The sequence below is a fragment of the Macaca nemestrina genome, chromosome 15, assembly GCF_043159975.1.
Source record: "Macaca nemestrina isolate mMacNem1 chromosome 15, mMacNem.hap1, whole genome shotgun sequence".
NCBI classification, from domain to species: domain Eukaryota; kingdom Metazoa; phylum Chordata; class Mammalia; order Primates; family Cercopithecidae; genus Macaca; species Macaca nemestrina.
Window position 1 is genome coordinate 2577322 of NC_092139.1, and position 1153433 is coordinate 3730754.

Consider the following 1153433-nt stretch of genomic DNA (forward strand, 5'->3'; position numbering starts at 1 on the left):
CCCCTCACTGGCTGGACTGGAGGCTGGGTGGCCGGCCCTGCCCCCAACACTCTGGCTCCACTGGGAGGGACAGTCTGGAGGTCTCAGACATGCTGCCCACCCCCCGCCGGTGTCCACCCTTCGCAGTTACTGGTGTTCTTCCCGAAGCAAGTGCCTGGGTGTGCTCCAGGCCTCCTGCCCTAGCAGTTCGCTCTGCACGTGCACACACCTGCACACCGTCCCTCTCCCCAGACAAGCCCAGGACACCGCCTTTGCTGCCTTCTGTCTCCTGCATAAGCCTCGGCCCTGGCCCTTTCACCTGTCTTCCCACCGACTCTCTCTGCCCCCAAAGTGTCAAGGGGCCCTAGGAACCTTGAAGCTGTTCTCTGCTTTTCCATTCTGGGTGTTTTCAGAAAGATGAAGAAGAAAACATGTCTGTGAACTTGATGTTCCTGGGATGTTTAATCAAGAGAGACAAAATTGCTGAGGAGCTCAGGGCTGGATTGGCAGGTGTGGGCTCCCACGCCCTCCTCCCGCTGCTAAGGCTTCCGGCTGAGCTGTGCCAGCTGCTTCTGCCCACCCCGCCTTTGGGCTCATGCTGGCCCTGGCGGCCAAGCCTGCCCTGGCCACTCTGTTTGTTCGGCCAGGACCTCTGGGGGTTGTTGGGAGGAGGGGGCCCGGCCAGGCCTGAGGGTCCCAAGGCGGGCAGGGGTGGTCCAGAGGAGGTGCCCAGGCAGGGGCCGCTTTGCCATGTCCTGTGCACCCGTGCCACGCGCTCTGCATGCTCCTCTGCCTGTGCCCGCTGCGCTGCTCTGCAAACTGTGAGGTCACAATAAAGTGTATTTTTTTATTGGTGCTGATTCCTGAGGACTTTGTGGGGTGATCAGAGCCTTCGTGCTTTGAGGAGAGACTCCAGGGAGATAAGAAACCACTGAGAGACATGCGTGAGGCTGAGGTCTCTGTGTTTTCTTCTAAGTGTGTGGGGGCTGCAGTGGGGATGAAAGACCAGCCTGCCACACCAGGGTATAATCCCAAGAAGGGTTTCATGTGCCCTACTGCCAGACCCCTGCACTTCTCAAGACCTGGCTGGCGGGTGAGGAGATGCAGCCCATGCCCTGCTCTGGAGGGGCCCGCTCTGGTGCTGAGAACACAGACATGCAGCCCCTGCCCTGTGCAGCCTTCCTGCCCCCAGGACAGGTGCCTCATCGTTCTTGGTCAGGAGCAGGGTTGCACCCCAGCAAGACTCGGAGCCCGGGGAGGCTCATGGCCATGCCCAGTGTGTGCAGGGGCTGGGTGGCAGAGGGACTGCAGTGACCAGAGCGGAGGGTCTGGGCTTGCCTGCTGGAGCTAGGCTGGAGGGGTTGCTAGAAGGGATAAGCCCCAGAGTGGATGCATCTTTGGGAGAGGAGCTGTCCTGGGCAAAGGCCTGGAGGTGGTACTGAGGGTGCAGGATGGGGACACTTGGAGGAAGATGGAGGGAGGGAAGGTGGTGCCCTCTGCTGCGGCTTGTGAGCCTCAATCCTGAAGGCGGCTGCATCTGCTCCGTGGGCCCCAGGAGAAGGAGGCAGACGCCGGACCACACCAGGTACTCAGAGGCCACTTGGAAACTAGACAAGCCCAAGCTAGGTGAGATGTAAACTGGGTGGGCCAGGTACCACCTTCCCCAACATCCCCTCCCTCAGCTCCAGCCTCGAGGGCCCTGACATCTCTGAGCCCACTGTATTTCCAATAGTGCAGCCTTGCTGGACATGCGCTTACATCGTTCCTTCCTACCGCAGGGAGAGAATCTTGCCATTTTCTGGCTACTCTCACAGCCAGTGCTGGGGGTGGGGTGGGGGTTCACCTGGGCAGGGAGGCCTGCGTCTCCCCCTCAAAGCACTGCTTCCCAGCCACTCGAGTTCACAGCACTGCAGAGGGGAAGCTAACAGCAAAATGCCTCACCTCCAGACCTTTTCTCAGGCCCCGAAGCTGGAAGCAGACCTGCACTTTTGTTTTCAAACTCCCTGGAAACTTCCCCCAGAATCTGAACCTCCACAACCCCTCCTCCCCCGCCCCGCTCTCCTTCCCCCATCCCCGCTCTCCTTCCCCCCATCCCCGCTCTCCTTCCCCCCATCCCCGCTCTCCTTCCCCCCATCCCCGCTCTCCTTCCCCCCATCCCCGCTCTCCTTCCCCCCATCCCCGCTCTCCTTCCCCCCATCCCCGCTCTCCTTCCCCCCATCCCCGCTCTCCTTCTTCCCCATCCCCGCTCTCCTTCCCCCATCCCCGCTCTCCTTCCCCCCATCCCCGCTCTCCTTCCCCCCATCCCCGCTCTCCTTCCCCCCATCCCCGCTCTCCTTCTCCCACCATCCCCGCTCTCCTTCTCCCACCATCCCCGCTCTCCTTCCCCCCCATCCCCGCTCTACTTCCCCCCATCCCCGCTCTCCTTCCCCCCATCCCCGCTCTCCTTCCCCCCATCCCCGCTCTCCTTCCCCCCATCCCCGCTCTCCTTCCCCCCCATCCCCGCTCTCCTTCCCCCCATCCCCGCTCTCCTTCCCCCCATCCCCGCTCTCCTTCCCCCCATCCCCGCTCTCCTTCCCCCCATCCCCGCTCTCCTTCCCCCCCATCCCCGCTCTCCTTCCCCCCATCCCCGCTCTCCTTCCCCCCATCCCCGCTCTCCTTCTCCCACCATCCCCGCTCTCCTTCCCACCATCCCCGCTCTCCTTCCCCACCATCCCCGCTCTCCTTCCCCCCATCCCCGCTCTCCTTCCCCCCATCCCCGCTCTCCTTCCCCCCATCCCCGCTCTCCTTCCCCCCCATCCCCGCTCTCCTTCCCCCATCCCCGCTCTCCTTCCCCCCATCCCCGCTCTCCTTCCCCCCATCCCCGCTCTCCTTCCCCCCATCCCCGCTCTCCTTCCCCCCCATCCCCGCTCTCCTTCCCCCCATCCCCGCTCTCCTTCCCCCCATCCCCGCTCTCCTTCCCCCCATCCCCGCTCTCCTTCCCCCCCATCCCCGCTCTCCTTCCCCCCATCCCCGCTCTCCTTCCCCCATCCCCGCTCTCCTTCCCCCCATCCCCGCTCTCCTTCTCCCCCCATCCCCGCTCTCCTTCCCCCCATCCCCGCTCTCCTTCTCCCCCCATCCCCGCTCTCCTTCCCCCCATCCCGCTCTCCTTCCCCCCATCCCCGCTCTCCTTCTCCCCCCATCCCCGCTCTCCTTCCCCCCATCCCCGCTCTCCTTCTCCCACCATCCCCGCTCTCCTTCCCCCCCATCCCGCTCTCCTTCCCCCCATCCCCGCTCTCCTTCCCCCCATCCCCGCTCTCCTTCCCCCCCATCCCCGCTCTCCTTCCCCCATCCCCGCTCTCCTTCCCCCCATCCCCGCTCTCCTTCCCGCTCACGGACCTCTGACTGCCTCCCAGACACCCAAGTGATCCCTCTGAGCAGGCTCCTCTTCCTGGGCAGAAGCCACAGAAGACCCCTCTTAGTGACAGAGGGAGAGACAAGACTGGGGACACCTGGGCCTTCCTTCATAATTCTTGTCGCAGCCCGTGTGCACCTCTGCCTCTGGGACTGGGCACAGTCCCAAGTGGAGCTGGAACCATGATGGCAGATGTCACTTTCAGAGTGGGGTGCCCCTCCTGCCTCTGGGAAGCCCTGAGGCTCCTCCAGCAGACTGGCCGTTGGCCTCCCCTGAGGGTCCCCCACCACCCAGCCTGGCCCCGCAGCGGGTGTTGGTCCCGTAGCTGAGAGCTGTCTGGGAAAGGACAAAGAACCGTTCTCTGCAGTGATGGGCGCTTCTGTGCCGACAGCCCAGCAGAGCCCCGGCTGCCCCTCCACCCGGCCCTGCTAAATGGCTACAAATTGGAGGATAAAAGCACAGGCTTTCAAGCAATTTTGCCTTCAATCTCTGGAAACTGCCGCTCCCTGGAGCTCCTGTGCGGGATGGAGGAGGAGAGAAGACAGACACTGAGTCTATTGGGCCCGAGTTCTGCAACAAACAAACACACAAGCGGGCCTCTCTCCAGCAGTGAGCCTCTGGGAGGGGAGACAGAGCCTGCAGGCCCCGAGCTGGAGCCGCCGCCTGGGTGTCTCTCCACCCAGGCCACTGCTGTTTACTGAGCACCTACTGTATGACAGGCACAGTGGTGGGGAGTGGGCTGCACAGGGCAAGCACACACGTGGTCCCTGAGCTTCTGTGAATTGGACCAACAGCCAGCCAGCCTTGAGTCCCCGAGGTACAGGGCGTGCCGGGGACACAGGGGGATGCCCTGGTGCATGTGGGCAGCCTAGCCACCTAGCATGGAAACCCTCGGTCCGCAAAGACAGGGCTGCAGCCAGGCCCCGGGCGGTCCTCAGGAAATAGGGGCTCAGGCCAGCAGGGTCTCCCCAGCCCAGGCCCTCAGAGGCTGCCACTGGCTGTGTGTCTGGCCACCTCACCTGCCTCGTGCTGGCTCTGGGGTGTCCCTGGGACAGGTTCTGGGCACACGCTGGGTGAGGATCCTTCCCAGCTTGGGATGAAGCCCCTGAGCTCTCAGGGTGCCCAGCAGGCAACCCCACTTCCGTCCTATAGGAAAGTCCCAGTTACTGGTGAGCCAGCGGCACGGCAAGGGACAACTGGGGCCCCAGGCAAGGCTTCTGGAGCCCTGACCTGGGGGACACATGGCTGCCTGGCACTGTTTCTCTGGGCCCCTAGCCCAACCAGTGCTTATAGCCAGGCCTGGAGGTGTGAAGAAGCTTTTGTCCGGCCGGGCGCGGTGGCTCAAGCCTGTAATCCCAGCACTTTGGGAGGCCGAGGTGGGTGGATCACGAGGTCAGGAGATCGAGACCATCCTGGCTAACATGGTGAAACCCCATCTCTACTAAAAATATAAAAAACTAGCCGGGCGTGGTGGCGGCGCCTGTAGTCCCAGCTCCTCGGAGGCTGAGGTGGGAGAATGGCATGAACCCAGGAGGCGGAGCTTGCAGTGAGCCGAGATCGCACCACTGCACTCCAGCCTGGGTGACACAGCGAGACTCCATCTCAAAAAAAAAAAAGAAGCTTTCGTCCAACATTTACTGGCATTCTCCTGGGTGCCAGGTCCAGGTGGGGAACCCTATGCCCTTGAAGTCACCTTGGGAGGCACAGATGCTCTTCGTTCTACAGATGTGAGAACCAGGGTTTTGGAGGCTGGTGACACCTCGGTCCCACGCCACACTTGGCAGTCAGGGGTGCAGCCAGGACTGGATGCCAGGTGTGACTCTGAAGCCCATGCTCTTTTGGCTCCATCACGCTGTCCCTGAGTGCCTACTGTGTTCTGGGCACCACGGTGTGGCAGGTGTAAGCAGCTCCCCCTGCTCCCATGGACTGTGCCCTCTTGGGGGACACCACTGTTTGTGGTTGCTGGTGGGGGTATCCCCCGGGATGGAGAGCAGAGTGGGACATCCAGGAAGCCTCTGTGGGCCTCAGAACCAGACCTCAGCTCCGCCGACCTTCACAGGAAGCATCCATGGAGTGCCACTGGGGTCCCTCCATTGTGCCGGGCACAAGACCCCACTCAGCCGAGCTGGGGCAGGTATTGGGGGAAAGAAAAGGGAGAAGCAAGGGGTAGGCTGTGGAGCCCGAGGTGCCAGTTGCCCAGGTCAGGCAGAAAGCGTATCTGGAAGGGAAACTGAGGCCTGGAGGACGGGGACCGCCCCAGGCCACCCAGCAGGTCTGCATTAAGGCTGGGACTAGAATCCAGACTTCCTGGGAGGATGCCAGCCCTGTCCCTTCCCATCCCTGTCCATCTAAGAGGCCAGGCCGGGGCTCCCTGGGCCTCAGCTTTTTCCCCTGCAGAATGGGCTTGGCCATGCTCGGGGGTGGATGGGGCAGCGGTTGCTGAGTGGCCTCTGCCTGGCCCTCCGAATCCAGTTGGCACCACTCTCCCTGTCTGGCTGCAGCCCAGCAGGCCCCTCGCCCCCGCGGGCAGGAAGCGGCTCTGGCGCCCGCTGCAGGCCTCCCCATCATTACCGAAAATTGCTCCATTGTTGGTGATGCACACACCTGCTCGCAGCGGATAGTGCCGTGCTAACGTCATTAAGCTCTGGGCCTCTCGGCAGGCAGGGCTGGAGGTGGCCGGCTGGAGGAGGCTGGGGGAGGTCGCCAAGGTCCCTGGAGGGTCACCTTCTCCCCACCCCCTCTCTCTTTCCCTTCTCATGGGTTGGAAATGAGCACGGGGTCTGGAGTCGGCTGAACTGGAAGGTCGGTCTGACTGGGGCCACTTCCCAGTGGTGTGACCTCGGACAGGTCCCGCAGCCCCTGTGGACCAAACAGCCCCCCACCCCCACCCCACCCCATTGAAGTCTGGTAAGGATGGAGGGATGTCTTGCTCCCAATGCCCTCAGGGGCCAAAGCCCTCCCTGGACCTGATGGCACACACAGGGACTGGCGCTGGGGGGAACATCCAGGGTCTTCGGATCCTAGAACAGGAGGCAGGGTCAAGGATCAAGCTCCAGAGGGGCCTCAGTTTCCCTTTGAGGACACACAGGGGTCCGTTGAGGGGTAGAAGCCCAGCAGGGCTGGAGCAGGGAGGGGCAGGGCCAAGGTTCAGGGGTCCCTTTCTGGCGCCTGCCTGGGAGGAATCATCTCGCTGCCAGGCACATGTGACGCGCTCAGACCATAGTAACAAGAACGGCTCCCGGCCCACAGCACTACTGCTCTGAGCCCTTTCCTCAGCTAAACCCATCTCATTGAAGGAGGTTAATTGACCTGGTCAACATCATGCAGATAACTTGGGACCATTTTCCGAACCCCTCAGCTCTCGGGGATGCCTCAGGCACCTGCTCAGGAGATGCAGTTTTCCCTGGGGAACCACTCCCCCCTCACTCTGGTGGGCTCAGTAGGGCCAACTCCACCCCTGGGCTCCAGGGTTCATGTGAGTCTCAGGCATGGCTCAGCACCATTACCAGAATGGGTCTGGGGTGACACACATCACATCCCCAAGCCCCGCCAGTGGGTGGCAGTCCTGGCTGGGAACCCGGGAAGGAGGTGCCCTCTCCAGCTGGAAAAGCCATCCTGGCTGCCTTCAAGGCTACCCTCACCGAGGCCGCCTAGGGAGTCTGCCTGGAGCAGACAACACGGAGGAAAACCAAGCCGAGAGCTGGGGCAGGCGGATTCCCCATGCTGTCGTCTGAGCACCTGGATCCAGCCCTGACTGAAGCTAGCCCTGGGGCTTAATGTTTTACAAGTTACCAAGTCCACCTTCTCTCCTAAAGCCCATACAAGATGCGTTTTTATAGTTGGAGTGGGAAAAATCCTGCCGGGTGAGACTCTGTCCAGGTTGGCATCCCGCTGAGACTCTGTCCAGGCTGGCATCCTCTATCTCATGGGGGAACAGGTCACTCCCACCCACGAGAGGTCTGTGGCTCTGATTAATGAAAAGTGGAAGTTAGATTATTTTTTGGTAGATACTAATGTGTTGTTTTAGTCGCCAGCAGGAAAGGCATCTTCCAACACAGCAGGCTCTGGAGAGAGGAGGGTGCCATCCTTTCTGTCCACAGGAGGCATCCATGAGAGGTCTCACCTAGGTGGCCTGCCTTGAGTGGCCCCAGCAGGGACAGGCTTCAGCCCCTGCCCACAGCCCCTCCAGACCACTCCCTCAGGGGCTGGAAGAAGGCAGGGGAGGCTTCGGGGAAGGGTGTACCTTGTTCCCCCAAACCCCTGGCCGTCCTCTCCCCTAGGTGGCCCCATCTCCCGGCACCCCCTCCCGGCAGGCACCACTAAGGAAAATCAGTGTCAAAACCACTCTCCCTGTCACCACCTCCTTTCCTTAGGGTCACCAGATAAGATGCAGGACGCTCCTTAGGGTCACCAGACAAGATGTGGGACCCTGAACTTCAAAATCTGAACTTCATTGTCAGGACGAATAATGTTTCAGTATGCACCTCCCATGCAGGGCACTCTTCATTGTAAATCCAAAATTCCACTCTAGCGGCGTGGGCTGCGCCTGCCTGAGCAAACCTGCCCACTCCCTTTTCCCTCCCTCCAAGGCCCTCCCTCCACTGATAGGGACACTGCGGGTGGGGTGGGTGCTCAGTTTTTTTTTTTTTTTGAGAAGGAGTCTTGCTCTGTCTCCCAGGCTGGAGTGCAGTGGCGCGATTTCAGCTCACTGCAAGCTCCGCCTCCCAACTAGCTGGGACTACAGGCGCCTGCCACCACGCCTGGCTAATTTTTTGTATTTTTAGTAGAGACGGGGTTTCACCATGTTAGCCAGGATGGTCTCGATCTCCTGACCTCGTGATCCGCCCGCCTCGGCCTCCAAAGTGCTGGGATTACAGGCGTGAGCCACCGCGCCCAGCCGGGGCGCTCAGTTTTAAGGAGCCACGAAGTTCTTTGGCGAGGAAGAGAAAGCGCTAGCGCTGGGGTTGGGTGGGGGACTGAGGGAGTGGCTTCCTGGGACCTGGACCCTGGGGCCTGGTAGGGGGTGGCAGGCTGGGCATTGGGGGCGTGGCTTGCCCAGCACACGGGGGTTGGGGGGCCTAGCCACCAGACCCATGAGGCTCTGTTCCACCGTTGGCTGGGGATCCCAGGTAACACCCAGGGCCCCTGTGAGCCCAGAGGATCCTGAACAGGGAAGGTGCCCATCTGTGCCCAGGCAGGGTGAAGGGAGCCTGCTCCAAGCCCAGGAGGGGAAGGCATGGCCTTGGCTCATTCACTGGGTCTTGTTATCTCCACTGGACTGAGGAGGGAACACGGTAGAGGGAGTGAGACACTCGGTCCCCACCCTCAACACCCAGCTGGGCCACGGCCAGGCCTGTCCCCCTGGAGGTCATGGCAGAAAGCAGAATGATTTCCTGGCTCTGGAGAACATCATGGATCCATTGGGACCCATTGATTTTTTGCAAAGAAGCAATTTTTTTTTTCTAAGGAACCAGACAATTACAAGAAAGAAAAAACGATCAGGTAGCCCTGTCTCTCACGAACCCTGTCTCCAGCACCCACTCCTGGGGAGGGGTGGTGGTTCCCATGCAGGTCTGCCTTGCACCTCATAGGTTCATCAGGTCATTAGGCCACATCCAGGGACCCTGCCTCTGTCTTGCCTGTGTGGCTACCCCCATGTCACATGGAGGAGCCTAGGGTCCTCTCTGACTGGCTCCTTTCAGAAGTGGAGACCCTGGCCTGGGGGTGGGGCTGTTTGTGGAGCCAGTCCTGGCGGTAAGAATATGAACTATTTGAACAGCAGGCAGGGTTGGGCCTGCTGTGTGCCCTCCACACGGCCTCTGCCTGGTGGTGCTGCCGGAGATGTCCCCAGATCCAGGACCCTCGGCAGCGGCAAAGCCCAGGAGGGATGTTTCCTGCAGAAGCCTAATGCCAGCGGGTGTGCAGCCTGGAGAAAAGTTTGCTTTTGTGGTCAGCTGACCTCATGCTGCCTTCTTCCAGCAGAGACCGAGCAAGAGCACCAGGAGGGGACAGTCCCAGGAGGATGCAGCCCGAACATTCCACGGAGCCTCCAGGGGCTCGCCAGAGGGCAGTGGGCTCCCGACGTCTTGACTTTCCTCTTTCGGGTTGTTGTAGATTCCAGGCCGTTGGATGCAACACTACAGAGACCCCATGTGCCCTTTATCGGCTTCCCCCACAGGGGAGCTTGGGTGAGCCACCCTCCGAGACCACAGCACACACGCCGTAGCCGCATGCAGGTTCCCACTCCCCTGCACTCGTGCGTGCTGTGTATGTTTCGTTTTATGTCATATTTCTTACGTGGTGATAAACATGAAGTTGACCACTTGAGCTACCTGAAGCGTGCGGTTCAGTGGCTCTCCCTCTGCCGCGTGCCCATCGCCACCCTCCACCTCCAGAGATGGTCATCTTCCCAGCCTGAAACACCAAGCCAATAGGATCCTTTCACATGTGCAGACTCGTGGCCCCACCACCCACACACAGAATGACGGTCCGAGGACCCCGGCACGGCCCTTTTCTGTCCATGGCTACCTCCACCCTGCCACCCTCCTCAGCCCCTGAGGACCACCAATCCATTCTCCTCGTTGTTGTTTCTGGAACACTCTGTAGAGGGAACCATCATGTGTGACCTCTCAGCACTGGCTCTCCCTGGCCTGACACCTGCGGTCCCCAGGCAGACGCCATGCGTGCAGAGCTGCCCCCGCCCCCGCCAAGCGCTGCTGCACCCCACAGCTCTGCTGCCTTTTTAGTGGCACCAGGACAGGTTCCTGGCCCGTGTGTTCACTGACGAGAAAATCCAGTTGCCTCAGCATGTCTGCCCTTCAGGACTCCCTCCTGGGGCCAGCGCCAACCTGGGCTCTGGGCACAAACGAGTTCTCTGTTCTCCAGGAGCTCAGGACAGGCGAGAGGGTGGAGGATGGTGGCTAACGTGAATAGCGTGGGAAGTGCACACACAGAGGGTGGTGGGCCCAGCTGTGCAGAGCGGCTGTGGCTGCCTTTGGCTTTTTGATTAGAGGGCATTTCACGGGGTGTCTGGGCAGGGAACGGGGTCACAGGGATCAGCAACACTGGGGAGCAGCCTCAGTGTGGCCGAGACACAGGAAGGGGGGGTGGGGCCAGTGCTGTGGGCATCAGGGACTCCCAGTGAGGGGCCTGGCTCCCTGGCGCAGCCACATGGGAAGATTGAGGGGCCCAGTCACCAAGGAGGGGAGCCGTTAGCAGGCCACTGCCATTGTCCAGGGCAGGGGTGGAGGTGACAGGCATGGCGGGACCTGGGGTGGACCCGAGGGCAGAGCCACCGCACTGGCGAGGTGAGGAGGCTAAGGCCCTGCATGAGACTGAACTCAGCATAGCACGTGCGCCGGGAAGCACACACAACAGCAAGATGGAAAGGGGGGCCGGTCATGGAGGCTCACACCTGCAATCCCAGCACTGCAGGAGGCCGAGGCAGGCGAATCACCTGAGCTCAGGAGCTTGAGACCAGCCTGGCCAACATGATGAAACCCTGTCTCTACTAAAAATACAAAAACTAGCCGGGTATGGTGCTATGCGCCTGTAATCCCAGCTACTCAGGAGGCTGAGGCAGGAGAATTGCTTGAACCTGGGAGGTGGAGGTTGCAGTGAGTCAAAATTGCGTCACTGCACTCCAGCCTGTGTGACAGAGCAAGACTCTGCACCCCACCCACTGCTGTCAAAAAAAAAAAAAAGAGATGGAAAGGGACGTGGCTTGGGATCGAACAACGTGCCCCCCCATCCACATCCACAGAACCTCAGAATATCACTATTGGAAATGGGGTCTGTGCAGATGTAACTGAAGATCTCAAGATGGGGCCATCCTGGGTTTAGAGAGGCCCAGATCCCACAACTGGGTCCAGAAGGTAAGAGGACACACACGGGGTGAAGTTACGTGAAGACGGGGCAGGGGCAGGAGCCTTGCCAACGCCAGCCGAGGATGAAGCAGGAACGACCTCCCTGGCCTTGAGAGGCCACACGCCCCACGGCAGAATCCGCTTAGGGTTTTTTGTTTGTTTTTTGTTTTTGAGACAGGGTCTCACTCTGTCGCCCAGGCTGGAGTGCAGTGGCGCGATCTCCACTCACTGCAACCTGCGACTCCTGGGTTTGAGCAGTTCTCCTGTGGCAGTCCGGGTGGGGTCTGGGTGCCCTGGGGCCCTGCCACCCTCCACTTGGACACGGGCAAGGAGGAGTTTGCCCTGAGCATCCCCTGTAGAAGCCCAGTTCCATGGCAGCACACACACACACACACACACACACACACACACACACACACACACAATTTCAGGCCGGGCGCAGTGGCTCACGCCTGTAATCCCAGCACTTTGGGAGGTCAGGAGATCGAGACCATCCTGGCTAACCCGGTGAAACCCTGTCTCTACTAAAAAATACAAAAAACTAGCCGGGCGAGGTAGTGGGCGCCTGTAGTCCCAGCTACTCGGGAGGCTGAGGCAGGAGAATGGCATAAACCCGGGAGATGGAGCTTGCAGTGAGCTGAGATCCGGCCACTGCACTCCAGCCAGGGTGAGAGAGCAAGAGCAAAAAAAAAAAAAAAAAGTAGTTTAAAACTAGGAGCAGCCTAAAGGCTCCTCGTGCTCGCACCATCCTCTGTGCACCTGCCCTGCCAGTGCTTACTGACGCTCTCTGGGTCAGGTGTTCTGAGGCTACTGGGGATACACAAAGACCCTGTGTCCGAGGCAGCCCACACATGCTGACAGTGGGGGGTTGACCTTCACCCGCGGTCCCTTCTGTAACTAAGGACCACAGTGTCGGCCGCCTCAGGCATGGCTACTAAAGACCCGCACAGACGGCCACATAGCGTACATTCCAATTACAGGATCTGTCTGGAAGGCAGATCCCTGTGGACAGAAGGTAGATGGGTGGGTACCCGGGGGAGGGGGAAGAGGGGGTTGATGCTTACGGGGACTGGGTCGGTTTTTGGGGTGATGAAAATGTTCTGGAAATAGCAGTGACAGTTGCACAACCTTCTGAACATATGAAAAACCACTGAATTATATAAAGTGGTGAATTTTGTGGTATATGAATCATATATCCCATTTGAAAAGCAGAGTGGCAAAAATTTGTTTCTAGGCAGGAAGCTCCTGGGGAAGCCAAGTGTAGCTTTACCATACTCAGGGAGGACAGTGTTGGAGAGAAAGCTGTCAGCTTCTAGAACGCGACGGCAAGAGCTGTGTGTGTGGCAGGGAGAAGTCTGGGGGCTTTTTGCAGCAAGGAAAGTTCTGGGCAACCTTCGTGGCGGTGACTCCCCCTCTGGAGCCTCAGCTTCAGCAAAGGACGAGGGCTTGTCCCCAGAGCAGCCAGACTCAGGCCTAGATCAAGGTTCCAGCCCACGGGGAGGCTGGGCTAGGGGCTCCGTGCAGAGGTCGGGCCACCAGGCATTTTGAGCAACCCCCTGCAAGAGCATAAAGATGAAAGCCAGGGATAATTAACGCTCTCAGGCCTGGGTTAACTCCACCAAATCCTTTGTGGTGGCCTGAAAGAAAAAGCAAATAGATGCAAAACCCATCTCTGGTTTCTAGGATAGAAGGACCTTTGAAATTATAAGACATTAAAATAAAGGTTCGGGTAAAAGGACTGTCATGTTCTAGCTGCAGATTTGATGTGAGATCAAAACGGAATTGCTCTTCTTGAAAGCCCAGGCGCTGGCCTACTGTGCAAGGTGCGCCCCACCCCAGCGTGCAGAGAAGCGGCCCAGGACCCTTGCAGCTAATCTCACCTGAGGCTGCTGTCTCTCCTCGAAGGGCTGAGGGTCCCCCTCTGATCATCCTTCTCTGCTTTTTTGTCCTCTCCACTTTGTTGTTTTTTTTTTTTTTTTTGAGCCGGAGTCTCGCTCTGTCGCCCAGGCTGGAGTGCAGTGGCGCAATCTTGGCTCACTGCAAGCTCCGCCTCCCGGGTTCACGCCATTCTCCTGCTTCTGCCTCCCGAGTAGCTGGGACTACAGGCGCCCGCCACCACGGTCGGCTAATTTTTTGTATTTTTAGTAGAGACGGGGTTTCACCGTGTTAGCCAGGACGTTCTTGATCTCCTGACCTCGTGACCCACCCGCCTCAGCCTCCCAAAGTGCTGGGATTACAGGCATGAGTCACTGAGCCCAGGATGCTCTGTTTTTCTTTTTTTTTGAGACAGGGTCTCGCTCTGTCACCCAGGCTGGGGTGCAGTGGTGCAATCACAGCTCACTGCAGCCTCGACCTCCCAGGCTCACGCGATCCTCCCACGTCAGCCTCTGGAGTGTCCCCTCCACTTTCTTTCTTAGGGGTCCCTCAGGGACATGTCAGAGGTCGGAGACTACTTGGGGGGCGTCTATGGGACAGGCAGGCTGCCAGCAGCTGAGCTGTCCTTGCCCTGTGGCCCCTCTGCAGTCAGGGAGACACCAGGCATGGGCCTGGCTCGGATGCATCAATCCCTGACGGCAAAGACTTAAACTATGGACAGAAAAGGTGATGCGGCAGCCTCAAGGGGCAAACGCAAGGCCCCCTTAGCTGCCGTCCCACCAAGGGATGCCCATCGTCTCCCTTTGGCTTGGCAACTGCCTGGCGCAGCACAAGGATTCTCTTTAAATCCCCAGCAGGCCGGGCGCGGTGGCTCAAGCCTGTAATCCCAGCACTTTGGGAGGCCGAGACGGACGGATCACGAGGTCAGGAGATCGAGACCATCCTGGCTAACACCATGAAACCCCGTCTCTACTAAAAAAATACAAAAAACTAGCCGAGCGAGGTGGCGGGCGCCTGTAGTCCCAGCTACTCGGGAGGCTGAGGCGGGAGAATGGCGTAAACCCGGGAGGCGGAGCTTGCAGTGAGCTGAGATCTGGCCACTGCACTCCAGCCTGGGCAACAGAGCGAGACTCCATCTCAAAAAAAAAAAAAAAAAAAAAATCCCCAGCAAACGGAGCCGAGTGGAAATTCCGTCCCACATTTCTAGGCACATGTCTCCTTCCACTCCTCACTACACCCTGCCTAGGCCACGGCTGCCTTCCGGGAATAACGCTGACAGTTCCATGGCCCACACCCCCTTTAGTTAACTTGCTGTGCACACGGCAGCCCAGCCAGAAACACGTAGCTGGGTCGGATATTGGGTGCATTCAGTCGTGAAGCCTGAGGCTTCCTGGCTCCTACCGAGCACAGCGCAGCGTTCTGAAGGACAGGAAGAAGCTGGCCTCACTGCTCTTCTCAGACGGCTGATGGAGAAAAGCACACAGCTGCCTGCGCTGCTCTGCCTGCACTTGCATCCCCGGCCCCACCCCTTGTGCAGCAGTGAGCCTCCCTGAGACACTGGTGCCTGGGCTTGCTGTACTGTAGGGCTGCTGGACAATGGGCCAGACCCAACCCCAATGTGGATCCAGAGGTCTCTCTCCGTAGCAAGCCATGGAAGCGTGACGGGCACTGTGCTGAGAACCCGGGTCTGCACCTCTGACCTGGGGCTCTGGCCGTGCGGTTCTGCTGAGCTCACCCAAGAGTCCATGCGTGCACGGCGCAGACCCGAGTCAGCGGCAGGGCTACCCTGTCATGGGCACCCCAACCCCTCATTAGGGGTGTTAATCAGCACAAAGGAGCCAACTGGCTAATCAGTCAGCACACGCTGACAGACACAGGAAATACAGAAGGCAGGCGGGCTGGGGGCGCACGCTGACAGATGCAGGAAATACGGAGGGCAGGCGGGCTGGGGGCACAGAATGCTCCCCCACCTGAGGACATCCCAGGCCAGCAGGCGGGGCCCCAGAGACCCAGAAGCACCACAACTCCCATGTGTCCACAAGGCACTTTCTTTATGCATTCAAAGCCACCTCGTTCACACCCAGGTTTGCTCAGACAGGGAGGCCCAGAGGCGACCCCGCTCTGGCATGGCTACCACCTGAGCGGCTGGCGGCCCTTGCCCAGCTCAGCCTCCACGTAGGCGTCATGCAGCACCTTCAGGTGCAGCAGCAGCTGCTCCAGGTTTTCACCAGTCAGCGCTGACAGCGCAATGACCTCCCGTCCCAAGTGATCCCGGAGCTGGGACAGATTGGCTCGGGCTTCAGGGAGGTCAATCTTATTTGCGATGATTGCGTGGGGCCTCTCAGACAGGCCCTCTTCATACATCTCCAGTTCATATTTTAAATCGTCAACTTGAGTCCATGGCTCAGGCTGAGAAAGATCCACCACGAACAAGAGAAAGCGGCAGCGCTCGATGTGCCTGAGGAAGGCGGACCCCAGACCCCTGTTCTGGTGGGCGCCTCGTATGATGCCAGGGATGTCGGCCACTGCAGGGAAGACAGGGGCACACGAGGTGACCACTCGGCCCAGCCAGCACCAAGAGCGCCTTCCATCTCGAGTCTGGGAGGGAAGGCCTGGAGCCCACTGCGGAGGCTGGATTTCCTGAGTTCTAACACTTTCCTTTCAAGGACCACCTTGAACTGAAGCCATTTGATTTAGCACCTGGGTGATTCATTGGGCCAACTGACACCCGAGGAATTCAGTGCTGGGAGATGTCTGGGAGACCGGCATGGTGATGGGTCCATCTAGTAGGGAACATTTAATACCTTCTCTTTCTGCTTCAAATAGGATTCAAAAAAGAGGAAAATGGCTGCCTGTACTCTACTAATAATCTGATTACTGACAGAAATTATTGTAGAGTACTCTGCAAATAAAAAGTGCCGTCCAAACAACCTTACCAGCAGGCTTACTATTTTTAATGGGTACATTGTCTTCTGGGAAAAAGTTTTATTCTCTCAAACGGCACAAGGAAAGCTTTTAAGTCACATGTTGTGATGCTGCTGAGCTTCCACAGATGAAAGAGGGGCACAGACAGAGTGGGAAGAAATACTGTCCTCAGGGCTGGAATTTCTTTTTTTTTTTTTTTGAGATGGAGTCTCGCTCTGTCACCCAGGCTGGAGTGCAGTGGCACGATCTTGGCTCACTGCAAGCTCCGCCTCCCGGGTTCACGCCATTCTCCTGCCTCAGCCTCCCGAGTAGCTGGGACTACAGGTGCCCGCCACCACGCCCGGCTAGGTTTTTGTATTTTTAGTGGAATATTTTTAGTAGAGACAGGGTTTCACCGTGTTAGCCAGGATGGTCTCAATCTCCTGACCTCGTGATCCACCTGCCTCAGCCTCCCAAAGTGCTGGGATTACAGGGGTGAGCCACCACATCCGGTCAACAATGCTACATTTTAAACAGAAAGCTAAATTTAAGAGTTACATCATTATTTTTCTGAATTATGTCATTTAAACGTAACCTTTGGGAGAATTCTGGAAGTTCTACCTGCTATTTGTTGGTGGCCTTCATAGTGGACGATCCCGACGTGGGGCTTCAGGGTGGTGAACGGGTAGGAAGCCACGGCGGGTCTGGCGTTTGAAATGGCCCGGAGCAGTGAGGACTTCCCGGCATTGGGGAATCCCACCTGGGGAAAGAGGGAAGTCAGCAGTGTACAGGTGGGAAAAAGGTGAGCCGCACAGCTGTTCTCTTCTAGGCCACTGGCAAATCCCCATCGAGAACAGTGGATTTTCTAGAGTTCAGCGTGTGCGGATGCTGTCGGCAGTGGGGACACCTACCATCCCGGCGTGGGCCACCGTCTTGAGCTCTAGGTGGAGAACTCGCCGCTGTCCTGGCCGTCCAGGGGTACAGGTCACAGGGGCACGGTTGTCGTTGGCCAGGAAGAAGCGGTTGCCTTTCCCTCCTGCCCCGCCCAGTGCGGCGATGTACTCGTCTCCCATGCGAGACAAGTCGGCCACGACTCTGCCTCCCTCCTTCACCAGCGTGCCCACGGGGACCTGGGAAACAGCAGGCACTCATCAGCTGAGCTCTATGAGCAGTGAGGACAGGTGGCCTTAACCCATTCCTGAAGCAAGTGCTAAGGAAAGAAGAGCAGACTGTGCCGGGTGGCTGCCCGCCCCACTCACCTCTGCTGACGGCTCTGGAGTACAAGGAGAAGGTCCCAGAGCTCCAGAGGTTTCATGGGGCTGGGTACACACCCTTCTGACGACACAAAGGGCTTTTTCAAACAGTGTTTCTAAAACATTAGGGTGAACTGAAGCAACCGGAAAACAGCTAATCTAAGAGAACAGTGAAACAGTTCACAAAGGAGATGCAGGCCCGCTGGGTGCCAGTGGCCTCCCTCAGTCAGAGGGCGATTCATGGGGCCAGAGGCAGAGGAAGTGTGCGTGCCGTGGGCTCCCTCTTTTTAGAAGAGAATCATTTCATGAGTCTTTTTTTTTTTTTTTTTTTTGAGACGGAGTCTTGCTCTGTCGCCCAGGCTGGAGTGCAGTGGCACAATCTTGGCTCACTGCAAGCTCCGCCTCCCGGGTTCACGCCATTCTCCTGCCTCAGCCTCCCGAGCAGCTGGGACTACAGGCGCCCGCCACTGCACCCGGCTAATTTTTTCTATTTTTAGTAGAGACGGGGTTTCACCATGGTCTCGATCTCCTGACCTTGTGATCCGCCCGCCTCGGCCTCCCAAAGTGCTGGGATTACAGGCGTGAGCCACCGCGCCCAGCCTCATGAGTCTTTCACTAGACATGCACGTAGTGCGACCCTGGTACAAATGCCTGTCTGGGGTTGCTTCGAGGGGTGGGGCTGCTTTCCCGCTGTCTGCCAGCCTCTGCTTCCACTGTGCTGCTTCCTGGCTGTGGGTGTCAAGTCACAGGGGCCCCGTGGGTCACACAGTGGCCCCCAGGAGCCGGATGATCCAGAACAACAGGGACAGGGCCAGCTCTGGCAGTCTCGGCTCACCTGGACGTAGAGGACGGCGCCACTGCGCCCGAAGCAGTTTTTACTGCCGCCGTCTTCTCCACTGAAACCCTGGTACTGCGACAGGACCGACGACAGGGACTTGACTTGCTGGTCAACTAAAGCGAGAACAAGAATCTCAGTCCCTTTGTGTTACGGCAACCACGGCCTATTGCTGACGTCTCTGGGTCCAGTTTAAGAACCTTAAAAATACGTATGGAAGCGAGGAGTGAGGCTGCAGCAGAAGTTACAGAACCAGCAGTGTCATTTTTTTAAAGTGAAATTCTTATTTTCCTTCAAAATGTGCTATCATTTCTGAAAATGTTTAAATTTCTCATTTTTTAAAGTAGTTATATTCTACGACTTTGTTGTGAATGCTTCATTCCCAGCTCGCTCTGCGTCTATGCTGAGTGAGTGTGAATAAAACCAGCAGCTGGCAGCACCCACTGAGACCACCGCACAGGCCTCGTGCTTTCACGCGACCGGCACGTCAGGTTCCCTGACAGGAAACTCTGGGCTCCTGAAATTAAAAAACAAAACAAAACATGTTCAAAGTTGCTTTTTCTTTTTTTTTTTTTTTTAGACAGAATCTTGCTCTGTCGGCCAGGCTGGAGTGCAGTGGCATGATCTTGGCTCACTGCAACATCCGTCTCCCAGGCTCAAGCAATTCTCCTGCCTCAGCCTCCCGAGTAGCTGGGATTACAGGTGCCCGCCACCACACCCAGCTAATTTGTTTTTTGTATTTTAGTAGAGACGGGGTTTCACCATGTTGGCCAGGTTGGTCTCGAACTCCTGACCTTAGGCGATACCCTCACCTTGGCCTCCCAAAGTGCTGGGATTACAGCTGTGAGCCACTGTGTCTGGCTGAATATCCACATAATTTATAAAAATGATATCCATACATCAGGGTTTTTTTTTGTTTATTTTTTTAAGACAGGGTCTTCCTCTGTTGGCCAGGCTGGAGTGCAGTGGCATAATCGGAGCTCACTGCAGCCTTGACCTCCTAGGCTCAAGCCATCCTCCTGCTTCAGCCCCGAGTAGCTGGGACTATCAGTGTGTGCCACCACATCTGGTTATTATTTTTATTTTTTAAGAGACAGGGTCTCACTATGTTGCCCAGCCTGGTCTCAAACGCCTAGGCTCAAGTGATCCCCCACCTTGGCCTCTCAAAGTGCTAGGATAACAGGGTTGAGCCACTGCGCCTAGCTGGGTTTAAAAATTTTTCCTTTTTTTTTCCGACAGGGTACTGCTCCGTCACCCATGCTGGAGTGCAGTGGTGTGATCACGACTCACTGCAGCCTTGAACTTCTGAGTTCCAGCAATCCTCCTGAGTAGCTGGGACCACAGGTGGACGCTATCACCTCTGGCTAATTTTTTCAAAAATTTTTTGTAGATCCACAAACCTTGAGACCAAAAAAAAAAAAAAAGACACGGTCTTGCTATATTGTCCAGGCTGGCCTTGAACTTACAGGCTCAAGTGATCCTCCCGCCTCAGCCTCTCCCCAGCCCTGCCCGCACTGCCCCAGGGCACCTGCCTCTCAGAATGACGTGTCCGCCATTGCCTCCGTCCCCTCCATCGGGGCCTCCAAACTCCTTGCGGGGCTCACTGTGGAAGCAGCTTGCCCCGGCGCCTCCGTTTCCTCCACAGACAAGCACTCTCCGACAGTCCACAAAATACCTTTTCTACAGAGAGCACAAGTATCCCACGTCATCTCAACACTCCGAGGTCCTTTCACGAGACCATACATCCATTTGAGATGTGCCTCTTCCATTTACGACAGCCTATTACAATTACAGGTTAATGACACTAATACTGCTAATCGCTTCTAAAATCCAAAGAAAAAAAACAGTTCCCACAAGTCAGTAGCATTTGTAGACCAAGGTAAACCCACAATGCAGATGTAAGTATTCTGTGTGAACCTACACTTCAAAAATTCAGCATTTCTTATTCTGGGTGAGACTGATTTAAAACCACCAACAACAAAAATCAGCATTTTTAACCTAAAAAACCCACATCTTGTTTAGGAAATAGTCCTTAAATAATGTGTTTTTCCATTAAAAAAAAAAAAAACCCATTCCTGAAATCATAGATCTTTACTCTTAGAAAGTTCCAGTTTCCCAGGATGCGACAGGGAAACAAGGAGTTAGAGTCGTTCCTGGACAATTACCAGGCTTTCGACTCTGAAGAAAGAGTATTTTCTGGGGCCTGACGAAAACAGCGCTCATTTAAAAAATGTCGTGATGCAAACTGAGCCCCTCGCTGGAGGGAAAGTTTTTTTTTTTTGGCAGAGTCTCGCTCTGTCGCCCAGGCTGGAGTGCAGTGGTGCGATCTCTCACTGCAAGCTCCGCCTCCTGGGTTCACGCCATTCTCCCACCTCAGCCTCCCGAGTCGCTGGGACTACAGGTGCCCGCCACCACACCCGGCTAATTTTTTGTATTTTCAGTAGAGACGGAGTTTCACTGTGTTAGCCAGGATGGTCTCGATCTCCTGACCTTGTGATCCGCCCGCCTCGGCCTCCCAAAGTGCTGGGATTACAGGCGTGAGCCACCACGCCCGGCCAGGAAAGTTGTTCTTTTTTTTTTTTTTTTTTTTTGAGAGGGAGTCTCGCTCTGTCGCCCAGGCTGGGATGTAGTGGCCAGATCTCAGCTCACTGCAAGCTCCGCCTCCCGGGTTTACGCCATTCTCCTGCCTCAGCCTCCCGAGTAGCTGGGACTACAGGCACCCGCCACCTCGCCCGGCTAGTTATTTTTTGTATTTTTTAGTTGAGATGGGGTTTCACCTTGTTAGCCAGGATGGTCTCGATCTCCTGACCTCGTGATCCGCCCGTCTCGGCCTCCCAAAGTGCTGGGATTACAGGCTTGAGCCACCGCGCCCGGCCGGAAAGTTGTTCTTTTTTTTTTTTTTTTTTTTGAGACGGAGTCTCGCTCTGCCGCCCAGGCTGGAGTGCAGTGGCCGGATCTCAGCTCACTGCAAGCTCCGCCTCCCGGGTTCACGCCATTCTCCTGCCTCAGCCTCCCGAGTAGTTGGGACTACAGGCGCCCGCCACCGCGCCCGGCTAGTTTTTTGTATTTTTTAGTAGAGACGGGGTTTCACCGTGTTAGCCAGGATGGTCTCGATCTCCTGACCTCGTGATCCGCCCGTCTCGGCCTCCCAAAGTGCTGGGATTACAGGCTTGAGCCACCGCGCCCGGCCCGGAAAGTTGTTCTTTAGGTCACTAAGGTAGGTACAATCTGGATAAAGAGAGAACCAACCAGGATACTGTTCAACACACAACAGCTCCTACCACAGGAGGGTCAGCTCCCGCGGCCCAGGGTGCTGCAACCTCACCACACCCTGGGGAGGATGCCTGGCTTCTGCCCATGCATGTGCACGGACAGATGCGCCCTAGCCCTGTCCCAGGGCTGCTGCCTCTGCACTCCCATCTAATACTCCTCAAATGCAGCTTTTTTTTTTTTTTTTTTTTTTAAAGAAAATATACAAACATTTTAAGATTCTTTGGCACCACCATGTGGAAAAACCATGAACTGCTATTTCCAAATCTCAGTATGTAATGCCGTCATGTGCCAACGCAAGCAAAATCCACCAGACAGGGAAGAAAGCCCCACTGGTGAGCACTACACAGAGGACAAAACCTCGGCTCACTTTCTCCGCTGGGGATGAGACAAGCCTGTGCAGACACTTCAGCTATTTGAGCACACATCCCACCAAAGCAGCTTTTCCACTGGAAGTGCGGTTTGTCCCAGTAATGCTTATCTAAAGCCCCTCCATTCAGGAGGAAATGAAGGGAGTCATAAATGTGCATTTTCTTGAATTTATTAGAGACAATTCATGTTTTAAATAGGAGGTTTTGGTAAACAGAACAAGAAAAACTTGTAAGGCTTAAAGAACCATAAAATGGAGGGTCTATTGCCCTGACTTGTTTTATTTTTATTTATTTATTTAAAAATTTTTGGCCGGGCGCGGTGGCTCAAGCCTGTAATCCCAGCACTTTGGGAGGCCGAGACGGGCGGATCACGAGGTCAGGAGATCGAGACCATCCTGGCTAACACGGTGAAACCCTGTCTCTACTAAAAATACAAGAAAATTAGCCGGGCGAGGTGGCGGGCGCCTGTAGTCCCAGCTACTCGGGAGGCTGAGGCAGGAGAATGGCAGGAACCCGGGGAGGTGGAGCTTGCAGTGAGCCGAGATCGCGCCACTGCACTCCAGCCTGGGGCACAGAGCAAGACTCCGTCTCAAAAAAAAAAAAAAAAAAAAAAAAAAAAAAAAAAAAAAAAAAAAAATTTTTTTTTTTTTTTTTTTTTTTGTAGAGACAGGGTTTCACCATGTTGGCCAGGCTGGTCTCGAACTCCTGACCTCAAGTGATCCGCCTGCCTCAGCCTCCCAAAGTGTTGGGATAACAGGCATGAGCCACCACGCCCAGCCCCCACATTTGTTTTAAGAAATAGCCACACATATTAAAGGATATATGTAACATACATGTAAGATACACAGGCTCATGGTAAAATGAGCAGCCTGTATCACAGCTTTCCAAGCATCCAGCGCCTCTCCCAGCCTGCTGGGATCTGCTGAGTGTGGGATTTCGCACACAGGCCTGCGTTTCACCCCACCATTTTCAGGAAGCTCCACATGCCCCATCACCAAGATCACAGAGATGAGATCAAGAGGAGGACCCAAAACCACACCCTGTGCCTTCTGAGGAGGAGACAGGCAAGCTGCTCTGACTCCAGAAGTCTCACCAGCTTTTTCTCAGAGAGCGGCTTCTTCCCCGGGAGTTCCTGACGCTTGGCGTGGTCCGCACAGCCGACCGAGAGCAGCCTGGGAGAAGCCTGCTGTGGCAGTCGCCGGCTGGGCTCGAGGCCAGCCCGTGTGGACAAAGCCCAATGCCCTACGTCCTCAAACACGGTCCTCAATCTTGCTGAGAAAAGCCTTGCAGGTGACATGGCCCCTACAGAAGTCAGATTGGCAAAATGAGATGCTTGGTTTAACCCTGGGCATGAAACAGAAACGGAAGAGGAGGGTCTCATGCAGCAGGTCTCCATGCACGTTTCTCAAACAAACAAGTGAACTGATGAGTCTGACTCTCCTGGTCACTCACCGTCTCGGCCCTGGGTCACGTCTTGTCCTCTGACCCGTCAGCCTATCTGTGACTTGGGAGCAGGATTTCTGTACAAAGGATTTAAAACATTAAATCTTCCACAACACTGGACATATCCTCTTATGGAATAGCAAGTATCCGCTCAACGAAAATATTAAAAAGGAAATCTGAAGTGCAAGTCAAAATTTCTTGAAAAACACCCATTTATTCAAATGTTATCAACAGTGTTATCTTGTGTAATTTTCAAGTTGTTATATTGGAACACAAGAATATTAACCATGGAGCATAGCGGCTAAGCACCAGGCTCTGGAAAGCAACTCTAAGGGAAGGCCACGCACCTGTGTGGCCTCAGCCTCCTCACTTGTAAGGACAGGGCTGGGTGAGGATGGGCTGAGCTGATCCACATGGCTGCATAACAGCAGCCCTGGCTGTGGCACTGACAGAATGAGAAGTGTCCACTTGGCCTCTGCTCCTGGCTCCTGACACACAGCTCTCAGAACACTGGTAATTTCCTGAGTGACAGGGGTGATGGGGTGCCTGGTGCAGAGCTCCTAAATCCCTTGGACTTCCCGGGTGACAGCAGTCTTCTGTTCTAATGAGGCACCTCTTGGTGGGCTCCTGGATGGCCTTGGGAGGGGGCTGGTCATCATAAAGACCAAGCCATGATGAGAAGCCTGGGCCTTTCAGCCCCACCCCCACCCTCCAAACAGGGGAGAGGGGCTGGAGGCTGAGTTCATAACTGATCATGTCTCCATGACGAGGCCTCCATGGAAATCCTTGAACTAGGGGCTTGGGAAAGCTTTCAGTTTGGTGAACTCATCCCTGTGCTGTGAGGGCAGCCACAGAACTCCCTGGGTACAAAGGCTCCTGTGCTCAGGACCCTCTGGGCCTCGCCCGTGCCCCTCCTCACCCAGCTGCCCACCTGTGCCCGCTGTGGCATCCTTTATAGTAAACTGGCAATGCAAACTAAGTGCCTTCCTGAGTTCTGTGAGCCACTCCCGTAAATCATCAAACCTGAAGGGGTCATAGGAACCCCCAATGTGTAGCAAGATGGACAGAAGTGTGGGTACCCCAGGGACCCACTACTTGCGGTCAACATCTGAAGTGGGGGGCGGGTTGGTGTGACTGAGCCCCTAACCCCGGGGTCCGTGATCACCACGGCAGGGTCAGAGTGAACTGAATTACAGGATGCCTGGCTGGTGTCTGCAGAGGACGGGCGAATTGTTGGTGTAGAAAACCCACACACTTGGTGCCTGATGTGCGGTGTGGGTGGAAACACCCCTGGGGCGGCAGGGTCGGCACAGCTGCAGACTCTAAGTGCCAGCTACTGTCACTCCCAAAGCCTCATTTAAGCCGTCACTCACTCATTCCACCGCTCATGACAGCCAGCTACCTTGCCAGTGCCAAGGGCACAGTGAGGAAGTCGCTGACCCTGCCCTCCAGGAGAGGACAGCCCCTCCCTTCACCATGAGCACAAATGCCCTCCTGCTTCCAGAGCTCCCCATTCTTCAGCAGGTCCCACAGGAGGGACCTTACAAGGCGCTCCCCGTCCTGACTACGAGAGGTGTGTACAGAAGGGGCCCCAGTGGATGGCTGAAAACTCAACACGAGGCCAGCGCGGGAGCACAACGAGGGGACACCGCCCGCCTCCTCCCTCACAGTGCCTCGGACGCCTCCCTCTCCCCGGCCTCACTCCTCCAAAAGGTGCCACCTCCTTTGGGGGGTCACTACCTCTGCGGGGTCCTTGGCCATTCTGCTTTAATTCTGAGGCAATCACAGAAAAGCTGGAAGAAGAGTACAAAGAACTTCCTCCGGAATCACTTGAGTCAGTCGCCGACTGGACTTCCCTATACCCAGAACCTTCCATGTGTGTTTCCTACAGACCATGGTGTCCCCTCCAGAACCAGGGTGCCATCGAGACTGGCCATGACCAACAGCCCCTCCCCATACCCTCCCACGTGGGCCCCAGTCCCAGCAGCACCTCTCCCCTCAGGAGAGTCTGCGTCCCAACCCCGGCTTCCTCAGCCTCTCCTGACTCCGGGCCGGCCCTGACACGGGAGGCGGCAGGCCAGCTGTCAATCCCACAGGAGGCGGCAGGCCAGCTGTCAATCCCGGCTTCCTCAGCCTCTCCTGACTCCGGGCCGGCCCTGACACAGGAAGCAGCAGGCCAGCTGTGAGCAGGACGTCCTCATTCCCAACTCAGCACTCTGGGCTCATTCTAATTTTCTCTTGTGGTCCTGCTAACTCCATTCTCTGACTATAAGAAACTGTGCCTCCGTGCCCTTTAAGATATTTATGGAGCTGCTCAACCCCTACTGGGACATGCCCACAGCTCCACCTCCCCGCCTGCTCCCAGAGCTCCCCATTCTTCGGCAGGTCTCTGTTCCCCGACTGGTTGGGTTCCCATGCCGGCCCACCTGTCCATGGGACACCCTCCCCTTGATATCCTTCCTGTAAATATATTTTAAAGGACTGCCGATTTTGAGATGGTTTTAGATTTGTGGACAAGGTGCAAAGGCATTCCCGTGGACTTCCTCCCCAGTGTCCCCCACAGCCGCACCTGTGTGGCCTCCACTGGTGCACTGCTACTAACTGAGCTCCAGGTGGGGCTCGGGGCTCAGCAGTTTCCCAAGAGCATCCTTCTCTTCCAGGACCCAGGCCAGGATCCACCCTGCTTTTTACCATTATGTAGGATATTTTTAAGTGCTTGAAGAAAAGAGGCACTGAGGCATTCTATACGCGGGGAAAATCTCTTTCAGAAAGGAAGGTGCAATAAAGATTCTCAGATGGCAGAAAACGAACACAGTTTGTCACTAATATACCTGCTGTATGAGGAACGCTCAAGAAAGTTCCTTGGGTTGAAGGAAAATGATACCAGAGGGAAGCCTGGATCTTGAGAGGGAAGGGAGAGCAACAGAAATGGTAAATATAAAATACTATTGTTTTCCTCTTAGGAGTTCTTAAATATGTAAGACTTTAGACAAAAAAAATATTGTGTAGTGGGCTTCCAACGCGCATAGAGGTAATACACATGAAAGGCAACAGAAAGGTCAGGAGGGGATTCAAGGGACCCAGATGACTGCAAGGTCCCCACGTTTCTGTGAGGGGCACAGTATGAACTCTGAGCAGACAGTGAAGGCTAAGAGGTGTGCAGACTGGAACCTCCAGGGCAATGACTAAGACACAACACAAAGACACAGATCCGAGAAGCCAACAGATAAATGAAATGCTCAGAACAAGCCCAACAATTCAGAAGAAAAAGAACAAACAACAAAAAACAGAGGGGACAAACAGGAAAGCAATAATAAAAGTGCATCTAAATCTAACCATATACATCATTTCATTAAATGTTCACGTGTACAAATTGTAATTAAAAGGCAGAGGCTGACAAAGTAGATTAAAAAGAGCCAGCTGGGCACAGCGGTTCCTGGCTGTAATCCCAGAACTGTGGGAGGCCAAGGCGGGAAGAACTCTTGAACCCATGAGTTCGAGACCAGCCTCGGCAAAATAGCAAGACCTCCGTCTCTACTGAAGGAATTAGCTGGGCATGGCGGCGCACCCCTGTAGACCTAGCTCCTTGGGAGGCTGAGGCGGGAGGATCACTTGAGCCCAAGAATTCAAAGCTGCTGTGAGCTGTGAATACGCCACTGCACTCCAGCCTGAGCAATAACAAGAGAACGAGACCCTTTTTTTTTTTTTTTTTTTGAGACAGGGTCTCACTCTGTCACCCAAGCTGGAGTGCAGTGACATAATCACAGCTCCTTACAGCCTTGACTTCCTGTGCTAAAGAGATCCTCCTGCCTCAGCCTCCCAAGTAGCTGGGGATCCAGGTAAGTGCCACTGTGCCTAACTTCTAAAATTTTTTTGCAGGGACGGGGTCTCCCAGTTACCCAGCCTGGTCTCAAGCGATCCTCCTGTCTTGGCCTCCCAAAGTGCTGAGATTACAAGCATGAGATTACAAGCACCACACCCGGCCTGAGACCCTATGTCTAAAAATAGAAAAACAGTAAAGATACAAAATCTGAACAATACTATCAAAATATTTATCTAGTTGACATTTATATAACAGTACATCCAACAACTGTAAAATATACTCTATTTTCAGGTGCAGGCGGAATATTCACCAAAACAGACCATAAGATGTGTCATAAAAGAAGTCTCAATACATTTAAAAGAAATCATATACAGTCAGCCCTCCGTATTTGTGGAGTCAACAAACCTCAGCTCAAAAATATCCGGAAAACAAACAAAACAGTAATAATACAACAATTTTTTTAAATTTAAAAAATAAAGTATAACAGCTATTTACAAAGCATTTACATTGTATTATACTATAAATAATCTAGAGATTATTTAAAGTATACAGAAAGGCTGGGTGCAGTGGCTCACACCTGTAATCCCAGCAGTTTGGGAGGCCCAAGGCGGGAGGATAACTTGAGGCCAGGAATTCGAGAACAGCCTGGGCAAAATAGTGAGACCTTGTGTCCACCAAAAAAAAAAAAAAAAAAGAAAATTAGCTGATTAGCTGGACATGGTGGTGCATGCCTATAATACCAGCTACTTAGGAGGCTAAGGTAGGAGGGTCACTTAAGCCCAAGAGTTGGAGGCTGCAGTGAACTGCGATCACGCCACTCACTGCAGTCCAGCGTGGGTGACAGAGCTCCTGTGGCTTTGGAGGGGTGGGAAGTATATGAATGCCAACCACAGGGAATATTCTCAGAATTAAATTGGAAGTCAATAGCTAGAAAATATCTAGGAAACCTGCAAATTAAACAAGCTTCTTCTTAATAATCCACAGGTCAGAGAAGAAATCAAAAGAGAAACTGGAAAACGTTTTGAACTGAATGATAATGAAAATGCAAAATACCAGAATTTTTTTTTTTTTTGAGACAGAGTCTCGCTCTGTCGCCCAGGCTGGAGTGCAGTGGCGCGATCTCAGCTCACTGCAAGTTCCGCCTCCCAGGTTCACGCCATTCTCCTGCCTCAGCCTCCTGAGTAGCTGGGACTGCAGGCGCCCGCCACCACGAAATACCAGAATTTAAGAGATGCAGCTAAAGCAGTGTTTAGAAGGAAACTTACAGTTCTAATGGTTACCTTGGTAAAGGAGAAAGATCTAAAATCAGTAACCTAAGGCTCCAAATCAAGAAACCAGAAAGAGCAAAGTAAGCATGGAGTAGAAGGAGGAGAATCATACAGAGCAGAAGAAAACAAAGAGACAACAGTAAGACCTAACGGGAAAAAACAGGCTCACTGAAGAGACAAGCTAACACACCTCTAGCTAGCCTGATCCGGAAAACAAGAGAGCACGAATCTCCACTGTCAGAATGTTCGATGGGTTATCAGCACACACCTTACAGACAGCAGAAGGGCAAGAGAATGCTAGGAACTACTTTACGCCAGCAAATTCAGTAACAAATTCAACTTACATGAAATGGACACATTTCTTGAACAAGGCAACTTATTAAAGAAACACAAGAATAAACAATCTAAAATAGCCCTGTATCTACTCAAGAAGTTAAATTTGTTATTAAAAAACACTCCCCAAAGGAAAACTCTAGCTCGGCTTGTTTTCCTGGTAAATTCCATGTAACATTCCAGGAAGAAACAATGCCAATCTTACACACTTTTTCAGAAAATAGAGGAAGTGAGATCACTATCCAACTCATCCTATGAGGCTAGCACCAAAACCTGACACTATGAAAAAATAAAATTATAGACCATACCCCTCATGAACATAGATGCAAATAACTCTTAACAAAATATCACCCAATTGAATCCAGCAGTTCAGAAAGGATCACACATCAAGACCTAGTAGGGGTAATCTCAACACAAGGTCACATCAAGCAGTCGAAACTCAGCCCAGGCACTTCTGTGTATCAACAGATGGTACCACCGTCTCAACACCCACTCACGAGGAGGAAAACAAAACATCTCAGCAAACTGGGAAGAGACGGGAACATCTTCGCCCTGATAAGGGCACTACATGGGGCCTATAGCTAATCGCACTTAATGAAGAAAGACTGAACGGTTCCCTCCCACGATGGAGAAAAAGGGCCTCCACATGCACCATTCCAATGCAACAATGTCCTTTCACACACTGAAATAAAAGGGAAAAAAAAAAGAAAGGAAAAAAGGAAGAAATAAAACTGTCCCTGTTTACAGAAGAGAGGACAGAGTTCCATAGAGAATCCCAGGGAAGGCCGGGCACGGTGGCTCACGCCTGTAATCCCAGCACTTTGGGAGGCCGAGGTGGGCAGATCATTTGAGATCAGGAGTTCGAGACCAGCCTGGCCAACATGGTGAAACCCCATCTCTACCAAAAATATAAAAATTAGTGGGGCGTGGTGGCGGGCGCCTGTAGTCCCGGCTACTCAGTAGGCTGAGGCATGAGAATCGCTTGAACCTGGGAGGCGGAGGTTGCACTGAGCCGAGATCACGTCACTGCACTCCAGCCTGGGCAACAGAGCGAGACTCCATCTCAAAAAAAAAAAAAAAAAAAAAGCCCCAGGAAGTCTACAAGAAGACAATAAGGTGACTGAGCAAGATGGCAGGTTATCAGGCTAATATAAAAAAATCAATTGTATTCTTAAATACCAGCTGCAAACAACTGTAAATTAAAATTAAGAAAAAAACCCCATTTATGGCAGTGCCAAATACAAAAAGTACCTGAAAATCATTTAACAATAAACCTTCAAGACCTCTACCTCACTACTTGCAAAATACTGTTCTAAGTATTTTTCAGGGATTAACTCATTCAGTCCTCATAAAACTGTGAAGTCCTTCATCATCCTCATTTTAAAGTTGCGGAAACTGAGGCAGACAGGTGGAGAGACTTAACCCAGAGCTGTCAGATGGGTCAGGGGTGGGGCATAAAAACAGGCCAGGGAAAAACGACTCAGGCTCATCAACACAAGCACAGTCACGGCTCAGCCTGCTGGGACGTTACACCATCCAGCCCGGATATTCTGGAAACCAGACTTCCTGCCGCGGGTGACACGGAACCTGAAGATCAACCGCAGAGAAGGCCGCAAAGCCAACCAGAGACCTGAACTCGGAATCTTGCCTAATTTGCTTCCTCCTGTTTGCCCTTTCAGTTTCTCTTTGGAGGTCTGCTGAGTGCTGTGGCTCTCCCTTGCCGGATGAACAAATCCCACTGTTTCACACCGCTCTTTGGTGTCTTTATCTTCCTTCCAACAAGGCTGCCCTTGACCTGTCCAGTACAGTCCCCACTGGCCAAATGTGGCCATTTGGCTAACATTAATGAAAATGTAAAAACTCAGTCCCTCAGGCAACATCTAAGTGCTCATGGTCACATCGCGAGTGGGTACCATATGGGACAGCACAGATTAGAACACTGCCCTCATCACAGAAAGTTTTTTTGAGACAGGAGTCTCACTCTGTCGCCCAGGTTGGAATGCAATGGCATCATCTCACCTCACTGCAACCTTCGCCTCCTGGGTTCAAGCAATTCTCATGCCTCAGCCTCCCAAGAAGCTGGGATTACAGGCACCCATCACCACGCCCAGCTAATTTGTGCAGTGGTGTGATCTCAGATCACTGCAACCTCCCCCTCCCAGGTTCAAGGGATTCTCCTGTATCAACCTCCCGAGTAGCTGGGATTACAGCCACGTGCCACTACGCCCGGCTAATTTTTGTATTTTTAGTAGAGACGGGGTTTCACCATGTTGGCCACGCTGGTCTTGAACTCCTGACCTCAGGTGATCAACTGCCTCGGCCTCCCAAAGTGCTGGGATTACAGGCGTGAGCCACCGCGCCTGGCAATTTTTTTTTTTTTTTTTGAGGCAGAGTTTCGCTCTTGTAGCCCAGGTTGGTTGGAGAGCAATGGTGGGATCTCGGTTCACTGTAACCTCCATCTCGTGGGTTCAAGTGATCCACCCGCCTCAGCCTCCCGAGTATCCTCCACCATGCACCCACCACCACACCCAGCTCATTTTGTATTTTTAATAGAGGCAGGGTTTCACCACGTTGGCCAGGCTGGTCTCGAACTCCCGACCTCAGGTGATCCACCTGCCTTGGCCTCCCAAAGTGCTGGGATTACAGGTGTGAGCCACCACGCCCGACCAATATATCCACTTTTAAATGTATTCCTAACAATAATATCCTGCGAGGGGTAATACTGCATGCTGAGCTATCTTCCACTTGCTTTTCCAGACCAGCTTTCTACCCTGCCCTGTGCTGTGTGTCAGGAGCCTGAGCCTGCCCCTTAGGAAAACCTACTGGGACCTGGCCCTCTACCAGAGACCGGAGGCAGGAACAGGAGGCTGGGACACGGACCTCCTTGCCCACTCAGATTGAGGCTTACACCTCCAGTCCAAGAAGCCCTCCCCAGTGACTCTTCCCTCTCCTGGTACTGCTGTCTTCCCTGATCCTTTGGCGTCCAGGAGTAGAAACTCCACTGACACAGTTCCAGGAGAAAGGACCAACCGTCATTTACCTATACTCTCTTTGCAAACGGTCCCTTTATAAACCCTCCTCAAATCCTCCTGTGAGCATGAAAAATGTTTTGTTTTTTTTAAATGTATTTGAGAAAGAGTCTCGTGCTGTTGCCTGGGCTGGAGCACGGTGGTGCAGTCTCGGCTCACTGCAACCTCCACCACCCTGGTTCAAGGGATTCTCCTGCCTCGGTTTCCCAAGTTGCTGGGATTACAGGCGCCTGCCACCACACCCGGCTACTTTTTTGTATTTTTAGTAGAGATGGGGTTTCACCATGTTGGCCAGGCTGGTCTTGAACTCCTGACCTCATGATCGGCTCGACTCGGCCTCCCAAAGTGCTGGGATTACAGGTGTGAGCCACCGCGCTCAGCAGAAACCTCATTCTTGACTTTACATTTTTTATGCCCATCTAAAGCAGTGGAGGCTGAGACTCAGAGAGGTTAAGTCACTTGCCCAAAGTCACACAGTATCCTCTGGCCTCCCTGGCATGTTGCTGACACCTGCATTTTACCGCAGGAATCTTCCCACTGAGGTTCACGTACACATAGACTTCCCAAGGGACTAAGGCCAGGATAATTTCAAAGGAATCCATTTTCTCAAGTTTTGCTACGTTCTCTCTGCTAAAACAGAACTGCCTGAGGACGAACTTGCGTTTAAAACAATATGAGTTATCCTTTCCTATTTTTTTTAAATGGGTCCACCCCTTTACAAAAGAAAGGTATTTCTCCAGCGACATTGCCCAACAATTCCCTGATTCCCATCCACAGGTCTGCGTGAACGCCATTCCTCCGCTTCTGCAGCTACGAGAACGTAAACGGGAACAGAACGGATAACCGGCTCTCACAGGGCAAAAGCCACCCACGGACAGTGAACTATCTGGCAATGCGTCTCCTTGAGGAGCGTTTACAATACAAAACTTTATTTTTATCATCCAAATGTGCATATATTTATGTTGTTTTGTGCAACTGTACACTACCAATAATCACTTTAAAATTCCAGAAGAAAATGTTTAATACTTACAGCCGTAAGTATTAGGCAAATACTTAGGCAAATTCCTAAACAACTTGACTCGGAACTCACACGCGGCACCCATCCCTGTGACAGAGAAGCACGCGGGTGGCTGACAGGACTTCCGACCCCCAAACGCGGCTCTGCGGAGAAAGTGGGGCAGGACTGGGGAGCAAGGCGCCGCTCCCCACCGCGGTTCGCAGCCCGGCAGCCCTCCAGGCTTCTCAGCTCCTAGGCCGGGGCCTCTCCCGCTCCCAGCGGCCCCGTACCCCGCGGCAAAGCCGAGGCCCCTCCTCGCACCCGGGCTGCGACCACCCCCGGGGACCAAGTTCCCCGCTCCCGCACTCACCGGCTCGGGAGAGCACGTCACTTCCGGGGCGTCGCAAGCGGCCGACCACTTCCGGGGCCTCTCGGCTTGGGCAGCACCAAGCCCTGCCTAGTGCGCAGGTGCAGAAGATACGCCGGCGGAACCGAGGAGGGACCTTGTCCCTAGGAGCGGGAGCAGGAGGAACAGCGGGAAGGCTGCGGAGCGCTCAGCTGCACCCGCGCTTTTCGCCGGCGCCCTCGCTGCCCGAACACAAGGACAGCCGCCCCGCCCGTTCCACCCGGTGTCCAGGGACCCCCAGCTCCTCCGACCCCTCCGGCGTTTGCGGAGCCTCCCAGGTCTGATGAGGACACCGCCCTTGCCCGAGGAGGCTACTGGGCAACGCAGAGCAGGCAGTGGGGACCGCAGGGCAGCCCCGGGACGCCGTCCCCACCGCCCTGTCCCTGGCTCCGCCTTCCCGCCGCGGGGAATGCGGCGCGGACGCACGGGGACTGCCCAGGAGCCGAGGTGACAATCTACCGGGTCTTGGTAGTAAGTATTTGCAAAACAAATCACACCAAAATCCCATTAACTTCATGAAAACCCACTTTATAGGATGATTTTTGAAGAACCAGTTTATTAAGAGATTACACCAAAAGCATGAACAATTTATACGTCAATCTCCGGCTGAAAAAAAAAAATTAACCGATAAGGATGTTTTTTAAATGTACTGTACTCACAAATAACAAGACAAATTTGACCTGTTCAATAAATAGAAATGAAGTGGCTAAAAATTTTTAAATGGAAAACAGTCTTCTTTGTACAGTTTTGAAGGGATGCCCCCCTATTCAAGCCTATACGTAGAAAAACTCTGACAAAATCAGAGGTTTACTTAAGACTCCAACCATATGAGTGTATTAAGGTTTCTTTTCAGATCTTAGATCTTGTCCACCTTAATCCCATTCATAAAGACTCTTGGCATGAGTTCTGATGTACTGTTTTAATATGCTAAGTACTGTCGATTCAACAACAAACCCTAATGGGTGATGAGCTTTTGCATACCAATATGAATTTGTCAGCCCTTCTGAAAATTGTGGTCATCATTTTTCAAATTCACAATTTGCTGGATGTCAGGGAACAAGAAGAAGAATGAGCGTCAATTTTCACATCTTCCTTTGCTTCTCCACTGGCCTTCCATAGAAGTAGTCAGAAAAAAACAAAGCACCATCAACCACACTTCACAAACAATTCATGTTAGCCTAAGCTTTTCTCAACATTCATAGGACAGAAGATAGAGTAAGTTAATGAGAAGGAATTGCTGGCATCACTTTCCATCACAATATTACATAAAAATGGACAACACATTAAATAAACATTCTGTTATTAATCATTAAATATATTAACACCAAAAATCATGTATAAATTAGGAAATAAATGTACAAACTATTTTGCAAAGTGCTTTTTAAAATATATACACAACATTCAAGATATTCTTAATGTAAGACATTTCAGATTGAAGTTTTGGGATAAGTGTCCTTTTCTTTCAGAAAGTATTATTAATACAGCACTTAAAAAAACACACAAACACACATAAAAGGCATATTCCCAGATTGGCAAGGAATAAAAATAAACTATTTTCACAGTTATCTAAAATGTTTAACATTTTCAGTGGGAAATTTTAGTCCCCGATTGAGTTTGCAAATTAGTTCTATGAAAATCGACAGGAAAAGAACAAAATCAAGGGAGATGACTCCCTAACTGAAATTGCTAATACATTTGTCAATTACCAATTAACTCTCATTTCAGTAATTTAATATGAACATATACATTTATTTTTAAGCCCTCACCAGTGTTAAGGGTTTTAAAAACCCTTACGCCTACAAAATAAACACTTCTGTCCCCATTTGTGTGTGACATCTGTCCCGTAGAGGAGGGGAGAATGTCCTGGAACAGGACTGGTATTCGGCACAGGCAAGTCCTTTAATCTGTGCCTCAGTTCTTCATCTCTAACATGGGAACTGTTACTCCAGATTTCCTCATAGGGGCTGTCAGGATTAATTCAGGCAAAACACAAAATGACTTGTAAATTCTAAAGCAACTCTGGATAATTACTTTTAACTGTGTGTGTGTGTGTGTGTGTGTGTGTGTGTGTTTTGAGACAGTTTCACTCTTGTCGCCCAGGCTGGAGTGCCATGGCGCAATCTTGGCTCACTGCAACCTCCGCCTCCCAGGTTCAAGCCATTTCTGCTGCCTCAGGTTCCCGAGTAACTGGGATTACAGGCATGCGCCACCACGCCTGGCTAATTTTGTATTTTTAGTAGGGACGGGGTTTCTCCATGTTGGTCAGGCTGGTCTTGAACTCCCAACCTCAGGTGATCTGCCTGCTTCAGCCTCTCAAAGTGCTGGGATTACAGGTGTGAGCCACTGTGCCCGGCCAAGAATTTTAACTTTTAAAACAAAACATCAATTGAAGAGAAATATCATTATTAGTAGGCCTCATATATCAAGCATTGGATATCTTTTGTATTTTCTTGGTAGTTCTTGGAAATTCATCAGCATTTATCCAAAGATTTTTTTTAAAGGATTAATGGCAAATATGAATATTATTATTCCACGTAAAGGTTGATCAAAAGTCCATGCTACTTATTAATGGAAATGTGGGATTTTTTTTTTTCCTTTGACCATACTTTTGCAAGTGTGCTGTCTTTAATGTTCACACAGAATTTAAATGGGATTTAATGTCCTAGAAATGTAAAAATTACTCAAGTTTCTCTATAAAAAACCTTTACTTTTCATTAGAAAGAACACAGTAATGTTAGTGGATGTGACTTTCAGACATCCCTAAAAGAAAAGAAATGCTTGCTTGGAGATCTGAGCAAGTAGGTCCTGGAAGAAATAATATAAAATAAACAACTTGCCAACTGTTTGGAAAATTTGATTTGAATATTTTAAATTACCTATCAACTTAGAATCAGGCGTATTAACTATTCCAATCCCAGAAATGACCATCAGCTAAACAAGGGTCAGAGCCAGAGTAACCCAGAGAGCTGCCTCTTTCCCTCAGCAATGCCGCCGGCCCTGGGTTAGGCGATTCGTCCGCGGCCCTTAGGGATTCATATTTATCTGGAATACAGTCATTGATCCCTGTTTACTTTTTAATCCAAAACTATGTACCTTTTTGGATAAACGGAGTTGGCGAGAGACAGGCAATGAGCAAGCTCTGGAAGTGGCCATCTGTGGCCTCTCCCGTGGGAGGTGCTTATCCTTTTCGTTATGTAACAGAAACTGGCCCAACACACAGAAGCTGCCCTCCCACCCACCCCATCGAGGCACAGGAAGAGGCTGCCCTCCAGGGGCTGTGTGTGTGTCCAGCTGTGGTGTAGCCAGTTAAAGAGAAGTTGACAACCCACACAACACTGCACGGGGAGGGAAATGAGACCTAAGGTCTGCTGACGGGAACAGGTGGACTGTGGTGTCCTCCAGATCTGTCCCGCCCCTGGGTACAGAATGCTCTGATGACAAAATGACCCCCAAAGCTAGCTAGAAACATTGAGAAGGGGGCAGGGGGACAAAAAAAGGATACCTCTCCATGTACCGACATACAATACTATACACAGCACCAAAAGTATCACACCACCAAGCGCTGTCTTGCGCCAGGGGTGCGCGCTCGGCGTCATACCCAGCATGAAATGAGCACGCTTCACATGCAGACGTGGCACTGGGCGAAAGGGTAACCAACATGTCACAGTTCACCAGAGCTGCCGCCAGCCCATCCGGCCCCTGGATGAACACGCTACCACAAGGGCTCCAGCCAGAACGTGTGTCCCTCACTGCTGGTAATTTCCATACTGGCCCTAAAAGAGATCAAGACACAGATTACACCCCTATAGTCACGAGTAAAAGGAAGACAGACGTCCACCCCAGCCAGGACAGGGGGTAGGAGGGACAATGGCAAGCAAACCACCTCTGCCCACATCTCAGGCGGGCAGCGAACGGCTTTCCAGAAGCCACCGGCCAAGCCTGGGGCTAACAACGTAGAGAGGGCCAAAGGTTCATTCGTTCAGTCGCACGCTGGCATCGCTGCGGCTGGGCCTGTGCCAGGCCTGGCATCAGAGCCTTACACTGGGCCTGCTATGCAGGAAGGCTCTCCTCCAAGTTGGCCCCCTGGGAGCTGATGCAAACACCATCTGTCCCCCAGCCTGCTAAAGTAAGAAAACGGGAGCGGGGACGACCAGGGTAATGCGTTTCAATCTATAAAAAAATCTGAAGACCCAGCCTGGGCAACATGGCCAGAATCCATCTCTACAAAAATCCAAAACTTAGCCGGGTGTGGTGGTGTGTGCCAATAGTCCCAGCTACTTGAAAGGTGAGGTGGGAGGATGGCTTGAGCCCAGGAGGTCAAGGCTGCAGTGAGCCATGATTATGCCACCGCACTCTAGTCTGGGTGAGACACTATTTCCAAAAAAAAAAAAAAATCTGAATTTGGAGGCTGAGGTAGGAGGACTGCTTGAGCCCAGGAGTTTGAGACCAGCCTGGGCAGCACAGCAAGACACCATCTGTACCAAAAAATGGAAAAAAGTAGCTTCAGCCAGGCGCAGTGGCTCATGCCTGCAATCCCTGCACTTTGGGAGGCCAAGGTGGGCGGATTACTTGAGGTCAGGAGTTCAAGACAAGCCTGGCCAACACAGTGAAACCCCGTCTCTACTAAAAATAAAAAAAAAAATTAGCCAGGTGGTAGTGGCACATGCCTGTAATCCCAGCTACTTGGGAGGCTGAGGCAGGAGAATCACTCGAGCCTGAGAGGTGGAGGATGCAGTGAACTGAGATCATGCCACTGTGTTCCAGCCTGGCGACAGAGTGAGACCCTGTCTTAAAAAAAAAAAAAAGAGGCCAGGCATGGTGGCTCATACCTGTAATCCCAGCACTTTGGGAGGCTGAGGTGGGAGGATCACCTGAGGTCAGGAACTCGAGACCAGCCTGGCCAACATGGCAAAACCCCGTCTCTACTAAAAATACAAAAATTAGCTGGGTGTGGTGGCACGTGCTTGTAATCCCAGCTACTCAGGATGCTGAGGCAGGAGAATCGCTAGAACCCGGGAGGCGGAGGCTGCAGTGAGCGAGATCGCAACACTGCACTCCAGCCCGGACAACAGAGCGAGACTCCGTCTCAAAGAACAACAACAACAACAGACGAAAACAACAGCATGAAGAGAGAACTAGAGAGCCCATGCCCCACAAGGCCACAAGACAGAGAATTCCTTGAGCAGCGAAACGGAGCATCGGATCTGTGGTAAAAGCCGCTCGGGTGACTGCCACAGAGGAAGACAACGATCATTGCATGCCTGAGTCTCCCTGTGCCCCCAGCTAGTTAATGATCAGATTTCCTGAGTGCCTGCAGCAAGGAAGTCGGGGAGGGAGGAAAGCTGTTCCCGCCTGACCAAGAATCCAGTCCACATAACGTTCCTGGTGAACACAGCCTGTCACATTTTCATTCCCAGAGCCGCCTGTGATGGTCCTAGTTAGCAGGAGTCCGTTCTGATGTCTTTCTGCCCCTGCACCATTGGGTAAGATGGAAAGCCTCAAAGCCAGAGCTGCTCAGCTGAAGGCATGGCAGCCCTTGAGCCCTGTAAAACCACGGGCAGCCCCAACGCCTCAGCACTTCAGTGTTTTTTTTTTTTTTTTGGGACGGGAGTTTCGCTCTTGTTGCCCAGGCTGGAGTGCAATGGCGCGATTTCGTCTGTCTCCGTCCGCTCCCGCCCACCTCGGCTTCCCAAAATGCTGGGATTATAGGCGTGAGCCACTGTGCCTGGCCACCTCAGCACATTTTTAAGTGTAGCCCAGTGGTTCTCATATGGAGACAATTTTGCCCTGGGGGGCATCTGGCAATGTCTGGAGCCATTTTAAATTGTCAGACTGGGCAACGGGGGTGCTACTGGCATCGTGGGTGGAGGCCAGGGATGCTGCAAACATAACACCGTGTGCACGACGGCCCCTAGGAGACGCCCAACGCCGGCAGTGCTGTGCCAAAACGCCATGGCCAGTTACACTTGATTCTGACTAAAGACTATGTTATGTTAATATTCTGCAGTTAGATGGACACATTTCCCCCTAAATGTGGAATTCTCTGTCTTCTCCATTGCTTTGTGTCTTTTCTTTGTTTTGAGATGGAGTCTCGCTCTGTCACTCAGGCGGGAGTGCAGTGGCGCGATCTCAGCTCACCTCTGCCTTCCCAGTTCAAGCGATTCTCCCACCTCAGCTTCCCGAGTAGCTGGGCTTACAGGCACCCTGCTAATTTTTGTATTTTTAGCAGAGATGGGGTTTTACCATGCTGGCCAGGCTGGTCTCGAACTCCTGACTGCAGGTGATCTACCAGCCTCAGCTTCCCAAAGTGCTGGGATTACAGGTGTAAGCCACCATACCTGGCCTTTCTTTTTCGTTTTTTTAAGACAAAGTCTTGCTCTCTATAGTCCAGGCTGGAGTGTAATGGTGCAGTCACGGCTCACTACAGCCTCGACCTCCTGGGCTCAAGGGATCCTCCTGCCTCAGCTTTCCAAGTAGCTGGGATTACAGGTATGCACCACCATGCCCGACTACTTTTTTTATTTTTTGTAGAGACAGGTCTCGCTATGTTGCCCAGGCTGGTCTCAAACTCCTGGGCTCTAGCAATCCTCCTGCCTTGGCCTCCCAAAGTGCTGGAATTACAGGTATGGGCCACCACAACCAGTCACGGTCCTTTCATAGGTAGGCATAAAGTTATATGTCCTCTGGTTCAGTCTTATAATTAAGTTAGGACATTCACTTATTTCACAAAATCCAAGTAAGTTATTTTCAGGACTGTATGAAGGAGGTATAGTGTCTCGTCAGAATCATTAATTCTAATTTGGATGCAGACTGCTGTCCTTCCAGACCCCAGCATGACGCTCCTGTGCAAGCCTAGAGGGCCAAGCTGGGCCTGCTCCCCGCTGACCGGCGCCCAGCACACACTGGGGAGAGGCGGCCCCTGGCGTCGGCTGCAGTGGCCTCACGGTGTCCTGAGAGCACACCAGGAGCACTCCTAACGTCTGTGTAAATGCCTCATCGGCGTGCCCTTCCCAGGCATGACCTTCTGAGTACTGTGCCCTGGCAGGGGGCCTGTGTTACATGATCTTTAGGCTTCTCTACATCTACCTGGTGACCCTTTGCCCTCTTGAGGGAGGAGGACGAGAAGCATTTAAAAAATAGTATTCGGCCTCTTACCTACCCAGTTCCCTGAGAAAAACCACCTTGATCGACGTAGTGCTTTGAAATTTCACTGGCGGTGTAAAGTGTCCCTAACACCTCTGGCCAGCTCAGAGTCACCAACACAGAGCCATTTCCTGCTAAGGACTCTCTCAAAGGAGGCTCCAAAAAATGTCCAAGACCATTCTCCTTCGTATGCCCCATGCTCCAGCCACCGAGCCTCCTTCGGGCTGCCTTCACTGCGACAAACCTCCCGGTGCCTCAGGACCTTGGCACGCCCTCTTCCTGTGCCTGGCTCATTCTCCTCTAGGAGGCCCTCGCTCCTGCAGTGCTCCCGCCACACAGACCCCGTCCTCCTCCAGAGGGAAGGCGATGCCTGCTTTATGGAGGCCCCCACGCCCACCTGTCCCTGTCACCTCCCGCCAAGCCGGCCTCCTCACTGTCCCAAGAGCTCCCGCTCTTCCATCTTCCAAGCTGCTCTTTCCTCAGCTCCTTCAAAGCCCTGCTCACTGTTCCTGGGCAGAAAGGGCTCCCCCTCCCTGGGCTGAGCCTGGGGCTGCCACTCCCCGCTGTGTCTTCGTCCTGGAATTGTCCACAGGGGCCAAATGCAGCCGCCTGTGCCCCCACCTGGAAGGCGGGCTCCACTCGGGGCCCGCCACTCTGATCTCAGCACGGTCTGGCCTATGGGACAACCTTATGTCTCCGTAGCGAGATAATAAGCTCTGAAAGCGCAGGGTTCGTGGCACGGCCACACACCAAGCACCCAGCAGAGACCGGACACGTGCCCAGTACGCGACAAACACTGGCAGAGTGAACGAATGTGAGAACCAGGCATGCAGATCTAACGGTGAGCTCAGGGTATGAAAAGCCAGCTGGATGACTGAGGTGAGCATATACACAGAGGTAATTCTGAAAAACCTTACAGGCTCAGAGACTTAACATTCTGGAAGGAACCCTGGAAGCCAGTTAGTTCCAGCTCATTATTCCTCACGGCCATAAGAGAAATCTTCATTATGTCTCGACAGGCGCGGTAGATGGGCACATCTGGAAACATCCAGAAAGCTTGCCTGTTCATAGCCGTAGGGCCGCTGCTGCTGGGCAGACGGCGCTGTCTGCGGTGCTCGGTAGCTTCCGTACTGCTGGCCTTGGCCTTGCTGGTAGCTGGGGTACTGTGACGGGGCTCCCTGGGCAGGCCCTGAGAAAACACCAGGAACTGTGAGGCCAAAACGGGCGCATCTTTATTTTTTTTCTTAACTTAAAAATTTTCTAAAAGCTTCTTCCTCTTTTCCTTAAAAAATTCCTGTCTCAATGCATCAGCCTTTTGTCAATCTCCAGAACGCCTGGCACCTGCACGTGCTCCTCGTTAACTCTGAACAGCGAGAGCACCACACAACCGACTCCCCAGCCCCTCCAGTCCTGTGAGGTCCCAGGACGGTGCCCCAGGCCCCCACCAGCATGGGGAGGGCTGATGGGCTCTCTCCATCTCCCCCGAGCTGCTGCTACCTGAGGGCAGGAGAGCCCTCCAGAACCCACTGGCACCAGTCACACTGGCTGCTGCAACTTGTAACTTAACGATCACAGGAGCTGCTGGAAACCTGCAGGCAGGTGAGACAGAGGCACCGTCTCCAGGAAGCCTAAGTCAAAGGCTCCGGAAAGAACTGATATGATAGAGGCCTTTTTTTTTTTTTGAGACGGAGTCTCGCTCTGCCGCCCAGGCTGGAGTGCAATGGCCGGATCTCAGCTCACTGCAAGCTCCGCCTCCCGGGTTCACGCCATTCTCCTGCCTCAGCCTCCCGAGTAGTTGGGACTACAGGCGCCCGCCACCACGCCCGGCTAGTTTTTTGTATTTTTAGTAGAGACGGGGTTTCACCGTGTTAGCCAGGATGGTCTCGATCTCCTGACCTCGTGATCCGCCCACCTCGGCCTCCCAAAGTGCTGGGATTACAGGCTTGAGCCACCGTGCCCGGCCTTTTTTTTTTTTTTTTTTTTTAACGACAGGGTCACACTCTGTCACCCAGCCCAGGCTGGAGTGCAGTGGTGTGATCTTGACTCACCGCAACCTCCACCTCCCAGGCTCAAGCGATTCTCCTGCCTCAGCCTCCCAAGTAGCTGAGACCACAGGAGTGTGCCACCATGCCCTGCTAATTTTTGTATTTTTTGTAGAGATGATCTCACTATGTCACCCAAGCTGGTCTCGAACTCCTGGGCTCAAGCAATCCTCCTGCCTCAGCCTCCCAAAGTGCTGGGATTACAGACATGACCCACCACACTGAGCCTCAAGTAATATTTTATTTTTATTTTTTGAGGAGTCGTCTCGCTCTGTCACCTAGGCCGAAGTGCAGTGGTGTGATCTCGGCTCACTGTGACCTCTACCTCCTGGTTCAAGCAATTCTCCTGTCTCATTTCCTGAGTAGCTGGGACTACAGGCCCCCACCACCACACCCAGCTAATTTTTGTATTTTTAGTACAGACGAGGTTTCACCATATTGGTCAGGCTGGTCTTGAACTCCTGACCTCAGGTCATCCAATCACCTCGGCCTCCCAAAGCGCTGGGATTACAGGCGTGAGCCACCGTGCCCAGCCTCCTCAAGTGATTTTTATACTATTTATTGTAATGGCTGTAAAGGGCTGAACAAGCACAGCAGAATCAGGCACGAGCCTCATAAGAAACCATGTGTGTGTAGCTCATCCTGAGAACTGAGATTTTGCTCCAACAAAAGACCTGGGGCAGCCCAGAACTTATTTGTCAGAAGATTCCTGGGTGATTCTAAGCTGCAGTGAAGGCTGAGACCCACAGGCTTTGACCTGCTCTGTCAAAGAGGTCGAAGCTGGGCATGAGGCGTGCAGGTGACAGACGGGACACTGGCAACCGTCACAGGCCACGTGGGCAATGAATTTATGTTCAAGTTAAAATAAGATGTTTCAGGTCTACATGCATGTATGTTTCCAATTTTTCTGGAAACCTAGAAGTATCCAAAATAAGTTTATCACACTTCTGCCTGCACACCAGGGTCACTGTGCACGTATCCATGTGCAGCAGGGGTGGGCGTTGGGGGGCCCCGAGGAACGTGCTCCCCTCTTACCGTAGCCCTGCTGCTGCCCGGGGTAGCTCTGCTGGCTGGGGTACTGCTGCTGGGAGTAGGTCTGCTGCTGCGCGGCGCCCTGCTGGTACCCAGCCTGCTGCTGGCTGTACTGGGAGTTTCCTGGAGGGAGGAGGAGACACGGAAATGACTTTCCACCTGGGCTAAGGGGGCTCATTCTGAGGCCCACTCACGACACGGTAACTTTGGAATCCCAAAACCAAATCCATTGCTTCGGCATGTTTATTTTTTCACAACGTTTCAAATACTATATTACACCTTTTCTGTTTTTTTTTTTTTTTTCTTGAGATGGAGTCTTGTTCTGTCGCCCAGGCTGGAGTGCAGTGGCGCGATCCCGGCTCACTGCAAGCTCCGCCTCCCGGGTTCACACCATTCTCCTGCCTCAGACTCCCGAGTCGCTGGGACTACAGGCGCCCGCTGCCATGCCCGGCTAATTTTTTTGTATTTTTAGTAGAGACAGGGTTTCACCGTGTTAGCCAGGATGGTCTCGATCTCCTGACCTCATGATCTGCTCGCCTCGGCCTCCCAAAGTGCTGGGATTACAGGCGTGAGCCACCGCGCCCGGCCCATTTTTCTTGTCTTTTTTTTTTTTTTTTTTTTTTTTTGAGACGGAGTCTAGCTCTGTTGCCCAGGCTGGAGTGCAGTGGCCGGATCTCAGCTCACTGCAAGCCCCGCCTCCCGGGTTCACGCCATTCTCCTGCCTCAGCCTCCTGAGTAGCTGGGAGTACAGGCGCCCGCCACCTCGCCCGGCTAATTTTTTTTGTATTTTAGTAGAGACGGGGTTTCACCGTGTTAGCCAGGATGGTCTCGATCTCCTGAACTCGTGATCCGCCCGTCTCGGCCTCCCAAAGTGCTGGGATTACAGGCTTGAGCCACCGCGCCCAGCCTTTCTTGTCTTATAGAAATACAAATGGAAAGCTAAGAAACAAAACGGTTAATACGACGACTAAGACAGAGATGAACGCCAGTGCCGCAGGTCAAACTGCTCCCCAGAGAGATGCTTAAGTCCTAACTCAAGCACCTGTGAACGGGACCTTATTTGGACCTAGGGTCTCTGCACATACAATTTTTTTTTTCTTTTTTTTTTTTCAGAGACAGGGCCTCCCTCTGGCACCCAGGCTGGAGTGCAGTGGTGTAATCAGAGCTCACTGCAGCCTCCATCTCCCTGGCTCAAGTGCTCCCCTCACTTCAGTCTCCCAAATAGCTAGAACTACAGTGTGTGCCAGTGTGCCCAGATAACCTTTCTTTTTTTGAGACGGAGTCTCGCTCGGTCGCCCAGGCTGGAGTGCAGTGGCGCGATCTCGGCTCAGTGCAAGCTCCGCCTCCCAGGTTCGCGCCATTCTCCTGCCTCAGGCTCCCAAGTAGCTGAGACTACAGGCCCCCACCACCAACCACAATGCCTCGCCACAACGCCAGGCTAATTTTTTGTATTTTTAGTAGAGATAGGGTTTCACCGTGTTAGCCAGGATGGTCTCGATCTCCTGACCTTGTGATCTGCTTGCCTCGGCCTCCCAAAGTGCTGGGATTACAGGCATAAATCACCATGCTCCATGCAAAGAATTCATTTTTCTACTTCACTTTTCTGGTTGGAAATAACTTTCCTTTTTTAGAAGCTGTAAAATGTAAGTATTTTAAAACTGCAATCTAGTATTTTTTTAAATAACAGCTTTATTGAGATAATGCACATTGGAATGGCTTAAAAACCTATCAGGGTAATTCAATCTGTAGTTAGATGGGATGACAAAACACACACATGCTCTTATTCCAGGCTGAACTCCTCCTAATGCGAGAGCTTTGGAAAAACTTACTTGAGCCTTTCCAGTTATTCTCTTTTTTTTTTTTTTTTTGAGACAGAGTCTCGCTCTGTCGCCCAGGCTGGAGTGCAGTGGCCGGATCTCAGCTCACTGCAAGCTCCGCCTCCCAGGTTCACACCATTCTCCTGCCTCAGCCTCCCAAGTAGCTGGGACTACAGGCGCCCACCACCTCGCCCGGCTAGTTTTTTGTATTTTTTAGTAGAGACGGGGTTTCACCGTGTTAGCCAGGATGGTCTCGATCTCCTGACCTCGTGATCCACCTGTCTCGGCCTCCCAAAGTGCTGGGATTACAGGCTTGAGCCACCGCGCCCGGCTCCAGTTATTCTCTATCCAGGAAATATCTTGAGTCCTGAACTTCCACGCCTTCCTCAAAATCCAGGGGCAGTTCCAGCAACAGCTGGCAAATGAGCTGTCACCATCACGGGAGAAGGCTTAAGGCCACTGTCCTTTATCCTGCCCCCATGAAAGCCATCTGAGACATGGTGGGTGGGCTTTCAAGGGTGTCAGGGTCAGCCTGCATATTCTCATGTTTGATAACCCACTTTATTCTTTACATAATAAAGGAGCCAGTTTTCGGCCGGGCGTGGCGGCTCACGCCTGTAATCCCAGCACTTTGGGAGGCTGAGGTGGGAGGTTCACAAGGTCAGGAGATCGAGACCATCCTGGCTAACATGGTGAAACCCCGTTTCTACTAAAAATACAAAAAATTAGCCAGGCGTGGTGGTGGGCGCCTGTAGTCCCAGCTACTCTGGAGGCTGAGGCAGGAGAATGGTGTGAACCCAGGAGGAGGACGTTGCAGTGAGCGGAGATCGTGCCACTGCACTCCTGGGCGATAGAGACTCCGTCTCATAAATAAATAAATAAATAAATAAATAAATAAATAAAGGAGTCAGTTTGTAGGACACGGGCCAGCTTTGCCCTGGCACACAGCAGGTATGCAGCAGCAGTATGAGTGCCAGCTCAGAACACCCAGCCCCAGCACACAGGGACCAGGCCTGGCTCTCACACCCCAGAGGGTGCTCAAGTGATCTAGTGTGAACTGGCAGCAGCCGCCCTATCCCCAAAGAAAGGGGGCTGCTGAGATAACTCTACAGGGAAAGGGGGCACAACTTCTGTAGAAAAGGCCTTCGCTGTTTTCAGACGTGTTTCATGAAATCTGCAGGGCCGGTGGGGAGCCCAGGCAACGGGGCGAGCAGATGTGGGGCCTTCCTCCACAACCAGCAAGTACTCCAGGGTTCTTTTTCTTTTCGAGACAGAGTCTCACTCTGTCACCCAGGCTGGAGTGCAGTGGAGCGATCTCGGCTCAATGCAAGCTCCGCCTCCGGGGTTCACGCCATTCTTCTGCCTCAGTCTCCGAGTAGCTGGGACTGCAGGCGCCCACTACCACGCCCGGCTAATTTTTTTGTATTTTTAGTAGAGACAGGGTTTCACCATGTTAGCCAGGATGGTCTTGATCTCCTGACCTTGTCATCTGCCCACCTCGGCCTCCCAAAGTGCTGGGATTACAGGCGTGAGCCACCGCGCCTGGCTCTTTTCTTTCTCTATTCTAAGAACCCTCTGGCATTCTGCAGGGTGCCTGTGAGAAGGTGCTGGGCAGCGTGGCGCATCTGTGAAACAAGAGGCCAGAGCACACCCTCTGCTTGCTCAGAAGGAGCAATCAGCCACGAGGAACAAGTGAACGACGCTCAAAGCCGTGTCACATAAAAACACAGTGATCCACACGAGGATGCAGCCGAGGAGGCCCGAGCGCTGCCTGGGGAAGATGTGTCCCGCAGACCCCGGCCACACCACCCTGTTGTCCACTCCTGGGACACGCTGGTCACCACCTGGCAAGAGCTGAGAAATGCACATGACACGCCAGCCATGCTCGCGACTCCAGGAGGCGTGGATGGTGTGGACAGCCCTAAAGTGAGGTCCTTTCAGTTTCTGTGACAGCCAATGAGGTTCCTTTTTTGAGATGGAGTCTCGCTCTGCTGCCCCAGGCTAGAGTGCAGTTGCGTCATCTTGGCTCACTGCAACCTCTGCCTCCTGGGTTCAAGTGATTCTCATGCCTCAGCCTCGCAAGTAGCTGGAATTACAGACATGTGCCACCATGCCCCGCTAATTTTTGTATTTTTGGTAGAGACGGGGTTTTACAATGTTGGCCAGGCTGGTCTTGAACTCCTGACCTCAAGTGATCCACCCACCTCAGCCACCCAAAGCACTGAGATGATAGGCCTGAGCCACTGTGCCCAGCCCCACTGATGTTTAATTTAACTTCTGAAGCTGCCAATACATCTACATGATTCAAAGGTAAACAGAGACAGACCTACACCTTCAAGAGGTTCTGGGAAGGTGGCCGCTTCCACCCCTGCTCTGGACTGCCTGAGCCCGAACCCCATCTCCTACCCATAAGCATTTCTGTTGGTTGTGTTGGTGTTTGCCCATTGGCTGATGGTGTGAGTGTGCGTGTGTGCAAAGGTACTGTCCCATCTTGCCTGCATTTTCACAGAGGCACATCCCACACACTCAGCTCCATACCTGGCTTTTGCAGCTCATGGGCGGTCTCTCCTAGCGGCAATGACGCCCAGATGCCAGGTCGCGAGGGGCTGGGCTCTGTCCAGTCTGATCCACTGCAAACCTCACTGTGATACAAGTGTGGCACTTGCACCCCTCCCCTGGCTCCTCCCCCACCGAGCACCACATCCCAATGCTCCTGCCCAGCACGAGTGACCCCGTGGCCTCTGCTGTCCCCTCCCGGTTTGGTCGGCCCCACTCTGGTCCCCTCCTATTACTGGTGCCCAGGGCATGAGCACCCTCTCGTTTTATCAGATTCTGCAGGCTCCTAACTGATGCCATCACTAGGAACAATTCCAGCACCAGCCTGTCCCACTCATCCTGCTGTGGGATGACTCAAAGTTGGAAAATTCTTTTTATTCTGTTGCCAAGGCTGGAGCGCAGTGGTGTGATCATAGTTAACTGCAGCCTTGACCTCCCGGGCTCAAGCTATGCTCCTGCCTCAGACTCCCAAGTAGCTGGGACAACAGGCACATGCCACCACACCTGGCTAATGTTTTTGATTTTTAGTAGAGAGGGGGTCTTACTATGTTGCCTAGGCTGGTCTCAACTTCTCAGGCTCACGTGATCCTCTGCCCTGGCCCCCACAATGCTGGGATCACACATGGGAGCCACCACACCCAGCCTGATGCTGGGATCACAGGTGGGAGCCACTGTACCCAGCCTGGAAAATTCTTTATGGTGCCTTTGACCCATTCCTCCTAACGTCCCCCCCAGCCTCTCCACTGCACCATGGGCCACAATTGTGTTTGAAGGTGGCTATGACATGTCCACCAGTTTCTTCAAAGCAAAGTACCCCCAGGCCTCTCAGCCCTGGAAGACTTCATAGTACCACCTGCTGTATGGTAAAGTGTCACCTACAGACGTGTACTCCTCGTGTCAGAGTCGAATTAACAAGCAGATGGAATAAAATGCTTCTAAATCAAGGAGGAAACCACGCCGTCTGTCTTACTGGTCTTAAGAGGTTACTAAGCTTTTTAGCAAATTTCTCATCAATGATGGAAGGCAAGAGTATGTAACCCACGACAAGCTACAGAAGTACGTATCAGCCGGGCACGATGGTGCACACCTGGAGCCCCCCACTGCAGGAGGATGAGATGGCACTTGAGCCCAGGAGTTCAAAACCAGCCTGGGCAACATGGCGAGACCTTATCTCTACAAAAAAAAAAAAAAAAAAAAGCCAGGCCTGGTGGTGCATGCCTGTACTCCCAGCAATTCGAGAGGCTGAAGCAGGAGGATCACCTGAGCCTGGGATTTCAAGGCTGCAGTGTGCCACGATCACGCCACTGCACTTCAGCCTAGGTGACAGGGCAAGACCCTGTCTCTTTAAAAAAAAAAAAAAAAAAAAAGCTACATCAGACATTAAAAGGCTGAGCAGCACATCCTGCGTTTGTTTTTGGGATAAAGTATGTCAGCCTTGGGCAGATGCATGTGGACGCCTCGCCATGGACAAGGCTGAACCCTGTGCCCTAGCTGGAAGGGACAGGGGCAGGCCCATGATGGCAGAGATCCTGCCGGCTCCCAGGGCTTATGGAGGCACCACTGCAGCCAATATGCCAGAAGATAGCCTCTTGGCATTTTTTTTTTGAGACAGGGTCTGGCTCAGTCACCTAGGCTGCAGTGCTATGGCACAATCTCAACTCACTGCAACCTCTGCCTCTTTCAAGCGATTCTCCCACCTCAGCCTCCTGAGTAGCTGGGATTACAGGTATCCACCACCACGCCTGGCTTTTTTTTTTTTTTTTTTTTTTTGGGAGAGACAGAGTTTTGCCATGTTGCCCATGCTGGCCTCAAACTCCTGAGCTCAAGCAATCTTCCTGCACTGGCCTCCCAAAGGGCTGGGATTACAGGCATAAGCCACCATGCCTGGCCATTTCTTTATTTTTATTTTTATTGTTTTTGAGACAGAGTTTCACTCTTGTTGCCCAGGCTGGAGTGCAGTGGCGTGATCTCGACTCACTGCAACCTACACCTCCTGGGTTTAAGTGATTCTTCTGCCTCAGCCTCCCGAGCAGCTGGGATTACAGGCACATGCTACCATGTCCAACTAATTTTTGTATTTTTAGTAGAGACGGGGTTTCACCGTGTTGGCCAAGCTGGTCTCAAACTCCTGACCTCAGGTGATCCGCCCACCTCGGCTTCCCAAAGTGCTGGGATTACAGGTGTAAGCCAATGCACCCAGCCAATTTTTTTTTTCAGTGACGGAGTCTTATTCTGTTGCGAGGCTGGAATGCAGTGGCGCGATCTCGGCTCACTGCAACCTCTGCCTCCCAGGTTTAAGCGATTCTCCCACCTCCACCTGAGTAACTGGGACCACAGTCGTGCACCGCCACACGGCCAGCTAATATTTGTATTTTTTAGTAGAGATGGGGTTTCGCCATGTTGGTCAGGCTGGTCTCAAATTCCTGGCCTCAAGTGATCCACCTGCCTTGGCCTCCCAAAGTGCTGGGATTACAGGCATGAGTCACTGCATCCAGGCTTTCTTCTTTTAAACTTTCATTACGTATTCATGTACTTCTTGTTTCCCCCAGGTTTATGAAGGTATAACTGACATTTAAATGTAGGCAATCGTAGCGCACACCGTGATGTTTCTATATGTGCCTACACTTGTGTGCTTTATTTCTTCACAGCAGGCTGAGACGTGTAAGCTCAGAAGCAAAACTTTTACACATCTAAATCTTTAAGAAGTAACCCAAACAAGGAAATCTGTAGTGTTTAGAGCCCGCCTGCTTTGTGTACCTGGTGAAGCCTCACTGACACTGTTACCTCTTGCTAAATTGCAGCCCTGCAGTGGGAAGGCCTCAGCCACTGCTGCCTGCCGGTCAGTGTCAGCAGACACGAGGCACCTCTCCCCAGTCGCTGCAGGCCCACCTTCCCTCCCAGACGAGGTCGTGCAATCCCACAGGCGATCATCGACTCTTCTCTGGGGGCCACCTTGATCCCGGGGATGGGGTTGGAACTGGCTGTGTGTACCTCTTCCCAACTCCACATTCTGGGATGTTCTATTGGGGTTTCAGGGCAGCCAGGGTGGAGGCACAGACACCTCAGAACGAGGCAAGTCCACCTGAGACACGGCCCCCAGCGCAGCACTGCCCAGGACTGCCACGAAGGGCAGCAAGCCCCAAGCCACAGATGTTGTTTCCTGGCCTGCAGGTGTCTGAAGAAACGCAAGGCCACACCCAACGCAGCCACTGCTGGCCTCTGGCTGAGGAAGCCCTGAGAGTGGCTCGCAGGCCCCACGCTCCCTGGCCGGACCCAATAAGAGTCTGTGCCCCCAACCCCAGCATGGCCAGCTGAATCCTTTCCTGTCTCACGAACACACACATAAGGCAAGCGGGGCTCCCGACACAGTCTGAATCTCCAGTTCCCAGAACACTGTCTCCCGTCCCATGCACTGTGCTGGGATTTAAGAGACTCACTGAAGACAGGCACTGCGTGCTCCTAAGGGTGCAGCCTCTTAACTCTGCTGCATGTGGCGCTTACGCTCGAGCCCAGCATGCGGCTGTGCTCCTTACCCCCCTCGTAGTAGTGCTGTGTGGACTCCTCGAATGACCGGTCGTAGCTCTGCTCCGTGTAGGATGACTGCTGGTAGGCATAATCGCCGTGGCCTGTGTGAAACGGAGACGGCGACAGTCAGCAGAAGCTGCGCACTGCACAGGTCCCGGAAGAGGCAACTGAGACCCAGGCTGGGGAGATGCTGTTGGGCCAGGGAGGTACCCAGGGCCAGCAGGACCCGTGTTCCCCCAGACCATGCCCCAACCTCCTGAGCCTCGGCCTCCTCACTGAAACGCAGACATCAATGCCTCCTTCTTGGGGCGACTGTGAAGCTACCTGGGGATTTATGCAGAGGATCAGCGCTCTCAGTGCCCACCACACGGCCACGCTAGTGACCCGACCGCCCTCTCCTCCCCGCTGCTAGCTCCTGGGAGGACGCAGACAGGGGTGTCCAACCCTCACCGAGGCCTTCATTGCAAGGTGGCTTGCCCTGCTGCCACCTGCCCACCTGCCTGCGCACCTGCCCCTTGCTGGCTGAGGCCAGCTCCCTGCCTGGATGCCTCCCAGGGATCAACCCAGCCTTTAAGACCACTTTATTTTATTGTTATTTTCACTTTAGAGACAGGGTCTTGCTCTGTCACCAAGGCCGGCGTGCAGTGGCGCAATCATGGCTCAATGCAGCTTCTGCCTCCTGGGCCGAAGCGATCCTCCTGCCTCAGCCTCCCAAAGTGCCAGAATGACAGGTGTGAACCACTGTGCTCAGCCAAGCCACTTTCAGCATCCCCTCCACAAGCCCTGGGCTATGGAAAGACTGAAAGATGACGAAGGTAAAATGCAGAGATGAGAAGGGGCAGGAGGGGGTGCTGCAGGTGGAGCCGTCACCTTCAGGGCATTCTCTGGGAAGCCAGGAGGCTTCTTCTTGAACATTTCCACCTATCTACGGCTGGGGGCTGCAACTCTCCGCCTCCAACTCCCACATCCTTTCAGGAAGAGGAGGCGAGGCCGCGTGGAGGCGAGTGCAGTGGTGTGTGCCTCAGCTTCTCTCTGCAGAGGCCAGGCACCCCGCCAGTCCAGCTCACCCCGTCCCCTGCCTCGCTCCTGCAGGGCATCTGGCCGCTCTGCCTGTAGCCCAAGCCTGAGCTGGAACGACTGGGGACGCACTGCAGTGGCCACACCCTCCTTGCCCTCCTCGCCCCTGCAGCTGCTCTGCTGTCCTGGGCAGGGTCAGGCTGCCGCCAGTGCTCACCGTCGGGGTAGTACTGCTGGCCCATGGGCTCTGCGGCGCCCTGGCTGTGGCTGTACTGCTCGCCATAGTACTCCTCCTGGCCCAGGTACTGCTGGGAAGAGCCTGCAGGGGAACCACATTCAGCACCAGTGCGGGCCGCACCCTCCTCCCTTGGAGGACCTCCTCGCTCGCTGGGGAAGCCAAGGCCTCGCTCAGCGGCCTCACCCACCCCAGGAGAACACCCCCACGCTGTCACCGTATCCAACTTATTTTTTGTATTTTTAGTAGAGACAAGGTTTCACCATGTGGCCAGGTTGGTCTCGAACACCTGGCCTCAGGTGATCTGCCCACCTCGGCCTCTCAAAGTGCTGGGACTACAGGCATGAGCCCGGCCTGTGACACTCTTAATGACAACTGCCGCCCCTGCCCCCAACCCTGACTCCTCGGGGACAGCAGACCCTCCGCGGGCCACACCCCAGCCCGCACCCCCAGTGTCCACACCAAGGCCCCAAGCCTCACTCCCCCAGGCTCCCCACAGACAAGCACACAGCCTGGCACTTCACCACCCGGGGCGGTCAGCCGTGCCCGAGACCTGGCCTGGCCGGGCGTTACCTTGCTGGGAGGGCCGGTAGGGCGCCATAGGCCGCTGCCCCATCATGCTGCTCCCCTGGCTGCCCTGCCCCATCATGGCGATGGACGACTGGCCCTGGTAGTGCTGGCTGCCGCCCTGAGCCGAGCTGTAGTGCGACGTGGCCGCCTGCTGCTGCATCATGGAGACTGCACGACAGGACAGAGGCCCCACATCACCCCGGGAAGCCTCCCTCCCTCCCTCCCACACCCAACTACCTCCTGCGCCCAGGCAGGTTCCTCGTTATTTTCCTGTGCTCCGCACGAGAACGCCACCCTCCCCTGAAAGGCCTGCACTGACGCCCTGCATGCTCAGACCCGCTGCTTACACCGACTATTTGAAAATGTGCCGACGTGCAGAAAACAGGGAGAGCCCCTGGGCAGGAAGATCCAGTGGCTTCCACAGCCAACCACCACCTTTCCACCTCTCCTCGGACACACAGCTCCCGTGACAACCCCACTTGCGCCGTGGCTCGAGTCCTGTTCTCCCCAGTCCCTTGAGCTGGCCTCAGGGGTCACACTGTCCCCTCCTTAGTCCTGTTCTCCCTGGTCCCTTGAGCTGGCCTCAGGGGTCACACTGTCCCCTCCCTAGTCCTGTTCTCCCTGGTCCCTTGAGCTGGCCTCAGGGGTCACACTGTCCCCTCCCTAGTCCTGTTCTCCCTGGTCCCTTGAGCTGGCCTCAGGGATCACACTGTCCCCTCGTTAGCACCTGTGCAACCTCGCGGCCCTTCACGCTGGCCTGTCGTACACGTCCCCTGCTCAGAAGCCCCTAGCGGAGCGCCATCCAACAGAAATGACACGAGCCACACTTTTTAAAGTTTCTAGTAACCACATCAAAAAAGTAAAAACAAACAGGTGAAATCCATTTTAATCGTGCATTTTATTTGAGTCAGTATGTCCAAAACAAACGCTTAATACTCAGTTATTGTGAGAAAATCCTAAGGAGGTCCTCGGCACCCTTTTTTGGCAGTAAGCCTCTGAAGTCCATGTGTCTCCAACACTCAAGAAACTCAACCAGGACTGACGCCCACGAAACGCGACTGGGGCCGATGCTCATGGAACGTGATGGGGACCTGCTGCTTCTCAACTGCCCAACACCACACGTGGCCACCATGGCGGATGGCCCCACTCTCGGGCTCCTGCTGCCCTGCAGAAAGGCTGGGGCCTCTGGCCCAGCGCTTCTGGCCCCTTGTCTTCTCCACTGAGGTGCCTCTAGCCAGGCTGTTCCCTTCCTGGGGAACAACTCTACCCCCACCTCTGAGAGCCCAGTGCTCTGTCCAGACCCAAGGCCAGTGGCCCCCGCTCCCTGAAGCATTCCCTGAGACTCCATGGGAAACACCCCAACCCTTCGCAAAGCTGGGGGACAGGAGGGGTTGGCTGTGCACCCACTGGTGCCCATCCCTCCGGAAGCTCTCAGAGGCGGCGGCCAGCCCTGATTCATGGGCCCCTCTCCCGCAGCACCCAGCAAGAGGGCAGCTCCCCAGGGACACATATCCAACATGCATGTGTCAAGGGTCTTGGAGGCAGGCCCAGGCCCCCCGGGGTTGCAGAGGCAGAGGAGGTACCTGGGTTGGACTGCATGTTGATGTTGGTCCGAGACACGTAGTTGCCGATGGTGCCTTGCCCCTGCATGGGGACGCCCTGTGAGGCGGGCCCCGCGTGGCTGTAGCCGGGCCCCGAGATGCTCATGGAGGTGGTGGGCAGCGTGTTAGGCGCCGTCTGCTGCATGGACACATGGCTCGGCCCTGGCAGGGGGAGCAGGGAGTGGTGTCAGGCGCTGGGGAGCCAGGTCACCACTTCTGAAGGTGAAGACGCCCCAATTTCCCTTCAAATGATTTTGGGAAGAGATTCTATCAACATCACTATTAATGATTAAGTGACTAAAAAAGAAGTAAGTGGCCTGGTGCAGTGGCTCATGCCTGAAATCCCAGCAGTCTGGGAGGCTGAGGTGGGTGGATCACCTGAGGTCAAGAGTTCGAAACCAGCCTGGACAACATGGTGAAACCCCGTCTCTACTGAAAATACAAAAAAATTAGCCAGGTGTGGTGGCAGGTGCCTATAATCCCAGCTACTCGGGAGGCTGAGGCAGGAGAATTGCTTTAACCCAGAAGGCGAAGGTTGCAGAGAGCCAAGATCATGCCCATTGCACTCTAGCCTGGCCGACTAGAGCGAGACTCTGTCTCAAAACAAAAAAAAAAAAAAAAGAAAGAAAAAAAAGCAGCATACATGCTAGCAATGTACAGCATGCACTGTTTATTTGTTGTTATTTTCTGAGACAGGGTCCGGCTCTGTCACCCAGGCTGCAGGGCAGTGGCATGAACACGGCTCACTTCAGCCTCACCCTCCCAAGCTCAAGTGACTCTCCCTCCTCAGCCTCCCAAGTATTAAGCAGTTTGGACCACGCGTGGGCACCATCACACCCAGCTAATATTTTTATTTTTTATAGAGACGAGGTTTTGCCATATTGCCCAGGCTGGTCTCAAATTCCTGGCCTCAAGCAATCTGCTGGTTTAGGACTTACAGAGGGTTGGGATTAAAGGTCTGAGCCACCATGCCCAGCCTGTTATATTACTATTAATAGTCTCCAAACGTTACTCATGCTTCTTAATTCAAAGACAGGAGCATTCCATTGTTATTACACAATCCACCTGGAACCTGGCAACTTGCATTTGAAATGAATGGAGCATGACAGTGTCAGAAAGAGCAGGCGATCTGGAGCAAGGGCTCATCCCAGCCACATGGCAAGCTCGCTGCGGCCCTGAGCCTGGGCGATGGCAGCTGACCTGTGGCTACCCCAGGAAGAGTGGGTCCCCATGCCCAGCCCTGTGACGGGTGGGGTGCCCCACCATGGCAGCTGCCTGCCCAAAGGCTGCCTTGGTGGCCTTGTGACCAGGAATGCCCTCCTCCCCCGCCGCACTCACCGTTGCCAATCTGGCCCTGCAGGAGGGAGGAGGGTGGCAGGCCCGTGCTGATGGCGTCACTCAGGCTGCCCTGGGAGTGCAGGCCCTGGCTGGAGCCACTCTGAGTCAGGGCTCCAGGGCCCAGGTTCATGTTCTGCGTGGGCGGCTGCAGGCAACAGGAAGTTTCCAGGGAAAACGGTTAATTCACGGAGAGTGACCTCCACAAGCCAGGCCAGGGATGAGAGGGCGCCTGAGATGTGCTGCCACATGTCATGGCCACCTGGTTCATGTTCGTAATCAGCAGCCATTGTCACAGCCAGGTGACCGCAGAGCACCAGGCCCAACAGCCAGGTGACCTCCGAGCACCAGGCCCAGACGGAGACGGCATAGTGAGTGTCTGGGTGAGCGTTCGGAACTCTGCTAGTATCGAGTTCATCCACACATGCCTGGGTTTGAAAAGCTGGACCTCCTTCTCCTGGGACAGCAGGGAACCCCTTCCCCTGTCCAACCCAATGCACCCTGTCCTTCTCAGGTGCAGCTGGCCGGCGCCTCTGTGCTCCCTGTCCACGACCCCTCCAAGCCAAGGGCCTTGGCACAGGCGGGATCCCTCTCCTGTTTCCCGTGCTCCTGCTGCATGTGCCCCGTCCCCTCACTCCCCCCACCCCATGCCCACCTTGGATCACACCACACGGAAGGGAGTGTGCAGTGACCCTCAGCACTCTCCCAGATCAAGGTCAAACAGCAGCTCTGGAGGTATGCACACACACGCTGTCTACAGCTGGCCAAAAAAAGAAAATTTCCACCAGGACCTGCGGGTGTCTGCAGGGTGAAGAACTGCAATGTGACAGGTCAATGGAGGTGGATTTAACATTTTTACTCACGAAACGCATCCTGGCATTTACATCATCGCTTGCCAAGGACTAAGGGTCGCTAGGAGATACAGCACTCCCGGTGACAATTTAATTTTGGAAAAATGCATTTTTAAAAAATCAAACAAAATAAAATATTTGAACTATCATTGGGAGAATTCACTGTGCTGGGCACGTTTTCTTTTAAGTTCTGTTTTCACCCACAGCAGCGCATGTGCATGGTTCACAACTGCTCAAAGCACCCGGAGAGGTTCCAGGGAGACGCAGGGGCCCCCCATCCCATCTCTCCCCACCCCCGACCCGAGAGCTGCGGCCGTTCCTACAGTGGTTCTTCCGGGACTTCCCTCCCTTCAATACATACAGAGGCTGAACCACAGTTCCGACCCGGCCACCTCAGACGCCGTCGTTACCCCCAGTCTGTCAGGAAGGGTTGGTCACCACCGCCCACACTCCCATTTCTGGTGACTCTAGTGGTATTTTTGGTTTCTCTGAGTCATCTCTGTTACCTGAGGTGACATGCCCACAACTCCCGATTTTAGGCAGTGTCGGAGTCCTTGCTGGGTAAAGGGGGCCACCCCCAGCGGGTACTCACGGCAGGAAGCAGGGACTGCATGTTCTGGTTGGAGTCTGCGATCGTGGCCAGGTATACCAGGTTCCGGTGCAGGATTTGCTGGTACCTGCAGGAGAGGGGGCATGCATGAGGCAGGAGGACGGGACCACGGAGTCCCCAGGTGGATCCAAGGCAGAAGTAAAGTGTGAACACCACAGTCTGACAACCAACCAAACCTCACGAGGACACGGACTCCAGACGACACCCAGGGACAGGCCAGCTGGTTGCCCAGCTGGACACAGGCAGGTGGCAGGGTGCTGGGGTCTAGGTGGGGAGGCAGGGCAGCCTCTACCCCAAACCCTGAGCAGGCTCCCATCCCACACCAAAACCTCTGGAAAGACTCTAAGGCAGCAGCTAACGGGGAGCTGGCACTGGTCTGCTCAGAGAATGGAAATGGGGGAGGCCACGAGGAGGCAGGGGCCTGAAGGTGACAGAGGGACAGAGCCCTTGTCCAGCTGAACCAGGCAGTGGGCAGACTCCATAGAGTCAGTGACCCTGAGAAAGCCCTGGAAAGAAATGGGGAAGCACAGTTCTGTCAGGGAAGGCCCCTCGTACACCTCACACCAGTGGGGCCCCAGTCCCCTCACCCCACTCACACCCAGGGGTGTCTGAGGCCATTCACCTACTTCCCACCTCCAGGTCAGCCTGATGGCCACTCGGACAGCCACTTGGAGGGTGGCAGACTGGCCATACACCCCTCCTCTGTGTCAGGCCCTAGGGTCACAGGAGGTCCCACCTGGAGGAGGTGCTGTCTCCCGGCCGTAGAGCTGCCCACAGAGGCTGGCCCGGGCCTCCCCACACTGCTCTTTCCTCCCGCCTCCCTCGGAACTACCCCAGTTCTGGCAGCAACGCTTCGCAGCTGTGCTGGGGCCTCTCGGGACGTATCTGACCTCCGCACCGGGGGGCTCTGGGGACGTATCTGACCTCCGCACCGGGGGGCTCTGGGGACGTATCTGACCTCCATGCTGGGGACTCTCGGGACGTATCTGACCTCCATGCTGGGGACTCTCGGGACGTATCTGACCTCCGCACTGGGGGGCTCTCGGGACGTATCTGACCTCCGCACTGGGGGGCTCTCGGGACGTATCTGACCTCCGCACTGGGGGGCTCTGGGGACGTATCTGACCTCCATGCTGGGGACTCTCGGGACGTATCTGACCTCCGCACCGGGGGGCTCTGGGGACGTATCTGACCTCCATGCTGGGGACTCTCGGGACGTATCTGACCTCCGCACTGGGGGGCTCTCGGGACGTATCTGACCTCCGTGCTGGGGGACTCTCGGGACTTATCTGACCTCCGCACTGGGGGGCTCTCGGGACTTATCTGGCCTCCGCACTGGGGGGCTCTGGGGACTTATCTGGCCTCCATTGCTGGGGGGCTCTGGGGACTTATCTGGCCTCCATGCTGGGGGGCTCTGGGGACTTATCTGGCCTCCATGCTGGGGGACTCTCGGGACGTATCTGGCCTCCATGCTGGGGACTCTCGGGACTTATCTGGCCTCCATGCTGGGGGACTCTCGGGACTTATCTGGCCTCCGCACTGGGGGACTCTCGGGACGTATCTGGCCTCCATGCTGGGGGACTCTCGGGACGTATCTGACCTCCGCACTGGGGGGCTCTCGGGACATATCTGGCCTCCATGCTGGGGGACTCTCGGGACGTATCTGGCCTCCATGCTGGGGACTCTCGGGACGTATCTGGCCTCCATGCTGGGGGGCTCTCGGGACTTATCTGGCCTCCACGCTGGGGACTCTCGGGACGTATCTGGCCTCCATGCTGGGGGGCTCTCGGGACGTATCTGGCCTCCGTGCTGGGGACTCTCGGGACTTATCTGCCCTCCATGCTGGGGACTCTCGGGACGTATCTGACCTCCGCACTGGGGGGCTCTCGGGACATATCTGGCCTCCGCACTGGGGGGCTCTCGGGACATATCTGACCTGCGCACTGGGGGGCTCTCGGGACATATCTGGCCTCCATGCTTAGAGTCTGCATGACCCCCAGAGTGTTCCGCGGACGGCGGGCGGCACTCACTGCGTGCACTCGGCTGTCTTGCCCTTGCTCTGGTACTCCAGGATGCACTGGATCAGGTGGTGGTTCTCGTCCAGCATCTGCGGAGAGAGCGTGAGCGGGCGCTGCCGACGCGGGGCTGCCGCTGGCCCTCGGGATGAACCGCCACCGCTACGCATCTAGTTTTCATATAGGTTGAGTGGCCCTTACGTGAAACGTGTCACATTTCAGATTTTTCCAGATTTGGAGGTATCTGTTTTAGACCCACCGGTTTGGCATCCCAAATCCGAAAACCTGAAATGCTCCGATGAGCGTTTCCTTTGAGCCTCATGTTGGCGCTCAAAAAGTTCTAGATTTTGGAGCACTTCAAATTTCCAGATCTGGGATGCTACGCCCGTTCTGTACATGAAGCTGTCGTTCCATGCATGGCCTCAGCCACCACAGACCAAACACTCACACATCCCTGTGCTAAGGACTTCGCCAGTAAGTGGCAGGGCCATCTCAGCCCACAGATGAAAACATGGAGGCCCCGTGCCTCCAGCAGCCCCCACCCTGAAGGACCCTCCAGCTTCCAGGGCCCTTGACTGCAGAGCATCTGTGCAGCAAGGGTCAGACAAGTCGACAGCAAGGATGTCAGGACCCCGTGGGCACCCCACAAGAGGCCCTGGAGCCCCCAGCTGGAGGGGACAGCCTCAAATCACAACCACACAGGGTGGGACACAGGTAGCTGCCCCCTCAGGATCAGCAGGGGTCCAGGGCACTCCTAGGTGGGGGGCATCAAGACTTCCTGCAGGGGCTGCCACCAACCGCGGTGGGGGAGGGAAGGAAAGGGTCTGGAAGGGGCAGGGACAGCACTACGGGTAGAAGAAACCACACACAACACAGGCCAGTGTGGGGGCAGGAAAGGTGGGTGAGACTGCGGAACCGGGCATGACCTGGACCTGGGGCTGGCGACCCGCAGCCCTCACCCCTGGAGTGCTGAAACGCAGCAGAACAGCAGGACAGGCCCACAGGCCACACAGGGAAGGCCAGTCCCGTCTTGAACCTTCTGTATCTTACACATAAAGTGTGTGTGCACAGACAGGGTCATGACTCCAAACCCAGATTAAACCAGTCTCAAGTGACTCAGGTGAAGGGCCAGATGTGGGCCTCCCAGAGCTGGGCCAGGGTCTCTGTGCAGGCACCACGTGCTCCTAGAACCGGCAAAACGGAGGCTTCTGGTTCAGGGACAGCCAGGCACACACTCTGCCAAGCACGTTCCACGTTCAAGATGGGCACTGCCAGGAACCTGTCAGATGCAGGGGCTCAGCCTGTCTGTGACCTGGTGACCCGTGTGCCTGGCCGCACCTGAGCAGCAAGGGGCTGGGCCCACAGATTCCCCAGGTTTCCTTCCCAAAGGGCCTCCCGAACGTGCTCGTGTGGCCCCAGGGGGTTCTGGAGCACTCCCAAATCAAGCGGCCCAAGGCCTTGTGTCCACACACCTGCACGTGCTCAGGATGTGCTGAGTCTGGTGGTTGGGAGGAGTGGGGAGGGGTGGGTGGCAGCAGAGGAACAGGGACTGGGGCCAGGCGGCATCCTGCACACACCACACAGGATGCCCACGGGCCATGGGGAGCAGGCACAAAAGAGCCGGCTCTTCCAAGGTGTCCACCTGGGGGCAGCACTGGGTGGCCCATGGAGACCCAACAGGAGGTGAAAGAGGAGAGAGGGGGCGTGGGAGGAGACTGAAAAGAGGGGACACCCGCCCTGTGACCAGCCGCCTCCACCTGCAGGGAAGCACAGGACTGAGCCCACCACACCTGCTGCTTTCCATAAAAAGGCCTTTGCTCAGAGGCTAGCACGCAAGGAAGAAGCCGTGCCTTTTCGCTCCACCACAGCGTGCTGGGTCATCTCAGCCCTGTGAGGCTGCTCCCAGCAGGAGCTCAACAGGCCCTGGAGCAGGGGACCCCTAGGGCAAGGGGAGGAGGAGCTCACCTGCCTGCCTGGGGGACCTGGGGCCACCCAGCTGTGCCTCCACCCTGCCACGTGGCCCCTTTAACTGCAGTCTGACCTTGGGGCCCAAACCCATCCACAGGCAGAGGGAGTCCAGGGCGGAGAGAGCCCAGCCAGGCCACCTAGCAGAGCAGAGCCCGGGCCCACAGCCCCAGCTAAGTGACTGCCCTCGACTCAGCTTCCTCCTCCGCCCGTCTCCACAACTTCAAAGTTGGTTTATCCTGCTCTATTTTTTCTTTAAGTTATACCTTCCCCCTTTCCACTCTTTATCACTTTTCTCCCTGCTGGGGACAAGGTGGCCTGCACTCAGCTGAGCCCAATGGGGCCGAGGAGCCGTCCTGAGACAGGGGCGCCGCCAGGGGGCGCTGCGGGCCAGGCTTACCTGTGGGCAGGTGAGGGTGAGTTCACCTGCCAGGCACTGGCATTCCAGATGGCTCTGCCTCCAGATGAACTGAAGGAAGGGGACAACTATGGGCTTTCTTGCTTTCCCTTTAAGTGCTTCCCCTTCTCGACTCCTAACCCCCAGGCAGAGATTGTCTCCAGAGACACGAACTAGACACGGCCGGTGTTTCAGCATCACTCCCAGCACGGGGCCGGGATGGGCCGGGGGGGCACAAGCCGCCGACTTCATTAAGCAGAGCCCCGTGGTTGTGCACTGGCCAGGGCAGTGCCGCGGAGTTTATACACGCACAACAAAACACAGTACTGGTGTGCGTTTTTAAAAAACTGGATACAGAGAACTTTCTCACATATGTTACACACATACCTATTTCTAAAAGGGCAGGACAGGTGGAACAAAAGGTGGCAGACTGGACGCCCCAAGCCCCACGCCCCGGCCGGCAACTGAGGATGGAACAGGTATGGCCTTCTACAGACAGAAAGGGGAGGGCACAAGACGGCAGCCACAGGAGTTTGAAGCTGAAGAGCACATGGACGAGTGATAACCAGATCAGTGCCCCCAGGGCGCCTGGCCTGAGCCACACTGTGCTGCGAAGCCCCACAAGGCTCAGGAATGTTAAGATTCCGGCACCTTTCAGGGTCGTCCAGGATCTGCTGGTAGGAGATGGGACTGGATGATGGGGGCGTCTCCAGGAAAGTGACCAGCCTGGAGGAAAGACACTGGGCACTGAAGGGAATGTGCACCTCAGAGCGAACCACAGACCGACCACACGCCTGCCTGAGCACAGCAGGCGGCGCTCCGGCCTCCAATCCCCAGAAGCCACAACAGTGCCATTTGAAAGACAAAGGCTAAAACCAGCCACAGAGGCCAAAATCCAGAGACGAAGGTTATGCAAGACGGAAACTTTTTTCTATTGCTTTTCTTCTGACACAGGGTCTCGCTCTGTCACCCAGGCTGGAATACAGTGGCGTGATCTTGGCTCCCTGCAACCTCCACCTCCCAGGCTCAAGTGATCCTCCTACCTCAGCCTCCCGAGTAGCTGGGAATACAGGTGTGTGCCACCATGCTTGGCTAAATGCTTTTTTTTTTTTTGGGGGGGGGTAGAGACAGGGTCTCCCTGTGTTGCCTCAGGCTGGTCTCGAACTCCTAGGTTCAAGTGATCCACCCGCCTTGGCCTCCCCAAGTGCATGAACCATTGTGCCCGGCCTGAAATTTTTTTTAAAAAATCCAACAAAACCTATTATTAATATCCTCACGAAGACAGCTGGTGCAGTGATGCAGGTTACTGGAGCCTCACAAAAGATGATGCTGGTTAGAAACAACAGAGGGCAGAGCTCTGGAGGTGAAAACCTGTTAGCCATAACACAGCTCAACAGAGGAGCAGAATACGAAGTTGAAGAAGAGTCCCGGAAAGCAGGACAGATCGACCGAGGAGAAAACAGAAAGATTGTGAAGAGAGGAGTGGACCAGCGCGGCCCTCCAGGAGCCCCAGAGATAGGAGCAGCGAGGAAATCACCCACCAATCCTTCAATCAGAGCTGAAGGACGCATTTCCCCATCGGAAGGGCTCTCAGGTGACCAGTCTGCCAAAAAAGACCAGGGACAAAGAAAGATCCTAAACATGACAGGAGAGAAAAACCAGGTTCCACGTGAAGGACAGTGAATTCTGAGGGCATGGAGCCTCCTATGTGGGCCCGCAGGGGGTGACAATCCCAAGGAGACTTCCGGAGGAGCTGTGCTCCATACACCCCGAGGGGTCATGACCTCGGGGGGGCTGATGGCCTGGCCTGAGGGAGGCTCTGAAGGAGAGATGAACTCACCACGGAGGCTTCCAGAAGGGCTATGGTCTGATCCTGAGGGAGGCTTCTGCACAGAAATCGTCAGCCGAGACCCCAACCAGGAATGAAGGGAGAACAGACGCACTTTCAGACCCGCAGGTTAGGAAAATGTACCCTGTACCCAAACCAAGGGCACTCGATGACTGGCTGGCATTCTTCGAAAACTGCCAGTCATCAAAGATAAGGAAGATGGACGAGTGGTTCTCAACCAGGAGATACTCAACAGACATGGTCCCGGGGTCCTTCCAATAATCCTTAATGATGTTCTACAAAGGCCATTACCGGGACAACAGGGAAGTCAAGAGTGAGTCGGAGCAGACGGCCGCGCTGCTGCCACATCAGCTCCCCCATTTCAATCTTTGTACAGTATCATGTCCATGTTGGCAGCAAAGTCACGCTCAAGTATTTGGGAGTAAAGGGGCACCAAGTCTACAACTCATTCTCAAATTGTCAGGGCAAAAGTAACGTGTCCACAGGACAGAAGAGGGAGGGGACAGCAAATGAGGTGGCGTTAACATGCGGGCAGTCAGATGAGGGGAGTATGGGAATTCTGTTTAAAGGGGCACATCCCAAACACCTGTTCTCAGGAGGCCATAAAATGATGCGCCTCCCTCCCAAAACCAAGGGAGCAAATCCCAGGAGAAGATCCAAGACCCAACCCAAGAGAAGCTAAAGGAATTTGGCCAACGGTGGGAGGCCCACGGAGAGCAGCCCCGAGACTGAAACCCAGAAGAATACCTGAGCGAAGGAGGAGATACACTAGTGACAAGTGATCAAAAAGGAAAACAATCAACAACTCCAGGGAAAACAAAAGCCAGGTAGGAAAAGCAGTCACACAATCCTGCGTGGTTCAGCAGTGAGCAAGGTGTCTGTCATCACCCGTCAACAGCAGAGGCAGATCCAACCCCAGAGAAAGCCACTCTGACGGGTATGAGTGGGAAGCGCAGGTGTGCAGCAGGGAGGGCAGACCTTACCTGGTGACCTGTTCTCCCTGGTCACCAGCCCTAAACCCGTTCCAAAGTGGCCACTTGGTTTGGCCTTGAGAAGGGCAAGAGGGTGCTTCTGAGAGGCAGGAGGCATTACTCCTCAGGTTACTCACACCCTGGTCCGGTCTGGCTGTGTCCCCACCCAAATCTCATCTTGAACTGTAGTTCCCATGAGCCCCACGTGTCGTGGGAGGAACCCGGTGGGAAGCAATTGGATGGATGGGAGCCGCTTCCCCCATGCAGTTCTCGTGATGGTGAGTGAGTTCGCACGAGATCTGTTGGTTTTACAAGCGCCTGGCATTTCCCCTGCTTGCATTTCTCCTTCCTGCCGCCTTGTGAAGAAGGTGCCTTGCTTCCCCTTCTGCCATGATTGTAAGTTTCCTGAGGCCTCCCCAGCCCGGCGGAACTGTGAGTTAATTAAGCCTCTTTCCTTCATAAATTAGCCAGTCTCAGGTTTTCTTCATAGCCGTGTGAGAGAACAGCGAACATACATGCCCACGGCACGTCTTGACTCCTCATGTGCCCGCGTGGCTTTGGTGAGCACAAAATCCAAAGCAGAAGACCCCGACAGGAGAAAAATGCACTGACAGGCAGCTGCGGCCCCCGCTCTGGAGCTTGTTGATCTCTAGTTTCTTACATGTCTGTGTTTATGAAAATCTCTAAAACAAGCATTTACTCACGGTATCATCTGCAAAATGACCTTAAAGAGGCCTGAAGTGAGTCTGGGGTTGCCAGGGCTGGTGATGGGCCCACCTGAGTCTCCTCTACCTGGTGGTGCCTCTAACACTAGGCTGAGCGAAGAAGCCATTCACGCGGCCCGGAGCGCTAAACATTTTCTGCATTTACTGCTGTCTTCTGCAGACACTGCTTCGCAGCTTCCTGATGTGCACTTGTGTGTTTTTCTGCATCGTGAGACACAGTTCTCCCCACCCTTTCCAGAGAAGCTGCGTTTCTACAGGTTCAGGGGTAAACCTGTGTCAGAGACGTTGCTGGCAAAGCACTGCAGCTGGTAGCCTGAGGCCTCCTGAGGTGAGGGTGCTGGGGACAGAGATGAGGTGGCAACTCCATCCGGAAGAGCTAGAGGCTGGCATCGGGGGCCGCAGTAAGGAGGGGTGGGGAGACCCCATCTCTGAGCATGCTTCATCAATGTGCCCATCCTAGGCCTGGGTGAGTGGAGGTGACAGTGAGGAGGTGCGGCTCGCTCTGCTTATGGTGGAGTAGGCGTGGGTGGCCGGTCAGGTAGAGACCAACGTGCGTGAGCATCTGCTCAAGGCCATGAGGCAGCGGAGCCCCAGGCTTCTGGGGTTGACCTCCAGCTGGGCTGGAGGCTGGGCAGGAGCACATGGGTGAGGTGGGGGAAGGGCGGCCCGACAGAGGAAACAGGCATGTGCAAAGGCCATGGGGCGTGTCCAGGAACGGAGGCCAGCTCTGGGGAGCTGGAGAAGAGGGGAACGGGGGCTGCTGGGGGACGGGAGTCCTGTGCCCATTGCAGGGGTTACTTTCTCAACTGAAGCCTGTGCTCACTGCAAAGGCTGGCTGGACCAAGATCCCAGCGGCTGCATACATCCACCACCCAATGCACAACAAACCTCCCCGAGCCGTGTGGTCGAAACATGATTTCTTAATTCCCATGATTCTGGGCCAGCTGGGAGGATCTTCTGCTGGGCTTGGCTGGGCTCGCCGCTGGGGCAGCTGGGAGACCCGGGCCTCCCACTCCCTCTCTGCATTGTCACCCCTGTGGTCTCAGGCTCTGAGGGGCGGCCCCAACGTGTCTCTGTTGGTCAGGCTGGCTGATGCCCAGGGCCAAGCCCAGCACCCACAGGGAGACGAACCCAAGGGGCACAGAAGCTGCGGCCATGGCGATGGACCATGCGGCTGAGCAGAGAAGCCGGATTTGGCAGGCGGGGACTGACGGGGGATACAGGGCGTGTCTTGGAGGGCCCAGGGCACAGCCAGGCACCAAGGATGGGGCCTGGGACTGCTGAAGCCCCACCGTGGGGTCCTGACTGGGTAGGCGAGGGAGTGAGGATGAGAACTGGGGACGGAGAGCAACTGGGGTCCCAGAGCCCACAGAGAGTAGGTGAAGGGCTGGGGCTGTCAGGCAAAAACCTGGGTGAGGGGCTCTCAGCAGAACCGTCTTGGCCGGGCGCGGTGGCTCAAGCCTGTAATCCCAGCACTTTGGGAGGCCGAGACGGGCGGATCACGAGGTCAGGAGATCGAGACCATCCTGGCTAACACGGTGAAACCCCGTCTCTACTAAAAATACAAAAAAAAAAAAAAAACTAGCTGGGCGAGGTGGCGGGCGCCTGTAGTCCCAGCTACTCCGGAGGCTGAGGCAGGAGAATGGCGTAAACCCGGGAGGCGGAGCTTGCAGTGAGCTGAGATCCGGCCACTGCACTCCAGCCCGGGCGACAGAGCAAGACTCCGTCTCAAAAAAAAAAAAAAAAAAGAACCGTCTCTCCCCAGTGACAAACCTGTGTGGGGCCCTGGAAGCCGGACACAGAGGAGGCCTGGGGCTCTGAGGCTCACTGCCCACGCTGGGCAGAAACACCTCCGGTGTCCTCGTGGTTGTCCTTTCTAACTGCAAAGACTTTCGGAACCTTTTTAATTTTGTAGGAGGAACCCCTGGCTCCTCCCACCCAGAGGCCAGCTCTGCTTCTTCTGGAAGCATCTCGCATGGAGTCCATGCGCTCCCCTCCCGACTCTGCACACACCTGATAACGTTCCACTCCCGCTGCTCCACTGAGTTCCCTTTCCTCTCAAAAAATCTCGGAAACTGTCCTCTGTCAGCACAGAGACCCCACCTGTCCCTTGAGCCCAGGAGGACGAGGCTGCATGAACTGTGATCACGTCAGTGCGCCTCAGCCTAGGCGAAGGAGCAAGACTCTGTCTTAAAAAAAAAAAAAAAATCCACCTCAATGTTTCCTATGCTCCAGAGAATTCCACAACATGGACACAACGTAGTACTCAGTCTCCTCGGACAGACGTTGAAATTGTTCCCTGTCTTCTGCCACTACACTCAGGGCTGCCACGCACTCCCCACGCATGGCGTGGACACAGACACAGGATCAACTCCTAGGAGTCATCAAGGTGTGAGAGGGACCAGCCTGGCAGACCGGAGAGCTGGTTGAGCATCAGCAGGTGGCTGAGCCGGCGATGGCACCTGTGCTAGCACCTGCCACTCCTGTTCTTGGGGCAGACATTGCTGACCCATCAGCTCTCCTTCCCTGAGCCCAGCCTGAGCTGCTCCGTCCTTGCCCCCAAGGTCAGCAAGCCGACACTACAGACTCCACTGATGGAAGCCAATGGGACCCTCTGAACATTCCCCCAACTGTGGAATATGTGTCAGTGTGTGGGCTTCAGAAGAGCCCCCAAATTTACACGTGCAGTCTCCTTGGGGGGAGCTGGCTGCTGCCTCATGGCCCCGCCACTGTGTGTTTGACAAGCGTGTGCAATTTCCAAGACTCTAAGAACATGTGAAGACATGCTTAACACACACAACAGCAGCCGCATCTGCACACGCCTTGGCAGTCCCTTTCAGTCTCATGGTGCTCTGGGGCGTCTCACAGCACAGCACAACCAAATCACTTTGCTCCTGACAGTTCCCAAGCTGAAGATGTGCTTACTGTACTAGCGACATGTGACGTTTGTGTGCATCCCGTCCATGTGCTGACACTGACTTTTCTTTTCGACACGATCCTGGACTTGCGATGGTTTCCTGCAGTATGGAACGGAGTCCTTACCTCCCTTTCCGAATGCCACGGATAAATTTCGGCCGTTCCTTGCTGGTTGCGTGCCTGATCAAAGGCTAAAGCTGACCAATGACAAGGCTGCCAGGCATTGTCTTACCCATACACACAGGCTAGGAGGGAGGCCACAGCCCTGTCCTCTTGCTAAAGACAAGGAAACTGGGCCACAGAAAGGTGAAGCACACATCACCATCGGCGGGATAAGAATGTGAGCCCAGGAAGTCCGGCCTGCCCCACCCTGCCCTCCTGCAGTTCCATGGCCCCCATCCTCATCCTGGTAACACCAAGGACCTGCCTGCTTCCCACATCCATTTCCAATTTGAGGAGAATATAAATAGGCCACTTCCGTCCCCATTGTGCACAGCAACTGTGGTGGCCGATTAGAATCGGACCAGCATCACAGGAGCCTCCTTCCCGCAATCGTCCATGGCACCTTCTCCCAACCTTTCGGATTCCTCTTGTGATCACAGGCAAGGAGGCAGTGGAGGTGCCTGCCTGGACCAGAGGAGAAGACCTGCACTTCCTCTTCCCAGGCCCCACAGGCCTTACGGGCCATCAGTGCCGGCCCGCTAACTGCCTCAGCACCCAGGGCCTGTTCATTCCTCCATCCACTGTACCACGCCACAGGGCGTGACCCCTGCATCCACTGGGGGTGGGCGTGAGTCCTGCATCCACTGGGGGCGGGCGTGACTCTTCCGCCATCTGCAGCCCGGGGATTCCAGGAAATCTGTCCTCGGACTCCAAGCACACAGAGGCAGGTGCCCAGGCTCCAACCCACTGGCCTGGGGCACAGACCGTGCAAAGGCCAGGAGCCTCAAGGAGAACATCCGGGACCGCTGGCTAGTGAGCGCCACCTGGGCAAGACCTGGGCTGCCTTCAGCTGCTGCCTCCAGACTCCACACTCAGCGACTGGATGGCAGACAGGGACTCTGGAGACCCATCAGCCTTGGAAAGGTCAGGGGTAAAGGGCAGTGGGCAGGCACTGTGTCTTTATCCAAATGCTTCCTCACCCTCCAGGCTGAGCAGGACTGGGAAGAGCACCTTCAGGAGCGCCCAGCAAGAGGGTGTATGGCCAGGCTTTACAGACAGAGGGGACAGAGGCCAGGCTGCGGCTGCTCCCTCTGGGACAATGCCTTTCTCCTGCCTGCCTCGCCCACAGCGCTCAGGCTCAAGGGCCTTGCAGAGTGCCTCCCTCACCTGACCTAAGACAGCAAGGAGGCCAAGCAAGGCCTGTGGCTGCGGGGTCCCTCCCCGGGGCTGAGCCCAGGCTCCAGAATGAGGGGACCCCACCCCTCATCCCTGGCGATATAAAGACAGGCCCCCGTGCTCCCCTTCTCAGGTGGGGGGAGCCTCTGATAGCGGGAAGAATGCTGTCAATCAGCCACGTGCAAGGGAGGCTTGGCATCCCCAAGCCATTCAGTCACAGGACAGCTCTCACCTTACAAACACTCCTAGCCAAGTTAGCTTGCGTTCCTTCAGACAGCAAGTTCCAGGTCTGAGGGAGCACACAGGGTGCCCACTGTCTGCTGGGTGTGCACCCCATCGTCCACACCTCATCCCCACCCAGAAGTGTGCCCCTTGCCCATGCCCCACCCCCGCACCTGGGTACCAAGGGCATGTGATAGGGCTGGTCCAGGTTCAACCACTCCCTGGCTCTCAGACCCTGGGCACGGCACCAACCCACCCCACAAAGGTCTTGTCTTCCCACACCAAACCCACACAGCAGGCAGACCCAGGGCCCCACCTCCTCTCAGCTCTGTCCCATTCCCTCAGAGCTCTTCCCCAACCCTGCCCTGCAACAGGCACTGGGGATCCAGACACCCAGCAGACGGGCAGACACCACTGCTATTATCCGGCCAAGGAAACCAATGAGAAAACCAATACTAACAGAAACAGTAACACATTTATTGACCAATTACTGTATGCCAAGCAGCAAGGAGGCAACCCAGGGGTCAAGTCTGGCCACATGGTCCGTGGTGACCACTGCAGCCCCAGCCCCAACAGCAGCGTAAGGAGCACACACTGGACAGTAGGACACTACAGTTCCCAGCTGGTGGCCAGAGAACAGCCAGCCAGGCCCAAGGGCCACTGTGGTGACATGGCCCAGCCCCACCACAGGGTTCCCTAGCACAGTCATGTCCCTTGTGGTGCTTGCTGCAGAGTGGTTCTGACCATCTCACCCATGCACTGCTGCCTGGTCACCACCAGCTACCCTCCCCACATCAGCCCAGCACTCCCTGCCCTTCCACTTTGGGTCCCCCAATACCTGCTCCATGCAGGCCAGGTTCGGGACCCTCTGTGACTCTCTGCCTCCACCTCATGGCTCTCTTTCTCTGAGCTAGCCCTCACCACAAATGCACTCTTGTGGGCTGAACTGTGCCCGGACCCCAGTCCCTGCGCATGGGAGGTACTAGAAACAAGCTATTTGAAAATGAAACAAAGATGGGGTCTTGCTGGATTAACGCAGGCCCTAAAACCAATGACTAGAGTCCTTATAAAAACTGGGAAATTGAGGCCAGGCATGATGGCTCATGCCTGTAATCACAGCACTTTGGGAGGCCCAGGGGGGTGGGGGGGGGGGCGGATCACCTGAGGTCGGGAGTTCAAGACCAGCCTGGCCAACATGGAGAAACGCCGTCTGTACTAAAAACACAAAATTAGCTGGATATGGTGGCACGCGCCTGTAATTCCAGCTACTCAGGAGGCTGAGGCAGGAGAATTGTTTGAACGTGGGCGGGTGGGAGGGCAGAGGCTGTGAGCCCAAGATGGTGCCATTGCACTCTAGCCTGGGCAACAAGAGCGAAACTCCATCTCAAAAAAAAAAAAAAAAAAAAGAAAAAAAAAAAGATGATGATGAAATCAGAGACTGGCTGGATACACCTACAAGCTAGAGAACACCAAGGGCTGCCCACAGCCATCAGAAGCCAAGAGAAGAGCAGGGAACTGACCCCTGGACTTGGGACTTCTGGCCTCCAAAACTGTAAGGGAATAGATTTCTGTCGTTTGAAGCCACCTGGGTTGTGGTAATGTGTCAAGGAAGTCACAGGACACTGACGCATCTACTTATTTCAAAACACTTCCACTGATGGAACCAGAGTCACAGATGCACCGGCACGTGCTCAGCACTAACTGTGCTCAGACACGACGAGAGGCTGGGGATCAGCAAAGAATTCATCAGTCACATGCTGAACTCAGGAGCCCAAGCAAGTGCTTCCTGGGCCACATGACGGCTGAGGGAGCATGAGACAGGGAACATTTGAGGGAGGCTTTGAAGGTTGAGTAGAAGTTGGCTTGGAAGATCCCCACCCACACACTATGTTGTTAAGGACAAGTTGTATTCTTCCTTCCCCTTCACTACCAAGCGGGTTTCAGAGGGGTCCCTGGCTTCTCTTAATGCTCTCGGCATGAGACTACTAGCACACACTGTGGACACAGCACACGTTTTAGGCATAGAACACGCTCCTCTCACACCCTTCTCAGCCTTCTCACACCTCCCAGTAAAAGATCCCTGGGTAAATATATTCACTGTCAAAACACCAAGCCCAATATGCAGCCTGCTGGCCCCACCAGGCCAAGTCAGCAGCCTAAACTAAAGACCCATTTCCAATGGTCAGCAGGCTGAGTTTCTGCCCTGGGACACACAGTCCACAGGTGCATTTCTTCCTTTCTAATCTGATGTTTGGGGCAGCACCTCAATACACACTTTTACCTGGAGAATTTGGGGAGCTTCAATGGAAGTGTGTGCGCAGTACAAATAACAGGACGAACGTTGAAGACAAAGGTAGCTTCAGGAACAATGACTGCTAAGGTCCAAAAAACCAGAGTGCCAGGAAATGCTCCGGGTTCCAACATTTGCCTCTGAGCCTAGAGCTTGACCTCCGCCTGGCCAAATGTTCCCAGATCAAGGGGTACCAACAGAGCAGACCCTGGAGTCACAGTCTGGCTGTGCCACTTACCAGCAAGGCACTCAGCACCCCAGGCTCCAGCGTCCACTTACCTGCAAGGCACAGCCTCCCTAGACCTCAGCGTCCTTAGCTGTTAAACGGGATGCCAGTAGCTTCTATGAAGAATTGGATGAATTAAAATTTATAAAACCCTTAGAACAGTGTCTGGGATACAGTAGGCACACATAAGTGTTTACTACGTAAATTAAAATGCCACACTTGTAAATCTGTGTTTCTGCTATTCTCAATCTCTCCTGTGCAGAGTTGGCCAAGGTTCTCATTTGTTAAGACCATCAAATTTCTAAAACTAGCAACAGCAAGGGTAGTCTCAAAATAGGCGATAGATTTAGGACAACTTCCACAGGAGACTGGCATGTCATCAAGGAATAAGAGCAACAGTCAAGGTCAAGGTGAACCCCCTTAGGGAGACACGCCGCTCCTGGGAACCTAGGAATACCACTGTTTATCCCTGCAATCCCACCAGGGTGAAGACGGAGTCGGAGTTGAGGAAAAAACGAATGTCACTCCAAAAGATGTTGCAACAACTGAAACGGGAATGGCTAATGCTGATTTTCTTCCGAATTTGTCTTCTACCGAAAAACAGCAGAAAATGCAAAGTCTCAATTTCAAAACTTAGGGCTTTGGATAACGGTGTCCCAAACCCCTGTAAACGCTGTCTCTTGAAATCCACAAGGCCGAACTTACGGAGCTAGAGGAAAGGTTGTGGAGCAAATCCATCAAGTTTGTTAGGCGAGGCGGCGGGGGAGGGTGTCACGCTGAAATGCGGCGTGGCCGCGAGAATACGGGTGGGCGGTGCGCTTCTTACGGGGCCGAGCTGCCTAACGATGCCCTCCAAATGGGCATTGGGAGGCGTCCCTCTGTGCCTCCATCGTCCGCGCCTCGCTCCAGCGGCAGAAGGGGCAGCCCTGGCCGCGGGCCCCGCCATCTCCGTGCGCCCGGAGGCCGGCCCGCGCCCTTCTCCACTCGCCAAGCTGAGCGCAGAAAGCGAGTGTCGCCCGCCGCCCGCCTTCGCCACCGAGACCGGCTGCGGAGCGCGACGAGCCCTCGCCCCGGCCCCGAGGGGTCCCCGTGCGCCCGGCACGGCCCAGGACTGTTCCCAGCGCGCGCCGCAGACTCGGAGGACAGCGCGCTCGGGGGCCGGCACCCTCCAGCGTCCGCCCGGCCCCCAGTGCCCCGTGCCCCGGCCCGAGGGACCCGCCGCCCCAACAAAGTTGGCGCAGGCTCTCCGGGGAGCGCCCCCAACACGGCCCGGTGCCCGCTGGCGCGCAGGCGTGGAACGCGGGGACGGGCACCGGGCCGCCGTCGGGGTTCGCGGCCGCCCGGCTGCGCCCCGGCTTTGTTCGCGCCCTGCGCCCGCCAGCTGCCCGCGCCCCGGCCCCGCGAGCGCCCGCCCTCAGCCCCGCCGCCCGGCGCCGCCGCCCCGGCCCGGCCCACCTTCTGGATGGTTTGCTGCGTGACCTCCCCTTTGCCTCTTGGCCGGGCGGACGCGAAGGCCACGGACATGGTGGCTGCGCGGGACTCAGCCCGTGGTCATCGGGGTGGATACTCCGGCTGCGCTCGGCGGCCCGAGGCGCTCATTATCCGCAGTAGCGGCGGGGGGGCAGGGGGCGGGGGCGCGGGGGGCGCCGCGTCATGGGCTCGTCCGCCTCGTCGCCGTCGCCGAGCCTCCGGGCCCGCGGCGCCGCCGCTCCGCCCTGCAGAAGGGTCTGCGGCCCAGTGCCGAACGGTGGCCCCCGGCGGCCCCCTCGCACCCAGCGCCCGGCCCTCCGCCGGAGCACCGCCTCCCACCCCCGGCCACCGGTGGTTCGGCCTGGCCCCGCCCCGGCGCGCGCCCGCACGTCCGCCCGACGCCGCCTGACGCCGCCCGACGCCGCCTGACGCCGCCCGTCGCCGGCAGCGCAGGTCACGGCGCCGAGGGCGGGGCGCGGGCGCAGTGGCGCCGGGAGTCGCGGGTGCGCGCGGGCCGTGAGTGTGCGCTTTTGAGAGTCGCGGCGGAAGGAACTCGGCCGCCGCCCCGCCGGCATGAGCTACGACCGCGCCATCACCGTCTTTTCGCCCGACGGCCATCTCTTCCAAGTGGAGTACGCGCAGGAGGCCGTCAAGAAGGGCTCGACCGCGGTGAGCCGCCGGGGCCTGCGCGGGGCCGGGGACGCGGGCGGAAGTGGGGCTGGGGAGCCGAGAGAGGGTCGGGGTCGGGCGCGGAGCTGTGGGCGCACGCGGGCGTGCGCGGGGCAGCGGCGTGGGCAGTCGGGGCTGTAGCTGAGCGCGGGCCCCGCTGCCGGTCTCCACGAGTGCCTGCAGAGGCGGCGTTTGGCGTGAGCCGCGATGGCCCGTTCTCCCCACCCAGCGCCTCGCTTGGGGCCCGGCCTCGCGTGGGGCACCGGGCACGCGGGACCGTGGCGACGCCATCTTGGGCACCCCTAGCCCCGGCCGGGCGCGTGGGTCGCATCGCCGACCCGGTTTGCAGAGGCCGGGCGAGGGCCGCTGCAGGCCGCGGGGGATCGACTGTGCGCTCGCTGGGGGCCGTTCACGCAGCCGGGTGGCTGGGTAGCGAACTGCTCAGTCCCCCGTTACGGGGACCCCCACCCGCCCCAGGGCAACACTTGTTCTCTAGGCCCAGGTGGGCTTCGGGAACAAAGCAGCTCGCTGGTCTGGCCGGTGGCGGGCGCTTCCCGGGTCCCTGCACTCTGCCGGAAGGAGCCTTCCCGGGGCCGGGCTGCAGCCGCCCGGGTCAGGACTGGTCTGAACACGGCCGTTTCAATTTTGACGAGGGCTCGTGTACATTGACCTTAGTGACATTGTTTGAAACTTAAATTCGTAGCATCAAGACGTGTCAGTTTTGTTGGTCAGCCTGTGAGATCGTTATTGTTTTATCACCTGGTATTCAGAGGTTTGAGCAGGCAAAGAAAGCACACACGGTTCTCTAAATTTTGAATTGTTTTCATTTTCTGAATCTTTGTTTTGAAATGAAGGCCCAGTTATTCATCAGGTGATCTAAGTCAGCTTAAAGAGCACTAGGAGTCGGCTGACCCCTGCCTTCCACCCCAATACTCCCACCTCCGCCAGTTGGCTGCACCTGGCTTTAACAAATCCATGTAGCTTCTCTGGGCCTCGAGTCAGTTGAAGGTCAAGTGAGTCAGTACCTGAGAAAGCTCCCGGAAAACCCGAACACTTGAGACCAGAACTTCTCAGCCAGGGATGGTTTTGTGCCCACAGGGGCCACTGGCAGTGTGTGGCGACTTTTCTAGTGGTCTAAGACCTTGCAGAGGTGCTCCTGGCATTTAGAGGGTAGAGGCCAGGGACGCTGCTCAATATCCCACCCGTGCTCAGGGCGGCAGGAACAGTGAGCTCAGCCTGCCCAGGTGCTCACAGTGCTAAGCGGGAGAAGCCCCTGCTCTAAACCAGGAGCCGCTGTTTATCCCAATGATGGTTCCCTTTGTTTCTGGCTTGACTCGGGGTTGACTGTCAGTGATTGTCGGTGCTTTTAGTAACAGCTACATCCTTCTCTAGTATCAGCCATAAACAATTTGGGATAACAGTTGACACCTTGTCCACTGGTGGCAAATCAGGCCCCTTCCCACGGCTGTCACGTGAGTATGTCACAGTGCAGGAAACAGTGCATTGTGGCTCAATACAATTTCACAACTACAGAAACACTGCCTTCAGAACACCAGACTCGAGTGTGAAAGTCTGAGGCTTCCAGGCTTTGCATGGGACTGTTTGATTCATTGGGTTGAAAGGAAACACATGCCGATTATATAATGGTTACTTACTAGCTATGCTGTAACTAAAACTACATCTCAGCATTTGAAAGGCGCAGGTTGGGCACCTAGGTGAGCACGCCTGGGCTAGCTCTACCAGCAGTAGATGAATGCCCCTGGGTTTGCAGGATGTGGTGCCAACCACAGTGACAGACAAGTGGAGGAGGAAGGGGTGTGGGTGCACACACCTTCCAGTGGGAGCTGCTACCCAGAGTACGTATCCCCCAGGACCGAGGTTCAAATCTGCTCCTAGTGCTTGCTGCCTGGCAGTAGAACCATGTGTCACTTTTTTTCGGAGGGTGGGGTGGGGTGAGGGGACAGGGTCTTGCTGTCTCTGTCTCCCAGCCATCATGGCTCACTGCAGCCTCCACCTACCAGGCTCTAGCGATCCTCCCACCAGCCCCCAGAGTAGCTGGGACTGCAGGCTTGAGCCACCACGCCTGGCTAATTTTTGTACTTTTTTTAGAGACAGGGTTTTGCCATGCTGCCCATGCTGGTCTCGAACTCTTGAACTCAAGTCATCCACCCACCTCAGCCTCCAAAAGTGCTGGAATTACAGGCATGAGCCACTGCACCCAGCACTCATGTCACTTTCTTATGTGGTTTGTGGATCTTAATTAAAGGTTGGTGTTCGAGGAAGAGACATTGTTGTTCTTGGTGTGGAGAAGAAGTCAGTGGCCAAACTGCAGGATGAAAGAACAGTGCGGAAGATCTGTGCTTTGGATGACAATGTCTGCATGGCCTTTGCAGGTACGCGTCGGTGGGGAGCGCTGTCTTACTCTCCAGAGTCTCAGCGAAGAATAGGGCTTTAGAGATTAACTCGGTGTGTGGGCTGTTGTGAGCCATATAAACTGAGTAAATGAAAATCATTTAAAAGAAATGAATTTGGACTTTTAAGTTGGCCAGTTTCTTTGGTGGCCTCTCTGCCATAGCGGGTGAAAGAGAAATGGCTAAATGGATGAAAACACTTCTGGCTGCTGTGCAATTTGACCTCCACTGTTATTTTTCTGTATCAGTCAGTTACAATCTAGAGAAAAGCTGGACTTTGTAGAGCTGACTGCATCTGTGGCATGGAGAGGACAGAACCACGTCCTGCCATCCCCAGCAGTAAAAAGGACCGCACTGGTGGATGCAGGCCATGCCTCGGCATCTTCTCAGCGCTGTTTTGGTCTTGCTCATTTCTCCTCTCAGCAGATCCAATCTGGGAAGATCTCAATTTATGTAATGAAATTAGGGATTAACTCAATTTCTAAGATTCCCAAGAGGACTCAGGTACCGTGTTTAAGTATGGTCCGAGGCACACAATTCTTCATATACAGACAGTCCCTGACTTAGTATGGTTCAATCTACAATGTTTTTAAAAATCCAGATTCTGCACAACAGCCAACAATTTTTTATTTACAATGGGTTTATGGGGTAGTCAATGCATTTTCAGCTGGGTATTTTCGACTTACGATGAGTTTAGCGGGATACCACCCCACTGCACATCGAGAAGCATCTGTACCCAATTTCTTAGAAGTTCCCAGGGGCTGACAGGTTCCACTGCCAGTCACTTAGAAGAGCTTTGCTGCCGGTTTGGGGGTCTGTGGAAGGTTAAATGCTGGGTCATCGTGTCCGTCCCCCAGCCTGTAGGTTGTGCTCTCTCTACTCCAGCAGAAGCCTCTCTGCTCTCCCTGCAGGCCTCACCGCCGACGCAAGGATAGTCATCAACAGGGCCCGGGTGGAGTGCCAGAGCCACCGGCTAACTGTGGAGGACCCGGTCACTGTGGAGTACATCACCCGCTACATCGCCAGCCTGAAGCAGGTGGGTGCCTGCCTGATCGCACGCTCACTTCTGGCAGCAGGGCAGTCACTGCTCCGCCATGGCGGGTCGTTCTGCCATGTCACTTCATGTGGATTTGCATGTCACTTCAGGTGAATCAGAAAACTGATTTATTCCATGATCCTGATCTTGACTTGCACAAGCGTAACTTGACCTAGCTCACCAATTTGAGTAACACTGTTCTGTTCTCAGGTCCTGGAATGGGATATTCCAAATTCCTGTGTCTAGAGGGAAATGATAGCTTTTGTCTTGCCATCCTGAGTTACTAGTCACCAAGCAGTTGAAGGGGGCTAGAAGCCACCCTATGAGGAAATGCCATTAACGTGTAAGCAGAATACATGTCTACCAGTCAAAGTAACTTCCAGTAACCTGAGTTGTCCTCCATGGTACAATTCTGGTGCTAGGTGAGTCTTTCTAGGAGTGAAAATGCAGAAAAGGATGTTGAAAGCTGTTGGCTAATACATCATTTCAACTGCTAATAATCTGAGAGGGGGCTTAGGCATGACTTAAAATGTTCATACTTTGACTAAGTACGGTTCTTTCCTCACATGCAATTTCTTAGTTGGATGGTACTGACCTGCTTCTTTTCTTGCTAGCGTTATACGCAGAGCAATGGGCGCAGGCCGTTTGGCATCTCTGCCCTCATTGTGGGTTTCGACTTTGATGGCACTCCTAGGCTCTATCAGACTGACCCATCGGGCACATACCATGCCTGGAAGGTGAGTTCATGACAAAACAAAGGGGCTTTGGACAATCTTGCCAGAAAAAGGCTTTGAGGGGTGGGAGGTCCTGGGCTTCCTGCTGTAGGCCCTGTATCAGTGAATGAGTCGGTTTAAGTTAACCTAGTCCTATGAGAGCAAGAAAAGTATTAAACATTGCTGTTTGGAAGAAAATCAAAGGGCAGCAAGCTGTAAGGATAGACCACATAAATTAAAATCCTCAGGCGGGTGTGGTGGTTCACGCCTGTAATCTCAGCACTTTGGGAGGCTGAGGCAGGTGGATCACCCGAGGTCAGGTGTTCGAGACCAGCGTGGCCAACATGGCAGAACCCTGTCTCCACTAAAAATACAAAAGAAATTAGCTGGGCATAGTGGCACATGCCTGTAATCCTGGCTACTCAGGAGGCTGAGGCAGGAAAATCGCTTGAACCCAGGAGGAAGAGGTTGCAGTGAGCCGAGATCACACCACTACACTCCAGCCTGGGCAACAAGAGCAAAACTCCATCTCAAAAAAAAAAAAAAAAAAAAAAAAAAAAAAGAAAAATCTCCCATTGTCTCTTGATAATGGAATAAAAGGTATAATCCCATTCTTGGTAAGAATTAGCACCAATTCTAAAGAGCTCTTTGCAAAAGGAAGCCACAAGGCAGGGCCTGTGTCCAGGGCTGCTGTCCAGCACTCCAGCTTGCCTCCTGCCACCGTCACTGGCTGGGCGGCCCATGTGGGGCAGCCGTGTTCCAGGGCTGGCCCTGGGTTGTCATGCCCTATGCCACGTGACAACATACATATCTGTTTTAGGCCAATGCCATAGGCCGGGGTGCCAAGTCAGTACGCGAGTTCCTGGAGAAGAACTATACTGATGAAGCCATTGAAACAGATGATTTGACCATTAAGCTGGTGATCAAGGCGCTCCTGGAAGTAAGTTTGCATTTGGAATCCAGGCAAGGTGGTGAAGATACCACGTTTTGGTGGTGACTGGTAGGTAGATGGGCAGCAAGGAAAGTGGCAAGGATCCAACAGTAATGCCTAATGACTGCTATGTGCCCGGCACTGCTCTGGTCTATGGTGTATCCTAACTGCTGTGTTCCTTGAAATAGCCACGCAAGGTGTGATCATTAGTGCCTTTATCCAGCTGGGGCAGCCGAGGGTTGTGCAGGGGCACACAGCATGAGAACCAGAGGCAGGATGTGAACCCAGCTGTCCAGCTGTGGAATCTGTTCTCCTCATGCCATCACTAGGCCTTCCAGAGGCTTGAACTGTTGCTAAAGTCGGGATTAGAGAACTGGAGATATGGTTGGGCTTTGTTGAGACCTTGAAGTGCTAGCAGGTGAAACCAGAGAGGGACTAGCTGGAAGGCCAGGCTGGAGTGTAGGCATCAGGATTCCTGGTGGTGACCACTATGTCAAGGGGAGGGCCTTGAGCACAGCTGCTGTGCAATAGAGAGGAGTCCCAGTGCTGGGAGGCAGGAGGGTGTGCAGGCATCCCAAGTAGACTTCATAAATGCATTTAGGACAAAGACACAGGTTTTGGGGGACTGGGACCTCCATTCCTGGGACTTGGGTTTGGGTACACACCTATTTAAGGTACTCCTGAGAGCTGCTTTTGTCTTGAATGCTCCTGTCTTCTATCCCTTCAAGGTGGTTCAGTCAGGTGGCAAAAACATTGAACTTGCTGTCATGAGGCGAGATCAACCCCTCAAGGTAATCACCAAGTTTGTCTGCTTTCTTTACCTGTGAGTTTTCTCCATGATCAGGGCAGTACCAGTTCAGAAGGAAACATCATGGGGTCATTCTGTGGTTTTAACATTAGGAAAATGGGCCGGGCGCGGTGGCTCAAGCCTGTAATCCCAGCACTTTGGGAGGCCGAGACGGGCGGATCACGAGGTCAGGAGATCGAGACCATCCTGGCTAACATGGTGAAACCCCATCTCTACTAAAAAATATAAAAAACTAGCCGGGCGAGGTGGCGGCGCCTGTAGTCCCAGCTACTCGGGAGGCTGAGGCAGGAGAATGGCGTAAACTTGGGCGGCAGAGCTTGCAGTGAGCTGAGATCCGGCCACTGCACTCCAGCTTGGGCGACAGAGCGAGACTCCGTCTCAAAAAAAAAAAAAAAAAAAAAAAAAAAAGGAAAATGTTTTTCTGAGGCTCCCCATACGTCAAAGAGAAGATTCCCATCTTCCTCTGATTAGATGGTCCACGCGTGTTCTCTGGGCATGCTGAGCAGCTGCCAGTCAGATCTGCTGCTGCTGCTTAATACTTGTCTAGGTCAGGCCAGCATCCTCTTGTTTTCCTTGAGGTCCCTCTCCAAAGAGGCTGTATGAGCAGCAGTGCCAAAGCCTGGCTACCCTCCCCAGAAGAGGGCGCTGGTTCCTTGGCACCTTGTTTGGCTTAGGTAACCATGAAGTTTTTTTTGATAGATTTTAAATCCTGAAGAAATTGAGAAGTATGTTGCTGAAATTGAAAAAGAAAAAGAAGAAAACGAAAAGAAGAAACAAAAGAAAGCATCATGATGAATAAAATGTCTTTGCTTGTAATTTTTAAATTCAAATCAATCATGGATGAGTCTCAATGATGTGTAGGCCTTTCCATTCCATTTATTCACACTGAGTGTCCTACAATAAACTTCCGTATTTTTTAACCTTTTTTTTTCTTTTAATGTGTATCTTTAGGTGCAATCATAGTATTCCTCTCATCTCTCACCCTTCTTTTTCAACCCTGAGCTGCCTTAAGTTTGAGCTTTCCTTTCTGTTCCTTGTGGCTAAGACAGCAAGCCAGTGTGGGACAGAGATTCCTCCCTTGGGAAATCAGCTGCTGCCCTGGGTGCTGCAGAGAAACCTGGCCTTCAGCAGACCCGTTTCTCTGTTGTAGACACAGAATGACTTCCATTTGCTTTTAGACCTTCATTCTAGTCCCCTAATGAATGTATAATGTCAAGGACACACACACAGGTAGCCCTGGGTTAATTCTGTAGAGCAGCAGCTTTGTTCAAAGCAGCTTTCCATGTCTGACTTTCATAGACCACATCTTGATGTCTGCTCCCTACTTTCTCTTGAAGACTGTTCTGGCTATTCTCTGCCCTTTCTTGCATTTTGGCTTCTAGTCCAGCAGCAGTTGAAGGCTTTTGTGTCCTCGGGTCACCCCTTTTCTCCCATGCTACCACTTGCTCTGGTCCTTGGTTTTGGGCACATACCTTCTAAAAAGGAGTAAAGGAGCCCAGATACATTTTGAGCTCAGCATAAAATGTACAATTGTCAAAACAATTAACATTTTAACAGCAAGGTCAGGTGGTATGCGATAACCTGACTACCTTGAGATTCTCTGGGAGGCAATACCTGTTTCACCAAGTCATCTAGCCGGGTGAGGACTGTGGCCACCAGTATCTGGCACACATAACAGAAGATTTATTTTTCTGTTGGTCAAGGATATCCATTATCCCCACCCAATGGCCACAGGCAGGTACTGAAAGGAGAACTCATGCAGCTGATGTGTCTCCTCATCCTCTCTGAGGACCACTTTTAAGGTCACCTGGAAACCCATTAGACTGAAATGGGATGCTCTGAGCCTAGAACCAGCCGTATCTTTGTTTTTCTGCATGGGTCCAGGGCGCAGCTCGCTCATGGCTGTGTAACCTGCTCTACGGTGCCTGAGAACATGAACGTTCCTGAGCTGGGGAGCTTGGAGGCAGCAGGAAGGTGGCAAAGGGGCCACTGCTTGATACAGGCGTTATCTGTGAACTGGGTTTTTAAAAGGACTTTGTATCCAGTTTCTGAGAGCAGAGCCATTCATCCCAGAAGGGTGGCCCACAGGGAGAAGCCGGGTCTGCTGGCTGCACTTCACCCGACCAATTGGGTCAGCTGCCTTGTTCCATCACCTGACGGGGCCCAAGTCTCCCCAAACTCCACCAGCCTAAGTATGCTCCAGACCTGGACATGATGCAGAGGTGACCTGGGCAGCAGAGTCAACAGGATTCTTAGAGCATCAGAAAAGAAAATTTTAAAGGTTTGCATTTTTATTTATAATTACAATTTACATTACTCCAACAGAGGAGCCCCCTTGCTATGTTCTAATTCTTAGCCATTAAGTCCTACAAAAATAAACCCAAGCTTTTACAGTAACTTAATCAATACAGAACTAAAGCCTTTATAGCTATCAGAGGGGTTTAGTTACCAAGGTGCTTATTTTTGACAAAATGCCCTGTCACTCAGAGGACGCATGCGTATACTAAAGTTCTGACCCATCGACTCATGCAACAAATGTAGACCCCGCCCTCCCTCCACCCACTATTAAAACAAAAACACAAAACAAGGATGTACAACCAAGGGGAAATATGCTCTTGGTCAACTGACCTTGCAGAAGACTGGCTCGTTTCCAAGTGGATGAGAACACCAGTGTGTGGCCAGAGTCCAGCAATGACTGACCGGCCTAGGTCAGAGGCTGGCAGGGACCACAGAAGGGCCAAGGCGCTGCCGGGGCTCATCCCAGGCTCCAACCCCGACCTGGAAGCTTGTGGACACCAGGCTCTGTGCAGCAGCTCCAAGGCTAGTGTCCAGGGCCCCTGGCCACTACTCCGAAATGTTTGTAGTCCACCCACCCCTGGCCAGCCCCAACCTTGACATCACTGTGGATACCATCAGGGTGGTCTGGTTCACTTATACAACATGATCCATGGGACAACCCCTTCCGTGCCCTCCACCCACCCACCCCCGACACACACACCACCCTATGCTGGCCCTGACTCCTGAGACCCCACCCTTGGCAGTGGGGGTGCCAGGCCAGCAGCACCAGGGGTCAGCTGAGTTACAGAGATGCAGTTGGCTGCCACATTTGCCAAATGAGATTTGGTTCCACTTTTAAAAGTCAAAGCTGTCATTTAAAAAAAAAAAAAAAAAGGTCACAAAGTAAGGATTCAGCTTTCACTATAGAAACCTCTTTGCAAAATACCAAAACCTTAGAATTCGGCTATGCGCAACTAAAAAGGAAACGTAGGTAAAGAGACCTCAAAGAGGTCACCCGTGAATACTTCCCCAAAACAAGTGGTTCTAACTCAGACCATGTCCAAGTTCAGTTAAGTCCAAAACATAAGTAGCAGTATGGGACTCTTCCAAACTCCAGAAACAAAGCGACCACTTCTCCCTGTAAGTGCAGCGTTTTCCTCGCGTCCTGACACACAGCGTCATTTCTGCGCCACTTGAGTAGGAGCCTGCAAGAGATGACAGGAAGTCAAGCAGCTGCTGGGATAAGCTGGCACTGTTGCCCCTGCTGGCAAGCAGGAGCCACTCAGCCTCCCTCCTGCCCTGAGTCAGGCTGGCTTCCCCCGTTTCCTCTCACAGCCCACTCTGAGAATCCTACTTGTACAATAGATTGGGGACAGGGAGGCAGCTAGTGGCAGGAGGCCTAGTCCCTAGCTCCAGGGCCCACCTGGGGTCGGCACCAGGCACCCCATGTGGGACGCTCTACCCAGACCCTAAAGTGCCCACAAATCCACTGGAACATTGTTAAAAATGAAGCCTCTGGCCGGGCGCGGTGGCTCAAGCCTGTAATCCCAGCACTTTGGGAGGCCGAGACCATCCTGGTGAACACGGTGAAACCCCGTCTCTACTAAAAAATACAAAAAACTAGCCGGGCGAGGTGGCAGGCGCCTGTGGTCTCAGCTACTCGGGAGGCTGAGGCAGGAGAATGGCGTGAACCCGGGAGGCGGAGCTTGCAGTGAGCTGAAATCGCGCCACTGTACTCCAGCCTGGGCGACAGAGCAAGACTCCGTCTCAAAAAAAAAAAAAAAATGAAGCCTCTGATTCATTTAGGGCCGGGTTGGGCCAAGACACTGGCTTTGGAGCAAGGTCTCGCTCGCTGGCTTTACTTGGGTGGTGAGCTCCCGGCCCACGCGACTCCCTCATCACCTCACCTCCCACACCTGCAGTCTCGGAGGATGCTGGGGCCTGGGTCCTGCCCCCACAGATGCAGGTTTAAGTTGGTCAGGAGCCCCCTGGGTGACTCATAGGTTCGAGGCCCTCGGTTTGGCTTTTCCTCGGAAATGGAGCCTACTCCCCACCTTCATAAGCTCTCTAGGTGTGCCTGACCCTACACCCTCCCACCAAAGCATTCAGAAGGCTCATCCACTCACCTTTGGCTGCACCCTCACACCCTGCCAGTCCCGGCCCTGTGGGAAGTGGGGTTGCGACGGGTGGTCCCATTGCCCCTGCCTCCTCGGAATCCACCCCGAGAACTGCGGCCACGAAGAAACCTCCCTGACACCCCAAAGGTCTCCGTGTTGAGCTTCCTCTCTTCAGCCCACGTCGTCCGCCTGGAGCTAAACCATAGAAGAAATGCTGATTGTAGCAGGCACTGACTCCCAGGCTTCTGGCCAGGCCTCGTCCTCAGAGCGGCCCAGGGAAGGAGGGGACAGACTCACCGGGGCCACTGTATACAGGGAAGGGGCAGCCCCGTCAGCACTGGACCCCAGCTCTGGCACTGCAGGTGCTCCCTGCCACACTTTCAACCAGGACTATCCCCACAGTGGGCAGGGGCTCAGGATCCATCTCTACCATCTCTGTCACCACAGACAAGCAGTGATACTACTTGGCTACCAAGGCAACCCCTATTGCTTGCTAGAGGAGCCCCGGGGAGGCCCAGGGGCCCAGGAGACCCGAGACCAGAGCATGAAGTGGACCCTCCTAGACAAGGAGGGGGCTAGGCTAGATGGAACAAGGTCCCTGGAATGTGATACTTCTGCTTTGGGGGTTGGGAAGATAGGGATACAACATGGACACTCATGCCACCCAAACAAGCCGCCAGCGGGAGACTATTTCCCACATCCAACTGTGCGCCCAACACTCCCACCCAGCACTCCCACCGACGTAGACAGCAGCTCCAGGGCAGCACACCCACCCTGAGCTCCTCTTCAGCCGGAAACCTGCTGTGCCCACAGACTTCCGTGTTCAAAGCAGCAGCAACTCCACCCATCAGCTGTCCAGGCCAAAAGACTTAGGAGTCATTCTGGACTCTTCTCTTGTTGGCCAATTCTGTTAGCACCACCTTCAAGATACATTTAGACTCTACCCCTTCCCTCTGTCACCACCGCCTGGTTCCAAGCCACCTGTGCTGCAGCACCGGTCCCCTAACTGGCCAGTCAGCAGCCACACCTGCCCACTGTCCAACCACTATCACCAAAGAAGCCGTAAAACATCAGACCGCACCATGCGCTTCAGCACAAAACCCTCTGATAGCTTCCCGCAGCACTTGGAACAAAAGCCAGTCACTTCCATGCCCTACAAAACCCTACAGGAACCCATCCCCCAGACTCGGCCTGTCTGGAAGCACTTCCCGCACTCATCTGTGCAGCCTGCTCCACCTGTGAGAACTGATCATCCATTTCCCATCGAGTCCACAGCTCCATCCCATTGCCCTCACTGCCTGGCCTTCCACCACACGCTGTTCTATCTTTCCCCTGCAGAACATGAGCCTGAGGAGGTGGGGCTTTCCAGCCTGCCTTCTGAGGCCACCTCAACGCCCCCCGCGGCATGTCTGGCGCTCAATCTGCAGGGCAAATGGGCCCAAATCTCCAAGCCCGGCCCACACTGTAGGTTGCTTCGTGGGACTTCTGACCAGCTGTTAGGTGTGAAAAATAAAACACACCACATGGTCCCTCGCCTCAAACCATGAAGTGAAGGAAGGCCAGTGTGAGCACGCTCTAGCCATACCTCAGGCTGCAAAGCAAGGTCCTCAAGCTGCCAGGCCAGCGGGACCAGCAAGCAGAGCACAGTGAGGTATGCTGAATGTGGACACGGGTCTGCTGGGGAGGGCAGTGCAGCCCAGCCTTTGTGGGGACAGCGCAGCAAAGTCAAGAGAAAACAGGGACTTGACCTCAGCCGACTCCTCAGGTCAGGATCCCCAAGAGGCTTCCCACACGTAACCTGCTGGGACTCCTGCACTCATCACGCAGAAATGCAAGCAGGACCCTAGAACAGCTACCCTGAGGCTCAGAGTCCAGCTCTGTCTTCAGATTGAGAGCCCTCAGTCCTGTCCTTTCTAGATTGGAGGACTGTCCTCCCCTCATTCATTCAGCCTCTCACCTGGTCTTGAGTTCAGAAGAGATGTTGTCAAAGAACGACTTGGATTTGTCATAGTAGCAGTTGGGCCCCAGAAGGTCTTCCTCGGCAGGCGCTTCGGCGCTCTGGGTCACCACAGCCAGGTCCTTCTCTTCCCCCTTCTCAGCCTTGTCATCTACAAAGAGAAGCAGAACACGTGGAGGTGCAGGAGGGGCAGAGCGCACGGCCTTCTAGCAGGGTGGTCCCTCCAGGCTCACTCGGGAGCCACCCTCAGGCTGAGACACCAACTACGCCTTGTGCAAAGCAGAGATCTCTTCTTCTTCCTTCTGAGCACACGTCTCGTTCTGCCATCTGGGCCGTGCAGTCTGTACCTTATCCCACCCATTTTCACACCTCCCGGCATCTCATATCACTAATTCCTCACTGCCGGTCACCACCCGCCTGGCTTCCCCAGTTCCTCCAGGCATCTCTTCCTTTTTCTTGAGACAGAGTCTTGCTCTGTCGCCCAGGCTGGAGTGCAGTGGCACAATCTCGGCTCACTCCCACTGCAACCTCCACCTCCTGGGTTCAAATGATTTCCTGCCTCAGTCTCCTGAGTAGCTGGGATTACAGGCACCCACCACCATGCCTAGCTAATTTTTGGATTTTTAGTAGAGACGGGGTTTCGTCGTGTTGGCCAGGCTGGTGTTGAACTCCTGACCTCAGGTGATCCACCCACCTCAGCCTCCCAAAGTGCTGAGATTACAAGCATGAACCACCACACCCCGCCAGGCCTCTACTCCTAAGACTCTCTAGGGGTACGCCTGTGCAGAGGATAATTTTCATATAATGAGCCAAACCTTTAAAATTCAGTTTCTTCTTAAATTCTTTGTCAAGCTCCTCCCGGTTGAACTGGGCATTTGCACTCTCGAAATCAAAGTCACCCTCAAATTTGATTGTATTTTCTTTGACGTTAGTTGGACGGTTTTGCCCTCTTGAGCGATTCCTTGTTCGCCTGTTTCCTGTGAGGACAAAGGACAGCCCTGGCTGAAGTAGGTCACCAACCTGGTGATCTCAAACACCTCACAAGGAGTTTCCAGGCACACCCCCAAGGCCACAGAGGGGACAGAGCACACAAGCAGCGACACCACACCAGCACCCCGGAAACCAGCACCCAGAGAAGCAGGCAGGAGGGCAAGCAGAGCAGCTCAGCCTTATCACTCATGGTCCCCAGAAATCAAGTGGCAACAAGGGTTACCTGATCGCCTCCTCTGAGGTCTTCTGTTCTCGTCATTCACCTGCCCTTGAGTTTGCACAGCTGCTGGCTGGACTACATCTAAGGCGCAAAAGGGAAGAGTAAGGCAAAGCTCCTACAGAAGCTGGAAGCCAGAACCCAGAAGCAGCCCCACCACCACGGGGCACACACAGCAGCACCGCAGGAGGCTGCTGCACAGGCCTGCCCTGCAAAAGCACATGGGGCTTAGGATGGGGAAGTAGTATTCTTTTTAATAAAAATAAAATAAAATAGCCCAGGAAGTAGTGTGCCACTTCTAGAACATCAAGCAAACTCCAGGAAAAAATGTGTTCAAGTACCGCTGGCTGTCTTGCTGCTCGGCTGGGCCTGACGACCGTTGAGCTGCGTCCCTGTGGTGCCCTTGCCAGGTAACAGCTTTTTAGCATTCAAGTTGTCAGCAGAACCAGTCTGGACAGCCTGCTCCACCATCGGGCTCTTGCCGACTGGGATGGATGGAAAACCAGCTCCTGAATTGAGGAGGGGAGGAGGGTTTAAAAACAGAGAGAAAAGAAGCAAGCCTTACACCTCCAGGCATTTCTCTTCTGCTGGCATGTCAGGAAGGAAAGGAGGGCAACTGCCTAGAGGTTCTACCAAATCCAGGCAAAGCACCCCCAGACTGGGCCGTTCCCTCTGAGGCTAGCCCAGACAGCAAAAGAAGGCCAAGTCACTGGGCAGCACCAAGGCCAGTTCATCTTTGGACTCCCTACCCCAAAAGCCCTGAGCTCCCCAAGTTAGGGAACCTCAAGGAGAGGAAAAACACCGTGCCTACAAACAGGCACCTCCCCAGCAGTGCTGAAACAGCTTTCTTAAAACCACACAAGCTCCCATCCCAAAGGGGCTCATAGCCCCAAGAGCCTGGTGAATTCAGGATCTGAGAATTTGTTTCATTCTGGTCCATACTGGAGAAGAACCAGCCCAGCCTGGGATTTTCTAGAAAATGCAGTGATCAAATTCTGAAGTTAAATTCTAGAACACTGTCATTTCCACTTAAGACACAATAAAACTAAAAATTATGGAGGAGGAGCTGACTTGCGAGACAGTAGCAGCCTACACTTCTCTCAAGGGCAAAGGCTCATCATGAAGACGCGAAGGGCTCCTAGGTAGCCTTTGGCAAAGAGCTGTGCCTACGAAACCGCAGTCTGAGGCCCATGCACAGGGGATGAACCCTCAGAAACTAGGTCCTCTGAACCAAGAAGAAAAAGGGAAGCACCACCCACCTCTCTCCATCTCCTCCCTTTCCAAAGTTCCAGGACCTGTGGGGACTCTAAACAGGACAATGTGGGACTGGGTGTAAGTGAATAGAGATCTGAAACAGAAAAGGCGCCCTAACCATGGGGTAATTATTATTAGAGCAACAGCCCAATACACATGAAGACTGGGCATCTCATCTTACTGTTTTTATGGAATAGAAACAACAAAAATTCCCTGTAAAAAATTCCTTGTAACCAGATCAAGAGAAGCTCTCAAAGGGCAGGTGGGAGCGGCTCCGCATAGAGGTCTGGTAAGCGTTCTCTGGCAGGAATGCACCCGGGCCACTTTCTCACCGATTGTCTCACTCAGCATGTCCGGGAGACGAGCATAGCATTGCCTGCTTCCTGATCATACTGTGACTGCAGGGACATGGGGCTTGTCTGCTTTTTACACAACCAACTAGTTCAAACAAAGTCTTGCCCTATGAGCAGGTTTAGGTAACTGATCCTAAGAGCAATAGAAGTATCTGTGTCATTTTTAAGTGGGGAAAAAAAATGACTACTCGACTACTCTCTAACTCAGATACACTGAGTACATGCAGGATTTGGAAAGCAGCACCTGCAGAATGACAGACTGACAGCAGCTGTGTGCCATAAGGAAAGCCCAGGCATCATCCTGGACCAGGGCCGGGTAATGGCGATGGTTCAGCTTGTCAGGGTGCTACGTGTAACACAAACATATGAAAGATTGTCAATGTGAATTTTAGAACTTCAGGGGAAATGAGTAGAATGTGAGGAAAGGTCTAGAAACCCCAGGTGCCGCCGCCACCACAGCACAGACACAGGTGGTGTATACCAGCACTGGCCAGCTGGCCATCAGGCTGATACTGTCCACCTGGCCAAACAGTTGGCAACTGTCACCCAAGCCCCTAATTTTGAATCCCCTAAACAAGTGACCTATGCACCACAAAGATCAAAGAGCAGCATGGGAATGTGAGGTGCTTTGGGGAGTCCCCCCTGCAGCACTCTAGAACACGTTTAGGACCCAGCAAAAACCCCAGGAAATGACTTTCTGTGAACAGTGAAGTTTCCCGTATGTGGTAGCCATGGTACAGGTCAATAGAGAACCTGGACCCAGGGGAAGAAAACAAACTACTCCGCTGATTCTTTGTAATCCCTTCTTTAACACTGAGAGTTCACAATCAGGACTATGTGCTGAAGCAAACAAGCAGCTCAGCGGCTGCATGGGCTTGGCAAATGATCTGCTACAGCTACTGTCATTCTGTCTGCTGCTTTACCCCTCGCTCTCAGAACGGTTTGCAAGACAGCATGCAGTTCTCCCAAACTGCTGTTACCCTTGGCAGTGAGCTGCTGTGGCTCTGAGGACAAGTCAAGCTCTGAAACGGGCTGTGGAGATGGAGAAGAGCTAGGGCTGGAAGCAGCGGCTGAGGCTGGAGGGCTTACCAACTTCTCTAAAGGAAGATAAAGGAGAAAGAGCAAAAAGAAAGCACACAAATAAGTCAGGATACACTTGTCTTGTGTCTAGCAAGCTTGGAAAGAGCCAAGCAACCTCTTGTAGGACTCTGTCATACAAACATATTTTAGAAACATAGAGAGCTGGGCTGGGAAGGCCACCTGTCACACTAGGAACAGCAACCAAGACAAGCATGATTTGTAGCAGCAAGTGGCCTACAGACCTCATTTAGGGTTCCCTGTCTCACTACTTCATGCTGGATTCTGAGCAAGGGCGGTGGATCACCTGCCAATTCTATACTCTGAGCCCATCTGCAAAGCTAGGTCCAGGTAAAGGACAAAGCGGGATCTCTCTCTACATACAGAGAGTAGAATCATATTCTGGGGTTGTTCAATCTCAGTTGAAACCATTTTTGAGCGAGGCACTTGCAGTAGAACAAGGAACATGATGGGTGGGCTTGCATTTCACTTCTATATTTACAGGCTTATAAATGTGCAAATAGCTAGACCTCATCTGTAACACTACATATATATCAGCTATTTCTTCTTTGAAGCAGATATACCAGGACTTCCACCTATTTATTTTTAGAGACAGAGTCTCGCTGTGTCACTCAGGCTAGAGTGCAGTGGTGCAATCTCGGCTCACTGCAACATCCGCCTCCCAGGTTTAAGCTATTCTTATGCCTCAACCTTCCAAGTAGCTGGGATTACAGGTGTGTCCCACCACACCCAGCTAATTTTTGCATTTCTAGTAGAGACAGGATTTCCCCATGTTGGCCAGGCTGGTCTCGAACTCCTGACCTCATGATCCACCTGCCTTGGCCTCCCAAAGTGCTGGAATTCCATGCATGAGCCACCATGCCTGGCCCAGGACTTCCACCTAGATCCACCCTGACTCTTCGAATGAATTTTGATTTGATTATTCTGTTCCAACACTCAGGCCGCTGCCTCTTTTACTCTCAGTTGAGTAGTTACTAAATGCTCTCACAAGCTGAAGTTGCACTGGGTAATTTACTAAGTGTGCAATGAAACAGTCTATAAGCTGAGCGTGACAAGAATGCACGCCCCTACTCTCAGGCTCCATCGCTCCACTCAGTGACAGTTACACGCACGGGTAGTTTACCAGACAGAAACAGGTCACTCACCTAGACCCAGGGAGGCGGCATACTGCTGGCTGAGCAGGGAGCTGGCCGCCAGCGGGCCGTAGGGCGCCATCCCTCGGAAAGGGCTGTAAGGCACGTGCGGCTGGAAGGGCGAGGCGGAGGCAGAACCCAGGGAAGACTGAACAATGAGACATCGGGTGAGAACAGCGAAGGCCATCCCATCACCCCACACGCCTGCATCAGAGTGCTTGTTCAGCTGGGAAACAAGCACTGTCCCATCAGCCTGCATCCTTGAGATGCTGGAGGAGCCCTTGGGGTACCAGTTTCCAGTATGGTGAGAGCTGCCTTTTCCACAGCATTTCAGTTCCAGTTCCACCTGTCCATGTAATCATGCAATTCTTTTTTCTTTCTTTCTTTTTTTTTTTTTTTTTTTTTTTTTGAGACATTGCATTGCTCTGTTGCCTGGGCTGGAGTGCAACAGCGTGATCTCAGCTCACTGCCTCCCAGATTCAAGCGATTTTCCCTGCCTCAGCCTCCCGAGTACCTGAGATTACAGATGCCCACCACCACATCCAGCTAATTTTTATACTTTTAGTAGAGATGGCGTTTTGCCACGTTGGCCAGGCTGGTCTTGAACACTTGACCTCAGATGATCTGCCCTCCTCGGCCTCCCAAAGTGCTGAGATTACAGGCGTCTTGTCCATGTAATTCTAACCCAAATTTCTCCTAACTCAAAGCCATCGGATGGCTCCCCACTGCTGCCAAAGCCTGCCCCGTGTGATCCCACCTTCCAGGACGGGTGCTCGGCACGGAACCTGGTGCAGTCTGAACCCCAGAGGAGCCAGTGAATATTTAAGTTTAGAAGTGAAGAAAATATTAATCTGGGCTCCCTGGTGTGAGCATGGGCAAAATAAGCCATAACCCAATAAGCAGGAACGTGGCATCAGACTTACAAATCTGGTGTCGTACAACAGCAGCATGTAACATCTGGGCATAACCCAAGGGCAAGCCCGCAGTCCCTGCAGGTATGTCACCCCACTCACAGCAGCTGCTGAGGGCTCAGACTTCTCCAACCAGAAACTAAGGGCAAACGCTATGCCCCAAACATCACAGGTCCAGGAGCATCCACTCACACTACACTACACTACACACACGCGCGCACACGCCCAGCTCCCCAGGTCTCCTTCCTTAAGAGCCATGAGACACAGCACACACCACCTACTGTGTGTGCTACAAGAATCAACACCTTCCGCGAGAACAGCAATGGCCTAGACAAAAAATAAGCCACTTTTCATTAAAAGGATATTCCTCAGGCCGAGTACTTTGGCTCATGCCTGTAATCCTAGCACTCTGGGAGGCCAAGGCGGGCAGATCATGAAGTCAAGAGATTGAGACCATCCTGACCAACATGGTGAAACTCTGTCTCTACTAAAAATACAAAACTTAGCTGGGCGTGGTGGTGCGTGCCTGTTAGTCCCAGCTACTCGGGAGGCTGAGGCAGGAGAATCACTTGAACCCAGGAAGCAGAGGTTGCAATGAGCTGAGATCACGCCACTGCACTGAAGCCTGGCAACACAGTGAGACTCCGTCTCAAAGGAAAAAAAAAAAAAAAAGGTTATTCCTCACACTGAGCATTCTGACAAAACATGCCACCAAGCTCCAAATTGAAACCAGCATCTCTTAGTGTGCACAGAGAGACAGTGGCACACTTACCTGAACAATGGCAGGATCCTGTGGGAGTGTGTGCTGAGCTTTTGGAGGTTCACACACAGTGATATCTTTGATGTCACTTCCCCGGAAAATGATGTACTCATAAATCTCCTCTCTGGGGGGCGCAGGCCTATCTGTGGGACGGTCTTCAGTGCCAAAGGACCTCACTTATGAGTGGAGAAAGAGAAACGTTATTGTTGTCCTCAGCCAGTTCAATCAACCCTGACACCACTGCTCCCAAGTCTTCCAGAAGACGGCGGCACTTGCTCAGAGCCACAACATAGGACTCTAGGTCCACATTTCAACAACTACTTAACACCCCAATTTTCAGTGGACAGTGCTGATAACGCACCAATTGGTGAAGCTCCAGACAACAGACAGTTCTAGATCACAAAGATAACAAGGAACAATTTCACAGACTGTCTCATGTGCGAACACACCAACGTACAGAGCTCTCAGCAAAACAAGGCTTGCTTCGCAAGGCCTCCCTGTTCACATATGACTCTGTAGATCAAACAGCCAGCTGGCTGCTTTATGACCAAAGCCTCACCACACATTGCACCTGAGGAGGCAGTTTTCTCACAAAGGAACCTACATGAGTGTTCCCCTTACCCTTTTATCCACAGCAAACCTTGGAACAGCTGTAACAGAAAACAAAGGGAGACAGGGTCCCAAGATTGTGGACCTCTGACCCCGGCTTCCGCACCTATAAGGAATTCTGAGCCCACTAACCCCTAACCAGCAGGCTTCCAGAGCCCTACCAAATCTCCTTTTAGCAAGCCTCTAGGGGCAGAGCTGGGTGGGACAGCAGCCTCTAACTCATAAGAGCACAACTCCTACTAACTCCTGGGCCTACTCTGGGCTGTCTCTCTAACTGGGCTCTCCTGTAATAAGTGTAGTGAGGTCCCACGGCTGCAAGTGAGTGCACAGCCCTGGCATGCTCAGCGAGCTCCTGGAGCCACGCAGAAGACACTCCCTGTTTGGAACGAGTTCTTCTTCTACACTTGCGGCTCCCTGTGACTTAAGAAGCGTTTCAGACGCGTCTAGACACTTCAAGAACCCCTGGGAGCCGAGCACCAGATCCACCACACGTGGGCTTAGGCAGACATGGCTCCACCGGCACTTTTCTCTGAGAGGCAGGGGAAGCGCACTCCCCATCTTCTCTGGGTGATGAAGACAAAGAAACTCTGGACCACCCGCTGTCTCAACAACCTCAGAAATTCTGATTCTAGAGAACAGCCCCTTTCCTGTAAGTCTCCCAGCGGCTACAGCGGGTTATCAGCGCCCACAGGCGGCTGTCACCAAAAGGTAAGCCCCACAGTGTGAACGTCAGGATACAGCAGGAGAACGGTTTAAACCGGGGCATCTGGCTGCCAAACGGATGCTTCTGCCTTGGCAGGAGGCTGCATTAGGACGCGGTATTTGTTCAGGATCAAGGCCCCAGCTGTCTAATAGGTTCCAGAAAGGCTTGCAAGATTCGCGTGTTGTGACCCCGCCCCCAGCCTTCGGGAGAGGCCGGGACACTGGCCCCGCCGCCCGACCTCGAGGCTCCCCCGCAGGAATCTCCCCAGGCTGGCGGGGAGGAGGCCCGCAGACGGGAGCCGCCCTGCCCCTCAGAGCTGGCACCTGCAGAGGTGGGCTGGGCGGCCGAGGGGGCGGCGCCGCCGGGGCCGGGCCCGCCCCTCACCAAACACCGCCCGGCGCCCGCGCACAATAACGCTGCCCTGGGAGCCTAGGGAGACCATTGTGCGGCCGGCTGCTCTGCGGGAGGGCGGCGCGCGGGAGGGGGCGCCCGGGGGGCGTCCGGGGTGAAGGCGCGGGCAGGAGATCTCGGCCTAGGGGTGCCCTGGGTGGGTTCCGGGCGGGGTCTGGGCGCCAGGCTCCGGGACGGTACGGGAGTCTCAACGCCGGGCTTGGGGTCGCCCCGGGGCGGGGAGGGTGGCGCGGGCCGGGGCTGTTGGCGGACGGGGGTCGGCGGGCTCCGCGGGCTCGGGCGGTTGGGGCCGGCGGGCGCGAGGGCGGGCGGCGGCCGCTACCTTTGGCAAGCGCCACGGTGGAGTTGTCGGTGTCGATGGTGTAGAGAATGCCCTCGTAGCGGATCTGCGCCTTGGAGATGAGGCTGATCTTGCTGCCCAGATACGGGGTGCCTGAGGAGCCGCTCATGGCGCCGGCCGGGGTGCGTCGGGCCGCGGGGGGGGACGAGCGCCGGGCCGCGGCCCGCTCCGCAGCCGCGCGGTGGCCTGGCCGCCCGTTCCTGCGCTCCTCCGCCCGCCGCCGCTTCCGCCTAGGCGCCTCGTCGCCGCCGCCCGAGGGGCCTGCGCGGGCACCGAGCGAACCAAGGAGGGGCGCGCGGCCGGAGCTCTGAGAGGAGCGCGGGGGAGGAGGAGCCGCCGCAGCAGCCACATCCGGGGCCTTGCGCCGCCACGCACCGCCCCCTCACGCTCGCCGCCCATTGGTTCGCCGCGCCCGCCGTCCTTTAAATATGGCCGTGCCGCCAGCTGGGGGGCGGGCCCGCGCGCCGCGCCTGCGCAGCAAGGTGTCGCTGGCCGAGGGCGGGTCTCCCCGGCGCTCCGCCCCTCCTCGGCCGGCTCCCGGCGGGCCCCTGGCGGAGCTGGGAGCACGAGACTCGGCGGGCGGGGTGAGGGCTGGGAAGCGGCCCGGGCGGAGCGCGCGTGCGCGTGGGTGGGCGGCTGCGGTTTGCACGCTCAGTGGACGGGGCAGGGGAGGAGCGCCAGGCCCCGCCCCCTCGCGTGCCGGCCCCGGCCCCGACTCTGGGCGCCGCAAACACTGGGGTTTTACCCCCTTGGCCTCAGTTTCTCTTCCTACAGAAGTGGGGTCCGGACGACTCCCCTATTTTGCGCCAGGTGGGCCTCTAGCTCTCACCCTCGTGGGGGACCGGGGAGCGGCGGAGGCCCTGGGCGCCGGGTGTTCCTGGGGAGCCCCAGGACTCCCGCCCCGGTGCCCAGGTGCCAGCGGGGGGCGGCCGCGGCGGCAGCTCCCGGGAAGGCGGCGCTTCCGGCGTGGCAGCCTCCAAATATAACATGCTGAGCACACTTTCTCTTTTAATCCTGCTCCTCCTCCCAAAGCCGGCCGCAGCTTTCCATTTCCCTTAAAATAAATTCTGACTGGCTACCGGGGGCCTCGGAGGCCTCCGCTCGTCCCCGGGGCTGCGGCCCGGAGGCCTTGCCCACCTCCCCGGTCGTGCAGGAAGCTCGGCCGCCCTCAGTCGCTTAGCCGCGGGCCCTCCCCGCGTGTACTCTGCGTGATTAGTGACCGAGGGCGCGCGGTGTGTGCTTTTTTTTTTGCCACCGTCTTGACTGTGAATATCATCAGATCAGGGACCAATATTGGGACCTGGAAAAAAAAAATAGCGGGTGGTGACTATAAAAATGAAATAGGCTGGGCGCGGTGGCTCATGCCGGTAGTCCCGGCACTTTGGGAGGCGGAGGCGGGCGGATCACTTGAGGTGAGGAGTTCAAGTCCAGCCTGGGCAACATGGTAAAACCCTGTCTTTACTCTAAAAATACAAAAAAATTAGCCGGGCGTGGTGACAGGCATGTGCAATCCCCGGCTACTCGGGAGTCTGAGGCAGGAGAATCGCTTGAGTCTGAGAGGTGGAGATTGCAGTGAGCAGAGATCTCACCACTGCATTTCAGCCTGGGCGACAGAGTGAGACCCCGTCTCAAGAAAAATAATAATAAATAAAAATGAAATCGAGTAAGATAGAAAATATCAGAAGGCGTGGTGGGTGGCTCATGCCTGTAATCTCAGCACTTTGGGAGGCTGAGGCGGGAGGATCAGTGGAGGCGAGGAGTTAGAGATCAGCCTGGGCAACATATGGAGACCACATCTCTACAAAAAACCTTTTAAAAAATAAGGCGAGTGTGGGGGCACATATTTGTAGTTCCAGCTCCTGGAGAGGTGGAGGCAGAGGCGGGAGGATCACTTGAGCCCAGGAGTTGGAGGCTACAATGGGCTGTGGTCAGACTACTGCACTCAGGGGTGGCAGCAAGACCGTATTTCTAAAGGAAAAAAAGAAAATAACAGTATCTTACATGGTGAAAGTAAGTATTATTTTGTGAAATATTTATTTCACCTGTTTGTATAAGTGTGGACTTGGTAAGGACCTAAAATGTATTTCTGACTATGCTGAGAAGATCTTACCTGCCCTGCAGGTTAGGTGCTGTGACTCCCCATTTGACAGAAGGGGAAACAGGCCCAGCACGGGGAGTCACACACAGGGAAGTTGCAGTCTGGCCTGGTGGCATCCTCCACAGGCTTGGGGCTGCAGCACACTGTCTCTTTTTCTCTTCACAAAGGTGAAGCCAACCTGCTCCCACCAGAGCCCAGCAATGGCCAGTAAGAGAACAGTGATGGGTTTAAGGAAGAGGACACAGGAAGCAGAAGAGAAGAGGGAAAATTCAGTTTCATCTGCCAAGATTGACCTGTACATTCCAGAATTGCTTCTTGGCTCCTGGAATGTCGTGTGCAGGAAGAGAACAGAGACAGCAAAGCCATGGAGTCAGCCCAGCTGAGGGAAGATAGGTTTCCAGCGACTGGGTCATCTGGCCCTGGGAAGCTCGACCCGGGGAATAGAGGTCTCCAGTGACCGGGGCATCTCGCCCTGGGAAGCGTGACCCGGGGAAGACAGGTCTCCAGTGACTGGGACATTTGGGAAGAGAGGTCTCCAGCGACCGGGGCATCTGGCCCTGGGAAGCACGACCCAGACTCTGCTTCTCAACATAGCACAGCCTTCCTCACTTGGACATACAGGGTGCACCTGTCAGGAGGAGGTGCCAACCAGGTCTCCTGAGTGACCTGGCCTGGTGATCTCGTGTGGAGTCAAAGTCCTTCTATCCCCCACCCCACCCCACTTTCCAAGTAAGGAAATCCAAGGTCATAGATCCTGTACTTCATGCCTGCTAGTTTCTGAGCCACAAGCTTCTGGCTGTGTTGGGGCTGGGGTGCATGCTTCACTAGCAGGAGCTGGTTCTACCTTGAAAGAGGAGCTGGCTTCTGAGCCCCAGGACTGAAAGCAGGGAGGGTGCAGTTCCCAGAGGCCTCCGAGTGCCCGCCCAGCCCATGGGTGTGCAGCTGGTGGCTCCCTGAGAACATTAGCCACCCTGCAAATGCCCAGGAAGGCAGAGGCTAAAAATATATGTAGTGCCCAGGTCCAGGAATGCAGGCCCTGCCGTTCATTGCTTGGTGTCCTGCCCAAAGTGGAGGGCACTTGGGAGAGGTCTGAGAAGGCAAGCAGTTGTGCCAGGCCTAAGTCGACCTGGATATTCACTGGCATGGCTTGTTTTCCAGGCTGGGGCACGTGTATCCAATTCCTCCACTATAAGCAGCTCTTTACTGTGCACAGGTCTGAACAGCCCACCCACCTGGTTATCACCAGGCTTTAGACCAGCGAGCCCAAGGATCTAGAGGAACGAGCTGGGGCTTCTGGGAAACCCTGGGCCAGTTGGACTACCTGCCTCAGTTTCTCCTTTTGCCTGCCCATCTCAATGGTGTACTTGAGGACCCCAGAAGATCATGCCTGTGAGGGTAACCAGGGGCTACTCTGGAGGAACATGTAGGAACAGAGGGCATGTGCAGAGGGCACTGGGAGGGCCATAGGGGCAGCTGGAGAGGTTTGTGCTGCAGCCACAAGCCACTCATTACATGCTCGCTCTGCGTATGTAGGAGCCTGCTGCGGTCCCCAGTGACAGGTGGGAAGACAGGGAGGCAGGACCCTGCTCTACGTTGCGTCATCCGTCTAGCTGGGGTGGCACAGGCCAGCATCCTGCAGCAGGTAAGGGTGCCCCCCCCCACAGAAAACCATCATGTGACTCTAATGTCTCCCTGAGCAAGAATGACTGGCACAGCCATTGATCTCACAGGTGTCATTGCTCAGCAGGAGCCACACGAAACAGCTGAGTTAATTCCCAGGTGGTTAACGATGGGTGGTCCACAGATAAAATAAGTCAGTGGTCTGAAGTGTGGTCGAGTGCTGGTGAGACACAACTCAACCGTCCCCCTCCCCTCATTCAGGATCTGGCACAGGAGAGGGGACTGGGGAAGCCCTGCAGGCCTCAGGCCTTCCTCAGGCCCCCTCCCCTGAGGAAGACCCTCCAACCGCACAGGTGCAACAGCGGCAGCCGGGAGGGAGCTCAGGAGGGCACAGGTGCACCGGGTGGGGAGGCTCAGCACCAGCTTTGCTCTGAGGCCTTCCAGGCAGGGAATGGGACAGTGAGGCCCAGGGAGGGTGTTCGGGGCACAGGGAACCACAGGGGTGGTTGGACAGTAAGGTGAAGAGGGAGGGCTGAGTCGATCTTGCGCAATCAGGAATTCTCATGGAGGTCTGACCTGCTCTCTTTGAATCCAGTTAAAATCCATTTCCTCCTGCCTGGGGCTCTGCAGGGCTGTTTTCCCAGGAGGCTGGATGAGCACCAGTGGGTTGAAGTTCAGGCATCCTCAGACCCTCTTCCCTCTTCCAATCTGTCTCTCCCTCCTGCCTCCTGTCCCCTTTCCACCTCCCTTTCTCCCCTTCCCACCCCAACAGCCGAGTTTCCCCGCGTGATGAACCCTGTATGATGGGAAGTTCCTTGGAAAATAAAAGAGGAGCGTGTTAAACTCCAGCACCCAGCAGGCAGGCTCGGCCACACTTCCAGGTGCAGCTGGAGGGACAGCAGGGCGAAGCTGATGAGAACCTGGGCAGACCCAGACACCAGCTTTCGAAATGTCAGATTCTGATAGGGCCAGCCCTGGCACTGCCACCTCCGAATGCAGGATAAAATGCTGAGAGATCCTGGTGGAACAGAAGACGGCCGTCAGCAGGAGGCCAGTAGCTTTTCTCTCCCGGTGACTGTGAGGGGCCCCTGGGCTTTAGGGGCTCAGGAATGGCTGGAGTGGGACAGCATTCGCCAGCCCTGTGTTCTACTTGGACAGAAAGTAAACGATGAAAGGCCTCTTCTAAGTCAATCCACCACTGTCTTACTAAGTGTCCACCAGTCCGGTCCCACTGCTCTGCGCCAGACCTGGTACCCAAGCCGGCCATGCATTTCCTCCCCGAACCCCTCCGCAGCCCTCCGGATATGGTGCTGCACCTTCGAAGTGGAGGAAACCAGGCGCTTAGCCTGGGCTAGGTGACAGCCAGCATCATACGGCCAGCACATGACAGGGCTGGGATTCTTGGCTGAGTCTGCCAGCTGCTAACCCTGGGTGCTCAATGTCCGGGCCTCCTCCCTGGTGGTCCTCTGTGCTCAGCCTTCAGGTTGGGGCAGGGGGAGGAGGTAGTGAACGGCAGGAGGGGACAAAGCCCAGACACGATTTCTGCACTTGGAGCTCATGCTCTGCAGATGTCCAGATGGAGACCGACCTGAGGTTGGCGCTGGGCATGAGGGAAGGAAGCAGCTTCTTCTTCAAGAGTCTCTCCTCTTACATTGTGTCCTCTCTTGACTCCATGCAAAGGATGTCGGGTGCGTCCTAGAGAGTTGCCATGGTTACTCAAGAGGCCTACGGGCGCGTCCCAGCCAGGCTGGGCACTTGTCTTTACGCCTGCCTGATGCTGCACGAGCGGCTGCTGGGCAGAGCCACAGCCCGGGAATGAGGTCATGTAAATAAAGGAGCAGTGCAGATGTCGGGAGAGGTGTGCCAGGCCTTCCAAAGCCTGTCCTCACCCAGCAGCGCCGCCGGGGACCCTCGTCCGTGCACCAAGACATCCTCGCCGTCAGATGGAAAGCGTTCTGCCAGGGCACGTGGTTATTTTTACTCGCGTTCAGTTCCGACTTGTTAACATCGTAATCCTTTCCTTATGTCGCTGCCTTCACCACCCTGAGCGCATAGGCTGGATTGAGGCTCTGTGTGGCAAGAAATGATGTGCATCGGAAGCCGGCAGGCACCCACACAGGCCCGCCGAGGCAGACCCTGGCGGTGAAGCCCATACCTGGGTATGTGGCAGTGTGTGCAGCAGAAGGGACAGAGCATGGGCCAGGTGAGAAGAAGGCGTGCCAGTGCAGGGTTGCCCCAGGCTTTTCCAACAGGTACCAGGAGCTGGATGGGGAGGATGGCGCCTGAGACATTTCTGGTGGCTCATCTCGTTGATACAGGCAGTCGCGAACGGACACGAATATGTGTTCGTCTTTCCCAAGCACCAGAACATGGAAACCCCATTTGCCCTGGGAGCCTTGTTGCATTTGGGGCAGAGCGTGTTTGCAAATGGCCTTCCCCACACACTGTGGAACCTCGGAATCTGGCCCTTCTGTGCTGGGTTGAACCGGAACTCGTGCCTTATTTATTTATGTGTCTAACAGCTTTATTAAGCTTTATTAAGGTTCTTTATTTATTACATTCTGTAATATTCACCTATTTGAAGTGTACAGTTCCGGCTGGGCATGGTGACTCATGCCTGTAATGCCAGCACTTTGGGAGGCCGAGGCAGGCAGATCATTTGAGGTCAGGAGTTTGAGACCAGTCTGACCAACGTGGTGAAACCCCCTCTCTACTAAAAAAAAAAAAAAAAATTAGCTGGGCATGGTGGTGTGCACCTGTAATCCCAGGTACTTGGGAGACTGAGGCAGGAGAATCGCTTGAACCTGGGAGGCGGAGGTTGTAAAAAAGAAAAAAGAAAAAAAGAAACCTTATGCCCATTAGCAGCCTTTCTCCATCCTCCTTCCTCTAGTCCCAGGCACCCACTGGTCTCCTTTTTGTCCTGGTGGATTTGCCTTTTCTGGGCATTTCCCGTACTTGGAGTTATACAGTAGATGGCCTTCTATGCCCAGCCCCTTCATGTAGCGCGTCTCTTGGTTTCATGGTGCACCCGTTAGGGCTAAATGCAGTGCCACCGTGTGATGCTGCATATCTGTCACCAGCTGATGAACATGTGGCTTGTTTCCACTTTTGAGCTGTTACATATCATGCTGCTATGAACATTTGTGCGTGTTTTCGTATGGACATATGTTTTCATTTCTCCTGGGTATGTACAGTTGTAGGGTTATGTAGTGATTCTTATTTATTTATCTATCTACCTATTTATTTTTCAGATGGAGTTTCACTCTTGTTGCCCAGGCTGGAGTGCAGTGGTGCGATCTTGGCTCACCACAACCTCCGCCTCCCGGGTTCAAGTGATTCTCCTGCCTCAGTCTCCCGAGTAGCTGGGATTACAGGCGCGTGCCACCACGCCCGGCTAATGTTGTATTTTTGGTAGAGATGGGGTTTCTCCATGTTGGTCAGGCTGGTCTTGAACTCCCGACCTCAGATGATCCACACGCCTCGGCCTCCCAAAGTGCTGGGATTAGGTGTGAGCCACCGAGCACGCCTGCATGTGGTGATTCTTTGTTTGACAGTGTGAAAAGCTGCCAAATTGGTTGCCAAAGTGGTTGCACCACTTCCTGTTCCCAGGAGCCGTGTGTGAGGCAGAAACCTCACTTTTAAGATATTGGTTGTGGCTGGGGAAAGGGTGTTGGTGTCTCCATGGGGCTGTTCCTCCGCCCGGGGATGAAGGCATCTCCCTGCTCAGATGAGTGCCTCAGAACCAAGGGTCCACTCTGCCTGACGGCAGCTGCCTCAGGCACAAATGAGCAGAGCAGATAGAGGCTGCTTTTATATGGGCCGGGGTCGGCAGCCCCCTCCTGGGAAGAGCGACGCAGAGATTGCGACACATGCAGCCTCCGCTTTGCCAGCCAGCCAGCCATATAAGTTCATGAGAATAGCAGCCATGCACCCTGAAACCCCCAGATCTCACCACTCCAAATCCTCAGTCTTCTTGGTACCATCCCTCCCCGATGCTTGTCAGACCAGGCATTCTAATTTCTGAATAGTACGCCCCACATCCCCAAAACCTTGAAGTGAACGCACCAAGAAATTGAAAATAACAGCAGACAAAATTCCTAATAGTTGAGTGTGTGCTGGGCATTGTGCTGAGCCGTTTGTGTGTGTGATGTTCAAAGCAACACTCTGGACCAGGTTTAGTGAGTGTCCCTGCTTTATAGCCAGGGAACTGAGGACCAGGGCAGTTAGAGAACATGCCCACTGTCCCAGCAGAGCCCTCATACAAACCCAGGTTGGAGAACCCATGGTCTTAGGCAAGGTGTTACACATCCTACTCAGGTATTTGCTGAGTGAATAAATGAACCCTCTCTGCCTTTCCTGCCTGTCATCAATAAAGGCCAAGTGAAGTCAGGTGCGGTGGCTTACGCCTATAATCTCAGTGCTTTGGGAGGCCAAGGCAGAAGGATCACTTCAGGCCAGGAGTTTGAGACCAACCTGGACAACATAGTAAGACCCTGTCTCTACTAAAAATAAAATTAGCTGGGCATGGTGGCATGTGCCTGTAGTCCCAGCTATTCAACACGCTGAGGTGGAAGGATCACTTGAACCCAGGAATTCAAGGTTACAGTGAGCTGTGATCTTGCCACTGTACTCTAGCCTGGGTGACAGAGCAAGATCCTCTCTCTAAAATAAATACATTAATACATAAATAAATAAAAATAAAGGCTGGGTCAGGCATGGTGGCTCATGTCTGTAATCCCAGCACTTTGGGAAGCTGAGGTGGGCAGATCACTTGAGCCCAGGAGTTCAATATCAGCCTGGGCAACATGGTGAAACCTCATCTCTACAACACATACAAAAATTAGCCAGGTGTGGTGGCACTTACCTGTAGTCACAGCTCAGGACTGAGGTGGGCAGATGGCTTGAGACTGGGAGGTGGGGGTTGCAGTGAGCCGAGATTGCGCCACTGTACACCAGCCTGGGTGACAGAATGAGACCCTGTCTCAAAAAAGTTAAAAACTTTAAAAAGAAAGGCCAGGTGAGAGGGCTGTGGGCTGGTTTCTCCAGGAAGGAGACGCCGAGGAGCTGGAACTGAGGGTACAAAAGTTAATGGGAGGGTAACACCCGTGAGAGGAAACCTGGGGGAAGCGGATTAGGCTGGAGCTGTTGGTCGAGATGTGGACCTGACACAGCACCTGCTGAGCCGAGGGGGAGCTTGGCGAGTTGGGAGGAAAGAGTGGCCAGTACAGGAGCCCTGACGGGGCAGAGGTGGCTGGTCCTGGTACTACTGCCTGACTCAGTCACTGGCTGCGGACACCCCAGCAGGTTCCACCTCAGCAAAATCAGAAGCAAACCCTCAAGGCTCTAACAGCTGCAGGCAGGAAACTGGGGAACAGGCAGGTAACACCTGGAGAAGGAGCTGGGCAGCAAGTCTCTTTCTTTTTTAAAAAAAAATTTATTGGCCGGGCGCGGTGGCTCAAGCCTGTAATCCCAGCACTTTGGGAGGCCGAGACGGGCGAATCACGAGGTCAGGAGATCGAGACCATCCTGGCTGACACGGTGAAACCCCGTCTCTACTAAAAAATACAAAAAACTAGCCGGGCGAGGTGGCGGCGCCTGTAGTCCCAGCTACTCGGGAGGCTGAGGCAGGAGAATGGCGAGAACCCGGGAGGCGGAGCTTGCAGTGAGCTGAGATCCGGCCACTGCACTTCAGCCTGGGCGGCAGAGCGAGACTCCGTCTCAAAAAAAAAAACAAAAAAACAAAAAACAAACAAAAAATTTATTTATTTCTGTATTTATTTTTGATACAGAGTCTCCACTCTGTTGCCCAGGGTAGAGTGCAGTGGCGTGATTTCGGCTCCTGGGTTCAAGTGATTCTTATGCCTCAGCCTCCCAAGTAACTGGGACTACAGGTATGCATCACCATACCAGGTTAATTTTTGTGTTTTTAGTAGATACAGGTTTCATCATGTTGGCCAGGCTGGTCTCGAACTCCTGGCCTCAAGTGGTCCACCTGCCTTGGCTTCCGAAAGTGCCAGGATTAGAGGCGTGGGCCATCGCACCTGGCCTCTTTCCTTTTCTCTTTTTTTTGTTTTTGTTTTTGAGATGGAGTCTCACTCTATTGCCCAGGCTGTAGTGCAGTGGCTCAATCTCGGCTCACTGCAACCTTCGCCTCCTGAGTTCAAGCGATTCTGCTGCCTCAGCCTCCTGAGTAGCTGGGATTACAGCCGTGTGCCACCACGCCTGGCTAATTTTTGTATTTTTAGTAGAGATGGGGTTTCACCATGTTGGTCAGGCTGGTCTCAAACTCCTGACCTCATGATCCACCTGCCTCAGTCTCCCAAAGTACTAGGATTACAGGTGTGAGCCACTTTTCTTTTTTTTTTTCTTTTTTTTTGATTTCGACAGAGGCTTGCTGTGTCACCCGGGCTTGAGTGCAGTGGTGTGATCATGGCTCACTGCAGCCTTGACTTCTCAGGCTCAAGCAATTCGCCTGCCTCAGCCTCCTGAGTGGCTGGGACTACTGGCATGTGCTACCATGCCCGGTTAATTGTTTTCCTTTTTCTTTTTCTTCCCCCAAGTTTTTGTAGAGAGGGGTCTCCCTCTGTTGCCTCAGTTGGTCTTGAATCCTCGGGCTCAAGCTATCCTCGTTCCTCAGCCTCCCAAATCACTGGGATTACAGACATGAGCCCCACGTGCCTAGTCCTTTTCTGAAGGGAGATCTGAGTGGTACATTCTGTGCTGTCCACCCCTTGTGCCCCAGGGCCTTTGTCCCATGCCTGGGCAGGAGCTGCTCCTCCGGGGTCTAGCCCCTTCAGGGGGAAGATAGAGCAGGAAGGTGGGCAGATGAACCCCCATTGCCGTGACCGAGCTGGGGCCCCACCTGGCATGCGTTCCCTCCCTCCTGCACCCTCCCGCCTCAGCTGTGGCCACTGCAGGTCCTGGAGGTTCATGCTCCTTCCCTGAGTCCCGGCCACCGGACCTCCTCGGGCTGAGGTGGCCGCGCTTGTCCATGCACAGAAACGATCGGGCCAGGGGGTGCCGTGATGCCCAAAAGGGCCCTGAGCACCCTTGGAATCCAGTGCCACGAGTGTCCCCCAGCCATGGCAGCATGCGCTGACAGACTTGCAGCCCCCCGGGGCTGTGGCCTCTTTCCTCCATTGTCAGCCCAGTGTGTCACCGGCTGGGCTATGGTCTGGTTTGGGGTCTGGTGGCCCGGAGAGGATTCAGGACAGCTCTCAGAGAGGAGGAGCCTGTTGTCTTGTTGGGGAGAGAATTCTACACTACAGGATTCTGGGGAACAGCGGGCTCTGGATGGGGAAGGGGGCATCCTGTAGCAGAGGTCAAATGCTACAAACTCCTCAGCGTTGAATGTGCAGACTCAACGGTCTGCACATTCAGTCTCTACCCCCAGCAGGGTGTCCCAGGGCTCCCGACCAGGGCTCCTGACAGCCTAAGCTGTGACTCCACTGGCTGCTGAGCCATCTCTGCGTTCAGCCACTGTGCTGTGAAATCTGGACTTGAACTGGAGCTCGTGCTGCACCCCTGCTGCCTGCCTGCCCTGAGGGCTTCTTGGAAGCCAACACGTGCCGGCTCTCACACTTAGTCTTCAGTTGTTTGTTAATTGCCCTCAGCTTGTCATTATCCATCTCTAAGTCAATGTGACTTAGTTAACAACCCTCCAATTCCATTATCCTCCCCCTTGCCACACATTTTTTTTTTTTTTTTTTGAGAGGGAGTCTCACTCTGTCGCCCAGGCTGGAGCGCAGTGGCTGGATCTTGGCTCACTGCAAGCTCCGCCTCCCGGGTTTACACCATTCTCCTGCCTCAGCCTCCCGAGTAGCTGGGACTACAGACGCTCGCCACCTCACCCGGCTATTTTTTTGTATTTTTTTACTAGAGACGGGGTTTCACCGGGTTAGCCAGGATGGTCTCGATCTCCTGACCTCGTGATCCGCCCGTCTCGGCCTCCCAAAGTGCTGGGATTACAGGCTTGAGCCACCGCGCCCGGCCGCCACACATTTTAAGAACCCATATCAGCTTGGGTTGTGGCGGCACAGGACTGGCCACGGTCTCTGCACCCTCTCATTCTCCCAGGTTATTGCAGGGAGAGCATGAACAGCTGGGCCGGCCAGGCTGGCTGTGCCTCTCGAACCAGGGAGAGTCCTGGTCACTGACCAGGTGGAGTGCGGTCCTGTCCACAAACCCATCTTGCTGCCTGCAGAAATAGCTGTCTCTGCCCCACCACCTTGCTCAACAGTGACTCGGATCACTGGAGAAGAACATGACCTGGCTTGAAATGGTCATCTGGAGGCTGCCAGCTTACTCCACCCCCGGCAGGAGGGTGTAGTCCTTCTTTGGATGGGGATCCAGGCGGCACCTTTCTGCCTCTGCCATGGGGAGGATGCTGGTATTCATCGTAATCCATGCCCTCGGCAATGTCCTCGTGTGCCATTTCGTGAGGAGTCATGCATACGCTTTGGGAAGCTGCCGTAGTCCTTGCGTTTGAAATCAGCGTCCACCCCATGCGCCGGCTGGACTGGACATGGGGCTCCCGCGGCATGGGTGTGCTGCCTGGCCATATCCTTTGTCACCACTGATTGGAAGAGATGGTCTCCTGGCCAGGGGAACCAGTCCCTAGGCTGGGCCAGCTAGTTCTGTCCTGGGAATCTGCATTTGGGGCACAAAGGAGGGTGCTGAGACTGATGATGGCAGGTCTTCATGGGGCTGGGAAAGGCACACGGGGCTGGGCTGGAGTCAGCGCCCCGAGCGGCGCCTCTTATGGGGCTGCAGAGGAGCCGGGAGCAGTGAAGAGAGGCAGGCGGTGGGGCCAACACGCCCAGGTGCAGCTCCAGGGGAGGTGGAGGGGGTCCTCCCCCCTCCCCTTTTTTGAGCCTGAGTCTCAGTCTGTTGCCCAGGCTGGAGTGCAGAGTGCAGTGGCGTGATCACAGCTCACTGCAACCTCAATTTCCCAGACTCAAGCAATGGTTCCACCTCAGCCTTCTGAGTAGCTGGGACTATACCAGCACACACCACCACACCCAGCTTTTTTTTTTTTTTTTTTTTTTTTTTTTTTTTGAGCGAGAGAGGTGGGGTCTCACTGTTTTCCTGGGCTCCAGTGATCCTCCCACCCTCACCTCCCCAAGTGCTGGGGTTACAGGCATGAGCTGCCTGGTCTCATTTCATTGAAAAAAAATTTTTTATGCATGCATAGTAGTTGCATATATTCATGGAGTACATAAGGTACTTTGATACAGGCATGTGGCATCTAAATAATCACATCAGGGTAAATGAGGTTTCCATCATCTCAGGCATTTATCATTTTTCTGTGTTACAAACATTCCAATTATACTATTTTAGTTATTTTTTATTTTTTTTGAGACGGAGTCTCACCCTGTCGCCGAGGCTGGAGTGCAGCGACACAATCTCGGCTCACTGCAACCTCCCCCTCCCGGGTTCAAGTGATTCTTCTGCCTCAGCCTCCCGAGTAGCCGGAACCACAGGCATGTGCTACCACGCCTGGCTAATTTTTGTAGTTTTTAGTAGAGACGGGATTTCACCATGTTGACCAGGCTTATCTTGAACTCCTGACCTTGTGATCCATCTGCCTCAGCCTCCCAAAGTGCCAGGATTATAGACGTGAGCCACCGCGCCTGGCTGGTTATTTTTTAATATATGATAAATTATTGTTGACTGTAGTCACTCTGTTGTGCTATCAAATATCAGATCTGGCCAGGCACGGTGGCTTACTCCTGTAATCCCAGCACTTTAGGAGGCCGAGGCATGCAGATCACTCGAGGCCAGGAGTTCAACACCAGCCTGGCCAACATGGTGAAAGCTGTCTCTACTAAAAATACAAAAATTAGCTGGGCGTGGTGGCCAGCGCCTGTAATCCCAACTAAAGAGGCTGAGGCAGGAGAAACATTTGAACCCAAGAGGTGTGGAGGTTGCAGCGAGCCAAGACTATACCATCACACTCCAGACTGGGCAACAGAGCAAGACTCCATCTCAAAAAAAAAAAAAAAAAAACTAGATCTTACTCATTCTATTTATATTTTTGTATCCATGAATCATCCCCACTCCCCAACAGCTCCCCCTCCCCCACCCCCACCCCAGTATTTCATTTCCGATGTCAGTTTCTGGAGCCCAATGTGTGTGCAGCTCTTGGCCTTTGGCAGCCTTCATGGCAAGTGAGGCACTCATGACAGATCTCCCCAATGGAGCTGGCATGAGGGGCTGTCTGTTCTGGGGCCAAATACCCTCCCGACACCTAAGCACCCACAGCAAGAAGGGCCAGCTTTCACTTCCGGTTTGCCATTCTTCCTTGTCCCAGCCCTAGGAATTCTACAGCAGCCCTGCCGCTGTTGTAAACTTCAGTCACCAAGAGATACGAAAACTGTCTGAAAGGCTGGGGGAAGGGCAGAATTCACTCCTCCCCCATGCCCAGGATGGACAAAATCACGGTGATTGGCTCAGATGTGGTCATGTGATCCCAGCCTGGCCAATGGGAAGATGGCCTGGGACTTTTGCTGCCCTGCAGGGATGGAGCTTCCCCCCTCCCCACCTCCACCTCCTTTGGGCTGCCTGGATGGCAGCTGCAAGCCTGGAGCTGCTGGGGGTAGGTTGGGGGGGATGTTGCTCCAAAGTGGACAGAGACAGACCTCCAGAGGCAATTTGGAGGCTAAATCCACCTGTGCCCTTGTTGCATTCTTCAGACATGAGCCAATAAGGGCCTCTTTTTCTTTGAGATAAGTCTTGCTCTGTCATCCAGGCTGGAGTGTAGTGGTACAATCACAGCTGACTGCAGCCTCGAGCTCCTGGGCTCAAGGGATCCTCGTACCTCAGTCTCATGAGTAGCTAGGACCACAGACATGTGCACCATGCCAGCCATCATGCCTGGCTAGATGGGATCTCACTATGTTGCCAACCCCTGGCCTCAAGTGATCCTCCTGTCTCAGTCTTCTGAAGTGCTGGGATTATAGATATGAACAACCACACCCAACTATCTTGTTGTTGTTGTTGTTGAGACAGAGTATTGCTCTGTCACCAGGCTGTAATTCAGTGGCACGATCATAGTTCACTGCAACCTTGATCTCCTGGCCTCAAGCAATCCTCCTGCCTCAGCCTCCTGAGTAGCTGGGACTACAGGTGCATGCCATGGCACCTGGATTTTTTTTTTTTTTTTTTCGTAGAGATAGGGTCTTGCTGTATTTCCCAGATTAGTCTTGAACTCCTGGGCTCAAGTGATCCTCCATCCTCAGTATTACATGCACAAACCACTGCACTGGACCTAATGTCATCTGTTGAAGAACAAACGTTTTTTAATTTGATGATCTCCAACTTACCTATTTTTTCTTTTGTTGCTTGTGTTTGATGTCATATCTAAAAACCCATTGCCTAATCCAAGGTCTATGCCTATTTTCTTCTAAGAGTTTTACAGTTTTTGCCCTTACATTTAGGTCTTTGATTAATATATTAGACCATTCCTACGTTGCTTTACAGGAATACCTGAGACCGTAATTTATAAGAAAATAAGTTTAATGGGCTCACAGTTCTGTAGGTTTTACAGAAAGCATAGTAGCATCTGCTTCTGGGGACACCTTAGGAAGCTTCCAATCATGGCGGAAGGAGAAAGGGGAGTAAACACATCACATGGAGAGAATAGGAGCAGAGGGAAGGAGGGAGGGGGGAGGACGTGTCACACACTTTTAAATGACCAGCTCTCACAAGAACTCACTGTCACACGGGTGGATCACAAGGTCAGGAGATCGAGACCATCCTGGCTAACCCGGTGAAACCCCGTCTCTACTAAAAAATACAAAAAACTAGCCGGGCGAGGTGGCGGGCGCCTGTAGTCCCAGCTACTCGGGAGGCTGAGGCAGGAGAATGGCGTGAACCTGGGAGGCGGAGCTTGCAGTGAGCTGAGATCCGGCCACTGCACTCCAGCCTGGGTGACAGAGCGAGACCCCGTCTCAAAAAAAAAAAAAAAAAAAAAAAAAAGAAAAGAACTCACTGTCACAAACACAGTACCAAGCCATGAGGGACCAATTAGGAGGTGTTTGGGACCCATGACCCAAACACTTGCCACCAGGCCTCCCTCCAACACTGGACATTACAATTCAACATGAGATTTGAGCAGGGACAAATATCCAGACTGTATCATTTGGCCCCGACCGCTCCCAAATCTCATGTCCTTCTCACATTGCGAAACACAAACATGCTTTCCCTTATACTTCCTCAAAGTGTTAATTCACTACAGCTTTTTTTTTTTTTTTTTTTTTTTTTTTTTTTTTTTTTTACTGAGATGGAGTCTCATATCTTCACCCAGGCTGGAGTGCAGTGGCGTGATCTCAGCTCACTGTAGGCTCCGCCTCCTGGGTTCACGCCATTCTCCTGCCTCAGCCTCCCAAGCGGCTGGGACTACAGGCGCCTGGCTAATTTTTTGTGTTTTTAGTAGAAACGGGATTTCACCATGTTAGCCAGGATGGTCTAGATCTCCTGACCTCGTGATCCACCTGCCTCGGCTTCCCAAAGTGCTGGGATTACAGGCATGAGCCACCGTGCCCGGCCTCAGCCAGTCACTTCTTGAATGCTTTGCTGCTTAGAAACTTCTTCCAGCAGATACTCTAAATCATCACTATGGAGTTCAAACTACCATGGATCCCTGGGGCATGAACAGAATACAGCCAAGTTTTTTGCTAAGGCGTAACAATGGTGACCTTTGCTCCAGTTCTCAATAAGTTCCTCATTTCCTTCTCTGACCTTGGCAGCCTGGACTTCATTGTTCTTATCATTATCAACATTTTGGTCACAACCATTTAACCTGTTTCTAAGAGGTTTCAAAGCTTCCTTCATCTTCCTGTCTTCTTCTGAGCCCTCCAAACTCTACCAACCTCTGTCTGTTACCCAGTTCCAAAGTTACTTCCACATTTTCGGGTATCTTTATAACAATGTCCCACTCCTTGGCAACAATTTTCTGTATTAGGCTGTTCTTGCATTACTATAAAGAAATACCTGAGACTGGCTGGGCACTGTGGCTCACGCCTGTAATCCCAGCACTTTGGGAGGCCAAGGCAGGTGGATCACGAGGTCAGGAGATTGAGACCATCCTGGCTAACATGGTGAAACCCTGTCTCTACTAAAAATACAAAAAATTAGCCAGGCGTGGTGGCAGGTGCCTGTAGTCCCAGCTACTTGGGAGGCTGAGGCAGGAGAATGGCGTGAACCCAGGAGGTGGAGCTTGCAGTGAGCTGAGATTGCACCACTACACTCCCCGCTGGGCGATAGAGCGAGACTCCGTATCAAAAAAAAAAAAAAAAAGAAAATACCTGAGACTGTGTAATTTTTTTTTTTTTTTTTTGAGACAGAGTCTTGCCCTGTCACCCAGGCTGGAGTGCAGTGGCATACCAGACTGGAGCACCAAGCCATAAGAGATCCACCTCCATGACCCAAACACCTCCCATGAGGCCCCACCTCCAACGCTGGGGTTTACAATACAACATGAGATTTGGACAGGGACAAATATACAAGCTATATCAATCAGTTTTGTGTTAATTTTTGGATATAGCGTGAGGTAGTATCCAACTTCATTCTTATGCATGTTGATACTCAGTTTTCTGGGCACCATTTGTTGAAAAGACTGTTTCAACAAATTTCCCATTGAATGTGCCTGGTACCCCTGTCAAAAACCAATTGCCCATAAATGTGAGAGTTTCTTTCTGGTCTCTCTGTTCTATTCCATTGATGTATATGTCTATCCTTATTCTAGCACCACACTGTCCTGATTACTGTAGCTTTGTAGTGAGTTCTGATATTGGAAAGTATGAGTTCTCTAATTTTGTTCTTTTTCAAGATTGCTTTGTTTATTCTGGATTACTTGCCTTTCCGTATGAATTTAAGGACAGTTTATCAATTTCTGCAAAGAAGGTAATTGGGAATTTGATAGGGATTGTGTTGAATCTACCATACCAGTGGCGTCAGGGAAATGCAAATAAAAACCAGTTTGGGCAGTAATGTCATCTTAAAAATACTCAGGCTTCTAATCCATGAACATAGGATGTTTTTCCATTTCTTTAGGTCTTTAAAAAATTTTTTCAACAGTGCATTGTAGTCTTCAGAATATGTGTTTTGCACTTATTTTGTTAAGTTGACTCCTAAGTATTATGGAATTTTTCTCTTCATCTCACTTTTAGTTTGCTGATTGCTGCTGTATAGAAACACAATTGATTTTCATATATTGATCTTATAACCTGCAGCCCTGTTGTGCTCATTTGTTAGCTCTAATAGTTACTATTTATTTATTTTGGGACAGGGTCTGGCTCTGTTACCCAGGATGGAGTGCAGTAGTGTGATCACAGTTCACTGCAACCTTGAGCTCCTAGGTTCAGGTGATTCTCCTGTCTCAGCCTCCCAAGTAGCTGGGACTACAGGCATGTGCTACCATGCCTGGCTAATTTTTTATTTTTTTTTGTAGAGCTGGTGTCTTGCTATGTTGCCCAGGATAGTTTTGAACTCCTAGGCTCAAGCAATCCTCACACCTCAGCCTCCCAAAGTGCTAGTTCTAATATTTTTTCAGTGGCTTCCTTAGGATTTTCTATGTACAAGGTTATGTCATCTGCAAATAGAGATGACTTTACTTCTTCCTTTTCTTTTCTTTCTTTTTGAAATGGAGTTTCACTCTTTTTTTTTTTTTTTTTTTGAGACAGAGTCTCGCTTAGTCGCCCAGGCTGGAGTGCAATGGCGCGATCTCGGCTCACTGCAAGCTCCGCCTCCCGGGTTCACGCCATTCTCCTGCCTCAGCCTCCCGAGTAGCTGGGACTACAGGCGCCCGCCGCCTCGTAGTAGAAGTGGGGTTTCACCGGGTTAGCCAGGATGGTCTCGATCTCCTGACCTCGTGATCCGCCCGCCTCAGCCTCCCAAAGTGCTGGGATTACAGGCGTGAGCCACCGCGCCCGGCCGAGTTTCACTCTTGGTGTCTTGTTGCCCAGGCTGGAGTGCAATGGCGTGATCTTGGCTCACTGCAACCTCCGCCTCCCGGGTTCAAGTGATTCTCCTGCCTCAGCCTCCTGAGTAGCTGGGATTACAGGCATGCACCACCATGCCCGGCTAATTTTGTATTTTTAGTAGAGATGAAGTTTCTCCATGTTGGTCAGGCTTATCTCGAACTCCTGACCTCAGGTGATCTGCCCGCCTCGGTCTCCCAAAGTGCTGGGATCACAGGCATGAGCACTGTGCCCAGCCTACTTCTTCCTTTTCAATATAGATGCCTTTATTGTGTCTTCTTGCTTAATTGCCAAGTCCCTCTCTTTTTATAGATGGGGCTCAGAGAAGAAAAGTGACTTGCTGGGTTGCTCAGTTGGGGACTGGCAGTTGGGACTGATGTGCCATTGAGTAGAGGCAACTGCTGCCTCCCTGGCCATTCCTTCCCCACCTAGGTTATTGCCTCTTGCTCCTGGGCCTCTCACTGGGGTTCTGGAACTCAGCACACCAGCACATGTAAGGCCTTGTGTGGCTATGGGGATGGGGAGGGCCCAGCATGCTCCAGCGTTTCCAGAAAAGCCTGTAAGGATCCTGTCTCCCCATAGCAGGACTCCCTGGAGTCTTCCTGACCTTGATGGCCTCCTGTGGCGAGAGGCTGGCTCTTATGAGCACATGCCAACCTAGGTCTTCATCAGCTTTACAGGCACGAGCCACCGCACCTCACCAAGACTGCATCATTTATAAGGAAAGAAGTTTAATTGACTCATGGTTCTGCAGGCTTTACAGGAAGCATAGTGGCATCTGCTTCTTGGGAGGCCTCAGGAAGTTTCCAGTCACAGTGACAAAAGAAGTGGGAGGAGACACATCACATGGTGAGAACGGGAGCAAGGCTGGTATGCCACATACTTTTAAATGACCAGATTTCAGGCCGGGCGCGGTGGCTCAAGCCTGTAATCCCAGCACTTTGGGAGGCCGAGACGGTCGGATCACGAGGTCAGGAGATCGAGACCATCCTGGCTGACACGGTGAAACCCCGTCTCTACTAAAAAATACGAAAACTTAGCCGGGCGAGGTGGCGGGCGCCTGTAGTCCCAGCTACTCGGGAGGCTGAGGCAGGAGAATGGCGTAAACCCGGGAGGCGGAGCTTGCAGTGAGCTGAGATCCGGCCACTGCACTCCAGCCTGGGCGACAGAGCGAGACTCCGTCTCAAAAAAAAAAAAGAAAAATGACCAGATTTCATCAGGTGGCAAAACCAGATGCCTCCCCAGATGCCATTCCACAAGATGGAGCTCCCTGGAGTGCTGGTTACTTCTGTGCCCGAGTCCGTGGGCTGTCTCTCCTGGAAGCCAAATCAGGGTAAGAAGTTGACTTGACCCTGATCCCAGGCAGGTAGGGACCGGCAGGTGCATGGGGCAGCCTGATGCACTCTCCCCTCAAGGCATCAAATGGCAGTAGAGTCCAGCCAGGCACCCCCCTGCCTTCCCAGGAGTCCCTTTTCTGGGGCTCTGTAGATACCCCTCACTCTGGGAGGTACATGATGAGGGAAACCAGGCTGGGGTTGCCCTCATGGAGCATCCAGTTGACAGAGGGAAGGAGAAGTAAACGAGATACTCACCTGGCTGACTAATGATGGGCAGCCAAGCAAGCACATAGAAGACAAGGAGAGGGTGCATGAGGCCTGATCTTACACGGACCCCAAGGAAGTGACAGCTGAGCCCCAAATTGAAGAATGCATGGAGGTTAATGAGGCAAAGACAGGAAACTGCATGGCAAAGGTCCTGTGGCACAAGGAAAGATGGCACCTCTGGGGAGCTAGAAGGAGACCAGAGTGGCTGGAGGGGCAGGGGTGCAGGTGGCGTAGGGTGAGATAAGGCTGGGAGGGTTAAAGTGGGGGCACGGGTATGCGTGGGCCAAGGAGAGACTGGGCAAGAGGCAATGGGGAGCTTCAAAGGGTTTGAGTGAGGCCCCTTATGTCTGAAGACCAGGCAGGGACATCTCTGCAGAATGCGTCCCAGAGCAGGCCCCGTCCCCAAGAAGAGCTCAAGCAGAACACTTGGTCTTTTTTCCTTTTTTCTTTTTTTTTTCCTGAGACAGGATCTCATTCTGTAGCCCAGGCTGGAGTGTAGGGGTGTGGTCACGGCTCATTGCAGCATCGACCTCCTGGGCTCAAGCAATCCTCCTGCCTCAGTCGTCTGAGTAGCTGAGACTGCAGACATGTGCAACCATGCCCAACTGATTTATTTATTTATTTGAGATGGAGGTTCACGTTTGTCGCCCAGGCTGGAGTGCAATGGCGCGACCTCCACCTCCCGGGTTCAAGTCATTCTCCTGCCTCAACCTGTCACGTAGCTGGAATTACAGGTGCCCACCACCATGCCCGGCTGACATTTTTATTTTTGTAGAGACGGGGTCTCACTATGTTGCCCAGGCTGGTCTTGAACTCCTCGGCCTCCCAAAGTGCTGAGATTACAGGCGTGAGCCACCACGCCTGGCCTCGTTATCTTAATTAGAACATTGCCAAGTCCACAGAGGCTCAAACATGGTTGATTTATCACTCTGGTAGTGAGTCTGTGGTTCAAAGGCAGCATTAGCCTATTGAATTATTTATAAGCTAAATGTGTAAACATGAAGAATTTAAATAACAATGTAAGGTTATTTGTAATTATGTCCAGAAATAAAGGTTACAGGCAAGAACTTCTAGAGAACAAAGAGAAAGAGAAAAGTAATGTGAGAAAGATATTTGGATAAAGGTTTTTTGGGGTGTAAAAGACAACAACCCAGTCCTAAGAAAATAGGGTTGAACTCATGTTCAGCTACACACGCATCTATCCATGCATCCAGTCACGCATCTACTCATTTGTCCATGAATTCGCTTATCCTTCTATTCATGCACGTATCCATCTATCCACCTACCCACCTATCTGTTCATTCACCCATCCATCTGCCCATCTATCCATCCATCCATCCATGCATCCATCCATCCATCCATTTCTATTATTCATTCATATATTTATGCTTTGTGTTGGGTCTGGAAACACAATGAAGAGCTGAACACAGCAGGACTCTCCCTCGCGGAGCCGGCAGAGATCAACTGCGGCCGGTGGCAGAGACCAACGTACACCCAAGCGTGCGCTTAAGACGGGGTAAGGCTTCTTGATGGGCAGGTGCAGGCTGCAGGGAGGTGGGAGGAGCAGGATGGGGGTGCTGCTCCCTCTAGGAAGACGAGAAGACCTTCCAAGGAAGGAGCGGATGTGATGGGGCTTCTCTCTGCTCCCAGCAGACGCAGACCCTCCCCACACTGGCCTGTCCACTCCTCCTCCTCCTCCATCTGGGGCCTTTGCTCAGCCCACCTCCCCTCTACCTGGCTGATTTCTGCCCATACTCCTACCTCTTCCAGGAGGCACTCCCTGATTGGTATCCGCAGTGACCCGAGTTTCTCAGAAATGCTAAGAACATTCACTGTTTGGATGAAGAAAGCAATATTTTTTTTTCCTTCATATGCACTGGATGACTTCACTGTGTTTACTGTCTTTGGTTTTGTTCTGAAGTGGTTGTAAAAGTCGGGCCTGAGATCATTCCTTGGTTACTGTTTGTGCGCCTGGCTGAGTCCAAGTCCTTACAGGCAGCCCCTCCCGCCTCCCATGAATCCCCTACTCCCGCCTCCCCCAACACCTAACTCTTCCTCCTTTCCCAAGGGTCCCCTCCCACCTCCCCCTCCTTTCCCCTACCCCCCTGCCTCCCTCCTCCCCTTCCCATTCCCCCCATCTCTTGTCTCCTTCCTTCCAGACGGCTCCTCCCCTGGCCCCCCGGGCTCCCTTCCCTTCTGCTGAGTCCTCTCCTGGGAACTTCAGCTTTCCTCTCTCTTCAGAGCCATCCCTAGTAGCCTCCAGGTATCCTGCAATTTTGCTCACTCTAAATGCCCCTCCTGTAACCCCCTATCCCCGGCAAGCTCAGCTCCCCTTTTCTGCGAACTCCACAGAGGAACCGCCCCCGTGATCACTGCCGTTCTGCCACAAGCTGATGCTGTTGTGGTCAAGGTCACCCATGACCTCCTAGAGATTAAGTCCCTTAAGCTGTCCTCTGGGGTGGGGAGGGGCAGCTCGGCCGCAGTCCCCCCTCCTACTGCTGCCGGGCTCCCCAACATCCCCTGGTTTCCTCTCTCTGCTGGCCCCACTTCTGGTCTCCCTCGGGTTCCTCCTGGAGCTCAGCACCCAGTCCTGGCCTGGCCATGTGCATCCTCACTGTGTGGGGGCTTCTCCCTGAGCTGCAGCCCCCACGGCTCCCGGACCGCCAGTTCCCATCCACCTGGGGCTGTGCGCAAAGGACTGCTGTTCTGATGCCAGGAATGCAGATCTGTCTCCACCCGCCCCAGTGGCATTGGTCCCCACCACCAGTGCTCAGGCAAAGGCCCTGGAGCTCTCCACGACCCCCTGTCTTTCTCTCACAGCCGAGGCCAGGAAATCTCAATGCCCTGACTTTCTACACCTATGCAGAATCCAATGACACCTAACCTGCAGCCACCCGGCCCCTGCCGCGGTCACCTTGCTTGTGTTACAGGAGGAGCCTCCGCCTGGCCCTCCTCTGCCCTGGCCCCTCACCTGGTGCACACAAGGCCGGGGGGGATCCCTTCTGGAGCATGGAGAGGCCTGGGGATCTGCCCAACCACCCACCTCCCTGCTCCTCACCCTTGAGGTGCCACTCGGGTCCCCCTGCTGTCCCCTGAGGCCACTCCTGCCTTGGTGCCCTCTCATCTACTGCCCCTGCCTGGAGACTTCCTCCAGATCCCATGTGGCGGGGCCTCAGCCTTCTCTGCTCTGACTTCATCTTGGAGAGGCCACCCAGCACAAATGGCCAGCAGCTCCTCCCTGCCACCCTGAGTCCACCCTGCACTCAACCCATCTTTATCTCATGTTCTTTCTGGCTCCCCGGCTGGCGTGCCCACCCCATGAGGGTGGCATGTGTCCCCAGCCCCCACAGCAGTCACGGAGGGACACCAGCCCAGGCCTGAGGAGTGAAGGGCTCCGAGGCTGCCCCTGTACAGTGGAGGGGAGAAGGGGCCTAGAGCTGCCCACAGTCACCCTAGCTCCCTAGGCCCAGGGGTCATAGACATACTAGTAGGGATGGCGGTTATGCTGGGGAGCAGGCAGATTTGAGGGGCACAGGCCCTGTCCTAGGGGGTGGGGCAGTTGTCACCCCAGGCCATTTTTTAAAACTTAAAAGTAAATTTTAATTTTACGGATAAATACATTGACACTCAGGAAAATGAAGTGGCTTGTCAAGAAGCCCTGGCTCTGAACAGACAGACAGTGCTGCTTTGTGGGGACTCGGCTCCAGAGCTGTTTTTTCTTTTCTTGAGACAGAGTCTCCTCTGTCGCCCAGGCTGAGTGTAGTGGTGCGATCTCAGCTCACTGCAACCACCGCCTCCTGGGTTCAAGTGATTCTCCTGACTCAGCCTCCCGAGTAGTTGGGATTACAGGCATGCACCACCATGCCCAGCTAATTTTTCGTATTGTTAATGGAAACAGGGTTTTACTGTGTTGGCCAGGCTGATCTCGAACTCCTGACCTCAGGTGATCCACCTGCCTTGGCTTCCCAAAGTGCTGGGATTATAGGTGTGAGCCACCGCCACCGCTTCTGGCGTTCCTGTGTTTTTTTTTTTTTTTTTTTGAGACGGAGTCTTGCTCTGTCGCCCAGGCTGGAGTGCAGTGGCCGGATCTCAGCTCACAGCAAGCTCCGCCTCCCGGGTTTACGCCATTCTCCTGCCTCAGCCTCCCGAGTAGCTGGGACTACAGGTGCCCACCACCTCGCCCGGCTAGTTTTTTGTATTTTTCAGTAGAGACGGGGTTTCACCATGTTAGCCAGGATGGTCTCGATCTCCTGACCTCGTGATCCACCCGTCTCGGCCTCCCAAAGTGCTGGGATTACAGGCTTGAGCCACCGCGCCCGGCCGACTTTCCTGTTTTTTAAGCTGAAAAAAAAATGTGCCTGGTTTATTGAGGCAGGACATTCATTTTGCAAACTGTTTCGGAACCCCACACCGCATTTTATAAAATACGAACATTACAATGCAGATTCATATGAATTTGGGAAAGGTTTTAATGTATGAGATTACATTCATCAGCCTCTTCATGACTTCTAGCCTCGTACAGCACATTACTCACTTTGGCTTCTCATGCAAAGAGCAAATGATGTGTTTCAATTATCCTTCATTTTGGGAAACCCAAGGGAAAAGATTTGGGAGCACAAGCACCTTTTGTTGTAGAGCAGGAGGTCTCAATTTCGGGGGCTGTGAGAATCATCTGAACAATCTTTGCAGAATATGCAGGCAGCTGGGTCCCACTGACACCTGCTGGCAGAGCTCCTGAGAGAGGCTGGGCACACCTGTGTGTACACCTGTGCAGGTGCAGGCACATATGCAAGTCTGTGCATGTGAGCATCTGCTTTACTGTTTAATATTAAATGTTTTCAGGCCGGGCGCGGTGGCTCACACCTGTAATCCCAGCACTTTGGGAGGCTGAGGCGGGCAGATCACGAGGTCAGGAGATTGAGACCATCCTGGCTAACATGGTGAGACCCCGTCTCTACTAAAAATACAAAAAATTAGCCAAGCACGGTAGCAGGCGCCTGTAGTCCCAGCTATTCGGGAGGCTGAGGCAGGAAAATGGCGTGAACCCAGGAGGAAGAGGTCGCAGTGAGCCTAGATCATGCCACTGCATTCCAGCCTGGGCGACAGAGCAAGACTCCATCTCAAAATAAATAAATAAATAATAAATAAATGTTTTTAATATTACAAGAGTGCAGGCTGGGCGCGGTGGCTCACACCTGTAATTCCAGAACTTTGGGAGGCTGAGGTGGGTGGATCACTTGAGGTCAGGAGTTCAAGACCAGCCTGGGCAACATGGTGAAACCCCGTCTCTACTAAAAATACAAAAATTAACCCGGCATAGTGGCAGCCACCTGTAATCCCAGTTACTCAGGAGGTTGAAACAGGAGGATCACTTGAACCCGGGAGGTGGAGGTTGCAGTGAGCAGAGATCGTGCCATTGTACTCCAGCCCAGGTGACAAGAGCGAAACTCCGTCTCAAAAAAAAAAAAAAAAAATTAAAACAGTACATATATCAGGGTGTGTATAAAAGAATGTATATATCACACATGCAACTAAAAAAAAATAAGAAGAAAGTGCACACCCCTGGACCCAACACACCACCCAAGAGGTAGAATAGAAGCAACACTCTGAGCCTCAGGAAGCTTTCTCGATGGCTTCCCCTAGTGAGAGACGTCATTTAACTCACCTGCCGTGGTCTCTCATATGGCAGCTCTATGGGCTGCCATAACAGAGTGCCATAGACTGCGTGGCTTGTAAACAACAGGAATTTACTTCTTACAGTTTTGGAGGCTGGAAGTTTGAGATCTCGGTGCCAGCATGCTTGGGTTCTTGTGGGCGCCCTCTTCCAGCTTGTGCCCTTCTCAGTGTCTCAGTGCACTCTCACATGGTGGAGAGCCGAGAGGCTTGCTCCCTGGAGACTCTCAAAGGGCGCTAGTCCCTGTTGGCGTCAGCTGATAATGATCACCTCTCAAAGGCCCCACCTCCAGATACCATCACACTGGAGATCAGACTTCAACATAGGAATTGTGGGGACACACAAACATTCCATCCCAACCTCCCCAAATTTATCTGTTCTTCCCATGCAAAATACATTCATTCCATCCCAACAGCTTTGCATGCCTTAGGCTTGCTGCAGGTTCTACTCTAAGGTGTGAGGTCCAAGTCTCATCTAAATATCGTCTAAATCAGATACAGGTGAGACTCAGGGAACAATTCATACAAGGCAAAACTCCCCTCCAGCCGCAAGGCCTTTTAACCAAACAAGTTATGTGCTTCCAAAATACAATGATGGGGGCTGGGCCTGGTGGCTCACGCCTGTAATCCCAGCACTTTGGGAAGCCAAGGTGGGCAGATCACTTGAGGTCAGGAGTTTGAGACCAGCCTGGGCAACATGGTGGAACCCCGTCTCTACTAAAAATACAAAAATTAGCTGGGCATACTGGTGGGTGCCTATAATCCCAGCTACTAGGGAGGCTGAGGCGGGATAGTTGCTTGAACCCGGGAGGTAGAAGTTGCAGTGAGCCAAGATCATGCCACTGCACTTCAGCCTGGGCGACAGAGCAGGACTCTATCTCAAAAGCAAACAAACAAACAAACAAAAATGGTGGGACAGGCAGAAGATAGACATTCCCATCCCAAAAGGGAGAAATAGGGAAGAAGGAAGCGATGGATCCAAGCAAGTTGAAACCCAGACTTGGAAAACTCCAAAGAAAACTCCAAGGAAAACTCCAAGCCAAAATAGTCCTCGTTGGCTCTGTGCTCCTTCTGCCAGGTGCACTGAGGTGGCAACGCCACCCATGCAGCTCTGCCAGGCAGAGGTTCCATCCCCAGGGCTCTGCTGGTCAGGGGCAGGCCCCCATGGCTTTGGGCAAAGGTCCTCTGGTTTGCTGAAAGTGAGGTGATGGTCCCCTTTTGAAATCAGGGAGGCAACACTGATGAGCTCAGATTCACCTTTGGGATCTTTCTTCCACTGTCTTGAAGAATGGAGCACGTTTGCATAGAGCAGCTCTATGGTCCCGACCCGTAAAATCCAAGAAGTCCAATTCCTTCATTCCTTCATTCCTTCCCATCTCCTTTCCCTGCAGTTTAAGCTGCAGTGTTCCCACTGGGTGGCTGATAGAGTCCGAGGTTCACACGCACACAAATCTCCTTTTCCACTGGTTGATGACCACACCCTTAGTCTTTTTGTCAAATATTCTTTCTCATTCGTTGCAATACTGATGGATAGGCTGACCATTTTCCACATCTGTCTTTTTTTTTTTTTGAGACAGAGTCTCGCTCTGCCGCCCAGGCTGAAGTGCAGTGGCGCGATCTCAGCTCGCTGCAAGCTCCGCCTCCCGGGTTCACACCCTTCTCTGGCCTCAGCCTCCTGAGTAGCTAGGACTACAGGCGCCCGCCACCACGCCCGGCTAATTTTTGGTATTTTTAGTAGAGACGGGGTTTCACCGTGTTAGCCAGGATGGTCTCGATCTCCTGACCTCGTGATCCACCCGCCTCAGCCTCCCAAAGTGCTGGGATTACAGGTGTGAGCCACCACGCCCGGCCCATTTTCCACATCTTTAAGTTCTAGTTCCTTTTTGCTTAGTAATTCCCTCATCAGTCATTTCTCTCTTCATACATTTTGCTGTAACAGTCAGGAGGAACCCAGCCAGTCCTTTCACACTGCTTAGCAATCCTCTCAACTCAAACCGAATTTCATCACTGACAAGTTCTCTACCTTTCCCATACCACTAGAACATGAGCACGATTCAGCCACATTCTCTGCCTCTTTATAATCAGGATCATCTTTTCTCCATCATCCAATAACATGTTCCTCATTTCCGTCTGAGACCTCATGAGAATGACCCGACTGTCCACATTTCTCCCAACAATCTGGTCATTGATTGCATATTCGCTAAGTAGACAGAGGCTTTCTCTCTGGCCTCCTCTTTCTTTTCTGAGCCCTCACCAGAATCACCATTAAAATCCCTTCATGACAATCTCGGTTTCTTCAAGCATGCACTTCACAACTCTTCCAGCCTCTACCCCGTTACCCAGTTCCAATGCTGCTTCTGCGTTTTTAGGTATTTGTTACAGTGGCACCCCACTTCTTGGTACCACCTTCTGTGTTAATCAGGGTTTTCCAGCGAAATGGGGCCAATAGGAGGTATATACATATACAATCATGTGTCACTTAATGATGGGGCTATGTCCTGAGAAATGTGTCGTTAGGCAACTTTGTCCTTGTGCAAACATCATGGAGTGTGCTTACACAAACCTACACGGTAGAACCTACTACCTGCATAGGCCGTACGGTAGAGCCTATTGCTCCTAGCCTATCAACCTGCACAGCCAGCCTGCTGCTGCACTGAGCACTCTAAGCACGTGCTGCGGCTCAAATGCTTGTCCCCTCCAAACCCACGTAGAAGCTCGATCCCCCGGTGGTGATATTGAGTGATGTGGCCTTTAAAAGGGGATTGAGTCATGGGGGCTGTGCCCTCAGAATGAATTAATTCATTCATGAATTAGTTAATGAGTCAGTGGATTACTGAGTGATCACAGGAATGGGACTGGTGGCTTAGCAATAAGAAAAGACCTGAGCCGGGTGCAGTGGCTCACACCTGTAATCCCAGCACTTTGGTAGGCCGAGGTGGGCGGATCACGAGGTCAGGAGATCGAGACCATCCTGGCTGACACGGTGAAACCCTGTCTCTACTAAAAATACAAAAAATTAGCCGGGCGAGGTGGCGGGCGCCTGTAGTCCCAGCTACTTGACAGGCAGAAGCAGGAGAATGGCGTGAACCTGGGAGGCAGAGCTGCAGTGAGCCGAGATCGCGCCGCTGCACTCCAGCCTGGGCAACAGAGCAAGACTCTGTCTCAAAAAAAAAGAAAAGAAAAGACAAGACAAGACCTGAGCTAGCAGGCTCAGCGCCTTCACCATGTAATGCTGGTACCACCTCAGGACTTTGCAGGTTCCCCACCAGCAAGAGGGCCCTCACCAGATGCATCCCCTCCACATAGAACTTCCAACCTCCAGAACTGTAAGAAATAAATTTCTTTTCTTTATAAACCAGTTTCAGCTGGGCACAGTGGCTCACGCTTGTAATCCCAGCACTTTGGGAGGCCAAGGTGGGCGGATCACAAGGTCAGGAGTTCGAGACCAGCCTGGCCAACACAGTGAAACCCCCATCTGTACTAAAAATACAAAAATTAGATGGGCATGGTGGCGGGTGCCTGTAATCCCAGCTATTCGGGAGGCTGAAGCAGGAGAATTGCTTGAACCTGGGAGGCAGAGGTTGCAGTGAGCTGAGATTGTGCCACAGCACTCTAGCCTGGGCGATGGAGCTAAACTCTGTCTCAAAAAAGAAAAAAAAAATTACCAAGTTTCAGGTATTCTGTTATAAGCAACAGAAAATGGACTAAGACAGCAATACATATTTCTGTATTTAGACATATCTAACCAGAAAGGTTAAAGCTGGCTGGACATGATGGCTCACGCCTGTAATCTCAGCATTTGGGAGGCCAAGGGGGTGGATCACCTGAGGTCAGGAGTTCAAGACAAGCCTGGCCAACATGGTGAAACCCTGTCTCTACTAAAAATGCAAAAATTAGCCAGGCGTGGTGGTGCACACCTGTAATCCCAAGCTATTCAGGAGGCTAAGGAGGGAGAATCGCTTGAAACAAGGAGGTGGAGGTTGCAGTGAGCCATGATCATGCTATTGCACTCCAGTCTGCGCAACAGAGCGAGGCTCCGTCTAAAAAAAAAAAAAAAAAAAAAAAAAAAAAAAAAGAAACGAAAAGTTAAAGTAAATCTGTGGTACAAAGATTAAAAGGACACCTCTGTAGGGCACTGACCATGGATGGAGCTTGGAGGACTGGATATTGCTGTGTGTGAGTCAGGGAGTGAATGTGAAGACCTAGGACATTGCTGTAACTACTGTTGGTTTTATAAACACCAAACACTTAGGCTACACTAAATTTATAAAAATAATTTTTTTTTTTGGCCAGGTGCAGTGGTTCACGTCTGTAATCCCAGCACTTTGGGAGGCCAAGGAAGGAGGACCACCTGAGCTCAGGATTTGAGACCAGCCTGGGCAACATAGCGAAACCTCGTCTCTACTAAAAATTAAAAAACAAAAATATCAGCTGGGCATGGTGGTACATGCCTGTATTCCCAGCTGCTTGGGAGGCTGAGGTGGGATAATTACTTGAGCCCAGGAGTTTGAGGCTGCAAAGAGCTATGACAGTGCCGGGGGACTCCAGCCTGGGTGACAGAGTGAGATGCCATCTCCAAAGATATATATAATATGTACACATAGATATGTGTATATATATTCTTTCCTCAATAATAAACCTTAGCTTACTATGACTTTTTTTACTTTATGAGCTTTTAAAAACTTTTTGATTTTTTTTTTGTATTAACAGCTAAAGACATGAACACATTGTGCAGGAAAATGTAAATAAAATATTTTTATTTTAATTTTAATTTTATAAGCTCTTTCCAATTTTTTTTTTTTTTTTTTTTTTTTTTTTTGAGACGGAGTCTCGCTCTGCCGTCCAGGCTGGAGTGCAGTGGCCGGATCTCAGCTCACTGCAAGCTCCGCCTCCCGGGTTCACGCCATTCTCCTGCCTCAGCCTCCCGAGTAGCTGGGACTACAGGCGCCCGCCACCTCGCCCGGCTAGTTTTTTGTATTTTTTAGTAGAGACGGGGTTTCACCGTGTCAGCCAGGATGGTCTCGATCTCCTGACCTCGTGATCCGCCCGCCTCGGCCTCCCAAAGTGCTGGGATTACAGGCTTGAGCCACCGCGCCCGGCCACTCTTTCCAATTTTTAAAATCTTTTATTTTGTTTTATTTTCTAATTTTAAAACGTGCTTGTTAAAAACTGAGACACAAGCACACACGTTAGCCTAGATCTACACAGGCCCAGGATCATCCCTGGCACTGTCCTCCACCTCCGCACCCTGTGTGTGTGTGCAGGTGAGTGTACAGGAGCACGTGTGTGTGCCCCACTTGAAGGTCTTCAGGGGGAGCCTTCCTCTCCTGTGATAACGGGGCCTTCTTCTGGATACCTCCTGAAGGACCTGCCTCACTGCTTTACAGTTAACTTTTTTTTTTTAATAAGTGAAAGGAGTACACTCTAAAATAACAATAAAGGCTGGGCGCAGTGGCTCAAACCTATAATCCCAGCACTTAAGGAGGACGAGGTGGGAGGATTGCTTGAGCCCAGGAGTTTGAGATCAGCCTGGGCAACATAGTGAAACCCTGTCTCTACAAGACAGAAAAAAAAATTAACCAGGCATGGTGGTGGCACATACCTGTAGTCCCAGCTACCTGGGAGGCTGACGTGGAAGGATCTCCTGAGCCCAGGAGTATGAGGCTGCAGTGAGCTGTGATCACACCACTGCACTCCAGCCTAGGTGACAGAGTAAGACCCTGTCTCAAAAATACAATAAAATAGGCTGGCGCAGTAGCTCATGCCTGTAATCCAGCACTCCGGAAGGCCGAGGCAGGTGGATCACTTGAGGTCAGGAGGTTGAGACTAGCCTGGTCAACGTGGTGAAACCCCGTCTCTACTAAAAATACAAAAATTAGTCAGGCGTGGTGGTGCGGACATGTAATCCCAGCTACTGGGAAGGCTGAGGCAGGAGAATGACTTGAACTCAGGGGACAGAGGTTTCAGTGAGCCAAGATCGTGCCACTCCTCTCCAGCCTGGGCAACAGAGTGAGACTCTGTTTCAAAAAAATAAATAAAATAAAATACAACAAAAAAATAAAAATTATAGCATAGCAAACATATAAACCAGTAACATAGTCATTTATTATCATTACCAAGAATTATGTACTGTGCATAATTATATGTGCTAGACTTCTACGTGAGTGGCAACGCAGATTTGTTTACAGCCACCTCACCGCAAACATGAGTCATTAGGTTTGTTTACAGCCACGTCACTACAAATATGAGTCATGCATTGCCCTGGGACGGCTATGATGTCACTTGGAGAAAGGAATTTCTCAGCTCCACTGTAATCTTATGGGACAACCATTATATACGCAGTCTGTTGTTGCCCCAAACGTCATTATGTGGTGCATCACTGTATGTGTGTGTGTGCACGTGTGTACACACATACATATAGCTCATATATACAGTCACAGTCATACACACAGGAGCATGTGTGTGTGTGTGTGCAACTGAGTATACAGGAGCACAGGTGAGTGTACAGGAGTGCATGTGTGTGCATCCAGGTGAGTGTACAGGAGCGTGTGTGTGTGCAGGTGAGTGTATAGGAGCGTGTGTGAGTGTGTGTGCAGGTGAGTGTACAGGAGCGTGAGTGTGTGTGCAGGTGAGTGTACAGGAGCGTGAGTGTGTGTGCAGGTGAGTGTACAGGAGCGCGTGTGTGTGCATGTAGGTGAGTGTACAGGAGCGCGTGTGTGTGCATGTAGGTGAGTGTACAGGAGTGTGTGTGTGTGCATGTGAGTGTACAGGTGTGTGTGTGTGTGCAGGTGAGTGTACAGGAGCACGTGTGTGTGCATGCAGGTGAGTGTACAGGAGCGTGTGTGTGTGCAGGTGAGTGTACAGCAGTGCGTGTGAGTGAGTGTACAGGAGTGTGTTCCAGTGAGTGTACAGGAGCATGTGTGTGTGTGCAGGTGAGTGTACAGGAGCCTGTGTGATTGTGTGTGCCGGTGAGTGTACAAGAATGTGTGTGCATGTGTGCAGGTGAGTGTACAGGAGTGTGTGTGAGGGCATGCAGGTGAATGTACAAGTGTGCAGGTGAGTGTACAGGAGTGCATGTGAGTGCATGTACAGGTGAGTGTACAGGAGTGTGTGTGTACAGGTGAGTGTACAGGACTGCATGTGAGTGCATGTGCAGGTGAGTGTACAAGACCACATGTGATTGTGTGTGCCGGTGAGTGTACAGGACCGTGTGTGGGTGAGTGTGCAGGTGAGTGTACAAGAGCACATGTGATTGTGTGTGCCAGTGAGTGTACAGGAGCGTGTGTGGGTGAGTCTGCAGTTGAGTCTACAGGAGCGCATGTGATCGTGTGTGGCAGTGAGTATACAGGAGCGTGTGTGGGTGAGTGTGCAGGTGAGTGTACAGAAGTGTGTGTAGGTGCGTGGGTAGATGAGTGTGAGAGCGAGTGCTTGGGAGCAGACATGTGTGTGAATGTGTTTTGCGACTCCCCTCTTCCCCTCGTGGGGCTGGTGCAAACCAGCAGGGCAAGCTGGGCAAGAGCAGCTTGTCCTGGTGCAGTGAGCCAGGCTCCGCCCCTGGCCTCAGCAGGCCTGGATGGTCCTCAGGTGTCTGCTGCAGCCTGAGTTGCAATGGACACAGCTGTTGCGTTGTTCGTTCAGGTCTGTTTCCTTTGCAGCCTGTGGGCTCCCCACCCAATGTAGCATCCTCAATTGTTCTTTAAAGACCCCCAAATTCTTGGAAGGGATGTGGCTGCTGCCCTTAGCCCAACCTCGGCTGGGCTGAGGTCCCAAGGACTGTGTCTCTCCTTCCTCCTTGAGGCAAGAACTGGCTGCTGTGCCTACCCAGGTTTTACTGCCTTCAGGAGCTCTGAGCCTCCGCTCCCTAATAGATGAGCCGATGGTCTCAGAGACTCCTAAAGCACTTTTATGCGGGAACCTGAGGGGTTCCCTTCCCAAGGCTCTCCATGCCTAGCAGGCAGTGATTAATACTGAGCTTCCTTTGTAAATCCCAAGGGCTAGAAGTGGATACAGAGGTGTTGTTGTTAGAGAGTGAGGGGTGCCTGTTATCTACTGACACAAGCCACTCACCCCAAACTTAGCAGGTGAGACAGCAACCATTTTATCCTCTCCCCGTTTCTGTGGATCAGGGATCCGGGTAGGGCACCGTGAGGATGGTTGATTTCTGCTCCCTGGAAGCCTGTCCAGCCTCTGAGAAACCCCAGGCCCTTGCCTCTGTGTGACCCCAGTCTTTCTGTGTGCCCAGCTTCCATGTCACCCTCAAGGGATCCCATGGGTGGACAGAAGGTCACCTCCTCCGTCCTAACAGGCAGAAAGAAGGCAAGGACAGACTAGATCCACTCATCTGGTGGGAGCAGAGGGCCAGGGTGTTTAACAACCTCTCCCTTCTCAGATGAGTGGGCACCAAGGTGGAGGGTCAGGAGAGAGTGTTTCGCGGTGGTGCAGGAAGTTGGAGGAGTGTGAAGTTTGAAACTCAGCAGTCGCTTGATCTTAAGGCGCAGAGCCTTTCTGCCATCAATGTTCAAACTTCATTAATAGCACTTCTTTTTTATTTTCCGGTTTTTTTTTTTTTTTTTTTTTTTGAGACGGAGTCTTGCTCTGTCACCCAGGCTGGACTGCAGCGGCCGGATCTCAGCTCACTGCAAGCTCCGCCTCCCGGGTTCACGCCATTCTCCTGCCTCAGCCTCCCGAGTAGCTGGGACTACAGGCGCTCGCCACCTCGCCCAGCTAGTTTTTTGTATTTTTTAGTAGAGACAGGGTTTCACCATGTTAGCCAGGATGGTCTCGATCTCCTGACCTTGTGATCTGCCCGTCTCGGCCTCCCAAAGTGCTGGGATTACAGGCCTGAGCCACCGCACCCGGACTTTTTTTTTTTTTTTTTTTTTTTTTGTGAGACAGAGCAAGGCTCTGTCGCCCAGGCTGTAGTGCAATGGTGCAATCCTGGCTCACTGCAACCTCTGCCCACTGCAACCTCTGCCTCTTGGATTCAAGCGATTCTCCTGCCTCAGCCTCCCGAGTAGCTGGGACTACAAGCATGTGCCACCATGCCCAGCTAATTTTTCGTATTTTTAGTGGAGATGGGGTTTCACCATGTTGGCCAGGCTGGTCTCAAGCTCCTGACCTCAGGTGACCCACCCTCCTTGGCCTCTCAAAGTGCTGGAATTACAGGCGTGAGCCACCGCACCTGGCCTGGGGTTTCACTGTGTTAGCCAGGATGGTCTCGATCTCCTGACCTCGTGATCCGCCTGTCTTGGCCTCCCAAAGTGCTGGGATTACAGGCTTGAGCCACCGTGACTGGCCTGGCCTGGCCTGTCTTTTTATGTTACGTCATTTCGATAAATCACACAAGACCATCTTCTCCTGGTAAAACATCAAAACATCATCCAAAATGGTGACTTCCTGGTAGCCTCCCCTCCTTGTCCAAAGACTCCTGCACAGAGAACCAAGCTGTTTAAACGAGGTTTTAAAAACATCATTGAAAAAGTAACACAGGCCGGGCGCGGTGGCTCAAGCCTGTAATCCCAGCACTTTGGGAGGCCCAGATGGGCAGACCACGAGGTCAGGAGATCGAGACCATCCTGGCTAACACAGTGAAACCCCGTCTCTACTAAAAAATACAAAAAACTAGCCGGGCGAGGTGGCGGGCACCTGTAGTCCCAGCTACTTGGGAGGCTGAGGCAGGAGAATGGCGTAAACCTGGGAGGCGGAGCTTGCGGTGAGCTGAGATCTGTCCACTGCACTCCAGCCTGGGTGACAGAGCGAGACTCCATCTCAAAAAAAAAAAAAAAAAGAAAAAAAGTAACATAGCCGGGTGCGGTGGCTCACCCCTATAATCCCAGCACTTTGGAAGGCCGAGGTGGGTGGATCACGATGTCAGGAAATCGAGACCATCCTGGCTAACACAGTGAAACCCCGTCTCGGCTGGGCGCGGTGGCTCAAGCCTGTAATCCTAGCACTTTGGGAGGCCGAGACGGGCGGATCACGAGGTCAGGAGATCGAGACCATCCTGGCTAACACGGTGAAACCCCGTCTCTACTAAAAATACAAGAAAATTAGCCGGGCGAGGTGGCAGGTGCCTGTAGTCCCAGCTACTCGGGAGGCTGAGGCAGGAGAATGGCGTGAACCCGGGGGGGCGGAGCTTGCAGTGAGCCGAGATCGCGCCACTGCACTCCAGCCTGGGGCACAGAGCAAGACTCCGTCTCAAAAAAAAAAAAAAAGAAAAAGAAAAAAGAAACCCCGTCTCTACTAAAAACACAAAAATTAGCCAGGCATGGTGGTGGGTGTCTCTACTAAAAACACAAAAAATTAGCTAACTTGGGAGGCTGAGACCGGAGAATGGTGTGAACCTGGGAGGCAGAGCTTGCAGTGAGCCGAGATCGCACCACTGCACTCCAGCCTGGGCGACAGAGCAAGACTCCATCTCAAAAAAAAAAAAAAAAAAAGAAGTAACACGTGCATAGGGTAGAAGAAAAACGTCCCACCGTCCAGCGTCCGGCAGGGAATGGGCAGGGAGTGTGTCTCCTCTTCAGCCCAGCTCTACCCCTGAGTGTCCCCTGTGCAGTTCCTCAGTCACCCTCAGTCCAGGCTTCCTTCTCCCCTGTGAACCTGCATACATCTCTAGAGACCCTGAGAATTCTGCAGGCTGACTAAAGTCCAACACAGGGGTGCTGGCAGGCCTCCCGGACTCAGCCCCTCAAAGTCACCAGGCTTCATACGGGAAGGGTCTCTGTCTGCTGCCCCCGCCTTGAAATCCTCCGTGACATTTGAACGAGGAGCCTTTGGCGTGACCTAGGGCTGCTGTGACAAATCACCACAAGCTGGTGACTTAAAACAGCAGCCATTCATCTCTCACAGTTCTGGAGGCTGGAAGTCCAATATCAGGGTGTCAGCTCCTTCTGGAGGCTCTGAGGAGAATCTAGCCCAGGCTCTCCCAGCTTCCGGTGCCCTCGGCATTCCTGGGTGCTCCTTGGCTGGGGGGCAGCAGCACCTGCCCCTGCCTCCGTCCGCATGATGCTCTCGCTGTGTATTTTTGTGTCAAATCTCCTCCAGCCTCCTCTTAGAAGAACTCCAGCCACTGGATTTAGGGCCCACTCTAGTCCGGGATGATCTTATCTCAACATCCTTATTACATCTGGAGACCCTATTTCCAAATAAGGCCACATTCGCAGGAACAATGCTGTCAGGACTTGGAGATACCTATATCTAGATCAATACCTATATCTATATCAATATCTGTATCTAGATCAATATCTTTATCTAGATCAATACTTGTATTTATATCAATATCTTTATCGATATCTTTGTCAATATCTTTATCTACAGATAGACAATCTTCAAAAACTGTAACTTTATGTTCATTAAAAAACAGCTCCCCACTTTTCCCTCTCCCCAGTCCCTGATAACCGCATTCTACTTTCTGTTTCTGTAAATTTGACCACTTTAATTTTTAAATTTTTATTATTTCTTTTTTTTTTTTTTTTGAGACGGAGTCTCGCGCTGTCGCCCAGGCAGTGGCGTGATCTCGGCTCACTGCAAGCTCCGCCTCCCGGGTTCACGCCATTCTCCTGCCTCAGCCTCCTGAGTAGCTGGGACTACAGGCGCCTGCAATCGCGCCCGGCTAATTTTTTGTATTTTTAGTAGAGATGGGGTTTCACCGTGGTCTCGATCTCCTGACCTTGTGATCCGCCCACCTCGGCCTTCCAAAGTGCTGGGATTACAGGCGTGAGCCACCGCGCCCGGCCTTATTATTTTCTTTGAGACAGAGTCTCACGCTGTCACCCAGGCTGGAGTGCAGTGGTGCGTTCTCAACTCACTGCAACTCATTGCAACCGCGACCTCCCTGGGCTCAAGTGATTCTCCTGCCTCATCCTCCCAAGTAGCTGGGACCACAAGCAGGTGTTACCATGCCTGGCTAATTTTCTATTTTTTGCAGAGATGGGGTTTCACCATGTTGCCCATGGCAGGTCTCCAACTCCCGGGCTTAAGGGATCCACCCACTTAGCAATACCCACCTAGATAATCAATGTCTGACTCTAGAGCCTCACAGTTTGCTTGAGGTAGTAAAACCTACAAGTCTAAAATAACAATGTTGGCCAGGCGCGGTGGCTCACGCCTGTAATTCCAGCACTTAGGGAGGCTGAGGCAGGTGGATCACAAGGTCAGGAGATCGAGACCATCCTGGATAACGTGGTGAAACCCCGTCTCTACTAAAAATACAAAAAAAAAAAAAAAAAAAAAAATTAGCCGGACGTGGTGGCAGGCGCCTGTAGTCCCAGCTATTCGGGAGGCTGAGGTGGGGGAATGGTGTGAACCCGGGAGGTGGAGCTCACAGTGAGCCGAGATCATGCCACTGCACTCCAATCTGGGGGCGAGAGCGAGACTCCATCTTAAAAAAAAAAAAGGAATGTTGATGAGGCCACTTTTGGATTATATCCAAAAGAAGTGAAAGCAGGATCTCGAAGAGATATTTTCACACTCATGTTCATAGCAGCTTTATTTTTTTTTTGAGACGGAGTTTCACTCTGTCACCCAGGCTGGAGTGCAGCAGCATGATCTCGGCTCACTGCAACCTCTGCCCCCCAGGTTTAAGTGATTCTCCTGCCTCAGCCTCCTGAGTAGCTGGGATTACAGGCGTGTGCCACCATGCCTGGCTAATTTTTGTATTTTTAGTAGAGATGGGGTTTCACCATGTTGGTCAGGCTGGTCTCGAACTCCTGACCTCATGATCCACTCGCCTTGGTCTCCCAAAGTGCTGGGAATACGGGCATAAGCCACCCCGCCCAGCCTCATAGCAGCATTATTTATGATAGCCAAGAGATGGAAGCAACCCAAGGGTCCAACTGCAGATGAATGGAGAAGGAAAATATACGGTTGAATATTATTCAGCCTTGAAAAGGAAGGAAATTTGGACACACCCTACAGCAAGGATCAACCATGAGGCTGCTATGCTGTGAAATAAGCCAGGCACAAAAAGGCCAATGCTGTATGAGTCCACTTACATGAGTTATCTAAAGCACTCAAATGGACAGAAACAGACAGTAGAATGATGGTTACCAGGCACTGCAGGGAGGGTGAAATGGAGAGCTTCGAATGGGTGTGCAGCTTCAGTGTTTCAGGATGAACTAGTCCTGGAGATCTGTGACACAACAATGTGAATATGCTTAGTGGTATCCAACTTACACTTAAAACTGGCTATGATGGTAAATTTTGTTTTTATTCTTAACTACAATTTTTTAAAATGCTGATGAAAAACTGCTGGCTGGGAATTCAGGAAACGTGGGTTTTGGTCCACATTCTACCATTTCCTGATGGACTTAGGCAGGTCACTTGCCAGCTCTGGACTTTGGTTTCCTTCTCAAACAAAATAAGGATTTTGTTTTAGGTTTTCCAGCTCAGAAAGCTGAGTCTGCCCAGAAGAGGTGGACATTCCTCACTGTCTTTCATTCAAGTGTAACACATTCCAACAAATGACACACATCAACACCTTCTCTCAAAACCAAACATACCTGATATGGTTTGACTGTGTCCCCACCCACAATCTCGTCTTGAATTGTAATCCCCATAATTCCCATAATCCCCACGTATCAAGAGTGGGACCAGGTGGAGGTAACTGGATCGTGGGCAGCGGGGGCGGGGGGTTCCCCCATGCTGTTCTTGTGACAATGAGTGAATCTCAGAAGATCTGATGGCTTCATAAGCATCTGGTATTTCCCCTGCTTGCACTCACTCGGTCGTCCTGCTGCCCTGTGAAGAAGGTGCCTGCTTCTCCTTTGCCTTCATCTGGTATTTCCCCTGCTTGCACTCACTCGGTCGTCCGGCTGCCCTGTGAAGAAGGTGCCTGCTTCTCCTTTGCCTTCTACCATGACTGTAAGTTTCCTGAGGCCTCTCCAGCCATGCTCAACTGTGAGTCAATTCAACCTCTTTCCTTTATAAATTACCCAGTTGGCCTGGTGAGGTGGCTGACGCCTGCAATCCCAGCACTTTGGGAGGCTGAGGCAGGCGGATCACCTGAGGTCAGGAGTTTGAGACCAGCCTGGCTAACATGGTGAAACCCTGTCTCTACTAAAATAGAAAAATTAGCCGGGCGTGGTGGTGCGTGCCTGTAATCCCAGATACTCAGGAGGCTGAGGCAGGAGAATTGCTTGAACCTGGGAGGCAAAGGTTGCAGTGAGCCAAAATCATGCCACTGCATTCCAGCCTGGGCAACAAGAGTGAGATTCCATCTCAAAAAAGAATAAAATAAAATAAAATAAAATAAAGTACCCAGTCTTGGGTATTTCCTTACAGAAATGTGAGCATGAACTAATTCAACACTCATCTAATGCTGTTATATGAAAAGGTTGCCATGTATTTCTCCATTTTACTGTTGATGGAAATTTTGGTTGCTCCTATTTTGAGTATTAACATGCTGCTGGGACGTCCAGGTACTTCTTTTGGGGCACAGAAGGACTCATTTCTTCTGGGTGCATATGGAGTAGAGTTGCTGAGCCAGATGCTGAGCAGTTATACAACTTTAGTGGAAATGGCCAAGCAATTTCAGGAGTGGCTGGACTGACTCCTGTCTTCTCAGTAAATGTTCCTTACCAACACTAGGTGTTGTCAGTTCTTTTAATTTTGGCTGTGCTGGTGGGTCTGCAGTGGTTTTAATTTGAATTCTCCTGATGACTAATGAGGTTGAGCATCTTTTTACACCCCTGCTGGCCATCTGGCCATCCTCTTTGTGAAGTGCCTGTTCCAGTCTTTTGCTTATTTTTGTATAGTGTATATGTCTTCTCCCATTCTGTCAGCTGCCTTTCCATTCTTGTAATGGTTTTGATGACAGGTTCTTCTTTCTTTTCTTTCTTTCTTTCTTTTTTTTTTTTTTTTTTTTGAGACGGAGTCTAGCTCTGTTGCCCAGGCTGGAGTGCAATGGCTGGATCTCAGCTCACTGCAAGCCCCGCCTCCTGGGTTCACGCCATTCTCCTGCCTCAGCCTCCCAAGTAGCTGGGAGTACAGGCACCCGCCACCTCGCCCGGCTAATTTTTTTTTGTATTTTAGTAGAGACGGGGTTTCACCGTGTTAGCCAGGATGGTCTCGATCTCCTGAACTCGTGATCCGCCCATCTCGGCCTCCCAAAGTGCTGGGATTACAGGCTTGAGCCACCGCGCCCGGCCTCTTTCTTTCTTTTTTGAGACAAGGTCTCACTTTGTCACCCAGGCTGGAGTGCAGTGGCATGACCACGGCTCACTGCAGCCTTGACCTCCTGGGCTCAAGCAATCTTCCTACGTCAGCCTCCTGAGTAGCAGGGACTACAGGCACATGCACGATGCCCAACTAATTTTGTACTTTTTGTAGAGATGGGATTTCGCCATGTTGCTCAGGCCGGTCTCAAACTCCTGAGCTCAAGTGATCTACCTGCCTTGGCCTTCCAAAGTGCTGGGATTGCAAGTGTGAACCATTGCATTCAGCCCATGAAAAGTTCTTAACGTCACACAATTTATCACTTTTTTTTCCTTTATGGGGTTTAGCACTTTTTTGAGGGGATGGGACAGGGTCTCACTCTGTTGCCTAGGCTGGAGTGCAGTGGTGCAATCATACATCACTGCAGCCTTGAACTCCTGGGCTCAAGTGATCCTCCCACCTCAGTCTTCTGTGTAGCTGGGACTACAAGTGTCTGCCCCATGCTTGGCTTTTTTTTTTTTTTTTTTTTTGAGATGGAGTCTCACTCTGTCACCCAGGCTGGAGTGCAGTGGCACGATCTCAGCTCAGTGCAAACTCTGCCTCCTGGGTTCATGCCATTCTTCTGCCTCAGTCACTCAGTAGCTGGGACTACAAGCGCCCACCACCACGCCTGGCAATTTTTTTTTTTTAATTTTTAAATTTTTTTTATTTTTAGTAGAGATGGGGTTTCACTGTGTTAGCCAGGATGATCTCGATCCGACCTTGTGATCCCCCCACCTTGGCCTCCCAAAGTGCTGGGATTATAGGCATGAGCCACTGTGCACAATTTTTAAAATTTTTAGTAGAGATGAAGTCTCACGATGCTGCTCAGGATGGTCTCAAACTCCTGGCCTCAAGTGATCCTCCCATCTCAGCCTCCCAAAGAGCTAGGATTACCGGCATGAGCCACAGTGCCTGGCCAGGTTTAGTACTTTTTGTGCTTTTGAGAAAAATTTTGCCGTAAGATTATATACATGTTTTATTCTAAAAGTTTTGCCTGTTTTTTGACAGTCTACAAATGGGTTGGAAAGCTTTATTTCAATATTTTAAAGATGTTGTTCCACCCTCTTCTGGTTTCCATAGTTTCTGATGAAAAGTCATGAGTTTTAATTCTTTGTTCCCCTGCCTGAACAATTATAGTTCACTCTAATCCCACACTCCTGGGCTTAAATGATCCTCCCACCTCAGTCTCCCAAGTAGCTAGGACTACAAGTGTGTGCCACCATGCCCAGCTAATTTTTAAACTTTTCGTAGAGATTGGGGTCTCACTATGTTGCCCAGGATGGTCTCAAACTCCTGGCCTCAAGTGGCTCTCCCACCTTAGCCTCCCAAAGCACTGAGATTACAGGCTTAAGCCACCATGCCTGGCCTCGAAACTGTTTTGAGGCACATATCAATTTATGATTTCTTTCTTCTTATGAGTTAACCATTTTATCATTAAGCAGTGCCTCTTTTTATCTCTGAGAAGGTTCTTTGTGAAGTTTACTTTATTTGATGTTAACATAGCCACCTCGCCTTGCTAGGCTTACTGTTTGCATACCATATCTTTTCTAAAGCATCTCTCTTGAAAGCTGTAGTCTTGTCTTTCTATACTTTTAACTGATATGCTTAATGCATTTAAATCTAATATGATGATTAAGGCCTGGCATGGTGTCTCATGCCTGTAATCCCAGCACTTTGGGAAGCCAAGGTGGGCAGACCACCTGGGTGGATCACCTGAGATCGTAAGTTCAAGACCAGCCCAGACAACATGGTGAAACCCCGTCTCTACTAAAAGTATAAAAATCAGCTGAGCATGGTGGTGGGCGCCTGTAGTCCCAGCTACTCAGGAGGCTGAGGTAGAAGAATCACTTGAACCTGGGAGGCGGAGGTTGCAGTGAGCCGAGATCACACCACTGCACTCCAGCCTGGGTGACAGGGTGAGATTCCATCTCAAAAGAAAAAAATCTAATATGATTAATTGGTGGGATTTAGGTCTATCATTTTACTATTTGTCTTATGTTCATTCCTTCTAAAATTTCCTCCTTTTCTGCTTTTGGGATTATTTGAAAACTTTTAGCATTCTATTTTAGTTTATCTGTTGGATTTTTATCTATACCTCTTTGGTTATTTTTCTAGTGGTTGCTTTAGGGATTATAATACACATTCTTGGCCAGGCACGGTGGCTCACGCTTGTAATCCCAGCACGTTGGGAGGCCGAGGCAGGCGGATCACAAGGTTAGGAGATCGAGACCAGCCTGGCTAACACGGTGAAACCCCGTCTCTACTAAAAATACAAAAAATTAGCCGGGCATGGTGGCAGGCGCCTGTAGTCCCAGCTACTTGGGAGGTTGAGGCAGGTGAATGGCGTGAACCCGGGAGGCGGAGCTTGCAGTGAGCTGAGATCGTGCCTCTGCACTCCAGCTTGGGCAACAGAGCGAGACTCCATTAAAAAAAAAAATACACATTCTTAATTTGTAATAGTCTTCTTTAATATTGTACCAATTCATATAAAATGTAGAAAGCTTCCAGTATCATAGGTTCATTTTTTGGTACAGTTGAGTGTGTTCCATCTACAGAGTCAAAACCTCACAGTTCAATGTTATAATTTTTCCTTTATACTGACATATATATTTTAAATTAAGAGGAAAATTGTTTTTTAAAATTTAATCTACTATTTACCATTTCTGATGCTTTTATTCTTTCCTGATGATCAAATTTCCATCTGGGATCATTTTCCTTCAGCCTGAACATTTTCTTCAGCAATTCTTTTTTTTTTTTTTTTCTGTTTTTGAGACACAGTATTGCTCTGTTGCCCAAGCTGGAGTGCAGTCACACGATCTCGGGTCACTGCAAACTCTGGGTTCACGCCATTCTCCTGCCTCAGGCTCCTGAGTAGCTGGGACTACAGGCGCCTGCCACCACGCCTGGCTACTTTTTTGTGTCTTTAGTAGACACGGGGTTTCACCATGTTAGCCAGGATGATCTCAATCTCCTGACCTTGTGATCCGCCCGCCTCGGTCTCCCAAAGTGCTGGGATTACAGGCGTGAGCCACCACACCCAGCCAGCAATTCTTATAATACAGGTCCAGTGGTGATGAATTATGTTAATTTTTTAAATACGAAAATGTCTTTATTTACCCTCATTCTTTTTTTTTTTTTTTGAGATGGAGTCTTACTCTGTCACCCAGGCTGGAGTACAGTGGTGCGATCTCAGCTTACGGCAACCTCTGCTTCCCAGGTTCACACCATTCTCCTGCCTCAGCCTCCTGAGTAGCTGGGACTACAGGTGCCCACCACCATGCCCGGCTAATTTTTTGTATTTTAAGTACAGACGGGGTTTCACCGTGTTAGCCAGGATGGTCTCAATCTCCTGACCTCGTGATCCACCCGCCTTGGCCTCCCAAAGTGCTGGGATTACAGGTATGAGCCACTGCGCCCGGCCTATTTACCCTCATTCTTGAAAGATAGTTTGACAATCTACAAATGGGTTGAAAAGTTTTACTTCAATACTTTAAAGATGTTCTTCCACTCTCTTCTGGTTTCCATAGCTTTGGATGAGAAGTCATCAGTTTTAATTTCTTTGTTCCCCTGCCTGAAAAATTTTTTTTTTTCTCTTCTCCAGATAGAGTTTCACTCTGTTGCTTAAGCTGGAGTAGTGGCATCATCTTAACTCACTTAAACCTCTGCCTCGGGTTCAAGTGATTCTCCTGCCTCTCAGTCTCCTGACAGCTGGACTACAGGCATGCACCACCACGCTCGGCTAATTTTTGTATTTTTGTAGAGATGGAGTTTTGCCGTGTTGGCCAGGCTGGTGTTGAACTCCTGGTCTCAAGTGATTGGCCCACCTCGGCCTCCCAAAATGCTGGGATTACAGGCATGAGTGCCCACACCTGGCCTTGAAATGTGTTTTTGTACAGTTACTTTTAGGAATTTTCTTTTGAGATTTGCTTTCCAGCAACTTGACTATGATGTACCTACACGTGGTTTTGTTTGAGTTTATCCCACTTGGGGATAATGAAACTTCTTAAATATGTAAATTTGTGTCTTATTAATACAGAAATTCCAGGCAGTATTTCTTCAAATACTTGTTCCTGCCCCATTTCTTCTCTCCTCCTTTTTTGTAATTTCGACTACACATTGTATAGGCCTTTTGATATTGTTTCACAGGTCCCGAGGCTCTTCTTGTTTTCCCTCCACCCTTTCTTTTTTAGATTGGATAAATTCTATCTTCAAGTTAACTGAGTTAATTGTCATCTCCACTCTTCTGTTAGACTCATTCAGTTAACTTTATATTTAAGATATTCTAATTTTCAGTTCTAAAATTTCCATTTAAAAAATACAGTTTCTGGACAGGTATTGTGGCTCATACCTGTAACCCCAGTATTTTGGAAGGCTGAGGCAGGAGGATTGCTTGAGGCCAGGTGTTCAAGACTAGCCTGGGCAACATGGAGAATCCTCAACTCTACAAAAAATACAAAAGAGTTAGCTGGGCATGCTGATGTGAGCCTGTAGTCCCAGTTACTAGGGAGGCTGAGGTGGGAGAACCACCGTAGCTGGGAGGTCAAGGCTGTAGTCAGCCATGATTGTGCCACTATACTCTAGCCTGGGCAGCAGAGTGAGACCCTGTCTCAAAAAAAAAAGTTTCTAATTATCTGTTGTGATTTTAAAATCTTGTTAAAAGTGTATTTTCAGCTGGGTGCAGTGGCTCACACCTATAATCCCAGCACTTTGGGAGGCAGAGGTGGGTTGGATCACTTGAGTCCAGGAGTTCGAGACCAGTCTGGGCAACATAGTGAAACACTGTCTGTACCAAAAAGAAAAAAAAAATACAAAAATTAGCCAGGTGCGGTGGTGTGCACCTATAGTCCCAGCTACTTGGGAGGCTGAGGTGGGAGGATCTCTTGAGTCTGGGAGGCAAAGCCTGCAGTGAGTTGAGATGGTCTCACTGTATTCCAGCCTGGGCAACAGAGCGAGACTGTCTCAAAAAAAGAAAAGTGTATTTTCCTTTACAGTAGCAATTATAATAGTTGTTTTAAAATCCTTGTTTGCTACTTCATCAATCTGGGTCCTATCAGGGGTCAACTTCCAGTAGGATGGAGAATGTATAACCATTTTTTTTTCTTTTTATATTCAGTAATTTTGAATTGTATCCTGAACATTGTGACAGTTTGGAGTAGAGCACTGATGTGTGTGTGTGTCTGTGTATGTGTGTGTGTGTGGTGTGTGTGTGTGATGTGTATGTGTGTGTGTGAGTCTGTGGTAGCAGACAATTGACTTGATGGAACTGAGACTGCAAACCCAGTCCCTTGGATAGCAGCTCAAATTTCATTTCCATGGTTTTATTCTAGGTCGAGCTGCTTGGAGTCTGTCCCATACATGTGGTTCAGTGCTCAACTAGAGATTCAGATAAAGAGTATCAACAGAATTTGGATCTGCAGCTCTCTCCTTTCTGGGATGCTCCCATACTTTCAAGAGGTTGTGGTTAGTCCAACTAGCAAAAAGTTTGCTAGTGGGTCACTAGGAGTGATGGTGAGTGGTGCCACTTCCACTTCCACCCCTTGATTTCTGGTCCTGTGAATCCTGGCTATGGGAGAAACAGTACGGTATACTGGATGCTGATTCAGAGCATCCATGGCCTTCCAGAGAACTCTGCCCAGTCTTGCAAAGTATTCTCACCTAGTTGCTGTTGTGATTGTGACTTCAAAAGGCCATTCCACCTATCCAGCTGCTTCGGGATGATGGGGAACATGGTAAGATCAGTGAATTCCATGAGCCTGAGTCCACTGCTGCCCTTCTTTAGCTGTAAAGTGAGTGCCTTGGTAAGAGGCAATGCTGTATGGAATACCATGACGCTGGATAAGGCATTCTCTCAGTCTACGGATGGTAGTCTTGGTAGAAGCATTGCATGCAGGATAGGCAAACCCATATCCGGAGTAAGTGTCTATACCAGTGAGGACAAATCATAGCCCTTTCCATGGTGGAAGAGTTCCAATATAATTAACCTGCCACCAAGTAGCTGGCTGATCACCCCGCTTCTGGTACCAATTTACTGTATGATCAGCGTTCTCTAGAGGGACAGAATAGGATAGATGTATATAGGAAAGGGAGTTTATTAAGGAGAATTGACTCACATCATCACGAGGTAAAGTTCCATGATAGGCTGTCTGCAAGTTGAGGAGCAAGGAAGCCAGCACTGGATCAGTCTGAGTCCCAAAACCCTCAAAAGTAGGGAAGCCGACGGTGCAGCTTTCAGTCTGTGCGTGAAGGCCTGAGAGCCCCTGGCAAATCACAAAGGCCAAGAGTCCAAAAGCCAAAGAACTTGGAGTCTGATGTTTGAGGGCAGGAAGCATCCAGCATAGGAGAAAGATGGAGGCCAGAAGACTCAGCAAACCTGCTCATTCCTCCTTCTTCTGCCTGCTTTATTCTAGTCGCATTGGCAGCTGATTAGATGGTGCCCACTCACATTGAGGGTGGCTTTGCCTCTCCCAGTCCACTGACTCAAACGTTAATCCCCTTTGGCAATATCCTCACAGACACACCCATGAATAATACTTTCCATCCTTCAATCCAATCAAGTTGACACTCCGTATTAACCATCACACTTGTCTTCTAGCTTTTCCAGCCAGAAAAACATACAGCTTTTTATTGGAGTTTTATTTGCCCTGGATGGCACGGCCTGTTACCTGACTTTAGTCTAGAAGCTGTGCAAACAGGGAACTCACCTGGTACCATTTTCCAAGTGTTCACACCTTCAGAATGTGCCTGCTGTGTTCACACTCTGGTGGCTTCAGGTAAGTGTTGTTTCCTATTTTACCCAGAGTTTACAGCACTGCCTTTGGGAGGGTTAGTTCAATAGGTGTTCACTCCACCATACCGGAAACAGAAGCCCAGCTTGTCCATTTCTGTAAAGAAAACAAAACAAAACAAAAAACAAAACAAAACAACTGGGATTTAAATATTCATTTTGTGTACAATCTGTAGATAATTTTGGGAGAAATGACATTTTTACAATATCGAGCCTCTGACTCTTGAACCCAGTGTATCCCTCCGTGTATTTTTTTTCCCCTAATTTCTCTCAATCATGGTTTACAATCTTCTGACTATAGGTCTTACATTTCTTTTTGTTAGTTTGATATTGAGGTATTTGGTTTTTGATGCTCTTGTAAAGGGTATTACTTTAAAAGTTTCATTTTTTACACTCAAATTGACACTTGATAGTCAGCATCTAATATCTTAGCTTTATATGTCCCATCCTAACTATGCTTACTGAGTAAACCTTACCAATGACAAAACTGTGGTTTGTTAAATCTTCCAAGCACCTGCAATGGAACTAAATGTTTTCAGGAAGGTGGGTTTTGTTTTTGTTTTTGTTTTTGGCAGGGGGGTAGTGTCTTCCTCTATCACCCAGGCTGGATTGCAATGGCACCATCTCAGTGCACCGCAACCTCCACCTCCTGGGCTCAGTAGCTGGAACTACAGGCACTTGCCATCATGCCCGGCTACAGTTTGCATTTTTGTAGAGACAGGCTTTTGCCACGTTGGCCAGGCTGGTCTTGAACCTCAGATGATCGGGCCACCTTGGCCTCCCAAAGTGCTAGGATTACAGGTGTGAGCCACCGCGCCCAGTCAGGAGGTGCTTGGATTTTATAAACTGAGTATGTGAACAGACTATGGGGAAAGTTATTTTAGGAATTAACCAAAGCAGCAAGAGCACTCCTAAGAAACTCCTGGGTAGACCTCGTGCTTAGAAAGTGGGAGCCCAGTAGCGTTGCACCTTTCCAGGTTAGGGAGGGGTCTAGAGACCACAGGCTTCTCTCACTGGAAAGGTCATTCCTTGCTTGCACCTTGGGAAGGAGAGGTCCCAGGAAGGCTGACTTGTTGGAGTGCCATCAGGACAAAGACGTTCACTCCTGAGCTTTGAAATAAATACGCTGCTGTCTGAGTTAAGCTAGTAAAATCCATCCATGATGGCTATGGTTAGCCATTTATGGGAGTCAGCCAAGAGGCTGTTGTAAATGAGTCACTCAAGAGTTTGCAGACAGCCCCACTTGGGAGATCTGGGTCAATTTCAGGGAGGAAGCAGGCCTGACTCTTGACTATAATTTAGTGAGCAGGAGTCTAATCCGTGGCATCCAAGTGCGTCTGGTGTGTGGATGCACCAGTCGGTCAGCTGGGCAGTGCCAGCTCTGCCAGCTTTTGGGTCCGAGTCCAAGGTTTCTGCCCCTTCCAAGAATGAAACCTGGGCTGCTGACTTAACCTCAAGCTCCAGTCCCTCCTCATCTGTACAACAGGCTCCGCCTGGCCCTTGATCACGTGTCAGGCCTGATTAACGCTGGCGTCTGGCCGAGGCCTGACCCTGGCGAGAGTCCTGGCCGAGCAGATCTGAGCATCCTCATTTCCTTGCGAAAGCAGGGCAGGGGGTGGAGGTGTCCTGGCCAGTGGACTTCTCTACTCCAGAACTCTCAGGTCGCAGGCTACTGTCTCAGACTTCAGCCTCCCCAGGCTTGTGTTCTGGGGTGAACGGGACAGGCTAAGTGCCTCCTAATTTCTCAAAGGTCTCCCCATAAGTGAACAGTAAGTAGCCATCCCATGTAATACTGACTTGAATAGTGTCCCCTCAAACCATATCCACTAGAACGTGAGAATGTGACCTTATTTGGAAGCAGGGGCTTTGCAGACATAATTGGTTAAGGATCTTGTGATGAAATCGTTTTGGATTTAGGGAGGTCTTGAATCCAACGACTGGTATCCTTGTGAGAGGACACAGACACACAGGGAGAAGGTCAGGTGAATACAGAGACTGGAGTGATGTGGCCACAAGCCCAGGAATGCTTGGAGCCACCGGAAGCTGGAGGAGGCAGGAAGGATCCTCCCCTGGAGCGTCCGGAGGGAGTGCAGCCCTGCCCACACCCTGGTTCTGGTGTCTAGAGCTGTGAGACTCCACCTCTGTTGCTGAAGTTGTACACAATTTGTTAAGGCAGCCTTGAGAAATGCGTCCATCTGCATTTACAGAGCAATTAGGTGGCCACAAGTTTCTCCCTGGGATGTGGACTCATTTTTGACCACGGACATCACCCGAGTCTGCAAGACTGAGGAACGCTGCCAGTGGGGCTGAAGACACCCCAAAAACACTCAGCTGCTATCTAGCTGCACGCCTTTTTCTTTGCGGAGTAGGGGGAAGAGGTCTCATTCTGTCGCCCTGCCTGGAGCACAGTGGCACACTTGTAGCCTTGAACTCCAGGGCCCAAGTGATCCTCCTGCTCCAATCTCCCAAAGAGCTGAGACCACAGGTGCACACCACCACGCTTGGCTAATTAAAAAAAGATGTTTTTAGTAGAGACAGTGTCTTGCTTTGTTGCTCAGGCTGGTCTTGAACTCCTGGGCTCAGGCCATCCTCCTGCCTCAGCCTCCTAAAGTGCTGCAATTACAGGCGTGAGCCATGGCGGTGGCTTGTTAAAAAAAATTTGTTTTATGATGAAGGCTGTCAGGCAGACAATAAAAGCACAGGTCACAAAACAAACACCACAGACCTTTCACACAACCTACAGCTTGGAAACCACTGATTCCTTTTATTCTTAGATTTGTTTTATTCTTAATGTGTTTTAAACTTAATCCAAAAGTTGTTTTTATTTTTTTTATATTTAAGTGAGCATGTCTGATGCTCTATTTTATTGAAAAAGACCCTGCTTAGTAAACTTGGAAGGCCCACTGAGCTGCCAGCTGCTGAGGCCACCTCTCTACCCATAGCCTCCCAGCAAACATTTTTCTGGATTTAAACAGTGCTTATGATTGACATTTGTTACAATTCCCTCTTTCCTCTTTTTATGCTGGGTGGGATTTTTCTTTCAAACTACACAAGTCCTACCTGCTTGTGCCAACAACTAAAATCATACAGTAACTAAAATTTGGCCCGAGGTCCCCAGGGTGACCCCCCACCACATGAACACTGGGAGGGGCGTCCTCACACCCCCGCCACACCCCAGCTCCTCCTCACACCCCCGCCACACCCCAGCTCCTCACACTAGGAGGGGTGTCCTCACACCCCCGCCACACCCCAGCTCCTCACACTAGGAGGGGTGTCCTCACACCCCCGCCACACCCCAGCTCCTCCTCCTCGGGGAGGCAGTGCTCCTGCAAACCCCAGACATAGAGCTGCCTGGCTGTCTGCAGCTCCCACCCTCCCCAGGGTCTTCTGGTGCACAAGACCCTCCTTGCAAGGGAAGCTGGGATAGGTGGGCACAGACCCTAAACTCCTCACAGTTTCTGCAGTTGCCAGGCTGGACGGTTCCTCAGAAGATCCTGCGGATAATGTCAACCAAGGCGTGTGTGCAGGAGGCTGAGCCCAGCCTACAGAGAGCCCCGAATATGTTGGAATGAAGGGCTCCTGGCGGGGCCTTGGAGAAGAGAAGCCACCACTGTGTGTAGATGGCAGGAGACTCATTACAGATCTCAGTGGAGTAGCAGCGGACTTGAAGAGTGGAGGCCTGAGCGTGGGAACCTTCAGTTACCCCAGCCTTTGGGACCCAGGGGCCTTGGAACTTGGTCTGTTTCATGCGAGTCCGGCGTTCTGCTTCTGCTCCCACTCCAGTGTGAGGGGTCTGAGGGTATGGGCTGTGCTGTGAGCCTGGTGCGCCCCACCTTGCAAGTTGTGCATGAGGCCGGTCAGCCTGCCTGTGGTTTGACCTACTTTAAAAATGTTCTAATTAGTTGTCAACACTTAAAAATTAAAAATCTCGAGATTTAATCATCACTTTATATCTCTGCTCTTTCTGGAAAACTCAGACTGTCCCCCTACTGAGCTCAAGGTGCCCCATATGTGCACCCATAGGGGCCCTCCCTGCCATACCCAGCTGGCTTCATTCATTTCCTTTCCTGCCTTCTGGGAGCCAAAGTTCAGGTACAAAATTCCAGCTGTACGTTTGCAGTGATTTCCCCCGAACACTGTTTCCCTAGAGGGGAGGCACCTCTCCTAGGCTCCGTCCTCAATGCTCATTGGCTGCTGCTGCTGTCCAGAAACAAGCCTGGGGTGAAGTCCCGTATTCCAGCTGTCTCAGTCAGTCCATTCCCTTGCGAGGCTGCAATTCGAACAGGCACAAGGGTCCAGTTCGGGTCTGCTGTTGAGACTAGCAGTCTCCTTTGCTACAACAATTTAAAAAATCATTTTCTATGTCAGCAACGTCATTCATCGTCCCGAGGTCTCTGCTTATTGCGGCGCTGTCTTCAGCTGCGAAGACTGATCCTGCGGCCTCTTGTCCCCAGTGAGGTCCGAGGCAAGGAAGCGTCTCTCTGAAACCTATTCTGGGCTCTTAGAAAGAAATGGGAGAAAGGAAAACCACTAGAAATGTCCAATAACACCATCTTTTGGTTGGAAAATAAAACACGCAGAAAGAGGGAACTGGAACTTTTACTGAAGTATTTCTAGAGAGAAGGTGCTTGGGAACATTTTAGGTAACTTACTCCCCTCCCCCAGCAGAAGGTAAAAAGAAAGCTACTTCCAGACTTGCCAGCTCGGGAACTTCGTTTGGCGCCTGGCAGGCACCGTGCTCTTACCTACGGGCTTATAATGACACTCCCGTCTCCAAGGCAGCTGGGTGCGGGTACAGTCACCCCGGGGCGGCTTAGTTTATTGATTAAAAATGGAGGGAAGGGCCAGGGGTGGTCACGATTGGAGGGCGAGAAGAGCCGTGCGCGCAGGACCCCTCCCCACCGCCCGGGACCGGCTACCCAGGGGCGGACCCAGCTTCTTTCCCCGCGGCGGCTTGGAGGGGCCGGGCGCCGGTCCCCGTCCTCAGGGTGCGCTGCGAGAGCCCCGTCCCCGTCCCCGCCTGCTTCTCGGGCCCATCCACTCCGGGGCCTGCGCGCTGCCCGGCCGGCGCCCCGGCATCCCCGCGCGCTGCTCCCCGGGCCTCGGACGGGCCCTGCACCTCCGCTGCCACCGCACAGGGCGGCCCGCCCGGCGTTCCCGTCAGCGCCGCCGCAGCCATTTTGGAGCGAGCGGAGACAAAGAGCGAAGCCCCGTCGCCGCCCCGCGCTCGCCTCGGCCCGGCCCGGCGCACCGTCCCCGCATCCCGCGCCCCGCCCGGCGGCCACCGCCCCGCCCTGCCCGCCACCGCCCCGGCTCCCGCGTCCCCGAGCTCCAGCCCCCGCGCTTCCCGCCGCTGCTACCGCGCCCAGGCCGACCGCCCGCGCCCCGGCCTCTAGCGCTCGCAGCCATTGGCCGCGCCTTTTAAGCGCGCACCGCAGCCAATCGCCGGGCGCCCGCGGTCTCCGCGCCTGCGCAGGAGCGCCACCCCCGCGCCCCCGCCCCCCGGCCGCGCGCCCCCGCCCCCCGCCGGCCGCGCGCCGCCCCCCGCCCGCCCAGCGCCCGCCCCACTCGGAACCTCCTCCTCGCCCAGGCGCGCTCGGCCCGAGCGGCGGCGGCGGCGGCGGCCGAGGAAAAAAGATGGCGGCGGGCTCGGATCTGCTGGACGAGGTCTTCTTCAACAGCGAGGTGGACGAGAAAGTGGTGAGCGACCTGGTGGGCTCGCTCGAGTCGCAGCTGGCGGCCAGCGCGGCCCACCACCACCACCTCGCGCCGCGCACGCCCGAGGTGCGGGCCGCGGCCGCCGGCGCGCTCGGGAACCATGTTGTGAGCGGCAGCCCGGCCGGAGCCGCGGGCGCAGGGCCGGCCGCCCCCGCCGAGGGCGCGCCCGGAGCGGCGCCGGAGCCGCCCCCCGCAGGTAGAGCGCGGCCGGGGGGCGGGGGGCCGCGGCGCCCGGGCCCCCCCTCACCGCGCCGCCCCCTTGTCCCCGCAGGGCCCGCGCCGCCCGCCGCGAAGCTGAGGCCGCCGCCCGAGGGCAGCGCGGGGGCCTGCGCCCCGGTGCCCGCCGCCGCCGCCGTCGCCGCGGGGCCCGAGCCCGCCCCCGCCGGCCCCGCCAAGCCCGCCGGCCCCACCGCGCTGGCCGCCCGCGCCGGCCCCGGCCCCGGCCCCGGGCCCGGCCCCGGCCCTGGCCCTGGCAAGCCCGCCGGCCCCGGCGCCGCGCAAACTTTGAATGGGAGCGCCGCGCTGCTGAACTCGCACCACGCCGCCGCACCTGCTGTCAGCCTGGTCAACAACGGGCCCGCCGCGCTGCTGCCGCTGCCCAAGCCCGCCGCCCCCGGCACTGTCATCCAGACGCCCCCCTTCGTGGGCGCCGCCGCGCCCCCCGCGCCCGCCGCGCCCTCGCCCCCCGCCGCCCCCGCGCCCGCCGCCCCCGCCGCCGCCCCGCCCCCGCCACCCCCCGCGCCCGCCACCCTGGCGCGGCCGCCCGGCCACCCTGCCGGACCCCCGACCGCCGCGCCCGCTGCGCCGCCCCCTGCCGCAGCCCAGAACGGGGGCAGCGCCGGGGCAGCCCCCGCCCCCGCCCCGGCCGCCGGGGGCCCCGCGGGGGTCAGCGGCCAGCCCGGGCCTGGCGCGGCGGCTGCAGCGCCAGCGCCGGGGGTCAAGGCCGAGTCGCCCAAGACGGTGGTGCAGGCGGCGCCCCCGGCGGCGCAGACCCTGGCGGCCAGCGGCCCGGCCAGCACGGCTGCCAGCATGGTCATCGGGCCAACTATGCAAGGGGCGCTGCCCAGCCCCGCCGCCGTCCCACCGCCCGCCCCCGGGACCCCCACCGGGCTGCCCAAAGGCGCGGCCGGCGCAGTGACCCAGAGCCTGCCCCGGACGCCCACGGCCACCACCAGCGGGATCCGGGCCACCCTGACGCCCACCGTGCTGGCCCCCCGCCTGCCGCAGCCGCCTCAGAACCCGACCAACATCCAGAACTTCCAGCTGCCCCCAGGTGAGTGGCCGCACGGGGCGGGAGGGAAGGGCGGGTCCCAGCAGCGCCAGCTGCCAGTTCCAGGAAGTTCTCCGCTGGTGGAATGCTAAGGTCATCTGTCCCGTAGGCCCGTGGCTGGAGCAGGCCGAGGGGCAGCCTCTACCCAGGTGCGGGGCCAGCCCGGGTCGCTGCCTGCGAGTGAGCCAGAGGGAGTCGGCATAGTCTGCGTCCCTGTCGCTGTTCCAGACGTCCGCGGTGGCTGCCTGTGGCTGGGGCTGGTCTGTTTCCGAGTGGCTCAGCTAGGACTCCTACTGGAGCGGTCCTTACCTGCTCCCGCCCTGTGTGCCCCTGCCCCGGTTGGAAGGCTCAGCGCAGGGGCTCCCTGGGCCAGGCGATGGGGTCTGCAGAGCTGAGGGCAGAACCTGGAGGTGCGAGTGGCAGCAACTGTCCCCTGCTCAGTTCTGCAGTTAGGCGTGTGGCCTGTGTCCCCACTTAGCCTTTCTGCCCCTTTGTGACCCTGGGCTTGAGCCTCCTCAGTCTCCAGGCGAGGACGGGGGCACGACACCCCCTCCTCGAGGCTCGGGAAGTCGGGATGGAAGGCTTGGGCTTCCCTGTTGGCCACCAGGAAGGCAGAGATGTCGGGCGCACCCTGCGAGAGTCCTCCCGGCGCGCAGCCTTGCTGAGAGCCATGCTCTGGAGTAGGGTTTCAGCACCGTGTGTGTCACCGTCTCTTCCAGCGCTGCGTTGGTGCCTAAAGGAAAGAGCGCCCAGCTAGTCTGGTTGCTGCCCCCTCGGGAGGGCAGTGGGAGGGCGGTGGCAGCAGATGCTCTCGCTCCGTGCAGGGGTCTCGGGGTAATACTGGCTGTGCTGCGGATGCCTTGGGCTCAGACGCCCCTTCTGCCTGGCAGTACTCACGCTCTTGGTCTAGTCTGCTGTCTCTGCGACTCCTCAGGGCCCCTCAAGTTTGACGGGAAAGATTGCCTGACCAGCATTGCACGCTAGGCTGCTTTTGTCTGGGGCTCCCCATCCCTCCCCAGCCGCCTTGGTGGGTGCTGGGCAGGGGAGCTCCTCCCCGGCCTGTGGTGACGCGCGCCATGCAGTTGTAGCAGCTCGGTGGCAGCAGTAGTAGGAACTTCGAGGAGAGCGTGGGTCTTTTCTGTGTCCCCTCTCTGAAGGGAGCTATTGGTCACTTTGAGAGGTTTGCAGCATCTTCAGAAGTGAAAGGTTTTCCTGTCCGAGTATGTGAAGTTCAGGGCTGGTGGTCAGACTGGACAGGGCGGGGGAAGGGAGAGTCTGTCTGGGAGACCGCTAGGCTGCAGTGCTCCAGGGAGGAAGAGGGCTGAGAAGCCACTTCTCCGGGGTTGCTGAGACGCCCGTTATGACAAGCTGTTGGAGTACTGAAGCATTTGTAGGGATGTTTCGCCAAAGTCTTGGTTTTGCTCCTATGTGTATATTGACCTTTTAGTAGAAAATGTGGCTGATCTTTAGTAATGTTGTAAAAAGGTGTTTGATGGCCGTGATCTGTTATGTAAACTATCGCAATGCTTTATTTATAAAAATGTTTTTCCAGCGGTCCCGCATGTCTCAGCGCAGGCCAGGTGCCTGTTGCACCACTTTGGATAGGTATTGGACTCTGCCTTGAGGGGCTGGCCAGGTTGTCTTGCTCTGAGCCTCTGCATAGGTAAAGCCTCATCTCTTTCTTCTGGGAGGAGGTGGAGGAACACATAGTTGGAAAAGGGCATTTCTGCTGTATTTATCATGAGTGATTCTGGGACTCACTTCCATCTTCTGTTTTAAGGTCAGTTTTAGGGTCAGGTGTGTTTGATGAGGTGACAACTTGAAAAACAACTCTGAGTGTTGACTGTGCGTGATTCCCGTGTGTGAGGACAGAGGAACAGCTCACACAGACGTTTGGGTGGCAGTGCTGAGAATGGTACTTTCAAGGAGCTGAATGCTACTGTCTAAAAAATGAAAGATTTATCACATCTCTTCATGATCCCCTGCAGTTGATCTACTGATGAGGAATTTTGATTGTTGTTTATTTCACTAGTAGCCAAAGCAAAAAAAAATACATATATATCAATAAAACTAGCAGTGCCCCAAACCAGAGTACCTTCTTTTATTAAACAGTACAACTTAATTTTGTAAATCAAAATGGCAAATTGCAAATACTCTGGTTACTTCCTGTAATTGATTGATCAGAGAATATTAAATTATTCTGGTTGGCTCCCTCTTCATTGAAATATTTCATAATAAAAATGTTTAGAACAAAGATGGAAGTAACAAAAATAACTCTTGCTTGGCTAATAACTCATTCTAGTAACAACTCAGTCTTGCAAACTGAGGAGGAGCCGGGAGTATTAGGGGTGGGCAGGGTTCTCGAAGCTGCATGTGGGTGTCAAGTGGAGTAGCAGATGAATGGCAATTGGATGGGGTGTGAAAGGGCCTGCCCCTCCCAGGCCTTCCCTCTGTGGAGGTCTTGGATGGGAGAAGGGAGGGGACAGAGAGGTTTCACCCTGAAGTCTTTCTGGCTAAGCCTTAGGCCCTGAGTGTTTCAGCCCCACAGTGCGCCACGTATGTTGAATTTGGCTTTAGCTCGCTGTCTTGATATTCTTTGTCAGGACAGTGTTGTAAAGATAGTTATGTTAATATAATTGTAATTTGCTGGTTTGAGGTGCCAGAGTTTAAATTTTATTCACTGAGGAAAAATGAGAAAATTAAGTCTTTAGTGAGATTGTTGCAGATGACACACTTGTCCCAAGAACACTGAAAAGCACTAGTTCTGTACAGCTTAGGATAGTCATAACGTCATCGTCAGGTTGTGATTACAGCTGAAGGAAGAAAAAAGTAATCTGACACCCAAATTAGCATGTTTGTAAATTGAGAGATCTTTTCAGGTAGGTGTAAGGTAAAGAAGTTCATTTCTAAAGGTTATCTTTTGGCCTGGCAAATTCGCATTTTCTTCAGTGCATCTTGGTCTATTGTGCTTTCATGCCAGATTTACTCTCCTGTTGCTCTAAGATTTGTCCCAAGTGTAGATTCCCATTCCAGGACAGAAAAGCACTTTCTCACCGTGGTCCTCTATCCCTTGGCCTAGGGAGCGTGTGCTTGCTGCGTGTTTTAGGATGAGTACTCCCAGGTGAATGTGTGTCTACGAGTGGTGTCTGCAGCATTGGTTCCCATCTGTGGGGAAAGGGGGAAAAAGTCCACTAGCCCTTAATCGCGCTGTTGGGACAGGGGTTGGGTTTGGCGAGTCCAGCCCCATGCTGGGTGGCGGCATGCTCTGAGTTCCGGTGGCCAGTGGTGGCAGCCAGTGCTCTGGCACAAGGGACATTCCTAGAAGTTTCGATTTTGTGACTTGAGGGCCCTGTTGCCCTTTGACCTGGGAGGAATATGTTGTCCCTTAGAGCCTTGGCTTCCCCAGCTGTAAAGTGGGGTTGCCCGTTAGGTGAAGAATGTGAATTCTGTCACGTTGGGCCTGACAGAACACAGCTGTCAGGTGGCATCACTATTCCACAGTCTCCCAGTTCCCCTCATTTTCATTGTTTTTCACACATTATCCAGACTGGATGTCTTCTCGGTGACCGAGGCGTTTGGCGTGGCAGCTGACTCTGGTTCTGTCAGTGGGGAAGTTACCGAGATCTCAGGTGGGTCACCCTGGGGCAGCAGTTGCCTGCCTGCCAACATAGGGGAGGGTTGCAGTGCCCTTTGGAGGCCTGGACCTGGGTGGAGGGCTCACTTTAGGCTAGAGGTCTTAATCAGGTGTTTCTTTTGACATACCTAGGAAGGAGTGACATTTGAAAAGAACAAAGAAAAGTAACTTTTGGGGAGCTGTGTAAAGACAGCCCTGGGCAGCTCTGCCTAGCATAGGGCAGAGGTGCCGCTCTGGGCCTTCCTTTCCTCCCTGCTCCCTGCCCTGCTGCTGGGGTCTTCACTGTTGCCTTCGGGATAAACAGAGTCATCTTGGTGACAGGTTGGGATGGACCTCACCTGCCTTTGGTGTCTCGGAGCTGGTGACCCTCATGGGTTAGTGGCAGCCAGGACTCGGGGACCTGTCACACTCTTCGGAGCCTCTCTCCTCACTGCTTGCTGTGCCTGAGTGCTGTGTTCACAGCAGAGGTCTGTGAGTTTGAACAGAGGGTGACGTTTGAAGTTCATTACAGTCGCCCTGTTTCTTAGGGCCGGCGAGAAGCTTTGTAGGAGAGGGTGTCCCGCTTGCTTCGGTGGCAGATGGACCTGAGGCAGGCCCCGAGCACCTGGGAAGTTGGCCTTCTCCCAGGGCAGAGAGCAGAGCCACCCTGGCTCCCAGGACTGCCCCCGGGCTCCCCGGTGTGCTGTGGAAGTTGCCCCTTAGACATTGGCACAGGGTCGCTGGGAGGTGGCGTTTGGTCAGAGCAGCACAGACCCAGCTCGGCAGAACAGAGTGGTGGGCGTGTCTGCATCCTGAAATCAGAGTGGAATCAAGGTGGTTCCTGTTCTGCCTCCAAAGCCTTTTCTATCGTATAATGTGAGTTTTCTTCCACTTAAGTGATGAATTTGAAGAAAGCTTTTATAAATTGTTGGTTATATGTGAGTTGATCAAAGCATAATTAGCAGCTGTTTTTGAGGATCTTGAAGCAGAGGTGTAACAGGGCTCTGGAGAAGCTTGCCTGAGGTTTGGGGTAATTTGCAGGGTTCCCAGAGTGCTTTGCTTTTCTTCTTCGTGGTGTTCAGTAGGAACCTCCAGGCCTTCGATCGTCCAGGAAACAGTTGCTGTTCAGGGCGTTCTGCTGTGGTGCCCGGCTCAGGCAGCGGGATGGTGGCCTTTGCTTAATCAGGCCTTTGATAGCAATAAAGCAGTTAAATAAAGGGGGCTTTTTGCTGCAGGCCCTTCTGTGCTGAGTGCTGTGCACCTGGGCTTCCTGGATGCTTCTGCTTCCAGGTGGGCCTGCGGTTGCTATGGCATTGTGGTGGTGTCAGCTGCAAACATGTACACAGCTGTTCTTTCCAGATTCTTGCTTGGAATAGTGAAGCAGAACAAGTGCTGTAAAGTTATGTTTGAAAATGGGGTACTTAATTTTTCCATAGTGGGACCATGAAAGTTTTGAGTGAAAACTTTTGATTTTTACATATCTCAAATGAACGTTTGCACCAAAGAAGTACAGCTTCCAAAAAACCAGGAGATACGTGTTGTCCACCATGAGGCCCCTCTCCCATTTGAGAAAGTATATGGTGTCCCCTGTCGGTCTTTCTGCGGTGGTCTCAGGCTCTTCTCCAGGCCTGCCTTCTGCCTGGAGTGGGCTGTGCTGCTGTGTGCAGGATGAGGTAGTGAAGCACCCCCAGCTTCTCCCTCCATCGGTGTCACGTTGTGGAGCAGAAGTTGTCTGTTGGGAACCATGCGTGAGGACGGGAGAAGTTGTCTGTTGTGGACTGCGTTTGGGGACTGGAGAGGTTGGCCCCACGAGCCCGGTTGTATGTGGCTTTGTGTGTAGACCTGTGTCCGTCCTTCCTGAGGTCTTGATGGGCCCTTTCTGTCCCTCACTTGGCATCACTGGAAAGCGCCAGTGTGAGGAAGGCACACGTAGCATCTTGATCTCAAAGTTGAGAGAGGAGTGTGGCCAGCTAGGGTGGTGTTGGGGCGCATGGATCTTGGAGGGACCATTTCCGAATAGTCAGGAAACCCCAGAAACAGTTTTTTCTGTCTATCAAATTTGACATTAGGTTTTAGAATGAGGACCCTGCAGTAAGAAGGTCTGTGGCTCCCAAGGGAATTGTTTCAGGGTTGGGGTCAGAGGTCCGAGTGGACGGTGCATGGACAAGGCAGGACACTAGGAGCCAGGGAGCTGCACCCTTCTCCGGGCATTGGGTGTGGCCAGAGCACACTCAGGGCAGAGGCTTTGTGGGTTAGCTGGTCCACTGTGGGTGGAGGTGCTACAGGTGGCAAGGTGGGCACCTTGTTCCAAGGGGTCGGGGGACATGGCCTTTTATTTTTTGACTTTGCATTAAAGTGTGTGGGACAATGACCTGTGAGAGTTTTTAAAGGAAGTTCTATGTCTTCTGCAGAGGAGCGTGGTCTCCGTGGTGTTCACAGGAGCCATGCACGCACTCAGAGCAGGGCGCAGGCCTGCCGTGCTTTGGAGCTTTGCAGAAGGTTACAAATGTCAGTGTCACAAGCATCATGACAGGAACGAGGGGTTATATGGGAAGCAGGCTCTATTAGCTTTTTTATGAAACTATAAGTGTAAATAAATTATTAGTTACTTCACCAACATGATTTTTCTGATTATAAAATGAGTTTTTATTGGTTATAGGAAGTTTGGAAAGTAAACTGTGGAGATGAAAATAGAGTCACTTGTAATGTCACCTGGCCCAGACTGCTCACATTTTGGGGTGTCTCACTTCAGCCTGTGTCCGGTGCAGATCTGTTTCTGTGTTTTTCTGTAATTACAGTTCTCCTGTGACCCAAGTCTGTGCCTTGCCTTGTCCTGTGTCTGGTGCATTTTCCCTTGGCCCTCGGTGGTCTCAGGCTCTAGCATTTGGTAACAGGCCCCTGCGCCAGGGTGCTGTGCTGACGGTGACAAGTGGCCCCCGTAGGTGAATGCCTTTATGTCTAACTGCGTGTCTGGTAGTTTGAGCATTTTCAAAGCTTTGATACATATCACCTTCCACCAGATAACACGTTTAAAACCATTTCCAGAATACGACTTTTGGAAACGGACACTATTCTAAAGGAAGAAAATCATGTCTAGTTTTAAGTTGCATTTCTTTAAGTGAAGTTAGACTTTGTTCATGTGGATGTTGGCTATTTATTCTCACCAACTGTGACTATTTGTATAAGTGCGTTCTTTTTTTTTCAAGACAGTCTCTCACTCCATCACCCAGGCTGGAATGCAGTGGTGCAATCTCAGTTCACTGCAACCTCTGCCTCCCGGGATCAAGTGATTCTCGTGCCTCAGCCTCCTGAGCAGCTGGAATACAGGCGTGTACCACCACACACGGCTAATTGTTGTATTTTTATTAGAGATGGGGTTTCACCATGTTGGCCAGGTTGGTCTCGAACTTCTGACCTCAAGTGCTCCGCCTGCCTCAGCCTCCCAAAGTGCTCACATTACAGGTGTGAGCCACTGCACCTGGCCTGCATGAGCACGTTCGGAGGGTGTGTACTGGACCATGGGGGAAGGCTGATGTGGGTACCAGGGTTCAGCTGTGGGGGTCCCAGGCTGACAGCCCCTGCTTTTGTGGTGTGTCCGTTGTGGTCAGGCAGTTAACAGGGAAACAGATCAGCAGGTATGTCTGATTGTGATTAGCACCCTTGGGTGAGAGGGGACTGCTGGGCAGGGTAGTCAGGGAAGGCTTTCCCAGGAGGCTGAGGGATGAGAAAGGGGTCAGCCACACGCAGCTGGGACATGTGTCCAGGCCGAGGAAAGAGCAGATGCAGCGCCCCCCCGCCGGTGCAGATTGTAGGGCTGCCCTCAGATAGTGTGAATTGATATTGTGGGGCTGCCTGTACACAGTGTGAATTGATTGTATCACAGGGCTGCCCCCAGGTAGTGTGAATTGGTTATATTGCAGGACTGCCTCCAGGCAATGTGAATTGATTGTATTGCAGGGCTGCCTGCATGCAGTGTGAATTGATTATATCACAGGAATGCACTGTGTGAATTGATTGTATTGCAGGGCTGCCCGCACGCAGTGTGAATTGATTATATCACAGGAATGCACTGTGTGAATTGATTTCATTGCAGGGCTGTCCGCACGCAGTGTGAATTGATTCCAAGAGCCTCAGTGACTGGAAGCCATTGAGGGTTTGAAGTTGGATAGGGCATAGTTTAAAGTCGTATATTGAGGTCACTTTTGCATTTGAGCTGTGGAATGTGGGGGTGGTTGTGGCAGGGGCCCAAGGCAGTTGGCGGGGCTTAGGGAGGTGTGGATGGGCTGGAGGGAGGGGTGAGGACAAGAGCTCTTATGGAATGAAATTGAGGTGGGCAGGTGGGGTGAGAGGGAGCGTCAGTGGTGGTTGGAGGGAGGCAGGAGTTCAGGGGAGCAACTAGCATAGGCCAGGGTCCAGGAGTCATGGTGTTGGGGCTCTGATGGCCATGGGTTGTTATGAGCCTGTAGAGTAGGCTAGAAGAGCTGTAGAAGGTGCCCTACAGGTGCCGGCACCTGCGAGGCTGGGCCAGCTTGGGAGCCAGGGAGGAGTGCTGGGAGAGGCTGGCGTTCATAGGGCGCATCTGGCCAGCGGAGCTGGGAGTGGGATGGGTGAGGGTGGACACCTGGGTGCAGGAGCCTGGTGGGAGGAGGTTCAGGAGGGGTGGCCCAGAGCACAGAGCTGTCAGCTCTGGGGGCGGAAGGACATGGTGGGGCCGTTGCTGAGAGCCCTTTGTGGTGGGGTAGTGTTTGTTGCAAAGTTGCCGTCTGCCCTGCCCTCCAGCGCAGCGATGGCGGAGGTAGTGTGGCTGTGATGGAGGCTGCTTTGCTTTTGCCCTTGCAGTCCTCGCCTTCCTGCCGTGTGTTGGCGTGCACGGATTCGCGGGTCTGTAGCTCTCTAGAGCCAGAAAGTCCTGGAAGAGAGTCCTCCTCCACAAAGACGCTGAGGCACACAGAGGTGACCAGCTTCTCCAAAACCCCGTGGCCACTTAACGGAGGCTACATGCCACAGGCCACCTGTCACTCCCTCAGGCCTCCTCCTTCATGCTTGTGCTGCCAAGAGAGACTGGAAATGGTTCAGCTTGGAGCGAACTTACGAACTTAAAACCCCTAAAACACAGGGACCTGGCTTTCAAAGAGAAAATCCACAGAAGGGAATGTCTTGAGTGCGTGATGAGGGGCTGTTGCCCTGGGCTGGGTCTGTGTGGCTCGTGGCCTCACCCGACGATCCTGCTGTGTCCTGTGGGCCCTCCGGTGCTTGGGCTCCCCCAGCTGGTGACTGTCGGCTAAGTCTGGGCTACCTCATCTGCCTGGGGAGGCCCATCGCTGTCAGTCTCCGCGGTCCTGCGGCTGCAAGGGTGTCAAGCGGCCAAGAGGCACTCCTGGTCTTAAGGCCCTTGCTCAGAAGTGACGCAGGCCTCTCCCTAGTTCCAGCTGAGAAGACTCGGTCATTGGCCGTGTCCATCTGCACAGAGTGCTGGGTGGTTCAGCTTGTCCTGGGGGCGGGGTGGGATACGGGTGGACAGCCAGCACGCCTCAGACCGTGCGTGGCCTTAGTGGGCCAGAGGGATGAGTTTGGTTGGTCGGTCAACAAACGTTCACTTGGCAGCGAGCTCAGGTCAGACCTTGTGGATCCGGCAGCTTGCTGACGGAGTTGCTTGGGGAGTGACACAGGTCGGCGTGGATGGGGCAGAGGCGAGGGGCACGGATGCAGCTTCTCAGCGTAAATGTCGCTCCTTTCTCCAGAGTTCCTTCTCAAGGTGGGCGTCTTCTCTGTTCAGTTGTGGGTGCCCCAGCGTTTTCCTGCTGCTCCTGTGTGACCAGCCACTTATGGAGCCACTTAGTGATGGATCCAGAGCAGCAGAGAGCCGGGCCGGGAGCTTGTCACTGGGCAGTGCAAGGGCGGTTCTTGTCCTCCGGCTTGGTGGCCTCATGGGCTCCCGGCTTCAGGATGGTGCTTGCACTCAGGGCCACTGCGGCTCTCCCTGTGCCCCACCATCAATTGGATGCAGAGCTCTGAGAGTTTGGAAAGCACGGAGTGGGTGTCTTGGAGGCCGTGATTCTGGATGGGTGACAGGGCCGCCCTCTTCCACTTTTGTGGGCCAGACACAGCTCTGCTTGGGCCGCTGAGGCTGGGCTTGGGGATGGTGTCACCTCATTGCCTTGGAGCTTGTGGGCGTGCCACCAAAGTTCCTGTGTGGGAAGGGCTGCCACCTGCCTTGGGCCACACGGTGCCAGCCCTGGAAACCTAGTGTTGTGGGGGGTGGCGCAAGGGACCTGATGTCATGGGGTGTAGTGTGACCTGGGATGTGGAGGATGGCCTGAGGGACCTGGTGGTGTGGGGGGTGGCTCGAGGGACCTGGTGGTGTGGGGGTGGCTTGAGGGACCCGGGGTGTGGGGTCTGGGGGGGTGGCGCGAGGCTCCTGGAGCGTGAGCCTGCAGTTCACAGGGGGGCAGTGTGGGGACGGTGGTGTTCAAGCCATGGGACACTTGCTCATCGGGTGTGGGGGAAGTGACAAGATACCGGCCCAGACACCTGGGTGGGGCATTCTAGTGGTGCAGGGGAAACAGTGACCCAGGGCACACACGGGCTGGGGCACACACGGGCTGGTGCTGGGGTGTGGAGCCGGTGTGGGGCAGGGCACCCTGGGGTTTGTCGATCTCAGCCGACTGGAGGCGACTGGTCCCAGATGGCAGTGCTGGGGTCAGGTTCAGGAGGAGATGGAGAGGTAGGTCACTGACTGTGGTGAGGGGGTCGAAGGACAGTTTCTTTGTTTTTTCCTGTTTGTTTTTTAAGAAGTGATCTTGGAGCCACGCTCAATAGCGGAAACAAAGTGTGCCCCGTGTGGATTCGTGCTTCGGGTCGGTGCGAGTTAGGCTGGATGAGGACGGGTGGGGCGGGGAGGGGGAGGTTGAGCCTTTGACGTGCTTTATGTCAGCCACTTCATCCAGGCCACTGTCATTTGGCCTGCACGCCGCTACTGCACCCTACTTGGAGCTGGTTGGCCCGGGCGCGGCTGTGGTGCTCCGTGGCCACGCTGTGCTGTGGGGACGCAGGGAGTCCAGGGTGCAGGATGCAGAAGGGGAAGGTGGCTTTCCTGTCATCTCTCTTCCTTGTGGTTGTGAGGTGATGCGACCCTCCAGGGGCTTGGTCGTGTGTCCGCAGGCCCTAGAGCCTGGTGGGAGGCGGCAACCTTGGTTTGTCCAGGACGGGGTGGCAGATGTCCAGAATGGAGCGTGTCCTGTGGGTGCAGGTTCCTCACGGGTGGATCTGTCTGTCCTCACTGCATCCCCACTGCCCGGGACACTCCTGAGGTGCTGGTGGCCTGGCCAGTGACAGCTGCAGGAGGTTTGGCAGGGGCAGCGTTGAGGACCACAGGCCACCCGCCATGAGGTTCTGAAGTGGTGCCATGGCAGGGGCCAGGCCCCTCAGAGGAGAGACTGTAGGCGCCAAGGGACTGTGCTGATGGCTGTGGGGGTCACCAAGTGAGTAGGGAGGGAAGGTGGCCTCTGTGGATCAGGGCTCTGGTAGTGGGAAGACAGGTCTAGGACAGGCCCAACCCTGCGTTCTGTGGAGGTGAGAGGGGTGGGAGCGAGCGGTGGGTGGGACTCATGCTGCAGGGCCAAGATGACCAAGTTCCCTCTGCAGGTGCACCCTGGGGAGGGCAGTCACAGGGCACTGTGGGGAGGGAGCCTGGCAGGTGGCTCTGGTGATGCCTAGACGGCCTGTCCTATCAGCAGCAGGGGTGTGCCCTCCCAGGCAGGCCTCTGCTGTTCCCAAGCCCCGTGGCTCTCATGGAGCCTGCACTGGGTTTGTTGAACTCTCTTGTCCTTCTCTCTTTTTTTGGAGACTTTGACCATTTAAATTCCTTTACTCTTGTTTTAGTGAGTCTTGCTTGGGAGGGGTGGGGGAGAGAGGAGACTGTGCTGCCACCACCCAGGGCTGCTCTCAGGGGATGGGGGCACCTGTCTGGAATCTCCACGTACAAGCACAAGCAGGTGTTGTGACGCTTTGGGAAGAGTTGTCAGAAGCTGCCTCCTATGGGGCAGAGGTGCCAGGAGGAGACTCCTGCCGTGCCCAGGTCCAGGCTGGCAGGAGAAGGGAGTGGTGAGGGATGGGACATGGAGTGATCCACGGGAGCAGGGCCAGGCTGGGACCCCAGAGGGGAGGATGAGAGGCCAAGGACAGGTCACGCGGGGGACAAGCCCTTCCTTCTGCTATTGTGCCCTGGTCGCTGCTGTGCAGAACCCTCCGGTCTGCAGTGTCCTCTGGGGGCTCTGGGTGTTACCTCTTTTGACTGTTGCAGCCTCATCTTTATGGAAGGTTGTAGAAAAACAGTTTGTCAGGTGTCCTCTGTGAGTACTTAAGACTCCAGCGTCTGACAGTAGGTGTTGGGTGAAGATGGGGTGAGCGGGTGACGCTGACTCCCTGCCTCCGGGACGGGCTGCTCCGTGGGGCTGCTGTGTGCTCCCTGACGGGTTGGGTTTCTGCAGCAGGTCTGAAGTGGTCTCTTTGCTTCAAGCACCTTGAGTGTCGTCTCTGGCACTGTGTTTAGTCTTCGTGGTGATGGTGTCGTGAAACCTGCCTAGGGACAAGGACACTGAGGCTCGCATTTCCATGACCTGCTCAAGGCCACAGGGCTGGTGGGGTCTGGGGCTAGAGACTTGGGCTCTGGAACCTCTGCCCTGGCCCTGCCTCCCTTGGGAGTGACCCTGGTGGCAACTGTGAACTGCTGGGGAGTTGGGAGTTGGGCTGGGGTGCACGGGGGGCAGGGGCAGGGTGCGGAGCCTGGGCAGGTGGGGATCTGGGCCGTGGTGCTTCTCTGCCGTTGTGAGTATGGGTATGACTCAGGCAGATGAGACCCAGGAGGGTGTGGAGAGCAGAGCCTTCCTCTGCAGGCAGTAGAGACCCCTGAAGGCTGTGGAGTGGAAGAGCCAGAAAGTCTGGCCTGGGTTCTAGATGTTGGTCCTGATGACACACTGGAGACAGAATCAGAAACAGGGCGGTGGTCACTGAGCACGGGATGCAGAAGTGGGCCTGTGTGCTGTGACTGCCGCGTGCTGGCTGGTGCCAGGCACTGTGTGCACCTCCCATGCTCACGACCGCCCTACAGGGCAGACGTTTGGGGTCCACTTCCTGGACAGGTCGCAGACACTCACACAGAAGCTCAGCCCAGGACTCCCGCTCGCAGGATCTCTGCACGTCCTGATGGTGGGGATAGTCGGGGCGGATGTGGAAGGCAAGCATGGGCACTGCTACACCTGGAAAACCAGCAGCCAGATTGGGGCTGGTGAGTGGTGCCTGGTGCCAGTGGGGGCACAGTGCAGATACTGCAGCTCGGAGTTGGAGGACAGAGCCCGGTGACCAAGGTGGGCATGCGGGGAGAGGGCCGCGGGGGGACAGAGCCCGGTGACCAAGGTGGGCATGTGGGGAGAGGGCTGCGGGAGGATGGAGCCCGGTGACCGAGGTGGGCATGCGGGAAGAGGGCCGCGGGGGGATGGAGCCCGGTGACCGAGGTGGGCATGCGGGGAGAGGGCTGTGGGGGGACCGAGCCGAGTGACCGAGGTGGGCATGCAGGGAGAAGATGGCAGGAGGATGGAGCCTGGTGACCAAGGCGGGCATGCGGGGAGAGGGCTGCGGGGGGACGGAGCCTGGTGACCGAGGTGGGCGTGCAGGGAGAGGACTGCAGGAGGATGGAGCCTGGTGACCAAGGTGGGCATGCGGGGAGAGGGCTGGGCGGGGATGGAGCCTGGTGACTGAGGTGGGCATGTGGGGAGAGGACTGCAGGAGGATGGAGGGAGCCTGGTGACCAAGGTGGGCATGCGGGGAGAGGGCTGGGGGTACGGTGCCTGGTGATCAAGGTAGGCATGCAGGGAAAGGGCCCAGGGATCGAGGTGGGCATGCCAGGAGAGGGCCCTGGGGGGATGGTGCCAGGTCACAAGGTGGGCATATAGGGAGAGGACCTGTGGGGACGGAGCCTGGTGATGGAGGTGAGCACGTGGGGAGATGATCCTGCTTAACGGAGGTGTGGCCCCACATGGGGACGCTGGAAGTGCGATGGGTTTGTGTTGCATGAGAGTGGGGGCACCTCTGTTAGGGGAAGAGCAGGGCCCACCCCAGGGACAGGAGGGAGGGGCTAGCTAGGACCTGCTGGCCAGCTGGAGTCAGGGAGATTCCAGCCAGGCCCTGCAGGTGGCCCCGTCAGTTGTTCTCACTGCGCTGCACTCTGGATGCCCAGCTTAGCAAATCACTTGACAACCCGCATCCTTTTCTAGGTGTGTCCAGGAGGAGCTAGTACGGGGCTGGGCTGCCTCTTGGTTTTTAGAAAAGCATTTGTGGTACAACAGAACCCCCAGAGGCAGCCCCCTTTCTCATCTGGGACTTGGGCAGGCACGTGCCAGCCTGCCCTGTGTGGGAGGGTGCTAGGTATGTCGCAGCCACAGGGAATTGACTCAGCATTGAGCCCCAGGGCTGCAGGGGATTTTCAGAGGTGACTTTGACTTGATTTCTTCCACACACCCCTCCCCGTATTGTGACTCTGGGTGTGGGACCAGGCCTCTTGATGAGGGGGTGGTCCAGTGAGGGTGCGAGTGCTGGGGAGCTAGGTCTGGGATGGCCCTGATGTGGGGCGGTCCTGGGGCAGGGTCGCCGGTGAGTCAGGCAGTGCCCGTGTTTGAATATCTCGGCGAGGAATCCCGGGTGCTGGTGTTTATAAAAATAGACCTGCGACTTCCGTGGCTGTGTCCTTTTTGGTATGATTGACATTTGATAGCATACGTTTGTATTCTGCTGTGTTCCCGTGGTGGAAGCCAGGTGCGACTCTTCTGGCCTGGTTGGTGCTGAAGCGCCTTGCATCGCCTGGGCCTGACGGCGCGGCAGAGGCAGAGGCTGCCGTATCTGCCGCCACCGTTTCCATCTCTTTCTATGCCAGATATTTCCTGTGCGGGGGGGGGGGGTGTCAGACTTACTCTTCCCAGCGCCCCTTTCCTGTGCAGGTTGGGGGGTCTCGCTGTAGAGGAAAGAGGGCAGACCAGGTGCCCTGAGACTCTGCTGTGGGATCTCTTCCTTCTAAAGGAGCTCACGAATATTCATGAGCTTTAGGAGAAGTCCACGCCCTGAGTGCCTGCTTAACCAGACCTTGGTGTGACTCTCTCAGAAGAAAAGGGTGTTTCTAGAAGGTCGGTGTTTCAGGGGTGTCAGCGCAGGCTGGTGGTGTGGCCTCTCGGGGTAAGCAGGGAGCCTGGTCAGCTTTGGGATTGCAGTGGTGGCTCCTACTACCAGAGCCCCATGCTGGTAAGAGTATGTACCGCTCATAGTGACGCTGAAGTTGTCCTTCTGAAAAGAGAGTAATTGTGGAAGAATAGATGAGTGAAACACCGTGATGGTCTTTATGATTGTGGCTGGGGAAAGGTTTCCCAGGATGCAAATAGCATGAACTAATGGGGAGAAAGTCGATACATAGGACTTCAAAATTAAAGGAGAACTTTTGCTAGTTGACAGACGTTGTTAAGACAATGAAAAGGCAAGCCGCCGACTGGGAGAAAATATTTATATCTAACAAAGAACTCGTATCCAGAATACGTGAAGAACTCTTACAACTGACTAACAAGACAACAAACAATGGTTAAAAATGGGCAGAGCGTTTGAATAGACCCAAAAGAAGGTACACAAATGGCTAGCAGGTGTGTGAAAAGGTGCTCACATCGTTAGACTCCAGGACATAAAACCCCAGTGGGGTGCTGCGGCTGATAACACACCCACCTAAAAACAGCTGGAGTTAAACTGAAAGCCGTCCCATGTGTCGGTGCCAGTGCGGAGGTCCTGGGACCCTCAACACTGACAGGAGAAGCGTAGAAAGTTAAGTATTGATTGACCGTGTGCGGCAGCCCCACCCATGATGTTTGGAAAGAACCTAAGTGTCCATCCTGCGGTGAGTGGTGACAGGTGATGTGATGGATCTGTATGGTGAGATGCTGCTCAGCTCCACACAGGAGCAGATCACGACACGTGCAGCAATACAGTGAATCTACAAAATTCCCCACCAGGGTCAAGAAGCCAGGTAGGAAGACCGCCTGTTGCCCAATTTCACTTGTGTGAAATTCTAGAAAAAGCTAAGCTGGAATAGTCGTGGTTGCCTGGACTGAGGGTAGTGTGGCGTCAGGGCATGTTTTAAGTGGATAGAAACGTTTTAAATCTTGATTGTGGTAGGGTTACACAACTGTATACATTTGCCCAAACTTTTCAAATTGCACATTTAAAATAGATGAATTTTGTTTTATGTGAACTGTATTTCAGTAAAGCTGTACCAAGTCCCTGGGGCCAGTGTTTCTTCCTGTTGCATGTAGCATGGTGTTTTGGGGAAGGAAAGGCAGTTGTGGCTGCTGTTGTCATTTGTGTCTCATTGTTGGTACAGAATCCCAGTGTCTGCTCTCCGCTACACCGGGGCGCCGCGGGGTGAGGGCTTTCAGCAGCCTGGCGGGAAACAGCCTCGTTAACTGCCTCTTAGGTCTGATGCTGGCTGTGGAACTTTGCATTTCTTTAGGAGAGAATCAGTATTTGGAAGTGTTTGCGTGAGAGAAGGAAAATTTGTTAGTTATAGTTGTGAAAAAGAGGTTACTGCTATTCCTGCAGAGGACACAAATGAGGAGCTGTGTGTTTGGGACTTGTTTGTACCCTGGGCGTCAGTTCTGTCTTCCCTTTGTCCAAGCAGGAGCGTCTGCTCTGGATTAGATGAGGAAGAGTTTTCATGTCCCCCGGCTCTTTCGCCACAGATCTGTTGTGCTCTCCTCAGGGTTCACCTTTTCCAGGAGCAGGTGTGTGGCGATAGCTTATGTAGCCTTATACTCACAAACAAGGCAGTTTTCTGGCTTTTAAATAGTTATTTTCTTTCTGAGTAACATGTACTCATCCTAGAAAATTTATAAAGGCAAAAAAGTATGGAAAAGAAACGCATGCTAATCTGTATTCCTGCCACCAAGGGAGAATTGTAGAACCGAGACCACGGGTGTGTGGCTCAGGCTGGTTCATCCCACAGCACTCACGGAGTGTTCGCACGTGCAGGGATTCCGCGCCTGTTCTCTGAAGCTTAAACCCAAACAGGCGCGCTGTTGAAAGTTTAACCGCCATCAGCTCTACCAAGCACCTGAAGCAAGTCAAGGGTAGAGAGGAGCAGGGCAGGCACGGCAGGCAGGGCTCTCCCAGGAAGGACAGGGAAGAACATTCCAGACCTTGTGTGTCCGGTGGGGAGAATGCATGGGCCAGGAGGTGTGGGACAGTTGTCCCTGTGACAGTCTTGAGCAGGGAGCGTCCCGATGGGATTCCGTTTGAGTGGCATGGCTTTGCAAGTTCTCTTCCTGCAGTGTGGCTAGACTGCCTCTCCGTACCTGAGGTTATTTACCTACTCACCTGTGTTTTCACATTGGCGTTGTGAGTTTTCTTTTCCTTGTAGTCACTAATCTGTCTGGGATTAATTTTCATGTGTCACATAAGGTGGCCTCTTTTCTCGCCCTGGGCTGAGTTTCTTGTCCATTCCTATCTGGGACTGCTCCCTGTGCCCACAGGTCTCCTGGCCTCCTGGCCTTCGCTCCGTCCTGTTTGGTGCATCTGGCGCAAGACGTCAGCCTCATCCTATATTTCCTGTCCCAGGCCTGTCTCTTTCCTGAGGAGCCTTGGAATGGCATTTAGAGGAAAATGACTCTTGAGCAGTTTCGGCAGGGCTGGGGTGCTGGTCACGTTGGTACACATTTTTAACACAGCACATTCTCCCCCTCCCGTAAATTCTGTGAAATTATATTTTTTATCTCTTCTCTTGCACAGAAAAGCTTAGGTCCTAGTAACATAAACATATTTACTTACTTGGTTTCTCCTGCCATATACTTCAGCATAGATTCGGAATTACAACAATAACATGAGAGTAAAGTTTAAGGTTTCTTCACACTCTTTGTTTTTAGAATTTATCCTTTAAGGATGTTAGGTCAGTACTGTGTTCAAAACTCCACTGAAATGATTCTTTTTTGTGTTGGTTATGTTATCAGTTTGTCATACAATTTAGTTATGTTTTGGTATGTTTTCAATTTTACTTTTTTGTTTCATTTTATATTTTGAGGGTGTAAAACATTTATGTGGTTCAAAATACACATACGTGCATACACACATATATTCTTTTTCTTCTATTGTAACTAATATAGCACATACACTATTATCTTGATATTTTTTCTTCACAGTATATAACCTGGAGATCATCTCTGGTAGCATTTTATTTTAATTGAAAAACTTGAAGTTTTATGTGTAGTACACTCAGGAAATTACTTTGAATAGTGACGCTTTTCTGCGTAATTCAAGCACTAAAAAATCATTTTGGAAGGAAATAGTTTAAAAAATGCATTATATTTTTCTCTGCCAAGGCAAAAAGCATATAATAAGCGCAAGTTAGCTATGCCTGGGAATATTGGACTGGAGATAGGGGAGGGTCAGTCTGAAGGGAAGGCCAGGCGGGTGGTCTTTACATTGGTGGGAAGCTGAAGCCTAGGGTAGATAACGGCTCTGCCTCTGTGTCTTCCCGTCCAGCCTGCAGTGGGCTTGGAAATACTTCCTGGAATTAATGTGCAAACCAGGTACAGTCCTGCGCTACTTAGTGGTGGGGATACGTTCTAGAAACGCCGGAATTAACGTGTAAACCAGGTACAGTCCTGCGCTACTTAGTGATGGGGATACATTCTAGAAACACCTTGTTAGGCACCGTCACCGTTGTGCGAGCATCGTGGAATATACTAACACGAACCTGGATGGCACAGCCTGCTACATTCTTAGGCTGTGTGGTGCAGCCCCTGGCTCCTGGGCTGTAAACCTGCATGGCTTGTGAGGTATACAGTTGTAACATAATAGTGAGTTTGTGTATCTAGACATAGAAGAGGTACAGTAAACATAGGGGATAAAAGATGAAAAATGGTGCACCTGTGTCGGGCACTCACCGTGAATGGAGCTTGCAGGACTGAGTGTTGCTCTGCGGGTGTCTGGGAGCGAGAGGCCCGGGACGCGACTGTGCTGCTGTAGACTCTGGAGCACTGCATGCTTAGGGGGTGCTTAGGGACTATGGAATTTATACATAGTTTTCTTTCTTCAATAATAACCTTACTATAACTTTATAAACTTTTTAGCTTTTTAAAACTCTTTGACTCTTTTGTAGTAACACTTAGCTTCAAACACAAACACATTATACAGCTGTGCAAAAAAAAAAAAAAAATACTTTCTTTACATCCTTATTCTGTAAGCCCTGTCGCCCAGGCTGGAGTGCAGTGACACAATCATGGCTTACTGCAGCCTTGACCTCCCTGGGCTCAGGAGATCCTCCCACCTAAGGCTCCCAGATAGCTGGAACTATAGGCAGGCATGGCCACCATGCCGGGCTAATTTTTGTATTTTTTTTGTAGGTTTCACCATGTTGTCCAGGCTGGTCTTGAACTCCTGGGCTCAAGCGATCTGCCTGCCTTAGCCTCTGAAAGTGCTGGGATTACAGACGTGTGCTACCACGCCCAGCCAGCTTTTTTCCATTTTTAAAATTATTTATTACTTTTTAAACTTACTTGTTAGAAACAAGACACAAGCACACACGTTAGCCTAGGCCTACAGAGTCTGGATCATCCACATCTCTGTCCTCCACCTCCACGTCCTGTCTCCCTGAAAAGTCTTCAGGGGCGGTAACACATATGGAGCCGTCATCCCTATGATAACAGTGCCGCCTTCTGGATTCTTCCTGAAGGACCTGCCTGAGGTTGCTTTACAGTTAACTGTAAATTTTAATAAGTAGATGCAGTATACTCTAAAACAGTGATAGGAATTAGAATATAATAAATACGGAAATCAGTAGCATATTTGCTAATTATCATTGAAACAGAAGAGTTCCCTGACCCCCTCTCGGGACTGCAGCAGGGGGCGTGGCTTGTCTGTGGGAGGGGGAGCACGCTGATGGGCAGGTGCCGGAGCCCGGGCAAGCGCTTTTGGGCTCCAACCCCACAGTGGCGTCTGGGGTATGTTACAATGAATGCTCTTTTAGCAGTTGCCATTTGCAGATGGCTAAGTGTTAACCAGCTCACAGAGTCATGCGACAGCCTTTTACCAAACCCTGCCCTCTTGGTACCCAAGTCCTTGTGCGGCGTCCAGGAAGAATCAGGTCACATGGACTTGAAGGATGGCGTTTGTGGGGATTTTACTGAGTGATGGAGGTGGCCCTCAGGAAGATGGATGCGCTGGCAAGGGGATGGAGTAAGATGATGATCTTCCTCTGGAGTTCAGCCGTCCCACAGCTGATCTCCTCTTGGACGGTGCCCAGCCGAACCCCTCTCGACATTCAGACATTCCTTCTCTTTTCTCCTTCTCTGCTGCGCCACTTTGCTCTTGCCAGTGGAGCTTGGGGTTTATATCGGCACAGGATAGGGGTGTGGCAGGCCAGAGTAATCTTGGAAAAGGCAACATTTGGTGTGCAAACAGGAATGCCTGTTCCCATTTAGAACTGCAGGTGTCCAGGCTTGAGGGTGGGGCCTTTGCTGGGGAATTGCCCTCTTCTACCCAGGATTTCCTTGCATCCTGTCCATATCATTAGCCAGTATTCTGTATGCTACAGATTGTATGTGGGAGGTTTTTTTTTTAGGAGATAGGGTCTCACTCTGTCACTCAGGCTGGAGTGCAGTGGTGCCTTGAACTCCTGAGCTCACATGATCCTCCCCCTCGGCCTCCCTAAGTAGCTGGGACTACGGTCACTGTGCCTGGCTGATGTTTTAATTTTTTGTAGAGAGAGAGAGGGGGTCTTGCCTTGTTGCCCAGACTGGTCTTGAACTCCTGGCCTTAGACAGCCTTCACACCTCACCCTCTCAAAGTGGTGAGCTACTGCACCTGGCCAGTGTGCCATGCTTTTTTTTTTTTTGAGATGGATTCTTGCTCTGTTGCCCAGGCTGGAGCGCGGTGGCGTGATTTCGGCTCACTGCAACCTCTGCCTCCCAGGTTCAAGTGATTCTCCTGCCTCAGACTCCCAAGTAGCTGGGACTGCAGGCGTGTGCTACCACGCCTGGTTGATTTTTTGTGTTTTTACTAGAGATGGGGTTTCACCCTGTTAGCCAGGATGGTCTTGATGGGACCAGCGTCATATGTGCCGTCTGTTATTGCCAGGAGCATCATTATGTGAGGCGTGGCTGTACCTGGAGGTTGACGGTTTGGGAGTGGGAGCTCTCCTTTAAATAGAGGTTAACGTGCATAAAAATTCTTGGAGGGGACGTAATTTATATACAATAAAATGTCCCCATTGTAAGTGCACAGATTGAGGATGTCTACCCCCATTTCGTTCAGCGCCCCCGGAGGATCTGCTTGTACCCTCTGCTGTTGGCCCACAGTCCCAGACGGGAAGGCGTTCTCTGGGCTGCCTCTTACCGTCGATGTGGATCTGTCCTTCCGAGAGCTCAGGTCGCTGAAACCCCAGTTGTGTGCTCCCTGGTGTCTGGCTTCCTACTCAAAGTACTTGGAGGGTCATCGTGTGCTACGCGTGTCCACAGTTTTTTATTTTTATGTGGAATGGTTTCTGTTTGGATGTACGCTATTTATCCATTTGCCAGCTGAGGGGATCTGGCATGTTTCCAGTTTTTGGCTATTATGAATAAAGCTTCTTTTTGAACATTCGTGTTCAAGTCTTTGTGTGAACATACGTGTAGACGTCCTTTTCTTTTGGGTAAATGTTAGGAGTGTAATCGCTGAGTTGTGTGGAAGGTGTAAGTTTGATCTCATCAGAAACTGCCAGGCCATGTTCCTGAGTGGCTGAGCGAATTTAGCTTCGTCCGCGGGCCCAGTGCTGCTGCCATGCTATCCTGTTGGCGCTTGGTGTGGCCAGGCTTCCTTGTTTCACCCATTCTGGTGGGCATGCAGTGGTAGCACATGTTACTTTTTACATCTCCGTTGATGGAGGCATAGTTGGCACACAGCAGAGTGCACCTTTCTCAGCGTGCAGGTCTGTGAGTTTTAACGATAGTCATGTCACCACCACTGTCGAGTACAGAATCGGAATCATTCTGTAGCCTTGTGCCCCTGGGAGTGAGCCCCTGCTCCAGCCTTCTCCCTGGCAGCCACTGAGCTGCTTCTGTCACTGTGATTTTGCCTCTTCTAGAATTTTGTATAAATGAGATTGTGTAGTGGGCGCCACACATCTGGCCCTTTCCCTTGGCGGGATACTTCTGCGTGGTGCCCAGGTGGTGTGTTTCGTGTGTGTCAGTAGCTGGTTCCTTTGCATTGCTGAGCAGCCTCCCGGCACGCGGCTGGATCGCAGTTGGTCTGGTTACCAGTTGATGGGTATTTGGGTTGTTTCTAGCTTTTGGTTATTATGAACAATGCTTCTACGAATGTTTCCTATACATCTTTATATGAACATACGTTTCCTTTCTCCCGGGTGGGTTACTAGGAGTGGGATTGCTGAATATGGCAAATGAGTATAAATTTCTGGAGTGACCGCCGAGTTGTTTTCCACAGCGGCCGTGTCCTGTTTTGCATCTCACCAGCAGCGCACAGTGGTTGACATGCTTGGGAAAGCTGCTGTGGTCAGTGTTGAATTTCAGCCTTTTCGATGGGTGCAGTGCCGTTATGTTGTGGGTTTGATTGACATTTCCCTAGTGACTAGTAGTGCTGAGCGTCTTTTCACCAGCTCATTTGCTCATTTGCCTATCTTCTTTTGGGAGGTGTCTTTTCAAATCTTTTGTCTGTGTTTTTTAAATTGGGTTGATAGTTTTGTCGTTACTGATTTAGTAAGAGTTTAAAATATATTTTCTAGATGTAAGTAATTTATCAGATAGACTTGTTCTGTAACTGTTTTCTTGGTCTGTGTTTGCCCTTTTTTTTTTTTTTTTTAACCTGCATGCATTTTAAAGAGCAAGTTTTTAATTTTAAGGAAGCCCAATGTATCATTTTAAGAATTCATCTTGTGCCTTCCTAAATAAATTTTTGCCTAACCCAAGGCACAGGAGTTTTCTAGAATGTTTATGGCTTTAGCTCCTACCCAATCCAACTCAGGTTAATTTTGGGAGAGTTGTCAGGTGGGGGGCTGAGACTCGTTTTTTCTGTGGGTACCAACCATGCCAGCCGTATGTGTCGAGGAGACCGACCTTCCTCTATTGAACGATGCTGCTCCTTTATTGAAACTCAGTTGGCCACGTGTGAGGACGCCACTTCTGGGATGTGTTCTGTCCGCTCACGTCCTTGTCTGCCCTTCTGCAGCTCAGCACTTTCCAGCCCATTCAGAGGGAGTGTTGATGGGTGGCAGGAGTCCTCCAGTGTTGCTTTTTCGAAAACGTTGAGGGCTGTTCTGGTCGTTTGCATTCATGTGTTTCAGAATCAGTTCATCAGTTTCTACAAAGAAGTTTCTTGATACCTTGATATCTTTTTCTGTTTGTTTGTTTTGAGACTGAGTTTCACTCTTTCACATCTTTCGCTGGAGTGCATTGGCACTATCTCGGCTCACTGCAAGCTCCGACTCCCGGGTTCAAGTGATTCTCCTGCCTCAGCCTCCCGAGTAGCTGGGATTACAGGCGTGCGCCACCACACTTGGCTAATTTTTGTATTTTTACTAGAGACAAAGTTTCGCCTCTTGACCAGGCTGGTCTCAAATTCTTGACCTCAGGTGATGCACCCGCCTCAGCCTCTCAAAATGCTGGGATTACAGATGTGAGCCACTGGGCCCGGCGAATACCTTGATATCTTGCCTTGGGATTGTATTGCGTCTGTAGATAAGTCTTATGATCGTTGGTATCTTAGCAATATCACGTGTTCTGATTCAAGAACGTGGTGTACCTCTTCATTGATGTAGGTCGTTCAGGATTTTTCTCAGGGTTGTTTCATAGTTCTCAGTGTTTGTGTCCTGAACATGTTTTGTTAAATTTATTCTTAAGTGTTCATATTTTATGGCCATGTACGTGGTCCTTTAAAAAATTTTCTTTTCAGTTGTTGCCAGTATTTAGAAAAACAATTGCTTTTAAAAATACTGACTTTATAGCTTTTCCCCAAGCAGCCTGAGGTGATCTGTGAAAATGGTTCATTAGTTACTTGACCCAGAAATCCTCACAAAATCATGCAAATCAAGAGGTTCAGGTCTTCCTGATCACTTTAAGAACACTCGTGAAACTGCCCAGGCCATCAAGGGTGTGCATACATGAGAAGTCGCCAAGTGTCTGAAAGACGTCCCTTTATAGAAACAGTGTATGCCATTGTGATCTTGCAGGGGTAGAGTTGGCAGGTGTACCTAGGCTAAACGGTGGGGCTGGACACAGGGTTGGTGGCCCAAAAAGAGAACTGAATTTTTGCTGCACACACTTAAAAATGCGGAGAGTCACACTGAACGTGAGGGTGCGGATGTAGGCTCTCTGGTGTTTGAGCACCCAGGATGCGCTGTGGGACTTCCAGGGCGGGTGTTCGGGTTCATCCAAACAGGGTGCCCCGTCACATTGAGACGATGCTCAGGGTAAAGAAACTTGTTCCCAAGCCAGGAGAGGAAGTTGCAGGGAAGAAAACTGTCCCAGAAGAAACTGAAGAAACAAAAACTGACGGCATGGGAATAAACTCAGCATAAAATAAATGCAATTAAAATTTACAACAATTGACTATATCCTGTGGCTGTGCTTAACTCGTATATTAGTTTTTATAGCTTTCTTCTGTAGATTTCTTAGGATTTTCTTCAAAGTCGTGATTGCAGTAAAGAGAGGTTCATATCTTTTTTTCTGGTCTGTGCACCTTTTATTTCTTGTTCTTACCTCATCGCACTGGCCACAACCTCCAGTGTAATATTACAAACAGAAGCGATGAGAAGGGACATTTTGCCTTGTTTCTGATCTTGGGGGAGGCATTTGTCTTCTCTCATGACGTGCATGATGTCAGCTGCAGGTTTTTCGTCGAGGCCCTTTATTAGGTTGAGGAATCCCCTTCTGTCGTAGGCCGTTCTGGCTGCTGTAACAAAATACCATAGACTGGGGGGCTTCTAGTCACTGGAAATTCATTTCTCACAGTCCTGGGACGTGCACGGTTGCCATGCTGGTGAGGGCCTGCTGCTTGCTTCCATGCGGCGGCGGCTCGTGCGTCTTCCGAGTGTGGAGGGAAGGGGCAAGGCAGCTGTGGGACGGGCTCTTTCACAAGGCGCTAATCCAGTTAATGACGGCTTGGCCCCCAGAGGCCCCCGCTTCGGTCACCATCACCTTGGGGATTGGGTTTCAGCATATGAATTGTGATGGCGTTCAGTCATGCACCTTCTTTTCCTAGTTTGGTGAGAATTTTTGTCGTGAGTGGATGTTTATTTTTGTAAAATGTCTTTCTTCCTGTATTGGGATGCTTGTATGGTTTTTCTTTTTTATTCTGTTAACATGGTGAATTACATTGATTTAATTTTGAATGTTAAACCCCAGTGAGTTCCTGTTGGTCACAATGTATTATCCTTTTTATACACAGTTGCATGCAGTTTGCTACAGTTCCGGTGTGTAGGTTCAGAAGGGATACTGGCCTGCCATTTCCTTGCAGTTTGTCTCGCAGTACTGCATGAGTAATGTTAATTGCAACAGTTCACTTGCCTCCCAGCCATTTCTGTTATTTTATATCCTTGATAGCACTGGGTGTTGTCAGACTTTTCAATTCCTCAAATCTGGGGGTATAAAATGCTATGGTAGTGTTGTCTTAATTTTCATTTAAAAATTAATTAATGAGCCAGGCGCAGTGGCTCATGCCTGTAATCCCAGCACTTCCGGAGGCCAAGACGGGTGGATCACCTGAGGTCAGGAGTTCGAGACCAGCCTGGCCAACATGGTGAAACTCCATCTCTATTAAAAATACAAAAAATTAGCTGGTCTTAGTGGCCGGTACCTATAATCCCAGCTACTCAGGAGGCTGAGGCAGGAGAATCGCTTGAACCTGTGAGGCGGAGGTTGCAGTGAGCTGAGATTGCGCCACTGTACTCCAGCCTGGGTGACAAGAGCCAAACTCTGTTTAAAAAGAAAAATTAATGAAATTTAATTAATTTCCTTTAATTCATTAATGGAAATTAATTTCATTTAACTTCCTTTCCTTTAATATGGAGGAAATTAATTTTCTGTTTATTGTTGTTTGTGGGTAACCTGGGAAATGTCTGGTTGTGTCTTTTTGCCCAGTTTTCTTTAAATTATTTCTTATTTATTATAGGAGTTCTGTGCATATTCTAGTTACTGTTCCTTTATAGGTCATATGTATGGCCAGTATCTTCTTCCAGTTTATATTTGATCTTTTCACTTTCTTTATGGTATCTTCTGACGAATAGAACTCCTTGATTTTAATGTAGTTGAATTTATCTATCATTGTCTCCTTTTTGGTAAGCCTTTTCAAGTCATCTTTAAGAAGTTCTTTCTAGGCCGGGCGCGGTGGCTCAAGCCTGTAATCCCAGCACTTTGGGAGGCCGAGACGGGCGGATCACGAGGTCAGGAGATCGAGACCATCCTGGCTAACACGGTGAAACCCCGTCTCTACTAAAAAATACAAAAAACTAGCCGGGCGAGGTGGCGGGCGCCTGTAGTCCCAGCTACTCGGGAGGCTGAGGCAGGAGAATGGCGTAAACCCGGGAGGCGGAGCTTGCAGTGAGCTGAGATCCGGCCACTGCACTTCAGCCCGGGCGACAGAGCGAGACTCCGTCTCAAAAAAAAAAAAAAAAAAAGTCCTTTCTAACCCGAAGGTCATAGGAATATTCTTCTGTATTTTCTTCTAAAATGATAGCTTTCGCTTCTGCTTTTAAGTATGTAATCCTCCTGGCATGGGTTTCGTGGATGGTGTGAGTTAGAGCTCCATTTTCATTTTCCTCCTGTTTGGATAAACAGTTGTCCTGGTGTTATTTATTTGGATGGTCCTTCCTTCCTCACCTCTGTGGTCTCCATGGCCCATCTGTAACATTTCAGGTTTTATATTATGTGGGATCCTTTTCTAGCCTGTCAGTTGTTTTCTCTTGGTTTGTTTGTCTATCCTTTCATCAGTAGCACCCTGTCCTTAAATAATTTAGCTTCATACTAACTCTTGGTATCTACTAGAGGTAATAACCCATTCTGTTGCTCTTGAGAATTGTCCGTGCAACTCTTAGCACTTTGATTTTCCTTATAAATTTTGGAATCAACCCTTCAGGGCCCATAAAAGTCCTTGTAGGTTATTTTAATTGAAGTTGTATCAATCTGTGGGTCAATTTTGGGAGAATTGAAATCTATGATATAGTGACTATATCCATAAATATGGTATATTACTTTATTTACATATTTTGTAATATATTTCAATCAAGTTTTATGTGTCTTTTTCATATAGGTCTTACACATATTTTGTTAGATATGTGTAGGACACTCCAGGACATTCTGAGTTCATTGCTGCTATTTTAAGTATTATTTTTCTTAAACACATTTTCTGGCTGGGAATGATGGCTCATGCCTGTCATCCCAGCACCTTGGGAGGATGAAGTGGGAGGATTGCTCGAGGTCAGGAGCTTGAGACCAGCCTGAGCAACATAGTGAGACCCCTGTCTCTACAAAAAATAATAAAAAAAAAGTTAGCCAGGCGTGGTGGTACATGCCTCTAGTCCCAGCTACTCAGGAGGTTGGGGTGGGAGGATCACTTGAGCCCAGGAGTTTGAGGCTACAGTGAGCTATGACTGTGCCACTGCACACTAGCCTAGGTGACAGAATGAGACCCTTTTCTAAAAATAAAAAATTGCGTTTTCTCATTCTTTGTTGATAGTGTGTTGAATTGCAGTTGAATTTTGGATATTAATCTTACTCTAGCACTCTTAAACTCTTTCGTTAAAAATTTGCAATTTTTTGAGTGTCATACCTAGAGAATTTATTATATATGCAGTTAATGACAGTTTTATTTCACTGACGTCCTGTGCTTCACTCCCTTGTTGTCTTCTGGTATTGGGCTTGTTGGGGTCTCAGGTGCAGTGTTGAAGGGAAGTGGTGATGACCGGCAGTCTTGAATTGTTTCTGATTATAAAGAAAATGCTTCTAGTGATTTACCGTTGAAGATGATAGTTGCTACAGATGTTTTTTATAGATTTCCTTCATGAAGTTAAGGAAATTCATTCCCACTCCTTTCCTCTTTTTTCTTTCTTTTTTTTTTTGTTTTTTGAGATGGAGTTCTGCTCTTGTCACCCAGACTGCAGTGCAGTGGCGTGAACTCAGCTCACTGTAACGTCCGCCTCCCGGGTTCAAGCTATTCTCCTGCCTCAGCCTCCCAAGGAGTTGGGATTACAGGCGCCCACCACCACATGGCTGATTTTTGTATTTTTAGTAGAGACGGGGTTACACTATGTTGGCCAGGCTGGTCTCAAACTCCTGACCTCAGGTGATCCACCCGCCTTGGCCTCCCAAAGTGCTAGGATTACAGGCGTGAGCCACCATGCCTGGCCCTTTCATTTTTTTTTTTTTTTGAAACGGAGTCTCACTCAGTCGCCCAGGCTGGAGTGCAGTGGCGCAATCTCGGCTCACTGCAAGCTCCACCTCCCAGGTTCACGGCATTCTCCTGCCTCAGCCTCCCGAGTAGCTGGGACTACAGGCGCCCGTTACCATGCCCAGCTAATTTTTTGTGTTTTTAGTAGAGACGGGGGTTTCACCGTGTTAGCCAGGATGGTCTCGATCTCCTGACCTTGTGATCCACCCACTTTGGCCTCCCAAAGTGCTGGGATTACAGCCGTGAGCCACCGCGCCCGGCCCTTTTTTTTTGGAGGCAGAGTCTCACTCTTGTTGCCCAGGCTGGAGTGCAATGGAGCCATCTCCGCTCACTGCAACCTCTGCCTCCTGGGTTCAAGCAATTCTTGTGCTTCAGCCTCCCGAGTAACTGGGATTATAGGCACATGCCACTATGCCTGACTAATTTTTGTATTTTTAGTAGAGACGGAGTTTCGCCATGTTAGCCAGGCTGATCTCGAACCCCTTACCTCAAGTGACCTGCCTGACTTGGCCTCCCAAAGTGCTGGGATTACCGGCGTGAGCCACCTCGCCCAGTTCTCACTCCTTATTTTCTTTTTTTTTTTTTTTTTTTTTTTTTTGAGACGGAGTCTCGCTCTGTTGCCCGGGCTGGAGTGCAGTGGCCGGATCTCAGCTCACTGCAAGCTCCGCCTCCCGGGTTTACGCCATTCTCCTGCCTCAGCCTCCCGAGTAGCTGGGACTACAGGCGCCCGCCACCTCGCCTGGCTAGTTTTTTGTATTTTTTAGTAGAGACGGGGTTTCATGTTAGCCAGGATGGTCTCGATCTCCTGACCTCGTGATTCGCCCGTCTCGGCCTCCCAAAGTGCTGGGATTACAGGCTTGAGCCACCGCGCCCGGCTTTTTTTTTTTTTTTTTTGAGACGGAGTCTCGCTCTGTCGGCCAGGCTGGAGTGCAGTGGCCAGATCTCAGCTCACTGCACGCTCCGCCTCCCGGGTTTACGCCATTCTCCTGCCTCAGCCTCCCGAGTAGCTGGGACTACAGGCGCCGCCACCTCGCCTGGCTAGTTTTTTGTATTTTTAGTAGAGACGGGGTTTCACCGTGTCAGCCAGGATGGTCTCGATCTCCTGACCTCGTGATCCGCCCGTCTCAGCCTCCCAAAGTGCTGGGATTACTTTCTAAAGTTGCTTTCTGTTTGCTTTTCTTGGGGCAGGGGATATTTGTTTATTTGTCTCAATGGATGTTAGATAGTATCAAATGCCTTCCTCTTATTTAAAACCCACCAAGGCCCTTGTTAGCTTCTTTGACCTGCCACCTCCCTCTTCTGCCTTGGTCTCTGATTCCTGCCATGCATGCATCTTGGCAGGTGGCTCCCCTTGTTGCTTCATGAAGAGCACCGGAGCCATCCCCTGGGGGCTGAGGCCACCCTGCCTGACCCCACCCCGCTGATGGCTGAGGGATCTCATCTGTGGCCTCAGTCTTCCCCTGTGGGTGGCCCTCTGCCCTGCTCTTCTTAGGTCACTCCCCCACGGTGTCCTTGCTGCTTTCTTTGCCCTTCTGCCTCTCGCCATGTCCAGACAGCCGCCTACCCTCTTTTTTCACCCCTGCATCCATCATTTCCCAGCTGCTTCCTTCGAGAAGCCAGTCTCGGTGCTCAGATGAGGCCAAGAAGATCTGCTGGTGGCGTGTTCTTAGAGGGCTGGGCAGCTCTCCTTCCTAGCATAGACGGATGAATCCATTGATTGGAAGCCCCGGGAGGGTGTGCAGCATCCACATGTGTTTCTGATTTGGGGCCGGTGCCTGGTGTGTGCTGGTCGGCTGTGGGCTGCTCAGAGCCCCTGGTTTGCTGTCTCCCTGCTGCTGTGTTCTGGTAAGTGAGGTTGTCTGAAAGCTGGGTTCTGGAGAACTGACATTTTGCTGTCAGTCATTTAAGGTTCATGTCATCTGCCAGCTGACCTCAGTTTTCTTGAAATTCTGCATGGGATTGGCACTGTTTAAAACATTTTGAAAGTAAGCAGAACGTTTGGAGTTGAGTGCTAGATATGTGGTTTCAGGTGCTGAGAGCCGAGGTCCTGGTGGGCCACCGGGCCCTCTGGAAGCCCATCCTCTGCAGATAGCAGGCACTGCCTGTGGCCCCGAGCTCCTCCTCTTGCCACTGGCACTCTCAGATTGGTCCCCATTCCCCAGCCTCTCTGGATAAAGCTGTCTTAAAACACAGTGATCATGTGGAAGAGAAGCGATGTTTGTTGCCATCTGGACAAACCCACAGACCTTAGGTTAGAGAAGTCCTGTGGCCTGGCCCATCAGAGGACACAGAAACTGCTGAGATGGTAGCTCAGGGAGCAGCAGTTCGGGGGTGGAGGGAATCTCAGCATGGTCCTTGTCCTCTCAGAAAAGCAGAGCCGACTGCTTGCAGAGTTGACTGCCCCCACCACTGACTTGGAAGCACCATCCAAATGGTGACTTCTCTAACTGTTTTTGTTTAAGTTGGCAGATAAAATATATCCAAACATGTGAAGTCTTAACCTGGAGACTCCAGAGGTGCTGAGACACGGCTGGCTTCAGGAAGAGCGCAAGGTGGGAGGTGCAGGCTTGCAGAAGGACAGTGCTGTGGGGGAGCTCTGAGGAAAGGAGGGTTGTTTTCTTCTTGCTTGCTGATTGTGAGAAGAATCCAGAACTTTTGTCTGGAAGTGTCCTGTGCGTTCCATGTCTCAGTGTTGCTGCGCCAGCTGCCTTCTTCCCGGGCTGTTTCACGGGGACTTCCCTGTGAGCCCCTCCTCTGGGTGCCAGAGGCTGCATGCCCTGCACCCCGGCCTCTCCCTGGGGTTTTGATGGGAACCTTTGCTTGTTTTATTTGATTGTTTTATTTGTTGACACATGTACTTACTCTAGTAAGAAGTTATGGTGACTAAGAAAAATACTCATAATCCAAGAAGATATGATTAATGAGAAAGTCAAGAGAGAGGGAGAATAGAGGGAAAAACACCCACCTTGGACTCTGTTCAGCTGCTAGTGGAGTAGGGTAGGGGGAAGCCGGGAGGTGGGCACAGAGTTGGAACTAAGCTCTCAGTCAAGGCAAAGGGAATGCCCAGAGTGTCATTTGAATGAATTCAGAATCTGCAGATGAAAGAGCACGTGTTAAAATTGTGCAGAGGTGAAGGCTCTCTGTTAGTGCAGGATTTTTAGAGTCTTGGGAGTTAAGTATGTGCAGATGAGTATGCTTTACCCTGAAGTTTAGCAAAGTGTCGAGGAGGCACCCTGGGCCCAGCCAGCATGCTCCCTGCTGTTGGCGGAAGCGAGCACAGCCTGATTCTGCACACGCTGGGCCTCAAGGTGTGGTGCCTGGAGGACGAGGGCTTGGACACCCAGCCTGGAGCAGCCTGGCCACGTTCCGACCTTGGACCCAGGCTCACTGAAAGAGGGAGTTGGTGAAGTCACATGAGGCCTGTGGGTTTCGGAGATTTTAGAGACCTGAGAAAATTAGAAACCAGGAATGGCTGAGAATATAAGGGAAGGCTTCACGAAGGCAGAAGTGATATCAGGTACTCGATGTTTTCAACAGAAGCCTTTCACCTAAAGACGTGAAGAAAAACCTGCCCGAGACCAACTGCAAATCATTTCCTGTTTGTTGCATGTTGTGTCTGTCAACATGCAACATGTTGGGCATTTCAGGAAGCTCAGGTGGGCAGTTGAATTGAGTACTGAGAAGAGGTGAAGGAGGCCATCATATCATGGAGGTGGTGGGGTACGGAGAGCCTCCTGTATCAGGCCCTGCCACGTGTTTATCCATTAGGTTCTACATCTCTGCTGCGTGGCCCTTGGTGTTGCTTTCATGGTCACCTGATACATTTTGTGGGACCAGTTTAAAAAGTAGATAAGACAATTAAGCATTATTGGCAACTTAGTGAAGTTTTTGGACGAGATTTGTTTTCAAAAAATTTTTGCTCTAAACATGTTAATTGGAAAATCGCAGGCTCTATTTAGGTGTGTGGAGTAGGGCAAGCAAGACCCCTCCCAGCGCTCTCCAGCCCGTCCTGCGAGTACATGCTCTGGTTTCAGGGCTAATCGAAAATGTGCCTCGAGGCGTGACAGGCCGCAGTCGGGGGTGGCAGTTAAGAAAAAGCAGAAATGGGCACTGCCGGGCAGGGCAAACTTTACTAACTGCTGAATGACTGGAAAATGATTTTAATGTTTTAGAGCTGTTTTAAATTATGTGTCTGTCTACACATGAAAGCGAATCTAAATTAGTATTAGGCTTTTGCGTGAGAAGGCTGTGGTGTCTGACTCTGGGTGGTGATGTCTCTGACGCTTGTGATGCTGCTGCGTCGTCCTGTCCAGGACACCAGAAACTCAGATTCGTTACCTGCACTGACCGGGCACTGTGGAGGTGCAGGTGTCCAGTGTCCTGGTGGGCTCGTCGGCGTCCCTGCCTGTGACTCCGCTCCCTGGCGTGCTGCAGAGGCCGCCGCTGCCTCCTCTCCTTGTGCACGTGGCCCCACATCCCTCTCAGGGCTCTGGCTGGCTGCACCGCTCACCTGGCATTGCTGGCTGCACCGCAGCGCTGGCATTGTGCGTCTTTCCTCCACCTGGCCAGCTCCTGACACCCACATGGGCAGCTTCACTGTGACCATGCCCCTGCGGTACACTGTTCTTCCCTCTAGCCCAGCCCTGAGGCTTCCCCTGACCACCATGGGTTACCTGTGCCTGCTGTTCTTTTTTTTCCTTTGTTTTTGAGACGGAGTCTTGCTGTGTCTCCAGGCTGGAGTGCAGTGGTGTGATCTTGGCTTATTGCAAGCTCCAACTCCTGGGTTCAAGCAATTCTCCTGCCTCAGCCTCCTGAGTAGCTGGGATTATAGGCACGTGCCACCATGCCCAGCTAATTTTTGTATTTTTAGTAGAGGCGGGGTTTTACCATGTTGACCAGGCTGGTCTCGATCTCCTCACCTCATGATCCACCCGCCTCGGCCCCCCAGAGTGTTGGGATTACAGGCATGAGTCACCACACCCAGCCTGCATTTCCATTCTTTACCAGGCTGTCAGCTCCTAGAGACCAAGAGCCAGGCTTTCCTCATCCCACCCCCCACAGCAGCCCCAAGTATAGGGGATTGGATGGAGTGTGCATGTATGAGAGTGTGTGTGTGTGTGTGTGTGTGCGTGCGCGTGCGTGCGCACATGCACTGGGCCCTGGGGCTGCAGAGCTAGCAGGGCTCCCTGTGAAGGGCTTCTGTGTCAGAGTTTACCAGGAGTCCGCCTGTTTACCTTGTCACTCCCCTTGCCCACCACCCCCAAGTGGAGGTCATCACCCAGAGTTGCATGTCTAGATAGCAAAGCAGTCCTTGCTGCCAAGTTTTAACTTGCAAAATTTCAAACTTAAAAGAATGAGTACAACAAACACCTATTTACACCTTCCCTAGATCCATGAATTCCTAATTTTTTTTTTTTTTTTGAGATGGAGTCTCACTCTGTCGCCCAGGCTAGAGTACAGTGGCGCAATCTCGGCTCAGTGCAACCTCTGCCTCCTGGGTTCACACCATTCTCTTGCCTGAGCCTCTCGAGTAGCTGGGACTACAGGCGCCCGCCACCACGCCCGGCCAATTTTTTGTATTTTTAGTGCAGACAGGGTTTCACTGTGTTAGCCAGGATGGTCTTGATCTCTTGACCTTGTGATCTCCCTGCCTCGGCCTCCCAAAGTGCTGGGATTACAGGCGTGAGCCACCACGCCCAGCCCATGAATTCCTAAGTTTTGAGCAAAGCAGTTTTAACCTGTAGCTGATACAGGGGTTGGTGTATATGGGATGCAAGCCTGTGCCTTTGTCGAGTGTTGTTGGAGGCTTAGGCAGAGTGCTTTATGGCACTCTTGAATGTGAGCTCACTGTCGTGAAGGAGATCTGTGTTGGATGTTAGGTGGATGCCAGCCTCTCTGAAGGCTGTTCACGAGCTTTCCAGAAGCTGCTTTGGGTTGAAGTTTGCAGCAGGACTCTGCTCGCAGGGTGTGGCTTGACAGACACTCATGTGCACTGTACCTGTTCACAGAGATGTGTCCATGTGTTAAGAATTTCCTAAAGTGATCGTGCCAGATACAGTCACCCCGCAGTGTTCTCGGGATGGTTCCAGGGCCCCGTGTGCACATGCAAGTTCCCTGTGGAACCCAAGCGAGCAAAATGTCAGCCCTCTGTGTCCGTGGGTTTCATATCCTGTCAATGCTGTATCTTCAGTCCTTGCTTGGTTGAAAAAAATCTGCGTGTAAGTGGACCCTGGAAGTTGGACCCATGTGTTTCAGAGGTCAACTGTAATTTTCTGAAGTATTCTTACCAAAGTATCTTAGCCATTTAAAGTTAACTTAAAGATAATTTAAGGAGCTAGCATTTTTTGGGGGGTATGTTTGGGTTTGCATAAGCCCTGGCAGGAAAAAAGGCCAGAACCCCTGTGTGGGGTGGGTCTGTCCCTGTTGGTCACTCTGACTGGCACCCCTTAGCACCTCCAGCATCCCAGAGCAGGTGCGACTCCCGGGTGTCCAGGCCTCTGCTCGGTGCTTTAGGGAGGCTCAGCTGCAGGAGCAGAGCACGTGTGGGACCCTGCACCATGGAGAGGTGGCTGTGAGCAATCAGATGGCTTAGAAGCCCACTCGACTGCTTTTACAACCTGAAAAATGCAATTCAGAATGATACAACTCCTGCCCTGGCTGACCGGTTGCACGCCCAGGCAGGGGCTCTGTCTAGGAGTGGCTATATCATGACGTTTGCCGTCTGTACAGATGTACCATCATTACAGATGTGCTTTGCAGTGCCTCTGCATTTTGAGGTGAAAGACGGTCTTTAAACTTCAGGGTGAACTTTTACACTCGGAGTTTGGTGTATTGTTGCCGTTTCTTTTGTGTTGATTTGCACATAGCTCTGTTGTACACAGGCACGATCTGCATTCCTGCTGAGTCTCAGAGAAATTAACAAGTGAAGCAAATCATGAGTAGAAGTCTCCACAGGTTGGTGTTTTAACTTTGCTCTAAGGTGAGCAACTGCGTATTTGTGAAATTTGGCCAAATGATGGGGGGATGCTGAGTTGGCTGACTGCTGTGCAGACCACCTGAGGAATAAGGATAAACCCTGGAATCAGAGCCCAGGGGAGAGTGTTGGGCCCAGCTCTCCACTCACAGGGCGGCAACAAGCTGTGGGTGGGTTGGTGGAGGCCCCATTCGGGCCCTTCCGCCTGCAGAGCAGAGCTGCTGATCCTTCAGGAGAGGCTGCTTTTTCCTGTGCCCAGAGGGGCCTGCTGGGTTCGTGTTTCTGCAGAGCCTGGCTTTCCAGAGGGCGTGGAGGGTGCATGCAACCTGTCCACCTGTGGTTTTGTGGAGATGGGGGCTGGAGCCAGCTCCCACAGAGCTGATGCTTTGTGGCCTGCTCCTCAGGCCTGACCACAGTTCCTTCTGCGGCATTTTGGGGGATCCGTTTTCCATCAAAGGAGCTAGCTTGGTGTTATTTCTCGGAGACTTGAACGTGCACTTTCATTCGGAGGCTGGGAGCTGAGGACCCCTGCAGCTGTTTCATGCTCCGAGCTACTCAGTGAGATACTCTGGTAAAAAGGCAGCGTGGTAGAGGATGTGATCGCTTGGTGAAGTCATCGACAGCACGCTCACGTCCCTGTGTTGCTCACGGGGTCAGGTGGAGTAAAACTCATTGAACATGGCCTGGTTTTTGTGTGTGGTGGTGAATGGAGTTGTTAATATGACTCTTGGGCAGCTCCTAGTGTTCGTAAGAGGCAGGGCTGGCGGGGGAAGGTCGTGTGCTAACTGTGAATCTGGCAGTTATTTTTGCTCAGGAAGGATGGTGGGAAGAAGAGAATTAAAACTATGCTTTCCATTATTTTTTTGGGGGAGAGTTGTACCTTTTCTTGCTCTCTGAGGGCTACATGCGTGTGTTTTAAGAACTGTATTGGGTGTGATCGACAGCAATAGGCCAAGCACATTTAAAGTGACTGGTGGGTTTTGACAGACGTGCATGCATGTGAAGCCATCACCCCAGGGTCAGAATGGTGAACCCTACCCCCGGCACGGCCTCTGCCTCTCTCTGGCCTCCTTTCTGTCGCTCCCATACCCCTCGTCCCATCTGCTTTCTGTTACTGCAGGGGAGTCTGCGTGTTTTAGAATTTTATATAAATGCAGTCAGACAGTGTATTAGTCTGTTCTCACATTGCTATAAAGAAATACCCGAGGGTGGGTAACTTATAAAGGAAAGAGGTTGAATTGACTCACAGTTCCACATGGCTGGGGACAATCATGGCAGAAGGTGAAGGGGAAGCAAGCACCTTCTTCACATGATGGCAGGAGGGCAGAGGAAACTGCCATTTATGAAGCCACCAGATGTCGTGAGAACTCACTCGCTATCATGAGAACTGCCTGGGGGAAGCCGCCCCCATGATCTAGTCACTTCCCTCCCTCCACACATGGGGATTACAGTCGGAAATGAGGTTTGGTGGGGACACAGCCAAGCCATATCACATGGTGTGTGCTCTCTCTTTTCTGGCTTCAACTCGGTGTGATTATTCGAGAGTCATTCGTGTTGTGTGTATCAGTAGTTCATCCCTTTTTATTTGAGTGCTTTTCCATGATAGATACACCAGAAATTGTTTATGCTTTCATCCTTTGGTGTACTTTGGAGTTGCTTCCAATTTATGGCTATCAAAAATAAAATTGCTTGGAGTGACCCATGTGTGAGCCTTTTTAAGGCCACACAGTTGCTTTTTGTTTGCTTAAACACCTCAGGTGGAATGGCGGGTCCTACATGAGGAGTGTGTTTAACTTTCTAAAAAACTGTAGGCTGTTCTCAGAGAGGCGCCCACCAGCGGTGTACAGGAGCTCCGGTTGCTCCACGTCCTGGAGAGCACCTGCTCTTTTTAATTTTAGCTATTTTAGTGAGTGTGTAGTGGTGTCGCTTTAGAGATTTAATTTGTGTCTCCCTGATGACTAATGATGTTGAGCTCTCTCCGTGTGCTCATTTGCATCCGTCTGCCACCTTTGGTGAAGGGTCTATTCAGTTGCCCACTCTCCTTTTTTTGAGACGGAGTCTCGTGGTGTTGCCTGGGCTGGAGTGCAGTGGTGCCATCTTGGCTCACTGCGATCTCCGCCTCCCGGGGTCACGTGATTCTTGTGCCTCAGCCTCCCAAGTAGCTGGGACTACAGGTGTGCACCACCATGCTTTGCTAATTTTTTGTATTTTTAGTAGAGATGGGGGTTTCGCCATGTTGACCAGGCGGGTCTTGCACTCCTGACCTCAAGTGATCTGCCCACCTCAGCCTCCCAAAGTGCTGGGATTACAGGCATGAGCCACTGCGCCCAGTCTGGGTTATTTTCTCACTGAGTTTTGAGGATTCTGCATATATTCTGGATCCAAGCCCTTTATTAGATAGATGCTTTCTAAAGCTTCTGTCCGTTCTGTGGCTTGTCTTCTCATTCTCTAGCAGTGTCTGCTGAAAAGCCGAAGTTTAACATTTTGATGAAGTCTAGTTTATCCCTTTTTTCTTTTATGCGTTGTGTTTCTGATGTTATATCTAAAATTTCTTTGCCTAACTCCGGGTTACAGAAATGTTCTCCTGTTTTCTTCTGGAAGTTTTAGGTTTTACGTTTAGGTCTGGATCCATTTTGAGTTGATGTTGGTACACACTATGGGGCGTGGGTCCAGGGTGTTGCCTGTGCCTGTCCAGTTGTTCCAGCATGTGAGAAGCCCGTCCTCACCACCGAATTGCCCTTGTCCGTCTGCATGTGGGCCTGTTTGTGGACTCTGCATGGCTGTGTTGATCAGTTTAACTTTGCACCAACACTGTGCTGTCCTGGTTACTGGAGCTTTTTTTAGACAGGGATCTCACTGTGTCACCCAGGTTGGAGTGCAGTGGGGTGATCTCGGCTCACTACAGTCTATGCGTCCCGGGCTCAAGCAGTCCTCCCACCTCAGCCTCCTGAGTAGCTGGGACCACAGGCATGCCCACACTGTCTAATTTTTGTATTTTTAGTAGAGATGGCACTTCACCATGTTTCCCAGGCTGGTCTCGAACTCCTGTCCTCAGGCAATCCGCCTACCTTGGCCTCCCAGAGTGCTGGGATTACAGGTGTGAGCCCGGCCCTGAGATTACAGGAGCTTTCTTTTCTTTTCTTTTTTTGAGATGGAGTCTTGCTCTGTCGCCCAGGCTGGAGTGCAGTGGTGTGGTCTCGGCTCACTGCAACCTACGCCTCCTGGCTTCAAGTGATTCTCCTGCCTCAGCCTCGCAAGTAGCTGGGATTACAGGTATGAGCCACCACGCCCAGCTAATTTTTGTATTTTTAGTAGAGACAGGGTTTCAGCACGTTGGCCAGGCTGGTCTCGAACTCCTGAGCCCAAGCAGTCTCCCTGCCTCGGCCTCCTGAAGTGCTGAGCTTTCTAATGCATCTTGAGATCAGCTCGTGTCAGCCTTCTGACTTTTTCTTGTTTGTTTGGTTTGAGAGGGAGTCTCATTCTGTCACCCAGGCTGGAGTGCAGTGGTGTGCTCTCGGCTCACTGCAACCTTTGCCTCCCTGGTTCAAGCGATTCTCGTGCCTCAGCCTCCATTACAGGGGTGCACCACCACGCCCAACTAATTTTTTGTATTTTTAGTAGAGACAAGGTTTCACCATGTTGGCCAGGCTGGTCTCGAACTCCTGGATTCAAATGATCCGCCCACCTCGGCCTCCTAAAGTGCTGGGATTACAGGCATGAGCCCCTGCAGCCAACCTGACTGTTCTTTTTTTTACAGTTGTGTTGGTTACTCTAAGACCTTTGCATTTCTGTATGAATTTTGGAATCACCCTGTCAGTTTCTACACAGGAGGCTGCTGGGACTTTGGGATTCATTGCTTCTGCAGATCAGTTTGGGAAGAGTTGACATCTTAACCATCTTGAGTTTCCTGACCCATGAACACAGTGCACGTCCCTTCACTTGCTCACATTTTTGTTTTAATCAGCGTTTTGTAGTTTTAGGGGAGGATGAATCAAAGTTCATGATTTTACAGTGGTATCTACGATGTGCGGGGGGTAGGGGGGTGCTGCAAGTGCTGGACCAGGAGCTGTGTCAGAGGCTTCATCTTTAGCACAATATTCGGGGTGCGGTGGTGTTAGCGCCTGCACTGGGCTGCATATGTTCCCCTTTGCTGCTTTGCTCCGGCCCTTACGCCTGCCAAGCCCCGTGAGGTGGGAGAGAACACTTGGCTTTAGCCAGAACAGGTTAGAAGGAAGCTGCGGCTGTGCACCTGTCCCAGCACAGCACCCGCTTAGAGAGAAAACAGCCTCTGTAGGAAGAGCATGCTGGATTCTGGAGGGGCCCTTTCCACATCTGGGCCGTCACCACGTGTGTCCTGTCCACCGCTGGTCCCGGCTGGCAGCATGGAGAGGGTTCGAATGTCCTAGTTACGAAGGGAAGTGGGGCTGCAAACCCTCAGGTGTCAGACTACCCCTTTCCACTGTGGGGAAACACCACTTTTGCTCATCTCTTTGGCCCTTTTGGTAGCTTATTCCTTGAGGACCATGCTCTTCTCTGCTGGGGACGAGACTGCCTGCTGGTGGCTCTGTTTGTGTTTTCTGGGCCTTCCAGAGGGGCTGCCTTTATTCTGCAGCCAGCCGCAACCCTTCCCACTTCTCCATGCTTGGGTGTGGAGTGAGGGCCAGGGCAGCCAACTGACAGCACAGCTGTCCTGCGTTTTCTCGGACAGAAGTCATCGCAGGCCCGCCCACCTCCTGACTGCACAAGTCTCCACTGCGCAGACACTTTCGTGATACCGTTCCAAATACAGCTGGGAAGGGGAGGGAGGGATTTTCTTAGATTTGTGTCCCCTGGGGTCCATCCTGGGGTGTTCTTGCCCCTCCAAGACCTTGGCGTGCTGGGAGGGCCCGCTCCGCCTCTGACGCTGGCAGCCGCTGGCCGCTGTGTACCTGAGTTCCGAGCGTCCTCCCGGGGTATGGACCTGCCCTGCCCCCCAAGAATTCACTCACTCACAGAGCAGCCACTGCATACAGTGCCTCCCTGTCGCCGTCTGAGGTGCTGGCTGGCTTTTTTTTTTTTTTTTTTAATTTAAAAATGTAAAACTTTAAGCGAGACTCCGTTTCAAAAAAAAAAAAGCATAAAACTTTAATCATATGCTTGTTTTGAAGAGCAGAGCTTTCAGTGACAGACTCTGTTGGCCTACCCACCCCCTTTTAACTGCCTCTCAGAGGGGACTGCTTTGAATACGTGTATCCACATGGCTCTGCCTGTACAGCCACCTCCTGAGGTTGCTGAGTGTCAGCTAGCGACCATCCGGCCACCCAGCCGCGGTCCGCAGAGCCCCGGCCCAGCCCACGCAGCCCTGGCCAGCTCTGCGTTCGGCGCGCACAGCCCTTGGCTGTGAACACGCTGTTTGAGTCGAGCCAAGTGCTGTGCTGCTTCTGCTTCCTGTGCAGGCAGCTGTGTCTCAGCAGCTAGAAGTGCTGCGGGCTCCCAGGTGCTTTTACTGCCCTACAGCCAGCCCCAGTGCCTTGGCCCTCCGGACCCTGCGCCTGGCCATGCCTGGTCCTCCCTTCCGCTTCATCCTTGAGAGTCCCCTTGTTTCCTTTGGGTTCAGTCCCATGTTTCCTGGATCCTGTCTTTTGCTTTCTTCACTTACTCCCTTGTTTAAGTGGCTTCTCCCTTCTTACAGAGTATACCTTTTTTGAGACTTAGTTTGTCTGAAATGCCTTTTTTTGCTTCTGAGCCTTGATGGGTGGTTTGGCCTGGCATTGAGTTCCAGGTGGAAGGTAATTTCCCGTGGGGTTTCTAAGGTGCTGGCCATCTCTTCCCGTGTCTGTGGAGCTCTCAGGGCTGCCAAGCTCTGCTTTCCTGTACTGTGGCTGGGATCTGTGTTTTTCCCCTGGAAACACGGGGAAAGTCTTTCCTTCCCAGTGGTCTGGCTTCTGCGGTGAGGCTGGTGTGCGCCTCCTTCCTCATGTTCACGCTGGCTCCAGCAACTGCTCTCCTTTCTATCCTCCTCCTGGAATTCCTGTTGATTACCTGTTGGATTTTCTGGAATGCTTCTTCACATTTCTCATCTGTTCTTCCAAGTTTCCACTCTCTTTTTCTGTGCTGTATTCAGGGGGAATGCCTCGGTGCTGTCGTCTGGTCATCCCAGGAATGTTTAATTTGACTGTTGTATTGGATAATCTTTGTGATTTTGTAGAGGGTTTCTTGCCTATTTTGATCAGTTCACTGTTTTGGTGTCTGGGTTGATTCTGGGCCTTCCTCAGGCAGCTGGTGGTCTCTGGCTGTTTGCCCATCTGGTGGAGGGGCTGGTATTGAGCTGTGACAGTGACGGTGAGATGGGACAGACATCCTAACAAACCAGATACCCAGAAAGGCTGGGGAAGTTGGATAAGTGTTCTTTTAAATGAAGAATTTAGCGTTCTAGAAAATAAGGAAAACCAGCAGGGCTCAGACGTGGAGCTGGACGGCACCTCAGGGTGGGACCTTGTGTCCCCGTGGGCTGGCAGGGGCACCTGCCTCGGTGCCCCGATACTTGTGCCAGAGAACCCCATAGCCTCAGGAGGAGAGCTGGCGCTGAGAGCCCCTCAGGCCCAGGAAGAGCCCCCCACTGGCAGAGGGGACAGCGGTCCCTGCAGCCTGTCCTGTGCGTCAGGAGGGAGGAAATGCCTCTCTCAGAATCCACGGGGGCCTGTCCTCCCGGGCTGGGGTTGGGGCCATGCTCCCAAGTGACTTGGGTACCAGGACGGTCACAGCCCTGGGTTTGGCAGAGGTGAACGTGGACCCCTGTGGAGTGATGTGTCCTGACCTGGGCTACACAGGAGAGCCACAGACAGAGCCATGCCAGTGTGGGCAGTGCAGGGCCAAGAGGTAGCCCGGGCTGGGCCTCAGGAGGCCAGGGCAGAGTCCTCCACAGCCCTAGGCCCAGGGCCGGGGTTTGTGCCTGCAGCACCCGGCGAGGGCATTTTCCCCACAGGTGAGGGTTCCCAGGATGCAGGTGCCTGTGTGGTTTTCACACAGCTTCACGTGCTCTACATTTTGGCTTCAAATACAGTAAAAGTGTTACCTACGAAAGGAATCAGGACAACTGTCGTGTGGGGTAAGAACCCTGGTGTTTCTCCTTAGGGAGGGTGGGATTCACTCACACTGGGAATAGGTGGGTGGGAATCGGTGATGGCATGCTGAGCTGGGGACGTGGGTCCCTGGAAGACTCCGGGGGAGGCACTGGTCACCGCAGGCCGCTGGCCGGGCTCTGGAGGGGCGCACACTGCTCCTTCCCCAGGGAGGCGTCCGGCGGCCGCTGCTGGCTCTGCATTGCCCTGAAGCAGTGTGGCCTTGAACTGCTGGGAGAGTGGAGAGAGTTTCACACTGTTTCAGTTTCAGAACCTACATTTTCACCATAATGAAAAATAGAAAATAGCTTAAATCTTCACCAAAAGGAAATTGTAAACACATTTTGGATGAAATTGTATGTAGCCACGGACAGTTATGTTTCTGAAGAATGTTTACTGCCATGGGAAGTGCACCCGGGGAGCGGACAGGGAACAGGGAAACGGGCAGAGAACTGGGGCGGGTGGCCCCCGTGGTCCTTACGGCTTCCAAGTGCACAGGCTCACAGGTGTGCATGCTGGGTGGCACCTGAGCTGTGCCAGGCAGGGGAGGGGCTTCAGAGGGTTTCCATTGTTCTTGTACTTATCTGCACTTCTTAAATTTTCTGTGAAGAACACCTCTTTCTGTGGTAAGGAAGATACTAGGACAGTTAGAAAAGGAAGTCCCAGTGTGGTTCTGTTAGCTGGACCCGGACACATTATGGTGGTTGTATGTGCACATTGGCTGGTGTGGGGTTTTGGTTATGCCATGAAGGAGTCTCCAGGAAGGTGGGATGGGGCAGAGAGAGGGGCTGCAAGCTGAAGAGGTTGCCGGGGAGGTGGCAGTGGCCACGGTGGCCCAGTCAGGAGGCAGGGTCCCAGGCCCCGGCTTCCTGACCTTAACTGTTAATGACCTTCAGGGCTGTGCCCCATCCCGTCACCACCTGGAGTTGCCCGTCTTGGTTGAACGAGGACGCTGAGGGTCTTTGGGACAGATATCGTGTTTCTTGTTACAGGTTTGACCTCTTCCTCCCTGACTCGAGGGCTGGGTATGTGGAGCCGGTTGTGCCTCTGTATCCGAGAGCCCTGCTGCCTGTCATCCTTGGCTCCTCGCTGCACTCCTCACAAAGACCTGGGTGGGGACGCGGCCAGTGTCCCACGCGGCTCTCTCTGGGGCGCTGTCAGACAGAACCGTCTGCCCTGGCCTCGGGGTCCCATCTGTGGGGTGGGGCGGGGGCCACACCTGCCACATTTACCCTGCTGCAGGTGCAGAGAAAGGAGCAGAGGCACAGGGGCGGCTGCCTTTCGTAGGCCAGGTGCCGCCCATAACCACGGTGGATGACTCTTAAATTAGTTATGTCTTGAGACGGAGTTGCACTTCTTTGCTTTGGTGTGAATAGATGCTGCTGGATTATTTGTCCGTACACAGAAGCTCATAGGACCCAGAACTGTGAGAACATCTCGGAAACATGGCTTGGATGCAGCTGTTGGTGTTCTGACTGTCCTCAGACCATCACACAGTGTCTGACTTTGCTTTTTGGCACAGTCAGGCTGTGATACAATAACCAGGGAGGCGGACAAGAAAGTCCCCAGTGACAGCGCCTCCTATGTGCTATTTGTTGGAAGCAAACCTCAGTTCGGCTTAGGAGATGTGGCCACTCATGCTTGGTTCACAGATATTTTCAGTGCTTCGAGAGGCTACATTATACCTGCCTGAAGTCACATGGTCACTTCTTGTGGGATGTTTGATTCCTTCTCCAACTTTTTTCCTAACCTCAAGGGACACTGGCCCTGACCATAGGGCACATTTCACAGTGACCCCGTGTCTGTTTCCGTACACTTTTGTGATGTCCAGAATGCCACTTTTATTTTGTTAGAATTTTAACAACATTGCTAATTTCGTTAATGCTTTTTTTTTTAAATGTATTCCTGTAAATATCTCTGGATCCTTTTTTTTTTTTTTTTGAGGTGGACTCTGGCTCTGTCGTCCAGACTGGAGTGCAGTGGCGCGATCTCGGCTCACTGCAAGCTCCGCCTCCCGGGTTCACACCATTCTCCTGCCTCAGCCTCCCAAGTCGAGTAGCTGGGACTACAGGTGCCTGCCACCATGCCCGACTAATTTTTTGTGTTTTTAGTAGAGACGGGGTTTCACCGTGTTAGCCAAGATGGTCTTGATCTCCTGACCTCGTGATCCACCTGCCTTGGCCTTCCAAAGTGCTGGAATTACAGGTGTGAGCCATCGCACCTGGCCTTGGATGCAATTTTTTAAAGCACAAAGCTCCTGATAATTAAAAGTCTCTTCACTCACTATGAGGTTGGCAGGTTTGACGCTGGGTGTGGAGGCGCTGGGACACTGAAGCCTCCTTTATCCTGTTACCATCCCTGTGTGTGCACTTCAGTCTGCATCCATTATCGGCTTCTCAGAATTCCTTAAAAACATTTTTTTGTTTTTAGGAAATGGGGTCTCACTCTGTGGTCCAGGCTGGAGTGCAATGGTGCGATCATAGCCCACTGCAGCCTCCAACTCTGGAACTCAGATGATCCTCCCACCCTAGCGTCCCAAGTAGCTGGAACTAAGGTGTGCCACCACGCCTGGCTAATTTAAAAAAGATGTATTTTTTTTAGAGATGGGGTCCCACTATATTGCCCAGTCTGGTCTCAAACTGGCCTCAAGCGATCCCTCCACCTTGGCCTCCTAAAGTGCTGGATTTCAGGCGTGAGCCACTACACTCATCCTGGCTTCTCAGAACTCTTGAGGAGGAGGAGCAAGTGTCTCCAAATGCAGTGAATGAAGTGTGGGGTTTGAGGATATTGTATTAGGGTTCTCTAACGGGACGGAACTAATAGGAGAGGTGAATATATGAAGGGGAGTTTATTAGGAGAATTGACTCTCAGGATCACAAGGTGAAGTCCCACAATAGGCTGTGAGCACGCTGAGGAGTCAGGAAGCCAGTCCGAGTCCCCAAATGTCAAAAGTAGGGAAGCCGACAGCGCAGCCTTCAGTCTGTGGCCAAAGGCTGGAGAACCCCTGGCAAACCACTGGTGTAAGGCCAAGAGTCTAAAAGCCGAAGAACTTGGAGTCTGATGTTCCAGGGCAGGAGGCATCCGCTCGGGAGAAAGATGGAGACTGGAAGACTCAGCCAGTCCAGTCCTTCCACGTTCCTCTGCCTGCTTTTGTCCCAGCCACGCTGGGAGCTGATTCAATGGTACCCAGCCACATTGACGGTGGGTCTGTCTCTCCCAGTCCACTGACTCAAATGTTAACCTTCTTTGGCGGCACCCTCACAGACACACCCAGGAGCAGTACTTTGCATCCTTCAATCAAGTTGACACTCCATAATAACCATCACAGACATGGGGTGTTTACCAGGTGTCTTGTTTTGGGGTCCCCAGGCCCCATGTGTGCTTGGGTGAGAGTGGAACTCTCCCTCGTGACTTGCAGCAGCTCTGGCGGCCACATGGCTGATGAGTGTCCGCCTGGCTTGAAGGCTGTTCTGGGCACTGTGGGCACAGACTCAAGAGATGGAGCCTTGGAGGCCTTTCCTGTTACTTTATTCGTGAGCTCCAGGCTTGGAGATTCCAGCAGGTTATTTGCTGCAGCTGGGTGTTTCGTTTTTGTTTGATTTCTCCATGGTTTATTTTGAAAGGGATGTTTTGGGGGGAAGTTTTCTGAATGGGTATAAATGTGGCTTTTTGGATCAAGAATTTTAGATGTTAGCCCAGGAGAGGCATTACCGTTATTCTTGATACCACGCTGAGTTTCGAAAGAGCTGGAGCCCAGCAGCTTCCCAGACTCTCCCGAAACCTCTGAGAGTGCCCCAGCGTCATAGCACAGGAGGAGGAAGCCCCACGCTTATTTGTCAGGACCAACAGGAGGTTTTCAGGCCTTACTTTATCTTTTTTGAGGTTATTGTTTTCCATTCTCCATAAAGGGGAGGAAGGAGAGGCTGGGAAACACAGTGGCCGCCCCCTGTGCCCTGCGGCTTGGCCAGCGTGTGATGGGTGGTGGGGACGGCCGGTGGCGGTGCCTCATTGCACGTGTGTTTAGTTTCTCAGCTCTGTGGTGCTGGGCCGTCTGCCGAGTCTTCACGCGGGAACGAGTGCAATGTTTATAGCCCTGTTCCCGCGGCTGCATCCCCACCTCTGTCATGGGAAGTTAACATTTAAAAGTTGGACCGTTGTGTTACTGTTTCTAATGGAATTTGTGATCTAACTGGTTGCTGTTTTTTGAAGCTAAAATTAATGCCAAACCTAAATGGTAGGATTTGCTTTCCCACAATTTAGCTCAAGAACCACGAAGGGCAAATAGTTCTCCTTTCCTAAGGGTTGTGTCGCATCTCTGCGCCTGTGTTGTGGGTGTCAGGGCAGCGTGGGGGCACCACTGTCCCGCCCCCCGAGAGGAGGGTTCTGGTGAGGAGCCTCGTGGCCCACCCTCCTTCTGTTGGGTCTGGGCGTCACAGGACAGCAGGTTGGGAGAACCTGGAGTGTGGGCCGTAGACATGGTTGTGACCTCTAGGCCCAGCCCAGCCGACATGGCCATGGCACAAGCAGGAGGTGGGAGCAAGGAGACTGGCATGTCTGTGGGGTGTGTGGGCCGGTTGGGGGCATGGGGGCACGTGATGTGGCCAGTGGAAGCCATTGCTACATTGCCTTGCTGTCCGGCTCATTTATAAAAGGAAGGCTCAGGTGCCATTTTTTTTTTTTCACGGCCTTTTAGCAACCTTTACAGTTTTCTCGTCTTGTATACCATCGTGATTCACAAGTGTGTTTCGAGTTCGGGGGATTCGTGTGTTTAAGACTTGATTTCCTTTGTTTCCTTCTCACAGCTGTCAGCTTTCCCTGGGTCGGGCCAGGGTCTCCTCAGGGCTCTGGGTGGATGCATTCCTGACGCCAGGTCTCCTTTGTCTGCAGGAATGGTCCTCGTCCGAAGTGAGAATGGGCAGTTGTTAATGATTCCTCAGCAGGCCTTGGCCCAGATGCAGGCGCAGGCCCATGCCCAGCCTCAGACCACCATGGCGCCCCGCCCTGCCACCCCCACAAGTGCCCCTCCCGTCCAGATCTCCACCGTACAGGTGAGTGCACATGTGCCCTGGAGTGTGAACCCCTTCCCTGCCCAGCCCCTCTACCCACGCATGCTGGGGAAGCCTGCAAGGGCGAGGCATAGCCGTGGGAGTGAGGACTGGGAAGTGTGTGCGGTGTCCGGTCCCATCCAGGATGGGCCAGGACGGCACTGCTCTCCTGTCCTCCTCTTGGTGGCAGGGCCTTGCCCAGCTCAGTGGCACCAGCTCCTGCAGCCCACCGAAGGGCTGGCCGAGTGGGGTCAAAGTGAGCAGTCCAGGATTGGCCGTCCTGGCCCCTTCCCTTCTCTCCCTATGGCTTCACCTTCCTGTGCCTGTCCCCTCATCTGCAAAGTAGAGATCGTGCTAGGACTCCACTGGCAGGACGCCACCAGCGCTGCATGGAGACTCTTAAGGCACCAAGAGTCCTGGAGCCTCTGTGTGCGAGTGGGGTTGGCTGCTGTTGTTAGGGGGCGCATGAGGGCCACACACACACAAAACCTCGTCAGCCTTCAGGGCCGAAGCTCCCGACTCCCGAGTTGTGGTAGGGAGCATGGATTCTGACTTGGAGGGCAGAGTGCCCGGGACTCGCCTTTCCCGGCGTGTGTCTGTGTCTGGCCCCATGACTGTCACCTGCACGTGCCCGCACGCTGCGTGTTCCTGCTCCGTCTCCTGCCGTGTTTCCCTGGCACTGTGACCCTGCTGCTCTGAACGACCTGGCAGGTTTGTGAAGATTGGAATGACTTGATCAGCGTTCTCTGCCTGCCACGTGACCTGCGTACCCTCTGGAGTCGTACCTCTGTCCCATAGACGGGGACGTGGACGGACGTGCCGGAGGCTGCCAGAGACCACCTAGATCTGAAGTAGCACAGAACGGTGTCCTCAAGTCTGCAGCATCTGTCTGCTGAGTGGGATGCTGTGGAAGACACTCGTGGCTTCACTTGCACTGTGGGCATCGCGTTGCAGTCCGCCATCTGCTCTTTCCATGTCAGTCTCTCTCTGACAAACTTCATGGGCTCAGGACTTGTGGTGTCCCCACCTCTGTCCCAAGCAGCCACCTTCCTTCCCCTCTCTGGCACTGACTGGCCATCTAGCCTAGGGGCGGCCACATCCCTTCCCCTCTGCGGCACCGACTGGCCGTCTGCCTTTGCACCCTTGTTGGTGATTGTTAATGAGGTCACGAGCCAGCAGCACGAGGACTCATTTCCAGACACTGCGTTCTTCAGAGACGAGTTTTTGTAGAGATGCTAAGAAGCCTAGTGATATGTTTATTGTGATATAGGAAAATGTTTGTCATACACTTGTTCTTTGGTAAGAAAACTTTAGAATTACTGTGGCTTCATTGCAGATCATGGAGAAGCCTGGGGCCCACTCGGATATACTAGTTACATTTGGAAGGGATAATTTCTTTGTACCTGGGGGTGGGAATTCCTTTTACTTGCGCTTGTTTTACGTGACTCTGCTTATTTTTCAGGCACCTGGAACACCTATCATTGCACGGCAGGTGACCCCAACTACCATAATTAAGCAAGTGTCTCAGGCCCAGACAACGGTGCAGCCCAGTGCAACCCTGCAGCGCTCGCCCGGCGTCCAGGTGAGAGGGCGGGCGGCGGATCTGCTGAGGCTGCAGGGGCCATGAAGCCTGATTTCTTTGATGCAAAGATGAGGCCTTAGGAGTTTTGTTTTTTTTTTTTTTTTTTTTTTTTTTTTTTTTTGAGACGGAGTCTCACGCTGTTGCCCAGGCTGAAGTGCAGTGGCGCGATCTCAGCTCACTGCAAGCTCCGCCTCCCGGGTTGTTTTTTTAAACTGGATACTAAGTCAAATTTGGGGAGGAAGGTTCTCCTTGAAGAAAGTGCTTTTTCTTTGACCACCAGCATGGGATAAGTCAGAATCTGTTTTTTTTTTTTTTTTTTAGTCCCACAGAATTTAACACCAGCAACACTGTTCAAGCTTTCCACCATGTTGGAAGCTTTAAAACTATGTGCTTACTAATACTTGATCATAAGGCATGTCTGAAGCAGAAGCAGCCTGCGGTGAGGACAGTGTGTGTGTGCACATGTGGCCTTGTGTGTAACCATGGGGATGGCAGCTGTCGCTGAGATGAATGTGGCCGAGGCGTCGTTCTCACTGTTGCAGGCACATGGACTGTAATTTTCACCGCACCCTGGGAAGCAGATGAGCTCGCTTCTTTCATCTCGTGATGCGGCGCTTATGCTGAGGCGAGGGAGGTTCTGGGACTCACTCCTGGCCATGCCGCCTGCAGGGTGCCTGCCACGCCATGCTGCCACCTGCCACTCACGTCCCGTTCCGTAGTGAGAGCATAGTTCCAGAAGGGTTCTGCACCCACCCAGGTGGCCGCTGGTTTCTAGAACAGCGTTTTCATCTGCGGAGGGGGGCGTGTCCCAGAGCAGGTGCTAGCCCCTCTCCTAGTGGTGCTGATGCTCCTGACAGCTCGGCCTTTGGTCTGCAGAGCCCAGAAGGGTTTGTGTGCAGCCGGGCTGTTCTGGAGGGCGGCGGAGGTGCGTGGAGGGGAAGGGGCTGGCTGGTCAGACGCACCTGGTGAGGGAAGCAGCCTTCTCTGGGCAGTCAGCAGGAAGCAGCTGGGAGAAAAGTGGTTCGGGGGTTTTTCTTGGTCTGGTATCTGTGAGCGTCCGTGGATGCGCAGGTCTCTGTGGTGTTGGTCACTGCCGGTGAAGCACCTGCCGTGAACCAGGCCTGGACGCGCTGCTGACGGATCCAGAGTCCTTGCCTCAGTGCTACAGACCCTGCTCCCATTGCTCAGTGGTGAAACGGAGGCTGAGCCCCGGGGCTGTGGACTTCAGGGGCAGCTTCCCCCACCCGGCTCTTCCACCCTCACGGGATCTTGTCCCGGCTGGCTGCAGCTGCAGTGGGTGAAAGCGGGTGGAAGGGCGGTTCGGTACCAGGGAGACGTCTGCTGGCCTTTGGTGCGGGCCCTGCCCTCGGTGTTTTCCCTGAAGGAGCTTGCTCTGTCCTGTGCTCTGATTGGTGCGTCTGGATTTTTGGGTACAGTGACTTTTCTGAGAAGGTAGTGAAGCTTATGGTTAAGTTTTTGCATTATACTTAGTGGCAGACACGATCTGGATATCATCTGAGGGAAATATGTGTTCACAGGAGCAGAAGTAAGTGCGAGGAGTCAGTTCTGATGGGAAAGAAAACTCCCAAAAGATGAGATGGGTCCTGGGCACTCCTGGGGTCCGGAAACAGCAGCTTGGTGTGTCGTTTTACGTTTTCTTCCCTGGAGGTTTTTATTTGATGTTTTTCAGTTAAAAAAAAATCCATGCTTATTGTTACAAGTGAAAAGATACACAGACTTAGCAACAGCCCGTCTGCCCTGCTGTCTCCTCACAGCCCTTCCGCACCCCTCTGGAAGCGGGGTTGTGGGGTTGTTCAGAGCTGCTTCCTGCGTGCTGGCGGGGCTGCACCCACCTTGCCGCCGGGAGGGAGCTGCGCTCACTGCTCTGGAGCCATTCTCAGGCTTACACTGCCCCCTGCTTTCAGAAGCTGCAAAGGAGTGTTTAAAAAGTTGGAGAGAAGAGAATGTTGACGACTAGATTTATACATTGGAAAAGTACTGGTTTAAAATATCAGTAAACATTTGCATTCTGATTATTCGTGTAGAATGGAAATGTGAGGAATTGAGTGCGGGCCACCGAGTTGTCTGAGCTACCTTTTGGTGTCTGGCTGTTCATTTGCTTAGCAAAGCAGCCGCTCCTTTCTGACAGTTTGACACTGATGACCCATCCTTCATTGCTCGAATCTGCTCTGAAAACTCCCCTTTGTGGGAGGCTTCTTGTTGACACTCACTTTTGGGGAGTAAAGAAAGGTGGGTTTGGGTGATTGCAGGGAGCTGGGGACCCTCCCCTGCGAGAGGCTGTGGCTGTGGAGGCCTGACTGCCCTGTAGCCAGCCTCTGCATCTGGGAGGATGGAGCTTTCAGGAGCCGTTCTTCAGTTGTTTTGATTTCTGAGAGATGGGGATCTGGGTTGTCCGTTAGTATTATTTACTCTGGTCACTATGTGCCTTTTTCCATGGACTTCTGAGGACTGGAGTCTCTGCAGTGCCTGGCTTTGTGAACGTCTGTTTTTGATGCAGGTGCAAATCATGCCTTCCTCAGGTGCTCAGGACTGCGGTCGTCAGGGCACAGGGCAGGCGTCCCAGCAGCACTCCCATGTCCAGCCGACTGGCAGGTGTCCAGGGCCCTTGGCTTCCTGGGCGTCCTGGCCACCACAGGGAGGCTTGTTTTCTTTTTCTGGGTGTGAGGCTGGTCTTCCCCTCATTAGCTGGTAGCATGAGATGCGCTTACCTTGTGTTTTGGATTCTTGTAGCCTCAGCTCGTTCTGGGCGGCGCTGCCCAGACGGCTTCACTTGGGACGGCAACGGCTGTTCAGACGGGGACTCCTCAGCGCACGGTTCCAGGGGCCACCGCCACTTCCTCAGCTGCCACGGTAAGAGCCGCTCCTTTCTGTGCCTTCAAAGACGGTCAGGCCCATGGCGCAGGTCAGAAAAGGCAGCCTTGAGACCTCGGGCCGGCTTCTGTCCCAGACCGCTTGCTGCCTGCTTCACAAAGCCATGAACAGTCTGGGCCCACGTGAGCGTGTGGGGCTCTGCTGCTTGAGGTGGGCCCTGAGGGCCTCAGACTGCAGAAGTCTGCAAACAGCACAAGCCCAAACACCTGCCTTTGAAAAAGTCACTGGTGGACGGTCGCGTTCAGTCTGTAAAATGGCGGCACCACCCGTTTGTACACGCGCAGTGTTGGCCTGTGGTGATGGACGTCTGTGAACAGTGAGCCCCACTTGGCAACTTCTTGGGTTTCTTTGCTGCGCACTTTTCGTTGCTTTCACGTCTGCCTCCTATTTGTTTCCTTCTGTGTCCATTTGGATTGGCATAGGTTGTCCTTATGGTCAGCGACATTGCAGCAGGCGTCTTCGCAGAGTCTCTTTTCACTTTTTTCATTATTTGCATAGCTACATTCCTAGACGTGGCCTTGCGGGACCGTGGGAGATGCTGACTTCGGTGGCCATGTGACTGATGTGGCTGGGCCGCCCCTCAGAGCATGGCCCGGGGTTCCACTCCCATCCACAGGCCAAGAGGTGGTGCGTTTTCTTGAAGTTTAGAGGAGAAATATATGTATCTCTTATACATGCGCATATTTTATTAACCAAAGGCTGTGACAAAAATCTGCCTTTTAAGATTTTTCACTTATGTCTTTTTACTTTAATCCAGGAAACTATGGAAAACGTGAAGAAATGTAAAAATTTCCTATCTACGTTAATAAAACTGGCTTCATCTGGCAAGCAGTCTACAGAGACAGCAGCTAATGTGAAAGAGCTCGTGCAGAATTTACTGGTGAGAAACCTTGACTTGACATTCCCTTTTCCCTAAGGCCTGTTGCATAGGAGAGACACCTATTGCTGCTGTGACTTGTGCCTGGGAGGCCTGTGCCAGCAAAGGGAGAGCTGCTCTGGAAGGCTGCAGGCAGGGGGGGGGGTGCACACCTGTCAGAGGTGTGTGTGGCCTAGCTGAGGAGACTCCTTCCTGGGGCTGGGTGTTCTGGGGCTGGTGCCTGGTGGTCTCCTGGGCTTTGCCATTTTCTGGTGCCTGTGTCCCTTGTCTGTGGCTCTCTTCTCCTCTGGCTGCCCCCACCATGCTGCACTCTGGCCAGCGTCCCTGGCAGCTCCCTTGTGGTCCTCTCCCCACTCCTGTGTGACCTCTTGTAAAATTCCCAGGTGTCCGCAGTCCCTGCTGGAACAGGCATTCCGCACCCTGAGCCAGCAGAAGTCCCCTCCCCGTGGAGCAGACCAGCTGAGGCACATTCGTGCTCCAGTGGCAGAGCCGTCCCCCCACCCCTGCCCCCACCCCGTCCGAAACCTCTGTCGCAGTGAACAGCACTCTGTCTCCTGGCCAGAACGTGGGAGGATTCCTGGCAGCCTCCCCTCTCCTTAACCCACAGTCCCAAGCTCTACATCTCTACTCATGGCCAAACTCTTGGCTCTCTACCTTGGCTCTCCCCACGGCTGTCTCATGGCTCAGGGGTATGCTGGCCTCAGTGGGATGGCCTGGGGATCTGGAGTGGCCAGTCTTTCCGTGCCTTCTCCTTGCCCGCCTGACCATGTCTTCCTGAGTCTCTCAGGGTTCAGTCCAGGCACCGCCTTCCCACCCTTGTCGCCTGTCTTCCCGACCTTTATGCCACGCTGGCCTCTGTTTCTGAAACAGGATCTGGCCCTCTTGCTCTGGGCTCCCTTTTATCTGACTGGACTCTGGGCACCGTGACTGCTTGCAGGGGTGAGCACAGCTGTTGTCTGCTCCTGAAGGTGCTGATGCCCTGACTGTCTGGATCCTGTCTGTGTGGCCCCTGGCACGCTGTGACCTCCTGTAGCACTGTGCTTGCAGGGCTGGCTTTGATAATGGAGTTACTTTTAGGCTGATCTGCCTCCTAGCAAAATGCCTGACACCGAATAGGTGCCTGGTAAACACTGAGTAAAGACTGGCATTGAGTAAGAGGCTTAGAAAAAGACGAGAAGTAGACAGGTGACCCTCCCAGGAGGAGACGTGGTCCGCAGCTGGCTGCACTGCGGTGTCCAGGGTGAGCGCCTGTCACACGTGTATCTGTGGAAGGTGTAGCACGCAGACTTTCCCATCTCCTCTGTCCAGTGAAACTCGGGGCGGAATCAGCCGTAAAATACAAGACCAGAGTGATGCGGGATTCAGAAGTGTGTGTGGAATCTCATTCACCAGAATTTCAACATGGATTTTATTTTTAAGGATGGAAAAATCGAAGCAGAAGATTTCACAAGCAGGTTATACCGAGAACTTAATTCTTCACCTCAACCTTACCTTGTGCCTTTCCTGAAGGTAATTTCGAAGGCCCGGGTGCTTGACGAGCAGCAGGGCCAGGGAGGGGTGGGGCGCAGATGCTCCAAGTGCACAGGGGTGAGGATGCTCCAGGCACGGAGGGTGCACAGCGCCTGTGCTCCCTGCGGGGGTGGGGCCGGGGACTCAGTGCCTGGGGACAGAATGTTAGGTGTTTTTCTGTAAAGCAGGAGCTCCCCTGACACTGTGGCCTTGTGGTTCTGTTGTGCGCAAGGTGGTGAGAAGGGCGCGTGCTTCCTGAAACCGAGGGGAACAGGGAATTGGGGTAGTGTTTGCAAAACTGGATAGGACCAAGGGTTTTAACAGTGTCAGGCTGTCTGTTGGATAATCATTGGTATGAGCACATTTTAAAATTTAATACATATATTTGTACATATTTATGAGGTGCATGTAATGTTTTGTTACATTCATAGAATCAGGGTATGTGGGGTCTATCACTTTGAATACTTATTTCCATGTGTTGGGAACATTCAGAATCTTCTCTTCCCGTGATGTTAAAATATTTTAAAAACTATTTTAAAAATATGGCTCTTTTTGTTTGTTTTCTTAAACACATTTTGGACATTTGTTATCAGGAATAATCCCGCCTAGTGGGAGGGTGGGATGGGGTCCTGGCCCCTGACATCCAGACGTGCTGCTGTGAGGGCCAACATCCGTCTTATTTAACTCAAAAATTTTCTGTAAAAGTTGATATTTCTGAATTTTTAAGCAAGGAAAACTGACGCATGAGCAACCCCCTGACCCCTCGTGTCTGTCTTTCCACCCAGAGGAGCTTACCCGCCTTGAGACAGCTGACTCCCGACTCCGCGGCCTTCATCCAGCAGAGCCAGCAGCAGCCGCCACCGCCCGCCTCGCAGGCCACCACTGCGCTCACGGCTGTGGTGCTGAGTAGCTCAGTCCAGCGCACGGCCGGGAAGACGGCGGCCACCGTGACCAGTGCCCTCCAGCCCCCTGTGCTCAGCCTCACGCAGCCCACACAGGTCGGCGTCGGCAAGCAGGGGCAACCCACACCGCTGGTATGGAAGGGGCACCTTACTGGTCCACACAGCCCACCGTGCCTCTGCTCCCTCCAGCTTCTTAGATAAATTGGCCATGGTTCAGAAACCTTTTCCAAGCATGCAGGAAGGCTCCTGTTAGAGGAAGCTTAGGCATTACCTTAGTTAAAATAGAAATCAGGGTTGAGGCCCTGGGATTTTGTGTTTTGTCTCAGTAAAATGAAATAGTTGAATTGGCTTTGAACCACTGGCACGTCCCCGCCTTGTCATGTCTAGGGATGTTACTGGTGTAAACGAATGCAGTGTGTTTTTAGAGGATCTTGTAGATAGATGTTCTCTTGGGTTAGGAGCAGCGGTCCAAGCGTAAGACACGGGCACCCGCGTGGGACAGGTGGGCAGGAGACTGGAGACGGTAGCAGCTCACAGCGCAGGGTGGATTTAGGTGGGTCCCGGGAGGCAAAGCTGCGGCTGCTCGTAGCGGTTCACGTATGTGCAATGTGGATCTGGCTTTCTTGGTTTTGTAGTCACGACGTTTGCTCTGGAGCTAGAGAAAGGACGTCTTCGCCAGAAGAGTTACATTTCGAGCACATTCCCTTTCACGGGCAGAGGGATTCACCAAACATAGAAGGGCAGTTTAAAAAAAAATGTCAGCGGGGTTTTCTTCCTCTAAAGACAGTTTAAAAAACACAATGGTGCGGGCTCCCTCATCTTGAGCCGGTATGTGTTCTGATGGTGCACACGTCAGAACCAGCTGGGTGAGGAGTATCCACTGGGGAGCTGGCTCTTGTGCTCTGTTCAAGTTGCACTTGTTTTGTCTTGATTAGTAGCGAGAACAGGGCAAAATGGCATGGAGGGAAGGTGTCCCTTACAAAGGCCAGGGAAGCGTGGCCACTGGGAAGGGCTGAGCTCCTGTGTAAGGAGAGGGCTTCCTTGCCTTCCTTTTGACTCCAGAGGGGAAGAGATGTGCTGTGCCCCTTGCTTCAGTGTAGTGTAAGGATAGAACTTCCCTATTCCCCAGTCAGTGGAGCTAGTTCACCCAAAAGGTGGGTTCTATTTAAGCAGGGACAGTCTGTGGGCAGTCATTTTCTTGCCAGGTGTTGACCTCTGGTGCTTAGTCACAGATGAGCAGCGTGGGTGTTTTAGAATTAGATGCTGTGTTCGGCAGCAGGATCACCTCTGCATATTGCTTCCATGGGCTCCTCCTGACCGTGTGTGGAGTCTGCAGAGCGCAGTCGGTGGGATCCAGGGCATCCGATCCATTGCCTGCACCCTGAAGCCTGTGGAGGCAGAACCCAGGCTTCTCCCTGATTTGATGGCAGGCTCCCCGCACCGCGGGGCCTGGCCCGGGCATTTGATGGCAGGTTCCCTACACTGCAGGCCCTGGCCTGAGCATTTGACAGCAGGTGGCCTGAGCTGCCTGAGGCTCTTCCTGTCCAGTGTGGGTGTTCCTGTTTTATTGAAGAAGTGTTTGCATTATAGGTTGCTTCCCCAGGACCCCACACATGTTCTGCAGCATGGAGTTTACCTGCCAGGGCACCTTTGCAAATGGTAGCAACTAAATTCTGAAACACCTGGACCCAGAGGTTTGGGGCCAGGCCTTATGGACTTGAGCATTGGCTTTTGACAGGGATGCCAGTGTCTCTGGGCCCCAGTGTCCTGGGGACAGGGCCAGAGCACAGGCCGTGGTCAGTGCTGCCAGGTTTTGGATCTCTGCCTTGTGCTGGAGGTGAGAATGAGAGGCAGGATGACAGCAGAGCTGGGCAGACCCTACCATGAGGGGCCCAGCAGGGTCTGGGTGGACAGAGCTGGCCCTGCTGGGGGCAGTGGGTGGAGGCCCTTGAGGGCCAAGTTCAGGCAAGGCTTAGGAGCTCTAACCCCACTCTAGTAGAAAAGCCCTCAGCCTTCTTATAGAAAATTCAGAAAGGGAGCTGGGTTTGGTGGCTCATGCCTGTAATTCATCACTTTGGGAGGTCAAGGTGGGAGGATCGCTTGAGCCTAGCTAGGAGTTCAAGACCAGCCTGGCCAACATGGTGAAACCCCATCTCTACGAAAAAATACAAAAATTAGCCGGACATGGTGGTGGGTGCCTATGGTCACAGCTGCTCAGGAAGCTGAGGTGGAGGATCGCTTGAGCCTGGAAGGCAGAGGTTGCAGTGAACCGAGATCACGTCACTGCACTCCAGCCTGGGAGACAGAGCGAGACTTGTCTAAAAAAAAAAAAAAAAAAAAAAGAAAATTCAGACGAGGTAAAACCACTTGACCTGTAGCCACCGGGCAACAGTGTCACCTCTGCTAATATTTGGGGGGTAGTGGTCCGCCCCATCCTGGGTTGCTGAGGTCAGCAGGCATCACTTTGCCACCCGCCCCCTCCAGGCCCTGACCGGTGCCCAGGGGCAGCTTCTAGGCAGCAGATCTGCTCCCGCTTGCCCCTTCTGTGCCCACATGGGCACCCCTTGCCCACGTCCTGCCCTGTCTGGCCGAGTCAATGCCCAGAGCATGGTCCTGTAGCCTGCTGGGGTTGAGCCGCACACGGGGTCTTCCCAGGACTTCTCACTGAGGGCGTGGGGTACAACGGAAGGAAAGGGAGGAACCTCCTGCTAGGGACAGAGTGGCCCCTGGCCCTCAGGGAGCATGCTCACCGTTCTCTGTTGGCTCTGCCTCAGGTGATCCAGCAGCCTCCGAAGCCAGGAGCCCTGATCCGGCCTCCGCAGGTGACGTTGACGCAGACACCCATGGTCGCCCTGCGGCAGCCTCACAACCGGATCATGCTCACCACGCCTCAGCAGATCCAGCTGAACCCGCTGCAGCCAGGTGAGGGCCTCGTGGGTCCCTGGCCACTCAAGACCAAGGGCTGCTCCCAGAGCCAGCTGCCACTGGGCTTTTGTTTAATTGTGGTAAAATGTATATTACATAAAATTGGCCATTATAAATATCTGGTTCAGTGGCATTAATTTCATTTACTGTGTTGTGTAACCATCACCACTGTCAGTATGATTTTAAATGTTACTTACATATTTACCGTGGTTAGCTTCTTTATCTGTAATTATTCTTGCACTTTAAAAACTTTGATGAAATACAGGAAAATAAATGCTTGAGAAGTACAGCTTACACGTTGTACTGTAATTTAGAGTTATTAATCTGAAGTTTTTGGAAACTTTCTTGTAGCTAATTAGGAGAGTGGTAGCTGTGCCCCTGGGCCTGTAAAGCACCAGAGCACATAGTTGATCTAATAAAAGCCTTGTGTGGTTTCCACTGTGTGTTTGTTTTGTAGTCCCTGTGGTGAAACCTGCTGTGTTACCTGGAACCAAAGCCCTTTCCGCTGTCTCGGCACAAGCAGCTGCTGCACAGAAAAATAAACTCAAGGAGCCTGGGGGAGGTTCGTTTCGGTAAGGAATGGGCCTGTGTACATTGCAGGAGTGTGGCCAGAGCGGAGAAGAGTCCAGAGTCCGTGCTGCTGCATTCCCGCCCATGGGTCTTTCCCACATGGCCCTGGTGGCCAGGGGCTCTGAGGCTGCTGCTTCACACTCACTTTGACCTCACGTCGCTCACTTTGACCTCATGTCGCTCACTTTGACCTCATGTTCACACAAGTGTGTTTTCCCATAGAGTTGACTCAAAGAGGTTTTGCTTCATACACATAGCCAGAAAGCGAATCAACTGTGTTTTTATATGAACTAATAGGAAATTCATTTTTTAATATAGCATAGTATTTTGAGTTCATTGCATTCATAGTATAAAATGCTTCACTTTCCATGTATTCAATTTCAGAACCCTCAGAAAAGCTGTACTGGGCCAGGCGCAGTGGCTCATGCTTATAGTCTCAGCACTATAGGAGGCTGAAGTGGGAGGATCGCTTGAGCTGGGGAGTTTGAGACCAGCCTGCGCAACATAGTGAAACCTTACTCAACAACAGCAAAAAAATAAAAAATTAGCCAGGCTTGGTGGTGTGCGCCTGTGGGCCTAGCTACTTGGGAGGCTGAGGCAGGAGGATCACTTCTGGCCAAGAGTTAAGTGTTAACAGTGAGCTATGGTTTTACCACTATATGCCAGCCTCAGTGACAGAGTGAGACCGTGTTTCTAGAAAAATAAATGCTGCTTTGCCTGGGCCTCCTGGAAAGCAGCTGGTCTTAGCATTGCCATCAGGGAGGTGCTTATGGGACCTGAGCAATGGGAGAGGCTTGGAGTCTTCTAAAAACCATTTTCCTCTGTTGTGATCAAGGGGTGGTGGAGTTGTGTGTATTTCAGGAAGTCTTACTATGCGTTTTCCCTTTCCCAGACACTTCATCGAACCTAAAGGCATCAGGCAGGGCATAGCAGGCCTGGGGAGTAGCTGTGGCCTGAGCCAAAGTCCAAGCCTGAGCAGGGAGAGATGGCCAGCCTGCCTGGGCCCAGCGGGAGGCTGATACCTCCGTGAGGAGGGAGGACACTTAGGGACATACACGGGTGAAAGAATCAAGGCTGCGGGAAGCCTTGGTGTTTTGCTGTCAAGGAGTCAGCGACCTGGCAGAAGGGATAAAGGAGAACGACCCCTGTGGGCTGGCTCAGGATTGGAATGCTGACGCAAGCTACTGGGTTTCAGCGTGTGTCGGCAGGCATGGATAACCATAGGTCTTGCCATAAGTTTCTAGCTTTGTCCACTGCTGGGTCCTGGGAACAGTAACGCCCCAGTAGCACTGAGCACACCTAGTGCTCAGATGACGTCTTCTAAAAACCATTTTCCACTAAAATGACAAGGGCTCCTGAGAGAAAAGACTGATTGCAGGGCTGGGATAAGGAAATACAAGATGAGCAGAGACCGTCCTGTGTCAGAGAGCAGTGGACATGGGCATGACCTGGACGTGGATGTCAGCAGAGTGGCCTCCGTCCCACGGCTGGGTCCCACAGCCGGAGCCCTAAGCTGTGCAGCCCAGTCACAGTCCGTGACCGCCCGGGATGCCAGGCCGTGGCCAGACCCTTGAGTGAGCACGTGGAGCCTGTAGGAGGACTGGGCATGAGAACTGCTGTGGAGCAGCTCCCCGGGACACAGCGACCCCGGGAGATGGCAAGCAGGTCCCCGGCCTCGTGTTCAGAGCCCACTGCTGGAGGCGGCAAGTGGAGGCTGCGTGCATGTGGAATTCCCAGCAGGACTCTTAGCCCATGTCTCCTCATGAGGGGCTTGAAGTCAGCCTGGAAGAGGACGTTCTGCACACAGCTGGCCTGTGCCTTCCAGGTGTCAGGGGCAACCCAGGAGTCAGAGAGGCTGAGGAACCTTCCAGCTCGAGGAGCCGGACAAGACGTGGCAGCTGCAGGGCGCTGGGATTGGGATGTGGACTGTCCTGCAGGGAGAGGCGCTGCTGGGACCAGGGCCCATGGGGGCGGGCCTGGGGAGGGGTCATTCATCATGGCCTGGTCTCAATGGCACCCTGCTTCTGGAGGGGACGCCCTTGTCTGTAGGAAACGTACGCAGAATGTTCTGGGTGGAGGAGAGTCAGGTTAGCAACTTCCAGGTGATTCAAGAAGAAATTGTGCGTACTCTTCTTCCAACTTTTCTGAGCCTTTAAGAAGAATTTAATGCTGCCTCTGGCTTTGAAAAGCTTTGCATGGATCAGACCCCCGGAAGTCCCTGTGCTGCTCCCGGCTCTGCTTTCTCTGGACTTGAGTCCCCTGCGCATCTGTGTGTAGATTAACCCGGCGCCAGTTCACAGCTCTCCTTCCGCAGAATGGTCAGGCTTTCCAGGAAAGCAGCGAGGCACCCTCTTTGCTGTGGCAGATGCAGCAGGTGCAGGCACTTGGGAGGACAGAGGCCTGGCCTCGGCGCGGCCCTGCCTTCCACGTGGGGTTTCCTGCCCTTACCACCCCAGCCCTCCTCCCGATGAATTCCTTGTACAGTTAAAACGATCTTTCCTTCTTTCCTCAAGGGACGATGATGACATTAATGATGTTGCATCAATGGCTGGAGTAAACCTGTCAGAAGAAAGTGCAAGAATATTAGCCACCAACTCTGAATTGGTGGGTACGCTAACGCGGTCCTGTAAAGATGAAACCTTCCTCCTCCAAGCGCCTTTGCAGAGAAGAATATTAGAAATAGGTATGTTGGTGTTTAATCCCTGACTCCTGATTAAACAGCAGCGCTGTTGGAGCATGGAGCTTCAGGTGGGCACACCTGATACCTGGTCATGTGTTTTGTCTGAGTTTGTGATTTCCACATGGTTGCTGGTGGTGGTTCTTGGGTAAAGTGTGGGTACCACTGCCTTCCACCCCACCAGCCTGTCTGGGCTGCCCTTGGGTTGTATAAAAGCAGTAACTGCCGGATGAGAGATTAGCCGTAAAGAAAGAACTGTGCTTAATGATTTTAAAATCTGTTTTTATTGCCTGACCTTTAGGTAAAAAACATGGTATAACGGAATTACATCCAGATGTAGTAAGTTATGTATCACATGCCACGCAACAAAGGCTACAGAATCTTGTAGAGAAAATATCAGAAACGGCTCAGCAGAAGAACTTTTCTTACAAGGTAACAGGCTGTTTGCCTAGGAGAGTGTCTTTCTGTTGTTGGCCCCCACTCTGCTGGCTGGAAGCCTCCTCTCCACACCCAGGCAGAGGGCGGTGGGTCCCAAGTGCCCCCATGTTCCTTTTGAATGTGTTTTGGATTTCTTACAGGACTAGATTTTGGGACGACTTCTTTTTGAGACAGGGTCTCACTCTGTCGCTCAGACTGGAGTGCGGTGGCACAATCTCGGCTCACTGCAGCCTCCACCTCCTGGGTTCAAGTGATTCTTGTGCCTTAGCCTCTCAAGTAGCTGGGATTACAGGCACACACTGCCACACGCAACTAATTTTTGTGTTTTTAATAAAAGAGACAGGGACTCGCGATGTAGCCCAGGCTGGTCCTGAACTTGCCTCAAGTGATCCTCCTGACTTAACTTCCTTAAGTGCTGGGATTACAGGCATGAGCCACTACGCCTGGTGGGTTTTACCTTTTGGAAGGTGATCCTATTCACTCTGTGGGCACCTACCTCTCTCCCTGGGCTGTGGGCTGAACTGGCAGACCCTGAGGTGCCACAGCCCTATTCTCATGAAGCAGCTCTTGTAAGTAAAATGTGCCCTCCTCACCAGCAGTCACATGAACACTCTTCCAAGGGCACACGGGGTGAGGTGGTGCCTGTTCCCGTAGCCAGGAGGCAGCGCCTTCGGGGCAGCACTGAAAATATACACACTCAGCCCTTGCTGTAAAAGTAGTTCTGTGTTGCTGCAAAAACGGTAAATGTTACTTAAAAAATCAGACAGTATCGGCCGGGCGCGGTGGCTCACGTCTGTAATCCCAGCAGTTTGGGAGGCCGAGGCGAGTGGATCACGAGGTCAGGAGATCGAGACCATCCTGGCTAACATGGTGAAACCCCGTCTCTACTAAAAAATACAAAAAAAATTAACTGGGTGTCGTGGCGGGCGCCTGTAGTCTGAGCTACTCAGGAGGCTGAGGCAGGAGAATGGCGTGAACCCAGGAGGCGGAATTTGCAGTGAGCCGAGATCGCACCACTGCACTCCAGCCTGGGCGACAAAGCGAGACTCCATCTCCAAAAAAAAGAAAAAGAAAAAAAATCAGACAATATCAAAGTGCATAAAAGGGACACTCTCCCACAAGTGTGCCCCTGAGACAGCCAACAGGAGACTTCGTTCTGTGGACGGGGGCATTGATAGAGCTCTCGGGTGCAGCATCAGTGAGGTGGGAGGGTTGGGTCCTCGCCAGATTGGGACTGGACGGAGGGGGAGGGCGTGGTGCACGGATGGTCCAGTGGTGCTAGACAACCCCTTTGCTTGCTGGGCTCTCAGATTTATGACAAGCAGGATTTTAACTTTCTTCATAGGATGACGACAGATACGAGCAGGCGAGTGATGTCCGGGCACAGCTCAAGTTTTTTGAACAGCTCGATCAAATCGAAAAACAGAGGAAGGACGAACAGGAGCGGGAGATCCTGATGAGGGCAGCAAAGGCAAGTGCTGGGTATCTGCTGCTGTTGTCTGGGCCCCTCCGTCTTGGGCACAACCTAATGAGCTCACTGAGTCGCTGGGGTTTCAGGTCGTCAGAGCATGTTTTGGGCTGTCCTTGAAACAGAGGCGATGGGTGCTGTCCCTGGAGCTGCAAAGAGAAGCCTCATTCATCCAGCACGAGCGTAGATGCTTGAAAAGCAGGGCTGCTTAAGATTCCCAGCACCTCACGCTGCATACAGTCACACCCAGGTGTGAAGCACATATTTCTAGAGCCCCCTGTGTGCACTGGACTGGACTCTTCACACTCATATTGCCCTTGTTCTAGAACATTCACAGCCAGGCGAGGCGCCTCCTCATTCATAGAGTCAGACAGGAGACCGCAGTTCCCCGGGGATGGGGGTGGGTACTGTGGAGTGGGAGGGGCACTTGCTTCGATCACAGCCACAGGCTGTCCCATCCCTGGTGTGTGGGGCAGGATGGCAAGGAGCCTACGAGACCCATTCTGCTCACCGTCATCTGGTCACATCAGGTCAAGTCAGAGCCTGCGATTGGTAGATGTGTTTCAAAGACTGTATCTTCTTAAATCCAAATGTTACTGACTTCTCAAGAGTACTAGCTTTTTTCATGGTGTGTGATGTAAATTCTCATCTTTGGCTATAAGCATTTAACAAATTTGCTATGCATTCTTTCACATTACCTAGGTGTTATTGTATAGTGAATAAGATAACACATTTGTTAAATGATAAACATTTAGTTCATAACTTACTTTTCTTTTCTACCTCTTTCAAAAATAGTCTCGGTCAAGACAAGAAGATCCAGAACAGTTAAGGCTGAAACAGAAGGCAAAGGAGGTGAGCCCTGTTAGTCGTGGGCGCTTTGCTGTGCACTCTGATGCCCCACAGGAGGGGGCTAAGGAAACTGGCACGTCTGTTCGATAGGCATTTGTGTGTCTATTTGAAATGTTTGCCAAGTTTAAATAAATATCATGTCAAAGGTATTTTCCTATGCAAACGGTGTCCTACTTTTAAATTCAATGGTGACTTCCCTTTGGGGGGACGTTAGTCTCTGTGCTTTTGACTTGCATATATTTTCTGAGAGTTTTAAGATGAACATCTGTTGCATTAAAAAAAAATCTTATTTTTCGGATTATAGAATATGCTTACTATTGAAAAAGTCAAAACATTAAAGAAGTTACGATTTAGGAAACTACAGAAAACCCTTTAGTATTTCTGTATTACTTTTGTAGTAGGTAAAAAACATGCAAGAAATGATGCTCCTTGTTTCCTTTTCAAAATAAAAGATGCAGCAACAGGAACTGGCACAAATGAGACAGCGGGACGCCAACCTCACAGCACTAGCAGCTATCGGGCCCAGGAAAAAGAGGAAAGTGGACTGTCCGGGACCGGGCTCGGGAGCAGAGGTACAGCAGCGTTGTGGGATCGAGGTCCTGGGGAGCCATGGGGAACATCTTCGAGCCACCTCTTCTAGGGAACGGACGCACACAGGGGAATTTGCTTTCTCACCATTTACGTGTTGTCTCACCTGTTCTGGAATATTTGTTTTACACTTGACATTTTAAATCCAAATCAGCTTATCTGTGGATATCACATGAGCTGAGTCTTTTTCATGAGGAAGTTTGATTACCGTGATGAGGTTTAGGCTGGATTTGAAAAGGATGTGGGGAAATTATAACTTTCAGAAGAATCATCTGAATAGGGGTCTTGCTGACTGTTCTTGCTGCAGTGTCTGTGTTTCAGATAAACCCCTGTAGGAGAATGAAGGGGAAGAAGTGCCGCCTGCTGCTCTTTGTCCAAATTCCATTAGTTTCTCGTCTTGTTTGTGGTTGTATCTTTTACTCTAATAATTATAAACCCAGCCTTAACATGTTATTTTTGCTTTCAGCTGTCAGTTGTTTTTTCAAGTAAAGTACAGGAAGAAAGAAAACGGTCTTTTATGTTTCCCTCCTTATTTGCCATCTGTGGTACTGTCCATTCCTTCCCATGGGTCCATTTCCAGCTGCCACCATTTCCTTTTGGCTTGAAGGAGAGCTGTTGGGATTTCCTGTGGTGCAGGTCTACTGGTGATGGATTCTCTGGTTTTGTTTACTTGAAAATTGTATTTCACCCTCATTCTCTTTTTTTTTTTTCTTTTTCCTTGAGACCGAGTCTCACTCTTTTGCCAGGCGGGAGTGCAGTGGTGTGATCTTGACTCACTGCAACCTCTGCCTTCCAGGTTCAAGCAATTCTCCTGCCTCAACCTCCCGAGTAGCTGGGACTATAGATGTGCGCCACCACGCCCAGCTAATTTTTGTGTTTGTAGTAGAGATGGAGTTTCACCATGTTGGCCAGGATGGTCTTGATCTCTTGATCTCATAATCTGCCCGCCTCAGCCTCCCAAAGTGCTGGGATTATAGGCGTGAGCCACCGCACCTGGCCTTCACCCTCATTTTCAAAGGATATTTTTAGTGGTTACAAAGTTCTGGGCTGATTGTTTTTTCTCTTGCAAAACTTTTAAGACCTTGTTCCACTGTCTTCTGACGTCCTGCTGTAATTTTTAATTTTTTTAGATGCAGGGTCTCACTGTGTCACCTAGGCTGGAGTGCAGTGGTACGATCATGGCTTGCCGTAGCCTCGACATCCTAGGGCTCAGGTGATCCTCCTCCTCCCGAGTAGCCGGGACTACAGTGTTAGGTGCATGCCACCATGCCTGGCTAATTTTTGTATTTTTGTGTGTTTTTTTTTTTTTTTTTTTTTTTTTTGTAGAGACAGGGTCTCACCATGTGGCATGGGCTGGTCCTGCTATAATTTTTAACCTTGTTCCCTGTACGTAGTATGCTTTGTGTCTCTGGCATGACTTTCAATCTTTGTTTTGAGACGTTTGTTCTTTATTTTTTAGAGGTTTGTCTGTGTTGTGTTTAGAGGTTTGTCTGTGTTGTGTTTCACTGTGATTCTCTGGATATTCAGCCTGCTTCAGGTTCTCTGAGCTTCATAGATCTGTAGGTCAGTGTCTTTCATCAAATTTGGAACATTCTGGCTAATATTTCTTCGAATGTTTTTTTCCAATTCAATCTTACTTTCTTTTGCTGGGGCTCCAGTTACACGTATGTTAGACCTGTCAATGCTGCCCTACAGGTCTTTGAACCTGTGTTCCTGGACCTCAGTCTGTGTTCTCTCTGTTTTCCAGACTGGAAGATTTCTACTGATGTGTCTGCGAGGTCCTTGGCAGATGGACTTCTGCCATCTTCAGTTGAAGGTTCCATTTGTTAACGTACTAAGATTTCCATCTAGTTCTTTTTTAAAGTTTATGAGTATTTGCTGAAATTCCCTATCTTCTCACTTATTGTGACCATATTTCCCCTAATTCTTTGAGCATATCATTAAAGCTGTTTTATAAGGTTTTTGTCAAGTTCAACACCTGGGCCATCTCACATTCAGTTTCTCTCGACTGCTGTTTTCCTTGGCCTTGCACACTTTCTTGTCTCCTTGCATGTCTCATGGTTACCTGCGGAGAGACTGGACTCTGTGATCTCCCTTGAAGAGCTGATTCTTGCAGGTGGTTGAGTTACTGGCTAACCAGCTTAAGTTTGTGTGGCTTTGTTTTTCATTTTGTCAGTAAGGCTCTGGGGGAAAGCTCAAGGTGTTTCTCAAGCCCCTTTAACTTAGTGGGATTTAAGTTGCAAACTCTCTTTCCTTTCTGGGTTTGGCTTTAGGCTTTGCTAAGGTAGGTCTTACTCTAGGGTGTGATCCTTACTTACAAGGAAAGGTCTTGCTGCTCAGGCGGGCTAGACTCCCATGCTTCCCATATTTCTGGTCTCCCATGCTTCTGGACTCCCATGCTTCTGGACTCCCATGCTTTTGGACTGCTCCCATGCTTCTGGTCTCCCCCCATGCTTCTGGACTCCCATGCTTCCCATGTTTCTGGTCTCCCATGCTTCTGGTCTCCCATGCTTCTGGACTCCACTCTACTCTGCCCCACCCCTGGCTTCTCTGTTTCACTCTCAACACCGTGGCAGCTGCTGTCTGATGCACATTGGACAGTCTTGCACCGCTTCTTGGTGTGCAGGTGCACTCTGAGACAGGATCAGGGTAATGACCTGATGAGGGCAAGCTCCCCCTCCCCACCAGGGCTGTTGGAATCATGTAGGTGGGATGTCCCAGACCTCAGTGCTGGGGCTTGCCTGCCCAGATGCTAGCAGTGACCTCTGAGAAATGGCTGCCTGGCGTGGAGAGGGGGGACTCCAGGTTTAACAGACACTAGAGCTTTGGCAGTATGGCATCCTAGAGGTTCAGAGAAATCCCTCCTGGTACAGTGCAGGTTAAAATGTCGGGTACAGTGTAGGAAGAAAATAAAGATCTTGTCTTTATAAATTCATGCATGAAATGTAGATAAAATAGGGGGATTCTTCTCTGGGTCAGAAATAATAAAGTACAGATTCCCAAGGCTAACACGGGCTCTGGCCACTGTGCGGCTGGGAGTCTTGGCCTGGGACGGGCCCCAGCAGGAACCTGTACTCAACTGGGCCTAGGCCTGAGAGCCCACTGGCTGTGAGGCCTGCAGCCCACACTGCAAATGTAGTTGTAAACCAAGAAAGAATTGAAATTCTGAATAACAACAACATATATTGAGAAGAGTACTTACAGTTAAGGACTCCTAGTATTTTGTGGGGAGGTGAAAGATATTGATTAGCCATTTTTTTTTCCTGGATTTCTTTTATGGTTAACTGAATTATCAGAGGCGCAGATCTTGTAGCCCATCATCAGTTCAAGAAGTAGAATGTTGTAATCCCAGCACTTACGGAGGCCAAGGTGGGTGGATCATGAGGTCAGGAGTTCGAGACCAGTCTGCCAAGATGGTGAAACCATCTTGTGTCTCTACTAAAAACACAAAATTTAGCTGGGCGCGGTGGTAAGCGCCTGTAGTCCCAGCTACTCAGGAGACTGAGGCAGGAGAATTGCTTGAACCCGGGAGGCGGAGGTTGCAGTGAGCTGAGATTGTGCCGTTGCACTCTAGTCTGGGCAACAGAGTGAGACTCCATCTCAAAAAAAAAAAAAAAAAAAAAAAAAAAGCTAGAACGTGCCAGTCACCTGGGAGACCCCCTACCTTTATGTGCCCCACCACATCACAGCTACTTTTACTTCCCCCGCAAAATAACTGCTGCTCTGACTTTATGGCAAAGCCAGAAAGAAACACCAGGACATGACAGTCCCCAGTTGTGCAGCCAAGACACTGGTTAGCCTTGCCATCCTTTCCCATTAAACTTGACTTAAAAGGAAACCAGAATTTAAAATTTTAAAAAATTTGTAGGTCCTTCCCACCCCTCCATCACTTTCTTTTCCTTACAACTTGTCAGTTGAAGGACCGGGTTGTTTGGCCTGGAGTGTGTCCTGTGTCAGGCTTACTGGCGGTGCCCTTGTATTGCAGTTCTGCCTGTTCCTCTGTCCTCTGAACTTCCTGCGTGTTGGTGGCTGGACCCAGAGACTCCTTCAACTCTGGCTGAATCCCTGCGGCAGGACCGTGGGTGCTGTTGTGCCCCCTCATCGGGAGGACACAGGTCTGGGCTGTGCACTCTGGGGGTGGTGGCTGGTCATGCTTCATGCCTAGGGTCACCAGTCCCTTGAGGTTGGAGATGGCGACACTCTTAGTCTGTGAGTTCTTTCTCACTTCCTCGTCGGGATATTCTTTTGGAGACTCTTCCTCCACTACTGTTTGGCCGCATGGTGGGTCCAGCTCATAGAGGAGACGCAGGGTAAATGCTCGCATGTTTCCTTCCATATACCCAGGTGAAGATAATGAATCAACTGGTTGTCATCCTCAGAGGATGACCAGTAGTTTTATGTTTTAGTGTATTGTTTTTATTTTTTATCATTGTAATCTCAAGGACTTGCACATAATCCATCTATTGCAGTACTCATTTTGGTTGCAGTTCAGACTACGCCATCCTTGGCCAGTGGAAGCATCTACAGATTGGTTCCTGAGTCACGCTGGGACGTGGGGCTGATGTCTTTGCCATCTGGACGTTAACATGTGTTAGGCTCACCTTACACCTTTCCTGTTTCAGACTGAAAATAAGTCATTTCTCTAAGAACTGGTTTCTTCTAGTGGGAAACGGTGTTTGAAGACCACTCACTGGGACTAGGGATGTCATTGCCGCTGGGGTGGGTGGCCTTTTCAGTGAACAGAGCTCGGAAACGTGGTAAAAACAGGGTCTCGGCCAGGCATGGTGGCTCACACCTGTAATCCCAGCACTTTGGGAGACCAAGTCGGGCAGATCACAAAGGAGATCAAGACCATCCTGGCTAATGCGGTGAAACCCCGTCTCTACTAAAAATACAAAAAGAAATTAGCTGGGCATAGTGGCGGGCGCCTGTAGTCCCAGCTACTCGGGAGGCTGAGGCAGGAGAATGGCGGGAACCCGGGAGGCAAAGCTTGCAGTGAGCCTAGATCGCGCCACTGCACTCCAACCTGGGCGACAGAGCGAGACTCCATCTCAAAAAAAAAAACAAACAAACAATAGGGTCTCATGGGTTTATATGGATATTTCCAATTCCAGGTAGTTCAAATTCAGAGAGGTATAGGAGTTACGCTGTTCAAAATGACGTCTTTATCTTCTACAGTAAGAATTCTGCCGGGCGCGGTGGCTCACGCCTGTAATCCCAGCACTTTGGGAGGCCGAGGCGGGCGGATCACAAGGTCAGGAGATCGAGACCATGGTGAAACCCCGTCTCTACTAAAAATACAAAAAATTAGCCGGGCGCGGTTGTGGGCGCCTGTAGTCCCAGCTACTCGGGAGGCTGAGGCAGGAGAATGGCGTGAACCCGGGAGGCGGAGCTTGCAGTGAGCCAAGATCACGCCACTGCACTCCAGCCTGGGCGACAGAGCGAGACTCCGTCTCAAAAAAAAAAAAAGAATTCTGGCTTTTGGCTGCCCCAAGGCTTGGGGACTGGGGAGTTGGAGGGGAGGGCAGGAGAAGGGGAGAGAAAAAAAAGATCCTGGTTATCATGGACATAGGAGACAATAGGATTAAAATATCTCCTAACTTTGGATATAGCCTGACAATAAGAATATGGACACTCCTGCCGATGGTAGAAACAGCCGGAAGTCATTCATGTGCTTTCTCCCTTGGCCCTGTTTTTTATTTTGTGCTGTATTTATGTTGTCAAAACATTTAGCTGTTCCACACCATAAGCTCTCCCTTTAGCCCTCTGAGTTTTAGTGCCATAAATAATGACATGTTTAATGCTGTGATTTGTCTCTGTGTCTCTGTAGTCATTTTGTTTTTTCCAAATCTCATTCTCTGCTAGATTCTTTTGGAATGCTTCATGGGAGCAGCCACTCCCAAGTTCCCACCTGCTGATGAGTTTGTGCCCTTTGTTCCTGCAGGTCTGTTTTTTGGCTCACGTTGTGTTTCCTGAAGTGTTTAAAGACGTTACTCTGGATTATTTCCTCCCTAAAGTGTTGCTGTCCAAATCTAATGAGAGTCTCATTTTACTTCCCTCGTAGGCCACGTGTTTTTCTTCCCTGGGCGTCCTTTTCCTCGGAAACCGGGTCATCCCAGTGGAGTGTGTCCTGGGGTTGATTCTGCTGGGGTGGTGTTCTCAGTACTGGCTGTGTTCTTTCAGTGCGGTCTCAAGTCTCCTTAGGAACATCTGCAATAACGATCCTTTGTGTTTGTTCTGTTCTCTTGTTTCCTTCTTCAGAGATTCCCGTTTTCCACATGTTGTATCTTCTTTGCCTGCTGGAGCACTTTTTACAGTCTCTTAATTTTTAAAATCTCTCTCTTTTTCTTTTTCTTTTTTTAGAGACAGGGTCTTTTTCACCCATGCTGGAGTGCAGTGGTGTGATCACAGCTCACTGCAGCCTCGACCTCCAGGGTTCAAGCAGTCCTCCCACCTCGGCCTCCCTAAATGCTGCTGAGCCACTGTGTCCAGCCTAATTTCTCTCTTCTTTTTTTTTAAATTTTTATTTTTTGAGACACAGTCTCCCGCTGTTGCCCAGGTTGGAGTGCAGTGGCTCTGTCTCGGTGTGCTCTCAGCTCATGGCAACCTCTGCCTCCTGGGTTCAAGTAATTCTTCTGCCTCAGCCTCCTGAGTAGCTGGGATTACAGGTGCGCACCACCACACTGGGCTAATTTTTTTTGTACTTTTAGTAGAGATGGGGTTTCACCATGTTGGTCAGGCTGGTCTCAAACTCCAGACCTCAAGTAATTTGCCTGTCTCAGCCTCCCAAGGTGCTGGGGTTATAGGCGTGAGCCACCGTGCCTGGCCTAGTTTTTCTCTTTTTAAAAAAATTATATTTTTTGTGCTTTTTGCCTTCCATTTCTCTTAAGGCGTGATTTGCTGTTTACCTGCTGATTCCAGTATGTGTTTCTGAGGTTTTCTGTGGTCCGTAGGGACGTGCTTCTGCTGCTTATCCTCTTTTTCTTCCATAGTGACCTGTCTGGGATTTGACCTTTATGTTTTTCTGTTGCTAATTTTGATGTGAGTTGAGGTTTCTCAAACTTGTAACAGGACACGTGGTTTGTGGCGTTTGCTGACTGTGGTGCTCCTCTGCAGTGACTTTTGTGCGGCGTTAGCGTTGGCTGACTGTGGCGCTCCTCTGCAGTGACTTTTGTGCAGCGTTAGCGTTGGCTGACTGTGGCGCTCCTCTGCAGTGACTTTTGTGCGGCGTTAGCGTTGGCTGACTGTGGCGCTCCTCTGCAGTGACTTTTGCGCGGCGTTAGCGTTGGCTGACTGGCGCTCCTCTGCAGTGACTTTTGCGCGGCGTTAGCGTTGGCTGACAGGCGCTCCTCTGCAGTGACTTTTGCGTGGTGTTAAGAACGGGAGTCCTCAGCTTCGGGGGCCTTGGGGCTCTGTGCACCTCCCGAGCATCTGGACCTTTCTTTGCCTTCCTTGTCCCTGTCCTACTAAGTACTGATTCACTGCCAGCAGGTTCTCTCCTGCGTGAGGCCCTGTGCTGCAGGAGCTCTGGCAGGTCAGTGTGGGCATTTGCAGTGGCCAGGCTGCCATCCCTGGTGGTCCCCTGCCCCAGGTTTGGCTGTGGCTCTCGGAGGGACCTGCCACTCTTCCCAGGAAGTCTGCTGGCTCCTGGGTCCAGGCCCATCAGGGTCTGGTTCTGCAGCATCCTGCAGGTGATGGCTGCTTGTAGTTCCTCTTCATCGGTTTTGTTCTAAATATTGTCTGCTGGTTTTTGGTTTTGCTGTGTAGTTGCTCTTTTATGTGGAACTTTGGGAAGATCCAGAAACTATGCTACCCCTGTCATCGTCTTCCAGAATAGATTAACTTTGAAAATGTTGTTATTTTAGTTTGAAGTAGTTTTCAAATCTACAGCAAAGTTGCAAGAGCAGAGCAGTGAGCTCTGTGCAGACTCCGGTGTGTGAGCATCACGTGGCCTGCTTCGTCCCCGCTATGCCACGTGTGTTTGTGTGCACTCCTGTAGTTTTTAAATATGTACACTTTAATCCTTGTTCTGACACGATACCCAGCACCCTAAGTGCTCGTGTGGCCGATACCTTGGGTGGCTACCAAGCGGCCCTCCCGGTCGGATGCTTAGCACTGATGCTACCACCCCCAGCATAGCACTTGCTGTGGGCTGTGTTTCTCCACGGCATTGTGGCTGATTCCCATGGCTGTGTTAGCATTTCACATATTCCCACCTCACACAGATGCCCCACCCTTATCGCACCTCCACCCACAGCCTCAGTGTCATTAACTGCCTGCCTGTGTCGCCACCCCTGGGGTGCCCAGTTGTGGGGATGCTTCAGGCACTCCTTCTGTTACCTGCTGGTTGCCTTCTGCTGGGAAGCAGAGCTTCGCCCCTCCTCGTTGGTTTATTCGTTCGCTCATGGATTCACTCACTCACTGTAGTGGTGGGTGCCAGGATCCTCACTCACTCACTGCACTGCCCTGTTGTGTTTGGTGGGCTCTGATCAGCACTCATTATTTCTAGGCTTGCTTGGTGGGAGCTTCTTGTGGCTGGAGTCTGTATCCTCTGACGCGTCCCTTGTCTGTAGCATTCCTTATTGCCACGTGCACTCTCCCTGCCCACTCTGCAGCTCCCCTGGAGCTCTGGTTCCTCTAGTGGAGTGTGGTGGTGAGAGGCCAGGATCTGGGCACTTGGTGTGCTGACTGCTGGGGCCCCCGCTTCCAGGCCGTGCCAGCAGCCGGAGCTCAGGACCCAAATGCATGTAGGGGAGGGTGTGGCCATGTCCAAGGGGTCCCGTGTGTGTGTGGATACTGCGGTCCTAGCCTAGCACGCCAGGGCTTCTGTTTAGCGGTCTCCCCCATCCTTGTCTGTTAGTTCTTTCTCAGACAGTGAGGAACCTAGTTCCCATCATGCAGTATATTTGTTTTTTTCTTCAGTGTAACCAACTTACCTACCATTTTGCCTGCTGGGGTCCCTGTGCCAGGAGGGAGGACTGGATGGGAAAGGCACGTTGATGAATTTTGGATGTGAGTGTTAACATGTGCGGAGTAGCCTCTAAGAAGAATAAGGGAGCTCGTGAGTCCTCACTCATGAGAAGGGCCAGGGTGTGGGGCTGGGAGGTACATGGAGTATCGAGAAAGCGGGACCTGGATGACCCAGGCGAGGCACTGCCGAGTGGATGAAGACTGGCGCCGGTGTCTGTCTGGGGAGCAGTTGTTTCGCAATGGTTCAGATTTTGCGTTTTGTGAACTTTGGGGATCTTTGTGTGTTATCTGTGTAACAGTTAACACGACACCTTTCTTCATCAAAGATAATGCTCAATAGTTCTTTTCTTTTTCCTTTTGGATATCTCTTAAGGGTAGGTCTTCTGTTTTTAACTTTTAATTTGGAATTAATTCTACACATAGAGGAAAGTTACAGCAATAGTACAGAGAGTTTCTATCTGCCCCTCACCCACTTTCACCTCATGTTAAGCATGGGTATGATACTGTTCACTAAAGACCTTACTTGATTTTTTTCCCTGAATTTAACTTTAAATAAATTAATAAACTATTTTTTGGAGCAGTTTTAGGTTCACGGAAAAAGGAAGGGAAAAGAGTACAGAGACTCCCCATACACTCTTCCCTGCAGGTGCACAGCCTCCCCCACTGGCCGGGTGGTGCCTTTGTTAGAATCCACGAACCCACGTCAGCATGTCCTTCTCACTAGCTTCCAGAGTTCCCATCAGGGTGCGCTCTTGGTGTGTACGTTCTGTGGGTTTTGACAATTGTAGAATGACGTGTTTCCACCAGCACCATATCATGTGGAGTCGTTCCGCAGCCCCGAATTCCTCTGTGCTCTGCCGGTTCATCCCTCCCCTCCTCTCAGTCCCTGGTCCACGGATCTTATTGTCTCCATAGTTTCGCCTTTTCCAGAATGTCATGTGGTTGAAATGATGCAGCCTTCTCAAGCTGGCTTCTCTCATTTAGGAATATGCACCTGAGGCTCTTCTGTGTTTTTTCATGGCTTGATGGCTCATTTCTTTTCAGCACTGAGCACTATTCCAGTGTGTGGATGTACCACAGTTTATTTTATCCACTCACCTGCTAAAGCACATTGTGGCTGCTTCCAGGTTTTGGCAATTATGAAGAAAGCTGGTATAAACATCTGTGTGCAGGATTTTGTGTGGCCATGAATTTTCAGCTCCTTTGGGTAGATACCAAGGAGCACGGTTGCTGGATCGTGTGGTAAGAGCACGTTTAGTTTTGTAAGAAACCGCCGGACCGTCTTCCAGCGGCTGCGCCATGTCGCATTCGCAGCAGCCGTGGCTGAGGGTCCTGTTTCTCCACGTCCTCGCCAGCGTTCGGTGCTGCCCGTGTTCTGGGTTTTGGCCGTTCTAGTAGGTGTGTGGTGGCATCTTGTTTTAATTTGCATTTCTCTGGTGATGGAGGATGTGGAGCATGTTATTGTTGAGTTTCAAGAGTTCTTGGTATATTTTGGGTAACAGTCCATTATCAGATGTGTCTTTTGCAAATATTTTCTCCTTAGTGAATTTTTACCAGTGTCCCCGACGTCCTTTCCTGCCCCGGGACCCTTGCGGCTCCTCGGCTCCTCGGCTCCTCTGCTTGGTGGCAGCTGCTTAGTCTTTCCTGGTCTTTGCTGGCCTTGACATGCTGGAGAGCGCTGGTCCTTGTCTGGTGGACGTTTCCTTAGTTTGCGTTTGTCTGGTGTCTCCTCGTGATGCTGTCCAGGCTGTAGAATCTCAGCTAGAACGCCGCGGGCGGGCCGGCGTGTCCTCAGCACACTGTATTGGGAGGCAGGTGGTGTCGCCTGGCTGCTGGTGCTACTGACTCTGAAGCTTGGTTAAGGTGGGGTTGGCCGGTTTCTCCACCGTCAAGTTGCTCTTTTTCTCTTTGTAGTTAGTAATTATCTCAAGGAGACACTTGGAGGCTGCTGATACCATTTCTTATCAGGCCTTCGGCCCCCGCACGGGCGTTTGCAAGGGCACTGCCAGTGGAGACTGCTGTGGCGTCTGCCTGATGCTAACTTTCTATTTCTGTCTTTCTGTTTACATTTATTAATTGGAATTCTGTAGAGAGAGCTGCCCCTTTTCTCTTATTTCCCCCACTTGTTAATTCAGTTACTTGCTTATATTAGCATGGATATTTATTTTCTTCTGTAGGTAACAAGCCACTGCTACCGTTTATTTATTTTGTTGCTTGAGCAGCCCTGCTCTGGCCATCATGAGCTGCTTCAGGTTGGTTCCATGTCCTTGTGACATGACAAGAGGATTTGGTGACTTTATGACACCACAAAATGTTCCAGCACATCTTCCGTTTTCTGCGATTGCTTGGAGGGGCATTGGTTCTTTTGGTTGGGTATGGTGCTTCCTTTGGTTGGGGATGGTGTTTAGAAACCAGCCTCTGGGCACCAGGTGTGCTCATTGCTCCTGCGGTATCCCTGCATCCAGGCCTCTGGGTGGACCGGGGCATGTGCACGCACACAAACCCTCGTCTGCACCTGCACCTGTGCTGCACACCGTGGCCTTCTCACTTTTCCTCAGGCCTCAGGATCTAGTCTGACGTCACAGGCTTATTCTAGCTTCCCTCATGCCTTACATGAGAACCTGGTTCTCATCCCCACAGTAGATGTGCTTAGGTATTCAGAGGTGTTCAGTTCCAACGTACAGTTACAGGGTCTTTGGGATTGCCAAGCTATGTGAGAAACAAACGTGCTGATGACCTGGAGCGTAGCATTTCTGTGCAGCCCGTCTACTTAACCTCACAGGTCAAAATCGTGCATTTCAAAGTTACATAGACGAGTTTTGTTACAACTCATCCTTTCATTTTTACTTTTTATGTTTAAATGTTTATTATTTGTTTTTAGAGATGGGGTCTTGCTCTGAGTCCTGGGCTGGCCCGAGGCTCCCAGACTCAAGCAATCCTCCTGCCTCAGCCCCCACCAGTAGTTGGGACTGCAGGGCAGACACCACCAGGCCCCGCTTCGGCCCACCCTTCGGTGTGGCCGTCACTCAGCTGCAGCACAGCTCGGGTTCAGTCCCCTCAGTGTGGCCGTCACTCAGCTGCAGCACAGCTCGGGTTCAGTCCCCTCAGTGTGGCCGTCACTCAGCTGCAGCACAGCTCGGGTTCAGTCCCCTCAGTGTGGCCGTCACTCACCAGCACAGCTCGGGTTCAGTCCTCTCAGTGTGGCCGTCACTCACCAGCACAGCTCGGGTTCAGTCCCCTCAGTGTGGCCGTCACTCAGCTGCAGCACAGCTCGGGTTCAGTCCCCTCAGTGTGGCCGTCACTCACCTGCAGCACAGCTCGGGTTCAGTCCCCTCAGTGTGGCCGTCACTCACCTGCAGCACAGCTCGGGTTCAGTCCCCTCAGTGTGGCCGTCACTCAACTGCAGCACAGCTCGGGTTCAGTCCCCTCAGTGTGGCCGTCACTCAGCTGCAGCACAGCTCGGGTTCAGTCCTCAGTGTGGCCGTCACTCAGCTGCAGCACAGCTCGGGTTCAGTCCTCAGTGTGGCCGTCACTCAGCTGCAGCACAGCTCGGGTTCAGTCCCCTCAGTGTGGCCGTCACTCACCTGCAGCACAGCTCGGGTTCAGTCCCCTCAGTGTGGCCGTCCTTCACCAGCACAGCTCGGGTTCAGTCCTCTCAGTGTGGCCGTCACTCAGCTGCAGGACAGCTCGGGTTCAGTCCCCTCAGTGTGGCCGTCACTCAGCTGCAGGACAGCTCGGGTTCAGTCCCCTCAGTGTGGCCGTCACTCACCTGCAGCACAGCTCGGGTTCAGTCCTCTCAGTGTGGCCGTCACTCACCTGCAGCACAGCTCGGGTTCAGTCCCCTCAGTGTGGCCGTCACTCACCTGCAGCACAGCTCGGGTTCAGTGGTTACTGTTTGTGTTCCTGTTGGTTTCCTCCAAATCTTGTTTGATTTTTTTGTTCATGAGGGGTGGAGTATTGCCATGGTCCCGAGAGTCAGAACTATACAAAAAAGTATAGAAAGAAGTGCCCCCTGCAGTGGCGTCCTGCCACGCCCTCCCTCCCCCCTGCTGCCCCTTCCCTCCCCACCGTGCCCTCCCCCTCCGCACCCTCCCTCCCCCGCCACATCCATCCTCCCCCTGCCGCCCTCTCCCTCCCCCACCATGCCTGTCCTCCCCCTGCCACCCCATCCTTCCCCCACCATTCCTGTCCTCCTCCCGCCGCCCCTACCCTCCTCCCACCTTGCTCGCCCTCCCCCAGCTGCCCTTCCCTCCTCCCGCCACGCTCATCCTCCCCCCGCCGCCTCCCTCCTCCCACCTTGCTCACTGTCCTCCCGCTGCACACTCCCTCCTCCCTCTGCTGCCCCCGCGTCCTCCCACCTTGCCCTCCTCCCGCTGCACCCTCGCTCCTCCTGCTGCACCCTCCCTCCTCCTGCCCTGCCCCAATTCCTCCATTTTTGCACCCTGTTTCCACTTACCGTGCAAACAGATGAGCTCCTGCATCTTTTTCCTTCCCTGGCAGTGCAGCACAGGTCAGTGACACTCTCGCTCTCTGCAGCTAATGGAAGTTCCCGGGCACTGCCCTCGTTACTGCATCAAGAGCTTTCTCTTTCCCAGCTGGGTGGCACTTCATTGTGCTGATGTCCTGTAGCTTCTCACCCTCTAGGTTACTGACGTGGTGACAGGTGATGCTGTCAAGAGTAACCTTGTACGTGTGTCTTCGTACTGTTGGAGGCCTGCCGTTGGGGCTGAGTTCTGAGAGATGGGATTGCTGAGTTGAAGGGTTGATGTGTGTGCACTTTCGTTAGGTTTTGTCAAGTCCCCCCGTCGCGTTTGAGAGAGGCAACTTTTTCCCAGCCTCACATGTGGAACGCGTGTGTTGTCATAGTTCTTGTGTTTGCTGGTCTGGGTGGTGCAGTCAGCATCTGTGGATGTGCTGTGGGTGCGTAGGGCCGAGGCACGTGATGAGCAGGTGGGCATCCCGAGCCGCCCCTCGATGATGAGGTCGCTCAGTCTCCCAGCTGCTGGCTTAGTTTTGTCCACTTGATCTGTCCTGCGGCGGGCGTGCTGTTCCATGACTGCCACCAGCATGTTTCTGTCTTCTCACATCTCCTGCGTTTTTATTGGTAGGGGCTGCTGTGTTGTGTGGTGCATTAATATCCACGTGTCATATCTTCGTTGGCAGCCGTAACTTTTTGCATTAGAAAAGTATCTGTCTTTGTGACACCCGTTACCCTGGGTGTCTTTCTTGTCCCCCAGCCTATAATCCCTGGGATCCTCCCTTTATTTTCACGTTCTGAATCACTTTGTTTTCTGTGTGTCTCTGTAGCATATGGTTTGGTCTCAGTTTATGAGCTGAATTGAAAATCTTTTTCTTTTAATAGATGAGTTAAGCCTATTTGCCTTTATTGATATAATTGACATGTTTTGTCTTGACTCTATCATTATATTTTATAATTATGTAAATTTTTATTTATCTTTTGAGACATGGTTTCACTGTCACCCAGGCTGGAGTGTGGTGGTGTGATCATAGGTCACTGCAACTTTGACTTCCTGGACTTAAGAGGGATCCTCCTGCCTCAGCCACCCCAGTAGCCTGGGACCACAGGTACACAGCACTGTACCTGACTAATTTTTAGAATATTTTGTAGGAATGGGGTCTTGTTATGTTCCCCAGGCTGGTCTTAAACTACCAGCCTCAGGGAATCCTCCTGCCTCGGCCTCCCTTTTCCAAGCGCTGAGATTTACAGGTGTGAGTCGCCTTGCCTGGCCTGAATTTTAAATATTTGCTGTGTTTCTTTTTCTCTGAGATATTTATTCTTTGCTCTTTTAATTGAATTTTTTTTTTTTTTTTTGTATTTAGGAAGATTCGTATCTGTGTCTTCCTGGTTACTTTTGTACTTAAACTATTGACGACGCCCTGGTCTCCTGTGTCTCACAGGACTGTTCACGCTGCAGTTGAGCGGTTTGCACGGGCCCGGCAGCTCCACTGTTGGCCATCGGCGTCTGTGAGCTCTCGTGGCTTCTTCCTCCGCCTTTTAGTGACAGGACCTCCACGAGAGGCACACTCTGGTCCTCAGCCTCCCTCTCCTGCCTCTGCCTCACTCCGAGCCTGAGAATGTCTCTTCCCTGCAGTTTCCTGCCCAGTAGATGAGGCTCTTCCTCCCATTCCTGAGGCTGTTTCTGGGCCCTGAGCGCAGGCGGCTTGGCTGGCTCAGAAGTCTTTTCTGTTCTTGCCTTGGGAAGGGGCTGGGAGGAACTCTGGAGGCTGATTCCTTCCCCTTCATGGGTTCTCTTCTCTTCCTCCTTGGCAGCCCTGCTGTCGGCTCTGAGAGCCCCTAGTGTATGTGGTTGCATCTCAGAGTCCTTCCACCCACTGGGCCCTCTCAATGTGTCGGTTTTGGTGTCTCTTCTCGGGTGGGTGTGGGTTTTGGTGTCTCCTTTTGGGGTGTGGGTTTGGTGTCTCCTCTCGGGTGGGTGTGGGTTTGGTGTCTCCTTGGGTGGGTGTGGGTTTGGTGTCTCCTCGGGTGGGTGTGAGTTTTGGTGTCTCCTCTCGGGTGGGTGTGGGGTTGGTGTCTCTTCTCGGGTGGGTGTGGGTTTTGGTGTCTCCTTTTGGGGTGTGGGTTTGGTGTCTCCTCTCGGGTGGGTGTGGGTTTGGTGTCTCCTCGGGTGGGTGTGAGTTTTGGTGTCTCCTCTCGGGTGGGTGTGGGGTTGGTGTCTCCTCTCGGGTGGGTGTGGGTTTTGGTGTCTCCTTTTGGGGTGTGGGTTTGGTGTCTCCTCTCGGGTGGGTGTGGGTTTGGTGTCTCCTCGGGTGGGTGTGGGTTTGGTGTCTCCTCTCGGGTGGGTGTGGGTTTGGTGTCTCCTTTTGGGGTGTGGGTTTGGTGTCTCCTCTCGGGTGGGTGTGGGTTTGGTGTCTCCTTGGGTGGGTGTGGGTTTGGTGTCTCCTCTCGGGTGGGTGTGGGTTTTGGTGTCTCCTCTCGGGTGGGTGTGGGTTTTGGTGTCTCCTCTCGGGTGGGTGTGGGTTTTGGTGTCTCCTCTCAGGTGGGTGTGGGTTTGGTGTCTCCTCTCGGGTGGGTGTGGGTTTGGTGTCTCCTCGGGTGGGTGTGGGTTTTGGTGTCTCCTCTCGGGTGGGTGTGGGTTTAGTGTCTCCTCAGGGTGTGGGTTTGCTGTCTTTTGCAAATGTCATGGTGTGAATGTCCCACTCCGTCTGAGAGGGAGATTTTCCAGCTCTCGTTTGTCCTGTTTTCTCCTGACCTTTGTCCTCCTTTCTGCGTCTTGGCTCCATCCTCTTGGCTTCCTGCCTCTGGTGGGTTCCTTACTGCATTTTCACTGCCTCCTCTCCTCGAACAGTTGGCAGTTTATTCATTTCAGAGATAATTTTGTCTCTTCCTTCCATTTCTTTCTTAAGTCCCGTCAACTGTTACTTCCTTTTGGTGTTGTATTTGTAATTGTATTGTTTTTATAAAAATGTGCCTCCTAGTTTTTGAGATTCTGATTTGAGGTGATTTTTATATCCTTAAGTGCACACTTCAGATTTTCCTGTATTGAGAGTGTTGTTAGTTTCCTTGTTGTTCCAGGGTGGGTTTCTGATGTGTGTGGAGCCCCCATTTTCTGACTCTCTGACTTTCCCGTGGCTCTGGGTGGCTTTGCTGCCTCTGTCCCTTCCTCCTGGTGGCCTTGGGGTGTTTGCCAGGTCTGTGGTTTCCTGGCGCCCTCTGCTGGCCGCATGGGGAAGTCCGGGTCCCGAACGTCCTCCGGTCCTCCCAGCCCTTTCCTGCAGGACCCGAACTTCCCCTTTTCCTTCTTTTCTGCCTCAACACCCAGCGGCCAGAGGGCTCCTCTCACGACACGCCATGTTGCCTTGACAACCCCTTCCCGTCTTGTGCTCCGTGGTCCCTGCCCTATGGTCCGTGCTGACCTTCCTGGACACCTCTCAGGCGCTCGGACTTGGGGTGCCTTAGCCTTTCAGCAGTGACTTCCCATGGACCCCGTCCCGCCCCGCCCCGCCCCACCGCGGCCTTGCAGGGGAGGCACTAGCGGGATCAGGCTCGGGCGTGTATTGACCGTGCGCCGACGTGCAGTGACTGTGAAGTCTAGGCGCCCTCGTCCTGTGCAGACGGTGATGCTGGTGTAGACCTGTGTTCCTTGCTTGTGCTGAACTGTGTGGAAGAGAGGCTGGGAGACGTCAGCTCGGCAGCCATGCTGTCTTCAGCCTCCCGGAAGTGATGCTAACGTTCTAAGTTGTGTGTCCGAGTGTTTTTGTTACTACTGCTGTTCTTCGAAATGTGCTGCCAGTGACCTTGCCTCCTGTGTGTGACACCGCGTAAATGGTTAGGCACGGAGAGGGCTTGCACGCGTTCGGGGCGGAGCTGGCTGGAGCGTGTGCGGCACGGGCCATTGTTACCCGCTGCCTGGGCGGCTGTGGGCACAGCGTTCTCCACCCATTGCTCTGCTGGGGCTCCGTGGCGGAGTAAAGGACGGGCCAAGGGGCTCCCACCTCAGGAGCAGACGCTCTGCTCCCGGTGCTGATGGCACGGGGCCTGACGTTCGGGCGGCACAGACCCTGCACCAGGCAGTTCCACGGATGGCGACTCTCTGCATTTGGCTTCGACATTGAGTCCCTGTGGCGCGTGTGCAGTGGAGAGATCGCCTACTTTCATTTGATGCCTTTAAGAGCCCTGTGACGGGGCAGGGGGTGTCTGCCATGTTTCAGAGGCGGAGACCTGCAAAGGGGGGAGGGTTCGTGTGGTATGTCCAGGGTCGTGGGGATTTTAGTTTGCTTGCTCGTTTTCTAATCCCAGTGCCTGCACCTAAAAAACCCCAAGCCCCTGTGTTTGGAGTTGTTTACGCCGAGGCCCCCAGGGCTCCACATCGGCGCTGGCCTTGGTGGACCTTGTCGTCCCAGGCCCTGCTTTGCGCCATCACACCTGCATGGGTCACAGGCCCTCTAGAGTGGCCGTCGCACCTGCATGTGCCACAGTTCCTCTAGAGTGGCCATGGGTGCCTTGGCCCTGGTCCCCGCAGGCACTTCATCCTCAGGTGTCCCATGGGAGCTGGGAGCCCCCACTAAGCACTTTCCTCCCAGCAGGCTCCGTGACCAGTCCCTGACTGCCACCCCCCACCGGGCTGCTGCGCCCACCACGGGCACAGCCCATGAGGGGTTTGGATGAACCTAGGAAGGAAAGCCGCTGCCACTGCCGTGTGGGCTGGGCACAGAAGACCTTGGTCCAGTGGCAGCCCCAGTCCTGAGAAGAGAGGGGGAGGTTCCCACGAGATCGCCACTCCATCTTCAGAGCAGTTTAGCAGCAGACCCTCTGCGGTAGCCAGAATCCACATAGAATTCTGCTAGCAAAGACCCTATGGGAAAGACAGAGAGTGTGGACCCCCCCCTCCCTGGGGTGAGGTGGACTGGGGAGAAGGCGGCAGTGTGCAGTGTAGAGAGAGGCAACTGGAGTATCAGGTTAATTTGCATTTTTCTTTTCTTTTCTTTTTTTAGATTTAAGAAAAATTTAGTTGTATTTATAAAACTCAGAATCTGGAGAAGTTATGTTTTTCATTCATAGTGCACCTTCAGAGCTTGGCGCAGAAGCAGGGCCTGCCATCAGTTTCTCAGTGTGCTGGGACCTGGGAGTGGCCTCAGCCCCAAGGAGGCACCGTCTCGCCCCCACCCTTGGTTGGTCTCGCCCCTTCCCTTGATTGGTGCTGACACTTGGCATTAGAATATCTTGATTTCCAACCCTCAGCAGCCCTTAAATTGCGTACCTGGGATGAGCGTCTCCCCTTCACCCCAGTCCTCTTTTTTGGCAGCTGAACTATTTTGAAGGTAGAAGCATCAAACACAGTCTGGAATTTATAGAAGGTGTCACTGGGTCGCACAGCCTGTTAGGGTGGTGCGTGTGAGAGCCCCGCCCTCACCCTGCAGACTGTCACTCGCCCCGCCTGAGTTCTCTTTTGGGAGGCCCGGCCTCAGGTGAGGATCAGTTTGTAATGAGCTAGTGTGGAGCGTGCGGAGGCTTCAGTAGCAGAGGCACCCGGGGCAGGTCTGAAGAAGGGCCCTCACAGTGCAGGGCGTCTGAGGGAGACAGGTGCCCTCTTCTGTTTGAATCTCACAGGAAGAAAGAAAATGTAGTGGGTCGGAGTCACACTTGCACGCCATCACACAGGCAGCCATGCTCCCAGCCTGAACTGAAAGTGGCAGAGCGGGGACGGGAGGAAGGACGGGATGAGGGGTGCCACATCAGGGCAGCCCGGGCGTTGCCTGTGGCTGTTCACGGCAGGGCTCCCAGTGGCGTGCAGAGCAGAATCAGCTACTTCCAGCGTCTTAACTTTGGTTGAGAATGTGCCATAAAGATGCCATTGTAATCTTTGTACTTAAATATACGTGAGCAGCTTTCCCCATCAGAGCAGACCTTAGTTTTCATGCCAGATGGGGAAACCACAGCCGTTGGGAGTTGTGTGGCTTGTGCCCCCCGGGCGGTGCCACGTGTGTGTGTGTGTGTGTGTGTGGTGTGTGCCCCGCTGGGCGGTGCCGTGTGTGTGTGTGTGTGTGGCTCGTACCCCCCTGGGCGGTGCCGTGTTTGTGTGTGTGTGTGTGTGTGTGTGTGTGTGTGGCTCGTGCCCCCCTGGGCGGTGCCGTGTGTGTGTGTGGCGCGTGCCCCGCTGGGCGGTACCGTGTGTGTGTGTGGCACATGCCCCGCTGGGCGGTGTCGTGTGTGTGTGGCTCGTGCCCCCCTGGGCGGTGCCGTATGTGTGTGTGTGTGTGTGTGTGTGTGTGGCTTGTGCCCCCCTGGGCGGTGCCGTGTGTGTGTGTGGCTTGTGCCCCGCTGGGCGGTGTCGTGTGTGTGTGTGGCTCGTGCCCCCCTGGGCGGTGCCGTGTGTGTGTGTGGTGTGTGCCCCGCTGGGCGGTGTCGTGTGTGTGTGGCGTGGCCCCGCTAGGCGGTGTTATGCAGATGTCATCAGCTGAAACCACCAGAGCTCTCCACAAGAGCTGGCACCCAGCAGCTATGCTTCTCCAAGCAGGAACACATCTGAGGCAGCTCGGGAGGCACCTGGTCACCTAGAGGGGCTGATGGAGGCAGGGTCTGTGCAGCAGGGCCCAGCCAGAGGCCCAGGGATCACTGTGGGAGCCACTGAGCAACCCAGCCTTCGCAGCTGACCTAGCATGCCCAGTCCCAGCCGACCCCAGCCCTCCCAGTGCGGGAATTCAGCAGCCAAGCAGGATGACACATAGGGACCCAGTGTGGCTTTTGTACCCCAGCTGAGTCCACATGCAGTCCAGCTGTGGTTGCATGGAGGGTGGCCCTGGGGCCGCTCAGACATTTGCCTTGGGTGGGTGCCACCCCCTGGTCCATCCTCAGCCCCAGGAGCAGGTCTGAGCACTGTGGGGCATTGGGCAGTGTCTGAGTGTGCCCTGTCCTGAAGGTGCAGCATGAGGCCTCCTGCCCTTGCCCCTGCCTTGGCAGGGCCCTGGGACAGCACCTCAGCTCCAGCTGTGGGCCTACCGGAGGGAGCCCATGCCAGGCCTGGCCTCCTCTGGAATCGGGGTACTTGGTTCAGACACACAGGCCCCCATTTCAAGCCCCACTCTGGGCCCCACTAACACCCTGTCTTCTCCGTTTTTGTCACCAGGGGTCGGGCCCCGGCTCGGTGGTCCCAGGCAGCTCGGGGGTCGGAGCCCCCAGACAGTTCACGCGACAAAGAATCACGCGGGTCAACCTCAGGGACCTCATATTTTGTTTAGAAAATGAACGTGAGACAAGCCATTCACTGCTGCTCTACAAAGCATTCCTTAAGTGACACAGGAGGACGCCTGGGGACTTTTTATATATTTGCAGATTACGCCTTTTTGTAACAAGCAAATGGGATATTGTTTAAAAAACAGCCACCTCTTTACGATGGAACAGTTTTATATTTTCCTGTTTCTAAATCAACTCTTCAGTGTGAAAGAAAATACGTGTCTGTAACAGAGAGAACACAAAGGCCTGTGGATACTCTTAAAGGACAATTAAATCTTAACTCATCTTGATTGAGTGGCCTTCTTGCCAAACAAGCCATATATAAAGACTGATGGAATCGTTAGCAAATAATTAGCTGCCCTCTGTCAACTCATAGCAGTTTCTGCATTATTTGTGCATTTTGGTTTAGTTCTACCTAACTTACTGTGTAGGTGTATGTCTACAGCCGATGACCTCATTTTATTTTATTTTTGTAATAGTCAGTTAGCAAAGCAAACTGATTTTTTAGACTATTTATCTTCCTTCCCCTCCCCTCTCCCCCTACCCTCCTCTCTCCCTCACCCTCCTCTCTCCCTCATCCTCCTCTCTCCCCACCCTCCTCTCTCCCCACCCTCCTCTCTTCCCCGCTCCCCTCCCCTCTCCCCCCTCCCCTCTTCTCCCCCTTCCCTCTTCTCCCCCTTCCCTCTTCTCCCCCTTCCCTCTTCTCCCCCTTCCCTCTTCTCCCCTCCCCTCTTCTCCCCTCCCCTCTTCTCCCCTCCCCTCTTCTCCCCTCCCCTCTCCCCCTCCCCTCTTCTCTCCTTCCCTCTTCTCCCCCTTCCCTCTTCTCCCCTCCCCTCTCCCCGTCTCCCCTCTCCCCCAGCCCTCCCCTCTCCCCCCAGCCCTCCCCTCGTCTCCCTTCCCCTCCGCTCCGCTGAGAATCCTGGAGGAATATACAATTCATCGTAGCACCCCCACCTCAGAGTGTAATCGAATTTCTGCTTGGTAGAGGCGGGGCCCAGCAAAGGTGGGCTCCTTCTGAATGTGTGGTCAGCATCTGTACAAATGCATTTTATTTGCTATAGTTTGTAAAGCTGTAAAGTTAAAAGAGATGAAAATCTTTTCAGCATAAATATATTTTACTTGCACTGTGTTTTTTAGCTAAAAGTGAAAACCTAGATTAAATAAAATCAAAGTTGAGAAGAATCATCAAAAGACTGTTTCTCGGTGTGAATCAAGTGTTGAAAAATGGTTGGTGTATTTTGTCAGTAATTGTACATAACTTTTGGCACATGACATAGAAATGGCTATGTAAACTATAATTATTTTGCTAAGAGACTGTATGCAAGCCTTGGGCCGACTTTACAGACGTCCAGAGCAAAGCCCCTTCTTTGTACCTATTTTTTTATTACAAATATACTAATTGGTTCTTTCTATTTTCAGAGGTTATTGTATGAAATTGTCTATTGATAGTACTTTTATGACTGTAAATACTCCGGCTTTCTCCGTGTGAATTCTCACATTAGACTTTAATTCAAGCGCGTGTGAACTGAACGCTGATCAGTATTTTTTATCAACACCTGAGAACTGTTACACCTTTTATTTTGTCTTTTAGGAAATCCCTGTCTTTCCATTTTTTCATGTAAATTTTGCACAGTTACTTGTTCATATGTAAATATTTTACTTTCAAAAATGAAGTTTTTAATTGCTATTGTTTTATATAGGATTGAAAGAAAATTAACTCCTTTATTAAAAACAAATTTATCTGTATTTGTTTTGCCTATTTTTCCCCAGTTTTCCAGTTTTAGATTCTGCTGCCAGATTGCACTCTGGCTCTGCTGAGGCACTGGTTTCTGAGCCACCTGTTGGAATCTGTAGCTGAGCCCCAGCAGAGCTGGGAGAAAGAACTTTCTCTGTGAGGACAGGGGCTGAGCCGCCCTGTGCGTGGAGTCCGGGGGCTGGAGACTGCGCTTACATCTTCTGCTCTCACAGGTGGAGATGAGCTGGGCACAGCTAGGAGGGGCGGGGGGAGGCCCAGCGCAGGGGGAGATGCACACAGAAACGCGGCTGAGGTGCCCAGAGGGCCCCAGCCCTGACGCAGACCTCCTGTGGCGAGAGAAGGCGTCTCCAGGGCAGTTTGTGGTACAGGTTGGCCCTGACAGGTTGCAGCTCCTGCTGGGCCCTCAGAGACTCAGCGCCAATGTGTACCGCACCACTCCCTGCCTTTGAGCACCTTGGAGAGCCTTTGGGAGCGGTCTCTGATGCGACTGGAGTCAGTCCCCCGTCATGACATTCACTCCACCTGGTGTGACGGAGCCACAGCGATAATACAGGTTTACTTACAAGTGCTGCTGGAGACACTGCCGCTGTTCCCACACCTGTTGCACTGCCCCACTGGGGCTGCCGTGACAAAGGACCACGGATCGTCCCACAGCTCTGGGGGCCACAGGTGCCAGCAGGGTGGGTTTCTCCCCAGGCTCTGGGGAAGGGTCTGCTCTCCCAGCTTCTGGCAGCTGCTGGCACCTTTGGGTTCCTTGGCTTAGACACAGCTCCCAATCTCTGCCTTCGCCTTTCCGCAGCTTCTCCCTTGTGTGTGTCAGTCTCTGGGTCCAGCTTCCCCTCTCTGTAAGGACCCCCAGCCCTGTTGGATCAGGGCCCACCCAAACAACCTCATTCTGACTGGATTACCTGTGTAAAGACCCTAACTCCAGATAGAGTCCCATTCTGAGGACCGGGGGTAAGGAGTCCTCCATATCTTTTTTAAGGAGGAAACAGTTCACCCTGGACACTTGCGGCCACACCGAGTCTCAGCAGGAAGCACTGGTGGGCGCTCTCCAGCTTCCTACTGCAGGCTGTGCCAGGGTCGTTCCCTGATGGGGTCATGCCTGTGCTTTCCATCCATGACCCATACCTGCCTTTCACGAAGTTCTTGGCCTGAAATAAATGAGTTTAATCAGGTACAAAGGGCAGTTGCACTTGAATTTCTGCGAGGATGATTGATTTCATTCCAGCTCTTCTGCTCTTCATGTTGGTTCGGTCAGTCTGCATGGGGCAGTCACGGGGACTCCCCTCAGCCAGGCACTGCCACAAGACCGGGTCCACAGACGCGTTTGTTGTACTCTGTTCTTGAGACTCGTAGCTGCTGTTTCGCATCTCATCACAGGCTTGCTGGCTGCCGTCAGTCTGATCTGGGTGTTTGCACAGACCTGGGGCACGAGCAGCCTGATGTGAACATGACCGGGACGGCCGCTCTTGCTGCCTCCGCTCCCCACATATAGGCAGCTCCAGTTGGGCAAAAAGGCAAGAAAAACAGGCACCAAGTATGGAGAGGAAGAAGGTGAACAAAAAATTTAGAGGTGACACGTGTCTCGGAAGTCCAGACGAACCTACAAACACAACACTGAGCATGGTGCGTGAACTCCGAAAGAGGGCCGGAGGCAAGGCCGGTAGCTGGAGGCGTCTGTAGTTCCGTGTACTCGCAACCAACAACCAGGTTAAAAACGTGCCGTCAACAATAGCACAGAGAACACATGCCTAGGTATACACTGAATGAAAGATGTACGAGATCCTTACACTGGAACTGAGAAATCGAAGCCCTCAGCGGAGGCCAACACCATAGTGCTGGTGGGGAAGACTCACTGTTGCTGAAGACAGCAAGTCTGTCCAAACTGAGAAGCAGAAGCAATGCCGGCTCAACCAAATCCCAGCAGGATTTTCCTAGAAACTGACAATCTGATTCCACAAATGTATATAGAAATGCAGAGGACTTAAATAGCCAAGACAGCCTAGGACAGAATGGAGCACTTGACCCTCCCACATTTCAAGACTTCCTCTGAAGTGACAGCAATCAGGACGGCGTGGTGCAAAGACAGGCGTGGCTGAAGGCCCTGGTGCAGTTCTGTGCCCTGTGGGGGAACGTGAGCCTGGAGTCCATCTTCACACTGTACGTAAACATGAACTTGAGGTGGACAGAGACCTGGAAAGCATCAGAGGTCTTCATGACTGGGAGTGGGAAAGGATTTCTAAGGACGTAGAAGGCACAAATCCTGAAGAAGAATGGATAAATTGGGCCTCAAAGCTACAGCCTTTTGCTCATCAAGATGCCCTTGGAGGTTGGTCAGCGTTTAGTTCAAGGTCAGAGTGGAACCTTTGCTTTTTGGCAATCGCCTGTTATGGTCCGTGGTACAGGATGTGGTACGGGATGTGGACGGGACATGATATGGGACATGATATGGGACGTCGTACGGGAGGCACAGGAGATTTTCTTTAGACTGGCTTATTCGCCACACTTATGAATTCCACAATCTATCATTTAGATTTCATGAACACAGTGGGAAAAAAGTGTATTCAATTTTTACTCTATGAAATACATTGTTTCTGAAAAAGTTTAGATACTCATCTATATTTTTTTCTTTATTGTTTTGCTCTATTACTGAGAAAAAATAAAATGGAAAGTAAATTTCTCTTTAGGATGTTAAAAAAGGTATATAAAGTAAAAAGGCAAGCCACAGACTTGGAGAAATATTTGCAATATTTATACATGACAAAGGAATAAAGAATTCCACAACTCAGTGATAAAAAGACAATACAATAACAAATGTGCAAGACACTTGAACAGGTGCTTTAGAAAAGATATACAAGTGGTGAATAAGCAACTGAAAAGGTGCTCACCATTACTGGTCATCAGAGAAATGCAAATAGAGACCACAGTGAGGCCCCACTGTGTGCCCACCCTCAGGGCTTGAATCTGAACGACTGCCATCCAGTGGTGGCGTGGTGCGTGACACAGGAAGCCAAATGCGTGTGTATCCAGTGCGTGACACAGGAAGCTGAATGCACGTCTACCCGGTGTGTGACACAGTGACGAAACTGAGTGTGCATCTGTCCTGTGACCAGCAGTTCCACTCCTAAGCATCTACTTGAGCATGAGTTCCTTTGTCCACCAAAAAGTCGTATAAGAATGTTCACAGTGGCTGTATTCATTGATGCTTAAGATGGAAGCAGCCCAAATGCCCATCAGCAGGTGAATGGAGAGTCAAATGGAGGCATATTTAGTCAGTGAAACGTCTCCCAGGAATAAAAAGGAACGAACTCCTGATGTGCTCAATGATGGAGCTGAATCTCAGAAGAACTATGCTGACTGGAGGAGGCCAGACACAGAAGCCTGTGCATTCTGATTCCACCTGATGGAAGCTCACGTGTGGGTAGAAGCAGGGCGTGGGCCTCCGGTGAGGAGACTGTCAGGAAGAGGCGCCAGGGCCCTCTGGGGTGATGAAAATGTTCTGATTCGATCATCATAGGGGTCGCACAGGTGCATGCCAATGTGAAATGCTAAGCTGACAGGTAAGATCTGTGTATTTCAGCCAATGTAAGGGCACTTCAGTTAAGCACCGGGAAAGGCTTGGGCCCCACCCAGGTGGGTCACCTGGCCCCGCACTAGGGAGCTGGCACTAAAGGACTCAGGCGTGTAAATGGCCCCGATGGTGGGCTAAGTGCCCAAGAAGTTGTCATCGTTTTTCGAATGCTGCTCTGACTACAAATGTGGTGGTTCTCCACAGTCAGTTGCTGGCATTTTCCCTTCTATCAGACGGTGGCTTCCAAATGTAATTTTAAAAAATCTTTTTAATACTAGGTCTACAAATCAATTTCAAGTGTAATTTTATCTAAAAAAGAAAAAGTCCAGGTGGATGTGGTGGCTCACACCTGTAATCCCAGCACTTTGGGAGGCCGAGGTGGGCAGATCACCTGAGGTCAAGAGACCATCCTGGCCAACATGGTGAAACCCCGTCTCTCCTAAAATATAAAGAATTAGCTGAGTGTGGTGGTGCGCTCCTGTAGTCCCAGCTCCTCGGGAGGCGGAGGCAGGAGAATCACTTGAGCCCAGGAGGCGGAGGTTGCAGTGAGCTGAGATCGTGCCACTGCACTCCAGCCTGGGCGACAGAGCGAGACTCTGTCTCAAAAAAAAAAAAAAAAAGGTCCACTGAGCCTTCATCTGGGCCTGCCCGGGACCACAGAGGCAGTGGCGTCTGTGCTGCTCTCGGCTTTCATTGGTCGGAGTAGCTTTGGGGACCCATCAGGGCCTCCTGTGTCCTCAGTGCCATGCATACAGCAAGTGCTCAACCAGTGCCTGATCTCAGAATGGTGGTTATGCAATTCGAAAGACCCCAGTCCCTACGCAGCCTTCTGAAGCCCCCTGCCTGGCGGGGCTGGCTATGTGAAGCAGAGCGTTGACACAAAGCCGGACTGGGCACAGTCCCTGTGACGCTGAGCTCACCAGGAAGGTCGAACGGGAGCTTCCCAGGGCACGTTCGAGACTTGCTTGGGAGATAGATCACACTCCTTGTTAGAAACGCAGCTAGCTGCTTGTCAGGCTGTTAAGTCCCAATTTCTGCTAGAATTTCTGTTTTTGAGAAGGATGGGCACGTGTGTATCTGTCTTTTCTCAATGTTCTTACCCACCAAGTGCTGTGAGCGCCTCTCAGGCACGGGAGCCTTTCCAGGGGCTGCAGGGGCCGGACCCTGGGGAGCCTCCTGACTGGCGAAGGGGCTGGGTAGAGGCTTGAGATGGAAAAGGCTGCTGGGGAAGGGCACAGGTGGACAGGAGAGCCCTCCGCTGTGAGCAGAAGAGAAGCAGCTTCTCTCTGGGTGCCTCTGAGGAGGATGTTGAGAATCATGTTTCCTGAGCTTATTTAGAAATTAAAAACAACAAAATACCAGGAACACACTCGTGAGGATGGGACCAGGACAAGCGTCGGGAGGGTGCGGAACTCCTGGAGGTGCTGGGGTGTGGACGGTGGTTCATACCCTTCTGGCAGTTTCTTAAGGGGTTAAACGTGTCTCTGACCGCTGCTCGTGGAGAAACGAACACAGGTGTCCAGCAAAGCCTGTACAAGATTCACAGCAGCTTTATTTTACCCCGCAGCCGAACGCTCCGCGACAACAGGAACCAGCTGCTTCCACCCGTGCGAGATGCTGGGCAGCGCAGTGATGGGAGTGAGAAAAGGCTCCTGGGCGCCTTCGCAGATGGGGTGGGAGAGGCCTGCCAAGGGCATGGGGAAACTTGGGTGATGGAGAGTTAATCTTGACTGTGATGGTTTCACAGGTGTGTAAAGTGTCGAAACTTTTCACACTGCACACTACAAATATATGCAGGTTACCATACATCAGCTCTCTCTCAATAACGCTGCAAAAATAAATGAATGAAAAACAAAAAGACTGCATTCCCGTGTGGAGACAGGAACATGGGAAGTGCCAAATGGGAGAAGCAGAGGTGAGGGTGGAGCAGTGGGGAGGGGGAAGGAAGGTGCAGGAAAGGGGAAGGAGGGTGCAGGGAGGAGGGGGGGGTTACAGGGAGGAGGGATGGGTGAAAGCGGGGGGAGGGGAGCAGGGGGTGCAGGAAGAAGAGGGTGCAGGGAGGAGGGCAAAAGGCATAGCAAGGGGAGGCGGGAAGGGAGGGGATGGAGGAAGGGAGGAGGGAGAAAGGGAGGGGAGGTGGGAAGAGAGGGGAGGTGGGGAAAGGGAGGAGAGGGGGTAAAGAAAGGGGAGGAAGGAAGGGAGGGGAGGGGGGAAGGGGTGCAGGGAGGTGACAGGTTTGATGGTGCTGGGGGAGCCACTGCTCCTGACCATAGTCCAGGTCCAGCACTCTCTGCCAATGCTGGAAGTGGGGTGGGAGGAGGGAGGAGGTCTGGTCCTGGTGGAGGGACCTTTCCCTCTCTAGGCTGCAGGAGTGTGGTAGGGAGGGGGTGGGAAGGGGATGGGGAGCAGGGGGAGGGAGGGAGAGATGTACAATATTGTTTCCCCAACAAGCATCCTAGGATCCTAGGAACTGGAGCTTGCTGGGCTGCCAGAGTCCCCTGAATTCTCCTGCAGGGCCTTCCACTCTGTGCTGCTCTTCCCCTGTGTCCTCTCAAATGCCACCAGCTCCAGGAAGCCCTCCACCTCCGTCTTGAGTACTCCCCTCACCAGCAGCCCTCTGGGTAACTCCGGACTTCACTTCTTGGCCACACTGGAGCCCTGGTGGTCCCTGGGCCACCTCAGAAGCTTATGAGAAACGCCATGTGATGACTGAGGGGGCCCTGTGTCTCCTGGCACAGCGCCGTGCACGGGCACATGGGGCCAGCAGAATCCATTCTGCCCGCTTGGGGTGGACCCAGGGGGGTGGGTCATGTGGCCTGGCCTGTCATGGGCACTGACACAGGCTGAGGGATGGCCGTGACCCCAGCCTGGCCAGTCCCGTCTCACCCAGACATGTTGCAGGGATTCCACAGAAGGACACTTCATGTTTGGGGGCTGGCAGGACGTCAGCTCAGTTGCCCAAGGACCGCCACCTTGGCCACTGCAGGGCAGTGTGGCTGAGACCAACACAGAGGCCAAGTGAAGAGCCAGCCTTGATGGCATTTCCGGAGGGCCTAGATCCAGCTGTCCCTGAAGACTGGCACTGAGATCCAGCTGTCCCTGAAGACTGGCACTGAGATCCAGCTGTCCCTGAAGACTGGCACTGGGATCCAGCTGTGCCTGAAGACTGGCACTGGGTCTGTTTTCATGGTTGGGGGCAGGTGGCCATAAGAATGCCACACACTCATTCCAGGCTGAGGTGGACCCAGCCAGCCTTGAGAATGAGCTCCCAGGAGCTGAGGATGGAGGGGGAGCCCGACATTGCAAGCCAGGCGCTGGAAAGCCGACCCACCCAGTCCTTGCTGCCGCCCTCTTCCTTGGTGCCCGGGACCCTCGCCAGAGAGACTGAGGAGCGCTCCCGCTAGAGGGGATGTCGGAGCCTTTTGGACACTCGGGTGCGTGGGGAGGCGCTGAGACTCCTGGGAGGCTTGAGGGTGGCTGGATTGGGGCCACATCCCAGGACTGAGGCCCGCCCCTCCTGAGGGCCCCAGAGGGAAGGGGTCCCCGCACCCCCTTCTCAGAGCATCACTTGCTGCGTTCGGGAAGGGGCTGGTCCAGGCCTCCCTGTTCCTCCACGAAGAGCTGGGCTCCGGCCCTCCTGCGGACGCAGACGGCCCTTTGCCCTGTGAGCCTCAGTTTCCTCATCTCTGAAATGGGGACAGTGGCAGCACCGCTCAGCTCCCAGGTGGCCGAGGGTTGACCTCAGAGCACTCGCCCCCACCTGGCAGAGACGGGAACAGAAAACACGCGGCCGCCTCGCGGGCCAGGGAGGGGCGGGGCCAGAGGCGGGGCCAGAGGGGAGGGGAGGGGCCAGATGGCTGGGGGCGGGGCCGGGGGCAGGGCCGAGGGGGCAGGTTGCAGCGCGAGTTCGCGGCGGGCTGGGGGGACACAGGCTGTGCCTCGTGGGAGCCAAGGAGGAGCCAGGCGCAGGGGTCCGGGGAGGCGAGCAGGCTCCACTCCATGGGTAAGGCCCGGGGCGGGGCACCTGGGCCTGGGATGCCGGGTGCACGGTGGGGGGCAGTTGGGAAGCACGGTGGGGGGCAGTAGGAAAGGACGCGGGGGCGGCTGGAGGCCCAGGAGGCTGGGGAGGCGGGGCACGACACGTGTGGGGACGTGGGCTCGGGGTGGAGGGTGCCGGGGACTGGAGGCCCCGCGCGCCCCGCGTCCTTCGTAGAGGACACATCCGCCTCCTCCCACCCTGCCTGCGTCTGTCCACACCTCCCCAGGCAGACGCCTGGCCCGTACCCCCGGGTTTAGAGCCCAGGGCAGTCGCAGTCACCCAAGCTGACTCGCGGGAGGGCTGCCGATGTGCCAGGCCATGCGGGGAGGGCAGGGGTCACAAACCTGTTACAGTCACCGCACGTCGGGTGGCTGCCGGTGGAACTCCTGAGACGGCACCAGACGTTGGAACCCAAGAGGCATTCGGCACCACAACCCCCAGGTAGAAGTAAAAAGGAAAAAGGGACCTGAGAGCCCCACGAAGGCTCATCTCCGGGGAGTAAAAGACTCGGGGACCTCCCGCCTTCTCGGACCTCAGGGCATCCAGGGTCCTGCAGTCGCCTGGGGTGCTGACACCCGGAACGGTGTGCAGGCAGGCAGGGCAGGGCAGGCGGAGCCAGCATCGACCACATCTCTAGGGGGTCTTGCTTCTCAGAGAGGAGACTCTTCCCAGAAAGCAAAACAGGTGGGGACACCCTAGATTGGTCAGCAGCTCCCAGGAGGAGGGACTGCAGGGACAGACTCGAGGCTTCCTGGTAGCCAGGTGGGCGGGAGACTGGCTCAGCCTCCACCACAGTAGCTTAAAGCACAGCCACCAGTGCCTGAGAAAGGACCCCTGCCCTTCCTAAAGCCAAGGAGGCTCTGTGGGGGTGAGGTGGGGCCAGACCCATCTTGACTCTTCTCCAGCCGCGACTTGAAGTTTCTCAGCTCAGTTTAAAACAAAACAAAAAACAACAACAAAAACTTGGCCTATTGCGGTAGCTCATGCCTGTAATCCCAGCACTTGGGGAGGCTGAGGTGGGAGGATCGCTCGAGCCTGGCCGTTTGAGACCAGTCTGGGCAACAAGGCAAGATCCTGTCTATATAAAAAATACAAAAATTTTTGTGTGTGCCTGTAGTCCCAGCTACTCAGGAGGCTGAGGTGGGATCACCCGAGCCCAGGAATTCAAGGTTGCAGTGAGCTGTGATCATGCCACTGTACTCCAGCCTAGGTGGACCCTGTCCAGGACGTAGGGTCTTGAGAGCAAGAACCTGTCTCCAAACAAACAAACAAAACCACCCCAAACAAACTCAACTTGGAATTTTACTGGGATTGCATTGAATCTAAAAATTGATTTGGGGAGAACTGACATTTTACATTATTGAATTTTCTAATCCAGGAATATGGCATAACCATTTACTTACGTGTTTAATTTCACTGTGTAGTTTGCAGGTGGAGGTCTTTCACATCTCCAGTTAGATTTATTTCTAAATATCTGGATGCTGATATGGTTTGGTTGTGTCCCCACCCAAATCTCATCTTGAATTGTAGCTCCCATAATCAACTTGTGGTGTGGGAGGGTCCTGGTGGGAGGTACCTTAATCATGGGGGTGGGTTTTTCCCGTGCTGTTCTTGTGATAGAGAATAAGTCTCATGAGATCTGATGGTTTTATAAAGGGCAGTTTCCCTGCACACACTCTCTTGCCTGCCGCCATGTAGGACATGACTTTGTTTCTCCTCCACCTTCCAGCATGATTGTGAGGCGTCTTCAGCCAAGTGGAACTGTGAGTCCATTAAACCTCTTTTTCTTCACAAATTACCCATCTTGGATATTTCTTCATAGCAGTATGAAAATGACTAATACAGATACTGTTGTAAATGGTATATAATTTTAAAATTTGTGTTCTGTTTGTGCTAGTCTACAAGCACTTGATGGATTTTTTTTGGGTATATTGACCCTGTCCTCAGTGACCTTGTAACTCCACCGATTAATTCTAACAGGTTGTTTATCTATTCTTGAAGCATTCCTCTGTATGAATCTGTGTCATCCATGGACAACCACAGCTTTATTTTTTTCCCTTCCAACCCTTACATCTTTTATTTCTTCTTTCTTTCTGTACAGGCTGAGGCTTCCAGGCCATCACTGAGAAGAGTGTGGTCCAGGGCCCTTGTCTCCTTCCATCAGAAGAAGTCTTCCCGTGCCTCAGTAAACTTTCTGATCTTCTTCATGCAAGTCGTGCACCTGGCTGGGTGGGCTTTCCTAAGGCAAGTCCCTGTGTACTGTCCTGACTCTTGTTGTACCCTGGGCACGGAGGGGCTCAGCCAAAGCCTCCTTTAGCCCAGGCCCAGTTGCTCCCCTCTCACTCTGCCGTCCAGGCTGGAGTGCAATGGTGCGCGATTTTGGCTCACTGTAACCTCCGCCTCCTGGGTTCAAACGATTCTCATGCCTCAGCCTCCTGAGTAGCTGGGATCACAGGCATGTGCCACCACGTTCAGTTAATTTTTAGTAAAGACAGGATTTTGCCATGTTAGCCAGGCTGGTCTTGAACTCCTGACCTCAGGTGATCCACCTGCCTTGGCCTCTCAAACTGCTGGGATTATAGGTGTGAGCCACCGCGCCCAGCCAATTTAAAATTCTTTACCCAATGAAAACATTTTTTTCTTTAGAAAAGAATGAAATTAGTTTTTCAGAAACACAAAAATTGAAAGAGTTCATCGCCATCAGACGCGTCCCCCGGAAATGTTAAAGTGATGTCCTATGGTTACCAGGTAGAATGTCTTGACTGTGGGTTGTCCAGGTTCTTGGTGTGTTGAACAAAGAATTGAACAAAATGCACAAACAAAGCAACAAAAGAACGAAGCAATGAAAGACAAGCAATGAAAGAACAGGGTAACGAAAGCACAGATTTTTATTTATTTATTTTTAAAATTTTTACTGGAAGGCCATGCATTGCCTTCATTTATTGTATTTCAAATCACTGTACATTTACTTTTGTGAAAACACTGCCTGCATTTTCTACTACTAAAAAAAAAAAAAAAAAAAAAAACCCTAAAAATTGTTTCAGGAACGTGGAGAACTAGCCAACTTAAATAGTGAAAAAGTGCACCATAATTACTGCTGCACTGCAGTCATTTCTGCAATTCCCATTTCTTAAATAACTATCTTGTCTGATAACACAATATATGGAGCAATTATAAAAAGCAGACGCATATATTTCTAAAGTCTTACTGAGAATGGCCTTTTGGCCCCGGATAACCAATCATACGTGCGGCTGCAGTGGCAGGTCATGCGTGTTCCTGTTTGTTCTTAGCATCGTGTGTATTTGGAACATGATTTCTGTTTTGCTGAGTCGAAAGCACAGCTACATTGAGGCAGAAGTACGTTCCGCAGAGCGGGAGTGGGCTCGAGCCAGTGGCTCAAGACACCATCCCCCGCTTGCAATGCTCCCCAGGGTTTTTGTAAAGCAAAAATATTTGGTAACACCCCCAGGCGCCCTTTAGAGGCCTCCCATTGGTTACACCCTATGAAGGATTGATCTGTGGCCAATCAGAGGCTGATGTGGAGGCTTCTGTCTTGTCATCGCAGGGGTGGGATGTGGCCTGTGTGCTGCCCAGTCTTGCCTGGAACTGGCGGAGCCTGCTGCTCTTTTGCTTCTGCCTTAACCCTTGGTTACCCTAATTCCCTGTTCTCTTGCCTCAACATCCTCAACATGTTAAGTAAGGTTAAAGTAAACTCTGTAAGCAGAAGGAAAGTTGTATCAAATGGACACAACAGTAAAGAAATAGCACCAGAATGGCAACTGTGTAGCCAAATATAGAGAAGAACATTCCTGTGAGACAAGGGATTGGAACAGACTTCCCCAAAGAAGTACAGACGGCAAATGAGCACACACACAGATGCTCAGCACCATTCATCATCAAGGAAACACAACTTCGAACCACAGTGGGACAGTGCTGTGTGCCTCCTGGAAGGACTGAGCATCCCCAGGAAGGACTGAACACCCCTGGAAGACTGAGCACCTCCTGGAAGGACTGAGCACTTCCTGGAAGACTGAGCACCTCCTGGAAGGACTGAGCACCTCCTGGAAGGACTGAGCACTTCCTGGAAGGACTGAACACCCCTGGAAGGACTGAGCACCTCCTGGAAGGACTGAGCACTTCCTGGAAGGACTGAGCACCCCCTGGAAGGACTGAGCACCTCCTGGAAGGACTGAGCACTTCCTGGAAGGACTGAGCACCCCCAGGAAGGACTGAGCACTTTCTGGAAAGAATGAGCACCTTCTGGAAGGACTGAGCATCCCCTGGAAGGACTGAGCATCTCCTGGAAGGACTGAGCATCCCCAGGAAGGACTGAACACCCCCTGGAAGGACTGAGCACCTCCTGGAAGGACTGAGCACCCCCACGGAGGACTGAGCACCCCCTAGAAGGACTGAGCACCTCCTGGAAGGACTGAGCACTTCCTGGAAGGACTGAGCACCCCCAGGAAGGATTGAGCACCTCCTGGAAGGATTGAGCACCTCCTGGAAGGACTGAGCACTTCCTGGAAAGAATGAGCACCTCCTGGAATGACTGAGCACTCCCTAGAAGGACTGAGCACTTCCTGGAAAGAATGAGCACCCCCTGGAAAGACTGAGCAACCCCAGGAAGGACTGAGCACCCCTTGGAAGGACTGAGCACCCCCAGGAAGGACTGAGCACCTCCTGGAAGGACTGAGCATCCCCAGGAAGGACTGAACACCCCCTGGAAGGACTGAGCACCTCCTGGAAAGAATGAGCACCACCTGGAAGGACTGAGCACCCCCTGGAAGGACTGAGCACTTCCTGGAAAGAATGAGCACCCCCTGGAAAGAATGAGCACCCCCTGGAAGGACTGAGCACCCCCTGGAAAGAATGAGCACCCCCTGGAAGGACTGAGTACCCCCTGGAAGGACTGAGCACCTCCTGGAAAGAATGAGCACCACCTGGAAGGACTGAGCACTCCCTAGAAGGACTGAGCACCCCCTGGAAGGACTGAGCACCACTTGGAAGGACTGAGCACTCCCTAGAAGGACTGAGCACCCCCTGGAAGGACTGAGCACCACCTGGAAGGACTGAGCACCTCCTGGAAGGACTCAGTACCTCCTGGAAGGACTGAACACCCACTGGAAGGACTGAGCGCCACCTGGAAAGACTGGAATGTACAGGACGGACCATGCCAGTGCAGGGAAGGATGTGTATTCACTGGAACCCCCACACCCTGCATGGGGGAATGTAACATGCTACAGACATTTTGGAAATCAGCCTGGCAGTTTCTTGAAAAGTTACACCTGGCTAGGCACGGTGGCTCACGCCTGTAATCCCAGCACTTTGGAAGGCCAAGGTGGGTGGATCATGAGGTCAGGAGATTGAGACCATTCTGGCTAACACGGTGAAACCCCGTCTCTACTAAAAATACAAAAAATTACCTGGGCGTGGTGGTGGGCGCCTGTAGTCCCAGCTACTTGGGACGCTGAGGCAGGAGAATGGTGTGAACCCGGGAGGCGGAGCTTGCAGTGAGCAGATATTGCACCACTGCACTCCAGCCTGGGCAACAGAGCGAGACTCAGTCTCAAAAAAAAAAAAAAAAAAAAAAAAGAAAAGAAAAGAAGTTATACCTATAGTTACCACGTGATCCAGCAGTTCCACCCCAGCTGGGCATCCAGGAGAAGGCCTCTGTCTCTGTCCATGTAAAGAACCTGACTTCGACATTCATAGTGGCTTTATTCGTAATAGCTGTGAATGAGAATGACGCCAAATACCCCTCAACAGGTGAATGGATAAAATAAATCGTAGTACACCCACATAAGGAAAGTTTTTCAGCCAGAAAAACAGAATGAGCTACCCCAGGGTGCAGCAACGATAAATCTCAAAAGCATTATGTTTGGTGATAGAGGCCAGACTCAAAATGCTGCATCCTGGGTGGTTTCATTTATATGAAAGTCAAAACTACAGGGATAGCAAATAGAATACAGGGGTCCAGGGCCAGGGTGGAGGAGGGGACTGACTGTCAAGAGGCCCGGGGAGGGAAAGTTTTGGTGTCTTGGGAATGTTCCTCATAATCATCGTGCTGGTGGTTGCACTACTGTATACATTGGTCAGAACTCATCAAATTATATTTAAAATTGGTGAGTTTTGTTGTATGTAAATTATACCTCAAATAGTTTTGTTGTTGTTATTGTTTTCTGAGACGGGGTCTTGCTCTGTCACCCAGGCTGGAGTGCAGATGTATGATCACAGCTCATAGCAGCCTCGGCCTCCTGGGCTCAAGTGATCTGCATGCCTCAACCTCCCAAGTAGCTGGGACCACAGACACTCATCACTACACTAGGATATTTTAAACAATTTTTTTGTTTTAGTAGAGATGGGGTCTTGCTATGTTTCCCAGGCTGGTCTTGAACTCCTAGGCTCAAGCAATCCCCCTGCCTTGGCCTTCCAAAGTGCTGAGGTTACAGGTGTGAGCCACTGTGCCAAGCTCTAGTTTTTATCTTATTTCACTAGCTTTGCACAAGTGGCTTTGGTTACATGGATGACTTGTATAGTGGCGAAGTCTGAGATTTTAGTGTACGCATCACCCGAGTAGTGTACATTGTACCAAATAGGTAGTTTTTTTTTTTTTTCTTTTTTTTTTTTTTTTTTTTTTCAGACAGAGTTTTGCTCTTGTTGCCCAGGCTGGAGTGCAATGGCACGGTCTTGGCTCACTGCAACCTCCGCCTCCTGGGTTCAAGCGATTCTCCCGCCTCAGCCTACTGAGCAGCTGGGATTACAGACATCCACCACAACGCCCGGCTAATTTTGCATTTTTAGTAGAGATGGGTTTCTCCGTGTTGGTCAGGCATGTGTTGAACTACTGGCCTCAGGTGATCCGCCTGCCTCGGCCTCCCAAAGTGCTGGGATTACAGGGGTGAACCACCACACCTGGCCTCCCAGTAGGTAGTTCTTGGTCCCTCATCCCCCTCCTTCCCTCCTCCTTTTTGATTCTCCAGTGTTCATTATACCACTCTGCATGCCTTTGTGTACCCACAGCCTAGCTCCCACTTATAAGTGAGAACATACAGTATTTGGTTTTCCATTCCTGAGTTACATCACTTAGAATAATGGTCTACACAGTTCCAGCCAAGTTACTACAAAATACATTATTTCATTCTTTTTTATGACTGAGTTGTATTTCATGACATACATATGCGTGTATTTCATTATCTGTCTGTCTGTCTATCTATCTATCTATCTATCTATCTATCTATCTATCTAATCTAAATCTATCTCACACTTTCTTTTTTTTTGAGACAGAGTCTCACTCTGTCACCCAGGCTGGAGTGCAGTGCTGAGATCTCGGCTCACTGCAAGCTCCGCCTCCCGGGTTCATGCCATTCTCCTGCCTCAGCCTCCCAAGTAGCTGGGACTACAGGCACCCGCCACCACACCTGGCTAATTTTTTTTTTTTTGTATTTTTAGTAGAGACAGGGTTTCATTGCGTTAGCCAGGATGGTCTTGATCTCCTGACTTCGTGATCCACGCGCCTCAGCCTCCCAAAGTGCTGGGATTACAGGCGTGAGCCACCACGTCCAGCTATCTCACACTTTCTTTATCGGCTCATCAGCTGATGGGCACTTAGATTGGTTCCATGTCTTTGCAATTGTGAATTGTGCTGTGATAAACACACCTATGCAGGTGTCTTTTGGATGTAGTGACTCTTCCTTTCCTTTGGGTAGATGCCCATTAGAGGGATTGCTGGATCAAATGGCAAATCTACTTTTAGTTCTTTGAGAAATCTCCACACTGTTTTCGATAGAGGTTGTATTAGTTTACATTCCCACCAGCAGTGTGTAAGCGTTCCCTTTCACCCCATCCACACCAACATCTATTGTTTTTTGACTTTTTAATGAGGCAGACATTTAAAAATAAATATGCATCCATTCACTCTAAGAAAAGTAACAGGCAAGGCAAGGGTTAGAAAGAAAAGAACAAGTTTTCCTCTGCCTAGCAGGGGAACGTGCAGCGAGTTCACTTCAAGGACAGTTACAAGATCACACCGAGTAGCCAAGGCCAAAGGAATGGGCTCCAGACACCCACTCCAGAGCAAGGTTGAGGAAAAAAGAAAGACAAATTCTTTTACTGTTACTCCTTTGCCGGGCTTCTTAAGGATGATTATGTTTTACAAATGTCTGTATTTAGCCAGTTCTTGTTTTTCTTTTGACACAGCTACAAGGTCACTAGCTATGCAAAGCCCCAAGTTATGCTAAGTCAACAGTTACACTATAGATCACGTGACCTGTCCCTGTATGATTAACTGCTTTTGTTTTACTCATGTAATTCCGCTTCTAAAAACCCTGCTCAGTCTTTGTTCAATGCTCAGCTTTTTGGATGTGAGTCCACTGAGCCGGTGCGTACCCAAAATAAACAACAATCCTCCCGCACCCCATACTGGTCTCTCCATTCCTCAGTTTACCGCAACATTAATAATGGCCATTCTGGCTGGGATAAGGTGGTATCTCCTTGTGGTTTTAATTTGCATTTCCCTAATGATTAGTGATGTCGAGCATTTTTCTTTTTTTTTTTTTTTTTGAGACGGAGTCTCACTCTGTAGCCCAGGCTGGAGTGCAGTGGCCGGATCTCAGCTCTCTGCAAGCTCCGCCTCCCGGGTTCACGCCATTCTCCGGCCTCAGCCTCCCGAATAGCTGGGACTACAGGCGCCCACCACCTCGCCCGGCTATTTTTTGTATTTCTTAGTAGAGACGGGGTTTCACCGTGTTAGCCAGGATGGTCTCGATCTCCTGACCTCGTGATCCGCCCGTCTCGGCCTCCCAAAGTGCTGGGATTACAGGCTTGAGCCACCGCGCCCGGCCTGTCGAGCATTTTTCATATGTTTCTTGGCCGTCTGTATATCTTCTTTTGAGAAACGTCTATTCCTGTCATTTGCCCACTTTTTAATGAGGTTGGTTTTTTTTCTTGCTGATTTGAGTTCCTTGTAGATTCTGATTATTAGTTGTTTATTAGTTCTTTATCAAGTGCATAGTTTGCAAACATTTTCTCCCACTCTGTGGGTTGTCTGTTTACTTGAATTATTCTTTCTTTTGCTGTGCAGAAGTTTTTTAGTTTAATTAGGTCCCACTTATTTATATTCGGTTTTGTTGCATTTGCTTTTGGGGTCTTGGTCATAAATTCTTTGCCAAGGCTGATGTCCAGAAGAGCTTTGCCTAGATTTTCTTCTAGAATTTTTATAGTTTCAGATCTTAGATTTAAGTCTTTAATTCATCTTGAGTTGATTTTTGTGTATGCTGAAAGATAGGTATCCAGTTTCATTCTCCTACATGTGGCTCAGCAGTTTTTCCCAGCACCTGTTGAATACAGTGTCCTTTCCCCAATTTATGGTTTTGTTTGCTTTATCAAAGATCAGTTGGTGGTAAGTATTTGGCTTTATTTCTTGGTTCTCTATTCTGTTCTATTGGTCTATGTATCTGCTTTTATACCAGTACCATGCTGTTTGGAAACTATAGTCCTGTAGTATAGTTGGAAGTCAGGTGATATGATGCCTCCAGATTTGTTCTTTTTGCTTAAGATTGCTTTGCCTATTGAGGCTCTTTTTTGGTTCCAAATGAATTTTAGCATTGTTTTTCTAATTCTGTGAAAAAGGCATGTTGGTATTTTGATAGGAATTGCACTGGATTTGTAGATTGCTTTGAGCAGTTTGGTCATTTTCACAATATTGATTCTTCCAATACATGAGCATGGGATATATTTCCATTTGTGTCATCTGTGATTTCTTTCAGCAGTGTTTGTAGCTCTCCTTGTAGGATTTCACCCCCTTGGGTACGTGTATTGTTTTGCAGCTATTATAAAAGGGATTGAGTTCTTGATTTGATTCTCAGCTTGGTCATTGTTGGTGTATAGCAGTGCTACATTGATTTTGTGACCTGAGGCTTTACTGACTTCGTTTATTGAATCTAGGAGTCTTTTGGAGGAGTCTTTAGGGTTTTCTAGGTATAAGATCATACCATTGGCAAACAGATAGTTTGAATTCCTCTTTTCCAATTTGAATGTCCTTTATTTCTTTCTCTTTCCTGATTGCTCTGGCTAATTAATTCAGCTGACAATTTTGCAAAGAAAAGCGGGTGTCAGCCTGGGAAAAGGCATACAGGAAGACAGCTCAAAGTGAGCATGTCAGATTCAGGGCGAGTAAGTGTGTGTGGAGTAGGGTTTGAGGGCTACCGAGCGGAACTCTCAGATCATAGAGGAAGGACCCGTTCTCCCCCACCGTCGGGGTGGCTGGGCTGGTCATTGTGGGGGACCGGCTCATGGCCCACATGGATGCCCTTCCCTCTGTGAGTTATGTGTGTGCAGGCGCTCTGCCCTGCGCCACCAGGAGCGTGTCCTTTGTTATTTCACACTCAGCCTGCATGTGGGCGGCAGATGCAGGAGACAAGGAGACACGGGACGTGGGGGTAAGTTCGGGATGGGCAGGTGGAGAACCCATCTCAGTTGGTGGTAATGGAATGGTTTTAGTGGGTGGAAGTTACAAAGAGGCTTGTTTTGGCTTACCATGGAGCACAAGGGTACCTTGGGGGAACCGAGCTGTCCAAATACAGAAGTGGCTCTTTGCAGGCTGGCTGAGCCAGTGTGTGTTCCGGACGTTGCTGAGAGGATCTTGTCCTGCTGAGGGCTAGATAGGACTCTTGAACGACCCGAGTTGGGCTTCCCATGGGAAGTCCCGGGGCCCCACAGCATGCAAGACTGAACCTGAAGGGCCCACAGAAGGCCTAGCAGCTAATGGTCAGCATCCCAACTGTGGTGGGGACCCCTTGGCCTCCCTGGGCTCCAGCTCCAGGCCTGGAAGGGCTGAAAGGGTGGACAGAGTCACAGCTGACAGGAGGTCTGAGGAGCAGCTTGTAACGAGCTTCATTGCCTGACAACTTTTTTTTTTTAATTAAAAAAAATTTTTTTGAGACAGAGTCTCCCAGGCTGGAGTGCAGTAGCACGATCTTGACTCGCTGCAAACTCTGCCTTCTGGGTTCAAGCAATTTTTCTGCCTCAGACTCCTGAGTACCTGGGATTAAAGGCACGTGCCACCACCTGGCTGATTTTTGTATTTTTGGTAGAGACGGGGTTTCGCCACGATGGCCAGGCTGGTCTCGAACTCCTGACCTCGGGTGATCCTACCACCTCGGCCTCCCAAAGTGCTGGGATTACAGGCATGAGCCACTACGCCCAGCTGGCTGACAATTTTATGTTACCACGAGTGCAGCTCCTTGTCAGGGCAGGTCTGTGGTTGGGCTACGGTTTATTAATGAGATTGCAAATCATGCGTCTCTCCTGCGTGTGCCCACTCTCCTTGCAGGCCTGCGTGGCACTCGGTAAGCAGCAGGCTCAGGGAGAGCATCCTGGATGGTCACTGTGCAGGTGAGATGAGGAGGACACTTGGAACCAGGCATTGGATGTGAGCCCCGCCCCATGGGAGGGGGACGGGGAGACGCTGGGCACCTGGGGGACCTGTGGGCCAGCTGGCCCTGGGCTTGTGCTTGGGGAGTCAGTGGTGGATTCTGACCCCCATGCACCCCTGCAGGCCCACTGGCCTCATCCTTCACCCCTGCCAACCACACTTGCCCTGTGCCTCTGAAGCTCCCTCACTAAGGGGGTGGAGTCTGATTTCCTGCTGCTTGACCGTGGGCTCAGCCATGTGATTTGCTTTGGCCGAGGGGATGTTCACAGGGTATGTGGTACCCTGAACGGAGAGCTGCATTGACCAGGCTGCTGTCCTGTGTTGCTGCCATCAGTGAGGGTGGCTAGCCTGCTGGTCAGGAGGAGGATGAGGGAGTAGGGGGCAGAGCTCAGCTGCCCCCGCGGCCTGACTTGGACCAGCCAACCAAATGCCGACTCTGCTGCTGAGATCGTGTTTGTGTTTGTTCCTCAGCAAGAACTAGCTCGTACATGGTCCCAGAAACAGAAAAGGAAGCCCAGGGGTAGCGAAGTGACACTCCCGAGGCTCCACAGCCTCTCCTACTGGGAGCTGTGTAAGAAATGACCCCCCCAGACCCTCCGTCCTGGCAGCTGAGGGATGAAGGAGAGACCCAGTCCTCCCGTTGTCCACCTTCTCAATGTCTAGTTGGGACCCCTACAATATCTTGATTTTTTAATGTTGACAATTGTAGTCAGCTGAAAAATCCCCCTCCACCACCACCGCCCCAAGGGAAAAAGAACCCGTGAAGGTGACCTGATCTGGAAATAGTCTCTGCAGATGCGATTGAGTTAGAGGTCTCAAGATGAGATCTTTCTGGACTAGTCATAGGCCCGAAATCCAATGGGAAGTGTCCATATATAAAAGGGAGGTGGAGGGAGGTTACCCTGAGAAGATGAAGTGAAGATGGAGGCAGAGACAGGAGTGATGTGGCCATGAGCCAGGGAACTGGAGGCTGGAAGAGGCAGTGAGGGCTTGTCCCCTAGGTCCCCTGGAGGGAGCTCAGCCCTGCTGACCCCTTGATTCGGCCCAGGGATACTGATCTCAGACTTTTGGCCTCCAGGACTGGGAGAGCATAAATGTCTTTGCTTTAAGCCACCTGGTTTGTGGGACTTTGTTGCGCCAGGAAACAAATACAACAGTATATTCCACGCTGTAAAGTGTGCTATGCCAGGCGGACCGTGCCTGAGGCTGGGCCGGCCTGTGGTCTGCAGTGTTGACCCCTTCTGATCCCCCTGAGGGAGCCCCTGCCTGCCCCAGGCCAGGGTCTCAGTGCATCCGGCTCAGTCTCTGCCGAGGCTACAGACCCTCCCTCTTGCGCCTCCGTGTGCTTGAGATGAAGAGCCGGCGCTGTGTCCTCAGGCCGCTGAGGGGTAGTCCTTGGGTGGCTGGCCACGGTCTCGGGGGCAGGAACGGCACAGGGGGCTGAGCAGGGATTTCGGGTGCTGTCCCTGCCTGGTCCTCCAGCTTTCCCAGCTGACTCCTGCCCGGCTCAGCGACGAGGGGCCCAGCAGCAGAGAGGTCAGTACCTTGGACAGCATCCTGTAGCCCACTGTGAGCTGAGGAGGGCTGTGTGTGTGTGTGTGTGTGTGTGTGTGTGTTCACATGTGCATGTGCATGCATGTGCACATGTGTGAGTGAGTGGGGGGGGTGCAGGGTCCCGCAGCCGGCTGAGCCATGCCTCTGCCCTGCGGGTGGGTCTGTCAATACTTGGCTGAGTGGCCAGTGCCGTGGACAAGCGGCTCTGCCCAGCATAGGCCTGTGAACTGACCTCTCTGAATCCTCCTGGGACAGAGGAGTGACGGCGACCCCCATCCTGTGAAATGACCCAAGAGAAGGCCTCTGGGTCTCCCTGGAAAGGGCCCCAAGCTGGATTTTTCGTTTGCCAGGCCCTGGCCTCTAGGCCTGTAAGCCCACGCCTTGAAGCTGGGAGGAGGGTGCTTTGCAGATCACCTGACCACCCCCTCCCCGCCATAGGGCCTCACCCTGGGAGTCTGATTCCAAGGAGGGTCCCCCCCCCAACCAGGACTCCTGTCCCAGGCCTACAGCAGTTGCCTAATTGTGAGTGTAATTAACTACTGGCACCCTCAAAATTAGCAAGTGGCTAATTGTGCCTGTAATTATCAGCTGCGTAATTAACCGTGTGAGTGGTTTTTTGTTATGCAAGTCATTGTGCATGTGAATTGTGCCCAAGAAAAAGGAGGGTGGGGGGGCCCAGGGCTGGGGGAGGGGAGAGGGTGGGAGGCGGCCCAGGACTGGGGGAAGGAAGGGGGGAGGGGGCCCAGGGCTGGGGGAGGAGAGAAGGTGGGAGGGAGGGGCCAGGGGTGGGGGAGGAGAGAAGGTGGGAGGGAGGGGCCAGGGCTGGGGGCGGGAAGAGGGTGGAAGGGGGCCCAGGGCTGGGGGAAGGAAGAGGGTGGGAGGGAGGGACCAGGGCTTGGGGAGGGGAGAGGGTGGGAAGAGGAGCCTAGGGCTCGGCGAGGGGAGAGGGTGGAAGGGGGGTGCCCAGGGCTAGGGGAGGGGAGAGGATGGGAGGGGGAGGCTCAGGGCAGGGGGAGGGGAAGGGTGGGAAGGAGGGGCCCAGGGCTGTGGAAGGGGAGAGCGTGGGAGGGAGGGCCCAGGGCTGGGTGGGGGGCGGTTCCAGGGCTAGGGAAGGAGAGAGGATAGGAGGGAGGGCCCAGGGCTAGGGGAGGGAAGGGGTCACCACTGGGCCCAGTCCTGTGGCCTGCCGTGCCCTGCAGGGAGCTGGGACTGATCGGCTCCTGAGGTGGAGGCTCCTGGGTGGGGCTCAGCGCGGGGCTCAGGCCAGACGCTGCTGCCCAGCAGGGGCCAGAGGGCTGCCTGCTTCTTCGAGCTCAGTTTCCCCAACCTTTGAGCTCAGCCTCCACAGGCCCAGGGTGGCTGGCACGGATACTGTGCAGGGCTCCACTCTTGATCCATGGCCCGTGTGGACTCAGGCTCTCAGAGCAGGTGGGGTCAGGGGACTGGGTGAGTTGGAGAGCTTTGAGGACCCAAAGTCTGGTGTGGGAGAACCCGTTTGTGTCTGGACTCATGGCCTGGGGGGCTGGGATTCTATAGTGGGGAGGTGAGGCCAGGGCACCAAGGTGATCAGAGGGGCACAGTGGCTTGGGAGAGGCGGGCATAGCAGGGAGCCAGGTGCTGCCGCCACGCGGGGCTGTGAGCCCACGACCCCCAGCTTGGCTGGGACTTGGCAGGAGAATGTCCTCCCTGGGCGGCGCCCACAGCAGACCCACCTTACAGGCACATGCCAGAGCGGGTGCAGATGGATGGTTCGGAGGCTCAGCCTGGGCAGCTGGGGTATTGGGACAGCCTGGGGGTTCCTGGATAGTTGTCTACAGTGATGGGCAGTGAGTGGCCTGGCCCAGTCACCCATGGGCAGTCTCTCAATGCACAGACACTGCTGCACTGACCCTACAAGGGGCCTGGCTGATTTGGGATGGAGGCTGTCCCAGCTGGGTCCCCTTCCTCATAGCCAGGCAGGTGCTGGGAGCCGATGCTTGTGCCCTCCAGAGGCCCATAGGGAAGGCGGGTCCTGACCACTGAGGGCCTCCAAGGTCAGGCCCAGGACTGTGGACTTTGTCCCAGTTGTGTTGGGAGACTCAGCGTTCCACACACACGGAAGAGACCTGGGAATGCAGCTCAAGTTCACGTCCAAACTCAATATGCTCTGGAGGGCCCCTTCCCCCACCCAGCATCACAGCCCCCTGAGACGGTGCTCTCTGCGTCCTGGAGATGTCCTGTTGCTGCGTTCTCCAGGGCCGCGGGTGCTGCGTCCTCCAGGGGCACGGGTGCTGTGTCCTCGCATGGACAGAGCGGAAGGCCAAGGGGGAGGCTTTTTTTATCAGAGCACCAACCTCGTGCACGAGGCGGGAGCCCCTGGGACCGGATGGCATCTTATCAAAGGGCAGGAGGGAGAGAGCTAGGACTTTCTGCCCCCCACCCTCCACCATGCGAGTACGCCTGGATGGCACCATCTGTGTGGGGCAGGCCCTCACTCAGCACCAACCCTGTGGTGCCTGGATCCTGGACTCCGACCACCAGACCTGACCCATGTTCCTGTCCGTTGTGACCCTGTCCCGGCACTAGGTGGTTACAGCACCACACATGAGACCGCTGGTTACCGGACATAGTGAGTTGGCCTCCTGGGCTGGTTAGTGTGGATAATAGGCCGGCTTCCTGGGCTGGTTAGTGTAGTTAATGGTTTGTTTTTCTGGGCTGGTTAGTGTAGTTAATGGACTAGCTCCCACCTGGTTAGTGTTGCTAATGGGCTGGTTTCCTGGGCTGGTTAGAATAGTTAATGGGTTGGTTTCCTGGGCTGGTTAGTGTAGTTAATGGGTTGGTTTCCTGGGCTGGTTAGTATTGCTAATGGGCTGGTTTCCTGGGCTGGTTAGTATAGTTAATGTGTTGTTTTTCTGGGCTGGTTAGTGTAGTTAATGGACTAGCTTCCCACCTGGTTAGTGTTGATAATGGGCTGGTTGATAATGGGCTGATTAGTGTAGTTAATGGGCTGGTTTCCTGGGCTGGTTAGTATAGTTAATGGGTTTTCTGGGCTGGTTAGTGTAGTCAATGGACTAGCTCCCACCTGGTTAGTGTTGCATGGGCTAGTTTCCTGGGCTGGTTAGTATAGTTAATGGGTTGTTTTTCTGGGCTGGTTAGTGTAGTTAATGGACTAGCTCCCACCTGGTTAGAATAGTTAATGGGTTGGTTTCCTGGGCTGGTTAGTATAGTTAATGGGTTGTTTTTCTGGGCTGGTTAGTGTAGTTCATGGACTAGCTCCCACCTGGTTAGAATAGTTAATGGGCTGGTTTCCTGGGCTGGTTAGTATAGTTAATGAGTTTTCTGGGCTGGTTAGTGTAGTTAATGGACTAGCTCCCACCTGGTTAGAATAGTTAATGGGCTAGTTTCCTGGGCTGGTTAGTATAGTTAATGGGTTGTTTTTCTGGGCTGGTTAGTGTAGTTAATGGACTAGCTCCCACCTGGTTAGTGTTGATAATGGGCTGGTTTCCTGGGCTGGTTAGTATAGTTAATGGGTTGTTTTTCTGGGCTGGTTAGTGTAGTTAATGGACTAGCTCCCACCTGGTTAGAATAGTTAATGGGCTGGTTTCCTGGGCTGATTAGTGTAGTTAATGGGTTGTTTTTCTGGGCTGGTCAGTGTAGTTAATGGACTAGCTTCCCACCTGGTTAGTGTTGATAATGGGCTGGTTGATAATGGGCTGATTAGTGTAGTTAATGGGTTGTTTTTCTGGGCTGGTTAGTGTAGTTAATGGGTTGCTTTTCTAGGCTCATTAGTGTAGTTAATGGACTTAACTTCCCACCTGGTTGGCTTCCTACCAGCGACTTTGAGGCCAGAGCTCTGTGGGGCGAGGGAGACACCTGGGCTGTTCTGCTGGTTCTGTGTCCTGGGAGGCCCCCAGGGCCACAGGGAGGCCTGAGTTCAAACCCCGCTCGCAGTGGGCGACTGCCCCTCTCTGAGCCGCAGTTTCCTCATCTGTAAAGTGGGGGTGACCATAACCTTTCCATGGCCGGTTCTGTGGGACCCAGAGTAAGGCCCTGGGACAGGTGGCATTGTCTGTGCCTGTCCTCTCTATCCAAGGAGGCTCCCTGGGCATCGTGGATGGGCATGGAGTACCCGTGAGCCTTTGTGTAGGAGCCTGGTCCACAGGGCATTGTGCTGGGGAAGCCTCCGGAGCTCACGTCCCCTCCCCTAGAGAGGACTAGGCCTGGACATGGCCCCCAGAGCCGCCCTTTGGGGACCAGCGGTGATGGCCTCAGCTGGAAGGGCCCGGTGAATGCTGGACCACATGCCCACAGAAGGCCCAGCTCATTGCCAAGGTGAGCCCCACTGAGGGGCACAGCACTGCTGCACGGCCTGTGTCGACCCTGAGGGGCCACTGAGATGGTGTGCCCCTGTACCCCCGCACCCAGGCCTCCAGCAAGGCGCCTCCGGTTGCAGTGGTGACCAGCCTTCTGCCGAGCCATCCCAGGAGGCCTGGCCCAGGGACTTGATACTCCTCATGCCCCCTGCCTGGGATAAGGCAATGACAGGAAAGAGGGAAGCAGGAAGCGTGGAGAGGACAGGAGGCATGGAAGGCAGAGGGCGGGAGAGGCACCCGCAGAGGCCCAGCTGGTCTTACCACTGCAGGAGAGCCTCCACATGAGGCTGGGGAAATGAGGAGGGGAGGGAGGGATGCACGTAGCACCTGAGAGCCTCCACCTGAGGCTGGGGAAGTGAGGTGGGGAGGGAGGGATGCACGCAGCATCTGGCATCCGTGAAAGGGGCTCCGAGGCTTGGTGGTTTTATCTGCTGATGTCGGCTGTGGCTGCGGAGGGTTTGCACCCAAACATGTCAGTGTCCAGAGGCCTATCTCTGTGCATGTGCTGCATGCGTGCTGCCTGTGTTTGCACGTATGTGAATGAATGTGTGTGCACACGTCCATTGCATGCATATGCATGTCCATGTGGGTGTGCATGTGTGCTCATGTGTGTGCAAGCATATACATGTGTGCACATGCGTCTCTGTGTGCCGGCACTTCAGCCCGTTATAATGTGCCCCCACCACAGGGGGAGGAGTCTACAGGGCTGGGGGCCCTGTGCTTGCCCCTCCAGACACCTCTGGGCACCAGGACCCTGAAACTCCTCAGAAAGTGCCTTGAGCCCCCTCCGTGGCCTGCTCAGGCCTCTTCTGCAGGAACATTTTCACCAGGTCGACCTATCCCGAGGCCCAAGGGATACTGTTTGTGGGGGTCTTAGGTGAAGCCGGGACATGCTGGCTGGGGCATCCACATGCCTACACGCAGGCCCCTTGGGGCACTGGGCAAAGCCAGAGGTAGGAAGAGAGGGAGGTGGGAAGAGAGGAAGGTGGGAAGAGCCACAGGCCCAGGCCAGCTCCTTCCTTGCTGCCACTTATGGCACCAAACTCCAAGGAGTCTGAGAATTCCAAATTGGTCCGGGCATTCCATGGAGTCCGGCGGGTGTATATGCCAAGGTAGGAGGGGAATGTGATTTTGCTTGTTAGCTTCATGGATACCTTCTAAACCCTTTAAAACATTGAGACAGATGGCATGTGGCCCCACAGGTGTGAGGAGCGGGCCTGCCTTTGTTCTTCATTTTCCCGCAGCCTAGGACAGCGCCTCGAGCTGCACAGGTGCTCAAGGAGTGTGTTTGGCATGGATGGATCTCACGGTGGCCACCACCTCCCCCGTGTGCACCCACCTGCCGTCCCGGAGCACCATCTGTTTCTCGAATGCTTGGAAGAAAATTAAGCCAGGGCGAGGCCGACTACGAAAAAGGGGGACTTTATTCAGTCTCTGGAGCAGCGCGCCCCGCCTGCCCGCGCACAGCCGCTCCGCGAGGGTCCACCCGGCCCCGCCTGCCTGCGCACAGCCGCTCCGCGAGGGTCCACTCAGTTCGGGACCAAGACTGTCTGTGGCACTAGAAACACACTGAAAACATCAACTCGCTTCCCTTTTTTTTTCCTTTTTTTTTTTTTTTTGGTACAAAATGATACAAACAACAATACAAAATAGTTGTGCTGTTGACAATTACAAAAAAAGGTGGAACGTTTGTCTAACCTCGTGATGCTCAGATTTGCAGGTGTGAGTACATCATACTTCAGTATCTTTCCCCGAAACAACTGTGGTCATGCGGGCTGCTGCACATTTTGTCCATTTTCAAAAAGAAACATGCAAAAAAAAAAAAATCAGAATGAAAAAAGGAGAGAAAAGAAAAATAAGACACGTTCCAATTGTACAGAGGTGGTCCCCCGCTGGGCCTGTTGCGAGGTGCTGTCTCTCCTACGGACCCACGGCGCCGTGAGCTGGGTCACGTGTGTCTGGGAGATTTTGTGTTGATTCTTTTGGTGTTATTCCTTTGAGCACTGACAGAAATTGAAACTTCCCCTCGCCCGGCTTTTTGCTTTGGAGAGAACAGAATTCTCATCTCAGTGGATTGTGTGTGTCAGCTGGTGCTCACGCTAGGGAAACTGAGGCATCTCTGAGCGCCTGACAGTTGGACATTGCTCTGACACGTTGGTGGCGGGAGGCCTAGCATTTTGGATGTGCTGAAAGACACTAGAAAGAGAAACCTGCTGGGCCAGAAACGGGGGCTGCCCAGGCCCTGAAGAGCACTGTGGTCCTGGGCTGGGGGCTGCCTGCTGACCAAGGCCAGTCGCTCCTGCCACTCCCACCTGCAGCACAGGTTTCTCCTGCTTGCAGAACAAAAGTTCCCTAAAGGAACCAAACCATGCCCTCGCACCCGGCCAGCATTGGCCTCCCGGCTTCCAGCAGGGTCCCCTGGTTACAGACAGTCGTATCTACAAGCTAAGGAAGAGAGACGTTGGACACTGATTGTATGCTTAGCTAATGCTAACTCAAGTTCAGAGGTGGAGCTGGGAAGCTGCGGGAACCCCATCTTTCTCTGGCCCCCAGGGGCTCACCAGGGTGGGGGTAAAGGGGAGGCTGTCCAGCTGTCTGGAAGCAGGGATCGGCGCGGGAAGCCCTGCGAATGTCCCTCCAGCTGGGACTGCAGCTTCAGCCTGCGTGATTTGGGCAAAATGAACGGGGGGCTTGGCAGTGACAAGAGGCGGTGGGAGAGGAGGGGAGCTGGTGGGAGGCGGCACCAACATCGCCCAGCCCTCCCGGGTAGCGCGGCGGTGCTGGCAGGACTGGGGTCTCCTGGTGCTGGGTCCTGGGAACGCCAGCCCAGGGTTCAGGGAACCCAAGGAGGCCTCAAAATTTCAGAGAAAGGAGTTCATGCTGCCCCGGCTCCCGGGTCATAGTCACACTTAGAATAATCCACACACACTCCTCAGGACTGGAGGCCAGACCTCCCCAAACAGCAGAGACTTCCAGTCCTTCCACTGGCCGCCCAGCCGTCCCTCCAACGGCCCCACACCCTCAGCAGCATTCTTGTTTGCATAGCACAGCTCAGAGCTGGGGGACCCCGGTGCAGCCCAGCCGGCTGCCCCTTGACCTCTGTTGGTCCATCTCCTGGACTGGCTGTCTGCAGAGGGGGGCACCCAGCACGTGGCACAGTGAACTCCGCCCTCCCTGGGCAGCCATGGGAGGGTCGGAACGGACAGAGCTGGAGACTGGGACCCCAGCTCGACTCTGAAGGCTGCGCAGGGGTGGCTGTGAGTTTGGTTTGGGTAAGGACCCTGACGTCCAACGGGAATGTGCTGTGAGCCTGGCACAGATGTGTGCACTCAAGGCCAAAGCTGTTCAGAAAAGGCATGACCTTAGCTATGGGGAAGAGCCACAGGCTGAGGGGGCCCGGGTCCCCGGTGGAGCGTATGCTGCCCCCACAGGCACCCCGAGACACCCTCTGACCCCAGCGGCAGGTGCAGGGCAGGGCTCCGGGAGGGCTCCCGGTCCTTCCCCAGTGCTGGCACCGCCCTACCTGACACCAGGTCCTGCTCAGGACCCCTGGCACCTCCTTCCTTGGGAAGCCAGTTGTCACTGGCCTGGGAGAGACAGAAAGCTGACAAGCACGAGGCTTCCCCACATGGGGCCTGCCTCCTGCCCCAGCCCGAGGCACCCAGACACAGCCATGCCAGAGGGAGAATGCACCCTCCAAGTTTTCTCATGCAGTGAACACAGGCAGCCGAGCGCTCTCCCGGGGGTCCCCGGACACAGCCCCTCTTACTGTCTTGCAGGACTGATTCCTTCCCCCTGTTTGGCTTGAGTCAACCCAGCCCTGGAGATAGCAGTGCCAGCCTCGAGGACAGCAGCAAGGCTGGACCCGCCGCTGCCTGCCCCTGACGTGGGCCCATAGGAGAGAGGAGGCACCGTCTGCAGTGTGCAGAGGCATCTGTGCGACAGGTGGACACAGCAAGATGGGGCCTCCCGCCACCCACACAGGCCCACAAGCATCTGGCAGGAATCAGAAGCACACAGGCTGGGGACGGGGAGGCTGCGCAGGCTGCTGGGTGTGGTTCTGGTCACCATGCCCTCTCCCACTACCAGGGAGGGTCCTCTGTTCCTGCCATCTGCACAGCCCCCCGGATGGTTGGAGCTGTCAAGAGTGTCCTGGGGTTTTGAATCGATGCATGTTGCGGGGCCTTTGATGGCACCCCAGGCAGTCTGGTTACCAGGTTGGAGGGCTGGAGCCAGCCTGGTGACCAGACCGCTGGCTGGTTTGGAAAACTCACTCTTCTGGACCAAAGGCAGAGGGGATCTGGTGGCACTCGGGGTGACAGGTGGCCCTGACGGAGGCCTGGGTTGACTGGGGGTGGAGCCCTGGGGGCAGCCAGGGGCAGAGATGGGGAACACCCAGGATGACCCCTGTTCCCCTCCAGCCCCCGGCCTGAGCTCCTCACAGCATCCGGGAGAGGGTGGGAAGCAGCCACAAGGCGGGGGGGTAGTCTGAGCCACACCGGCCCCAGGGCTTTCTGCTGCTGGGGCTGAAGGCTAAGCCTCCCAGTTGGCCTCGAATCCCAAGAGACCCAAGAGACGCCCCGTGCCTCCCCCGGCCAACTGTGTATAGCAAAGGCTGCTGGGATTTGAATCCCACTCTGTTTTCAAACAAGTCACCCACTTTCTTTTTCTTAATAAAAGACCAAAATAAAAATGAAAGAAAGAAAGAAAGACACACTCTCCCCCATTTCTGAATGATGCCTTCAGAGCTGGGACTAGCTGGGGTCAGAGGCCGCTCGGGACAGGAAGGTGGGGACGGTCTGTCAGCTTTAGTCACTCCTGAGTTTGAGGGAATCTGATACATGTACCAAAAGGCACTTTCTTTTTTTTTTCTTTTCTTTTCTTTTCTTTCTTTCTTTTTTTTTTTTTTAAAAACAGTGCTTCTGTTCTAGGAAATTCAAGTGAAGACAGAGTGCCTCTTGCTGTCCTTCAGTGCCAGCCGGCGCAGTGCTGGGCAGCGGCCGTGTGCAGGGCGCCGTGGGGTGGGTGCTCATGCTAGACAGCTCAACGTGGGGGTGGGGGGGCCTTCTAACAGCACTAAGGACACGGCCGCAGGGAAAGTCGGGAAGACCGACCGCCTCCGCTCAGTCCTGCTCCTCCGGCGTCCGAGTGTGGCTCTCACTTCGGTGCGAAGACACGAGGTCATCAATCCTCTTCACCGCCTCCATACATGTCCGCCAGCTTCTTGAATCTGGGCCCCCAGTCGTTGAGGTAATCGTAGTCTTGGTCCCCGGAACTGGATGAGTTCAGGGAGCTGACGGAGCCTGCGGTGGAGCCGCTCCCCTCGTAGTCGAAGACCAGCAGGGAGTCATAGGGGGGTGCTGTGGGGTCGTTGTCGGCAGCCCGGAGTCCCTGGAGGTCACAGACACAGGGTTAGAGTGCAGGGCGCACTGTCTCAGCCCCGGGATCTGATGGAACGGAAAGCGGGGCCCAGAAGAAGAGGTGGGGAGGTAGGATGTTGCATACAGTAGGTGTCCAATAAGTGCTCTCTGCATTTAACTGAAGGGCATTTCTGAATAGGAAAGGGCATTTGTGAAGACGGAGCGTGGGAGTGTTGGAGGGGCAAACTCAAATCCAGCAGCGGCCTGTGGGCAGGGGAGACGGAGGGTTGGGTAGGGCCTGTGGCTGGAGTTCAGCTCCTCCCAACCCAAGGGCAGGTGAGAGGGGTGTGGGGAGGGGGAGGAAGGTGTCGGGGAAGGTGGGGGTGTGGGTGAGGGTGAGGGGCTGTGGGGGAGGGTGAGGGGTGTGGGGGAGGGTGAGAGGGTTTTGGGGGAGGGTGAGGTGGGTGTGGAGGAGGCTGAACACCGCCCTGCGTGTTGATCCTTCGCCTGGCTCACAGGTAGGAATCCTCGTCCTTGGAAAGAGAGCCGGCTGGGGGAGGTGATTTGCCCAGGCCACCCAGCTGGAGGGGCAGGGCTGGGCCTGGAACCCGGGTCTGAGCCGCCGCCTCCCCACGGCGGCTACCGGCACTGTGGAGACGGCTGCTGTTTGTGTGCTACTAGAATTTTAGTTTTAGAGGAGACACCTTGCCCGGGACCCCCACTGCTGAGGGGCACACACCTCGTTGATGAAGTCACCGATGTCGCCTGGGTGTGGCACCATGGGCCTGACCGGGTACTGGGGCTCGGCGCCCACCGGCCGCTCATCCACGCGACGCACGCCAGGGGCTTTGCTTGGCACGTGCCCCATGGCTTCCGGCTGCTGCAGCTGGCTGAGGTCGTAGTCCTGGAGGGGGCAGCCGGGAGGAGTCAGGGGCACCACAAGAATCCGCTGAGCCCCTCTTCCGCCCTGCATCCTGTTCTGTGTCCTGGGCCACAGATGCACCTGCTGCCTGCTGCCCTGTGGCCTGGTCTCCAAGCATCCCACAGAACCATGCTGTCCCCTGCTGTGCCCCTCCACAATGCCCCACTTCCTCGCCCTTCACCCCAATCCCTTGAGCAGGGATGGGGGCTGTGCCTGGCTGTGTTCCATGGCCTGGGGCTCTCCCCGAGTGACCCCACCACCACGCTGCTCACTGACCATGTGCCCCGTGTGCTCAGGTGGCCAGGAGCTGGGTCTCCGCAAGGCACGTTCCTCACACTCGTTATGGTCGTGTTGTGGGTGGGGAGGGGTCTGAACTTTAGATGGGTTTAAGGACTTGCCCCGATTCCCTGAAAGGCCAAGGGCAGACCCAGATTCCAACCAGCAGCTCTCATAGTCTACCCTCCCGGGCCACTGCCCCTGGTCACTCAACAGACCCCGCACACAGCAGCAATCAGGTGAGTGGGCATTGGTATCCTTGGCCAACCCAGAGCCCCCTCCCCTCCAGGGCATGGGGCAGCACTGGGCAGGGGCTGGCAGTGGGAGGGAGGAAGGCGAGAGGATGGGAGGGGTCCTAGGATCCCCTGTGGGGGATGCAGGTGCAGTGTGCACAGCTCAACCCAGGCTAGACATGCAAACGTGGGCAGGGCGGTCGGACTAGGAAACTGCTCCCCTGCCTGGCGCCCTCACTGGTGAAAAAGGTTGAAATGTCTTACTGTTAAAACCCGAGGGCAAGCCCTGCTGAGACACTGGTACACGTGAGAGCTGGCCTCCTGTGGGGAGGCAGAGGCGGGCCATGGTCTCACCTGGTCCTCCTCGCCGCCACCTTCCTCGTCATACTTAAGGATGTTGTCGCGGACGTCGTCCTCGGGGTCAATGAGCAGCTGCTTCGTGTGGCGCTCCTTCTCCCGCCGCTTCATCCACATGACAAACAGCAGGACCATGGCTGCGGGGGAGGGCCGCCCGTGAGCAGGGTGTGTGGGTGTGCCGCATGTGTGCACACGCATGCCTCTGTTTGCCACATGTCTGTGTGGGCATGTGCATGCAGGTGGCACACAAGCATGACTCTGTGCCCGTGTTGCTTGCACACCTGTATTGCACACGCACATGTGTCTCTGCATATGCAGGCCTGGGTGTGCAAGGACACACATCTGTGCACATGTGCGGCCCACGTGCGTGTGCATTTGTGGATGTAGATGTTTCATGCATGTCTGTGTAACCATGCATACATGTATCCGCAGGAATATGTGTATATGAAGGCTTGCACATGCGTGTGCCTGTGCGAGCATGTAGATCTGTGTATGTGTGTGCTCGTGTGTTTGTGTGTGTATGTGCACACAGAAGTCTGCTCGGGTCTGTGTGTGCATGTCTGTGCATGTCTTCATGTGTACTTCGTGTGTCTGCGTATGCTCATGGGGTGTGAGTGCAAGCATGTGTTCATGTGCATAGTGCATGTGTGCCCACGTGTCTCTGCATGTGTGCCCACGTTGTGTGTACATGCCTGTGCGTGTGTGCATGAGTTTCCAAGGCAGAGCCGCACTGGCTCAGGCCCTCTACCCAGCTCACTGCCGGGGCACTGGGCTACATTTTGAGACACTGATTTACATACTCGCCCTCCTCTTGCACTCCCCTTTTGAGGAGGCAGCCAGCTCAGGGCGCCCCTCACCGCCTGGGGGCAGGAGGACATGGGGGGCTGAGGGGTGCACCCCCAAGTCTTTCTGAGTCCCTCTTCTGAGCAGCAGGAGGGGAGACGGCTTTGGCAAAGGAGGTGGAAGTGAGGTTTTAGGCACACAGTGTCTTGGCAGGAATCACTGAGAGAGGGAGATGGACTCCCTCATATTGAAAGAGGCTCTGCCCTGGGAGGGGGCAGGGGAGGAGAGGGGCCCAGAGAGGGGATCCAGGGATCCTGCTTCCTGAGGGCCCTTGGGGCGGGGTCAGTCCAGGGCTTTGCTGGACAGAAGGGCAGCCCCACCCAGCACCAAGGGGTCACTCAGAGGGGCTCTTTCCACCACCCAGAGGAGTTGGGGGACAGGCTTAGAAGTTCAGGTGCATGTGGAAACTGAAGAGAGGTAAAGCCCCCTTGTGGGGTGGATGGAGGGGACCCTCTCCCCCAAGCTGAACTGGCCTCCCCTGCCTTCCCAGGTCCATGTCCAGGCCTGGCTCCCCTAAACAGCCTTGCTCACTCTGGACCCCTGGCTGCCTCTGCTGCAGGAAAAGCCGGGCGCACCCATCTGCAAGCCTGGCAATGCACCGGGCATGGGCTCCAGGAGCAGGTCACGTGGCCCACGCCCCCAGTAAATGTCTGCACAAAGCACTCCACTGCATCCTCCCAAAGCCTCCCATCACCTCCCACGTCACAGATGTAGCAGCTGAGGCCCAGAAGTCACAGGTGTGCTCTTATGTACTGCAGAGGGCGAGCCCGGAGGCGGGAGGGGTGGCGACCCCCCCATCAGGAGGGCTGTTTTTTGCCAACCCGATTAACTGGCTGTGGCTGCCTGAGTGCCGTGAGGAGGATTCTGAAGCTGAGCGGAGGCTTGGGAGGAGCTCTGTGGGTACTGGTGGCATCCCTCCTGCCTGTGCAGGGTGAGGTGACAGCTGGAGGACACTTCCTGACCTGGCCCAGATCGTGGAGAGGGAAGGGCAGGCGGAGGGAGGAACCACCTGCTGCAGGTGCGGCTCGGTGATAACCTGGAACCCGGAGCCTGCTCTAGTCTTGGCTCAGCGGAAGCTTCGAAGGGGTCAGCTCCACTCTCATAGCTGGCACCCCAGGCTCATCCAGGCAGACAAGATGAGCGAGGGTTGAGAGAAGGAGTGTGGAGGAGGGGAGGCCACTCCGGGTGCCCCCATTCACCCCACCAGGGCTGAGGTGCCCATGAATGGACAGAAGCCGGGCAGCAGGCGGATCTGCTGCTGACCCTGGCCCCGGCCCCACTGAGGCTGCCCTCCACTGCGAGTGGCCCAGGTCTCCCGCCCCGGCCAGGCACCCGGCTGAATCAGGCCTCACAGCCCTGCCCACAGAGGGCCCTCTGGCTGGGCCTGGCCCCTGTGTCTTCAGAGCAGGGGACGTCGGTGAGGACGCCCCCACCTTTGCTATGGAGACTCTTCCCAACCTCTGTGGGGCTCTTTCCACTCCTGATCATACAAAGGAGCCCATGACACTGAACGGCTTTCAAAACAAGCCTCAGAATTAAAAACCAGCTTTTTGAGGGGTGATAGGTCTAGAAATGGGGAAAAAAGCAGAGTCCTCATAACTCAGACGTCCTTTGGACAGGGCTGACGTTGGTCCCTGGGGTCTTAAGTCAGTTACAGGCCAGATCTGCAGGAGGGGCCTGGCACCTGCTTCAGCCTGTTCTGGACGTGGTGGGGGACCCTCTGGTTTGGGTGTGAACTGGGGAGGTGGTGACCGAACCCTTCCCTGCCCTGCCTCCCACTGGGATCCCTGGGCTAACACAGACCAGGGCGACTGTCCATGAGGGATGATGGGAAGAGGGACCTCTGGGGTCATTTTCAAGCACCTCCCCTGGCACCCCCCCAGCCCTCAGGCCTGCTGGGGAACCCATGTGGTTCTGGGAAACTCAGGAAACTAGTAGAGCATATGGTCTGGGCAGAGCCAATGAGAACACTCCATTCCTTGGCTGGCGATTGGCTCCAAGGTGTGCATGTGACCCAAACCCGTCCAATCAGAGAGTGTCCTGGGACTTTGGATGGGGATGCTAACAGGCAGGGCTGAACTTCCCTCTGCTAAGTCCACCTGGGAGCTGACCATAGGCATCACAGGTTCTGGAGGGCAACAGCTTCAGGATACAGGAGCTCTGGGAGGCAGAGTGGAGCCATGGAAAGGGGCCAGGCCATGGGAGATGCCTGGGCCAACCTGCACCTCCAGACTTGAGAGTAATGGGAGGCTCCAATTTCCCATTGTCATATGGACCAGTTCAGCTGCGTTTCTGAAGGGCTCCTGACAGATAAGGCTGAGAGATGCGGGCTGAGGGTGAAACCCAGGCCCCACTCTGCCCACCATCCCTGGGACAGGGCACTCATATCTGCAATGCCCCCACCCACCCTGGTGCTCAGCCACACTCACTCAGCAGGATGAGGATGCAGATGAGGATGGCCACGATGGCGCCGGTGCCCAGACCAGCCGCTGCCACTGCACCAATGGTGGTGCAGTCCCCGTTGTCGTCACATGGACACACCTTGACTTTGATGATGGATGTGTTGGACAGGGGAGGGTTTCCAGAGTCTGTGACAATGATGGGGACGTCATACATCCCGGCCTCCAGGTACAGGATGCGCAAGCTGAGTTGGGCATAGTCACCTGGTGCAAAGGAACAGTAAACATTCAGCCAGAGCCTGGCCCTCCCTTCCAAGCAAGACGTCCAGAGGAAAAGACTAAGTCCAATGGCATGGAAATCTGAAATATCTGTCTGGTTACCACACATACATACACCTGTGCTACATCATTAAGTTAAAAGACATTGGAGGTTGGGTGTGGTGGCTCACGCCTGTAATCTCAGCACTTTGGGAGGCTGAGGTGGGCAGATCACTTGAGGTCAGGAGTTCATGACCAGCCTGGTCAACATGGCAAAACCCTGTCTCTAGTAAAAAATACAAAAATTAGCCTGGGGTGTGGTACGAGCCTGTGATCTCAGCTACTTGGGAGGCTGAGGTGGGAGAATTGCTTGAACCTGGGAGGTGGAGGTTGCAGAGCTGAGATTGTGCCACTACACTCCTGCCTGGGCAACAGAGTGAGTCTCTCTCTCAAAAAAAAAAAAAAAAAAAAAAAAAGGCCTTGGAGACACAACCAAAAAGCAATTGCAACATGTAGGATGAAGAAATAATTTCCTGAATATATAAAGAGTTTTATCAAATCAATAAAAAGAAACTCCCCAAAGAAAACATAGGCAAAGTCATTGAACAGACAATTCACGGAAGAAACAAAAATGGCCAATAAATATTTTTAAAAAATTTCCAGTGGTAGTCAAGATATACAAATGGAGTGGCTCAAGCCTGTAATCCCAGCACTTTGGGAGGCTGAGATGGGCGGATCACGAGGTCAGGGGTTCGAGACCATCCTGGCTAACACGGTGAAACCCCGTCTCTACTAAAAAATACAAAAAACTAGCCGGGCGAGGTGGTGGGCGCCTGTAGTCCCGGCTACTCGGGAGGCTGAGGCAGGAGAATGGCGTAAAAACCCGGGAGGCAGAGCTTGCAGTGAGCTGAGATCCGGCCACTGCACTCCAGCCTGGGCGACACAGCGAGACTCCGTCTCAAAAAAAAAAAAAAAAAAAAAAAAAAGATATACAAATGGAAATAATGACTTTGGCCTAAAGGTGGCAGAATACAATATTATTTTAAAACAATAATGTTCAGTGTTGGTAGGGTTTGAGAAAACAGGCACTCTCCTGATGGAAGTAGACATGTCTAGAGCACATTTTCACCGTACTGCCAGAACTTGAGAATTTTGATATCCTTTTATACCATGAATCCATATCCAAGGAAGTATTCTAAGGAAACGTTATCGGTCAGGGTCCAGTCAATTGATAACTGGCACAGGAAGTTGTCATGGATGTACATGGGCAGAGCTGCAAGGATGTTCACGGCTGGGCTCATTAAAGCAGCAAGAAATTGGGAATGACTTGGTGGCCTCCTCAGGGCCAGGTGAAGAAGGCTGAGCAGCTGAAGCGTGGCCAGTGTCCCCAGCCTTGGTGGGACAGTCCTGTTGGAGGGCCGTCGCCCACCTCTGGTGTTCAGTCTTCCAAGGCCAGCTGGGTCTCCCAGGGGCCTGCACCCCAGGCTGGTCTGACCCTCCCCGTGGCCTAAGGCGGGCTCACCGTTTAGGCGGGTGATGGTCCAGTTCTTCCGCACAGCCGCTGGGACAAAGGGCAGCTCGAAGACGTAGGGGCCGATGTTGGGGTCGATGTCGGCGTCAGCCGCTGTGATGTTGATGGCGTTCAGGTTGGGCTTCTCGCAGATCTGCGCCTCCTTGGGCAGCAGCTCAGGGGCATTGTCGTTGATGTCAATGAGATAGATCTGGAGGGTTCCGGTGCCGCTGGCCGGGGGTATCCCTGCGGAACAGACACAGGTCACCACACGGGCCACTCCTGTTACTCCACGACCAACCCACAGCTCCACACAGGACACGCACACAAACAACCACACACAACATATACAGGGACACATCTACAGCCCCCCAGCCGGCCACGGCCGGCCACCCCCCAACACAGCTGCACAGGGACTGACCCACAGCCCAGCCATGGCTCCTGACACCCTGCCACACGCCATGGGCAGCCACACTACTGTGTATGGCATCTCAACAGACACCGCAGAGCACACGGCCACACCCACACCCGCAGCTGCACACACGCACACAGCCACTGCGTACGGCATCTCAACAGACACCGCAGAGCACACGGGCACACCTACACCCGCAGCTGCACACACGCACACAGTGGGGTGCGGCATTCGCGTGGAGCCCTCGCCACATGCCCTCCACCAATGCACAGTTAAACTCAGAGCCACTGAGGTCACAGCCACGCACTGGGGACTCACTCCCGCGGGGGAGCCAGGGAGGGGTTCTGAGGGTGCTGGGCTCTGCACTGGCCCCTGAGGGCTGGGACCCACCCACCACATCTTGCCCTCGTCTGGGACTTAGGGCAAAACCTTTCCTTGCCTCCTGGAGTTTTGCTGGCCCCACCCAGCAGAGCCCCAGGGTGCTGGAAGCCTTGAGCCCATGATTGCGTGGAAGAACTGCTGCCTTTGGAAGTGTCTGTGAGAAAGGCAGGTGTGGCCGCTCCCGATGAGCTTTGATGGAAGCTCCGTCCTGGCCCGGCAGGAAGTCTCCCTGGAGGACCCGATGACCTCTGGCCTCAGCATGGAGGAAGGTGCTCTGCTGAGCCCCCAGAGCTCCTCAGGGGCCATCCCTGTCCCTGGGGCCTTCACGTGCTCAGCCCCCGCCTCAGCCCAAGCCAGCAGTGCTGATGGATGCAGGCCAGGCGGCTGGAATCTGGGGACAGAGATGCCCTGTCTGCTCTTCAGGCTTGGAGGCGGAGGCGGCGGCGGCAGCGGCAGGTTCTGACTGTGGCTTTGCCCCGATGGCAGCTCCTGACCTGACATTAACAACCACGTGTCTTGACTGAGGCAGGCGAAGCATGTAAAAATATATCCCACAGGATATCTCTTGAATCTTCTGGAAGCTGCATCAAAACACATTTAAGGGGACGCAGGGCGGCGCTACCTTTGAAAACTGCTTTGAGATGTCGCTGAGGGCACACCCTGTGATCGGAGAAGCACAGACAGGTTCTGTTAACTGGAGGGCTCCTACTCCGGCCTGCACACCCAGGCTCACTCACATGGCATCTGCCACATGTGATGGATGCTTCGTCCAGCTACAGCCTCACAATCTCTTTTTTTCTTCTTTTCTTTTCTTTTTGACAGAGTCTCACTCTATTGCCCAGGCTGGAGTTCAATGGCGCCATCTTGGCTCACTGCAACCTCTGCCTCCCAGGTTCAAGTGATTCTCCTGCCTCAGCCTCCTGAATAGCTGAGATTACAGGCATGCATCACCACGCCTGGCTAATTTTTGTATTTTCTTAGTAGAGATGGGGTATCACCACGTTGGCCAGGCTGGTCTTGAACTCCTGACCTCATGATCCACCTGTGTTGGCCTCTCAAAGTGCTAGGATTACAGCTGTGCGCCACTGGGCCCAGCCCGGGCTCACAATCACTTTCTAATATAACCTCAGGGCTTGAGCTGCAGCAGGAGGGCTGTCAAGGGGAGACGCTTCCCCTGACCAGGGCCCTGGGCTCACAGGTAGCTGCACAGCTACACGGCCCCGGCTCTGTGGACCCCGGCGGGGGAGGCGGCGATGGTTGGGGAGGCTGGCAGGGAGGTGACCACGTCCTGTTTACACCTGCCATGGGACGAGCGTTTGCGCAGTGACGACCCTTGCCCATGAGGCTTCATGCACAGCCGTTCCAAGAGCCCACCAGGCATGGCCCCGCCTCGGGGCCTTTGCGCACACCGTTTCCCGACTCTGTGACCCTCCTCTGCCACCCCACCTTCCCCTGCTTGCTCCTCTGGTTCCACAGCTCTTGGTCCCAAGGTCAGCTCCTCAGGGCGGAGCCCCTGGTCACTGCCTCCCAGCCACCGGTTTTGTTTTCTCCCAGATCTTCTTGTTGCCTGAATCATCTGTGTGACTGGTTTCTCTCTGGTCTCCCTGGGGCAGACACTGCTGAGTCATCCCCAATATCCATTTTCTGCTTCCTTTTAATAAAATAATCAGAGTCCTACATTTTGTCTGGGATCATCACTGTCCACCTAGAAGACCCCATTTCCCAGCATCCCTTGCAGCTAGGGGTGGCGGCATCAGTAAGTTCTGGGCTTTGTGAGCTGCGGGTGGAGGACTTGCATGGGGCTTTCTGAAATCCTTAGTAGAGCAGGCGTGTGCCTGTGCCCTCCCCACAAGGCCTTCTGTTTGCCAGAACGTGGCTGTGATGGCTGGAGCTCCAGCAGCCATTCTGGACCATGCCATGGCACAGTCGGAGCCCTGGGTCTGGGATCTGCCCCTGGGTTGCCTGCCTCCAGGCTTCTTGGATGTGAGACGAAAAAAAGGCCTCAATCGTGCTGCAGTTTCCTCCATCGGTATTCACTGACCTGGGTTCCAGCCGACACACTCGGGCTGTCGGCCACGCCAGGCCCGGGCATCGCCGTGTGCTGCTCACCGATGAGCAGCTGCAGGCATTTGGCCGGTACTCAGTGAGCAGCAGGCCGGGCAGTAACCACGGCCACAGCAAACAGGAGCCCATGCTGCCCTGAGCCAGGCCCTTCCTCAGTGCTCTGATGACTCAGATTCGTTTGATTCTCAGGGGTACTAAGACTCCCCCAACTTGGCAGAGGAGGAAACTGAGGCACAGAGAGGTCAGGTCTTTTCCCACTGGGAAGCCGTGGTACTGGATTGATCTTCGGTTTTAGAATCTCTGCTCCCACCCACCCTGCCTCCATGCCTCTGAGAGCATGCGACCCGTGGGGGGCTCGGCCAGCTTGCGGGGTTAATGCTGGTCCAGGAAGGGGTGGCCACTCCTTGAGATGCCACCCCACGTCCCTCAGAAAGTCCAGCATGCTCTCAAACCTTCTTCCTGCTGCCTCTGCACAGCCCATCCTCGCCCTCCCATCGAGGGTCCTGAGGTCGTCTGTCGTGCCGCCTGCTCCAGGACCTTGCTGCTGCCCTCTGGACTCCTAGGGTCCTGGAGGGTCTCATGCTTCCTGTTGTGACTGAAGGCCACAGGGGTCTGCGCTGCGGGTGGTCAGAGCCACGAGGGTGGAACCCCAGGGGCTGCTGACCGGTGGGGCTGGGCCTTCCCCACAGGACGGGGTCTGTGGCAAGAGCTGCCGGCAAAAAGCATTTGAAAACTGTGGACCTGGTTCCAATGCCTCAGTTTACAGGCAGCAAAACTGAGATGCAGTTCAGATTGCAGAGTGCAGCAAGGACAAGGCTGGGATGACCAGTGCCCTGATGCCCCTGGAGCCTGTGGGTGAGTGACGTTGGGGGGATGGACGGGGCACACCTTCGAGCAAGCAAGTGAATGCTGGGGAGGGGGCGGAATCAATGACTGACACGGGAATGGGTGGAGGTGGAGCATGGCCTGGGGGCCCTGAGATGATGCAACCCTGATCACCACTGTCTGTGCAGACGTCCCCTCAGCACCTCCGGGTGACCCTCTGGATGCCTGCTGCCCTCTCGGGGCCTGGCCAGCGCCCTCCCTCGCCCACAGAACCAGGACGCGGGAAGGCTGCCGAGACAGCTGCCTCCTGGGAGGGGGCCACACCGTTGTCAGCTGCCAGGAAGGTAGCCTCGTAGACATTGTTTTTGGTGTAGAGGGACTCGCGGTCCAGCACTGCTGCTGTGGTGATCTGACCGTTGGTGGTGTTGATGTGCAGCCAGTTCGCCGGGTCCGACAGCTTTGAGTATCTGTGGAGACCACAAGTGCAGGGGGAGGTAAGGCTGGGGTGGGCGGGGCCGCCCTGGATCCCAGGCCTCCGTGGCCCCGATTGGGCAGCTGCACTGGCCACACCTCCAGAGCCTGGGCCTGGGCCAGTGTCTCCGTCTCCTTGGAGACCCCCAGGCCTTGTCCTCCTCTGGGGCTTCCCCTCCACCTTGGACTGCCCCCCCCCCCCACATCACAGGACAGGCCTGTGGCCTACGGGAACCGAGCTCATCCAGTAGTGGGTGGCCTCAACTCAGAACGACCCAGTGGGCAGATGCCCTCATCGTCCCCATCAAATGGACAAGGACGCTGAGGAACTGAAAGGGCAGGAGGTTGCTGAGTCTCACGGCTATGAGAGTGCAGCCAGGATCGGGGCCGGCCTGCATCTGGACAGTGCTGAATGTGCAAGCGCCGGTCACAACACTCATGATTGGTCAGGGGCTGCATCTGGCTATCCGGGACTAAGGGCTGCTGCTCCCTCCTGGAGGGTGCCTCAGGTTGGGGATGCCCCTGACCACCCATCTGGGGGAATTCTGGGCCGTGGGTTTCATGGGGTATTTCTGGACCCTTCTGTGTGGAACCCGGGAAGCTGCAGGCAGGGCCGAGGCGTGTCCTGTGGACCTACCTCACAGCCTGCTGCATGAACCGGTCAGGGTCCACAGCTGAAAACGTGGTCAGCACGGTGCCAGGGGGCACGCCCTCCTCCAGGCGGATCAGCTTGTGGTTTGAGGGGAAGTAGGGAGCCTCATTGATGTCCATGACGGAGATGGTCACCCCTGCCGTGGACTGGAAGGACATCTGGATCCCGCTGGCCAGGGGCGCCTGGTTGGACACCATCACCGTGAGCATGAAGGCTCTGTTGAGCTCGTAGTCGACTGCCTGGAACAACAGATCGGGGCTGGGAGTGACCTGGCGCAGCTTCCGGGGGGGTGGGCGTGGGGGGACACGTGGGAAGGTTGGTGTCCAGCCCTCTCTGAACCATGTCCGGCTCTTCTCTGCCCTGCTTTTTAGCCTGGAGGCCCCAAAAGGTCCCATCTCCCAGGCACCCTTGTCTTCTGGTTCCTGCTGGGTTTGGCTGATGGGAGGAGAGAGGGAGGGGGTCTAGGCCTCCCAGCCTCTGTCCAATGCTGTGCTGAGGCAGAAGCTGAGCTCCTCCTGGGGGACTCCAGCCCCTCTTCCTGGCCTGGTAACCCCATTGACCTTCCTCCTTTGAGCCTAGTGTGGGGAAGGCTCCTGACATTGTTGGCCAGGGGGGCCTCACCAGGTGCAGGGGGTCAAATGGCGGCCCCCAAAAGACATGTCCACCTGGGACCTGTGAATGGGCCCTTATTTGGAAATAGGGTCTTTGTACATGTAAGTTAAAGACAGAGGCCCTCATAAGAGACAGGCAGGGTTGGGTGTGGTCATGCATGCCTATGATCCCAGGGCTTTGGGATGCTAAGGTGTGAGGATCGCTTGAGCCCAGCAGTTTGAGGCTGTGGTGCACTGTGATCGCACCATTGCACTCTAGCCTGGGTGACAGAGCGAGGCTCTCCAAAATTTCAAAACAGAGAGAAAGGGAGAGGGATATTTGAGACACACAAGTGCAGAGAGGAGCCATGTGGCAACGGAGGTGCAGTCTGGAGTGAGGCAGCTACAGGCCAAGAAACAGGAGAGAGGCAGGCAGCGGGTTCTCCTCTAGAACCTCCCAAGCGAGACCGTTCCTGCCGGCACCTTGAATTTATGTCTCTGACTCCCAGAGCTGGGACAGAAGACAGTTCTATTGTTGTAACCCACCTGGTTTGTGGTAATTTGTTACCGCAGCCCCAGACACCACCATGCCAGGTCTGCAGCTCCCATCACTGCTGCCCTTGGCCCCTGCATCCACACAATTCTGTGGTGCACCAGGACCCAGGCTGATAAACGCTAGAGCTGCAGTTCCGCAGTGATGCTGTATGATCAGAAAAGCTTCGCTCAAGCCTTTCCTACACATTTTGGGGAGGGAGGGAAATTACGTGGAAACAGCTTGGGGCCCTGAGACATTCAGTGGCAAAGCTTGCAACAGTCTCACTGGAAAAAGCACAACACAATGTGTTGCAATTGCATTAAACATTCTGCTTAGATATGTGCAAAGTAACATATGCATCAGAGTATTCATTGTGTAGTGTACGCAGAGACAATATGCTGGAAACGACCCAAACATCCATCAGCTATGGTTGGCTGCACGGCCTGCAGTACCTCTGTGCGGGGAGACACTTGCAGCTGTAAAGAGAATGAGAAAAATCTCTGTGTGCTGAAGAGGCTTCCAGGATCTACTGGTGGCCAAAAAAGCAACCCACATAGTGTGCACCTTTTGTGCAAAACAGGGAGAAAAATACGATTTGTATACGTATTTGCTCATGTTTGCAGAAAGAAACATGAGGGTAAACCAAAAACTAATAAAAATGATCATCATTATTAGGAGGAATGGGGTCAAGGTCAGAGCTGGGAGTGTGAGTTTGTGAGTTTGCTATCTATTTCTTATCATGTAGTTTTGATTTTTTTTTTTTTTTGACAGAGTCATCCTCCATTGCCCAGGCTGGAGAGCAGTGGCATGATCTCGGCTCACTGCAACCTCTGCCTCCTGGGTTCAAGCGATTCTTCTGCCTCAGCCTCCCCAGTAGCTGGGATTACAGGTGCCTGCCACCATGCCCGGCTAATTTTTATATTTTTAGTATAGACGAGGTTTCACTATGTTGGCCAGGCTGGTCTTGAACTTCTGACCTCAGGTGATCCACCTGCCTCGGCCTCCCAAAGTGCTGGGATGACAGGCATGGGCCACTGCGATCTGCCCAAAATGTGCTTTTGAGGGTGATGCATTCTGACAGATTTAGATGTGGAGGATCATGAGGTCTGGTAATTAAAAAAAGTACTCCTGCAAAAAGTGCAGATTGCTGTGCAGCAGCGTGCCCATCACTGTGAGATTTACATGATACCACGCTTCCACGTGATGACCACGACACCACGCTTCCACGTGATGACCGCGACACCACGCTTCCATGCGATCACCATGACGCCACGCTTCCACACAATCACTGCGACACGTTTCCATGCGATCATCGCGACACCACGTTTCCAGGCGATCACCGCGACACCACGCTTCCACGCGATCACTGTGACACCATGTTTCCACGCAATCACCCTGACACCACGCTTCTACGCAGACACCACGCTTCCACACAGACACCACGTTTCCACACAATCACCATGACACCACGCTTCCACGCAATCACACCACGCTTCCACGCAATCATGACACCACACTTCCATGCAATCACCACAACACCACACTTCCACGCAATCACCGCAACACCGCACTTTCACACAATCATGACACGGTTCCACACAATCATCATGACACAGTGCTTCCAGGCAATCATGTCGGTTCCTCCTGCTTCTAGGAATGCCTGGAAACCTTCATGATAAGCAGTGTAAGACATTTCCACTTAGAGAGGAACTTATCTGCTGGAGGGATCAATCAGCTTTCCCCAAGAAGCAGGAAGGCACCATGTCCCCCAACGGATGTGATCTCCCCATGTTCTCACCCCTTGTGAGCCGCCTGCAGGCAGGAAGGCCAGACACTGTCCACAGTGGAGCAGAAAAGGCCAGTTTGTGGCTTTGGAGCTTCATAAGCTGAGGGCCACAGGAGAGACAGGAAGGAACCTGGGGTGTTCCACCCACAAGGTGCTGTTACTCTGAACCCCACTCGCCATGCTTAGGGCCGGCAGTGAAGCACCTGAGGCTGAACAGACCCAACCCTGCCCTTTCTCTGGGGCCACCACAGCCTCTCAGCATCTGATCTTTCCAAGCAGGAACAACCACATAATCTGGTATGTCACACTCAGGACTTCTTGGCACTGCTACTGAATAAAATATTTCAGTACAGAAAGAAGAAATTTAAAAATCACATCAATAAGGTCAGGTGCAGTGGCTCATGCCTGTAATCTCAACACTTTGGGAAGCTGAGGCAGGAGGATAGCTTGAGCCCAGGAGTTCGAGAGCAGCCTGGTCAACATAGTGAGATGCCATCTCTACAAAAAAAAAAAAAAGAAAGAAATCAGTTGGGCGTGGTGGCTCACACCTGTAGTCCCAGCTACTCAGGAGGCTGAAGTAGGAAGAGTGCTTGAGCCTGGGAGGTCAGGGTTGCAGTGAGCAGTGATCGCACCCCTGCACTTCAGCCTGGGCAACAGAGTAAGACCTCGTCTCAAAAAATAAAATTGCCTAAATAATAGTATTGGATGAGCATGGAAGGAAAACTGAGACGGTTGCTCCTGGAAGCCCATGACTGCCTCCAGGAGGGTCTGCAGGGAGGGACAGAGATCACAGTTCTGGTCCCGGATCCCCACTGTCCCTGCACTGCCCCTGGGGGTGACACGCAATCACCGCGACACCATGCTTAGGTGAGCCCTCATCCTCCCCAGGGGTGTCCATCTGAAGGAAGGGGTGGTCCCTGCAAGCCTCCCTGAGTCCAGAGTGAGATGCCTCGTGGCTCCATGATGCACACTGTCACCTCTCACTGCTTTGGTGCACGACCCCCCCCCGACTCTGCCACCCCCGGGGCAGGGGCTGTGCCCTGTACCTCTGCCTCCCCAGCACCCAGCACAGCGCCAGTGTGGGTCATCTGTACCCCATGGGTGCCTGGGAGATATAGGGGGTGGGCACCCCCTTGTTCACCACCATTGCCCAGGACCATCTGGGGGTTGTGTGTGCCACACAGGGGTCTTGCACCTGCAGCTATCACCCTGCAGGACCTTCCACGGCCCAAGCTGACTGCAAGTCTGATGGGACGCCTGATCCAGAATAACCCAGCACCCTCCTCTGAAAGGTTCTACCAGGGGTCTCAGGTTCCTCCAGGTCTGGCCTTGGTTCCTCTGTCTCTGGACTCCAGATGCCTCCAAGCTCCCAGCGTCTACCTGCACCCACATCGTGTTGGGGTCCCCCCGAGAGCTGACCACGCCAATGCCTGCAGCTGCTCCCCCAGGCCCTCCAGGAGTTGGCTTGGACGGGGCCACTCGTGGGGCTAGACTGTTCCATCACGTCGTGGCGGTGCTATGAACAAGCCCCTGAGGGAAGTGGTCTTTCTCCCATATTTATTGGCTCATGTTCCCGGGACATGGAATAACGCTGCATGTCATGCGTTAAAAAATCGTGTCACCAGTCTGAGCAAGGAGGCCTTCCAGAAAGACGATTATGGCCAATAAAAGCCCACAGGAAGATAAAATAAAACACATTTGTAATGGAGAAATCAATAGGTAATTTGGTCTAGCAGTTTTGATTAGGGTGGCTGGATCTACTCGCTGAGGCTCAGCATGGCTGCCGCCCACATGTGGCCATGACCCTTCACTCAGAGGTGAGCAGCTGGGCGTGTGCCTGAGCAGCAGCTCCAGCACCGGCTGGGCAGGGCCAGTTGGGGACACACCAGGACGTCTGTCCTGCTCCCCTCTGATGGGAGACTCCGGGGCTTCCATTCAAAGTCTCACTCTGTGCCCCTGTCGTGGGGAGGAGTTCCCTGAACTGAGGGCACCAGGACCCCATCACTGACCTGCTCTCCCCCGAATTCCCACCTGCTCTCCCCGGAATTCTTGCCACCTGTGAGCCTCCCACAGGAAGGCCACCTCTGTCGCTGCCCAAAGGGAAAGTGGCAGAGGCCGGTTCTTGGCTTTTGAGCTTTAAAACTGAGGGCCACGGGTGAGACAAGAAAGAACCTGGGATGAGCCTGGGCCTGGGCCTTGCTCCTTCGAGATGAAATTTCACAGCTGGAGGAGGGAGACAAGAGGCCGTGCTGGGTCCTGAGGAGGGTGTGATGGTAACGGATGGCTTATTTGGGTTTGGGGACCTGAGAGCAGAGAAGCTGTGTGTCCAGCTCAGGTACAGCCTGGGAGGTGGCAAGGCTCATTCCTCACCCCCCGCTGGTATGGCTAGGGAGATGGAATTGGGAGTGTGGGGCAGGACATCTCTGGATGACCTGCCTGAGATGCCTGTGGACTTCTTTTGACAGTGGCCAAGCTGGACCCCAGAAGTGAGGGATGATGCAGCCAGGATTTGGGTGACTGATGACTGAGGACCGAGGTGACTAGACACTTCTGAGAGCTGCCCAGGAGTGCTCTCCTCCCCTGCACAGGGCACTACATCAGCCCAGAGCATGGACACAACTGTGGGGAAAGGGAGGCGGAAGAGATGCCAGTCTACCACTTACCACCACCTGGGGGGACCTGGCTAAAAACAGAAGCTAAGTTGGTTTAGAGAAGGAAAGAGCACACTGCTGCATTGCTGGATGTGGGGCTTCCAGTGTGTACCCGACATAAAATATTTCAGTGATTCCTCCTCACCATTCCCTCTGCAGACTATAAACTACTGGAGGGCAGGAGCAGTGACCTGGTCAGGTCTGCAGTGTACATACATGATATGGTGTCTGCTCTTCTGAGGGACTCAGGGGACCATTCATGGAATTAAAGTAACCTTCATGCTCTGGGGAACTAAGCAGGGAGAATGATCAGGAGCCTCTCCCCAGCTCAGGACGACAGTGACAATGACGACAATGAGGATGATGATGATGATAACGATAATGGTTATGATGATGGCAGCAGCTAATACCACTGATTCAGTCCTTACCTTGTGCCAGGCACTGTGCCAAATCTTTTACATCCAGGGTCTATTTCAATGTGAGTCATAAGTCGCTGGGCATAGGCCCCACAATTTGCCTCATTTTATGTTTGAGGTAACTGAGGCACAGAGAGATTAAGTGGCTGGTCCATGCCGGGGGTAAGTGAGCAAAGAGCTAGCATGGGAATCTAAGAACAGATGCCCTCAAGATACTGGACGTCTCCTGTGGGCTGGGCCAAGAGGTCCCTGTACTGACCTTCTGCCTCCTGCACCACCCGCCACTCCCCAACCCCTCCCCTCCACCCCGCTCCCCTGCTCTGAAAGGGAATGCCTGAAAAGATGATGTCTCTACCAGCAAATGCGAAACCAATTTTGGAAATGTTTTCTAAGATGAAGCATCCCCAGACTAAACATGCACCTTAAACAGACTCTAAATTGAAACTTCAGAGAAAAGCACTATAGGGAGTAAAAACAAAAATGAAAGAAAAAGGAAAAAGTGTGGTTCTCCTGTTGAATGCTACCTAGGACACAATGACCCATGACTCTGTGGGGACAGTGTGGCTGTGTCTGTGCTCGAGACTCGAGCTCCTCAAATTTCAAAATTTATTTGAAACTTGACATGCAGTAAGAGTCACTCTAGGAATGCTAACAAGTGTACGGAAGCACGACCAGCCCCACGGCCAAGGTGCAGCAGAGTCCCATCTCCTCCACACTTCTCTCGTGCTGTGCCTTTGCAGTCCCCTCCTCTCCACCCGACGGCAAACCACTGAAGGGTTTTCCGTCCCCACAGTTTTGTCTTTTCCGGGACGTTCTGCAGATGGGGGCATGCAACAGGCCACCTTTTGGTTCTGACTCATCTCACTTAGTGTGACGCATTGGAGACCCATCGCGTGTCACATGGATCTCACATTTGTTCCTTTTGACGACTGAGCAGCTTCCCATTGTAGGACTCTTGGACTTACAGCTGGGGAGAGGCATCATGGGGTCTCAGGGCCCCTGGGCTGGGGACTCTCAGCTGGGCCAGAGTTTCATGCTGCTTAAGGAGGTATTGGACCCCTCCTCAAGCCTCCTGTCCCCTCCTCATGGCACTAGGAAGGTTTCAGGCTAGTCAGACGGTGCCATCTGGCCATATCAGGATGCCCTGGAAGAGGACTGGGCTCTGAGCAGACACAGCCCAGCCAGCGCTTAGCGCCAGCTTCAAACCTGTGGAACCTTGTCCTGAACACACACAGACACCTTGGCTCAGACAGGCAGGGCCAGCGAGGAACCTGGATGGTTAACAGATGGCTTTATGGCAGAGGGAGCTGGTTCCAGTCCCAGCTTATACAGTCCCCGCTGTGTGATCCTGAGTGTGGGCCCTCAGTTATGCCATCTGTGAAACACGACAAGAATAGCAGCTCCTTGGTGGGCGTGAGGACCAAGTGAGATGGGGTGAGGATGGCACACCTGGTATCAGTACCCAATCAGTCACTGTAGCTGATCACATCGGGGCCTTGCCTGAGGCTCCCTGGCAGTTTCAGGGTGCTGGAGATCTGGGGATGTGCAGAAATAGGGACTGTGCCAGTTCTCTGGGTCATGAAGACTCGAACCAGCTGTGGCCCTTCTGGGCCCTCCCCTGGCCCGGAGCGTCCCTTCCCTCCAGGCACGTGCAGCAGGCGGTGCTGTAGGAATTTGGTTTGCTCCTCCTTGTGCCCAGTGGGGAAGATGGCTGCTGTGAAAAAGGCAAAATGCACCCCAAGTCCCAAATCTGAAAATCTGCAGATTTTCACATCTGGGTTTCAGCTGGTGGGTGCCAGCCCGCCTGTGGGTGTGGAGTGGCAGCACCTTTGTAGTTTCTGTGGCTCTGGTGGGAGATGCAGGGTTATCAGGAAAGGGCTATGTTTGTTACCCTGAGCATGGCAGGTCTTCAAGCGTCCCGGGCCTGAGGGATGGGGCCTGCAAGATCTGAGTCGATTCCAGGGTTATTCCACCGAGGCTGAGCCCACACGGATCTCTGTCGATTCCAGGGTTATTCTGCCGAGGCTGAGCCCACACGGATCTCTGTCGATTCCAGGGTTATTCCACCGAGGCTGAGCCCGCACTGATCTGAGTTAATCCAGGGTTATTCCACCAAGGCTGAGCCCACACCGATCTCCGTCGATTCCAGGGTTATTCCGCCGAGGCTGAGCCCGCACCGATCTCCGTCGATTCCAGGGTTATTCCGCCGAGGCTGAGCCCGCACCGATCTCCGTCGATTCCAGGGTTATTTCGCCGAGGCTGAGCCCGCACCGATCTCCGTCGATTCCAGGGTTATTCCGCCGAGGCTGAGCCCGCACCGATCTCCGTCGATTCCAGGGTTATTCCGCCGAGGCTGAGCCCGCACTGATCTGAGTCGATTCCAGGGTTATTCCGCCGAGGCTGAGCCCGCACCGATCTCCATCGATTCCAGGGTTATTCCACCGAGGCTGAGCCCGCACCCAGGAAGGAGAAGCGCAAGTCCCAGTGGGATCTGTGTCCTGTGCTTTTCCCAAAGAGAGTTTTGAGGACTTCAATATTTAAAGAGGAAAGAGCAGACAGGAGGGGAAGGAGGAAAGGAAAAAAAGCGGGGTCTGGGTCGGCAATGAGACAGTGGCTGCATCCTTGCCAGGCTCTGCTCTGCGCTCAGTGGATCCGCATTTCACAGAAGCTGGGGTAGGTGTGTGAAGCCCCAGTTACCTGTGTGGCCACAGAAGGGAGGCAGCACCGCGAGACTCAGTCCCCATGCTCCACTTCCCTTTGGCATAGTGGGTTTGGGGTCCTGAGGTTTTATCTTCCTCTCATAGGCCCCTCAATGGCCTCAGTGCCATTGATGACTGGCTGTGGGGGGCAGGAAGCACAGGCAACAGGGAGATCTTAGCTGTGCATGTGGCTCACAGGCAGTGCTCATCAACATCCTGAGAACCAGCATTCTGCAGACACGCTTCAGGAAACCCCACTCTCACTATGTAGACAGAGGCCTGACAAGGGGAGGGTGGAGCTGGGCAGGAGACCCCAATGGCTTGGGGACAGGACGTGGCACAAACTCAGTGGAGGGTGGCCTGCTGCCAAGCTGTCACACGGCAGAAGGTCAGTGAATGTGCCTGGCTGTGTCCACCTGGCTGCCGTCAGCACCTCCTCTGCTCCCTCCAAAATTCATGCCCCACCCACTTGCCAGCCAGGGCCTTCCTGCTGTGGGGAGACAGCCGCCAAACAGCTGAGCCCCGGGGGAGTCGTTCTCCCAGTGGCCTTCTCAGGCATCCCCAGCTGGAGGAAGAACCCGAAGGGGATGATTCTCCATCTCAAGAATTAGTTCCTGGGGTGGCGGCCCCCAGGCCCTCCTGGGACCCTCAGTCCATGCCCCACAGACTAGTTTCTGCTGTATGTTTGGAACCAGTGGCTCCTCTCTGAAGAACAGAAGAGGGCTCCGTGGGCCTGCCGAGGGCCTGGCCCAGTGCCACGAGGCCCATTCTCTCCCAGGATGCTGGGGCTTCCCTGCAGTTGGCTGTGCTCTTCCACCTTCCGTGGCTGTGATGCTCTGCGCAGACAGGGCCAGGCAGGGGCATGACGGCTGAGGCCACCAGCCCCTGGGCTGGGCAGGAAGCCACCTTCCCTGGAGTCTTTAGGGGTCAGGCTCTCCCCACCACATCGAGCCAGCCTTCTCCCTTGGTACCGGCCCTTTCTGATCTATGTTCGCCGATGAAGGTGGTGGGGCTGTGTGTGCTCCAGCTGCAGAAGTGGTCCTCCAGGGGCAGGGCAGGTGAGACAGGTGCTGATCTCCTTGGGCTCAGGGCTGCCCTTTGTGTTCCTGGGAAGCCACAGAATCCGAGCTGTGGGAGTCAGAGACACCTCTTTGGAATCACAAGCAGGAGATGAGCCGAGGCTCACTGCTCACTGGGGAAGAAGGCCCCAGCCAGCGCTGGGCTCAGAGCTCACTCCTGTCCTCTGCCTGCATGTCATATCCAGTCTCTGTCACCTTCCCATGAGCAACTTTGCCGGCAAAGTGGCTGACGATTCACCTTGTGGGTTTCTAGGGGCCAGAGCTAGAATACTAGCTCGAAGTCAAAGGAGAAAGGGTTTCCTACATCTTTCCTCGCCATGCCCAGTCCCTGCGAACACAGATCTGACTTTGCCACTGGGGGCACGATTGCGCTAAAGCCTCACTCTGAAAATTCATAATTAGAGGGGAAGTGAAACGTGTATTTTGCCTCTTCTCTAAGAACTATCTTTCAAGGTGAAAAAATAGCCTCTCCTGAAGAAGAAGGCTTATACAGAGTTAGGGGTGGAATGCTGTGACATGTTAATTTACTTTCAAACATATCAGTCACAATAAAAAGATTTAGTAAATGTAACAAAATGTTAATTAAATCTAGGTGATGGGTATACGGAAGTTCATTTTACTATTATTTCTGCTTGTATGTATATTTGAATATTTCATAAAATAAAAATGATGAAGACATTTTATAAGATTTTTCAGGAGAACTGGTCTTCACTAGCTTGCTTAGAAAAGGGGTTATTAAGAAAAGGAAAAAGATGACTTTGGGGTGTTGAGAAAAGACACAGATCCTGGAGGAGCCTATTTTCTTCCCCTGTGATCCCCTAGCATCTAGCTCCCCTCTTCCTTAGGAGAAGTTTGGGAGATGTGCCCATAATTATGCTATGCAGTGTCTTCTCTGGCTAAGAATGGTCATGTGACTAAACTCTGCCCAATAACATGTGAACAGGTGTTCTGAGAAGATCCTTCAATAAAGGAGGGGCAAGCCATTCTTCCGCCTTTTTGATTTCCTGCTACCTGTAAAAGTCTTGTAATGGCTGGTGCTCTAGCAGCCATTTTGGACCATGAGGGGCCCTGAAAGGTGTGCACAGCAGAGCAGAGGATAGAAGGAGCCAGGGTTTCTGTTGATTGTGCAGCTGTGACATCGGCCTCAACTGCCCACCTCAGGACTCCTCTCACGTGACAGAATAAAGCTCTCCAGTATTTAAGCTTCTGTGGTTAAGCTCTGCTCCCGGCCGCTGAAGGAAGTTTCTAAATGATCCAACCCAAAATGAAACTTGCTTTCCCTTACGCTTCGGCAGATCCTATCCAGCTTTAAGCTCACCCTTCTGTTACCCCCTGCCCTTTTCTCTAAAAATGCCCAGTGTACTCTTGCTCTTTTCTTCTTAGTCCTATTCAAAATTATTTTGGGACAGTAGCTGCTAAACTCCTTCACACGAAGTTGTAAATGATCACTAAGTGTTACGATATAATTCCCAATCTGCCCTTCCAGGGGAATATGAATTATAAGTGTAGAAAAACAGTTAGGTTACAAGACTTAATCACCACTACTATAATGATAGGGCTTTATAAGTAAATTTGAAAATGTAGATTAAATGGACACTTTTCTAGAAAAACACATCTAACCAAAACCATCAAAGAAATTGAACCAGCAGTTACAAACCCATCTCTCTCCAAAACAAAAAGAAGCACCACCAAAAAGACAAAATCTGCAGCTACTGAATGTCTTCACAGCACAGTGTGACCAAACATTCAGGGGACGGATTATTACAGCATCACATGACCCGTCTCTGGGACAGAAAAATACTCTTGAGATTAGTCAGTAACCTTGATAGCAAAACCCAGATGAGGATGCTAAATCACTTTTCTGGGTGATTAAGCCTAAATCACCCAGAAAAGGACACGAAAAACTTCAAATATCAGCAACACAAATTCTTCAACATGTTACAAAATACTACCTCACTACTCAGTGGGATCTACCTCAGGAATGCAAAGATGGTTTAACATTGGGAATTCTAATAATGAAATTCACCCATTACTAGAGTAGGGGGTGGCAGCAAATATATAGACATTGAAAAGGGAATGGGAGGGTATTCTCGGGGGGGTCTGCCAAGCCCCTGCAGGTCACATGACAGGTCCTTGTGAAGGTTGTGTCTGCCTCCAGCAGGTTGGGTTACCTGTCTCTGCACTTGGATATTAGGGGGGCACTAACTTTACACCAAGTATCACTCCTGTTTCACTGTCCCAGGGAGTGTGCAGGTGGCAGAACCTGGGGTGCCTGGCAGGGTGCGAGAAGAGTACGCACCTTCACCACGGTGACCATGCCTTCATTGGTGACGGGGTCTGTGCGGACGCTGAAGTGCCCGGAGGGATCCCCACTGATGATGCGGTAAACGGCGTTCCAGTTTGGAGAGTGAGGCTGATCTCGGTCCATCACCGTGAGGTTTGCGACCACGGTCTCCACACGGTTTTCGGGGACCTCCCCTGCAAACTGCAAAACGGATGGAAAGAATGTTACAAACCCACGTTAAGTGTAAATATGTACAGAGAAGTGCACGTAGCATATGTGTGCAGCTCAATGAATGTTCACAAACAGGACACACCGTGTCAGCCCAGCTCAACAAATGTTCACAGACAGAACACACTGTGTCAGCCGCACCCAGATCAGGAATCAGAGAAGACAGGCTGCTCGGGGGTGCACAGGAGTGTGCGCTTCGTAGCACGGCCGCCGGGGCCCCACTGAAGCAGGCGTGCAGACCTGCCCGGCAGGTGCGTCAGCCTTGCAGCTGCGGCAGAGGACCACTGATGGAGCAGCTTCAACAATGGGTCCTTCTTTTCATTCCTAGTCCCCACCCCAGACCCAGACCCCTTCCAGGTCCCAAAGTTTCCACCTGTACTGGCTGGATGGTGGCCCCGAAGATATGGCCACATCTCAATCCTTGGAACTGGAAATGCCCCCTTATAGGAAGAAGAGGTGCTGGAGGGAAGGATTCTGAGCCGGGGAGATTTTTCTGGATTATCCAGGTGGGAGCTAAATGCTACCACGTGCATCTTCAGAAGAGGGAGGCAGAGGGGATTTCACAAAGAAAAGACACAGACACATTCAGAGGGGGGAGGCCATGGGAGATGGGGGCAGAGACTGGAGTGATGCCCCCACAAGCCCAGGAGCACCAGGGTGGCCAGCAGAACCTGGAAGAGGCAGGAAGGGTTCTCCCTGGAGTCTTTAGAGGGAGCAAGACCCTGGTGATTTCAGACTGACAGAATCAATTCCTGTTGTTTCAAGCCCCCGTTTGTGGCCATTTGTTGCAGGAACCTCATAAGCTCATGCTGACTTCTGATTTGTTGTGGGAAACTTATAAGCTCATGCTGACTTTGGCGTCAAAGATGAGTTCATCTGGATTTGTTCTTTCCACGAGTGGAACCTTCCAGCACTTGTGTCTGGCTTCTGCTCAGCACTGTGGCTGTGGGACTCCTTTGTGTTGCCACATGCAGCTGAGATGGCTGAGCAGTGCTCTGTGATGTGACAGTGCTGTGATCAGGTACCCTTCCTCCCAGGACGGGCGCTGGAGCATCAGGACAGGGCTGTGCACATCTGCAGGCAGCTCTGCTCCCCTTCCACTGGGAGGGGAGTGTCCCTGGGTGGGAAGCCCCTGTGTCCTGGTGTGGGGCACTGTTAGGGGCTGAATAGTGTGTCCTGGAATTTCCATGTTGAAGCCCTAAACCCCCAAGGCCTCCGAGTATGACTGTATTTGGAGATAGGGCTTTTAAGGAGGTGACTAAGTTAAAACAAGGCCGTCAGGGTGTCTGGGGCATTACCCAGGCCACCTTCGCACCTGCCCTCAGCCAGGGGGCAGGGAGGAGCCCTCGGGTGCAGCGAACAGAAACTTGCTCTGGGGTAACCTGAACACAGGAGCCTGACCTTCCAGGGCTGCAGGTGACTAGGCCCATCAGGGCAGGGCTCTGTCCTTCCCCCGCCTCCAGTGGTCAGGACCCTGCAGCTTGGCCTGGCCCTCTGGCTGCCTGAGAAGCACAGCTGTCCGTTCGGTAAGAGTCTTCCCGGGGTGCCCCTCCCCAGCTGACTTGTGCCGACGCTCCGTTGGCCAGGACAATGTCCCACGGCTACCACCAGCCCAAAGAAGGGAGCCTTGTGAGGTGGGAAAGGGAGAAGGGGTGGGAAACGGGCACTGGGGAGCCAGCCGACCGTGTCTGCCATAGGCGAGTCCTGCAAGGATAGAGAAGCACACAGAGGCCCCGAGGCGTCGGTTCTGGGCCCAGTCTCAGTGCCGGTGTGAGAGGAGGCTGTGAGATGACGCAGATTCATCCAACCCACAAGTGCCCCTTCAGCACGCCTCTGTCATGAGTGTGGAGGCCCCGTCAGACCAGTGGACAAAGACGTCAGGCGAACAAGGTCTGAGGACATACAGATGGCGACTGTCCCTGCTGGCCCAAGGCCTGTCCTCTCATCAATGAATGAAGGAATGAGTGATAGCCTTCATATAAATGCACAAAAATGAAATATGCTGGTCCCCTTTCCAGGCAGGAGCCAAGTCAACGTTCCGAAAAAGGATGGAGATGCAACAGAAGAATTCAGAGCCCACACCAACGGGCTGCCTTGTCAAGGATGGAAAAATATTCCAATTTAATCCCAGACAAGCACTGCGTCGTTTCTATTTCAAAAGCTCAGAGAAAGTCCTTTAATCAGGCTTCTTGACCTGGGGCTCTAAGCGGGGCTGAAAGCCCCACGGCCCGGCCCAGCTCTGGGTCTGGGAGGAAGGGCCCCGCCTGTCACCTGCAGGTGCAAGCACTCACATCCCGATACAATCACCTTGTTAGGAAGAAAAATTGTGGATTTACCCAAAGTGGGATGTCAGCCATGTCTGGGGAGCAGGATCCTTTCCTCACACGACGGCCACACTTAGCCATAGAAGATCTCATCTCAGGATTGGGAGGAACCGTCTTTGTTAAACTCCAGAGCGGACAGCTGCCGCCCCCACCGCTCCCAATGTCCAGTGTCGGTTGGAATCTCCTAGCTGTCTCTGCTCCTGAGCCAGGTGGCCGGAGCCCGGAGCCTGCAGCTGGGTACCCGGGGAGTCCTGGAGAGGCTGACCTGGCTGTAGAGGAGGGAGCTTTGGGGCTCACTCTGTCGTCCCTTCATCACACATGTTTTGAGTCGCCCAGGTGTCAGATCGTCCCCCAGCAGGACAGGGAGCTGGCATCGCCATGGGATGCACTGGGCTCTGAATTGCACAGCATCATGGCATGGGAGACAGTGCCTGCTGGGGGATGGCAGGGGCAACTCAGGCCATGGCTGGAGATCCATGTGTTCTAGGGGTGAGAACACGCCTGGGAGGGAGCTGCGTGCCTGATCTCAGCCCTGCGGTCCTTGGGTGCAAGAGGACAGCCCTTGCTGGGGCTATGGCCACGTGGGGTCCTGGGCGGCCAGGTCCCAGGCAGAGGACCACTGCGGGGGGACATTCAAGGGAGCTTCGCTGAGGCCTGTGAATAAGTTCCAGGAGGGCCAGGGACTAGGCGGGAGGGGGCAGCCCTCCTCAGCCAGGGCTGTGCTACTGTGAGTCTAGGGGCTGACCTGGTGCCTGGGGGGCCTGGGGGTGGGCAGAGCTGTGAGGTGGAGCTGACAGTCCCCCTGGTGTCCTCAGGGAAGATGGCAGCTGGGCCACATTACACACTCGATGCTGGGACCATCTCCAAGCAGAGGTGGTGGCAGGAGGGCCTCAGGGCGGGGGGAGCTTTGCAGGCCTGGAGCAGGGAGGAGGGTGTCCCACCCCATCGTCAGTGAGGCAGGCAGGTGACCCCTGCAGTGGCTGGTGGAGGACTCAAGGCCAGTGAGCTCCCCTGCGAGATCCCCCTGACCCCGGGGATCTGAGTTTGCAAAATGTGCTGGGCGCCAGGACCCTGAGCCCTCTCCAGAGATGCCATGAATGCACAGACACTGCTCTGGCCAGGCTCCGCAGCACACACTGCTGGTGTCTGACACCTGGCCCTGGGCCATTCCCTCTGCTGGGGACACTGCCTTGCCCCAAAGCAGCCTGCCTGAATCTTGGGGTCACTTCTCCTTTCTTGAGTGAAAACCTCTGGCCTCCCCCAGGAGCCACGTGGCAGCCCTCGGTAGCTTCTGGCCTTCAGGATTCTGAGGGAGGGTTGACCAGGATCACGCCGCTCTGGTCCTGTGGCCATGTCACCCCAAGTTTCCTTAAGGGTTTGGTGGGATGAAGGGCTCTGGTCAGCTTGGTCTAGTGAGGCGCTGGCTGGAAGCCTATTTTTATAAATAAAGTTTTATTGACACCCAGCCACGCCCCATTCATTTACACATAGCCTGTGGCTGTTTTCCTGCCCCAACAGTGGCTTTGAGCCACGGTAACAGAGACAGCCTGACCACAGATGAAAATACTATCTGGTCCTTCACTGAAAATGGTTCAGATCCTTGTTTTCCAACCCTGAGGACCCCGCCTCAATAACTGGTTTGAAATAGGCTAATGACCTAAGTCAGCCAATTAGCGGTCAGTTCTGGTGGTCCCTGCGTCTGGCCTGGACATGGTAACCACATGAATCTGAAGGTGTCGGGTTGGTGGGAGCTGCCATTCGCAGCCTGAGAACAAAACTGGCTGGAGGAAGCATGGCCCAGGGGAGCGTCACGGTGAGCTAGTGGAGCCTAGATGCAGCCACGCCTGAAGGGAGATTTTCCAAGACTTTTGAGCACTTGTGAAATGAGCCACTCTCTTTTTATTCAAGTTGCCAGGGTCAGCATAGTGGCCACCGGTGAGGCTTCCTGGCTCCCCTGTACCTTCTGAATTCCCTTCCTTATTTTCCAGAAATCCACTTTCCCGGCCTCCTCTACAGCCACAACCAGGTGACAGGCGGGTGACCTAGGACTTGCCAGGCAGGTGCAGCTGGATGTCTGTGGTTCAGAGGAGAGGTGGAGAGGGCCTGATCCTGGCAAGCTGCAGAGATGCCTGAGCTTTGGAGCCAGCAGAGGCAGAAGGTGGGGCCAGCACCCTTGCAGGCGGCAGGGGCAAGGCTCTTTCAGTGGTGGGGATAGGAGGGCACCCTCCTGGTGGAGCAGCCATGCCTGATGCTCCTGGCCCCTTGGATTTCGTGGCCCCTCACACCCTCTGTATTGTCTGTCTTTGCTTACATGGCCAGGTGGGTCCTGGTGTTGTCTGCCGTTTTAGCGAGGGCCTGTCTGACGCTTCCCCACTCGCTACCGTCCTTCTGAGGAGCAGCGCGGCGTGCTCTGCATCCATTCCCTTGCAGACTTCTGAGTGAAGTTTAGACGAAGAATCTATTCTAATCATGCAAGTTTAATAAAGGTTCACAAAGAAGGCCTTTGCCGATAAATCTGGTTTAGGATTTTCTTATTAACCTTACCCTGGCCATAATGACTTTTAAATTTAATTTTTTCAGATTTTCCTACACAAAGAAAGCCTCTCAGGCCCCTTGGGATGACATGGCAGCTATTTGGGAAAGGAGGAATTTTAAGAGCATCAGAATGGGATTTCTTGCCGCGACCGTAATCTAGAATTCAGCCGTGCACCCATCCCGAGAGGTGGGAGGATTTTGTCTTCCTACGAGGGCCTTCCAGCACAATCCCAGCTCCGAGGCAGAAACCGTGAGGTTCTCAGGGGAAGGTCACCATTCTCAAGAGGAGGCTTTGGGCAGGACCCCTGCAGCATAGCCAGTGTTTCAGGAAAACCCACCCAGCTGTTTCCTTATGATATCAGCGGGCGGTCAGGGCTGAGAGGGCCAGGCTCCATCCACATAATGTCCAGCAAGACCCTGGGCCTCCAAGTCACCAATGCTGGGGCCACGGTGGTCCTGTCCTCAGGGGGAAGTCCCACATCTGCCACACGGCAAGCGGCCACGTGGGAGGGAGTGGGAGGGAAGTTTTGTTCCCCACAGGAAGGTGGTTCCCTCTGTGACACGGGGAGGAGGGACCCCGTTCTTCAGGAGGCTGTGGGGTCAGGTGCGCTGGCACAGGCAGGGCACTCAGTGCAGCACCTGGCACAGGGTCGGTGCCCACCTGCTGCTGTGATGACCAAGGCTAAGGGTGGATTTCTGTGCCTGCAGCCGAGAGACCGGGGGGGACAAGGTTCAGACGAAGCTGACTTCTGACTGGTGGGTGTGAGGACTCCAGCGCAGGCAGGCATTTCGTCAAGAAAGAAGGGGGCAGAGGAGAGAAGGAAGAGGCAGAAGCTGCCAGAGAAGCCCCAGGGAGAGCACAGGGCACACCCTGTCCCACGTCCTACCAGTTCTCAGCAGCTGCCTGGTGATTCCCATGCTCCACGACCATGATCTCCAGGTACCCCGAGGACTGGGAGCCCCATGAGAGAGCCGCAGCCCCTGGCACCCTTGCGCCCCTTCCAGTGAGTCGCCATCGTGCTAATCCTCATGCCCCAAACATCCAATCCCCGGTGGAGGCCCCGATGACAGCTCCCGCCAGCTTGGTGTGGGTGGGGCTATGGGCCCTGCAGCCCACACTCTCGGGACTGGCTGCTGTCCCCGGCTGGGGCCAGCCCACAGGACACTGGCTTGGGAGAAGTCCCAGGGGCGGCCAGTCAGACGCCTCCAAAGCACCAAGAGAATCCACATTTGCAAGAGCAGAAATGCAAAACAGCTGGCAGTGGGCAGGGGCAGAGAGGAGAAGCTTGCAGGCCGTCACAGGAGACAGGCCTGTTCCAGACAGGGGGCTCCTTGGGCTCATGCTGGTAACAACCCCAGGGAAAGAGAATGACAGCATTTCGGGAACAGGAGGCAGAGGGGATTCTATTATTGTTCCTGTTTTGCAGGTGATGAAACTGAGGCGCCAGGAGGCAACCTGCCCAAGGTCACCAGTGGTGGAAAGGGGTGCTGAGGCTGTGCTGGTCCCCTGGGGGCAGCCTCTCAGCCCCACATCCTGCTTGTCTTGAGAGGTCACTTTCATGGTTTTCATTTGGAACAGAGAATTATACATCCGCAAATGAGTAACAATTGCTCATCGTAGAAAAATTTGGTAGAAAAACCAACATTCACAGAAATAAAATATGTACATTTACTTTTTTTTATTATTATACTTTAAGTTCTGGGGTACCTGTGCACAATGTGCAGGTTTGTTACATATGTATACATGTGCATGTTGGTGTGCCGCACCCATTAACTCATCATTTACATTAGATATATCTCCTAAGGCTATCCCTCCCCCCTCCCCACTCCCCACGACAGGCCCCGGTGTGTGATGTTCCCCACCCTGTGTCCAACTGATCTCATTGTTCATTTCCCACATATGAGTGAGAACATGTGGTGTTTGGTTTTCTGCTCTTGCGATAGCTTGCTGAGAATGATGGTTTCCAGCTGCATCCATGTCCCTACAAAGGACACGAACTCATCCTTTTTTATGGCTGCATAGTATTCCACGGTGTATATGTGCCACAATTTCTTAATCCAGTCTGTCACTGATGGACATTTGGGTTGATTCCAAGTCTTTGCTATTGTGAATAGTGCCGCAATAAACATACGTGTGAATGTGTCTTTATAGCAGCATGACTTATAATCCTTTGGGTATATACCCAGTAATGGGATGGCTGGGTCAAATGGTATTTCTAGTTCTAGATCCTTGAGGAATTGCCACGCTGTCTTCCACAATGGTTGAACTAGTTTACAGTCCACCAACAGTGTAAAAGTGTTCCTATTTCTCCACATCCTCTCCAGCACCTGTTGTTTCCTGACTTTTTAATGATTGCCATTCTAACTGGTGTGAGATGGTATCTCATTGTAATCCTAGCTCGTGAGTAGCTGGGATTACAGGCACCTGCCATCATGCCTAGCTAAGTTTTGTATTTTGTAGAGATGGGGTTTCACCATGTTGGCCAGGCTGGTCTTGAACTCCTGACCTCAGGTGATCTGCCCGCCTCGGCCTCCCAAAGTGTTGGGATTACAGGAGTGAGCTACCATGCCTGGCCTTACAGATTTTAAATATGTAGATTAACCTCTGAGGAGCAGGGGCTGTGACTGCTTTGGTTTTCGCTGTAGCTGTCCTACACCCTGGCATAGGGAGTGCCCAGTGCAGGGTGAAATGAATTAATGCATGAATGTGCAAACATAATGAACAAGGCCTGGCACGTGGCACACAAAGTTTCATAAGAGATTTACTTTTTAATTCAATGCTAATACTATGTGTGACTTCTTCTTCTTTTTTTTTTTTCTTGAGACAGTCTTGTTCTGTTGCCCAGGCTGGAGTTTAGTGGCATGATCATAGCTCACTGCAGCCTCCAACACCTGGGCTCAAGTGATCCTCCTGCCTCGGCCTCCCAAGTAGCTGGAGCTATAGGCCTGCGCCACCTCTGCTGTGTGTGAGATTTTTAATCAGCTCTCTGAGGCAGGTGGTGATGAGGCACTGACCTCATACTTACGACGTCTGCGATGCTAGACTCTTCCTCCTTCAAATATTCCCAAAATGACACCAATGTAGCCTCTTTGCTTAGGTGAAGTCAGGGTTCGACAACAAGCCTGTGGCCCGAATCTGTCCCTTGCTTTTGTAAATAAAGTTTTACTGGGACATGGCCACACCCGCTAGCTTGTGTTTTGTCTGTGGTTGTTTTTGTCCTACAATGGCAGCGGTTCGGAGTTGCCATGGAGACCTTCCGGCAGCCAGAGGCAAACAGTTACTCTCCAGACCATTCAAGAAAAGGCGTGTCTGCCCCTGTGTCAATGGCAGCTCATTTGCCTGCAAATCCCTGGGAACGTGGGGCCCTGCACGCTCCTCTGTGGATCTGCCCTTGCACCCCTGGAACAAGCACAGGAGCGGTTCTGCTGGGTGGTGGCCGCATGCCCCAGGGAATGGCTGGCATTTAGGGCCCTGCCCATAGCCCCCAGGTCTCCGTGGCTGGTGAAGGGCAGAGCGAGGCTGCTCCTCCTCTAATGGAGGCCCCCGGGGTCCTGGTTTCAGAGGCCCAGGCTTGACCTTTTCTGCCTCTGCATTGCTCAACCATTTGTGCTGCCTGACCTGCTCTGAAAACGGCCGTCCGCAACGCATCCATGCCCGCCGGGGACCCGCCTTTTGTGACTTTGGAACTCCAAGGACTGAACACGTCATGGTTTGAATTTCCATCAGTTGCTGGAAGCCAGAAGGTGCCCCCGGCTCCAGGCCGCTCCTCAGGTGTGACACGCAGGATGGCGTCTTGGTGATTTGCTGCTGTACTTAATTTCTGTCTGTCCCTCCCACATCCAGTTTCCCGGCAAAAGACTAGTGGCAGTGACTCAATATCTCATAAAGACGAGCCACGGCCGACTGCGAACTTTGCTCCCTCGTCTGACGGACAGTAGTGCCACCGAGGCCCAGCTTTGTCTCCTGGAAGGCTCAGGACCTCCTTTTGCCTCTTCCCACGGAGCAGGTCTGAATGAGCAGAAACGGGACTCTGCCGCTGCCCTCGTCACCCCAGCCCCGTGGGCCAGCATAGGATCGACACTTTCACCGAGGTGCTGCTTGCTCAGAAGCGTCTGGCTGGTCCTAATGAGGCCTTGGCGTTCCCAGCCACCTGGCGTTGGGTGCTGCTTCTTCCGGCCGGAGCCTGGTGTGGACAACGGCATCTAACTGGAGGGACGTGCCCGAGCCTGGTGTGGACAACGGCATCCAACTGGAGGGACGCGCCTGAGCCTGGTGTGGACAACAGCATCCAACTGGAGGGACGTGCCCGAGCCTGGTGTGGACAAGGACATCTAACTGGAGGGACGTGCCCGAGCCTGGTGTGGACAAGGACATCCAACTGGAGGGACGTGCCCGAGCCTGGTGTGGACAAGGGCATCCAACTGGAGGGACGTGCCCGAGCCTGGTGTGGACAAGGGCATCCAACTGGAGGGACGTGCCCGAGCCTGGTGTGGACAACGGCATCTAACTGGAGGGACGTGCCCGAGCCTGGTGTGGACAACGGCATTTAACTGGAGGGACGTGCCCGAGCCTGGTGTGGACAAGGGCATCCAACTGGAGGGACGTGCCCGAGCCTGGTGTGGACAAGGGCATCTAACTGGAGGGACGTGCCCGAGCCTGGTGTGGACAAGGGCATCCAACTGGAGGGACGTGCCCGAGCCTGGTGTGGACAACGGCATCTAACTGGAGGGAAGCACCCGAGCCTGGTGTGGACAACGGCATCCAACTGGAGGGACGTGCCCGAGCCTGGTGTGGACAAGGACATCTAACTGGAGGGACGTGCCCGAGCCTGGTGTGGACAAGGACATCCAACTGGAGGGACGTGCCCGAGCCTGGTATGGACAAGGGCATCCAACTGGAGGGACGTGCCCGAGCCTGGTGTGGACAACGGCATCTAACTGGAGGGAAGCACCCGAGCCTGGTGTGGACAACGGCATCCAACTGGAGGGACGTGCCCGAGCCTGGTGTGGACAAGGACATCTAACTGGAGGGACGTGCCCGAGCCTGGTGTGGACAAGGACATCCAACTGGAGGGACGTGCCCGAGCCTGGTGTGGACAAGGGCATCCAACTGGAGGGACGTGCCCGAGCCTGGTGTGGACAAGGGCATCCAACTGGAGGGACGTGCCCGAGCCTGGTGTGGACAACGGCATCCAACTGGAGGGACGTGCCCGAGCCTGGTGTGGACAACGGCATCTAACTGGAGGGACGTGCCCGAGCCTGGTGTGGACAACGGCATCTAACTGGAGGGACGTGCCCGAGCCTGGTGTGGACAACGGCATCCAACTGGAGGGACGCGCCCGAGCCTGGTGTGGACAACAGCATCCAACTGGAGGGACGTGCCCGAGCCTGGTGTGGACAACGGCATCCAACTGGAGGGACGTGCCCGAGCCTGGTGTGGACAACGGCATCTAACTGGAGGGACGTGCCCGAGCCTGGTGTGGACAACGGCATTTAACTGGAGGGACGTGCCCGAGCCTGGTGTGGACAAGGGCATCCAACTGGAGGGACGTGCCCGAGCCTGGTGTGGACAAGGGCATCTAACTGGAGGGACGCGCCCGAGCCTGGTGTGGACAACGGCATCCAACTGGAGGGACGTGCCCGAGCCTGGTGTGGACAACGGCATCTAACTGGAGGGAAGCACCCGAGCCTGGTGTGGACAACGGCATCCAACTGGAGGGACGTGCCCGAGCCTGGTGTGGACAAGGGCATCTAACTGGAGGGACGTGCCCGAGCCTGGTGTGAACAACGGCATCCAACTGGAGGGATGTGCCCGAGCCTGGTGTGGACAAGGGCATCTAACTGGAGGGACGTGCCCGAGCCTGGTGTGAACAACGGCATCTAACTGGAGGGAAGCGCCCGAGCCTGGTGCTCGTGCCCAGCCGGAGCTCAGCGGATCCATCACTGTGACGAGCACCCTGACGGCTCCTGTCCAGCTGGGGTGTGGTCTGCAGCGCCCGCCACGGGGCTGGGAGCCACCTGGGGACACAGCCGGCCGCAGTTCCTCCGTTCTGTGATTGCTTGCTTTGGAAAATCGATAGTGTAAACCTACAAACCACAGCTCCTTTGGATGTTACAATGTCATTGCTTTTTGGAATTTAGTTTTCTATTCAGTAAAACAATGATGATTTCTGCTGAGTTCTGAATTCACAAATCAGAATTGTTGGATCCGTGGCTCTTGTGACCAGAAGGAAGTTGCAGGCGGTTTTTCTTCTTCCTCCTCGTCCTCCTCCTCCTCTTCCCTTTACAGACAGGAGCTTTGGGGGCAGCAGGGGGGTGTGGGGGGGTGGCAGAGCCCGCTTGCCTGAGCCTCTGCTCCCGCCTTGCAGCGCTGCTATGAGGGACAAAAAAGTGCTCCCTGCAACGCCCGCTTGAGGGAAAGAACCAGCCATTTAGCTCAAAATTAACTTGAACCCCCCTTTTGGGCTTTTGGGTCCATAGGCCAGGTTGGCTTTCTCCCTTCCCAGAAAGGACACAGAGGTTGACCCATCTTCTTACCCCGGATTGGAGCACAACTGCAGGCAGCAGCTTGTCTGTGCCAGGGTGAGGGACACAATTGCTATCAATCGTCATTATTAATCATACAACAGCCACAGTGGCCATATTATTGCTGTTCTACTCATTGGGTCTTTCTTTGAGTCAGGTATGCTGCCAAGGGACTGATATCTGGGAACACTCGGTCTTCACACACCCATCAGGCAGGAACAGATGAGGAGACAGAGGCACAGAAGACTCTGCAACTTGCCCAAGGCCAACAACTGGTCAGTGGTGGAGCCAGGCTTGAAGCTGGGGAGTCTGGCCCAGCGCCCACCCCCAGCCCCTGGGTCCCACCTCTCCCAAGCAGCTTGGACAGGTGGGTCTAGGGAGGCCTGAGAGACTGGCGGGAGCACTGTGGCTGGGAGGACTGAAGTCTTGACCCCCAGACCGAGGGACCCCAGGTTTCTGTGTGTCCCGGCCTTAGGGTTGTCCTTCCCAGTCCGTGGCTCCCCCATGTCTGTGGACCAACATCCTGTTGGTCCCTGCCCCAGGATGGGCCCAGACTTGGGCTCTCAGAAACGCCCCCTCTGCAGCAGCTGTCTCTAGGAAGCCGTTCCTGGTGGGAGGAGCAAGGAGGCGGGAGGTGATGTCAGGCGGGCGGGAGCTCCTGGTCCCTGCAGCTGCCACCTCTGTGCTCAGAAAAGCTGGCTCCGATTAATTATTTATGGCCGAGGCTTGCACAGAACACCCAAGCATAATTAAGGGCACTGAGTCCATTCTGATTTTCAGATACCCGATTCTTGTGCTCAGGACTCACGCTGAATTGTAATTTCTCCCCTTCTTCTGTAGAAGTCAGGGACTCACAGGGCTTGGCCAGGGTGGGTGTGCAGCCGGGCGTGAGGGGCCGGGGATCTGTGGGTGAGAGCTGCCCCGGGCCAGCCCAGCCAGTCCCCCTGCCGAGGTTGGCCAGTAGTCTGTCTATCCTGCAGAGCTGGGGCTGCCCTTCCTCCCGGTCAGGAGTGTCACTTCTGAGGAGGGACCGCAGGCCGCATCCTCAGGCGGCTTGGGGCGGGAACTTCCAGAAGGACCTCAAAAACATGAGGGCCACAGACCCATAGACCCCAGGGCTCCTAAGTTCAGCTGACACCCCTGCCTCTGGCAAAACCATTTTTAACCCCTTTGAGAGAAAAATCTGTATTTCCACATCAACTGTGATAACCAGGTACTGGCTGAGCCAGGCACGTCCTAAATGCTGGGGACCCACTCATCCTGCCCTTGGAGAGCCTGTGGGGAAACCAGCACGACTCCCTTCCCTCTTATTTAAAAAATATTTAACCTGATTTTATTCACACTTGCCTTGGGATGGGGAATAGATCATTCACAATGACAAAGTACAAAATATGTCTTATCATGGATGCATTTTAAATGACAACAATAATATACCTTAATAATTTCTACCACCCTCTTCTTTTTTTTTTTTTGAGACAGAGTCACTCTCTCTCCTAGGCTGGAGTGCAGTGGTGTGATCTTGGCTCACTCTAACCTCTGCCTCCCATGTTCAAGCAATTCTCTGCCTTAGCCTCCTGAGTAGCTGGGATTACAGGTGCATGCCATCACACCTGGGTAATTTTTTTTTTTTTTTTGTATTTTTAGTAGAGATGGGTTTCACATCTTGGCCAGGCTAGTCTTGAAATCCTGACCTCGTGATCCACCTCCTTGACCTCCCAAAGTGCTGGGATTACAGGCGTGAGCCACTGTACCTGGACCTCCCTCTTTACCATTTGGGGAAACTGCGCTGAGAAGGTTTTGGTGACATTGCTACAAGCCCCTCACCTTTGAAAGGCCAAAACGGACAGGATGCCAGGTCTGTTAAAGCTGGAACCATGTCTGCTCACCACCCATCTCCATGCCCCTGGGATGGGGGCCTCGGGCACCACCCGTGGCATTTTTAGAGCAGATTTATGTTGCTGAAGTCTTCAACTTCCACATAGGTCAGCAGTGCTCCTGATGACACCTTCAGATGGGATTAATTCTAGGTGGAAAGCAGGGATGAAATCCTGCTGCTTGGCCGGGCGTGGCGGCTCACGCCTGTAATCCCAGCACTTTGGGAGGCCGAGACGGGCGGATCACGAGGTCAGGAGATCGAGACCATCCTGGCTAACACGGTGAAACCCCGTCTCTACTAAAAAAATACAAAAAAACTAGCCGGGCGAGGTGGCAGTGCCTGTAGTCCCAGTTACTTGGGAGGCTGAGGCAGGAGAATGGTGGGAACCCGGGAGGCGGAGCTTGCAGTGAGCTGAGATTCGGCCACTGCACTCCAGCCTGGGCGACAGAGCGAGACTCCGTCTCAAAAACAAAACAAAACAAAACAAAAAAAGAAATCCTGCTGCTCAGAGAGGTCCAGCGATCCGACCTTGGCTACGCAGCTGGCAGGAACCAAGAGGAGGGCTAGTGCTGGGCTTCCTGACGCCAGGGGGCCCTCCCTGTGGGCATGTGTGTGGGTGGGGGGGTGGGCTGGAGGAAGGCCTGTGGTGCCAGATCTCCAGGGTCGCCCTGTGCTGGCGGGACCTGTCCCTGAGAACTTCACTGCAGGACCCATGCAGTGGTCCTGCATAGGAGGCCTTGGGGCAGGGTCTGAAGCTTGTGTCCTCTGTGGCCACCAGCTTCTAGCACAGCAGACCCCACGCTCACCTGCTGGAGGCAGTGCTGAGGGCCGAGGGTCCCTGCTCAGCCTCACGTGGGCAGTGCAGCCATGCTCAGAGCCAGTGAAGGGAAAATAACTTTTAATTAACATTTAGGACTCAGAACTGGATCATGCAAATCCCCTGCATCTCTGTAGCTTCTGCTGATTGTTCTTGATTAGGCTTGGTAAAAATAGCCTGGCGGCATGCGCAGCAGCGTGGCTGGCCCTCGCCATCCTGCTGGCCCCTTTGCCTGCTCCATCCCACGGTGAGGCATGGACAGTGTCCTGAGGCTCCTGCCTGTCACTCATCTTCAGAAGGACACACCAAGGGCCGTCCTAACCCCGAGTACTTACAGACACCCCTTCCCCATGACCATGTGACCCAGTCACCTGGAAAAGCCACCCCAGGGTGGAGGGGACCCTCCCTGCCAGGGTCATTCATCCATTGTCCACTCACTAGCACGTCACCGCGCCGGCCTGACCAATGCAGCAGACTGCGGATCCTCTCCCAGCCTGTATTAGACCGGGAGGTGCTGTGGACACTGGCTGAGAAGCACCTAGACATATCTGCGCACTCCTCAAGAGATGCCATTTCCCTGCCCCGTGATCTGGGGCCTGGGACCTGCCTGAGGCCCTCTGGAACCAAGAATGGACAATGGCCCAACTCTGGGAGGTGCATGAGGCTGCAGTAGCCTGTGCTTAGCCATTGGAAAAGCACAGGGATGTGTCTCTCTAATAAATGCCATGGGGACCCTCTGCCCCAGTCCCAGGAGGAGCAGCCCCAGGGTGGTGTGGCCGGTCAGCAGTGGCTGTGAGGGTAGCTCAGTGCCGAGGGCTGCTCAGTGCTGATCAGTGCGGGTGGCTGGTTGGTGCTGGTGGCTTGTCAGTGCTGGTCAGTACTGGTTGCTGGTCATTTTTGGTCAGTGCTGGTAAATGCTGGAGGCTGGTCAGTGCTGGTGGCTGGTCAGTGCTGGTCAGTGCTCATGCTGGTCAGTGCTTGTGGCTGGTCCACTAGGTCTAGAAGGGCCTCTGCCTTGGCTTCCCAGAGTCTCGGGAGGGGGACCAGAGACGAGGGGTAGGGCTTGCAATGGAATGATGGGATTCTCTGAATTTCGGGATTTAGGACCACAGTTTCCCTTGTTTAACTTCTGCCCCCCAACATCTCAGAGAATCAGGTCATCCCCACCTTTTGTTCAAGGGGACACAGAGGCAAGAATTCTCCCCTGCAATGTGCTTCAAGTTGCCTTGAGCCAAATGCAGAATTCCGCTGGGGGCTCGGTGTGACTCCTGGGCTGGCCGTTTTCAGAGGCATGTGCAGGTCGGAGACATACTGCGGTTCTCCGTCTTCCTTCACAGGGATGCCGGCTCCAAGAAAGGCAGAGACACCTGCTCCACACAATGTGCGCCACCTTCTCCCCTCCCTCCCTGCCATCACTTCCTTTTCTTTCTTGGAGTCAGGGAGGAAGGACAGCTGGGGCTGCCTGGCCAGCTGTGTGGGTGCAGCCCGGCTGCGCTCTTGGGCCTGGACGTTATTATTCTGCAGGGCCCTGGGGTTAGCAGCTGCTTCCCCTATGTCCAGACTCCCCGGGAGCCTGGCCCTGAGCTTTTCCTGCCCGTTGCTCATTGGCCGGAAGAGAGCAAATAGAGACTGAAGCCAAGAGAGAAGGGGGTGTTTTCCAAACCATCTGAACGCCTTCCTGGCCAATTGTATGAGAGCTGTTGCATCCTGGGGCTGCGCCCTGTTAAATGCTCCTCAGGCTCCTGGTTGCCCTGGCTGCTTGCTGCCTGGGACTCACTGCCAGGAGCCTGAGGGTGCGCCTGGAGCATCCCAGCCCTGCCGCAGTGGTGCTGAGCTGGCTTCCTTCGCTGTGATCTGCCATCTTCCCACCAGATGGCGCTGTGTGCTCACGGCCACCCCCGCCTGGTGCAGCTGCGCCCGGGGCCCGGGATGCAGGACGCAGGAGGCCCAGATGCAGGACGGGTGCCGTGGTGAGGGGCTCTGGCCTTGAGTTGCCTTCTCAGCAAGCCGGCCTACCCACAGGGAGGAGCGTCTCCCTCCTGACCCCATCCCTTCCCGTCCTTGCTCCTGACCCCATCCCTTCCCGTCTCCCTCTTAGCCTTCCGCAGCCCAGAGTCCTCATCTGTCATTGGGTTAGTCGGGGTTGGCTGGGATCAGAGGCTGGCTCTGCACCCTGGCCGCACCCTGGGGCCCAAGGGGCAGCTCCACAGGGCAGCTGGTGCTGCTGCTGTCATTGCTATCATGTCATTGCTATCATGATTGACACACAGCTCTGTGGGGGCCTAGGCCTGGGGGAGAAGCGGGTGATATGGTTGTAGGGGCAGAGAAAACCCTGAGATCCTGGCATCTCGGGGTCACGGTCACTCTGGGAGCCCTTGCTGACCCTCCCCTCTGCACGTCGCAGCCTGGTGCCTTAAACCTTCCTAGAGGGGTTCCCGGGGCTGGGCCACGTGCCTGTGATATCAGCACTGCTACAGGGGCCCAAAATGACAGCTTGGGGACACAGTGTTGCACCCCACGGACCCAGGGAATCACCACAGAGGGTCCTGGTTGAAGAGAAGGGCAACAGCCGAAGCTGGGACCTCCCCAGATCGCCGGGCAGCAGGGAAGTGGGGCCATCGAATGTCTGTCGGCGCGGTGGCCTCTGCAGATTTCAAGGGAAGGGCCCCTCCTGGTGGTGCAGCTGCCCTGCTGGAATCCAGAGGAAGCGGGGGCCGCATGCCTTACAGCCCTGTCTCTACCATGTTCCCACCAGACAGAGTTTGGCCCCCTGTGAACTGGGGGCTCAGGACCTCGCAGTGGACTTTTAACAACATTCAGTGAGTGGTCACTCAGGTCCCAAGCAGCCGGTATGGGGCCCAGTCACGACCCCCTTTCTGCCAACAGCGGGCCATAGAGGGTCGGCCAAGTTCCACATACAGGATGGACCCGCCATGCCAACGCTCCATCTGGGCATCCCCCAAGAAGGTCCCACACGCACGCCTCCCAAAGTGGCAGTAACATCAGCCCAAACAGTACCAGTTAACTCCTCCAGACATCACAGAGATGCCTCCCAGGTGGCAACCGACCTCCGCCGCAGGTCCCCTCCCTGGCTGAGCCCTGGCCTCTCCCCTACTGCGCACACCAGGAGTGGAGCCACTCCACACAGCAGCCCCCACTGCCCAGGGCCTTTCTTACATGCTACCTGCCAAGCACCCATCAGACAGAGCTGCAGAGACAGAGGGAGCTGCGCCGCACGTCAGTGCATTCCTGCCCCGCACAGGCCATGCATCACTGGGCGGCTTCGAGGGACTCACCGTGCTGGCGGTAAATTCTGGCGGGTTGTCATTCACATCTGTCACCGTGATGATGGCTGTGGCTGTGTTTGAGAGGCCATAGTTGAGATTTCCTTCCATGTCTGTGGCCTGAACGATGACTGTGTACTGCTGAACTTTCTGGAAGGGAGACACCAGTTGAGAAAGAACAGAGAATCAGTTTGGGTTTTAATTGACAGGGTACTTATGGAAAGAAATCTGTTCACAGGAACGGAGTTCCTGGAGCCAGTTCTCTTTCATCGGGGGCTATGTGCTGGGCGCAGGGCCTTCTCCAAGCCTCCTGGACGACACTGTCTGTCGGAGTAAGTTTCTCCTCCCCTCGCCATGGCTTAAGGTGTGGCATGAAGAGGTTTGCTTGTGTTTTCGTCTCTGTGGTCCTGCCATTAATAGGGGTGGATCACGTTTGGTGCCAAGATAGAAGGGAGGAGAACAGGAGAACAGGGGAGAAGGGGGGAGAACAGGGGAACAGGGGAGAAGGGGGGAGAACAGGAGAACAGGGGAGAAGGGGGGAGAACAGGAGAACAGGGGAGAAGGGAGGAGAACAGGAGAACAGGGGAGAAGGGGGGAGAACAGGGGAACAGGGGAGAAGGGAGGAGAACAGGGGAACAGGGGAGAAGGGGGGAGAACAGGGGAACAGGGGAGAAGGGAGGAGAACAGGGGAACAGGGGAGAAGGGAGGAGAACAGGAGAACAGGGGAGAAGGGGGGAGAACAGGGGAGCTCAGAGGGCGCTGGGGTTGCATTCGGTCTGGAAAACCGAGCAGGGAGTTTGCAAAGGCAGGGATGCCCCACAGACCCGGGTCAGGAGGGACCTCGTTTCTGGAGTGTCTACCTTGTCCAGCTGAACTACGGGTCAGACATTCAAATGGGAAGAAAAGACAAACCCTTGCCTTCTCTTTGCAGGTGTGGAGATGCAAGCATGCTCTCTGCTGGAAAACGCAGTCCTGACAGGGCAGTTTACTGCGCAGGCGCAGGTGTGAGCTTCAAATGGCAAATAAGGCTTGGCGGGATGAGTGCATTTTATTAGGCGTTGAAGGAGTCTCATGGCCTTTCTCTGCAGAGCCCTTGCTGGGAGTCCGTCAGTGCCAAAATCCCTGAGCTGGCAGAGGTGGCTTTTCCACACCTCTGCTCTGACCCAGAGGCATGAACTTCTGAGGTGACAGCTGAGGACAAGCTTGTGGGCAGCTCCCTGAGGACAAGCTTGTGGGCAGCTCCCTGCTGGGACCACAGCCCGCCTCTCACCAGTACCATTAGGGGAGGGGATTCTGGGGACCAAAGCAAAAAAGGGACCCTGTGAAAAGCTCTCCAAGTGACAAACAACCCTGAGTCTTGCTTCTCTAAGAGGTTAAGGGAGAAGACCAGTTCCTAGCAGTGTGATTCAGTGAAACACGCTCAAGTTCCATAAACTGGCTCCATAAGGAATTACCAACAGCAGATGGTCACCAATATTTTCTCTTTCCAACCATCATCCATCCATCTCTCCACCCAGCCACGCACCCCCTGATCCACCATCCCTGCATTCACCCATCCATCCATCTATCCATCCACTCACCCACACATCCATCTATCCATCCACTCACCCAACCATCCACTATCCCTCTATCTGCCCCACATCCATCTATCCATCCACCCACTCACCCATCTACCATCCCTGTATTCACGCACCCATCCACCATCCCTCTATTCACTCACCCATCCATCTATCCATCCACCCACCTACCCATCCACCATCCCTCTACTCATCCGCCAATCCACCTATCCCTCTATTCACCCACCCATCCATCTATCCATCCACCCACCCCTCCATCCACCATCCCTCTATTCACCCACCCATCCATCTATCCATCCACCCACCCCTCCATCCACCATCCCTCTATTCACCCACCCATCCATCTATCCATCCACCATCTCTCTATTCACACACCCATCTACCATCCCTCTGTTCACCCATCCATCCATCTATCCCTCTCTTCATCCACCCATTCATTTATCCATCCACCCACCAAACCACCATCCCTATATTCACCCACCCATCCATCTATCCCTCTATTCACCCACCCATCCATCTATCCATTCACCCACCCCTCCATCCACCATCCCTCTATTCACACACCCATCCATTTATCCTTCCACCCACCCAGCCATCCACCATCCCTCTATTCACCTACCCATCCATCTATCCCTCTATTCACCCACCCATCCATGTATCCATACACTCACCCCTCCATCCACCATCCCTCTATTCACCCACCCATCCATCTATCCATCCACCATCTCTCTATTCACACACCCATCCATCTGTCCATCCACTCACCCACCCATCTACCATCCCTCTGTTCACCCATGCATCCATCTATCCCTCTATTCATCCACCCATTCATTTATCCATCCACCCACCAAACCACCATCCCTGTATTCACCCACCCATCCATCTATCCCTCTATTCACCCACCCATCCATCTATCCATCCACTCACCCCTCCATCCACCATCCCTCTATTCACCCACCCATCCATCTATCCATCCACCCACCCCTCCATCCACCATCTCTCTATTCACACACCTAGCCATCTATCCATCCACCCACCCACCCATCTACCATCCCTCTGTTCACCCATCCATCCATCTATCCCTCTATTCACCCACCCATTCATTTATCCATCCACCCACCCAACCACCATCCCTCTATTCACCCACCCATCTATCGCTCTATTCACCCACCATCTATCCATCTACCCACCCCTCCATCCACCATCCCTCTACTCACCCATCCATCCATCTATCCCTCTATTCACCCACCCATTCATTGATCTACCCACCCACCCAACCACCATCCCTCTATTCACCCACCCATCCATTTATCCCTTTATTCACCCACCCATCCATTTATCCATTCAGCTATCCACCCATACACCCTCCGTCCCTCCCTCTTTCTACCTTTCCATCCCTCTGTCTTTCTATTCCTTCCTCCTTCCCTCCAAGACCAGCCAGCCCCAAGCCAAAGTGGCAGCTGATGAGAGATGGATGAATAAGCCCAGCCAAGGATGGAAGGGTTTTCCAGCTGAGCCTAGCCCAAATTGCCAATTTGTGGAATTGTGAGCTAAATAAATAGAAATAAATGGTGGTTGTTTTAGGCTGCTAACTTTTGGGATCTTTTGTTATGCAGCAAAAGCTCCCTGGCGTACATCCAAACCCTTAACATGGCCGCAGCACTCCATGTGTCATGGCTGCTAACCCCTCTGGGGCCTCATCTTGAATCAAAGCTCCTCAGCCCCCAGATGTCCTTTCCCACGGAATTCTCTCCTGGCCCTCCAGCCGAGCATGCTGTCAGCTCAGCCTGCTCTTCATCCATGACTCATTCCTGGCTTGCACTTTTACATTTGCTGTGTCCTCCCTTGATCGTTGTCTGTGTCCCTTGCCAACCTGAGCTCTGGGGGCCATGGCTGTCTCATCCATCACCCACTGTGTCTCCAGGGTCAAACATGGGTCCAACACAGAGTAGGTGCCCCATGACAGCAAGTTACTGTTGCCAACAACTCTGGTGACAACAGAAGATCTGAGGAATGACAGAGGGGCCTGGTGCTCCATGAGGTGTCTGGATGGTCTGTGGACAGCTGTGAGTCACCAAGGGGCATCACATGATCCAACTTATACATGTAGCAAGCGACGGCCTGTGGGCTGAATCTGCCCATCACTGTTATTGTAAATAAAGTTTTATTGGCACATGGCTATGCTCATTTACTGACACATTATCTACGGCTGCTTTCACACTTGCCAGGCAGAGCCGAGTATCTGCACAGAGACTGTATGCCCCACAAAACCTAAAATATGGACCACCTGGTACTTTACAGAAGATGCTTGCTGACCTTGGGCTCCAATGTCAGGCAGTGTAAGCCACTGCCACCTGGACAGGCCTGAAAGTGAGGCCACAAGCATCTCAGGGAGGGAGGGCTGGGGAGCCAGGGGAGGCTTCCAGGAAGAGGCAGTCACGCTGCCTGAAGGTGACAGGGTGAACTGAGGGCAGGGCTGGGAGGTGCGGTTGGACCTGGGAGGTGGGAACACAGCAGCCAATCAGGCTCAGGGGTGTTCCACATGGCCTCCACCCAAACCAGGGTGACTGTGGCCTGGTGACCAGGCCCAGCCTACATGGGGCCAAGGCTCAGTGCAGTGGGGCGCTGGCTCCTGGGCCCCCTAGTGATGAGGCAACATGTGCCTCATCACACAGCCCTGACTGTTGTTCTGAGAGATCTCCCTCAAGGAGGCAGGTGTCAGGGGCCTCTTGGAAGGGCAGGAAACTGCTTCTTGGCTCATGCCTGCATGGCCCCTGCAGGGGATCAGTCACCTGGAGAGAGAGGGGAGGACTGCAGAACTCAGAGCTCCTGCAGGGCCGAGGAGAGTGGGCTGCTCAGACTCCCTGCAGGAGAGGGTTCCGGGGAGGCTGTGAGGCTCAGCAGGACAGGGAGGGGCCTGCAGGCTGCAGAGCTGTCAGCAACCTGGGCCTCCTGTATTTGGTGGCCCCCTCTGTAAAATGGGACAGGACCGTGTGCTCTGCTGACCGCACAGCCGTGACTAGTTGCTGAGACAGTGAACAGGAACGTGCAGCCCAAACCAGGTTTTCATTGTTTCTCCCATTGTTGGCTTTCTCCCCTCCCTCATTACCCCAACATTTGCCCCACATGATGCCCTGTTTGCACTGTGCCCCCCACACCTCCTATCCCTGCCCTTCTGTGCTTGTGGCTGTGTTGTCCCTCTCCATCCTCCCGCTGGTGAGATCCCACTCTTCCTTCCAGAATGAGCTCCCCTTGTGCCTCTGGAATTGATCTTGCCTCCCTCATTAACCCTGGAGATGCAGCATGACCTGGACAGCCACAACCCTGGCCACCTCTGCTGCAGGCCGGACTCTCCTGGAAGACCCAGAATGCCCCGAGGACTGAGTCTTGTCCAGCTTTGTGTCCAAAGTACCAGGTACAGACCTGGCACACAGTTGGTAATCGGTGTCTGTTGAGGGAACCAAGTTAATGAGTCATGCCTAACAGAGTTGATATTTACCAAGAGGACTAGAACTTGGAGTCAAGGAGATACAAACAAATAACAGAAATAGCTTACATTTACCTGGGTGCTACATCCTACTTTGATAGTTTTCTCACAGTAGGTTAACCCTTACCTGCTCCCATTTTTCCTTTCTCCCTCATCCTTCTATCCATCCCCTTACCCACCCATCCATCATTTACCCATCCATCATCTGCACATCCATCATGCATCATCCACCCATCCATCCATTCATAATCCATCCACCCACCTGTCCATCATCCATCATCCACCCTTGCATCCATCATCTATCATCCATCCATCCACTCACCCATCCATCATCCATCTATCCATCCATCCATTATCTGTCCATCCATCATCCATTCATCCATCCACCCATCCATCATCCACCATCCACTGACCCATCCATCATCCATCTATCCATCCATCCATCATCTATCCATCCATCATCCAAGTATCCACTCACTCATTCATCATTGATCCATCCACCCATCCATCATCTATCCATCCATCCATCCACTCACTCATCCATCATTGATCCATTTACCCATCCATCATCCATCATCCACCATCCACTCACTAATCCATCATCCATCCATCATCCACTCACTCATCCATCATTCATCCATCCATCATCCATTCATCCATCATCCATCCATCACCCACCATCCATCCATCCATCCATCCATCCATCCATCATCCCTCATCCACCATCCATTCACTCATCCATCATCCATCATCCATCCATCATCCATTCATCCATCATCCATTCATCCATCACCCATTCATCCATTGTCCATTCATTCGTCATCCACCATCCCCCTACCCACCCATCACCCATCATCCACCATCCATCCACCCATCCATCCTCCATCCATCCATCCATCCATCCATCCATCCATCCATCCATCCATCCATCCATCCTTTAGAGACACCTCTCCTTATGTCAGGTGGATTACAACCACCCAATAAGGAAGCTGAGGATCTCTCATCCATCCATGAGATAAGGAGACTGAAGGAGGTGAGAGAGGCTTCTCCATGGAAGTCCAAGGGGAGCTGGTTGTGGAAGGAAGGTGGGGGCTCACTAGAGGGAGGAGGGAGTGACAGCATGAGCTGCAGGCACAGCAGAGCTGGGGCAGGAGGTATGAGGTGCACGGTGCAGAACAGGGCATTACTGGGGGCTAATGCGGAGGCTGTGAGGGAGGGGAGAAAACCAACAATGGGGAGAGAAACAATAAAAACCCAGTTTTGACTGCATGCTCCTGTTCACTATTTCAGTGACTGGTGTCACACTGCGTAGTCAGCGGAGCTCATGTTTCTTTACCATTTACAGAGGGGATGACTGAATTCAGTGAGGGCCAGGCAGCCTCATGACCTCCCCAGTGCTACACAGCTGACCAGGGCAGAGTGAGGGGCCGGTTGGGGTCCCTGACGCTGGGTTGGTCTGCGCTTCCGGCCTTTGTTATGGATGGGACTCAGGCAGCACCAATAATGTCCACAGTGACATCAGCTCGATGCCCGCTGGGTCTCCTGAATGTGGGATGGACGTCATAGAAACAGCAGAGCTGGCACCACCCTTGAATGGCTGCTCTTTGCAACCTCAGGGTCAGGATCTGCCTTCTAACTGTGGATCAATGTGTGTCCAGACATTCGCCAGGCCTGAGGCCTTGGACTTCATGGCACTGCCCACGGCAGAGGTCCCTGCCCCAAGGCTTCTTGCCTCAGGATCCCAACAGAAAGAAAATGTGCCTTCCTGTTCATCACGACAGAGACCAGCCAGCCCACCTCTGGAAGCTTCTCCAGCCTGGCCGCGTTCTCCTTCACCTGTCAGCATGCGGCCCTCCCTCGCAGTGGCTGGATGGAGCCTGAAGGCTGGCTCTGCCTCTGGCTAGGACACTGCAGAGATGGGCTGGGGACGGTGTCAGCACAGGCTTGCCAATGCGAACCCAAACGCCAGGTACACAAGGCACCTTGGCGAGGGGCCGGAATCCTGCCTGCGGAGCCTCATTTCATCCATGCCCCATCTATGTGCACTGGCTGTGGCGGTGGCTCCGTGGGGATGTGGCTGCATCTCACCTCAGTCCCTGCTCCCCGAGGAAACAGAATTGGGTTTTCTGACAGGGTAGCAGGCAGCCTTGCTGTGGACACTTTCTTCATTTCTCACCCAAGTTTCTCTTGTTCTTTACAAATCCTATTCCCTTCCCCCTCCCAGGACAGATTTGGAAATTGAAGCTGCAGGAGGCTCTCAGCAGCCTCTTTCCCGGGCGCGATGTCCCCCTCAGGCGGTGCCCCACTGCCTGCCTGCACCAGCTCCCCTTGGCCACCCATCCTGCAGTGTGGGGCCCCCAGGCCGCTCTCAGCTACGTGTTTATTTGGCTGTGGCCGCCTCCTCCTGCAGCACGGCACCGCCGGAAGGACCAGACTGGAAAACAGGAGACTGACACAGGCCGGCGGCAAAGGGAGGGATCCAAGCAGAGAAGAATGTCAGCCCGCGGAGAAACCGCTGTCACAGACCTGCAGCATGACATCATTCTCCAAGTCTCCATTTCTTCAGTCATCGAATCAGAGCCGGTTCATGGAAGCCACCCCTGGCTGCGGTGCTTTCAATGTATAGGAAAGAAATGTATTCTTTTCTATATACTGAAAATAAATAAAGCATTATAGAAACCCAGAGACACGTACAGTGTATTGTGTGTGCACGTGTGTGCGTGTTTGTGCACGTGTGTGCATGCCTGTGTGTGTATATACACACATGTGTGCACCTCTGCAGGCATGTAAACCCACATGTGCATGGATGTGCATGCGTTGTGTGTTGTCTGTGTGTGTGCAGCTGACTGCCACTAGAGGGCAGCTGGGTCTCGATTTTGAGAGGCAGGGCAGGGGTGTCTCCTGGCTGGGTGGGGGCAGGAAGCTAGACCCCCAAGAAGGAAGAAGTCTCCAAGGAGACCCCCGGGAGCAGCCAGTGGCCTTCCTGTTGGCGGGGCTTCTGAAGTCCAGGCAGGGTTGGCCTGGCACCCTGGGAGCACTGGGGAGGTGGGGTCAGGCTCCTGACCTCATCACTGTCCCCACCTCCCCCTTTTCCAGGATGGTATCTGGGACGAGAGGGTGGGTGAGCAGGACCCAGGCATGTGCTCGTGAGGCAGCCACGGGAGCTCCCGCAGACGGGTCGCTTGCAGACGTGGCTGGTCTGTACGTAGCTGGCCAGGGCTGGCTTGGCTGGAGGTTTCCATGTATTCATCTAAAAGGCTTACATGGGGCTGCACCCTTTGCCCTCAAGTGCATTTCATTCCTATGAGGCAGGCGAGGGGAGCCCCACGTTCGCCTGTTCTCAGAGGAGTCTGGCACCTCCTCCTGGTGCCTCAACAGACCTTGCGGTGTGCGTGGGCCGTGTGCAGCCTTCCAAGGGCCTGTGCGGCACAGGGGCACGGCGTCCTCCCACTTTGCAGAAGATGAAGGCCCAGGACTTCCCTGAGGTCAGGGGCTGGTGAGTGCTCTGGAGGCCGGCAAGTGTCTCCCAGCCTTCATGGGACAAACAGATGACCCAGGACTCAGCTCTGGACCAGCGTCCCAGAGTCCCCTCTCCATGGCTGACATATGCAGCCTCCATTCCCATGTCAATCCTCGATGGAGGTGTCTGGGCAGGCAGTGGGAGTCCTGCACAGCCAGGTGTGCCCTGCTGGACGCCTGCTCGTGTCCTGGGCTGGGGCCCCTACCCTTCCTGCTTCTGCCGGATGCAGGGAACATGGCAGAGGTCTCTGGAGCCAGCCATGCCGTCAGCAGTGGAGCTGCAGTGAATTCATTAAAAAGTGATTTGGCCATTTTCAAGTTCAAGAGGAGGGAAGAAAACCACAGTGGGCCATCCCTGGGGTTTTTGCTCACCTCCCCATAGCTCAGCATGTAAATTTTGCAGAACAGCCATCAATAATGCAGGCGGCCGGCCTGCCCTAGAAAGGCATCAAAGCTTCCTGAGTTGAGTGTGCCCTGCCCATACCCAGCATCGGCTGGCCGGCCGCACAGCCAATGATGCACCCTGGCAGGAGCCATGCCTGGAGCTCAGATCCTGAAGTTCTCCTGGGTGCTGCCCCCACCCCAGCCACCATCTAGGGGTGGTCTCATCTGCCAGGCTGCAAGCACGCCTCCCCCACCTGCTCCGGGCTCCTGCACCTAGAGGTGGTCCGAATGGGGATATAAAAGGAGTCCCAAGGCCCTGCAGCCCAGGCTTGCAGACGCCCTGTATCCCTTCCTTCTGGGTGAGCCGGAGCCAGTGCCAGCGTGACGGTGGCTGCTGCTCTGGGAGCTTCTCCAGCTCCTCTCAGGTCAGCGCTGCTCCCACCGCTTCCTCCTGGACCACACACTCCCCAAGGGTCTTCCCAGCTGTCACTGCTGGAACCTCCATCCCCTTGGAAGCTGACAGATGGAGCAGACAGAGGGCCGGGCCCTGCTCCGCGTCTCATCCTCAGGCTGCACAGCACCTGGGGTCTGTCCGGAGCCTGAGAATGTGACTCCGGCACGAAGATTAGATGCTATGGGAGGAGGGAGTGCAGGCACCGTGGAAAACAGGCTGGCAGGTCCTCACAAGTCAAGAGTCAATACAGGGCCTGACAGCTTCACTCCTGGGTATGTATCCAAAAGAGCTCAAACCAGGGGTTCTGACAAACACTTGCACGCCCTCGTTCAAAGCAGCACCATTCACAGCAGCCAAAATGGCCAAACAGACAAGTGTCCACTGAGCGATGAACGGACAAAGAGAACGTGGTTGCCCCATGCAGCGGAATATTATTCAGCCATAAACAGGCATGAAACACAGACACGAGCTACCACGGTGACGCTTGGTGAGAGACGCCAGACACGAAACGCCATGCGTGGAACGAGCCCACTTACAGGAAACGTCCAGAATAGGCAAATCCATAGAAGCACAGAAGCGGAGAGAAGATTCGGGGCTGCTGGGGCTCACTACCCCCTGGCTCTGCGGCCTGTGCCTCCTCCAGGACGAGGGGCTGAACCCCGGGGACCCGGCCCCTTAGCTGCCCAGGCTGCTGCGTTGAAGGAAACGTGTCTTGCCCAACCTTCCGCTCAGCTGCCCTTTGCACACCCAGGACAGCGACATGCAGCTGCCTCAGCTCTTGTGGGTTTTAGGATCCCTTGGGGCCTCCGGTGTCCCCAGCCCTGGCTGTACTCACTGGTGGCCCAGAGCCTCTGCGCTGTGCCCCCAAGCCCAACTCCAGCGGACCCTCGCCTCTCACTCTATAGCCAGGTTTGCTTTCTGCTGTGCAGAGCTGGATCAAACCCAGAGAAAACGCCGACCTTTCCCAGTTCCAGGCAGCGAGTCCTCCCTTGGCCTGGTGCTGGGGGCAGGGAGGCCACAAAGAAGATCTCTGCTTCGTAAATCCACAAAACCCACCGCATGGGGGCGGACGGGGTGGGGGATGCTGGGACCCTCTTGCTTCCCCCATCTCTCTCTCTCTCTCCGTCTCTTTTTCTCTGTCTCTCACATTCTCTGCTGGGCACAGAGGGAAGAGGAGCTGCCAGGAATGACTGCTGGTGATTCCAAGCATCTAGATGTCTGGGAAGAACAAGATGGTGGCAGGCAGGGGAGGTCCCGTCAGCCCAGCAGGCACTGGGGGCTCCTCCCTGGGGCTCTTCTGACCCCCGACCCCTGGGTCTCAGAGGAGAACACCTCCCTCTCCAGGGGCCAGGCAGTCACACCCGACTGTGGAGGGCCACGTGTGTGGAGGGCCACGTGCCTGAGCTCTCCAGGGGCCCGGGGTTTCTGAGCCACAGATTTCAGTGGCTCTCGGAGTCCTTGCCCTCCTGTGGCTGATGCTCTGGGGAAGCTTTTCCCAAACTGGGCACTGTCAGCCCTGGGGCTGGGTCGTTCTCTGCGGTGGGGCATCCTGGGCACTGAGGGGGGCTGAGCATTTCTGGCTTCCACCCATGCAATGCCAGCGGTGCCCCCACCCAGCGGTGACAACCACAGATGCCATCACTTGCCCAGTGTCCCAAGAGGGACGTTGCCCTAGGTTGGAAACACGGCTCTAGGGGAGGAGACCGACGGCAAATAGCAAAGAGTATCCCATCAGCTGGGGACAGAGGCCGTGTAGAAAACACAGCAGGAGAGAGGGACAGGGTGCTCAGTGCGCTGGATTAAACCGGGCGGTGGGCAGGGCTGTCTGCCAAGCAGACATGTGGCTATCGAGCCGTGGGGAGCTTGGGAGGAATGTGCAGGCAGGGGGAACAGCCAGTGAGAAGGCCGGTGGGCTCGGGGTGCCGGAGGAATGGGGCTGGGTTTGGTTCTGACTCTGGGTGAGACAGGAAACCATGGTGGGGTTTGAGAAGACAAGAGTTCACATTGGTGTCTGAACAGGATTGCCAGGCTCCTGGGCGTGGACAGAGCAGGGGATGTGCAGAGGCTGGAGACAGTGGAGCGGGTGCCCTGTGGTCTGAGTGGCTTCCGCCAGGTGTGGGGGAGACAGCGGACACAAAAGAGAAGGAAAGGCACATGCAGGCTGGCCGGGAGACTTCTCGGACACGCAGGAAGAGGCGGGGGGCTGGGGGGGCCACACCACCTGGGGTGCTGGGAGACACTTGGGAATACGCTGCCCTTCTGCAGACACGCTCCCGCTCCCATTCTCCTGAGATGCATGGGCCTTTTTGTCTCTCATTTTCTCACTTATGCTAGACCTAGAGAAGTATTTCTCTAAGGCAGGGAAAACAGCCTCACACAGTGACTCAGGGAGTACCCTGGGCCTGGCGTTGGAGCCCCGGGAGGGAGGGGCTGCACCCTCCGGGCCAGGGGCTTCAGAGCCCTGGGTGGTCACTCCCTTAGCCCAGGCCTCCTGGAGCCTTGCAGGGAAGCAGGCCCTGTGACCAGCAGATCTGAATCTTAAGGGAATGCAGAAGTCGGGCTTTGAATAGAAATCTCCTGCTTCAACACCGGCCGAGTTAAAACAAGATTAATACGAACTGCACCTCTGTGGTGGGACCTGTCTCTGGGTTTGAGACCCTGGATCTGACCCACAAAGGCGCCGTGCCGCCGAGGGAGGGTGCAGATGAAATCCCTGCTCCTTCCTCCCAACCTGGCTTTCACGTCACGGTGCCATCCTGGTGTGTGGTACCGCCCATGTGCAAATGGCCAACCACACTGTGTGCCCATAAAGCCTCATCACAAAGCCAGACACAGGCTTCTCGGCAAAAGGGACTGAGTCTGGCTGCTTCCCGTCAGGGTCTTGTCAAATGAGGTGACTTAAAAACAGCAGTCCAGAAGGCCAGAGGTTCGAGGTGGAGGCGTGGGCAGAGCCCGGCTCCATCCAGGGGCTTGAGGGAGGACCCACCCTGCCTATTCCACCTCCTGGAGGCTCCAGGGACCCTTGGCCTGTGGCCTTATCGTCTGGTCTCTGCCTCAGTCTCCATGGCGCCTTCTCCCCTGTGTCTCCCTCTGTCTCTATAAGGATTTAGGGTCCACCCCAATGCAGACGATTTTATCTCCAGATCTTTACATCTGCAAAGGCCCCTTTTCCAGACAAGGTCACATTGGCAGGGGTCAGGGCGTGGACATAGCTTTTCTGGGGACCACGATTAAACCCAGTCCAGATGCTGATTGGGCCAGGTCTGTGGCTGGGCCAGTGGCCCCCAGGTGACCTGGACTTTCAGCTGTGACGGGTTCTCACTCCTCCCCACCTGCAGCCCCCCACGTGCTGCCCCCTCCTCTTCCTGCCCTCTGCCTGGTGCTGGCCCTTCTCAGATGGAGACGTTGGCCACTGCTCCAGCTACAACCCCAGTCGCCTGGGCCCAGTTCCAAAGGCAGATGAACAGTGGTCAACTAATTGACCACTGGAGGCTTTGAGGCGGGAGCCTTGGCCGCTGCTGCCACATGGAGCCATAATTCTGGCCACGGTTCATGCTGCGGCCGGCTCACAGGAGTGGCTCGCTGGGGAGCTGCACCATGAAATGGCTGATTTCTTCCGCAGTCACCGCTTCCCTCTCCTGCAGCCCTGCCCCGGACCCACACCTTGGCACTTTGGTTACGAAATGCCACCGATGGAACGGAGCCTCCTCTCAGACTCCACGGCCATCTCCTCCCCTCCCCTCGCAGCGCAGGTTCCTGGGGCATGGAGACCACCCCATGTGCATGTGGCCCCGCGGTGGGAGATCCACTCAGGGGCTGCAGGCTCATCTTCCAGTGCCGTCCATGGACGGAGGAGCTGTCCTGACCCTGCCCTGCTGTGACCCTGCTCAGCGTGGCTGACATTCATGCCCTGTGGCCACAGGGCCCCGACATGCTGGTTGGTGTAAGGGGCACTCAGCTTCCTCACCAGGGAGGGACCTCTTGTCAGGAAGTGGTTGGGGGTCACCTGGGCCGTCCTATGGCTTAGCCCCCTCCTCTGCCATCCAGGGTCCCCCATGGAACCAGGTCACCATTAGCACTGCTATTCCTGCTCTCCTGGGGCCTGGGGGGCCCTCGCTCTGTAACTCACTGGCACCTCTTCTCACCTTGCTGGATGGCCACACCTGCCAGCTCTGGCCTTCAGAAACCCTTGGACAGAGCGGTGGGTACCAGCTCACGTGTGGCCCAACTTCAGAGCACGCACTGCCCAGCGTGCCTGGGAACCTCATCCTGTGTGGGGACCGGACCCAAACCCTGCCCCTCTCTCTGCATCCATCCCTCACCCTCAAGGCCAGGGGTGGCGGCCTCTGCGTCCTGGGGGTGACCTGCTGGCCTGGGGTCCTCTTGGGGCTGCTCAGTGCCCCACACTTGGGGGACACCATGTGACTCGGGAGCCGAGGCCTCTGTTTTGGAGGGAGGTCGAAGCCCCAAGATGACGGCGCCTTGGCTGGGTCCACCTTCTCACTGCTGTCCTTCCCTCTCTTCTCTTCTTTTGGGAGGGGGCGGAGGGGAGATCAGGAAGATTTCAGGGGCACAAATCCGGCCTGAGGTGGGTCAGCAGCAGATGTGTCTCAATTGCTAATATTTTTCTCTGAGACGACATAGCCATATTTGATGCCTTCAAAACAGGGTTCCATGACAGCGATTCAAAACCCCAGCCAGTGGGAGGCGCTGACCCCACCTCCCCCAGGCTACTGCCCTCCCCAGGCAGACGCCTCTAGGTGGGGCTTACGAGAGGCTGGCTGCCTGGGAGAAACGCCTTTCAGAAAGCCACGCCGCTCTCAAAGGGAAAGGGGACATTCTGGTCACTGATGAACACTTCCTACAGGAATCTGAATCATGTGAATACATTAACTAAGGTCGACGGTGGTGAGAACGATATCCCGAGCGGTAGAACAAAACCATGCTCTCACTCTCCATCCATCGATGACAGTGCTGGGCGGGCAGAGGGTCTTGAAGACATTCGGGGAGGTGTGGGTTTTGCTTTCCCCAGAATCATTTCAGACCAGGAGATCACTAATTTGGCCCACCTTATTTGGGAAGAAATTGCGAGCTGATGAAGGTGACCAGGTGATAGTCCTCTTGTGATAGGACCGGGAGGCCGGATCCAGTTTCTATTTACAAAATCAACGTCCTCGGGAGCAGCCTGGAAGGGACGCTGAGAACAATGCTGGCAGGGTGCTAGTTTCACTGCACAGCAAGCGGAACAACGCCTGCGTCTGCAGAGCCCACTCTCACCTTCAGAACGGGGCTCGGGCGGCAGGTTTACCTCCTCATTAGGCCATCAATATTCTAATTAGGAAACAACACCAGATGAATAGGATTAGCAAGTGGGGCATCTTCGGCTGGTACACGAGAGACACTTGAACCGCTCAGGTCTTATCGAAGCCTCTCCTGACATCTTAATCATGTAGAAGCACTCAATTTACATAGCTCTGCCTAATTAGACACGGCGGCAATGATGTTTGTGGATTTTCTTCTTCCTGAAGATGACTCACTCTGTCAGATGGAGGCTGGTGCTGAGAAGCACCTCTGGTGATTCCGCTGAAGACTTTGCTTGTTGCACAAGGGCAGGGGAGATGAAGCTTTTTACAGGGGGAGGAAGAGAAAAAGGAACTACTGATGTATCCTTTTCAGAAGTGGCTGAGCAGCTGTCCGGCTGAGGCAAGGCAAGCTGGGCTAGTGGAGAAATGGTCCCGATGTGTGCTCTTCTCTGATAGGCCAAGCCAGACAGAAATCAGCTTCTCGGGCTCAGCAGGCCTGGGCCCAGGAGGGCAGTGGCTCTGCCAGGCGAAGGCCGGGCCCCGGGGGGCTGAACTGGTGCTTGCTTGGCGTCTACGCTGCTGTGAGTGGCTGCCTGCATGGGTTTACTAATGCCTGGCAACAGTGGTCCTGGAGCCATTGTCTTAAAACTTGTTGTTGCTTTATTGTTTGCTGTTGAAAATCCGAGACCATGCTTCCTCTGCTGCAAAAGCAGTTAACCATAAACCATTATTCAGATTTCCCCAGGAGGTGGGCGAACGACGAGCAGGGCAGCTCTGAACACTAAGCACAGATCTGCGCGGAAAGCAGAGCCCTGGAACGGGGTGCTCCGGCCTCAGCACACCCCGCCGAGTCTTTGGCAGCTTCCAGGACTTCTATCCTGAGGCAAAGGCGAAAAAGTGGGAGAGGCTGTGTGCAAGGCGGGAGACAGGACCTGGAATGGCTGAGTGGGCAGATGGGGGTGGCCAATGCCAGGGCCCCGCATCTCCTCTGGCCAAGTGGTCACAAATTCAGAGGTCACCCACGACCCCGAGACCATGCCATAAACTGCTGCAGAGACTGGCCCAAGGGGATGACCTCTCCATGTCTGGGAAGGGGAGCCTGCCTCAATGTCCCCACTGGGAGGGGCTGCTGAAGACTTGGGGCCGGGCAGCGGCCTGGGGACACGGCTGCTGTGTACGCTGGAGGCAGCTTCTCTAACAGAAGCCCTCGAGCTGGTGCCCTTAGAAGGGGAAAGAGACACGTTTGCACAAGGAAAATAACGTGGAAATGACATGAACACCTTTGGTTCTGCTCACCAGGAGCCCTGAGGGCACCCAACACTGTCTCTGTACCCAAATGCAGCCAGCTGCAGGCCACGCCTGGGTCTGTCTCAGATTCAAGATGCACAGCCGCCTTCCAGCCAGGGGCTGCATCGAACCTGGGGAAGGAGCAGCTCAGGGACCTGGATGTTTCTAGGCTTGGGCTCAGTTTGAAAGGGGCAGGGCGAACAGAAGGTGGGAGGGGTCCTGCTGCCGGACACATGCTGCCCATGAAGGTCTTGTTTTGATCGTGGCTGGGAATGAGGACGTCACGGCCACGATGGGGCCTTAGCCTTGCCCCAGCTGCCCCAGGCCTGCGGCTCAGCTCCCGGCTGCTCACGCAGGCCAGGGCCTGTTGTCCTCTCTGGAGTGACCACGCCCATCTGTGTCCACGCAGGCCTCCCTCTGGGGCCCCCGTGCCTGGCTGGCTCCTGGTGATGACCCTATCATGGTCTGCTTGGGGCCAGGCCTCTTTTGGGTTACACCCCATCCCCTGCCTGGGGGTCCGAGAAAGGCCAGGGGTCCTCCCAGCCAAAGACGTGTTGTCAAACAGCGCACCCCAGGGATGTTCCAGGGGACATGGCCCCAAAGTCCGGCCCTGCAACCGTCCCCTGAGCCCCTGGACCACGGCTCTGCTGTCCCCCTGCGATGCCCATCCACATGGGGGTCCCAGGCTTCACTGCATCAACCAGCTTGTTTCACACGCACGAGACTGAAACAGGCGACAGAAATGGCTCTTCCCAGAATCGAATGTTAGCGGCTGAAGGATCATCAGGGAAAATAACCACACCACCCATGTTCCTGACAAGCCCTGGAGGAGGAAGACATGGGACCGCCCTCTCCAGCACACCACGCCTGAGATGCACGAGACGGGGCCTCCCGTTGGATAGAAGCTAGACTGTTCACATCCCCAGGCACACACAGCGGAGAACGCCAGCACCCGCAACACCAGCGTCTCCTCATGTCCCTCAATCTTCATAAATCTCCGTCTGTCAACCACACCTCTAATGGCTTTTAAATGAGCATTTTATTTGCAACATTTTGCAGGTCACGCTGAAGCTGCCGACGGGGGTGGCCGGGGGCGGGTGTCTGCTGTGGGCCTTGGGGAGCAGGCTGGCTCCGCCTCGCCTCGGTGTCCGGCCTGGGCAGGGCGTCCAGCTGCCGGGTCGGCCTCACTGGGGCCTGGTCAGTGGGTGGGGAGGTCTCTGGGTGGCTGGGGCTGCTGGCCCTCCTTTGGCCGAGCTGCTATGATCTGTAGGGGTAGGGGGAGCTAAGCCCAGGAGGCTGGGCACCATCCCTATCATGGGCCTTGACATGCCCACAGGAATGCCTGGCCCAGCGAGGCCAAGGGGTGTCCCTCCCGTGGGACAGCTGGGGAACCCCAGGGTGTCGTGGGCTCCATGGCACTCTCGATCCCTCCCAGGGTCAGAGCTGTACCCACACTGACTGCCGGGGCCTTGCAAGATTTTCAGCTATGAAGAGGGGTCCATGGATGTTGCCTATATGTATTTTCAGCCTGGAAAATACTAGATATTCTTTCCTACAATACAAACTACAAAGTCCCCCAGCCCTCTCAGCCCTCTACCCTGCAGTGAGAAAGCTTTAGCTGTTTGTCTTTAGTCCCTTTATCTATAGACATCTGTGCTGAAGGAGACCAGATGGTCCCAAAGCCACCGGGAGCCCCTCGACCCCGTCGGAAACCAGAGGGAGTACGGACCGGCACGGAATCAGTGCAGGCCAGAGCAGGCAGCCTATGGTCCCCTTTAGATCCCCAGCTTATCATTATAGTAAGAAAACCCCTGCCCTAAGGGAAGACTGCTGCCACGCTGTACACCAGATGTGTGAAGAGGTGTGTTCATGGACAGCGTCTGCGCGTCTGGAACCCTCCGCACCCCTGCATGCCTCCCCTGCAGGCACCCAACCCTGTGAACACCTCCCCCTTCCCGGTTCTCCGGTTGCTCAATAGAACCAGCTGCCTCTCCAATTGGCCGTTGCTCCTTCGCGGCCAATACAGAGTAGGGAGAGAACAGTTTCCTGGGGCCAGCATGCAGCCAGCCATGCTCCTGCACGGGGACCGGAGGGCGAGGCCCCATCAGATCTCCCTGAGCGTCGCCACTGCCCTTTCTGCCCCATGCTTTCCCCGTCACAGACCAGCAGCTGCCGGCTCGCAGATGGGGCAGCCTGTGGGCTCTAGGTAACCCCTGCCCCTGCCCCTGCCCCTGCAAGGGGCCATCCCAGAGGTGCTGGCGCCCACGGGCCTGCCCTTGCTCGGCTGTCCTGTCCTCTCCTTGGACACAGCCGGCAGCCGTGCCATCCCATCTGTACCTCTGGAGCATCACGTGTGCAGGAGTGCGTGGGCAGAGGCTTGCACGCACCTGCTCCGCTCAGACCACCTGCTCTGCCAAAAGCTGTGCAAACACGCTGGAGAGGCGCCTGCCTGTGGAAACCAGCCGGGCACAGGTGTGTGTGTGGGAGGGGCAGACGGGGGGTGCCCTCTCTCCCCAGGGCAGGCGGGGACCCCAGGCTACAGAGGAGATAGGGGACGGTATCTGGTTCTTCCACATCTGTGTGGGCCTCACTAACAGCACTCCTGACTCCGTCATGGGCCCACGGATCATCTCCCTAGCTGAGTGACAGGACCAGGGCCAGGCGCAGCTCCTCTGCAGAGCCTTGTCCGAGCGCAGCGGGCGCTCGTTCCTGGCCACTGGAGGGCGGCAGGGCCTCAGCAGATCCTGCAGTCCTGGGGTGAAGGTGCTGGGACTGACCGCAGCTCACTCGGAGCCCCGGGCATTCTGGCCAACATCACTCGAAGAACGTTTATGTAAATCCTGCATCAGAAGTCCCCGCCTGTGCCATCCGTGCCAGCCCTCACGCTGCCTGCCACGCGACTCCATCTCGATCCCTGGAGTCCGAGGCCATCATCACCCTCCCGTCTCTCAGACGAAAGGCACCACGGCTGAGGCTGACAATGTCCCCTGCTGCGCAGGTCTGAGTCCCGAGCCCCTGCCCACCCCGGGGCCGCCTCGCCTCCCCCGCAAGCCACACGCTGCCGAGAGTTACCTCCCGAGTGGCCTCTCTGCCCCCGTGTGCTATCCTGAGCACCACTCCTTATGATTTAGGAATTTCCAGGGAAACCCCTTTGTGCTCTTCCCAGGGACGGGGACGGGTGGCATTTTCCAGGCTGCAGCTTGGCTTTGGTTGATCTGAAAGGCGGGGATGAAGACGGCACCGCAGGTGAGCCCTGGCTTTTGGAGCTGAGGCAGAAACTGGAGGCCCACAGCCCCAAACCAGGAAGAAGAACCTGCCACTTCCTTGCCAGCCCCAGCCCTAAAAGCGACACCAGCAAGCCCCGGTGACCAGCTGGCAGCCCCAGCTTGCAGTGGGTCCCCGCGCACCCAGAGCTCCAGGGCCGTGACGCACTCAGAAGCCGCTGACTCGGAGCGGGAGAGTCGAGGCCAGCAAGACCGAGGAGCTGCCAGAAAGTGGCACTATGGCCTCTGGAAACGGGCCTCCCATGGGCAGGACCTGCTGGCTCTGAGCCCAGCAAGATGGTTCTACTGGCTCCTGGGAGCCAAACGCCTTAGTGGGTAAATTACGTCTGGAATGACGCTGACTCTGTGGGCACAGTGCAAACAGGAGACCAGACAGCGAGACCTGGAGATGGGGAAGGCCGGCGATGCCCTGTCCTGGGCACCTGGGGACTCAAGGGGCTGCTGGGGGGGCGCTTTCAGCCCCAGGAGCTGGTGGTGAATCTTCCAGGGCACACGGCCCAGCGCTGGAGATGCACCTGCACTTGGCAGGCTTCAGAGCAGAAGCAGGCCCCGACCTCACCCACCGCCCAGGGCGTCCCTCTGGGGTCTGTCTCTGAGTGAGGCGTGCACTGGAGATGAAGAGCGGGAGGGAGGCCTCTGTCACAAAAGCCTCGTGGGACCACAGGACAGTGCAGGAGGTGGGGGTGCATGGAACCCGGCACCAGCCAGCAGCCCATATATTTGGCTGTGATGGTTTCCGGCTGTGTGAAAAGCCCTGCTTTTCCATGCCCCCTTCGTCACAGCCAGGCCGCCGCAGCCTAGGTGGGGTGGGCCTCCTCGAAGGCGCCAGGTCCAGAAGGGGTGGGTTTCAAGGCAGGCGTGTGTGTTCAGGTCCTGAGAGGGGCTGTCAGAGCACCCCAGATACCGAGTGCCGCTGTGGCTAGACCCCGAGACCCCAGCGGGTGGTCCCTGCTTTTCTGAGGCCTCCAACCATAGCCACACACACCAGCAGGGCCTGTCCTGGAAATCTCCCAGGGCCTCGCCCATAGCAGCCGGTGGTGAGTGCTCCAGAGCCTCCTTTGCTGAATCTGTCCCGTGGCAAGAGAGTGACACTGGGGGGGTTTCTGATCATTCCCCGACTGTGCCACGAGAGAGGCTCCCCGAGGGGCCTGTGGGCGTCCTGCGGGGACCAGGAGCTCACCCGCCTGCACACAGACCCCGCCCTGCCTCACCTCTCGGTCCAGGCCAGCCGCCACTGTGACGATGTCTCCAGTCTCGCTGTTGATGGTGAACATATTCTGGGACGGGCTCTGCGGGGTCTGGGTCACGATCCGGTACCGCACCATCCCGTTGGCCGTGGTGCTGTCGTCAGCATCGTTGGCCGTGACCGTCATCACGTAGGTTCCTGGAACAGAGACAGCAGCTCAGATGGGGACAGCCTGCCCCACAGGCTGCCCCCCGCACACACCTGGGCAGAGCCCCCTCGACCGCAGAGCTCTCCGTGAGTCTGGCGTAGTGGAACCCTCTTCCTCTTGGTGTACTCAGAGGTGGTGCCAGTGCACCTGCTGACTCTGCCCCCACTTTATAGAATCATGGAAGGATTTCTTCTAGAGCTCGAGGTTTCTTTGAGGTCATCTGCTCTGACCTCTTCCTTTTTCAGCTGGGGAAAGACCAGGCCTCAGAGGAGGAAGAACTTCTCTAAGCTTCCAGAGCATGGGGCAGCAGACCAGGCCTGGAGCCGGGTGGCCTGAGGTCCCGACAGTGCCTCCAAGTTGCCTCCACTCCCACATAGAACCCAGCCTGGCTGGGCTTAAAGGGAGGGACTCAGAGGCACTGAAGCAGGGCCTGGTATAGGTCTGGATACACAGAAGCTGTATAATAAACACCGCAGAGGACACAGTGGAAAACAAACCTAGAAGGGACCGCTTAGCAGGGAGGCTGTGCCTATGGGACTCAGTCAGACGGAGCACATCTGGGGGTGCCGTGGGACTGGGGGCCGCTGGCATTTCAGAGGGGCTCAGTGAGCTGCCCACGTGCTCTCTCAGCTTGGTGCCTCAGTTTCCCCATGGACACATTGGGGTTGAGGTCTACGGTGCACACTGGTACGTTCCCCACTTCCTGAGAATGGCATTCGGCTTCCCCTTGGCCGAGCAGCCTTTCCTGCCCTGGGGAGGGACTGCATCAGCACACCCCACCCTGTGGCCTCAGGGCATCCCCAGGTCTGAGGACCAAGTTCTGCTGGCAGCAGTGGTGGGTGGGGGCTTTAGTCACTGCCTAATGAGCACCAACTCTGAGCTAGCACTGTGCCCGGTGGAGGCCCCTCTCTGCGAGCTCCTAACTGCTGTCTCCTGATGCTGGCACGGCGGGCTCTCCCACCTGGAAGTCCTGGGGCTGGACTCTGCCCGCTACCTTCCGGTGTTCCTGCCCCGGCTCTGCACACGTGTGCTCAGCTCATCCTGGTGGCTGCCTGAGATGCCCCAGAACCCTGAAAGTCGAGTGCCTGGCCCTGTAGTGTTCACGCACAGAGGTGGGCTGCTGGCGCCTTGCTGGGCCCTGGGGATGGCGCAGCCTCTGCCCGCACAGTGCCTCCACTGGCTGACGGGGCTGCTGGTCATGCGGGGGGCCCTTAGAGAGACCCGAGGTGCTCATTCCTGTGTGCATGAGATGAAGGACTCTCACCACACCAGCCCTGGGATCTTCCACAATCTGTTCTGCATCTGGAATGTTCTTCCCTCTCCTCCACCTGGCCGACTCCTCCTCATCCCCAAAACCCCTTCCTGGCCCTCTGGACTGAGTCCTGGGGCCCTGTGCGTCCTCGTCTCACCTGCATTGAAACAGCTGTGTGTCTGCTTAACGTCTGTGTCCTCTGTGGGATTACAGCCACAAGGGTGGGGCTGGGTCCGTGCTGTCCCTGCGACCTGGCACACAGATGCCCTGCCGGACATTTGCCAGACTGTGCCAGAAGCCCAGGGTGCAGGGCAGCCTCACGCTCAGGAGGCAGGGTCCGCGAGGAGCCCGAAGCTACTACTTATTTCCAGGACCCCAGAGCAGGCAGGGAGTATCCCCCTTCCACCCTTCCTCCACCTCGCCCTCCCTCTGCAGCCCTGCAGAGAAGACCCGCACCCTGGCCTTCCACCCAGGCAGGACAAGCCCAGCTGGGATGCAGGGGAACCTTGGGTGTGTCGGACTAGGAGTTTGCTTCAGCTTTCAGCTTCTACTGAATGCAAAATTCTCAAAGCAGACACGTTTCATGAAAACACAGAAAAGCAAGCAGAGGCAGGAGCACGTCAAAGAATACGGCATGTGAATTACAGGTCAATAAAATAGATGCATTTATGTGGTGAGCAAATGGGTGGGAGGGGCCACGGCCTGCTGACTGTCAGCCTCTGGAACTGGGGACCCCACCCTGATGATCCTTGCCCCCATCATGATGTCCCCACTACTTTAGAGCACAACAAGCCTGGTCCCAACCATGCTCCCCTCTAAAGAGACAGCCCCGTGCCTCTGTGCTGGCTTTCCTCTGCATTTTCCTAAGAGGGAAACCTGGAAGTGCAGCACCCTAGGAGCGAGGGTGAACTGGGAAGAAACAGTCCTAACACACGCACAGAGCTAACTGCTTAGGCTGAGGTTCTCTGTGGTTGTCAGTGTCCCCTACTAGCAGCAGAAATAAATCATTCATGGAGAGGGATAACATCACACACAGCCTCCTTTTTAAAAGAGCACAAAACTTTCAATGTGGCAATGAGAAGACTTCAAGCTGACTTCTCAATAGGACCGATGGAAGCTGGAAAACAATGGAACATGAGGAACTCACGAGGAACCTGGAGTTCATTACTTAGTGAAAAAAACTTTCAAAAATAAAAGTGAAAAATAGACACTAAATGTGATAAATGATAAAACAAAAAAATTACCACCTGGAGACCCACACTAGAGGAAATACTAAGGTTGTTTTCAGGTGGAAGGAAAATGATTCTAGAGGGCACCTCAGAAATGCAGAAAGATATGAGCTCTGTCTCTGTCTCTGTCTCTGTCTCTCATAGGTACACACACACACACACACGCGCGCACATAGCTCCCATAAACATACATATACATAATGTTTATATAAAGGATAAATATACTGGTACATCTAAGGAATATGACTTGTATAAACAAAAATAACTTTGCCTTGTGAGGGTTTTAAAACTGCTTATGAAAACATCCGAACAAACGCCTGCAGAATTTCATTTGCAAAGTGGACGGTGGGTCTGACCAGGGCAGCATTACTGATGTTCAGCCTTCGTCAAGCCAGTCATCCCCGAGCAGGTGAGGCCAACGTTGGCGCATCAGGCACTATTTGAAACCACCCATCTCTACGACAGGGCAGCGCTGGGAAAGTCGTGGGGTTGGTGGTGACCGCATTTGGCTCATCTGGTTCAGAAAGTCAAAGGGAGAAACTACTCCAGCTTCCCGAAGCACTCACTGTTCCCCTCCACCCGCGGCCCCCAGCGTTTTCGTCTGTGAAACCTGTGAGGATCCACGTGCCTGGCACAGAAAGGGGCCCTGCAGCTGTGATGGTGGGGGTGGCAGGATGATGGTAGGGACATGGAGAAGGTGGAGGGAGAGAAGCAAAGCCCTGACCAGTGAGGGAAGAAGGGACCAGGTGCCGTCTGTTGTACTCACTGAAAGCAGCACGGCCGGCCTGGTTTATGAGAATGATGGTCTCTTGGGCTGGATGGGGATGTGGAGCCCTTCTGACTGCCTTGGTCTCTTCCTCACCCTGCCCCAGCCCCTCACCGCCATTCCTGGGCCCCCACCCTGTGCCCAGCTGGCCCGAGGGCCTCTTGTGAATGGGTTTGTCACGTCTCAGAGAAATCTCACAGGCGGTCTGTTGCCAGTGTGCAGGAACTCGGGCCAATCACACATCAGACAGTGGTGGAGCAGGGCTGGGGTCCAGGATCTGGGCGTGGAGCTCTTCTCCCCTCAGCTCTACGGGCTGGGGGAGGTGGAGGGATAGCGAGTCAGCCCAGGACCCATCAGCATCTCAGGATTACTGATCCGCTGTGAGGCAAAGACCCGCGTGCTCCCTTTGAGCGCCTGCCCTGGTCCATCGCGTCACTGAGAAATCACTTTATCAGAATGGCTGAGAACCTCCCACCACAGATGCCCCTCTCCTCCGCCTCTACGGGGCTCAGATAACCTCACGATATCACGTGAACCCCCTGCCCACTGGGGCCAAGCTCTCCCCACTCAGGACAGAACGTGGGATGGCGTTTCCAGCTGATCTGTCCTGAAGGACTCTCTAGTTCCCGAAGGTCAGGCAGGAGGTCCTCCCCCGCCAATCCCTCGGCAGGAGGGGCCCGCTGCTGTGTGATCTCGTGTATGGAGGAGCACCAAGACCCCTTGGAGGCTTGGGGACCAGGACGTGGAGGAGAGAGGGCTTGGCATTGAGGAGGGGCCAGGTGGGATGTGTGGAATGGGAAGTCAGACGGTGGCTGGAAACAGACATTTGGAACCCTGACTGTGGCCACCTCCTTTTCTGACAGATGGGGAAACTGAGTCCCACGAGGAGGAACGTGGCTGGGTCCAGTGAGCTCTGCTAGAGCCAGACTGAAAGCAGCCACACTCTCCTCCAGGGCCCAGCAGACACTTACTGTAAAGCGCCAGGCAGTACGTATGTCAGGCTTTGCAGTCACACATTCTCTGTCCCAACTCCCCAATGCTGCACAGAAACAGCCTGAGAGGACACGTCCAGCCATGGGCATGACTGTGTTCCCATCACACCATTCACAGAAGCAGGTGCTGAGCTGGGTTTGGCGACCCCTGCTGTACGCTCTTTTATTGGATTTCAGGGACAACGCTGGTTTTTAAAAACACAGGGGAACCAATATAGGGTTGCCAACTTCTAGTTCTACCAAGGGAAGACTTTAAAGTACACATCTAGCTCAAATGTTTCATGAAAGGAAAATAATATTTTACCACTAAAATCACAGGAAAGACTTAGTCTCAGAATAAAGGCCAGTCCTTCATTCAATAAGTTGAGCTCCTTGAAGGCACTTGCCACATTTGCCACATTTAAAGGCTTTGTGTGTCCACCACAGCCTGTGAGCTGCGGGTGCCACGGCCGGAGGCGTGGCTCAGTGGGGGCCAGGTGTGCCTGGCTGGGATAGGGCTTCCCCACGTGTGCGCAGAGCTCCCCATCTCCTGCCCTCTCCCCAGGAATACACGGTGGGGAACCAGGCGATAAGAGGAGAGGCACCCCCAGCACAGGAGGAAAGCACCCAGCCGGCCAGGGAGGAGGACACCCGCCCAGCGTGGGGGGACACCTGCCCAGCATGGAGGACACCGCTTAGCATGGAGGGACACCCAGCCAGCGTGGAGAGGACACCTGCCCAGTGCGGGGGGACACCTGCCCAGTGTGGGGGGACACCCAGCCAGCGTGGAGAGGACACCTGCCCAGCATGGAGGTACACCAGCCTGGTTTGCCTTAAGGCTGACGACAGCGGGGTTTATGGCTCGCTGTGGGTTTGGGAGTTGAGATGCTGGCCCTTCCCCCCATTGTCTATGATCCTGAGTACTGTGGAACTGTCCGGGTCCCCACCTCCCAGGCTATCTGTGCCTCTCACCCGTCGGCCCTGCCCCATTAGAAGCTGGGCCTCTGCGGCAGGAGCCAGCCCGGCTGCCTCCCCTCTGACTCCTCAGAGGTCCTGCTCAGGCCGACAGCTGTCGAGTGTTCCCTCGGCCTGAATTCCCTCCCACCTACAGCATTCCCACGTCCCTGTACCAGGGAACACAGATGGCCCCAGGATGCCCGCCCTGGGAAGGGTCCTGGTGTGGACGAATCCCCCCTGCACCCCCACCAAGGGATGAGCTGGTGGCCCAGACCCAAGTCCTCCAGCGTGGAAACTCCATGTGTCTGACTTGAGGGGCCGATCCATTCTGTGGTTTATGCTCATTAACTAAGCACTAATCAGATATTGATCAGGGGTCCAAGTCTCTGCCTGCTTTTTGGTTACAAATAATTGCACCCTTTACATCTGATGCAAACAACAATATCCCCATTTCCAGCTGGTGGAGTTTTTGCAAAAATAGAATGTCTTCCTCACAGAGAAGAGCCTGGACATTCTGAGACGGCCGGAGCATCGAAACTCAGCTCACCTTGGCAGGTGCATCGCACCTGGTGAGCTGCCTTAGTTTGAGCACCCCCCTCTCCCCCATGGAAAGGGCTGCTCATTAGAAACTCATAGTGGCTTTTATCACATTAGCTCTTCATTAACTCAAGACAGTAATGGCTTTAAACCCATGCCATGGTGCCCTCCTCTGCTTGCCTCCTGCCTCAGGAGGCAAATCCCACACTTTGAGCAGTTGGCCAGCTCCAGGGCACAGGAGGAGAGGCCTGTGGGGAGGAGGAGAATGTGATGGAAACCCAGGAACCCCCAGTTTACTTGGGCTCAATTTTATCATAAGCTCTTGCTCTTTTTTTTGACTCTGTTGCCCAGGCTGGAGTGCAGTGGCATAATCTTGGTTCACTGCAGCCTTCACCTCCTGGGTTCAACTGATTCCCCTGCCTCAGACTCCCAAGTAGCTGTGATCACGGGCATGCACCAACATGCCCGACTGATTTTTGTATTTTTAGTAGAGACGGGGTTTCTCCATGTTGGTCAGGCTGGTCTTGAACTCCTGGGCTTAGGTGATCCGCCTGCTTTGGCCTCCCAAAGTGCTGGGATTACAGGCATGAGCCGCCGCGCCCGGCCTATCATAAGCTCTTTGAGGGGAGGTCCCCTGCTTCTGACCCAGTGCCTGGACTGGTAAAGCCAGGGTGTCAGTGTTTCAGGAAGGAAGAGCAGAGGCTTCAAAATCCCAGGCTCAGAGTCAAACGTGCATGCGCCCAGAGCGAGTGTTCTGGAAACAGGTGTGTGTGCGCCTGGAATACATGGTGGGGAAACCAGGTGACAAGAGGAGAGGCAGCCCCAGCACAGGAGGAAAGCACCCGGCCGGCCAGGGAGGAGGACACCTGCCCAGAGTGGAGGGACACCCGGCCAGTGTGGAGGGGACACCCGCCCAGCATGGAGGACACCGCTTAGCATGGAGGACACTGCTTAGCACGGAGGGATACCCGCCTGGTTTGCCTTAAGGCTGACAACAGCGGGGTTTATGGCCCATTGTGGGTTTGGGAGTCGAGATGCTGGCCTGCTCCGTCTGTCTCTCTCCTGCTGGTTCCTCACTGGATACTTCCTGAGGATGGACACTACTCTTAAGAACCCACCCCAGCCATCTGCATCGTCCCCTTCCCGGGAAAGGGCGATGGCAGGGCTCCTCCTTGGGGGGTGGCTCAGGATACCACTCTCTGGCCACAAGGACTGCTCACGGCTTTCTGGCTAACTACAGAAACATGCTACATCTAAGCATCTACCTTTTTTTTACCTTTTACTACGTTCAGGAATCTGCTTTTTAAGGCCAAATGATATGCTTTTGAGAATTCTTTTCTGGATGCAGAAATAGAATACACTCATGGTAACTAGCACACGCTCACTGGGAAACATTCAAAGGCAAAATGCAGAGAAGTCACCGACCGTCCCACACCCCACACACCGGCTGGAACGCTGGGGCTCTCGCCAAAGGGGCCGGATCCTACCTCTTTAACACAGATGGGCTTTCTGCTGCTTCTCCTCCTTTTTAAAACCAACTTTATTATTGATCAAAGAAATGAAAGGAAGACATTTTCCACATGTCAAATGTGCAAAAGCTACTTTAAAATAATGATGGTACCTAATCGCGATGGCACAGAGAGCAGCTGGCACCTTCCATGGCCTCTGGGGAGGGGGGCGGCCTCAGCTTCTCGGAGGCGGTTTGGTTGTGCATACACAAAACCCTTCAAAATGTGCCCGCTCAGCAAATCCACTGCTAGGAGCTTATCCTAAGGAACAAATCGCAGGTGTGGAAAACACTGGCTGCCCAAGTTGACATCGTTTCTGAGAGCAGAGTGGGGCCTGGAACACATATTTACTGAACATCCACTCTGTGCCAAGCATTGAGACCTCCGTTGTGTATACCCCAGAGGCTGAAGCTCATAAACAAAATACCCCATGCCAGGGGGTGGTGTGGCCACAGCAGACCCACTGAGGGTCCTCCGGGCAGGAAACACTTGTCCCTCGATGACCTCAGGGCCAGGATGCTGGCGGTGACAGGGTACCGTATGATCCCAGGCACTACGAAGACATTCAGTATAAACACGAGCAATGACCAGACCAAATATAAAAATAGGATTCTGACCACACCTGCAGCAGCAGCCCAGGAAACTAACCTATTACATACACAAACCAGCCAGGAAGCCAGCTATCATCTACCCTAACCAGCCAGGAAGCCAGCTATCATCTACACTAACCAGTCCAGGAAGCCAACCATTATCTATACTAACTATTCAGGAAGCCAGCCCATTATCTACAGTAATCAGCCAGGAAGTCAGCCCGTCACCTACACTAACCAGCCAGGAAGTCAGCCCGTCACCTACACTAACCAGCCAGGAAGTCAGCCCGTCACCTACACTAACCATCCAGGAAGTCAGCCCGTCACCTACACTAACCAGCCAGGAAGTCAGCCCGTCACCTACACTAACCAGCCAGGAAGTCAGCCCGTCACCTACACTAATCAGCCAGGAAGTCAGCCCGTCACCTACACTAACCAGCCAGGAAGTCAGCCTGTCACCTACACTAACCAGCCAGGAAGTCAGCACGTCACCTACACTAACCAGCCAGGAAGTCAGCCCGTCACCTACACTAACCAGCCAGGAAGTCAGCACTCCACCTACACTAACCAGCCAGGAAGTCAGTCCATCACCTACACTAACCAGCCAGGAAGTCAGTCCATCACCTACACCAACCAGCCAGGAAGTCAGTCCATCACCTACACCAACCAGCCAGGAAGTCAGCACGTCACCTACACCAACCATCCAGGAAGTCAGCACGTCACCTACACCAACCAGCCAGGAAGTCAGTCCATCACCTACACTAACCAGCCAGGAAGTCAGCCCATAACCTACACTAACTAGCCAGGAAGTCAGCCCATCACCTACACTAACCAGCCAGGAAGTCAGCACACCACCTACACTAACCAGCCAGGAAGTCAGTCCATCACCTACACTAACCAGCCAGGAAGTCAGCCCATAACCTACACTAACTAGCCAGGAAGTCAGCCCATCACCTACACTAACCAGCCAGGAAGTCAGCACACCACCTACACTAACCAGCCAGGAAGTCAGCCCGTCACCTACACTAACTAGCCAGGAAGTCAGTCCGTCACCTACACTAATCAGCCAGGAAGTCAGCCCGTCACCTACACTAACCAGCCAGGAAGTAGCCTGTCACCTACACTAACCAGCCAGGAAGTCAGCACGTCACCTACACTAACCAGCCAGGAAGTCAGCACTCCACCTACACTAACCAGCCAGGAAGTCAGTCCATCACCTACACTAACCAGCCAGGAAGTCAGTCCATCACCTACACCAACCAGCCAGGAAGTCAGTCCATCACCTACACCAACCAGCCAGGAAGTCAGCACATCACCTACACCAACCAGCCAGGAAGTCAGCACGTCACCTACACCAACCAGCCAGGAAGTCAGCACGTCACCTACACCAACCAGCCAGGAAGTCAGCACGTCACCTACACCAACCAGCCAGGAAGTCAGTCCATCACCTACACTAACCAGCCAGGAAGTCAGCCCATCACCTACACTAACTAGCCAGGAAGTCAGTCCATCACCTACACTAACCAGCCAGGAAGTCAGTCCATCACCTACACTAACCAGCCAGGAAGTCAGCCCATCACCTATACTAACCAGCCAGGAAGTCAGTCCATCATCTACACTAACCAGCCAGGAAGTCAGTCCATCACCTACACTAACCAGCCAGGAAGTCAGCACACCACCTACACTAACCAGCCAGGAAGTCAGCACATCACCTACACTAACCAGCCAGGAAGTCAGCACACCACCTACAGTAACCAGCCAGGAAGTCAGTCCATCACCTACACTAACCAGCCAGGAAGTCAGCCCATCACCTACACTAACTAGCCAGGAAGTCAGCTCACTGCCTTCTGCTGAGTGCAGCGAGGGATGCAGGGCGTCTGGGAGGGGTACCTGGCAGAGATGTTGGGGGGCAGGGGCAGGGGTGGGAGCACAGGGAGAGGCCAGGCAGGGGTCGGGGCATGAGGTCTGGGCACACACAGATTGAAGGTCACAAGGGTGCCTTGAATCCACTCAGGGGTGGATTAGGCAGAAAATCCTCCAGGTGTGGCACAGAGCCCTGGAAGCTCTGCTGCACAGAGGACTGGAGAGAAAGCCAGGGCCCAGGCGGGTGACAGGGCAGGAGAGCAGCCCCGTGCAGCCCCAGAGAGGACCATGGCCAGGGGTCAAGGGCAACAGGACAACTGCTGTGCTTGGCCGTGCCCTGGGAAGTCCCAGCGAACTCACCAGGGCTGGTTTGTCAGCGGATTCAGGAGGGAATTATGGGTGGAGATAATCGGGTTTGTCTCATAAGGGTCTGCCTGGGAAGCTGGGGCCACCTCCCCCTCGGTCCTGTCATGGGTGCCGTCCATGCTGGTGAAAGGGCTTGGCTCTGGAAGTTGAGTGAGTGTGTCCTGGAGAGGGAGCCGCCGTGCCCCTGACCTCACTGGATCCATGGGCCCCTCGTGTCTGGAGTCCCTGAGCCACAGGGGCCGCATCAGGACCCTGGGATCTTGGGCTTGGGTCCCCATGGCTCGGGTCACAGAGCCCTCCCCAGCAATTCGTTTTCTCGCGTTTCTGGGGTCATGCACTGAGTCCCCCACAGGCTCCAAGTGGGGGGATAGTGGATGGATGGGGTTTCTGGCTGCATGGGGAGGGAAGTGGGTGAAACCAGGGGGGGTCCCCAGGCTTCTCCCCAAAGGGGACTGCATTGATCTTCTGGGCTGCTCCGCCAAAGCACTGCAGACGGGCAGCTTGAGGCAACAGAACTGGCCCTGTCAGTTCCAGAGGCCAGGAGGCGGCACCAGCACACATGGCTCAGCGCCAGCAGCCCTGCCCTGGCCCTTCCAGCTCCTGGGGCAGTGACATCGTTCAACTTGGGTGTTCTTGGGCTTGTGGCCACGTCACTCCAGCCTCTGCCTCCACCGTCCTGGGCCCTGCCTGTGTTGTCCTCTTGTTAGAAGGAAAATGGTCATTGGATTCAGGGCCCACCCTGCTGGTCTCATCTTGACAAAATGTCTGCATAGAACTATTTTTGAATAAGGTCACATTCTGAAGTTCTGGATGTGAATTGCGGGGGCTCCAGTCCACCCGCCCAGGGGCTAAGCTGAAGCTGAGGCAGGCAGTGTCCGGAAACCCCCGCTGGCAAGGCTGGGAGGAGACGGCGGCCTCTTTCCATCCACGGGAGTCTCCGTGGCCCTGGGTGACTTTGGAGACCAGGGGGCGCTCAGCACTAGGGCAGCCATCCCAGCCTCATGCTCCGCACCCTCATTTCACCTCTGGAAGCCTCGGTTCCTCCTCTGCACCTAGAGCTGCCCTGTCCCTCTGGCCTCCTTCCTGTGCTGTGAGCGGGGCTGGCTCTGGTGTCTGGGAAGGTGGGAACCTGGACCCCCATGTCCCCACTGACCCTCTCACTTCTCCAGTGACGCAGGATCTGGGCCACGCTCGAGTGCGAGCCCTGTGGGCTCCATTCCACAGAGGCTGTAAAGCTGCAGAAACTGGGTTCCCCGCAGGAAAGACGCGGCCAGCAGTCCCTCACCTGTGCCCTCTGCCGAGGTATGGTCACCCAGTGGCATCTGCACTAACCGGGGGTGCTCAGGTGAGTTCTCCTGCCCCATGGGCTTTGAGACCGAGAAGGAAACCGTCTTTGTATTTGTAGGGCTTTCTCCGGAGGCCTCTTCCCACCTCTTTCTCCCCCAGTAGACAGACGTGAATATTTCCCCACCAACGAAGCAGTGAGTCAGGACAGCGCCCCCTCCCTGGCTGCAGGTGAGGAGCAGCCTCGTCCTTCATGCGGGAGATGCTGGACACCTCCTTGTGAATCGCGCTAACAGGTAGAGGGGGAGACAGCGGAGGCTGCCAGGCTCGGCTCTTTCTTGGAATTCATGTACCAACGCTGCCATGCGCCTTAAAGGTTTAATTTCACAAGCTTTCAATTGCAGTTTAATTTGAAAACTAATTCAGCCCCATAATTGGCTTTCTGCTCAAATCACTGAGGCTAGAGATTTAAATTCTTAATATTCAGACGACTTTCAAGTATCTAGTGCCATCTGTGCATTAACCTCCGGGGAACTTCCACCGGCACAGAAATAAAATAAATAAATAAACGGGGCCCACTAATAGAATAATCTGTTTAAGCAAAAACTCGGTGCTGTATAGATGAAGGTCTCTTTGACTTCATCTGCAGCATGTAGATTTCCCTGCTTTTTAATATTTTAAAATGACATTAATTTCAAAACTTATAATAGAGGCCCCCACGCAGTTACGAGGGGTTAGAGGAAGTGCCGCTTCCCGATTAGAGCCCTTTTTAGTTAAAAAATCATCAGTACGGCGGTGTCTTTCCCTGGGCAGTTTGAGAAATGCTGAGAGCCTGGGTGAGTTCCCGAGCCCTGAGAGCTCGTTCTCTGACGCTGCGGGGGACAGTAGTGGAAAACGGTCACTGGGCAGTGACGGGGCGTGAGGGGTCCAGGGGACCTGGCAGGACGGATGGCAGGCTGGCTGTCCACTGCCCTCCTGCCCTGGGCAAGATGCCTGGCCTCACTGTGGGCCTGGCAGACATCTGCCTCCCTCTGCGCCTGTGTGAACCCCAGCTGTCCATCAAGGACCGCGCCCCCCCGCCCCCCACCCCAGGAGGTCCTCATGGACTCCTGTCCATTTTGCAGAACGAGTCCACCTTGAGAGCACTAGGAGCTAGCGCAGGGACACGTCTGAGGTGTCATCGAGGCTTGCGAGCTGCCCCCAGGGTCAGGCTGAGGCTGGGCTCTCCCTACAGCCTCCACAGCAAGGGTGAAGGAGGAGATGGGGTGTCTGCTCAGAACTGGAGCCCGGTGGTGGAGACCAACAGCCACCTGAGTGACTCGCCAGGAGTCAAGGGAGTTGCCCAGGGCATGGAGGGGGCTGCCTGGGGGAGAGGCCAGGGCAACACATCTGTGCAGAAGTGGCTGTGAGCTGCAGGAGGAAAGGAGCTGGCGCAGAGGGTGGGGGACAGCTCCCCGGGCTGAGGGCGCAGCCTTTGCCAGGGCCCAGGGGCAGGGAAAGGCGCTTCCCGTTCACAGTGGCCTGGGACGTTTGCTTCCCTGCCTTGCCCCAGGTGTGAGGCCTGCACCTTGAGAAGGGGATGTATCTCTGGGTTTCTCAACTGGACAGTGGGCTACTGGAGGTGGGGTTCACGTGTTCCCACCCGGTGCCCTCCGCAGCACCCAGCTAAGATGCCCACCTTATCCATGGAACAACACAGCCGCCCGGGACTTCTTCCTGCAGGAAACAGCCCATGCTACACACTGCCCCCTCCTCCCTCCTGCCTGATGGTGTGCGTGATGCTTGGGGGCACCACAGCCACCTCGTGACCACGTGGTGAGAACTGAGAAGCGGGGTGACCACCACGCAGGCCTCGGCCCAACGCCTTGAGCTCTCACCCCAGCTCCCGCTGGTTCAAGCTGCTGCGGTTGGGTTTTCTGGGACTTTCAGCCAAAGGCATTCCCGACGTGCAGGCGGGGAAGGGGAGGCGGTTTGTGGAGTGGTTAGCAGGGGCGTTCAGGAGCCAGTCCGTTGGCCTCTAAGTCTTGCCTTTCCCTGCTGGCTGCTGTGGGTCTTTCCTGTTACAGACGGTGCCTTCACTTCCTCCTGCTGTATGCGGGGGAAATAAAGCTCGCCATTTCCTGGGGCTGTTGTGGTATTTGGTGAGCTGAGTCGTGTGGAGAACTTAAGAGTGGTGTCCGGCACCTGGCAGAGTGGACGAATGCTGTCGGCCGCGTTTCTGTGATGACAGCATGATCGCATCTTCAGCGGAAGGCGTGTCCTTCCCACGTGGAACCTCACCAGGCCTCATTGCTGGCCCTGCCCCTGGGTGCAGAGAAGCAGGGATCATCGGTGGAGACCAGTGGTCGGTGGAGACCAGTGGAGCCCACGTCCAGTGTGGTTCTTGGGCCTAGGCAGAGTGGACAGCTGAGGCAGGTGTGGGCGCGTGAGCTTCAGGTCAGGGTGCGGCCGCAGCTATTTTTCATCTGTTGCTTGCTCTTCTCAAAAGGTCCAGTTCAAAGGAATAGAACACACCTTTTTAGACCCAAAGGCACCCAGGGGGGCTGCATGTTGATTGGCAGGCAGAGAGCCCAGAGGGTCCCCCAGGCTCTTCTCTGCCCTGGGGCAAGGGTGGCTCTTTCTCAGCACAGGTCTCCACGGGTCTCACAGAGTCCTCCTGCAGTTAGAAATGCCAGGATCCCTCCCGCAGATAGAAATGCCAGGATCCCTCTCGCAGATAGAAATGCCAGAATCCCTCCCGCAGATAGAAATGCCAGGATCCCTCCCGCAGATAGAAATGCCAGAATCCCTCCTGTGGATAGAAATGCCAGGATCCCTCCCGCAGACACAAATGCCAGGATCCCTCCTGTGGATAGAAATGCCAGGATCCCTCCCGCAGACACAAATGCCAGGATCCTGCAGGAGGAGCCCTTGGGAAATGCAGCCTGCGGGCCATTACTCTAGACGGGAGGGGGAAACCAGCTTTGGCTTGTAGCCAACCCTGCAGGGGCCTGGATGCCACCCGGACAGACCCCTTTAGTGGTCACTATCGTTTTCAGTGACTCCTCCTCCCCTCCCGAGAACCTGCTGGGGCCGTGCACAGAACCCAGCAGCCTTGCCTTGCATTGGGGCCCTTCTGAGGTGTTGTTTCTGCTTGTCAGGGCGTCCTGCACCTCCTCCTCCCTCCTAGACATCTCCTGGGAGCAGGCGGGTCCTTCATAAATCACCTGCCCCCAAATCCTCCTGGCAGGCCAACGTCTGGCAGCCAGACCTCAGGCATGGCCATGGTTGGCCCATCCCAGGCCAGAAAACTGCGTTGTTCAGACATGGCTGATTTGGAATTTGTGATAATTCAGAAATATGAGTATCTGAGGCGTAGGTCAGCCCTCAGGGAAGACCGGGCCTGCCAGGCAGACCAGCAGGGTGACCGGGCAAGGACCCCGCGGACCTCAGTGCTCTGAGGAAGCTGGAACACAGGTGGTTTTCAAAGTTGTCTTGTATTTATTGAGAGGTTTGAGTTGATAAAATTACCTTGGTGGAGTCAGGAAAATGAACTGGTGCTTTGAGCCAGAATGTATTATTAAGTTGCTGTTAATAGGAAGGAGTTGCAGCTGTGGATAATAAGGACACTGTCAATGACAGCGTCGCAGCTGGGAGCCACACGGACGCCCACCCCTGACCTTCCCCATCCACGAGGTGGGCACTGTCCTTGTTCTTTTACTGAAGATGTATGAGGCAGCAGGAAGGAGCTTGCCCAGTGCCACACCAGGGCCATGCTATGGTCACGCTGCACTGCCGTGGACAGCGTGGCAGAACCCCTGCCTGCCGAGGAGGGGGCTGAGTACAGGCAGTGCCGCGTGCACGTTCCCACCCTGACAGAGGGACGCAGGTGAAGGCCAGGGCGTGACCACCTCACACCGTCCACGAAGCCATCCCTCCACCCGGCAGTGAAGCTGGCTGCGAGGCTACAGTAATCCCGTGGCATTGGCAGGAGACACACAGAACCTAGGAACAGACCCACACAAATGTACCCAACGGATGCCCTACAAAAATGTCAAAGCAAAATTCACTGGAGGCAGGACGCCTTTCAATGCATGGCACTGGGGCAGTCATGGAAAATACTGAGAGGAGCAAAAAATGCACTTGGATCTACATCTCGCATGTTATATAAAAATTAACTCACAATGAATCGTGGACCTAATGTAAACTACAAACCTAAACAACTTTTAGAAAACCCAGAGGAGAACCCTTTCAGAACCTAGGGCTTGATGAAGAGCTCTCAGAGCTGACACCGAAGCCTGCTCCATGGGAGGAAGCATGGAGGATAAATTGGACTTCCTTCAAATTAAACACTTTCACTCGCAGAGACCCTGGGAGGAAGATGGAAGACAAGTTACTGAGTGGGAGAAATATTTGCAAACCACATATCCGACAAAGGACTCGTATCTAGAATATGCAAAGAATTCTGAAAACTCAACAGTAAAAGAAGAGCATAGTAGGAAATGGATGAAAGCCATGAAGAGACGTTTCCCTGAAGAGGACACACAGATGCCAACAGACACAGGAAAACACACTCGGCACCATTCGTCAGAGGGAAAACACACTGAAACCACGAGGTGCCACCACGCACCTCTAGGAATGGCTAATGCTGAAAGTGATGACAACACATGCTGGTGAGGATGCCGAGAGTCCGGGTCTCTCGGGAGGGTGGGATGAGGGTGCGACGGGACAGCCCCTCTGGCAGAGAACATGGAAGTTCCCTACAAAACAAACGCCCGCTCCCGAGATGACCCCACAGTTGCATTCTCGGGCATTCATTCTAGAGAAATGGAAACACATGCTCACACGAGACCCCGTGCAGGAACAGGTGCTCAGAGCAGCTCAGTTCATCACGGCCCGGAGTGGAAACTGCCCAGCGTTCATCGATCCGGGATGGCTCACAAGCCGCGGTATACCCAGGCCACGGAATTCTACACCATAGAAAGGAACGAGCTATGGATACGAACTGGCTGTATATCCAGAGAACGATGCTGCAGGAAAACAGCCAGTCCCGAAAGGGAACACACAGCTGTGATTCCATTTCTATAGTATCCTCGGAATGACAAAACTACAGAGATGAAAAGAGAGTCATGGTTGCCACAGGTTAGGGTTGATGGGAGGCACACAGACAGACACACATGCAGACACAGACACACACACAGAAACACACATAGACACACAGAAACAGAGACACACACACAGAGATACACATAGACACAGACACACACACACAGACACACAGACACACAGACACAGAGACACACAGATGCAGACACACAGACACAGACACACATGCAGACACAGATACACGCACAGAGACACACAGACACACACATAGACACAGAGACACACAGACACACACACACAGACAGACACACATGCGGACACAGACACACACACAGACACAGAGATACACAGACACAGAGACACACACGGAAACAGAGACACATGCAGACACAGACACACACACAGAGACACACAGATAGACACAGAGACACACACACACAGACACAGAGATACACAGACACAGATATACACACAGAGACACATAGACACAGACACACACACAGACGCAGAGACACACACACACATAGACACACAGACACAGACACACATGGACACACAAACAGAGACACACACACAGACACAGAGACACACAGACACACAGAGAGACACACAGACACAGACACACATGGACACACAAACAGATGCACACAGAGACACACACAGACAGACACACCAATGAATGCAGGTCAGTCTGGTGGGATGTGAGTAGTGGCTGCGGCTGGTACGAAGGTCAGTTTCCTGGCTATGACCCTGCACTGTGGTTCTACAAGATATCGCCCTGGCGGGAGGCTGGCTGAAAGGCTCACAGGATCCGTCTGTCTTATTCCTACAACTGCATGTGACTCTACAATTATCTCAAAATAAAAATATTTTTTGAGAAGACATTTCTTCCAGTGAAATCCCATCGGGAAGCCCAACACAGCGGATGAAAGTGGCGAAGGCTGGATGGACAGAGTGAGGGCTGGGAAGCCAGGCCCCAGCCTCCTGCCCATGGGGGCCCCCAGTCACCTCCGTGGGCCTCAGGTCCCGCTGGAAACTGGGCAAAAATCCTCGGCCCTCCCGTCATTTCAGGTAGACCTTGTTTTTTTGTTGGAGGGAATGCTGATTTTGGTTCCATTTTCTGGGGAACTTGAAATAAACAAACGTTGATTTCCTCATGGAAAACGTCTGTGGTACAGGTCTGTGGATCACTCAGCAGGGCCTTCTCCCGCCATTGGAACTCACCAGGCTTAGGGTCACTTTGCAGCCCGGGCTGATGGCCTCGGTGGGAACGCCCACTTCCTGGAGCCCCGTCTTACTCGATGGCGAACGCACATGTGCCGCCCACAATCCCAGACAGCCCGGAACGCATGGAGATGGAGGGTGTCTCCTGGCTGTGTGCCACAGGCTGCCACCCTCTGCCCCGGGGAGGCGTACGGACGCAGGGTCAGGGCAGTGAGACCCGCGAGAACCTGCCCTGGGACTTTCGCGGGGACTCTTGGTAAAGACGCGCTCTCCTCACCCCGGGGCTGTCCAGCTGCTGAGGAACAAGCTTGCGGCCTCCAAGGCCACAGAGGCTGTAGCAGAGAGGATCTCTCGGAGGAGAAAGGAGGGTGGGGATGAAAACCGGCAGGGAGACTCTGGAAACACATCTCAGCCAGGGGCGCTGCCACACCTGGCACTGCCAGCCCCGCCTGCACTTCCCAGTTATGGTCCCCTTGCTCTGGGAGCCCCTGGGATGGGCTCTGCATCCTGTTGACTAACAAGGCATCTCACTCTGTACCCCAATCACAAAAGGGCCTGCCGTGGCACCTGCCACACCCTCTGAACCCAGTAGAGCAGGTCAGCAGTGCCCCAGGGGATTTCATGAAGTCAGGGGGGCTGGGAAAGAGTGTGGGGTGCACACAGGACCCTTGTGGATCCCGGGGGAGCTGGGGGAGAATGTGGGGTACATGAAGGATCCTTGTGGATTCCAGGGGCCTGGGGAAGAGTAATGGGGTGCACACAGAACCCTTGTGGATTCTAGGGGGCTGGGGAAGAGTGTGAGATGCACACAGGACTCTTGTGGATCCCAGGGGTCTGGAGAGGAGTGTGGGGGGCACACAGGACCCTCATGGATCCCAGGCCTGTACTGGCGAGCTCATGTCCCCAGACGAACTCCCCAAGCCTTCCAAGTTCCTCTGGAGCTGAGTCAATATTTAACCCATCTTTCCATTTGTTTTCCATTAGAACGCGCATCTGAAACCCTTCATTAGCCCGTCCTTCCAGAGAATAATGACTAATTTCTGGCGGTAGTTTTTCCTTATCCCACAAAGGCACTGTGTAGAACCCTTCTATTATTGTAATTTACTGATGGAAGAGAAGAAATTGTAGAGATGATTTCCAAGTCCTGGAAAGACCGCCACTGAGAGAAGCAAGCCATGCTTTGTGTGGCCTCCATCTCTCCCCGCCCTTGCCCGGGGTGACCGAGGTGGACTCGACAGTGTCACCTCCAGCTCCGTCCTGGCCTTTGCACAAAGACAGCTTATTCTGGGACCAGAAACAGACTCCCGATCCCCCAGGGGCTCTGAGAGTCCGTGGACATTTCACTCAACACAGTCCTGGAAAAGCTCAGGAGTGGTGGGAAGAAGGGCTGACATGGACTTCTGAGGCCATGGCTCCACAATTTACTCAGTTATCTTAATGAGCAAAGCCAGTTGTGCTTTTGGGAAGACTTTTGCTATTGATTTTTCAAAAAGTAAGACATGGGAGGTTTGATTTGTGATAGAAAGGCCAGGAAAATCCAGGTGCCTTTAAATAGCATCCTGGGTCTCCAGGAGAGAGGCCAGTGGTGTCTGTGTGACGAGCGTGCCTGGCCTGCTGCCCACTCCCCCACATCTGCACCCTCACGAGGGGCTCCCATGTCGTCATCCGTTTTCTTTGGCTGCCTGGAGCTAATCTGCTCACCCGCTGCCTGCCCCTCAAGGGATGGCTGAGGACCAGCTGCCCATGGTTCCAGTGAGATAATGTCACATTCATTCCCTTTGGTGACACCGGACACACCCGTGTCTCATAATCCTGAAAGACAACCAATCAAGCGTGCAATTCACCCTGTTCACACTGCAGCCCTGGGGTGGACCAAGAGCGCAATTCACCCTGTTCACACCGCAGCCCTGGGGGGGACTAAGCACGCAATTCACCCTGTTCACATCGCAGCCCTGGGGGGGACTAAGCGCGCTATTCACCCTGTTCACACTGCAGCCCTGGGGCGGACCGAGCACGCAATTCACCCTGTTCACACCACAGCCCTGGGGGGGACTAAGCGCGCAATTCACCCTGTTCACATCGCAGCCCTGGGGGGGACTAAGCGCGCTATTCACCCTGTTCACACTGCAGCCCTGGGGCGGACCGAGCACGCAATTCACCCTGTTCACACCACAGCCCTGGGGGGGACTAAGCGCGCAATTCACCCTGTTCACACTGCAGCCCTGGGGCGGACCGAGCGCGCAATTCACCCTGTTCACACCGCAGCCCTGGGGGGGACCAAGCATGCAATTCACCCTGTTCACACCGCAGCCCTGGGGCTGACCGAGCACGCAATTCACCCTGTTCACACCGCAGCCCTGGGGTGGACCGAGCGCGCAATTCACCCTGTTCACACCGCAGCCCTGGGGGTGACCGAGCATGCAAATTAACCCTGTTCACACTGCAGCCCTGGGGCGGACCGAGCACGCAATTCACCCTGTTCACACCGCAGCCCTGGGGGGGACCGAGCGCGCAATTCACCCTGTTCACACTGCAGCTCTGGGGGGGACCGAGCGCGCAATTCACCCTGTTCACACCGCAGCCCTGGGGCGGACCGAGCGCGCAATTCACCCTGTTCACACCGCAGCCCTGGGGCGGACCGAGCGCGCAATTCACCCTGTTCACACTGCAGCCCTGGGGCGGACCGAGCGCGCAATTCACCCTGTTCACACTGCAGCCCTGGGGCGGACCGAGCGCGCAATTCACCCTGTTCACACCGCAGCCCTGGGGCGGACCGAGCGCGCAATTCACCCTGTTCACACTGCAGCCCTGGGGTGGACCGAGTGCGCAATTCACCCTGTTCACACTGCAGCCCTGGGGCGGACCATGCAGCCACCTCTGCGAGCAGGCGTGATAAAAGCCTGCCTTCCTGTCCCAGAGCCGGGATGCTGCTCACCCCTCCCTGGGGACCTGCAGGGGTGTGTCGTGCCCCCGGGAGCTGGCCCTGGCTCTGGGCTTCATGTGCTCCGGATTTCAATGCAGAAACAGCCTCCCGTTTGCCTGGCACTGCCAACATCTGTAGAGCCCAGAAGCCATCACTTGCTGGGCACTGGCCAGGGGTGCGGCTGCTGGTGAAAATACAGGACACTCGCAGTTCAGAGCAGCAAGGATTACTCTCTTGGTGCAAGTCCGCTCTACATGGTGCTTGGGCCACACTTTAAAGTGCTTTGCTATCTCTCTGAACTTCACATTTACTTGCTGTCTTGTACTTTAGGGGCAACCCCAGCAGAGGTCTCCTCAGTGACCTCCCCTCCCCCCACCCAACCCAAGCCAGGCAAAGGTTTGTCCCGAAGAGGACCCCTCTCCACCCCCCACACAGGAGGCAGCCACAGTGGGGAGCTGCTCCCCCAACACAGAAGGCCCCTGGGGTTTGTTAACCCGCAGACCTGGGCCACCTGCAGCATCTAGATGAGCAGGTGGGGGCTGTGCCAGCCCTGCGGGGATGTGGACACCCAGGTTCCAACCCATGTGTGCCCTGAGGCTGGAAGGTTCTGCAGGAGCTTCTCAGAGTCACCCCTTAAGTTCTGGATTTGTTCTTTCACTCATTCATTTGTTCTGCAGATGCCCATCAAGGGACTGCAATGCCAGGTGCTGGGCTGGACCCTCGATTACTGAGGGCCTGAGCCTCCTCACTGCTGGTGGGGGTCTCCCACTTCTTGGCAGTCACAAAGGGCAGAGATGCAAGACATGACGTACTCAGCTGGGGTCCCACACATGAAAAAGCGGGCACTGCCACCTGTGCCAGAGTGAAGTCTCGGGGGACAGGCTCTTAGGTCAGCTCTGAGGGGAACAGATGGCCTCAGTCACATGGGATCGCCTCTGCAGGGGGAGTCTGGGCCTCTCTCACTTCCCGTTTTGACTGGAACCAAATCTTATGTGTAGCCGGGAGGCCTCCAGTGGCCTCAGTCCTCTGACCTCATTGCCTCCCCAGGACCCTGGCATGTGCACCTTGTTCCCCTAGCCTCTCCGCCTGCCCAGGAGCCCACCCCAGCCCCACTCTGGGAGCTGCTCCACCTCAGGCTTCAACTCCTAGCCCACACGCCAGCTCCACAGAGGGGCCTGCCCGGGCCCACCACTGTCCCAGGACTCCCAGTGCCCGGGTTTCCTTCCCAGCCTATCGGCCCTGCTGTGGCTGCAATCGCTTCTCCCCTGTGCTCTGCACCTCCCTTGACCCTGAAGCCTTTGAGAGCAGGGGCTTTGGTGGACGCCTGCTGCACACCTGTGTCCGCACCCAAGTCCCGTGGCACCATCCTGGTGGCGGGGGCTGAGCAGCCCTCCCCAGCCCTCGGGGCCTGTGCTGTGCCCGCAGAGCCCACAGGGTCTCCAGCAAGCAAACGCTAAAGGCCTCACCTGGCTTGGAGCCCTCGTCCACGGAGCCATTGTAGACCTGGTTGATGAACTCGGGGCGGTTGTCATTCATGTCGATGACATAGATGTACAGGTCGATGGGGTTCTCCACCTTGTTGCCGTTCATGTCCACAGCGTGGGCTCGGAGCTGGAAAGCAGCACAGACACATCAGGGCCCGCTGGCGGGCGGGCACCCCCACCCAGCTGAGAGCGGCCCGGGACCTGTGGTGCTGGGGTGGGAGGCTGATGGCAGAGGCAGGTTAGCTATAGGGGCCGGGGGGCTTTGGGCACGTGGTGCAATTCTCCGAGCCTCAGCTCTCTCCTCTGCAGAAACGGGGTCGGGAGAGTGCAGAGTGGAGCAACGCGCAGAGCTGGAAGCCAGCATAACCCCCCACACCCCATGGTCAGGCCCACCCAGGACCTCCCACGCCTGTCCGACTGTTCTGTGAGCCACCGACTGTTCTGATCAGATGTCTGGAGCAGGACAGGTGTCCCTTGGATGGGGTCATGTCCACCCAAAGTGGCAACAGAAAAGGCATTTGTGCCTAACTGGGTAGGGGGCTTCACTCCCGCTACTGTGAGGTTAGTCCCCAGGAGAGATGGGGAGGAGACAGGCCAGGGTGTGCAGAGAGGTCAGAGCTGGAGCTAGGAATTGGGTCCATTTGGGTGTCCACTGAGAGTCCAGCCTGGACAAGTTCCAGGCTCCTCTGCGTCTGCATGCCCTGTCAGCTCTTGGACACAGCAGGGGAACATGGGTGGTCGGGGGATCCATGCAGAGGCAGGGCTGGGAGGCCAGTGTGGAGCTCCCGGGAATGTCACAGGAACCGCCTTCACGGTGAAAAGGGAAGAGCTGAACCTGGGCTGGAAGGTTCTGCAGGAGCTTCTCAGAGTCACCCCTTAAGTTCTGGATTTGTTCTTTCATTCATTTGTTCTGCAGATGCCCATCAAGGACCTGCAATGCCAGGTGCTGGGCTGGACCCTAGATTACTGTGCACTGAAGGCAGTGTGGCTGCCCTGGAGCTTCCGTCCGAGGGACAATGGACACCAGGGAGAGAAGAAGCCATCAGTGGGTGTGGTGACCGCCAGGGAGGCCTCTCAGAGGAGGGGCTGCTTGAGCTGAGACCTCAAGAACAGGCCAAGGCAGAGGACATGGAGAAGCTGGGCACTGCCGCAGGCAAGGGGGCTGCTGAGGGGTTGCCGGAAAATGGAAAGGGTATGTCTGAGGCCTCTCCACCCAGAGCTGGACGGTCACCCAGAGGTGTCCCCAGCTCACATCTTTCTACCAAAACTCCATATCATGCTTAAAGTTGGACACAACAGACCTCACTCAAGGTATTTGCAGCAAAACGTCATCAAGCCCAGGGTGGCTGGGAGAGGAGCCCCATGCCGGACAGGTCTCCACATCATCGCCTTGGTGGCCTGCCTCACATGGCCGCTCCCACTCCCACGACCTCGGGGGAACGGGGTGGACCCTACATTCCACGCCTGCCCCAGGGAAACCCCGGAGCTAACTGTGTCCATGCCCGCACCAGTGTTTTGGTTGGGTTCCAACAATCCAGAGTGGAATTTTACCCGCTACGTGGCATGTTTAAGGAAGATCTAGAGGCTGGCTTTACCCAAAGAGGCCATCTGCCCTATAGTAAGGAGACAAACTAGGCCTGACTCCTGGAGGAACTGCAGACTGCCACGCGAGATGTGACTGCACGCACGCTGAGTCAGCTTTACGTATCCTGTTTAAACAGCCTGAAGTGCTGTGTGGTTGTCGTATCCGGCTGCCCCCATCCCGTCACGGGCAGACTCCTCCATCCCCGAGCCATTTGCAGCTCCGTCCTGCTGTAGGACACGCTTCCCATACGCCCAAAGGTCACAAGGCCTCAGGAAAAAAGTAATTCTGAGCTAAAATTAAAGTTATTATCTCCCAACTAAAGCAGTTCCAGGTGCTATCTGGAGCAGCAGGAGCAGCGCGAGTAGAGATGACAAGGAAACACGGCCTCTGCCCGCGGCCTGTGTCCTCCTTGTCCCACAGCTCCTGTTGGAAATCTCCTCTGCCCATCTCTCAGGCTGGGCACACCCAGGGCGGGCCTGAGAGAGGTGATCTCGCCGTGGCAGTGGAGGAAACAGGCAAACATGGGTGGAGGAGTCCTCCGAGCATTCTGCAACCTGCAAATCCAAGTGTCAGGCACAGCGCATTTCCTCCAACATTTTGAATAGGACATTTTTCTATCCTCGTTCTGGGAGACAAGATTAGAAAATATTAATATGTGGGTATGGTCTGGCCTCGGGCTGGGAAGCCGCTTGGGGGAAATGTGGCTGTTGACAGATGAATGTCCAGATGTATGTGGGATCTAATTCTCCCGCCTCTTGGCCGTTCTCTCTTCTTCGTATCTTTTTTTTTTGAGACGGAGTCTTGCTCTGTCGCCCAGGCTGGAGTGCAGAGGTGTGATCTCGGCTCACTGCAAGCTCCGCCTCCCGGGCTCTTGCCATTCTCCTGCCTCAGCCTCCCGAGTAGCTGGAACTGCAGGCGCCCGCCACCAGGCCCGGCTATTTTTTTGTATTTTTAGTAGAGATGGGGTTTCACCGTGTTAGCCAGGATGGTCTCGATCTTCTGACCTCGTGATCCACCCGCCTCAGCCTCCCAAAGTGCTGGGATTACACGCATGAGCCACCGCGCCTGGCCTCTTCTTTGTATCTTAATTGTGGGTGCAGGTTCCCTCCAAGGAGTATGGAACGGGGAACAGTCCATGGGGGCCCTTGGAAGTGGCCGAGGGGTGCAGGTGTTGGAGACTTTCTTCATCGGTGACATCGGCAGCCAACACGCACGGTGTGTTTGCTCAGGGCCAGGCAGTGCTATACGAACCTGATACACGCTAACTCCAGTTTCCATCAGAATCTGTGAGATTGGCATTGTCTTGGTCCCTATCTTACAGAGGAGGAAACTGAGGCTCAGGAAGCTGAGAAAGCTTTTGGAAGATGACAGCATGTGGCTGGGTGAGCTCGTGTGTCCAACTGATGGAATCCTTCGAGGAATCTTCTGGAGCATTGCCCTGCAAAGCCAGCAGTGAGCACTCGTGCGTGTTGTGTGTCTGAATGTTTACAGGCTGGCTTCAGGGTGACATGTGTCACCGTCTTCAGCATACTCAGGCTGGGGATGTGTCCTCCCCACCCTCAGCCCACAGAGCTGGGTGGAAAATGGAACAGGATCCAAGGGCACTGGGGAGGCAGGAAGAACTCTAAGATGGCCCCAAGGATGTCAGGCGCTGGTCCCAGATGTGAAGATAGATGTGTTCCCTCCCCACTGGGCTACGTTTTTGACCTTAAGACAGGGCTGGGTAGGCGCCATCCAACCACATGGGCCTTCGAAAGCTGAGCGTTCCCCAGCTGCAGGCAGGAGAGAGGGGCATGCGGGCATCCTATGCACCTCGCTGGGTGACAGTGGAGGGGACACGTGCCGGGGATGCAGGTGCCCTTCAGGGGGTGGCTGTGGCCCCCCGAACAGCCGGCAAGGACATGGAGACCTCAGTCCTGCAACCACAAGGATCTGGACCTGCTGCAGCCCCAGTGAGCCTGGAAGCAGGTCCTCCCCAGGGCTGGGGGAGTGCCCAGGCTGGCTGGCGCTTTGATTTTGGCCTGGTGAGACCCTGAGCAGAAACACAAGCCAAGCCCATCTTGACTTCTGACCTATAGCACAGTGAACTCATAGGGTGTGGTTTCAGCCACTAAGTTTGTGCCGATGTGTTACACAGCGCAGAGAACTAACACACCCCTGCTGGCTGGCACAGCTGTCCCCAAAGACCCTGGTGAGCATCCTACAAGGTGGAAGTCCAGAGTTGGATTCACAATGGAGTCTAATGAGGACTGTGATGCCTGAAGGGAGGGGCTTCCTTCTCCAGCGAAGGGCAGGAAAGCCGGGAATCCCCAAGGCCTCCATCTCAGTAAGACAGAGAGATTAGCTACACGTGGAACTCGAGGGCTTCATTCCAGAATTTGGCAGATGATGCAGTTTCTTCTCCAGTCTGGGCCTTGCATCTCCTGCTGACTCTGCCGTCCCTACAAGGGTGAGGAGGCTGGAGCCTGGCCAGATCTCAGGGCTCACCATTCCTCACCTTGAAAATGGGAAATGAGGATGATAAAAACTGATGATCTCCACAAGCTTGCTCCTAGAACCTGGTGTGCAGGAGGCACTGAGAGACGCTGGCGATGTGGGATGACTGCATTTCTCATCTTCAAAGCGGGGAGAAAACCATGAAGCCTCAGGGCTGAGGCAGGAAACAGACAGGAACATGGGCCGGTGGCTCACGCCTGCAATCCCAGCACTTTGGGAGGCATAGTTAGAGACCAGCCTGGCTAACAGGGCAAAACCCCGTCTCTACTAAAAATACAGAAAAATTAGCTGGGTGTGGTAGCAGGTGCCTGTAGTTCCAGCTACCTGGGAGGCGGAGGCAGGAGAATCGCTTGAACCTGCGAGGCGGAGGTTGCAGTGAGCCGAGATAGTACCACTGCACTCCAGCCTGGCTGACGAAGTGAGACTCTGTCTGAAAAAATAAAAAAATAAAAAAATCCCAGCTACTTGGGAGGCTGAGGTGGGAGGATTGCTTGAGCCTGGCAGGTTGAGGCTGCAGTGAGCTGAGATTGTGCCACTGCATTCCAGCCTGAGTGACAGAGCGAGACCCTGTCTCAAAAAACAAACAAAAGAAAAACAAAAGAAGGGAAGGGAACATGTGTGCAAAAGTGTCTGCACAGTGACAAGCCACGAGGGTGGCTGGGGCAGGTGGGTCTGACTTTTCACCAGCAGCTCCCCTGACCCCCGGCCTGGGCTCCCTCATCTTCCTCCACAGCCAGCTCAGGTGGGGAGTGCGGGGGGCCTCAGGGCATCCGTGATGAGGGACAGGAGTCTTCGGGGGCACCTCAGCTTCCCCTGCAGGTGTGGGACCCAGGTTCCTGGTCCCCACCAGCCTGTGACCCCCATCTTTCTGGGGGTTTGCTGCAGGACCATCTACAGAGGCACCACGCCTTTCCTGGGTAGAGCCTGGTGCTGAGCAAGGCTCTGCATATGCATCAGGCAGAAAGAATAAACAGATGAATGGAGATGTGTGCGGTGGTTTGGATGTTCTGTCCCCTCCAGATCTCATGTTGAAATGTGCCCTCCAGTATTGGAGGTGGGCCTGGTGGGAGGTGTTTGGGTCATGGGGGTGGATCCCTTGTCAAAGGCTCGGTGCTGCCCTTGTGGTAATGTATGACTTCCTGCTCTGAGTGCACTCCAGTGCCAGTTGTTTAAAGAGCTTGGCACCTCCGTCCCTCTCTCTCTCTTACTCCTGCCATGTGGGACGTCTGCTCCCCTTCACTTTCTCCCACGAGTGGAAGCTTCCTGAGGCCTCCCCAGAAGCAGATGCTGGGGCCACACTTCCTGTACAGCCTGCAGAACCGTGAGTCAAATAAACCTCTTTTCTCTCTATATTACGCAGCCTCAGGTATTTCTTTACAGCAATACGACAGGGCTAACACAGCATGTTTGCACCACGTGTTTACACAGCGTGTTTGCACCACATGTTTACACAGCGTGTTTGTACCACATGTTTACACAGCATGTTTGCACCACATGTTTACACAGTGTATTTGCATGGCATGGCAGGAGATGGTGGGGGCGCTGGATTCCTCCCCAGTGCCAGCCACTGTCTCTGCACATGGTGGGTTGAAAATTTCTACCTGTGCATGAGAGGAGGGCCTTGGGAATGAATCACAGAGGGGTGGGTGACCCAGATCCCTGGAGTGCCCATTCCAACCTCTGGCCCTGCACACCTGGACCCCTGCTGTGGGCAAAGCTCCCAGGTTGGGTTGCAGGCTGTGCCTCAGGCTTCAAGGTGCATGGAGGGGGCACTGTCCAGTGGTGGCCCTGGAGGTCCCTGTCCCCTAGCCGTGCTGTGTGCAGAGGTAGCTGAGCCCTGAAACCTTTTCTGGGGAGTCGGTGGGAATGCCAAGGCTGCCTCTGGTGAGAATCCACGGAGGAGACACAGCTCATCGGGGATGCTGCAGGGAGGGCCAGCTCTGAGCTCCAGAATTCCAGGAGGAATTATAAGATGAAATGGAAGGAGGAGGCCTCCTGCTGGTGCAGGTCACCCAGGAATCACTGTGCATTCAGCAAGCGCTGGGCCCTGAGTCCTCCTGCAACAGGCACCTGGCAGCCCTACAGCACTCCTGGTGCCCCTCAGATGCCCCAGCCAACAGCCGCAGGCTGCATCTGCGATGCCACACCAGCGAGAAGTGGGCTGACCCAGCTCCAAGTCTGCCTTGGTTAAAAAAACAAGACAGAAACACGTGTCAGGAATTCACAGAGCTGAAGGATTGGCTCCCCCTGCCCCACATCTAGATCTGGCAAGGCTAGAGTCAAGTCTCTGTCTCTGAATCTGTCTCTCACGGTCAGTCTATTTCTGTCTCTATGTCTCTGTCTCTGTATTTCCTGTCTCTCTTCTCTGTCTCCTATGTCTCTCTCTGTGTCTCTGTCTCCCTCTCTGTCTCTGTATCTCTATCTCTGTGTGCATGTGTCTGTGTCTCTCCCTAAGTCCTTGGTCTGTAGCTATTTCTTGGCAGTAAGGGCTGTTGAGTTCCGATTCCTGAGCCTGTTGTAGACGCGTGTTGACGGCAGCCCAAAGCCTGTTGTGGGAGCCAGCGGCCATGCTGAGGGCCTGTCTCTTGCTGCACAGTCTGTGGGCATCAGCTAGAGTCTCTGGCTGGTTCTGTGGTTCTGCCCCGGACACTCCTGGAGGGCCCAGCACACGAGGCCCAGGCACTGTCAAACAGGTCTCCCCAGCACTCAGCCAAGGTGTGAGCCTTCCCAGGAGGCAGCCGTGAGGGACTGATAAGGCCCCAGTGCAGATGGGGGTTAGGGCAGCCACCTCCCAAGTGGGCTCCCCAGGATCCATCCAGCTCCGCCCCTGCTTCAGACGGTGCCTCGGGGGCTGTCAGGGAGGCCCCTGTGGCCAAACAGCAAAACCGACCTTCTCCCATCAACATCCTCCCTTCTCTGAATGCTTAGTGAGTCCCCCGAAGGCCAGGCTCTGTTCTTGGCCCTGAGATCTGGCGTGGACAAGCTGGAGGATCCCTGCCCCTGTGCAGCCTCCTTCTAGAGTGAGATGGAAAGAACGAACCCCAAAACAAATAGCTGCAGACGTGAGAAGCTGCAGGGTTGGGCCCTGTTCGGTGCCACTGGCTGAAGCCCAGCGAAGGTAGAGCTGAGCAAGGTGACACTGCCAGGCAGGGCTGAGTCTTCCATGGTTGTTCCCGAGTTACTACGGAGGAGCACACGGCCCTGACAGCACGGGCTTGTGCTGAACGCCTCACCCGGGTTAACCCTGGAGTCCTCAGAACAAGCCCATGAGGAGGAACAGGGACTGAGGCCAGGAGAGGCGACATCATTTGCCCAAGAGCTCACACCTGGCCAGGGGCAGGTCTGGGTGTGACCCTCGTGATCTGGCTCCAGCCTGTTCTGCGCTGCTGGTGCAGCCTTCACCTACACACGATGGACAGCCCTGGACCCAGAGGTGGAGGGATGTGCACCTGCCCCTGCTTTCACCGCGGCCCAGGCCCCCTCCTCTCAGCCAGGGTCAGTTCGGCCTGGGAGGAGAAGGCCCGCCCCCCGGAAGCTGAGGCCACAGCCCCACCTCTTTCCGTGCACAGCCCGCAACAGGGAACCAGCGCGGCTCTCCTTTCAGAGGCTCTTGCTGCTGCGAGAGACGTCAGAGGAAATGAAAAGCCTGCAGGACGCATGTCCCAGCCTGGAGAGGGTGGGAGGGACAATGGGCCGTGCTTCAGAGAAAGGGGCCAAGGGCAGCATGAGGGGCCCCGAGGCAGCATTGCAGCTCCCTGACTCCCTGCCCCGCAGAGCCGTCCAAAGCAGACCAGCTGGATGGAGGCCTTCTAGACCAGTGGTTCTCCCAGTGTGGGCCCAGGCCTGACTCGCATCCTGGGGAGTGTGTGAAATGCAGTTTCCCAGGTCTGCCCTGGGCCCACCCTGGAGAGACGGGGGACAGTGCCCAGTAACCTAGACTTTCCCCAGCTTCCCAGGATTCTGCTCCAGGTCAAAGTTGGAGCGCTACCTGTAGAATTAGGACAGGCATGGCCCAGCTGGGGGCACCTGCCAAGGCCTGGTGGGGCTGAGATCGCCACCCCAGGGCCCGGTTCCCACCTGGGTGTGGACACTCACGTGGTAAGAGGCGTGCTCCTCCCGGTCCATGGGCCGCGTGACGTACATCCGGCCGGACATGGAGTCGATGCTGAAGACCTCCATGGGGGGCTGGTCGGCGCCCACCCCCGTGATGCTGTACCGGATGGGGATGTCATTGTCTTTGTCGGACCGGATCTGAAAGGCAGGAGCACAGCGAGAAGAGGTCAGCCTGTGGTGAGGTGAGGCCCGGGGCCCTACCTCTGACGTTCATCCCCTCCCATGAGTTCCTCGAGCTCGACCATTTTGAGGTACGATGGGGACCACAGCTGATCTTTCGTCCACTTTGGGAACTGGAAGGACGATCGACGGTCGGGGTTTTACTGAGAGCTGCCGACGGCAGGTCCAGGGCCCGTCGGTAACAGGGAAGTGCAGGTCTAATATTCCGAGTTCAGCAAACACACCGAGAACGCGGGACGCCTGGCAGACATCCGCAGCACAGGTGAAAACAATGGAAATGATGGTATAAAATGGCCTCACGTTCTGACGTCAAACCCAGGACGAGACAAAGGCAAGAAAATGAGCAACCTCCACAGTGAAAGAAAAGACTAGGACCCAATGCATGTGTGCCCCAGCCTTTCTAATTGTTTAGAAAACAATTTAATGATGGTTATCTGGGTCCCAAGTCCAAAGGAAGCTAGAAAAGGCCACTAACTGGGGGAGGAAATGGAACGACACAGGCAGACACGAAACTCTGAGTTTTACTTGGGATGGGGAAGGGTTAGGGAAAGGCTTCATTTTGTTTTTGAGCAGAGAGTGAGATTCACACAAGTTTTGGAGAAACAGAAAGGACCCTGGAAGCATTAAAAACAAGATGCACGTCTTTCGCTCCATTGAGGCGAAACCTCCTGTAATGGGGAGGGGGACTTGGTGGTCACCAGCCCACCACAGGTGAGCGGCGCTTCCCAGAGCCTGGGGGTCCCTCAGGGAAGTGCGAGAGGCCATGGGGATTTGAAAGGTGAAATCAAGAAGGTGGAGTGAATGGATATGCATTCAACTTTGAGCGTGTCTTTAGACCACACGACTTTTTTTCTCAAAGTCCACAGAACCATCACATTTCATAATACAGTGGGCCGCAGTGAAAACCCCCCAAAATACCCCCAAAACAAAATGGAACAGGACTTTTTTTTTTTTTTTAGAGACAGGTCTCACTCTGTCACCCAGGCTGGAGTGCAGTGGGGCAATCATAGCTCACTGCAGCCTTGACCTCCTGTGCCCAAGCCATCCTCCCACCTCAGCCCGGAGCAGCTGGGACTACAGGTGCCGGCAACCACGCCCGGCTAACTTCTGAAATTCTTTTGTACAGACAAGGTCTCACTATGTTTCCCAGGCTGGTCTCGAACTTCTGGCATTAAGCGATCCTCCCACCTGGGCCTCCCAAAGCGCTGGGATTACAGGTGTGAGCTGCTGCATTCGGCCTGACTAGGACCTTCAACTGAAATGATGCAATTAAAAGTTAATAATAAAACTGAAAAAAGACCTTTTAGAAACCTGAATGACACTGCAAAATAACCATTGGGTCAACAGGAACCAAAGTTATTTTTAGAGGCTTTTAAAAATATTTCTTTTGTTTAATAATAATATAACTATGTGACTGTGATACAGTGAAACCCAGAAATTGAGTCCCTGCAAACCCATCACCTTGAATGTTTTCATAATCAAAATGGAATTACAGCCAATGAACCAAACGCTCAACCCCACAAGGAAAGGAACGAGAAAGCAGGAAGCAGCAGACACCAAAGTCATCAATAAATATGACACAGAAAGAATCTGAAAACAGAAAAATCCGGACAACGATAGATTCCAGAGCTGTAGTTAGGTGAAAAGTCCTCAGGAAACTGCTGCGTCTTTGATAAACGTCAGAGAAAAAAGATAAGATTTTTTTTTAAAGCATTTTCTTTGCTATATGTTATGCAAGCATAGGTGAAAATTGTTATGAAATTGATTATTTTTTGAGAAAATATACAATTTTAAACTTGACTAGCAGAGAACACACACCTGGAGATACCGTATGACTTCAGAAAATTCCTCTTAAAAGAGCTCAAGACAGGTCAGCTTGCCCTGGAATTTCTGAAAACTTTTCCAGAGCAGAGAACGAGAGAGAAAAAGCAGCCCCCCTCGGTTTTACGAAGCTTGCAGACCTTGAAGTGCAGATGCATTCTGAATTCTGATGACACACAGTGTGACCACTGCAACCACCCCACGTGTGGCCTCGGTGTCACACCCAGCAGATGCCAGTGAGCAGATGCAGCAGCGACTTCCAAGCCTGCTTCATTGTGCCTGAGTAGCACTTATCTCAGAGACAGAGGGCTGGCTTCTCACCAGGCATCTCATCTCTGCAGCACGATGACAATCATAGGCGAGCCTTCGGAGAGGCTCAAAGCATGTTTGATAGAGTATCCCTTCCAGCTTAATTCGTATCAAAGAAAGCAAGTCATCCCCTGGAAAAACTCCAATTTGTAGAGAATTCAGCCTGATGGAGAACATCTTTCTTAAACCAGCATTTAGCATTTGCACACCAGAGCTGTTCCTATGTGCAGAAGCGCGGTGCCTGGCACACCGGCCACCCCAAGACTGTCTCGTGTCGTAATAGCAAAGAAGCTGTTTTCCGTATAGGAAGAGGGAGATGCTGTTTCCATCACAAAGGCGCCATGGGGGTCAGTGCCAATGGGGGGCTGCTCACGTGCTGGGAGACACCGCCAGGAGAGGAGGCCTGCAGGCCCGTGGTGCGTGCGTGCATGCGCACACACTCACACACACTCCTGTGCACATGTGCACACACACACACTCCTGTGCACGTGCGTGCGCACACACACACTCCTGTGCACATGCGTGCGCACACACTCACACACACTCCTGTGCACGTGTGCGCGCGCACTCACACACACTCCTGTGCACGTGTGCGCGCGCGCACACGCACACTCCTGTGCGTGTGCGTGCACACATACACTCCTGTGCACATGTGCGCACACACTCACACACACTCCTGTGCACATGTGCGTGCACACACACACACTCCTGTGCACATGTGCACGCACACTCACACACTCTCCTGTGCACATGTGCACGCACACTCACACACACTCCTGTGCACATGTGCGCACACATACACACACTCCTGTGCACATGTGCGCACACTCACACACACTCCTGTGCACATGTGCACACACACTCACACTCCTGTGCACATGTGCGCACACACTCACACACACTCCTGTGCACATGTGCACGCACACTCACACACACTCCTGTGCACATGTGCGCACACATACACACACTCCTGTGCACATGTGCGCACACTCACACACACTCCTGTGCACATGTGCACACACACTCACACACACTCCTGTGCACATGTGCGCACACACACACACTCCTGTGCACATGTGCACACACACTCACACACACTCCTGTGCACATGTGCGCACACACTCACACACACTCCTGTGCACATGTGCACACACCCGCAGGCCGTGAGGAGCATCTTTGTTCCGCCCCCGCAAGGCACCTCCTTACTTTCCCATGATCAGGTAGGGCCCTTTCCGGGCTCTGCCCTGAGCCGCACACACCAAGCAGGGCTTCTGAGACAGCGACCGAGGGAAGGGCGGGTCTGGGCCCCTCAGCGGTCGATGGGAAAAGCCTCCCACGAAGCCATAATCACCCCTCCCTCTGCTGCCCAAGGCCACCAGCAACGGCGTTCCCGCAGGCCTTCCACGGGCAAGGCCCATCACTTCTCCACCCATGGAGAGTTTTCACCAAGTTTGGTCACCAGGGTATATGGGGCAACATCTAGACAGAGGGGAGGAACGCCCCTTCCTGTCCCCTCCAACGACTTGTCCCTTGGCGTGGGAGAAAGGTTAAGAGAACACATTCCCAGGAGAGCAGGTAGCTGAGGTGGAGTATGGAGCCCACCAGTCCTGCCGTCCTGGAGCCCGGCGCTTCTCCGAAGGCTGATGGGTATGGACGCTGCTTTGGCTTTGGGTTAGGAGAAGGGCACTCGGAGCACACAGTAGGCCCTCGAGTGGCTGAGTGGCACTGGGCTGAGGAGAACACATGGAGCCACATCCGGTCTTCTGGAGGCAAGGGACAGGGAGGCAAGGATGGATTGTAGGCGCGAGGGCTGGGGCCTGCAGCAGTCCGAAGGATGGATTACAGATTCACTGTGTACTACTGCTAGCTTGGACGAACCAATCCCTCTTCCACAGGGAAATTTAATGAGGAGACTGCTGAAAAAAATCCACCACCTATTTAAAGATAATTTTTTTTTCAAGGAAGACTCATTACGTTTTGGCCATCAGGCCACATTTGCTTATTCTCCAGGCCCGTTTGGCGGCCTCTGAAATACGGCGGGCAGCGAGTGGCTGCGGGTGGTGTGCGTCTAGGGGCTCTGAGCATCGGCTCTCAAAATGCTCTGAATTCTCCCACAGTTTACCATATTAAGAAGAAATACTGTGCGAGTGAATCCACCAGATCAGGGGAGAGCAGTTTTCCCCCTGATTTGTGTCTGGCAAATGAGAAAGACACCGCAGAAGCCCACGATGGGCCGTGAAGAGAGAGCACAGACAGGCCTACGGCGCGCCGATCGCCTTAGGATGCCGCGGAGACCCACGCGCTTCCGCATTTGTTATTAGAGGACAGAACAGATGGTGAAAGGTGAGTTTAAAGTGATGTCTACATTAAAATAACTTACGGGCTCCGCGATAGCGTTCCCCCAGGAACTTCTGCTTCGAAGGCTGGTTCTCGTCCTCAGAAATGGCCGGATGACACAGAAAGTTCTGGCAGAGTCTCCCCCAGGGAGGAGGATTTGCCTGATTTCAAATGAACTTGAAACTGGAGAAAAGTCACCCTGTGTGGTTTTGAATCGCAGACACCTTGGAGGTGGAGTCCCTAAGCTTTCAAGGGTGGAAGCCGGGGAGTTACACCCAGATTCCAGGGGAGGGAGAGACCCACCCATCCAGAAGGCCCCTGCACCAGGGCCTCCTGCCAGCCAGAGCCGTCCCCGAGCACGTGCACGGTCGGGAAGGTCTCTCTCGTCAGCTCACAGACGAACATGGACACTCTCAGAATTAGGGCTTTTACCACGAGTGACACCCCCTCAAGTTGTTGTTGTACATCAGGATAAGATTGCAGGGGAGAGAAAGGTCTGGGAGACCCCTCGGGGCACTGGGCAAGGAAGGCCTTGGAGAAAGTCAGGGTCAGAGTGAGTCAGTGAGTCACACACACACACACACACACTACACACATACACACCACACAAGCACACAATACACCCATACACAAACACACATACATGTACACATACATACGCACACAACACACATACACAAACACATACAAACACACATGCTTACACACAACACACATACATGCACACACATGCACACACAACACATAAATATACTATACACATACATGTACACACAACACAAACACACTAAATACACATACATAAACACACAACATGCAAATACACAATACACACAGACACTATGCACACAAACACACCAACATGTACACATGACAAACACAGACATGCATACACAGTACACACACACAACACACAACATACACTCAATACACAAACATACACAAACACACAAACGCCACACACATGCACATATGCACACACGCAATACACGTACACAAGTACATACACACACAAACACAAATACACACATACAAACACATGCACACATAACACACAATATACATACACACACACTCAACACACATAGACGCACACACATGCACAGTGCACCCATACACACACACCACACACAGTCAATACACATACAAACATACACAAACACAAATATACATACGCACGAATACACACACACAGAACATAATACTCATGCACACACACACACTCCCCCACACATAGCCAGTGGGATATCCTTTCAGAATGGGAAGGGGTGCCATGGGCTTTGCCCTGCCACTCATCAAGCCTCCCTTGGTTCCTGTCCCAGCATTTTAAAGATGCTTTTAAAATCTTCTGGATCAAGTTCTTCCAGCAGGATGTAATTCTTCAGCGAAGTGTTTCCGCTTTCTCCTTCTGATATGCAAGCCCAGAGATGTTTCCAGGAAAACAGATCGCAGGCCCTCGCCTTTGCAGCCTGCTGGGGGTTCTGAGCTGCCTGGAGCAGTTCCCCTCTCTCTATCGAGTAAAAGCTCTGGATGGTGTCAGCAGGTGCCGTGGCCGTCCTGCCCCATCCCGAAGGCACAGGACTCAGGCAGGCGGACTTGCACTTGGCCTGCTGAGACAATTTCTTTTCTTTTCTTTTCCTTTCTTCTCTTCTCTCTCTATTTCTTTTTCTTTCTTTCCTTTCTTTTCTTTCCTTCCTCCCTTCCTCCTTCCCTCCCTCCCTCCCTGACAGGGTCTCACTCTGTCACCCAGGCTGGAGTGCAGTAGTGCGATCTTGGTTCAACGCAACCTCCACCTCCTGGGTTCAAGTAATTCTCCTGCCTCAGCCTCCCAAGTAGCTGGGACTACAGGCACCATCCCCCACCCACCACACGCAACTAATTTTTGTATTTTTAGTAGAGATGGGGTTTCATCATGTTGCCCAGGCTGGTCTTCAGCTTCCCAACCTCAGGTGACCTGCTCGCCTCAGCCTCCCAAAGTACTGGGATTACAGGTGTGAGCCGTAATATGAATTTAATGTTAATAAATTCATATGCTCACCTCAGCCTCCCAAAGTACTGGGATTACAGGTGTGAGCCACCACGCCCAGCCGAGAGAGGCCATTTTCTTTTAGGATCTGAGTCTCACGGGAGCCTGGAGGGAAGAAGGCGACTTGCCCATTTGCACCTGTAGCTTCCCCATGGCCCTGGCCCATGCTCCCGCTTGAGCTTCTTGGTTTTCTTGCCGACAACATCAGGGTTTTCTCAGGGTTTGTCTGTTCTGCCTGCATTGCACAACTGGGGCCTCCCTACATCCCTACCTCCTGCCTTCCCCTCCACACCCTTCTCCAGGCCCTAGGAACACACACGTGGCTGCCGGTCCCCAGGGATGGCCTGTTGGTAGCTAGGGCCCAGCAGTTCCTGGACAAACAAGTGAAACAAGGAAGGCAGCCCAGGGGGCAGGGCAGACAGGCAAACAGGCAGGTAGACTGTCCTGGTCACTCAGCTGCATAGGGAAAACCAAGGCTGTCCTGGCCCTAGGCAGGCCTCCCTGGAGCAGAAAGGGCCACCCCGAGACCCAGAGGAAGAGACAGTGAGCAGGTAGAGAAAGGTGGGGATGGAGGTGAGGGCTTGGGGAGTGATTGGAGAGAATGTGGGAGCCTCTGCACCAGGGAAAATGAACAGGAAGGGAGGCCACAGAGAAGAGAGACAGGAGGGAGGAAGAGAGGTGTGGCCGACCCAGCAACCTGCAGAGGGCCGGCCTGGATGATACATGGGTCTCAGAGCACAAGGAAGAGGAGGAAGCAGGCTCCTGGAGGCTGGGGAGGATTGGGGAAGGACAGACCCATGGGGGGTGCTCTGTTCTCCCCTCACCATGGCGTCACTGGGGCTTCCCAAGGTTGGTCCTCAGCCTGCTTCTCACTGTGTCTGTCCCGGGCTCCTTAGGGCAAATCACAGTTCCCAGACTTATGTGTCCTTACCACAGCTTCAGAAACCTCCTCATTCGCCCTGAAGCAGGCACAGAAGAGGAGACCCAGGAACCTCCACCTCCCACCCCTGGAATTCCTTAAGGGACCATTGAAAAAAATCCCAGTGCGCCAGCCCCACCTGACCGTCTCACCCGGCCCATTCTGAAGATGGAGCGACGGAGGCCCAGAGAGGCTGAGGGACGTGATGAAGGTTCACGAGTAAATGACGACCCGGGCAGAGTTCCCAGTTCCTGTCTCAGTGTCACGTTGCCCGCCTAAGCAGCCTCTGAGAGCAGGAAGGGGGCAGAATATTTCCCTCCCTGCCATCCACAGGGTCCGAGTGTCTTCTCAGGGCCCCTGGACACTCCACAGCAGACGACCATCCTGGCCCCTTCTCTCACCCCAACCAGCTCTACAGATGAAGCTTTGGGGGATGCCAGTGATAAGTGAATCCCCATTTTTTTGAGACAGGGTCTTGCTCTGTTGCCCAGGCTGGAGTGCAGTGGCATGATCATGACTCACGGCAGCCTTGAACTCCTGGGCTGAAGTGATCCTCCCAGGTCAGCCTCCTGAGTACCTAGGCCCAGAGTGTGTACCACCACGCCTGGCCAATTTTTAAATTTGTTGTAGAGATAGGGTTTCACTATGTTGGCCAGTCTGGTCTCAAACTCTTGGCCTCACATGACCTTCCTGCCCCAGCCTCCCAAAGTGCTGGGATTACAGGCATGGGCCAGTGTGCCAGGCCCCCCCACCCACACTTTTAAAAGTCTCTCTTCAAGGTCCTGGACTAGAACTTCACTTCAATGGAAAGTGATTATAAAATTATAACCCTGTGCTGTGTGAGATTCTTCTAGGTTGATGCAAAGTGTAATTCCAAAGCCCTTGCCACGGTGCTGGATAACCAGCAAGATTCTGCGACGTGAAACCTGTTCTCATACAATAAATGGGACAAATGTGGGGCTGGGTAAGTGTTCTTACTTGTTTTCCCCCCTACTCTTCCTTGATTCTTGAACATTACTTAAGAGGCTTGAAGATGTTTGTATTTCTTGCATTTTCTGAAATACTTTTCATGCATGATGAAATTCAGCCTTCGATTACTTTCAATTAGGTTCTTGTAATGAGCAGAAAAGCCCGGGATGTGATGTGAGAGGTCATTTGTTGTGTGACATTGACACCTTCCTACGAAACTGTTCACACATACTTTGAGTTTTAGCAATGATAAAAAGCCCCTCAAAGTCATATGAATGCTAATAAAAGGCATGAATATGTTCTCACAGATTTGCCCGGTGGGGAATCGTGAATTAGCTCCTTCTCAAAAATGCCCTTCAGGTTGCATCAAATTAACAGAGAGAGGCACCTCTGAATTTTTGGCGGTGGTGGCTCTGCTGGAAACAAAGACCTAGTTTACTCCGGGGGCGTCATTGTTCTCCCATGGTGAGTGGTCCTGGGAATACAACCGAGGTGCCTCACCCTCCCTGTAGCCAATGGGCAGGCCCAGGAGCTAAGCTGGGTCGATCAGCTTCTCTCACCAATGTGGATCTGGAGTCAAGCATGAGTCCAGAGTGGAAACACAGCTGGAGCCCTTCCTTGCAATGCCAGAGCCCGGTCAAGACCCAGAGCCCTGGGGCCACCCAACTGTCCGGCCTTCCCCTCCAGCCTGTGAGCAGACAGGGTCCTTCTGGCAGGGTCCCTCCGCTCGGGACAGTCGGAGTTTGCAGGTGCAGTAACTGGAAGCCTCTGCCTAACCTGGTGCTGTCTGGGGAGCACTTAACACAGAGCCCGGCAGGAGAGAGCGGACCAGAGGGTGACCTGACTGCAGCGCTCAGGGCCGGGCCTCAGCCACAGAGAGGCCCACCTGGACCTCTGGACCCCTGTGTCTCGGGTTGGGGTCCCTGTAAACAGAGCCCAAGACAGGGATTCTCGTACGAGTGATTGACTAGGGAGAGCCTCTAGAACCAGCGGGAGGGACGAGTGATGTCTCAGCCTGGGTCATTCAGCCTCACCCCACGGGAAGCCCTGGTGTATGAACTGAGCCTTGAGGCCAGGAGGCTGCCTCTGTGGGCCAACCCTCCTCCCAGGCACCTCCCAGCACAGCTGCTGCCCTCAGCCCCACTCCGTCTTCTGGGAGGTGTCTGCTGTGAATCATGAGCAAAGCAAGTCGACCTCATGATGGCAGGGGCTGGGTGGCTGGCTCCCAGGGGACCTGGCTACACTAGCAGTGCCCACTACACCCAGTGGAATTGTCATCCAAGCCCTTGTCATGGCCAGCTATTTTTTTTTTTTTTAATTAAGAACACTGGCCAGCACGGTGGCTCACACCTGTAATCCCTGTACTTCAGGAGGCTGAGGCAAGAGGATTGCTTGAGGCCAGCAGTTCAAGACCAGCCTGGGCAACATACCCTGTCTTTAAAGACAATAAAAAACAAATAAAAAACAACTTAGTTGGACATGGTGACACATGCCTGTAGACTCAGATGCTCAGGAGGCTGAGGTGGGAGGATCACTTGAGGCCAGGAGTTCAAGACCAGCCTGGGCAACACAGTGAGCCCACATCTCTCTAAAACAAAACAAAACGAGACAAAAAACGAACACTATTTTCTTATTTTGTTGCCTGCCTTCTTTCTGTCTCGCCCACTGGACTGTAAGCTCAGGAAGCTGGTCTATGACGACGCAGTACCAGCCTCCAGCGGTGCCTGGACAGCTGCTCAGAAGAGTGAAAGATTCTTGTCTGGGGAAGATCTGAGGCATCCAAGGAGCTCCTTGAACTTGATGGCTAACAAGGGCTGTCACTGCACAGAAGCCAGAGTGGAGGCAGCTTCTCCTTCTGACTCGGGCTAGGAATAGCTCTGTCTGTCAGGGAGCCACACAACTAAAGCCAAGTCCAAAGCCGAGATGGGTTCTTTGTTGTTTCAGCCTGAGGGGCCGGGACTGCGGGGATGGGCAGCGCGAAGTGACAACCTGTAGTGCGGCGTGTTCGCCCTCAGAGGTGTCGCCCATGCCCTCCCCTGATTAGTCCCTGTCATTTTCTGGCTCCAACATGAGAAGTCAGGAGTCTCGTCAGAAAACCTTCATTGATATTTAATGCACGCGTCCCCACCTGCCTCTGGAAGGTCTTGTCACACAATGTCTCCTTTCCTCTAACAGGACCTGTCTGCCGCTGTAAATGTGCCACTCCACTGGGGATAAGGGAGCAGGGTCCTGTCCCTTGGGGGCCGGGCTGGAAGATGCAGGGAGCTTAGACCCTGCCTGGGCTGGAGCACAGGTGCAGGGGTGGTGGGAGTCCAAGGGGGCCAGAGTCCAGCAGAAAAGATGGAGGCCAGACCCCGGACCCCAGGCCCCAGATCCCAGGCCTTAGGCCCCAGAAGGAGAGGCAGCTGAGTGAGGGGGCAAGGGGCAGTAAAGGAGGGCATTTAGGGGCAGCGAGGAAGCCATGAGGCTGGAGTCGGGCCAGAGAAGGTGGCTGCCGTCAGCCCAGGCTTTGCCTGTGGAGACCCACTTCTGCCAGTCTCTGGAAATCGCCCTCTGCGTGGGCTGCGTGGGGGAACCCTCCCACCTGGCCCCAGGACAGCCATGGACCCCACATGGACCAATGAGAGTGCAGCTCCCTGGGCACTGTGATTGGCCAGAAAGGACATGTGACCCACGCTGGGCCAATGGGAAGGAGACCTGCCAGAATGGATGTCTCCCACTCAGGCCACCCTGTGCCTCCAGGCAGGGCTCACGGAGACACGGAGGAGGGGGCGCCTCCTCACTGGCTCTTCACTTTGGGAAACGGTTTTATCTCCTCATGTGGAAATGGGATTATTTTATCCAGCCTGCAGAGCTGTTGCCAACAGTGAAAAGGTTTTATCTCATCTGGAAATGGGATTTTTTTAATCCAGCCTGCAGAGCTGTTGCCAAGAGTATATGAGAGATGGCAACTGAGGATCTGCGATGTCTGTAATTCAATGCTGATGGCCGAGTGCTGTGCTCGGTCACTCGTGGGGGCTGAGTGCTGTGCTCGGTCACTCGTGGGGGCTGAGTGCTGTGCTCGGTCACTCGTAGGGGCTGAGTGCTGTGCTCGGTCACTCGTAGGGGCTGAGTGCTGTGCTCGGTCACTCGTGGGGCCTGAGTGCTGTGCTCGGTCACTCGTGGGGGCTGAGTGCTGTGCTCAGTCAGTTATGAGGGCTGAGTACTGTGCTCAGTCAGTCACAGGGTCTGGGTCCTGTGCTCAGTCAGTAATGAAGGCTGAGTACTCTGCTTAATAATGTGGGTTGAATACTGAGCTTTGTCAATAAATGAGGGCTGAGTACTGATCTTTGTGAATAAATCTGGGCTTTTTGTGTTGTCAACAATGAGACCTGAGTACTACACTATGTCACTAAATGTGGGCTGAGTATTGGTTTAATTATTAATTTAATCAGTAATAATGCCTGAATACTATGTTTGCTGTCTCCCCAAGAGAGCTCCGCACACTAGTAGACACACAGAAAGTGCTCTGCAAACCAGAGTGGATGATTGAATGAAACAAGGGACAAGGGACAAGAAATATCTATATATCCAGCCTGGAGGTCCCAGACCACAAGAATAAAAGGATTTAATTTAGGTTTTTACTGCATGATGGCATATTTAGGTCTTGTCCATTGGAAGCGTCAGAAATCCCACTGTAACTGGCTCAAGCAAAAAGGCAATGTACTGGCTGCTATCCTGAAGTGGTGTGGGTTTCAGGCATGGCTGGATCATGCGGGGTGAGTACAGTGCTCATTCACTCATGGGGGCTGAGTACCATGCTCAGTCCATTACGAGGATGTCCCTTCTGATGGGGCTCTCAGCACTCGCTCAGCCCACCCCTCAGACTCACAGGTACTCTCCCCTTCTGGTGCCTCACACTTCTGTACTTATATCCCATCAGCATAGCAGCCCGAGGGGTAACAGCAATAGGCTGATAGTACAATTGTGACAGTACTAGTAATAGCATCAGTATCAGGGGCACAGAAATAGAGGTCGTAGAACCAGTGATGATGGTAATGACAATGGATGCTTCCCTAACTAGTTCACAGTGCCAGGCAGTACCCTAGGTGATATTGTTAGGCTTTGTGTCCCCACCTGAATCTCATCTTGATTTGTAATCCCCAGGTGTTGAGAGGGAGACCTGGTGGGAGGTGACTGGATCATGGGGGCGATTTCCCCCATGCAGTTCTCATGACAGTGAGTGAGTCTCAAGAGATGTGACGGTTTCATAAATGTCTGGCGTTTCCCCTGCTCGCACTTCTCTCCCCTGCTGCCATGTGAAGAAGGTCCTTGCTTCCCCTTTGCCTTCCGCCCTGATTGTAAGTTTCCCCGAGGCCTCCCCAGCCTTGTGGAACTGTGAGTCAATTAGACCTGTTTCCTTTATAAACTACCCAGTCTTGGGTAGTATCTTTACAGCAGTGTGAAAATGAACTAATACACAAGGCACATTACATCCATCCACTCACTTACTCATCACCACAACCCCACAAGGCAGTGCCATTAAAACAGACAAGGCCATTCATATGTAGTCCTTCCCCATTACAGATGAGGAAACTCCAGCACTGGGAGGTTGAGTCACTCACCCAAGATCACACAGCTCACAAGCCCTTGAGCTGGGATCCAGAACCCAGGTGTCCTGGCCCCAATGCCCCTGCTCTGACTCACCAGCTCCCTGCCTCAGTAGGGAAGGTGGCTCTTTCCAGACAGCTCCATTGAATGTCCTGGGGCAGACATTCATTGGATCTTATCCCAACCTTGAAGCAGCTGCCATAGCTGGAGATTGGAACAGGCACATCTACCAGGCCTGGGATGGCAGCAGCATCCACCCAACCTGTAGCACGAGTGGGCAAGGCGGTCCCCCAGCCAAAGGAGATGGAAGGAGGAAATGGACACAGGCAGGCTCCAGCCGCTCCTGCCCAGGCCCAAGGCTCCCAGCCTGTCCTGCCTATCGGGTGCCTGTGCCACATCTCATGGCCATCTGGAAGCCATGAGCCTCTCAACCTCTGTGGGAATGAAGGCAAATGCTGGAGGGGTGCAGGATTCGGGATTGGGCACACCACGTGCCAGTGACTCTTCTCCCCTTAACGCTGGGAATCCCACTGCACGGGTGGTATGCTGTGGAGGAATCCCTGTTCCCCAACCCAGCCCAGGAGTCTGGAGGGACCACATGGGGGTGTGCACGGTGGGCCTGGGGTCCTGAGGGGGAAAGGGCTGCACTGTGGCCTGCTGGACACTTGCTTTGTTCGGCATCAAAGTTTGATGAGGACAGGGATCTGCTGTGTGGTTCAGGAGAAGCATAAGAGCAGAAGTTAGTGAAAAGCTGGTATTAATGGAAGGTCAGGGAGTGGCACATTTGGGGTGTCAGGCCTGGCCGTGGCCAAGGGACTCACCCGTCCTGGAGGGTATGCAGCCTCCGCAGGTGCAGGGATTTGAGCACAGGCCTTGCTAACCGAGGCCTGGGGCTCTTCCCTTGAGAATTTACTACTCGCTAAAATGGACAACTTTTTACAAAGAAATGGCTGTTTCTCATTTGGAATTCAGCCTGGAAGTGGGCCAGGTCTTTGCTGGTCACCACGAGGACCCATCACCATGATTTATCCTTTTAATTGAAATTTCATGTTCATTTATCCTCAAGTGCAGGGCATGTTCCCAGTGCCAGATGTGGTCAGGGCAGCCACAGGAAGGAAGCGCTGGCCGCCTGGTCTGCCAGGGACAGACGCCAGTGTGAGGCCCGTGAGGGGGGCTGAGAAGATGGATTTCAAGCAAACTCCATTCACAAAAGCTCCCCCAAGAGCTGAGGGCAGCCAGCGCCTCCATGAGGGGCAAGACCCCAGCCCTCTTTCCCAGGGTTCTTCCCTTTCCCTGCCCTCGAGGCCTTCAGAGCTCAGCTTCAAACCCCCACTCCAGGAGCCCTCCCAACTGACATTTCAATGTCCTAATTGCAGCAGCAGGTTCCTGCACCATCAACAAACAGGGCGTTGGGATAGAGGAGCGGAGGTGAGCAGTTAGCAAGCTTCTGCAGGTCCGAGACTCAGCGCACGTGACCAACAGCAAGATGTTCAGGGGCAAGAAAGGGCTCCCAGAAACAGAAGTAATTGACCTTGGAGTGAAGCCAGCACCGCCCGCTCCTGCCGCTCTGCAGGGCCTGCCTGCATGGATTCTGGCCTCGGGAGAAGAGCTGAATGGGAGAGGAAGGGGGACCATGTTCATTTCGGTGTCTCTCCGGAGCTCACGCTAGGGCGTCTGTTGAGATGGGCAAGCTCAGCGAGGGGGAGGCCTGGGAGGTGGGGCTGCTGCAGATTTTCTGGGGCTCCTGTCAGTCCAGCCCTACCTCACCAGCATCAGCCCTACCTCACCAGCATCAGCCCTACCTCACCAGCATCAGCCCTACCTCACCAGCACCAGCCCTACCTCACCAGCATCAGCCCTACCCCCCCAGCATCAGCCCTACCTCACCAGCACCAGCCCTACCTCACCAGCAACCTGGGCTGGCCGGGTCCTGGGGGTCCTGGGAGGTAGTGGCCCTGGGCCAGACAGCAGAGGCCCTGGGAGGTGCGTGCTGCCCTCCTGAATGCCGGGGGACAGGTGGAGTGCGGCAGGCGGTGGACGTCCAGGGAGGGTCCTGGGGAAGAATGCTCAGGGCCCGCTGTCTCTGAGGCAGAGGGTGTGGATGGACTTGAGTATTTTCTACACAGAACGCTGGGCCCCGGGATGTGCCGTGCCACGCAGGTGCCGGGACGTGGCCTCTGACAAGAGAGGACTTGCTTGCCTCCCTCGGAGCTGCTGTCTAGTGAGAACAGGAGGCACGCTCAATTTCACCTGGGGCGGGGGGCTCCAAGGAGATGGATCTGGGTCATGTGAAGGGGTGTGGGGGTGGGGCATGGGGGTAGAACTGCGGGAGTGGGGTTGGGGGGCAGTCCCCATGAAGGGGCAGGCCATGGGGGCAGGGCTATGGGGGACAGAAAAAAGCTTCAGAGATCTGGGGCCTGCAAGGGTTTCTACAGCATTTAATGGGAGTCTCGGTCAGCTTGCCGAACACACCGAACCACCCACCTGCACTTCCCACACCTGCCTCCCAGCCCCAGGGCCGGCCGGGCAGGACCCTCGTCCCTCCCACTCCAGCCCCACTAATGATCATTGTCTAGACGTGTTATTTCATTAAATATCACAAAATAGAAATGCTTCATCACCTCTACCTCATTTATCAGGTGGAAAACTTTATGAAGTACAACTTCCCATCACATTACCTGGAGGCACTGGGCATATAGAAATGTCAGGAAAATGCTTAGTTCTTTTGCTTTATTTTCCTGTTTTCAAAATAATAAGTTGGTTACTTAGCTTCCTCAAGGGTGACCCGTGAGATTTATTTATTTGTAAAGAATACTGATGAATCTAACCTACTAGATCTATTTCTATCTGCTGCAATTGCTATACTGAAACGGTTCCATTTTGACCAATGGGAGCATCTTCAAGTTGATTTGGGTGTCCTGTTGGGTGTGACCCTGTCATCTCTGAGTGTTCGTTTGTCTGCTGGTGTGACAAAGTGTTCTGGTCTCATCTTGTACATTTCCTGTGTGGAATTAAAATTTCTTAGAAGTCACAGCCTAGGGTCTTGGGTGTTCAGTGCTATTGGGCTGGTCTTTTATTTCCTTATAATGGATAGAGCTAGGAAACACATTTTTAAAAAAAGATGTCATATATCAGGAGCTCACATTAATATCTAAAACCAAATTGAGGACTACAAAGTAGTGGAAATCATTGATTTCACATCTGTATCTCCTTTCTCCCATACCAATAAACCTGGTCCTCAATACTTATTCATTTGCTTTATACCACAAGACACAAACAATGTCTCAAAATAGCAATACCAATAAATCACAAACAACATGATTACTGAAAGTAGTTATGATTTTTCTTTTTGGTCTTAGACTATATCCCACCAGGAATATATAAGAAAAATTATCATGTCTTAAAGTCACTTAAAATAATTCCCCCCTGTGTAGCAATGTCACCAACTTGATAGACAGACTTGTTGATTCCATTTTGCTTTTGATTTTTAGGGATTGCTTTGTTAATGTATTGTAAAGGATAACTCTGTAAAAATATTTCAAAGTCAAATCCACCGAGACCTGCTCTGAGATGTTCAGCTTCTATTCCTATCCCTCCATCCTGGCCTCTTCCTTCCCCACACTTGTTCATTTTTTATTTATTGTATCATTTTTTTAAAATAAGGAAACATACACACACACACACACACACACACACTTCTCCCTTCTTAAACGGTAACAGCTACGCACATTTTCCTCTACCTTGCTCAAAAGCAGAGGTGAGGAGACAGGTAGGAGGGCATGAGGCCACCAGGTGAGCAAGGTCGGCAGCCTGGTGAGTGAATGCTATCCCAGGTCATCAACGTGTCTCGAAGGACCCAGCGCACCCTAATGCATGCAGTAGGTGTGAAATAGTGGCTTACTTAATTCACCCGAGAACAAACATTTGTGGAGGTCTTTGCTGAAAATGTTTCCTTCCCTGGAACACTGACCAGCTTATATAAAATCTCCACCTGTGTTATTCTTGAAACCCCCGCCCCCATCACCACCCTGTCTTGTACATGTTCTCCTTAGCACAGGGGCTGGTGGTGCTGTTCTCATAGACGCAGTTTTCCTTAAGGGCATCAGCAAGGCCTTCTCTGACAGGGTGGCCCTGGAGCAGAGGCCTGGATGTAGTGAGGAGACAAGCCACGTGGGTGTTGAGGCAAGAGCATTCCAGCCAGAAAAGACCAGGAGTGCCCAGGGAGGCAGAGGCACTGGGTCGGGAGCTTCGCTGGCATGGCCAAGGGGCAGTAAGGAGGCCAGGATGGCAGGTGTGGAGCAAGCAAGGAGGAAGTTCATAGGAAATGGGAGCAGGTTATGCCCAGGAGGCCCAGGAAGACCTCACAGGGACTCTGACTTCCACCCCTGTGAGAAGGGATGATGCCATCCGGGAGTTCTGAGCAGAAGGGGCGCTATCTGACGTGCGTTCTAGAGGGACCCCTTGCTCTTGCTGTGTGGCCTGCAGAAGGAGTCAAGGGCAGAAGCAGGGAGGACCATGAGGAGGCTGTGGCGATAACACAGCACGGTGGCTGGGGTCAGAGCACACCGTGGCGGTGGGAGATGCGGCCTCTTCTAGATCTATTCGGAAGGTATAGTTGACAAAATCTGGAGACAAATCGGATGTGAGATGTGGGCAAAGAGAGGCATCAAGAAGAGCTCCAAGGTCCTGAGCAGAGCAGCGGGAGGACAGAGCTGCCATTAACTTTGGAGAAGCCCATGGGGAGTGTGAGATGGTGTTGGAGGGAAGTCAGATGGTTGGACACGACAAGTTTGAGAATCAAGTAGGCAGCTGATCATGTAACAGCAATGCCTTGGAGCATGGCAGGTGGGAGTCAGATCTGGGTCTAGACCAGCTGGGTTCAAATTCTGCTTCCATTTTCTGCCTTGTAATCTTGGGCAAGTCACTTAACTTCCTCTTTGCCACAGTTTCCCCTCTGGTAAATCAGAGATAAAAATGGTCTCGCCCTCCTAAGTTTGGGTGAGTATTAACCGAGATCTTTATGTGAGGCACTGAGAACAGTGCCTTGTCCTTTGTCAGGGCTCAGTAACATTCTTAGGAGGAAGCTTGGTGTTGGGGCAAGAGCTAGATCTATCACTCTGCATTTTGGTGTTATTATAGTTTTTGTTTGTTTATTTGTTTGTTTTTGAGACAGACTCCTTCTCTGTTGCCCAGGCTGGAGAACACTGGCATGATCTTGGCTCACTCTGCCTCCTGGGTTCAAACGATTCTCATGCCTCAGCTTCCTAAGCAGCTGGAACTACAGGCGTGCACCATCACGCCCGGCTAATTTTTTGTATTTTCAGTAGAGATGGGGTTTCACCATGTTGCCCAGCTGGTCTCGAACTCCTGGCCTCAACTGATTCACCCACCTTGGCCTCCTAAGGTGCTGGGATTACAGACATGAGCCAGTGTGTCTGGCCTATAAAGATACTTTTAAAGTCATGGGGTGAAGGAATGAAGGAGGGATGAAAGGAAAAAAAAAATAATCAACTTAAAAACTATGTAGAGTGAGAAAAATCAACCCATGCCATAAACCCAGTTATCGCTGTAGTTATGGGATAAAGAAAGTGGCCATAGGGTCCCAGAAAGGAGTGAGGTTTGGAAAGACAACCTGAGTTTTCAACACCGTCCTTGAAGAAACCTCGTGCTTCAGCTGTCAACACTCAGAAAATTTAACTTCATTTTGTGGTCTTAGGAGGAGGGTGAAATCTGTTCTTACAAGGCACATGGCCCAGTATTATTATACAACTTAGTGTCTCCTTTACAGACTAAGCAGGGAAAAGGCTGCAGATGAAAAGGCCTTCACATGAAAGGATTTCCCCCCCTTCTAGATATCACTACAATTGGATTAAATGTGACCTGGTCCTCTTGTTTGGTACTGACTTACTATTTCTTATCAAGACTTCTTTTCTACCAAGTTTTCATGCTGGTTAATTCCAAATAAGTTAATGATGTCAATATTAGAAATACGAACACATGCGTACATAGAATCTTCTATCAGGGCAGACGGCAGTCGGCTCAGCGTATAGAAAAAATGATGGGAATTTCACCTCCTTAGGTGAGACCTGTGACCCTGTAATGACACTTCCCAGGAGTCTCTCTGCTTTAACTCTCACTTGCCTCTCCACCATCATTGATCCACTTAATTCATGTCACTGGGGTTTGGGGGAGGCATCTTTTTTTTTTTGTATTTTTATCCATCTTTTTAAGATTCAAGAGCCAGCACCTATCTCAAGCCATACCAGTTATCCATGAATCCAGCTATCCACCAGACACCTGTACTTGACAAGGTGGCAATGGGGATGGCTTCTGAGGGCAGTGTAGGAGGGGAGAGGACAGTGTGGGAGTGGATGATGCTGCACTCCAGTGGAAAGTGGGCATGAAACAGCCATGATCCTCAAGCTGTGGTGGACAATGAGGTGGTTTTCCAGGGAGCCTGTTGCTTCAGACATCTGGTAGAAAATAATAACGTAAGAAGAAAATAGGCTAACGTGTTTAACAGTGGCAAACAAAATAATCGTTCTTAGTGACTTTGCTTCCTCCAACAGTTGCTTACCTATCCAAAAGACATTGTCTCTTCCAATCTCAATAAAACATGCCTTTTACACATAAAGAAAGCCACCGCACTACATGGTTTTACTACATAGTATTTACCAATAGAGTCTTCCTTTGGCATAACATTTACTTAGCAGAGAACAGCATGTCTTATTTTCTAAATAATGTATACAAACTGGCAACAGAAATGTTCTACACACATATATTCTTGTGCTACCAAAGATTTCAGCGGACACCAAGAGATTTAGCAATTTAGTTGGGTTCAGAATATACAAATTCATGGTGAAGATACCAGATCAACAATTATAAGCATGGGTTTGGGATATAAAGAGCTCTGGGTTCAAGTTCTCATCCTGCCACATTTTAGTGTATCTTTGGACAAGTTTTGACCTTCTTAATTCTTGGTCTCCTCATCTATAAAGTGGGTATGACACCTACTGCATGAAAATTCTTGAGAGGATTAAAACAAAGATGTTTGTAACTTAGATGACTCATAGGAAGTGCTCAAGACAAGGTGGCTGCAGCTTTCTCTTCCTCTACCACCATCATCACTATCACTTTCATCATCATCACATTATTATTCACCTTCATCATTGTCATTATCATCACTTTGATCACCACCAACACCATCACCATCATCACCATCATCACTATCACCACCATCTTCATCACCATCATACACTTATCACCACCATCACCATCATCATCACCACCACTACCATCATCATCACCATGATCATCACCACCATGATGATCACCACCATCATCATCACCACCAACACCATTACCATCACCACCATCACCACTAGCATCACCATCAACACCATCATCATCATCACCACCATCTTTATCATCATCACCATCACCACTATCATCATCACCATCACTACTACCATCATCACCATGATCATCACCACCATCACCATTACCATCAACACCATCATCACCACCATTACCAACAACACTATCACCACCATCACCACTATCATCATCACCACCATCACCATGAACATCACCATCATCATCACCACCATCACCATTACCACCAACACCATCATCATCAGCATCATCACTATCACCACCATCTTCATTACCATCACCATCACCATTATCACCACCATCATCATTATCACCACTACCTTCATCACTGTCATCATCACCATCACCATCTCCATTTAAACTGGCCAACGCTGGCTAAAGCAGACTGCCCTCAACAGTGTGAGTGGGCCTCATCCAATCAGTCAAAGGCCTGAATAGAACAAAAAGGCCAGCCTTCCACAAGCAAGAGAATTCTCCATCAGTCTTGGGACCGCAACTGTGGCTGCAGATCTTATGACTTACCAGCCTCCATGATCACCCTAGCCAACTCCTTAATTGGAATCTCCTTCTCTCTGCACCTGCATCCCCCAGCTCTGCTTCTCTGGAAGCCCTGGCCAGCACACCCATGCTGGAGGTGACTGCAGGTGCGTTACCTGGGATCTTTGACCTGCTCCTCTGGCAATACTATGTTCACAGATCACGGGAGGAGGGCAAGCCCTGTTGTGGCCGGAGTCTGACCTGGGCTAGGCAGCCCTTGTCCATTAGGGAGAAGGATCGGATGGGCAGCTGGCCATTTTGATGAACCCAATGCCCTCTGGTGGGCCATGCCTAATGAAAATTGACCTTTTCTCACCCCAAACTCAGTGAAGCCCAGAAGTATTTATACAGATGCTCCATGGGGAAGCAGGGGCATCGGGGGTGCCTCCAGATGTTCCCACTGACTGCTTCACCCTCAGATGATGCCGCGATGTCCCACGCCTGGCACCCTCCCCTCCCTGCTGTGTGGCTCTGTGCACAGAGGAGGCACCACGGAATACCTTGTAGATCAATAGCGAGGTCGCCGAACCACACCTTCACTGTGGCTCTCTGCCTCAGAGACCCTGGGAACTACAGGTATATCTGCTACTTTTCCCTTGTTATCAGTTTCATTTTAGCACCATAATAAAAATTCTGATAATCTAAACACAGCAATAGCTCAGCTCTGTAAAAACGACTGTCTCCCATATTATTGCTGTCATCAGAGGTGCGATAATCATACTCACCACACAAGACAAGACGGTTATTGTATTAAAATGAATAAATGACAAAGGTTTTTATTACATGAGCAATTTTTCTAGGCATCGAGATGCTTTTTATGCAGTACTCAAGTAATGAACACATAATTCATCAGCACGTTAGAGCACAGGCCTTAGAGTCTGAAGGCAGAGTTACTGCAAACAAGTAAATCATTAATGAGGTGATGTTTAAAAATAAAAGCACAGAGCCCCACCTTCCTCCTAAAGAAGGAAAAACAAAATCTAGTAACTATCAAAGCCAAAAATCATTTTCAGACCCATCACTTGCTGGGTGGAGCGCTTTCCAGACTCGCTCATGAAGAGCCTGGGGAATCCCGTCTGCACCCGAATCCTGTCTGCGCTCCAACACGAGGCGGGGCGGAGCCTGGGGAATCCCGTCTGCACCCGAATCCTGTCTGCGCCCCAACACGAGGCGGGGCGGAGCCTGGGGAATCCTGTCTGCACCCGAATCCCGTCTGCACCCCCACACAACGAGGCGGGGCGGAGCCTGGAGAATCCCATCTGCACCCGAATCCCGTCTGCACCCCCACACAAAGAGGCGGGGCGGAGCCTGGGGAATCCTGTCTGCACCCCCACACAAGGAGGCGGGGCGAAGCCTGCCCCTAAGGGCCCGCCTTGCTGGAGAACCGCAGTGTGTGTTACTCCTTAATGTCCGAGTAATATCTCCTGCCATCTCTCTCGGGTACATGGTACCCAGGTCATCCAGGTGCCTGGGAAATGGTTGTAAAATTGAGCTGGATTACAACTGTAGGATTTTTTCCTGTGTTTTTCCCAGCACAGGAAAACCTTCCTATAGATCCAAAGTAGACTGACCCAAAGGTCTTGCAGGAAGTACAGGTGTAAGCCCAAAACCCGGGCAGAAGTGAATGGGCTGAGATGACATCTCCCTAACTGTCCTCCTCACTTGCCCGGACTGGACCTTTCTACTCACTGCCTCCCAGAACATCAGGGAGCAGGGATCTGGACTGGGGTGGGGGCTGCGCAGGGAGTGAGAGGGGACTGGAGCAGTGGATCTGGACTGGGGTGGGGGCTGCGCAGGGAGTGAGAGGGGACTGGAGCAGTGGATCTGGGGGGCCGGGGCTGCGCAGGGAGTGAGAGGGGACTGGAGCAGTGGATCTGGGGGGTGGGGACTGGGCAGGGAGTGGGTCAGTGGCATCTAGAGACCTGGGATCTGGGGGAGTGGGAGGTGAGGGGGGGCGAAAGCTGGGGCAGGGGGCGGGAACTGCCCTGCAAATCCTAGAACTACAGGACATGCTCAGGCCCAGCACTGTGCCTGGAACCCAGGACATAACAGGATTTTAAGGATTATTCTACCACTCGGCAAGCCCATCCTATTTCTATCAGCATATCATATTTCCCCAGGTAGACAGAGGGTCCTGGGCCTGGAGGGGGCACAGCCTCCCTGTCCTGGCTGCCTCGAGCTGGTCCTGGGAAGGTTTGCAGGTCGGGGCAGAGGCAACTCAGCTTCAGAAAGCTGACGCAGGTCTTGGGAGGGGTAAGCTCCTGCATGCACTAACCCAGGGGTCTCAGAGGAAGCTGCCTCCAGGCCTTGAGGGGCTGCAAGGGCAAGAACGCAAGAGGGGTGGGGGGGCTGATGCCAGCACTGCTGTATGGGAGCCCCGTGGCCTGGCCACGGCTTCCATCTGCCACCTCCACCTCACCTCCCTTCTGCTCAGCAGGTGCAGTGGGACTGCAGTGAGGGTGACGTGAGGATTGGTGTAGACAGAGTGACCCTTGGGCAAATGGCTGCTGAGGAGCCTTGGGTGAGTTTGGTTTGACCAGAACAGGTTTAAAAAAATCTGAATGTGAAGGCCTTGAGGTGGGCAGGTGGCCGGAAGCCTGCAGCTGTGTGGCTGTCCCTCAGGTTACCAGCCTGGCCTCAGCGGTATCTGCAGTGGCTGCATGACACAGGGGATTCTCATGCCAGGTGGAAGCCAGTGAGAGCCACTGGTCACTGTGTAGGTGGAAGGCAGTCTTGGGGATGCCAGGTGACCTAGGCCCTCTGGGCAAAACCAGTTTGGGGAAGACAAGTGGAAAGGATAGGAAGCCATAGTGGGAGGCTGGACCCCCAAGTCTGAAGCAAGGTGCAGCTCTGGGGATGGGAGAGTGAGGTAGGAGGAAGGGGCCAGACATCGTCCCCGAGAAAAGTCAGGAGATGGCCACCCCTGGGCTGCAAGGACCTGTGCCTAGGGCTTGACCCCAGGCCTTTCACAGGCAGGTGTGCACACCGCTCAAGGTCGCAGGGTCAGATCAGCAGCCCGCACCCTGTGTCTCCTGGCCTGGTCTGATACCTGAGGACCAGGCCTGCTGAACAATAACAGCTAAATAACCACCAAGCCCCCTAAATGAATATGCATTTCATCAGCACAACTAAAACAGCACCTTTAAAACGTCTTTCCTCCTCGAAGCACACAAAGCTGGGAAGAAGGGTTTGTAATTATATGTGTATCACCAGCAGTCCCAGCCTGGCGGGGGGCTTGGAGCCTTCGTATAAATTATACCAATCAGCAGCAGAGGGGAGAAAACCCACAAGGCTATCAAAAGTGATACTTTCTTATAACTGGTGTACACAAGTACTAAATCACGGCAAAACAGTGGTGGGGGTGGGGGGCTGTCATCATGAATTGGGTGCTGGGCTGCAGCCCGGTCGCCTTTGTAAATGCATGTGATCATCTTAATGATGCATTTGGGGAGATGTGGAAAATCACAGCGTGGAGGGAGGCTGCAGAATGCCAATGCATGGAACACTCCTGGGGCAGAGCGAGCGAGCTATGCGCCCTCATGCATCTGGAAGCCGAGCAGCACATGCCGACGTCCATGTGCTCCAGTTCTCTCTCTCTCAGAAGCGGGCAGTTTCTGGGCCAGCACCGGTTCAGTCGCCCTGCGGTGGCTTCCAGTACACCCTCGAGTCTGCTTACCTTGGTCCCTACAGGGCCTGGCCCTGGCGCTGTCTGAGGGGGTCTATCTGGGAAGCAGAGATGACATCCTTGCAGATGCAAAGACCCCAGAGCTCAAGGGTGGGGGAAAGGGCTGCAGCAGTGACCCCAAAACCCATCTGGACAGGGTCCTCTGTCTGCTCAGGGCATGTGGGACGCAGCCGCATGGCTCTTGCCTTGCTGCTCTGCTCAGGGCATGTGCACACCCGCATGGCTCCTGCCTTGCTGCTCTGCTCAGGGCATGTGGGACACACCCGCATGGCTCCTGCCGTGCTGCTCTACTCAGGGCATGTGGGGCGCAGCTGCATGGTTCCTGCCGTGCTGCCCACCTCAGACAGTTCCAGCAGGTCTCCCGACAGTTCCAACGGCTCACCCTAAGCAGCCCCTGCAGGCCAGGCTGGGACGTAGGATGAGCAGAGGCCTGAGAGAGCCCCCTGCTCTCTGTGCCATCAGTTAGGACGACGTTTCACCTTCCGCTTGGACTGCGGGCGGGGTGGGGCAGGGGGTGTGGATACACAGAGAGCTGCCTGGAAAGCCCGCCTGCTCCTTCCAGCCCACCATCCTGGAATCCTCGAGAGATCTGCTGGGGCCTGAAATACTCCTAGGCCCATCTAAGATGCAGAAAGCAACTTCCCATATTTTTATTTTTATTTTTTTTTAAGAGACTGTTTCATTGCTCAGGCTGGAGTGCAGTGGGGCAATCATGGCTCACTGCAGCCTTGAACTCTGGGGCTCAAGCAATCCTCCTGCCTCAGCCCCGCAAGCAGCTGAGACCACAGGCACATACCACTACCATGTCCAGCTAACTTTTACATTTTGTGTAGAGACAGGGCCTTGTCATGTTACCTAGGCTGGTCTGGAATTCCTGGCCTCAAGTCATCCTTCCACTTCAGCTCCCGAAGTGCTGGGATTACAGGATGGGCCACCACACCTAGCCAAGTTCCCACTTTTTGGAATTCTGACCTAGAGACCTGAAAGGCAGTTCTCACCAACTAAAGCCCAGAATCAGGCCTGGACGGGTTGGGGGGACAGTGCAGAGAGGACATCCCTACACCCCAGCAAGGGCATGCAGCCTTGAAGCCAAGCCCTCCTCACCATCTGTGTGATGTGAGATAGTGTTTGTGAAATACAAAACATAAGACGCATAGTGGCATGTACCTGCAGTCTCAGCTGCTCGGGAGGCTGAGGCAGAATTGCTTGAACCCAGGAAGCGGAGGTTGCAGTGAACCGAGATTGTACCATTGCACTCCAGCCTGGGTGACAGAGCAAGACTCTGTCTCAAAAAAAGAAAGAAAGAAAGTGCATGTGACAGGGCAATTGCCCCAGGTGTGAGGCTGTTTTCACCTGAAACCCTGCAAGATCCAAATCCCTGGGTTACTGGAGGTCAAGAAGTCCCAACTGCGAGCTCAGTGTGTGTCCTGCTGCTGCTCAGAACCCTCACTGGCTCCCTATGGCCTCCCGGGAGACAGCCCCGGCATTCGCAGCTCGTCAGTGTCCACTCTCTAACCCAGTTCCTAATTCAAGCCCTTGCTCTCAGCAGCCTGGCCTCCTCCCTGCTGGTGGGAACTGACCTTGCTGACCCACTGTCCAGCCAGGCAGCATGTGTGGATGTCCCCGCATAGCTAGCCGTGGATTCAGAGATGAACACGGAGACATCTGTGACCTCAGGGCACTCACTGTTCAGTGTGGAAGAAAGCACACGTCGGAGGGCGACAAAGTGCTGCGGGACAGGCAGCCCAGGAGGAGTACATGCTCAGAGGAGCCAGCAGATCCATTTCGGGGTGGGGAAGGCTTCCCGGGCCAACTGGGAACAAGGCAGATCTCGGATCAGGGGTAGGCTAAGCCCAGAGAGCATCCAGGCAGAGGCAGCAGCATAGCAAGGCACAGAGGTGAGAGAGCTGGGTGCGGCCCAGGACCTGGCAGGGCTGGGGCGGGTGAGGGGCACTCACTCAGGGGCCCCTGCCTTGGGCTCCTGATCTTGCTCCCCCGAGAACTCACATAAACGTGTGATTTGGGGTTCAGACTCAGACATCAGGGCTGTGCCCAAGGATGTGGGGGATGGAGGTGTCGGCAGGTTTGGGAGAGGCCCAGAGGTTGGCTGGTGAAACACAGTCAGACAAAGTGGGAGGTCACAATGTGCCCAGCCAAGGAGCGAACATTTCACTTTAATGGAATGACAGACGCTCCTTCCACGTGACGGCCAAGCCTTTCCTGTAGGTGCAGGCCTGCTGCTTGGTGTTTTCTGGTACCTTTTCCCCCCAAGCCACTGCCATGATATTGAATTAACTTGCGGAAATGAGACCAGGTGGTAGACACAGGGAACAAACATAAATGACCCCTGAGCGTCCCCACCGGGCAGGGGCATGGGGATGCGGGCGAGCTCAGGGCCGCCTGCTGGTGAGAGTGTCCCAGGCCTGGGCCCAGCTCTGTGCCAGGAGCGGGTCATGCCCCACTGCTGTGGCTGGTGATGAACGGAGGCCTGTGAGGGCATCTGCCCCCTTGGCAAACCCACACAACCCCCATTTAACCTGCGATTCACCCAAGTGCCGTCAGCCCCTCCAATGCCCGTCTACCTCGGGGCGGTTTCTGGGCTCTCCCCAGCCGGTCACCCACGGCAGGAAACACATGTAGCATATTTCGGCTCAAGCAGTTGTTCGAATAAGTCTTGGGGAGCAGAGAGAACGGGTTCTATCTGTGATAGTAGCTAGTTTTTATAACTCCAGCCTGTTATTGTAAGAATTAACATCTCATAGGATAAAAGAAAATAAGTTTGGTGTTTAAGAAAGTGGAAAATAGAATTCTCTGTCGTTTTTTTCCTAAGAATCTCAGCTGAACTCTGCTACCAGAATGGCCCCTTTTCTATTTAGAAAATCAGGGAGTGATTTGAGAAAACTCTTTAATCTTGCTGTGTATTTCATCCCCTGTGAACATCTGGGGAAATATTATTAGGCAAATAACGATGAAAGCAAAGACAATTGTTAAGTTTAGGTTTGGGAAGATGGTGGCACCTCCTGGAGATAACCTGCTTTTTCCCAAGGCTCCCACGGGACAGACTCCAGGTCACAGACGCAGGGCCCCCCAGCTGCCCTTCTGTGGGGTGCTTGCTCCTGGACTTCCTGGGAGCTGCTTGGGGAAGCTCCTAGTTTGTTCTGAAATGCAGCTTCCCTGGGTTTATGCGACTTTAAGCTCCTTGGTGCCAAGGCCAAGTGAAATTGCTTCCTTAAACCTCCTTTTGTAAATCGAGAGAAGTGGAAGCTTTAACAAATAAATGCAGGCATTGCGGCTCACGGGGCAGCCAGGATAACCAAGGACAGATAAACGCAGTCCTGGTTCCAAACCTTGGCCAGCGGGAGCTTTGCATTTCTGGCTGGGGCATGTTTTGCATTTGATAATCTAGGATTAACAGTTTCGAAGATTTGAAATCAGAAAACCGGTGTTCCTTTGGTTTATTTTAATTCTGGCTTGGACCTCCCTCCGCCGGGCCTCTGGGTGCCGAAAGCACAATCTCTCAGCTTTCCAGGCTGCTTCTGTGCCTTTGCTAAAACAGACACCAACCAGGCGGGCTTTCCATTCTGAGGAGGTTTCGTCAGGGGGTCTTCAGGCTCCTGCACTCTGGGGAGTTTCACTTCACGTGGTTTTTCCTTCAGGGGCTCCGGATGGAGGCCGCATCTTCCTCCCGTCTCCCGGAGCTTCCCTGGGCCGACGTGGCGGAGGGCGAAGTCCAGCTGAAGAGCTCTGATTGTTCTAGAAAACAGAGACGGGCAGCTTCCCCGCTCACCAGCACAGGCGTTACTAGAGTTATCACAGAGGCCACTAAGCCTGGGCAAATCCTTCATGGGCACAAAGCGTCGTACACAAGACTCATGACAGGCAGCCCCACGCCCTCCACAGCAACGGCCCTGGGATGCCCTGTGATTGCTTTTTGTGGCTGGATGTGTCAGGCCTGTGATCATGGCCTTGGGGTTAGACAGGACTTTCTACGTAGCTCAGCCGCCACTAGGTATTTCTGGCCCACCTCCCCCTGGTCCTGTCTCTTGCACTCCGGGGCAGAAACTGTGTGCTTTACATATTAAAGGGAACCCAAGTGAACTCAGGGTGCAGAATTTCCTAGCATCCTATTCAATGATTTCAGAGGTCCAGGGTTGCTGCAAAGCCAGGCAGGATAGGCAGAAATTCATTTTGAGGGGTGCCTCCCAACCTCAGCACCTATGCTTACACGGGCAGTAGAACACCCTGGGCTTTGCAGAGCCGGGGAGCGGAGCATGGGAGGAGCTGATGGAATTCATGCTGTGGAGACTGGGCCTCAGCACCTTGCAGGGATCAGAGAGGACTGACTTTCCCTGGGAGGTTTACTGCAAAGAAAGGCCGGCATCAACATGGTACCACGAACCGTGAGAGCTGCCTCCTTAGACTGCTTGTTCAATAGCAAGGAGGACATTCAGAAGCTACTCCCTCAAGTGCTCATCGCCCCTGTGGAGAAGCACGGCGAGATCAGGAATTTATGAAGGTAGCAATTACAAACACTCCAACATCTTAAGTATGTATTTAGTGGATATATTCTTTTAACGGGGGCTCATTTTCACATCACTGCAAAGCAGGGCTTAATTGCACACTGCAAATGTTCTCTCTGCACGTGAGCTCCGCCTTCCATCTCTTGCACAAACGAGTTTTCTGCAAGTTATTTTGGGGGCCTTCAAGCGTGGGTGTGAGGAGCTGGGTCCGCAGGGATCATCGTCAGGCAGCCGCAGCCACCCAGGTCAATGCGGCCAAGCTCCTGGGTAGATCTGCCAGCCTTGGCCCAGAGTGGGGGACAGCGTTTCCAGGGCCTTTCAGGTGTCTCTGGAGGCCTGGGTTCCAATCCTGCCCCTACATCCTAGCTGTGTGACCTGGGGCAAGTTGCTTGTCTTTGTGCCTTGCTTTGGGAGGGTCACAGTGTGGGGATCCTAAGAGAGTCCCTGGGGTGGTCTCAGGGGCATCAGGCCTCACTGCCTACAAAGTGGGCCTTTCCTGTCCCCGTTCCACAGATGGAGGTCATGCAGGTTGTTGTACTGAGACAGCCGGAAGGTGGGGACCTGCTCCCCATACTGAGCCCCTCCCAATGCTGGACGCGGGCCCGGCACCTGGGGTGGGCTCCTCTGGCCTGGTTGTGCCTGGGACAACTGGTCTGCATTCTCAGGAATGGGGATGGCCTGGGAGCCAGCCGTGTACCAGACACGTATGGACTCCTGCTACGTGTTGGGCTGGGGAGACCCTGGTGAGCAAGGTGGGCCAGGGCCTCAGCTGCTCCCAGGGGCACTGGAGACCACCCTCTGTGCAGGGTTTGTGGGGAAGGGGTAGGGCCATTCTTCATCTATTATACTGGAGAGGGCTGGTGAGCAAGGAGGCTGTGGGATCCCTGGCAGTCGGGCATAGCTTCCTGGGAAGAGTCAAGCTTTGTCGAGGGAGAGGGAACAAGGTGAGAATAGAAAAATAAACAGAAATAAGCTGGAGCCCTGGAAGAAGCCCAGGCACCCAGTTCCTGTCCTTCCGACAGCCAGAGTCTGAGCCCCCATCACACGGCCCTGAGCCATCAGAACAGCCGCTCCTCCCTGCCAGGCCTGGCCCCAGAAGCCAGGGATGTGCTGCTCACACAGCATTTGGAATCACACACCTGGGTTTGAAGCCACTGCCTTCCAGCTGTGACACCTTGGGCAAGTGACAGCCTCTCTGACCCTCAGGTCCCCATTGGTAGAAAGAGAATGTCCCCAGAGTCCTCACAGGGACACTCACTTCAACCCCCAGCTCCTGCTATCAGCACATGCGGGGCACTGGGGAGGGGCAGGTGGGGGGGGGCCCTCAGTGCTTGGTACCGAAGTGCATTACTCCAGACTCCTCGAGGGAGTGAGGACACACGTGGACTTCTGAAGGTGTGGCCTTGGGTCGGGGAGATCCTGGCCCGAAGCTGGGACCGCCTAGGAGCTGGAGGGAACTCATGAACCATTTTAACCGGTCACCCCACTGCAATCTTGTTTACACTGGTAATACTCAAAACCAAAGGAGTTTGCCAAGGACGTTAGAAATTCTGTTTGAAATCTCTGGCAGTAATAATTTAAGACCTTGCTCTCTCTGTTTGAAAAGGAAGGCAGCAGGATGTGGATTGCAGTTGGCCTCCCATCTGCGCGTGGAGACTCCCAGCCCTGCGGCCCAGAGAGCCTCGGCAGGGCGCTTCTACCACATCTGGACTTGCAGTTTCCCTGCAGAGTCCTCATTTGGCCGTCACATTAGGGCCTGTGTGTTACCAGGCAGCTGTGATTTTTCCTGATCTGTTCCTGGATGTGCAGGTGGCCTACAGAAAGAAGCCTTGCACGGCTGTCATGGGCTGGGGAGCACAACCCCTCCACATATTTGAGACGCAGTAGTTGAGGGAGGGATAGGAGGTTGCAAGCATTTTGCACAAATGCAAATCGTGGGAAATGCACACATCCAAGCCCCAGCTCCCCATATTATTCCCAAAGGGCGTTAGCAGGCAAGAAGCCGTCTTCTACACAACTGCAGTGAATATCTATTGGCCAGTGACTGAATTACACACCAAGGGCAGGGAATGTGTTCATGAAATTTTAAGACCATGTTTGTGATGGTTTGACTGAAAATACAGACCAGGTATGGTGGCTGAAACTCTCTCAGAGGGTTAAAGGATATGTCAAAGAGAGAGGTGGAAGCCGGTGCAGTCGGTACCAGGCCCAGACCCATTTCCCTGGGCAGTGAACCCCTTCTCCAGCTGCTAGGGTGTAGATGTTAACAGCTCACAGCTGCCCCTTCTCTGGAGAGCTGCCCTTGGCTCATGGGAGCCCCACCCGAGTGGCCCAGCAGCCCAGGGCCAGTGACGGCTTGAGGGCAGGGACCCCAGGCCAGCCTGTGCTCCTCAGCTCTGGCAGGGATGGGGCTAAGGCTGCCTCTGGCTGCAACCACGCCCTCCCTTAGCTGCTCCCTCACCCCTACCACTTTCCTCCCTGATACCCTGCCCCCAGTAACACACACTGAAACCCCAGTCTCAGCTCTGCTTCTAGAAAACACTAGTGAAGCTTAGGTAGCCACCCTTGGAGCAGATTAACTAAGGCACGGTGAGAGAGCTGTGTCCCCCACAGCGGGGGAGAAACAGGAAAGACTAAGGCGGGCGGACGGGAAAACCACACAGGGCCTCAAACCCAAGCCCAAGAGGGCAGACTTGAGGACAGCAGGCAGCTAGGCGCAGTGGCTCGTGCCTGTAATCCTTGCACTTTGGGAGGTCGGGGTGGGTGGATCACCTGAGGTCAGGAGTTCGAGACCAGCCTGGCTAACATGGTGAAACCCCATCTGTACTAAAAATACAAAAATTAACTGGGCGTGGTGACACGTGCCTGTAGTACCAGCTACATGGGAGGCTAAGGCAGGAGAATTGCTTGAACCCAGGATGCGAAGGTTGCAGTGAGTGGAGATTGTGCCACTGCACTCCAGCCTGGGGGTACCATCTCAAAAAAAAAAAGAAAAAAAATGCTCAGCAGGCAGCCGGGGCGTGACCCTGGGTGGCAATGGCTGGGCTCATTTGTGGGCTGGTGGGCTGTGCTTTCACACAGGAGCACTGGCAAGGCCAGGGAGCCCCGGGATGTCCTGGACTAGGGAACCCCCGTTTTTCCGTTTCCAACTGGTTGATTATACTGCTCTGAAACGAACTTCCTTTCCTCATGGCAAAAGCACACAGACAGATGTCTGCTGTTTCCTCCATGCTTCCGATTGTCCAAAGTGTGATCTTGATTTCAGGCTAATGGTCACCGCTTTTTCTCCTGGGCTGTGTCTGTGGGAGCCAGGAAGGGGCATTTCATTCCCAGCCCCGAGGAGGGTGGTCTTGGGCTGCTGGTATGTGGATCCCAGCTTTCAGGAAAGACTCCTTTCCAAAGCCTGAGCCGTTTGGATGTTTCCTCCAGCATTTTTTCACTCCACCTGGATCACATCCCCAGCAGGGATTGCATTTCTTTTTCCTCTAAGAGTTTGGGGATGTTTGGTTTGTTTGAAATGTGGTTTTTCTGTTGTTCTTCACGAGCAGCAGGCCTGACAGGTGGTGGGGCTGCCAAGGATGCAGCTGTCAGCACCGCACCGTTAGTTTTGCAGGGGATGAAGAGCCGTGAGCTCGTTTGACTGATTCCTTTCTAGCTCCCGTCACAAATGCAGCATCATTTGCAGAGCAGGATAATGTCAGGCTCTGCAGGCTCCTGCAGCCCCCGCCTCGAAGCTGCCTGCAGCGGCCACACCCTCTGTGCTGGCTGCGTTCTGGAGAAGCCGGGCCAAGGGGCAGTGGCTCTGCTGAGCAGCTGAGACTGGAGAGGTGACCACCGAGGCAGCTGGGGGTCCCAGAAGTTCTTGCAGACTGCGGGCCCTGCTTGGTTCTGCCCTGGCAGCCAGACCCTGAATGCAGCCACACTTCATGTAGCTGCAGAATACTGATTTTTTCCAAAATTAAATGTTTCATAGTCCTGGGGTGGTTCCTGGCTTGTTAGGGGGTTGGGGAGTGTTGGTGGAGGGGAGCAGGGCGGGAGGTGGGAGGCAGGGTGAGGCGGGCACACAGGCCCAGGGCTCTCTCGGGCTTCCCGTGTGCCTGTGGCTCACTGATTCTGTTCCTGTAAAACTCCCTTGCTCCTTCCCACTGGGTGTGAGCAGAGTGGGTCAGAACTTGCGTCTGAGAAACCAGGTCAGAAACATGGCCGAGGGCAGTTTTTGCTGGAAAGAGTCCTGGTGACGGCACAAGCAACTCTGCCACAGACACGCACAGCAGGCTCGTGGGGGGTGACAGCCTGGCAAAGCCGCCCTGTCTGGCCTGGTGGACAGCCACATAATTCTTCTGTCTGTACCCACACATACACGCAGGTGGCCACGGCCTTTCCAGGGGTCGGCCAGTGGGATGTTAGCGTGGTTGGCCTGGCCTCCCTCACGCATCTCTGTCTCTGTCTTGAGAACAAGTCTAGGCTTAGGTGTCCCCCACCCCACCCCGGCTGAGGCCCGTCCAGGTCTGACCAGCGCCGCCAAACCTCTGGATGCTTGAGAAACACACTTGTGGTTGGATGCCATTGAGGTTTTGTGGGCTGTTATGCAGGATTATCATGGCAATCAACAACTGATACAATGGTCTTCTACAGGGCAGCCAGACCACCGTCCTCCCCTGACTGCAACCCTGCAGCAGCCTCCTGTGCAACTGAGAACAATGTGCACACTCCTCACCACGGCCTGTGGCGTGCAGTGACCCCCACCCCCCCGGGCTCCAGCCTCACCTTCCTCACTCAAGGAGACCTGCCTTGTCTTAGGTCCTTGTTGGTTGTAACATTTGCAAGTATGGAAGGTTCTGCCTTCGTCCAATCAGCCTCCCAGCAATGAAAAACACCACCCTGGTTAGAAAACAGCTGCTTTCTACCAGAACTCCTCCTGGCATTAAAACCCCAGTTCCCAGCTCTGGCCTCCTCACCTGCCCATTGCCACACAGGCCAGGGCACAGGCAGATCCAGAATGGGATCCAGCCACGCTTGTGTGCCCACAGTCTGCTTTCCCTCCTCCGAGTGCGAACACTCATTAGTCCCGTGTCGAGTGTGTATGGCTATAATTACACTTAATCATCCAGCATAGTGGGACTTTGATCTTTAATGAGATGTCACCTGTTTTCAGGAAACGTGGAACTGGGAATTGGTTTTAGTTATGTAATCCACGCAGATAACAGGTAGCTTGTCTTCCTAGGTGTCATTTGCAATTTGCCACAACATTTACAATCATAGATGAATTTGAATCCCAAGTAGCACAGATGCGTCCCACCTATCATCCCGCTGCTGACCATCCCTGCGACCACCATGGTGGGTCATGACAGCACGTCCTTCCTAGAAACACATCTGAGCATTACGAGAAGAAGGACAGCACCCGGATTCGCGGAATCAGATTAACTCTCAATCAAAGGTCTGGACCCGGAGGACCCCTGGCCACATGCCTGCAGCCATGGACACGGGCATTTTCCAAGGTGCCAGGCATCTGCGGCTGGGACTCGGGATGCTTTCTGTGGTGGGTGGGCACACACTCATTTTAGACAACAACATGGCTTCTTTATTGGCATTGTATTTAACCTGGAAAGTCACATTCTCTTTATGGCTACCAGTCTTTTTGCTGTTGTTAAACGATGACTCCAGAAAATGTCTTCAAAAATAAACGTATTTAGTTTAAAAAAGGAGTTGATTTAAACAAACACATCAGGGTATCAAGAGTATTCTTGGAATCCAGTCAAAGGTGGAAGGGGCGGGCGGGCGGGTGTGGACAGCTCACCCTCAGCCAGTGCCTGGACCGCTCGCAGGAACGCGGGTTGGACGGGAGCAGCTCCCACACTGAAAAGGCAGTCGCAGGCTCACAGCGTGGGGAGGGGCGTGCTGCCAGAGAAGCTGCTCCGAGGGCCAGTGTGGGGCTGCTCTTCTGTTTCAAATCGCATTAAGGAGGAATTTTGCATAAATTCCCTTTAATGTTCCGAAACGTAGCAAGATCTGGGAGGGGCCGAGCCAGGGCTGGAGACAAAACCTACACATCATTAAGATCTAGAGTTTGTCCTTAATGTGCCCACAGACTCAAAATGAAGTCTAAATGGAGGCTTTCCCCACCGACTGCAGGGCGAGTGATTATAAATGTGTCTTTGCACAGAGACGTAGCTGTATTTTTTAAAATTTATTTATTTATTTATTATTTTTGCAGCTGGTGTTGCTACATTTGAAACAAGTCCAAGAAAACAGATTGTATCCCTTAGGTTTGAAATCAAACTGGGGTTCTGGAAGTGAGGATTCCTCAGTGACTGGCTGAGACAGGGTGATTTTGAACCCAGGACTGGGGTAGGGCTTGCAGCTCTGTTCCTGCCAGGGTCGTGGTTCTGGGACCCTGCAGCCTTCCCCAGGCTGTGGACCCAGTGCTCAGCTAAGGAGGATTTATTTCCATGCTGCTTCTGTGTGGCAGGTGCCTGCCGACCACACTTGCTGGTCTCAGCTCCCTTGTGCCGGGATTCCGGGGAGCTGGATTACCGGCCAATTGTCAGGGTTGGAGATGTGTGTGGGCTCATAGCTGCTGTGGCAGCTTGCCCTGAGGCGGCACCCAGCCCACCCAGTACTGTGCTGGATCGCACTGTGCCTGCATTCCGCCAGGCCCACAGCCCGCTGCCCAGTGGACAGCCTCTAACCTAACAAAAGCCACAGTACCGACCATCCTACGTTGATATGTGCTATGTGCAGAGACATCCCATCACTTCCCTTCCTGTATTTCAGAACTCCCAGCTAGCTGGGCCTGCTACTGACACGTGGCATTTTCTCAGTCGGTTTGTTCATCACACCGTTTGAGTCTGAAGAGCCATCCACAGGTCCCCAGCTGTTCTCGCAATCTTCTGTTTATCTCCCCGAGTGCTATTTGGCCACCACTCTGTGGCTGGCCTCACACCAACCAGACCTGCATGGAACATCTGCCCTTCGTCACACTTCCCTCCCTGACGGCGGGCACAGCTGCACCTTGACAGGGAGAAAGGGTTGCAACTCCCCAGCCAGGAGGAGATGGAGTAGAAGGAGGAGGGAGATTTCTAAATCCAACACATTGAACTTGAATAGTCTCAAATTCAGACATTTAGGTACCCAGACACTCTGTTACGAGAAGCTGAGGGTAAAGTCCACAGCTCGGGGAATCCTCTCCCACAGCCCACTCTCCTGAGATCCAAAGACCCCAGTGGGACCACAGCAAGGCTGGGTCTGGCCCTGGTGGTTCTGAATACAGCGCCGTGGACTGGACAACACCAGTCTCTACAACGTCACTGACTTCCTTCCCCAGGGCAGTTCTCCCATAGGCCACTCCTCTGCCTGGCAGGCCCCACCAGGCAGCTCCCGAGGCCCTCCCGGCACCCGCCCCACCGGCTTTGCAGCTAGGGGCTGGCGGGGCTGTGGGGCCCTGGGAGCTCGTAAATCAGGGGATGAGTGAGACGTTTTCAAAATCATCTTCTGTATCAGTTTCTCAGCAACCCATTATTAGAGGGCTTTGTGGTAGTCAAAAAAAAATCCCCTCTCAAAGTGCAGCTGTGGTTTGGAGAAGCCTCCATCTCTGTACCATGCATTACGGGGGCACCTGGAGTGCAGCAGCTCTTATCCAGGTCCTCCAGGACCCTGTGGCCACCCCTCCCTTGCAGGGGACAGGAACAGGCACAAAACACCACCCCCAGATGCTGACACTTCCCACTCACAGAGACGCTGTACACATGTGTGTGGCAAAACATGCATGTTGATGAACGTGTCCCTGATGTCCGCTCACGGCAGCCATGGCAAGGACCAAAGTTTCCTCCTGTGTCCTCACTCCCCCCCCCCCAGAATTAAACAGCCCCAAGGGAAAGGCGAGGTAGCTCCTCCAGCAGCCCCCAAGCAATTCCAGTCCAGCCTCTGCTCCAGCACCCACCCTCCATGTGCTCTGATGGCACTGCATGTGTGTGCGAGTGCATGTGGACATGTGTGTGCACACGAGTTCCTCAGATACTCACATGGGTATGGAGCTGCCTCCCCACTCCCTTTCAACAGGGCGCCTCCTCGCCCTGGGTGTGCGCGGTCGCACACACTGAGTTTCTGGTGCCCTCCTGCAGGGGAGTGGACGGTCCTCCCTGTGTGTTCCTAACCCCGTGGGAGGTGGTGGTGCCTGGTCTCTTTGTCCTGGGCATGAGGATTTGGGTGGGCTTCCTTAGCCCTGTGGACGCCCCCCTCCTCATCTCTCCAGTGGTGACAAGGACAGTCCACCCCCAACCAGGCAGGCAGGCAGGCCACGACGCCTGGCTCTGACGTTTGGGAAGACGCAAAGGTCCTTTTGGCTGCTAAGAGGTCACTGCCGCTCTGTCCTATAGAACAGGCTGTTGCCTAGAACAGACACACGTGTGGAATTCCTTCCAGAACGACAACCTGCAGCCATTCTAAATATGTCCTGAACCACAGTGCGTTCACTGCTGGGAACCACGGAGTGGAAGGAGCCCCAGGCGAGGTTTCCTGCCTTTCCCTTGCCCCAAGCACCCATCTCCCAGAGGGCCTGTGCGGTTGTCCGGGGGGCCTGTGCGGTTGTCCGGGGGGCCTGTGCGGTTGTCCGGGGGGCCTGTGCGGTTGTCCGGGGGGCCTGTGTGGTTGTCCATGGCACCACAGTGGACACCAAGTGAGTAATGGTGGATCTCTCCTTCACATGCCTACATTGCTGGCAACTGCCGGGCAATGAAGATCCCACATTTTAGCTCTTTCTAAATTAAAACTGCTTTGCAGGGCTCTGGATATGACAACTCACGCACCCACCACAGGGCTGGATGATCTTGGGGTGATGGCCGGTGTGTGACGACCCCTCCCCGAGTTTGCTTTCCACGGATGATCAATAAGCTTGAGCACCTCCCAATACACCGCCCTGGCCTCGTGGGAGGTTTAAACGTGTCTCTGCCACGTGGTAGGTTCGGTGGCATCAGGCAGTCGAATGCTCCCCAGGTGATTCTGACCTGGGGTGGGTCTGAGGCCCCGGTGTGGGCTGTGCCCTCTCCATGCTGTGCACAGGAGCCTGTGTTTCCTTGCAGGAGGGCGAGTGTCTGGGGCTGGGCAGGGGAGTGTACCCTCTGGATCCTGGAAAGGCTGTGCCGGGCCGGAGAGGTGGCCCTGACCTTTGCTGGCCTTTATGGTTATGGGGCTCGGGCATGGCTCTGTGGGGCATCCAGTCGTGCTGCCCACTTCCATCTGCCAGCACAGAGGCCATCCTGGCCACTTCTCAGCAGATGCCTGTTTGTTTTGCTTGCTCACTGTCCACTGTCCCCTCTTCTGGGGACAGTACCCCAGGGATCCTTAGGAAGCTGTTCTTCTCTGCTCCTCTCCGTTCTAGTCGCTTGGGTAGGGATGAGGGGGGTGGGTCAAGGACTGGCCAAGCACAGCCTGGAGTCTTCTCAGCACTGTGCCGGCTTCAGGCTGGGCATGTGAGCCCATCAGAGCCAATGAGTCACTCCCAAGACGTTTGCTGGAATGACAGGAAGGAAAGGACTCTCTTTCCATGAACTTGGAGTTGCTCGGATGCACTCTTGGTGCTGCTCGGGGCCTGGTGCTGGGGTTCTGTGGAGACCGGGGCTAATGTCAAAGACAGCAGGTCCGCGGGATGAGTGGAAAGTGCCTGCTGATCCTTGCATCATCTGAGCGCCTAGATCCCGCCGGGCCTGAAGCTGACAGCTCTGCATGTTCCGTTTATGTGCCCCATAAATCCTGCATTTTTCACTGGCTTCTGCCTTTTAGAGTTGGCTTCTGCCCCTTGCAACAGATGAGTCCTGACAGTTCTACTCCAGACTTCTGAGCCATCTCTTCTTCTGGTCTAGTACTTAGACGGCGATGCCTCCACACAGGGACCCCCCTCTGGACTCTCCCTGCACCTGTGAGGCTATGACCACTCCCTCTCCTGGAGGATCCCCACTCTGGGGCAGTGGAAACCTGACACACCCACCAGGCGAGAGCCGGGCAGGTCCCCAGAGGAGACAGGAGGGACACTCAGAGGAGAACCCATATGGTAAGGAAAGGGCACGACCTGGAGGCTTCAGGAGGAGGGAGACTGAGTACTTTCAGTGTGGCCCAGAGGTCCAGACAGGAGAGCTGCCCCCTGGGTGTGGCTGACCGTGACTGGTGGCCAGCAGTGGGTGAGGCCAAGGCCAGAGGCAGAGGCTGGAGGGGCGGAGAGGGGTGGTCAGATGGCATGGGCAGTGGCCGTGCAGGGGACAGCTCTCTGCCTCTCCTGTCACTTCTACCCACCTCAGTCCTCTGTCTCCTCACCTGCACCATGTGACTGGTGACACCCATCTGGTGATGCCTCAGAGACAAAACAGAACCTGCAGAGGCCAGCCCCTCTCCTGAGGGCAAACCTCCACTCCCCTCCGGCCCCTCACCTGAGGGCGACTCTCTAGCCCTGTCTTCAGCACAGCAGTTCAGGTGGCTCTCAGGCCGCCATGCAAGACATCCTGCAAACTGCCGTTTCCACCGCCTGCTCCAGGTCCCAGTTTAACATGTATTCTGCCGTTCCTCCTTACCAAAAACAAGCTTGTGTGGAGAGCAGGCAGGCGCCTCTCTCTTGGCAAGAACATTTGCGAGTTTGGCAACTTCCTTGACAAGAGACACTTGTTAAAAACAACAAAAAAGTTTAACTCATTTCTGCTTCCATTACCTCTGCTGTCTCAGCACCGCCTCCTGGAAGCAGACGCGGCGGGGGCCAGCCTCACGCCCTGCAGCGATGGAGCCTGTTCCCGTTTCTCTTGCCCTTCCTGGGTGGCATGTGACTTTCAGTTTTGAGTTTTCTAAGCTGCAGAGCCACTGGAAATGGGAGCTTTTCTTATAAATGACTTCCACTGACGGTTTATCAACATCGTGTGATTTGCTAGGGCGCTGGGAAGCACACAATTAAAGGTTTCCTTCCAACCACCCTTGTGGAAAGCACAGCTCTGGGCCCCCTTATCCTGGCCATGCAGAGGAACTGGAATCCCGCAGCCTCAAGATGCTCCACCCTCCAGGCCACCGGGCCTGCAGCTCGCCCACGGTAGCAGAACTGATTCCTAATTTGGATGGATTCCATTCGCAGGAGGATGAACTCAGAGGAGCAGAGATTTCGGCTCTAATCCCCCGACCAAAGCTACCTTAACATGTAATCAAGTTACCATTTCATATTTCCAAATACAGTTGAACAGTTGAACGAAAAGATTTCATTTGGGAACCAGACTTAAATTTAAATACCGCCCGTCTCTTGGTATTAGGGATTTTTAGACTTTCCAATAACCCAGCCTGGGGAAATTGGGTTGGACAGTCTCCTGGCCGCGCCTCTCTCCGTGGCTTCTCTAATTGCCAGCCGGGGTGGATTGTGCCGAGCATGGAGAGTACCCAGGCTGCTCCCTGCCGCCCTGAAAGCATCTAGAGGAAGACCCCAGCTCGTCCGCAGCCACCACAATAAGACCCCACAGCACTCCACGGACACACGGGCAATGGCGGAGCTGACTCGCCGCGCTACAGAGACAGGGCTGGCCGCTCTACAGGCAGGCAATTAGCAGTGGGGGCGTGAGAAGGAGGGGGACGCTGTCCAGACCTGTTGGAACATCAGGCCCGGCAGTGACAAGGTAGACAAGCCGCCTCCTCTGCCTCCTCAGCTGCCACGTTGGAGGGAGCCAGACCCAGGACAAACGGAATTCGGAGAAGACCCTCCAGCGAGAGCCAGCCTGTGACTATCCCGCAAAAGGCAGCAACCAGGAGGACGGGGAGGAACACTGCATGCCCCTGTGAAGCTCCCGTGGATGGCGGCGGCCACAGACAGGGCCCCGTGGTGGGAAGGCCCGGTTCCTCCAGCCCCTCCTCCCAGGCATTGCCCCGTCTAGGCCGAGGTGGCAGCTGTTTCCCCTGCACGGCCCCCAGGCGGGGAGGCAGCTCCGAGGGCTGCACTCTGCCTTTTCCCGTTTCCTTTGCAGCCATTCTGCAGTGAAAACGGCCGATTTGCTTGAAGCAGCAAGGGAAAAACCCAGGCATGGCCTCCCGTTTGGAAACTGCTCCCAATGGACACAGTTGTTTTTCTTTCTCCAAGTACGTTTTCCTTCAAAGCAAATGCTCTGCAGAGAAATCCCTTTCCTTAGAACTAACTCGGAGATGGTGAAAACAGGGACGATGGGACCACCCCCAGGATTCTGGGGGAGCTTCAGTTTCCTCACATACTTTCCCGGGCACAATGGACCCCCACGAGGTTCTCGGCTACACACAGCAGGGTGGCTGCAGGGGTCGCTCTTTCGTCTGACTTTTGGGGTTCGAAGCCCAGTTCTGTACTTCGAGCTGTGTGACCTTGAGTGAGAATCTTGACCTCTCTGGGCCTGTTGTCTCTGCTGGGAACAGAGCATGATCAGGGTGTGTAGCGCCTTTTCTGGGGCTGCCAGGGGGGCTGAATGAAGGCGAGGAAAGGTCTGCCCAGGCCTGGCTCCAATGTGCTCCTGGCTCCTGGTATGTGAATGCCAGCTGCCATTGGCATCTTCATTTATAAGAGAGAAAGGTGGGGAGAGCTTGAGGACATTGCTGGACAAAGGAGCAGAGGCCAGACCGGATCGAGGCCCGCTCTTGCGCCACTTACAGGGCTGGGAACTCCATGGCATTCTCCTATGGCAGCAAGGCTGGCTGGATCTGGCTGCCAGAGATATCTGGGTTCTCGTCCTGGGACCAGTGAATGCCACCTTCCACAGCAAGAGAGTTTGCGGACGTGATGGAGTGAAGGACCTTGAGATGAGGCCCATTCTAGATCTCCCAGGGGCCCCTCCAGGCCATGTGAAGGGTCCTTATCAGAGGGTAGGAGAGGGAGGTTTGACTACAGAGGAGAAGGTGATGTGGACAGAGAGCAGAGAGAGGCTGGAGGAGGCTGCACTTCTGGCCTTGACAGAGCAAGGGGCCAGGAGCCAAGGAGGGGGGACAGGAGCCTCTAGAAATGGGAAGAGGCAGGAGATGGCTTCTCCCCTGCGGCCTCCAGTGGGAGCACGGCCCTGCCGACCCTTGACTTTGACCCACAGAAACTGACCTCCGACTCTGACCTCTAGCACCATGCGCGGCGACATGGGGCTGTTCTCTGCCACCTGGTTTGCGGTGACTTGTGACAGCAGCTCCCGGCAACTCAGACAGATAGGGAGTGACCACTGAAGGAACATCCACTTCTGCACTTTAGAGACACAAAGAAGAGGACAGGTGGCTTTGGGATGACGTCTCAGAACTCTGAGGGTCCGTGGCTTTAACCACACACACCAGTGTTCGTGGTTGATGCCCCCAACCCTGGAAGAGTTGGCTGATGCAGCTGGACGCCCTGGCCCTGCCCAGAGGCTGCCTGACCCTGCACCTCCAATGTCTAGGTGTCAGGGGACCACCCTGCTTTCTGCCAGCTCTCCTGCTACAGCCTGCAGACACTGAGAGGTGCTGCTATCCATGCCTGTTGTCCCCATGCCCTCAACACCTCCCAACGAGAGGCAGGAGCCCCGGTGCTGGGGCGTCCTGAGGACCAATGTCACTGCAGAAGGTGGGTTTCTCGAGACCCCACCGAAAACCAAGCCTGGGGTTGCAATACCCAAAGTGACAGATGAGAAGGGGACAGTCAGTGCCCCTTGTAGCTGCCCCCAACCACGATGCTTGGAGGGTCCCAGGAGGGCCCTGCAGCCATGCCCAGGTCTACCCCACCTGTGGCACAGATGGGCCCGAGGCCACTGTGGAGTGGACTCCCGAGGTCACTGTGGAGTGGACACTGGCCATTCTCGCTGGTGGGCACTAAGGCTGTGGAGTGCCAGACGTTACACGCCCCAGGGTTCCCAGTGGGCCTGTTGTCAGGCAAGGCAAGGAAGGAGTTCCAGCCCATCTTCTCCCAGCCCCAGCCCCTGGGGGCATGTCCAAGAGGCCATCTGCGCTCTCAGCCTGCCTGGGGCTCTGCCTTGAGCCGGGCACTGCCAGCACTTCCTGTGAGCCCCCTGCGCACATCTTGGGGACTTGAGGATGCAGGCCCTAAGGGCAGGCTGGAGCTGAAGGGCTCACATTGCAGCCCTGCTCTGCCCTGTCTTGGCTGTGTCTTTGGGCAGGCGTTTTACCCTCTCTGGGGCTCCATTTCATTTCTGAGGGGGCAATGAGGAGATTGACAGGCACAGTGGTGGGAGAACCGCCACCCCCGTGGAGCCCCAAGGCAAGAGTGCAGCAAATGGTTGCAGTGGCAGTGGCCCTGAAGCCGGGTCAGCCTGTGGCGGGTATGAGACTCTTGGCGTAGCCTAAAGGGAGTGCCCGAGGAGGGGGCAAAGAGTCGGCCATGCAGAACTGCCCCTGCCTGCTCACAGGGCGAGGAGTTCTGGCCCCCTGGTGGCCAGGCAGCTTCTCAGAAGCACCGTGCATGTCGAGGGAGTGCGCCCCGGTTTTGGGGGCTTTGCAGAACTCACAAAGGGGCCCTTGGGGTTGCAGGCCGCTTGCTCGCTTGCACACAAGGGAGATCCAGCCCTGCACAGACTTCAAGGAGGGAGTGGAGGACGCTGGCCCCACCCGGCCCTGGACCACGTTGGGGGCTGGGGAACCACTCAGAGGAAGCACAGGCGGGGAAGCCAGGCCCGGTGACTGCACCCACCGAGGGCTGCTGCAGCTGAGCGGGCTGTGGGAAGGGACACGCCATGAAGACAAGCGGAGATGGTCCCGGGCTCTCAGGGAGGTCGCATGAGAGATGGGGAGAGGGGGCAGAGCCACCGCAGAGGCCCCACTCAAGGCCCTGCAGGGACCATGGTGTTATGAGGCCGACAGCCATGACCATATGACTGGCCTTTTGAGCTGGGCGTCAATGAAGGCAGCACGGGAAGGAAATCTGTTACTGCTGTGACCGGGTCCACCTCCTGCCCACTAGGAGCAGGGACACCCTCGGAGGAGCTCGAGGGACCCAGGAGAGACGGAGAGGAACTCCCTAGGCCCAGCTCAACAGCCCTTTGTGCAGAGACACCAGCACCCCTCCTACCCCCAGTGCCCAGGCTCAGTGTGGTATCCTGGTGGGGAGGAGCAGCCCAGGACGCATCTCCTGAGACGTGGGAGAGAGCAGCCCCCTGGCTTCTCCAGACCACAAAGGGTGACTCCGACCCACCTGGAAACGCAGGCCCAGGCTTTGGGCACAGGTGCCAATGGTTAAAGGTTAGCACAAAGATCGACTCTCAAATGCAAAATCCCTACCAGCCTGCAGGGAATTCAGGCCTCAAAACATTCATAGCTTGCTCGTGTTCTCCAAAAATTCATACGAATGTTTAAAATAATCCTCTTATATTATGAAGCATATTTAACCTTTTTCCTTCCCGAGGGTAACAGCTGGGTTTCGACCAACTCAACACTTACACCAGCCAGTTGCATGGACCTACCTTTTTGCAATTCCCAGTTTATAGCTTTCTACATGTAATTTCCTGATAGAGGTAGTAAGACAGTTTACTTAAGCTATTCAAATATTATCTGATTATTTTGAAACATTTATAAGGGCTAATTACAAGTAACAGTTGATGAGCAATGTAGCAGCTATAAAATTAATCCTCAATAACCACAGCTCTGACAAGTAGCTGGTATTTACTTAACATACATTAAAAGCTTTTCAAATTTGCATTAAGAAAGCCTTGAGCTTAGTGAAATCTCAGGGGACCGTTGATCGCAACACAGTAGCTGTCACCCTTCGCCCTGTGTTGTGGAAGGAGCCCGGGTCATCGGGTCAGCGGGGTTAATTCTCACTGGCTGCCAGTTTGGAAAGGACACATGGACGTGAGCTGGTGAGAGTGGGACCAGCGCCGTGTCCTGGCTGGACTCGGGACACACAGCCGCCACCCTGCCAGACTGACCGCTGGCACCTGGACTGCTGCTGAGGACTCCTGCCGGCCCGGCTCTCTCCTATTCTGCAAGGAGGAAGAAGCAGGCTGTCCAGGGTCGTTGGTGTGCAGGCAGGTTACTCAGGGCCTCTGCCAGCATGCTGGTGCCCATGAGTACTGGTCACCAGGAGCAAGGGGCCTGGCCGAAGTGGCATTTGTCCATGTGGCCTTGGCCAGTCTAACATTCAGGTGGCTCTGCACAGAGCATGCAGCAGCCACGGCTGTCAAGTCGTTTTCTTCCTGAGGGCCCCACCCGCCTGCAGTGGAATCAGCACGATGCACCCCAGGGACGCGCTGTGGGACCACACTCCACAAACCCTGCCGCGGAACCGCACGGAGGTAGCGGGGAAGGAGCCGAGGGTTCGGACGGGCTGAGAACCCGCAGCCCACTCTGTGTGTGAGGAGTGTGGAGGTCCGTGGGGCCAGGGAGAGGCCGAGGCGCAGGGAGGGCACGCCCACAGCGGGGGTACAGGCGAGGCGGGACCGCAGCCCCTCCCCTGTGTTGCTCCGTGCTCCCGCAGGGAGCTGAGGGTGCTCCTGGCAGGAGGCGCTGCTGCAGAGCCGGGGGCAGGGCCGGGGGTCACGGCTGCTGGCTCAGGAGAGGCGCAGGGTGAGAGGGCGGTGACTGACCGTGTGACCCGGGCGAGGGGTGTCAAAGGAACTGCTCATGGATGTGACAGCGAGACTCAGAGAGGCTGGCTGTGGACGCTCAGTGAGGCCAGAGCTGACCCCGGAGTGGTGCTTTTCTACTTTGACTTTCTCTAGAAAAACCCTAAGATGAGCAAGCGCCGGCCCCCAGCACACAGGGCCCCCTAAGGCCCGCAGCTTGCCTTAACCTGCAGTCGGTGTCCTGCGGCCATGCCCTCACCTGAGAAGCTAGAAAAGATGCGGAGCCCTCCGCCCGGACTTCTCAGCCAGAACCTCAGTGGGGAGGCCTGACCAGACATTTATCTTTTTTGCTTTTTGTAGAGATGGGGTCTCACTTTGTCAGCCAGGCTGGAGTGCAGTGGCACGATCACAGCTCACTGCAGCCTTGAATTCCTGTGCTCAAGCAATCCTCCTGCCTCATCCTCCTGAAGACCTGGGACTACAGGCGTGCCCCATCACGCCTGGCAATTTTTTTCATTGTTTTGTAGAGATGGGGTCTTGCTATCTTGCCTAGGCTGGTCTCAAACTCCTGGGCTCAAGTGATCCACCTGCCTCCCAAAGCACTGGCATGAGCCTCTGCCACAGGCCGGACGTTTTTAATCAAGCCCACCAGGTGGTGTGGTTTGGTTTTGTTTTGATACAACACCAGCTCCATGTAAGCCCGGCCTCCTTGATTTTGGACTGTGGGGAAGTGCAGCTCGGCTGCCAGATCCAACGCTTACCTCCCTGCTGTGCAGTTTCAGCCTCTTTCCCGCTCGTCCCCACCCTGGGCAGTGGATGGTGTGAACCTTCCCCACCCTGGGGAGTGGATGGTGTGAGCTCTTCCCCACCCTGGGCAGTGGATGGCGTGAACCTTCCCCAACCTGGGCAGTGGATGGTGTGAGCTCTTCCCCACCCTGGGCAGTGGATGGCGTGAACCTTCCCCAACCTGGGCAGTGGATGGTGTGAACTTTCCCCACCCTGGGCAGTGGATGGTGTGAGCCCTTTGACTTGTCAACGGCATTATTGTTCTTCCAATGCTCGGGGAGACGAGGGACTTGTGTCCACCAGGAGCTGGCCAGTGTCGGGGGACTCTTCCTGTCCCAGCCTTCAGAGAGCAGCCCGCACCCCCTCTTCCCCGGCCACCCAGGAGAAGTGGCTGGCACTGCCTCCCAGTGGGGAGCTGATGCTGCAGCTGGCACCCTGTGGCTCTCCCAAGCAAGCTGGCACGGGCACGCGCCTCGCCGTCGGGAAAGCAGCGTGAAAGTTAAATAATTTCTCGATGGAATGGAAGATTTCCCACTTTAGCAGAAGCCCCTGGAAACGGTTTCTGCTCGGCAGCTCCATTTTCTCCCTCCCGCCCCTCCTTCTCACACACTCCAGCAGGACGGGGGTTCTGGGAGCCGCAGGCTCAAAGCTCCCCGTGGGCCCTGACACTGCTGGGCGGCTTCCACACCATGGAGCCTCGCCTCAGCCTTCAGCACCACAGATGTGAGACCCTGGCTCTGTAATCAAAGCGACTTTCTCAGGGCTGACCACACCCCAGGGGTGGCTAAGCAGAGAAATAATCAAATCCTTTGGTCCTCCCTTTCCCAAGCCAGAGCAATGGTCGGGGGCCACTACAGGGCCCAGGAGGATGGCAAGCAGGACCTCATCTGTTCCTACAGGATGCCCCTTTCCAGGAAATGGGAGGCAGGCCAGTGAGCCCAGTGAGGCTGCAGGGCAGGGCCAGGGGTAGTGACATCTGTGTCAGAAGGTGAGAACCCAAGCCGAGTCCTCCTGGGCAGCCCTGGCCTGTGCTGGGCTGTAAATAGAGTGTGGGGTGGAGGGCTGGGGAGGGGCTGTGAGCGGCTGTCATGTGCCCTGGATGCAGAAGGGATGGGTCAGGGTCCTGCTCTGGAGATTCCTGGCTGTGTGGCCTCAGGCAAGTTACTTGGCCTCTCTGAACCTCAGTAAAATGATAGGAGTAAAATGATAACACTCCTTGCCTCACAGGCCAGGGCAGTGCAGGGAAGGATGGCAAACAGCCAGTGACCCCTCAGGGTGAGGAGGCAGTGGTCCAGGAGCCTCCCTAGATGGTGGTCTGGGCTTGAGGGATGGGGAGGGGCCAGCCCCCGCCCCTACCTTCCACCAGGGTCCAGCTTGCTGTGTGGGGAGGGGGAGGGGAAAGCACAGATCTGACCATGTCACTCAATGTCTGAAAGCTCATCAAAGGCTCTCATTACTCTCAGGCAAAGCCCACCCTTCTTAGAACAGCTCTGAGGCTCTTCATCCTCTGTCCATTCATTCATTCATTCATTCATTCATTCATTCATCCATCCATCCATCCATCCATCATCCATCCACTCATTCAACACTGTTCCTGCCCCAAGCAGCCTTCCACAGTGGCTGTGTGAATGAAACTCCAGCCCAGTGGCTCTTATGGTCCTGGGGCCCAGCCTCCCTCCCTCCTGAGTCCACGCTCCTGGCCCCACCTCTGGTATGTTCCAGATAGGCAAAGCAAGCTGCACATCCCAGTAGCTTCTGGTCTCCCTGCCCCTTCTCTCTGCCTTGATGCCCTCCCTGCTTTAAGGGGATGACGCCTTTTTGTTCTGTTTTCTGCTCACGCCTGTCTTCCCCTGTGAAGCCTGCCTCGGTCTCCCCAAGCACAATGTACGTGTCCTCCTGGGGGGCTCCCATTGTCACCCTGAGTGTCTCATTTATGCCACCATGATGTGACTTCCTGTCACCTGTCATTCCTCTCACCTTCCTGGGGGCTCCTTAAAGGCAGAGGCTGCATCTCATTCGCCTCATTCATTCCATTCTGTCCCTGGTGCCCAGGACAGCAACTGGCAGATGGGGCTCAGGATACTACAGTGAAGAAAGGGTCAGTACAAAGTGATTGCTGGGAAGGTGATGGGTTTTATGAGGACTAAAACTTAGGATTTCAGAGATGATCTGTATGAAACTCACATGGTAGCTGGTAGCAATGATAAATACTAGCTCTTGTCTTCCTCTTATTATGATCATCAACCCCATCATCCTTACCACCACCATCGTCACTACCACTACCATCATCACCATCATCACTACCATCACCATCGTCATCATCAACATCATCATTACCATCGCCATCACCATCATCACCACCATTAACATCATCACCACTACCATCGCCACTATCATCACCACCACCATTAACATCATCATCACCATCACCACTATCATCATCACTACCATAACCATCATCACCATCATCACTGCCATCACCATCATCATCACCATTATCACTACCATCATCATCACCATCATCATCACCATTATCACTACCATCATCATCACCATCATCACTACCATCACCACCATCACCATCACCATCATCATCTCCACTATCATCACCATCATCACTATCATCACCATCACCATTGTCACCACCATCATCATTACCATTAACATCATCATCACCACCACCATCACCACTATGATCATCACTACCATTACCATCGTCATCATCACCATCACCACCATTTTCATCACCATCATCACTACCATCACCATCACTATAACCATCATCCTCACCACCATTATCACCACCATCATCATCACCATTATCACTACCATTACCATAATCACTGCCACCATCACCACTATCATTACTACCATTACCATCATCATCACCATCACCATTTCCATCATCACCATTATCACCACCATCATCACCGTTATCATCACCACCATCATCACTACCATTACCATCATCATCACCACCATCATGACTATTATTACCATCAACATCATCACCCTCATTACCATTATAACCATAATCATCCTCATCATAATCATCATCACCACCATCCCCACCTTTATCACCATCATCCCAATGGAGGAACACTCTTTTCTACCGATATTTAAGAAACCAAGAAAACTCTGACAAACATTAGGACAGAGGGAACCACTTCAAGAGTGGCTCAGGAATTAGGCCAGCTTAACATTCTTCCTATAAAGTACATAGTTACATTTAAGAACATCCTAAAATGCCCACAGTGCCTGGCGCAGTGAGCCCTGTTTGGCAGGTCTGAGAGCAGGCAGGCAGGCCCCGCTTGCAGGACTGTGTGATCATGCACTTTGCAGTCCTGCTGGCCTGGGTTAGAGCTTCTTTTTGGTCCTAGGTGCGTAGGACCAGACATAGGTGGTTTGGGGGACAGTCATGGAGCCTGTGTCCAGTCCAAGGATGTGCTATTGTAGGAGAAGTTGTGGGTGCCCACCCGTGTCTGCCTGATGTTATCATTTCAGGGCACATTTGCCAACTTCCAACCAGCACCTGTGACTCTTTGCCAAGGGCCTTTCTCTTCCTGCTGAGCCACTTTTGCTGCCCACTTGATAGGCTGAAAATGCTGAGGAATTAATGCCCTTGGGAGCAGCCTCCAACCAAGGACCAAAGGACTTGGTATATGAACACCCCAGGCCCTCAACACAATGGCGGAAGCAGGGGAACGACGGGTTCCCAGGGCTGGCTTAGTGGGATGTCCAGTTGCCCCGAGGTGGGTGTCTTGATAACACATCACTTACTGGCCTGCCTCCCCTTCATTGGTTCACTTCCTTGCCCCGCCCTGTGTCTCCTCTACCTCTCAAAGAAGTACTCACATCAGAGTGCTCCTGGGGCCCAGGCTTAGACACCCCCTGAGCTCCCAGGGTGAGAGGTATTCACTTATTGCAGGCTCTTTCTTTTTTTTTTTTTTGTTTTGTTTTTTTGAGATGGAGTCTCACTCTGTCATGGATTCAAGCAATTCTCTGCCTCAGCCTCCTGAGTAGCTGGGATTACAGGTGCCTGCCACCACACCCAGCTAAGTTTTGTATTTTTAGTAGAGACGGGGTTTCACCATCTTCGCCAGGCTGGTCTTGAACTCCTGACCTCGTGATCCACCTGCCTCGGCCTCCCAAAGTATTGAGATTACAGGCATGAGCCACTGTACCTGGCCTCAGGCTCATTCTTGCTGGGAGCCTGAGAATGAGTGTCCAGGGAGCACCCTGACCTCTGGGCCCACTTTATGGGTCCCCGAGCAATGTTTCTCAATGTCTCTTATTATCCCCCAAGCCCTCAGAGCCTTTAAAAAATTTTTGTTTCCCAGTTGCCTCTTCCAGTCATGAAATCTGTTTATGTGCCTTTGGAGGGCCACCATCTGTTAGGATATCTAAGTTGTTTTTTTGTCACCAAGAACTGTTTGCTCCCCTTGGGGGTGACACTGCTCCCATTAAGACTGCATCGTCTGGGCCAGGCACAGTGGCTCATGCCTCTAATCCCAGCACTTTGGGAGGTCAAGGTGGCCAGATCACTTGAGGCCAGGAGTTTAAGACCAGCCTGGCCAACGTAGTGATATCCCGCTAAAAGTGATATCTCCACTAAAAGACACAAAAAAATTAGTTGGGTGTAGTGGCAGGCGCCTGTAATCCCAGTTTCTCTGGAGGCTGAGGCAGGAGAATCACTGGAACCTAGGAGGCAGAGGTTGCAGTGAGTCAAGACTGCACTACTGTACTCATGAAACTCTGTCTCAAAACCAAAACCAAAACCAAAAAAAAAACCACATAGGCCAGGCATGGTGGCTCATGCCTGTAATCCCAGCACTTTGTGAGGCCAAGGCAGGCAGATCACGAGGTCAGGAGTTCAAGACCAACCTGACCAATATGGTGAAACCCCATCTCTACTAAAAATACAAAAATTAACTGGGCGTGGTGATGCATGCCTGTAGTCCCAGCTACTCCGGAGGCTGAGGTAAGAGAATCACTTGAACCTGGGTGGCGGAGGTTGCAGTGAGCTGAGATTGTGCCGCTGCACTCCAGCCTGGGCGACAGAGTGAGACTCCATATCAAAAAAAAAAAAAAAAAAAAAACACACACACATACGCACACACACACACACATACACAGAGCATCATCTAAAGATATTCTGATTTTATTTTGATTTACATTTTTTTGGGTGGACTAAGAGACAATAGAATAAAGATCGTGGGTGAGGTGTCAATGGCCTAATTTGATTTCCTGCTTTCCTGCAGCATCCCAGAGAGCTGAACGCAGAGTCTAGGAATCAGCCCAGTGCACCCAGCAGCTGCATGTCAGAAGAGGCCCTTGGGCTGGGGCAGGAAGCCTCTTTAGTAACAAGAGGTGAGGAGGGAGCTGGAAGAGACAGATGTGCAGGAGGGGGGACAGATGTGCATGGCGGGGGACAGATGTGCATGGCGGGGGACAGATGTGCATGGCGGGGGACAGATGTGCATGGCATCCCCATGGCACCCCACACATGGGCACCTCCTGAGCAATGGGGATGCCAGGTGCTGTCACCTCAACATCAGGGTGGGCTGAAAATCCAGGAGCCAGGTTCGATGGCTCCCTTTCCTTCACCTGCCTCTCCCTAAGTCCTCTGGGTCCTTCCCTGCAGGCCATCTGGGCTCCCCGCTTTCCCCTCCTCACCTCCATGCCTCTACTATCCTAGCCCAGGTCCTCGCATCTCTCCTCAGGGCAACTCTCTCCTCCCTGGGGCTCTGGGGCAGTTCTTGCCTTAACCTTCCAGCCCCATCAGGTAGCCAAAGGCATCCAGGGGATGATAGATGGACAGTCAAATGGCTCCTTGCAAGCTTCTTCTCGCATTGGAGCTACACCCAAACTCCTACAGGCTGGAGGCCCTGGGACCTGCTCCTGCCCTCCCCCAGGCCCCTCCCTCCCTTTCCCTCACTCATATTCTCACAGTACAGACCTTTACATTCCTTGGGTGTGCCCCCCTCATTCCTACCCCAGGGCCTTTGCACTTGTGGGTCTCTGCCTGACCTGTGCACAGCCAGCTCCTTGCCATGCAGGCCCAGTTCAGCAGCTGGCTCCTCGGAGAGGCCTTGGCTGGCAGGTCCCATCTACAGCCTTGCTCCCCATCCCAGCCTGCCCCTCACTGCCCATCCCGTCCCTGTGCTCCACTCTCCCTGTGGTTCCTTCCGTGTTCTAACAGTTTCTTCTCCTCTCATCTGTTTTCGCCTTTACCGCCTGTCTCCACCAGCAATGTGTAGTGCTTCAGGACAGGAACCATGACTGAGTGGCCCACTGTGGACCTCAACACCGGCCACATAGCTGATTGCAATACATGTCTCATGAATGACCAGGTGAATTGCTGTTTTCATCTGGCCTAAGATGGACTTTCCTAGCAAAACCTAACATTTCCTCTAAGGAGAAATCTGAGTGAACACACTTCTTTCTCTAAGTCCACATTTTTGTTGCTGATGATTTAGGAAAACAATTAAGAAGACTGCTCTGGTCCTAAAATCTTCCTTAGGGCTAGGCTTCAGCATCAAGTCAGAAAGTTTGTGTAGTGTTCATAGGTAAGCCAAATGGGATGGCTTTTCCCCAAACCCCTGGAAGAATTTTCCACCACTGTCAAAAACTGATTAATCCTTGACAGGGAGTTTTCAAATGTTGAAATAGTTTTAAGGACAGCAACTCACGAGGCAATCTTTTTGCCTGTTCGGTTTTTCGTTTACTTGAAAGGCCTGAAGCGTTTTGAAACAGTAGCTGGAGGTGGGTGCTGTGGTTATGCCAGAGTTCTGGCTTTGGGGCCTGCTGATGTCAGGAGCAATGAGAGAGTCTGAGGGTGAGAGTGCTGAGGATGGATGGGTGGATGGATGAATGGATGGATGGAGAGATGAACGAATGGGTGGAGAAATGAATGGATGGATGGTAGGTGTGTGGATGGATGGATATATGGATGGATGAATGGATAGAGAGATGAATGGATGGAGGGAGAGACAAAATGGATGGATGGAGAGATGAATGGATGGATGGTGGGTGAGTGAATAGGTGGGTGAATGGATGGATGGAGAGGTGAATGGATGAATGGAGAAATGAATGGTGGATGGTGGGTGGATAGATGAATGAATGGATAGAGAGATAAATGGATGGTGGGTAGGTGGATGGATGAACAGAGAGACAGAAAGATAAATGGATGGATGGAGAGATGAACGGATGGATGGTGGGTAGGTGGATAGATGGGTGGATGGATGAAAGGATAGAAAGATAAATGGATGGATGGAGAGATGAATGGATGGATGGTGGATGGGTGGATGGATGGATGAATGGATGAATGAAGAGATGAATGGATAGATGAATGGATGGGTAGAGATGAATGGATGGGTGGAGAGATGAATGGATGGATAGAGAGACAAATGGATGGTCGGAGAGATGAATGGATGAATGGATGGATAGTGGGTGGATGGATGTGTGGATGAATGAATGAATGATAGAGAGATGAATGGATGAATGGAGAAATGAATGGATGGATGGTAGGTGGCGGATGGATGGGTGGATGGATGGGTGGATGGTTGGGTGGATGGATGGATGGATGGATGGATGAATGGATGATGGATGGATGGATGGGTAGATGGGTGGGTGTGTGGATGGGTGGACAGAGGATGGATGGATGAATGGATGGGTAGGTGGCAGTGTGGATAGATGGATGAACAGATGGATGGGTGTATGGATGGGGGGGGTGGATGGACACTAATCCAATCTAATAGATTGTGGATATACTGCTCTCCCCCTGTCATCCTATATTGACCAATTTCAGACTGAACACAATAAATGTGTCAACCCTGCCCAAATATACACCTTGAATTTGCAACACAGATTAGCTTCAGATTCCCTTATTTTTCACAGAAAACTTAAATCTTCACCTGGCTACTTATTTATAGAGACAAAAGTCTTCAGGCCTGGGCTGTCCCAAATTGATGGCACAGGACAGCCATACCTCCTGTCCCTTCTCCACCAGTTCTACCTCCCAGAGGCAATGGCGAGTGCGAAACACTGCTTGCAGCCCCTGCCTGACTCTAGTTTGCTGGGCTGAGGCACTGGCGTGCCCCGGGCAAGGCAGGCTCATGCACGCAGCGACATGGAGAACGATTTTCTGCTGAAAACACAGAGCACATCAACAATTTTCTCTCTTCTCTGATGTGCTTTATGTGTGTAGAAAATTCCTGAAACCACTAGATCAGATAAGATCCATTGGTTTTGTCCTCCAGGGAGAGGCTGCTTCAAGCAGGCAGGGTGTGGCTGCTGGCCCCTCCTATCCCGGGGGCGCCAGCCCAGGCCCCCCCTCCAAGTCCCTTTTCTGACATGAACCTTAGCTGAATGCTTCACTTTGCTTTTAAGAAGCAGACACCAAGGCTGCACGGCTTTTCTTGTTTTAATCAGCCTACATTTTGGGAAAATGAAATCAGCTTCTCAACTTCAATAAGCATTACAACTCACGAAGCCCCAAAGCCCAAATCAAACGTTAACTCCATCGAAAACCACTCTGACAGGGGCCCACACAGCACAGGTGCAGATGCATCTGTAGGCCGTCTCGGGCCTCTATGGAGTAAGCCAGTGCCATCAAGAGAGCTTCGAGGCCTTTTCCCCAGGAAGGTACCAGGGAGGTCCCCGAGCCTTGGTACCTCACCAGCCCACACCTGTGTCAGATGCGACTTTCTGCCTGAGCAAAACAAAGCCCCACACAACCCAGGCCAGCTGGATGCTGGGGCCCCGGGGACGAAGTCTCTCTCTGGGGCATGATTTTGAAGAGTCACTTTGAAGACAGAAGCCTGACTTTCAGCACCACTAGGGAAGTGGAAACAAGCAGCATTTTCTGCTGTCTTCTATAGCTAAGGGACAGTATGATTTCCAAGATGCAATTCCCCTCCCACGCATCTACTTCTCATTGGCTTTGCTTTTGGGCCTCGTCTCCCATGCCCTTGTTTCTCTGAGCTGAAGTCAGGTCTTTGAGCAGAGAGCTTTGGGGAGATGGCTTTTCCTCCTTGGGTCTCTAATATTCTGAGAAAGGAGTCTTCGGAATATTAGAAAAGTCTGCTGTTAGAAATTAACAGGAAGCATCAAGTATCGGAAACATGGTCAGGCCTCCTGCAGGACTGCTGTCAGCAGGAAAACACTGCCGGGCCGGGAGCCCAGGAGGGTTGACAGCACATGGGCTGTCTCCTCTGTCAGCTCCAGGGAACACCTGCTGTCAGCACCTGGGGGCCTCCTGACCCCACCTCTGGGTGCCGGAAGGGAGCTGGGAGCCAGGATCCTGGGAGACGAGTTTCCATTTCCCCAGGGCTCCTCTGCCGTCACTTCCCTTCCAAGCCAGGAGAAATCCTTTCACCAGAACCTGTGCGGTGCCTTATCCCCACCCCAGCTGCACCCCCAGCCTCCCCCAGCCTCCCAGGGCTGTTTCTTTTTCTGGCTGCCACACTCTAGCTCCTCACACGCACACATAAAGTGAAACAGAAGCTCTGTGACCCCATGGTCACGAGTGGATTCAAAGGGAGCCTCTCATTCCTCAAGGGTCACAGACATCGAGTCTGTGATAAGATTGGGGTTTCCAGCTGTTTTATTGGGCAGGACATTAAAACAACACCCCTGGCCTCCTCATAGCTCAGTGGGAGGGTTGTGAAGCTGCCCCCTGCAACTGCCTTTGCTCCTGCTCTGCTGGGTTCCTTACGGCAGTCAGAGGGGTCTTGGTAAATCAATTTATGCCGCACCACAACACTCTTTGGGTTTCAGAGTAAACCACCAAGTCCCTCCCATGGCCACATGCTCCTGAGTGACCTGGCCCTGACATTCTCTCAGTTCATTACTCTCACCCTCTCCCTGGCCATTTCTATTCAGCCACTCTGACCTCCAGGCTCTTCCTCCAAGACTCTCAGCATTTGCACTTACTGTTCCCTCTGCCTGGAGCACTCACTCCCTTGATATCGCCATGATTCTCTCTGCCACTGCATTCAGTTCTCTCAGAAGTCACCTTCTTGTCCACCTTATCTGAAACCAAACTTCAATGGCACCCCACATTCTCTGGTTCCCAGATTGTAACTAATGGTTACTTATCCCTGTCTTTGAACATAAACTCCATGAGAGCTGGACTATTCCATCTGTTCCCTGTTGTAGCCTCTGTACCCAGAACAGCACACCGGGGGTTGATATGGTTTGGCTGTGGCCCCACCCAAATATCATCTTGAATTGTAGTTCCCATAATCTCCATGTGTTGTGGGAGGAACCTGGTGGGGGCCGTTACCTCCATGCTGTTCTCGTGATAGTAAATTCTCATGAGATCTGATGGTTTTTATAAGGGGCTTTCCCCTGCTTTGATTTGCACTTCTCCTTCCTGCCATCATGTGTAGGGCATGTTTGCGTCCCCTTCCACCATGATTGTGTTTCCTGAGGCCTCCCCAGACCTGCTGAACTGTGAGTCAATTAAACCTCTTAGTCTCAGGTATGTCTTTATTATCAGCATAAGGACAGACAAATACAGGGGTGCTTGACATGGAAATGCTTAGTGAATGCATGAATGGATGGATGGAGGGATAGATGGATGGATGGATGGACGGACGGATGGATGGATGGATGGATGGATGGATGGATGGATGACTAGATGGATGGTGGATGGATAACTGCCACCACAGCCTGCTATCATCCTCATTTCATGCACAGACAGTTTCACCTTCTCAAGTATGAAGGCCACAACTGAAGAATGAAGGACATCTCTTTCCAAGCAAGGGCTATTGCCAGCTTGCTCCAACATACACACTCTCCTTCATCCTTAAACTTGTCCTCAGAACAGCTGCACCCTACAGTGGCCCTGGGAGCCCACTCATTAGCAGCTAGACAATGTCTGGTCAGCAGTCCTGGAGCTGGCCCGGCAGACACAAGGCTCCCTGGCCATCGCCAAACTCTAAGAGTCCATTTGTGGAAGGTGCCTGAGGTCTCATCCTAAACACCCGTCCACACAGGGTGCTCCAGCAATTCAACGACAAATTGAAATCCCTGAATATTCAATTAATGATGGAAATCTAAAATATTAATATATTCTAATTGAATATTCTCCACTAAATTATCTGAGCATTTGCAGCAATTTGATTTTACTTTCATTTCTTAAGGAACTTTCAGCTGCATAAATATAGCCATTAAAGCAATTCAAGAAAGGGAACATTTTCTGCTTGGATGAGGGGGCGGTAAACACAAAGGGCCTGCCCGTTCCTTTCACACGAGCGATTAAACCACACAACCCAGGGCAGTTGATTCCAAAATGATTGCTTTCTTCACATCCCTCTGGCTTCAGCAGGGACAATGTGAATCCCCGTGGGTCTCAGCGCGGTGTCTGGCTGCCAGGCGACTCACAGGCTGCAGCAGGACGATCGCATTCGTCTTGGGGTTGCGTCTTCAGAACCACGCTCAGGACAGTCATGGGGGTGGTGCACACGTGTAGCTGCCCCTCCCTACCTGGGGCCAGGAAGGAGGTGGGCCCTGAAGTGTAGCTGATGGATAAATCGAAGTGCCATACTGTCTTGCTGTGGAAGGAGATGCTGTTTGAACGAGAGGTCGAACTTTCTCAAGGGTTCTTGTTTCCTCTGAGGGCTGAGCCCCAGACCCCAAAGCCTCTCATTCACGTGTTCTTAGAGCAGTTCCTCCCATCCTGGAGGATTCTGTGTCTGTCTGGTGAACCAGGGAGGGTATTTCCACAGTCCACTTATGGGGGAGAAAACCCAGACTCAAGCTGGCTCCTGGGATACCTCCTGCCCCTGGTTTCTTCCCAGAGACTCGGTCTGAAGGTTCTTTTGGGGGAAAGAAACCTACCTCATTTTCCACTCACTCACAAGCTTCCTGGCTCTGACGGCTTAAAAATTCACTAGCACAGGTAGAGCTGGAGCATCAGGGGCCTCTGCCCTCCAAGAAAGTGGCTAAACTGGCCTCAAATCTCTCTTCAGATGGCTCCTAGAAAGGGAAGTGTCCTGAACTTTAGAGGGCCCTGCCCACCCGGGCAAGGTCTCCACACACCTGGGTGAGAGCCCTGCACACCTGGGTGGGGTCCCTGTCCACCTGGGTGAGAGCCCTGCACACCTGGGTGGGGTCCCTGTCCACCTGGGTGAGAGCCCTGCACACCTGGGTGGGGTCCCTGTCCACCTGGGTGGGGGCTCTGCAAACCTGGGTGGGGGCCCTGTCCACCTGGGTGAGAGCCCTGTACACCTGGTTGGGGGCCCTATCCACCTGGGTGAGGGCTCTGTGCACCTGGGTGGGGTGTGCAGTGTCCACCAGACGATCCCACCTGAGAGGCAGTGCTTAGTCCAGGGGTCACAAACCACAGCCCACAGGCCAAATCCAGCTCCTGCCTCTAGCAGGTCACCATCCACTCCTCCAGCAGGGATTTACTGGGGGATTCTCTGGGCCAGGCTGCATTCTTGGTGGCTAGGACACAGACAGGGGCAAGATCAGAGCTGCCCCGCCCTCAGGGAGCCCACAGTCCAGCAGGAGGAAGCTGATGATACGCGAAGCTGAGCTGCTGCAGGTGTGACCTTCCCCATGAGGAAATGCCATGTGGTGTGAGGAGATGGTGAGCATGGCTAGGGAAAGGGCCAGGGCTGTGTGTGAGTAGGGTGGGGGTCCTATCATGGCAGAGAAGTCATCGGAGGAGAGACCTGATGAATGGAGGTGGTGAGCCTTAGAGCCACGTGATGGGCACAGAGCCAGGGAGAAGTGTCCTGACCCCATCTTTGGGGAGCAGGAGCAAGCCCCCAGTGCCTAAGCCTCACCACAGCTTCGACCTCAAGTGAGCCTGGGGAATGGCCAGTGTGGCTCAGGTTTAGATGGCCCCTCTGCTCCAGGGTTAGGAGGGCAGTGAGCTGGAGGCCAGGAAGGAGGAGGCCAGGGTCCAGCCTGCACTCGTCCATAGCCAGGAAGGGGATGGGATGTGGGAAATTTGCACCACCCAGAGTTGCAAGGCCTCTGCACACTAGTGTCCGACGGGACCCGGGGCACAGGACATCTGAGGGCCTGGAGAACTGTCCCGAGGAACTGGGCTTACATTTATCTCGGGGGCACAGGACATCTGAGGGCCTGGAGAACTGTCCTGAGGAACTAGGCTCACATTTCTCTTGGGGGCACAGGACGTCTGAGGGCCTGGAGAACTGTCCCGAGGAACTGGGCTTACATTTATCTCATGTATCAGAGGAAATGAAGGGAGGGAGACCTTGATGTCACTTTAGCTCTATTTAATGTTTTTGTCTAGAAAACATGTGCATATTAAGGAAAGGTTGTGGGCAAAAATCATACAGAATGTGCCTTTGGAGTATTTACAGTTTAAACCATCGACCCTAGAAATGTACATTAGTGTGTTCAGATAGAATGTTGGGTAATGAATTTGGAAGAAGCCTTCAGAATCATTGATGCCTTGCATTTGTTTTCACAGATGGGCACATCCAAAACTCACTTATTTGTGCTAATAAACTGGACAATCTGGTGACTAACAGTTTTATTTTATGTATATATGAAGAAATTCTTTTTTTTTTTGAAACAAAGTCTCACTCTATTACCCAGACTGGAGTATAGCAGCGTGATCTCGGCTCACTGCAACCTCCACCTCCAGGGTTCAAGCGATTCTCCTGCCTCAGCCTCCTGAGTAGCTGGGATTACAGGCATGTGCCACCACGCCCAGTTAATTTTTTGTATTTTTAGTAGAGACGGGGTTTCACCATGTTGGTGAGGCTGGTCTTGAACTCTTAGCCTCAAGTGATATGGCCACCTTGGCCTCCCAAAGTGCTGGGATTACAGGTGTGAGCCACTGCACCTGGCCTTAAAGAAATTCATTTTTATTAACTTTACTAACGACAATACTCCTCTCAACTTCATAAGCATCAGAGTTTACCTAAAGTTAATATTGGGCCACTTAACCAGCAACGTCAGAACCTCAAAACAGCCTCGCTCCATTTACCCCATCTGTCCTTTGTCCAACTGTTGTCTTATTTAGTTTTTCTCCTACTGTTGTCATATTTATTACATCAACATACATTATAAACTCTCTAATACAATGTTGTACTTTTGCTTTAAATAGTCAGCTTTTTAAAAGAAATTAAAAGAAAAGTGATAATCTTTTATATTAGTCCATAAATTTATCTCTTCCTGAGCCCTCCATTCTTTCTTGGAGGTGTGGATTTCCAACTGGTGTCATTTGTTTCTGGCCTAAGGAACATCATCCTTTATCACTCCCGCTGAGTCTGCTGGTGATGAATTCCCTCAGTTTGTTTGTCAGGAATGTCTTTATTTCACCTTCATTTTTATTTTTGTTTTTTGAGGCAGAGTCCCACTCTGTCGCCCAGGCTGCAGTGCAGTGGTGTGATCTCGGCTCACTGCAACCTCCGTCTCCCAGATGCAAGCAATTGTCCTGCCTCAGCCTCTTGAGTAGCTGGGATTACAGGCACTTACCACCATGCCTGGCTAATTTTTGTATTTTTAGTAGAATTTCACCATGTTGGGCAGGCTGGTCTTGAACTCTGACCTCAGGTCATCTGCCTGCCTTGGCCTCCCAAAGTGCTGGGATTACAGGCGCGAGTCACTGCGCCCAGGCTCACCTTCATTTTTGAAGGATATTTTTTCTGGATATAGAACTCTTGGTTGGTAGCTTCTTTTCAGTAATTTAAAGATGTTCTGTTGGCGTGTGACTGCAGGGATTCTGAGGACAAGCCCCCATTCTGACTGCTGCCCCGGACATATTGCATCTTTTTCTCTCCTTTAGAGGCTTTTTCTTTATTTTTGCATTTCAGCAGTTTGACTGTGATCAAGGAATGGCGTTCTTCGTATTTCTCCTACCTAGGGTTCACTGGGTTTCTTGAATCTATAAGTTTGTTTCACTACTACATGTGGGAAAGTCTCAATCATTATTTCTTCGAGGATTTTTTTCTGATCCTCTCTCTTCTCCTTCTGTTATTGCCATCATACAGATGTCAGGCCACTGGCCACTGCCCCACTGAAGCTCTGTGTGCTTCACTTCTCCTCCTTCTTCAGGCTGGATAATTGTATTGATCCATCTTCAAATGCACCGACCCTTTCTTCTGCCTCAGCAATTCACTTGTGAATCCATCCAGTGAGTTTTCCGTTAGAGACACGGTACTTTTCAGTTTTATCATTTCCATTTGGTTATAGTTTTAGAGTATCATTTTTTTTTCTGCTGTGATTCCCCATCTATTCATCCATTCATCTATTCTGACCCTTGAAGATATTATAAAGCAATATGTTAAAGGCCTTGCTGCTAGCTCCAATGTCTGGGTGATCTCAGGGTTCCTGGGTTCCTTTCTCTGGGTAGTTTTTTTCTTGACTGTGGATCACATTTTCTCTCTCTCTTTTTGACATGTCTAATAAGTTTTGTGTGTATACTGATCACTGTGAATGCAAACCTGTAGAGACCCTGGTTCTGTTATCTTTCTCTGAGGGTGTTTATTTTTTGTTACAGCAGGGAGTTCACTTGGCTGGACGCAAATCTCAATGTGTTTCCCTTGGAATCTCTGCTTAGTTTTCTCAGTCTGCTGACTGTTGCTTTTACTGGGTGCTTCGGCGCCTCTCTGGGCATGCACAGTTCCGGGGCAGCCAAGGATCTGGGCAGAGCTTACATGTGTATTTGGGAGTCCCTATCTGTGGCTGTGTATTTTCTAGAATGTATCTCCTCACATTCCAGCTGCTTTGTCAGCTCTAAACTCCACTGTACAACTCCTGTGACCAGCATGCCTGTGGCTTCCTGCATGAGACCCACTCACCCTTTGATGCAAGGACTGGGATGGTGCCCTCGGAGGGAAGCCACCGGCACACACGTCTCACCCAGGGCTGTTTTCTCCCTTCGAGGGCAGAGGCCCCAACAGATTCTGCCTACTGTCTATCTCCCCCAAGTAACTTCAAAGAGCTTAAACATTTTCCCCTAGAATTTATAGTTACTATTGATAGGAGTGTTAGAATGAAATAAACCACACCACCATTACTAAAAGACCGTCCAATTTATTACTGCCAGGTACTGTATCCCTAACATAACAATCTTCCTAATTACCATGAAGGGTTGACTAGCAGAGATGGGCACGAGGGCTGTGTCTGTCATTCTCACTTAATGAGTGTTTAATGACATCTGTGCTCCTCAAGGAGCTTTAGGTTTAGTGGGGGATGCAGACAATAATTACCAACAAAACAGTGTCAAAAACTCTGCCACAGCAGCAGGCAAAGCGGGTGCCCTGGCCCCATGGGAAGGCCTCTGATGGGTCCTGAAAAGTGGGGAGTTCTCAGGGCAGGTAGGAAGTAGCCGGGTTGAGGGGACTGTTGGGTGCACCGGGAAAACCCTCCAGGCTGAGGGGAGAGCTTGTGCACAGGACTGCAGGTGACCAAGGCTACGAGCCAATCTGGAAGCTACGAGCCACCAGCATAGCTGGAGCTTGCCGTGCCAAGGGGTGGTGCGAGCTCATGAAACCTGCCGGGCAAGGTGAGGATTCAGGCCATCTCCCAAGGACAGTGGGAACCACACAGCCACATCCGTGCTTTGGAAAGGTCACCCTGCTTCCATGAGACAATGAATGACTACCACGTGAGTCATTCGTACACGCCTGGATGTTGTAGAGTATCAGAAATGGGTTCTTAGGTGGACTCCGTGCTAATTATACTGCCAAGTTACCCAGCAAACATTCTGTGAAGATAACGTGGGGCTAAAATTCAGCTGGCTCCACCACACGTGCTCACACATCCAATCAACTTTTATGGGCCCTGCCACAGACCAGAGAGGCGTCTCCGGTGCCTTGGCTGTGCATTTCGGGATGCGGACCCAGCTCGGGGCATCACTCATTTGCTCAAGCAGTCCAGAGCCTGTGCAGGGCAGGCAGGCGCCCTTTCACCTCCACGCCCCCAAAGACCCAGCCCATCTCTGTTCACATGGAATGGCATAAGTATTTGTGGTTGGATGTGAAGCAATGGGGTGTATGTGCACAAATGGCAACCAAATTTATCCAGAAGATGGGAAGGAAACGTTGCACTTCAATCCGCTTAAGCTCATTTGAGTTGTTCGGTGTCAGGGGCTGACCTGAGCAATGCTTTGTGACCCACCCATGGCTGCGCACCTGTGATCGTGCTTCTCTGGAAACGGGCTCCTGCGTGTCTCCTCCAAGGGGCCTAAGCACCTCGTAGACCCCGCGACTGTGGCGCGACCTCCCTCCAGAGCCTTGTCTTCAGAGCTCTTTTCCTGACTTGCTCTCTGGCAGGGGCCCCGAAGACTGGTTTGCGTGACTTCTTGTCTTCTAAAATATAGACTCTGCCAAAATGAAAGGATTCACACCCAAGAGCTTTACGTTCCTCCCCATCACCTCAAGCTGATTCGCTGATTCCTACCGTTGCCCTGGACAGCCTCTCAAGGTAACACAGTGTGAATTGGTATCAGACTCAGCCAAGCAATAGATCCTCTTCTTAAAAGTTTCATTTTATCCTCACTCTGAATCTCACCAGGAGTCAAGCTTGAGGTGTACGCTAGCCAAGCAAGCGGCGTTTTAAAACCTTTCACGAATGTGCCTGTGTAGGTGCCGGCCCTACAAGGGCCGTGGGACCAGGTGTGAACTTCACACAGAATGTGGATTGCTTGGTGGTTCCTGAAGGCCACAGAACTCTATATCCTCTCTCCCCTGAATCCCCAGTGCCTGCATGGTGCTTGGCACCGTAGCCACTGCCCAAACTGTCCAGTCCAGAGCCAGAATTCTGGACCAGGGAGGGTGTCCTGCTAACCTTTTAAATGGTGCTCCCTCTTGCCGTTTTCCCCAGTTCCCCTGGGGACATAAAGAAAAGTCCCTACCCAAGTTTCTGGAAAATCAGTTCGGTGCCTGTGAGCGGCTTCCTCCCCCTTCTGCTTGAGAAGAAGGGACAGCCTGGGGTTTCCAGTGTTCCCTCCGCGGTGTGGCTACACCTCCTCACTCACCACTCACTCCAGACTGTGGTCTGATTCCAGTGGCAGAATCACCAGGCGTGGCTCCCTGCTTTGCCACGGATACCCCTGGCTCCACAGCCCCACCGATTAGAGCCACCCCTTTACTTTTGAGGGCTTTCCTCTCTACAAGCAGGTTACCTATTTCTCCCTGCGTGGTGCCGCTAGTGCTTAGGAAGAGACGTGATATTCCTTCCAAGGAAAAAGCCTGTAATTAACAGACTTTTTTTGGGGAAGAGTATTCTGCCTCCTCCTCTCCTGCTCGTTTTTTCATTTAACATATTTTATCAGAATGAAATGCCTTAATGAGCGCAGAATTGCAGCTGATCCCAGCTGAACCTCAAGCGCTCTGTGCTCAGCTTGCCGCTCCCCATCAGGCTGTATTCACCACTGTCTCTGCGACTGGGGCTTCTTCCAGGAGCTGCCTCCCCTCCAACACTGCCAGGAAGCTCATCAGCTTCCTATAGATGGAAACGGGGACAGGAAAGCACCCCCCAAACCACTGCCTGTGCTAGATAAGAATTTAATGGAAGATAGAGGGGCGGGTTGAGGGAGGGGGGTGGCAAACAGGAACATGAACGTGTAGGAATGTATATGTGTGTGAAGCAGGGTGGTGTGTGCATGTGTCTATAGTATGCACGTGTGTGCACATGTGGCTGTGTGTGTACAGTATGCATGTGTGTGCATGTGTGTATAGTATGCACATGTGTGCACATGTGGATGTGTGTGTATAGCATGCATGTGTGTGCATGTGTATAGTATGCATGCGTGTGCACATGTGGATGTGTGTGTATAGTATGCACGTGTGTGCACATGTGGATGTGTGTGTGTATGCCCTGAGATCTTACGTAATGACCTGGAGTCCATTTGGAAAAGACAAATCTACAGAAGCCACAATAGAAATTCCATTTTCCATTCACGAAAAGTCTCTCTTCCCTAGGCATCAAGCTCGGTTTGGATGCCACCCCCCCGCCTTCCTTCGGATGGAAGCTGAAGGGGACGCCCCTGTGTAAGCCACATCGATACTTGGAGGGACTCTGAAAGCCAGGACAGGCAGTGCTAACATTTCTGCCAAATTCCAGCTGCTGGGTCACTTTGCAGGGTGAGCTGATGGGCGCCCAGCACAACAGTCACCGCTGAGATCACGTCTATCACTCACTCACTCACTCACTCATTCCCTCAACAAATATAGTGCCCACTGCATGCCAAGGACTGTTTACAACACTCAGGGATATGGCCAAGATCCTTGCCTTTAGGAAGCCTCCTCTTAAAGGAGAAGTAAGTAGGTGAATAATAATGAAAATACAGCCAGATCACACCAAGCACTATGGCGAACTGAAGCGGGGCAGAGGGTAAAGAATGACCTGGTTGGTGAATTACATCTGAACTGCTCGCCCAGGGCTCCAGTGGCCGGGGGCTCCTTGGGACAGTGGGTTCATCAGGGAGGAAAGGACACAGGCTGATCTCATCTTTAGAAACCCACTTTGGCAGAGACCAGCCATTCGCCAGCCATATTTCCCTCTCCTTCAGATCATGGAGTTGGACTTGTTCCCCATGTCCCTTGCAATTAGACGTGGCCATGTGACTGGGCTTTGTCCAGCGGCATGTAGGCACTATTGACGTATGCCACTTGTAAGCCTCGCCAGTCCCGAGACGCTCACCCCAGGTGGCTGAATGGCTGCGGCACAAGCCACCCTGGCCCTGCCCACCAACCTTCACAGTGAGCAAGAAATCGACTTCGGTTGGGTTCAGTTTCTGAAATGCCGCAGTGCAGGTAGTCAGCCCTAACACGTACCCACCTCACTGCCTCCTTCCGCTCACCGCCTGTTCTGCAGTGACGCTCTGGGCGTGGAGGTGACCTTGCCTGCAGGGGCTGCTGGACGAGTCAGGGGGTGTGAGGAGCAGATGACAAAGTGGTTTCAAACCACAGCAATACCACAGACCCCAGAACAAGAGAAGCCGCCACTTCCTGAGTCGGAGATGCTGGGGGCAGTTTCCTGGAAGCACAGAATTTGCAGCTTTTCTCATTCTGACACCCAAAGCCAACTTCACAATTCTTCCCTGCACATTTCTAGTTTAGAAAGGTCAGCGGCAGAGAGTCCTCAGGAGGCTGCACCTGCACGGCCTGGAGAGCTCCCGGTGCCGGCTGCTCTCTTGGCCACATTTTCCAAGTTTGTGTTAATCAGGAGGGGCAAATTTCCCTCCTGCAAACTGGAAAACCCCGTTCCCCATCAGGGCATTCAGATGTGGAGTAAGCTGGGCTCTCGTGGTGATGTCTTCAGGAGAAACATCCTCATCAACAGGACAACTGGACGCATCCTCACCCGAGCCCTCTGCTGGTCTGGGAGGATTCGGTCCTTTCATGGACCCTGTCCCAGCCCAGACTTCCTCAGCCACTGACGCTGCAGGGGGTCAGCCAGGCAGGAAGTGTAGGGGGTCTTTCTCTCCACTGTCCATCCGGAGACGGCGCGCGGGGCCACACGCAGCAGCTTGGGGACCCTCCTGGGACAGGGGCTGTGCCTACGTGGCCTCGCTCTTTTGTGTTCCCTTTAACAAGCCTGTCTGCGGAGCAGAGCTGAGGAAGAAAGTCCCGCCTTTCAGTCCTAGATCATCAGGCTGAGAAACTCCAAGAGCCAGGGCAGCAGAATATCCCAGCTGTGCTCAGATAACAGAGATAACAGCCAGACGCTGTGGGTACCCCCTCCGTGGGGTGTAAGCAGATGAGGGCCCTCACATTCACTGCTCACTCACTCCACAAATAATGTGCCTACCCTGTGCCGGTGAGGGTGGCTTGGGCAGCCCTTTCTGGAGTTTGGGAAAAGTGATTGGCAGTTGTCAAATCATGGCCCATGGGCCAACCCAGGCCCTGTTTTTGTTTTTGTAAATAAAGTTTTATTGGAACACGGCCTGTTTTTGTAAATAAAGTTTTATTGCAACACGGCCAACCTGTTAGTTGACACATTGCCTGAGGCTGATTTCACACCACAGCGACAGAAGCTGTACGGCCACAACACCTTTCCCACCTGGCCCTTCACAGAAAAGGTTTGCTGACCCCAGAGTAAGATCGAAGACTGTTTACAAGGGGCAATGTGGGGGCGGCAGAAGCACAAGGCATTACAGAAGCCTGCAGAGCACAACAGAAACCCACTCCCTCTCTCGGGGGCCTTCAATCCTGACGAACTTCAAAGAGGAATCTCTGGTTGGTCCTCACGCCTCCAGCACACCCTGAAGCGCCTGCCCCACTGGCCTGGGAAACAAATCAAGGGCAGCCTCTGTTCTCTCGCCTTATGCTTTTCTCTACAGTCAGCTTCTAGCCTGACAAACGATCCCAGTGATCAAACTGTGGTTTGGTATACAATCTCCTTCGGGGATGAACAGTGTGGCGATTCCTCAAAGGCCGAGAGGCAGAACTCCCATTTGACCCACAATCCCATTGCTGAGTATACACCCAAAGGAATAGAAGTCATTCTCTTACAAAGACACATGCGTGTGTATGTTCACTGCAGCACTATTCACAACAGCAAAGACATGGACTCAACCCAAATGCCCATCAATGGTAGACCGGATAAAGCAAATGTGGCACATACACACCATGGAATGCTATATGCGCCATAGAAAGGAATGAGATCATGTCCTTTGCAGGGACATACAGATGGAGTTGGAAGCCATCATCCTCAGCAAACTAAAGTGGGAACAGAAAACCAAATAACACGTGTTCTTACTTCTAAGTGGGAGCTGAATGATGTGAACACAAGGACACAGGGAGGGGAACAACCCACACTGGGGCCTGTGGGAGGGAAGGGGCAGAAGGAGAGTACCAGGAAGAATAGCTAAAGGATGCTGGGCTTAATACCTAGGTGATGGATTGACAGGGGCAGCAAACCACCATGGCACACGTTTACCTAGGTAACCAACCTGCATATCCTATACATGTGCCCCCAAACTTAAAATAAAAGTTGAAAAAAAATTAAATCACTTTGAGAAGAATTTTAAGTCAACGATAACACAAGCAATGGCCGGAGGCAGCAAATCCCAGCCCTGAGGATGGCGAGATGGGTGCAGCATGGGGGCCACGGCACTGCCATTGGCATCGTCTCTGGCGTCCGTGGTGGGCGGGAGGTTGCCCAGTGGGCCCAGGAAATGTGGGCCTGGGAAGCTCCCCCAGGATGGGGTTCCAACTCCTGGTGGCTTCCTTCAAGCTCTGAACTGCATTTCACAGGAAAATCTCCAGCCCAGCCTGGCCCTCAAGGGGTATGGGTGGCCAAGGAGAGTTGAACCCCGAAAGGGGAGGAAGCAGCAGAGGCTGGGTGCTGAGGTGGGAGGGCCGGCTCTATGCAGAGAGGGCAGGTGATATGTTTGCAATCAGGTGATACCTTGGCTGGGGTGTGGAGGCACACTGCATTCACTCACACCAGAGTTTCTGCTATAAATAACCAGTCATTTTGACTGCTCCCTGGCAGGGTCCCCTGGTGGCCAAGGTTAGGGATACAAAGAATTGGGGGGACCATGCCTGGTGGCTGCTTTCTTCCTCCCATCTCCGCATTCTAAACGCACAGCCCAGCCTTCTGCATTGAAAGGAACGAGAAAACACTAAACAGCACGAAGACTGAGAATGGCCCCTTAAGCACACTCTGGGGACCCACCCTCATTTCCAAAGGGTGGGTGAGGCTTTTCCACAACGGTTGGGAATTATTTAATGGAATTCTCACCATCCTTTTATCAAATTATTGCTCAGATTAGGCTGCAATTTTCTTCAAAGGGAAGCAGAAATTGCTCGTTGATAGCCGTGATTATAGAGACACAAATTTGTAAAATAAATTCTTTCTGCGGTAAAAGCAATCTCCGGTGGCCTTGGGAACTTGGGGACCAAGACCTTGCAGACGGGCCATGGCACGGCCCACGCTGGCCTCGGCGCAGTGATCGTCATGGCAGACACGCCACCATCCCATCATCCGGGATCTTAGTCATCCATGGAAACAAATGTGATCAGACCAAAGAAAGGGGTCAGAGGTCAAAGGCCACGATCCACACCCCTGCCCACTGCTTCCACACACATAGTAGCCATTTGAAAGTAACCAAGAGAGAAATCACCCCTGACTCACAAAGTCCCATCCACCTAGGACGCAGCTTCCCCATCTAAATTTTTCATTGCCCTGTGTAAGGCTAATCTCATTACAGAAAGGTTGTGAAATCGCGACCTTCTTAGACACCAAATGCAGAACCGCCCCTGGCTTTGGGATGCCGGGAGAAGAGCCTCACGCTAACGCCGAGACCCCCGTGCCAACGGGAGGGGTCTGCACTCACCCTCACGAGCTGCTGCGGGAAGGGCCCGCGCGAGTTCTCGGGCACGTTGATGGGCGGGATGACCCAGTCCCGTTTGCGCCGCCTCAGCCCGTCGGCGTTCTGGTGCCGGGGCCACGGCAGCAGGGTGTCCTTCGGAGGCGGAGAGGGGTCCAGAGCCACGATCTTCTTTCCTTTCTGTGGCTTTATTTGGAAAAGGGAGAGAAGAAGCAAAGAAGTCCAGTTAGGTTTTGCACAGAGGAAAAGGGTGTTTGCTAAGATGATCTGTACTGCCGGAGACTGAGAGGGAAGGCGGGTAAGGCTGGGACAAGGAGCTAAGTGGGAAAAGGAGTTAAGCGGGAAGGCGGGTAAGGCTGGGACAAGGAGTTAAGCGGGAAGGGCGGGATAACACTGGAAAAGGAACTGTTAGGGAAAAAAAATCAAGTAAGACCCCCATCAATATGATGAGACAGATTACAAAATTAAATGTGGGAAAAAGAAACCATAAAAAAAGAAGAAAATATAGTTGACAATGTCACCAACAGTGTAGACAGGGCTTTTGACGCCCACCCAAAACAATGCAAGAGATGACAAAAGAAAAGACTAATATGTTTTCCCACAAAACTCCTGTTCATGAAAACAGACCCAAGAGGCAATTGACACATTTGGAAAACATGATTTACAACAGTTTGACATGAGGTTCGTAGTCACTACATAAAGCACTCTTAGAAAGCAGGAAGAAAATAAAATGGAATCTTGTTTCCGAACAAGAAAAGGACATGAATAGATAATTCACAGCAAAACAAATATAAATGATCAATAAACTTATGACAACTGTCCACATCTCCCAGTAATCAAATAATGCATATCAAAGTAATACATCCTTTTTACCTGTCAGATTGACAAGGCTGAGCGAAATGAATCTGCAACACTGGGGGTGTGCAGTGAGTCAGTGGGTGGAGGCTGATGGCTGAGGGTGTGGGATTTGGCCTTAGACCCATATCTATGTGGATGTGTCAAAGCTCATGTGACGTGGGGACCAAGTCCCTTCATCTCTCACAATCCTGGGATCTTCTCTTACGGAAGGGAGATGGTAGCAATGGCCCTGAGTTTAGGCACTGCTATGGGAATGACATCAGATGACAATGAGAAAATGCCCAGCCCATGCTTAGCACAGGGCTCAGGCTGTCAGGACGGACACTGACGCAGCTCCTGCTGCTGGGGTCCCGCGGTCACTCAGCACAGCCCTCTGCCTCCCGGTGGCCAGTGACTATCAAGAGCCTCAAAAAGGAAGGTCCCTTTTGACCCAATAACTACACAGCTGGAAATCTGTCCCCAGGAAACTCTAGGTGGACCAAAGTCCTTGTAGACAGATGTTTACTGGCGATGTTTTTGAACAAGTAAAAATACCAGAGCACAAATCTGAATGTCTGTCAGTGAATTCCAAATGCATTACACCGTGTTCATGTCTTGGAATATTATAGCCATTAAAAGTTACTCTTTTAAGACTGACATGAAGAAATGTCCATAAAATATTAGTAAGTGGAGAAATAGCACCAAAGCATACGTACAGCATCAACCGCAACTGCATTTTTTCTTCACTTTTTCTTTTTTCTTTCTTATTTTTTTTTGAGATGGAGTCTCACTGGGTCACCCAGGCTGGAGTGCAGTGGCACGATCTTGGCTCACTGCAACCTCTGCCTCCTGGGTTTAAGTGACTCTCCTGCCTCAGCCTCTCGAGTAGCTGGGATTACAGGAGCCAGCCACCACATCTGGCTAATTTTTGTATTTTTAATAGGGATGGGGTTTTGCCACGTTGGCCATGCTGGTCTCAAACTCCAGACCTCCGGTAATCCGCCCGTGCTGGCCTTCCAAAGTGCTGTGGGATTACAGGCGTGAGCCACCACGCCCAGCTTCAACTGCGTTTTTTTAAAGGATAGAAAAAGAAGCTGGGTGCCGTGGCTCACACCTGTAATCCCAGCACTTTGGGAGGCCGAGGCAGCCAGATCACCCGAGGTCAGGAGTTCAAGACCAGCCTGGCCAACGTGGTGAAACCGCATCTCTACTAAAAATATAAAATTAGCCAGGTGTGGTGGTGTGTGCCTGTAATCCCAGTTACCTGGGAGGCTGACACAGGAGAATCACTTGAACACGGGAGGCGGAGGTTGCAGGGAGCCGAGATTGTGCCATTGCATTCCAGCCTAGGGAAAAAAAAGCGAAACTCTGTCTCAAAAAAAAAAAAAAAAAAAAAAAAAAAAAAAAAAAAAAAGAAAAGAAAAAAAATGTAAGAAAATACATGAAAATGCACACACTGGTTTTCTCTGGTCACCAGGGAGTTCTGTTATCGTATTTTACTTCCTTCCTTTTACCTTTCTGTGTTTTCTAAATGTGACAGTGCACGTGACTCCCATGGCTGACAGTGCCAACAGAACTTCACGCATACGTGTGGCGTCCATGTGTCTGCCGCGTCGGGTCCAGTGCAGGTTGCCCACATGGCATGCTTTGCCACAGTCTTCGTGGCTGATGCTCATTTCATCTGAACTGCAGACGCACTAGGATATGATAGCTCACACAGCAGAGAATGGACCTTGCACCAGGGCAGCCCAAGGCAGGGAGGACAAAGCTGGCTGGGAGGTGTCTGACCACAGGCTGCCCCGCGGGGGTCCCCACCACTGTTTGCCTCAATTAATAAAACCCAGGAGGCTTCCATGGGGGCACTCCCAGCCTTCCTTAGAAAGGAGCCATGTGAGGTGCAAACATGGAGACCCAGGGGCCTCGACTCCAGCCCCTCATGATGACAAGGGGCGGGGGCTTTTCTAGGCTCCTCAGGGGACTTTGAAGAACTTCAAGGACAGTCCTAATTGCACATTCTCCCCGGAACCCAGAGCACAGACAACTGGACTCCATGGTTTCCTCGCCCAGACCAGTAGCCGCTGCCTCACAGGTACTGAATGTCCGATGAGCATGAGAGCAGGACTCTGCATCTGGCCCTTCCACTGAAGATATCTCACCTGTCCTCCAAGACCAAGCCCCAGACAGATGGCACCTCCCTGGGAGCCTGGTCTTTACCTTGTGGATACAACAATTTAGGTTAATAAGCTCTAAGCTTTGATGAGAAAGACCAGATTAATCCCACTGCTCAAAGTGGCTTGAAATAACGCCAACATAGCCAACACGAACAATGATGATAGCTGTGGTGTGCACTCAGGTTCCAGGCTCCAGGTCAAATGCTGTTCCATGCAGTCTCCCCCTGAATCCTCCCTCTCACCACTTCAGGGGGGAGCACTGTCATTCCTACTTTCCTACCATGCGAGGCCAAGACACTCATGAAGCCCACGCAGCCCGTTCAGTGGAAGCAGGATTCAGATGCCAGGAGTGTGACCCCAAGGCCGGAGCACCTGGAAGTGCCACCCCTCCCTTCTGTGGTCTCTGTGTGTAAAGTCAAATCCCATTTGCCGGACCTCAGGAAGGTCCCGGACTGGGCAGAAATTGATCTTCCCATGGAAGAGGTGGGGAACCAGGGGAAAAGGGGGTCTGAGTGATGTTTCCTGCACCCACCCGGGCTGTGCTCTGTAAATCGCAGACTGGGGAGAAACAGGTCTGAGGTCCCAGGCTGGTCCCAGGACCAGCAGCTCAGCACCCTGGGGAGCTCATTAGGAATGCAGGTTCCTAGGTCTCATCTAAGACTTAACAACTCTGGGGTGGGGCCGCCAACCATACCTGAGATGTGCTGCAGGTAGAGAACAGGGGGTCTCCCAGCCCAAAGGCAACCAGGGGTCCACCTCTGGAGAAGGGTGGTGGAGCATTATTTTTGTTCCTGAGCAGGTCTGCATGAGGGAGGAGAGCCTGGACGGATCGCTCCCAGATGAGGGCGAGGGGAGCTCTGGCATAGCTGCTAGGAGGGGCCTTCTGGCCATCTTCAGCTCCCCACATCTCCCAGTGGGAGACCGAGGCGGAGACTGGCTGGTCTCTCCCACCTGGTGCTGCTTCAGAACCAGTAGCGGCTCACCAGGGCCCTCTGAATCTCTAACTCTGAGTTTTAAAGAGTTTTCATGTAGCCGTTTTAAAAAAAAATCCTTCATTTTCATTTGCTTAGGATGAGCTTGCAATGACGTTAATTTCCCCAGTGTTGTTTAAATAAATTGCACATATTTGCTACTATTTTAAAGCTGTGAGACAAATGTAATAACAAAATCTGGTGAAAATCAATGCCAGACCTGCATGGGCTTCTGCCTGGAAGATGCACCCGCTTCCCTGGAAGAAAATGTCAGCCACAATCAGCACTCACCCCGGTCGAACAAGCATGTTCTTTTGAACACGCAGTCATCTTGGGCCCATTCAGAAGACATCACATAAACACTGACGCATAATTATACTCATTAAAAATAATGCTTCCAGTCATGCTTAAAAATATTTTCTAACAGATGACACCTGCTGATTTTCCCTGGTGCGTGTCTTTCTTCTGTATTTCTGAGTGAATGAAGACTGAGCATTGGGTAATGACTTAAAGGTGACCTTGGCCCGGCGTGGCGGCTCACGCCTGTAATCTCAGCACTTTGGGAAGCCGAGGCGGGCAGATAATGAGGTCAGGAGATCGAGACCATCCTGGCTAACACGGTGAAACTCCGTCTCTACTAAAAATACAAAAAAAAATTAGCCGGGTGTGGTGGCGGGCACCTGTAGTCCCAGCTACTCGGGAGGCTGAGGCAGGAGAATGGCGTGAACCCGGGAGGCGGAGCTTTCAGTGAGCCGAGATTGCACCAATGCACTCTAGCCTGGGGGGACAGAGCCAGACTCTGTCTCAAAAAAAAAAAAAAAAAAAAAAAAGAAAGTGACCTCTACTCCATTACCGGAAACTAGATAATACACATGTGCACATGTGTATACAGGTGCTATGCACACATGTATGCATGCATGTACGACATGCACATACAGATATATATGAATGCACACGTCAAGTATGCACAGATGTATAGGTGTATGACTACATGTACACACATGCACAAATGCATGTGTATGAATACGTGTTTATGCCTTCTACACATACACAGGTATGCATATGCTTATGTGTGTTTGTGTATCTGTGTGTGTGTATAGAGCACATCACAACTTTCTCAAAACCAACAGCCCAGCAGCAAGATATCTTGGCCATGCCCACTCCCTGCATGCTGACAGTTTAGCTCAAGCTAGAAGTCCTGTAACTAGGAGGGTCCAGGAGGGTCCTGGTGGCTGAGCTGGTCTTTGGGGTCCAACCAAGCTAGTTCCTGCAGATCTGCAGAATCAGGAGCACCAAGGAAGCCGCCCACCCTCGCTTCCATCCACTCACTGACACCTGCGAAGCTATGTAAGGGGGTGGCTTCCCGGAGCTGCCAGCAGCCTGCAGGATGGCTCCCCAAGGATGTTTCATCGAGCCCTCCTTGGCAGGATGGGATCTGGGCTATGGTCCGACACTCATCTCCTACGAGTGTTTCTGGGCCTGGAAACTGGCCCTGTCGCCCGTGCAGAGGCCAGCCGCCCTGGGCTGCAGTGTCCCATACCCCACAGTTTCCCTCCTGCGCTCCCTCCTCTTCCTCATGCCTTTGACTCTGCCCTGCTTCAGCCCCACTGCGCTCCCTGATGCACTCTCAGCTCCCTCAAAGCCCTGCCTACAGGGCAGTGGGCAGGAACGCCCCAAAGCACCCACTCTGGCCTGCAGCCTGTAGGGGCTCAGCTCACCTGCCAGGTGCTAGGGACCGGACATCCACCTCCACCACCCCCAGGCCCTGCTCCTGCCCCTCTCTCTGCCTGGGCGCCTCCTCCTCATGCCAGGCTCAACCTACAGCACCTCCCCTGGTGGGCCACACTCCACATTGCAGGGAACACCTGCTCTGGTGCCACCCTGGACCTGGTACTGCCCTGGGGGCTGTGCGCATTTTCCTAGTCCCACATGTTAGGGAGGTACCACAACCCTGGCGGGGTGGGGGGAGCCCAGCAGAGCCCTGATAGCCACTCACTTTCTATGGAGCAAACTCAGTGGACAGATTTAAGTCACTGTATCCACACTCAGTTACTGATGTCACCCTCGAGCCAGGAGACGACAAAGCAAATGGCCTCAGCCTGTCCCCTACATGCTCATATGGGCGGGGAGGTGCAGCCATGACCTCAGGGACGCCTTCCCAAGTCCTGCACGGGCCCTGGCCCCGCCCATGTGACTTCCCAGGCACAGTCTCATTTAGTCCTCAGGGCAGCCCACAGAGGACACCAAGCACAAGGGGTGAAGTCCCGCTCAAGCTTGGACGGCCAGGACTGGAGCCCAAGCTGTCTGACCTGCGGCCCACCATCCTGATGGGACCATCCCACCACCTCCCACGGGGCCCCTGATTAGCGCAGAGTCAGAATCAGGCAGGAGGTTCAAACTGGCACCAAGTCGCACAGAATCAGTCCATTGGGGAGATGGGGACAGAAATACTCATGGTGGGTATTATACCTCGGTCATGGCACTGAAGGGTGAATAGGAGTTTGCCAGGCAGGATGGGCCGGGAAGCGGGCACACACAGTGCCACAGGACAGTGTGGATGCCTCAGAGACCAGGCAGACACTGCCATGATTTGGGGCCTGGAAGGAAAGCAGGGTGGGGGCGTCCCAGGCTCTGAGGTTAACAGCTGCGTGGAGCATAGGTTTGCTCTCTACTGCCCAAGTCAGGATTTACTTCATCCCTGACCTCAGTCCCTCATCTGTGAAACAGGGTGATCAGGAAGCTCCCCTGCCAGGTGTGGGGTGAATGTGGTACTGTCTAGGGAGCATTGACAGACATGGGGACCTTCAGCCCTGCTCTCGGAAGAAACCTGAGAAGGGGCAGAGCTGGGGGTGGAGCTCCTAAAAGCTGGGCAGGACTTCCAGAGGGCAGAGAAGGAGAGGGCAAGGCTCCTGCAGCCTGGAGGCTGGGTCGAGTGGGGCCTAGGATGAGCTCTGAATGTTCAGGGGCTAGGGCTGGAGGGCAGGTGAGCTCGGGGTGTCCCATAACCCTTATATCCCAGGAAGGGAAACTGAGGCCCAGAGCAGTGGAAGAATTTGTCCAAATTGCCTGGCTAGGGAGAGCTGGGGCCAAGTGCTGCAGGAGACTGAGGGTGGGGTGGGGAGGGTCAGGGACTGCTCTGGTGAGGGCACCGTGAGCAAGGTGGGCTCCTGGACCCAGCCTGAGGGGCCTGCCAGGGAGGGAAGCGTGGGCCCAGGCTCCTTCCTGGATGACCTAGTGGGGTCCTAGAGAACCCAGGGCTGGGCCCAGCATCCACAGCCTCTCTACTGCACTCATGCTTTCCTCCTGGGAGCCAATCCCAGAGGCGTGGGGGTGGGCTGAGGGTCCAGTTGGCCAATCAGAGTCTGGCATTCCACCTGGCCAGGTGACTGCTCCAGGGAAGGCAGGTGACCCCAGCAGGGGACTTTCCGGGGGCTGCTGGAAGGAGTGGGCTCTCCTCCCTGGATGAGGGTTCGAGATGGGACGGTGGGAGCCCTGCCAGTCTCCTTGCCCCCACAGGCACTTGGGGCTTTGGGCCTGGCCTCCAGGCCGCCCGGATTAGCCCCTACCTCCCCCTTCCTGACCCCTGGCCCCAGTCTTGCTGTTCCTGAAACGCGCCATGCCCAGGCTGGTCCCTACCAGGACAGGCTCCTCAGAGTCTGTTCACACTCGGCCTCCTTGGCCTGGACAGCAACCTGGAGACACCATACTCCTCCTCCTCCTCTTCCCTGCTTCCTTACCCCCTACAGCTGCTCCGCTGCAGCTGAGCTAAGAGCCTGGCCTGTCTGTTTGCAGATGGCATCTGTGAGCCCCGCACCTTTGGCTTCGTGGCTTCAGCTACCTTTCCTGGGACAGACCCCAGGGCGAGTTGCTGGTCTCAGTATCACATGCAGCCATTGGCCGGCTGGGGATGGCGGTCCACGGGTTGAACAGACCCCAGGGGTGGAGAGAGTCTGCAGCCCAGGGCATCATCAGAGCCCGGAGCAGTATGCCCCAGATGCCTGGTAAATGGTGCCACCACTCTCGCCTCTTGCTTACACGAGGCTGTGGGAGGTCCACTCTTGGGTCCCTCTGAGCCCTAAGCAGCCAGGAGTGGCAGCAGATGAGCTTGTCCAGGGCCCCAGGTTTCAGGGTCAGAGCCCACCTGCCCAGCACTGAGTGAGGACAGGGTGTGGGAGCCTGAGGCCCCCAGGGATGTGTCTATAAGGTACAGGTGACTCTAAACCTGCCTGCTTCTTAATCAGCTTTTATTTACAAAGTGCTTCTCATTTTAGATCGCCTCTCCCCACTGAGCCCTAATCACCTGTGCTTCCTGTCAAACGCATTCTGCTGATTCTACTCTAAGACGGTGATTTACGGAGGCAGTGGCAGCGGGAGCCCCTGGGCACGGGTCCTAGTGCTGGGCCCTGTGACCTGCATGAGGCTTCCACTGTCTCTGGGCCTCGGCTTCCCTGTTGATGGGAGGGGCCGGGTGAGCTCTGTGCTCTGGAGCTACCTGGACGCCTGGGGTGTGGGCAGCAGTGGGGGTGGGAGTGATGTTAGAAGCCGAAGGCTGGGGGACCTGGGGGAGCGGAAGCTTCAATTCACATCTGGGGAAGAAGGTGCCGCAAAACTGCCACTGATGGGGCGATGCGTGACAAAGCCCCGTGTGTAAGTGGACCTCGGCTTCTTAGAGATAAAATGACAGCCTGGGCTCCGGTGGGCTGCTCAGGGGGCCCTGCGCGGAAGGTGTGTTTCCACTCCACCCATGACTCCAGGGGTCTGGGTGGTCTCATGGTCTTTCGGATGAACTCCTTTCCGGCCCCGGGTCTCTCTGTGCAGAGGCTTCCTGGACCGATCTCAAATGCAGGTGTCCCCTCTCTTCCCAGAGATACGGTGACCAATCCCTTACACTCAAGAATACATCAATTGTGATTCAGGGGAAGTGATGAGAGGTAAATGAGCTCAAGAGGACAAAAGGAAGGCACGCAGACAAAGACAGCTTCCGTTCCACTGGAAGTCCGTGGCCCCGGGTTCACGGGCAAGGTGCATGCTGAGAAAACCACATTAGCCCCCATGTCCACACCTGCACCCTGCGGCGGCCTGTGCTCTCCCCAGGTCTCGATTCTGCCCTGCTGGCTTCTCGGGGCCACAACATTTTATTTTCTTAAGCTCCTGGCAGCCCCGCTCCCCGCCTGGGTCTTGCTCTCCCTGTAAGAGAAGTGCTGTCTGTGTGATGAGGCTGTAACTGGCTGTGACTGCGAGGTGAGGTCTCCAGGGAAAGCTCAGTATCAGCAGAAAGCGGGTCATCTCCCTCCCCTCATCACTCGCAAGTGAGAGACGAGGAATGCAGAACGGACCTGGGGCAGAGGCTTTACGTGATCGTCTTTTTCTGTTTTTTGAAAAAGGAAACAACGTGTCAAGGAAAGAATATAATCACACGCGTCTCCCAAGCTATCTGCAAAAAGTTATCATTTGTTGTACCTTTTATTCTCGAATCCACGCATCTGTTAGGAGCCTGGAATTATGAAGCGCCGAGGAGGAACCACGGCTTTCAAGTGAAAGGACGTATGCTAAAACACCCAGAGGCGAAGCCACACGGGGGAGGGCCAGCCACCAAGACCAGGCTTCATTCTGGAAACTCCCAGATCACTTCCACGGAAGAAGAGGGTCTTTCCCACAGGCGTGGTCTGGCCGGGGCCTGTGCGCTGGTTTGCAGCTGGATGGTGATCAACCGTTTTAACATTTCCTTGTGGTAGAAATGCAGATGGTGGGTCCCACTCCAGACCTTCTGGATGTATCGCATGAGGCTGTCTGCAGGGTGGATGAGCTCCCTGGGCATCCTGAACTGAACGCCTGCTCTGCAGTGCCGTAGCCATCGCATGGAAATGCCTCCCAGGGGCACAGACGCCAGAGAAAGCCTCTTGAATAGATGGGCCGAGATAGGGTGGGCCTGATCGAAGCCCCAGCGTGGTGCAGATGGAACAGGGGAGCCGGGCCTGGGTTCCCTGAGCATGGGTTATTAGTTGTGGGGGGCCTGATGCTCCTGCCAAGTTCAGTGAGGAAGAGCGAGCATCCCCTGTTCTAGTCGAAGTCACTACCCTCAAGAGACAGCACGAATGTGGAAATTGCTTCAAATTCCCTGACACCAGATCCGCAGTACGTTTCTAAGGGAAGCCAGCCGGCAGCCCCGGCCTTTGGCGATGGGTCACAGATGGCGGTGGTGGCATCCCTCACTTGTCATCCCGCCCAGCTGCCAGGTCCTGCAGTGACCCTGCTGGACACGTCCTTAGCATCTGAAGTTCTCAGATGTTGAGAACAATGTTGAGAAAATGGCATGGGCACAAGTCCACCTGATTCAACAAAAGCAACTTATGGGAATGTTTTCAAATCAGTTTCTGGTGGCACATGACCTCTGGTCACTGTACTGGCTGTTGCCATGGTCAAGGTGCTCCGTGCCAGCTTGTTGGGGTGCACCTGCCCCCCTCCTGGAAAGGTGTAACTGCTGGCTTTCATTATCCAAGAAAAAGCGACTCTTTGGGGAGGTCCCCACGCCACCGGATTTCTCTGATAGGCGGCATAGCCCCGTGAACCTGAAATGCTGAGACACAAGGCTTCTGTAGCCGCAGAGCTTGGAGGTCTGATTTGCATAAGCAAATAAACCAGACCCAGTGTCAAGGAACCGAGAGAGGACACAGAGGGGATTGTGCTTCTTCACTTCCCTGATTTTGCTGCCTCTCCTTATCTTCCAGGCTGGACAGAGTGCAGCGAGAGCCATTCCACCGAGGAAGAGAGGAATATTTGCAACAGCCCCGAGCTGGGGATTCTGCTGGCTCCCCTCCACACACCCCTGTGAGCCGTGTGGGGGAAAACAGAGCCCTCCTTTTCTGTGAAGATAAAAATAGAGGTGGCAAATGTCTCCAGAAGTAGAAATCTGGGTGAACAGTGGGTACTGAAGATGGTTTTTGGTGTGAATGAGAAAGCTGATTATCATGGGAGAATTGAGCTCAGGGAGCGGAACTTTCTTTACATACCAGATGCTGGCCAGTCCCGCTGTGTGGTCATGTCAGGCATAAGACGCATCTAATTTGTGGATTTCATTTTGTTTCCAGCATGCCTCATGACTGTGTAGAATGGCGATGGCCACAGAACGGATCTCGGAGGTGCCACTAGAGAGTGCCTACGAAACGGTCTTACTCTGACCTGGGGAGGTCCACCACCTGCGGACTGGGTGGCCCAGGGAAACAGGGCAGGGGAGCTCCTGCCCCCTGGCCTTTCCCCAGAGCAGAGCCAGGTGGGCCCTGGGGCAGCCTTGAAGCTGGACTGGCTGCAAAGGCAAAGCACTGCAGCTCTTCCCTGCGCCCAGTCCTCTAATATGGCCCTGCTGTGCAGAACCGCCTACTGCGTAGGGCTGTCGGCACGGCTGAACGGCACGGCTTACGAGGTTGCTCCATGCACTGGAGCTTCCTGTGAGAGGAAAGGTGCTCTGTCTGGGAATGCAAGGAGAAGAGCACCCTCAGGATGGAAGGTTCTGGGAGCTCTGAAACCCTATGTAGGTCTCGGAGCCCTGCTGAGGCCACAGCATCTTCTGCACGTTACTCACTAACAAAATCAGCGTTCACCCCTCCGTGCGCTGCAGTCCCAGCCACCCAGCACCTCTGTCCCCAAAGCCACGGGTCTTTGACATCGTCTAGCCTCAGACTCCTGGGTGCTGGCAGTTTCTCATGCGGCAGTGACCAAAGACCCATGGCACCATCTCACAGTGCATTTTCGGCTCCTGTTTTGCTGAACGCGCTAATGTTTGGGTAAATATGTGGCTGACCCCAGCCACAAACACACCACATCTTAGAGTCTAGTGCTCCAAGACGATCGATTGCACAGGAGTCTATCGTGGAAATGAAACATCTGGGGAAGGACCGACCGTGCCTGCATTATGAACGAACATTGCTCTGTTGGAACAGGGAGGATACGATTTCTTCCCCAAATATCAAGGCTATTTATGGCTCTTTTCAATCTCTCTGATTCGCAGTCTTCCTGTTCTCATTGCCTCCTTATAGCTTTGGGTTAAATATGCTTCAAAAGGAAATAATGTGGCCCCCCTCCCCTAAATGTCAAACCTAGTATGGATATTTACTGAGGATAATTAGATTTCTTTTAAAAAGGGGGTGCCCTAAAACCTACACAGTTCATTCCTCTACCTCCTATTTCCTTTTCAGTGTACCTTTAGAAAGGGTCCATTTTGCTTCCCTGAAAACACGTATATTTAAAATATTTAACTAGGATATCGTCTGCAGCCGTCTAGCTGGTTTCCATGGCAGCTAAGGATGGACGGAATAAAATGGTATTTAACAAACACAAACTAAAACAACGGAACGATATCTACATTCTTTCACAAATAGAACATGCGAGCCATTCTAAGTCAGCGTTTGCATGAGTTTCGTTCCGAAAAGGCACTTACTGGATTTGTTTTCTTACATCAATGACACCAGTGGGGGCCGAACGCACTCTCCCTGCCCCGGGAGTAGCACCAAATTTCTTACTTCTGTTCTCTCATGAGAAGGGGAGATCATTTTGAAAATTCCCATAGAAATAATACAAAGAAAGGTTTCCTGAACACAGTTGGGCGGCTGTTTCTTCACTGTGCCCATTTGGAAGGAAAGTCTCAGCAGGAAGGCTCCTGGCTTGCTGCTAAGGTGTCAGCGCACCACAGTGCACCACAGTCTCGGCTCAGTGCCCCCAGGATGGAGGAGGGGCAGGGAGCCAGCGCCTTCATTTTTACCCAGGGAGGTTCCATGACTTGCCCAGTGTCATGCCGCTGTCCTCTGGAGGCCGGTTGGAACTCAGGCCATGGCCCCCGGAGCCTGGGCTCTCAGCCCTAACCATTCCTCCTCTCATAGGACACAGAGGATGGAGGGTCACCCAGCACGCTGCAGTCCTGGGACCTCTCTCCACCTGCGCCTGTGGGCAAAGCCGGTGCCTGGGCTGTGACCTCTGAGGGTCTGGGCTGTCCTGCGGGTGAGAGTTTAGACTTGGTTCTTTAGGCAACTTGGAACAATTACCACCACCCTGTGGAGGGGTTTCGTGTTGTTCCTAATCAGTGTCACAAACCACGTTTCTCTGGATGAAGATCTCAAAGCTGCCCACCCCCTTCCCCGACCCTTCAGCCTTGCCTCCCACCAAAAGTGAAGATACAGAAGGAGGAGGAATTTGTGGCTGACAAGAGATTATGTGTGTTCTGATGTCAGCCTCTTTGAGGGTGTTGATAAGCACTTCCATCTAGCAGAAGAATGGAGGTTCCAGAATGTTCTGGTACAAAGAGATCTGGACGAGCCACCAAGCTTGTGACCTTGGTCCTGGGCGGGCTGCACCCCTGGCTTTAGACCAGGTTTCTTGACCTCAGCATTCCTAACACTTTGGGCTGAATCATTCTCTGTTTTGGGGCGTCCTGGGTACCGCAGGATGCTGAGCAGCACACCAGGCCTCCACCCCCTCCATGCTACGAGCAACCCCCACCGAGGTGACAACCACAGGTGCCTTGGGTCTCGCCAGATGCCCTGGCTGAGAACAACTTGCTCTAGAGATTCAGGAAAATTACGTTTAGTTAGAAACACCTTAAACAAAATTACCCTCCAGTTTACAGAAAAATATATTCATAGTAAAAAGAATTAAATTAAATTAGCAAGTTAAGGGAAAATGTATTACTTTTTTCCGGAGTCGTTAGTGGTGGAACTGAATGAAATCGTTCATATTTTGTCAATTAGTGAGAAAGATGGTTGGTGCCATCAGCGTGTGTGACTCGGGAAGGCTTTGGTGAGGACCACGGTAAAGGCTCCAACCGCAGCCCTGGTGCCCAGACCCTCAGTGACATGTCCTCTGAAGAGCCCCCTGGGGACCTCCGGCTTCATGGATCTGTCGTCCACCGCGTGGTGCCATGCGCCCGAGGGATGGGCTCCGGCCACATCACAGGATCAGGCACCTGCATTTCAGTCTCACAGACACCCTGTTCTTGCTGGGAATCTTTCTGCCACATACAAAAGACTGTGTCCGTGACCCCTTTCTCACTGTTTTCACAAAATCCTTCTCCAGAACCAGAGGATTTTATTTTTAACCAAATATTAAATGAGAGCCTTGGCCTTGGAGCGAAACACAAACGTGGTGGTCTGAGAAGTCTGCCTTCAGTTTTACTTTCATCACCTGCAGAGGGCAGCACTGGCCCCTCACACCTCTGCTTGGGGGGCTCTGAACAGGCTCCCCAAAGTGTGCACATACACATGTGTGTGTATGTGATGTGCACCCATGTACACACCCACGCACACGTGCACACTCATATACAATGTGTACACCCATGCGCACACACGCATGCACACTCACACACCAGCTCTAGTCGACACTAACAGCCCAGGTAGAACTTATTTGTGCTAGAAGCTGAGACACTGGAGGGCCTGTGTGCCCGTCTCCGCACCCGCCTGTGTGCCCTCCCAGCTCCCAGCCTGCACAGGCCTGCGGGGGAGGCAGGCAGGTGGGCTCGTCCCCCATCAGGAGGCCAAGGCTTGGACTGACTGACCCAGACAGACCTGGAACTGGGGTGGTGGCCACGGCTCGGGGGACCGTCACTGTACATGGGACACGGTGCCACGTGCAGTCCTGAGGTCATGCCCCCAGGACAACTTCACAGACCTCGTGGTCCTTACTTTGCAGATGGATCAGAGACGTCCTTGGCTGGGAGGTGGGCAGAGGCAGACTCACCCCGGGGCTCTCTCTCAGTGCCCCTCTGCCCCTAACTCCTCGTGGCAATTCTGGGAAAGCCCTTGAGCCTCTGATTGCATCAGGACAGATGGCAAATGAGTGAACCACGTAGAACATACAGCCTCATCCATGGCACCACATACGGGCAGGGCCCAGGGCCCGAGGCAGAGCACGCATCCCACAGAAGTGAACTGAGTAATTACACCGTGACCGGGGCTGGCCTGGCTCGGCTCTTTGCATCTGCCATTCCCTCTGTCTGGAACACTCCTCCCATGGGAATTTTTTCACGGCTGGCTTCTTCCCACACATCACGTCTCAACTGGGATGTCAACATCCTGCACCCCTGGATGAAACAGCACCTTTACCCTCTGTCCGCTGTCCCGGGGCTGGGTACCCCTCACCTGATTTTGAATGTTTCTGCACAGCATTTGCTAGACTGAACCTGCCACATAGACACCTGGCCTCCCTGCCCCGAGAGAAGGTAAGCTCACTGAGGGTGGGGGCCACGTTGCAGCGTCCTCCGTCGTGTCCCCAGGTCTCAGACGGAGCTGCCACACAGCAGTGCCGGGATAAGTGAATGCCCAGCATCACTCCTGGAGTGAACAAAGACAGTGACTTCCAGATCTTTCCAGCCCATGGGACTCCAAGGTCCTCAAAGACATGACTGCCACTCAGGTCCAGCCCTGTGGCCATGCCTCTGGGGGAGAAGGCGACACAGAGTCTGTACCATTCATTCTTCCCTCCACGGCTCACGTGACCAGAGCCTCCCTGCCGGCATGGCCCACTTTTATCCCTGACGCCCTCCACACGGCAGCCAGAATCTTCACCAAGCCACCCCCCAGGTCACCATGGGCTCATCCCCTTCCGATCTTTTTGGGACAGTGCCCCTGGCAGCGTCTGCACTGAGGTCTGCCCTTCTCCCACCAGGACCGGCCTGGGGAAAATGACCAATAACTCAGCATATTTTGCTCCCTAGGGGGGTTTCCCTGCTGGCCCTGGGGAGTCCGGGGTCGTACCGGTAGCTGACTGCCCCTGGGGCGCTGGGCACCCCTCCATGTACAAGTGAAGGACTGGCCCAGATGTCGTCAAGGCCATTTGCAGCCTGAAAACCCTGGCTAAGTTTGAACTTCTCAGCTCTGAAAGAAGCAAGACCTATTCCAATAGTCACTCCCATCCTTCACGCCCATGAAGAGTTACAAGCTGCAGTTCCTTTGGGGTGCATTTCACGGCCATGAAACCTAATCCTGACAGCCCATCACCCCCGAAACTCGAGTCCCCTGGAGGGGTATGTTCTGATGTGGAGAAACACGCGTGGTGACACCAATACACACTCTGCCCGATGCAGAGGCCATGGAATCTGTGCCTGAGCAGCCAGACCTCTGCTGGAGACAGTGTCTGAACTTGCAGGAGCGTGGAGGTTATTCACACTCATTAAAATAGCTCGTCATCTTCAAAACAAAGCCAGGAGGTGGACAGGTTGTCTACAAGTTCGCCAACGGCACTGTTGCTGTTTGTTTATTCCAGAATTGCTGTTTTTCAGTCCCGTTGAGGGCCGCCTTTTGGAGAAGGATTAAACAAACCACTATTTTCTGGAGATGTGAGCTTCAAACTTGGACCCACACCTCAGGACCTTCTACTTGCTTTCCCAAGGCCTGCCTTCTGCAGAAACAGCTCATGTGGACAGCCCTGGGGGGACTGTCCCCTCACTGCCCTGGTGCCCCGTGGCCCCCTTCAGTTAAAGTTCTCCAATGCTCAGGTGTCCAGGTTCAGACACCAGCCAGCCCTGGGGAACTCATGGAGGAACACAGTCTGCGGATGCTTCCCCGCAATGCCAGCCTCACTTACAAGGCCTCTGCTCTCAGGGTGAAGGGCAAGAAGTGATTCATATCCAGGCTTCTCCAGGAGATCAGGGGAGGGACCAGGGGATGGGGGAGGGACCAGGGGATGAGGGAGGGACAGGGGATGGGGGGATGGGCCAGGGGGATGGGGGGATGGGCCTGGGAGATGAAGGGTATGGACCATGTGAGTAGTGGGAGACAGGGCTGTGCAGGAGAGCGTTCACCCTGGTCTAGGCCTCTCCTGGGCTCCCTGAGCCAGTGGGCATGCCCACGGCCCCTGCTTCAGCCTTTGCACAAGCTCTACAGTGACACACCTGACATTTGCTAACAGCTGCCTGTGGGCCCCCACCTCCACAGCTCAGCAACCCCTCTCATTCTGTGACAGCCCCACAGCCCCCAGCATACAAATGCAGATCGGAGGCAAGGAGAAGCCGAGCCCCTGGCCGGGATTAGAGGAGCTCGGGTGCAGGCCCAGGATGCAGACTCCAGACGTCCTGCTGTGAGCTTTTGCACCACAGCCCAGGGGGTGCGTTCGTGCTAACGAAGCCCGTGCCTCCTCCACGTGCTCCCAGGCCGTCTGTGATTCATCAGAATGTGCAGAGGAGAAGGCGTGAGAGCTCGGCCCACTGCGGACACAGTGGTGCAGCCTGCCCTGTTGTGGGAACGTGAGCATGGGGGGCACGGGCTGGGCATGGTGAAAGCCCCAAGTGAGCCTGGGGTGATGCAGCCGGGCGGCCGTATCCAACCCTGTGAAGTGCTGGGTCCTGAGCTACTGACCATACACAGAACCCTTTTTCAGACTGAGTTTGGTATCAGTGTGAGTGTGCGACACCCATGCATGTGTTTCACATAGCCGCATGTGTGTACTGTGTGGAGTGTGTGTACATGGATATGTGTGCTGTGTGTGGTGTATATATGTGCATAGTGTGTGTGGTGTGTAGTGTGTGCAGTGTATGTGGTATGTGCATGTGATTCATGTGTGTGGTGTGAAATGCACTGTGTGTGGTGTATATGATGTGTGCATGGCACGTGGGGCATGTGTGTGGGTGTGTGCAGCGTGCACTGTGTATATGGTGTGTGTGGTATGTATGGGGCATGTGTGTGGTGACGTGCACTGTGTATATGGTGTGTGTGTGGTGTGTATGGGGTGTGTGTGTGTGTGACGTGCACTGTGTGTTGGTGTGTGTGTGTGTGTCACTTGCACTGTGTGTATGGTGTGTGTGGCATGCACTATGTGTGTGGTGTTACAAGGCAGTGTGTGTGTGGTGTGCACTGTGTGTGGGGCGTGTGTGTGTGCGTGTGTGTGTGTGTCACTTGCACTGTGTGTATGGTGTGTGTGTGGCATGCACTATGTGTGTGGTGTTACAAGGCATTGTGTGTGTGGTGTGCACTGTGTGTGGGGCGTGTGTGTGCGGTACGTGTGGTATTGATATGGTTTGGCTGTGTCCCCACCCAAATCTCATCTTGCCTTGTATCTCCCAGAATTCTCACGTGTTGTGGGAGGGACCCAGGGGGAGGTAACTGAATCATGGGGCTGGTCTTTCCCGTGCTGTTCTCGTGATAGTGAATAAGTCCCACGAGATCTGATGGGTTTATCAGGGATTTTCATTTTGCTTCTTCCTCATTTTCTCTTGCTGCTGTAATGTAGGAAATGCCTTTCACCTCCTGCCATAATTCTGAGGCCTCCCAGCCACGTGGAACTGTAAGTCCAAGTAAATCTCTTTTCCTTCCCAGTCTCAAGTATGTCTTTGTCAGTAGTGTGAAAACGGACTAATACAGGCACGCACTCTGTGTGTGGTGTGTGCAGGGTGTATGTGTGGTGTGTGTGGAGTGCACTGTGTGGTGTGTGTGGGTTATGTGTGTGTGGTGTGTGCAGGGTGTATGTGTGGTGTGTGTGGAGAGCACTGTGTGGTGTGTGTGGGGTATGTGTGTGTGGTGTGTGCAGGGTGTATGTGTGGTGTGTGTGGAGTGCACTGTGTGGTGTGTGTGGGGTATGTGTGTGTGGTGTGTGGCGTGCATCCATCGTGTGTGTGGTGTGTGGCGTGCACTGTGTGTGTGGTGTGCACCGTGTGTGTGTGGTGTATGTAGTGTGTTCAGGGTGCATGTGTGTGGTATGTGTGGCATGCACTGTGTGGTTTGCATAGTGTGTGCAGGGCGCGTGTGTGTGGTGTGTGTAGTGTGCGCAGGGTGCGTGCGTGTGGGTATGTGGTGTGTGTGGCATGCACTGTGTGGTTTGCATAGTGTGTGCAGGGCGCGCGTGTGTGGTGTGTGTAGTGTGTGCAGGGTGCATGTGTGTGTGGGTGTGTGGTGTGTGTGGTATGCACTGTGTGGTGTGTGTAGTGTGTGCGGGGTGTGTGTGTGGTTTGTGTGCCGTGCACCGTGTGTGTGATGTTCTGGTCAGTGTGCCTGTACCTGCTGTGTGCTGCTGCTGCCCTTCGAGTGCACCTGTTCCCCATCCCTCCTCTCCCCAGGGACACCTCAAGCCCTGTGGAGCCCTCAGTGGGCAGGGGGACAGTGGGGACAATGGAAGGGCCTGGGCAGCAGCAGAGGGACCTGGGGGCTGCCATGGGCGGGGACTTGCCCTCACCAGCCCTGGAGAGAATGACTGCATCAAGAGGATTCAGGGGTGTCTGGAGCCCTGAGCAGGAGCCCTGGGAAGGACCCTTGGCTGGGGACACTCCTCCTTGCCTTCGGGGGTACCTTGGGGTCTGACTGCACTCTGCCTCCTGAGTCTCTGCCTCGGCTGGAAGGCTCTGGTCCACAAGCCAGCGGGCTGAGACAGAGATTTATTCCCTTACAGCTCTGGAGGCTAGAAGTCCAAGATCAAGATGTCGCAGCGCTGGTCCCTGGGAGGCTGTGCCGGAGAATGTGCTCTGGGCGTCTCTCCAGGCTCCTGGCGGCGCCACAATCTTCCCTGATCTCGGCTTTCGAAGGCACCCCCCAGCTCTCTGCCTCACCTTCACAGGACTTCTCCCTGTGCCTGTCTGTGTCCAGGCTTCCCCTTCTATAAGGACACAGTCCTATTGGATCAGGGCGCACCCTAATTACCTCTTCTTCACTAATTACGTCGGCAACCCCCCTATTTCCAAGTTAAGTCATGTTCTGAGGTTAGGATTTTAATACCTGAATTTTAGGGGACATAGTTCAGCCCAAGGGACCTGGGGGGACAGAAACACCCAGAAAAGGCCACAGGTCAGCGCCTGGGCCCGCCTGACTCGGGGACATTGCTTGGCCGAGTTTATCCTCATAAATGCTGACGTGTGCTAGAAGACACAATATTGGTTTCATAAACAACAGTATTTTTTTTTTTTTGCAAATGATACCCACAGGTCCTATTGCCACTTTTCAGCGCTGCAGCAGCTATAGTCAGATGACAACTGGGTGAGAACTTGGTCTCGAGTGTTTCCTGTGAGGCCGGAATATTGCTCTGATTCCTCAGGGGCAACTCAGCACTCCAGTGGGAAATATGGGACCTCATTTGCATTTCCTAATTGAATTGCTATCAGCTTTCCTGCAAGACTGCACCAAAGAACAGTTCTTCCAGATTCCAGCACTGCCTGCATTGCCCACAGAAAGGCTGCTTTTAAATAGTTGCTAAGAGAGGGGGACAAAAGAAGGAGAAAAGTTGCCAAATTGTTATGGTTCATCTAACTGTAAAGCTGTCAGTTTTACCCAACTCCACAGAGTTGCTAAAATAATGGACGGTGGATGCTGCACTTGAAGAAACCTCTACATAAGAGAAATGAAATTTACAGAACCAGGAAATTAGGGGTCCCCGTGTGCCTGCCGTGGCAGAATTTGCTTCCAGGCTCCTCTCAATAAACACTGCCCTGGGGCTCCTAGCACTCTGCAAACTGATGCTTTGAAGGAGTCCATTTGTTTCTCCAGAAACCTCCCCCAGCAGAACTCTTGCTCACCACGTGCCCCCATCAGAACTCCCACCTTCTCCAAACACAGTCAGATAGCCCTCTGCATGCATTTGTTTAAAAAATATTAAATTGTGAGTGATAGTATAAGCATCATAGCATACAGAGGAGCATCAGCTACATAAATGATGGCAGAATGAGCACCTGTCTTGCCACGAGGCTCCCTCCAACCCTCTGGTGTCCCCCAGCATGGCTTCCTGCTGTCCCCGAAGGGAACCCTCAACTGACTGTAACTGTGCACCTCAGTATCACCCGAATTTGGATTTCCTGGGAGTGTGGTCACTAGGCTGGCACACGTTCCTGCTGCCTGGCACCTGCCTGGTCTCCTTCCTTGGTCTGTTTGTGAGATTTGCTGGCTTTGTTGCTTCTAGCTGCAGTTTGTTCACCTTTATTACTGTATAATATTCCACTTTGGGGGCCCACTGCAATTTATTGACCCATTCCAATGGCGAAGGCATGTGTGTCGTTTCCAGCTTTTGGTGATTATGTGTAAGGCTTCTCTCAACGTCCTGTACAGAGTTCCTGGTATTACCTGCCTGTACTGCTATGGGGCATACACCAAAAACGAGGCATATATATATATATTGGACTTTCACAGTAATTCTGAATTGCTGTCTGAAGTGTTTGTACCATTGTACACTCCCATCAAGAGTATATGAAAAGGCCAGGCAGGGTGGCTCACACCTGTAATCCCAGCACTTTGGGAGGCCAAGGTGGGAGGACTGCTCGAGCCCAGGAGTATGAGACCAACCTGGGCAACATGGTGAGAACTTGTCTCTACAAAAAGTTTAAAAGCAACCAACCCACCAACCAACCAACCAGGGGTGACGATGCATGTAGTCCCAGCTACTGAGAGGCTGAGGTAGGATGATTGCTCATGCCCAGGAGTTTGAGACCGCAGTAAGCTAAGAGGGTGCCACGGTGCTCCAGCTTGGGCAACAGAGTGAGATCCTGTCTCAAAATAAAAACAAACAAGTGAAAAACAGTATTTGAAAATTCCACTTGCTCCAGATTCTCACCAATACTTGGTAGTACAAGTCTTTCCAGTGTTCGCCATTCTGATTGCCCTACTGAGGTTGAGCCAGTCTTATTTATTTTTTTGAGACAGAGTCTTGCTTTATCACTTAGACTGGAGTACAGTGCCATGATCTTGGCTCACTGCAACCTCTGCTTCCCTGGTTCAAGTGATTCTCCTGCCTTAGCCTCCCCAGTAGCTGGGACTACAGGCGCCCGCCACCACACCTGGCTAATTTTTGTATTTTTAGGAGAGATGGGGTTTCACCATGTTGGCCAGGCTGGTGTTGAACTCCTGACCTCAAGTGATCCTCCTGCCTTGGCTTCCCGAAGTGTTGAGATTACAGGGGTGAGCCACCGTACCCGGCCTCTGTCTTACATTTATCCACCATGACGCACTGCTGTCTGGTGATCAGCCTGTTTAAACCTCTCATCCATCTCCTGTCTGTCTGTAGGTAGTGATCTGAGGTTCTCTACATGTTCTGGGTGTGAGTCCTCGGTTCGTAACTGAGTGCTGCAAATGTCCTTTCCCAGGCTCTGCCTTATTGTCTCATTTTTAAGATATATGTTTTGATGATCAGAAGTTCCTTTTTTTTTTTTTTGACAGTCTTTTGCTCTGTTGTCCAGGCTGGAGTGCAGTGGCATGATCTCGGCTAACTGCAGCCTCCACCTCCCGGGCTCAAGCAATTCTCCTGTTTCAGCCTCCCGAGTAGCTGGGATTGCAGGCGTGCACCACCATGCCTGGCTAATTTTTGTATTTTTAGTGGAGACAGGGTTTCACCATGTTGGCCAAGCTGGTCTCGAACTCCTGACCTTGGGTGATCTGCCCACCTTGGCTTCCCAACGTGCTGGGATTACAGGCATAAGCCACTGCGCCTGGCAGAAGTCCTTATTTTTAATAAAGTCCAGAGATCATTCTTTCCCATGTTTCATGCTTCACGTGCGATGTGCGAGGAAGCTTTCCACACCCCGGGGTCATATCACTCCCAGCTGCATTGCTTTGCCTTTCATGTTTAGATTTTCCGTCCACCTCAAATGGATTTTGGTTGTGGTGTGAGGTAGGGGTCATTTCACTTTTTTCTTAAAGATGCCCCATTGGCCCAGCACCATATGTTGAAAAGACAGTCTTTCCTCTGTTGTTTCAGTAGAAATGGGCAAACTTTCCTCCAGATGGCCAGATCGTAAATATTTTAGGTATCTCAGGCTAAGGGGCAAAATTGAGGACATTGTATAGGTACTTACATAACCCTTTAAAATGGAATCATTTAAAAATGTAAAAACCATTCTTAGCTTGCTGGCCATAAAAGTCCTGTGGGCTACAGCAACTGGTACCTGCTCTACAGCACTGCTCTTATAATAAAAAATCAAGGGGCCAGGCGCGGTGGCTCAAGCCTGTAATCCCAGCACTTTGGGAGGCCGAGACGGGCGGATCACGAGGTCAGGAGATCGAGACCATCCTGGCTAATATGGTGAAACCCCGTCTCTACTAAAAATACAAAAAACTAGCCGGGCGAGGTGGTGGGCGCCTGTAGTCCCAGCTACTCGGGAGGCTGAGGCAGGAGAATGGCGTAAACCCGGGAGGCGGAGCTTGCAGTGAGCTGAGATCCGGCCACTGCACTCCAGCCTGGGCGACAAAGCGAGACTCCGTCTCAAAAAAAAAAAAAAAAAAAAAAAAAATCAAGGGTTTGCACCCTGGGCATTTGACAAGGCTCATCAGATTGTAAAGATGAACTGGGTGGATTTTGTAGTATGAAAGTTATACGTCCATGAAGTTGATTTTTAAAAACATTACATATCTTTTTCTGGGCTCACTATTTTTATTCCAAGTGTCTATCCAATCATCTTTGCTCCAAAATGACACCATTTTAATGGCTGTGATTCAGTGGTTCTCAAAAGGGGGCAGTTTTGCCCCCCACGGGAACATTTGGCAGTGGCTGGAAAGACCTTGGGTTGCATATGGAAGTTATGGGGCTTCACCTGGCATCTAGCAGGTAGAGGCCAGGAGTGTGGCTTACTATCCTGTAGCACACAGGACAGCTCCAACAACGTATCTGGAAGGATGTGTCCTCCCATCTTTTTCTTGTTCTAGGCTACCTTCGCCTTTTCCATTTCCATTAAAAAATTTTAAGTTGGCTCTTTACTCTTTCCAAAACGAGCAAACAAAAAATCTGCTGGAACTTTTATTGAGGTTGTGTTGACTCTATGGCAACTTTGGGTAGAATCAATATTCTAACATAAGCCTTCCAAGTTATGAGCTCGGCATATCCTTCCATTTTTATAGGTCTTCAATTTTTTTCAACAAAATATAAGAAGTCTTGTACATTTTTGTTAGATTTATTCCCAGTTATATGATCATTTTTAATGCCATTGTAATTGGGATCTAGTTCAGATTTTATTTTCTAATGATTTATTCCTGGTACATAGAAGTACCACTGTTATGTCCAGCACCCTTGCTAACCTTACTCATGAATACCAACAACTTAGGACAGCTTCTTTCAGGACAGATTACATTTTCTAACATTCATAATCATATAAACTACAAATAATGTCAGTTTTATTTATTCTAATTTCTTTTTCTTGCCTTACTGCATTGGCTTGTACCTCCAGTGTGTGTATCCTCACTATCAGGATTTGGGAAGACAAAACTTTGGGGAAGCAATTCCTCTTGTTGTGATCTTTGGACAGGTTTGTGTAAGATTTGTTTTAATTTCTCCTGACAGCTTGGGTAGAACTTACTAGTGGAGCCAACAGGTGTGGACATTTCTTTGTGATAAGGATTTTAGTTTTAATTTTATTTGTAACAGTAAAACAGTTCAGGTTTTTTTTTTTTCTTATGCTAGTTTGGTAAGGTGTATATTTCTATACTATTGTCCTTTTTATGTATATTTTTAAGTGTGTTGGTATAAATTGTATATAATATCCTCAAATGATCTTTCTGATGTCCACAAGATTAGTCACGATGTCGTCTTTTCATCCCTGATAAGGATTGTTGCAGTTTATACCTTTTCTTTTTACTCAGTCTGATCAGCCTCGTAGTTTAAAGGATGAACTTAGTTATTTCTATTGTTTTCTGTTTCATTGTTTTCTCCTCCTGTGTTAACAATTTCTTTCTTTAGACTTTGGGTCTCATTTTCTGTTATTTTTATAGTTTCTTGAGATGAATGCCTGGATTGTTGATTTTCTGCCTTTTTTTTTTTCCTTTTTTTTTGAGGTAGGGTCTCGCTCTGTTGCCAAGGCTGGAGTGCAGTGGTGCAATCTTGGCTCACTGCAACCTCTGCCCCCTGGGTTCAAGCAATTCTCCTGCCTCAGCCTCCTGAGCAGCTGGGATTACAGGGGTGCACTACCACGCCTGGCTAACTTTTGCATGTTTAGTAGAGATGAGGTTTCGCCATGTTGGCTGGGCTGGGCTCCAACTCCTGACCTCAGGTGATCCACCTGCCTTGGCCTCCCAAAGTTCTGGGATTACAGGCGTGAGCCACCATGCTCAGCCAATTTTCTGCCTTCTTTATCTTGTAATATATGTATTTCAGGCTAAATATTTCCATCTGGGCATGACTTTAGCTACATCCCAGTAGTTTTATTACTCAGTTCAAAATATTCATTAATTTCCATGTGATTTTTTTTTTTTTTTCTGCCCAAGGGTTAATGAGAAGGCTTTTACTTAACTTCCAAATCTATGGGGATTTTCCAGTTATGTTCTTTGTTATTGATTTCTAGTCTACTTGCTCTGAGTTAAGAAAACAAACTATGTTTTGATTTTAAACCTTTGAAGTATGTTGTGAATTGCTTGAAGGCTATGAAGTATGTTGGGACTTGCTTGGTGAATATTTGTAAATGTTCTGTCTATACTTAAAAATCATGTGTATTTAGCAGTGGTTGGTTTCTGTGCTTTTATACATCTCTGTAAAGCCAGACCTGTTAATTGTGTGATTCTAATCTCTTTCCTTACTGGTATCTTCTGCTTGTTCTATTATTCGCTAAGAAATTTTGTTAAAATTGATCACTGATTGCATAGTTATTTCTCCTTTTATTTCTATCAATTTTGGCACAAATATTTTGAAGTCATATGAAGTGCACACAAATGTAGGATTCCTGTATCTTCTTGGTGAATTGTTTGTCATTATGAGGTGTTCCTCCTTGAACAGAATGCTTTGTCCTCAGATTCTATCATCTGATATTAACAGAGTCCACTAGCTTCCTTTTGATTGATACTTGCATGGTATTTATTTCTCTAAGATTTTACTGCTAACCTTTAGCTTTATACCTTTCAGATGTATCTTTTATAAGCTGCCTATCTTTAGGCATTTAAAGATAAGATCGATTTATCTTTATCCATCAATTTATTTTTTAAAATTATAACAAATATATTTTCATTTGCTATAATTACAAATATATTTGCAAATCTGCCATCTTACTCAAAGAGAAAGGTATAGCCCATCTCTTGTTTTCATTTCTCTTTTTTTGTATTTTTTGGCTTGATAATGGAAAAAACAGAATAATAAAAATTTATTATGTCACTATTTATAGACTTTTATGACTCTTTTAGTGATTTTCTAAAGACTTTGTAACAAGTGTCTTTGTTTTATTTAGGAGTAATATTAATTTGTGATTTCCATCATTTTTGAGAAAAATGCAAACAACTTCCATCTCTTTGATTCCATTTATCCCTTCTCAAAGTTTATGCAGTTTTGCTGTGAATTCGAGTTCTCTATTTACACCCATGAAACGTTACACTGCTGTGATTCATTTGTATTTTTCTGTGTACTTGGCCTTTTCCCAGCTCTTCATTCTTTCCTCCATTTCTGAGTGTTTGCCTCAAATTGTTTTATTTTGTTTGAAGAACATCATTTGGGACAGATTCTTTCAGTTTCTCTTCATTCAACTTTAATTATTGAAAGACAGTTTTACCGGATGATAGAATTCTATTTTCTTTTAGCACTTTTAAGATATCATTCCTTGAGAGGCCAAGGCCGGCGAATCATGAGATCAAGAGATCGAGACCAGCCTGGCCAACATGGTGAAACCTCACCTCTACTAAAAATACAAAAATTAGCCTGTCACGGCAGCACACACCTGTGATCCCAGCTACTTGGGAGGCTGAGGCAGGAGAATCACTTAAACCTGGAGGCGGAGGTTGCAGTGAGCTAAGATCACGCCACTGCACTGCAGCCTGGACGACACAGCGAGACGCCGTCTCAAAAAAAAAAAAAAATCATTCCATTGTCTTCTAACCCCCCAACAACCCCCCAGCTCCTGCTGAGAAGTCAGTCTCCTAGTCGTTGCTCCCTCAAAGGAGACTCTGCCTTTTCTGTCTGCTTTTGAGATTTCCTCTTTGTCTTCGGGTTGTAACTATTTTACTATAAAGCATCCAGGTACTGTTTTTTTAAAATATTTCTCCTGCATAGCGTTCATAGGGCTTCTTGAATCCATGCCTAGATGAATGTTATCAGTTTTGGAATATTTTCTGCCACTATATTTTCGAATATTACTTCTGCTCCGTTTTCTCTCTCCCCCTCATATTGCAAATATACACGTTAGACCTTCTTACTACTTCTCCAATATCTCTTACGCTTGCTTCTGTATTTTCCCTCTGTGTATCTCTTCACGCTTTACAGCATGAATGTTTTTGATATTTTTTGCTTCACTAATTCTTTCTTCAGCTATGTCAAATCTGCAGATATATCTATCCATTGGGCTCTTCATTTTGTTTGGTTTAGTTTTCAGTTCCAAATTGCCCAATGATTAATAATTCTGTCTTATACCTTCTAATTATCTCTCAAAGTCTTCTATTTAATTTGCTTAAAGATAGTAAGTGTAGTTACTGTAAAATCTATCTGATCGTCCCATGCTCTGGAGCCTCTGTGGGTCCTTTCTTTGTTGTCTGTTTTTGAGACAGAGTCTCGCTCTGTCACCCAGGCTGGAATGCAGTGGCTCACTCGGCTCACTGCAAGTTCCTGCCTCCCGGGTTCACGCCATTCTCCTGCCTCAGCCTCCCAAGTAGCTGGGACTACAGGTGCCCACCACCACACCCAGCTAATTTTATTTTATTTTTTGTATTTTTAGTAGAGATGGGGTTTCACTGTGTTAGCCAGGATGGTCTCAATCTCCTGACCTCATGATCTGCCCACCTCGGCCTCCTAAAGTGCTGGGATTACAGGCTTGAGCCACCGCACCTGGCCCCTGTGGGTCCTTTCTTTTCTGCTACTTCTTTCGATTGTTCTTTCTACATCTTATCCCTCCTCATGTGCCCAGTCATGAGGCTGAGTGCTGGACGTTGAATATGAAAGGAGATGGGCACAGCTCAAGGCCTGGGTGACAGTTCACACTGGGGAAGATGCACAGTTGCTTCTGGCAGGCGGCCAGGACACCAGCAATCCGGTGTCACCTTGATCATCGATAGAGACTGGCATCACGCTCTGTAAGGGTGCATCAACCAGGTGACCCAGCGTCCCACAGTGGCTCCCACTCCCTGCCTGCCTCCTCTTGCCCCCATGCCACCCGGCAAGGCCCAGCAGCTGTGATACGCACAGGACCGTGAAGTCTGGAACCAGGCAATGACAGCCATATGCTGCTATTTTCCACCCCCGACCTCCATAACCTCATGAAATATCAACACCCTTTGGCTGGGACGTGGGTAGCATTACTCTCCCATTCTCCGGAGCAGCTCACCTCAAAGTTGTGTGAATTCTCCCAACACACCCAGCCAGTAAGTCGCAGAAGCCTTGCCGTGGACCCACACCCCGGGCGGCTGCTCTTGCACCATGCCGGGCTCTGCCACACCTGCAAAGTCCTTTTCCATTCCTTCCCCACACATGGCGGCTGCTCTTGCACCATGCCGGGCTCTGCCACACCTGCAAAGTCCTTTTCCATTCCTTCCCCACACATCGCTCTCCCATGCAGCACAGAGCTGTGGTCACATGCTCAACGCCCTCATCTGTGATATGACAGCACCCACTCCCAGGCGTGTGGAGAGGGTTAGACGAGCTAACACCACTTGGGGCAAGGTCTGAGTGGGTCCTAGAAAGTCAGGAGAGGAACCATTGGCAACACAAGTGCTGGAGGACCGGGTCTCCTGGGCTGCGGAGACTGCCCACTGCGCCCTGCAACAGCCATGTCTTAGGGACTCAGGGCTGCACCCCACAGTGACCCCATGGCCCTCATGGGACAGGGTCCCCAGGCTGCCCAAGGGCCTGCCTTGTTCACCAGGGCGTGGCTTGTAATAATGATTCAGGAAAGAACAAAAACGACATACGCCGGACTCACAGGTGGGCCTCACGATTCACTATTTGGGGGCCACTGCCGTTACAGCCGCGCTCTGCTGCCTGATTTAACGCCTGGCTCCCCGGGTGTGCTGGGCCTGGGACATGAATTCAGTGTCCCCTGCTCCTCTGGTTGGGTGCTTCCTGCGCCAGCCTGGCGTGGGTCGAGGAGCAATTCCCACGGGGACTGTCTAGCAGCAACCACAGCTGGACCTGCCCCTTCCTCAGAGGATCAGGGGATTAAATCTGAAATCGCTTCATTAACATGCCCAAGAAAAGGTGCCATTATATTTTCAATCAGAGCCTTCACCAGAGGCTTTCGACAGGCTCTCAGGGGCTCTGCTCTCGGCTCACGAGGTGCCAAGTTTCTGCATCACAATCGGAGACTTGGGGACAGCTTGGAAGTCACAGGCGTGATGGGGATGCAAGTCCCTGCCTGTCAGTGTCCCGGTACAGCTCCTGGAGGGAAGGGGCCCCCATGGCACAGGGTCCCCAGGATGTCCAGCCTCACCGGGCGTGGCTTGTAATAATCACTCAGGAAAGAACAAAAATGACATACACCATCCTAGACTCTTCAGGACTCACAGGTGGGGCTCATGATTTGGGGGCCACTGCCATTAGAGGCGCACTCTGCTGCCTGGTTTAACACACTCAGGAGGATGCTCAAGACCTCCTTCCCCCTGGGGGTCAGCTCATCACGCGCTGAAGACTGTCCGCCCGAGTCACACTTTGTCTTTTCTAACCTAAACCACCTCCACGTCCATCTAAGAAACAAGTCAGAAGAAGACACAGGTCCCTCCCTTCCCAAAGTGGGTTCCTTGGCACACCTGTCTTGCAAGCTTTCCATGGAGAAGGGTTCCTTGGTCAGACAGTTTGGGGAAACTTGCAGACTGTGTCCCACTCAGAGGCTTACACAGCACACGAGGCCTGAGGTTCTGGGAAACCCACGGAAAGGAATCTGCTTGCCTCTGCTTAATGCTTTACTTCCTGAGGTCCCTTTTCCAAGGGAGTGCCCATGATTGCTAGCGGCCGCCGCCTTGCATGGTGATTTCTTTTGCTCACCATACCTCAAATGACCCCACAGAGGCCTCATGTTACCTGGGGCGGGGGATCTGGAGGGGTTGGCACACGTTCTCTCCACCACTGTGGCCCCCCGGGCAGGCAGCTGCAACAGCTGGACCTGAACGAAGGCTGGCCTTCCTTAGCGCCCTCCCACAGACCTCCTGGTTGCAGCTTCTTCAGCAGCCTCCACACCTTAAGGCTGGCGTAGTGGCTGCAACCAATGCCAGGACACTCAAGGTGGACGGGACCTGGCCACTTCCCCATAAGGCACAGGGAACCTAACAGCTAGGAACTGGGGGATGAACACAGGTTGTTCAGGAGCCTGGTGCTGGATTGCTGGAATATGCGGGGATGAAAGGGAGCTCTCAGGACAGGGGATAGTGAAGGCGCCCTCCCTGTCACCCAGATGAGCCAGGCAGCGGGTTAGAAGGAGGCAGAGTCAGAGGGCAGCTGGGATGCTGAACGGCAGACGTTTTATGTCTGTGTGAAGCTGTCTCTCTCTCTCTCCCCCCCCCGTCTCCCTCTCCTCTCTCTCCGCCCCCCTCCGTCTCCCTCTCCTCTCTCTCTCCCCCCTCCCTCCCTCCGTCTCCCTCTCCTCTCTCTCTCCCCCCCTCCCTCCCTCCGTCTCCCTCTCCTCTCTCTCTCCCCCCCTCCCTCCCTCCGTCTCTCTCTCTCTCTCTCCCCCCCCCTCCCTCCGTCTCCCTCTCCTCTCTCTCTCCCCCCCTCCCTCCCTCCGTCTCTCTCTCTCTCTCTCTCCCCCCTCCCTCCCTCCGTCTCCCTCTCCTCTCTCTCCCCCCCTCCCTCCCTCGGTCTCTCTCTCTCTCTCCCCCCGCCCCCTCCGTCTCCCTCTCCTCTCTCTCTCCCCCCTCCCTCCCTCCGTCTCCCTCTCCTCTCTCTCTCTCCCTCTCCCTTCTCTCTCCTCGCTCTCCCAGCCATCTCTCTCCCTCCTTCTTTCTCTCCCTTTCTTCCTCTCCCTTCCTCTCCTTTCCTGTCTCTTTCTGCTTCTCTTCTTCTCTTTCTCCCCCTCCCTCTCTCTCCCTCTCCTACCTGTCCTTTCCTGTCTCCCTTCACCTGTCTTCCTCTCTCTTCGTCTCTCTCTCCATCCCTTCCCCACTCTCTGGCTGGCTCCTTTCCAACCACATGATCTCTGCCTCGCTTCTCATCCCTCCAGGCTTCAGAACGCCCTGGGCCTGGTGGGCTACAAACTTCGGGAGGCAGGAGAGATTTCAGAATATGCAGTGCCCAGTTTGAAATGAAAATGTGGGGCCCCTTGTTCAAAAACATATGAAAAGCATCGAGACCGTGGCATAGTGTCTGAACCTGAGTGTGGGGCCTGTGCACCTGCCCAGGGGACCTTCCTGCAACGATGGCCGTGTCTCAGGTCAGTGAAGAGGGCAGGGGTGCTCGGCTGGCAATGACCTGAGCGGCACAGCCCGAGGAGGAGGTGACTGTCCATCCTGAGGGAGCCCTGGCAGAGGCTCTGCCCGGGGCCTGCAGGAGGAACTAAGACATCTAAAGTCCGGTGCAGTCCTGGGCGGTCACACCTTACCTTGTGTCCAGAGTGCAGGGACGAGGTCTGGGCCACCAGCAGCCGTACCACGGCATCCCATCTCTCTGCTGTCTGGCTGTCCCACGCGGTCACCGTGAATGCCACCTGCTCGGAGGGGACCTGCAGCTCCCGGGTGGCGAAGACCGTCCCGTCGGACCCGACTTTGAAGTCCACACTGTTGGTCTCGTATTGCGTCCCCTTGGTCCCCACACAGCTGCTGAACTTGACTGCAAGAGGAGAGGGAGACAGTCAGGATCGGCCTGGCCAGCAGAAGGGTGGTAACAATGGCAGCAACCATGCAGGATGCTCTCCAGGCCCCCCGTGGGCATCAGGGGCATGAGGTCTGCACTGATTTCTCCACCTCCTGAGAGGGTGGTGTGTTTTATCTCAACCCCTAGAGAATTAGCCAGAGGCCTTTAAAAAAGGAGGGAAAAAACAAAGCAACGCTGAGCTTCCGTTCTATCTACAACACAGCTGCACTCCCTTCCGCAAATGCATCTCTCCCTCGCCGCTATTACCTCCGAATTCAGCCGGAGTCTGTGAGCAGCACAGTGGGTACCCTCCACCTCAAAAATATGCCCTCGGTTCCCCCCACTCTTGCCTACGCAAATCTTCTTCCTGCCAGGGGAGACTGTGAAGCCCCTAATGGACCTGTTTCTCCACCCCAAGAAGGAGCAAGAGAGAGCTGGCATCTGGGGACCGTTCCCCCACGGCAGGTGGATTCTGGCAGCAGAACTGGGCTCTGCTGTGTTTCTGGTCCTTTTTATTACTAAGCCAGAACTGATGCCTGCAAACTGCCTTGGGGTGGGCTGGGCAGATGCAGCCAGGGCAGACCCTGGCCCCACCAAGTGGTTTCTTCGTGAATTGGAAACCGAGTTGAAGGCAGACAGTCTCTTGATACTGCTGGGTGCTGTGCATTGCTTCACTTCCAAAACATTACTAGGCACCAGGATGCCAACCTCCCTTCATGGCTCCAGCACCATGGCCATCTCTAATTCTGCCGCAGAAAAAGACACCTCCAGAGGCGCAGATTCATCCGGACACATTAGTGCATTTTTTAGACGTGTGCTTTTGCAACTGTCACCTACAGCCATGGTGAATTATGACGCGCCCACAACCCGTGTCACATTCTGCTGATAAAAGCCACGGATAAAGTTACCTAGTATTTATAAAAATGTGGGTATCTAAGCAATTATGGTAGGAGGATTGGTTTTTCAAGCAATTTTGCTGTCACAGCTTACATGATTTAATTACTATTTATTCAAGAAACCAAAAAAAAGCGACTCACTGTTACATTAGATAAAGTGTTTTCCCCTCGCGTTCACCTTTTACTGTTGCCTGCCTTGAAAGAATAAATGATGTGTCTGTTGCCTCGTCTCAAATAGTTCACTTTAGGTATCTTCCCAGCCAATGGCACCTCCCACTTGTGCGTTTCATGTGAAAATGTTTTTAAACGTGATGACACCAGGCATTTCCACCCTGTCTGGTTCCACAGAGCAATGAAACTTCCAGACTCCAGGGCCCCCCCGGTGGCTCCTCTGATGGACGGCGGCAACCCAGGCAAGGGTCCGCTATGGCTCCCTGGACCTACTCCCCCTCTAAGGACGGAATCATTACATTTTGTTTTTCAAGTGACAGGAAAATTCCAAACTGCTTTTATAACTACTGTTTGCCCAATGGTAAACAAGTTAAAATCAGCAACAACTTAGTGGATCAATCATTTCTGACATCCGATTGTCAATGACAAAGATAAAAATGACAGCTCTGTGATTGCTGAGAGATGAGCACAAATACACAAATAAGCCCCTTTGTTCTCTAAAAGCAAATTCCTAATAAAACTAATGCAATTTGACAGCAGCAGGAGGGTTTGTGTTGTCTTCAGGATTAGACAGTGTTGTAATTTAAAAAAAGTACAGGCACACAGCTTTGGCACCACCTCAGGCAAGCGTTGAAGCTGCTTTGAGAATGAATGGGCCACCACCATCTGAACCACTGGGCAGGAAACAGCGGGGGCGTCGGTCACGTGAACCAAGGACTTTGCAGGTGAAAAGCGTTGCCTGCGGGAGACACCCTGGATGAAACTACGATAGGGCCCTCAAAGGCAGCTCCGTGGGTGGCTTGGGGGAGTGATACCCAGGGGACTGCACCAGGGCCCCTGCACACCAGCTTCCTAGATTTTTGTTGTTGTTGTTGTTTGAGCCCGAGTCTTGCTCTGTTGCCCAGGCTGGAGTGCAGTGGTGCCATCTTGGCTCATTGCAACCTCCGCCTCCCAGGTTCAAGTGATTCTCCTGCCTCAGCCTCCCGAGTAGCTGGTACTACAGGCGCCCACCACCATGCCTGGCTGATTCTTGCATGTTTAGTAGAGGCAGCGTTTCACCATGTTGGCCAGGCTGGTCTTGACCTCCTGACCTCAGGTGATCTGCCCGCCTCGGCCTCCCAAAGTTCTGGGATTACAGGCGTGAGCCCCTGCACCCGGCCACTTCCTAGATCTTTATGCCTTTTCCGTTTGTGTCTGACATGGCCCCGTCCAATCATGAGAAAGCTCCAGGCCTTTGTGACAAGATGCAGTCCCAACATCCTGTTTCGGTCTAACCATAACTTGGGTGTTCTGCTCAAAACACGACGTCTGTGTCTGAACACTCGGGCCACTGGCGTTTGCGATTCTGAGTCCTCATCCCAGAGAAGCAGGAGGAAAACTGGAGCAGTCACTGGCAGAGAAGGAAGCAGCCCAGGGGACGAAGTGTCCGGACATGGTTACGCAAATGGTGCTGGCCCACACCCTCCTGGAGAGAGGCTGGGAAGATGGGGGGTCATTCAGAGACCCCAGTGTTGGGGGGGACCTGCATTCCAGGAGAAGAAAGGAACTTCAGAACCTTCAATACCTGCTCCTGTGCCCCACCAGGCTGTGGCCTCTTTCATAAGGAAAGAGCAATAAGGCAGGTCTTTGGTGACGCCAGAGGCATTCATAGAACATTAGCACTGAGCGTATGAACACTCCCTTTGGAAACTCTGAAATGTGGGTACCTGTGAACGCCACTCAGAATGTTACTAACACTTTGCCATGCTATAGAAACGGCAAGTGAGTGTGCAGGGCAGCTCCAAGGGAGAGATGTCTGAGGTCTTGGGATGGGGACTCCTCCCCGTATCCTGTTTGTCTTTCCTTGTGAATTGCCTAAATATGTTTTCCCTCTTTACTTTGGCTACTGGGAAGCTCAGAGGCAGTACCGTAGCCAGCTTTTCTAACAATGCTGAGACATTTACTAACCTCAACACATTCCATTCTATTTTTCACCTTTGTTTCCTCTTCAATCTGCTTCCTTCCTCTTGCTTCCTTTTTAATTTTTGGAGCCTTTGCCTCTCTCTGCAAGGTTAAATGCATTCCAGGAGGACAACAGAAAAGTGCACATGTACGTGTGGGTGTCGGCATGCACCGAGTGTCCCCGTGTGCAGAGAGGATGCTTCTCACAGTGTTGCCTGGCACAGACTTATTTGGATTCTGCTTTGCCTCTCTACGAACGTGGTTGGAGTCTGAACCTGAGGCGTCGGCTGGAGAGGCCCCTGGCTACTTCCAGAACTTTCTGTGGGTGCTTGGGGTCCTGTGCTGCCCTTGCCTCTGCAGCGGTCGGGAGTGGCCTGCTCTCTGCCTGAACCTTGGCTCTGGCCAGCACTGGGCAGTCTTTCCAGTTTCACCTTCTGAGCTGGGCCCGGGCTCCAAGCCCGCTGTCACTCAGCCTCCTCTAGGCAGGAACCTGGTGCCTCAGCCCCATCCAGGCCCCTCACTTTGGACTCTCCAGACTGGACACAGAGGTTGTGACTGGCGGTTTCTGGCAGAGCTGGCTCTGGCCCAGGGCTCAGGCCTGGCTGGGATGTTGGCTCCCATGGAAACCTGTAACCTGCCCCACCCCTCCCCTCACATCACCCATTTTTGTTTCATTCTCTGGCTGCGTAACTCGGATTCCTGTGTCCTGCCGCATCCCCCCAGGACTGGTGAATGTGCAGCCCTGGGACCAGACAGCATCAGGCACCTGGTCAGGGTGAAGTGGGGGTGAAGCCTCCCTTGGCCGCTCCGGGGCTCCCGTCAGGCTGAGGGCAGAAAGAGGGCTTCTGTCCTGTTTTGTGCTCAGCCCAGAATCCTCATGGGACCCCCCCCCGCACTTCCCTCCCCGTGGGAAACAGCCCCCAGAGGAGACCGCGTCAGCAGCCACCCAGCGGGAAGGCGAGCAACCCAGCAGCAGCACCCCGACTGGAAGTTTAGTTTTTAGTTTTCTTACGTATTTGTTTTTGATCTCCTGATTTCTCTCTTAGTCTTCAGGAGAGAATTAAAATCCAATGGATTCCCAGAAAACTTTTCCCTCGATGTACCAGCAAAAACCTACAATGCCCTGAAAAGCCGCCACTGCGACCCGAATGCAGATCACACGTACTGTCGCAGTCCCTGCAGCCTCCATGCAGCGGGTGCGCTGCCAGGCATGGGAAGGCAGCACCGGCGAGTGGAGCTGGCCCATTTTGCAGATGAGGAAGCTGAGGCTCAGGGACGTTTCATGCCTTCGTCAAGGTGGTGGGAGGAGGAGTGGGATTGCCGTGAAGGTGGTGGGAGGGGGAGTGGGATTGCTGTGAAGGTGGTGGGAGGAGCGGGATTGCCGTGAAGGTGGTGGGAGGAGGAGTGGGATTGCTGTGAAGGTGGTGGGAGGAGCGGGATTGCCGTGAAGGTGGTGGGAGGAGGAGCGGGATTGCCGTGAAGGTGGGGGGAGGAGGAGCGGGATTGCCGTGAAGGTGGGGGGAGGAGGAGCGGGATTGCCGTGAAGGTGGTGGGAGGAGGAGCAGGGTTTGCCACCTGACTTCAGGGATCTGTCACCCTCGCCCAGCAGGGTTGGCTCTTTCCGAGGCTGGGAGGATGCCAAGCCTGGTGGGGGATGGGGGTGGCGGTGTGGTGTGGTGTGGGGAGCTTCTGACTTGCACATTCTGAGGGAACATTTTGCAGCTGATGTGTGAACTGGGCCCCAGGCGGTGCCTCTGAGGAATCCCCAAGGTTACGGCCCCTCAGGTCCCACTGGGGTGTTGGCTCCCACTTCTGCCTCAGGATGCAGGGTTTCTACAGGGAAGCCACGGACCAGCCTGCTGCCTTGGGCCCTAGGGACGCTGCAGCCCCAGAAAGAATTGTGGGGGACAAAAGAGTTGTTTCTTAGGGGAGAAAACACCTGTGTGGAAATGCAGGTGCCACAGGAGGGAAATCCTCCTGGGGAGGAGGGCACCTGTTCCATCCTCGGCCAACATGGGACCGCCTGGCGCCTAGAACCCACAGCCGCTACCAGCCACGCACATCTCTCCGTGGTTAGATAATTGCTTCCATTAGTTTTAAACAAACTTGACAAGAGACAGAAGGGTCTGTAGAGAAATTAAATCTAACTGTTTAAACATGCAGACAGAGCCTCCCTTGCCTCCGTCCCCCTGGCGGTGGCTGCTGCAGACCCTGAAGCCAGTGCTAGAGGTGGTACAGAGGATTGGGCCCTGGGGGCAGGCCTGGCACCGCCTGCCCCAAAGAGGTAGCCCCGGAGGATGGGGAGGGGAACCGCTGCTGTCCTCACACCAGAGCCACAGGCATGGAACCTCAGGGTCCCAGCACCCTCTGCGTGCGCTGTGGGGCGGGTGTGCATGTGCCCAGCAAGGAGGGTGTGCACCAGCAGCCCTGTGTACACCTACTCTGGACTTGGGGTGCAAACCCCAACCACAGCCTCCTATCTCTGTGACCTTGAGGAACGGTGGCCCCTCTCTGAGCACAGTCTTTGTTTCTGTGAAACGGGAGTGACGGCAGCAGCTCGGGGAGGGGGACAAAGGCAGTGCATTGATCCCTTTGCTCAGTGCCTGGCACAGGGCACTGTGGGCGTCTGCTGCTGTCCTTATGCTCTGGCCAGCATGCCCTGTGACATCCTTCAGTGGCATGGACACAGCACTAGGGAGCAAGGCACTCAGCCAAGCTCACACAAGGTCAAAGTCGTCCATCCCACAAACACTTACTGAACACCAGGGTCTGCCGGGAACTGCACAGGGTGAGGCCAGGGTGGTCAGTGGCCAGGTGATGACAGCACGGATGGCCAAGCCCTCCAGGCTGCAGTGGGGTCACACCAGGGCCCTAGTCAGGTTGGGGGTCCCAGAGGTGGGATGGGGAGCAGTGCAGGGTGTTTGCGGCCAGCTGACTCTTGGGATTCTGAGCCTGTGGGGATCCCGCTTTTGCCCTGCTGGGGGCTGGCTCCCCCTCTTCACCCCAAGGTGTGGGGTGAGCAGCTTCTGAGGTTCTGGGCAGCCCGGCCCCATACCACTGGCCTCCCACTCTGGACAACATGGATTTAATTTTAAAGCCCGTTTTCTTCTGAGAAGACACCAGAGAACAGAAGCTACGCCATCTTTCACCCTCCAGGGACCACTCTCTGCCACCCACTCTGAAATATGACCAAATGCCAGGCTGGGCTCAGCCCCTGGGGCTGGCATTCAGCAGGATCCACAAAGCCATCCAAGCAACACGAGGAGCAACGAATGCCGAGGCAAACCTCCACCAGACACCCAGGAAGGGCGGCACACCAGAGACTCCAACAGCCTGGGCCTTGTTCCAGCGCGGCTCTCCCTACCCCACCTCCCTTCTCCCGGCAGCTGTAGAGCAAAGCACAGGCTGAGGGTGGTCTGGGCTCCCCTTCCCATCCCCTTCCCCTTTCCGGGCTGGGATGTGGCTGGCCCCTGCCTGTCACCCACATCTTCGTGCAGTGTGAATGTGGGCCTTAGTCTCCCTCTATTGCCCTGGTCTTGGTTGTGTTGTGGATGGAGTTTCTGTGGACCTCCCCGCTGGGTGACCTCATGTGGCTCCATCTCCCAGGACTCATGCCAATCCCACCCTGCTAAGAAGGGACCCCCGCCAGTCGTGAATGCGCCTCTGGACATGCACAGTTGAAGAAGGGCAGCTTGCTCCTCTCTCTCTCTGTCTTTCTCTCTCTCTCTCCTTCCTCCCTCCCTCCCCCCCCCACCTTCATCCTTTCGCATGACTTATCACTGATGTCACCAGTCAGCAGACACCAGATGCAGGGACTGCCAGTGGGGCTGAGAGTGTGGGGCAGGGCAGACATTAACCAAGTCATCACATCAGACGTGCGGCACTCTACAAGGAAGACAGGCTCTGTGACAGCCTGACCCACGCTGGGTGGATAGGTGGGGAGGGCTTCCTTGATACCAGGACCCTTCTGTGGACATCTGGGGAATGAGGTTCCAGGGAAGGCTCGGGTGGGGAACACATTCCTGGTAGTGCAGATGGGACTTGCAAAGGTCCTGGGGCAGAGGAAGGGAGGAATTCCAGGACCTGAGAGCCAGTGTGACCGCAGCAGGGGCAGCAGGGGCAGCTGGGGTGACAAGAATGAACATAGCGTGGTGGCAGGAAGACCCTCGGCCAGCGAGATGACCTACACCTTCAGGGTGGGGACTGGCCCGGGGACGTTGCGTGGAGGCTACTGACCTGCTGACTGCAAGGAGGCTCAGAGTTCTGCACAGGAACGGGGGGCACCCTGAGTTCCCAGGAGGCCCTGCAGTCTCTGGGACTGAGGCGGTGTCCTGAGTAGAAGCCACACCCAGACACCCCCTTTCGGCCCCAATGTTAAGAGAGCCATGGCCTTTCCTAGCCTTGCAAACGACTCGGGGAGCTGAGTTAGGAGGTTGTTGCAGTGGCTTCAGAAGCCCATCCTCAACATTTGGCTGCAAAGAGGATCACAGCCCCTGGAGTAGATGGCTGTGGGCCCCGCTTCATGCACATGCTCTCAGACACGTCTGCTGGGGACAGAGAAATTCAAGAGCCAGGAAAAGAAGGAGAAAAGAAAGAAGAAAGAGGTGAGGAATGTCAGAGGGGAGTAGATTCCTTCATTCCTGTAGCAAAGACCCGTTAGCCATGGAGGCTGTGGGGAGGCCCCAACCCGGGACACCATCATCAGGGAGCACAGGGTCCAGCCATCGTCAGGAAGCACGGGGTCCAGCGGAGGGGGCAGATGGGGCCTCAGTCCCCCGAGTGGCCCTGAAGGTGCTGGCCCAGAGGCAGAACATCAGGGTCCCTGTGGCCCCCCAGGTTTCCTGTGCTTGGTCCCTGAGTCCCTGGGAGCCCCTTGGGGGTCTGCACTGGGCTGGGCTGTGGTCCCTGCAGGCACCTTCCTCTACCCGCCACAGGTTCTGCCCATCAGGGGGGTGCAAGAAACAGAGGAGGGTAGGAGAGTGAGCACTAATGGGGACCGGGTTTCCCTTGGGGTGACAGTGGCCCAGCATTATGAATGTGCTCGATGCCACTGAATTGTATGCCTGAAAATGGGAACATTTACGTTATGTAAATTTTACTTCAATTTTAAAAAAGCAGCTTCCAGGGTCCCTAATTCCAGCTGCTGGGGAAACAGGAGAAGTCCTCCTGAGCTCTGTACTGATGGGACCCCACCTGCACCCTGAGTCTCACACATCTCCCTGGAGTGGGTACCGAGTGCTGGCCACAATTCCCTCTCCCTACAGAGATCCCCAGATCAGTCCAGGGCAGGGTCCCTCCTCCATGATTCCTGTCTCTTTTTGGCCCCTCTGTCATTTTTCCGTCCCTGGGGAAGACGATGGTTCTCACTGGAGTGAACTGAGACAGAACCACCGATGTCGAGGGGGAGGGGCCGCAGAGCAACAGCCCTCCCCAGATTACCGGGTACACCCAACACCAGGCACCTGCCCGAGGCCCTCTGAGGGCAGGGAGATTCTCAGGATGGGGGGCTATCGTCTGCGCTGGGCCTCAGCCCTGGGGACTCAGGAGGGAGATTTGTAGGCTCTTGAATATCTGCCCAAGTTATGTGTGCCTGTGCGCGCTTTGTGTGCGCTGTGTCCATGTGCTGGACGGGGATGGAGAAAACTGACGGCACAGGGAGAAACTGCTGCGGCTTAGCTCAGCCTCAGGAGCTCCCCACAGCCCCAAGCCTGCAGCAAGCCACGCCAGGAGGCGCCTCAGAAATGATCCACTCCAGTCCCTTGTTTGAGTGATAGGGAAACTCAGCCCGCTGAAGGAAAACTACTTTTGGGATGAACTCTCATTATTCAAGCAGTTTCCCACATCCTTATTGAATCCCTGCACCTGCACCATGCGGGGCCGAGTCATGACCAAGGCCACCCCTCCCCGTCTGGGGCTCTGGGCACTTCCAGAATCCGTGTAGCAGATGCCCCAATGCAAAGCATGTTGCAAGCCCACCGCCCCGGTGCTTTTCTTAGAATTCTGTGTATTCACAAAGCTTGCAGCTGGTGCAAACCTCACATAGAACAACTCCCCGTTCTGAGCCCGGGAAGTGTGCAGTGGGCCCTGCCCAGGCTTGGGCCAGTTCTGAACTCCGAGGATCATGTGGTTTGATATTCCCCATGTGTAGCAGTCATAATTAGACCCTCAGCCAAACAGCAGAGCCCGGCTTCTTTTGTTTTTCCAAGATGAAGGAAATAATTTTCTTAGCGTGCGACTTCACATCTCCCCCCAGCCCCCAGTCTCACGTGTGCATGGCAGTGACGGGTGCAGTGATGCGGATCAGAAGCCTCTGCGGAGACTCACCCACGGAGGAGCCAGCAGCTCCCCTCGTTAGGAGGCTTCCGGGTTAACCCTTTACCCCCATCACGTCTAATTGCTTCTCTCTGAACGGAGCCGGGAGACAGCCTGCGCCGGGAACAAGCGACAGGCTGAGTGACACCGCTCTGCTTCCTCTGCGGCAGGAACCTGCTGACATTTACGGGGGCAGCAGCCTGTGTCTCCCCAAGACAGGCATGCCGGAGAATGGTGCTGCGGTTACAAAACACACCTTTTTATTATTTTTCTTGTTAGGTGAATTGAGAAAGATCAAATGAGCCAGAGGTGAGCTTGTAGCTGGGACCGTGCTGAGGAGAGGGTGAGTTTCAAACCCTCAGGTTCAACCAGCAGAGACTGCCAGCTTCCCTCCCTTCCTCCCTTCCTTCCTTCCTTCCTTCCTTCCTTCCTTCCTTCCTTCCTTCCTTCCTTCCTTCCTTCCTTCCTTCCTTCCTTCCTTCCCTCCCTCCCTCCCTCCCTCCCTCCCTCCCTCCCTCCCTCCCTCCCTCCCTCCCTCCCTCCCTCCCTCCCTCCTTCTTTCCTTCCTTCCTTCCTTCCTTCCTTCCTTCCTTCCTTCCTTCCTTCCTTCCTTCCTTCCTTCCTTCTTTCCTCCCTCCCTCCCTCCCTCCCTCCCTCCCTCCTTCCTTCCATCCATCGCATACCGATTGCCTCCCTACATATCGTCCTGGGTGCTGGGCAGTCAGTCCACGTGGCATGTAGTGTGGTGGGGAGACCATGAGGCAGCCGGCCCATGAACAAAGTCACTGTGACAGGGACAGCCAGGGAGATGTGGGAGCAGAGGGCCTGTCGGGGGGAAGCATCCATCCCGAGGCCTCCGTGACCAGGCGAGCAGCCACAGAAAGTCGGAGCAAGTGTGCTCTGATGCGGCAACAGCACGTGTGAAGGCCCGGAGGTAAGAGAGCCAGTGGGAGCGGCAGCTGTGAGCAGGATGAGGGCGACGGGAGAAGCAGGGATCCAGCCTGGTGGGCATGGACCACGACTGTGGACCCCTGGGCATGTAAATTTAACGGCTGCCACTGCCCAGAACCTGCTCTGCTTAGAACATAGACAACTCCCTTGAAACAACCGAAGACCCTCTTAAACGACATCAGCAGCAGTAGCAACCGAGCACCGAGCGTCCCAGGAGACTGCCCTTCTTCTTTCCCGCCCTCCCCTGCCCTTCCCGCCTCGCCCTGGGCCACGGCTTTCCTGTCCATGTGTCATCTCACACCTGCTGCCCGCACACAGCCCAAAGCACCCCGTTTTCAGAGGTGGGAGCTGGGCCTTGAGGGGGAGAATTAGGCCTGAGCACTCTCTCTCCCCAGCAGGTCACTCCACGCTGCTGAACGGGCTCCCAGCACACGTGGCACAGGGAGGAGGCCACGTTCAGCTTCTGCTTTGAGATGCCCCAAATGGAACAAGACGCCCTGAGACATCAAAGCCTTGGGCAGCACAGGGACGTGGGGCATGGGACTAATCTCCAGCCTCCAGCCTCTTCCTTTCTCCCACGTATCCATTCAAGAATCGCCTCTGAGCATTCTCACAGGCATGGGGGACACACGGTGGACCTTGAGGTCCTCCCCAGGAAGTTGTCTAGTCGGGGACCATGTGTGATGAGCTGGCAGCTGGAGGTGCCTGGCTCGGGAGGGGTAGTGTTATGGAGCCACTGGGGGGAGGTGCCCCCTGTCCAATAGGCTGACCTGAATGAAGAGAGGTGGGAGGCTGTGTTGGTGCCTGAGGGAAGAGCATTCCCCACAGAGGGAACAGACAGTGCAAGGCTCTGCATCCTGAGGCATGCTTAGTGTATCTGAGGATAGGAGGAGACGAGGGGGCACGAAGGGAGCGAGGAGGAGGTGGGGAGGGACGGGGCAGTGCCTGTGGGCTCCAGGAGCCCCAGTACAATTTCTGGATTTGATTCCAAGGCACGCGGTCACCTCCACACTTGTAGGTGGGAGAGCCGGGACTTGAACTCCAAAAGCTCCTTCTTTTCCCCAGTGCAGTGCACGGAGACTGAGTGTTGGTTTGGAATATCTCAGCGTTCATGTCCGTCACTTCACCATGACTCGCTGGGAAACCGCTGTCTCCCATGGAAGTTAGACACTGCTGGGAGGCAAATGCATATACAGATTTTGTACACGGAGAAACGTGGGTTATTGCAAAGACCTGAGTAATGCACTTGAGCCACTTTGGAGTGAACCAGCCCAGCAGCGAGTCACCGTCACTGCGGCAGGAGCTCGCAGAGGGGAGAGGAGGCCGAGGAGGAGGGAGAGAGAGGTCAGAGTCTGAGTCCAAGGTTTCTGCAGGTGGTGGCGCTGGCTTAGGTTCTTTTATTTTTCTTTCTGAGATGGAGTCTTGCTCTGTCGCCCAGGCTGGAGTGCAGTGGTGCGATCTCGGCTCACTGCAAGCTCCGCCTCCTGGGTTCATGCCATTCTCCTGCCTCAGCCTCCCAAGTAGCTACAGGCGCCTGCCACCACGCCTGGCTAATTTTTTGTATTTTTAGTAGAGACGGGGTTTCACCGTGGTCTTGATCTCCTGACCTCGTGATCCACCCGCCTTGGCCTCCCAAAGTGCTGGGATTACAGGTGTGAGCCACTGCGCCTGGCCCTGGTTCAGGTTCTTGATGAGAGAGAATCTCCTAAGGGGAGTGGGTGGGTGGGGGGACCGTGCAGGTGGGGCAACCTGGGGTCTGATGTTGTTCATCCCGGGGACACACCCTCCAACAGAGGCATCCCCGCCAGGCTGTGCAGTCGTTGTGGGGGTGACAGTTGGGCAGAGGAGCAGCCGCATCCCTGTGGTGCCAGGACACCTGCAACAATCTGAGAACCTTCTACCCCACAAGCCACTCGCTCAAAAGCGGGGGTCATTTCCCGGTGATGTGGTAGTGTCTGCATGGGGCCTGCCCACCCCAACCCACCTGTGCAGTTCTGGGCTTGGCAGGAGGCGTCCTGCTGGAAATGGTGCTTTTCCGATTCTACAAACACGCAGCTGCCTCAGGAACCTGCTGAGCAACAGGACGTGGAGGAGCCAAGGCTGCCCTGAGGCCCCTGCTTCACCCGCCTGGGAGGGACCTGCCCAGGCTCCAGGTGCACCCAATGGGCTCTGCCCAGTGAGTGATGGGACAGCGTGCACTTTCAAAAGAGAGTAACCTGACCAAGCAGACCCCTGTGGGGTAGCAGGGACCTCATGGAGGGCTGCAGGGCCATGCTCAGAACCATCTAGGAGGGTGGCAGCCAGGAAGGGTGCTGTGGGAACACAGTGGTCTCCCCAGCCAGGCCCTGCTCCCAGCACCAATCTCTGCCTCACAGAGCAAGTAGATCTGGCATTTCTGGAAGGTTTATCTGCTCCTGTCCTTCCTGCGGTCACAGGGACGTGGTCGAGTGTCTCCACTGATAGCTGCTCAGGCTGCCCTGGCTGGCTTCACCCTTCACCCTGGCTCCAAGCACAGGCAGGGCCTGAAACTGCCGGCTACCTCCTGCCAGTCTGTGGGCTTGAGGCTGGTGGGCGCTGGGCCTGCCTTCCTCACCGGGGTCTCTGGCACCTTCCAACCTGGTGACTTTGGCACCCAGGAGGTGCTTGAGAAAAGTTAGTGGGGTAAATGCATAAGTTCCATTTCTCTTAGCTTCAAAAATGCATATCCAATGAGCTATCAGGCCCCCAGACACGGAGGAGCGTTAAGGACATGTGCTAAGTGAAAGAAGTCCATCTGAAAAGGCTGCATACCGTAGGATTCCAACTCCACGACATTCCGAAAAGGGCAAAACCACAGAGACAGTGAAAGGACCGTGGGAGGAGGAAGGGATGAGCAGGAGGGCATGGGGGACTTTCAGGCAGGGATGCAGCACTGTGACGTCTGCAGTGGTGGCTCCGTGTCACCATGCATTTGTCCAAACCCATGAATCCACAACACCAAGAGGGAGCCCTCCTGGAGGCTGGGCTGTGTCCTAACAACGCATTGGTACTGACGTGTTATTTTTCCGTTGTCTGTCAGTCCTAACAAATGCACCACACGAATGCAAGACGTTAACAACAGGAGAAGCTGGCAGTGGGAGAAGGGGGTGACTTCCTGCTCCATTTCCCATAAACCTAAAACTGCTCTAAAAACCAAAGTCTAGTAAGAAATGGATATTCACTATCTATCAGCTGTACCTTCTCCAGAGAAGACAAAACACTGTCTCCGGAATGTTAGAAATCCCATTATAAAGTAAAACAGTGAAACCTCTCTCTTGCCGCCTCATTTATGGCAGGAAATATTAAACTTGCGTCTCCCTCTGGGTTTTCTTCCTGATGCATCCAACGCTGTAATCTCACATCCTCAAGGACACTGCATCTCTCGTGGACGAGAAAATACCAAGAGATTCTTCCTGTCCAAGAAAAGCCAGCCAACATGGCAACAAGTGTGTGCCTTACACGCTGCAGTGTGGCCCTGTCCCCCAAAACTTGCACTCATCATCTCCACGTCTTTGTTTAATATTTATGGGGCTATGTGCCAACCAGAGACTCTGCCAAGAGGAGATGCAGCTCCTCAAAGGACCCAAGCGAGCCTGTTTGCAGCTCCCTGCTGGTGACAGAGCCTTACGACATGAAAGGGCTCCGAGCTTATATAAAGAGAGGAATTTCTCTAGGTGCCGACACTAATTAACAGTACTCTGTTCAAGAAACAAAGGTGCAGGTGTATCGGGAGATACCGAACAGGGGGCAGCAGGGAAGGGCCGCATTCTAAGGCAGGTATTTACACAAAAGTTCTTTTCCGCAGTGGTCGTGGAAACTGAGCTGCGAGCGCCTCATTAGTCAGTCCTGCTGGTGTCCAACGGAACGGAGCACAGTGGCTCTTGACGTGGGCGACGTCGCTAATGAAGTCCTCCCACTCACACTGACACCGGAGTGAGCAGAGAACAATGGTGGCAAATCCAGCCACCGGCGTGCCGTGCACCGAGGACTCTTGCGCTTGTGAGATGCTGGGGCCTCTTGTCAAAACACTTTGCAGTCAGCACTTGCAGGGCAACAGGGCTAATGGGCAAAGCCTCGCTTGTCATTCCCACGCGGGCGAGGACGGCTGGAGACTGACATTCTTCCCGGCAATGGCCAGGACATCATGGCACGGCTGCCGCCCCGAGTCCCTGCAGGGAGGAAAGCCCTTTGTCCGTCTCTCCCAGGGCCAGCGGCATCCTGATGGCTATGGGTGTTCCTTGGGAACCTGGAGGGGATAACCCTGCTGGGACTTTTGCTCTCTCATTCAAGGCTGTGAGAGTCCATTTAACAGTGTGGAGAAGTGCGAGAAATTGTTAGAACTCTTAAAAATGTCACATTTTTACTGAATATCTGGAACTAGCATTTCATGAACTAACACGAACTAGTGTTTCCTGAATCTTCACTCATGCATTCATCCGTTTCTTCAGTATTGACTGTCTGCTCAGATGTCCTGCTGGGCACTTGGAGCACATTCTCTTACAGAACCCACACAAACCTATACGGAAGGTCATGTTCCTTCCATCTGCCCAAAGAGGAAATGGAGGTACAGGTCCTGCCCCCTATCCTGAGGTTCCACCGCCAGGGCACAGTGGGCCAGTGCTCATCTGGGGGCACCTGGCTCTGCCACCCCCCACCCTCACGAGCCTCATGTTGCTTGGCACTCCCCTTTCCTGCTCATTCCAGACATGGCCCTTGAGCCTTTCCTTGAATGACAAACTTGAGCAGAGTTTTAGAAGATGGAAGGATGAGAATAAGGCACCGTCTAGATAACATTGCCCTGTCAACAGTGACGTGATCTTCCACCACCCTGCTCCCTTCCACCCTATGCTCTTGCTATGAAGAGCTTCCTGGATGCAAGACACACACAGGCATCTACTCATAAACAGGTGGTTATGCTTAGACGTTAAGCACCCCCTACAGAACACAGCAGCCCACTCACTCATAGCCTTGGAAAGCAGAGAGGCCAGGTTCTATGGCTGATGATGTTTAGGGAGAAAAAAGGTGTGCTGAGGTCTCTGGATCCTTCTAGGGCAGGTGGCCTGCTCAGGCCTCAGCTAAAGCTCACTCACTGAGGTGGCCCAAGGGGCCCTGAGCTCTTTCTTCCATGACAAAGCGGTGCAGGTGCTTCCTACCCTGCTGGGAGCGAGTCACCTGCTTCTAACCTGGGCAAGGCCTCTCCTTAGCCCTAACAGCAATGCCATGGTGTGGCCATGGTTGGTTTGGCCCAGCTAAGTCTCGTGGATATTGGATCCCAGGGTTGGAGGTGGGCCTGGTGGGGGGGGGGGGAGAATTTGGGTCATGGGGACAGATCCGTCATGAATTCCCTAGTGCCATTCTCAAGGGAGGGAGTGAGTTCTCACTCTAAGCTCGCAAGGGAACTGGTTGTTGAAATGAGCCTGGCACCTCCAACTCTTCCACCTCCTCTCTCACCACGCGATCTGCACACCCATGGTCTCCTTTGCCTTCTGCCATGAGTGGAAGCTTCCTGAGGCCTTCGCCAGAAGCAGACACCCATGCCATGCTTCCTGTGCAGCCTGCAGAACTGTGAGCCGATTAAACCTCCTTTCCTTATAAATTACCCAGCCTCAGATTGCCCTTTAAAGTAACAAAGGTGGCCTAAGGTAAAGGATAACAATAATTTCAATGATGATATTCTCAGTGATGATGATGATACGGTGATGGTGATGATGACAGAGATAGTGATGATGACAGAGATGATGATGGCAGCAGAGATGGTGATGGCACTGATGATGATGGCACCAATGGTGATGATGGCACCGATGATGATGGCACCGATGGTGATGATGGCTCTGTTGGTGATGATGGCACCGATGGTGATGATGATGGCTCTGATGGTGATGGCTCCAATGGTGATGATGATGGCAGCGATGGTGATGATGACAGAGATAGAGATGATGATGGCAGCAATGGTGACAACAGAGATGGTGATGGTGGCACCGATGGTGACGATGGCACCGATGGTGATGGCTCCAATGGTGATGATGATGGCAGCGACAGTGATGATGGCAGTGATGGTGATGATAGCACCAATGGTGAAGATGGTGGCTCCAATGGTGATGATGGCAGAAATGGTGATGATGATGGTACCGGTGGTGATGATGGCACCAATGTTGATAATGATTGCGCCCACGGTGATGATGATGGCACCGATGGTGACGATGACTCTGATGGTGATGATGGCACCAATGGTGATGATGGCAGTGGTGGTGATGATGATGGCACCAATGGTGACGATGACTCTGATGGTGATGATGGCACTGATGGTGATGATGGCTCTGATGGTGATGATGGCAGTGGTGGTGATAATGATGGCACCGATGGCGATGATGACTCTGATGGTAATGATGGCACCAATGGTGATGATGACTCTGATGGTGATGATGGCAGTGATGGTGATGATGGGACTGATGGTGACGATGACTCTGATGGTGATGATGGCAGTGATGGTGATGATGGCATGATGATGATGATGGCAGCTCTTGCTTACTTGGCCCATACCACGTGCCTGGAAATATACCAAACTCAAGACACAGGGCACCTCACTAGGTCCCCACAATGGCCTTAGGCTGGGACTATTCTCACCCCACTTTACATATGGACACACTGAGAAATAAATACCCAGCACACCCTGACTTCCAAAATGTAGTCTCGCCTTCAAGATGCATCAGTTGAGGAGGGGGTTCCCAAGCAGAAACCACCACAGGCACCTCAGAGAATACCCCAGGCCTGGCTCATGGGATAACTCACTCCATCACGAGGTGCCTGGCCCGTGCTGGTGCCAACAGTCACTGGTGGCTCCCAGCTGTTTTTAGGCTCCTCTTTCTTTTGTGGCATCAGCCCTGGGCCCCTGGGGGTACCCAGACATACTTGTTGTTGCAGGAGTGAGAGGTTCACCACCGACCCCTGAGACCACCCCCATGCCATGCTCTCCCCACTGCAGGGCCCTGGTCGTGGTGGCTGGGGGCTGGCTCCTGTCATCTCTGAAAGCTCCCATCACACATCTGAACGTTGTCCATGTGACGTGATGAGAAAGATGTTGGAGCTGACAGCTGGGACTCAGGGGAGCTGGGCCCTGGGGTGGATCCTTTCAAACACAAGACACAGGACTGGCCAGGCTATTTCTAGAGCCGCAAGCCTTCCTCATTAGTGCCTTGCACATCAGGACTGAGCTAACGAAATCATTTGCAATTAAGGCTTAGGTGGAGAGACAGCTCTCTCTGCTGTCCTGAGAGGCCACCTCCCCTCCCAGTCCTCTCCTTCCTCACCTTCCCCTCCCTCACCTCTGGCCTCCTCCCTCCATCTTTCTCTCTGCAGGTGGGAAAGCCCACTCGAGAGGTGGTGGTAGGGGCGACTCTCGATGGGCGTCCAGAATTGGTTTCTGCTTGCACTCCATTTCCCACAAGTGCAATTTGGGGTGTTTCTTGTTTTCTGTATTTAAAAAGCATTCCTGTGGCAGCTTCATCCATTCAGACTGGAGGGAGTCACAATTTCCTTTTCCTCTCAAAGCTCTCGGAAACATCTGAGACGGGAGAGCTGAGGCCTCAGTGAGGTTCAGAAAGGCAGCTCCTGTTGATACCAGGAACAGTGCTCCCTGCTCCGGGGCAGCACAAGGCCACAGGGGAAGAAACTCCAGGCAGAGAGACCAGACCTGGGTCCTGGCTCTGGCCCTTCCCAGCTGCGGGTGCCTATGCATGTGTGTGTGTACTGTGCAGTGTGCAGTGTCTACGACCAGCTCGGGGAGGTGTGTGCAGGCAGGGCCCTTCCTACACTGTGGTGTGTGCAGGTGGATGGTGCCACAGGTGCCCCTGAAGCAGGAGGGATGGGCGGAGGAAATGTGTAAATGAGTGTCATCGACACATCCACCCCACAGCGGTGCCTCTTCGCTCCTCCGCCTTTTTAAATTTACTTTTTATTTTTAGAGACAGGGTCTCACTCTGTGGCCCAGGCTGGAGTGTAACGGCACAATCATAGCTCAGTACCACCTTGGACTCCTGCACCCAAGTGACTCTCCTGCCTCAGCCTCCTGCATAGCCAGGACTACAGACACCTGCCACCATGCCCTGCTCATTTTTAAATTTTTTGTTGAGATGGGGTCACGCTATGTTGCCCAGGCTGGTCTTGAACTTCTGGCTGAAGCAATCCTCCTGCCTCAGCTTCCCAAGGTGTTGGGATTGCAGGCATGAGCCACTATGCCTGGCCCTCTCTCTTTTTTTAATTAAAAATGAATACACAAATAAACAGAAACTATTTAAAAACAAATACACACACACAAAAAAAACAAATCAGGAGGAAAATTTAGAGGCAAGGACTACAAGACAGAATCTTTTAATCTTGACTGCTGCCCCCAAGTGGACAGCCCTGGTGGCCACAGTACAGCCTAGGGTCGGGGGCGAGGGGGCAGCAGGAGGCACGCCCACCTCTCCACTTCCTGCTGCCTCTCCCGTTTGGAAGGGGCTTTGTCTGGGTAGAGCCAGTACTGCAGTCTCTGAGGCTGTGGTTGGGTAAATACCTCTGGGCTCCATGGGAGTGCAGCGGGGAGGCCTGAACCTTCTCACTGATCCCACTGTACTCAGCTCACACATTCCAGAGTTTTCTGAGTGATGGCCTTCTCTGGGAGTCTTGGCAGGACACGGGGTTCTGAACTGTGGCACCCACGACATGGGCGCTGGCTATGCTGGCTCCTGTCTGAGGCTGCCCTGCTGCCAGCGCGGTGAGTGCCTGGATGCTGCCTCAAAGCCGGGGCAGGGCAGTGAGGAGCCCGCTGGGTCCACCTGACTATGCCCTGCCTGCCCCATGCAGGGGGACCCGCCCTGTCTGCCACATGGGGCCTCCATCCTGTGCCTCCTGCATGGGGACCCACCCCGCCTGCTGCATGGAGTCGCCAGCCGCTTGCATGTCTGGCTTATGTTCACCTCCAGCTTTCTAGGGCTGAATCCAAAGACCCTGAACTTTCCCAGCCCGGATCCCTCTGTAAACATGCTCTGGTTGGCTGCCAACCATTTCTCCTAGAGCAAATAAGTAACTCAGGAAATGCAAATAGATTTTCTCTCCTCTCTGCACCGCACCGCCCTGCCCAGGAAACCCCTCCCTGCCAGCCCTCTTTGTCCCAGCTGCGTTCACTTCTCACGCATTTTTGAGCTGTTCAGGGACCCCCTTGAGAAGAGCAGGTGCTTGGGGTATCTGTAAAGTGAGGATGGAAGCTCCTAGGGTCTCTGGTGCTTGATCCCCAATCCCTCAGCAGGGCCCAGGCTGACCCTGCCTTAAGCAAAGGGAAGCCATGCCTGGAGGAGGCTGCAGGCACTGGGAAGGAAACCGACGGAACCAGAACACACTCATTTAAACGGCGGCTGCGCTGTATGCCCCACGGTGCACGGTGCTCAGAGGGCCCCGGAAGGGGCCTGCCTGGTGCTGAGGAGCCAGGACGGGAGTCCAGAGGAGGTGCAGGGGCCCCTCACCCAGTGAGGGTGCCCTTGGGCAGGGAAGCAGCCACCACCGAGACCAAGGGTCCACTTCCCTCCAGGCTGAGCAGGGCTCCATGAGGCCCTGTGAGGATACTGCTGAGGACTTCTTTGGGAAAAATGAGGACTCTGGTCCTCTGGGGGTCGGGGACACATGACCAGACTCATGGTGATTGGTGACGAAGAGTGAGGTCTGCCCTTGTTCAGAGGGAAAATCACCATTCCGCTTTCCAATGTCTTCTATAACGTCCTCTTCCTCAGCCAGGGGTCAGCCCAAAGCAAGCAGGACCCAGGATGTCTGTGGCCATTCCTGATCCAAATCCTGTTTCTGAAGAGCACGAGGAGAGAATCAGCGTGTTCTCTCAGGTCACAACAGCATCGTCCCAGGAACGTCCCAAGGAACCTGGTGCAGGCAGGTGCTGGGGGAGGGCAGGAACATATGGGCTTATGGGTGTGACAGTTAATATGTATATTATCACTTCTCTCCTCCTGGAAATTTTCAGTGCATATCAGAGGGTCTGAGAAGTGCTAGAGGGGAGGTGATCACTGAACCCCCACAAAATTTCTATTATCTTTGGAAGAAAGGCATTGTTGGAAATTCAGGGTGTTATCTGTCAGTGCAGGCTGGGTTAGGAGCGCCAAACTGCTCCCAGATCTCATCACTTAAAACAGCAGAGCGTGAGGCTGGCCCATGCTCATGGCATGTCCATTGTGTACCCGTGGGGGGCGGGGGGTGCCCTGCCCTGCGCAGTCCTTGGGACAGAGTGGAAGAGGCTTGTTTTTCTGCTTCCACGATGGCCAGTGCAGAGACCGGCCACAGGGGATTAGACACAGCCTGGTAAGGCTCCTCTGGGGGGATGCACCTGGCTCCTGCTTCCATTTCGCCGGCCAAGGCAAGTCACGTGGTCGCCTCTAACTTCGGAGGCCTGAGGAGGTGAAATCCTGCCCACCTCTGGAAGGATGAGCGGGCTCTGTGCCAATGATATGTTAACATGGATGCAGCAGCCAGTGCAGATGACGGCGGCTGGCATGACTGGCACGCTGGGCTAGAGGTCATCTCTGTGGTTCATTAGCAGCCTTTCCACAGCACTTAGAGATAGTCCTGACTTTCCAACCATGGCTTCTTTTCTGCAATAAACACAATGTCACTTACAAAGAAAAAAAAAACCCAAAGCAGGTCCTGTGTCTAAAGTAATAATTTTAATGGATGCTTCCAAAATAATCTGGCATTTCTTCTCGGCCTGGGGTGTGCTTGTCTGCATGTTTCTCTGCAAAGGCTTCCTAAATCTCTTTGCAATCTCAGTTTGTTCTTTCTCTCACATTGGACTGTGAGGTGCCTGAAGGTGGAGGTTGGGAGGTTTCTGTCTTCTGTCCTTGAGCAGGAAAGAGCCCGGGGTCCCTGCTCTCCAGCACACCCCATTTCTCTGAAAGGGCCAATGGAGAGTGTGGGCCATGGAGCCTCCCACGGCCAGGGAAGGGATGCCACGCAGCAGGCCAGGTCCTGCAGGAATTTGTCAAGATTCCTGCCCATCCAGTATCCACTCTGATGATTTAATTTGTGGCTGGAAAAAAAGCTGGTAATGAAGTCAGTTTGGAGGTGATTGATGCTCCACGAGGTCCTTGACCGATCCCCAAGCCTCATCAATGCCCGCTTCCAGAGAAGCGCATTGCCAGCCCTCAACAACACTGCCCCAAGGGGAGCTGTGCATGGTGCATTATGCAAATGAAGTGTTTCTCCCGAGGTAATTATCCCTGTACAATTCTGACATGAAGTCTTGATAAAGAATTGTTTTTTAAGATAGCAGTGGAAAAGCCCAGCTGAATGCATAAAAATTATATGACATTTTACTCTTGGGTGTAAATTATAATTTGCAGAAAGGTCAATGAACCAGAAATGATTTTTTTTTTCCTGATGATTTAGATGCCGAGAAGCGGGAGGGCTGGAGGCAGAGGGAGAGCCCCTGGTGTCCATCCTCCGGGCCGGGGTGGGCTCCTCCTCTGGAGGGGGCTGTCCAGCAGCCTGGCCAACTGTGCCTGGCCTTAATTCCTTCCATTTCCAGTGAGTCACAGCTTCTGCTGAAGGCACATTAGAAGATGGTGCAAGAAAGCTCTGGGCTCTCCTTGGAGAGAAAAGGGTGCTCTCAGAGAAGGGCAGCCTCTGGACTGGACCCTTCTGGCTGCTCAGAAAAGACAGACTCTGCTGGAGGCATTCAACTCACCCCCCTTCAGCTCACTGAGTCCCACTGTGCACTCAGCTTCTACTCTGTGCTAGAGGTACTGGAGGGTGCGAGTGCACCAAGCTACCTCGGGAGGAGCTCAGGGCAGGACGCCGGGGGGACACGTGGCGTGGCCTTGGAGAGCTGAACCCTCGGAACGTTGGATCTGACCAAGCACAACGCCCAGAAACCACCAGGCACTCGCCTGTAGCCGCCAAGTCAGGTTTAATGACTCACTGGACCAAGGGAAGCTGCCAAGCTAGGGTTACTGTCTTGTGTCAAAGGGAAATAACCACCTGTACCTGGCAGGGTGTTTGAGACAATTCAATGAGATGGTACAATGAGAGAACACGCCCTCCACAATCCCCAGCTTCTAGAGGTGACTGGAAGGTGTAGCTGAATAGGGAGGAGCCTGTGTGTGTCCACGGATCAGAAAATCACACTGGAGAGAAAAGCATGCAAGCAAATACACAGAACACAGACACAAGACAATGGCTTAGGAATGGCAGCCTGCACCCCTGCACTCTGCATCCCTGTACCCTGTACCGCTGGACTCCTACACTCTGCACCACTGCACTCTGTACCCCTACACTCTGTACCCCTGCAATCTGTACCCCTGCACCCCTATACTATGCACCCCTATACCCCTGCACTCTGCATCCCTATACTCTGCACCCCTGTATTCTGTACCCCTATACTCTGTATCCCTACACTCTGCACCCCTGCACTCTGCACCCCTACACTCTGCATCCCTACACTCTGCACCCCTGCAATCTGTACCCCTGCACCCCTACACTATGCACCTCTATACCTCTGCACTCTGCATCCCTATACTCTGCACCCCTGTACTCTGTACCCCTATACTCTGTATCCCTACACCGCTACACTCTGCACCCCTGCACTCTGCACCGCTACACTCTGCACCCCTGCACTCTGCACTGCTACACTCTGCACCCCTGTAATCTGTACCCCTACACGGCTGCACAATGCACCTCTACACTCTGCTCCCCTGCACTCTGCACCCCTATATTCTGCACCCCATACCCTTACATCCTGTACCCCACACTCTGCACCCTTGCACTCTGCACCCCTGCAACCTACACCCCTGTACCCCTGCACTCTGCATCCCTCCACTCTGCACCCATGCACTCTGCACACCTCCACCTCCATACTCTGCACCCCTGCACTCTGCAACCTTGCACCCCTCACCCTTCCACTCTGCACCCCTGCACCACTACACCCTGCACCCCTGCACTCTATACCCCTATACTCTGTACCCCTGCACCCCTACACTCTGCACCCTGTACCCCTACAGCCTGCACCCCTGCACTCTCCACCCCTTCGCCCCTCTACTCTGCACCCCTACCTCTTGCATCCCTGCACACCTACACCCTTACACTTTGCACCCCTGCACCCCTACACCCTGCACCCCTGTACCCCTGCATGTGTCCCCGACACACATCACACTCGAGTTGCTGCCCTGCTTCCTGGTGAGTCAAGACCAAGCCATGGAATCCTAAGCAGGATGGGGGGCCAGGAGGTGTGGCCCATGGAGCGTGGAACCAAACCCGGCTACTGCATCCTGGAGAGATGGGGAGACTCCAGCTCCTCTCACCACCAATGTCTGCCCAAAACATGAGTCAACTTACGTGAACATGCCCTCCACCCAAAGGTAGGAGGGCCCTGCAGACACACGGGCGATGCTGCCAAACAGTGGGCGGCACCCCCCAACCCCACTGCCGACTGCCCTCCGCAACTGCCTCCTTCTCCATCAACATGGGAGGAACTCGTGAGGAGGAAGACGCCGGCTCACCCATGAACAGGACGCAAAGTGGTAACTGCGGTGTTTAAACTCTGGGAGGGAGCACACTGCAATGTCTTATCACCTTTTCTGCTGTTCACAAAAGCAAGGTGCTTCCCCACCAGCCGCTCCTTCATCTCAACAGTCAGGGCTGCAAGGTTTATCTTAATTTAAAAAACAATTACGAGCGAAACAGTAACTGCCAGGAATTATCCACTCTTCAGAAGGGAAGAACAAAAGGAAGTGACGAGAGACAGGGCCCCTTCTTGTCGTACAATATTAACGCAGCTGCTCGGAAACACCTCGCGAGGGACACCAGCTTCCCCACACTCTTCCTTTGGTTTCTCTTCTGGGGGGACGTTGGATCGCACGGCTTTGCAGGTGAACACAGACTAAACATAGGTCCGTGCATTTTGCATCCATAACTCTAAAGGCTTTTGTGATTTAAAGCGGCAATTATACAGAGGAACGAGATAAAGACTCCCGAGAAATTCTCTCTCTTTGGGTTGGGAGGGGAAGAAAAGCCAGCGAAGGTTAATGTAGTTAGTGAAATATTTCCACAGTTATTTCACGCAAGCATTTTGCAATATTGCTAATGTTTTCGCACATTACATGCTCTTCCAGGGGAAAAACAGCTTGTGTTTTTGAAAGCAAGGAATAAAAACCTCACAGGCCTCCGTGGCTGACTCGTACCTTGGAAGCTTCTGCAATGAGGTCACACGGCACAGAAATGTTCTTTTACATCCAGGCACTAAACAGTGGCTTGCCTCCTTCTCTGTATTAGGAATGAACAAAAACTGCCAAGACTTGAAAAAAAAAATCTCTGATTAGAACCCATGGATGCTGACAATTATGTGTTGCTTTCAGATGCAAAGCCGTTTGGCTGCAGGTGATATGATGAGGCTGGGATACGATTTTGATCATCTGCTTTTGCCAGCACTTCCTATTAGCACAAGTGTGGCCAGGGAGGGTCCTTCTCTCATCAGCTTCCATCACACTTAGAGCCACTCGTGATGCTGAGTGTGCTTGTCCATCTGGTGCAGGGCAGGGGGCAGGGTGAGAAGAGAAGACCCCCGCTTAACCCACTAACCGACCCACACTGGGCTGGACGAGCTCCAACAAGCAGCAGACAGAGAGTTCTGTCCCCAGCCCGACAGCATGAACAGCGAAGCCCAAGACACAGCCAGCTGTTGCTGGGAGCCCAGGATGGTTGTGGGTGCAGCCTCCTCTGCAGCTGGTGAGAGTGTGTGTGTGCAGGGGTGCAGGGTGGCCTGTGAACCTGGTGGCTCCTGCACTCAAGTGCCGTCTGCTTCAGTTGAGCAAGCTGATTCGCACAGTGTTGTGCAGGCTCCTCTGGCTTAGGTTCCAGTTGACGTCCCACTGAAAGGCTTCTGTTTGCCTTAGGACACTCTGTCGGGTAACCCTGCAGCACTCTGCCCTGTGAGCCTGTGTAGGTGGCACTTGGCTGTGATCGTGGTTGGGCCTCTTCCAGGAAGGGAAGCACGGCCTGGGATATGGGATGGCACTGCCCTGGCACTGCCCCTAACCAGGGTCAGGCTTAGCAGGCACCTGCCTCCTTCTCTGTTGGGTGTGTCCAGAGCCAGAGAGGAGTGCTCCTTTTTCATCACACCTGAATTATCTCCTTTAACACCCAGAGGGGCCAGGGTCCCACCCTTGGCGTGATCCAGGAAGAACAGTGACTCGAGTGTGGCTTGGCAGCGCCTTACAGGAGGGGCAGGGATGCCGAGAAGGGCAGGTTTGGGCTTCCCCAGGAGGCAGAGTGGGGTCTGGAAGACAGGGCTCCTCGGACAGCATCCACCCCTCATCCTGCCCTGGGGAGGGCAGCAGGACCCAGCGGCTCAGTCTTCTGGGTGGGTCCTAACCAGCCCCACCCCCCACAGTGTGGCTGCTCCCCTGCCTTCTCTGGGACCAGGTCAGTGTGGCTACAGTAAAGGGCCACATCCTTTCACAGGGGACGCTACCCACAGAGGCCAGCATTGGTAGGGTGTTAAGGATGTGATGTGCGAGGTTGTAGGGGACATCAGGGCCTTCTATGGCATAGGCAGGACTTGACTTCAGGCGGTGGGCCCCTTGGCCTCCTTCACAGGGCCAGAGCCCACTCTCCTGTCTCTACATCAGTCCCTTCCACTAAACTAGCCCAACACCTGGTTCACCGCTACCTGAGAACAGTGTCACTGGGGGCGGGGTGGAGGGGAGCGGGGTGGTGATGTACACTCATTAAAACCAAGTATCAGACATGGTGGGTCATGCCTATACCAGCACGTTGGGAGGTTGAGGTAGGCAGATCACCCTAAGGTCAGGAGTTTGAGACAAGCCTGACCAACATGGTGAAAACCTGCCTCTACTAAAAGTACAAAAATTATCCAGGTGTGGTGGTGTGCACCTGTAATCCCAGCTACTCAGGAGGCTGAGGCAGGAGAATCACTTGAACCCAGGATGCAGAGGTTGCAGTGAACCAAGATCGTGCAACTGCACTCCGACCTGGGTGACGGAGTGAGACTCCGTCTCAAAAACAAAAACAAAAACAAAAAACAAACAAAAAAACCCACACCAAGTATCTGCAGGGGGAACCTGTGCTTCCAGGGGCCCAAGTGATGGGCACCACTGCAAAGAGTCCCTGTGCTCAGAGAGCAGCAGCATCTGTGGCTGGGCCTGCCCAGCACCAGGCCACTCTCTGTCCTGTCCACCCTGCATTGTCACTAGGTCCCGGTGGCGCGGTGCTCATTCCCCTGCGGCATCCTGCGTTGCTCCCCCTCCCCTGCCTCTGTCCTATGGTAGCAGCAGCAGTGTGGACAAGTCAAGGGGACTTGGTGCATGTCGAGTGCTTTATTCTCCTCTGCCAAGCAGGAGGAGCTGCTCCTGCCACCCTGCCCTGACGCCCTGCCTTGCATGGCCTGGCATGCTAAGAAGCAGGGATGGGAAGGAGCTGCTGGCACTGGCAGCCAGTGGACCATGATGGGGGTGCAGAGGGTTTCCTCCACCTGGTGAATGTCTGCCCAAGAACCCACATTCCACAGCGTTAAGGTCAGTTATATATCAAGGACCTTGGATTTTATTTCATTTATTCATTTTTTTTTGGGATGGAGGCTCACTCTGTTGTCCAGGCTTGAGTGCAGTGGTGGGATCTCAGCTTGCTGCAACCTCTGCCTCCCGAGTTTGAGCAATTCTCCTGCTTCAGACCCCTCAGTAGCTGGGATTACAGGCACCCACCAAACACCCAGCTAATTTTTGTATTTTTAGTAGAGATGGGGTTTCCCCATGTTGGCCAGGCTGGTCTCAAACTCCTGACTTCAGGTGATCCTCCTGCCTCGGCCTCCCAAAATGCTGGGATTACAGGTGTGAGTCACCATGCCTGGCCCAACCTCAGTTTTCAGATGAAGTGAAGGGCTTTGGTGAGTCTTTCTTTGTGCGACACAAGCCTGAACTATTCTGTAGACAAGCCCATGGGGATTACCTTAGTGGGTGCCTGTGGACAAGTGCAAAGCATCACTGAGACCTCCAGTGAGGATGGGACACTTCCTCCTGCTGGGTCCTGCCCCCAAAGCCCCAGCTCAGGGCAAGAGGCAGCCCATAGGTGAGAAATGTCCACCCCTTTACAGCTCCAGCCAAGAGGAGACTCACAGGCAAGGAGCGTCCACCCCTTTACAGCTCCAGCCAAGGGGTGGCTCACAGGCGAAGAGCGTCCACCCCTTTACAGCTCCAGCCAAGGGGCGGCTCACAGGCGAGGAGCGTCCACCCCTTTACAGTACCAGCCAAGGGGCGGCTCACAGGCGAGGAGCGTCCACCCTTTTACAGCTCCAGCCAAGGGACGGCTCACAGGCGAGGAGCGTCCACCCCTTTACAGCTCCAGCCAAGGGGTGGCTCACAGGCGAGGAGCGTCCACCCCTTTACAGCTCCAGCCCAGCACAGTGACAGCAAGAGAAGCTACCTCCAGAGCCCCAGCTGGCACTTGCCTGGAGCCACAGGCAAGTGTAGCCAGGCACATCTGGTCGAAGAAAGCCCAGAGGGGGCTGTGGAACTTTGTCAGGCAAAGTGGCATCAGGTGGGGTCTCCGAGGGGGCCCCCCAATCACAGGGGCTCTCCAATCCTGCTGAGAGCACCTGTTAGAAACGCTGGCTCCTGCTATGGCCCTCAGGCCTGGTCCAGTGCATGGGAGCTGGGCCGGCAAGCTGCATGTTAGATGAGCATTGCTGTGACTTTCAAGAGGCTGCTGACCTCCTTGCTCTGAGACCTGAGTCACATCCCAGGGCTTTCAGTCTCAGGGGTCCCCAGACTCTGGCAAAGCTGGGTGGTCTCAGACCAGAGTGAGTCACCTATGTCTGCCCCCTGAGGCAAATTTAAAAGTGCTGTGGTTTGAATGTGTTCGAGTTGGAAACTCAATCCTTCTACCCACATGAATGGATTAATCAGGGCTCTGCCCTCATGAGTGGATTAATGTTGTTATCTTGGGAGTGGGCTTGTTATGGAAGGAGTGGCTTTGTTATAAGAGCCAGTTCTCTTGTCACCATGTAATGCCTTCAGCCATGACATGAGGAAGCAGGAGGGCCCACACCAGGTGCCAATGCCATGGCCTTAGACTTCCCAGCCTCCAGAACTGTCATTCAAATAAACTTTTCTTTATAAATTACCTTGTCTGAGAAAATATCTGCAAACTATGCATCCGACAAAGGACTAATATCTAGTATCTACAAGGAACTCAAATCAGCCAGGAAAAAAAGAAAAATCCCATCAATAGTGGGCCAATGACACGCATTGACACTTCTCAAAAGAAGATCTACAAATGACCAAGAGATATAGGAAAGAAGGCTCAATATCACTAATCATCAGGAAAACGAAAATGAAAACCGCAGAGATACCACCTTTCCCCAGTCAGAATGGCCATTCTTAAGACATCAAAAAACAATAGATGCTGGCGTGGATGTGGTGAAAGGAAATGCTTACACGTCGCTGATGGAAATGTAAATTAATACAACCTCTATGGAAAACAGCATGGAGATTTCTCAAAGAACTAAAAAGAAGATTTACCATTTGATCCACCAATCCCTCTACTGGGTATCCACCTAATGGAAAAGACGTCACTGTATCACAAAGACACCTGCACATATATGTTTATCGCAGCACAATCCACAAAGTTGCAAAGACATGTTACCAACCTAAGTGCTCATCAACCACTGAGTAAATAAGGAAAATGTAGCATGTATATGTATCATGAAATACTACTCAGCCATAAAAAGAATGAAATAATATCTTGTGCGGCAACTTGGATGGAACTAGAGGCCATTATTATAAGTGAAGTAACTCAGGAATGGAAAACCAAATATTGCATGTCCTCACTTGTAAGTGGGAGCTGAGCTAGGGGGCACAAAGTCATGTAGAGTGGTATAATGGACACTGAAGACCCAGAAGAGGGGAGTGTGGGAGGATAGCGAGGGATTAAAAACTACCTATTGGGTACAACATCCACTACACAACAATCTCAGACGTTGCTGCTGTACAATTCATCCATGTCATCAAAAAACACTTGTATCTCTAAGGCTACTGGAATAAAAATATATATGAAAAGGTAAATAAAATAAAAAATAAAATAAAATATCGTGAATACCCAGTCCCAGGTGTTCTGTTAAAGAACAGACAATGGGTCCAGATGTGGTGGCTCATGCCTGTAATCCCAGGATTTTGGGAAGCTGAGGCGGGTGGATCACAAGGTCAGGAGATTGAGACCATCCTGGCTAACATGGTGAAACCCCGTCTCTACTAAAAATATAAAAAAGTAGCCGGGCGTGGTTGTGGGCGCCTGTAGTCCCAGCTACTTGGGAGGCTGAGGCAGGAGAATGGCGTGAACCCGGGAGGCAGAGCTTGTAGTGAGCAGTGATCGCACCACTGCACTCCAGCCCGGGGGACAGAGTGAGACTCCGTCTCAAAAAAAAAAAAAAAAAAATAAATAAATAAATAAATAGACAAAGGACTAAGACAGGTTTCCAGTGATGCTTCCCGTTCAGATAGAGGCTGATGTGCTGAGTCCCACTGGGGTGAATACACACCTGATTAGCCCACTGCATGGGGAGAGCTGAGCGTGGGGGTCCCATGTCCACACCCCCCTTGTTGATGAGAAGGTGTCACCGGGAAAGTCACAAATGGGCTTCTGGTGGTCTCAGTAGCCACGCAGGGGCTGCTTTCGAACTTTCCATTTTGAGGTATCATAAAAGGCAGGTGGGGTGCTGTGGCCCACGGGGAGCCCCCTCCTACACTGCTCACATGGGGAAACGGTGGCTCATATGATACAGCAGGGCAGTGTGGAGCAGCCCTCGCTCCAGGTCCTCACTCAGCGCTGGAGTGGGAGCACACACTGTCCTTTTCTGGAGGAGTCTCTGGCCCCTCATACTTGCACATCCACCGTTAACTGTGCTGCTACATAAGCAGAGGAGATGGGTCTCCGTCCCGGGGAGCTCAGCATCACAGAGACCCTTGCAGACAAGCACGATGAATTCCGAGATTTCCCCAAGAAGACATGCCCAAAATGCCTTTAAACAAAGCTAAGAAACAAAGTTCCACACTTAGGTACAAAGGACCCATTTCTGTACATATTCGAAAGGTCGGCTGCTTGCACAGGACCCCCACGGCTCAGCTCACTCCCTGCAGGAGGTCTGGGAGGGAGTGGAGACACCACCTGCATCTTGAAGCTCAGCATTGCAAAGTGCACCTCCAAAGGGTACAGCGTGTGCACCTCGAACCTGGCGGACATGCAGGGGTCAGGACACGGATGTGGTCCATTTTGTGAGGATGTGCAGATACAATTTCAAAAGCATCTTTACATATTTTTGCATATTTTGAACATCTGCCCAGAGAGAGGAGGGATAAGGCCTTCTGAAATGTCAAGATGGGAAGATGGGGCCAGAGCTAGCCACATGAGCGAATGACAGTGGCCACTTGACCTGCTTTTGAGAGCTGTGGCTCTTCTGCTCTGAATTGCCAAGTCACGAGTCTCAGGGCCATCCTGAGTCCTGGCGAAGCTTCTGCTGCTTGTCTCTATTAGCACATTAATATTTCACAAAACGACTTCCTGCCTGTCAACAAGGAGTTCCCACCACCTTCAGGGAGCCAGAGTTCTCTTCACTCTCCTGGGCTGCCCAGGGCACGGCATGGGCCCAGGGCATGGAGCCAGCTCTGAACCAGGGCCCAGCATGAGGCTGGGCATGGGGAGCCTTCTGTAAGGGGGGCTGCCCCTCTGAATTCCCAGCCAGCTTGTCGTGGCTCCTGCTGCCTTCTGGGCATTCAGACTCTGACTTTGGTCTGTCCCTTGGATCGGGTACCCCTATAGGGCCAGGGATATGCCTCTAGGATTGGTTTTTTGCACCAGCAGATATTTGATCCAGGCTTTAAGCTGGAGAGAAGGGGAGGAGGAAAAAAGGAGGGGAGGAGAAGTTGGGGAGGGAAGAAGAGGAGCTGGGCAGGGCTGGCACCTTTCCGTGCACCTTCCGCCCTGCTTCCTAGGACTCCCATCCTGCCCTTCTCCCCTCCAGGGCGACGGCTAAGTGTCCTCTCTGGATCAACACTGTTGGCCCGGCCAGAGCTGGTGTGACCTTCCAAACACCCTGTCCCTGACCCCATCAGCTGGTTCTCCTTCCACCTTGGCCAGGCAGCCCACCACAGAGCCCCACTGCCTCCAGGCCTCATGGCTGACCCTTCCTTCCCATCCACCCGGAGGCCCCAAGGCCCATAGGACTCCACCACAGGGATCAAGTCCAAAGTCTGGACACAGCTTACTTGGCTTGGTGGAGACAGCCCCTTGGACCACTCAGCCTCACCAGCCTCTCCTGGCTTCTTGGTCCCATCATCCACATAGAAGACCCTCCACCCCTGCACCACCATGCCTGGCTGACCCAGTCTCCTTCTGAGCCTCTCTCCAGCCTCTCTTTCGCCTGGCCAAGGCTGCTCAACCCCCTGGGGACCCTTCCCTGCACAGAGTGGGGCAGTGTCTGACACAGGCTCCCAGCAACTCACCTCAGTGCACAGCTATCTGTCATGCTGATGACACCCCAGGATACTTGCACTGACTGTCCCCAGATGTCTCCATGGCTGGAACCCTCCTCCCTGTAGCTGGAATACCACTTCCTCAGAGACACCTTCCTCCACCACCCGTCCTCACCCTCCACCCTTGTACGTTTCAGCCTCACACACGGTGCTACCCAAGCCAGTAGGTGATGGTTCACTTCCCCCGGGGCACGCAGAATAACAGCCCTTCCCAGATGTCCAAGTCCTAATCCCAGAGCAGTGACTACGCCACCTTACACGCAGAGGAGACTTGCAGGTGTGATTAAGTTAAGGATCTTGAGACAGGGGATTATCCCACATGATCTGGGTGGGCTCTGTGTCCTCACAGTGTCCTTATGAGGGAGGAAGGAAGGTCAGAGGGAGATGGGAGAGGCTGCGCTGCCAGCTTTGAGGGTAGAAGGCAGAGTCGGAGCACAGGCGGCCTCCAGGATTGGGAAAGTCAGGATTCTGCCCTGGAGTCTCCAGAAGGAGCCGGGCCTGCCGACTTCTTGGCTGGCCTGCAAGCCTTCTGTATCAGTCCATTCTCACATTGCTATACAGAAATATCTGGGACTGGGTAATTTGTAAAGAGGTTTAATTGACTCACAGTTCAACATGGCTGGGGAGGCCTCAGGAAACTTACAATCATGGCCAAGGCCAAGGGGAAGCAAACACGTCCTTCTTCACAAGAAGGCAGGAAGGAGAAGTGCTGGGTGTGAGGGAAGAACCCCTTATAAAACCACCAGATCTCATGAGAACTCACTCACGATCATGGGAATAGCAGTGGGAGAAACTGGCCCCATGATCCAATTACCTCCACCCGGTCTCTCCCTTGACACACGGAGATTATGGGGAATACAACTCAAGATGAGATTTTGGGTGAGGACACAGCCAAACCATATCAGCTTCTGACCTTGAGAACTGTAAGGTCATATGCCTATGATGTTCAGGCCACTGAGCTCATGGCGATTTGTTACAGCAGTGACAGGAATCTGGCGCACTCTCCCTGGCAGGTATGCTTCACGAGGGCAGGGACCCCTTTCAGGACTGCATGGTGTCTCGGTACCTCGAGCAGGGCTGAGCATGTAGGGCCTCAGAAAGTGTTTGTTGAACGAATAAGCGAGCGTCTGGTCTCTTTAGTCTGGAACCACATCAGTTCACCTTGTTTCCGCAGCACCGAGAATGTCAGGATGAATGTGGTTCTGCCTGCTCCGTGCTCCACATGGACCCTTGCCTCTTCCTCACCAGGACCCTCCAGCTCCTATGGAGGCCACCGCCTTTGCAGCCCGAGGACCTCAGAGGCAGGGGCTGTGGAGTTCCCTAGATGAAATCCCTGTTCATCAATGCACATTGCTTTAATTGTGATGCAGCTGGTGGACTGAAGCGGGAATGTGCATCTGAAGCTCCCTAGGAGGGGGGCTCTGCCGCAGCAGCGAGGACTCAGGGCCTGCACGCGGATGGAGGCTGGGAGGCTCAGCAGCTTGGGAGCTCCTGTGCCGCCTTCATCCATCGATGAAGCACTCAGTGCCTTCACATGGGGGCCCAGAGAACCAATCGGCAGCCACTTAGCCAGGACGCCAGGCTCAGAGAGGTGAGTTGACTTCTCTGAGGACACACAGGCAGCTGCCAGCAGAGGGACTTCTGGTCACTAGTTTTTCTGGCAAGTTCTCTGACTTGGTTATCATTAGTCTGGGCTGGGGAAAAACACTGAGTTGAGGCCAGTAGGGGAGATAGTGCCCAGGGCTGTGCAGATCCACACAGCAGGGCTTTGAGGTTCTTGGTTCATTCTGGATCCATCTGTTAAGGATTCTGCACTCCCCAGGCCCACTCTGGCCGCCCACAGACAGGAGGAACATCCCACTCAGCTATTGTTTGAAAGTTTTAAACTTGCTGTTGGTGGCAAACTTTTCCCTAAAACACACAGATGGTCTTGCCTGATCCCGCTAATAAAAAAACTCTCACACGGCTACAAAAACAGACGTGATCATCTGTTTTCCAACATTCCGAAAAACGTCTACAGAGGTGTAAGGTGCTGCACAAATGAGAATAATTAGCTTGTGCCATCTGTGGGAAAAAAAGATGAAAGAACCCGTACCCCGGCTCCATCCTGCTATTTTGGGCTTGGTGAGGACGAGGGGACGTGGCGAGTGTGTACAGTGGAGCATCACCAATATCGCTTCCATTTATGGGTGCCGTTTGCCCTCCTTTACTCGGGAAACCGTGCCACCTTCTCTGCCACGCACCTCTGCTCACTCTGTGATTAGCCAGCAATAATAAAACAAAAATTGTCATTTAAAAGTTGCCAGGTGCAGTGGCTCATGCCTGTAATCCCAGCACTTTGGGAGGCCGAGGCAGTCGGATGACTTGAGGCCAGGAGTTCGAGACCAGCCTGGCCAACATGGTGAAACCCCGTCTCTCCTAAAAATAGAAAAAAATAGCCAGGCATGGTAGTACCCGCCTATAATCCCAACTACTTGGGTGGCTGAGGCAGAAGAATTGCTTGAACCTGGGAGGCGGAGGTTGCAGTGAACCAAGATCACCCCCCTGCACTCCAGCCTGGGCAACAGAACAAGACGCTCTCAGAAAAAAAAAAAAAAATTATAACATAAATAAATAAATAAATAAATAAGTCTGACGTTTGCTGACAGCTGTCTTGATTAAATCTGTGGACAGCAAAACCCCTGACACTGGCCCAGACTGGACCCAGTTTCCTGCATTTGCTCGCACTCCCCTGGAGAGAGGGGGCAGGTGCATTGCAGGCTCATCATTTGGGCGGCCGCTGTGCCACTGGGTCCCGGGGCTTTGGGGTGACGTGAACTCAGCCAGCGTCTTCCACACTCCCATCATGAGCCAGGCCTGAGCTGGGCCCCAGCCCCACTGCCCATGTAGCCTGAGGTCCTTCGGGGAAGGCAGGGCTGAGCCAGGCTCCAGGTCTGCTGCCTGTCCATCTGGCTGAAGGAACAGCCTTTTGTTTTCTAATGTCCAGTCTCCATCACAAGCTGATACTTTTGTAAAATACGATAAAATTGAATTACCAGGAAAAGATCACATGTGGGGTGTTCTCCACATCTGCCAATGCTCACTATCGATCTCTGTGCTCATCTCTAACAAACAGCCTGCAGAGGAGATGCCCGTCCGTGATGCACACTCAGAGAAGGGGTCCCCACAGAGGCAGCGCTGCCCCGTGTGAGGCTGGGGAGGATGGAGCCTCCCCGGAGAAGGCAGCATTTCTCTGAGCCCCAAGGATGGGAAAGGGTGGGGTGCAAACATCTGGGGAAGGGGTCCAGGCACAGGAGGGCAGAGAAGGTCTACAAGGGCCGCAAGGCTGGAGGGAGCAGGGCTGGGGAGGTGGGGGGCAAAGAGCCTGCAGCCACTGGCTGTGAGTCGGGGCTGTGTGGCCGGGTGTCAAGCTGGGAGCCCGGGGCCTGGATTGGGTTTCTCGACAGCCCCCGGCTGTGGCAGGAGGTGGATGCTGCAGTAGCCCTGGCTGGGGAAGCCTGTGGCTGTGACCCAGGCCGAGGCAGCCAAGGTAGAGAGTGGAGGGTGGTGCCCCAACCCAGTTAGGAGGCAGAGGCGACTAAGCTGCCGGGGGTAGGCGGGGGGCAAGGAGTCTGGGTCAGTGGGGTGCTTGGTACATCTGGTTTGGGGTAAAAGTCAATCCCCTGGTGGCCACTCAGCCCCTGTGTGGAGGTCCAGGCACTCGTGGGCAGCAGCAGCCCCTCTTCCTAGGTTTTCCTCCCGGGCTGCTGCCTGAAGCCACTGCTGTGCTGGGTGATGGCTATGCCCAGCGAGATGGGCCACAGCCCGGGACCCCCAGCAGAGCCCAGGTCCTGGGTCCAGGGCACAGCCAGCTGGGCTGTCTCCTCTCCTCAGCACTGGTGGATGCAAACTCCACTGTCTCTGCCTCCAAAACCTGGTGGCTGCCCTTCCTAAGCCGGATTTCACACCACGACCCTCCCTGGCATCTGCAGGCATAACATGGAAACGAACACACCAAACACATTCCTGAGCTGAGATCCGGACATGGGAAGAGTCCCTGGCGGGTCCTCCGCCTCCTGTCAGATTAGCAGGGACACCAGAGTCTCATGACTGTGAACTGCATGTGCACGGGATCTAGGCTGCGTGCTCCTTGTGAGAGCCTAACACCTGATGATCCGAGGTGCGACAGTTTTATCTCGAAACCGTCCCCCCTTCTCATGGTCCGTGGAAAAACCATCTTCATTGTCTTCCACAAACCTGGTCCCTGGTGCCAAAAAGTTTGGGGACCACGGTTGTGAGGGATTTGTTTTTATTGATCTTTGCATCCTTTCCCCTTTTATGGGGTAACAGTTTCACCATGCACCAGGGCAGGATGCTGAGAGCTCTACGCAGGTGAGGATTACACAGCACCCACACGTGTCCACATCCTGCGTTCACCCAGCACCCCAGGGTGCCAGGGAGGACACAGCCAGCGGGGCTGCCGGGTGGGCTGGTGGCCTTGGTTTCAGATAACCTTTCCCTGTATAACAGGCCCAGGTTTCCTTTAGTGTCCAGGCCGCACAAAGCACACACTGCATACAGCAACTGACGAAGGCAGAGTTGGGCCTTTCCTTGTCCCATAAATGCAGACAGAGGGCCTCTGTGTGTAGGACCGTGCCAGGCTCCTGGGCACCAGGTAGGAAGACAAAGCGGGTGCTGCCCTCAGGGAGCTCGAGGCCACCGGCTCAGCAGCAGGGCTGGCATCCCCGCCATGGGCTCACGGGGACCTCAGCACTGTGTCCAGACATGGATGACAGCTTGGGCCTGTGTAAGGGACTGGTCTTGGCTTCCCGTTTTATCCCAGGGAAGATGGAGAGAGAATACAGCCATGGAAGCTTCCAGAACAGTGTCGCCTTTGAGATTGCTCGCAGGCAGACCTACCTGAAAGCTCAGCTGAAGGCACCCAGAATCCGGGGGCTTCTAAAGACCAGGGCCCCCACCACGTGCCACAGACGACTCTCTTCACCCTCTGCGGGGATTGCATCTCAGCTGGTCTGGGCATCACAGAGGGTCAGCGGCTAATGTGGAGGTCGGATGCTGATGGTCACATGACTCCTTCCGGTTGGAACCTCACCATGAACGTCCTGCCCGAGCCAGTTCCGGTGAGATTCCCAGCCTCCTGCTGGCCTGTAGTGGGCTTAGGGGAATTCAGCCAAGGCAGTTTGTCCACATCAGGGATCAGGGAGTCGGTGCCACTGTGTGGAACTGGGGAGAAACCGCTCCCTTTGGTCTTGGTTCATCTCTCTTCCAGCAGATCGCACAGGCCCTGTCCTCAGCTCAGCAAACTCCAGCTTCCATTTGGGCTGGCCTTTCCATTCGTCCTTCCTCCCCGGGGTCTTCGTTGTAGCCAAACTCTCTCCGTTCTTGAACAGTTTCCTTTAGCTACATGCCTTTTCTCTTGTATGTTTGTTTAGACTGTGCCCCACACGTTACTGTTGAGAGAAGGGGGTCTCCGGCAAAAGAGGCCAGCTGCAGATTTCTGTCAATTTTCAGTACCTCGGGTGGTGGTTGGAGTCCTGGGTGGGGTGTCAGGTCCCTCACCCCCTCCGGCCCTCTGAAGCCCCCTTTAGTAAACACAGCCCCAAAGCAGCAAGCCTGCTGTGCCCACGTCGCTTAGGGGAAAACTGCACAGACCCTCTGAGACAGGGTCCTGGGCCTCACGGGAGAGCTGGGAGCAGCTCAACTGGGAAGGTTTTACAGAGAACAGCTGCCGGGCAGGCACCGGGCAGGCACCGGGCAGGCACCAGGCAGGCACTGGGCAGGTGTTGGGCCGGCGTGTTCCTCTGCCAGCCTCACCTGGCTTCATGGGCTAAGGCCACTGGGCACAACGGGGTGGGATGACTTGCTCTCTGCCTAGAAGGGAAGAACAGGGCTTTGAGATCCCAAGTCCAATCCAAGCCAGCACCCATGGGGGAGAAATCCACAGGCGCCTTTAAGAGAAGGAAGTGACATGGAATTTACAAGGGGCTCAGAGCTCTGCACATCACATCTGGGAAATCTTGACACAACTAGGGTATTTGATTTGGCCGTTAGTGATGTAATTTTTCACTGTTGACACAAATGTGTGCAGAAGAGCCTGGCCAACCCCTTGCAAATGGAGCATTTCGGCGATTCTGCAGGCGTCCACCACATTTAAAACTTCACTGGGTTCAGACTCACAGCTTCTGTCGTTAGAGGAAGCCAGCTGCCGGCTTCCAAGGATATGCAGCTTGGGTGAGGGGGCCTCCAGGCCAAGCTGCAATGAGTCCCCTTTTCTACATGCTCCCACCCAGACCTACAAGGGCCAGAGGGAGCGCCATGAGGGTGGCTCTCCTGACGGAGGGTCCTTGGAAGTTGCAGGAACGGACCAGCTGCTGCTTGCGTGAGTGGCCATGGGCCGTGGACTCTGAGATTGAAAGACACTGTGAAGATGGCTACTGGGGCACCTACAGCTCTCCCACACCGAGGGGTTAGCCCCAGAGAGGGATATCTGAGCATGTAAACCAAACACAGAAGCCAGAGCTGAAGGGCTGCGCATGCTCCCGCTGCGGCGTGGAGCCCCCAGGTCTGGTTCCCCAGATCAGCTGTTGCACACCATCTCCCCTGCCAGGCGGAAGGGGCCTGGCCGGGACAGCCAGCAGGGTGACGTTCTGTTCATTTCACGGGATTCGTAAAACAGCCCCACCTGGGATCGTGAGTCAGCTCAGGTGCGGATGCCTCAACCAAGATGAGAACAAATATTCCCGGAAGTTTGTCAGTGAGTGGGGTTTGCAGGAAGTCTGCCAGGTCTAGGCACAAGGCCCCTGTGCCCTGAAGAGGGACATGCCAACGAGACAAAGCGGACGGGAAGCAGCAGCTCGCTGGGTGCAGAGGCACTACGTGCTCGGGGGCCCTTTGAGCCCCAATGCGTTCCTGGGCCCAGCTGGCCATTAGTTCACACCTGGGTCCTTTGGTTGGACTATTAGAGAATTCACAAAACGAGAGCCCATACTCTGCATCCCTGGTTCTGGAATTGGGGTGCATTTGGCCCCAGGAGACACTTGGTAGTATCTGGAGACATTCCTGTAGTCACAGCTGGGGGTGGCGCTACTGGCATCTCCTGAGTGGAGGCCAGAGATGCTGCTAAATGCCTGCGGTGCCCAGAGTGGCGCCACCCCATTTAATGCCCATGATGATGACAATGCCAAGACTCAGACATCCCGGCTGACACCGTAGAGATTAGATATTGGCAAATTCCATATATAAAAAAAGCCCAGATGTTCGGCTTATCTTGAAAACTCAAAAGCCCTGTGGACACGAGGGGTGAGAGTGACTCTACCCACTGAAACGACACCCCGACTCCTACTGCATGCTGTGGCCGCCGGATCCCACCAGCCCCACCAAGCATCCTGGCTCCGGGGCTTCAGGGCCAGCCGCTCTCTGCTCTCAGAAGGCGGCACCGGCCAGGCCTCCAGAAAACTTGACTTGGGCTGAAAGGTGGCGCGGCACCCAGAGCACCTTCCAGCTTTAATGAGGGCGCCCCACAAGGCTGCCTGACCTGGGGCCTCCTTCCTCCAGAGTGACCCGGACCCGGATCAGCGTCTGCACTGGTTCTGCTCCGCAAAAGCCCATCCCGAGAACGTCAGAGTGGGCAGGCAGTGCTGCGGCTGCTTCTGCTTGGGAAGGAGTTGGGTTTCCAGGGAGCTGATGCCTTCCTCGCAGCAGTGGAGGCCTGAGTACCTTGAGATGACACAGAGAGAACCAGGGATCCTGTCCCGTCTGCATTTCTCAAATGCTGCAACTTCAGGTGCTGGAGCCGCCTGTCCAGGCCCCTGTGGAAATGCGTTTCAGCCACTGGCACCCGACCCCAAGATGGGGAATTCTGCTGCTTCTTCCAGGCTCAGCCAAGAGCGCTCAAGGCCTGGCTTTGCAGGAGGCTGGCAGAAAGCGTGCCCAGACTCAGGTCTCCCCATCTAAGGGGTCAGCTTTTCTTCTGACTCCAGGTCAGAGACCCACGGGGCACAGCCGCCTGCCCGGCCACTCCCAGCGGCCGTGACTCTGCCACCCTCATCCCGACCACGCCCCTGCCTCTGCTCCAGTTCAACCTTTTCATTTTATTGGAAAAATTTAATTGGGAGTTCTGAAAGGTCACAATTATATTTCCAAATGAAAATACAAGCTAAAGCAGCTCTGAATAAATATTGTTTAAATCCAATGTGCTTAAAATTAAAATGAAAAGGACATGGTCAGGGAGGGAGGCTGAATAGGGCAAAGGGTCTGATGCAGACACAGAAAGCCTCAACTCGGCCCCGAGCAGAGCCACCTCATCGCCAGGGCCCAGATGAGACATGGGCAGCTCTTGTATGGCCAACCAGATGGCGGCACACATCAGATCCCTGCTCTCTTTGCAGATTCATCCAGGCACGGGGAAGAGGTGCAACAGGGAAGGGGCACAAGCTGGGGATGAGGAGCTTTGATTCCCACCCCTGACCTCACTCCTTCCTTCCCCACTAATTTGTTGGTGGGGACAAATGAGGTCTTTTCAATATTAGGTTAAATACTCTGCAAATGCAAGGCCGCCCATATCCCAGGCACACCGTCCCCTCCTTATGAAATACCACAGCTGCCAGTGTCTCCATTCATGCTCAAGTATCAACCATGTCCATGATGCCAGAGGCCTATTTTCTCTATGACACTCATGGTGTGTGCTGCCTGTCTCCTTAAACTAGGATGAACGCCTCATGATGCTCAGGTCCCTGTGCTCAGAGCAGCCTCTGCAACAAAGCAGGGAATCCACCGCACACTGAAGTCAGGAAAAGACAAACGACCCAAGGCCTGTGTGTTCTGAGCTTGTCCAAGGGCCCCCACTTCTGATCACAGCTTGGTCTCTGCCACATTTCTAGCATCCAGTGACCCCCTGCCCCACCAGAGCGTAGAGTCAGTCAAGAGGGACGACATCCTTCATGTTCATTGCTCTACCCCAAAACATGGCACTGACCATGGTGCGCACAGTGAGATGAAGAAAGGCTTGTTGAGGAAGTCATCACACCCTCAGGGCCGCACGTACACAGCCTCTGCCAGCTGCGCATACGCCTGGCAAGACCTCCCACATGTAACAAGCAGGTTGTCACACACCAGGCCTGATTTGCTTTGCAGGAAGGTGACAGATGTAGATTAAGAACTCTAAATTTCAATCAAATGGAACAGCAGATTAATTGCAAAATCCTTCAAAGTACTTTGGAAAAAAAATAACGTGATAAACTAGACATAAACGCCCTGTGCTTTTTCTACAGATGACATTGCCTATAATTGGATTTACAGAGCAGTTTTGAATCTGTGGCTCAAGTACAAACAAAGTTTTTGTGATTTTAAGATGCATACACAGATAAACTAAAAAGTGTGTAATTATAAGCAACTGCTTTACCTTGCTTTAACTTTGATGGCTCTGCCTCAAGGTTACACTCAGCTTTCATATGAAGAATTAATTGCATCACCAGAATGCCTGCAAGGACCGTAACAACACACAGTGCGAAGCATCTGCACCTGGGCTAGTGACTTCGGCTGCGTTTGGGAGGGTGGCCCTTGTTGTCCTTTCACAGAGCAAGGTTTTCTGTGGAACGTTCCCGGAGGGCAGAGGGACCCATTACGCAGCTCCTGCCTTGCCTAACTCTGCACATACCTTTGTTCGGTCCCATCCTGGGCCCCCGATTCCACAAGGATTGAGAAATGGACAATTACAAGCCAGTCTTATTTTGCCATCTTTGTGTGGTTCTCAACAAAACCCAGTGTGTCAGAAATGGTCCTACGAGGCGGCCAGCTGGGCTTTATGGAGAAAGTGGCAGAGGACCGTGTTTTACTGCTTCTCGGCCAACTCTCAGCACAAGAACCGCTCAACAGAGCTGAAGGGACTGGGAAATTGCTATGAAGAAGACGCTTTCTTCCCATTATCCAATTTCTGTCTGGCAGACTTGGCTGCACTTCGGTGAAGAGGGGATTTATTAAGACCTCTGTGACGTCTACTCTCTTCCTCCCGGCTGCCAGCTACTCAGCTGATGAAGGAGGATGAGGCTTTGCGCAGCTGCGTGAGCTTCTCTTTAACCTAAGCCATACCCATGCTTTCGTGACAAAGGTTAAACTTGTCCCACTTGAAAGCGGTTGTTTTTGGACTGAAGAAAAAACTCCATTCTGGGATCACCAGGATATTCCAAATCTGGAAATGTTTTGCCAATAGACGCTTTGTCTGAATCATTAAGAATGAGGCCAACCCTGAGAAGGGGAGATCCCTGCATGAGCCAGACTGAGGTTCCAGGAGCTGCAGCTCCTAAGCTACCGGCGCTGGAGGCCTGCTTGGTGAGTCCGTTCCTTCTTGCTCTTGCTTTGGTTTGCAAACCACTCCCAACTGATCCATAGTCCTACTGTGCTGACTAGAAGGCACCCCACGGCGCATGCCACTCCTGTGGGGACCCGGCGCTCACAGGGCTGGTCCCCACCCAGTGAGGATGAGCATGGAGGCCATGGCACTGCTGGCTGCACCCGGACCTCCAAACCCACTTATGTGGACGAGCCCAGGTGTCCACCAGCCCTGGACGCATGGAACTCACTCGCTCACGGGGACTCTCACAGCCAGGACCCTGCCATCCATTCACCCCTTTGTTATGAGTTCATTTCTGTCCCCCTAAATTCATACATTGAAATTCCATCTCATAATATGACTTTGTTTGGAAATGGGGTCATGGCAGATGTAATTAGTTGAGATGAGGTCATATTGGAGTAAGGTGGTTCCCAATCCTGTATGTCTGCTGTTCTTATAAAACCAGAGACTTGGGCACAGACATACTCCCAGAGGGAAGGCGAAGTGAAGAGACGCGGGAAGAAGGTGGCATCTGCAAGCCGAGGAGAGAGGCCTGGAACTCAGTGTTCCCTCCAAGCTCTCCGACGGCTTTCGTCAAACCACCCCTGCCAATGCCTCTGCTTTAAGCTTCCAGCCTCCAGAACGGCGAGATCTTACATCTCTGCTGTTTACGCCGCCCCTCTGCGGCGCTCGGCGACGGCAGCCCCTGGAACACGAACACACCTTTGAAAGTGTTCTGCGAAAAAGTGGGGAGCTGCTCTTCCCGTGAAGATGTTGGTTCGCTGCCAAGATCAGGCACTCCAGCTTCGAAGGCAAGACTTGTGTGGCACTCACCTGCTGGGCCGGCAACCCCGACTCTGCCCCAGGCCTGGGCCACACACCCGTGAAGACAGACGTGGCCCCACAGTGAGGCCGTATGGGGTGACTTTTTTTTTTTTTTTTTTTTTTTGAGCCGGAGTCTCGCTCTGTCGCCCAGGCTGGAGTGCAGTGGCGCCATCTTGGCTCACTGCAAGCTCCGCCTCCCGGGTTCACCCCATTCTCCTGCCTCAGCCTCCCTAGTAGCTGAGACTACAGGCGCCCGCCACCACGCCCAGCTAATTTTTTGTATTTTTAGTAGAGACGGGGTTTCACCGTGTTAGCCAGGATGGTCTCGATCTCCTGACCTCGTGATCCGTCCACCTCGGCCTCCCAAAGTGCTGGGATTACAGGCGTGAGCCACCGCGCCCGGCCAAACTGGGTGACATTCTTTCATTGACCAGGCATGCACAGAGGCTGACGATACGGCGGGTCCCTCGCTGGGGTGACAACCCTGAGACTTCTCTGGGTTCCTGCCCTCTGGGCCAACATGCTACCGAGGAACTTCTGTCATGCCCTGGAGTAAAGAAAAACCAAGTTTCTGATCCACACATATTTTTCAAGGAAGGCCTGACCCCAAGAGTCGAAGGTAAGCCCAAGGACAGACCAAGAATGCATCCCAGATGCAGGAGACGTGACCAGCCACGCGGGCACGTTTCCTACCCGGTCAGTCGGAACGACTGACGATGAAACACTGTCTTCCTTGTTGATGCCGACCGCTCTCCTGACACGCGGATCTGGGGAACGTGGGTCTGTGGGCAGAACGGGGCCTCCTCACTGTGAATTCGTCTTTGAAGGCGAGAGCAGACAGAGCTCACGGCTGCAGTGAAGGGGACAGGACGTGGCGCGCTCCACCCTCTGGGACCTTTGAGGCACCGGGAGAAGGGAAGCCACCACATTCTCTGACCAGAAGCCCCTTCCTTGTCGCTGGGCGTGGGGGTGTTCCGAGTGCACACCTGCGCGGATGCCCGCAGCTCCAGCCCTGTGAACCTTCACACTCATTCCTCAGCAGCCACCTGCCTGCATTTTGACAATTCCTGGGCTTGATGTGGGGCCCCCCACAGTGGAAGCCCCTGACCTTGCTATTTGGTTTGTACTCACTCGGCCACTGCCAGCCTGCGCAGCTGAGCCCTCGGAAGTGAAGATGTTCTTACAAGCTGGTCACGACATGTGTGTGCCCCGGGTCAGCGGAGAAAGCCCCCCCGGTCAGCCGAGAAAGCCCCGCCGGTCAGCCGAGAAAGCCCCCCGGTCGGCGGAGAAAGGCCCCCGGGTCGGCGGAGAAAGCCCCCCGGTCGGCGGAGAAAGGCCCCGGGCAGCAGCCCCGCTACCGCTTAGACTCTTTCTTCCCCTCTAATTTGTCTTCAGCTCTGTTTCCCTTTTGACACTAATGACACGGTGACCTCCGTGGAATAACTACACAGGCTGGAGAAAGGTTGAGTGGGGTGATGTCATCCAGCCTGGGGACATGACTTGGCAGGAAGCTGTGTGAGAAGCAATCTGTTGAAAATAATACTTTCTCGAGTGGACAACAACGCGGAGAGCCAGAAAGTGCTGCTGCCACATATCCTAATTAGCCGCCTGGGGCTGCTGACCCAGGGTGAACAGTGCTCCTGGGCAGAGCTGTGGAGAGGGGCAGCTGGCTATGCCCGCTGACCTGGCAACCGCGGCCCTGCTACAAGCCCAGGGAGCCCCGGTGCCCGCTCTGCACCGGGAGTCTTGTGATGACTGGGGGCGTTTGAGGTATGAGCACCACACACCCTGCCTCTCTGGCCCCTCGTCAGCCAGGCTGCACGCCGGTCAGCATCCCCCCAAACGCATTTACAGCCACAGTGACCTTTACCGAAGGACAGGATGACCAGCTAATTAAATGCAGGGATATGGAGAAGGTCAGAGTGCCTGCGTGCCACCACACACTTCACAGTAAGGTTCTAATAAATCATGTCCATGGCCAAGGCTGTAATGAGAACGGAAAAGTCATCTTTCTCCACATAAAGACACTGTAAACACGTTCCACACGACCAGCCACCGTGGGGACCTGCCAGCAGCCATTCTTGTGTAACATAAAGTGGGTGAATATGTAATGGGACGCGGCCACCAAAGGCGAGGATATCCTTGGATACACTAAGTGAGTGGCTTATCAAGCCACCCTCAGTCAGTTACTGGTTTAACACACTCCAAACTCTCAGCCCCATGCCCCAAGGCAGCCTGACCTCAGGAGGCCACAAAAGGCTAAGCACATCCAAGTTGAGGTTCCTTCCTTCCAGCGGTGACCCCCAGAGGTTCTCAATGTCTGGAGGTCTCCTTGGTTGTCACACTGGGGGTGTCTAGTGAGTGGGCACCAGGGATCTGCTGAGCACCCCACAGTGCACACCCCACAGCTGAGACTCTGGCCCCACATGTGGGCAGCACCAAGGCCGGAGACAGCCTCTAGCGTATTCTCCCAGACCCACGCCAGGAAACAACTGCAAGCCCGCCAGTCCCAGCCCAGGAGCCTTCCTGGCAGAGGCCTTTGCTGCTGAAACCGCCTGACCAAGGGCACGACCCCTCTGCCCTCTGCAGGCACCTGCAGTCACCAGCCCCGGGAATGAGCTCCTTGTCTTGATTTCTAACTTGCTTCCCCTGAAAGGGGAGCACCAGGATGGCAGGGCGGCAGCTCTCACTTTCCAAGTGCCTGGTACAGCCTCATTAGGAGGTTTCTGCATTAATGCAGCCGTATTAGAAGACTTACTCGAAGGCTCGACTCTGTGCCCTCAATTGCACCAGCGGTACGGGTCTGCGGCAGAAGCCGGCGTGGGCTGGAATGGTCAGTAGGGGCTGCACTTGGCTTTGTGCTTGGCTTAGAGAGCAGGTGTGAGGGTGGGAGAGTCCCAGGGACTGTCCAGAGTGGAGCACGTGTAAGGGGACCCATCCGAGGGTGGACGACACGTCCCAGGTCTGTGCTGTCCAGCTACGTGTGGCTAATGGCTGCTGTCTCGGGCAGTGTGGCAGTGTGAGACAGGCCCGAGACGCTGCCAGCTCAGCGATGAGCCTGAGCGAAACAGCCAAGGAATGGCCAGCCAGGCCAGAACCCTCGTCTTGGCTCGGTCTCTGGCTTCTGCTGCACAACCCTGGCTCTGCAGGGAAGCACTTACTCCACAAAAGAGAAGAAACAGATGGGAGGGTTGAGAGGCCTGGGTATGGGAATGGGTGGAAGCATCTCCTGGGCAGGTGGACAGGTGAGGACCTTCCAGCTCGGAGCAGAAGCAGCACTTCTCGGGCAGGGGAGACAGCCCTGGGGGATCCAGAGATGGACACCCCTCCGGGGAGATGCCCCTCCAGGGAGGGCCCATGAGTTTAGATTTCAGTGGTTTGCAGTCAGAAACCCTGCTGGGTTCTGGAACACAGGGAGCTGTGACGGGAACAGGGTTAGGGAGTACCTTTGTTTTTTTTTTTCTTTTCCCTGAGATGGAGTCTTGCTCTGTTGCCCAGGCTGGAGTGCAGTGGCATGATCTTGGCTCACTGCACCCTCTGCCTCCTGGGTTCAAGTGATTCTCCTGCCTCAGCCTCCCGAGTAGCTGGGATTACAAGTGCCTACCGCCACGCTCGGCTAATTTTTGTATTCTTAGTAGAGATGGGGTTTCACATGTTGGCCAGGCTGGTCTTGAACTCTTGACCTCGTGATCCGCCCACCTCGGCCTCCCAAAGTGCTGGGATTACAGACATGAGCCACCGCGCCCGGCCTTCTTTCTTATTTCTGTGCCATCTGATGTTCTTTTCCTAAGGATCCAGACTTGCCTGCGTGTGGGCCCCAAGAACTGGGCTTCTCATCAGCATCTTCCACCCTTTCCATCTTTCATCCTCACTCTCAGGCCCCAGGAACCCCTAGGATCCTTCATCCTCACATCCGAATGTTTGCAATCAGGACCTCCTATGTTAGCTTCCTGGGGCTGCTGTAACACATTCTTGATTTCAGAAGTCTGAGATCAAGGTGTGGGCAGGGTCATGCTCTTTCCGAAGGCTCTAGGGGAGGGCCCTTTTGGCCTCTTCCAGCCCCCGGGGGCTCCAAGCATTCCTTACTTGTGGCTGCATTAGTCCAGTCTCGGCCTCTGTCTCGTGGCCTGTCTTCTCCCCAGCTCCACTCTGTGCGTCTTTCATAAGGACCCCTGCCATTGGATTTAGGGTGTGCCTGGATCACCCAGGATGATCTCATCTTGAGATTCTTAATTTCATCACATCTTCAAACACTCTTCTTCCAAGTAATGTCCTATTCATGGGTTCCGGGGGTGAGGACATGGATGTATGTTTTGGGGGCCTTCATTCAGCCCACTCCCCTTTGTCACCTCCCCGGTAGTATGTTCTAGAACCCTGGGCCAGCGCAGCCCCGTGGGCTGTGGAGGTCAGTGGGTCAGAGGGTGGACTTCGGCCAGAGTCCCCCCTCAAGCCTCAGCTCCTGCCCTCCCTGACCCAGACACTGCCTGGTGCTGGGTCTTGGCCCTAGTCCTGCCTTAAGGACTGTGTTGTGGAGGAATGAGCTCTGACGTACACAGCTGGCACTCAGTACACAGCTGGCGCTTAGCCAGTGGTCGTCTTGACCACACTGTCACATCCATTCCGGCCCCTCTCCAGCATCCTCAGCCCAAGTCTCACCGGGGGTGCCACCAACTGCCCCCTGGCTCCTTCTGCGCCCAGGAGAAAGAGTTCCCGAGGTACTGGACATCTGGGCCCAGGCCCTGCCCCCGGCTCAGCCCTGTGCAGGCCTCAGAGCTTCCTTCTGTGCCCGAGTCAGCCTTGTTGGTTTGTGGGGGGCAGTTCTCATTCTTCCCTTCAGCTTCCTTAAAGCATGGCATAGTTGGTAGACCAAGGCCCATGTGGGAGGGGCTCACAGAGAGGCCCCCAGTCAAGCCTGGCATAGACATAGCCCCTTCCACCTTAGATCTGTCTCTGTGCTGAGCCCAGGGCCTGTCTTGAAAGAGGCGTGCGGAAAATGCGGGTGGGACGGACCTGCAGGCCAGGAGGTGCAGCCCAGCTGGCAGAGTTGGGGCCTCACGGAGGAAGAGTCTTATGGAGGGGGCTGGTCAGGTGCCTGAGGCCTGGCAGCGGGTAGGTGAGGCTGGGCCTGGGGACCCCACAGGAGGGGCTGCATCCTTTCGCGCCGTGTAGCTCAGTGTGGTGGCCGAGTCACTGGGGCAAAGCCCAGCCCAGCAGACCAACTGCAGAGAGGGGAAGGATCAGATGAAGGAGGTCAGTACAAATTCCGACCGAGCGTCCCCAGCTTGATGAGAGGCCAGGGCTCACCATTTTCCAAGTCCATGCTCCTCTCTCAGACACCGCGGCTGCCTCCCTCCATTTTTGACCTCCCTGTGGGCCGTGCTGGAGTATCCAGGGGTTCACTGCTCTCTCCTGTGGTCCCCAGCACAAAAGCACCGCCATGCGGAGCCTCGCAAGGTCCCGAGCTGATGGCAGACCTTGGGTTCCTCTGTGGCTAGACCCAGAAAGCATGACACGCCCTCTCTGTGGTGATCTCAGGCTCAAGGGTGAGAGGCACCACGGAAGGGGACTTGCCGGGCACCCCTAGACTGCACGGTGAGAGACGCCACGGAAGGGGACTTGCCGGGCACCCCTAGACTGCACGGTGAGAGGCGCTGTGGAAGGGGCTTGCTGGGCACCCCAGACTGTACTCAGTTTCTCCTGGGCAACTTGAGCTCCAGACAGTTCAGACCCTTGTTCGGGGCTGATGGCATGAGTTTTCAGGGCCCCGTGGAATACGTCTGATCCCCACTGCAGCAGGACCAGCAAGAAGAATGAAAGGAAGCTGGTTCATGCCTTCCAGGTACGACACCTCTGCGGGCAACTGGCCTGTAACCTCCAGCGGAGGCAGGGTGTGTGTCTTTAGCTAATCCTCTCCTTGTTCGGCAACCTCTGTGCCTACAGCATAAATTGCTAATTACTCTAAGTAGGTATTCGTTCTGAATCAACGTTACCAATCTGGAGGCCCAGTTTCAAAGCATTCAAATTCTGCTCTCAGGAAACACGGCTGTTTTGATCCTTCTATGCAGCCAGGCAGTGAAAACGTTGCATGTATTATCTGCACCTATCCAAAGAAATTTATCTTTCACACCCTACTTCGTGCCATATGCTGGGAGCTGAAAGAGTGAAGGATTTAGCCGTCAGTCTCTGAAGGCACAACAGGCCTCATTCCAGCTCTCCGGCGGCGCACGGATCTGAAGCTATGACGTTTCACTTCGGCTTCTGTCAGTACTCTCTGCCGCGTATCGCCGGCGCTCGGCAGAGCAGGCTTGTGAAGGTGGCTCCTGTGCAGAGGAGAAAACCGCCTGCTAATCTCCTCTTCGTGGTGCCAGGAGACAGGAGTGGCTTCTCATCTCTAAAGCATGCGGGAGACTGGAAATCTAAGGTACCCTCACACCCCCGTGTCCACCTGTGGGGCTGGCAGCCCCTCCTCCTGGAGGTGCCTGTTTTTAGGAGTTTTTACTTCTCTCCCAGAAGCGCACCCATTCAGCCTTCCTCCAAGTGCGCTCATTATCTTGGGTGAGGCTTGGCATCCCCAAGGTGCACAGCCTCCATCCCAGAAAGCGTTCTCTTTTTCAGTTTGAAATCCAAATTCACATTTCATCTGGCAAGGACAATTTAACAATATGTTTACCTCCTCATTTCCCTCTGTCAAAGGGTCATCTTGAAAGCTGTACCTTGACCACCCTGGGAAGTGACCTTCTCCTCTGCCTCAAGCCTGGGAAGGGGCACAGGCCAGCAAAGTTGATGCAGAACCAGTACCTGTAGCTCCTCCATAAAGGAGGGAGTAGGAACAGCGGTGGTGTCCATAAAGAATGCCAGGCAAGTCAGCCTGGCTCCCTCCTTCCCATTCTACCCGCGCCTCCTCCCGGCACCCTGCAGGTTTAGGAAAGGGTGCCTTTATGAGTGTCTGAGGCTGGGCGCGGTGGCTTACGCCTGTAATCCCAGCCGAGGAGGGTGGGTATCTTGAGGTCAGGAGTTCAAGACCAGGCTGGCCAACATGGCAAAACCCTGTCTCCACTAAAAATACAAAAAATTAGCTGGGTGTGGTGGCGGGCACCTGTAATCCCAGCTACTTGGGAGACTGAGGCAGGAGACTCGCTTGAACCTGGGAGGCGGAGGTTGCACTCAGCCAAGTTTGTGCCACTGCACTCCAGCCTGGGCAACGGAGCAAGACTCTGTCTCAAAGAAACAAACAAAAAAGAGTGAGAAGCGTTTTCAGTAGGAAGGTGACTTGGAGCTGTGAGTGACAATTAGTTTCTGATAAATAACACCGAATCCTGCCTCATGCAATTAGAGGGGGCATGACTGTCCGATTCCAGGCATCCTCCACTTCTGCCTGTTGCTGGGCTCTGGGTGCTGGGGATGCCCAGGTGGATGAGACCAGGCCTTTGCCCTCTAACGCTGTAGCTCAGGGAGGCTGAAAATTCCAAGGAAATAAATAAACACAATTCCAGAGAGTGACCCACGCTCTAAAAGGCTGCGGGGGAGCGGACGCAGGGCAGACGAGGCAGGCGGGCTGGGCAGCAGGCCCCGTGGAGCAGGTGCCCGGTGGCAGAGGCACATGACCGATGCCTTTGGCCCTGGGGACTCGAGCCCCAAGACACGTGGCCATCTGCTTGCTGCCCCACCCACAGAATTACCTTTGCTCAAAGATCCTATGCAGTTTCATCAGAAGCCTAGCTAAAGCTGCTCCCCCGCACACTCCCCAGGCCTCCCGCATGTTTCCAGCACAGCACTGGAGTGGAGCAGGCAGTCCATGGAATCTGCCTGTGAAAGGAGACCAGGAGGCAGCACAGACCAGGGACAGGTCCGACGTGGCCCCCCGCACTGGCCTTCATCACAGGGAAGCATCGGGGACAGGCCTGGTGTGACCGCTCGTACCCGCCTTCATCACAGGGAAGCATCTGATACACTGTGGTATGCCCTGAAAGTGACTGGCCCCTCTGATTGTTACCAGGCTGAGCTGTGACCGGTCAACCTGGTGATGAGTTAACAGAGTCCCTGTAGATCCCAAAATAGCCATTCAAGACCCAGCTGGCTTCTCCCTCCTCTCCATCCCAGGGCTGGCTGAGCTCATGGATCATTTTAATTGGATAACTGGGAAAAAAAATTCTCCTTTCATAAACCTCCTGACATGACTGGCTTCAAGGCTTTCAGGAAAATGTGCTAACTTTTGACCAATATCCACATGGGCATTTCTGAGGTCCTATTTAGCATTTGCAAAAAACAAACAAACAAACAAAAAACCCTCGCTTGCTAGTGGAAAACAGAGAATTAAAATAGAATCTAAATCAATTTTTCTGATCAATTGCTGCAGAAATGTGTATAAGCAGCTGCAAATTGAGTCATATGGCATGCAGATGTGCTTTTGCAATGGTGTAAAGTTGTTATAAACTTGCCTCCTGCCCCATTGCACTTCCGTGCCTGGGGATTTGCTCGCACAGACACATATCTGAGAAAATTTCCTGGTCCAATCAATAAATGCTTATTAGGAAACGTGGCACACAATGTGCCCACAGTAAAAGCAAATTCACGTGATTTAAGAGGCCAGGCCTTTTTCTCATCCTTTCTCTTTTAAGCCTAAAGGGAGATTAGTCTTATGTCAGTCTATCTATTTCAAACAGATCCCTTTAAGATGTTGACCAGAACAAAAATAAAATACTTTGATGCCTCTGGGAATAATAAATGTTCCTCTGATAAATTCCTTGATTCAAGTTTGAGGACATAGGTGATGAAAACAAATATAAAACCAAGTTACATACATACACACACACACACACAAAGACACAAACAGACACAGACACACATACACACACAGACACACACACAGATATACACAGCCACACATACATACACACACAGACATACACATACACACACAGATACACACAGCCACACACACATACACACACAGACACACACACAGATACAGCCACACACACACACACAGACACACACACATACACACACAGATCCACAGTCACACATACATACACAGATACACAGTCACACATACACACACAGACACACACACATACACACACACAGATACACACAGCCACACACACACACACACACAGTCACACACAGATACACACAGCCACACACATGCACATACATACACAACACGCACACAGATACAGCCACACATACATACACATACATACACACAGACACACACACACAGGTACACACAGCCATACATATATGCATACACAGACACACAGATATACACACATATACATACACACACATATACACATAAACACACGCACACACACAGACACACATGCACACACATACACACACATACACACATAATACACAGACACACAGACACACACATGCATACACACATACACACACAGACACACACACACACACACACATCTTTACCCCTCATTGGACCTTGTTTTACCTAATGTCTAGAAATTTCCTTGCTCTAAGACAAGGCGGAGAATTTTACATCCCTGGCAAAAACAGCAAGGGTTTATTTCTTTGCAGATTCAGATAATACACAAAAGTGCTAAGTAGGCTGTCATGGGTACTAGTTTATTTTAAGGACTCAAACATACATGCATACATACACATACACACATAGACAGGTGTATAATACACAGTTGTGTGCTGCAAAGGACGTCTGCGCCAGTGATAGACCACAGACACGGTGGTGGGCCCGTGGGATCAGAATGCTGTATTTTTACTGCCCCTTTTCTGTGTTTAGATTTGTTTAGCTCCATAAATACCATTGTTACCGCTGTCCGAGGTACCCAGTTCAGTCACAGTCCGGACAGGTTTGCAGCCTGGAACAATAAGCTCTACCATGAAGCTGAGGGGTGCAGAAGGCTGGACCATGTAGGTTTGCATGTAGGTTTGCACAAACACTCTGATGTTTGTACAGTGATGAAATCACCTGCTGATGCATTTCTCAGAGTATGTCCCTGTCATTAAGGGAAGCGTGACTGAACATATATGTCCCTAATATCTTTATCTATAATGTGTGCACACACACACACATACATACGCACACCATGTGCACACACACAAATACATACACACATACACATACACATATGCACCTGCACACATACACACATATACACACACTTGCATATGCACATACACGTGCGCATACACACACACACACACACTGAATTCTTACTGCTCTTGCTTCCCTGAGTCCTGGGATTGGTCACAGCCCAGTATTTGGAAGTCTCAGGGCAGAGTCAATGTGAAGGGGCTTCTGAAGACCAAATCTAGGGGTAAATCAGGTCCCTGCTGGCCGAGGGGTGGGTAGGGACTTGGTGGCCATGCACTTCCGGGAGCTGTGAGAGGTGGCATCGCTCTCAGAAGGAAAAGAAAAAGACACCAAATGCTAAACTCATTCTGTGAGTTCATCTTGACCCAGGAAGGGCTGGGCCTCTGGAAAGCCTACAGGGCTCAGCCCTGGGGCGGGGGGTCTGCAAGGCTCTGGCCCCGAAGTGTCCCCCTCCCAGGACATGCCCCTCCCAGCAGCTCCAGAAATGCCTCTGCTTGGACCTGGCTTTTCCCTGAAACCTCACAGACTCTGGAAAACCTAAGGTCACTTTCCCTTGTCTTTTTCAGGCAGGCTATGCCATCACTAAACCCTTCAACGAGGACCTGCAGCAAGTCCATTGTGAGGAGAGGTGGTCACTGTCCCTGGTGGGGGGGTGGTCTTTGAGTTATCCCCGCCCTCTTCTCGTTCTGCCAGGTTCACCTGGAGAAACTGCCCCCATCCTCCAAAGCTCAGGTCCAACGCTCAGAGCAGCTGCGAACAGGAACTGAGACACGCAGCAAACCTGCCCCAGGAGGCTCTTCAGGAAAGACAGTGAGTTATTCAGAGAAAGTGCTTGGGCAGGGACACTGAGTGGGCAGCCGAGCGGGTCCACAGTCCTTTCTTGACCTCGGCCTTTCCAACCCAGAACAGCAAACCCTGTGGCTCCTCCCTCCTGGCATCACCTGCGCCACCCTGGGGCTGATGCAATGGACTCAGAGTTGGTCTCTGAATGCACCAAACTTAGCTAACACATGCTGATCACACACAATGTCACCACCTCCTGGAAGCCTCCCAGGAACGAGAATGCACACAGGTCTCAGTCACAGCAGATGGTCCCAGCCTGATGACCACACCATCTCACCTAACCACCGTCCCCGCCCAATTCCACCTCACCTCACCCAACCATTATTCCAGCCTAATTCCACATTACCTCACCAACCAGTGTTCCAGCCCAATTCCACATCTCCTCACCCAACCATTATCCCAGCCCAATTCCACATCACCTCACCAACCACCATCCCAGCCCAAATCCACATCACCTCACCTCACCAACCACTGTCCCAGCCCAAATCCATATCACCTCACCAACCACTGTCCCAGCCCAAATCCATATCACCTCACCAACCAGTGTCCCAGCCTGATTCCACATCACCTCACCAACCACCATCCCAGCCCAAATCCACATCACCTCACCTCACCAACCACTGTCCCAGCCCAAATCCATATCACCTCACCAACCAGTGTCCCAGCCCAATTCCACATCACTTCACCAACCACCATCCCAGCCCAAATCCACATCACCTCACCTCACCAACCACTGTCCCAGCCCAAATCCATATCACCTCACCAACCACTGTCCCAGCCCAAATCCATATCACCTCACCAACCAGTGTCCCAGCCTGATTCCACATCACCTCACCAACCACCGTCCCAGCCCAAATCCACATCACCTCACCAACCACTGTCCCCGCCCAAATCCACATCACCTCACCGACCATCATCCCAGCCCGAATCCACATCACCTCACCAACCAGTGTCCCAGCCCGAATCCACATCACCTCACCAAACACTGTCCCAGCCTGATTCCACATCACCTCACCAAACACTGTCCCAGCCCGAATCCACATCACCTCACCAAACACTGTCCCAGCCCGAATCCACATCACCTCACCAACCAGTGTCCCAGCCTGATTCCACATCACCTCACCAACCAGTGTCCCAGCCCAAATCCACATCACCTCACCAAACACTGTCCCAGCCCAAATCCACATCACCTCACCAAACACTGTCCCAGCCTGATTCCACATCACCTCACCAACCACTGACCCAGCCCGATTCCACATCACCTCACCAACCACTGACCCAGCCCGATTCCACATCACCTCACCAACCACTGACCCAGCCCGATTCCACATCACCTCACCAACCACCGTCCCAGCCTGATTCCACATCACCTCACCAAACACTGTCCCAGCCTGATTCCACATCACCTCACCAACCACTGTCCCAGCCCGAATCCACATCACCTCACCAAACACTGTCCAGCCTGAGTCCACATCACCTCACCAAACACTGTCCCCGCCCAACTGCATTACTTATACTTGTCACCAGTGTCCAGTGGCGATAGGGCTGGTGTGAGTCAGTCACAGCCACTCACAGATAGGAGAAATTCATCTGAAGTGGAACATGGTATCCTCTCAAGACACACAGGGAAGAAAAGGAGGGAGCTGCAAAGGCAGGTCCAATGGGGCTTTCGGTTTGAAAGAATAAAATACATGATACATGTGTGTTTTTCACTTTCTACAAAGGAGAAGATCTCGAAGGAGGACCACCTCACTAGCAGTGCTTCTCTCTAAGCAGCTGAGATGACAGGGATGTTTCCCCCACTGGGCTGCACACTCCTGTGTGTGAAATTTTTATGCATAATATGTTACTTATCAGAAAAAACAATCAAAACCATAATTTAAAAGATGAATTGATTCCTTAACAGCTCTCAGATCGAGGAACCGCTCTACGTTGTGGGTCCTGGCGGAAGTTCTCTGAACAAAAGAGGCAGCGTGCACATGGTTACGGCGCGGGCCCCAGTCAGGGAGCCTGGGCTCCGTAAAGGCTCCGGAGCTGCAGAGATGCTGCGAGGCGCTGGAGGACTCCAGCCTGTGTCCCAGTGCTTCTGGAAGGCGGCCGAGGAGCAGGAGTCCTGCCCAGAATGCCGTCCAGGGGACCAAGAGTTAGTGCTGCTGTCAGGGCAGGGCACCTGAAGATCCGCAATGCGTTTGCTCCTGTTTTTATCATTATTAGATTGACGGCTGTTCCGGAAGTGCTTAATAAACCATCCTTCAGAAGGAAGTTCCTTCAGACACTGGGTGGTGGGTGCAGGTGGGGGGAGGACACAGTGGGGAGAGAGGAGGAAGGTGGGAGGAGGGAGAAAGACAAAGACCTCAGTTGGAGAAGTTCCCTTGATCCGGCAGCTGTTTGCACGGCATTGCTCAATTTAATGGTGGTGGAAAGACAAACCAGTGGAAGAAGGGTATTTCTGGTCACGATGTCACCCCTAACATTGACCCCTGTGAGCTCAGCTTAGGAGAGGCCCTGCAGAAGCTCAGAGGCTCCCATAGGGGAGGCCTGGGATGTCGGCAGGGTCCTGTGATCCTGTCCACTCCACTGGGCCAGCTTCCTCCAGTCTAGGGTTGCTCGTCTATGCCCGAGGCTCCTGCACTTAAATTTTATCTGAGTGAAGGCATCATAATATCTAAGCTAGTACAAGGTAAATGCTTGTCCTTAAGGAATGTGACTTCATTTCCTGCTGAGAAAGGACTTGAATACTAGAAAACCCAAACCCAAGCCCCCAAGCTCCCCTGTGGTCTAAGGCAGGCTAAGTCCTTTTACTGGAACTATTTTCTATGCCCTGGACACACTGAACCTATAGGCCACGGACCACATTTCTGTTTTTTTTTTTTTTTTTTTTTTTTAAATAAATTTTTGCTTCATCAGGTGGTGCTCCCTGTGATAAATGCTTCCTGTCAAGACTTCCCTTTGATCAGACTTTAAGGCAGAAAGAATTTCCGAATCATTTACTTGGGAATTTAAAAAACTTACATGCATTTGTTTGGCAGAGAGGAAACCCTAGCCTGTTTTACATTTTGTCAAATCTATTTTTAGATAAACTTCCTCTTTGTGCTTAAAACTACTCCTAAATTAACTCTTGGGTCTGTTTATGGAATTGAAACAAAGTTACTGATTAAACTCCTGCCTGAGTCAGCAAGTCCCGCCCAGGCTGTGCCTGAGGATACAGTGGATATCCTGAGACACTGAGGATACAGTGTCCCTGTGTTCCCGGGGGCGCCCATCTGCATTTTTGGGTCCATTTCACACACCTTCCTTCCTCCAGGCACCACACGGCCTCGAGTACAGACGGTCACCAACAAGGGAGAGGGGGTTTTGTAAGAAACTCCCCTGAACGAGTTACCCCAACAGGGAAAGGGGAAGAGAAGACACTGTCCAGGTCAGTCCAGTGGATGATGTCTGGTGTCAGAAATAAAAACGGGACAACAGGCCGTGGAGCGGGAGAGGAAGGCACCTCTGCAGCTTTCTGGAAAGGGTGTGGTTTGCTTCAGTGGACACTGAACACTTCAATGTTGCCAGTGAAGTCTGAGGGACTGGCCAGGGCATGCGGGGAGGTCGCCTAATCAATCACCTGCCACAGTCCTGGGAAATCTTCGGAGCAGAGACTTCCAGCAAGGGCTCTGCCCAAGCTGAAACCAGCGGTGATGATCATGATGAAAAAACACCTTGCTAGTCGGGGGGACTGAGTCGCTGAGTGGGGAGGCGGGGGTTGGAGGGGAAGCTTTAACCTGACTCGAGAGGGTCTGATAGCAAGTTAATCACCCTCTGTGCTGTACATGCACAAACCCTACACACATGCCCACACATGCATGCACGCGGACATGCACACATGCACACACACACACACAAACACACCCACACGCAATCACACACATACATACATATACACACAAATGCACACGCACACACATATGCACACACGTGCATGTACACACACGAATGCACACACGCAAAGGCACATGCACATACATACATATACACACATGGAAATGCACACACACGTATACACACATGCGAATGCACACGCACATACACACATATACACACACAGGAATACACACACATATGCACACACATATGCACACACATGTGCATGCACACACATGCGAATGCACACGGGCATACACACAAATGCACACACACAAATGCACATGCACATACATAAACACACATGCAAATGCACACGCACATACACGCGCGAATGCACACGCGCATACACACATATACACACGTGAATGCACACGCACATACACACATATACACACACACAGGAATGCACATGCACATACACACATATATACACACACAGTTGGGCTTCTGTTCTCCCCAGACTTTCCATTACTGGCACTCACAGGCAGGCCTCCCAGTCACGCAGATGTGGAGACTGGCGAGTGCTTAACAAAGAGCTCTGCAAGGAAACCAACTGTCATCAGATTCGCAAACAGTTTGTAGAACTCCAGGAGTTTCGTGAAACTTATGATTCTTTTAGGAAAAGCTGGCAAGATCCTCATTCTCTTGGCAGAAAAGTCTATAAAATTATCGGTACAGATGCTGCTGGTCTGTTTCCACTGGAAGAAAAAAATCCCATCACTTCTGACGGTGCTAACATTGACATTATTTTTGCCTTCCATATTTATTGAGATCTTCAAGAGCTGCACGATGTTCTCTGATGAAAGGCAGGAGAGGGGTTTGGAAGGAATAGCTTTCCCTTCCAGAACTCGGCCATCTGGAATGTTAAATGGTGTGTGGGTACCACCCTGTGGGGATCCCGCAGCCTGGACTATCCCACCTGAGATTAATGCGAAGGTTTGAGAATCAAGTGTGTTCCAGGTTTCCACAGGAGGCTGGGGGTGCACATGGGATGAGGGGTCACGCTTTGAGGACTGGAGTCCAGGAACTCTCCCAGGGCAGGTGCCTCGGGTGCTCTGAGTCCGGACAGCAGGAGGGAGTCTGAGGACAGTCTCACCCTGTGCAAAGGGGTGTGGGTGGCGCAGTCAGAGCCTGAGACACAGAGGCTGAGTGACCGGGCTGGGATGAGGTGGTGGTCACTAGGAGTGAATCATGACACTGACAGAAAGCGCCACAAACAGCGAGGTGGCGGGACCGAGGAGCGGCCTTTGCAGTCCAAAGGGGAGAGACGGGACTGATGAGAGCAGGTGCTCTCCGCAGGGGAGATGACGGGGCCCAGGCTTTTCTTACGAGGCAGGTACAGCGAGGATAGTTTGGTACACGGGCCTCTTACTCAATCCCCGTCATGAGCCTGTGGGGAGGGGTGGTCACTCCACTTTACACAAAGGGTGGCAGAGAGACCAAGTTGCTTTGAGACATGAGTTGAGTGGAGACAGCTTTGAAGCCAGTAGCAGTGCATGGAGGGTGAGGCAACACAATATATTCCCAGGAACAGACCTAAACCGCATGGGGGAATCCTTAAAAACACTGTGCTAAGTGACAGAGAGTCCATTCCAAAGACCACATATTGTACGATCCCATCTGCATAAAATATCCAGACTAGGCACATCTAGAGATGGAAAGACAGAAGGCATATTTGTAGCTGTCAGGGGACCGGGGCAGGGAATGGGAGTGGCTGTCTTATGGGTACAGGGTTTCCCTGCTGGGTGATGAAGATGTTTCATAATTAGATGACAGCAACAGTTGCTCTCTGTAATATATACTCAACTCTACAGTATAAATGGAACTCTGTGAATTGACTAAGGACCACTGAATTGTACACTGTGAACAGCGGAATTTCATGGTATGTTTTTATATCTTAATAACATGGTTAGAAACACAGTGAGCAAATATTTACAGATGAATTGTGTGTTTGAAGGTTCAGGAGCAGTTTAGAAACCTCACCCACATCGGGGGTGGTCAGGGCAGGTATCTGGGGGCTGCAGATTGAGGGAGGCTGCTGGGCTGGGTGGGGGGAGCAGGTCCGAGGTGCTGGTGAGGATTAGCCTAGCGCTGGGAGCCATTTGCACAAAAATGCTAAGATGGTTTGTAAGACTTTGAGGTAAAATGAAACTACCCAAGAAAGCCCTAAAATTTTCACAAGCAGGTCAGAGCCTGAACCCCCAGCAGCCTTTCGGCTTCCAGGATGGAGCCCCAGGAAGCCCAGCTGCGGAGGAACACGGGGCTGGACCTCGTGTGTGACACGGAACAGGCGGCCAGGAGACGGCTGCCTCCGGATTCTGCCCAGGCTCAAGGTTATTTTGTATAAAAGGGTCTGAGATGTCCCTGCCCCTGCACTTTGGTTTGGTTAACATCAGACCTACTTGACCAGCATAACCAAGACGGAGGTTGGGGCCACGTGCTCCAGGCTTGCTGCTTCCTTAGCTGTGTGTTCCCCTGCCCTTCCCACAGGGCTCAGCCGCATGGCCGCCCCTTTGCCACCCTCTGAGCACCTCCCAGGCTGGCCAGTCCCCCTCATTCATGCACCCCGACGGCCTCCTTCACCAGCAGCAACGGCTGCCGGTTGCATTTATTCCTTTGGAGGTTTCTAGAATGTTTGGCGTCCAGAGGGTAGGGGCTTTGTCCGATGCCACTGCAATCCCTGCTACACAGTAGGTGTCAGCCAACCCTGTTAAATGAATCCACACACAGTGGAGAAGCACCAAACAGACCCAGCCCTGGCTGTAGTCCCTGCCACGCCCACCTCCCCAGACACCAGGAGCTCCTCGGAAGGGGATGATGTGGTTGAAATGGGGCTACAGCCTCACCTACCGCCAGGAAGAGCCCAGCCTCCCCACTCCCACCCGACCCTCTGGCTGCTCTCTACTGTGACGTGTGAGCTAGGTGGTGCACCTCACCCCACGGCAGGCAGTGGCTCGTGCAAGAACGGCCGATGAAAACAGGGTTTTAATCAGGATCGTTTACTTAGCACAGAGCCTGGCTCGAAGGAGGAGGCCAGTGCGTGGTAACTGCTTGACAGGAAGAGTCTTCTACAGATTATGCCCCTCACAGGTAAACACATTTTCATATTTGACCTGAACATGAAATCTCATTCTATCAACAAAGTATGCATCTCACTCTGTGGGTGACTGACAAGCTACCAGCAAGGTTCTGAATCCCTGGCCCATCTGCAGGATCTGAGGATGCAGATGCATGCAGCTTGGGGTGCTCTTCTAGCACCCCACCCCGTTCTGGTACCATCCGCCTGGGCCACACTCCCAGGGCACCTGCCCACGGGCGTCCACGACTCGCGGTTCGGGGGACACCAGATGCACGTGACAGCTCCAAGGAAAGCAACCCGTGCCGTTCACTGCAGGATACAGAAGAGTTTGCTGGAGACTTTCCTTGTGAAGCAGAAACTGCCTCTGAAATGCATGATTTCCTCTTGTGATTGTTTCTTTCTCTGCCGTCTTAATGTCTATTACTCATCCTTCCAAAGATCAGAATTTTATAAGAAACATATGAATCTCAAGACTTATCATCTGCCCTATACCGCACAGACGTGGAGAGTACAGCTGCGTGCACTTCTCCGTACTCTGCACATTCACACGCAGCCTATAAACTCCCATAAACACATTCCAGCGATAAAATGTTGAATCAAAGCCATAAGCAGCCAGTCCCATTGCCAGGCCCCGACATGGTGACTTTATATTTATTTTAATAGACTCTAGGCTGTCATTTCCATCTTTATAAAAAGATACGGATTTTTTGAAAACTAGCTGAAAGAGAACCATTCACAATTGGTTCTTATACATCTTCTCACTGAATGCATTTTCACAATAAAAGGGAAATACTAGACGGGTGAGCAGCTGATCTCCACCTTCAGGGGATTTGCTTACAGGTAGATTGCCCCACAATAAAAACGTTTCCATAACAAATGCCATAAACCTACAAATGTGAGAGTAATACAACGTTCCACTGATGAGAATCACCTTGGATTTCCCAAAGTTCTTCTTCACTAAGCCAGAAACATTGGAATTCCTGGCATGGGGAAGTAAAATCCATGCTTCCTCCAGTAATTGTTTTATCATTAATCAATTTTAATGCCCTGTTCTCTCCTTTCCTCCCTCCCATTTTTCCACCCATCCCTCCCTCTGTCCATCTCTCCCTCCCTCTGTCTGTCTACCGATCCATCTAGTCCTCCATCTAGTCCTCCATCCATCCATCCATCCATCCATCCATCCATCCATCCATCTACCTGTCTGTCCATCCATCCATCCATCTATCCATCCATCCGCCCATCCCTCCCTCCCCTTCTCCCATCCCTCTATCCATCCTTCCATCTGTCCATCCATCTATCCATCCATCATCCATCCATCCATCCATCCATCCATCCATCCATCCATCCATCCATCCATCCATCCATTCATTCATCTATCCCTCCCTTCCTTCCTCCCTCTCTCCCTCCCTCCATCCTTCCATCTGTCCCTCTGTCCATTCATCCACCTGTCCATCCATCCATCCATCCATCCATCCATCCATCCATCCATCCATCCATCCATCCATCCACCCGTCCATCCTTCCATCCATCTACCCTCTACCCATCCATTCCTTGGTCCACGTTCCCACACCCCCTGAGGGTAGTGTCATAAAGGCAGGGACTGGCCCAGAAGCCAGGACCTAGAATGGAGGCAGATGCTTAGCAGGATACACTGACTGCTAGCACTGAAGCCATAGGTTCTCCGCTGGCAGCTGTAACCCACTGGGCCTCCTCCTGCACTGACAGCCCAGATCGCCCTGGGGTCACAGGCAGCTCCTGCAAGTTCACAGCCCCGGCCTTGGCATCACATCATTTTCTGCTGAGCCTGCTTGCTCCCATATACACCACACGCCCTCAAAGACAAATGTGGGGACACTCTGTCCCTCCATCACCAGGAAGCTAAAGGAATGTCAGCTGCACGGGCCTGAGAACACTGCAACACTGACGCAGGGCTTTCTAGGGTGGCAGCTCCACATGCCCTGAGCCCTGACTTTCCCGATGCCCAGGAAGCTCTTTAGGGGCTCTGCAGCACCCTCAGCTCTGTGCCTGTGGAAAGGATTCTGGGCTTCCTCCAGGAGGATCCTGAGATTCCTCCCAGCTGCTAGATGATGCCCCCTTTTCTCCCACCCCTTGGAACAAGAGCTCGGGAGCTAACAGATTCCTTAAAATGCACACAGGTATGAAGTTCCAAGGATTGCCTAATTCTCCCACCCCTCAGAACAAGAGCTCAGAAGCTAACAGATCCCTTAAAATGTGCACACAATCATAAAGTTCCAAGGATTGTCTAATCCATTTTTGTCACCTTTTGGGTGATTTCAGCCTCATTTTTATGCGTGGCAGAAAATCTTAACAATTTAGAAAGAGTATTTTGTATGATTTGGACAAAAGAGAAAATTCATACCAAGCCTTGCAAAAAGCTACTTAGTCCTAAAGTACTGTATACAATTTGTAGGTAATTCACAGCAAATTATGCCTCAAATTTGACTGTGTGCGGCTGAAAGAGAAAAAAAGCCATTAGGACGTGAGGGGGGGGTGTTTCACCCTCGTAGAGGCATTTTCTTGAATTCTGGAGCGTCCGCATCCTCTCGCCTCCACAGTACCCTCAAGTCATGTGTTAATCATTGCATGGCATGGAGGGATTATGTTAGAGAAGCTACATGTTTCTTTCTGGAATGTGACCTATTTGTCTTCCCAAAGAAGTGGGTGGAGAGGGAGGGAACAAGTAGGAATTTTAACTCTGCCCTCACTGCCCAGAGAGCTGGCCCTCTGAGCCACCTGCTGTGTCTCCAGGGAAGAAATGTTGTGTCCTGGAGACAGGCGGCCACCCCTGGCTTCCGTTCAGTCCTCCTGAGGGACACTGGATAAGAAGAAGCCACAGGGGGACTCGGGACAGAGCCGGGGTTCCAGGGCTCTGGCTGAGGCTGTCCGAGGCCCTGCATCCTGGGGAGACGGGATTCCCTACACAGTCAACGCTCCAGCTACCACGATCCCAGAAACAACCAGGAAAGCATTGAGCTTGCTGAACCATGACTACCGAAGCTTTGAAAATCCACAGGGTACCATTTCTTTAGAAAGGACACCAGGGCACCCTGCTAGCCGGGGGGGATGCTTGGCCCTTTGTGTTTCTCCCTGTCCTTCCCTCACTCCTCATTTCTGCCCTTTCTTCCCATTTTTAGAGTCCCTGTCCATCACGCATTGTCCCCTTGACTAGTCTGTCGCAGAGGCCCTGAGTGACCGTCTTGTTTCTCATTCTCCCCACAGCCTCCCATCGCATTTCACCCTGAACGGAGGCCCTGGCCAGGGACCTTGAGGTAAGATCACGGGGGCAGGAGCCACCTCTGTCAGGCCATTTGGACCCAGAGCCCCTCAGCCCTAGTGCAGGTCCCACAGCAGCTGCTTCCCCGTCTCAGTCCCAGCCTGACCCTGTCCCTCCTTGTGGTCTGGCTCCTGACACAGAGCCAGGGCTGCAGGGCTCCTGCGGAGGACAGCGACAGGGGGTGGTGACTGGGCTGTGGTTGAGCCCCTGGCCCTGGGGAGGTGGTGCTGGGTCCTGGGGTGCTTAGAGATGGCGTCTGTTCCTCGCTTCAGGGTGCGGGGTGCAGACCTGGGACAGGGTCCTCCATGGCTTCCTGCCTCCCCTTTCCTCTCCGTCGGGTGCCCCAGGCTGTGGGCAGGCTCCTCAGCTTCCTGGGGGCTGCAGGTTTCACTTGGGCACGAGGGTCTCCTTTCCGGGACTCCCAGGCTGCCCAAGGCCCCGGGCCGTTCCCACTGACAGACAAAACGGCTCTCGCGAGAACCCGGCGAAGAGCCTTGGAGGTCCACCCAGATGGGGGCCCCGAGAGCTAAAGCAAAGCTCCGGGGTTTGTTCCAGGTGGAATTAGCATGTGGCTCAGGTTTCTGTTGCAGGCCAGTGGGCTGCTGAAACCAGAACATCCTTCCTAAGTCAGGAGCTACACGCAGGGGCCACGGGCTCCCTCCTGAGCCTTGGCGTGCTCACAGCACCACAGCACCACCGCACCACCAGTGGGGGAGGGTGACGGGGAGGTCCCTGCTCCGCACACAGCTCCTCACCTGCCCTGCAAATCTTGGGGGGTGCGGCTGTTAACCTCAGAATTCAGGAGAGGACTCTGACGCCCCCAGCAGCTAGTGGCTTCCTGGGTGTGTGCTGGCGTTGGTGGTGGAGTTGGAACTGGAGCATCGTTCTTTCGGAATCTAGAGGAGCCTTTTGTGCTTTCTGGGACCAGTGGTCTTCAACGTGGGGTGCTGGGCCACAGCAGCAAGATCCCCAGGAACGTGATGAAAGGGCAAATATCCGGGACCCACGCCTCACCTCCAGGCCTGGCCCGGCAATTTGTGTTTTGACAAAAGCCCTCCAGGGGCCCTGACAAGCACTCAAATTTAGAACCGCTGTTCTATACCATGCTGCAAAAAGGCTGGAAAATAGAGGAAGAAAGATGAGAACAGACACAGGGATGTGTTTTATGGAGGAAAGGAAGGCCATGAGGAGACAGAGGTGGAAGGTGGACACTGAGTGTGAACTGCAAACACCAGGCCATGCCACGCAGCCACCGGCCCACCCAACCCGGCAGCATTTCTGACCGTTGTCGCTATGTGTGCTGTTCCGGGCTGCAGGGTTTAATAATGTCTCCCAAATTCATGTCCTCCTAGAACCTGGGAATGTGACCTTATCTGCCAGCATAATTAGAGGTGAGGAGGGTTGGAGCTCATGCCTTAAATCCAATGAGAGCATCCTCACGAGAAACAGAAAAGGACACACGGGGAGAAGATGGCTACAGGAGGCTGGAGGCAGGGATGGGGTGAGGCTTCCTCAAGCCACTGGACGCCAGGGCGGCTGGAGCCTCAGAGCCGAGTGGGGCTGCTGCGGACTCCTGGAGGAGCTAGCCCTGCCCCACCGGGATTTCAGACTCCCGGCCTCCAGGACCGGGAAAGAAGATGATTCTGTCATTTTAAGGCACCCAGTTGGTGGCACCTGTTACTGCCGTGCAGGAAGCTGACACAGGCACCTGGAAACTGCGTTGCTGAGACACTTACTTTCCTGGCTACGGGGTGTCACTGCGCCCACCACAGTTCTGCGTTATTAATGTCTGTGACCTTGTTGATAGCTTTCCTGTCTACTTACTCTCCTTCTGAAGATTCGGAACCAATTACCTGGTTACCATCTTCAGAAAATTATGAAGCTACATCTATATACTCATGTCGATATTGATCTGTGTGGATATTTACCATCCATCCATCCATCCCTCCACCCACCCACCCACCCACCTACCCACCTGCCTGCCTACCTATCCTTTTGTCATTAGCATGCATCCCACTAACCTCTCTTAACTTGGATCTGACGGGGATGTGCCTGCTGCAGAAAGGAGGTAGTCTGAATGAGTAAAAAAATCTAAAGTGTGAAGTGCTGTGTTTTTTTGTTTAAAAAAGACAGTTGTATTATCATCAAGTCTATACATCGACACCAACTAGAACACATTGACAAAAACTAAAAGTGAACGGCATGCTGTGAGGCAGGGTCTGGAGGGAAGGCCCTCCCACTGAAGGGAGGCCACTTTCGGAGTGTGTCTGGTGCCGGCGGTTCAGCATGCTCGCTGCCTGCAAATGGCGCTGCTCGTGCGTCGTGTACAGGTTGTCATCTTAAGTAAGTTAAATGCTGTTTCCTGTACTTGAATCTGAACCAGGAGTCCACCCCGCTCCCAGATATCACAGAAGGCAGGGCCCCCGCTCCTTCACCTATTCCAGCCAGCTCCACCCTGGGGGTCCCGGCAGTCATTTTTCCTGTGTACACTGCACACCCCAGGGCTCCTCAACTCCAAGGCAGCCCACCACATGCGGAGTAAAAGGTACGGTCCTCATGACAGGTGACAAGGCCCTATGAGGGACCTGCTGCACCTGTCCTCTCTTTGTCTGGTCCTCAGCACCCTGCTGGTCTGCTCTGCTGGGGCCACACCACAGCCCCTCCTGCTCCAGGGTCCTGGACAGCTGGTCCCACGGCAGCCTGGCCCACCACCTCCCCCCATCAGGTCCTCCAGCAGAGGCCACCCAGTCAGGCCTCCTCTGGCAGAGGACAATCAGCCAGGCCTCCCCTGACCTCCCCTTGGACAGCAGCGACCCCCTTCCACTCCAAGCCTCATCCTGATCCCACTTTCCCTTTCTCGCGGCAAACACCACCTTCTGACATGCAGCATCGTTAACATTTGTATTCCATCAAGGTTTATCATCTGGCCACTTCCATAGGCTCCTGGGGCTGTGTGGGATTGAGTTTGTTTGTTGAAGGCGTGTGCAGAGAATTGAGAGAATGCCAGGTGCACTTAGTGAACCTCGGCTGGGTGCACAGCCAGGGCACTGTCACAGCCGGACCCAGAGTCTCCAAGCAGACTCATCTCTGCAGACGAGGAGTCTTCTCACCTCTCCTATGTCTGTCCTCCTCCACCCTGCTCCTAAAGGGGTGGACCCAGGAGGAGGGAGCCCCGGGACTCCATTGTTTGCACCGTCCCTCCCCCATCCACCTTCTTTTTCAGGTAAAGACGGATGCCTCGGAAGACCCAAATTGAAACGGAAAGAAGGCACTAATGCAATCCCACCTCCTCTGGCGGCCGCAGTATTCAATAGCACTATTCATTTCCCAACCTGAGTTTTATAAAGATTGTCTTTGTGACTGGCAAATAGACTTGAGTCAATTACAGCCCACCGTTCCTGACACCAGGCGAATGTTAATGGGAATGATGGAAGATGTGATTTCAGACAGCAGCGTCTGCACGTGCAAATTCAAATTGGCAGGCCCCGTTCAGAGAACCTGGAATTAAGTCTCAGACCTCTGACCCCACACTCGGTCCTCACCGAGGCTCCCCACAGCGACTGCCCAATTATATTATCTGAGACATCCCAAGGCATCTCAGGGTCCCAAGCAGGCAGTGCCAAGAGCCTGAGCCTGTGCTCTGGGCAGGAGGAGGGAAGAGCTGGGCTGAGTGTGCAATGGGCCTCCAGGCAGGGCAACCCACCAAAGTACAGGTGGGCCTTTTGGAAAGCACAGTGAGGGGCACCCTGGTCTCAAACTCTGAAAACACAGGAGTGCTTGGCTGAGCCCAAAACCTCAGGCCCTACGATGCGTGTTCCCTTCTCCCCAAAGCAGGGGTGAGCACAACACCGTCCAGCCCTGTCCCCGAGCTGTCCTCCACCCAACCTCATGCCACATCCACCAGCTGCAGGGATTTCTGCCAGAAAGACAGCAGCCCATCACACCCTGCTCAGACCCAGCCCCTTCCTGCACTGCTAGAATGAAGACACCAAGACCCCATTCTGTCTCTGTCTAGAGCAGAGGGCAGCCAGCAGTTTCTGTAATGGGTCAGGCAGTAAATATTGTGGGTGGGTGGGCCATAAGGTCTCTTTCCAATTGCTCACCTGGTCCACAGCAGAGGCAAAAGCAGCCACAGACAATACGTACAGAATAGGTATGGCTGTGTGCCAATAAAACTTTATTTACAAAATAGGGCGGGGGCCAGACTTGGCTTGAGGACTGTAGTTTGCTGACAACCACAGTCTAGGTTCTAGGGCTGTGCTGGTTCTAACCGGGCTGAGCAGTCAATCAGCATGAAACACACATAAGGCTTTGCAGTCATCACTCCCCAAAATGAATGTCAGATTTCCCATGAACAATTTTTCATATGGACTGGATGCTGAAAGAACATTTTGGATACATTGGGTTAAATACAATATAGCATTAACATGGATGTTGCCTGTTTTACTTTTTTGAATGTGGTTCCTGAAAATTTAAGAATACAAAGGCACTCTTATGCCATTTCTATGGGACTGTGCTGGTGGAGGTGGCCCCAAGTGGTGGGCCCTGCTGAGCGGTGGGCCCAGGGTCTCCTGGGCAGCCGGCTTCTCCTGCTCCCTGTGAACTGGCATGTGTCCTTCCATTGTCTGCATGAAAGGCTTGCTGCCTGTCACCCCCAACCTCCTAGTTAATGCCCACCCTCCTTAGCCTGATGCTGCTTCCACAAGGGTCCCGGTCTGGACGTCCTGTGACCAGCACGGCACGACATGCTGTGACTCCTGCTCCAAGCTCGTTGCCCCTCCCTCCACCTCTCCTCCACCTTGCCCTGTCACCCTGTGTCTCTCTGCCCCACGCGACTCGGGGCAGCTCGGGTTTGGGGCCCCGCTTGTCTTGGCTCTTCTGTGTGTGTGCTGTGCTGGGCTCGGTGCCTGGCCAGGCAGGCTTGGGGAGTATTTGCTGAACAGATTCTGGGCTGCAGAAGAAAGCTAGGGAACAAAGTCTCATTCGCCCACCCCCAAAGCAAGGCAGCCCTTTCAAGTCACGTGAAAAACAGGTTTGTTTCTGATCAGGCCTTCTTTGGAGGACTTTCATTTGTTTCTCTTAAGATATATGTTAAGATTGAAAAATGTAATCTTTTAACAGGTGCCAATTTGGAGGAGATCGTCACAGGATGCAAATGCAAGGACGTTAATTTCCTGAAGGACATTTTCCCTGACTTCTGTCTCATTGTGTCATATTGTCTGGAAGAGAGATGCGATTTTTATTTCCCCCTTAGCAGCGAGGTAATTTGCGCGTGTTATTTGCTCTGTGGGCATCTCCATAACCCGTTTTGAATTTATTTCATGATGTCTCTTGAAAGCACCATGAACCTGAGACATGCTGAATCAGACTAATGAACTCCGCACTCGACCGCCAGACCCTCCCCAGCCTGCCAGGCTGGTCGCCTGGGAAGGATGGATAAATATTCAAGAACGAGGGGCCTTCTGGGCCCTGGACACGTGTTCTTGAGATAATGAGACCTTAACAAAGATGTAGCTGCTCCCACGGAAGATCAGACCTGACATTTCATCTAAGGTGAAGACCGCCAGGCTCCTGAACCGAGGCCTCCTCGCTTGCCAGGAGCAGACGGGCAGGGCCCAGGCGCGCAGCCTTCCTGTGTGCCCCCCGGTGACGAGCACCACGCCCTTCACGTGGGCCTTTAAAAGGAGGCACAAAAAGATTCTCCGGAAGCAGGTGCTGGCCCTGAGTTGTCCTCGAATGCCTTCCAGGATGGCCTCACGCTGCAGCTGCGGCTGAGACTCAGGGGCACCGAAGTCCTGAGCCTCCTGGGGCTGCTCTGACGGGCCCAGGGTCTGCTGCTGCTGCTGACCACAAGCCTGGTGGCCAAAAACATCTCAGCACTCTGGAGGTCACGGCGCAGGAGGTGCAGCTGAAGTCGAGGCTTGGGCAGGGCTGCGTTATCTCTGGGGGCTCCGGTCCAGACGCCCTTCCTTGTCTTTCCAGTTGCTAGAGGCCGTCTACATCCCCACTCCTGGCCCTGCCTTCATCCCCAAGCACAGCATCTTCCAATCTCTCTCTCTGATGCTATCTTTGTCTTTCTCTCTGCATCTCTTTCTTTCTCTGTCACTCTCTGTCTCTCTGTCTCTGTCACTCTCCTGCCTCCCTCTTTCTCTTCTACGGACACTAGTGATGGCATTTAGGACCCACTGGATAACCCACGATGACCTCCTCCTCTCCCTCTCTCATCCCCTCCCCTCAGGCCCGTGCCTCGCCCATTCCCTTCTTGATCCCTGTCAGGTTGTGGTTCCCAGCTAAGCAGGGACACAGGGGCCCAGTCCTTGAGCCCCGTCGGGTTCCCAGGGATGCTCCATAATCTTCTCCCATCCCTCCCAGTGAAGATTCCAGTCTCTGCTAGTGACCCCAAGGGATGCTCAGCACTGACTCCCACCCTTGGTAGATGCCTCACTGTCAACCCCAGAGACTGCTGCCCCTCCCGTGGTCATAGGTGTTGTCCTGACTATGGGCAGTTTCACTCATTGGAATCACACCTCATTTCTCACAGAGCCCTTACTACACATCAGGCACAGTGCTGGAGGTGGAAGCTGTGAACACACTTCACGGACAGGGCCTACCCTCTTGTGTAACACATACACATCTGATTGAAGTCTGTGTGTCTGACTTTGCAGAGGGCTCCTCGATGGACTGGGCTTTGCATAATTCATCTTGGAATCCCCAGGACAGGGACAGCACCTGGCACACAATCCTACTAGGTACAGAGCATCTGATATGCTTTTGGAGGAATATTCTGTCCATCCATACAGCCATCCATCCACCCACCCACCCATCTACCGATATGATCATCTATGCATTCATATACCCATCTATCCATCCATTATCCATATGCCCACCCACCCATTCATCTATCCATCAACCCATCCATCCATATGATCATTCCTCCATCCTTTCACCTGCCCATACACTCATCCATCCACCCACCCACCCATCCATCTATCTATCCACCCATCCACCCATCTGTCCATACATCCAACCACACATCTATTCATCCATCTATCTACCCATCTATTCACCCATCCATCCATCCACCATCTATCATCCATCCATCCATCCTCCATCTGTCCATCCATCATCCATCCATCCACCCACCCATCCATCCACCCATTCATCCATCCATCCTTCCACCTATGCTCCATTCAATCCACCCAGCCACCTACCCATCCATCATCTATCCATCGATCCATCAATCCATCCATCCACCCACCCACCCATCATTCATTCATCATCCATCATCCATCCACCCATCCACTCATTTATCCATCTATCATCTATCCACCCGCCCAGCCATCCATCCACCATCCATCCATTATCCATCCATTCACCCATCTACACACCCATCCATCCATTACCCATTAATCATCCATCCAGCCACCTAACTATCATCCATCTATTATTCATCATCCATCCATCCTTCCATCTATCCATCCACTTATTCTTTTCTTTTCTTTTTTAGAGACCAGGTCTCACTCTCACCCAGGCTGGAGTGCAGTGACACAATCACAGCTCACTGCAACCTTGGACTTCTGGGCTCAAGCAATCCTCCTGTCTCAGCTTCCCAAGTAGCTAGGACTATAGGTGTGTGCCACTGTGCCCAGCTAATTTTCAAAAATTATTTTTTTTTGTACAGACAGGATCTTTCTATGCTGCACAGGCTGATTTCAAACTCCTGGCCGTAAGCCATCCTCCTGCCTTGGCCTCCCAAAGTATTGGGATTACAGGCATGAGCCACTGCACCTGGTCCACTTATTCTTTATCCATCCATCGAAAGATCCATCCATTCATCCACTGATCCACCCATCCATCTACCCATCCATCATTCATCCACCCATCCATCTATTCATCATCCATCCACCCATCCACTCACTCATCCATCTACCCATCTACCCATTCCTCCATCTACTCATCCATCTACCTACCCATTCACCCTTATACCATACACACTCAACTGCTAACTGTGCAGCAGGATTTGATATGTACATGTAATTCACTAAGGGCAGGGACCAGAGTTTATACCTCACAGGTTTTTTAGGGCTGAGTCTGTTTTCCTCAGTCTTACCTCCTAGGGACCCTTCCTTTTGTGAAGAGGGTCTTAGAGCTGAGATGCAGCAAAACCTGTTTGGAACCCCTCACTCCCCTGATCCCAGTCCCTTCCTTACTTTCTATCCCGTATCAATGGGAGAACAGGGCCCCAGACTTCCCCACAGGTTTCCATCCCTTTCCCTCATCTTTGTTGACACCCTGGGCCCCACCCATAAGAATGGCTACAGAAGTCATGGGAATCCTCACAAACCACTTTGGTTTGGTTTTCCTGAACAGCCTCATCAGCCTTGCACTCCCCACACAAAAACAAGTGGTTTGCACTTTTCCCAGCATCATCCTAGAGTGTTGGACAAACCCTTGGCTGTTTCCCTCCTCTTCTGGCAATGGTACCTCCAGCATTCTGAAGGGAACCACTCCTTTGTTATCTTGGTCCATTCGGTGAATGGGCTGACTTCACCCTTGGCTCCATTAGGGGACACGTGACCCTGGCCTGGCCAGTGCACAGAGGTGATGGCCTAGACCCCATGACCAGGTCAGAGGTGGACGTATGACTGAGGCTGGGTCGATGACAGTCACTCCCTGGAACGATGGGGAAAGAAAAGTCTTTCTCTTCCTACTGAACTTTAAGGACAGAAGTCAGAAGTTGTTGGGGACCAGCATGGGGGTGGGGACCTGCCTGAGCACAGAGTCAATTCAGAGGGAAGCAGCGAGAGCTTCTTGGTGGTTTTGCAGAGCACCTGAGTCTAGCCATTCCTGAAATCCATATTTCCCTGCATGTCATGTGGCAGCCATGCTGTCCAGCTACTCGGAGCTATGTTTCATTGCCTGCAATTGGAAATGCCCTGGCCAGCATCTGCCTCCTTTCAGCACCACCTTCGGGGGTCATGAATTCCTCACACTCATTAGATCAGCTCCTGCTGGAAAGGGTAGTAATGCTGCAGCCTGGCCAATCCACACCGCTCGAGGGTCCATGCTGTCTCAGGCTGCCTCCCATGCCTGGAGCTCAGGTCCACCAGGGACCTCATGGGAGCAGAACCCACTCTCCTGTTTGCTCCCAGAGCCGTGTCCTGCATAGATTTATACAATTTATTTATACTGAAATGTCACATCCCATCCTAGATCAGTCTCTCATAAACACAGCTGCCAGAAGTTACTTTCATTAAAGTCTTTTGTAGCAGAGGGTACAGGAAGATTGAGAGGGAGGACCCTCTTTTGCCAGGCAAAAGGAAGAGCATTTAAAGAAAAAGATCACTCGGGCTCAGCGGTAGATTTGATTTTCTGGAAAGGGCTTCTCTCCAGGAACATTACACACCGGATAAGTTTCTGATGGGAGCTGAGTCACCCTTCTTCAGTATTCCTTCCACTCTCTAATACCTCTGGGCTTGAAAACAGGGGCTGAGGCATAGGCCACCTAAGTTCCAATTAAATCCACAGCCTCTACTCCTGTGAAACCCTCAGGGGCTCCCAGGGGTGTGAGAATAAACCCAAAGTTCCCTCCTGTGTGGATTCTCCCTCCAAGGCCCTCTGTGGCCCGGGCCCTCCTCCAGGCTCCCCTTCCCATCCTGCTGGTCATGAGATGGTGGACCTGCCAGGTCTTGCCCTGGCCCAGGCTTGCCTTGGCACTTGTGGTTCTTGCCGTGTGGGGTGCCGGCACTGCATCCTCCACGGGACTGGTTCCCTTTAACTCTCCAGGCCCACAGTCACATGTCTTTGGGAAGCCTGTCCTCCCCATCCCATAGTGCTCTTAATGCCCTTCACAGGGAATTATTGCCCTGAGATGTGTCCATGCCTGCTCCTTAACTTACTGCTGGAGAACGTGGGCTCCAGGAGGCCCAGGGCTGTGGCAGGCACCATCCCCAAGGGCAAAGGAAGGACCTGACCTGCCACCAGCTTGGGGCCTATGGGCCGGCCCTGAGCTTCGCTGGACAGGGGTCCTCCTGGAACACCTGTCCCACTGGCTTCCCAGCATTGTCCTGAGGACAGACTGGAGAGAGGGCCTGGCAGATGGTGCTCTGATGAGAACAGGTGGGTGCTGGTGGAAGGCACCCGGGCCTGCTGGTGGATCCTAAGTATGTTTTCCTTGCATCCTTTCCTTTCTCCCTGGATGATTCTGCAATAGCACCGAGCAGTGGGAAGCAAGCAGCAGCAAGTGGAGGGCCCAGGGGCCTGGAGCCAGCATCCCCCTAGAGCGCAGACAAGCAATGCAACCTTCCCTGAAGACCTGAGCTTTGATCCTATAGCAGTGAAGCTCCCAGGCTGCTTAACCTTGGGTGTGCCATTTCACCTCCCTGACCCCAGTCTCTTCTTCCGCACTGGGGCTGGGGGAATGCACACAGGAGGAGTTGCCCTGGACAGCAGTGGTCAGCAGGTGCCGGTAGCCTGGCCAACCCAGCACCGTCAGACTCCACAGCCTGCACACGGGCCCCAGTGGTGAGCACGTCCCATGACAGCCTCCAGCGTGGGCAGCTGGTTCCACAGGGCACCACTTTGGCTTCTGAAATCTGGATTCACTGTGTGTTCTCAGGGTCACATGCAGAGGGTTTTGTGCTTCTCTTTCCAGGCAGATGCATCCTGTGTGGCTTCGGGGCAGCCTGGGCTAAATTCCCCCGGCCTGCACATGCATGTGCGTGTCTGTCTGTCAATAGTGGGATGAACATCCACCCACACGCACGCACCCATTTGCACCTACAGCTTCCAGCTCCTCCCGCTAGATAAATACATACTAACACATGTGCACACACAGCATAACAGCTCAGCTGCCCTGGGATGACAGCCAACCTGACCTCTGGAGGAGAACAGCGCTTTTCTTTTCATAGGGTTGGAGAATTTACAAGATAACGCGGGGACCTAACAAATTAGGAATGCTCACTCTTTTCAATATAGAAGCACTTAGCATCTTGCAGTGGCTCACGCCTATAATCCCAGCACTTTGGGAGGCCGAGGCGGACGGATCACAAGGTCAGGAGATCGAGACCATCCTGGCTAACACAGTGAAACCCCATCTCTACCAAAAATACAAAAAATTAGCTGGGTGTGGTGGCGGGCGCCTGTAGTCCCAGCTACTCAGGAGGCTGAAGCAGGAGAATGGCGTGAACTCGGGAGGCAGAGCTTGCAGCGAGCCGAGATCCGGCCATTGCACTCCAGCCTGGGCGACAGAGCGAGACTCCGTCCACAAAAAAAAAAAAAAAAGGCCGGGCGCGGTGGCTCAAGCCTGTAATCCCAGCACTTTGGGAGGCCGAGGCGGGTGGATCACGAGGTCAGGAGATCGAGACTATCCTGGCTAACATGGTGAAACCCCGTCTCTACTAAAAATACAAAAAACTAGCCGGGCGTGGTGGCGGGCGCCTGTAGTCTCAGCTACTTGGGAGGCTGAGGCGGGAGAATGGCGTGAACCCGGGAGGCGGAGCTTGCAGTGAGCCGAGATCACGCCACTGCACTCCAGCCTGGGAGACACAGCGAGACTCTGTCTCAAAAAAAAAAAAAAAAAAAGAAGCACTTAGCATCTCTGGTCCTAGAAGCCTTGGGCAACAAAGTGTTCCCAGCCTCTCAAGAACACGTAATGTCTGCAATGAGCATCTCCCTGGCTGCCCCCCGACAGCCACGTGCAACACTCGGCAGCCTCAGACTTGGCGGGGTCCCTCCGCGATGCAGTCTTGCTTTTAAGACGTGTGTTTCCTATTCAGAACCAGTTCGTTGCTCCTCTGCCCTTGCATTCATTCACTTTTCCTGGCCTGCTTGTCCAGGAAACTCACTGAGGACTCAGCAGTGAGGTTAGTGGGCTGACAGCAGGATATAGGACACATAAAGACCCGAGTCCAGCCTGATCCCTTCCATTGCCTCCCAGGGCGTGCGTGTGCATGCACGTGTACACGTGTGTGTGTGTGCACCGCACACAAAGCCCAGATTCTACCTAATCCTGCTCCATTGCCTCCCGGGGGTGTGTGTGCATGCAAATGTGTGCACGTGTGCACGTGTGTGTCACACACAAAGCCCAGGCCCTACCCAATCCTGCCCCATCACCTCCAGGGTGTGTGTGGGGGCACGTGTGTGGGGGTACGTGTGTGTGCTCACATGTGCAGCTGGTACAGTGGGTCCGTCTGGGCGTGTTATGCCAGCATCGGGTGCTGGCCACCCTCTCTGGAGCCACAGGTTTGGAACCGGAAAGATCTGCCTTTGAGTCCCAAGTCACTTTCTGGCTCTGTGACCTTTGACATGTAACCCCACTTCTCTGTTCCCCAGTTTCCTTATCTGTCAAGAGGGCTCATGGGTGGTTCCTGGTGCACAGAGTGATGAGGACGGTGTGCAGAGAAACTGCATGCGGAGCCTCAGGGTGGGCGGGATGTGCAGCCAGGACTCTGTGAGCAGGGCCATCCCGGCCCACTGTTTCTCCACACACCTGGTTGCCCAAGACCCTCTCAGCTTTCCTGAGGGCGGGGTGGCCCCATGAGCCCTGCCTCCCACACCACTGCGGCTCCAGGTGCTGGCTGGACCGGCCCCTTCTTTGCCTCCATCACACTGTCCCAATTTTCTCTGATTAAGCACATTCAAAGGGACCCTGGGTACAGCTTATGAGATGATGGCATCATGCCCAAAGGGCACGATCCACACAGACTGTGGTGCCAGCACTGCGTGGGCTGCCAGGGAGCAGTCGTCTGGACATACAGACTGACCGGGTGTGCGGGTGAGGGATGCATCTCACCCTTCTCCCGGCTTTGCTCAAGGCAGCACCCCCAGCCCGGCAAGTGTAACCACACTCCCAGGGGAAACAGAAGCCAGGCCCAGACTGTTCTGTCTTCAGGTTCACGCCTCTTTAACCCTTTCCTGACAGTGAGCTGTGAGCAGCTTCCTGCCACTGTGGCTGACAGATTCCCAATGCCCCATTGAGGCTAAGATCTGGTCAGCCAGTAGCTGTGTGTGGAGAGTGGTGACCTGGGGCATAGGGGGTTCTAAGGGCTCAGCAGGGGGATGGGAGCCCTCCTGGAGTCCCTAGTTCTGCCTGGGTTGGCCCTCCAGAAGTGACGGTTCTGTGGATGTGGCCTCTGTGAGCCCTAGGCCTCAGCTCCAACATCCCCTGCGTGGACTCTGAATTCAGTGGACCTTGGCCAGCATCAGCCACGCCATCATCCTCCCTCCTCTGTAGGGAGTCTGCCTAAGCCCACGGCTGTTTTCATGGAAGTCACAGCATTGGCGCCTGTGCACTGCCAGTGGGATCGGCTCTAGCACCAAGAGCAGAAGCGAATTTCTTAGGACTGCAGGGACGCAGTGGCCCTGGCTGTGCCGGCAGCAGCTGGTGTTCACTTAGCAGGCTTTCTTCAGGTGAATTTCAAGTTTGTCTACAAGGCCGACTCCCCAGCTCCAGGCACCGTGGCTCTCATCTGTGCAGCCATTTCTTGGGGGGAGGCATTGTCGCTGTTGGACAAAGTGTTTGGGCAACAGCCACCCTGCTTTTTGGCAGGGAAAATCAAGAACAGCCTGACAATGAGGGCAGGAGGCCATGGCCTTACTTGCAAGCCAGGATTAAGATGGGGCTTGCAGCTTCTGTCTGCACAGTTTTGGAAAACACAAGTGGTATCTGGGACCCAACGTCCATTCGGGTGGGGCTAGCTGGATGGTGTGGGACGGCCAGGGTCAGTGCTCGGAGTCCCCAGCCAATTTTCCCACCTGGACCCCACCCGAAACTGCAGGAACCAACCTTCCAATGTGTGACCTTAATATGCAGCCGCAGGTGCCCCTTGGTCCCGCCGCCAGGATTTTCCTGGGCTCCCTGACAGCCAATATCGCTTGGCAGATTCCCAGGATCCAGAGAACGCAGCTGTGGTTTGCTGGAGGAGCGTGTAGGCTCTGCATGCAGCAGCCACCAGCCTGCCCGTAGACACGCAAAGGTCGGAGATAAATCCGATGTTAGGTGACCCCCGTGTATCGTAAGACAGCTCGGCTGCCCTTGGCTGCGTGCACACCTCATCAAAAATGAATAAACATGAGCCTGCCGGGAGCACTTGTTCATGTCCATCATCACAAACCACTGCTGGTGGATGCTCCAGGCCCCACGCCTGGGACGTGAGCTTCATGGGGGGAGTTTGTCACCCACTAAGGGACCTGCCTGGGACCTTGACTTTCCGAGAAGGGAGAACCCGGGGAGAGAAGGCACTCTACAAATTCAAAGGCAAACCCTTGATGAGAAACTACCCTGGTCTTTGCAGGCAGCTTCCCATCAACCCACAGTTGCACATCCAGAGGCTGCTTTTGTTTTTAGCATCACTTAACTGATGAAAGGGCAAACCGCTGCAAGTGCCATTTCAGGAGTGGGCTCTAAGTGCCCTGGCCAGGCCAGAGAGCAGCAGAAACAGCTGCCGAATTGAAGGGTGGGAGCCCTGGCGGCAGCTTCCTGGATCGGGAGGCCAAGGCCACCCCCAGCCCACCAGCATGGTGCTCGCCTTCCTGTCTGTGATGTGTGACCAAGAAGTCACTATCAGCTCAACAGGCACAGGCCCTTCAGGCTGTGGCACCCAGATCTGGCTGGATTGTTCCCAATTCGTCCCACCTCCCTTCCGACTCAGGGAGCAGCCACCTGTGCCAGCGACGTCCCCACGTGGTGACGTCTGCCTTTTAGCAGCTAGAGATTTTTATTTACTCAACCTCAGACGAATGGGCTGGTAGAAGTAATTTCAACTGTCAAGCTTATTTTCTGGGCAGCCTCTTTGTTCAGATATGATGACTGTTGTTAATTTCAAGAAACTTCATTCAGTTCATGCTGCTTTCCTCTTCTGAATAAGCGTTGAAAAGATTGGTCTAAATTGTGGACGCCAAGACTCCATGTTGGAGCAAAAGATTATGGATTTCCTGGGTGTCTGCTGATTTCTCAGCAGGCAGAACCCTGGAAGGAAGGAACTGGGGCGGGGCGTTTGAGGTGGAAGCCTGGGCTCTGAACCCACGTCCACAGATGTCACTGGAAGAATCTTGGCTGAGAGAACTTTTCTGGACTGCCCAGGCTCTGCCTCTGAACACAAGCATCTCGGAGAGTAGAAGTGTTCGTGTGAGGGTCTTGGGGGCAAGATCTCCTCCTGGGTCTCCTGATGCGATGTGGGTTCTCTGCTTTCCACATGCTGCTTTAAATCCAGATTCCTGGGCCCAGCTCCCAGCCCAGCTGATGCAGGTGGCTGCATTTCTGGAGCTCTTCAACGAAGAATGCCGCAAAGGCTGTGGTGTTCAGCCACACAGGGGTGGGGACCAGCACTCCCTATGCCCCAGCTGTGGTTTCTGCCCCCACTCCACTCCCAGGCCCAGGAGTCCCCTGTCCTTTCCATCCTGCTTTTGACTTAAAACAAACAACAGGAATAAACAAGGGGCCGCTGCAATGCCTGGGGCACGTGGATGTCAAGAGGCAGGTGAGAGCACAGCTCCAGGAGGGTGGCCAGACAGGCTGGGGCTTGCCCTGGACTTTCTCTCTCAGCGGGTGGATTCTAGAGGCGGGTGGTGTGATCCTGTGCGGGGAGGCATTTCCACTGGGGAGAGGCCGGGATGGCCCATGATGCGGGGTCAGTGGAAATCACACGTGCAGGAGGTCCTCTCTGGCACTGACTGAGGCCCAGTCAGCCCACAGACAATGAGCCTGGACCCCTCAGCAGCTGCCACCAGGCCTGGTCTTCATGGTGCATGTCTGCGGAAGGGATCTGGTGGCACACCGAAACCTCAGCCTAGACCGGTGCTGGACAGAGGGCAGTGTCGCTCTAAACTGCCACGGGCACAGATGCTGGCGTCAGCGCTGGGAGTATGGAGGGCCAGGGTGTCCTCGAGGGAGCTGGAAGACCCAGCATGGGAGCGATTTGTTACTCTATGTTCAGTGGTGCCCACAGTGCCCGGCCTGGACATTGGGAGCTTCCGATCTTCCACCGACCCCACATCTGTCAGCCCTGCCTGGTTCTGCAGGTCCTTCCTCAGCACCACCAGCTCCCACTGGGAAGACAGCACAGCTTCCTCCCTGATCTTCCGAGTCCACGCTTTCCCCTGGGCAGCCAAGACGGTCTCTTGGACACACACACCCGGTCCTGCCATCCCAGCAGCCTCCCGACTCACTCAGGATAAAATCCAGCCCCACTGCCCCTGCCCTGTGCACCTTGCTCTGGCCCCTCCGACCCACTCAGCGGCATCCCCAGCATTGGCATTTATAGGACCCTTGCCTGAAATGCCTGCGACCCAGAGCCTTCAGAACTGTCTTTTACGTAGCTCTTTTTCTAGGTTTCAGCGCAAACACCTTGTCCGAAGCAGCCCCGCCCCAGCGTCACCCTCCCAGGAGCTCGGCAGCACAGGCCTCCTGTGGGTGCCGCTCCTTTCCTGCATGGACTCATTTATCGTAGGCGCCATGCCCTCGATGAAAGCTCCTCTGGGACAGGGGCTTTGTCATAGAACGTTTACCCCATCAGTCCACACATGGAGGCATGGACACTCACGGAGCTGTGGGCCCAGTAGCCTCATTTCCTTTTCTCCTTCAGTCAATATTTTTCTTTTTTGAGGCGGAGTCTTGTTCTGTCGCCCAGGCTGGAGTGCAGTGGTGCGATCTCGGCTCACTGCAAGCTCCGCCTCCCGGGTTCACGCCATTCTCCTGCCTCAGCCTCCCGAGTAGCTGGGACTACAGGCGCCCGCCACCACGCCTGGGTAATTTTTTGTATTTTTAGTAGAGACGGGGTTTCACCGTGTTAGCCAGGATGGTCTTGATCTCCTGACCTGGTGATCCGCCCGCCTCGGCCTCCCAAAGTGCTGGGATTACAGGCGTGAGCCACCGCGCCTGGCCTCGGTCAATATTTTAACAAAGGTTTGCTTCATGTCGACACTGCCTGCTCTGGGCAGCCGTGTCATCAATGCCCTGGTGGGGGGAGGTGAGTCAGGGCCGTGGGTTCTACCCCGGGCTGCTGTGCCAGTGCCTGTGGGGAGGGGAGGAGGGAAGGCCCTGAAGGATGGGCAGAGTCTCAGTGGACGGAAATGGGTGCTGAGTCAGGCGATGCTAACGGTCCTCTCCTGACCTGCGTCCCGATCCTGGGCCTGCACCACTGGCTCTACCCCGTAGGTAGACATAGAGATAGGAGGGCAGGGCGCTGTGTGAGCCTCCCCAGGGTGCTGCGGGCAATGGTACCTCCCATTTGCATGCACAGGTGCCCTCGCCATCCGGAGTCTCGCTGGCCAGAGTCCAGGTGAGCTGCCCTGTGTTGGCCATGCGAGCAGCTGGGCACAGCTTCACCTCAGACACAGTCCGTTCCTCTCTCTAATCAGCCTGGGGACTGAGTGCACTTTATGCCCTGCGAGATATCCTTTCCTCACGCCCCAGTCCTCCAGGCACGCAGCCACAGCTGGGGACTCAAGGGGCCTCTATGTGCTCTCTTTGCCCCCTACCCCCCAGCTCCTGTCCCTTTTAGTCCGAGTCTTATTCAGGCTTCTTTTCCTGGTGTCTGTGCAGCGCCCTCACCCTCCCATACTTGGAATGGTGAAGCCGCGCACGGAGCTGAGAACGTTGAGGAAAGATTGTTTCATCATTAATTGAACAGCACAACCTGGTACCACAGTCGTGCTGACGGAGGTTGCTCTGCGCGGCTCCCGGAAGCTAACGACGGCTCCAGAAAGTGGCCCAGCGCCCACCTCTGCTGCCATCGTTCCCATGCACTCTTACCATGCAGTCCAACGCAGGTCCAGTTTGGAAGAACTCTGTTTTTACAACTTCCCTCAAACCACGGTCTGCCAGCATCAATCTCACAACAGGCCACGGCAGATTAGGGGGTCATTTGGGGTTCAAAGGGGAGGTCTGTGCATGTGGTGGGGGATGGAAGGCTGCTTCTTGGAGGTAAATCCCAGAGAAACCCCGTTTGGGAAGGCAGATAGGACGTGACATTCCAACACACCTGGGGTTTCACAAACTAACCTTTGAAAAAACGCATACCCTGGAAGAAATTTAGGTTCACAGGGAGTTGCAAAGGGAGGCCCTGTGGACCCTTGGCCCGGTGCCTATAACAGTTGCATCTTACAGGACCACAGCACGATATCAAGTGAATGAGATCATTTAAATGGGGATCCACAGAAGGCGTACCCACCCTCGGCGCCTGCCAGAGACCTGGCCTGTCATACGAGCTGCATCAGTGTTCGGTGAATGATGGGTGGACACTCAAAGATGGTCAGTCCAGACCCAAAGCGGAAATGTGTGTGGTGGCTGCGACGTCTCTACAATAACTTGCCACAAAGGTGACAAACACGAAGAAGCCATGGTCCTAAGACCCTCTTTTAAGCCTGGGTTAACTGGGAAGACACATGTCAGATCATGCCCGTGACACAGATGGCTATTAAATTCTCCAGCTATTAAAAAAGAAGAGTTTTTTTAAAGACCCAACTCTGACAGGTATGAGTATTAAAAAAAAAAGTCAGAAAGCAAAGCCCACTTAAAGGGCCATCTGAGAGCACCACCTTGTTCTAACAGAGAACTTAGTTTTGGCTCACAATGTTTTCCTTCCTATTGTTGAGGCAGAATGATGTGCTCGCTTCCACCCTCCAAGCTGAAAACACAAGACTTATGATGCAAAATCCAGCTTTCCCATCTGGCTGAGCTGGCCCTGCAGAGGTGGAGAGAGCCTGGGGGGTGCTGGCCTTCCAGCTCCCAGGTGGGCAGAACCACGGGCTGACGGTGACAGTCATGGCCCCTCTGGCCCTTCTCAGCCAGGCAGGTGGAACCACGGGCTGACGGTGACAGGGAGCAGGTGCAACATGCAACAGGCTGCCCCACTGCGCCCGCCTGGCGTGAGCCTGGCCACTGTGTCCCCCCGATGCCTCCTGTCAATGCCGTCTCCCTCCATCCATGGCTTCTTTCTGGCAATAGTCATGTTAAAGCTACTAGAATTTTTTAGAATCTGCTCTTAGTAGCAATTCAGAGCAGAAAAGGATGGAGGACTCACTAGTGCTGGTCTTGAGCAGAGTCACAAACTCCAGAGGCTGCGGGACCAGGAGTCCCGGTAAGGCTGCCGGGGTGGAGCTGCCAGGACTGTGGAAACCTGGCAAAGAGCCTCCTCCACCCCTGCCGGGTGTTCCAAGCGGGAGTCCAGGTATCTCTGCGAAGCACCTACTTCTTCAATGTAGCAACCAAGTATAAAGCAACTGCCAGCCAAACAAAACCTGGGTGGCCCAGGGTGGCTGAGGACCAGGCCTTCTGAGACCCAAGCCAAGAGCGAGGTCCCATCCCACTCAGAGGGTCCACACTCAGTGACTTCCATGGACCCACAGGTCCTGCCGGGAACGTCTACCCCTCTGTCTCCTGAGCTGCAAACACAGTCCACATTCAAACAGTCAGGCGCACCCGCATGTAACAGACTCGCCACGGCTGATGTTTGAACATGGATACATGCAGGACTTGGGGGAAAGCAGAACCAAAAGTGAGGTGCAAGGGAATCCCGGCGTCACCTGCCTTCAGTGATTAACACTTCGAGGCATTTTACTGCTAACATTCACTGACTTCTGTCTAATATGTCTGATTCATAGGAGCACCAAAGTGAATTAATTATAGTTATTAAATGCTGTTTGTTTAATCAGAAGAGAACAGATGCCTTGCGGGTGTTTCTGTTGTAAGTGGAGGGCAGCAGGGCTACGCTCCAGGGCAAGGGAAGACAAGAAGGAAAGACGGGGAGGGGCGGCCTCTGGCTCCCAGTGGGGACTGCGGGGCCACCCAGGGACCAAGGTCAGAAAAAGGAAGGTCGCCATGTCGCCTGAGGCTCAGCTGGCTGCAGCCTCCTATGGGTGTTTCCATCCTTAGCTCCGGGGTGGAAGAACGCTTGTGCAGACCCCCGAGGAGCTGCCCCCTTGGGAGCAGGCATCACAACCGGAAAAGGAGGAGTCCAGATCCCTGCTCAGCGGCTTTTCCGCCAGTGTGCATGGAATAGCCAACTCAGGGACAGGGACAGGCTTGGAGGAGGGGCCAGGAGACACGGTGGGGACAAACTGAGGAAGCCAAAGGAGAAGGTGGAGCCCCCTCCTTTTCCAGAGGCTGCAGCTGCAGCCCTGCCTCTGCCCGCCCACTTCACCCAGGCCTTTGCTGCAAACAGCTTGGCCCGGCCCCTGGGCCTGAGGCCCACCCTCCTGTCTCCAAGCCTCGCACACCTGAGGCCCGCCCCCCTCCTGTCTTCAAACCTCGGACACCTGAGGCCCGCCCCCCTCCTGTCTCCAAGCCTCGCACACCTGAGGCCCGCCCCCCTCCTGTCTCCAAGCCTCGCACACCTGAGGCCCGCCCCCTCCTGTCTTCAAACCTCGGACACCTGAGGCCCGCACCCCTCCTGTCTCCAAGCCTCGCACACCTGAGGCCCGCCCCCCTCCTGTCTCCAAGCCTCTGAGGCCCGCCCCGCTCCTGTCTCCAAGCCTCTGAGGCCCTTTGCTCACTTGAAAGTCAGGCCGGAGCTCCAGGAAACAGGCAGCTTCCTCCAGGCCCCACTGAGCAGACCCCTCCCCAGGTGGGGGCATCGCAGCCCCCCTCTTCCCTGCACCTGTTCTTTGTTTCTTTTCCTTTTCTTCTTTCTCTGCCTTCCCTGGTTTTCAATGAGCATTCTATAAAACTCTGTTTCTCTCCGTAGCGGATCAATTGTGCTTTTCGTAATGTCTTAGTGGTTGCCCTAGAATTTGCAATATACACTAATCCGATGTACACAAATCCAAGTCCACTTTCAAACCCCCACGAGTGTCACAGGTGGTGCAGGACCTCACGTGGAGTGTCCCAGGCCCTCCTGTCTCTTGGGCGTTGCCGTCATTGGTTTCACTTACCCATCAGATAGATTCTGGGTGCTATGACCGTGAACAGTTTCGTGTTAGACTGACTGGGAGCTACTATTGGAGTATGAGGTTGATTCTCACCGTGAGTTCAAGACCAGCCGCTGCAGCCCTGAGGGCCTGTTAGAAATGCCCTGAGGGTGAGCCGCTGCTCTGGGGGCCACAGACGTGGGGAGATCTAAGGGTTCACTCTGAGTTGTGGGGGGCCCCCTTCTCCACATGTCACTCCCCTCTACCCTGGTCCTCCCTGGGTTCACCAGGACAGGACAACCTCCTCCTCTTGGCCTCACCCACCAGGCCCTTGCCTGCCTCCATGTCCGCTGTGGGTGTTGCTGCCTGGGAGTAGGCAGGCGATACTTCCCTCAGCTCTATCCTCTTCCTTTGTTCCTGGGTACCTGGGCTTTTGGCAGCTTTGCCCCAGACCCCCAAGCCCGGGCCCCAGCTGGTGCTGGGACAGGAGGGCTCCTGGGCCAGGACATGTACGGGGTGGCGAGCCCCTGCCCAGGGCCACACTGGTGTGCACAATGACCTGGGCTGCCCATCCTTTGCTGCTTGCAGGTACTCAGCCTCCTGAGTTTTGTGCAGCGCAGGCTCCTGGGGTCCTACCCTGGACGCTCATCCTACCCGGAGCCTGTAGGTTGGAGCACCCCTTCAGGTGGAAGGAAGTATCTCTGAGGTGCCTGGGCACCTGTGACCTCAGAGGGGACGATGACTCAGGGATTGCAGCTGCAATGGAGGCCTCTCTAATAGAGAGATCTGGAACTCGGAGGGGACGATGACTCAGGGGTTGCAGACACGTTGGAGCCTTCCCTAATAGAGAGATCTGGATCTCAGAGAATGGTGACTCGGGGGTTGCAGGTGCGATGGAGCCCTCCCTAATAAAGATCTGGAACTCGGAGGGGATGATGACTCGGGGGTTGCAGACATATTGGAGGCCTAATAGAAAGATCTGGAACTCGGAGGGGACGATGACTCAGGGGTTAGCAGACACTTTGGAGCCTTCCCTAATAGAGAGATCTGGATCTCAGAGGATGGTGACTCGGGGGTGGCAGGTGCGATGGAGCCCTCCCTAATAAAGATCTGGAACTCAGAGGGGAGGATGGCTCGGCGGTAGCAGATGCATCGGAGTCCTCTCTGATACACAGATCTGGAGCTTGGAAGGGATGATGACTTGGGGGTTGCAGATGCATTTGAACCCTCTCTAATAGAGAGATCTGGAAGCCGAAACAGCCACCAGGGGAAGCAACAGCCAACAGCACAGCCAGACTTCAGCACTTGCGGGAAGGTTGGAGCTCCCGCGCATGGTCAGGGTCCTGGGAGACTCATTAGCCTGTGAAATAATTAGCTGTGTGGGGGCCCTGTTCCCTTAATCCACTCTGCTTCCCTCCAGTAAAGGGTCATGAAGCAGAAGCACAAGACGCACAGTGCCGTTGACTCCCCCCGGCGATGAGCCTCTAATTCACTCCACATGTGTCCTTCCCAGGCCTGACACCCTTACGTAGCCCAAACGGGCACAGCAGTGTATTTTTAAAGGATTAGGTTATTTTACTGACACGGATTTAACACTATTGATTTTTGGCCCATCACAAATCTCATGTAGCTCCACATTTTACTACGAGGTGAATGCTGCATTTATATTCTTAAGCATTCTGCAAATATCTTCATTTTGATTGACATCTCTTCGGCAAAGCACAGATGTCAATGCGCAAAGCCATGGAAGGCCCATCCAACTCCTGTAGATCTTTCCAGGACAGTCCGTCTTCTCCTTCACGGTAACCTTGAATAGGGCAGGAGAAACTCTGCCCCACGTTTTCCTCATTTGGGGAATTGGAAGACGACTTATCTGCCTCATCAGAGATCCTTTAGAATGTTTTTTTTGGTAAGTGAGAAAAAAGGGCAGAAGACTAATAGGTTAAGCTCGGCATTAATACGGTGCTTTGAAAATAGTCTTGTGGTTGCATCTTTATAACCCCTAAACTACAGAAGTCATTCAAAGAGACATCTGTGAGGTGTGCACAGGTTACCACTTGAGGTTCTGTGGAAGCAACTCGTTTGGGGAGCGGAGCCTCCTCCTGCATAATTCAGAGCAGGTAGGAGAATCAAACTTGTTTTCTTAGCAGCTACGTTTGTGTCAAAAACAGATTTGCATTAGATGGGATGAGAAGGAGATCTGACTCGAAGGGGAGGGTGCAGAGGTCTTGTCCACGCAGCCCTGGGTGGGAGGGAGGGTCCCTCTGGGTGGATCCTGCAGGACTGAGCTTTGGTGTAAGCTCTGTCATTAGATTTGCTCAAATATTGCCGGGTGTCTGCTCTGGCCCAAGAATGGCTGTAGACGCTGCGGACGCCCTAAGACCCAGGCCTCTGGGGGCCTCAGCTGGACTCAACTGCTTTGAGGCACGTCCAGTGCATCCCAGGTGGGCGTTTCTGGGCAGTGGCAACATGGAACACTGATGGTTGTGAAGGCTGCTGGCCTCCATATGCACCTGTGTCCCAAGCCTCTGCACATAGCCCGAGACCTGGGCTGGTTCTGTCCTTTCACAGCTGAGGCACAGGGTGGGCACAGGACTTGCCTGCAGCCACACAGAGGGTTTCCTGGAAGAATGGACCCCCGCCTTTGGCATCACCTACTATTCATGAATGCAGGGGATGATCGTGGAGGAGAGATTTTCTGAGGTTCACTTCAATGCAGAATGGCAGGTGACCTGGTTAGACACAGCGAAGCACATCTACCCACACAGGAGAGTGGCTGTGGAGCCCAGAAGCCCCTATGACCATGGCTAGAGAAGCCTGATGATGCACACAGACCCATGCCTTAGCCGGGGGAGGCTGCACCCCACAACAGCCACACACCTGCCCACATTGGCCATGCACCTGTCCATCCCAGCACGAACCTGCCCACCCCAGCACACACCTGTCCACCCCAGCCATGCACCTGCCCATCCCAGCACGCACCTGTCCACCCCAGTACCCACCTGCCCACCCCAGCATGCATTCCCAAGCAACGCCCTAACTAAAAGTGCAAACCCTGCTACGGATCCCAACCAAGAGCACATCAGAGAGCATGGTGGGCAGTTCGTCTCCAGCCAGTCTTCAACCACCTTCACGTCATCCACACTTTCCACCAAAGCAGGGCTCAGCTCCACCAGCCCCTCTCACTTCTCTAGGGTGATGTGGTTTCATGTGGTCTGTATACTTTCAGGACTGTTCACTATATCTGAAGCTGTCACCCTCGAGCCTCTCACACTCGCACAACAGGGTGATGTTCAGAACCATGTCCTCTCCAGGCACACGCAGCCTTGGAGCTCGGCTGCTATCTAGCAGCCACACACTTTGCCTGGGCTGTGCCATTTACCGACTGCATGCAGGTGACCGAGGTGACCCTGCAGGTGATGGGACAACCTGGTCCCTGAGGGCAGGGACTTGTGCTGGCTGACCCTGCAGCGTCCCCATACCCAGGACAGAACAGGGCCTGGCCCATGAATGAATGAATGACCATGGAGTCTGCTTTCAGAGCTGACCAACTCACGGAGCACACCGACCACCTAACAACAAAAGCCAGCAGAGCTTCTCGGCTGGTGGAGCTTCCTGGCCAGTGGACGCTGCCGTCTGCTTCCCCTTCCTGAAGCTAGAGCCCAGCTAGAAAGTGGAATCTCATCCCAGAGAGACAGGAGGACACGGCAGTGGTCAAAGAAACCCCTTGTCCTGGGACAGCCGTGCCTGGAACGATGGCTGTTTCTTTTAACTGGATCCCACTTGCCTTGTCACTCTCCAAAAGGCTGAAATGAGCATTCTGTGTAGTGTGTGTGTGTGTAAGTGTGTGTGTCAGTGCATACTGTAAAAAATGATATTTACATACTTTCTTTGTGTTAATGAAGTAATATGTCATCCACTGGAAACTACAGGGCACATACAACTTTAAAGCACAAAAATTACACTCACAACCCCACCCCTGAGAAGGACCCTTGGTGAATATTTTCAGGTGTGTGCCCGGCCATTTTCCCATGTGAAATACACATAAGCAGACATGTACACATATATGCCTGCATACATAAGTACGTGTGTGTACCTACCACACATACGCATGCTATTAACATAGTTACAAATGTAATATCCTTGTCAAGATAACAAGCAAAAGTTGACTCTGACGAAGACATTGAAATCCCTCCCTGGGACCCAGCTCTGCCTCCTCCCCACAGCAGCCAGCACTGGGGACTCTGCAGATGCATTTCCACGGGCTCAGGCCCCTGTGTCCCTGTCCAGAGTGGGGCTGGCTCAGGCCCCAGCGTCCCTGTCCAGAGTGGGGCTGGGTCTGCCCGTCTCCGAGGAGCAGCTGGCTCTGCACAACCCCTTCCCGGGCTGTAGCGTGGCGCCCAGTCTGTGCTGGTGCGTGGAGAGCTCTGCCCGCTGGTTTCACAGCCACTGTCGCTGGCCATCCTGGGCAAAGCTGACATTGGTGAGACCACACTCCCTACAGAATTCATATCCTGCTTTAAGTTAATTTCATAACCATTTTATGTCATTTTGCTTTCCTTTGTAAACACTTTTAGTAAGTTGTTTTTGATGCCAAGCGAACCTCAGAAATGGACTAAGAGACATCTAATAAATAAAACTGTGGAATAAATTACAAAAGAACCAGATTAAAAGGTTAAAGAATCTTACATATGACTGTGTTTTGAAGATTATAGTGCTTCTCATACAATGTAAATACACAACTGATCAACAATTAAAGTTTCCTTAAAATTCTTGATTTTTCTTGGCATTATGGGAAATGAAATTTTTTTTTTATTTGAAAAAAAAATCACCCCAGGAATTAATTCCTAAGTATGACCTTTGGGGCTCTATCCAGGAAAAATTCAAATTCAAGATTCCATGAATTTGAGTGGCTTTTCTCTAATGCCAATGGTGGGGATGTATGGAACTGGGTTTTTCTAAAGATGATATGGAAGTATTTATTAGAAGCATTATTAATGTCCAGGCATCGTGACCTTGGACTCCTAGTTTTAAGAATGTATCTAAGGAAACAATAGACAAATGCAAAAAGATTCAGGATGTTCATCCCCACATTATTTATGAACTTGAAAAATTAGAGATAACTCGGTCAGTCATCATAAAGGACGCTTAAATAGACTACAGTTATCTCGTAATAGTGAATTCGGTCATTTAAAATGGTGATGTGAATGTACAAAACAGACAGGTGTGCATGGTTATTGCTAAGCGACCAAGCCTCGTGCTGTTTCGTATGTATGATCCCACTGGAATAAGTGAACCCACATACACAGCTACGTATACAAAGCAGTAAGAGGCTGGAAGGAAGGGTTCGAATGTGTCACCATAGTTTCACGTGGTTACTAGGGTTCTGTAGGATTTTTATTTTCTTTCCAGTATTTTCAGCTTTTCCTATCGTGAGTATATATTATGTACTTAATAAAGAGACGGTGACATTAAAACCACTGGCATGTGCGCAGACCCCACGGCACCCGACTCACTCTTCCTCCTCCCTGGGACACAGGCTGCCGTCCTGGCCAAGGACATCTTTTTTTTTTTTTTTTTTTTTTTTTGAGACAGAGTCTGGCTCTGTCGCCCAGGCTGGAGTGCAGTGGCCGGATCTCGGCTCACTGCAAGCTCCGCCTCCCGGGTTCACGCCATTCTCCTGCCTCAGCCTCCCAAGTAGCTGGGACTACAGGCGCCCGCCACCTCGCCTGGCTAGTTTTTTGTATTTTTTAGTAGAGACAGGGTTTCATCGTGTTAGCCAGGATGGTCTTGATCTCCTGACCTCGTGATCCACCCATCTCGGCCTCCCAAAGTGCTGGGATTACAGGCTTGAGCCACCGCACCCGGCGACATCTTCTAAATAAATGAGTGGAAGAGAAATTGTTCTTCACCACCCAGTGGGTCCATCGCCCCCTCCTGCAGGACTCTCCTCTCCCCTCTGAGTTTCTATCGCCTCAATAGCAGGACCATCGCAGGCCCTGCCTTCCATCCCGGAGCTGGGGCCCCTGCCCGGCACGCCCAGCCCCGATGGCTTCCCACCCTCAGCCTCAAAGACAGGACGACTGAAAATGAACGCCATTTTTTAAACAATTTAACATTAAGACAGAGAATCCTGAGAAACATACTAAAACCATGAAATCACTAGAAAATAAATGAGTATAGTTAAAAAATAATTGGGAATTCTTAAATTTGGAGGAGAGGAGGTTGGTGTGAGCCCCCTGCAGCAAGGCTGACCAGATGGCCCCCGATGGCCACCTGCGAGGTGTGGCCGCCTGCCTGAGGTCACAGGGCAACTAAATGGTGAAGCCAGAGCTCTGGTGTAGGCATGAGTCCAAACCACATGCTGCTCAGGGTGCCACGTGGCCTCCAGGTGGGGGCTGACCGCACCTAGGACCCCAGTGAAACAAGCTGCCGGTCATAAGGGGTGGGAAAGTGGCAGAAGGAAGAGAGCGCCGCGACAGGCACAGGTGTGCTCCCAGGAGGCCCCTGTACGCTTGACTCGGGGCTGGGATACATGCCTTTGGGTGACCTGAGCAAGACTCAATATCCCTAGTTTGGGAAATGCCATAGATAGGGCACTTGTCCTTCCCAGAGTGTTGAGACCCTGGAATCAGAACTCACTGCAACGGCCAAGCACGATGTGAACTCATTCACACAAGCACATCAGCGCCCTCCGTGCTGCACACCACAGGTTAAAACCAGCTTCAGTAAAGGTTCAATGTTAGCCCTGGGGCCACCGAAGATCATAATTATATAGATAATCTGTGTATGGAAGTGTTGATTAAAACCCCTGCTAATGTCTACACGAAATACATCTCACACCAGCAAGACACGGAGCTAATTGTTAGCTCTTGGAAAAACTAACAAAATACTACTTATTTCTGAATTAGCAGCACTGAAGACCTGTAATTATTATTACCTCTAAGTATAGAAATAAACCTTTTAAAATACAATATAAACGCAGTATATGGGTGATCATCTATGTCGAATCTAAGATATAGTTTTTCTAAAGGTGGAGAAGCTACTTGCCTCATGCCAGGCTATGTCCTCCTGGCTTTGCACAAGGCCTGATGTACAGTAGATGCTTAGTAAGAGGGAAAACATGTTTAATAGAAAAGCTGCCTGGCTAATATGAAGATACACTGGTTAAGGACAGTATCAGCCAGCATTTATCCACACTTCCAGATACGCAGTACATATGTCTTATGCATATGAACTTATAGAAACATACAGCCCATTAGAGAAGACAAACATGGCATTTATTCCACAAGTAAGTATATACGGATTGCTGTCTCTGTACAAGGCAGCATTAAGCAGTCACTGGTGAACGAAACACAGACCCTGTTTTCACGTAGCTAGAATCTTGAACAGTAAATGACGTCAGCGGCGGCCAGAGCAGGGGGGGGCATGTAGAAGAGATTCTTCTGATTTTACTCCAAATGGGATACGGAGCCATTGATGGATTTGGAGCCAAGCAGTCACATGATCTAATTTTTGGTATACAAATACTGATTGGCCGGGCAGCGGCATGGAGGATAATACAGTGAAAGAGGCAAGAAGGAGAGGCAGGTAAGATTGGGATAGCCAGTGACTGCCCAGTTAGGAAATGTGCCCAGGAGAATGGAGCTGCTGGCACAACCTGGGGTGACTCAGGGCTCCGGCACAGGCAGGAGGCCCAGCATCCTCTGCGGTGAGTTTCACACTGTCAGATCCCAGGCAACAATGCCTGGAGCCGGGCCATAGCTCTGCGTGCTGGAGGTCAGACACAGGCTAACAAAGGTCCTGCCTCAGTCTTCCTTCTCTCAGGTGTCACAGACCTGGAAATAACGAGTGAGTCCAGGGCCACGGGACCGTCCTGGGAGTAGGAGATCACAGACCTGCTCACGGCCTGCCGTGCTCTTCTTGCAAAGCTAACCACAAACACAAACGCTTCCTGCAAGCTGCTCTACGGTTTCCAAATATCCAGTCTTCCAAAGTCGATACCGAGCCCCCGATCAGCTGCACTCGCTCCCGGCAGGAGTCAAGCCTACAAGTCTCTTCCTGGAGGAAGCGATGCATCGTCACCAGTGCCAGGCTCCTTGATTCTCTGTCTCCACTGCAGAGATGTCAGGTTTTCACTTTTGAAGAAGAGTTTCCTGACAACTGATAAGTGGTGACCTGGATGTACAACTTCCAGAATTTCAAAAATGAATTCGGTGGAGTAGTGTGCACGGGAAGATGGTTTAAAAAGAAGTGAGGAAGAAAGTGCAAAGGGTTTAGAGGAAGATCTAAGCCACACGCCTGGCCTACACGGCCCCAGGCAGCGGAGCCCAGGGCACCTCTTTGACCTCTCTGCCAGACGTGTTCCACTGGACCCTGGGCTCTGGCCAGAAGATGGGTGTGTAATGCAAAAGATGAGTGTGCATGCTCGGGGGGCTCTGTGGGGCCTCTGCCCTTGGTGTGGTCAGAATCTGGCAGCCACAGAAGGGGGAAGAGCCCACTGGCAGACACACGTGTGCAGGTGAGGTTGAACAGGGCTGGAATTAGTCAGATATGTGACCATTGCTGTTATCAGCTCATGCTAAAGGCAGAGAGGATACAGACTCCAGGGCAAACTCCTTCCCGTAAAAGTAGGATTTCTGCAAACCCAGAGCCAGCAATCGCGGTGCCAGACGCCCTTCTAAGCACTTTGCATGTTAACAGACTTGGTTTTCATTACCACGCTGGGAGAGGTGTGGCCATTGCTAGCCCCTGACACATGCAAATACTGCGACCCAGAGTGGTGGTTTGACTTGGCTCAACATGAACCCTGGAAGCGCGCCTCAAAAAGCTGCCTTTACATACTGCAGCCAACAGCTCTTCTCGCCATTCACCCCTGTGGTGGTTCTGATGGTAAAGGAATGATGAGAGACGCTCCAACACGGGAACTGGGAAAAGGATGGGCGAGAGCAAGCTCATCATAGCATTCACTTCCAAATCCCCACCCCATACTGTCTAGATGACAAAGTGGGGCTCGGCAGAGCTGGCCCTGTGAGGAGCCTCAGACCTGGGTGTGCCTCCAGTTCGGTCAGACCCGAGGTCCGTGTGCCTTCTCCACATCACGCTGCCGGCCCTTGGAGGTTAAGTGAGAAATCCTGTCTGCACAGAGGAGTGAGCCCTTATACATAATGCAAGCACAACAGGAGCAGGCTCTGAAAATCACCAGCCGCCGGCGCCTCTCCAACCCGGGCTGACCCTTCTCCTTCCTCCCTCCTGAAAGCCCCGAACTTCTCCCTGCCTCCTATTCCCACATTCCATCAGAAAGACCCAGACGATGAATTAGCATCTTGCACAAGTCTCCATCTTCCTTTTCTGTTCCCTGCGACACTCAGTCGATGGTGTGGTGTGGCCGGTGCCTTCTGCACCTGCGCTCCTCTGAGGGCAACGGGACGCAAGGGAAGAGTCAGAGGTGGCTGGAGGCCACTGCAGTGAGTCATGCTCCTAGTTGGGAAGCATCTCCTCTTCTGACCTGGCACCCAGCAGTCAGGGTTCCTGCCGGCCAATCTGTGTCCCTCCCCCACGCACTCGGCAGGCCACAGCCCCTGCAGGGGTGTGCTCATGACCAGTGTGGCCTGAGACTGCCAGTCTTGGTTTGCGCTTCTGATAATGGCTGCTGTTTAACTGTCCCCTGGGGGCCGTTCTCCCTCCAGGTCTGCCACATTGCTGTGCTGTCCTAAGCAAACACCGATCCAGGGGCAATAGATGGGTCAGGACCTATGACCAACTCCCCATGGTACCTACAGAGCAAGCACCCCACAGATAGAACACCAGCCCAGCTCTTCCCCCACAGTTGGAAAACCAGCTGAAGCCTCCCAGATGGGGATCAGCCTGGTGGGGAGGATCTTCCCCCTCCCTGTACCTAGAGCCCCTTGACACCTTGTGAGGAGAGAGGGAGGGAGAGAGAGAGAGAGAGAGAGAGAGAGAGAGAGAGAGAGAGAGAGAGACAGGGAGAGAGAGAGAGAGTATGTGTGTGTGTATGCTGATATGCTTTTCCTATCAGATGCTTTGACTATCATTTTGAGACACAAAGACATAAAACACGTGTTTCTGGCATCTGACAATTTCATTTTACTTCTGCAAATCACCCCTTTGGCTTTTTACAATTCTATGTGAATCACGTTTTTGGACTTCTGCTAGGACAAGCTGTACTACGGCAAAGGGTGAGGGAGATGCCTCCAGGCAGACAGCCAGGTGCCACCCGCAGGGACGGGTGTTTGCAAGGGACTTTGGTGGCTCTGGATCCACTCACCTGGGCCACGAGACCCTGATCCTACCCAAGGCTGAGCTGCTTGGGAACCTTGGGAACACGTGCCTGGCGCTACACTGGCTGGATGAAGCATCTCCTTCCCTAAACATTCGGGTGGATGGAGAGGACAGGCTGGGTGGGTGTCACCCACTCTCCCTCCAAGCACCCTGTGCTCCATGTTGCATAACTGTCAAGAACAACAAACACCGCTGAAGTGAACTCACTAGGCAAACGCTCGAGAGCCCGCTCCCCAGGGCCTTCATTTTCCCATCTTCCCGAGTCACAGACGCTGTGTTTTAACCACACCTGCAGTTTTGCGCCAACATGGAAGTTCAGTATTCCAGTACACCGGAATCAGAAAATGTTCTCACAAAATGTTTAAGGCTGGATTGAGCCTTAACTCCTTAGCAAAAGCTTTCCTGTGGTTATTTAATTCATAGCCCTTCCTTGAAGCGTATCTGCAGAATTTTTAGTGCTGTTGGCCTTCGTGAACGGGAGGCTGACGTGTCTGGGACTCAGGGAGGCAGGCGAGCAGCCGGGGTGAAGCCTGATCTATGTCTGTAGCCCTCACCCGCCTGCAGGAAGGAAGCTGTCAGAGCCCCAGGGCATGGTCCCTCTTTACCTTCTTCCCTCCAGGGATCCTCCACATCAACCCCGTTCTCTCTACTTGACAATGAGCTGAGGCTTAGAGTGGGTGAACGGCTGGCCCAGGGTCACACAGGTAGAAGGTGGCAGAGCCAGGGTGAGCCCAGGTGTGTCTGACGCCCATGCCCACGGCTGATGATCACTGTGCCCTGGTCCTCTGTGTGGGTCCCTTCAGAAGGGTGGCTGTCAGGTGGCAGGAACATGCCTGACCAGAGTTCTGAGCAGGGACACTGAGCAGGTGCAGGCTGAATAAACACTCACGGAAGATGGCCCAGTGTGTGAAGGCCTGGGGACCCGAGTGCCAGGAGGTTTAAATTTCAGCCGAGTTCCTGAACGGACATCCAGGCAGGGTGAAGAGGCCCCTGCTCTAGGTGCTGAGTTCTTTAATGAGCTGACTTCCCACCACGGGGATCACACTGCATGCTCGGCCCTCTGAGCTGAAAGGGGTACGATTCCAAGCCCCGTGGAAACGATGACCTGGGCTGTGAGTGACCTCACAGACGGTTAGAATATTTAGAATATTCCTCCCAGGCTCACTGCATGCTGGGGCTGGGCTGGGCCCCGTACACACAATATTGCCTGTGGGTCTCAGACACGTGCACCGCAGAGCTGGAATCCAGACCGGCTGTCTGTCCTCGTACCCGCCACCCTCAGGAGGAAGATGCTCTTTCCCTCCACCTTACAGGAGGGGCAGGACTAACTCTGGGGTCAGATGACCTGGGGTTGAGTCATGGCTCCATCTCTTGCAGGCTGTGTGATCTTGGGCAAGCTACCTCATTGCTCTGTGACTCAGTTTCCCCCTCTATGTGTGCAGGTGATAACCACGGCACCCTGTGGTTCTGGGTGGTTGAACGGCGGTGAAATCGAGTGGGTGTGCAGCTCTCTGCATGGTTCCCTGCGCTGCAGAAACACCAGGAAATGTTCGCAGTTAATTTTTTTTTTTTTTTTGAGACAAGGTCACACTCTGTCATCCAGGCTGCGGTGCAGTGATGTGACCACAGCTCACTGCATCCTTGACCTCGGGTTCAAGCTCTCCTCCTACCTCAGCCTCCTGAGTAGCTGGGACCACAGGTGTGCTGCAGCCATACCTGGATAACTTTTTAAAAAAACATTTTTGTAGAGATGAAGTCTTACTGTGTTGCCTCAGCTGGTCTCAAACTCCTGGGCTCAAGCAATCCTCCCACCTCTGCCTCCCAGAGTGCTGGGATTACAGGTGTGAGCAGCTGCACCTGGCCACCAATCACTTTTTAACTATGAACTTGCTGCTCAAAAAGGTTAAGTAATAGGCCCTAGGTAATACAGACAGCCACGCAGGGCAAAGCTGGAATTCCAGACTTGGCTGACTGTCCTCTTATCCACTGTTCCAAAAGGCAGATGGAATCAAGAGTTACAAGCACATGACAATGGAAATTGTTGGCAACGCGGGGAAAGAATGCATTGGGAAACCTAGTAACTAATTTGAATGGGTTGAATTTGGAGATGGGGCCTCCAAGGAAGTATTTGAGGTTAACTGAGGCAATAGGGTGGGGCCTTTGTGATGAGTGACCTTGTAAGAAGAGACTCCAGGGCGCTTGCCTGCCATGTGAGCACACAGAGAGCCGGCGCCCCTGGCCAAGCCAAGAGGCCGGTCTGGAGTTGGCGGGCGGGTTCCCTTCCTTAGGCCGCAGGACTCAGCGACTCCTCCCGAAATGCTTCTCTGTTTTGGATCCAGCTCACGGCACCTGTTTTCTGGAGCCTGGACAGGCCGAAGAGGAGGTTTCCACATTAGCCTGTGGACCGCTGTTCCTGGCTGACGGTGGGCTGCCCCTTCCCACGCACAAATATTCCAGAACTCCACGAAGCCAGAGCGGTGGGCAGAGCCGCACCACACCGACACCTTGTCGATGTTGTTGAAGAAGCCCCTGTGGTCCTGGCTTTGCTGGGATGTGGAGGCAGCGGGCGGGGCCTGGGGAGCCCGCCCCTCCTGAGCCTGCTCCCTGACCTTGTGCTGCTTCTCTGGCTGGTGATCATCTCATCCTGGCAGCTCCCCTTCCTGGAAAGGCCGCTCATGCCATGCAAAGCGGGGACTCTGTGGCTCCTTTATTGCAAGTATCTGGGACCAGGACTTGAGGGGTGCAGGGAGAGGCCGAGGCAGGATGGCAGAGCTGTCGAAGGTACTAGGTCGGTTCACGGGGGCTTGGCTTTGAGCCTCTGCTCCCTCTCCTCGAAGGGCTCTGCATAGCCCTGTGCATCTGTGAGGAGGTGCTGATCCTGTCCATCCTCAGGGGTGCTCCAGTGATTAATACGCACCTGTGACGTGGCCTCCCTTCTTGAAAGAACTTCACTCAGTCTCCTCTGGGCCCTCTTCTGGACAGGGCCCTGACCTTGGCCTGCCAAGCCTGGTTTTGGCAAAGCTCAGCTCATTCACTGAGACTCTCCTCCACACCCTTGATATTGGATTAACTTCCCCATTCCCCACCCTTTCTAACTCCTTGGCCTGCCTTTAGCAGGAATCCCCAACGTTACTATCCAATCCCGTTCCTCTCTGTGATTTTCCATCCCCTGACCCCTCACTCTGCTCATTGGCTGCGAATCCTCAGCTGTCTTTGCTGTATTCGGAGTTGAATTCCACCACTCCCTTCTACTGCAAAATTCTCCCAGAAAGTCTTCCTTGCCTTCTTTAACTAGTGTTGGAATCATTTGTTTTTTTCTGGACTAACGTAGCAGGGGCTCTGCCTACTGGGGATGCCCCAGTGCCAAAGCACACATGACGAGGGGAACTCAGATGGATTCAGGAAAGGGCGGGTCCGAAGTTAAAGAACATGGAACAGAAAACCGTGAGGATCTGGTGTAGCAGCAGCTGGCTGTGTACAGCATTGCTGATCAAAGAAGAGCTACCACGGCCAATGACAGCCACAGAAAACAGTTTCTGAGCTGGTGGAGTCCTGAGGTCTCAGGAGGAAGCCCAGTACGATTACACTAAATGCTGTGTTCTTCAATACACATAGGACACACGGGTGAAGGAGAGGTGGGACATGTACTTTTTGGTCCCCTGACACACTCAGGGCATTAGTGCACACGTTTCCCTCTCTCCTAGGACACATGGGTGAAGGAGAGATGGGACATGCACCTCTCGGTCCCCTGACACACTCAGGGCATTAGTGCACATGTTTCCCTCTCTCCAGAGGTGTGGTGGGCAGAATAATAGTTTCTCCAGTGGCCTTGCCCTAATCCCCAGAACCTGTGAATTTGTGACCTTCCATGGTGCTATGGTTTCAATGTCTGTCCCCTCTGGGACTCATATTGAAACTCAGTTCCCAATGTAATGGTACTGACAGGTGGGGCCTTTAAGAGGTAGCTGAGTCATGAGGGCAGAGCCGTTCGTGGATTAAGAGACTAATGGGTTATCACAGGGGTGGGGTCGTTATCACGAAAGTGGGCCTGTTATCAAAGCCAGTCTGGCCATCTCTACACCCCTCCCTGTGATGCTTTCTGTCATGTTATGACACAGTGCATGGCCCTGACCTGATGCTGGCCAGATGCATCTGCCCGGTCTTGGACTTCACAGCCTCCAGAACTAAAAGAAAGACATTCATTTTCTTTATAAATTTCCCAGTCTCCGCTATTCAGTTGTAGCAACTGAAAATGGACTAAGACACATGGCAACTAGGACTTGGTACATGTGATTGAGTTAAGGATCTTGAGAAGAGGACATCGTCTTGTATCATCCAAGTCAGTCCTAAAAGTAATCACAGGGATCCTTAAAAGGGAAAGGAGGCAGGAAAATCAGAGTAGGAGATGTGAGGATGGAAGCAGAGGTCTAAATGATACATTTGCTGACTTCACAGACGCGGGAAGGGGCCATGAGCTGAGGAATGCAGGCAGCCTCCAGAAATGAAAAGGCAAGGAAGTGGTTTCTCCGCTGGAACCTCAACAAGGAACCAGCCCTGCAGACACCTGGATTATAGCCCTGTAAGACTTCTGACCTACAGGACTGTGCGGCAGTCAGCTGTGGTAATTTGTTACAGCACAATAGGAAACAAAAGCAAGAGGACTTTTATTTCTGTCTTCATTGGGGGATTCTTAAGGATCATGCGGTTTGTGTCTGCCTGTGCTTCAAACTGCCCACCAGATCCTGCTGTGCTCCAAGTAAAACCCCAAGTTCTCGCCGCAGACATAACCTCGCTCTGGCCACCTCTCTGTTCTCATCTTTGATTACCTTCCACAACCCTCCCTGTCAAGCCTTCTGTCCTGCCCACACCTCCTGCCCAGCCTGGTAAGTCTTCCTTCTGTAGTGTAGACCTCTCTGCCATCTACCTGCTGGTTCCCCATTCCACACCCCAGGCCGCCCTAGGACTTCTGTGGGCCTCAAGCACTTTTGCCTTGGTGGCCCCTTCCTCTAGAACAATAAAATTAAGAAGTAAATTTCATTCATGGCTGTATTGGTAAAAAGAATGACTACAATCTGGGCTAGACCATACTCATTTTTTCTTTCTGATTTTTAAGAGAAAACATTTCAGGGGCTGCTAAATATCACATGGTCCTGGGTGCGACAGCACCCGGTGGGTCAGGTGGTCCCATCTGATCCCAAGCTGCAGGTGTGGTGGGGTCACAGCTTTCTGGATACCTGCTAGGCAGCTGGAAACATCGGCTAAACTAAGGGTGGTGATGTGAAGGACGTATCTGAGCCAGAATGAACTGAGGGTGGCAAAGTCTGATGATCCCTTTAGGGCTCTGGGGTAGCAGGGGGTTGGGAGGAGAGGAGAAGGCCCGGTTTGCATGAACAACTGAGAGAAGGAGCCGGTGGGCTGTGGGGAGCTGGAGGGGTGGCCCACCCTGCTGAGCTCCCTCGGATCCTCTGTGCTGAGTGGATGAAAATGGCCAACCTTCTAGAAGCCTCTGAGCAGACATCAATCATGAAACGGGGAAAGGGCTGAAAACTCCTCCAAATCACTGGCACATGGCTGCAGCGAGGCTTTCCTCTCCCCGGACCCTGCGCCAGGCTGCCTTCTCCCTCTCCAGGGTCCTTTTCCATCCTGCCGCCTTCCTGTGCCCCACTCTGCCCAGCACCTGCAGCCGAGAGGGCAGCACAGGGCTGGGGGAAACACGGGGTGCACATCCCAAGGACCCACCTGGGCCTCCAGCACCCACCTGCCTGGCCACGTGCAGCCAATGTGGCCACCATCCACCGCCCTCCAGAATGCAGGCTGGGCGTTCCCAGAGCAGGCCCAGCCGCCTTGCCCGGCGCCACTCGCTTCCCCCATCTCGGAGCTGGAACTCGCAGTATTAAGGAGTTATTAGCAGAAACGGAACCAAGAATCGCCCAAAGACAGACCAACAGCGTAGCCCACACTCACGCTACCCTTCAGACATTAATCAGTGTCTCATGTTTAATGAATCTCCGCTGAGTTTGCTGGGTGATGAAAGCAGAATTTTCTATCAGTAGGAAAATCACGTATGGATTCAAGGCTGCTCTGTAAATTCTCCACCAGCAAATTCCTGCCGGCTCTTAAAGATCCATCTCCAATCCATCTCAAAGCATCCTCTTCTCCTCCTTGAGAGGTGTGACCTGGACTCCAAACTACAGATTTATTTTCACCTGTCTCGTCATGGCGGCAGTATCCCCCTCGCATGACAACAGCTCCTCCCCTTCTCTAAATTCTCCTCCAATCCCCCGTAACAGCGGCAGCCCTCTCATGGGCCCCAGAAGCCAGCACAGGGCTGGGTGGTTGGTCTACGCTCGGAAAATGTGTCTACTTGCATGCTTGTCTTCTGGGTCAGATTTGCATTTATGCACGTGCACATTCAGCTGTGAAGCTGGGGCCCTCATGCAACCTGGATGGCGTGAGGCCCCTGTGTCCGCGGAGAGCCAGGCCGCCGAGGCTCGTGAGGTTGCTGCTGTACACACTCTCTGAGCTGGCTTCCAGTCTCCCGGGGCAGCAAGGCTGGCCTGGGTTTCCCTGCTGATAATTCACAAAGACCAGGAAGAGTCAACGACTTTGAGTGCACGCCTTCCTCCAGTTAGAGAGATCTTGCTATTTTCTCTGGGATTTTATATCAAAATCTACCACTAACCATCAGAAGCTGCGGAGCCTCACGGGGAAGCCAGATCTATGGCTTTCTTTTTCCCATCAGTTCTCCCAAGTGAACTATCCACTATGATAAAACAACAAAACTCCTATAAGAAAGTAATTACTTCAAAACTGAACAGAAGGCAATTATGACGAAGCAGAGCTGGGTTTGGGTTCAGCATCTGACACATCGGCTCCAAGATGACAAAGACGGGCATTTTCATTGCCAGATAACCAGATAATTTTCTGTTCATGATGGTATTCTCAATATAAAAAGGGCATAAAATAATTGGCCAGCTGACCTAAAGCCCACCAAGAAATAAAGATGCTGTTCACAGATCCAAGAGTTCCCACAAAGCTCGAGCCTTCTGCACCGCGGTAAGAATATAAACAGCCAGAGGAGACCCAGGCTAGGGAAACAGCCTCTTTTTCTTTAAGACCATGCAGTCAGGGCCTGTGTGCAGGCAAGCACTGCCGTGATGTATCCCTTCCACCCCACAGTCATGTTACACTCCAGCTCTCATCAAGATGACCTCTTAGGCAAGGCTTTCATCATGTCTTTCAAGAGGTGGTGTGTAGAAATTAATATTGTAAATGATTTTCTTTCAGGCTAGGAACTGTAAGCATTGAACATTAGCAAGCATACCAAGGAAATGATAGAGCAGCCATCTAACACAATCGAAGCAAGAAATCAACTATTTCAATGGCACTGGCCACGCTGAGCTGCCCTGCTGGCAGAGGGAGTCAGCGTCTGCCAGTCTGACGTTTGCCCCACCCCCAAAAGAGGACCATTGCAGAGAATGCCCTGGAAAGCTCCATATAAATGGTGGGCATGTAACAGCACGGACTATAATTGCACAGATTACCACCACTGAAGTAGGGGCAGGTCCTACACGACACATCCATGCTGTGCTACATTTTCAATTCACCACCTTGCACGCACCTCAGAACCGTCACCAGACACTGTGGGATGTTGCTTATCCCGCACACTGGTGGATGCTGCCGCTTTCTTTCTCTCCGTCATTCACTTATGCACATGTTCATTCATTCTCCCAGCAGTAATAACAGGGACTGACATTTGATGAACATGACTAGGTGGCCTTGGCTGCCCTCCACATGGCGTCGTTCATTCTGTTATGACAACACCATGAGTGACTACTGGCTTCCGTGTGTTCCTGGAACCTGAGCTGGATTCAATCCCCTACCCCCCACTGTGTAGAATCTGAAGTCTCACTGAGATCTTGGGGAATTTTCAGGGTGCTTCAGTTTTCAGGGTCACCTTTGCTTCTGTCCCATAAGCCATCCGTCATCCATCCATCTCCCGTAGAGCACCTCTGCTCTGCACTGCCTCTACCCAGATGTCGAAGTAAAACCAGAAACCAACCCATTTTCAAAGGATTTAACTCACAATGTGGGCAGAGAGGAAGGAAGGAAAGGTTTACGTGCACATTGTGCCTCAAACTGAATGACAGCCATCTTTATATTTCACCAGGTTCTTCATCCAATCCCCTGGGAACTACCAGGCCCCTTCCCATTGTTGGTCTCCGTGTCACCCGGCTGCCCTCCCAGCTTTCCTCCATCCATCGTACTTCCTTCCAAAGTGTCCCCCAGAGTTTCAAAATACTTCCTGCTCTTCTTTTCATATCTCAGCAGTTCTCCTATGCTTTTAACACCCTTGCTGTATTCAAATCCATTAGGATATTCTACAGAACACAAGGGGTTCCTGTTTGCCAGGACACACTCTCCCTAGAAAGTCACAGCACAATCTCATTTCTCCTTTAGGATTCATTCATTCAGCAATCACTTCCAGAAAGTGGTGAGCAGGAAATACTCATCGAGGTAAGTATTTACTCAGGAGTGCCATGAGATCAGGAAGAAAGTGTGGAGGGGCAGGAGAGCCATGGATCAGCACCTTACATGTGGGGCCTTCCCTCAACGATTGCCCCTTCCACTTGTCTATAGTGGACGCTGCTCTTTTTCATATTTTTGGCTGTCTTTCAACTTCCTAATTAGCCCCATGTCTTGTCTGTGATCTCACTCCCCGACCTCAATCTCTCTCTCTCTCTCTCTCTCTCTCTTTTTAAGGAGTTTTGTTCTTGTTGCCCAGGCTGGGGTGCAGTGGCACAATCTTGGCTCGCTGCAGCCTCTGCCTCCTGGTTCTGGGTTCCTTCCAGCTATTCTCCTGCCTCAGCCTCCCGAGTAGCTGGGCTTACAGACACCCACCACCATGCCCGGCTAATTTTTTATTTTTAGTAGAGCCGGGGTTTCACCATGTTGGCCAGGCTGTCGAACTCCTGACCTCAGGTGATCCGCCTGCCTCGGCCTCCCAAAGTGCTGGGATTACAGGTGTGAGTCACCATGCCTGGCCACATTTTCATATCATTTTTCTTATCATGTCACAGATGCTTTATGCTGAAAGAGAACAAAGCTAGTATTTTATACGGTTTAGATGCTTGTTAAGGGAGAACGGGAGTATGACATGAAGAAAGTAAGTAGAAGTAAAAATAAAAAAGAAAAGAGAAAAAAAAAGAAGGTGAAATTCACAGAAAAGCTGACATAGGGCAGTGACAGGACAGCTTCTTGGAGTTACTGCCAAGCGCTGAGACATTGAGGTGAGAAAGAGTTGCAGCCTCAGGTAAAAGCAGGTAACCAAGGCAGTTCTTAAGGGCGCCTCCAATGTTCACACCGGGAGGTTCAGCCTCATAGATCCCCTCAGAGGAGATCCAGGGTGGGCACTGAGCAAATCAGATTCAGCTCGGGGCAGGGATAGGGGAGGTCTCTCTGGCCATGGGAGCAGCTGTGCAGCCTGATCGTGGTTAAACAAATCCAGGCAGAGTCAGACACACATGCGCGTCCCCTCACTAGCTTCCTAGTGCCCCTTTCCTGGGAGAGAGTGCTTGGGACTCCTATGCTACCCTTGCAACTCTCCGTGAATCATGATTATATATTTCAAAATAAAAAGTTAAAAAGCAGAACTTGAAGAAAAACAAAAGCAAAAAGCAAAGCAAAGCAAACAAAAACCCCAAACCGAGGCTCCCCTGCCTTCCCCCGAATGGACCCAGGAACCTTTGCTGGACTGGAGTCCAGGTGATCTCTGAAGGCCAAGGGGTGGATCAGAACTGGCAGAGGCCCTCTAGCCTAGGCTGCTGCAGTCTTTGCAGGGGACTGTCAGGGGAGGTGAGTGGCCCGGCCCTGGTGCAGCTCAGGGAGGGTGAGCCCCCAGCTAGCTGCCCTCCATGCAGCTTAGCTGTAGAATCTTCCTGCAAAGCCTGGCATTCTGCCGTCCCTGCGGAGGCTTCCTGGGCTTCCCTCTGGGGTTCAGGTACCCGGTGCTTCTCAGTGACAGAGCAACTCAGGAGTCCAGGGCATCAAGGGAGGGCGTGGAGCTCCGAGCCTCCAGGCGCTGGGAGAAGAGGAGTGGGTGGGACTGGCGGCCTCATCTCCTGCCTTCCATCCGAAGCCACAGCTGGGCTGAAAGCCCTGTGGAAGAGCGGCCAGAGCCTCGCAAAGATGGACAAAAGGCCGTGCTCACTGGCTCGGAGACGAGCAAAAGGCAGCAAGGCCCCTCGGGACGGCCCCGCGATGGGAACAGAGATTGATGTTCCATTTTAGTTGGTAAATGATAAAACGAATTATTCAAGCAAAGATCCTCATTTAAAAATCACTTGGCTTATTAACGGAACAAGAGCCCTAGCAGGTCTCTCTCTTAAAAAGAAACTTCTTTTCTCTCTTTCATTTTTAATGATTGGAGCCAAACTCTCCCAGATTAAATAGGAGCCACTTTCTGTCTTTTCACAAGGGCTCTGCCGTCGCCACATTCCATTTAGAGGCTCTGGGAGCGCTTTTTCTTATGCGATTCACGGTCTGAAGTTTAAAGAGAAGCCAATCCGCAGAGGGTAAACTGCCTAAAAAATTCGGCAACGGCCATTAGCCCAGTTGCCAAAGGAAGGGCAGGGCGAGCTTTCTGTATTGGAAATGAGATGAGGAAAAAACTCACAAGAATGACCCACGGTGGACCCCACACATGTGGAGCCCCCCGCATTCATCACTCGTGTGGAGCCCCCCACATTCATCACTCGTGTGGAGCCCCCCGCATTCATCACTCGTGTGGAGCCCCCCGCATTCATCACTCGTGTGGAGCCCCCCGCATTCATCACTCGTGTGGAGCCCCCCGCATTCATCACTCGTGTGGAGCCCCCCGCATTCATCACTCGTGTGGAGCCCCCCGCATTCATCACTCGTGTGGAGCCCCCCGCATTCATCACTCGTGTGGAGCCCCCCGCATTCATCACTCGTGTGGAGCCCCCCGCATTCATCACTCGTGTGGAGCCCCCCGCATTCATCAGTAGGCCCAGCCACCGGCATCCTGCCTGCCTTGGGCTGGAGAGGACTCAGGCCCGCTGCTGTCATGGCCACACTTTCTGGGGCTCAGGAAAATGTTCTCTGCCTCTCCTTGGAAGAGTGCGGGAAGCCCCCACTGCCTCTAAGTCACTTTTCAAAGCTTTGAGGCCTGTGTCCTGCCCCCTGCTCTGAAGTCTAGCAGGACCAGCCATGGGGAGGGGGGCAGGCTCTGGGAGCACAGTGGGGAGATCCTGGGGACAGGCGTGGACCAGGAAGACATGCCTGCAGCCCTAGTGCTCAGGCAGAAGTGGGTGGCAAGTGTGTGCAAAGCTGGTCAGTCCCCAGAGAATCCTCCTCCTCCTGCTCCAACCCCCAGAATTCCCAAGCAGCTTCCCTGGGATGCCCTCTCTGCTGGTGACAGCCCTGCCTCTGCTGCCCGGTCCCTGGGCCCCTGCCAACCCCTCATTCACTTGTGCCCTGTCCTTCTCAAGGGACCACGGGGACGCCCGCAGCCAAACAGAACATGGGGTGGACACAGAAGAGCCAGCTGAGACCCTCAAGGTCTGCCTTCAAAATGCAGGCAAAAGGCTCTCCCTCTGCCAGCCCCTTTTGGGCACAGGATGGATGAGGGGACACTGCCTGCAGCAGCCAAGTCATCGTTCTCCCAGGGCCAGTGACTGGGTTGGTTATATTGGCAAAAAGCCCCAGCACCATTTCACAATCCTCAAGATGGCTATTATAAAAAAACAGACATTCACAAGTATTGGCAAGGACTGGGAGAAAGAGGACACCTGCGCATTGCTGGTGGGGATGTGGAACCGTGAGGCTTCTGTGGAAAACAGCTTGGAGTTCCTTACACAATTAAACCTAGAGTTAATGCCGAGTCCAGCAATTCAACTTCTCAGTGGACATACTAAGGAACGGGAAGCAGGACCCGGAGAGGTCTCCACCCCACGCTCACAGCAGCACCGTTCACATCACCAAAATATGGCTGCAACCAATCCAGTGTCCACAGGCAGACAGGCGCAGAAGCAAAGTGCCGCCTCTACACAGAATGGCAACCACTCAGACTTACAAAAGAAGGCGATTCCGACACACGCTTCGGAACATTATCATACTAAGTGAAGTAAGCTGGTCACAAGAGGCCAATTATTATAAGGTTCCATTTATGTGAGCATAGCGCAGTCAGAATCACAGAAATGGACAGTGGAACAGTGGTGGCCAGGGCCTGGCGGGAGGGGAAGTGAGAAGTTGGTGTTTAATGGGGACAGAATTTTATTTTGGGAAAAAGAATTCCAGAGGAGGCTGGTGGTGATGTCTGCACAACAATGTGAATACACTAACGCCGCAGAGCTCTGAGCTTCAAAGTATTAAAACGAACGCTTATGTTAAGTATAGTTTACCACAGTGGGAGAAAAGCTCCCAGCAATGGGCAGGGGCGGCCCAGGAGAGCTGGGTGCTGCACACACATTGCTGCGACGGGCACAGGAGGCCACAGCCAGATGCTTCCTGCAAAGGCTGCTCCGGCCCCCAAGGATCCCAGGTGGATGTCCTGCCTCTGGGCATTGTTGCTTTAAAGCTGAAGATCTATGGGTGTGGAGTACACTCACCGGAAGTCAGGGTCACCGGTGTGGGGTGCTGTGAGGGGTGACCGCCCTCTGCCTGAGCTGTCATGGCGTTAGGCACCTACCCGAGCTCCACGGGACTGTATTATCCTCCCTTTGTTTCACCATCCCTTCTGGGGACTCGGGAGGTGCTGCTTGTGTGTTTAGTGCATAAATGAGCCCATCTTTGTCCACACACAGGAAGGAGGGGTATGCAGGGCCAAGAGGCTGTACCTGTCCGTGTGGCTGTGGGTGGCCCATGCCCTGAGCTGCTTACAGAGCTTTACAGTTTGCGGAGCCTTGTCATGAAATGTGTCACTCATTGAATCCTAAACAACCCACTGAGTTGGGTCAAGTAGATAACAGCACCTCCCTGTTAGAGATGGAAAAACCAGGCTTTGGCCGGGTCTGAAACACTGACTTGCCATAGGTTTCACTTGCAGAGAGAAGCAGAACCGGCCTTGAAAACTCACTTGGGATTGGCGGTGGTGTTTTAAAATCTGAACCGGGATTTTCCACCAGAGCCTCCTGCTATTAAACAAGAGAAAACCCTCATGTTTCTGAGAGCAATTAGATGTCTCTGCGTTTACAGAGCACAGTATGGACAGCCGGGAGGGAGACGCACTCAGTGCACATTGACTGCAGGTTACATCACTGAACACCAGCCCTGGACCCAGCTCTGTGCAGGGCCATCACATCGATGGGCTCACCCGTTCTCACCAGAACCCCAAGAGGCAGGTACTGCTGTTACTTCCTTTCCCAGACGAAGAAACTGAGGTGCAGGAAGGTTGTACAACTCACCCTTGCTTCCAGAAACCATGCTTTTCACCACCGTGATGGTCTCTGGGAAGATCTAGGCTGCCTTACATAGTTTGGAACTTGGTGATGGGTGGATGGGATGAATGGGTGGATAAATTGATGGATAGGTGGACAGATGGGTGGAAGGGTAGACAGATACATGAGTGAATGGATAGGATGAATGGGTGAATAAACTGATGGATAGATGGATGAATGGATGGGAGGATGGATGGTTGGATGCATGAGTGGATGCATAGATGAATAGATATATGGATAGATGAATGGATGAACGAATGAAGAGATGGATGGATGAATGGATGGTTGGATGCATGAGTGGATGCATAGATGAATAGATATATGGATAGATGAATGGATGAACGAATGAAGAGATGGATGGATGAATGGATGGTTGGATGCATGAGTGGATGGATGGGAGGATGCATGAGTGAATGGGTGGATGGATAGATGGATGGATGGATGAATGGATGGAGGAATGGAAGAGCAGATGGAGGATAGATAGGTAGATGGATGGGAGGATGGATGGGTGGGTATAGGGGTGTATGGGAGGATAAGAAGATGTACAGAGAGATCATGGGACAATGCAAAACCGATGGGTAAGTTGATGGACAGGTGGATGGGTGAGTGGATGGAGGAGTGGGTGGGAGGGTGAGTGGATGGAGGAGTGGGTGGGAGGGTGGGAGGAGGAGGAGAGGAAGAGGAAGTGGGTGGTGCACAGGGGAGTACGGATATGCAGACAGGTCACTGGGTGAGTAGATGGATGAATGGGTGATGGGTAAAAGGATGAATGAGTGAGTGGCTGGTTGGTGGCTTGTTAGGTAAATGGGTTAAATGAGAGGAGAGGAAGGGTGGGTATGTGGGGGATGGAAAGAGAGGTGGGGAGATGGATGGATGTGAACAGACACATGGGCAAGCGGGTGGAGGGTAGAGTGGGGGCTGCCTCTACAAAAGACAGACCTCCCAGCCCAGGAGAGGAAAGCCTGGCTGGCATGCCTCCAGGGGCCCTTCAGCCTCCCTGGCGTGAGGGTCACTTCCCAGAGGCCTGGTGTTAAAGATGCTTCCATCCTTTAACGGGGCGAGGGTCACACTTATCCCGGCACTGCTAGGTGGAGAGTTGGAAGGATCGGTGACATTGTTTTGCTGAAAAGCACAGGGTCGATTGTTGGGGGTGATGCAGGGGGGATTGTGAAGGGCACGGCTCAGGAACCACACTCCAGACAGGCAGGGCAAGGCCTCCAGTTGAATTTCTATTTCCAAGCAAACAAGCCCCATCCCAACACGCTCCTCCACAGCCTGCACTGAACGCATGTGCCCTGTGCTTCGCTCTCTGCGTCAGGAGCGTTTCTTCTGAAGGATTACACCAGTGGAGACTCCAAACTCAAGCATGCAAACTCAGAGCCTGCCCTGGTGGGCTGTGCACACCACAGGAGCCTACATGTGTGTGCGTGCCAGCACATCCTTACAATCTGACGTGTCAGCAGAGCCCGACAGCCACCTGTGCAGCCTTCACAACACACTGGATGGTGCTCCACTGACAGATGGAAATAACTGTGTGGCTCCAGCCACACGTGGCTCCTTATGGCAGCGGCTGGGTGGGGAGGCGCCGTCTCGTGGTCCGCAGTTGCAAGGGAGGACACGCCTCCCGAGGGCTCCTTCCCTTACTACCGGCCGGGAGGACGCATGCCACCCCCACTGCTGTCCACACCTTCAGCCACTTCACAGTTGAGCAAAAACTGCTGTGGCAGACAATGGCAGAAGTCAGCCAAGAGGGTGCTCCTCAGGGTGTTTCATGGAGTCTGAGTCAGAATTTCAGGGGTGCACCTGAGAATGCGTATTCCTGGGCCCCACTCTTTTTTTTTCTTTTTTAGAGATGGAGTTTCGCTCTGTCACCCAGGCTGGAGAGCAGTGGCGCAATCTCGGCTCACTGCAACTTCGGTTCCCGAGGTTAAAGCGATGCTCCCGCTTTAGCCTCCCGAGTAGCTGGGATTACAGGCACACGCCATCATGCCCAGCTAATTTTTGTATTTTTAGTAGTGAAGGGGTTCCGCCATGTTGGCCAGGCTGGTTTCCAGCCCCGGACCTCAGGTGATCCGCCTGCCTCGGCCTCCCAAAGTGCTGGGATTACAGATGTGAACCACTGCGCCCGGCCATGGCCCCACTATTAAAACAGCAACCAGGCCCCACTGAGCCTGAAGCCCTGGCTCCAGTCCATGGTTTTCTTCCAAACAGGACAGCTTCCCGTCCCTAGCACTATGGTGACCTGCAAAGTGAACACAGACACAAACGCCTAGCAGCCATCACAGTGGGAGAGCCGGGGCCTCCAGGAGAACCAGGCTGTCTTATGCTTCCCCTGTGCATCCCTAGTCCCAGCTTGAACACCTCGGACACAGCGGTGCTCAGCAGGCAGAACTGCGGACCACTGGGAACCTCCGGACTTCTCCTCTGTCCTCACACGTTAGAGCCCGTCTCATTCCTCGGTCGATGTCACCTCCTCAGAGAGGCCCTCCAGGCTTTCCTGGGGAACACCCACCTCCTGTCCCTGCTCACTTCCTTCTTACCCTGCGTGTCCCTTGTCAGTAACTATGGGTTTCACCTGTCTACCTTCCCACAGGCACAGAAACATAGCAAGGGCCCTGTTCATGCTCTACCCCTAGTCCCAGCACCTGGAGGGCTCTGAAAGGGTTTGGTGAATGAGTAACTGAACCCTGTTTTCTACCTGTTTCTACCCAGACAGTCATTTCTGTTTCAAATGGGCATCAGGGAGGATCTGAACCTGGCCAAGAACTATAATCCATAAGTTGGTTCTTGCCAACACTAACTTTGGGATCCTGAAATGTCTTGGACTCTGGGAGAATTTTAAATCATAATATAAGCTAATTTCCAACCAACCGTGACTCCTTCCACAGGAGGAGGAAGGCGCTGAAGCCCCATGCAAGAGCAATGCAAAACGGGGAGCCTGGATCCCACAGCCAGGGGTCTGCAGGCGCGGCCGTGCCCTTTCCAACAGGTGTGAGCCCCAAACCAAGGCCCTGCCTGACCTGCTTGGCTGAGCGTCCCATGCTGAGCTAAACCACAAGCCCTGGCCATGCAGGTTTCCACTGTGCAGAGTCCTGGGGCTCTATGACACTTCGCCCTTCGCTGCTGACCGTAGTCAAGAGCGTCCTGGGGCCCTGATAGCTGGTGTGACGGGCACCCAGGCAGACTCTCCAAGCCCAAGTCCTACTCCCAGGTGTACCGGGTACGGCCACGAGGTCACAGTACAGAAGTGTTAGGAGGATGCAACACACACTGCACACACACTGAGGCATAACTGGCGGCTCGCAGACGCCTGGCTGGGAGGTCTGGGGGTGGTGGCTGAGGTCCAAGAGGGACTGGGGTGGCTTTGCCTCCCAGCACTGCTCTGCATCCTGTGTTCGTGGCTGTAAGCGGCGGCACCTTCTGGGGCTGATGCTGCCTCTGCCAGTCTCCCTGGGCATCAGGGAGCAATGTGAGAGGCCTCGCACCACCTGGGAGCCCAGGCAGAGGTGGAAAGCTGGGACAAGGCAGTCATCTGTCCTCCGAGCCGCAGGTCATGTCTCCCTGACTCCTTGTGCTGAGTCACAAGGGACCCCCCAACCTTCACCCGCTGCTTCCTGTTCAGCTGGTTCCATTTGCAGAGGCCGGAAGACCGTCTAAGGGAGGGGTCGCATCAGGCTCAGGCTCCAGGCTGCAGAGAGGACGGAACCTGGACATGCCAGGCACCGAGCACCTTCCCACGGGGGCAGGGAGCCACGCGGACAGTTTTCGGCAGGGACACGGCAGCCTAGCTTGTCTGGGGCTCCTGGATTCTTCTTCATGGCTCTGGCCACCTCTGTTAAGGCCGGAAAAACTGTGGCTGCCTTAAGTGATCATTATTAACAGGTTTCCCTGTAATTGGAAGATAAACCTTCCAAGTTCGCAGCTGTCTCAAATTCATCTTTAACTTAAAAAGAAATATCAATAATTAAAGCCAACCACATGTGCCAGGGCGACAAGTGTGGAGGACAGATAACAGCCCACCATTCCTTTGATTACAGCTCATTTTTTGCCTTGGGGAATTTTAATCCCTAGACCTTTGGAGTCCAAGCTCTTAATTATTTTTTTTATTTCATTTCTGGCATCAGTGAGCTCTCAGAACATCCGTCTCCAGCTCTCCCTGCCGGCTGCTCCCAGGGACTCTGGCTGGAGTCAAAGCCTTTGGCCAGAGACTTCCTGGGGGGCTCGGGCTGGGGGGCTGGGCTGGGTGTACAGAGCCACAGGGGCTCCCTGGCCTGCACCGCCTGGCCTTTCAGTGGCCATTTCTGACCTGCTTCACAAGACAAGCACGCGCCTCCTCCCAGCCCCTCTCTGCTCTCCACTGCTCCCCTCTTCTGCTCTCCCTGAAGAAGGCTGTGCAAGGCGGCGGCTGCTTTGGGGACTGCAGCTAAACCTGCACAGCCAAGCTCCGGCCTGCCTGTGCAGATCAGAGGCGGCTCCCGCAGAGAGAGCCTGGGAAGCTTGCAAGATGCCTTGGCTGAGAGGTACTCGCCGGCACACACTCATTAAGCATTGATCAAGCCCCCACTGTAGGCCGTGCACGGCCAGGGATGGTGACGAGAGACGAAAGTGAAAGACACCATCCTATCCTAAAGGAATGTGCCAGCCAGGAAGGAGAGGGCCCCATCATCCATTCCTCATGTCCCCACACACTTATCGGTGCCCATGATGTGGCTGGTGTCCAGAGAGGACCTGGCGTACAGAGGCAGGGCTGGGGGCGGGCTCTGTCTTCTTGGCTGCAAGCCTCTGTGTGACATCCCAAGTCAGTGGGCGTGAGTCTAGCCTGGCAGCTGCACTCAACAGACTCGCTGGGCGGGGTGCACCCGGGCCATCCCCCACAGGACCCGGAGAAACTCTGGATGCCCGGCCTGTGGGGCTGGAGGCCCTGCTGCCTGGTGGACGGCATTCTCCTATAGCAGCAAGGGCACTTGGGCTCCTGGCAGCAGGAGCTCGGCCTCCTGCTCTCTGTCTTTAATAAACGTGGAGAAAATATGAGTTTGTAAAGCCAGGCTTACAAGGGCAAGCAGATGGATGAATGAATGAATGAATGAATGAATGAATGAATGAGCCGGCAAACCCAAAGTGCAGTGGGGAAGCCAGATGCAGACAGGTGATCCCTGAGGAAGTCGCTTTGACAGAGCAGTGACCAGCTGAGAGCAGGGGTGGGGGTGCCCGGTTCCATGTGCAGAGGGGTGGGGGTGGCAGTGAGAAAACCGTGGCATGGCAGACGGGCACCATCTCTATAAGAGCTCAGCCCCTGTGGGAGTTTTCGGGCCGATGCAGCAGCCGGGGGTCCCGGGAAGAGGAAACCGCACGTGTGAATGAGACACAAATAGCTCAGGAAGTCATGGGCTCCAGGGCCTGCGTCTGCAGGAGGAGGATGTCCGCGGCGATGCCAGAAGAAACCCAGTCCCCAGGGCTGCGTCCACGCATCCCCACACAGGAGAATGGCTGGGCCATGGATGTGAGGTGGGAATTCCTGGTTGGGCATGTTGGCTTTGTGCTGTGTGAGGAGGTGGGTGGGGTACAGACCCCTGAAAGGCCATGGGGAAGGCCAGGGGGCCCAGGAAGGGGCCAGCCTGCAGGGAAGCGAGGGATGAGAACAAGTCCTGCACCTCGCTGGGGGACACTGACCCAAAAGGGGAAAGGATGAAAGGCTAGAAGTGGCCGCCTCTCACAGAACCGCCCTAGCGGGCAGGAACCCACCCTCCTCCACATCAAAGGGGTCTTGCACCAGCCCGGCTGTCTGGACACCCCTGCAGGACAGCAAGTGCCTGGGCCTCAAATCAAGTCAGGGGGGCTCTGCTGTCCAGGGGGCCTCAACTCTACCAGGCACACAAGGGACCTTCCTGGGTTGCCCTCTGCCCATCCGCTTCCCCACTTATAAAAACAGAAAGCAGTCACAGTCCACACAAAGAGCTCTCCACGGGGGCACATCTGCTCTGCAGGGGACACTTGGAGATGTCTGGTGACCTTTTGATTGTCACATTAGGGGCAGGGTGCTCTTGGCATCCCTGGAGGTGGAGGCAGGGAGGCTGCGGAACACCCCACAGAGCACAGAGGTCCCCACCCCAGACTATGAGCAGAGAATGTCTCGAGCATTCACGGTGCGAAGGGGGAGACCTGAGTGTTCCCTGCTGTCCCATGGGACTGAAGCCGGCAGGCGGACTGGCACCTAAGTGCCACCAACACCCTGGGAAGTGCTAGGCGGAGCCCTGGCACAGTCAGGTTTCCAGCACAGACGGCTCCCCTGTTTGCTCACCTTGATTGAGCCACTGGCCTGATCCCCAGAGGACACACCCGTGGAACGGGTCCTCCAACCTGTGTCCAGACAGAATGTATCACGCGTGTGCCCCTCTCATGCTGCCGCCAGAAGCCACTGAGCTGACAGGACTTTCTCAGCACCCACCCATCCTCCTCCAAAACACGCTTCTTCTGACTCTTTCCCCTTAAAGCTTGTCTGGTTCAGCGATCGGAGCTGAGGCTCTTCTCCTCACCATGTGAGCCAGGTAGGGTCCACCCTCCTACAGGATCCGGAAGAGGATTCTGAAGCCCTGATTTTCAGTGGCTCCCAAAGAACCAGGAGGCAAAGTCAGAAAACAAACATGTTTGCTAGAGTTGCTCATTCTCTAGCCTGAATTCAGTGTTTCTGACCCTTCAAGTGCGATTTAAAAAATTCAGGAGGCTCTAGGTTACAATGTCTGCCTTCCTATCATTCTAAAATCTGTAGGCGGGGGCGAAAAGTTACACATTCCTTCCTGTTCACTCCACAAGAGCAACCAAGCTGTCTATGGCTGCAGGACCACGTGCTGCTGGGCTGGTGCAGGAGCAGACCTGCTGCTCATGTTAGCTAAGCCTGGGCATGAAAAAAGGCCTGACCTAGCAGAATGGACTGGCAAGGCCGGGCGCCGGCCAACTCACGGAAGAGCTTCTGTCCTGTCCCTGTTGCAAAGCAGCGAACCCATCCATCCTCTCTAACCTCTTCTGTGCCGCCCCGCCCCCCACAACGTACTGACTTCGGGAACACGGGTGTGCTTCTCGTTCCGCTTCTGAAAGTCACGTGCGCGCGCGCACGCACACACACACACACACACACACACACACACACACACACACACATTCTCGGCTCATGAGCCCAAAGTAATGCCCCCACATCAAGGCCAGATAGAAAACACAGATGAGAGTGCAATGAGACCAGTGAAACTGGCCTCTAGTTCCAGGTGGTCTTTGCAGGGTGCAGAGGTCATCTCCAGCTGATTCCCTCTGCTCTGACGCCCCATTTAAAACTGACTCCCACCCCCTGGCCCGCTCCACCGTTCCCTGACCCAGTCGACAGTTCACTCCTGGTTACCGACTCTCCAACTGCCACCTCTAGAACGTCCACTTCCCAAGGGCAGGGGCTTGGTCTCTTCTGTTCCCTGCTACAACCCCTGGACCCGAGACTCTGCCAGACACATGGTAAGTGCTCATATATTGCAGGGGCTCAGTGTGCCTCGCTGTGCAGTGAATGGCCCATGCCAGCCCAGCACTCAGCAGGGGTGCTAACGTGGGTGCGGCACTTGCTGACTGGCCAGGTCCTGTTGGATCCTCACGGCAACCCTACGAGGTGGGAAGAGAGGTCAAGGTCACATGATGTGTGACTGGAAAACTCGGGCCAAGTGATAGCTCAGCCATAGACCCTGGTAGGTCACAGTCTCCTTGAGCCTTGGCATCCTTATCGGGTAAGTGCAGGTGATGTGGTATAACTGCCCTCTGCTGAAGGTGAACACGGGGCTCAGAAGATGAACCCATCATGAAAACTCTTGGGTCTGTTATAATATTAATTTTGTGAAGTGTGGAGGCTGCATCTGAACAGTGTCTGCTCATACAACCAAGTCTAAAAACAATCCTGAAAAACAAAATTTAAAAACCCTGTTTTTGCCTCTTTAAAATCATGTTGTTTTCATTGCTTTGAGATTTGTTTTCGTTGATCCGCTGATATTTGGTTCTCATGATAAGCAGATGATCATTATTCCTGACCCGAATATAGCCCTGTGTTTGTCATGCTTCAGACTCCCACATGCGCTTTTTGGAACAAGCTATCACACAGACTGCTCAAAACTGTGGACGCCTCACATCCAAATCCATAATAAAGATGCCAAGTTGGTTCAGCAAATGTCAGAGATTCCTGATGTCATGGAGAAGGAAAAAAACTCCTTAAATATTTGAATGTTGAATGAATATACTAATTAAATACACGGAGAAACAAACTTGTTCAAAACGCCTGTCTCTGCCTGCTGTGGAGTGAGCAGACTAGGATCACGCCTGGTCCAGGTGCCTCTGGAGACCTCACAGACGCTCCAGGCACAGCCCGGGAGAGACGCTTCCCTCTCCTCCTGCCCTGGTGAGTTTTGTGGGGATTCTTACACATCCTATTAGACACTTTGGCCTCAAAGGGCAACACGAGAGGCCCAGGAATCTCCCCAGCCCCACGACTCAGAAACAAAAGCCCCCCTTGCTCAGCTTGGGTTCTGGGCCTTACAATATGTTTGCGATTATAATTAACTGGGCTCAGCTCACCTGCCAGTTACTCTGTGGCCCCGGCCAACTGCTCCACCTGTTTCCTGGCCTCCTATGCTGCAGGTTCTGCAGATGGTGCTGCTGGGATCAAGGGGCGTCTGGCAGGTTGTGAGGGGCTCTGCGAGCGGGTCTGCAGTATCCCCCATGCCAGCGTCAGCTCCCTAGAGCTCAGACTTACCCGAATTTCTTCCTTCTGCAAACACGCCCTGCAGCTCTTTGTAAACCTGGCTCTGTTTTCTCCTTACCACAGAATTCACCACTGCTTTCCCTGGGCTGCTGGGCCATTTATTCTGAAACCTTCTTGTGCCTCAAAGTTGACTTTGGCTTTTCCTCTCTTTGTCACTGTCATCAAGCTGAGCGTCTCGGTTCCCTCCCCGGGTTTGGCCACTGAAGCTCGGCTTGCTGGCTGCCTGACCTTGGATGCCATTTGGCGGACACAGCCCTTCAGACATCCTCACTCCTGTCTGGATCACCTTCTGGGGGAGCTAGGAAAGGGAGACAGCCAGGTTCCTTGCTGTGAGCTAAGCGTCTCTCCCAGGGGGCATCTGTGATTTCAGAGGAATTCAGTGACCAGGAAGCCCTGACTCCATGTCTGCACGATGCTGGGATTTGGTGATTGGATGCCTTGGGTCCAACAGTAATTGCTATGGCTTTCAGGATGACTTGTGGGAAAGAACAGTAAATTGTGAGACTTATTTAGAACTCTCTCAGTAAGTCACTTAGCAGCTGTTAGTATCTTCCCGATTCCTGAGAGGAGGTCCCCAGGTGGGCATGGCTTAGCACGACAGCCTTGGGGACATTGACCGGTGCTTGGGTCATGGAGTTTTATCCTTCTAGCAGCCTCCTATGAACCATGCTCACTTCACTTCACGGATGAGGAAATGAAGCTCCAGAGAGAATAGGATGCTTGTCCAAAGACATGGAGTGAGGAAACGTTGGAGCCAGATTTGAACACCAGTGTCTGACGCTGGATCCACTGTTCCTCACTCTAGGAACTGTGTCTTTCCTGTGCAGATTCTGGGTAAATTTTATTTTCCGATTGCAAAAATACTTTGCGCTCAGTGATGCACTAAAACCAGCCTTTTCCGTGGATGGCGGGTCCCCAGGGCTGCGTAGTGACATGTCAGAACCTCCCCCAAAATCAGCTGTGACGCACTTTCCACAAATGATGCTCATGTACAGGAAAGACAACACAGCCACTGGGTCTAGCTCTCGATGACCCTGTGGGATCTCTTTATACGGATTAATTACACTTTTTTAGGCATTCAATTTGCTCTTGAAATTGTTTTCATTGTAATGGTATTTCTGAAGGCATCAACGGAAGGTGTAATCTACATAAAGAAGACAATGTGAAATTAGCACCTTCAGTCACTGTTCTAAACGGGAGTTGAAAGCGGGCTTCGTAGTTGGGTGGGGAAAGGTAACAGACAGGAAGCCATCACCATGCTCCCCCAGGAAGGCAGCCACGGAAACCAGCAGCTGTCTGCTGATGACAGAGGTCCCAGACGCTCAAGGAAAAAGCAGGTGCTGCGGTGTGGTGAGTGGGGTGTGGCGTGGCAGGTGGGGTGAGCCAGTGGCTGGCATAGGCAGGGTTGAGATTTGAACCCAGGCCCTTCTACTCCCACCTCCACATCCTCATCGGGAAACTCCACTTCTCTGCATCCATCTTCAACCCACACGTCTATGTCATTATTTTAAATGAACCTCTGCCTCACTGGGCTCCGTGGCTCACGCCTGTAATCCCAGCACTTTGGGAGGCTGAGGTGGGCGGATCATGAGGTCAGGAGATCAAGACCATCCTGGCTAATACAGTGAAACCCTGTCTCTACTCAAAATACAAAAAATTAGCCGGGCGTGGTGGCAGGCGCCTGTGGTCCCAGCTACTTGGGAGGCTGAGGCAGGAGAATGGCATGAACCCGGGAGGCGGAGCTTGCAGTGAGCCGAGATCACACCACTGCACTCCAGCCTGGGCGACAGAGTGAGACTGTGTCTCAAAAAACAATAAAATAAAATAAAATAAAATAAAATGTAAATAAATGAACCTCTGCCTCTAAGGCACCCTCCTGTTTGTCTCCCTGACTGTCTTAAATGACTGATTGTGGCCCATGTTGGTACCAGGCTCATCCCGCTGTCCTAAGCAGCTTCCAAGTGAGGGCTCCAGGCCTCCTGGACCCCCGTGAGCACCCGTGACTGTGAGGCTCTTAAACTCTGCAGCCACCTCCCCTGATTCGGGTCCCTTCTAACTCAAATGCAGGGATTCTCAGCTGGGGGCAATTCTGTCCCAAGGGGACAGGGCAATGTTTGGAGATGGTCTTGGCTATCACAACTGGGCAGGGTGGGTACCATTGGCATCTACTGGGCAAAGGCCACGGATGCAGGTGAGTACCCCACAATGCACAGGGCAGCCCCTACAGAGTTACCCAATCCCAAGTGCTGAGGTCAGGAAACCGCACTCCAGTGGCATGCTGTCCCCATCACTGATGTTTTCTGTTTGCAGAGTTTCAGCTGAGTCTTCCGTAGCAAGGGCCTGGGCTATGTGCTGGGGCAGCTTTAGGTCCCTCTGTCTCCTTGTCAGTCTCTTTGGCACAGGCCACAAGTGTCTGGTCTTCGGATGCTGCAGCCAAGCTCCATCATGTCCCGACATCAGCTTCTCAAACACCAGCCATCCAAGAAATGTCTAATTTCTTGCTCCCAGGGTGTGCCTGATAGACTGACACCTCTCAACTTTCAGCAAACTACCTGCCCCAGGGAGTGCATATCAGGAGCTCTCCCCTTTCTGAGGAAGGAGGTGGTTCCCGTGCATAAAACTCAGTGGCCACCTAGGTCCTTTCCATAAGCATATTACTCCATAAACACACGGGTGGGGAGGAGGTGGTGGCACCTTAAATGCAGCCAGCAGGAGCAGTCTGCATTTCGTAGTTATAGACATGGAGCATTGTGACCCAGCTTCTCCTTTTGTGGCATGTACTGCTGCTGGATGACATCCCTGGCATTCAGTGAGTAGCCAACCCTTGAGTATTGATCCTAATATGAGGCCTGCCGTGATAGGGCAAAAGATGCAACTGTGAGGTGGTCGGCACAGATTAACAACCGGCTGCTGGGACCTGCAGAGCATGCTTCCTGCATAGATGGGAACACAGAGCTTTGACGGGAGCCTATTTTAATAATTATAGTTTATGCACTTCATCTGTTTTTATTTTTAAATGAAACACCTATGTATATTAGGGATCTTCAGAGAGAAGCACACACACTTCATTCCAAAGAGGGTTTTCATCTGTGGCAAATTAAGTAAAATATAAAATTAACAAATGTAAATAGTATCAACAATCTGAAGTAAATATTAAAGCCATCTTATGTCTCAATGACTATATTTTACTTCCAAAAAAGACCCTGAACTATAAACCAGCCTTGCTAGCGCAATGCCCAGCTGTTGGGTGCTTTGCTCTGGAATAATATTTCCCTCTGCAGCTGATGCTCCTATGTGCTGTATTTCTGCCAATTCGTAGGAGCCAGCAATGTTCTCCCGGAGAAGGACGGTGATGAAAGCCCTGCCTGACAGATGCAGGCAGCAACAACTTTGTTACTCTGATTGACTGCATGGTATTTTAGGCAAATTAACCTGTCCAAAAAATTCTTTATTACCGTGCTCATGCACAGATGGAAATATGAACTTGACAATTCTGGGTTCTCGCTTTGCAATTAACTGAAATGTTTCAATAGACTAATGAACTTTCATCCGAGGCATGTTCGCTGTCAGCAGAGGAGACAGGCTCTTGTTGGAGAAAGAGTTACAGAATGTCAAACAGATCTTGACAGCACGTTCTAGGAAGCAGGGCAGTACACAAGCAACTAACCAGCACAGTCAGCCAGCCCTGACCTGGAACCGCGGTCCGTTGGAGACTTTCCTGCTTACATGCACCCTCTGCCTGACGGTCAGCTTTCTACAGAAATCTCAGTTCACAAGGCTCACCTTTGACTAAAGAAATACTGACGGCGCCATCTTAAGATACGTTTCACGAGAACAAATACTAACAGTGTGGTTGGAAAACAGAAACAGATGCCAACGCTTCTTTGAACACAGAGAAATCTCCACAAACCTGCAGACATGATCGAGAGCAAACAGCCTGGCTTGGGATGAACCAGAGACCCAGTGAAGCTGAACCTTCCCGCGTGAAAGCAGCGCCTCTCAGTCGGGGGCACTCACCGGCGGGGCTGGGAAAATGGGCTTGACATTCCTGTTTGATAACCGGGATGGCATGGCCGGGGAGAATGTGTCCATTTTCTATCTGATTCTTATTACAACACACAAGACCAGCCTCTGCAAACAGGTAAACAATCAAACAAACAAACAAACAAACAACACTCTGCTCTCCCGGGAGCCTAAAGGGAAAGATGTTGGTTTTAATTAAATGAACTAAAATTAAAATAATTTAAATATCTTTGTTAATAAATTATGGAGCATGTTGTTAAGTAGCAATTTTCACCACTATTCTTCCTCCTATAGCAAGATTTGTCTCTCTCTCTATCCACCTCTTTATTTCTCCGGGTATCTCGGCCTATCTATCATGTATCTGTCAATCAATCAATCAATCAATCATCTATCGTCCATCCATCATCCATTGATCATCCATCCATCATCCATCTATCTATCCATCCATTGTCTATCTATCTATCCATCCATCCATTTGTCTACTTACCTACCTATCTACCTACCATCTGTCATCTATCCATCAACCATCTATCTATCCACCTATCCATCATCTATCTATCTACCTAGCTGTCTGTCTGCCTGCCTGCCTACTGGCCTGCCAGTCCATCCGTTCGTCCATCCATCCATCCATCCATCCATCCATCCATCCATCCATCCATCCATCCAACTATCTTTCCAAGTGGTACCCAGTGTACCCTTTCTTTCCTCAGCCCTCTGGGCCCTTCATCTCTGAGCTGACTCAGGCACCAGGAAGCCAGGGAGGACAGACCTTGGGAGCAGCTGTGACCCCTGCCTGGCTCCCCGTGAATGCTGGGACCATTACCAGCTGTAGTTCTCCCTTCTACTGATGTCCCAGAAGAAACAGAACAAACATCACAGAGGCCCTGGTGCAGCTGTGCTCTGCTTTGGTGTGCCTGGCCCTGATGCTCGGCCGTCAGGCCCCAGTGCTGCCATCATCAGAGGCCCTGCAGCAGCCTCCCCTCCCGCGCAAACTCTGATGAGTGAGTGCCAGCCCCTCTTCCCTGTGGTGTAGGTTCCCGAGGGCCCTCCCACCCGGGCATCCGCAACTTCTTTGTGTGTAAAACTCAGCCTCATCCAACGGTGCTCACGAGGATACAGATCACAACGGCTTGACACGGTCACCACCCCAATTGAATGCTGGACCCTGTGCCCTCTGAGAATGGAGACCAGGAGAGCCTCACACAGCCCGAACCAGACTCGAGTAGACACTGCTCTGTCCTGGAAACCAGAGCCCTCATTCTGCTTCAGTGTGAGGCGTGGCCCGGGACCAGCAGTGGATGGTTCACATCTACTGAAGCTCTCACTCTGTGCCAAACCCAGAGAGTTCTAATCATCATTTTGCTTTTTAGGTATAGTTTAGGGAGTGAAAAAGAATTATTTTTCTTTTTAAAAATAGATACTAGTGGCTGCCCACAAGTTCCAGAAATCATTTGATTTATAGTTATCCTCCTTCTAACTCCGGGAGACCACATCACAAAGCAGGAAGCACAGAGGCCAAGGAGCGGGGGGCACACGGAGATGGAAGAGAGGCGGGAGGGAAGGGCAGCAGGGCTGGGGCTAGTTTTGTCCAGTGAGTGTCCGGTCAGGGTGATCGAACGCAGCAGACACTCCCTGATCTGCTCCTCAATAGCAAAGCACCACCTGTATCCATGGGGTGGCAACATCTGAGACCTGCCAAGCACTTAGCGGGGCCAGGTGTGCAGCTGCAGCCAGGCCAGGCCTGTTTTTATATTCACTATCACTGGGCAGGGGCCACGCCAAGACTTGCTGCTCTGGAAAGGAAGAGGGCAGTGAACCAGGGTCTCTGCTGCCGACTTCAGATCTCCTGTTGTTGAGGTATCTGTGGGAGGCACACCCCGGGCCCTGGGCGCAGTGTTGTAAGCCAGCCTGCACACTCTTCTTGGCTCCAATTTCAGAGTCACTGAAAGAACAGAAGGCTGGAAAGTCCCCCCGTTGCCCCTGGTCTCTACCCCTCTCTGAATTCACCACTTGCCATAGTAACCTCAGTCCTCAGGAAATAAAGGGCAACACATCTGCATTGTTCACACGAGTGAATTCTCAGTTCACTGAAACAACAGGGGCCTCCATAGGGATGCTCTGAATCTCAGAGGACCCACGACACGGCGAACTCTGAGATCCATCTGCCCAGCACTGCTGAACCCCCGCTCCATAACCAGGACCACGCCGGGTGCTGGGTGCACCTCCAGTCATTGATTTGGGGGACTGGACGCTGGGCTCCGAGAGCTGAGCACACAGGCTGGGGTCCCATTCCCAGGCAGCAACACCAAAGTGGAAGGGCCTGCTCCTGCCCCCTGGGCATCTCTGTGCCACCAACAAACCAGTCCCATGAGGCCCATTTGCTTCTTTTGCTTGTCCTTTGTTGATTCATTCAGAGAAATAAAAATAAAATCCCCTCAACCAGCTGAATGGACCCCATCTCAGCCAAGGGGACCCCAGAGAAACCTGAAAAACAAGGCTCCCAGCCAGGATGGGACGGGAGGCCAGACAACTCCTCAGTGAACCCCTTTCTTATGAACATTTTCCCAGGATGCTTTCCTGAGGAGGTGGCGGAAACCAGCTCCGGAAAACAAGAACTGGGCCACCCATTCCTTTGTTGCCTTCAGCCGCCCAGATGAGGCCAACCCCGGCCTTGTATTAGTCTGTTCTCCTGGTGCTGATAAAGGCATGCCCGAGACAGGGTAATTTATAAAGAAAAAGAGGTTTAATGGAGTCACAGTTCCACATGGCTGGGGAGGCCTCACAATCATGGCAGAAGGCGAAAGGCACATCTTACGTGGTGGCAGGCAAGAGAATGAGAGCCAAGCAAAAGGGGAAACCCCTTCCAAAACCATCAGATCTCGCGAGACTTACTCACTACCATGAGAACAGCACGGGAGAAGCCACCCCCATGATTTAATTAGCTCCCACCGGGTCCCTCCCACAACATGTGGGGATTATGGGGACTACAATTCAAGATGAGATTTGGGTGGGGACACAGCCAAACCCTAACAGGCCTCTCCTCTCTCTCTGCAGTTTTGGGGTGATGGTGCACCTGCTTCACAGGCATCCCTTTCTAAACCCTGAGCACTCTCCCTGGACCGGTTCCAGCTGATTCTCGGAGGATGGTGCCAAGGGTGTTCATGCCCCTGCTTCACCTTTTCACGTCAGAGGCTAAAAACTTCACCCGTGGACCATGCTGTCACCCCAGTTTTTGAACCTGTGACCCACGAAGGGGCACGAAGTTCAGCTGTGCCTGTGCATTTTCGCCTTTTGCAAGTATTTATGGTCCTCCTAGGACTTCTTGAAAATGGGGAATGGGGGGACGTTCTCAGCCTGTGCTGGGGGCTTCACTCCCCAGCCTGCAGGATGGCTGTCCACAGCTGCAATGCTTTGTGAGAAATAGAGCTCTCCTCTCCAAACGTAGGGACCTCGGGAGTCTTCAGTTGACAACTCATGCCTTAACTGCCCACCAAGCACTGCCCCATGTCAGGCCCCAGGTGCTGGGGACACATCTGCAGATAGAGTGGAGTCCCTGCCCTCCCGGGACTTAGCTTCTGACAGGAGAGACAGGCAGACACGACACAGCGTGGTAAGTATGGGTTCAGACAGGCTGCATGTTCTGAAAAAACAAAGGAGGCAGCAGCACAGAGGGCGGTGGTGGGTGCAGGTGGAAGCCAAGGCTGACGAGCCTCCGCAGGATGACTCTTGAGAAATGGACCAAGTGCCAGTTCTTCCAAGTCACTTGTGGGTGTTTTTCCATCCCACAGTGACAGGGGCAGGCTCAGATGCACATTTCAGGAGCTACTTGTTCCTCTGTTTCCCACTGAGACACCTTCGCACGGCACCCAGTCCACTCACCCCCTCCACCCAGCAGCCCCCCACGGGCCCACTGCCTGAGGATACAGGAAGAACCCCCGGATGTGCAGTGGAGACCCTGACCAGGTCCATGTGCCGGGTCCAAGGCCAGGGCAGCAGTGCATTTTCTGGCCTGCATCCCTGCAGGGTGGGAAGGTCGACCCTGAAATCAGGCACATTCGGAGAGAAACGTAAGGATCCACCTGGCTATGACCATTTTTGGGGTCTAGGAAGAGCGAGAATGGAGAGAGCCCATTGTGGTGGCCATGATGATAGCATGCTTTGCTGACAGAAACCTTCCGGGGAGGCCGAGCTACGCTTTACCCTAAGTAAGGCCCAGCCCTGCCCTCTCCATCAATGCTCAGATGCCACCAGGAAGCTCTGACCCTCCCTGGAGCAGGAGAGAGTTCTATTATTTACCCCACTACCCCTCCTGGCATCGTCTCTTACTGTGGAGGAAAAAAGGGCACTATGGACTCTGTCCTCCTCTGTGGGCAATGCAGGAGTGGGAGTCTCCAGAATCCTCCAGAGACTGACGTCCCCCAAAGTGCTGCAGGAAGGGCTTCAGACATGAGAACCCCAACGGGCACCTCCGCCCGCCCCACACAGAGGCCGGCTGATTCCCCAAGGGAAGGTGGTGGGGCAGCATCCCCAGGGCCTGAACCTGCAGATGGGACCTCCCCTGTCACGGCCTTTCCGGTCAGAGACAGCAGTGCTGGCGCCCAGTGTTAGGGAGGAAGTTCACCAGCTCTGCAGTCTCCCTCCCTGCACCGCTGAGCTTCTGATTCAGCTTTGTGATCTCACCGGCCTCGCACTGCTTTCTGTGCAGAGGGCTCACTCTGAGTTCCCATGGGCAGGACGATGCAGGGGGCCCGTGGCCACAAGGCGGCCCAGCAGTCACGTCCCTCATCCGGTAGCCGTCGCGTGGCCTTCACAGGAGCCCGCCTGCTCTCTTGGCCTCTCAGACAGAAGACAGGGCTGAAAATCCAGCCAGCAGCGAGGCTGACCCCACTGAAGACCCAAAATCATGATAATGGCAGAGAAACTTCCACAACCTGATATTCTGTTCTATTCCCAGCTAACTTTGTCCTCACCATCACCCAAAATCTGGAAGTGCAAGATTCAGTTACCTTCACTTTTATACATGCTGATTTCATAGAAATCATTAATTCTCCTAACCCTCACTTCCCTACATTGATAATGACAATGTCTGTTGGGAAACACAGAGCTAGCTGGGCCTAGATATATGCTTTTTCCTTAAGACACTGCAGAGACTAAAGGAAATGCCATATCCTGAATCATCAGAGTCACAGGCAGGAAGTTTCCAACTCCCCACTATCCATTAATTTATTTTTCTTTACAAAATATGAATGCTGGAAACTTGAAAGTTGGCAAATAAGCTGCATGTGGACACTCTGACACTTCAGTGATTATCTATGTTTTCATCATGGGACGTTACTCACTTAAAAAATGCAAAATGGGCCAGGCACAGGGGCTCACGCCTGTCATCCCAGCACTTTGGGAGGCCAAGGCAGGCGGGTCACCTGAGGTCAGGAGTTCAAGACCAGTCTGGCCAACATCGTGAAACCACGTCTCTGCTAAAAATACAAAAATTAGCTGGGTGTGGTGGTGCACGCCTGTAATCCCAGATACTCGGGAGGCAGAGACAGGAGAATCGCTTGAACCCAGGAGGTGGAGGCTGCAGTGAGCTGAGATTGTGCCACTGCACTCCAGCCTGGGTGACAGAGTGAGACTCTGTCTCAAAAAAAAGCAAAATGTATGAACACATTTCTAATGCAGAGAATTCCAACACGGCCAAAAGAGTCGTCTCCCAGCAGAGGCCTCTTCCACTGGAAGTCAGGGTCCCTCTGGTTTCTGGTGCTCTGGGGTGGGTGGGATTCACTGTTTTCACATGAAACCTGGACAGCAGGGCTGAAGCAGCTCTCGCAGTGCTGAGAGGCTGGGCTGGGAGTCAGTGCTGGGAGAAAGTCAGTGCTGGGAGGCTGTCCCACTGCCCCATCCCGTGGATCTGAGCAGGTGGCCCTCGTCCCCATCCTCAGGGAGCTTGAAGAGCAGGCCCCCATTAGTGAGTCACCCCCTCACTGAATTTTGAGAAATGGGTTCAGCTCTGGCCACCTACAAAAACAAGAGGCTTTTCTTTTTCGCTTGCTTTTTTCTCACATTCCCTGCGGTGTTTTCTGACACCAACCAATTCTCCAATTCTTCAACACCCAAACTAGGTGCCCAGAATTCAATTCAATTCTGACACTAATCGCCCACAGACCCCGCAGATAAAGGCTGGGTCCCACTACACAACCTCCACTGCAGGTCAGTCCCACGCACCGGCCACCTGTACTTCTGACTGACGGTTCCCAGGACTCCCTCCTCAGGCTCAGTCCATTGCTAGAATGGCTCCCAGAACACAATTTGCTTAAGTTTACTGAACACGCAAATGGAGAGGGGAAAGTCGTGGAGGTGCGGGAGCTTCCCTGCCCTCCAGGTGCCTGCCCTCCTGCCCCTGATGTGCTCACCAGCCTGGAAGCTCTGCATCTTCCTGTTCTGGGGTTTTCACAGGGTTCAGCTTCCAGCCCCAGCCCCTTTCTTTCCTCTTCCTGGGGTCAGAGGGTGGGTCAAAAAGTTCCCATAATCTCTAGGTCTTTCTGGTGACCAGTCCCATCTGAGAATATACAGGGGTCCACCATAAGTCACCTCATTAGCATAAACTCATAAGCATAGAGATACTCCTAACACTTGAGAAATCCCAGGGCTCTGGGAGCTCTGAGCCAGAAACCTGGACAAAGACCAAGTCAATTTCTCATTCCACCACACGTCCATCCCTGCCACCTCTCCTCTCATACACCCGCCTGCCTCTGCAGGAGGAACATCTGCACCAGAGATTTAGTCATGTTGGCAATCACAAGGAACCCAAGACATGCAAACATTTAAGCTGCATTTGGAAAATCAAGCGCCAGCAACCACTGTGGGGAAACAAACAAGCTCCTCCCCAAAGGCCTCCTAATTTGAGCTTCAGGATGTTGGAAACAAGCTCCAAAGAGCAAGAAGTCTGTAGAGCCGACGGCTCCACAAGGAGCTGTGGACTACATGCCCAGCTCAAGAATCAAATTCAAGGGCTCAAGTAGAAAGCAGTGAAGGGAGACAGAGCCAATGACTTCCCCACATCCAAGTTGTCCCTCTCCTTCTTTTACCTTCTTGAAATTATTTCCCTAGTGGTTTAGGTATCCAGTTCACTAGATCTTTTTTTTTTTTTTTTTTCTTTTGAAGTCTTTTTTTCCAGATTATTTTTTAGTACCACAACCTAGATTCTGCACACAGATGGACAGTTTATAAATGACTAACACCACTGTGGAAGTGATAGGAAGAAAAGCATACTCTCCACATGGAGACAAGTATGCGTCTAGGGCGATATTAGGAGGTGAGAAGATTGTTACCTTGCCCTTGAGGTTCCTCCACTGACTGACATAGGCGCATGGCCCTGGGCCAGATCTGGCGAGAACTTCTGCACCACTTGGAAATGAGCTACTTTGGAAACTCAGAATGAAGCCTCCCAGCCTGCTGTGCCTGGAAGACAGCAGCTGTGTCTCTCTGGCCTTTAAATGACTTTAAAGTGTGTTTGTTTTCTGAAGCACTTGGTTAAAGACTAGGGGCTGTCAAGGGGACAGAGAGTGTGAAATGAAGAGGGGCAAGAGAAGAAGAAAAGCTCCTGTTTTTTCCGAGGAAACTCGTGGAAGTGAGAAAAGATGAAGACATGAGGCAAACACCGCTCTCAGCAGGGGCAGGAGAAGCCTCGCACTCCAAGCTTGTCTCCCTGGGCAAGCAGGGACCTCTAATTCACACCTTTATCCACCCTCCTGGAGGTGTGGCTGGCTGTTCATGGTCATTTTCTGCTTTGTACACAACACAGAGATGATGGAAGAATGCCCCTAAGGAGCTGAGTTCCCTGTAGTAGAAATCAGGCAGAGAAATGGCCAAAGACCAAACAGACCAATAAGGAGAATGCAGAAGTGTGTAATCCCTACCTCACACCAAATGCCAAAGCAAAGCCCTGTGGGTGACAGGCCTAAATGCAGCATGCAAAACCGTCACATTAGGAGAAACTAGGAGGCTGTTTTCAACTCAGCTGCTAGGGACAGAGTCCTTAAATTAGACCCTAGAGTCTAAGCTGTAACATTGGAATGAAGGACTTTTCATTTGGGAAAGTCCATAATTGGCCATGGTTACATCCCCACTCTGGGCCTGAACGGGAAGGATCGTCTTAACAAATCCTATGGCAAAGTCAGGGGTGATGGAAAAGTGATCATGTGGACAGCTGTCCCTGGTTGGGTAAGTGTGAGTCCCAACAGCATGCATATGGCACCCTTATTAACATGAGATGAGAGGCACAGTTGCTGACAAGGAGAAATACCCACAGCATCCTATTATGAGAAAAAGGCAAGTCTACCCAAAATATGTCAGGTCTCAAAAATAGGCAAAAGTACCAGGAAGAGAGGTTGATTATTGGTTACAAATATACAGTTTGGCAGAAGAAATAAGACCTAGTGTTTGACAGGTCAGTAGGGTAACTACAGGTTATAATGATCTATTGTATATTTTTAAGTAGCTAAAAGAGAGTAATTTGAATGTTTCCAGCATAAAGAAATGATAAATATTTAAGGTGATGGGATATCCAAATTACACTGATTTCATCTTTACAAATTATATGAGTATATTAAATTATCAGAAGTACTTGAAAATATGCATATTTTTATGACTCAAAACAATTTTTTAAATTCCATAATTGTACTAGATTAGAGACTTGCTATCTGGCAAAATCAACAATTGTGTAATATCCAGAAACCTTTGCAAAACCACAAGAAAAATGCATGAGCCGAAGATGTCACCAGGATGGTGACACAGAAGGTGACTCACCCGTATCCTCCCACACAACAAGAAGTTTTCACCCATCCACAGTCACAAGTCTGTCTGCAAGAGCCTCCAGATTCAGGCAGGAGTTCGTGAAGCCCTGGTGGAGCCCAAGACGTGGGAGGGTCATTCTGAGAGCTCAGACCCACACTCAGGTGGCTGATCCACCCCACTGAGCTTGCTTCCAGGTTCAAGCCTGGAAATGGCCCTGTCCCCCAAGCGACTTGGCTACAGCCCCATTTGGCCTGAGCGTGCAACCAAGACATTTGCCAAGAAGTCCAGGAGGAATTGCACATGCTAGTGGGTTGGTGCAAAAGCTCTTGTGACCGCTGACATGGGTCTTGGCAGTGAACCCAAATGTGGCCCAGAGGTGCTGCTCCAGTCCCACTCAGGTGAGATCCTAGCTAAGAGCTGCTCACACAGGGACCCAGAGGGAGCCTTGCCCACATCCCACAGGATGGAGTCTGAGCCTCCCTGTCAGGCTCAGCAATCTGGGATCACCAACCTCATCCTGTAGCAGATCCTCAGGGATTGACTTGGTCTTTGTCCAGGTTCCTGGCTCAGAGCTCCCAGAGCCCTGGGATTTTGCAAATGTTAGGAGCGTCTCCATGCTTATGAGTTTATGCTAATGAGGTGACTTAGCTGGGACTGGTCACCAGAAAGACCTAGAGATTATGGGAACTTTTTGATCCACCCTCTAATCCCCAGGGAGAGGAAGGAAAGGGGTTGGGGCTGGGGCTGAAAGCTCTGGCCCCACTCACTGCAGCTGGGGAACTATCCCAACCTGCTGGGAGACATGCACCCTCTGAGCCAAGGAGACTAGGCTCTCCAGCCTCCACCACACCGCAGAGCCTGAGGGGGCCCAGTCTCAGCTGCAGCCCCTCTTGCTGCAGGCAGGGATCCATTGTGCCTGTGCAGAGGCCTGCTGGGAGGCATGGCCATCTGGGCCACCAGACGGTCCTCTGGATTCTGAGCCCTGGCCAGCGTTTCCACACAGCCCCAGCACCCTCCCTGGGTCTTCTGCAGGTCCACTCTGGAGCCCTTGAGAGCCTCGCGGCCAGCCTGGACTTACAGCATCCTCTAGTGCTAAGATGGCTGCAGGAGTCACAGGCTCAGAAAATGGATTCGAATCCGAAGGACAGGCACAAGCAAACCTGACTGCAAAGACTAAAACGGACCCTAATCCCTCAACACGGACACTGTCACATGTCCACAGGCATCAAGAACACTTGGGGAAATACAACCTCACCCAATGGAAAAAATCCTGCCAACAAGGACGCAGGGAAAGGGGTGCCCTCGTATGCTGCTGCAGGGAATGTGAGGTAGGACCACCACCTCGAGAACAGCCTGGAGGCTCCTTAGAGTCTACGAATGGAACTGCCCGATGACCCAGCAACCCCACTGCTGGGCACTCATCCTAAAGGGAGGAAAGCAGGTGTCTCGAAGAGATAGCTACACTCCCAAGGTTTTTGTAGCTGCATTTGTAATAGCTAAGAGATGGAATCAACCTTGGTGTCCATCAGTGGACAAATAGATAAAGACAATGTGGTTCAGGTACATAGTGGAATACTATTCAGCCATAAAGAAGAATGAAATTCTGTCATTTGCAGCAACATGGATGGAACTGGAGGTCATGTTATGTAAAATAAGCCAAACACTGAAAGACAAACACCGCACATTCTCAGTCCCATGTGGGAGCTAAAATGATGGACCTCATGGAGGCAGAGGGTCGAATGGTGAATGCCAGACCCTGGGAAAGTGGGGTGTGTCTGTAGGGTTGAGAAGGATAAAGAGAGGTTGGTTCATGGGTACAAACATCAAGTGAGATAAAAAGAATAGGCTCAGTGTTTGATAGTATAGTAGGGTTATTATAGTTAACCATCATTTATTGTACATTTCAAAATAGCCAGAAGGAATTATAATGTTCCCAACGCTAAGATAAATGTTTGAGGTGATGGATACCCCGATGGTCCTGGTTTTATCATAGCACACTGTACACATGTATCAAAACATCACACGTGTCCCCAAAATATGTACAACTAATATATTAATGGAAAGAAAAAATAGAAGAAAAACACAGGAAAAACAAATTTTAAATGGCAAAGCATGTGAGTGAAGAATTCGCAGACTAGGTCACTCAAATGGCAATCAAGTGCATGCCGAGACACACGTGTGCAGAGCTGCTGTAAAGACAGGCCACGCATGCCCACTGGATTAGGGAAGATACGAGGTGACCAAGCATGGCCACCCGCTGCCTGGCTCAGGCTCAGCCGACAGAGAATGAGGAGCACGTGGCATCTCCTGGAATTCCCCTGTGGAACTTGCTGCGTGTCCGGGTGCTGGGTCTCCACCCTTCTCTCCAAGAGGTCCCTCCCTCAGGGGAGGGTCACCCTAGGGCACTTCTTTTGGAATTTGTTTCAACTTGGGAAGGAGCTGCCAAAAGTACTCAACAAACAAACAAACAAACAAACAAACACTAGAAAGAAAAAAAAACCCTCTGCAGATCTAGGCAGCCCTGGACAGAGGCCACTGCATTACACGAGGCCAGCGTTTGTTGCAAAATCACAGGAAAAGAACCGAGCAAAGGCCACCCGGTGGAGCAGAAACTGGAGGGGATTCTGCAACAGGAAAAATGAAGTCCTCTCCGTGGGTCATTTTCCAGCCATCACATCAGCACGCGCCAGTGATCCCATCCCAAGCAACTGGAACATGTTCACGTGTTTGGTTTTACAACGATGATCGAGAGAGACATACTGAGATGTCCTTCCTATAATGGCTTGATTGGACGAATGTTATGCCACATTCATACACCCTAAACACATGATGCTTGAGGGGGTCCCTGTAGCCCCAAAACCTGAGAAGGAAAACTGGCCTGTGATTCAGCAAAAGGTGGAGGAGCTGGGCACTGAGCTCAGGGTCTTGTGCTTCCCCACCAGCCCTCCCGGAGACGTGAGGCTGCACAGCCTGGCCTTGACGGGCCGGTCTTGATGCAGGTGCCACAGAGCAAATGCAGCAGTGTTGGCCAAGGCCCCAGCTGCCAGCCTGGCTCTGCATATGGAAGGTGGACATCTGCTCTGTGATCTAGGAGGTCATGCTCACCACCCCGCGTTTGGCTGATCACATGACAGCTTCATTGGCAAATACCTCCAGATACCCGTGGCAGTGACGCCTGCAGCCTGCCGACCACCACCACCAGTCACAGAGCAATGAGGAAGTGCAGGTGGTGGGTCAGTGACCAGAAGAGCAGAGCATCCATCACGCAGAACTTTCTGAACAAAATCAGGGGAGCAGTGCGAGCTGTGGTGGACCACGTTCTTAGCTGCACTGAGCACTCCTATGCCATAAAGCAAAGTTGAGAGGATCAAGTAGAAAGAACAAGTGCAGTCCTAAATGCCCAGTGGGGCAGAGTCATCCATCACCAGGCATGAGTCCTGCAGACCTGGAGAACTGTCCAGGGTCCTAACGACTCTAGGCTGCAGGGCCAGCTGCTGCTGGACACGTGCTGGGGTCCTAGCAGTTCCACTTGGACAAGGATGCTTTGTGGGCTGTCTCTTCGTAGATTCTTCTCCTTTGTTCTCAGAATGGTAGCTGCAACTTCTCTTTGACTGGACCCGTTTGGTACATTTATTAACACTTTCTAGATAACATCTAGGTATTTCCCTGCCAACCTGCGTGGCTTAGAAATAAAATTGCTCTCAGCCAAATTACGCATGCTGGTTGGACTGGTTAATCAAGCGTTATGACAAGCAGGGCTAGAACCCCGCGGCGGGTGTGGCCTCACCTTGTCCTGCAGCCCAGGATCTGCCCAGAAACACAGGATGCACGCTGGGGGCTGGGGGTGAGGGGAGAAAGATGGAAGGGGGAGACGCAGAGAGAGAATAGGCTCAGTTGTAAACTGGTGGAGTGTGAAATCTAACAAGGGCAGGGTTCTAGGAATGTGGATGCGGGAGAGGAGAGGAGGAAGCCTCAGGTGTAGACCCAAGTGTTGTGGTTGAAAGGGTAGAAGACCCCGCCCTGTGAGACACGGGCAGAGCCTGGCAGGCTCAGGTTCCAAACTGTCCATACAACAAAAGCATTAAACCAGCCTCCCTTCTGTCTGTACCTACCAAGGATGGTCACTTCCTATCCCTGCAGAAACCTTCCCAAGGCAACCTTTGCATTACCCAGTGACAACCTGGGCAGGAGCTGGACCAGTCTGTGAGGGCAGCTTGGCCCAGGTAAAGAGAACCCTGGCCCCAGCGGGTTGTGGGTCTTTGGCCCCAGCTTGATGATGCTGATTCCTCCTCACCTGGGACCTCTAAGATGCTATCGCGAGTCCACGCAGGTGTCGGAAAAACTCCTTAAAAAGAGATGCTTTTCCCCCCTAATCTTAAAACATCATTGCCTGTTTTGCAGCTGCCAACCATTTCAGCCTCATGTTCTCTTTCTGCACTAATGTGTTGGGTTTTCCATTTTTTTAAAAGTCTATAAGAAAAATAATTTATGAGAAAATCATAAATAATGGGTATGAGGCATCAAACGTGTTTGCCAAACAGGACCTTCTCATCTTAAGTGGAATAAAACGGCTTTTTGAATTAAAAAAAAATCTATTTGCATTTCAGAAGGTCATGGTGTTATGTAGTGCTTTTATGAAAGGAAAAAAGCAAACAAATATTAGCAAGGAAAACATCTCAGTTAGTACACCCCGGGGCTAGGGAAAAATCCACCTTTACATGTGCACAGATTAAAAATCTATCTGGTCCTACGTTGAGGGGTATGTTTGTTTTTTCATCCAACTTGTATATTCAGGTTGGCACCTGGGTTTCAGGTCTGTGTGGCAAAGGCAGATTACAACGGTGATGGTGTTATCACAAGGTTGTAAATGTTAACAGAGCAGGATATGGACACATCACTGTCACCCACCACAGAACCGCCAGCGGCTCCATCTCTCCTCAGCCCTGCCCCAAGCCACTCAGCAGACCTTTGACTCAGTTTCCTGCAGGCCAGTCGGAGAAATCATTTCTGGCCACCCTGGGCTCACCAGGACATCCCGGCGGGAGCCTGGAGCCGGTCTGGAGGGGACAGTGTCCTGCACTATCCATCCCACAAAGGACCTTCAGGCAAGGCCACCCAGAGTCATTTAACCTCAGGCAAATCAGAAATTTGTTTTCTTTCCACTTACAACACTTGGATCTCAAAATGTCACTGGCCCTGAGCAGATATGTGCAGGACACAGCCAGGGTAGCCAAGGAGGCCTCCAATCTACACAACTGAGGAGCGGTGGCTGCACTTCTCAGGACAAGCCACGGAGGCCACACCAGGAGGCGGCAAATCTGCCCACTTCATGGGGGTCTGGCCCCTTTGCCAACAGCAATCATTCAGACATGCAGAGGAAATGGGAGAGGGAGAGGCACCTCTGTGTTCACAGGACAGGGCACTTGTGGGGGCTTGTGGGCCCTATTTTAGCTGAGAGGCTGTCAGACTTTGCGACAGAGGTGAGCTCTGGAGTCAGCCTGGGTCTGGGTTCGAATCCCAGCTCCCCTACTTGACCTGCTGTGTGACTCTGGGGAAGTTGTTCAGTGCCTCAGTGCCCTTGTCTGTAGGATGGGTGAGCACAGTAGCTCTCGTCCATGCTGTGGAAGGAATGGCAGCATGCAGACCACTGGGTAGTGAGCCCGGCAAATAGAGGTGGTGTTTATCGGAATGGCTGTCTCTCCGCTATTCTCTGTCTGCTTGGCCACCTTCAATCCGCATCGGCTGCGTGGACAATGAGCCACAGAGGGAGGTCACCTGCAAACCCTGGCCACCACTCTTTGCCGTTCAGCCCGGCCTCAGGACTCTGCCATGCCCATCACCTGCATGGGCAGCCCTGGCTCCAAGGTACCCTGGGCCCACGTGTCCTCAGAGCCAGCAGGACGCCAATGCCCAGCATTGCCCGGAGGTTTGACTCCACAGCCCATCCACCCAGGGCCTCCTCATCCCAGGGGCAAATCATGCTGAGGACCTTGACTTACCAGCTTATCACTCTCTACCTGGTTTCCTGTTTTTTTTTTTTTTTTTTTTTTTTTTTTTTTCTCCACAGCTTTGACCACTACTGGGAACAAAAGTTTGCCCTTTCTGTACAAGGATCCAGATTCTAGATGTTGCAAGGACCTTCACTCACGTGCAAAACCTGAATTCTACACCATAAGTCACAGCTTCTCGTGGCAATATGCTTACTGTTTCACGGGAAGGAGGGCTCTCTCTTCCCGTAGCCATTTCCTCAAATTACACCATGGTCCCTGGCCTATTTCCATTTCTCCTGAAGTGACGCCCATAGCAACGTTCACCAGGAGCTTCTAATTAGACCATTAGTGCAAGCTGCTGGATGGAAGAACGGCCCATTTATCAAATGACTTGTCCAAGAAATGACAGTAAAAACAAATCTACACGTGTCTGTGTGTTAGAGGGATGCATGTGCACGTGTGCTCTCAAATCTGTGCAGGAAGGAGTGTGTCAATAAGAACAAACATCAAACACAGAGACGCCTCCCAAGCCAGGGCGCCCCTTGCTTCCCTGCCCTCCCTTCTGACCCAAGAGGTGGGGAGATGATTTCTACAAGACTTGAAATGCTGAAAATACCCTAAAAGCAAATCTCATCTCGGCTGGCCTCTCGCCTGGGAATATGCTGAAAGGAGAGGCCAGCGAAGCATTTCTTCCACTCCCCGATAGGTTCCCATTTGGAGTCCTGTGCTCTTCTTGCAATTATTTAAGCTGCATCACAGTATTAATAACTCATTGGAGATCATCATCAACGTCCAAAAAGGCTCATTAGGTGCAAAGACGGGCGTCGCGGCTGCCGCCAGGGCAGATACTATAATGAAGTTTGCGTCTCTGCCTCGACCGAAGCGTTTGGGCCTGTTACTCCGGAGATAGTCACTGGCTCAGGATTCTTCCTCCAGGGCCTAAAAATATTGTATTCTCAGCTTTGGACACAAAAGCTAATCGGGAAGGAAACAATGGCATCAGCACCTTGGACTGGGAGTGAACAGCATCTAAACAACACCCAGGCTCTCTGCTAGGATGTGGGTAAGGGGGGGCTCAGCAGGGAGCTGGCCACGGGGACTGTGGGAGTTCCCAGTGGGTTTTAAAGGAGGATCAATCATGTGTGTGTCTGCATGAGCGCATGTCCCTGCTCATGTACATGTGTGTGTGCCTATGTGCATGCGTGTGTGTGCACTGGATACCCGCACGTGTATATGAACATTCCCGGGGCTTACTATGTCCCTGATGCTTTTCCCACATTATCTATTCCCCTATTTTCCCCTGTTTTCTCATTTAGTCCTCAAAAGGTCTTGAGGCATTCAGCCCTCTCCTCTTCTGCCTGGAGAATACCTAGTCAGGCTGCCTGATCCAGCTCAAATGTCATCTCTTCCAGGAAGCCTCCACTAGCACCCCCCGGGGCACTTTGCTGCTCACGTCTCTGTGCTGTTACACTTTGCACACTTGAGAGCCTGCCCTGGACAGATGTGGTGGGCCTGGAGCAATAGGGACGACAGGATCTAGTGGGTGTGGGCCTGGGATGGGCCCTTCTACTCCCTGTGCTTTGGGGCTCCCCTCCCACCCCTGGCAGGGCACATCTGACCTCCGCAGCCTGGCCCTGCCTCCACTCCAGCACAAACCCTCTCCTGGCTCCCACAACAGCCACCCAACTGCCTGCCTGAATTCGTTTTCCTGGAGTCTCCTCACACAGATCTGTCTGCAGTCAGCTTCCCCAGGGACCTGGGTTTCTGCAGGGGCCCTCGGGAGTGGTGTGGGGCCCCAGCTGCCCCACCTTGGAGACTACACCCCATCACCTGGCTTTGCTTTCTCCAGGACACTCCCCACTTCTGCAAACACTCTCCCTGGACTCGACTTCCCTATCTGTCTCCCAACCGGAGTGGGAACTCTGTGACACGGGCCCTGTGCCATCCCTGGCCACGTCCCAGTGCCCTGAGCTGGACCCGGCTCACAGGGGTGCCCAGAGAATAAAGAACTGTGCTTCTGCTTAGCCACCTCTTGAACTAGACTGAGAGCTTCTGAGGACAGGGGCCACGACGCTCCCAATGTGTATGCTTAGTGCCTTGCACGGTGTACGGTGCAAAATGGTTGCTTAATCCAGAGCTTCTCTAAGATGCCTGCAAATCACACAGCGCTGGTGAAAATGAGTCCGGGGAGGGGCCCCAGATGCTGCTTCTCTGAGGCACCCCATTCGCTGGTCTGGAGACCACACTGAGAAGCAAAACTGTAACGTGTTCATTAAGTAAATGCCCTGCAGGCGTGCACCCCAGGAAGCAGCTCCTCTGTGCGTGCTCACCAGGCCGGGCACAATTTCAGAACCATTTCATGATGTTGATGCTGGCCTGGCACACACAGCACCTGGGAGATAGTGGGTGCTCAATGTTTTCTTTTAATAAAGTGAATATATAAACCCAGCATCAGAAAATGATGCAGAGAATGGGTTGCAGCTTCAGGGTTTTCCCCTAAAGAGCTGGAATGAGCTTCCCTCTGCTCCTTCTTCCAGCTCACCAAAACATCCCTGAAGAATGAGGCTTGCAAAATTCAGAAGTGTAGGCTGCGTTATGACTATTTGTACTGTTATTATTATGGTTTTGTTTCTTTTTCAGCTGCTTCCTTTCCCTCCTAAGCAAGGCCTGTTCCACCGAGATGTCTGTCCAGCTGCTCGTGACAGTGGAGCCCTGGAAGTTAAGACGTCTGAGTTTCTTTTGAGGACCTGGTCATTTTCAGAGCAAGTTTCCTTCTGGAAGTTTAGGGCCATCCTCTCATTTTCCACCCCACTGGGGAGCGGGTGTCTGCCTGTGTGATGTAGCGAGCCCATCGCTGGAATGCAGCAAGATAAGAACCTTGTGATAAAACATGTGCTTTGGGGTGTCAGCGAGGGTGCTGGCAGCATCCCCTAACCCGGGAGGGCTCAGCTGGACACCCTTTAATCCCACCACATGATGAGGACTCACTGCGTTCACCAGAAAGCATCGCCAGCAGCCCCCAGCATGGGCTGGGCAGCAGGGCACGGTGCATCTCCACCCACTGGAGAAGGAGCATTCTTGGAAGTCTAACGCCTCACTAGCCCCTACCCTTGGCGTCCTGCAGCTTGGCTCCGGGTGGCACTGTGGGCACGTGTCAGGGCAGACAGTGTCCTGCTGTTCTCCTCCCTCCTGGTGTGTCCCTGTCTCTCATATTTATGGCTGACTTTTCTACAGAACCATGTTTCCAACTGAATGCAACACTGCTTTCTGGATGCTGAGGAACAGAGCCATGCAGTCCCTGTAGGCATCCACAGACACCAGGACTGGTGGACTGAGCTCAGCCTAAACAAATGCCCATGGAAGGGAACGGGTCCATCTCCTCTGAACAGACCTGGGTGGTGGAGAATGGGCTGCACGTGCCCCATCAGGTGCAACTCAACTGAGACCAGGGAAAGGCCAGACAGGGCCCAGTCTCCGCCTTCCCTCCCCCCGACTCTGCAGTGTTGTGGGAGAGGTGGGCACACACGCAGGAGGGCAGAGGGTGCATGGTGGTCAGCAGGTGGGCATCTGAACAGGCCCCGGGAAGAGCAGAGCGGAGGGTTAGGCCGGGGCCGACAAGGAGCACCGCAGTGTCTGGCCGCAGGTTGCCCAGGTGACTCCAGAGATCTGCAGGGAGGGCACAGGTGAGGGGTGTGGGGCACTGGGCAGCAGAGGAGGGAAGTCAGGGGACATAGGTTAGATGTTTGTCCAACCCAAATCTCATGTTGAACTGTGATCCCCAGTGTTGCAGGTGGGACCTGGTGGGAGGTGTTGGGTCATGGGGGTGGATCCCTCGTGGCTTGGTGCTGTCCTCACCACAGTGAGTGAGCTCTCATGAGAGCCAGTTGTTTAAAGTATGTGGCACCTTCCCCGTCTGTGCTCCCCTATGGCCATGTGAGGTGCCTGCTCCCACTCTGCCTTCCGACATGAGTAAAAACTCCCTGAAGCCTCCCCAGAAGCTGAGCAGATGCCGGCGCCACGCCCTGACAGCCTGCAGGACCATGAGCCAATTAAATCACTCAGCCTCAGGTATGTCTTTATAGCAACACGAGAACAGATTCACACACAAGGGAAGCTGCTTCAGGGAGGGGCACTCAGGCAAGGCGCTGAAGGCTGAGTAGGAGCTTGCCAGACAGCAAGCAGGGCTAGAAACAAGTCCACAGGGTCATGGCAAGATACAGCCAGCTTTCCCCACCACAGGTTGTGCATCCACAGATTCAACCAACTGAAGATGGAAATATTTGAAAAAATATGTAAAATGACAATGTAACAATAAAAGATACAGTCTAACTATGTGCATAGCACTTTCATTATATTAGGCATTGTAAGTAATCTAGAGTTGATTTAAAGTATACAGGAGGATGTGCAGGTTACATGCAAATACTACGCCTTCTTATATAAGGGACTTGAGCATCCTCAGATTTTAATATCCCCGGGGGTCCTGGAACGGATCCCCGTGCCCCACACGGAGGGACGATGGTTGTGAAGACAGCAGCGGCTGGCTGAGCGCTTCCTGTGCTGAGACACTGCGCAGGGCGAGTTGCGGGCCTTCATTTCTGAATCAGATTCTCAGGGCAGTCCTGCCACGTGAGTGCTGCTGTGGCTCCCGTTGCAGAGATGGCTCAGACTCGGCGACCGGAGTGACTCCCTCAAGGCCCCAGAGCCAGGACCTGGAAGGACCCTGCCGGACACCAAAGTCTGTGTCCTCAATCACAACATGCCTGGGCCTGGCAGGAGATGAGCTGCAAAGAGGACGCTGGGCCATCCCCGCCCTGGGAAATACGGCACACTCACAGCTGGGAAAGCAATGAATCCGGGAATCCAGGTGGTCACTGAACCCACCACCCTCTGTCTCCATAACAGTCTTCACTGAAATTAGATGCACAGGCCTGCGGTTCTGCAGCAGTGGCCTCACTGCCACGCCCTCGCACGGGACCTGTGCTGCTTTCTCATGGCTTTCCCATTTCATTCTCAGCAGCATCCGAGGAGCCAGCTGGTTTTCAGAACCATCTCCAGAGAGTAAGACAGTCTGTTCAAATAGAAAGGCTCTTAAATTATAATAAACCTCGCACACTTTCCCCATCATTAACACGGTGTACCTGTCACTTCAGCTCAGAAGCAGCAGCATCTCTGTGGAGAGGTTGTTCCTCTATCCTGTGGCTGGGACTCCTTCCTCCCTTCATTTTCCAAGCTGTGAGTGCACGGCTGAGAAGGTTGCTGCTGCGTTGTGTGCGGCGAAAGGAAGCGGGCTTCAGCTTCATTCGGGAACAGGAAAGGGGCAGCATCATTAAGGCAGAGGGAGAAAGGAGAAAGCCAGAGTGCCGGTGTGTGGGAGAGGCAGAGCCGCGTCAGGAGGAGGCGCAGGGCCTTGGCAGATGAAGAAACCCAGACGCAGGGATGGGGCGAGACGCTTCTCCACTCCGTGTCTTTCACTGGGACAGGGCTATTGTCTTGGAGGGAAACGCCGCCTGCCTGCGCTGTTCCCGCACTAATCTGGGGGCTTCGCTGCCGGGGAGGGTGGCCGGCTTAGGTCTGTTTTCCACGTATCGCCTTGCTGCTCCATACCTCCCGCCACAGTGGGGTCACGGGGGTCAGGAGGGTCAGAGGGGTCAGGGGGATCAGGAGGGCCAGGGGGGTTAGGGGGGTCAGGAGGGTCAGAGGGGTCAGGAGAGTCAGGGGGTCAGGAGGGCTGGGGGGGTCAGGGGGGTCAGAGGGGTCAGAGGGGTCAGAGGGGTCAGGAGGTCAGGAGGGCCGGGGGGTTAGGGGGGTCAGGAGGGTCAGGGGGGTCAGGAGGGTCAGGGGGGTCAGAGGGGTCAGAGGGGTCAGGAGGTCAGGAGGGCCGGGGGGGTCAGGAGGGTCAGGGGGGTCAGAGGGGTCAGAGGGGTCAGGAGGTCAGGAGGGCCGGGGGGTTAGGGGGGTCAGGAGGGTCAGGGGGGTCAGGAGGGTCAGGAGGTCAGGAGGTCAGGAGGGCCGGGGGGTTAGGGGGGTCAGGAGGGTCGGCCTTTGGAAGGCCCCTGCTGGATGCACACTCAGGGTGCTGATGAATTCACACTGCGGGTGAGAAATGGCAGGGCCGAGGCCTGGCTTTGCCGCCTGCCACTGGCCTGTCCCTCAAGCACATCCATCCAGCGTGCCCCCTCTTGTCGGCAGAGTCCCCCAGGAGAAGGAGGTCCCCAGTCCAGCACCCAGCACAGCTGCCCCCTCAGCCGTGTGAAAGAGGGCAAAGCCCTTGGCTGCAGGGATGGTGAATGGCCTGGCAGGGTGCGGTGGGCATGACCAGCAGGACATGGAAATGAAGCCAGCTCTCCAAGAGCGACCTCTAGGGGCAGCACCATGGTGGGGGAGCCACCATTCTGGAGGGGCGGGCTGGAGGCCCCCGAAAAGAAGAGTGGGGACTTCCCAGGGATGTGGCGTCAAGGAGTCAGCATCATCCAATTTACTCAAAAGGGAGCGGTGACGCGGACCGAACCGGAGGCTTCTCCCATGACCGCTGAGGGACTCGTGTTAGCGCAATGGACCCCAAGACGCTCCTAAAAGAGGCGACCCTCACCGACAGCAGAGACGCCCAGGCTGCACAGCATCAGCCCTGGAGAAGCCATCCAGGGAAGCTTGGCGGGGAGGGCCTGCAGTGGGGAAGGGGCCCCGGATACTCCGACCGCCCTTCCATGGAGGACCCCGCCACGTGGGGTGCCCTGCAGCCAGTCCCTCGGGTGCGTCAGCGAGCCTGGTCTCTGGGACACATGGAGAAGAGGGTGAGAAACACGATGAGATCTGGCCTGTGGCTGAGGCACAGACAGCAAAGCCCCCTTCTACAGGAAAACTGGTCCCAGGGTGGGGTGGGAGGAGGGGGCTCCCTCTGCACAACTTCCCCACACGTGGTTCTGGAAAGGGGCCTCTGCACACCTCACTGCCAGCATCGCAGGGGTCGTCCCTCCCTGTCTCAGCCACTCGGGTCCCTTTTGTTTCAGGAGGGTGTGTGGCTCTGGCTGAAAGGCGAGTGCTGAGGCTACAGATGGCAGGAGCCATAGGATGGAAGGAGGGAGGAGCATCCTCTGCTGGGGTCCTGGGCTGGGGGTCTTGGGGGTACATGACCTCTGGAGTGGCCCCTGAGGTGACAGCTGGGGGGCGGTCCCAGTGGGGAGCAGGGGTGGCAGGGGCTGGTGTTGGAGGCAGGCATGGGAAGCAGGCAGGCCGGAGGGTGGGAGGGGCTTGGAGAGGTCCCAGCAGCCGATTCCTGGAAGTGCTAGAAGGACAGCATCCCAGCGATTGAGCAGGTCAGAGGGCAGTGGGGTCCTCCCACCCAGCGTGACGCCAAGAGGCAAGTCCCCAGCGGGTCACCATCACCCCCACAGTGCCCGGTGTGTCTGGCCATCAACGAGAGCTCGGTGCATGTTCACTGAGATGGAGGTGGGAAGGGGCTTGGGATTTATCCTGGTGACAATTCAGGAACCCTAAAGGGGCTTTTTAGGAAAATATATTCTAATTACAAAATGAGTAAGTGTTTAAAGCAAAAACTTGGGAGAAAATAGGAAAACGAAAAGAGTTCTCTGGTGGTCTGCCCTGCCCTTCAGTCTCTTGTGGGTTCTGTCCCTGCCCTCAGAGGCTCACTCCATGTCTGGCTGCATCTGAGGGTTGGTCTTGTTTGTTGTCGGCTCTTTTATTGTTTTGTCCACTGGGGATGAACATTTTTGACCTTGGGGTGATGTGGCTCCTTCAGGGACCACCCTGTCCCTCTCCTGTGAGAGCCACTGAAGGCACATCCCTGCTGAAGCTGCCCTGTCCCTCACCCACCCAAGGAGGCCCTGCCTGTCCTGTTTGGGGTGCTCTGCCTCTCTGCCCTCCCCTCCTCAGCAGAGCCCTGCCTGTCCTGTTTGGGGTGCTCTGCCTCTCTGCCCTCCCCCTCCTCAGCAGAGCCCTGCCTGTCCTGTTTGGGGTGCTCTGCCTCTCTGCCCTCCCCTCCTCAGCAGAGCCCTGCCTGTCCTGTTTGGGGTGCTCTGCCTCTCTGCCCTCCCCCTCCTCAGCAGAGCCCTGCCTGTCCTGTTTGGGGTGCTCTGCCTCTCTGCCCTCCCCTCCTCAGCAGAGCCCTGCCTGTCCTGTTTGGGGTGCTCTGCCTCTCTGCCCTCCCCCTCCTCAGCAGAGCCCTGCCTGTCCTGTTTGGGGTGCTCTGCCTCTCTGCCCTCCCCCTCCTCAGCAGAGCCCTGCCTGTCCTGTTTGGGGTGCTCTGCCTCTCTGCCCCTCCCCCTCCTCAGCAGAGCCCTGCCTGCCTCACCTGGTCCATCTTGTGCAGATGCATGAAGTAACCAGCCCCTCTGTTTGCCCTGATGCCCCAGGACAGGGCTCTCTGGGCCTGGCAGAGGGGATAGGCAGCTGGGGCACTGGGGAATCTGCACTGGGGAAGGTGGAGGGTGCAGCCAGGCTGGCCAGGAGGCAGAAAACAAATTCAGGCAGAGGGTGATGAGGATGATGTGGGGACAGGCACAATCCTTGTATTCCCCAAAGTCAGCAGGGCTTGCAAAGATGCCAAGGAAAAGGAGGGCAGAGGGTAGAGAGGCAAGAGGTGGGTGCAGGGTAGAGGAAACGGACCTTCTGGGCCAAGGGTTCTCAGCCTATGGACTGGTGAGGAACCCAGGGCTCTGTGAACTTGGATGACCCACAAATTCACCTCTTTTATTCCCCTCTTACTTAGATTAGTGTTTCCTTCTGTTATGAATGTGGGCACCATGCCAGGAAAACAGCAGCCTCCTGTGAGTGCTCATCTCCCAGCACAGTTGTAGATGATCTGACATTTAGTTTACAGTCAGCACCACCTTGAAATCACTGCATTTATCAGGCCCACTGCAGGTTCCTGCTACTAATCGTGTTAATAAAAGTGCTCCGACCTCACAGACTTGTTTTTAATATTTTGATAACTACGTACCAATGATTGCTTGCTTCTGTGATTCAGTGTGTTTCACTTTATGCGTGTGACGCATTATTCTGTAAAGTGGGCAGGTCACAGGCTGCACCAGGCTGCTAACAGGATCAAGGGCACAAAACAGCTTCAGAACAAGACATGCAGATGCCCAGGTGGGAAGGTGTGTGGAGAGGAGCCCAGGGCAGCCCCAGAGAGGAGCAATCAGCCCCATCCATTATGTTACTCGTCATCATTATTATGAAATCTGAGCATTTCCAGGACCTCATCTGTTGTGTTCTCAGCTGTATCCCAAACCCAGACCAGAGCTGGTGCTCACGATGTGGTGCAACCTGTTAGTAAACATCCGCCACTGTTTCTATTACAGCCAGGGTGATCACTGCCCCGATCCTCCACCACCTCTTTTCTTACAGACACTGGGCACCAGGATGAGCACCACTCAGGGCCCAGAGACTTGCTGCTTCCACCTGCCTAAGAGCCATTGTCCTCCCCATGCACCCAGCCGTGCGCCGGGGGCCTCTCCTGACACCCCTTCCTTTCTGCACACAGTGAGTGGGTGCATAGGTCGGAGGATGCAATCCTAATAGTAACCCCTCCTGTGGCCCCGAGAGCCAGTCCATGCCCTGGGCAGCCACCGATTGTGCACCGCCCTCTCCTACCCAAGATGCCTTTCAGAAGTGCATGTGCACCTGCCAATAGCTACATCTTGCATTCCTTCATTTCCAGGGGCAGGAAGTCATCAGGGGAAAGAGGAAAGAAAATTTTACAGGTAAAGACCAAAAATACTTTATCCCAGCACCGAATGCCATTCCCATGCCTGGACGCTCCTTAACTCAGCCGGGTCCAGCTTGGCCTCACGCTCTGAGGACAGTTGGTCCTGGTGCTGTCTCTGTCATGGAGAAGCTATGTGTTCCCAAAGGATGCTCCATGACAAGCTTGCACATTCCGGCTGCCCATAGGGCAACGTGTGGCTAGGAGTGAGTGTCCTTTCCTTGCCCTGAGCCCAGGGAGATTGACTTTATGGACAAACATTATGTGAGGGGGCAGTTTATGGGAAGCCGTGTGGGAATCACTCATCCCCACTGTCCTCACAGCTGCCTCAGGTCAGCGCCAGAGCCTGGCCCCTGATAGTTCCATGTTTCCCACCCACACGTTCCCAAAATGTAGTCCACAAGTTCATCCGGCGGCCCAGCTCTGCAGTGTACCAACCACACACCATGCTGCTTAGACAGACGGGACGCCTCTAGTGTCGAAACGAGCCCCGCTGCTTTCATGCACATGGTGCCTCGGGATCTCGGCTAATGCTCTCTACATGACTACAGAAGAATCGATAAAAACGTTTTCTAAAAAAAAATTAAGAAGTAACAGAAAATGTTAACTCCTGGGCAGTTCTTACTGTTTGTTCCAGGGGACACAAAAGGGAGGGCCCCACGGGGTGTTCCCGCACGAAGCAGGGTTGCCACAGCCTGTCCTTCTTTCCATGGACTTCTCGGACAGCGTGTGGTGGGAGGGATCCCGCAGACAACACAGGTAGCTCAGGAAGGCGTCAGGAAGGCAGCCCTGATGGGCATACTCCGTGGAAAGGGAATCTGCTCAGGGGAGCGGCTACAGCTCTGCTGTGACCCGACATTCAGGTAGGGCAGGCCCCACCTGCCCAGAAACACATCCTTCCTGCCCACGGGTCACAACAGGGCTTGGCTCCTCACATATGCAGGGCTGGGCAGGACATACCCAGATGCTGGTGGCAGAGGGAGGTTCACTCAGGAATGCCTAAGGGCCTACAGTTTTGTGCTCAGGTAGACCCAAGGATGGGAGGTCCTGGGGCACTGCACAGGTCCTGATTCTCTGCCCACAGGCCGTGTGACCTGACATGTGACCAACCACTGTGTGCAACACGAGCGAATGACAGCACCAGGGCGCCCAGATAGGGCCCGCAGTCACTGCACCCTCAGTGCATGGCCAGCGAATGACAGCACCAGGGCGCCCAGATGGGGCCCCCAGTCACTGCACCCTCAGTGCATGGCCAGCGAATGACAGCACCAGGGCGCCCAGATGGGGCCCCCAGTCACTGCACCCTCAGTGCATGGCCAGCGAATGACAGCACCAGGGTGCCCAGATGGGGCCCCCAGTCACTGCACCCTCAGTGCATGGCCAGTGCTGGGGTAAAGAGGGTACTCGATAAACCGTGAATGAATAAATGAATGAATCAATCAATAAATGGCCACACTGAGGATTTCGTGAGACAATCAAAGTAAAGCCCTGAATATCAGCTACTGACGTCGTCCTCCTATTTGTCTGTCTTGAAAAAGCCAGCACTGACTGTGTGTCGGCGAAGATGTCTTGACTTCCTCAGGTATCTGTGTTGGGGCTGAGGGGACCCAGTGCTCTGCAGACACGTCAGCGTCTTCACTGCCTGACCCGGAAATCTAGGCCCTTTCTTAAAGGTGCACATTTATTCTCCCTGCTAGACGCACACACACAAGTAGACGCACACACACAAGCAGAGCCACGGGGTTGTGGCATCTTCAGCAATTTAGAAAATGGCAGCAGCAGGTGTCTAGTGTTGGAAGGACCGGTGAGCCCCGCTGAGCTGCCCCGCTCACCCTCACAGGTGCAGTCCTTCCATGCACAGCATGCTGTTTTGGAAACCCCGGTTGCTGTCGAAGTTGAGGGGACACACATGTGATGGTTCTATTCTCCTCTCTGGGCAGTGACAGGAGCCAGGGCAGACCCAGGTGGGCCTGGTGGGGGCTGCCCTATGAGGGGCACACTGTCCTCCCTCCGCATCTAGGGCAACAGTGTCCAGCCTGTCCCTGGGCGTCAGGCACCAGCACTGGAAGTGACCCCCCACCTTCTTCCCTGCTCAGCTCAGCCCCCCTTCCCTCTTCTCCCTAACCCAGCTCAGCTCCCACTCCCTCTTCACCCTGACCCCCTTCCGCCTCTCAGGTCAGTCCTCCACCCCCTTTCTCCCCTCTTTCCCCAACTCTCTTACCGCCCAACTCAGCTCCCCTCTCCCTCTTCACGCTGACCCCCTTCCCCCACTCAGGTCAGTTCCCCACCCCCTTTCCCCCCAACCTCTTCCCCCCCAGCTCAGCTCCCCCTCCCTCCTCCCTCTCTCCCACCTCTGAACCTGTATTTCCTCATGCATCATGGCATTTCATCCATGTGTTCACTGGGTGCTGAATGTCGAATGTGTACTGGAAAGACTTCAGCAAACAAAACCCCAGTCCCTGCCCAGGAGGTGCTGGGTTCTGCTGGGGGAGACCCTCAGTGGAAAGAAAATTTTACACTCACGGAATGCTTGCATCTCACTGAACGTCACAGCTGCACTCCAGGCACGGCCCAGACCCCCGGGCGTCCCCAGGGGGTTCTGTTATGTCCAAGAATCTTTATAATAACATTCAGATGTTGCTTCAAGAGACTTCCAGAATGGAGGCATGAAGACTTCCACAGACCTCATCCCCAGAGAAACAACCATAACCCATAACAGGTGAAAAGTCTTAAAAAAATCCACCATTCCACATCTCTAGAAATTGTCCTCAGCACATGCAGCAAACTGAGAGACTCTCATTCTGGAAAATCTATTAAATCACAACCCGACGCCGCTTCACGCCCCTGGGATAAACTAAAACATGAAACCGGAACATAGCAAGTGTTGGTGAGGATGTGGATCAACTGCAGCCCTCACGCATTGCTGGTGTGAATGGAAAACGGCACGGCCATGCTGGAAAGCAGGCTGGTAGTTCTTGACAATGCTGAACCGTGTGAGTTATCTTATGAACCAACCACATCCCACTTCCAGGGTATAACCGAGAGATATGAGAACACGTGTCCACAGAAATGTGTGCACACCAGTGTTCTCGGTGGCTTTACTTCTAACAGCCAGGAAGTGGGAGGACACCCTGTGTGTATCAGCCCAGGCATGGACCGACAAAGTGTAGCCCACGAGTGTGTGAGTTTACTTTTGCTGCTATAACAAATTACCCCAGTCTCTGAGGCTTAAACTGACACACACGAATTACCGTACAGTTCTGAAGGTCAGAGTCTAAAGTGTCCCTCGAGAGGCTTCTGGGTAGAATCATTTCCTTGTCTCCCATGTCACCGTGACCTCTGTGTCCACTGCCACTTCTTCTCTGACCTGACCCTCCCGCCCCTGTCCTATAAGGACCCTGTGAGTGCATTTAGGGCCCAGCCAGGTAACCCGGGATCATTTCAAGGTCCTAAACTTCATCACCCCAATGAAGTCCCTTTGCCACATCGCGTGCCACATTCACAGGCTCCAAGGATCGCAACGTGGACATCTGGGGGTCATTATTTTTCCTTCCTCACAACACTGTGAAGTGATTCTGCAATAAAAACAAAGCGAGTACGAATGACACTGGACACATGAACCATGACGGCACTGTGCTGGGTGGCCCAGAAGACTGTGTGGGAGTGACTCTGTTCACATAGGGTGAATGGCAAATCCACAGACAGAAAGTACAGTGGTGCTTATCTTGGGCCAGTGGGAAAAGCAGGGTGGAGGGGGAATGGGGAGTGACTGCTTAACAGGGATGGGGTATCTCTTGTGGGGTTCACTTTCTTTTGAAAATGTTCTAAAATTAGATTGTGGTGGTGGCTGCACAATTCCAAATGTACTAATCACCATAAATTGTACACTTTCAAAGTCTGAATTTTAAGGCATATGAATTGTATTTCAACCAAGTTTATTTAAAAAAACCATACCATTGGCCATTTTCACGGTGGCGCCTTTGGCACAGATGATGTGTGCCCCTGTGGAACCACTGCAGGGCCCTGAGTGGTGCCCAGTCGTCCTCTTGCTCTGCCTCACCGTGCTGGGGCCATGGGAGAAACATCATTCCACTAGGGAATGTTCTCAGTGAAGCAGAAGTGGTGAAATCAGTTGTACCAAGTCTTGACTTCTTGACCCTTAAACACATTTCTTATTACTCCATGTGACAAATGGGAAGTACAGACAAATTCACACCAAAGTAAATGGCTGGGGGAAACCACCTGGGCCACTGTTTGAGTTGCTAGCTCAAGTAGCCACTTCTTCATGGAAAACCTGTTTTTGCTCAAAATGAGGATTGACAGACAAGCTGCAGGTAGTCATGTTTGAGTGTTAGGCAGATATCTAATTGAAAAGGAATGGGTGAGTCTGTTGCTTTGAGGCAAAGAGCTGTTGGTATTTGCTGCAAGAACAAACAGAGCTTTCATGCAAAACTTAGAATGTTAGAAAGTTTGTGTCTGCCATGGCAAGCTCAATGGCTTCCCAATAGTGAAGGACTTTTCTGATGAGGCTGGTGGTGATGTTAACAAACGTGATTTTTTAAACCACTGTATAATGGAAGACCTGCATAATTCAGAAAACCAACAATTTCATATGACGAATCCATGATGCTACAAAATTATGCATGAGTTTAAAGATCCATTCAGAGGACAAGAGAAACCAATAGGGTTTAGCAGAACACAGCAGAAGTTCAATGACATGGTGTCAGCTTTTATGCTGCAACTAATGTTTAAGAAACAGGAAACTACCCCTTGTTGACTTTTGAAGTAACATCAAAGAATAACACCTATAATCTTCTGAGGAGACTAAAATGACCCTCCCTTCCCATCTACACATCTGAGTGAGGCTGATTTGTTTCATATATTTCAACCCAAACAACGCATTGCAACAGAGTGGAAACAGAAGCAGAACCTAGAGAACCCAGCCAGCTTCTGTGACATCAGACATGGAAGAGATTTGCAAAAATGTAGCACAATGCCACTGTCTCACTAAGCTGGTGTTGTTTTGGAAAACACAGTTTGTTTTCATAAAATACATTACTTATGTTAACATGGAATAGGCTTATTGTTGATAGTTTAAAACAAACTAATCACTACTTTTCAAATGTCTGGGTTTTGATGTCTCATCTGGTAATTATCCATAGGTCTGGCCCCGGTACTTGTCAATCAGTAGATCCAGCCCTGGTACTCATCAGTGGGTCCAGCCCTGGTACTCATCACTGGATCTAGCCCCAGTACTTATCAATGGGTGCAGTCCTGGTACTATCAATGGATCCAGCCCTGGTACCCGTCAGTGGATCCAGCCCTGGTACTCATCAGTAGATCCAGCCCTGGTACTCATCAGTGGATCTAGTCCTTGTACTTATCAATGGGTGCAGTCCTGGTACTATCAATGGATCCAGCCCTAGTACCTGTCAGTGGATCTAGCCCTGGTACTTATCACTAGGGCTAGCCCTTGTACAGGGGAATAAAGTGGCCATCTCCCTGGGCCTCTGAGGGGTGCCATCTGGACGCTGTTCAAGGCTCTGCATTGGCGGTGCAGACCAACCGCCCCTACGTCAGGAAGCATCACATGGAGCTGGAGCCTGGAGACCCGGGGACCCCCGTGTAGATTTGGGGAAGACCAGGCTTTGGCAGGCACTCACTGTGGGTTGTTTAGAGTACCCATTTTAAAAGGTCGGGTATTTAAATTATATCCCCAAATCCAGACGACTGGACTCAACACCATCACGAAGGTGAAGGGTGTGACAACTGCAGCCCCGTCTCTGACTCGGGCCCACTGAGCCAAACGTGGGCTCCCAAACCTGACCCGAGTCCCCAGGCTGGGAGGCTGCCTGTGGTCAGAGCCTGGCAGAGGGAAGGCTCCAGGCCCTGACCAGTTCCCTTTCCTCCCTAGCCACGGACGATCTGCTGATTTCAGCTCCACTGTTCCAGACTGCAGCATGCAGAGATATGTTTTTATTTTCTATAAAGAAGAAAGACTCTTGTCAAAGAGTCAGCTGTGGGTGCTGGGCTGATGCCTGTTGTGGATCGGGGGAGAGTGCCCTCCTTCGGGTGTGAGTAGATGCCCGAACCTGAACCTCCTGCTGCGGGGGCAGGAAATGCCAGGGCTCCCCCGACCCACTGGGCCATTGCAGCTCCCTGTGACCACGAGCAAAAGTAAATTTAAATCTCCCATCAGAGGACTCGGCTTAGGCCTGTATTCTAGTAGTTTCCTCCTATGTTGCCAACTCTAGGCCACTGGCACCATCCCCATCCCTTCCTGTCTCTGGGAATCTCCTTGAAGGAGACTTCTCTGTCTCCCTCCCCCGACCCATCCCTCCATGTCCATCTCCCTACAGCATCCAGAGGAACCACAATCATTTAAGCTCTTGGAGGTGCTCTACTGCTTCCTGTTGCTCCTGAAATAACAGGGAGAGGCTCAACTCCCCTCTGTCTGGGGAGCCCACCAAGTCCTCCCCCACCAGGACCTGTGAGCTCACCCTGCCTGAGACTCCCTCTCCCAGCTGGGCATGGCTGCTCCCCCACCCTGGCCTCCTGGCCACTCTCAGGGAGCACCATTCCCACCACTCCTGTTAATTCTGTTGGTTATCTGTTCTCTGTTTGTCCCCGCAATGTCTGGGAGCTCCCCGGGGCTGAACCTTGTCTTTCAATGTCATCCATGAATTCTTGCCATCTAGCACATTACTTGGCACAGAGTGGGTGTTCAGCAAACACAGAGTGAAGGAAAGAGTTTTGGATGATTCTTGTGGGGCTCACTGTGTTTTTCTGCATGCCACTTGTTGAATTATGTGAGGATAGGCACCTAACATTCACCAAGAGGAATTTTCTAGCAGAAAAGCATCTGAAAATTTACTTATGAGAAACAAAGTTAAATAAATGGAATAAAACAAAGCCAGCTCAATCATTACCTTTTCACAAACAATTTAAAATTCAGACCAAGAAGAAATCATTCCTGATTAATTTGTGTCTGTCTTAAGTCTAAGTTTAATCTTTTTGTTTTAACATCACTTCATGCTTAGACAGAAGGAAGCCTTGTGTTTTTTAAGACTAATGCTTAGAGTCTTGTTTATGAGTCACCATGCAAGCATCCATCACTCTGGGAAGCCTATTTGGCAAAAGTTAATCAGAGATCAGATATTTAATATTATGCACACATTTAAAATTATGAGGAAAAATTCTAAGCAAATAAATCATGTTTTACAAATTACTAGTACCCAAGGAACAGATTAAGAGGTGCACTGAAATCACGCTCCAGCCTCAGATGTAGGGGTCCACACGCAGCTCTGATCTGTCGTCAAATGGCTCCAACTAAAACAATTATCAATGTTTGCATATATTTATCTCCGCGTGTGTTTTTAAGAACAGAATGCCAACAGTGTGCTCAGAGCGGCACAGAAGATGAAACAGGACGAGGTCTCAGCCCTCGAGGCTTACAATCAAAGTAGGACAGATAAAACAATTCAGACATGAAATACATCAGTTGGAAAGGCTGTTGGAATTTATGAGGTGCAAGGTTTCGTTGGCTTTTCTTGGGAAAGACAGAACGGAATGGGAGGCCAAATGGCTGAGAACCATCTTGGGCTGGTGGCGCTTCGGGGGAACGATGAATGAAAGATAAACACACTGGAGACGGAGGAGAAAGAGGGATGGTGAGCAGCGGGCTAGAGTGGTCTGGGGAGGGGCAGGGCCCTGGGGTAAGAAAGCCAAAAGCCACAGGCTCCACAGTTCTCAGCATGACTCTGTTTCCTCTTAGGGGAACGAGTCATTGGCTAAGTGTATAAAACACAGGTACTTGTGTCTGGAACTGGTCACCCCCCTCAGAATTCACAATCTTTCTTTTTTTCTTTCTTTCCCTGCAAAGGGCCTAGAGCTGGTCCTTGGTACGAGCTGAACAGAATAGAGAAGGAATCGGCCTCGTGCCTCCCTCCCGCTGTGCCCAGGCCTCCTGGAAGCAGGACCAGCGTTGCAGATCACGTGACTGATGGAGGTTGCGAGACCTAAGCCTTCCTAGTTCTTAGATTCACTGTTATCTTGGTTTAACTATCTTGGAAACCAATTTAAAAATCTGGAGTTTTCCCCAGATTACAAATCCCAGTTCAGTCTCTTTCCCAGTTTTGGCTTGCTACAATTAATAATAATAACAGGTAACAATTCCAGAAGGGTCATGGCAGGCTAAGCGCTTGGCTAAGTGCACGCTGGCTTCTCAGAAGGCCCTCGAAGGCACGTTATTCAGTGAGAACAGCAAGTTCTGCACCAGCCACACCAGGACATCATTTATGTTTGTAAAATGCCACGGAAAGCAAATCTGTATACTTCTACAGACATTTTTAGCCGCACAGGAAAGTAAACACATGAAGCAGAAAACACCAGTTGACTCCGAGGTGAGAATCAATTTAACGTGGGGCCTGGGCGGGGGTGGAGCGGGGGATTATTGCTTGAACTGTACACTCTGAGTTTTCAGTGATGAGAAATCACTCATGTGTTGCTTGTGCAATTAAAAAAACAATAAATAATAGTGAAAGTGGCTGCTTTCTGCTGCTTAATTTTCCTTCAGAAAAGATGCTGAGAACAGGGTGGATGACTGTAAGGCCGTCTGCCTTTGAGTTACTCCATGGCCAGGGTCCCTCTGGAGGCCACAGAAACACAATAGCTGTGGAAGACATGGTGCCCCAGCTGGTTATGGGGTCAGCTGGGGAAGGAAGCGGCGTGAAAACGGAGTCATTTTGTCCCTGGGCCCTGACCTCCCCGAGCTCTGCCTGGAACCCTGCCTCAGGAAGCAGGTCTGCAGTTTTCGACTGGATGACCCAGGACTGAGAGCCCTACAGGAAGACCCAGGCCTTAGATTCAATGTTACCTTGGTCAAACTGATTTGGAAACTAATTTTAAAATCCAGTAGGGCAGCTGCTGTGCCCCTGCTACCCCTCACTCAGTATGGGCAGGCGTCCCAGGAGCTCTGGGAATGAGGAAGATGGCAGAAACCAGAGGGCAGAGGTGGAGGAAGAAAGAGCGTCCCCCTTGAGAGTGTCCACCTCCCCGGCCCTGTCCAGTAACTCAGTGGCCCCCCTTAAGGCACCCAGAGTTCCTCACCTTCCCCATGGGTTTCCTACTCTCCCCTGTCCTGAGCCTGGAGGATTCCTCCTTCTCCTCCCCACTGGTTCTCTCGGATTCTCAGCCTTTCTTCAGCAGTTGGATCAACAATACTGATGCTGAGAAGCCATGCCCACCATTTCCAGCCTCTGCTGACATCCCTCCCCTGACCTGCAGATATTCCCAGCCATACCTCCTTCCTCAGCACGGCTCGCCCCAGGGGGTGCTGGGAGAGCAGCCTCTCCCTTCTGCTCCCCAGCTCTGTGAAGGCACAGCTGCTTATCTGTGATTTTATCCCCAGGCTTAGTACGAAGTAGTTATTCGGATGTTTATTGAATGATAAATTAATGAGCCTCAGTAGATTATTTTTTGAACATTATTTAATTACTCTCTCACTCTCTCTCTGTATGTGTGTGTGTTGTCTCTCTATAACCTGGTGAGTTTTCCAAGGGTAAACAGGATGGTGATTGAGAGTATGATCTATAGTCCCAGGTGATCTGGGTTTAAATACCAGCTCTGCCACTCACTGGCTGGGCAGCCCTGGTAAAGTCACACTGGTCAACTTCCTGTGCCTCAAGTTCTTTGCCTACAAAAGGATCAAATGAAGGATCAAATGCTGCTTAATTTTCCTTCAGAAAATGTGCTAAGACCTGGGTGGGCTACTGTAAGAGCATCTGCCTTTGAGTTACTCCACGGCCAGGGTCTCCCATACCTTAATACCCCCTCAGGCACTCCCTGGCTGGAGGCCACAGAAACACAATAGCTATGGAAGAAGTGGTGCCCTAGCTGGTTATGGGGTCAGCTGGGAAAAGAAATGGAGGATCAAATGAAGTTAATGCACATAAAGGGCTTGGAACTGTGCTGGGAAACCTATCAGTGCTGGAGAGTGTTAGGTGCAGTTGTCACTGTTATTGTCACTGACATCCGTATCCCCACTATCACCATCACCACCATCACCATCATAATCGCCATCATCATGACCATGATCATGATTAATATCATTATCATCACCATCATGATCATCACTATGATCATCATAAACATCACCATCATCCTCCCCATCACCACAATCACCATCATCACCATCATCCTCCTCCCCATCACCACAATCACCATCATCATCCCCATCACTACAATCACCATCATCACCATCATCCTCCCCATCACCACAATCACCATCATCACCATCATCCTCCTCCCCATCACTACAATCACCATCATCACCATCATCCTCCCCATCACCACAATCACTGTCATCACTATCATCCTCCCCATCACCACAATCACCATCATAACCATCATTCTCCTCCCCATCACCACAATCACCATCATCACCATCATCCTCCCCATCACCACAATCACCATCATCACCATCATCCTCCCCATCACCACAATCACCATCATCACCATCATCATCCTCCCCATCATTACAATCACCATCATCACCATCATCCTCCCCATCACTACAATCACCATCATCACCATCATCCTCCTCCCCATCACTACAATCACCATCATCACCATCATCCTCCCCATCACCACAATCATCTTTATCACCATCATCATCATCACCATCATCCCCCCATCACCACCATCATCACCATCACCATCATCAACTCAAATGGCTCCACCAAGTTTGGAGAGTATCCAACAACAGATCCTTAATAAATTCCTATTAAATTGAATTTGACCAAATAATCAGAAAGATAAAGCTTCCTCTAAACATGAAGATTGAAAATCAAGAGAGAAATGGCACAATATCATAGACATTTTATAAAACACAAATATCTGTACATCAAGTAATATAGGCCTGCCCTAAAACAGGACCTAACAAATGAAAGTAATCTTGCTGGTGGGTTCAGAATTGAAGGACAGGAGGAGAAGATCGTAAGAGGGATGGCGCGGCAAGACAGACTGAGGGCGGGGAGGGCTTCCCCAAGGTCAAAGGGAAATGCTGGAAATGATCAATAGACCCTCGGATCGAGTGAGCCTGCTGCTCTGCACAGCACCTGTCTGTGCCGATGGTGCTTTTCAGCAGGATCATTTTATTGGAACATTTCAGAGCAGACCTGTGGCTGGGATCCAGCTCTGCCACTTACAGTCTTGTTCACCCTGAGCCAAGATTCCCTCACTCTCGAGCCTGGTTTTCCTTATCTGCAATGTGCAGGTGGAGAAGCGGAGGGGAGCCAGGCCTAGCGAGCCCTCAGAGGCAGCAGTGGTTGCCCGTAGGCCTGCAAAGGCAGTGGAAGGAGGGGCCTCATATCCGCGATGGCTTCCCAGGGAAATGCCCCTGCTCCTAGGAGCAGGCTCCATCCAGGCACCTGTTCATCTCACTGGGTCTCACTGTGAACGGTGGGCTAGTGTCCCCTGCGAGAGAGCTGCTGGCCCAGACAGCGCGCCTTGTGCATTCGCCTCGCAGCTGTCAGCCCCTGCAGGCTCTGGGTCCTGCTTCCTTCCCCTTAGGGTTATTTTCCCCCCCAAACTTGGTCCTGTAGCTTCCTCTAAGCCACATGCCCCACCCTCACTAAGCACACATTCTCACAGGGTATCTGCTGAGCTCCTGTTATATTTTATCATTGTTTTAGCAAAAATCTATTCATGCATTTATTCAACTGAGGGGCTCCCAGCCCCCAATACTTCCAGGCTGTGGCCGGGTACCCTGCTGTCCACTGGAGACAGCAGCGGACGGGAGAGGGGCTCTCCCACTCCATGGAGTGGGCTTTCTAGTGGGAGAAAGCGGCCCCAGGCCAATTGTCAAACAGGCAGGACTGTTAGAGCGAGGAAGAGCTGGGAAGGAAACGCATGGGGTGTAGGATGGGTGGAAAGGGCAGGGATTCTAATCTGTGAGGTTGTCTGAGCAGCCTCTCTGAGGAAAAGCTACTCAGTATTGATCTGCTGGGCCGATGATGCTGTCTGTCAGTACCCAGGAGCCAGGACGAACATTCCAGATTCAGGAAGGCAAGTGCAAGAGCTGGCTGAGGCTGCACCATTTAGAGCCTTGATGGGTAGGAAAGCCACCAGAAGGAGTTCAGCAGGGAACCTCTCTACTGACGCACATAAATTTTTAAGACAGGGTCTTGCTCTTTCATCCAGGCTGAAGTGCCGTGGCATGATCTTGGTTCACTGCAACCTCTGCTTCCCGAGTTCAAGGGAGTCTCATGCCTCAGCCTCCCAAGTAGCTGAGACTACAGGCGTGCAACACCACACCCGGCTGATTTTTGTATTTTTTGTAGAGACAGGGTTTCACCATGTCAGCCAGGCTGGTCTCAAACTCCTGGCCTCAAGCAATCCACCCGCCTCGGCCTCCCCAAGGGCTGGGATTACAGGTGTAAGCCACCGTGCCCTGTCCTGATGAATATTTTAAAAGTCACTGTCATCTTGAAGGCCTGTGTGGCTGTATGGGCCGGTCCATCCAGCGACATGCTGGCCACACTTCAGTGCAGGTGCAGACACAGGTGGGCGAGCAGGAGAGGAGTCTCATAGACACTAATAATAAGATATCAAAGTTGATAACCCCTACATGTTAAAAGAGGAGGGAACGAAGGATGGTAATGTGATGTCAACGAGGAAAGTGGAGAGAGACCAGGCCAGGCACCCAACCATGTGTGGGGTGATCCCTCTAGGGCACGGGCTACCAGGGACAACCCCTCACCCCAGTCTCGTCTGCTCCCACTGGAGGCCAGTTCAGCCCCACCTCGCAGCTGCCTCTGTCTCTGCTCCTGGATGCCTTCCATGGGACCCAGGGAATGGTCTGCACAGAACGTGTATGTGACAGCCCCTGTCTCCCCTTAAACATCTGATGCTCCTCACTGCTCTCTGCACAGGGCCAGGCAAGTGCCCAGACATGACCATGAGGCCAGCACCATCTGGCCACCCAGCCGCCTCTCGTGTCCAGCCCTCTGTCCCTCCACAGAGCCTTGTGATACATGGTACCCTCTTCTCCCCCACTTTCACCTCCCCTCTGACCTCCACCACAAACACCAAGAACATCTGGAAAACTAAGGGTAGGACCACACATGGTACAATTCCCTCAGGCGCAGTGCCCAGACGGGGAAGTCGACAGAGACAGAAAGTAGATTAGTGGCTGCCTAGGGCTGGGGGCCATGAGGGTGCAGAAGGGGGACAGCCAAGGGTTTGGAGTTTCTTTGTGAGGTGATGAAAACATTCTAAAGTGAACTGGGGTGATAGCTGCACAACTCTGAATGTAGACATTGTTGATTTGCATGGCTTAGATGAGTGGAGTGCAGGGTGTGTAAATTATACCTTAATAAAACTGTTAAAGAAACAAAGGGCAGGCGTGCTGGGTATCATCAGGACATCTGGGGAGAAGTGGAGCCTGCAGGGCTGGCTTGTGTCCCCAGCCTTGGAAGACAGGCTCCCGACAGGTGCAGGGAGCACTGCCCGGGCTCCACCGCACCAGGTCCCACAGGGGATGGAAGAAGGTCCAGGTGCAGCTCTCGGGGCGTTGGGTGCAACTCGGGACACTCTCCTGGGAAGCACTGTGAGGGAAGTCTACAGGCCAAAGGGAACTGCTGGTGCCCAGAAGCCAGGATGGAACATTCCAGAGAACTGGCCTGGAGCCCGGGGGCACAGGGACAGGTACCTGGGACAGGTCTGAGAAGGACTTGGGGAGAGGGCCCCAGGCAGGGGGATGGTCCCGGGAAAGCCCCAGGGCTCACGCTGCTTTTTTCACTGTGCTCGAACAATAAGGAGGAGAGCAGATCCATGCAGGGCGCTTGGCTCATGGAAATAGATAAGGAGGAGGCAAACGTCTGAAAAATCAAGAGCGAAGCCTCGTGTGCCTCTGTGGTTGGAGGTGGGGAGGCGGCATTAGGAAGAAGCTGCAGAGGCCAGGCCTGGATGACCAGGAGGGGCAGGTGGACAGGAATCTATCGGTGCATGCACGAGGCACGGGCAGCACGCTGCCAATGGTGACGACGGCCACCAGCAAAGTGAAACAGGGAGCGGGTCACCCACGGCCGGGCTGGAGGGCTGGGAGCACCCTCTACCAACAGGCCTCCCTGAGGAGGTGTCCACATGATGGCTGAGACTTGAGGGAGAGGCTGGGACCCTCAGGCAGGCCAGCCAGGGCTGAGGAGATGCCTGTAGCTTGGGTCTACCAGGCTGGGGAGATGGCGGGAGCTCAGCAGAAAGGGCTGAGCCACGACATTCCCGATTCCACCTCACGGTAACGGCTCCAAGCATTCCAGACATGGATGGTGTGGGGCTGAAGAGTGGCCCCTAAAGGTGTCCATATTCGGATTCCCAGGACTTAGGAACACAGCTCAGACAGCCAAAGACCCTGGCAGAGCGGATGCAGTCACGGTCTTGGGATGAGAGATTCCCCTGGGTCATGGAGGAAGCCCAAGCACAGGGCATCGTCACGGGTCCTTACAGGAGGGAGGCAGCAGGGCGGGTCCAAGGAGGAGGTGTGACTTTGGAGCACAGAGGGACTGGAGGAGGCTGCCTCACTGGCCATGAGGGTGGAGGAGGGACCGTCCCAGGAGAAGGGGTGATGCTGGAGTAGAGAGGGTCCGAAGGAGGCTGCCTCACTGGCCGTGAGGATGGAGGAGGGGCCAGGAGCCAAGGAACAGAAGCTGGAAAAGGTGAGGAAATGAATTCTCCTGGGCCCTCCAGGAGGAGCCTGCCCTCCTGACTCTCCACTCTAGCCCAGTGAAGCTGATTCTGGACTTCTGATCCCTAGAACTGCAAGAGAACAAACCAGCATTGTTTGAAGCCACCTGGTTTGTGCTCATCTGTAACAGCAGCCACAGGAAACTCATACACATGGCGAGATATCATGCACGGATCCCTGGAGCCAGGCCCTGGCAAGTAGATCCCACTGGTCCGCTGCCCGGGCGAGCCTGCTGCCTCCTCTGCAGACCAGGCCAGCGGGAAGCAAGGCAGCTCCTGGGAGGAGGCCCTACCTGCTCCCTCCCGCCTGCAGCACACAGAGGCCAGAACCCTGGCGCTGGCTCCCTTCTGGATAGTGCCCTTGTCCATTAATTTGGGAGACGCCCTAATGCTCACGAGGTCTGGAATCCATGCCAAGACGGACTCTCTTCAGCGGACCCTGATTTATCCTCAGGTCCTCGGGTCCTGTCGTTTGTTGGGGTGTGGGACTTGCGAGGCCTTGGGCTCACGTCTACTCCTCGAGGAGTCACGGTCCTAGTGCTTCATCATCCACACGAACAGTCGGGGCTGGGGGTGGCCCCCTTTGCAAGCCCCCATTAGGCGCCTCCCACTGCTAACGGCTCATTTCGTGCGCCCACCTCCTGTCACCAGCGGTGGTCTGGAAACAAAGATGCCAGAGCCCCTTCCATAACACGGATCCCCGCTTTTGCCAGCGGGAGTCCTAATTTCCCCCCTAGAGCGTCAACCTGAAAAACCAACGGGCTGCCTTCAGTGCACAGCAAGGCAGCTGAGAAGGGCCGTGCATGCTGCTAATTAAGGTGTGAGAGGTCTACATGCATCAACCAGAGACTTACGAAGGTGTCAAAAAACACGTGCAATTTTTTTTTTTAAGTAGACGTTTTGAGATGGAGTCTTGCTCTGTCACCCAGGCTAGAGTGCAATGACAATAGCTTGGCTCACTGCAGCCTCCATCTCCTGGGTTCCAGCAATTCTTCCGCCTCAGCCTCCCTAGTAGCTGGGGTTGCAGGCATGCGCCACCACACCTGGCTAATTTTTGTATTTTTAGTACAGATGGGGTTTCACCATGTTGACCAGGCTGGTCTCAAACTCATGACCTCAGTTGATCCACCCACCTTGGCCTCCCAAAGCGCTAGGATTAGAGGTGTGAGTCACTGCACCTGGCCAAAAAAGCAGAGTTTGCTTTGACTTTATATAGATTCCTTTTTTTTTTTTTTTTTTTTTTGTAACAGCCTAAGAGTCTGTAAATCCAGGCCATCACCTGCGTTGCACTGTAAACAAAGGGGGCATGCTACGTACCGCAAGTCAGCTGCTTCCCGGCTGATAAACATGCCACTTGCGGGGAAGGTGCTGGATGCGCCTCAAGTGCACAGATGTTTATTTTACATTTTTTTTTTTTTTTTTTAGTTCAGAAAGTGTATGCAACTTAATTAGCCATCTTATTTTACAAAAAAAAGGCAGTACATTTTGGCTTCAGGAGCTTCTGAATAACTATAATATAGAGGGACGTTTGCATTCATAATTCGTACTCAGCCTTATACTTCAATTTCACTGAAGTTACAATGGGGAGACAAATGCCATCTAGCTTTGCATGGAGATTCGCAGCTCAATCCAACTCCACAAGTATTTATTGGGTGCCTACACCATGCTCTGCATCAGGGGCGGAGGGGGGTTGTGGGAGATAAGCCAGATGTGGCCTCTGTTTTCAGGAAACACAACCTGGGGCTGGAATCACCGAAAGGGTAGACTTTAAGATCTCCATCTGGGCCGGGCGCAGTGGCTCACACCTGTAATTCCAGTACTTTGGGAGGCTGAGGCAGGAGGATCATTTGAGGCCAGGAGTTTGAGACCAGCCTGGCCAACATGGTGAAACCCTGTCTCTACTAAAAATACAAAATTTAGCCAGGCATGGTGGTGCCTGCCTGTAATCCCAGCTACTCGGGAGGTTGAGGCAAGAGAATCACTTGAACCCGGGAGGAGGAGGTTGCAGTGAGCCAAGATCACACCACTGCACTCCAGCCTGGGTAACATAGCGAGACTCCGTCTCAAAAAAAAAAAAAAAAAATCTCCATTGAGGGAGATTTAGAGGCAACTCACCGACTACCTGGCTGGCCGCGAGTAGAGTCTCCCCTGCTCGAGTGGGGTAAAGTGAATTTTGAGGAGTCCTGGAAGAATTGTGAGAGTGTGAGTACCTATTTGTCCACTTGGGACCCTGAATTTCCTTTGGGAAGCCCCCACCCTCCAGCCTCAGGCATGGGGTTTGAGTGGGAGGATGCCCATCTGTGCCATGCATGGTCCTGCAGGACTGAGGATGATCACAGCTGCTCATCCCTCAGCACATGGTCCGGGCCGGGCATGGAACTCAATCCCAGCCCAGGGGTACTGGAAAGAAAAGCATCCTTTCCTTCCCACAAGACTGAATGGATGAGTGAGAAGCCCTCTCTTCCCTTGGATGGGGCAGAGTGTCTATTGTCTTACTGTTTGACTGGAGGATCTAGATTTGTCTTGGGCCACGTATGTGGATCTGAAACTAAAGACTAAAAACATGATGTAAGGCAGAATGGACCGGATGAGAGAAGCAATATTTTTCGTGACATTAGCTCACATCAGTTGGATTGGCGGTTTTGTTTGGTGTCACTCACAGCCCAGACTTTCCATGGACAGCAAGTGCAAGGCTGAGATGAGACGGAGGAGAGGTGGCCAGGTCCTCGGTGAGAATCCTGGCCGACCGTCCATTGAGTTGGCTGTGTGAGTAGCTCCAAGTACTGGCAGGGAATCGTCTTCCTGTGGTCACTGGAACGTGTGGAAAATCATGAGCTGTAGAGATGTTGTCTTCTTTGATGAACTGTAAATGATGATTCTGTAATTTTCACACATTGCTCAGAGTTCAACCAGTGGAACGTGAGAACATCCCCAGTTATTTTGCATTAATTTGTAGAGAAAGTCAACAGCTACATCTGGTGAAATCACATAATGCTATGGTATGACAACCTTCTGACAAAAGCAAAAAATTAAAGACCCTTAGAATACCCGGGTCTGCATAACTCCCAATGGCAGTGCGTCATTCCCCCATAGTGCCCTAGCCTCTCCCTGGTGCCCGACACATTCTGAGTAGCCGTTCTCTTTGGTGGGTAAAAGGACCTCTGTCTTCACCAAGAGGGGTGGATCATACAGGTAACAGGTCCCCCCGGGAATTGCTCTGGCCCTTCCCAGGTGACAGGTGGCAGAGAGGGCGTATGGGGGACAACACCTTAATGTGATTAGAGCTGAGGGTCGGGATACAGAGAGATTTGCCAAGGAGGGACAGAGGTTTCCTGGATGGGCAGGAAAGCTTGGTAGTCCTGCATGGTGGGGAGGCTGTCTGGGGATAGGAGGCCTCAGGGAAGGAGTGGGGCTTGAAGGAGGGAAGGAGACATTAAAGAGAAATGAAGACAAGCTTTCCCTATGCACAGCTTTGCCTCAGGCTAGTTTGCTTCTTAGATGATCCACAGGCAGGGAGCCAGGGATCAGAAATGTTCATTATGTCAAGACATACTGTTGGTATTGAGCATCAGCATGTTCTCCTGGGGCCGCCCAGGGCTGCCCAGGGATTTAATCAACCAAGGAGAAGCACCTTCCCCATCCACTGCAAGCATCTAGAACACATTAGAACCACAGGCTGCATTTCAAGTGTGTAGCCCCACACAGTCCACCCACCAACCCACCCATCCTTCCTGGGACCCCAGAGAACCCAGACCCATGGTTGTGCCCAAGAAAATTAGAGATTCAGCTCAGTTCCCATGGACAATGATTGAGTCTTTTCCCCATGCAGACTCTTCAACATGAAAAACATCCATGCATCCTTCAACATGCAAAACATCTATGCATCGTTTGATACACAAAACATACAATCATCTTTCAACATGCAAAACATCCACTCATCCTTCAATACACAAAACAGCCACTCATCCTTCAATACATAAACATCCACACATCCTTCAACACACAAACATCCACTCATCCTTCAACACACAAACATCCACTCATCCTTCAACACACAAAACATCCACACATCCTTCAACACACAAAACATCCACACATCCTTCAGTACACAAAACATCCACTCATCCTTCAACACAGAAAACATCTACGCATTCTTCAACACACAAAACATCCACTCATCCTTCAACACACAAAACATTCACTCATCCTTCAACACAAAAAACATCCATGCATCCTTCCACACACAAAACATCCATGCATCCTTCAACACACAAAACATCCATGCATCCTTCAATACACAAAACATCCACTCATCCTTTAACACACAAAACATCCACTCATCCTTCAACACACACACATACACTGATCCTTCAATACACAAACATACACTCATCCTTCAACACACATCTATGCATCCTTCAACACACAAACATCCACTCATCCTTCAACACACAAAACATCCACTCATCCTTAAATACACAAAACACACACTCATCCTTCAACATACAAAACATCCACTCATCCTTCAACACACAAAATATCCACTCATCCTTCAACACACTAAACATCCACTTATCCTTCAACACACAAAACATCCACTCATTCTTCAACACACAAAACATCCACTCATCTTTCAACACACTAAACATCCACTTATCCTTTAACACGGAAAACATTCACTCATGCTTCAACACACAAAACATTCACTCATCCTTCAACATGCAAAACTTCCACTCATCCTTCAATACACAAAATATTCACTCATCCTTCAACACATAAAATATCCACTTATCCTTCAACACACAAAACATCCACTCATCCTTCAATGCACATCCTTCAATACACAAAACACACACTCATCCTTCAAATACACAAAACATCCACTTATTCTTCAACATAGAAAACATCTCCTCATGCTTCAACACACAAAACATACACTCATCCTTCAATATGCAAAATATCCACTCATCTTTTAACACACTAAACATCCATTTAACCTTCAACACACAAAACATCCACTCATCCTTCAATACACAAAACATCCACTCATCCTTCAATACACAAAACATCCATGCATTTTTTAACACAAAAAACATTTATGTGGTGACACAAGTAAATGTTTCCATGCACTCCTACAGCCATCAGCTGGGGTTCCCTTGTTGCTTTTTTAATTTCCTACTGAACTTTATGGCTCTTGCAATGACATTCTTCTCTTGCATTAAAAATAATGAAATCTCCCAAGACCCTGGAGTCCCAAAGATTAATGGGGCTAACTGTGGATTGGTGTTTTCAGTCTTCTAAACAAACTGTGGAGAGGTACACATTTTGCCACGGAGAAATCCATGCACTCCTACAGGCCCTCTTACTTCATTTGCCTGACATTTCTGAGCACCCAGCACTACAGGGGTGAACAGGCTTCTCCTGGGTGCCGAGTGGCAGCAGTGGCCACTAAGAGCTCAGAGCTGAGACAACTCATAAGGCTCCATCTGGCCCAGAGGAGAGAACAGCAGGGTTGATAAGTGATATCTGCCTCAGGTGAGGGATGGAAGAGAGTGGGATCGATTAGTGATGTCTGCCTTGGGTCAGGGAGGGGATGCAGTGGTACAGACATATTTTTGCCAGCCTACTCCTGCTCCAAGCCAGGTGCTGTCCTAGATCCTGGTGAGATGGGCAATCAGCTTGGTTTGTCACACAAACCATCCACTAAACCAGGAATTAGTGAAGCCAAGACCAGGGGTTAGGGTGGTCAGTTAATCTGTATCAGCCTGGGTGGGTTTCTCAGCACAAGGAATCTTTATTCTCTTCTAACCCTGACCTGCCAGCTGTAAACATGATCAGCTGGGGAAACATCATGACAGAGAAGGCTAATGGCTCTGCTGGCGGGTGACCCGGCGAGGATGAATCTGATGAGTCGCTGTCTTGCTGCAGGAAGAACGTTTTATGTTCACACACAAAAAATAAAAGTCAAAATAAAGCCCACACTGAGAAGCCGTGCCACCAGGAGTTGTGCTCCAGTTCCTTCTGGCAGCTTTGATTCAGAGCCCACACTGCCTGCCTCCAAAGCGGGAGCACACCCTCTGGACTCCCTCTTTCATCTTCCCCTCCACTTGTCCCTTCTCCTTCCCTCCCTTCTCCTCCCACTCAGAGTCCATCCTTAGACCATGTCTTAGACCAAAACCCAAGGACAAGGTCCTTGAGGTAGCCACCTTTCCAGTCCTTCCAGCCCATCCCATGTCATCAGCCTCTCCCCTACTAGCAGAGTTGAATCCTATTTATTCCTGAGATCTGGGTGGTTCACATATTCCCAGGGAAGCTGTGCCCACCTCCCATCTGGGTCAATTTCCTTCATCGTATGCTGTTCAGCAGGAGTTGGCAAACATGTTCTGTAAAAGGCCAGATAACAAATCTCTCAGTTTGGGTAAGGTCACTACTACAATTACTCAACTCTGCTGTCACAGAGTGAAAGCAGTTGCAGACAATATGTAAATGAATGGGTGTTGTTGTGTTCCAATAAAACTTTATTTACAAATACAGGCAGAGGGCCAGATATTGTGTGTGTGCCAGGCTGCTAAGCCCTGTTCTATAGAATCATGATCCCTTTTCTCCATTGCCTTTTTTTCATTCCAAGATTGTACTAATAACTGTCATGAAGAGATTTAAACTCCATGAGTACAGGTTTGTGTCTTTCTACCACCATTATAGACTACCCAGCACATATTTGTGAAATGTGCCACTGAGTCTGACAGGCAGAACCTTTGTTTTATGGTATCTGCCATAAAACTGGAGCTGTGTGTAACCCATAAGTATATACCCTGGGATTTGTGTTAACAATAGCAGGAAAAACCTTCTCTCTCCTTTCTCCTCAACTTAAACTTGGGAACACATAGGCTTGGACCTGTCCTTGCCAGCTTGCTGCCATCATGAGAGAAGAGCCTGACTGAAGAGTCAACCTAGAGGCAGTGGACATAGAGAGAAACAAGGCCCTGGTAACGGCTTCAGCCTCTGGATCAAGCTGCTCCTGAAGCTGGACCCTGGATTTCTCTGGCACTTAGCTTTTTTGTGTTGACCACTTTGAATTCAGTGTTACCACTTGCAGATGAAAGAGCTCCACCTGCTAGAACCTCATTAATAAAACCCCGAGCTCTGACCCTGTGCTGCACCTTCCCAGAGTGTTGCTTCTTCACGTGGCAGCACTCTTCATGAGTTTATCATCAGGTGTGCAAACTGCTTGGGTTAGCTCTGCTCTGTCCCGAGAGAATCCTCCCCAGTAAAGGTGGAGTTCCGCTCACTGGAACACTGCTTGTGGGCATTTATCTCACTATGGCACAGGCATATGGCAGCTGGCACTTCTGTGAGAACCCTGGACTTGGTCCAAAGCTTTATAAGGGGTCCAGAGCCCTTGTAAAGATGTGACTCCCCCAACCTGTGGAGAGGCTGGGGTGCTTCCATCCAGGCAGCTTATCCTGGAACAAGGGCTTTGTGGGGAGGGGGGCACCTTCTCAGTGGCCAGATGGATGGATGGTTGGATGGTTGGATGGTTGGATGGATGATTGGATGGATGGATGGATGATGGATGGATGGGTGGATGGATTGTTGGATGGTTGGAGGGATGGCTGGATGGTTGGATGGATGATGGATGGATGGATGGATGGATGGATGATGGATGGATAGATGGATGGATGGATGGATGGTTGGATGGTTTGATGGATGACTGGATGGATGGACGGATGGATGGATGATGGATGGATGGATGGATAGATGGAGGGATGGATGGATGGATGGTTGGATGGATGGATTGTTGGATGGTTGGATGGATGGTTGGATGGTTGGATGGTTGGATGGATGGATGGATGATGGATGGATGGATGATGGATGGATGGATGGATGGATGGATGGTTGGATGGTTTGATGGATGACTGGATGGATGGATGGATGGATGATGGATGGATGGATGGATGGATAGATGGAGGGATGGATGGATGGATGGATGGTTGGATGGTTGGATGGATGGATGGATGGATGGATGGATGGATGATGGATGGATAGATGGATGGATGGATGGATGGATGGATGGTTGGATGGTTGGATGGATGACTGCATGGATGGATGGATGGATGGATGGATGGATGGATGGATGGATGATGGATGGATGGATGGATAGATGGATGGATGGATGGATGGATGGATGGATGGTTGGATGGTTGGATGGATGGTTGGATGGTTGGATGGATGGATGGATGGATGGATGATGGATAGATGGATGGATGGATGGATGGATGGTTGGATGGATGACTGCATGGATGGATGGATGGATGGATGGATGGATGGATGGATGGTTGGATGGTTGGATGGTTGGATGGTTGGATGGACGGTTGGATGGATGGTTGGATGGATGGTTGGATGGTTGGATGGTTGGATGGTTGGATGGATGGTTGGATGGTTGAATGGTTGGATGGTTGGATGGATGGATGGATGGATGATGGATGGTTGGATGGTTGGATGGATGGATGGATGGATAGATGGATGGATGATGGATGGTTGGACGGTTGGATGGAGTATTTCTCACATTGGGTCCTCTGCAATACTTTTACACTTACACTGAGACCATTTTTTTTCTCTGTAGTTAAATAAGATCCACAAGCTTGCAATGGCATTCACAAATGGGGGAGAAGGCAGGAAGGAGAAAGGGGGGCAGGGGGGCAGGTTGAACCTGTGCGTGTGAACTGTGTAAACTCTGTCTCTGGCAGCAATTTAAAGGCTGTGCCTTCTCTAACCCTGAGGTACTCCATGACTCCCACTGCAGTGAGATGCCTGCGTCCACTTCATTTCCCGTTGCACACGGGGCCCACGAGGCCTCTACCAAGCACATCCCCACATGGCGAGACACGCGGGTGTTTGCTGGCTGGGCCGGAGAGAGCAGGCCCCAGTGAAAATATGAGCCTTGGCTGGGCTACAGCGTGGCGCTGCTTATTCTTTTGAATCTGTGTGAGTGCAAGGTGTGGAGATGGGGAGGGAAGGCACCTTTGTGGTCACCACACCCAGCAAGCACCAGGTGAGGGGCCCAGGCCACGAAGCCAGCTGGGGCCAGCTGGTGAACGGGTTCTTGGAGCCACCCTGGGGCTGTGGGTACTCACTGACCAGAAGGTCCACTTGCAGGCCCGCGGGGCTTCTGGGGCCCTCACGGGCATTCAGATCCATCAGCTGGACTCAGGAGCTGTAGCAGCTACAAGCCAGAGCCTGCTGTTTCTCCCATGGGAGGGAGGATGGGGCCACAGGGTGGGGAGCGAGGGAGGCCTGGCAGGGCTCAAGATGTTATCAGCACACAGCTTTCCCTTCCATCTGTCCTGCATTTGAGTTTATCAAAATTGTGTTTATATGCAGTTTACATACATATCTGCCATGTGATGGGATTTCTGCCATGGGAGGGTCCAGAGCACATCGGCTGTTGCCACTTCCTCTTGCTGGGAATAGCATGAACCCCGTGTTGGTGGGGGGTCAGCTCTGGTTTCAGGCTCATGCTGCTCAGTGGAACATCAGGGCTACTGTGCTGCGAGGCAGGAGGCCCAGAGGCTCCTGGGATGGCCCTGGGGGTGCCCATGCTGGTCAGGACTGTGGCACATGACGCCCTCCATCAAACATGCAACAGGGACCCAAGGACCCTCAGGCATGATGGCACACTCTCCATGCCCCACTTCTGGGTGCCACCCTGGCAGGTGGTCTAATTATAGCAACACTCCTTTTGCTTCTGGAGATGCCAAAACAGGTGACATTTCTACAAAAACCTCAAAATCCTCAATTTGTGTTTCTGAAATGAGCAAATCTCAAGGCAAATGCCAATAAAAGCCATGGGCATCCAGCAGGCCAGGGACTGTGCAGTTGTATGGACTTCGACCCTCCTTCCCAGACGCGAAGAGGCTGGTGTTCCCTTTGCTTCAGTTCCCTGCTGGGTGGGGTTCTATTCCCTGGGCTTTAACACTCAGCTGAAATAGGATGCTCCCACCCCATCAGCTCACTCTCTCTGAAGAAAGGACTGTGCAGGGATATGACCTGCAAAGGGAAACACACATGCCACCCCATCCATCTATCCATCCATCCATCCAACCATCCAACCATCCATCCATCCATCTATCCATCCATCCATCCATCCATCATCCATCCATCCATTCAATCATCCATCCAACCATCCATCCATCCATCATCCATCCATCCATCCATCCATCCATCCATCCATCCAATCATCCATCCAACCATCCAACCATCCGTCCATCCATCCATCCATCCATCATCCATCCATCCATCCATCCATCCAATCATCCATCCAACCATCTATTCATCCATCCATCCATCCATCCATCCGTCCATCCGTCCGTCCATCCAACCAACCATCTATCCATCTATCCATCCATCCATCCATCCATCTGTCCTTCCGTCCGTCCTTCTGTCTGTCTGTCCATCCATCTCTCTGTCTGTCCATCCATTCATCCATCCATCCATCCATCCATCCATCCATCCATCCATCCATCCATCCATTGTGTTCTGAAAGAGGGATCATCTGTACAAGATTGACCCCTGGGGCTGCATGTTCCTCGAGGGGCTGTCTTCTCTGAGGTCAGCCTTCAATACTAAGCTCAGAAGGACTCCTCTTGTGTGTGACGCAAACTGATCCAGATGGTGGAAATATGGAGCCTTTCATAAAAAGACACGCTGTCCTGGGGGCCTTGCTCAGGACTGGGCATCCCCACCATGCAGAGTGGATCTGCTCATAGACTATGTGGGTCCTGAGAGGGGATGCTTCCTAAGAATGGTAGGGCAGGAGTTCGGAGGACCTGCAGTTCCCCCTCCTCCAGGAGAGAGGGTAGGGGCTCACCCCAGCTGCCTGTTTCCCTCAGTCCTTCAAGACGTGCTGACTGCACCCCAGGCCAGCCCTTCTTCGAATCCAGGCAAACATCCTCTGTCCCTTCCCTTGCCTCTCCCACTTCAGCTTTTGCTCTGTCACTTGGGAAACTTTAGCCTTCATTCTCATGAATTAAATATTTGTATATTTAGATATAACATGTATAACATCATGTACTACCTATCTATGATTAGTCTAAGGGACACACACACTTCAAGGAAATAGGAAAATCCATTTTACAGTGAAATCGGACTTAACATGGAGCTGATGTGACTGACCCCAAGCCCGAGAGGCCCCCAAATCCCCATGGCTGCCAGTTCCTTTGTAAGCGAAGCCTGCATTCTGGAGGCAGCAGCCCTCAGGATGAAAACTCTGGCTGGCTCAAGCTGACTGCTTCTGTCTCACTCACACGGGAAGGGCTTTGGCTCTAAGGCAGAGGTCCCCGGGTTTGAATCCCAGCTCCTGACCTTTTGTCTGTGAGACTCTGGGGAACTGAAGTCTCTGTGCCTCAGTTTCCTCCTCTGAAACATGGGAACAAAACATGAGCATGCACTGCAGAGCCGAGGTAGGGACACCATGTGTGATTCGGTGACACTGCATGGTGCGGTGCCTGGCATGCAGCATTGTTCTGAGAGTCTCTGAGGATCTGGGGGCAGGGAGGAGAGGGGCAGGAAGGGGAGGGGAAAGGTAGGAAGGGGAGGGGAAAGGTGGGAAAGGGAGGGGAGGGGGAGGAGGACAGACAGGTCCTTCCTGTCCGCCACAGCCATGTGGTCTTATTTCATTTTCAGCTCCTATAGAAGGTCCTTCAGTAGGAGCTGGGGCTTGCCAGGCTTCTGGAAGCTGGCACAGAATGCAGGGGCAGTGAGGACCCTGTTGCTGCAGAAAGACCTGTGTCAGTTCCTGTACTGGTCCTTCACAGGTGGGTTTTGGGGACAGGGCTTGCTTGTAAAGTGGGGCATCTGCCGTGTGTCTCTGAGCCCTGATCACGTGGCCCATGGAGCTGGGTCCTGCAGTCACTCCCTGCCCTGGTGCCTGGAAACCTATGGCCCAGATACCTTCTGGGCATCAAGGAGAGGCTCACCCAATGTCAAGGCCAGCACTGTCTAGCTTTGGCTCACGGCAAGTCCTTCTGAGCCAATAGCAGCCACGCACCTGAGTGTGCCTGAGGATGCCAGGATCCTCCCGGACATCAAAAGGCTGTGGAAGGACCAGGGTCCAAATTCCATTTCAGACCACCCCTAAGGGAAACACCACAGAGAACAAATGACCAATGCATCCTCAGAGCCTGTGTTCCTGGAGGAAGAGTCTGGACACAGGCGTGAATAACCCTGCAGGCGGGTTATTCACACAGCCACGCCGGGGATGTAGGGGAGAAACCCCTGTTGGACCCCACCATCCTGCACAGGCCTCGCCCCCTCGGAGATGAGCCAGGCAGCGGCTAGGTGTCCGCCACACTCTCTGCATTCCTACACACATGCGGCGAATCTTCCAGCTACAAAACGTACCGCCTCCCTGCAGCCCTGCACCCACACAGACCCACTTAAGTGCCTCCACGCTGACGTTTTCTTAGGAGAAGCTGTCAAACTTCTTAACAGCCACTACACATCCAAACGCAACACACTTGGAAGAGGAAGAAAACAGCAGCAGCCCCCTGGCGCGGCAGAGAAGGTAATTAGCATTTATTACAGTGGCATCATCACAAGCTCGAGGATCTCACCTCCTGCATTTCCCCGCCTTCGTGAAGCATCCCCGTTGACTTTGGCATCGCTTTCCTCGGGAACTTGAGTTCTGGATCCACAGCCCAACACCGTTGTTAAAAACAAAATTGTCCATCCCATTCCCACACACACCAGGACCCTTTAGAGGGCAGAGCAACGGGGTAAAGAAAGCCACAAAAGTCAATGCTTGGATGCAAAGCAGATGTGCCTTGTCATCTACCTTCTCATTCCCACCCTCAAGAGCAGGGGCTGTGTGGGAGATGCGGCCTCTTGGAAGAAGCAACACGGGTCAAGCTCAAGGCAGCACCAGGGCTGCTGAAGCCCAAGGCAGCACCAGGGCTGCTGAAGCCCAAAGTGGACATCTGCAGCTGGGCCCTGGTCCCAACCAGGGCACTATTTCCTGTCTGGCCTGGGAAGTGGCTTTTCACTCTTCACCAGCCTCAAAAGTAATTCCGGCACCTGAAGATTCTCTTTCTGAATTTTAAGTAAGGCACGTACACACAGGTGCAGACAAACAGCCCCTCTTGCTGTACCACAGATTCTGGGTAGCCCAGCTCATTAAAGTAGAATTATGGTCTCAATGCCTTCTCCAGAACCTTCTACAATGCTCCCTGAGTGACAGGCCCGAGATAGTTCTCAATATTTTCCTGCACTTGTTTTAGGCGAGCAGCTCATTTTCCCCAGAACTCCCCATGCGTAACGGTGCCATAGTAACCATTCATGTCATTCCAGCAAGCAATGGGCCACGTAAAACCAGTGCCGAGACAGTGACCAGCCAGTTGAAGTCAGGAGTGTTTTACTCAGAAAACCGGCCTTGTACTTTTCGAATGACACCCTCAATTCTGTGATGGTAACACTGATGAAAATAATAAAAGCATCATCAGGAAACATCAGCCGCGCCTCAACTGAAGGCATTCTACAAAACAACTAGCCTGGGCTCTGCAGGAACATCAGTGTTAGGCAGGACAAAGAAAGGCCCAGGAATGTTCCAGACTAAAGAGATGAAAGGGCGTGACAGCAAATGCAATGACCGCTCGGGGATGGCATCTTGATTAGCGGGAGGTCACCGCCTCAAAAACAACCGTTTTGGGGGCAGCTGGCAAAACTGGAATGTCTAAATTAGATATGAATCTCGTATCATTGATACGTTTCCTGAATTTAGTAATTGCATTGTAGTTAAAGTATATCCCATTCTTAGGAAATACACCCTGAAGTATCTAGGGGCAAAAGGTGTGATATTCATAACGAATTCCCAAATGATTCAGGGAAAATACTGTATGTGTATTCTGAGATAGATGTGAGCGAGAGAAAGAGGAGACAGAGAGACTAGAGCAGACACCGCGTATAGGACCCACGGGAAATAACCGGTGATGAGTCGGTGAAGAAAAGCAGAGCCGTCTTTGTCTTATTCTTGCAGCTCCTCTAAGTTTACAATTATCTCCAAATAAGAGTTAAAATGAGAATTACAGGAGATGAAAATCAGAGCTAGCATTAACTGAGCACTTACTATGCGCAAGGTAGTGTTCTGGAAACTCCACACCTCTCATCTCAGTTAATCGTCATGACCACCCCAGAAGGCAAGAGATATGAGGCCCATTTTTCAGATGAGAAAATCAAGGTTCGGGGAAGGTCAGTTGCTCACCCACAGCAGGACAAGTGGTGGGGCCAGGATTTGAACCCCGGGGTCTCTGAGGCTCTAGAGAGTACAAACTGGCTCGCTGTCCCCATGACCCATGCAGTCCAACGGTCCCTCAACTGGGTCACTGATTTCAGATTTCAGGTTTGGGCATTCATCTGTTGAGTCTTGAGCGAGGACCTACTGTGTGCCAGGCACTGGAGGTGCGCCCTTGACTAAGCAGAAAAGTCGCCAGCCTTTTCTGCTGTCATCGGGGGAGAAAGCAGTGAAGAAAACCCAGGCATGCAACGCAGGTGCGTGAGCTGCAGCCTCCCAGGAAGGACCGTGGCTGCCAGGAGACCCAGCATCTCGGAGGGAAGAGGACAGCTCAAGCCTAAGGCTGGGAGTCAGGAGAGCACCATTAAAAGGCGGTGTCTGAGCCAGAACCCAAAGGAGACACAGGATGGAGCTGCATGGGGAAGCACGTTCTGGGCACAAGGAATAGCAAGTGCCAAGGTCCCAAGACTGGAGCGTAGCAGGAAGGTGGGAAGACCACGAAGAATGCATGAATTTGTTGTAGTATCCTGCAGACATCATCAAAAAGATCTACATGTCTGGCCACATGTGCTAGTCCGTCCCCACGCTGCTAATACATACCTGAGACTGGGTAATTTATAAAGGAAAGAGGTTTAATGCACTCACAGTTCACCATGGCTGGGGAGGCCGCAGGAAACTTACAATCGTGGCGGAAGGAGAAGCAAACACATCCTTCTTCACATGGTGGCAGCAAGGAGAATGAGTGTGGAACGAAGAGAAAAAGCCCCTTATAAAACCATCAGATCTTGTGAGAACTTACTATCATGAGAACAGCATGGGGACACCACCCCCAAAATTCAATAACCCCTCACCGGGTCCCTCCCACCACATGCGGGGATTATGGGAACTACAATTCAAGGTGAGATTTGGGTGGGGACACAGCCGAACCCTGTCACCGTATCCGCAACACTATATTCTCACGAGAAAGGCTCATCTGTTTTAAAGGGTCTCTGCCACGGCTGCCTCTAGACCTTTGCTTTTCTTTCCTTAGGTTTCCGTAAAGAAGTAGTTAACAATAAGCATTAATTCTGTTATTTGGATGTCCTCTATGACTACCTAAAATTTTAAAATATATCTTCTTTTCTTTTTATTAGAGATAGGGTTTCACTCTGTCATCCAGGCTGGAGTGCAGTGGTGCAATCACAGCTCACTGTAGCCTTGAACTCCCGGGCTCAAGGGATCTTCCTTCCTCAGGCTTCCAAACAGCTGCGACCACAGGCGTGTGCCACCACGCCTGGCTAACTTTTTAACGTACGGGGTCTTGCTGTGCTGCCCAGGCTGGTCTTGAACTTCTAGCCTTGAGCAATCCTCTTGCTTTAGTCTCCCAAAGTGTTGGGATTCTGGCATGAGTCACCACACCCGGCCTATTTCCATATGCCTCCAGCTCATTTCCCCTCTGCCCTCCTCCTTCCAGGGGAGGACCCGGCATGGTTTGCAAAAGTCTGTTGATGCTATGGCTAAATGTTTGTGTCCCCGAAGTTCATGCATTGAGACTTCAGCCCCAAGGTGATGGTGTCAGGAGGTGGAGCTTTTGGAAGGGGACCAGGGTGGAGCCCTCCTGAATGGGGTTAATTACATTATAAAAGAGGCCCAGAGAGATCCCTCTCCCCTTGCTGTGCCAGGAGACAATGAGCGGGCGCCAGCTATGAATGAGGAAGCAGGACCTCACCCCACACTGAATCTGCTGGTCCGCTGACCTCGGACTCTGGCCTCCAGAACTGCGCGAAGTACATTTCTGTTATTTCTAAGCCACCCAGTCCGTCTGCAGTTGTAGCAGCCTAAACAGACAGATAACGGCCACCGTCCCCACCCAGAAGAGCTTACAAAGGCTGTTCCTGGGGAGCTCAGAGACGGGTGCCCGGCTGCGTGCTGTCGGCTTTCGGAATTTTCTGTGCATTTGAAACATGCCACTTTTAGCAGATACACTAAACAGTGATTTTCGGATGCGAGCTTGGTGGGATTTAGGGTGACAGGCTGAGTCCCATGCTAACGGACATGGGCATTTGGAACAGAGCTGCTCTCCACCTCACAGAACTCCTCAGTGTCCACAAAGCTCCCGCTCCTCCCATCAGCTCCCCCGAGACAGGCAAACCCGTCACTGCCGCTGGCAACAGCCGTGTGCTGAAGACACTGGGAGGAAGACACACAGTGCATTCCCGCATTATCTGTAAGCCGCGCGCCACCAGCAGCCTCCTGCGCAAACCCAGCACTCCCCGACGTGGCGCAGCCCGGAGAGTTACCGATAAGCGAGCTGTTGAGTGTCTCGGTGACCCTTTCTCCCTGCTCAGTCATTTGGGCTTTCAATCTTTCCGGCCTCTCAGCAATGACTGGTAAATTAGAAAGTGATTTAGTGAAGTTTGGGTAAATATGTACCACTGCTAAAGTTTTATGGGCACCCCGTGGGCGCTGACGGGTCCTCGGGGCCACCTTGTCCCGTCCTGCAGGATATCAGAGTGCTGCAGACACAGAGCCCTCCTCTCTCCCCACGTCCACGTGCGGGGCCTGTCAATCTCCATTGAAGGAGACACTTGAAGCAAATGGGGTTAATAAAAATGAGGGTTCTATGCTGGCAACCACCGAAACTCTCCGGCTCGTGGTAAATAGGTGGATATTGACTCTGCCAGTTTGTAATTAATTTTTATTCCAACTCTTCATCCTTGGGAGAGAAGCTGAAAAATGGTCCCTAAGAAAATAAAAGTGTTTTCCAACCGCTTTCCAAACCTCTGGAAGAACCAAAAGCAACGGAAGGACGAAAAACACTCGGTCCAATGGACTTTCCCTAAAGAGGCGGCTCATGGTCAGACATGGTGGGAAACAGCAGGACAGCAGAGGAGTCAGCCACGTGGGCCCGGCAAGGGCACAAAGCCCTGGGACTACGCAGGGGTAAAAGAAGTGGGTGAGTCTGTCAGGGACGAGAGCAGCCCAGTGATGCCCCAGCAGGACACTCAGCCCGAGGCATCAGGGAAGCAGAGGACCAGCGACCCACCGGCTGTGGCACTGTGCACCTGAGAAAGCGCTGGGGCCACTGTCGGTGGCAGGCACTTGATGGGCGACAGGGACAAGGCGAGGGTCCTCCCATCAGGTGGGAGGCCACAGCGTACATGGGGCTGGAGAACCTCATGAGGACAGAGCGGGGGATCCAGAGACCCTCGCCCCAGGCAGCTGAGCACCCCCAGCAGCACCCTTGTGACAGCGTCCAGGCAGGGATGGAGCCTCAGCTGGCTTCTGGCAGCGGCCCTCTGCAGGCAGATGCTGTGCCCTACGTGGAAGGAGGCTTCCCCTCTGCCAGGGTCTGCTGGAGCCTTTCCCTGCATTGTGTATCTTGGCACTGCCTTCCTCTGTTCTCAGGGGTGAGCAATCATTTTGGGGAGGGGTCTGTGGCCCCAGCTGCACCTGCATGCAGACATTGTATCACCTGTTTGGGTAATTTATCTACCACCCATGGAGCTTAACCTCTGCATGGCATGGGACCCCATGAGGCTCAGGTGTGCGAGTGGGACACCTAGACGCCAGGGAGGAAATGCCTGAAACAGCCCCAAGGAGGTGGCTGAGCTCTTCCTCACATCCTTTCTAGGGTTGTTACATGGTCTGATCAGGCCTCACAGAGAACAGAAGCAACAATAGCAACCGCACCAAGAGTACCACCACTACCACCACCACCAAGAGCATCACCACCATCACCACCCCATCACCAAGAGGACCACCACCAACAGTACAACCACCACCACCAACAGCACCACCACCAACAGCACCACCACCATCACCACTCCCATCACCAAGAGGACCACCACCACCACCAACAGTACAACCACCACCACAAACAGCACCACCACCATCACCACCCCCATCACCAAGAGGACCACCACTACCACCAACAGTACAACCACCACCACAAACAGCACCACCACCATCACAACCCCCATCACCAAGAGGACCACCACCACCACCAACAGTACAACCACCACCACAAACAGCACCACCACCATCACCACCCCCATCACCAAGAGGACCACCACCACCACCAACAGTACAACCACCACCACAAACAGCACCACCACCATCACAACCCCCATCACCAAGAGGACCACCGCCACCACCAAGAGTACAACCACCACCCCATCACCAAGAGGACCACCACCACCACCACCCCCACCACCAAGAGCACCACCACCACCACCACCACCCCCATCACCAAGAGGACCACCACGACCATCACCAAGAGCACCACCAGCGGCAGCAAAGAAACAAACCCAGCAGCAGTCTGTAGGGTACCCACTGTCCAGCAGGTGCCTGCTTTCCTGTGGTATTTTTTAATCCTCACGAAAACAAATGGTAACATGTTCACATTTCAGAGGCTCAGTATGAAAACCAAGTGGCGTGAACGCTGTGGATTTACAACTCCCCATGCACCCGCATTTCCCCCACGGACCTCGCCGCTACGGGAAGGGCTGCTTGTTTGGGTCCCTGAGGGAGGGCTGCGTCCACTCTCAGACCCACCTTCTGTTCCTTCCCGATCCCAGCTCCTGCCCACTGGAATTGCAGGGTGGGGTTATCTACATGTGTGACTCCGTTTTTGCATTACTATAAAGAAATATCTGAGGCTGGGTAATTTATAAAGAAAGGGGTTTTATTTTGGCTTGCGGTTCTGCAGGCTGTGCAGGATGCATGGCGCTGGCATCTGCTCCTGGGGGGGGGCCTCAGGAAGCTTCAATTGTGGGGGACGGTGAAGCCAGAGCATCACACGGTGAGAGCGGGAGCAAGAGGGAGGGGGACGTGCCACAGTCTTTTAAATGACCAGCTCTCCTGTGAGCTCACGAGCAAGAACTTACTCAGCACCCAGGGGAAGGTGCTAAACCATTCATGAGGGATCCACCCCTATGATCCAATCCCCTCTGCCAGGCCCGCCTCCAACACTGGGGATCACATCTCAACATGAGATCAGGAAGAGACAAGCATCCTGCCCAGATCACACATAAAACCACACATACTGTGCTTAATGGGCAAAGTGGGGTGAACTGTGCCACCCCCCTCCCAAATTCACGTCCACCAGGAACCTCAGACATGACCTCATTGTGAATAAAGGTCTTTGCAGATGTAACTCAGAGTCTCAGGATGAGGTCGTCCTGGACTTAGGGTAGGCCCTAAACCCAACGACTGGTGTCCTTGCAAGAGAAAGGAGAGGGAGATTGAGAGAAACACAAACTCTGTCCTCACAGGAGACTGAGGACAGTGATAACAGAGAGGAGGGGCATTGAGGGACGGACAGAGAAGGGAGAAGTGAACGAGAGAAGGGGAGGGCAGAATTAGTCTCATTTCTGGGTAGGTTGAGAGGCCAATGGAAGGAGGCAGAGCTTTGCTGTCAAGAAGGCAGGTTGAAATCCAGGCCCCACTACTGCACGCATCACCTATTAATACAACAGATGCAGAACTGTTGCCTGGGTTTCAGCTTCGTATCTACCAAGCAGTGAGAATACAATGCACCCTACACCCACTACTGGGCGAAAGGACACAGCTCCGCAGAGCCACACAGAGGGGGCCCAGCAAAGGTGAGCCGTCCCTGTGTTCCCAGTGAGGGGTGCCAGATGCTTCAGATGGAAGGGAGCTGCATTTGCAGCATGTGGGGCAGGGTGGCCTGGCGGGGACCCATGGAGAATCTGCTGCCTGGCAGAGTGACCTGGCCCCAGTTGCTGGACTCCACGGGTAGTGGAAGGAACTATTTCATGGGAAGCTGGTGAGGGGGCAGCCCCTGGAGCAGCACCCACCACCCTGCACACCCCTGCTGAGTGCGGATGTGCCGGCCCAAAAGAAAGAGAACAATTAGGACCAATGTTTTCTACAGGCTGGTACCAAGCACCTGAAGTGAGTGAGGGGGAAGGAGGGAGACATGGGCTGGATTCCTGGGCCGGCCAGCTCTCCGCACCCTTGGCACTCTGCAGCTATAACGGTCCTTCTTCCCAAGGCGTTTCAGGGAGCAGAAACGGAAGCTGATTGCTAACATGGTGAGTGCCTGCTTTGTGAAAACGGCTACTTTCACATTTCTTTCCTGGAGCTGGCAAGAGGACTCCGGAGCTAAGAGCAGAGCTGCTGCTGGGCAGTGCCGAGCCTGGGCTCCCCGTGGGTCCTTGTGTAGACTTCACAGGTCAAGAGAGGTTGCTCTGGGTGGTGCTGGACACAGCTGTGAGCACAGTGCAGAGCCACTGGTGCCCCTGGACCGAGCCGGGTTCCTGGGAGGGCTTCAGTCAGCGTCCCTGGGCTGAGATCCCAGGGGGTCCTGCTGCTGCTTCAGGAGCCGTGAAGACTCAGGGACGGGGTCCCGGCCATCCGATGACAGTGTGCATCTGCAGTGTGTGATAATTCACTGAACCACGATTTGCATATAAAGAGAGCTTATTTAACTTTTTAAATTAAAGCTTAAAAGCCCTTAATTAAAATAGTAAATCAGAGAACCATTCCCATGGCAAGGTGGGAGCAGCTGGAACAGACTCCTGTACTGCTCTGTTCAACCACAAGAGGTCTGAGTGGTGGCATCCTGTGGGGACTCTCCCTGTTCTGCAGGCCTGGCAGTCGGGCTGAAGCAGGCCGGTCTGTGCTCAGATCCTGCAGGGGTGCACCAAGTCTGGGGTGTACAAGATGGGTTTGGACCAGTCCCCCCAGTTTCCCAGGCAATGACTGTCCTGGAGATGAAAGAAGCTACAAACCACCTCTCCAGGAGCCCCAGGGTCAGGATTTCCAGACACGGCATTACTGCCATCGTAGTCATGGTCATTGCCCAGAAGAAACACAGCGCATGCAGCCACTGGGGCCCAGAGAAGGGCCGGCTCTTCAGCACAGGAAATGAGCTATAAACCTTTGTGGGTTGTTTTTCTCTTCTTGTCCATGTTCCAAAGCAGGGGTCAGAAATGTTTTCTGTAAAGGGCTAGATAGTAAATATGTTCAATTTGTGGCTAAATTAGTCTCTTGCAACTCTGCCTTCATAGCACAAAAGCAGAATAGGATGCCAACAAACAGGCATGGCTGAGTTCCAATAAAACTTTATTTGTAAAAACAGGCAGCAGGCCAGATTGGGCTCACGGGCCGCAGTCTACCCCTAGTGGCACCCACTGGGATAAAGGCGGAAACTCACCTGCCATTGTGTTTTCTATGGGACTCTCCTAAAGCGTCATTCCTTTTGTAAGCACATTGGACACACACAGGCTACTCCGAGGAGATGGGAAGAGGGACGGCCCCGAGCCTCCAGCCCTGGCTTGGCCTGCACCCGCCTGTGGCTGGGACTGCTCGTGCTCTAGCTTCTCATCTGAGAAATGGGGATGAAGACTGTGCTTCCCCTTAGGGCTGTGGTGAAAACACATGGGCCAGGCCCTGTGGTGCTCCTGGCAAGGCCTCTGGCTCGGTTCCCCTCCTACAGGAGTGGCTTGTGTGGTCACCAGATGCAGAGGATGTGAACAGAGGCGATACTGGATTCCCCATATTTACCATAACGGCGAAAAGAGATAATTCTGAATTCCTGAGTCTGTGCACCCAGGTCTTGGGGGTGGTGGGGTGGGGGCAGCTATGTGGAAAGCATGGTGACAGGTGATTCCTGGAGTGCTTGGGCACTTCAGAGGCTTTGCCTGTGGGTAGGGACAGGGGCCCGGGGCATAACCAATGGCCTGATCACCAAGATCACAAAACTGTATCCCCTGCCTGGTCATCTGCTCATCTTGGTACAAATGGCTGGTCACAGGGGTGACCCCCGGCCTGTCCCTCCCACTCGGGCTGGGGAGAGTAAGAGGCTGGCTGGTTCCATGTCCGCTGGCTGCAGGGCCCAGTACGGATGTCCAGAGCTCCTGCTGTGAAGGCCGGGACTATCCCTGGATGGACAGACTGAGGGCCCCCAGGCTGAGATCCGGGCTCCTTCCGGGACATTGCCTTCATGGCGAGGTGGTCACCGGGACCTGGAGATGGCTCACGTTCCTGGGAGCTAAGCCCAGCTGGGTGGCCCTCCAAGGCCTCTGTGGCCTCCTGCACTCAGCCCTCGCCAGAGCCCCGCGGGTGGGGCTGCTGTGACCTTAGTCTTCCACATGATGGCGCTGGAATGCAGGGTGGGGTGAGTAACCCTTTAGGGAGCTTTGATGTTTCCAATGAGCTTAAATCAATGCAAAACTCCTCAAACACAATGGTTGCAAGTCACATGCCCAGAAGAATATTTGCTAGGTTTGGCTCTAGGATCTTCAGAGTTTGAGGTTTTACATTTAGACATCAGGCAATAAACAAACTTGCACATGTACCCCCAAAACTAAAATAGCAATTAAAAAGTCACGGGCTCATTAAAGCTGCTACCCAGGCCTTGATAAAAGCGGGGAGCACCCGCAAGCGAGGGGAGTTGCTGTCTGTGATGCTGACGACATGGGTTCCCACAGTTTTCTGCCACAGGGGGTCTTTCTTTGTCTCCACGACCAGATAAGCAGAGCAAACAAGCGACTCTGAAGTTCGCATGGCAGGGTCGATCTCCTCTATGCACACATTGCTGGGAACTCAGGCTACCTAATGCCTAATGGCAGAATAGGTTGGATGCCAATGGACGGAGGGTGCATGGTTCAGAAGTGGTGCTCTGAGGTTTGCAGTGCATGCAGCCGAGGGCTTCCACTCTTCTAAGGAGGGTCAGGTCAGCCGGTGCGCACCGCACTGGCAAGCAAGAGGCCCCGGGAAGCTAGTGGCATGGCCAGGTGGGACATGCAGGGAGAAAGAAGAATCTGGCTGGGTTTGGTGGCTCACATCTGTAATCCCAGCACTTTGGGAGGCCGAGGTGGGTGGATCACTTGAGGTCAGGAGTTCGAGACCAGCTTGGCCAACATGGTTAGACCTTGTCTCTACTAAAAATACAAAAATTAACCAGGTGTAGCAGCACACGCCTGTAGTCCCAGCTACTCGGGAGGCTGAGGCAGGAGAATCTCTTGAACCTGGGAGGTTGCAGTGAGCTGGGATTACACGGTTGCACTCCAGCCTGGGCCACACACAGAGTGAGACTCTGTGTCAAAATAATAATAATAATAAAATAAATAAATAAATAAATAAATAAATAAATAAAAGGAGACTCTAACTGGGTGATCTTTAAGTGCTGGATCAGACCAGTGAAACTGCCTCCCTCCCAACGGTGCGCCATCTCTTGCAGGTGGCTCCTGGAGGTCCTCACCTTCAGTCCGGTCCCAGTGATGGCCATCGGCATTCCAACAAGCAGCAGTACTTTTAAAAAAATTTTTCCTTTTTTTTGAGATGGAGTCTCACTCTGTCACCCAGGCTGGAGTGCAGTGGCACAATCTTGGCTTACTGAAACCTCTGTTTCCCAAGTTCAAGCAATTCTCCTGCCTCAGCCTCCTGAGAAGCTGAGATTATAAGCATTAGCCACCATACCCAGCTAATTTTTTGTATTTTTAGTAGAGACAGGGTTTCACCGCATTGGCCTGGCTGGTCTCGAACTCCTGACCTCATGCTCCGCCCACCTCGGCCTCCCAAAGTGTTGAGATTACAGGTGTGAGCCACTGTGCCCGGCCCAGCAGTGCTTTTGTTTCCCTGTCAGGTTTCTCCCAGGTCTGCCTGACAGGAAGAAAATAATTTAGTCTTTAAAGCCACTTAGCACAGCTGGTGATTCATCAGTGAGGGATCGCGAAGCTGGGGCCAGCTGGCAGGCAGCAAAGCCATCCAGCGGCCCCACGGCGCTCGCCACGGGGACCACGGCATGCTGGCCACGCGAGAGGTGAGACCCTCTCAGGAGGCTGCTGTGTGTGTTGCAGGGACGTTTTGGTAAATGCAGGCAATGACTTCTTGTTACTACAATGAGTATTGACATGTGTCAAGGGAAGTGGGCAAAGATGGGGTGCATGGGATGCTATTCGTGGCTCTCCTGAGACCATTTTCTTGTGCTCCTGTGACGGAGCCTGCAGGGTTTCTCAAAACATGATCACTACCACGACCTTCATTCTTTTGTCTGACATGCGTTTCCTGAGCGTCTCCTGCACTGTGTGAGGCAATACTGGTGAGATGGGGGCAGGTCCAGGGGCTGCAAGCCAGTGTGGGCTCTGGGGATGGCCAGGTAGCCCCAGAGAGCTACGAAATCCTCTTCTATCCTCTTCACATTAGAAATAAGGTAAAGGATTTAAGAAGTTACCTATACTTTTGCCACTGAAAAGAATTTCTTCATGGGTACTGATGGCATTGAGCATGAGTAAGGGGGATGGAAAAGGGACTTGGGGGGCAGGTGCCACTAACATGAGGATTTTGAAAGGATGGTCCTAGATTTGGGAACAGCTCTGCCCAGGGACAGGGTTCTTGGTGTGAATGCTTGAGTATTCTCTGTCTTGGACATGGATAAGAACAGTGTCATCTTAGACCAAAAACCACCCAGCAGCTAAATGGAGTGAAAGAGATACCCCTTCATTATTAACCAATAATCACAGTTTGCCCAAGTCTGATATTATCACATTAATAAAAAATGTGTTCAGAATTCAATGAAAATGAGTCAGTAAAATGAGTCAACCAAAACTCCAGCTTGAAAACATACTGTTCTCATTCCAACTGGCAATTTCAGCACAAACCCCAACCTACTACAAGAAGCATTTTATTGTCACAGCTTGAAATTTGTTTTGAATTACCTTGATAATACTACGGCCATTCATCCAGCAACGGCGCACCACACAGCTAATGGATCTCAGAGGCCTAATTCCTAAAACCTAGCACTGCGGCATTATCATGTAACTAGAATTAGTGATGCTCCACCAGCACACAATGGCCCGAGTTTGTCTTTGAGTGATTAAAATGCAGGTAGCTGCACGTTCACGCCCTTAACGAGCCTTCTCAAGAGGGGCACCGTGGTTCCCTCTCCCCCCGAAATCCAAGCATATCCCCAAAGTGTGGCCCTTCCACTAAAACGATGTGATTTGGAAACAAGAATGTAAAAGAGCGGCATTTTCACTCGTGAGTTTTATCTCTTCTCATTCCTCTAAGCTAGCCAAACAACAGCTATCACAAGAAGAAACTCAAGTAATCTACACCAGAAGTCTGCAGTGAGCAGATCAAGGTCCTGGGGGGCGTAAAATTTTCTTCCCACTCGAAGGCAACCGTGGAATAGAGTTGGCTTTTGCCCGTTCTTGTGTGGTCTTAGTGAAAGTCACACAGTCCCTTGGATCAGCCAACGGTCAGTGAACTCTGGCTCTCAGCTGCAGGGGACCTGCGCCGGGTTGTGTGAATATTTCTGCAGAAGGGCAGGCTCTTCCATTGCTTGGGTGTTGCCTACAGCTGCTTTTGTGCTACAAAGGCAGTGTGTTGTCATTGGGACAGAGGCTGCTTGGTGATGCCGCCTAAAATATGTACTCCTTGGCCCTTTAGAGAAAAGACTCCTGTCTTCAATCACAGAACTTGTCCACTCCAGAGTTAATCCCGACCTTTTTAATATCAGCTTATGGCTTGCAGGACGCCCGCTCACCCATGAACACAACACCCACACACCCAAGAGGAAGGCTGAAACTTAAAAGCATTCTCCCCGACTCATCAAGGGATGACCTTACATTTGGAAAGCCCCAGAGAGAAGCTTTTCTTTCAATTAAATTGAAAATCCATCTCCAGTGACATTTCTATTCATCAGGCCCCAAACTGAGGCGGGGACCAGCCCTGGTGTGAGCAGGACGGTGGTGCCCCATGTGTACTTGGTGTTGCTGCCCAGAGGACGGGCCGATCACAGCTTTCCAGCCTTTCACCCTCCTTGTCTTACAGCAGCTGTGCAGAGAAGAGCCACTGGCCACCTGCCTCGGGGCAGAGCGCCAAGGTGGGGGCACCAAGACTGGGGGACCTCCATCGGGGCACTGGAGAAGCACGCGGGTTTACATGGGTGGCCTCTAGAAAGCATGATTTTGATGCATAAGTTGCAGACTGCATGTCATCAGGTGGGATGCTGTGAAAATGGGAATTTTGGACCAGAGAGTCTTTGCCGTGTGATGGCCAAGAGGCTCCCTTGTTCCATTTGTTCTCAATTGTGGCTCAGTTAAGAAAACACTCAAGCTTCTGACTGGACTCTCACTGTTTCTCTTAAAAGATCCTTCTGCTGTTTAATAAAAGTCTGTGGACAGAACACCCAGATACACCGGTGGTGATTATAACACAGTTCCTCCGCCTGGAGGACTGTGTCATCCCCGTCTCCATCCCTGCCCCCTGGAGCCTCTCTCTCCATGACTTCTTTCTTCTGAATCATAAAAACGCCCGAGAGATTCTCCACTATGTTCTGAATTCTGGTGACACACACAGTGGGAATTCACAAGAGGACAAAGCCTGCATCTGCCCAGATCATCCTGGCCCTGGCTGGATAGATTTTCTAGAACAGATCTAAACTTTGAAAATGCCAATGCCCAAATGCATTCTTGTTGCCAAAGTTCGAGGCATCCCTGGCAAACTTCTGTGGTCACGGCTGCTCTGACCAAGAAAGGCAGGAGAACGCCTGTGTCTCCCACATGGGTGGGTACCCTGAGGCGAGCCCACCGTGGGGTACACCGAGGCGAGCCCACCGTGGGGTGCACTGAGGCGAGCCCACCGTGGGGTGCACTCGAGCAGAGAGAGGGCGGCTCTGTGCTCAGAGCCACAGGGCGGTACATATACAATGTGCTGTCTTTCTTTAATACCATTTTTAATGTATAATCAATCTTTATGGGCTGTCCCCATAGGGAAGGCATAATGGAATCACATTGTCACACGACTGCAAACCGTGTGAATCCTGTTAAAAACGGGATTGTATCATGTTTCCTGGAGCAATACTGATGATTCCTTAAGGTAGGTATGAATTGTTTCTAAAAATGAACATTCTGTGTGATTTAAATAAACTTAGTATGATAAAGGAATGTGCTCTGCTACTCTAATGAGCCCATAACTCACCACATGGGTCCAATTCATTCCAAACAGAATTGCTATTTATGTGGAGTTGTTGAATAAAGGGTGTGATTTTGTGATTCATCACATCAAATCCGTTTTAGTCTCTGCACAAATGGCTGCAGAGGTGAACATAACCAGAAAGACAGAAAGGGACTGCTTTTCCCCCAGGTGTGGGGCATGATCATCATGGCAAATGGCCTGGGCTGGAGAGTGAGGGAGGTACTGGGAGGACGAGACCTGGTCTTCAGAGGGTCCTGCTTCAGGTAGCAGGACAGCCTGCACATCCTGCAAAAGGTCACCGTGGTGGGTCCCTCCCAGTTCCATGCACCACACTTAGCTGTGAGGTGAGAAAGCAAGGCTGATGCCAGCAGGCCCCACTGCCCTTACTGCTTCACCCCACATCCTCGCCAAAATTAAAGACAAATACATCTTCACTCTTAAAATGATCTCTGCACATACTCATAGAAACCACTCACCAAGAGGCTGCCTGGGTCTCAGAAACAAGCAAATGAAGCAGCAGCTACAACTTGTATTGTAAGGGCAACCCCACGCATGTGCCCTGTGTACACGCATATGTTCACATGCACACACACACATACACACACATGTGCACACATGGTCCACACTGGAAGAGCACCTCCCTGGGCAGACATCACATACAGATACACACACATATGCTCATACATGCACACAGGCGCACACACACACAGGCAATACTGGGAGGGAACCTTCACATATATTTGCCAGGTAAACACATTTGCACACCTAAATACATGCACAACAATGCATGCCACACATGAGCACACATGTACATGTCTGTGCACACATACAACATGTGAGCTTATTTTCACACATACAAACATGTGAACTCACAAACATGTACAAATATGCACAATACATATGCATACATGTGCATGTGTGAAAACATGTTCACACCATACACACATGCATGTGTGTACACACAGGAACGCCCCACAACAGATCCACAGTGTTTCTCTTGCTTTGCCAGCTGACCCACCTGCTGCGGGCTCAGCACTGGCTGCAGCTCCCAGGCAGCCGCTTTGAGAGTCTGTGGTGACCTGTTGTCAGCCTGGCTGGGTTTCCGCAACAAACCCCAGTTCCATGGCTGGGGCCCTCTCCAGACTGCTGAGTCCTACATGGAAAGGCTCCTTATGGCTCTCCCAGCACTCAGTGCACTCTGATGTACATGTGACTTTGAACAATTAACTTTAAGAGAAAATAGGGCTTGGACTCTTGGGTCCTGGTTAGTGGCGACATAATGCTTTCAGGGCAGCCATGTGGCTCTGGGTCTTTGCCCACCAGAGTCTGTGCATCCTCCACTGCCTCCTGCCTCACCCATATCACAGAAGCAATTCACCTTTCATCAGCTGAGAGTCGATTCGCCTACTGGAGCTGGGAGTCCAAGGACAATGTGAACCAGAAGGAAATGGAAATCAGGGCTCTGATCCTAACAAAACCACTTAAGAACAACAGAAAGAAATGGACCTGGTGCTGTGCAAATATATCATAGCTCTGTCTTCAAATGAAACCCTCTACAGAAGATTTCTGAAACAGAAAGCAGAGCCAGGCCAGGCTGTCCTGGCCGATGGGGTGGGGGAGAACCTGCCCCTGCCCTGGGGAGTCCTGCTGTGAACCATGGGTGCTCCTCAGAGCAGATGGAAATCACTGACCAGCTCCTAGGACAGAGACCTGGACCATGCAGGCACAGAGCTCACCACAATGCTGTGAATTATTAGCTGCATCCGAGGCTCACCTTGAAGCTCACAGTTCTGGAGTCATGACTCATTTTGGAGGGAACTTGCCTCCTGGCTGTCCATATTTGATGCACATGTCTACCGAGTGAGATCCAGCAACAACACAGCTTTGGGAACCTCATGGGACAGGGGATAGGGAGATAGAATTGGAAAAAGTTACAGTTCCCAGGAGAATAATTAAAATGGAAAAGATAGATACTCTCAAGTGCTGGCAAGACTGTGGAGCAACCAAGATGCTCATGCAATGATGGTGGGATAATATCTGTGCCACCATTTGGAAATCTACTGCACTGCATCTATAAAGCAGGGTGCAGGCATTCCTCATGACCCAACAATCTGACCTGCAAGAGAGATGCATACACATGCTCATCAAAAGACATGCACAAGGATGTCCACACACCTTTATCTGCAATAGCCCCAAATGGAAACAACTCACAGGCTGGTTTTCACTCTTTGTGAAATGAAGATACACTTCACATACTGCAAATCCACACATTTAGGTGTATAATTCAGTGTTTTTTAGTAGAGTCACAAGGTTGTACAACCATCTTCACTTTTAATCCAGTACATTTTCATCACCCCAAAAGAAACCCTGCACCCATTAGTGGTCTCTGTCCATTTTCCCCTTCTCCTTATCCTCTGGAAACCAATGAGATACTTTCTGTTTCTATGGATTTGCCTATTCTGGGGATTTAAGATGAATGGAATCATACAGTACATGGGTTTTTGTCTGCCTTCATTCACTTGGCATAATGTTTCCAAGACCTACCTATGTTGTAGCTTGCATACGGACTTCATTCCTTTATATGGCTGAATATTCCACTGTCTGGATGCACCACCTTTGGTTATCTACTCTTCAGGTGATGGACATTTGAGGTGTTGCCACTTTTTGACTACTATGAATGGTACTGCTGTAAACATCCACGTACAAATTATTGTGTGGACACACTATCTTGGGCAGATCCCTAGGAATGAAATTTCGGGGTCATATACTAATGCTAACTTTAAAAAAAAAACTTTTTGAAGGAGCTGACAAGTTATTTGTTTTTTACAGTGGCTGCACCATTTTACATTCCCACCAGTAATGCATGAGGGTTCCAATGTCTCCACATCCTTGTCAAGATTTGTTATTGTCTTTTTAATTACAGCCATCCTAGTGTGTGTGTACTCTCACTGTCTTCTTCTGTTTTTCTTTCATTTTTTTTTTTTTGTTTTTGAGATGGAGTCTCGCTCTGTCACACAGGCTGGAGTGCCGTGGCATGATCTTGGCTCACTGCAACCTTCACCTCCCATGTTCAAGTGATTCTCCTCCCTCAGCCTCCTGAGTAGCTGGGATTACAGGCGTGTGCTACCATGCCCAGCTAATTTTTGTGATTTTAGTAAAGATGGGGTTTCACTATGTTGGCCAGGCTGGTCTTGAACTCCTGACCTCAGGTGATCCGCCCACCTCGGACTCCCAGAGTGCTGGGATTACAGGTGTTGAGTCACTGTGCTTGGCCTCTCACTGTTGTTTTGATTTGCATTTTCCTAGTTACTAATGACGTTACATAGCTTTTATGTGTTTATTGGACATTTGTATGTCTTCTTTGGAAAAAATATCTATTCAAGACTTTTGCTCATTTGAAATTGAGCTATTTGTGGTTTTTATTAAGTTGTAAGAGTTCTTTATATATTCTTGATACTAGACCCTTATATATACAATTAACAAATATTTTCTGTCATAGTATGAATTGCCTTTTCACTTTTTTGATGATATCCTTTAAAACACAGATATTTTTAATTGTGAGGAAGTCCACTTTGTTTATTTATTTATTTTTTGCTTTGCTTGCATTTTAGGAGTCATATCTAAGAAATCACTGCCTAATCCAAGGTCACAAAGATTTACACTTATGTTTTCTTCTAAGAGTTTTATAGTTTTAGGTCTTACATTTTGGTGTTTGATCCATTTTGAGTTAACTTTTGTATATGGTGTGAGGTAGAGGTCCAACTTCATTCTTTGCATGCAGCTGTCGAGTTGTTCCAGCACAATTTGTTGAAAAGGCTGTCTTTTCCCCATTGAATGGTTTTGGCACCTTTGTCAAAAAATCAACTGACCATGGAAGTATGGGTTCACTTCTAGACTCTTAATTCACTTCAATTGGTCTATATGTCTATCTTTATGCCAGTACCATGCTGTCTTGATCACAGTAGCTTTCTAGTAAATTTTGGAATCAGGGTCTGGAAGATTCTTCACAATAGTGAGTTTTCATCTGCAACAGGACACTATTGTGCAGATGGGAATGAATGGATGACACTCCCACCAGTTGGATGAATCTCACAAGCATAAGGGTGGGTGGGGGAAGTCATGTGGTTCCCTGCATAGGAAGTTCCCCAGTGGCAAAGGTTCTCTGAGCTGTGAGAGGCCAGGAGAGTGGCCGCCCCTGGGATGGGAAGAGGGCAATTGAATGAGAGAGATGAGGGACTTTGGATGCTGGTGGAGGTTCTGTTCCTTTATCTGGGTGCTGGTTACACATTGGACTCATTTTATGAAAATCCAGTGAGCAGTACACCAGTGATTTGTGAAATTTTCTGTATGACTTTATACTCCAATAAAATTTACCACATAAAAGAACAAGATCAAGTTGAGTGACCAAGGCAGAGACAAGACAGTGAGGAGAAGGCATCACTTACTCATCTGACACATCATCTAGCATTATATATGCTGTAGACTGAAACACACAAAATAATAACTACATATTTATTAGCTACTGATTATTGAATGCCCATGACGTGCCATGTGCAAATCTAAGTGCTTCACAGACATCCTTTCATTATACCTTTATCGATCCCTGGGAGAAGGCCTATTACCTGCCTTTTGCATTTGAGGAAACTGAATTTAAAGATTAAGTGGTTTGTTCTAAATCACAAGACTAATGGGTGGCAGAGTTGGGATTTCAACCAACTGTCCAACTGACCGACTGAAGAATTCACTCCTCCCACTCTCCCCATCAGCTGCAAGAGGAGATTCTGTATGCACACTGGCCCGCACACATCTGGCCAAGTGACTGCCTTCTGTTCAATGATTCCGCTCCTGCTCAGCCCTGCCTGCCCCTGGGTACTGCAGGCTCTGGGAGTGTTGCTGTTCCATCTTCCACCAGGAGGCCAGGTCCTAATCCAGAAGGCAACACAGGAGCACAGACACCACCACGAGGCTCTCTGTACTGCAAGGAGCCCAAAGATGAGGAGGGCTCCGGTGCAGGGATGTGGCAACCAAGAAGGGCCTCCGGTGGGTGTGGAAGGAAGGTCTAGGGGTCCCATAGGATGTGAACTGTCATGGAGGAGGACAGAGGTCGTCCCCCATGAGAAGGATGAACACAAAGTTAGGGTCCTGCAGATATACTGGAGGGGTGGGTAGATACGGTGGGACCAGTCTCAGGGAGCCCTGGAAGCTGGCAGAGGGAAGAGATTTCCCGTGGTGCCAAGTGGAGAGTCAGGGAGGCTTCCCAATGGCCTGAGAGGGGAAGCAAAGGAGGCAGTGGCTGAGAGCAGCCAGGGAGGCCAGGGAGGCTGGGGCAGGGAGGCCAGGACAAGGAGGCCAGGGCTGCAGTGAGTGGAGGGGAGGATGGGTGCCAGTGGGGAGGAAGACCTTCTCCAGGGAGTGGCCAGGCCTCCAGGATCAGCTGGCACCTTCACTGAGGGTGGTGGGAGCTGACCAGAAGCACAAGCAGAGCCCACTCTGCGCAGCACACCTGCTGCCCCAGTCCTGGGCTGTTCCGCAGTCCTGGCATCCTCTTTGTAATTTGGGGAATATTTCCCATGCACTCAGTGCTCATGTATCTGGACTCTGAGAACCACGAAGGCAGCACCTCTATCTAACTCTGCAACCTCAGCATCTCTGACACTGCCTGGCCCCCAGTGGTGCCCATAACATCCCGGAGGTTCCGCTGTTTCATCTCCTAGCACATACTCGATGTCCTTTCCCGAAATGGATGAGGGATAAAGAGGCTGCCAGCCCGCGTGGACACACATCCACGGAACACGCGAGGAGTGTCTGGACTGAAAAGTTTGTCCACAAAGCAAGCAAACCATTGCCAGACCTCTCCCTTAGCATCCTGCCCCCCAAACCTCCCTTTGAAGACTTCTAGTAATTTTTAAAAAGACACGCCCAGGGCCGAGTGCGGTGGCTCAAGCCTGTAATCCCAGCACTTCGGGAGGCCGAGACGGGCGGATCACGAGGTCAGGAGATCGAGACCATCCTGGCTAACACGGTGAAACCCCGTCTCTACTAAAAAAATACAAAAAAATAGCCGGGCGTGGTGGTGGGCTCCTGTAGTCCCAGCTACTCTGGAGGCTGAGGCAGGAAAATGGCGTGAACCCGGGAGGTGAAGTTTGCAGTGAGCTGAGATCTGGCCACTGCTCTCCAGCCTGGGTGACAGAGCGAGACTCCGTCTCAAAAAAAAAAAAAAAAAAAAAAAGAGACACGCCCAGTTGAGCACTGTTGCTTTCGATCTGGTTCTTGAACAGACACCAGCAGGATGGTGTGGGTCTGAAGAGCCTTTGTAGGCTCCTTCTCAACCACGAAAGTCTCCAGGCCATTCCTCGTCAGGCGTTTGGGATGATGAGAGGGGGTGACATGGGAGGGGGCGAGGTGCCCCGTTCCTTAACCACGTCCACGCCCATGAAACTCCAACCACTTTAACCAGTGACTGTCACTGCGTATTTCATGCCAGTTGCTATTGGTTCAACCTTGGGGTCAGAAGGACCATTTCTCAAGACTGCGGGAAAAGGACTTCTCATTGTAACATTACGAAGCAGGGAATGACATTGCTGTTCATCTTCTGAGGTGAGACACGTTTGCGAAGTGGAGATGGGGCAAGACACAGAACGACACTGCTTAAATAACGTCTGCGTGCCCCTGTGGAGCCCCCATTCCCTCCATCCCGACGGAGGCTTCCACCCGCCTCTCCCCTGAGACACGAAGCCATTTGTAGTTTTATATAACAAGATACATGGCTTGCACTCTCTGAAGGCTTCAGCTCTGTAATCTTCCTAATTCAATTCCCTGAACCAGCTGCCTTTATCCACTAGTTTTTAATGATAATGTTCCAATCACCTGCCAATTCTTGTAATATTCCTATGCTTCCTGTCTCCATCTACTCATCTGTGACATTTCTTTTTAGAAGAATAACCATCACGGTGTACCTGTTAACTGTTCTTTAAAACCTTCCAAGGTTGTGCTGTGCCATCCGACACTCCTAATTTCTCACTCTTCTCTTTGAATTACTTAAAAACGGGTGCTTTTAGAGGCAATTTAGTTGCTACACCCTGAGAATTTAAGTTTCTGTAAACATGTTTTAATTTTTTAATTCCATTTTAAGCCCCTAAAATGCAACCAATCTGAATAAAATATTGCCCCCAAGAATTCTGCTTGATAGTTCCATATTAAATTTTAAAATATTCGAGGGCTGCAATGAGGGGGAACTGATCTCAACATCTGAAACAAACACACCACTGCTCTCCTTCTCCTCTTCGTGCTCTGTTTACCTTCTCTTCTCAGAGTGACCCTAGCTCCTTACTTCCAAGTCAGAAGGCAGACAAGTCGGGCCCTTTTCCCTCCTTCCACCTGCCCACCCTAGCCTCAGCCTAGAGCCCTCCCCAGCTCCCCTTGGTCCAGTTCTGAATTGCCTGGAGTCTTAGTCTTAGAGTGAAACCACTCCTCTGCTCATAACTGTACAGGGTTTTGGGCATTTCTCCCACTACGTACCCATGCACAGAAACCTCTTATATTGTTTTCTAACTTTAAAGGGGCCCTGGGGACTGGGCCTGACTGGACCTCCAGCTCCACTCTCCAGCATGGGGCACTGGAGTAGGGCTGGGCCCAGACACAGATTAGGAGCCCCGTCCTGAGGGTCGGATGCTGCAGTGAGGGGCCAGGAGGAATCACAGGAAGCAAAGGCCTCCCTCCCCTCAAGGCCAAGGGCATGTGTTACTTCGTTTTTATTTATTTTGCACGTTTGTCTAAAGCTTACTCCATGCCAGCAGACTGTTTGACATAGATATGCACACATGGATACAGTCGTTCTACCGGCCCCGTGCAGTGCCGCTTTACACACACACACAGATAGTCGTTCTACCAGCCCCACCAGCCCCACGCAGCGCTGCTTTACACACACATGGATACAGTCGCTCTACCAGCCCTATGCAGCTCCGCTTTATACACACACGGATACAGTCACTCTACTGGCCCCATGCAGTGCCGCTTTACACACACATGGAGACAGTCGCTCTACCAGCCCCATGCAGCACCACTTTACACACACGGATACAGTCGCTCTACCAGCCCCAGCCCCATGCAGTGCTGCTTTACACACACAGATACAGTTGCTCTACTGGCCCCATGCAGTGCCGCTTTACACACATGGATACAGTTGCTCTACTGGCCCCATGCAGTGCCGCTTTACACACACACACGGATATAGTCGCTCTACCGGCCCCATGCAGTGCCACTTTACACACACACAGATACAGTCGCTCTACCAGCCCCGTGCAGTGCTGCTTTACACACACACACAGATACAGTTGCTCTACTGGCCCCATGCAGTGCCGCTTTACACACACGCACGGATACAGTCGCTCTACCGGCCCTACGCAGCTCCGCTTTACACACACACTGATACAGTCACTCTACTGGCCCCATGCAGTGCCGCTTTACACACACACACACAGATACAGTCGCTCTACCGGCCCCGTGCAGTGCCGCTTTACACACACATGGAGACAGTCGCTCTACTGGCCCCATGCAGCACTGCTTTACACACACACGGATACAGTCGCTCTACTGGCCCATGCAGTGCTGCTTTACACACGCACAGATACAGTCACTCTACTGGCCCCATGCAGCACCGCTTTACACACACATGGATACAGTCGCTCTACCGGCCCCATGCAGCGCTGCTTTACACACACACGGATACAGTCGCTCTACTGGCCCCATGCAGCGCTGCTTTACACACACATACGGATACAGTCGCTCTACCGGCCCCATGCAGCGCCGCTTTACACACACACATATGGATACAGTTGCTCTACCGGCCCCATGCAGTGCCGCTTTACACACACACGGATACAGTCGCTCTACCAGCCCCGTGCAGCGCCGCTTTACACACACATACGGATACAGTCGCTCTACTGGCCCCATGCAGTGCCGCTTTACACATACGTGCATATATGTGCAGGCACGCACACTTGTCCATGCATGGGAAATGATTTCAGATGCTCAAGTGAATGCCTACGTGGCACAGGCCACGCATAGAAAGGCAGCCTCGGGTGGGAAAAGGCTGCTCCTGCTCTGTCTGCAGGGGCAGGAGCTCAGGAACATTCTGACTTCAAAGGTTCCTTGTGTCATCATTGGCCAAGGAGTGTGGAAGCCCTGGGAGAGGTCAGGCTTGTATTTGGCAGTAACCCTCCACCCCCACCCCACGGTCAACAGCGGCAGGAGACGCACTACAGAGAATCACAGGCCAGAGCAGAAAGTGCTCTGGGGCTAATTGAGCATGTGAGAGACGGAATCCAAGAAAAGCTACTTACACTTGGGGGTCCTGGGGAGTTTGATGGACCCAGTGATAGAGTGCGTGGCCCACTATGGGAAGTGAGGACACCATCAATGTGGAAAGGATGTAGAAGGGAGGGAGGCAGTGATCTGTTGGTTTCCTAAGTCACCTTTACCCAGCAGCATCCTAAGAGGCACTGCCCATCACTGCTGTCTGCTTTCTGAGCCATTACCTGTCCTGGAGTGTGGGTACTGAGGTTGAAGAAGAGATGCCTGCCTCCAAAACTACCTGTGCGTCCCTGGTACAGCCCCCCAGTCAATCAGTGGCTCACTAAAGGATGCCCCGGGGCTACTGCATTGGTGCCCAGCCAGCCCAATCCTGCCTACACTCCCAATCAGATTCCTATCCTTCTGAAAGGCAAGTTGCCCTGGGTCCTGGTGAATTTCTCCTCTGTGTATCAATCTTTCAGACCAAGGCCAGCTCATTACATTCAAACCTGGATCTCCAGGTAGCATATAAATCACACAGCAGCCCTGTTCTCTCATTTCATATCTGCTTGTCTATTGTAGAAGAGAGGGAAACACACACACACCCCTCCCTACCTTGATTTCTGGGCACAAAATTGCCTGAGAAACTTTAAGGACCTCAGAGCAGTTGAGTTAAGCAAGTGCTTGCGGTGAGGCCTTTACAAAATGTTGCAAATCACTGGACTGCACTGATCCTAGAAGCACTGAGTCCCTAGAATGTTACTGACACAACATGTGGGCATCTAACACACACACACACGCCTGTGTGCGCACATACCTCACCCCCACACCCACATGCATACCACACACGCACATACACACTTCACACACACACCTCCGCACACACGCACACTCAAGTGCACATACCACACACACGCAACACATACCATATCCCACATACCCCCTACACACATGCACACACCCCTCCACACACACACACGTGAACACACACCATATCCCACATACCCTCTACACACATGCACACACACCCCTCCACACACACACGTGAACACATAGCATATCCCACATACCCCCTACACACATGCACACACACCCCTCCACACACACACGTGAACACACACCATATCCCACATACCCCCACACACATGCACACACCCCTCCACACACACATGTGAACACATACCATATCCCACATACCCCCACACACATGCATACACCCCTCCACACACACATGCAACATATACCATATCCCACATACCCTCTACACACATGCACACACACCCTTCTCACACACATGTGAACATATACCATATCCCACATACTCCCTCCACACATGCAGACACACCCCTACACACACACACACGCATGTGAACACATACCGTATCCCACATACCCCCCCAAACACATGCACACACACCCCAACCCCCCTGCCACACACACACAAGCACACTGTCTTGGTGTGCAGGACAAAGCCACCTCCTGCCCGCTGGTGCCAAGCATGAGCAGCTCCAGTTGCCAAAGCCTCCAGCTCTCTTGATGGCTCTGCCAGCAGCTCCAGTGCTGGACAGTGAAAGACGAAAAGAGAAATGAATTTGTAGGGCGATCATGAAAAGACAGTCCAGTTCAGCAGTAGCTTTTCCAAGAAAAAGGACGGGACAGAGTGGGGAAGATGCGGGTGCCCAGACAGTGACCGAATGCCAGACGCCAGCAATGAGGGACGCCGTGCAGCCTGGGGGATGCCGGGGTCGGCGTCCTTCCCGTGACAGACTGATCACCGTGACCTGAAGGAAAAGCATCCTTTACTCCGACAGGCTGGCCAAAGTTCCAGCCCACAGCTGGCAGAACTGTGAAATGTTAATTGGCGTTGAAGGGAATTTACCGCCACTTCCCAAACGTACACATGTTGGACATGGCCACAGCTTTAGCATTTTAAAGGTAATTTTTAACATAGAAAACTGCTCGGTCTTTTTAAAAAGCTGTGGTTGCTCCCACATGGGAGCAGTAAACAGCCATGTTATCCCGATGCTGTGTGGCAGAACTTGCTGTTCTCTGGAATCTTCTGTTTGCTGAACCACTTTGGGCTCGGACAGCAGCCTGGAGACACCGCCTCTGCGTCAGACACACAGAAGCGAGGGTGCTCCTGCCATCTGAGATGGCCCAAGGACAGGGGCCTGTGGTTTGTCCACCTGGAGCCCCAGTAGGGCTGCTCAAGAGTCACGTGCTAGTCACTCCACTTGTCTACCTGCATATCGAATTACTTATCACATACATTTGATTTTAACAAGCACGTGTATGTGCCAAGTTCCAAGACCCCCTAGTGCGTCCCTCCCCTCCATTTAAAGCTCAAGTTTTACAACTGAGGAACAAGGCTCCTTCCTCGGGGGCAGGGAGGGCTGTCAGGGGAGTCAGGCTTCCAGTCCACAGACCCAGCCAGTTCATTCAGGTGGTTCCACAACTTTCTCCACCAAAATTATCCCAAACTGCCCCTGTGGCAGGAGGTGGAAGTGTGGTCAAGTACAGGGAGGGGGGCCAGGGCGGAGTAAAGCAGTGTGGGGTCTGGTGGGCCCTGTCTGCCCCCGGCGTATCCCATCACACACGCGGTCATGCTACCATCAACACAGGGATTGCGTCACCGTCTCTGCTTGGCGGCTGCCGTCGCGGGGACTGCTTTAATTCCTGGATGTGTAATCCACAGGTTTTCCTTCAAAGACCCTGATGCCCTACGGCTCCCACCACAGAACAGCTACGAAGTGAACACCAGGAATCCCACCCCTCTCTCCTGGGCCAGCTGGACTTCTACAGCGGGTTTCTCGGTCTGAGCACGAGTGACACATGGAGCTGGACGCTTCCGCTGCGAGGCTGTCCTGGGCCGTGGGGTGGTTAGCCACACCCAGCCTCCACCTGCTCGATGTCAGCAGCACCCCTGCCATATACACACACAACTGTGGTCTCTGGCATTGCCAAGGTCCCCTGGGGAGACGGGGCAGCATCATCTCTGAGTGAGAACCACACATCTAAAGAGACCACATGGCCATGGGACCACATAGTGTAGTGCCAAGAGCCAGGTGTGGGGACGGGTGCATGGGGCAACCTCCGAGGACCTCGGCTGTGACGACAGAAAGCCATACCACCATATCCTCTCAGCTCCGTGGACAGCCTATCTTTGCGGATGACAGAAAAATCCCCAGTCAGAATCTGAGCTGTTTCTAGAATCCCAGGGGAGCCCAGGGTCCTGGGAGGAAAGCTGGCTGCCAGCTCCATCCATCAGGTCAGCAGCCTTGGTCCACCTTCGCCTCAGTGGCCTGAGGGCAAGGAAGGTGCCATCTCAGAGAAATGAACCGTGCAGGAGGCCAATTTACACTTGTGAGATTACTTTAAGAGAACAGCACTTTACAGCTGCCATTCATGAGTCTTTATGCACCTCCTGGGGGTTACCTGGCCACACCACTCCCCTCACTCAAACCTCAGCCCTTGTCTCAGCAGGGACAGATCATAAAGATGCCATCAGCTTTGTTGCTATTATTATTTTTTAATTTTATAACTGACTATAGAAAGATAATGCTTGGTTTGGCCACGTCATAAGTAACAAATGAATCCTATTAAGGTTGTGAAATTAGCAGAGTTAAGTGACATTAGTGAATTTAGCGACATTTTTATCACTCGACCAAGTACTGCCATCCAAACTTTTACTAACAAAAGAAACTGCTACTTTTCTAAGTCATGGGAACTTCAAACATCATTTACAGAGTCACGTCAAACACTTCAGTGTTTCCATTGCTCCGTTCCAACCTCCATCTAGAGACAACAAGTGTAGACATTGCTGAGGGCCTGTGACGGCTAATATGGAGCGTCAGCTTGAAGGGATTGAAGGATGCAAAGTACTGCTCCTGGGTGTGTCTGTGAGGGTGCTGCCAAAGAAGGTTAACATTTGAGTCAGCGGACTGGGAGAGACAGACCCACCGTCAATGTGGCTGGGTACCATCGAATCAGCTGCCAGCGTGGCTGGGACAAAAGCAGGCAGAGGAACGTGGAAGGACTGGACTGGCTGAGTCTTCCAGTCTCCATCTTTCTCCCGAGCGGATGCCTCCTGCCCTGGAACATCAGACTCCAAGTTCTTCGGCTTTTAGACTCTTGGCCTTACACCAGTGGTTTGCCAGGGGTTCTCCGGCCTTTGGCCACAGACCGAAGGCTGCACTGTCGGCTTCCCTAGTTTTGAGATTTGGGGACTCGGACTGGCTTCCTGACTCCTCAGCGTGCTCACAGCCTATTGTGGGACTTCACCTTATGATCCTGAGAGTCAATTCTCCTAATAAACTCCCCTTCATATATTCATCTCTCCTATTAGTTCTGTCCCGTTAGAGAACCCTAATACCGATTTCTAATAAGGCCAGAGCTATTTATTAAGAGGAAAAGGAGACCCTTTCTAGGATCTGATTATAAATATTCCCTCGTGTTTCCAAAAGTTTACCTGGCTGCTAGGGGTTTTTGTTTTCTTATGCTAACTTAAAAAAATTCCCCAATATAGTGGAAAATATGATATTGGTTCATTAAAAAGGTCGTTGCTCTCATTATCATGGAAAACCCTAGGATTTGAAAGCCTTATAACTGAGACTGCATCTGTGAAGAGTTGTACCCATTGCAGATTAAAGCAATGAAATAACCTCACATTCCTCAGATCAGAAGGGTGCAGGATCTAAACTAATGTGCCAGAGAGAATGTGAGAAGGCCTCTCTCATGGGCTGTGGGAGTGACTGAGAACACGTTGCAACCCCAGGAAAGTTGAAAAAGCAGGTGCCCTGACTCAGCAAGTCCAGGAACCCACCTTAGAAACCTGGCCACATGTGAAGGTCAGCACTGCACACTGTCTATAACAACAGAAAATCGGAAGCAGCCTCTATCAGTCAGGATAGGGTGGGTTTTGCTGAACTAACAACCAGCCCCCAAATCTCAGTAGCTTAACCCAGTATGAGTTGATTTTCAGAGCAGGTGGAGTGTGGTCTCTGGACCAGCTGCCCTCTGGATGTGGGCTCAGCATTCCTGGCTCCTTTGATTTTTGGATTTTCACATGAGAAACAGGGCCTAGAGCAGGCTCAAGGGCAGCTAAATGGTTCAGCATGTGGTGGCAGGCACCATTTCCACTCACCTTTCATTGCCCAAACCAGGCCACACAGCCATACCCAGCTTAAAGGGGCAAACAGAGCAATCCTGCCAGGTGCCCTGAGGGAGGGTGGAGGTGGGAACATGGCCAAGAAGTAGCAAGGGTCACACACAACCCCGAGTCCTTAGGAGAGAGAGGGATCCTGGCACACTCGCCGGCTGGACAGTCGCTGAAATGAGCTACAGTAACATGGACCCATGAAGAGAGACTCACAGACAGCTTTAAGTGAAAAGAAAAAGCCATAAAATTCTAGCATAATTTCTGTCTATGCACAAAAGAGCAAAGCCACAAACCCATGAGGAAGAGATGCTGCCTTCCATAGGGATGCTTCTGGAGAAGGCAGGAGATCACGGGAACATGACATTTTCTACACCGGTCTTATTGCTTTTACAAACCTGCAGCTCATGTGGTAAAGTAGTAACACCTGCTAATTCTAGATGGTGGACACCCCGGTGCTGGCTACACCATGTGTCCTTTTCAGAGCTCTGTTCAATTTTTTTAAGGTATAAAATTACCCAGTGTGCTTGCTATTAACGAAAACAGAAACACACCCTACATGGAAAACACACAAATAAAACATCAGCAGAGAGTGCTGACCGCCAGGGTAAAACCGTCGTGGTGAACCCCAGGAGAAGCCTCGTCCTTGCTTGGAGATGTAGCCTCTCCTCCTCCCGTTTCCTCCGGGCATTCTCTGCAAGTTAATGCACGTGCACAACGATTGACGCCAGTGGGAGGGCAGCGCGGGATCTGGGATTCTACATTTTTATTAATAACCTGGGCAGATAGATCTGGAATGAATGACGACTGGGGTGGTTAATTATTTTCTGGAGAGGGGCCGAAGAGACATGAACAGCTCCCTTCTGGAAGTCTCCAGGCACGCGGGTAAAATGGCAGCTAATAAGCAATTTTAGTTAGCAATGGGGAATCGTCAAATTTTTCCTCCCACCCACTCCTCTGACAGTTTATGATGGAACATTTGAGAAAGAAATTCAAGGATGGCACGGGCTTGAACAGTCTGTGGGGTCGTGGTGGGAGTTTGTAACCAAATGGCCCTTTTGTTTGCTCCCTGCCTTATTGGAGGTTCTCAGGGTCGCCTCATCCCTGGGAAGCCACCAAATTCCCCCACAGGGCCCGTCAGGCTGCAGAAAGAGGAAAAATTCCTGACATTGCCTCTGGCCTTGAAGCTACATAGAAGAAACTGGCATCCAGTCTTACTGCTTGGATTCTAGAGAACTTCATCCTAAAGTGAGATATTAGAAAAATCTGTTGAAAGTGACATTATTTTGAATCGTCACCACTCCTTCGTGTGGCTTTATAAGATCTTCCTTGGGACAGGAGATCACCAGCCACCCCGGTTCTTCCTGCCGGCATTTTGCACGGCACGTGGAACCCACCAGGTAAGATTTTATGAGCTGATCCCTAACCCCGAGAGCAGCCACTGAAGTTACGTGACAGAAGGCACCAGCTTGTCTCAGTGATGACAGGAGAGCGAATTTTCCAGGAATCAGATGTCAACATTTGGGGCAGTTCCCTCCTATCCTGTGAGGTCATCCCTTTCTTTTTTTTTTTTTTTTGAGACGGAGTCTTGCTCTGTCGCCCAGGCTGGAGTGCAATGGCCGGATCTCAGCTCACTTGCAAGCTCCGCCTCCCGGGTTTATGCCATTCTCCTGCCTCAGCCTCCCGAGTAGCTGGGACCACAGGCGCCCGCCACCTCACCCGGCTAGATTTTGTATATTTTAGTAGAGATGGGGTTTCACCGTGTTAGCCAGGATGGTCTCGATCTCCTGACCTCGTAATCCGCCCGTCTCGGCCTCCCAAAGTGCTGGGATTACAGGCTTGAGCCACCACGCTCGGCCGGTCATCCCTTTCAAACATGGCTTCCGGTGCTGTCATGAACAGTTTTCAAGACTGTTCCAACATCTAGAGCACAAGAACCATGTCAACTGATACATTTTTGGCTGGATTTCATATGTAACTTTTTTTTTTTCCTTTCAATAAAGGAAATTCCTCCATTGTGATATGAGATCTTCCTAACAGCAGTTTCTAAAATTGGATCAAGACGAGGTTGCCGTGCATTCATCCACCCATCAGGTTTGTCGAGCATCCATGTGGTGCCAGGCCCTGCTCTAGGAGGGCCTGGGAGAGGCACGGCGCATGCACCCTATTCAGCCCTCTTCATGTTGGCTCCCCCTCCAGCCTCAGGTCTACGCCTGACCACCAACCAATCGGATCAAATCGCCTCCCAGGTGAGACAGCTGTGAATGCTGTGGGCATCAGGGGAGGAGAGAGGTGGGAAGCTGGGAGGGAATTGGGAGGGGAACGTTGTGAGCACATAGAGTCCACACAGTTCTCCAAATACCCTCTTTCACGCTGTGTGCACAGAGATCCGCCCGGCAAGACCCCTGGGCGAGGCGCGATCATGTGCTCAACTCTGGCCAAGGGGATATGCACAGAAGCCATGGCAGTCAAGAGCTGGCGTGTCCCTGCTCTGCTCCCTCTTGTCCTGTGACAGCAGGGCTGGGGGCGGACACCACCAGAAGCCCTGAGCCAATGCTTGGCCAACCACTGCCCAGGGCAGACTGTGCTGTGTGGCTGCCTTGCTGAACAACTTGAGCTCAACTTCAACTTGGATTCCTAGGCTGAGTCCTAATCCCATCAGAACATGGCTGTATTTGGAGTTGGACCTTTAAAATGGGGTTAAGGCAAAAATCAGGCCATCAGGGTGGGGCCTAATCTAATCTGGCTGGTGTCCTTCTAAGAAGAGGAGATGAGGATACAGACACACACACCGGGACGACTCCATGAGGACACAGGGAGAAGATGGCATCTACAAGCCAAGGAGAGAGGCCTCAGGAGAAACCAGCTGTGCTCACACCTTGGTCTTGGGTTTGGAGCTCCACAATTGTAAGAAAATAAATCTCTGTTGTTGAAGCCCCTGAGGCGTAGTGCCTGGTTGGTCCTAACTGACTAATAGACCTGCCCTGTGGATGTGGCCCGTGTAAGAAGTAAGCTGGGGCTGGGTGAGCCCCAGAGGCTCCAAAGTAAGGTGAGGAGAAGATGCCGAGAACAGGAGGCCAGAGGCAGCTGTGCACTCCTGGGGACTCCTCCAGGGCCGTGGGTGCACCGGCCACAGTGGTGGCGGCAGAGTATGTGGAGTATCTCAAGTTCCCTTCCCCATCCACCTGACCCCCTGCGGATCTGCTGTAGGTCCCAAACCCTGGGATCCTCCTCCAGTCCTCTTCCCCTGCCTCCAGCAGCAGGGACAGAAGCAGGTTTCATAATGGTCAGAACCCAGGCCCAAGCCACCTCCTGTTCCTGGCATCAGGCAGGAAGCCACAGTGCCCTGGGGCAACCTCCCCACCCCCTGGACAAGCATCAGAGCCTCCTAAGAGCCTGACCCATTAGCATTTCAGCCCAGCCCTGTGCCTGGCCCACAGCAGGGAGCCAGCAACTATGTGCTGATTAGATGAGAAGTATCATATCTGGATGGGGGCAGCCCCCAAATCATGATGTGACCCAGGTCTGGGGACAGTCACACCCGGTGGGAATAGTGGGAGCAAATGTCCCATCCACCCTCCTGGGGACAAGGAGGACAGGAAGCCGTACCCAGCCACATGGCCTCCCATGAATGCACAAGGGGCAGGAGGTACTGGATCCTGGGAAGGAGTCCTCACTGCACCCGCCAAGGAGGCACCAGCAGGGACAGAAGTGTCAGCTCCAGGAAGGCCAGGTGAATGTACACAGAGTGGGAGGGCATGAGAGGGAAGGATGAGGTCAGGAGCGGGGCCCGGGTTTTGGGCTCTGGGTTGGGGCACGGATATTAGTTCTGTCCTTTGTGCATCAGAGCAGAACAAATCTGCCTGTGAGTGAAACCTCTTGACTTGATGCGATTCCTCTCCCACCGATCTCTGGTGCACCAGCCCCCAGGGAGGGGAGATGGCAGGTGTCCTTCTCCCAGAGTGACAGGCACAGCTGGAGCGATAAAGGACATTGCTGGATCAGCCCTAGAAAACGCTGCTCAAACCAGAAGAGATTCAAAGGAAAGCTCCATGGAAAACGGGCCCCCATCAAATATCTCCGACAAACGGGTGTGTGGGCTTTCCTGGAAAACACGGCTCTGGGTGGACTTGAACTTGACCTCTCAGACAGCTCCTGTGCGAACACACCTCCTCACAGGTCGGGGGCCTGGCTCTGTGCATAATTAAGCAGCCTAGGGGTCTGGAGGGGCTCACTGTTGCGCAAACAAGTGGGAGAACTTGGTCTTCGCAGCAATGTGGCCGGGTTGGCCTGACCCCACCATGACCCGGTGGTAGTTCTCGGGGGTGCAGACACTGCGGAGAGGAACTAGAGACACCAGGCCACGCGGCCGACTCGCTCGGCCCCTTTCATGGCGCTGTGATGTTTCTGTCACTCAAGGGGACCATTCTCTCCCAGTCTAACTCCAGAGCCCCTCGGCTTCCAACTCAATGAGGCTTTTCAAGCTCTCCCTTGAAAGGCCCAGCTTGTTACTCCCCACAAGGCATCTGCCTTTTGAGTCTGCACAGAAAGGGAGGAGAATGGCTTAAAAAACACCCTGCACAACGCCTCATGAGCTCGTGAGTGGGGAGGAGGGCAGTGTGTGCCTGTCCGCGAAGCACGCTTCTGCTTCTAAATCACTCCTGGCTCCTTGAGTTCTAGACCAGGGTGTGGTGGTTTCCTTCCACGTTTGTGTCTTCTTTTCATGTTTACAGTGGAGAAAGGGGTAGGCAGCGGGCTCGTGCTGAGGGCACCTGGCTGTGAGGTTGAGGCCCCCAGCTCCCTGCCCTCCCGAGCTGGCCTGGGCCTCCCTGATGACCTGGGACACATCTCTGGCCACCTGCTCGGTCAGTCAGCCTCTCCCTCTCTTCTCAGGGCAGGGATACCTCGTTAGGGCCGTGTGATGTTTCTCTACCCAATGGTTACCGAGCAGAGAAAAATTGCAAGCAATGAAGAATAAGTAAATGTTGGATTTCAAACATTAGACCTCTAAGAGGCCCTAAGAAAAATTATTTTAACAATTCCACTGACACATTGTACATGCGACAAAGGCAGCGGGAGATGGCTCAGGGGGAAAGAAAGTGAACAGCCAAAAGCAATGACATAGACCTCAGCCTTTAAACAGGTGAAATGGCGCCGCGCCTGGCATCCCCAGTGAACGCCTGTCTCCCAGCCCTGCAGGGAGGGGACACTGAGTCTCCAAGTGGCTCCTGGGGGTGCTCAGAGCATCATTTGTTCACTTGGTCATTCGTTCATCCACACCCATCCGTCTTGAGCCAGACACTCCCAGGCACTGGAGTGTAGGGTGAACCTGCAGCTAGGGCCTTCCTGGGACCCACCAGCCTTTTCTCCAGAGGGGAGGGTCAGCCCCTGCGCTGAGCACACTGGGCCTGGCCAGCTCTCTGCTGTGCCCTCCTTCCTTCTTCTTGTCACTGTGGGGTGTGGAGTGGCATCCCCGAACTATACCCACCAGATGCCAGGGCACTGCTCCCAGACGGGGCAACCGAAGCTGTCTCTAGACATGTATGTCTGTGTATATGTATGTATACAGTCCAAGATGTATGTATGCATATAAAATAATGCTGTGGTTAGACACGCTAATTAAAATTATTCTTTTATTTCATGAGAGAATGCGTCATAGAGTCCTGTTTTTCCTCAACCGTATTTAGGTGTGGCCTTGCAATGGGGGTGCATGGGGGGCATCGGAAGGGGTAAGGGCCCTGGCTTGAGTTTTGTGCTCATGTCAATGCCCATGAGCCTTTTCTCCCTCCCTCCCTCCCTGCTCCACTACCTCTGCTTCCTCTTTCCCTCCTTAGTAATCACGAACATTATCATTTGTCTCATGATCGAATTTTCCATGGGTTGTTCTGCTTGAGCCCCCTCCTTTCCAACACCACCCGGTGGCTCCATCTTCTCAGTTAAGCCACGTCTGTGCCCCTCAGCCCTGTCGGCAGAGCCCCCAAAGTGCCCAGGGACTTCTCGTGCAAAGTGTCCAGGGACTTCTCGTGCAAAGTGCCCAGGGACTTCTCGTGCAAAGTGTCCAGGGACTTCTCGTGGGGTGGGGGGTGGGGGGCAGGAAGGGAGGGGAGCCTCGGCTTTGGATCTGAGATGTGTTTGCGGCACCCGCGGAAAACACGAGGAAGGCAGTGAGGCTTCTCTGAGCAGAGCCCTTCCCTGTGGCTGGTTTGGGCCCTGGCCGGCCTGGCTCGGTTCTGTGCCTGCAGGGAGCCTGGGCCACTCACTGGGCCATTCCCGTGGTCTTCCAGGCTCCAGTGGGGCTCAGGGGCATCTCCTGATGCCATAAGAAGTGCAGAGTGGAAGCAGGCATTGTGGGGTCTGCTGGGTTGAAATACTGAGGGAGGTACGCACCCCAGTCTTTCAGGATGTGGCTAGATTTCCGGCTGGGCACAGTGTTGCTTGCCACCTTGAAACACAAAGGGCGTCTAAGCTAGAGGAGCACAGTGCAAAGGGGCAGGAGCGGGAACAGGAGGTTCAAATGCCCAAAGGACCCACACCGAAGGGCCTCCGCACCCTCCCCATGGCGGCTCAGGGGTGGGTACAGGGGATTCAAATGCCCAAAGGACTGGCACTGAAGGGCGCCCACACTCTCCCCATGGTGGCTCAGGGGTGTGCGGCCCAGGCCCCCTCTCAGAAGGGCGCCCACACTCTCCCCAGGGCCGGCTCAGGGGTGTGCGGCCCAGGCCCCCTCTCAGAAGGGCACCCACACTCTCCCCATGGTGGCTCAGGGGTGTGCGGCCCGGGCCCCCTCTCAGAAGGGCACCCACACTCTCCCCATGGTGGCTCAGGGGTGTGCGGCCCGGGCCCCCTCTCAGAAGGGTGCCCACACTCTCCCCATGGTGGCTCAGGGGTGGGTACAGGGGATTCAAATGCCCAAAGGACTGGCACTGAAGGGCCCCTATACTCTCCCCATGGTGGCTCAGGGGTGTGCGGCCCAGGCCCCCTCTCAGAAGGGCGCCCACACTCTCCCCATGGTGGCTCAGGGGTGTGCGGCCTGGGCCCCCTCTCAGAAGGGCGCCCACATTCTCCCCATGGTGGCTCAGGGGTGTGCGGCCTGGGCCCCCTCTCTGAAGGGCGCCCACACTCTCCCCAGGGCCAGCTCAGGGGCATGTGGCCCGGACCCCCTCTCAGAAGGGCGCCCACACTCTCCCCAGGGCCGGCTCAGGGGCGTGCGGCCCGGGCCCCCTCTCAGAAGGGCACCCACACTCTCCCCATGGTGGCTCAGGGGCGTGCGGCCCGGGCCCCCTCTCAGAAGGGCACCCACACTCTCCCCAGGGCCGGCTCAGGGGCGTGCGGCCCGGGCCTCCTCTCAGAAGGGCACCCACACTCTCCCCATGGTGGCTCAGGGGCGTGCGGCCCGGGCCCCACTCAGAAGGGCACCCACACTCTCCCCATGGTGGCTCAGGGGCGTGCGGCCCGGGCCCCCTCTCAGAAGGGCACCCACACTCTCCCCATGGTGGCTCAGGGGCGTGCGGCCCGGGCCCCCTCTCAGAAGGGCACCCACACTCTCCCCAGGGCCGGCTCAGGGGCATGTGGCCGGCCCCACTCAGAAGGGCCCCGCACCAGGTTAATGGTCTGCTGCTGCCCTCGGAAGTCCCCGTGCTTTTTGAACAAGGCTCCTGTGTTTTCATTCTGCACTGGGTCCCACAAATTATGTCACCGCTTCTGACTTTCCCATATATAATTTATTTCTAAAAACATTCTACTTAAAAGGCTTTCTGGGACAACTACAAATTGATTTTTTCCCCAAGCTTGACATTACAACCATTATTTCCTCTCTGTTAGCGACTGCCTCGACAAATGGACCTGGGTTTTCCAAGAGCCAGGCCCTTCCTTGTTCCGCGGGCCTGGGGATGGGATCTGCGCACATGAGGCCGAGCCTGAGGGCCGCCCCGAGGCTGTCCCCTTAGCCAGGACACCTCTGCACCTGACTCAGCCCACCCCACTGTAGGGCTGCTGGGAACCAGGCGAGACTACTAGATCTGCCACTGAAGTTACAGGTCATCAGGTCACACCTGTGAGCCTCAGCTTCCTTGCCTGTGAAATAGGAATCAATCATGGCAACGCCCAGCCTGTGAAATAGGAATCAATCATGGCAACGCCCAGCCCAGTCATAGGTTTCCAGTAGATCAACTATGGTGAGGGCTCAACTAGCACCGGTCATCCATGTCCCTTGGAGGGAATAGTTGGTTTTAAGGGCAGAACCTCCACATGAGTCTGCAAAGGTCTGTATTAGCCAGGAGGGGGGAATTCGTCTATTTGATTGTCCCTTTAAGTGAGCAGGGCTGGCTTCTGAATGGACCCAGGATGAGCAGGCATCTCCGCCACTGCCCCACCAGAGGCTGCTCCAAGGGAGCATCCCAGCAAGGGAGGCCGTTGGGTTGACCACAGAGCTGGCACAAGTTTAGGAAAAGACCTCAAAAAAAAAAAAAAAAAAAAAAGAAAAGAGAAAAACCACCGCTCAGAATCTGATCCCTACAGAAGGAGAGGACAGCAACACAGCAAGGCCTCAGCCTCTGACCCTGTCCCGTGCCCTCCCACAGCAGGTGCCTGCAGACAGCTGGCTGGAACCTCTTCCAGGCTCTCAGCCTCCGGCCATGGCGGTGAGCCTGTGATTTGCTATTTTACCAGCTTTAAAAAAGTGTATTAAATATGGAATGCATATAACGAGTTGCACAGTCCTGGAAACCAGCAAACAGCACAGTGTTTTTTTCTTTGCCTCCTCTAGCAAACCATCCTCCTGCTCCGTGTGGTCGTTTGTGCCCTGATACCCTCCCCAATCCACAGCGAAGTCCCAATGTCCCATCTGCATGAGACGTGAGAAGAAAAAATGGAACAGTCTCAATCATATTTTAAGCCACAAAGTAATATTTCCATAGCAGAGTGCAAATAGAATTTTACATAATGCACAGAATAAATGCCTCCAAAAATCAATATTTCCAGCTGGATGTACAAATTAAATGATGATATTCAAGTGTGAGATTAAAACAATGATTTAAGATAGAAATTGAGTTATGCTATCTCATGCCTGCCTACTGCTGAATATGTTAATGGAACAAATTTGTTAGCATTCAGTCCATTTATCTCTCTAAACAGAAGGAGGTGGAGATTCCTGTCTGAAAGCAAAAGCAGTGGCAAGAAACACCTCCCAACTACAGTTCGGATGGGGCTGCAGGGTCAGATGCTTCTGTGGGAACTGGGGTTACTTTTCTAGAAGCATCTTTGGTCCCATACTGAGGCTTTAAACACCTCCGCCTGGCTGCCTCCTTCCCACCAGGGTAGCGGGTAATTAGGCTCCATATACGCAAGGAGCCCGTGTTCCCGATGGCCACGCCCTCATCCCATCTATTCCCCTTGAAGAGCGGGGGCCCATCTGGTCTCACGGGGCGCCTGTGTAACCATGAAGGAGGAGGCAGCAGTGCTAATGGCCCCTGTACCCAAAGCAGCTCTAATTGCAGAGTGAGGCAGCCAGAGGGGCCCCTCTTGGGGAGAGGAAGGCAAGGAACAGCACCCGTGCATCCAGTGGCCCCGGCCAGGGCCCCACCAGAGAGGCAGAGCCCCGGTCAGGCATGCCCCGCCCTCTCAGGCCACGTGGGTCTTTCCTGTTTAGGGAGGACAAGGGATGGAGAGACAAGCACAGTTCCGGCTGCCTCTGCAGCAGGGCTTGGGCAGTGCAGCTTTAAACCAGCGAGGTGCAGCCACACCCACTTGCCCACGGGCCCCTGCAGGCTCGGAGTTGGCTGGCAGACCCGGGTATCTGCTCCTTCCCTGTGCTGCTCGCCTGCCTGCCTGCCGCGCCCAGGTCTGCCCCCCATTGCCCTGTCCTGACTCTCCTTGGCTGGGCCGTGGCGCTGGCTGCTGTGGATGTCTCCATCTCCTCGAGGCTGGCTCCTGCCTTGAGTTCAGCAGCCTGAGTCACCCCCCACCTGAGTCCCCTTCTTCTCTGTGCCTGCTCCAAGCTTCCTACTCCTTGGCAGCCTCCTCGGCTTTCCCTCTCAGGATCCTCACCTTGAAGCTCTCTCCCCCTGCCCCACACCCGCTGGCACTCCCTGCAGAAGAGGCCATTTGGAAAGCAGGCGAAGGAACCAGTGAGCCTGGGAGTAAACCTGAGCCTGAGATAAGAACCGCAGCCCAGCCCTGGCCCACACCTTGACTGCAGTGCAGGGAGACCAGAGCAGAGAGCCCAGCTATGCCGCACTGCCCTCGGGACCTGCAGAACTGTGAGAAGACAGAGGAGTGTTGCTTCAGCTGCTAGGCTCATGGGGATTGGTTACCGGACACAGAAAACTCACCATGTGGCTTTCACACCTGATCCCGCCAAACCACCTGCCCCGATCTCCCCTAGAACCTGGCCAGAGAACTCGTCTCCCTAGAGCCTGCTCAACCTCACATCAAACCTTAAAACACTGGCTAATCAGATGAGAAACGTGGTGCTTTGGTTTGCTTTTAATGGATTTCTGGGGCAGGAGAGCATTTTCATAGACTTGCTGCTTGCATTGCTTGTGTGTTTTGCACTGATACCCCTTGTCCACTCATTGCTTGTGTGTTTTGCACTGAAGTTCCTTGTCCACTTACCCACTGTTTTCTGTTGTGTGCACTTGTTCCTACTGAATGGTAGGGAGATGCGGGTCTTTCTAAAGATGAGTCACAGGTGACGTAAGGGGTGGGGTCAGATTTCAGGGTCTCTGAGTTCTGAAACTGAAGAGGTTCATTTTCATATTTGCCGCCTTGTGTTAAACTGGGTGCCAGGGTCTGTTGGAACGTCTTAGATGGGACCTCCTTCGTGTGTGAAGACCACGGAAGAACAGAGAAACCAGGACGTGAATTAGTTTAGGTGCAGTCCTGCTGGAGGCAGGGGACAGATAGAAAAACCAGCAACCTCACGGTGCTCAGGGCTTGGGTGCCTCCTGCGTGGTTCCTTTTGTGGGGTCCACGCTCTGCAGGCGATTGGGGATGGTGTCATCGGTGTGTCCTTACGCAGTCAGGACACAGAGGGCAGCAGCTTCTTAGGGTCTTGCTCACACCTGTGTTTTATCCACCTTTCCTCCTCGGTGGCAGAGCCTGAGGGCCGGCAGCAGACGCCACCTCTATGAGACCGGCTGACACTCTCCACAGCTGAGGATCCTCCACCGCAGGCTGAAGCCACCTCGTTTCCTCACTTGAGCAGCACGGAAGATAAGAACAAACTTTAAAATCCCGGATAATCCTCACTTTACTAATAAGCATTTTATCTAAATCCTGCTTTTAAAATTGTGCCTCCCCAACCGGTGTTGGTCGAAGTGAGTTTTCACATCCAATTTCCAGTCTGCATTTCGAGAGCACTCGCTCCAGGGCTGTACATCAGGCTGAAGACTCATCCCGGCCTCATCTCAAAGCCAATCCACGGCCCCCGCCAGCTGGGGCTCTGCCATGCTGCATCCACGTCCACGCATGCACTCGGCACTGCCCTCTGGGCCACGCCCAGGGATGGTCCATGAATGCCATTCAGAAAAACATGTATTTAAATTAATTTAGCAGAGCTTTTTACAACACACATCCTCATGTGCCACATATTTCGGCTGTTTCATATTAATTAATTCCAGCCTTACAACAAATGAAGTAAATCCTTTTGCTATACCCTTTTTATTTTTTTGAGAGGGAGTCTTGCTCTCTCGCCCAGGCTGGAGTGCAATGGCACAATCTCAGCTCACTGCAACCTCTGCCCCCCAGGTTCAAGAGATTCTCCCTGCCTCAGCCTCCTGAGTACCTGGGATTACAGGTGCCCACTGCCATGCCTGGGTAATTTTTGTATTTTTAGTAGAGATGGGGTTTCACCATGTTGGCCAGGCTGGTCTCAAACTCCTGACCTCAGGTGATCCACCTGTCTCAGCCTCCCAAAGTGCTGAAATTACAGGCATGAGCCACTGCGCCTGGCCTGCTATACCCATTTTACAGATGATAAGAAAAGTGAGGCAAGAGGAGGCCAGCCAGCTGGAGAGCTCAGATACAGCAGGCCAGGTCCAAGGTCTCCCTCTGGTGCCATTCTCTCTACTCAGCAGCTCTGTGTACCGAATTCCCAAAACCTGAAGGCTGTTGAGCCCTGCTTTTCCCTTGGCGCACCCATCTGGGGGCCTAGAGATGAACTATTGGCATGGATGTTAGTTGTCCTGACAGCCACGACCTCGGGGCAGCTCATTCTTTCCAACATGTATTCAGCACCTCCTCCCCAGACAGCGCTGTGGCTGCAGCTATGGCTAAAACAGTGAAGAAGGCTGCAAGAGGCTGGAGATACTTGTCTCTACTGCTGGATCTGGCTGAAGGCAGGACCGCCCTCATTCGTTCTTCTGCTGTGCTCACCTGTTCCCGAGCCCCGACTCCTGGATCCAGCATCCACGGTTTAGGGTAACAAATCCATCTACTTCATGACATCAAACATTTCTGACGTAGCCCCTTTCTAGCCAAAGCATTCTGATTGCCCCTCTGTTTTCCGAGGGCCTCTGCGACTCTCCTTTGACCGCCTCCCTGGCTTGCTCTGGCTCTCATCCAGCCTGATAGAGCTTTCTGGGGGAGCCAGGGGAACAAGCTACTTCGCAGTACATGCCATGCAGGGTCCCCTTGTCACGGCATCCCCCCACCACAGTGATGGCAGAGTCACTCAGCGTGACTCTGCTCTGCCATGTGCAGCTTCAATCAAGACCAAAAGGCCCCAGACTGTGTCAGAATAGGATTCTAAGGAAGGGCCACTGTGGCAACAGCCATAACAGCTAAGATCAAAAATAATGCTGGCCGGGTGCAGTGGCTCACACCTATAATCCCAGCACTTTGGGAGGCCGAGGGTGCGGATCACTTGAGGTCAGGAGTTCGAGACCAGCCTGGCCAACATGGTGAAATCCCATTTCCACTAAAATACAAAAGTCAGCCGGGCATGGGGGTGGGCACCTACAATCCCAGCTACTCAGGAGGCTGAGGCAGGAGAATCGCTTGAACCTGGGAGGAGGAGGTTGTAGGGAGCTGAGATTGTGCCACTGCACTCCGGTCTGGCCAACAGAGTGAGAGTCCCTCTCAAAACAAACAAACACACACAAATAAATTAGCCGGGCATGGTGGCAGGCACCTGTAATTCCAGCTATTTGGGAGGCTGAGGCAGCTGAATAGCTTGAATCTGGGAGGCAGAGGTTACAGTGAGTCAAGATTGTGGCACTGCACTCTAGCGTGGGCGACACAGTGAGACTCCATCGTTTAAAAAAAAAAAAAAGGAAAAATAACGCTGATGAGCGTGTTCACCTATCAGACAGCTCTTTCAATAAAAGAACCTTGAGTAAGAACGAGAAGTTCTGAAGACAACACCCAAGATGCCTCTAGGAAGGGAAGAAGACAGAAGCACGTGATGTTCCCTCGAGGCCCTCACTCACCAGGAACACCAGGACAGGGCCTCTCCCCATGTCTCAACAGAAACATATGAAACAGTAGACATGATTCCCAAACCACACAAGGCATTGAACAGACCTGCAGACGATAGAGATTCTCTTCCCTCAATGCACAGATTCCTATAGTCAGATTCCATGGCATGTTGCAACACATTTGTATGAAATTATAAAAGCCAATATTCACCCTGAGATTGTGCAACAAATAGAATTTATTAAAGTACTTGTGAAGTACCTCCAGTGAGAAATTCATCTTTGATCCAGATTTTAATAAGGATTATATAATCATAATGAGACCGTAATAAAACAGCATCACCTGAATAATCCATTTTATTACCAGTTTTATTATGAGTTCCCATTTATTACAATTCATTGGATATTTAAAGCATATGTAAATGATGCAATATAAAATATATGAGGAACAAGAATTATGGTGCCTACCTATGTAAATTTATCTTCCTGGTATCTAAGATCTCCAGACTTCTGAAGCTTATACGATCAAAAAGGATCTTGAACGGTTACAAAGGTGGCTTTGGGTCTCAGGAATGAAATATCAATGTCTCACCATGAAAATGGTCATTCCTTCCTATGGATTTGAAACCCAGAATCTCTGGGATTAGATCTTTATTAGGAATGGAATACTTCGGGCTGACTGAAAACTGAACGTTTCACCAGAAAAAACTTCTTGCTTTGGCCTCTGTTGGGAACCTTCCTAAAATGTCTAATTCCCCTCATCAGTGAAGGTAATCTATGGACTGTATGAAATCTGTAATAATTAGGGATGAGGGTGGTGCATTGGTTAAAAAAAAAAAGAAAAATCAAGATCATCATGAGTTCCCTTTCCAAGGATAGCAAGATGCAGGAGAGCAGCCAGGCCCTGCACCACCCAGGACGTGACCCCACCACACTTCCAGCTTCGTCTCAGGGCAGTTTCCAGCCTCTCTAAATCATCGCTGTTCACCTCCATTCCCTCAGCTTTGGTCTCCTCTTCTCCCGCTCTCTGGGGACTTTGCATTTCCTTCCATCTAACTTCTTTTCTCTTCTCTTCTCTCCTTTTCTTTTTTGTGGAGATGAGGTCTTCCTATGTTGTCAGGTTGATCTCAAATGCCTGGGCTTAAGTGATCCTCCCATCTTGACTTCCCAAGTCAAATGCTGGTCTCAGATGCTGGGATTACAGGTGTGAGCCACTGTGCCCAGCCTGCCTCGCCTCGCCCCACCTCACCCCGCCCCGCCCTGCCCCTGCCTCTCTTTTCTTTTCTTCTCTTTTCTTTGAGAGGGAGTCTCGCTTTGTGTCCTAGGCTGGAGTGCAATGGCATGATCTTGGTTCACTGCAATATCCGCCTCCTGGGTTCAAGTGATTCTCCTGCCTCAGCCTACTGAGTAGGTGGGATTACAGGCATGCACCACCACTCCCCGCTAATTTTTTGTATTTTTAGTAGAAATGGGGTTTTGCCATGTTGGCCAGGCTGGTCTTGAACTCCTGGCCTCAAGTGATCTTCCTACCTCGGCTGCCTCCCAAAGTGCTGGGATTACAGGCGTAAGCCACCACACCCAACCTGTTTTTTCTTCTTTTTTAAAGTTACCTGTTTCCCAGCTAATCAGTAAACTCTTTAAGAGAAGGAACTGGGCCTGCTTTAACTATCTCTACACCCTGGAATAATGCTGCGTAGATTGTCCAAAGTGTCAGGGGGCACTAATGGGACATCACCACTCTCAAAACCAAAGCCAGAGCGAGATGCGGAAAGGGTGAGGGCCGGTGCCCCGGGTTCTGGGAACAGAACTCTCCTCCCCAGCACCTCTGCCCTGACAGACAGAATGTCTTGTCATGTTGGCGTGGTACACACGCAGCAGGACACCACCCGAGATGCCTCTGGGAGGGGAGGAAACCAGAACCACGAGACATCTCCACAAGGCCCTCACTCACTAGGGACACCAGGACAGGACTCTCTCCCCACCTTTTAATAGAAGCATACAAAACAGCACGCGTGATTCGCAAACCACATGGGACACTGAACAGAACAGACTTTCAGATGATAGAGGTCCTCCTCCCTCACTGCATGGATCCCTGCTTAAAAAGCACAGATGCCATGCTTAAAAAAGGAGCGGCAGGACACGGTGGCTCACGTCTGTAATCCCAGCACTCTGGGAGGCTGAGGCAGGTGGATCAATTGAGGTCAGGAGTGCGAGGACAGCCTGGCCATCAGGGCGAAACACTGTCTCTACCAAAAATACAAAAATTAGCTGGGTGTGGTGGCGCACAGCTGTAATCCCAGCTACTCAGGAGGCTGAGGCAGGAAAATCGCTTGAACCCGGGAGGTGGAGACTGCAGTGAGCCAAGATTGTACTACTGCACTCCAGCCTGGGTGACAGAGTGAGACTCTGCCTCAGAAAAAAAAGCTCTTATGTTTAAAAACTGGTGTTTACCTTTATTGGGAGATAGTAGGTTAGGGAGGGTGCTGGGGCGTCTGGGTGCCGGTTGCTGGTTGTGATTCTCTCATCAAAGTGCAGAGGGGTGTACTGACAATCTGTTCACTTTCTCTGTATGTGCATGTAATTCATGAAAAGTTTTACAGCGTTAGCAAGTAATCCCAAAGCTAGAGAGACACCACAGAGGCCAGCGGAGCCCCGTCGGGAAGGTCCCGATGCGGGGCTCCCACACACTGTCACTGCTGCCTTGGCGGTAGAATGCCTGACAAATCAAACTTGAATCAATTTTCAAAAAGCTTTTTGAAAGAACATAATTAGATTAGAATGTTACATTTGTTAATTTTTCAGTGGCTCATTAAAATTGACATGCCATTTGATTTTGACAGCAACCTTTTTAACTTGACATAAGACTGTAGGATCTTTAAAAATAAAGCTCTATTTAGGAAGTTCGGAAATATGACAACTGCAATCATGAAACTGAAAACAGTCTCCCCATCACTCACATCTAAGAATCACAAAATCAATCATTTGCCCCATAATAGTTTTTTAAAAAGCCAGGCATGTGGTCTTTTCTAGACTTATGAAAACACGAGTCCATCGTTGGAGAAGACATCCTGCTCCTGTGAGGGGTCCGGCACTCACCTGGGCGGGCTGCCTCCACCGAGGATGCCCGGAAGGCCAGGCGCGGGACTCGTGTTTTAGAAAGGCCTTCGCTTCCTTCCGCACACAGTTAAGTCTCTTGGAGCCTGACTCATACAGAGGCCAGGTGGGTCGCGTTTATCCCTGCAAAGAGAAGAATCCCCTGCTTCTGCCTGAGCTCGGGGGGCACTTCTGAAATGCTAGACAGAACCACCCAGGGAGGGGGGACCATCAGCAGGAGAGGGACAGAGGGACCCGTAGAGACTCGGAAGGAACAGCCAGTGACCACGTCCCCACTCATGTACCAGCCACACTGTCATTACTACAGAGGTTTTGGGGGACAATGTGTTCTTGGGCGAGATAACTCGTTTCTTGGACCTCCTGTTTCCTCTTCTGTAAAATGGAGATAATTAAAGGGCTAACTTTGTGGCCAAGCTGATTGGCTGACCACCAATACTGAGCTGCCCCCACGGGGTCAATGGGGATGGCCCTTCCTTTCAGGTGGCACCGCTTGCCTCTGGGCTATGAGTAGGACTATGGTGCCCGGCCTGGCCACAGCAGCTGGGAGACTTAAGACAGAGAGTCTTCCTCCCTGAAATGAGGATAGGCAAGGGTCAGCCGCAGGGGTCTGTGACATGAGCCGGCAGAGTCCCTGGGAGTTCCGAGTTTCTCGGTCATAGTGGCTAATCAATAAGAACATAACAGTAAGTACGGCGAAAACGAGATCAGGTACAGCCGCAGCACAGCCGAGCACACGGCAGCTACCCGATCAATCCGTTTCCCCTCCCGCTCTCTCAGAATTCAGCAAGTCCCGGCTCCTGCAGCTGGAGGGGGCTTAGCTGGAGAGGCTCCTGGATGGAAAGGCAACCTTCCTGGGTTCACGGCCACGGCTGAGCAGCCTACAGACCCTGCTCACTGCATCCTCAGTATCCCGGGAGGGGCCTGCAGGAGGTGAGCACAGCCCACTTCCCCAGCCTGTTGGGGGGCCCTGAGTGGTGGAGACTGTCCAGGGCAGCACTGGGCAAACCCCAGGAAGTGTGCCAGAATCCAGCCCCTCCTGACCCTCTTTCTCCTGGGGCTTCTCTAAAGCTCTCAGGGAAGCTCTTCCAAAACCACAGGCAGCTCAATTCTCTGTCCAAACCTCCACTCTTCCACCCTGGTCTCCCGTCACCAGAACCTTCCAGCTGAGTTAAATTATGGGGGGGATGACTGAGCAAATGGGCATTAGGATAAAACCAGGGAATCATGCCTGGCAACGTCTGGCAAAGGCCCCATTTGAGCTTCATGACAACAGAGAGGTCATTCAGAAGATGACCTGCCCCACATAATTTCTGACTTGGCAATGAAAAGCGGGCATTGAAGCCAGCTGGTGGGTCCCACACAGGTCCATGCTCACCGTGGAAAGAAGGTTTTTTGAAATGAAAGATGGTAGAGGTAGACAGGGTGAGGAGTGGTCACTTCTGTGTGTGAGATTCTGGCTTTTGTTCAAGGGCATGGAAAATTTGTTCAAGAACTCTGTCTACAATGGTATTATCTAATGAATGAGAATGGAATTTAAAAATGCATTTAAACATTTTAATTTTGAAATAGTTGGTCAGGTGTGGTGGCTCACACCTGTCATCCCAGCACTTTGGGAGGCCGAGGTGGGTAGCACTTGACCTCAGGAATTCAAGACCAGCCTGGGCAACATGGGAAAACCCCATCTCTACACAAAATACAAAAATTAGCCGGGCTTGGTGGCATGTGCCTGTAGTCCCAGCTTATCAGGGGACTGAGGTGGGAGGATCACCTGAGTCCAGGAGGTTGAGGCTGCAGTGAGCTGAGATTGTGGCACTGCACTCCAGCCTGGGAGACAGTGTGAGACTCTGTCTAAAAGAAAAGAAGTTTAATATTCATAGAAGTTGCAAAATTAGTGCAGAGAGCCCCGAGCATTTCTCACGCAGCTTCCTCTGCTGACAACATGGATCATGACCAAAGCCCACAGTCAAATGAGGGAACAGGATGCCTATGCAATTGCCTGAATGCAGGTGTCCGGGCTTTCAGCAGGTCCAGGCCTTCTTCAGCTTTCCCTGGGTTTTCATGTCACCTCCTATGGGTATTTTTAAATGAGCTGAGTGTGACTGTGTCTCCAGCAGGGAAGCATTCCAGGTAGAAATAGGGCCTTTCCATAGCAATGTTCCTCTAACCCCGGCAGCATAAATCAAAGCAGCCCAAAGGACCACAGCTAGCTCAGGATTTTAGTTTAGTTGTGTGTGTCTCTGTGTGTGTGTGTGTGTGTGTGTGTGTGTGTGTGTGTGTGTGCTTCCCATAGCTTTAATGAACGGCACTCCCCAGGACAGCCCAGGTAAATGTTGAGAGACAGATGGAGTCACCACTGCTGTGCTTTTGGGAAGTCCCACGGTTCACAAGCGGAAAGCTTCCATCCCCTCACCACCCCTGCAGGGCAGCAGTACCTGGGTTCCGCTTCCGCCTGGAGCTCCCGCAGCCCCGGCCAGTGGCACAGCCAGGATGGTTTCCCTGAGCCCAGGCCCTGCTTCCACAGAGCTCTGCCCTTTAAGGCAAGGAGCTTATCCCTGGCAATCTTGCCCTATTCTGCAGGGGGAAGGCTGCTTCAAACACTTCAGCTACTGGGCTCTGGGAAATGAGGAGAATGTGCCATTCACTTGTTTCAAATAGGAGCCTTTCCCGGCTGGCGCTCTCAGCCTCAGCTCTCGAGGCTTAGCGGCTACAGGTGGTCCTGCGGGGCCTTGTGGGCACCGCAGGGAAAGAAGCCCCGAGCTCCTCTTGCCCTTTGCTTCCTCACACTGTTCACCGTCTGAAATTAAATGAGCCCACACCCTGCAGGATTCACCAAGGAGTCAGCATGGAAAGAACTCTGTGTGTGAGTGTGTGTGCATGGGTGTGTGTGCGTTTGTGCATGTACATGTGCGTGTGAGGGCGTGCCGATCCATAACCCTTTCACACCACGGTGCTGGGGAAGCCCTTGCACCTCTTTTCAAGGTAAGCCTGTCAGGTGCACGTGGAACGGACTGCATCCTTAGGTCAGAGCTCTCAGTCTCCCCGGCTGCAGGTGCTGAACGTGCAGGTCGAGGGGTACTGCGTCTCCACCGCTGTGTCTATACCGATGTGTACCGACGTCCTCGGGATGAGTGTGCGGGCAGACGCTCCCCACTCGGGCCACAGCATCCCGAGGGCTCTTCCTGCCCTCCCAGGCTCCCAACCAAGGGAGAACCCTTGGCCTTTCCTTTACTCAGGACAGGCCCTCTGGCTGCTCAGAAGCCATCTTATTCAAGTGGCACAACCGAAAGCCATTCCCTCCTGGGCCTCCCCTCACTACAAGGCGCTCATGCCAGGAGGGAGGCTGAGCTGGGCCCCGGAGTCCTGAGGGCTTCCCCGTGGGTGGTCCACGCAGCAGCACTGCATTAAAGGAGGTTTTGGGGGGCAGGACTCAGAATCTGACCCCAGACGCCATTTATTTCTAGATCTTTTCTCCGTTGTTGCTCCTCTGAATTCCTTCCTCAGATGTTGTGAATTTCTGAAAACGGAATTTCTGCCCAAACCAGGGCAGCGATGGTTACTTGCCTAGGAGCTGCAGTGGAGGGCAGACGAAGGGATGGCACTGGGGCCCCGGCGTGGGCTGATTTTGGCTGGCGCTGTGCCCGATTCCCGGCTCAGGCCCACGGGGAAGCCTGTGCTCTGTGGTTTTTGCCGAGCTGCGTCCCGCGTGGGAGGCCTGCTCTGCAGACTCCAGCAAACGCTTTGCAGGGATGCCACCATTTCAGCAGTTTTCAACCCGGGACAATTCACCCTGACCAAGGTCATTGGGCTACGTCCGGAGACACTTTTGGTTGTCACACCTGGGCAGGTGGGCTGGGGAGGACACTGGCACCCAGGGGAGGGGGCCAGGGATGCAGCCCACAGGCTCAGGGTGGCCGCAGCGGGAGAACCTGCCGGCCCTCAGTGGCCACCACGCTGGGGCCGAGAAACTCTCACTTACATCTTTGAATCTCATCAGCAAAGATCTCTTATCACCATATGTTCTTATAAAAACGTCCTATTGTGAAACTTTCAGACATACTTTTTTTGGGTAGTGGTGGAGGGAGGGTCAGAAAAAGAGTAAGAAAACAATTAGCAAGGGTTTCCCCTTCAGTATTTCATAATATTAAAGTACAAAGCTGTTTCCACACTTTTTTTCATTGAAGTCATCGGAAGCAGAGAAGGGTGTAGATGGTGTTTTTTGTTTCTCCCCCTTATTGTCACATGTGTAATAGCCACTCACAAACCAACTGTGACACAGCTGTGCCTTTCACCCTGCCGGCCCCTATAAAAGGAGTAGATTTAATTAATTTATCAATGTTTTTCTCTGTTCCAGTTCAAGTTCAATTAGTTGGATTAAAGGACATAACGGATATTAAAAAAGCTTTGAAAAGAGTTTAAAGGACTACACACATATAAAGTGTCATCGCTGAAACCACGGAAAACAATGTGTCCCAATGATAATTGTGCGACATTTGCACGGGTGAGGAATACTAGGCCCTGCCTTTGTGTAAAGTGCTGGCATTCACACATCACTTACACATGTTACTGCTCTATAAGACGGCGAAGTGTTTAGCAACGTGCGGAACACCGATCCCTAGAAGCAGCCCATCTCGAAAGTCAAGCCAGAAGTGCTTCTGGGTCTTTGGACGGGTAGATATAGGTGAATTCATCAGATATCCTGCTTCTTTATATAACACCATCCAAGCAAAGTGGCGGACCTTGTCCATCAAAAAGTTCTAAGCTACAGTCATTAGAAACTGTTTAGCCATTTTTAATTTGACTTTTTTGGTAAAGAAAAACTTGGCATTACAACTCCACCTGGAGAGGGTAGGGGTCTCCCCAGCAATGAAAGGAGCTCATTATTTACTGAATAACGAACACGAAGTTATCGACACTGATGATCGGGGAAGCAGACAGGTTGTGTCTCTTCCCTAAATGGGTGGCGGAAACGTGCGGTGCTCTCCTGACCCTGCTGTGGCCATCCGTCCCCCAGGGAAGTAGCTGGGAAGAAGTCCCGGGCCCATTTTCTGTTGCACGCTCTGCACGACAGCTGCGATCTGCCCTGGGGTTTATAGAATGAACCTTAGTAAAACGTTAGGCTGCTGAGTGGAGGCTGCCGGAGGGAGGAAGATTGACAAGAGGCCTCCACGGAAGGTTTTGGAAGAGCATGTGGCGGGGAATGACGGAGGCAAATGCCTTCTCTGTGTTGTCCAGGAATGCTGGAAGGGTGTGTCTGTGTGTGCAAGGAGCACCCCGTGCCACACAATCATCACACGTGGCACACGCATGGTCACCTGACAAGAGAGCCGAGACTGGTGTGGGCCCGCCAGCAGTGCCGCAGCTCCACCCAAAGACGGAGTCGTCCGGGATCAGCAGGCCGTGGCCTGAGATGGGACCTCCTGATGGTGAGAAAGCTCCTGCAGCAATGAGGAAACTGAAACACAGCTCTGGCACAGAGCCGCCTTCCCACCTTTGTAGCCAGGGAGAGGGATGGAGGCTGGGCAGTGAATGGACAGTGCTGGCCAGCTCGGGGCAGCGGGATCCGTGTTGCCTGTCACCTGGTGCGGGCTGCCTTCCCTGGCACCCTCCCTCCTGCTCCTTCCTCAGCTCCTGGAGGCCAGTGGCTGATGGAGCCACCCACTGGTCTGCAGGCCACGTCCTGATGCCAGGGCACTGCCAGATGCATCTGCGAGTGGGCAGCTTTGTGCTTTCCCTGCACTCCACGTAAAGCAGAGGGCTCCAGCCCACACGGTAGTAAGTGTTAGACTCATCGACTGGCCAGCATAACTTAAAAAACAAAGAACTGAACGGAGAGAGGAGCAGATAAGAAGACCACACCGGCACCGGGCCGTCAATTAAAATTTCCGCGGAGGACAGCAGCCCGCAGCCAGGTGAACGAGGGCAGTGCTGGCTCCCGCCCGGGCCGCGCTGTGTGTGCAGTTCCGAGTCGGGCCGCTCGCCTGGCTGGGGGGAAAATGAATCCATTAATAAAAACAAATTACCTTTTACTAAGTTAAACAAAAGCTAATATAAATGCAGTCTCTGTGTACATGGCAGATTTATGTTAACCATAACCATTCCATCCCAAGATGGAAAATATTGAAAAAGATCGAATTAAACTTTAATGAATGCGACATTTGGTATCAGGGACGGTGCAGCACCTCACACATGGTTACCGGGTTCACGAGTGGCTATTCCTCACACATCAATTTTCAGCGGCTTGGAGGGGTTTGGGAGGAAATCTGGCCCCATCCCCTGGGGTCTGGCATCCCTCCCCACCCCCTCCACTGTCTTGGAGGGTTCCTGATCCGGCCTCTCCACTCTGCCCACGTGCTCACTAGGTCGGGGGCTAAGCTGGTGGTGAGGGGGCAGCACAGTGAGGCTTGGCTGGAGGCCCCTGAGGACCCAGAGGATGGAGGTGGACACACAGGGAGCTGCCAAGCTGAAGCAGAAGCCACTGTCATGGGGGAGGCCAGGCGGGAATTCAGGAGAAGGCCTGCAAGTCTCCCAGAGCCCCCCCAGACAGGACGCAGCTTCACTCTCACCACATACAAACGATCCCACACTCTCTCGGCAAATGGATGGGAACTAATAAGCGGACCTCAAACCAGTTACACCAAGATCCGCGCTCACTTGTGGCAGGAAGATAAACTCCATGAGTCACGGTAAGGCAGCCCGAAATGCCTGCGGATCTCTCAGAGGATATGCTACTAAAACCAGTGCAGGCGGCCACTGTACTGCCTGGCGCGAACACACTGGAGTCGGATCACAAAACCTGGCTCAGAGAGATACAGACAGCTGGGCTCATGCACCAGAGGTCCTGGAGGCTCTTCCAGGCTGCAGGGGGGCCCGCATCCACCCCCTTATTACAAATTAATTGTGGTTTGTTCTGATTTGAAAATGGACTCGTTTCAGCCAGGCTCATGAACCAGAGATCCTGGGTTCAAATCCCAGTGACTCCTTGACCTCGTTGAATTCAGGTTTCTGCACGTCAGCCTCTCGTCTGTAAAGTGGGGGCACTACTGGTTTTCTCGGCGGCCCCCTGGAGAGTGAGCGAGCGAAGCCTGTGGTGTGCCCTCCCACGGTTCTCACGGCTGCTTGTTCATGGAGCTGGAGCTCAACTTGTAAACCTTCCAGCAAAGGAGAGACAGCTGACACCGCCTCCCATCTTCTTACAATCCCCACAAACTTGCTCTCCTCCTTTTAAAACCTACTCCCCAAGCGATGCCTTTGGTGGAGCTTTGGAAAACAGTGCCTGGTTTTGCTGTCCAGCTGCCCCTCCTCTCAGAGGCCGTTCCTGTCACTGCTGGAGGAGGCCACGAGCACACACCTGCTCCCAACGGGCCTGTCTGGCAGGAGCTCAGCAGCAGCGGGACTCGCAGAAATACGCAGCCGTCCACACGGGCTGGAAATCAGTCACGGTCACAAATGCGTCAGGGTTGGCAGAGTGGGAAGCAGAAGTCCTTTCTAATGGGAGGATTGCAAAAGACACCAGCCATCTTCAAATCAGAGCAGACCACAATTAATTCTTAATGAGGTGGGTGCAGGCCCTCCTGCAGCCTGGGAGATCCTCCTGTGTTCCCACCACAACCTCCATTCTACTCACCCTTCAAGGCCCCTGGAGCTGCACCCCCCCAGAGCTGCACTGACCTGGGTTTGCTCCCTTCGCCCACTAAATGCAGTTGCCTGTTTGAACTCTGAATTATTCCCTTCACTTTCCTGCCAGAGTGGGATGATTATAATCCTGTTTTCCCAACAAGACCGAAAGCTCCTTCAGGTTAAAGGCCTCTAATAAGCAGTACAGGGGTGTTGTTAAGTCTTCAGGATCCGGGGCCTGGGAGCCTGGGCGTGCACTCTGATTTACAGCTCTCCGCACGATGCTCAGAAGGAGTAAAAGACCTGCATCACCATCACTGAGCTGCTCAGAGGACGAAAAAAGAAACCATGGGCCAAATGCCAAGCCTGGTGCCTGACCCAAAGGCAGGGCCTGGTCAGCCTGACAACCAGCAATGCCCAAGCCCTCACTTGCTTAGCCAGTGCTTCATTCTGTGCTAAGCGCTGATCTGAGCACGCCACGCAGACAGCTCCCTTGACACCCACACCACTCCTCCAGGAAGGCACCGGGGTTATCTCTACCTCACAGAGGAGGACACTGAGGCACAGAGAGGCTCAGTGACTTTCCTGAGGTCACACAGCTATCAAGGGATGGATGTGGCATTTGAACCCAAGGATGTGGTTCTAGAGCCCTGGTTCTTAGGCAGCACTGCCTCTCAGGGTCCGGCACCAGCACAGCCAGGCAGTTATCCTGTGCTGGGCTCTGCAGACAGTCCCACACAGGTGGCCTCCTGGCAACAATCTCAGATGCAGGTACTACTATCACCCCCCTCTTGGAGACTGGAAGACAGACAAGATGGGTTGAGTTGGTGTCTCCATGGACATGGGCATTTCTGCTGGTGACGCCCACTCACCAGCACTGGGCAGAATAATTCCCAAAAAAGATGCTCGGCAGAAACACGCAAGCAGATCAATGGATGGTCAATAGCCTAGAAATGGACACTCAGGTCTCTGTATTAGCAGGGTCTTGGGGAATTTCATACAACGGATCTGAGCCTTTTGGGGAACAGGGCCAATGTGGCCCAGCAGTTGGTAGGCAGAGGCAGCAGGCACCACTAATGCTAGGCAGTCACATCTCAGGTGGGCATGATGAGGCCCTTCTAGATAGCGGGCAGGGCCCTGAGGAAGTGGAGGTTAAGAGCCCATCTCTGCACCTCAGATTCCTCCACTTTGTATTGGGGATTATAACACCACCACGCAGTCTGCTGTAAAGACGCACTAGCTTCCTGCGCCTAGGAACTGGTGGCATTCGATTAAGGAACAATGAAAGAATAGACACCCATCTAGAGCCCAGCACAGGGTAATTGCCCTGTGATGCTGGTGCAGCAGCCTGAGAGGCAGTGCTGCCTGGCCAGTGCTATGAGCCCTCCTCGGAGTTGGGGCCCCAGAGAGCCTCCATGGGGAGCCTGAGCACAGACCCGTCACATCACAATGCCTTCATAAAAAAGGGACCGTGAGGTTTAAGGAGTTAAGGATGATGGAAGGACAACACATACAGCTTCTTTGGTCAAAAACGCTTTTGCACAGAATGATCAGAGGACCTCCTGCTGGCACCTGCATGTGCAGCCGCCTCTAGACTGGAATCCAGGGGGATGAAACCAAAGCCCAGAGGCTAGAAACACAGTGCTGGGAAATGACTGCTTCATGTCTAGAATGGAGACATCACATTTTCTAAGAAGTCATTAAGTGTTAAAAGAGTGATTGAAGTCAGTTTTCAAAGACAGAGGCACACATCATCCTATGAAGGTACCACATGTTATTAAGCTTTTTAAGCTCTTCTTCCTTGTGGACTGTGAATGGGATGCCAAGAGTCCAGAATTTTGTGGTGGAAACTTCCATTAAAGCACCTGGCTTCTAGGCTTTGGTCACTGGAGGGGAGATGGTCATACTCAACCACTTACTGAAAGCCCATTTGGGGGTTGTGGATAGGGCTTCATGTGTGTGCATTCTGGGAATGCATGGATGATGGAAGAATGAATGGATGGATGGATGGATGGATGATGGATGAATGATGGATAATGGTTAGATGGATGATGGATGGATGAAGGATGAATAAATAATGGATGGATAGATGAATGAATGATGGATGAATGGATGATGGGTGGATGAATGAATGATGGATGAATGGATGGATGATGTGTGGATTGATGAATGAATGATAAATGAACGAATGGATAATGGGTGGATGGATGAATGGATGAATGAATGATGGATTAATGGATGGATGAGGGGTGGATGGATGAATGGATGGATGAATGAATGACAGATGATAGGTGGATGAAGGATGAATAAAGGATGATGGATGGAAGGATGAATGGATGGATAAATGGGTAGGTGGATGAATGATGGGTAGATGAGTGGATGATGATGGATGGATGATAAATGGATGGATGGAGAGATGACAAATGGAAGGATGATGGATGAATGATGGATAGATGGATGGATGATAGATGGATGATTGATGGACAGATGGATGGTGAATCAATGATGGATGGATGGGTGGATGATGGTTGGATGACAGATGATGGACGGATGATGGGTAGATGATGGATGATGGATGGATGGATGATGGCTGGATGCATGGGTGATGGATGGATGGATGGATGGATGATGGATGATGAAGCGATGAATGGATGGATGGATGGATGGATGGATGGATGATGGGTGGATGATGGATGATGGATGATGGATGATGAGTGGATGATGGATGGATGATGGACAGCTTCATCATAATAGAGAATTTGGCCAAATTCCAGCCTGATAAGGTACTTTTCCTTTAGGTGGCACAGACTTATCATAGGGAAGTGGTGGTTAGGAGCCCATCTCTGCACCTGGGAGTCCTCCACTTTATAGTGGGAATTAGACCACCAGCATGCAGTCAGCCTGTGGAGAGGAACAGGCTTCCTGGCCTAGGAACTAGTGGCATTTGATAAAGGGATGGTGGTGGAATAAACACCCACCTAGTATCCCAGACACAGTGAGTGAAGAATGAGCACTAAACCCTTGCAGTAGCATCATGATTTCTTGCAAGTTCTTTAGAAAACTGAGGGCCTTATCCGCACGGGGAAAATAGCGCCTGAGAAGGGATCAGGTAACCTGGGCTGAGGCATCCTCCCCCCGCGGGGAGGCAGGCAGCTCCTGCCCCCAAACCCACACACGAGAGGCCCATCCAGGGGCAATCAGCCCCAGAAGCTGTTCTGGCTGTGTGTGCATCTGGGGGAGGGATCCTGAGGGGTATATGGGTTTTGTGAGGCATCTGCATGGGACAGAACTGAGAATAAATAAAAGGTAACTCAGCTAAAATGAAAAACCCTGGACTGACCACGTATTTCAGGATGAAAACCATAAAATGAGACATGTAATAGCTGACAAGAATAAGACAAATGGTGACCTTGAGTGTGCCGTTCCTGTCCTGAATAAACGTCCCACGCCCCTCCTCGTTCATTCCCTCCAGGCTGAGGTCCCACAGGGATACTGCTGTCATTCTCTTCACGTTGCAGCTCAAGGGGCTCAGCCACTCACCAAGTTCCAAGGTCAGGAGTAAAGAAGGCAGGAATTGTGCTCGAATTCATCCTCCACTGGGGGGGACTATAAACAAGTCTGACTCTTAAAAGCAGCCAGACACAAAAGTCCACAGGCCAGGCACGGTGGCTCACACCTGTAATTCCAGCACCTTGGGAGGCCAAGGTAGAAGGATCACTTGAAGCCAGGAGCTTGAGACCGGCCTGGGAAACATGGTGAGACCTTGTCTCTACAAAAAGTAAAAAAATTAGCTGTGCAATGTGCTGTACACCTGTGGCCCTAGCTACACAGCCCCACACGAGGTGGGAGGATCACTTGAGCCCAGGAGTTGGAGGCTGCAGTGGGCTGTGACTGCGCCACTGCCTTCCAGCCTGGGCAACAGAGTGAGATCTCACTTCTAAAATCAAAAAGGGATTCCATTTACCTGAAGTTCAAAGTCCGGCAATATCTAGAAAGCTGGAATACAGGAATCTGGTTACCCTTTGGTGAAGGGATGGTGGCTGCAAGGGGCCTGGGGGGGCTTTCTGGGAGGGCAGACGGAGTGTGACTCGAGCTGGGTGTTGGCCACACTGGGCTCTGCAGTCCGTGCAGAGCCTTCTGGCTGGCCACGAATCATTCCTGCATTTTTCAGGGCATGTATGACATCCCAACACATTGAAAACACCCCACGTTACAAACACAGGACTCGTCAGAGGAGTTGAAAGGTTGACAGGCTGAGGGTACCTGCAGCTCCTCGCCAGGACGAGGAGCCAGGGAGTAGGGGAGTAGGGGCTGTGTGGACAGCGAGCCCAGGTTCCTGAGAAGGAGCCGAGTGTGATTGCTGAACCCACGCTTGCTGACCTGGGAACAGCACCCAGTTATTTTTAGCACCTGCTCTCGGGCCGTGGTTTGACATTTCATCCTGAGCCGGTGCTGTGGCCCTGTGCTATTACAATCAGTCCGGCCTCTCTGAGGGTCTGATACTTTGCTTTAAAATAGCTTAGCCACTGAGCTTTCTGCCAAATGACCTTGTAAACGGTTTCCTGTGATGCTGTGACTCAGGGGGGCAGGTCTGAGGCAGATGTAGTTTCCAGGGTAGTGAGAACCTGCCGTTAGACTCCCTGACATGGACGTCCGGCTCGGCCTCTGGGGCTCCGCCTCCCAGTCTATAAAATGGAAGCTGTAACGGCCTCTGGTGATGAGGAAGGAGTCAGAGGTGATGCCCATGAGCTCATATAGTGTCCGATGGGGGCTCCGTGTGTCACAGACATTGGCCCTGTGACTGCTCAGGGACCACGGCATCAGCAGAGGGGACAGAAGGAGGGAGAGGAACAGGAATGGATTGCTCTGGTTAGGGTGGAGCCGGTGGGTCTGTGGGCCGGTCCCTGTTTTGCCCAGTCCCCAGGGCAGACACCTGCAGCAGCTTCTAGGGTGAGAGAGGTGGCCAGCTTCCCCTCCGGCCCACGGCCCTAGGGCCTGGCTGCAGAGTTAAGTCCTGTGCTGCCCCTCTGCCAGTGCAATGCAGAGCACGAGGCGAACCCCCGTGGTGAGGGAGCTGCCTGTGGTGGAATCGCACTGGGGGGCGTTCCAGAGCCCGGTGGAAGATGGGGCTGGAGAAGTTCCACATTCTATCCCGGAGCATCCAGGAAACCAGGCAGGAGGGGTGAGGGATGGCGGGATAGACTCCGGGATGGCGGGATAGACTGCAGGGGAACTGGGCAAGCCACGCAGGAAACAGAGAAAGCAAACGAGAGAGATGGAGAGAGCAAGAGCAGAGCGAGAGAGAGCAAGCTAGGAGAGTGGATTTCCGACAAGAACAAAAAAAGTCAGAGGCAATTATTTTGCTTCATTTGTAACTGGGCATCATAGCTTTCCTTCCCAGTTGTAGCTAAAAGAGAGGCAATGGCTAGGTGGGGTAGACTACACCAGAGCCCCGAATCTCATCCCAGGAACAGCTGGATATTTGTGCCTGGGATTTCTGTGTGGAGTGACTCCTCTGACTGGTGGAATCCACAGCTCAATTACATCTTTATGAAGGACACTTGGGAGGGAAGGAGGGGAGGGAGGGACAACCCAACAGGCCGATTTTGTAGCTCAGAGGGGAAAAGAGAAAGGCCCACACCGTCCTTCTGCAGCCGTCATGGGGAGGGTCCCCCTTTCCATCCACTGGGAAACCAGGATCTAAGCTAATGAGCCCAGGAGGGTCCTCACTGGCTTTGCCGGTGTGGACACCAGTGCTTCCCTATCGTACACGCGGCTTTTGGAGACTGCGGCCTCCTTTGTGACAATCTAGGACCTGCAGGTTCCTGCTGTATGCTCACTGCAGGTTCCCAGGCCACATTGCGAGGGTGACCACACAGCGGAGTCCCCAGAACCAGAAGCCCAAACGGTGATGGACAGCAGCAGGGCCTGCCGGTGCTGGGCCACCTGGAGATGTTAAAGCTTTTCAATGTTTTTGCCAAAATGTAAAAGCAAGGACGTTTTGCATTAAACAAAAAATTCCAGTTTTCTTTCCTCCCAACTCACCACACGATCATGAATGACAGGCTCTGTACCTGGCACTTTGGCAGGAGCCTGAGAAGAGCTGGAGTCTTGTTTTCAGGTGCAGGGCAGGGGGCCCAGCCGTGCCCCCCACCCCCACCCCAATGCCAGGCAATGGCGCAGGCAGGTGTGTCCTGAGCCTCCAGGGAGGTCTTGGGCCCTTCCTGCTACCCCATGGCTGCTGCCCAGGTGCCTCTCGTAGAAAACATTACAGTGATGACCTTCTAAATCCTCCTGCCCACAATCCCAGAGCTGTTCTCGAGACAATGAATATCGAGGCCCACATTCAATCTGTGTTTTGAGAGGCACGATAAATCTATTGGTTTCAATTCAGCTGCATTGCCAAAGGTCATGTCCATGTACTTGTTACCAGCAAACCTCAGCCCCAGTGCATACTTGCCTATGGTCCTCTCACAAGCCAGCGATGAGATAGGGCAGGGACCCCTCTTAGGGGCCTGTTAGGCCCCCCAGCATGGAAATAAAGGAAAATCTTGAGTGCCGTCAAAGGAAATTCCAGGCACCCAGCGAACCCTGAGAAATAAACGAGCAACTTGATAAAAGTGAGAAGGTAACAATAGCCTAAAACCATAGGCCCCCAAGGAAGTTAGAACCACAAGACGTTCGGTTCCCTGTGGAAACCAAAGATAACATCTTGACCTACATCCCTGAATTGTTTTTCAGAAACCTGGACCCCCACCAGATGGAAAATGCCAACCACTGTCACGTAGACATCAGAGGGGGGGAAACTGAGGCCTGAACCCTGACCACTGTTTTTTGTTCCAACCTTCTTCTGAGGGGCCTGAAGAAAGTCATACCCACCAGCCAGACCTTAGCATTCCTTTCTGATGACCCCAAGCTTTTAGACAAATCCTTAACCAACTGCAAATCAGAGAATTGCTGGATCTACCTATGGCCTGTCAGCCCTCACTTTGAGATTTCCTTTTTAGGCCATGTATTGATTTATGATTTTGCCTGTGGCTTCTGCCTTCCTGAGATGTGCCCCTGCCTTTAAAATCTCTTGCTTGTGAGCCAGCCAGGAGGTCCGATCTCCCGTGGTGTTGCCCCATTCTGTCTGCTTAGCGCCCTGCAAATAAATGCCCTCCTTCCTCCCGCTGCGAAACTTTGGCGTGGACGCTTGGCTTTATTGTGCTGGGCAAGTGGACCCCAGATGGGTTCAGTAACAGTGACAGGGAGCAAGGAAAGAGGCTGTGGGGCTCGGAGGCCAGGCCCGTGGTGCCTGGGACAGGTGTCCAGTGAGTGGGTGGCCAGAGGGGCCTCCACTCTAGGGAAGGTGTGGCTGCTTCTCGCCTGCAGCTGGTTACGGCTTCCTTGGGACACAGGTTGTGGCTGTCAGATGCTTTTTAAAATTGTTTTTCAGAGAAAAGAAAAGTGGTCAATTTCCAGAGGTGAGACTGCTTAGAGGGAAGGTGGCAGGGGTTAAGGCCTCCAGAGAGCAGCCTTGTTGCTAGAACACCAGGGAGCACGGAATGCCGGGCCCTGCTTCCTCCTCAACAGCCGTGCACCATGGCGGCCTGGTGCCTTCTGTGCCTTGGTTTCCACCTGCAGCCTGGAGAGGACGGCAAAGACATGGGCTTTGGGGCTGCTGTGAGGTTGGCATGAAATGAGCACAGAAGTTCTCAGATGGCCCCAGGCCCTTTGTCAACATTGTGTAAAGTCAACAGAGGGTCCGTTCTGGAAGGACGTTAGCCCCCGCAGTCGTGCTGGCCAACTTGTAGAGACCCGGGATGTTCCCTTTCCACCCTGCGCCCAGCACCCTTGTGGCATCACAGCCCATGGGCCTGAGCAATAGCAACAGGAAGTCCCTGCGGCAGGAAGGGCCAGACCCTGGGACCAGCTGCAGGAGGACAGGGCTCCAGGCCAAACGGAAGGGGCCAATGGCGGCTGCTGGCTGTGTGTGCCTGGAAAGGGAGGAATGGACGCCCTACCTGTAGGACAAAAGCCCGCGAGGTTTCCAGGGAGGCGTTGCTCATTGACGGCACAGCCTCCTTCATACATTTTGCAAGTGGAGGGCACGTGTGCTTTGAAAATGAAAAAAAACCAAAACTCTACGAGGGCTCTGATCCTACTGTTAACAATCACAATTTGATGGACTGAATTTGTAATTGGTCAAAACAAACAAACTGAACAAGCTCAATCACAAATCCATCTATGTCCCTGTGAAGACTGAGAGGCTGGTCCTCTTTCAGGAATTTTCACTTCCTGTGCCCACGGGCATGAGCTTCCGCGAAGAGCAAGGAACGGACGTGCTCCTGGGGTGTGCGTGCTCGTCGTCAGCGGCCGCCCCCAAGGGCCACCTGCTGTAGGTCCCCAGGCACCACTGAGAAATGAGACAGTGGGTCCTGGACACTCTGCCCGGCGTGTCCGTGACTCTTCGGATGCCGGCGTTGGAACATTTCTAAGTGACTGCTCATGAAATGGTGGTTCCCCTCGCCCCACTCATCTCCCTCCGATGACCTACTTTTGGTCTTTTATAAGCTGGCACTTGTAGAACTAGGTCAGGATGTGAGTGGGGCTTTGGCGACAGATGTTTTAATAGACTCAGCCACGTAACCTCCCTTTCTTCTAGGCCTTGGGCCAGAGGAAGCTTATTATGAAGTGGAAATGGGCAACCTAGAAGAGGTATGGCTGGTTGAAATGATTGGGTCTCACTGGTTCCCATGCGGGACAATTCCCTTCCCGGGCCTGGCTATAAGACCTCTTGGGGTCTTTTCTTTGAGGGTCACACTCACACACACACTCCAGTCACTGCCGTGGTTAACCCTTGAGAGATGATGACCTGGTGAGGCGACTGCCCACACAGCCTTGATCAGAGAGCATTCAGGATCCACGGGCCAAACCACCGGGCAGCCCAGGAACCTGGCTGCAGGAGGGGAGTCTCTCCCCAGTTTATTACTCAGCATACTTAAGAGCCAGCAAGCTCACCCACATCCCAGTAAACACATGAGCTTGATCACAGTCCTTGCAGGCGAGGAAACAAGAATAAATCAATGCGGATGGAGGGTGTTCTCAGCCTACTGTGAAATCTCAGTATCCCAGCAGGCGAGCTTCACAGTTCTCAGGGACAGATAGAGGGGATTCTTTCTCTGTAGGGATCTTATCAGGAATGTAAGAATTTTCCAGATATTTATTCTACAGTATACCCATGAAAAAAATGAGTTTCACAATTTAGTGTATCAGTGCCCTCAGAGCAGGAAATCAACACTGAGGACCAAGATATGGGAAGGCACCCAGGATGCCTTAATCTTAGGCAAAGTGATTAGCTCACTTTCCGATTAAGAAGCTTGGAGGTCTCTTGAACGTCTGCTAGACATTTGCCAGACATGAACATCTCTCTCCTCTTTCCTTCTCCATCTAGAAAATGGCCACAAAGTCGCTTATTGCATACACATATTTTATGATTCATGAGCATATTTGAAAAATGCTATAAATAGACTTAAGTGAGGGTTGGGAAGTACCTGCTGCTGGTCAAAGCAGAGAGAAGCTTCTTTGAGGATCCTTTTCTTAGTAGTTGCAGAGAGGGCATCTCTGAGTCTACCGTCTAGCCTCAGTAGTTTGCTTTAGGGGAAGGACTTTTTAAAATGAATTCTGCATTGTGGTGAAACACACGAGTCTGTGTGGCAGCAGGTGCAGAGCAGGGTCTTCCCGGCACAAGCCATAGTTAGAGGGGCAGGAAGGGATCCAGAAAAGGTAAGATGACTTCCAGTCCCCTGGCCCCCAAGTGTGGATTTCTGGTGGTGTGGCGTGGGGCGGACGCTCCCCAGGTGATTCTGACGTGCACACATTCCAAAAGGCAAGGCCTGGCTACTCCATGGATGACACAGTCCCGCCCTGCAGGTATATTCTACCTCATTCACTTATGATGTAGTTTGGATACTTGTCCCCACCAAATCTTGTGTTAAATGGAATCCCCAGTGTTGGAGGTGAGGCCTGGGGGGAGGTATCTGGATCCGTCATGAATGGCATGGGCCATCCCCTTGGTGACGATTGGACTCTTGGTCTGAGTTCACAGGGCATCTGGCTATTGAAAAGTGTGAGACACCAGCCCCCAACTTTCTCTCTCTCTCTCTCACTCCTGCTTTCATCATGTGACATGTCTGCCCCACCCCCTCATCTTCCTCCATGATTGGAAGCTTCCTGAGGCCTCCCTTGAAGCTGAGCAGATGCTGGCACCGTGCTTCCTGCAAAGTCTGCAGAACCATGAGTCAATTAAACCTCTTTCCTTTATAAATTACCCAGTCTCAGGTATTTCTTCACAGCAACGCAAGAACAGCCTAATACAATTTTTGACCCGCCTCCTCTAAATAATGGAGGGCACACCTTCCCGCCCCATAATTCCCCAAGCAATGTAATTCCCCAGCAATGTAATCCCCCAAATAATCCCACTATGGGTCTTCAGCCACCAAGCAGTAATGGGAGCTACCTAGTCCTGAGGTCAGTCATCAACCCTGGCACCCGTGGGACGTTCCTGGGGCAGTAGACAGTGGTGGCATTTTATGTGGAATGAATCTCTCTTCTTTTTGGAATGCCATCAGCCCAGCAGGCATGTGGGCATTCCAATAGCAAATGTGCCCTTCCAACTCTTTGACAGAGGCTAAGGCAGGGGCTGGCCAACTCCAGCTTCCACACAAACTCCCATGCACCAGACATCTCCAGAGTCAGGCCTCGTGCCTTACATCACAATCCTCCTGGGCAAATAGAAACCCCACTGAATGCACGTTCCTGGCCCCCCGAAAACACACAGCACACGCCAAGTACACATTCTCCTGGGTGTCCTTTCCCGAGCTCCACGCAGCGGGAGCGCTGACAGCATAGATGCTGGCATATTGCAAATCACTAAATTTCTGGGTTGAAGCTCTTTCTGATCAGATTTTCAAACAACTTTAAATGAATAACACTGCACTGGAAAACACTCACAGAGTTATATAGGCTTTCAATAGGAACATTTCAAACGCTGAATATAGATGCAGCTGATATTTACAGCCATCTCCAAATGACATGAACCCAGCCATTAGCTAAGTTTACAATTGATTTTAATGAGAACCTTCGCCATATGGAAAAATACCCCCACCCCTTTTCTCTCTTTCCCTCCTTTTTTACCCCTAAAATATGAGGCTCTGCTCCATTACATCCTGAGATGCCAGCTGCATAGAGCGCTTGCAGCCGCCAGCATCTGCCAGTGGAAATCCACTGTTTTCCTGAGACTTCAGTGGGACAAGTGACCTCTGGACTGTGATATTGGATACCCAGAGCCTGTTCGCTGACTGGTGCAGCCTCAGCCAAATCTCAGAATTTCAGCCCCTTCTTCCCCTTCCATGACTGCCACTCCTGTCCCTGACTCCTCCCTCCCGCCTGGCTTGGCCTTCAGCCCTGGGGTGTGGGTCGGCTGTGTGCGCACCTCTGGCCCCGGCACGATGGTCCTGTCCCCCACCCTGGTACCCTCCTCTTGCCAGGCTGCTGGGTGGCTGGGAAGAACCCTCCTCCCACTCAGCGTTCACATGCTCAGCTTCCCTTAGGGCCCATCTTGGATGCCTCCTTCTCCTCCTCCTCCAGGAAGCCTGGCTTGATACCCCAACAAAGCAAGTGGCACTGATGCCTGTCTCACAGCTCAGAGTCACCCGCCTCCTGGAGTCACCAAATCATGGTTGCCCTTGTCCAGGTCTCACTTCTCCTGTGTTAATGTTCCCTGGGGCAGCATCAGTCCCTCCGTGGGCAGGTCCCTCTGTGGGCAGGAGGCATAGTTTGGGCACTGGCTGATGGTGAGAGCTGGGGATTCTGCTTAGACACTGACAAGGCAACATCATTCATGCCCCAAGTCCTCCACCGTCTCAGAGGACCCACCACAGACAGGCAGCTGGCTCTCCTGCTGCAGGACGCCACGGCCTTTGTGCCTGGGCCCACCCTACCATCTGCAGGGGTGTGGGGTTTGCTGCTCCAACCAGGCACAGTGAACCCCACACCTCCTCCAAAGACTGGCTTAGAACCCAGGCAGGTCCAGGTCCATGCTGCGAGCATGTGCCACGATGGCACTGGGAGAGGCCTGGGAGAGAGGCTGCTCCTGCCCTGAGGATGTTAACACAGCAGCTGGTGCTGTGGAGGCAGAGTGGGGAGGGGGCAGAACCCAGCTCCCTGATTTCTGAGCCACTTGCCAACCCAGCCCAAGCCCTCCTTGCCCTCTGGGCTGCAGGCGGGCAGGAAGTTAGCATCCTTTCAGTCCAGCCCTAGCTGCCAGTAGAGGTTTCTGTGCTGCTTCAGAGCAGCTGAAGAAACTGCTCAAATCCCTGTGGCCACCCAGGCTGAGCCAGGCATTCCAGGCGGGCAGCGCCTGGGCTTCACTGCCCGTCCTGAGGCCAGCCCTGCCTTCAGCACTGCCACTTAGAAGCCACTTGGATGCCCCCTCCTGCCACCAGGTCCTCCTGAACACACACCCCTGTCTTGGTTCTCTATTACAAACCCTGCCACAGTCTAGTCTGTCACCCATCACAGTGGGCTCTGCCACCGTCCACCTGCTGTGCTCAGCGAGGGGGCCTCCCCAATACAGGTGACCCAGCCACAGTACCCAGCTTGTCATTAGCGAGCTCAGGGCCGACCGCACAGTCCTCAGCCCGCCAGTGGGTTGGGGGTGGGGGCACCCATGTGGCTGAGGGTGCACAGGCACGAGAAGTGGCCCCGGTCACCGAGGACTGGCTTGTCACCTGGTGGGGACTTCTCCAGGCTGCCGTCTGCCACTTGCGAGCATTAAGACCCAGCTCAGTGGGGGGCACACGCACTGCCTGGGATCTTCTGTGTCTTGTTACATAGAATCATTTGCATATTTACTTCCACTCTTAGGGGGAGGCAATGTTCTCTGAGGTGGCATTTATTTACACACTGACTGTCTGATTGACCAAACACAGTTTTAGGGACACAGGAACGATGATCATGTTTGCAGAACATGAAGGGAAAATGCACGCAGTAAACTTGAATGCCGAGTATGGTCTCCCTCTGCACAACAGTGTGCACCGAGACAGCTGGATACGACCCCATCCTGACAGTCATGTCTTCCTGATGGTGGAGTCATGGGTGTTTTAAATTATCTTGTTTATACATTTTAAAGCGAGCCTTTTGTTTCAGAATAGTTTTAGATTTACAGAAAAGTTGCAAAGATAGCACAGAGAGATCCCGCCCTGTCTCCCCTGCTGTTCACATCTTACCTCAGTATGGAACATTTGTTAGAATGAGTGTCAGTACGTTGTTATTAATGAAGTCCAGAGTTCAATCAGATGGCCTCAGCTTTTCCCTATTGCCTCTTTCCTGTCCCAGGATCCCACATGACATTGAGTCCTCACACGTCCTTAAACACCTCTTGGCTGTGACGGTTTCTCAGATTTTCCTTGTTTTTGGTGACCTGGTTGGTTTGAGGAGTATGGGTCAGGTATTTTGCAGAAGGTACCTTTTTTTTTTCCTAGAAAAATCATCTGATTTTTCTTAGAGTGAAAGCTTGGTGCCTGAGACACAGTGAACTCCACCTGTATTGTGGGTTTTACTTAAAATCTCCTCCCGCAACACACAGCAAACTTCTAAGAAGAGCAGCCCAGTCACGCGCTGCTGGCCAGCAATCTCCCGTGCTCCCGGAAAACCCTCCATCTCCATATGGATTCCCGGCTTCCAATAAGAACTAAAAATAAACCAAATCTACTTACAAAGTAGCTGTTGAGTGAGCTAATTTAACACTGCATTATCTGAAGACGGTCATTATAATCAAGATGGCTGTGCCTTGTTCTACAATCTCCTAATTAGATGTGGTACCAAAAGCTATTCTAGCTTTTGGAAAAACTACCTTTGGGGAAAATGTATATATTTATAAATGTCTGTTGTGTATACGTGGATATGTATTTATTTTTAGTTATTGCATCTGACTCAAGAAACTACATTCTGCTAAACAATCTCACACACGCTGCAGACTCACTTAGGAAAACAAAATACTCAAAAGTCTCAAAATGGAGCATATTTCACTGAAGCTGCACTGTTGGAAAGCCAGCGTGGTTACGAGCCATCGATTCGAGTAATTTTAATCCTTCTAGCAGCCTGGGGCATCCACAGCCTCATGTCTGAATAGGTGGACCTTGCTGTTTCTTTGCTCAAATCTGAGTATTCTGCAAACCTCCAGGGTCCATAGTTCCTTTCTCAGATGTTTAAACCCTACCCAGCACCACCCTCCAGCCTCTCTCCTTTCTCCCAGCAGGTCCCACCCAGAGTGAGTTAGACACAGCAAGTCCCAGTGAATATTCCTGCCCTCGAGACCCCCAGAAAGCCTCTCGTGAGTTGCTGCTCTCATCACACGCAGGTCGACCCAACGCTAGAGTTGGCTCAGACTTTTTCTTCCCCAGCTCCTGCAGGCAGACTCATCTCTATAAGTAAATACAGCAAAATGACCTGCACCTAGTAGGAACCACGTAAATATCCACTGAATTAATTCTTTGATACAATTAATTCTCTGATTACAATTCTGCCCAACTGGCAAAGTTGCCAAAATGGAAGCTTAATCCTTAAGGGAGAAAGAAAATAATAATAATGTGGATACAATGTGATTTATTCAGTAGCATGGTCTTGAAATTTCTTTTACCAAATAGATCCCAGAAAGCCAGCTACAATTGAGAACCAGGTCACCAATGGTAGGAAATGTGAACTGAAGAATTATGCAACCAAACTGTTTAAACATTTATATTGCATTCATAATGTTTCAAGTTTAAGGCTGAGCTATTACTGTAACTGGATTTTAATAAGGACAGAGAATTGTCTAGAGTTTTGCTTTTTGCTTGCACCACATATGCAAAGAAGATGCACGAGCGTCTTTACTCTGCACCGGACGCATACGTTTCCTAACTTGTCATTTTGGGAAAGATTCATTTCTGTCATAGGGTGTCACACACTGTTTACTCCCCTCTGTGTAAATATTTAACGCAAATAATAAAGTCACTTTGGTTTTGTTGTTCTCCACGTTCAGAATTCTTATGGGGAGCAAATGACTCTCAAATCCCATCCAGTGTGAGGTTAATTTATGATACTTGAACTGCAGTTGTCTAATTCAGCCACCATGTTTGGTACCATCTCCAGACTTTGAATGGACCTGGCAGATTCCTGCATGTCTGAGTTCCTTTCTCAACACATCAATAGAGATTTTCCACTTTTATTAATAGGGAAGAATGGAAACACCACGTGGACCTTCATGGACTATGAAGACGATGGGGCAATCAATAAACCCATTCATCTTAACACAAGCAAACGTGAAGACTGCATTTCCCTAAAAGCACACAATAATATTAGCGTCTTGGGAGCAAAGACTCTCATATACCAATTCCCTCCATCTTTCTTTTTCGTGCCAACCTGCACTGAGCGTCTGTGGCTTGCCAGGCAGGATGCCAAGCACAGGGTCAATCATGGATTCTACAGGAAAGAATAAAAGTGGCCATACCCATGCCCCTTGGCCCTGGCACAGACCTTCCTAAGCAAGTGCTGAGTGGGGCACAAGCGTTAGGAAGGGCACTTTTTCCCTGGTCCACGCTGACACTGGGGCCCCCTGCACAGTCCCAAAGCCGAGTGCCGGCCTCCTTCATCTGCAGTGCTAATTTCTCTCCTTACAACCACAGGCTGCAAAGACAAAAGAGAGAGTCACCCTCAGAACCTTTCACTCCTGAACTTAACACTATGCTCCCACTGACTGGATTCCAAAGTGGGCCGTCCTGAAGCTACGCCTAACTCCTAGAAATGCTCTGAAACATACTGAATCTGCGTTCAGAGGGTTCAGCGTTCATTTCCACCCTCTAGACAGGCCGGTAGCAGAAGGCCAGGCTGACGACGATGCTGCTCTCTCCTGCTCTCGTCTTCATTTAACTCTTTTTAGCCACCACTTTGCTGTAAACGGTGAAACACCCGACACTGAACCGAATCCCCCGGATCAGCCTCGCTCACGTCACCTACCTCCCTTCCCAGACATGACTGAAAGCAGATGAGGATTTTAAAATAATCTCCATCAGGAAAACAGCCTCCGGCCCCACATCTTAAGCAAAATGTTAAAGAGCGAACGACGAACGCTGAGCCGTGTAACGAAAGAGAAACCCCTTCCCCCACATTCGCAGCACTTTGAGTGGCCTGACTTTGCTGTTTCATCTTCTATTTTCTCCATGAAACCAGATACTTCTTCAAAATCAAGCCCCTGGGGAGGGAACGGTGAAAGTGATAAGGACGCGTGTGCGGGTAGGGAAGCGGAGCGTGTGCTTTCTGACCGACTCTGTGCCGAGATCAAGGGTAGCGCCACCACGCACAGCCCTCAGGAAAGAGCCCACATAATTGTTCTTCTGGTACCAATTTAGGCCATTAGTCAGATTCGCATGTGGCAAAGGCGCTGTCACTGCAATGTCCAGATTGTGCCTGACATGCAGGTGAGGCCGGGTGTTTAACCAGGGGCTGGAGCCTGGATCCTCTGCTCTGCTGCAAAGCAGCCACCACACGTGTCTGCACCTGGAGGAATGCAGTCAGGAGGAAATGGATCTATTGCCTATGGTGGGATCTTGGGCAGTCATAACCTCTATGGACTTCAAAAGCCACCCCCCCCCCCCCCGCCTCCCTGTCGAGAGCCCCTGAGTTAAAGGAAGGCCGAGGATGTCACCACAAACACCCCATCTCTATCAAAGGTCATGTTTAAGGAGCCATCCCAAGCATCATTTCAGTTGCAGATGTGTCTCTGGAGACAGTGAGAAGAAAACCACAATCTGAACATCTGAGTATCTAATAGGCTTCCTTGAGAGAGGAACCTCCTGAGTTTCAGGCTAAGCCAGTCTCAGTCATAGGAAGACGTGGGCAGCCCAGAGAGCAGTGGAGGCTCAGGCCCCAGTGCGTGGCCGGCCACGGAGCCAGCCCCATTGGAACAGCCTCCAGTCTTCAGTGCTACCTGCAGGATCTGAGGCACAGAGCTCTGAGATCCTGAAGGCCCTCCAAGAAAGTTGCAAATAGTGAGGTCCTTGTTCCCAAGACAGGCGTGCCTCGGTCCAACAACAGGACATGGGGAAGGCCGCTGTGGCCCAGGGATGGTGAGTGGGATGGGGGCATATCTCTGGCCCCTACAGAAAACCAGACCACAAGCAAAGGCCTCCTTGGCTGACCTGGCTCATGTTCTTCTCCCCGCTTGGGTGAGCCAAAGACACGCCGAGTTCAGACGGCAAACACACCTTCACATAGTGGGAACAGATGCCGATACTCAGATGAAAGTCACAAGAAAATTGTGTCCACTGTACCCACAGGCTTGAAATGTTGAATAATATTCAATACAAATTGTTTAATAAACAGTAATTTATATCATTAGTTAATAATAATGTATTTCATGATAAATAAATATTATAAGTTTAATAAACAGTAATTTATATCACTAGTTAATAATAATGTATTTCATGATAAATAAGTATTATCCCAATGCATAGAGAATGTGGCTCATTCCACATTGGAGTCAATTACCCTAAAGCCAAATGCTATTCCCTGAATTCAAGGTTGAAGTACGACCTATGTCCTTATGACATATGACCTCTAACATACGACCTACACCCTTCTATGAGACTTGAGGAGATTTAGGGCCAGTGATGACCCGACGCCAACATCCAGGACACACTCTTCGGCATTCATGATCCCAAATACCGCACTCACTTGCTTTTTCAGAAGAAATTTTCTATTCACTTTTAGTAATGCTGGCTGATTATCTTTACTTTTACGACCTCTTTTCCTATTTTCCTTTGTCCTTTTTTAAAAGCAAGTCCTTCATATTTGCAACGTGGAGCAACTGACTGAAGATCTAATCAACGCCTGCCTGACTCACCTGTTGCTTCACCTGCAACTCTGAACGGACACATTTCCTGTGGGCCCAAGTTGAGCTGCTTCTCTCCCCAAAGGATCTCACCCTGATCATGCATGTCCCGTTTCTTAGAGCCAGCTGTTCCATCCACCAACACCCCAGGACATCTGCAGCCTGACCCCAGGCAAGGGGCCTCCTGTCTAATTCTCATCAAGGTCTGGCTGGGAGGAATACCGATCACAGTATTTATAACGCGTCTATTTTTTGAGGTATTCCAGGTTCTCCCTGGGATTCCATCAAGCCAATAAAAGAATATTCATTTAGGCATAATCATCTTTGACCTGCAGAAATACTCACGGTGAGCGACACTTCCATGTCCCACTGTTTCAGTAAATAAATTGCCCCAAACCACCACAAGGAACCCTCCACTGTGTTTTCTCCAGAAATGTTAAGAATGTGGTTTAATGTATTATTTGATATCTCCAACACAGGAGCCCTAGTACAGAATAATTCTTATGGAATAAGCTAGTTCTGGTAAGAGTAATTTCTACCAGTAACAAAAAAGAAAATAATGGTAGTTTCTCCTTCATGATGTTGGTGACTGTTTTGAGTGCTCTTATTTTCCTCTATCCTTTGGATGCCAGGAAGCTCACAGCCAAATATGAGTCTCACCAACAGTGACAAATTGTTCTGTATCAGGGTCAGAGGGAAGATTTTTCACATATGACTCAGGAGCGAAGGGAACACTTCTTAACCACACAACCACAGACAATGTTGCATCTGTAACTCCTCTTTCAATGAGCTGGAAAAATAATCTCTAGCTATGTATTTTTAACATTTTAACCCCAAACACTTCTTGAACCAGTGGCTACACGAAGAGAACAACCTTTGCCTCATCGGAGGCCAGTCCCAGGACAACCCTGGGAAACAGAAAGCAAATTCCCAGAAAATGTTAAAGATCTAGAGATGGAAGCTTCCAAGCTACACTCAGGAAAAAAGACACACTAGACCACCAGGTTGCTAAAATGGGAAAAGCACCTCACCGTGGGAGCAGGTTTTGAAGTTCACGTGGAAACTCTGTGTTCTATCTCATTTGGGCCTTGCAGATGCTGCGTTGGAGCAGAGCTCCGTCATTTTCTATGATGGTTTCTCAGGTTAGATCGTCCACGTCAACTGATTTTTTTCTGGCGCACTGCTTAGCTATCTCATCCTGCTCCCGTCCCCACCCCACTTGTTCATGTGCATAAGTTTGACCAGGCAAGATCATGCAATGCCATCAGTCTTAGAAACTGTGACCCACAGCCCTCACACGCCCACTAAAGGACAACGGCCTGGGCTGACGCGCCCACTCGGTTCATCTTACTTTACACGGGGTCCTCACTCAGGCATCCTCAGGGGAGCGGGGGGAGCGGAGAACATGTTCTCGCAGGCGCGACAGGTATGTACAAGCACATGCGTATCCAGCATTAGCACCGGAATCACTTACCTAGAAAGGAGAGAACAGAAAAGTTTCGTTAGTTGAGTCTGGTGGTCCATCCCATAATGGGTGGCTCCCTAATGAATGGTGGAGGCAGCAGCAGGGATGGTGCTCGTGAAGATGGCTAGTATTCTAGTGCCTTCTTCTAGTTCACAGGGCGTGGCATGCTTTCCAGAACACGCTCCTTCTGTGTGGCCTTTGAGCCTCACCACGGCTCTGTTGGGCAACTGGAGTCAGCATCTCTGGGCTGCAGAGATGCAGGCCCAAAGGTTCTGAGATTCAGCAAGGATGAGGGGGCAGAGATAGCAGCAGCCATCTCCTGAATCTCAGCCAGGCCTCGTTCCAGCTGCATCGCTCACCTAAAAAATTCTTTGCACCTGGACTCTCCGTGGCCAAGTACGTAGCCAGGTAAACACCAATATTTTTCAGCATTTCCCAAGTAGGCCACACTCCATTTGTCTCAGTCACCTCAGGGCTCTTTCCACCCGTCTCTAGCCGCTCTTCTGCACGGAAGCCAGATGTAATAATGTATTAGCTGTATTATCGCAAGCTGCAGGCTTCAAGGAATGATTGCCATTTAAACTATGAAGCTCTAAGCATCAGATAAGGAGACTGGAGGTGGTGAATGGCAGCACCACCTCCCCCAGCCTAAGTCTATCATAGCTCAGAGCAGGAGCGGATGTGGCCTGTTTTGGGCTCTACAGAAACATGTTTCTGGTCTTAACCAGAGAACACCTTGGAAATCATGAACCGTCTGTTGGAGAAGAAAGTTCTCTCCTCCCCATTTCGCCAGGGCCACTCCCAGGGGCCTGCCTGCTGCGGACACGAATGACATGATGTCAAGGAGAGACGCGCTTAGCACACTGCTGCAAAGAGAGCTGAGTGCCCCAGGAATGTGACGAGTTTGCATTTCCTGCCTCCACACCAAGAGTGGCCGTGTGGGTGAGGGCGTGCCTACACTGGGGGCTGGAGGTCCCAGTGCCAGTTCGACCTCAAGGCTCACTCCGGATGGGCTGTGAGGCTATAGGTCAAGTACTTGACAGGCCAACGATATGAAGGAAACAGAATTCATAAAGACTAAATATTAACATGTCCAGAAAATGCCTCTGCCTAACACTGTAGAGACAGTTCCTCTTCCCGTGAGTCTCACAGCCCTGCCGTCATGCGAATACCATCTTATACGCAAGTGTCTGCGCCTCCCAGAGGTCTTCTCCTCTCCACGTCTTGAGAGGAGAGAGCACATGTTGCAGAACGCAGGCATTCCCTTCCTTCTGTGTTTCCCCTGCACAACAAATATACCTGGTTACTCAAGTCTCTTTGCAGCAAGCTACAGGGCCTGAGACAGGACCCGCAGTAAGCACAGGCAGCCACCCAGATGGGAAGACACTGAGTTTCGTTTCTCTCCCTCTCCACGTCCGTGATGTGGAAAATTTAATGAGCAAGTACTGGGGACTCTGTTCCCAAACAAGCATCTTAATTCACGCTGCAATTCGGAACGCGAGTGAGCAGTGGCTTCCTAATTGGTGATTGTTGTGCAACGTGCCTGCCTTGGTGCCCATCCTTTATCACCACCGTGTATCCTCCGAAAAATTTAATTTCCATTTCCCAGCACAGCCTATGATGATACTTCCATTATTCGACAAACACAACAGTAGTGTGAACATGTCACTGACACACAGGACTAGCCCGAGGCCAGGGAACGCCCTGCTCTGGCTGGGCCACCTCCTCCTGGTTGAGGACGCCAGAGTGATTCCGACAGGGACGTGACAGCCCTCACACCCAGGGTCGTTGTCATAGCAACGAGAGTCGTCATAAAACTAATAATAATAGTTCTCATGGCTGAGTCCATGACTCAGGGACACATAAGCTGCGCCCGTGCCTACTGGGCGCTTTGCATGATGGCGCCACTGACCCTTCCGGCCACCCCTGTCACAGACAGAATCGACGCCCACATCTGGGGGAGGAGAAAACAAGGTTCCATGGTACAAGTGGGGGCGGGCAGGAGCACTCAGAGGCATCCGGCTCAGGGAGATGAATTCAGGGTCTCCTCATTGTCCCCAAAGCCTCGCTCATAAGCCCTGTTCCTGGTGTCTGCTCAGCACGGAGGTGAGGAGCTCAAGGTCGACACCCCCATATTCCTGCCCTCGTGGGATGGCAGGTGGCACCGGCCTGAGTTTGTGGGTCGGGATCTGTCATGTGTCTGCAGGCTGAGGTCTAAATTCTGGCTTGGAGCCCTCCTCCCTCTGTGACCTCAGGGACACTGTGTGAAGCATCAGGGCCCAGTTAAAGAGGTGGCCCACAAACAACCTGAAGTGCCCCTAGCACACCCACGCTCGCCTTCTTTAAAGCAGGGTAGAAAGGAGGCACTGAGAATGAAGTCACAGCTGCCGTTCATGGATTCCTTGTCCTGAGCCAGGCACACCCGCACCCCAGTCCCACATAACCTTCAACAGGTCAGAGCAAGAGGCACTGCTATCCTTCCAGGTGGGGAGACTGAGGTATAGAGGGGGAAAGGACCTGGCCAGAGTGAGCAGCGGGAGGATCTGGGGCTGTGCCTCCAACCCAGATGCTCCTGACTGCCTGACGCTGAGAAGAGTGGGCAAAGGTGCCCACTGGCTTCCCCGACCAGGGCTCCAGGAGCTACGAAAACACAACCACAGGCAGCCTGACCTGACCTCCGCAACCACAGTACGGGGAAGCTCGGGAGGGACCTGGGTGTCTGAAGCTCCTTTTCATGGGCAGTAAGGACCACCGCAAGCATGGAAACCTACCCCCACCATGCAGCCTGGAGGCCGTGCTGCCGGTAAGTCATGATACGCCCTCCTCTTCTACTCAAGGCTCAGGACACGTGGGGTTCTATCCTCTCCTGGAAGGAAACTCATTCCGAGGAGAGAAGCTGGGGCCGAACGCCAGGTTCCCTCGTCCTTTGCAGAAGACAGCTGGAGTAAAGGGCTAGGGCAAACTCGTCCAACCCAAGGCCCTCAGAGCACTCGCGACCCAGGAAGGCTTTGAATATGACCCAACACAAATCTGTAGCCTTTCTTAAAACATTATGAGACTTTTTTGCGTTTTTCTTTTAGCTTATCAGCTATTCCATTGGTGTATTTTATGTGTGGCCCAAGACAATTCCTCTTCCAATGTGGCCCAGGGAAGCCAAAAGATTGGACCACCCTGGACAGAGATTCTGGAGATCCTGCTTAAATCATGTGTGTTTTTTGGGAGGTCCTCCTGTGGCCATGCGAGGCTTACCTGCAGATTGTAACAGGGAAGGAGGGTCACTATGTGGTCCTGGGAGTTCATCTTCAAATTCAATGTTATTTTTATATTAAGAGTGGATTTTTAAAAATTCAGCAGTGAGTAGACAATCTCAAAGGTGTCACTGGAAGCCGGAGCCGTGTGTCTCAGATCTGAGTGTGTACAGCATTATTGATTACACTATCAATACAGTTCCGTGGCAGGAAGAGTTTCAGTGTACACTGTGGTCATCTGAGCTAGAACACTCTGAAACTCCTTTTTCAATTAACGGGAGAATCAACCGGCCAACCGGCGGGAACACCTCGCTGGTCTCATGTGTTTATTTGCGCATCCGATCTGGTCTTCACAAGCTGCGGACTTCTTTTTTTCTTTTTCTTTTTTTTTAACAACAACAAAAAACCCCAAATCTTTCAGTAGCCTGTGATGTATATTGTAATCCCTAGAGCAACCCCTGAAACATAGTGCAGAGAGGTCGAGCTAAAAATCCTATAGCTAAATTAACAGAATTCGAAAACAAATTAACACAAGAAAGGAGAGAAGCAGGAAGAGACATCACAAACAGAGAGGAGCAAACAAAGACGCAAATACAAGTGTTACATCGACTCCACCCCCACCAGTAATGTACTAGAAAGTATCAGGAATCTTGTTACAAGGCAAGGGTTGTCAGAAAGGATGAGGGAAAAAATCAAGGTTCAAAGACATGCTGTTCATAAGAGACAAACTGTGAGTACACAGACAGGTGGACAGTCAAAAGATGAAAAATACCATGCCAATGGTGAGTGTAAGAGGCTTACTCACAGCTGATACTAACATTGGATAAGAGAGACTTAAGGCAAGATCTTTCACCTGGAAAAAACAAAAAACAAAAAGAAAAAAAAAAATCCCCAAAACAACAATTAAAAAAAACACCTGCCCACAGTAAGATTTGCACAAGAAAGTTCCCAGCAGCTTCACTCATCATAGCCCAAGCTGCATGCAGTGTTTTCATTGGAAGAGGCAGAGCCAACATCAAACCAAGCCTACAGCACATCCAAAGAACACAGCACAGGCGAAACCATAGTGAAGAAACCACAACAGTGGCTGTTCTGGGGCCAGAGGAGGTGCTGACTGCATGAGGACACGAGAACTTTCTAGAATGATGTTCTGCATCTTGATTGGAGTCTTGGTCACCCAAATGTAAGCATTTGTCAAAGCTCAGGGAATGCATGCCTAAAATGGATGCCTTTTTCTCCATGAAATTTTGCTTCATGAATGTAAATGAATATTGAACACTACTGAGATACACACAGAAGTGTTAGGTGTGAAGTATACTGACATCTGCACTTTTATCTTGAAAGGCATTGAAAAGCAAAATGGATATAGGGATGGGCAGAGGATAGATATGGGATGAAGCAAACACAGGAATATGTGAATTTTATATATATATTTTTTGAGACAGGGTATTGCTCTGTTGCCCAGGCTGGAGTGCAGTGGCATGATCACGGCTCACTGCAGCCTCAACTTCCTTCTGGTTCAAGTGATCCTCCTGCCTCAGCATCCTGAATACCTGGGAATACAGGCATGTACCACCATGCCCAGCTAATTTTTACTTTTTTTTTTTTTTTTTATACAGACGGGGTCTCACTGTGTTGCCCAGGCTGGTCTCAAACTCCTGGCCTCAAGTGATCCTTCTGCCTCGGTCTCCCAAAGTGCTGGGATTATGAGTGAGCCACCGTGCCTGGCTAATAATAAAATCTAGACAGTGGGTATATAGATGTCCATTGCTCAATTCACTCAGATTTTCTGTAAGTTTGAAAATTTTCATAATGAAATACCTAGAGAAAAAAATGTTTGAAGAGCTTTCCCTTCCATGGCACAGCACCTGGACCTTCCCTTCGTCTCTCCTGCTGTGTGTCCCTGGCTTGCTGCACTGGACTTTTTTTTTTTTTTTTTTTTTTGAGATGGAGTCTCACTTTGTTGCCTAGGCTGGAGTGCTGTGGCGCAATCTCGGCTCACTGTAACCTTCGCCTCCTGGGTTCAAGTGATTCTCCTGTCTCAGCCTCCTGAGTAGCTGGGATTACAAGTGCCTGCAATCATGCCCAGCTAATTTTTATATTTTTAGTAGAGATGGGGTTTCACCATGTTGGCCAGGGTGGTCTCGAATTCCTGACCTCAGGTGATCCACCTGTCTCTGCTTCCCAAAGTACTGGGATTACAGGCATGAGCCACAGCGCCCGGCCTGCCCAGGACTCTCTTACCTTCTGTCTTTCTTTTTCTGAGACAAGGTCTTCCTCTGTCGCCCAGGCTGCAATCTCTCAGTTTCTTGAGTCGCTGTTCCCACCTCAGAGTCTCATCTGTTTCCTGCCTCCTCCCCCGCTGGGCAGTCCCAGGCCGCCCTGCAGCACAGCTGCTAATATCAAGGGAGCCTTGGGCGACCTCCCAGGATGAGCGGGGGTCTCCAGGTTCCATGTGTCTGGTCTTCCTCCCACAGCTCCTCCTGGAGGTTCTTAGGCTGTGCTGTAGTTAACATGGGAAACCTCGTGTTCGGCTCCCCCTGGAGTGCCTGGGCCATGTTTCTCCTGGTTGAAGGTCTAGGTCCAGAACCATGCCTGACACATCACAGACTCAACATTAAGTCCCGAATGAAACAGACGAGGCCACTGCCCTCTCCTTCTGGTCCTCATACCTCAGTGAATGGCACTGGCTCCTACAGGATCATGTGAACTTATCAAAACAGCTGTTTGGGGGCCCTGCCCTGATTCTCCTGCCCCTGCCATGGGCCCCTGAACCTTGAACTCAGCCCGTTACTCCCACCATGCAAGGTGGCTCCCTGTGGATAGACCTCTTCCAGCCTCAGTTTCCCCAGTGCAGGGCATGGCATCTGGCGGAGGGCCCATGCCAAAGAGTGCAGGTTGGACGAATGAACGTCAGCTCAGTCATTTGCAGCTGATCACACTAGGCATGCACGAGGCGCTACCACACTCAATCACGCCTCAGATGCTCCACCTTCTAGAAGAAAATGATAGCTAGAGAAACAGATAAAGAATTCACAAAATAGCAAATAACGCCAGTTTTCAATAAGTCCCTTTCTCTCCAATGCTTTGTTACCCAAAATTGATGCCTTTGACTAGATGTCTCTTAGAGAAATTCTTAACTGCTATGTAATAAAATCTATTAGAGAATAATTCAAGTTCTCCCACATATAGATTTTTGTAGATACAGAATGTTTTAGAAGAGTTATTCTCTCACACATATTTTATTAAAAAGTCTGGTGCTAAACATTGTTCTTCTTGAAACAAAATTACTACCTGCAAGGAAATAGCTATTTTGGAAAGAAAAAAAAAAGCCTTCCAATTGAGCCCTTCTGTATTTCATTATGAGTTGTTTGTTAAGTATTGAAAGGATAATGGATAACAATGCATTTGTTAAATGAAAAAACTTCAAATATAAAGATTCATTTATGGGTTTCTTTCATAGCAGCATATGATTTTCTAAGTCTATTCAAGTTGGTAGATTTCAGCGATTTGCACACCATGCGCCAGCAGAGGTGGGGGTCTCCTTATTGAGTTTAGAAGAAAGGAGGAGGATGAAAGCAACATTTGACACCAAACTTCCCTTGAGTTTGAGGATGAACAGCAGCCGTGATTTTAAGTCAGAACCTGGGACCCAGCCTCCAGAACTTACAGGGGCTCACACCCAGCCTGGCTCGGCCCCACTGAGCGCTCCTGTCTCCACCTGCTCCTGGAGTTGTGTGCAATGAGCGGCAGTTTGATGACCATTTTCTCCCCAGCCCGCTCTTTGTCTGGCAGTGCGGCTGTTGAGCTGTCACACAACACAGACCTGGAGAGTCCACTCCAGAGTGTTCAGGTCTTATTTCAGGGGGAGGTTTGCGGGGAACACTGAGGACCACGGACCAGGATCTGAGGGGCGTCTACCTGCCTCCATGGCCATTTGTATGGGCCACTGTTCTCCCAGGACTGGGGTGGGGGCCACCTGTAGCTGAATGCACACTGGGTCTGCTCTCTTTCTGGAAGGAGGGGGGGTCACCCTAGAGGGTTTGGAGTGAAAGTTTATCATGACTCTGACCAGCATTACCATCCAAGAAGACTGGCTAGAGAGACATGAGAGGAGGGGAGAGGAAGGAAGACTAAACCAGACAAGGCCACCAGCCTCAAGATGGAGTGGGGATCTACCCTGTGTGCAGCGGATATCCCCCTGGGAACCTGTCTCCTGCAGGGAGGCACAAAGGGACCACTTGCCATTTTATCTCATTGGCAGCCACCAGCCATTGTGAAGGAGAAGAGCCGGAATGGCACACGGGTTGTAGCCACGAAGGCATTGCCTAAGGCAGCTAGCTCATCAGCACCCACTTTCCGGCTTGTTTCCTAACAACTTATTTTTATGGGGCAACAGAAGTGATGACCCGCAGAGGGGAAGACTGCTCTGTCAGAAGCAAAAAACTCAGAGAACTAAAAGGTTACTTGTGGGCATTATCCAGGAGGAGCCAAACAGATCTCTAGGCCAAGCAGGGCATAGCATGCTTCGCATATGATGGAAACAGATCTCTAGGCTAAGCAGAGCTTAGCATACTTCACAGACGAGGGAACTCCGGAAAGGCCCACAGCGAGTGTGGGCTACAGCACTGACACAGGCCTGTATTCAGCATCTCCTAGAAACAGTCAAGAGATAGAAAAGTCCACTTTGGTCAATTTCCAGGAAAATTCCTGAGCTAAAATGGGTTTAAGCGACTTACTAGAGTCTAATTTACATAATTCATTCAAACCTACTGGGTTCCACCTATGTCTCTACCATGGGCAAATCCCAAGCCCTGGTTGACCATTCCAGGCTGAAGGATTCTCCATCCACCTCCACTGCTGGCTTGGCTCATCCCTCATCTTTCATGGCTGCTTCAAGTTGCCATCCAGGTTTTGGCTTAACTGTGGACTCCCCGGAGTGGTCTTCTCTGACAATACTATTTAAAGTAGCCCTTCCCCAAACGTTCTATACTATCTTTCAATATTTAATATTTTGATTCTGTACATGGCAGTTCTTGCTTCCTGATATTTTCATTGTCCATGGACTTGTTCATTATATGCCTGCCCCCCACCCCCAGACTGTGAACTCCATGAAAGCAGGCATCTCATCTGATATTTTCGCCATGGCATTGCCAGTCCAAATGGTGCCTGGCACAAAGCATGTCACCATCTATCTGAGTCTTCACCAGGAAAACAAACTTGCATAGAGCCCAGCCAACATCAACATCACTACCATCAGTATCAGGAACATCAGTACCACCATCAACATCAACACCACCACCACCATCAGCATCGAGAACATCAACATCACCAATATCAACAATATTGACACCACTAACATCAGCATCAGCAACATCAATACCACCACCATCAACACCACTACCATCAACAATATTGACACCACCTACATCAACATCAACACCACCACCATCAACATCACAAACATCAACAATATCGACACCACCTACATCGACACCACCAACATCAACAATATTGACACCACCAACATCAACACCACCAACATCAACAACATTGACGCCATCACCATCAGCAACATTAATACCACCAACATCAAAACCACCAACATCAACAATATTGACACTACCAACATCAGCATCAGCAACATCAATACCACCAATATCAACACTACCAACATCGACAATATTGACACCAACCACCACCATCGACACCACCAACATTAACAATACTGACACCACTTACATCAGCACCACCAACATCAGCACCACTAACAGTATCAGCAACATCAGTACCACCAGCATCAACAATATCAACACCACCATCAATACCATCAACATCACCACCACTAACATCAGCATCAACATCAATACCACCAACATCAACACCACCAGCATCAGCACCACTACCATCAATATCGGAACCACCAACATCAACACCATTACATCAGCATCAACATCAACAACAATGGCACCGACATCAGCAACATCAATAGCAAGAACATCAATACCACTAGCATCAACATCAACACCACCAACATCAATACCACCAACAAAAACAGAGGAAATATATGTACATGGGGCCAAAACAACAGAGAGACAATGGCAGACTTAAAATTTCACTTTCTCTCTTCAAGACTGCATCACAATTTTTGCATATCCTTAAATCACAGTTTGTACATATCTTTAATATTCTTTCCATTATGTAAACTCTCCATGATGCACAGTTGCAGGCACCCTTTTGTGCTGTCTTCCTTTTTTTCATCTTTTCCTTTTCACTAGCCCTCAGTTGTGAAGTTCACCAGCATCACAAGTCGTACACAGCCTGCTCAGAACACCTGTCCTGCAAATGCTCAGGGCAGGAGCGCTGTACTGTCCACCTTGGTTGGAGGTGATGAACTTAAGAACCAAGTGTACAGCCCAACAGTAACCTGTGTGGAGCTGGGCATGTTGGATCTAAGCTGCCTTGGCCCAACTTATCACATAGAAAACTCTCCTGAAAACCAGTGTGCTATCTTTGGGCTTATCCATACGATGCATACACTTGTAATTAGAAAACCCAACATAAGAAAACAAAATCCTGCTATAACATAACAGGTGTTGGCTATACCATATGCCAAATGTTGTATTGCAATGGAGTCAGTAATAAAGTTCTATGTTATTCTTGCATAAGGCACTTTGATCCCAAGGATTTCAGGCAGCCTATGTTTGGTATCCAGGATGGGTGAGGAATTCCAATCAGTCAAATATACCCTGAGTGTGACCACATAAATCTCACACAAATTGTATCAGATGACTAAAGTACACTCAACCATCCTTGTTAGCACTTTGATTATCCTGAATGTAACTTTACGTTTCTTTAAGGATTTGGGAGGTATTTTAAGAGCCCTGCGGTTGGATTCATCACATGACAATTACACTACCGTGTGCTGTGGGCAGGGCCTGCTCAGGCCAGGAGTGCCCCCCGTCACTCCGACTCCCACCACTGCCAGAGGCAAACACCATGACTAATTTTTTTTTTTTTTTTTTTTTTTGAGATAGAGTCTCACCCTGTCACCCAGGCTGGAGTGCAATGGCGTGATCTCGGCTTATTGCAACCTCTGGCTCCCAGGTTCAAACGATTATCCTGCCTCAGCCTCCTAAGTAGCTGGGATTACAGGCACCCACTACCATGTCCAGCTAATTTTTGTATTTTTAGTAGAGACAGGGTTTCACCATGTTGGCCAGGCTGGTCTTGAACTCCTGACCTCATGATCCACCCGCCTCAGCCTCCCAAAGTGCTGGGATTACAGGCATGAGCCACTGTGCCTGGCCACCATGACAACCTTTAAACCACCAGTTAGTTTGGCTTCTTCCAGAGGCACCTACAAGTGGACTTGCACTGCTGAGCCAGGCCCCTTCCTCTTCGTGTGTTTTCAAGGCTCAGCCATGTGGCTGCACACCCTAGCAGGCTGCTCCTTCTCATTGCCGGGTGGAATTCCACCACATGGATGAACCCCAGTATGCTGTTGGTCACCTGGGCTGTTTCCAGTTTTTTACCTATTGTGAATAAAGCTGCTTTGATGATTCTCTTGAATGTCTTTCATTTCTTTTGGATTAAATACAGGAAAAAAATTGTTGGGCCATAGATTAGGTGTACGTTTGATTTTCTTTTTGGGAAAACAAAAACAAAAAAAACACCCATGTGATGGTCATCAGCCAGGAATTTGTGAGCTAAAACAGCAGCCCCCAAACTTGGCCCATCATCACAATGATCTGAAAATTTTTTTAAAAAATACAACTCCTTGGGCCCATGGCCTACTGACTTAGACTCTCCCTGAGAGGGGCCCAGGAGCTGTATGTTTCAGAGGCATCCCCAAATAATGCTGATGTGGAAGTACTTGTGGAAGCCCCTGGTGGGCCAGCACAGTGGTTTAGAATGTGGACTCTGAGGCTCTGAAACTGAGTTCAAAAAGCAAGTCACTTCATGGCTGTGCATCAGTATCTTAACCTACGAATTGAGGATCGTGGCAGCAACCTCTTCCTAGGACTGCTGAGAATATGAAATTGCTTAACGCGTGCAAAGCGTCCGTGCAAGTTATTAATGTCAGGACTGGCCAATCTGCTGAATCAACTCTGGCTGAGGGTTCAACTCAACCTCGATTGTGGTCATTAGCAATCAGGGCTCAGATCCCTGGGGAAGGAGGAGTGACAAGTTAGATTTCCAGTTAAATGCCACTTTATCACAACTATTAGGTTGGTGCAAAAGTAATTTTGGTTTGGCCATTAAAAGCTGCTTTGGGCCAGGCACGGTGGCTCACGACTGTAATCCCAGCACTTTGGGAGGCCGAGGTGGGCGGATCATGAGGTCAGGAGATTGAGACCATTGTGGCTAACACAGTGAAACCCCGTCTATACTAAAAATACAAAAAAATTAGCTGAGCGTGGTGGCGGGTGCCTGTAGTCCCAGCTATTTGGGAGGCTGAGGCAGGAGAATGGCATGAACCTGGGAGGTGGAGCTTCAGTGAGCCGAGATTGCACCACTGGACTCCAGCCTGGACGAGAGAGTAAGACTCCGTCGTCTCACTCTGTTGAAAAACAAAAAAAAAAACAAAAAAAAAACAAAAAAAAAAACTGGTTTGGAACATTCTCTTGCATCTCTTTAACTTCTTTTGGATAAAATCCAGGAAAGAAACTGCTGGGCCACAGATAATGCTGACCCAAGTAATGGCAAAAACCACAATTACTTTTGCACCAACGCAATGCACTTGTTAAATAATAGTCGCTGGGCTATTCCTGGGTCTGAACCTGGTTCTATCTGCTCAAACAGGAGAGGCACAGAAGCTTGATAGAGTAATGGCTGTCAAGCAATTGAAGACCCACTTGGAAAGGGTAGAGCTGTCGTGTGCAAAGCTCTCGTCTCAGTTCTCCTGAGGAGAGGGAACCCGTGTTAGTGAGGCTGGGAGGAGATGGGGTTGCCCAAACTTAATACCCAGAAGCTTCCAAGCAGAGGTCTGGGAAGTCCTGTTTGTGTTTCACAGTCATCAGTGAGTGCATTGCACAGAAACGCATTAAAGTGTAAAGTAACAGAACACATTATTTTTCCAAACTGATGAATGAATTTTAAAAAAAGTGACTGATTTAAGATGGCTAGACATACCGACTTCCTGACTTTGCATCTTTAAACATGATGAGGCTAGTCTGAGGACATACTGTGAATGGCAAGGTCCATGGTGACTGTTTCAGGTGCACCCACTAATTCTTCCAATTTTTTAGAGACTACTCAAGGAATACAGAGAACAACTGATGGGAGCATGGTCTCCCAGTTCTAAAAACATTATCAAAAGCATTTTCAACCTTATGGCTTGATAACAAGGGCATCAAACATTGACAGCTGCAGAGCCCCACTTTTTTTCTCTCTCTCTTTTATCTCTCCATGTTCAGTCCTCTTGCTACCAGTCAGGCCCCATGACATTTTTTATAGAGTACATACTTCTTGTACTTTAGAACTTCTCCTGTAATTTAAGATAAATCAGCCCAGTACAAATTCTACCTCAAGTATAATTCACTCCAATGGAAACAATCCTAAAGCAATCATCACTGTGGGATGTCTCCGAGCCAAAGCTACTTAGAAGGATCATTCCCTAGGGGACTCGTGTGAACTCCAAGCGTTTGTTTACAGAGGAGCTGAACAAATGAGTTAATGTGGAATGATCTTTTACAAAATTAAAAATGGCTCTGCTCTGCCAAAAAGGTACGAAGCTCTGTTGTAGCCGCTGTTCACATTCACGTCACCCTGCTCCCAGCTTTGCTTTTATGGAGGTCAGAACAATGGCCGTGGGAAATGCAGCAACAGCAGGTCCCTTCCTCGGTGATGTCAGACAACTGCTGCTAACACTAGGTCAAGACTAGCCATGATCATCGGCATCATACAAGACAAATAAATGGCACTGAGTGATTGTCTTTGCCTAAGTTATTCTGCCCTTCTCCTGCCACAGAATCATCGATTGAACCACCTCCATTTGCCTCTGGGGGTGACAAACAGATATCCTGACAACCATGGCTTGAAGACTCAGGCATTGCTTAGACGCTCCTATTAGGAAGAGCCGACCTCAGCTTGTATTTTTTCCAACCCATAGTTGGTTGTGACTGCATATGCAGACTGTTTCCATGGACAGGACTTTGCCACTTTGAATAGTACTTCAATTACGAGGCAGACTGGCATATTGACAAGTCCTCATGGGGTGAACTTGGCAGCTGGGAGACCCAGATGTTGGGCTTTGATAGATGTTGTTTGAGTAGTAGTGTTTCAAGCTAGATTTCTAGCTGGAAAATTGAGGGTCTAGTACAAATTAACCTGCTGAAGGGTTGCCTTGTCAGCTTGCATTTCGTTTCCTTCTGATACTTGTTCAGGGAGGAATGGGGAAATAGCAGAGAATCAGAAAATCACTGCAACTCCAGTTGTTTAAAGGGCAAGCTGAAACACAAACTCCCTGTGGCCATTTCCCTAAAATTCTCCTCTCATGTATTCAGAGGCTGAAGCTCATGGTACTTGTTAGAATGAATGGAGGTTCCATTATGAGAACCAATAAATACATAAATTAAAAGCTGTGCTGAGAAGTATTCATTAACAATCACATGGTGAGCCGAGGCCAACAATCCTGACCCAAACTTCATTCCTCACCCCTCACTTCCTCAGGAAAACTTCACTCTCAGGCTTCCCACTTCTTCCAGCCCACAAAGCCCCCTTCCCACCCAGAAACAGACTCACGTAACTATAGTCAATTGATCTTCGGCAAAAGACAAAGGCAATTCAATGGAGAAAGGATAGTCTTTTTGACAAATGGTGCTGAAACAACTGGACATTCGCAGACACAGAAATAAAACTGGACATAGACCTTACACCCTTCACAAAAATTAACTCACAGTGGATCACAGACCTAAATGCAAAGTGCAAAACTACAAAACTCCTGGAAGGTAACATAGGAGAAAATCTAGCTGACCTTGACTGATGACTCCCAGGCCCGTCAGCAGCCAGGCACCACTGGGCACACATGAGAATAAAACAGTACCTCCATTCAAGCATCTACCATATCCAGGGAACTGGAACTTGTATCTCATCACTATTTTATTATTCTTAGAGACAGAGTCTCTTTTTGTCACCCAGGATGGAGTACAGCAATGCAATCATAGTTCATTGGAACCTTGAACTCCTGGGCCCAAGTGATCATCCTACTTCAGCCTCCTAAGTTGTTAGGACTACAGGCACACACCACCATAATTGGCTACTTAATTTTTTTTTTTTTTTTTTTTTTTGTAGAGATGAGATCTCCTTATGTTGTCCAGGCTAGTCTTGAACCCCTAGACTCAAGCGATCCTCCCACCTCAGCCTTCCAAAGCTCTGGGATTACAGGCATAAGCCATTGTACCTGGCCTAAAATTTATATCTTAGAAAGTGGATTATTAACTGAGGTGGCACCACACAAGTGGTTTATTTCCAATGATGGTTAAAATCCTAAGGCCAGCACATGCCAGACACTGGCTTTACTGAGCTGTGAGCGTTTGGAGCTACAGCCAGTCTTGTCCTCCTGCAGCCTGGATCTGATAATGCTTCCCGGACTGTGAGAGGAACAGGGTAAGGCCCCACAGGGACATGGGACCTGTCCTGGGACTGTGATGTCCATGTGTGAATGCCACCAGTCATGCACAGTCCCCACCCACGGGCTGGGCACTGGCCCATCACTCTCCAGCCCCTAAGCCTGATGCTGGGCCGCAGGGCTGCGGTGCACACAGGTCCGTTTGTGTAACTGTGCAGGGTTCTGGGGTATATTTTGCTTACAGCATGGTGGTGTGGAGGGATGAAACAAGGAATGCAGCAGAATTGGACACTGCCTTTAGCTGAGTTTCTTTTGTGTGTTTTATGAATTTTTTGGGCTGGCGATATCCTGGAAGTTTAAAGAAAGCATTGCTCACCTACGTGGGCCAACGCTCCCCACTTCTCTCACGTTAGATGGTATAGCCTGGCATTCTGGCACCCTAATCCAGTCAATGTAATTTGGAGCTGATGCATTCATCGGATTGTTGGTCTCGACTCAAGGGGGCGGTGTAATTAGTGGGTGCGTGTGTTGGGAGTCTCTCCAATCAAGGGAGGATCAGAGGAACACGGAGTGTAGACGTGCGAATGAAGCAATTCAGTGCTGCTCCAAGGAGCTGGATGTCGACGGAAACCTGTATGGGGCAAGTGCTGAGAGAAACAGGGCCCAAGCCTGGGCACTGCAGCATAGACAGCTGTCTGGCCCACCAGATGGGCAGTGGCACCTGGCCAGGGCCGATTCACCCTGCAGTGACCTGTTCTGTGCAAGAGTCAGGAGAATCTTCCATCATCGCCATGGAGAACCATCTTCCCTGAGGCTGCAGAAGAGGCCAACGAGCCACCCTCCCCACCAGCACCCTGCAATCCCTGGGCTCACACCTGGGCCTCGTCTGGCGGAGCACTGTGGAGCTCTCTCCTCGGCTAGGGTTGCCCCTTGGAGCCTGGACTGGACCTTCTTCGGCTGTGCATCTCCAGGACCCAACACCACCCTGGCAGAGTGGATGGGCTCTGTGCATGCTTGGATCCACAGAGGAAGGAGGGCCCTGGTGTGCTAACTGCAGCCTCCTCCGCTGGGATGCTTTCACAATAGGGAATGTTCTTGGAGAGAGTGTGGTGCTGGGATCCACAATAGCCACCCCAAATCCAGCCAAGTGTTGGAGAGTGGAATAACAAAAAGTTGGGCAGGTCTCCCTGTCACCCTATAATTATATTAGAAAGTTAATGGAATACAATTCTCTATCGGGGAGATCTTTAGAAGCTCTCGGCTGCCAAGCACATCTCGCAGTGGAACAGGGGTGCTGACTTCAATTTTGAAGAACCCAAGTCCTTTGCCAAAATCATGAAAATGAAGCGCAGCATGCCAATTCATTTCACGAAACGAAGCTGCCGTTGGAAAGGGATGAAATTCTTATTTCTTACCAGGCAGCCGGTGACCATTTTAATGCTTTCCTTTCATATGACATTCACAGGTACATCCCAATAGCCTTTTCTTCCTAGCCCCAGGAGAAAACACTGGGACCTTTATTCTCTGAACATATTGAATCTGCTTTGCAAATAGATGAGATGGAAACACGGTTTGGCCCCTGTCATTGCAGCTAAGCCTCAAGAGGGCTGTGGGGTCCTGGATAAGGTGGTTCAACACTGTGGTGAAGCGGGTTCAAATCCCGGCTGGGCTGTTGGGCGTGTCCCTGAGCCCTCTGTGTTCAGGTGTGAAGGGTCACGACAGCTCTTCCCCCACTGGCTGGTCTTAGGGATCCGATGAGCACGCAGGTACCTTCTCTCCAGAGTGCCCACGAGGCCTCGAACACCCAGCACATGTGAGCCACCCAAAGCACAGTGGTCCACGTTCTTCCTGACCAACTGCATGAAGCTGGTGCTGGCTCCAGGTCATAAAGGAAACCAAAGCCAAGTAAGGCTGCTCGGCATCCAAGGTGGCAAATTAGCAGAAGATAAATGGGCCTGATGGAGAGCTGGGCAGGCTGGAGAAACGGCGATGGAGCTCCTGCCCAGTGAGGGCACTGCAGATATGAGAATCTGGAGGAACAAAAATGCCCAATACAGTTGTCTGCAGAGGCTTTAGGGAGAAAGTGGGAGTTGGGGTGGGAAGAAGTTCAGAAAAGACAAGAGCGCATATTTGCATTTCAGGAAGGGGATGAAAGGGCAAAAGAATAAAAAGTCGGAATGTACATGGCATGGTGGCAAGTTTTTGTTCTGAGGGGAGGTAATGATGGGGAAATATTATGTGGTAAGTGTGAGGGTTGGGACCTCAGATATGGTCTAGGCAGATGATGCTACTTCCTAGGGGTGAGGAGGGTCTGCTGAAGTCTGGCCAACAGAGTAGAGCTTGACGAAGGCTATGCTTTAGGAAGATGCATCCTCAGCGGAGAGCAAAGAGAAAACACCAAGAGCAGCGTCTGGAGTGAAGACAAGGCCAGAGGAGGGACACATCTGCAAGTGGCCAGCCGTGAGGTGATGAGTATATAAGAAAGATGGGACAGGAGCGAAAGGGAAAGAAACATGGTAAGATAAAACTAAGCTGCAGGCTCTTCATTAGCTTTGGCTGTGTAACCATCCCCCTCCAAAATTCATAAATCTGTGGGTCAGCAATTTTGACGGAGTTCAGCTGCATGGTTCTTCTGCAAGTCTTGCCTGGGGTCACCTGGGAAGGTGTCAGTCATATGGTTTCTCCAGGGCATGCATCCACTAGGTCTTAGGGTATTTGTGTGTGTGTTGGGGGCAGCAGGGGCTGCTGGTTCTCCTCTCCACCAGGTTCCTTCACATCCTGGTCTCAGGCTCCAACCACAGTGAAAGAGGGCCACCCCAATGCAAGGGCGCATCCAGGCCTCGGCTCACAGCATGTTTGCTAATATCCCATCAGCCAAAGAAAGTCCATGGCCAAACCCATCCCGGAGAAGAGGAGGAGCCAATTTCACGCTCAAAGGGTGTGCACAGAGATGGGATGAATCCTTGTAACCGTAACTGTCTTTTCAAGCAATCAACACGAGGACTGAACTCAAGGGAGACACTGATGGCTCCCACGGTTTCGAGCTTGGGTTATTAGGTTAGAACAGGAAAGTGTGGTAGAAAAGCCACAAACACAGGTCAAACTGGGCCAAGCTGAACTGTTGAAGGAGGATAGTTATATCTGGGATTCTCCTCTTACAGGTCCAGCTGGATCCAGGTGCTAAACCACTCTTTCTCCTCTCAAGGGGAGCTCACGTGCTCTCGCTCTCTCTTTTCATCACTCAGCTCATCTTACTTCACTCCTACTAGTCTTCCTGCCTGCCTGGACCCCCACAGCTCTGGGCTCAGCAGCTCCAGGGGGTAGAAAGTTTCTCTCTGAAAAGTTTTTGTGGAAGCAGAGCTGAAGGTTTTGGACCATCCTGACATGGCACAGCCTGGTGGTTAAGAGCAGCAGATATGGGGGCTGACCCGTGGGTACCAAATCCTGGCTCTGTCATCTTCCAGCTGTATAAACGAGGCTGAGCCCTGCGCCTTGGCTTCCTGATCCGTAAAATGGGGATGCTGATGGCATGAGGTACTACACAGGGTGGACGTGCAGATTCACTCAGTTGACCTGAATACAGTGGAGGACCGGGGCTGGCATGTGGCAGGTGCTCCATCGGTCGGCAGCTGCTGTTGCTTAGTGTGATTCCATCAACAACGTGGCTCATTGCCCATCTCTACAGACATCTGGGCCAGGTGGATGAAGCACTCTGATTGGCTGGTTCTGGGTCACATGACTGTTCCAGGAGCATCCAAGCACATGAAGCGAGTCAGCTGAGTAAACCCCAGCCCCGTCAGCAGAAGCGGTGTGGGAGAACAGGGGTAGGAGAGGAAGGGCAAAAAAAAAAAGCAGTCCCAGCCAGGAAACCTACCATGAACAGAACTTGGTCTCAGGCTCCACCCACAGTAAAAGAGGGCCAACCTGCTGCACACGCGTGTCTAGGCCTCTGCTCAAGTTTAACAGAACTTGGGTGGGGCCACAAGCGAGAAAACAGCTACCTCACCTTTCCCGGGACCTGAATGCACTAAATGAAGCCACTCTGATTGCTGGCAGTGTGTGCCAGAAAGATCTGTGCAGTTAAAATGGACCAATTATTTTCATAAGAATTACCTTATGAATAAAAGAAATGCAATCGGGGACAGACACGTACAAACATTTTGAGCAATGTTTGCGGGAATTCATTCCAGGATCCCTCCGCCGCCAGAGCTCTGATAACGCCTGGCTTCTTCTGGGCCCTACGGAACCTGCCTCCATTAATCTGCACTTCGCAGAAAATGAGGCAAGCAGAGAATTTCAGCAACTTGAATAATAAGTGAGAGCAACGTGCCCAGAGCAAAAGCGGGATTCTAAGGTCTCAGTTCTCAACAGCAACAGGGCCCATTTTGCTGAAAAACGAAGCTGCAGACCTTTTGCACGGGATCAGCGAGCTGAACCTTGAGAGTGGGAGGGAAAGAGAAACAAAATCACCGTGGAGGAGACATAGAAATCACTGATATATATGGAAAAGTCATCGATATGTATGGAACTGAAAAACATACGCTATGGGGGAATATTTTAGAAGTAAAAATTTATGAGCATTTTACTGTGTTTGAAAACCATTTGCTGAGGCAGTTTGGTTCCTGGAAAGATGTTCTCTTATACATAGAAATGCACAAACAGAATGGGAGACAAACTAAGATTCTTTTAAATTGTTATTGCATTTTCAACCCCCTGTTAGTATCCACACCACGTGTGCTTGCAGCCAGCACATTTTAGCTCAGACTCGTGCTCCAGAAAGGAGCGCTCTGTGAAATGCTATCATTTTTTGCTTCCTCAAAGCTTGCACACCCTCTAAAGAAATGTTTACTGCATGTATCTGGAACAAATGGCTGAAAAGAACATGATGGTAAATTCAACTATATGGTTGCACAGATGACATAAGGGATTCAAAGAGATGCATTCCCCTTTAGACTTGACAGAAATAAAGCCTGGGCTATAACAGCAATGGCACAATCATGCCCTACACTGAGATTTTATTTGCAATGGCCCTTCATGGCCTTCCAAGCATTTTCTCAGACAAGTGCAGATCAGGGAACTGTGTTCCCCAACGTGTGGGACCAGAAAATTCTGTAGTTGGGGGTTGTCCTGGGTGTTGCAGGACGTTTAGCAGCATCCCTGGCCTCCGTCCCTCAATTCCAAAAGCATCTCCCTCCCCCACAGCCCAGTTGTGGCAATAATATGGCTCCAGACCCTACCAAATGTTCCCTGGGGGGTGAAACTGCAGTTGAGAACAAGTTGTGTAGAGAAAAGGAGAGAGGATTGTCACTGGGAGACCTGAGTTCTAGACCAAGGATGGTCACTGCCTACAGTAAGAGCTTTGGCAAAGCTCTTAACCGGGTATGTTTCAGTCCATAGAACAGAAATGAAGCTGACTGAGAACGCCTCTCATGGATGCCATCTGAGAACCAAGTAGAATCATCAGCGTGGACACACTTAATAAAAGGTAGCATCCAAGTTGTATTATTATCTTGGTCGCACAAATCCATATGTGGGCAATGCGTGTAGGCGCAGCCCTAATGCACAGCCTAACAAACTGCAATTTGAAGATGGGGCATGAACTGCTTAACTTCAAACAACCAACAGGTGTGGAAACTGGATCACAATTCTACTCCCGTGACCTCTTTTGGTGGAATGAAAATGCAACATCAGGCCACGGGACTCGGCCCTTCCAATGCCTTCCCAAGGCACAACCCGGATGCCCACAACCCAGATGCCCACACAGTACTCTTGGGGAGATGCCCACCTGCCCTGGCTCAGCCCTGACCTCCCCTCCCCACACCTCCTTCCCCCGTGTCAGCCTGGCAGGCGGCCAGCCACCAGGCCCTGGTCAGGACGGGGATTCCCTGCCACTGGGAAGGAAGGGGCCTGGCTCCTGCAGGGTCCAGTTCTGCATGGGTTCCTCAGGGAACATGACTCATTCGGTGATTTGATAAAACCTGGACGAAGAGGGAAAGGAGGCTTCCCCAGAGATGGCGTGGCAGGGACCGTGTATCCATCACCCACCTTGGAAACCCAAACAAAATATACAGACAATGGTGCTGAGGCAGCGGCCCCAGGCAGCACAGGGCAGTGGCCCAAGGAGAGGACATAGCCAGGGAGCACCATAGCCGCCCCAGCTTCTGCTTGGGGAATTTCCAGGCCACCACGAGAAGTGGAGCCTGGGGTCCTCCTGGGGTGGAAGAGATGGGCTGGGAGTCTGGTGGGGGAAAAATAGGGCCCATGATGAGAATAAAAAGCAATCAATAAAATATATCAGGATGACAGAATTAGCCCAGAACATTAAAAAGTTACCATTCCTATATTAAAAAGTTACCATTCCTATATTCCATATTTGTTGGAGAATGCAGAAGAAAGCATCAACAGATCAAGACACAGAAGATGTCCCAAATCAAATTTCTATAGATGAAAACTATAAGGTATGAAATGAAAAAAACATAGAATGTGATTCATAGCAGATGAGACACTGCAGAAGAAAAAGAAAATGAACTTGAAGATAAACGAAGTATCTAAAATGAAACAGCCAGAGAAAACATAATTATCAAAAACAGAAATGGCCAGAATCAGTGAGCTATGGGGCGACCCTGAGTAGCCTGATATGCAGTCATTAGGGTTCCCAAAGGAGGTGGGGGCAGAGCAACAAAAGCCATGGAATAATGACCACAATATTCCCAGTCTCATGAGAACGACAGATCCAAAGATTCAAGAAGCTCAGCAAATCCTCCCAAAAAAATAAAACATGAAGAAAACTAGACCAAGGTCACTTAGAATCAAGTTGCTTAAAACCAGTGATCAAAAGAAAATCTTAAACGCAGCCAGGAGAGAACACACATCACGTATGGAGGAACAAAGATAAGAGCCACAACAGATTTCTTCTCAGAAATGATGCAAGCCAGAAGAACGTGTGGCCATATTTTTAAAGCACTGAAAGAAAGCATACAAACACACACCACTTCAGCCTAAAATTCTCGATCTAGCCAAAAAAACAAACAAAAAAATCAAAAATGGCAAAATACAGACTTTCTCCGACCTAGAATAGCTGTTAGAATTGCTTGCCAGCAAACCTGCATGGCCAAGATGTTTAAGACTCCCCCAGGCACAAGGCAATGCAGCCAGACAGAAGTAGGTACCCACACGAACGAATGACCAGCATCAGGAACGCTAACTACAAAAGGGTGATTTTCAACTTTCATCTCTAGAAAAATGGTGAATGAAACATAGTTTGTCGCTCTTCTGCATTTTTCACATCACCACGATCTCTTGACGCTATGTCTGCTACAAGCTGGGCTTCGACTCCTTGGTAGACCTGTAGGACCACAACACATATTCCCCCAGATCAAGACATGGTGCCCAGCACACATCCAGCACTTGTAAATGTCCCAGAAGTTGATCTACACGTGGACGGCACATTCACACCATGGTGGACAATAGTAACATGCACAGATGTGCTACCTGGACGCACATGTGTTATTCTCTGTTGGATGACAAGCAGGGTTCGCCCTGCCTGGTTAAACATCCGAACTAGATCCATTTTTTGTCCAAACTTACGTCATGCTGAGCAGAAACCTCATTGCTCCACAAGTAAACCAGTGTCCCCAAGCCAGGTGCTACTTCAGAGCCAGTTATGAGGATACACACCCATTGCTGCTAGAGACGGGGCTCCCGGTGCTGCCCAGGCCTCCCGATCGTTTCTGTTCTGGTGGAGACGACAGCTCCTAGCATCTCCTCTTCCTGCCTTCTCACTCTGCTGCGCACCCCACGCTCATGGGTCAGCAGAGCAGGTGGCGTCTGGAACCCTTTGGGGGAGTCTTGTCTTTGTTGTGTGGGGTGGCATTTTCACAGTTCCCAATTTAGAGGCATATTTTTGGACCCTGAGCAGCTACGATCCCTGCCAGTAGACTGGCGGAATGTCACTCCTCACGTGATCAGACAGCTTCAGACTCCCATCTTACAGAAGTTATATTTACATCTCATAAACTATGTTGGTATCTTATTTTCCACAACAAAAGCTCTACGTCTGTGTGTACGACGGAGAGAGAAGGATGATTTCTCAGCCCATGAAACCTTCTACAGAATGAGAAGGTTCTGCCTGAGAACACTACCTTTTAGAGCATTCACCCAGCAACGGGGTCACGAGCTGTTCCAAGAGGAGGTCATTCTTTCTCAGGGGAAAGGCACATGAGCTGTTCCAAGAGGAAGTCATTCTCCCTTGGGGAAAGACACACCATCTCTTTTCTGAGCAAAGGGCTGGAAGGAGGGAAAGCTGCCCCAGGAACGGGCTCCTGCGGGAAGACCACGGCTTTGATAAGCAGGTTTGCTGTGTGTCAACCGCAGGATGCACAGGCGTCCGCTGGGAGCAGACTGAGCTCAAGGAAGGCAGGATGGCACAGCCACACCAGCGCAGTGACATCTCTCTCCTAAATCTCACCCCAAATGTCTAAGATTTTACAAGGCCAGGCGGGGCTTAGTTTGGCTGAATTTGAAATCTCATTGTTAGATTAGAACCTTCTTCCCAACTGAAGGGCGTGGAATGTGCCTATGGTCCAAACGTGGCCCCGCGCCCTCAGTCACGCCAAGCCTGGTGAGGCCAGGAAGACACCGGCTCCTGCAGTGTGGTCCACAGGATTTCCTGCAGCCATGGGGATGGTGCACGCCCACCCAGCCCAGGAGGGTAGCCGCTGGCCACGTGGGTATTGGGCGCTTGAAACGTAGGTGATGTGACTGAAAGTAACCGTTTCACTGTGTTTAATTTTAGTTACTGAAATCTAAACAGCTACATGTGGGTAGGCCAGGACTGTGCAGTGCAGGTCCAGGCATGCTCACGGGAGGAGCTCCCACTGAGCTGGGAGGTGCGGTCTTCATACTTCATCGGCCCCGCACCTGCACACTCTTGACCTGTGTGGACCTTCTTCCACGCTCTGCAGGAAGCACAGCCCTCATCTCTTCTGTCTTCGAGTCCTGGCCTGGATTGGCATGCATCCCTGCAGCTACCCATCATGAAGCTTCGTTTCTGCCAGTTCCTCTGCTCCCTGTACACGGGCACAGGTCTGCCATCTGGACAACACCTGCCTTTGGCCCAGCTACGTTCCTGACCATCATCCTAATTCCTCCCTCGTTTCCACGCGTAACCCCATGGGGCCCGGCCCATGTCTCCACCATCGGAATGAAATCTGGTTCTCGCTGCCCCCTTGCACTGCATTTGCCCATTGACCATAGGACTCCTCTTGCCCTGGACCGTGGTGCAAGGAGCTGGCCTTCCAGACATACTGTGTGGCTTCCCTGCCCACAGGATTCCGCTGGCGGGCAGAGGCGTGGGGAAGCAGGGACCAGGCATCTCTCCCTGTCTCTTGGCCTCAGGCTGCATCCCCTGCAGTGTCCACACATCCTCCCTGGCCCCTGCAGGCAGCCCCGGCCCCTGGCTCTGTCCCTAGAGCTGATAGAAGCCCCTGCCTACCTTTGTCAACTCTGGCTGGGCTCCCTGTCTCTCCCAGGGCTTCTCTGGTCTTCTAATACCTGAACCCAGATTCCTGTATTCAACTCTTTCTGTAACAGTACCAGGTGTGATCCTGTCCTCCTGACTGGACTTGGACCCATCCCACCTCAGTAGCTGGACAGACACATGGAGCAGCCTGTGCCAGTATTCCTGGGATCCATGCATAGATGTCCTGTCCCCAACCGTGTCCTTTCAACCATATTCAGGAAAATTGTTTGGTTGAGAAAAGTTTACAGCGATAGATGTAATAGTGTGAAAATCACTGGCTTGTCTCGCCCAGCCTAACACTTAATTGTAGAGCTCTTCAGCTACACAGAAGGCCTGAAGGGGGGCGGGGTGAGCAGCTCTGAAGCCAGGTGTGGGGGCTGATGCTCCTGCTCTCCACCTGTGTCTCACTGGGGACTTCCTTCATCTCTCCAGCTCCAGGTTCCAGAGCTGTAATGAACAACCTACCCCATAGCACTGCTGTGAGGATTAAATGGATACATATGGATATAAATGTGTGTTATGTGTTGTGTCTACGTTTAGAAAAAATACACATATATGTTCAGACCACACATATGTTCAGAACACACACACACGTGCACACACACTTCTAGATGAGTCTGGCAGGCAGGAAATATCCTGCAAACATTGGCTTTGACTTCCGTCTCCCAAGGACAGGAACCAGGGCTCATGCCTCCTCACTTTCCAGGGGCTCAGTTCAGAGCTTAATGCAGGGCTGAAATTACCAAAATATTTGTGGGGTAAGAACTCAGGGAGACTCTGATAAAATTAAAACTTGAATCAGTGTGAAATTGAATGTGAAAATGATATGGCTGATTTTCACTCTGATAAGTATTCCAACAAAGGAGAACCATCGAGTGTCCTCATTAACCCGCATTAAGCTCGCGGTTTAGGTGGCCTATGTCACCACTACTGTTATTCCTGTGCGTCCGATAGGACTGGTCTAGTGGTGACCGTGTGCAGATCTCTTCTGGTGTTCTAGAGGCTCACTCTGGCCTAGAACTTGTGACAGTCCTGAGGCTAATTCCGGCATTAGCTGAAATTCTGCCTTTGGCTGCAACACTCATGGGCAGATGCAAAACCATACTGTCCAAGAAAGATTTCTTTCAGAATTAGTATAAAAACACACTGAATTTATCTCACAAGTGGTGTTCATTTGTAGTTCGTGATCAACCAGCAACTGCATGTGCATTTTTAGATTGCCATGAAGATGGGAATAAGGTTTACCTTAAGCCATGAAGCTCAGATCCTATGTCTCAGAGTCCACAGTTGTGGGGTAGGGGGAAGAGAGGTGGAGAGAGAGAGGAAGAGAGAGAGGGGAGGCAGGTGAGTGAGAAGGGGCAAGGAGAGAGAGAGAGGGAGGGAAGGGCAGGGAGAAAGAGAGAGGGAGGGAGGGACAAGGGGAGAGAGAGAGAGAGAGGGAAAGGAAGGACAGGGAGGGAGAGAGAAGGAGAGAGGGGAGGGAAGGAGAGAGAGGGAGGGAGGGGAGGGAAGGAGAGAGAGGGAGGGAGGGGAGGGAAGGAGAGAGAGGGAGGGAGGGAGGGGAGGGAAGAAGAGAGAGGGAGGGAGGGAGGGGAGGGAAGGAGAGAGAGGGAGGGAAGGGGGGAGGGGAGGGAGAGAGAGGGAGGGGAAGGGAGGGAGGGAAGGAGGGAGGGGAGGGAGGGGAAGGGAGGGAGGGAAGGAGGGAGGGGAGGGAGAAAGACGGGGAGGTCAATTCCATGGGGGAGAAAGTGGTGGAGAAGGCTGGAGGCAGGGTCAGTGAGGATTCTAGTTCAGAACACTCAGATTTCTAGACACTGTCATTTTTGGTGGATCAGAATTTCATGTCTGGGCATTTGAAGGAAACTAAGTTGGAGGGGGGCTGGGGCTGGTAGAAGGGGCACTTCTTAATTCCATCCCTGTGGTTTGGCTGATTTTATCCTCCAGATGCAAAGTCAACAGACACACTACATTTTTATTAGTGCTTTTTGGTACTGTGCTCAAAATAACTATGGAGAAAAAAAGTATAACACATGTCCCCTTTTGTGCAGTGAATTTCATAGCTAGCTTATATAATGCAGGATTCTCAACTAAAGCACATTATTAATTATGTGGGATCGCCATAATCAAAAGGCATCACAAATCAAAACTGAATAGAAAGATACTGCTCTTGTTTTATTTGCTTTGGGTCTTTTAATATTTTCAGATTCTGAAAGTAAATTATATTAGGAAGCAGGTTTCTAAAATGGCAATGAAAACCTTAAGTTTACAACCAAACTCTGCAGCGTGTACTTCTGATATAATGTTCTGAAATGCTCAATAATGCTATAAAATCTCATCCAAGGCAGAAACAACAGACAGCTCTAGAGTGTTTGCTGCTAGCATCTGCCACAGCAGGGATTTTCTTAATAGAACATATAAAAATGCCCTTGGCAGTATCAAAAATGGAAAAAGGAGAAAAAAAGAATTTAAAAAAATATGTTGAAAGCAATTGTAATTATGTTTTAAAGAAAGAGTCTGGTTGCTTAAGTCACCCATGGCACAATGATTATAAAAAGTCACCTGTTTAAGTAGAGCCTTCTTAATAATCTAAAAAATATTATAGCATCTCTTCAAGCCCACGTGAATCAATGATATTTACTACCCTGACGGTACTACATTTCTTTTGTATCAAAGAACACCAATAATAATGTACTATTCTGGCGGGTGCAGTGGCTCACGCCTGTAATCCCAGCATTTGGGAGGCGGAGGTGGGCAGATTGCCTGAGGTCAGGAGTTTAAGACCAGTCTGGCCAACACAGTGAAACCCCGTCTCTACTAAAAGTAAAAAATAAAAAAAAAAAAATTAGCTGGGAGTGGTGCTGCGCACCTGTGATCCCAGCTACTCAGGAGGCTGAAACAGTGGAATTGATTGAACCAGGGAGGTGGGGGTTGCAGTAAGCTGAGATTGCACCACTGCACTCCAGCCTGGGTGACAGAGTGAGACTCCATCTCAAAAAAACAAAAACAAACAACAAAAAAAGTCCTATTCCATGATAAAAGAATATCTCATTGAGTGGATGTTTTCTAATACCCAGAGAGTGGAATAAGTTTAAACTCATCATCTGTAGCTGTCAGCAGAACAGCCTGGATCTTTATAGCAAACCAGAGTCGTCTACAATCCCACGGTGTTTTCCTTACAGCAGAATCAAGGAAGAAGCATCACAAATATATTAACTAGTATACATTGAAATAGGCAAGGAAACAAAACTTATCCCTGGCTATTCATCCACAGCTGATCACCAAAATCACCCTTCTATCTTGACATGGCTGTAAAAAGAGGAGGGGTACGTGAGTGTCTGAGTGTCTGTGTGTGTCTGTCTGAGTGTCTGCGTGTGTCTGTGAGTGTTTCTGGGTGTGTGTGTGTGTGTGTCTTTGTGCGTGTCTGCGAGTGTCTTTGTGTGTCTGTCTGCGTGTCTCTGTGTGTGTGTCTGTGTGTGTGTCTGTGTGTGTGTGTGTGTTTGACATTCTGCACTAATCAACTTATTAAAGTCACTTTAACAAAATCATACAGACACGGCGGACTTTATTCCCCATAGCATATTTTATTACAAGATCACAGAACCCAGAACTCTAAGCAAACTGCTAAATGAACCAGAAATTCAACTTTCTGCTTATGAGTTAATTTATAGTTCTACTGGTTAAAATGTGAGCTCCTTAAATAGGCTGTTTTGGAAATGAAGACCCAGTGTTGGAGAAAACAATGTGCTGGCTGAGATAAAACCGGATGATATGCAGCTCTCCATTGGAGAGGTTTGTAAGCTCTCTGGCCACAGCCTTCCTAGGTGGGGCATAGCCAGCAGAGCTGCAGCAGGCTCCTGCAGACTCACCAGAGCCTGCTGTTAAGGATCCAGAAATTTGCCTGCTTGTTGTTAAACATAACCACAGATAAAAACTAACCTGTAGAAAACTGTAATTAATACATTGTATTAAGACAAAGGTGAGGAATATTCATAATTTCTCACTTCAGAATTATTTTACCACCTTATTCTTATCTTGCTAAAGAGGTTATTTTGACTTATTATATCTGAGGGATAGAAATATTATAATGTGCTATTTTCATCTCAACTCCACATTCGATGATGTAATGTTGGTAGCTTGAAATAGATCACAAAATTACACCGTGGTAATTGGCAAACACTAGGAATCAGGACTCAATCCCCTCCCCTCCCCTCCCCTCCCCTGCCCCACCAGAGTACAGCCTACCCAGCACACGGTTGGGTATAGTCCACCAACTTCATATAACAGTTTTTAATTGAAAGAACATTAGGTAAAAACAAGTTTTACCATATAATCTAATTTTGTGGAGGGCTGGTTAAGCCTCTTTTAGCAAAATGAGAATAGATTATTCATATTTGACTAAAAAGCAGACCAGTGTAAACTTCTACATATATTCAGCAGTATTTTTGCTGAAAAAATTAATAATCAAATTTGTAGTTAGCAGAACAACTCACAAAAAACTAAATTAATAATGATGCCTCCCAAGAAGTGGCAAAAATCAAAACTATACAGTTATTCAAACTTCATTCTGACAGTCAAGCTGTGAGGCAGACAATTTGTTTGTACAATCAGTGTTAAGTTGTCATCAGTTTAAAATAGTGGGTTATAAGGTATATTTGAAAACCTCGTGGTAGCCTCAAATCAAAAAACATTCAATGGATGGACAAAAAATGAAAAGCAAGAAATTGAAACATATCATCACAGGAAATCACCTTCACCAAAATGAAGACAGAAAGCAAATAAAGAAGGAAAAGAAGACCACGAAACAACCATAAAGCAACTAATAAAATGGCAGGAGTAAGTATTTGCTTATCAATAATTGATTATCAATTTTTGATATCAATAATTGATAATCAATTTTTGATATCAATATAATTGATAATTATTGATATCAATAATTATCAAACATTGAATGAAAAAGGATTAAATTCTCCAATCAAAAGACAGAATAGATAAAAAAGCAAGACCCAATGATCTGCTGCCTACAAGAAACACACTCCACTATAAAGACAAACATAAACTGAAAATAAAAGAATGGAAAAAGATATTCCATGTCAATGGAAACCAAAAGAGCAAGAGTAGCTGCACTTATATCAGACAAAATAGATTTCAAGACAAAAAGTATATGCAGAGACAAAGGAGGTCATTACACAGTGATAAAGGGGTCAATTCAGCAAGCAGCTATAACAATTATAAATATATATGCTCCCAACAAGGGATGATCCAGCTATCTAAAGCAAATATTATCAGAGCTAACGAGAAAGAGAGACCTCAATGCAATAACAGCTGAAGACTTCAACAGCCACTTTCAGCATTGGATGGATCTTCCAGACAGAAAGTAAACATAAATGTCAGTTAATCTTCAGTATAGACAAAATGGACCTAATCGATATTTACAGAACATACCATCCAATGGCTACGGAATACACATTCTTCTCTTCAGAACATGAATCGTCCTCAAGGATAGACGATAAAATGAGGTCACAAAAACAAATCTTAACACATTTAAAAAATTTAAATAATATCAAGTTTCTTCTCTGACCACAATGGAAAACTAGAAATCAATAAAAGAAGAATTTTTTGGAAACTATACAAACACATGGAAATTAAACACTATGCTCCTGAATGACGAGTGGGACAATGAAAAAATTAGGAAGGAAATTGAAAAATGTCTTGAAACATTATAATAGAAATAAAACATAGCAAAACCTATGGAATACAGCAAAAGTAGTACTAAGAGGGAAGTTTATACCTATAAGCACCTACATTAACAAACTAGAAAAACTTTAAATAAACAACCTAACAATGCATCTTAAAGAGCTAGAAAGGCAAGAACAAACCAAACCCAAAATTACTAGAAGTAAGGAAATAATAAAAATCAGAACAAAAATAAATAAAATCGAATAAAGAAAATACAAAAAAAATCAATGAAATGAAAGCTGGGTTTTCAAAAAGATAAAAACAATTGACAAACCTTTAGCCAGACTGAGAAAAAAAAGAGAGAAGCCCCAAATAAATACAATCAGAGATGAAAAAAGAGACATTGCAAATGATAACACAGAAATGCAAAGGATCATTAGTGGCTACTATGAGCAATTGTATGACAATAAATTGAAAAATATAGAGGAAAGATATAAATTCCTAGACACATGCAACCTACCAATATTTAATCATGAAGAAAATCTTAACAGATCAATAATGAGTAATAAGATCAAAGCCATACTAAAAAGTCTCCCAGCAAAGAAAAGCCCAGGACCCACTGGCTTCACTGCTGAATTTTACCAAATATTTAAAGAACTAATATCAATCCTACTCAAAAAATTCTGAAAAATAGAGGAGGAGGGGATACTTCCAAACTCATTATGTGAGGCCAGTATTACCCTAATACTAAACCCAGACAAAGACACATCAAAAAAAGAAAGCCTACAAACCAATATCCCCTGATGAATATTAATGCAAAAATCCTCAACAAAATACTGGCAAACCAATTTCAACAGCACATTAAAAACATAATTCACCATGATCAAGTGGTATCTATCCCAGGGGTGTGAAGATGGTTCAACATACACAAATCAATCAATGTGATATATCAACAGAGTGAAGGACAAAAACCATATAATCATTTCAGTTGATGCTGAAAAAGCATTTGATAAAAACCAACATCCCTTCATGATTAAGAAAAACACTAAAAACACTTGGTATATAAGAAACATACCTTAATATAGTAAAAGCCATATATGACAGACTCACTGCTAGTATCATACCGAATGAGAAAAAAAACCTGAAAGCCTTTCCTCTAAGATCTGGAACATGATGAGGAGCCCCACTGTCACTACTCTTTTTCAACACAGTACTAGAGTTCCTAGCTACAGCAATTAGACAAGAGAAAGAAATAAAGGGCAACCAAATTGAAAAGGAAGAGGTCAAATTATACTTGTCTGCAGATGACATGATCTTATCCTTGGAAACACCTAAAGATTCCACCAAAAAGTGATTACAACTGATAAATAAATTCAGTAAAGTTGCAGGATACAAAATCAACATGCAAAAATTAGTAGCATTTCTATATGTCAACAGTGAACAATCTGAAATAGAAATCAAGCAAGTAATTCCATTTACAATAGCTATAAAACAAAACACCTAAGAATTAACCATAGAAATAAAAGATCTCTATAATAAAAACTATAAGCCATTGATGAGAAAAGAGGCCACAAAAAAGAAAAGATGTTCCATGTCTCTAGATGAGATGAAGAAATATCATTAAAGTGTCCATACTACCCAAAGCAATCTATGGATTCAATGCAACCCCTATCAAAATACCAGTGACATTCTTCACAGAAATAGAAAAAAGAATCCTAAAATGTATAGGAAAAGTCTTTTTTGGAAAAGACCCAGAATAGTCAAAGCTGTCCTGAGCAAAAAGAACAAAACTGGAAGAATTACATTACCTGACTTCAAATCATACTACAAAGCTATAGTAACCAAAATAGCATGGTACTGGCATAAAAACAGATACATAGGCCAATGGAACAGAAGTGATAACCCAGAAACAAATCCACATACCTTCAGTGAACACATTTTCGACAAAGGTGCCAAGAACATACACTGAGGAAAAGACCGTCTCTTCAATAAATGGTGCTGGGAAAACTGGATATCCATATGTAGAAGAACAAAACCAGATCCCTATCTCTTGCCATATGCGGAAATCAAATGAAGATAGATTCAAGACTTAAATCTAAGACCTCAAACCATGAAGTTATTAAAAGAAAACATTGGGGAAACTTTCCAGGACGTTGGACTGGGCAAAGATTTCTTGAATAACACCTACAAGCACAGGCAACTAAAGCAAAAATGGACGGGATTACATCAAGTTGAAAAGCTTCCGCACAGCAAAGGAAACAGTCAATAAAGCAAAGAGACAACCCACAGAATGGGAGAAAATATGTGCAAACTACTCACCTGACAAGGGATTAGTAACCAGAATATGTAAAAGGCTCAAACAATTCTACAGGAAAAAATCTAGTAATCTGATTTTTTAAATGGGCAAAAGATCAGAATAGACATTTCTCAAAAGAAGATGTACAAATGGCAAACAGATACATGAAAAGGTGCTCAATAGCACTGCTCATCACAGAAATGCAAATCAAAACGACAATGAGATATCCTTTCACCCCAGGTAAAATGGCTGTTATCCAAAAGTCCAAAAGACAGGCAATAACAAATGCTGGCAAGGATGTGGAGAAAGGGAACCCTCATACACTGTTGGCGGGAATGTAAATTAGTACACCCACTATGGAGAATCACTTGGGGGTTCCTTAAAAAACTAAAAATAGAGCTACCACCTAATGCAGCAATCCCACCGCTAGGTACATGCCCAAAAGAAAGGAAACCAAAGAGACGTCTGCACTACCATGTTTCTTGTAGCACTATTCACAACAGTCGAGATTTGGAAGCAACCTAAATGTCCATCAACAGATGAATGGACAAAGAAAATGTGGTACCTATACACAATGGAGTATTATTCAGCCATAAAAAAGAATGAGATCCTGTCATTTGAAATAAGATGGATGGAACTGGAGATCATTATGGTAAGTGAAATAAGCCAGGCACAGAGAGAGAAATATTGCATGTTCTCACTTATTTCTGGGAGCTAAACATTCAAACAATTCAACTCACGGAGATAGAGAGTAGAAGAATGGTTACCAGCAGAAGGATGGATGAGAAGGGTAGTGCGGGCTGGCAGAGGGGAGTGGGGGTGTTTAATGGGTACAAAAAAGTAGTCAGAATAAGACCTACTATTTGATAGCACAGCAGGGTGACTACAGTCACCAATAATTTAATTGTATACTTAAAAATAACTAAAAGAATATAACTGGATTGTTTGGAATACAAAAGATAAATGCTTGAGGTGACGGATACCTTATTTACCTGTGACTATTACACACTGCATGCCTATGTCAAAATATCTCATGTATCCCAAAAATATATATACCTACTATGTACCCAGAAAAACAAAAAATAAAAAAAAAATTTAAATCAAAGAAAGAGAAAGAAAGAAAGAATTTAACCGTACCCAAAGAGAGGTCTGGTTCTTGCCTTTGGCCCTGGGAGAGGCCATTTCTAAGCCCTTAGAATGTCATTCCTGATGGCAGTGTATTTATTTCCCTGGGCACCTCGGGCCAGCTGGATAGTAACAGTGTGACGTGGGGTGGAGGTTTGGGTCACACGGAATCAGTCGGCCACCAGAAGGGCTGGAGATTTGAGACTTGGGTCAGCCACACGGGCAATCAATCACCCCTAGGTGATGGAGTCCCAGATAAGGACTGTGGACATGGAGGCTCTAGTGAGCCTCCTTCACTGGCAACATTGCACATACACTACCACACTCTGTGCCGGGAGAATAACACTTCCTTGATTCCATGGGTAGAGGACAACGGAAACTCCATGTTTGGTGCCCTTCTGACACCACCCTGTGCCACTTCTTCCCTTGGCGGATTTTAACTGGGGTCCTTTCCCTGTAATAAATGGTAACCATGAGTATAGCAGCTTTGAGTAGTTCCGTGAGTCCTCCTCCAAGGGTGGTCTGGGGAATCCTTGAACTTGAAATTGGTGTCAGCAGTGAAGGTGATCTTCAGGAATGTCCCCTCTAACTTTGTAGTTGTCTACTTCCAGATAAACCATAAAGATGATGGATATGGAGAAAGCATCACTGATTAAGAACCACAGACTTTTCCTGAATAAGAAGGTCTCCCGTTCTTTTGGGCAGCAGCGAGTGTAATTATGTTATGTAGAATTTGTCAACGGCAGCATAAATAGTGAGGACATGGATGGAAGGGGACATATTATTTCTCAAGCCCCTGCCCTCAAGGAGATCCTTCTGCCTTGGCCTCCCAAAGTGCTGGGATTACAGGTGTAAGCCACCATGTCCTGCCAGAATGTACTATTACTTATCACACTCAAGACACTCAAGACACACGTTTCAGAGAAATGGCCACAGAGTCCCCAAAAGAATTCAGAGTGCTGAGAATCAGATGCTTCTATGGAACATTTCGAAAAGAACCAACCCAAATGGAACGCTGATAGGTAGTAAGTGATTAACAAATGTCAGTGCAGTGAATTGAAATGTGGAAGACTTTCTTCACTGCTGTTTATTCATTTGATGTAGGCTTGATTTAAGGAAGCAGGTGACGGCTTTGAGAATCTGTACTAATGAGGTCTGTGACTGCATGTGAGGTAACTCCCACCCTGAGGCCAGCTTCTTCATCTGTGAAATAGAGATGATTTCAAACTTCCTCATCAGTAGTTTATAGGAACGAACTGAAATAATGTTTGCAATGGTTTATTAAAAACCCTGGCTCACAGTGAACACACATAAAATGGCAACTATTAAAACCAGTGAGAACACCACTGCTTTTTTGGGACAAAAAGAGGCCAAAACAGGAATTTCAGATGAACCAACGCTTTCAGCAACTATTAAGAAACTACAGTTTGGTTGCCCCCACCCCTGCCCTCAGTCTTACCTCCAGGAGAGGACTGATTATTTGTTATTTATTTATTTGAGACAGCGTCTCGCTTTGTCACCCAGGCTGGAGTGCAGTGGTGTGTTTTTGGCTCACTGCAACCTCTGCCTCCCGGGTTCAAGTGATCCTCCCACCTCAGCCTCCTGATTAGCTGGAACTACAGATGCATGCCACCATGCCCAGTTTTTTTTTTTTTTTTTTTAATACTTTTGGTGGAGGCAGAGTTTCGCCATGTTACCCAGGCTGATCTTGAACTCCCGGCCTCAGGTGATTCACCCACCATGGCCTTCCAAAGTGCTAAGATTACAGGCATGAGCCACCGTGCCCAGCCAGGAAAGAATGAATTCTTAATGCACCAGAACCAAAATGAGGGCGCTGCAGCCTCTTTCGTGTGAAACAAGTTTGTCAGTCCCAGATGGTAATTCTGGGATTGTACTGAGTCACGTGTTACGTATTGCTTCTTTTAGTCATGTGATGCACCTGCTATGCGCGCTGTTATTACAATGGGGGTCCAGCCCTTTTTCCTTCTTAGCATGTTAAGAGAAAACATTCTCTAACAGGACTGCAGCAAAGCCGCCTGTCTTGGTGAAGACAAACCAGCTGTGCTCACATATTGTCAAACATCTGGAGAGAAGCTTAAAAAACATTTGAATCAAACAGTCTGATGTTTGGGCATATCTAAAAAGAGACTCTGCTTGGTTCTTTGTAAATTCCTGACTAAACCTTTCCATTTTCAGCTGGCTGTTGTGGTACAAGGGCAGCCACAGTGAGAAATAAATGGAAATCCACATCTCCTGGGGTGCACGGGAGCACGTTCCATGCAATCCACACGATGAGCTAAATGTTGATGCATTCTCAAAATGAAAGAATGTCCAAGGGGATATTTAATCTCATTGCCTGGCCATTCCAAACAAGATGGTTTCTTCGTTTGTGAACCCGTGGCAGGCAAAGTAATTTGGAAACTGTCCTATGGAGAACATTAGAAAGTAAAATTGTATCCCCTCCATCACCCTGCCCCCCCAAAAAAAAAAAAAAAAAGTCATATTTATATCCTACAAAATAATACATAAGATTCAGGAATCAATTCTTCTGGTTTATGATTTCTAACAATTCCCTAGAGTCGAAATTGAAAGTAACCTTTGCAAGCATGAAACTTGCGCACAAATGAAGATCAAGTTCAAAATTATTGGCAAGGATTGACAACAACAAAAACCAAGAGATAAAGATTCAAAATTAAAATACAGCCATTTACCTTCATTACTGACAGCAGTTCAAACATATGTCCACCAAGATGCAATTCCCTTCGGATGCATTTAGCCGTCTCTACATAAAATCAATACATCCATAGAATTTACAGAGCGGTGCTAGGCACTATCCCTCCTGCGGAGCCTCACCACACCAAGAACAATCTTTTTAAGATAATAAAGTACAACTTGATTATCATGCCTAAAAACATACGCGAGAAATTTGCTAGAAAACATTTCACATTTGTGAAGAGAGAAAATTGGAGAAGTTAAAAAAAAAAAAATCCCAGGTTCAATATCCACTTCTTCCTCCCCCATTATCATACCTCCCTGGAAATTTTTTTTATGCATAATTCCAACAGAAATCCCATTCTTCCTGGATGCTATGCTAAAAATTGGAAAGCAGCAGGTTAGCTAGTCTCATATAATCAAAATGCCGACTCTCCAGCAAGTTCTCTGGCAGATCCCTTCCTTGTTCCCAGAGGGACAGAAAGGTACACAATACTTTGCCCTTCCAGCATTCTGCATGCCAGATCAAAGTCCCTGTGGACGGTCACCTGGGATGTTCAAACACATCTTTTAAATGTGAAGGCATATAAGACTCGCACACACTTTATAAGGCCTGTGTGCACTTTTAGGGCCTGCTTAATAAAAGATCCAAATTTGGCATTTTCAGACTTCTAGCTTATTAAACAGGGAAAATGTAAAATGCATGACCTGGATAAAAAGAGCCATTCTTCTCACCGGGCTCTCAGTTTTGAAGCCGGCTTCTTTGTTCTCAGTGAAAATTAGTTTGGTAACAGCTCCAAGTCCACAGTGGATGATGAGCCCTGTCCCTCCACCTCCCCCAGTGGATGCTGGCAAGAGCGTCCACTCTTGCTCAGGAGGGGACCTGGGCTCTGCTAGTGTGTCTCAGTCCTAGAACAGCAGAGACACCTATGTTAGCTACCAGGCTGTTAATAGGACCGGATCCCAGAGACCTCACAGTCCAGCTGGCTGCTCTAGCCTCAACTCGAAAGATCCAGGGAGAGCATCTGTGTCCAAAATTGCCCAAATCAATTAACCTTCTCTAGTATTAGTCACTATTCAGGGACCAAGGGCTGCGTGCAAAAGCAAGATGATGTCTCAGCCCATGAGCAGGCAGGACCCTCAGAGGTAATGATAAACGAAGCTATTCTGGTCTATAGCCAGGCATTGGACTGCCATTTCTCAACTGAATCGTAGGAGCAGCATTAACTTCTCATCTCCTACCACCCAGTTGTAGCCTAGAACAGACTCCAAACACTCACTCTTTATATTCAATCTGGATTCAAAATGCAGATTAGCAGGATTACATCCATAATAACTGTACCTGGAAATAAACTTATTGGGATTGTTTAAAGGTAATACTGTGGTCTTCCTTTTGTATCCCTCTCTGCATCTCTAGCAGCAGGGTTTGCCCAGCCCCCAGCACCTTCTTCCCAACACCAGCCAGAGCCCCGATGTGCCAGGTTTCCTAGAAAGTGAAACATACCAAACCAACAAGTTTAACAGAAGAAAAACCCTAACCCCACTAATTCTACCTGAACCATAAGCTTATGGACAGTGACCACATTAATATGCACCTGAACTGCTGAGGAGAGGGTCATTAGCCAGGAGCTACTGTCAGAGAGATAGGCATAACTTCAAACCCTTCCTCTGTCATTTCCCTGGGGCCAAGACAGCCTCAGTGTTCTGCTCAGTGTGACTACATTTGATAGGTTTCCTCCTGACCATTGGCCACTGACCTCCTTGATCCCCTGATGGCCTAATCACAGGGACCATCTTCCCTAGCATCCTCCTATCCTTTCTGCCAGCTCACCCGGTGCTGAAAATCCCTCCCGCCTTTATGTTTCAGTGGAGTTGAGTTCAGTCTCTCTCCCCTGTTGCAACAGTCTTGAATAAAGCCTTCCCGGCCATTTGACTGCCCTGGTGCAGTTTTTCTTTTACAGGTCTCGTGCTGTGACTTACATAGGATGGGATTCAATGTGAGACCCTCAGCCCTCTCCCCCAGGACCCATCTATGTGCATCTGAAGCCATTGTCTTCACTCCTGACTGACTGCTTGGGGAACCACTGGTGAGGCCAACTCCTGATCCAGTGCCCTGCACAACGCTGCAGTGAAAGCATTCACGGTGTGGACAGTTCCTGATTCCCGATTCTGAGTTCACTCCTGAGGCTGGGTTAGAGTCCCAGGCATCTTTGTGTGAAAAGTCTCACCAGTTTTGTACATGGGGCATCTTACAGAGACCTCATTTGGTTGAACTTTGGTCTTTTGGTGTTGACAGCACTCTTCCTCTGTAGGGATCTGCTTGGATTTTCTTCCTTTGTTGCTGTTACTTTGGGGCCTTGCCTGCCTGCTCCTGCCCTGGTGCCCACCTGTATTAGTCTGTTCTAATGCTGCTAAAAAAGACATACCTGAGACTGGGCAATTTATAAAAGAAAGAGGTTTAATGGACTCACAGTTGCACATGACTGGGGAGGCCTCACAATCATGGAGGAAGACAAAGAAAGAGCAAAGGCATGTCTTACATGGCAGCAGGCAAGAGAGAGCTTGTGCAGGGAAACTCCCATTTATAAAACCATCAGACCTCATGAGACTTATTCACTGCCATGAGAACAGTATGGTGGAAACCGCTCCCATTATTCAATTATTTCCACCTGGCTCTGCCCTTGACACGTGGGGAATTATTACAATTCAACGTGAGATTTGGATGAGGACATAGTCAAACCATTTCACCGCCTGCCCTGATCCTTACCCTCCTGCTTCGTCCCCTTTGAAGACTCTGGCTGGCGAGGTACCCACGCCATGGTGCTGACTGTCCACCTCCCTCCTTTCCAGCAGGATTTTACTGAGGATGATGTAAACCTTCCTCAGAGCAACAAAAATATTTCCAGCAAAGACGAGATCTATTCTGATCTGGGATTGTGAAAAAGGCCAATAACAAGGATGGAGGATGAAACCTAGGGAAAGAGGGAGAGGGGGGAGTCCTAATAAGCTGGGAGTGTCCTCCAAGGCATGGCAGAGTGGGAGGAGCAGCTGAGAGCACGAAGGGAGCTGAGGGAGACTCTTGGCATCCAGGTCTGCTCAGGAGCAAGGCACAAACTGAGTGAGTGGTGGGAAGCCTATGGGATGACTTAGCTTTTAAGAGATTTTGTTATTTTTGGTACAGGCAGAAGATGATGCAGGAATCCTCAGGATCACTACACCCCCTTGATTTACCAGGTGAGAATAAATTGTAATTATATTAAAAATTGTTTGCATATAAACAAATCTCCTCCACGCCCTGAGGATCCACAACTACTTTGACTCATCCTTCCTCATGGAGGATGCAATGCACAGGTCACCCCAGATAGGGAAGGGCCAGTCCCATTTGGTTTGTACCACTGAAATCTTAAGATAGAGGACTCCAGTGAAATAAAGCCAGAACTTTAGCAGAAAGTTCTAACCTGTGACAAGATTTTGGCAAGGCTGGGAGATGATGGCTCAAATACCCTTCTTATCATGCATTCCATCTGCCAGGTTTACAAAGCCACAGTCCTTCCATTCTTGGGTTAATTTTGGATTTATTCATTAATCCAGCTACCATCCACCCTTGACAACTTTCTTGTCAAAAAGTCTTACTGCTGTGTAATAATTTTAAGTGCATGCAAGTGCTATGCTGGAACCTGATCTGGGAAGATTAAAGGTGGGAATCCTTTTGTCAACTCCATCTTTAATAGGCATCTTCATGTTTGATGGACTTTGCTACTGGGTTTCATGTGGCCCTGGGAATGTACACGGCACTCCAGTGTTTTGGGCAGCAAAGCACTGAATAATATCTCTCTCTCATCACTTGCTAGTCAAGTGTAAAGAGACACAGTGCTTGTTCAGTGAGATTCCCCTGCAAACATCACACGTCTCCGTCGGGGACAATTCCAGGTCAGTGAACAGGTTAAGTGAACAACCTCACAAAAGTGAAAATAACACAGGAGGACAGGCACCAATTCCAGAGAGTAGCAGTTCAGGAAAAATGTAATCGCCCCCGCACACCCCCGCTGCAGGCCACCTCCCCTCCCACTCCCACGTGGGTCCCGATGCATTTCTCAGGCATGCGTGCCTGAGTCCCTATCACCCTCGCTTGAACTCACTCATTCAGAAAGAAGCCTCTGAGCAGGCCCCCTCAGTCTCCTTCTTCCAGTGGAAGCCGAGTCACCTTTAATTTCCTACAAAGATATTCTAGGGAGGCTCCTCACTGCTGCTGTGGCGGGTTCTGACAGTCAATATGTTATTTCTCAGTGAACTAATGTAGTTCATTAACCCTGCACAACTGACAATTAAGAAACAGTGTCTGCGAACCTTTGCTTTTCTTAATATCCTTTTTAATTGCAGGGAAAGCATAAGGCTGTCTTCCTCGCTGTCTTTCTTGCTGATGCACCTGAAACTCCAGACTTAGGGATTTTGCATTTTTTTTTTAAATGGCTTCCTAGATTGCCAATATTCTCTTTAAAATAATTTGTGTAAAATTGGGGGAAGGGGAGGTTCCAACAATCATTTTAGAAGTTCAAATTTAAATCAGTTTCTACAAATGCAACCAAGTCCTGTACTAGGAACCTGGTCTTCAGTAAATTCTCCGTGGCAATGGCCCTGGAAACAGGGGGCTTAGATGGGAGCAGGATACTGCTGTCAGGGCAGCCCAGGGAGAGGGGTCTGCCCTAAAGGGGGCTGACGGAGCCAAGGCAGAGAGCCTGCACTGGCAAGAGGGCAACCTGGGAATAACAGTAATATCATTCATAGCAACAATCACGGAATAGCTGGGGCCATGCATCGAGCCAGATACCCCCATGGATGACCTTGTCAAGCCCCCAGTTCTTGAGAGGTCTGCTGCCACCCTGAAGCCAAGTTCAACACACACTGCTCCCTTTCCCACCATGAGCCCCTTCTCTGCAGAACAGTCAGCCAGCTCTGCAGCCCCTCAAGGGTTCCTAGGACACCCACTTAATATGTTTCCTCCACGGGTGCCACCTCACCACTTAGGGAAGCCTCTGTGCATACCTGGACAGGGCAGCCTGGCCTTTGCAGCCTCAGCAAACCACCTCCTGGCCCAGGGCCCTTATCCCCAAACACGGACCCTTGTAAAAGGAGGCTGCTTCCAGCAGCAGGTGAGTCCGGGGGCTCTGGGGCCCCCTACTGTCCACCTTTGGTTGGGCAAAACTGGGATCCAAACCTCCCCATTCTCTCCAATGAGGTCAGGCATCAAGGTTTCTGGGGCCCAGCTGAGAAGCTGGTCTCACCCTCAGATCACCTGAGCATACCTGCATTCCTTAAAGAGAGACAGCACCCTTTCTCTGCTACAAAATTCTGCTGTCAGGATGAGCTGCTCACATGATTGCAGGTTTCCCTTCCTTACGGACGGAGCAGAGGTGCCAATGAAAAGTCCAACGTGGGCACCCGGGTATTCAGTGTTTATTATGTGCTAGCCGAGGGCAAAGCGCTCCCTGTTAACAGCCTTTCTCCTTGAGTTTTACACCTTGAACATTCATTCAACAAACATTAATTGAATTTCTACTAAGGGAGAATATCCGCTGATAGGCAATGCATGGTCCCAGACCCCGCTGTCAGCCTCCGCTTGGGCCTTGAGACATCCAGCAACCCATCACTCTGAAGTTGGTTCCTGGAGTGTGAGGTCCCAGGTGTGGGGGGTACCTGCGGCCCTGGGGTCAGCTCGTGGAGCTGTATCGGGTACTGTGGTGTGACCTTCTGCAGGCCACAGGCTCTGTCTCCCTTTTCCTGTCCTGGGGTGGTGTGTGGGTTCAAGGAGCTGCCTTCTGAGAAGTCGTTAACTCGGCTGTGAATGAGCTCATGTGAGCCTGGAGGCATCATTTCTGCCTCCCAAGCCCTGGCCTAACTCCTGGTACTTTAAGGACAACCACAGGAAGAGACATGAGAACATAAATCACTGCGTTGTTCCTCATAGGGTGAAGACAGGGTCCCTGTACCACAGGTCAGCCTTGTCACCCCACATCTATGGTGTCCTCACCATGTCCCTCCACTCTCCAGCCCTCCCTGGGCCACTTCTCTTGCACTGGTTGTGAGCATCCCCCTTTTAGGCACTGCTTCCCGGCCTCAGATGCTGTAGGAATCCTCCGAGAGCCTGGTGAATGGCCAACACTGGGGTCCTGGGGGGCGCAGGCACCCCAGCTCCCTACACGATACCAATACGTGACCAGTGAAGAACTGCAGTTGTGATCAGGTGGGAGCTGCGGGGTTGGGGTCCTCTGACCATTGCTCTGTCGTGCCCGTCTCTGGCTGGGACCCACCAGCCAGCCAAACACTGGCCAACCCCATGGCCAACCCCACAAGCGAACACAGAGCTCTGAGTCAGGGTTCTCACTGGCAACTTTGTGTTTGACCAGCATGAACCGAAAACTGGGATTAAGTGATGCTCCCACAGGGCCAACCTTCTAGAGAAGGGGATGGCCACACAAGCCCTAAAGAAGCTAAAGCAGCCACTAGGCAACACCAGCCTGTGAAGGCAGAGACCACGCTGGGGCCACTGGGGCCTCTCCAGGGCACAGTGTGAGCTGCAAACTGACTGAAAAAGGAGAGAGCCAGGGGGAAGTGTGGATGAGAAGCCTTCAGAGAGAATAGACAATGCTAGGGCTCAGAGGCTGGACCAAGGTTGCCAGGCTCCAGAAAAAAAAAAAAAAAAAAGTGGGGATGGCAGAAGCTCAGATGTAGGAAGAACAAGAGAAGCAGGAGGAGCTGAGAGCCATGAGGTGTGTGGGGCAGAGCGTGCATTCACTGAAGGGTAGAGCAGGAATGAGGGACTGTTTCACTGACTCTGCCAAGGCTTCACCCATTGCCACCACCACTACTGTCCCATCACTGCCATCATCATCACTACCACCACTGTCACCATTGTCACCACTGCTACCATCATCACCATCTTCATCACCCCCACTACACCCATCACCATCATGACTATCACCATCACTATCATTACCATTATTACCATCACCACCACCACCAGTACCACTACTGTCACCACTGTCATTATCATTACCATTATGACTATCAAAATCATTATCACCATCATCACTATCATCACCTCCATTATCACCACCAACACCAGTGTCAGCACTGTCATCATCATCGTGACCATCACCATACCACCACCACCACCACCACCACCAACCACCAACCACCAACCACCAACCACCAACCACCACCACCACCACCACAATGTCAGCACTGCCATCACCATAATGACCATGACCATCACCACCACTAGGGTCATACCATCACCATCACCACCAGTGTCAGCACTGTCAGCACCATCACGACCATCACCATACCATCACCATCACCAGTGTCAGCACCGTCAGCATCATCATGATCATGACATTGTACCATCACCATGGTGACCATCGGCATCACCATCATCACTACTATCACCATCTTTGCCACCACCACCAATCACTGTCACCTCTGTGCCCCATCACCGCCATCACCATTGTCATCATCCCTGCCGCTGTCACTCACTTCACAGTCAACACCAAATTTCACCTGCTTTGTGAGTTGAATTTCTCAGGGTGGCTCTATATCCTGTTCACATCTCTGGCTCTCTCTACCCCAGTGTCTTTTTTTAACAGAGTTATTTGAAGGAGGATCAAACAAGCCACCCTTTTGCTCCACAGACAGTAGAGGGTGACAGAGATGGTAGAGGTGGGCCGAGAAAGTCACTGGGGATGTTGGTCACATCCCAGGTAAGAGGAAGAGTAGGACTGTAGCCACCACGCAGCACACAGCCTCGTCCCCTCGTCTCCAAAAGGGCCCCCGTGGTGATAGCAACACTGTGGCTTGTCTGTGAACCCCACACAGGTCCTTTGTCCTTATTGTTTTGTTTCAGGTGGATGCTGTAAACGCAGGTTTGCTCTCTTAAGGAAAATGCACGCTCTGAAAGGAGAACTCTGGTACAAAGCCCCTTTTGCCACTCAGTAATTTTCTGACAAAACAGCAACTCTTCTCTGTGCAGCGAGTTTCCATTTATTACCCCATTGTGAATCCAAGTTTCTCATTCTCTGCATGTTAACTTGCTCACCCCCAGGAGAAGTTCTCCCATTATTCTCAGAAGCTTTGCTGCATTTATAGAACAACTGTGTCTTCACATAAGTACATATAATCATACTAATGATACATCCAACATACAGAACACACTTTCTGCTCTAAAGACACCTCAGGAAGCTTCCTCACGGAGCTCCTGTCTGGAGCTGCCTCTCCCGTGTCTGTTATCTTTTGGAGGCACAAAAGATCTTTCTGCAGTCTTCGGTATTCCAAAGATCAATTATGCACACTATAGTGGCTTTTAAGAAACAATATAGCTCCTTACCTTCAGCAGAGTTTCCCGACCCCAGCACTTTCAACCACATGGGTGAATTATTCGTTGATGTGGGAGCTGCCCTGGCATTGAGAGATGTATAGCAGCATCCCTGCTTATCCCCAGGGTGGACTCTACCAACTAGATGCCAGTTCACCCTCCCCTGCATTGTGAAAACTAAAAATATCCCTAGGGATTTATAAATGCCCACTGACGGGGGCAAAATCAGCCGTAGCAGAGAACCATTGGCCTACAATAAAACCTCAGATTCTTAAACAACTTAATGTTCTTCCAAAAGCCAACCTAAGATTTCACCTGCCATATTGCCAACACACTTAGCGGTGGAAAGGCCCACTGTGCCTGAAGGGTAGAGAAGGTGAACTCAGCACAAACGCTGGACAGCAGGTTCCTGAGGGTTTTGCAGGCAGAGGTTATTTAAGAGCCATCAGTCCTCATGTCCACCCACCTACCCATCTATCCATCCACTCTCCATCTATCTATCCATCCAACCATCCAGCCATCCTTCCTTCCTTCTCTCCATCCCTCTCTCCTTCCTTCCTTCTCTCCATCCCTCTCTTTCCTCCCTTCCCTTCCCCTTTTCCTTCCCTCCTTCCTTCCTTCCCTCCCTCCCTCCATCCATATATCTATCCATCCATGCATCTATCCATCCTTCTATCCTTCCATCTCTCCAGCCATCCATATAGTCATCCATATATCCATCCGTATATCCAGCCATCCATCCATCCATCCTTCATTCTCTCCATCCTATTCTCCATCCATCCATGTATCCATCTATCCACACCTGCACGCATGCTTGGCTCCTTCATGCTTGCTTGGCCCCATACTGCAGATGACATGTAAGGACCATACACAGAGTCCTCGAGGATCTGAGTCAAGCACAGTGACTCTTATGGAGGTGGCACCACCCCATGGGGCAGTTTGGAAATGTGAGAGGTACATTTGGGTTTTTCCAACATCTAGGGATGCCATTAGCTTCTTATGGGCACAGGCTGGGGAAGCTAATGCACCCTGCGTGGCATACGGGAAGCTCCACATGTGGTTGGCTAGTTGCTGACTAGTCCTAGAAGTTTAGAATTACCCAAGTCCAGGTCTTCATTTTGTTTTACATATAAACATCACCTGGATTTTGCAGGATTTATTAAAATCCTTCACTGGATTTTTCAGGAGTGCAATTGCCATATGCACAGAAGGGAAGCTGAACTCTGTGCAGCTCAGAACTTTCCTAGAGCTCTTCGCCAATTCAGAGAATCACACAACCCACAGCCAGGCTGATTTGAGGCACTCGCACCACCAGCCCACCCTGGGCTGTGAGTATTTGCAGTTGTCGCCCTCACAGAGGTTTCGTGGACAAGCCATAGACCTTGTGGCTGTGTTTTCTTCTGGAGCACTTACATACTGAACATCACCATGCAGTGTATATGCTTTTCATCTCATCTTCCTGTATCCCAAATTTGGACTTGATCTTGATGTCTTTACAAAGTACATGCTTGTGGAGATGTAACACTCTGGGATGTTGATTGTGGTGGTTACACAAATCTACACATGAGATGAAAAATTACATAGAACTTTTTGAGGTGATGAAAATGTGCTTTATTTGGTGGTGATGGCTGCATAACTCTGTGAATAAACTAGAAACCACTGAATCACATTAAAAGGGTGAATTTTATGGTATGTGAATTATATCTCAATAAAGCTGTTAAAGAAGATAAAACACTTAAATAGTTCTCAACTGTGTGTAATAAAATCCATGCTTCCTACCCTGGTCACGGAACCCACCCTCCAAACCACTCCTGCACCACTGCCCCTTGCAGTGGGGAAAACTAACACCAGGTGCAGGCTCCTGAGTTTGCCACAGACCTCTGACCTCCAGGCTACCATATACACTGTTCCCCTGCCTAAAATGCTCCTCCTGGCTGGGCGCGGTGGCTCACACCTGTAATCCCAGGACTTTGGGAGGCCGAGGCGGGTGGATCACAAGGTCAGGAGATTGAGCTCACCCTACCAAACACGGTGAAATCCCGTCTCTACTAAAAATACAAAAAATTAGCCAGGCGTGGTGGTGGGCGCCTGTAGTTCCCAGCTACTCCGGAGGCTGAGGACAGAGAATGGCATGAATGTGGGAGGCAGAGCTTATAGTAAGTCGAGATCGCACCACTGCACTCAGGCCTGGATGACAGAGCGACTCTGTCTCCAAAAAAAAAAAAAAAAAAAATGCTCCTCCCTCCCTGTTCCCCCTGAATCCTACTCCATCTTACGGGGTCTTCACTAACAATCACCCACGTTTGACCTGGGTGCCCCTCCCATCACAATGTTCCCCCCAGGTGCACATCCCCATCACAAAGTTCACCCCATGGTTGTGGCTGCCTGTTTACTTTGCTGACTCCCCGTCTCGAGTATCAACTCCGTGAAGACAGGAACTGTCTCCACTTTGGTCAGCATTGTATCCCAGCAGCCGGCCCAGGGCCTGGGAGAAGGGAACTCAGTGAACACACAGGCAGGCTCATGCTGCGGAATTTCATCAGAGTGCACACAGGTCACCAGGATGGCCATGTATTAGTCCGGTCCCACACTGCTATGAAGAACTGCCCGAAACCGGGTAATTTATAAAAGAAAGAGGTTTGATTGACTCGCAGTTCCACAGGGCTGGGGAGGCCTCAGAAAACTTATAACCATGGCAGAAGGGGAAGCAAACCTATCCTTCTTCACAAGGTGGCAGGAAGAAGAAGTGCAGAGAAAAAGGGGGAAAAGCCCCTTATAAAACCTTGTAAAACCATCAGATTTCCTGAGACTTATTCACTACCACGGGAACAGTATACAGGAAACCGCCCCCATGATTCAAATATCTCCCACTGGGTCCCTCCCACAACATGTGGGGATTATGGGAACTACAATTCAAGATGAGATTTGGGTGGGGACACAGCCAAACCATATCAGGTCACTTTTTGGTCTTTCAGATTATATCTTATAATTCCACAAAGGAAGATAGGCCAAATATTTGGTTTTTAAATACGTAGAATCAAATCTACAGCTGGCTGATTGTCTGCAGGTGAGCTGCTCAGAAGGCATCCCATCTTTCTCTGTGGCTCTAATTGTTAGGGGTTGAGCACACCCTGGACCCAGTTCCACACACAGCCTTTTCCACACCCTGAATCCTTTACTCCTGAGGACCTAAGAAGTGGGTGGTAACAGCATCCTCCTCCCATGAGAGACAGGACACTGGAGGAGGCTCAGAGAGGTCCCATCGCTTCCTAGAGGACCTCGCAACCAGCTGGGATTACACACGTGCGAACCCAGCAAGCTCAGCCCTGACGTCTCTGCTAGGCTGCCCCACAGGAACTTGCATCTTCAAAGTACAATGCGAGTTCCTTCTTCCTATACCCTGAGATATATAATCCCTCATCACTGCCACTGCTCCCATGACAGAAAAATGAATGCTTCAATTTGACAGTTTCAAGAACTATAAATTGTTCAAGTTCCTGGATATCAAATGGTGACATTAAAATTACTTAATTTAATATCCTCAATACACTATTTCATTGGCTTTTTTCCCCTTCCTTTCAAATTTCTTATGGCTTATTATAAACTCACACAATTACTTCCCAGGAAGTCTGATTTTCATTTCTTCATTTGCTTCTTAATAGAACCCTTTTCTATACTGCTAACTTAGGAGAAGACACATCACCAATTTAACTTTTAAGAAGTTGCAAGATTAAATACCAGCTATGCTTTTTCTTAAGTGTGTTATCATAAGAAGGCAGACTGGTTAGAACACAGGGCTGTGGTGTAAACGGATGGTGGAAAAGCTGAGAAACACAGTAAGTGTCACTCAGTTTTCTCTTTTTGTCTCACTCTCCTATTTCATATCTTCTCCATCTGCCAGGGCCACTTTCTCAAGGTTTTACTGCCTGAATCACAAGGCCTGCAAGGCCTCTACACATTAAAAAAAAAAAAAAAAAGCATCACAAAGATGAAGTGTGAAGAATCCACCAAATCACACACCTCTTGCTTTCCTGCCTTACCTCCATACAGTGTGGGAAAACTCTTCGACAATTGGAAAAATTTAAAAACTGAATAAATAGCAAAACTCAAACAGCAGGCTCACCAGATGAGATGCTTCAACAACCATCTCTGCCTTTGAAATTCATTAACTAAAGCAATTTACCAAGCCTGACCCAGAATGCATTATTCACACAAGAAGAGCTGCGTTTGATAAATATGGAAACCTTGACTACTCTGCAGAGTCTGAACGCTTTTACATAAATTCCCACTAGGATTAGCAATCTTTTCAGAAATCAAGCTACCTACATAAAGCCACTTAAGGTTGTGGCTTTTCTTCTCTATCAAGCAGTGTAAGGAAATCCTTAAATGGGGGACTAAGATCTATTACGGATAAGAGGCATCAGGCATCATCTCATCTAATTTTTTGACACATGAGATTAATTCCAAAGACACCTGGAACTCAACATGTAAGTCTGCCGCCTGCCTGTTTGTGGGCCCGGCCTGGGAAGGTGAAAGGCTATTACTTTATTACAATCCCAGCACAAGGCTCCAACAGCTGCGCAGCTCTGCAGTGGGGCCCAAGCACAGGCTGACCCAGCGTCACAATCCTCAAAAGAAAGGAAAAGCATAAATGCTCCGAGTTCTCAGGAAGGGGCCGCAGCCGTTTTCTGAAGGACACAGAAGGGGTGGATGTCAGGCTGACAATCAAGTTTCCATTTATAAAGTGAAGTTAAGTGTTAGGCAATTATCTGGATAATTAATTTTCCAATGGTTTCTCCCTAAATCATCGAAATGCCTATGCATGAGAGAAGAGCTGGGAAGTCTCTACATTCCCTCCTCATTTATGTTGTGCAGATCAGGCCTTTGGAGACAAACGGCAGCTTGTGTGCTGGGCTCCCTGGCACACCACGGCCCGGGAGCCCTCCTACCCTGTCCAGAGTCTGCCCTGGATACCTTCCTCCCAGGCTCCCACCCCGTCCTCCTCCTTCCCCTCTTCTCTCTTTAGTACCCTCCTCCCTCCCACCTTCTGCAGTTTTCCTTGACGACCTCAGCTGTCCTAGGGAAGTCCACACAGACTTTCAGGGCTCCACGCCATCTTCCCTTTACCCAGTAAGCAAAGGACCTACTTGGAAGGTAGAAGAGGAAGAAATGCTGCCACTTCAGGCTTTGCCCCAGAAGCATTTTCTCATTTGAACCTGTTAGCCTGCCTGTATCCTGGAAATAGTATGAGGATATATAACGGTATTATTATACCCATTTTGCAGATTACAAAACTGAGGCTTTGAAGATGTGGCTTCAGGTAAACCACAATCCTACCTGGGATTCATAGCCAGGTCTGCCTGGGGCCAAGCACTCTGAACTACTCCGATGCGGCTGAGACGCACATGCTCCGTGGTGGTCTGTGCTGTTTCCTCCTTATACGCAGCCGCCTTTTGAAGCCAGGTGCCAAGCATCATGCCCATCAGGCTTCTGCAGCACCAGGCACAGCTCTTTATCATAGAGTTACTCAAGACTCTAGTGAAGAAACGTGCACAGGTGGCAGGATGACACGGAGGGAAGGAGGGGCACGGGAGGGAGGGAAAGAGCTCTAGAATAGCCGGCGAGCCTCTATTCCCACAAACCCCCGCCCCTCTCCTGAGCCTCCAGACCCCTCTCTATGGAGGCTTATGATCCAGGTATGTGGACTTCCTCACAAATGGACTGTGTTAGATGCATTATGGCTACTTAGTGTTCTATGATAGCACAAGGACTCCTCAGGGCCTGGGTCCAGAGCTCCAGGATTTATTCAGCAAACTGCTGGGCGGCCACTGTTGTCAGGACACTGGGTTAGAGCAGAGAAAACCCGGCTCTAGCACCTCCACTCCTGAGCACAGCAGCAGACTCTCTCCATTGGAGAGCCGGGTTCTCTCTGCCCTAACCCAGTGTCCTGACAACAGTGGCTGCCCAGCAGTTTGCGAAATGAATCCTGGAGCTGTGGACCCAGGCCCTGAGGAGTCCTTGTTTTATCATAGCAAGCTCAGACATCTTCTCGGTTTGGGACAATGATGAGGGAACTGAGCTTTTAACAGGAATAGACATAGATAGAACCTCAAATGTATTTGCAAAACCTAAAGCATATTTCAATATCAAAGCAGCCGTTCACATCTGAAGTCTTCCTTAATAAATCCTCTGTCAAGGGAAGACCCAGCACAAAGGTTTGTTGAAATAAACTGTATCTTTAGAGGTTAGGGCTTGGTGCAAATCACACTGCATCCCAGCTCCCACTGCTGTGAAAACAGACTTAAAAGGGCATGGAGAGCAGTTTGGGAGGAGCCCCAGCCCCCAGACTCCTCCCCTGCATGGCTGGGCCAATGCATGTGTGGAAGGCTGGATCTGTGGGTCCTGTTCAGCCCCTCTTGGAAGCATCATTTCCCTTCAGTCTCAACTGTCCAGAAGTTTGAAGGCTGGGGTCCCACCAAGGCCCTGTCCTGGGGGATTATCCCAGGAAGGTAGGTCATACGGAGACAGCCCTGAACCAGACTTGGGTTAAACATTCATAAACAGAAGGTCATTCAAGAAGACTTAAAAGAATCCACTACGATAGTTTTGATTGTAAGGACATCATTATCAATACTGTAGAAATTAACCTACCGTCAAGTTTCCATCCTGACTAAGGGTTGAGATTAGTCAGGGGCAGAGGCCAGCTGTGCTGCAAACGGCACCTGCTCCCAAAGGGAACACAGAGTTCCTGCTGGTTTCGCAAAAGCAAGGTGTCTGGAAGTGCCTTTTACCCATCTAATGATAGGATAATTGAAACAAAGCATCTTTTCTAACTTGGTTATGGAAATTACCATATAAACTACTACAAAATACCACAGAATCTATGCAGCTCTTAAAAATGGTAGAGAAAATTTTGTCTAACACAAAGATAGCCTCAGTGTATGGATACATTGAGGAGAAACCAAATGTATTTGGTATAATTTCACTTCTGTAGAGTTAATGATAAAGGCTAGAAAAGATATTTGTAGATCAAAATATTAACAGTGGAGATTTCAAGTTCTTAAGTCTTATCCATTTTTATTAAAATTCTCTACCATCAACATACACTACTATTAAAATAAATCTTTACAAAGCAATAACAGTTGGAATTCTTTTGTATCCTTTCACTATTAGAAGACCGTACAAATTACCATTTAAGCAAGATGGACTATACATCCGATTACAAAATATCCTCACGTCATAGGCTATGGAGAGAGACTAGAAGGCAGGCTGGATAGTCCTTATTAGCGGAGGGACTCAGGGAGTGGAGCTGCAGGAAAGAGTGGAGGCTAGCCTTTGCACAGAGCTTGGGAGCAAACAGGAGGATCAGGAATATGTAAATGAATGGTTTTAATTTCCCCTTTCCTTGAGTCCAATGGCAGCTGGCCCAGCCATCCACACTGACCTTTGTTCCAAGGTCCCTCAGTCCCCCGTGGAGAGAAATGCACCATGCTGTGGGCCTCTGAGGACAGCCTCGGCTTGGGTTAAAATGCTAATGTGGCTGGCATCAGTGCCCCTTGAAGCAGCAAAGATGAAGCCTGAACACCCCCGCCCAGCCCCTGGCACGGCACACAGGGGGCAGGTGCTATCCCAATCCCCAATCGCTTCCCCAGAGGCTGTGTGTGAAGTGACAGAAGTTAATGAGGATCCAGGTTTTAAAAAGTAGAGAAAAAGTCTGCATATTCAGGACCCAGCAGCCCCTCAGCATGACCTACTGTAGCATCCATACGCGGCAGCTGGCTTCTAATGAAAATTTAAATATGCCAGGGCTTTTCGATTTTGTTTTATTTTTCAAGCTGTTGTTATTATTATTATTGCTATTTCTCCATCACTCACCTCGAAGATTGGCCTAAAAAAAGAAAGAATAGCCTTTTCAGAGTATCAAAAAGAAAGCCTCAGATGCGCGGGTGCTTATTTATATATTCATTAGACAGAACTGCACATGCACGCAAGGGAAAGTTCATCATAACAAGGCTTAACACAACGACGATTTCGGAGGCTAGGTCTATTTAAGTCATTTTCTACCACCAGAATGGTGATAATGCAATACATAAAATTCCTCCTGCTCCTATCACAAGCACAGAGCCAACTAAATCAGAGTCCGCTTTGTCCTTTCAGAGACACCCATTATCTTCCCAGAGAACACAATGTGTGTTTATTTTACAAAACCCCCAACACAAATGGAAATAAAAAAACACATTATGAAGGAGATTGGAGGAGCCTGTGCCGTGATGTATGATTAACTGTACTCTGTTGGGTGCGAGGAGCAAACACCACCAAATAACCCAAATTTCTAGTAGTTTTTCTCCATTAATTTCTACATTCTGCTCATAAAATGTTCGCATAATACCTTTCCGGTCTGGAAGAGTGCAGGTTTGTTTAATAAACATCTCTTATGGAAACTATAAAAGCACCTTCTTCACAGTCAGCAGAATGCAAAAACCAGGTGCCCAGCTGCCCATGATTCCTGGGATACAGAAGGAATTAAGTGTAAATATCTCCTGGGGTGCTGGCTTCCAGCCAGCATGGAGTCTGGGCTGGAGCATGACCTGCTGGGCTGAAACAAGCCAGCAAAGCCTGGGCCCACCCACTTTTAAGATCCTTTTGGTTCTTTTCTACCTTGATTAGGTATGGAAATCAGTATAGAAGGCCCCAGGGAAGAACAAGAAAGACAAACAGGATGCTGGTGGCAGAATCTTGGGAAAAGCCCATGACCTCCAAAAAGTAAGTTCATGCTTCAGGGTGTTGGGAAAATAAGAGAAGAAGGAAAATGAAGGAAGAGGGAGAATTCGGGGTACAGTGTCAGGAAGTAAAAAAGAGGGTTATGAAAGTATGATGAAAGGAAGGTAAAAAAGAGGGTTATGGAATGAGGATATAATTTCCAAATGAGAGTCTTGTAAATCATTATATGTTTTAAAAAGCAAATAAGAGTTTGAAGATACAATCAAAAGGTAACATACTCGTCCTCACCCTCCAAGTCTTATTTTTCCTTTTCTACACTTGCTTCTATCTCCTCTCCTCCCTTCCCATGCATCTTATTAAAATTTTCCGTGTACCAATCTCAAGTTTAAAAAAAAAAAAAAGGAAGTAGAATGAGCAGGGGAGAGAAAATGGATCTGCATGGGAAAGGGGAAAGCAGGAGACCTCGAATGCTAAAAAGTGAAATGGGACAAGACTGAAAAGCATGACTTCTAAATATCAGGAAAGCCTTTATATCAAAAACACCATGAATAGGTCTGGCACAGTGGCTCCTGCCTGTAATTTCAGCACTTTGGGAGGCTGAGGTGGGCAGATCACCTAAGGTCAGGAGTTCGAGCCTAGCCTGGCCAACATGGTGAAACCCCGTCTGTACTAAAAATACAAAAAAAAAAAAAAAAAAAAAATTAGCCAGGTGTGGTGGCGCATGCCTGTAATCCCAGCTACTTGGGAGGCTGGGGCAGGAGAATCGCTTGAACCCAGGAGGCGGAGGTTGCAGTGAGCCAGGATCACACCACCGCACACCAGCCTGAGTGACAGGGTGAGACTCCGTCTCAAAAACAAACAAACAAAAAACACCATGAATAAACCCAAAAGACAAAATCACAGACAGTATTTGTAATGAGTATGGTAGGCAAAAAGGTTAGTAGATAAACAGTATACAAAGAATTCCTCCAAATCATACAGGAAAAGATACATACTCCAGAGGAAAAAACCTAAGTTAAAATAAACACACACAAAATCCAAAGAGATAATTTACAAAGAAAAAAGCTAATGACCAACAAACAATTGGCAATAAAAATTTAGCTTCACTAATAATGACACATAAAAATGGGTAAATAACAATTTCCCCCTAACAAACTGGCCAAACTGAATATATTTATGAAGGTCTATATATAATTCTACACACTCTCCACCACAACACACACCCTGGGCTAAGGTGAGACAGGTGCTCAGACATGCACAAACTCATGTATGGTCAAGTGGGCTGGGCTTTCTTCGGGGCAGACCAGCAAGACATGCAGAAACCTTAGAACCATTCTAGTTCTTCAGTCCTGTGAATTAGCCCCAAGGAAATGAACAGAGATGAGTGAAAAATGCATGCACAAGAATGTTCGCTTTACAGCCATCTTCCATCACAGAAAGTGCAAACAACCCAACCTTTTTTTTTTTTTTTTTTTTTTTTGAGATGGAGTCTCGCTCAGTCACCCAGGCTGGAGTGCAGTGGTGCGATCTTAGCTCACTGCAAGCTCCGCCTCCCGGGTTCACACTATCCTCCTGCCTCAGCCTCCCGAGTAGCTGGGACTACAGGAGCCTGCCGCCACGCACGGCTAATTTTTTGCATTTTTAGTAGAGATGGCGTTTCACTGTGTTAGCCAGGATGGTCTCAATCTCCTGACCTCGTGATCCGCCAGTCTCGGCCTCCCAAAGTGCTGGGATTACAGGCTTGAGCCACCGCGCCTGGCCTTCATGGTCTTTCTTAAAGTGGATCTAGGAATCATCACTTCTAAATCAACTGCCCACCCACAGTTTCCTTGTGCTTTCAGTTTCACTGCTCTGTCTGCTACATTGTAACCAACTGCTATCCACTAGTGGGCACGGGAGGCTCCAGGGCCAGCGTTCGGGAGGAAAAGACACCAGGCTGGACCACAGATGCCTCCTTCAGGGCTGAGGGAGGACTAGCTCAGATGGGCTGGGAGCCTTCCCTCCCCATGTCAAATCAGGACAGGGCGAAGGACCACAGTGTCCAGCCAGCACGTCTCCTCCTGGGAAAGGTCTTCCCAGTTTCTACTTTTAATGCTGCAACATGACTTTCCTTCTTTTTCCTTTTTCAAAAATTGAGAGCACAGTGAAATATAACACAAACCCGGTGTATTCTGAAGTTGGTGAGAAAACTGCTTCTCTAGAACTAAAAGTAGAATGGCCTTGGTCCCTTCGCCTCCTGCTGATCTGTTGGAAGAGGGAAGGAAGAGGAGGGGAGGGGAGAGGAAGAGGAGGGGCCGGAGGGAAGCCAGGGGAGGTGTGAGGGGCATTGGTCTTGCCCAGCTCTTCATCACTCCCACGCTTCCTATCGTCGGCACTCCCATGCCCCGCCTGCCTCAGAGAGCCCTCACTGTGGCTGGTCTTGGCAAGGGGTGCTATGGCCACCCACTTTGAAGGAGGGACCTGGGGCAACAGCTCATGTCTTCAGCTTGGCCAAGCAGACCTTTCCTTCAGAGTCAGACTCTGAGCACCAATGCTGTCCTGCCTGGGGATGGCTGGGACCCTGCCTGGCTCTCCACAGGCCTCTTGGTTCCTGGATATTGTTCAACTGGGGTCCTCCAGCTCCATTAATTCCAGAGCTTCCTGACAGTCTTCTAATACATTCCCTGGCCACAGGTGGCCGGGGTCAGGCTGGGATTCTTGCAATAGGGAGTGGGGGAATAGTGGAGAAAAAAGACTAGGGACAAGAATTCCCCGTAGCCAGCACCAAGATGGGAGGGAAAACGCTCCATCAACACATGCGTGCACGCACACAGAGATACGCACAGAGAAACACACATGCAGATACATACAAATACACACACCAAGAAACCCACACACACATACACATACATACACACACAAATACACACAGACACACACATGCAGAAACACAAATATACACAGACACACACAGAGAAACGCACATGCAGATACAAATACATACACACACAAAGAAACCCAAACATACATACAAATACACACAGATATACACAAGTAGATACACATATGCACACACACACACACACACACATGAACACACAAATATACACAGATGCACACAGAGAAACAGATACACAAAAATATACACACAGACACAGATGTACACAAAGACACACACAGATACACATACATACAGATACACAAATATACACACAGACACAGATGTACATAGACACACATAGACACACACACATGCAGAAACACACAAATATACCCACAGATACACACACAGAGACAGACACAGGTGAACACAAAGACACACACACAGATATACACCCAGACATACATACACACACAGACACACATAGACATGGACACACACAGATACACAGAAACACACACAAAGACTCATACACAGATACACAAACACACATATACACACATAAAGAGAGCTACATGGAGACACACATATAGATACACATGAACACACACAACGATACACAAAGAGACACAGCCACATACAGATACACAGACACCCACATAGAGAGATCCACAAAGACACCCACACATAGATACAAACATACACGCACAAACACAGATATAGACACATATATAGATACACACAGATACACACAGACACACACACAGACACCCACACAGATATCCACAAAGACACACACACATAGATACAGACATACACACAGACACATACACAGACACAGAGATATAGACACACACAGATACACGCAATCACACACACAGATACACACACAGACACACACAGACACCCACACAGATATCCACAAAGACACACACACATAGATACAGACATACACACAGACACATACACAGACACAGAGATATAGAGACATATACAGATACACACGATCACACACACAGAGAGAGACACACAGACACACCAGAGACACACACATACACAGGTCCACACACACGCACACACAGAGCCAACCAAGACCCAGTCCTGCAGGCCCTGCCCGCGTATAAATCATATGAGTCTCAGCCTTCGGATGCGCTCATTTTAATAACTTAGCCAGCAGTCTTCTCTCAAAATTAACATCTGCTCCAGCAGCTTCCAGCTTTCCTTGTGAAAATAATGGCAGCTAATAGGGAAAGGGCTGTCGTGTTCCGACTCCAGGTACTGCTGGCGTGACAGCTGTGTGATCAGGAGAAGAAAGGTATGCCAAGACAAAAGGAATAATTAAAATGAACCACGAGAACCAGCCCTGGATTTAAATGTTTAAATGTTTTAATTTAAAAGAACAATGGCTCCTTGAAGTGTCTTCACTACCGGTACTGACAACCTGCCATTTATTAATCAGTGTTAAATAACAGCAGCTCAGGGTTTGACACCAAACAGCAGATGATGTGTGATGATCCCTAAAATAGCAGCCACATTTCAGGGCTGATTTCTAAATGACTCCGGCGTCACAAGGAAGACTCTGGAATATTTACTGCACCAATTAAAGAGCATTAACCACTCTGTGGCAAATAAGCATGCAGTGGAGTGAGATTTAACTATGCCGAGCCTTCCAGGTAAAGTGAGGTGCTTCACACCTAGGGGGCGTATGGCGTGTCTCAACTATAAAGTACATTAAAGACAAACAAATAAAAAGTGTGTCTTCCTAGGCAGTGGTTCTCAGTCGGGTTGCTTTGGTCTCTAAGACACACTGGCGACGTCTAAAGACATTGTGATTCACATACCTGGGGGTGGGGGAAGGAAGAAGGGGTGCACCTAGGGGTCATCTAAAGGCTGGAGGCCAGGGACGCTGTCAAACAGCCTTCAACGCACAAGGCAGCCCCCACCACGGGGTGATTCAGCCCCTGAGGTCAACAGTGCCAAGGCTGGGGAACTGCAGAAAAAGGATCCGTGCTCAAACCCAAGACATGCATTTCCATGCATGTGTATTTTTTTTATCAGCATAAAGAGGGTTAAAATTCTTCTTTGTCACTTATTTCATTAAAGGAGCTGCTTCAGTGCATCCCGGGAGCCTCCTGACACCCTTGCCTGTCTCTGGAAGTCACGGACAGTGGATGACGCACCACTGAGGGCAGGCAAGCATCCCACGTTTTGCCTTTGAGTCTCTGTAACGCAGGCTTCTGCCCCTCACTGCAGGCAGCTTATGTGGAGTTTAATGTATAACCCCAAAGCGAAGGTTGGAACCATCTGAGTGGGCCTGTTAGAAATGTCGCTTCTATTTAAAAGGGTGGTTAGTTCTGCAATCATTTTACTGGAGTTCTCACAATCTGTTATCTTTTTAAAACCACAAATATTTGCACAGCAGGATGATGAGCATAAGAGATACGGGGATGTTTCGCTGACCTGATAATAATGATGTTTGTTTAAAAATGGGTTCTGCAAGTAGACTATCTGGAGGGTCTCCAAGTCGGGGGGGCACGGCTCAATCCACATCCGGTGCGATGCGGCCCTCCCTTAGACACACACTGCTTTTCAATACTGGTGTGAGCCAGCTTGCCCTGCATTTGGGATTTATGAAAAGTGCACGAACACTCCTTTAAATACATTCTCGTTTATGTGCTCAATTTAGCAAAGACTGATCAAATCCATCATGCTAAAGAGAAGCACCTAAAACAGTAATTGACTCTGGAAGCTGCTGGGGCATTTGCATCTGGGTGGTCTTCAAGCGTGGGTCACATTTGTGCTCATCACTGTCCTTCAGAAGAATATGCTGATACAAAAGATTGGATCTGAAAGCTGCAAGAGTTTCCACCTCACCAGGGCTCGAGTTTTTCTGAAGCTACGTCCTGTTAGTAAAGAAGGGTTGGAGGGAGCCTGGATGAACGCGCCACGCAAACTGCACAGCCCAACCTGGCTCTTGGTGTTGTTAGGGTCCTGTCGTGGTCTGACCGGGCTGTCATCACAGAAGAGCTTAGACTGGGTCTTTTATGAACCATGGACATTTATTGCTCACAGCTCTGGGGCTTGGAAAGCCCAAGATGAAGGTGTCAGCAGATTTGGTGTCTGGTGAGGGCATGTTTTCTCCTAAATGGTACCTTCTGTGTGTGCTCATGTGGAAGACGGGCCAGGCAGCTCTCTGGAGTCAGGTTCATAAAGGCTCTAATTCCATTCCTAAGGGCGGAGTCCTCATGACCTCATAACCGCCCAAAGGCCCTGTCTTTGGACACCATCGCCTTGGGAGTTAGGTCTCAGCAGATGAATTCTGGAGGGACACAGACATTCAGAACACAGCAGGATCAAACAGTGGTTAAACGACAGTGGGGAAATGGGTCTTTTCTCCCACCGGGAGTGGGTATAACCAGTGTCATCGATGAGCCAGCGGAGCCCAGAAGCCTACCCAGCTCTGTCCCAACTAGCTGTGAGGCCCCGGCCCAGTCCCTCCGCCTAAGTCCTTTCTGAAGCCAAGGGGCTGGCCTGGATGCTCCTTCCACTTCCTTTCCATCTGAAACCCCTGATTCTGAAATTCAGTCCTTTCTCTTTTTGCTCTTTCAAGAGAATGGACAGTTTGGCTCCTGCCACGGACGGATGACAGCAGGGCTGGTGTCGGACGCTGCATTTCGAGTCTGAGATTCTGCGAGAGCCGTGGGAAAGCTCGCCACGTAGCACAGGCCTGGAACTCAAAGAAGTCCTCTCTGCTCTGAAATGGATAAAGAAATGTGTCTTTTTCACCCCAAGGCTGAAGCTGGACACAGGAAATGTTTTTGAAGTGATATCTGAACTCAAAAGAAACTTTCGACTCACATCCGAAGTCTGACTGTTCTGACACTTTTCTGAGCAATCTGCCTTCGGATCTGCTGACCTGGGCTCTTTCCAATAACTACAGCCTTCCAGAACTTACCACCGCGGGGGCAGCGGCATTTAGACACCTGATGTGATTGTCAGACCTTCTCCTCATGCTGTCCCTGTCTCAGAGAAGCGCCATGACAACCAGAGGCACCAGGACACCTGCCGAGGACACCAACAACAGCATGTTCTCCATGGCGCCCGCCACAGGGCGAGGGGAAAGCAGGCATTGAGGCCCTGGTCCTCCGGATTCACATCTCAGAGGGTCTTTGTTTTGAAGGACAGTCCATATTCTCAGAAAGGCTTCAACAGGAATCCACTGAAAACCAGGGTTAAAATTTTATAGTCAAGAGTGCAAACCGAGTATTTGCTTAGCATTTCATATCCAAAAAACAAAACTAAAATTTTGCAAAAATAGATGTATTTTATTTTATATTTAATAAATTTTTGCTTATAACTGCAACTAAATGCTAACTTTTAGAGTGAAAGACATTCAGGTAGTGACTGTGTCCTACTTGACTGGTTGCGGCTAACAAGCATTGACCTTTGCAAAAACTAGTCTAGAATGTTACTAATATCCTGAAGGTGTTCTCTGAATCATTGATCACTTCAGTAAGTGTCTTCTACTCTCACCGGCTAACTGGATCTCTGCCTCCTCAGTGGTAATCTGGTTGAACTCCACCTCCTTTCTCAATAATTGTGGCTGTAATTCCTGCACTTTCTTGAAAGCGCTTTCATCGTCCTCATGAAATCCTGCATGTTTGCATTACTTGCACTTTCACTTTGCAACCAGCTCCACTGCACTGAGGCTTTATGATAGGGCAGTTGCAATATAAAACGACCAGCTAAGATCAACCCATGAAGCCCTGAGTGTATTAGGCAGAGATGGGTCTCAGTGATGAGCAGTGAGGCATGTTAGAGTGGGAATTCAGTTTAGGAGTGGTCTGTACAAGAATGGCTTTTCCCCAACATCACCACATAACTAGGGCGATACAGCCCTCCCCTCTAGTGCTGAGGGTGATGGTCTCCAAAGAGGCGCCTCGAATCCTCCTCTCTGTATCTGCAGCCTGGACTGCCCATCCGAGGGAAGGGCTAATGCCCTGTCCTTGAAACTGGACTGGCCATTAACTGTCTGACTCACAGAATACTGCAGAAGAGATGTTCCCGCCTTCCACAGCTGGGTCACGGGAGCTTTCTGGCTTCCACAGGGGACTCTTGCAATGCTCCCTTTGGGGACATCTGCTCTCAGAACCTAGTCCCTATGCCATGAGAAGGCTGCACCATGTCCAGTCTATGCTGCCAGCATATCTCCAAGCTGGTGACCAGCACCACTGCTAGCCACATACATGCACCATCTTGCACACCCTGGCTGGTCATGACTTGGGATGATGCCAGCCTCAACCCCATTGAGTGCAGGTGCATGAGAAACTCCAAGGACGGACAGGCCAGCTGAGCCCAGTCAAGCCACAGAGCCACAGAGGCAGCAATGGATGGCTGTCTGAAGCCTCTGAGCTTTGAGGAGGTTTGTTGTGTCACACTGCACAACTGAAATGCACACTTCAACACCCTTCTTGGGCTCTCGTTTTTAAGACAGGCCTGCATCTTCCGATAACACAACTTCAAGCACCAAGATTGTTTTGACCATTTTGACAAAAAGTCAAACTATTTTTCAGTTATAAGACAAGTCTTTTAAAAGTTAAAAATATATTCAGTCAGAACAGTCAACACAGAAGACAGGCTTGGGGGGAAAAATGAAAGAGGCATTGAAAAGCTTTACCCAGTGTGTTTTCATTGTATAAATAAGAATGAAATTTTATGATCTTGATGTTTTTAGGCAAGTTAAGGTTCTTTTTTTTTTTTTTTTTTTTTTTAGCTAATTTTTACTATTTGTTTGGGGGCACTGAAAATGAATTGAGCTTCCTCCCACTGATTCTGGGGATATTATTGATTTAATAACACGGCAGGATTTACTTTTGCCAAGGATCTCTTTCTGGATACTGCTGGGCTGTTTTCTGTGGGTAGTTATTTGACTTTAGCACCCTACCAATACAGGATGGCAAAGTTTTGACCAATTTTTTTTTTGGAAGTACAGAATATGCCTTTTCATATGAAATGTTTTCAGAGCAGCTTCCTTCTGCCCTTATCCACTCAAATAAAGTTCTGACATGCAAATAAATTTTGCATAAGCGGAGATATATGACGTCTACAGTTAAGGACTATGGCCAACCAATTATACCCACGTGCCATTTTCTACCTTTACAAACCCCTGATAGAAAAGTCTTGAAGACAGCACTTCACACATAAAATATTTCTTTTATAGCAAAATGTGTCCAACTGATTTATGAGGTCCTCTCAAGGAGAAGAAAACACACACTATAAAACTGAAACTCACAGAAAGGTTTCCCAGCTTCTTTAGAAAAAAACACACCCAAATTGCACGGGGTGCAGATTTTCATAGTATATAATGCGAATTCTTCATGGAAGCTGCACTTTCATCCTGGTGGGTTTATTTATTTCTATGATAGTATAACTTTTTTTCTTAAAGTACATGTTCTCCAGATACCTGTCCTTGAATTAAAGGCATCATTGGAAAAATCTGACCCATAAGCCAGGGAAATGCAAGGTGCATTGTGCCTAATTTGGGACACCTGAATCAGAATGATAGCCGGGTTCAGGGTGGCAGACGAGAGCCCACTGGGCAAACCTGGCATGCACTGTTTGTAAAAATAAAACGTGGTTGGAGTCTGGATGGTTCCTGAAGGGCTGTGTGTGGCTTCTTCCTGCTGAAGTGTGGAGTTGAGTGGTTCTGATGGACATCTGGCCCATGAAGCTGAAAACCCTCCTGGTCCTTAGGAGAAAATGCTCCCCGACTCCTGGATGGATGGGAAAGGACCCATCTTTCTGTCCTCATGAGAATGTCTTCCGTTTTCCAGGGGCACATCTGGAGGCCCCATGGAATCTTCCTAACAGTCGTGTGGAGTGTGTCAACAAAATGGGACCGTCTGCATCAGGGCAGTCATGAAAGGGTCCTCAGTGACCTAAGTCCTTTTAAATGGAGTACAATGGACCCAGATTCCATGAAAAAAGCCTCCATGCACAGTGGCACTTGGGAGGAAAAGAAAAACCCTCTCATTTCCTTATTACCCGAACACACTGATGATCCATTTGTAAAAGACGGCCCAGCCAGCATCTCCCTCCCTGAGAGGGTGCTGTGTGCTGCTGAAATTCTGATTACAACTGCTCTTAGGATGAAATGACTGGAGCCCAGATACCTTATTTAGCAATCAGTGCCCGGCGCAAGGACTTGCTGTGCCAACGAGAAGGAAGCGAGGCATTTTGGCTAGTCACAGCATTTTCGCTGTGTCACAGGGAGACAGAAGATGGGCTGCTATTTCACCGGCTAAATGCTATCATTTTAAGCACCGTTCCAAAGAAAACAGGGATCTTGCCAGAGGAAAATAACACATACCATAAAGGAAAAAGAAATGTGCATCAAGGCAAATAAACAGCTTTCTACCAAGGGCCTAGGATCTTGCTAGAGGAGTTGTTTCTCTGGTTGAAAAGCAGTTGAGAAAGGCAAGACAAGGGGGGCGGGAGCTGAGCAGGGCACCTCTAAGCCCTTCCTGCTGCTCTTCAAAGACAGATGCATTTTCCTTTCTCTTGTCTCCTTGCAAGTCTGCTGTAGGCCCTGCCACCTTCAGGCCGACTGACTGCCTCCTTCAAATGTCAGCATCTGGGGAGTTCCCACCAAGTCCCAGGCCCTGAGCTGGGCGCTAGGATGCAGGAGGGGGCGAAACAGGCCAAGCCTTGCCTTTCTGAGCTTGCTGCAGGCAGAGCAGACAAGAGGCCTTTGTGCGTGGGCCCTGGCACGGAGCATCTAAAAACCCTTGGAATTTCCTGAGAGATTGGAGTGTCTTTGTTATGCTAATGAAGTGACTCACTGTTGGCCCCTGGGTGGTTTTAGGATGAGGAGGCTGGTCGCCAGAAAGACCAGGGACAGGACCAGAGAGCTGGGGACTTGGAGCCAGCCTGACCTCCAGATGGGGGGTTGGGGGGGTTGGAGACTGAGTTCAATCATGAGGCCAATGTGTTAATTAATCATATCTACATAACAAAACACAATAAAAACCCTGGACACTGAAGCTCAGCAGAGCTTTGTGCTGGTGGACAGATGGAGGGAGACCCCTGCTGACTCCACGACAGAGGGATGGAAATTCTGCCCCTTGCAGACCTCACCCTATGCATTCTGTGTGTTTCTTTCATAATGGAAGTATAATTACAGGTAACTGTGTTCTGTGAGCCATTCCAGTGAGTTATCCATTCTGAGCATGATGTGGGAACTCTAGAATTTGTAGCCAAGGCCCCCGGGACTTGTGGCTTGCATCTGAAGTGGGGGTAGTCTTTTGGAGATTTTTGTACTTAACCTGTGGGGTCTGAGCTGCATCTGCTAGACAGTGTCAGAAGCGAATTGCAGGATACCCAGTTGGTGTCTGGCCAGTGGGGTTGAAATGGAATCCACGCAGCTGGGGGTGAAGGTGCAAGAGTGATCATGATGGTGCTTCAGAGAGAAGCAACGTGAGCTCAAGGTGGGGGTTGAAGCCGAGACTAGGAGGTCCTGACCTAGTTGAGAAAGGCAGGGCCAGTTCCACTGGGAACTGACAGCTGACCTGGGATATGGAGCATGAGCAGGGCTGGCCAGGCTAGGACAGGGCACTCCAGGCAGCAGAAAGAGCACGTGCAAAGGCCCTGTGGTGGGGCTGGGAGCAGGCAAGCATGACCACAGTGGAGAGGGTGAGGGGAGGTGGGACAGGCCAGGCCACACTGGCCTGGAAGGTCATGGATCACATGTCGCCAGAGCTCTGGAGCCCCTTCCCAGCACACGGGCCGACAAGATGCTCCCCACACCCAAATGAGGCCGCTGGTATTTTTACCCCCACTTTAAAACCTGAATTCTGCATCCCCAGGAAAGGTACTGGGGAGTCGAAACCCCCATGTCTGTGAGCTGACGGCAGGATGTCTCCTGTCCGGGCGCTGGCACCTCATCTAGTATTTGGAGGTAAAAGCAGCTCTGGCCTCCTGCAGGTGCAAGGACCAGGGAGCTGCTCTGTGGGCTGGGCTCAACCCAGGTGTCCACCCAGGCTCGGCCCAGCCTGGCCATTCCTGACGATTCTCCTACTTCCTCCTCGGAGTCCTCAAGGGTCACTGTCCCCTTGCACTCCCTGTCTTTGAATCTTTCTGTCCTCCACCTCCTCCTGCCTCAGTACACCAAGCTGGAAGCAGCACCTGCAGCTGAGCTGGACCACACTGGAGAGCAGTGAGCCCAGCAGAGCCTCCCCGGGGATCTGCAGCCCCAGCTAGGAGTCTCAGAAGCCATGCCCTAGGGCTGTGGTCTCACAGCTGCAGGTCTAGCCCTCCTTTCTCTGCCTTGTGATTGCCTGTCCTGGGGCAGGTTACGTTGCCCCTGGGAGCCTCTGTTTTCTGTAAAATGGGCCCAGTAATGGCATCCAAACTCCTGAGCACTCTAAGGATGGACAGAGACAGCATCAGCGCAGTCAGTCCCTGTTACTACAGAACCCACTGTCATGAATTCTGCTGCTGTGCAGGCTCAGAAGAAAAGCCACATCCGCCTACACGGTCTCACAATCTGGTTTCAGCAAAGCATGAGTTAATTCAACTTCATACTCGTGAAGTGGGGGTTGGAAGAAATGAAGGCTGCAGGACACCCACGTACCAAGAAAAAGAAAGACAAACTGGTTGTTTTATCTACTTTACATCATGATGGGGTCCTAAAAAGTAAACAAATGTACACAGTTATTAATAAGACATATGAACAAGAAAGGAGTGAGAAGAAGTTTTGTTTTGTTTTTGAAATTGCAGGGGTCCCATGAAGGCAGGCGGCCCAGGGAGGAACCACCGGACACCAGCATTGTGCAGGGGGTCTGGAAGTTGCCGGCGCACGCTTTAGCAGCTGCAGCCCAGCCTGGTCCTGTCTGCCTGGCTGTCAAACCCAGAAGACTGTGGTTTCTGGTGGACTCTGTGACAGCAGAGGAGGTGGGGGGAGGCCTGGAAGTGCAGCATCTTGTGAGCTACTTAAGTGTTTATGAAGCTCGCTAATGTGCTTAAATGAACGAGAAGCAGGTACTTGCTCCCAGGACCACAGCCACCAAAGCAATTTCCACCGCGGCCCCTCGTACTTCGCACACTGCAAAGCTTGCCTTCTCTCCCAGAGGAGAGCTGGATTACAGCGCCGCCTCTAATGCAACCCGATCTGGTCTCTTTGAGCGCCGCGGTGAACGTGCCATCTATCTCATAAATGCATCGCAATGTTCCACAAATCACCCACGTTCATCCCTCGAGACGTCTTTAACTCAGGGCTTAGAGTTGCAAATGAATTCTCCTATGGATCTATTATTCCATCAAATAGCGGAGAGAGGGGACTAGCTTGTGCGGAGCCTTCACAGAGCTGGGCTAAATTTGATTATGCAAAGTCTAACGAGCGCCATTCAACAAAACCATGGCGGGCGTGAGCTGCAGGCCAGCCCTCCACTGGACCATTATCCAGGGGTAAACACCACTGGTGGGTTAGTTCCATGAGCTACTGACTGATTTGACCTGTGATACTCCAAGGTGGAAGTAACCAAAGAATATGTATCATGAGCCCCAAGAATGAAGCCAGTGGAGAGTGGTACATGCTAGAGGATAACGCCTGGCCCTCTGCAGGACAGCACGTCAGCCATGCGCCATGGGATGATGGTGGTGGTTGGGACACAGGAGGCCACTGCAGGAAATGCGCAGGTAGGTGGGTGGGTCTATGTAAGCTGGCTTTAGATTTAAATCACAAGCATTTGCAGCTCAACTACTCAGTGTCTTATCTTATTTAATCCTTTCAGCAATAAACACCCTTTTCACATGTAGTAAGGTTAAGGAGTTTATATCATACCCTTTATTATTATTAATAAAGGGACACACCTTCCAGGGATCCTAGGGAACCTCCTACGCACCCTGTGGTCACTCTAGGGAAAGGAAAGCTCTCAGGGACCGACGGGAGCCTGGGCACATGCGCCGCAGCTCTCTCCTTTCTCTATCCCCTCTAGCCCGGCTTGCTGGCTCTCACTTTCTTTTGTGCACAAGAACTCATGTACAAGTTGCACAGCTAAACCCTTGCATGCTGCATTTCAGAGTCAACTTAAGTGATTTTTGAGAGTGATTTTGACAATCCCAATCAAAATTCTAGCAGGTTTTTTTTTTTTTTTAACATGACAAGTTGATTCTAAAATTCATAGGAAAATGCAAATGACCTAGAAGAGCCAAAGCAATTTTGGAAGGAATAAAGTCGAATGGCTGACACTACCAGATTTCAAGATTCACTTGAAAGGCACAGGAATCAAGACAGGGTGGTGTCACCAGAAGGAAGGCATCAGAGCAGGGCGACAGGAGGCAGGCCACACACAGCTGACTGATACCCGACAAAACTGCCGGGGAATTTCACAGGGAAAGGAACTCTTTTGAACAAATGGTGCACGAACAATTGGATAACCATATGGAAAAAATGTAAAAAACAGAAGAACATTGACCCTTCACTCACACCAAACATAAATTAACTCAAAATCAATCATAGGCTGGGTGTGGTGGCTCACGCCTTTAATCCTAGCACTTTGGGAGGCCAAGGCAGGTGGATCACCTGAGGTCAGGAGTTTGAGACCAGCATGGCCAACATGGTGAAACCCCATCTCTACCAAAAATATAAAAGTTAGCCAGGCATGGTGGCAGGCGCCTGTAATCCCAGCTACCTGGGAGGCTGAGGCAGGAGAATTGCTGGAACCTGGGAAGCAGAGGCTGCAGTGAGCTGAGATCTCACCATTACACTCCAGCCTGGGCAACAGAGAAAGACTCTGTCTCAAAAAAAAAAAAAAAAATCATGGATCTAAATGTAGAACTAGAAAGGTATAGAAGAAAACACAGGAGAAAACATGCGGTAACTTAGAGGTAGGAAAAGATTTTCTATAGCTAGAACATGGGAAGTATGAACCACAAAAGGAAAAACTTGATACGCTGGTTTCTATCCAAGTTATAACTTTTGCTCTTTGAAAAACACTCCCAAGAAACAAACTACAGAATGGCAAATATATGTGTGTGTGTGTATATGTGTATATACATATTTATATGTGTATACACATATTTATATGTATATATATACACACACACATATATATACACACACACACACATACAGATACATACACACACACACTTCCAATATGCTGTGTATATCTGGCAAAAATTATATCTAGAATATATAAACAAACATTTACAACCCAACAAGAATAATACATACAATAGAATTTAATAATGGTTAAATGATGGAAATAGACACTCCACAAAAGAAGATGCATGAGATGATCAAGGAGAACGTGAAAATATGCCTAACATCATTAGTCTCCAGGGAAATCAAAATTAAGCCACAGTGAGATTAGAATGAAGCCTCACTCACTAGAATGGCCATAATTTAAAGAACTGACCTCACTGAGTGTGGGCTAGGATGTGGAGGAACTGCAGCCACACACGCTGTTGGTGAGAATGTAAAATGGTTCAACGACTTTGGGAAACTACTGAGCAATTTCTTAAAAAGTGAAACATTTCCCTACTATATAGCCTAGCTACTCCCTTCGTAGCATTTACCCCAGATAGGTGGAACCATAAAGGACTCATATAAGAATGTGGATAGCAGCTTTATTCACAGTAGCAAAAATGAAGAAACAGCTCAAAGTGCACATCAGAAGGGGCACGGACACACAGAATGTGTGTTCCATAACTGGAGAGCTGCTTGGCATTAGAAGGGGCACACACACACAATGACGCGGTCAGAGCTCAAGTCGTCAAGCTGACATCCATGTGTCGGTGCAAGAAGCCAACACAAAAAAGTATATTCCCTACTACTCCATTTACATAAAACTGCAGAAGATGCCAGCTGGTCTTAATGATGGGTTCCATAAGCTGGTTGCCAGGGGATCGGGGAGGGGAGGAGAAACTGCCTAGGGGCAAAGTGAACTTTTGGGAGGAATGGAAATGCCCTATCTCGATTATGGTGGTTGTTCCATGTTTTCAGATGTCAAATGTATATTTAAAACTTTGATTAAAAAGAGTAACTTTGGCCAGCCAGGCACAGCTGCTCACTCCTGTAATCCCAACACTTTAGGAGACCGAGGCAGGTGGATCGCTTGAGCCCAGGAGTTTGAGACCAGCCTAGGCAACATGGTGAAACCCTGTCTCTACAAAAAATATAAAAATTACACCAGGCATGGTGGCATGCACTTGTAGCACCAGCTACTCAGGAGGCTGAAGTGGGAGGATCACTTGAAACTGGGAGGTCGAGGCTGCAGTGAGCCATCATCGCAAAACTACACTTCAGCCTGGGCAACAGAGCAAGACCCTGTCTCAAAAAAAAAAAGAAAATAATTTTGGCCAAGCAAGATTTTCTCCTACACTGAACATCAGTAGCCAAGATTTGACAAATAAAACTTCCTTGCATACTAATTTAAGATTTGAAATAGTGGCGAGAGGCTGGGTTTTGTTTTGTTTTGTTTTTAGAAGAGAACTATTGTGATAAGCTTTAAAGTTAAAATCCACCTGATCCTCTACCCATGTGCTTCCCCTGGAGTGGAGATTCCTTGGGTGGGTCTGTGTGTGCTGGGCTGTGTTTCTTTGCATACATGGAGCCAGCATGCTACCGCCAAGCAAAGAAACACAGTACAACACAGTCCCTGGATCAAGGCTGAGGGCAGCATGTGGCCGCTCAGGAAGGAGGCGTCTGGGGCATTTTGGAGACAGGGAAATGCTTTTCAATTCTTGCCAATGACACCCTGAAGCCTGGGGGGATTGCACGCACCAATGAACACACAGGTTCCTCTCTCTGTTTCTCGGCCAGTAGGAAGTAAAGAATGCACTTTTAGCCAAATGGGAGCTGAAGTGTGTGGCAGGAGTGTTATAAATGATATGCAGGCTACCAAATAAAATTCAATTTTCGGGTAATGTGAAGGTGTGATGCGTGTGGAGCAGCTGCTTTGCATATCACACAAGACAGCAGGTAATAAGGAGGGAAGCAGGACTGGCGACTGATCTGTCACTGGCGAGGCTGGGATTGTTTCCTTCCTTTACCTCCTCTAATCGCACCATTGCAGTGTTGATTCAGAACACGGCGGCCCATGAAAAATGTCACCGTTCTGTCGATGGTGCGGATCTGCTGGCAATTCCAGCAAGCAGTGGCTGCACATAAAGGGTGATAAGGCACTATATCCTGCCACGCTCAGCAGGTTTCCCATTTCCTCCTGCAATTACACATCAAACTGTTTTAGCTTCACAAGCTTCTGCACTATAAATGGCCTGGAGGCAGAAGGCCGCCTGGCACACTGATGAGCTGGGCTTCAGAGCTGAGTGCAGACTCAGGTTTGGGGGAGGCTGCTGAAAAAACATATCGCCCCCTTCTCTGCAAGCGCACATCCACTCTGCAGGGCCCTGAAGACATGCCCTAGAAATCATTCTTTCATTATCTCTGCTTAGTCCAATTAACAGAGGGTTTAGGGAAACACTACTGACTGTTCTTGCAAGAGAGACGGCACCAAAGGCACTGGAGAGCTTTATGTCTTTGCCTGTCTGCTGTGGTCTACAGACGAGCAGAGGGGCATCCCCTGGGAGCCTGTTGGAAATTCAGGGTGTCCAGATCCATGGGAAATCTGCTGACTCAGAATCTCTGCAGCTGGGCCAAGGAATCTGTTTTAAGGGCATCTCCAGTTGAGAAGCATGGCTCCAAGCCATGCTCGGCACACAAATATGCCTGAATTTTTGACGCCTTTCTCAGGGAATTCCTTACCTGCAGATCCAGGCAGAAGACAGGCTCAGATGAAGGCAACAGATGTAGCACTTTTTGAAAACCCTACCCACCCATCCATCCATCTATCCATTCACTCATCCATCCACCCAACCATCTACCTATCCATCTTCCCATCCATCCATCCATCCATCCAATCCATCCATCCATCATCTACCCATCCATCCATCCACCCACCCATCTATCCATCCATCCATCCATCCATCCATCCATCCATCCATCCATCCACCCACCTATCCATCCATCCATCTACCTATCCATCCATCTATCTATCCATGCACCCACCCATCCATCCACCACCCATCCATCCAGATACCCACCCATCTATCTACCCACAGATCCACCCACCCACCCATCTGTCCACCTATCCATCCACCCATCTGTCCATCCACTCACACACCCACCCATCCACCTATCCATTTCTTCAACACACACCAGGCATTAATTTGCTGCCTGGTACTGGAGATACAGAGATGAGAGACCTCACTGGGTGTTGTGCTCTCCATAGTATCTGGCATATGATTTGCTATGAACTGGCACCTAATCACTAGGCTAGGAGACACAGCCTGATGGCCAGGGCATGTGTAGGCTCTGGAGGCTGCCTGCTGGGTGTAGGATGCTGTCTCTGCCTTTCACTGGCTGCATGGATTTAGGCACGCTGAATAAATTTTCCAAGTTTCAAAAGTGTCTGATCTGTGAGATGGATATAAAGGTGGTCCCTACCTCAAGGGTTGGTTATAAAGATAAAATGACTTAATTCTTACTGAGCACTTAGAACAGTATCTGATAAAAATGAGCATTTAAGTATAAGCTGCCATGATCATTATTTTACCATCATCTTTGTTAACAAGGGACCTTTAGTCTAGAAAGTAGGTTCTGGACTAATACAACATAGATAATTAAGGCAAACTAATACGATACAATTACTAACCTCTATAGAAGGGGCAGAGGGAGACATATGCACTGTGAACATGGGAGAAATGGCTCTCAGTCTGTGCACAATTGTTCCTGGAACATGGCTGGAAAGCTCTCCCGCTCTCGCTCACCCACTCTCACTCTGTCTCTCTCCCCACTGATGTAGTTAAAATCTATATTAAAGTATGTATACGATAAAATGCACAAATCAGGATACATGGCCAGATCGATTTTCAGAGTGACAAACACACCATGTTACCAGCATCCAGATCGAGAAGAGAACATCACATGGACCACAGAAGTCCCAGACATCCATCCCGGCACCTGCCACTCTGCCTCCTATCATCAGCACACCTGTGGTACGTGTGGTAAAGGGCAGTGGTTTGTTCTTATTGAACGTTGCATAGTATTCCATGCTAGGGGTATGAATAGCCCACAGTTTATTTCTCCTGTTTTACTCCTTGTCCAATTGATGAATCTACTACCCATTAAGCCAGATGCTTTCCGGCTTGGGGACATAACAAATGATGTTGCTGTAAACATTCTTGTATTTGTCTTCTGGTGCACACATCTCTGTTAGGGAGACATCCACGAGAAGAATTTCTGCATGTCTGTTAGGGAGACATCCATGAGCAGAATTTCTGGGGCATAGGATATGCATATGTTCAGCTTTAGAAGCAATGATTCTCCCAAAAGACAGACTAGTTTACACCCCACCTGCTGTGTGTCAGGATTCCATATGCTGCACGTTTCTGTCGACACTTGGTAGTGTCCGATTTTTGCCTTTAGATAGGCTTTGAATGAACTCACCTTCCCAAGAATCCCAGAAGCAGAAGGAATTCCTACCTGGCCCCACTTTTCAGCAGCTGCTTCCTGCTGGGGGTCTCCGTCTATGACTCAGAAAGGGTGGGACCTAGGAGTGAGCAAGGTCTCGGGGAATACCATGCACCGTCTTCATTCACTCCTCGGTAGTTCTCTTTTCCCTGGGATTTTGACTTCTCCAGCTGGTTTGGTTGTTTTCTGATGCTATCAAAGTCCTTCCCTCTCTTTCTCCTGCCTTCCTCCTTCCCTCCCTGCCTCTCTCCTATCTAACACCGCCTTTGATTCTCAGTGACTTGGTCCGATACCAGCCACTCTACCACATGGTAACTGGAGGTCCTTGGAGCTAGGTATGCACTGCCTGCCTGCAGTGAGGGATGGGTGGGGAGACAGCTGCTTGCACAGAGACAAATAATGGCTGGGTAGGCATTTGCCTGTCACAAAATTGGGGGTCTGGAGCTGGCATTCCAGGCAGACGACAGACTATAGGCTGCACACCCCAGAGGCACCAAGTAGAGAATCCTGCTCAGGAAACTGGAAGGAGCAGCTTGGAAATGTGCAAAATAATATATCAGGAAGTAGACAGTGCAGGGATGAGAGATGCTGCCAGATAGGCTGGAGCTGCCAGGTGGTCCAAAAAAAGAAAAAAAAAAAAACCCTCAGTTGGGAAACAGTTTTGATGAATGCATGAATGCAGGATGGCACACAGATCCAGAATCAGGGAAGACAATGTTCTGATTTCATGCCACAGCCCCTAAAAACCCCTGCAGAAAAACTGCTAATGCCTCTGGCCTTTGGCAGTGCCTGCGCTGGGAGAAGAGACACACCATCTTCCACCTTGGCCCACGGAGAAATGGGCCAGGGGTCCCAATCAGGCAGGCTGTGCAAAAGAGACAGTAAAGGGCAGAGCAGGGTCAGCTCCCTGCACACACAGGGCACAGGTCCTCTCTGCAACGCTGGGAATGTGGAACTGGGAGGAAGGGCTCAACAGTCTCTGCAAATGCGGCAGGAAGCTGTGCAACTGGCCTCAAGGTTGTCTTAATAATTTGTTCCAAAGATGTCAGCCTGTGATGTATTTACTTTCCTGATTTTTCTCCTCCTTAGTTAGTCTTGGAGCTGCTGTTGTACATACAACTCTCACTTCAGTCATAAATGAATGACATGAACATTACTAAAGAGAAACATCACCTGCCTGGAACACAGTACCCAATCACAAAAAATTACTAACAATTAGCCCAGGACAATACAGCTGGTTTAACACAATAGGCCATAAGCCAAGATTTTTATCTAGAAGAACATCTTCATTTTGAAATCCTCGACATCTGAACACACCTCTGCATATACCCTATGCCCGAGACAGGGTCTACTATGAAGGAAGCATCCAAGCTTCTGCCCCAATTCCCTGCAGGCATTTGTGGGGCCAAAGCCCTCCCTCCACCTTCGCTGGTGTCAACAGCTCAGGTCACTTTGATAAGGAGGCAATGCTGCAATCTCAAAAAATTGGGAATGGCCAAGCCTGCACTCCACAGCCATATTCTGATGGAGAATTTCCGTGACAATCATAATTGGGATCTATGAATCACTCATACATAAAGCGGAAAGGCAGGTGACAGGGAAGGGATTAGCAAACAGGCAGACCAGTCCTCTGCAGTCGCTGAAGCTCAGAGCTGAGCAAGGGACCCAGAGTCTACCTACAGCCCTCCACACAGGACGCCCCCATGCCCTGCCACCCACCCTCCACCCACATTATGTGAAAGTGTCCACCCGAATGCAGTGCCTATGAGCTAGACACGGCATTTTCAGGTGTGAGCATTATTCATTACAGGTACCTACATCTTCCTATATTTCTCATCCTTAATATATTAAGCCAGAGTATTTTTTCCAAGCAAAATTTTTATCAGCTAGATTAAAGCACCTGTCTGTGTCAAAAAATGAGATGATTCCTTTAACTCTCAGAAGAAAAAGAAACAAAACAACTGGAAACCTCCATTGAATATATCACATATTCTTCTGGCCTCTTCTATTTCTCTTACTGCTTTTTTCATAAAATTAATACCTCTTAACATGTTTTTTAACTGCAAAGAGTTAGGAGTCAAATCTCCCGTGGTCTCACCAGAGAGGTCAGCCCTGGTAACTATTTGCGGCATGTGATCTGCCCTGACTTAAGAAACACAAGAGCGCAGGCCTCAGTCTTCAACGATCTGAGGACATCAGCACCACCTGCAACTGGCCATCCTGCCCCGGGCGGGGCACCCGAGAACATCCTACAATTGGCCATCCTGATCTGGGCGGGGCCCTCAAGCTCATCCTGCAATTGGCCACGCTGCCCTGGGCAGAGCCCTCAGGAACGTCCTGCAATTGACCATCCTGCCCTGGATGGGGCCCTTGAGAAGCTCCTGCAATTGGCCATCCTGCCCTAGGCGGGGCCCTCAGGAACGTCCTGCAATTGGCCATCCTGCCCTAGGCGGGGCCCTCAAGAACGTCCTGCAATTGGCCATCCTGCCCTAGGCGGGGCCCTCAGGAACGTCCTGCAATTGGCCATCTTGCCCTGGGCGGGGCCCTCGGGAACATCCTGCAATTGGCCATCCTGCCCTGGGCGGGGCACTCAAGATCCTCCTGCAATTGGCCATGCTTCCCTGGGCGGGGCCCTCAGGAACGTCCTGCAATTGGCCATCCTGCTCTGGGCGGGGCCCTCAAGCTCATCCTGCAATTGGCCATCCTGCCCTAGGCGGGGCCCTCGGGAACATCCTGCAGTTGGCCATCCTGCCCTGGGCGGGGCCCCCGGGAACATCCTGCAATTGGCCATCCTGCCCTGGGCGGGGCCCCCGGGAACATCCTGCAATTGGCCATCCTGCCCTGGGCGGGGCCCCTGGGAACATCCTGCAGTTGGCCATCCTGCCCTGGGCGGGGCCCCCGGGAACATCCTGCAATTGGCCATTCTGCCCTGGGCGGGGCCCCCGGGAACATCCTGCAATTGGCCATGCTGCCCTGGGCGGGGCCCTCAGGAACGTCTTGCGGGCTGCCCAGTAGCCTGCGTTTCCGTGCGCTGCTGCCCCGTTTTCTGTGGGCTCTGCCCCTCCTGCAGGATGTGCTCTGTGCCTTATCTCACGGGTAATCACAGCAGGGTCTGCCCTGCCCTGCCCGCTGGCCTTCTCCTAGGGTTGACCTCAGAGAACACGTCCTGCTCAGGGGTCCAGGCTGGAGACATGGGCTTTCCTTCACTTCCCCAGCCCCCTTTCAGACAGGAGCCAGTCCCAGCTGTCCCACCCTGAAGGCCCCCCAACCCCTGCCTCTGTCCTGGCTCCCCCTTGGCCGGCTCGCTCCCATATCGAGCGTCCTAGTGTCGAGGGCGGCACTGGGTTCAGGGTGCCACTGCCCTCCGGTCCTCACTGCCTCCCTCCCTGCTCCTGTCCCCGGAGCCTCCTGTGGTGCCTGCCCTGCTCAGGGCGAGGGTCGGCCATGCCTCCGGGCCGGGCTGGACCCAGCTCTGTAGGCAGCTCTGTGCCATGGGGGGCACGGTCCTGAGCTGTGATTCAAGGCGCTCGCGGAGCCACACAGGCGGTCTTGGGGATCCTCCACCAGAGCAGTGACCTGCTGCTCCTGGTCCACCTATGCCTGGCACAGAGCTGGGGCCCAGCACCCTTTCCTGGATGAGCCGGCACCGGCTAGGAGGCTGCAGGCTCCTCCTCTGTGTGAGGCCCATGGGGCTGCACTTGGTGGTCGTTTTTTAAAGTTGGCTCCGGGTGGACCGCGCGGCACAGGCTCATGCCTTTCCCATCTTCAAGAGCATGTGGGGCACTGTGCTGTCACAGCCAGGAGTGGATTCCAAGCCTTGCTCTGTGGGGGACACTGGAAGGGAAACAGGCGGGGCAAATGCCCACAGCACAGGGATGACTGAAGCCCGTGTCAGGATGACACTCTCCTTAAAGAATGGGAGTCAGGGAGACAAAGTCAAAAGAGATGGACCGAAATCTAAATCCAGAGGGTGACGAGCTGGAGCTGGCCAGAATGAAAACAGAGGAAGAGTGGGTGACAGGCGACATCCCTGGTCTAGGAGTGGCCTCTACAGAGACCCAGGAGAGGACAAGGCCCATGGGAGGACCACATCAATGGTTGCAGTGGAGGGACCGCAGGGCCTGTGTGTGTGTGAATATGTGTGTGCTGTGTGTGGATACATGTGTATGTGTGTGCTGTGTGGTTATGTGTGTATACATGTGTGCTGTGTGTGGATACATGTGTATAAGTGTGTGCTGTATGTGGATACGTGTGTGGATACATGTGTGCTGTGTGTGGATATGTGTGTATATACATGTTTGTGGATATGTGTGTGGATATGAGTGTGGATACATGTGTGTTGTATGTGGATGTGTGGATACATGTGTGTGAACGTGTATATGTGTGTGCTGTGTGTGGACGTGTGTGGATACATGTGTGGATACATGTTTGCTATGTGCAGATACGTGTGTGGATACGTGTGTGTATGCATGTATGCTGTGTGTGGATGTGTGTATATATACGAGTGTGTGCAGATACTGTGTGTGCATGCCCATGCACACGTGTTCATTTGTAGGTGTGGGCATGTGCATGTGTACAGGAACATGTGCACAGCCTGTGTGTGTGTGCACAGCCTGCGTGTGTGTGCACAGCCTGTGTGTGTGTGCACAGGGAGTGACAAGGTGAGAGGCTAAGGATGCAGCCAGAGGTCAGGTGAGGAAAGGCTTTAGAAGCCACTGAAGAAGCTTGGCTTGATTGCATCGAGACCATCCACTTAGAACTACTTGCTCAGATGCTGAGAGAGGCAAAGACACCTTTCATTAGGACCCGGGGAAGTGTTATTAATGATGCAGAAATCAAAGGGTTTAAGTGTGTAGATCTCAAAATGAAAAAAAAATGACAAATGTACCTGCCAAGTAAAAGAAAGGACGCAATACAGTCATGAACAACAAAAAAAATCCCATGCCATTGCTCCTATAAATGCAGTTTCTCAAAGCGCCATCCAAAAGTCAATGCTAAGTTCATCCGAGTGTATTTGCAATATTAACCACACCAGAACTAAAGAAATGGAGACAGGGGTCTCTGCCATATTGAGTCTCTGTTTTGGACTCTGGGGTAGTTTTGCAATGCGTCAATTCAGTTAGGATGAAAGACATTTCTTGCCCATACAGGTCTGGGTCAGGATTAGCAATGAGAGGGACATGAGATTTAAAAAGAAACATGAGGCAATGGCCCCTGCATCTGCGAGGTGAGTGCACACCCAGGGGCACTGGAACAGCTCAGGAAACTTGCCTGCCCTGTCGGCTTACCGGCACCACCCACAGCTCCTCCACCTCCTGCCAGCCTCACTTGCAGGTCATCACTGATGTGTGCTAGGCAGATGCTGGGTCTGTCCCATCCTTGTGGGTCTGGGGGTCCTTGCTTCCCCCATTGTGCTTCCAGCATCCCTCCCCAGCTGTCTGCCCTGCCCCGAGGTGTACCACCTGCAGCAGGGCCACAGCGTCCATGCATTTCTCTACCACGTCCACTCAGCCATCCTGTTTGTGACTTTTCTCTGACCTTCTGACTTCTCTGAATCTTACCTCCTCAGCTTCTCCCACAACGTGTAAGGTTTTAAGCCCAGTAGAAAATCCCTTACTGCAAGGTTATTTTTCCCAGACGGAATCCTGATTGACACCTGACACCTGACAAGAGGGGCTTCCCAGCAGCAGGAGGAGAAGCACTGAGGCTGCTGAGCCCAGGGAGGGGAACCAGGTGATTCTCCCAAGACACATGACACACCCACATGCCCAGGAAGCACTGAGCAAGCAGGTGCAAGGTGGCCAAGAACAGGAACTCACAGAAGCCTCCTGAGGCCAGGTGAGGCCCCTTCTGCAGCTGAGGTGCTCAGTAATTTCATCTTGTCCTAATTTAGAATTTGGAGCCAGATCTGTAAGTTCTCCTGCATGAGTGCTCTCCAAACTCTGTGCTCACGTACCTGACGGAGAGAAGAGAATTTCTGGCACGCACCCTTAGTATAAAAATATTTATATATCTATAAATGTATTTACTGCTGCTCTGAACCCTCCACTGGTAAATAAATACTTAAAGAAGACGCTTGGGGAGATTTGTCTTTAAAGATAATGCAATGGAATGTATAGATGTACATTCGAAAAGTCATCTTGGTAACTTCACACGGTTGGGGCTGACATCCTTCAGATGTGATTGGATCATCAGGTTTTGTTTTTGCTTTTGAACCTCTGACTGTGGCTGGTGATAGCCATGGCCCGTGAGGAATGTGTGTCAGCCCCACACTTTGCTCCAGGCTTGGATGGTGAGGAAGGTCTCCAGGCTGCGGTTTCCTTGCAGGGCTGTGTTAAAGCTGCTTGGTTTAGCCCATGAGCGTGGGTTTAGTTAGAACTCGATACTATTCATAAATCCACTTACTCCAGTGCACACCCAGTGAGTCTCCAGAATCCAGTGCTGGACAAATGATGGGGGCTACTGCTTTCTGCACACGCCCTGCCCCTCACATCCCGGCACCAGAATCCCAGCAGGGGGAGGAGACTCACATCCACCTGTGTCACAAATGTCAGGGAAGCACAGTTCCTTTTTTTTTTTGAAGTATAACATCTCCAGAGAAAACATGCATATCCTAAGTATGCAGCTGCTTTTATGGATTTTCACAATGGGACTCTGTGCAACCTGCACCCTGGAAGTCCCCTTGATTCCATTCAGTCATGAAACACCCTCCATCCTGAAATGAAACCTCCACCCTGGCTTTGGACAGTGGAGATGAGTTTGACTGTTCAGCATTTCCTATCAATGAAAGCATCCAGAAAGCTTCCTTTTCTGCCTGGCGTCTTTTGATCAAAATTAGGTCTCCCCACTTCACGTGAGTCCCTTTTGGTGGCTTCCATTCTGTCCAGGATTATGACGTCTCCTCCTGTTATGGAACGGAATAAAGACCCTCCCGTGCTTTTCTGAAGTTGAAGTGTTGCACGCCCAGAGGAAGAACCCACTCTGAGTGAGGGACTCTTACAAATGCACACTGTCGTGCAGTCACCAGCCAGCCGAGGGGAAGATGTCAGCCCCAGCAGCCTACCTTGTGTCCCCTCCCAGCCAGGGTCCCCAAGGAAAAGAGCTGTAAGGGCTCCCATCACAAACACCAGCTTCCCCTCCCTGTCTTTAGCTCCACAGAAATGAGTAACATATGGAAGCTGCCACTCATATTCCACAGCACATCTGAGACCCATACACATGGCTGCCAGGCCTTGCTGCCACTGTCCTATCATCCCCCAGGGGACATGCCACACCCTGTTCACCAGTGCACTGTGCATGGGCACCTGGGTCACTCCTGTCCTATCATCCCCCAGGGGACATGCCACACCCTGTTCACCAGTGCACTGTGCGTGGACACCTGGGTCACTCCTGTCCTATCATCCCCCAGGGGACATGCCACACTGTCTTTACCAGTGCACTGTGCATGGGCACGTGGGTCACTCCTGACCTTATTCCCCTGTGGGACATGCCACACCCTATTCACTAGTGCACTGTGCGTGGGCACCTGGCTCGCCCCCAACTTTGGACTGTTAGGAGGAGTACTGCTATGAACCTTCCAGAACATGACTTTGGCTGCACCTGAGCATACGTTTCTCTTAGGCCTTGTTAGGAAGAGAGTTGCTGGATCCCTGGAAACACACATGCTCAGCTTTACTGGACACTGCCACATGGTTTTCCAGAATGGCTGGGCTTGCTTATTTTGTTTTTGGTGGTGACAAAGTCACAGTCAATAGAAATTGTGGTGAGATCTTCCCAGCCCTGGCGACCCTGTCGGGAGGAGAGCACTGCACTTGGAATCTCCTGACTGCAGATGGCATCTTTCCTTCCTGCACCCTCTCATTCCATAGCCTTTGGTGGCGAGATCAATGCCTTCCAGAGCAAGGAGCACCCCTGAATGGTCCCTCCTCCAGTTCTTTAGACCTTTCCAGCTCCAGACCTGCCAGGCCCTGGTGCTGACCTGCATTTCCCCCCACAGCAGGAGGAGCTGCCTGCAGAGGGAGGCTTGCTCTTGGGGCAGAGGATTCCTGCAGCTGCTCACACTCCTGAGGGACAGTGGCCGGAGACCATTGGAGAGAGCCCAGATTTGCAGTCACTCTCCAGGTGAGTGCCTAGTACCCCCTCGCATGCCTGGCATCATCGGGGGGTCCCTTCACCTCTCTGTGCTCTTGGTACAACTCCCGCTAAGAGGGCTGTGGCTGGAATTCAATCAGAATGCGCAGGCTTTGCAAATGGTGCATTCAACAGACACCTACTGTGTGCTGAGTGCTTTTCATGAAGCTGTCCTCAGGATGATCATTGACTAAATGATGCCAATGTTTGTATAATTTCAATTCTGACGATGGCTGTGAGGGAACACATGTGTGTACTTAGGAGAACACAGCAGGGGGACGTGCTAGGCATGGGGCTGTCCAGGCGGCCTCTCCGGGATGGAAGGCTTAAGCTGAGGCCTGAGGATTAGATGGAATTGGCCAGACACAGGGAATGGGGCGTATACTCAGCAGAGGGGACGGCATGGGCCATGCCTGGAGCAGGGTGGCCTTGGCTTTGGGGGAAGAGAGAGGCAGCAAGGACTGCAGAAGAGGGGAGGGTGGGAAGGGAGCTGGGGAGGCAGACAGACGGGGCCAGAACCTTCCAGGTGGAAACTCCGCTGTGGCTGGCCTGGAAGCCAAACACTCCCCTCTCCTAGCTCTGTGCACCAGCCGATGGGAAAGCTGCCCCAGGATGTAGAGTTTGAAATCTCTCTTTCATCTTAAAGTGTCTTTCAGAACTTCCAAGGACGGGAGTCTTTACATCTCTCAGGTTTCATCTCCAAGGAAGCACGAACTTGCCTAAGCTGTAAGGATTAGCGGGTAGCAGAGAGACCCTAACAGGCCCCAGAAACAGCCGTGATGGGAGGGGGTCTATTTGTTGGGGCACGATAGAAACTGACGAGCGGAGATAAGTACCAAAAGCGCTGTCCTGGGCAGAGCAGCCGCCTCTGCTGTCAGCTGCACCTGCCGCGGGGAATGGGTGATCTCGGGCTCAGGGCATGTCTGCAGTGAGCCCCACCCCTATAACCAGCAGTCCCACCAAACTCTGCGAGGCCTTTCTCCATGGACAAAACACTGACCCACTGTCATGGGTTGAACGGTGGCCCCCAGAAAAATATGGACGCCTGGAACCAGTGTGTGCGATCTTATCTGGAAAAACGGTCTTTGCTGAGGCTTACCTGGATGAGGGTAGGTCCTACATCCAATGACAAAAGAAGTCACAGACACACAGAAAAAGTGGCATGAGGGCCAAGGCAGAGACTGGAGTGATGTGGCCACAAGCCAAGGAACATCAAGGGGTCTCTCTGGCAGCCACCAGAAGCTGGGAGAGGGGTGCGGGGGTGTGGTGGTGTGGCCATGTAATCACAGCTCACTGCAGCCTGGACCTCCTGGGCTCAAGCAGTCCTCCCTCAGAGCCCCTGAAGGAACCAGCCCTGCCCACACCTCCATCTCAGCCTCCAGACCCCTAAAGGAATAAACCGCTGTTGTTGACAGCGCTTTGTTACGGCAGTCTCCAGGACACTGACTCCTCCACCCGCGATTTCACTGGGCGGTAGAGCAAGTGCCGTTATCAGCCCATCTGATAGATGGGAAATCAGAAGTTTGGGGAGGAAAACTGGCTCACACAATGACCTCACTTAGTCAAAGAAGTTTGGGCTGAAGCTTGCAAACACATCTTTGACTTTCATCTGTCTTCTCTGTCTCTTGAGACCAAAGGACCAGCGCAAAGCCAATGGACACCTTTACTTTCTTGATCAGCATTTGCCACTTAATCAGCAAAAGAGCAAAGGCAGGTGAGACCTCTGCTCTGCTTGTGATCTGAGGAAGCAGGTGGCTTCTCCGTGCCTCGAAGGTGGCATCCCCATAAGAGAGAACATGTGCACCCCTCAGAAAACTCAAGGGATGGGAGGCTCCATCTCTTCCAAGTGGGCCTCTGAGCATGAACGGCCCTGCTGCTCTCGGCCTGGCCCCTTGGACCAGGACCACAGTACACTGAAGTGCAGTCTCCGGTGGCGCCTTCCAAACTCAGACTTCTTGAGACCTCGCCTGGCCTCAGGGACCTTGTCAGGTCAAGGCTCCTGTGCCCGCTTCCCACCGTGTGCACCTGTCTCCAGCCGTAAAACGAGTAATACAAGTCAAGAGAAATGGACGTTCTGAGAGGGAAGCGGCTAGAAATTTGCTCCCCAATCCACGCTGCCAATTTACAGCCCTGCTAGATAGCGATACAGAAATGCATTCCAGCCGGAAACAGGGCCAGGGAGGGCTGACAGTTGTTGACAGCAATCAACCCAGACAGGGAGATGTTCTGATGGCCCGATTCCCAACTCCCAACTCCGAACCCAATGGTGCTGGCTCACATGGGTGATATGTTTGGAGGAAACAGCTGGCACTCGGGCCCCACACCCCACAGCTGGCTCAAGGCGGAAGAGGTGACCTCAGCAGGTTTGCTGGTAACAGGGAAAGGGAGGAGAGAGAGGGGCTGGGGGAGAGGGGAGAGAGAAGAGAGGTAGAGGGAGGGAGGGAGATGGAGAAAGACAGAGAGGGAGGAGGGGGAGAGTGGGAGAGCGAGGAGGGGAAGAGAGAGCACAGACCAAGAGAGAAAGAGTGAGTCTCTTGGCGACCAGGACTGCATGCCCCCAACAGAGTCCTTTTCTGAAGAAGAAAGAAATAGGCCACAGAATCTGGGTTTTATCCCAAGCACCCACAGACAGCTCTGCGGGCCATATATTATTCTATTGAGCAGTAATGCCAGGCTGCGCCAGTCTTGCTGCGTTCTGAATTGGTGTTTCCAAACACCTCCCCAGCTCAGCCTCTCCACCGCTCCAAGTCATTTCAAATCAGCAACTGGAAGAGCCCCCGAGACCTGCAGCCTCTGTGTCTGAGCACAGATATCCAATTCTCCCCGAAGGCAGTGAGTCAGGAAAAAACTGTCCAAAGATTTCACCCCCTCAAAAAGACACCCTTCATCAAAATGAATAGAGCTGCAGGCCCTAAAATCACACTTGGTAAGTTATGTCCTCTGTCCCCTTCTGGAGCTGCGGAGAGACCCGCACAGTGCCATGCTGTCCACAGGGTGCCACGGGGCGGGCCTGTGCCAAGTGCCTTCAATGGGTCTGGTCTGAGCAGAGCTGGGGTGTGAGTGTCTTATGCACACTGATTTCAAAAGCTTCCTCCACAATAAAAATTTAAAAACCATGTAAAATACCTGATTAATACTCTGAGTATTTTTACACACTGAAATAATACTGTTTTGGCAATACTAGGTTAAGCAAACTCATTCAAGAAACTGATTGCGTACCACTTCACACCCATTAGGATAGTCACTATCAGAAAACAGAAAAGAACAAATATTGGTGAAGATGTGGAGGAACTGGAACCTTGGGAACTGCTGTGGGAACGTAAATGATGCAGCAGCTGTGAAAAACAGTGAGCCAAATACTCACTGGTGAACGAGGGGATAAACAGAATGTGGTCTACCCTATGATGCAATGTTACGCAGCCTTAAAAAGGAAGGAGAAGCCAGGTGCAGTGGCTCACACCTGTAATCCCAGCACTTTGGGAGGCTGAAGTGGGCGGATCACGAGGTCAGGAGTTTGAGACCAGCCTGACCAACATGGTAAAACCCTGTCTCTACTAAAAATACAAAAATTAGCCACGTGTGGTGGCACATGTCTGTAATCCTAGCTACTCGGGAGGCTGAGGCAGGAGAATTGCTTAAACCTAGGGGGCAGAGGTTGCAGTGACCTGAGATCATGCTACTGTACTCCAGCTTGGGTGACAGAGCAAAACTCTGTTTTGGAGGGGGGAAAAAAAAAGGAAGGAGAGGCCAGGCATGGTGGCTCATGCCTGTAATCCCAGCACTTTGGGAGGCAAGGTGGGTGGATCACTTGAAGCCAGAAGTTTGAGACCAGCCTGGGCAAAACGGCAAAACCCCATCTCTACTAAAAATACGACAAGTAGCCAGGCGTGGTGGCGCATGCCTGTAATCCCAGCTACTCAGGAGGCTGAGATACAAGAATTGCTTGAACCTGGGAGGCAGAGGTTTTAGTGAGCCGAGATTGCGCCACTGTACTTCAGCCTGGGTGACAGAGTAAGGCTCCGTCTTTTAAAAAAAAAAAAAAAAAAAAGGAGATTCCAACACTCACTATAACATGGGTGAACTTTAATGACATCACTTTAGTGAAAACAGCTAGATGCAAAAGGACAAATACCGTATGATTCCACCTGTTTGGGGTCCCTAGGACAGTCACATTCATGGAAACAAACAAGAGGATGGTGGGGGCAGGGGCTGGGGAGAGTGGGGCTGGGAGTGCATGTTTAATGGGGATGGAGTTTCAGATTGGAGAGATGTAAAAATTCTGGAGATGGACAACTGCGATGATTTCCATGACTCTGTGAATGTACTTAATGCTGCTGACTGTACACATAAAAAATAGTTAAAATGGTTAAATTTTGTTAAATACATTCACCACAATAAAAATTAGTTTTACTGTTTCTTTTCACTTTTTTTTTCCAACATGGCCTCTAAGACATTTAAAATCCCTCCATGGCGCCACCATGTTTCCATTGGGTGGCAGCGCAGGGCTGGGGTACAGGCAGGATCCTGAGCTCCAGCCTGAGCTCCTGATTTGGCAGGTCTCGGGTGGGGGGACAGAGAATAGGGCTCCCCAACGTCTCCCAAAGTAATGCCGATGCCACTGGTCTGGGGATCCCACTTTGAGAACCACCACTGGAAAGCATTTGAATACCACCCACTTCTGAGCTGGCAGTTTGACGAATGTGGGCCAAGCATTCTGGAATTTCCAGCTAGCGGAACAGCCCAGCCTCCCTCTTGCTGGTTGAATCTTTGGACTCACTGTGAGGGACGCAGGACATCCATCAGCCTCCTGACCTCCGATCTGTGGAGAGACACACCCCCACTGCATGTGGCAGCTCCCTCCCGGGCACTCACAGGCATCTCACTGAAGAGGACGAGTCCAGACCAGCTGCCACTCTCACCATAGGAGGAGGCAGGCTGGCTCTGCAAGGGACACAGCTCTCGGCTCTGCTAAGGACTTCAGACAATGTCCTCTCCCATCTGGAGAGACTTCCCGAGTGCAGCTCTAATCGGAATTCTGATTCGAGAGGTGACATTCATTTCTGCCCTAAGGACAGGATGAGCTCTCCGCCAGCAAGCCCCTGTTTACAGCAATGCCCCCTCCACCACCCCATCACACGGCCACTTCCTGCTGTGCTTGCAACAAGAGTGAGCATTATTATTAATATTGCCGCACAGAGAACAGTCGAATCATGTGATAATGCCAGGAGTCAGCTTTGCTGGGAGCTGGTCGGCGAGCATTTGTACCAAGCCAGCTGGAGAGGGGCTGGGGTGCCTGCCTGTCTCAGAATGGCCTCCATGCAGGGCTCTCCCTGACTCCACTCTCCTTTCCAAGTCGCCTCACACCACAGTGAAAGCAGCAGAGGATACAGTGGCCCAAATGCAGGGGAGTCCACTCCTCCCATTTCTCTACCAATGATGCCCACTTCCTGCAGGCATCAGGGCTGAGCCAGGGCATGGGCCGTGCCCTGCCCACTCTAGTGAGATGGGTCATTCACGCTGGGAGACCCACGTTACATGGGACATCAAGCCGGCTAACCTGCATTCCCCAAGATTCATATGCTGAGTCTTAACCCCCAGCAGCACAGAACGTGACTATATTTGCAGTAGGGCCTTTAAGGAGCTAACGGAGGTAAAATGGGGTCACTGGGGTGGGTCCTAATGCAGTGTGACTGGTGTCCTCTTAAGGAAAGGAAATTCGGACACTGACACACACAGAGGCATGACCCTGGGAGGTCAAAGGGCAGAGACGGTATCTGCAAGCTAAGGAAAGAAGCCTCAGGAGAAACCAGCCCTGCAGACACCGTGGACTTGGACTTCCAGCCGCCAGAATGCTGAGAAAATGAGTGATGTGGAAGCTGCCCAGGCTGTGGGTCTTTGTCACGATGGAGACTGGAAGGCTGCTGAAAAGGCCCTACTAAGTGCTGCCCTTGGGGAATGAGAGATGGCCACAGGGGATGACCCTGAAGATTTGTAGCCACCAAGAAATTGCCTTTTGTAAGTGACTGTCCTTGAGAAGCAGTGGGAGAGAAGTTCTGTGGGGAGGGGACTCCACGATGAATATATGAGCATCCACTATTTGCAAGGCCCATCCAACCACCAGCACCAGGCCACGGCCAGGCAGGAATCACACAATAATGGTGGTAACAGCCGTCACACAGGGCATGGCAGTTGTGCAGGGGTGTGTTAGGCAGAAGACACACAGCGTGCCATCCCATGCAACAGCCCCACCATCTCCCCAGTTTATAGATGAGTAGACTGAGGCTCAGGGGGACTGAGACTCAGGTCACCAGCTAGGCAGTGGTCAGCTTGGAAGGTGAGGAGAAGCCCAGGCTCCACAACCACTCATGCAGCCTCGGAACAGGGCAAGCTGGTGACACGCCCCTCCCCTCCACTAGGGTCCTGACTGCCAGGACAAAAGCCATGCTGGAAGCTACAGGAGGTGCAAAGAGAAACACAACTGGAAGGCACTTCCAGGCCAGTGGTGAAAAGCAAGGAGGCCACCCCGGCGGGGAAAGGGAGCATGGGCAAGCTCTGCGAATGGGGACGGGAGCTTCCAGAGCTGAGGATGGGATGGGAAGGGGACCTGGGGTGCCATGAAGGATGATTTAAAACCATGCAAAGACCGGGAAGGGTGTTTGCAGGGAGGTGGTCTCCCACACCAAAAGCCTGGAACATGGAAAGGAAGAGTGGCTGGGGGGGGATGGACTATTTCGCAGAGGCAGAGGGTGGAAGCGAAGCCCAGGCAGGGTTCTATCCACACAGCCTGGCTCCTTCCTCTGGAAACAGCCCCTCAGAGTCTCCCTGGAGAAAGACCCTTCCAGTTCCCAGGGCTTGACCCTGGGGTTTAATGGGGCTGACTCTGCCTCTCCTGCTTAAAGGGCGATCACATGAGCCAGGCCTGGCCATCTAGAGCATCCCATGTCATTGAACTGGTTCAAAGGAAAAACAAGATGTCGATGAGGCCAGAGATATGCAGTCCCAAAGCTTCTGCTAGGGCTGCTGTTTCGCTGGGGTGGGGATCTCCACGAATAAAGTCGACCTGGAGCTGGCAGAGACCACCACGTGGAGAAGGCAGAGGTAGAAGGTGGGACTGGACCCATCTTGAGAACACAGTTGGTACCCTAGGCTCTAGCTATGTCTCAGGACGTCCTGGAAATTCAATTATATGAGCCAAGAAATCCCTCCTCCACCTCTCCGTTTCTCTGTAGCCACTGTGAGTTGGATAAGAGAACCAGGAGGGACCTTGAATGCCATGCTGAGGAATTCAGACTTCAGGGCGTCAAACCAGTGGGGTGCTGAGAAATGTAACCTCCAGCACTCTGGGGAGGAGCCAAATTTATAGCATTTGCCAATTTCCATCATGCAAATATTCCCACCATGGCCAGTTCCAAGCTACCAGCATGCCCTTGCTGACCACGGTCAGGGAGGGACTGCACAGACGGCTCTGGGGAGTCAATGAGAGCCAGCTCCAGCTACCATGAGCTCATGCTAGGGACCCAGAGTTTCTTGCTAGAGTGTTTGCTGAAGTTCACTTTGATCTGTTAGCACAGACTAGACTGAAGGGCAGAGGCCCTGCTCTACCCACCATGATCTGGGTAAGAACCAGGCAAGGGGCAGCCACAGAACAGAAAGTGGCTGGTGCCTGCAGAGGAGGGTTGGTCGTATCAGTGGCCAAGAGGCCTCTTTCCTCGGCTCTGCCCACCCTGAGTTGGCCTTGACCCTGGCTCAAGGGCAGGGTGTCCTTCTGGACGAGGCAGCAGCTCTGCACGGTCAGTGCCGATGGTCACTCTGCTGAAATCAGGCCTTGGTCTCTCTGGCCTCACCCAGTCCCCTGTTGGGCCATACTAAGGAGTGGGTACAGGGCAGCCCCACTGCCTGTGGACACTGACCAGGGCCTGGCTGGAGGCTTCTGTGCACTGTGCCCATGCTGTCCAGCTGCCCACTGTGATGGGCCTACAGTGCTGACATATCCCTGCCCAGACACACCCCCAACCTCCCACACTGTTTCCCATCCAGGCCCAGCAGGCACTGCTCATTTCATTTTGATTTTTTTTGAGCTCAAATCCTGCTCTGCATCAGAGAGAGCTGAACAAAATGAGCTGCTCAACGTAGACATGGAGCATATGGCAGGCCACATTTGAATGTTGCTGCTGGTGGCATCCCTGAAGCAGACAGCACCACGTGCCTAGCCCGGCCGGCAGCTGAGCCCCCAGGTTGAAGCTGGGCCGTTTTGACCCTGTGGGAAGGCTGCCCATTTGAAAACTAAAATAAAAAAGATGAGAGAGTTTGGCTTGAGGTTCTGCCAAAGCAATTATCTAGACACAGTCTTTACATCAATGAATGCAGCTTTTCCTTGCACGAGGGAGTGACTGAGGCAGTTTTGAAAGCAGAGTCATACTAGATGAACCCAGAGGTGGATGCTCAGTGGGGACGTAATGAGGGCCTTGTCAGGAAACTACACAGTTCCCCCTTTTCCATGGTGGCACAGGGTGATGAAGAATGAAAGGTAAGAACATTAGACCCATGAAAGCAGGCACCTCATTAGCTTTGTTGGTCATGGAATCCCTAGAATCTAGCAATGATGGTCGGATGGATGGATGGATGGATGGATGGATGGATGGATGGATGGATGGAAAGATGGATGAATGACTGGATGAATAGATGAACTGATAGATGGGCTAACAAGTAGGAAGATAGACAGGAGGATGAATGGACGGTTGTGTGGGTGGATAATGGAAAGATGGATGAATGGATGGAAGAATGGATGGATGTGTGGGTGGATGATGGACACATGGATGAATGGATGGATGTGTGGGTGAATGATGGACAGATGGTGAATGGATGGATGTGTGGGTGGATGATGAAAAGATGGATGAATGGATGGATTGGTGGGTGGACGATGGACAGATGGATGAATGGATGGATGTGTGGGTGGATGATGGATAGATGGATGACGGACAGATGGGTGAATGGATGGATGTGTGGGTGGATGATGGACAGATGGATGAATGGATGGATGAGTGGATGGATGTGTGGGTGGATGATGGACAGATGGATGAATGGATGGATGTGGGTGGATGATGGATGAATGGATGGATGTGTGGGTGGATGATGGACAGATGGATGAATGGATGGATGTGTGGGTGGATGATGGACAGACGGATGAATGGATGGATGTGTGGATGGATGGAAAGATGGTTAAATAGATGGATGTGTGGGTGGATGATGGACAGATGGATGAATGGGTGGACGTGTGGGTGGATGACAGACAGATGGATGTGTGGGTGGATGACGGACAGATGGATGAATGGATGGACGTGTGGGTGGATGATGGACAGATGGATGAATGGATGGATGTGTGGGTGGATGATGGACATATGGATGAATGGATGGATGAGTGGATGGATGTGTGGGTGGATGACGGACAGATGGATGAATGGATGGATGTGTGGATGGATGGAAAGATGGTTAAATGGATGGATGTGTGGGTGGATGACGGACAGATGGATGAATGGATGGATGGATGGGTGGATGATGGACAGACGGATAAATGGATGGACGTGTGGGTGGATGATGGACAGATGGATGAATGGATGGATATGTGGGTGGATGATGGACGGATGGATAAATGGATGGATATGTGGGTGGATAATGAATGGATAGATGGATGGATTGGTTGGTTGATGATGGACAGATAGGTGAATAAATGAATGTATGAGTGGATAATGGACAGATGGATGGATGAATGGATGTGTGGGTGGATGATGGAAAGGTAGATGAATGGATGGATGTGTGGGTGGATGATGGATGGATGGATAGATGCATGGATTGGTGGGTGGATGATGGACAGATGGGTGGATAAATGGATGTGTGGGTAGATGACGGATGGATGGACAAATGGATGTGTGGGCGGATGATGGACAGATGATGGATGGATGAATGGATAACTGGATGAATCAATGGACAGATCAATGGACTAACAAGTGGGAGGATGGATGGAAGGATGGATAGATGGATGGATGGACTAACAAGTAGCAGGATGGAAGGATGGATGTGGGGATTGATGATGGACAGAAGATGGATGGATGAGTGGATGGCTGACTGGATGAATAGAAGGACTGATCAATGGACTAACAAGTGGGAGGATGAACAGATGTATGTATATGTATGTATGTATGTACCAGTGGGAGGAATGGCAGATGGATGGAAGGATGGATGTGTGGGTTGATGATGGACAAAATATGGATGGATGAATGGATGGATGACTGGATGAACAGATGGACAGATCAGTGAACTAACAAGTGAGAGGACAGACAAATGGATGGATGGATGGATGGATGGATGGATGGATGGACCAGTGGGAGGAATGGAAGATGGATGGAAGGACGAATGTGTGGGTGGATGACTGACAGATGGAGGAATGGATGGATAGATGGACCAGTGAGAGGAATGGAAGATGATGGATGGATGAATGGATGGATGACTGGATAAACAGATGGACAGATCGATGGACTAACAAGTGAGAGGATGTATGTATGGATGGATGGATGGACCAGTGGGAGGAATGGAAGATGGATAGAAGGATGGATGTGTGGATGGATGATTGACAGATAGATGAATGGATGGATAGATGGACCAGTGAGAGGAATGGAAGATGATGGACAGATGGATGAATGGATGGACTAATGGGAGGAATGAACAGGTGAATAGAAGGATGGATGAGTGAGTGCATGGATGGATTCATGTGTGAGTGGATGAATGGATCGGTGGGCAGGTGGGTAAATGGATAGATGGATAGATGAACACAAGTTACTCTTCTTTTCCCTAATAACATATAGGAAAGGCATTCAGATGTCCCCAGGCTTCTCCATACCTTTAGCCTGTCCTATCTCAGTGTAAGAGCCAATTCTCATGGGGTCAAGCAGCCTGTTGTCAGGATTTAGGCTGGTTGGTTCAGATCCCCGCTCTGCACTGAGCTGCACCGTATGCCCTGGGGCAGGCCACTTCACTTTTCTGAGTTACCTAGTTCTCCTTTGGGAGAAGTGGTGAAGTTGCACTGACTAGGAGGCCTGGGCAAGGATGGAATAAGATGGTGATCTCTTAACACAAAGCCTGGGCTGCTGTGAGTCCCCCAACCATTAATTATGATGATGAGCTTCTGAAGCCTTGGATATTCTTAGCTACCTATTGTTATATTTCTTTGGTAGCTTTGATTGATTCTCTTTAAAAATGTCCAAATGGGGAATATTAGAAAATAAATGGCATTCCAGGGCTGCAGGAAAGTGCAGTGTGGAAGAAAAGTTGCCTATATCTCTGTAGACTGATTTCCGTGACCAACCTCTGTCACACACAGCGTCTCTGCCTGCTTAGGACATGCGTCGGGGTCCTTACTGCCTCTTTGAAACGATTCTGCAATGCATACAGTGCGATGCCTCTTAGGGCGGTGGGGATGGTGGGCCCCGACTGCCCAGGTGGCCGTGGGTGTGATGAAAATGCACAGCCCTTCCCAGTGACTCCAGGGAATCTTTGTGTTGGATGCTTAATTTTCAATTTGCATTTTTAAAAAGGTAACATTTGATCCAGATGAGTTGGTCTGTTCTTGAAATATTTATCTGAAAAGAACACATTTTATTGCCTTATGGGGAGGGAGGGAACCTCTTTTGATGCTGAGTCTGAAGTTATTTAAAGAGCGTTCCAGGGATGTAGTGAATTTCTCTCTGAGTCTCAGCTGTTTTGAGGTTTATTTGATGGTTCCGATGCTGGCACTAAGTGGGAGAGGGCTCAAGGTCAGGAGCACTGCTCCCCACGGCAAGGCGCCTACGTCACACAGCCGAGCCATGTGAGAGCCATCCCCACCGTGTGATGGAGAGGCTGGTGCAGCCTTGGCATCTGTACTAGCCCAAGCCAGGTCTTTGAAGGCAGAAACATCTTGAAAATGCCCAGGGTGCTTTCCCTTTGACAAACCTGCCCAGCAGTTTTCTAAACTGCACAATTTCCAGAACCTTAAATGCCACATTGAAGAGCAGAGAAGCCCGTGCAGAGTCAGTGTCTCCAAAAGCCCACAGCTGTGTGTGTAGGACCCAGTCCCAGCGGGCCCGTGACCCCGTGGCCATCTGGCTGGGATCCTGGAGACCACTGAGGGCCTGGTCCATCCTGTGACTGCGCCACGGGCCTCTCATCTGTCCCTCTAGGTAAGCACACGTGGGCAGTGTCCACTATGGGGCTACTAGAATACAGCATCTCTGCACATTCCTTCACATGTTTTATCAGGACAGACTCATTCATTTCTCTGGGAGAAATATCCAGTTGAGTATATTTCTGGGGCTATTTCCTAGGGAAGTTCACGTGTCACTTTACTCAGAAGACCCTGCCAAAGTCTTTTCTAAAGTGCTTGTAGCCATTTAGGCCTCCCTGAGCCAGGTATTCACCCATGATGATTTGTCTGAACAAATCCCAGAATTGCCGGTGCTGGGAATAGGTGGAGAGTGAGGCAGCCACATCTGGCCTCAGGGTTCCGTGACAACAGGTGAAGGTGGCATCAACCGCTAGATGCCAGGTGCTGAGAAGCTCAAGGAAGAGACAGAATCCAGGGTGGCAGGCATGGCTTCTCTAAGGATCTGACATTTCAGTCGAGGCCTACATAATGAGAAAGAACCCAGCCATATATGGAACCAACGGGAAAATGTTCTAGAAGCAGCGGTTGGGTTTGGCAGCTAACTGTTGCATGAGGCTCTGTGCTGGGTCTTCACAGGGACCTCACAAAAACCTTGCACCTCTTTGCTTGGTGGGGACAGTAGAGACGTCTGTCTTATTTGATGCTGTATCCAGGCAGAGCAGATGGTGGTCTGGGGTGAAACCGGGATTTGGTGCACTAGACGGGCGTTACCTGGGCTTTTGGGATCCTGAAAAATCCCCACAGAGATTGTAACCTTGGAAGCCAAGCACAAGGTCTTTGCTCCAAATAAAGATGTGGAAGATTTTGATCCACACCAAGGGGCTGGGTTTATGAGACAAATGACAGTTATGATCTATAGAGGAACTCATGTGATTAAGCTCATCAATTATAGAAATTATACATAGATATAGATACAATATATAAAGTCAGACCTAGTCTAAATATTTACTATGAAAAAGACCTAAAGAAGGAGTTGAGACCCTTGGGTTCCATTTCTACTTCAGCCTCAGATTTCATTTTCCCCTCTGTGGCAGACATGAGAATATTAACTAGTCTAATAGTAAGAACACCAGGGATTGGGGCTGCAGTGACAGTGCCTAGTTGTACCACACTGACTCTGGGAGCAGTTTCTTTGGTTTTTATCTTTACAAGATGGGAGAGGCTCACAGCCCCTAAAATCATAAAGGGCCACACTGTAAACCATCAGCACCATGGTGATGAGTGATTTCCAGAACGTTCTATATGTCTGCCAGCGTGATCAGTATGGAAGCGGCACACCAGTTCACAGGAGTGAGGATACAGAATCACTGCCCGAGAACGCGCGTGGGAGGAAAAGATGGCCGTGGTTTCTGCAGAGGGACAGGGATACGCAGCGCATCCTGGGGAGGGAGGTGGGGTCGAAAGGAGGGGCTGGAGGACCCCTCCACATCCACTCCCTGGGACCCTGAAACAAAATCAGCCTCAAAGAGGCATTTAGATTCACTTACTAATAACACCAGTAAAAATAAGGGAGCTTTTCCTTTTTGAGACTGACTCTCGCTCTGACACCGGGTCTGAGTCAGTGGCATGATCTTGGCTCACTGCAACCTCCGCCTCCCAGGTTCAAGCGATTCTCCTGCCTCAGCCTCACGAGTAGTTGGGACTACAGGCACCCGCCACCACCCCCAGCTAATTTTTTGTATTTTTAGTACAGACGGGGTTTCACCATGTTAGCCAGGATGGTCTTGATCTCCTGACCTTGTGATCCACCTGCCTCAGCCTCCTAAAGTGCTGGGATTACAGGCGTGAGTCACCACACCCGGCCTGAGCTTTTTCTTAATAATGTTCTCCCTAGGAAAAAAAAAAAAAAAAGCCTAAATATCCTCACACAAGTCCCTGAAGCCTCAGGATGTTTCACATTTTCCTTAAGAAGGAGCTCAGATTAATGGGAAATTTGGCCTTAAGAAAACAGAATGCAGGCCGGGCGCGGTGGCTCAAGCCTGTAATCCCAGCACTTTGGGAGGCCGAGACGGGCGGATCACGAGGTCAGGAGATCGAGACCATCCTGGCTAACACGGTGAAACCCCGTCTCTACTTTAAAAAATACAAAAAACTAGCCGGGCGAGGTGGTGGCGCCTGTAGTTCCAGCTACTCGGGAGGCTGAGGCAGGAGAATGGCGTGAACCCGGGAGGCGGAGCTTGCAGTGAGCTGAGATCCGGCCACTGCACTCCAGCCCGGGCGGCAGAGCGAGACTCCGTCTCAAAAAAAAAAAAAAAAAAAGAAAGAAAACAGAATGCAATTTTCCCCCAAATCCCCTGCCCAGGTTGTCTCTCTGCCTCACTGCAAGCGGCGTCGGGAATAATCAGGCCTCCTCTTGCAGATCGTCATAACCACAATTAAGTCTCGAAGCCCCGGGCCGGAGCCAGGTGCACTGGGTGCGTTTAATGCCACTGGGTATTTCAGAAAAGGCAAGAAGCGTGAAATTTATTTGATGCCTTGACACAAAAGCACTCTGCCATTGTGGAAGAGAGTGAAAGGTGTGAAAATTAAACAAATTAACCCAACTTTCCATAGAAGCAGCATTGTTTAAGATTTCAGCAGCTGTCCTCATCATGGTTTTCGGAAATTAAAACAATCAGGAACAAGCAGAGGACGCGGGTGGGGGCTGCAGAAGCATCTTCTCCTTAGCAAAGAGAAGAAATGTGCCCTGGGACAGGTGGTGGTGGGAGTCCTGGCCCAGGACCCCTGTATCTGCCTGGCTGTACCAGCTCAGCTGCACCTGCCCAGCGTCTCCTTGCCCAGTGCCCAGCTTCCGGGAGTCCAAGCTGTACTTTCTGATCAATGGCATGTGAAAAGACATGGTCCTTTCATTAGGACTTAACTGAGGTTGTCAGTCACCTAATTGCTTCACTAAAATATAATTAATTAAGAATAACATGTGGAGATATTTACATGAGCTGGAGATCACACACTGCAATTTGTAGCTTTTTTTCCTGAAACACGGTGTCCTGCCAGACATTTTTCTCCTTGTATTTAGATAAAGGGGACAAGCTATTTCATGGTAAAGATGTTGATTTCCCCTCTCAGCTTGGGTTTCGGGATAAAGACAATTTAAGTCTATTATCTGTGCCAAAAAAAGTGTCTCGTGCAAAATCAGGAATACACACGGAGTTCCTGAGGGAAAGGTACAGACCCAGGAACACAAGAGGTAAACACAACCCTGCACGAGCACATGGCCCTCCGGAGAATAATGCCGAGCACCGCACGCTTGAGGTCCAGGCAGAACTAAAGTCAGGGAAAAGGGCCCCTCCTAGTCTCTTAATCCAGCCTGCACGTTTTCCATGATGATTTGATTTGAGTATGGCACCGACACCAGGGAGACAGGGCCCACAAAGTGGCCACTCTCCAGAATGTCCGGATCTCTAGAGAGGGGACCATAGACCTCAGGGTCAACCCAACAGAAGCAAAGCAACAACTAGGACTCAGTACCACCCCTGCCCCCAAACTCAGCAGCTCCAGAAAAAATAAGTTACTCAGTGTGAAGGACTGCAGGTTCAACTGCACACAAGGAAACACCCTCAAACCCAAAGGGCTGCATTTGCTCCCGTAAGTGAAGCCCAAAAGCTGACAATGCAGGAGGATGATAGTGGCGAAAGGGATGGCAAAGATCCAGACCCACCGCCTGCTTTTCTGCTGTGTACATGTGTGGCTTTCCTCGTCAAGATCCTCTCATGGTCCAAGATGGCTGCTGGACCTCCAGCTATCACAGCTGTGTTCCATGCAGGAGAAAGGAGAAAGGGAGAATGGGGGCAGGAGAGACCCCTGCAAAATTAACTTTCCGGAAGTCCCACAAAATGTTTCCACTTAATTGCAGTGGTCAGCACTTAGTGACAGGGTGACGCTTCGCCGTAAGGGAGCCTAGGAAATCAGCCTTTTTGCTGGATGGATTATTGTCCTATGTAAATCTGTGGATCTGTAAATAAGGAAGAAATGAAAATGGATTTCTCCAATGAACTCCATCCTAGTGACAAAAGGACAAGTGGCTTAACCATTCTGTTTCTTCATCTATAAACTGGCCTAACAGGGCTGTTTCAGATAAGATGCTATATAGATACAGTCAGCCCTCCATATCCATGGGTTCCATGTCAGTGAATTCAACCGACTGCTGATTGAAAATATGTTTTAAAAACTGCATCTGGGCCAGGCACGGTGGTTCATGCCTGTAATCCCAGCACTTTGGGAGGCTGAGGTGGGCAGATCACCTGAGGTCAAGAGTTTGAGACCGGCCTGGCCAATATGATGAAACCCCATCTCTACTAAATTTCAAAAATTAGCAGAGCTTGGTGGTATACACCTGTAGTCCCAGCTACTTGGGAAACTGAGGTACGAGAATTGCTTGAACCCAGGAGGAGGCTGCAGTGAGCCGAGATCGTACCACGGCACTCCAGCCTGGGTGACAGAGCGAGACTCTGTCTCCAAACAAACAAACTGCATCTGTACTGGACATGTACAGACTCTTTTTCTTGTCAATAGTTCCTAAACAATACTGTATAACAACTATTTACATAGCATTTACGTTGCATTTGGTATTATAAGTAACCTAGTGGTGATTTAAAGTACATGAGAGGATGTGCATAGGTAACACACAAATACTGCATAATTTTATATCAAGGATTTGAGCATCCTTGGATTTTGGTATCCTGGGGAGGTCCTGGAGCCAGTCAGTCTCCCACAGATACTGAGAGATGACTACATATGCTTTAAGATGGGAGCTTTGTGCAAATATCCACTACTATAAAAATCTATTCTGTGCTGTGTAGCTAAGTGACTGGGACAAATGTTAGTCAGGGATGTTTCCAGCCTTCACAAATAACATCTGAGCAACCACTGTTGGCCTCCGCGATACACCTGTGAACAAGATGGTTACAGTTACACGAGTCCATCATCAAATGGATGTGCAGCTGGTCAGTTCTTCCCAGCAGCTTTTGTTGCAGGTGACTGTGTGCTGTCTCCCCTGGGCTCCCTTCTACTTTCATGGGCCTCCGTTCCAGGAGATGACTGCAGGGCTGACCCTTCACTTACACTGAGGCCTCAGCTGAGGGTCCATAGCCCAGGCCTAGTCATCGTATTTACTCCCTGGCCAAAGAATCTACAGATGTGAAGAATTCTGTCCTAAGCCAGACCAGACAGAGTGATGTTCCTATCACAGTTATGAGAAGAGGCTGACAGTCTAAGAGGTCATGATATGTCAGTGCCCACCATATGGACAGACTGTGTTCAAGAGACGGGACATTTGAAAACCTGGATCCAGCCACGCCTGAAGCCAGGCTATCCTTGCACTTCCAGTTGTGTGAGGAAACCCATTCCCCACTTGGCTGCATGAGCATGAATTTTCGCTCATTTCAAACAAAAAAGATGCCACATGACATTCATGACAGCTCCATGGTAGGGTGAGGTGCAATCATGAGAGTCTGGCCTTGTTCTCTTTGTCGTTACAAAACAGTGTCATGGATGATTTCTGCACAGTTCAATGCACAACAGGGACTGAAGCCTGCAATGGACCAGGCACAGAATCAAAAGATACAGACCCTTCCTTCCCAAAGACTCCTGGGCTACTTATTGGTGGAGCAGGTTTACGATTGCATTTTCGAAATTCGGAGTGAAAAGTACAGGCTGCACGGGAAGAGGCTTCAGGTTTGTCTGGGTGACAGTGGGTGGGCCCTGACTCCTAAAGGTTGTCACTTCTGAGTCTGCCAAGAACAGTACGCCCGCCCGGTGATGAGCATGAGGCTGGAGAGGCCTGCATGGCCTGGAAACAGGGTCTAGGGACCGTGCTTGGAGCTCTGGGCTTGTCTGGAGGGCCAGGGAACCATCACAGGGTGTGAAATGGGGTGGAAGATGACAGGGTTGCATCTGCATGCTGGTGACTGTGAAAGAAGATTTGAAGAAAGAAGCAGAATACAGAGAAAGAATGATTATAGTGGCAGAGGGACATCAAGTTAGAAAGTAGTCAGGAGCTCACAAGGTGCAGATGAAAGGATGAGGCTCTGGAAGGGGGCGGGGCTGGTGGAAATAGAAAGAGCAGAACAACAAGGAGGTGATGGTACCAGTGGAGGTGGGGCTGGGCCGGCGCCGAAGCCTCTGGTGCTGCAGCCAGGAGCCCTTGTTGTCCCACAAAGGGACCCAAAGAAGCTTCTCACATCCCCACCCCCAAGGCCATGACGGGCTCCCAGTGGGCTCATCCCACAGCAGTGACTAAGGATCCTATGTGTTCCCGATGGTGCAGAGATGAGATGATGGAGACTGGATCCATGAGTGACCTTATGGAGCAGAGCCCCTACAGACTCATGGGAATATACAGAATGAGCAAGAAATAAACCTTTGACGGTAGTCCTGAGATTTAGGGAATGTCTCTTGTCAAAGCAGAACTGGGGTTTCCGGGGCTCATCTAGGCTGCAAGGAGGACTGGGCCCTCTTCCCCGGACTCTGATGCAGCAAAGCCACCCCCAATGCAGCATCACTCTCCACCTCAGATCAGCCCTAAAGGGTTCCTTCCTTTCCTTCCTTCCAGTGAAAACTTCAGTTTCCAATAACTACAACTCTTGAGAGGTCCTGCTGATCACAGAAAAGCTCTGATTGTAAAGCATCGTCTTTTGACAGATACAACATTCAGGTCTCCAGGAGCTTCTGCAGGTTGAGAGGCACTAACTTCCTCCAGCGAAGCTCCCCACAGACCTGGGGGCCTCTGTGTTGCCATCAGAGCTGTGAGAGTCAGAGTGAAGCCAGCCTGGGCATTGTTGTTCTCTACAGTTAGGGCCAGGCCATGGCCCACCTCTGGAAGAGTCATCCCAAAACGTGCTGCCCAGCTGTAAGGGGGACTGGTTTGAAAAATGACAGGAGGGATCCTAGTGAAAATGGGCCCACCCAGCTATTCCTCCTACCCTTGGTCACCAAAGCAGCTGTCCAGAGGGTTGCCTAGAGCAGGAGTGCATGAGAACCACTGGGCTTGGGGTGAGCGACTTGTGCTGAGCCCCTCAGCCCCTGCCAGGGAGACCCCCATTGTCCCTGAGCCCCTGTAGGGCAGGCTCTGAGTTCCTCCTCTCAGGATCTCCTGAGCCCAGCATCACACATGTGAGCAGGCACTAAAAAAGAGGTGGGTTGAAAAAACACTGCAAGGCAATCGGAGAGGCTAAGTGCTTCGTGGGTGATGGATGGGCAGGTGGATGTGAGTGGCTCACCTGTGAAGTCCTGCAGTGAGGCCCAGCACATACCATAGACCAACCGGATGGGACCTCATGATGGAGGCGAGGCTTTGGGGAGGGCAGAGGGGATGCGAAGGCTGAGCCAGGTCCCGGGGTGGTCATTGAGGGAGCTGGGAGATGAGCCAGGGGCTCAGGATACTATGCTCTCTACCTTTGGGTAGGTTTGAAATTCTCCAATAAAAAAATCTTTTAAAAAATGAGTTTTTCCTCCTGAAACAATTGTAAGGTTCTGATTGGTGGGCCTAGTCTTTAAGGACTTAGTATAAATAATGACCTGGGGTTCACTTTACAAAGTATTTAACCCACATCTGCATTTAACCCACGTCAGCATTTAACCCACATCAGCATTTAACCGACATCAGCATTTAACCGACATCAGCATCATGCCTCCACGGCCAGAGGCTGTGCAGTCTGAAAATGTGAGAGCAACGGGGCCTGCAGGACCGGGCTGCAGCTGGGGTCTGACTGTGAGAGTCCTGCTCTGGGCACTCCAGTCACACCTGCTGGCCTGAGAAAGGGGACACACGATGACTGACACAAGGCCAATCCTCCTCCAAGACATAATTGTGTCTGTGTCAAAAGTAATGAATTTGGGTAGGCCACAGTACCCAGACCTAGGTACCCAGCCTGAATGTGGTGGGGAAGATATTTTTAGATGGGATTAACAATTCAGTTCGTAGACACGCAGTGAGGTGGATGAGCCTTCATGGTGTGGGTGGGCCTTGTCCAATCAGTTGAGGCTTTAAGAAAGACTCTGCTCGGCCGGGCACGGTGGCTCAAGCCTGTAATCCCAGCACTTTGGGAGGCCGAGACGGGTGGATCACGAGGTCAGGAGATCGAGACCATCCTGGCTAACACGGTGAAACCCCATCTCTACTAAAAAATACAAAAAACTAGCCGGGCGAGGTGGCGGGCGCCTGTAGTCCCAGCTATTCAGGAGGCTGAGGCAGGAGAATGGCGTAAACCCGGGAGGTGGAGCTTGCAGTGAGCTGAGATCCGGCCACTGCACCCCCCAGCCTGGGCGACAGAGCAAGACTCCGTCTCAAAAAAAAGAAAGACTCTGCTCCCTGGGAGAGGAGAGAATTTCGCCGGGAGACTCCCTGGGACTCGAAGGGCCACACCCGCTCTCCTCAGTCTCCTCCTGCCCATCCTCCTGCTCTGCAGATTTCAGACTTACCAGCCCCCACGACCTTGGGGCCTAGTCCTTAAAAGAAACCTACTCCTCTGTGTATACACATCCAATGATTCTGTTTCCCTGGGGAGCCCTGCCTAACAGTCCATCCACCCTGCTGTCTCCACCCTTAGAGGTGATAGACACAAATAGCATTAAATAGTTTTCCTTTTGTGTTGCTGACAGCGCTCTCAAGAACATCGTCTCTTGCATGCATAAGCTGAAGAAATCTAGAGTGCAAATCTACCATAATACAGAATCAGGCCTCTGTCAATATTTAAAGCCGGAAATCTTTGGAGGTACATTATCAATTCCAAGATAAATAACCAAGACTGATACGCTTGAATGCTCATTCAATTCTAATGGGAGAATACAAGTTTCTCTCTGCAAATGAACACAGCAAGTGAATCGGTGGAAAGAAGCTCACACTCCTGGCTGGTGCAGGACACGTAGGTGAAGCTTGCCATGTGGTTCCCAGGCACGCAGCTCGGCGTGTGGTCAGCCTTGTCCTGCTCCACTGAGCAGGTCAGGCCAAAATACCAGCAATATCCCTTCCGTACGCTGGGTGCACTGAAAAAAAATAGCAGCTACAATACAGCCAAGCGTTGACGCTGAAGTTTCAGTACCATGGTTTTAGACTTCAGGGCATATGAGAATCTTGTTAATTTGTTCAATTCATGTGTCCATTCACCCAGTGGCCACTTCCTAAGGTAGGCGCGGGCGCTCCACCTGGCACCGATAACTCAGCCACAAACAGGACAGGGGACCCTGCTCAGGAGGGAATTCTTTTTCTAACAAAAACTATAGTGCAGTTTAAACATTTATATCTAACAGATTACCATTGAAATGGGGAAAATATAATGCAATGTGATTATACCATTCTGAAGAAAATGACAGGATTTATAAAAAGTATTAATTCAAAGGGCGATATGGGGCTACCTCCAGCAAGACCCAGGTTTCAAGTTCAGTCTCGACGGCGTATCAGGGTGATTCTGTCTCACTGGGAAGACCCTCAAAAGCCTGTATTTTTCTAAATATGTGCTTAGGAAGCATGTGATATGGGCAAGGAAGCCTGAAGGTCATGAACACAGTTGGGTGAAGTTTCACAATGTGAACTCAGTGCCTGGCCACCACCCCGCTGGGGGAACAGACCACAACCTGCTCCCGCAGCTGCCCTTCCTGCCTCCTCCATTCGTCACAAGAAACTTCACCCAGATTAGGACTCACTTTTCAAGACTTTCTAGTTTTTCCTCACTTAAATAAATACTTTTATCAAAGGCCAGGTGTGGTGGTGCACACCTGTAATCCCAGCACTTTGGGAGGCTGAAGTGGGCATATCGCCCAAGCTCGGCAGTTTGAGACCAGCCTGGGCAACATGGCAAAACCCCGTATTACAAAAAATACAAAAAATTAGCTGGGTGTGGTGGTGCACCTGTAATCCAGCTACTTGTGGGGGCTGAGGTGGGAGAAATGCTTGGGCCCGAGAAGTCGAAGCTGCAGTGAGCTGTTATTATGTCACTGCACTCCAGCCAGGGTGACAAAGTGAGACCCTGTCTTAAAAGCAAAACAATATTTTTATCAAGATACTGTTTACATAGTTGAAAGATTTAAGTAGTATTAAAAAGTGTATCATGAAAACCACTAGAGCCCTGGGGCATCCCTCCCCGCCCCAGGGCGTCTAGCACCTGGCATCTCCCTCCTAGGCTAGCGATGGGTCACAGTGTCTATGGCGACTGATTGAACTGAGGAAGAAGCTATCCCTTGGGGGCCTCTTCAGGGCCCCAGAACTGTGAGCTGAGAAACCTGGAGACGCTGGAGACAGGAGGAGGAAGTCTGCATGGGAGCTGGAGCCGCCAGGCCAAGGAAGCCGGGCCAGGTCTGCTGGTCTCAGGATGCTCCCCGTGGCCAGTCCCAGGCACAGAGATGCTCAGGTTACTCAGTAGTTCTGTGGCCAGGTGAGGGCAGGAACTGCTGTGAGGGGGCAGCACCCCAGGTGGTCTAAGCACAGAACGCAATTGGAGAAACACTGGATGCTGCCAGCATCCTGGGAAGTCCACGTGCTTTCCCAATCCTCCTGAGCCTCTGCCACCCTCCACGATGGCCCCAGGGGCTCAGTTCTATACACAGTCCTGGGCTCCCTGCCTGCTAGGTCTCCAAGGAAGGGGCCTAGACCTGGGTCTTCAAGGGCCCTGGCAATTTCGATGTAGCCAGGATGGTACTGGGATGTGGCCCTCACCCTCCACCCCGACCTGAGTTTGGGAATAACCACTTTTTCTGCAAAAGGCCAACCGGTAACTGTCATATTTTAGGTTTTCAGGGCTATGTGGTCTCTGCAGCAACTACTCGACGCTGCTGCTGTTGTGGCATAAAAGAGTCAAAGACGGCATGACGGGTGGGCCTGAGTGCCAATAAAACTTATTTATTATTTACTCAAATAAATTTGGTGGCCCCACGTCCAGTCCTAATGCCAGCTAACTGTCAGCCACATTACGGGTAAAGACAAGTGAGGATCTAATTAAATTGATGAAATCATCCCAAACATCTGAAATAAGAAGACTGAAATATGGATCGACGCTGGCTATCATTAAGGAGGACACTCCCCTGAGAGTTTTTGTGCCTTTAGATAATAATATCCCCAATAGCAAAGCTAGCAAGCCCTTTAAAACCTAAGTGTTTAGAATACTAGTAACATTTTTTATTTGAAACAGAGTCTCCCTGTTTCCCAGGCTGGAATGCGGTGATGGTGACGCTATCTTGGCTCACTGCAGTCTTGACCTCCTGGGCTCAAGCAATCCTCCCACCTCAGCCCCTGGAGTAGCTGCGACTATAGGCGTGAAACACCATGTCCAACTAATGCTTGTGATTTTTGTAGAGACCATGTTGCCCAGGCTGGTCTCAAACTCCTGGACTCAAGAGATCCTCCTGCCTTGCCCTCCCAAAGTGCTGGGATTACAGGTGTGAGCCACTGTGCCTGGCTAGTAACATTATTGATAATACTATGCATATATTATGTCATGGTATATCATATACAAGTAATAACACCATGTACATATTAATGCCATATATATGTATGCATGTATATATGTCATATATGAGCAAAAAGGTTCTTCTGCTGTTAATAATTATTACAAATTTATTTTTGCAACTTTAAGATGTCAATTTATGTTGTATGTTTTTATTAAATAACAGTAGTACAGGAGTTCCAGTATATAATTTATAAAATAACAAATGTCTATATTTTAGAGTTACAAGACTAAAATATTTTTCTCTGGATAAGTCTCTCAGCATTTATTTATTTATTTATTTATTTATTTATTTATTTATTTTTTGACAAAGTGAGATTTCAGGATTAGGACAGGCAGGGGTATGAGAAGCTGAAGGTGCATCTCGCCCCCAGGGACTTCCCAAGGCCTGTCCTGCCCGGTATACTATCCTCCCAGGAGGAGAGCAGCTTCAGATGTCAACGTTACCATTTCCAGTTCTCCAAGGAGACTCTAACCTCCAGCCTAGGAGCCACAGGTGGGGGTCCAGACAGGTGCCCCAGCTCAGGGAGCACTTTTCCAGGATGGAACTGGGGGCCTCAGAATCACTGCTGGGCGGGGTGGGGGTGGCAGGGGCAGGGCTGTGGGGGCTCATAGTCCCATGGCCTCTTACTGCTTCCAAACCACAGGTGCCTTCTGTTGGGCTCATAGAGAGTTTTATGTTTTTTAAAAAATATGGGCCGGGCGCGGTGGCTCAAGCCTGTAATCCCAGCACTTTGGGAGACCGAGGCGGGCGGATCACGAGGTCAGGAGATCGAGACCATCCTGGCTAACACGGTGAAACCCCGTCTCTACTAAAAAAATACAAAAAACTAGCCAGGCGAGGTGGCAGCGCCTGTAGTCCCAGCTACTCGGGAGGCTGAGGCAGGAGAATGGCGTAAACCCGGGAGGCGGAGCTTGCAGTGAGCTGAGATCCGGCCACTGCACTCCAGCCTGGGCGACAGAGCGAGACTCCGTCTCAAAAAAAAAAATGAAATTTCCAACATTTAAAAATTAACTAATTTCATATAAAAATATGGATATGTTGGCTCCTTTTGAGAGGCTGGAAGGGGAGGCAGTTCTGGCTCCACCACCCACCGGGAGAGGCCGCCTGACTGCTCAGGAGGTGCTTATCTGCCCCCTGACTGCTGAGATGGTGCTCGGCTGTCCTCTGGCCGCAGTCGTCACCCCACCCTGGTGCTCTCTTCGGCCCAGCCTGAGGACAAGTGCTGCCTGTCACCTACTTCTTACTGTCCTTGCCAGAGAAAAGGGACATTTTCACTTTTGTATCTCTATGTCTCTATCAAAGTGGAAACAGGAAAGAGTTTAAGAAACCCATGTCTTTCAAGGAAGATGGGAACAACCGACTTTCTTTACAGATGAAGCTGTTTTCGGAAGTGGGCTGCTGCTGCTCACCTGCCGATGGTCGCTGAGGCTGAGAGGTGGGTTCTGCCCGAGAGGGCAGGCAGACGGGAGAGTCCTGGATGGCAGGAGATGCTGGGGTGAGGCCTTCCCAGGTAGAAATGAAGATGTCCGGGAGAAGGGGCACCTCTGAGATCAGTGGGGACTGAGGTCAAAGGGCTGGGGCTGTGGTTAGAGAGGAAAATGTTCCCCAGGAACCACTGGCTGAACCTGAGACATGAACCAGCATCACCTACAAATCCTTCAAAGCTGAGGGTGGTCTCTTTCCTGTTCTCACATCTCAAAACACACAGCATAGTTCTCGATGAATCATAATAATGCAATGATTTATATAAGTATTTTTATTGGCCGGGCGCGGGGGCTCAAGCCTGTAATCCCAGCACTTTGGGAGGCCGAGACGGGCGGATCACGAGGTCAGGAGATTGAGACCATCCTGGCTAACCCGGTGAAACCCTGTCTCTACTAAAAAAATACAAAAAAACTAGCCGGGCGAGGCGGCGGCGCCTGTAGTCCCAGCTACTCGGGAGGCTGAGGCAGGAGAATGGCGTAAACCCGGGAGGCGGAGCTTGCAGTGAGCTGAGATCTGGCCACTGCACTCCAGCCTGGGCGACAGAGCGAGACTCTGTCTCAAAAAAAAAAAAAAAAAGTATTTTTATTGTATGTCTGTGATCTATGCAGCTAGAACAATATTACTAGATTACACTGGTATAATAGAATATGGGGCAATCATTATGACGATGTCAATGGTAACGTTAAGTGCACCCTCTTTTCCAGGGGCGTTACAGACCCATTTTACAGAAGAAGAGAGGCCCATGGCACAAGAGTCTTGGTGGTGAAGATGGCAGCAGCTCTCACGCACTGAGCCCTGGGGTGTAAGAGTTCACTGCATGGTCTCCAGGACTCATGTAATCCTCATGAGGACCCCACCAGCTACATATCTTGTCCTGACACAACAGAGATGTGAGGGGCTGCAGTGACTCTCACCCAGCCAGGTCTACTTCAATGATCCTTGATGCAACCACTGTGCTTTGGGTCTCTGTTACTCAACACCTGCCTTGCCAACACCTAAAACAGGGCTCAGCCAAGTGGCTGTGGCGAATGTGGGCTACGTGAGGAACCTGCTCCATAAAGACTCCACTCTGGGCTGTCATTCAGAATCACCCTGGGAAGAAAGTCGTGGTTCAGGGTGTCCCTTACTGCCAGCGATCAAAGCATCCGGGTTTAATTTTGCCAATCCCTGGGGGTCCTCAACATCAGAGGGCTGATGGTCGTTGATCCATACACAAGCTAGGAGGCAAGGAAGACTCTGGCCCCCGGCTGCTGCCCCCCACGCCACTGGAAGACCAGATGTCGGGCCTCGCGCTTCTCTCCAGGCGTGTGGGCTCGCCTGTGAAATGGCCTCTTGTTGGAGGGAACACTGACTGGGTCCTGCCCCCCAGGGAAGCTCCCGCGAGGACCGATTAAGCAGTGTTGTCAATGTCACCAAGACCACTCCATATAAACCAAATGAAGGCCCTCGGGTCAGATGAGATAATAAAGAGGATATTTCTACAGAGATTCAGTGGGAATCAATTCAGTAAGAAATTAGGAGGAAAATAAATGGCCCTGAAGACCGAGGGGCCCCGCAGCGGCTCTGTCCTCACGTTTTCTATCCCGTCACGCCCGGAGCGACAAGGCATGTGCCCAAGCAGGAGGCTTGGATGCCCCTGGTGAGTATCGGGGAATCTGCACCTCCTTCCCCAACTGGGGAGCCTTTGTGTCAATCCACTGGCTTTACTCAGTGCAGTGACACAGGGGACGGTGGTGGGGCTGATGGAAGACAAATGCATCTGACATTTCTAGAGCACTGTGGGGGGCCAGTGTTTCTACCCCGCTAGGAAATAAATGTGTGATACTGAGTTTCTGATGAATACTGTGAGAAACAGTCCGAGGTTCAAATTTAACAGCACGGGAAAATGTCTTTTGAATCAGAAGATGAGAACCCAAGGGAGTTAAATTAACAACATAGCACAACATTTTACTAAGTAATAGGACCATATTTCCCCTTTATGGGGCACTGCTTAGGGCAATATTTAATCTCTTGAGTTTAATGAACTTTTGAAACTACTCAATAAATACTCAAGGCCATGACAAGCACTGTCATAAGATAAATCCAGCCCTACTTCAATGGACTATATTATTTTTGTTATTAAAAAAGGTTAATTTTAATATTCAAGGAACTCAGTTCTCTGGAAAATCACGTCAGGGCGCCGTGCGTTCTGCCCCGGCGACGCCCTGGGATGGTGCATACTGAGCAGTGTGGGACTCCGAGCGGAATTGCTGGGGAGCCTCTGTTTCCAGTGAGGCTGTGTCCTGACAGCAAAACACTCATTTGGTGAAAGGATGTGCCTCGGGTTCCTGTCCCTCCCCAGCCCAGAGGAAGCATGTCCGGGTCCCGTGTTAAGGCCACTCACACTGCATGTTAAACCACTGGAAGAGTCCCTGTGACCATGTCACATGCCCGGGTTCACCTGCTGCAGCACGAGCTGCCCGACCACCACTTAGTTCTGCAAAGCTCTTTGGGCCTTTGTCCACAGTCCCCCACGATGCTGAAACCCCTGCTCACCCTTGCCCTGGCATTTGGCTCTAGAGCACCTCAGAAGTTCAGGTGATTTCATGGCAAGTGAGGCCAGGGAAAGGATGAGAAGTAGCCAGCTCTCCCCTATCCCTTAGCATCTCCATGCTGAGTCACTGGGGCTGTCTTTCTCCCAACTGCTCATCTTCGCCTTTCTGCAGAACGCGGGGGGAAGTGTACCTGGCAGAAAAAAATCTTGGAGCCCTGCAGGCCCCAGAGCCACTGTCCCTCCTAGCGGCTCAGCATCCCCAAGGGCTTGCCTCAGGAAAGCCACCCGACGCCAGCAAATTGGATGCAGGGCAGGTAATTAGGGACAGACAGTGTCCTCCCACTGTTATTTCTTGTCCACCAACGCAGAAGTAGCAGGAGCACCGGTTCTCCGCTTTTCTACCTAAGGATCGTTCTGCTCACATTCCCCACGGGAGAGAAGAGCTTTGGACCAACTGTCTTACTAACCAAGCACAGACATGCTGCAACCAGGAGACATCCCCACAGGAAATGAGACCAACGGAATACAAAACACACAGCTCTGCTGTCTAAGAAGGAGCCTCCGTTTAGACAATTGCTGAGCCCCGTATGCCACACGTGCAGAGTGGTGGGGACGTGTGTCCAGCCCGGCGACGTCCCTTAGTCCAAGAAAGCGGTTCGAGGGCGCAGGTGGTGGGCATTCTGGTCTACTGCAGGAAGCGCCCTGGCTAGTAGGTCACCCGTGAAAACCAGCTGCCCCCCACCTTTCTCCTGATGCCAGTGTCAGATCAGATGTGTTTAGCAAGTCCGGGCCCAGCCCGGCCTTCATGGCTTCCAGGCCCCTCAACACAGCACTCAGCCCCTCTCCCTAACTGGCGCTAATTCTGTCCACTCGAGTAAATTATTGCGTTCCTGGGCTCACTTACTCGGCAAACCACAGAGTGGGCACATCTCGGGGGTGTTTTCTAGAACAAATGTCCAAGTGCTCTGAGGCCTGAGGCTACGTGCGGACCTTCAACCTGGCACCCCAAAATTCCCCATGCAGGACAAAAACAAGCAGATGGGAACAGTGTGCTGTGGTCGGGCTACCCCCGCGGCACTGCCTCCTGTTCCCCAGCTTGTATTAGCGAATATCTCTTTAATAAGTAATTCTTTAACTATGAAATTATTTCAGAGAATTTGGAAAGCTGATACAAAGAAAAGGGAGAAAATTACCTATGACAACACGATCTCATTCAGGGTTTCCCACACACCGTGCTATGGGCACCCTATGACCTCACGATCTCAATTGGGGTTTCCCAAACACAGCGCTATGGGCACCCTAAGACCTCACGATCTCATCTAGGGTTTCTCAGAGACGGCGTTATGGGCACCCCATGACCTCATGATCCCAATCAGGTTTTCCCAGACACGGCGCTACGGGCACCCTATGACTGCACGATCTCAATAGGGGTTTCCCAGACACGGCGCTATGGGCACCCTATGACCGCATGATGTCAATCGGGGTTTCCCAAACATGGTGCTATGGGCACTTCAGGGAGGATCCTTTGTTGTGGGGTCTGCCCTGTGCACAGCAGGATGTTCAGCGGCACCCCCAGCCCACACCCACCAGGTGCCGATTGTTCTCACCCCCTGATGTGATAACAAAAAATGTCTCCAGACATCGCCATGTGTTCCTGGCCCAGTTGAGAAGCATCGATCTACTGAACAACAAGGAAGACGCTGAGAGGCATTCTCCCAGTCTTTTCTCTCTATCCTCTGTCAAATCCAATCGTACGTTCATTCAACAAATATCTAAAGCACCTACTGTATGCCAGGCATTGGAATTAGCTATGAGAAATACTATAGTGGACAGGAAAGACATGCTCACTTTTACAAGGGGGTGATATTGTAACCACAGGGACAAACAGATGTTTAGGAGCTGTGCGAAGTGCCAGAAGTGCCCAGTAGGACATGGACATGTCATGTGATAAGATAAAGAACATCTGAGGCCAGGAACGGTGGCTCAAGCCTGTAATCCCAGCACTTTGGGAGGCCGAGATGGGTGGATCACGAGGTCAGGAGATCGAGACCATCCTGGCTAACACGGTGAAACCCCGTCTCTACTAAAAAATACAAAAAAACTAGCCGGGCGAGGTGGCGGGCGGCTGTAGTTCCAGCTACTCGGGAGGCTGAGGCAGGAGAATGGCGTGAACCCGGGAGGCGGAGCTTGCAGTGAGCTGAGATCCGGCCACTGTACTCCAGCCTGGGCGACAGAGCGAGACTCCGTCTCAAAAAAAAAGAACATCTGAGACAGGCCACCACGTGGTCAAGGCGGAAAAGCCAGGAATAAGCGCCCAAGAGCAAGAGGACAGAGGAGGCAGAGCCTGTACCCCCACCCCTCCCTGCCCCTCCGAATGCCACACAGGTGCACAGTCACGGCTGAGTCTGGGGACTGTGGGCTGAGGGACTTCAGCCCACTGGCAGGATAGCATCTAGCTATTTGCATTCCCAGAAAACAAAAACAAACACCACCAAAAAACCTTGATCAGTTTAGTCATATATATAAGGAAGCTTTTAAAATATGTCCTTTGACTCAATGCTTCTGTTACCTAAAATATCTCCTAAGGAGAGAAAAATTCAAATGTGAAAAGACTGGACTCCAAGGCTGTTTATCACAAAGCAGTTTATAATGTAAAACACGCGAAACAGAATATAAGCGCTTAGTTAAATATAGTACGTTATGCTCACACCACGGCATAATTGAAGTTACATTTTGGATGCATTTTGTTTTCATGAAACAGCTCCAAGAGATGTTGTTAAATGAAAAAAGCACACAATAAAAATGTAACTCATGTATTTGCGCACGTATAACATGTACACACAAACCATACACATGTAGCCAACATCCACCCGTTGTCTGTGATATCTTTAAAAATCAAGCTGTAGCACAATACAGAGTACCCCTGAGTTGTTTTAAAAATGCTAACGACAGAATAGAAGCATGGGCAGAAGGTATGAATGGGCACATCACAGGGAACACTCACGGCCAGTGGAGCCTATGAGGGGATGTGAAACCTAATGTGCCATCAGGAAGACGCAAATCGAAGAAGGGTCACAGTGTCATCTTGCACCCCTTTGAGGGCACAGGCTTCCAAGTATGACATGACCACTTCTGGGAGAGGAAGTGGCTCGCTGCACAGCGCAGCTGTGGCTGTAGGGGCAGAAATTGGGACCCCACTTTGGAGCCGACGAAGGGCAGTGGTATACATACGGTCTACCCTTCCAGGAAAGGGGAAAAGTGAGACAGGGTTAACCCCACACCCCCCAGCCCCCACCCACCACCACTCAGACAGCTCAGGCTTCAAGGCAGGGCTCTGCTCCTGGCCGACAGCTGCACAGCCCTTGCCTGGGAGCCTGCAGAAATGCAGACAACACACATTCTAACTGCAAAGAAGCAGAGCCAGCCCTGCCCTCTCCACACTGCAGGATGGTAAACTGTGGAGTTCAAACAGTGGTATACCATATGGTGGCCAAAATGTTTGCTTTATAAATCTTATCAACAATGAATGTAAACTGTAAGTGCCCTCTAATTATATATACCCATTTATTACTATTTAAACAGCCCAAACCAAAAATAGAGATACCTTTCAGCTAAACACACAGATATGATGAAACTGCATTAGAAAGCAAAGCAGGGAACAGAGACAGTGAATCTGGGGGGTGGAGACCTGGGGCGGGGCCAGAGGAGGGTGGGGTGGGGAAAGAGCCAGGAGGAAGGGGCAGGGCCACGGGCGGGTGTGGGCTTGTCTGGCGCTCTCACTGCAGTTCACGGTGGAGTCATTAAAAACACATTTATAAAAGAGACGCTTGCGTGGACCAATGACAAGATTGAGCCACGAGCCAGTGTGATGATTAATTATGTATCTGAGCACAGACTCAAACAGGACATCGGTATGTGTTTGTGTGTCTGTGTATATCTTTTTGTCTGTGTGTATTTGGGTGGTTAAATGTGTGTGTATCTTTGTCTGTGTGTGTGTCTGTGTGTATGTTTGTGTGGCTGTTTCTGTTTCTGTGGCTATACGTGTGCCTCTGTGTGTTTGTGTGGCTGTATGTGTGTATATATGGATCTGTGTGTGGGTTTGTGTGTCTGCATGTGTCTGTGTGTGTGTATGTGTGTCACAATAGTGGGTCAGAGGAGAGATGAGTATCTTTTACCTTCCAGCATCCTAAACTGCAGGATTTTCCTTTCTTCTAATTGTGAATATATTTTATTTTTACAATTTTTAAACAAAATTGCAAAATATAAAAAGAATCCAACCTAGTAATGTAAACTCATCTCAGAGACATGGAAAATTGGTAACAGAGCTCAGGGGAGTTCCTCCCATGGTCAGCTCACATATCCACATGTATGGACTAGGAGTGTGGTCTTGAGGCCGGTCCTGACACCTCCTCTTCCGGGCCTCGGGCACACCTGCCTCACCCTTCAGGTCCAACTTTGACCTCTCTCAGGAAGCACCTTTGGGACCTGCAGGGTCACCTCTCTCTGTTTCCTGAAGGCACAAAATATGGAGGACAGCAACGGTTTACCCGATGGTGTGCTGGGCACTGTGCTGAGTGTTTGGCAATACTCCCTTGCTTAACCCTAAAACAATCCCACAACAAGACACCATCACCCTCATGGGGACATAACACATTTCAGAGATAAAAGAATCCATGTGCAGCTCTCCAGGAAGGGCAGAGCCAGGTAACCCAGCCTCTCTGACCTTGTGGTGTGCAGCTCTCCAGGACGGGCAGAGTCAAGTAACCCAGCCTCTCTGACCTCACGGTGTGCAGCTCTCCAGGACGGGCAGAGTCAAGTAACCCAGCCTCTCTGACCTTGTGGTGTGCAGCTCTCCAGGACGGGCAGAGCTGGGTAACCTAGCCTCTCTAACCTCACGGTGCCAAACCACCTCCATCTTCCCATCAAAGACCTCAAAGCCGTGCCCCCCTCATCATTCCACCGGAAGGAAACAGCTCATGGCATGAGTTCAGCGCATGCCAGGGCCTCCGCAGGGACGGCTGAGGGAAGGCAGAGTGGAACAACTGGTGAGTAAGAAGGTGACCTAGACAGACGTGGCTGGGAGGTGAGAATCTACTTATCCAATGTCTCCTGTCTAGAGGAGGGTGTCACGGATTGCTGAGTGTTGTCCTGGGCAGCACCGTCAGCATCGGGGAGGCCATGCCTTTGGAGGAGACTGAGAGGTTTTTTCCTTCCAGGAGTTTTAGGCCAGGCACCACACGACTGCAGCTCAAGGAGGGGCACCCACAGGGGCCGAAGCCCTCATCAGCAACGAACGGCAGTGGTACACGGTCCACTCTTCCAGGAAAGGTGAACAGTGAGACAGGGGGGTCAACTTCAACCCCACACACGATCACCACTACTCAGACAGCTCAGGCTTCAAGATAGGGGTCTGCTCCTGGCCGACAGCTGCACAGCTGAGCACAGAGCCACGGGAGAAACATCCATGGGCATCCCCATGTGCTAGGACAACCGTGGCTCCTGACCTCCTGCAGCACAGCTCCAGTCTGGTGCCAGGCATTAAATCCTTACCCACATGATGCTTTAACTGCAGCTGCAATCTACATAGCAAATGCCAAGTGCAGAGATCAAGGCGAACAGGAGGCCTGGGCACTCGGGGGCTCTTTGAGTAAATGACATCTACGCTAAAGTTTAAAGGTGGGCAAGATGGGAGTACGGCTTCCCCCACGAAGAGAAGATAGTGATTCCTGTTGGTGGAAAAGGCATCTGTGATGATCCTGAGCCTGGGAACCTGGCGTGTGGAGAAGCTACAGCCAGCCTGGATACAGCGTGGACAGCAACAGAAGATAACGGGAGAGGAGGCAGGAGAGCAGGAACCAGTCCCTGCAAAGGAGGCCAGTCACGCGTTTGGCAATACGGTAGGGCAGGAATTTGAACCAGCGCAGGCGGGGACAGCTGAACATGTTGCATTAAGGCTGAGACGAGCCACACAGACAGGAAGAGTTCAAGAGTTCTTGAGACCACCATCCAAGGGCGGGTAGGGATTTGGTCGTTGGCACAATGAATTCAGCTGTTCTTGTCCAGGGGATTTGCCAAACTCCTGATCTGAGTGTTCATCTCATGGTCTTGGAAGGGAAGGGAAGGGGTTGGTTATGGGGAAAGAAGACAAAGCCTGGGGCCCATTCAGGTGGATGGTCTTATAGGGGACAGACTGCAGAACGCTGCCACTTCAAAGCGCACATCTTCCGTATAAGGTTAAACCCTAGTCCCCCTCCTGCCACTTCCAGAGGCTTTAGGGAAGGTGGCTCAGTGGAGCAGAGGGGTAGGAGTACTGTTCGGAGAGGATGGAGGCCACATTCACCACACCTAGGTGGTGCTGGTAGAACCCCAAGTTCAAACTCAGTTTAAAGCAGTTCCAAACTGACAATGCCCCTAGGGCCTGGCAATGGCCAATGCAAAACCTCTCTAGAGACACACATCCTCTTTGTAGGAAGATTCTCACCAGTGATATCCCATGGCAAATGAGTAGCTCAGAGTTAGATATGACTACACTATGAGCTAGAACAAGTAGAAACCTCAGACAATAAAATCAGAACTGCAAACATCAGGCCTGTGAGGGATCAGACTTGGAGTCTGAAATACCTATACTTATTATGTTTAAAGAGATTTGTTTAATGACCCAGAAAATAACTGCAGAGAACAGAAAAGTATAAAAAAAGAAGCTGGAAGTTAACAAAAGAGAACCCCCAGAAGTGAAAAATACAGAATTTATAATTTAAAACTTAATGGGTAGGATTAGTAGCTGAGCTGACCTTGCTGATGAGAGAATTGGTGAACTGGAAGGCAGGTCAGAAGAAATTGTTTAGAATGTGGTAGAGAGAGACTAAGGGATTAGAAAGAAAAGGGTAGAAGACGCAGTGGGCGGGATGAGAAGTGTTGACACATTGGGGCGGATGTTCAGAAAAGACTGGTTTGCAGGACAAACCACACATCCAGATCACCAGCTTCCAGATGGACAGCAGCACAGTAAATGCCTGACCACACTGTGAAAGCACGGCCTTTCTCTGTCCTGCCAGGGCCTGAGTAAGAGGCCAGCTCTTTAGCACCCCCACTGGTGCTAGTCTCAGTTGGGGCTGACCTGGGTTCTATGCTCTGTGGGGAGACCCTGTCTTTACACTCATGGTTCCTCCTGGTGTGATTCCCAATATCCCCTCCTGTGATGGTTAATACTGGGTGTCAATCTGGTTGGATTGAAGGATACCAAGTATTGATCCTGGCTGTGTCTGTGAGGGTGTTGCCAAGGGAGATTAACATTTAAGTCAATGTGTTGGTAAAGACAGACCCACCCTCAGTCTGGGTAGGCACCATTTAATCAGCTGCCAGCACAGCTAAAATATAAGCAGGCAGAAAAATGTGAAGAGAGAAACTGGCTTAGCCTCTCAGCCTTCATCTTTCTCCCGTGCTGGATGCTTCCTGCCCTTGAACATCAGACTCCAAGTGCTTCAGTTTTGGGACTCGAACTGGCTCTCCTTGCTTCTCAGCCTGCATATGGCCTATTGTGGGAGCTTGTGATTGTGTGAGTTAATTCTTAATAAACTCATATATATACATATATGAGTTTACATATTATATATATTCCATTAGTTCTGTCCCTCTAGAGAACCGTGACTAATACATTCCCCCATCATGATACACACTGATTGGTTTTTTTGCTCTGTAGCAACGGACTTGTGTCCTCCCCCCTGCAAAAAAACATGTCTATATCCTAACCCTGGTTACCTGGAAATGTGAGCTTATTTGGAAAAATGGTCTTTGCAGATGTAATGACATTAAGGATCCTGGGATGAGATCATTCTGGACTTAGGGTGGGCTCTAACGCCCTGGCACTGAGCATTTCTGATGACAGGTGACCTCTCAAGAAGGGAGAAGTCCATGGAGGTGCACCTGAGGAGAGCCACGTAAAGACAGAGGCATAGCCTGGAATGATGCAGCCACCCAAGGCTGGAAGAGGTGAGGCAGGGGCCTCTCCTGAAGCTTCAGAAGGAACATGGCCCTGCTCGCACCTACATTTCAGACTTCTGGTCTCCAGAACTGTGAGAAGGTAAGTCCCTGTGGTTTTAAGTCCCCTGGTTTGTAGAAATTTGTCACAACAGCCCTGGGAAGCCAACAGAAGGTGTCACTTCCTCTGCCTTTTCAGGAGGGCCCACAACAGAGACACCAGGAACACCTGCTCAAGGGAGGTCCACTCCCAGGGGTCTCCCATGCCAGGGTCTTCCATGTGCATATTCATTGTGTGCGTGTTCACCTGCCTTTCCTCTTGGCATAAGGATCTCTCACCCTTCATCCTGATGAAACGACCCCTACCTCACACCACCCACCTTTCCATAATAAGTTAGAGCTGCTGCGTTTGAGCATTCCATTAGGCAGCCAGGCAGTCAATGAGCATCAAGTAAGCTTTGTTTGTAGTTCTCATTTCTTATTTTTACGTTTAAGCCTCTAGTTAAATGAAACATGATGCCACAGGTATCAGGTATCCTTTCCATTAGACATTTCTGCTCAGAACAGTGATCTTTTTATTTTTAATTTATTTTATTTTTATTTTTGAGACAGAGTTTTATTCTTGTTGTCCAGGCTGGAGTGCAGCGGCATGGTCTCGGCTCACTACAACCTCTGCCTCCTGGGTTCAAACAATTCTCCTGCCTCAGCTTCCTGAGTAGCTGGGATTACAGGTGCCTGCCACCGTGCCTGGCTAATTTTTTTGTATTTGTAGTAGAGACTGGGTTTCACCATGTTGGCCACGCTGGTCTCGAACTCCTGACCTCAGGTGATCCACCCACCTCAGCCTCTCAAAGTGCTAGGATTACAAGTGTGAGCCACTACACATGGCCAACAGTGATCTTTTTAAATAGTTTTCTGAAAGGTGTCATGTGATTAAAGTGTTTCTCTGGTAGTAGATTATACAAAGGCCAAATTGGGGTGGGAAAGTGAGTAATTGATATTCCTTAGGTGGGTGGGTTAACTGGTGGCTCAAATCTTCGAACGGGGGACATTCTGCGGACTGCCCTGCGGCTTTAGAGCAGCGTTCCATCGTAGCATGTGCAGTCTTTGTTGAGCTTCGAGGCATCCTGGGAAGGGAGAAGGCACACAGGGATGAAGACAGGGTCACATGTTCTTTCCTCGGTTCATTTATCCTCTTTGAAAACGGGAAAAAAAAATCTCCTTGCTAAGTGGATGTTTTTGTTTATCATAAACTGCTAGGTTATGTGCAATGAACTAATTATTTCCGCACAGGCTAAGACAAGCCCAAAATAGCTGTCTATGATTTTCTGTACTTACCTTCTCCCGAAGAACTTATTCTCCCTTACATTTCAGAACTTGAGTCCCTGATTGGGCCCTGGTGGTGTCATCTATAGAAATAAGCAGCAACTGCTATGAAGATCCAATCACAAACATCCTGGTGACCTTTCAAGGCAGGACACTTGGCACCTTCTTTGGAAGACGCATTAGGGAGCGCAGGCACCCCAAGCCTCATTCGAGATCACTACTCCACACAGGCTAGGGGAGCTGGTCTCTCTTCCTTCCCCCAAATTTAAAATGTGCCATCCTATGACCAGCTAACCTTCCCTTGCAAAATAACACTCTGAATTTCCATCTGCCGAATTCAGACAGGGACTATGTCCTGCTGCGTAACTTGTAGTTTTCAAATATTTGCTAGATTATAAAGGATGATACTCCAGTATTTTTATATCATCTAAATTTTCCCACATCTTCCCCTGCTAAGGGTGAGTATTTCTGATGACATCTTGAGCAGATGCAGGAGAAATAATTTGGATACAACAGAGCACAGATGACATATTTCTTTGTAGAACCTCAAACCTTCCGTTTGCCGAAGCTGCAATAAGCCCCACACCCTCTTTAAGCGTCGTGAAAGATCTCCAAGTTGTAACAACCATGCGGGCTGCCATATTGAGCCATTTAACAGTTCATATGGTCTTTAAAATGCATATCGTGTGACAGTGGGTCTGAGTTTGTGAATGACAGCTTTTTATGAGAACTGCCTTCCATCCTCCTGAAAGATATTATCTTCTCATCATTGCAACTTGCTAACATCTTGATGGATCGAGGCAGGGGTGGAAACTGGTGGGAGGGGCAGAGGGGGGTTTGGAGGATGGTGGTGTTGGTGGGAGTGCTGTCGAGGCGAAAACCTGTGAATTATCAGAGTTCACGCAAACCGGATCACTCATCTCTCTGTCCACGGATATGGATGCAAAGGGATGATCACAACTCTATCAGGTCGTGGCCCAGAACTGGGTAAAACAAGGACGAGTGTGAAGTGTGATTTATCTGCAAACGGTGTCCATTCAACCATTGAGGCAGTCATAAAGGTATTAATTTAGCTGCAAACATTAAAATGTATACAGTAAGATGGATTTTTTTAACAGTTCAGTGTGGCATAACCTTAATGCGGTACATTAAAATCATTCATTACAATGAATAAATAGCTTAATGAGATTTGAAGCATCGAGCAGTCTCCCCCTAAATGTCTGATGAAGTGAAGCAGGCAGTGGCTGTCACTGAGCATAAATTATGCAAAATAATACACTCAACACCATCTCTCCCTATGCATCCTTGCTTTTGTTGAATATTCAAAGGGACAGCTTCCCAGGACAATATCAAATTAGTCTTTGTAATAAAAAAGTCTGCAACAAAATTATCTACACAATCCTTATCTGCATAACTCTCCATTTAAACAAAGGCCAGTGACAGGCCGATATCTTATTTGAGTGATGTGTCTCCGCTCTAAGCAATGCTACCTATTTTTGAGTCATTTTTCTTTTTGTTTAACATTCCTGGAGTTGACACTTCACCTCGAAAACTTGCAGTGGGAATTTAAACAAAGAACATTTGAGCACAGGAGCCTTGAGCAGAGTTGGTTAAACCGTGGGAACAGGAAAGAATGTCCTGGCAATTTCTCTACTGCTCCTTAGAAAAATTCTTTGTCGAATCAGTGCATTTAAATGAAGCATTTCAAAAACCTCCCTCCCCTTCATTTGTGGATTTCAGAAAGTGAGATGGTTAGGCTGGACAATGGGGGTGGGGCAGAGGATTTAAAGACCAAAAGCTCCACAGACCACCTCCCTGCAGCCGCTGGCTTGGGAAGATGAGGTTCTGAATTTTCTTAATGACCTTCAGATTTCCCCACACAGATTCGGATGTTGGATTAACTTCAGTAACTGTAAAAGTCACGGCGCTAACTATTTCATCCTGCTTGGTGTCTACAGTGAGAAGTACAGGATGACTCTGCGTGGCTGTCTGTCAATTAAGGCGACTCCACGCCGCTGCTGCCCCATTAGTGACTGTGAGAGCAGAGCATTCCCAAGACCCCACCGAGGCCCAGCGCCCCACGGCCAAGGCACTCACTCCAAAACCACGTCCATCCTCTCTATCTCGTCTTCAGACCCTTCCGAGGAACAGATCTTGAAATGGATTACGTTTCCACACCCTGGTGTTAGTCCGTTAAGAGGAATTACACTTACCACTTGTCAGGCAGGCTACGTGCCCCGGTTTCATTCATACAGTTTCATTTAATTTTCCCAACCACCTACCCAGCATTCTCACGCTCCCTTTTGCATAGGTGGAAAACAGAAACCTTAGGCTCAGAATGGTTGCAAACTTGCTTAAAGTCAAACAGCAAAGAAGGGAGGGTCTCTCTGAGTTACAGCTGAGCCCGCAGTAAAAAATGGATGCTTAATATCCGTGGACGGGACTGATGTCGATGTCTTGGCTGTGATGACATCACCTGCAGTCCATGGAAGGCTACCATTAGGACATCAACTGAAGCGAACTTTCTGGGCTATCTTTGCAACTTCCCCGTGAATCTAGAAATACTTCCAAAAAAAAGTTTTAAAAAATTATGCTAAAGCATCCTTCTACATGGAGTGAGTTGTCTGATGGCCAAAATACATCCATGTCAATCCCTGGAACCTATAATGTCATTTTACTTGGAGAAACGGTATTGACAAGCAGATGTGATTAGTAATTTTGAGATAAAGAAATCATTCTGGATTATCTGATTGGGCCCTAAACCCAATGACAGGTATCCCTATGAAAGACACAAAGTGAGACGCACAGATGAGAGGAGAAGGCCGCGGGAAGACAGAGACAGAGACTAGAGTGATGTGGTCACAAGCCAGGGAAAGCCGGAGCCAGCAGGAGCTGGAGAAGCCCAGGGAGGGAGCAAGCACGGTCCTGCCCACACCTTGATTTTAGATTTCAGATTTTTCCAGAACTGTGAGACAGCACATTTCTGTTGTTTTAAGCCGTCCACTTTGTGCTAATTGGTGACAGCAGCCCCAGAAACCTCACATACTATACTTTCAAAGTTTTGAAGGGAAGAAAACTATATCCCAATTTTTTTTTTTTTTTTTTTTTAAACAGAGAGTTTTGCTCTCTCCCCCTGGCTGCCATGCAGTGGCATGATCATGGCTCACTGCAGACTCAACCTCCTGGGCTCAAGCAGCCCTCCAGCCTCAGCCTGCTGAGTAGTTGGGGCTACAGGCGTGCACCACCATGCCCAGTTTACTTTTGTATTTTTTGGAGAGATGGGGGTCTTGCCATGTTGTCTAGGCTGGTCTTGAACTTCTGGGCTCAAGTGATCACCCACCTCGGCCTCAAAAAGTGTTGGAATTAAAGGTGTGAGCCACCACGCCCAGCCTCCCAATGAAGTCTTCAGAACCATTTTTCCTAAATCATTTATCCAGATCAAGTGAGTCAACATCATGGGACATGGGATGTGTGAACTAATTCCCCATTAATTGGCAGGGCTGCATTGATCTCCTTTCTGCTACAGAGGACACAGGCCTCCGGCCTTCTGAGGACCAGGCACAGGCCAGCGGACCACCCTAAGGAGTCCAGATGGGGAACAGATGGAATGTACCCTCTACACAGCACTGAAAGATTGCTTGGAGCCAGTGGTTATGACACATTAACATCCTGAGACTTCTGGTTTTGAAAGGGACGTTCTTTCTGGGGATCTGGTTCACATTCTTCAGATAAAGTTAAAGACACTACAGTTGTTTGAAAGCTAAAGCGACTCGTTGACTACAGAAAAGCACTATGCAGTGGTTTTGTTTCACTTCACAAGGACACTTGAAGGTCACCGTAACCACAGACTCCTCCTTACACAAGTGCACATGGGGATGTCTTGGTGCTGGAGGGTTCTGCACTCAGGAAAGGCACCAGGGAGGTGGAGAGAGGATGAAGGAAATGGGACAACCAGGAGACGGGGCCGGCAGAGCCCTGGACCACACAACTCAACCGTCCGATGGACACTTAGACATGGAATGGGGACCCTTTGGATTCATCAGGGCCCAGGAGTCCCGGGCTGTGTCATCTAAATGATGCTGTGACAAAGTGCCACAGGGCTGCTCCCCCTCGCTGGAGCCCCCCGCGTCTCCACACCACTTCTGAAAACTCCAAGGCTCCTCCATTTTAGATTGAGCTTCAATAATTGCAGAGCCCTGCTTGCAAAATATGTCACTTGGCTGTCCCTTCCAAATCCCCAGTTACCTTGGCAACGCAGACTTGAAGGACAGCAGCCGCCCTCATGTGTTGGTGGTGGATGCACGTTTGTATTTTGATCATCCTACAGCCTCCAGCTTGCCTAACTAGCGCTCACTGGTTGCGATGAAAGAGTTGGCCCCAAAGACATGCAAAGCAGGCTTTAGACTCAGGAACTGTGCCCATCGGTGTCAGAACCACCTAGGAAGGCTGTCAGATCAGGGCATTTGCCACAGGGAAGTGCCAGGGAGGAGAGGCGGTGTAGGTGGTGTCTCCTGCTGCCAATAATACTGGCCGCCTGCCATTCACCTGTGTCTCTGAGCTTTGTCCCTCATCAGTAGCATGGGAATGTGAGCACCCACCTTCTAGGGCTTGCCTGGGGGTCTGTGCTGAGACAGATGGGAAGAACAGGGGCAGCCACACAGAAGGATCCACAGGAGGGAACCACTCCAACCACACTCCATGGGGGAGAATGCATAGGAAGATGCATCATGGCCCCAGACCAGCCTTTCCCCCATGGCTGATCTGAACTCCACCTGGAGTAAGAGCCCGTCCAGCATTAGAACGTCCCAAGCCCACACCTCCACCCCAGCCTCCTCACCATGTCCCTCTCAGTCCCTGCTCCAGGTTTCCCTGCCCCACTTCTGTGCCATTTTCATTTCTCTAACTTGAGGAACCTGTCTCACCGTCTCCCTTCCCAGGCCAGACCACAGCCTGGCTTTCTCCAAGACGGTTCCGGCTCCTCCTGCCCTCCTTCCCCTGGAATCTTTCCCAGTGACACTCACATCCCACACAGCAGAAAGCCAGGCACTTTCGTGGCTGGTCTCAGGGGTTCTATGCTCCTTTCATCAGCACCAGTAGGGCAGAGAAAAAGCACATCACCACCACCACTACCACTATCGATGCCACAAATGCCACCACTGGCATTGGCACCACCCCCCCCACACCCACACAATCATCAGCAACACCATCACCATCTTGAGCACATTTACTACTGGCACCACCTTCATCACCACCACCAAGACCATCACACTACCATCAACAAACCACACCATCACCACTGGCACCAAGACCATCACACTACCATCAACAAACCACACCATCACCAACACCACCACCAGCACCAAGACCATCACACTACCATCAACAAACCACACCACCAGCACCAAGACCATCATACTACCATCAACAAACCACACCATCACCAACACCACCACCAGCACCAAGACCATCACACTACCATCAACAAACCACACCATCACCACCACGACCATCACACTATTATCAACAAACCACATCATCACCACCACCAGCACCAAGATCATCACACTACCATCAACAAACGACACCACCACCAACAACACCACCATTACACTACCATCAACCAACCACACCATCACCACTACCACCAAGACAATCACACTACCATAAAAAAACCACATCATTATCACCACCAAGACCATCACACTACCATCAACAAACCATACCATCACCACCACCAGCATCAAGACCATCACACTGCCATCAATAAACCACACCATCACCAGCACCAAGACCATTACACTACCATCAATAAACCACACCATCACCACCACCAAGACCATCACACTACCATCAACAAACCACACCATCACCACCACCAAGACCATCATACTACCATAAACAAACCACACCATTATCACCACCGCCAACACCATCACACTACCATCAACAAACCATACCATCACCACCAGTGCTATGACCACCACCAGCACCACCATCATCACTACCACCAAGACCATCACACTATCATCAACAAACCACACCATCATCACCACCACCAAGACAATCACACTACCATCAACAAACCACACCATCACTTCCAGTGCTATGACCACCACCACTACCACCACCACTACCACCTCCACCATCATCACCATCATCACCACAATCCAACTATCACAATCAGCACAACCACCACATTTATCACCACCTCCCCACGGTCACTACCACCATCACTACCATCAGCACTGCTACCATCACCCAACATTACCAAGCATTTAGTAGGTACCATGAACTCTTCTAAGCATCACTCCTGTGTTGACAAAAAGAGTCAAACTCTGTAAAATATTTGAAGAGATTTATTCTGAGCCAAATATAAGTGACCCTGGCTCGTGACACAGCCCTCAGAAGATCATGAGAACATGTGCCCAGTGTGGTTGGGGTGCAGCTTGGTTTTATACGTTTTAGGGAGACATGAAACTACAATCAAATACCTTTAAGAAAGACATTAGTTTGGTCCAGAAGCATGGCACAACTTGAAGGAGGAGGGTGCTTCCGGGTTATAGGTAGATTTAAACATTTTCTAATTGGCAATTGGTTGAAAGAGTTATCAGTAGAAAGGAATGTCTGAGTTGCAATAAAAGGTTGTGGAGACTGAAGTTGTATCATGCAGATGCAGCCTCCAGGCAGCACGCTTCCCAGGAAATAGGTCAGAACTGTTTCTTATCAGACTTAAGGTCTGTGTTGATGTTAATGCCAGAGAGGTATCATGAGGCATGTCGGACCCCCACTTCCTGTCATGGCCTGAACTGATCTTTCAGATTTAATTCTAGAGAGCCCTGGAGGCATGTCCGAATCCCACTCAAGGCCTTGAACTGATCTTTCAGGTTAATTCTAGAGAGCCCTAGCCTAGGAGAAAGTCCATTCGGATGGTTGGGGGGTGCTTAGAACTTTATTTTTGGTTTACACCAGTGACAACTGTGTGAGATCGGTACTACGGTCATCCCATCTCACAGCTGAGGAAACTGGTCCAGGTACCTTAAATAACTTGCCCGAGGCCACAGGGGAAGTGAGTGGAGCACCAGGACCTGAGCTCGGGCAGTCGGCAAGCAGAGTCACCCCTCCCAGACCCTCTTGGGACCCCCAGGTAACTCCCAGGGATGCCATGACATGTCACGCTGCCAAGATAGGGTGCCCTAGTCATCCTCAAACTGCACCTTTCCCCCGGATCATCACCTTCTCTGCAAAGCCTTCCCTGAGTCCTGTGCATGGGGGTGGCCCCTGTTCCAACCTCACGCATCTCCTGCACATCATGCTGCACAGAACTCACCTTTCCCACATGCTTCTCCCCTTTCAGACGGCGAGCTCCTCAGGGAGCTACTGCCAACCTACAGGTGCTACTGCCAACCTACAAGCCCCAAGCTCAGTGCCAGGTCCGTGACAGTGCTTGATGGATGTTTAAAAACTTGGGGTCCATGCTCTGCCACCATCACGCAGGAGCCCCGTGGGCTCTGAATCGCTGAACCCTCCACACCCACCGTGCGCACAGCCAGCCACACTCCACCTCCAGAGAACACCACTGCTCCACAAGTTCCACACCTGCCCCATCCCCGTCACTTTCTGAAGACAACAGGTGTATCCATCTGTTTAATGTGACTCAGTCCAGAGTTTACACAGACACCCACATATGTCTAGTTCTTCAAGCCGCTGTGCATTTAAGAAGTCACGCTTAGCATTTATGTTGCCCTGGATGTGTTCGAATCGCTTTCCAACCCATTCTACAGCCAACCTGCATGGCACCCAGAGGGGAAGGCGTGTGATTGTGATTCCTGAGTGGACAAAACAGCCCCAAATATCCCACACAATCAGCCCCAGGTCACCTGGCAACTCAGGTGTAAGTCTGGTAATCGGAACTCATATTCCCCGGGTTCTAATCCTGTTTTGCTGGGACGGTGGAATTTCTACAGCTTTGTCTGCTACGTTTTCTCCATTAAGTCCAAATGGTCCTGCCAGCCCTAGGACGACGTTCATTATGAGAAATGTAATGGGAGAACATCCAGCACATTATCTTCAAAGAACAAAGAATATCATTGCTGTTTTTAGAACAATAAAAGGGCCTTTGAATCAGCCTCCAACAATGCAGAATGAGTGGCTAAAGGGCATAGCCCATTTCACTCAAGGGGTGCAAGCCCTCCTGCTCGAGGATCCCTGGCTCTCCCCGGAGCTAAGGCCTGTGCTGGGTCCCAACGCCCTCAGCCCTCACCAAGAGGAGCTGCCTAGTGCTGGCAGCCCGGGGCACAGGACACAGGGCGTTGTTCAGAGCTGGGAACTGTGCCGGGCCCCAACGCCCTCAGCCCTCACTGAGAGGAGCTGCCTAGTCCTGACAGCCTGGGGCACGGGACACAGGGCGTTGTTCCAGGTTACGGGGGGCCAGCAGGGCACACACCTAGGTGGGAGTGTTGGCCGCATAGAGGATGTGCTCAGTTAAGGGACAGCTGCTGCCCTAAGCCAGCCATGGGGCACCACAGCAATGTTGGCCCCGGAAGCCAAGTCCTCCAACTATCTAGAAAATTAGCTAGGAATCAGGATTTTTATGAAAAGTACTTTTTATAAAAGTGTTAACGTCTAAATGAAAAAAAAAAAAATCCGAAGTCTTGTGTGAAATGCATGTGAGGACGCGGAGGGCATGGGGCCGGGGCTGCGCGTCCACACCTGCTGCCTGTGCTGAAGCCTCCGCCCTATGAATCTCGTTCCTGGAAACCTCCAGGATGCCTTTTAGCCTTCCCTGTAGGTGTGGAAAAAAATAGTCTAGCTTGGTAAGTGTGTCCTGCTACTAGGAGTCGGCCATCCCTCCAATGTGGACAGAAACCTGGGAGGCTTTGCTCCTCATCTGCGGCAAAACTGAGACCTGGCCGGCACGTGGGTGGGGGCTGGGGGAGGGTTGGCTCCAGGTCTGGATCTCAGGGTAACCAAGAACAGGAGCCATGTCAGGGGGACCAAAATCTTTGCAGCCACCCAAGTCCACCACAGTTTTTGGGTGACCCAGGAGCGATCCAGAGGTCCAGCAGGGCTCCGGCTGTTCCTGGATGTCGCCCTTTATTGACAGATGAGTCTGCACTACTTAGTCCCTGTCAGGCCCCTGAGGTGGGTCTGCAAATAGAGTCACGGGGGCCGCAGGCAGAAGAGTCCGCGGTACCGCTGCTGGGCAGGGCGGAGCTGCACGGAGAAGGCGGTGACGTGTGTGCGGGTCGACACAGGAGTGCGCTGTTTCCTTCCGATGTAAACACTGGGCAGGAGGGCTGGGTGCCTGGTCCCATTGCGGCTGCCTCTGTGTCTGCGTGGGACAGACACACGGGCCAGGTCACCGCTATGTGACTTCCCAACAGGAGCTAAGCCACAACCAAGGGACAGGCATGAGGAAGACACGGCGTTTGGCTTTCGGGGGCAGAGGGGGCATCCACACAGGTCACATGCTTCACGCTGGGGCCAAAACACCTGGCAGAGAACGGCTTCTCATCTATCCCAGGAGGGAGAGACCTGGGTGACAAACGTGGAACAAAAGTATGGAATCCAAACATGGACGCAAATTCCACATTGTGGAGATTCACTTAAAGAGAGTCCCGTAACCCTGGAATGCGCACGTGTTTCCAAACACAAGCTGCCTGCCCATGACCCCATTAAACCTCACTCTGAGTCATCTCCACGAGACTGGGCTTGGTACGTGGAGCCCAAATGACAGTCACAAACACTTGGCCAGGGGCGAAGGACGGAGGGTGCGAGTGCAGGTTTACATCACTGCAGGAAAATATTTCAGGTTCAAAATCTGCCTTCAAGATGTGCACCAGCACACTGCCATTCTGGACTCACGCCTTTGCCTTCCATGTGGCCCAGCCCAGGGCTGCTCTGTGTGTGTTAAGGTCCCGACAGGAGTCCCATGGCCTGGGTCCTCCAGATGCCAGGACTGAGCCATGAAGCTGGTAACACACACAGGCCTTGGTGGGGGCTCGGGGCCTGCAGCGGAGGCCTGCCTGGCGCTCTTGGGGAAGGGATTATTCAAATGCGGAATGAACTGAAAAGCTGAGAAACCACAGGAAGAAAAATGAGGTGTCTGGGGAATAACCAGATGGTCCACCTATATGACGTCTAGTTGAAGGCTTTTCCCGACGGCACTGAGAGCTGCCAGAGTGAAAACACGTCCGCAGTGTCTCCCGCTTCTTACCTGCGGGGACAAGTCCTGTGTATTGAGATATTCAATATCCACTGGACACCAAAGACTGCCCCAGGAAGGGTCCCCTTGATCCATCCCTGGCCTCAGAGCCCGAAGGGGGTCTGCCTGGGGGCCGCTGCAAGAGGGCAAAACGGGCCTGATGGCCTCCATCCTGCAGGTGCCCACCTCTCCCCACTTCCTACCCTCCTGGCCCCATCACCACCAGCACTGCACAGTCCGGGGCCAAACCAGTCCCAGCCACTCTAGAGCCTTCTGCAGGGCTCCGAGCGCCCGGCTGCAATCAGATTACACGCTCCAGCGCCCAGCCTGCTCGCTCCAAACAGAACGAATCCATTCATTAACACCAAGGCCAATTAAAAAGTAGGCATGCTCCCAAATAAAAAATCCCCCAGGCTGCTCCCACCCCGTTCCCAGGAAGCCTCTCCAAGCGACCCCTGCCCAGAGCACTGTGGTTCCTCGGGAGGACAAATGGCACGGGGGAAAAGGGAGGGAGAAAGGACAAAGAGCCGGCACCATTCCGCTCCTCGCAATGACAGGAGGCTCGTTCATCAGTGAGCTGGAGCCTGCACAACTTTAATTTCGCGTTAAGTCCCAACTCCGCTCTCACCATCCCAAGTTTTATATAGTCATTTGTGTACTCTCATTAAAAAGCTTAATATCCAAGTGACAGGGGAGAAAAATTGCCTTCTCATTATAGTCTCTGTAAAAACAATATTGTAAAAATTTACCATTGAGTTATTTACAAAGCAAAAGATGTAATCAGTATTTAAATGCTCACTGGAATATGTCTTCCCTTAATGCAGGCATGTCAAAAGCCCTTCCTCGCAGTGCCAGCTTGAATCCTTTTCCAGTTTAATCCTTAGAAGCAACTGATACTCTCTATCTGTAGAGGGGGAAATCCCTGGGCTTGGTGGGAATAGTGACCGCCACTCACTCAGCGGCACTGGGGAGAGGGAGGAGGCCACAGACTGAGGGAGGAGGCCGTGGTGAAGGGTGCAAAGCCCCTGCAGGCCCAGGCCAGGCCCAGGGACCACCCAGCTCCTCTCCTGTACATCGCCTGTACCACCCTCCTCTGCATTGATCCCAGAGCCGTGAGCTCCTTGAAGGCACAGAGAGGTCCCACCCAGCACTCTACCTTCACAGGCAACAGCCACCCCCAGGGCCAGCCAGGAGCTCAGCGTGAAAGAACAGGGCCCTCCTTGACCTGGCCCCTCCCTACGCACACCTTCCCAGGGCCACCCACCCTCGGGGCAGGCCTCCACCAGCCGCCACCTGGCTAAAAGCAGGGCCTCCCTTCCCCCAACTCCAGTCAGTTCTCTGACCAGCAGTAGACACAGGATGCAGCCCCTGCAGGCCAGGCTGGGGCCCTGCGCGGCTTAGAAACCTTCCCAGGAGGTCCCGGAAGACCCGAATAAAAGCCCGCTCCTATCCCGGGGTCTACAAGGCCCTATGGGCCATGCTGCCCACCTCTCCTTTCCCCAGGATGCCCGCCTTTACGTCCCCAGGACTCTGGAAAGTCCTCCCCACGGAGGGCGCCTCACTCTGTTCGCTCTGATCTTCGTGTGGTCGGGCACCTTCTCCTCTTCCGTGACTCAAAAGGCACCTCTGCAGGGGTCCTCTGTGACCCCCTGTCTGAAGAGCCCCCAGGGCGCCTTCCCCTTCCATTTGACGTTGCTGACTTTTTTTTTTTTTTTGGTTGTTTTTAACTTTGATTTTAATAGAATTTTAGATTTACAGAAAGTTGCATGAAGAGGACAAATAATTCCTGTAATTCCTTCATGTAGATTTTGTGAACCCCACTGGGTTCATCTCTAATACATCCTTCCATGTGCCTCTTCTAAAAACATGGGCATCTTCTTACGTATGCACAGTACACATAGCAAGATGCAATGCCATCTTCTAATCTACAGACCCAACCCAGATTCTGCTTATTGCCCCAACAATGTCTTTTTTTTTTTTTTTTTTTTTTTAAAGACAGTCTCACTCTGTCACCCAGGCTGGAGTGCAATGGTATGGTCTTGGCTCGCTGCAACCTCCACCTCCCGAGTTCAAGCAATTCTCCCACATCAGCCTCTTGAGTAGCTGGAACTACAGGTACATGCCACCACACCTGGCTAATTTTTATATTTTTAGTAGAGAGGGAGTTTCACTACGTTGGCCAGGCTGGTCTCAAACTCCTGAGCTCATGATCTGCCTGCCTCAGCCTCCCAAAGTGCTGGGATTACAGGCGTGAGCCACCGTGCCCAGCCTAACAATGTCTTTTAACAAAAGACAATCCTGGGCCAGGGGTTCAGCTGCTGTTTCGACAGGAGTTTTCTTTAATCTGGACTTTAATCGGTCCGTATGTTTCATGAAAATGGCATTTTTGAAGATAGTAGGCTACGAACTACAGAATGTTCCTCATTTTGGGTTTATCTGTCGTTTTCTCATGATTAGATTCGGGATTTTCAGGGATATCACAAAAATGATGCTGCGTCCTTCTCAGTGGATTGTGTCAAGAATCAATGATACTGATTTGTTCAATTACCAGTGATACTAACTTTGGTTACTTCATTAAGGGGTTTTTAGTCCTTTTGGGTTGCTATAACAAAATACCATCCCAGCCGGGTACCGTGGCTCACACCTGTAATCTCAGCACTTTGGGAGTCCAAGGCAGGCAGATCACTTGAGGCCAGGAGTTCAAGACCAGCCTGGGCAACATGGTGAAACTCCCTATCTACTAAAAATACAAAAATTAGCCTGGCATGGTGGCACATGCCTCTAATCCCAGCTACTTGGGAGGCTAAGGCAGGAGAATCACTTGAACCCAGGAGGTGGAGGTTGCAGTGAGCCTGGGTGACACAGTAAGACTCTGTCTCAAAAAAAAAATTACCATACCTTGGGTGACTTATAAACAACAGCAATTTATTGTTCGTTGTTCTGGAGGCTGGGAAGTCCAAGATCAAGGTGCCTGCAGATTCAGTGTCTGGTGCAGGCTGCTTCCTGGTTCGCAGACTGTGCCTTTCTGCTGTGTCTTCACCTGGTGGATGAGGTGCAGGTTCCCTCCGGAACCTCTTTTCTAAGTGCACTGATCCCATTCCTGAGGCTCCACTCTCATGGTCAAATCACTTCCCGAATGTTCCACCTTGGAGGTAAGGATTTCAACACAGGAATTTTGGGGAGATATAAACACACTCAGAGCACAGCAAGGAGGTATGCGCCATTTCTCCAGTGTATTTTTCCCATTGTAATCATTAAGAGTCTGGAGAGGCCAGGCGCGGTGGCTCACGCCTGTAATCCCAGCACTTTGGGAGGCCGAGGTGGGCGGATCATGAGGTCAGGACTTTGAGACTAGCCTGACCAACATGGTGAAACCCTGTCTTTACTAAAAATACAAAAGTTAGCCTGGCGTGGTGGTGGGCACCTGTAATTCCAGCTACTCAGGAGGCTAAGGAAGGAGAATTGCTTGAATCCGGTAGGCGGAGGTTGCAGTGAGCCAAGAGTGTGCCATTGCACTCCAGCCTGGGCGACAGAGCAAGATTCCATCTCAAACAAACAAACAAACAAAAATCTGGAGAAAGGCATTTCCAGGCAATGTATAATATACATCCTGTACTCATCCTCAGACTTTCACTCACTAGTTTCAGCATCTACAGAGGCGTCTGGCCTGAATCAGTTATTGTTATGATGCTTGTCAAATGGTGACTTTCTCATTCCATGATTGCCTTCTCATTGATTAGTTGACATTTTGCCACAAGAAAGTGCTGTTCCTCCTTTCTCCTCTATTTATGTCAGTGTGGACTCAGGGCTCTTATTTATTCTGGAGGTTATGATCTACAACTGTCATTGTTTGTTTCTGATGCTCAAAGTTGGGTCCGTGGGAGCCCCTTCAAGCTGCTGAAGGTTGGGTCCATGGGAGCCCCTTCAAGTTGGCTTCTGTGGCTTTCTTTTATCCCATTCCCACCACTATTTGAGCACTTTCTTACTTTCTCCTTTGTTCTCTTTAATTGGCTTCACTTATAATTAGCTGGAGCTCTGCTGTTTACTCATTCGTCCACTTATTTACTGACTGTCTCTTGTGTCAGCCTTGTTTACAGCTGTGCTTCAGCTCGGGAATGTGTTTAGCACAGAGCGAGCATTTAACGGAAGACAACCCTCAGGTGTGTTAGGAAATGTGCTCTCAGGGAGCCCCAGAGCCCTGCCCCACCCTGGCCTGGGGGAACCGACAGCTCTAGTGGCCACTTCAGCACACACTCCCCTCCCTGAGGACCTGCACATTTACTCAGTCAGGGCTTGGGCAGACTGGATCTGCCCCAGTGAGTAGCCCAGGCGCAGCTCTCTGCCAGCGATGGGGTGGGTGGGGTCAATGGGCCCTGCTCTCTCGTTGTCCGCAGTGTGTTCTGTGTGGTCTCTGGAGGGTCTGCAAAGGGCCCAGGCTCCAGTTGTCCAGGGCTATGACCCCGTTAATATGCTGTTTTTATGGTTTTCTTCCTATACTGTCTTTCTTCCCCAGCCTCCCTCCTTACGTTTCTTGGGATCATCTCCCAAATAGTCATAGGGTCTACCTTGACCAAACTCTAAGCCAAGACAGGAACCTCATCTTAGAATGACCTCCCAGGACCGCAGAGAACTGCTAGGAATGAATTCAAAGTGAAACTCAGGAACATCTCTTCATGGTTGAGTCTCCAGCCCTGGAGGACTGCAAAGACTACAGCCTTTGTCCAGCAGAACCGTGCTTCAGCGGAGACCACCTCTTCCCACAAGACGCTTGCCCTCCTTCCAACTGCGGCTGGTCGGCCACCAACGGGGAAGCCATGAGCTGCCTGAAACCTGTTACCACAGCCCTGAAACTTGGGCTCTGGTGCTGCATGCCTGTCTAATTCTGGATAAATGAATGAATGAGTTAAAGAACAAACGGATGGGAAGATGAGAAAATGGCCAGCTCACACATGTGCATCAGGCCCTCGGTCCAGTGCTCAGCCTCCAAACCTGCCAGCGGCTGTCCTGGAACCTGGAACCCAGACACAATTCTAAGGCTCGGATGCAGCAGGTTCAGCTCACTAGAATGAGACGATGCCAGAGCTGGAAGGAACTCACTGTCCTCACAGATGGGAACCCCAGAGTCCAGAGCCACTCTTCAACTCACTCCAGGACACACAGTTCACATGTGACACGGCACAAGGGCACAGGACGCAGGTGGTGGGGAGCTTCGTAAAAAGCCTACCCGTTCACATTCTTGAAAAGTTAGGAATGGCATCTTTGGACTCAGACCCTGTTGGACCAATGACACACATTGCTGGACCCTTCTATTTGCCGTTATTTGATCTCATCTCCTCTGACGCAACACAGAACGCATGATCCTCCCACCACATCCTTCCTTCCCTAATGCTGTCTCAGGTGCCCCTGTCTCGGGGACTGCCCCCCACCCATCCAGTCAGGGGTGCTGGTGGCCCCGGAGGTCATCAGGATTGTGATGTGTCTTCACCTTAAGTCCCCTTTGTTCCCCCATCCTGACCCGCTGAATCTCAGCACTTCCCTTCACTTCCACTACGCTGTCCTAGGCCACGTCGTCTCTGCTCTCCCCTATGCTGTCCTAGGCCATGTCTCCGCTGTCCCCTTCCCTGCTGAATGCTCTGTGGCTTCCATTGACCCCAAACCCCAAACCCCTCCCCAAGGCCCACACAGCCAAATGCAGCAAGCATGTCCCCCCCCTGCCAGTCTTTGCACTTGCTGTGCCCCCACCCACACCTTTCTTCTCCCTCATCATTGCCTTCCTGGCTCTTTCTTGCTTCTCAAGTCTCAGCCCAAATGTTTCCTGTTCACAAAGGTCTTCACCGACCGTGCTGGCTAAGGGACACGCAGCCCTCTGCATCTTCTTCACCCCCACCCACTGCTCTCCAAGCTGCTCCAACTGGGCGAGACACTTGCTGGTCCCCTCTCGGGGAGCGTGGGCTCCGGGATGGCAGATGCCTGGCTCACTTGCTGTGCACAGGATCCCCTGGGCCTGGAACAGTACTTGGGCGTGAGAGAAAGCCAAGTGCTGGGCTGGCCTTCTTGCAGGCAGGCACCCCGGGTTCTGCACCACAGCACCTCCTCCCTACGCCCAAGCACAGACTGATGAAAGCCCCATTGCCCTGGCTTCACGCCTGCACCACTTTCCTGACTCGGGCTCCAGCTCTTCCTTCTCAGACCCCAAGCTTGGGTTGGTTCTGTCACCTGCTGCTCAGCGGATGTCTGTTCAAGGAAGGAGTCAGGCTGGGCTCCTTCACGCACGACTGTCGGAAACCAAAGTTAAAATGGGAGCATCTTCCTTTTTGGAACCAAAGCCAGTAGACAGATGCTCTGCAGATTAGAAGAAAGAGGTCCAAGGAAAGTGTCTGGTTGTCTGCTTTGATCACTGCAGCTGTATCCCCCTCCTCATCCCCTGGAAAATCACACCTGGGAGTGATTTACAAATACTCATCAACTTGCCAAGTGCTTCTCTAATCTGCCCATTTCCACAAGTTCTCCCTTCTCTTTCTTGACACATGTAATCATGAAAGCTAAGAAATAATACCTCCTCCTCCTCCCCCACTGCCACCCACATAAGATCCATGTGTGCACGTCTCTTGGCAAAGGAGGGCCCACCCCAGAAACCCTAGCAGGGTACCCCCTCCAGAGCAACGGGAGAGTTCCGAGCTCCATGTTGCCGGAAAGGGCAACCCTCAGGGCTCCTTCCCTCTCAGTCTCAGCCTGAGAGTCACCCCAGGGTCCCCGGCTAAGTCAGTCTCCACATCACTCCCTTTGCAACTCTATGACCCTGGCCACGTCTCTTGCCTGCTTTTCCCTGAGTCTCCTGTCTCCTCTCCTAAGAACAGAACTTGAATCCTCCTGCTACGTTTTCATGCTGTTCCTTTTGTTTGCCCCTCTGTGGAAATGGGAATAACCAGTCTGTATTCTTTTTGTTTGATGGATGGGGTTAAAACCATCAGTTCACAAGTATACAGCCCTGATTTACCAAAGCCTCCCTTCTAGAATTGAGTTGGTATGCCTCTCATCACTCTGGCTGCTTTTGACAGATTCTTTACAGTTTTCTTTTCCATTCTGTGTTAAGTTCAGAAACCCCCATGACCCATGGCCTCCAGTATCAGGTTCAGAGCGGAACCGTAAGGAATATCTGGGGCCTTCTGACTTCCCTCCATTGCCACATGTTCCCGGGCTGGACTTGTTGGTGACATCCTGAGTGCGTCTCCGTCACTTTGCTCTTCACAGTGTACCGACAGCAGGACTCCTGTGGTCCCCTGCTCCTAGGTAAGAGGGTCTCACCTCTGCAGCACCAGATGGAGCCCTCCACCTGGCTCACAGCTACTACCAACAGATGCCAACTGTCCAGGAATGCATGGCTGATGGAAGCGGGGGCTCATGCCTGAGACACAAACCCAGGATCCTGACCGCGGCTCTCTCCAATGTTCTTCTGCCCTGCTCTGAGGGCACACGCCAGCCCCAGTGGGCATCTCTTCTACTTCTTGGGCCTCCCCCACGTCTCATCTTGTATCCTTCATCCCCCTGAAAGACCCTCAGGGGTAAGGAACACACTTGTTCATTGTCTGACAGCTTCTGGCTGTGCCCAGCACAGATCTGCACACCCAGGACATAGTTCAGTTTCTCTGGCTCTGCCTGACAAACCTATGAGCTCATGTGACAAATCTCCCTTCCCCAGATGCCAAGCATGTGGAGACATTGTCTCAGAGGCAGCCTCCCCTGGATTATTCTATTCTATTCTATTCTATTCTATTCTATTCTATTCTATTCTATTCATGGAGACACTGTCTCAAAGGCAGCCTCCCCTGGATTGTTCTGTTCTATTCTATTCTATTCTATTCTATTCTATTCTATTCCATTCTATTCCATTCTATTCTATTTTTTTGAGATGGAGTCTCGCTCTGTTGCCCAGGCTGGAGTGCAGTGGTGGAATCTCGGCTCACACCATTCTCCTGCCTCAGCCTCCTGAGTAGCTAACATGTGCCCACCACCACGCCTGGCTAATTTTTGTAGTTTTAGTAGAGATGGGGTTTCACCGTGTTAGCCAGGATGGTCTTGATCTCCTGACCTCGTGATCTGCCCACCTCAGCCTCCCAAAGTCTGGGATTATAGGTGTGAGCCACTGCGCCCGACCCCTTTCCTGGATTTTAGTGATTCTGGTTAAATTTGGGTTCAATGAGAAGAGAAAACTGGGCGTGGCAGTTTGCTTCTGTTTGGAACCAGGGTCTCACCACGAGCTCTAGATTTCAGCTTTTGGTTATGATCCACTATTCCTTCCAGACAGTCCTGTTCTCCATCCTGTTCTCCATCCTGTTCTCCGTCCTGTTCTCCATCCTGTTCTCCATCCTGTTCTCCAATCACTTCCCTTCCAGGAAGATTTGTTTCATCTGTCGCCTTATCTGAGTTTATTATGGCTGATTACTCAATGAACTCTTTCTTTCTGAGGCCTCTCTCTCTCTTTTTTTTTTTTTTTTTGAGACGGAGCCTCGCTCCGTCGCCCAGGCTGGAGTGCAGTGGCTGGATCTCAGCTCACTGTGCAAGCTCCGCCTCCCGGGTTCACGCCATTCTCCTGCCTCAGCCTCCCAAGTAGCAGGGACCACAGGCGCCCGCCACCACGCCCGGCTAGTATTTTTTTGTATTTTTTAGTAGAGACGGGGTTTCACTGTGTTCGCCAGGATGGTCTCGATCTCCTGACCTCATGATCCACCCGTCTCGGCCTCCCAAAGTGCTGGGATTACAGGCTTGAGCCACCGCGCCTGGCGAGGCCTCTCTCTTTAAAGTGCCATCTCGCTGGGGTGAAGCCTCTGTCTCTCTTTTCTCTCCCCCACAGCCTGGCTTTCATCAGGACACGCTGCAGACTTAGATGGGAGTAGTTCATGCAGAATGCAGCCTTTAGGTTTGGTCCCTTCCTCTCTGCCTTTCTTGCTAAAGCTGAAAAAGGGAGGATGTGGGAGAGGAGATGGTGATGCTAAGTCCTTGTCCCCAAAGACAGGCTCCGAGGGGTTGCCAGGCCGGGACACAGAGCACCTGCTTCATGTATCACCTCGTGGGACACAGCAAAGACTCAGCCCAGACTCCTGTGCCCTCAAACCTGCCACGCGGGGGCCGTGGGAAGGAGCCATCTCCTGTCCAGGCGGCCTGCGTGCTAGGGAAGTGGGAAGTCTCACGGTGGTGCTCCCGGGGGAGCCTGGTGCCCAGTCCTCTGTGGCCTCTCACGGCAGGTTCTCCCAGGACTGGGAAGGTGGGGAGCACACACACAGGCGCATGGCCACAGAATTCAGGGTCGGCGTAGCTGACAAATGAGTGACCTCGTAATCCACCCCCCACCCCCAAACTCCTAGGGAAGTGAGCCAACGACACACAGTAAATACCTCGCTGGGTTTAAGAGGGGCTTTCCGTGGTGACGTGTGAGTTCATTGTTTCTTTATTAAAAGAAAGCCAAGATGAGAAGTCACCAACTCAGAAACTTCCCTTGCGTTAATGAGCTCAGGCTGCCAGGGAGTGAAATGCAGGCATGTGTCTTTGTGGCTGATTCTGGGAAACTCCGCCTGGCTCTCTCGACATTCCAGCTTTCCAACCTGACCCTCTGACAAGCGTAAGGACATGAATGTTGTGGCATACTCTGATTAGAGACCCCTGTTCTCATTTGAGGTGCTCTGGAACCCAAACGGTGCACCACAGAGTGAACCCCAACACCATCCTGGGCTGAAACTGACGGTGAGCATGCCGCACCATGTTTCCCTGTGGAGGGAACGGTTTCTGTGGCTCATGAAGGCCTCCTCTCCTTCCCCCTGCATTAATGCGATTGTTCCCTGGATGGGAATTAGTGTCTGAGACCCCGGCCGAGATCACTGTTGCCTGAAGCTTCCAGCACCCAGCCTTCAAAAACAGGCAAATGTGTTTGCAAGACAAATGTGAGGTTTGCAACAGAAAACCAGGGAAGGGCCGTGCATTTGGCCCTCTCTGTGTAAAATACAGGCGTATCTATTTACAAGGGGCTGGATTTTAGGTTTTACTAATTAGCAGAAAAATGCTGATGTTTAAATTTTCCTCATTTTGACATCAAGAAAAACTGGGAGGGAGGTGGTGGGAAGCCTATGGTTTATTTAGCTTTCATTCAATCAATATTTATGAAATGTCTGCTCTGCCCCAGGCCCTCTACTAGGCATTGGGGATATGGCAGAGAAAAGGCCATGCAGGACCCTTGGTCCCTCGTGGAGGTCTGTGTCGGGCCTGCCGGCATAGCCTGACTGATGTGGGTGCTATGTGCAGGGCACAGGACTTGGTGCTTCGAGAAACAAGGGGGCATGACCATGACCCCGCTGAGTGCACAGTGGGTGGGCTGAGGGAGAGGAAGGCAGATAAGCACACTCCTCATCCTAAACCAACAGCTCAAAGGAGGGGTTTCGAGGCTTCTGTGCAGGAAACACATCCCGGCGGTTTGCTCATGGGAATCTCTCAAAGTACCCACATCCAGGCAGAAGAAAATGAGCACAGGCCGGGCGCGGTGGCTCATGCCTGTAATCCCAGCACTTTCAGAGGCCAAGGCAGGCGGATCACGAGGTCAGGAGATCGAGACTATCCTAGCTCGATGAAACCCCATCTCTACTAAAAATACAAAAAATTAGCCGGGCGTGGTGGCGGGCACCTGTAGTCCCCGCTACTCGGGAGGCTGAGGCAGGAGAACGGGGTGAACCCGGGAGGCGGAGCTTGCAGTGAGCCGAGATCGCGCCACTGCACTCCAGCCTGGGCAACAAAGCAAGACTCGTCTCAAAACAAAAAAAGAAAGAAAGAAAATGAGCACAACCCACAGTTATGAGTCCTAACACGTCTTCCTGGAGCGAGCAGGGAAGGAGCGCACGACTGCACATCCAAAGACCAAGTGAAATTGTCATAAATCTTGAACATGACACACAAAAGCGCCATCATTCTCCCCACCACGCCCTGCCAAATACACTTAGGAACAACGACCAAGAGATCATTATGTCGATGTTGTAGGGGTTACTGGGGAAAAAAAATAAAAAGCAAAGGATCATTGTTCCTGCCCTCGGGGATCACAGAGTCAAGGCCAGAGATCACTGGCAGGCATGTGGTCCTTGCTGGTACACGGGTCCGCTTTGAGAGGCCAGCACTGTGTTTTTACAACACTTGGATTAGCTGCCACTATTTGAAAATAGGGGATTTTGCATTTAATTCCAGATTTCTGGTTTCTTCTGGAAGATGTGAAGCTCTAGCAACACTGGACCCACACGGAGATGCAAGGACCGCTTGTCCATCCCCGACAGCAGGTCACGGGCTTCCTGGTGGCCAGCTTCCCCCTGGGGGCCATTGGGTCCCTATAGGAATGGGGATATGGAACCAGGAAGAATTGGCAAGAAGAGAAATATAGAGCGTTCACCACCATCAGAGTGAAGAGCCACATGTGAGACCTCACAGAGATGAGGGGCAGGTTCCAGGAATCGGAGAAACCCAGAGGTTTCCCAACAGTGTGTGTGGCGGCAACATGGCAGGGTGGGCAGTGGGTGTGGACCAGTCCGTCCTCCTCTCTCCAGCCTACCCGATGTCTCAGACAATGCTGGGAGGGGTGCACGATGTCCAAGGAGAGGTCGAAACAAAGCGAAACTGGATAACTAACAAATTATAGAGCAGAAGCGAGGGCCATGGAAGGAGCTTCCTAGCAGTGTGTTCCCAAGATGGCAGCACGGCCATGCTTCTAGCCTGGGTGGAGGTGAGGGCACATGCTAAACCTGGCACCCTGCATCTCACTGAGGGGGAGAAGGTCACCAGTATGGTTGACTGTAACCCTGGAACACCCTGGGGAGTTCAGGCCCACTACAGATTCCCTCGTCTCTTAGTACATGGGCTGCCTTGGAGATCCATCTCTTCCTTCCAAACAGCCGCCGAGAGACAGAGGCTAAACATGAATAACATCTTTGAACTTTATTTCACATCTTTCAAATCTGTCCAGTCAATCCCCACCTAGATCCAATCTGCTGACTTTTTAACTAAGTATCTAAAACTGGCGGACGTTCTGTTGCTTTGGCTTAATTTTTTAAAAACAGAATATTTTCTAATAGATGAAAAAATTTCTCTTCATGCTTCACTAATGCAAAAACAGCTGAACCAATTTAGCTCAAACTTTCTCAATAGCTTGTTACAATCCTAATTAAAATATTCACATACGGTGCAAGCTTTGGGGAGCATAATATTGCACTGTCAGTCAAATTCTGGCTGAATATTTACAACCAGCTAAACAGAAAAGCAACGGCACGGCTTTTACTCTTTGTTGCCTCTTGAAGAAAATGTAGTCAGACAATTAATGGTGAGGAGATAAAAGCAAGCAGGAGGCATGGTGCTTCCCCGCTTGGTTTCACTCATAAACCATTGGGCATAAAGACTCTCAGGGCTGCTGGCTGAGCTGGGCCGGGTAATGCCTAAACCCCCGTGTACCCGGACACCCTGGGAAACGGTGGTTCTCCACTGGGGAATGGCCTGCTGCTTGGCGGGAGGGTGTGGTGCTGTGATGAAACAGAGCAGGTTACGGCCCATCTGCGGTGCCTTCCAGATGCCGTTTCTTGGGCAAGGGGCTCAACCCTCTTCCAAGATAATCCCTCATCCATTCAATAGGAACAGTGGCCATTTTAGATGAGGCACTTCATAGAAAAGCGCTGGCACATGGCCTGATGCCCAGTGAATGCTCCAAAAACACTGCTGCTCTGCCTCATCATCCCACCTCCACAGAATGCCCAGAGGAATGAAGACAATTTGCTGAAAATACTAAAAGGAAAAAGTTTGATCTTTCCGGAAAGAAACTTTAACCACGTGCATGATAAACTTTGTGCATCTGAAACCCCATAACATGCTCTCTTGACAACTTGATCATTTCCAGAACAATCCACCACCTTCCTATTCCATAAACACTCGTGCCCTTAGAGGTTGTGGAGAAGGCAGGAAATTTTTCATGCATAGAACGTAGCCTGGTACCCTGAAGGGCTTCTCAGGCCGTCTGACTGTGGTGTGCATGTGTGGTACGCATGTGTATGCAGGTGCGTGTATGAGCAGAGAGACTGATCCACGCGTGGACAGGCGGCAGACAGGTGCACAGTGCACACACACACGTGCGTGTCTACATGGTTTCTCCCTTTGTCTTAACCACCAGCTACTGTTCCTCAGTGTTCTCAGAGAGTGTGTTTTAAGCTGCCTCTGTTTTTTTTTCTCAAACCAGAAAACCAGGCTGAGCTTGTATTCAATGAGAGAACCGCCTCTTGGCAAGGACTTTGCGGGAGTTTGGGATGGACTCTGGTTTTCATTTATGAGGCATGTGGTCTTTTGCTTCATTTTTCACGTTTGTCTTAGATCCAGAAATTTCCACGAGAGGAAGACTTGTCCCTGCACCCCCAATCACCTTCCCCTTCAGTCTTGCTGAGGTCACTGCTAAGAACCAAGGACATTTAAAGCCCCGTGGATGACTGGCCACGTGCTTTAGTTTCCTCTAAGCCCGCAGTTTTGTGCTGGCAGAGGCGGAATGAGAGTCCGGTTCCTGCTCCAGCCTTTCTGAATGTTCTGCTTTCTTGGTCACCCCCTTGACTCGGAGCTCATTTCAAGGACTTCGATTCTCCAGGGCAGGTTTGTTCAGTGTTTATTGCCTGGAAATTAAAGGATTTAGGGGTCTTTGCTAAAGGACTAAAACGGTGCGTTTTTCTCCCTACTCAATGAATGCGGCCACATTTGAGGAATTTTATTCCCACAGTGGTTTCCTCTGATGTGCTGAGTGTGAAGCCAAAACCCCAAAGCCAGCAAGAATTACGTCGGCTTTGCTTTTCTTTATGAGAAAATGGCCCATAAAATGTTAACGCGCCGTTCCAAATGTGGCCGGTGACGCCTAATTAAGAGGACACTCTTAGGTGCGGAGCAAGCTGCACCGGCAGCCGGAGAGGGGCTCCCTGCACCCTGCTTTCCCCTCACAGATGCCCTCCAGCCGCTCATGCACCCCTGGCTGGCTCAAGCAACACGACAGTGTGACTATGACTGTAGGATCAAATCTGGGCTGGTCATCCCCGGGACAATAAGCCAGTGAGGTCCTGAGAAGGCCAGGGCTAAACCTTGGCCACGTAATGTGGCGGGCAGGCCCCAGTCAGCCACGGCATGTGCCCTACACGCTGCCAGGCCACACGGGGAACCCAGCAGGTGCAGCAGGGCTGAGCCACAGGGAGGGGTCAGGACAGCCCCTCAGACCTGAGGCAAGGGAAAGCCTGGAAATCTCTTCTCTCTCCTCTCAATGATCATCTTTAATTTATTTCAACAGCAACGGCAACAGCAGCAGCAGCAGCCACCACTTGGATTGTGCTACACTCTCAATGTGCATCAGTGGATCCATTTTCATAAGGACCCAGCAAAGTGGGGATAGCTAACTCTAGCACCCTTGTCAGGAAACTGTGGTTCAGAGAGGTCACGTCGCCAGGGAGAGGTAAGTCTTGGAATGCAAAGGAGAGCGATTTGACTCCAGGGTCTGGTGGGGATCCAGGAGGACTGTCCAGAAACCTGCGCTCTCCCACTCACATGCTGCCGGGAGACATTTCCGCGCCTTAGAGCAGCCATGGCCAACCTTGGTGCTGGGATGTTTGGGCCTCTGGGGGGTGGGGGGTGTCCTAAGCACCGTAGGATGGTTAGTGGCACCCTGGCCTCCCCCTACACAATGCCAGCACCACCCAACATCCCTAGACATTGTCGAATGTCCCTTGAGGGAAAATCACCCCTCGCTGAAAACCACTGCCATAGAATCTTCAGAATAATCCCCATCCCTGTAAATTATCGATTCCTCACAGCTACAAACAGGAAAACACAGTCCTGCAACACTGACACAGAAGATAAGTCCTTTCAGCACAAAGCAGGGCTGCTGGGGTGAAAAATCATCATTCTCTGTTATGCTCAAAGATAAATTTCATTAACTCAACCAAGCTAAAAAGCAATTTTTATTTGCAGATTTTTCTAACGGGGCACATTCCAGGCTCTGGCATGAAGGGCTGTTCCCACCCAGTGGAAGGTGAACTGGGGTGAATCATCGTACTGCACTTCCAGAGGAAAAGGGGAAGTGGGGGAGGAGGAGGGGGAAGGAGGGGGGTATGGGGGAGGGGGAGGGGAGGAGGGGAAGAGGGGAGGAAGGGGAGGAGGAGGGAGAGAGGGAGGATGAGGGAGGGGGGAGAGGGAGCGGGAGAGGGAGGAGGAGAGGGAGGAAGAGAAGGGAGAAGAGGAGGGAGGGGGAGGGGAGGAGGGGAGGAGGGGAAGAGGGGATGAAGGGGACAGGGAGGGAGAGAGGGAGGAGGGGGAAGAGGAGGGAGAGGGAGGGGAGGAGGGGAAGAGGGGAGGAAGGGGAGGGGGAGGAAGAGAGGGAGAAGGCGGAGGAGGAAGGAGAGGCAAAAGAGAGGGAGGGGAGAGGGAGGAGGGGGGAGGAGGAGGAGGGAGAAGGGAAGGAGGGGGAGCGGGAGAGGGAGGAGGAGGGGGAGGAAGAGGAGGGGGAAGAGGAGGGAGAGGGGGAGGGGAGGAAGGGAAGAGGGGAGGAAGGGGAGGAGGAGGGGGAGGAAGGTAGTAGAATTAATCTGAATTAAAAGCCAGGATGCACAGGAAGTGACCAGTTTGAGAGATGTCCACTCTCAGTGCTGTGGAATAGAATCTGGTTTTCTATAAAGATTAAATTCTGCAAGGCTCAGTGTATTAAGGCAGTTTACAAGATAATGAGTTAGATAACGGTGGTGAAATAAATTTACAGGCCAGAGTCGCGGGCATTATGCAACGTGCGAAGGCTTGGCATATCGCCGGAGATTGCGAAATTAATTTTAATGGAAGAGAAAATGTTAGTCCAGATACAGGCTGCTTCAGGGACACACGGCCACCCCATGGTTCCAGACCCTGGCACCTCTGCAACCCCAGATTCCCCCATTCACAACCTTGAGATCCTTCCCACCACTAAGCTTTGCCTCCAGTGGAGGAAGTAGCAAATTCATCATGTGTATGCTTCCCACAGGTGGAAACCTAGGAGGCAGCAGAGCAAACAGCAGAAGTGAAGCCTGGCTGGAGCAGAAAAAGCAGGACAGAGTCAGACAGGCGAGAGCCCCTGTGGCGGATCAGAAACCTGTGGAACTAAGAGGGGTGGAGGGGAGGAGATGGGGCCCATGGGGTCCCCAGAGCCTGAGCTCAGCCCCAGGGGCCCCTTGGTCCTGCATGCCACACAGGCAGAGAGAACATTGAGGCTTCCGGGGTCCTGGGACCTCCTGTGCGCCGCGAGGATGGGACATTGACACACTCGTCGTCCGCAGCGTCTCACAGGTGCACAGGGTGGCGGGCTCCTTGCTGCACTGTTGGATGAAGAACTCCGAAGGGCAGAAAAACGGCAAGTGGCAGACGGCCAGGAAGAAAATGCAGGTGACCCGGGGGAGTGAACGGAAGGCTAGGAAAAGAATGCAAACCAATAGGAAACGGCCAGCCCCCCTAGAGAACATCTCCATCCAAGGAGAAATACAAATGGCCTCAAACACGAGACAGCCTACCCCACCACAACCAGGCGACAGAAATCTAAACAAAATACAATGCTTTGTTTTCTTTTCACCAGGTCAGAAACGAAAAGGGCTGGACGTCCCGCGCACCAGAGAGGCTACCCCTCGCACGGCTCACGCTCCGCTGGCAGGCACATGGGCTGGTGCAGTCCTTTCTAAAGCAATGTAAAGACGTCTGCCATATGTTCGGACGTGCTCAGTGCATTGTGGAAAAACACTGGCTCTCACGAGGGACAACGCTGTCAACAAATGAATGTCACCAAAAGTGACTAAATAAATTTTAATCAGGGATTTTTTAAATGAGGTGAAACTCTTTGTTCTGACACGGCATGTATTTCAACATATATTAAATTTTAAAAGTAAGTTGCAGAACAGAAAGACAAACTTTGCACATTGTCACTTATTTACAGAAGCTAAAAATCAAATGAACTCATGGAGATAGAGAGGAGGAGAAAGGTGGCCAGAGGCTGGGAAGGGTAGTGGGGCAAAGTGGAGACGGTGAGTGAGCACAAAAAAAAGTTAGAAATAATGAATAAGAACTAGGATTTGTTAGCACAACAGGGTGACTGCACTCAATAATAATCTAATTGTACACTTAAAAATAACTAAAGGAGGCTGGGCGTGGCGGCTCACAGCTGTAATCCCAGCACTTTGGGAGGCTGAGGCAGGTGGATCACCTGAGGCCAGGAGTTTGAGACCAGCCTGGCCAACATGGTGAAACCCCATCTCTACTAAAAACACAAAAATTAGCCTGGTATGGTGGCGTGTGCCTGTAGTCCCAGCTACTCGGGAGGCCTAGGCTGGAGAATCGCTTGAACCTGGGAGGCGGAGGTTGCAGTGAGCTGAGATTGCGCCACTGCACTCCAGCTTGGGCAACAGAGTGAGACTCTGTCTCAAAAAGATAAATAAATAAAAATAAAAATAACTAAAAGAGTGTAACTGGATGTTTGTTAAACAAAGGATAAATGCTCGAGAGGATGGTATCCCATTCCCCTGATGGGATTACGGTGCATTCCACGCCTGTATGAAAACATCTCACGCCCTCCCATAAACATACATGCCTGCTACGTATCCACAAAAAATAAAAATTATAACAAAAGTAAGTTGCAGAACAATGTCTAGTAAACGTCATTTATGCTGAAGTATACAGCTGTCCCTTGGTATCAGTGGGAGACTGGTTCCAAGACTTACCTCTGCACATGCCAAAATCTGTAGACGCCCAAGTCCCTGATATGAAATAGTGCAGTGTGTGCGTAGAATCCATGCACCCCCTCCCACAGACTTCGCATCATCTCTGGATCACTTATAATACGGAATACAATGTAAATGCTATGTACACAGTTGTTAGACTGGATTGTTTAGGGAAGAATGACAAGAAAAAAGTCTGTCCACGTTCAGCACAGGCACAATTCTTTCTCCGAATATTTCTGATCTGTGGTTGGTTGATCCAGGGAGGCAGAGCCCATGGAAATGGCCATGACCTGGCCTCCCCAGCATCTGAAAGCAGAGATGAGAGCAGGCCCTGAACACGGCTGCCCGGGGATGGAGGGCGGGCGGCTGTGCCACCCAAGGCACTGCCCCCACCACAGCTGCCCCCCAGCCCCACCGCAGCATTCAGGATGCAGCGCATGCCTGGCCCCTGCTTCAGACCGGCTCAGCCTAGAGTGACGGTCTCTGTACTGAGTCACTCTTCGATGTGTACAGTATTTCCTTTCAAAATTATTCCTAGGAAATAAAAAAAGGCAGCATGCGACATGCTCATGGAATCATAATTCCAAGAGAAGCTCGAGTTTCCAACACAGGATCTTTCCCATAAGAGTGGCAATTTTCCACTCAAAACACAACTTTCCTCTCCAGGCCACTTGAGGGCGCGCTTAGCACCGGGGGAGGGGGTGTCTGCCTGACCCTGGGTGGGAGAGGCAAGGTCAGAGGTGTTCCACTGGCCTCTGTGGCACTGGAAGGTGGCTGCCTCCTCCCACATGCATCCAGTTCCTTCCTGACGTGACTGTCCCAGTGGGCAGGGGCAGGAGGAGAGGGGCTCCTGGGCTCCTGGTGCTGGGCTGAGTCTGGCACCGAGGCGGCCACTCAAACATAACATGCGCTGCCCTGCCCCGGGGGTGAGCTATGCTCTAAGCTGGGTCCCACACGAACTTGGTCCTTTCCCCTCCCGGAAACCTTAGGCACACACGCTCCTTTCCACGGACATGATTGGCTTCAGAGGAGTCTTATTTGCAGGCGGATCAGCAAGACCGCCCCTGAGGGCCGTTTCCACGAGTGACTGTGTGATTCTTCACAACACAAGGACATGCCTCATGAGGCATGAAAGGGAGCTCTGGGGAACCCCAGCTTTCACTCCACAGGCCTCCCGATGAGGCCCGACGTGCCATACCCCAGGTCCACACATGCCCGGCAGCACCCAGCAACGGGGACGTCAGCCAACACCCCAGCTCCCGGCCTCGTCTGGAGCCTGGCTCTGCTCACCCTCCCCAGGCGCCTGCAGGATTTTTCCTCACTGACCTTGTAAATTAACTGGCTCACACCTCAGGTGGGCGTTTTCTCCCCACGATTCAGTTCACATCAAACACTAGCTGGTGCTCACGAGGCAAACTTCAGCCCAGAAGTGCTGAATCCTACCCAGCACGGGAGCTGCCACACCCGGCTGCGAAGCTGGGGCTGAATCCCAGGTTGCAGCCACCTTTCTCCCCAGAACCAACTCCACGGCTATGGAACAGCCCTGGGTTGGGGCAGGTGGAGCACACGTGGCCCTGCAGGGGCCCCGCTGTCTGTTCCTGATGACCCAGCCTGTCTGTCGGGGCTGCAGGCCGGTTCCTGAGAAGTGGTCCATGATCCATATAGACAGGCACTCTGTCCCATGACGTACGTGTGATCTCCCAAGCACAAAACCCAGGATGCTGGAGCTGCACAGCGTAAAATACAACAGGAAGCTAACTACATAAAGGACCAACCGCGGCACAGTGTGGGCCTCCCCCCACCACCGTTATTCCCAGAAGCCCTGGGCAGCCAGGAGAGGAGGGGCTGCAGGTCTCTATGCCTCTTCTCTTTCAAATGTAGCTCCAAAACAAATGGAAAACAAACAAGAGCTTTTAGAGACCCTGTGTCAGTTATATCCAAAAATCCAAATGGCTTTCTCTTCCATACTGGAGACAGAAACAGTTATTGGCTGTCATTGGAGGGTTTATTTCAAAGCCAGGAAGAAAGAGGCCCTTCGGAAGTGACAAACGTTTTCATACTTCCTCAAGTCCTGTTCTCACTTCTGCCCACATGTCCACCTGCTCAGGGTCATAAACTCCCAGCCATTTGGAGAGATTCAGCCAGATTATCAAAAGAAGACGTCGTGATGCATAAACTGATCCTGGGTTATTTAAACACAGGAAGTGAAAGAAAATTAAAGAGAACAGAAGTGAGACTCTCACTGGAAGCTCAGCTTTAAGATGAGACAAAGCGGGCAGCGTTCAGCCTCTCTATGTCTTGGTGGAGAGAACCGCTGGCAGCACTTCCCTTGTCTCCTACTGACATGGTCTGGCTGTGTCCCCACCCAAATCTCATCTTGAATTCCCATGTGTCATGGGAGGGACCCAGTGGGAGGGAATTGGATCATGGGAGTGGATCTTTCCCGTGCTGTTCTCGTGACAGCGAATAAGTCTCATGGGATCTCATGGTTTTATCAAGGGGAGTCCCCTGCACACGCTCTCTTGCCTGCCGTCATGTAAGATGTGCCTTTGCTCCTCCTTCACCTTCCACCATGAATGCGAGGCCTCCCCAGCCCTGTGGAACTGCGAGTCCATTAAACCTCTTTCCTTTATAAAAGACCCAGCCTCAGGTATGTTTTCATTAGCAGCGTGAGAACAGACTAATATACCTAACTCTCTCCAAATGTAGAAATGTTTACCGTTATGGGGCAAAACAGACCAGTGAGAAGCCACCATGTTACAGGCACACCTGTTCCCAGAGAAAAGTCTTCCCTGATAATACACACGTGGGTTTCCACTCTTCCCTTTAACCATGGAAAGGGCTGTTCCTCATTTTAAGGACTTGTTATTCCCTCTGACTCTCAGACTTCGCAGACAGAAGGCTCCTCTGATAATCCAGGCACGGTTCAAATGCCATGCTTCCCACCTGGTGTGTGGGTCCCAATTCGAATCAGCTGAAGTTGAAGAGACCGACGTCCTGTGCCAAACCAGGAAAGCACACCCCGTCAAATGTTATAAGACAAAGAAGGTGAGTTGGTGCTTCACAAACACTACCTGCCGCTGGCTTATTCTGCCTGGTAAGCATCCACATCTCCTGACTAAGCTGAACAATGGACTTCCAGGTCCATGATGAATCAGAACAGCCTTAAGTGTCTCTCAGCACTCACACTAGAGGGAAACTGGAAAGGTCTAATTCATTTTAAATAGCACTGACAGCTGCCATTAATGATTCCTTCTGCGATCTGTCATCCATATTTATATTTAGTCACCACAGGAAGCATCGTGGGAGTCAATATCCTCTTATATTTTTTTTCTTTCTTTTTGGTAAAGTATGAAGAGGGGGAAATGTGTAGATACTTTTGCTTTTCCTTTAAGCAAAATCCAAGTAAGAACATTTGGAATTATCTAAGACAGAAGCTTCATCTAATCTGACTATGTGTACATTTCTAAAACCACGTTGGCCATCATGCAGACTCAGCTGCCACTAGTAAAATGTGTGCAGCAAGCATTTGGCCAGGTAGCAGCACGGCTGTCACCTGTCTTCTGAATGCAGGCAGGGCCCCGGGGCCACGTAGGGCATGAGGCTATGACTTTGGTTTCCCACAGAGGTCAGGTTCTGAGGACCGCAGTCCATGAGTCAGTGGTACTGTGGGTTCCTGCTGGGAGTTCGGGCCCTACACTAGGTTCTGCGGATGAAGTTAGTAAAACATGGTACTGACCTTGAAGAACCCTCGGGCTAACGGAGGAGACAGCCATGAAACCACATTATTAGACAATGGGAGAAATGGTTTATGAGACATGTGTGCCAATCTGCAGGGGAGCAAGCGGAGCTGCCTGGGAATGTGGGATGTGGATGAGGGACAGATGGGGAGCACCTGTATGTGGAGTCAATATGATCTAAGTCCCGCCCTGGCCCACTCACTGTTGCCTCTCACCTGCACAGCGCAGAGCCTGGCTTCCTGGTGCACCCCGGCCCCCGGAATCCATTCTCACGCAACAGCAGAGGGGTTAAATTTTTTTTTTTTTTTTTTTTTTTTTTTGAGACAGAGTCTCGCTCTGTCACCCAGGCTGGAATGCAATGGTGTGATCTCAGCTCACTGCAACCTCTGCCTCCTGGTTCAAGTGATTCTCCTGCCTCAACCTCCCGAGTAACTGGGATTATAGGCACGTGCTACCACGCCTGGCTAATTTTTGTATTTTTAGTAGAGATGGGGTTTCACCATGTTGGCCAGGCTAGTGTTGAACTCCTGGCCTCAGGTGATCCGCCTGCCTCAGCCTCCCAAAAGGCTGGGATTACAGGTGTGAGCTACCATGCCCAGCCAGTAGAGAGCTTAATTTAAACCTCAAATCCAACAGCACATTCCTGCTCTGACCCATTCCCAAAGCCTCCTCGTGGCCCTGGGAATGCAGCCCAAGCTCCTTGCTGGGGCCCCATGGCTGGCCTGGCTGATCCCTGCCTCCCTCCGACCATACCAACCATGCACTGATTCTACTCATGGCCCCTGGGGCCGTCTTGTGGTTCTTCTAGGACTTCCTGACTCAGTTCCTGGTCTCAGTTTCCTGCCTCTACTGTTCCCTCTTCCAGACACACTCAGCCCAAGGCCTGACAGAATGGAATGACCACCTCACCCCGGGAGAGACCGTCCTGACTGCACATCAGCCCCTCAGCCTCCAGCCCATGGCGCTGATTTCCCTGCAGCATTTATCCCGCGTGGGATCCACTCGCTGTGCACTTCCCCGTGTATTCTGCTTCTCCCAGGGGAGTGCCACCTGCATGAGGAAAGGAGAACGCGCCGCCGGATGCTTAGAAAATACCAGGTCCACAGTAAGTGCTCAGCAAACATTTACCGAATAGAAGAAGCAGAGCTGACAGGGCACCCTAAGGAATGTGTACCTTGGAGGGCGCCTCTCCTCTTGTCCATGTCTTTCCTGCCGGCGGCAGGGGTCGTCCACCTCTCTAGTTTGTAACCCAGAAGCACAAAGAGCCCTCCCTGAGGATGAAGCGCCAACACCACTCGCTCCTGGCAGCCGCTTCCTTGCTGTCCATTCAGGTTGTCAGTGCAGGGGCCACAGATTCTCTCTTCCCCTGTTCCCCCACTCATTGCTAGAAGGGAAGGTAAACCTGATAGGCCGTGAATCAACATTTCCTGTCTAATAAGATGAACGCGTCGTTAGAAGTGTCCCAGGTAGGGCTCCTTACATTGTTATGATAGATTTTCCACCCTGGGTATTCCATAAAGGCACGGTTACCTTGTCCTCACGGACTTCTTCCACCCCATACTACATTAAGCTGAGTAAAAATGAAATACGGAATGTTCAGTGAAACATTATATTCCCAATGAAACATGGCAAATTAATTACAAGAACGAACACTGCTTTTAAAAACCAGAGGGCTTGAGTTTCACTATGCTAATCATTGCGGGATGGTGTTGCCTGAGGTTTTAAAACTACTCCAGGTGAGACAGTAGAGAAGAACATGGCATGTTGTCCCTCTCGGTTTCACTGGGGTGGAAATATGACTTTTACAGATGAATGTAACTGCAAATATGCCAGCAGCGAGGGAGGCGCACGGGGCCTGGCCGGAAATGCACACACAGAACCCATTTAGGTTTCTCATTACGAGCAAGTGTTGACTCTTGGTAGAATTTGATTGTTCACCGGAAGAGACAGCTAGGAATCCAAATGCTGTAAAAATCACTTCTGCCCCCACTGTGACCTGGGCACAAGTAGCTCTACCTTGGACTTGGCCTTGTACCTGAGAGCTCTCACTCAGAACACAGCACGGTTGGGCACTCAGGTGCATCCTAGACTCGAGTCTGCAGGCCAATAGCCGGCGCACAACATGACTGTTTCAAAGGATCCAAAGCTGAGGAAGATGTTCTATAATTCTGCTGATTCTGACCCTTGATTGGTGGCTTCATATGATCAATTTTAATCTTAGGAAAGCCTTATTTTGAGCCATTGCCTGTGAGCTTGTGTTAGTATTATAGACATCACACAAAAAGTAAAATATTAAAGTTGAACACAAGACACTGGGAAACAAGGATTTAGCCAAAAATCACAAAGAAAAATCAATCTAGGAACCGGCAGCATGTGTGGAACTCTCTAAATTAATGAGCAACAGGGAAACACAATGCCTTACTTCTCAGTGAAGGGGTGGTTTGGCCCCTGGCTACCTTGTCACTGAGAACAATGGCAAATGTAGAAAACAAAAATACTTGAGAACATTCACGAGAAAAGAACAGACACAACTTCAATAAGTTGCTTCTCTTGAACTCACCATGTTAACAACCATAATTTATGTATTTTTGAAAATTACTTCAAATCCTTTCTTGATTGTGGACAGAAGAATAATTACAAATAAACAAATAGAAAAGCCTGACTGGCCAAGTCATTCCAGTCCTGCAGTAATTCCCAAATGAACATGCAAACTGAGGGCCCAGTCCATGTACAGCCTCCGTGTGTGACCCCAGTGGAAGTAAAGCCTTATAGCTGAACTCATCAGAGGGTGTAAGAATATACACAAAGAACAAAGCATCAGTATCAACCCCAGCGGGTCCCATGGACCATTCCACTCGTCCATTGAGGCCGACCCTAACCCGTCTCCTCCCAAGTCCTCATTAGTGCTTCCCTCGGCCCCAGAGTGACTGCTCATGTGGAACTTCCTGAAAGTCCTCGGTGCACTGAGTTTCACCACATTCCTGTGTCTTTGCTCAAACTTGTTCCTTTTCCTGGAACGGTCCTCTTCATTCTTCACATAGGTACAATCCTTTGAATCTAAGTGAAGTCAATTTCTCAAGGAGTTATTCAGTGTTTTGTTGTTTTGTTTTGTTTTTAATCTTGGCCCCTGTAGTGTCTAGCCTAAGTGGGCCCCATTCTTTCAACTGATGTGACCAACTGTCTTTGCTGTGACAGGCACATGAAGCTGACATAATGGCCCATACCCTCTCAAAGCTTCAAGCCTAATAATCATGCCAATCTGTTTCTAACATGAGCTGGGAAAAGTGCTCTAAAGCAAACTCACATGGTACTAGAAGAGCCCCTAACAACTTCAGCCAGGACTCCAGACTACTGGAGACGTGACACAAACCACAACATGATGAGCCTTTTTGGAAGCCACTGAGACTCCAGGGTCATTTGTTACTGCAACCATAACGTGCCTATGCTGACTGCCACTGGAACCACTGAGAGTTTTCTACTCTTGCTGCAGGATCTTAAAAACAAATACACAAAGCTGATGTGTTTCTTAAACACATCACAAACATTGCTTGAGATCCGCCTGGGCTCCAACACTGATGCACAGCAGACACCCATGCGCACACAAATTTTCTCACATAACTATTCAAGAATTCTAGTTAAATATTGTTCTTTTCATGTTCCTGGCTCCCGGCCAATCCCTTGATATAATCTGAATGAAAATCATTTTTTGGCAAGGACTGCTAACCTGAAGTTTCTTTTACCTTAAGTCACAATCATTTTGGGTCTTATTTTCCAGCCTAGAACAGATATTCATCTACTTACCCACACTACGCAAGCTAAGCGCAAAAACTCTTCAGAAACAGAACGTATTCCAAAAGGGGGATCGGCAAATGTGTGCGTCACCAGCCACAGCACGAAACGGGCATCCTCCACCCGGAGCAGCAGCTTTTAAATGACACGACGAGGCGCCCAGAGCCTCTGAACTCATCAGCGTGTCCCTTCATCGCCAGTGAGGTCATCTATGAGGGACGGGGAAACATCTAGTTGAGAGCACTGGGCCGTAGATGGGCAACTTCAAATCCATTCATATTCAGGAGGCTTCGATTGCTCATGTTACTTTTTGTTTTTGTTTTTCAAGAGGCTAATGTTCATTTAAGATGCCACCTTTATGTCTGGCTATAATGGCCACACAGAAGTTTAAAACAGAGGGTTTTTTGGTTCACAGATTTCATCTGCTGCCCCCTGGGCTCCCACAGTCTCCGTGATTAAGAGAGAATCACTTCCAAGTCAAGGAAATCTCCAGAGAAGAGGTTCTGTGTGCATCTCCCTGCCCGGGATACTGCAGCACATCCTTCCCAGCCAGGGCAGAATGAATGGTCTGAGTCAGCAGTCCCCAGCCCCCAGGCCTGGACTGGTCCTGGTCTGTGGCCTGTTGGGAACAGGGCTGCATCGCAGGAGGTGAGCGGCAGGTGAGTGAGCGAAGCGTCCTCTGTATTTACAGCCGCTCCCCATGGCTCACATTCTCGCCTGAGCTCCACCTCCTGTCAGATCAGCGGCAGCATTAGATTCTCATAGGAGCTCAAACCCTATTGTAAACTGCATAGGCGAGGGATCTAGGTTGCACACTCCTTATGAGAATCTAAAGCCTGATGATCTGTCACTCTCTCCCATCACCCCCAGATGGGACTGTCTAGTTGCAGGAAAGCAACCTCAGGCTCCCACTGACTGTACGTCATGGTGAGTTGTGTAATTATTTCTTTATATATCACAATGCAATAATAAGAGAAATAAAGTGCACAATAAATGTAATGTGCTTGAAGCATCCCCAAACCATCCCCCACCCCGATCTGTGGAAAAACTGTCTTCCATGAAACTGGTCCCTGGTGCCAAAAAGGTGGAGAACCACTGGTCTAAGTCATACAGCCTCATCTTTTCAATCACTGCTGTCCCAGGAGATGAAGGCCTCCCCTTCCTCAGACCCTAAATGCACAGCTGGCAGTCATCCACAGCTCTGCCTCAGTGCCACCACTGCTACCAGCCTCACCCACTGCGGGCTCAGCATTTCTAAAGAGTTTTGTGAGTTCCAGACTCCCAGATTAAACAACCAGCTTCCTCCGCATTCCATGCTTAACTGATACTGTGGGCAAGAAAAGGAGACGCAAACCCCTAGGAAAGGACTGTCCTGGGTCCTCTCAAGGCAGGATGGGCGTCTCCAAGTCCTGCTCACTTAGTCTCTGGCCTGTCGCTCTCCAAGCTTCTCCATCGCACTTTGAAGATGCCCTATGCTGAAAATGGTCATACAAATGCAACAAACAGATGGGCTCATGAGACCTTCTGCCAATCACTTCCAATTACTCAGCTGCCTATTAATAGCGCATGGCAATTAATCAACAAAGGTGTTTATCATCTAAGAAGAAGGAGCTTCCTCTTTGGAATAATGTTATTCACCAGTCTTCTCATTTGCCAGTTTTCACGGCTGCTAAGAATCATGATCTCAAACTCCTTCCCTCAACACCACTTTATCTAAAAAAAAGAAAAAAAAAAGTATATGAAACCAAGTAATCTTGCCCTGACAGTTTGGTCAAACAAAGGTAATGTTATTTTTTGGCTACCTCACAACTCCCAGATTTGGTCAATATTAGGCCATAAAATTGCTTTCCCTGTCACTGGAGTCATTTATTTCTCTCCTGAGTTTGCATAGCTGAAGCCAAAGTTTAATGAAAGTAATAACAATGACAAACATTTCTGCAGGTCAAGTTTTGTGCCGCCTTTTGTGCTAAGCACTCATTCCCCTTCTGTTTGATCACAACCAAGAGTGATGCCTTCAACCAAAATGATTTCTTCCTTTAAAATAGTGGAAAAATTCACAGAACACACTGCAACAGCACTCACTCCTTGAAATGTGTTTATCTCATGCTTGCACTTTATTTGACTGAGCAAGCAGGGCAAGCTTGCGGTGAAGGCCAGGATCCTGACTGTCTCTCCAGGGAAGGAGGTAAGGAAGGGTTTGGTCCCAAGCGGCCTCGCGTAGCAGACTGCAAGGCTGCTGCTACCTGCTGCATCTGCCTAACGGGGACGTTGCTTTCTGTTGCTTGGCAGATATAAGCAAACACCTAGTTCACATTTTGAAACTGTGCTCATGAAGTTGTGGCCAGTGTAGCCCTTACTGGGCAAAAACTTAGATTTATTTACTTGCTCCCCAATATTCAGGATATTATAGGTAAACAGAATCAAGTATCAACCCAATGGGCTAAGAAACTATCTCAGCCTGGGTAACAGAGCGAGACCTCGTCTCTTAAAATAAAAAGTCAGCTGAGCGTGGGGGTGTGTGCCTGTGGTCCCAGCTATTTAGGAGGCTTAAGCAGGAGGACTGCTTGAGCCCAGGAGATGGAGGCTGCAGTGAGCTGTGATCATGCCACTTGACTCCAGCCTGGGCAACACAGCAAGACCCTGTCTTGAAAAAAAAAAAGGAAACAAATAAATAAAAGAAACAATTGCTTGTTTTATGGCCCACTCTAAGTCCTTGGTCCGGCAATTATATCATGATGCATAACTTTACACAAATCATGACAGAATCCTATTTGGAAAGTCCACATTGCCACCTCATGGAGAAGCCCCTTTAGTAAAATATCTCCGACAGATGGATGCCGGATTGGGTTTATTCACCCACAATGGAGGCTGCATTATGTGTTGGACAGTGGCGGGCTGGCAGCTGGCTCCCTGTCAGAGGCTCTGGCTGTTGGCAACTCATCCATATGTTCAGCTAACACCAACCCCCTGGTGCCCTCCACTGTATACTGTGACTCAGGGTCAGGTTGAGACTCATTCCTCGTCACCTGTTGGTTCTCTCAATGCCTGACCTTCTCTCCCTTGCTAGCTCACCTTCCCTTCACTCCAATTCCCTTGCTGAGGTTACTGTATCCCACAATCAGAATATTATTTTCCAGTCTCCCATTCAAAGTTTTAAATGATGGGATTATACCTACCTGGGTTTTAAAATTATGTCAAAGAGGCTTTCTGGGAATTATACTTCATTAATTAACTCATCTTAAACTCAGTAATACCCTTTTTATTCATAAAAGGAACTCAGAGGTAATGAGATAGCATTTAAATAACTCTTTAGAGGTGGGATTAATTCAGAGGACTGTTCCCTTCAAACATTCTAAATCAGTTGCCCTATAGGGGACACTGAATAGTTGCTCTGATCCAGCACATGAAAGAGTCCTTCTCGAATTCTCCATCAGATAATGGATCCCTCTAAGACTTCCAATCCCCAGGGATGCCTGCAGGGAACTGAGCATGAGGAAATATCTGGGTGTCCATGGCACAGATCTGGAGAAAGGCAAAGAGCAGGCAGGAAGCCCACATCACAATTTCTTTCATAACCTACCACAAAGTCCCTCAATTGCTCTCTCAGCGTTCTGCATGACCCTACAATCTCTTCATCAAGCCCATCACAAGACCACCGCTGTTTATTTAACTATGAAATATTTCAAACATACAGGAATGTTCCAAAAATGATCACACACACGCATGCACACGTGCAATGCACACACACACTCCACCTAAATTTAGCAAGTGAGAACATTCATCATCTTTGCTTCAGATCTCCAGGAAGTGTCACACATTCTGGTCGAAGTATCACACATTACACCATCATCATCATCAGTGGAAGACCTGTTTGCTCACTGTCTTCCATCCTGGTCCCTTCCTCCACAGTGGGAACCACAATATGGAAATTGGTCTGTGTGTCCTCTCTGTTCACGTTCATGCTTTCATTCCATATGAACATATAAATAAATATAGTATCTGGGGATGTTTTTAAACATCATATAAACAGTACCATTTTTATAAAAATAGTTTTGCAATTTTTATATACCAGTATGTTAGAGATTCATTCATGAGAACATGAACATATAGTGTGTGTACACGTGTGTGCATGCGTGTGTGCATGTGCGCGTGTGTGTGCATGCGCGTGCGCGTGTGTCTATGTGTGTGCATGTGCATGTGCGTGTGTGTCTGTGTGTGCATGTGTGTGCACGTGTGCGTGCGTGTGTGCGCGTGTGCGTGCGTGTGTGCGCGTGTGCACGTGTGTGTGCATGTGTCTGTGTGTGTGTACGTGTGGCCTATTACAGAATTGTTGTGCTTGAATATACCACAATTTGCATATTTACTCTCCTATCATTGGACATTTTGGTTTGCTTTTGTTTTTGCCATGATGAAGAAAACTGCAATAAATTTCCCAGGTAATCTCTCTGGAGACATGTTCAAGAGCATCTCTGGGTGTTTGCTTCAGAAACAGCAGAAACACACACATAAAATGAATGATGGAATTTCTCTAAGATACTCAGCCTTACCATATTATCTTGGCCCTGAGGATAGTTCAACATTTTTAAAAATAAACACTTTCTGGGGAATCATTAAGTATAATTAAAAAATCTCTTTTTAATTCTAATTTAAATCTCTGCATTGGGCAAGTGCTTGATATTATTATTACATATAAACGGTAATGGTCAGTCAGGGAGCAACATAGTCTGGAGGGTCAGGGAAGACTCCATGAGCAAATGAAAGTTAAATCTGGGTCAGAGGACCAGGCAGATTGGGGAGGGAGCAAATATCTAGGTAGGAGAAGCAGCAAGAGACAAGTCCCCAAGTCCAGACGGGGCCTCATTTGCCGATTCCCATTCTGGAGAACGAGTCTTCACGGTGAGAAAACAACATCTTTGGCTCTTCCACTTCCATTCCTTGTCAAATCTTATGTACAACTACTCAACTGTTGCCAAGAAAGAATGTTCCCTTTTGAGATTTTTGGGTGAAGAAAAAACCTCTGCTGGCTTTAAGATCCTGATACTCTGATTTTTTTTTCTCTTCAATTTTTTCCCAATCTCCCAACTTAAAGTATCTTGATAACTTTTGCTTTTTAAGTGTTTTGAAGCAAAATCTGTAGAAAATGAATAGTTGAACAATTAAGCTGTGCATTGTCTAATATTTCTCTGCTTGGTCAAACCAAAAAGACAAACTGAGCCCCATGACTTTTTGAGGATAGTTAGAGGTGATTTCAATGACTCTGATCTCTCCTTGTTCCTGGCTTCTCTGCAAGTCCTACCACCCATCCTTGTGACTAAAACATTGCAAGAGACCCCAGTGAAGAGTAGGAGTCCTTGGATGTCTTCCCAGTTAATAAGAAAACTGTAAATGCTATTGTGAAATAACCAAACTAATTAACCCCCTGCAGTTTCAGAAAACTAAAAACCCCAGGGCAGAAACTCACACATCTCAGAATTACCAGAGGAAAGAAGGAAGCGCCATTTCTATCTTCACAGCAGGGCAAATGATTGGTGCAGGCACAGGTTTAGAAAGTAGAATAAAGCACACATAGTGAAGGAAAAATCACAGCTCAAAGAAATAGAAATCTTATAGATTATGAAGGTCATGGAATGGAATGCCAAGCTTCCCAAACAGGGAGGACAATTCAGCATGGTGCGAAAATATCAGGTTGATGCACTCACAGGGAGAGGCTTTGAAAATGGACGCATGCAAAACTCTTCAAGGAAATACTGAAGAAACCTGAGGATTAGACCCGGGAAGTATCTATACACCATCATCACCATCACCATCATGATCATGATCATCATCATCTTCCCCTTCATCATGATCTGTTTTTATCATCTTGTCATTGTCGTCATTATCATCATCATCCTCTTCCTTCTCCTTATCATCCATTGCTGCAGCAGCAGCAGCATGATCTCCATCAATTTTACCATTATAATTATGATCTCCAACATCATCATCATCATCATCCGTTGTTATTAGCAGCATCATGGTCATCATCACATTATCATCATTATGATCTCCATCAGTTTTGTCATTACATTATGCTCTCCATCACCATCATTACTATCATTACCATCATCACCATCATTATCATCACCATCATTATTATCACCATCATCATCACCATCATCACTATCATCATTATCACCATTATCATTGCCATCATCACCATTAAAATCACCATCATTATTATTATCATTATTCATTCTTATCACCATCATCATCATCACTGTCATCACTATTACCATAATCACCATCATCATCATCATCATCACCATTATGATCATCATTATCACCATCATCATCAATATCATCATCACTATCATTATCACCATCATTATCCACTGTTATCATCACCATCATCAACATCATCATACTATCATCATCATCATTAGTGTTATCATATCACCATCATCACCATCACCATCATCTTCACCACCACCATTGCCTAACAATGCACTCTGCCAGCCCCATGGAAGATGATAACTCACTAAGTTCTCAGGTGTCCATGGGATGTGGCTGCCTAAAGCATCCTCACTTTACAGGGAAGCATCAGTCACTCAGAGAGGGAAAGTAGCTTGTTCAGGAACATCACAGCTAAGAACAGTTGAGTCAGGATTCCAACCCAGGCCTGTCTCCAGCCCTTGCTGTGAACCTCGCAGTGAGAGGGAGCTAAGACACAGAGAAGAGGCATGTCATTCCAAGGTTACACACCTGTGCCTGATAGCCAGAATCTGCCCATGCACCCAGACCACCTGTCTTCACTCCCCAGTCATTGCTCTTCCCTGAGCGAGACTGGGATGTGCTTCTATCGGGCAAGTGTTGTTTCAACAGAAGAGAGATAGGAAGGAACACATCTCAGTCCTCCCTTGTAAAGTCCAGCAGGGAAAGCAGGTTGAACAGGAGCCAGGACTCAGGGACTCTTACCTTCAACTGATTCTCAATGAATTGGGCAATCAACCCTCTGAAGTGACAATCTACATTGACAATCTCCCCCATGTTTTGGTCAAAAAGAAGTTTCATCCTACACGCTGGCTATATAAGGCCCTGGCCTCCTTCCACCAAATACTTAGCAAGGACCTACTCTGCACACAGGCTTGGCATTGATCAAGGGAGGCTGAAGGAGGCCCACAAAAATGCCTTCCAGGTAGGAAACAAAAAGGGGCTTGAAGAAGGGATAGGTACTGTACTGAGGAACAGGTGCCGTGAGAAAACAGGTCACCACAGGGAAAGCGTGGTGGTGGTTGTGGTGGGGGAGGAATCGGGGAAGAATCAGTGAAACACTCATATTTAATGATAATAATGTTGACGGTCGAGGAGGAAGAAGAGGAAAAAGCACTTCTACGTGTTAGTCACACTGCATATTTTATACACATCTCTCATTTAATCTTCAAAATATCCCCACTGTGTAGATAAGAAAAAAAGGCTTATTGAGTGAACTGTGATTTACCCACAGTCTCACAGTCGCTAAGTGGGTCTGTTTGGGCCCTGTAGGATTTAAATAGGCAGGAATGGGGAGAAGGCCCTGTAGGATTTAAACAGGCAGGAATGGAGAGAAGGCACCTGTAGGATTTAAACAGGCAGGAATGGAGAGAAGGCACTCTAAGGGGAAAGTTCCCAGGTGGGAGAGCTGATGAGAATGCATCTCCTGGTGATCATATCTGCACCTTCTCCCCCACAATATCAAAAACAAGCTGGATAATGACAAAAAAGCTTGAGATTCTCTCACACCGGCCAGTCGTTTAAGAGGTGATCACGGTGGGGGCTGCGTATCTATTTTCATGATAAACCCCACAAATAAGGGCCAGTTGGCAACAGATCTTTGTGTCAACCTGGATGATTCTTATTGGATCAGAGAAGCAGAAACAGTTATCAGTGGGTAGAACCAGCTCTTACCAAAGTCACACTTTAAACAACCTCAATAGCCAAGACAGGATGCAGACGCCAGCCCCTTTACACAAATAGCTGCCTGTGAACCACACCCTGAACCCTCAGCACCCGAGCCGGGGAAGTGTTCAGGTGGGATGCATTATGCTCTCTTTCTCGAAAGGTGAACTCTGATGCCCTCCATGTAGGGAGTTCTCCGACAATTTGCACGACTTACTGATCCCATCTCAGTTTGACTTTTCTTGATGGGAATCTGAATGAGTCACGGAGATTCAGAGAAATGTGTTAGTTCTCTTATTAGGAACAACTGCTGGTGCAATTAGGGTCCCACTGGGGCCGCCTCTCAGTGGTGAGACCACCTTGCCCTGGAAGGCCCCGCTGAGTAACTGGCTAGCAGGAATCCAAACCAGATGTGACTTATTCACACAGTGCCAATAATCGCACCTGTGCATCACACACAGTGCGACTGAATGTTTTAAATGTCACATCCCTTTGCCTGGAATCTTTAAATGCTTTACCTGTGGCTTATTCTTAAGTTTTTGAACACGGTGAATATAATGACCTTCGATCTCTGTTGGACCAAATACACGGCACCTTTACCTGTTATGTGGAACACAGGGATGACCGCCGGCTTGGTCCTTGCACATTCATCCCAGATTGGCTGGGCCATGAAGAAAGGAATCAGTATTAATACATTGACATTTGTCAACGGCCGTGAGACCTCCTCTTGCCAACTCGGGAAAGTGGCTCATGCTGCACAACACAAAACCATGTTAGACTCATTGGATGTCTTGTATCTCATTGGTTCTCCAGCCACACAATCGCCGTCATTATGCTTATTAAGACGCAGGATGCCTCTTACTGAGAGGTCTTTGGAGGAGAGGCTGGAGCCTGCGGCTCAGCAGCCTAGGAAAAGGAAGGTCTTGAGGTTTCCTGCAGAAAACTCATAAGCAAATGAAGGAGGCGAAGTGGAGTTTCTCAGCACATCCAGCACCGTCATGGGCAGGAGGAAGCCTGAGGTTCCAAAAGCTGAACGCCAAAGCAACTTCATAGACTGAGCAAAGGACACAAGCTTCCACCCCAGGAAGCGAGAGTCACAGATGGAGGCCCTGCAGAGGTGTGGGTGCTCATGTCCCCCACCCCCAAATCCATCTGTTGAAACCCAGCCCCAGTGTGGTGGCACAAAGAGGTGGGGCCTTTGGGAGCGGTTGGGTCCTCTGCCCTAATAATGGGATTAGTGCACTTATCAGAGGCTTGAAGACGCAGCAACAGGTATGGTCAGGGAAGCAGAGAAAGAGGCCGAACAGATGCCAAACTGCTGGCACCTGGATCCCAGCCTCCCCGGCCTACAGAGCTGTAAGCAATGATTTCTGCTGTTGATTTATCCATTAGCCGGTCTCAGGTGGTGTGTTATGGCAGCCCTAACTGATTAGAAGAGGCCAGATGCACTCCACCACCCGCCGCTGTGTGACCTCAGTGACGATTTAACCTCTCTGAGCCTGAATCTCACCTGGAAAACAAGGAAAACCAGCTCACAGGTCTGTGAGACTTACCCGGGATTATGTGAGACACAGCAAACATAAGATGTACTTCATAAGCCTCATTTCGGGTCAGATGAGGTTTTATAATGACAGACACTGTTTCAAAAGTTGCAACAGGAAGCAGATCTGGGGGTTACAGAATGGCTCAGGGAGGCCCTCAGAGGGGTGGCCCAGAGGCTTGCTGTGGTCAGTGGCTCCAATTCCAGGCCCTCTTGGGGTGACCAGAGTTGCACAGGCCAGGACACCCTCCCAAGCTGGGGAAGAGGGGACGCCGCCCAGGATTGACAGGTGCTGCCCTTCTCAGCCCGTGAAGGGTCGAGACTTACCCATGGTGTCTCCCGCCCTCACTGACCGGGAGGCCCCTCCCATCCAGTCACCTCACCGTGCCCCCCACCTGCAGCCTGTGCGTACCCACTGCCAGGCCCTGGCAGGACACAGATGTGCCATGTGCTAATGGGGGTACCGGAGCCATGTGGAGTGTGTTTTCACAGTGGGTCTCCCAGACAGCCCAGGGGTTAATTTTAAGCCACTCTGATACAAGGGCAGTAAAACTACATCACGATGCTCTTCGCCTGAAATCGCAACCTGGGGATACCCAGAGGCCTGTGCACCCTTTGGCAACGGGAAGGCAGCTCTGTGGGCCATGCGTGGTCTAGGGTGATGGCTCTGACTGTCCTCCCAGGAGGCTCTGGGAGGAGAGGGACGGCCACACACACCAACTACATGGTAGCTCCCTGTACAACATCACTTCTTAGGACTGCACCTGCCACTGCAGTCACCCCTCCTGGAACCAGGTGAGAGCTCTGTGCTGGGTCCCCTTTGGCCAGATTACCTGGTGACCTTTGTAGTGAAATAATGCCTGTTGGGGTCTCGTTAAGGCAGAGCTTCAGGAGTCACATTGACAGTTCGCACCCCTGCAATGTCTGAATTGAGGTTTCTACGACTCAGATTTTGCCAAATGTCCAAATAAAGAGAAACTTGCCAGCTCCCCCATGCAGGTGTGCATGTGTGTGTGTGTGCATGTGTGTGCGTATGTGTGCGTGTGTGTGCATGTGCCTATATGTGTGCATGTCTGTCTGCACATGTATACGTGTGCATTTGTGTGTGTGTGATTACAAGCAGTTGTCACACCTACTTTGTTTCTTTTCTTTATCAGAGTTAGCAAAATGCCTCTAAAAATAGTTTCCTGCTCTCAAAAGGCCAAGGAAGTCTGCCACCAACCCCAGGTAAGTTTCTTAGGAGCCAAAAAGCACCACCCTTTACAAACAAGTAAGTGTCTAGTTTGGTCCAAAAATAAAGACTTCGCCCAGCGGTGGGGAAGAAAAGCTGGAGCTTTGTTTTAGGATAATGCTGTAAGAGGCTCTCGGGGCCTGTGAGGGCAAGGAAGCGTCAACCTCTGCAGGGGCTGAGCAGAAAGCCAGGGTGACGAGCACTGTGACCACAGCCTTCTCCTGAAATAGCCTGGACTGTCAGAAAACACAGGGTGAGGCCAGAGGAAAGGCTGGCGCCACAGCCGGGGCAGGGACAGTAACACCCACCAGGAAGTGAATTACTTCCTGCAAGACCCAAAGCAGGAGGGCAAAGAGAAGACAAAAAGATGCTCACACTCCCAGGGAGGGGGGCAGCCAGCCAGAAGTCTCTAAATTAGCCAAAAGCTTTCACAGAACCTTCAATTACCCCCACTGCAGGGTGAAGTTAACCGGTGGTAACTGACTGCACCTGGTCCGAAGTGCCTGCTGCCCAGGGTGGGGCGGGAAAGGCACAGAGGCGGCAGTGGCGGCCAAGGGGATGCACCAAGAATCCCTCTACCCCAGATCAGAAACCAGAAGGAGACCTAAGCCCTCTTCTGAGAGAGGTCCTCCTGTGGGCCATCTGGGGTCACACAAATCCTTGCACTGTTGAGGGTGTGGGAGGCAGCAGCCCTGAGGCTGGGGATGCTGTGCAGTGGGCCAGCACCATGGGTTTCCCGGACTCTCTAGGGAAACAGCCTGGCTCAGCCAGCTCTGAGTCCATAGCCACAGAGACCTTGACGCCCAGAAGGAAACCCATACTGCTCCACCCACCCTGATGAGAGACTGACATGTGCTAGCTCCTGTCTGACGGACGTCCACAGCCCATCTCCCGGAGTGGTGAGGGCCGCGGCAGGCTGGCCGGAGGGGATGTGGCTGAAAAGGACCCTGCTCCTCTCTGGGAAGCCAGGCATCGCTGTTAAGTGTCTGTGTTCTCAGCCAGGAGCTAGCCTCTGTCCACTCAGAGATACCTTTCCAGAGCCCCCCTGTGCTTGGCCCTGCTCTGGGCACTGAAGAACCACGGCAGAGAACGGGGCAGAGGCTGAGCTTCCCTCCCTGTGGGATGCACAGGTGGCCTCCCTTGGAAGAGTTTACTCATGCCCTCAACCATGCTTTTTACATGCCTACTGTGTGCCAGGCACCATTCAGCACCAAGGAGGGCGGCAAGGGCTTGCGGTCCAGGGGAAGAGCCAGAAAGCCAGCAGATGAAGAACTGCTCAAGACCAGTGCAGACAGGCTGAGTGCTGTAACTAACACAGGGGACCTGGGGACAATGCCTGGCATCTCATTTCTGTCAGGTGGTCGGGGCAGGAGGTGGGCCTGGGACAGGCGGTCGGGGCAGGAGGTGGGCCTGGGGCAGGTGGCCGGGGCAGGAGGTGGGCCTGGGGCAGGTGGCCGGGGCAGGAGGTGGACTTGGGGCAGGTGGCTGGGGCAGGCAATGGGTCTGGGGCAGGTGGTGGACCTGGGGCAGGTAGCCGAGTCAGGAGGTGGGTCTGGGGTAGGTGGCCAGGGCAGGAGGTGGGTCTGGGGCAGGTGGTGGACCTGGGGCAGATGGCCGGGGCAGGAGGTGGGTCTGGGGCAGGTGGCCAGAGCAGGTGGTTGGGCCAGGAGATGGGTCTGGGGCAGGAGGTGAGCCTGGGGCAGATGGCCAGGATAGGAGGTGGGTCTGGGGCAGGTGGTGGACCTGGGGCAGATGGCCGGGGCAGGAGGTGGGTCTGGGACAGGTGGCCAGGGCAGGAGGTGGACCTGGGGCAGGTGGCCGGGGCAGGAGGTGGGCCTGCGGCAGGTGTCTGGTGCAGGAGGTGGGCCTGGGGCAGGCCTCTGGGGCAGGAGGTGGGCCTGGGGCAGGAGGTGGATCTTGGGCAGGGTGCTGGGGCAGGTGGCCAGGGCAGGAGGTACAACTGAGGCAGGTGGCTGGGGAAGGAGGTGGGCCTGGGGCAGGTGGTCAGGCAAGAGGTGGAGTTTGAGCTGAGACCTGTATGTCAGCCATGGGCAGATCAGAGGACAGCTCTGGTGGGGGACAGACTGGACAAGTGTGAGGAACAGAAAGGACAGTGTGGCTGATGCACAGACACAGTGAGAACACCTTGTCACTGTGCCCAGGCCCACCTCCTGCCCCTGCCACCTGCCCCAGACCCACCTCCTGCCCCGACCGCCTGCCCCAGGCCCACCTCCTGCCCTGGCCACCTGCCCCAGGCCAGCCAGCGGGTGTTGGCTCTGTGTGCCGGCGAAGGGTCTGGACACAGAGGCTAAGCAAGCATGAACAGGGCAGTGACATGGTCAGACTCATGCTTTTCACAGAACCCTCCTGACCACCATGGGGAGGACTCAGGGGACCAGAGGGCAGTGAGGACAGGCTGACGGAGGGCCTCATCCCAGGGCAGGAGCTTTAGAGGGTGGTTGTGGAGATGGTGCAGCTGTGGCCATGGCAGGCTCCCGGGCATGGGAGGAGATGGGGGCACAGATGCCGAGCCCCAAGATAGCCTTCCCCGCCGTAGCCCCAGCAGAGATCCTCCCACACGTGGGGTGGCTGTAGAAATGCACCCTCGCACCGGTATTAGTGGGAGTGAAATTGCAGAATCTCGAATGATCATTTGACGACATCCACGAAAATAGCCACCTGATTAACTGACCCAGAAATTCCACTTCTAGGAACTTATTTCACAGATCACCTCGCAGGCATGCAGGGGAACTCAGGGGAGGAGTATTTTATGATAGCTGGAAACAACTCAGTCGCTATCGTTTGGGAATATTCTAAGCAAGTTCAGCCCATCCACAGAGCAGGAAACCAGGCAGCGACTGGAAGGGATGAGATGTAATTTTGCAAAGCGCTGTGCAACTTTGATAATGCTCTTACATGAAAGTCACTTTCGATACTTAATTCCATGTGAGAAAAGTGAATTCCCAAGGTGGCAGCCATGTTCTCACCCTGTTTGTGGGAATGAGGGACACCCTGCTGGAGCATGTTGGTGCCCAGCCAGCCTCAGGCACCAGGTGCGCTGCCCAGAAGGCAGGCGTTCCCGGTCAGGACATGCGGGTACTCTTCTTGAAGGCAACTGCCTACAATGACTTGAGTCCTATTTAACCAAAGCACAGGCTGCTCTGGAGACAATCAAACCATCACAAGTGACAATCTAAGCTCAACATCACTGATCATTAGAGAAATGCAAATCAAAACCACAATGAGATACCATCTCATGCCAGTTAGAATGGCGATTATTAAAGAGTCAAAAATCAGCAGATGCTGGTAAGGCTGTGGAGAATCAGGAACACTTTTAACTGTTGGTGGGAGTGTAAATTAGTTCCACCATTGTGGAAGATAGTGTGATGATTCCTCAAAGATCTAGAACCAGATTCCTCAAAGATCTAGAACCAGAAAGATCTAGAACCATTTGACCCAGCAATCCCATTACTTGGTATATACCCAAAGGAATATAAATCATTCTATTATAAAGATACATGCACATGTATGTTCACGGCAGCCCTATTCACAATAGCAAAGACATGGAATCAACACAAATGCCCATCAATGATAGACTGGAGAAAGAAAATGTGGTACATATACACCACGGAATACTATGCAGCCATAAAAAGGAACAAGATCATTCCTTTGCAGGGACATGGATGGAGCCAGAAGCCATTATCCTCAGAAAACTGACACAGGAACAGAAAACAAACACCGCATGCACTCACTTATAAGTGAGTGCTGATCAATGAGAACACATGGACACAGGGAGGGGAACAACACACACTGGGGCCTGTCAGGGGGTGAGTGGGGGGAGGGAGAGCATCAGGAAAAATAATAGCTAATGCACGTGAGGTGTAATACCTAGGGGATGGGTGGATAGGTGCAGCAAACCACCATGGCACATGTTTGCCCACGTAACAAACCTGCATGTCCTATTCATGTATCTTGGAACTTAAAATTAATTTTTTTTTTAAGTGACAATCCAGGGTCCGTGGAATGCAAGTGGCTGAGCTCTGAGAGGAGAGCACAGACTCAGCCTTCTGATGTTTTAGGGGGAACCATGCTGGAAAGAGATTGACTGAAAGTACAAAGCAGGAGAGAGAGAGAGAGAGCAAGAGCCCTCTCTTGTTAAATACAGAAGCCAGGGGCAGAAGAGCCGCTCACAGCCACCTCAACCCGCGTCCCAGACCCACAAGGGGACCCTGAGGATCTGGGTGCCCTCCACACATGCTGCAATCCACCGCAGCACACTGGGGTTAAACACTGGAACAGAGTGGATTCCAGCGCAGAACGTATGTGAATATTTCATATTATCTGTCAAGTACAGACAGTCTCCAACTTAAATGATGGCTGAACTAAAATTTTTCGACTTTATGGTGGTGCAAAAATGATACACATTCAGTAGAAACCATCCTCGGCACCCACACAGCCGTCTGTTTCAAACTTTCAGTGCAGCGTTCAATAAATTACACGAGACACTCAACGTGTTACTCTCAAATCGGCTTTGTGTTCGACGATTCTGCAAGTGTTCCGAGCACGGTTACAGGAGGCCAGGCTAAGTCGTGACGCTTGGCAGGTTTGGTGTAGGAAGTGCATTTTCCACCAGCTATCTTTTCAACTTAAAAGGGGTTTATTGGGCTGTAAATTCAGGAACGTCTATACAATGGGAGTTTTCATCATTCAGAGCTAATAGGAAAGACCAAGTTCCTCCTTGAGCAAACTTTTTTATTTATTTTCATTATTTATGTATTTATTTATTTTTATTTCATTTTTTTGAGACAGTCTCCCTCTGTCACTTCAGGCTGGAGTGCAGTGGTGCAATGATGGCTCACTGCAGCCTCAACCTCCTGGGTTCAAGCAATCCTCCTGCCTCAGCCTCCCAAGTAGTTGGGAACACAGACACATGTCACCATGCCCAGCCAGTTTTTTTATTTTTTTTATTTTTAGTAAAGATGGGGTCTGGCCATGTTGCCCAGGCTGGTCTTGAACTCCTGCACTCAAGCAATCCTCCTGTTTTGGCCTCCCAAAGTGCTGAGATTAGAGGTGTGAGCCACTGCACCTGACAAAACTATTTTTAAAAACAGCAATTTTGGGCTGGGTGTGGGGGCTTACGCCTGCAATCCCAGCACTTTGGGAGGTCAAGGCAGGCAGATCATGAGGTCAGGAGATTGAGATCATCCTGGCTAACACGGTGAAACCCCATCTCTACTAAAAATACAAAAACTTAGCCAGGCGTGGTGGCGGGCGCCTGTAGTCCCAGCTACTCGGGAGGCTGAGGCATGAGAATCGCTTGAACCCAGGAGGTGGAAGTTGCAGTGAGCCGAGATTGCACCACTGCACTCCAGCCTGGGTGACAGAGCGAGACTTCATCTCAAAAAAGTAAAAAATAGCAATTTTACTAAAAAGTAATTTGAGTCCACTATAACTAATTCACATAAATAAGACCTCTTTGTCTCCCTGCATCCTCTAACACATTCCTAGCTACACTGTATATTTAACAAGTATCTTTCTAAAAATGTTGTACAAACACATATAAGCACAAATATCCATACAGATGGACTGTATGTGCTTATATGTATATACTTATATGTATATGTATATGCTTATATGTATATACAAGCACATACAGTCCATCTCCCACAAAAGCATCAGTATTGTCCTGTGAATTTGCTTTGTTCAATAAGATCCGTTATTGACCAAATTTCCATGGCCATTCATAAAATTACACCTGATCCTTTATGCAAGCGGTCTGGTTTCCTATTCTGTGGATGCTCTGGAGTGAGGTGAGACAGTTCTCAGCTGCTAGAGACATGTGTGGTCTTCAGTTTCCTATTATAAATAGCCCCACAGTGAAGACTACTGCACACCTGTGAGTACATCTATAGAATAAATTCCCACAGGTGGAATTATTGGGTCAAAGGGTGTGTCCATGTTACATCTTGGTGGACACTGTCAAAGGACCACCCAAAATGCGCAATTTGTACCCCACCAACTCCCTGCATGAGGGTCGATTTCCCCACAGCCTCCCAGCCCTGAGCACTAACTTTCTAATCTTCGCCAATCTGACTGGTCAAACAGGAGATCACAGTTTTATTCTGCAGGTAGTAAATGTGAGTATCTTTTAAAACTGTTTCTCAGTCACCTAAAATCCGTTCTCCACTGGTTCACAGAATTTAGCCTTTCTTTCTTCAACATCCCCAACCTCCACCAAACTGAGCTGCAGGTGTTTATCTCATTGATTTCAAAGAGCTCTTTATTTATTAAGGAAAATTTTCAAATATATTTAAAATGTTTTCCTCAGGTTTCTATTTATTTCTATAAAAATGAAATAATGTGTTTTGACAGTGAAGAACTTTAATTTTTATATAGCCACACATATCTGCCTTTTCTTTTATGGCTTCTGGGTAGATATATTTTTTTTAGATAAAAGATGAGATTTCAAAGCTATCATTTGCTTCCAGTAGACCACTTCACGCAATGCTCACAGGATCCCAGGGCTACCTCTTCCCTCTCCTTTGCTGCAAAATGGCTTAGGGAGACCAAGATGAAGAGTAAGGGGTAATCTTGCCTGGTAGAGGTAAATCTTAAAACTTCTAGCCAGTAAAAAGGCACCTGACAAGCAGGTTGTTTGTAGATGACATATAGGAAGACAGTATTGGAAACAGTTATTTCATGTATCTTACTACACCTCACAGCTGGCTCTTGCTGAGTCTGAGGATTAGTGAGATGAGAAGTCGTAAGAAGTAACACATCTTGCATTTACCAGTGCCTTCTCTCCACCTAAAATCAAATAAATTTTTCCTCCAAGGAAATTAAAAAAAATAAACCTCATTTTTGATACCAATTGACGTGACCTGATATGGCAGAGGCTGTGTCCTGTGGAATTTCACCACCTGACACTCAGTCAGTGTATCTGCAAACCCCACATGCAGCCACATAAGCTCTCCCATGACCCCCAGTGTCTTCCAGAATACCTGTGTGCCTTCTGGATCCAGCTCCCACGACCCCCAGGGTCTTCCAGAATACTTGTGTGCCTTCTGGATCCAGGAGGAATAGAATTCCATACAGTGTAATTTTAAGGCTAGTTTGATTTTCTTATACTGAATATTTTTTAACTGGTCATCTACTTCATACGCTGTGACAGATTCAGGGTGATGCTTGCATCTTTGATTAGCTAAAATGTCATATCCTCCTTTGGCTAGACTATCGGAGGATTTCCAGAAGATTCTGAAGCCACACAACATATTGGAGAGACTGTCGTATATTTAATAAAATAACATTTTTTTTTCTCAGCAAGTTTCCTCTTACGCTTATTTTTTTAAATCAGGAAATCAACAGGGTTCAAACAGGTCACTTAATCCTTTTTTTGTTGAATATGTTCACAAAACCTACCATGAGCTAAACTTCGGGCTAAGCCCTTCCTAAAACAAGGCAGTGTGGTGGAGAAGTATGCAAACAGCGGCATATTCATCCCTGCCTGAGCCAAGATTCTGTGAGCAAAACTTGGACCTGCCACCTCACTCCATCCTCCACTCATTTGTCCCTTAAAGTTAGTGTCTGAAAACAAACAGAAGGAAAGATGTAGTTACAATGAGCTCCACTCCCACGACCATCACGGGTACATTAGGACAGGCAGCTCCTCACCTCCCAGTGGGTTTGAACCGGTACTGCCAACACCAGGGAGAGCGAGAAGCTGGGAATGGCGCGGCACTGACCAGGCCAACCAGACGGGTAGGAAAAGGGGCAACCCATTTGTGTCGGCACCCGTGGTCAGAAGCACACGTGGTACTGGGTTTTCAAGAAATTTTCTAGTAAAGCCTATTGGCTTTGTTGGAGGCAGCCCTCCAAAAGCTGATGGCCATGGAACTCTTTATAGACTGCACTGCTTTTTTTTTTTTTTTTTTTTTTAATTAAACCAATAAACACTCTTGCACACTGAGTGGCATTTTCAACCCTTCCTGTCAGGGCCTGCTTTGCTGTGCCCCCGCCCTAGTCGCACCACCCTGGGCCAGTGCTCCTGGCTTCATAATCTCTCCAAGAACTCAAATGCCGTCCCCTGCACATCTGACCCCCTGCCCCACAGACCCTCACCTGATGAAAAGGCCATTTTCTACCTGAATTTCCTCTCTTTCCCAAAACACACCCCTCCCATTCGGACATCTCTCAAGAAATGCAGCCTTTACTTCTCTTTTTGCCCTTTATCAGACAAAAAAGGAGAAATTTCAAGGCCCTACTATCTACAGGTAAGGGAATATTAACAGAATTTAAAATAGCAACTTCACTCCAGAAAGAGAAAGATACCTTTGGATTTGCCTTACGGCTATGAGAAACAAAATTCAGGGATGCCAGGTTCCTCTGAACCTCTTCAAGAGATTTTCTACATGAAAGAGTTTAAAAGCCAAGACTTTTTTTTTTTTTTTCAGTGACCACTTACTTATGACCTACCCAGGATAGTGAAGAAGGATGCTGCGAAAATGCCGTCCGCTCTTTCCAGATGGCTGGCTGTGCGTCCGGCACCGTGAGAGGCACCTGATGTGTTCCATCTTGTTTCACATCCACAAAGCCCCACGGGGAAAGGGCCTCTGGTGGCTCTGGACGTGAGGCACTGGCAGGTTACAGGACTCACCCAGCATCACCTGGCGACAAGGGGTGGGAGCCAGGACCCCCGCAGGCATGGCTGTGAGTGCTTCCTCCAAGCTTAAGAAACAGGCTTGATGTGGTCTCGGAAATTGTTCTTGCATCTCCTTGTCTGGTGGCCTCCCAGCGAGTTCATGTCCCAAAGCTCTCCTGGGTCAAGTGCCTGCCACACCCTCCTTACATGGGGAGGTGTGCAGACTGGCACGCAGCCAAAGTGCCTTGAAAATGACTTAGGGCAACTCTTCCTGGGTGCGAGAAACTCCTCCACTGCTCCTCTTTCATACTCATTGTGGATTGGTGGACTGGGTTGAGCAGCATCCCTGCAAAAGTCAGTTCCCCTGGAAACTCAGAAGGTGCCCTTATTGGGTACAAATTAGATGAGTTCATACCAGACTAAGGTGAGTCCTAACCCCATGACTGCTGTCCTTACAAGAAGAGGGGAATGTGGACACAGAAGAGACTCAGACACACCAGGAGGAGGCCATGTGATGAGCCAGGCAGATGCTGGAGCATCTGAGCCCGCAGCCAAGGTCTGCCAGCAGCCACCAGGAGCTGGCCAAGGTCAGGAAAGGTCCTCGCCTAGAGCTACCAGAGGGAGCATGGCTCTCTGACACTTTGACTTCAGAGTTCTGGCTTCCAGAACTGAAAGAGAAAAAGAGATCTGTTGTTTTAAGTCCCCCAATTTGGGAATTTTTTTAATGGCAGCCCCAGGGCACTAATGCATCCATTTCAATTTAATATTCAAACTCCTCCAGGAAGGCTTCCTGGACTGTACCACATAAGAAGCCCCTGCTCAGGTTCACACTATGCCCAGCGTCCCTGGCCCTCTGCAAATCTGTCTCCCACAGCCAGGTATGCACTTCATACCCAAAGGGTAGGACCACATTTGGACAATCTGGGTCCCTACCCCGTATTGCACACACTCCCACACCCTTGGCAGCCAGTAAGGACAGATAAATGGATTTTTATACAAAAGTAAATGGCATAATTGCTGTGTCAAGTTCTAGCTTGTTAGAAACCATCTTTGCTATCTCCCCTCAAATGTACTGGCACCAGAGCTAATATTTTCCCATAATTTCAGGTGCAAAGGTTTTGTCTCTGGGTAAGTCAGGACTATCATCTCCGTCCTTCCACTCTTAGGATCATACAATCTCAAGTTCATTAATTCCCCAACAGGGAGGCATTAATTGCAATAAGCCTCTTTGAAATGCTCTAAAGAGCTAAAACAAACCCATTTTGCATGTACTAAAGGTCATGGTAAGATGAGAGGCCCCTCCTCTCCAGGGAGAGCTCCTTTCAGTGTTCCTGCACAGCCACAGTCCCTGTGGCCCCAAGGTAGAAACCCAAGCATCCAGAATGAGCTCTGATTGCTTTGCTGAACTGGTGACTAAAACATACACGAAGATGCCAATCTTGGTAAATTATCACCGTCAGGGAGCAGGGGTGGGCAGGGGTTGCATGCCCCCGTACCATGACAGAATGGTGGCAGAAGCTGAGTGTCAGTGGCTCCGACTTCAGGTGGCTTAAGAATTATAGGCATCACACATTATTTTGTGTTTGGTGTATTGTTTTTTCCTGTGCAAGGATTCAGCCAACTGAATAGAACTTTCCAATCAGCCTGCACGTGAGCCATAAATGTCTGCTAGAGGTGAAACACTCACTCGATGAAGAGCTTCCCAAACCTCCCCTCCTGGCAGGCTGATGAACAAACGTGTGATGAGTTCACGCAGAGGCCAAGACGAGGGGACAGGGGCTGACCTGCCACCCACTCGGGACACTGGGCTGCCCTGCAGCTAGTGGCAATCACTCCTAACGAAGAGAAGTCCTCTAGGTGCACACTCCCCTAGGGAAAGCCAGCTGACTCTCAGAAGACCCCGTGCTGCAAGGGAATCTTCATGCATCCTCGCTATCCTCTTGCCACCATCATTCCTAATACTCCAATTTGGAGAGGCGAGGGGTACGTCGGGCAGCATGTCCTGGGTGGATAAGCTCAGGCCCTTGGATGCTGGCTGGAACTCTTAACTCTGCACCTGTGAAGTGACAGGGAGGGTCCCCGAACGTTCTAGAGCTCACTGTTCCTATCTGTAAAAGATAACGAGACCTCCTGACAGCCCGGATGTCAAAGGGGACTCTGGGGGTAGAGCTTGGGGCACGATGCCTGCTGCGTGAAGAGCATCCGCTACACTCTTGCAGAAACGCGCTGCTGCAATCAGAGGCCTCTCTGCAAGAGTCCACTGGGAACTGAACCAGGGGCCCCCACCCCAGTCTGTCACTTTCTCCTCCAGGTGTGAGTGCCCTGCTCCCTGCCATCCATCCGTTCCTTCCAGGATGCCACCCCTCAGTGGCTGCGTCTCAGCGTTGGATGAAGTGAACATATTGTGTGGCTGGCACGCAGCCTTGCCTGGAAAGGGCTCTGGGACAAAAGCTGCTCTGGGCACAGCTTCCTGCTGCCTCAGCACACCCCAGGATCCCAAATGCTGCAGTGACAGCCACTGCGCACACCAGGACCCAGGAGGGACTCAGGCACCAAGGAAGGGACTCATCCTGGGCTGTAAAGGGAGACAGAGAATCCTGACTTCCTTCTCCCTTCATGGCAGTCTGGGCAGGAAAGGGGAGGAGGCTCAGATACTGCAGGAGCCAGGTCTCCGCTCAGTTCAGCTGCAGGTGTGGGCTGCGGATCCTGATGCCTGCACCTCCCAGCTGCTGCAGGAGAGACGGAGCCTGGTGCACCCACAGAGCCAGGCGAAGCCAAAGGTGCAGAATAAGCAGCCTCCCGTCTCCTGTGTGTGGGGGGGTTGGAGGGAACGGGGGACAGTTGAATGAGGAATGTTAGGTCCCAACCACAGGCCAGCAGAGTGCAAAGCACACAGAAGGCACCAACCCCATTGCACTGAATGAATAAAAAACCATCCCCGAAGCGAGTACAAGGACCCGGAACAGCTGCTGGACCCAAATGCTGGGGTTCGTATCCTGGCTGGACCTCTGACCAACCACGTAACCTCAAGCATGGGGTTTCATGTTCAACGTCACCTTCCTGAGCCTCAGTTTCCCCACCTGTAAAATGGGGATAATAATGCAGCTCCTTGTTATATTATTATATACATTTATTATTATAATACATGTTATAATATATTATTCTTATATGCTATATTATTTTAAGACCATTATGCTTATTTTAAGACTGCAGAGAGGACTGAGTTAAGGAACATGAGGTGAGCGTCTTTGGCAGCTACTGGGCAAGCGGTCAGTGCTGACACCTGTTAACATCATGGAAACTAAGTCATCTGTGGATCACAGCATCATCTGACGTGCATGGCGCACGGCATCTCCCAGGCCTGTGCTGAGAAGCACCAGCTCTGCAGGCTACTCCAGGGAGGCAGCTCTGCCATCAAATAGTGGCAATGGCTGAACTCAACAAAGCCGGAAGCCGTCTGCTCACTGCATGTCCTCGTGGAGGGTGTCAGCACATACATCAAGTGCCCAAGTACCCAAGGGAGATGAGGCCACGTGCTGTCTTCCAAACACACTGACCAGTGCAAAAGATCCTTATATTGTCTCTCACACACACACGCAATGTGTAATGTTTTAAGGAGAAACTTAACAACATCAGCATTCCAAGGCCCATATTTTTTCAGACATCAAAATTTTTTAAAAATTTCCCGCAAAAAAGCAAACATAATCCAGGCTTTTTTGTTAAGAGTAACCCCGCCTCTGGAATTAGCAGAACCGGCCTCGCCTCCTCCCTCTGCCCTCCTAAGGTGAAACCTGCTCTCCCCTAGATCAATGAGAAGACTCTATTCATTTCCCAGGAAATTAACTGTTCTAATTTGCAGAGTTAAATAAACGCCAGAGCTCTCTGACCTCAATCAACGACTAATGAGACCCACAGAGCCCTCTTTCTCTTCCTCTCTCTCTCGCACGCTCTCGAGGTGGAAATGTGCGGTGTGGCTGACCACAGGCAGGACTATGTAGGTCAACGCCGCCTCACAGAGGACCCATGTGTCAGGGGACCCTGGGGGAGGACCCGGGGGTTTAAAAGTCTGGAGCAGCTGGACACAGCCAGCCTGGAGGAGAGACCTGGGACACTTCCCCACAGCAGGGGCAGAAAGAGGAGCTCCCCTGACTCCCGCTTAGGCCTGGAGCCTGTGCAACCCGCCCTGCCCACATGCTGTCTTCACACCACAGCCCTACACACCCCTCCAGCCACCCAACTGTGTCCCCACACTCCCTCCCAGCAAGGACCTCTGCACACGCTGCTCCCTTTGCCCAGACCCCTTTCCTGCCTCTTCATCTGCTTGGCTCCTGTTCATCTTCCAGGTCTCGCTAAAGCCAGGCTTCCTCGACCTCAGTAGTGCTGACCCCTGCGGCTGGAGGGTTCTCTGCTGGGAGGCAGTCCTGGGTAGGGCATCCCTGCCTCCACCTCCCAGATGCAAACAGCACCCCCATCCCCTACTCACAAACATCAATGTCTCCAGATATTGCCAAGTGCTCTCTGGGGGCAGAACTGCCCCAGTGGAGACCCTCTGGCTGAAGTAGCATGTTTCATGGTAGTGGCTGAGCCCACCAGGTCACCGCTCCCTGTGGAGGCCAACCCAGCCCCACCAACGCTCCAGTCTCACCCTCACCCGCATGGTTTTGTGGCTGATGCTCCTCTTGCCCACCAGGCTGTGAACTTCCAGGGACTAGAAAAATGATTCCCTGTGCCTAGCACTGGGTCTGACCCACGGCAGATGCTCAGAGATGCTGGTTGAATGAGCAAACGAACAACCATGACAAAAACTGAAACAAGGAACGCAGGGAGAAGACACAGTCAGCACGCATAAGACGCCCTGGGAAGAGACCCTCAGGCTCTTCCGGAAATCGACAGGCCCCGCAACATCAGCAACACAGAGGCCCAAATAAATGGAGATAGGGAGCAGTCCCACCCGGGAGATGCTGCAACAATACGAGCAACTTTGCAAAAATTATTGTGGGAAGAACATTCAACATGAGATCCTTCCTCCACCAGTTTCAAGTGCTCAACAAAATACCATTGGCTGGATGTTCTGCAGTGTATCTTCAGAACCTATTCACCTTTTTTTTGTTCGTTTGTTTTTTAGACGGAGTCTCACTCTGTCGCCCAGGCTGGAGTCCAGTGGCATAATCTCAGCTCACTGCAGCCTTTGCCTCCCAGGTTCAAGTGATTCTCCCACCTCAACCTCCTGAGTAGCTAAGGACTACAGGTGCCTGACACCATGCCCATCTAATTTTGTTTTTTAAATAGAGATGGTGTTTCACCATGTTGGTCAGGCTGGTCTTGAACTCCTGGGCTCAAGTGATCCATCCACCTCCACCTCCCAAAGTGCTGGGATTACAGGCATGTGCTACTGTGCCAGGCCAGAACTTATTAGTCTTCTATAACTGAAACTTTATATCCTTTGAATAGTGACTTCCTATTTCCCCTCCCCCAGCCCCAAGCAACCACCTACCATATGATCCAGCAATCCCACCTCTGGGTGTTTATCCAAAAGAACTGAAATCAGATCTCAGACAGATCTCCGCATGCCCATGCTCATTGCAGCATTATTCAGCAAAGCCAAGATATGGAAACCCTGATGTGCCCACAAGACAGACGGATGAATGAGGCTGCACGTGTGGTACGCTCTTCACAGTGCAATCTAGCCCTGCTTCCCAGTACAGCATAAAAGGGAATCTTTAATTGATGAATTATCCGACCTGAGAAATGTTAGCAATCCCTGTGTGTCCTTTTGGCCCTACTCACATCACCTTCCTGAGCCTCAGTTTTCCCACCTGTAAAATGGGGATAATAATGCAGCTGCTTGTTGTATTATTCTATATTATAATATTTATTATTATAACAGGTTATATGTTATAATATATTCTTATATATTATGCTTATTGTAAGATGGCAGAGAGGGCTGAGCTAAGGAACATGAGGTGAGCGTCTTTGGCAGCTATGGAGCAAGCGGTCAGTGCTGTCACCTGTTAAGATGATGGTAACTAAGTCATCTGTTGACCCCGGCATCATGTGACATGAATGGCGCGCAGCATCTCCACATCAGTGTGTGGTGCCCGCCATGGCTCAGGCCAATGGCAGCATCACTGCGGGCAAGGAGGGGTCCCTGCCCAGCTCTCTACCACCAGCATCTGTGCAGTGGCAGGCACAGAGAGTATGACCGGGCGTTTGTGAATAAATGAATGAAAAGAAACATTACATGGGACAAGGGGCATGTTACCTCTTCAATTCAATCAGTGCATATCCAAGGATTGCCCTCTCTATGCTGAACAAGTGGTAGTAATTAATAATATAAAGCCAAAGAGCTCAACACACTTCTTGACCTCACTGAGCTTCTAATTTCCTAATCAGTGGCTATGCATTGAGCATGTACCACTGATTCCAGGCTCCTCCTGGGCACGAACCAGGCCTTCTGGACCATGGTGCCCTTTTAGAGCATGTGCCCACATCATAGCCTCCAGCAATCCCTACCTGATTCATGATCTAATAATAAAACCAAACGGATAAGGTTTCCTTAGGAGAGTCACAGTTAATCCTAAGAGATGAGGCAAGGGGTAAAGGAGGAAAAAAAAAAGAACGTCAGTTCCAATCGTCATCACATGCTTAGGTTTTTGAATCATTCAAAGCAGTAAATCTTGGACAGGATCAAACAAAAACCAAGGCTGCACCCGCTGGCACTCAGTGCTGGTCAGCTGAGCACTGTGAATCCCCGGCTGGCGTCTTCTGCAAAGCAGGGGCTGCTGGGAAACTTCACTCCAGATGGAGAGGAACACACCGGAGAGTCGTCAACGCAAAGGGAACTGCTGTCTAAACTGGAGCCGCGCAGTTTAACTTCTGTTAGGGCAGCGAGTTCTCCTTTCACGCATCCTGCCACCACAACAGCACAGCGTGGGGGCGCGTGGGTCCCACCTCCAGGTTTTAGATGAAAAGTGTCCCCCCAGCCAAGACAGAGAGCAGAAAACCACCCCCTAGCCCTTTAGTCTCTCTGGGTCTCTTAACCTCTACCCATTTACGTTGGCTAAGAGCAAACACAGTTGGCGTTTTCCTCCAGCAAGTATGCACAACACTTCACAGCTGGAATGGCTAGATCATTCCGTTTTCCCAAATGCCATGAGGCATTAACTCCACTTTTACCCACTCTGACATGTCCCTTGAGGAAACCCATGCAAATTCACCCTTGCCGGCTGACTGGACACCCACAAATTCACACACAAAAATCCCTTCCCAGAAGTGCCCTTTGTCTAGAGCTGTGGGGTCTTGGGCATGGTGGGAAGGGGGTCCCTGCTCCCAGGGTACACTGGGCAACATCTAGAGGCATTTTTGGTGTCGCACCTGGGGGAGGGGTGCTACCGGCCTCCAGGGGTGCCAGCCTGGGAGTCTGCCCAGCACCATGCAGTGCACGGGACGGCCCCACCACAGACTCATCCACCCACCATGCCCGTGGCATCGGGAGACCTGGTCTGGAGCAATGGTGAATGGAGGCTTTGGCGGGCATGTGAGCTGGGAGATGCAATGGGACCACGGACCTCCCATCCAATGAGGTCATGAGGTTGGGGGCTGCTAATAAACACTTCAATGCAAACAGATTTGATAGAATTTGCAGTGCAGGCACCTGGAGACTCCACGGCAAAGGCGCCTTCATTTATCCCATGTTAGAAATAGCAGGTTATGTGCAAGACTTATCACTCCACTGCAAGGCACGTCTTTAAAGGCTGCTGCCAAACGTTCAGGTAAGGAGGCCGTGTACACCTGAGGGAGGCTGCAGGACCCACGTCCAGGGGCCTCCCTACCCGGCTCCGCATCTCAGCTGTGACTATCATGCTGTACAAATGGCTAAAACAGAAAGGGTGGCCAGTCCCCAGCTCTGGACAACGACAACTCAAAAAGAGAAACTCCCTCTCCCCTGAAAAGCAGAGGCGGCAGCTCTAACGACAGCCAAGTCCAACTTCGCTTTCATCCTTTCTCACATGGCCAGCATTTCTTCACTACCAATTAACCAATCTGTTTGATCAAACCTTCCTCCCATCAGTCAGTAACATTTTGGCCTACTAAATTAATTGCGCTGAAAAGCAACCACTTTCCCTTTAACAAGCAAAGCGATCCCTGCTTCGAGGATGCAGCAGATGGTGGATGGGAAGGGAGAGAGACAGAAACCTGATAAGAGGGAGCTGATGACTTTATTCTCCCTCCCAGCCAAAGGTTTCTTCCGTCTCTGTTGGAACAACACATTTGTTCTGCCGCCTGAACCTGATTTAGGGGGGCCAAGTGGACTTTTTCAAACTTGTTAGAGCTTCAAATTATCGACTTAGGTTAGCATGGTCTCCATCTGCGGGCCGCAGCGCCTTTTCCATCTCTGATGTTCCAGAAAATTAGATTTTCCTTGTCCTAACTTCTTCTGATGGATTGGATTTTGAAAAATGCAGATCTATCAAGAAGTCTATCCAAAATTGCCCTTCTGTTTGGGAAGAAAACTTCCACTTCTTGTTTCACAGACTGCCCTGAAACCCGCCCATCCTAACCCAAAGGAACTTGCCAACAGCACCTAGGAGGAAGAGGAGGAAGTGAATTAGGAAAATGAGTCCTGTCTTCAAAGGGAAGCTGCTAAATCCTTCCTCCCTCTGGAGAGCCCCTCAGTGCCTGCATCAGAAGCCCACCTTCCAGGGACCTATGGGAATCGCCTACGCCCTGGAAGGACTCCACCCAGGGGCAGATCACTTGAGCTCAGGAGTTTGAAAGCAGCTGGGCAACATGGTGGGACCCCATCTCTACAGATAATACAAAGAATTAGCTGGGCATGGTGGTGTGCACCTGTAGTCCTAGCTACTCAGGAGGCTGAGGTGGGAGGATTGCTTGAGACCCTGAGTTTGAGGCTGTAGTGAGCTATGATCGCACCACTGCACTCCAGGCTGGGTGACAGAGCGAGACCATGTCTTAAACAAAAAATGATAATGAAAATGTAAAAAATCATCATGTTGTATTCAATAAATAAATACAATTTTTATTTGTCAATTTGTCATGAGGCAGAGAGGAAGCCTCATGACGAACAGGTCCAGCACACTCCTCCTTTCTCCCCAACATCCTCCTGCCTGGTTCGGTGAGTTTCTTGGCATCATTCAATTCTCACTTTCTTTTTCGTTCTGCAGCTGGAGACAGAAACCTGGCGACACCGAAACCGGGCTGATGGGCTTTCACAGCTGAAAATCCATCTGAGCCTGGCTGGCTTCTGGTCTTTTTTATCAGGGCACCCCCCTGTCCCCAGGGCCAGCTTTCTCTCTTTGCTCCGAGCTTCACACTCACTGGAAGCTCAACGTCCCCCAGTTTCTCTCCTTTTGGATACCACACATCAGTCGGGCATCTTCCTGCCTCGTGCCCAGAGGAAGAGACGTTTCTTTCCCAGAAATCCAGAAAGCCATGAGCATCATCACTGGCGCCATCCGGATCACAAGCCCCACCCAACCCATTCAATCACTGCGGCCCCAGAAATGAGATGAGCTTCAGGATGAGGCCGGGCCCCCTTGAGCCCCTATGCACCTGCGCCCAAGGAGGAGGAGTCTGGCGTGGAGCTCCCACCTGTGAGTGGAGGCGTTGATGTTCAGGCCCATCTGGGTCGAGTCATGTTTAAAACGACGGGGGTTGATAGCCAAAGTACATAAGGAATGCAAACAAATCAATAGCAAGAAAACAATGTAATTTTTAAAAAATGAGCAGAGGACCCGAACAGAAATTTCTCAACAGAGATATACAAATGGCCAACAGGTTTATGAAAAAGTGTCAATATCACGAATCACCAGGGAAATGCAACTCAAACCACAATGTGCCGTCATCGCACACTTGTGAGGACGACTATTGTCAAAACGACAAGGATAACAAGCCTCGGTGAGGACGTGGAGAAAAGGGAAACCTCCTCCTCCTCGGCTGTTGCTGGGAAGATAAATTGGGATGAGCGTTATGGAAGATGGCCTGGAGGTTCCTCAGAGCATTAAAGGTAGAACTACCACACGATCCAGAGGTCCCACCTCTGGGCATTTATCCAGAGGAAATGAAGTCAGGATCTCAAAAGGATCCCTGCAGTCCCAAGTTCATTGCAGCATTCTTCGCAACAGCCAAGATATGGAATCCACCTCAGTGTCCACTGGTGGATGAATAGACAAATGAATTGTGGTCTACACACGTACACACAAAGGACTAGTAATCCACCATAAGAAAGGAAATCCTGGCATTTGCAACAACATGGATGAACCTGGAGGACACGATGCTAAGTAAAACGAGCCAGACCTAGAAAGTCACTGCAGGATCTCACTTCTACATGGAATCTGAAAACGTCAAACTCATAGAAGCAGAGAACAGAACAATGGTTGCCTGGGGCTGGGAGTGGGGAGAGGGGAGCTGTCGGTCAAAGGGGACAAAGTTTCAGTTCTAAGATGGGTGATTTCTGGGGATCTAAGGTACAGCTCAGGGACCGGGGTAGCAACACTGTATTGTTAGTTTGAAATCTGTAAAAGGAATAGACCTGTTCTCACCTCTCACCACAAAAGGTAACGAGGTGAAGTGACGGAGATGTGAACTGACTCGATCTGGGGAATCACACGTATGCAAAATCACATTGTGAGCTAGGTGCTGTGGCTCACACCTGTAATCCCAGCACTTTGGGAGGCCGAGGTACACAGATCACTTGAGCTCAGGAGTTTGAAAGCAGCCTGGGTGACATGGTGGGAGCCCATCTCTACAAAAAAATTCAAAAATTAGCTGGGCATGGTGGTGTGCACCTGTAGCCCTAGCGACTCAGGAGGCTGAGGTGGGAGGATCGCTAGGGGCCATGAGTTTGAGGCTGTAGTGGGCTATGCTCACACCACTGCACTCCAGCCTGGGTGACCGAGTGAGACCATGTCTTAAACAAAAAATGATAATGAAAACGTAAAAAATCATCACCATGTTGTATACCATAAATATATACAATTTTTATTTGTCAATTATACCTTCATAAAACCAAAAGTAACCCCAAAACACTGAACCATGACCACCCCTGAGATGCTCCCAGGGCGGACGGCGTTCACTCATCTCACGCAGGCTGCAAGCAACCGTGTCATCATGAAATCCACGCTTCTCTCCACGTGGTTCTACCAGCATATTCACACAGTGGTCCATGCACTGTGAGACATGCCTGGTGCCTGGTGGCTTCCCGACAGGGTTTGTTTAGAGGGAAAACAAAGCGTGCCAAGGACAACTCAATGGCGAACTAAAAAATGAGAGCAAAAGATGCCCTTCATTTTAAAAGATGAAGGGAGCTGTGTAGGCTTCCCGAGGAGTGCTCACACCTACTTCCCGGCCTGGCTCCAGGTGCCAGCTCCGGAACCCTCCCCGCTGCTCCTGGCTCTCCAGGCTCTTCCCTTTGCTGGTAGCTGGAGACTCACAGTGAAGCACCCTGAACCACTCAGCAGATCCCTCATCAGACACTTGGGCTAAGCCAGGCCCCATGTAGTGCACAGATTGAGAGTGGTGAAATAAATGAGATTTTAAACACGACCAGGCCTAGATGAGCCCACATGGCACAGACATGTTAGAGCAGAGCCAGCCCATTCTATGCATTTCCTCCCTGCAGTATTAGACTCGGTCTTTGAAAGGCACTGGGGGCTGCCCTGGGGCAGGGGTAGGGAAAGGCTCACTGCAACCCCACAGGAGTGAGACCCCCAGGCCCTGGAGGCAGTGAAGGGGTAGGAAAGCTTGGATCGAAGGAGGGGTCCTGCCAAGCACCCCTGCGACCCCAGGCAAGCTCGCTTCTCTGCACTGGGCAGGCAAGAGCAAGCTGAGGAAGGGTGGAAATGCAGGCTGGAGAGGAGGGACAGCAGGCACTGTGGGTGTCCTGTCCCACAAGCTCTGGGGGGCAGAGCTGGAGCTCTGTTCTGGAAGGGGCCATCAAATGCTGCACAAAATTAATAATTACTCACATCCTTGGACATGGAATAGTTGGAAGGAGTGACGTGTGCAAAGAGGAAGGAGAACGCTGGCCAAGCCATCAGAGATGACCACAGGAGGGTCTCACAAGGTGGGCCAGGCTCTAGCGAGAAAGTCACTTCCGGCCAGGCCTCAGCAAAGAAGGGAGTGCAGGCCTGATGGTGGGGACTGCAGGGGCAAGGGGTCCCCAGCACAGACCAGCTGGAAGCTCCACCTGTGCACCAGGGGGCTGACGGCTCCTCACTCTGCCTGCCAGGCAGGGCCCATGCTCACCAAGCAGAAAGGGTACACACACTCACACGTGCACACACACATGCACACACCACTCCACACGCACCATGTCACACATATGAACACATCACAAAACGCACGCATCACACACATATACACACAACACACACATGCACACACCACACACACACCGCACATATGCACACATCACAAAATGCACACATCACAAACATCACACACATGCACACACCACACACAGCCACACATCACACACATGCACATACATATACACACCACACGTGCACATCACAAATACATGCAGTCACAAACAATACCCATGCAAACACGTATATGCACAACACATGCACACCTTACACACATTCAGGCATGTAAACACACACAGCACACATGTGCACACACAATGGCCTCACAGGTGCGAGCACAGGAGGAACAGGTATGGATGCAGCGGGTTCCGCAGGAGGCCAAGGTGCTGCACCGTTGCCACCCCGCCCTGGAGCATCCCACACACTCCCACCCACTTTCAGATGTTTTGTTTTTTTAGGCTTGACCAGAACTAGAATCACTGAGTAAAACTGCAAAACCATTTCTCTGGCCCTTGAGATAGTTCGTCAATTTTTTTCAATTTCAATTTAACATTTCTTGATACAGCATATATCCAACCCATAGGTCTTGGCCAGTTTTGAGTAAACAAATTAAAAGAAAATTACACAAACACAAGCTTTGCTTAATTGGTAACACCAAAGTGGCAAGACAGTTTTCTAGTCTTTCCCTTGATTACTAGTGAGGTGTAACATGTTTTGTCTATGTTTACTAAATATCTGTAACTGCTATTCTGTAATTTTTCTGTTTTGTACTTTGGGCACTGTTTTAATTTGCATTGTTCTCACCTATCTATATTACCTCTTTATATGGAAAGGTGAGAAATTCTTCCTCATATTTGTAGAAATTATTTTCCCAATATGTTTGCCTTTTAATGTGAAAACCTTTTTTAATAAAAGTTATTTATAAAATATTTATTGAGTCAGATCCATCTTTTCCTTTCTGATTTCATTACTTTTTTTTCTGTTCAGCAAGAACTTCTCCATGCCTATTCAAAGTTCAGATAAACACACATTGCTGGTGTGGATGTATGTGGGTGTGAGTGTGTATTTAATGAGCTAATTTTAAATGTTTGATCCATTTGGAATTCAACTAACTACCCATCTCACCCAGAACATCTAAGCCTGCATCACCAGAGGGTCACTTCACTGTGTGGACCTGATGGAAATGAGGAGGACAAGGACACCCCCCACCTCCACTGCGCAGTGGGGTTCTTCCCACACTGGGGTGGGGACACCTTGGAAGTGTTAGGGCTGACCTGTGTACCTACCAAATTCCTATTGTGAAGCCCTACCCCCCAGTACCACAGAATGTGGCTGTATTCGGAGCCAGGGCCTTGGAAGTGGTGATTAAGGTAAAATGAGGTCCTTAGGGTGGGCTCCAATCTGAGGTAACTGGTGTCCCTGTGCGAAGAGGGGGCCAGGATGCAGACACACAGAAGGACAATCATGGGGAGATTACAAAGAGGAAACAGGACCTGCAGGCCACAGAGCCAGGCCCCAGGAAAACCCAGCCCTGCCAACACCTCGATCCCAGACTTCCGGCCTCCAGAACAGTGAGGAAACGACCTCCTACTGTTTAAGCCAGGGGTACCCAACCCCGGGGGCCGCAGACCCATACCAGTGCATGGCCTGTTAGGAACCGGGCTGGACAGCAGGAGGGGAGCAGCTGGGGAGCCAGCATGGCTGCCTGAGCTCTGCCTCCTCTCAGATCAGCAGCATTAGATCCTCACAGGAGTGCAAACCCTACTGTGAACTGCTCATGGGAGGGATCCAGGGTGCACACTCCTATGAGAATCTAATTAATGCCTGATGATCTGAGCCGGAAGAGTTTCATCCGGACACCAACCCCTACCCAACCCCGGTCCGTGAAATCGTTATCCTCTATGAAACTGGTCCCTGGTGCCAAAAAGGTTGGGGTCCGCTGGTTGAAGCCACCTGGTTTGTGGCACTTAGTTATGGCAGCGTGAGCTGAGCAGGACATGGAGCCTCGCCCTCCCATCCTGGCTTGTGCAAGATGAACCCCCATCCCCCACTCTAGCAAAGACCCCCAACCAGACAGTGGGCTGAAGACACTCAGCCTACCCCCCTCCCCCAGCTGGCTCTGGGCTGGTTCCAGGTGGCACCGTCTTGCAGTCCACATTCCCGAGGGCTTTGGAGGGGGGCAGGTGACCTAAGCCATCCAACTGGCATGAACTTTGGAATTTTACAAGGCCACCCATTTCTGTAAGTCACAGGAGAGTCGTCCTGCCAACAAAGTCACCTTGCAGGGGACAGGGGAGCAGAGAGAGCAGTGGAGAGGCCACCCTAGCTTCTGCCACACTTGGCCAGCCTCTGCCACACTTCTGCTCCATGGCCTTCTTCTCTTTAATAGATTTTTCAAATCCCTAAGGCTCCCAAGTAATGCATTCAATAGGACAAAATTGTCCTAACTCTTTCTGAAACATTGTTTAGTTCACCCCTATAGCCAGGGCCTGGCACTTGCTATGTGTTCATGAAGGATTTGTGGAATTAAAGGACAAGAGAATCTACAAATTAATCTTTATGCTGTTCAAATCTCCACTAAATAGAATAATTAAGTTCATGTGTTTCCCTGAAATAGGAATACAAAAGGTACTGACCATTTGGGGAAACATTTCAAAGTTTTGTCTATAAACCATTTCTCTTCCTAAGTTTTTCCCTCCTTTTTTCGCCTTGCTTCCAGATCGCTACTGTGTTCTCAACACCATATCCACTCCTACGTAAAATGCCTCAAATGAACGTCTAGAGGAGGAGGGGGCCCCCAGGGCATCTGGAAACTCAAGAAAGACAGCTGAGCACCTCTATACACACCTGCATGGTCATCACAGTGAGGCGCCCCCACCCATGTCTCAGTGCCACAGCCTGCACACAAGCTCCTGCTGCCCCCCTACAGGGACAGCCCCCTAGCCCCAGGACCCCAGCACGCAGCCAGCTGGCCTGAGAACCCAGCTCCAGAGAGATCACAGGATCTCCAGGGCACCAGCCGAGCTGCGCAGGGCCGGCCTCGCGCTCAGAAGCGCCCTGTGCTTGGCTCCATGCTCTGCCGTTGCCGTCCTGAAACTCAGTAATTTTTAAACAAGGGGCTCCACATTTTCACTGTGTTCTGGGCCCGAAAATGTGCAGTCAGCCCTGCTCCGACTGAGGCCTGTCAGGAGCGGGGAGGCCTCAGAGCACCCACGCTGGACTTCCCATCAGATCCAGGCAGGAATCGATTCTCCTGCAAACTGCAGGCTGCAAGCTCTGCTTCCCACAGCCCAGCCCTTTGATCATGGCTTAAGTAAATTCAGATGTACAGGAAGAGGGGCATGGAAGGAGCTGCAACAGGTTTCTGGCAGCAAAGTCTAACCTCCAGAAATCTTCCTGCTCAGCCTCTCCTCTGCCTGCAATCATGGAATTCAGTTTTGACGCAAGGCCTTGGGAAGGTGACTGAATAGATTCACATTAGCAAATGAAAACCACATCAGACAAGGAAACACACTAAGCATTTTGTCTGGGTGGCGCCGAACAGTAAGCCCCGGTGCTCCTCATTACCCAGCACCTCGAGGCACAGGCCATTATGCCAAGGCACAAAAACAGTAGCCATTTCAGCAGAAAAATTCTGGAGACCACTGGCGCTGTCTGACTTTTACCAGAGTTTGCAGGTGGACAGAGATTAATTGTCAGCACAGCTTTCCTGCACGGCGCAATGAGAAGGAGGGTGTCACCGACTTCACCTCGCCCCACCTTCTCCTCCCCACAAAAGACATCAGATCCCACTAATTCAATCAGCATGAAACGAAGTCCACTGCCCAGCGCTGCGGCTCACGGCAGCTTTGTGACAGCTTTGGTTAAGTATGTGCACTCACATAGTATTTAATATTAAAGAACTCATCTGCAGAACCCTTGAAAATTACACTGCCCTGGCAGAGTACAAATGTGTCAACGTATACTACATACATGCAAAACCAAGAGGCTCACGTGGGGCCAATAAAAAGACGAAAGGAGTATTTGCATGCCCCGCCCCCCGGGCAGTGAGGTTCAGCCCCGACACACTGGGCAGTTTCACATGTGCCTTGCACTTCTACAGTGATTCCGGTCACCTCACCTCCACAGGGAGAGCTGTGTTTCAGGTCTCCATGCCTGGACTTGGCATGTGGCTGTCCAGTGGGCAGTCACCACATATGACAGCTCCTACTGGGTGTTAGTGACACCCAGATGTCTGTGAAGAGTACACTGGACAAATCAAGCCTGGCACATTTCCAGGCAGGATATGTGAGATCAGGCCACACTGACTTGTCGCCATGGCTGGAGCCCGGCCGGCTCCACATCGCTTACACCCTTCCACACCAGCACCTCACTCTTTTGGAAGGGAAGCAGTCCAGCCCTATAGGACACCAGCAGACAGCCAGGCTACAGGCTCAGGACACCTAGGACCCCCAGGAAAGAAAACAAAAACTCCTCTTCCTGATGTGGCTTCCTCAATATCCAGCCAATCAGCATACAAATCCCAAGAAGCCAGTAGCTACAGATTCCTGCCTGGGGCAGGTGGATGGGGCAGGGACTTCCTTGAGGTCCAGTTCACCCAGTTACGTTCAAGGTTCAGGTTATAGTGACCTTTTCCTCATTTTAATAGTGAAAAACACACCCCTAGGCAGAGACCTAGTATGCGAACGATACATGCAATGTGTGTTGGAGCATGTAGGTGCTGAGTGCCTAATGATACATGCAATGTGTGTTGGAGCATGTAGGTGCTGAGTGCCTAATGATACATGCAATGTGTGTTGGAGCATGTAGGTGCTGAGTGCCTAATGATACATGCAATGTGTGTTGGAGCATGTAGATGCTGAGTGCCTAATGATGCATGCAATGCGTGTTGGAGCATGTAGGTGCTGAGTGCCTAATGATACATGGAACGTATGTTGGAGCATGTAGATGCTGAGTGCCTAATGATACATGCAATGTGTGTTGGAGCATGTAGGTGCTGAGTGCCTAATGATACATGCAATGTGTGTTGGAGCATGTAGGTGCTGAGTGCCTAATGATACATGCAATGTGTGTTGGAGCATGTAGGTGCTGAGTGCCTAATGATACATGCAATGTGTGTTGGAGCATGTAGGTGCTGAGTGCCTAATGATACATGCAATGTGTGTTGGAGCATGTAGGTGCTGAGTGCCTAATGATACATGCAATGTGTGTTGGAGCATGTAGATGCTGAGTGCCTAATGATGCATGCAATGCGTGTTGGAGCATGTAGGTGCTGAGTGCCTAATGATACATGGAACGTATGTTGGAGCATGTAGATGCTGAGTGCCTAATGATACATGCAATGTGTGTTGGAGCATGTAGGTGCTGAGTGCCTAATGATACATGCAATGTGTGTTGGAGCATGTAGGTGCTGAGTGCCTAATGATACATGCAATGTGTGTTGGAGCATGTAGGTGCTGAGTGCCTAATGATACATGCAATGTGTGTTGGAGCATGTAGATGCTGAGTGCCTAATGATGCATGCAATGCGTGTTGGAGCATGTAGGTGCTGAGTGCCTAATGATACATGGAACGTATGTTGGAGCATGTAGATGCTGAGTGCCTAATGATACATGCAATGTGTGTTGGAGCATGTAGGTGCTGAGTGCCTAATGATACATGCAATGTGTGTTGGAGCATGTAGGTGCTGAGTGCCTAATGATACATGCAATGTGTGTTGGAGCATGTAGGTGCTGAGTGCCTAATGATACATGCAATGTGTGTTGGAGCATGTAGGTGCTGAGTGCCTAATGATACATGCAATGTGTGTTGGAGCATGTAGGTGCTGAGTGCCTAATGATACATGCAATGTGTGTTGGAGCATGTAGGTGCTGAGTGCCTAATGATGCATGCAATGCGTGTTGGAGCATGTAGGTGCTGAGTGCCTAATGATACATGGAACGTATGTTGGAGCATGTAGATGCTGAGTGCCTAATGATACATGCAATGTGTGTTGGAGCATGTAGGTGCTGAGTGCCTAATGATACATGCAATGTGTGTTGGAGCATGTAGGTGCTGAGTGCCTAATGATACATGCAATGTGTGTTGGAGCATGTAGGTACTGAGTGCCTAATGATACATGCAATGTGTGTTGGAGCATGTAGGTGCTGAGTGCCTAATGATACATGCAATGTGTGTTGGAGCATGTAGGTGCTGAGTGCCTAATGATACATGCAATGTGTGTTGGAGCATGTAGGTGCTGAGTGCCTAATGATACATGCAATGTGTGTTGGAGCATGTAGATGCTGAGTGCCTAATGATGCATGCAATGCGTGTTGGAGCATGTAGGTGCTGAGTGCCTAATGATACATGCAATGTGTGTTGGAGCATGTAGGTGCTGAGCGCAAGCTCCAACTGCAGATCTGCCTTTGCATCCCTGACCTCACCAGTATTTCATGAATATTCATGTACGGCTCCCATAAAAGGAATTCCTCCTAAGGCAGCAGCTGCTGCCTCCCTCTGAGCCACCACTCTGTCTCTCGGCGAGGACTTCTGCTTTGCAACAAACTTCTTTGCTTACTCTTACTATGGACTGGCTCTCAAATTCTTTTGTGCGGCGAAGTTAAGAACCTGAACTAGCCCACCCACCGACAACATAGCCACCCCAAGGAGGAGACGAGAAGGCCTGCCCGACCAGGACACAGACGGCTCTCCAAACACGGCTCGGGAAAGAAGCCAGGCAAAGGCGAAGTGGGGTTCTGTTGACACCAAGTTCGAAATCAGGCAAAGCCAAGCTGTAGATCTGCAGTGGATCCGGGTGGAAGGGTGGGAGGACCAGGGAGAGTGGGCCGTACTCTACTGCTTGACCGGCCGGTGCTGGCCCCAAAGGTGTGTTCGGTTTGAGATAATTCACCAACTGGCCACTCACAACTTGGGTGCTCTTGTGTATACAACAACGAAAAGTTTGTAAAAACTTAATGGCGGCTGGGCACAGTGGCTCAGGCCTGTAATCCCAGCACTTTGGGAGGCTGAGGCAGGTGGATCACAAGGTCAGAAGTATAAGACCAACCTGGCCAAGATGGCAAAACTCCGTCTCTACTAAAAATACAAAAAAATTAGCCAGGCATAGTGGCTGCTGCCTGTAATCCCAGCTACTTAGGAGGCTGAGGCAGAGAATTGCTTGAACCTGGGAGGCGGAAGTTGCAGTGAGCCAAGATTGTGCCACTGCACTCCAGCCTGGGTGACAGAGCGAGACTCTGTCTCAAAAAAAAAAAAAAAAGAAAAGAAAATTTAATGGCATCACTCAATAGCAAATCAGCCATTGCTTGCAGAGTAAATTGAATTTTTAAAGGAACCTAGAATGTTTTACCTCTAATATTCTGATGTAATTTCTTCAGTCCAGATTCAAAATCACCTAATCATGCTTTCCAGCGACCTTTGGAAGACTTAAAATCAACCGATGAGAAGAAACCCTAAGTAAGGAAGAAGAGATGGACAGAAGCCTTCGAACTTTTCAAGAGCATGATGGCCAGGATCTGAAACCCACAGCCTGCTCCCATCTTGAACTCTGAACTATACTCGAGGGTCTGGCTGTGCCGCAAGAATATTAAAAGGCCTAGAGAAAAGGTCAACGGAAGGGGTGCTATTGGCAGAAGGCTTACAAAGTCCAAGAGCACCCAGGGACTATGTATTTATCACCCCTATCAGATCAATCTGTGGGCCAATCTTCACTCTGGAAGCCAAATATACGGACATAGATCATATTTTCAGTTACCTCTGAACTCCCACAGATCTCCTGGTGAGCCATTTGCCAAATCCACTTGTGATGTGGCAGCATCTTTTATTATTTATTTCTGTCATTTTCAAGTGAAAATGACAAGCGCCAGATTAAGGTGGCTCCCTTTAATCTTGATGTTAACCCAGTCACTTAGATGCACGTGAGCAGTGAGCCAGACGACATCTGAAAATGCGCACACTCGTGGCCACCAAAGCCCTGGGAAGCTCTGAGACCAAGGGGACGAGAGAAGTTTATGAACCAAGAGCAAGAGAGTTGAAAAGAATCAAGGGAGTTTTATTTTCAATAACTTAGGAATTGGCCCAAGAACTTGGAATGTCGTGAGGACCTCAGGCTGTTCAAAGTCTTGCTACAAAAGTGTGGTTCCCACACCAGCAGCATCCGTAGAGAAAAAGCGTCGGAAATGCAGACTCTGAGGCCCCGCCTCCCCCGGGAGTGGGAATCCGCATTCAGCAGGATTTCCAGGGGTTTGCAGCACACTGATCACTAGAGGCCTGAAGACTGTAAGGTCGCTGCACAAGATACGGCAGGTGCACAGACCCTGCATCTCACAAGCTGCGCTGGATGGAAGGTTTCCTTCCCCTCTGCCCCCAGACAAAGAAAAACAAAAATCACAAAACAAAAAGGCAAGTTTATAGATCCACCGAAACACACACTTACGGATGGTCAGGCTCAATATCAGATGATGCTGAAAAATACTCCCCACACACAAGACAGGCACAGAGCACACACCACACACACACACTGCATGCAAAAGACACACAACACACTGCACACACAAGACACACAACACACTGCACATACACACATAACACACACATACAACACACACGCTGCATGCTCAACACAGGCAACACACTGTACACACACACAGCACATGCACAGAACACACACACAAACACGTACACTGCATGCACTACACACGCAACATACTGCACACACATCCCACATACAGCACATGCACAGTGTGCACACACACACAACCCACATACTGCATGAATACACGACACACTGCACACACACATTCACACACAACACATGTACAGAACACACACACGACACACACTGCACACACCCACCCACACACAACACACACACAGAGCAGACACACACGTACATACAACACACACACTGCATGCGCAATACACAGGACACACTGTACACACATCCCCACACACAATACGTGCATTGCGCACACACACAACCCCACACATACAACATGCACACTGCACACACAACACAGAGCACACTGCACACACAGAGGCTCTAGTACATACATAGTCTAGAAATACATCATGTCTAGTTGCTCCTGGACTTTATAAACCTCCCGCCAACAGCATCCCTTCTGTTGTCCTTTTCTCTAGGCGTCTTAATATTCTCATGGCACAGCCAGGCCCTCTAGTACAATTCAGAGTTCAAAGCACACAAAACACACAGCATAGTCACCATATACAATACAACAAACACAGCACATGCACACACATGCATGCACACACAACACAACCACAGGTGCCCTGTCCTCCAGGCACTCATCGTTTAGACAGAAGCCAACCATGCAGACCATTATGAAGCAAAACTATGTAATATGAAATAATAAAACTAGGATGCAGAAAACCAGTTTCGGAATGATGTAAAATAACAAAAACTGGCCACTTCAGTGATTACCTAGGAAGTCACTCCTATAACAACCACACCAAAGAGCAGGGGGTGGGGACGGTGGGGGGGACTATCCACTATCTTCAATCCGAAATGCTGACTGCTGAGAACTGCGTCCAGAGGATGGGCAGGGAAAGACCTAAAACCAGGATTCGCCTTCATGGAAGCCTGGGGCTGCAAAGACACTTTCCTGATCTGCAGCTGAGGAAGGAGCGCCTGGCCTTCTCCTTCCCAGGCCACAGGAGCGCCTGGCCTTCTCCTTCCCAGGCCACAGGAGCGCCTGGCCTTCTCCTTCCCAGGCCACAGGACACGGGTTCCTTGAGGGTCCCATAGAACTGGGGACGTCACCAGCGTCCCCCCAAAAAAGAGTGTGAAATGAGGCCACCGGCAGGAGCCTATCCCTATGGCCGTGTTAACCTTCTGAAGAGCAGCCCCAGGTCAGCTCCGTTCCGAAGCAGCCTCTCTGTTACTTAAGAGGAGGTGCACGTGCTGCCGAAGTTAACAAAACAGGATGGCACTGTGCCCATCGGACCTCCTGGGACCCAGGCTCCTGCTGAAGGCTCGCTCTCCAGCTCGCCCCACTGGACTTCCATGGGCTCCTCCCACTGGTGCCTCCGTGTCCAGGGCCTGGGGGTAGGCACGGAGGCACAGTGATGCTCTGAATATCTCAGCACAGCTCCTACCTCCTCCTCCCTGCTCCCCTGAAAAGAGCTACAGGGAAATTAAGCAATGGCACTGGAGGTGAGAATGTAGAGAGAAGAGGACTTCAGGAGGGCTGGCACCGGAGAGAGCAGACACCCCCTAAATCACAAGGCGACTGGTTGGGGGCCCACCTGGATCCCTGTCCTGCTGCTGCAGCCTTGCTGGAAACCCAGGAGGAGCAGGAGGGTGAGGATGAGGCAGAAAAGGGGAAGGGGGCAGCCAGAGAAGCTGGAGAAAATGGCAAGGGCAAGGCCAGACGGGGCAGAGTGTGGATACGGTGGTGCCTCAAGCCCCTTGCTGTACCTCACCCCTGCCCTGGCTCTTGTGGAGGACTCGTGGCCTTGACCAGCACCAGGACACGCACCTGGACTGGCAGCAGGAAGATCACCTCAGCAGCAGCTCATGGCTAATGTCACCCTCCTTGAGCCAGGCTGGTGACACATGCACCATCTCGCCCATCCTCACAAGAGCACCTGTGTACCACGCTGCACCCTTGTTTCACAGCTGAGAGAACAGGTGCAGGATGGGGAGCCACGTGCTCTGGGTCTCAGGGTGCATCCGCTTCCTACTGTCACCGTAACAAGCCACCACGAACCCCACGGCTTAATGTGAACACTTACTGTCTTGCAGGTCTGGAGGTCAGAAGTCCGATGTGGTTTCCCTGGGCCAAGAGCCAAGTGTCAGCCATGCTGGGGAGGCTCCAGGAGAGAGTCCTTCCTCGTGCAGCCTCCGGAGGCGCCTACGTTCTAGGCTCACGGCCTGTTTCACATCACTCCGACTTCTGCTTCCCTCCTCACATTTTCTCCTCCCAACCTTGACCCTCCGGCCTCCCTTTTGGAAGGGACCTTGGGGTTCTATGGGGCCAACCAGGATAACCTCCCATCTCGGTGTCCTTCACTGTCATCACATCTACAGAGTCCCTTTTGCAGGGCAAGGTGAGACATTCAGAGGTGGAGAGATTAGGACCAGGGCATCTTTGGGGGTCCCTGTTCCACCTCCCATGCTCAGGAAACCAAAACAGGTGTGACTCACACAGACCCAAACGCTGCAGCCATCCCTCCGGGCCATGCAGCACATGGCGGGCACCGACCAGTCTTAAGATGACTTGAGGGATGGTGGGAGGGGCAACAATGCCAACTCCCTGCCCCCGCCAACCTCAGTCAGACCCTGCCATTCTCCTATGAAGAACGACGTTTGTGACAACAGACCCCCCCGACCCAGGCCAAGGAAACATACACAGGAAACATCTCGGATGCTTTTGCTTTTCACCGATCATCTGAAGTCAGGCGTTAAGCTTGTTCATCACTTTGGCTGGTTTAATTTTAGAAAGACCTGCTTGCAAAGTCTTGAAAACGCATAATGAATTGGCAGACAGCAAACACATCTGCCCCACACTGAAGGTACGGACTGCACACACAGAAACGGGACAAGGTCCCCGGTGGCTAAGAAGATGTCCAAAAAAGCTCCCTGGTCCTAACACAGAAACCGGCCCTGCGGGGAGGGCTCAGACTGTGAGCTGCAGGTCACCGCCCAGAGCTCGGCCTCCTAAATTCTCTCTCCCCACAAAAGGGGCACCGTTTGTGGTGGAGTCTCCTTACTTTGTCAATCGGATCTGACTTGCAAATTAAAATAATCTGCTTTTACCTTTGCATTAGCCTTTAAATACTTAAGTTTTAATTATATGTAAGTCTACCTGGAGACGTTTTGGGCAACTTCCAATATTGTCAGTCAGCAACGGAGTACGGCGTAAAAGCGCATGTAATTTCCAAACCCCCGGTTGTTAATGAAATCCCAAACATTCAGATTTTAATTGAACTAGATAAAGATTAAGAAGCTTAGCAGCAGCTGGCATTACGAATTAGTTCTCAGCAGAGTTTTATGTTGTACTCTAAATCATGGCTTTTGTAATCGCCCTCAATTGTCCTTTATCTTGCCAATGCAGATTCGATTCTCAGGGACCATCAGGCTTCCTGTCTCCCCACTGCCTGAAATATTTTGATGTGTAAAGTCTTAATAGTAATTTTAATAATATTATGATCTATGCATATGATGTATATTCAATAAATCTTTACACTAATTAGAAGAAAAGTCGGCGCTTTTATGAGACCTATTTTTAAAGCTGAGTTTTATGGCCTGAGAATAATCGCCTGAAACAACTTAAAACGCAGCAAAAACTCTCTGGAGGTCGTATGACCAAGGCAAGGGGCCTCGTGAAGCAGCAAGAGTGCAACAGACAGGTCTGCCCCAAACGTCAGCAAAATGCACATGCCCAGGCCGGTGAGTACCAGCAGCTGCCCATTTAAATAAAGGGGCAATGTGTTTTCAAACATGGCTGCGGTTTTCCCAAATGGCCAACATACGGGCAGGGCACCACCACTGGTACCGCTGACAGAATGTAAAGGCCCCAGCACAGTGTCCCCTTGGTTCCTGCATGACACAGCAGCCCTGAGGCATTTACCGGATCCACTGTGGAGACAGGCGGGCTCAGCTCGGCTCCTTCACTATCCAGTGGCCACGGCAACCACCTTGCTAAAATGAGCCTTGGTCCTTCCATCTGTGAAGTGGGCTGAGAGCCATGGCTTTTGGCGCCTTCAAGGAGACACTGCAGGTGGGGAGTTGGGTGCAGCCCTGGCACACGGCGTGGGAAGAGTCGTGAGCTTTGAAGTTAATGGGATTAACCATGAGGCGAGTCCACGGCTGCCCAGCAGCTCATGCGAGGAGGCAGGAGGGCCCTGCTGCCAGCTGCAGGGTCCAGGGAAGAGAGGCAGCTGCCCATGGTTGGTGCTCCAGGCTTTGTACAGCTTGAACTGCTCCAAAAGGAAGGGCAAAGAGGAGGAGGTGGGTTTGTTTCCCGGGGTCCCTACCTCCTGGAGGCCCTGCCAAGAAGCCGATGTTTTTCCACCTAAACAGCCAGTTGTCCTAAGAGTAGAAGAGACTGCCTCGCCCCTGACAGGGGACCCATGAGCGTCCCGGAAAAAAGGGACATCCTACCCAGAGGACAGCCGGAAGGCCGGGTGTGGGGGCCCGGGGTCCTGCGTGGGGAGAACAGGGCAGGAGGAACACTGGACAGAGGGACAGAGGGACGGAGGGGACACAGACCTGGGAGACGAATCCAAAGGGCCAGTGCAGGCCAGGCTGAGGGAACAAAGACAGCAGCGAGGAGGAGACCCTGGCAGGGCAGATGGGGGACAAGCAAGGGCTGCGGCCACAGCCAGGCGAGCCCTGCACCCAGGGAGAGCTGGCACTGCCCTCTTCATTCAGAAGCTGCCCAGCTGCAGAGAGAGTGCCCTGTGCTGGGGCCCAGCAGCAGCCCACCCAGCCGAGACTCCCGGGTTCCTAGGAGCAGCTGAGGGCTCGGCGCCTCCACACACGCTGTTCCCTCTCCCAGAACATGCTGCCCTGGGGTCCTCGTGTGGCCCTTCTCCTGCTCATTTTTCAAGTGTTGCCTTAATATCCCTTTACCTGCCGATTGCCCAGCCTCAGACCCAAGCATCCCTGGCACCTGACCCCACTGCCTGGCTGTGGCACACCCGCCTCTCCCCTGGGATCTCACCACCTGCTTTAGCTGTCCACCCGCCCTCCCCGTGCCACCGTAAGCTCCAAGCAGGCTGGATATCTCTGTTTTTACACCAGTACATGGCCAGTCAGTGTGCAGAAGAGTCGCTGTGTGTTTGCTGGATAAATAAATACCACAGGATTCCCTAAAAAGCCATTTTCAGTAGTGTCCCTTGTGAGATCCAGCCCCAAACCCGGTCACCCCTCTGCACATCATTTCAAATGGACACGCCAGCAAAGCCTCTAATCCCAGACACCTGCCGTAAGCGTCATGCCCCTGGGGAAGATGCTGGCGGCTTTTACGGCTTCAGTTATGGCTTATAGTTTAGGGCCCAAACACTTTTATAGGCTGTGTTTTTTGGCGTTAGTTCTCCTCCTCATCTGCATCTGGATGACGGTTTTATGACCTCACAGGAGAACAGTGTAAAAGGCCTGAGGGATGACAGCCCTGCCTGCAGGGAGGCCTTTCAAGGGTAAGGCATTGGGTTCCAGGGTCCTGATACTAACCCCAGCATTTCTGGAAGGAATAGCTCCTCCGTCCACAAGGCAAGCTTGGAACAGAGAACTTTCACCCCCGCAGGAGGAACCTCCTTCTCAAAAAAGTCATTTCTGGAAGTTACTAAGAAGTCAGGTTACCAAAAACATCTAAATCTTTTTCTTCCGGCATATTTACTTTCTGGGCTTTTCTTTTTTTTTTGTTTGAGACGGAGTCTCGCTCTGTCGCCCAGGCTGGAGTGCAGTGGCCGGATCTCAGCTCACTGCAAGCTCCGCCTCCCGGGTTCACGCCATTCTCCTGCCTCAGCCTCCCGAGTAGCTGGGACTACAGGCGCCGTCACCGCGCCCAGCTAGTTTTTTTGTATTTGTTTTTTAGTAGAGACGGGGTTTCACCGGGTTAGCCAGGATGGTCTCGATCTCCTGACCTCGCGATCCGCCCGTCTCGGCCTCCCAAAGTGCTGGGATTACAGGCTTGAGCCACCGCGCCCGGCCTCTGGGCTTTTCAAAATTGCCATTTTCCTCAATGTGTCAGTTTCCTGTGGCTGTGGTAACGAAGTATCACAAACCTGGAGGCTTAAAGCCACATAATGGATTCTCTCTGTTCTGGAACGGAGCCCAGGAGTTCGACAGAGATCGGGGTGTCTGCAGGGCTGTGCTCCCGCTGGGACCTGCTGGGAGGAGCCCTCGGCCGCCTGGGGCTGTGGCAGTCCCTGGGGCCCCTGTCTGCGGATGTATCACCTCCCACCTCTGCTCCATGATGAACCAATAAGTGAGGTTCTCCCTGGGACCTCTGTCTAACACTGGATTCGGTTTCCTCTTCTTTTCTTATAAGAGCACAGGTCATCGGATTTAGGGCCCACCCTCATCCACTCTGCCTGCCTCTTAACTTCATTCCATCTACCAAAAAAAAATTTTTTTTCCAGGTAAGATCACAGGTTCTTATCTGCACAGGTTCTGGAGTTGGGATTCGGCATAGCATTTTGAGAGATTCAGTTCAACCCATAAAGCTCAGTGATCTTCTGACTCAAAATACTGGTGCCAGGGTCCCAACTTTGCTGTTTTCAGGAATGAACTCTGTTCTTTCAGAGCACTTTTAGTTCCTGAGGTTGGCAAACCATTTTGTTTACCGCACACACAGGCACACCAGCGCACTTGCTTTTGTGGTTACCATGAAAAAAAAAAGGACTCTCACCAGCGATACATTTCAGACCCCTTCGCAGCTTAACTTGGAAATGACTTTCTTCAGTCTGTGTTCTTTTAAGTTTATTTTTCTTTCTTTTTTTTTTTTTTTCTGGCAAGAGAAAAGGGTGATGATTATAGTAGAATTAGAAGGAACGGTAGGTGCCCGAAGTCTCAGAGTGTGTCTCAGAAAAAAAGTGTTATTGTTCAAAGAAAAAGTGGTAACCACAGAAAAACACAGAGTCCCAGGGCCTCAGAGGACCTGCAGCCCCCGCAGACGGGGTGTGTGGTTGTGCACACAGCGTTCCTGAGGACCTGACGGGACGTGGCCCAGCAGAACCTTCCAGAAATCCAATCCAGGAGCGAGGAAAGTGAGGAAGTGTGGGAGGAAGGGGCGTGGGAGAGAAGTGAGCCAGACTTCCTGCTGAGCGGTGGGTCCTCAGCCCTTGGAGGGGCCTCTGCTGATTGTCTAGGAGAGCGGATCAGTGAAGCCTGTGCTCTTCCTTCTAATCCCCGAGAATTACACACACTCAACTTGAGTGATCTCCCCGATGGTGCAGAGGGCTGGGATGCTCATAGTGGTCAGGACTGAGTCACTGCGCTGGTGTCCATGGTCAGGCAGCCGCGGACACAGGCCAGAGACCCGGCTCCCTGCCAGGTCAGCTCTGACGCCCAATCACATTCTTCACTTACTCCAAGCACCAGCAACGGCCGCCCCAGTGAATGCCAAAGTTGCTGGACCCGTCCGCACAAAGGCCACCTCATGATAGCCAAAGCCTTCCTCAGGTGCCTGCGTGGGCCTCCCTGACATGGGATAACGGGTCCCAGAGCTGACCTGAAACCCCAAAACCCAAAAGAAGGGTGAGGCATTTTGTGGCGGCACAGACACCTCCACGGCCACAGGCGAGCTCCGGCCGATTATCATTCGCTCCACAGCGCCCTAATATATTCACTCTGGTTTCCCCACGGATTCCTGAAAAGTTCAGCCAAGGGTGCCCGCTCATTAGATGAAAGGAACGTGCTAAGACAATGGGAAGCCCCGGTAAAGGGGCTGACACGCACTAATGTCTCTATCACACACGCAAGAGGGCACGAAAGCGCACCGCAAGGCCTCCAGAATCCAGCCTGCCCCGGGTGGCAGGACAGAGGAGCTTCTTGGTGCAATCGACACATCTTCCTGGAGGGCCCACTGCACACCAGGCATCGCCCCGGCTGTGGAAGAACAGCTGCTGCCCAGCCCTCAGGACCTGGGCTGCCAGTGGGCCATGCCCAGGGCCTCCAAGACACAGATGAACCACGGGAATCTGCCTCCGAGCGATGCTCATGGTGAGCAAAACCTTCACCCATGGTATTATTTTATACCAAATATAGGGTGTTCTTCACACCCTAAGGCCAGGGCTTTTCCACACTTTTTTTTCTTCTTTTTTTTTTTTTTTTTTTTTTTTTGAGATGCATTTTCACTCTTGTCACCCAGGCTGGAGTGCAATGGTGCGAGTTCAGCTCATTGCAACCTCTGCCTTCCACGTTCAAGCAATTCTCCTGCCTCAGCCTCCTGAGTAGCTGGGATTACAGGCACATGCCACCGCGCCTGGCTAATTTTTGTATTTTTAGTAGAGACGGGGTTTTGCCACATTGGCCAGGCTGGTCTCAAACTCCTGACCTCAAGTGATCCACCCGCCTCGGCCTCCCAAAGTGCTGGGATTAGAGGCGTGAGCCACCACACCTGGCGTCCACACTTTTTTTTAAAAGAGAAGGATCCTTGTTAGGAACCCCTAATACATGGTAAGTAGAGAACTGCTCCTGTGACGCTCAGGTGGGGGTCCTGGAGTCCTGGGGTCCCTCTCACTTAATTCAGCCCCCAGTTCTGCCGCTCAGAGCCAGCAGCTCCAGGAAGTTGGCTGACAGTAACCACCATGAAGAGACTCCAAGGCGTCCATCGTCCCCACCTACCCATCCACCCATTCTCCACCCCGTCACTCCCTCCACCTGACGCCACCTGCCCATCGTCTGTCCCTCGCCCTTCCAGCTGCTGTGGCCTGAAACACCCAGCTCAGGGACCTTTGGCCACACCTGCTCTTTCCGGAACATCACCCCAGACGCCTGGGTCTGGCCTTGCAGAACACGCTTCTCAAACTTGGGATACCAGTTTCGTGGGGCATGGTGAACATTTTAAAATGAAATCGAACAGAATGGGGGAAAAAACCCATTCTAATTGTATCACATTTACGAGGCGGTAAATGCTGCTCTATAAAACACTGATTTCTGTTTGCGTGTGGGGACGTTTCTGTCGGAAGGGAGGGTTTGGGGGGGTATTTCCTGGCTCATAATTTTAAAGCAATTCTTTTTCTATGAGTCATGGTCAAAAAACTTTGAGATCCAGGGTCAGGCAGGCCCAGCCCTGCCTAAACTGTGTATTCTGTGCAAGCATGGCCTGTGGCCTGCAGTGCTGAGACAAAAGTCAGGCAGGTAGTAGATGCCCCCCCTGCCACACACACACATGCACCCACACATACATGCACACATGCACACACACAGGCATGCATGCACGCACACACACATGCACACATGCACCCACATACATGCACACACGCACCCACACACACATGCACACACACATACATGCACACATGCACCCACGCATACATGCACACATGCACACACATACATGCACGCATGCACCCACACATACATGCACACATGCACACACATACATGCACACGTGCACACACATACATGCACACGTGCACACACACATACATGCACAATGCACCCACGCATACATGCACACATGCACACACCCAGGCATGCATGCACGCACACACACGTACACACACATTATGTTGACAACTCTAAGGTCTCTCTCTCTCACACACACACACACACACACACACACACACTCATACTTCTTATTTCGACAATTCTAAGGTTCCAGCATATCTAACCCTTGATGTGGTGTGGATCATCTGGTCTATCTTGCTGCCTAGAAGCCTCTCTCCTTCTCGCAGGCCACTCCCCCTTGCCCCACCATCCTGGTTCGGCCATAACTACTCCCTACTCCTCCTCCATCCTCCTGAAAACTGCCTCCTGCAGCGGGTGTAGACCCTCCCACGTGTTCCCACGGCCTCCACGATACCCGTGGCACTTTCTTACTCCACAGCTGTCCACTGGTGTCGGCTCCCTTCAAAGCGCCTTCCAGAGAGGGAGGCAGCTGCTTCTGGACAGCCGGGGACCCCAAGACACACCCTGCTGGCCGCCCTGGGGATTGAGTGAGTGGACATAGGCCAGGCAACAGCTGGCGGGCACGAGGAGCTGGCAAGGTGCAGGGGTCTGCCGGGCCACCGCCTCCTTCCCCACTTTTCTCCAGCTGCCATTTATTCAGCTCAGTCTCTGCTCAGTCCACTCTGCTGACCATGCTTCTGGCCACATTCTACAGCCTCTGTTTCCTCACCGAGAAATAAGAACCACAGGATGACGCCCAGAGCCACTCACAAGTCTGCAACTTCCTGGAGTTCTTTGATACTGATGAGTATTGAAATCAGAGAAACCAAAGGGAAGTTGTGGCCATTGCTATTAATTACCTCCACTCCACACAGTGCGTGTACATCCACAACTGCATCTCAGCATCACAGCCATGCCAGGTGACAGGGACAAATGTCGCAATCCCCGGGCAGACAACAGAGCGGGGTGTGAGTCTGAGGTCACACCCTTCGTCAGTGTGCCTTCGGGTGCTGGACTCTAGACTCCCTCAATACCCCATGGCGGGTGTTATAACTCAAGGTATCCATAAAAATCACTGCCTAAAACATCAATAAATATGTCCCAATCTCAGCAAAACTAAAAACCTTTCCAGGAAACAGGGACAGTGCTTTAACTGCATTTTTAAAAACAAAGTGTCCTTCCCCTCCCATTCAACAGCCTGATACATCAAATAATCAGTACATGCAAATATGTTTATAATTATGCCACATTCTTCCATGACACTCCCTGCCTTTGACAAAGTCATCCCCAAAGGCTGTTTTCCACCAGGATACTGAGGGTGCAAGGCCAGACAGAGACTCCATCCAAGGGGACATTCTCACGGGCTCACTTTTTTTTTCCTGAACAGCTCCACAGCCATGTTTTTGGGACAGAGGCCTGGGCCTGGTGGAACTTGGGTGGGGTTTGGGAGCCAGTGGGTGACCCTGTGCCCGATGCACCAGCCAGGTTTAGAATCACTGCCCTGTGAACTCACACTGAGCACCGTGGCCAGGTCAGCTTTGGTCCAGCCTGGTGCCTGTCCTCAGGCCTCACACACAAGGGTTCCGGCTTCCGGCTCTGCTGTTGGGGGCGCAGCTTTCCCCAGGGTGGCCCAGCGGCATCAATGCCCGCATCTCACAGGCTCCAGGCTGCTGGAGTGGGTGACAGGGGCCCTGCATGTAGCGACACAGGTGTAGGGCCTGGGGAGAGAGCAGCGTCCAGCGTGTGTGTGGTCCCACAGTGGGATGAACCATGTTGTCCCCTGAAGATGGCGACTGTGGGCCAGTTCTGCAGCCTTTCCAGGCCACTCAGCCGTCCGTTAAAGGGGCGTAGGGTGGAGGGTGATGGGAGGAGCGGCTGTGTTTCCTCTGGGAGCTGTGAGTAGGACAGGCCCAGTGCTCCGGGAGGAACTCGGTACACTTTGGCCGCTGCCCTCCCAGATGGCGAGACCACAGAGAGCTCAGGGCAGGGTGATGGCAGGTCACGAGCTTTCACCCTCGTTGCCCCAGACCCACCTCAAAGGCCTTTGGCCTTGGGCTCTAGCAGGTCAGCAGCCCCAGCCCTCAGTGCAGACCCCCGCTCAGGGCACCATGGGCTGGTGTCATGGGCAGACCCCCAGCCTCCAGGTCAGCCCATGATGCCAGCAGGATCAGGGAGCGCGGGGGTGGCTGGCCTGGCCAGGCTGACTGAAGCCACCACCACCCGTGAGGACGTGTGCTCTCCGCGAAGGCCAGAGCCAGGCCAGCATCCTCGTGGAAGCTCCACCCACACTGACCACCTGTCCTGCCGGGGTCTTTACCTGTCCCGGAGTCTCCACTCTGTGAAACAGAAGGAAATGGCCACAAAGCCCCCCACGCCATGCTGACCCCCCAGCACCTCACCAGCTCCCCTGCGCCTGTGGGCATGTCCAGACCACAACGCGGACCCGCGCAACCCGGCGCCGCCAAACAGTTCTCAGAACACCACCTCCCACCCCAGGATGCCACGTGGCGAGGGGCCAGCAAGAAACGGGCACGCTGGGCATCTTCCTCGCCCCTCACTTCAGTAACAGTGGGTCTTGCCTGGCCTCAGCCAGAGCACCTCCAGGCTGAGGGGCTCATTACTTAAGGGGTCCTCACCTCCCTCCAAGAGGTGCTGTGCTCATTTGGCAGAGGAGAAAACCGAGGCTTGGAGAAAGAGGATTCTAACACAAGTCAGACCCAGGGTCTCTAGGCTTTTAAGTGTGTCCCTGCTGATGGGGGACACATGGAAGCTGTTTCAGGGCTGGGTGCACCATCGTCCCCAGGACCAGTCCAGGCGCTCCACAAGTGTTTATGGAATGACTGATCTTCCTTCCCCAGAAGTCTCCGCATGCCTGCCGGGCACCTGGGGCCTCTCCAGCCAGGGGTCGGAGCTGCAGTCACCTGACTGTGAACCCACTGGACCTGATACTGGGGTAATAGCGCACTAACCCTCGCTGTGTGCCTCCCTGTCCTACGTGTCCTCCTGCCATCCGCCCCAGGAGCTGTAAGACCACTCTCATCCACCCTCATCCTCCCCTCTGCATCCCCACAGGCCAAGTCCCACTACATGCATGTGGGGAGAGCTAGAAGGAGCACTCTCTCCCTGTCTCCCTGAAGGAACCAGCCCTCCCTCCTGGGTCCCCGCCATCCTGATGTGAGCTGCAGGGGGTCTGTGGAAGCGGCTACACCAGGGGAGCACTGAGCCTCGGGGACTGTGGGGACCACACCCAGGCAAAGCCAGGCCCCTAGGCAGGTCGCCGCAGAGCCCGGCAGCACACAGACTCACAGGCCTGCTGACAGCGTCTGAAACAGGCAGGCACTGCCTGCCTCGTGGGGTTTCCGCCCTCCTAGGGCACAGAGGCACCTCTGCATCTGGACTGCTGATACCAGCGGTTGCTCAGGGGCCACAGTTTCCTGGGACTCAACTCCTTCATTGAACAGAAGTTGTTACAAAAAGAAAAACAAAAATAAAACGAAAACAAAAACAGCATTGTCCAAGTTTCTCTATTTTCTCCTGTTTCTGGTGCTTCAAAGCAGACTTGTTAGGAAGAAATCTCCACACAAGGGCATGAGTGCGCTGTGCGTCTGCAGGTCAGCCCTGGCCACACTTCCAAGGCTCAGCGCTGCTGGCAGCTAAGGCTGGGCTGTCCTCTGCGGTAGGGCCATCTTGTGCCCACCGGCACCTTCTGTGACAGCTCTGGCCTCCATCCACCGGACGCCAGCAGCACCCTCCCCAAACTGTGACAACCAAAAACGTCTCCAGTAGTGGCCCAGTGCCCCCGGGGCTGGACTTGCCCCCTTTGAGAACCACTAGACTAGACCAGAGGATGGCAACGGAAGAAAAATCATACTAATAAAAAGAGCAGCGCCCACTCATAAAGGACTTGGGGCGGATGCATTTCACATCCTCATCAACCCCACGAGGCCGCGACCATCTCAGTCCTTACTTCCAGAAAAGGAGACTGGCCGCCTAATATTCCATGCTGTATCTCCACCACATTTTCTTCTCCAGTCTGTCACTGATGGGCATTTCGGCTGATTCCACGGCTTTGCTATTGTGAACAGTGCTGCCATGAATATTTGCATGCATGTGTCTTTAGGGTACAATGATTTACATTCTTCTGGGTATACATCCAGTAATGGGATTGCTGGATCAAGTGGCAGTTCTGCTTCGAGCTCTTTGAGGAATCACCTTGCTGCTTGCAGGGACATGGATGAAGCTGGAGGCCGTCATCCTTAGCAAACACAAACGCAGGAACAGAAAACCGAATACCGCATGTTCTCACTTATAAGTGGGAGCTAAATGATGAGAACTTATGAACACAAAGAGAGAAACAGCAGACACTGGGGGGTACTTGAGCAGGGAGGGTGCGAGGAGGAAGAGGAGCAGGAAAGCTAACTATTGGGTATTGGACTTAGGTCCTGGGTGATGAAATAATATGTATAATAAGCGCTTGTGACACGTGTTTACCTGTGCGACAAACCTTCACATGTACCCCCGAACCTAAAGTAAAAGTGGAAAAAAAAGATAATGGAAACTGAGTCTCCGAGGCCATCAGTCACCGGGATAGGGTCACACTGTAGACTGGAAACCCCCGGTAACGCGGTGGCCTGGCGCGCGTGCCCGCACGTTTGGCCTTGAGGCACACCGCCTTAGGGAGGAACAAAGGCTCTCAGGGAGCCCCTGCCGACAGGCAGTCTTTGCAGCACCTTGCATTCTTAGCTATTTCACCCTGCACGAGGGAGGCACTCCATTATCCCCCCTTACTCTGGAGGAGACTGAAGTCCAGAGAGGGTGAGAAGCTTGTCCAGGGTCACAAAGCTAAAAGGTACCTGTAAGATGTGGTGACCTCCTGCCACAAGAGCAGGCATGGGGTCCACACACCACGGCACTGTCTTGACTTCTCGTTCTTTCCACAAGTCTTCACATGGCCGTGTCTTGTTACTGGAGATGGGATCTGCTGGGGTGACCCTGTCTCGAGATCATTAACTTAATCACACCTGCAAAGACCCTTTTGTCCAAATAAAGTCACACTCACAGATTCTGCGTAGACATATCTTTTGGAGGCTACCATTCAACTCACGAACAGGGACTGCCAGGGTGCAGGCAGGCAAGCCAAAAAGACAGAGCTGAGTGTGAGACAGAGGTTGGGGGACACACAGGTGTCCCACGAGGGAAGATCTAGCTAGAGAATAAAGTCAAGAAAAACGAACAAACCAAACCCCAGAACGAGCCCAAAAAAAGGCCAAGAGGTGGAAAGATACAGGCTCTTGATAACAGTGTTTGGACTCCTGGATCCAGCCATGCCTGAAGCTAACCTCAGACCCTTAGATTTTTCAGGAATATGGCTCACTTTTATTGGTTTGGGTTATTAAGCCTCCTTTCTGTAACAGTTCCTAAACCTTAGAGGCTAGGAAGAGTAGCAGTTCCTTTCTCCCCCATGATCACAGCCCACTATGAGTGGCTGGGTCCTCTTTTCTCCAGTGACACAGAAATTGGGGCTGTCTTCATTTTACACCTGTGCCATCTTCCAGGAGAATGGAAGACAGCAACCCTGCAGAAGGCACTTGTTTCAACTCTGCATCCCACATCCCCTTGGCACCCATGCCGTCTGCAAGGACCAGTCGGCATGGAACTTGGACCTTGGACCTTGGACCACCTGCAAGGACCAGGTAGTCGACATGTCACGCTGTCTGCGACACCATCAATTTCCTCTGCGACTGGTTTCCATGGTGCTAAACCCAGCAAGTCTTCCTGGATATGGGGATAAACCCAGCAAGTCTCGTTAGATATGGGGATATCTTGGCGTCATATGCTGTTTTCCATGACATCACCAAGCAAGCCTTAAAGCCCTCTTTAATCCAAAGACAGGGACTGCCACTGGCCTGTGGTCACACTCCCCAGGGACTCATGCCCCTGGGCACCCACACGGTACCAGAACAGAGATTGTTCCTCTCCCACAGTGCTGCAGGCTGGCAACACCCTGTACCCCTTATTGTTGGCATGCACTGGTGGCATGAGCAGGTAGAGAATTTCGGAAACAGCCTCCCCCAGAGGAGAGAGGGCTTCAGGGCTATTAGCCTGGGGGCCACATGGCCCTGGGTCAGATCCTGGCTCAGATGTGGGACGCTGGGATGGTCACTCCATCCTGTGAGCCTTAGCATCCCTACTCAGGCTGAGGGAGCACGCTGACAGCTGACAGTGCCAGGAGCCGGGAGCACGCCGCTCAGCACACACCACTGTTCAGGCCAGGACAAGGCCCACCGAGCAGCGGCAGGGTGCAGTGGGGCACCCTGTTCTCCTCTGCCCTCCCTATCACCCCGAAATCTTGCTCAGAGCATCTGCAAATGGCACATTTGGCTTTAGGGAAGAAACAACTTCTACCTTCTGAAGAGGAGTGTGCTTCAAAAACCACTTTCTCATTATAACTGCTTGAGAAGAAGGAATTCCTAGCTTAAAAATATTTTGTTTGTCCTTCCCTAATAGGATCTCTATAAGCCACTTTCCTCTTAAGCCCCAGTTTACTTTAGAAGAGTGAGAGCCTATGACTTCTGCCTCAGAACATGATGATTTTATTGTTGCCTGAAGACAAGGAATACCCTTGAACCTCCCAACACAGATAAAAGCCGAACCTGCTTATATTTTCATTGTCTGGCCGCCCTGCTTTGCGGAGCAGCCGGCAATGTCAGTGCCGGGCGGGCGTGCTCGAGTCCCTGGCACCTTCATTTGCCGTGAGGTCTGGAGCCGGTCGCGGCAGCCCGGCAAAGTTGTGCTTCTGACAATGATGCCCCTCTCCTTGCAGCAGGAGGGCTGCCTGGCCCCATGGTAACCGCAGCTCTGGCCTGCCTGGTGAGGCCACCATGGGCATCAGGGCCCGGCTGCACAGAGCTCGTTCATCAGGAACTGCTCAGAGCCCACAGCCCATGCTCAGGGGCTCTTGGCAGCACTGAGTGGGCCACACCCTGAATGAACAAAGCCCCTGACCACCTGCTTTCTCCAGACCCAGGCGTCCACAAGACTGGCCTCAGTGTGGACAAAGGGTCACCGGGCAACCAACGGCCACCGCTTTGAAGGCTGGCTGTCAAGGACAGTGGGTGGTCAGCCAAGGGCGAACAACACGATGTTTTCAGCTCTAACAGGTTACACAGTTCAACTCTGGGGGCCTGTCCAGAAGATTGAGAAATCCTCATTTTCACGGATCACTCAGAAAATACAGCCAATCCCATGAAAAGGGATTTTTTTTTTCCTGGGAAAATGTAACCAGATCCTGTGCCCAAAGACCTCTCCTAAGGAATGCATTCTACATGGTAAACACAAAATCGTGAGAATAAAAACAGACCAGAGCCTGCCTTCACCAAGCAGATTTGGATAAATAGAATTTTCCAAGGCTGACAACTGTTCTACCAAATCCTGTTGGCTGTCATTTTCTTTCATGCTGTGGAACTCACATTTCATTGAGATAACATAGCCCTCGTGCTGATTTCCACCACACTCGGGGGTGCAAGGCACCGCCCGTTTCCTAACAGATGCAGCTTGATGCCACAGTGCCGCCCGGACACCGGCCTTGTCCTCCCAGCTTCAGGCTCCTCTTCCACAGCAACCCAGGAGGCCAGTCCCTGCACACCTCTTCTTCCCACGACGGATGTTCCCTGTGCGGGACTCACCCACAAGCCTCACTTAGAGGGAGTGGCTGGCAGGCAGGGATGCAGACATGGACTCCCTCTTCAGGTCGAATGCACCACCCCAGCAAGAGGTCCAGGGCCACACGGGTAGGCAGGGTCAGCGGCGGCCTGGGATGCACGCCTGTGATGGTCCACCAACCTCCAGGCTCCCACCCACCCCTGTGCCCAGAGAGGGAACAGAAGTCAACGGGGCATCCCTTGTGAATGTTACCCCACTGTAGAAAACGAATAGGGCTCAGCCACTCACAGAACCCCAAAAGCACTCTTTTATTTTCTTCTTGAGACAGGGTCTTGTTCTGTCACCCAGACTGGGGTGCAGTGGCATAATCACACCTCACTGCAGTCTTGACCTCCTGGGCTCAAGCGATCCTGCCACCTCCGCCTCCCGAGAAGCTGGGATTACAGGTGCACACCACCACACCCAACTATTTTTTGTATTAGTGTAGAGACGAGGTCTCCCTATTTGTGCTTATTTTAAAGATGGAGTGCGGACTGAGAGCTGACTGCCCACCAGGCACCCCACAAAGTCACCAACACAAAAGCTCCCCTCACTTCACCACATGACAAGGCTGCTGTGAGTCTCATCCCGGCTTTCAGATGAAGACACTGAGGCTCACAGAGGACCTGCAGCTTTAGGGCCAAGGAGCAGGGAAGGGAGGGGACCTGGAGTTCGTGGCCATTGACTGTTCTGCATAGCTGGGGGATTCATGTCCCACTACGACACCTGTCCCACAAATTAAATGCTCCAGGAAGCACCATCGAGAAGTGCGACAGCCAGTATGTTTAAGACAATCGGCTTCTCTGGAGTTAACTTTTCCATTCTTCCATCTGACCTACTTGATATTAAACTTTGGGCAAATGCCAGTCACATAGAGTCCAACAACAAACAAACAAACAAACAAAGTCCCAGAGGATGTCTGAGTGCTCACAAAGTAGGAACAGATGCCACTTTGAAATTTGCCCATAAATAAGTAAAAACTGAACTCGTCAGCTTTTCGGGATTCTTCCCTGCAAGCTGGGCTGGCAAACACATCCCCTCTCATTGTTTTACTTTCGGTTTTCAACGTCTTATGAACCAGGTCAATACGCAAGGATGTTAAAAAGCTTTTACGCTGTCATACGTTTGTTTGCACAAAGCTGCCGAGCAGGAGGTTTGCTCATAATTTCGCTCCTGAAGTAAAAGCACTGGCTGCTGCTCTTGACTTCTGAACTGAAACCCACACACGCCCCCCTCCACACTAAGTACCACGGAGAGAACATGCCTGATCCGTGCCCTCAGCAGAAGCTGCGGTGGCTGGGTCTGGCAGGTTCCGTGGAGCCACATGTGTGAAACAGCTGGACAAGTGAGCTTCGCAAAGCAAGTGGTCCTCAAGTCCGTATGGCACAGGGAGGCAGCTCGTCGGCATTAACCCCAGTCCCAGCACACGCACTCCTCTGGAGTTAGGTCTGGCTTTGAACAGAAGGCTCTCACCCTGCACTGCCTCCTGTCCAGCTAATCAAGCCAGGAAGAAAGCGGGGCCAGATCTGAGAGTCTGAGTTGCATCCCATCTCAGCGTTCAATGCACAGGGTATTGAGAAGGAGATACTAACACTCACCTTGGCCAACTCGCCATCAGTCTGAGCACCATCTCCCTCTGATCCCTTGCTCCTCACTAGGATGGGCTGGTACATCCGGAGTGCAAGATTTAACACCTGGAATCTGGGGCACATTCAAGGAAGGCGGGAGGAAAAGAAGCCAGCCCCAGGGCACTCACAGAGAGGGGTCAGGCATCCAGATCTAGGATGCCCCTGAGCCGCCTTTCCTGCCTCCTGAGGCCAGAGGTTGGTGTGGGCGCCCACTGCCATCCCCAGCCACCTGGCCAGGTGAGCCGGCAACATCACCAGAACCATGTGGGCTGTCACGGGTGTCTGGGCCAGGTCTTCTAATGAGGCAGAACATTGACATTTGGGTTCCATGTCTGCAGAGTAATCCTTTCATTTCCTTATCTGGGATGAACAGAGCAAAAAGGAAGTGAGAAATTGGTTCATTCTTGACTATAGATTTGCAGTTGCAGATCATTAAATTGAAAACTGAATACACTATCCATCAATGGTTAATAATGTTTCATTTCCTTTATCTTTCATTATTATAGTCATCGTTATGGTGCCATCATTATCTGCCCAGCAAAAAATGCTCCATGGCAGGCTCAGAGGGGCCGCGCAGGCCAGGCCTTCCGGCTGTTTTCCGAGTTTTGCTCTCCCTCCTTCCTTGCTTCTCCACACCCGGGTGCTGTGGCTCACAGGCATGCGCCTTGGCCTCAGGCCCGTCCTGCCCCTGCTCTACACCACACTCATATGGCCAGTGTCACGAGCAGGCAGCTGTGGGTTCGATGCCCAGCTCTGCTGCCTCGTGGGTTCGTAACCTCGGTGATGTCACACAGGCTTTCTGGTCTGTTTCCCCACCTGTCAAATGGGGCCAATAACACCAAACTTTACAATGCCACTAGGAGGGCCAAAGAGGCCGTTACAGCCTTGTCTCCCAGCCAGGGACCGCTTTCCTCTAAGTGCTGAAAAAACAGGAAAAGCTGGGCTGAGCAGAGAGAAAAATGGGGGCATAAAGCGGAGTAGCAGCAGCCAGGGGCTGTGTCCTTACAGAGCAGGGAGGGACAAACCACAGCTCAAGGCCCAATCTGGCCACAGCCTGTTGTAAATAAAGTTTTATTGGCGCACAGCCCCGGCCATTCATGTACACATCTCCTAAGGCTGCTTTTCAGCTATGTCACAGAGGTGAGTGGGTCCCGACATCTGGCCTGCCAAGCCTAAAATAATGACTATCTGGCCTTTGACGAAAACTTTTATTCTTTGGTTCCAAGCCTTAGAAAGCCCCATTCCCTTTCAAACACATTGCACTGAGGGCTTCAGCCAGGTTGGATGGGTTTTGCCTATTTATCAACATAACTAATGATCCTTGGGGATAAAACAGATTCCCTGAACCTCCCACATCACCAGCACCTCTGTCCAGCGCACATGTTAAGCACATGCTAGGCATATGTTATGAGTATGTGTTGGGCATATGTTAAACACTTAGGGACAAACTCTAAGAAGGCACCAGGACCACATGAAACAAGTCACAAACAGCCCTGGAGACTGATGTGTCCTCTGTGATGTGGCTGGACAGACCCAGAAGCTGTGTTCGTAGGTGGAAGACAGATGTCCAATGCCCCAGTGAATCTCTGTGTTTGCACAGGCATTTCCACCACCTTCAGTAGAAAACGCGAACACACACGCGATGCACAAAAAAGAAAGGAGGAAAGCTAAGCAGATGTTTAAGTGCTCAGCCTCTCCACTAATTGAGTAAATGTGGGATTGATGGGGGCCACCTCACACCTGTCCACTTGGGAAGTACGTCCAAAGGAACACCCACATGACAGAACTCCAGCCAGGATGGCAGTGGGGACATGGGCACAGCCAGTGTCCTTGCTGGGAATATAAATTGGCACCACCTCTTTGAAACATCGCTTAGATGTGTGGATCCAGGGCCACATAACAAACAGAGCTTCTGAACCAGAAATTCAGAATTCTGCTTCTAACGACTCATCATAAAGAAATGATGAGAGATGTGCTGTATGGTTTACACAGATTTTCATCATGGCATCATTCCTAGTAGGAGAGTATTGGAAATATCCTCCCATCCCACTCACCACACACACACCACAGCACATACATCACACACACACCACAGCACACACGTTCAAATGCACATACATCACACACACATGTGAATGCACATACATCACACTCACATGTGCAAATGCACATATATCACACATACCACAGCACACACGTGCAAATGCACATACATCACACACACCACAGCTCACATGCAAATGCACATATATCACTCACATGTGCAGATGCACATACATTACACACACCACAGCTCACACATGCAAATACACATACATCACACACACCACAGCTCACACGGGCAAATGCACATATATCACACGCACACACATGCACACCACACCCGTGCACCACTCTCATGCACCCCTTCACACATGCTCATCTGTGAGCACGCACAGCACACCACACTTACATGCATGCTTGTGGGCATGCACACACACCAACTCACATGCACATCCGAACATCCCACAGCCACACACGTCTGCACAAGGCACCCACATGTGCACAAATGAACACATCACATGTGTACACACACACCATGCTCATCCAGTTGTGTGTGCAGGCACAAGTACAGATACACATACACACATATACACACACATGCACACACACATACCATGCCAAAGGATTAAAAATGGTTTGTTCAGGGCAGGGAAATGAAGTTACCCTTTTATTCTTCGTATTTTTATGTTTTTTAAAGTCTAACAATAATTTTTTGGCATTTTGAATATGTAGAATGTTTTATGAAAGAGGGATAGCACCAAAGGTGAATTTTCTTTTTTTTTTTTTTTGAGACTGAGTCTGACTCTGTCTCCCAGGCTGGAGTGCAGTGGCACAATCTTGGCTCACTGAAACCTCCGTCTTCCGGGTTCAAACAATTCTCCTGCCTCAGCCTCCCAAGTAGCCGGGATTACAGGTGCACACCATCACGCCTGGCTAATTTTTACATTTTTAGTAGAGATGGGGTTTCACCATGTTGGCCAGGCTGGTCTCGAGCTCCTGACCTCAAATGATCCACCCGCCTCGGCCTCCCAAAGTGCTGGGATTACAGGCATGAGGCACCGTGGCCGGCCATGAATTTTGTTTTAGAAGAAACCATACTGTGCCACGCGTGCTCCCGAGGTACGTTCTTCCTTCTTCCAGTGTGACCGTGGCTGCTGACTGGCCCGACCCCCAGTGTGCCGCTTTTCTCCGGCTGCTCCCTTCACATCAGTTAGGAATTTTCAAGCAAACATTCAAGCAAATTCAGAATGACGGCCAGGACTTGCTAACTCTGCAGAGCCAGTATATTTTCTTTCATGTCTAACATGTCTGCAATCATGTCGGATGGCAGACAAGACATGGTCATAACCCCTCATGATGGAAGTACAGGGATAGGGTGTGTCCCCTCCAGGGGAGGAGGCGGCGGGAATGTCCCTCTTTGGTTTGGTGTTTGCTTTGTGGTCAGCCTTGCCCCCCACACTGAGGATTTATCCTGCCATCCTGGAGGTGGTGGCAAGTGCACGTGACCGCCTGACTTCTCCCTTGGGCCGTGTATGGCTGCCAGGAGGCCGGGCTGGAAGGGACGCAGCTCTGACCCCAGCCAGGCATTAGGCCTCATCTACAGGCCTTTTCTACCATTAGGTCCCTCCTAGTTTCCTTTAATAACTCACAACTTAAATGGGAAACATTTAGTCACCCTGGAAAAAGGAAAGCCAGCAGTGGAGACATAAAGAAAAAGCAAAGCCACTCTAAAGAGGAACGCAGCAGGCAGCGGGCAGCGGGCAGTGGGCAGCGGGCAGTGGGCAGCCAGCAGTGGGCAGCGGGCAGCAGGCAGCGGGCAGCGGGCAGTGGGCAGCGGGCAGTGGGCAGCCGGCAGCGGGCAGTGGGCAGCCGGCAGCGGGCAGCGGGCAGTGGGCAGTGGGCAGCGGGCAGTGGGCAGCCGGCAGCGGGCAGCAGGCAGCGGGCAGTGGGCAGTGGGCAGCCGGCAGCGGGCAGCGGGCAGCGGGCAGTGGGCAGCCGGCAGTGGGCAGCGGCAGCGGGCAGCAGGCAGTGGGCAGCGGGCAGTGGGGTGAGCTATTCCTGGACCCTGCCACCTACTCTCCTTCACTCAGGGAAACCGGGAGGGTAGCAAGGTGAGAGCCATTAGGGACTCAAGAGCACCGAAACCCCACACCAGGGAGGCCAGTGCGGCCGGCGCTTCACACACAGGGATTCCGCAAACCCACGTTAGCCCAGGGGTGCTGGAACTGAGATGCCCCCACATCCCCGTCACTAGATTTCAGGGCCTCTGCTTTTATTGTAATTGGCTCCATTATTTCACATAAGTCTGTGCATCTGCTAGGGAACTTTCTATCACTACCCTAGCGTTGTGCTTATAAATAAACACAGTGAAGTCTGGATAATGCCGTGAAACCCTGGCTTTCTAGCTGGAACCTGCCTTCCATGTGAAAAGGGAAGATTCGTGAGAGTGGGGACATCGGCTCCCACCGCCATGTTGGAAGAGAACTTACCAGGGCACCGTTTTCCACTGCAGGGGCTGCGTGTACCACGGCCCACAACTGGCGTCCTCACACGTGTCAGACGCCCCACCTGGGAGGCACCAGAGAGGGAGTGGCTGCCTGGGTGGCTTCGGGCTCTAACAGCCTATGTTTGAACAAAAGGCAGTTCACATCCTCTCTTTCCACCTTCCTGGGCATCTCAGGTGAAAATATGCCATCATTCCCATACAACTCCCTGCACCATCACCCTATGTGTACCCTGGACCTGAATTCTCACCCTCCCGCCCTGCTCAGAGAGCCTATCCCACACACAGCCCAGGGTCACCCCACCCAGCCTGGCGGACTCAGTCTAGGCCGGCAGGTGCAGACTCACAGCCCAGGGTGGGTGAGTTCCCAGTCCCACCTGGGAGGCCCCGTACTTCCCAGCCTTCCCCGCCCGCCCCGCCCACACAGCTGCAGACAACTCCACGGATGGCGTCAGCTAACACTGGGCTGGGTCTCCACCGCCTTGAGGAGGCCATCTCCTTGCAACCAACAGGCCCTGGTGAAGATTTCCCCTTTCCCTCCAAGTATCCATATCTTCAAGCAGGCCAGGCTCACGGGAATCCTGGTGTCCGTGCAATCACACTGTCACTCACAACAGTCCCAGCCGCAGGCAGCACCTGGCTGCCCGCAGCTCAGCCTGCAGACGTGCTGTGCTTGGTGCACAGAACGCCACAAAATGAGGAACTTGCACACTGAGGTCCAGATTGTCCCCATTTCTCAGAAACTGGAAGGACAGGCCGTGTCTACATTCCCGGGAAACAATGTCCTCCGTGCTTTGGTGGAGACCCCCAGTCCCGGCTTCACTGCTCTCTGCTGTAGAGGCCCATCCTTGGGGACACTGAGGGTGACCTGCTCCAGACAGAGGATGCAGAAGCCTTCTCCCACTCAGGAACCGGGCGCCCGTGGGTGACTGTGGGAAATGGAAGGCCCCACCCCCACCTCTAGGAGCTGAGCCTCATGCTGGAGAAAGAGGGTAACACGAACCTGGGGCCAGTTCTCTAAAGCAGAGCTCTGGAGAGGCAGGGGCTGCCACGCCCCTCTGGGAAAAGGCCAGGGGTATCCTTGCTGTCTGGGAGGAGGCTCAGTAGGTGCTGACCAAGGAAAGGGAAGGAGGGCCAAGGAGTTCCAGCCAAGTGGGTGGGAAGGAGTCCAGGAAGCCCCAGTGGGGCGGGGTTATGGCCAGGTAGACAGCACGAGTGCCTTGCCACGTCCCTTTGAGGCCTGGCTCTGCCCACCATGTAGAATGTTCCCAGATGCTCATTTAATAACATGCTTAATAAAAGGCTGTGGCAGAGACTTCAGTGGGGCAGGAACGTCAGTCATGCCCACTTGGCTTCTCATTCCTCAAAACAGAGGCCTGTGGGGAGGATCTTAGAATAAGAGAGAAGGGAGCCACGAAGCTCCTCTACTCTCAGCGCGCTGGTCCCAGCTCCCCTGGCCGATGCATCCACTTTCAGCTGCTCATACTGAACCCTGCTATGGCAAAGCCTCCAGAAGTCAATCACGAATCTCCCCAGTAAGAGTCTTTGCCATTGGAATCCAAATCCAGCCGCCACCTACGAAGAGGAGTCCGTCAAATCAACTCCTCCCAGGTAAGTGGCACGGCCAGCCCAGGCAGGCCTGACTGCTGGGGAGGCTGCCCTTCCTCTATCCACTGGGCTCCCACAGACTGGGGAGCAGGAGCCAGCAAAGTCTCAGCTCCTTGTTCGCAAGGGGAGAAAAGATCCTGCATGGACCACTCCCCTGCTCTCCCAAAGTCCCTGCCAAATGGCCTCTATTCCCCTTGCATTTTGAACATTCTCAGAACAATTATTCTAAACACTTCAGGGAGACTCTAAAGGGAAGCTGAGCCACTTCCTAAGGGCTGAGACAAGGCACAAGTGGGCCTCTGCCTCCCAGAGCTGAAGGGGCAGCTGCCCCACCCAGCCAGATGGACCACAGCCTGAGGCCACCGCGGGCCATGATAAAGGTCCATGTCCTCAGCCTACAAACACATCATTGCAACGTCTAGAGTGAGAACTTCCACGCCTGGCCACAACACCAGCACATCCCTGCCTCATCTGAGGAGGCCTCGGGCTCAGCAAAGCAGTGAAAGGAGATGAATCAATAAAAGGTTATCAGCCAAGCAGTTTGATTCTTGCACATTTAAGCACATGGGCACTTGTAGATCTCAGTTCCCGCAGGTCAATATAATTTTTACAGAGGTACCCAATTCTCAGCAGTAAAATGATACAGGCAACGGAGTTACTCAGGGAAGGATGGCTGGCGGTGCGAGGGAGGAGGGAGATGCAATGAGTCCACACTTTGAAAAATGAAGCAGGAGTCACAGGTGGGGCTCCTTGGCCCCCTGACCCCAAGACAGACAATTACCTGGCTCACAGATGCCTGGAGCAGGCAAACTACCACCGAGTGAAAGTTTATCAAATGGCAACAGACGTGCTTTTCACCCAGGCCAAAAAGCAAGCTCTAAATCTGAGATCAACGCCAGGGGCTGAGATGTGAGGGCCCATTAGGCCTGATCGGCACCCACGCTACATTTCCAAGTCGGAACCGGAGCTGGAAAAGTCGGTCCTCCCCTGCTCCATCAGGATGCTCATGAGCTGCACTGTGCAGAAAGCACAGGAAAGGGGAGGCCGTCCGGTGCTGAAACTCCCGACACAGTAATTGTCATTGTTATCCAATTATGCTCTGGATACCTGATGCCAACATGGCCCACAGAGGGGCAATTTCATTAGACTAAGACTCACTTGTCTTACTTTACTTTGATAACAGCTTAATAAATAAACTGAGCAAGCCCTAATACACAGGTGCAAAATAAAAAATACTTTGGCTTTTTCATTTTATGCCCATCCTTTTCCAATTATAATGCTTTCATATTTCCTTGCTTGTCAGTTCCAGCCTTCCACCGCTGCCACCCCCTCCATGAGGTGGGAGAAGGCGCCTCTCCTTTTCGTGATGAATATTCCATCCTGGGAAGGAGGCTTCATGTGAGCGCACTGGGATACTTGTCTCTCTCCCCAGTTCCATCATATACACCCCTCACACTTCTCTAGCTGCCATCCAGCACATGCACACACACGCACACACAAAGTCACAACAAGGCCACAATTTAGGAAGACGTGGAAGAGAGTATGAAAACATTATATCATTACACACTGTAATACAACTGAGACAAAAGAGGTGGAAATAATTCATCTTACTTAGCTCAGGTAAAGGGGAAGGAAGAGGACAGCAAAAGAGGGCTTAATGGAGGAGTGACTCTTGAATTAGGAAGCCCCGTAAGATTCCCACAGGGGAAAGGGCAAGCCAGTCAGAGGGGAGCAGCCAAAACAAAGGAACGGGTGAGAGAAGCGCTAGCAAGTTCTAGCAACCTCAGCAGGCAGACCAGTGCTGGTGCCCAGAAGGGGGTGGCCATGGCATAGGGAAAAAGGGAAAGAGGCCTGGGGGCCATTGCATGGAGGGCCTGGAATGGTGCGTTTGGACTTTAATCTGCATAGAGTAGAAGCCTTCAAAGGTTTTAGGGAACCTGAGAGTCTCTAGGATCCCCTGCTTAACGGGACAAAGATGACTACAACTACTTTGATATCCAGGAACCCACAGGTGTCTATGAGGTAAAACCCCAAAAACAACAGCAAAATGAACAATGTGATCCATTCATGAAAAGCGCAGCATCTTGCTGGCTCCCATGCCTCCCTCCGCCCAACAGTCCCTGACCCTGTGGACTTCTCAGAGTCACAGTGATGGAATCTGCACTGCCCAGGACCACCATCCTTGGCCTCCATGGATGTCCATCCCATCGAAACAGCTGACTTGGCCACAAGAGAAGCAGCAAAGCCAGGGAGAGAGTCACAGAACATCATCCCAAGCAGGGCATAGGGTTGCCAGGCACAGCCCTGTCATTCTCCTGGTGGGGACAGAAAGACAGCAGGGACATAGCATGGGATTTATCCACTGCTCAAGTGCAGCCTCCTAATCCTCTCTTCTCGCAACCCCAGGTAAACACCAAGATTAGCACCTTGATCAAAACGCCCGCCACAGAGCAAGCCACTTACACTGAGTCTAACCGAGTGCATCTAATCTCAAACTTGAGATCATTGAAAAGCAAAGGCATAGGCACAACATTGCTACAAAACCCCTGGAAATACGTTGAGTTCGAAAGTGCAAATGTGCACTTCCGGTCTTAAGTTCTAGCTTAAGAGAGACTTCAATTTATACTCAGGAAAATAAAAATAGATTAACAAAATCCAAGTCAAGCTGCTAGAAGAGGTTTTTCTGTGCCAAAAGACAGGCACTGTGAGTTTTTCTAAATAGGTTATCACTTGAACAGTGTAAAGTACTAGACTTATTTTTTAAATAGCAAAACTACAATTATCTCTGCACATCCCGTATCACTGCTCTGCAGTGCTCCTGCGTAACGAACCCACTGTCAGTGATACTGGCGGGATGAGAGTGTCGCTGACATGCCAGGCAGCCAGCCTTATCAAAATCCAGCCACATTAATCCTTTTCCTTACATCAAAAATCAAATAACTTCCTAGAGAGAGGCTACAGTCTCACCAAGAGCAGTTCCATTGGGAGAAGGCAAGTTGAGATTAACAGTGCAATGTGTTAGGAAATCAACAGATAAGTGTTTGCTTCCACCCCCAGTGATGCTCAGAATCCAGGATCCTTCAGAAAAGCACAGTCAGGTGTCCCAAACTGCATACAGTACTCCTCCAAACTGTGCATGGTACTCCCCCAAACTGCCTACAGTACTCCCCCAAACTGCGCATGAAATTCACCCAAAATGCGCATGGTACTCCCCCCAACTGCACACGGTACTCCCCCAAACTGTGCATGAAACTCGCCCAAAATGCGCATGGTACTCCCCCAAACTGCACACGGTACTCCCCCAAACTGTGCATGAAACTTGCCCCAAATGCGCATGGTACTCCCCCAAACTGCACACGGTACTCCCCCAAACTGTGCATGAAACTCGCCCAAAATGTGCATGGTACTCCCCCAAACTGCACATGGTACTCCCCAAACTGTGCATGGTACTCCCCCAAGCAGCACACGGTACTCCCCCAAGCTGCGCATGGTACTCCCCCAAACTGCCCATGGTACTCCCCAAACTGTGCACAGTACTCCCTCAAACTGCCCATGGTGTCCCCCAAACTGGGCATTTGTCACCTCTGAGGGTGACCAGGGGCTTCTGCAACAAACAGTGCACTCACTGACGGTGCCATTTTCCAACAACAAAAGTTTTGACCCATATGGCATTTAAGCCAGAAGGAAATAATATTATTTCCAAACTGATAAGGGAGAAATGCAATAAGACAATTCCTAGATAACTGCATCGAAGGGATGTCTTTCTGATAAAACAAGCACCTTTCAAAATGAGGAAATAATGTAATTTTCTGCCCGGCAGACAGGAGCAGATAGACAGGGGGCGGCTGTAACCTCCCTGTCTCAGGAGCAGCCCCTCCGCTCCACTGGGGCTGGAGGAAGTGATTAATTAGTGCCTCCTCGAAGCCACAACCTTAGAAAGCCACTGGGGGACTTTTTATGTGCACGTCGGAGAGTGATATCCTTCCAGAATCCTCCTTTTAGAACCCAACAGTGGGGCATGTCTCTGACAATCCTGAGTGCCAGCAGGCTGCAGCCTCAGGGCTGCGAGGAGGAGGAGAAGAAGGAGGAGGGGGAGGAGGGGGGGAGGAGGAGGGGGGGAGGAGAAGGAGGAGGGGGAGGAGGGGGGGAGGAGGAGGAGGAGGAGGAAGAGGCCTGGCATGAAACAACTCTTCTTGGGGCTTCTTTTGTAAAGGGAGGAAAAGCCACTAATGACACAATTTCAAGTGAAAGAAGGAAGCCACCAAGTACAAGAGCAGTGCCTTGCCTCCCGGTCCCCTGCTCTCTCTGGCTGTCCTCCATGCACACGGCTCTCTGCCCACCCTACCCCCAATCAGTGAGCTGCCTTGTTTAAACATAGCACGTGCAAACCCACGTGGGTCAGCCCCGAGTCGCAGCCTACCCCCGAAAACAGTATCTTGGCACATTGAGGGGAGAGCTCAGTGACACCTCGTTTTCATCTTCCCGTTGCAAAAAGGCAAAACCAGGACCATGGCATCGTGACAGAACCATCTCGTGAGGGGCACCTTTTCTCACTTGCCCACGGTAAGGTACAACCTCCAGGTTGGTGGGGTGGAAAAATCAAATTCTGTTGTTCAGTTCACGTGGCTTCACGCACCGTTGTAAGACGAGGCCGGGGGACAGCGTGGGAGATGTTTGGGACGTGAGTGCAGACTTGAGAACCCCCAGGCCGGGGCCTCACATTGTAGGATGCAAAACCACGGCCCATGGCTCCATGCCAGCCCACAGGGCAATTTAATCCTCTGCTCACAGAGAATGACAAAGACAGCCCGCTGGCTTCTGTTGTGCTGACTCAGCAGAGCTGGATGCTGAGGGCTGTCTTCTATCACTTAGGAAGAAGGAGTGCCATTGTCAATGGGCTGGATTTAATACAGCAGAGGATGCCAGCCCCAAAGGGCACTGGGAAATTAACTCACGATGGGCAATTATTTCGGAAGCCAGGCTCTCCACATTTGCTCTCATCGCAGAGCCTCTGTGCTGTCCCCTCAAACTTGCATCCCAAGTAAAGCAGATGAGATGAGGCCATGGGGCTAGAGATGCCGGTACGAAGAAGCTCTTATTCTCCCAGCCCCCAGTCCATCCCTTTAAAACCCTGGAGAGTTCCAGAATCTTGATGTGCTGAAATTCCAACCCAAAAAGTGAAGACGGCCCCATTCTAATTTCAGGGATTCTACCCAAAGTCTGTCACTGCCATCATATTAGGAATGAGATTTTGAGAGAATATTGTGCTTATAGCATTTAACATTGCCCCGTAGGGTCCAAGAGTGTCAAGGCGGCTATAGATCGAATGCAATAAAGATGTACTGCAAAAAGTTTCCCAGACTATGAATCCAGAGGATGGTAAATGTTTAACCCAAAAACACCCCAGAGGAAGACACCCTCACCACTCCAGAGCTGCCTCGACCTCCCCGCAAAGGTGCCATCCCTCGACCATGACGAAAAAACACTTGAGGCTCACACTCCCCCCACCCCACCACTGTTTATGATGGATACGAGACTTCAACATGGATTTCAAAGGCCCCTGTAATTTGGGCAGCATGACATTTTATGTCTTATAAGCTATTTTTATTAGCCAGGATTGAAGAAAATTGACGTTTACCAGCCATTAACCTTTCAAGCACATAACTCTGTTTTTTTGCTCCACATGGAAGACCGTCTTACACGTCTGTGCGGGTCAATCCTTAAGTGTCCAGCGCCTTTAACGAAAAAGTCGTTGCGAATCCTCTCTCTTCCCAAGAAAACCTAAGTTCTCTAATTTTACGGACTCTTGATCACAATTTTATAACCTTCAGCCTGGCACTGGTATTCCATTTTTATCTTAAAATATAAGAACCAGATAAAACAAGTTATATAATCCCTTCTTCGTATCTGACGGAAGATGGAAAAGAATAAGATAACCTGGGAAGAAGCTGCAGGCTGCAGCAGGCCTATTCTCAGAACAACTTACTTCTAACCCCCATCAGTTCATCGCTGCCCAAGCATTAAACAGGATACGACGTAATCCAATCATACCAATACCCGATTAATAAATAACGATAGCAGGTAACTTATGTTCATTACCGCCTCTCTCCTCCATCAGCCTATGGAGCTTTAAATAAGCCATTCTCCATAATTTATTTATTCAATTTTTAAACATGCCTTTTGCCAAAAGATCTCGGGCCACGCGTAAGAAATGTAAAGGCCATTGGGGGAGAAAGTCTCTCAACAAAACCATAAAACCCATCAAATCCAGCCACCTTCTGATGGAAAAATGACTGCTGCAAAGGTCAGCCGGCCCTCTCCACATCTGGGGGCCAGATTCTGGAGGAGGTTGGTCTGAGGAGCTTGAGGTCATTGTCAACAGCCGGGGCCATGTGGGAATGAGAACCAGCGGCTCTGGAGGTCCAGCCACGGGCTGGGGACACGGAGTTGCTGTCTGAGCGTCTCCTCGCCGGGAGCCTGTGGAGCCTGGGGTTGGGAGAGCAGCTCACCTTTCCCAGGTACCAGTGGCCAGACAGGTCACTTCACAGGGACTCGAAGAGGAGGACAAGAGCAGGAGGGCAGCTCTGACAGGGCTGGGGTCTGCTTGGCGGAGCAGGGCCTGATGTGTTTACATTAATAACTAATTATAATTAATTAATAACTAATTATAACTAATAAATAAGAGCAAGCCAGCAAGCCTTGGTGTTTCCAGAGCCTGGTGCCTCAATACACATGGACCACGGATCACCCTGCTGGGTCTTCAAGGCCCTCATGAGATGGACCTGGCATCTCCCTCCTATGAGGTGGGAAAGGTCACACAGGTCACAAAATGGTCCAGTGTCACAGAGCTGATGGCTGAGGACTAGAAACGTGGACTCTCCAGGCAACAGGGTGTACTAGGTCTCCATAGGGGGCTGGTTCCAAGGTGATACAGAGGACAGGACTCTGAAGGCTGACCCCCCTCAATCCTGGCTCCTCCAGGGCCACTAAGGGAGTGGCAGTGCCAAACTGTCCTATGTCAGCACCCCAGCTCTGTGAAAGGAGGGTTCGTAACATGCCTCCTGTCTAGAGTGGTCATGCAGATGAACCCAGCTGGCACGGTGCAGCACGCAGCACGGGGAGGGCTCCATCAGTGGACCAGACCAACAGACAGTGGTGCCATTAACCCCTCAAGTGGGGCTGAGCCCCAGGACCACTGCAGGGCTTTCCATGGGATTCTGACACTCACCCAAGGTGTGTGCACAACACAGCTCATCACATTTACAGGATTCAGGAGCCAAACGCCAGTGGCTGTCCCCACCAACAAATCACCCAGAGCCTTGGTAATATCCCATTGTCTTAGTCCATTGGTGTGGCTATAAAGGAATACTTGAGGCTGAGTAAGTGATACAGAAGAGAGGTTTATTTGGCTCATGGTTCTACAGGCTGTACCAGAAGCATGGCACGCATCTGCTTCAGAGGACGCCTCAGGAGACTTCCGCTCATGGCAGAAGGCAAAGGAGAGCCCACGTGTGGAGATCACATGGCGAGAATGGAAGCAACAGCAATGAGAGGGAGGTGCCAGGCTCTTTCTATAAGGATGAGCTCTCCCAGGAACGAACAGAGTGGGAACTCGCTCATTACCACAAGGACAGCACCAAAATACTCGGGAATGCCCACCAGGCCCACCTCCAATGGCTGGGATCACATTTCAACACGAGATTTGGCAGGGACAAATACTCAAACCATAGCACCCACTGAAGAAAACAAGAAGACAGGAGAAAAGGTACATTCCTCTTTTAAGTTCTCACTGATGCAAACCAACCCCAGCATCGGGAAAAAGCAATTCAGCCACTGACCTGTTGGCCTGGGCCTCCCTGTGCGCAGGCCCCGCTCGGCTCCCACTGCCTGGCTTTGCCTCCTGGTTCTGGCTGAGACGCTCCGAGACATAAGCAGGACAAGGTCAAGTGCAGCCAGAGGTGCCTTCTCCCCTCCTTGGCCTGGAGCCCCTCCTCGGGATCCGCGCAGGAGACGTGGATGGACCCAAGAGCTCTGGCATCCAGCTACATGCCACCCACTGGGCTGGCCAGGCCCACTCCCATCCCAGGCACTGGCTCTCCGGCTGCCCAACCCAGAAAGAGAGACGGGAGGGCAGGCTGTGTGTCCCACAGCCACACATGTCGGAAGAAGACCCTTGGGGGTACAAAGAGCATTAACCTGTCAACTGCAGGCCCAGACCCACGCCTGCAAGAAGCCTGCTGCAACACAGGCTGCGAGAGTGACACGATCAGCCCAGAAGCCAGGCTCAGCGGCTGCTTTCCTGAGCCGTGTGCGAACCCTCAGCCAGGCTGCAAACACACAGCTGCTGGAAACACGGGACAGGAGATTCCTGCAGCCAGAAAGAATATCTTTTTGCATTTCCACAGTCAAGCGGTTTTGGGGAGAGAAGAGGCGTGTTCCGTAAACACTGGAGAGTGCCCAGCTCCTCTCTGTGTCCCTCCACATCTCATCAGCAGAGGGAGCGTGCCTCCCCTCTCCATCTCTGTTGAACGATCCATTCCCAAATGCAAACCTTTAGATTAACAAAATATTTACAATATATCTATGTGATATTATCTGAGCTATAATCCTTGTTAAGATTCCATTTGACAGAGGAAGATAATGGGCGGAGAACAAATGTTCCATATACATTTTAATTCCAATGAAATTGTTCTATGTCACGCTTTGCAATATAAAATACCCCATTACTACACTGAAGTGCCTCATTTGCCTTTCCGGTAGGATTGAAACACCCAGCATTGTTTTAAGCCGCCCACCTGAGCTGCACTTTGAGATGCTGGTTACATTTGGCAGATACTTTCCAGATAACACGGTTTCTCTCCAGGGATGCAGCCCCTGGGGAATCCGAAGCTAAACATCCTCTAAGCCTGAAGCTCTGATGCTTTCCCAAAGATCAGATTCCCTGGGAGATGGAGAGAAACAGCAGAGTCCCAGGTCACAGCCCCAGAATTCCCAGCTCAGTGGGTAGATTCGTTCCCTGTGACTGCTGTAATAAATGACCATAAACTTGGTGGCTTCAGGTAACAGAAATGTATTATTTTGCACTTCTGGAGGCTGGAAGTCTGAAATCCCGGTGTCAACAGGGCTGCCCTCTCTCTGCAGATTCTAGGGCAGTGTCCTTCCTTGACCTTCCCACGTTCCAGCGTCTCCAGGCCTTCCTGGACTTGTGGTTGCATTGCTCCAATCTCTGCCTGTGACTTCACAGGGCCTCCCCCTCCATGTCTGTGTCTTCTCTGTCTCTTGAAAAGACAGTTGTCCTTGGATTTAGGACCCAAGACAGTTGTCCTTGGATTTAGGACCCACTCAGGTAATCCAGGATGATCTCATCTAGAGATTCTGAAGTTGATTACATCTGCAAAGACCCTTTCTCCAAATAATGTTACATTTGGAGGCTCTGCGTGGAGGGATCCTTTGTGGGTCACTGTTGGCACCCTCCAGTAGGTCTGGGACAGGACCCAGCAGGCTGGCGAGTTTAGCAAGTACCCCCCAGGCAGGCAGTTCCTGGACCACAGTTGGTCATCTTACCCCTCTGCTTTGCACAGGGAAACTGAGGTCCAGAGAAGGAAGGGTCCTCATCCAATTCATCCCTCTCCGGACTCCCCACCAGCATCTCTCTGCACCCCATCAGGGGCTGCAGCCTGCGTTTCTCCTTGGACCTTCCTGGAAGTGGAAGTCTAGGACTTCATACGTAGCAAACTCAGACACCAACTTTCCTTCTTGCTTTTCTAGGCACATCAATATAGATGGCATCTCAACTCACATTTGGGTGGCCAGAACAAATGCAAAGCTGAAAATTTCAACATTTCTCCAATACAGACACACAAACCCAAGGGCACACTGCTGAAAAGACACCTGGAAGGCAAGCCTTTCTCCTCTGCCTTCTCCAGAGACAAAGAGAGCCAGGCGCTCCTTTGGGGAGAGACACAGGGTCCAATACCCACACCCTGGGAATGGAAATTCATTAAATCGTACTCCAAACGGAAAATGCACCCATTCCAGGAGCAAGCACACCACTCAACACCTGGGGCTGTGCCAGGGGCATCTTTCCTGGGCTGGGAAGCACCCAGACCCTCAAGGATCAGCTTCCTATTAGCAAGGCGTGAGCGGCACTCTGAGGCCCTGTGGATATTCATCCGTCGTGGAAGGCTTACCTTAATCCTCCCTAAATCCCCACATACTGTCAGCAAGAAAACACGGTGAATCCAAACGAGGAAGAGTGAGAAGGGTCCAGACTGGAAGCTGCTGTGGGCTTCCCAGGCAGTTCACCCTGCGGAGTCCCAAAGCAGCAGATCCCCACTTCAGGACCCGCAAGGGACACTGCCCCTCTGAGTCCTAACTACAGCCACTGGGTAAGGCAGGTGGCAGGAGCTCCTGGAGCCAGGCAGGACGGGGTGAGAGCCAGTGGGCTGTGGCTAAGTACTGGAGCGTTCCTTCAGATTGAACCCCCTGACCCACAGCGCATGCCAGGTCACTCAGTGGCTCCATGCCTCAGTTTCCTCAACAGTGAAGTGGAGATGCCACCCTGAACCACTGAGGTCTGTGTAAGATTGTGAGGTCTGTGTAAGATCGAACGAAGGAGCCACTGAGGTATGTGTAAGATTGCGAGGTCTTGTAGGACTGAATGAAGGAAACACTGAGGTATGTGTGAGACTGAATGAAGGAACCACTGGGGTCTGTGTAAGATTGAATGAAGGAGCCACTGAGGTTCGTGCAGGACTGAATGAAGGAGCCACTGGGGTTCATGTAGGACTGAATGAAGGAACCACTGAGGTATGTGTAGAACTGAATGAAAGAGCCACCGAGGTATGTGTAAGATTGTGAGGTTCACGTAGGACTGAATGAAGGAACCACTCAGGTCCGTGTAAGATTGAATGAAGGAACCATTGAGGTCTGTGTAAGACTGAATGAAGGAACCACTGAGCTAGGTGTAGGACTGAATGAAGGAACCCCTGGGGTCTGCAGGATTGAATGAAGGTCACCGCACAGTGTGGGATGCACAGCAAGTCCTCAGTGTGCGGAGGTCAGTGGGAAACTCCCACACACACCTGCCAGGCTCGCTCTGTCGTCAGACATGCATGTGGTCAGCAGAATCACGGCTCCCCAGAGAGGTACCCATCCTAATCCCGGAGGCTGTGAGCCTGGGATCTTACAGTGGGGACTTGGCAGAGGTGACTGAATTAAGAATCTTGTGATGGGAGATTATCCTGGGTTACTCAGGGAGGCCCAAGGTAATCACAGGGATTCTTACAATGGAAGAGAAGGATGTAGAGAGACGTGGACGTGACCAGTGACCCTCAATAACCCTGGAGGACGGCACAGAGATGCTTCGCGGCTGGCTCTGAAAACGGAGGAAGCGGCCAGGAGCCAAGGAGTGCAGAAGCTCCAAGGAGCTGGGAGGCACAAGGACACGGATCCCCCCTGGAGCCTCCAGAAGGAACCCGCCCTGCAGACACCTTGATTTCAGCACAGGGGCTGGAACTGGACTTCTGACCTTCAGAACCACAAGATAATAACTTTGTGTTGTTTAAGCTGCTACATTTGTGGGGATTTGTACTGCAATAAGAAAATAATACAATTTGTAATCTAAGTAAATTCCTCCTGGAAAAGGCAGTGTGGGAGATAAAAACATATAGACAAAGTCCCCCGCCCATACCAAGTGATCTGGGACCCGCCTTCTCACTACATTAAGCTGCAGGTCTCAGGAAAGCCTTAAATGAGAAGACGCATTAGCACATGGTGAGTTCCCCCAAACAGCAGCTCCTCCCCTCCTTCTCGGCTCCTGACGTGAGGGTTGCCAGGAAAATGGCCTCGGGGAGCACATACTGGGTCAAAGATAATTAAGTAGGGATTTTTGGTTTGTTTTGTTCTCTTTTGTTTAAGAACCAAAAGCAGACACCAGCCAGAGACAATACCGGAGGCCACCAGGAGAGGGCAGCCCAGAGCCCGGGCAAAAAGGCACCAAAATTCTGAACCTTTTGACGAAAAACAAAGGATTTTGCCAGCCCAGCTTGCAAGACACCACAGTCCCACTCTGGGGACTGAAGGAGCCGGCAAATGCCATGAGGTTTTACAAGAACACACTCGGAAGAACTTTATCGCCCTTGACGGAAAGAAGCTTCATTCGGCTTATGGTATTTTTTATAGTGGAATTCACTTGGAGGAAAAATTGCTTCTTCAAAAAGTCAGAATAATAGGCACACTTTTTGAAAAGATGAATGCTTGCTTGCTCTCTCTCTCTCAGTTCATGATTAGTCCTGGCATCTACTTAACCCAGCTTTCAAAGAAAAAAGAAAGGAAGGAAAGGAGGAAGGGAGGGAGGGAGAGAGCAAGGGAGAGAGGGTGGAAAGAAGGAAGGAAGAAGGAAGGAAGGAAAGAAGGAAAGAAGGAAGGAAGGAAGGAAGGAAGGAAGGAAGGAAGGAAGGAAGGAAGGAAGGAAGGAAGGAAGGAAGGAAGGAAAGGGAGGGAGGGAGGGAGGGAGTGGGAGGGGAAGGGAGGGGAGAGGAGGGGAGAGGGGAGGGGAGGGAGAGGAAAGGAGGGAGAGAGGGAGGGAAAGAGGAAGGAGGCAGGGAAGGAGGGAAGGAGGAAAAAGCCCTTTCCTTAATTTTAATCCACCTCCATTTGCAACATAAGAGAAGTCACAAAATTTCCACATTTTTAAATTAGTATAATGGAGCACACAATACAGGTACATACACACGAAATACTCTTCCTTTGAACTTGATTATGAATTCCATTGTGCTTATTTTTAACACTGCAGGGTAGAATTAGAAAAATCACTACTTCCGAAACAAAGAAGCCACAGGTCTTGGAAGCTTCTACCAACCCAGTTGCCATGCAGTCCCGGAGCGGAAGTGGCCCTGCACACAGGAAGGTCACCCCTGGAGGCAAAGGGGTGCGAAGGGCCTTCACCGCAAGGGGGCTTGGCAGAAAAGGGGAACCCACGTGAACCTTGGAAAGCACCACATCTTCAGACTGTTTCAAGTTATAGCAAGCACCTTGCTCTCTCTAAGCTCAGAATACAAGATCTCTGCAGACACCCAGGACCCCGATGTGGGCAGAAAGGCCACGGCAGCCTCAGGACCAGCTCTCACGGCATCTGCTCAAGAGAGGCTGTCAGGGAGCCCCGCCCCGGCTGGCCAGCTGCAAGGTCATGGCACTTTCTCTCCATCTGCAACCGGCCTCACTAAGGCTCCCGGTGCCCCGTGTCACAATGTGAGTGTAGACAACGATGGATCCGTGCATAAACCCAGCTCAGATGGAATGTGCTCAGGGCTTCCAGGACCGGCCGGACTCTGCTCTCAGCTCCCTCTCTGCACGGCTTCCCCAGCGCTGGCGGAGTCTGAAATCCAAGTGAGAGCTCTGCTCTGGGACTGCTCACTGCATGCTCCGAACTGAAAGCTCCCACTGGCATCGCAGAAGCCGCGGGCTCTTCTAATCCCAGGGCTGGTTTTGCAAACCCCCGGTGTCCGGAGTTTAGACCCACTTCAGTTGAGCCTTATACAGGAGCAACTGCAACCAAGCACTTCCTGACGCACTGAGGGCCTGTTTACTGCACATATCTGTGTGCCTGGTCACTGCTGGTTTTATGGCTGTGGCCCTGAACATCTGGGTCTGATCCTGTCTGCACGTGACAGCAGTGCTCTAAAACCATCTTCTTTAACATTAATTTGGAGATAGGAATGAGCTAAATGCCTAGGACTGCACAAAGAGGGGAAATAGAGCAAATCTCATACCCTTAGGCCAATCTCCAGAACTCACTGATCTTCAGTTACTGATCCATAAAATGGGAAGAATCTTACCTCCCTGGAAGGGCTTTTGTGAAGGTTAGATGAGATATCATATACCAAGGACTGGACAGAACATGTTACCATAACATTATAATTCTGCAAAGCCTCATGCTCCCTCATCTGAAGACTCATTAAAACACATATTTCTCAAATGCAAAACTGTAATCTTTAAGTCACAGCGTCAATGAGTTCACACATCCTCATTTCTGTAGCTGGTGCGTGCACTGCCTTCTACAGCGAAGGGGGTCTGCTCAGTGGCAGTGAGCATAGAGAAGCAGTGGTTAGGAAGCTTGCAGGGTGGGAATCCTGATCCACTGACTTAGGAATCAAGCGATCTGGGGCAGGTGTGGCCGCCTCCTTGAGCCTAGATTTCTCATGGGTAGCAGCAGGGCCACTGACCACAGCTCCCTCTTGAGATGAAAGGTAGCGCCGTGAGAAGCAGCTGCACACCGGGGCACGCGACTGTGCAGGGCCCAGCAGGGCGGCAGCATTCTGCCTTGCTTTGTTTCGAACCAGGGCTACAGGGACCCTCTCTCAGAGTGAGATTTGGCCTGCAGACGGCGCACCATGCAATGCTTTCTGTGCTTTATTCCTGGGTCGGTCCTACCTTTTATCTGATAGCCACCACTTTCTAAGGACAGGATATACACTTCCCTTTCTGAACCTCTTAATCCTGGGACCAGGCAAAACTATAATAGGGAAAAGCTGCTGGAAACCTCAAACAATAACGGCCCCATGAAAAGGTAAGGACCACCCCCAGAGATGGCCAAAGAGATCCCATGGACTCCATCCTGGGCTCTGCGTGCCCATTTTCAGGGATCCCTGAAGTGACCACCCACGGGGGCAGTGGACGTCTGGGTGCTCAGAAAGAAGCAGCCTTCTGACTTTGACAGCAAGAAAGTGCGGGCAAGCCACCAATGGGGTCTGAGCCCCACTCAGCCTTCACATAATTCTGCTTATCTATAGACACCAAGGTCCCCTAGAACCAGTGGATATTGTGACCAGAGGCAAAACCCCCAATACATAACTTCTGGCTTCCTGGAAGAGGATCACTACGAGACCCAGCAAAGAGTTTACATTCTCTGGTAGGGGTTCAGATAGTCCCGGCTTAATATATCTAAGGGTTCTTTCATCTCCTGGCCATAAGACAGTCTGGAGTAGTGACTGTTTGTTTATTCAACAGTTACCAGGTATTCATGACATGCTCTCTGCAATCCAGTGTGCTACGTGCAGACGCCAATTCACAAAGGAGCAGAGGAGGGCCTTTAAAGCAAGAGCAAGTGGCCAAGGTCCAAGGAACACAGGAGGGTAGAGGGAGCCTAAAAACCCAGGCTCAGGACAGAGGTTGACTTTGGTAGTGTGCACAGCTTTCCCTACGTCAGGGAATGCACTTGGCTGCACGTGACAACAAAACCAAGCATGGTGTTTTGATCTTATTTTTCTCACCACTCAGGAGACAGTGAGTCCAGGGCTCTGCCATTGTTCGAGGATGCCTTCTGGGAACCAATCTGTGTTCCACCATCCTCATAGTCACAAAATGGCTGCCTTACCTCAGCCATCACATCTGAGTTCCAGATAGGAAGAAGAAGTAAGAGCAAAGGGCAGAAGGCATGGACAGCTCAGTTTGTTCCTTGTTACCAAGAATAAAAACAGCTTTCCCCAAAGCCTAACCTAATAGACTAACCTAATTAGATACCAGTGACCAGAAAGAAGCCACATTGCCACCTTGGTGTAATGAGTCTAGAGGTGTATTAAACAGGGCACACTGTCAGCCAATGCACTAGCACAGATGAGGTTTGTTGGTGAGGGAGAGAGAGAGAGAATCAATCCTGGACAGGCAACTTCCAATGTCTAAGAATTCTAGGTATATATGGTTGGCTTATCATCAGTACCACTTATTTGAATATTCATAGCTCCCTCTCTGCTGTGAGTTAACCAAAGCAACTCAGAAACAGGAACAGTGTCAGTATTTTCTGACTCATTCATTACTTCATTTGACTAATACTGACTGCACAGCCACCATGGATATCCAGCATTAGGCCAGCGCTGGATATCCAGTACACAGGAAGACGGGCTGACATTCTTGCTGTGTATCTAGAATGCCTCTGCCCTGGAAGAGTTGCCTATCTATGCAGAGGTGGTTCAAACCAAACTGCATGGGCAAAGAGCCTATCTTCGACCTACTTGTAAAGACAAGATCATAGTACTTCTGGCCATGCAGTGTGGCACAAATGGCAGATTCTTAGATATGGATTCCAGACACCCGCATCTGATCTCTCTTCAACCATGCCTCTGTCTGAACGCCTTTGTATGCAAATGAGTCATTCACTCATTCAGCAATTCATTGTCTGTCGACTCTGCTTCGGGTATAGTGCTGGGCACTGGGGAAGGTCTACTCAGCATCCATCCCTCCTTCTTCCTTCCCAGAACAAAGCCCCAATTCTGTTCTGAGATGAGCAATTTGGACACCTACCACGTGATGGATTATAATGGATCTAAGACACACATGACAATGCACTTCTCTGCATTCCCAGAGCTCCACCCCCATCAGTTCAGCTAGGAGTGGCCTGTGACCTAGTCAATGACAACTTCTGCAGGGATTCTCAGAAAGTGTTTGTTTTCCTGGTACAGGGAAGAAATGCAGATGGTGCTACTATCTGCACCTTCTTCTGCTCTGAACTCAGAAGCAACGACTGGAACCACAGCAGCTAGTTTGCAGTGACAAGGCACTAAATGACACACTAAAGATGGCAGAATGGGAGAAGAGGATTAGGCAGGCACATGACCGTGTCCCTTGTCTGCTGCTCCAGCATGTGGCCACCTATGTCTGCACTCACAGTTATGTAAGAAAAATTTACCCCCATTTACTTGAGATTATGTGAATTGGGTTTTATTCTGTTAGCCAAGAACATCCTGAAATGATATAAATAGAAAACAAGAATGACAGAGCTCTGGCTGGGGGCGGTGGCTCACGCCTGTAATCCCAGCACTTTGGGAGGCCAAGGCAGGCAGATCACGAGGTCAGGAGATGGAGACCACCCTGGCTAACACGTGAAACCCCGCGTCTACTAAAAATACAAAAAAAATTAGCCGGGCGAGGTGGCAGGTGCCTGTACTCTCAGCTACTCCGGAGGCTGAGGCAGGAGAATGGCATGAACCTGGGAGGTGGAGCTTGCAGTGAGCTGAGATCACGCCGCTGCACTCCAGCCTGGGCGACAGAGCGAGACTCTGTCTCCAAAAAAAAAAGAATGGCAGAGCTCTTACCTTTAGAAACCTGAGAGTTTAAGTAAGAGAGATGAATGGCCAGATAATGTAAGCTCTCCAATACGGAGGTAGAGGGTGGTAGAGGGTATACAAGATGGTCCCTCTCCAATAAGGTGGTAGAGGGTGCACAAGATGGTCCTAAACGAATTGAGAAATGGGGAGAGGCAAGGCTTTGCTGAGGACGTCATGTTAAGTCATTAGAAACAAGCTCCTCTTTCTATACTCTGTACGTGGTATACCCATGTTAATATACTTTGTATACTCTATACACAGTGTACCCACATTAATCTGATGATGCCAGGCTCCACCCCATCCCCAGTGAATAGTGTTTCCACTCACCTATTCCCACTTCGTTCCAGGATGGAGGGGAGATACGACCCGGAGTCCTCAGTTCCCACTATGCTACCTAGGACTCTCCCGCCTGTCCGAGTTTTCTGCTATGAATCGGGTCTGGGTGTGCCCAGACTCCGCCCACCACGCGGGAGAGCAATGCAGGTCACGGTACCGGGCTGCAGCTTCCGGGCGGGCTGGCCATTAATTATTAACAAAGCAGAGAAAAAGACACCAGTTTAGCCATCACCCCAGACTAAACTACGGTTTAGAGAACACTGCATTTTAGCCTAAGGCAAACGGCTTCACCGTCCTATTTTAGATATGACCATGCATCAGTGATCAGGGCCATAAGTGAATTATCCTAAAAGCAAAACTGTAACATAAGAGTATATGCAATTGCATGCAAACACTCTCCAGAAAAAGCACAGACAGGGGACACAGGAGTGGCGTCTAGGAAGGCTCCCAACAGCAGCTAAGTCCTGCATTTCCATACTTCGCGGCTCCGCTTCTCAGAAGGTTCGTAATACATAGTATTTGCTACCCTATTGGGGAAAACTATTTTAAGCCTAATTAGCATGAAATTTTTAGAATGCAAATGCTTTTCATTTAGACATAAAACAAAATGCCACGACATTTCTTCCATCCATTTATCATAAACAAGTTAATTACTGTGTAACAAATCGCTCCTGCTGGAATCTGTATGTTTGGGGCTGCTGTGAGCTGACTCAGGCAAAGGGAAGGAGCCATGGAGCGGCCGCTAACAGCTCATGGCCTACTCAGAGGGACACGGCCACTCTGTGAAGCTTCACTCGTCAAATTAAGGTTAAGCTCTCTCCGCTGGAATAACTCAATTATAAGTAGTCATTATCTGTTTAACTTGATTCCTACCAGAATAACAGAAACACCACGCTTCCTGTCTCCTCTTCACACAGGCCTCCTCACCGTGGTCTTGTAGTTTCAAAGTACTCTGCGTACAGAGAGAAATGTCACTGTGCCCTGGTTTCAGGGCCTGTCAGCCTTAGCTCTTGCCTCCATATGTGCAAAATTATTTGTCAGATATAAAACATCTCTTTCTTCCTGAGACTCTACACCTTCAGAAGAATGAGTGGAGGAAAACAGTGAGAAGGGAACCCACACAGGCACAGGAGAAGCAATGCGACTACAGCCCCTAGAGGAGGGGCAGAGAGGACCCAGCAGGCCCAGGTGCTCGGGAGATTCTCTGCAATTCTTCCCTGAACCAGCCCTGGGCTGGGCTGCACACGTAAGTCAATGGGCGCTTGGAAAATGAGTCCACACAATGTCTGAGCTGGTCCAGATTCACCCGGGGTCATGTGACTCTTGACCCCCCACGAGGCGACCACCACCTGGCCACAGGGGCCGGGCTGACACGCGGCCAGTGATCTAGGCTCTCCCACCACACCAATCAGGAGCACAGTGCAGTTTGGCCTGGACCACTGGGAGTGGAGATCCCCACACAACACACCATGAAAGGGAAGAGATGCTCGTGTGAAATCTCACGTCGTGTTGTAGGAAGTACGAGAATTTGTCATTCTCTTCTGTAGTAAGCAGTATTTATTAATAAAAAGAGAGGCATTTTTCTTAAGTGCCTGAGTAAAATTGGATACTCTAGGGTCTTAACATATTTGGCCACATAATCAGAGAGCTTAAAGATGCCAGTTTCAGCACAGCAGGACATGCACACAGCAGACTGCAGTCAGCGCCCCACGAGTTATAAGGGACCGTACAATGCACTGAGAGTGAAGGATCCTCCCCAGGCCTTCTCTAGGGGTTCACTGAGATTCTCAGTAAAGCAAACGATCCTGAAAATGGCCTACCCATTCCAACTCCGAAGTGACAAAAACAGCGCAATGAACAGAGCAGCTCTCGAAAACTCTTTACTATGTGCGCCCTCTTAGATTGCACATCCATTCTGCTCCTAGGCCAACTGCCTAGAGATTTTTTATTTTTTTGATGATTAATGAGTCAATAGTATCACAGTTTAGATAACAAAAATAAGTCAGAAAACTTGGATTGGGTGCAAAATAAAAATCCTATCCACATAACCAGGAATCAACGAGGCACTCCAACAAGTTATGTCTTGAAGGGCGAGGATCTGAAAAATCACTATAAGCGTGAGCGAGTTCACGCACACGCATGCACACAAACACACATACAGGAACCACTGTCAGTTCTGCAGGGAAAAGTTTACCTTCTCTGGGACACAAAACCGGTAAGGCAGTCAACAGTCCCGAATGCGGAAACTTAGCTTCGATCCTTTATCCAACATTCTTTTCCTCTATCGCTTTGAAACCAACTCAAAGGCTGCCACTTCCAGGAAACTGATGCAGAGAAGAAAGGCTCACAGCCAAGGTGCTCACGGCAGAACTCTGCAACCTCCGGGAAGGAAGAACTGATTTATGTTCCCTCCCATGCAAATATAAAGTTTAATTAGTTTGTCTTGAAAGGGAAACAGACCAATAAGCAGGATGATCTACTGTCATCTGAGTTTTGAAGCTGTGTCTGACTTTCCCATCACAAGTGTGGATATAATCCTGCAATTACGATAAAGCTAATTGGTAGTTCCCTCCTGCATGTGTGTTTTCGTGTTGTCAGTGGGGCAGTAATGAAAATGAATGCCACATTTGTGAACAGACCGTCTGTGGGCTTATTTACCGCATTTCCAACAACATCGTCTGCTTTATCATACATTTCAAAGCAGGGATAATTTAAGTCTCCAGAACTTCATACATAAAAATACTTGGTAAGAAAGTCTCTCTGCACACTATTTGGGTGATGTTACATCCGAATTACAGTTTGTTGCCCAGGAAATGATTCACTTCACTCAAAAATGACAGGGATTCTGAATCATTCACCTGTTATGCAAATGCCTTTCAGGTCAACCAATTTACACCTCCTGCACTTTACCGCCATCATTTCGCCCAAAGACGAGGCAAGCCTTGCCTCTCCCGTCTACAAGTTTCCCCAAGGAAAAGCATGGCAGCAATTCACTCCCACCCCTCCACGCCCCACCCTACCTTGAAGTAGCTTCTCCCCTTCTAGAATATTTTGGGAGATTAATGCCGTGTAGTCGTCTTCAGAGAACCCAGCCTTGCAGGTCTCTCTGGTTGTAAGATCCTCATTATGGGCCTGGGAACACAAAGGGGAGAGGGCAAAACAATAATAAGTTCACTGAAATTTAATCCAACCGACATTTATCCAGGGCCTACTGTGCAAAAGGTCTCTGGCTAAGAGAGAAAGGCTGGCAGGCCACGGTCTCCACCCAGATGCCATATCCCCGTGTCTGCTCCTCTGCTCTCTGGGGACTTTAGGGAGCGCTCTAGAGGCTGCAGACCCCGAGCATCCTTCCCCAGCCCCACACACAGCAGGTGAGCTGTAGGGAATAAAGGACGGCCTGATGGCGAAGCCAGGCCAGCCAGGGCCTCATTGGCAGAGGAGATGCCTGAGGAATGTCCAAATGGCAGAGAAAGAAGACTTCAGTCGCTGCTCCCAAAGCCACTAAGGGAAGGGAGGCCAAAGTGTGGGCGGCTCTGCAGACCATTCGCGTTGGGCCCAACGCTCCGCGCTCTTGGTAAGGCGGAGGCGGCAGCTTCTTGTCTCCTCTTCGGGTCACCGGGAGGGAGGAGAAAGAGGAGAGCAAGAAAGAAGATTCTCTAGGACTAGGTCCAGAGTGCGGTGGAGAAGGCAGCTCTGCGGGAGGCTGCCGGTGGCTGGGGTGGAGAAGGCGGTGGAGGCGCTTCCACCTTCTAGTCTTCAGCCCGCATTTTCACCCTCGGAGCCCCCATCTCCAGCCCAGGCAGGGAGACAGCTCCCCTGACTGACCGGAAAGGGGGTCTCCTCCTGTCCTCCGGACCTCCCTCGCATTTCCTGCTCAGTAGGGAAGTCTAGAGCCCGTGGCACAAGGCCAGGGAAGGATGGGGTGGGCGACAGGGCCATCTCCCAAGCTTCTAGGAGGGGGCGTGACAGGCAGGAGGAGGTGGTGGCGGGAGAGGCAGTGTGTGCAAGCGGGAAGCCAGCCCCGCTGCAGGAGCAGGAGCAGGAGCAGGAGCAGGAGCAGGAGCAGGAGCAGGAGCACAGCGGTGCTCGGCTCCCCGGCGAGCGCAGGAAGCCCCGGGCGCAGCCCGCACCTGGCAGTGGCGCCTCCCGCCCGCCGCCTCCTCCAGCCCTGCGTGCTGCTGTCGCCCGCCCATGCTTTGGCTCCTGAGGCCGCCCCCAGCCCGGAGCTCCAGGATTCCAGACGCCCACCCCGAGGAGGGCACCCCTCTGCCCCCAGCACCGAGGGAGGAGAGCTGGACGCAGGCTCATTCCTTACGAAAAGCTCTAAACCGCGGCTTTCCTTATCGGCCACGAAGCTCCAGATCGCACCCGCAGCCCGGTGGGAGGCTCAACTCGTCCAGGAAAGTTTCGAACGGCCCGGAGCGTGTGCCCAGCGCACCCCCCAGCGCCCCGCGGCCTCGGAGCGGGCCTCCCGCCGCTGGCACTTGTTTATTTCCGAGGTTGCAACAGCGCTGCCCGGGAGCAGGCAGCGAGGCCGATCGGCCACGAGAGGGGGTTCCTGCAACTCCCGCCGCCCCTCCGCCTCCGCCCAGGGGCGCCCCCGGAGCCGCCGCGCACTCTGGCCCCGCGGGCCGCGCACCTCGCCAGGCGCAGAGCAAAGCCAGCGATTCGGTCCGCGGGGCTCTGCAGAGGAAGCGGGAGACCCGCTCGCCCTCCCGGGGCGCCCTCCCGCGCCGCGCCCGCCTGGCGTCCGGCTTCCCGGCCCAAGCCCGGACCCGCTCCCAGCCCCCGGGGCCCCGCCGGACACGCGGGCTCCAGCCCCGCCGAGGGCTGAGGGGTGAGAGTGCCCCGCAGTCCTACCCCGCCGTCCACCCGCAGCGCCAGTCCCGCCGGCACCCAAAAAACTGAGTGGCCCTGCGCGGCAGACCCCCAGGCCTTGGGCAGGAGAGGTCGGGCAGGCGCCCCGCACTCCCGGATCCCCGGCCGGCAGCCGCCGGGCGCCTCACGCCTTCAGCCACGGCCGGGGCTGGGCTCGGCAACTCCCGCGGCGCGCGGCTCCCGGGCGATGGAGGGCGCGCCGGCTCCGCCAGTGGGAAGCCTGCCCCGTGCAGGCAAGCCGAGCTCCGGGCAGCGGCTACGGGCTTTGGGCGGCCCAGGGAGGCTCAGCGGGTCCGGTGCAGGCGGAGCTCCCCGGGTCCTCCACCGAGCCCCACTCCCACCCCGCTCCGCCACTCCCCGCTGCCCAGGCGGCTTCCCACTCCTGCCGACCGCAGGCAGCTTCGCGGAGCTCGGGCGCCGGGCTGGATGCAGCGGGGAGCGCGGCGGGGGAGCCCGGGAGAGCCTCGCCGGGTGTGTGCGCGCCCCGCGGGCTCCAGGGACGACCTCGCGCTGCCCGGGGCTTCCGAACGGCAGGGGCGGGAGGCGGCAACTTACCCGGAGCGCCCCGGAGAGCGACAGCAGCAGGAGGAGCACGCCGGCGCCCGCGGTCATCTTCCCCGCCGCCCGCCCGGTGCCCGGCACCGGGAGCCCGCTCCCTTCTGCCGCCACCGCCGCCGCCGAGACCACAGCCGCCGCTCCCCCGCGCCCGCCCGGAGCCTCCAGCCCCGCTGCGCCCGCCTCGCTTGCCGCCCCGGCTCCGGGAGCCAGGCCAAGTCCGGCCGGCGGCGCGTTCCCTCAGGCCGGTGCGTCCGCCGGCCTCGCAGCCGCCCGCGCCTCTGTTCCGCGCGCTCCGAGCTGCAGGTGAATCCGCGGCCGCCCCGCCGAGGCCCCGCCCCGCCGCCCGGCCCCTGCGCTCGCTCTGCCGACGCGGGCCTTAAAGGCGCAGCGCCCGCGCGCGCCCCCCGCGCCGCAGCAGCCCAGCCCAGCCCCGGCCCCCCTGGATGTCTGGAGCCGGGTTGCGGCCGAAGAGGCCAAGGACGCTCGGTCTCCAGGGGAAAAAAGCGAGGGTGTGGAGACTAAAGACATTGCTGGGGTTTCCGTCCCCACACCCGGGCACCCCTTTTGGATGGGGCGTTCCCGCGGTGGTCTTAGTCCGACTTCCCACCCAGGCCCGCGGTGGTAGTGGGCACTTCCATTCTGTCCTTTATTTTTCAAGTGTCTCCTTGCTGACCCCTGACCCGGGCCTACCTCGTCTGTTTCCACCTAGAGCAGATGAGCAGACGGCCAGGCTGAGATTTCAGCCCGCTGGGCTTTGCACACCCTCCGCCTCCTAGAAAAACTCAGAGCCTCTGCCGGGGCTAGGGATGTGCCCTAAGGATTGGGGACGGTACTAATTCCCGTGTGTGCATCAAAACACACGGTTAGGCCTCAGAAGCCAAGAAAGAAATTAGAAGCTCCAAGAAAGAAAGAAGTGCCTAGACAGGAGCTGACAGGCTGGGCCGGCTGCAGCTCCCTTTGCTCTGCACCGGTGATTGCTGAACTGGGGGGCACTTCTTTAAGGGTCATCAGGTAAAATATATGTACAGTTTGGACAGTGAGTAAATGTTTCTGCACTTTTCCTTTTGGCTTGGAGATTTAAAGAAATGCAGTTTTGTTTGTTCAGATACGTCCAATTTTCTTTGGGTTTTCAGGCACTCTATGTCCAGAATACATTAGTTCTGGTTTAAGAAATAGGTTGTAAAGGAGAGGGTGGAAGATTGTTGAGCTCCAAGATCAGAGTCCACTTAGGCAAGCCAGTAGAGAAAGCTACAGAGCAGCCGCTCCCCTCTTTCCCTCCCAGAACCCCCACCCTTGGGGGCAGGGTGGTCTCCTGGTTAGAGCTCCGCCTTACACTTAAGGAAACCAGATTTTAGATAACCCCAGAGGACCAGGGTAAGCACTACATCCAAGAGCACAAGGCGAGATTTTGTTTTGCAACTGTAACTATGGAACTAGTCAGGAGACACAAAATTTGCCCCAGCCTGGACTCCTATCAGTTAGGGCCTTGTCCCACTCCCCGCCTTGCCGAAGAAGGAAAGATTACCAGTTGACATGGCTGGATGTTTAGACTCACTCGGAGGTCCTGCACAGCGAGGTTTCATGAACAAACCCATCCAAAATCCTCATGGACAGAGAATTCCATTCCTTGGCCATGTGTCTGTCCCTTTGGAGGACGCCCCCTCCGCTTTCCTCCTTATTCAAGGTGCTTCACCACTGTTCAAGTGACATCAGAAGCTGTCCAAGACTGCTTTAGACACCAAGACAGCTCTCTTGTCTTGTGTCCCTGGTCTATTTTCTTAAAATATCCGTCGCTGGGGATACACCTTTGTCTGCAGGAGGCCTGAGCATTATGCGAGTTCTTTCTTTGGAGAGGCATCACAGAGGCCCGCATTTGCTCCAATGTGCTCTGTGGAACTGTCAAAGTGCTGAGGAGTGCACCAATTTGAAAAAGAAAAGGTGTGACTGCGTGGCAGGGAGACTGGGGTCCGGGAGCAGGTGAGTCCTGAACTCCAAACACTGGGTTAAGCACATCTCCCTCTACTACTGAATGAATCTTGAGTCTGCTGCAGCGTGATTTCCAGAAAGGGTAGAGCTTGACAAGAGCCAGCCCTTACAAGGTGCTAGCTATGTGCCAGGTACACATGTAGGAGCTTTATGTAAAGTTGCTCTTGGAGTCCTCCTAACTCCACATACAGTCAGGAAGAGGAAGGTGCAGAGGGCAGGCACGGGGGAAGTTGCAGTGCCAGCATTCTCACCCAGAGCTGGGACCCTGGCGCACGCAGCATGGCCCCAACTTTGTTCAAAGAAACCTTCTTACACAGCTGTAATGTCTTATGGGAACTCGAGTTTTCAGAAATACATAGTTTCAGAAACACTGCAGTAACTGATAGGAGTCCAGTAGAGAGCATTGGTTTATCAGACTTACTCTGAATGCAGCAGCAAAGATTGCTGAGACAGAAAGGGAAAATATGGCCTAAAATACAAAGCAGTGGCTCTAAAGCACGGTCTTCAGCCTGTCATTTGAGTGTGGTCCCCAGACCAGCAGCATCAAGAACCCCCAGGAGCTTGTTAAAAATGCAGAAACTCAGACCTTACCCCAGACCTGCTACACTGATTCTCAATGTTGACGGGATTCCCTGCCTCGCCCACCTCTGGTCTGCAATCATCTGCATCAAAATCATAGAGAAACTCATGAAAAATGCAGATTCCTAGGCTCCACCTGAAATCCACAGACTTGGAGCTTTGGGGAGTGGGGCCTGGAAGCTGACCTTGTAACAATCTGTCCAGTCCATGCTCATGCCACTAGCATTTGAGAATCATGGCCTGTCCCACAGACAGTACGTCCCAGGTAACAGAACAGCAGCTGGAAGCATCAGAAAAATGCTCTCTCCTATGCCGCACCCTGGATTTCCAGAACCTAGACCTTCAGGGGTGGAGCCTGGGCCTCTGCCCGGGGTAGCTGGAGAAACCCTGGCACAGTGTTTGGCACATTGGCCAGTGGGGCTCTGGCCTGCCATTGTTCCACCCAATGTGGGGAGGACCACAGCTGGCCTGGAAGAGGAGCTGGTCTCTCTGCACTTTGGATAAAAAGCCCCAGAAAAATGTGTGCATTTGTTTCTAAGAGAAATTAAGAGAATGCATTTGGGAGGTAGTGTATAAGTGACTGTTTGCTCTCAACACCTGTAAACTGTTGACTGTAATTGGACTACAGATGTTTGCTAAGCTTGATAGACTTCTCTTCTCTGTCTCCCTCTTGTTGAGGTGAGTCTGGGAAGGGGTTCATCTTTAGAAGCAAAAACCAAATGCTTGTATCAGGGCCACATTTCCCTATTTTCTTTGGATGTTAATTTGTTTCCTTCCCTATTGATATTTATTATTTTAGACACTTCAATGTTAGACAAAAAGCCTGTTTTGTACAGAAAGCAGTGAGATGTTGGCAAAAGGTGTGTTCATAGAATAAAACATTGTCTTTGTGGGTGATTGAAGATACTCGAGGCACTGTGGAAATGAATGAAATCAGCCTGCTACCCAGCTCAAGAAAAGTCCATGCATGCGATAGAGAAGAGCGATCTTAAAGCAAAGAGCAAAGGAGAGAGATTGAGAGGGGCGAGCAGGCAGCAGAGAGACCAGTACAAATCGCTCCCTGCCTTCCATTCCAATAACGCTCACCCACCGCGGTGCAGCTACACTGGGAATAAAGAAAGGAATAGAGTTATTGTTTTAGGTTTTTCAAAATCTATCTTTCTCCGTGAACAGGGATCCCTGTGTACTGTGTGGCAGGTACTGTGTCGAAGGTTTTCAGTCATGGTCCCATGCGATCCTCACATAGGATGGAAGTGGTGATGCCCCTGGTCCACAGACACAGGACAGACTTGGGTATGTGAGTAGCCTGGCCTGGGTCACCCGCCAGCACGGGGCGGACTGAGATTCTACTCCAGGCAGTATGACTTAGGACTTAGGGGCATGGCTATGAGGCGCATCCCTTGGTGTTGAAATCCCAGGGGGAAAGATGCAAATTTCCCCTTCCAACCTAGGGCTGTCTTCTTTCCTTTTCCGGTCTCATGCTCAGCCTGGCCCACTCGCCACTGGCAGAAGCCTGACCCTCTAGTCCACCCAGAAGCACATGCCCCCGTCCGGGCTCTGTGCTGTGCCTCTGCTGCTCCCTCCGGAGCTCCTTTCTCTCGGACCACTGAGTTGGCTTTAGCTGCCTCAGGGCTTGGTGCACACCTCTCTCTTCACAGTGTGGTGGAGTTCCTTTCCATGTGTCTGCCCCCTGGCCACTCCGAGAGCCTTGAGGGCGGGGAAACAGGATGTTCCCCTCTCCCCATGTGGCCCAGGCTCTAACCCTTGGGGTCTCCCAGGGGGTGGACCCATAAAGCAAGGATACCAATGATGACCCCCACCAGCTGCACTGTACCTGGGGTACTTCCTGCACTCCCCCATTATACAGAGGAAGACACTGAGGCATGAAAAGAGGTGAGGAGCTTGACCTGGAACCCAGGGCTGGCTGAGTTCAGACTTCCAGCCTTCATCATGAGCGTGATCCAGAGAAGCACACCGTGCGCCCTGGGTTCTGAGGAAGAACCAGCTGAGGCTGCTTCTCCCACTCCCCTGGGACTTGGGGGTCTTCGAATCTTTGGAAATTTCTATGGAGCAGGAGATGCAATTCACAAGGGGAAAAAAAATTCAGAACGAAACAGTCAAATCATGCAACGATCAAAGGTATCAGATCTGCTGGAGAAAGGAGATGCGTCCCGGCAACAGAAGATGGGGAGGGGCCGTTTTGAGATCCCAGGGTTTTTGTTATATTCCATGTTGTTGCTTTGCTTGTTTGTTTCTTGTCTGCTATTAAAAAGGGGGCAACACCAGAGGTGGGAGCAGAGAGACACGTGTCACAGGGACGCCAACAACAGGGCCCTGGCTCCATCTCGCATCACGTCTGCCTCGTCGCTGGCTGGTTTATAGAAGCAGCTTGACAGAGGAGAAAGGAGGTCAGGGTAACCTCAGCTGGAGTGGGAGCCACTGACATGGGTGGACTAATAGTGTCAGCGTGAGACACAACACACCTTATTACGCTCCCACGTCCCACGGGGGACGTGGGCCCTGGTTCCCTCAGCCTGGCCCTGTCCTCCGCACCTGCTCCCTGGGAACCCCCCCGCAATGTGGGATGGGGCTGTGCCCTTCATGTCTGGGACTTAATGCGCTCACCTGCCATGTATCCTGTTACCATTTAGGTGGGGGTAGAGAATTGAATGTTTCTCTTTTACTTTAATTTTTATCTTTTTTTCCTTTTGTGGTTGATTCTTCCCCCAAAGCATATCCCAAGTTCGTTCCCCTCAGCTGAAAATTGGAGCCCCATCTTTGCTCACCTGGATCTCCACCAGTCTCCCCCTCACTAGGTTCTCCCTGCAAACCAGGCCCCAGAGGGACCCACTGAAGAGTGAATCAAGAGACTGTTACATCCTGTTCCTGGCTTAAAGCCCCCAGGGGCCCTCCTGTAGACACTCAATAATGGCCCACAGGTCCTAAACCCTCTGGCCCCTGCCCGAGTCCTCAGTCCCCTCTCCCCACACCGCACTCCACTCCCACCCTCTGGCCTCTGGCTTCTCCCCAGCTGGTTCCTGCGTCTGGGCCTCTGAACTTGCTGTTTGGAACATTCGGCCCCAGATGCCCTGATGGCTGATGGCTGCTCAGCACACAGGCTTCTGCTCAGAGAGGCCTATGGGACACCCAGCAAGGCTGCTAGGTAGCCACAAGTGCTCACCTCTCTTTCTCTGGTTCTGAGTTTCTTGAGTATTTCCAAAGGGCAGGGACGCCCCTGCCTGCACAATGTTCCGTCCCTAGCACCTGGGACAGCACCTGGCCTGCAGGGGCTCAGCAAATACCCAAATAGAGAAATCCAAATACATGATTGCAAAAGCTGCGAGAGGAAAGGAGTTTCCCAGGACTTGGCCTTGCAGGAGTGGGGAGCAGTCTCATGATGCTGCACCTGCCCAAGCTGCTGCCCACAAGGAATAGGAACAGAAAGGGCAGGGCTTGCAAGAGTGGGTCCCTGTGCATGCACCGTCCACCTGGGATTCTAGAGGTGAGGGTCGGGGGAATGCAAGGAAGATGGTAAAAAACAATGTCCTAGGAGAGGAAATCAAATTAAATGGTAAAATAGATAACATTGGATTTAAAGGGAGGCAGAATATGGGGGAGATGCCAGAAGTAGGAGTCATAGGACAGTGGCCATGAAATACCAGACATCAAGGAGAGGGGAAGAAGGTGGAGAGTGGGTCTTCAGCGCTAACATATCTGCCTGGAGGGTGAAGCTGTCGGCTGGGTAATGAGAGCCTGGGGGAAACAGCTCTCACCTACAGAGGGGCTGGGTGGCTCCTTTTAAGTTACATTTCACTGGGTTTTGTTATCAAATTTTGGGATTACTGCTGATCACTTTCTGCAGAACACAAGTCCTAGGCTATGAGAGGTGGCTGGGATCCCCGGCGAGTGGGATAGAAGTGCCCAGGCCACTGCCTTCTGCTCAGGTAGCTCATGGGGACTCGCCGCAGAGCATCTGTCCTCAGGAAGCAAACCTCCAGCAAGTCTCAGTGCTCCACTTTCTGGGTCTGCGGTTGGAGCTCTAATGGAGAGGAAACTGGAGAGGCCAATGGAAGACACCGCCTTCTCAGACACACATGCCCCACTGGAGAGCCACTTCTTGGGAGAAGGGGAACTTTAGCTGACGGTGGGACCACCACCAACTTTAGCTGACACCACATGGGAGGCAAAGAGGAGATACTAAGGAAGAAGGTGGGGTGATACTGACATGATCATCTGGGTAACTCAATGGGCAACTCGGCACTCAAGCTACAATGGGGGAAAGTAATCCCAGGAACAAGATTCCTCCCAGAGGACTGGGTCCAGATGGCCAGCTACACATAGAAGAGGCCATGAGTGCAGACGAATTAGTGGTGTTGGGGTTGGGGCATCAGAGGATGGATTGGGAGGATGCAAGCTCCCTTCTCTGCCCCCAACAGCTGCAGAAGGGAGGCCCAAGGGACTGAGTGGAGGGACCCTGGCAGAAGGCCGAGATCTGCACACAGCCTTCAGCCGTGTTGCCTGGACACATTGTGCAAGAATGAAAAGCATCTCTGATATTCAGGCAACACTTTGCTGTCTCAAGACTGGTTTCTTCTGGAGAATTCCAGGATGAAGGAAAAAGAAGAGAGAAAACTGGATGGCTGATTGAGAAGGACCGGGGGTGTTCTCCAGAAACTATATGGGGTTCTCCCAGGACTGCAGAGGCCCAGCTCCATCAATCAAGGATGAGGAAGGCCCCTTTGGTCCAGTGGCAATCAGCGCCTTTGTTTAGCATACTTGGGTTCATGTGCATGGATAAGTGAGAACAGCACAGATGTCAGGCTTTGAGGAACTGACACAGATGTCAGCCTAGTCCTATATGAAGGATTCGAAGTATCTTCTCCCATCCCTGCTGAATCCTCCAAGTTCATTGATTAATTCAGGGCTCCAACTATGCACAGGGGCTATGATGCATTTCACAGAGGCAGCTGGGGATGCAAGAGACACGGCTGTTGGGCCTTAGACCTCACAGCCCAGTGGGGAAGTTAGGCCTGGAACAAAGATGCCAGGTGGACTGGCTCAGGGAGGCACGAATCCGGGGGGTACCTCACACATTCACACCTAACATCTCAGCTCATCCTCCCGCTGCCAGAGTGGGACTTGCAATATCAGCCTCAATTTATAGGTGTGAAAACACAAACACTGTCGGTTCTGAGATTAGAGACAGGTGTCATCCTGGTCCCAGAACCCCAGCGTTCAGGGTTCTAGGGGCCACAGTGGATTATTCGTCTGCCGTTCCAGGTGGAAGCCGCTGCTTCAGGCTGGACCCTCTTTGCTTTCCTCCAAACTCCACAAAGTCTGCAGTCTGCTGTTCATAGAATACTACGAATAGTACATGGCCCTGCATCCTCTCCGCTACCACTCTAAAAAGTCGTAATGGACTTTATATTTCAGAGCAGTTTTAGGTTTACAAACAAATTTAGCAGAATGTATGGAGCCATTCCCAGACACCATTTCCCCTCCAGACACAGGCGCACGACTTTCTTGTTAACATCTTGCATTTGCTATTGTTGACAAACCAGTATCGATACACCATCATTCACTGAGGCCCACACTTCACATTAGGGCTCACTTTTTTGTGTCATAGGATTGTATGGGTTTTGTGAAATTTATCCAGTAATACAATATAATACAGAATAGCTTCACTGCCTTAAGCATTCTCCAGCCTGGACAACGTAGTGAGACCTCATCTCTAAAAAAAATTTAAGAATTAGACAGGTGTGGTGGCATACACCTGTAGTTCAGCTACTTGGGAGGTTGAGGCAATAGGATCACTTGACCTGGGAGGTCAAGCCTGCAATGACCTAGCCTTGACTATGCCACTGCACTCTAGCCTGGGCAACAGAGCAAGATGCTGTCTCTAAAAAAACAAAATAAAATAAAATAGAATACTCTGTGCTTCACTTATTCATTTCTTTCTCCCCCAAACCCCTGGCAAGCACTCCTCACTGTCTCCATAGCTTTGCCTTTTTCAGAATGTCATGGAGTTGGAATCACACAGCATGCAGCCATTTCAGACTGGCTTCTTTCATTTAGCAACATGCATTTTGAGTTTCTTCTGTGTGTGTGCTTTCCTCCAAACTCCACGAAGTCTGCAGTCTGCTGTTCATATTTCTTGGTGCAACAGCTCATTTTTTATCACTGAATAATACCCCACTGCATGGATGACCCACGATTTGTTTACCCGTTCACCAGTTTAAGGACGTACCCATTCACTAGTTTAAGGACATACCCGTTCACCAGTTTAAGGACGTACCGCTTGCTTTCAAGCTCCCTGGGTTTTGAACAGTGGAGACTGAGGAACTTCCTTGTCCACCTTCCCCCTAAATGAATTTCAGATAAGCTAATGGCTTCTTGCCTTCCCTACATGGCCAGCCCCACCTATCATTTCAACAGCGAGCCTCTGCCTCCTGCCTAGCCAGAAGGATTTGGTTACTTTTCCCCAGTTTTGACTGTGAGCTTAGGGGTCGGGCTGAGCGACTGTGCAACTCCTGCCTTGTCCTCTTGAGGTAGGAGGTGGGACTCAATTCCAGAGGCTGGGCTCAGACACTGGACCAAACTGAGGACTAGCTAAAAGAGGGATGGGGTGGAAACAGCTTTCTGTAAGACATGCCCACTAGTGTGCCAGGTCAGTTTACCATCAGCATGGCAACACCCAGGTATTACCCTCCCTTTCCATGGCAATGACCCGACCACCTGGAAGTTACCACTCTATTTCTAGAAATGTCTGCATGATCTGCCCCTTAATTTGCATGTAACTTAGAAGTGGGTATAAATATGAGGGTAGCACCATCTCTGAGCTGCTGCTCTGGGCTCACTGCCTATGGGGGAGCCCTACCTCACAAGGAGGGATTCCTCTGCTGCTGCTGTGCATGGCCACTTCATTAAAAGCTGCTGTCTAACAACACCAGCTCTACCTTAAATTATTTCCTAGGCTAAGCCAAGAACCCTCCCAGGCTAAGCCCAATTTAGGAGCTATCTTATCCTGCCTCACCCTCATCACTGTGCTGTCCCCTGCAGCCTGCAGGTAGCACACATGGTGCCCCATGGGGTCCTGTGAGCCCCTCTCACTGTACAATACTTTAGATGTCAATTAACAACATTGCCCTGCTGTCTCCCACTTAGGAACTTAAGCATGGGGAATTGGCAAGTCTAAAGCACTCTGCATTTATAAATAGTCTCCTTCTTTGGGGAATCTCAAAGACTTATGATTTGCCTTTCATTTATAAATTATTGCTGAGAAAGGCACATTCTCAACCAAGAGTCATTGCTCTTAACAGATAATGATCTTTAGTGAGTGTGCCATGGCTTTCTCTATGAAAGATCCACTTTATTGCACTGGAAATTCATTGTTTGGAGGACTATCGTGAAAGTATGGGAGCTCTCTCTCACAGCTGGAGGAAGAATCGGGTCCTAGGTGGATGACTTGGACTCTTGGTCTTCGACTCCCAGTCTGAGGTTTCTGAGACGCTCCATACCCAGGAAATTTCCAATCTTCCTGCACCAAGGAAAAGCAGGACCAGCTTTCTACCCTATTCAAAGGCTGCAGACTGAGTACTTTAAGCACAGTCTCTCATTTCATTCTTGCTCCCACTCTCTGAGGGAGAAACAAGACTTAGCAGAGAGGAAGTAGCTCTGCTGTGGTAGGTTGAAGGTGCTGGTGTTCTTTGTGACTCGTATCAGTGATACAGGAGGATGGATTCCCCTTTCTGAAATCTGGACCAGCCTTAGCAGCTTCTTTGCTGGATACAATGCAATCAAACTGCTAGATCTTCAAGACTAGATCATGAGAAGCTATGCAGCTCACACTGGGGCCTCTTGGCCCATTTTGTCTGGGACCCTGAGCAGGGACCCTGTAAAAGGTCTAAGGACCCTGAGACCACCAGGCTGCAGAGGCCAAGTGTAGGTCACCTCTAGCTGTCTTTGCCAAGGTACCAGGCATGAGCCTGAAGTTCTGCAGAGCCTCTAGGCCAGCCCAGTCCTTGACTGAGTGCCACTGAATGAGCCCCATTCACATCACCTGGAACAGATGAACCATCTGGCTGAGCCCTGTCTGAATTCCTGACCCACAAAATTGTGAGATACACTCCAAGATGACTCTTTTAAGCTACTAGGTTATGGGATGATTCACTATACAACAGTAGATAACCAGCTTTAACACTGTTCTACTTAAGGGGCACAGTTGACTCAGACCCATACTCTTGTATCCAAAGCCTGCTCACTTAACCACTTGTGGGTAAGACATTGGAAGAAAGTCCACTCTCACTTCCAATTAACCACTAGTGGGTGAGACATGGGGAGAAAGCCCACTCTCACTTCCACTGTGATGCTGATCCTGGGGAGCTCAGAGGCTGCCCCGGGCAGCTGTTTGAGGCTGTGGGGTGGCTGGAGGTCCCCATGCTTCCCTGTGCCCACAGAGAACAGCCAACGGGCTCAACCTTTAGTTGATTCAGCCTCAAACACAGAACTCAGACCCTAGAAATAGCAACCATGTCCATAATGAGGTTTTTCTTCACTCACACAGCTGGAAGGAAGTAGCCCATTCCCGGGAGGCCCTGATGCTGCCTGCACACCCTCTCCACGCCTGCCCTTCACATATGGAATGCATTACTCTGCTCACACTCTTGTTTGCAGGAGAGAAACAAGACAGGAATCATGTATCTCAGGTTTTCAACCACAGAAGGATGGGGTCGGGGAAGGAGAAGAGGATGAAAGGGAAAGGATTTTTTAAAAAGGAGTGAAACAATGCCTTTCAATAGGCAAAGTATGGGTTATGTGTCTTTCCTTGGGAATCTGGCCTGTTGTTTTCTTAAAGACTGAGCTGCCTCAAATGAGCCTGGAGAGTTGCTCAGGAGGTGGGCTGTGTGTGAGTTGAGTGTGTAGTAATCAAGGGAAGGAAAGCAGAGAACGTTGCCTCTTACTGCTCCCAGCATTAGACATAGTTCCCTAAGAGAAAGATGTATTGGGGAAAATGGGATATTAATTGGCTCTAAGAGAATCAATGTAGGAACCAAGCCAGGAATGAAGCTTCTGTATTCTAAAGCTCTCTGCTTCCCCTGACAATTGGAGGCTGACATCATGACGCTGGCCCCAGGGCCACCACTGTGTGGCAGCTGCATTGGAGGGGCAGCATCCACGGAGCTTGCTCTCCCTACCTCATTACACATGGAAAATCCACAAAGCAAGGACAGAATGAGTGAGAACATACAGCCAAGGGAGGAATATACTTTCCAAACTTTATTCTTTGGGGGCAACTTATCCCAGGAGCAGGAAGAGCAGGTTCTGCCCAATTTGTTCTCCTCTCTAGGCTCATCTTGCAAATGAAATTTAGGATGGGTGGTTTGCTAAAGGCAATCCCAGATCCACAGCATTCAATTCCAAGCCAGTGAATGTGGTGGCCCCAAGGCTGGCTCTTTCTTGAAGGGTCCCCCAGCCAAGTCACATCCCTAGTGTCCCCAAAGGGTAGGGAAAATGCAGAGGTCAGTTCAGAATGGATGGTCAAGGAGGGCTTCTCTGTGTCACAGTGGACACATTGGTGTCCCATGAATGGATGGTCAAGGAGGGCTTCTCTGTGTCACAGTGGACACATTGGTGTCCCATGAATGGATGGTCAAGGAGGGTGTCTCTGTGTCACAGTGGACACACTGGTGTCCCATGAATGGATGGTCAAGGAGGGCTTCTTCATGTTACAGTGGACACTTTGGTGTCCCATGATGCATTGCCTAGGTCCACCGCTGATGTCAGGGGCTGCTCCCACGCAAGCTACTGGCTGCCCCTCTCAGTCCTGGTCATGTTTTCTGGCTTCAGGGCCTCCTCAGATGTGTGCAGGTTGAGCTGAGAGAGAGAGAGAGAGTGTGCCTGTGTGTGTGGGGAGGCACACTGGTAATCCCCCGGGGGCAATCAGCAGTGGTTAGAGTTGACGAATGTGCCCTCCCAGGTTCCTGTCCTTTGTAAAACCAATCTCTCAGGTTATCAGAGTGATTTGATGGGAATGGAAGAACTGTGCTATTCAAAATGAACAGGGAAAGGCCTTTTTCTGACTGTGTTTCCCTGGTTCTGAGAGACCGGCCCCTGCCCCAGCCCCGGGTGCCCAATCAGGGACCAGCTCAGTAACCCACTCTTGTTGGCTTCCCCACCTTCTCTCTCCCTACTTCTAAAATAATCTCTTAAAAATCAGGCCGGGCGTGGTGGCTCAAGCCTGTAATCTCAGCACTTTGGGAGGCCGAGACGGGTGGATCATGAGGTCAGAAGATCGAGACCATCCTGGCTAACACGGTGAAACCCCGTCTCTACTAAAAAATACAAAAAACTAGCCAGGCGAGGTGGCCGGCGCCTGTAGTCCCAGCTACTTGGGAGGCTGAGGCAGGAGAATGGCGTAAACCTGGGAGGCGGAGCTTGCAGTGAGCTGAGATCCGGCCACTGCACTCCAGCCTGGGCAACAGAGCGAGACTTCGTCTCAAAAAAAAAAAAAAAAAATGCAAATTTGTTTATTTACTTTTTTCTATTTAGTGGTGAGTACACTTAACAGGAGACTTACACTCTTAAACTTTTCAGTGTACAAGACAGCATTGTTTAGCGTAGACACAACAATACAGCATTGTTTAGTGTAGACACAACGATACAGCATTGTTTAGTGTAGACACAACGATACAGCATTGTTTAGTGTAGACACAACGATACAGCATTGTTTAGTGTAGATACAATGTTGTGCAACAGATCCTTGATCTTAGTCATGCCATGTAACCAGAACATCGTCCCGCTGAACGGCAGCTCACATTTTCCCTTCCCAAGCCCCTGGAAACCACCATTCTACTTTTTGTCTCTGTGAATTTGGCTTACCTAGGAACCTCCTATAACTGGAAACATGCGGTATTTGTCCTTTGGTGACTGCCTTCTTTTATGAGTGTCATGTTCTCCAGGTTCATCGATGTTGCTGCGTATGGCAGGACTTCCTTCTTTTTACAGGCTGAATAGTATTCCAGTGTATGAATAGAGTGCACTTCCTTTATTCATCCCTTGAGGGACACTTAGGCTCTTTCCATATGGTGGCTATTGTGGATTTTCCTGCAGTGAACACGGGGCTGCAAATACGTCCGGGGCTGCAAATACGTCCTCCCTCAAGCACATAGGGAGCATTCTCCAGGACAAGTCACAGATGACATCACCAAACAAGTCTTAACTAATTGAAGAACACTGAGATCACACCAAGTATTTTTTCCAGTCGCTATGGAACGAAACCAGAAATCAATAGTGAAAGGAATACTAGTAAACTCACAGAGGTGGAAGTTAAACCTCCCACTCTGGAACAGCCAATGAGCCAAAGGACAAATCCAAAGGGGGATCCTGAGACAAACGAAAACCCTACACAACAAAACTTACAGAGAACAGCAAAAGCAATGCTAAGAGGGAGGTTTATAGCGATGCATGCCTACATTAAAAAAGAAGAAACTCTCAAATTAACAACTCAATGTTAGACCTCAAGGAACTAGAAAAGGAAGAATAAATCAAGCCCAAAATTAGCAGAGGGAAGTCACTCCAAGTAGAGCATTTGGGCAGAGGACACACAGGAAGTTTTAGCCACATTTATGCAGAATGAAAATCCAGTTCTCGTTTTCAAACCATACAACTGAAATCGAACTTTTTACCTCCCAACATCTTCTGAAGCAAGAAAAGCTTCCATTTAAAGGGAAGCAAGGGGCCACCAACCCAGCCAGCATCCCTGCTGCAATCAGAAACCCAAGTATTTTCTGAGTTGTGAACTGTTTTTCTGAGGTCTAAACCAAAGTCAGGACACAGGCCCCCTATGTTGGAAAATTCAATGGCAGCAGAGCCACCTCCAGGGGCATGTATTTGCATAGCCTTTTACACAATGGTGCATATTCATTTACATAGATTTTCCTGTTGTGTTCAAAATGCCATTGACTCTGGTATGTAAAATACAGTAAAATTAATAGTTCAGCGTGAGTCAAGTGTATTCACACACATTATCTAAGGCCACTGATAGAGGGGAGCCAGCGGCAGCCCCTGGGTAAAGGACTTGGCTGTCCACCTCTTCTCTGAATCCGAGGGCATGAGCTGGAGAGCTGTGAGTAAAGACTCATCTGTAGGCTGGAGGAAGAGCCAGTTGCCTCCAAAGCAGGAAGAAGAGGGTGGAGGGGGAGGCTGGAAATGCTGGAGGAATAGTGACACCAGGTGCAAAGAAAACGCCTGGAGGAAAAGCCGTTCCCTTTTTATTTTAAAATGGTATATTTTGGCGGGCATGGTGGCTCACGTCTGTAATCCCAGCACTTTGGGAGGCTGAGGTGGGCAGATCACTTGAGGCCAGGAGTTTGAGACCAGCCTGGCCAACATGGCAAACCCCTATCTCTAATAAAAATACAAAAATTAGCCGTGCATGGTGGTGCATGCTTGTAATCTGAGCTACTCAAGAGGCTGAGGCAGGAGAATCACTTGAACCCAGGAGGCGGAGGCTGCGGTGAGCCAAGATTGTGCTACTGCACTCCAGCCTAGGTGACAGAGGGAGATTCTGTCTTAAAAAAAAAAAAAAAAAAAGTACATTTCCTCCAAATAATCGGATCACTTTGCATTCAAATACCTTGATAGATTGATTTTACAAAGGACAGCGCTTGGAGAAATCCAAAATCTACCGGGAATTTAGAGTCAGACTTTTGTGGTCGTAAGGAAAGCTTGACAGTTGTCAGGAGGATGGGCGAGGCTCCTGATATTGGTATTTGGGATCTCCTTTGTATCAACGGGATCTTTTTTCAGCCAGAAAAGAGTGAATCCCGACTCACACTAGCTTATGATTTTTAAAAATATATATATGCTGACTTAGGTAACTCAAAAGCCGAGACAGATGTGGCTGAATTCAGGCATGGCTGGATCCAGGTGCTCAAGAGATTTCTCCTGACCTGTGGGCTTTGTCTCCTTTTCTATTTGCTCACATTAGCTTCATTTTGAATGAAACTTTCTCCTTCTAGTAGCAAGAATGCCATCAGTGGTTCTAAGGTATACCTATCTTCTCCGCAACCCCAGCAGCAGGGAGCTGAACATATTTAATTATTTTGGCGAAAAGGCCTCATTGGACTAACCCGGTTACTGTAGCTCTCTCTGAGCCTGTCACTATGCCAGGATGACTGGATGCTCTGATTGGCCAGGTCTCAGCCACAGGACCACAACTGGAGGTCAGGGTGGAGTCGGTCAACTCAAATCTCACTGATGAGGGTGAAATCTCCCACTGAAAATTAAGGATCTGTTACCAGAAGGCAGCAGTGGCAGATGCTGGGAAGGCCAAAACCACTGCATCCATGAGACAATGACACTAAGCTGTGGCTCTCAGCACAAGGTCTGGGGTCCCTCCCTAATAGCCCAGGGAACTCCTGAGTTTGCACTATGGCATTCATGACTTTGGGAAATAGAGCTGGTGTCAAAAGCTACGTATATCTGTAATACTCCTAGGCATCAATTTTACTTTCCTTTAGATGGAGCCTTCAAATAAAAAAGAAATTTTCTGTTCTAAGCATAGGTTCTGCTCCAAACATGCAGAACCCCTTTAATTACCCACATTGGCTGCACCGAGAACCCTTCTTGGTGACTCCAGACTCCCTGGGGGAGCAGCGTGGGTGGGAGCTCACCGGGTCTCCCTGTGCCCTGCAGGCCCCTTCCCCTGCTGCTGTGGGCTCCTCCTCCCGGGTAGTCTTTGCTCCCTTTGCTCACCTTGCACACAGCAAAGTACTTTCAGCTCAGGTCACTGAACAGAAACCCGCAGGAGCCGGTGCACACCGAGGCGACTCTTCTAAATCAATACAAAAATGATGGCGGTGACATTTCACCTTCACAGGGTGCAGCTCAAACACAGCCGGGCTGGAGCAGTAAAATTGAAACTAAATGGAATTTCAGGGGTGACGGCGGCGGGGGCTGAGGTGGCGAAGTTGCCTTTGTAGCATAAATTCATATGCATTATAAAAAATATCGCCCGAATCTAAAGAACTTGGCGCGATTCCAGGAGACAAACAGACGCTGCAGTCGTGTTTACCCGGCATGCTTCAGCAAACTTTCAATCTATTTACAGGTATGCATGACAAACTGCCTTGAATGGATGAGTTATTGGTTCTGCTATAAATGAAATTAATAATATGAGGTGGAGGAGGTGTAGTAATAACACCATTAAAGCCAGCTAAGCTTGGAGACCAAAGATCAGCTTTCAAGTGCAGCCGGTTTCTCACCAACTGCGGTGCGTAGCCAATTGACCCAGGCACAGGCTCAGACTATCTAAATAGGTAGGAAAGGCAAGTGTCTTGAACAGGTGATTAGCGAATACATAAATCTGGAAGGAAGGAAAGGTTGTGAAACAAAATCACATCCCTCCACGACAGTGTTTTTGAAGGCCTGAGATGCCCAGTCTTCTTGCCAAGGTCAGCTGTCACGGAGCAAGGAGGCCACCCCTTATTTACAGATGGGAGGGACAGTGGAGACGCAGTGTCATCCGGCTAGTCTCCCAATTTATCAGAAGTGATAATGGAGCAGTCTGGTGATACTCAGCTCTCGCCTGAAAATAACCACAAAGCCACTGCTTCCGTTTCCATCAGGCAGTTAGAAAGGGTGCTCCGATTTTGGTCCATAGCAACCGGGAAGCGCCATGAGATTTGGGGGGCCCCCGAGGTCTTGTTTATTATTGAAAATCTGTTTCCCAGGCAGTGCAATAGCAGGTATTTTTCCATGGCAGAATGAATGGCATACCCTTGTTTGTACAACACATGACAGCACACAGATTTTCCCTGAAAACTTTGTAAAATAATCGTTCCACAACTAGAGCAGTGGATATCATAATGCTGTTACTGCTGTTTACTGAAAGACAAATGTCTCTCAGAGAGATGGGCCACGTCTCTCATGGGGAGCACCCACTCCTTTACTCACCATGCACAAGAGATTTGCAGAAAATTCTTCACAGGACGGTATTAGTGGGGATTGCTAATGGTGACACTTGTTTCCATGAAATGCACACACACACTCTCATGCACACACTCACACACTCATGTACACACTCAACCACACACTCACACTCTCAACCACAACCCTCATGCACTCACATACTCATGCACACACTCATGCACACACACTCATGCATATGCACACATGCACACACACTCATGACACACTCATGACACACTCACACACGTACACACTCACCCTCACACACTCATGAGCGCACACACACACACTCATGTGTATGCACACACAGTCATGCACACACACTCATGTGCACTCACACACTCAGGCACACATACTCATGGGCACACTCACACACGCACACACACTCGCACACACCTGCACACACTCACACACACTCATGCACACTCACACATGCACACACACTCATGCACACACCTGCACACACTCACACACACACTCATGCACACACTCACATGCACAGGATTCTGTGTTCTCTGCAGGCATTTTTGCCCATTCATCAAAATATGAAACCTGAATAATTCACCCCAAACTCATATCCAATAATGTAAAACCTCATCATGATTGACGGGAGTTGCAAGTGAGTAACGTATCTGCAGCCTCTGGATTTTCTGTCGCTCTGGGCAAACGCAAATTAGGGAGAACAGAAGCTGTGCAGGAGGGCGAGGCCAAGCTCTGACACTGCTCCCCTCCCTGGCTCTGCCTGCATGTGGGGAGGCTTCACACTTATTTTTCAGAGGCCAGGAAGCTTTATAATTATTGAAATGAAGCGGTGCTTTGAAAGTGATGTCAAGTCGCTGGCAGCGTAATGATCCAGCAGCACAATGTGCTGTCAAATGATCCAGCTGTTGGGGTGAGCCTGGGCTGTTGGGGTGTTCCTGGACTGTTGGAGTGTTCCCGGGCTGTTGGGGCATTCCTAGGCAGTTGGGGTGAGCTGTGCTGTTGGGGTGAGCCTGGGCTGTTGGGGCGTGCCTGGGCTGTTGGAGTGTGCCTGGGCTGTTGGAGTGTTCCTGGACTGTTGGGGTGAGCCTGGACTGTTGAGGGGTGTTCCTAGGCTGTTGGGATGTGCCTGGGCTGTTGGAGTGTGCCTGGGCTGTTGGAGTGTTCCTGGACTGTTGGGGTGAGCCTGGACTGTTGAGGGGTGTTCCTAGGCTGTTGGGATGTGCCTGGGCTGTTGGGGTGAGCCTGGGCTGTTGGGGTGTTCCTGGGCTGTTGGGATGTTCCTGTGCTGTTGGGGTGAGCCTGTGCCGTTGGGATGTGCCTGGGCTGTTGGAGTGTTCCTGGGCTGTTGGGATGTGTGTGGGCTGTTGGGGTGTTCCTGGGCTATCGGGGTGAACCTGGGCTGTTGGAATGTGCCTGGGCTGTTGGAGCAGGCCTGGGCTGTTGAGGTGTGCTTGGGCTGTTGGGATGTGCCTGGGCTATTGGTATGTGCCTGGGATATTGGGGTCTGCCTGGGTTGTTGGAGTGTTCCTGGGCTGTTGGTATAAGCCTGGGCTGTTGGAGTGAGCCTGGGCTGTTGGGGTGAGCCTGGGCTGTTGGAATGTGCTTGGGCTGTTGGTGTGAGCCTGGGCTGTTGGGGTGTGCTTGGGCTGTTGGTATGAGCCTGGGCTGTTGGGGTGTTCCCGGGCTGTTGGAATGAGCCTGGGCTGTTGGAGTGCTCCTGGGCTGTTGGTATGAGCCTGGGCTGTTGGGGTGTGCTTGGGCTGTTGGTATGAGCCTGGGCTGTTGGGGTGTTCCTGGGCTGTTGGAATGTGCCTGGGCTGTTGGAGTGAGCCTGGGCTGTTGGAGTATTACTGGGCTGTTGGTATGAGCCTGGGCTGTTGGAGTGAGCCTGGGCTGTTGGGGTGTTCCTAGGCTGTTGGAGTGAGCCTGGGCTGTTGGGGTGTTCCTAGGCTGTTGGAGTGAGCCTGGGCTGTTGGGGTGTTCCTGGGCTGTTGGAATGTGCCTGGGCTGTTGGAGTGAGCCTGGGCTGTTGGAGTATTCCTGGGCTGTTGGTATGAGCCTGGGCTGTTGGAGTGAGCCTGGGCTGTTGGGGTGTTCCTGGGCTGTTGGTATGAGCCTGGGTTGTTGGGGTGTTCCTGGGCTGTTGGTATGAGCCTGGGCTGTTGGGGTGAGCCTGGCAGGACCTTTTTGGCAACTCCTGGACACTGATCCCTGTTAGACCCTTTCATGGGCAGTGTTTAATTGGGAGTGGCATGCCTTTCAAAGCATTCAAAAGCCCTAGTTGAGGTGAATGCTGCTGAAGCCCAGCCAAGGTGGATCGACATGGTTTGGCCTGGATTGGCCTGGGTTAGCCAGGGTTGACTTGTGTTGTCCTGCTTTGGCTTAAGTTGACTTCTGTTGACCTAGTTTAGCTTAAGTTGACCTGGGTTGACCCCTGTTGACCTGGTTTAGCTTGGGTTGGGCCTGGGCTGAACTGGTATAGTTTGAGTTGGCCTGGGTCAAAGTGTGTTAACATGGTTCAGCCTGGGTTTGCTTCCTGCCCCCCAGGCCCAGCCTCCCTTGAAGAGATCTCCTGAAGATCAGCCTTTCTTGGTGGAGGAGTTGTCTTGGGGCCACATACCCTCTTCTGAACACACCTGGAAGACTTTCGGAGTAAGAAAGGGAGATGTCAGAGGCCAGCAGGACACTAGGGATGAAAGTGAGTCTCAGTGTCTCAATGAAGCCCACCACAGTGTGAGACTAAGAACCAGAGCGGGAACCAAGGGAGGCATGGCAGGTGCCAAGTGTACAGGAGTAAGGTGGCTTCACTCCATTTTGAAAAGAAATGTCTTTTGCAGGCAGCTGGTGAGGAGTAGAGTTTGATACATGCAACTCTGAGAAATAACTCAGAGTTCTGGAGACTGAAAAGTCCAAGACTGAGGTTCCAGCCAGCATGGTTCCTGGTGAGGGCTCTCTTCCTGGCTTGCAGACAGCAGCCTTCTTGCTGTGTTCTCACATGGCCTTTCTCAATAGGTGTGCATGGAGAGATGTCTCCTTTTTCTCTTCTTTTAAGGTCACAGAGCCCATCATGGGGGCCCCACCCTCATGACCTCAACAACCTTGATTTCCTTCCCAAGCCCCCATGTCTGAATACCATCATGCTGGGGGTTAGGGTGTAAGCACATGAATTTCAGGGGAGTACATTAAGCCCATAGCAGGTTTTTCAGTGTGCCTGGGGGCTCACACACTTACTCTGGCAGTGCCAGCCCCAGGCCTGAATGTCAGCAGGTTACCCTCCAGCAGTAACTGAAAACCCCATGTTAGTTTTCTGTCCCACGTAATGGGGACAATAAGGGTAGTGGTGAACATTGGATGACGGGCTCTTCACAGTGCTTATCCCCTGCCTGGCTGGCAGCAAGTTCTCAAGAGTGTATAGCAATGTTTATTTGTGTACTGTTGTGTTACTAGGCAGGAGGTCTGTTGCTGGAATGTTGATGCAGTTTGCCTTCTCTGTCTAGGGAATTCTCCTGCCAGCCCCTGGCACTGTGCTGAGCTCAGAGTGAACACTCAACATGCCCTTTGCTCAGCAGGTGCCAAGTGTGTGGGGGCTGGGACTGGTGGAGATTCCAAACTGGCCTGTGGACTTGACCTTGGATACACCCTGCTCAGAAGCAGGGGAGCCACCATTTGGTCAACCTAACCCTAGGCATGGAGACTTCTTCACAGCATGGGGAATGGGAGCAGGGCTGGGAGAGGAAGAACATTCTAGAAATGTACTGCTGTTTACCAGTTGGGGCAGACAGGCATCATGGAATTTGACAATACAGAAAAAGCCCTAAAAGGCATTTTAAAAATGAAAATATCACTTACAGTCAGTAAAATTTACCCTTTTAGTGTGCAGTTCTGCAAGTTGTTAAATGCTTCAGTGGTTTGCTGTTGTTATTGTTTTTCTTGCTAAGGGACACTTGGATTGTTGCCAGTATTTGGTGATTACAAATAGGACTAAGGGCTGCTATCAATACATGTCTATTGTACAGACATATATTTTGTTTCTGTTAGATAAAGACCTAAGAATAGGATTGTGGGGTCATGTGGCAACTGTAGGCTTCACTTCATAGGAAGCTCTCAGACTGTTTCCCATGGTGGCTGCTGCGTTTTGCATTCCCACCAGTAACGCAGGAGAGTTCCAGTTGCTCCAATTCCTCCTCAGCACTTGGTATGGCCAGTTTATTGCTTTGGTTTGGCTGTCTTTTTCTTTTAATTCCCATTTATTCTAATAGGCGTGTGGTGTGTCTCACCGGTGGCTTTAATTTGCATTTCCCTGGTGACTGACAGCGCTGAACGCCTTTGCATGTGCGTATTTGCCATCTGTATATCTTCTCTGGGGAAGTGTCCGTTCAAATCTGTGCTGCTCTCCAGGCATGGGACAAGGACAAGTGCCCTGTCTGCAGCAGTTATCTTCATTATCAACACCGTGGGTGAGCCTAGGCACCCGGGGCACAGGGACATAGCAGGCCAGAGGGGCCCAGCTTGCAGGGCAAACACTGCGAAGACAGAAGACAGAATTCCTGGCAGAGACTGTGTGGGTGAGGGCGGGACATCCAACATTCCGTGCTGGGATCCGGAAAGGCATCCAGAAGGAGACAGCACTGAAAGGACAGGCCACGGATCATTCCACGCAAAGGCAATGAGGAATGCAGGAACCTGGGCTGGGCTGGTGGCAGGGAGGGAGGGGTAAAGCAGGTGAGCGAAGGCCCTTCCTGGCCACAGCTGATTGACCCAGCATCAACATGTGACCTGGAGGGACGCTCCCCATTGGGCAGGAGCAGCCAATCATGGTCTTCCTTCAGAGAGTCCGGAATTGAGGTCGGGAGATGGCTTGGGAACCAATGGGCCACGTGGGACGTGGAGTATCTTTCTCCCTCCGGTCTGCACCTGGCCAGTGAAGGAGAAGCAGAGGTGAGGCAGCGACTGGAAGTAGGAGTCCGACATTTATGAAAAACAACAAACACGTTGCCAAAAATAAATAAATAAATAAATAAATAAATAAATAAATAAATAGCTTTATTATGAAGTTCAGGAGCCAGATTGCTTAACCCTGTTACTTATTCTCAAACACATTATCAGGCCGGATGCGGTGGCTCACGTCTGTAATCCCAGAACTTTGGGTTGGGAGGTGGAGGCAGACGGATTACTTGAGGTCAAGAGTTCAATACCAGCCTGGCCAACGTGGTGAAACCCTGTCTCTACCAAAAATACAAAAATTAGCCAGATGTGGTGGCAGACACCTGTAATCCCAGCTACTTGGGAGGCTGAGGCAGGAGAATAACTTGAACCCGGGAGGTGGAGGTTGCAGTGAGCTGAGATCACACCACTGCACTCCAGCCTGGGCCACAGAGTGAGACTCAGTCTCAAAAAATCAAAACAAAACAAACAAGCAACAGCAACAAAAACCTCACACATTATCAGAATTTCCCTGGAATGAGAAAATATACATCTATCTATCTATCTATCTATCTATCTATCTATCTATCATCTATCTATCTATCTATCTATCTATCTATCTATCTATCTATCTATCTATATATCTCCTTTGTTTCTCCAGTTCCTCTATACAAATAGTAGGTTGATCCATTTTTTAATGTCTAAATGGTAATTTCATAGGGTTCTGTTGAACATATCAATACACAGGCATGCATTTATTAATTCTCTTTAATTCACAGTTTTCTACTGCCTGCAAATTCCAACATAGCTTTCAGATACACACAGAGCTCTAGGAACAAAATGAGATGGTGATTTACGAAGCCCTATTTTTTTCCATTGCAGTCTCGCCCAGAGATGCGCACAGCAGGCGCGCCGTGGCTCTCGGACGCTAGGTGGCGCTGTCTGCAGCTCAGCGCCCTCGCCCCGCCGGGCTCGAGGTGCAGCCGCGCCTGCAGCGGGTTTCAGCAGGGGCATTGCAATGAGACCAGCAGTGACAGATGCCGTCCTTCTCCAGGCCTGGCTAACAAGGAGGAAGGAGGAACACACTCCCAGGGGAAATGAGACACTGCGAGAATCACAGGCCAACCGGTTGCGGGACAACTGCGGGGAGAAAGAAATTTACTTGCAAAAAAATGGTGAAGGGCAAATAAAGTGTTGAGCTTGTGCAGCATAAATAAAAGGCTTTGGTTTTTATCTCTGGGAAGTAAGAACAAAATAGAACAATTCCCATCTCAAAAAGCTCAGACTTGTGGGAATAAAACCTCTTTCCCTTTTGCATTATAGAACAACGCCACAATTTCCAGCATCATCCAGAGACTGCAAAGGACTCACCTCAGATTATAGGGCCCAAAATGGTCTCCTCATTTGGAGCCTCTTTATAGTTCATGTATATTCAATCTGCAGAGCCCTGGTTCTACGCAGTGAGAGCATGGAGGCATGCGGCTTCCCAGGGTCCCGCCCAGAGCCCAGAGCCCAGAGCCCAGAGCCCGGCAGCGGGGGTTCTCAAATGCTGCACGAATGGATGGATGAATGAACAACATGAAAAAGAACATCCTAATACCATTAGCTCCATGTTCAAGTGAAGTAGCTCTAACTTGCAAATCTGTAACTGCTACAAAAAGTCCAGTTCTGTGATAAGCCTGCTATTTACACAATCATGATTTATATCCTTGCTCTCATTACAAATTTAAAATTCTGCATTTTCTGGTGCATAGCACCTTCCTTTTTTGTCTCCAATGATGACTTACACACATTGCATGATGGGCCAGGTGCCTCTCCAGGCACCATCTCATTTAATGTGTAAAATGGTCCTGTGGAGTAGGTATGCTAATGACCTCCACGTTGCAGGAGAGGCTCTGCGGTGCAGGGGTGCATGTGGGTGATCTGAGCAGGGCCAGTGGACTCCAGAGCTGTATGAGTTTCCTATTGCAGCTGTGACAAATTACCGCAAATGATACAAAGTTACCATCTCCAGGTTCTGGAGGTCGGAAGACTACAATGCTGGGCGGAAGGCTCCAGGGGAGACCCATCCAGTTTCTACAGGCCGCTGAATTTCTTGGGTTATGGCCCCTTCCTCCATCTTTAGTAAAATCACTCACTCGAATTCCTTAATCACATCTGGCAAGTTCCTCTTGCCACGTGAGGTACCATATTTCACAAGTTTTGGACATTAGGGTGTGACTTTTTTTGGGGGGGGCATTATTCCACTGGCCACGAGAACCCCTCTTGTGGTTTTTATGTGGTCTCTGCCCAAGCCTTGTAACTGTTATTTCCAATGGCAATTTTACATCCATTTTATTTTCACAATTTGCCTCTCTACATCCTCCCATTGGCTTTTGAGTATTTTCCAATTTCTGGCTATAAAAATAGTTGCCTCCATTTTAAACGCTCCCAAAACACAGTATGCGTTTTTCACATGTTTGAATAGACAATATCCTAAACCCATCCACCCACTGAAAATCGTTTGCTATTATTCCATTGTTCTGGTGGGCAGCTAACTCCTGCCATAAACTGAAATCCAGAGCTGTAAGGTGAATGAGATTTCCTAGGGCCAGTTCTTAAAAAGATACCCAAGGGAGTCCTGCCTTGTTCAGGAATCTGACCCAGATACTAGGTTAAATGTGGCAGGGCTGGTTAGCGGGGCCTCCTTACGCAGGAATTTAGTCAGAATATTAACTCCCTTTAAGGCAATTTCTGCTTGATCTGATTTAATTTGCTCTGCGTATGTGTGAGATAGATTTTTAAACTGAAATTGATGCATGGATCCTAAGCATGTTCTGAGCGGTAAACAGCACGTGCCTCTGAGTGATGGGCAGAGGGGACAGACAGTGATGGGAAAATAAGCCCCAATTTATCTAAGATCCAAGGTTTGCCTTTGAAGCCGAAATGAGGAACTGTGTGAAATGTTGATGTGGGGGAAGGAGGGATAGATTGGGTGTGTCACTGTCATACCCGCCACCTTGAAAAGCCTCAACACCTGGCTCCAGGGGCATTTGTTTACATCAAGGAAACTCTTTGCTAAGCACGCCCCTGCCTGCGGGAATGGAATTTGCATCCCTCCTCTTTACCGGAAGGAGGATTGAGTGGGTTCATGGAAGGCTTTGAAGAGCACTGGAGAGCGACGTGCAAGTGTGTGTTACAATCACTATTATCATGGTTACCCAGATCTCAAGCCAGGCCTCTAGTCATAGACAAAGGTCCCGCAGGCCCACCTGTCTCAGAGACCCCCGGGGAGCTGAAGCACGTTTGTTTATTTCAGGCATCTCATATCTGTGCCTCCCTCGAGTCCGTAGCCCCTTCTCTTGGCACTAGGAGGTTTCCTGTGAGAAACAAGGCATTGTCCGCACCCAGTCCACATGATGAGGTCAGGTGGGGCTGAGGCCATCCCCGTTCTGGGTGCACATGGCCCAGGTCAGGCCAGTGACCGCAAGGGAGCTTTAGTAAGAGCTGGGGCTATAGAGACAGGAGGACAGAGCATACTGCCTCTGGACACAATCACTTGAATGTGCTTGGTCGTGTTTCCTGTCTGTGGCTTTGTAAAAATGAGCATCATGGTGCACAGCTCCTGCAAGATGCTCCTCTTAAGAAGCAATGGGTAGGGTATATTCCTGGTATGGCCGTAGCACATTCTGTTCATCCACAACGAGACGTGCAGCACTGATGCCCGCTACAGTGTCATGCGCCCCAAAAGCATGCTAAGGGAGAGACATCAGACACAAAGGCCACGGATTTATGACTCCATTTCAATGAAATGCTCGAATAGGCAAACCCACAGAGACAGAAAACAGGCTACTGGCTGCCAGGGCTGGGGGCTGAGGGAGGGGAGTGACTGCTTATTGGGTTTAGGGTTTCCTTTTGGGATGATGACAAAGTCCCAAAACCAGATAGATACAACATCGTGATGTATCCAATGCTATAGAATTGTGTTCTTTAAAATCATTAAAATGGTAAATAAGAAAGCACAATGGGGTGGGAGGCTTTGAGGTTATTAAAAAAAATACTTTGAAAAACAAAAACATATCCTATATCCATTCTTGGGTTCAAAGACCTTATACAATTTGTTTCTAGCCTGCAGACTTTTTAAATTTTATTGTAGCACTGGTAATTAGATTTACTTTTTAAAAAAATTTCAACAGCTTTTAGAGGAGCAGGTGGTGTTTCGTTAGGTGAATAAGTTCTTTAGTGGTGATTTCGGAGATTTTGGTGCGCCCATCACCTGAGCAGTGTACACTCTACCCAATGTGTAGTCTTTTATCCCTCACCACCTTCCTCCCTTTCCCCCAAGTCCCTAAAGTCCAATGTATCATTCGTTCTTCTGCCTTTATGTCCTCATAGCTTATCTCCCACTTATGAGTGAGAACATACAATATTCGCCGTTTCATTCCTGAGTTACTTCACGTAGAATAAAAGTCTCCAATTCCATCCAGGTTGCTGCAAATGTCATTATTTTGTTCCTTTGAATGGCTGAGTAGTATTCCATGGTGTGTGTGTATATATATACACCACAGTTTTTTAAAAAAATCATTCGTGGATTGATGAGCCCACAGACTTTTGACTAATATGCATTTTTCTATCCCATCATGCATCTGGTGACATCCAGAGAAAATGGCTGCAGAGGACATTTTGGAGGTTCAAGCATCCATTTTTCCCTTTAGCTGTGGGGAACTCATCTTGCCTGTGCTGTGCAGAGCTGCAAGAGGGAGGTAGCTCTGAGGCCTGCCTCCCATTCAGGGGCCCAAGGGATGAGGGCAGCTGCTTCCTTCCTCCAGCCTGGCAGCCGGAGGGCGTGGCCACATTTGGGCACAGTCACCTGGTCCCTTGGAGCTCTGCCTGTGGACTCTCATTCATCCCTGTTGGGGGCCCTGGCTATTGAACCCTCCCTGGGGCTTTTGGGGGCTTCCATGCCTAAGTCCAATTCTCCAGTCTTCCCCCAAACAATAACTTTTCAGACTTTCTGGTAAGTGATGACCAACCTCTTTGCAAGTTAAAATCCTTGGGAAGCTTAAAAAAATACTGATTCTCTAAGTTCTATGCCCAGAAATTTTTTTTTGTTTTTTTTTTTTCCCCGAATCATAGTGTTCTCTGGGCAGGTGATTCTAAAGAATAATCAGGGTTGAGACCACTTCCGTAGAAATTCTTTTTTTCCCTTAATGTAATTGGAATGAGGGTCTCTTGAATTGTAAGCAAAGAACCCTGACAGATTAGACTGGGTTCTCAAGGAACACTCATTGGGAACCTGTATTACACCTGATTGTGTGTGGTTCATGAAAGTCCTGGTTGGTTTTGGTTTCTTTGTCTTTCCTTGGGAGTGATAAATATTGACATATTCATGCCGATAATTCATAGAGTGCAACCTCCCTTCCCTGCGTAGCAGTCCCCGGTCGTCTCCTGAAATCTCTGGAAGCCTGTGCACCGGGTCTGCTGTGTTTATCTCATACCCTTTAACTGGCTTAAAGCACAGCCACAGGCTGAACAAATATTTAAGAGCTGCCTACACCACTCCTTCAGGGTCTCCCTTTGAGAGATCACATTTCAACAGGACCTCCGATCCTGTGTGATCAATAAAATAACTTCATAGCCAGTGTGTGGAATAGAATATGGGCTCTCAAGGAGAAAAGACAATCTTCTCCTCTTCAGTTCCGTGGCATGAGGATGGCTAATTTCAGAGATCCTATAGCCGGGGCAGAGAATCACGGGCTGTCACTTCCCTGGGAAGCCCAATCAGACAGCATCCTAAATAACGCGTGTCAAATGTATGGTGCTTAGTATGAGGATCAAAACGCGGAAACTGGCAAGTAAATCTATAAATCTCTTTTTCCTCGTTTAAAAATGTCATTCAATCTGGATTATGGCCTGGGTGCTCTGATGCATCTGGAGATATTTGTGAGTGTTAAAGTGAAGTTGAAGAATGTGTGTCTCGAGTGGTCTTTATCATGCCAGGATGACAGTGGCTCTACGGCTCTTCTTCCACTGGATTCTAAGAGTGAGACATGAAAACAGGTTGTCCTGGTGAGGGAGAGGTGGGCCCAGGCATCTGTCCCCACTCCACCAGGCACCTGTCTACTGTGGTTCTCTGAACTCCAAAAAGTTCAAGGATGTTTTTTATGATGAACTACACTTTTAATTGATAGCTGTAATTAACACTTGCATTAATTCTGCAAGTGCAATCAAATGAAATGTGGGCTACCTCGGGGCATGGATTCCAGTTGAGGTATGATGTGAAATGCAAATGGCAGGTACAGTAACCAAAGAAATAGATACAAGACATCCAGACTAAAGGTCTTTTGAAGCAATGACAGGATGATGGATGAGTGAACATGGCTTTTCACGCAAGGATTATATTTCTAGATCCTGGAGGTTGGGATAAGCCTGTGTGCAAAGCTGACCATTCCAAGCCCACTAGCCACTGGAGTATCTATTTTTAACTCTGGACTCACATTTTTCAGCTTCACTTTAGCACTCAAAAATATCTCCAGATGTGTCAGAGCACTGAGACCATACTCCAGATTGAAGGACATTTCTAAATGAGGAAAATGAGATTTATACACAATTATAAGTTCAAAAACATTTCTTCAACTCTATGCTGTCAAATATAAGAGACACTAGCCATGTGTGGGCATTTAAATTTAAATTAAGTGAAATTAACAAAATTAAAATATTCAGTTCCTCAGTCCCAAGGGTCACAGAAGTGCTCTGTTGCCACCTGTTTCTGGTGGCTCCCGTGTTGGAAAGGGCAGATCTAGAACCTTTCCATCATCACAGAAAGTTCTGTTGCACAGCTAGAGCTGCCCTCCGCATCATGCCCTTTTTACTTCCACTCACCATAAAATGGGCTGTTCTCATATGCAAATACTACTGTCGCCTTTTTAGTCTGGTGTACACTCCTGTGCATACACACACGAGACGTGGCCATCGACTCTCAGTGAGCTGATATCCACGCAGCACCAGGAACTCAGTGGGCTGCATTTCTGTGTACACATGAGAGGTGGGATTAATAACAAGAGGCCCTCAGGATTACGTCACTCTTAGCCCTTGCAACCATGAGCCTGGCAAAGCCATAGAGGGCTGTTGTGTTTATCCGTCTCCAGAGCCTGATTTTGGATGTAGCTTCAAGATCCCTTTTGGCAAGACCCCTTAGCAGAGACAAGACAAGAACCAAGCCACAAGTTGAAAGTATTAGGTTGGTGCAAAAGTAATTGTGGTTTGCCATTAAAGTTAATTGCAAAAACCGCAATTACTTTTGCACCAGCCTAATAGCTATTTCCCAAACAAGACTCATCTTTCCATTACCTCTAGCTGACGGAAATGCGTTAAAATCATGGAGCCCTGTACTTGGCCTTGGGAGCCAAAACTCATCTGGGTTCCAATCCTGCCCCAGAGATCTCTTACTCAATAGGGCTCTGGATATGTATTAAGCCATCTAAAGATCCATTTTCTCAGCTCTAAAATCAAGCAAATAATTGCTCAAAAGAAAGACTGGCTGAGGAGAGGGTGCTCCTCTGGGAGAGGGGCTTGGGGAGCTGCTCACTCAGCACACAGAGAGCTGGCCCCACCCTCCCCAAGCTGAGCTCTGATGGAGGGCAGCTACGAGTCTGCTCAGCCCTTTCTCTCTGCCGAACCTCTCTGTTCTCCGATGCTGATAAAATTTATGTTGAAACGGCCGAGTTTCACAGCCGAGTCATTGGAAGGGCTGGCTTGTGGGTGGTGGGAGCCTACCTGGGTGGTGTTGACTCTGCACAGCTGTGCAGTGCCCAAGAATTTCCTGAATCACGGATGCATTTGCTTTCTACTGCTGCTTTAACCAATTACCACAAACATAGTGGCTTGGAAAACATGTATTTATTCTCATTTTGGAGTTCAGGAGTCTGACACGGCCTCGCTGGGCTGAAATCAAGGCATCCAAAGGGCTGCATTCCTTTCTGGAGGCCCTAAGTGAGGGTCTGCTTTCCTGCCCTTCCCAGCTGCTAGAAGCCACCTGCGTTCCTTGGTTGGAGACCCCTTCCTGCATCTTCACGGCCAGCCATGGTGGGCTGAGCCCCACATCGTATCTCTCAGACTTGCTCCCACGGACACAATTCTTTCTCTGTGAGCCTCCTGTCTTCCTCTTCCCCATTTAAGGAGCCTGGAATGACACTGGACCCACCCGGATAGAGCACTATAATCTCCCTACTATAAGGTCAGCTGACTAGCAGCCTTCATTCCGTTCGTCATGTAACTCATGTAACTCGTGCTCTATCTGGCTGTTTTTGAGTTTGAGGAACAGAGGAGGCTATGAGTTCTCTCTCTCCTAAGGCATCTTTCGGATCCTCTCACTTTTCTTTTTGTGCTCCTTGGGGAGGGCACTCTATATGTGGTGCTTTGTCATGTAACCTCCTCTATTCACTGGTTTGGGAGAGTAGAATGTGGACATCTTTGGACGCCCATGATTCTGCTGATCACCACTGAGAATAAGGTCATCAGAGGCAAGCACGTATCCCCGTGTTTCCCTTTATGGATTGTGGCTTTCACACGGGAAAGGTGGAGTTCTCAAGCTACTTCATGTTGTTTTTCCATAGTCTCCCTCGATTAGGGAGGAAAGCTGGCAAGTGAACCTACTGAGTCCTGTTCACGTGCTGCCTCCTTCTTGTTCCAGCAACACATCAAGGTGATGCCTGTCCCAGAGCTCGTCTTTCAGCCAGGCTCAAAACGAGCCAGAGCTAAAGTGGGGAGTTACCGGTGTCTTCCCCTTGGTGCTTTATCTGGCTGTTTCTGGGTTTAAGGAACAGAGGAGGCCATGAGTTCTCTCTCTCCTAAGGTATCTTTCGGATTCTCTCACTTTTCTTTTTGTGCTCCTTGGGGAGGGCACGCTATATGTGGTGCTTTGTTTATTAATTCATTCCTTAGCACGGAATCTTCTGTAACAATTACATCATGGCTGATGACAAATAGCATTTGTCTAATGATACTAGTTTTCCAGTATGATAGTTAAGGAGATTATTTAATGAGGCTGAAGTCAATGTTACTTAACATTGCATTACTTAACATAACATTACAGCATTATTTAATAAAACAAATTTTTAAGATGATGCCGGGGAATTAGGTGCATGGCTCTCATTATTGTTCATGGTTGTTGCATACCTAATTCCCTGCTCGTTGCACTGAAATCTCGGCTCCAACTCCTCCTCCTATGGAAATGAGCTCACGAGCATCTGCGCAGAACATACCGGCCGCAGGTGTAAATAACTGCAGTGATGTTTCTTTGTGTATGCAGAAATTAGCCCTGACCCCAATAGAGGGAACGCCTGCATATAGATTCAGTTTGACAATTAGTGGCATGTAAGGGTCATTACCAAGGAAATGAGGTAAACATTTAATTAGTTTTTATTGACTTTCACACTCAGGATGTAAATCTTGGGAATAGGTAGGACTCATCGCCTGCCGGGGTCTTAGTGCTGGGATGTCCACGTTTTAAGCAAGATTTATTCCTTCGGTGGCTGTGGGAGAATGGACAGATCTGGGGGCAGTGCTGGAAGATGACTCAGGGATAACTGGCGCCCAGGGAAGTACACAGGGCTCTCTCTGACAGCCCTCATGGCCCGCGGTGGGCCCACTCTCGGGTGGGAAGTAGTGATGTTGCCTGGAGAATTGGCTCTTCGGGATTTGGACATTTGGGAGGGGCATGACTAGACCAGAGGACAGTCACTCCCACGTCCTCTTAATCTGAGCAGACAGCCTGGCTGTGGCACGTTAAAGAGTTGCCTGACCACTAAGATGAGCTCCACCATGGCAGAGGGCAGGTTCACTGCCATTTCCTCTGTGCTTATCACAGTCCCTAGAAAGCAGCAAGTACTCAAGAAATATTTGTCAGAATTCTGCCCAGGGAAAATTCCTAAAGATTGACATTTTGATATGGAAGTGGATACTCCAGATCCTTTTGCCAGTAGGTGACAGAGATCTACCTGACTCTGGGTTGAGCTAAGCAGGAAATTCAATTGAGAAGCCCAGGTCAATGGGCTTCAGGCATGGCTGGATCCAGGTGCTCAAATCACTTCTGTCAGGATTTGCTCCCTCTTTCTCGTGGCTTTGCTTTCTCTCTGATGGCTGAATTCTTAGGTATGCATGTCCCTCATGGTAGCAAGATGGCCCCCAGTGCTCTAGCGTTATCCAGTTGGAAATCCAAGAGAGGGATGTTTCTCCCAGTAGGTTCCTGCCAAAGTCCAGTGATTGTGTCTCGTTGGTTGGTTGGTCTTAGGTGTGTGCCATAAGCTAGTAACTGTGGCTGGGGGGATGGGATATGCAGTCCTTTCCCGGCCTGGGTCTGAGATCAACCTGACCATGTGGATGCAGGGTGGGGCCAGGAGCTTCCCAGTGGAAAATGGCACTTGGGTAATGACCAACAGGAAGCAGGTGAGTCACCTTCTTCTGCAGGAAGGTCACCTGTGTCACTGGTAAAGGTGTGGAGATGGTCAAATTAAAGCCAGGAAGCCTGAGTTCGGTAAAAGTTTTGCCACTCGTAGTCTTGTGATTTTTGTTAAATATCTTCATTTTGATGAAGCTAATGACATCTGCTCTGCCCATTTCACTAGACTTTTGTGAGGAATAAATAGGATGATAAGACTGTGTTTTGTCACTGGGCACAGTGACACAGCTTAGGCAAAATGCACTGTGATCTTGAGTTGTTCAATAAATGCAGAGCACCCAATTATATTAAAATTTCAGCTAAATAGTCAAATTTGTTAGTGTAAGTAGGTTCTGCATAATATTTGGAGGCACCATTACATTAAAAAATTGTTTCTTGGCCAAGTGTGGTGGCTTATGCCTATAATCCCAGCACTTTGGGAGGCTGAGGCGGTTGGATCACCTGAGGTCAGGAGTTTGAGATCAGCCTGACCAACAAGGTGAAACCCTGTCTCTACTAAAAATACAAAATTTAGCCAGACGTGGTGGCAGGCACCTGTAGTCCCAGATACTCCAGAGGGTGAGACAGGAGAATTGCCTGAACCCTGGAGGCGGAGGTTGCAGTGAGCCAAGATCGTGCCACTGCACTCCAGCCTGGGTGACAGAGCAAGACTCTGTCTCAAAAAAGAAAAAAAAATTGTTTCTTGCATGAAACCTACATATGCCAAGCAATTATTTGTTTATCTGACCTTCAAATGTAACTGGATGTCTTTTTTTCTTTTCTGTTAATCCTGGGAACCCTACCTTGATTGTTACATAAGACCAGCATGTTTGACTCTAACACACGTTGTTCCTCTGTCTTCTTTCTTCTGTAAGTGCGAGGGAGGGTGGCGTTCTCTGCACGGGAAGTCTGGCTGTGAAGCTGGCCAGGCTGGCTCAGGGAACCCGCAAAGCGGTCCCTCTGACCCTCAGCCTGAGCAGAGAGAGATGCTTCCACGTAGGACATGCCCAAAGATGAGTCATTTTCCACATGGAAAGGTCAAGAGGATGCTCATTAAACATATTCAGCCATGAAGGAAATGAAGGAAGGGAGAAGAGATTGTTCTCCAAATCCCAATTCCCAGGTTTGGGAGGAATTTTTGTACAATGTAAAGAAAATCATCTGAGACTCAATAAAGGAAGTGTGACTTCATGCAACTGGAATTAGGCACATGGAAATGATTAAAGGCCCAAAGTACACACAAGCACATAAAGAATTCCAGCTCCTTCATGTGTTTATGGACATTTACTGGGTGTTTTGTGTGCGCCCCAGTGTGGCTGGCCCTAGAGATGTGGAGCTCAGCTGCCACTCATGAAGACCCAGGAGCTACAGGTAAGTAAGGAAGATGTCAAATCTCAGAGATATGAACGAAGTGCTGATTCTGCCTGAGATGGTTAGGGATGGTTTCCCTAAGCTATGACTATAGCTGCATCCACACCTGCACCTGTACCTGAAACTGCACACCGACATCTGTACCTGTACCTATACCTGCATCTCCATCTACACCTGCATCTATGCCTATACCTGCACCTACATCTACATCTACAGCTGCATCTACACCTGTCCCTGCACCTACACCTACACCTGTACCTACACCTGCATCTACACCTGTAGGTACACCTGTGCCTACACTTGTACCTAGACCTGTACCTACATCTACATCTACACCTGCACCTACATCTATACCACATCTACACCTGCAGCTACACTTATATCTGCACCTACACTTGCATCTACACCTGCACCTGCATCTGCACCTGTATCTACATCTGCCTCTACACCTGAACCTATGTCTTTGCCTGTACCTGCACCCATACCTGTACCTACACCTACACCTGCATCTCTACCTACACCTATATCTGCAGCTATAGCTATATCCCATCTGCATCTGTACCTGTCTCTGCACCCGCCCCTGTACCTACACCTATGCCTGCAGCTATTGTCATCTATATGTGGACCGATAGATATCAAAATTTATAAGTGTTAAGGATGTGACTTTCCAAAGTGAATACTTACATGTAACCATGTCCAGACCCAGATGCCGAACATGGCCCAGAAGCTGTCTTCCGCTGAGGTGACGTTTAACTTAGATATTGAAGCACGGATAGAAACCAGTCACTGAATGAGAGTGGGAAGAGATGTGCGGTGGAGAAGAGAAGAAATAAATGAACCTTTAAGCAGTTAGGTGGCCTGACGAAGGCCAGGCACTGATTCTAACGCAGTCAGTGGCTGGTTCCCAAGGTGATGCAGCCCACTGCTATGCTGTGCTCTGTCATCTGGGGTTAGGGGTGGCTGCTGATAAGAGGCCCACCTTTCCCCACCCCAAGCAGTGGCTTAAATAAGATTAATGTTGATATCCCCCAGGTGGAAGAAGCATCCAGGATATAGCAGAAAATAGTAGTTCCAAAGTGTCATCTGAGGTTCCAGCTCCTTTTCTGCCCTTGCCTCCAGCACATGGCTGCCATCTTCAGGTTCAGCTCATGGTCTGAGGGGACTGCTGGATCACAGCCTAGGCTGGAAGAAAGAAGGAAGGCACAAAGAGGTGTTCAGTTGAGCCTTTCAGCTTTCCTCGAAGTCCCACGTGATTCCTTTTGCTTGTATCCCTTTAGAGAAGACATAGCCAGATGACCAGGTGAAAGTGTGTGGCTACAAATGTCAGGGTACTCCCGGGGAGGACGTGGAGTGTCTGAGGGACCCATGACCCACATCCCATCTCATTCATTTCCGAGGAGGAAATTCTGGCAAAACAGATCAGGCCAGTGGCAAGGAGTTTGGAACGGGAGACAGTCATCTGAGTGAGAGCTGGTGTTTCCATAGCAATGGTGGGGTTAGAGAGGGTAACATGGTGCACAAGACATTTCTGGGGCAGATTTGGCAGAATTTGGTGACTAGAGATACTCGGTGGCAGAGAAAGATGTGATGTGTTTAAGTGTGGGAGACAGGGTGGGTTGTGAGGCCTTTAGTTGGAAGTGAAGTGAAGGAGTTTGAAATGTCTTCAGGGCTTTGAGGGGATGGTGGAGTAGGGAGTTGTGAACAGCGGGAAGTCAGAAGATGGTCTAGAATGGGAGAGAGCAGCTTGGGAGTTGATAGTGTATCAGTGATTCCTGAAACCACTGCAGGGGCAAAGTCCTCCAAGGAGACAGAAGCTGGAAGAGGATCGTAGGGGCACCAGGGATGGACCATGGCAAGGACCACTATCTAAGAGGCCAGTAGAATCTCACCAGACAAGTGCAGGGTGGAGCCGGGGAGGGCCTAGCCAGGAGGAGAGAGTTCCACAAAGGGGCGAGATGCTGGGGTCCACAAACTGTTCCCCACCAGAAGCAATCAGGGCTCCACAGGACCCCATGGGTGCAAGGGCTGGAACAGGACAGAGCACGAAGAAATGGGATCATCTTGATATGATAAAGATAAAGAAGTGTCTAAAGTTGTAGGGACAGAACAAAAGGACACTAGAGCCAGCTCAATGGGGCTCCCACTGGCCAGGGCTTGGAGCAATTTTAGCATCAAAATAAAAGCTATTGGAATAGGTTATATGTTACCAAATAAGAAAAAAAGAGAAAGGAAACCATGAGTCCACACTCAGACGAAGAAACAGACAAACATTTAAAAAACTTAGGCTACATGGGAAAGCTCTTTTTTACAGAAGAAACACCAACAAATAAATGTAGAGGAATAAAAGGCATTGTAAATCACTGCTTTACAGCCACCATGATAATTACTGATTCAGGCAAAAATCATCAATGGATGTGGAAATCACTGGGTGGAAGATGACATTGAAGAGGATCTCCATGCCGCCTCAAAGTCCAGCGCCATAACTTATTATTAATTACTAAGGCAAAATATCACTTAATAAAAGAGAAAATGCCAGAAACCACCTTCACTGAATGATCAAACTTAACATGATGAATAATGGGGACAAGGTAGCTTCACGCATTCTCTAAGGGGAGCACTGCCAAGGGGCACATCCTGCACAGAATTCCAACCCAGAATGATTATCCCGAACCACCTCACCAGGAAAAGATCAGAGAAACACACTTGAGGAATTGTCTGCAAAATAACTGCCCTGGACTCATCACAAGATCAGTACCAGGAAAGACAAAAATTAAAAATAAAGTCAGGAGAACTGCACCGGATTACTGGGAATTAAGGGAACCTTGCAACTAAAGGCAATTTGTCATCTTTAATTGCTCCTAGAGGTTTTCCTAGAATAAAAAATAAAAAGGTTGTAACAGGTGTTACTGGGGCAATTGGAGAAATTTGATTGTATTTTATTCTAATCTATTTTAGATCATAAAATGATGTAACGGTTGTGCCTCCTGTGTATGGTAACAGTGTTGTAGCTGTCTTTGTTCTTAGGACATACATGTTGATATATTTAGTAATGAAGTGTCCTGACTGCTGCACCATTCGCATGGTTCAATAAAACAGAATATACCATAAAACCAGATGGATGAATCTCTGTGTGTACGTGTGTGTGTGTCTTGGTGTATGCTCATTATACTTGCCTGGGAACTAGCGTGTAGGTCTGAAACTTTTCAAACTAACAAGTTGTGTGAAAAGAAGGGGCAGACGTACCCACTGTCAAATACTCCAGTTGTGTTTGTGAATCTGTGTGAATCTACACACAGCCCACATCACTACACAACTATCCTGATATTTGAACTGATCCTATGGAAATGAGGGCACATTCTCATAAAGATGCATGCTTATGGTTCTTTTTTGTGTCAAAAACAAATAAAACAGTCCAGAAACAAACTGACTATCTGTCCATCAATGATTTTAAAAGTGGATCATTTATAATGCAGAATTTTATGCAGCTATTAGAAAAAATGCCTCCTGGCAGAATGATATGGGCTAGATGTAAAAACTCCCCCAACCAAAAGCATCTAAAAATGCTAGGTTAAACACACACACACACACACACACGTACACACACACACACACACACGTACACACACACACATTAAAATGCAGGATGTGTCAGCAAGAAGGTAAGCTGCACTTGGAAGCCAGCAACTGATTATTACTGGGAACCCAAGGCGGTGACAAGCACAGGAAGAGGCTGGCTCTGCCTTGAGGGCATTTGACAACCCAGGACTTTTGAGCTTCAGTCTCGAGCCTCCAGGGGCTCAGGGGAGAGACAGGAAAAAGCTCAGCATCTGTCCAAGGTGGTGAGTCTAACAGGAGCTCTTCCCAAGTAGCCCCCAAAGGGCTACAAACTTACTGTAAGGTGAAGTGGAAATAAATCCACCCCTCAGGGGACTGGATGACCAACTGTCTGTCTCAAACCTTGAGGAAGATTTGAGAGGGAAAATCTACCCTGAAAATTTATAATCTGAGAAATCAGCTTTATGGACTGAATTTACATTACCACCAAGTCTGTAAAACTGCAAACTGAGAATTTAGTTTAAAGGAGTCCTGGCTGGTAATGTCCCGGGGAACCTGCAGAAGCAAAAGGAGATAATTCCACCTTCAGTACAGATGGCAGAGAATTCCCATAGATGAAGCTCCGAATAAATACAAACTCATGCAAAAATTATAAACTCACGGAAAAACTAGGCACCGTGAACAAGAGCTACGGAAAACAACAGATGGTTTAATAACTATGTGAAATGTTTGATATTAGCATTATCCGGTGCAAAATAAAATAGGTATGTTTAGTTGGTTTAAGTAAATAAACAATTGAAAATATGAGAAAAGTGCAAGAGAATATAAAACTATCAAGCAAAAACTATCAAGCAAATTATAAAAAGAGCCAATTACAAGTGTAAAAAAACCACACAAAGATAAGGATGAGAATGAAAACTCAATAGATGGGTTTAACAGTAGATTCCACACAGATAAAAGAGAATTATTTTACTGAAATATGTATCTGAGAACATCATCCAAAACACAGGCCAGAAAGATACAATATGAGAAGAACACTGACATGAGGCATGGACTGAAAAATACAATGTACCCACTGAGAATTCCAGAATAGGGCGAGCAGGTAATAGACAGGGGCAACATGTGAAAATACAGTGGTTAGAATTCTCCAGAACTGAGGGAAGACAGCAATTCACATATTCAGGAAGTGCAATTAATCCTAAACAAGATAACAAAGAAACAAGCCGCATTTAGACATAGTTTAGTGAAAATGCAGAAAATGCATTTAGTAAAAATGCACTAAACTGCATTTTAGTGAAATGCAGAAAACTAAAGACAAGAGGCCATCTTAAAGTAACTAGACAGAAAAGGCAGGTAGTTTAAACTCTCAGACAATTAGGCAGCAGTAATTGGCTTCTCTATAGCAACTGCATGTATTCTCTACAGCCTTTTTTTTTTTTTTTTTTTTTTTTCCGAGACGGAGTCTATCGCTGTCACCCAGGCTGGAGTGCAGTGGCATGATCTTGGCTCACTGCAACCTCTGCCTCCCAGGTTTAATCAATTCTCTTGCTTCAGCCTCCTGAGTAGCTGGGATTACAGGCACGACACGCAGCTAATTTTTGTATTTTTAGTGGAGACAGGATTTCACCCTGTTGGCCAGGCTGGGCTTGAACTCTTGACCTCAGATGATCCACCTGTCTCAGCCTCCCAAAGCGCTGGGATTACAGGCGTGTGCCACCGCGCCCAGCCTTACAATTTCCTAGTCTTTAAAGACTGCAGATGTGCCTTTCACTTTATTGTTTAATCCACATTGAAATGGTCATTGCATACGACCTGAGTTTGAGTTACAATTTTTCTTTTGCAGGAAACCCCAATTTTTCAGCACCATTTACTGAGTACATCACGCTCCCCACACTCTGCTCTGCCAGCTGCTCTGCCGTACCAGCTGGGTCACAAATGAGGTGTCCAGGTCTGTCTGGGAGTGGTTCTGGGTGCTCTCTTCTGTCCCAGTGTCCTTCTGCCTTATTCTTGGTGCTTTTAATGACCATAGTTCTGCTATTTGATAGAAAAAGTCTGCCTCCCTTGGTTCTCCTTCCACATCAGACTGGCTCTTCTTGTCCCTTTCCGTGTCGGTTTAAATGTTAGGATGAATGATCTTGTCAAGTTACATACATGCAAACACATACACAAAATATTAGGGTGTTGATTGGAATTGCTGGGATTGCACTAAATCTATGTATCAATTTGAAAAGAATTGACACGTTTCTAAAATACTGAATTTTCAGATCCATTAATATGACATATCTTTCCAGTTATTTGATTTTTTACTACATCAATAAAATTTTATATTTTATCCCACAGAAGTGTTGCAGAGCTTTCGTTAGAGTTATCCCTACATATTTAGTATGTTGGTGGCTTTGTAATGCATATTTTAAATTTTCATTTCTGTTTGCCACTGGTATGTTGAAAAAAATAATTATTATTTGAAAAAGCTACTTGCGCACACATGTTTATAGCAGCACAATTCACAATTGCAAAATTGTGGAATGAACCCAAATGCCCATCAATCAATGAGTGGATAAAGAAACCGTGGTGCATATATGTATGACGGAATACTACTCAGCCATAAAAAGGAATGAACTAACAGCATTTGCAGCGACCTAGATGAGACTGGAGACTATTATTCCAAGTGAAGCAGCTCAGGAATGGAAAACCAAACATCATATGTTTTCACCGATATGTGGGAGCGAAGCTATGAGGACATAAAGGCGTAAGAATGATGCAATAGACTTTGGGGACTTGGGGGGAAGGGTGGGAGGGGGTGAGGGATAAAAGATTACAAATAGGGTGCAGTGTATACTGCTAGGGTGATGGGTGCACCAAAATCTCACAAATCACAACTTGCTCATGTAACCAAATACCACATGTACCCCAATAACATATGAAGAAATAAAATAAAATAAAAAAGTTGCAGAGGTATGTATTTTGTAGACATTTTAATAAACACTCCTATTAATTCTAACTACCAATCTGGGAATTTACTCACAATTATTGATAGTTTAGTTTGCTTTCAAAATGTTCTTACGTATTTTTATTTCTGCTCCTGTTCATCCTTTCTGTTAGATGCTAATTTTCTATTTTATTTATTTTATTAATTTCTGCCCTTACTTGTATTATCTCTTCCTTCCTTCTATTGAATTTTAGTTGTATCTTTAATTTTTAGATAATACGGATATATAGCTCATTACTTTTCAACCTTTCTTCTCTTCTAAGATAAGCATTTAAGGCTGTGAAATTTCCTCGGGATGTCACTGTAGCTGCATCCCACAAGTTTTGCCAAACAGGATCCTTGTCTCTGTATAGTCCTAAATATTTTCTAATTTTTATCAAGATTTATTTTTTGACCCATAAGTGAATTACAAATATGTTTTCAAAAATATACAAATTATGACATTTTTAGTTACCTTTGAAAATTACTGATTTCCATTTTGATTGCACTGAAGTCAGATAATCTGATCTGTATAATACCTATCCTTTGAAATCTGTTGAGATTTGCTTACAGCTCAGTATGTTTGCATTTTCATAAACATTTTATGTGACCTGAATAGAATATATGTTCTATGGCTACTGAATGCAGTGTGTGCCAGGGAGGCACACTGAAATATGGATGATAGAATCTTTTCTGTGGACTGGGATGTGAAAAGTGCCGGGAAGCACCATTATAAAGAAGCCACGTAGACCAGCCTCAAAGCGGGAGGGGATATTTGCAGTACAGAGAGCTGAAAGGTTAGGTTTCCAAAACATATACATTACTCCCGTAACACATTTTTCAATAAGATCAAGATAATGGAATGAAAAGTGGGCACTAGAACTTGAAAAGACTTTCCAAAGGAGGAATTCTGAGTCACCCATAAATTCATGAGAGCTACTGGGAAATACACATTAAAACACAACGAAGCACCTTTTAAACCCATCAGACTTACACCCACTCTAACAACAACACGAAACTCTTAAGCTGGAGTGTCGGTGAGGACGTGGCACAGCTGAAATGCTGCTGGAAGCAGTGTCAACAAACACCAGTACTTTGGAAGAGGAGGTGGTTGAGGTTGGGAGTTCGAGACCAGCCTGACCAACATGGAGAAACCCCATCTCTGCTAAAAATACAAAATTAACCAGGCATGGTGGTGCATGCCTGTAATCCCAGCTACTCCAGAGGCTGAGGCAGGAGAATCGTTTGAACCCAGGAGGCAGAGGTTGTGGTGAGCTGAGATTGCGCCACTGCACTCCAGCCTGGGCAACAAGAGCGAAACTCTGTCTCAAGAAAGAAGAAAAGAAAAGAAAAGAAAAGAAAAGAAAAGAAGAGAGAAAGCAAAAGAAAGAGGAGGTGATTTTACTTACTGGCTTTGGGGGCGGACATACCCCTGGCCTCGTGATCCCACTCCCAGACCTAGACCTTCATCCTAGAGAGACTGTTCCTATTTGCAGTGGCAGGAGGCATGGACAAGCTTGTTTCTGGAATCCTTAGGTGTCAGAGCAAAACAAAACAAGCAAAACAAGCGGAAACAACTCACATCCATTGATGATGGAATGGAGAAACCAGGGGTGGTGTGCCTACACGATGCTGGACAGCACTGAAATGGAGATGCACGGCTTCAGACAGTCAAAGCAGGTACAGCCCAGGAACAAGACGCTGAGTTTAAAAACAAGCCTTAGAAAAATAAATATGGTATTTCCCAATTTATGTAATATCCAAAATGTGCAAAGCTAAAGAAATTACAGGAATGTTGAGAATATAATGTTGGAGATACAAATGTAAGTGTCAAAACTGTACAGAAATGCAAGGAAACAGTAGGCACAAATCAGGCACAAATCAGAGAAGGGAGCGGGAAGACACAGGGTGCCATGAAAGGGAAGACGAAGAGAATGGAGGACGTCCACAGTGTCTTCAAGGTTAACAGTTATTGTTTTTCCTGATCTGTTGTTGGGGCCTGAGGCACTCATTGTTCTGTGATTCTTTATACCTTATGCTTACATGACAAATATTCTTTTTTTAAGTCTGCCTGTAAGTCTCTTTATCAATCTGTTCTCCACCAACTCCCAGAATGTTCTTGCAAAAGTGAAAACCTGCTGTTCTCCAATTAGCATCCAGAACGATCTTGTTGAAATGAAAGCCAGAACAGGACACCCTTGTGATGGTTAATTATATGTGGCAACTTGATTGGACCACACTATGCCTCCAGATATTTGGTCAAATATCATCCTGGGTGTTTCTGTGAGGGGGTTTTTGGATGAGATTAACATTTTAATTAGTAGAGTAAAGCACGTTGTCCTCCATAATGTGGTGGGCCTCATCCAATCAGTTGAAGGCCCGCATAGAGTAAAGAGACTGACAGTCCCCCAGGAAGAGAACGATTCTCCAGACTTGCCTTTGAACTTGCAGCCTACTTAGTCATGTGAGCCAGTTCCTTGTAACAAATCTCCATCTATAAAAACATACACCCTATTGGTTCTGTTTCTCTAGAAAACTCCAGCTAATACAGATTGTGGTACTGAAAGTATTTCTAGAGGAACAGAATCCTAAGGGTATATTTTCTAAGTTTTTTTTTGGGTTTTCTGATGTTTATTTTCTAACCTGATTAGATGTAAAGACACGAATCACTCCAGCTCTAGTAGTAAAGGAGGCACAGGCAGGCCATGGCATGACTGAGCAGTAGAGATACACAAAATATTACAACCACTGAATATGCCTCATCAAACACGCCTGAGAAAAAAAGGTATGAATGATGGTGCTTCTGATGCTTCTGAACATTTTTGCCAAACTAACAAATAATGCTGAGATCGACTGGTTGTCCTAATGTCACTAGACAAGGTGGGCAAGACAAGGATGGACTCAGGGATTGAATTCCCAGCTTCAGTGTCTCATAAACATTTGGATCTAGTGAGCTTGAAGGTGTCAACCGCTCTAGACTCATCGGTAAGACGTTTATGGGCCAGGGCTTGGGAAATAAACCTGATTAAAATTCAGGGAACATGTACCTCAGTGGAATTTCTAAGTGTCTAGTGGTGAGGGACATGCTGGGATTTCCTTCCAAAGGTGCTGGACAAGTTGTGCTCTGGCCCCTCTGACGATCAAAAAAGAGGCACAATGCCTCGAGGGCGTCTTTGGATTTTGGAGGTGGCATATTCCTCACTTGGGTGTGTGAGTCTCGCTCATTGCTCAAGTGACCTGAAAAGTTGCTGGTTTTGAGTAGGGCCCAGAGCAGGAGAAGGCTCTGAAGCAGGCCCAGTCTGCTGTGCAAGCTACTCCACCATGTGGGCTGTAGGAAGCCCAGACGCAGTGGTGCCTGAGATGGGAGCAGTGGACAGACAGGCTGTTTAGAGCATTTTGCAGGCCCCTATAGGTGAATCACGTCACAAGCCCTGAGGATTCTGGAGAAAAGCCCTGTCACTAGTTGCAGACAACCTTCTGAGACACAGCTCTTGGCCTGCAATGGGGCCTTAGTAGAGACTGAGTGCTTTACCACTGGCCACCACGTTGCCATGTCATGTGAGCTTCCTGTCATGAACTGGGTGTTACCTGACTCATCTTGTTGTATATGAGTGTTCCCAGGATCACTCCATCATCAAACAGAGGTGGTGGACATGCGGTCTGCCTGAGCAGTTCCTGAAGGCACAAGTTACATGAGTAAGTGGCCTAAATGACCACGATCCCACTGCTGCTGCCCTGCCGTCTGTCTCCCGGCCTGCGCCTATGGCCTCATGGGAAGTTTCCTATGCTCAGCTGACACGGGAAGAGAAAACTCAGGCCTGGATTACAGGTGGTTCTATAGGATGTGCAGGCACCACCTGAGAATGGACAGCTGCAGTGCTCAGCCCCTTTCTGAGATATTATGAGGAACAGTGGTGAAGGGAAATCCTACCAGTGGGCAGAACTTTGAGCAGTGCACCTGGTTGTTCACTTTGCTTGGAAGGAGAAATGGCCAGAAATGTGATGACATACTGATTAATGGGCTATGGCCATTGGTTTGGCTGGAAGGTCAATAACTCAGAAGGAACTTGATTAGAAAATTGGTGATAAGAAAACTTAGAATCGTGGTATGTGCATAAACCCTCTGAATGATTAAAAAGAATGAAGATATTTGTGTCCCATGTGAATTCTCCCCAAATGGTGACCTCAGCAGAAGAGGATTTAGATAATCAAGTGGATAGGATGACCCTTTTTGTGGACACCAGGCAGCCTCTTTCTCCAGCCACGAATGGCCTCATGATCTAAGTGACCACGGTGGCAGGGATGGAAGTTATTCCTGGAATCAGCAACATGGACTTCCATGCACCAAGGCTGACCTGGCAACAGCCACCTCTGAGTGTCCAATCCGCTGGGAGCACACGCCAACACTGATTCCCCAATATGGCACCATTCCCCAGGGGGTGAGTCAGCTTCCTAGTGCAGGATGATTACACGGAAGTGCTTCCATGCTGGGAGGCACAGTTTTGTGCTTACTGGGATAGATACTCTGGATATGGATTGCCTTCCTTACCTTCCCCGCTGCCAAAACGACCATCTGCGGAAGCACAGAACGTCTTCCCCGCAGTCATGATATCCACCCAGCAGTGCTTCTGACCGTGGAACTCACTTTACAGGAAATGAAGTGTGAAGTGCGGCAATGGGCCCATGCTCGTGGAATTCATGGGTCTGACCCTGTTTCCCACCATCCTGAAACAGCTGGCTTGATAGAACAGTGGGACGGCCCATTGAAGACTCAGCTACAGCACCAACTGGGTGACAATACTGCAGGGATGGGGAAGGCTCCTAGAAGGCTGTGTATGCTCTGAATCCATGTGCAATGCATGGTGCTGTTTCTCAAACAACCAGGACTCATGGGTCCAGGAATCGAGGGGTGGAAGTGGAAGTGGCACTCCTCACAGTTACCCCTAGCGATCCTCTAGCAATATTTTAAGTTCTCATCCCTGCGACGTTATGCTCTATTGGCTTAGAAGTTTTGGTTCTAGAGGGAATGCTGGTATAGTTTGGATGTGTGTCCTCATCGAAATCTCATATTGCAATGTAATCCCCAGTGTAATAACCAATGACGATTCTGTTGAACCGGAGGTGAAAACTGCTGCCCAGCCACTGAGGACTCCTCAAATTCCTTCGAATCAATAGGCAAAGGAGGGGCTTACAGTGCTGGCTGGGGTGATTGATCCTGGCTTCCAAGGATGCTGCAATGGAGGTAAGGAAGTGTATGTCTGCAACACAGAAAATTCCTTAGGGAGTCTCTTAGTATTACCAAACCCTGTGATGAAGGCCAATGGAAAACTAAAACAACTCATTCCAGGCAGGACTGCAAATAGCCCAGACCCTTCAGGAATGAAGACTTGGATCAACCACCAGGCAAAGAATCACAACTAGCAGAGGCACTTGCTGAAGGCAAAGGGAATACAGGGCAGGCAGGGGAAGAGGAAGTGACAGATACTGGCTACGACTGCGGTACCGTCACAGAAACAATGACTGCAGTCGACGTATTTCTTCTTTTTTTTTTTGAGACGGAATCTCGCTCTGTCGCCCAGGCTGGAGTGCAGTGGTGTGATCTCGGCTCACTGCAACCTCTGCCTCCCGGGTTCAAGCGATTTTCCTGCCTCAGCCTCCTGAGTAGCTGGGACTACAGGTGCACACCACCATGCCCGGCTAATTTTTGCATTTTTAGCAGAGACGGGGTTTTACCATTTTGGCCAGGCTGGTCTTGAACCCCTGACCTTGTGATCCACCTGCCTTGGCCTCCCAAAGTGCTGGGATTACAGGCATGAGCCACTGCTCCCGGCCTGCAGTTGATGTATTTCTTTACTATTTTGTTATGACATGTTTGTATGTGTGTATATATCTTTATTTTCTTTCCTCTTGTATCTCCTAGTCATGTGACATAAGATCTACTGACTTTATATCATAGTATTTAAGAATTGTTAAGTTTACATCACAGTTCTTCAGTTATGGGATGTCAAGGAAAAGCACGAACGTCACTCAAGGACTTAACTTCCTCTACTAGGGAAAGGGTTAGTGTACATCCAGATGGGCACGAATAGTTGTACCATGCTGGGCAAAAGTATGGCCTTGTTATTGTCTTTATTTAGACACATATATAGGTGCCAAGTTGGCAAGGGGTGGACTCAAGATGGTTAATTTTATGTATCAACTTAACTGGGCCATGAGGTGCCCAGATATTTGGTCAAACATTATTCTGTGTGTTTCTACAAGGGTGCTTTTTGATGACATTAATATTTTAGTTGGTAGAGGAAAGCAGAATGCCTTATATTATAATGTGGTGGGCCTTGTCCTATCAGTTGAAGGCATGAATAGACCAAAAGGACTGAGGGTCCCCCAGGAAGAGAATAATTCTCCAGCAGATGACTGTTCCTTTTACTTCATCCGCACCCTCAGCTCTCCTGTGTCTCCAGATTGCTGTCCCAAACCGCAGACTTGGACTTGCCAGTCTTCCTAATTGTGTGAGTCAATTCTTTATGAGAAATCTCTTTTTTCTGGTCCTGCACACTCCCATTGGTTCTGCATCTCTGCAGAAACCTGAGGAATGTGGCACCTTTTCATCAAATCTTCTCCAGGCACCACTTGCCCTCTGGGTAAATGTCACAGTGGTGACGTGTCACACAGGTACCCCTTTCAAGGCCTCCTTCAGGGGACGCGTGCATCTCGCCTCCTGCTGGGACTCATCCCTCTGCTGTGCATTCCAGCTCTGCCAAGTGGCCCTTTTCCCAACAGCTTTAGAACTCTTTTTTGATCTTTCTGCTTGAAATATATACTCCTTGCCCCACATGATTCTGTCATCAAGACTCTACTCAGTCCCTTTTATGAACACCTCCCTCACTTCTTCAGGCTAGATCATGGTCATAGCCCCTTGTAAGTGATATTACTGTATCACTTTTTCACTTTTGTAGAGACGTGTATGAGATCTTTGGAGACAGACAGCAAAGGCTGGAGTCTCTGCCTCTTTCAACTTTATGTCTCTGGCAGGCACTGGGAGCTTGAGTGAACCAGAAAAAAAATTATGAAATTTGAAAACGAGGCCATTATCTGCCCAGGCTCTGAGCTTGTGGTCCATATATTAAAAGGCACATGAACAAGGGGTAAAGAGATGGAAGACTCACTGACGGTGAACTGAGGACTTCTCCTTGGGTAGTGGAAGTATTGAATAAAGTGCATTGTTATTTGACACTCATACTTGTCGCACCAGAATTAAACCTGGGACCTCCCGTGTGACCTTGATTGCCTGTGAAACCACCCAGGCTGTTTCTGAAAAGCGCCCAAGCCTGGAGGCCAGTCCCAGGCGTTCCAGCTTCTTTGGTCTGGGGTGGCACCCAGCACCAGGTCGTTCTCAAAGGTCTGCACCATGTAGAGATCCTTCTCCAAACATGCTTCACTGTCTGTCATTTTGTGTGTGTATGTGATGGCGATTGAAACCAGCAGGCTCAGTTTACAAGATCATTCTCCCTGTATTATTCACTTTAAATCCATTCGGCAAGTGTTTCCTGAGTGTCTACGAGCAGCACAGCTCTGTGTTCCAGAGAAGGAGAGAATGAGCTCTCCAGCAACAGATGAAGAGAGCTGGCGCTCATGGATGTTTTGAAACCTGAAAAATTATCTCAGGAAATTACTAAGTGTACGTGCATTACAGAAACAAAAGAGGCCGTAGTCATTGCCCATGTTCCTCCAAGGCCTGGTTTTTTTTCCCCTGTGGTAGAGGAATGCCATTTTACTAAGCATTCTATGTGTCACCAGGGACCATGGGTCTCCCTTTAACCTTTAGAGCAGAAATCCCCAACCCCTGCTCTAAAGGTCACCCTTAGTCCACTTGCCATGGAGGTCTAGAGAGGGCACCCTGGTCTTCCTGGAACACGCTCAGGTTAATTTGACGTGAACTGGCTCCACATCTGGCCCGAATCCTGTGGCCAGGGTGCTGGAGCTCACAGGTGGGTTTAGCCAGGTTCACTGCTCCTCTGCTGGAACCTCAGGTGGGGTCAGGTGCCTGGCCGCTGCACGGATGCTTCCAGAAACCCAGAGCTCTGGGAAGGCGTGACTACAGATGTGGAGAAGAGGCCTTGGCCTCGGGCAAGAGTAAAGACTGGCTAGGCCTGGCATCCCATATAAAAGAATATCCCAAGCAAAACATTAGCACCAGCCAAGAGAAAGGTGATTTTGAGTGACAGTGAGTTTGGTGGTGGCCATTGTTATTCCAGCAGAACGCTGACTGAACCTGGGTGCCGTAGACCCAGTTGCAATCTATGCTTTTCTATCAGGGCAAATGAAAATGACTGCCTGATCTTTAAGTGAATATAATTTTCAAGAGCCCATAAGGTATTATTGGTTAAACAGAATAAAGGCATAGTAAATTTCCCAGCAGGAAACAGTGCCGTTATTCTTTTCCATGGAAAATAAATACTAAGTTCTAAGTGGTATTTTTGGATGCATCTATTGAGTCGCTAAATCAGCCAGTCCTCCCCTCCACGGTGTCTCGTATGGGTGACAGACAACTTCTGAATTGCTGCATGCAATGGGTAATTTTGCCGTTCATAGCCTCAGTCTGCTCATTTAGCATTAGGAAATTTCAATACTTTTGTAAACGACTTAAAATATTTGACATGTGTGTCTCAGTCCCTGGAATACTGTGGAGGTTGTAGAAAGAAATCTTTGTCAAAAACTCAGCTTTTGAGGAACACTGAACAGGGTGCTCCAAGACAAGAAGAAAAGGTACGTGAAGTAACCGATGCAGGCAAAGTTGAGTGCCGGCTTGCCTGTCCTGTTGCCACGAATTTGTCACCCACCTGGACATATCTTCGGAGGTGGATGAAATAACAGGAGGGCAGCCGTCCCTGACTCCTCTGTAGCAGATAAAGCCTCTCGTTACTGAGGTGTGCAATGCCATGATATCCACTGAGGATTCCCGTGGAAGTCCAGTGGACCTCACCACAGACATGAGCAGGATCATTACAGCTACCAGCAGCCCTGCAGATCAGCTCCATTCCAGACGAGGTGTCACTTTTTGCCAGTGATTTTGAGATTCGAGAACTGAAGCAACACCTTGAGAACTGGAGTCAATGGGGGTTAGAACTGTATGCTTTTATAACTTAGAGACTGAGATGCCAGACATGTCCCTGGAGAATTGCATAAGATGGGAGGTCCGCCTGTAGTCAAAATAAAAGGAAGGCTTCATGGCAAACAGTACAACCCTATCACGTGCCAAAATGGCTGCACCCCCAACTTTGGTTCCCATTCTATCTAGGTAAAGGTGATTAAGGAGAAGAAGGTAGCAGCGAAGCCACGAAATGAGTTTTAAAGGCCCGGGTGGCCTAGCTTCAATTAAATTAGATGTGTTTTTATCAGAACGACAGGAGACTCAGGGTCTTATTTTCCTCAGTGAACAGGAAGAAGGGAGGATGAACTTTCCTAGGGGTCCCAAACTGCGTATTTGACTCCTTGGTTACTCTTCGCAGACTGAAAACCAGGTTCACTCTGGTTTAAACCATCAGTGGCATACATTGGCTCCTACACCTGAGGATCCTGAGCTAATGGCTGATGTGAGGGGCCTCTATAGAGACACTGAGGGCTGATTTGGTTTCTATCTCTACTCTGCTTTCGAGGGTCAGCTTCACTGCAAAGCCATCTGCCCTCAGGATCCCACGATGGCTGCATCTCCTGGGGAGATTTTCCTCTCTGCCCCTGTCGTCCTGGAACACCCTCAGTTTAATTTGACGTGAACTGGCTCAATATCTGACCCAAATCCTATGGCCAGGGTGCTGGAGCTCACAGGTGGGTTTAGCCAGGTTCACTGCTCCTCTGCTGGGGCCTCAGGTGGGGTCAGGTGCCTGGCCACCACATGGATGCTTCCAGAAACCCAGAGCTCTGGGAAGGGAGTATGATCAGGCAGATGGGGAGGCACATGTCAAATATCTCATAGAGGTTGTAGATATTGTTACTAACATTTTATTTTTTTTCTTCCAGGCGAGAACATTACAAACACCAGGACTCAAGCCAACAATAACTCACAACGGTAATGGCAGCAAACGTGCAACTGCTCTCTCCTTCTCCCCCTGCTGCCTAAGGAAAAGTTTAGTTCAGCACCCCCAAAGTAGGAAGGACAAATTCCAGGATAAACTGATCAATAAGTAAGTCAACAAATAAAGTATATCAATAGGTAGATAGAATTAGCACTCAAAAATAATTCCTACATTGTTTTATTTTATTCAGTTTGTGTCCACTGAAAAGCTCATCAAAAATTATCATTGGTTCTCTGGTGTTTAGGACCTGTGACCTATAAGCTTTCCACTCAGGGAGGCTGTAGCATGTACGTATATTGCTAATGAATAGGGAGAGTCGTAGTCCTAGTGCCACCATTCACCAGCTAACTGACCTTGGACAAAATATTAAAATTCTCGGTGCTTAAACTTGCTTGACTTCACAAGAAGAGAATGGAATGGATATGGAGGAGATGGCATGGAGATGAAATGAGACCACGCATGGTCATCAGGGCAGAACACGGCCTGCCCTCTGAACGACTGTTATTCTTTGTTAGTCACTGTGTTTTCATGGTACCATTAAGGAACAGGTCCATTTTACCAGCTGCCTTGTAGGTACTCGTCCAAAGACACACAGAGAAAAGCCCAGCTATGAAAATAACTTTGTGCGTTACAAGTAAGTCCTCTTCATCTGCATGTCTGGTTATGTCAGTGCAGCCCAGATGGTCTGTGGTTGATTGACTGCAGCTGCCCCAATCCTTCCCTGCACTTTTATTGGTGCCTTTTGCAATATGACTCTAGAGCCCAACCCATCTAGAGATAAAGTTTGTTTTCCTTTCCCTTGAATCTGGGTTGCTCTGTGACCAACAGAAGTGGAGGAAGGGGCTGGGCGCGGTGGCTCACGTCTGTAATCCCAGCACTTTGGGAGGCTGAGGTGGGTGGATCACCTGAGGTCAGGAGTTCAAGACCAGCCTGGCCAACATGACCAAATGCTGTCTCTACTAAAAATATAAAAATTAGCTGGGTGTGGTGGTGCGTGCCTGTAACCCCAGCTACTTGGGAGGCTGAGGCAGGAGAATCGCTTGAACCCAGGAGGTGGAGGTTGCAGTGAGCCGAGATCCTGCCACTGCACTCCAGCCGGGGCGACAGAGTAAGCCTCTTTCTAAAAAAAAAAAAAAAAAAAAAAATGTGGTGGAAGGAGTGATGATGTACCAGTTCCAAGCTTGCTGGGTGATGAGAGACAACGTGGAGGAGGCCACTCCAGGCAAGGCCCTCCTAGAGCAGCTGCCCCCACAGACTGTAGCAAACCCAGCCCAGACCAGCCTAGAACCTGTCAGGAAACCCAAGTCTTGTGAATGATCATAACTGATTATTGCCTTGAACCACTTATGCTGGAGTGGTTTGTTACACAGCAATAATTAACGGATACAGAAACTCACTTTTGCATTTTCTCTTATAAATAACAATTTACCAAGTATGAAATGCAATTACACCTGACTTTTCACCATATGCACTCCTGGAAAGGTTCTGTTTACTGGATTTGTAGAAAGAAGGTCGCCATTATCTCCGTTGTGCTTTCAATACACCATCCTCATCCTCATCTTTTTATTTATTTATTTTTTTTGCAGTGGGTTGGTGTCAGGGCGGGGAGGGGCATTGTCTCCAAACAGTATTCACTGGTCTGAGTCCAGATTTTTAAATGTCTGAGAGGATTTCATGCATGGAAAGAATACTCACCAGCACAGGCTAACAGATTTTGGAACCATTACTTGATGATGTACAATGTTCTACACATTTTACGTTTAATCTTTATAATCTTATAAGGTGAGTGCTGTTAATGCCACCCCCATTCTGTAGATGAGGAAATAAGGACAAGTTTTGACGTTTTGCTGCAGCTGCCTTACCATTTCCCCTTTGTCTAGTTGGCTTCTCTACAGATTATGTCTCTTTTCACTTAGAAGGGTCCTGCCCTGCCGGTTGCTGCCATGACTGTGATTGGATGAAGAGCCGAGCTGCCATCCTGTAGGAGGCCCCATGTTCTGCGTGAGTCTGATCAGGCCTTGTGACAGTCAGCCCTTCTACCCACAGTATTTCCTGCAGGCTGGATGTTAGGTCCAGGGGCCTCACTTGGTTCAGGTAAACACGTTTTGGTGTCTACTTTGACGATGATGCCAGCTTTGTACATCACGTGTGTCACATCCTGACACACGTGTCTGGCTGCTTCACCATGAGTGATATTGTTTTGTCACTGGGTTGTGGTGAGCACAGTCACATCCCTCTGCTTTATAATTATATTTTCTCCTACTGACCCACAAGTAATCTGCGGAGTTATAATCTGGCACCAACACATCTCCAATTCCTCATCAACCTTTCACAGACGGCTTTGCAAACTTTATAATAGCTTTTCCCATTTTGAGCAGCATTATGGACCTGTGGTTTTAAAGGAAATGACTAGTCCTAATTACCCATAATTATCACTCTCTTGATGATGGTTACATTGGCATAATATGTCCACTGGGAGCCTCTTGGGCTAGCTTTTTTGTCCTTTTGGTATGATTCCCAAAGATTTTGGAAAGAATTATTGCTTTCTGGCAATAAGATGTACCAAAACCATCTCCACTTTCCTCTTCCCAGGACATCAAATCAATTTCTCCCTGAGGAGCTCTGACTCATGTTATTGTAGTCTAATATTTAAGATAAAAACCTAGAGGCCTGGAAGATGTACCAGGCTGTCCCATGGGAATCTTCGTGGCTCCTTTACTGACAGAGATGGGGAAGGTACTTAGTATTTAAAGCATGAGTTTGCGATGTAACCATTGCATTACTAGACCTTTCAAACAAACTGTATCCTAATGTTGAAAAAGAAAATATTTTTGCCTTCTAATATGTTTACCTGAATGTTTAACTGTAATTGTGATTAAAATTCTTACATATGCTGTGACCTCCACCCTGGGGTCCCTTTGAGGTAGGAAGTGGGGTTCAAACTCTAGAGCAGATTGAAGGCTGAAACAGGGGAGAGGGGAAAGCACCTCTCCATAAGACTGCCGACCAGTGCCAGGTCAGTTTACCATTGCCATGGCAACACCCAGAAGTTACTGCCCCGTTCCATGGCAATGACCTGGAAGTTACCACCTCTTTTGCCAGGAAATTCTGAATAACCGTTTCCTTACTTTGCATGTCATTAAAAGTGGGTATAATATGGCTGCTGAACTGCCCCAGGGTTGCTGCTCTGCACACACTGCCTAGGACACGCCCCTGCTCTGCAGGTGCAATCACAGAACTGTAACGCTCTGCCTCAATGAAGCTGTTTTCTTCTACCACCAGCTTGCTCTTGAATTCTTTCCTGAGCAGAGCCAAGAACCTTCCCACGCTAAGTCACAGTTTTGGGCTCGCCTGCCCTCCAATACCGTTGCCAATGACCTGGCCTGTTTCCCTCTTAACTGAAAGCTCTCTCCTCCTTCCTCTATTGTAGAAAGCCACTTGGCACAAAGTCACTTTGTGCCAGCCCTGGAGCTATGTTCTGGGCATAAGCACGAACAAGGCAGACACAGATGCTGGACTTTGTGAAGCTTATAATTTAGAGGCAGACACATAGCTAAGCAGTTGCAGTGCAGTAGGATGAGGGCTGTGTGAGCTATGTGGAGCTGGACCAGACTCTGAGCAGGAGCTAGAGGCTGGGAAATGGGGCCATTTCCTCTGGCTCCCAGACTCCCTCCTTCCTTCCTGCTCTCCTGCTGTTTCTCGCTCTGCCTGCATTGATGACCTCACAAGCGCCAGCTCTTACCCACAGACTGCTCCTTTCTACCTGCTGGCCCTGCTCCTCCCGGTGGGGAGTGATGGCTCAGTGCTATGTGGTGGCCCTGATGGGGCTGGGCGGGGCATGTTCTCTCAGATGGGACTGTGACTGGGGAGCTAGTGGTGTGTTGCCTCCAAAATAACCCCCCCATGCTGGTGTTCTGGAGTCAAAGGGTACTCGGTGAGGTGGACAAGGTTTTCACACCTGGGCCTCCCTGGTACCCACTTCCCACTCCATTCCCAAGCCCCGCTTCTGATGCTAGGCCCCTGACTGTGCTAGGACAAGTGCCCTGGCTTCCCGGGGGGACCCTGTCCTTCAGAGGGTACTGTTTTCCTACAAGGATGCTTTACAAGTGAGAAGACTCAGAGGGACGCCCCAAGGTCATCATGACTCAGGTGAGATCATGAAACCTGTGTTCCTAGACAGTTGCAAGAGGACAATGAATGCCTCCCGGATGTTTCTGCTTATGCATTAAACATGTACATGAGTATGACAACCCTAAAGAGGGTTTCCTGTAACTGACTGACCCGTGGTTCCAGGGTTTCTAAAGTTGCTCTTTGGACATCCGAGATAACCCATTTTTCCTTAAAACACAGATCTTGTCAGTTAATGGACTCATGTCAAATTTGTAAGATGTTTCCAGTGAGAGATTTAATTTTAAAATTATTTAGTGTTTACAATAGAAATTAATTATTCCCTATATTAGGAATACAATACAGCAAAAAATAACTCGCAAACCTAAAGAACACAACCCATCCCCAAACTAAGGGAACCAAACCATGTCTAACCAGAATAAAAGGAGGGGAAAAAGTCAGCAATAAATATGCCACTCAATAGATGGTGTTCCAGCGATTGAATAACCACAGCTGCACAGATGCAAAAACAAGATATTTTTCAGAAACAATTACCCTTCAAGTGACTTGATTCTGGAGCATTTGCTCAAAAAAGAGTCAATCAGAAATAAAACAGCTGCTTTTAATGGGGGTGGGAGGAGGAAGTTGCCTTTTGGAATAACTTCTATAGTGGGGAGAGGACCAGGGGAGGGCAGGACGCACCTGGGGTGAGCTCGACGCTGCAGACGTGGCAGTCGTAGCTTATCCTGTGATCCACATGTCCTGACCATGTGCTGGGAGGATTCAGAGCTGCCATGCTGGGGTGATCCCCGTGATCCCCCCTCATCCTTCTGATGAAACAGCAGATTCAGGAACACTAATTTTCTTACAGGCTTTTAAGTCCAAGTTTAAATGCTGAAAGCCTTTTTCTTGGGTACCTGAGTCGCAGTTGGACTGGGATTCAGGAACAGGATCCCAGGGAGTTGGAACTGCTGGGCCATTTCTTTTTAATTCAATAATGGGAAGTTAAATCCCACTCCGTGCATGCCATGTTGACTGAAGGTGAAGCATTCGCTTCATTTTTGCGTCATTCCTTGAGGGCCTCGCTGCTGGATGGGAATCTGAGAATCTAGGCACCCAAGGCTGCTACAGGGGGTCTGAGCTGCTGTGGATTGAGTGCCCAACTACATGCTAGGCACTTTGCTGATCTCAGGTCATCTTCAACCCTAGGAGGTGGAGATCTGTGCTGCAGGAACACGGAGACAGGGCTCTGAAAGGCTGTGAAACTGGTGAAGGTTCAAAACAAGTCATTGGCAGACGTGAGGGATGGGGCAAGACAGTCTAACTCCAAGACCAGAGAGTTTACTTCCACACCCTTGGGCTGTGCAGAGCGCCTCCCTCCAAGTGCACAGAGCTCGCATTTGCTCACCCTGAGCCAATATCTTCAAATTTGGCCCGCTGCTCCCTTTATGCTAGTAAACTTGCGCAGCACGCTAGGTTTCAGCCCAGGTTTCTCTCCCGATAAAAACAGTCTGTACCAGATCTTCCGGGGAGCTAGATCTGCTTAGCTCACGGTGCATAGAACTCTGAACAGCTTGCCAGTCTCTTCGCTGCAAAGAGGCCTGTTTCCTCGAGCACACGTATTCCCAGCCGAATCTTTGAATCATTTTCAGCGTCATGCTGGAACTGCACGTAGAAAGGGGAGAAGCAGCAGTTGATTTGGACCCGTGGGTGTTTTCCAAGCCCTGCACCCATGCTGTTGATCAGCAATGGGATTTCATTTTCCCTCCAGAAGACGTTGTGTACAGTGCTACACAAGGGTGCATTCCTAAAGTTTCCTTAGTTAAGAAATCACATGATTCTTCCGATCATGCATTTGCCAAATTTCAGTATTAATTGTATGCAGGTCTCTTTTCAGGCCACAGGATAATTATGCCTATTTAAAATTTATCATCATTGTTTCAACAATGCGCTATCATTGTCTCTTGTTAAGTGTTTTGCCTCAAGCATAAAGAAACTAAACAAAGACATTCAAAATGTTGGCCAAAAACACCCATCCAAGAACATATGATATGTTAAGAAATAAGTCTTCTGTACTCTACCACGCTCTCACTCTCCTGTTCACAGCATGCCAGAAATGAATTGTTCGTCATTTTCCAAACCACACCAATCATGAAAGTGGCTAGAAACTAGCCCATCCCACCCCTTTCTTTGGGTCTCTTCCCAGTTTCTTACAATAAACCTTGTCTATTGATAAAGCTCACAGGAGACTGGTTGGATCTGGGGTCCTGCTGCATAAACAAGGTAAAAGAAGGAAGTACACAACCCTGGTCTAGGAGAGAGTGAGCCCCTCAAAAGACATAAAGGAAATCAGGCGACCATTCCCACTGCCGGGACGTACAAGTTGATTTTCCAGAAAGAGTAGCCCTGGGCCGGAAGGACCCCAGGTGGTGCTGAATTCTGGAGGAGGCTGGTCTGTCTTGGATACCTTCCAAAAAGTTAATTACCAGAAGGTCACCATGGAAACACATTCTTAACTCTGAGGAGTGCCAATGTGGGCTAGTAACTTGTGGGGAGCAGATGCAGCTTCTGTCTATTAAATCACGATTGTGGAGTTCCATCTTAGTAAGGCAGCCTGATGGGGAAGCTGTGGTCCCATAGTATGCCACACTGAGGTCATATCGAAATTAGACTGTATCAGAGAACAACCACGCCCAGGACAGCTCCCGCCGAGATCTCGCAGGCTCAACAGGGTCCATCTCTCTGTCTTCTTCAGCACCCGTCCTTCCTTGCCGTCTTCTTTTGCTTTTCTATCCTATATCCTGTGCTTCCTTCCTCTCTTATTAAAAAAGAAATCTTTACTGAGTTCCTCGATGTGGCAGGTACTTGCTGTGTCCTGGAATAAAGGGATGCTCCAGAGACAGAGTCCCTGCCCTCCAAATGCTGAACCTCAGTGAAGGACAAGCAACAGCCACATAAACAACAAATGCCGTGAACCTGTTCCTGCAGGCTCCCTGTCTGAGCATCCGCCCTGCATTAGCAACTTCCACGTGTGCTCATGAAGGGTGAGCCCTGAGACAGGGAACACGGGGTGCCAGAAGGGAGGGGTGAGTGGGGGCGTGCCACGTGTGCACCTGCACAGGAGTGTCTCCGTGTGGATGAGTGTGTGAATGCGTGCCTGAGGGCAGGTGTGCGCAGCATGGAGTGTGCCAGTGTGTCAATGAGTCTGTGTGTACCTGTGAACGTGTTTGGGAGCATGAGTGTGTGAGGCTGTGTGGGAGAAAGTGACTGTGGCTGCCTGACTGCAGAAGGATGTGAGGAAAGCAGTGAACTGTATGAGTGTGGATGCGAGTTTGAGTGTGAGTCAGTGTGCGTGTGGGCAGGTGTGAGTGTGAGACACCAGTGAACAGGAAGGGCTCTGGGAACTCGTGTTGGAGCTGAGCCTAGTCTGAGAGAGAGGTGCCCAAGAGAAGCTCAGAGAAGAGCCAGGCTCAGGGACCACAGCTCAGTGTCCAACCCTGACACAGCCTGGGTCTGAGTGGGGAGTGTGGATGGTGAGGACATTCACGGAGGGTCCTGAGGGTAGACAGAGGAGACACTCATGGAAGGTCCTGATTGAGGATGGAGTTGACACCTGTGTAAGGTCCTGGTGAGGATGGAGGTGACACTCATGGAGGGTCCTGAGTGAGGGTGGAGGTGACACTCATGGAGGGTCCTGAGTGAGGGTGGAGGTGACACTCATGGAGGGTCCTGAGTGAGGGTGGAGGTGACACTCATGGAGGGTCCTGAGTGAGGGTGGAGGTGGCACTCATGGAGGGTCCTGAGTGAGGATGGAGGTGGCACTCACAAGGGGTCCTGAGTGAGGGTGGAGGTGACACTCATGGAGGGTCCTGAGTGAGGGTGGAGGTGACACTCATGGAGGGTCCTGAGTGAGGGTGGAGGTGACACTCATGGAGGGTCCTGAGTGAGGATGGAGGTGACACTCATGGAGGGTCCTGAGTGAGGATGGAGGTGACACTCATGGAGGGTCCTGAGTGAGGATGGAGGTGGCACCATGGAGGGTCCTGAGTGAGGATGGAGGTGGCACCATGGAGGGTCCTGAGTGAGGATGAAGGTGGCACACATGGGAGTGAGGATGGAGGTGACAATCATGGAGCGTCCTGAGTGAGGATGGAGGTGGCACCATGGAGGGTCCTGACAATGGAGGTGACACTCAATGGAGGGTCCTGAGTGAGGATGGAGGTGACACTCACCGGGGGTCCTGAGTGAGGATGGAGGTAACACCTGCGGAGGGTCCTGAGTGAGGAAATTCCTGCTCTAATGGTGAAACCTTAGGCTATTGATTCAAATGTTTTTTTCTAACATAAGCATCTAGTAGTATAGATTGTCCTCTGAGCACTGCTTTAACTGCATCCCATACATTTTGATATGCTGTATTTTAATTGTCATTTAGTTCAAAACAATTTTAATTTCTCAGATAATTCCATTTTATCCATGTTTTATGGAGAAGTATATTATTAGTTTCCAAATATTTAGAGATATTCAGATATCTTTATTTATTTTCTAGTTTAATTTGATCTTTGAAAATATACTTGGTATGATTTTTATGCTTTTAAATTTATTAAGATGTATTTTAAGGCCCAGAATACAGTCTCTCTAGGTGGATATTTCATTTGCAGTTGTGAAGAAGGGTATTTTGTTATTGTTGTCGGAGTGTTCTCTAGCTGTCAATTATGTCAAAATGGCCAATGACGCTGTTTAGGTTACCATTATCTGTACTTATTTTTGCCTTCTTGTTAAACCAGTTGCTGAGAGAGAAGTGTTCAAGCCTCCAGCTGTAACTGTAAATCTTGCTGTCACTTTCAGATAAATCAGTTTTCGCTTCACATATTTTAAAGCTGTGTTGCTAGTATTGTCTCCTCTGGGAGACTTGATTCTTTTATAATTATGTAATATCACTCTCTATCGCTGATAACTTGTTCTACACTCTGCATCGTATGGAATTATTACAGCTGCTCCAGCTTTCTGTAGCTTGTGTTGGCATGATCCATCACGCTCCACGCTTCTACTTTTGATATTTCTATGTCTTTACATTTAAAATAAATGTCATGTGGACAGCATATTGTTGAGTCTTTTTTTTCATTCAACCTGACAATCTCTGTTTTTTAACTGCTGTGTTTAGATCATTCACATTTAAAATGGTTATCAATATAACTGGATTAAAACCTACCATCCTGCCAGCTATGTCTAGTTGTTTCATTTGTTATTTGTTTATTCCCCCTTTTTGTCTTCTCTAGATTTGATGGACTATTTTTAGAATTTCACTTCATTTCCTCTCTTATTTATCTCACTTGGTGTTTTAATAGTTGCCTGGGTATTTATAAGATGTACTTTAAAAAATCTAAGGTCATCTTCAAATAATAGTATACCAATTTGTGTAAAGTGCAAGGGCCTCTAACTGTATGTTTCTAAGTCCTTTTCTTATCCTTCGTGTCATAGCTGTCGTGGATTTCACTTTTCATTGCTGTCGCATATGCTCTAAGAACACAGTAGTGAGCATCCTCATAAGACAGTGCAAACCCCATCCATGCTTCTAGTCCTAGGGCTTTACACTTTCCCACACTTGGCTTTCAGCAATTAGTTAAGAATTCATAGCTGGATTTTATTACCAGTGTATATAGAATCAGGCAACATCTGCTCCAAGTAAATGAATGCTTGGTTCTTCTTTTTCTCCGCAAGCATCTGTCTCTCCCCAGGTTTGGGGCGTTTTGTTTGCTCTGCAACTTCAGTTCTTTTATGATATCAGGAAAAGTCAGTGGTTTGCAGTTTGTTCAGTTCTTTACTCACTGTAAAGGTGGAAGCAGTACCCTTTCCAGATCTCTTTGTCACTTCAAAATCTGAAGTCCTGGACTCCACTTTGAACTGTATTTTACCATCTCTCAGTGTACTCAAGTTTTATCATAGAAACTTGGTCTTATCTGGCCATCTGCCTGGCACATCTTTTAACAAACTGTTAGAGGGTACCTGCCAAGACTTGTGAACACCTACCAATTGTATCTCACACCAAAAACTTGCAAATGATATATTACCTTTCCACTACCTTGAAGATTCCTTTCTCTGAAAAAAAAAAAAAAGAAAAATTCTCAAGAATCCTCCAAGGTGCCCTTAGAATGGCAATAATGCTTAGAATCAGGGAGATCTGGGTTCAGATTTGTGATTCATCACTCCTAGTTGAGCCACAATGTTGACTTTCTTCATTTCTCCAAGTCTTCCTAGAGTGGGGGTGATCACGATGTGGAATTATGCATATGAAAGGAATTTTCACATACATGACAGTCTATGCAGCCACCATTTTGTCTTATCTTGGGTAGTTACTCCCAGTAAGTAACGACTATTTGATTAACTCAGTAAAAGCCTCAAGCACATTTGTTTCTGTAGGAAGGATTCTTTGGTAGACTTCCATGAAACACTAAATCTTTTTTATTACAGAATGGCCACATCGTCACCTCTTGCAGGCTTTACCCTTCCCCACAGGTCACAGGTCCTCTTTGTCCATTGCTCTCCAAGCCAGGCCGTGCCTCCCCAGTTAACTCAGATGTCCAAGTGCTAAATCTAGGAACCATTCCTAAGTTTTCTTTCTTCTTCACCCTCATATCTGGTTTCTCTCCAAATGATATCTCCCTCCCTTTCAAAACAACCAGCACCTTCCATTAGACCTGCTCCATCACCTTTGGACTTGCATTTCCTCCAAGCTCTTCTCTGCTCTGTTGCCAAGTGCTCTTCCTAAGATAGAGTCCTGGCTCCTCAGGGATGTACATGACCTTTGCTGGCTTCCCAAACATTTGAGCTCCCTGCCACTGTCCCTGGGAAGATCCTTTCTTATGTTCCATTAGTGTCCATGCCTCCACTTCATGCCCCTCTCTTCTCCTGGACTTGGAGGTTTCCTTTGCTCACTACTTCATCCTCTGCAATTAGCTGAGACCTTGCCACCAGCTTTCAGAAGGCACTCAATAAACACTGGATAAGTAAATGAACGAATGAGTTTGTAAGTGAGTACACGATGATAATCTTATATTGTAGAAAAGAGGATCAGACTTTAGAGAGGAAGAATACAAGCACCAACAGTCAGTGCTGCCACAGCCCCTGCCATGTGCTCAGCACTGTTTTTAGATACTGACTTAGCACATGCCAAGCCTATGAGGCAGGTGCTATTATGTTCATTTTACAGAAGACAAAATTGAGATACTAATTTACAAAAGTCATAAAGTGAGTTGCATATACACTTAGAGAAATTTATAGAACCGGCTCAAAATGATGCTTGAATTTTATACTACAAATGGAGACAACCTTTTTTTTTCCACGAGTGATAATTTTAAGTCCATTTTGTCTTGATTTATATTTAACCAAATGCATGAGAGACTTCAAAGATTGTCTTGTTGATCTTCCTATGCTTTCAGCCTAGTGCATGGACCCTCATGCCAAGATTAAGAGTGGGAGGGTCCATTGCTCCACCTGCATCTTCACTGTTGAAGGAGTCTTTCTTTCTTGAGAGTTAGAATGAACCCCAGCCCAGACTCGTGGATTGTCAGAACGTTCGGCCTGGAGGAGCCCTGGGTGGTCTGGTCCTTTGTATAAGACTCTGGATTTATCTTACTTCCCTGAGTGCATCATTTTGTCTCTGAGCCTGCTGACCAGAAAGCCCTGGGGGTGTTGGGAATTGGGGTGTGGCCCCCAACAGCAGAGCCCCTCATGACCCGTAACTATGGAGACCGAGACTTGTTAAGCCTTCTGCGGGTGTCCACGGCATTTGCTCAAATTCTGATCTTTCAAAAATGCAAAGTTTGCTAATTACTAATTAATTATTTTTAAATAAAATTGCTATTTTTTAAAGCAACTTTGCTATTTTTTTAAAGCAACTCCATCTCAAAAAACAAAATTAGTCTCCATCGTATCTTCTGGAGGTGAGCATTGTTAGGAATTTGATGTGAATGCTCTGTCTGATGTGTATGCATAGACACAGACACACACCTTACATATGCTTATAAACACATTTAAGTAGTATTTTATTTAGTTACCCAAATGTACATATGTATTTTTTAGATATTTTCTTTTATTGTTTGTTTCCTTTAATTAGCTTGATTGAGCCCCTCTACAACATTTCCATATTTCAAAACATCATAAGTACATGATAAAATATATAATTATTATCTGTTAATAAATCAATCAATTAAAAAAAAAAACAAACAAAAGCGAAACATGTCCTGGGTGCAAGCTCCTGCTCCTGGTGGGAAAGCAAGATGTAGCAACCACACTGGAAAGCAGCTTAGAAGTTTCTTAAAGAGTAAAAGCTACACCTACCACATGGTTCAGCCATTCCGCTCCTAGATATTTATCAAAAACAGAAGTAGAAGTCTGTACAAAAATGCGTCTGTGAATGTTCATAGCTGCTTTATTCCTGTAAGTCCTAAACTAAAAACAACTCAAATGCACATCAACAGAAAAACTGGTAAAACCCTGGGGTCCATCCACACCCCTAAAAGCTACTCAGCCACAAAAGCAATGAACTATTGACACAAAAAGGTGGATGGATTTGAAAACAACTATCTGAGTGAGAGAAGCCAGACAGAATTGAGTACATAGTGTGCGATTCCATCTGTATAAAAGTCTAGAGGAGGGAAATTAATCCTTGGGGACAGAAAGCAGACGAGTGGTTGCCTGTGGAGAGAGAGTGCGGAGGGACCCGGGGAGGACTACGGATGCGGAAGGGTTCCTGTCTTGATGATGGTGATTGTTTCATGAGTGTGTTAAAATGCACCAAATTATACACTTTACAAATACGCAGTTTATTGTATGGCCATTATGCCTCAACAAAGCTGATTTTAAAAATGCCCCGGGCACCTTGCCGTCATTATAGATAGATGTGCATCATTGGATTAGCCGTACAGAATGTGCCATTATAGAGACGCCCCAAATGACAGAGCCCACTCTTGATAAATGTTTAGGTTTTTTTCCCGTTTTCCATTATTCATGATGATTATCCATATACATGTGTCTGCTCATTTTTGGTATTATTTCTGTAGATAGATTTCCTAGAAATGGAATTGTTGAGCCAATGGGCATTTTAATTTCTAAATGATACTGCCAACTGCGCTGTGAAAATTTAAAAAATCAATCTAAACAAACAAAAAATAACCTAAAAGTGTTCCATGGATACACTCTCTAATCGGCAGTGACTGAGAGATCCCATTCCTCACATCCTCAGCAACACTCCAGGGATAATAGGGCTGACAACCCTGCTATTTCAGCTAAGATAATAGGGTGGTTGCCTCTGGCATCTTAAGGGTAGTGGTATAGCTGGGGCCTGCTGCAATGGGGGCAGATCCCTCTTCCTAGGGGGTCTGTGAATAAAAGGAGAGGGTGGAGATATCATGCATTTAAAAAGTAGCTCGATTTGTAAAGGAGCAGGTAGAAATTACCATTGTGGAGAAGAGTTCTAATTTCAGACTGCAGCACGCACTGCTGTGCACAGGCCCCCACCTCTGCTCCACTGCTGCACGCGGTGGCTGGGACAGCAGGAGCCGGGCAGGGGCTGATGGAGACGCTCACCAGCCTGTGGTCTGCTGCCACTGCCCCATCACACGGACGCGGGCTCTTCTAAGGCTGCCATCTCTGTGTTTTGCATGATTCTGCTGGCCATACTTGGCCTTTGCATTGGCAGCAGGGCTTCCAGCCCTGGTAACTGTCCATGTTTGGTTAGAGCTGAGTCCCAGATCAGTGCTCCTCATTGTCACACCCATGGCCAGGACGTTCTCTCGCTCACACACACACAACGCCACAGCAAAACAACAAACACAATCAACATGACTTGCTGGTAAACTTTCAAGCCCAAGATCCTCTCCACTCTACATTAGCCAAGATGCATTCTTCTTGCTCTTCAAGGTGGGGAAACCCAAGGCAGACAGCAGATCTGGCATCCCGCCCTTGAAGGTGAAGTAGTTGGGCTTTGCAGAGGTCCTGGGCACTGGACTCTCATCCCCAAGCCTACATATAAATGTTGGATTTCTATTGTAAAGGCCCCTCTTTTGCTGCCAGGAGGACCAGGGCCAGTGTGAGAGAGACTGGTGTTTGAAATACAAGAGCCAGGCTGAAGGTCTGCCATTTCCTGGGCTCTGGTTCCTTTTTTATCTATGGTGAAAAATTATTCAAAGGCCAGAGAAACTCGGAATTTGAGGTTTCTCGAATGTTTAGACCTTCTTTTATTTGATACATTTGACTATTATTCTTATTTTGAAGGAATTATTTTGCTCAGATGTTCTGGAATTTTGCTTATGTTTGAAATGAAGACTTCAGAGCTGCAGGGCTGTTTTCTGAAATTGGAGGGCTTTTAAAAGCCATTTCACTAGGTTTAGATAAGCATTTCCAAAGACCACCGGGAAGAACACAGGTTCATGAGCACCTAGAAATGAGGCTTAATCTAGTTCTTTCCTGAAGGTTCTGGTTGCCGGAAGCTGGAACCATATTCTACACAACAAGAAAATTTAGACAAAGGTAATGAGTAAACTCGATGTGTTGGATAGTAGCCCAGGCTTCCTCAGAATAGGAAAGGCAGTGTCTCTGTTCTCCTAGAGTTTGTATTGTCACTGTATGGGTGTCAGAAAGGCAAACGAACTAATAAGATAAATTTAGATATCGGAATAAATGCAACACAAATATGATCCTGGGAAGTGTACAGTGAACAAAACCCAAAGTTGGTATAAAAGGGAAAGGAGAGAACTGGATGTTTCTTCATGTTCTCCTGCAAGCCTGGGGTACCCATGGTCCCGACCTGAAGTACCTGTCACCGATCCCTGCAATACTCACGCGCCAGCCCTGCGGGACGCACAGTGAAAATCTGCAGTGTCCGTGGTCCATCCCTGCAGGATCCATGGTCAGCCCCTGTAGTACTTGTGGCCCCGCCTTGTGGTGCCTGTGCTGCTGAAGCACCTCTCGTGGCCCACCAGACATGACAGTTCACATCTCTTCCCAATTCTGCTTCCAGTCACGTCACATTGGTAAGCTCGCAGTGGGCCATAGAGAAAGTATTTACACCACAGACATTGTTTAACGCTACAAATTGGGGCCTTCCTACTCGCCTCTTCTGAGAGTTGGATGTTAAACATTCACCAGCACACCAGTGCCCCTGCCTGTCCCTGGTCTCCACATTGATGTGGTCGGGCTGCTGGCTGAAGAAGGAGTCTGGTTGCCCACTTTGGAACCCAGGGGTCATCTCCCCAGGCGCCCACTTGGAGCTTAACAGGTAACATCTGTAGCCTCATTTTTAGAGAATGTAGTGGGGATTGCAGACCACTTTCAGGCTGTGGCAAGCAAGGGAGACTTAGGCTGCAAAGGAGAACCAAGGCACGACTGCAGGGAAACTCCCCCCGGCCCCAGCATGCTTTGCACACAGAACTTGAGAGCGAGACTCGTCTCAATGGGTTCCTAGCAGCCCCAGCAAGGGAATCCAGGTGTAGAAAATCACCGGCAGAAAAGTCCACTGTCCCTTAGGTAAATTGTGCTGAGTTAACCAATCTGAAAATTGTAAGGAGTAGAAAAAAGAGGGAATATAGGAAAGAAAATTGGGAAACTAATGAACGTGACATAATTCTAAATATTAGAGGTATTGCGTTCCAGGAGTAATCGAGATAGGTTGACCAAAATGGCTTATCTTTAGGTTCAACAGAATTTGCAAAGTAGGGCATGGATTGATCGATTTGTCGATTGAGCCGCCAATTTACTCAATCAGAAGCATATTGAGAGTACATTATGTGTTAGACAAAATATGCTGGGGCTACTACTGTATTTGTAGAATCATAAGTGTTATAAATAATAGTTTCTTTTAAAGACTAACTTTATGCTAGACATACAGGCCCGTAGTACATTCTGCATCCTTGTACTTTAACTGAAATATCTGTGCTGGACGTGCTCACAGGCATGTCCCAGTTCCCAGCCTATGCCCCTTCCTTATTTAGGAATGTTATTCCTTTTCTAAGGCCTTTCATAAGCAACTTCCTCTTTTCCTTTGTCTTTCCGTTACTTTTACCCATTTAAAAAAGTTTTAAACTTTTTTTATGTTCAAATGCTATTTCTTTGTGGCATCGAGGAAACAAGCATTCCATTTCTAAATAAACATTTTTACATATAACAAATGGTGGCCCGTATGGGGATATTCTCCTCCGGGACGGTCTCTAGTCCTCTCTCATGCGGGGGCGCCCCACTGCCTTATTGCAGTGGCCTCAAGGGTAAGGAATCCAGACCCACCCGGTGTGACAAATAGACCTGGACTTAGTAACGCGGAAAGAAACTGACCAGCAACCTGGAGTAAAGGATCCTCACATATTATGTGGAGCAGGCAGGGGCAAGGTCCAAAGGCAGCAGGGTAAGTCACAAGACCCCTCATCCCCAACGCCACAATGCACAGGGGCTGTAAAGGCCACAGGGAGGCCGAGACCTTCAAAGAGGGCCAGGCCATGGCGTCCCGTGGGCAACGCGAAGCGGGACTAAAGCAGGAGGCATCACTGTAGGGCCTTGGGCCCCACAATGTGCAAAGCTCTAGCAAGGTGGAAAGCCCCAAAAAGTCCCTCAAAGACAACATGGGTAGGAATAAAAAAAAAAAAGAAAATCTCAGCAAAAAGGCACTAAGAACTATAAAGTCCACTACTAATATCCCCACATTTAAAACAAAAATCGGCCGGGCGCAGTGGCTCAAGCCTGTAATCCCAGCACTTTGGGAGGTCGAGGCGGGCAGATCACGAGGTCAGGAGATCGAGACCATCATGGCTAACACGGTGAAACCCCGTCTCTACTAAAAATACAAAAAATGAGCCGGGTGTGGTGGCAGCACCTGTGGTCTCAGCTACTCGGGAGGCTGAGGCAGGAGAATGGCGGGAACCCGGGAGGCGGAGCTTGCAGTGAGCCGGGATCGCACCACTCACTCCAGCCTGGGCGACAGAGCGAGACTCCGCCTCAAAAACAAAAAATCAGTTTCTCAAAAATTATATACTTAATTTATCTTCCACTTTCCCTTCCCTCAAAACTATGTGTGTGTGTGTGTGTATATATGTACACATATGTATACACACATATATACATATACACACACATACATATATACACGCATACATATATGTACACATATACACATATGTACACATATATACATATATACACACAATATACACATATATACAACATATACACATATGCACAGATATATACATATATACAGATATATACACATATATACATGTATACACATATATACATATATACACATGTATACACACATATACATACATATATACACACATATATACATATATACTTCTATACACATATATACATCTATACACACATATACATCTATATACACATATATACATCTATATACACACATATATTTTATATATATATATAAAAATTCCCTTTCCCCTCTTCTCAGGGGAAGAAAGACGCTAAGCTCCATTTCTGACGGCTGCTCCCTAGGGGAAGGAGAAGGAGCAGGGAGAACAGCAGCATAGGTGGCTGGCAGAGGCAGGGAAAAACCAGAAGGAAGAGAGAGAGACAGGCAGAGACAGAAAGCGAAAATCTTTCTGCGAAGTTCCCAAGTTTTCTAGAAAAGGTGGAAAAAAAAGTTAAGACATGTCAGGAATGCAAAAAAAAAAAAAAAAAGGCAAGGCCAGTACTTTAAAGGAGAAGGTCATAGTAAGTGCTGTAAGGGCTGTAAACTTAAAATTAAGGAGGAAAGACAAAGGGGCCCTCTGGCCCAAGGTTAATGACTTGTGCAACTTGCACAGGGTATCTGCCGAGCCTCTGGGCCAACCGCGGCCTGGCCTGGGGCCTGGACTGCAGCTGCGAGGATCCCATCTAGCACGTGAGTGTAAGAGAAAGAGAACAAGCAATGACAGAGAGAGAGAGAGATAAAGTGCAAATAAAAAGAAAAAAGGGAAAAAATAAGAGAAAGACTGAAAAAGACAGAGATCAAAGACAGGCACAGGGAGTAAAACTAGGAAAAGAAATAGTGTAAAAGGAAGGGCAAAAGTTAAGGCATGTTAAAAATTACCTGTGAAAGTCGTAAAAAAAGTTACAAAAGGGAATGTATGCAAAAAGTGTTATATAATTTACATAATTTAAAAGTAATTAGGCCTCCTAAATGTGAAACTATTACGTTTATGTGCAAGGTATGTAAAAAAATATACTTTCGGTAAAAAAATTATAAAAAATCATAAAAATGTAAATTTTTACCTAAATGAAAAGGTTAAAAGGTATATGTTTTGTTTTAAGGTTTAAGCACGTTTTAAATGTTAATTATAAAGAAAATTCTATGTGGAAACATATTAGCTAAAGTTAAAAAGGTGTCATCCAGTTTTTCTGTAAACTGGACATTAAAATAAAAGCGCAACAGGTTTTTTTTTTTAAGCACTAACCTGCTCTTTAACAAAAATTATAAAAAGTTAAAAAAGTCTATAAGAATCTTACCTTATAGTCAGACATTAAAATTAAATAATGTCTATAAGGTTTAATTAAAATTAAGTTTAACATTAATAACACACTAATATAAAAGTAAAATTTAACTTATTTGGTATAAAATCATACAAAAAGCACCGTCAAATATAAAATGGTGTTTTGCTTTCTTTAGTCTAAAAACTAATTTAAAAAAATATATATAGAAAAAAGAAATATTGCTAAACCAAAAAAAAATGTTAACCAAACCTCTTATTAAAAAAATTCTTGTTAGGGAAAACTGCATCAAAAAAGCCATTGGGGCCCCCCAGCACAGCATTAATACCAAGGAGTTTCCACCTCCAGCGGCTCCTAAAAAAGCCACAGCAGGCAGCGGGGACCTAACCGCAAACACTTTCTGTGCGAGGGAGCGGGCCAAGCAGCCCTGAAACCACACAGCCCAGCCCAAGGCCGAGGGCCACACAGCAGGGGCTCAGGCAGGAGCAAGGTCCAAAGGCAGCAGGGTAAGTCACAAGACCCCTCATCCCCAACGCCACAATGCCCAGGGGCTGTGAAGGCCACAGGGAGGCCGAGACCTTCAAAGAGGGCCAGGCTGTGGTGTCCCCTGGGCAACGCGAAGCGAGGCTAAAGCAGGAGGCATCACCGTACGGCCTTGGGCCCCAGAATGTGCAAAGCTCTAGCAAGGTGGAAAGCCCCAAAAAGTCCCTCAAAGGCAACATGGGTAGGAATAAAAAAAAAAAAAAAAAGAAAATCTCAGCAAAAAGGCACTAAGAACTATAAAGTCCACTACTAATATCCCCACATTTAAAACAAAAATCAGTTTCTCAAAAATTATATACTTAATTTATCTTCCAATTTCCCTTCCCTCAAAACTAAAAATCCTTTAGCACAGGTGCCACCCCTACAATTTCCAGTACACCAGCACCAGCCTAAAGACCATGTCCTCATCAAAGGATTAAAAAAAAAAAAACCCAAAAAATCAAGCCAGCCTAGGAAGGACCCTATCTTGTGCTGCTAACCACCGAGACTACTGTTCACACAGAAAAAATATAAACAAACACGTCATACTCAAGTCAAAAAAGCGTCATAGCCATCAGAGTCATAGGCCAGTATCCCAGGGTCAAGCCCTACCAAGCTAAAGCTAAAAAAATCTTAATCTGTCTTTGCTTTTTCTTTTCTTTCTGTTACTGCCCAATTTATTATTAATGTAACTAAATCTAACTCTCCTGAAGTTATCACTTTTAATGTTTGTTTAGTTGTCACTCCTCCCAAACACAATAACAAGACCAAAGTTTACTATAACAAGACTATAGTTTACTATAGAGACCAAAGTCTCTATAGTAAAAGTAAAAAAAACCTAAGGCAATAACCTTGAGCAGCCCTGCAGGACCCACAGTGAAACTCTGCAGTTTCCATGGTCCAGCCCTGCAGGACCCATGGTCAGCCCCTGGAGTACGTGTGGCCCAGCCTTTCCACACCTGTGGTGCTGAAGCACCTCCCGTGGCCCATTGTTTCATAAGGCAAACAATAGCAATTAAAACAAGGTCTCAAAATATAAATGCCTGGCTAAAACGAATTAAATATTTCATCCACGCTCTTAATAAAAGCGACAGTTATGCTTGTGTGCACGTAGGCCAAAGGCCAGGTTGTCCCCTTCCACTCTAATCAACGAAACATGAACTGCATAGCTCTTTTTCAAAATCCTGCAACCTAGGATTATAAACTGTACCCAACTCTCTCTGCTGTTTCCTGAAGTGCAGTACCCTGCAGGTCAGCCCCCAAGGACCATGCAGCCTCCATCATCCAAGACCAGTTTTACCTCGTGTCTCCAATGACAAGGGGAAAATTTGGCATACCTTAAAGACTTAACAAAATGCAGTAAAGTCAGGCACTTCCAAGAGCTAACCCTTCAGTCCACCCTTAGTCATCCCTAAGCAAATATATGGTAGTATTATAAAAAACCTTTAGTAAACACTTGGCCAAATAATTAAAGTAGTACTTATGCTGTAGTTCAATTAGCTATCCTTTTACCCTGGCATTTCATCAACCAAAAAAAAAAAAAAAAAAAAATTACAACATAGGCAAATAAAAAAAGCCTCAAAAAAAAGCAGCCCCTTATAGATCTTTTAATTCCCATGTCTATTTAAATGCAAGTTCCTCATAAAGTACCAAATAAATTTAAAGCCAAAAATCAAATAGCTGCAGAGTTTAAGTCAACGTTGTTTTGGTAAGTAACAATTAATACAAATGTAAGTTAAATAAACTACATTTATTACAACCAGCAAAAATTTGTTCACTATACCAAAAATACTGTGAAAAAAATAGCTAAACAATTAAAATCCACTAGTCAAAAGACCTAAAAATCCTTTCAATATAATATTAGCAAAAAAAGTAGTATTTGTGTTATAAGCAAAACTCAGTGTTGCACCTTTATCCCAAACAACACTGCTCCCAATAAAAGCATAACAAAAGCCCTCCAGGAACTTACTGCCTTATCAAGTAGGTTAACAAAAACTTATAGGCATTAACAACCCGATTTCAAATCGGCTCAAAAGGTGATTTGGCCAAACAAACAAACAAACAAACAAAACAAACAAACCATTGCCTCAGTCCTTACTTCTCTAGCAACTGTAGTAAGTATACTTCTCCTTGTTAGATGTTATATTATACCATACATCCAAAAGTTAAAACAATTAAGCCAAGGCATATTTTTAAAATACTTAAAAATCTATACAAACAAAAAGAAAAAATTGTAGAAAATAAAAAATTCCTCTTCAAAGTTTCCCTTCTTGTCAAAGAATAAATCACACCATGGAATACTATGCAGCCATAAAAAAAGATGAGTTTGGGTCCTTTGTAGGGACATGGATGCAGCTGGAAACCATCATTCTCAGCAAACTATCGCAAGAGCAGAAAACCAAACACCGCATATTCTCACTCATAGGTGGAAACTGAACAATGAGATCTCTTGGACTCAGGAAGGGGAACATCACACACCGGGCCTATTATGGGGAGGGGGAAGTGGGGAGGGATTGCACTGGGAGTTATACCTGATGTAAATGACGAGTTGATGGGTGCTGAGGAGTTGATGGGTGCAGCACACCAACATGGCACAAGTATACATATGTAACAAACCTGCACGTTATCCACATGTACCCTAGAACTTAAAGTATAATAAGAATAATAACAAAAAAAAAAAAAGATTGAAGAGATTTGAATGAGTTGATTGTGGACCCAGAGCAGTAAAATAAAAAAATTATTATTCAATTTGAGAAATAAAAATGATTTAAATAAAAAAAGAATAAATCATAAGTGTGATAAATAATAGTTTCTTTTAAAGACTACTTTATGCTAGACATGCTCACAGGCCCGTAGTACATTCGAATTCCTTGTACTTTAACTGAAATATCTGTGCTGGACCTGCTCACAGGCATGTCCCAGCTCCCAGCCTATGCCCCTTCCATGCTTAGGAATGTTATTCCTTTTCTAAGTCCTTTTGTAAGAAACTTCCTCTTTTCCTTAGTCTTTCCATTGCTTTTACCTATTTAAAAAAGTTTTAAACTGTTAGTCAATCGGGTTTTAGTTTAAATTGTAAGGTCTGGCTCCAGCCAATAAAAATAGGACACAGTAGCAAAGACAAAATACGTAAGGAATAAATACGTCTGCTTTTCCTTTGTTTGGGTGTGTTCTCACCATTATTCCCTCTGCAATGAGCACCCTTTCTGCAGAAAGTAAAAATTACCTTGCTAAAAAAATTAAATTTATGTTCAAATGTTATTTCTTTGTGGCACCGGGGAACAAGCATTCTATTTCTAAATGAATATTTTTACATATAACAATATTGAACAAAATAGACAAGGTTCCTAATCTACTGCCTGGCAGGAGAGGCAAGCACTAATCGAATAATGGCATCAATGAACGTAATGACTACAAATTGTGGAGCATGTGCATGTGAGGTCACAGACAGACAGTCCAGCATGTGCCAAGGCCTCGGGTACTGGGGGAACATGGAGTACAAAGGACTGGAAATCACAGAGTGCTAAGGATGTGGTGATGTCAAGGCCCAAGGGCTGAGCAGGGGCTATGGCAACTAAGTAGGTCCTTTTGGTCACCAATGTCAGAGCAATGGGAAACCAGTGAGGGCTAAAAGCCAGGCGAGGGCGTGGCCAGAGGTGCTGGTTTCAGGAGCCCTCTCCAGCACGCTGGTGGGGGCAGGTGGGTCAGCGGCAGGTCCTACTGGGAAACAATGGATGGTGGGGTTGATGGTGCCAAGTTTTTCTTCTGCTCCCACGTTGTGAACCTGCCACTCTGTGGTTTTGATGACTGGGGAAGTAGACAAACTGGTTCCTGCTCCCATGCTTACTTTTTGATTTTCATAGATGCAAATTAAAATACTTATCTGGTCTATAAAGACTTGGCATGTTTAAATAACCATTATCCCTTCAATGTATTCCAGGGATGTCGGAATCATTATTCTCACAGATAGAATAGGCATTAAATCCACAGGGGAGTCATTAAAAGATGGCTATTTCTCTCCATTTGACCGAAGCAGCAGTTGTAATGTATTTATTCAGGATTTAGAAAATGGGATTCAATTAGAACTGAAACGGTGTTAAATTAAGTAATTCCTATTGTATTTGCCTGACAGACAGGGGTGGCCTAACCTGGGAGGGAAAGGGCCCCTCCCGGCAACCAGGTTCCCTCACGCCACTGACGAGATGCCACTAACTCGGGGAGAGCCAGCTTAACCCCTTAATCACTCCTGTAATTCCATCAGTGACATCTAAGAGCCACGCAGCTTTATTGATACGATTTGGTACCTTAATAGGAATAATCTTTATTCGAGTTGTCTGGAAGGCGCTTAGCTTTCTCAGGGTTGCTGTCAGGTACCAGACCTGAGGTTTGATCATGCTCCTTTTAAATAACCAGGTATTATGAAAGGATAAAACACACAGAAATGGATGCGCCAGCTGCCTTTTTTATCTCACTTTTTTACAGTGATAGAGTTTGAGATTTTCAATGACAAGGAGACTCGAGCTGTTTGGAGAGACACCGTTCTGACGCCTGCCTTGTCACAGTTAAATTCCCAGTTGCTGTCTCCCGAAGGAGTGTATGTAAGACAGTTGTTATGGACCTGAAGACAGAATCTGCTAGCCAATTGAAAAGCAAAATGAAAACTAATAATGATTTTAAAATCACTAACATCCCACTCTCCCCTGCAAACAAAACAAAACACAAAAAACCCTACTGATTTTCAGTTCAGCTATCTAGACAGAACATATATTCCAAACAGCTATTAAATGCCTCTGTTCTGCTGTACAGCCATGATGTAATGTAAGCAGTTAGATACTACATTGGAACAAATCAGCACCCACAGACATGGCTAAAACTTCACACTACCGTTACAAAAGACACGCCCAAATGTGTATTCTGAAAACAGAAACCTCCTCCTGCATAGCGGACTGTGCTCTGCTGCATTTACTAATTTGAGATGATCCCTAGAATGCTATGATGAAACTTCTGCTGGCCAAAATTGATCCTCTCCTCCCGTAAGGTACACAATGTATTTGTAGAAACTGATAGAACCAATGGCAGTGACATCTTTTCTGTTCTTAGAAAATAAATGATGGTTAATTCTGGTTTGAGTAGAAAAGGCAGGAGGACGAGGGGCTTAAAGCAACTGAGACTGTGGATTTCTGCGACGGGTGTTGAAACGGAAGCGCGGATTGGGACACATGATAGGAAATGTTTGCAGCCTCTTGACAAATGGTAACCTCAATGAGTTCTTCATACATGCGGAATGAGGAAGGTGGACTTGGCAGCTTTCAAAATATTTCAGAATACTTATTCACTCACAGAAGTGGCTAAGATATGACCAACAGACCTCCCTTTCGGAGTGTCTGGAAGCAGATGTGCATCTTTGTAAGGCGTGAGGGAGCTCAGGGGCGTGGGCTTGGGGTGTTCAACTTAACAGAATACTGTTCACCTAGAAGGCTGACACCAGCTCTTTGCCAATCAGGAGAAGATTCTGGAGTTCAAATGGAAGGTTATTTCCTCCAAACGTATTGAGGAAGCAACAGTTCATTACATGAATTCCTGTTTGCATTACATGAATTCCAGAAAAGCCTGAAGCGTTTAGTGCTCATTCTTCAAGAACGATGTCATCAGCTGGAAGATCGAATCGAAACCTCTACATACCAAGGAACAGGAGAGGCCTTCGGAGATTTGTTGGCGAGATGGAGAATTGTAAGGACAAAATGCACTCTGTGGAGCCTGCCAAGCTCGGGTGGGTGGGATGCCTGCCTAATGGGTGCAAGTGATGAGTCTCATGGGTGTGCTGCTCTGTCAAATGAAGGCTCTTTCCTTAGTTCCTTGAATGTGTTTCACATGTACCACTAGCGTGTTCGAGGGACAGTGTATGTCTTTTTTTTTTTTTTTTTTTTTTTTTTTTTGAGACGGAGTCTCGCTCTGTCGCCCGGGCTGGAGTGCAATGGCCGGATCTCAGCTCACTGCAAGCTCCGCCTCCCGGGTTCACGCCATTCTCCTGCCTCAGCCTCCCCAGTAGCTGGGACTACAGGCGCCCGCCATCTCGCCCGGCTAGTTTTTTTTTTTTTTTTTTGTATTTTTTTAGTAGAGACGGGGTTTCACTGTGTTCGCCAGGATGGTCTCGATCTCCTGACCTCGTGATCCACCCATCTCGGCCTCCCAAAGTGCTGGGATTACAGGCTTGAGCCACCGCGCCCGGCCCAGTGTATGTCATTTAGTAAGAGACATAGCTCAGCTTCCTTCCGGAGCGTGAATGCCTTGAATCCCAAACAGAAAACCACAGCCTCGGCACAGTGACTCATGCCTGTGATCCCAGCACTTTGAGAGGCTGAGGTGGGTGGATCACTTGAGCCCGGGAGTTTGAGACCAGCCTGACGAACGTGGCGAAACCCTGTCTCTACTAAAAACAGAAAAATTCACCAGGCATGGTGGCGCACATCTGTAATCTCAGCTACTTGGGAGGCTGAGGCAGGAGAATCGCTTGAACCCAGGAGGCGGAGGCTGCAGTGAGCTGAGATCACGCCATTGCACGCCAGCCTGGGGAATAAGAGCAAAACTCCATTTAAAAAAAAAAAAGAAAGAAAAGAAAACCACAGCTCTTTCTTCTCTCGAGATTTACCTCCGAGCTCCGGGGCAAAGCAGAGCATGTGGAATGCAGTGATGCACACTGTGGCCTGGACCTTCCCTCCAGGGCTCAGTGTCCTCTGAACTGCCCTACTTTCTTTTTTTTTGTTTGTTTGTTTTGAGACGGAGTCTCACTCTGTCGCCCAGGCTGGAGGCGCAGTGGACAGATCTCAGCTCACCGCAAGCTCCGCCTCCCGGGTTCATGCCATTCTCCTGCCTTAGCCTCCCGAGTAGCTGGGACTACAGGCGTCCGCCACCTCGCCCAACTAGTTTTTTGTATTTTTTAGTAGAGACGAGGTTTCACCATGTTAGCCAGGATGGTCTCGATCTCCTGACCTCATGATCTGCCTAGCCAGGATGGTCTTGATCTCCTGACCTCGTGATCCGCCCGTCTTGGCCTCCTAAAGTGCTGGGATTACAGGCTTGAGCCACCGTGCCTAGCCAAATTGCCCTACTTTCTAATGAGGTGGCACACTTGTTACTAATGACCTGTAGTTTATTCCAAAGAACCTCTCAGCTTCCCTAACGGTGACTCCACTGTGATTGCTGCCCTGCCTGAAATGGTATGCAAGCTCGTGTTCATGTCGTGAAATGCATGCAGTGACTTAGCATGATGCAACCTGGGATCTTCATGTGAATACCGAGCAGACAAATGTCTTAACTGTACCCTGAGAATGGCCCTGAGTCCTGAAGATGTTATCTCCAAGAGGCTTTATTAACTTGGATGAATTCATATTACCTTCCCCCAAGAGTAGAAATTACAATAATAGCCAAGTCTATGTAAAGAAAATAAAAATTTACAATATTGCATGAATCATGAAATGCTTCACCCACCAGGAGCAAATGGCACATTTACTAAGAATGTTCAGGAAGCCTTTTCATCTCTCCAATGTGTGGCCAATACACCCATATTGGTTTTATATTCCTCTGGCAGACACACTGAAGTGAACATTTAGAATCAGTTACTGTAGTGGACAGGCAACGAACACTGTTTTGCAATGTCTTCATTTCTGAAATCATTGACTGGGAAATGATGTTCTAAGTTATTGGCAGGAGTGCTGATCAATAGACGTCCAATTTATTTGCTCAAGTCCAATCAATTCCTGAAAGATGGGTCCTTGAAAGATAAGAAAGCTGATTATTTCTTGTGGTAATAAACAACAACAACAACAACAACAACAACAACAATATTTATATGCTTGCCTTGGGCTACAGTTTTCATGTTATCTCATGGAATGCTTGCAATGTAAAAGTCACTATTCTGATTTTATAAATGAGGCTTAGAGATCAAATAACTTTTCCAACCAACACAGAGGAGCACCCAGATTTGAACTCCTCACCCCTTAATGGCTGTTATTTAGTGGCTTCTCAGCAGTTAAGCCAGCACACATCCATCATTACCTGAGTGCCAGGCAGTGTGCCAAGCATGCTATGCAGCCTGCCACTGCACTCGGGATGTGTGGAATGACCTGTTGCATGCCGATAAGGCATGCCAGCTCAATTGCACGTCAATAAGCCAGAGCAGTCACCGCAGAGTGGACGGTTTCTGAAGCCTGTTTTCTCCCAGATGTGTAGACCAATCCTCTGAGAAGGAATCTTCTAACAGTGACATGGCTCTAGGCTACCTCGGAACTTCTTCCTGGCCTCAAATGTACGAATTGGGAAACAATCTTCAAAGAGCTTGTTTTCCATCCCAAAGGCATCTTCAGTGGGGCACCTTGGGGTCTACACCTGGGGAGGATGGCAAAGCCAAGGTCAACTGCCTACTTCTCAGCTGCTTCACCTGCTGGACACCCCATCGTCAGGCTAAGAAGTAGGCACCACGTAGGGCTGAACCTTCCCTAGAAAAGAAATGACAACAGCAAAATCAGTTTCCCAACTGCATGGCTGCAGTCTTTCACTGGCGATTTAAATTATACAACATTTCGATTACAAACTCCGAAGGATGGCTTCGTCTTAGTCACCCCTCGAAAAATCAGTCGAACTTAGATAATAATAGGAAAGTTGAAAGTAGAACGATAGAGACTTTCTCTAACACCTTTTCCCCATTCAAGTTAAATGACACTTTTGTTTACTTGGTTCAGGGAAAATTCCAGTTGCATTGTGAGCTTTTTAGAAGAATGAGAAATTGATTTTCTCCCCATACAGCATGGAGCACACAAACTCTCATAATCTTTATATAATCTTTACAATGATGTATAAAGAAAGCTGCCACTGCATATAAAATCATCGGGGCCTGGAAAGTCTGTGTTTTTCAACTGCTCAACCACATCCTGATAAACCCTACTGGCCTATTAGGGAAGATAGTTCACTCATATTCGGGGTCCTCTTGCACAAGAAGTCTCCAAATCGAGCGTCCTGGGGTCAGGCAGGGTGTGTGAGGAAGCAGAACTCACTGGGTGTGCAGAGCAGAGAAAGGAAACCCCCTCCTCCCCACCTCTGTAGCTACAGCCAATTCCAGTTGTACGGGAAGGTGACCACAGTGGCTATTAGATCTGAATTTTCTATGAAAAGCCAGGAATTCTTTTTTTATATTTAAGTGAAATCGCCTAAGTTTTAAATATCACCAGGGCATTAAAAAACGAAAAAGGCAAAGCGCTGTGAGAGTGAAACACGACGAACCAGCAGGCTGCCCCTTGCTGGCAGGCTGGGGACCCTGGCTTGTTCCTTGATCACGTGGGACCCAAACCCTTCCTTGAGCTGCATCCTTGACAGGTTAATTACTCTGAGTGCCTGCCCTGGACAGCGTGGCTTTTATATTCACACATTTTTACCTTGTTTCTGCTAATACTTCATTACCTCGTTTATGGCTTTGCCTCATGATCTGTTGTCACCCAAATTGTGATATCAGCAGCCTGATTTGACAGGTTATCTCAGGACCTGCTCACATTATTATTCGACTTGCTTTGGGTTCTGTTTTGCAATACTTTATATGCACACACCGACATACTGGGAGCTTTAAATGCATTCAGCACCAAGCATTGTATTTAATAGAGTGATTGCTTAGTTCCCTTTGAAACAATTGCATTTAAAATGCATCGTTCTTTTATTTACTTGTTGGGTCTGCACTCTCTACTTGATGCTAATATTACTTGACTTATCATTCAATCAATAATTCTAGAGAACGATTGGTTTCCTAGAACTCTCCCGCAAATGTCCTTAATTTCCTTGCTTTAATTCCCAGAGTCATTATTATTACCTCCCCAACCTAGAGAGGCTGCAGCTTCACCGCTTGTGGCTGTTGATTGAGAGGGCCCCACACTAAATGCTAAAGATAATTTAAGCTTGTGTGTTGCAGTAGGGCCCACAGCTTCTGCCCTCTTTACCTTCCATTCTTAATCCTTCATTGGAAGCTATTTAATTTGTGCACCCCAGAGTAACCTCATTTTAGATTCATGGGCTGTCATTTAAAAAATTAATCAAGCCACATATGTTTCTAAATATATAATAAACATCCATTCTATATGGGATGCAGAGGAATTTAGAAAAGTATTTCCTATAAATTTTCCATGAGGATACATGGTAGAACTAGAAGCACAGAATGCCAGTGGCAAATGCTCTTTCTAGCAATTTGTTTTTACAAATAAAAGATGTGCTCTCGAAATTGGATATTAACAGTGGTGCACTGGAAATTGACACGAGCCATGTTTTCATGGAGTGTTGTTAGGTTCCCTGATGCCAGACAAAAGTTGGCTCCGTGAAAATCGATGATTTTATTAACATATACAGGACCTAGATCCTCACCCTGCTTAGAGGTTTTTTAATGAGGTCGATGCTGAAAACATGGGGTTCTGAAAAAAGTTGAATAAATGGCATGTCAATTCTGTTAAATCATGTGTGGTTATATATTTTTTCCTTTTTCTCCTCAAATGTAGCAGGCTGAATGGCCACAGCACTCAGACGTCATGTGATCTTGTTAAGATGGGCTACTTGCCCCTCAATAAAGTCACAAAAATGAGGCTGAACAGTGCTGTCTCCTGATAGCACACACATGTCCAGATGTCGAGATGTCTACGCGGGGCTTGTCTCCATGACACACAAGATCATGATGTTCATTAGTGCCACAATTGGTATAATATTAACTTTCAGAGCTACTGAAAGATCTAATTAGATGGAATGAGTGATTTTTAAACACTTCAGGCTGCGATGATCCTCACTTTGCACAATAAATTAAGCTTCCATGCATGAATCTGGGCCTGGTGGGTTGGAAGAAAAAACGCAGCCCTGTCTTTGTCTGATGCAGTTGCTTCTGTCATTCTCATTGTGAAGACTAACACAGATTTTGTTGTACAGGGTGAGTGGGAGAACGCTGTGAAGTTCATAGATAGTTCTAGACCATACTACTTAGCTACCAAGTCTTAATTGGAATGTTTTATTCTTCTAAAATAGGAGGGAGAAATGGCTAGCTTATGGGAGCTCCAACATTAATCCCCTTCTTTCTCTATTTCTTTTCTTTTCTTTTCATTTTTTGAGACGGTGTCTTGCTCTGTCACCAGGCTGGAGGGCACTGGGGTGATCTCAGCTCACTGCAACCTCCGCCTCTCAGGTTCAAGCAATTCCCTTGCCTCAGCCTCCCAAGTAGCTGGGACTACAGGTGCGCACCAACACACGCAGGTAATTTTTTGTATTTTAGTAGAGACGGGGTTTCACCATGTTTGCCAGGATGGTCTTGATCTCCTGACCTCGTGATCCACCCGCCTTGGCCTCCTAAAGTGCTAGGATTACAGGCGTGAGCCACTGCGCCCCGCCTTCTTTCTCTATTTCTAATTGGCTATTTCGGAGGCAAGATATATTGTATTCTGTTCACAAATTCAGCAAGGTGAGAAGTCATGTGTCATGATTTAGTGTCTTCCTGGAAACTGCAGCTCGACCTAAGTAGAAGCAATCTATCTCTGGCAAAGATGCTGCAGTGTGTGTGAGCCCGGGCTGGGCTGGGAATTTGTGACCAGGGGGCACACATGGGGCGTTAAGATTTTCCAAGTGTCACAGTACCTTGTCACAATATTATGTCACCTCTTCCCAAAGTCTCAAGCAAATTGTGACAACATGTAACTTGTCAAATAATTATCTGTTGAGGCTAATGAATGTAGACAGGCTATGGGAATATTTCAGATAAGTGGAACCTTCAGAGGCTGGCGTCTGGGTGAGAGACAGGCAGGTGGTGACTTTAACATGGCATGCCCACTTCTTTGGAAGACTTTAACTTCGAGTCAAGAGTTCTTACGCAGGCAGTCCATTTCTTAAGTTTACAGATCTGTTCTAGTCTATAGAAATACCAGCTTGAATGTATTTTAAATGATGTATTTTAAAAAGATTCATCTCAGCATCATTTGTATTAGGAAATCATTGGGGGTCATTATGTTGCAATGTATAGGAGTGCAGAAGCAGTTATATAAATTGAGATACATTCATATAGAATGTGTTACAGCAGTGAGAAAGAACGTGGTTGATCCTGTGCTCTGACATGGAAGGGTCACCAGTATGGTCAAATGTAGAAAGCAAATCTTAGGATGATGTGCATGTGTAATCTTAGTATTGTCAAGGAAAGACAGTAGGAAATAAAATTGTCCTTGTGTGTCTGTGTGTGTCCCTCGGTGTGCATGTGTGTGTCTCTGTGCACATGTCCCTGTGTGCATACCTGTGCATGAGTGTATGCATGTGTGCAGGTGCACGTATGCATGCCTGTGCACATGTATGTGTATGTGCACACATCACAGCATTTGTCTGGAAGGTCACACGTGCATCCATTCTCTGCTTTTATCTGTGCGGATGGTATTGAGGTATATGGGTGGAGTTTTTACTTTATCTACATTTATATTTTCTGTGTTTACTGCAGCTGGTGTGGATTATTTTGTAACAAATGCAATCAACCTACACCACCAGGAAAAACAAAATGCGTGGTCCTTCCAGGGTGAAAGCAGCACTTGCAGCAACAGCCCATAGGGAAAGTGAATAACTTAACAGGAGGGATTTAATCTCAGTCCATCGTGGGATGTGCTGGACCAGATGCCTCCAAGAAGGTGGCTTTTGCCTCTTTCCAGAAGGAGGCTGCTGGCCTTTTCTGGGCTTCCTGAGGACTGAGGCAGGCACAGGGATCCACACACACTGTGGAGTGGGTCATGGTTTCTAAATGTTCTTTCCCCATTGGTTTGCAAAAAGGTGACAAGAATTCAGATTCCACAATCACAGCAATAGGAAAAGCCGCCACCATGATTTAGTTAATAGGCATCATGTGTTCTAAGTGTTCTCCTAATGTTATCTCATTGAATCCTTGAAACCAGAGTTTCAGGGAGATCTATTACTATTACAAATTACAAATGAAAATACTTAGCAGTGGAGTCGTAATTGTTCCTTAAAACTGGTTGGATTGCAGTGATTTTGGAGAGGTTAGTGCACACATCTCTAGCTAATTCTTTACCTGCTTCCTTTAAGAAGGCACCTCAGAGGAGGAAAAGCTGTTCACGCTGGAGGAAAATTCCCTGGTAGGTCTCATTTCTGCCCACATTCTGTGGCTTTGGCCAGTAGCATCAATGCACAACCTTGGTTTCCAGTCTGTGAAGTGGGGTCAAAGATACTCACATTCCTCCCGGGTACGTGTGAGGCACTGAGCATCTAAGTGTGGAGATGCTCCAAAACCCTTCGAGGGCTGCATCCTCCCAGACCGGCTATGATTACCCGAGTCTGTGCAGAGACCGACGCAGGGCTGAGTCCAGTGCCACAGCTTTGCTACTTTAAGTGGCCTTGAGAAGGAGTCTGGGGCTATCTCGATTTCCCTGATTTACAGGTTTCCCTGTAAACCTGTACCTTCATGTGTATCACAGATCACTGGAGAGAATTTTATGAGCAGGGGCCTGACCTGAGGACAGGGCTGGGGTTGGAGCAAGGGCTCATTAAGGGGCCTGGTGGCTCGATGAGCAACCTGTTTGCATGGCAGACACATCTACCCCGAGGGAGAGGGAGCATATCAGAGAAGACTGTTCACCTTCACCCTCCAAAGAATCACTGGCCTGAGCCCTTCGTGCATCACCCCTGAGGCTGCAGCCTGCTTGAATAGGGCATGAAGCCAGAGGAGCTTGGGTTTTTGCCCTGCCAGTAGGAAAGGAGAAAAGAAATGTGCCTGTGTTCTGGGAGAGGCTCAGTAAGTCATCTGCCCATCTAGCTTATGTTAAAGTGGTTGTAAAACTGTTTACCTGACACCCAGGCCCCAGGTCATAAAATTAAAGCCAATCATTAACTAGTGCCTTCCTTAGAGAGAGGCATTCTGTAGAAAAGCACAGGACTGAGCCCTCTCAGCCCTCCAAGGGCGTCCCAATTAACAATTGCAATACCCTGTGGTGTCCATAAATATCCTCGTTTTATGTCTAGGAGCGGAAAGAAGTAGAAACTGGGCATTATGGGAATTTATTAAGGTCTCAGAGCCATCAGCTGTAAAAAATGTTCTCTACTTCTCTGGGCAAAGCATTTCCCTTGGATGTCAGAGTAGAACATTGGGGTCATATGGCATATGAAAAGACTTACGGAGTTTCCCAAGGAGAGAAAAACCATTGTTATAATGCAAATCTTAATCCTTTCTTTCATAATTTTTGCAACAATTATTTTTTAATTGTGCAAGTAATTTTTTATGCTTATTAAAAATGCAAAAATGTAAGGTAATACAAAAATTCGCCTTGACTTTCACCCCAACCCAGTTCAGAGGTAAGTTCTGTCAATGGATCTGCATGCACCTTTCCAGACTTTTCATTTACAGGCAGATACGCACATGTAAAGATAGGTGGTTCTGTTTTCCCATAGATACGATCATACCACACTTTATCACTTTGCAAGTTGTTTTTGTTGCAGTATATCTCGGATATCTTTCAGTATCAGTGCATATAAAAGTACTGAATTCTTTGTCATTGACATAATTTTTCATAGCGTAGACCAGGGGTTCTGCAAACTATATAGCTCACAGGCCAAATCCCGCCATCAGTCTGTTTTTGCACAGCCCTCAAACGAGGAATGGTTTTTACATTTTAAGCTGTTGTTAAAAAATATAAAAGATAACACAAGGCAGAAATAGAATGTCCAACAAAACCTAACACATTTGCTGTCTGGTCCTTTCTAGAAAATGTGCGCCTGCTCCTGCTACAGAAGGACCAGGGGTTATCTCCCAAGTTCCCTGTTGGTGAGCAGTTTAGGCTTGTTATGGCCTGAATGTTTTTGTCCCTCCCGGATGCACAGGCTGAAATACTGACTCCTAAGATGATGGTGTTAGGGGATGAGGCCTTTGGGAGGTAGTTAGGTAAGAAGGGAGCCCTCATGAATGGGATTAGTGCTCCTGTAAGGAGAAGCCAGAGAGCTCTATCGCTCTTTCTGTTATGTGAGGGTGCAGAGAGGGTACCATCTGCAAATCAGGAAGTGGAAATCAGGATTCTCCCTACACAGCATATACACCGGTGCCTTGACCTTGGAGTGTGCAGCTTCCAGAACCATGAGTAATCCATATCTGTTGCTGAAGTCACCGAGTCTATGACAATTTGTTACAGCAGCCCAAACTAAGACAAAGCTGCTTCCAGATCAGTATTTTTTGTAAAATATAGACAATGCAAAATTTACCATTTCCACAATTTTTAAGCATACAATTCAGTGATATCTGATACATTCACAATGCTATGAACCATCATCACTATTTCTAGAACTTTTTCATTGTCCCAAACATCAAGTCTGTATCCATTAAGCAATAACTCCCCATTCCTCCCTCCTTCCCTCCCTCCAGCTTTTGTTAACCAACATTCTATTTTCTGTCTCTTTGAATTTTCCTATTTATTCTAAGTACTTCATATAAGTGGAAACATACAGTATTTGTCCTTTTGTGACTGGCTTGTTTCACTCAGCATAGTGCTTCCAAGGTTTATTCGTATTGGAGCATGTGTCAGAAACTTCCTTCCTTCTTTCCTTTCTTTCTTTCTTTTTTTTTTTTTTCTGAGATAGTCTCACTTTGTCACCCAGGCTGGGTGCAGTGGCATGATCTTGGTTCACTGCAACCTCAGATTCAAGCGATTCTCCTGCCTCAGCCTCCTGAGTAGCTGGGATTGCCAGTGTGCCCAGCTAATTTTTGTATTTTTAGTAGAGACGTGATTTCACCATGTCAGGCTGGTTTCGAACTCCTGATCTCAGGTGATCCACCTGTCTTGGCCTCCCAAGGTGCTGGGATTACAGGTGTGAGCCACTGCGCCCGGCCAGAACATCCTTTCTTTTTAAGGCTAAATAGTATTTTCTTGTGTGCACACACCACAGTTTGTGGATTCATCCACAATTCATCCCTTGTGGCCATCTGGGTCGTTTTCCCTGTCTGGCTATTATGAAGAGCACTGCTATGAATACTCATGTACAAGTATCTGCTTGTGTCCCTGTTTTCAATCCTTTTGCCCCTACACCTAGGAGTGGTTTTCTAGTTTAGTTTTAATTTTATTGCCAATACCATACATGCTGAAATGAACCCCTGCAGTGTGCCGCCTCTTGTTCTTGAGTGCAGGCATCTCCCTAGACGGGGAGCGGAGAAGCAGGACTGCTCTGCAGAAGGTGAGGTGCATTTTCACCTTTCACCTGGGCAGTTTCACCTCCAGGAACTGCGTAGGCAATGCCACCTCCATCACTGTGAACATGGCAGCGCAGGGGAGCCTTCGGATAGACAAGTTCTTGGGGTCACAGGGGCTTCACACAACGTTTGATGTTCCTGTGTCTCCCTGGGGCTGACCATTAAGAGCCTCTTGTATCTCCAGTATATCTATATTTTGCAGAATGGTGTTCTGCATAGCTCTGATTTATCCTCAAGATCATTGCCTCTAATTATCTTCATTGACAGATTTCACGAAACAAACACTGGAACACACCATCACCTTCATCTCCGGAGGGTCTGAGTGCCAAAATAAACCTCTGGCCTGTGAGAGCAGTCAGCTCACTTTACTTGCTGGTTCTCATTCAGTGTGCTGGGCTGAAACACAAAGCAGTCTGCTCTTCAGGAGCCTCACCTCTGCCTTCTCTTTTGGGTCCTGGCAAACCGTGTTGACCTGTACGATTGACAAAATGTGGGCACATGCAGGTGTTGTCCAGCATCCTGGCTGGGCATCTAGAGGCCACGTCTCTGGTGGCTCAAACCCTCTGGAGGGTAGGGATGCAGGAAGTTGCTGGTCAAGAGCAGCAGACAATTAGGGATTATAAAAGTCCTTTGACCTTCCAAAAGGTGTCCTAACCCCAGTGCAGCCTGAGATGAGTTAACTGACTTGAATCCATGAAAGAATCAATGACTGGAGGCTAAATGAAATTTGAGGCTATCCAAAGAGAACAGAAGAGGTGAACAGAGTGAGGATGGGGACACTCCATGAAGACAGGGCCATTGAGGGCTCAGAGAGCCCCGAACTGGTGGAGCACCCATTTCCAGGGATTCCTGGAATAACCAAATTGTGCTGTGGATAAGCAAAGTGTGGTGCATACACACAATGATATTTAACCTTTGAGTTTGAAGTTGCTTCTGCCGATGTGATGCCTCTCACAGAAACAATCATCATCACCATCTTTCTTTGATTGCCTCTTGGTTTCCAGCTATGCAGCTGGGAGGAGGGAAGGATATGGAGGAAACCCTGCAGGTTCACACTGTAGAGGGGCAAGGCCTACTCCCCCAACACCTCCCATCTGTTTCTCTTCACTTTGCAAATTCAACACATGTTTAGTTTTGTTGTCTTGGGTCTGCAGCTGCAAGAGCCCTTCTTCTGGCTCCTGGGACCTACCTGGAAGCCTGGCCTCAGCCCATAGGAGTGTTCCTTCTCCATCAAGGCCCCTTGGGGACAGAGGGCTTGTGTGATGCCACAGCATGTGCCTTGCCCAACTCAAGGAGAGGACACATCTGCCTGAGACCTGGCTCTGTGGCAGAGGGTCTGCACCCTCTCCCTCCTGAAAATCATCCAGGTCTGCTTCAGCGCAGCACAGTATTTGTCTACGTGATGTTCACAGTTGGGAACCTGGTCCAGCAGCAGCCTCCCTGCTCCCTCTTAAAGGAGAAGCTGCAAAACCCGTCCTGCCCTCACTGCACCGTGGGGACAGCAGGAGCATTGGCACCCTGTGGTCCTGCCTCTCCCAGGCTGACTGGTCCAGGGCGGAGCATCTGACTGAGGAGCTTCCCCTTCCTGGCTGAGTCAATGACACAAAACCCCTATGGTCTGGATTAAATCCAAGCAGGGCCAACTAGGCTCGTTTGTACCAGACATCTGGGAAGGATTTGCCAGTGTTTGGTGCAAAAGGAAGAAGTAGGCAGCAGCCAACTTCTTGGCAGTTTCTGGAGGAACCCATGAGACACAGCCACCCAGTCCTGGTGCAGAGGACTCTGAGCCACCCAGATTCAGGTCTTCCCCCATGGGTCCCTGGGAGAACCTGCCCCACAGCCTGCACACCTCAGTTTCCTTGGGATTCCTTGTATGGCTTCCTGTATAACCCAAGTGAAAACCCTACTCCCAAGTGAGTCTGAGTGGAGACTTTGTTGCTTGTAACCAAAGAGCTAACCTAAAACATGACCTTCCTAAGTGCTTAATAGTAATACAGACACTTTCTTGAGTTCTTGCAGGGTGTCCAGAGCTGAGCTAAAATCATTACAACAGTTGAATCACTTGATACTCACAATCCTATACACATGTTTATTCACATGTCATGCATTTTTTTGGGTACTGAGTGCAGGCCAGACAGTTCTAGGCACCGAGGAGACCGTCATAAGCAAGGAGAAAGTAATCCCAGCCCCCAGGGAGTGTGCAGGTAGTAGGCACAATATAAACACACAAATGAACAAGATGCTCTTAGAGAATTGTGTGTTGAGACAGTAACATGTGATAAAGGATGGAGAGTCCCGGAGGGACGGAGGATATTGAACATTATTTCAGCTGAGAATTAATGCTGATGAGGATTTGGTGAGTTAAAGATCTGAGGAGATCTAGGAGATGATTGTGGGTATGGTTGATGGTTGTGGAGACAGTTGATGGATGGTAGTGATGGCTGATGGATAGTAGAGATGGTTAATGAATGGTGGAAATGATTGATGGATGGTGGCAATGGTTGATAGATGGTGGTGATGGTTGATGGATGGTGATGGTAGATGGATGGTGGAGATGATTGATGGATGATGGAGACAGTTGATGAATGGTGGAGGCAGTTGATAGATGATAGTGATAGTAGATGGATGGTGGAGATGGTTCTTGGATGGTAGAGATGGTTGGTGGATGGTGGAGATGGTTGATGGATGGTGGAGATGGTTGATGGATGATAAAGATGGTCGATAGATGATGGTGGAGATGGTTGATGGGTGGTGGAGATGGTTGATGGATGGTGGAGATGGTTGGTGAATGGTAGAGATGGTTGATGGATGGTGGAGATGGTTGGTGGATGGTAGAGATGGTTGATGGATGGTGGAGATGATTGATGGATGGTGGAGATGGTTGGTGAATGGTAGAGATGGTTGATGGATGGTGGAGATGGTTGGTGGATGGTAGAGATGGTTGATGGATGGTGGAGATGACTGATGGATGGTGGAGATGGTTGATGGATGGTGGAGATGGTTGATGGATGATAAAGATGGTCGATAGATGGTGGTGGAGATGGTTGACGGATGGTGGAGATGGTTGACGGATGGTGGAGATGGTTGATGGATGGTGGAGGTGGTTGGTGGATGGTGGAGGTGGTTGATGGATGGTGGAGATGGTTGGTGGATGGTGGAGATGGTTGGTGGATGGTGGAGATGGTTGATGGATGGTGGAGATGGTTGGTGGATGGTGGAGATGGTTGGTGGATGGTGGAGATGGTTGGTGGATGGCGGAGATGGCTGGTGGATGGCGGAGATGGCTGGTGGATGGTGGAGATGGTTGGTGGATGGTGGAGATGGTTGGTGGATGGTGGAGATGGTTGGTGGATGGTGGAGGTGGTTGGTGGATGGTGGAGATGGTTGGTGGATGGTGGAGATGGTTGGTGGATGGTGGAGATGGTTGGTGGATGGTGGAGATGGTTGGTGGATGGTGGAGATGGTTGATGGATGGTGGAGATGGTTGATGGATGGTGGAGATGGTTGGTGGATGGTGGAGATGGTTGATGGATGGTAGAGATGGTTGGTGGATGGTAGAGATGGTTGGTGGATGGTAGAGATGGTTGGTGGATGGTGGAGATGGTTGGTGGATAGTGGAGATGGTTGATGGATAGTGGAGATGATTGGGAGGGTCACTCCCGAAGTCAGGGTGTGGGTTTCTTTTATGAGGCTCTGCAGTAAAGGGAAGTAAGGGGAACCATATAGCAGTGGGGTTTTCCCAGCCCATGCATGGTAGTCCAACGTGCCCTTCATACAACATATGTCTCATTAGCATCTCAAATCTCCACCTCTGGGCATGAGTTCTAGCATTCACATAAGGAAAAGGTAACTATGAATTGGAAGTTAAGCCTAGCTGTGCATGCAGGGCCTTGGGAAAGTCACTGATCCCCTAAAGCAGAAACGTGTGGTTAAAAGCTTCTTGGGCCTTTGATGCTGATTGGCTGGAGTTACAGTTGGAGTAAGGGGCCTTTGTTATTTTTTTTTCTCCAGACCACATGGAAACAGGAAACCAGACAGCTTGCCTGTCTCAGACCCACCTGTGTCACCCTTGCCTGTCTGATGAGCAGGGTCTGGATGGGCAGAGACAGCTGGGTCACTTCTTTATTTTAATGACAGAGGAAACTGTCCACAAAGTCACCTTCATTCCCGCCTTCTCAGTAGACAGAGGTCTTGTGCTTGGACCAAGAGCATTCCATGCCGAAGCAAGGACTCCACTTAGCCTCAGGTGTTCCCTGAAGACAGGTGACCTGTGAGCCAGGCCACTCCTCTTTAATGCATCTGAGGAAGGGCCAGAGTTTTCAAAGTGCCCATCCTTGGCCTAAGCTTTTGGCCAACTGGGAAAATGCACATCCCCAATGAGCCCCATAGCCTCCGTGCTGGCTGAAGCGTGTCTAAGACCCAGCATGGACTGGCGCAGGTCCCTGGGCCCCGGGCTTGAGTCAATGATGCAGTGATCTGGAAAGAAGTATTTAGGAACGTCTATTTAGTTATGGCCCAATTCCCTTTTACTGCATCCTGCTGAAAACTTTATCCCCAACAGTTTTGCAAATGAGTTGAGCTGGCTTTTAGCAGAAATCCATTCATTAATGTGGATATTTTCATTCACAGATGGATACATTTGGAGCATGACAAGCACTTGGCATGTGTAGGGGAGAGTCGCAAGGCACTTGCTGTTCAGGACAGGATGGAGCTCCAGCACCCACCACCCTCACTCAGCACCAAAGAGGCAGGGGCGCTTGCTGCTTTTGCTCATCTAGCCCAGTGCCAGGCGTGTCCAGGACTTCAGTGAAGAGTCATTGCATTCAGTGAATAATTTAATTAATGGGAGGATGTACAAGACGGCCAATGACTCCTCCAGCTTCTCCCTCATGAATTTGCTCCTGGGCCAGCAGAAAGCAGCTGAAAATAAAAGCGAAGCCTCTGGCCATTCGCCAGGCCAGCTCAAAGCTGCTGCCAGTGGCGGTCATCGATGGGCAATGACCTGGAACTCGGGCGGGCAGCTCCGACTCATTCCACAGCAGCTCTTTGTTATGTTTATAACCCTTAGAAAGAGCAAGTGATTTACTGTCAGTGTTTTATCTAGCTGTGGGCTAAACAGTCTCATAGCATCCTTGGCTTGGTGATTCGAGAAGAAGCGGGCTATTTTTGTGACTGTTTTCTTAGCATACAGTGAAGACAGATCCAGCCAGTGGATTTCACAAAGGACAAAGGATAGACTCGAGGAAGGAGACAGAAGGGCACAGGAGGATACAATGATGCCACTTCCACACTCAATGGCAGTAAGCAACCTGTCCATCGTTCCTGCAACACCTGTTTGCTTCCGTTAAAAGGTGAATATTAATCTGTAAATCAGGGCAGCTACAATACAACACATCCTTTTATTTGAGACACATGCAATCATTAATGAGCCCTGTGATGGTTAATTTCAGGTGTCAACTTGATTGGGCCATGGAAAGTCTAGATATTTGGTCCATCATTATTCTAGGTGTGTCTGCGAGGGTGTTTTGGGATAAGATTAACATTTATTTCCATTTATTTATTTTATTTATTTTTTATTTTCTGAGACAGAGTCTTGCTCTGTTGCGCAGGCTGGAGTGCAGTGGTGTGATTTCGGCTCCCTGCATCCTCCGCCTCCTGGGCTCAAGCAATTCTCCCACTTCAGCCTCCCAAGTAGCCAGCCTCCCTGGCTAATTTTTTGTATTTCTGCTAGAGACGGGTTTGCCATGTTGCCGAGGCTGGTCTCAAACTCCTGAGCTCAAGCAGTCTGCCCACCTGGGCCTCTCAAAGTGTGGAATTATAGGCACGAGCCACTGCACCTGGCTGAGAGTAACATTTAAATCGGCAGGCTGAGTAAAGCCAATTGTCCCCCATCCCACCTCACTATGGGGGGCCTTGTCCAGTCCGTCGAAGGACTGCATAGAACACAAAGGCTGACCTTCCCCCAAGTGAGGGAGAACGCCTCCTGTCCGATGGTCTTTGATCAGGGACAGCGGCCTTTTTCCTGCCTTTGTGTAACCCAGGATTCCCGGGTTTGGGACATGCACGGCACAAAAGCAGCTGTTTGTAACTGTTGTACCTCAGTTTTTGTTGTTTCAGAAAGTTCCAAGAAGCAGCTCAGCCCTGGAAAAACAAAACCTGGTTAGTCCAGAGATGCCTGAGTTGGAGATGAGCTTTGGGGAACTCTCCTCCTTTACCACGCTAAACACCCGGCCCAGGGAGGAGCTTATTTGCCTTTTTCGACACATGCAATGTAAGTAGAAGCATGATCAGCAACCACACCTGCACCGCCTTTACCCCACCTCGCATGCAACGTCTCAGCTCACCAGCCTAATAAAAGCCCTGTTGTCAGCTTTGTTCGGGAAGGCACCGCTTTAGGGTGGGGACTATCCCTGGTGTCCTCTTTACTTGCTGCAAGTAATAAAATCCCCTTGTTAAATCTTCCCTGCTTGAGGCTACTGGACTGTCATCCGCCAAGCAATAGAACCCACCCATTGTGCAGGTAACACTCCCAATGTCCCAGATGGGACGAACACTGCGGATTTGTACTGCAACGTCGGCTCTTGCCTGGTCTTGAGACTTCTGACTAGAACTTCATCATCGGCTTTCCTGGGACCCCAGCTTACCAGCTCCCCCTGCAGATCTCAGGACTTGTCAGCCTCCATCATGGCATGAGCCAATTCCCTACAATCAATCTCTCTACACACACATCCTGTTGGTTCTGCTTCTGTGGAGGGCCCCAGCTGACGCAAGTTCCCATGATGAGAATTCAATGCAGTCATTGTGAAGGCTTCACCCCCATGTCAGGTGGTTGCTGCTAGGGTGTCAGAGGAGGTGTGCAGGGACAGAAGCCTGGGGAGCTGCCTTGGGGTTTGGTCTTTATTGGTCCCTGGAAATGTGCCCTTGTCCAGTCGGGCATGGCTCCTGGAAAGGGGGCTCTGCAGCACCCACCCCAAGCCCGGGTGTGTGGATCTTTGCTGGCACTGGCAGCCACCCTCTGGGCTGCAGCCTGCTACGGAGCACCACGGGCCAAGTCCAGTGTGGCTGTGAGGACAGCGCCCCTCAGCACCTGCAGCTGCCTCTCTTTCCCGCATGTTCTCGTCTTTCCTCTGGCCACCTCTTTGTCATCCCCTCTTGGGGTCCTCAGTGAACTGATGCTATCATAGCATCAGGCTGACAGGTCCTCTCCAGGCAGCCTCTCCGTTTGGTCCTGACAAGGCCTTGCAGGCAAGAACACACATGCACTCTCAGAGGGTGAAGGAAAACACGGAATCTTACTTCCAAACCTTGTCCTTTCACAAGGCCTCGGGAGTCCTGTGACATCGCCAAGGGGAGGGAGGATTCCTCAAGGAGCACGTTTAGATGCATGACTCGCCTCCATTTTATTGAAAGTTCTGAACTAATGATTACTTATTTTAAAACTGCCTCATTACTTCCATCTTGACTTCAACTTGAATTCAGCTGACAGGGAAATGCCCATTGGGATTAGCTTATTAAAAACAGGTGGGGAAGGTGGTGAGCCACCTTCACGCAGGAGGTGCAATCAAAGAAGATTCCACCTTCTATTTTATAAACTTTAGTTTTTTCATTATGGGGACATATTATTTCATAATGAAAATTAAACACTGGCAAAATGGTTTATAATTAGCATATAATAAGAATTTATAGGGAAACGAATGTCTGGAACCTGCTTGGAAGCTGCGTGTGCTCTTACACGTGGTGTGATACCACAAAGGTAATTCCTGTGTTTGTACAGGAATTGTATTTGCACCTACGTGTGTCTACTGAAGCAACATTTTTTCATAAAGATTTTTATTAAGCCAAAGCCTGCATGAGCACAAATTCTGAATTAGCAGAGTTCAAATTGATAATAATTTCCTACAATTATAGTGCTTTTCAACCAACCAATCGGTCGGCGTTTACTGACTGTTCCGCGGGCAGCACCCCAGAGAAGGAACAAACGGGCAGGAGGTGCTCGTGCTGAGTAAGCCGCGTGGTGGAGGTAAGAAGCACCAAGAGCACACACATGTATTTTCCCTTAGGCTTCTAATATCCTGTTCTATGTCTTTGCAGAAAAAAAGCATGTTTCTGTCTTTTGATTCATAATTCATATGCTTGGTACACCAGGTCCACTTATGATCACAATTGTTAATGTTTTCTCTTTGTAAGGGTTTGAGCAAAGTCAATATTTTACTGTTGACAGTTAGTGCTTACTCCACATAATTTGTATATTACTTTCCTTAGAAACTGAAAAGAAAAGAAAGAAGCCCCCCACCTCAAAATAAAGTTTTAGGTTATGAAGATCACTACCATGTTGAACATTCGGGACCCATTTATCTTACGATTTTAAAGAAATATTGGAAATATTCGCAGTGGCAAGATATCACTAGAGCAGTCTACAAGATAAATTAGAAACAATGGTATCTTGCTTTTGATTTATTACACAGAAAATGCGAATACCTTCTGATGAATATTACTCAATGAGTGAAAAATGCCAAGGATGGTTGATCATGATTATTTTAGGCTAAAAATTCTGTCCTGTTGTTCTATCACTAGACCAGTTGCTAGGAACTTTAATCTGTGTGACATCCTTCTCTTGGAGAATGCTGGGATTTTATTCTCTTTCACTGGCCGAGAGGTGAGTGGAAGGATGGTTCTTGTGCACCTGACTACAGACAGGAGGGCTGAGATTTCTCGACTGAACGGCCTTGTTAGACAAATAATTGCTAAGATGGTGCAGATTGTAGTAACATGTCAGGCACCCTCCCACAGTTCAATGCTGGTTTCCTCCGTGTCCTGAATTTGGCTATAATACTACGCCCAGACATACTGGGCTTTCCCCATGGCTGGACTGGCACCCCCTACACCTGGATGTATCTGATGTGAAGATGACTCTGGAATCTTCCTTGGAGGTGGCAGTTGCTCCATCAGCCAGTTCTCATGAAGTTGGCTGGATAAGCCAACCAGAGCTGATGCATTTTGCACAAGAGTAAAGATTAAAAAAAAAAAAAATAGGACTCTGGCTGCATGTGGTGGCTCACGCCTGTAATCCCAGCATTTTGGGAGGCCGAGGCAAGTGGATCACTTGAGGTCCAGAGTTCGAGACTAGGCTGGCTAACATGGCAAAACCCCATTTCTACTAAAAACACAAAAATTAGCGGGGATGGTGGTGGCACACACCTGTAATCCCAGCTACTCGGGAAGCTGAGGCAGGAGAATCACTTGCACCCAGGAGGCAGAAGTTGCAGTGAGCTGAGATGGCGCCACTGTACCCCAGCCTGGACAACAGAGCAAGACTGTCTTAAAAAAAAAAATTAGGACTTGAGCGCCTATTTTAGTCATGGGTCGCAGACTCGCCAAATGCCTACACAGCAAAAGGCTGTCAGAGCCACAGGTCTTTTCAATGGAGCACCACCAGCCAGGTATGACCACCGCCTCCTTCCCGGGCATTCCTTAAAATGATCATCAGGAAAAGCCAGAAAAAAAAAATGTTTAAAAAACTTGGGAACACTGGTCTGATTTCACAGCTCTAAAGTAAGGGGCAGAAACAGATGCACCAAGGAGAATCCAGCGCCTAGGACCCCAGCACCTAAAATGTGGCAGGCATGCTTAAACACGTTTCAAATTCTTTGAGTCCTTAATCCCAGTTCTGAGAGGTAGTTTTTATTATCATCAACCACATTTTTCAAAGGCGGAATCTAAGGGCCCGAGAGGTAAAGAGACTTGCCACAGAGACACACGCGCTGCGGCAGAGACGAGATCTGAACCCCAGGCTTGTGGGGGTTTCGCTGTTTTAGCTTCATTGTGGCCTCTCCTCCTTCCCCTAGCATTCCAGCAGCAATGCAATTGCCACCTAAATGAATGGGCTGGTGGCAATTTGGAAGAAGATACTTGAAGAAAAACATCTTTAAATGCACAGTGGTATTTGTCATGACTGTTCTAAATTTCTCTGCTCCCCAAAGTCTTCCCTTTGCTGGGCACTGAGAGGTCTCTGGGCTTGTGACACATCTTTACCAGCAAATCTCCTCTTTGTGGGTGACATAATGCATGCTCATCCTCCTGCCAGGGGCTCAGGAGATGAAATATAATTCTGAGAGATGTGGTAGACTCTCTGGTTAAGAAAACAAAACTGGCTGGGCGCGGTGGTTCACGCCTGTAATCCCAGCACTTTGGGAGGCCAAGGCGGGCAGATCACGAGGTCAGTAGATCGAGACCGTCCTGGCTAACATGGGGAAACCCCGTCTCTACTGAAAAAAAATAAAAAAATAGGAAAAGGTAGCTGGGCGTGGTGGCAGGCGTCTGTAGTCCCAGCTACTCGGGAGGCTGAGGCAGGAGAATGGCGTGAACCCGAGAGGCGGAGCTTGCAGTGAGCAGAGACCGTGCGCCATTGCACTCCAGCCTGTGTGACAGAGCAAGACTCTGTCTCAAAAAAACAAACAAACAAACAAACAAACAAAACAAAACAAAACAAAACAAAACTAAGGCATAAGAAATAATTAAAAGCTGCCCAGAGCTGAAATGTGTGACAGTTTCTCTAGAAGAGCATTTCTATTTCTCAGCATCTCCACATTGGTTACTTTCATTGTGGACCAGAAAATTGTCTGTTGTGGGAGTCGTCCTGTGCACTGTAAGGTGTACAGCAGCGTCCTAGGCCTCCACCCATTCTTCTCCAGCTGTGACAACCAGACATGGTGCCAGGTGTTTCCAGGTATCCCTGCGTGGAGGGGCAAGACCTCCTCTGGTCGAGTCACGGGTCACAGACTCGCCAAATGCCTACATTTGTGATTCTACCGTGTGGACTAGCACAGCTTCACCCCCTGGGCCAGCGTGAAAACCCTCCAGCACTCCTCAAATCGTGACCTTCGTTCCTTTCTGTTTGTTCTTTCTGTTTCTAGGACGGAAAAGAACGTTTCTAGGACAAAGCCAGTGTCTTTGTCTCAGGGAAGTACACAGATTTTTTTCCCCCAGAATCATTAGTTCATCCTTTTTTAAAACTTCAATCCACCCATCTTGGAAGGACGGGAAACGTGGAGCAGGCTCGAGGAAGGGAAGCGTTTCTGGGCATTCTCTTCTCTTCCTTTTTGAAGCTCAGATTGTTGGTGAGTTTCTGAGACAAGTGTTAAAAAGAGAGGGGGAGCCTCTCTGCTATCATCCTTGCCTTTGTTTCAAGTACAGTTTCATTATGTTCTCCATTCAGTTAGTTTGATGGTAACAGAGGAAACAACCTCCTTCCATACGGCCTCATTCCGAAGGTGCATTTTGTTTCCAGGAGTGGAGGAATTTTGACTAACTTAGAGCTTTTAACTTCAGAACGACCCTGGCACACAGCTTGGGCTACTCAGTTCTGGTCGGATCACTTGAGACTCTAAATGGTCCTTTAGAAGCACAGTATTTAGTGTGTCTATCAATTTCTTAATATTCCGAGACGTGGAGTGCCTATCACTGCTTATGACTGAAATCAGCTCTGCCCGCGTGCGTGTGTCACCAGCCACCCACGTGGCGAATCAGTGACTGACCTGCAGTCGCTGTGTGGCTGGGTGTCTGGCTTTTCTTTCTCTGCTGCCTTAGGAGGTCTTGATAAAATACCAACAAGCAGCAAGGGAGAGCCCTGATCGTACATGAAAACAGCATCCAGTCAAAGAGTGCGGAGACAGCAGCCTTTGAAAATAAAACGAGAAAGATAAATAAGGGTACAAATCTCCTAAAGCAATAAAGAAAACTTTGACATTTTAGAGCCAATATGGTATCAGAAATAGATTTTTTATCTCTATTTTTCATTTGCCCTTTAGTCTATAGATCACATTTCAGGAAAGCAAATAAAGGGATTGATGTTACGGGATGTGTATTTTACCCGTGATGGAGACATCATGGTAAAGCCTTCTCTTATATGTCGGTAAATAAAAGAATGCTATTGCAAGAGGTAATCAAAGAAATAAGAAATATAATCGCCATTGAAGAAACAGACTGCTACTCTGGGCATTCTCTCAGGAAAGGAATAGATACCAGGGCAGACGAAATCATATTTTCTCTCCCTGGTTTGTTATGGCTCTTGCTGACATAAATAGAAACCCAGCGCTTCTGTGTCCACGGGCTCCAGCACTGCACAAATCACACAGCACAGCGTGGTTTCTACTCTGCTCCAGTATGACATGAGCACCTGGTTCTGGGCTCGAAGCTGAACTGCCTCTCCTGCTTGTGGAGGGCCTGGGGACTGCCGAGGCTGGTGGCTGGGGAGGGGACAGGTCTGTACTGAGACGCAGGGAAGGAGAGCAGGTGGAGGGTGTGGGGTGACAAAGGTGGGCGTGAATAGGTGGCGACCTACTTACTGAAATGAATCCACATTGTGCAACCTTAGCAGGAGGCCCCTCCCTGACATCACCCCAGTTTGGCCGCCATGTCCCTGGCTTCTCAGATATTAGACCTGGGTCTCTGAGAACGCTCTGAGAACGCTTCTCAGATATTAGACCTGGGTCTCCTCCCACCCACGACGGGCTGGACGCATCAGTAGTTGCATTTTGGTTGGTTTCCTGTCACCCACAATTTCCCTCACTGTACCCCCTCCTTGCATTACTCTCCCTGGTGCAGCTCAAAATATTATATATAATATTATATATATATATTATATGTTGCTATAATATATTCATCCTGATTTCTATAATCCCTTTGGAGGTTGAATTCTTAGAGACGTGGCACCTGGTGTCTGAATCTCGTAGCCTCTCGTGGGAAGAGGCGTGCCTATAAATAAACCTCAGGGAGACGCCAGCAGCCTTGCTCCTACAGCGAGCACTGAGGTGCTAGGCGCCTGGGCTTTCCCTTCCCTTTTCCTGAAATACAGACTGGCTTCTCTTTGGATATTGGCATCCAGCCTTCTGGCAAACTGGGATTCAGAATGGCAGAATATAGACACCGAGAATCTAGCATCAGTAAGAGACCGATGCAGGGGACAGCTCAAGCTAAAGAAGGTTCGCCATGCAGAAAGGGCTTGCTTCTCACCAAGCGCAGTAGCCCAGGTTTGAAATGCAGCCTCTGAACCCTTACCCGGTGGTTTCTCCTCTGCTCCTGTGGTGGTCTGGGCAATGCCAGCTTGTGCTATTGGGTGGATGATGCGGTGATTTTGCTGCAGCTTTTCTCAATCTCAATATGTTTTGCAAAAGTAAAGGATGGCATAATTTATCACAGTTGAACATGCGCTTTGTTCAATGACAGGGTAATTAGACATTCTTTCAGCAGACACATTAAATATATACTTATGCATTAAAGCGCTGCATCTCAGATCAGCTCTGTTGATTTATTCTTTATGCTTGGATCTTTGCCTGCTGATAGCCATATAAAACTAAACTTCCACGCCAAAAGATAACAGTGACAGGAGAGAGGAAATGGCTTCCATATGTTAATGAAGTCAAGTTCAGGGAAGTGGGGGGGGGGGTTGGTTTATGGGGGATGGAGACACACACACAAGTGCGTACGTGCACGCACACACAGGTACACATAGATATACACGCATAGCCCTTGTGAACAGGCTGGAGCTTGGTTCTTTTCTCCCTACCTCCGTAAACATTAATTATGCAGCAATCAAAATAATTTTGCATGCATAATGCTGACCTCATTCACTAGAGGGCAACAAAACCCCAGCTTAAGGAACTTCACCTTCTGCTTCCAGTGACAGGAAGCATTTAATAAGATGCCACATCGATTTTCTAATGAATACCCTATTAATTTTACATAAGTGTGAAGTTATATTTGAAAATCCAGTTACGCTCCTGAATAGATGTGATCTGGCCTTCACAACCTGTGGTGAGTAGCTTTTTCCTGTTCCTGTCACTGCTCTGGTGGGTCTGGTGGGGCAAAGCCATGTTTCCCTTTGGGGATACATTATTTTTTATTTATTTATTTTGAGATGGAGTCTCACTCTGTCACCCAGGCTGGAATGCAGTGGCGAAATCTCGGCTTACTGCAACCTCCACTCCCAGGTTCAAGTGATTCTCCTGCTTCAGCCTCCTGAGTAGCAGGGACTACAGGTGCAAGCCACCACACCTGGCTAATTTTTGTATTTTTAGTAGAGATGGGGTTTCGCTATGTTGGTTAGGCTGGTCTCGAACTCCTGACCTTAGGTGATCCACCCGCCTCGGCCTCCCAAAGTGCTGGGATTACAGGTGGGGGTATATTCTTATAAGACTTACACTTAAAATCCACCCATGAGCCACCCACTCCAGAATGGAGTTGTCACTACTGCACATCAAAAATATACGGACTCACCCGCAGATCCTGGCACCTCCTGCTTTTTGACATGGGACCGAATGCATCTCTCTGTTCATGGAGAAAGCTTTCTCTTTGAGCATGTGTTTGGCTTTCTGCTACCTTCTTCTCTGCCATCCTCCTTGGGAGGGATTTTGGGGTAGGAGCCGCAGTTTCTGGGAAAGCCATCCTTTCCAGGAATCATTCTTGGGGTCTCTTTTCAGAAGACTTGAAACTTAATTGCAAGGAGTAAATTTTCATCTCTGTCCAAAAACCCTGAGGATAATTCATCATCACCAGAACTTGTATAAGCGACGCTAATTTACATTTTTAAAAGATCAATTAATTTAACCAAAGAGGCAACTGGATCCTCTTTCCAACTTAGGAGAAAGAAGTTTCTACGGCCGCCATGCTGTGCGGAGGAGGGAGGAAAATTAAAAACCCTGAGAAATTGATTACACAGATTCAGCCAATTGGAAGCTCATTACATGAATCTGCCTTTTGTTCTTAAACATGTTCAAAATATTAGCAGTTATCAGAGAAACGAAACCAAGCTTCCCGTTTTGAAAGTCTCGTACCAATTGTTGCATATGCGAAGAGCAAGTTGAATTTCTCCTATTAGGAACACTTCAGGCCAAGACGAATCAGGAGGGACTGAGTTTCCTTTGGAGGCCGAGCTTGACAATTTGCAAACAGCCTTACTCGGCATTTCTAGTTCCAGAAATAGCCACGGACCTTTTTTTTTTGAAGCGAGGTCTTCGAAATAGGTGCTCATCTCTGTAGCACGGCTTCATTTCCTCTGAGAGGCGGAGGGATGGGTGTGTGTTGGAGGAGGCAGGTGAAGACACGCAATTTTAAGACAAACATATACAATATACAAATATGCAATATACAAAAGACATGCACATATACAAATATAATTTTTCATTATTCAACTGACAGCCCTTAGGGAGAAGGGGGCCGGAGAACATTCAGGGAAATATCTGCAGAGCATGGAGGGGCGTTTTCAATGTGAACTTGTGTCCGTGTGTTCAGGGTCCTTAGTCACTGGGCTTCATGGGGCTGAAAAAGCCCCTGAAGAGGCCCCTTGATGCCTTTCACCTTCGCCTTCTCTCTCTGTAGGAAACCACCACCGAGGGTTGGCCCAGATAGGAGTCGTGTGGCACGGCGCCTCTCCCTTCAATCCGCCGGGCAACGACGTGGCCCATTGGTGCTGAAGTTTTTAACAATTTCTTTTGAAATGTAACTCATTATACAAAAGCAGAACTAAATAAAAAATACTCCGGAGAGGGAACAGATTGTTAGCTATAGATTAGAAGCGCAGCCTAATCCTTCACAAGCATTAAATATTTAACATCATCGCACCACAGGTGCCAAGAAGATGTCAGCATTGTTTAATTAGACTTAATTAAACATAAGGAAAAATCTAATACTAATGCAGGTCGAGTTTTTTAATCGATTTCAAAGCCTCCCCCTTTGCGGTCCCCATGCATTCTCCGTATTTCATCTCATCCTCTTACTAACCAGAACAGTGCCGGGTAGGAGTTGAGAAGCCGGTTCCTGAAGAGTGAGAAGAAGGAGGCGCTACCTGTGAGCAACTGGACTGTATGAATGGACTGAGCCAAAGCCAGTTTTGCAGAGTAAAGAAATTGCATGGGCTGGGCACGGTGGCTCATGCCTGCAGTTCTCTTTGGCTGCTGTAACAAATGATCACAACTTAGTGGCTTAAAACAGTGTAAGTAGGCCGGGCACAGTGGCTCACGCCTGTAATCCCAGCACTTTGGGAGGCTGAGGCAGGTGGATAACCTGAGGTCAGGCATTCAAGACCAGCCTGGACAACATGGTAAAACCCTGTCTCTACTAAAAATACAAAAAGTTGGCCGGGTGTGGTGGCACATGCCTGTTATCTCAGCTACTTGGGAAGCTGAAGCAGGAGAATTGCTTGAACCTGGGAGGCAGAGGTTGCAGTGAATCGAGATCATGCCATTGCACTCCAGCCTGGGCAACAAGAGTGAGACTCTGTCTCAAAAAAAAAAAAAAAAAAAAAAAAGAAAGAAAAGAAATTGCATGAATTCTTGGACACTCCAGCATCTGTACTGTGGGTATATGACTTCTATTTGTCATGCATGTCATTACGGATCCGAGATCTTCTAGTTGGGATTGGCTGCACTGAAACTTTAATCTGTCCGCTATTTGTATATATACATGCATGTGCACACCTGCAGATACATGGAAAAGGTAGCATTCAAATGGTAGGATTCCACACCAGAATGCTAACCAAAGGTATGATCAATCACATTCGGATCCATGTTTCCAACACTAACTCGAACAGCTGCGAAAGGGCAGGCAAACGCACTTGCCGCACGTTAGAAAAGTTTGAACATTACATATTTATCACTGAAATAATGTTCTTTCTTGATGCAGTGCTGGAGTCTGTGATATTGCTATTTCAATTTCCTACATGCTATGTCTCTAAAATTAAGAAAAAAACCCCACAGACCCTGAGAAAACAAGACGCAGTCATGAGAAACACAGTATTGAATGCCAGCTTTCAGAAACCTTTTGCCTGTGTGATTGTGCAAACGCACACTTCTCGTATGAATGTATCTGGCAACAAAAATGTTGACTGCCGTGTCATGACGCCGATGCAGGGTTTGCCCTGAATCTCGTCACGTCACCGACGCGGGGTTTGCCCTGCATCTTGTCATGTCACTGACACGGAGGTTTGCCCTGCGTCTTGTCCAACAAGAGCCTTGATGTGCCATCACACCATCGGTGCTGGCGTTCAACTTTGAGGAGTTTATCTTAAGAAAATAACCACAGATGTGCCCAAAGGTTTAACTAGACAGATGTTCACTGCAGTGTTGTTTAAAATAGAATATATTAGAAACAACCTAAATGCTTCAACTGTATGCAGAAGCCTTTAAAAAATTAGATTGTAGAAAACCAATGACATTAATGACAAGACGAAAGAGTGAAGTTAGACCAGCTGGTGGAGTGACTGCTTGGCTCCAAAGCACCTGGATACCTTACTGTTCCTGGAATCCCAAATAGACAGCAGGCAGGGGTCTGAGCTCTGCAGAGGGAGGCGAGGCCACAGGGGAAGGCAAGCTGTATTAGTCCATTTTCACGCTGCTGGTAAAGACATACCCAAGACTGGATAATTTATTTAAAAAATGTTGAATGGACTCACAGTTCCACACTGCTGGGGAGGCCTCACAATCATGGCAGAGGGCAAAAGGCACATCTTACATGGCAGCAGGCAAGAGACAGAATGAGAACCACGTCAAAGGGGAAACCTCTCATGAAACCATCAGATCTCATGAGACTTATTCACTATAGAGGAAACCGTCCCCATGATTCAATTATCTCCCATAAAGTCCCTCCCATGACATGTGGGAATTACGGGAGCTACAATTCAAGATGAGATTTGGGTGGGGACACAGCCAAACCATATCACAAGCCAACTCCCTGCCTGGTGGACAGAGCCGGGGCCACCCTGGAGGAAAGCCATGAGGGGCGTCTAAGGATATGATTTCCTGTGGAATGAATGAAGGCACAGGGTCAGGCAGAGTCACTGGGGCAGCTGCAGTGAGGGTGGAAGCACATTGTCAAAGGGCAGTTGTCTGGTGGCAGGGGATGGAAGACCCTGTAGGGGAAGCTCTGGGAGCGAGGCCAGAGACAAACGTCTGGGTGCCACGCAGGTCATGCTGTGAGCAGGCTTTGGCTGTGCCTTTCTTCCCTGGCTTGTCTGTGTCAGTCTGGCTTTCCAGCATCCAGTGGATTCTGTGAGCTAAGAGATGCCTTTGATAAGGCACCTATATTAGTTCTCTTTGGCTGCTGTAACAAATGATCACAACTTAGTGGCTTAAAACAACGTAAGTGGGCTGGGCACAGTGGCTCAAGCCTGTAATCCCAGCACTTTGGGAGGCTGAGGCAGGTGGATCACTTGAGGCCAGGAGTTTGAGACTAGCCTGGCCAACATGGTGAAACGCCATCCCTACTAAAAATACAAAAATTAGCTGGGTGTGATGGTACGTGTCTGTAATTCCAGCTACTCAGGAGGCTGAGGCACAAGAATCACTTGAACCCAGGAGGCAGGTTGCAGGGAGCTGAGATGGCACCACTGCACTCCAGCCTGGGCAACGGAGTGAGACTCTGTCTCAAAACACACACACAAACACACACACACACACACACACACACGCACACGTGGATTATCTTACAGTTCTGGAGGTCAGAAGTCCAGACTGGATTTTAGGGGCTACCATCAAGGTATCTGCAAACCTGGCTTCTTCTGGAGGCTGGAAGATAATCCCTTCCTTGGTGGTTTCTAACTTCGAGAGCTGGCTCATAGTTCCACGTCACTCCTACCTCTGCTTCTGTTTTCTAACTCTGACCCCTGCCTCCCTCTTATCAGGCCCATTCTGATTACATCCAGGCCTGTGATTATCCAGGATTATCTCCCATTGCAACACCATTAACTTAATCACACCTGTGGAATCCCTTTTACCAGGTGAAGTGACATATTCACCAGTGCTGAGGATTAGGACACGGACAGCTTTAGGGAGCAATTGTTTTGTCTTCCACAATCACTCCTCTGCTTAAGTCAGCCGGAGGTTGTGTTTGTTTACTGGAACCAAGTATCCTGAAGACAGCAGGCTTCTGTGTATGAAAAGGTCCCCTTTGTTGGAGCTGGGGGAGGGGCATGAATGCTGTCTATGCATGTCTATGTACATTCTACATATTACCATGTACATTCTACACATTACCATGGGGAAAAGGATGGAAAGTACGCATGCCAGCATGGTAACGTGGTTCTTTCTTTCTTTTTTGGTTTTTTGTTTTTTTGAGACAGAGTCTCGCTCTGTCACGCAGGCTGGAGTACAGTGGCACGATGTTGGCTCGCTGCAACCTCCACCTCCCGGGTTTAAGCGATTTTCCTGCCTTAGCCTCCCGAGTAGCTGGGACTACAGGTGCCTGGCACCACGCCCGGCTAGTTTTGTATTTTTAGTAGAGACGGGGTTTCACCATGTTGGGCAGGATGGTCTTGATCTCTGGACCTTGTGATCCACCCGCCTCAGCCCCCCAAAGTGCTGGGATTACAGGCGTGAGCCACCATACCCAGTCTAATACAGTTATTTAATAGTGGGGAGATTATGATGGCAATTTTCCCTGGTTTGTTTACCTCTGTTTTCCACATTTTCTACTTTTGTGTTACTTTTTGCAGTTTGTATTTTTGTATTGTAAGTTAAAAGATCTTATCAATCACAATTTAAGCGTAAATGCAGGAATAAACTGTTAGTTTTCTAAAGGAAACCAACCAGTCTGGCTGCGAATATGACATTCACCTTTGGAAAATGGTCTTGAACTTTATGCCTAGCGCATTACCAAAAGTCCAAAAGATCTTCCTGTTCACAATCTTGTGAAGATGATTTTTCTTACACTGGCAATGTCCCTGAGTTATTGGCAAAAACACCAGAAATTATGATTCTCTCTAAGAGCTCAGAGGGTTATTTTTTTTTGGGAAATAAGCTTTCTCTAACAGGGATTCTCAACCCAGGTGTAGAAAGTGTTCACCAGAACTTTTTGGCTGAACAATGACAGAGATGCAGGGTCCCAGGCCCCTCTGGCCCCACTGACTCGGGAGTAAAGACCCGGATATTATGTTTTAGAAACATTTGCAAGGTGAGTCTGCTGCAGACATCCTGTTATCCATCTTGGGAATTTGGAAACTGACTCTCTAGTCTTTAGAAATCATGAATCTATTTGTTACTGGGGCACCCACCCAGCGGAAGACACATCTGCCAAGTGCTATGGGACTGGCATAAAAACAGCACCTGTGCCTGGGTGTGCTGCTGAGGACCATCCAGCACCGTAGTCACTGGAGAGTCTTCCCATCACGCACTGTACCCGGCTGCTCTCTCCCGGGAGGCAGGGCCCCAGAGTAAGCTTCTCACAGCAGAAATGGAAAGAACAAGAGGAGGTCTATACTTAACGTTTTAGGTTCAAACAGACCTTGGAAACCAAGGTACAGCTCACTGGCTGGGCCAGAAAAGCCTCTTGAATCGGAGAATAGAAGCTCTGGATTGACAAACAGGCAAAGAAAAATGCATGATCAGTTGTTAAAACTAGTTTTCCCCATTTGCCCAGACCAGACAAAAGCTTCAAATGCTTGGGGATGGGAAGGAGTCTGAGAGCAAAGCAATGTGGCTGCTGCAGTTTCCCACCAGGCAGCCCTGAACCTTCCACCCTGTGTTGAACCCCAAGGGAAGGCATGGCAGTTCGGGGATTGACAGCGGAGGGTGGTGTCCAGCTCCCCAGCTGGGGCCCTGGGACGTAGAAAATCTCTGTCAAGCTGCTCTCAGCAGCAGGTGTGCCAAAGGCAGAGAGGATGTGTGGGGCAGCCTCCTGAACCCACTTCATCTCCAGAGCAGGGGAGAAAGGCACGGAGTGTATGGAGGACCCTATCCCGTGACCATCAAAAGCGTACACGTAACTGAGATAGGGCCAGAGCCCAGTGGTAAGGACCAGGTGGACACACGGTCAGTCGAGGCTGACGATCAGAGGGGGCAGGCCCATGCTCAGCTGGGTGAGCAAGAGGTTGTCCTTGTCCCTGGTCCTGCCTGCAGCCACGACCAGACCCTGGCAGAGACAAGGACACCCTCTTGTGCTGATGTGGATGATATCAGTCCCTCTGCCCTTCAGACCTGCCATATTCAATACCTTGAAAGCTAGACTCGGCTCTAGGTTAAAACTGGGAAGGACAACTCTGGCTTAGAAAACCCTGTGTGGCTGAGCCCATGGGGGTAATGAGGCATCCATGTAGTTGGGATTTAAATTCTCCATGGGGTTTTAGTGTGTGGGGAGAGCAGTCATTGCCACTTGGTTCCCATTACTGTGTAATTTATTAAACTTATGGAAATAAACCAAGTTCTCTTGCTATTTAGTAATTCAAATTCACTTTTACGTTTTACACACTTTCAAAATTAAACAAAACACAAACTCATGCAATCCCCCCCTACCCCAAACCTTATCAGGGCGTCACCCTCTAACCTGGCTCAGAGAATGACCTTCGGAATCTGTTCCTTTTCCTCCTCCTTGCTCCTGGAGTTTCAGCCTCACTTACCCCACAGGACAGCCAAGAGCCTGGAGTCTGTGTTGTCACCACGAGGTCCTTGGGTGAAGTACTGTTGTCCTTCCCAAGGTGACTGCAACCCACCCTAACCTGTGCTAGACTGGATATCCTCTCTGGCGGGTCACTCCAGTGGGCCTCTTCGTCCCTTGCTTCTTGCTGGAATGTCCCATGGGCCTAGTCAATCATATGCATTTCCTTTCTTGCAGTGCCATGTTTTCTGCTAAGAACTACTATGCCTTCCAGTTCTGTTTTGACAGCTTTACATGACTTAAAAGAACTTTTTATCCCGTATAGCCATCAGTTTGGTCTTTTAGGCCTAAGTCTGAAATCTGATGTTATGGAATCTCTCCTCTATTTTCTGGGGTTCCACCAGCCATTAGGATTGTCTGTTTCGATGCCAGTTTTAGAAACAAAGCTCCCTCCCTCCTGTACCGGGGCTGGAGTGTTGGGGCGGACGCCCCGAGGGTGGTTATCTTTTACTGAGTACCCTCATGAAGAAGGCTCTGGCTACAGCGTTTTCTGTACCTATCCTGAGCTCTCACATCCACCCTGCCAAATGGGAATCCACACATTTTGGGTGTCCCTATTTTAAAGATGAAAAACTAAGGCCATTCAGCATGTGAGTGGTGAATTCAAGACTGGAGTCCATGTCTGTCTGACGGGGTGTGATCCTGGCCCTGGGCTGTCCCGTCTGTCATCTCTACCTCATCTTTGACCCACTGTTATCTGGGAACCTGCTCTCCCCCTCTCCTCTCCTGTCACACCTGTGTTTCTCCCTATCCTGCCCATACCCAGTCCGATTCCCCTCATCTCCTTGATCACCGTCCTGTCAATACTGTGTAGATACCACCTCCAATTATGCCAACATTGTCAGATTACCAACTTTATGACAGAATTTTCCTCTCCGAGATCCTTCTAGGGCTCCTCCCTAACTATAGGATAAAGTCCTAACACCTACTATTGGATGCAGATATTCTAGAACTGAATCTTGCCCAAATTCACCGGAATCAGCTTCCATAATTCATCTTGTGAACACTCAGCTCCATCCCAGTGGAATCCGCTCTATGCCCAGAAGAAATCACACTTGCTCTCATCTCAAAGCCTTTCCTCATTGTGTTCTCCTTCTCGAGATACTTTTCTTTCTGTTTTCCCTCCAGCTATGTCTCTTATGACTGGTCCAGGTCATTTCCCCTCCCAGGCAGCCTTTCCTTTCTTCTCTTGTCAATACTGGCTGCCTCTTCTCTGACCTCCTGCCCAAGGTGGGTTTTCTCTGAACCACTTACTTGCACGTCATCTCCTCCTTTGAAGTCTTACCTGTTTCCAGGGAGAATCTGTTCTTCCTATTGGGTTGCAAGTTCCTGTAGGGTGAGACTAATTTACATAATTGTGTCTCCTCCCCACCCAGGTTCTAAGCATGGTGCCTTGAAATACAACAATTGACGAATATTTGTGGGGTGAACAAACACATCTGCAATGGAGCAAAAGCCGTCGCATTGGTGCCAGTTGTAGTTCACGGGACTAGGTCCCAAGAGAAACAGTTAGTCAAAATAAGTTAGGCAGGCAGGTGTACAATAAAATATAAAGCAACAATATATGTCAAAGTAGCAGGGTGCACTCCAGTTTTCACTTTTCTTTCCCTTTGCCATAAGCCCATAACTGCGCCCAAAGATATTCACATCCTAATCTCTGGAAATTATGAATATTTTCATTTTTAGGGCAGAAGGGATTTTGCAGATGTAATTAAGTTAAGGACTCTGGGGGAGATTATCCTGGATTATCTGGGTGGGCACAATGATGTAACGACAAGTGTTGTTGGAAGGGGGAGGCAGGAGGGTCATTCGCAGTAGTAAGCCCTGTGATGATGGAAACAGAAGGTTGTAATGAAATGAGGAAGGGGCTGTGAGCCACAGAATACAGGGAGCCCTTGAAACTGGAAAGGGCAAGAAAATGAAATCTCCTCCAGAGTCTCCAGCAGAAACCAGCCCTTGATTTTAGTCCAGTGAAACCGGTTTCAAATTTGTGGCCTCCAAAACTATAAGACAGTAAGTCTCATTGTTTTGGGGCCACTGAGTTGGCAATGGTTTGTTATAGCAGCAACAGGAAATCATGTGCCTTGAACTCACAACATGCTCTTTTCCTGGAAGTCTGCCTAGACCGTTGCCCTTGGTGGGTGTCCTTATCTTTTTGAATGTGATGGCTGCAAAACGTAACCTGTGAGTGAATAATGCAGAGAAAAAAGTCACTCATGAGGATTCTGGAGCCTTGGACTCTAGCTCTGCTTCTACAGTCTGCAAGCTGAGTAGCTTCTATGGTCTGAATATGTCCCTACAGCTCATATGTTGAGACTTCATCACCAAAGTGATAGCATTAAGAGGTGGGACCTTTAGCCTGTGCTTAAGTCATGAAGGTGAAGCCTTTATGAATGAGATTCAGGCTCCTATAATAGGGTTTGAGCGAGTATGTTCTTTCTTTTCCTGGCAAGTGAGAATACAGCATTCATCCCCATTTGCCCTTCTGCCTCTGCCATGTGAGGGCACAGCATTCCTCCCCTCCAGAGGTTACAGCAACAAGGCACCATCTTCACAGCAGAGAGCAGCTATCATTAGACACCAGTCCTACCAGCACCTTGATCTTGGACTTCCCAGCCTCCAGAACTATGAGAAAATGAATTTATGTTCTTTAAAAATTACTCAGTGTCAAGTATTTTGTTATTAAAGTAGCACAAACAGGCTAGGACAGAAAAGTTGTTATAAAAACACCTGAAAATGTGGAAGTGGCTTTGGAACTGGATAACGCATAGAGGCTGGAACAATTTTGAGGTTTATGCCAGAAACAGCCTGCATTACTGTGAATGGACTGTCAAGGGAGATCTGGTGAGGGCTTGGAAGAGGAAAGCTGTAGGGAAAGTCTGAATCCTCTTAGAGATTACTTAGGTGGTTGTGACCAGAGTGTTGATAGGAATATGGATGGTAAAGGCAATTCTGATGAGGTCTGAGACAGAAATGAGGGATACTAGAGGAAAGGCAATCCTTGTTATAAAATGGCAAAGTATGAAATGTATCTCTGTCCTAGTGCTTTGACAAAGGCAGAACTTGTGAATAATGAACTAGGATATTTGGTGGAAGAAATCTCTAAGCAAAGTGTTGAAGGTGCTGCATGGCTTCTCTTGACAGCTTATCGTAAAATGTGAGAAAAGAGAAAAATTTAAAGATAGAATTTATAATTAAAAGAGAGCTACAACTTAAAGATTTGGAAAATTCTTAGCCTGGCCCATTTTGTAAAAGCATGTTTGGGAGAGAATATCAAGTGTGTGTCCAAGTGAACATTTAAGAGGAGGTTACTATGGATAGAAAGAAGCCATATGCTATTGATCTAGACAGTGGAAGAGTGACCAACATTTCAGATATCTTCAAGGCTGCCATGTCCATCACAGGCCCTCAGAGCAACAGCCTTGAGGGAAAGATGATTTCAAGGGAAGGCCCAGGACACTTGTGGGACCTCAGAGCTCACTGCTCTAGGCCACCTCAAGTGTCTGCCCACTATATTGTGACATAGCACTCCTTGGCTACCCCAAGTGCAGCTCCAGCCACCATTCCAGCCACCATTAATGCAAGCAATAAACATGTAGTGGCATCCACGTGGTGCTAATTCTGCAGACTTTCAGGGTGCAAGAGCTATGGGGGCATGGTGGCCTCCACCCAGACTTCAAAGGATGCCTCATACAACCTTGGGGCCCAGACATAGAACTGCCACAAGGATGGGGGTGCTGAAGACAGCCCCCACTAGAGCAATGCCCAGTGGAGCCGTGAGCGTTAGTAGCTAAAGAGAGCTCCCATTAGGGCAAGGTCTAGAAGAGTGGTGAGAGTAGGGCCACCCCTGAGACCCCATAACTGTTGAGTAACCAGTGTGCAATGCCAGCCAAAGAGAGCCACAGACATATGACACCAAATGGAAGAGCTGCTGTGTGGCTGGGGACCTGAGGCTTTGGGGGCTGAAACCCTAGAGGGTGGGACGTGAAGCCAAAGCTGATTTTTAATGCTTGCCTTGTTGGATTTGGACTTACTTGGAAACCTGGGACCTGTTCCTCCTTTCCTCTTGTCTGTTGCTTCCTTTTGACTAGAAATGTCTGTCCTGTTCCTGTCCCACTGCTGTGTTTTGGAAGCACATAACTCTGATTCCAGGCTCGCAGCTGGAGAGCACTTTTTCTGATGTTGAATCCTGACCTGAATCTCACCCAGATCTGATTGAGATGAGACTCTGGACTTCAGATTTTCGAGATGGTGCTGGAATGTATTAAGATTTTGGGGGTTACTGGGACGGGATGACTGTATTTTGCATGTGAGAAGGACGTGAATTTTGGGGTCTGAGGCAGAACGCTACAGTCTGTGTGGGTCACCCAAAATTCATGTGTTGAAACTTAATTGCCAATATGATGGTATTAAGTGTGTGTGTGGGGCGGTGCTTTAGGAAGTGATTAAATCATGAGGGTAGAGCCCTCATGGAGGGGATTAGGGACCTTATAAGAGGGCTTGAGACAGTGGTGCTTTCTCTTGAGCTCTTGCACCTTGCCGTGTGAAGACATAACATTCATTCCCTCCAGAGAAAGCAGCACTCAAGGAGCCCTGTTTGGAAAGCAGAGAGCAGCCCTCACCAGACACTGAGTCTGCAGAGCCTTGATCTTGAACTTCCAGCCTCTAAAACTTAAACTAAAATACAATAAAATAAAAAGTCCTGTTTGTGACGAATTAGCCAGTCCCAAGGGTTTTGCTGTAGCAACACGAGTAGACTAAGATAGCACCTTTCAGCAGGATGCTCGCCTCCTCTTGACCACGTGTGAAACAGAGGTGGTGCCATCTTTCCCTCCTACCTACCCCAAATTTCTGAAGCTAAATTAAGGTAAGAGAAGAAAAAGCTTTGAGGTTATTTAAAGAAGATTTCTCTAAGATGTTATTAAAAATGTTGAAGCAAAGCTTTTTTAGGCAAATTCCTTTTGGTTTCATGTAAAGATTCACATTTTTCTTTTTTTCATATTTTACTGTTCCTGAAATTGGGCCATAGTATAAAAATAAAAGCTACAATAAATGTAGTGTGTTCTCCCTCCTCCCCCCGAGAAAGTTGTTTTGAATTTAAAATGTGTATTTTGCAATTAGTGGTGTTAAAGAGTTGAGGATTTATGGAAACACTTTTTTAAACCTCAGTGATTTAACAGAATAGCTGAAAAGCATTTTCATAATGACTTTAGGCCGGTGAGTCTGGTGCACATGTGCTGCCATTTGTAATCATCCAAGTAGGTGCTTAAAGTGAAATGAGGGATTAAATAGCCCTGGGAATTTCATTGTTTCTGGCGAGACCAGGAATTCCCATGATCCGCTCTGTAAAAGAGTGTCGCATGGATGAGCTGCACAGGGATTTGATGCCAGAGGTTGAGGCTCAGTCATTTTGTCTGCAGAAATCACAAATAGCCCCAGACTTACGGAACTCCATTAGCAATTTCATTTCTTCTTGAATTTTCGCCTCAGTCACAATGCTCTGTGTGGTTTGTTCAAGGGCTTGAATTCATCTTCCAAATAAATTGCTTTGGCTTTTCTGGAAATACAGATGTTAGCAGCAATTGCATGAAATAGCTTAATCACAAGAACAAGGTGGTTGTCGAAAGGAAAACTATCTGGAAAGGCCTACTTTTAAGCACCATCAGTCTCCTTTTTGTTTGTCTCCTTGCCCTAGGAAGAGGCAGGAGGGTGTGGCAGCCTCCAGCATCATCACTCCCTGCCAGCAAAAGCCTTCAATGGGACCACAGGTGCTTCACACAGGCTATTGTGGGAGAGGACAATCTGCTCAGCTCCAGCAGCTGCCCGTCCATCCTGCATTCCCTCGGAGCCCCTTCCTGGTCACTCAGACCTGCCACGTCCTCTGTTGCTCCTAAGCTCTCCCAGAGCTGCCCTCTCTTTTCACCCTGACTTTGTGCCTGGCCTCTCTGATGGAGTCTGTCACACAGTCTCCATTTTTCGCTGCATTAAAAATATTCGCCGGGCGCGGTGGCTCACGCCTGTAATCCCAGCACTTTGGGAGGCCAAGGTGAGTGGATTGCCTGAGCTCAGGAGTTCAAGACCAGCCTGGGCAACACAGTTAAACCCTGTCTCTACTAAAATACAAAAAATTAGCTGGGAGTGGTGGTGTGCACCTGTAGTCCCAGCTACTTGGGAGGCTGAGGCAGGAGAATTGCTTGAACCTAGGAGGCAGAGGTTGCAGTGAGCTGAGATGGCGCCACTGCACTCCAGCCTGGGTGACAGAGCAAGACTCCATCTCCAAATATATATATATACCCACACATATATACATATACACACACACATACACACACACATATATTATATATATATAATATATATATTTTATATATATATATAATATATATATATATATTCTGTTCTTCTCCAAATCATTAAAGATCTTGCTCATGAGAAAGCATGCATTTGAATGAAAATATCTGACCTGGGATGTTAGTAGGTGATAATGCCCTAAAAATCATCCGAGTTTTACCTTCTGATTTAGAAGGTAACATTCGGTTACAACCAACACGGTACAAGACTGAGGAGACCTCTTCTTCTGGGGTTGGGAAAATTGCTTAATTTCTCGGAGCCTCAGTTCCTCATCTGTGAAATGTAAATGAATCCTGTCCTACTCTATATATTTCAGGACATGAGAAGTTTAAGAGTTGGATGTCCCCAGTTAAATGGTTGTGGTTTTACAACCCAGCTCTGCCCTAATAGCTGGATGAGCTCAGGCAAAATTTCAAACTCTCTGATACTTAATATTCTCATCTGTGCAAGTCAGGCAATCAAATCTATCTTGTAGGTTGTTTTGAAGTTTACATTAAATGAGATTTTGTACGTGAGGCCTTTGGCATGATGCCTAAGTGCACGATGAATGATAGTTATCATGATTGTTATTTTATAGACTCTCCAAAACCCAAAATGAGTTATTTTTTAACATCATTTTAAAAATGAAGAAGCTGATTTGACATTCATTCTCATAGAAGCCTCCAGAAACCCTCTTCTCTCAATTCCCCAGCACCCCTCCTGCAGCCTAGATGGCGAATTTCTGAGTGTTAAATCTGATCATGTCAACTGTCTTCTTTAAGATCTGAGAGTGGGTTCCCATAACCTTCGGGATAAAGTCCAAGAGCTTTAACCCAAGCAAAATGGAATGGACGTTATGATCAAAGGCCCCTATTTCTCCAGTCATATATGCTGTGTAGACAGGTGCCTCTCTCCAGGTTCTCTGGTCACAGTGCACCCTGTGGGGTGCACTGACTCATGCCAGGGACCCTGATCCTTGATCCACTGGCCTCTTCTCTCCTTGGAATGCTCTTCCCATCCCCAACATCCTTTTCCATGCTGTTTCTTTTTTTTTTTTTTTTTTTGAGACGGAGTCTCGCTCTGCCGCCCAGGCTGGAGTGTAGTGGCCGGATCTCAGCTCACTGCAAGCTTCGCCTCCCGGGTTCACGCCATTCTCCTGCCTCAGCCTCCCGAGTAGCTGGGACTACAGGCGCCCGCCACCTCGCCCGGCTAGTTTTCTGTATTTTTTAGTAGAGACGGGGTTTCACCGTGTCGGCCAGGATGGTCTCGATCTCCTGACCTCGTGATCCGCCCGTCTCGGCCTCCCAAAGTGCTGGGATTACAGGCTTGAGCCACCGCGCCCGGCCTCCATGCTGTTTCTCACTTGGATATTTGTGACTGCTTCCATTGATCTGTCCACATCCCTGCCTTCCTTCTCCATCCACTCACACACAGTCGTCTGTTCAAAGAATGTGTCTGCCCAAATCACTCTTCTCATAGCTTCTGCTGCACTAGGCTTTCGGGTGCAGGTGGGTTACCTGGCATCAAGTGAGTGCACAGGAAATGTTGGCTTCTCTATCGTCCACCTTGACCCTAGCCAAGCCCAGTGCCTGGCATGTGGTGGGGACTGGGTAAATATCTGTGGAATGAGCTCCACTCTGGAATGTTCCTGGTGGGGCAGAGGGGCAAGAGAATAACAACTTTCCCTAGGCGTGGAATCTGTGGCTCTGTGGTCTTTTCCAGAGTGGTGCTGAGGGTTACAAGTCTGGAAGAGTCTAGACTCACGCCTTGGAATCTCTAAGGACAGCACCAGTAGAGCTGGAGACATAATCCTGCTAATAGAATCCAAGGGTTCTTAATGAGAACACTTGGACACAGGATGGGAAACATCACACACCGGGGCCTGTCGTGGGGTTGGGGGACGGGGGAGGGACGGCATTAAGAGATACACCTAATGTAAATGATGAGTTAATGGGTGCAGCACACCAACATGGCACGTGTATACATATGTAACAAACCTGCACGTTGCGCACATGTACCCTAGAACTTCAAGTGTGTGTGTGTGTGTATGTGTGTGTGTGTATATATATATGTATATATATATAAAGAATCCAGGGGTTCTTGGCTATCCCAGGTTCCCCTCACCTAGGAGCTGACCCTGTGGCTTAGGGCTTTGGTGTCCAAGCCCGGTGTGGTGACTCGTGCCTTTAATCCCAACACTTTGGAAGGCTGAGGCAGGAGGATTGCTTGAGGCCAGGAGTTCCAGACCAATCTGTATAACAAAGCGAGACTCCAACACTATAAAAAAATAAAAAAATTAGCTGGATGTTGGTGGTATGTGCCTGTGGTCTCAGCTACATAGGAGACTGAGGTGTGAGGATTGCTTGAGCTCAGGAGTTTGAGGCTGCAATGAGCTATGATCAGGCCACTGCCACTGCACTCCAGCCTGGGTGACAGAGCAGGGACCTGTCTCTCCATAAGTAAATAAATATATAAATAAATAAAGGTGTCCTGGAAAGGCTGACCTGGTTCACCATAATCATGCTTTTATTTATTCTGCCAATGTAAGGTGATTCTTTAAAATAAATGCTACAAGTCCCACCCACCCCTCCCCATCCCCCAACACACAATCTCTCTCAACAAGGAAGACCCAGAATTTAGATCTTTCTTTCAGATTTGAGACCCAACAAAAGGAGCTAGATATTTAAAATATTGTGGTAATGGTCCCCTAAAATCATTATTTCATGCTGATTTTGCTTCACAGAACTAAGGGCAAGCTGCACGTGTGCTTTTGTTGTCAGAAAGAACACCAAGTCCTGCATGCCTCTGATTGATGCTTCCTTTTGCAGGAAGTGTGCTCACTGAGAAGACAAGCAAGCCACACATTTCCAAGGAGGCTCGCTGAATACACAGAGATGTGTCCACAGGAATGAGGATGAGACAGTTCTCAGCATCCCCAGGATTCCCTGGCTCGATTGCACGTTGGCCTCTCCCTTTGACCACCAGGCGTCTCTGGCCATGTGTGAGTTCATGGAGACCTGGCAGGAACCCAGGCTCTGTCCAGCTGAATGCTGGGGTCAGGCTGAGGGCCTGGGATGCCTTTTGACTTGCTGAGAACGAGAGGGGTTTGACAAATGTGCCATGCAGTGGAGGCAAGCACAGCGCTTGGCAACCTCCCATTCCTGGGAGAACCATTTGCCCCACAACTTTCCACAACCAATCAGTTGGTTTATAAAATCAAATTGAACTTGTCAAACAGACCATGTTGTAAAATATATTAACTTTCTGTCACAGATATGCTCAGCAGGGAAAAGAGAAGAGAGAACACACTTTGCAGGTCCCATTATTAAAAAGGTTTTCTTTGATGTGCGAATACTCTATGGTGTCATTTAATCGTTAATGCAGTCAACAGACATTTGTTGAGTGCTTTTGATGAGCCAAGCACTGGGACAGGCAGGGGCTGAGTTTACAGCTGTGGTGGGAATCTTTTTGTTGTTTTGAGACAGGTGCTCACTCTGTCACCCAGACTGGAGTGCAGTGGTCTGATCACAGCTCACTGCATCCTTGAACTCCTGGGCTCAAACTATCTGCCTTCCTCAGCCTCCCAAGTAGCTGGGACCACAGGTGCATGCCACTATGCCTGAATAACTTCTTAGTTTTATTTTTTGAGACAGGGTCTTGCAATGCTGCCTAGGTTGGTCTGGAGCTCCTGGCTTCAGTCAATTCCCCTGCTTCAACCTCCCAAAGGTTAGAATCGTTGGTTATATGTTCTTTTGCTTAACATCTTCATCTAATAACTCAATAACGTATTTTTGATTAAACAAAAGTCATGTTAAAAGGGAATGAATTAGTCCTCTTGGGCTGCTATAACAAAACATAGACTGGGTAGCTGGAACAATAGACATTTATTTCTCACAGGTCTTGGGGCTGGAAATACAACATCAAGGTGCCAACACATTTGGTTCCTGGTGAGTGCATCCTGGCTTGCCACCTTCTTGCCATGTCTTCACATGGCTCAGAGAAAGTGATCTCTTGAGCCTTGTTTTGTAAATATTTAGATATAGAAAGGCAATGGGATCATAGCATCACTTTGTCATTTCCTGGCCATAAAGCATTTCCCCTGTGGAACATATTGATATCAGATTTCAGTAAAGTTGTAGATTACAAAATTAACATACAAAAATCAGTAGTATTTCTACATACTAATGGTTAAATAGCAGAAAAAGAAATCAAGAAAGCAACTTAATTACAATAGCTACAAAGAAAAACCCTACAAATTAATTTAGCCAAGGAGGTAAAAGATCTCCACAAGAAAAACTATACAACACTGATGAAATAAATTAAAGTGGTCACAAGAAAAATGAAAAGACATTCCATGTTCATGGATTGAAAGAATTAATACTGTGGAACTTGCCATGCTACCAAAACTAATCTACAGATTCAATGCAATCCCTATCAAACAACCAAGGACTTTTTTTTTCACAAAAACAGAAAAAGCAGTCCTAAAATTCATATGGAACCACAGAAGACCCCGAACGGGACAAAGTAATCCTGAGCAAAAAGAGCAAAGCCTTGAGGCATTACAGTATCCAAGGCCAACATATACAACAAAGCTATAGTAACCAAAACAATGTCGTATTGGCATTAAAAACAGACACATAGATGAATGGAATAGAATAGAGAATCCAGAAATAAATCCATGTATTTACAGCCTACTATGTATTTTCATGTATTTACAGCCCATCATGTATTTTCAATGAAGAACATTCAGTGAGGAAAGGACAGTGCTTTTAATAAGTAATGCTGGAGAAAAGGGACATTCATATGCATATGAGAGCTCTCCATCTTAAACCATATACAAAAATCAAATCAAAATGGACTAAAGACTTAAGTGAAAGACCTGAAACTATAAGATTACTAGAGGAAAACATTGGAGAAACACTACTCTAGGACATTGGTCATCTGCAACTGCTGCATGTGCAATTGGACTATGAGGGTGTATATGTGTGGGTTTTCAGAAGAAACATTCCTATTGAGCCTAAGAATGCATCTAAGTCCATTCAGCAATCTGTACCTCTCAGACTTGGGAATCATTTTCCTGGAGAATTGAGCATAGCAGTAAACGTCTTTCCAAGTATCACTAAAACCCATCAGCAGAGATCTGAGAGTCTTATCATTAGATGTGCCCTGTCTTCCTAATTTTGAAATAGAAGATAAACTAAAAAGAAAAAAAAAGGTCACTTATCCACAAATTAAAATTTTTACAATTAGAAATAATAACTGAAATAGAAGACAAACATGCAGGAGAACATTTGGAATTTATGTGAAAGGCAATTTAGTATCTACTTGCTTAATGAACTACTGAGACTAACATCATGGTAGTAAATTAATATCTACCTACTTAACAAACAACTGAGACCAACATCAAGGCTTCAGCACCCTGGGACAGTAGTGCATAGTAGATCTTTAATAAATATTCTTTTAAAGTAGGGTTTCCAAATGAAATACAGGAAGCCCAGTTAAATTTGAATTTCAAAAAACGATAAAATAATATTTTAGTATATTGCACAGGACATACTTTTTTTTTTTTTTTTTTTTGAGATGGAGTTTCAGTCTTGTTGCCCAGGCTGGAGTGCAATGGTGTGATCTCGGCTCACTGCAGCCTCTGCCTCCCAGGTTCAAGCAACTCTCTTGCCTCAGCCTCCCGAGTAACTGGGATTATAAGTGCCTGCCACCACACTCAGCTAATTTTTGTGTTTTTAGTAAATATGGGGTTTCACCATGTTGGCCAGACTGGTCTTGAACTCCTGACCTCAGGTGATCCGCCCTCCTCAGCCTCCCAAAGTGCTGGGATTACAGGAGTGAGCCACCGCACCCGGCCAGGACATACTTATACAAAAAGTTCTTTGTTGTTTACCCGAGATTCCAATTTAACCCAGTGCCTGGGTTTTTTTTTTTTTTTTTTTTTTTTTTTTTTTTTTTTTGAGACGGAGTCTCGCTCTGTCGCCCAGGCTGGAGTGCAGTGGCCGGATCTCAGCTCACTGCAAGCTCCGCCTCCCGGGTTCACGCCATTCTCCTGCCTCAGCCTCCCGAGTAGCTGGGACTACAGGCGCCCGCCACCTCGCCCAGCTAAGTTTTTGTATTTTTAGTAGAGACGGGGTTTCACTGTGTTAGCCAGGATGGTCTCGATCTCCTGACCTCGTGATCCGCCCGTCTCGGCCTCCCAAAGTGCTGGGATTACAGGCTTGAGCCACCTCGCCCGGCCTGGTTTTTTTATTTGCTAAATCTGGAAACTCTACTTTAAATAAATGAGTCAATGACAATTCAAGGAAATGGCTGAGAATTACGAAGGGATCATTTCTGTGCTGCCGTGATGTTGGTAACAGTGACAAAAGGTTCACCCTTTTTAAACAGAGTAAAATAACAATGAGAAACTATTAAAATCTATTAAATTAACATATTTTAAAAACTGTAATAGTTAATACTATTGGGGTTATCCTGTGCTATAATCATAAATTGCTGGTAGCAGTACACATTGGTACAGGCCTTTGCAAGAATAATTTGACTATACATAAAAATAACCATAAAAATATAAACAACCTCAAACACAATGATTTGGCTCCCAGGAATCCATCCCAAAGAAGCTGCTGCCTGACTAACAATGGATAGGAGCCACCCCCAAGCTGGCTCCCCTGCTGACCCTCGCCCAGGCCAGCCTGGCCACCCGGAGCCTATATTCCACCGTCCACTCTGCCTGGAGCCTTCCTCCCCCAGGTGTGGCTTCCTCGCTCACCTCCTTGTCTTGGCCCACATCACCTTCTCCAGGAGGCCCACCAGGCTGCACACTTTGAAGCCACAGAATCCCCTCCCCACCTTCACACACCTACCTTCCTCCTCCACTGCTGTTGTTGACTTTTCCAGTAACCTCTCACCTTGGAACATATAATAAAGTTCACTCATTATTCATTTTTTAATCCTCATGCCCAATGAAAACCTTTACAGCTCAGCATCTTTATCTCTTTAGTTCAGAGTAGGTGCTCAATAAGCATTTTTTAAAATGAATGAATACATGAATGAACGTAAAGGTTCAGCAGTAGCAGAATATCAGACAAAATGGCGGCCTGGCCGCTTGAGAGTCTGCACCCTTAAAATGGCGGCAAATGGAGGCAAGAGACGGAGGTGACCAAAGACAAGTGAGCAAACAGAACACGGAATCCTGTCCCAGCCAGGAGTGCAACTCTGTAAAATTATTCATCCTTAGAAACTAGGACCAACAGAAAACCCAAAAATGATAGCCGTGGTGAAATTATCAGTGACTAAACAAACAGAGCATGTTCTGATCGTCATGATTTTCTTTGAATTATAAATGAGGCAGGAAAAAGGACCACTTCAGGTAAATAAAAACAAGGGACAGACTGGGCCACTGCACCCGAAGGAAGCAGCTGGCGGCAGGGTGATGGTCAACCACAGCAGCTCTGGAGGGCCTTCGCTTGGGCTACTTAAGACATCTGAGCAGATCCTCCTCCTCTCAATGGGCGCCGCACGCTGGGCTCTCGATTGCCTGGAGACCTCGCTGAAGTTTGGCTCCAACTCGTGCTCGGCTTGAGCTCTTTTCCATTTCCAGCCTCATTGCCGCAACTCCACTCTCTTCACTTACAAAGTGTGAGCATTTGATTCTTCGTAAGTATTTCACTGTTGGGATTCTCTGAGTATGAAAGGTGTCACATGAAGCCAAATTGCCTTCTTCCCGTCTTATGAAACGTCCTCTGATTCCTCATCACGCCACTTTGAAGGAAGCACAATGAACATATTGAAGCCCTCTCCACGTGGACTCCTGCGTAAATATATTGTAAACGTCTTGCTTTGTGGGAAAGAGTTGACAGCTATCTTATGGTGAAAGTACCTCAGAGGTATTCATGCTGATTGAATATCCCCTAAGTCAGATTTTAAGGAGCAGATCCTTTCAAAGGAGAGACAAACATCAGAACCTTTTGTGAAGAGCACCCATGTAATAGCTGCTGTACTTATTATGGGCATTTAACTATTGCATTTAAGAATTATGCACTGCTTAGTTTTCACTTGAATTCTGCCTTCCTGATTCCTTTGACTGTGGAAAAGGAAGAGTGGAAGAGGGAGAAACGACTTAATCTCTGATTATACTTAAGCTTTTTGCAGCAAACACTCATCAGCTTCATACAACACCCTCCCAGGCAACAATAAAAGGCTGGAATTGCAAGAGCTCCCAGGAAAGCAGCTAATAAAAACCCAATCCTCCTGTAACCTGAGTTCTGAGCTAAGTCTTTAGTGACATGAGGACAGTTCATTAATTTGCCATCCCCGGAACAAGCCTGGAATCAAGTTCTGATTTTTTACAAGTGGATTCAAAGAAGTCAGCCAGAGAAAGCTGCCTTTGAAATTCCTTTTCATCCAAGGCAGCCCTGAATTACACCTTTGATGACATGGCACGGCTGCGTTGATAACAGAATTCAGTGGGAGCACCATCACTGTGCACTTTGCAGAGAGCTCTATTATTGGGTATGAATGTCTAACTAGTAACAAAAGAGGCCGTTGGTTTTTCATAAGGTGGGTAATGAAACCTTGAAGGTGCCCACGCAGGGCTCTCAGGCATGGCAAAGCTCTAGGAGAGGAAAGATCGGTGCGTGGGTCCCCTCGGGGACCTCCCTGTTGGCAAATCGGAGACCATCTTACCAGCTTGTGGGCATTTTTCTGAGCCCAGCAGTCCCTGGCGTGCTACATAATGCTGATGAAGCAGTAAGCTATGCCTATTTTTAATTTTCATTGGGAGGGGGGCGCAGCATTGAAGAGAGAATTTGAATAAACCCCCACAGCTCACTTTAGGTTTAATCGTGGCCTTTATGGTGAACAAGCAAGCTTCAAGTGTCAGCAGTTAAGTCAGCCATTGCTGGATTGGTGACAATTAGTAGGTTAAGGAATCCCTGAATTAACACATGTGATTGTCCAAACTGTGTATATTCAGCCTTACTCAACTGTGTACTCCAAGAGGGGCTACAGGATAGTTACCAAGTTCAAAACCCAACTGAAGTTAAAGAGAGAGGGAGGGAAGTGGGGGGTGGGTGAGCGAGGAGAGAGAGAGAGAGAGAGAGAGAGAGAGAGAGAAAATAGGCCCAAAGAATTGAAATTATGAAGCTAGAAGACAGAAATAGATACCATGCATGGGTGAAGATGACTGTTGCTGGTCACTTGCAGCTTTGTGTCATGGTCCTGAAGCACCCGCAGAACTCCTCCAAGGCAAAGCTGTCATTCCTGATGAGCCGGGAGGATGTAGCCAGGCTGCATCGCCACGTCAGGACCGGGGAGGGCCTGTCCATTTGCAAGTTGACCAGGTTCCTTCCACGTTTGCTTAGAAACGTATGAGAAAAGCCTCTGAATGAGCACAGCACACCTTTGGAAACAAAAGCTTTGGAATAGGCGCCGAGTCCTGATGTTGAGAAACGTCAGGCCTGGTCCCTCTCTTGAATGCTTACCCAGGCGTTCGCATTTAGGGTCAGCCTTGTGTGTCCTGCAGGATACCTTTGTGGGATGATTTAATTAGTCAGCAGCTGCCCAGAGTGCGCTGGGAAGCCCTGAGCACAAGGAGAAAAATTAGAAGGGGTAGCCACTGACCTTAGCATCCACCAGGCACTTGAAGAACAAAACAACACGTATGGAACAAATTTGTAGCAACATCACCAGAAAGTTTATGGGCCACTGCTAAGCTGTGCCATTCAGAGGAAAAATGCTTAACCTGAGAAAGAATGACCTCGAGGAGGCTCTGAAATGACACCTGCTGCTCTGGGGTATATGACAGCCAACTGGCAGGTCCTGTTGGGGAAGGAGCTGGAAATGCAGCTCACAAATGCTTAAAAACTGGAGGGAGGTATTGGCCCACACGCCCGGAAGATTCAGCAGTGGGGCGGGCTTCTGCTGCGGCTTCGTTAGAACTCTGGTCAGTTTCTCTGGGCTCCTCCCCATGCTGGATTCTGATGGCTGCTGCTGGCAACCTGGGCACTTTCTCATTGACAGCAAGGAAAGGGCCTGAGTGAGCCTCTTGAATCAAGGGCCTGAGACTCCCCTTGCTTCAGCTAGCTCAGGTCATGGGTGGAGTCCCCATGCGGCCTGGTCTCCCTGGAACAATCCTGATTGTTCTGATTAATTAGTCATCGAGTCCTTCTCACCTGCCACATCTCCAGGTTTTGTGTCCCAACCCTGCACCAAACATATGGCAGGCACAAGACTTGAGGCTGATGGTTTTGGGACAGTTGTGACCATTCCTTAAGATTTGGGGTCTATCCTATTGATGTGGTAAGATATTGAACTTCTCAGCCTGTTGGGAGCTGGAGGAAAGGAAACCAGCAAAGTCTGACACATTGGCTCACAGGAAAGCTTTATGGCCCCTGCATTCATCCCCCAGATCCAAAAATGATCTATACAGGGCCAATCTTCCCATCTCCTCTTCTCTGCTATCCTCCTTTCCCTTGGTTATTTTAAAGCAGATCTCAAAAATTCTATTGTGTTTTGACTTTGGGAAACTCCAACATTTTAGCCTCTGAGAAATAGCAGATATTATTTTCTATTTGGCCTCCCCACTTTAGAATTCAACCTGCTAAATATGATCGTTCAAAACTTATATTTAAGCTAATTGATAGGCACTGGTTTATTTTCTCCTTAGGCAATCTGATTAGCTTCTCTGTGGAATAAAATGTTGATGTACGGAAAGCAAACGTTGTCTGAAGCATTAGTACATTTAGTCAGTCTCCCTCGAATTAGTCAGCCCAGCCGTTTCCTCCTGAAAATGGCAACAGTTTCTCCATCCAGGCGGTGCAGCTGTCCCCACTTACGTCTTACGTCTCCTGACATGGGTTCAGGGGTCGAGGTGCGTCAATGCAGGACACATTGTTGAGGAAGTCAGGCAGAGGTTTGGTGGGGGCCCGTGACCAGAGATGTTTCCCCAGCTAGGGGCAGTGAATGCAGGAGCCTGTCTGCCTGGGTGAATGAACCAAGTTGCTCAGACCCAAGCTGCCCCAGCCTCAGAGTGAGGGACGGTGCAAGCTTAATCTGGACCCTCTGAGGAGGGGCGAGGCACCAAGAGCTTGAAGAGGCAGCTTCAGTGTGCAGATTATCAACAGAGCCTCGGTCTTGCAACGTTTCTCTCTCCTGTCACTAAGCCATGCGAGGTGTGTGCCCTGGATTTACTTCCATGTCAAGCCTACTACTGCTAAGCTCCTTAGCAAAGCAGAGCCCAGGGCTCATCTCTGACCTGTGTGTAGCGTAGAGCGCAGTCCCTGGGGTCTCCGTTTGATGTCCCAGCCTGACTCCTCTCACCCGCGCTGTATAGGGCCATAATGCCCACGTTCAAAGTTGCTTTGGGGCAGCTCCTCTTGCTTGGAACCAGGAGGGGATTATCTGGTGGTCGTGTTTCATTCTGGGTGAATTTCTTTCTTTTTCTGTACTGTTTATGGGGAACTCTGTGGTACTCTGCCACTTATGTAGTGATTTTGGCCCCGGTTGACCCACAGAAATGCAACCCTTCAATGCCTCTGGCTGCTTCTGATATCGGAGGCTGGCAGTGCGCTAGCCTCAGCTTTATTTAGCACTGTGGATTTTTGTTTTACTTTTTTTCAATTAGACTTTTAACTTCTTTTACAACATGGCTGTAAAAGAATTGTGACCTTCTCAAGAAACACAAAAACAGAAACACAAGAATGTCCTGGAGCTATTTAAAGTGGAAACATGCAGCCTTCAGAGAGCAGCAGTGGGGAGAGGATGTGGGCCTGGATTCCTGCCCCACCAAGCACAGCTGTCCACACATTCACACGCCCTCCCAACACAGAGGGAGCTCCAGAAGCAAATCACTGCATCCCTTTGCTCTGGCGAATCCTTTCCAACCTTCTGTTTATCACCCTGGATGTTTGGTCAAAAAGGCTGAGCATCATCCCGGGTCACCCATTGCAGAACTATGGATCTGACTTGATTGGGAATTCTTTTGATTCCTCCAGTAGAGTCGCCTCTTGGTTCCACTTAGGAGGACGCAGTGGGTGACAGAGGGTGTCTTGCATTGGGGGCGACTTTATCCACTCGGAGGGCGGTCAGATCCGGTGTCTCCTCTCTCCTCAGTTACTTGCGAAAGCCCCAGAAGAGAGAGCGTTGCACTATCCCCATTCTCTGCGAGGAACCTGAGTCCTGGCAAGGGGAGGCACCCCAGGAAGATCACACAGTTAATCCAGACGCCCCTGGTGTCAGGTCCTCGGACGCATGTCACCGCCCTGTGCTTCTGTGTGGGCCTGAGCTCAAGAAAAGGGATTTGGGGTCACTCCACAGGGGCTGATTCCTAAGGGAGTCTGTTTAAGAATTACTTTCAAGTTTGTTTTCTCCGTGCTTTCAAAATAGACAGCTTTATAATGCCCTGATCTTCTTTCAAAAAGATTGGGTCAGAATCTGTGCTCATTCCAAAGCAATTTCAAAAGCAGCTGTTTATTAAAATGCCAGCAGCAGTGATTAATTTCGGATGCCCTGCAGTGCATCTGTTTGCTGCTGACGACATCCCCGGGCTCAAGCTGATGTCTGGGGTGGTAGTTCTGCCTGGACTCCCCTACATGCGTTTGTCCCATAAAATGCATTTATTTCATTCAAGAAAGACCTATCGGTAAGTCCCATATCCAAATAACATTCATGCCCTTTGACATCTTCACAGACAACTGGCACGTCTTAAAAAAAAAAAAAAAGCCAGAGGAATCTGGAGGTTAACAGTTTGAATTAGAATCTCTAAAGAGGACATCTGTTCACTGAGATTCCAGAAGTGATGATTGATTCATGATGCCCTAAATCACATCTGTGTGGGGCAGCGGATGGGCAGACTGTGAACTCTTGCAGAGAAACATCCGTCACCCACCAAATACCGACCCAAGTTTAAACAGCATCCAATGGCGAATCTCTTTGTGACAGGAGGTGAGATGGGGCTGAGCCAGCCCATTCCGCATCTCCTAGCACTGCAGCAGGAAAGGAGAAAGGATGGACTCCATGACTAAGTCTTTCTACACCTGGGGTGTTGGAAACAGTACTTAGCAGAGTTGTGCATGTGGCCAGCTTGTGGACTAATACATTCAAATGAATGAATTGATGTTCTGAATGTGTCACGTAAACACGTCAGCAGAAAGCAGGAGCTCCTCGGAGCGGGGTGCTGTGGTCCGGGAGGTCTGTGGCTGAGTGGGGAGACAAGCTTTGGATCCAAATAGATGGGTTGGCAAAACTCATCTGTGGTCAGTCAGTTCACAAAATAAAGGCTTTGCTACAGGACCAAATCCCTGAAATCGAGCATAATTCAATTCACTGAAATCAATTTGCAAGTTTATCAATTGGGTGAATTACCTATGTGCTAAAATGTGTTTTAGTTAACTTAATAAAATGCCTAGCAATTTCAGTTGCAGGGACTGGTTTTAACAGCCTTTGAGGATATTTCCAAGTGTTTTGAAAGAATAAAAATGTCTTGCGTACTTTGAGTTTTAGGCATGGTGCCTATTATGCATGTAAACATTCCCCCTCCCAATGTGTCTTTCCTTATGAACGTTACACAATTGGAAGCACATGCATATTTCATCGGATTATCCTAAAAATCAAATGGGAGAGTGTAAAAGGGCCAGCACATAATGAGAACTCAACCAACGTCCATGCATCCCTTCCCTCGGCTGGGCTCTCAGAATTCCATCTGACGCCTTCCTGCTTCTCCACCAAGATTGCTGTGAATTTTCCATGCCACACATGTGCCTTTCATAGGGCAGCCCAAGCCCACTGTCCATCAGTGGAGAAATCACAACACCCTGTCTTTAAAACAAGGAAGGCTCTAGGTATACTGCAGGGCTGTTGTATGGTCTGGAGAATAGAGCAGCTTTTTGATCCTCTTGGCTTCCAAGGTCAGTGCACACCTCTGGGAGGGCTGGGAAGCCAGCAGTCTTGCTCCCGGAGCAATGGACCAGACCACACAGATTCTGGGTCTCAGAAAAGGTGGTCCATACAGGTCTCAGCTGCTTCGCAGGAGGACTGAGTCCCGCCTTCTCCAACTTGCCAGGGGATGCTGCCATGTGCTCTTGGCAGCTCAATATTCTGCCTCACATCCTGATCCTTCTCATCCTCTCTTTTCTGCTGTATCTTTTTAGCAATACATTTGTGCTTTTCTTCCTCAACACGGCCTCCCTGCTTGGTTTCCTCCCTTGCCCTCTGTCAGTGTGGAACTTGCGTGGGTCAGCTGAGCCGTGTGCATTCTCCACAGCCACACTGCCGAGAATTTCTGGAGAACACCCGCGTGCCCCATACAGATTGGTGTCACTATAAATTCCTGGCTTCCCAGCACACTGGGCCCTCAACGATGCCTGGCAGTGTTTCCAAGATTCCTGCTGGGAATGACCTTTCCCCTTTACCCCAGCGACCTTCAAACCCTCCTGACTTACTACAAGTAGTGTGCCTTTTCAATGTGAGAGAGAAAACTAGGACCTCACAGAGGCAACCCCCTCAAGGGCTCTGAAGAGACAGCAGGGAAGAAATCTGTCCAAGAAAAGACCATTCCCTGTCCTCCTGCAGCGTATGTTCTAGTGCAAGGAGACAGGAATAAACAAAGAGGCAAATTGTGGCATATGTACACCATGGAATACTATTCAGCCATAAAAAGGAATGAAATAATGTCTTCTGCAGCAACTTGGATGGAGCGGGAGACCATTAATCTAAGTAACTCAGGAATAGAAAACCAAATATCACATGCTCTCACTTGTAAGTGGGAGCCAAAGCTATGAGGATCCAAAGGCATAAGAATGACACAATGGATTTTGAGGACTCAGGGAAAGGGAGGGGGGATGAGGGACAAAAGACTGGACATTGGGTATAGTGTATACTGCTTAGGTGACAGGTGCACTAAAATCTTAGAAATCACCACTAAAGAACTTATGCAAGAACCAGAAAACCACCTGTACCCCAAAAACTATTGATATAAAAAATTATAAAAAGAGGTAAATTACATTGTATGTAAATGCCAAAGTGCTGTGGAGAAGAATAAAGTGTGAGGAGGGAGGCAGGGAGGGCCGGGCTGGGTCTTAATTTTAAGGAAGGTTCATCAAAAAGGTGGCACTAGCTTGAGGGGTGGGGGCAGGCGGTGGCTCACACCTGTAGTCACTGCTACTCAGGAGGCTGAGGTGGGAGGATCAACTGAGCCCAGAAGGTTGAGGCTGCAGTGAGCTCTGATAATGTCACTGCACTCCAGCCTGGGTGACAGAGCGAACCCTTTTCTTTAAAAAAAGACATCACAGAGAAGGGGACGTTAGAGCCAAAACTGAGAAAGAAGGTGTGGGGTTAGATGTGTGGATATTCCCGCTGCCCTGGAGATAAAGACCAGCAGCCTTAGCACTGTCAGAAAGTCCAGGTGGCATGGTGTCCGCTAACCCCCACCCCAGCCATGTCTCCCCCAGCCTGCCCTACTACTCAGCATTCCGGTCCCACCTGCCACTCTGCAGACCTGCCATGCCCCCTTCATGGGATGCAGCTTTTCCTGTCTCTGACTCCTCCTCCATGCCAAACACTTGGCCATCCCTTCCCAGCTCAAGCATCACATTCTAGACTCAGGGATGGCTCTTCCTGTTAGATCCCCAGGCCCAGACATAGGCCAAGCTCTCTGGGATGAGCTCTCACGCCACCCTTCATGTTTCTTTCACAGTGCTTATCACAAGCTGTAATTAGACATTATTTATTATTTGGGACATCAGCTGATGAATGTTGGAGCTCCATGAGGTCAGAGTGGCCCAGCCTTCTCATTTAGAGCAGTGGGCAGCCCACAGCCTGAACGTGGCTCAATGCCTCAGTGCAAGACGGCCTTAGCTTGGGGGGCACACATCTGTCTTCATGGTCAGAAGGTGAACTGCAGGGCAGGACTGCGACTGCCTTACCTTGGCACTTCCTGCAGCTCAGTTGAGAAGACCCTGGCCCTGAAAAATCCTGGAATAGTTCTATGGGGTGCGAAAGCTGAGGAATCCACTTGTGGGCAAGGAGGGAAGTGTATGAAGGAGGTGATAAAGCAGTACTCAGAACAGAGGCAGTATTCAGCCTGTGTTGTGACACTGAATTGCGTCGTAGACCCAGCCTCCTGCTTTAATTCCCGATTGTTTCTGGGTCTGTGACAATGCTTTTGTCCCTTGACTCAATCACCATTCTCAACAGACAGGTGCTCTGTCTGCCTCAGTTTAAGAGAGCCCAAGTCCACCGAATGCCATCTGTGTCTTGATGGGATATAAAGTGCCTTTTCCTCTCAGAGTCCATCATCCTTCCGTAAGCCCAGGGCGCCGTTCTCATGCATGACGTTGAGAGTGCCCTCTGCCTGCTGCCATGTACCTAAGAAGGTCTAAGTCGCGGACACTTCCCAAGGGCACCACCTCTTTCTCCCGCTCTGGGCTTCCAACAGGGTCAAGGCGTTCATTTGTTCACCCGGCACAGATTTAGGGAGCTTCTCTGCACATTCAGGGCTATGCAAGGCGGAGAGGATTGGGGGCTCTCATGGCAGTCATGGCCTCTCCCTGCATGGACCAACAGGCAGTGGTTGCTGAGCAGACTGGAGGGGCAGTTCACATGTTAGCCAAAAATGAGGGCCTGTCAGATGGGTGCCATGAAAAACAAAGAAATAAGGAATAAAGCAGGGTCAAGAAATACAGGGTGACTCCCAGGAGGGCAGCTGTGAGTGCTGGGAGCTTAGTGGGTCTTTGGGGCCCTGCAAAATGCAGGAACAGTTCTGTAGGGTGCCGAGACTGAAGAATCCACTGTGGGCATGGAGGGGAGCGCGTGAAAGAGGTTATAAACCAGGCGGGAGTGAGACTAGGTAGGAAGGTCAGGATAAAGAACTGGCATTTTATCTTAAGACAAGACTATGGAGGGACCATCCTAAACCCTGTACCTCTCCAGCATGAACTGGTTTCTCAGCTGCTAACTGCAGGCTTGCCGGTCTGTTCCTTGTCTGTTCCTCCGAGAGGCTGGACCTGAAGGTAGGTGCGTGGGGAGAGGGTGAGGATTCTGGGGCTCAGGGGCTGGCAGCTCGGGCCCAACACAGGCTTCCTGGAAGGGGCATCAGGACACTGAGTTGGGAAAAGCTCCCGCCTAAGGCCAACTCTAGGAACCTTTCTCTTCTTCTGGGGATGACAGCATTGGGTTCCAAAGGTCTTGTGAGCTGGTTTCCCACGCTGTTCACAGAGATGCGGTAGCTTCCTACAAAGCGCCACGTGGTGTGTTTGATACACACGTAGGTACGGTCCATAGAACACTCACTGTACGACGTGTCTTTGTTTAAAGCAAAGTTTCCCTGGAGCACCTGGCTGTCTTTACAGTTATGCAGACTTTAAATGCTAGCAAATTAAAAGCTGTTTTTGAAGATGGAATGAGCATACGCAGCAGACTTTATACCAGTCACCGGCGTGTTTGCCTGGGAAATGAGGATGAGTGGGCGCTGGCCGGGTTGGCAGTTAGCATGGGAAACTACCATGGGAGGACAGGTGTTTCAGGGGTGGCGACTGAGTGATGAACAGTAAGAAGTCCATGCAGGTATTTAGATAGCTCATCTCGGCTGTGGTGGGGGTCCCCGGGAAGCACTGTGTGGTCTGTAACTTCTGAGCCGTTCCTTTTCTCATCACTGCAGGAAAGGAGATGCTGTCATTTAAAGATGTCCTGGGGTGGTTTGAAATTTCACACTGTTTTTATTACTTCATTAGAAGAGTGTCTTATGATGCCGTCAGAAGACAACTCTGGCAGAGTTGAAAAATGCCAGTGCACTCCCTTCCTGCCCTGCCATATTTTCAATATGCAAATCAGTCTTCAGCATGTGCTTCAGAGATAATTAGAATGACTGGGTTTGGGATCTGTCTGTACCGTCCTCGATGAGGCTGTGTTTATCTGGCAGGGCTGGGCTGCCGGGTGCACGGGCCTCGAGGCTGGGAGACGGGAGCGTGGTGGCGGGCGCGTACCTGGGGCTGCTTTCCCTTTGCACATGTCTAAGGACCTCTGTCACTCTTTTCTGTTAACTTGGAAGGCCGTGGATGATTGTTCTTGTGGGCCGAGTTCTTGGCTGGAGTTTTTGGGATGGATAAAACTTGGCCCCGTTTTCACGAGGACTTTTTAGAACTTACAGCTCATCACTGACAGCCACATCTTAATTCTTCTGTTCTCATGGCATTATCAGGGTCTGAAGAAAGGGCAGAATCAGACGTGGATTCCCGCCTACAGAGAGGGATTGTGGTGGGCACTGGGCTCTGTGAGGTCCAGGCGGTGGGACGCCCATGGGTCGCTGGGCATCTGTGATCCCTGGCTCTGCTCATGCGCAGGGAAGTGCGGGCTGAGATCAACCCCCACAGCATGTTTGAAGATGGAATGAGCTCTGCCCCACACTCTCTCTCTTCCATGTCTGCCATCAAACACCCTGGCCCTCTGCCATCTGCCTCATTGCAGCCAGAGCACCTGCAGGCAGTCACCTTTAGAAGCAAGGTGTGCAGGCGAGGCAAAGAGCTGGGCACGGCCAACGGGAGCAGCTGCTATGACCGGGAGGACTCACACACGCCCCCAACTCCATCCTCCTGCACTCGGGGCTGTTTATGGCCCATCCCCATCACAAGCTCCAGGACAGACCCCTGGGGTCTCATTGACCCTGCGTCACCTACTCCACATGCCCAGACCTGGGCCCAGTGCAGTTAAAGAAGATGAATAAATCCTGGAGGTGTAATGTACAGCATGAGGTTTAATAATATTACATTGTATATGGAAATTTTGCTGAGAGTAGATTTTAGGGGCCCTGACTATACACACACACACACACACACACACACACACACACACAGAGTAACTATGTAAAGTGATGCAGATACTAATTGGCTTGATGGCAATAACCATTGCACTATGGATACTTATGTAAAACTTCACGTTGCCCACCTTCAATATGCAGAATCAAACAAGGAAGTTTACAAATTAGGACCTGTGTTATTTTTCTGTGGGTACCTTAATCATAGGACAGACTGGGTAACTTAAAACAACATAAATGGGCTGGGCATGGTGGCTCACGCCTGTAATCCCAGCACTTTGGGAGGCCGAGATGGGCGGATCACGGGGTCAGGAGATCGAGACCATCCTGGTTAACACAGTGAAACACCGTCTCTACCAAAAATACAAAAAGTTAGCCGGGCATGGTGGCCAGTGCCTGTGGTCCCAACTATTCAGGAGGCTGAGGCAGGAGAATGGCGTGAACCCGGGAGGCGGAGCTTGCAGTGAGCCGAGATCGTGCCACTACACTCCAGCCTGGCTGACGGAGCGACACTTTGTCTAAAAAAAAAAAAAAAAAAAAAGCAGAAATGGAATCTCTCCCAGTTCTGGAGACTGGATGTCTGAGGTCAAGGTGTGGGCAGGGCCCGCACCCTCCGCAGGCTCTAGGGCAGGTCCTTCCTGCCTCCCCATTCTTCTGGCAGCTTGGGCAGCTCCTGGGCTCCTGGCAGCATCACTGCAGCCTCCGCCTGCGTGGCCACACGGCCCCCGCTCTGTGTGTTTCCCGCAGCCTCTCATCTCGTTCCTGACGAGTCACTGGATTCAGGATCCACCCTAAATCCAGGATGATCTCATCTTGAGACTCTTGACTTCATCACATCTGCAAAGGTCCATTTCCGAATAAGGATCCATACACAGGTTCTGGGGCTGGAATTTGAACATATCTTTTGGGGGGCCGCTATTTAACCCACTAGCGATTCCTAGACTGGGTGGGGTGGTGCTGGGGTAATGACACTCAGGGGCACAGTATTTCCATATGCAGGGCCAGGTGGGGAGAGAAGACACAGCCTCATGGGCACCTCGGGGTGGTCTTTGGCGTCAGTAGGGTGAGCGCCCACTGGACTCCGCCAAGCCCTTCTTCTTTCATAGGAAACCTAGACATCTGGGAAAGTCGGGGCTGAGTGGTTTTATTCAGTATGTTTTCTTGTTACCTCATCTACTATACACGGATGACCAATTTTCCAGGAATTAGAATAAAATGCACTTAACACTAAAGCTATTTTAAAACTTAATTTCAATTAAGTTCCTTATGAATATCAATTATCACTGTACGGTATGATCGCTAGTTAATAAGGATTTCCAGCTGATAGAATGCCAAATTAAGCGGCTTTATTGTACTCAGCACGGGGCCGCTTTGAAAGGTGCATCGCTCTACGTGCTTTTAGGGAGACGGCGCAGACCACAGATCCAGGTGTGGCTTCCTGTGAGGGCTGGCACGTGCTCTGCTCCTGCGACTGTGGGTCAACACTTACCTGGCCTGGGCCTCAATGGCCTCATCTGTAGGTGACACAGTGACAGCCTCAGCAAGCACAGGTTGCCAGGATAACAGAACAGAACAGCTAAGGTGTGCCACCCTTCCCGGGAGCCATCAGAAATAGGCGTTCTTCTTACCACCCCCATTATAGAACAGTGCCACTTCAGATGAGAAAGTCACTCACCCAGGGTGCTCCACAGGTGGGCGTCAGGCTCTTACTCACCGCGGGTGGACTTGGGGAGGCCCTGTGTCCCTAGCGCTCCCTGATGCTTCCCAAGCTAGAAGCACGTTCATTCTTAGGAGCCCCCCACCCTCCACGTCCTGCCCACAGCACAGACACTGCAAGTAAAATCAACACAGAGAGAGCGAAGGGACAGCAGTCAGCACTGACCAAAATCTGGGATCCTCGAACCTCCCCTGGCAGCTTCGTGCTCATGGGATGCACCCTGCATGTCACCCTGCCTGACACTCCCTGGACACTAAGGGGCCAACTGCTGCCCAAAAGCCCTGGGATAATTTGTTCACCTGCTGCCAGGGTTTCACAGTCAGGGCCCTGAGTTCTACATTAATTAATTAATTAATTAATCAATTTATAGTAGAGACAGGGTTTCACCATGTTGGCCAGGCTGGTCTCAAACTCCTGACCTCAAGAGATCCACCCCACTCGGCCTTTCAAAGTGCTGGGATGACAGGCGTGAGCCACCGTGCCCGGCCTCCAACTTGTAAATTGAGTCCTTTTATTTTCATATGTCCTACTTTTTGTTCTCAATGCTTATTTTTTTTTCCCTTGGTCATACCTGCTATGTTGTGTTGATTTGTCTTTAAGAAACAAAAACATCTTGTGGTTTTCATCAATCAGCAATTTTGCTTTCCTATGTTATTATTTCTTTCTATGATTTCCCCCAGGGTTGGAAAGAGGGGCCCATTTCCCCTGAGTGCATGGGTGGGAACTGACACGTAAACATACCCATAGCCCCGTCGGCGGGGACGAAGGCTGAGAGAGGCCGTCCCATGGGGAATCCCTCAGGCCACATCCCGGGGCCTTGGCTGTGTAGCCTTGTGTAAGCTGGAGCTGAGTAAGAGGTGGGGTCTGGGCATGACCCCCTCCAACCCCTCAAATTTCTGTGATTGTATTGACCACTTGTACCTTTTACTTTTCTATTATTTCTTTTCTTTTCGCATCCTTCATGCCTTCTTCTTTCTTTGGGATTTGCTTGGTGTTCTGTTTAGGGGGGCAGCATGGAGCGAGGCTGTCAGGGAAGTCAGGGGCTCGCTCTGCCTGGATCTGAGTCCCTGCTGCTCTGCTCACAGGCCTGGGGTCCGGAGCAAGCTCCTTGTCCACTCTGAGCCTTCGTGTCCCACCTGTAAAAGTGGGGGTGACCGGGTGCCTGTCCCACACAGTACTTGTGAGGATTAAAGGAAATGACAGCCACCCTGTCTGGCAGTGAGGCAGAGCACAGAGTACTTGAGGCCTGAGTTTTCCTAATTTCTTGTGTTAAAAACTTAGTTCTTTTCTTTTAAAGAAGTGTGTATAAAGCTGTGGCTTGGGCTTTGAGCACCCACTTTGGACAAATCCTGTGTGTTGTGACTGTTTTCCCAGTTTCCAGAGGAGCAAACTGAGCCTCAGAGAAGTTATAGGATCCATCACGGTCACCAAACCAAGCTCTGTGTGTGTCCAGCCCACAGCCACTCACCTGAGCCCGGGCCGCCCCTCCTGCTGTGGCCGTGTGGAGATGGGACTTCAATCCTGCTTCTAGGGATGGCGAGGGCAAGATAGTAAGGATACTTGGAACGTGGCCTTTCAGCGTCTGACCCATGAAGGGGGCCGTGTGCAAGTTTCCAGAGTAACAATTTAGATGTTTTGCTTGGAATTAATATCTTGCAGCTCTTAAAGCCCTGGGAAAAACTGAATATTAGTCAGGTATTTAGTTGCTAAGAGACCGGTAGAGAAGCAGGTGGACCGGCTTGGAGAAGACTCTGGCAGTGCTGGATCCTGCAGGGTTTGAAATGTTTGATTTGTGGAGAACAAAGCTCCTTCTCCCCAACCCCCCAGTTTGTTTTTAAACAAAGAGTGTCTCCAATTTCTTGTCATGGTTCCCTTGTTCTATACTCAGTCTCCTCGAATGTGAAAACCAAGCCTAGATATTCCTGTCTTAGCCCTCGGGGAAGGAGCTTGGGGTCTTGGCTCAGAATACCTGGTCACCCTTCTCCTTCCCCTCCTCCTGGTAGGGCCCACAGCTGGTTGGACAACGGTGCGAACACACGATCCAAGTTGGGACAGATTCTGTGTCCTGGGAATGCAGACCTGGCTCTGAGAGATTCTTGTGTTAAGTGTCTCTCCAGTACAACAGGACACCAGATGAGGGGCCAGGGGCCATGGCGCGTACTGCCATTGGAATGGGCACCAGAGACAGCCACAGAGGGGCCGAGCATGGCTTGGAAGCTAAGAGAGGCTGGTGGTGGTGCCTGTTTCTGCCTCCCACCCCTTCCCTGGGCCTGTGCCTCTGACCTGAGCCTCATGAGATGCGGGGTCCTTTTGATGGACCTCCTTCTCCTGGCTTACACTAGCTCAAGTTGTCTTCTATTTCTTGCAACCAAAAAAATCCCAGTTAATCCCTTTCTGTTGCCGGAGCACACTCAGAGACACATTTGCATCTCCCGCCTTCTCCCCGGGGACCTCGCTATGTAGAGTCTTCGTTTTCAAACATCCTCTGAGTCTTAAAACCTGGACTTGCAGCCTCTGTGCTGCTTCCATTCGGGGGTCTCAGAAATCCAGGTTAATCCCCTTCTATTTCTCATTACCTGGCAGACCTCGGGAACTCCCCACCAGAGCCCTTCCTGGCGAATGAGGTGCCGTCTTGCCAAAAATGGGGATCAGCAGCTATTTTTTGGAAATGGAGGTTGATTATAACTCAGGGTGTTTTGATTTTAAGCTACAGTCTAGGGCATATTTTAGCAGAGTTAGGCTTGGGGCTCGCTGGGATCTCAGTCCTGGCTCCACTATTAACTGGGTACGTGGCCCTAAGCACATTATTTAGTCTTTGTAATCCTCACTTTCTATATCTATAAATTGGGGAAAATAATATTCTCTGTTTTGAAAGTTACATGAGGGGTTCTATTGTTAGGAGTTGAATTGTGCCCTCCTAAAATTTGTATGTTGAGGTCCTAACCTCCAGCATCTCAGAATGTGATCTTATTTGGAGAGAGGGCCAAGTTACAATGAGGTCACTGGGGCGGGCCCCGATCCAATGCGACTAGTGTCCTTAATACACGGGGAAATTCGCTTGTATTAAGGGGAACACACACAGGAAAATGCCGTGTGAAGATGAAGGTGGGGATCAGGGTGAGGTTTCCGCAAGGTAAGGAACAGCAAAGATTGCCAGTAACTACTGGAAGCTGGGGAGAGGTCTGCAAAGATTGCCAGTAACTACTGGAAGCTGGGGAGAGGTCTGGAGCAGAGCCTCCCTCATAGTCCAGGAAGAACCGGCCCTGCAGACACCTTGGCCTCAGAGCCCTGGACCCCAGAACTGTGAGGCGATGCAGCTCTGCTGTTTATGCCCTGGTCTGTGGGCCGTGTTGCCGCAGCCCCGGAGAGGAAAGCGTCCATGTAAAGTGCTCTGCAGGGACGGGCGTGTGGCCAAGGGTCTTGGCAGGTATTGGCACTGCCTCCCCCAGGGTCCCCTTCCCTCGGGTGGTCTCCTTGGTCTGCCTTCCATTCAGAGCCTCCGTGTCTGAGCCAGCCCTGCCTCTAAGCTCCTGCTGGGAACCACCACTCTCCTGCCTGGGGGACGCCTTCTAGGGAGCCCGGCACAGCACAGGTGGCTGGAGCCTAGAAGGCCAGAGGTTCCTGAGCCACGAGGGCCCCCAGTTGAGCTCAGTGTGTTTCTGGAGGCTCAGCAGGCCCTGAGTGCCCTTCTCCACACTGTGCCCATGGAACCCCCATCTGGAGCTGCGCCCCCCTCACAAGTGAAGCAAGGCACAGACCAGATGAAAACCCAAGGTCCTGGCCTGGTGTTTCCTGTTGGTGAGGTCAGAGCAGCCTCTGCGGACCTGGCTGGCAGGGAGAAACAAGGCCCAGAGTCCGCAAGTCCTTCACCCTCTGCCCTGGAGCCAGGGAGGGCTGAGCCTCAGCATCCCCCCGATGTGGCCTTCATGTGAGCCGCTGTCTCCTCAAGCTGTACAGCCCTGCCCCGAGGCCATCCTGAGGTCCTTGTCACGTGTGGTCTGGATGCTTCGCTCTGCATCCAGGTGGGAGGGCAGGGCCCACCCTGGCAGTGCCACAACTCCCGCATCGGTCAGGGCTGGCACGAGGGGGCAGGACCCCAGTCCCTGAGGCCTCTGTGTGTTTTTCCTTCACCACTTGTCACTTGGGACTCCTGAGCTGGAGGGACTTGCAGGGAGGCTGCTCTGTTCCTCTCCTGTCCCCTTTCCAGGGATCAGGTACTGACTCCATTTGCGCCCAAGCACATAGTCCCCTCCCCTGCATGCCTTCTTTCCTACTCCTCATCCCTCTAACTCCCGCCTGCTGGCTTCCCCCTCCTGGCAGCTCACCCAATTGTGCGGAGGTTAATGATGCTTTGTGAAGATGTTTCGCATTCCCCAGAGTCAAAGCTGCCATCATGTAGGCCGTCGCTATGGTGATCGTGTAAACAAGGCGGGTCTCCTGGTACTTCCTCTCTGATCACTGAGGCTTTCTCTGGGACGGTGTGCTCTAAGATTAAGCCACTTTGCAGCGACACACACAAAGAACAAACTCAAGTCCATCCTCCCCCAGACCCACGAAGGTGGCCCTGGGTCCAAGCAATTTTACGAACAGCAGTTTCTGTTTCAGAAATCTTCCCAAGAGAAGACTCTAGAAAGTTCAAAACCCCAAATAATTCTCCAACAGCTAAAAAAACAAACGAGCAAGTTTAAATTTCGACCATTTTCATTCTCCTTGTTGCTAAAATGTACAACTCCTAAATGATTACTTAAAAAACAAAACAAAACACATTTTATCAAGGAAAACAATAAATTCCCTAAATAACAATGTGTTTGTCCCTGCCACAAAGGGAGCATACATGGGTACACATGATGATATTTCCAGATGTGGAATTTCAATTAATTAGACAGAGTGTTCTCTGGGGTCAGCATCAGTATAGTCAGCTGAAAAACTGTCTCCCAAGGATGTTCACATCCTCCTCCCTGAAACCCCAGATGATGTCACCTTACATGGCAACAGGAACTCTGCAGGTGGGATTAAGGATCTTGAGATGGGACATCATCCTGGATCATTAGGTGGTCCCAGTGTCCTCATAGGGTCCTTACAAGATGGGGCAGGAAGGTCAGAATCAGGGAGAGACTGGAAGATGCTGACTTTGAAGATGGAGGAAGACATCCAGTAGCCAAGGAGTGCAGGCAGCCTCTAGATGCTGGAAAAGGCAGGAAACGGATTCTCCCACAGAGCCTCCAGATGTAACACTGCTCTGCCCACACCTTGATTTTGGACATGTGATGTCCAGAGCTGTAACAGAATAAATTTGCTTTGTTGTAAGTCACTCCCTTTGTGGTGGCTTGTGACAGCAGTGGCCAGAGACTCAAACGGTCAGCGTGTAAAGCACAGGCATGGACCTGCTCTCGCTTGATGGAGCACCTGCAGTGCTCTTCAGCCCTGCCCTCTGCTCCCTCCTCCAAACGCAAAGCAAAACTACTCACTGCAGGGCAGAGCTCCAGCTGTGGGCAACAGGGCAGGGCACAGGAAGCTAAGCCGCACAAAAAGTGACCATGTGAGTCTCAGAACATCACACTTTATCCCCATCCTGGCTTTATTGTTCCTTGTTGCACATTTCACCGTGCGACAGGCTGTGCAGCTTTGCTTGGGTTATCTCTTTCCTAGGAGCGTGGATGTGCAACAAAGGTGGAGGTTCACTCCGCTTGCTGCACGGCTGCCTCTTCAGTGAGCATCTGCTGGGCACATAGTAGCTGCTCAGTAAATATTTGCTGAGTGAGTCATGGCGTCCTGCTAACGAGATCAGCATCTCTAAGGAGAACCAGACTCTTGGCCATGTTGTATCATTCTGATTGTATCCAGATCAAAATTAAATAAGGTACACATGACAAAGTCTGTCCTGGGCAGGATGTGGCCCCTCCTCAGGTGAAGCCAGGCTCCCCACCGGAGCCCTTTCAACCCCCTGCTTTTCCTTCTGCAGCCCAGGACAGGGGTCATGCTGTCTTGGAGGAAAGTGCTTTCCCGTGGGTGCTCTGGCTGATTTCTAAACATTTTCATTAAGGACATTCTCCAAGGTGTGCTTTATTACCCCAGGTAGCAAGTGCCGGCTGCTCCGCCTGGAATCACTGTGGTGAGCCCCTGAGCCGGCCCAATCACCATAGCTCCGTGTAGTTCAGATCCGTGTCAGGGTCCTGGAGAGCGTTGGGCCTGTTCGGAATCACCCAGGGCTGTGACTCAGGGTGAGACCGTGAGCCTGTGCTGTAACTCGGGGATGGTGGCCAGGTCAGGGAGCCGTGGCCAGGTCAGGGAGCCGTGGCCTTTCTCAACAGAAGCCACTTCCATGCTCTTCCTCTGGAAGGTGTAGCTTTTGCTGTGGGGGTGTCAGTTCTAAATTATCCCGGGTGATGGTCTGAATCTCGCTGTGAAGCAATTGGGGAAATAGTGGGAAAGTGTGTCACTGCTCATTCCTGGGGCCATGTAATGCCTCGAGCTGGGTGGTTACAGAAGGGCTCCTTCTAGAGAGGAACCCCTGAGGCTGGGTAATTCATAAAGAAAGAGGTTTAATTGACTCACAGTTCCACAGGGCTGGGGAAGCCTCAGGAAACTTACAATCAGTGTGGAAGGTGAAGGCGAAGCAAGGACCTTCCTCACAAGGCGGCAGGAGAGAGAAGTGCGAGCAGGAGAAATGCCAGATGCTTATGAAATCATCACATCTCGTGAGACTCACTGTCATGAGAACAGCATGGGGGAAACCGCCCCCATGATCCAGTCACCTCCCACTGGGCCCCTCCTTAGACATGTGGGGATTATGGGCATGACAATTCAAGAGGAGATTTGGCTGGGGTCACAGCCAAACCGTATCAGACAGGAAATGGGTGAAATCAAAATAAAGACTAGAGTACAGTGAGTTACAAATCAAAGCAAAACCGAAACAGGTGGAGTGTTGGGTGCTGCGGTCCTGGTTTCTTGTGTGCATAGAGATAATTCGTTGGCTTAAGACTTTATTTTTTATTAATGTTATTTTTAATGAACATTTATGGAGTACAAAGTAATGTTTTGATGTATACAATGTGGACGGATTAAGTCAAGCTAATTAACATATTTGTCACCTCACTTACCATTCTTTGCAGTGAGGTATTTGGAATTTGCTCTTAGTCATCTTGAAGAATTAATTTTCTTAGAGCAGTTTTAGGTTTCTAGCAAAGTTGAGCAGAAGGCATACAGATTTCCTACATAATCCCAGCCCCCACATACACACAGCCTCCCCCGCTGTCAACATCCCCCACCAGACGGTATACTTGTTACCAAGCAATGAACCTACACAGACACATCATAATCATGCAGAGTCTGCAGTTTATATTAGGGTTCACTTAATGTTGTAAATTCCATGGGTTTGGACAAATGTATAATGACATGTATCTCCCATTAGAGTATCATAAAGAGCAGTTTCACTACCCCAAAAGCCCTCTGTATTCTGCTGATTCATGCCTCCCTCCTGCTGACCTCTGGCAACCACTGATTTTTAGATTGTCTGTGTAGACTTGTCTTTCCCGGAATGTCATGTAGTTGGAACTCTAGGGTGTGTAGCCTTTTCAGTGTGACTTCCTTCACTTTGTAATGTGCATGCAGGTTTCCTTCATGTCTTTTCCTGGTGTGACAGCTCGTTTCTTTTTAGCCCTGAATAGTATTCTATTGTCTGGATATTCCATTGTTTGTTTATTCACTCACCTACTGAAGGACATCTTGGTTGCTCCCAAGTTTTCGCAACTATGAATAAAGCTGCTATAAACATCTGTGTGCAGGTTTTTGTGTGGACATACATTTCCAAACTTCACTTGGGTAAATGCCAAGGAGGGCGAGTGCTGGATCATATGGTAAGAGTATGTTTAGTTTTACAAAATACCGACAAACTGTCTTCCAAGTGGCTGTTACCGTGTTGCTTTCTGAGCAGCGATGAACGAGGGTTCTGTTGCTTCACATCCTCGCCAGCATTCGGTGTCATCCATCTTCTGGACTTGGGCCATTCTAGCAGCTGTGTGGTGGCATCTCGTTGTTGTTGTAGTTGGCGTTTCCCTGATGACATAGGATGTGGAACATCTTTTTATGTGCCGTTTGACATTCACGTTTGTCCTCTTTGGTGAGGTGTCTCTTAAGGTCTTTGGCCCCTTTGAAAAATTGGATTATTTTCTTACCATTGAGTTTTAAGAGTTCTTCCTCTACCAAATATAACCATTGGAGCTAGGAAATAAGCTCCAGAGGAATGTCAAACATTGACTCAAAATGACCCCCATATTGTTAAAAAGTCAAAGCTCAAAGACAATGTGAGAAAGAAAAGTCCTCTGCAGGTTGTCAGAGCCTTGTTCTGAGGCTTGGTGGCCCTGAGGAGAGAGGCAGCGGTGCTGGAGGAGAAGGAGCCCGTGGTGAAGAGGGGCTGCAGCTGCTCGCTTCATGGAAACACAGGGGCTGTTAGGTACTGTCCGCAGGAAATAAGGGTTTTGTGCTGGAGTTTGCCTTTGCCCCCAGTGTTGGCTGGAATCTGGCAGGAGGTGAGTATTAAGGGCATCTTCTATGGGGCACTTACTAGGTGATGAGAACTGGGCCTTTGCATGAATTGGTTTGTTTAACAGCCCTCGTTGATACTCTTCTCTCTCCCTTATTGCAGATGTGCAGGCAGATGCTGGGGAAGTGGGTCACTTGTGGGAAAGGGCAGAGCCAGGACTCACCCCGACTCTGCCAGACTTTCTAGCCCAGGTTCTTCACTGCGGCATTGTTTTGTGTCCGCCTCCCAGGATATGAGACAGATGAAGTGGTTCTGGTGATGAGGGAGGTGACTTGGGCGCTGAGGAGTCAGGATGTTGGAGCTGGAGGGATGTTGGCCCTGGGACAGAGCCTCTGGACGTCTGAACACTGGGCAGCTGGGTACAGACTCCATCTGAAAGCACGTATGGGCTGGAAGTGAGAGGGCTGGACCACAGTCAGGGTGTGGAAGCTTAGCTAAGAAAAGGCTGTGCGGCCAGAGCCAAGAGTGTGCAGCAGCCGCCTCCTCCAAGCTCAGGAGAGCCAAATGGTAAATTTGCAAGAATTGTAATAACCAGTGCTTACTGGTTGTTGAACACAGACATTGTAAACATTAAATGATATAAAATTACAAGTAAACCAATCATATTAAAAAAAGGTCATACATACTCAAAAATGCATCACCTTTTAATTACTTGACTACACTTTGCTACTACCTATGTGGTCAAGATTATGAACTGATTTTACTGGGAATGTTAAAACACTGCATAACTGTCTGCTGCTGTGCCTCTCTTCCCAACGTTGCATTCAGTAAGGTCACATAGATGGCTTGAAGCTGACCATGGTAGGAAGATTTACACTATGGCAATGCTAAAAATCAGGGCTTTTTAAAAACTTTTATTTTTTTGAGAGCTTGGTGTTAAACATTTGCTAGCAAGCACGCTGACGACTGCAAACACTGGGGTGACTCATGGAAGTTGTGTCCAGCCCTGGGAGAACTTAGGCATGTTACCGTGGACCCTGGCTCGGGGGGTCAGCCCCAAAGGAGGGAGCTCCCCAGACCAGCTTACTGAGCCGTGAATGCAGGACCTGGGTGGAGCCTGCAGGAGCCTGGCCGTGCTGTTCTTCCAGATAGGGGCGATACCCACTGTATTAGTCAAGGTTCTCTAGAGGGACAGAACTCATAGGACAGATGTATATATGAAGGAGAATTTATGAAGGAGTATCGACTCACACGATCACAAGGTGAGGTCCCACATTAGGCTGTCTGCAAGCTGAGGAGCAAGGAAGCCAGTCCGAGTCCCAAAACCTCAAAACTAGGGAAGCTGACAGTGCAGCCTTCAGTCTGCAGTGGAAGATCTGAGAGTCCCAAAGCTGAAGAACTTGTAGTCGGATGTTCGAGGGCAGGAAGCATCCAGCAGGGGAGAAAGATGGAGGCTAGAAGGCTCAGCCATTCTAGTCCTTCCAGGTTCTTCTGCCTGCTTTTATCCTAGCCTTGCTGGCAGCTGATTAGATGGTGCCCACCCAGAATGAGGGTGGATCTTCCTTTCTCAGCCCACTGGTTCAAATGTTAATCTCTTTTGGCAGCACCCTGGGAGACACAGCCAGGAACAATACTTTGCATCCTTCGATCTAATCAAGTTGACACTCAATATTAACCATCATAGCCATGGCCCCTGGACATCCAGGTGGCAGCCCGGGAAGGCAGAGACCACTCAGCTCACAGAGCACTGGGGAGGAACATTGGCCCTGGTGAGTATGGGAGGGACTGGAAGGGACCATCTTATTTTTACCTCCATTCAAGGTTGCCCTTGGGTGAGGCACCATGCAGGGTGAATCCAGGCTTTGTCTGACCATCCTCCCCTCAGCCCTGTGGACCACATCATCATCTATGAGACATCAGAGGGAAACTGGAGGCTCTGAGAGGCTCCATCATTTCTCCAAAGCTACCCGGGGTGGAACTGGGTCTGGAACTTGGAGGCAGGGCCCATGAGGAAGCCCAGCCTTTTAGTAAACAGGGGATACTGTGTCACTTCCCTGTGGGGCTCCAAGGGCAGGGACACACCAGGAGATCAGGCCCAAGGTGCTGAGCAGGTGAGCTGGTGGGGCCCGGAATCCAGACAGCCCCCCGGGAGTAGAGTGTGAACCTTCTGGCCACACCAAGAAGAACTTTGGCTCCGCCTGAGCGTTTGGGTCTATTCCTTAGCTGCTCTTCTGGTTTTCAAAATGTTGGGCCTTTAATCAGAGCATGCATTCTAATTAGGATCAAGGTTTGGACCAGAGGACTCAGTATCACTGAGCTACAGCTGTGTAAGCAGAAACACGCCCTGGAGGGCTATCTGGGTGCCACGTTTCTGGTGGGACACACAGCACTTGGAAACGACGAAAATCCAGACTGGCCACTTCTTTCTTTTCTGTTTTTGAGACAGAGTCTCACTCTTGTTGCCCAGCCTAGAGGGCATTGGCACGATCTCGGCTCACTGCAAACTCCACCTCCTGGGTTCAAGGAGGTGCCTCAGCCTCCCAAGTAGCTGGGATTGCAAGCGCACACCACCACGCCGGGCTAATAGGACCGGCCGTTTCTTAACCACACTTCTTGGGGAGAAAAATGCAAGTTTCTGAAACTCTCAAAGTGCTAGTTTTCTTCCCTTTAAAAGGAAAGTATAAACAGGAGCCAACTCACAAGGTTGTTGTTAGGCTACAGTGCAATAGTGCAAAGGAAGCATTTGGAAAAGCCCTTGGCATGTAACCCACACTCAATAAATAAGAGCAATTTTTAATTGCTCTTGTTATTATTAATTTTTAATTGCTCTTGTTATTATTCAAATGAGCTATAAAACAAGGTCTCTGGAATTTGAACTGCACAAAAACAAAATCCTGTGGATCAAAATTATTTCCAAAGTGCACTTTCCCTTTGATTACCAACCTGGAGCCGGGGAGAGGACCCTGGAGGAATTAGTGCTGATGGGCCTGTCCTTTTAAACTATTCATCAATATTTGTGGGCCAACCTGTCTGGCTCCAGGCTGCTCTTGGGCTGAGGCCCTCTCGGCCAGGGCTGCTCTGGTACAGGGAGGGATACTTCCTCGTGGAGACAGGGGGCGATCATGAGCCTGTGCTATTGTTTGCAGAGCTGCAGCACCAGGACCCAGTGTAGGATGGCTCTTCAGGAAAGGCGCTGGTGATGAGAGGTCTGGGAAGGTCTGAAGAGAGCAGGACATCTAAGGATGGCAAGGCTGACTGTCAAAAACATTTCAATAGTCAAGGCTTGGCAGCTCGTGTTAAAATACTTCTGGAAGGTGGTTTCTTGACTTGGGAAGCGTTCAGGGGGCCTGGAATAATCCATATTAGGTAGCATAGAATGGCTAAGAGCATGTCTGCGTGCATTCATTAAGCAAATATTTATTGAGCACTGCTCTTTGCTAGGGACTGTGATGCCCAGTGAACAGCAAGAGAAATCCACCCGCCCTAGCAGAACCTACAGTGAACAGAATAAATAATAAAATATAGATTATGTTGGATTTAGCGTTAAAAAAAATGCTGCCATGAAAAGGAAAGCTGAAAGGCAGCCCTGAGTGCCCCTTAACTGGCGATGCTTAGAGCAGGCTGTGGGTCTCTCAAGCCTCAATGTCTTCATCTGCAAACACGGGGCCAATGAAGTAATGACCTCGTGGAGCTGCAGTGAGGGCTTTGGGAATGGCAAGGACTAACTGGAGGCTTGGTGGCTGGCACAAAAATGCAACCCTAGGAAGCTGGTATGGTCAGTTATTATCCAGTTTTAGGAAAAACGCCGCACCAGCAAGCCTGCAATAATGAAACACAACATTTTCTCAACAGAAGAGATGGGCGTGCCAGCCGATCCATCCTCTGCTTTCCTTGCATCTGTAGTAGCATCTGGTGGACCATTCTAAACACACCCCACCTTCAACATCGACTGTAGAGAAGTCGTCATTCCGGAGCTTTGCTGGGAGGACTTGTGTCTCAGGCTTGCCGAACGTGGAGGTGGATTTTCCACATGTTCTGTGCACCCTGACCCATGCCCTCTGCCCACTGCCCACAGTGGAGTGTGTGTGCTAAGGACAGGGCAGATAAACCGATTTGAAAGTGGGAAATCAGATGGGAGTTTTTGTAATTATCCAATTAGCATTTCTTCATCCCCAGCAATGTGCAAGTATAACTCCAAAATTAAGGCAGGGATGTAGAACAAGGAAATACATTATTTTGCTCCCTTAAGCACCCACCGCCATATGCACATGTTTGCAAAGATTCCGCTTCACTGAGTAATCTCAGCAACACATCAGTTCTCGGATCCTGTGGGTTCCCCAGAGGAACCCTTGCGGGTCGCTGTTCAAATGAGGAGAAAATTGGTTATAAATCAACTTAATTTTCAAAGATATTAATCCAAGGAGAACCTGATTTTGTGCGAGGCCGTGGCTCCATTAAGAAGTACCAGAACTTGTAATAAAAAAGAAATAAATGTGTCTTTAAAACCAGAGTCATAGAAACATTCTAAATTGCAGCGATATTACATTTTAAAAATGTTTTCCCCAAACCCACTCCCTTCTTGGGTTTCTCATTTATTTCATCAGTTTGGTCTAACGAGGAAATACTGCATGTTGGAGGAAAATGGCAGAAGCAGCCCTTACCTATGGTTGAGCGCTTGGGATCTCTCTGATCCCTGTTCTCATCTCCCCACCCAGCCAAGAGGAGGAGCAAAAAGCTGCATGCAAGCTCCAGGAAGGACATTTCAATCAGAGGACGGGTGACGAAATGATAGGTCAAGGCAAACTGGCATTAGACTTCCGAGACCAAGAGATTTTAGAAGGGGCTCCCTTTGTTTTGAGTCTCCAATGCTTTCTGCAGTGGCGGAATGAAGTGACACACCTGACAATTCTCCAAGGCCGCCCTGCAGCCTCAACAGGGATGTGCCCAGATGCCGCACTGGGTAGCCCTGGGATGCGCCTGACCTGCTGGAAGCTGCACCCACCGCTGATGGGGGCCAATGGTGCTGTAAGTCACTCTGTGAGCTCTCGGTGCCCCTGCAGCACTCTTTTCTGCAGATGGCCCTTTGGAGGGTGTCCAGACACAGGGGCACTCCTGCCCCAGCTCCCTGTGCACCGCCTCCCTACAATGCGTGCACCTGACGTCCTCGCATCCCTCCCAGGTGCTCTACCTAGACAAGGTTCCCCAGAGCCTGGGCTGAACCTGAAGGTCGAGCTGGATTGCAGTAGGATGAGGTGGTAGAAGAGGGGTGTCCCTGGCTCCTATGGTGGGCCCTTTGGGAAGAGGACACTCTATGGCTGCGCAGTGATGGCGAGTGTGTCCCTGCGCTGTGATCTTCCTCTTTCCTTGACAAGATGGGTGGGAAGAATGAGGCAGCACAGACCTTCCCCAGGGAGCTGCAGAGTTGACACCTGGATCTCAATCCCTGCACCATCCTGGGGGAGGAGACCCCTGGGCTTGGTAACCACCTACAGCAGGGAGGGAAGATGTGTGTTTGGAGAATGACCACTGAGCATAGGTTTCACATGTGGTTTTGAAAGTAGTTATTCACGCACACGGATTTTCAAACGTGATTTTTGTGTCTTTGGATCAAAGAAGGCCTCCTTTCTGAGCTCTTCATGGTAACTCTAAAGCATGTTCCAAATCTCTTGAAACACAGCCTTTGGAGGTATGTTTCTGTATTTCTTATATTTTTAAAAATATGACTTTTGTTCTAATTACCAAATAAGTTTATATTTTTATAGAAATTTTGGAAAATACAGGAAATTAATCAGAGGAAACTTAACATCTCCTGCAATCCCAGCACCCCTGTGTGCCCCCTTGTGGTGCCCCATTCCGCTTTTGGGTCACTCAGATGCCTGTGTGTGCATAACACAACATCAAGATGACCTTTTATTCACATGTTTCTATCTTGTGCTTTTATTTTTTTTTTTTTTGATTCATGAGAATTTCCCATAGTCTCAAAATAATTTTTGAGAATGAATTTGTTAATTGCTTCATGTCCCATCATGTGTCTGTGGCATAATTTTTCCAGCTGGTCTCTGACTGTAGAGCATTCTGGCTGTTAGAAATTTTTCATGGTAACTAACCATGTCGTAGTGCATATCTCTGAGTTTATAAGAAAAAATCCCCAGTTTCCCCTATACTCTCACTTGACAAACACAGAAGACTTCTGTGACCAAATGTGTGTGTGTGTGGCGGGGCGGCGGGGGTTCCTTCACACCAAGAAAGCCGTCCATTCTGCCGTAAACACCAGCTGGGTGTCCTCTAAAGCAACTCAATTCTGAAATTCTCCACCTGGAGATGGCCTCAGGCCCCACAGGTTGACGGCTCAGTCTCCAAGACTGTGGCCCTCCTTCCCCACTTCTGATGCCATCACAAGCCCCCCGTCGTTTTGCCTGTGCTTCGGACCACAGCTACAAATTAAGGTTCCCACAACCGCCTCCTTGGGTTCCATTGCTTTGCTAGAGTGGCTCACAGAACTCAGAGAAACACTTACTTAACGTTTCCTGGTTTATTAAAAGGGATATCACGTGACTACCAAAGATCAGACGGAGAGATGAAGGGACAAGGTGCGGCGGAAGCGGTGCAGGGACAAGGTGCGGGGGAAGCAGTGCAGGGACAAGGTGCGGGGGAGGCGGTGCAGGGCTTCCACTTCCTCTTCGGTGCACGGCCTTCCGGGAACCTCCACGTGGTGCGTTCAGCTTTCTGCAAGCTCATCTTAACTCTGTCCTTTGGGGCTTTTATGGAGACTGCGTTACTTAGGTATGACTGATTACCTCACTAGTCATTGCTGATCAGCTTAATTTTTAGCACCCTCCTCCCCAGAGGTGGGGGGTAGGAGGTTAGCGCTGAAAGTCCCAACACTCTGATTCTGCCAGGGTCTTTCTGGTGACCAGCCCCATCCTGGAGGCCCCTACCTAGGAGCCCCCAACCACCCATCGTCTCATCAGCACACAGAAAAACACTTATCTCTTTGGAGAGTCCACGGATTTCAGGAGTTGAATGCTGGGAAACAGGAGGAAGACCAAAGATATATTTTACAGTATCACAATATCCTTTTATGTAAGTCTCTGGCCATGTTTGTCGGGTAAATCCAATGATGCTTCAGACGAGTGACACTGACTGCCCTCTGGACTCAGGGACTGGGTGCTGGAAAGCATGGCCTTAACTCCCTGCTAGGCAGATGCTACTGACCTTATAAGCAGGGTCTCACTCCCAGCTAAAGGACTGGGGCTGTGGCTTAGCCTATAAATGAGGATGTGGAGAGAAAGGATTTCTGAAGGGTTCAAGGCTGGCTGTGGTTTCAGACAATCTCAACAGAGTGAGTGTGTTGCTGGCTTCCGAATCGATAGCGGCTGCTTCAGAGATGCAAAAGTTTGGGGAAACTTTTTAGGAATGGCACCATCAGTTTCTAAGTGAAAGGAAAAAAGTGATCCAAAATAAAACCTACATCATTCAAAATATTAGTATTTTCTCCTCCAGCTTCCTGGTGTGCCTTGCTGATTAGACAGATAAATTTCAGGACAGAGGACCAGGAAAGTTGTAGCAGAATCCCTGACTATCCTTTATGCACAGGATGCTCCAAGGGCCCCAGGCTCTAACTCCAGCATCAGGCAGGGGATGGCTGGGGGTGTCCCGGGCTGCCAGTCCTGCCGGAGGAAAACCAACCATTTAGGATGGGATAAGATAAACAGTTGAGCCCCACTCTTTCGACCCCAAAACTCAAGGGCAGAAGTGCTGCTGGATTTCCCAAGGTTGTGTTGCTCAGGACTTAACACTCCCTGAGGAGTGACTGCCTGGCAGAAAGCACCTGACCTCACAAGGGTGTGTCTCTCTGTTTGGGGTCCTTTGTTTGCACATGGCTCAAGAAGAAGGGCAACTTTATGAAGAGGACCCAAGGCATTACCATGTAACCCAAGATGAGGAAGACTCCAGTGTCCCAGGAGGGGATGCAGCTAGAACAGGTACTCCAGCAGAAACCCTGGGTCCCTCTCTCTTTCCAACTTTCTGTGTGGCTGCCTCGAAATTCTCTTCTTTCCCTGCCATCATATTAAGCGACTGGCAGGAGTTGACTCTTAGGGCTCAATCACATGCTCTACCAAGGGACACACCGACTGGCTCAGCCTGAGTAGGGTGACCATCTGTGCTTTGTACCTTGTGGCCGGGGCCACAGATGAGCCAACCTCCAGCTGGGGCAGGACAGGTGGGTTTTCCAAGAAGGAGGTACGGCCTGGACTGGTTCTTTCTGCTCCTCCTTGGTCTCTGCAGACATTTAGGCTCTAATGTCTAGGAAGTACGAGCACAGGGGCAGTGCAGGGGGCTTGGACTAGGCCCACCACTTGTGCATACGTTACCCCCTTTAAACATGACTGCAAGAGTGGCGAGGACAGGCAGTAGGTAACCCTAGTTTCTCAAAAACCCATGTGTCAGCAGCAGCCAAGGACCTTTTTAGTTATTGCTCTGGGAGAGATGTCACTGCTTTTCTTTGAATTGTACCTGCAGATACTGTCCCTCCCCCATGGCTTTTGCCCCCTTCTGTGGGTCTGGGCCTCCTGCGGTAAAGGCCGTTCGAACACGTCAGTATATATGGATGTTGGTTACACAAAAGGCATCATTACGTGTGATTGAAAATCAAACTGCTATTTCATTAATAGGCCCATTATCAGGAAACACAGCGCCATGGAATGCCTGCACACTGTTTCTATAGATACTATTTTCCTTGGTGGCACTTCAAAACAAATAGCATTGCATTCCTGGCTCTGTGCGGTGGCACGTGTTCCTTGATAGACATAATTATCCAGGTATGCTATGTGATCTTTATTTGAATGCTTTGAATTGATGAAAAATGCTATAATGCAGATTGTAGAGGGAAAAAAGAGAACTGTGTAATTCATATCCTACCAGGTATTATTATTCCTTAAAACAACTAAAACCAACTGGTCCATTATCTGTTCCTGATTCACAGAGGCAGCATGTTCACTTGCAGAATGAGTTACATGGAGTTGCTCACGCTCAGCTTCCCTGAAAGCACCGGTGCCACCACCCCGTGAAACGGGACTTGATGTCCCTGGGAGTGGCCGTGGGGAAGCTCTGTCACCCAGGCTGGAGTGCAGTGGCACAATCTTGGCTTACTGCAACCTCTGCCTCCTAGATTCAAGCAATTCTCCTGTCTCAGCCTCCCAAATAGCTGGGATTACAGGTGCATGCCACACACCTGGCTAATTTTTGTACTTTCAGTAGAGATGGGGTTTCACCACGTTGGCCAGGCTAGTCTTAAACTCCTGACTTCAAGTGATCTGCCCACCTTGGCCTCCCAAAGTGCTGTGATTACAGGTGTGAGCCACCGTGCTCAGCCAATTGAGACCTCTTAAAGCATTCATTCCACAAATACTTACTGAGCGCTCAGGGTGTGCAAGGCACTGAAGATGAACACCCAAGCCCAGGCTGAGATGCTTGAGGCCGAGGCGCAGTGGGTTGACTCTCGTCACTTCTGAGTATGGAGTCTCCTCACGCACAGCAGTGCAGAAACCCGGGGCCACCACCGTTGCGTCTGGCAGCGGAGATCCCCAGCTGGGCACAGGTTTCTGTCCTCGGGACCCAATTGTTCAGCTTTCCTCTTCAGCTCTCTGAGACACCCTGGTACCTCCTGCCAAACTCCTCCCCTCCTTCTCTATCTGTGGGTGTCTGTAGTTGGCATTACAAGCAGGGGATCCCATCTGCCACGTGGGCCCAGAATCACAGAGGTCTTGCTTTCCCTGAGCACATTCTAATGATGCTCACTCGGAGTGTTCACAGCCATGGGTGACTATTACCTCAGCATCATCAGGAGCAGGAGGAAATAGTGACGACGGCCATTACAGACCCACATGCTCTGATGGCCATATACCATGTCACCACCTTTTTACTACGTCTTCCAGTAAAAAACAAACATCGCAGTGTGGCTTTTGTGATAAATGTGCTGATGGCATCTCACAGGGCTGCTGATGGGCAACGGGCCCCTCTTGTTTCCCATGGACCAGTTCAGGCTATCACTCTGTGAAATGTGGAAATAAGTGCCAATTCCTGGCTAAGCCATTTCAAGGGAGCATGTTGGGATTATTCTCTAGTAGATGCATCGAGAAGGAACACAGTGAGGTCTGTTTAGACTTGTTTCACGGACCCACTGGTGGTCTGAACTTCTGCAGTGAAGGGTGGAGTTACAGAGAAAGGAAGCCACATGATGTTCTGAACAAAGTCGCCAGGCCAGATGCGCTCCAACTGTCATTTTACAAATGAGATTGGGGTCTGGGAAGCGAGCGTGTCTGAGACCAAGCTGGCAGCTGCCCCTGAGAGCTGAGGATGTGCAGGAAGATGGGGAGCAGCTGGGCTCCAGTGTCAGATGGCTCTGCTCAGGGAAGGGTGGAAGGGGGGACCTCAGCCTCCTTTCGTGCCGTTGAGTGTCTTCTCTTCTTACACAGCAGAGCAGGGCTACAGGGAGAAGGGGAGAAGGCAGACACATGTGATTCTCCCAGAGGAGGTTCCAGGCCCCATGGCCAAATCGGTGGCCTTGGTTGGCTGGTCTTATCCCTCATCTCCTGCAAACTGCACCGAGACTCCATTGTTTAAAGTTCTAAGCTGGGTCTCCCAACCCTGTAAATGGCACTGCCCCTAACTCTGACTGATCTTCCCTTCTAACCAACCACCTCTCTCCAGCCCTGCTGCCAGCTCAGCCATGCATTCCCTCTTGGAACCTGGGGAAATGGCCCCTCCTACAGCAGGCGGAAGGAGATCACCTCATGCCTTTGCTTTAAACTCCTCCCTAGGGCTATAGCCAGTTTATAGGACCTTCCCATTTTCTGGTCTGGTTTCACCCTTCCAGCATCATCTTCCCACCCCCTCCACCTTTGCCCCAGTGAGATAAAACTCCTGCCAGGGCCCTGAAGTCACTCTTCCTTAAGTTCCCTCTGGGCCCCTGCAAATAGAGCATTCCTCCCTAGATCCTCCTGGGGGGAAGAGCTCCTCCCATCTTTCCAGGCTCCATGTAGCTGTCTCACTTCCCTTCCCTTCACTAAGAAGCCCTCCTGGGGTGCCTGTGGCTCCCCTAGCTCCTCCTTCACCCTGGTGCCTGCCATGGGTGTGGGGGCTGTGCCTTCAGACTTTCCTCTGCTGGGGCTTCTGCATCTCTCTGCCCAGGGTTTTCTCTGGCTACACATCCCTCTGCACACCCCCCACCCTGCTCCATGCCCTGGGGGTCAGAAACACCAGAGGATTAATGGTGACTAGGAGCAGCTGTCCATCAATTACTCTTGGGAGTTGGTGTATAAATACCCCAGCTCTCTCTCCCCTCAGGTGCACCAGCTCTGGGATGCAGGTCTGCACTGGCTCCTGGAGTTGCCCCAGGGGGCTCACTCTAGTACCCCACAGGGGTAGCTGGCTAAATAACATACGTTCCATTGTGTATCTTTCCTTCCCTATCTCACCCCTGCACTCCGCTGCTGCACTTTCCTGGGATTCCCTCCCAAATTAACAACTTGAAGCCTTAAATTCTGCTTCTGGGGGAGCTGGAGTTAATCCAGGGACCCTTGCCATGCTGTTGAAGTTTGCACTCCAAGCCTCACTGGCAAGGCAAGCTCCATGAGGCCCCAGATGGGCATTGTTGGCCATGTAGGATACTGTATGCCCAATCTGTGGCCTGCTTCCCAGCACAGGGCTGGGTTTCCATGAACACGTGTGGAGATGGAGGGCATGATACCAGCTCATTATGCAGCCACCCAGAAAATACAAGGACACTTGCTGGCTTCTGGGGGTCCACGAGTACCTGGTGGTTTGAATACTGGAGAAACAGTGGCCAATCATGCCAATGTGCTGTTTGTACTCTTTTCTTTTCCTTTCCAACTGTGTGTGATGTGCTAAGCCTTTCACGACTTACAAGCTGATGAGGGTGGGTGGGGGAAAGGTGAGTACTTGTCTTTAAAACACATTGGTGACCTTTACCCTTCTCCTGTTAGAGACATTCACAAGCTCCCTGACATTTGGGATCCCTGCTAGAAATATAGTCCTGCAGCCGGTTACTCCTCACGACTTTAATTAAATGGAAAATAGTCTCTCACCTCCAAGATAAGCCCGAAAAGAAAAGAGACTGTGAGATGTCCCTGCTTCTTTCTGCTTTAGATCTTCATTGTGAGCATTTTTTAAATAAAAAAAAAATTAAGGTTATTTATTGACAAACCCTTAGCACAACTTTCTCCATTTATTAATAATTATTCTTATTACTATGGGAACAGTACCCAAACAAACAGAAATCAACCACAATTTTCTATTGTCAAAGTTCACTCACGAGACTGGGCAGCTGAAGTGAATCCCAAGGAATGCTTGACAAATTCCATAATTATCTACAAAGTGCACTAATGGTGCTAAAGCAGATGGCTTCCACTGCACTTGCCATCCTTGACCTCACAGCACAATAATTCCAGAGAGAGCGACCACAGCCATTTCCCACTAATGGGTAGGGGTAACTGCGGTGAGGTGTGAGGTTATTTCTGGCAATTTCAGAGAATTCATTCTCTGAAATAGAAAAGAGTAATACCACATAGAACGATGGCTTGACAGACTAAACTGCGGCCGAAAGATGGTATTTGAAGTCTGTGTCCAGCTCAGGGAAAATGGATACAGAACTGAGGGAAGAAGGTCCCAAACTCAGGTGTATTTGCCCCTCCTTTCTGGGCTTGGAAACTCAGCTGGGGGAACGGAGGAAGGAGACATCTCTGGCTGAAGACCGTGATCAGATGGAACCTGAAGAACGTTAGGTAACAAACACAATTCCAGGGAGAAACAGGTTTAGCAGACCATAACCAGGAAGGCGACTTCACAGATGCTAAAAATAATAATAGTAATAATAATGATGATGCAAAGAAACAACAACCAGAACTTCCTTAATTAATAAGATTTTATTTAGAAACAGCTTCCACTCGCAGCTGTATCTGCACCTCATGCCGACCTGAGTAATTTCCATGGTCAACCGGGTGATTAAATGTTGCAGCAACTGAAAGTTGGAGAGCTTTATTCCAGGTTGCCGATGGTAGCGACGAAGATGATAACGACACCGTTGCCATAGCGCCCTGCAGTTGACAAAGCACTTTCGTGGTCCAGGCACCGTTTGAGTCACAATTACCAGGGAAGGGAATCATTTTAGAGGCTGAAGAAGTGGCATGATTTGCTGAAGGGTGATTCAGTCTTTAATCCATCATCATTGATCAAAGTTTGACTTTCTATTAACAATTAAAACGTTTCTTTTTATATCACAAAGTGTTCTTATTAATGTCATAGGCAAACTTTGAATACTTTTCAAATTTGGGAGATCTTTTTTTTTTTTTCCAAATTTCCTTTATACGAAGGAATCGATTTGGAAGGATTTTCCACAGACTGACTCCCGCTGCCCTGTGTCTCCCCTCCATTCTCCATATTTTTCTGGAGTCCAGCACCAGAGCAGTCATTTATATCACACCAGAACTTCTGCTTTGGCCGTGTTGTGTAAATGCTGAGTGATTGATGTGGGAAGGGGAGCAGAAACACTCCTGGAAGCTGCATCTACACTGGCCAGCTGTCCTCACTGAACTGGAAGCTAAGTCTCAGTGGAAATGCAGAACGGTCTTAACCAACGCCACTCAAAATAGCTTATTTGTGCAAATTTTACAAAAGTGTTTGACTATATGAACATATTGCTAGGGTTCTTCCTAGGGCCTAGAGGAAGCCCACGCAGGTGAGAGTCCTCAAAACTTCATCTCCACCAAGTTCACAAAACCTCCGCCTGCCTTGGGATGGTGAATGGTACTGGAAAGAATGAGAAAGGAAACGGCAGGGAGGCCCTTGCCTTAAACCACACCAAGGCATGTGGCTCCTTCTTGTGTATGGGTAGGATTAACACAGAAGAAAAGCAGGTGCACTATTCTTCCTTGTTTTTAAAATGGTAGCAATTATTTGCTGAGCATAAAAAACAGGTGTAATTCTCTCTTATACCAATAATGGACACATGGATACTAACGTGTTGACCACAAGGATTTGTGAGGAGAGGCCTGGAGCTGGGAGTCTGAAAGAACATGACTGCAGCAGGCACCTGAAATCTTTCTGGGTTGACGAAAATGCTCTCATATTGGATTAGGTTGATGGTTACACAGCTCTGGTTGCATTCATTACATTGGAAACATTTTTAAGCTTTAATATTGAATCATGCTTGAAATGGGTAAACTTTCTGGTATGTAAATTATACCCCAATAAAGTTCTTAAAAATAATTACAGGAGGTGGCCATTTGCCTTAACTCGGGGTCTCACCGGGTGTGACACAGGACATAGAGGAGGTGGCCGTCCACCCTCACTCTGTGTCTCCAGGTGTGACACAGGAAGTAGAGGAGGTGGCCGTCTGTCCTCACTCGGGGTCTCTTCAGGTGTGACACAGGAAGTAGAGGAGGTGGTCATCTGCCCTCACTCTGTGTGTCTCCAGCTGTGACACAGGAAGTAGAGGTGGCCGTCTGCCCTCACTCGGAGTCTCTTCAGGTGTGACACAGGAAGTAAAGGAGGTGGCCATCTGTCCTCACTTGGGGTCTCACCAGGTGTGGCACAGGACATAGAGGAGGTAGCCATCTGCCCTCACTCTGTGTGTCTCCAGTTGTGACACAGGAAGTAGAGGTGGCTGTCTGCCCTCACTCGGGGTCTCTCCAGGTGTGACACAGGAAGTAGAGGAGGTGGCCGTCTGCCCTCAGTGTGTGTGTCTCCAGATGTGGCACAGGACATAGAGGACATGGCCATCTGCCTTCACTCAGCGTCTCTCCAGTCGCAGGAGTTGTCAGTGGGGTTTTGTTTTAAATACAGTGTTTGGGGCCTGCCTGACCACTGACCAGACTTCTGCTGTGGAGCCCGGGGATCTGTCCGGTGTCCTGTCGTCTTGCACAATCTGTACATGCACCAATGCCTGAGAATCTGCTCTGTACCTGCAAATCAGCTTCATGGCCACCAACCCACAGCCTCATGCTGAGTTCATCTCCCCGATCACTCCACAGCTCCTCCTGCAGAACCTTCCCACGGGTGCAGGGAAGGGGGTGTCGCTGTGCCAGGCCCACCAGCACTTGCTGGACCCCTGAGTGAACGCCTCTCCTGCTCCCCTGCAGCCCAAGCCTGTCTGTATGCAGCTCTCTCAAGACGACCTGTACTCGCCCCTGTTTTTCAGTAGTTCTAGAAAGCACTGTTCAATAACTGGATGCTGCTTTAGCAATTTGGACATGGAGATTTGGAAGCAATTTAAATGTTAAAGACAGAAATCCTTATATTTTGATGAGTATTACTGACTTCCAAAAAGAAACGTTTTCCTTTCGAAATCCAGAAAGAAGAAGAGTGGAAAGCACCAGGGAGAAGCGTTTCGGGGTCGTCCCTCCTTCCAGGACTTCTTTCCAGATACTTGAGGCTGCAAGACCCTGCCGAGCTGTTGAAGTCAGTTTCATTTGACTGCATGTTTTACAGTAAATAGGTTGGACAACTCAGAGAGGAACTTAATTTATCCTCTTGCTGGAACATTTCATTAGATCAGGGGTCTCCTTTGCTTTCAGTCAGCCAAGAAATTGGAGAGAGCAGGAGAGGGAGGCGTCTGTTAAGGGCCAGACGTGCCGGCTCCTTTGTGGCCGGAGTGATGGAAGGAGTGAGTTTGGGCAGCGCTCCAGTCACGCCTCCACTGCTCTGTACGGTCTGTCTCTTCTTCCTTTTCTTTGCTGGCTGAAAAGTCTGGATACTTAGTGGAATAAGTGAAATTTTGTGGGGCGTAAGACACAAGAAGGCAACGGGGTGGGATGAGGGGAGGCTGGGCTTGCTTTTGCCTGGGTGCCGGCCGCCTGCTTCTGTCGAAACTGCTACCTCTGAACACGGCATCCCGAGGCAGTGCTGAGTTGGTGGGAGAGGCTCTGGCACCAAGCGAGGCCTTGGGTTCAAAAGGCCTGCCTCCAGGCACTAGCTGTGTGACTCTAGGCAGGCAGTTTCTTCCTCTGAGTCTGTAAAAATGGATTTAACCGCAAAATTCACAGACCCTTGATAAGATTAAATGCAAAGCTATCCATGAAGGGCTCTTACACCTGACAATGAGGACGTAGTGACTGAGAAGGCTAACCTGGAGACCACAGAATCATGCCCATTCCTCTTGCAAAGGGCTTCACCTGGGTGGTGATTGAACCCCAGTGCAGCCAGACGTAAGGCAGGGAGGCTGATATCTACCCCTCCAGGCTGGGATCTCACGTCAGGGCGCCCAGCCTGGGACCAGGGGTTGCATCAGAGACGCCTCATCCTCACCTGGGATTCTCCTTCCTCCAGTCCCTGGCTGGAGTGCTCAGACTCTGTGGTCAGATAACCCTGGAGCTGAATTTCGTCTCTGAGTGTTATCAGCAGTATGGTCTTTTTGGCCAGTTATTTCGACTCTCTGAGCCTCCTTTTTATCTTTTAACAAATATTTATTGAATAGGCACTGGATAGGTATGAGGATATGATAATGAACAAAAAGAAGCATATTTTCAAGAGGGGGTGGTAGGCATTAAGCTCTGATAAACGGGAGGCTGCCACCCAGGGACAAGGCATGGATGAACCAGGGATGCCCACAGGGGCATGCTGAGAATGGTGCTGGCCCCATCGCAGTGCCAAACCCATGGTTTGAATCATGATTATTATTTGTGCTATTACTATGATTATTATCACCCATGCATTTTAGTCCTTAGTAGGCATGAGCCCTCAGTCAACATTATATATTGCTGCTATTAGTAATTATTTTCCAGCATTACACACACGGGAGCTGTCAGACGGGTGAGAGCCCAGTGCAGCTGGAGCTGGGAGAATAAAGCTACCGACAGAGACACTGCTCAGCCCTTCTTGCTGCCTCCTTTACCTCGGTTTAAACACGGTCTCCCCGGAAGTGGAGCCAGCATCTGATGTGATTCAGGGTCCTGCATTGCCAGGAAATTTCTTAAAGATGCAAATTCTCAGAGCTGGTAAATTAGAAACTGTGGGATGAGGCCAGCTTCTGTTGTCAGGAAGCCTTCCTGGTGACTTGGATGCTGGCTAAGGTTGGGATCAGTTCAACCCCCAGGAAGGGGAGGACCAGGAAGCCAGACAAGCTGCACATCTGAGGTGGCATCTTCAACTACCTAGAGAAGCTTCCTGAAGCCTCGCCAGAAGTCCAACAGATGCTGGTGTCATGCTTGTTCAGCCTGCAGAATCATGAGCCAATCAAATCTCTTTTCTTTGTAAATTACCCAGCTCAGCTATTTCCTTACAGCAATGAAAAAAATTATTGGACAGGGTGGATATGTTCTGGAGAGCTATTGTACAGGGTGCTGACTATAGTCAGTCATAATTAATCCTATACTGGGAAATTGCAAGACAGTAGATCTTAAATGTTCTCACCACAGAAAAGTGGTAAGTGGCTATGTTAATTACCTTGTTTTAATCATTTTACAATGTATACACGTGCTAAAACATTATGTAATATAGTATACTGTAAATATATATAATCTTCATTTAGCAATTATACCTTAATAGTGCTGGGGGTGAGGGGGGAAGAGAATTGTTTGGAACCTACAGGAGATGGAGGGAATGGAAAAAAAAGGAAAGAAAGAAGAAAGCTTTTACATTCTTTCCATGTTCAACAAAGTGTACATAAAGGGGATGTCCCTCTGTTTCTCCAGGATGAAGGCATTTCAGGACATGAGAGGGAAGTCAAGCTTGCCAAGTGTTGGACAAGCACTGTGGGACCTCCCCAAGGAGAGAGAGATTTACTTCTTGCCTTTTCCATCCTTTCTTTCCTTTCTCTCCTTCCTTCCTTCCTTCCTTCCTTCCTTCCTTCCTTCCTTCCTTCCTTCCTTTTTCTTTTTTTCTTTGTTTCTTTTTTTCTTTCTTCTTTCTTTTTTTCCTTTTTTAAAAATTTTAAACAACTATGCTGGGTTGGGTTGTTATTTTGCCTTTTGCTGGGTAAAAGAACAGATGATATGGTTTGGACGTTTGTCCCCTCCAAATCTCCTGTTGAACTGGAGTCCCCTGTGTTGGAAGTGGGGCCTGGTGGGAGGTGTTTGGATCATGGGGGTGGATCCCTCATGAATGGCTTAGCACTGTCCTCTTGGTGATGAGTGAGTTCTCACTCAGTTCATATGAGATCTGGTTGTTCAAAAGCTTGGCTTTGCCTTCTGCAATGATTGTAAGCTTCCTGAAGCCTCCTCAGAAGTACAGCAAATGTTGGTGTCATGCTTATTCAGCCTGTAGATTCATGAGCGAATCAAACCTCTTTTCTTTGTAAATTACCAACTTCAGATATTTCTTTATACCAATGCAAAAAATGGCCTAACACAGAGGCTAAACCATTAAGTAAAGCAGCTGGTGGTAATGGACTTGTTCAATTTTCAGACTTGCATCTTTGTAATTTTCCCCGGCAACAAACACAAGCATTAATATGTAAAACATACATCACTGAAGATTATCTTACCATCTTCAACTATGCTGTCACTGGAGATAAAAACCAAAGCCACTGCTAGACAGATTGGCCCCATGTGTCAAATGGATCTTTTTTAGTGAGGTAGGGGGTGGGGATGAAGGACAGAGAGATGCCAGAATCACCTGATGAACTTTCAAAGATCAGTAAACAAATGGAAAAACACTGATATTTGGGGAACTTTAAAGTAAACAACATGAAACATAATTGCTATAATCAGACCTGCAAAAAAAAAAAAAAAAAAAAAAAGAAAGTCTGACATCACCAAGTGATGGCAAAGATGTGGGGAGGCTGGACGTCACACAAAGATCCTTTTAGTCAATTTCATTGCTGCTTCATTTATCAGAAACTTACAGTACAACTTTGCAGCGTTTTGGATGTATCTGTAGAGTTTCATGTAGGGTGGTGTATACAAGTCATTTTCCAAATTTGAAATTAATATAGAGATTTACTTTAATGATAAAACAAAAATGCAGCAGCAAAACAACATAACAGAGAAACTCACAGAATTAAATATTATTTTCCTATGGTTAGTGTTTGCATGGTGTGTCTTTTTCTGTCTTTTTAGTTTTAACCTATCTGTGTCTTTAAAGTGCATAAACAGTGGGGTTGGGTTTGCTTTTCAGTCCACTCTGACAACCCCTTGCTTTGCTGTTAGGAATCAGCCACATAGAGGGTGAGTGAGCATTACCACCTGAGCTGTGCCTCCTCTCAGATCAGTGGTGGCATTAGATTCTCATAGGAGTGCAAACCCTATTGTGAGCTGCGCATGTAAGGGATCTGGGTTGTGTGCTCCTTATGAGAATCTAATGCCTGATGATCTGACGTCGAGCTGAAGCAGTGATGCTAGTGGTGGGGAGTGGCTGCAAATGCAGATTAACATTAGCAGGGAGGTTTGACTGAACAGAGACCATAGAAAATCAACTGTTTGCAGACTCATATCAGAACCCTATCAGTGAGTGGCAGGTGAACATTAAACTGTGTCTGGTGGCACACTCTATAGTGGCAAGTGAGTTGATACACTTCAGTTGTACAGCTGCATCTGGTGAGCCTAAAAGTATGTATGAGACAACTTCACATTGCCATACATTCTGGATTAAAGTCAAGGCAGAATATCCTGAGATTGCCACAAAATCACTGAAAAGCCTGATTCCATTTCCAGCATCCTATCTTTGTGAAGCAGTTTTCTGCAGTGACAGCCACCAAAACGAGATTACAGAATAGACTGGACATAAGCAACACACTTAGGGTGTCACTGTCTCCCATCACCCCCAGATGGGACCATCTAGTTGCAGAAAAACAAGCTCAGGGCTCCCACTGACTCCACATGATGGTGCGGTGTAGAATTATTTCATTATACGTTACAATGTAAGAGCAATAGAAATAAAGTGCACAATAAATATGATGTGCTTGAATCTTCCCAAACCATCCTCCCCACCACCCAGTTCACAGAAAAATCGTCTTCTGCAAAACCAGTTCCTGGAGACAAGAAGGCTGGGAGGCATCTTTTCGTTTTTAATTTTTTCTGGCCACTTCCAACACTTCCTCTTTATCTTTGATTTTCAACAGTCTGACTCTGATGCGTCTGGTACGTCTAGGTGGGTGTTGTGTATATGTTTATTCTGCTTGAGGTTCATGAAGCTTCTTGGTTCTACAGCCTGTTACTTTTCCTCAAGTTTGGAAAAATCAAGACCATCATTTCTTTATGTGTTTTTTTCCTGATCAAATTCCCTCTTGTCTCATTTTTGGTATTCCAGTTACATCCAGGTTAGATTATTTGGTATTGTCCCACAAGTCATTCATTTCAGTTTGTTTTCGATCTTTTCTCCCTCTCTTTCCCCGTTCTGCTTTATTTTGCATAGTTTTAATTTCTCAGTCTTAAAAATCGCCGATTATTTTCCTTCTCTAGTTCTTGTTCTGCTGCTAAGTACATCCAGTGAATTTTTCTTTTCAGATATTTTATTTTTCCATTATAAAATTACCGTATTTTTCTTTTTATAGTTTCCATTTCTCCCCTGAGATTCTCCATCTGCATGCTCATTATGTCCATCTTTTAGTTTAAATACTTAAACATATTTATAGTGTCTGCTTTAAAACATTCTTCTGTTAATTAGAACATTGCATCATCTTTGAATATCAAATGAATTTATTCTTTTCATCGGCCACATTTTTTTCTGTTCTTTATGTGTCTAGTGATTTTTATTGTATGCTGGACAGTATGAATGATCTATCATAGTAAATCTAGATTATGTGGTCTTCCTTTTAAGAGTGGTGAGCCTTTCTCTGGCAAGCAGTTAACTTACTGGCAGATGAGTTTTATGCTGTTGGACCTTGCTTTTAGGCTTTGTTAGGATGGGTCTAGGAATACAGTACCTCTCTTCTTAAGACTTTGCCATTCTGGGTATCAAATGACTGTCTGGGATGCTCAGTCGGTGTCTCTGCACTGATTGTTCAGGACTGCAAGTTCCCCTAGTCCCAAGCATCCTCTAAAATCACTAATATCTCTTCATCCCAGAGCTTCCAGGATCTGTTCTCTGTGCATCTTTGCAGAATCTTTCTCTGTGCACTTGCAGCTTAGTATTCAGCCATGTAGTCAATGGGATCTATGTAGATATCTGAAGCTCCTTCTTTGCACAGCTTCTTCCTGTCTCTTTCTCCCATTTGTGTCCACACAAATTCCAGTCAACTCTGCAGTCCCGGTTCCGATTTCTGTTTCCTCCCCACAGTGAGAGCATTGCTCTCCACTCAACTCTAATTCCTTGTGTGACATTTTGGAAAATCCTCTTGGAGGGAGTGCCTGGGACCATGTGGACCTCATCTTGTTTGTTTCTCTTCTCTCACGATTATTTAATGCCTGAAAACAGGTGAAGCTGGGGGTAGGGTAAGCCCGATACCTGTCACTCTGATGTGTCCAGACCTGGAAGTTGAGCCTAACTAATTCCTAGAAGAAGCTGGAACCTCTGTCTGCCATCTGTTGTCAAGTCTGACTCTGACTATCACTACAATCATGTATAATACTATTGATGCTTACTGTGTACCACTAGGCCATGTAGACACACTTTACAGTCAGTTACTGGTTAGATAATACAGCACCTCTTAGACCAAGGAGTGCTGCATTGAAAATATACTTATTACTTAACAAATGTTTACCAAGCACCTGTTATGTACCAGGAGCTGCTTTTGGTGCTGTGGATATGGTAATGATTAAGACAGATGAGGTCCTTGTTGTTGTAAGAGCCTATTCTAGTGGGAGATCAGTGATAAGTGCAAAATAAATTAAAATAGTTCAGACTGTGATAAAGGCTATGGGGAAAACAAAACTGAGCGATGGATAGACTGATGGACATGGACATTTCTGAGTGACAGTTGCTTAAAACCCCTTTATGGGTTAACATTTGAGCTAGATTGATGGTTCTCAGCTACAAGTGATGTTGTTGTTCCCTGTCCTCCAGGGCATGTGACAGTGTCTGGAGACGTCTTTGGATGTCATAGCTGGGTGAGTGCTGCTGGCATCTAGTGGGGTAGAGGCCAGGGATGCTGCTGAACACCCTGCAATCCACAGGAGTGACCCCACAACAGAAAATCATCTAATCCAAAGTGTTACAAATGCTGAAGTTGAGAAACTGGAGAGAGAGCCTCCCGAGTAAGCTCGGTACTTCTGGATGCGTTCAGCGGGCAGGTACTGGGCTTTCACGGGATTCCACCCTAGCCTTATTGGGCTCAGTTTAATTGAGTAAGAAATGAGACTGGAGAAAGGGTGGGCAATTCTTTCGTATCAAACTGGGCATGCCCTGGTCTTTCTGCAAGCTTGAATATGTGGTCAAAACATCCTATTTTATGGGTTGAAATTAACCAAGTTACATGACCTACCGCACTATACAGAAGAGCTCGCTGGCCGTGAAATAGGGGAACTGTGTGCTGAAAACTCTCTATGGGCTCAGGACTTTACTGGACTCTCTGGAGAAACAAATAATCCATATATTGTTGTTGCCCTTAAGGAACTCACAATTTAGCCCAGAGCATTCGTGCATGAGTCAGTTAATGGGCAGTTTAGTGCTTGCCTGTTTTTAGCCACAATGGTAAAGGAGAGATGGCTGTGGGGGTGACCTCTTGTAGGAAGGAGGTGGGCATGGGACAGCTCTTCCTCTCAGGCTATGTTCTGGTTGTAGAATTACCAGCTCCCCTGTTCACCACAAAGTCTGAAGCCAAGAGGAAGTCAAAAGTCAGCTGGAAGAACCTTCTCTCCCCAGAAATGGCTGCAATTGCTTCTCTGAAGAGGCTCAGAGACGAGGGGTGTGGAACTAGTGCCGACACAAAGCTGGGCTTCATGTAGAGTGGGAAGCCCATTTAAATAATAATAAAATACTAACTGAATGGGAAGATCCATTTGTGTATTGGTTTCTGAAATGAAAGAAGTGGTCTGCCTTCTCGGTAATTGCTGTCAGGTTTTAAGCATTCCTCTTTTCAGAACTCTCCTTTCAATGCAGCCGTGAAAATTGTTACCAAGCAACAAGCGGGTCTTGAGAGGTAAGCATTCAAGAGTGACTGACATGGAGACTTTTCATCCGGAGGAAGCTGCCGTTATGCCAGCCCCGAAAATGCTGTGTGATGTCAGCTGCTCTGGCTGGTGAGGGCCAGGAGGTGATGTTCTGTTCAGGGGAGATCACAAAGCTGAAAATAAATAAATAACCAGGTGCGGCCCCTCGTGCCAGAGAACAACACGTGGTGGATCTGACTGTATTTTCCTGCAAAGAGACCGTATACAAAGGTGTCTTCTCCATGTGTGGAAAGTTGTGTTCACTTCAGTCTTGGCCACCAGGAGCAAGAGAGATCCTGCCGTGGAACTCTATAGTGGCATTGAAAGGTGGCAGGCCCCAAAAATCCAGTCCACACCCAATAATGCATTGACCATAAGAGGGGCTTGAACTCTGCAAAATCACCTTTATGGTGTAAAGAATGTAGATTGGTGAGATTTTCATCACACCTCCTTATCTTCATCTCTGCCCCGGGCTCTAACTTGACCATCTCCTCCCTTTGAGGTCGTGGTAAGTGAGACCTACCTCCTTTTCAGTACCTGCCTTCCTTCTAGGCCTCTGTGGGCTGCTTCATATGATTTTCACAGTCATAATTCCTTCAGGTTGGAAATTCTGCCCTGATCTAGGGACTTTATGGGTTTGATTCTTAGCCATCAGCTACCTTCTTCTGGAACACAGTTTTCCTCGGACTTGAGTTACTTGTCTTTGGCCCATAAACCACAGCTAACTCCACATAAACAACAACAACAACAACATCAATTGACTTTCCCCAAACTCATACGTATCAATGTGAACTAGTTAAGAAAGCTACGGGGGATGGGGGCTTGGGGAGGGATAGCATTAGGAGAAATACCTAATTGTAAATGATGAGTTGATGGGTGCAGCAAACCAACATGGCACATGTATACCTATGTAACAAACCTGCACGTTGTGCACATGTACCCCAGAACTTAAAGTATAATTAAAAAAAAAGAAAGAAAGCTACACAAGAATAAAAAAGAATGCATTTCGAAGCTTACAGCCGCGTGGAAATGCCTAGCAGACGGGACCTCCAGCAACAGAAGCCAGCTGTGTAAAGGTGGGTGCTGTGCGATTCTATTTCCCTGAAGCCCAAGAGCAAGGAGCGCAGTCCATGCTGACAGAAGCCGAAACAGTGGCTTCCTCCCAGGACTGTGCCTGCAGGTGCAGGAGGGAGCCTTCTGTGTCTACATGGAAGGTGGTTACACGGGTGTGTAATGAGGGCCTCATTCATCTCCTAAGATTTATGCACTTTATTCTCACATAAGGTACTCCTCAATTTTTAAAAAATGGAGAACCAGTATAATTTGCCCGCAAATAGAAAATTCATAATTGATGTAGGCCCCTGTCAAAGTCAGAAGTCTCTCTTCCTTAGGCCCTATCTGTTTCTTTTAAGGGAAACGCACAGCAGAACTTGCAGGCTCTGTAGAGAGGGGGTCAGTGGGGGCTGGCTCCACTCTCCTGGTCGTGGCTCGCTGCCCCCGGGTAACGCTGAAACATCAGGATGTGGCTGGTTTCCCACCCTGACTTCTGCTTCTGCCCAGGAAATTTCTTTTGTTAATTGCTGGAGTGGTTTGGGTGCCTTTTAAAAGGGAGAATAGGCCTGGAGGGCTTATGAGGCCTCTCTGGGGCTGCTGCAAAGGGAGGAACATGTGTTGCCTGTTTTAGTGGGAGAAATGAGATTCTCCCTGGGGAGAAATGAGATTATGAAAGGTTCAATCATCAGTGAAGCCCTCGAGTTAGAGCAACACAGCAACACTGTAGGATGCAGCAAGCCACCCGGGGCTGCAGTTTAGATGGAGCTGGACCTCTTCTGGAGGTTTGCAGGGGCTCCTTGCTCAGCTCTGTGTTGCCTGTGGCATCCCTTTTTGTGAGCCTGGTGCAGGTGGGCATGCTGCATTTGTTAATCCCATAAATTTTACTTCCCCTTCCACAGAAATGTAAAATCATTACTTGCTGTTTCAGCACCCAGGCCTTCAAAGGGGAATTTAATCCTTATCAAAGAGTTATATATAAATATATATTTTTTCCTGGTACAAATTAAAATTAATTCATGTGATGAATACATTTATCCATTTTATCACCTAAATTCATCTCATGTAGCACCAGGGGTGGGCAGTCATTTACTTAACCATGGAGCCAACTAGTAGTATTGGAGATTGCCTTGATGTGCCAGGCAGGATTCTAGGCACCTGGGTACAGAGATTGAATCTTTACTTGAACTCAGGTCAGAAGAAATAGACACTCAATGAACAAAGTGGTAAAAAGTGTCCTGAAGAGACGCAGTGGGGTAAGGGTCAGGTGGTGGTGAGCAGGGTGCTACCAGGTCAGTGCTCAGAAGTTCCTCTGACGTGGTGGTGTCTGAGCAGAGGCCTGACTGCAGGGGGATGAAGGAACCTCTCTGCAAACTGCAGAGAGCAGCAAGTGCAAAGGCTCTGGGGCGAGAGAATGGACAACGTGCTTGGGAAGCAGCAAAGAGGCACATGTGGCCCAATTGGATCCAGCCACCGGAGCATGAGAGCCAGAATGCTCCCTGAGAGACCAGGTGGCCTGGGCCAGGTCAGGCACCGGGATTCAATTTTGAGCACCATGGAAGCCATGGTCAGGCTTAGAACAGAGGAGTAACGTGCTTGAGACAAGGACTTGTCCTCCCAAAGGACCACACATGCTTTGAACAGAGAACCAGCAGTGTGGGGCTGCACAGTGGAGGCAGGAGGCTCAGGGGGTGGCCTCTGTGGTTTGATCACCTTTTCTTTTAGGCTCAGTGTCCAGACCTCACTGGATTTCAGAGGCCATTTTAATTCCCTTTAAAATCAGAAAAAGCGAAAGGGCTGGGTGAAGTGGCTTATGCCTGTAATCCCAATAATTTGGGAGGCCAAGGCAGGAGGATCTCTTAAGCCCAGGAGTTTGAGACTAGCCTGGGCAATGTAGCAAGATCCCATCTCCTCAAAAAATAATAAAAAATAAATAGCTAGATGTAGTGGTGCATACCTGTAGTCCCAGCTACTCAGGACGCTGAGGTCGAAGGATTGCTTGAGCCCAGGAGGATGAGGCTGCAGTGAACCATGATCACAGCACTGCACTCCAGCCTGGGCAACAGATCAAGATCCTGTCTCAATAAAAACAAAACAAAAGAAAAGATGCAAAGGAATACAATCCTGTCTGGATTGTGTTTGTCTTTTTAACAACACAACTGTTAAAATATTTATATAGGCATATATATATGTATATACATACATGCAAATATGCATATATGCACGTTCATATGTATATATGTAAAATATCGGTCATTTAGCATACATATAAAATATTTAGATAGACAAACAGATGACAGATAGATGTAGCCAATGGCAGACGGAGCCATTAAGACCACAGTGGCTGGCTCATCAGGATCATGGGAATACCACAGCATCCCCGGCTGCCATTGTCTTGGTCGAGTATGATGGTGGCCTGCCTCCGGGTGGGAAAGTGGAATGGGAGAAGGGTTCAGAGTCTTGATCCAGTAGTGCTGACCACATCTGCTGACTGTTGGAAGTGGGGTGTGAAGAATGGAAAGCATTGGTGCTGCGTTTGGGAATTCATTCTGCAGGAGGACCCATTTCTTTTTCTGCAGCTCCTTCACACACAGAGAGGGGTTTCTATGAGACTGGAGCCCAACAGAGAAGCAGGGAAGTGGAGTGGGGAGCCGGCGCAGGTGCTAAGAAAAACTGTTACAATTCAACATGTCCCCTGGGGATACAGACTGTGACCCTTGGATGCTGCCCACATTCAGGTGCAGATGTGGGCCTTCTGACAAAACTTCTCTGCAGCAGCCCGGGGGAGGAGGCAAGGTGGGCTCCCATTCTGAAGCTGGGCGTTGTTCTCCTCGGTGTCAGCTTCTCTCTGAGTGTTGTCACCACGGTCCCCTTGTAGAGCGCCTTGATTGAGATCAAAGTGTGTGTGCATGCATCGTTTTATCCAGAGCCTGCTTCCCTCCTGCCACTTTCAATGAAATTTGCGAGTCATTCCGGGCACCTTCAGAGGAAGACGGCTTCTCTCTCTCTGGCTGGCTCAGTGAGGAGCCGCTCAAAGAGAAGTTACTTAACAAGCTCTCGCCTGTGAGCACGTCTTGCTTTCCTGGGCTCCTGGCTCTGGCCTGCAACTTTCCTGACCCATCTCATTTTCATGCCCTTTGTGGGGAGTTACAGCAGGAGGCTCAGATGGGAGCAATTAGTTTCAGCAGGTAATTAGGCTTCTGGGCTTGGGCTCTGAGAGACAATTGGAAATTTTTATTTCAAGTCTCTTTAAAGTCCTCCTGAGTCTGAATCAGATGGTAAGGTGTTTAGAAAACCCAATTACATCCCACTAGCATACGAAATGTTCACAATATAGTCAAGGAAGCATATTGCCTTTTACTTTAAAAATGAATCTTTTCCCCCATCTTTGCAACTTACCATTTGCCTGGTTGCAAGAAACACAAGCAACAGATGTCTCCTGGTCCACCTGCTTCCTGTCGCAGATCAGTTAAAAGGTAAAATGGTCCGAGGACCACGGCTTCAGGCACTTGGCCTGTCTATCGCAACCATGGAATGAGGTCAGAGATGAAGACAATTACTTTAGAGAATATTCCCCACCCAGTGGTCGTGTGAATGTGCTGAAAGGTGATCTAAAGTGTCGAGAAGGAGGGACTTATGGGGATTCCTGGAATGTCACTGGCTAAGATGGTGCTTCCTGCAAAGACCATGCTGTTTCCTTGTGAACTGTTCCATGGTGTCCAGGCTCTGCATAGTCTTCCCTGGAGATCGGGCCCTATTAATTTTAGAGAAGGTGCTTTCCAGCAAGCTTGAATAATCAGGCATTTCCCCTACCCCCATATCTGTCTCCCAGACATTTCCACTCATTGCTCATTTTTATTTTTTGAGATGAGATTTCACTCTGTTGTCCAGGCTGGAGTGCAGTGGCATAGTCATAATTCATTGTAATGTTGACCTTTCAGACTCAAGCAGTCCTCCTGCCTTAGTCTCCCAAGTAGCTAGGATTTCAGGGTGCACCACCATGCTCAATTTTTAAATTTTTGTTGTTGAGACTGGATCTCAAACTCCTGGGCTCAAGTGATCTTCCGGCCTCAGTCCCACAAAGTACTAGGATTACAGGTGTGAGCCACCATGTCTGGCCTGCCCATTGCTCTTAATTCTGGTCTCTTGAACACACAGACTAGGAAGGAACTCTTTACAGAAGAAAGAATGTTTGAAGTGTTGAAATGGATCTCAAGGACATTAGGAAGCCTTCTTGGTGATGGACAGACTACTTGAGGAGCTCCAAAATGTTCTGTTCACAGCTGTATCTTCAGCTTAGATAGGGCTGCCATCAGCTGATAGGAGACTAGCTGATATGGTTTGGCTGTGTTGTAGCTCCCATAATTCCCATGTTCATGAGAGGGACGCAGTGGTATGTAATTGAATCGTGGGGGTGGGTCTTTCTCATGCTGTTCTTGTGATAGTGAGTAAGTCTCATGAGATCTGATGATTTGACAAAGGGGAGTCCCCCTGCACCAGCTCTCTTGCCTGCCACCATGTAAGATGTGCCTTTGCTCCGCATTCACCTTCAGCTCTGATTGTGAGGCCTGCCCACCCATGTGGAACTGTGAGTCAATTAAACCTCTCTCCTTTATCAATGACCCAGTCTCAGGTATGTCCTTATCAGCAGAGTGAGAACAGACTAATACACTGGGAAAATTAGAGAAAAACAACAGTTGGGACACATAAATTCAGGAAAGGCACTTCCTCTGAATGAGCACAGCTCCATGGACATGGGGCTGCATTAGAGGATGCCATCTGTGTGCAAAGGAAGAAGATGAGCTGGGCAGTGCACATGCCTCCAAATCTGTTCACCCTGGTGAGAGAAGGATCAGAAGCACCCTGATCTTGTTGCTAGCACCCACTTGTATGTTTGTAAATAAACAAGAGGATGGGGCCAGGCATGGTGGCTCACACCTGTAATCCCAGCACTTTGCAAGGCTGAGGTGGGCATATTGCTTGAGCCTAGGAGGTCACAACCAACCTGGGCAATGTGGTGAAACTCCATCTCTACAAAAGGTACAAAAATTAACCATGGGTGGTGGCATGCTTCTGTAGTTCCAGCTACTCAGGAGGCTGAGGTGGGAGAATTGCTTGAGCCCGGGAACTTTTGGCTGCAGTGAGACATGATTGCACCACTGCCCTCCAGTCTGGGCAACAGAGTGAGACCCTGCCTCAAAAACAAACCAAAACAAAAAAAACACAAAACAAAACAAAGCAAAACAAACACAAGTGGATAAGCCAGTTCTCACACAGCAGTCAAGTAAGCATCCTGGGGATGGGATTGAGAAAATAATGTCCAAAAAGTCAAACTGAGTGGCCATTTCCACCTTGTGGTTCATGTTTGTAGAAGCTGGACGGTTTAAGCATGGCATCATTGGTGAAGTCACAAGAATAATAAATCACAGCAACTGCCATCATATGGAGGGAAGAAAGCATTAAAGCTAGTGTAGAATCTGGGTGGAGTCCTAGCTCTGTCATTCCCAGCTGGTCAGCATATGTTCTGCTTCTGAGCCACAGTTTTCTCATTTATAAAATGGCGAAGGGAGGAAGTACACCCACTTCATAAAGTTGTGTAGGGTGTAAAAGAAAGGAGTTCTATGGCACAGCTTGGTAAATGATAGAGCCCCATATGTATTTGAGGTAGGATTATGTTGTCTAATTTGTGTTTGGCCAAGATTCAAAGTCTCTTGAATTCTCACAGAGAAAAAGCACTCAGGTTTGTGGTGAGAAAATTGAAGGACTTTCCTCACTTTCTAGGAAACTATCCAGATACCAGGTGGATCCTTCAGGGCTCCACGCAGGAAACAGAAACTACTTGAGGTGAAAGTGGCTGAATACAGGGAATCAAGTGCTCATGAAATTATCAGATGGAAGGAGAAGTGGACTCTGGGGATTCAGAGACGTGCCACCTTGCAGAGTGAGTGTGTGTTGCAGAATGACCTGCCAGGCAGCTGCCATTTCTTTCACCATCAGGAAAGTGAGGAATCAGGAGACTGCCATGGAACTATTGATCCCAACGATACATGAAAACAGAGATCTCTTGGTTGGGCAATGGGGCTCAGGAATCCGCTGCCACCGTTGTAACTATGAGGACACCTGGACAGTATCATGCAGCTATGGAGGCTGTAATGTCCTCTCCACACCTGCTCAGTTGGTGGCCTGACACAAGTGCTGGTGCTGGCAGAATCAGCCATGGGAAGCCAGGAGATGGCCTCATTTCTTCCACATCCCCCTGGGAAGCATCTTTCTGCTTGACCGAACTCAATCTCATCTGTGGGTGAAGGTGTGTTTGTGACCTATTCCTGCTTAACAGATTACAGCAAACTTGGCACACATTTATCGATTTCTGTGGATCAGGGATCCAAGTGGGCTTGGCTGTGTCCCATTCCTCCTGTGGCTACCATCATGGTGCCTTAGCTGGGGCTGACGTCTCATCTGAAAGCCCAACTGGGGAAAGCTCTGCTTCCAAGCTCACTCGGGTTCTTGGTAAGCTCAGTTGCTCCAGGGGTGACAGAGACCTCAGTTCCTTGCTGGCTGTTGCATGGAGCCACCCTCCACTCCAGTTCCTTACCACAGGGAACTCCACAATGTGAGGGCTTACATCCTGGAAGCTGAGCTAGCCAGAGAGAGTCTACTGGCAAGATGGAGGTTACAATCTCTTGTAAGCTAATCAAGGAAGTGAAATTTTATCCCCTTAATTACACGTGTCATCCCATCATCCTATTGGCTAGAACATGTCACTAGCTCACCTCACACTGATGGGGATGCAGGATTCCACAGGGGCATGAATACCAGGGGGTGGGGATCATTGGGGACTACGTTTCTATCAGTTCACCACAAAGAGATTCTAGAAAATGTATTTTTTAATTTTTCAACCTTAGTAGTACAAGAAGAGCTTGTGGAGGAGCTGGAAATTCATGCTAAATGCCAGTAGGCCATATCCAGTGGACAACAGGAAAATAAAACCCACAGGGCAACACGAGGAGCACTCTGGACATCATAAAGCAAGTGAGATTCCCTCTACGTAGGTCTGGTGACAGGCAGGGCTTTGCAGCTTAGAGACTGCTTTCTACAAATGTCACTGCAGGTGAGTGGTCTCCAGTGAAAAGACTGTAAAGCAATACATTGTCCATAGTAGAGCAGCAAGGAATCCTCTGCTAAGAAAGGGATGCACAATGATGCATCTGAACCCAGTCATCAACAGCCCAGAAGTGAGCACCAGACCCCAGCCTTTCAGATGCAGCACATGCACCATCCTGAGCTCAATGACTGAATCTAATAAATGGGAATAATGACAGTCTCCACCTGCTGGGTTGGTGAAGAGTTAGTTAATAACTACTTTTCAATCTTAATTGTCTCTTTGATAATTAAGTAACTAGCACATTGCCTAGCATATTGCAAATGATAAAAAATGTGGGTTATTCTTACTTTACAATCCAATGTCTTCCTTTCCCAGATGAAGAAGCTGTGGGCCAAAGGAATAAGGTGACTCATGATACATTAGTGTCCAAAATATCTATGGTCACTTAGTGGAGGTGAGCCTTGCAGCCAGGTCTCTTACACCCAATCCTCTTTCCATCATACTCTAAGAGAGAAATTTCCAGTAAAATAGGCAATGGTCCACTGTTTCAGTTGAAATTGCCGTTTTTATAGTTTAAAATGGCTGCATGTTGATGAGTTCACATGGTTTAGGGGAGAAGCTGGCATCTTGAGTCTTCCTGCCAGGCACAGGAAGTTGTCCGGCCTGAGCACACTTGTAGAGTCTCTGGCCTCTTGGTCAAGTGGTCAAGGATACTCTCAAGGTCAGGTTCAATGTGTCTGCCTCAGATGACCTTAGAGCTAACACAAATGACCCGAAGCTCAGGTTGAGAGCATTTGAGTCAGCTGACTTCGTATCGTGAGTCTGCATTAGAGAAACCCACACATTCTCCCGTTTCCTGATTAACATGAAGTTCATACTTACACATCAGGGTTTGGCTTGGTGTCTCTACCTTGCTCGCTGGTGTTTCTCTGACAGATAAAAGCTGGCATGAATTGGATGCTTCATTAACTTGCCTGAAAGGGACAATATTCATAATAAACATGCTCTCAAAATCTGCTAAGTCCCACCAGCTGTGGTTTTGCTCTGAGACTAACGGGCCCAGGAGCTCATGGAGGACAACAGGGAGGGGGCCGGAGAGTTTCCACCTTGTGCTTCAGATTTGAAAACCCCAGGGCCTTCGGGGACTGGTAAGAAGCTGAGTCCATGTAAGGCGCCACAAGTCTCCCCAGCTTACAGATGAGAAGCCCCCTCCCCCAGCCACATCTTCCTGATTCCAGCTCATTGGTTATCCTGGAAGCCATTACATGTGCAAGCAGCTGCAGGGAAAACAAGTGTGTGCAGCCGCCTGCAGGCATGGATAGAAGGGGCAGGGGCAGGATTTTTACTTCCTCTTGCCGCAAGTTTTGCTGGGCCTTCTCCTGGGAACACTGCAAAATCTCCCTGGAGAGATGACATCACATCATGAGGGTTAGAAAGGAGTTGGCTAAAATTCTGTGTTTAAATTGAAATAGGAGAGAAGGGTAGCCTTCAACCCTGGCTGCACATCAGATTGACCCAGAGAGAATTCAAGCAACAGCTCTACTCAGGAATCTTTCAAATAGCCCAGGATGTTTTGTTGCTCCAGGATGGGGGCTGTGCATTTGTGTTTTTCAGAACAGCTCAGATGATTCTAGTGTGCAATCAAAGCCAAGAAACACTAATAGAGGTAAATAAGTGTGTGCTAGAGTTGTGATGCATTGCTTGTAAAACTCTCCATATGTACATTTAGACCACTTATTCGTCTACAAACACTTGTTGTATTTCTTATAATGCTTAAAAGTTGCAGATACAGTGAGGAGGACTGGCAAGCTCCTGGCCCTTTCATGGCATCCAGGCCAGTGCCTAGCAGGGAACAAAGCAGAATTCAGCTAAGAGTAGCCAGCTTCTGCCAGGAGGATGTTCAGAACGAGAGTTGGATGAGTTTGGTCCACCACAGGTACACTCTATTTATGCCAGAAGAGGGTGATCTCGGGGGAAGGCCTGCTGTGGGAGAGCGACCTTCACTTCCCCCATCATTGGGCATGCGTGATGGGCTGGGCATCTGCCTTGTATGGGTTTGTTTGGAGCAATCCCATTTCACAGTGTGATGAGTGGGTGAGCTGGGAGGATAAAATGCTGATGAGTGGCTGCAGATAGGAACTCCTGGCCCATGTTTATTTTTAGACATTCAAGGTGGGCTTTGCTCAAGCCCGTATAACATTTCCAGGACTGGCCACGTAACATGCCAGCACTTCAGAGGCGTGGCTTAGTCCTTCCTGGTCAACATGAGGTTGTTGGTATTCACAGGATGACCTGTTTATGCTCAGAGGGGGGCACCAGAGCCAGGGATTCAGGGTAGCCTGTCACTGAGGATCCAGGTGACTTGAGAGAAGAGGAGACTGCTGTGGGTCCAAACATAGCTTCTCACATGCTTACTAAACTCTACTGTGTAAGACATGTGTCCTTATCTATATAAATGAGAATAATGACACCTGAATGGTGGCATCATTGGGCAGATCAGAGTTGTGTCTGTAAAGTGTCAGGCACCATCCCTGACACATAACATGTGCTTAATGAATGGCAACTGGGGTTAGGTTTGTATCAGCTACCTATTGCCTCAATAGTGCCACATAACAAATTATCCCAGCATTGAATGGCTTGAAAGAAGTACCATTCACTATTTTTCCTTGAGTTTTGGATTGGCTGGGCAGTTCTGCTGATCTGAGCCAGGCTCAGCTGCCTCTAGTGGGGTGGCTCGCTGTGCTGCAGTCAGTTGCATGTTGGTTGGGGGCTGCTGGTCCAGGGTGGTTCTGGAGGCCAGTCCAATCTCCTCTAGATATCGTTTAGATTATTTTTCTGTCAATCAACCCTGAATATTTTCTCTTGGTGGTGGCAGAGGTCAAAGAGAGTGAATATCTTTTCAGAACTTGGCTCGGGTCACATTTGTTAACATCCATTGGCCATAGAAAGTCATCTGGCTGAGCCCAGAGTCAGTGGGAGAGGGATACGAGGAGGCCATTAATCAGGTAATCAATGCAACCACATGACCACTATGGTCATGGGAGAGAGGAAGACAGTCTACAAATCTCATGTGTCGTTTCTCCTTAACCTGATCTGAGGTGCTCACTAGTTTGGTGACAGTGGAGGTAAGACATTGCAAAGCTGAATGTGAGGTGACTATGCTTACGTTCAGCTTTGCAATGTAATGTATTTTGCTGAATGGCCAGAAGACTGTGATGAGGGTTTGGAGAGGTAGAAATAAGAATCTAATATTGAATCCAGTAGGTTGCAATGATTAAAAAACAAAATTATAGGATATGCCTTAGAAACTGTGAAAAGAGCCTCATTTTTATAAGACCTTTCAGAATGTGTCTGTTGAATGCATATTTTCTTTTGTGGTTTTCTCAACAGTAAACATCGGAATAATTGAATGTTTGCTGTTCAGAGATGCCTCTTTGTGTGAACTAATAAGTGCCTTTCGGTGCTGCATTTGCGGGGAGAACTTAAATAAAATGGCCAAGCATGATTAATTCTGCCCACTGCCAAGATGTTAATTGCTTCATTCTCCTTCATTTCAGAGTCAGAACAATGGGTCTTAATGGGCAGCCTATCTCTGTCTAAGAATGACCAATCAGAGAACAAGACCAGGGCTTGAAGGTGATGGTGATCTGCCATTCAGAGTAACAGAACCCTGAGGAAAGGTGACAGACAGGTCCTTCTCAGAGCTGGTCTGCATCCCTGAGCCTCCTGGGTCCCCCTCCTTCTATGGTCTTCCCTCTCAGGGAGTTAGTAACTCAAAGATTGTTTGGGGAACAATGTCTTTGCTTTTGCTCATAAATCAGTCCCACCGGTTACTGAGGGAATTGTTGCATTTTGCTGTGACACATTGCTGCCTTTGAGAGAATAATTGCCAGATTTGGCCAACTTGGGACCACCTTCCTGCATCTTCATTTCCTCTCTGGGGATGCCCTAAAGAGTATTTACTTTCACTTAAAAGAGAGCAATTTCTTCTCATGAAATCAAGTTTTCTCCATGAGCCAAGCTTGTTTTATGATATTAAACATTTAAGTAAAAAATTATAAATGTACTGTAAAATGCTGATGGATGATTAATTTATTTTTATTTTGCATGTTTTAAGGTTGTGGGGATTACTGTTGTGAAGCAGATCCAAATATAGTTCTTGAATTCTATGTAGAGCTGAAAGAATCAGTCCCCAGCAATGGTTGAGTGGGCAGTAAGAGGTGGCCCACTCTCTGTGCCGTTGCTGTCCCAAGGAGAAGAAAGGAAAGAAGTTGGGGATGGAAGGGAAGTTTAGGAGCAATAGCGGGGATGGATGGATGAAAGGGAATTATTTCCCTTGTATCCTCTTTCCCTCAGCCAATGAGCCTTCCAGGATGGGCCTATCCTGTCCCTGCACAGCTGCCTCGTCCTTCAGGGTCACCCTGACTTTCTGTCCAGAGCACAGAACTTGAGCTGGGAGGCCCACGTCTGAGCCATCACTCTACTCCTTTTAGCTCTGTGATCTGGAGCATCACAGGAAACTCCGTTAAGCCTCAGTTTTGCCATCTGTGAAATGGGTGAGCAATCACCAACCAAACCACTGGGATACCTAGAAGACCCAATAATATCCTGACAACCCCTAAGGTGTCTGTGGACTTGATGAGCACAGCACCAACCCACACGAACTTCCCTGTGCTGCCTTCAGTGGTCTTGTGAATATACTGAGTAGTTCAATCCGGAATAAAAACATAATAGTCGCACACCATCTTTCCTTTGTCATGGTGGAAATTGAGGATTTACTCAGTTAAGTAACTTGCCAAAGGCTAAAGGAGGAATCCAAACCCAGGCGAGCATCAGTCCTTTGATTTGTTCTTCCCAAGCTGTTAAAAGATTGAGGAACCCAGAATTAGATCATGCACCTGGTACCTATGAAGCACTCATCTGTGCTTTCAAATACCACCCCTCAGTGGCGGGAGGGTCAGGAGCCGGTGGGCAGGACAACTGAACTAAACTAAACCAAACTACATTGAAGAGCAGGTCATTTTGCTCTGAGTGTGCGCGTGATGCTGACGGGGCCACATCAGGTTCTGATTTCGCTATGATTTCCCTGGCTCCTGGTTCTGAGCTTGGGAGCCAATCAGGCAGCTCTTGTGTGCCTCTTAACACACGAGGCTGTGGAGTGGCATCCACAGAGGCCCCTGGCACGTAAGTAGCGGGTGTGAGATGCAAATCTGGGCTCTTAAGTCATAATCCTGTTGGTGACATCGCCTTCGGTTGCTACGGTGATGATTATGCTATCAGGAGGATTATCGTTTTCTGTGAAGAATGGGTAGAAAGACCAAACCAGCCTCTGAGAAACCAAAGGCTTCGTTCATAAACAATCACTCCGAAAAATTAAAACAAAGCATAGGAAGGAACATATTAGCTGACAAATGTGTGACACTGCGGATTCTTTTATTCCAAATAAAATGCTTTTCAGCTTTTTAGGTTCAAAGCTTGTTTTAGGGCAGAAAATAAGCCATCATAACAAAAGAACAAAAAGGGGAAATATGACAGAAGACAAGGAAAGCAGAGAAAACACAAAAGTTGAAATGTAGCAGATAACAGAACAGAAGGATATTAAATGACTTTTAATGAAAGGATTACCCTGAAAAAATACAACTCAGAGAGCAAAATATTTTAATTATTTTATTACAGGAAGAAAGCAAATTAGCTGTCACCCATAAATAAACACAATCCACATATTAGAGTGAATTTTGAGATGAAAATTTTCAATTGGGACTGGCTGAATAGAAGGCCCATGTTTGTACATGGATTTCCATGTAAGTTGAACATTCTTCATTGACCATATCAGGTTGTCAATTGATGTTTCAATCTAGCATCAGTTTAGTGTTAGGTATAAACAAAAGCCTTTAAAAAGTGAGAAGTACATTTGTGGAGATCTTGATGCTTCCATTCAAAACACCTCAAATGAAAAACCCCTGTCCCATCTCAAATTCCAATTCCCTTTTAAATCGTAAGGAGCTAGCTTGCGTATTGGTTTTAGTTAGCATGGGGCCATCTATTTCGGATTTTATGTTGTACATTTTTTTTTTCTGAATCAGAGAATAATCTGTTATTCTTAAGATATATTCCATATTTGTTAACCATCCAAATTTAGACCTATCTGTATCAGTTAGCAATGTTGGAATAACAAATCTTTCCATAACCCAGAGGCTGAAAACAATGGGTATTTATCACTTACGAGCCAGTAAGAGAGTTGCCCGGCACCGCGGCTGGGCTAGGCTGGACTCCGGACTCCCAGCTCCTGGCTCCAGGTTCCAGGCTCCAGGCTATGATTTGGGTTGAATTCTACTCCTTGAGTCTCCCATTATCCTTGAACTAGTGGCTACCCAGGGCATGGTTTCTTGTGGTAACAGTAGGAACACAACAGGCCATGAGGAAGCACCAGATGCTCTCTAGGCTTGGCTCAGGACTGGCATGTTGTCTCTGCTTATGTTCCATTGGCCTGAACAAGCTACTTATCCAAGCCCTGCTTCAGTAGGATGAGGCAAGACTTCAGTGGGATGAGGCAAGTGGCCCCGGGAAGAAGGGAGGGAAGATTTTCTGCATTGTAACCCAGCACATGGTGCCATCTGACCAGAGGCTGCTCTATCCTCTTTGGACCCTGAGGAGGAGGCATCTTATAGCAGCAAGAGCATGGAATGGGAAGCAGTGGAATTTCAGGTCTGTGTTCATCACTTCTCAGTCATGGGGACTTGGGCAAGCCTCTGAGCCCCAGCCCCTTCATCTGCAAGGCAGTTGCTGCAGAGTATGTGGGAGCACAGCCTTGGAAGCCTGGAAGACACGCATCTGAGTTCTGGTATTTGCCACCTGCTGGTTGTACACTCCTTGATGCTGTTTCCTATCTGTGAAATGGGGATAAGGCCACCTCTCTTCCTTGTTGGAAGTCCAGTGCAACTCCCTGTTGGGAATGGGGGGAGATATGGCAAAGGGACTATCAGATCAAATGAGCAAACAAAAGTGAAGTATGTAACACTTTGTCTGGCATGCCATCAGTGTTTATACAATGTGCACAATTTTATTATTTGTAAGTATATAGTGATCCCCAGAAAGATATGTGTGCTAACACCAAGAACTTATAAATGTGACCTTGTTTGGAAAAAGAGTTTTTGCAGAGGTGATTAAGTTAAGGATCTTGATATGAGATCTTCCTGGATCCTCCAGGTGGACCCTAAATCCAATGACGAGTATCCTTAAATAGACAGGGCATGGTGGCTCCCACCTGTAATCCCAGCATGTTGGAAGGCTAAGGCAGGAGGATTTCTTAAGCGCTAGAGCTTGAGATTAGCTGGGGCACCATAGCGAGACCCCATCTTTAAAAGAAAAAGAAAATTAGCTGGGCATGGTAGCATGCATCTGTAGTCCCAGCTGCTTGGGAGGCTGAGGCAGGAGGATCACCTGAGCCTGGGAGTTTGAGGCTGCAATGAGCTGGATTGCACTCGAGCCTGGGTGATAGAGCAGAACCCTGCCTCAAAAGAATACAAAATAAAAATAGGCACACAGAGCAGAGACAGGGAAAGAAGAGGAAAAAAACATGTGAAATGAAGGCAGACTTCGGAGTGATGTGTCCAAGCCAAGGAACACCAAGAGCCACCAGTGCTAGAAGAGGCCAGGAAGGGTCCTCCCACAGAGCCTCTATGGGGAGGATGGCCCTGCTGATACCTTGATTTCAGACTTTGAGCCTCCAGAACGGGGAGGGAATATATTTCCCCATTGTGGTCATTGGTTACGGAAGCTCCAGGAGACTTCTACACATGGGTTGCTGTGCAGGGTATAGCCCTGTCCTGGGAAACTCATGTGTGTGGCTGAATGTCCTGGTTGTGACTCCGGTTTGTACCTGGGGTTCGAGTTAGGCCTCTCAACCACAGCAGTTACAGAGCAGAGGAGGGTCTTATACCTTGAACCAGACTGCTCCGGCCTCCCAGAAGAGGAGCCAGTCTATACAGGGAGCCAGCGCAGGCAGAGCTCGCTATGGGTGAGGAAGTCTGGATGGGGCCAGGCAGCGGGGCTGGGGAAAGAGCTCCATGGGGAGGTGATGAGTGAGCAGAGAACTGAAGGAGGTGACAGGCATGTGGGGGTCAGGAAGCACTCCGGACATGGCAGGCCTGGGCCCTGGGCAGATGTGTGAAAGAACCAGCAAAGAAGCTGTGGGCACAAAGCTTTGAACCTAGCAAATAAGAGAAATATCATGCACACCAGACACTGTGGTGAGCAGGCTCAGCTCGAGTCAGGGAGAGCCACCTCCTGCAGGATGTCCCAGAACAGACGTTTGTGTCACTCACGGAGCCAGAGGTTGAGGGGATCTGCTTTCCCAGGTGCCAGTCATCCTCCACGAGTCCTCCTTCTCCTCCTCTTCTCCTTCTTCCCCCTTCACCATGCATGGTGTGACTTTTCAGATAAATGAAACAAAATAGCCCCTTTTAAAGACCTACTAAGAGCCTCCCTCCCCTGGTTCTCTCAGCCTTTCTCCTTGCTACTTGAAAAAGGAAGGGGCCAAGTTGAGAGGAATGGCCAGGTTGAGAGGAGCTATGCAAATGAGTATGAAGCCCACTTCCTTCCAACCGTGGGCTGAGAGATGGCTCTTCTTCCCCTCTCATCATCAAGGGTCAAATGGAGGCTCTTGGAGGCCTGCACCTTTCAGAGCTCATAAGCCTAGCAGCTGTGTAGAGAGGGAGCCGAGCCTTTCAAGGGTCATCCCCTGTCAGCCTGGGCAGTGTGAGGAGTGGTCCAAGGGATGCCCGGCCAGGGTCGCTGGGCCCTGATGGCAAGTCCAAATCAATGGCCCATGCAAGCAAGGGGTGGTGAGATGGCTTTTGTATTAGTCCATTTTCACACTGCTACAAAGACATACCCAAGACTGGGTCATTTATAAAGAAAAGACTGGTATTTGCCACCTGCTGGTTGCACATTCCTTGATGCTCAGTTTCCTTATCTGTGAAATGGGGATAAGGCCATCTCTCTTCCTTGCTGGAAGTCCAGTGCAATTCCCTGTTGAGAGCGGTGGGAGATATGGCAAAGGGACCACAGCATTGGGGATGCCTCAGGAAACTTACAATCTTGGCGGAAGGGGAAGAGGCATGTCTTACATCGCAGCAGGCAAGAGACGTGTGTATGAGTGAAGGGGAGAGAGCCCCTTGTAAAACCATCAGATCTCTTGAAAACTCACTCACGAACATGAGAACAGCATGGGGAAGCTGCCTCCATGATCCAGTTGCCTCCCACTAGGTCCTGCCCTCGACAGGTGGGTATTGTGAGGACTATAACTCAAGATGGACTTTGGGTGGGGACACAAAACCTAACCATATCAGCCTTGCTTTGAGATATCCAAGCCAACACCTTGCTGGCCATCCACTCTGTCAACTCAGGGCTGGGTCACTGTCTGAGGCTGGCCAGGAGCACTGGACAAAAAGGATGTGGTTGCATAACTGCGTATCTGTTCCTGCTGGTGGTTCCCAATGGCGTCAAGAGCCGTCAGTAGCAAGTGTATGTCATGTAAAATCACAAGTGCAGAGCCCTCTGGACCAGGCTGCCTTCCCACTCAGATATCCCGTTAGTGTGAACCATCGCTTCACATTAAGATGCAATCAGACATCAACAGACACAACATGTCTCTAGAATCAGCTGCATCTGGCCACATCCAGAGTGGGTTTATGTGCCAGCCAATGTTACTGGGGACTTCACAGTTTCGTTTTCTGTTTTTGTTTTTTGTTTTTTTTTTTTTTTGAGATGGAGTCTCGCTCTGTCGCCCAGGCCGGAGTACAATGGTGTGATCTCAGCTCACTGGAAGCTCTGCCTCCTGGGTTTAGGCCATTCTCCTGCCTCAGCCTCCTGAGTAGCTGGGACTACAGGTGCCTGCCACCACACCTGGCTAGTTTTTTGTGTTTTTAGTAGAGATGGGGTTTCACCGTGTTAGCCAGGATGGCTCTGGAGACATGGTGTGTGGGCTCCAGACCTGTGCTTCCATGGCTGAGTGGACAGCATCCCATCCAGGACACAAGTTTTGGGTCAGAGGTCTGGGATCCACTGATTGGCTCCAGTCCATCATGGCCCATCCTGGGACTCAGTGTGTGGTCAGTTCCAGCCACTCCAGGTGGCTTAGCATGTCACCAAGCTGTCTTCTCAAGCAGCATGGGCAGTGTGGCCAGAGGGTGGGGAAAAACTGCTGGCCAGGAGACAGTCTGCCCCACTGCACCGTCTGCCAGAGGTGGCAGAGAGATGGTGGGCATAGAAGGTGGGGTCAGAGTAGGCAAGCTCTAATTTTCCTTCCAATGGTCACAATAACACAGTGACGAGGGCATTGCAAGTTTGGCATAATATCCCTGTGCTGTAGGTGCTACTGTCATTGTTGGTTTGCAGATGAGACCACAGCGTCTCCGAGAAGTGTAGAAACTTGCCTAAGGCCACACAAGGAAAAGCAGGGGACCACAAACTGAACTCAGATGGATCTGATTCACAAATGCTCACTGTTAGTCACCACCCTACACTGTTGGGGCACCAGGCTAACAGATGGAGAGGAACATGGGCCCTGTGTGAACAGAATGATGCACCTCAAAGATGTCCGTGTCCTAATCACTGAAACTGGTGGATTGAGTGTGCTGCCTTACATGACAAAGGAGAATTCAGGCTGCAGATGGAATTAAGCTTGCTAAGCAGCTGACCTAGAGATGGAGGTTATACTCGGTTACCCAGGTGGGCCCACCATGATCTCCATGGTTCTCATAGGCAGGAGGCAGAAGAGAGGCAGGGTCAGAGGGGGTCAGGGGGATGAAACTGTGGGGAACAGCACTGAGAGGTGCAGTGCTGGCGTTGAAGGTGGAGAAAGAGGGCTCTGGAAGCTGCAAAAGGCAAGTAAATGAGTTCTCCCCTTGAGCTTCCAGAAATAAGGCTGCCCTGAAGACACATTGATTTGGACCCAGGGAGACCCATGTCTGACTTCTGACCTACAGAACTGTTAAGATAATACATTTGTGTTGCCCTGGCTGCTAAATTCAGCTAATTTGTCACAGAGCTGCTACAGTCTCTGACCCTGGCCCCCAGGAGTTCCCAGCACTATAGGAAAGACAGACAAGTGTGGCTGCCCCAGAGGACCTCGCAGTGCTCAGGACCATTACACAGCCTGGTGGGATGAGAAGGGCTCAGGGAAAGTCCTGACAGCCAACCACTTCGATGTGAAAACATTGGAAACTCAGAGACAAACCTAATGGTTACATATTTATTTCTCTCACTCTGAACTGCCAAGCCCCCTCTCATTCTGTCCCCTTGCAACCTCTTTCAGGGAACCTTGCCGGGTCGCCCAGCAGTGGGCACTCTCTCCTTCTAGTCTCCAGCTGCAGGAGATGATCACAGTGGCTGCCAGGCTAGAGCCAGTATCAGAATATCCCGCAGGGCAGTGAACACAGAGCTGCCCTCCCACCCCCCAACCAGAGCTTCTGAGTCAGCAAGTCCAGGTGGGGCCTGAGAATTTGTACTTCTAACACATTCCCTGGTGGTGCAGCTGCTGCCGGTCACACTTTGGGAACAGCAGATCCATAACCAGTGCTCTGTTTGTGACTCTAACCCCTTTCTGCTTTGCGCTGTTGTCACTGGGATAGGGTTAGTTTTCCCTAATTAACATTCACAGACGATGTTTATTGAGCAGGCACCAGGGGTAAGGTGCTATACTGGGCTTTTCATACGCAAGATGATCTCATTAAATCTGCACAACAGTAACAACATGCACTATCCCTACCTCCACTTTACAGAGAAGGAAACTGAGGCTAGGGGGCTGTATCAGTCCATTTTCATATTGCTATAAAGAAATGCCTGAGACTGGGTAATTTGTAAAGAAAAAGAGGTTTAATGGACCCACAGTTCCACATGGCTGGGGAGGTCTCACAATCACGGCGGAAGGCAAAGGAGGGGCAAAGGCATGTCTTCCATGGCTGCAGGCAAGAGAGAGCACGTGCAGGGGAACTCCCGTTTATAAGACTATCAGATCTCATGAGACTTATCCACTATCATGAGAACGGCATGAGAAAAACCCATCCCCATGATTTTATTACCTCCCACCTGGTGCCTCTGATGATACATGGTGATTATGCAAGCTACAATTCAAGATGAGATTTGGGTGGGGACACAGTCAAACCGTATCTGAGCTGCGAAATGACCAACTCAGATTCAAGGTCAGAGAGTCTTCTTCCAGGGCCTGTTCCCATATCCACCGCTCTGTCTGGGGAATAGGTCCCTTGGGTCCCTCCCCGTGTCCACAGCCCCTCCTGCAGCTCTGTGCAGACAGTAGAGGTCCAATAAAACTGTACTGAAAGAAACAATGAATCTGATGTGAGGCTTCAGTGTGTTTCCTTATTTTGTTTCAAGGGAATATTCCTAGAATATAGGATGGAGCTACATTAGAGGAAACATAATCAGGAAAACACAGACCAAGCCCAAATAATTTGGGGCCACCGATGCCATGGAACTCAGGCCCCTCTCACCCTCCACTTACTTAGCAGTTTTGAGTTTGACTTCTTGTCCTTCCTCCAGGGACCGGAAAACTCCATCCCACAAACTGAGAGAAATATTAGAAACAGGCAACCTACTATGTGACCTTCCTTGCTAAAACCAAGTGGGACCCAGCCCCGCTCCCTTCCCTGATGTCCAGTTCAGGACACAAAGGACACGTGTGCTCAGAAACCAGCATCACAGAGGGAGCCAGGGCAGGGCTCTGTCTCCAGTTTGAATGCCTCGGGGACATGCTTGTGATGGCCCTTGGCTCCTTCTTCCAAGCTCCCAGGTTCCTGCCAGCAGAAACTAAATCTTCCAGAACTAACCTGCTACATTTTTGCATTGAGACAGTCTCCCCAAGAGCAGGTCTCTTCAGGTACACCATGAAAGTTATTGTGTTCATCATCTAACTGACTGTAATTAATTGAGGATAAGGAAAAAAAAAAAATAGGCCCAGAAGAAGAAGAAACACGAGGGAAATGAAGATGGATTGTTAAATTGAGCGCTGTGAAGAGGCAGTGAAAGCCTCATATTTCCCTGTTCTAATAACCTTGGTTAATATGCAATGATTAATCATGCCATCACGGTCATTTTTAGTTCACCAGCTTATCAATATGAGGTGGTTTCACATCAATGATTCTGATGTGTTCCCAATACACACTAGAAAGGCGACAGGCAGCTACTCATCTCTGAATGCCTGTGACCACAATGCCAGATCGATACATGTCAAAATACCCTTATTCTTCTGGAAACCAATCTGATGACAGTAATTAAGCTGTGAGAGTTGGTTGGGCTGAACCCAGGACTATTCTGCCACACACAAATACTTCATTGATCAAACATATTTTATTTTTAATATTCATGGATTAGCTACACTCTCAAAATGCCCCATTACTATGTGCATGTGAAATCAGCCTTTTACCAAGATCTACACATTTGCTTCTCTGGATCAACTACTAGATTAGGAAGGAGCATTTTGGTGCAGACAAGATTGCTAGTGGGAGACAAAGGCCAGCATGTGTCATGCACAGACCTTGCCTTTCCTCACCCCGAGCAAACCCCACTGGAGAAGTTGGGCCCTGGTTGACGCCCTGACACTGTGTCTCCTGTGAGATGAAGTCACTCTGTGCTGACCCTGACTCCAACCCAGGGCTGAAAAAGGCCGCAGGGATTCCTTGGGGCAGTGCCACCATGTTTCACTCATGCGCGACTGCCACGCTTGGCATTCAGGCTGCTGGCTGCAGACTACCTTTTTTTTTTTTTCTTTTTTTTTGAGACGGAGTCTCACTCCATTGCCCAGGCTGGAGTGCAGTGGCACCATGTCGGCTCATTGCAACCTCCGTCTCCTGGGTTCAAGCAATTCGTCTGCCTCAGTCTCACAAGTAGCTGGGATTACAGGCGCCCACCGCCATGCCTGGCTAATTTTTGTATTTTTTAGTAGAGATGGGGTCTCACCATGTTGGCCAGGCTGGTCTCGAACATCTGACCTCAGGTGATCTGCCTGCCTTGGCCTCTCAAAGTGCTGGGATTACAGGCGTGAGCCACCACCCCCCGGCAGCTGGCTGCAGACTATTTAACTAGAGATTAGAAATTAGGGGGAGGAAGTATTCTGGGGTTTTGTCTCCCCTTACCTCCAATCTTCTTGTAGGAATAGTTTTCCTTGGAGAGCTACCATCTCCCGCTCAGCCCATGTGCTTCTTATGGAGCTAATACCAGGGTATTATTCCAGGAATGAGCAGGTGAGTGGGGACAGGTGATCAGAGCATCCGGCTCCAGATGTTGTAACTGGACAGCAGTGATCATGTGACCACATCTGAGCCAACGAGGCATGATTAGAGTTTTGCTTGCATCGCGGAAAGAGAGTCACATGTGTTGGTGCTTTGTTTTCTTAATTGGGGTTTACCTGGGGCATGTGAGCCTGGTCCAGGTCACCAGGTAGGCCTGAGAATGAAGTCCACTTGTGAGGAGGTAGAAAGTATGGGTATATCTTTTGAGCCCAGAGATCAAGCCATAACTGAGATGCCCAGGTTTGTCCTTGGAACTCCCCAGTGACAGCCCACAGTCCCCACCTGCACACTTTTTAAAAACTTCAGCCAGCTGGTGTTAGGTGATCTTTTCACTGGTGGCTAAAGAAATGCCTACCAAGCTCTGAGCTGAGCAGCAAAGACTTAGGAGGCTGTCCATGGTCACCTCGGGGCAGGATTTTCCCGTGTAATGATGGAGAGTTGGCCATGATATTTCAGGGAAGGCCTGGGGGTCCGAGATGCAGTGGAGACTATTGTCAGGGCCCGGCTCAGCACAATCCTGCGATTGCCCCATGAGGCCTTGAGGGCGCAGGATCCTGGGAGTCCTGTGAAGAGACTGCAGCCTCATGGGCTGAGGGTCAGGTGGGATCCAGGGAAACGTATTGTTGTCTCCCTGGGCTGTAGGATTATTGGTCTGGAATGAACCTTTTGACAAAATATGACCATTCTTCCCCAGGAATCCCGCTGTCAGTTAGGCACACCGTGTTTCTGCCATTTTCTAAGACATTCATGTTATTAGGTGTGCCGGCAGAATAATGGCTCCCAAAGATGCCCACATCCTGATCCCTGGAGCCTGTGAATGTACCACCTTCCCTGGCAAAAGGGGCTGTGCGTAGCAGGGTTGAGGATCTTGAAATGTGGAGACTGTGCTGGGTTGTTTAGTCGGGCCTACTGTAATCACAGGAGTCTTTACGGTGATTCTGTTGGAGAGACTCAACTCGCTCTTACTGGCTTTGAGGATGGAAGAAGGGGCCCTGGAATGCAGCAGCCTCTAGGCAGGAGTGCAGGACGATGGACCCTCCCTTAGAGCCCCATGAAGGAGCCAGCCCTGCGGAAGGCCTGACTCGAGTCCAGGGAGACCCATGTGGGAGTCCTGACCTCAGAGCTGTTAGAGAATTAGTTGTGCTGTGTGTGGTCATTTGTTACAGCCGCTGCAGGCTGCTCGGACATCAGGAGCCAGCAGGCATTAGAGTGTGGGGTCTGGGGCGGCCATGAAGCCTCTGCTCCTGGCTCTGCTGCACGAGGACTTTTCCATTCCTCGTGGGTAAAACTGGATCCTGACAGTGCACACCAGACAGCGTTTCCGCCTCTGAGGCCAGTGGTGCAGGCAGTCCATTCGGTAAGGGTCTCAGGGAGGGAGGCCATGTGTCCTTGGAAGGGGGTGACCAGAAGCCCCCTCTAAAGGGACAGGGATGGGGCAGGAGTGAGCCTCAGGGCACGTGAGGGGAACAAACCCAGGTGGCAGGACCTGGGCTTCAGAAGAGCGTTCATGCCTCAGGGTGCCTGGGTGCCGGATGTCCAGGAACAGCGCAGATGTGAGTGGCAGGAGAACTGGGGGCAAACGGGCGACCCACCCTGCACACACCTGAGCGGACTCCAGGAGACCGGGATGGCCTGTGCAGCACGTGTGGGAGCTGCAGGAGACCTTGTGGGGTTCTGAGGGGCCCGCCCTGCGGTGGGCAGCATGAAACCTGAAGAAACCAGACCTGAAGGGTCTTCCCAGGGTTGGACTTTGCGTCAGATCATGGAGACCTTGGCGCGGCTCAGGGTTTGGGTGCAGGGAGCTCCTACCATGCCCATTCCATGTGCTGAGCTGTGGTGCATGGTCTCTCTTCCAGGCAGAAGGGCCACCTGAACCACAGCCCCTCTCACTTCCTCGTGACTCACTGCCACCTCCCTGTGCTCTGGACACATGACCAGGCTCTAGTCAATCCTATTGAAGGTGACAAAGAACCATTGCCGATAGCTGTCTCCCCAGCAGCGTTGGGCTGAGTCTTGCAGCCTGGCCTGTGAAATAACCAGACAGTGGGTCTGAGGCCATGGCTGCTCAGGGCAGTGTCTTTGCCTTTGGGTCTCAGCTGCCAGGGTGGCTCTGCCGCCTCCCGCTCCCTGCTCCTCCCTACCCCCAGCCCTCAGCCCCCAGCGTCCTGCTCCTCCTCACCCCCCAGCCCCCAGCACCCTTCATCCTATCAACCCATTGGTGCATGTTCGAGTCTCGTGTGAGCACGTCTGCTTTCCCAAAACTGGAATGCACTGTGGCTGGGGGCCTGCCCTCCCGGGAGATTTCAAATTGCATTCTTGTCTTTGGATATTAGAAATGTGTACTCTTTATGCATCTTATTTGCTGAGAACTGCCTTGTTACCTGACTGAGATTGATTTCTAAAGTCTCAGTTAAAAAAATTAGGAAGATTATTTCTCGGGGAAATATTACAAATTATAATGGGAGAGCATTTTATTTCAAAGCAATGCTTCTTTCCCTTTCGATTTACCTTTAACATACACCCCCGCAACACACCCAGAATCCTTTCTGACAATTCTCTCATCAATTACGTTTCCTACAGCGATGCACACTGAGACTGTGCTGGCTCGTGCCATCAATCACGCGGGGCATCTGCCGGGCAGCGATGGCTGCAGATGGACACGGTCTCCTTCCACTCACCTGGAAGCATGGCGTGCATAGGGAATTCAGAGCCCCCTCTGCTGTCCCGGCCACGGTCAGCCTGGTGGGATGAGAAGAACCGTGGTCGGAACCAGGCCTCTTGGGCCAGCCTCCTGGCACTGCCACCTCTGGGTGTGTGAGGCAGGGCAGGGGCTGAATCTCCCTTGCTTGGTTCCCTGTGTAACAAGCTGCCCAGGGTATTACGGGTTCCCAAAGGCATGCATGATTCCGGGAAGTCCTGTCAGGAAAGTATTTAGTGATTGGCACAAAGGCCCTGCTGCTTCTCAGCAGGAGAATCTCCTTGGAATTGGCCGGGTGTGTGTGTAATTATGAAGAGTACTGCTCCACTCACAAAAGACAGCCAGTTTGGACAAAGCTAGGGTATCCCAGAGGGACCTTGAGGTGTGGAGAGGCAAAGCCGGGGCTGGTTCAAGGCTCTTAGGCAGTTTGGTTATTATGGTGTCCATGTCCATGGTGATGGCCTCGTCTGCCTGCCCTCTGCAGCCTCCCTTTCTTTAATGCCTGGGAAACTGTAGCTCAGGCCTGTGTCACACAGATGTGGGACTGGCCAGCGTTTCTGAGAATTCCTGAACCCTCAGAATTCTGAGAATGCTGAGAATTCCTGGCTGGCCAGCAGTCGCCTCTGGTCTCCATCTCTGCTCGCTCCTGGGTCCCCCTCTCATCTTCTCTCCTGCAGTGGCCACCCTGTCACTGGGGACTCTTCTGCTCAGCTCAATCCCACCATTGCCCCACAAGGCCTTGGGGGCACGGTGCCCTGGGAGTCCTGTGAAGAGACTGCAGCCTCATGGGCTCGGGGTCTGGCTAGATCCGGGGAAACACATCGTTTTCTCCCTGGGCTGTGGGATTCTAGGTCTCGAATTAGCCTTTTGACAAACTAGCCCATCCTTCCCCAGGAATCCCGCTGTCAGTTATGCACATCATGTTTCCACCGTTTTCCAAGACATTCATATTATTAGGTGTGGTGGGCAGAATAATGGCTCCCAAAGATGTCCACATCCCGATCCCTGGAACCTGTGACTCTTGTGCAGGTGGGAGCACAGGCTGTGGAATGGTGGTTTGTGGTTAACACTGGGCAACTGCAGCCTGGGGTGTGGAGCACCACGAGTCACTGTCAATCCCATCTCTTGGACATCTACCTCTGCCCCAGGATGCTTCCCTGGCCCTGCCCCCTTCCTCCAGGCCCCTCCACTGCGTTGCTGGGGGACTGGTCTTCAGTCTCTCTAGCAAGCCCTGCCTCCAGTCTTCTCTGCTGGAGTCCCAGGACGCCTGCCCCATTTCTTTCAGGAGACCACTGGTACCTGAACCTTTGCATTACTTTTTTTAGGCAGAGCAATTTCACTCTGTCTTAACCTCTCCCATGGAGAATGTCGATGGACCTTTACCTTTCATAGCTAAAAGGTTCATTTACAATTTTTCCTAAATTGAAAAAATCCACAACTGAAATTAATTCATCCACTTTCCTAAAATGAATAAGCAGATGTAATCAGTTTTAGTATTTTTTAAAAATTGCTTCCCCCACCCCCATCATGCAAGCTGTAAGCTTTCCCAAAGCCAAAGCAATTTGGCACAAGCATATGCAGGTTAAGAAAACAAAAACCACAGCCTCCTCCCACAGAAGGCTTTTCACAATGACTGCCCAGGGTAGTCTTCCCATTGCCATGACAACCCCTGTCCTGACTGCATGACCAGCGCTGGGCATGTGGTAGGGAGTGAGCCTGCCCATGAAACCTTGGCCCTCAGTTTGGGAATATTTGCTGCTGGCAGTCTTATCGGTCTCATCGGTGACCTTGTCCTCTCCTAGTGGTCCCGGGGTGTCCTTCTAGTTGCAGTACTCACCCTGGCACTGGAGAAATTTCCGGACACGTTCAAGGGATCCTTTTTACTGAACTGGATTTTACCATTGGGATCTACGTGTTATCTCCAGTGCCCAGCCATAGAAAAAATGAATGGTAAAGTTATAGAAATCCTGCATAGGGGCTTGGCTAAACTCTAGGGTAAGGGAGTCCACATCACCAGGGATTTTAATTGCAGGTGGAGTCAGGAAGGGTGCAAGAGGATGAGAAGGTCAGTGTCTCAGGAGGACATCTGAACAGATGCTTCACCGAAGAAGAGCTACAGAAGATCTACAAAAATCAAGCAACAGGACACACAATATCATGAGCAGTAGGGGGATGGCAATCTGCTGGTGGGAATGCAAACTAGTTCAACCACTATGGAAAACAGTGAGGAGATTCCTTAAAGAACTAAATGTAGATCCACCATTTGATCCGGCAATCACACTACTGGGTATCTACCCATGGGAAAAGAAGTCATTCTGTGAAAAAGACACTTGCACATGCATGTTTATAGCAGCACAATTCACAATTGCAAACATAGGGAACCAACCTAAGTGTCCATCAATCAATAAGTGGATAAAGAAAATGTGGTATATACACACCAATATATACACTATGGGTACTACTCAGCCATGAAACCGAAGGTAATAATGGCCTTTGCAGCAAGTTGGATGGAGCAGGGGGCCATTATTCTGAGTGAATTAACTCAGGAATGGGAAACCAAATATCATATGTTCTCACTCCTAAGTGGGAGCTAAGCTATGAAGATGCAAAGGCATAAGAATGAAATAATGGACCTTGGGGACTAGGGAGGAAGGTTGGGAGGGGAGTGAGGGATAAAAGACTGCATATTGGGTCCACTGTACACTGCTCAGGTGACAGGTGCACCAAAATCTCAGAAGTCACCATTAAAGCACTTATTCATGTAACCAAAAACCACCTGTACCCAAAAACCATTTAAATAAAAAAAAAAAATGATGAGATGCCATTAGCATCTAATAGAATGGACAAAATTAAAAATATCGGCTGGGCACTGTGGCTCACACCTGTAATCCCAGCACTTTGTGGGGCTGAGGTGGGTGGATCACGAGGTTAGGAGATCAAGACCATCCTAGCTAACACAGTGAAACCTCGTCTCTACTGAAAATCCAAAAATTTAGCCAGGCATGGTGGCGGGTGCCTGTAATCCAGCTACTTGGGAGGCTGAGGCAGGAGAATGGTGGGAACCCGGGAGGTGGAGGTTGCAGTGAGCCGAGATCGTGCCATTGCACTCCAGCCCAGGCAGCAGGGTGAGACTCTGTCTGAAACAACAACAACAACAACAACTATATATATATAGATAGATAGATATATCCACAATACCAAGTGTTGGTGAGGATGTGGCAACGAGGATGCTTATTTATTGCAGCTGAGAATGCAAAAGAGTCTGGCTTCTCTGGAAAGCCACTTGGCAGTTTTGTAAAAAATTATACATACAGTTACTTTATCCCCCAGCACTCTGACTCCTTGGTATTACCCTAAAGAAATAAAACTGATGTTCACATAGAATTGTCCACGAGTGTTTAAAGCAGTATGTGGAGGCAGTGCAGCTCCCTCTCGAATGCAGATCTGCGTGTTAGCTTGTGATTCACCCCAGTCCCGGGAATGCCTCCAAGGTTTCTATTTCATCAACTGTTCCTTGTGGAGGAGCATGCACTTACCTTAAATCCTGCCCTTGGGTCAAAACAATCTTGACCATTAATCCTGCCCTTAGGCAGATTCACATGACATTCTTGCCTTTCCCCAAGGGGTCAACTCCAGGTATCCACTGCATTCCTTTCCTATGGTCTATAAGCCCTGTGTCCGGGAGGTCACGGCACAGGGATCCTCCACCTCTTCTCAACGCTACCCGAAACACAGATGTGACTTGTGTTCATGAGCCCCTAGTAAAGGTTTCGTTCTGAGAAACTGGGTTTGTCAGCCTCTTTGGCCTCTCAGCTTCCTCCGACTTGGGGTTCATTAGCATAGGCCTGCCCACTGCAGAACACAGTCCTCTTCATAATCACAAACACCCCGTTATGCTTCAGTGAGTGACTGGATAAGCGGACCGTGGCAGATCCACAGGATGGAATACTGCTCAGCAAGAGAGAGGATTGTGTGTTGATACACACGCCACCACGAATTGAATTCTAAGTGCATTACGGTACATGAGAGAATGTCCACAGGATGGAATACTGCTCAGCAAGAGAGAGGATTGTGTGTTGATACACACGCCACCACGAATTGAATTCTAAGTGCATTACGGTACATGAGAGAATGTCCACAGGAGGGAATACTGCTCAGCAAGAGAGAGGATTGTGTGTTGATACACACGCCACCACGAATTGAATTCTAAGTGCATTACAGTACATGAGAGAATGTCCACAGGATGGAATACTGCTCAGAAAGAGAGAGGATTGTGTGTTGATACACACACCACCACGAATTGAATTCTAAGTGCATTACGGTACACGAGAGAATGCAGCCACAAAGGGCTGCCTACTACATCAGCCCGTTGATGTGACATCCTTGAAAAAGCCCAACGGTAGGAACACAGAATAAATCCACGGCTGCTGCAGATTGAGGTGGGGAGAGCACAGGAGAGTTGGAACACTTCTGCACGCGGACTGTGGGGGTGGACACAGGAAGCTGTGCATGTGGAAAAACTCACTGAATTGTAAACCAAAGAAGTGAATTGTACCGCATGTACATTTTCAAAAGTTAAAAACTAGAGGACAAAGGGAAAGAATGTTTCTTACGACTGGTTGTGCTTCAACTTATTGCATTTAAGCAGAGTGACCCGTACAGACCTCTGAGCCTTAGAAGCAGAGTGACCAGTATAGATCTCTGAACCCTGGCATGAGCCTCCTGGTGTGCTGGGCTGTAGCCTTCCTGCTCTGTTGTTTTGTTGACTATGAGAGTGTTCAGATGTTTACAGCTGCTGAGGAGTTACCATCTCAGCTAAAGGTAGAGCAGGCAGACATGTTTGTACAGGATCCAGGTGTGAGGGTTAACAGGAAGCCTTTGGTGTAGAGCTTCTGGGGTGAGGAAAACAGACTAAAGCAGAGGTGCACTCAGACAGACTTCCCTGGCAACGTGGCTGACTTCCTACAGCTTGGGAGCCATGGCTGCAAAACGTCCCTAGAAAACAACAACAAAAAGTTAAAGATATAAATACAATTATGATTCATTAGAACCAGACCACGAAGAATACAAAATTAACTGGACTGTGTTTTTCTCTTTATTTTCCACTGCCATCTACTTGGAGGGCAGAAGGAGGTAAGAGTTCCGTGCATTGTTACGATTTCAGCTCTAAGTCCCAGAAACCCTCACTTAACAACCTAAATCAAAATGGAAAATTCTGGAGATTCCAGGCTGGCAGATCTAGTGATCGGTTATGTGTGTGAGAACAAAGCTGTCTCACCTTTCTTCTCTGTCATCCTCCTGGCTTTGCTTCTCAGATCTCACCCTCATGGTCACAAAGAGGCTGCTATTGCACAGAGCGTCTTATCCGTAGACAACTTTGCCCCAAGGCAGAAAGAAAGAAGAGTGTTGCGCCTCCCTTTATGGTACAGAAAAATCTCCAGGAGTCCCTGGGGACTGCCCTTCACGTTCCAGTTCGTGTTGTCAATGGCAATCATTTTAGAACTACGCTGGTTGCTGCTGAGCGTACCGGCTTTTCTAAACGTACCGGCTTTTCTAAACAGGGCTGATTGTCCCCACCTCCTCTAAATCACTTGGTGCATGAATAAAATACGTGTGTGTTCTCTAAGAGAAGAGGAAGGGGTGGGGACAGGTTTGGGTTGACAGTACGTGCCAACCTCTTTTGCGGCTTTTACAAAATATGTTCCCTAGAACTTTTTCAGCCTACAATTTGGCACGTTCTAGTGCACATTCTCATAGAGTTTTGGATGACAATGGGCAAGGGAGCTGCTGATTTGCAGTTAGGATTGGATGTACCTGGAAGCTGTGCAATCCCTTATGAGAAGAAGTTTGCGGGAGGTGAGCACTGACGGCTGAGGGTGGAGTGGACAGCCTGGAGAAGCCCCTGTAATGAGAAATCATGACCACACAACGGTCCTTAGTCATCGAGAAGTTGCTTATGCTCATTGTATTACTGTTGCTAAGGCAGATGGGCACTTCTGCATTTAAAAATATGTTCAATAATGAGGATTTTCGTAGGCATCAGAAAAATGTTTGCTGATTACTCTTTGGTTAACTTTAATCATTCATTCATTCATTTAGTTAACTAGGTCATCTTCCTCAAGCCTAGCCGTTAATTGAGACTTCTCATTGTGGCACTTGCAAAGCCAAAAAAGCAGAGAAAAGGAGGGAGAAAGAGGAAGATGGCCTGGCCCAGACTGCAGAGATTTTTGAGGCTACAAAGCCATGACAGGAGCCAGAGGAAGTCAAATGCCTTGATTAAGTCTCTCAACACCTGCTTTTGACTTTCTCTTTTGCTCATCTGTGGGAACTTCTGGGAGATAGAACAGTAATGAGCCAAACCCCCTATTTAAACATCTTCAAATCTAGCAGGGGAGAAGATACAAGAACACACATAATTATAACGCACAGTGCTCAGCATAAGTGGCCAAGAGGCCTGGGAAGAAGTGGCGACAAGGAGATTCAGAGAACTCAGGGAGCATCCCTGCCTGGGCCAAGGAGGTATCTGGGTAGCTGGAGCTGGGAGCTGCCTTTGGCTTAGACCTTGCTGTTCTGACTGATGCCGATGACTGACTTATTACCAGGAGTAGGTGAAGCAGTTTGCAGCCTTTTAGAACTCAGGCTGGGATCTGTAATTTAAGTCATTCACAAATTTGACTGACAACTTCACTAGCCAGTCCCCACGTTAGGCATCCTTCTGCTCCCACCCCACAAATGCACACGTACCTCTAGCTTCTCTGAACTACCATCCCACAAGAAACACAGGTGCTTAAAAGAATAATTATCTGCCAGCCTGGTGGCTCACACCTGTAATCCCAGCACTTTGGGAGGCCGAGGCAGGCAGATCACGAGGTTGAGAGATCGAGACCATCCTGGCCAACACGGTGAAACCCCATCTCTACTAAAAATACAAAGATCAGCTGGGCGTGGTGGCATGTGCCTGTAGTGCCAGCTACTTAGGAGGCTGAGGCAGGAGAATCGCTTGAACCTGGGAGTTGGAGGTTGCAGTGAGCCGAGATCACACCAAGGCACTCCAGCCTGGTGACATGGTGACAGAGCGAGACTCCGTCTCAAAAAAAAAAAAAAAAAAAAAAAAAAAAAAAGAGAATAATTATCATGACTTGTGTGAGATCTGCCATCACAAACAAGGTAGGTCCTCTAAGGTGAGAAACAGATGGAGTGGGGTTTGTGCAGATGTATGTTCTGGCCTTCTGGAAGGAACTTAATTACGGAATCACACCTGAAATGCTACTTCTTTGACCGCACACCTGGATGAACTGGTTCAAATCAATCCTAGAATCAGCTGGGCAGGAAGGGGTCCATTTGTCCACCTGATCCTGTCGCGAATGTTCTTGACCCTTTTTGAGTCACTGGCTGCATAGAGCTCTCAAATTCTTGACTCTTCACTTTGGATTTAATTAAAATCACCAAGGTCATCCACTGACTCTTCCAGCTCGTTCTGAGGTCTGTTCAATTTTTATGGAATCGCATTAAAGTTCACTGCAGATATGTTAAAAACTTTAAATGTTTTACAGAAAGTTTTAAACCACTTTAGATGACTTTTGCTGTGTGGAACAAGGGCGCTGGGGACTTCCCACATCACCCCAAGCTGAAATCACAGAGGAAACAGAGTCTCGAGTCCTGACACTGTGCGCTCCATGAGCCGAATGCCCAGGAGGTGAAGGCTCCTGTGTAAGACACACCTCCGCAGCACACTCCAGCCATCCAGCACGACGGCCACTGGCCACCGGGGAACTTTGAACACTTGACATGGTCTTGTCTAAATTGAGATGTGATGAGTGTGAAACACGTCAGATTTTGAAGACTTGGTGTAACAAAAGTATGTTCAACATCTCATTTATATTTTTATATTGGTTACATGTTGTAATCAAAGTGATAGTATTTTGCATATAGTGAATTAAATACAATACATTACTAAAATTAAGTTTGCCTATTTCTTCCGCGGTTTCAGTATGGCTACTAGAAAATTTACAGTCATGCTGGTGCTCGCACGCATCACCTCCCTCTGCCTCTCCTCCTTCCTGCAACCCTGGGAAGCCTTTCCTGATAGGAGTGGGGTGGGAATTCAGTTCTTTCTTAGGACATGTGTCCTACAGTACTCTGCCCTCCAAGGCAGGGACTTTGGGGAAAAAACAGAGGACACCCAATCCCACCTGCGTCCCCTTATCCCATGATCAATAACGCCCTTAACTTCTTAAACTTTCTCTCTGGCGGGAAAGATGGGCTTGTGTCTCACCAGACAATTCTATTAGAGTCATTAATCCCATTGTACACATAAGAACATGAAGGCTTATGAGATAAAACCGTTCATTTGAAGCTCCCATAGTCCGCAGGAGGCCAAATTTTGGTCTTTCTGACCCCAAGACTAATCTCTTCTGAATTTTAAAAATGTGATATTTAAGACAGCCTCATTGATGAACCCAGTTTTTTTTTTAATTATTATTTTTTGTGTTCTCAACTAATGCTAAGTCCCCTGGGGTAGGAGCCATGCCTCATCACCCCTCCTTCCAGAGCACCTGTGGGTAAATGACAGGAGCTGTCTGTGTGTCTCCCGAACTTGTCTTCATCCTTTCTTCATTTTCTTTCTTTTTCAAGATGGCAAGAGAGGGCAGGCTCCTCAGTTCCTCATGAACTATTCAGGGATTTCTGCAGCCCAGATCTTTTCCCAGCTCTCTTTAGTCACCTCCGTGCTTCCCACAGTGGACTTGGGGGAGCCAGCCTTCAGGGCTGGCCACTACATTCCTGTCATTCTCTCTCTGCGGCCAGCACATTTTAGCCTGTGAGAAACACCGGGCCACTGCCTGAGGCCCTCCCAGGACACTCAGCCCTGGTGCTGCCGCTGGCTGCAAGTGGCATCATTGAGAGGCACCTGCCGGGTTTTTGAATCAGAGGTGTGAAGGTGGCCACACACCACCTCTCGTGGTCAGAAAAGAATGCAGACCTGGGCTGTAGGGGGCTGTCCTCCTGGCAGGTGCAGAATAAGATCAACTCCCCAGGAAAGTGAAGACAGTCGGCTCAGGGGCTGATGTGGGGGCAGACGGCTCTGGGCACTGGGAACCCCCCCTTCCAGTGTGTGAGGTCCTGGCTCCCGGCCTGCTGAGCTTCCTGGAGTGTCGTTCAACTCCAGGTCACGTTTGGCCCCCCCATCGATATGGCACCAGCTTGCTGCCACTGGCGTCTTTGTGTCCAGCGTGGTCCCTCAGGGCTTGCTGTCCTCCCCTGCAGAGTGAAAGCCTGGACCGTCGTCTCCAAGTTCCCCTGCAGTGGAAGCTAGCGGTTCTACTGCGAGCCTTCTCTCCCTGGAGAAGCGGCTTGGTGTGGGCCCCTGAGGAGTAATCCGTGTGCTGAGCCGTGAAGCTGCTTGTCCCTCTAGGAACCCCTGTTACTCTGGCAGGGTGGCTGTCAGGCACGTCCACCAAGTGCCCGGAGGAGCGCAGCATCTCTCTTTCTTCCTGTGGGGCCAGGGTCTGTTCCTGCAGATGGGCTTCAATACCCAGAGGTGAGTTGGCAGGAAAGGAGCCCTGAGAGCAGGCAGCCCCTCTTGCCTTCTCCAGCTCTGAAAACGCTCAACTGTGCACAACTGCCAAAGTGAGAGGCACGGCTGAGCCCACAAGACTCCAGCCACTCAGTGGGGGGTTTAGCCATCTCTTCCCCTGGCTTCTGAGAGTATAAAACACAGCCTGGGAGGAGGCTCTGGGGCACTTGTTTCTTCATTGGAAAGATTGAGGAGAGGCTGTTTTCTTGCACTTTGTGGTGGATCACGGACGGCTGTTGGTTAAAGGCAGCTCTGCAGTGTAGCTGAGAGGCCTCGGCTGTGGCTGGGTGTGAAACTTCAAATCCTGATCACTGGGCCCTGCGTACCTGTGTTATCCTGGACAAAGGGTCCTTCTTGGCATCAGATTCCTGCCCCATGGATAGGAACGGTTGCTGTCCTCACCTCGAAGGGCTGCAGAGGGTCTCATATAGGGTCACGCATGCCCAGTGTGCAGTGCGGAGGCCTCAGGCCGCACGTAGCAAGGGCAGCCATTGCCGCCCTAATCATCACATTCATGTGGTGCCTGAGAACAGCCAGTTGCTTCCCGTGTTCTAGAGCCAGGCCCCCCAAACTTCTCCACCTCCAAGGACATACAGACCATGATGAGCTTTGTCTGGCTCATAGAGTTGGGAGGATGAGGCTGCTGGAAGCTGCTGAGACAGCCTGGGGGCTCTGACTGGCCCCACCCACGAGACCGCCTTGAGTACCCAGCAGGGGCACAGGCAAGTGTGGGTGTTGGCCCACTCCCCACTCATGGCCCATTTCCAGGCTCTGCAGGGCGTGGCGCTGTGCTCTCGAGGACGGGGTTTCCCCACCTCCACAGTACGGACATTTGGGAGCAGAGAGTTCTTTGTCATCAGGGCCGTCCTGCCTGGGTATTGCAGGGTGCTCACAGCAGCCCCGGCCTCCTCCGAAGCTGGGGATGCATCTGTAGATGCTGGTAGTGCCTACCCAGCTGTGACACCCAAACGTCTCCAGGTGTTGTTCCTTGTCCCCTGGGAGGTAGAATTGCCCCTGGAGGAGAAGTCCTAGTGTGGACAGTCCCGGCCATCATCACCTTTCACTCCTGCGACCATCCACATTTGTGCTCGGACCTTCCGCCTCTGCCTCCGATTTATGGAATTGGATTGGAGCACGGGTGACTAAATCGCAAAGAGCTCAGGGTCCCTGAGTCCCAGCAGCATGTGCTGAAGTGCAGAAGTGGCTGTTTCTCCACCGTGTGCCTCTCATCAGGGCAGATTCAGAAGAGTTGGGAAAGACTCTGCTTCCTCTTCTGTCCCATTTGTTCTCCCCGGGGATAGACGCTTTGAATCCCTATTGCGGGAGATAGATCTCGTCTCATGCAGGAGTGGTCCGCGCTCACTGTTACTCTGCACGGGATGCTTCCCTCCTGCCAGGTTGCAAAACATCCACAGCAGAGGATCCCCCATCTGGCTCTGGCCATGGGTCAGGGCCCCTGGGACCCAGGAGAGCAGAGGAAGGAGGCGGGAGATGCAAGCTGGCTCTGTCCACGTCACTGTTTCTCCAATCCTGGTCCCATCTGGATTTGCTTTTAATTCTTTTCAGTCTGGGGGCTAAAGTAAAACATTTTGCTTCCCTAAAAATAACTAAGGCTTGGTAATACTGAAAAGAGCCATTTGCATGTTTACTGTGGAAGCCACATGGAAATTAAAGTTCTATCAATTCTAACATAGAAGCTCTCCTTAAATGTAAACACCCACATGCAAATTACTCTGTTTGGAAGTGTGTACACAAAACTGATACCAAACAGTATTAAATGATCATTAGTGACAGGCCACTGAGGCTTTCGGGCTGGTGCCTCTTCAGGCTGAAGATGTTGCTGAACAGTCAATATGCCTGTGGGTTCTGGATGCGCCTGGCTGCGCTCCAGTCCTCGTTGGCCATTAGCTGGAGTGACACAGTGGGAGAGGTGATCTGCGCAGCCTGAAATCAAGTCTACTTGGTTGAATATGTTAACGGGACTCTCTACAGAGCAGAGAGTTGACAGTGCACAGGCAGAGGACCTGTGGGCCTAGTGCAGCATGAGGCCATCCTCCCCATCCTTTCTTCTATATCCCCAAACCTCTGTCTCACATTCTGAGCCCCTCAGATTGGATTATTCCTGCCCCCCCCAATCCCTGTACTCTGACCATACCTTGAAATTTGCTTTTGTCATTTATAGTTTGTATTTTCCTTCCAGCTGTAATCCCAGCCTGAGATCCGACACAAAGCAGGTATCCATCCATCCATCCATCCATCCATCCGACAAATGATACGGAACACAGCTGCTATTCATCTGCCAGCTTCCTTCATTATAAAAGTTGCAATAGAGTGGGGGTGACAGAAAATGAGCAAGTGGGAAATAAGCACATTTGTGACCGAAGATGGAGCAGTGGAGCTGGGTTACACCTGGGGCCTGGACAGTCCACTTGGGTGGTCAGCAGACGTCTCCGTGCAAGGTGGACTTCAGACCAGACTGAAGGAGAGGAATCCGGAGAACACCTGAGGAGCCAGCGAGACCAATGGCAGCAGCCGTGATTGATTTGGCAGTGAGTGGGGGCCTGGCACCCCCCAGGGGTTTTGAGTCTGCATCCCTCATCTCACGTCACACTCTGCTGACCTGTGGCTGTCTCCGCTCTCCACAGTGGGCCTCTGAGGCTGAGGAGGCCATAGGACCCTGCCAGTCACTGGGGGAAGCACAGTCCCCAGCAGGGCTGCCTGACTCTGAGGCTGTGCTTGCAGCAGACCTCAGGGCTAGCCCAGCTTTTTCATCAAGTGCCATGTCCCGTGACGTCCCGGGATGAAGAAGGACTCCCTCCCACAGTGTCTCCCTCTGGTGTCCATAAGGTAGGTGGAGAGGCCTTTCTTTGTTGAACAGGTGGTCTCAGATGTCCTATTTGGCAAATGGGGGGCGTACGCTCATCTCACAGAATTTCTATGAAGGTTCAATGAAATCATGATGACGTGAAAATTCTGGGAGTCCAGCCAAGGACAGCATCCAAGGTAGTTGCTTACCAGAGTGCGTGCGCATTTTCTGTCTGTGTGTCCGCACACCTCTGGGGGTGGGAGTGCCTGCTGGGCGGCACGTCCACAGGCCCATGAAAACCTCCCAGACAGCAGGGCAGCGTCTGCCATGGTCACACAGGAAGGCCCGTGTCTGCTTCCTCCTTGCGGGTAGAGGGAGGGGGAGAGCGCTTTTGTGTTTAGTAACTCAGCGAGCCAGCCCTGCTTCCCAGGTCTCCCTCCTCACTTTCCGCCACCTTCTCTGACCTCCCTGACTAGGAAGTCATCCTTCTTTCTTTGAGAGTTTTTTGGATTAAAAAAACAAAAAACAATTAAAAAGGCCATTCCCGACAAGCAATCCTCTTGTTTATTGATTTGCCCTGTCAGGTTCTTTTATGCAGACATACGTTTATGATAAAACTTCAGTCTCTCCTTTCATGACAATCAATAATGCATCGTGCTTTCCGGAGCATTCCTGTGTCCATGTGAGATCTGCGCTGGCTCTCGGCCTCCCAGTTCTTGGCACGTCCCACTCCCCCGGGTCACATATTTCCAGAGCTACAGTCCACTTTCTCTTTCTGAAAGAGGACATTAGATGGCCAGCTGGAAGCCACCATCTCTAATTGCCAATTAAATTCCACAGTGTGCTTTTGATATTACACCTTCTCTCGGCTTGAGGATCTCTGTCAGCAGGTGGATAAGGAGCCCATGCCTTGACCAGAACGCCTCACACTATTTCTACCCTGAAATTCCTTCCTTCCTCCTTCCTGACATCTCTCTACAAAGCAGAAGCCACAGGTGTTGGGAGAGCAAGTAGTGTGTCGCACAGGTTTGCTGAAAAGATAAAGGATGAGTGGAAAGATGAGAGCAGTGTGTGCCTCACGTTCGCTTTCCTTCCCAGGCAGGTGTCTGTGCCCTGGGCCGAGAGCTGCCCTCCCGTCTAAGCCGGCCCAGCCCAGGGGCAGATGGGGCCAGGTTCCTTCTGTTTCCAAGGCTTTAGGTTTCTCAAATGGCCCAGGCCTGGCAAACCAACGTCTGAGTCTGTTGTGAAGGGAGAAACAGAGGCTTGTGAGGCCTGGGACGGTGGTCTCAGAGCTGGCCCACCCACCTTCATACCTGCAAACCAGAAGAAAGGGCGTGTCCCTTCCCGGATGGTGGGGGCCAGGCCC

The 1153433-nt window shown here is 51.3% G+C and overlaps 7 protein-coding genes, 7 long non-coding RNA genes and 1 pseudogene across 39 annotated transcripts in view; 7 read left to right on the top strand and 8 right to left on the bottom strand.

The window, feature by feature from the left end:
• The window catches only part of LOC105470539 (histamine receptor H3), a 5340-nt gene extending 4508 nt beyond the window's left edge, over positions 1-832 (top strand). The window contains exon 4 of one of the 2 annotated variants that reach the window (XM_011722629.3): positions 393-832. In XM_011722629.3, coding sequence (XP_011720931.2) covers position 393 — 1 coding nt within the window. In that variant the 3' untranslated portion in view covers positions 394-832. The other variant, XM_011722628.2, reaches the window with a different exon arrangement.
• Positions 833-15142: 14310 nt separating this feature from the next.
• Positions 15143-33070, bottom strand: LOC105470540 (mitochondrial ribosome associated GTPase 2). Of its 5 annotated transcripts, none has more exons than XM_071079081.1 (8): positions 33007-33070; positions 23196-23263; positions 22837-23045; positions 19635-19782; positions 18103-18218; positions 16926-17144; positions 16636-16774; positions 15143-15635 (listed from the first exon to the last, which is right to left on the bottom strand). In XM_071079081.1, exons 3-8 carry the CDS (start codon positions 23038-23040, stop codon positions 15241-15243), a joined length of 1221 nt encoding a protein of 406 aa, XP_070935182.1. In that variant the 5' UTR covers positions 23041-23045; positions 23196-23263; positions 33007-33070; the 3' UTR covers positions 15143-15240. The 5 variants fall into 5 exon arrangements, with proteins under 5 accessions (XP_070935182.1, XP_070935183.1, XP_070935184.1 ...); XM_071079082.1 differs by lacking the exon at positions 33007-33070 and adding an exon at positions 32670-32999; XM_071079083.1 differs by lacking the exon at positions 23196-23263 and having other exon boundaries at positions 33007-33037.
• A 508-nt stretch (positions 33071-33578) lies between these two features.
• Positions 33579-74090, bottom strand: LOC105470543 (SS18L1 subunit of BAF chromatin remodeling complex). 5 transcript variants are annotated; one of them, XM_011722636.3, is made up of 11 exons: positions 73746-74085; positions 59407-59483; positions 57359-57443; positions 55919-56063; positions 54563-54742; positions 52983-53147; positions 52392-52493; positions 51166-51258; positions 43263-43382; positions 41247-41374; positions 33579-36815 (listed from the first exon to the last, which is right to left on the bottom strand). In XM_011722636.3, exons 1-11 carry the CDS (start codon positions 73812-73814, stop codon positions 36789-36791), a joined length of 1191 nt encoding a protein of 396 aa, XP_011720938.2. In that variant the 5' UTR covers positions 73815-74085; the 3' UTR covers positions 33579-36788. The 5 variants fall into 5 exon arrangements, 4 of the variants coding, with proteins under 4 accessions (XP_011720938.2, XP_070935187.1, XP_070935186.1 ...); XM_071079086.1 differs by lacking the exons at positions 59407-59483; positions 73746-74085 and adding exons at positions 58301-58400; positions 59313-59396; XM_071079085.1 differs by lacking the exon at positions 73746-74085 and having other exon boundaries at positions 57273-57443; positions 59407-59463.
• Positions 74091-74233: 143 nt separating this feature from the next.
• Positions 74234-81248, top strand: LOC105470544 (proteasome 20S subunit alpha 7). Its single transcript, XM_011722638.2, has 7 exons — positions 74234-74429; positions 76696-76822; positions 77752-77876; positions 78491-78613; positions 79410-79529; positions 80249-80311; positions 81028-81248. Exons 1-7 carry the CDS (start codon positions 74334-74336, stop codon positions 81118-81120), a joined length of 747 nt encoding a protein of 248 aa, XP_011720940.1. The 5' UTR covers positions 74234-74333; the 3' UTR covers positions 81121-81248.
• A 1348-nt stretch (positions 81249-82596) lies between these two features.
• On the bottom strand, positions 82597-95757 carry LOC105470546 (LSM family member 14B). 3 transcript variants are annotated; one of them, XM_011722639.3, is made up of 10 exons: positions 95441-95720; positions 93408-93571; positions 91737-91872; positions 90474-90590; positions 88228-88395; positions 87893-87970; positions 87495-87656; positions 86680-86830; positions 84732-84917; positions 82597-83810 (listed from the first exon to the last, which is right to left on the bottom strand). In XM_011722639.3, the coding sequence occupies exons 1-9, from the start codon at positions 95565-95567 to the stop codon at positions 84746-84748; spliced, it is 1275 nt and encodes a 424-aa protein (XP_011720941.1). In that variant the 5' UTR covers positions 95568-95720; the 3' UTR covers positions 82597-83810; positions 84732-84745. The 3 variants fall into 3 exon arrangements, with proteins under 3 accessions (XP_011720941.1, XP_011720942.1, XP_070935188.1); XM_011722640.3 differs by lacking the exon at positions 90474-90590 and having other exon boundaries at positions 95441-95757; XM_071079087.1 differs by lacking the exon at positions 87893-87970 and having other exon boundaries at positions 95441-95733.
• On the top strand, positions 94540-101710 carry LOC105470545 (uncharacterized). Of its 10 annotated transcripts, none has more exons than XR_011613180.1 (4): positions 96279-97468; positions 97724-99198; positions 99287-99570; positions 99949-101710. It is a non-coding gene; the product is annotated as an uncharacterized lncRNA (long non-coding RNA). The 10 variants fall into 10 exon arrangements; XR_011613174.1 differs by having other exon boundaries at positions 97724-98951; positions 99090-99570; XR_011613176.1 differs by having other exon boundaries at positions 97724-98945; positions 99090-99570.
• A 47315-nt stretch (positions 101711-149025) lies between these two features.
• Positions 149026-242693, top strand: LOC105470548 (TATA-box binding protein associated factor 4). 4 transcript variants are annotated; one of them, XR_011613181.1, is made up of 17 exons: positions 149026-149330; positions 149406-150407; positions 197434-197594; positions 199054-199173; positions 201925-202044; positions 202823-202945; positions 204362-204451; positions 205237-205485; positions 208128-208275; positions 208736-208850; positions 211362-211531; positions 211827-211957; positions 213309-213434; positions 214227-214283; positions 214733-214852; positions 237322-237519; positions 242449-242693. XR_011613181.1 is itself a non-coding variant. In XM_071079090.1 (16 exons), exons 1-16 carry the CDS (start codon positions 149054-149056, stop codon positions 237367-237369), a joined length of 3057 nt encoding a protein of 1018 aa, XP_070935191.1. In that variant the 5' UTR covers positions 149026-149053; the 3' UTR covers positions 237370-239282. The 4 variants fall into 4 exon arrangements, 3 of the variants coding, with proteins under 3 accessions (XP_070935191.1, XP_070935190.1, XP_070935189.1); XM_071079090.1 differs by lacking the exon at positions 242449-242693 and having other exon boundaries at positions 237322-239282; XM_071079089.1 differs by lacking the exons at positions 237322-237519; positions 242449-242693 and adding an exon at positions 235445-236223 and having other exon boundaries at positions 149027-149330.
• Positions 242694-264750: 22057 nt separating this feature from the next.
• LOC105470550 (cadherin 4) lies at positions 264751-948704 on the bottom strand. Its single transcript, XM_011722645.2, has 16 exons — positions 948565-948704; positions 946152-946263; positions 460975-461201; positions 429632-429811; positions 359754-359909; positions 351560-351704; positions 329356-329528; positions 308862-308999; positions 291276-291461; positions 279206-279459; positions 278422-278564; positions 274428-274661; positions 272678-272911; positions 269403-269542; positions 268357-268521; positions 264751-267648 (listed from the first exon to the last, which is right to left on the bottom strand). Exons 1-16 carry the CDS (start codon positions 948619-948621, stop codon positions 267442-267444), a joined length of 2751 nt encoding a protein of 916 aa, XP_011720947.2. The 5' UTR covers positions 948622-948704; the 3' UTR covers positions 264751-267441.
• On the bottom strand, positions 264759-267442 carry LOC105470729 (uncharacterized; annotated as a pseudogene).
• Positions 556370-567305, bottom strand: LOC139358413 (uncharacterized). Its single transcript, XR_011613182.1, has 2 exons — positions 557478-567305; positions 556370-557146 (listed from the first exon to the last, which is right to left on the bottom strand). It is a non-coding gene; the product is annotated as an uncharacterized lncRNA (long non-coding RNA).
• On the top strand, positions 782877-787967 carry LOC139358414 (uncharacterized). Its single transcript, XR_011613183.1, has 4 exons — positions 782877-782997; positions 785052-785128; positions 785539-785739; positions 787898-787967. It is a non-coding gene; the product is annotated as an uncharacterized lncRNA (long non-coding RNA).
• LOC105470549 (uncharacterized) lies at positions 849583-851312 on the top strand. The gene is made up of 3 exons (XR_980585.3): positions 849583-849679; positions 850195-850255; positions 851234-851312. It is a non-coding gene; the product is annotated as an uncharacterized lncRNA (long non-coding RNA).
• Positions 948705-967049: 18345 nt separating the features above from the next.
• On the top strand, positions 967050-972210 carry LOC105470551 (uncharacterized). Of its 3 annotated transcripts, XR_011614288.1 has the most exons (4): positions 967183-967261; positions 968632-968782; positions 970914-971022; positions 971890-972210. It is a non-coding gene; the product is annotated as an uncharacterized lncRNA (long non-coding RNA). The 3 variants fall into 3 exon arrangements; XR_011614289.1 differs by lacking the exons at positions 967183-967261; positions 970914-971022 and adding an exon at positions 967050-967164; XR_011614287.1 differs by lacking the exon at positions 970914-971022.
• A 125802-nt stretch (positions 972211-1098012) lies between these two features.
• LOC139358415 (uncharacterized) lies at positions 1098013-1103549 on the bottom strand. The gene is made up of 3 exons (XR_011613185.1): positions 1103299-1103549; positions 1100897-1101968; positions 1098013-1099150 (listed from the first exon to the last, which is right to left on the bottom strand). It is a non-coding gene; the product is annotated as an uncharacterized lncRNA (long non-coding RNA).
• An 18895-nt stretch (positions 1103550-1122444) lies between these two features.
• On the bottom strand, positions 1122445-1123652 carry LOC105470552 (uncharacterized). Its single transcript, XR_011613184.1, has 3 exons — positions 1123563-1123652; positions 1123028-1123064; positions 1122445-1122709 (listed from the first exon to the last, which is right to left on the bottom strand). It is a non-coding gene; the product is annotated as an uncharacterized lncRNA (long non-coding RNA).
• Positions 1123653-1153433: the final 29781 nt, after the last annotated feature.

Coding starts and splice junctions, on each gene's coding strand:
- LOC105470543 (XM_011722637.3), bottom strand. CDS start 73,814: ATGTCCGTGGCCTTCGCGTCCGCCCGGCCAAGAGGCAAAGGGGAGGTC. Junction 51,259..52,391: donor CCAGCAGTACTACCCCGACG/GTGAGCACTGGC, acceptor CGTTTCACACAG/GCCACGGCGATTATGCCTAC. Junction 43,383..51,165: donor ACAGCACTACTACGAGGGGG/GTAAGGAGCACA, acceptor TCCTCCCTCCAG/GAAACTCCCAGTACAGCCAG.
- LOC105470544 (XM_011722638.2), top strand. CDS start 74,334: ATGAGCTACGACCGCGCCATCACCGTCTTTTCGCCCGACGGCCATCTC. Junction 74,430..76,695: donor TCAAGAAGGGCTCGACCGCG/GTGAGCCGCCGG, acceptor TCTTAATTAAAG/GTTGGTGTTCGAGGAAGAGA. Junction 77,877..78,490: donor ACATCGCCAGCCTGAAGCAG/GTGGGTGCCTGC, acceptor TTTTCTTGCTAG/CGTTATACGCAGAGCAATGG.
- LOC105470546 (XM_011722639.3), bottom strand. CDS start 95,567: ATGAGCGGCTCCTCAGGCACCCCGTATCTGGGCAGCAAGATCAGCCTC. Junction 90,591..91,736: donor TGCCGCCTCCCTGGGTCTAG/GTGAGTGACCTG, acceptor ATCTTCCTTTAG/AGAAGTTGGTAAGCCCTCCA. Junction 86,831..87,494: donor GAAGAAACTGAATTTTAAAG/GTTTGGCTCATT, acceptor TTCTCTTTGTAG/ATGACAAGGCTGAGAAGGGG.
- LOC105470548 (XM_071079088.1), top strand. CDS start 149,054: ATGGCGGCGGGCTCGGATCTGCTGGACGAGGTCTTCTTCAACAGCGAG. Junction 204,452..205,236: donor ACCTTGTGCCTTTCCTGAAG/GTAATTTCGAAG, acceptor CTTTCCACCCAG/AGGAGCTTACCCGCCTTGAG. Junction 214,853..235,444: donor GACCGGGCTCGGGAGCAGAG/GTACAGCAGCGT, acceptor TTTTGTCACCAG/GGGTCGGGCCCCGGCTCGGT.
- LOC105470550 (XM_011722645.2), bottom strand. CDS start 948,621: ATGACCGCGGGCGCCGGCGTGCTCCTCCTGCTGCTGTCGCTCTCCGGG. Junction 429,812..460,974: donor CCCTGCACTCTGGACACAAG/GTAAGGTGTGAC, acceptor TTCCAAATAAAG/CCACAGAAAGGAAAGAAGAT. Junction 329,529..351,559: donor GGACGAGGGCTCCAAGCCAG/GTGAGGCCTTTA, acceptor TCTCTGTTCCAG/GAACCTACGTGATGACGGTC.
- LOC105470540 (XM_071079080.1), bottom strand. CDS start 32,742: ATGGGTGCCGCGTGTGAGTTCCGAGTCAAGTTGTTTAGGAATTTGCCT. Junction 18,219..19,634: donor CGGACACGTCATTCTGAGAG/GCAGGTGCCCTG, acceptor TTCTCGCTTTAG/TTGACCAGCAAGTCAAGTCC. Junction 17,145..18,102: donor GCGCCGTCCTCTACGTCCAG/GTGAGCCGAGAC, acceptor GCTGTTTCCCAG/GTCCCCGTGGGCACGCTGGT.